The following is a 924235-nucleotide window of genomic DNA, read 5'->3' on the forward strand; positions in this document are numbered from 1 at the left end:
TAGATATAAAATAACACACCCTCTAACACGTGACCACAGGAACAGGATGTCCTGGCCAGAGGCCCATATTTGGACATGTATACGTCATCATGGACGCAGGGTCATAAATCAAAATTTGGACCCGTGCCATCTACTTTATTCTCTCTAACATAAATGACGGGTGTGTCACTGCCTTAATTAACTATTTGTTCGTAGAGAGCTCCCTTCGGGTGGCGGTGGTACGGATCCGTGGTTGCCAATCCCAAGAGGTAGTTTGTCCTCTTCTTCTCCCTCCTGTCTGGTAAATCTTCTCCTTTGGAGAAGCAATCACTCTTTTTTCCCCTCCAGTCTCCCCCACTGCCGGTTCCCTCCTCTCTCTTGTAGGGGGAAGAGAATAGGTAATTCATACTGTCAGCTGTGCTTATGTGCCTCTGATCACCTTGACTCACATGCCGGACTAGGCTACTTTCTGTGGGACCAGCCTGCCCCCTGGTGGTCCTTCCACAATGGTGAATGCATGGCTGTGTGCTCGAAGTTATACACTGCCAGCAACGGGGTGTGGCTGAAAAAGCCAAATCCACTCATTTGAAGGGGTGTCCACATACCTTTGTATATATAGTGTATCTTACAAGAGCTTCTCATTGAGTATCCTTATCAGACACAGGAGTGTCCACAATAGGGAGAAATTGTAGCAGTGTGGCTTGAGTTTTATTAGTATTGGTATTTTATTAGGATCCCCATTAGCTTTTGGAAAAGCATCAGGTTCTCTTCCTGGGGTCCACAAAAGACATGACACAATACAGAACATTCATAGACAAGAACAGCTTATGGACAGAACTACATACATTTAAAACTTTGTGCTTTCTTTGTGGAGTGTGGTGTCAAAAAAGCAGAGCATTATCTTTATCATGGACAGATCTCTCTCCATCTTTACAACCACTCAATTAGTATGTTTTGACCATGACAGTTTACAATCATTTTCTGGTTAGATAAATAAAATACAAAGTGCCTTTTGGCAAACTCCAAGCGGGCTGTCATGTGCCTTTTACTGAAGAATGGCCTCTGTCTGGCCACACTACCATAAAGGACTGATTGGTGGAGTGCTGCAGAGGAACTGTGGAGCTCCGTCAGAGTGACCATCGGGTTCTTGGTCGGTAGGGATGTCCTTGTCTCATCGCTCACCAGCGACTCCTGTGGCGGGCCGGGGCGCAGTGCGCGCTAACCAAGGTTGCCAGGTGCACGGTGTACCCTCCGACACATTGGTGCGGCTGGCTTCCGGGTTGGATGCGCGCTGTGACGTATGACTTTCAAACTTCGTCTCTCCCGAGCCCGTACGGAGTTTTAGCGACGAGACAAGATAGTAGCTACTACAACAATTGGATACCACGAAATTGGGGGGGGATATATATATATATTTTTTTAAAGAAGTTTGGAACCAACCATGTCCATTCTTCCCCGATTGCTCAGTATGGCCAGGCGGCCAGCTCTTGGTGGTTCCAAACTTCTTTTAAAAAAATATATCGCTGGAGTCGCTGGTGAGCGATGAGACAAGGACATCCCTACCGACCAAGCACTCCCTAACCCGGACGACGCTAGGCCAACTGTGCGTCGCCCCACGGACCTCCCGGTCGCGGCCGGTTACCACAGAGCCTGGGCGTGAACCCAGGGACTCTGATGGCACAGCTGGCGCTGCAGCACCCTTAGCCACTGCACCACCCGGGAGGCCGGTTCCAAACTTCTTCCATTTAAGAAGGATTAAGTCCACGGTGTTCTTGGGGTTCTTCAATGTCCATTTTTTGGGACCCTTCCCCAAATCTGTTCCTCAACACAATCCTGTCTCGGAGCTCTATGGACAATTATTTTGACCTCATGGCTTGGTTTTTGCTCAGGTGGACTCCAATCAAGTTGTAGAAACATCAAGGATGAATCAACATTCGGCGCCAAAAGAGATGGCCGCCTCGTTTCGCGTTCTTATGCAGTATTTTTTTTTTTTTATGTATTATTTCTTGCGCTGTTCATACGTTATCAGAGTCGGTACAGCCACCTGGTTTCTTCACGCATTGTGCTGGCAGAAACAAACATCTCTCTGGTAAGAAGAAGGGCGGGGGTGTATGCCTTATGATTAACGAGTCGTGGTGTGATCATAACAACATACATCCAAATGTTGGAAGCATTGGAATCAACATGGGCCAGGATGCCTGTGGGATGTTTTCAAACCCTTGTAGTCCATACCCAACTAATTGAGGCTGTTCTGAGGGCCCAAGGGGATGCAACTCAATATTAGGAAGGTGTTCCTAATGTTTTGTACACTCCGTGTTTGTGTAGGGTTGGATGGTGCAATTGATGTGCCCCCCGAATTTGTGACAAAATGTGCAATTCACACTCCGATCTGTAAAAGGCAGCAGCAATAGGTTACGCCACGCAGCTTCTAGCCTACCGGAAACGCATACGAAGAAGAAAGGGAAGTGAACAGTGACCAATAAACAATTTCCACGTTAGCATTTTTTTGGTTATTTAGCCGTTTATTAACAACCTGTAACTCATAATATGACTCATTTAACTGCACAGCATCGAATACTTATCCCATGCGGTGTTTAATTCGCTCTACAGACAGAACGTGGTTGATAGATGTTATCTAGGTAACGCTAGCTAAGTTGCTAACAATGGCTAACTGTATGGTTTTTCACACTCAAATAGCCTCCATCATGGAGGTGCTAGCGAATGCAGCCGTGGCAGAGATCTGTAAACTCGTAGACGACGACTATGCAGTGTTACGTTTGGAAATAACTCAAAGCCGGAAAGAAAACAGGGCATTACGGAGGAAACTACTGGAAGTTAAGGTGGCACGGGAGCGCGCAGAGAGGACAATGCGAGAGCGCGTCGTCGCCAGTCGTCCCAGTAGTGTCAAGATCCTCGACCGATACAGAGGAATGGCAAGAGGTACGTATAAATTGCCCAGTGCCTGACGCCCTGTTACCCATAATTGGTTCTTGGTCAATTTTTTGATTGTATGCAATAATTCATCTGATTACTTAGCAATCTTGCGCAAAGGGACTATCATATTCTAAACACTGATTTACTGCATTGACTATTTACTCAAAAACAATGATGCATAATATATTGGTCAATACAATAAATGGTTTACCAGGAAGTTATGAGAAGTGTTGCCTTACATCCTTGCCAATTGTAGGCATTTTTAATAGTGTACAGTATAGCATTGACAGTAGTTAACCTAACCACCTCAATCACTTTCAGGTGAAGGACATCCCACTGGAGGCCAAAGGAGCTTTGTGAAGCCAGCGGGACACAATACATGGAGAGATGACCAAACAATCACTGTTGATGAGGGTGGTGGAACCTCAAACCAGCACGTTATAGTGATAGAGGTTAGTGTAAAAGTGTTTCATTACAGTTACTTTGGAAATCAAATGTGGCCTCTTTGTCAGTAAGGCTCCCCTCACCTTTTCACTTGCTTACATGTACATCCTCATTTATCTGCCATAGGGGAGCTTGTGAGACTTCCCTACAACATTGATATCCTTGTGTCAGTCTGCAGATGCAGAGGCTACAGGTCCTGGGGTCAAGCAGGAGAGGTCTGAAGGAGAGGAGGATCCATGGCACAGCAGAGACATCCAGACTGGAGTAGCTGGAGCACCCCCTGTAGCCACAGAGGACCCCACCACCGCCCCAGCACCGCCCAGGACCCGACTCAGCATCACGGAGGTCAGTGGAACGCAGAACGCCGTCCTCAAGTCAGAGACCAAGACTTTAACTGTAACACACAGGCTCTTAAACACAGGATCTGACCACAGATCAGACCCAGAGAGACTGGGGCTGGGGAGACTGGGCTGTCCTCCTGCTCCCGGCTCAGAGTTTTTACCGGTATTTCACCAGAGCCAGAGGATGGTTCATTCCCGTGGTGATAGTGATGTGTTAGACACTGGAGGTGATGATCCATCTTATTCTTATGCTACAGAAATGGACTCTGGCAACATGCCCTTGGGTTTAGAGACACAGACTGATCTGTCTAGAGGGGACTGGAACCAGTACAATAGTAGTGTATACTCTGAAGGGCGCCTAGATAAGGAAGGGGAGGTTATTGTGGTAGATGAGGTGACTGTGAAAGTGGAGGGCGACGCTCCTCCCACATGGAATGCAGATAGTCACCTTGGAGATGGACACTCACAGGGCAGAGATTTCTTAGATTACAGGGAAAGCTTAGAGACTGATCTAAATATCACCACCCACTCCCCTTTACACTTGTTCGGGGATCACGACCCAGTGTCCACATCGATGGGGCCTTCCGATTCACACAGCCACGTCCTTTTCGATCAGGTATTGAACTCAAACGACAGGGCTAGAGTCACGGCTCAGGGAGAGGGAGCCACATCAGGCAATAGTAAAGAGAAACGGTTCCTCTGCATGTTCTGTAACAAAGGCTTCAGTTGCCTCCAGAAGGTGGAGAGGCACCAGAGGGTCCACACAGGGGAGAAACCCTACAGCTGTACCCAGTGTGAGAAGAGGTTCTCCCGCCAGGACCATCTGAAGATGCACCTGAAAGTCCACACAGGAGAAAGGCCGTTCGCCTGTACGCACTGTGGGAAGAGGTTCTCAGAGAGGAGATATCTCAGGATACACCAGCAGAAAAACCATTCCACTCTATAACATAAAGTAACCATTCCACACAATCTTCTGACTTTTAGATCAAACCCTGCATTATTTTAAATGTCAGCAGAAAAGATCCACAGATTGTGTGATATTTAAGCCTAAAAAGTATTTCATATTATTTGTTCTTTGTAGGCTATATGATGTTCAAACTTTCCCAAGGCAATTAGTGAGAAAATTAATTCAGTTTATCATGTTCATGCTGTTTTCGTTGAGACTTGTGTGTTTTTCATATGGTGTAGTTAACACTTGTTTGTTTAATAAACAAAAAATGTAACTTTTTATTCTAAGACTTTCATTGACTCTAGACCCACACACTAACAAAAACCTACAGTACATGTTAAAATAGTTTGTCAGATGACTTGACCCACATTGCCATATTTACAGTACCAGTCAAAAGTTGACACACCCACACATTCAAGGGTTTTCCCAATTTTTTTACATTGTTGAATAATAGTGAAGACAACTTTGAAATAACACATGGAATCATATAGTAACCAAGAGTGTTAAATAAATCTACATTTATTTTAGATTATTCAAAGTAACCACCCTTTGCCTTGATGACAGCTTTGCACAAGCTTGGCATTCTCTCAACCAGCTTCACATGGAATGCTTTTCCAACAGTCTTGAATGAGTTTCCACATATGCTGAGCACTTGTTGGCTGGTTTTCCTTCACTCTGCGGTCCAACTCATACCAAACCATCTCAATTGGGTTGAGGTTGGGTGACTGTGGAGGCCAGGTCATCTGATGCAGCACTCCATCACTCTCCTTGGTCAAATAGCCCTTACACAGCCTGGAGGTGTGTTCGGTCATTGTCCTGTTAAAAACAAATGATAGTCCCACTAAGCCCAAACGATATGGAATGGCGTATCGCTGCAGAATGCTGTGGTAGCCATGCTGATTAAGTGTGCCTTTTTAATTCTAAATAAATCACTGACAGTGTCACCAGCAAAGCACCATCACACCTCCTCCTCCATGCTTCAGTGGGAACCTCACATGCAGACATCATCCGTCCACCTACACTGCGTCTCAAAGATACAGCAGTTGGAACCAAAGAGCTCAAATTTGGACTCATCAGACCAAAGGACAGATTTCCACCGGTCTAATGTCCATTGCTCGTGTTTCTTGGCCCAAACAATTCTTCTTATTGATGTCCTTTAGTATTGGTTTCTTGGCCATGAAGGCCGGATTCATGCAGTCTCCTCTGAACAGTTGATGTTGATGTGTCTGTTACTTGAACTCTGAAGCATTTATAAAATATATTTAGATTTGAACACTTTTGGTTACTACATGATTTCATGTGTTACTTTATAGTTGATGTTCTCACTATTATTCAACAACGTAGAAAATAGTTTAAAAAAAAGAAAAACCCTTGAATGAGTAGGTATGTCCAAACTTTTGACTGGTACTGTATGTCCCCCGTGATGGGTTTAACAACAATGAAGTAATTCTGTAACTACAGTATAGGATTCAAACATAGTGGGGATGGGTAAACACTCCATATTGAAAATGTGTTTTATCTGTGTGTACATGTACATACCTGAGGGAGTGTATGTATGTAATCTGTATAAGCTGTCTCTTCTAGGAGGAGGGCCCAGAGGTGCTGCTGGTTAAGGAGGAGGGGTGTGAGGAGGGTCTGGAAAACCCTGAGGTGACCATTGTCATGGAAGACAGCCAGACTACACCTCCTCCTGAACCCCCAGCTGAGCAGCACAGGACAACACACAGTCTCACAGAGGTAAGCCCACGGTAAACTAGTTTGAATGTTATTAGGTCAGTGCCTGTATCCACAAAGCCTTTCAGAGTAGGATTTCTGATCTAGGATTAGTTTAGCCTTTTAGATCATAATGACTAAGATTATATAGACAAGTGGGGACCTGATCCTCGATCAATACTCCCACTCTGAGACTTTATTGATAAGGACCCAGGACTTGATTAATTTTGCCTTAAGTGTGGGACCATGCCTTTTAATTATCAAACCAATAAAGAGTGTCAAGTAATCAATTCAACTGACACGTTTGTGTAGTATCACATCAATCCCTCATTGCCCAATCAGAAGATGCTCTATAGGTGGGTGCTCAAATCAGATCTCTTGATCCAACATTATCACTCTATCTCTTACAGTCAGTAGTCATAGAGGATGGGAAGCCTGATCTTCTGCTGGTCAAAAAGGAGACGATAGAGGATGGACCAGAGAGCACTGATCTGCTGAGTGGACTAAAGATGGGAGAGCAAGGTAAGAGATAAATACATATAGCCTACATACAGTAGTAGATCTTCAATGGGAATAGTGATGTACCTGGTTATTTTTTCTTCATTCATAAAATAAAATCAGTACAATGTATGTTTACATACTAAAACACACAATGTATGAACTTCACCAGGTAATTGACAAAAAAAAAACAGTTCTCTGCCATGTTTGTAAAGTCTATTTTGTAACTTTCAGGTGATTGGCTGGATGATAACAGAGGAGACTGGGCGGCCATCTTGGATTTCCAGACCCCGATCGGTGCAGCTAAGGTTCCAGGGAACAACATCACTGAGCAGGCCAGGACCAGTGACGACATAGTTGAGGTCAGTGTCCTCAACTCTGGGCTGGGGAACAACACTGTTAACCACAACCAGAAACAGACAGTCAAACACAAAACAACGACCAAACTTAGTATCCATAACAACAGATAGTCTGAGACAAGGTTGAGGCGTCGATTTGGTCTGCGGGGACGGAGAGGTGTCGGTATGTGGCTTGAGAAAACAGACACAGACTGGCCTAGCGATGCTAAGTCCTGCTTCTATAGTAACCCTAACAGGTGCTGCCTTCAGCCTGCCTTTTATAGGATCTACCAAGTGGAATATGGACCCTGGGACAAAACAGACACTTCCTAGCCTTCGTCCACCCTACACTTTCCGAATGTTAAACCAGACCTCAGACAATGTCAGTGCCTCAACATTAAATAGCCCATTGACAAATAACAGTAGTAGAGACAGAATCCGTAAAGGTGGCAGCGCCACAGAGAGGCGGTTCCCGTGTTCGTCCTGTAGGAAGGCCTTCAGTTTCCCCCAACAGGTGAAGAGTCACCAGAGGATTCACACCGGGGAGAAACCATTTGGTTGCCACCTGTGCCAGGGCAGTTTCTCCCAATCGTCCAGCCTGAAGAGGCACCAGGGGGTCCACACAGGGGAGAAACCCTACAGCTGCCCCCAGTGTGAGAAAAGGTTCTCCCACCAGCACCAGCTGAAGATGCACGTGAAGGTCCACACGGGAGACATGAACTAGTTAGTTTGTCGTCAATTAGTTTGATTTTAGAGGTATAGGGAAATGGATGAGGTGAAATGAGGAAAGAATGAGTATGATGAGGTAGAGTAGATGATATGGTGATGGTATCTATAAAAATTCTTCCCTAATGAAAAGTTACAACCTTATCCTGTTTTTTGATGCTGGTGTTTTATAATGAGGAAATTATAGTGCCTTAATTCATGTTTACTTGACATAAAGTGGTGAAACTTAGTGTAATGTTTAACCTTTTCCATAGTATTCTAAAATTAATTTTATCATTGCGAGGGTACCAGATTTACAGAACATGTTAAGTGTTACCATAGTGAGAAAGTTATTCTACTTGTCACGTATCATTTTGTTGAAATTAAATAAAAAGCTGACTGACTTGGTTATTTATGGATCATTGCAGGGACTGAGTTTCCTTTATCTCAGTCGAACCAAAACAGTATACTTAAGTATTGAATCAACGCATATGGAATTGTTTTTATAATAAACACCAATGCCTCTATATTGTTAGGTACAGTATTTCAATCAGTGGTAGATGTTTGACTGTGGTTACCATTTTATAATGTCATGTTTCTGTATGTACAGAAAAGAGTTTCTTATATAAACCTTTATGTTCTGTTCAATTTGTGTTTACAGTCTGCAGTCAATGAGGACCAGTTGATATCTGGTGTTGCTTTTGGGAGAGACTGGACTTCTGAGGTGCCTGGTCACAAACCCTGGCCCCGGATCAGAACCCTGGGTCCGGAGCCGTCACTCTTTCTTCCCGGGTTGAAACCAGGACAGAACCACAAGGGACAGAGACTCCACCACACAGAACACAACCAGTGGACAGGTGGACTGAATAACCTCAGTCCTGGTGGTCATCAGAGAGACAGAGGCTCCAGTCAGGGATCCAGTCTGCAGCCCAGACCCTTCTCTTCACAATCTCAGTGCAGGGATGATACAGGGCCTGGGGCTGATGGAGATAGACCCTCCTGTTCCTATGATACAAACACCACAGTATCCATGTTGAACAGAACAAGTCACCCTGGGCTTCAGCCTTCACAGAGAGTGGTGGGAGAAACCCTGGGTGGTAGTCTATCAGCAGATCTGTCTTCTCCTTCAGGGTTTCATCTAATGCCTGGTGACTTGGTTCATAGAAGGTCTGGACCTGGATCTAGGCTTCCTCAGTTACTTCATGGTTACCCCACCAATACAGACAGGGTCAGAATGGGTGTTCATCACAAGAGGTATCTAGCTTATAACACAGCACACAATCCCAACAACACCCAACCAATGGCTAGAGGTCAAGGAGGGAACTCAAACACTAACCACCTGAGGGCAGTGGCTCCTGCTTCTACCTCTGGTGTCATTGGGTCACAACGTGGGAGGCAGAGTATTAGGACGGATGCAGACAAGCCGTACGCCTGCCCCATGTGTGGGAAGCGCTTCGCTGATGCAAATTATGTGAAGAGGCACCAGACCGTTCACACCAAGGAGAAGCCCTTCAAGTGCAAACTATGTTACAAGAGCTTCTCCTTCTTGACTAGCCTTATCAGACATAAGAGTGTCCACAAAGGGGAAAATCATAGCAGTGTGGCTTGAGAAGTACGCAGGGGATGTCTGGGAACTATTCTTTAGCTGAAATATAGTTCTCATGTGAAGTGTCTTGGGGTAAGAGGATAATTAATCACATACCCCTCATTAACTTGTCATTTAAAAACAGGCTTGTGTAAATACTTGTTTTTAGAGAGACAATAAACCTAGGCTAGAACAAAGACAGTTTAATATTTACCTTACTGAGGTAATGTAGATGGAATAAATTAATTCTACTTTTCTAAACAAGTCTGCTCTCAGCTTGAAAGATACAGTACTTCTCATAGGATATTTGATGTGTAACATAATAAGCAGTACCATACTTCCAGGAACAGCACACATCAATTTTTCATTTAGCTTCACCATTGAGCTATGATGCCAACCAATAACGAAGGTTACGTATGTAACCATGATTATGTGAGCTATATGGATCACTCCAATATATTGGTATCACTACGTGGTAGAAGGATACATCCGAGATGAGGATTTACAGATTTATTCCAGTGTACGGCTGGGGTACGCCCCTATATATAGACCCCATGGCAGCAACACACGTTCTCTACATAATTTGAGGCGCCACTAGCACCGTAGAGGATTGGAGTAACCCATATCGCTCACATAACCGTGGTTACATACATACCCTTTTATTTTTCACTATATTGGATCACTCCAATATATTGGTATACCCGTACCCGATTTAGTCAGTGTTAGAAGTACCTGGCCAGTCAGCGGCGAAGTCCCGGCGTCGGATCGAGATGCAAGAGCCGTCAATGTGGAAGGAGGGTCCTGGCAATGTCCCAGGACGAGGCGGCTACGCCGAGGACTGCTGTACAAACCACAGAGGGAGGTGCCACATTTACCCGATAGTACCTAGCAAAGGTGCGAGAGGAAGCCCAGCTGGCCGCAGCACAAGATATCAGCGAGGGGCACTCCTCTCAGTAGAGCCCAGGACGCAGCCACACCTCGTGTTGATTGTGCCACCACAGATCCCAGCACTGGCCTGCCAGCCAGGCGGTATGCTGTCGTAATCGTGTCCACGATCCAGTGAGAGAGCCTCTGCTTTGATAGCCCAGGCATCAGGACTCTCTTACCGTAGCAGACAAAGACCTGGTCTGTTGTTCACGCTGACCATATCCGCTCCACATAGGCAGCCAGTGCCTGCACAGGGCACAGCATGCCGGAGGGAGGCCCTCCGGTTAGAAGCCAGTGTCCCTCCGCCACTGTCGGAGGGTCGTAAGCAGACAGGATAAAAGGGATGTCTGACAGAACCTTCGGGAGAAATGAAGAGTTGGGGAAGAGTTGAGGCAAAGAGATATAATTCTTCCACCGGGGTCCATCCGGTAGCACTCAGAACTTACCGAAAGAGCATGGAGCTCACCCTCTTCATGGAAGTAATCGCTACCAAGAAAGCCACCTTCATAGAGAGGTGGTTTCAGGGTGGCAGACTCCCGACAGTTCAAAGGAGGCTTTGCCATAGTTGCCAAGACCACATCCAGATCCCAGCTCACCATTGAGAGGGTCCTAGCTGGACGCAGGTGGCAAACCCTCTTCATAAAACTGGAGACCAAGGGATGGCACCCCACTGGCCTGTCCATCCACCCCACATGGCAGGCAGATATAGCAGCCAAATACCCTCAGTGTAGAGACTGCCAAGCCCTCATCCAAACCAGACTGCAGGTATTGGAGGACTTACTGCACCATGCATGACTCGGGCACAACCTCAATACCAGTGCACCAAGAGCAGAACAACCGCCAGCGCAACTGGCATGCTGCGGTTGTAGCCGGTGCCCTTGCCCGTCTGTGCTGACCAGCTCCCAGCAGCACATCCTCCGCATCTCCACCCCACCTGAGAGAAAGGAGCGACAGCGCCACCTCAACAATGCCCTGAGGAACTGTGCAGTGGCGCTTTGGGTGCAGCCGGTGTGAGATGAACCACCATTGAAGAGGCCGGATTTGAAGCAGGCCCAGGGGAATCAGCAACAAGGCCACCGTCAGCAAGCCCAACAGGCGTTGGCAGGTCAAAGCGGATTCTACCCACCCCTGCCAAAAGTGGTTGAGGCAAGATATGTTTGCCTGAACCCTTCTGGAGGGCAGGCGTGCTCATGAGGAGTCCAGCTCCATGACAATGAAGGCCACCCTCTGGGTTGGCGTCAGATGACTCTTGTCGTTTACAGTAATGCCCAGCCCGCCGATGTGGGTCAGGAGCATGTCTCTGTGTGACAGGACCTGGGTCCAGACAACTGTCCAGATAATTGAGGATCAACAATCCTCGGGACTTGAGAGGTGCCAGGTCAGCATCCATGAACTTTGTGAAAGTGCGGGGTGCCAAGGAGAGCCCAAAGGGAAGATCCTGAATTTGTAAGCTGTCCCTTCAAAAGTGAATCGGAGGTACTGCCATGTGGCCAGCTGCAAACAGCCAGTGAGTTTACTTCCACGCAAGATATTAATACACTTATTATTATTAATACATTTACACATATTACACTTACCAGTGACTTACCAAGCGAACTTCAGGAAGTTTGTACCTCAAACCATATGAACGTCTGCCGAGAAAATGAAAGAGAACGTGTGTCGCGGCCTTGGGGTATATATATAGGGGCGGACCCCAGCCTTGACACAGGTGTACACCGGAGTAAATCTGTAAATCCTCGCCTTGGATGTATCCCTCTGTTGCAGAGTGATACCAATATATCGGAGTGATTCAATATAGTGAAACATAGCAGGCAGGGTATTGCGGAGTAAACTACAGCTGCTGGAACTGAAGGTGGCACGGGAGCAGAGGACAATGCAAGAGCCCGTCATCCCAGTAGTGTCAAGGTCCTCGGTATCTCCTCCAATACCGAGGAGTGGAATGGCCAGAGCTTCGCACATTTTGCGGAAGGCCGAGTCTGACTTGCGGCATTTCCACTAGTTACCACAATCACAAAGTAAATATTGTAACAATTTCTAAACACAATAATGTGCCCTTTGACCTTCATTTCCGGTTAGGTTAGGTTTAGAATCACATTTTAAGAAGATACATTGTAGAAATAGGATGGGGGGGGGGGGGTTATGACTTTGTGGCTGTGGTAACTAGTGACGACCAGGTTGCGGGGCCTCTTGCGCATGTGTGACTTGCATGGCTCCATGAGCACCAACATGTGACGTTCATAGGAGCATGTCAAATGAAAGCGGTCTATATTTTTCTGAAATGAAGGCATATATACATGTTCAATTATTTTCCAACCTCAAAATGTTGAATAAACAAAAGCTTTGATTTCTTGTCAAACAGATGGATAAGGGGCCTTAGAAAATGTCTACCAGAATGTCTTAAAAGGTATTCGAAATACATCAAAACACGATGATGTTGAAGACCCATGCCAACATTGCCTTGTGGATTGAAATTCCGTTACCAAAAACCCACATCTTTAAGATATTCTCTCCCTCATGAGGAGAGAGGATCAAATAAAAGTTCAGATGTAATAATTGAATTTAGACCTATCAATTAGTTATTGTTTTTACTGATATCAATTTTGTTTCTGAATTATTAAGTGATTAAAACTCCATATATAAAATCACTAATGGAATTTCGTCAATTGAATTGGCTGCAATGAGAAATCCTACTGGTCACAAACCACAGTTGAGTCACCTGCTTACTGTCCTCCCCAGTGACATATTGTTATGTTCAGCTGATAACTGTTTTCTTTCTCTTTCTGTCACCTGGTGGTCAAAGTAAGTGTGTGAATAGTCTGGACAGCCCATCCCTCTCTCTTTTTTTCTCTCTCCAATTAATGTCACCCCTCCTGGCTCTTACTGACACCTACCAATCACCTACCGCCCCATCTTTCCATTTATTGTAACCAGCCTGCTCACTCACTGAGCACAGACTGACCAGATGTCTACATTTATTCTGTCTGCCCTGGCATTGATTTCGAAGTCCACAGACGCCAGTTTATGTTTCTGTCCGGACCAGCCTTTATTTTAATGTCCGTAGACGTCTGGACCGCCCTTCATTTTTGGTTCAGATTTTGTCCCATCCGGACCAATTCTGAACCAGTCACAGTCTATGTTTCACATGTTTGGACAGTACAGTAGAGCACAGTAAATACAAGTAGAGTATAGTTCAGTACAGTCCTGTACTGTTGAGTAGAATAGAGTGGAGTAGAGTTCAGAAGAGCACACCGGAGTTGAGTACACTAATGTACTGTACTCTATTGAGCTCTACTGTGCTGTACTTTGATGTTCAAACTTGTGAAACATAGAGGTCAATAGCTGGTTCAGATTTGATCTGGGCTGGACCAACCAAATTTGGTCTTGGTTTATGGCAGAGCTCATTAAAATAATAGCCTGTATGTAGAATAATACCCAAATATGCAAAGGAGGATATTGCCTATTTCTATCTTAGTGTACCAATTTATTATACATCACCATGAAGAGAATTACATTCATATCAATAAATAAGCATTTCTGTATAGCTAGTAGAGGGACTCATGATGAAATTTACTGCAATTCTGTTACCGGGTATAAATCCACTTCACTTACTGTAGTTACTTACTGTAAAATATTTTTTTCTCAACTCAAGGTGTCATGTCATAGCTGACACCCCATTCTTTCTGCAGACATCTTTGAATCTAAGCAGATATTTATGATTTTGGAAAACGTGGTCACAAACTGAGAGAGATTTTCCCAAAATTATTTTACTTAACTTTTCATCTGCACACTTCCTCCAGTAAATGTGTTTTTGTACAAATGTTCCTATACATTGTTAAAAGTAGGCCTTATGCATAGAGTTGTATGGTTTGTTAAACTGTTCAATCATTGGTTTTCGTTTGGCATACATTTTAGGGGAAAATTCTAAGTCTCAGTGCAATTCCGTTACCATGAAATTCCCATTTGTTAACCACATATGGTTAACCAGAATTGGGTCTTGGTCAGTTTTTGGAGAGTATGCAATAATTCCCCTGATTACTTAGCTAACTTGCACAAAGACACAATCATATTCTAACCACATTCTTGATTTACCTGCATTTCCTATTATTTACTAATAGAAAACAATATGATGCATAGAACATAATCAATCGATCAATGAATAGTATATCAAGAAGTTATGCGAAGTGTTACCTTACATCCTTTCCAATTCTAGACAGTGTCAAATAAGTGTGCAATATAACTTTGAGCATTGACAGTAGTGTCGTGCCTTTACTGTAATTAAATGAGATTCAATTTTCAAATCGATTACCTAATGTTTAATTATTTGATTAAATTAATCAGGCAATAACTAACTCATTAGGAATCCGGGGCACCACAGAAGCATTTGTTTAAAAAGAGCAGCTATCTTCCGAATCCACAGATCTGATGATATTTTATATCAATAGCAGTCAATCATTAATTATTCTTTACCTTCTATCAGTCTTATCTGAACGTAGTAAAATTATTATTTTGTTTTAAATCTGCACGAACCCTAGTATAAATTATGAATCAGCAACGTACAAATTGGCTTAATTATTTATTTACTAACTAACTACAAAATCACAGAATACATAACAAACAAACAGTAGATATTGGTTACTAACAATGATAGAAAAGTCCCTAGTGGGCTAAGCTGATATGACGGCTTGGTAGACAAAGGGAAGGGAGTGTGGACTGAGAGAGCGAGAAAGACAACATGGATTCAGGACATGAAGTTGAAGTCTAAGTCTTTCGTGGTTGTAGGTAGTTAGAATGGATACTTCAGAGTACCATTCAGAAATATTCTCATAAATCGCTGTTTCTGCAGTTGTCTGTATTTTCGTCCTAGATTTACGTAATTTCCGTTTGCAGACTAGTAATTATACGTCTAAGATTTGCTCTTATTCTGTAGGAATCGATAGTATCAGAGTTGAACCATTTCCAGGCATGTAGCCAATACTCCACGAGGTATACTCTTGTCCTTTGGTAGAGTTGTACATTTAAACCACTTCACACACCAGCGTCACCCAGCATTTTGGTCTTAGAAATTCAACCATTCGCAACCTTCGTTTACACCTGTGTTTGCGTGGTCTGGTGTGAATCTCATCAGGAGTGGGTTTTATACGTTTCAGTAAAAAAGGGCGGTTCCATGAAGCCTAATGTGATGTCTGGGCTCACGGGGGTGTGGCCACTGACTAGTTCATCTTCATATGAAAATCCACACTCTCATTTAGAAGGTTATCACATTACATCTTTAAACATGAAACTATTTGTGAAATCACATACATTTCACAATATTTAGATGTAATCCTGACAGCTGGGAAATGTACACCTTAAGAGATACCGTTATGTGTGTTTCCTGTCCTTTATGAGATCACCAAATGAAACACACTCAACATAACTGTCCCTTAAGTCCCACATTTTCAAAAGTAGAAAGAATGTTTAATTCTCCCATTTTTCCTACCCTTTCTTCTTTAAGGTTGCTGCCCCTATCATTGCCAAGCCTATCTCCAACCTTTTTAACCTGTCTCTCCTTTCTGGGGAGGTTCCCATTGCTTGGAATGCAGCAACAGTTTGTCTTTCATTTAAAGGGGGAGATCAAGCTAATCCTAACTGTTATAGGCCTATTTTGATTTTGCCCTGTTTATCAAAAGAGTTGGAAAAACTTGTCAATAATCAACTAACTGGCTTTCTTGATGTTTATAGTATTCTCTCGGGTATGCAATCTGGTTTCTGCTCAGGTTATGGATGTGTCACTACAACCTTAAAAGGTCCTCAACGATGTCACCATTGCCCTTGATTCTAAGCAATACTGCTATTTTTATTGACTTGGCCAAAGCTTTTGATACAGTAGACCATTCCATTCTTGTGGGCCGGCTAAGGAGTATTGGTGTCTCTGAGGGGTCTTTGGCCTGGTTTGCTAACTACCTATCGCAAAGAGTGCAGTGTATAAAGTCAGAAAATCGGCTGTCTCAGCCACTGCCTGTCACGCTCTTCTCAATTTATATCAACAACATAGTTCAGGCAGTAGGAAGCTCTCTCATTCATTTATATGCAGATGATAGTCTTATACTCAGCTGCCCCCTCCCCAGATGTTGTGTTAAATGGTCTACAACAAAGCTTTCTTAGTGTCTGTTAAAGGAATTAAATTGTTCTATGTTTTAATACCCAATTAAAATGAAACACTCTGTCAATTCATAAGGATTTGTAAGAACCTTATTCTATAATAATAGACAGAGCCCAGTCTTAAAGTCAAACAGCAGAGTTTATTCACAAGAGTACTGAATACGATACAGTTTACCACAGGTTATAAACTGAAAATGACATCATTAGTTTCAACACCATCCCGTGCCATCTCCGTTCCAGTACAAAGGCTGTATCTCAAGCCTTCCCACATCCGTCTCACTACCAATTTAATATAATTTACGACTGAGCCAAGATTTTCCGGTGTAGTTAAGCATTCTAGCCAGTCTGAGGAACAGACCTACCAAGGACCAGACCGTCATTGTTCTAATCCTTCATTCATTCACACACTTTATATTCAGTACTAAGATTGAGAAAGAAAATTCATACATATACAGTAACATAATAGTATTCTGATTAGTACATATACAGTAACATAATAGCATTCGGATTAGTACATATTCAGGAACATAATAGTATTCTGATTAGTCAGTCCTGATTGAAATGTATACATAATTAGTCATCATTGATTAAAAAAAAATCCCTTAACAGTGTCCAACACGCTTTCACTACCCTTAACCTTGTTCTGAACATCTCCCCCTTTAAATGTGGTTTGGTAAGAAGAATGCTCCTCTTCCCACAGGTGTTATTACTACCTCTGAGGGTTTAGAGCATGAGGTAGTCACCTCATACAAGTACTTGGGAGTATGGCTAGATGGTGCACTGTCCTTCTCTCAGCACATATCAAAGCTGGAGGCTAAAGTTAAATCTAGACTTGGTTTCCTATATCGTAATCGCTCCTCTTTCAACACAGCTGCCAAACTAACCCTGATTCAGATGACCATCATGCTAGATTACGGAGACATAATTTATAGATCGGCAGGTAATCTTTCGGCCATCAGATTTGCCACCAATGCTCCTTATAGGACACATTACTGCACTCTATACTCCTCTGTAAACTGGTCATCTCTGTATATCTGTCGCAAGACTCACTGGTTGATGCTTATTTATAAACCCTCTTAGGCCTCACTCCACCCTATCTGAGATATCTACTGCAGCAAGTCACATTCTGTTAAAGGTCCCCAAAGCACATGCATCCCTGGGTCGCTCCTCTCTTCAGTTCGATGCAGCTCGCGACTGGAACGAGCTGCAACGAACACTCAAACTGGACAGTTTTATCTCAATATCTTCAAAGACTCAATCCTGGACACTCTTACTGACAGTTGTGGCTGCTTTGTGTGATGTATTGTTGTCTCTACCTTCTTGCCCTTTGTGCTGTTGTCTGTGCCCAATAATGTTTGTACCATGTTTTGTGATGCTACCATGTTGTGTTGCTACCATGTTGTTGTTATGTTGTGTTGCTGCCTTGCTATGTTGTTGTCTTAGGTCTCTCTTTATGTAGTGTTGTGTTGTCTCTTGTTGTGATGTGTGTTTTGTCCTATATTTATATTGTATTTATTTACATTTTTTAATCCCAGGCCCCGTCCCCGCAGGAGGCCTTTTGCCTTTTGCCTTTTGGTAGGCCGCCATTGTAAATAAGAATTTGTTCTCAACTGACTTGCCTCGTTAAATAAAGTTTAAATAAAAAAATATTAGAGCCGAATTGTAGAGTGACAGTGAAATGAACCAATCACCTTTTGACTTGCAATGGGTGGGACCATTTGAAATAAAAGTGACATGTCACTACTGACAGAGCCAATAGCGAGCAGAAGCCTAGTTTTACCACGCTTGAGCTAACTTTTGTTGCAGTGTGTAACAATGGTTGCGGCTGTAGCAGGTGTTATCAGGAGGATCTGGTGGATAATTTGTTAGCATCGCATTTTTCAAGACTAACTTTCAACTTTAAGTTAAATATTGGTGCAACTCGTCACTTCCTGTTGAACGCGGAGAGCTCGGTTTGTTGTTTTGGAAAGTTTTCAAAGTCTATTGAAAAAGTTTGGTTGTTAACTACCTTTTGATTTTGGACCCCGTGACGCGGTTGGCATCCCATGTATATGTACTGACATGTATGTGTAACTGATAGATGCACACACACTACATATGAATGTTTTTAAATGTATGTCAATTATAAAGTCTTTAATGTATTTTTTGTTATGTCAGACCCCTGTAAGACTAGCTGTCGCCTTTGGCTAATGGGGATCCTACTGTACTGCTGGGTTTGTACTCTTCAGTGCTAACAATATGTCAACCTGGGCCAGTACTGGTTTCAAAAGACCTGGACAGTTTTACAAGTCAGCTCTGCATCACCAAAACTCAACTTCACCACACCTGCGAGCTATGGTGAGTTCAAAAACATTTGGGGACACGAGTAGACCTTCAAAGTATTGGCACAGTGTTACAATGTGGCCGCAGTCATGGCCTCTGGTCTAAACGGAGTACAAGCAAAAGTCAAAGAAACAATATCACAGGCTCAGTTCATGCATTATTATGCCCACACTTTTAACCTGGTTATGTCACAAGGTGCTGCAAAGTTGAAAGAGAACGATTTTTTTTCAACTACATCTTTGCGTACTCTTACGCGCTGTTTGGGATTTTGCAGAACAAGCACAGGATCAACGACTTCTGCAGCACCACAGAGGGAGAAAGGTAAATTCTATTATATCTACAGACACATGGAGACGTTCACGTACGGTAGCAACACCGTGGGATCATTGACAACTTTCTCCCTCAGCTAGGAAATATAGCTAAAGTCAAGTATTTTATCTTATACATTCAAGGACCACGAAAGGCTCATGTTCCTTGTCCTCCTTGACCCACAACAGTTCCCCAGATGTAGTAAAACCTTACCCAGTGCTGTATTCTTAAGTCTTTAGGAAAGCTTTGGGCTCAACTATGATCTGTTGTGGCTCAACTGAACTCATAGTAATGTACTCCATGTCTGACTTCGAGGGTAGGATTCCGGCCAATCTTATCCATGTTCTCCGGCAGAAGAGGCTGAATGAGAGTATGTACCAACTGTATCTGCTTACCGGTCTGGTTTTTACCATTCCTGTGTCCACATTCTCCACCCTGAAACGGATCAAGACTTACTCTAGAAACACCACTGGACCGGCCTGACTGTGAGCTTTGGCTTTGATCTCAATTGAGAAAGTACTTCTCTCAGATTTAATATTTAAGGACAGCTCTAGACCTTTTCCACATTTTGTTGTTACAAATTGGAATTAAAACAGATTTAATTCTTTTTTTCCAACAATCTACACAAAATACTCTGTCAAAGTGGAAGAAAAATTCTAACATTTTTTAAAGATGAATGAAAAGTAAAATACTTATCTTGATTAGATATATTTAATACATGTTAGAATCACCTTTGGCAGCAATTACAGCTGTGGGTCTTTTTGGGTAAGTCTCTAAGAGCTTTGCACACCTGGATTGCACAATATTTGCCCATTATTTAATTCTTCAAGCTCTGTCATGGTGGTTGTTGATCATTGCTAGACAGCCATTTAAGTCAAGCTGATTTAAGTCAAAACTGTAACTAGGCCACTTAGGAACATTCAATGTTGTCTTGGTAAGCAATTCCAGTGTATATTTGGCCTTGTGTTTTAGGTTATTGTCCTGCTGAAAGGTTCATTTGTCTCCCACTGTCTGGTGGAAAGCAGACTGAACCATGTTTTCCTCTAGGATTTTGCCTGTGCTCTATTCTGTTTATTTTTAAATGCATTTCCTGAAATTCTACACAGTTGGACTTATATTGCTTCTCTTGAGGGATGTTTTGCTGTATGCTGTTTTATAGCTACTCTCATGCTATTCTTCACATTTTGCCATGATGATGATAGATTTTATTTTGCAGTTAAGCTAATTTCCTGCTACCAAGACCAAAGTAGGCACATTTGCTATTTAATGTGGCAAAACTATGGTAGAGTTGAAAAATGCAATAGAAACACATTGAACATTAAATTTAGCTTTCGGTAAATGAAAAATTAAGGGAAAAAGTAATCACGCACTGATTTTTATCCACAAGTCAGTTTGGTGGAAACACAATGCTGGTGGGAAAAATTGGCATATTTTCTTTATGCAGATTTTTGAATTTTCGCATGAAAATCTGTCGCCAATTTTGGGGAGATCTAGCTACAAAGTGTAATGAATTCACGCTCCAGAACAGTGGGCGAACGCAGCAGGCGGTGGCATTACCCCCCCCCTAACGATTTTTTGCGGACCGCCATAATACCATAGAAGAAGAAGTAAACGGAAGTGAACAGTGACCAAGAATCATTTCCACGTTAGGGTTTTGTGATTTCAAAGTTTTTTTTTAACACCCTGGAACTCAATATGACACATTTCACTACACAGCATCACATACCTACCCTAGGTAGTGTTTAGTTCACGTTGGAGACAAGACTTGGTGTCTTTATGTTACCTAGGTAACTCTAGCCAGCTAGTTGCTAACAATGGCTAACTGTAACGGTATGGTTTTTCACACTCAAATAGCCTCCATCATGGAGGTGCTAGCAAATGCAGCCGTAGCAGAGATCTGTAAAGTCGTAGACGACGACTATGCAGTGTTTCGTTTGGAAATGTCTCAAAGCCAGAAAGAAAATAGGGGATTGCGGAGGAAACTACAGCTACTAGAACTGAAGGTGGCACGGGAGCGCACAGAGAGGACAATGCGAGAGCGCGTTTTCGCCAGTCGTCCCAGTACTTTCAACATCCTAGACCGATACAGAGGAATGGCAAGAGGTACATTTTGCAAAGGCGTGGGTGCGCGGCCTGTCGCCGTTCTATAGCTATAGAACAGTGCCCGTCGCCTAGTTCCCCTCTGCACGTGTGACTTGTGTTAACGAGAATTGGGTGTTGGATAGTATTCTATAATTCCTCTGATTGCTGAGCTATCTTGCACAAAGATACAATATCGTATTCTAACCAGATTCCAGATTCTTCTTCTTACTGTATTTCCTGTTTACTAATTGAAAATAATGATGCATGGAACATAATCAATCTATAAATAGTATATCAAGAAGTTGAGAAGTGTTACCTTACATCCTGGCCAATTCTAGACAGTATCAATGGTATACAATATACTGTTGAGCATTGACAGTTGCTAACCTAACCACTTCTTTTCTCTCAATCGCTCTCTCAGATGAAGGACATCTGACTGGAGGTCACAGGAGCTTTGTGAAGGCAGCGGGAAACAATAAATGGAGAGATGACCAACCAATCACTGTTGATGAGAGGAGTGGAACCTCAACCCAGCATGTTGTCGTGATAGAGGTCAGTGCAATATTGTCACATTAAAATTACAGTACATCAAATGTGGCCAGTTCATTTCAGAAAGGCTCCCCTCAGCTATTCACTTGCTTACATGTACGTCCTCATTTATCTTCCATAGAGGAGCTTCTGAGGCTTCGCTACAGCATTGTTATCCAATAAAACTCATGTACCGGTAATAACCTCCTCTCTTCTTGTGTCAGTCTGCAGGTGCAGAGGCTACAGGTCCTGATGTGAAGCAGGAGATGACTGAAGTAGTGGAGGACCCACGGCACAGCGGAGACGTCCAGACTGGAGTGGCAGGGGAGCCCCCTGTAGCCACAGATAACCCCACCACCACCCCAGCGCAGTCCATGACCCAACGCAGCATCATGGAGGTCAGTGGAACACTGAACGCTGTCCTCAAGTTAGAGACTGACACCAAGACTTTAACTGTAACACACAGGCTCTTACATACAGAATCTGACCACAGATCAGACCCAGAGAGACTGGGGCTGGGGAGGCTAAGATGTCATCCAGAGCCAGAGGACAATTCATCAATCAATGGCAATATATTTGGAGTCTATTTAGTGACAAAAAAGTGGTTAATTACATGTATAAAATTACAAATGTTTCCCAATCTTTTTTTATATCTCTCAGATATAGGACAGACACTTCAGAACTAACTTACTTTAGATTTTCTTTGGAGGGGCTATCTGTTGTACAATGTAGTGAATCTCATATTCATTGTGTTTGTGTGGGCTAACATTTTAGGCCCAACATTTTATAAAAAAAAAATAATAATTGTGGGGGGTTCAAGGGGTCTTAAACTTCAAAATCAAATAGTACAATTATCCTTGGTATGGCCTTCTTAAAACATTTCCATATAGTTTAGTAGAATCCCTCCCACCCTGGCTTAGACTGTTATGGGTTAAACTGACAGGCTTTTCTTTAGAGGAATGGGGTGGAAACTACCACTTCTTAGAAGCCTGTTCCAAACTGTGGGCTTCCTGTATAGATCGGTGATGAGTGTGTCATTTTCTTTAGTGATCTGAATGCCAAGGAAGCTGACACTATTGTAATCAAAGTCCATGGTGAAATGAAATGATCATTTGATTTATTAAGAAACTCACGGAACATCAAGCTCAGTATATCAATACCAATATATCATCTATATAACATTGATATAGTTTGATCATGGATTAAAAAAAGGGATTCTGATCAGGGTTGGGAATGTGATCATGCTCTAAGCCAGTAGTTCCCAACCTTTTTCGGTTGTTGTACCACCAACTGAATTTTACTCTGCCCGGAGTACCCCTGAAGTGTCACCTCGTGTGCATTTTACCAGTAAGTCTATGGTCTCATGAGTCTTCTCAAGTACCCCCTGGGGTCCTAGTAACCTTGGTTGGGAACCACTGCTCTTGTCCCATATAAAGATTACCATAATTGGGTGCCATCGTACTCCCCATAGTGGTTCCATTTGTTTGTTAGAAAAAGTCACTTCTAAACGTGAAACAGTTACAGTGTGGCAAAAAAGTATTTAGTCAGCCACCAATTGTGCAAGTTCTCCCACTTAAAAAGATGAGAGGCCTGTAATTTTCATCATAGGTACATTTCAACTATGACAGACAAAATGAGGGGGAAAAAATCCAGAAAATCACATTGTAGGATTTTTAATGAATTTATTTGCAAATTATAGTGGAAAATAAGTATTTGGTCAACAACAAAAGTTTATCTCAATACTTTGTTATATACCCTTTGTTGGCAATGACAGAGGTCAGTCAAGACTGTAAGTCTTCACAAGGTTTGCACACACTGTTGCTGGTATTCTGGCCCATTCCTCCATGCAGATCTCCTCTAGAGCAGTGATGTTTTGCGGCTGTTGCTGGGCAACACGGACTTTCAACTCCCTCCAAAGATTTTCTATGGGGTTGAGATCTGGAGACTGGTTAGGCCACTCCAGGACCTTGAAATGCTTCTTACGAAGCCACTCCTTCGTTGCCCGGGCGGTGTGTTTGGGATCATTGTCATGCTGAAAGACCCAGCCACGTTTCATCTTCAATGCCCTTGCTGATGGAAGGAGGTTTTCACTCAAAATCTCACGATACATGGCCCCATTCATTCTTTCCTTTACATGGATCAGTCGTCCTCCCTTTGCAGAAAAACAGCCCCAAAGCATGATGTTTCCACCCCCATGCTTCACAGTAGGTATGGTGTTCTTTGGATGCAACTCGGCATTCTTTGTCCTCCAAACATGTCGAGTTAAGTTTTTACCAAAAAGTTCTATTTTGGTTTCATCTGACCATATGACATTCTCCCAATCTTCTTCTGGATCATCCAAATGCTCTCTAGCAAACTTCAGACGGGCCTAGACATGTACTGGCTTAAGCAGGGGGATACGTCTGGCACTGCAGGATTTGAGTCCCTTACTGGTAGGCTTTGTTACTTTGGTCCCAGCTCTCTGCATTCTGGGATTTGACCCCACGGGGTGAGATCTCCCCCAGATCGAGGGAGATTGTATGTCTTCCATTTCCTAATAATTGCTCCTACAGTTGATTTCTTCAAACCAAGCTGCTTACCTATTGCAGATTCAGTCTTCCCAGCCTGGTGCAGGTCTACAATTTTGTTTCTGGTGTCCTTTGACAGCTCTTTGGTCTTGGCCATAGTGGAGTGTGACAGGTGTCTTTTATACAAGGTGTCTTTTATACAAGTTCAAACAGGTGCCAGGTAGTGGAGGAGTGAGGAGGACAGTCTTTTTTAAAATTTATTTTAATTTGACCAATTTTTCTCCCCAATTTCATGGTATCCATGGTATCCAATTGTTGCTACTATCTTGTCTCATCGTTACAACTCCCGTACGGGCTCGGGAGAGACTAAGGTTGAAAGTCATGCGTCCTCCGATACACAACCCAACCCTGCTTCTTAACACAGCGCGCATCCAACCCGGAATCCAGCCGCACCAATGTGTCGGAGGAAACACCGTGCACCTGGCAACCTTGGTTAGCGTGCACTGCGCCCGGCCCGCCACAGGAGTCGCTGGTGCGCGCTGAGACAAGGACATCCCTACCGACCAATCCGTCCCTAACCCGGGCGACATGTGTAGGTCCCCATGGACCTACCGGTCACGGCCGGTTACGACAGAGCCTGGACGCGAACCCAGGGACTCTGATGGCACAGCTGGCGCTGCAGTACAGCGCCCTTAACCACTGCGCCACCCGGGAGGCCCAGAGGAGCCTCTTAAAGAAGAAGTTACAGGTCTGTGAGAGCCAGAAATCTTGCTTGTTTGTAGGTCACCAAATACTTATTTTCCACCATAATTTGCAAATAAATTCATTAAAAATCCTACAATGTGATTTTCTGGATTTTTTTTCTCATTTTGACTGTCATAGTTGAAGTGTACCTATGATGAAAATTACAGGCCTCATCTTTTTAAGTGGGAGAACTTGCACAATTGGTGGCTGACTAAATACTTTTTTGCCCCACTGTATTTGTGAGTAACATTTCTGCTAGGTCTCTGGTACATGAGGAGCTAGGCCAAGATTCTATAGGGCGTTTTTCAAAAAAGAAGCTAGTGGTCTCTTGTCCAATTTAGTGGGGTATTTATGTGTATAGGCTTTCAAACATCAAAACGGGCCACTGATATTAGCATTTTTCATGCATCATGTCCAAATCATCCAAAAGTGTGTCAAATTGATTGTGAAGCTCAACAAAGTCACATCTTTCCAATGACTTGAATGGGATTTGTACCACAAATGCTAAAACGTTAGCATGTGAGACTCGGAGGTTGTGACTTGGATTTGACTCGAATAATAGTGACTTGGTCCCTCCCACCTCTGGTTTAGAGACACAGACTGATCTGTCTAGAGGGGACTGGAACCAGTACAGTAGTAGTGTAAACTCAGAAGGGTGCCTAGATAAGAAAGGGGAGGGTCTGGTCGTAGATGAGGTGAAAGTGGAGGGTGACATTCCTCCCACATGGAATCCAGATAGTCACCTAGGAGACGGATACTCACAGGGCAGGGATTTCTTAGATTACAGTGAAAGTTTAGCGACAAATCTAAATGTTGCGACCCACTCCCCTTTATACACATTCAGCAATCGCGACCCAGTGTCCACATTGTTTCTTATTTTTAATCAGTTATTAAACTCAAACGACAGGGCTAAAGCTCAGGTTCAGGGAGGGGGAGCCACATCAGGCAACAGTAAAGAGAAACGGTTCCTCTGCATATTCTGTAACAAAGGCTTCAGCTGCTCCCAGAAGGTGGAGATCCACCAGAGTGTCCACACAGGGGTGAAACCCTTCAGCTGTACCCAGTGTCACATGTGCTTTACAGAGGCTGGCAGCCTGAAGAGGCACTAGAGGAACCACACAAGGGCGAAATTGTACAGCTGCCCCCAATGTGAGAAGTTCTCCCGCCAGCACCAGCTGAAGATCCTCACTGGAGAAATGCAGTTCGCCTGTACACACTGTGAGAAGAGGTTCTAAATAGTGGACCTATATTTACACACATCGTCATATTTATGTCCACCATGATGAGTTTAACAACAATGAAGTCATTCTGTAACTACAGTATAGGACTCATGTAGTGGGGATGGATATACACTCCATGTTGAAATGTTTATTATCTGTGTGTGTGTACGTACCTGAGGGAGTATGTCTGTTTAATCTGTATCACCTTTCTCTTCCAGGATGAGGGTCCAGAGGTGCTGCTGGTGAAGGATGAGGGTCCAGAGGTGCTGCTGGTGAAGGGTGAGGGGTGTGAGGAGGGTCTACGGAACCCTGAGGGGACCATGATCATGGAGGACAACCAGACTACACCTCCTCCTGAATCCACAGAGGAACCAGCTGAGTTGCACAGGACCACACTCAGTCTCGCTGAGGTGAGCCCACTGTAAACTACTGTCTGAATGGTATTAGGTCAGGATCTGTATCCACAAAGCCTCTCATTGCAGGAGTGATGATCTAGGATCAGTTTACCCTTTTAGATCATAATGAATAGGATTATATGGAAAGATCGGCACTTCTACTCTTAGACTCTTTGTGGATACGGGCCCAGTTCTTGATTAATTTTGTCTAAAGTGTGGGACCATGCCTTTGATCAAAGCATTAAATAAAGTGTCACGTAATCAAATCAACTAACACGTTTGCATAGTACACATAGCAATCCCTTGTTGCCCAATCAGAATATGCTCCATAGCAGGGTGCTCATATCAGATTTCTTGATCCAACATCCTCTCACTCTGTATCTCTTACAGCCAGTAGACATGGAGGATGGGAAGCCTGATCTGCTGCTAGTCAAAGAGGAGACAATAGAAGACGAACCAGAGAGCATTGACCTGCTGAGTGGACTAAAGAAGGGGGAGCAAGGTAAAGGAGAAATACATATAGCCCATTGTCTTACTTCAGCTGACGTCACTCCAACACCACGCTCATTCCTTCTCATAGTACCGGTTTCAATTCAAGTGCCAATGCCGTTTATCAAACTCCAGGTGGTGCTTTGGCCAGATGACTTGAAAATAGAACTCTTTGGCGTCGAAAAAATGAAAAATGGAAGCATATGCAAAAAAAACGTACCTCATACCTACGGTAAAATATGGTAGTAGAGCTTTGATGTTATGGGGCTATTTTGCTGTTCCTGTTTTTGCTGTATCTTTATCAGCGGTGCCAATAATTTGTAAAGTCTATTTTGTAACCTCTTCCTGTAGATGGTTGGCTGGAGGCTAACAGTGGAGACTGGATGGCCATCTTGGATTCCCAAACCCAGACGAGTACAGCCAAGGGCTCCAGGGATAACATCAACAAGCCGGCATGGACCAGAGGCGACATAGTGGCGGCCAGTGGATGGGACAGCGTCCTTAACTCTGGGCTGGGGAGCATTGTTCAACATAACCAGAAACTGACAGTTGAACACAAAACAACATCTAAACTTAATCTCCATGACAACATACTAGTTGAAACCAGGGCAAGGTGTAGATTTAGTCCGCTGGGATGGGGAGGTATCCGTATGAGAACAGACACAGACTCGGCTAGCAATTCTCCGTCCTGCTCCTATAGTTGTGATTCGGAGAGACTGATGGCACCTCAGGTTAATGCCCTAACAGGTTCTGCCTTCAGCCTTCCTTCTAAAGGATCTATCAACTTGAACATTGACCCTGCGACAACACAGACACTCTCTGGCCTTCGTCCTCCTCACACTCTCCTGTTAAACCAGACTTCAGACAATGCCAATGCCTCAACACTTAATGGCTACACAAGTCCATTGACAATTGACAGTAGTAGTAGTATCGCTATCAGCAGATCCAGTGGCAAAGAGAAGCGCTTCCCATGTTCGTTCTGTGGGAAAGCCTTCAGTTTCCCCAAACAGATGGAGATCCACCAAAGGATGCACACGGGGGAGAAACCATTTGGCTGCCAGCTGTGCCGGGCCAGTTTCTCTCAATCGTCCAACCTGAAGAGGCACCAGAGAGTCCACACAGGGGAGAAACCCTACAGCTGCCCCCAGTGTGAGAAGAGGTTCTCCCGCCAGCACCAGCTGAAGATGCACCTGAAGGTCCATACAGGAGAGAGGCCGTTTGCCTGTACACACTGTGGGAAGAGGTTCTCAGAGAGGAGCTACCTCAGGATACACCAGCAGAAAATGCACACGGCACATGTATAGAGTATAGAGAGACATGTAATGTAATACTAGTTAGTTTGTAGTTAATTCTGTTGGTAATGGATGTATCGGGAACTGGATGAGGTGAACTGAGGAAAGAATGAGTATGTTGAGGCCGAGTAGATGATATGGTGATGGATGGTGGGAAAATGCTTCACTAATGAAGTGACAAACTTTGTCTTTAGGTGTTTTATAGTGAGATAATGATAGTGCCTTAATTCATGATGTATTGAAGCTGTGTGTAATATTGAACCATTTCCAAAGTATTCTATAGTTACATCAAAGCGAAGGTACTAGATTTACAGAAAAGGTCAATTGTGAGAAGTTTTTCTACTTGTCATGTATCGTTTTGTGCAATACATGTGATTTGTAATGCTATTTGTTTAAATTAAATATTAAATTGACTCTGCTGACTGACCTGATTATTTTTGTATCATTGCAGAGACTGAGTTTGGACTTTTAAAAAAAACTAAAATTGCTCCATATTGTTATTGCTTGGCAGGAAACTAAGTGATACTGGCAATAAACTTTTCCTTCTCCCTTAACCTGACGTCAACCCCTTTCATCACTAATCCATGGTTCTCTCCCCTGATCAATGCTGCCACGTGATTGTTTTCCCGGCACTCAGTACATTCCAAGCTTGATTGCATCCACCATATACCTTCCTCCTACAGATAACCATTAACCTCTGGTGTAGCCCCTCGGCTATAGCACCCCTCAGGTCTCTATTATAACTAATTATTAACATTTAAAGCTCAGATATTCATACCCATCATTAGGTACAGGCTTGACTGTGGTTAGCATTTTATAACATGTCATGTTTCTGTGTACAGCAAAGAATGTCTTATAAACCTTTATGCATTTCTGTATAATCTTTGTAGTTTCCAGTCCATGAAGATCTGCTGATATCCGGTGTTACTGGTTGGAGAGACTGGACGTCTGAGGTGGCCCCGGATCAGGAGCAGTTACTCTTCCTTCCTGAGTCAGGACCCAACCAAGAGGGACAGAGACTCAACCACACAATACAACCGGTGGACTGAACAACCTGGTGGTCATCAGAGAGACAGAGGCTCCAGTCAGGGATCCAGTCTGCAGCCCGGACCCTTCTCTTCACAGTCTCAGCGCAGGGATGGAGCAGGGTTTGGGGCTGATAGAGATAGACCCTCCTGTTCCTGTGATACAAAAGCACAGTACTCCTGTTTAACAGAGCAAGTCACCCTGGGCTTCAGCCTTCACAGATAGTGGTGGTAGTCTATCAGCAGGTCTGTCTTCTCCTTCAGGGTTTCATCTAATGCCTGGTGACTTGGTTCATAGAAGGTCTGGACCTGGATCTAGGCTTCCTCTGTTACCCCACCAATACAGACAGGGTCAGAATGGGTGTTCATCACAAGAGGTGTCTAGTTTATAACACAGCACACAATCCCATCAACACCCAAACAATGGCTCAAGAATGGAGGTCAGAAAACGTCCTCTGCTGTCATTGGGTCACAAAGTGGGAGGCCGAGTATTAGGACGGATTCAGACAAGCCGGCTCATGCGAACTATGTGAAGAGGCACCAGACTGTTCACACCAAGGAGAGGCCTTTCAAGTGCAAACTATGTTACAAGAGCTTCTCCTTCCTGACTAGCCTTATCAGATATAGGAGTGTCCACCAAGAGGGGAAATCGTAGCAGTGTGGCTTGATATGTATGCAGAGGATGTTTGGGAACTATTCTTAGGCTAGAACAAGGACAGTTTAATATTGATGGAATAAAGTCATTATTTTGTACTCTATTCTTGCTAACAAAGAAGTCTATTCAGCTTGAAATACCGTGATCATGAATAGGAGTTTGTAATATGCAAGTACCGGTTTTCAATTAACATACGCTCGTTGAGCTGACGTCAGCCAATAAGATCCTTGCTCTTCAGTAAACGGAAGTAAACAGTGACCAAGAACAAGTTCCCCGTTAACGTTTTTATTGTTATTTAGATGTTTCTTAAACACTGGTACTCAAAATGATTAATTTAACTGCACAGTAGCTTACTTAGTGTTTCATTCGCTTTAGAGACGACTCGATAGGTGTTCTGGTAACGCTAGTTAGCTGCTAACAATGGCTAACTGTTTGGTTTTTCACACTCAAATAGCCTCCATCATGGAGGTGTTAGCGAATACAGCCGTGGCAGATATATGTAAACTCGTAGACGACGACTATGCAGTGTTACGTTTGGAAATAATTCAAAAGCCGGAAAGAAAACGGGATTGCGGAGGAAACTACAGCTACTGGAAATTAAGGTGGTACGGGAGCGCGTCCTCGCCAGCCGTCTCAAGATTCACGGCGGAATGGCAAGAGGTAAATTGTGCAGAAGGGCGGGGCTGTCGCACGGTTTCCCCCTGCACACGTATTCAGATGTGTAACTCAGAATTGTGTCTGTCAATTTTTGAATAGTACGCAATACTTAACTATGTCAAACTAGCCACAATAAGGATTAGTCACACTAGTGGAACTTTCAGTTATCCTTCAAAGTAGAGGTCCCCCATTGAAAGTGATGCAAACGGATACAAATAGTGGAATCATGGCATATTTGGAATAGATCGTGCTAAACAAGGTCAGAATGTTATATAAATTCAACAAAATACAATAATTAGTTAATTTGACCCGAAAAAATCACCTCACTATACAGCGTATTGTACATATTGACATATATATAGCAATGTGGCTCATTTCACAATGGTTTCGGAGTCTTGCAACAAATGCGATGACGCTAATATGTGTGTAAACTCTATAGTTGTGTTTTGCGGGTGTCACTGAGTGGGCTGATACCTATGGATCTTGGGTCCATGAAATGGGGTAAGGTTGTACATTACAATATGAATGTTCAAAAGGCTGAATAGTGAGATGATTTCCCAAGTTCCCTAATATGAGCTACGATGCTAATATTTGTGTGAACTCTACATAATTGTAATCTGTTGGCATCACTGAGTAGGCTGATACGCCATTTCATGGACCCAGAATCCATAGGTAAGGCTGTACATTGGAATATGAATGTTAAATACATAGTGGGTTGACCGGTGAGCTTAAAGGGGCTCATTTCACAGTGGTTTCAGAGTTCCGCAATAAGAGCTACGATGCTAATATTTGTGAAAACTCTAAACAGTTGTATTCTGTGGGTGTCACAGAGTAGACTGATACTGCATTTCATGTATCCAAGATCCATAGGTAAGGCTGTACATTGCAATATGAATCTTAAATAGATTGAATACTGTGGTAATTTCCCACAGTTAAAGTGACCTAATATGAGTTATGATGCTAATATTTGTGTATTCTCTTCAGAATTGTAATCGGTGGGTATCACCCCATTTCATGGACCCAATATTCATAGGTAAGGCTGTACATTGCATATACGAATGCCCCCAATGCAATTATGAAGTCCAATAAAGTGTGATTTAAAACATTTGTCAAATTATTGTCTTTTATTTTTATATAACATTCCGACCTTGTTTAGCAATAGCTAGGTCAAATGTGGCATGCTTCTTCTATATGTATCAGTTACACTTCCAATGGGGGACTTTTACTTTGAAGGGAAACCGCAAATTCCATGATTGTGGCACATTTTTATTGTGGCTAGCTTCACATAGGTGCAATAATTCCCGTTATAACTTTGCTACATATATATTTTTTCAAAACAATTTTACCAGGCAGGTCAATTAAGAACAATTCCTCTTGCAAAAAGCCACAGGCATATCAGGATACGCATTTTAGGTATGTGAAAATAGAACGTTTTATTTAAATTTAAATTGACGTTTTTTCAGACATTTAAACGGACCATTTTGCAGATGCTCTTATCCAGAACGATTAACAGTAGTGAGTGCATGCGTTTTCATACTTTCTTTTGTGCTGGATCCCCTTGGGAATCGCACCCACAACCCTGGCATTGCAAGTGCCATGTTCTACAAACTGAGCAACACTGGACAGCAAAAGCCAGGATGTTATACTCATGTCGGATTTTCATCTAGTAGAAGTCACTGCAGATTTTTGAAGAAGAGTCCCATGTGTTTGACATAAGCTGATCATTTAAAGGTGCAATGTGCAGAAATCGCTCCGCTATTTCCTGGCAATAATATAACACACATTCTACTGTTTCTATTTCCTGGCAATAATCACACCTTCCTGGTGGATATTTTCCTATGATATGTAATTACTTATTCAGCCGCCTGTGTCCCAACCTATGTCGAGTTAAGGTGGACTCCTATCATCTTTCTCGTGCTCCCGTCCCCAAAGTTTTAAGAGCATCTTGACTGGCTGCACACCGCTTGGTACGGCAACTGCAAGGCACCCGACCGCAAGGCACTACAGAGGGTGGTTAGCACAGCCCAGTACATCACTGGGGCCAAGCTCCATACCATCCAGGAGCTCTATATCAGCCAGTGTCAGAGGGAGGCCCAAAAACTGGTCAGACTCCAGCCACCCAAGACAGACTGTTCTCTCTGCTACCGTACAACAACAGCGGAACAGCTTGTAACCCCAAGCCATAAGACTGCTAAATAGCGAATCAAATGGCTGCCCTTACTACCTGCATTGACCCTTTTTTGTACTAATTCTCTTGCACTGACTCGGTACTGGTACTCCCTGTATATAGCCATGTTATTTTTGCTCGGTATTGTTATTCACTGTGTATTTATTCCTTGTCACTTTCATTTAAAAAAAAAAAAAGCTTAACTCTGCATTGTTGGAAAAGAAACAGTAAGTAAGCATTTCACTGTTACATCTGTTCTTTACAAAGCATGTGACAAAATTTGATTCCATTTTTTTTATCCTCTGTATATGGAAGAGATGCCTCCCCTTAGTGTCTATTCCACTGCTCCCGCCATCTCTGCACAAACACCGTCCATATCAGGCCTTCTACCTCTGCCTTGCTCATTGAAACTGTAGCGTCCACCTCCCCACTGCCAAAATGCCTGTTTAGCCAGAACATCAGCTGCCTCGTTCCCCTCCACATGGGCTGCGACCCAAGTAAATCTAGTCTGTATACCCATCTGTTTCGCTCGACCATGGGTTTGTAGTACCTCATACAGCGGATCTTGTCTGGTGCTGCGTGAGCTAAAGGACTGCAGACTTACTGGTGACATGCGACAGAGCAAACTACTACTCTGTCCGGATTCATATTCTGAGTCCTTGCGCCTGTATGATATCTAAACTTTCCAGTGATATCCTGGCTGCCGAACCATACGCTATACTGCCAAAGTCTATCGCAGATTGAATCAGCGGTACATACATTGTCCTCAGTGAGGAACGCCCAGCCCCCCACTCCAACCCTGTCAGACAGCGCATCACATTCAGAACCTTCAGAATTTTCCCACCACTCTCTCAATGTGTTCTGCCCAGGTCAGCCTAGTGTCAAAGTACACCCCTAGGAACCTGAAGGCTCCCAGCCTCTCCAAGTTTCTTCCATACAACCTCAGGCATACCTCATCTCCAACCTTCCTCATGGTAAAGAACACTGTCTGACTTCATTACAGAGAATCTGAATCCCTACTTTAATGACCACCTCATCTACATCTTAACTGTGTATGATACATTTCTTCCACTAAGCCCCATCTGCAAATAAAGACCTTCCAATAATCTGGCCCACCTGAGTAAACATCATTGATATCGATTGAGAACAAAAGAGGACTAAATCACGCTCCCCTGCGGTGTACCGTTATCCACCAAGTAGCTGCCTGATAGAGATTTCCCCACCCTCACCTGGATAGACCTTTCAAACAGTTGACCGTTCTACACCCATAAGGTCAAGCTTGATTAGCAACCCCTCCTTCAACATCATATCATACGCCTTCCACATCAAAAAAACACCGCCACAACCACCTCCTTGTTGACCTGGGCCTTCCTGATCTCTGCTTCGAAGCAGAGCACTGGGTCCATAGTTCCCCTTCCTGAACCCACTCTGATGTGGCGATATTAACTCCCTGTTCTCCAGGAAGTAAGTTAGTCTCTCCGTAATCATACGTTCCATAATCTTACATACATGAGATGTTAGGGCTATTGGCCGATAGCTTGTTGGGTTTCTGGATTGCTACCACTACTGCCTCCTTCCAGCTGGCCATTAATTTCCCTTCCTCCCATACTCAGCTGGCCAGTAGTTCCCTTCCTCCCACACTCAGCTGGCCAGTAGTTTCCCTTCCTCCCACACTCTGTTGTACAGGCCCAAAACATTATCCAGCGCCTTATCGCTGAGATGGGCCAATATGACATAGCAAACCTCATCTTTCCCAGGTGAAGTTAACCCAGCCTTGCCTATTGCGGTCTTCATCTCTGCCATGGTAAATGGTGCATCCAATGCATCATTTACATCCTCCCTCCTGTCCATCACTCCGGGTTGCTCCTCTCCCGTTTTCTCTCCCCTTCTTTGACAGATTAGCTGAGCTCACTTCCTTAAAATACAGTATTTACACCCCTTTACCTTTTCCACATTTTGTTGTGTTACAGCTTGAATTTAAAATGGACTACATTTAGATGTTTTGTCACTGGCCTACACACAAAACCCCGTAAGGTCAAAGTGGAATTATGTTTTTCGAAATGTTTACAAATTCATGAAAAGCTGAAACGTCTTGAGTCAATAAGTATTCAACCCTTTGTTATGACAAGGCTAAATAAGTTCAGGAGTAAAACTGTGCATAGCAAGTCACATAAGTTGCATGGAGTCACTGTGTGTGCAATAATAGGGTTTAACATGATGTGTGAAGTTATTAATTACACTTTAGATGGTGTATCAATACACCCAGTTACTACGAAGATACAGGCTTCCTTTATAACTCAGTTGCCGGAGAGGGGAAAAAAAACGCTCAGGGATTTCACCATGGTGAGTTTAAAACAGTTAAATAGTTCTCTCTTATCACAGCCATTAAACTGAGGATGGATCAACAACATTGTAGTTAGTCCACAATACTAACCTAATTGCAGAGTGAAAAGAAGGAAGCCTGTACAGGTTAAAATATTCCAAAACATTCATCCTGTTTGCAACAAGGCACTGAAGTAATACTGCAAAAAGTATGGCAAAGCAATTCACACTCTGTTTTTGTCACGTCCGTCGTAAGGAGGAGACCAAGGTGCAGCATGGTATGTGTACATTCCTCTTTATTTTAGAATGAACACTGAACAAACTAACAAAATGACTGAACGAAGTGCTATACAACTAGTGCAGACAGGCAACTATACATAGACAGAACCCACAAAATACCCAAGGGAATATGGCTACCTAAATATGATCCCCAATCAGAGACAACGATAAACAGCTGCCTCTGATTGGGAACCAATTCAGGCCACCATAGACATACTAATACCTAGACTTACAAAAAAACCTAGATATACAAAAAAAAAACTAGACAATACAAAAACTAACATACCCACCCTAGTCACACCCTGACCCAACAAAAAAAAATAATAAAGAAAACAAAGATAACTAAGGTAAGGGCGTGACAGTTTTTTAAATTCAAAATGTATGTTCCTACACTTAAGACAAAATGTATCAAGACCTGACCTAATACCATACAGACAGTAGTTCACAGTGGGCTCACCTCAGTGAGATTGTGTGTGGTCCTGTGCTGCTCAGCCAGTTCCTCTGTGGGTTCAGGAGGAGGTGTAGTCTGGTTGTCCTCCATGACCATTGTCCCATCAGGGTTCCCCAGACCCTCCTCACACCCACCTCCTTCACCCGCATCACCTCTGGACCCCCCTCCTTGAATAGAGAGGTGATACAGATTACGGACACACTCCCTCAGGTATGTACACACAGATAATAAACACACTTTCAACATGGGGTGTTTACCCATCCCCACAATGCTTGAGTCCTATACTGTAGTTACAGAATGACTTAATTATTGTTAAACAAATCATGGTGGACATAAATATGTTGTTGTGGGTAAATGAGTCAGCTATGATAAGTCAAAAGTAATCATGAGACAAACCTGACTATACTATTGTGACGTGTACAGTAGGTGTTTGCTAGTGTGCCGGTATGCATATAACGTGCAGTCGTGTTTACGCAGAATAGGGTGAGATCAGATGCGATGTATATTAAAGATCATCTCAATGATAATTTTTAAAAAGTATTAGAATTATATATTTTTAGTTTTTATTAAACATAAACTAATTTGAAATACAACATATGAAAACCACCACATGCACATGTCTCCACTACAAATTTGCTTGATAAATTGCATTAAATTGATCAATACAAGTGTCTTGGGGGAAAAATTAAATAGTTGTATGGAAGTAATGAAATAGGCATTTAGCCTACAACGTTCAAGCACAATATAGCACCTTATAGAAATTAAGTAGTGCCTTCAGAAAGTATTCACACCCCTTGACTTTTTCCACATTTTGCTGTGTTACAAAGTGGGATTAAAATGGATTTAATTGTAATTTTTTTCCATGTCAATGATCAACACAAAATACTCTGTCAAAGTGGAAGAAAGTCTAATATTTGACTTTTAAGATTTAAAAAAAGAACAGAATATATCTTGATTAGATAAGTATTCAAACCCTGAGTCAATACATTTTAAAATCAAACACACTATGTAAGACTTTTTAGGCTTATATATGCCTCATACATTGAGTGTACAAAACAGACACCTTCCTAATATTGAGTCACGCGCACCCCCCCACTTTTGCCCCTCAGAACAGCCTCAATTTGGGTATAGACTCTACAAGGTGTCAAGGGATGCTGGCCCATGTTGACTCCAATGATTCTTATAGTTCTGTCAAGTTGGCTGGATATCCTTTGGGTTGTGGACCAGTCTTCATACACATTAAACTGTTGAGTGTTAAAAATCCAGCAGTGTTGCAGTTCTTGACACAAGCCAGTGCGCCTGGCACCTACTTCCATACCCCTTTCAAAAGCACTTAAATCGTTTGTCTTTCCCATTCACCCTCTGAATGGCACACACACACAATCCATTTCTCAATTATCTTTAATGCTTAAAAATCCTTCCACTGGTCTCCCCCCTTCATCTCCACTGATTGAAGTGGATTTAAGTGATATCAATAAGGGATCATAGCTTTCATCTTTTCAGTCTATGCCATGGAAAGAGCAGATGTTAATGTTCTGTGCACTCAGTGTATATCACACAATGTCTGGATGCAATATTCTACCCAGCAATATTCAACACTGAAATCTGTTACTTTCGTTGTGTCAAATTATATTTTCTGATGACAATAATGAAAATTAATTGTTGTCTTTAATGCAGTGTTTGAACTTAACATCAGAAGCTACTGAGACGAATAGTTGCTTTCTATGTTATAGAGTGGAATGTTTTTTCTGCTGGTGGTAGTTCCCGTCTGAGAACCTCTTCCAGGAGAATCTCTCCTCACAATGGGGTCAGCTGTAAGATTTCTCCCCTGTGTGGACCCTCTGGTGTCTCTTCAGGTGACCAGCCTGGGCGAAGCGCATGTGACACTGGGTACAGCCAAAGGGTTTCTCCCCTGTGTGGACCCTCTGGTGCCTCTTCAGGTTGCCAGCCTCAGCGAAGCGCATATGACACTGCGTACAGCTGTAGGGTTTCTCCCCTGTGTGGACCCTCTGGTGGATCTCCACCTTCTGGAGGCAGCTGAAGCCTTTGTTACAGAACATGCAGAGGAACCGTTTCTCTTTACCTGATGTTGCTCCACCTCCCCTCCCCTTGGCCCTTTGGCCCTTTGAGTTCAATACCTGATCGAAAAGGACGTGGTCGTGTGAATCGGAAGGTCCCATCGACGTGGACACTGACTCGCGATCCCTGACCGTGTGTAAAGGAGAGTGGGCCGTGACATTTGGATTTGTCTCCAAACTTTCCCTGTAATCTAAGAAATCTCTGCCTTGTGAGTATCCTTCTCCTAAGTGAGTCTTGTCTACATTCCATGTCAGAGGAGCGTCGCCCTCCACTTTCACAGTCACCTCATCTATGACCAGACCCTCCCCTTTCTTATCTAGGCACCCTTCAGAGTATACACTACTACTGTACCGGTTCCAGTCCCCTCTAGACAGATCAGTATGTGTCTCTAAACCCAAGGATATGTTGCCAGGGTCCATCTCTGTAGTGTAAGAACAAGACGGATCATCACCAGCAGTGATTTCACCATCTCCACGGGAATGAACCATCCTCTGGCTCTGGTGAAATACCGGTAAGTAATCTGTGCCGGGAGCAGGAGGATAGCGCAGTGGCCCCTTCCCCAGTCTCTCTGGGTCTGATCTGTGGTCAGATCCTGTTCGTAAGAGCCTGTGTGTTACAGTTAAAGTATCCGTGTCTGTCTCTGACTTGAGGACGGCGTTCTGCGTTCCACTGACCTCCGTGATTCTGTGTCGGGTCCTGGGCGGCGCTGGGGCGATGGTGGGGGGGTCCTTTGTGGCTACAAGGGGCTCTACCACCGCTCGAGTCTGGGTGTCTCTGCTGTGCCATGGGTCCTCCTCTCTTTCAGACCTCTCCAGCTTGACCCCAGAACCTGCAGCCTCTGCATCTGCAGACTGGCACAAGAAGAGGGGAGGTTATTACTGGTATATGAGTTGAATCGTATAACAATGTTGTAGGGAAGTCTCACAATCTCCCCTATGGCAGATACATGAGGATGTACATGTAAGACAGTGAATACCTGAGGGGAGCCTTACTGAAATAAACGGCCACATTTGATTTACAAAGTAACTAATATTTCACGCAACACTTCCACTGACCTCTATCATGATAACGTGCTGGGTTGAGGTTCCAATCCCCTCATCAACAGTGATTGGTTGGTCATCTTTCCATGTTTTGTGTGCTGCTGGCTTCACAAAGCTCCTGTGGCCTCCAGTGAGATTTCCTTCACCTGAGAGATTGATGGGGGGAAAAGAGGTGCTTCGGTTAGCTACTGTCAATGCTTAATATACACTATTGACACAGATGTAGGTAAAACATTTCATAACTTCTTGACATACAATTGATTGATTATGTTCCATGCATCACATTGTTTTCATTTAGTAAATAATGGGAAGTGCAGTAAATCAAGAATTTAGTTAGAATAAAATATTAGGTCGTTCCATTGAATTTAAATCATATTTTGACTGCACACCTTTTAATTTGGATCAGGTGTGAAATATTGCATAGTATCCAAAAACGGACCAAGATCCAATTCTGGTTAACCACTTCGAAAGACACAGAGGGCAACGGGGCGACAGTCCCCGCAGCCTCTGCCTTGCAAAACGTACCTCTTGCCGTTCCTCTGTATCGGTCGGAGATCTTGACACTACTGGGACGAATGGCGAGAACGCGCTCTCGCATTGTCCTCTCGGCGCGCTCCCGTGCCACCTTCAGTTCTAGTAGTTTCCTCCGCAATGACCTGTTTTCTTTCTGGCTTTGATTTATTTCCATACGAAACACTGCATAGTCGTCATCTACGAGTTTACAGATATTTGCCACGGCTGCATTCGCTAACACCTCCATGATGGAGGCTATTTGAGTGTGAAAAACCACACAGTCAGCCATTGTTAGCTAACGTTAACGTTTGCAGCTAGTTTACCTAGACAATATCAACCAAGTCCCGTCTCCAACGCAAATTTAAGACTACCTAGTGCAAGTATGTGATGCTATGCAGTTAAATTAGTAATATTTTGAGTTCCATGGCGTTAATAAATGTATAAATAACAACAACAAACCGCTAACGTGAAAATTGTAAATGCTTACTTCCGTTTACTACTACTTCGGTGAGGTTTTGTGGCGAATATTAAGCAAAAGATGCATTGCCGCCACCCACTGGACGGGGTGAAAAAATGCACAAGGTAACATTTTATTCCGTTATGGGGAAGGGAAAATAACATTATTCAATCTACAAAAAATGTACATAAACCAAAAAATTATAATCCTTCAGTCATTCAAAACCCCAAATACCATGCTAAGGCTCTGGGGCCTGAGAGAGCATGAAACAGTACTCCATCCCAACGGGCACATGATGTAATTATGATGTTATATAATGGTAATGTTCTGCACACATGTGATATGACCAAAATACTACTACTTTAAGATTTTAATGTTTTGATTGGATTTCAGCTGATTGGCCACTTTTTAAAGAGATTCACAGGTACTTTTGTATCATTTTTTTGCTAGTAGTTCTGAAACTAGCATGCACAGGCCAAAAGTGTTCCCCGAAAATTGCGTACTGCGTCGCATGTCCAGATATGTGCACCACGTCATTTCTCTCTCTCGCTATCTCTCTCGTGTCCACTGAGCCATTGGGCCAACCCTGCAACCTCATTGGAAAATGGTGCGAGGGGCTGAAGTACATTTGCTTTTGCTAGAATTTGGATTACCAGGGGGCTGGCCAAGGTGGGGGGGAAATGGAACAACTTCAAGAAAACAGTCACTTCCGTGGCAAATTGAAGGAAGGCAGTAATTCGGCACGTAAATTATGCATGTATGAACTACTCATTGACACATCCAGCCCAAAGCGGGAGGTTTAAACAATACACTACATGGCCAAAAGTATGGCCCTTCAAATGAGTGGATTCAGCTATTTCAACCACAACCGTTGCTAACAGGTGTATAAAATTGAGCACACACCCATGCAATCTCCATAGACAAACATTGGCAGTAGAATGGCCCATACTGAAGAGCTCAGTGACTTTCAACGTGGCAGCATCATAGGATGCCACCTTTCTAACAAGTCAGTTTGTCAAATTGCTATGGAACAGCATCTGATTAGGCAATGAGGGATTGCTATGTGCTGCTCAGCTGGTTCCTCTGTGGGTTCAGGAGGAGGTGTAGTCTGGTTGTCGTCTATGACCATGGTCCCCTCAGGGTTACCCAGACCCTCCTCACACCCCTCCTCCTTCACCAGCACCTCTGGACCCTCCTCCTCTTGGAAGAGAGGTGATACAGATCACACAGACATACACTCCATCAGGTATGTACACACAGATAATAAACACACTTTCAACGTGGAGTGTTTACCCATCCCCACTACGTTTGAGTCCTATACTGTAGTTACAAAATGACTTCATTGTTGTTAAACCCATCATGGTGGACATAAATATGATGTGGGTAAATATGAGTCAGCTGAGTCAGCTATGATAGGTCAAGTCATCCACAAACCTGAGTAAACTATTTTGACATGTACAGTAGGTGTTTGTTAGTGTCTGGGTTTGTGTTGGTATATTTAGTAAGTGTATATTAGTTATAAAGTGCTCTTGGGTGTATGTAGAATAGGGTGAGATCAGATGTGATGTATATTAAAGAGTCTCAATGCAAGTCAAAGAAAAGTCCCATTGTTTTTATTATGTTTATTAATCATTTTAAATACACCATATTAAAACCACACATGCACATGTCTCTACTACAAATCTGCTTGACACACTGCATTCATTTTTTCATTAAAAGGTTATTCGGGGGGGATGCAGTTGTTGAATGGAAGTAATGAAATAGGCATTTGTGAACATCATTTAGCCTACACAGTACAAACAATATATCACCTTTACTTATTCCACATTTTGTTGTTACAAAGTGGGATTAAAATGGATTTGTCTTTTGTTTTAACGACACAAAATACTCAATGTCAAAGTGGAAGAAAAATTTTACATTTGTAAAAGAAAGTGAAAAATAAAACTAATCTTCATCAGATAAGTATTCAACCCCTGAGTCAATACATGTTAAACACATTACGTAACCCTTTTTAGGCTGTACAAAGTGTGTACAAAACATTGACACCTTCCTAATATTGAGTTGCCCTCAGAACAGCCTCAATTTGTTGGGGTATGGACTCTATAAGGTGTCGAAAGCATTCCACAGGGATTCTGGCCTATGTTGAGTCCAACTCTTCCTACAAGTTGGCTGAATGTCCTTTGGGTAGTGGACCATTATTGATAGACACAGAAAACTGTTGAACAGGGCTCCGGGCAGCCGAGCGGAAATGGAGGAAAACTCGCCTCCCTGCGGACCTGGCATCCTTTCACTCCCTCCTCTCTACATTTTCCTCCTCTGTCTCTGCTGCTAAAGCCACTTTCTACCACTCTAAATTCCAAGCATCTGCCTCTAACCCTAGGAAGCTCTTTGCCACCTTCTCCTCCCTCCTGAATCCCCCCTCCTCCCTCTCTGCAGATGACTTCGTCAACCATTTTGAAAAGAAGGTCGACGACATCCGATCCTCGTTTGCTAAGTCAAACGACACCGCTGGTTCTGCTCACACTGCCCTACCCTGTGCTCTGACCTCTTTCTCCCCTCTCTCTCCAGATGAAATCTCGCGTCTTGTGACGGCCGGCCGCCCAACAACCTGCCCGCTTGACCCTATCCCCTCCTCTCTTCTCCAGACCATTTCCGGAGACCTTCTCCTTACCTCACCTCGCTCATCAACTCATCCCTGACCGCTGGCTACGTCCCTTCCGTCTTCAAGAGAGCGAGAGTTGCACCCCTTCTGAAAAAACCTACACTCGATCCCTCCGATGTCAACAACTACAGACCAGTATCCCTTCTTTCTTTTCTCTCCAAAACTCTTGAACGTGCCGTCCTTGGCCAGCTCTCCCGCTATCTCTCTCAGAATGACCTTCTTGATCCAAATCAGTCAGGTTTCAAGACTAGTCATTCAACTGAGACTGCTCTTCTCTGTATCACGGAGGCGCTCCGCACTGCTAAAGCTAACTCTCTCTCCTCTGCTCTCATCCTTCTAGACCTATCGGCTGCCTTCGATACTGTGAACCATCAGATCCTCCTCTCCACCCTCTCCGAGTTGGGCATCTCCGGCGCGGCCCACGCTTGGATTGCGTCCTACCTGACAGGTCGCTCCTACCAGGTGGCGTGGCGAGAATCTGTCTCCTCACCACGCGCTCTCACCACTGGTGTCCCCCAGGGCTCTGTTCTAGGCCCTCTCCTATTCTCGCTATACACCAAGTCACTTGGCTCTGTCATAACCTCACATGGTCTCTCCTATCATTGCTATGCAGACGACACACAATTAATCTTCTCCTTTCCCCTTCTGATGACCAGGTGGCGAATCGCATCTCTGCATGTCTGGCAGACATATCAGTGTGGATGACGGATCACCACCTCAAGCTGAACCTCGGCAAGACGGAGCTGCTCTTCCTCCCGGGGAAGGACTGCCCGTTCCATGATCTCGCCATCACGGTTGACAACTCCATTGTGTCCTCCTCCCAGAGCGCTAAGAACCTTGGCGTGATCCTGGACAACACCCTGTCGTTCTCAACTAACATCAAGGCGGTGGCCCGTTCCTGTAGGTTCATGCTCTACAACATCCGCAGAGTACGACCCTGCCTCACACAGGAAGCGGCGCAGGTCCTAATCCAGGCACTTGTCATCTCCCGTCTGGATTACTGCAACTCGCTGTTGGCTGGGCTCCCTGCCTGTGCCATTAAACCCCTACAACTCATCCAGAACGCCGCAGCCCGTCTGGTGTTCAACCTTCCCAAGTTCTCTCACGTCACCCCGCTCCTCCGCTCTCTCCACTGGCTTCCAGTTGAAGCTCGCATCCGCTACAAGACCATGGTGCTTGCCTACGGAGCTATGAGGGGAACGGCACCTCAGTACCTCCAGGCTCTGATCAGGCCCTACACCCAAACAAGGGCACTGCGTTCATCCACCTCTGGCCTGCTCGCCTCCCTACCACTGAGGAAGTACAGTTCCCGCTCAGCCCAGTCAAAACTGTTCGCTGCTCTGGCCCCCCAATGGTGGAACAAACTCCCTCACGACGCCAGGACAGCGGAGTCAATCACCACCTTCCGGAGACACCTGAAACCCCACCTCTTTAAGGAATACCTAGGATAGGATAAGTAATCCTTCTCACCCCGCCCTAAAAGATTTAGATGCACTATTGTAAAGTGGCTGTTCCACTGGATGTCATAAGGTGAATGCACCAATTTGTAAGTCGCTCTGGATAAGAGCGTCTGCTAAATGACTTAAATGTAATGTATGTAATGAGTGTGAAACATCCAGCGGCGTTGCAGTTCTTGACACAAACTGGTGCGCCTGCCATCTACTACCATACCCCATTCAAAGGCACTTAAATATTTTGTCTTGCCCATTCACCCTCTGAATGGCAGACATACACAATCCTTCTTTAACCTGTCTGCTCCCCTTCCTCTACACTGATTGAAGTGGATTTAAAAAGTGACATCAATAAGGGATCAAAGCTTTCACCTGGTCAGTCTATGTCATGGAAAGTGCAGGTGTCCTTAATGTTTTGTACACTCAGTGTATATCACACATGTCTGGATGCAATATTCTACCCAAAAATATTCAACACTGAAATCTGTTACTATGGTTATTCCAAATGATATTTTCTGCTGAAAATAATGAAAATGAATGGTTGTCTTTAATGCAGTGTTTGATCCAAACATCAGAAGCTATGAAGTGGAATGGTTTTTCTGCTGGTGTATTCTGAGGTAGCTCCTCTCTAACAACCTCTTCCCACAGTGCGTACAGGCGAACCACATTTCGCCCGTTTGGCCCTTCAGGTGCATCTTCAGATGGTGCTGGCTGGAGAATCTGTTCTCACACTGGGGTCAGCTATATTATTTATCCCCTTTGTGGACCCTCTGGTGTCTCTTCAGGTGACCAGCCTGGGCAAAGCGCATGTGACACTGGGTACAGCTGAAGGGTTTCTCCCCTGTGTGGACCCTCTGGTGCTTCTTCAGGTTGCCAGCCTCAGCGAAGCGCATATGACACTGGGTACAGCCGAAGGGTTTCTCCCCTGTGTGGACCCTCTGGTGGATCTCCACCTTCTGGGGGCAGCTGAAGCCTTTGTTACAGAATATGCATAGGAACCGTTTCTCTTTACTTTTGCCTGATGTTGCTCCTCTACCCTGTGCCTTGGCCTTTTGGCCCTTTGAGTTCAATACCTGATCGAAAAGGACGTGGTCCTGTGAATTGGAAGGTCCCATCAACGTGGACACTGACTCGCGATCCCTGACAGTGTGTAAAGGAGATTGGGTCGTGACATTTGGATTTGTCTCTAAGCTTTCCCTGTAATTTAAGAAATCTCTGCCTTGTGAGTGTCCTTCTCCTAAGTCAGTCTTGTCTACATTCCATGTCAGAGGAGCGTCGCCCTCCACTTTCACAGTGACTTCATCTACGACTACAACCTCCCCTTTCTTATCTAGGCACCCTTCAGAGTATAAACTACTACTGTACCGGTTCCAGTTTCTTCTGGACAGATCAGTGAGTATCTCTAAGCCCAAGGGCATGATGCCAGGGTCCATCTCTGTAGTATAAGAACAAGACAGATCATTGCCAGTCTCTAATGCGTCTCCTGAGTCCCGAAGGGAATGAACAGTCCTCGGGCTTGGGTTACTGTGAAGTAAATACTCTGAGCCGGAAGCAGGAGGACAGCCCAGTCTCCCCAGCCCCAGTCTTTCTGGGTCTGATCTCTGGTCAGATCCTGTGCGTAAGAGCCTGTGTGTAACAGTTAAAGTATCCGTGTCTGTCTCTGACTTGAGGACGGCGTTCTGCGTTCCACTGACCTCCGTGATTCTGTGTCGGGTCCTGGGCGGCGCTGGGGCGATGGTGGGGGGGTCCTTTGTGGCTACATGGGGCTCTACAGCTGCCCGAGTCTGGGTGTCTCTGCTGTGCCATGGGTCCTCCTCTCTTTCAGACCTCTCCAGCTTGACCCCAGAACCTGCAGCCTCTGTTTCTGCAGACTGACACAAGAAGAGAGGAGGTTATTACCCGGTACATGAGTTGAATTGGATTACAATGTTGTTGAGGATGTACATGTAAGACAGTGAATACCTGAGGGGAGCCTTACTGAAATAAACGGCCACATTTGATTTACAAAGTAACTAATATTTCATGCCACACTATTACACTAACCTCTATCATGATAACTTGCTGGGTTGAGGTTCCACTCCCCTCATCAACAGTGATTGGTTGGTCATCTCTCCATGTAATGTGTCCTGCTGGCTTCACAAAGCTCCTGTGGCCTTCAGTGAGATGTCCTTCACCTGAGAGAGTGATTTCAGGAAGAGGTTAGGTTAGCTACTGTCAATGCTTAATGGTATGTTTTACACTATTGACATGTTCTAGAATTGGCAAGGATATAACTTCTTGATATACTATTGATTGATTATGTTCCATGCATCCCAGTTTTCAATGAGTAAATAATAGAAAATGCAGTAAATCAAGTTAGAATATGATATTGTGTCATACCATTTAATTTCAATCATATTTTGAACGCAGAACTTTTCATTTGGACTAAACTTATATACATATTTGCCCATGATAGAAGTAGTCAGATATGAACTGTTCTGAGAAAGTAGCTGATTTTAGCAATTTTTAGATAATTGACGTTAAATGGCAAAAAAAAAAAAAAGTTAATTGTTTTTTTTATTAAATGTAATAAACAAATTATAAAATAGATTAACAACCCTGTTTGTAAGCATTTAAATTATATAAAACTTAACCATTTATATTTTCCAGTGATGAAGACATAGATATCTCATGGTAAGGTGGGGTCGACTTTGAGCACATCGATCTCCTAAATGTTTTGGTATTCAGGTCCAAAAAGTTACTTTCTGACCACTTCTACCATGAGCAAACATGTAGAGAAAGTTTTGTTCAACTCAAATGGGGTGTGGTTAAAAAGTGATTGAAATCAAATGGAAAGACCCAATATCATATTCTAAACAGAATCTTGATGCACGACATTATCTATTATTAACTCACTTAAAACAATGTGATGTATGGAACAAAACCAATCGAGCTATAAACATAATGGTTTTGGTTAAACTAATTTGGGGGGAGATGTGGAACGAACCTATTGTGTCTTTGGGCAAAATAACTAAGTAATCAGGTGAATTATTGCATTCTAACTATCCAAAAACTGACCAAGATCCAATTCTGATTAACACATCTAAAGACACACATGCACAAAGGGGAACAAGGCGACAGGCACTGAGCTATATGAACCGAGACACCCTGGGCCTTGCCAAATGTACCTCTTGCCATTCCTCTGTATCGGTCGAGGATCTTGACACTACTGGGACGACTGGCGAGGACGCGCTCTTGCGTTGTCCTCTCTGCGCGCTCACGTGCCACCTTCAGTTCCAGTAGTTTCCTCCGCAATGTCCTGTTTTCTTTCCGGCTTTGAGTTAATTCCAAACGAAACACTGCATAGTCGTCATCTACGAGTTTACAGATCTCTGCTACGGCTGCATTCGCTAGAACCTCCATGATGGAGGCTATTTGAGTGTGAAAAACCAAACAGTCAGCCATTGTTAGCAGCTAACTTTACCAAGACAACATCAGCCAAGTCCTGTCTCCAACGCGAATCAAATACTACCTGGGGCAAGTATGTAATGCCGTGTAGTTAAATTTGTAATATTTTGAGTTCTATTGATTTAACAAATGTCTAAATAACAACAATATAACCGCTAACGTGAAAATTGAAACTGGTCAATGCTTACTTCCGTTTACTACTTCTTAGATGAGGTTTTGTTGCGAATTTCACGCAAAAGGTGTATTGCCGCCACCAACTGGATAGGGGTGAAAAAATGCAATAAATGATATTATGGGGAACGGAAAATAACATTATTCCACACAAACTACCAACATTTTACAAAAACGACAAAAATCCCACTCCAGTCATTCAAAAACTCAAATACCTTGCTAAGGCTCTGGGACCTGAGAAGGTGAGACAGTACTACATCCCAACTGGCACATTATGTCATTATGATGATAAATAATGGTCAGTTTAAGATGTCTTTTTTTGAGAGAAAATGTGTACTACATCACATATGTCCAGATATGTGCACCACGTCATTGCTCTCTCTCTCTCTCTCTCTCTCTCTCGCTCTCGCTCTCTCTGCTGTGTCCACTGAGCCGTTAGGCCGCACTGCAACCTCATTGGATAATGCTGTGGGGGGCTGAAGTACATTGGTTAGAACTTGAATTGCCTAGGGGCTGGCCCAGATTTGGGGGGTGTAGAGAAAATGGCTTGGCACAACTTCAAGAATACAAATCAAATGTTATTTGTCACATGCGTTGAATACAGTGAAACACTTACTTACAAGCCCTTAAACAACAATGCAGTTTTAAGAAGATAACAAATAATTAAAGAGCAGCATTAAATAACAATAGCAGGGCTATATACAGGGGTTACCAGTTCAGAGTCAATGTGCAAGGGAACTGGTGTCGAGGTAATTATGTACATGTAGGTAGAGTGGCTATGCATAGATAATAATAGAGAGTAGCAGCAGTGTGTGTGTGTGTGTGGGGGGGTGTAGAGAAAATGGCTTGGCACAACTTCAAGAATACAAATCAAATGTTATTTGTCACATGCGTTGAATACAGTGAAACACTTACTTACAAGCCCTTAAACAACAATGCAGTTTTAAGAAGATAACAAATAATTAAAGAGCAGCATTAAATAACAATAGCAGGGCTATATACAGGGGTTACCAGTTCAGAGTCAATGTGCAAGGGAACTGGTGTCGAGGTAATTATGTACATGTAGGTAGAGTGGCTATGCATAGATAATAATAGAGAGTAGCAGCAGTGTGTGTGTGTGTGGGGGGGTGTAGAGAAAATGGCTTGGCACAACTTCAAGAATACAAATCAAATGTTATTTGTCACATGCGTTGAATACAGTGAAACACTTACTTACAAGCCCTTAAACAACAATGCAGTTTTAAGAAGATAACAAATAATTAAAGAGCAGCATTAAATAACAATAGCAGGGCTATATACAGGGGTTACCAGTTCAGAGTCAATGTGCAAGGGAACTGGTGTCGAGGTAATTATGTACATGTAGGTAGAGTGGCTATGCATAGATAATAATAGAGAGTAGCAGCAGTGTGTGTGTGTGGGGGCCTACCACTGTTGTGTCATCAGTAAACTTAATGATGGTGTTGGTATGAACAGGGAGTACAGGAAGGGACTGAGCACGCACCCCTGAGGGGCCCCCGTGTTGAGGATCAGCGTGGCGGATGTGTTGTTACCTACCCTTACCACTTGGGGTAGCCCGTCAGGAAATCCAGGATCCAGTTGCAGAGGGAGGTGTTTAGTCCCAGGGTCCTTAGCTTAGTGATGAGCTTTGAGGGCACTATGGTGTTGAACGCTGAACTGTAGTCAATGAATAGCATTCTCACTTAGGTGTTCCTTTTGTCCAGGTGGGAAATGGCAGTGTGGAGTGCAATAGTGTATCATCTGTGTACCTGTTGGTGGCTTATGCAAATTGGAGTAGGTCTAGGGTTTCTGGGATAATAGTGTTGATGTGAGCAATGACCAGCCTTTCAAAGCATTTCATGGCTACAGATGTGAGTGCTACGGGTCGGTAGTCATTTAGGAAGGTTACCTTAGTGTTCTTGGGCACAGGGACTATGGTGGTCTGCTTTTAACATATTGGTATTACAGACTCAGACAGGGAGAGGTTGAAAATGTCAGTGAAGACACTTGCCAGTTGGTCAGCGCATGCTCGGAGTGTACGTCCTGGTAATTAGTCTGGCCCAGCGGCCTTGTGAATGTTGACCTGTTTAAAGGTCTTACTCTCATCAGCTACGGAGAGCGTGATCACAGAGTTGTTCGGAGCAGCTGATGCTCTCATGCATGTTTCAGTGTTACTTGCCTCAAAGCGAGCACAGAAGTTATTTAGCTCGTCTGGTAGGCTTGTGTCAGTGGGCAGCTCTCAGCTGTGCTTCCCTTTGTAGTTTGTAATAGTTTGCAAGCCTTGTCACATCCGACGAGCGCCGGAGCCAGTTTAGTACGATTCGATCTTAGTCCTGTGTTGATGCTTTGCCTGTTTGATGGTTCGTCGGTGGGCATAGCAGGATTTCTTATAAGCTTCCGGGTTAGAGTACCGCTCCTTGAAAGCGGCAGCTCTACCCTTTAGCTCAGTGCGAATGTTGCCTGTAATCCATGCCTTCTGGTTGGGGTATGTACGTACAGTCACTGTGGGGACGATGTCCTCGATGCACTTATTGATAAAGCCAGTGACTTATCTGGTGTACTCCTCAATGCCATTGGAAGAATCCCGGAACATATTCCAGTCTGTGCTAGCTAAACAGTCCTGAAGCATCTGCTTCATCTGACCACTTTTTTTTATAGGCCGAGTCACTGGTGCTTCCTGCTTTAATATTTGCTTGTAAAGAAGGAATCAGGAGGATAAGAGTTATGGTCAGATTTGCAAAATGGAGCAATCAACAGTTGCTTCAAAACTGGGGATTTCGTGGCTCATTGAGGTAAAACAGTAATTCTGCCCATAGATTATGCATGTATGAACTACACATTGACACATGGACAAAAGTAGGTCCCTTCAAATTAGTGGATTCGGCTATTTCAGCCACATCCGTTGCTAACAGGTGTATAAAATCAAACATTGACAGTGGAATGGCCTGTACTGAAGATCTCAGTGACTTTCAACGTGGCACTGTCATTGTGGTACCGGAGCGCCAAATCTAGGTCCAAAAGACTTCTTAACTGCTTCTACCCCCAAGCCATAAGACTCCTGAACAGCTAATCAAATGGCTACCCAGACTATTTGCATTGTCCCCACCTCTTTTACGCTGCTGCTACTCTCTGTTTATTATCTATGCATAGTCACGTTAACTCTACCTACATGTACATATTACCTCAAATACCTCTACTAACTGGTGCCAGCGCACATTGACTCTGTACCGGCACCCCCTGTAAATTGCCTTGCTATTGTTATTTTTTACTTATCTATTTTTACTTAACACTTATTTTTCTTAAAACTGCATTGTTGGTTAAGGGCTTGTAAGTAAGCATTTCACTGTAAGATGAATTCGGTGCATGTGACAAATTTGATTTGATTTGACACCACCTTTTTAACAATTCAGTTCGTCAAATGTCTGCCCTGCTACAGGTGCCCTGGTCAACTGTAAGTGCTGTTATTGTGAAATGGAAACATCTAGGAGCAATAATGGCTCAACCACAAAGTGGTAGGTCACACAAGTACACAGAATGGGAACGCCGAGTGCTGTTGCGCGCAGCACTGCCTCTGGAAGCAACGTCAGCACAAGAATCTTGGTCGGAAGCTTCATGAAAATGGTTTCCATGGCCGAGCAGCCACACACAAGTCTAAGATCACCATGCTCGATGCAAAGCGTTGGCTGGAGTGGTGTAATGCTTGCTGCCATTGAACTCTGGAGCAGTGAAAACGCATTCTCGAGTGATGAATCACGCTTCACCATCTGGCAGTTCGACGGACAAATCTGGGTTTGGCGGACGCCAGGAGAACGCTATCTGCCCGACTGCTTAGTGCCAACTGTAAAGTTTGGTGGAGGAGGAATAATGGACTGCCACTGCGAGGACAATCAGCTGTCCGTCCTGTCTCCCTGTAGCGCTATCTTAGGCGTCTCGCAGTACGGACATTGCAATGTATTGCCCTGAATAACATCTGCAGTCCTCATGCCTCCTTGCAGCATGCCTAAGGCACTTTCAACCAGATGAGCAGGGACCCTGTGCATCTTTCTTTTGGTGTTTTTCAGTCAGTAGAAAGGTCTCTTTAGTGTCCTAAGTTTTTACAAAAGTGACCTTAATTGCCTACCGTCTGTAAGCTGTTAGTGTCTCAATGACTGTTCCGTAGGTGCATGTTCATTAATTGTTTATGGTTCATTGAACAAGCATGGGAAACAGTGTTTAAACTCTTTACCATGAAGATCTGTGAAGTTATTTGGATTTTTACGAATTATCTTTGAAAAACAGGGTCCTGACAAAGGAACATTTATTTTTTTGCTAATTTTCTATTGTGATTTTTTTTGTCATTAATCTACACAATTTTACCAATGCTTACAAATGAATTAGTTAGTTGTTGCATAAGTATTCACCCCTTTTGTTAAGGCAAGCCTACATTAGTCTAGGAGTCAAATTTGTCTTTACAAATCACATAAGTTACATAGATTTACTGTGTGAAATAGGGGTTGACATGATTTCTGAATGACTACCCCTTCCTCTGCCCCCCATACATCTGTAAGGTCCCTCAGTCAAGTATTGAATTTCAAGTACAGATTCAAATGCATTAAGAAGGAAAGAAATTCCACAAATGAACTTTTAACAAGGTACACCTGTTAATTGAAATTCATTCCAGGTGGCTACATCATGAAGCTTGTTGAGAGGATGCCAAGTGTGCAAAGCTGTCATCAAGGCAAAGGGTGGCTACTTTGAAGAATCTCAAATATAAAATATATTTTGATTTGTTTAATACTTTTTTGGTTACTACATGATTCCATATGTGTTATTTCATAGTGTTGATGTATGTCTTTACTATTATTCTACAATGTAGAAAAATAGTAAAAATAAAGAAAAACCCTTGAATGAGTAGGTGTGTCAAACTTTTGACTGGTACTGTATATTAGGTTATATTGTTCTTTAATCTTAACAATAAAACATTTAAAAATCCACTTTGAGAGTATTTTGTGTAGGTTCTTTAGAAACCCAAGGGTGGTGAATACTTATGATACCCACTATGTCAGCTTAATAATGGTTCCCAGATATTCCCTGTGTATGTCTCAAGCCACACTGCTACGATTTCTTCACATTGTGGACACTCCTATGTCTGATAAGGTTAGTCAGGAAGGAGAAGGTCTTGTAACATAGTTTGCACTTGAAGGGCCTCTCATTGGTGTGAACGGTCCCGTGCATCTTCACATAGTTTGCCTCAGTGAAGCGCTTGCCGCTCGTGGGGCAGGCGTACAGTTTGTCAGCGTCCGTCCTAACGCTCAGCCTCCTACGTTGTGACCCAATGACACCAGAGGGGATAGAATCAGGAGCCACCACACTCAGGTGGTTAGTCTTTGAGCTCCCTCCTTGACTTCTAGTCAATGTTTGGAAGTTGTTGGGATTCTATACTCTGTTATCGGCTATGTACCTCTTGTGGTGAATACCCATCCTGACCCTGTCTGTATTGGTAACCCTGAGGTAACTGAGGAAGGCTAAACCCAGGTCTAGGCCCAGGGTTTCTATGAACCCAGTCACGAGGCATTAAAATATATCCTGAAGGAGAAGACAGACTTGCTGATAGACTACCACCAGGGGGAGGGGGTCTCCCACCACTCTCTGTGAAGGCTGAAGCCCAGGTTGACCTGCTCTGTTCATCATGGTTACTGTGGTGTTTGTATCAAAGACCCTCCTGTTCCTATCTCTATCAGCTCCAGGCCCTGCTCCATCCCTGCACTGAGACTGTGAAGAGAAGGGTCTGGACTGCAGACTGGATCCCTGACTGGAGCCTCTGTCTCTCTGATGACCACCAGGCCTGAGGTTGTTCAGTCCACCTGTCCACTGGTTGTGTTCTATGTAGTGGTGGAGTCTCTGTCCCTTGCGGTTGGGTCCTGGTTCCGACTCGGAAAGGAAAAGCAATGGCTCCTGATCCAGCGTCCTGATCTGGGGTCAGGGTTTGTGACCAGACACTTCATAGGTCCAGTCTCTCCCACCAGCAACAACAGACTGCAGACACAAATGGGCATTCCAATGTAAAAAGACCCATGAGCACTGACGTGACATTCATAAGAGCATGTCAAATTGAGTGTCAAATGAATGCTGAGAATATATATATTTTAAATTAAGGCATATATGCATTTTTCAAAAACTGTCCATCGTTAAAAAATGTCAATGAGCAGAGGCTTTGATTTCTGGTCAAACAGATGGATATAGGGTCTTAGACAACAATATCTACCAGAAAAAAAGTATTCGGGTTTTAGAAATACATCAAACCACAATCATGCTGAAGACCCCTGCTAAATAACTTCAACACTTATATTTTGTTTTGGATAACTTTTTCTGTACGTTTAAGAAACCTTGCCTTGTAATTCCGTTTGCAAAACCCCACATATCTTTGGATTTTCTCATTTCTTTCCCTCATGAGAAGGAAGGATAATGAAAGTTCACAGAAGTTACAAGTAAAAGTAGACCTACCATTAGTTTGTGTTTTTACTGATATCAAGTTTATGAATTACAGGATTTAGACTTGTAATTGTGTTTCAAAAATGGTAATGGATTAACTGCAATTAAATTGGCTATAATTGGAAATCACAGTAGTCACACACTACAGTTAGGTCTCTTGCTACTTTTCTTCCATCCACTGGCATACTGTTTATTTTTTCTGTCATCTGGTGGTCAAAGCAAGACTGTGAAAACAGTCTGGACCAACCCACCCTCTCCTCTCCTGTCTCCTACTACATACCCTCTTTCCATTTACTGTTACAAGCATCCTCACCCAGTGAGCACCAAGCGAAACCGGATGTCCGTGGATGTGGAAAACTTGTTGAAATTTGGTCAGTCCGCCCTTCTGAAATTGTTACCAAACAGTTGTGTTTCTGTAAAATATTCTGTGGAAATTGTTCAAATTAGTCCTTATGCATAGTTGTGTGTTTGTTCAACTTTGAAATCAGTGTTTTTTGTTTTGTAACATCTTGAAGTGGAATTGCCCAAATTGAACAGAAATACATAAAGGTTTATATAAGAAACATGACATTATAAAATGTTCACCAGTCAAGCCCATCTCTAACACTGATTCAAGTACCCAACAATATTGGAGTTTATTAAAAAAATGTCCATATGTTTTGGTTCGACTGAGATAAGGGAAACTCAGTCCCTGCAATGATACAAAAATAACCAAGTCAGCACAGAGTCAATTTTGTATTTAATTTCAACAACACTCACAACTTTGAGTACATTTATTGCACAAAACGATACGTGACACGTAGAATAACTGTTCTCACTATGCTAACACTTCACCCTCGCTTTGATGAAATTAATTTTAGAATACTTTGGATAAAATTCAACATTACACACATCTTTACTACTTTATATCAAGTAAACATGAATTAAGGCACTATCCTCATGTCACTATAAACAACAGCATAAACTTAAAAAGGGACATACTTATCACTCTTAATCAGTGAAGCATTTTATCACACCAACCATCACCATATCTACTTTGCCTCATACTAATTCTTTCCCCGGTTCACTTCATCCAGTTGAAGTTCCCTATACATCCAAAACCAACTAAATTGATGACAAACAAATTAACTAGTTCTACATTACATGAGCCGTGTGCATTTTCTGCTGGTGTATCCTCAGGTAGCTTCTCTCTGAGAACCTCTTCCCACAATGCGTACAGGCGAATGGCCTCTCTCCCGTGTGGATCTTCAGGTGCATCTTCAGCTGGTGCTGGTGGGAGAACCTCTTCTCACACTGGGGACAATTGTAGGGTTTCTCCCCTGTGTGGACCCTCTGGTGCCTCTTCAGGCTGGACGAGTGGGAGAAATTGGCCCGGCATAGGTGGCAGCCGAATGGTTTCTCCCCCGTGTGCATCCTCTGGTGGATCTCCACCTGTTTAGGGAAACTGAAGGCTTTCCCACAGAACGAACACGGGAATCGCTTCTCTTTGGCGCTGCCACCTTTACTGATTCCATCTCTACTACTCTCATTTGTCAATGGGCTTGTATAGCCATTTAGTGTTGAGGCACTGGCATTGTCTGAGTTCTGGTTTAACATTAGGAGAGTGTGAGGAGCATGAAGGCCAGGGAGTGTCTGTGTTGTCGCAGGGTCCATATTCCAGTTGATAGATCCTATAGAAGGCAGGCTGAAGGCAGCACCTGTTAGGGGGTTAACCTGAGGAGCCACCAATGTCTCTGAATCACGACTATAGGAGCAGGATGGAGCATCGCTAGAGTCTGTGTCTGTTCTCTCCCGCCGCATACGGACACCTCCCTGTCCCCGCAGACCAAGTCTACGCCTCACCCTTGTCTCAATCAGTCTGTTGTCATGGAGACTAGGTTCAGTTGTTTTGTGTTGAACTCTCTGTTTCTGGTTAACAGTGTTGTTCCCCAGACCAGAGTTGAGGATGCTGTCCCATCCACTGACCTCCACTATGTCATCTCTGGTCCTGGCCTGCTCAGTGATGTCATCCCCCGGGCCCTTGGCTGCACCCGTCTGGGTCTGGGAATCCAAGATGGCCGCCCAGTCTCCTCTGTTATCCTCCAGCCAATCACCTGCAGGAAGGGGTTACAAAATAGACTTCTAAACATGGCAGAGAAAACTCTACATATGGAGAAGAAAAAAAAGTAAATTACCTGGTCAAGTTCATACATTGTAATGTGTGTTTTTTAAAAACTATTTTCTACATTGTAGAATAATAGTGAAGACATCAAAACTATGAAATATGGAATCATGTAGTAAACAAAAAAGTGTTTAACAAATCAAAATATATTTCAATAGCCACCCTTTGCCTTAATGACAGCATTGCACACTCTTGGCAGTCCCTCAACCAGATTCACTTGGAATGCTTTTCCAACAGTCTTGAAGGAGTTCCCACATATGCTGAGCACTTGTTGGCTGCTTCTCCTTCACTCTGTGGTACAACTCATCCCAAACCATCTCAATTGGGTTGAGGTGGGTGATTGTGGAGGTCAGGTCATCTGATGCAGCACTCAATCACTCTCCATCTTGGTTAAATAACCCTTATACAGCCTGGAGATGTGTTTTGGGTCATTGTCCTGTTGAAAAACAAATGATAGTCCCACTAAGCGCAAACCAGATGGGATGGCGTATTGCTGCAGAATGCTTTGGTACCCATGCTGGTTAAGTGTGCCTTGAATTCTAAACAAATCACAGTGTCACCAGCAAAGCACCATCACACCTCCTCCTCCATGCTGAGAACCACACATGCTGAGATCATGCGTTCACCTACTCTGCGTTCCACAGAAAGATACAGCGGTTGGAACTAAAAATCAAACATTTTGACTCATCAGACCAAAGCAAAGATTTCCACAGGTCTAATGTCCATTGCTCGTGTTCCTTGGCCCAAGCAAGTCTTTTCTTCTTATTGGTGTCCTTTAGTAGATGTTTCTATACAGCAATACGACAATGAAGGCCTGATTCATGCAGTCTCCTCTGAACAGTTGATGTTGAGATGTGTCTGTTACTTGAACTCTGAAGCATTTATTTGGGCTGCAATTTCTGAGGCTGATAACTCTAATGAACTTATCCTCTGCTGCAGAGGAGACTCTGGGTCTTCTATTCCTGTGGCGGTCCTCATGAAAGCCAGTTTCATCATAGCTCAATGGTTTTTGCGACTGCACTTGAAGAAACTTTAAAAGTTCTTGAAATGATTGACTGACCTTTGTCTTAAAGTAATGATGGACTGTCGTTTCTCTTTGCTTATTTGAACTGTTCGTGCCATAATATGGACTTGGTCTTTAACCAAATAGGGCTATCTGCTGTATACCCCCCCTACCGTGTCACAACACAACTGATTGGCTCAAACGCATGAAGGAAAGAAATTCCACAAATTAACTTTTAACAAGGCACACCTGTTAATTGAAATGCATTCCAGGTGACTACCTCGAAGCTGGTTGAGAGAATTCCAAGAGTGTGCAAAGCAGTCATCAAGGCAAAGGGTAGCTATTTGAATAATCTCAAATCTCAAATATATTTGGATTTGTTTAACACTTTTTTGGTTACTACATGATTCCATAGGTGTTATTTCATAGTTGATGTCTTCACTATTATTCTACAATGTAGAAAATTGTAAAAATTAAGAAAAACCCTGGAATTTTTATTTTTATTTTACCAGGCAAGTCAGTTAAGGAAAAATTCTTATTTTCAATGACGGCCTAGGAACAGTGGGTTAACTGCCTGTTCAGGGGCAGAACAACAGATTTGTACCTTGTCAGCTCAGGGATTTGAACTTGCAACCTTCCGGTTACTAGTTCAACTCTCTAACCACTAGGCTACCCTGCCGCCAAATGAGTAAGTGTTCAAAAACTTTTCACCAGTAGTGTACATTTGATTAATTTCATCTTATGGAATGAATAAGGGTCATCACACAGTAATTAAAAAAAAAAATGCATCTCATTGATCTTTTAGATAGAAATTATTCACCAATATTAAAGTGCCCTTTGACATAGAGCACAAAAAAAATAGGATTTGCTTATATGAATAAAGACATTTATAGCCTGTGTCAAAATTCAGCATTTTGACATTTCCCTTTGTACATTTTAACCCACATTTCTATAAGTTTTCACCCTCATTAAGCCCTAGTTATTGTTTTGCTTTGACAAAGTAATTACTGAATATTATTATTTGTTTCATGTGATTTTTACCTTAATTTTAACGTAAATAAATATTATTTTCAAAAGACATTGAACATCTCGTCGTGAAATCATAGTGTAAAATCAGGTGAGCTGGTTATTCTCTTCCTACTCTGAGCGGGTCGAGCATAGCATGTAAACCCTGTTACCCATTGTTATGGGATTTTTATGAATAATGACTAAATGATGTATACATTTAACGTAGAACTGTAACTAATTGAATTCTATCCTGTCTGATGAAGAATGTTTGTACAAAGCCAAAGAATAAGTGACAACTTGTGGACAGACAACTTGTGACCACAGTGAAACTAACAACAGGAGAGATGTCTGGTCCCCATCCAGGGAGGGGAGAAAACGTTGGGTTTGCAGTAGATTGTGTAACATGTGGTAGCATATGATAAGCAATATGTATGTGTTGGAATGGAATTGAAAAGCAGCTTTGTCATTGTCAGAGAGGAGGAGGGACATTTAGGACGCTATAACGCTATATGTGAATGTACATGGGATTATGACCAGAGCTCTCGAGAATAAACGTAACTGACTATTGTGGACTGGTCTCTATCTGTTTCATTTCAACCAGAACCTTACAACTTCTGGGTCACAGACCGAGAATTATAATTGAAGTTCAGCTTATGAACCATGAGAATGTATATTTCTCCTAACACCTATAGATAGACAAAAAACATTTCTAGACTTTTTTAAATTTTTTTTTAAAAGCTTGCATTTAATTTCCCCTTCCTGCTGTACACAACAAGCGTCCATTACCCTAGGTTGAAGAACCACATCGGGAAGAAATGAGAATTTGGATCAGGAAAGTTTCCTCTCAAGACCTCTACAAGCCATAAAGCTGAATAAAATTATACTTTACCGGTTGTCTGTGTGGTTGGTCCTTTTGCAGGTAGGAATGTATATTGTTTGTATTTCCGTTTTTTTATTTTCAATACTGATGCAATTTGCAGGTGACAAACACTTGCACAATGTGCCAGCGCCTAACCTAACGGCAAACACTACCAGCTGATTGCGATAAAACGTGCTTCGTTCGACTACATTTGGCTATTGTCTACATATTGTGCATCACGTGCAATGTGTTAAACTGATTGAAAATACAAGCGACAGAACCTACCGGCACCACAAAAAGTTGGGTAAATAACACTTCCTTTTGGATACCTTATCTCCACCTCCTACTCCCAAAAGGACCAGCAGCATGAACAACCGGTAAAGTGTAAATATAATTTGATTCAACATTCTGCCCTGTAGAGACTATTTCTTTAAGACTTATATCCATGGAGTAACCATGGTAACTGTCTGATTTTAGGCAACCATTCCCTGTCAGGGGATTCATGGCTGATTTAAGATGAATTTATCAACCCTGTTACTGTATTTGGCACTTAATAGCCTTTTTTATTTTATTTAACCCTCGTCTTAATTGCAGAGAAAATCCCCTAAATTATATTTTTTCAACTTGAAATTGTATTACTTTTCCTAGATTGACCCCAACATTAGAAAAAGTGAAACATTGCCTTTGTTCATATTTCCATGAAAGCTGTACACCACTAGGGTACAAAGATTGTCTTAGGATAATTTTTGACCTGGCAAGTTATAAAACCATTTACACACCAGAAAAATCACAAAGACACACACAATGAGAAATTGAGATTATGTGTGCTACTTATTGAACTCAGCCAGCAGCTCCTGAAGAGGAAGATCACCATGGTTGGCACAGTTAGAAAGAACAAGCCTGAGCTCCACCCCTGCAATCCTCACAACAAGGGGGAGAGAGGCCTTCTCGTCAAAGTTTGCCTTCACCCCCATCACCACTCTAGTTTCTTATCTCCCAAATAGGAACAAGAATGTGGTCCTCCTGAGCACACTGCACAAAACAGCTGAGATCAGTAATCGTGAGGACAAGAACCAGCCATCATACTGGACTACAACCACCACAAAGGAGGCGTGGACAACCTGGACAAGGTGATTAGAACTTAAAGCTGCAGGAGGATGACTGCCCGCTGACTCCTGGTCATCTTCCATAATATCATTGATGTGTCCTCATACAATGCCTTTGTGATATGGAGCAAGATCAACCCTATCTGGATGCCTAATAAGCAGAACAAGAGGAGGGAGCAGCTGGAAAAGGCACTTGTAACCCCACACATTCAAAGAAGGGAGCGCGTCCCCACACACCAGCCTCTGCTGCGCTTGTGAAAGCTGTTCATGGGGCTGAATCTTGTCCTGATCCACCAGAGGCTGCAGCTGAGGCAGGCAAGAGGAGGAGATGCCAATTCTGCCACCCAAAGAAGGACTGTAAAACAAATACTATGTGCTGCACATGTGAGAAATACATCTGCAAAGTCCATGCACACACACTTGCATACTGTCCTACATGTGATAATTAGAGTTGATTGATTTATGTTCTTCACGTTTTTGTATCTATTATCTTATTTTATTCTTATTTATTGTTGTTGTTTATACACCTTGTGGGTGGGGGCAATAGTTAAAAAATGGGAGAAGACTAGTATTTTGTAGTTGAATTCCTCATTGTACAGTATATAAGAATATATCACTATGTTGCCAAAAAGGTTCAAGATGTATTGTTGCCCTTCAATAAAATGCATTCAAAACTACTTTCTGCACATTTCTGCTACTTTCTTAGGCTATACAAGTGCTATCTCTTGTATGCATGTTTACACCTATGCAGTAACTTTAGCAATAATAATAATAAACCTCTACTTTAGTAAAGAAAACAAGTATGACAGGTGTGTTGTAATAAAAACGAGTTGTGTCCACTGATTAAATGCAGTCTTTCTGCATTGTCAACAGGGATAACTCAGATATTCACAAAGTTTGTGATGAAAGACAGGTTGTTTCTTCATGCAAAATAGATTTGGGGTTTAAAATTCAATAAAGATGCTTTATTTTAGGGGTTTAGTGAAGGCGGGTAATTTTTTACCCTTAGGACAAGGGGAGTATACAGAATGTTAAGACTACACAAGGGTTAACCTCTTGATGGGGACAAAGTGTTTTTTATTTAATTGAATATGTGCTCATTATTTTTTACACCAAGAGCTTTTACTACTCAAAAGCCACCTAATTGGTGAAACGACCTAATAGCCAGAAGCATCACTATTCCCATTGAAGAGCTATTAAGAGGCAGTTAACCCACTGTTCCTAGGCCGTCATTGAAAATAAGAATTTGTTCTTAACTGACTTGCCTAGTTAAATAAAGGTAAAATAAAATTTAAAAAATACAAATATGTATTTCACCCTTACCTTGCTCCCCCATCTTTAGTCCACTCAGCAGGTCAGTGCTCTCTGGTCCATCTTCTGTTGTCTCCTCTTTGACCAGCATCAGATCAGGCTTCCCATCCTCCATGTCTACTGACTGTAAGAGGTACAGAAAAACATTGTGTTGGATCAAGAAATCTGATATGAGCATCTTCTGATTGGGAAATGAGGGACTGCTATGAGTACTATGCAAAAATGTTAGTTGATTTGATTACTTGACGGTCTTTAATGATTTGATAATTCAAAAGACATGGTCCCACACTTAAGACAAAAAGTGCAGATCTAGGATCTGTACATATAATCTTATTCATTATGACCCAAAAAGGCAAAACTGATGCAGATTAGCACTCACACTGAGAAGCTTTGTGGATTCCGGCCCTGACCTAATACAATTCAGACTCTAGTTTACATTGGGCTCACCTCAGTGAGACTGTAAGTGGTCCTGTGCTGCTCAGCTGATTCCTCTGTGGGTTCAGGAGAAGGTGTAGTCTGGTTGTCCTCCATGACCATTGTTCCCTCAGGGTTCCCCAGACTCTCCTCACACCCCTCCTCCTTCACCAGCACCATCTCTGGACCCTCCTCCTGGAAGAGACAGGTGATACTCTCAGGTTACATACACACAGGACATTTCTGGAAGCATTTTCATTTATGTGACATTTGAGAAATGTACCAGACCCATATGCATTGGGTGCGTAACCTGATTAGGCCGGTCCACCCACGGTGCTCAGAATGACAGAAATCACATTTAGACTATGGTAATTCATCTCAATAGAACGTCCTTCTTACCGAATTCCGATGCGCACTTTGAAGATGTTAGAATAACTGTCCACATGTACTTTTCTTTCAGCCAACAAGATGAGTAACCAACAGCAGAATCACTAGCCTATGTCAAGACTACACCCCACAGTAGAAAAGTGTACCTGTTCTATTGGTCAGCTTGTCGTTCTGTGCGAGTAAGAAATAGCCTATTCCAAACAGACTTTGGGACACTTGTGGGATGAAAGATCCCAAATTCATACAACCAGTAGGCCTAGGCTACATAAGAAAAACATTCAATCGCAATGAGGCTGATACAACAGATCAGAACGTTTACCTTAAAATGTTGATAAACTATTATTTCTTCACATTATAAGCACAGCAATGTACACAAGGCAGTGTGCAAATTGTCGTTCCATAATGCAATTAGCGGGACAACATAAGTCATCAAAAGTGCACCGCACATGAACGCGTTTCAACAGTTTTGAAGTCACTATTAAAAATAGCTACTGTTTTAAATTCTCAACTGGTAATTGAAGCGAGCTTCCCATTCAGTGCATCACACACCACTTCCAATGTGAGCTGGAGGCATTATGCTGTTTGAAACATTAACGTTTTACTTCATATTATGAGGCAAGCTTTAGGTGTATTTAGTAAGAGTATATTGGTTATAAAGTGCTGTTGGGTTTATGCAGAATAGGGTGAGATCAGATGTGATGTATACTGAAGAGAGTCTCAATGAAAGTGTTAGAATGAAAAGTCCCATTTTGTGTTTATTAAACAAACAAGTGTTAAATACACCATATGAAAACCACACATACACGTCTCAACAAAAAATCTGCATGAACTTGACGAATTGCATTCATTTTCTTTTGAATGGAAGTAATGAAATAGGCATTTGTGACCACCATATAGCTTACAAAGTACAAACACAATACGGTAACAGATTTGTAGGCTAAAATATCACACAATGTCTAGATGCAATATTCTACCCAGGAATATTCAACACTGAAATCTGTTACTCTCGGTATTCCAAATGCATCTGTGGATCTTTTATGCTGACAACAATGACAATTAATCTTTGTCTTTAATGCAGGATTTGATCTACATGTCAGAAGACCTTTCTCCCGTGTGGACCTTCAGGTGCATCTTCAGGTTACCAGCCTGGGCGAAGCGCATGTGACACTGGGTACAGCTGTAGGGTTTTTCCCCCGTGTGGACCCTTTGGTGCCTCTTCAGGGTGCAAGCCTGGGCGAAGCGCATGTGACACTGGGTACAGCTGAAGGGTTTCTCCCCCGTGTGGACCCTCTGGTGAATCTCCACCTTCTGGGGGCAGCTGAAGCCTTTGTTACAGAACATGCAGAGGAACCGTTTCTCTTTACTATTGCCGGATGTGGTGCCCCCTCCCTGAGCTCTAGCCCTTTTGTTTGAGTTCAATGCCTGATCAAAAAGGACGCGACCGTGTGAATCGGAAGGTGCCATCGACGTGGACACTGGGTCGCAATCCCTGAAAGTGAGTAAAGGGGAGTGGGTCACGACATTTAGATTTTTTTCTATGCTTTCACTATAGTCTAAGAAGCCACTGGTGTTGCCTTGCGAGTGTCCTTCTCTTAAATGAGTCTCGTCTGCATTCCATGTCAGAGGTGCATCACCCTCCACTTTTACAGTCACCTCATCTATGACTATAACCTCCCCTTTCTTATCTAGGGACCCTTCAGAGTAGACACTACCACTGTACCGGTCCATTTCCCCTCTCATTGGATTAGTCTGTGTATCTAAGCCCACAGGCATGTCACCAGGTATCATCTCTGTCGCTGTAGCATATGAACAGGACGGATCATTGCCAGCCTGTAACGCATCACCTGTGTCCTGATGGGATAGAACCGTCCTTGGGCTACCATAAAGTAAATACTCTGAGCGGGGAGCAGGTGGACAGCCCAGTTTCCCGAGCCCCATTAAAGTCTCGGTGTCTGTCTCTGACTTGAGGCCGGCGTTCAGCGTTCCACTGACCTCCGTGATGCTGCATCGGTTCCTGGGCTGCGCTGGGGCAGTGGTGGTGTCCTCCATGGCTACAGGGGGCGCCACTCCAGCCGCTGCTCCAGTCTGGATGTCTCTGCTGTGCCGCGGGTCCTCCTCTCCTTCAGACCTCTCCAGCTTGACCCCAGGACCTGCAGCATCTGCATCCTGACACAAGAAGTATGTGTTTTTTAATGGGCTTCACGCTTATATCATCAAATTCATGAGAACGTGTTCAAATAAGATAGTGTCTTCATAAAGTACAGTGGGGAAAAAAAGTATTTAGCCAGCCAAAAATGTTGCAAGTTCTCCCACTTAAAAAGATGAGAGGCCTGTAATTTTCATCATAGGTACACTTCAACTATGACAGACAAAATGAGAAGAAAAAAATCCAGAAAATCTCATTGTAGGATTTTTTATGAATTTATTTGCAAATTATGGTGGAAAATAAGTATTTGGTCACCTACAAACAAGCAAGATTTCTGGCTCTCACAGACCTGTAACTTATTCTTTAAGAGGCTCCTCTGTCCTCCACTCGTTACCTGTATTAATGGCACCTGTTTGAACTTGTTATCAGTATAAAAGACACCTATCCACAACCTCAAACAGTCACACTCCAAACTCCACTATGGCCAAGACCAAAGAGCTGTCAAAGGACACCAGAAACAAAATTGTAGACCTGCACCAGGCTGGGAAGACTGAATCTGTAATAGGTAAGCAGCTTGGTTTGAAGAAATCAACTGTGGGAGCAATTATTAGGAAATGGAAGACATACAAGACCACTGATAATCTCCCTCAATCTGGGGCTCCACGCAAGATCTCACCCCGTGGGGTCAAAATGATCACAAGAACGGTGAGCAAAAATCCCAGAACCACACGGGGGGACCTAGTGAATGACCTGCAGAGAGCTGGGACCAAGTAACAAAGCCTATCATCAGTAACACACTACGCCGCCAGGGACTCAAATCCTGCAGTGCCAGACGTGTCCCCCTGCTTAAGCCAGTACATGTCCAGGCCCGTCTGAAGTTTGCTAGAGAGCATTTGGATGATCCAGAAGAAGATTGGGAGAATGTCATATGGTCAGATGAAACCAAAATATAACTTTTTGGTAAAAACTCAACTCGTCGTGTTTGGAGGACAAAGAATGCTGAGTTGCATCCAAATAACACCATACCTACTGTGAAGCATGGGGGTGGAAACACCATGCTTTGGGGCTGTTTTTCTGCAAAGGGACCAGGACGACTGATCCGTGTAAAGGAAAGAATGAATGGGACCATGTATCGTGAGATTTTGAGTGAAAACCTCCTTCAATCAACAAGGGCATTTAATACAAAACGTGGCTGGGTCTTTCAGCATGACAATGATCCCAAACACACCGCCCGGGCAACGAAGGAGTGGCTTCGTAGGAAGCATTTCAAAGTACTGGAGTGGCCTAGCCAGTCTCCAGATCTCAACCCCATAGAACATCTTTGGAGGGAGTTGAAAGTCTGTGTTGCCCAGCAACAGCCCCAAAACATCACTGCTCTAGAGGAGATCTGCGTGGAGGAATGGGCCAAAATACCAGCAACAGTGTGTGAAAACCTTGTGAAGAGTTACAGAAAACGTTTGACCCCTGTCATTGCCAACAAAGGGTATATAACAAAGTATTGAGATAAACTTTTGTTATTGACCAAATACTTATTTTCCACCATAATTTGCAAATAAATTCATTACAAATCCTACAATGGGATTTTCTGGATTTTTTTTCTCATTTTGTCTGTCATAGTTAAAGTGTACCTATGATGAAAATTACAGGCCTCTCTCATCTTTTTAAGTGGGAGAACTTGCACAATTGGTGGCTGACTAAATACTTTTTTGCCCCACTGTATGTATACCTCTTGACTCATTCCACATGTTGTTACAGCCTGAATTCAAATGTATTAAATTGATTGTTTTTCCTCACCCATCTATACACAATACAACATGTTGACAAAGTGAAAACATATTTTTTAGAAATGTTAGCAAATTTATTGAAAATGAAATACAGAAATATCTAATTTGCATAGGTATTCACACCCATGAGTCAAAACATGTTAGAATCACCTTTGGCAGTGGTTACAGCTGTGAGTCTTTCTAGGTAAGTCTAAGAGCCTTGCACAGCTCGATTGTACTGTATAATATTTGCACATTATTCTTTTTTAAATTCTTCAAGCTGTCAAGTTGGTTGTTGATCATTGGTAGACAGCCATTTTCAAGTCTTGCCATAGATTTTCAAGATGATTTAAGTCAAAACTGTAACTAGGCCACTCAGGAACATTCAATGTAATCTTGCTAAACAACTCCAATGTATATTCGGCCTTGTGTTTTAAGTTATTGTCCTGCTGAAAGCTGAATTTGTCTCCCATTGTCTGTTGGAAAGCAGACTGAACCAGGTTTTCCACTAGGATTTTGCCTGTGCTTAGCTCTATACCGCTACTTTTTATCCTAAAAAAACTCCCTTGTCCTTGCCGATGACAAGCATACCCATATCATGATGCAGCCACCACCATGCTTGAAAATATGAAGAACGACACTCAGTGATGTGTAGTGTTTGCCCCAAACATAACGCTTTGTATTCAGGACATAAAGGTAATTTCTTTGCAGATATACAGAGCCTTCAGAAAGTATATAGACACCTTGACATTTTCCACTACAGCTTGTAGCGTCATACCCAAGAAGACTCAAGGCTGTAATCACTGCCAAAGGTGCTTCAAAGTACTGAGTAAAGGGTCTCAATACTTAAGTAAATGTGATCAGTTTAAAAAATATACATAAATTTGCAAAAATGGCTAAAATCCTGTTTCTGCTTTGTAATTATGGGGTATTGTGTGTAGATTGATGGGGTGGACAATTTAATCAATTTTTGAATAAAGCTGTAACCTAACAGTATGTGGAAAAAGTCAAGAGGTCTGAATACTTTCCGAAGGCACTGTGCGTTGGTGCCTTACTGCAAACAGGATGCATGTTTTGTTATATTTGTATTCTGTACAGGCTTCCTTCTTTTAACTCTGTCATTTACGTTAGTATTGTGGAGTAACTACAATGTTGTTGATTCATCCCCAGATTTCTCCTTTCACACCCATTAAACTCTGAACTGTTTTAAAAATCACAATTGGCCTGATGGTGAAATCCCTGACCAGTTTCCTTCCTCTCGGGCAACGGAGTTAAGAAGGTTGTCTGTATCTTTGCAGTGACTGGGTGTATTGATACACCATCTGAAGCCTAATTAATTACTTCACCATGCTCAAAGGTGCACTTCTTTGTTAGGCATGGAAAAACCTCCCTGGTCTTTGTGGTTGAATATGTGCTTGATAATCACTGCTCGATTGAGGGACCTTAAAGATAATTTTATGTGTGGGAAACAGAAATGGGCTAGTTATTCAAAAACCATGTTAACCTCTATTATTGAACACGGAATATGTCCACGCAACTTGTTAAGCACATTTGTACTCCTGAACTTATTTAGGCTTGCCATAACAAAAACTTTACTCAATACATTTCAGCTTTTAATTTAGTATTAATTACTAAAATATCCTACAAACAAAATTCCACTTTGACATTATGGGGTATTATGTAGAGATCAAAATCTAAATGTAATATATTTTCAATTCAGGCTGTAAGTAGTAAGACACATCGGCGAAAGTTATTAAAGTCTCATTTGAACTACAACTCAGCAGCCTTGTTAGCGTGCCTGCTCAAGTTGAGGACTTACAGGACGATAAAACCTTTCAATTACAGTCCATTTGATGTGCTTTATATTAGATTACGCTGGAGCCATTTTACTGAACACTGCCAGCCAGTACTTTAAGAAAATTATAAACATTCCATTTTTCGGCTTTGTGCTTCTTCTTGGTCGTCAAATACGTTGAAAACCGGCATAGGATAAGTAAATTACCTCAGATACACATACATTTGATTGATATATATATATATATATATATCAATGTAAATTTTAAGCAAATTCGTAACCTACAAAACGAGGGACCATGGATAACAATGTTGAAGGGAAGTCTTTCAAGCTCCCCTAAGACAGATATCTGAAGTGAATAGCTGAGGGGAGCCTTTCTGAAACAAACAGGCCACATTTGATTTACAAAACGACTGTAATTTTTAATGCAACACTATTACACTAACCTCTATCATGATAACGTGCTGGGTTGAGGTTCCACTCCCCTCATCAACCGTGATTGGTTGGTCATCTCGCCATGCATTGGGTCCCACTGGCTTCACAAAATGTATTTGGCCTCCAGTGAGATGTCCGTCACCTGAAAGAGTGATTGAGGAGATGAGGTGGTTTGATTAGCGACTGTCTATGCTCAACAGTATATTCCCACTATTGACAGTTGACACTGTCTAGAATTGGCAAGAATATAAGGTATCACTTCTCATAACTGCTTTATATTCTATTTATTGATTGGTGTATTATATTCCATGCATCACATTGTTTTCATTGAGTAAATAGGAAATACAGTAAATCAAGACCTGGTTAGAATATGAAATTGTGTCTTTGCCCAAGATAGCTAAGTTTACTATTGCATACTATCCTTCACATGACCAAGACCGAATTCTGGGTAACACATCTGGACACAGAGGGGAACGGACACTGAGCTACTGTATATTTGAACAGCAACAGGCCGCACAGCCTCCGCCTTCTGCAAAAAGTACCTTTTGCCATTCCTCTGTATTGGTCGAGGATCTTGCCACTACTGGGACGACTGGCGAGGACGCGCTCTCGCATTGTCCTGTCGGCGCGCTCCCGTGCCACCTTCAGTTCCTGTAGCTGTAATTTCCTGCGCAATGCCCTGTTCTGTTTCTGGCTTTCAGAAATTTCCAAACGAAACACTGCATAGTCGTCATCTACGAGTTTACAGATCTCTGCCACGGCTGCATTCGCTAGCACCTCCATGATGGATGCTATTTGCGTGTGAAAAACCATACAGTTAGCCATTGTTAGCAGCTAGCGTTACCTATAACGTCAATCAACCAAGTCCTGTCTCCAACGCGAATTAAAGACTACATGGCGTAAGTATGTGATGCTGTGTAGTTAAAATAATAATATTTTGTGTTCCATGGCGTTAATAAACGTCTAAATAACAACAATAAAAACGCTAACGTGGAAATTGTTCTTGGTCACTGTTCACTTCCGTTTACAGTGAAGAGAAATGTTATTGGTTAGCGTCGTAGCGCAAATGGTGTGCCTAAATGAAAAGCGTATGCGCGCTGTTCTTCTTCGATGAGGTTTAACGGCGGTTGGCATCCAAATATGTTGCATTACCGCCACCTACTAGACTGGAGTACAACTCACTTATACTTTGCTTGAAAAAAATGTATAAATACCCTTTCACCCTTACACTCACCAAAATATGTAATAAATATAACACCACCCTACTCCCCTATTTAAATATATTTAGTCCTACCTCATGCCAACAACCGGAAATGATGAGACATCACTTAACACACCCTGTAACTCTTCTGATGTCAAGTCTCGCACACCCAAATACCTCTCTGCAGCTGCCACCAAAACCTCAATTTTCTGCGGCTTACGTTCCATCCCTGCAGTTGATAACCATTGTTATACATGCTAAAAAAAATCAAATCTTACTGAAACATATATCCCTAATTGGCCTAACTAACTAAGGTTTAACGGCGGTTGGCATCCAATAAATGTTGCATTACCGCCACCTACTAGACTGAAGTACAACACCCTTATACTTTTGCTTAAATAAATACCCTACCATCTAACACTACACAAAATAAGAAAAAAAGATCACCACTATTTAAAACTATTTAGTGATACCTCAGGCCAACAACCTGAAAGCATGGGACACCACCACTTAACACACCCTGTAACTCTTTTGATGTCAAGTCTTGCACACCCAAATATCTCTCTGCAGTTTTCATCCCTGCAGTACAGTTGATGACCATTTCTATAAATGCTAAAAATCCAGTCTTACTGAAACATATATCACTTGTTGGCCTACCCCTCTGTATTGGTGCAAATCTACTACTCACACCACTCCTCTCAGGATCCCTCCCCCTTGACCAATCTTCCTCTACTTTCTTCACTGCCTCAGCATAAGACAAATTTTGCACTACTCTAACCCTGGAAACCCCAACCTGAGTCTCTTGCACGGGAGATTTCTGATCTCCAGCTCCAAAGGCATCACTACAATTCACACATACCACTACTTTTCCCAATGCTACACATTCCTTTGTCTCATGTCCTTCTGCACACTTCTCACACCTAGGATCCTCCCTCCTACACACTGCTGCCACATGCCCATAAGCTTGACATCTGTAACATCTTAATGTAACATCACTTTGTCTGGCAAAGACTCAACATAAAAATTCAAAAGAACAGACAATGACTCTTCTGTTTCCCCACTCTCGCCACCCTGTCTGTGTCGCACCAAATGACGAGCATCACAAACACCGGGAATCTTCCCCTTCAGTTAGTCAACTTTTACATTTACTGCTACCCCGGTGATCACTCCTTTCAATGGTGCCCTTTTCTTGGGAGCGAAACAATTCACATTTCTGCCCCCATTCGTTTAACGGCGAGCGCCTTCTCTCTTTGACCAGCAGTAACACAAACAATTATCACAAGACCACTTCTGGTTACCCTCACTGATTCCACAGCACCCAACTCTGTTTTCACCCACCCTGAAACCACAAATGGATCAGCCAAAAGGCAAGGGTCCACTTCTGAGTTCTGAGCCCTCTCCTGTACTCCCTGTTCACCCACGACTGCGTGGCCACGCACGCCTCCAACTCAATCATCAAGTTTGCGGACGGCACAACAGTGGTAGGCTTGATTACCAACAACGATGAGACTGCCTACAGGGAGGTGGTGAGGGCCCTTGGAGTGTGGTGTCAGGAAAATAACCTCACACTCAACGTCAACAAAACTAAGGAGATGATTGTGGACTTCTGGAAACAGCAGAGGGAACACCCCCCTATCCACATCGATGGAACAGTAGTGGAGAGGGTAGCAAGTTTTAAGTTCCTCGGCATACACATCACAGACAAACTGAATTGGTCCACTCACACAGACAGCATCGTGAAAAAGGCGCAGCAGCGCCTCTTCAACCTCAGGAGGCTGAAGAAATTCGGCTTGTCACCAAAAGCACTCACAAACTTCTACAGATGCACAATCGAGAGCATCCTGGCGGGCTGTATCACCGCCTGGTACGGCAACTGCTCCGCCTTCAACTGTAAGGCTCTCCAGAGGGTAGTGAGGTCTGCACAATGCATCACCGGGGGCAAACTACCTGCCCTCCAGGACACCTACACCAACCGATGTTACAGGAAGGCCATAAAGATCATCAAGGACATCAACCACCCGAGCCACTGCCTGTTCACCCCGCTATCATCCAGAAGGCGAGGTCAGTACAGGTGCATCAAAGCTGGGACCGAGAGACTGAAAAACAGCTTCTATCTCAAGGCCATCAGACTGTTAAACATTGAGTAACATTGAGTGGCTGCTGCCAACACACTGACACTGACTCAACTCCAGCCACTTTAATAATGGGAATTGATGGGAAATTATGTAAATATATCACTAGCCACTTTAAACAATGCTACCTTATATAATGTTACTTACCCTACATTATTCATCTCATATGCATACGTATATACTGTACTCTATATCATCGACTGCATCCTTATGTAATACATGTATCACTAGCCACTTTAACTATGCCACTTTGTTTACATACTCATCTCATATGTATATACTGTACTCGATACCATCTACTGTATCTTGCCTATGCTGCTCTGTACCATCACTCATTCATATATCCTTATGTACATATTCTTTATCCCCTTATACTGTGTATAAGACAGTAGTTTTGGAATTGTTAGTTAGATTACTTGTTGGTTATTACTGCATTGTCAGAACTAGAAGCACAAGCATTTCGCTACACTCGCATTAACATCTGCTAACCATGTGTATGTGACAAATAAAATTTGATTTGATTTAGTTAACTACAGTAGTTGGCTACTACCATCAAGTTGTTGTGTTATATTAAGCCTGTTTCACTGTTTGCAGAATGCATACTGGCATTTGAATTTAGCACAGGGAAAGGGAATCTGGACACAATGTGGACACCCGTAGACACATTTTAACGTTTGTGTGGATGCATGAAGTTGTTGGAATTCCATGATAGGAACTCCAGGATCAGAATACAAAAGCTGCATTAACTGTCAAGTCTAGACATGGCCTCAGAACTGACTGAAACGAATCCGTTCGTCCCCACTCAACTCTTGCCGTACGACATAGTCCCAGTCAGTATTAGATAGAACAGATGGGAACAGAAGTCCTCGGGGGGCGGAGTGGTGTCACACTTTTACCCCATCCCTAGCAAACATCCCTAAACTAATTGCATTCTAAACTGATTTTTAAACTTTTACTGTGAAAAGTACACAAATGAAAATGTTTTTTTTTTAAACATGTTTTGAGCAAAATAGTGGTTTTTAGACAACTGCAAATCCGTGATGTCATCGGCCTCCACCCTTGCTTGAGGAACATTTAGCAGACGCACGTATCCAGAGCGACTTAAAGGAGAAATTAGGGTTAAGGGCCATGCTCAAGAGCACATTGGCAGACTTTTCACCTAGTCATCTCTGGGATTTGAACCAACAACCCGGTCCAAAGCTCCTAAGCGCTAGGCTACCTGCCGCACCTTACAGCCATGTGTAGCTGGCAGCATGTATCTGAGACAAATAATTTGGCCAACAATCTCTCATGGCACCACATGTTCCATGACCGTAACATTCTTATTTACATTTTCAGTAATTGCCTGAGAACTTGTCCATGATACCCATTAAAATTCCTTCTCAGAGAGTATTCTTGAGTGACCCCTTCTACATGATCACTGACACCTTCAACTTTGAGGGTAGCTATGAAAACTAGGCATGATTATTCAGCATTTTACAGATAAGAAACTACCGGACATTCACCCCCCCTTTAACTTCTTACGGCTAGGAGTTCACGTAGCGGCACCCCTCGACAACATTCCGCTGAAAAGGCAGCATGCGAAATTCAAAAATATTTTTTAGAAATATGTAACTTTCATACATTAACAAGTGCAATACACCAAATGAAAGAAACTTCTTGTTAAAAAGGCTTTACAGCGAAAACACAACATAGGATTATGTTAGGTCAGAGCCAAGTCACAAAAACACACACAGCCATTTTTCCAGCCAAAGAAAGGAGTCACAAAAAGCAGAATTATAGATCAAATGAATCACTAACCTTTGATGGTCTTCATCAGATGACACTCATAGGACATCATATTACACAATACATGTATGTTTTGTTCGATAAAGTGCATATTTGTATCCAAAAATCTCAGTTTACATTGGCGCATTACGTTCATTAATGTTTTACTTCCAAAACATCCAGTGATTTTGCAGAGAGCCACATCAATTTACAGAAATACTCATAATAAACATTGATAAAAGATACAAGTGTTATTCACAGAATTAAAGATATACTTCTCCTGGATGCAACCGCTGTCAGATTTTTTTAAAACTGAAAAAGCAAAACATGCAATAATCTGAGTACGGCGCATGGCAGATATCCGCCATGTTGGAGTCAACAGAAGTCAGAAATAGCATTATAAATATTCACTTACCTTTGATGATCTTCATCAGAATGCACTCCCAGGAATCCCAGTTCCACAATACATTTTTGATTTGTTCGATAATGTTCATCTTTATGTCCAAATACCGCCTTTTTGTTAGCGTGTTCAATCCAGTAATCCAAATTCATGATGTGCGATCACTAGGAGCAGACGAAAAGTCAAAAAGTTCCGTTACAGTCCGTAGAAACATGTAAAAGGAAGTATAGAATCAATCTTTAGGATGTTTTTAACATAAATCTAAAATAAAGTTCCAACCGGAGAATTCCTTTGTCTTCAGAAATGCAATGAACTCAAGCTAACTCTCACGTGAACGCATGTAACGAGCTCATGGCACTCTGCCAGACCACTGACTCAAAGAGCCCTCATTCCCTCCTCCTTCACAGTAGAAGCATCAAACAAGGTTCTAAAGACTATTGACATCTAGTGGAAGCCTTAGGAAGTGCAATTTGACACCATAGACACTGTATTCGATAGGCCAAGAGTTGAAAAACTACAAACCTCAGATTTCCCACATCCTGGTTGGATTTTTCTCAGGCTTTCACCTGCCATATGAGTTCTGTTATACTCACAGACATAATTCAAACAGTTTTAGAAACTTCAGTGTTTTCTATCCAAATCGACTAATAATATGCATATATTAGCAACTGGGACTGAGAAGCAGGCAGTTTACTCTGGGCACGCTTTTCATCCAAATGTGAAAATGCTGCCCCCTATCCCAAACAGTTTATGCTCTATGTATCTTCAGTCCCTGTTGTGGTGACATCTAAACTAATGCAGACAGGGAGGCACTAATGTAGGTGTGCACCAAGGCTGTTTTAACTCTCCAAGCACACTTGTTAGCTTTTGTATGTAGTGTTTCACACAGATTACTATAGAGCTACTGAACACAGAGGATAGGAGGCACTGTCACTGGAGGTATGCTCAGGCAAAAAAACATTGCGAAAAACAATGAATTTAACTACTGCAGCAAAAGAATAAAGCCCCCCCCCTCCTCCTCCTCCCCAACTTGTGCTATACAATGACTTACCTGGACCCCCTATTGAGATGTGTCTTTTGTCAACTAATCAGGTGTTGAGGTAAAAAGGAGACTGGTGTGCCACTTTAAATAGGCTGTCTAAATACAGTTACAGGCACCTTAATTGCTCCCCGTGGACATACAGTGGGGAGAACAAGTATTTGATACACAAAGCATGTCATTTTTATCATAGGTACACTTCAACTGTGAGAGACGGAATCCAGAAAATCACATTGTATGATTTTTAAGTTATTAATTTGCATTTTATTACATGACATAAGTATTTGATCACCTACCAACCAGTAAGAAATCCGTCTCTCACAGACCTGTTAGTTTTTCTTTAAGAACCCTCCTGTTCTCCACTCATTACCTGTATTAACTGCACCTGTTTGAACTCGTTACCTGTATAAAAGACACCTGTCCACACACTCAATCAAACAGACTCCAACCTCTCCACAATGGCCAAAACCAGAGAGCTGTGTAAGGACATCAGGGCTAAATTGTAGACCTGCACAAGGCTGGGATGGGCTACAGGACAATAGGCAAGCAGCTTGTTGAGAAGGCAACAACTGTTGGCGCAATTATTAGAAAATGGAAGAAGTTCAAGATGACGGTCAATCACCCTCGGTCTGGGGCTCTATGAAAGACCCCACTCGTTGGGCATCAATGATCATGAGGAAGGTGAGGGATGTGCCCAGAACTACACGGCAGGACCTTGTCAATGACCCGAAGAGAGCTGGGATCACAGTCTCAAAGAAAACCATTAGTAACACACTACGCCGTTATGGATTAAAATCCTGCAGCGCACGCAAGGTCCCCATGCTCAAGCCAGCGCATGTCCAGGCCCGTCTGAAGTTTGCCAATGACCATCTGGATGATCCAGAGGAGGAATGGGAGAAGGTCATGTGGTCTGATGAGACAAAAATATAACTTTTTGGTCTAAACTCCACTCGCCGTGTTTGGAGAAAGAAGAAGGATGAGTACAACCCCAAGAACACCATCCCAACCGTGAAGCATGGAGGTGGAAATATCATTCTTTGGGGATGCTTTTCTGCAAAGGGGACATGACGACTGCACCGCATTGAGGGGAGGATGGGTGGCAAGAAGGTTTGCTGTGTCTGTCAGCGTAGTGTCCAGAGCATGGAGGCGCTACCAGGAGACAGGACAGTACATCAGGAGATGTGGAGGAGGCCGTAGGAGGGCAACAACCCAGCAGCAGGACCGCTACCTCCGCCTTTGTGCAAGGAGGAGCAGGAGGAGCACTGCCAGAGCCCTGCAAAATGACCTCCAGCAGGCCACAAATGTGCATGTGTCTGCTCAAACGGTCAGAAACAGACTCCATGAGGGTGGTATGAGGGCCCGATGTCCACAGGTGGGGGTTGTGCTTACAGCCCAACACCGTGCAGGACGTTTGGCATTTGCCAGAGTGCCCTGTGCTCTTCACAGATGAAAGCAGGTTCACACTGAGCACATGTGACAGACATGACAGAGTCTGGAGACGCCGTGGAGAACGTTCTGCTGCCTGCAACATCCGCCAGCATGACCGGTTTGGCGGTGGGTCAGTCATGGTGTGGGGTGGCATTTCTTTGGGGGGCCGCACAGCCCTCCATGTGCTCGCCATAGGTAGCCTGATTGCCATTAGGTACCGAGATGAGATCCTCAGACCCCTTGTGGTCTGTGGTCACCACCTGCAGAACCACTCCTTTATTGGGGGTGTCTTGCTAATTGCCTATAATTTCCACCTGTTGTCTATTCCATTTACACAACAGCATGTGACATTTGTCAATCAGTGTTGCTTCCTAAGTGGACAGTTTGATTTCACAGAAGTGTGATTGACTTGGAGTTACATTGTGTTGTTTAAGTGTTCTCTTTCTTTTTTTGAGCAGTGTATATGGATGAGCAATGGCCGAGCGGCATAGGCAAGGTGCAATAGATGGTATAAAATACAGTATATACATGTGATATAAGATATGTAAACATTATTAAAAGTGGCATTATTTAGAGTGGCATTATATAAAGTGACGAGTGATCCATTTATTAAAGTGGTCAGTGATTGGGTCTCAATGCAGGCAGCAACCTCTCTGAGTTAGTGATTGCGGTCTGATGGCCTTGAGATAGAAGCTGTTTTTCAGTCTCTTGGTCCCAGCTTTGAGGCACCTGTACTGACCTCACCTTCTGGATGGTAGCGGTGTGAATAGGCAGTGGCTCAGGTGGTTGATGTCTTTGATCATCTTCTTGGCCTTCCTGCGACATCGGGTGCTGTAGGTTTTATGGAGGGCAGGTTGTTTTCCCCCGGTGATGCGTTGTGCAGACTGCACCACCCTCTGGAGAGCCTTGCAGTTGAGGGTGGTGCAGTTGCCATACCAGGCTGTGATACAGCCCGACAGGATGCTCTCGATAGTGCATCTGTAAAAGTTTGTCAGAGTTTTGGGTGACAAGCCAAATTTCTTCTGCCTCCTGAGGTTGAAGAGGCGCTGTTGCGCCTTCTTCACCACACTGTCTGTGTGGGTAGACCATTTCAGTTGGTCTGTGATGTGTATGCTGAGGAACTTAAAACCTTCCACCTTCTCCACTGCTGTCCCTTCAATGTGGATAGGGGGTGCTCCCTCTGCTGTTTCCTGAAGTCCACGATAATCTCTTTTGTTTTGTTGACGTTGAGTGGGGAGGTTGTTTTCTTGACACCACACTCCGAGTGCCCTCACCTCCTCCCTCTCTTGTCGTTGTTGGTAATCAAGCCCACTACTGTGTCATCTGCAAACTTGATGATTGAGTTGGAGGCGTGCATGGCCACGCAGTCATGGGTGAACAGGGAGTTCAGGAGGGTGCTGAGCATGCACCCTTGTGGGGCTCCAGTGTTGAGGGTCTGCAAAGTGGAGATGTTGTTTCCTACCTTCACAACCTGGGGGCGGCCCGTCAGAAAGTCTAGGACCCAATTGCACAGGGCCTCCAGCTTGATGATGAGCTTGCAGGGTACTATGGTGTTAAATGCTGTTGTCAATGACCGGCCATCCTACACCCACTTACCGGCCACCCTAGACCCACTACAATTTGCTTACCGTCCCAATAGATCCACAAACTAATGCAATCGCCATCGCACTGCTTACTGCCCTATCCCATCTGGACAACAGGAATACCTATGTAAGAATGCTGTTCATTGACTATTGCTTAGCATTCAACACCATAGTACCCCCTCCTGCCAGTTGAGGACTTGTGAGGCGTCTGTTTCTCAAACTAGACACTCTAATGTACTTGTCCTCTTGCTCAGTTGTGCATTGGGGCCTCCAACTCCTCTTTCTATTCTGGTTAGAGCCCGTTTGCGCTGTTCTGTGAAGGGAGTAGTACACAGCGCTGTATGAGATCTTCAGTTTCTTGCCAATTTCTCGCATGGAATAGCCTTCATTTCTCAGAACAAGAACAGACTGACGAGTTTCAGAAGAAAGTCTTTGTTTCTGGCCATTTTGAGCCTGTAATCGAACCCACAAATGCTAATGCTCCGCATACTCAACTAGTCTAAAGGCCAGTTTAATTGCTTCTTTAATCAGCACAACAGTTTTCAGCTGTGCAAACATAATTGCAAAAGTGTTTTTACTAATGATTAATTAACTTGGATTAGCTAACACAACTTGCCATTGGAACACAGGAGTGATGGTTGCTGATAATGGGCCTCTGTACGCCTATGTAGAAATTCCATTAAAAATCAGCCGTTTCCAACTACAATAGTCATTTACAACATTAACAATGTCTACACTGTATTTCACTGCATTGTATATTTTCTTAATTCCATTCCTTTACTTAGACTTGTGTGTATTGTGTATATGTTGTGAAATTGATAGATATTACTTGTTAGATATTACTGCACTGTTGGAGCTAGAAACACAAGCATTCTGCTACACCCGCAATAACATCTGCTAAACACGTGCATGTGACCAATAAAATATTATTTGATTTGGTGAAGTCTCACAAACTCCCCTATGGCAGATAGATAAAGATGTACATGTAAACAAATGAATAGCTGAGGGAAGCCTTTCTGAAATAAATAGGCCACATCTGATTTACAAAGTAACTCATATTTTATGCAACACTATTACACTAACCTCTATCACGATAACGTCCTGGGTTGAGGTTCCACTCCCCTCATCAACAGTGAATGGTTGGTCATCTCTCCATGTATTGTGTCCCACTGGCTTCACAAAGCTCCTGTGGCCTCCAGTGAGATGTCTTTCACTTTAGAGAGTGATTGGGGTAAAAGGTTAACTACTGTCAATGCTCAACGGTATGTTGTACACTATTGACACTGTCTAGAATTGGCCAGGATGTAAGGTAACACTTCTCATAACTTCTTGATATACTATTTATTGATTGATGTATTATGTTCCATGTATCACATTGTTTTCAATGGGTAAATAATAGTAAATGCAGTAAATCAAGAATCTGGTTAGAATATGATATTGTGTCTTTGCGCAAGGTAACAAAGTAATCAGGTGAATTATTGCATACTATCCAAAACCTGTCCAAGACCCATATGTGGTTAACACATCTAAATGAACATACACCGAGGGGAATGGGGCATTATGCACTGTAAGAGATCTCGTCCTCCTCTTCTGAGGAAGAGTAGCGAGAAGGATCGGAGGACCGATGCGCAGCGTGGTAAATGTTCATGATGTAATCTTTAATAAATCAAAATGAACACTGAAATACAAAACAATAAAGTGAACAAACGAAAATCGAAACAGTTCTGTCTGGAGACACACACAAAGACAGAAAATAAACACCCACAACTCAAAAGTGAAACCAGGCTACCTAAGTATGATTCTCAATCAGGGACAACGATTGACAGCCGCCTCTGATTGAGAACCATTCTGGGCCGAACACAGAAATCCCAAATTATAGAAAAACGAACATAGAAATCCCACCCAACTCACGCCCTGACCATACTAAAACAAAGATATAATAACAGAACTAAGGTCAGAACGTGACATGCACCTCTTGCCATTCATCTGTCTTCTGCTAAATGTACCTCTTGCCATTCCTCTGTATCAGTCGATTGTCTTAGAATAAAAAAGATGAGCTGGCACACACCCAGAAAAATTATTTTATCAGTACTGGGACAACTGGCGAGGACGCGCTACCATGCCCCCTAAAGTTCCGGTACCTGTAGTTGCTGCCGCAATTCCCTGTTTTCATTCTAGCTTTGCGTTACAGTGCCTTCCGAAAGTATGCAGACCCCTTGACTTTTTCCAAATTTTGTTACATTTTAGCCTTATTCTAAAAGTGATTACATTGTTTTTTTCCCCTCATCAATCTGCACACAATACCCCGATAATAACAAAGCAAAAACTTGTTTTTTAAAAATTATTGCTAGTTTATTAAATATATAAAACTGAAATATCACATTTACACAAGTATTGACCCTTTACTCAGTACTTTGTTAAAGCACCTTTGGCAGCGATTTCAGCCTTGAGTCTTCTTGGGTATAATGCCACAAGCTTGGCACACTTGTATTTGGAGAGTTTCTCCCATTCCTCTCTGCAGATCTTCTCAAGCTCTGTCCGGTTGGATGGGGAGCGTAGCTGCACAGCTATTTTCAGGTCTCTCCAGAAATGGTCGATCGGGTTCAAGTCCGGGGTCTGGCCGGGCCACTCAAGGACATTCAGAGACTTGTCCTGAACCCACTCCTGCATTGTCTTGGCTGTGTGCTTAGGGTCATTGTCCTGTTGGAAAGTGAATTTTCGCCCCAGTCTGAGGTCCTGAGCACTCTGGAGCAGGTTTTCATCAAGGATCTCTGTACTTTGCTCCGTTCAACTTTGCCTCGATCCTCACTAGTCTCACAGTCTCTGCCACTGAAAAACATCCCCACAGCATGATTCTGCCAGCACCATGCTTCACCGTAGGGATGGTGCCAGGTTTCCTCCAGACGTGCCGCTTGGCATTCAGGCCAAAGAGTTCCATCCTGGTTTCATCAGACCAGAGAATATTGAACTATACCTGTTCTAGCATAGGTTTACTATCTCTCTAAAAAAACAGTTATTAACACAAGCCTGTTAAATAATTCAAAGTTAAAGGGGTATGTGGTTAATTACCCTCTTATCCCAAGACACTAAACATTATAACTATAATATGTCAGATAAAGAATGATTCCCAGATATCACCTAATGTACATCTCAAGACACACTGCTACGATTTCTTCCCATTGTGGACACTCCTATGTCTGATAAGGCTACTCAGGAAGGAGAAGCTCTTGTGACATAATTTGCAATTGAAGCTGTCCTTGGTGTGAACAGTCTGGTGCTGCTTCACATACCTTGCCTCAGCAAAGTGCTTCCCACACGTGGGGCAGGCATACGGCTTGTCGGCGTCCGACCTAATGCTCGGCCTCCCACATTGTGACCCAATGACACCAGAGGAGGTAGAAGCAAGAGTTTTTGAGCTCCCTCCTTGACCTCTAGCCATTGTTTGGGTGTTGTTGGAATTGTGTGCTGTGTTATAGGCTAGGTACCTCTTATGGTGAACGCCCATCCTGACCCTGTCTGTATTGGTGGGGTAAACCTGAGGTAAGTGAGGAAGGCTAGACCCAGGCCCAGGCCTTCTATGAACCAAGTCACCAGGCATTGGACGAGGCCCTGAAGGAGAAGACAGACTTGCTCTCTGTGAAGGCTGAAGCCCAGGGTGACCTACTCTGTTCATCATGGATACTGTGGTGTTTGTATCATAGGAACAGGAGGGTTGATCTCTATCAGCCCCAGACTGCAGCCTGGATCCCTGACTGGAGCCTCTGTTTCTCTGATGACCAACAGGACTGAGGTGGTTCAGTCCACCTGTCCACTGGTTGTGTTCTGTGTAGTGGTTGTGGTGGAGTCCCTGTCCCTCACGGTTGGGTCCTAGTTCTGACTCAGGAAGGAAGAGTGATGGCTCCAGATCCAGGGTTTTGATTGGGGGCCAGGGTTTGTGACCACCCACCTCAGATGTCCAGTCTCTTCCGTCAGCAACACCAGACATCAGCTGGTCCTCATGGACTGCAGACTGTAAACACAAATTGTACAGAAAAGCATAAAGATGTATATAAGAAACTCTTTGCTGTACACACAGAAGCATGACATGATATTATAAAATGTTAACCACTGTCAAGTACCTAACAATACGGAGCCATTGGAGTTTACTATGAAACAATGTCCATAAGTGTTGATTCAAAAAGGAAATATGCTTTGGTTCGACTGAGATGAGGGAAACTCAGTCTCTGCAATAATACAAAAATAACCAAGTCAGTCACCATAGCTACCCCCCGCATACAGACAGACACCTCCCTGTCCCCGCAGACCAAATCTACGCCTCACCCTGCTCTCAGCCAGACTGTTGTCATGGAGACTAGGTTCAGTTGTTTTGTGTTAACACTGTTGTTCCCCAGCCCAGAGTTGAGGACGCTGTCCCACCCACTGACCTCCACTATGTCACCTCTGGTCCTGGCCTGCTCGGTAATGTTGTCCCCTGGGCCCTTGGCTGCACCCGTCTGGATCTGGAAATCTAAGACGGCTGCCCAGTCTCCTCTGTTAGCCTCCAGCCAACCACCTGCAGGAGGTTAGAAAATGGACGTTACAAACATGGCAGCGAAAACGCTACAGATGGTGTTTTTCTTTATCAATTACCTGGTCAAGTTCATTTTTAAGGATAGGTGTTCCGCTAGCGACCCACCTCGACAACATCCAGTGAAATTGCAGAGCGCCAAATTCAAAATACAGAAATACTCATAATAAACATTCATAAAAGATACAAGTGTTATACATCAGCTTAAAGATGAACTTCTTATTAATCCAGCCACTGTGTCAGATTTCAAAAAGGCTTTATGGCGAAAGCATACCATGCAATTATCTGCATACAAACATTTTCAAGCCAAGTAGAGGAGTCACAGAAGTCAGAAATAGCAATAGAATTACTCACTTACCTTTGATGATCTTCATCTGGTTACAGTCACAAGAGTCCCTGTTACACAATAAATGGTTGTTTTGTTCGATAAAGTCCCTCTTTATATCCCAAAAACTCTGTTTTGTTGGCGCGTTTTATTCAGTAATCCACTGACTTGAAGGAGGTCACAACATGCAGACGAATACATCCTAATAGTACCGGTAAAGTTTGTTGAAACATGTCAAACAATTTTTATAATTAATTGTTAGACAATAGGTTGTCTATTGTCTAAATAATTGATAATATTTCAACCGTACAATAGCGTATTCAATAGAAAGGAAAAACAACAAAGGACGCGCAATCGGTCACACGCAAACCAGCGCTGCTTCATTCTACAGTCCACTTACAAAATGGTCTCATTCTTCCTCATTTTTCAGAATACAAGGGTGAAACAATGTCTAAAGACGGTTGACATCTAGTGGAAGCAATAGGAACTGCAATATGGGTCCTAACCCATTACATACTGTATAGGCATTCAATTGAAAAGTACCCACATCAAAAAAATCCCACTTCCTGGATGGATTTCCCCCAGGTTTTCGCTTGCCATATCAGTTTTGCTATACTCACAGACATTATTCCAACAGTTTTGGAAACTTTAGAGTGTTTTATATCCAATACTACCAATTATATGCATATCCTAGCTTCTGGGCCTGAGTAACAGGCAGTTTACTTTGGGCACCTCATTCATCCAAACGTCCAAATACTGCCCCCTATCCCCAAAAAGTTTTAAGATGTGTGTTTTTGTATGCAAACATAAGTTGCTCTATGCTATAATTATTTCTCCCTTACCTTGCTCCCCCATCTTTAGGCCACTCAGGTCAATGCTCTCTGGTTCGTCTTCTATTGTCTCTTCTTTGACCAGCAGCAGATTAGGCTTCCCATCCTCCATGTCTACTGACTGTAAGAGATACAGAGTGAGAGGATGTTGGATCAAGAAATCTGATATGAGCACCCTGCTATGGAGCACCTTCTGATTGGGCAATGAGGGATTGCTTTGAGTACTTTGGAAACTTGTTAGTTGATTTGATTACTTGACACTTTTTCATGGTTTGATAATTCAAACGTATGGTCTCACACTTAAGACAACATTCATCTAGACCTGGGACCGTACCTAGAAAGAGTCTCAAAGTAAAAGTGCTGATCGAAGATCAGGTCCTTCTCTGTCTACATAGTCTAATTCATTAGGATCTGAAAGGAAAAACCATTCAGACAGTAGTTTACAGTGGGCTCACCTCAGTGAGACTGTGTGTGGTCCTGTGCAGCTCAGCTGGTTCCTCTGTGGATTCAGGAGGAGATGTAGTCTGGTTGTCCTCCATGACCATGTTCCCCTCAGTGCTCCCCAGACCCTCCTCACAACCATCCTCCTTCACCAGCAGCACCTCTGGACCCTCCTCCTGGAAGAGACAGGATGATACAGATTACACAGACATACACTCCCTCAGGTATGTACACACACACAGATAAACACACTTTCAACATGGAGTGTTTACCTATCCCCACTACGTTTGAGTCATATACTGTAGATACAGAATGACTTTATTGTTGTTAAACCCATCATGGAGGACATAAATATGATGTGGGTAAATATGAGTCAGCTATGATAAGTCAAACGTCATCATATGACAAACTTGACTAAACTATATAGAATTGTACAGTAAGTGTTAGTGTGTAAGTGTATTTAAGTGTATATTGGCCTGCTCGCCTCCCTACCACTGAGGAAGTACAGTTCCCGCTCAGCCCAGTCTAAAATGTTCGCTGCTCTGGCCCCCCAATGGTGGAACAAACTCCCTCACGACGCCAGGACAGCGGAGTCAATCACCACCTTCCGGAGACACCTGAAACCCCACCTCTTTAAGGAATACCTAGGATAGGATAAGTAATCCTTCTCACCCCCCCCTTTAAGATTTAGATGCACTATTGTAAAGTGACTATTCTACTGGATGTCATAAGGTGAATGCACCAATTTGTAAGTCGCTCTGGATAAGAGCGTCTGCTAAATGACTTAAATGTAAATGTAAATAAAGTGCTGTTGGGTTCATACAGAATAGGGTGAGATCAGATGTGATGTATACTAAAGAGAGTCTCAATGAAAGTCTTACAATGAAAAGTCCCATTTTGTGTTTATTAAACATAAACCAGTTTTAAATACACTATATATGAAAACCACATATACACATCTCAACAAAAAATGGATAACTTGCATACATTTTCTAATTAAAAATGTATTGGAACAACATTTTGTAGTTTAACAGAAGTAATGAAATAGACATTTGTGAACATCATTTCACCTACACAGTACAAACACAATATGTATCAGACTTTAAGCTTATATGCCTTATATATCACACAATGTCTGGATGCAATATTCTACACTGAAATCTATTATTCCAAATATATCTGTGGACCTGTTCTGCTGACAACCATGAAAATATACATTTGTCTTTAATGCAGTGTTTGATGTAAATGTCAGAAGCTATTGAGTGGAATGGTTTTTCTGCTGGTGTATCCTGAGGTAGCTCCTCTCTGAGAACCTCTTCCCGCAGTGCGTACAGGCAAACGGCCTCTCTCGCGTGTGGACCATATGATGTCTCTTCAGCTGGTCCTGACGGGAGAACCGCTTCTCACACTGGGAGCAGCTGTAGGGTTTCTCCCCTGAGTGGACCCTCTGGTGCCTCTTCAGGTCACCAGCCTGGGCGAAGCGCACGTGACACTGGGTACAGCTGAAGGGTTTCTCCCCAGTGTGGACCCTCTTGTGGATTTCCACCTTCTGCGGGCAGCTGAAGCCTTTGTTACAGAACATGCAGAGGAACCGTTTCTCTTTACTATTGCCTGATGTGGCTCCCCCTCCCTGAGCCTGGGCTCTAGCTCTGTCGTTTGAGTTTAATACCTGATCGAAAAGGATGTGGCTGTGTGAATCGGAAGGTGCCATCAACGTGGACACTGGGTCGCGATCCTTGAACACATGAAAAGGGGAGTGGGTGGCGACATTTTGATTTGTCTCTAAGCTTTCCCTGTAGTCTAAGAAATCTCTGCCCTGCGAGTGTCTGTCTCCAAGGTGACCATTCCATGTGGGAGGTACGTTGCCCTCCAATTTTACAGTCACTTCATCTACGACTAAACCCTCACCTATCTTATCTAGACAACCTTCAGAGTATACACTACTACTGTACCGGTTCCATTTCCCTCTAGACAGATCAGTCTGGGTTTCTAAACCCAAGGGCATGTTGCCAGGGTCCATCTCTGTAGTGTAAGAACTAGACAGATCATCAACGCCAGTGTCTAACGCGTCACCATCTCCACGGGAATGACCCATCCTCTGGTGAAATACTGGTAGGTACTCTGAACCGGACGCAGCTGGACAGCTCAGTCTCTCTGGTTCTGATCTGTGTTCAGATCCTGTGTGTAAGAGCCTGTGTGTTACAGTTAAAGTCTCGGTGTCTGTCTCTGACTTGAGGACGGCGTTCGGCGTTCCACTGACCTCCAAGATGCTGTGTCTGGTCCTGGCCTGGGGCGCGGCGGTAAGGTCCTCCGGGGCTCCAGCCACTGTTTCAGTCTGGATGTCTCTGCTGTGCCGTGGGTCCTTCTCTCCTTCAGATCTCTCTTCAGATCTCTCTTGCTTGACTCCAGGACCTGCAGCCTCTGCAGACTGACAAGAAGAGAGGAGGTTATTATCGGTACATGAGTTGAATTGGATAACAATGTGGTAGTGAAGTATCAGAATCCCCTTTGGGAAATAGATGAATAGCTGAAATAAAAAATGGGCCACATTTGATGTACTGTCATTGTTAATGTTACATTATGACATTAACCTCTATCACAATAACGTGCTGGGTTGAGGTTCCACTCCCCTCATCAACAGTGATTGGTTGGTCATCTCTCCATGTGTTGTGTTCTGCTGGCTTCACAAAGCTCCTATGGCCTCCAGTGAGATGTGCTTCACCTGAGAGAGTGATTGGGGGAAACGGGTAGTTAAGTTAGATACTGTCAATGCTCAATGCTATATTGTACACTTGACACTGTCTACAAGTGGCAAGGATGTCCCTTCTCATAACTTCTAGACATACTATTTATTGATTGATTGATTGATTGATTGATTATGTTTCATGCATTACATTATTTTAATTGAGTATGACAATAGGAAAATTCAGTAAATCAAGAATCTGGTTAGAATATGATAATAGGAATTGGGTCAGAATATAATATTGTGTTATATTGTGTCTCTGTGTTAGAATAATTCATTCTTAATTGACCTGCCTGGTAAATACATTTTTTGCAAGATAGCTAAGTAATCAGGGGAAGTGCTACATCAGGCCCAGACACAGGCATAAGTGACATAAGCGGTCACTTAGGGGCCCCATCCACTAGTGCCCCACCCCATAATGTCAAAGTGGAATTATGTTTTGGGGATTTTTTTAAAACAAATTAAATTTAAAGTAATAAGTATTCAAGCATAAATAAGTTCAGGATAAACATTTCCTTAACAAGTCACATAATAAGTTGCATGGACTCACACTGTGTGAAATAATAGTTTTTAACATGACTCATCTCTGTACCCCACACATACAACTATCTGTAAGGTCTCAGTCGAAGCAGTGAATTTAAAACACAGATTCAATACCTCGCAAAGAAGGGCACTTATTGGTAGAAGGGTAAAAAAAAACTAAACAGGCATTGAATATTCCTTTGAACATGGTGACGTTATTAATTACACTTTGAATGGTGTAGAAATACACCCAGTCACTACAAAGATACAGGTGTCCTTACTCACTCGGTTGCCAGAGAGGAAGAAAACCGCGTATGGTTTAATGGCTGTGATAGGAAAAACTGAGGATGGACCAACAACATTGTAGTTACTCCACAATACTAACATAAATGACAAGAGTGAAAAGAAGGAAGCTTGTACAGAATCAAAAATATGCATCATGAAAAAAAAATGTGGCAGAGCAATTAAGTTTTTGTACCACTCCATATTTTCAAGCATAGTGGTATCTGAATCATGTTATGGGAATTATTGTAATCGTTAAGGACAGGGGATTTTTTTGTTGTTAATAAACTTAATGGAGCTAAGCACAGGCAAAAACCTACAGGAAAATCTGGTTCAGTCTGCTTTCCAACAGACACAGGGAGATTCATTCACCTTTCAGCAGGACAATAACCTTAAACACAAGGACAAATCTGCACTGGAATTGCTTACCAAGTAGACAGTGAATGTTCCTGAGTGGCTGTGTTTAATTTTCTTAAATCTATGGAACTGAAAATGGTTGTCTAGCAACAACCTATTTGACAAAGATTGAACCATTTTTAATAATTAGCTAATGTTGCACAATCCAGGTGAGGAATTCTTTTAGAGACTAACCCAGAAAGACTCACAGCTGTCATCGCTGCCAAAGGTAAGTCTACAAAGTATTGACTCAGGAGTGTGAATACTTATGTAAATTAGATATTTTTGTATTTCATTTTCAATAAATTTGCTAAAATTTCCAAAAACATGTTTTCACTTTGTCATTATGAGGTAGTGTGTAGATTAGTGAGAAACAATTATAATTAAATCCATTTTGAATTAATGCTGTAACACAACAAAATGTGGAATAAGCCAAGTGGTATGAATACTTGAAAGGCACTCACCGGCAAGTTTATTAGGTATACTACCTCATTCACGAAAAATGTGACAACCGAAGGCAGGCTTCATCAGCGCCACACACACCACTTGGAGGCAGTATGCATTTTGAAAAAAAATTCGGTACCCAATGGCAACATGTGTAGAACTTCAGGAAATTAACTCTAAAACATTCTCTGCCTTCAAACTTTTGCGTAGGGCCCCCAAAAGTTTAGGGCCAGCCCCAGCATCGCCGGAAAACGTGTGGCGAGACAGTATTTGCCCCAGTACTTTTCAATCTCAAAGCAGCAGCAGCAAATGCGTTTACCAGACATATTAATTTGTTAATGTCATAGAAAAATGCTTTGCAACGGAAAAGAAAGCAGCCGTTTCTTATTGGACAAGTTTACATAGCACCTCCCCCAATTTCAGCCTGTTTTCCTCCGTTTTGTCTAGTGACGCGGTAGCCCCATGCTTGCTGTGACAGGTGGATTCACTTGTCAGTCACAGTGGTCTCCTAGCTACAGCCTCCAAAGCCTTATCAACCACTAGTTTGGTTGCACCAGCACCTGGTCAAAGACAGTACAGTATGAAGATAGGCAGAAACTGCTTCTCCAATAGAAATCCCTGATCACGCATGTAGGCGAGGTCATTGCAACGTTGGTTAGCTTTACTCATGCGCAGAAACATGTAATTGGGTCTAACATGTGCAGGCCGTCAGATCAAAGACACTACTTCAATCTAAAGTTGTTTTTGTTCTCTCATCGACTTCTCAAACCCCGGCCTGGTCTGTTTGGTCTGCTTCGCAAGGGTTCCCGGAAGTATCGCAATGTTGCGTCTCGGTTTAGAACCTCTCTGACCTCGTTGTTTGGCTGTCCTTGCTATCAGGGATCCTTGGGACGTCCCTACCCCATTGAAGTTGAAAGGTAAAATGGTTAGGGGTTTAGGGTAGGTATGTCCCAAGGATTTTGGATAGAACTAACAATTGTTTGACTTGCACTTTGCCTCTTTCTTCGCTCACATTCTGTGGGATCTGAATTTGTGTTTTTGTTAGCTAGTGTAAGTCTTCTTCTGCCTGCCTCATGAGAGAGCGAACACACATTTGAATGGAAAACAGAGTATGTGTTAATAAAAGCAGTTAAAGCAGTTTATTTTAAATGGCGCCAGAAGAAATGACAACAGTTTTTACAGGCGCCCAACCAATTGTGCTATTGTGTTTTTTGTGTGTGTTATTTGTAACTTATTTTGTTCATAATGTTTCTGCAACCGTATCTTACGGCAAAAAAGAGCTTCTGGATATCAGGACGGCGATCACTCACCTCGGATTAGACAAATATTTTTTCTACAACAAAGACCACGCACAAGACATTCTCCAAACAACCCACAGGACCGACATCCCCGTTATTTGCAAGAGGAAGCGACGCAGGTACAGAGGATAAAGAGCCGGATGCCGGTTCAGCACCCGGAGAAGGCGACTGGGAAAGCTGCCATTACCGTCAATACTACTCGCCAACGTGCAATCATTGGACAATAAATTAGACGAGGTACGATCACGAATATTCTACCAACGAGTCTTCAAAAACTGTAATATCCTATGTTTCACGGAATCGTGGCTGAATGATGACATGGATATTCAGCTAGCGGGATATATGCTGCACCGGCAAGATAGAACAACACACTCCGGTAAGACGAGGGGGGCGGTCTGTGCATATTTGTAAACAACAGCTGGTGCACGAAATCTAAGGAAGTCCCTAGATTTTGCTCGCCTGAAGTAGAGTATATTGTGATAAATTGCAGGCCACTACTTGCCTAGAGAGTTTTCAGCCATACTTTTTGTGGCTGTTTATTTACCACCACTAACAGATGCTGGCACTAAGACCGCACTCAGTCAGCTGTATAAGGAAATAAGCAAGCACCACAGGAAGCACCAGTGACTCTGTCTATAGAAAAGTGGTCAGATGAAGCAGATGTTAAACTACAGGACTGTTTTGCTATCACAGACTGCAACATGTTCCGGGATTCTTCCGATGGCATTGAGCAGTACACCACATCAGTCACTGGCTTTATCAACAAGTGCATCAAGGACGTCGTCCCCACAGTGACTGTACATACCCCAACCAGAAGCCATGGATTACAGGCAACATTCGCACTGAGCTAAAGGGTAGAGCTGCCGCTTTCAAAGTGCGTCACGCTAACCCGGAAGCTTACAAGAAATCCTGCTATGCCCTGCGACGAACCATCAAACAGGCAAAGCGTCAATACAGGGCTAAGATTGAATCATACTACACCGGCTCCGACACTCGTCTTGTGTGGCAGGGCTTGCAAACTATTACAGACTACAAAGAGAAGTACAGCTGCGAGCTGCCCAGTGACAGGAGCCTACCAGACGAGCTAAATCACTTCTATGCTCGCTTCGAGGCAACCAAGACTGAGGCATGCATGAGAGCATCAGCTGTTCCGGACGACTGTGTGATCACGCTCTCCGTAGCCGACATGAGTAAGACCATTAAACAGGTCAACATACACAAGGCTGTGGGGCCAGACGGATTACCAGGACGTGTGCTCTGGGCATGGGCTGACCAACTGGCAGGTGTCTTCACTGACAATTTCAACATGTCCCTGGTTGAGTCTGTAATACCAACATGTTTCAAGCAGACCACCATAGTCCCTGAGCCCAAGAACACAAAGGCAACCTGCCTAAATGACTACAGACCCGTAGCACTCATGTCCGTAGCCATGAAGTGCTTTGAAACCCAGAAACCCTAGACCCACTCCAATTTACATACCGCCCAAACAGATCCACAGATGATGCAATCTCTATTGCACTCCACACTGGCCTTTCCCACATGGACAAATGAAAACCTGCGTGAGAATGCTATTCATTGACTACAGCTCAGCATTCAACACCACAGTACCCTCAAAGTTCTTCACTAAGCTAAGGATCCTGGAACTAAACACCTCCCTCTGCAACTGGATCCTGTACTTCCTGACGGGCCGCCCCCAGGTGGTGAGGGTAGGTAGCAACACATCTGCCACTCTGATCCTCAACACTGGAGCTCTACAGGGGTGCGTGCTCAGTCCCCTCCTGTACTCCCTGTTCACCCACGACTGCATGGGCAGGCACGACTACAACACCATCATCAAGTTTGCAGACGACACAACAGTGGTAGGCCTGATCACTGACAACGATGAGACAGCCTTTAGGGAGGAGGTCAGAGACCTGGCCGGGTGGTGCAAGAATAACAACCTATCCCTCAACGTAACCAAGACTAAGGAGATGATTGTGGACTACAGGAAAAGGAGAACTGAGCACGCCCCCATTCTCATCGACGGTGCTGTAGTGGAGCAGGTTGAGAGCTTCAAGTTCCTCTGTGTCCACATCAACAACAAACTAGAATGGTCCAAGCACACCAAGACAGTCGTGAAGAGGGCACGACAAAGCCTATTCCCCCTTAGGAAACTAAAAAGATTTGGCATGTGTCTTCAGATCCTCAAAAGTTTCTACAGATGCAACATCGAGAGCATGGTTGCATCACTGCCTGGTACGGCAATTGCCCGGCCTCTGACCGCAAGGCAATACAGAAGGTAGTGCGTACGGCCCAGTACATCCCTGGGGCTAAGCTGCCTGCCATCCAGGACCTCTACACCAGGCGGTATCAGAGGAAGGCCCTAAAAATTGTCAAAGACCCCAGCCACCCAAGTCATAGACTGTTCTCTCTATTACCGCTTGACAAGCGGTACCCGAGTGCCAAGTCCAGGACAAAAAGGCTTCTTGACAGTTTTTACCCCAAAGCCATAAGACTCCTGAACAGGTAATCAAATGGCTACCCAGACTATTTGCATTGTGTGCCACCCCCCAACCCCTCTTTTTACACTGCTGCTACTCTGTTTATCATATATGCATAGTCACTTTAACTATACATTCATGTACATACTACCTCAATTGGGCAGACCAACCAGTGCTCCCGCACATTGGCTAACCGGGTTATCTGCATTGTGTCCCGCCACCCACCAAGCCCTCTTTTACGCTACTGTTACTCTCTGTTCATCATATATGCATAGTCACTTTAGCCATATCTATATGTACATACTACCTCAATCAGTCTGACTAACCGGTGTCTGTATGTAACCTCGCTACTTTTATAGCCTCGCTACTGTATATAGCCTGTCTTTTTACTGTTGTTTTATTTCTTTACTTACCTATTGTTCACCTAATACCTTTTCTGCACTAATGGTTAGAGCCTGTAAGTAAGCATTTCACTGTAAAGTTTACACCTGTTGTATTCGGCGCACGTGACAAGTAAACTTTTTAATTTGATTTGATAAAGCCCTTAACCAACAATGCAATTAAGAAAAAGAAGTGTTAAGTTAAAAAAAAATTGCAAGGCAATATACAGGGGGTACCGGTACAGAGTCAATGTGCAGGGGTACAGGTCAGTCGAAGTAATATGTACATGTAGGTAGAATTAAAGTGACTATGCATAGATAATAAACAGAGTAGCAGCAGGGTAGCAGAGAGGAGGGGGGGGACAATGCAAATAGTATAGGTTGCCATTTGATTACCTGTTTGAGAGTCTTATGGCTTGGGGGTAGAAGCTGTTAAGAAAACTTTTGGACCTAGACTTGGCGCTCCAGTACCGCTTGCTGTGCGGTAGCAGAGAGGACAGTCGATGACTAGGGTGACCATTTTTAAGGCCTTCCTCTGACACCGCCTGGTATAGTGGTCCTGGAAGGCAGGAAGCTTGGCCCCAGTGATGTACTGGGCTGTTAGCACTACCCTCTGTAGTGCCTTGCGGCCGGAGGCTGAGCAGTTGCCATACCAGGCAGTGATGCAACCAGTGCTCTCAATGGTGCAGCTGTAGAACTTTTTGAGGATCCATGCCAAATCTTTTCAGTCTCCTAAGGGGGAATAGGCTTTGTTTCAGAAACAGCCTACCCGACCGCTTGGAGGAGTCCGCATGGTCCTAAAGCACACTGTTGCCTGGTTTTGTATCACATTCCAATGATAAAACTGGGGGGTCTCCACATTTCAGGATGTGGAGGGGACGTGTCCCCCCGCCCCCAGTGAAAGTTGCGTCCCCTGATTTAGACTCACGGAATAAACAAGTTTGGCACAGGATAAAGATGAAACGATCTGCTGCTGCTACCCAAGGCTTAGGGATACTGAAGTTTCTGAAAAGGTTAGTCAGCCAGTTTGCATATCATTTTATTTCAACTGCTGATGATTATTCAAATGTTTCCAGAGCAAATTTCCCGGCCTTAAAAGTAAAAAACCTACAAATCCCACCACAGAGCAGTCTACACAGACAATGTGAACACATTTGTCCAACCATAACAGATGCATAGCTAATGCAGAAAGAGAGAGTTGATGGATTCTAGCACCACCATAACTTTCGCAAATACAGAGATTGACGCCCCATTCTTTTTTTTTTGGTTCCGTTCCACTGTTCAGACCAGCAAACTATATTTCTGAACCGGTTTGAACCAAAGAAAAATACCGGATTATATAGTTCCTTTCTAAACCTATGAAATATAATTTTGTTATTTTCCGGTTTTCTGTTCTGTTCCCTGATCTGGTTCCAACTTACTGATATTAACTGGTAATGCAGGTATGGTTAGAAGAGTGCAATAGATTGAGTGATATTCAATAAATTATACTTAATGAAAAGGGGGATATTATTTTAAATTAAACTTTAGAAAGTAGTTGATATAATGATTGAATATATGGATTTGACAGGCAATCAGTTCCTACAGTGAGCACCAGGAAACCAACCTCTGGTGGGACAGATGGAGTCCAGGATAAAAACACAAGGTTAGTGGTTGTATGACTTACACATAAAAGCTGTTACAAAGTCTATTGTGTATAGTGTTAAATGTTAAATGTAACCCTGCCTTACATAAAGATTACAGAATGAATCATTGCAGAAGAGCAATGTAATTAGATGAACAACTAGGTTTTCACATTAAATTAAGACTTTCAAACCTGTCTGCTTAACATTGTGTATAGAGTGAAATTAATATTTAAAGACATTGTAACCATTCTTTGCACAACGCTCAGCCCTGCTACAGTAGTTCACTAAAATACAGAGCATGGTGTCCATTAAAGTTGTCTTCTCTGGCTCTTTTGATATCTGATTCAGAATGAATAATAACAAGGTTTGTGGTAGTTTTAAAGGTTTTGATCCACCTTAGGCCAGGAGTGTTTCCAATTCACATGACCCCAAATAAATCCAAGCCCTATAGTCATAACACAGATGAAAAGGGAAGCTATCTATAACAATACTTTGTCATAGCCGAGGAATAGGACCCAGAGTTTTACCTAACCAGGAAAAACTCTAAACAACCAACCCATCTATTGCATACTATCCAAAAACTGACCAAGTCACAATTCTGGGTAACATCTGAACACGTGCGCAGAGGGGAACTGGGCAATTTATGCAAAATGTACCTCTTGCAATTCCTCTGTATCGGTCGAGGATCTTGACACTACTGGGACGACTGGCGAGGACGCGCTCCCGTGCCACCTTTAGTTCCAATAGCTGTAGTTTTCTCCGCAATCCCCTGTTTTCTTTCTGGCTTTGAGACATTTCCAAACGGAACACTGCATAGTCGTCGTCTACGAGTTTACAGATCTCTGCCACGGCTGCATTCGCTAGCACCTCCATGATGGAGGCTATTTGAGTGTGAAAAACCATACAGTTAGCCATTATTGTTAGCGGCTACCTAGCTAGCTAAATAACATCTATCAACCAAGTCCTGTCTCCAACGCGAATTAAAAACTACCTGATGTAAGTATGTAATGTTGTGCTGTTAAATTAGTCATATTTTGAGTTCCATGGTGTTAATACATTTCTAAATAACAATAAAACCGCTAACGTGGAAATGGTTATTGGTCACTGTTTACTTCTGTTTACTACTACGTCTTCTTTGATGAAGTTTAACGGCGGTTGACTTTCAGTAAATGTTGCCTTACCGCCACCTACTAGACTGGAGTATAACTGCCTTATACTTTGCTTTAAACAATTGTTTAATAAGAATAATAAGAAATACCCTACGATCTAACACTACACTCACACAAAAATGAAATTACTTTTTTTTTTAAAAACATACTCTATTTAAAATTGATTTAGTCCTACTCCAGGCTGAAAGGATGGGACACCACCACTTAACACATCCTGTAACTCTTCTGATGTCAAGTCTCGCACACCCAAATACCTCTATTCAGCTGCCACCACAAAAATCCAATATTACTGAAACATATCACTTGTTGGTTTATCACTCTGTACTGGTACAGATCTACAACTCACACGCCTCCTCTCAGGATCCCTCCCCCTTGACTCATCGTCCTCTATGTTCTTCATTGCCTCGGCATATGACAACTTCTGCACTACTCTGACCCTGGAAACCTCAACCTGCCTCTCTCACACTAGACATTTCTGATCCCTAGCCCCGTGGGCACCCCTACAATTAACACATACCAGTACTTTCCCCAATGATACACATTCCTTTGTCTCATGCCCTTCCGCACACTTCTCACACCTAGGAACCTCCCTACACACGGCTGCCAAATGCCCATAAGCTTGACACCTGTAATAACGTAATGTATTAGGCACAAAAACTCATGCAGGATAACTTACAACATCACTTTGTTGGGCAAAGACTCACTATCAAAATGCAAAAGAACAGAAAATGACTTATGTTTATCTACTCACACCACCCTGTGTGCGTTGCAACAAGCAACAAGCATCACAAACACTGGGATTTTTTAAAATTTCACCTTTATTTAACCAGGTAGGCCAGTTGAGAACAAGTTCTCATTTACAACTGCAACCTGGCCAAGATAAAGCAAAGCAGTGCGACAAAAACAACAGAGTTACACATGGGATAAACAAACATACAGTCAATAACAAAATAGAAGGAAAAAAATACATCTATGTACAGTGTGTGCAAATATAGAAGAGTAGGGAGGTAGGCAATAAATAGGCCATAGAGGCAAAATAATTACAATTTAGTATTAACACTGGAGTGATCGATGTGCATATGATGATGTGCAAGTAGAGATACTGGGGTGCAAGAGGGTAAGTAATAATATGGGAATGAGGTAGTTGAGTATGCTATTTACAGATTGGCTGTGTACAGGTACAGTAAGCTGCTCTGACAGCTGATGCTTAAAGTTAGAGGGAGATATAAGACTCCAGCTTCAGTGATTTTTGCAATTCGTTCCAGTCATTGGCAGCAAAGGCGGCCAAAGGAAGTGTTGGCTTTGGGGATGACCAGTGAAATATACCTGCTGGAGCGCGTGCCTCGGGTGAGTGTTGCTATGGTGACCAGTGAGCTGAGATAAGGCAGGGCTTTACCGAGCAAAGACTTATAGATGACCTGGAGCCAGTGGGTTTGGCGTGGAATATGTAGTGAATCTTCCCCTTCAGTTGGTCAGCTTTCATATTTACCGCTACCCCAGTAATCACTCCTTTCAATGGCACCCTTTTCTTGAGAGTAAACCATTCACATCTTTTGCCCCCATTCATTTAACATTAAGTGCCTGCTCCCTCTGACCAGCAGAAACACAAGCCACTTCTGGTTACCCTCACCGATTCCGCATCACCCAACTCTGTTCTCACCCACCCTGAAACCACAAATGGGTCAGCCAAAAGGCAAGGGTCCACTTTTCCCAAAAACTTCACTCCTACTGTCAGACTCATCTTTATCCTGACCCTAAGTGCAAGCCTCAGGCTCTGAGAACTTCACCACATCTACCACCTCCGATACTTCAACCTCATTCACTTCCATTTCTCCTCACTCTGCTTACACATTCTACCATTATTCTTTAACAAACCATCTCCCTTTTTTCCCACACATTTTTACCAACTCAAGCTCACCCTCTTCCTCCCTCTCTTTCTGACCTCCTCTGCCTCCATTCCTCCTTCGTATTCCAAGTATATGTCTCCTTATGATATTAAGGCACTTCTCCTGACATACATCTTGTTCTTGCATTGTTAAGGGACGCCATTTAACTGGCTGTCACAATCTCCGTGCAATCAGCACGAACCCCTCAGGGATGTAGCGCTCAACAGTGCATCCCACTTGTAAAACAGCTGCCTCGTTTTGATGTTCTTGTTTATCAAAAGCTAACCGCAACACTTTTCCATTTCAAACAAGCGCGCTCCCGGATTCCTCGATTCGCAGACCCTGCGCCGCCACCCAGTAATGCGCTCTCGCTTTGACCCACATTCAAGTGTCTAATTCAGTTTACACGGAACATAAATAAACAACATTATTTGTTGGGGTCAAAGCTCAAGGGGGTGTGGTTAAATTAAACATTTAGGCGCGCTGTTGTTTGAATTACCGTACTGCTTTTACGGGTGCGTTCGTAAATTCACTCTAGCTATCTACTCCGATTTCAGAGAACTATGTCTGAGTGTACAGAGTGCACAGAATAACTGATGAATTTACTAACGCGCAACACCTGTTGAATATGACTGGTGTCATTAAACGTCGGCAAAAAAAATAAAAAAAAATGTTGCCAGCAGCACAGTTAGTCACCAATACAGCCTGTTTCTAATGACAAGTTAACAGGGGGTTACTTTTTTTTATTTCACCTTTATTTAACCAGGTAGGCAAGTTGAGAACAAGTTCTCATTTACAATTGCGACCTGGCCAAGATAAAGCAGTTCGACTTTGCAATTCGTTCCAGTCATTGGCAGCAGAGAACTGGAAGGAGAGGCGGCCAAAGAAAGAATTGGTTTTGGGGGTGACCAGAGAGATATACCTGCTGGAGCGCGTGCTACAGGTGGTTGATGCTATGGTGACCAGCGAGCTGAGATAAGGGGGGACTTTACCGAGTAGGGTCTTGTAGATGACATGGAGCCAGTGGGTTTGGCGACGAGTATGAAGCGAGGGCCAGCCAACGAGAGTGTACAGGTCGCAATAATGAAGGGTATGTGGTTAATTACCCTCCTAAACAGAAGTTAAAGGCCCATTGCAGTCAAAAATGTGATTTACCTGTGTTTTATATACATTTCCACACTGAAGTTGAAATAATACTGTGTAGTTACATACAGACTTGAAATCATTGGCCACTCTAACAAATGGATCACTAGTCACTTTATTAATGGCACTTTAATAATGATGTTACATAACTTGCATTACTCATCCCAGATGTATATACTGTATTTTGAACCATCTATTGCATCTTGCCTATGCCCCTCGGCCATTGATCATCCATATATTTATATGTACATATTCTTATTCCATTCCTTTACTTAGATTTGTGTGTATTAGGTAGTTGTTGTGGAATTGTTAGATTACTTGTTGACATTGCTGCACTGTCGGAATTAGAAGCACAAGCATTTCGCTACACTCGCAGTAACACCTGCTAACCATGTGCATGTGACCAATAAAATTTGATTTGATAATTGTGAAAATTATGATAATGCCCTTTGTGTAAGAGCTGTTTGAAAATACATTTCAGTCTGTTTTGGTGGGTGGAATTTTGGCCTTCCATGGTGACATCGCCATGCTGTAAATTAGTTAATAGATCATTTTCAATTAAAAGTAACAGTACAGAGCCTCCCGAGTGACGCAGTGGTCTAAGGCTGCATCACAGTGCTAGAGGTGTTACTACAGACCCGGGTTCATTCCCGGGCTAGCTAAGCAAACAACATGTATCTTGCTTCACCAGAGATTAGGCTTTTGGAAAGGGCTTGTCATCAGCACTATAGATGACATGCAAATCAAACAATATTTGGATATAGCCATCTAGTTTATCTCCTGAAAGTTAGCTTGTTAACCAGCCATATTGACGTGCTGTTATTAACTTGCTAGCCAATTTGACGTGGTCCATCATAAGATGTAGCTTATATAATGTCTGTCAGCAGCAATCATGATTAAACACTTCTAGAAACAATGTTGAATAGGGGCTCTGTAATGAATTTCCTGCTCTTCTTCCGAAGAGGAGAGGCGAAACGGATCAGAGGACCAATACGCGGCGTGGTAATTGTCCATGGTACTTTTTTTAATGCGTAAAGGTACACATGAACAAACTAACAAAAAAAACAAGAAATGTGAAAACTCAAAACAGTCCTATCTGGTGCACACACAGAGACAGGAACAATCACCCACAAACACACAGTGAAACCCAGGCCACCTAAGTATGATTCTCAATCAGAGACAACTAATGACACCTGCCTCTGATTGAGAACCATACTAGGCCGAAACATAGAAATAACCAAAACATAGAAAAACAAACATAGACTGCCCACCCAACTCACGCCCTGACCATACTAACTAAATACAAAACACAGAAAATAAAGGTCAGAACGTGACAGGCTCATGTTAGCTAACTTCCCTAGGTAGGCCTACATTGCTTGGGTCTACTTATATGTTTAGCCAACAGTACAACGTTTTACATGGAATAATCAGAAATGTGTAGGTCTGACAATTATCTTCAAGAGGTGATGCAATAGTTAACATTTATTTAACAATCCATTAAACGGCATGCAGCAGGAACATTTGAAAGCTCTACACCTTTAAAATAAAAAAATAAAACAACCTATAGACCAGGAAAGAGAGTTCCAAACCTCTCTGCCAATAACAGCTAATTTTCTGTTTTCCTCTACCCACTCAGACCACTCTAACAGTTCTAGCAAAATTATTGAGAAATTGTTCTTTGCTAAAAAGTTGTTTATTTTTTGACAGTTTTAATGTAAAACAATCACAGTAAGGTACCTAATTGTTACCCAGGAATGATTTGATACTGAGATAAAAACGGCAGCATTGGACCTGTAAAAGAATGTACACTCCCCAGTTTGTAGCGACAAGTCAGTCTAGAATATCAAGTACAGGTGCAAATGCGTTTTTGTTTAATATTTTTTAAAGTTTGTGGTCAAGGACTCGATAAGCTTGTGAGCTCTGTTTTTTTTAAATAAACAGTTAAGAGGGACTTGACTTGAGCATGTTTTGGTCATTGTTGCAGGTAGCCTAGCGATTAAGAGCATTGGACCAGTAACCGAAGGGAATCACATAGCAGACTAGGTGAAAAAAAAATATGTTGATGTGCCCTTGAGCAAGGCACTTAACCCTAATTGCTCCAGTAAGTCGCTCTTGATAACAGCGCCTGCTAATTCAGTGGTTCCCAAACTGCGGGGTTCACTCAGTCCGGCATTCAACTTACATTTGAAAGTTGTAATAATAGAATGCACAAGGTGAAAAACCTAACCTTAGACATATATTCCTTATCTCACAAACAGAATTGCTATCCGTAGGAGGCCATCTATCTAGATTATCATGTAATACTGTATTTAAAATCTCCACTCCATATTACTTTGGCCAATGGAAATTTAGACATAATTTTACTTATTTTCCTCTCAATATCTCTAAATAAAATACAGTTACTTTACTTGTTATTGGAAACATAAGTATTTACAACAATGAATTGAACGTGGTTGACATCTACCAATAGTATAATCCATCTCCCTGTATTATCTGCTTCATGACTCAATATATGACCCTTAAAGTTGCCATTTAAAATAGCGCCACCTGCTGACCAATTATTACCAAATGAAAACCAAATATCATTCCCCCATTGACACTTCCAAAACACAGTATCTGTGGAACAGGCATACGTTTCTTGAATTAAATACAAATCGCCACACTTACAATACAAAAATAAAGATTTCCTTTTCAAAATATTACAGATTCCCCTGGCATTAATAGAAAAAACAGAAATTGACATTTACTATCACAGTGACTATATGAAGAATATTAAACTGGTATACGTTCACATGAATCAGGGTCTCACAAAAAGAAAAGTTCTTACTAGTTGCAAATAAAAACAGACCTTTGCACCACGCAAGTGGTTGACCTAAATTATATATATATATATATGTGTATATATATATATATATATATGTATATATGTATACAATTGCAAATAACATTGAGGTGTACGTAATAAGCTCAGCCTCCCACGTTGTGGGAAACTTTTGAACGGTAGTGTATATCTGTCAGATGTAAAGCAAGAAGGACGGTGGCATGTTAACCTCACGTTAGCTAGATCCCATTAGGTAGCTAGCTATAGCCTACAGATGTAACTCTGAGGTGTAGCCTACTTAATTGCGCTAACAGCCGTTTTGCACTGTTTCGCTATGGCTTTAGTCATCAATCTAGAAAGAGGGCAATATTTCCCCCTCCTAGAAAGCTTTGACCTTTGGCTTTCCCCTGGAATTGCTTATTTATGTCTGAGAAAAAAACACTAACCCATATGATCTAGTACACAATAAGTATAATAAAACATATACAAATATGATTTGAAAAAATAATTAATTGTGAATTGAATAAGCCTTTTCATACTTTATAATATGTCCATATATAGTTATAATCTGTTTAAGGAACATCTACCCAAAATATTTCACCACCTTTATTACTTTACCAAACATATGAGTGATAGTCCAAATCTGTTCAATTTGAACTTCTAAATCAATATTTGGGCCATTTAAACTGCGCACGTTCCTCCTGTAGACAAGGGGAGGCCTATGTAAAATTATTAATTTTGTTCTGTGCATATGCAATGTTTCTACCTCCGACATAAAACAAATGTTTGACTTCCACACAAAATTACTTATTTTAGGTTTAAATAAGTGTGTAGGTCACATTCTTTATTGTAGAGCTATGAAATGTATGGTTTTAGATCTGCCTGCTCTAGACAAATTCAGTGATTTCTTTGCTATGTCTGTGCAGTAAATCAGGGACCGCCATTTTGATTTAACGTTGCAGTAAAGTGATATAAATGTATGTAATGATGCAGCCGACCACCAGAGGGAGGCATATACAAGTTCATTCAACAGAGGGCCTTTACATAGTCCTAGGAAGGTCTGGATGGCTGTCTTCTGACTTATAAAACCGTGGGAAATCAATAAAAGAAGTATACATATTTATTTTTAAGTAATTCTAGTGCCCAATTTCGGGGACTGTCAGCTTAAGAGGTTTGCAATAGAGTCGATACTTATAGAATTAATAGGGTTTTCGCTTAGCTAGCTACCTAGGCAATTTTTTTAATCATCTGTGAGGCAGTTTGGCTGCAAAATTAGGTCTCAACAATCACAGGCATCGAAGATAAAGATGCACTATACAGAAAATCACTCAGCCATTTCCTGGTGCTAAAATTCTAATAGTTTGCCTAATTTCAGTTTATGAAACAAACAAGCAAGTCTAGTGTACATGATCATTGTACCATCTAAACCGCTGTAACATCTCTTTTCAAGAACCACAAATGTTGTATTTTCAACTGTTTGAAGCTGGTGTACAAAATTTATAGTAAAAAGCCCAAAAACAAAAACTTAAGAACGTGAAGCATTAAAATAGCACACAAGGAACAGATCTACCACATCTTAGACCTGCTTTCAATGAGAGTGACAGATCTATGTCACACATTTCTATGTGAATGTTGTCAGGTCGCCCAAAAAGTTACATATTGCAGATTTGAAAATAAAAGAGAGCCGCACACTCCGCACACATATTGCAGATTTAACAGCTAGGTAACTACAGTAAAATAGGGAGGAGCATGATATTATGATGGAAAAGTCAAGGTAGCAAATGTTAGTGAGATCAGACGTGGTGCCATAATATATATGTAAAGTGATGTGGGTAATAAACTGTTCCTTCTCCCTTAATGTGACCTGACCTGGGCCCACATTCCTCACTAATCCACAGCTCTCCACCCTTATCAGTGACTGCAACCATGTGATTACCCAGTAACATTCCAAGACCTGGCTCATATCCAACCTTAATTGACTCCACCATATACATTACTCCTACTGTAACAACCAGACTGTGGCCCCTTTCCTTTGAATAGGATATCTTATGATTAACAATACATCAAGTTTAGAAGTCAGAACCCATCAATACTGAACAAAAATATAAAACGCATCATTCAACCATTTCAAAGATTTGACTGAGTTACAGTTCATTTCAGGGAATCAGTCAATTGAAATAAATTGATTAGGCCCTAATCTATGGATTTCACATGACTGGGAATACAGATATGCATCTGTTGGTCACAGATACCTTAAAAAACAGGTAAGGGCATATATATCAGAAAAGCAGTCCATATCTGGTGTGACCACCATTTGCTTCATGCAGCACGACATCTCCTTCGCATAGAGTTGATCAGGCTGTTGATTGTGGCCTGTGGAATGTTGTCCCACTCCCTGTCAATGGCTGTGCGAAGTTGCTGGATCTTGGCGGAACTGGAACACTGTCGTACACGTCGATCCAGAGCATCCCAAACATGCTCAATGGGTGACATGTAGATTGAGTATGCAGGTCATGGAAGAACATGGACATTTTCAGCTTCCAGACATTGTGTCCAGATCCTTGCGATGAATGTCACGGCAATGGGCCTCAGGATCTCGTCACGGTATCTCTGTGCATTCAAATTGCCATCGATAAAATGCAATTGTATTCGTTGTCTGTAGCTTACGCCTGCCTATACCATAACCCCACCATGTGTCACTCTGTTCACAACGTTGACATCAGCAAACCGATCACCCACACAAAGCCATACACGCTGTCTGCCATCTGCCTGGTTGAAACCGGGATTCATCCATGAAGACCACACATCTCCAGCATGCCAGTGGCCATTGAAGGTGAGCATTTGCACACTGAAGTCTGTTACTATGCCGAACTGCAGTCAGGTCAAGACCCTGGTGAGGATGACAAGCACACAGATGAGCTTCCCTGAGATGGTTTCTGACAGTTTGTGTAGAATAAATTCTTCAGTTGTGCAAACCCAGTTTCATCAGCTGGTGCTCTTTTTATCTGTAATTTATTTTCATATGACAATGATTGAAAAGGGATTCATGATGATGACTGCTTATCTAACTAGCTAGGTAAGATTCTGAAAGTATGATGATGTTGACATGATCAGTCCAATCAAAGCTACAGGAGATAGTGATTTTATCTGTGGCCAATGACCTTGAGCCTTCTTGGACGGGCACTTCTACTCTAAATCTATGGTAGCACCCCCATAGATTTGTGTCCCCATGAGTGACATAACCCTGAGCCAATCATGGCGCAACCAGGGAAGATTAAAAACACCTTCGCTCTCTGCTTTCGCAGGCTGCCCCACCACCACAGAAAGCACTGAGCTGCCTTTTATTTATTGATATATATTTTTTAACCTTTATTTAACTAGGCAAGTCAGTTAAGAACAAATTCTTATTTACAATGACGGCCTACCAAGAAGGCCTCTTGCAAAGCCTGGGATTAAAAATACTTAATAAATAAAGGCCAAAACACACATCACAACAAGAGAGACAACACTACATAAAGAGAGACCTAAGACGACAACGTAGCAAGGAAGCAACACATGACAACACAGCATGGTAGCAACATAACATAACAACATGGTAGCATCACAAAACATGGTACAAACATTATTGGGCAAAGACAACAGCACAAAGGGCAAGAAGGTAGAGACAACAATACATCACACAAAGCAGCCACAACTGCCAGTAAGAGTGTCCAGGATTGAGTCTTTGAATGAAGAGATTGAGATAAAACTGTCCAGTTTGAGTGTTTGTGGCAGCTTGTGCTAGCTGCAGCGAACTGAAAGGAGGAGCGTGCTTTGGGGATCTTCAACAGAATGTGACTGGCAGAACGGGTGTTGTATGTGAAGAATGAGGGCTGCAGTAGATATCTCAGATAGGGTGGACCTTTGTCCACCCTATCTGTCCACCCAAGGGTGGACCTTTGTCCACCCTTGGCCACATGACCTTTGTTTTGGAGGCCAGAACAAGGTTAAGGGTAGAGAAAGCTTGTTGGACACTAAGACAGCTTTGTTGAGGAGCATTTAACACAAAATCCGGGGAGAGGGCCAGCTGAGCATAAGACTATCATCTGTATATAAATGGATGAGTGTTTCCTACTGCCTGAGCTATGTTAATTGAGAAGAGTGTGGGGCTTAGGATCAAGCCTTGGAGTACTCCCTTGGTGACAGGCTGAGACAGCAGATTTTCTGACTTTATACACTGCACTCTTTGAGAGAGGTAGTTTGCAAACCAGGCCAAAGACACCTCAGAGACACCAATACTCCTTAGCCGGCCCACAAGAATGGAATGGTCTACCGTATCAAAAGCTTTGGCCAAGTCAATAAAAATAGCAGCACAATATTGCTTAGAATCAAGGGCAATGGTGACATCATTGAGGACCTTTAAGGCTGCAGTGACACAGCCATAACCTGAGCGGAAACCAGAATGCTTACCCAAAATAATACTATATACATCAAGAAAGCCAGTCAGTTGATTATTGACAAGTTTTTCTAACTCTTTTGATAAACAGGGAAAAATCGAAATAGGCCTATAACAGTTAGGATCATCTTGATCTCCCCTTTAAATGAAGGACGAACTGTGGCTGCCTTCCAAGCATTGGGAACCTCCCCAGAAAGGAGAGAGGCTTGGCGATGATAGGGGCAGCAACCTTAAAGAAGAAAGTGTCTAAACCATCTGACCCAGATGTTTTTTTGGGGGTCAAGTTTAATTAAGGAGCTCCTTTAGCATCTCGGACTCTGTGACTGCCTGCAGAGAGAAACGTTGTAGCGGGCAGGGGAAAAACAGGGAGAAGCATGAGGAAATGTTGGACAGGCACCTTTTGGAGCTGCCTTATTCAAGAGTTTGTTTGTATGCTGTGATCTGAATGAACCCCAGAATTATATGCAAAACAGCCCCCCCAAAAATACAGTAATGAGGTGGGGCTCAAAACAGCTCTCCCTCACCTGCCCTGAATGACAGGTCACCACTGTGTAGTTATACTTTATTTACATAATTTTTACATTATGCAAAGCTGCAAAAATGATTGATTTCGTATCATGCACATTGCATTTTACTGTAGATGTATATTTTGAAGGCAAAATCGGAAAAAAACCCAAACAGAAGTCTTAATGTTGCTGCCGGGACGCTAATCTAAATACCAACAATAAAAACCCTAACGTGAAAATTCTTCTTGGTCATGTTTACTTCCGTTTACAATAAAAAAGAAAGGATCTTATTGGTTGAAGTCATAGCTCAAAGGGTGTGTAGCTGTTCTTTGAAACAGGTCACTGCTTATTACATTCCACATCACATCTCCTATGATCAGTATCTTTCAAGCTGAGAGCAGACTTGTTAATTGTCTGATTAATCAGACTGCAATACATCTAATTTGTATATACAGCCTGAAACTAATGTAACATTGTGCAAATGTTCCTTACAAGCAAGATTATTGAGTCAAATTACATGTGAACTTACTCTACACTGGTGATCTGTGCGGTTTGTCCTTCAGTTGCTCGAAATTCGAGACAAATTATCGACGGGAAACTGACTTTTTAGAGCACTATTACTGCCGTTTTAAATTATCACCTGGCACGTGCACAACATCATTTAAACACCTGCAGACTTCAGATTCATGAATACTTTGCTTTTCCATGTACTTCTGTCTTGTGCACGGGCAAAAAAATATTGATTGCCACACACAGAGATCCACGTTTTGAAGTCGGGTTAATAACACAGTCCTGTTGATATTTTGTCTAACATGTCTACCAAGAGAAGGATGAACACCACGGACAATCGGCAGAGTAAGTTCAAATTAAGTTTATTAAACATTCTGACTTGTAAGAGGACGGTTTGTCATTATTGAATGTATATGTGCACAGTGTTGGCATAATTTGAAGGCCACGTTTCGTGACTAACTTGTAAGGAAAGAACAGTGTGTTCATAAGAATAGAGCAGAAGAGAAAATAATGATAATCAGATTCTTGATATGCCACACTGGAGAGGTGGATGGATTCTCTTGGGAAAGTAGAAATGCTCACTAACAGAGATGTAAACAAATTTGTCCACATTTCAGAGAAATAAGCTTTTTGAGCATCTGGAACATTTCTGGGATCTTTTTCAGCTCATGAAACATGGGACCAACACTTTACATGTTGCGTTTATATTTTAGTTCAGTGTACATTACACATACAATCTATTATTGCTATCTTTCGAGCTGAGTGCAGACTCGTTTAGAAAGAACAGTGTGTTAGCAAGAATAGAGTAGAAGAGAAAATGATTAATTTATTCCATCTACATCACCTCAGTAAGGTAAAACAATGGTCCTTGTTCTAGCCTAGGTTTACTGTCTCTCTAAAAACAGATTTACACAAGCCTGTTTCAATTGACAAATTAACAAAGGGTTAATGAGAGATATGTGGTAAATTACTCTCTTACCCAAAGACACTTCACACGATAACTATAATATGTCAGCTAAAAAATGGTTCCCAGATATCCCGTGTAAATCTCAAGCCACACTGCTACAATTTCTCCACATTGTGGACACTCCTGTGTCTGATAAGGTTACTCAGGAAGGAGAAGCTCTTGTAACATAGTTTGCACTTGAAGGGCTTCTCCTTGGTGTGAACGGTCTGGTGCTTCTTCACATAGCTCGCCTCAGCGAAGCGCTTCCCACACGTGGGGCAGGCGTACGGCTTATCGGCGTCCGTTCTAATGCTCGGCCTCCCATGTTGTGACCCAATGACACCAGAGGAGGTAGAAGCAGAAGCCACCACCCTTAGGTGGTTAGTCTTTGAGCTCCCTCCTTGACCTCTGCCCATTGTTTGGGTGTTGTTGGGATTGTGTGCTGTGTTATAGGCTAGGTACCTCTTGTGGTGAACGCCCATCCTGGCCCTGTCTGTATTTGTGGGGTAACCAGGAGGTAGCTGAGGAAGGCTGGACCCAGGCTTCCCCTGAACCCATTCACCAGGCATTAGACAAGATCCTGAAGGAGAAGACAGACTTGCTGATAGACTACTGCCAGGAGGGTCTTCTACCACTCTCTGTGAAGGCTGAAGCCCAGGGTGACCTGCTCTGTTCATCATGGATACTGTGGTGTTTGTATCATAAGAACAGGAGGGTCTATCTCTATCAGCCCCAGGTCCTGCTTCATCCCTGCACTGAGACTGTGAAGAGAAGGGTCTGGCCTGCAGACTGGATCCCTGACTGGAGCCTCGGTCTCTCGGATGACCACCAGGACTGAGGTTGTTCAGTCCACCTGTCCACTGGTTGTGTTCTGTGTGGTGGTGGAGTCTCTGTCCCTCGTGGTTCAGTCCTAGTTCTGACTCGGGAAAGAAGAGCAACGGCTCCTGATCCAGGGTTCTGATCTGGAGCCAGGGTTTTTGACCAGCTGCTTCAGAGGTCCAGGCTCTCCCGTCAGCAACACCGGACATCAGCTGGTCCTCATGGACCGCAGACTGTTAACACAAAATTGTACAGAAGAGCATATAAAAGGTTTTTATAAGAAACTCTTGCTGTACACACAGAAACATTTATATACCACGCCCCCTTGTGCCCTATTGCTAATATGAACTGGTTACAAATGTAATGAGAACAGTAAAAATAAATGTTTTGTCATCCCTGTGGCATACGGGTGTTGAGCATTCAATGCTCAAACCACCCAGTTTATAATAAAATGTCAACCAAAGTCATGCCCATCTCTAACACTGTGATTCAAGTATCAAATTGGAGCCACTGGAGGTTATTTTATTTTATTATTATTTATTTTATTTTAAATCAGCAGACCACGTGTAACTGCGCCAGCCCAGAACCTACACATCTGGCTTCTTCAGCTTCGGGATCATCTGAGACCAGCCACCCAGACAGCTGATTTAAACCGTGGGTTTGGACAAACAAACAATTTCTACACAAACTGTCAGAAAAGGTCTGAGGAATGCTCATCTGCGTGCTCGTCGTCCTCACCAGGGTCTCGACCTGACTTCAGTGGGCAAATGCTCACCTTCAATGGCCACTGACATGCTGGAGAAGTATGCTCTTCACGGATGAATCCCGGTTTCAACTGTACTGGGCAGATGGCACACCAGATAGTGACTGGTTTTCTGATCCACGCACCTACATTTTTTAAGGTATCTGTGACCAACAGATGCATACCTGTATTCTTAGCAGTGTTCTAGTACTCAAGACATGTTGAGTGTCTGTCTTGTTTCGGATACATTTGTACTCAGTCTTGACTCTGTCTCAGACAGTGAAGCCTCTTAATATCTTCCAGAGACTAGCGGAGTAAAAAAAAATCATAATTATCAGCGTTCATTCAGTAAGTGCATAAAACCGCTTTGTTTTCTGTAAGATATGTTAGATGAAAGAATAACGCATTGTACAAGTCCCTACATACGGGGTCTGGGAAACAGCCCAGCTAGTCGATTACCTATCAACTAGACTCCATAACATTATTGTTTCAATAGAAAGTGCAAACATAACAGCACAACCATTAAGTTCTTAACAGTCAAGTCATAACAAATGAAAATGCATTTTCTTTTTACTTCAGTTGTTTAATTAGACCAGAGGACATTTCTCCAAAATGTCCCCATGTGCAGTTGCAAACCGTAGTCTGGCTTTTTTTAATGACGGTTTTGGAGCAGTGGCTTCTTCCTTACTGAGCGGCCTTTCAATTTATGTCGATATAGGACTTGTTTTACTGTGGATATACTGTAGATACGTTTGTACCTTTTTCCTCCAGTATCTTGACAAGGTCCTTTTTGCTTTTGTTCTGGGATCGATTTGCACTTTTCGCACAAAAGTACGTTCATCTCTAGGAGACAGAACGTGTCTCCTTCCTGAGTGGTATGACGGCTGCGTGGTCCCATGGTGTTTATACTTGCATACTATTGTTTGTATGGACGAACGTGGTACCTTCAGGCATTTGGAAATTGCTCCCAAGGATGAACGAGACTTGTGGAGGTCTACATTTTTTTCTGAGGTCTTGGCTGATTTCTTCTGATGATGTAAAGCAAAGAGGCACTGAGTTTGGAGGTAGGCCTTGAAATACATCCACAGGTATACTGCCAACTGACTCCAATTATGTCAATTAGCCTATCAGAAGCTTCTAAATCCATGACATACTTTTCTGGAATTTTCCAAGCTTTTTAAAGGCACAGTCAACTTAGTGTTTGTAAACTTCTGACCCACTGGAATTGTGATACAGTGAATTATAAGTGAAATAATCTGTCTGTAAACAATTGTTGGAAAAATGACTTGTCATGCACTAAGTAGATGTCCTAACCGACTTGCCAAAACCATAGTTTAACTTCTCTAGGATAGGGGGCAGCATTTGGAAATTTGGATGAAAAGCATGACCAAATTCAACTGCCTGCTACTCATCCCCAGAAGATAAGATATGCATATTATTAGTAGATTTGGATAGAAAACACTGAAGTTTCTAAAACTGTTTGTATCATGTCTGAGTAGAACAGAACTTATGTAGCAGGCGAAACCCTGAGAACAAACCATTCAGATTTTTTTTGGGGGGGTCACTCTTTTTAATGGGTTTTCATTGGGAATCCAGATTTCTAAGGGACTTGCTTGCAGTCCCTACTGCTTCCACTGGATGTCACCAGTCTAGAAATTGGTTGAGGTTATTCCTTTGTGTAATGAAGAAGTATGGCCATATTGAACGAGGGTCACTTCATGTGTTCTGTTTGATAGAGGCGCATGACCAGAAAGCATGCTTCAGTTAGTTTTCTTCCTGTATTGAACACAGATCATCCAGTCTTCAATTTTATCGATTATTTACTTTAAAAAATACCTAAAGTTGTATTACAAAAGTAAACTTTGCCAAAAAATGTCAAAGGTGTAGCTTAACTGATCGGCAGCGCTCCATCAGTGCCAGGAACTTCACATCGTGGTCACGTTCTGCTTCTTAGTGTGTGTCACCATGGCCTACGATCATCAGCGATGCGTTCAATGCCCTTGAGCCCAGCCAATAACTTGTGCTGCTTGTGTTGGTGTACCTCAGGCGCCACAGAAACACCAAACTGGAGTACTCTCCTGAGTACAGCTTTTATAGCAGGGCAAGAATTGTGTGTCAGGTGCCAGATTGATTTTGTCTTTGTAGCTCATTACAGTGCACGTAGCACTGGAATTCAGTTGACATTGTTGCAGCTTGTGTAATCGTACTGTCCACAAACCATTTCTTCCCTCGAGTGTACAGCCCCAATGTATTCATGCATGTAAATGTCACTTTCACTGTTCTTAACACTGAGTGACATCAACACAGTGAATCCTGCCCTTTTTGCTTTTGAGACACTTTTGCAAAGTGATTATTAGTTCCACAAGCTCTGCATGGTTTTCCGTAGGCAGGGCAGTGCTCTTTGCGTGTGCATTTCCAGTGTTCACCGTTCGTTGTGAATTACTCTGCCTTGATTGGTTTTGTCTGAGTGTTTGCCTGGCAACAGTGTGAACAGTATCAGCGTCGGTGCATGGGGTTTAGATCTCTATTGCTCTCATTCTCATAGCAGTGCGGCATATTTCAATGGCAGTTGCTAATGTTAAGCCTCTCCTTTGGTTGATGCCGACGTGTGTCCTCATTTGCAATTCCCAGTACTATTTTGTCCCGAATCAGTTCATCTTTCAATCCCCCGTATTAACAAGTAGCGGATCTTTCTCTCAAATGGGTTACAAATTTGTTCACTGACTCACCCTCTTTCTGTTTGCAGCTTTCAAAATCAACCTGCTCATAAATGACGTTCCTGGTAGGTCTGAAGTAATTATCCAATGCATCCAGCATGGCCTTTGCGTCACACTGTTGTTGAGTGTGAGATTGCGCAGGTAGATGTGCCTGGATTCTCTGCCCATTAAGCTCCTCAGAGTTGCTGCTTGGAACTCATTGGGTTTTTCATGTTGACCGGTTGCCAGGGCATAGTCCTCGAATTCATCCCTAAAGTTGTCCTAATTAGAATTTCAGTCCCCGGTGAGAACGTTCGCAGCCATAGCGATGGAATAGATCTCTTTGCCTTAGGCTGTTAGTGATGCTAACTAGCCAGTTAACAACGAGTTGATCAGTGGTGAGACGAACGTTATCAGTAGGAAACCGTGTGTGTTCTCATGAATAAGGAGTGCACTTGTTGTAAAACGGAGGCTATAAGCAGGTATAAATCAAACCATACACATGGTTAGCAGATGTTAATGCGAGTGTAGCGAAATGCTTGTGCTTCTAGTTTCGACCATGCAGTAATATCTAACAAGTAATCCAACAATTTCACAACAAGTGGGTATACGCTGTATACCCACTTTTGTTATGGCCATTTCGTATACTCACTTCTTAATCTCCACTGACGAGTAACAAAGTAGTGTAGTGGAGGTATACGACTTATTAGTTATGTAGTACAATAGAGAAATCAGTTATGTAGTACAATAGAGAAATCATGCACAAAGTATCCTACACAATCGCATAGCACGTGAAATATATTCACATGCGTGGCGCACAGATAGCCTAGTTTCAGCAGAATATCATCAGAATATCATCTACAGGCAGCAAGCGCGCACAGCTCTGGTTTTGGCATGGAGCAGCTCTCAGAAGAATGACATAGCCGGTAGGGTAGGTAGGTAGGACTTATGGTATCTACAAGTAAATGGGTATGCAAACCAGGTATTGAAAAAGTTTGGGCCAAAGTCTTTGTTAGTAGGCTATTTGTGATGCACAATTAAGTCATCATGCCCTGTTTTCATCAGGGGTGCAGGCATGGCCAGGCCCACCCTATTAGATTGAGCAAAAACAAAAAAAATAATACATTATTTTTACAAAAATACTCCACAAATTGTTTTCTGATTTTCCCCAGACCTCCAAAATGGTCTCGGGTTCGGATTTAAGCATTGTGGACTTTGAAAAACAACAAAAATGTGATGTTATATTTTTAAAAAGTGTGATTTTGAGAGTGCCAATTTGAAAAAGATAAAGGAATACTAATAAAAAAACATTAGGGAACCATTTGGTGTTTGTATTTATTATGCCAAAACAGCAGATACTCTTCCTGGGGTCCAGCAAAATTAAGGCAGTTTATACCATTTTAAAAACAATACATTCACAGATTTCACAACACACTGTGTACCCTCAGGCCCCTACTCCACCACATCTACAGTACTAAATCCATGTGCATGTATAGTGTGCATGTTATCGTGTGTGCATGTGGCTGTGCCAATGTTTGTGTTGCTTCACAGTCCCCGCTGTTCCATAAGGTGTTTCTTTATCTATTTTTTAAATCTAATTTTACTGTTTGTGTCAGTTATTTGATGTGAAATAGAGTTCCATGTAGTACTGTGTGCCTGTTCTGTTCTGGATTTGGGGACTCCGCGGAGACCCCTTGTGGCATGTGTTGTGGGGTATGCATGTGGGTCCGAGCTGTGTGCCAGTTGTTTAGACAGACAGCTCGAGGCATTCAACATACCTCTCATAAATAAAAGTAGTGATGAAGTCACTCTTCTCCACTTTCAGCTAGGAGAGATTGACATGCACATTATTAATATTAGCTCTCTGTGTACATGCAAGGGCCAGCCGTGCTGCCCTGTTCTGAGCCAATTGGAATTTTCCTATGTCCTTTTTTGTGGCATCTGACCACACGACTGAACAGTAGTCAAGGTGCGACAAAACTATCAACAAGACCTGCCTTGTTGATAGTGTTGTTGATAGAAGGCAGAGCATCGCTTTAGTGTAGACAGACTTCTCACCATCTTAGCTACCACTGCATCAATATGTTTTGACCATGACAGTTTATAATCTAGGGTTACTCCAAGCAGTTTAGTCATCTCAACTTGCTCAATTTCCACATTATTTACTACAAGATTTAGTTGAGGTTTAGGGTTTGAGTGTTTTTTTGCGAATATAATGCTTTGAGTTTGAGAAATATTTAGGGCCAACATATTCCTTGCCACCCACTCTGAAACTAACTGCAACTCTGTAGTAGCTGACGTGTTGAGTCATCCGCATACATAGACACTCTGGCTATACTCAGTCAGTGGCATGCCGTGAGTAAAAATTGAAAAAAGCAACGAGCCTAAACAGCTACCCTGGGGAATTCCTGATTCTAACTGGATTATATTTGAGGCTTCCATTAAAGAACACCCTCTGTGCTCTGTTTGACAAGTAACTCTTTATCCACATTATAGCAGGGGGTGTAAAGCCATAACACATACGTTTTTTCCAGCCGAGACTGATCGATAATGTCAAAAGCTGCACTGAAGTCTAACAAGACAGTCCCCACAATCATTTTATCAATTTCTCTCAGCCAATCATCAGTCATTTGTGTAAGCGCTGTGCTTGTTGAGTGTCCTTCCCTATAAGCATGCTGAAATTCTGTTGTCAATTTGTTTACTGTAAAATAGCATTGTATCTGGTCAAACACAATTTTTTCAAGAAGTTTACTAAGGGTTGGTAACAGACTGATTGGTCGGCTATTCGAGCCAATAAAGGGGGCTTTACTATTCATGGGTAGCTGAATTACTTTAGCTTCCCTCCAGGACCGAGGACACACACTCTCTTGTAGGCTTAAATTGAAGATGTGGCAATATCGTCTGCTATTATCCTCAGTAGTTTTCCATCCAGATTGTCAGACCCCGGTGGCTTGTCATTGTTGATAAACAATACATTTTTCACCTCTTCCACACTGACTTTACGGAATTCAAAAGTACAATTTGTCTTTAATAATTTGGTCCGATATACTTGGATGTGGTGTCAGCGTTTGTTGCTGGCATGTCATACTTAAGTTTGCATAACTTGCCAATGAAAATGTATTAGTAGTTTGCAATATCAGTGGGCTTTGATGAATGAGCCATCTGATTCAATGAATGAAGGAGCCAAGATGGCTTTTTCTTCTCCAAGAAATGTCATTTAAGGTGCCCCAATGCTTTTTACTGTCATTCGTTACATAATTTCTCTTTGTTTCATAGTGTAGTTTATTTTGTCATATGATTTCTTAATTTGCAGTACGTTTGCCAATCAGTTGGGCTGCCAGACTTAATTGCCTCCACTGGGCAGGCCATTTTGGGAAAATTTGAGTATACCCACTTCTCCATGGGGCCGATGGAAAGACTGCAGCATGATGTTAAAGGATAAGCAGTCCATTCACACAGAAATAATAAGCCAGTAGGTCCCAATCATAAGAAAATAAAAACACAACCATTGGGGGCGACGCATTTCCAAATGAAAATGTAGAACTAGTACTTCCCACTGCAAAAAACATTTAACATTTAGCACAAAGTAAACAGTGACATAAAGTTTAAATGCAACAATGTTTCATACACAAGATATTTTCAAAGAGATGGCTAAGAAAAGCAAGTGAGCTCCAATAAAACAGTTCAACTCACCAGATGATCATTTGAAACTTAACTTCTTAGCTAACGTTAGCAACATCTGCCTCAATAACTGCTGCAGCCACTGCAAACGAGCCTACAACTAAAGATAGCTAGCTAGACCATGAGAACTACTGCTCGCTATCGCTATTGTTGGCCATTGAGAAGGCAGATGTTTCCATATGTTTTTTTTGTTAAAACGGTTCAACCCATTCATTACAAGTCAAAATGTAATTGGTTGATTCCATTGTCACGCCAAAATTTTGCCCTTATACAGTTGAATGGCAGATCCCTTCTGCCTAGCCTCTGGTGGCCTAGCCTCTGGTGGCCTAGCCTCTGGTGGCCTAGCCTCTGGTGGCCTAGCCTCTGGTGGCCTAGCCTCTGGTGGCCTAGCCTCTGGTGGCCTAGCCTCTGGTGGCCTAGCCTCTGGTGGCCTAGCCTCTGGTGGCCTAGCCTCTGGCTTACATGGCAAGCTAGATTTATCTACCCAGAGACATCATGATTGAATCTTTTTTTCTCTTGAGTGTTAACCCTTTCCAACAAAAATGCAATAGATTAAATCAGAACATAATATAAAATAGTATTATTATATTATAAATCCTTAGCCCTTCTCTGAAGATGTAGAAGGACCTCATTGTTCCCCACTGTGTTTGGGTTAGTAATTTGTAGAGTGGCTCTATTTTCCCTTGGCATGCATTTTTTCTTAATGTCTAAAGAAATACTGGACATGTTTAACTCTTACAATGGTGGCGATTGGACAAAATACCAATCGTCTTGAATTGGACTTTTTCTGGTCTCGGTCTTGAATTGGTCTCGCTTTAGGTGGTCTTGAACACAACACTGAATCCAAATCATGTGAAATCCATATATTAGGGACTAACGAATTCATTTTAACTCAGTAACATTTTTGAAGTTGTTACATGATGCATTTATTTTGTTCAGTGCAGAATAACTTATGTAAATCTGGTACCCTTGCTTTGATAAAAATACATTTTAAAGTACTTTGGAAAAGTTTCAACATTACACACATCACTACTTTATTTAAAGTAAACATGAATTAAGGCACTATCATTTCCTTATTATAAAACACCAGTATTAACCTAAAGGGACAGAGTTGTCACTCTTCATCAGTGAAGCATATTTACAAACACCATCACCATATAATGTACTCTGTCTCATCATACTCAGTCTTTCCTCAGTTCCCTATACATCCAAAACCAACATAATTAACTGCAAACAAAACAATTAGTACTACATATCACTATACTCTATACATGGTCTGTGTGCATTTTCTGCTGGTGTATCCTGAGAGAGCTCTTCTCTGAGAACCTCTTCCCGCAGTGCGTACAGGCGAACGGCCTCTCTCCCGTGTGGACCTTCAGGTGCATCTTCAGATGGTGCTGGTGGGAGAACCTTTTCTCACACTGGTGGCAGCTGTAGGGTTTCTCCCCTGTGTGGACTCTCTGGTGCAGCTTCAGCTGATGCTGGTGGGAGAACCTTTTCTCACACTGGTGGCAGCTGTAGGGTTTCTCCCCTGTGTGGACTCTCTGGTGCCTCTTCAGGTGGCCAGCCTGGGCAAAGCGCATGTGACACTGGCTACAGCCGAACGGTTTCTCCCCAGTGTGTATCCTCTGGTGGATCTCCACGTGTTTGGGGAAACTGAAGGCTTTCCCACAGAATGAACACGGGAAGCGCTTCTCCTTGGCGCTGCCACCTTTACTGATTCCATCTCTACTACTGTCATTTGTCAATGGGCTTGTGTAGCCATTTAGTGTTGAGGCACTGGCATTGTCTGAGGTCTGGTTTAACATAAGGAGAGTGTGAGGAGCATGAAGGCCAGGGAGTGTCTGTGTTGTCGCAGGGTCCATGTTCCAGTTGATAGATCCTATAGAAGGTAGGCTGAAGCCAGCACCTGCTAGGGGCTTAACCTGAGGTGCCATCAGTCTTTCTGAATCACAACTATAGGAGCAGGACGGAGCATCGCTAGCCGAGTCTGTGTCTGTTCTCTCCCTCCACATACGGACACCTCCCCGTCCCCACAGACCAAATCTACACCTCGCCCTGGTCTCTGCCAGTCTGTTGGCATGGAGACTAAATTCGGTTGTTTTGTGTTCGACTGTCTGTTTCTGGTTAACAGTGTTGTTCCCCAGCCTAGAGTTGAGGACGCTGTCCCATCCACTGACCTCGCCTCTGGTCCTGGCCTGCTCTGTGATGTTGTCCCCTGGGCCCTTGGCTGCACCGGTCTGGGAATCAGAGATGGCTGTCCAGTCTCCTCTTTTAGCCTCCATCCAATCACCTGCAGGAAGAGGTTAGAAAATAAACTTTACAAACATGGAAGAGAATGCTACATATGGAGATTTTTTTGGCAATTATCTGGTCAAGTTCATACATTAAGATGTGTTTTTCTATGTAAACAAGTTCTCTTGATTTAATTTTATGAATGAAGAAAAGGAAAATAATATGGTCAGGAAGATTTATTGCTGTATGTAGGTTATATGTAGTTCTCCCTTACCTTGCTCCCCCATCTTTAGTCCACTCAGCAGATCAATGCTCTCTGGTTCGTCTTCTATTGTCTCCTCTTTGACTATCAGCAGATCAGGCTTCCCATCCTCCATGTCTACTGACTGTAAGAGATACAGAGTGAGAGGATGTTGGATCAAGACATGTGGGTAACACTTTACGTGACACCTAGAATCGTAACACGGTCATAACCGTGTCAATATCTCAACAGCTGACATAACCTGTCAAACTATGGCCATGACACATACTTAGACCTCTTGTGACCTATTGCATATTTTATGGCTGGTTATGACACCTACATAAGAGCGTCAAACCCCACAAATCCTACCTGGAACATTTACTGAAATTGACCATATTCATATATTATTGTAATTGTGCACACATTGATGTCAGACATGCACCTTCCCCAATGCTTTGTTGCTGATGAATGCAGGAGCAGATTTCAAGAGCAGGAAAAGACACCCTCTTTTTGACTGATGACTGACATAGGTCTATCACGTACAAGCCCTTATCTGGCTTATATGATAGTCCTAATGCTTCTTGACAGTGTCAGTGTATTTTCTTTGTCCAAGTAAAGCGACACAGGATGGTCATAATGCTTCATGGGTGTCAAAGTGTATTTTCTACAAGTTACTTAAAATATCATAAACAAAAACGACTAAAGAATTAATTACAACAAAGAATGTAAGGAACTTCTTGGCAGGGATAAAACACAATTGAATACATGTGGGTGCCATACAATAATGTAATATAGGTTACAACGTGTACAGTTTTATGACATGGATTAGACCGTGTCAAAATGTGTTATGTAAAGTGTTACTGAAATCGGATATATGGAGCATCTTCTGATTGGGCAATGAGGGATTGCTAGGAGTACTATGCAAACACGTTAGTTGATTTGATTACTTAACACTCTTTAATGGTTTGATCATTCAAAGGCATGGTTCCACACTTAGGACAAAATGAATCAAGACCTGGGCCCGTATCCACAGAGTCTGAGTTGAAGTGCTGATCGGGTATCAGACCTGATCGTCTTATTCATTATGAACTAAAAGACAAAACTGATCCTAGAGCAGCACTCCTACTCTGAGAGGCTTTGTGGATATGGACCCTGACCTAATACCATACAGACAGTAGTTCACAGTGGGCTCACCTCAATGAGACTGTGTGTGGTCCTGTGCTGCTCAGCTGGTTCCTCTGTGGATTCAGGAGGAGGTGTAGTCTGGTTGTCCTCCATGACCATGGTCCCCTCAGTGTTCCCCAAACCCTCCTCCTTTACCAGCTGCACCTCTGGATCTTCTTCCTCCTCCTGGAAGAGACAGGTGATACAGATGACACAGACATACACTCCCTCAGGTACGTACACACAGATAATAAATATGTTCAACATGGAGTGTTTACCCATCTCCATTACATGAGACCTGTACTGTAGTTATAATTATTATGCTGTTGTAAAACCAATCATGTAGACATAAATATGATGTTGTGGGTACATACAAGTCAGCTCATCAGACGAAACTATTTTGACGTGTGCAGTAGGTGTTTGTTAGTGTGTGGGTATATTTAGTAAGTCTATAATGGTTATAAAGTGCCGTCTTATTTTTCTTGAGCCACAGTATTTTCCCCAACTTATCAAATGTATTCATCCGACTTCCCTTTTACCTCCTGCACAGCCAGTAAACATTCCCCATTTTGAGTTTATTGGTCACATCCTCTACATCCATTTTGCTGTCACATGAGTTACGGCATTCAGTTTGTTATAACCTATTTATTGATGCGATTATGATATGCTATAGGTCAGGCCCTGTTTGTCGCGTGCATGCGAAGCATACATGTGTCACAAAGACAGCAAGGGTTGAGGGAATAGGGAATGTTTTTCCTAAACAAATTAGATTTTGGTAACATAGCCTTTACAGCCATTTCTGACTGAAAAGTTGTTGCAACACAGACAGTGCTATACACACTGATGTTCTGTGGTCACTGCAGCAGGGAGGAGAGACAACGGGTGCTTGTAACACAGTCACTCTGTCCTTTTTTTAAACAAAGTGCAGCAAGTATGAGCCAGGCGGCACAATCAAATCAATTGTGGTCGGACTCCCTCTAATCATTTGTGTGTCTTAATTGTTTCATCAAACAGTTCGCTTAAAGCATCAGACAATCTGCATATATTTGATTAAAACAATTGATTGGTCAAAAGAAAAGACAACTCTTAGTCGGTGACAGCCTTTGTGTTACAGGTAAAGTCTCTGTGTCGGTCTCTAACTTGAGGACGGCGTTACACTGACCTCAGTGATGTTTCGTCGGGTCCTGGGCTGGGGCGAAGGGAGTTCCACTCCAGCCTCTTCTCCAGTCTGGATGTGTCTGCTGTCTCGTGGGTCCTCTCCTTCAGTCCTCTCCTGCTTGACCAGAGAGAATCTTCCAGGACCTGAGGCCTCTGCATGTGCCGACTGACAAGAAAATTAGGCTATTAACTGTTAGGGGTGTGAAGATTAAAATTGGGAAAGTTTAGAACAATGCACTTCTCACAAAACTACCACTAACAAGTCCCGATCAGCATCATCATCATCATTGTAAATGGAACCATTTCAATTATGGTGTAATGGAATTACTTACTTAGATTTCACTTTAAAATGCATGCCAAACAAAAACCATTGATTTCAAAGTTTAACAAACCATACAACTCTATGCACAAGGACTACTTTGAATTATTTATACAGAGAATTTCAAAAACACATTTACAGGAAGAACTGTACAAATGCAAATTTTGGTAACAGAATTACAGTAAAATCTCCCTCTTTTTTTATGCCACCATGTTTTCCAAAAACTTAAATAACTGCTCTGACTTAAGATTCAAAGATGTCTGCAGAAATAATGGGGTGTCAGCTATGACATGACACGCTGAGTTTGAAGAAATGTATTTTGGTTATTGAACTACAGTTGGTGAAGTTAACAGAATTACATCATGGGTCCCTGATCTGTACTATACAGAAATGCATAATTATGGGTATGAATATCATTCTCTTCATTATGATGTATCCTGAATAGGTACACAAAAGGTAGAGAAATATGTAATATCTGTATTTTGCATATTTGGTTATTATTCTACACACTGGCTATTATTCTAATAAGCTCCACCCCAAAACAAGACCACCGTTGGTTGATCAGGACTAGACAAAATTTGAAACCATCAGACGTCTGTTTCACAAGTTTGGACATCGAAGTACAGTACATTACTGTACTCGTGTGTTCTACTGTAGTTTTCCCACGGCAGTCATTTAGCGGTTCGCCACGGCAAAATTATTTATCCCACAGCAAAAAAATATGCCACATGAAAAAGGCGCACATTGAAGATGCTAGAACAGTTCACATTTAATTTCCTCTAAAAACAAAACGAGTAATGACGAACAAAACCAGGCATTCTCACACTAGAATAGCTTATCTATTTACTAGTCGCCTTGTTGTGCGTACTATTCGAGAGAAATATTCCTATTAAGTAGGATTGGGCGATATTTGGGGAGACTTCTACGATATGCGACTCCAAATATTGCGTCTCAATATATCGTCAATGTCAAATATCACAATATTCAATTTAAGTATATCGTCCCAACCCTACTCAAGGCACATTCAAGTTGCGACTTGCGAGTGCCATAGAGGGGGAAACAAGCAGTCAATGCACAACAATTCATAATGCAATCGCAGGGGGGAACTGTTTTAATGGCCTTTGTTAAAAAGAGGGGGTTCCCAGCTTTCCATTCCTACTTTATTTATTTCTCAACTCCTAAATATGCGCGAACTGCACCATTTTGAAACCGAGTTTTTAGCAGTGGTACTTGTTACTGCTTCACAATGAGTCCATAGGGGAGAGTGGGGCTGAATGTAACACGGATCAATTGTAGGGTAACTTTGGGTAAAAACCCACCCTACCTCAATGTTTGTTGATTGGCTTAAATTGTTATGAGAGATGTTTTTGTTGAGGAAGAGTAGTGGCATCCAGGGAAAGTAATTGTAACGAAGTAGTTTCTGTGGAAAGTACAGGCAGGGGAGCGATTACCCCTGGCGGCATTTTACCAAGTTACCCTAACAGGTAGGCCCGCAAAAATATAGAAAATGCGCTGTACAGTTCACTTTCTCTTAAATATTCTGAATAATTATGTCTTTCTTCAGCATTTAGGCTATTCATCTATTTATTGAATATTTAGGCCTTTTGAACAGCATGTGATGATTTGCTCTCTCGTCACGTCAAACCACCGTTCTCCAGATCCTAGAAAATGTCCATATGCACAAAAAGCTTATTTGTCTAAAATGTTGTGCACAAATTTGTTTACATCCCTGTTAGTGAGCATTTCTCATTTGCAAAGGTAATCTATCCACCTGCCAAGTGTTGCATATCAAGAAGCTGATTAAGCTTCATTACAAAAGGTGCACTCCAATAGTTTCCAATAGTGCAGTTGTCACAACAATACCACAGATGTCAAGTTTCAAAGGAGCATGCAATTGGCATGCTGACTGCAGGAATGTCCACCAGAGCTGTTGCCCGAGATTTGAATGTTAATTTCTCTACAATAAGCTGCCTCCAACATCGTTTTAGACAACTTGTTAGTATTTCCAAACGCAGACCACGTGTAATGACTCCAGCCCAGGACCTACACATTTCGGCTTCTTCACCTGTGGGAAGCCTCCCGGACAGCTGATGAAACTGTGGGTTTGCACAACTGAAGAACTTCTGCACAAACGGTCAGAAACCTTATCAAGGAAGCTCATCTGCGTGCTCATCTTCCTCACCAGGGTCACTAAAGTGGGCATATGCTCATCTTTGATGACCACTGGCAGGCTGGAGAAGTGTGCTCCCACGGATGAATCCTGGTTTCAACTGTACCGGGCAGACGGCGTTGTTTGGGCAAGCAGTTTGCTAATGTCAACATTATGAAGAGTGCCACATGGTGGCTGCCACATGGTGGCAGTGGGGTCATGGCATGGGCAGGCGTAAGCTACAGAGAATGAACACAATTGCATTGTATCAATGGCAATTTGAATGCACACTGATACCGTGACAATGTTCCAGTTCTTCCATGCCCTGCGTACTCAGACATATCACCCATTGAGCATGTTTGGGATGCTCTGGATCGACGTGTACAACAGCGGTTTCCAGTTCCTGCCAATATCCAGCAACTTCGCACAGCCATTGAGGAGTGGGACAACACTCCACAGGCCACAATCAACTCTATGCGAAGGAGATATCACGCTGCAAGAGGCAAATGGTGGTCACACTGGATACTGACTGGTTCTGATCCACGCCCCTGCCTTGTTTTTTAAAAAGGTATCTGTGACCAACAGATGCGTGTCTGTATTCCCAGTTATGTGAAATCCATAGATTAGGGTCTAATGAATTTAATTCAATTGACTGATTTCCTTATATGAACTGTAACTCAGTAAAATATTTGATATTTTTGTTCAGTGTATAAACTGCATTACACTTATGAGTGCACCACTCGTTTGTGCTATTAGAAGTAAAACTCAAGGACTATTTCATTTGTTTAAAAGAAAGAATGTGCTTTATTTTACACGTTTAATTCATTGCAACCTGTTGGTTTGGCATGGGCCCTCAGATCCTCAAAAGGGTTCTACAGCTGCACCATTGAGAGCATCTTGACTGGCTGCATCACTGCTTGGTACAGCAACTGCTTGGCATCTGACCCCAAGGTGCTACAGAGGGTAGTGCATACGGCGCAGTACATCACGGGAGCGAGCTCCCTGCCATCCATTGGTGTCGGGCAAGCAGTGTTGCTAGCGCACGCACTTCACACCTCATGCAATCGGTCATTGCATTGGTTAGTCCCGTTTTGGAGTCATGCTATATTCGGAAAATGATCCATTCTATTGCTTAACCAATAACTGTAGCAATTATGATTTAAGTTTGTCTATCGGATTTCCTTTTAGTGTCTTTTACAATGATCTAGCCATGTATCCGCTTAGTTTGCATCGTGTGTGCATCGGTATGGTTTCTCTCCAACTGGGTGTGCCAGGGGATATTGTGGGTATATAAGCCCCGTTCTTTACCATTATCAGTAGAACTGCTGTGAAGATAACGTGTTGCTAAGTTCTCTAAACAAATTCTCAGTCGAGTGAGGTTTGTTGGCCGTTATAGGCTTTATGAGTTTTGCCTTTCAGTTGCTATTGCATGATTTTGCCCATTGTTGACTGCAAAAGGCTACCAGGACGTAATTGTTGGATAAATTCTGAGCCATTTTTGTAAATATTCACCTTGTAAAGTGCACTTGTAAATAAAACCTTACATTTTGGACCATATTTTTTTCAGTGATTCTCTTGTGCTCAAACTCTCCTGTTAGACTGCCGGATCCTGTGATATCTTAAACACAGTAGTTGAAACAAAAAACAATTGTGTAGCCTATTTGGCGTGTGTACAGTTAGGCCCTAAAGCTTGGCTTTTGCATATAATAAAAGAAAGAAGCCTATAGATATGAATTGCACATGTATGGATTTATGCATTGTTTTCTCTTCCATCAACCCACCCATACAATATTCCATGACACTAAATCCACCCGCCCCCGCGGAATGCGGATATAACCGCGAGCAATGCGGTTATGAGTCAAGTCGCACATCACTAGCCTATATTATATTCACTGTTTATGCAAGTTTTTTGGGCCATGAAATTAATTAATATGATGTTAGAATGCTGAAGCAGCAGCTACTCTTCCTGGGGATCACACAAAACACAGTGCATAAGGAAAGTATTCAGACCCCTTTGCCTTTTCCACATTTTGTTAGACGTATTCTGAAATGGATTAAATTGTTTTTCCCCCTCATCAATCTATACACAATACCCTATAATGACAAAGCAAAAACTGTTTTTTTAGAAATGTTGGTAAATGTTTTAAAAATAAAAACTGAAATGTAACATTTGCATAAGTATTCAGACCCTTTACTCAGTACTTCTTGAAGCACTTGACAGCCTCGAGTCTTCTTGGGTATGACGCTACAAGGCTGGCACACCTGTATTTGGGGAGTTTCTCCCATTCTTGTATGCAGATCCTCTCAAGCTCTGTCAGGTTGGATGGGGAGTGTCGCTGCACAGCTATTTTCAGGTCTCTCCAACAATGTTTGGTCAGGTTCAAGTCCGGGCTCAAGTCCGGGCTCTGGCTGGGCCACTCAAGACATTGAGACTTGTCCCAAAGCCACTCCTGCATTGTCTTGGCTGTGTGCTTAGGGTCATTGTCCTGTTGGAAGGTGAACCTTCGCCTCAGTCGGAGTGCTCTGGAGCAGGATTTCATCAAGGATCTATGTACTTTGCTCCGTTAATATTTTCCTCAATCATGACTAGTCTCCCAGTCCCTGAAAAACATCCCCACAGCATGATGCTGCCACCACCATGCTTCACCGTAGGGTTGGTGCCAGGTTTCCTCCAGATGTGATGCTTGGCATTCAGGCCAAAGAGTTCAATCTTGGTTTCATCAGAGCAGAGAATCTTGTTTCTCATGGTCTGAGAGTCCTTTAGGTGCCATTTGGCAAACACCAAGCGGGCTGTCATGTGCCTTTGTCTGAGAAGTGGCTTCTGTCTGGTCACTACCATAAAAGGCCTGATTGGTGGACTACTGCAGAGATTGTTGTCCTTCTGGAAGCTTCTCCCATCTCCACAGAGGAGCTCTGACAGTGACCATCAGGTTCTTGGTCACCTCTCTGACCAAGGCCCTTCTCCCCCAATTGCTCAGTTTGGCCTGGCAGCCATTTCTAGGAAGAGTCTTGGTGGTTCAAAAATGTCTTCCATTTAAAAATAGAGGCCACTGTGTTATTGGGGATCTACAATGCTGCAGAAATACTTTGGTACCCTTCCCCAGATCTGTGCCTTGACACAATCCTGTCTCGGAGCTCTACGGACAATTCCTTCGATATCACAGCTTAGTTTTTTCTCTGACATGCACTGTTAACTGTGGGACCTTGTTTAGACAGGTGTGTGCCTTTCCAAATCATATCCAATCAATTTAATTGACCACCGGTGGACTCCTTGATGTTTCTACTTCATTGGATGATTAATGGAAACAGAATGCACCTGAGCTCAATTTTGAGTCTCAGAGCAAAGGGTCTGAATACTTACGTAAATAAGGTATGTTTTTTATTTTTAATACATTTGCAAAAATATCTAAACTTGTTTTCGCTTTGCAATTATGGGGTATTTTGTGTAAATTGATTAGGGGAAAAATGTATTTAATCAATATTAGAATAAGGATGTAATAACAGTGGGAAAAAAGGGAAGGGGTCTGAATACTTTCCGAATGCACTGTACATGTAAGCAAGTGAATAGCTAAGGAAAGCAATTGCTGAAATAAACCGTCCACATTTGATTTACAAAGTAACACATTTTTTACATAACACTATTACACTAACCTCTATCACAATAACATGCTGGGTTGAGGTTCCACTCCCCTCATCAACAGTGATTGGTTGGTCATCTCGCCATGTATTGTGTCCCACTGGCTTCACAATGCCCCTGTGGCCTCCAGTGTGATGTCCTTCACCTGAGAGAGTGATTGGGGGAAAAGAGGTGGATAGGTTAACTATGGTCATTGCTCAACAGTACACGAATGACACTGTCTAGAATTGGCCAGGATGTAAGGTAACACTTCTCATAACTTCTTGGTTTTCTATTTATTGAACGAAATGCAGTAAATGAATAAACTAGTTAGAATGTGATATTGTTGTGCTATTGTTGTGCAAGACGGCTTAGTAATCAGGGGGATTATTGCATTCCATCTAAAAAAACTGACCAAGACCCAATTCCGGTTAACCACATCTGTGGTAAACAAGTCGAGCATATGGGGCCTACCTCTTGCCATTCCTCTGTATCGGTCGAGGATCTTGACACTTCTGGGACGACTGGCGAGGACGCGCTCCCGTGATACCTTCAGTTCCAGTAGCTGTAGTTTCCTCCGCATTGCCCTGTTTTCTTTCTGGCTTTGAGTGATTTCCAAACGAAACACTGCATAGTCGTCGTCTACGAGTTTACAGATCTCTGCCACGGCTGCATTCGCTAGAACCTCCATTATGGAGGCTATTTGAGTGTGAGAAACCATACATTGATCCATTGTCCGCTAGCTAACGTTAGTAGTTACCGAGAACAATTATCAACCAAGTTCGGTCTCCAACGTGAATTACACACTACCTGGTGTATGTTATGCTGCTAAATGTGTCATATTTTGAATTACAATGTGTTAATGCACGGCTAAATAACGACAAACGCTAATGTGGAAATTATTCTTGGTCACTGTTCACTTCCGTTTATACTGAAGAGAAAGGATCTTATTGGTTGGCATTGTGGCTGAAAGGGTGTGGTTGAATGTTTAAGTTATGCGCGCTGTTTTTTTACGGTACTGCTTATTACATTACAAATCAAATGTACTATGATCATTATATTTCATGCTCAGCGAAAGAATGGTTCCCAGATATCCCCTGCGTAAAACTCAAATCGTAGTGGTGTGGCTTATCTCCACTGTGGACACTCCTATTTCTGTTAACATTAGTCAGGAAGGAGAAGGTCTTGTATCATAGTTTACACTTGTAGGGCCTCTCCTTGGTGGGAACGGTCTGGTGCTCCTTCACATACTGTAGTTTGCGTTAGCAAAGCACTTCCCACACGTGAGGTAGGCATATGGCTTGTCAGTGTCCATCCTAATGCTTAGCCTCCCACATTGTGACCCAATGACACCAGAGGAGGTAGAAGCAGGAGCCACCACCCTCAGGTTGTTAGTCTTTGAGCTCCCTCCTTGACATCTAGCCATTGTTTGGGTGTTGTTGGGATTGTGTGCTGTGTTGTAGGCTAGGTGCTTCTTCTGGTGAGTGCTCAACCCGACCCTGTCTGTATTGGTGGGGTAACCATGAGGCAACTGAGAAAGGCTAGACTTGAGCCCAGTCACCAGGCATTAGACAAGATCCTGAAGGAGAAGAAAGGCTTCCTGTTAGACTCCCACCACCCTCTGTGAAGGCTAAAGCCAAAGATGACCTGCTCAGTTCATCATGGATGCTGTGGTGTTTGCATCATAGGAACAGGAGGGTCTATCTCTATCAGCCTCAGGTCCTGCTTCATCACTGCACTGAGACTGTGAAGAGAATGTTCTGGGCTGCAGACTGGATCCCTGACTGGAACCTCTGTCACTCTGATGACCACCAGGACTGAGGTTGTTCAGTCCACCTGTCCACTGGTTGTGTTCTCTGTGGTGGTGGAGTCTCTGTCCCTCACGGTTGGGACCTGGTTCACACTCGGGAACGAAAAGGGACGGCTCCTGATCCAGGGTCCTGATCCGGGGCCAGTGTTTGTGACCAGCCGCTTCAGAGGTCCAGTCTCTCCCGCCTTCAACACTGGATATCAGTAGGTCCTCATTGACTGTAAACACAAATTTAACTGAAAAGCATAAAAGTTTATAAGAAACTCTTTGCTGTACACACAGACACATGATATTATAAAATGTTAACTGTCAAGCCCCATCTTGAACACTGTGATTTAAGTACCTAACAATATTGAGCCATTGGAGTTTATTATGGGGGGGATGTCAATGTGTTGATTCAAGAATTAAGTATGTTTCGGTTCGACTGAGAGAAGGGAAACTCAGTCCTTGTAATGATAAAAAATAACAGAGTCAATCAGCACAGAGTCAATTTTGTATTTAACTTCAACGAAATGGTCATATACTCACATAATGTTAAGTATAGTACTCTTATTGCACAACGTGATACGTGACAGGTAGAATAACTTTTATCACAAGCTTGTACCTGACTTGCCTAGTTTTTAAAAAAAGAGAAGGAACCCTAATTGCTCCAGGGTCGCCATCAATAATGGCTGATCCCTGGCCGTGACCCCAGGCCCCAAGGGTGTCCCCCCCCCCCGTCACTTTTCATTAGTGAATAATCTTTAGACACCATCACATAAACCATCACCATATCATCTACTCTGCCTCATCATACTCCTTATTTCCTCAGCTCATCCAGTTCCCTACTACATCCAAAACTAACGTAATTGATGACAAACTAACTAGTACTATATTACATCACTATACACTACTGTTGTGTGCATTTTCTGCTGGTGTATCCTGAATCTACTCTACAGTCTAACCAGACACCTAAGTATTTGTAGTTGTCCACGTATTCTCTGCATGTTTTTTTCTTTGTTATCTTTCTCCTACCTTCATTTCACATTTCCAAACTTCAAAGTGTTTCCTTTCAAATGGTATCAAGAATATGCATATCCTTGCTACAGATCCTGAGCTACAGGAAGTTAGATTTGGGTATGTCATTTTAGGTGAAAATTGGGAAAAGATGTTTTAATAATGCCACTTTAATAATGTTCACATATCTTGCATTACTCATCTCATATGTACAGTTGACATCAGAAGTTTACATACACCTTAGCTAAATACATTTAAACTCAGTTCACAATTCCTGACATTTAATCCTAGTAAACATTCCTTGTCTTAGGTCAGTTAGGATCACCACTTCATTTTAAGAATGTGAAATGTCAGAATAATAGTAGAGTGATTTATTTCAGATGTTATTTCTTTCATCACTTCCCAGTGGGTCAGAAAGTTTACATACACTTGATTAGTATTTGGTAGCATTGCCTTTAAATTGTTTAACTTGGGTCAAACGTTTCAGGTAGCCTTCCACAAGCTTCCCACAATAAGTTGGGTGAATATTTTGGCCCATTCTTCCTGACAGAGCTGGTGTAACTGAGTCAGGTTTGTATGCCTCCTTGCTCGCACACGCTTTTTCTGTTCTGCCCACATATTTTCTATGGGATTGAGGTCAGGGCCTTGATGGCCACTCCAATACCTTGACTTTGTTGTCCTTAAGCCATTTTGCCACAACTTTGGAAGTATGCTTGGAGTCATTGTCCATTTGGAAGACCCATTTACGACCAAGCTTTAACTTCCTGACTGATGTCTTGAGATGTTGCTTCAAAATATAGCCACATCATTTTCATTCCTCATGATGCCATCTACTTTGTGAAGTGCATCAGTCCCTCCTGCATAAAAGCACCCCCACAACATAATGCTGCCACCCCCGTGCTTCACGGTTGGGATGATGTTCTTCGGCTTGCAAGCCTCCCCCTTTTTCCTCCAAACATAACGATGGTCATTATGACCAAACAGTTATATTTTTGTTTCATCAGACCAGAGGACATTTCTCTAAAAAGCACGATCTTTGTCCCCATGTGCAGTTGCAAACCGTAGTCTGGCTTTTTTATGGTGGTTTTGGAGCAGTGGCTTCTTCCTTGCTGAATGGCCTTTCAGGTTATGTTGATATAGGACTTGTTTTACTGTGGATATAGATACTTTTGTACCCGTTTCCTCCAGCATCTTCACAAGGTCCTTTTCTGTCATTCTAGGATTGATTTGCACTTTTCGCACCACCGTACTTTCATCTCTAGGAGACAGAACGCGTCTCCTTCCTGAGCGGTATGACGGCTGCGTGGTCCCATGGTGTTTATACTTGCGTACTATTGTTTGTACAGATAAATGTGGTACCTTCATGCGTAAGGTAATTGCTCCCAATGATTAACCAGGCTTGTGGAGGTTTGGGTGGTGTAGTGGGGGGAGGAATGTGGTGTCTAGGGCTCAGGACTAATGAGAATTGAATGCAGGTAGGCTGTGATTGGCCTCACTCCAGTACAGTAGTTGAAGGTGTATGCGATCTGCCAATCCAATCTCAAAGAAGTGTATGTCAGAGTAGAAACTATACCAGGAAGTCCAACAAACTGTCCATAGAGCTGAGAAATCTATGGAAGATTATAAGAGTGTTGAAAGTTTCCAAGAGCATAGTTGTCTCCGTCATTGGGAAATTAAAAAAAATATGGAAGAACCGAGACTCTGCCTACAGCTGGCTGTCTGACCAAACTAGAAAGAAGAACCTTGGTCAGGGAGGTGACCAAGAACCCAATGACCACTTTGACAGAACTACAGAGTTCCTTGGCTGAGATGGGAGAACCTGCCAGAAGGACAACAATCTCTACAGCACTTAACCAATATGGGCTTTATGGGAGAGTGGCCAGACGAAAGCCACTCCTGAGAAAAATGCACGACAGACAACACACCAGGAGTTTGCAAAAAGGCATGTGAAAGACTCAGAGCATAAGGCAAAATATTCTGTGGTCTAATGAGACAAACATTTTACTTTTTTACCTGAATGCAATCGCTATGTTTGCAGAAAGGCACAGCTCATCACCTGTCTAACACCATCCCTACCATGACGCATGGTGGTGGTAGCATCATACTACGGGGAATCTTTTCAGCAGCAGGGACTGGGAGACTGGCAAGGATAGAGGAAACAATGAATGGAGCAAATATAGGAAAATCCTTGATGAGAATCTGCTTCAAAGAGCAAACGACCTTAGACTGGGGCAAAGATTTACGTTCCAACAGGACAATGACCCCAAGCATACAGCCAAAGCAACTCTGGAATGGCTTCAGAACAAGAATGTGAAAGTCCTTGAGTGGCACAGCCAAAGCCCAGACTTGAAAATCTGTGGAAAAACTAAGATTGTTAAGTTAGATGGGAAGCGGTGGTGAACAGAGCATGAGGAAATCTGCAAGGAAAAATGGAAGAATATCCCCAAATGTGCAAAGCTGATACAGACATACCCAAGATGACTCCAAGCTGTAGTTACCACCAAGAATGCTTCTACAAAGTATTGACTCAGAGGTGTGAATACTTACGTAAATTCGTATTTCCGTATTTCATTTTCAATTCATGAGAAAAAATGCCCCCCCCCCCCCAAAAAAAAGTTTTCATTTTAATTCAGGCTGTAAACACAACAAAAGTGGAATAAATCAAGGGATATTAATACTTTCTGAAGGCACTGTAGCCTACCCAGTAAAAACACAATATTTAACAGACTTTTTAAACTTATACACCGAGTATACAAAACATTAAGAACATCTGCTCTGTCCATGACAGACTGACCAGGTGAAAGCTAGGATCCCTTATTGATGTCACTTGTTAAATCCACTTCAAATCAGTGTAGATAAAGGAAGGAGACCATTTTTAGACAATTGAGACATGGATTGTGTACAGTACCAGTTAAAAGTTGACACACCTACTCATTCAAGGGTTTTTCTTAATTGTTTTATATTTTCTACATTGTAGAATAATAGTGAACACATGGAATAATGTAGTAATCAAAAAAGTGTAAAACAGATTCTACAAAGTAGCAACACTTTGCCTTGATGACAACTTTGCACACTCTTGGCATTCTCTAAACCAGCTTCATGAAGTAGTCACCTGGAATGCATTTCAGTTAGCAGATGTGTACCTTGTTAAAATATAATTTGTGGAATTTCTTTCCTTCTTAATGCCTTTGAGCCAATCAGTTGTGTTGTGACAAGGTAGGCATGGTATACAGAAGATAGCCCTATTTGGTAAAAGACCATATTATGGCAAGAACAGCTCAAATAAGCAAAGAGAAACAAACCGTCCATCATTACTTTAAGACATGAAGGTCAGTCAATCCAGAAAATGTCAATAACTTTTTTAAAGATTCTTCAAGTGAAGTCGCAAAAAACATTAAGCGCTATGATGAAACTGTATCTCATGAGGACCGCCACAGGAAAGGAATATCCAAAGTTACCTCTGCTGCAGAGGATAAGTTAATTAGAATTACCAGCCTCATGAATTGCAGCTCAAATAAAAGCTTCAGAGTTCAAGTAACAGACACATCTCAACATCAACTGTTCAGAGCAGACTGCGTGAATCAGGCCATGGTCAAATTGCTCAAAGAAACCACTACTAAAAGGACACCAATAAGAAGAAGAGACTTGCTTTGGCCAAAAACATGAGCAATGGACATTAGACCGGTGGAAATCTGTCTTTTGGTCTGATGAGTCCTAATTTGAGATTTTTGTTTCCAACCACCGTGTCTTTGTGAATCGCAGAGTAGGTGAACTGATGATCTGTGCATGTGTGGATCCCACCTTGAAGCATGGAGGAGGTGTGGGGGTGCTTTGCTGGTGACACTGTCTGCGATTTATTTAAAATTCAAGGCACACTTAACCAGCAGCATTCTGTAGCGAAATGCCATCCCATCTGGTTTGTACTTAGTGGGACTATAATTTGTTTTTTAACAGGACAATGACCCAACACACCTCCAGGCTGTGTAAGGGCTATTTGACCAAGAAGGAGAGTGATGGAGTGCTGCATCAGATGGCCTGGCCTCCACAATCACCCAACTTCAACCCAAATGAGATGGTTTGGGATGAGTTGTACTGCAGAGAGAAGGAAAATCAGCCAACAAGTGCTTAGCATATGTGGGAACTCCTTCAAGACTGTTGGAAAAGCATTCCAGGTGAAGCTGGTTGAGAGAATGCCAAGAGTGTGCAAAGCTGTCATCAAGGCAAAGTGTGGCTACTTTGAAGAATCTAAAATATATTTGGATTTGTTTAACGCTTTTTTGCTTACTACATGATTCCATACATGTTATTTCATAGTTTTGATGTCTTCACTATTATTCCACAATGTAGAAAACAGTAAAAATAAAGAAAAACCCTTGACTGTGTAGGTGTGTCCAAACTTTTGACTGGTACTATGTGTGCCATTCAGATGTCAATCTGTGTCTTTCCCTTACTATTTTCTTCTGTTTTTTTATTTATAACTTGTTTTTATTCTTAACCTCCTGATTATTAACAAATCCCAAATTACCAAATGCAAAGCACTATAAGTCCTTACACCATGGCAACCCTGCTATGGGTATTGATCATGTTCCGGCCTCAATTAGAAAAGGGCAACGCCTTAAACAGCTAAACCAAAGGGAAGGTTTTTGGATTTACAGACTACAGGCCACTAAGTATCCTGGTTTAAATTAACATATGGATTTCTCACCTTTCCTGTAGGGTCATGATAGGTCCATTTGCTGTCATCTAGTGGACATTTTGCTTTATTGCCCTCAGCTATATATTGCCCTCAGCTATGTTCAGCTATGTTTGCTGTGTTCTAGTGTACTATGGAATAGATCGCTTTCCTGTTCTTGGCACTTTGCCCAGTCTTATTTAAGGTTAGAACTACATTTCTAGGCATTCTGATGCTTATAGCTTGGAGTTAAAAATTTTAATAAACATATCTATAGTATTTCACTTTTTTCCCTTAAATTTTACCCCCTTTTCTCCCCATTTTCGTGGTATCCGATTGTTAGTAATTACTATCTTGTCTCATTGCTACAACTCCCGTACGGGCTCGGGAGAGATGAAGGTCGAAAGCCATGCGTCCTCCGAAACACAACCCAACCAAGCCGCACTGCGCGCCTCCAACCCGGAAGCCAGCTGCACCAATGTGTCGGAGGAAACACTGTGCACCTGGCTACCTTGTTTAGCGCGCACTGCGCCCGGCCCGCCGCAGGAGTCGCTGGTGCGCGATGAGACAAGGATGTCCCTAACGGCCAAACCCTCCCTAACCCGGACGACGCTAGGCCAATTGTGCGTCGCCCCATAGACCTCCCGGTCTCGGCCGGCTGCGACAGAGCCTGGGCGCGAACCCAGTGTCTCTGGTGGCACAGCTCGCGCTGCGATGCAGTGAGTATTTCACTTTTTAATGTGTATAGTATTGCGTACTAGGTGTTGTTCAATACATTTTTAACCCCTCCCTCTTCAAATTAGGGCTAATTGGAAAAACCCGTGCAAGAGAACATTGTATTATAATTTATTTGTACTCCCTGATGTTGATAAAAGGATATTAGAAGGGTGAGCCGGTTAAGGATCGATTCAGACAAGGTGTTAAAATTGTACGACAAGCGACAGTTTATTCAGAGTGAGAATATCTGGTACACGTAAATACGGCTCTCCCATTCGCTCGCACAGAACAGCAGGAAAAGAGAAAGAGTGAACCGGTACAATACAATTTATACAAAACAGAAAGTAGGTTGATTCTGGAAGTTCGATTCTTCGGATTGGTTCACACTGGAGGTAGTCTTCTTGCATTGGCTCAGCTGGGCCGTCCGTCACTCTAGAATCCCGCCGTCACACAATGTTCAGCTAAAGGGGGAAATTTGGTGTGTGCGCTGGCCTAGCAGTTATGGGTGTGTGTGCGTGAGTTATCCTGTAGAGGGCCCCACAGGCTTTACTGTGAGTTGTAGCCATGTATTTAGCAGTAGGCTGATCACTTGCATAAGAAAATAGCAATTCTTTACAAAACCCTCTCTTCACGTCTCACCAGAGACGTGACACAACCTAACTAGATCCAGACACAAAGAGAAACTTCTCCCAAAGGGACTATGAAATAAGGCACGGTATTAAACTGGTATAGATATATATGTATTACCATCATGTTCTCCATTCAATCCCACTATGTACTAAGTTGGCTACCAGCCACCTAGGAACTTACAACCCTCATTTTAACAGAGCGGAGAACATCTCAAAATAAAAGTAAAATGATTGTCCACATAAGCCAACTTTTTCCAGCAGGAAAAAGTTGCGATTCCCTCTCTTCACATCTCCTAAGAGATATAGTCCAGATACATTACTTCAAGCAAAAACGAAAACATAATCCAAAAAGGAAAAATACCTTGTTTAGGCTGTCTATACGGAAATGGCCCACAAAGAAAAATAATTTCAATAATTTCCCCCTCTTCCCATCCCAGATGGGACACGACATCCAATGGAGAAGCTTAATCAATAAAAGCAACTGGATCCCCCTCCTAAAATGGCTGCAAAAACTGAAAGATGGGTCTCATGCTCCATACCGTTATCTCGCACCTGGCTCCTGTTATCTAACAAAAAGACCGTCACTCATTAACCTTTATTTCAGCAGTCATAGCATTTCATGAAAATAATAAAAAGTTTATTATTAATAACAAGTGATATATGCCTTTGTTTCCCCCTTTTGTCACCCACAAGGGTGTCACTTATCAAAAACAGGATAAAACTTTATTGTTATTGACATGTAAGATGTAGGATAAAACTTTGGTCATGGAAAACAGAGTAAAGAATTATTAGAAACCATCTAGTCCTCTCAGCTACTCCTATCCTGTACCAGGTGGGCTCCTTGCCACCCAGGGACTCCAAACCCAGCATACCATGTGTCATCCTCAGTCAGTCCCATCCTCCCCTGAAAGCATGCTTCAGTATCGGCATCGCCAACTGGAGCATCAAACAAAAGGCATCATGCCTGAAGCCTTCACCACATCTGTAACAGACTTCTTAAAACACGGTATGATGCAAGCAGCATATCACATCAATAACAAATAATACAAGAATTAGGGTCAGAAATCCAGTAACCATCATACCAGTGCACTTACCAAACCAGGCCAAGAGAACAGACTCCTCCACCCCCCCTGTGGACCTCATCTTAGCAGATAGTGCATCAAGTCCGCCTTAGTTTTTAAACTTCACAATCTATCATCTGGACTGGTATTATTAGGAATATATGTGCAACATTGTTTACCGAACATCTTGCAGACGTCCCCCTGATCTATATTCTATTTTTCTGTTCTAGGAACTCATTAAACCTCAGCTTTGGAGTATTGAGGGTCGCCATTGTGAATTTTTAATCGTGATTTTATTTAATTCAATCGGAATTTAATCGTAGTTTTAATCGGAATTCTCTCCTTCTATCTGAATATAGTTAGCATATACTTCGCCCGACGTTGATTAATACCCACGATGTACTCGAAGAGACACTGCTGCACGTGCTCTGTCTTATCTCTGAGCTTCTCCTTTGTATGTTTTAGTTCAAGAAAAACGCATGGGTCGGTATGGGATTTGTGGAGCGCACAACCAAGGGATCTATTCAACTATTTAGTCTCAATATTTAAATATTATATTCAGATATTATTTCAATTATACATCAGTCATTTTGTTCCTGATTATGCATTTAAATTTGAGCGATTCTATAGCAATCTCTTTAGGCAATATCAACAGGAATGAAAAAAGCGAAAATCAGTGTTTTAGCCCGGCGGCTGTCAATCAAGTTTGCACGGTCATTCGACTACTGAGGTGGCCTTGTCTATCAGCACGTGTGCATAATAGCCCAGTTACGTATCCCCACCTAGCGGTTTACTCCGCGACAAACGTTTCTCTCAATTTAATTTCCCCCGGTCTCAAAATCATGGAACGCAAACTCTGGTTAATATGTTTTCTCAATACTACAGTCATTCATACGAAATTCACATAGAATTTCCAACATTCATAATCGTGTCCTTTACATGTTAAAACACAGCCTCTGCTTTCCCTCACCTCTATACACAACCCAATATATATATAATTAGGACAGTTTTCTATGCAGATTTCAGAACAAACAGGGTCCCGAAGGAATTTAACATATTGGTCAATCACAATTCACTCATTCCTATTAAAATAACTCAGTACAGGCCAATTAATAAAATTCTATAACAACTGTCAGAACACAGAAGTCATAGGTACATACAACATGGAAGTTTACATACAACACAGAATTTTCGGACAACATAAAAGTTTACATACAACATATAAGTTTCGGATTTACCCAACAACCCTTCTTGAGTTCTCTCTCTCTCTCTCTGTCTCTCAAACCATCAACAATCTTAATGGAGACGATTACAACCACATTACATTTTAATATGAACAGTTACAAATACACGTTATCTCCCTGACCCCTATCAGCTTATTTTGGACCTGTTTATCAGACTGGACTTCGACCGAGTCGCGGGCTCGGCGCCAGGTTTAATGAATAGTAATTAGCTATCCCCTTACTGATATCAATCCCTAATCTATATCGTGCTGACCCCTATCAGGATTAATACAAATGTCCGACCCCTATCAGTGGATTTCATCAGACTGGACTTCGACCGAGTCGCGGGACAAAATTACAATTTTTCCCCTCGGCGCCAGGTTTAATGAATAGTGATTAGCTATTCCCTTACTGATCTCTATCCCTGACCCCTATCGGAACTAATCCAGGCCTCAAAAGTGATCCCTCATCATTGAAAGCTATCAGACTGTGCTGACCGGGTCACGGGACAAAATTACAATTTATCCCCTCGGCGCCAGATTTAATGAATAGTAATTAGCTATCCCCTTACTGATATCTCATCAATGATTTAATCACCCGGCCGTCGCCGGTTTGTACCACATATGTTCACTTCACTGTACTTTCAACTTGTCAGCAAATTATAAATTTACACAAGAATTCATACTTACTCGGAAATACTGATCAAAATTTAGACAGACTATACGACAATATGCAAAGTTTGATTTAACAGGTTTTGCTTACCTTTCTTATGGTGCACCTTTTAGATCAGTTTCCCGAGTTGAGCAGAATTGTTGTCCTCCCCCGAATTTCTTTCACCCGTCTTCCTACAACCGTCCTTCCGTCACTCTCCTTCTCACACCCAAATCAACTCACTTCGACCGGACCGTTATTAAACCATCCTCTGCTACCAAGTTCTGTTGATAAAAGGATATTAGAAGGGTGAGCCGGTTAAGGATCGATTCAGACAAGGTGTTAAAATTGTACGACAAGCGACAGTTTATTCAGAGTGAGAATATCTGGTACACGTAAATACGGCTCTCCCATTCGCTCGCACAGAACAGCAGGAAAAGAGAAAGAGTGAACCGGTACAATACAATTTATACAAAACAGAAAGTAGGTTGATTCTGGAAGTTCGATTCTTCGGATTGGTTCACACTGGAGGTAGTCTTCTTGCATTGGCTCAGCTGGGCCGTCCGTCACTCTAGAATCCCGCCGTCACACAATGTTCAGCTAAAGGGGGAAATTTGGTGTGTGCGCTGGCCTAGCAGTTATGGGTGTGTGTGCGTGAGTTATCCTGTAGAGGGCCCCACAGGCTTTACTGTGAGTTGTAGCCATGTATTTAGCAGTAGGCTGATCACTTGCATAAGAAAATAGCAATTCTTTACACTGACAAAGGCCATGCAGCCGAAATGCGTCAGATTAAGAACTATTTTTTTTAACATGAACATGCCATACAAATAAAGGCATTTTAAGGAATCATATGAAGAGTGCCTTGGTCCTCCTTTCTTTTTGATAACCAATGCAAGTAACTTGTAATGACAACTATTTAAAAATAGCCTACAACTAAAACAATTTCAGGTAGAAAATATTCTGATAAAAATAAGTATCCTATAAATCACATTGGCTACGCATAGCAGTTTGTTTATGTTCTTTCAATTGCATTTCTCTCTCTTCCCCGCCTGTCTGCAAGAACTTGAAACATTGTATCAACTGTGTCTGGTCTGAAGCTCCCACTTGCAGCATTGTATCAACCATTCTGGGACCTCAGAGTTTCTCGCGCCAGTGAGTTCCGGACAGAGCTAGCTGTATTTACGCAAAGGATAAGAATTAATCAGGTATTTTACGATGTTTTCACTGGATCAGAGCATGACATTTTTCCCTTTCACACCTAGGCTCGGTGGTTATTGAAAGGGAGAGAGTTGGAAAGATTTTTCAAATACATTAGCTAGGTTTCCATCCAATTGGCGACAGATTTTCATGTGAATATTGTAAAATCTGCAAATTTTCCGACCAGAGGGGTTTCCTGTTTAAATGTCACATGCACAAGTACAGTAAAAAGCTTTTCTTGTTGCAGATAACAGGCAGTATGTGATGAGGTAGTGCACATAAAAATTACTTTTGTGGTTAAATTCCCATGTGCGGATAAATTGGTTTCCATCCCATTTTCAATTTTACTGATGGCACGTGCACTCCAGCCATCAACACGCAGATACAGTGCGTGTATATAGTCTACGTGATAAGATTGACAAAATAGCTTATTTTGATCTGTGAATTAAATTATTAGCCTACATTTCCAACTAACCTTTTAAAAGTTGACTGTGCCAAATTCTTGCCAATACATTATTCTACTGCTAACTATGAGGAATGTTTTCCATAATGTACATTTTATTCATATACATTCGAATAAAGAACACTTGTCACATTGTGTCTCACTATTTATTAAGTACGAAGACAAATAGCAAAAGGTGTCTCAGGAAAGTATCTAAATATAGTGTAACCTACCAATGTATTTTTAGAGAGAGAAGCGTCATGGGAGGCACGATCTTACATTTTGCAGACCAGAAATGAGAGCTTCACCATCTGTCAAAATCCAGAGCTTCTGATGGAGATTGTAGAACTGTAGTCAATGCATGCATCACTATTCCCACCTAAATCAAAATAATCCCACCCTGGTCACCAATGTAGCCAACCGATTTAGAGCGAGTGAAGTGCTTTAGCGGAATGCAATTTAAGATGGTGTGGTCCAGAGACGAGAAATCTACCATCTACGGCAAAAGGGTGGGCTCCTGGCAGGTACAATATAATTCTTATCACTGCATGTTACAATAGTAAAACAATCTGTTCGTCGCCTCAAACTGATTATATATTGCTTTAATAAGCATGTGTATCTATAGTTGCTGATTTGGTGCTCTTCAACTCTAAAATACACTACAATGCAAACTGTGTAAGACACAACTCACAAAGAAAAGACAACAGGCAAATGCATGTGGTCTCAATGTCTATTGGTGATGGCAGGGCTAGTTCAAACTGCAATAGGATGGTTCTCCTCACAGGTGAGTGAATCAGCTGAGCCTATGCTTGGTGAATAGCACTTGGTTGATTTCTGGGAGCGGGAAGGTGAGCTGAATAGATCACGAGACAAAGCTGAAGAATGAATCAAAGAAATCATCACCGCAAAGGATTGTAGTTTGAGCTAGAAATGAAAATCCTGACAGTCAAAACAATTACAACAACTGGGCTAAGGATAGAGGCTCTGCATTCTACTCCAATGTAGTTATATCACATCATCTGGTGTACAAAGATTTTTGGTATCCATGACTGGACGTTACAGGGTTGTCAATGCAAAACACAGCCATAGATTATTCAACTAACATGGTGTTGCCGATACTCTCCTCGTTCTCAATTATGGACAACAGTGATTTTATAAAATGTCTGTGTCTAGTTGCAGGTGGTTCTACAAACACCAAAAAAAAAATCTAAAATAGTAAATCCATGTTTTGTTCCTCGCCATCATAGCTGCCGCACATCTAGAATTTCCCAGCATCTTTGCTGGAACTAGTTGTTTCTATGAGATGCAGCAACTTGCAGAAGTAGATGACAGTACATCACAGTGCTACCAAAACAAAGATGTAGACACACATCTCACTCAAATGTTTTATATCATTTCAACCTGTTGCATTAATTTAGGAAAAATATAAACCTGTTGTTTAACAAATCTTCAAAAAGTTGCTGTCTCATCAGCGTAATAGTCAACACTTACCTGCAATCCACTTTAATGACTGGACACCAATTATGTTAGAATACATTAACTTCCTGCTCAAATTCACTAGGATTACCTAAACCAATTCAACTATACAGACCTCTACTGCAAAATTTCCCATTGCATCCCAATATAGCCCAGCGAGCACGACTTACTCCTATTCTTACCAGTAGGAAAATAATATAACCCACCCTCAACCAACGTTCTGCGCTTAACTCGGTTTGAAATCTCGACAATACAGCAGACCCATTCTAGTGAGTTTGTGTTGACGCAAAGACATAAACAGACAACACAACAAAGGCAATACACTTGAGCATTCCATTTTATATTCAAACTTCACCCAATGCCTCTGTCCTTTCTAGTGAGGGTAATCAGGCCTCACCGGAAAGTCAGAACAGAGGTCAACAACATTTAGTGAGTCTGTTCCTTCTCTTTTCTTTCCCTGTACTTCAGACTCATTATTTTAAAACATTATCTGCATGAGGTTTACATTGTTTTCAGTACATTTCTCATTTATTGTCGAAACCAAAATTCGGACAATAAATACTTGTTATTTTCGTGTCCTTTAAACTCATCTGAATACTTGGTACTGGACATTCAATCAGTCCTGAAAAATACAAAAATATACATAGTTTTCACTATGCTAAATTTGAATCCTGTCAAAAAAAAGACAAATTCTCAATCTTAATCATTCCTAAAACTTACAAGTTCTGAATCTTACTACAAGGCCTATGTACCTCCCTCCCTTTTCCCCCAATCGAGCTCACTGCATTTTGTCAGGAAGCCTCTAAAACCATGCGTTCATATTATCATACTGGAGACATCAGATGATACAGGGTCCCATTAAGCGAAATAGGCAGCTACTAAAGTAAACAATCCCAGAGCTCCTTTCACTTGTACTCTTATGGTCTTATGGACCTGTTGCATTGACATATGGCTTGCTTCTGTACTTTCTGTCCCTGGGCCATCAACTAATCAAAATATGAAACCTGTTGTTTAACAAATCTGCTAGGGCCTACAAAAAAAATGGTGCTGGTTTATCAGCACTTTTTGTTCCCCACAGCCCTTGTACTAAAAACATTTATTATGATTTACTTACTTCAATTTTGGGCAGTGTTCCACGGAATGGAAACTGATTTTTTTTTTTATATGAAATGACCTTTATTTAAATCACTGATGTTATTTGGGCGGCAGGTAGCCCCGTGGGCCAGAAACCGAAAGGTTGGATCGAATCCCCGAGCTGACAAGGTAAAAATCTGTCGTTCTGCCCATAAACGAGGCAGTTAACCCACTGTTCTCCCGGTAGGCCGTCAATGTAAATAATAATTTGTTCTTAACTCACTTGCCTAGTTAAAAAAACATTACAATTTAAATAAAAATTATTCAAACTATCGAATTGAGAAAGAATAATTGGAAATCGTCACGTCAGATTGACAAGAACGTATCCTACTCAATTCCATTATATCCTATTCAGCATTGCGCTATGTCAGAACTTCCACATGGCTGTTTTCCCTTCCCAAAACTCAAACCATTTGCCTGGCTGGCCGTTCACGTCCCACCACTCTTTCTATGTTTTGTCGTGTGTTTGAGAATATTTGGAAAACAAGTAACTTTGTTCCACTGTACCAAAAGAAGAATAGAAGATGGGTGAGAAACTTTGATGAACTATAACAACTTTAATTTGTATAAATCAGCATAAATCTTCATAGGCTTAATGCCATAGGAACGTAGGGATGTACAGTTTGCTACTATTCTTTTTCCACAAGGTACCGTTAAGTAAACTATATATTTCTTAAGGGTAGCTTTTATTTCATCGTATTTAAGTGTATTGCGTTCACACTCCAAAGCCATAAATATTACTTAATTTTTGCCTTCGCATTGATTTATTCAGCCCTGACCACCAGATACCACTGGTCTGGGCCATTACGTTCTACCCATCCAATTCATCCTTGCTCAGGTCTTCAGACACCATTTATTATCGCATTTATGCATGTAATTTGTTCCTGTTTGACGCATTCATTAATAAGGTATTCATTTTCTATTACATTTCTTGAAACAAACCTGCCGTACTTATTACTGGAAGCCATTGTTACTCAGTTGTCTCGAGAATTGATCCAAATACAACAATAAAGAGCCTTGCCCTTATCCTAAAGCGCGTATTCTTCCGCTTGAAATCGCTCTTCAAATCAATATAATCATAATCCCACAGAGATATTAACGTCCTTCCCCTGTAAACAATTATAAGGTCTAATACCGGGAACATAAATCAGTCTGATGAACGCAAAGAAAAGTGTTGCGAATTGATCAATCCAACGCATCAAAGGAATATTGTCCACACATCAAAACCAACATTTAGGGAGCTTTATGAAACGAAATATACATATTAAAGACACTAAATACAGGCTATTAAGTCACAACAAGCTCGATTTGAAATATCGACATGAAAATTAAAATACCCTGCGCATTAAACTGCTGACCACAAATGCAAACTATCATATCAATCCTAAACATAATGCATTGAAATAAATGACATGCATTCAAAAGGAATTACTATCATCAAAGTCACATACATGTTTATTTAGTTCTCTCGGGGTGACTGACCGGTTTATCCGAACAGAAATCTATATTTTGCCGTTTTGAAGCAAGCACTGTCATCCTCAGCGTCAACGGCAATCGGCTGGCGTGGGTCTTTCTCCGCCAGTCTTGTGGAGCTGTGCTTGGCCTGAAGTTGCTTCTTGATATTTGAAGTTGGCACAATTTTTATGTTTTTTTTCTCCTTTAATTCTACCAATTCAAAATAATGTGAATACTTCCACGATATAAAGGCTGTTGTCTCTGCCATGTTGCTGGCTTTACGCTACAACTTTCTTGAAGAAACAGGAAGTGTGTGAACGTAGGGAAAGGATTTATTTTTGGGGGGCCCAAAAACAAAACAAAGAAAAAAATAACAATTTGCTTATTTGAAAACACAACTAAGTAACTGATTACTTCAGTTGAAAATACCAAGGCGCTAAGTTACTCTTTACAACAAAAAAGTAATTTGAGTACTCTACACCCAACACTGCTGAGGAATCACTTTAAACATTAGGCTGCAGCACCCGGCTGTCGCAACATGCACTGCTGCCTTCACCATAAATAATATGCTCACAGTCAATCACACATTGCCAGCACATGCATACCCATGTTTATCCTGCTTATATGAAATCATCAGGACAGTGCATCATCATACGCAGTTTTACCAACAGGTCCTTTTCTCTTGCTCAGTTCATAAAACAGGAAAAGTGCCAAATCTGTAATTCGGAGTTACATCCTGATTGATGAGACTAATTTATTCCTTCACTCTAGCTACCATGATTGTATTGCAATACACTACACCCCAAAAGGTATCAAAAGAGCTCTCTTGTGACATAAACATACAGACAACCGAGTGATGCAGCGCTCGCAACCCAGAAATACAGTGGGGCAAAAATGTATTTAGTCAGCCACCAATTGTGCAAGTCCCCCTACTTAAAAATATGAGAGAGGCCTGTAATTTCCATCATAGGTACACTTCAACTATGACAGACAAAATGAGAAAAAAACAATCCAGAAAATCAGATTGTAGGATTTTTAATGAATTTATTTCCAAATTATGGTGGAAAAAATATATTTCTACTAACAAGCAAGATTTCTGGCTCTCACAGACCTGTAACTTCTTCTTTAAGATGCTCACATGTCCTCCACTCGTTACCTGTATTAATGGCACCTGTTTGAACTTGTTATCAGTATAAAAGACACCTGTCCACAACCTCAAACAGTCACACTCCAAAGTCCAAAGAACTGTCAAAGGACACCAGAAACAAAATTGTAGACCTGCACCAGGCTGGGAAGACTGAATCTGCAATAGGTAAGCAGCTTGGTTTGAAGAAATCAACTGTGGGAGCAATTATTAGGAAATGGAAGACATACAAGACCACTGATAATCTCCCTCGATCTGGGGCTCCACGCAAGATCTCACACAGTGTGGTCAAAATGATCACAAGAACGGTGAGCAAAAATCCCAGAACCACACGGGGGGGACCTAGTGAATGACCTGCAGAGAGCTGGGACCAGAGTAACAAAGCCTACCATCAGTAACACACTACGCCGCCAGGGACTCAAATCCTGCAGTGCCAGACGTGTCCCCCTGCTTAAGCCAGTACATGTCCAGGCCCATCTGAAGTTTGCTAGAGAGCATTTGGATGATCCAGAAGAAGATTGGGAGAATGTCATATGGTCAGATGAAACCAAAATATAACTTTTTGGTAAAAACTCAACTCGTGTTTGGAGGACAAAGAATGCTGAGTTGCATCCAAAGAACACCATACCTACTGTGAAGCATGGGGGTGGAAACATCATGCTTTGGGGCTGTTTTTCTGCAAAGGGACCAGGACGACTGATCTGTGTAATGGAAAGAATGAATGGGGCCATGTATCTTGAGATTTTGAGTGAAAACCTCCTTCCATCAGCAAGGGCATTGAAGATGAAATGTAGCTGGGTCTTCCAGCATGACAATGATCCCAAACACACTTCCCGGGCAACGAAGGAGTGGCTTCGTAAGAAGCATTTCAAGGTCCTGGAGTGGCCTAGCCAGTCTCCAGATCTCAACCCCATAGAAAATCTTTGGAGGGAGTTGAAAGTCCGTGTTGCCCAGCAACAGCCCCAAAACATCACTGCTCTAGAGGAGATCTGCATGAAGGAATGGGCCAAAATACCAGCAACAGTGTGTAAAAACCTTGTGAAGACTTACAGAAAACATTTGACCTCTGTCATTGCCAACAAAGGGTATATAACAAAGTATTGAGATAAACTTTTGTTATTGACCAAATACTTATTTTCCACCATCATTTGGAAATAAATTCATTAAAAAATCCTACAATGTGATTTTCTGGATTTTTAAAATCATTTTGTCTGTCATAGTTGAAGTGTACCTATGATGAAAATTATAGGCCTCATCTTTTTAAGTGGGAGAACTTGCACAATTGGTGGCTGACTAAATACTTTTTTGCCCCACTGTATATGAAGGAGACACACTTACCAATGCTTTCCACACCAAACAGTTATCCGATTCACAAGCGTTCTTTGCCAGATTGGTGGGGTCACACACAGATACGAATGTGGTTTAACATGAACTTTACAGGTGAGGTGGTGCGACTAAATCAAATTCATCTCATTCTCAATTAAAATGAAAGAGCACTCACCTCTTTTGTCACATGTCCTCCGGTGATAAACCCACCCTGCTCGCAGCGCCAATGTTAGGAATTGAAAACTGGTCAAAGTTTGGCGAAATGCTAGATGGAAAATATAAGGTGAACAACTTCTATATTTTACAGGTCTAATAGACATAGACAGACACTTTCCTCTAAGAGGTTATCAGAAAATCCCCCCCCCTCCAGTGGGGAGAAATTACCTAAATATTCTTGCCTTATCTGTTTGCTGTTTAAATCATTAAATCGACTGTACATTTGAAACATCTTAATCACTTAAGGACACCCATTGACGATTTAATGGCTCAGGGGCCCAGATACCAGTTACTGAGACCTGCTTTACAGGGTGATATCTGGCCTTACAGAGGGTACCTAGGCCAAATTCCAATATGTAATAATCATAATAAAATAGCATTCTAACACACAGAAATATGATATTATAAAATGTTAACCACAGTCAAGCCCATCTCTAACAGGTGAGTTTTTCCTAGCCACCGTGCTTCTACATCTGCATTGCTTGCTGTTTGGATTTAGGCTGGGTTTCTGTATAGCACTATGTGACATCTGCTGATTTAAAAAAAAGGGCTTTTTTAAAAAATGTATTGATTCAAGTAGCTAAGAATATGGAGCCATTGGAGTTTATTATTTAAATGTGTTGATTCAATAATTAAGTATAATGTTTTGGTTCCACTGAGATAGGGAAAACTCAGTCCCTGCAATGATACACAAATAACCTCGTCAGTCAGCACAGAGTCAATTTTGTATTTCATTTAAAAAAATGGTCACAACATTCACATAAAATGAAGTACAATTAGGGCACTATAATTGCCTCATAAATAAACACCAACAACAAAGAACAGGACAAAATTGTCACTTCATCAGTGAAGCATTTGTACAGACACCATCACACCAACCATCACCATATCATCTACTCTGCCTCATCACACTCATTCTCTCCTCAGTTCACCTCATCCAGTTCACTATACATCCAAAATCAACAGAATTAACTACAAACAAACTAACTAGTACTACATTACATGTCACTATACTCTATACATGGGCGGTGTGCATTTTCTGCTGGTGTATTCTGAGGTAGCCCCTCTCTGAGAACCTCTTCCCGCAGTGCGTACAGGCAAACGGCTTCTCTCCAGTGTGGATCTTCAGGTGCCTCTTCAGATGGGGCTGGTGGGAGAACCTCTTCTCACACTGGGGGCAGCTGTAGGGTTTCTCCCCTGTGTGGACCCTCTGGTGCCTCTTCAGGTTGGACGAGTCTGAAAAACTGGCCCGGCACAGGTGGCAGCCGAACGGTTTCTCCCCCGTGTGCATCCTCTGGTGGATCGCCACCTGTTTGGGGAAACTGAAGACTTTCCCACAGAAAGAACATGGGAAGTGCTTTTCTTTGGCGCTGCCACCTTTACTGATTCCATCTCTACTACTGTCATTTGTCAATGGGCTTGTGTAGCCACTCAGTGTTGAGGCACTGGCATTGTCTGAGGTCTGGTTTAACATTAGGGGAGTGTGAGGAGAACAAAGGCCAGGGAGTGTCTGTGTTGTCCCAGGGTCCATGTTCCAGTTGATAGATCCTATAGAAGGCAGGCTGAAGGCAGAATCTGTTAGGGGGTTAACCTGAGGCGCCATCAGTCTCTCTGAATCACAACTATAGGAGCAGGAAGGAGCATCACTAGCCGAGTCTGTGTCTGTTCTCTCCAGCTGCATACGAACACCTCCCCGTCCCCCCGGACCAAATCTATGTCTCATCCTGGCCTCAGCTAGTCTGTTGTCATGGACACTAAATTTGGTTGTTGTTTTGTGTTCGATTGTCTTTTTCTGGTTGTGGTTAACAGTGTTGTTACTCAGCCTAGAGTTGAGGATGCTGTCCCATCCACTGACCTCCACTATGTTGCCTCTGGTCCTGGCCTGCTCGGTGATGTCATCCCCCTGGCTCTTGGCTGCACCCGTCTGGGTCTGGGAATCCAAGATGGCCGCCCAGTCTCCTCTGTAATCCTCCAGCCAACCACCTGTAGAAAGAGGTTAGAAAATAGACTTTACAAACATGGCAGAGAACTCAATTATCTGGTCAAGTTCATACATTATAATGTGTTTTTGTATGTAAACATATGTTGTATTGATTTAATTTTTTAAATGAAGAAATAATAATAGCCAGGTGCATCACTATTCCCATTGAAGATCTATTACTGTATGTAGGCTATATGTATTTCTCCCTTACCTTGCTCCCCCACCTTTAGTCCACTCAGCAGGTCAATGCTCTCTGGTCCGTCTTCTATTGTCTCCTCTTTGACAAGCAGCAGATCAGGCTTCCCATCCTCCATGTCTACTTGCTGTAAGAGATACAGAGCATGGTTTCCGTTTGGAAAGTGTGGCGCTGGACATTTGAGAAATGTACCGGACCCATAAGCATTAGATGCATAACCTGAATAGGGCGTCCACCCACCACAGAATGGCGCAAATGGAATCAAATATAAAATACATCAAACACGTGGTTTCTAACATTCCACCGATTCCGCTCCATCCATTACCACGAGCCCGTTCTCCCCAATTAAGGAGCCACCCACCATGGTGCTCAGAATGAAATAAATCACATTTAGAATATGGGAAGTTCATATTAACAGAACAAGTCGAGGATGCGACAATGCAACGACGTGTGGTACTGAATTCTGAATTTCACTTTTTAAAAATGTATTTGTATTGAACCTTTATTTAACTAGGCAAGTCAGTTAAGAACAAATTCTCATTTACAATGACGGCCTACACCGGCCAAACACGGACGTCACTGAGCCAATTGTGAGCCGCCCTATGGGACTCCCAATCATGGCCGGTTGTGATACAGCCTGGGAAAAAACCAGGGCGTCTGTAGTGACGCCTCTATCACTGAGATGCAGTGCCTTAGACCGCTGCGCCACTCGGGAGCCAAAGACTTTGAAGATGTTAGAATAACTGTCCACATATACTTTTCCTCAGACAACGAGATGAGTAACAAACAGCAAAATCGCTAGCCTATGTCAATCTACTAAAGTGCAAAAGTTTAGACGACATATTCTATTGGTCACTTTGTTGAGAAAGAAATAGCCTATTCCAAACAGACTCTGGGACAGTTGTGGGACGAAAGATTCCAAATTCATACAACCAGTAGGCCTAGGCTACATAATAAAAACATTCAAAAGCAATGAGTCTGAAGCAACACGCACGCCAATTTAATTCCACTAAATTATGCAAATTAACCTATAGACTGACCAGTCAAATGTCATTCCATCGACTGGTGTTTCCATAAATTAATAGGCAAGAAAGCATTTTTTCGCAATTAGATTTTTTCTTCTTCTCCCGGAATATTGGCTGTGCCAATTTTATTTATCTGCTTTGACATTTTTTTAGAGGACAAAAGCTGGCTATTACAGGCTAACAGAAAGCCTGATACAGAGTGAGAGGATGTTTGATCAAGAAATCTGATATTAGCACCATGCTATGGAGCATGTTATGATTGAGCAATGAAGGATTGCTATGAGTACTATGCAAAACTGTTAGTTGATTTGATACTATGCAAACGTGATAGTACCTTTGATTACTAGACACTCTTTAATGGTTTGATAATGCATGGTCCTACACTTTAATCACAACCTGGGCCATATCCACAAAGCGTCACAGAGTAGATGTGCTGATTGAGGATCAGGTCCCCACCCGTCTACATCGTCTTATTCATTATGATTGAAAAGACAAAACTGATCCTAGATCAGCAGTCCTACTCTGACACATTTTGTGAATACAGGCCCTGATCTAATACCATTAACACATGAATTCATAGTGGGCTCACCTCAGTGAGACTGTGTGGGGTCCTGTGCTGCTCAGCTGGTTCCTCTGTGGGTTCAGGAGGAGGCGTTGTTTGGTTGTTTTCCATGACCATGGTCCCCTCAGGGTTCCCCAGACTCTCCTCACAACCATCCTCCTTCACCAGCAGCACCTCTGGACTCTCCTCCTGGATGAGAAAGGTGATACTGATTATACAGACATACACTCCCTCAGGTACGTGCACAGACAAAGATAAACACACTTTTAACATTGCTTGGCCATACTTGCAACTATTTACATTTAAATAGTCTCTCCAGCTCAATATGAGTATCAGCCAATTACAAAAAAAAATGTTGAAAACCTAGCGGTCAAACTGTGAAATGCTTCCAATCATTTTTCCACCATAGGTGATTTTAGAAATACTTAAAATGAGGGCTGTGTTTCGTGTAGACTTATCCTGGCGTGACGTTTTGATAACCATGTAAATGTCTCTCGGACAAGGTGAGTTATCAATCAATATATTCTGCACTATTTACTCTCAGATTTGAAAATGCTAATTAGCATCAAAGTAGACATCATACAGGACCACAAATCCCTGCAAACTCCTGCACGTTATCTCTAGCGGACACCTTTGCCAACAGGTATTGTGTCAATTTACTTAACCAAGACAGTTCACAATTGTCCATTTAAAAGAAATGTAGCCAATGTATTCATTACTAAACGTAGCTAACATTAATGCTGAGAATCTTACCTTTTCCTCGATTTGGTAGTCCCGTCCAGATCATCATGGCATTTGTAGTTCTTTATGATAGCCACATTAGCAGCTAATTACCATTTCATTTTTTGTGTGTGTGTGGGGGGTAACTACAGGTGAATTTAATTTATGAAAGTCATCATGTCCTAGAGAGATTTACACAGTTATCAAAGCGTCACACCAGGGTAGGCTTATACAAAATACATCCCCTTTTAGTGTTTCTAAAATCCCCTTTGGGAGAAATGAATGGTGGAAAACGATTGGAGCCATTTCCTTGTTTGACTGCTAGCTTTTGTGGGTATTATGACTCATACAGGTGGCACAGTCAGGAGGATTCAGAAGACTCAAGAGGTATGCTTAGATATTAGAGCAGGAATGATACCAGTACCGCAATATTTTTTTTCATGTAATTTTTTTAACACAAAGCAGACAACTCTTTGGTCCTTTAAAAACCTGCTGTATGTAACATATTGTGTGTTATGGAAAATAAATAAATGTGAGTCTGGATGAAAACACAATGATATTTGTTTTCAACATTAGGGCTGTTTTCCTAAAAAAGTTAAATCCGCTTTGTGTTTTGTTTCCTTGCCACGACACTAACGAATATCGCGATACTGGTATAGTCCCGGTCCTATTAGATATACAGAAAAATAGCCATATGGATGTTAAACCCATCATGGTGGACATAAATATGTTGTGGGTAAAAAATAAGTCAGCTATGATAAGTAAACATCCGACAAACCTGACTAAACTATTTTGACGTGTACAGTAGGTGTTTGTTAGTGTGTGGGTATGTGTAGGTATATTTAGTAAGTGTATATTGGTTATAAAGCCCTACCAGTGTATTCAAAATAGGGTCAGATCAGATGTGATGTATACTAAAGAGAGTCTCAAAGAAAGTCTTGGAATGAAAAGTCCCATTTTGTATTTATGAAACACAAACCAGTTTTAAATGCACCATATGAAAACCACACATACAAGTCTAAAATAAAAATCTGCATGAACTTGATGAACTGCATTCATTGTCTCATTAAAGGTGTCATGGGAAAACAATTAAGTAGTTGAATGGAAGTAATGAAACAGGCATTTGAGAACATCATATAGGCTACACAGTACAAACACATGTAACAAACTTTAGGCTTATACTGTACACTGAGTGTACAAAACATTAAGAACACCTGCTCTTTCCATAACAGACTGATCAGGTGAAAGTTTTGATCCCTTATTGATGCCACTTGATGAATCCACTTCAAATCTGTGTCGATAAAGGAGGATTTTTAAGTCTTGAGACAATTGAGACAGGGATTGTGTATGTGTGCCATTCAGAGGGTTAATGGGCAAGAGAAAATATTTTAGTGCCTTTGAACAGGGGATGGTAGTAGGTGCACTGGTTTATGCCAAGAACTGCAACGCTGCTGGGTTTTTCACGCTCAACAGTTTCCTGTGTGTATAAAGAATGGTCCACTATTCAAAAGGACTTTCACCGACTTGTAGAGTCCACGCCCCGACAAATTGAGGCTGTTCTGAGGGCAAAAGGAGTGGGGGGGGGGGGGTGAAGAGTGCCACTCAGTGATGTTGTTTTGGATTTGCCCAAAACATAACGGTTTGTATTTAGGACAAAAAGTTCATTTCTTTGCAACAATAAAAAAAGTTACCATTGGAAAAAAAATGGTGCTGGGAGTTACCATTGGACACACACACAGTATATTTGGAAAGTATTCAGACCACTTGACTTTTTCCTCATTTTATTACGTTACAGACTTATTCTAAAATGGATTCAATTGTTTTCTCCCCTCAATCTACACACAATACCCCATAATGACAAAGCAGGTAGACATTTTTCAAGTGTATTAAAAAGCTGAATAATCACAATTACATAAGTATTCAAACCCTTTACTCAGTACTTTGTTGAAGCACCTTTTACAGCCTTGTCTTCTTGGGTATGACTCTACAAGCTTGACACATCTGTATTTTGGGAGTTTCTCCCATTCTTCTCTGCAGATCCTCTCAAGCTCTATCAGGTTGGATGGGGAGCGTCGCTGCGCAGCTATTTTCTGGTCTCCCCAGAGATGTTCGATCGGGTTCAAGTCCAGGCTCTGGCTGAGCCACTCAAGACATTCAGAGACATGTGTCCCGAAGCCACTCCTGCGTTGACTTGCCTGTGTACTTAGGGTCGTTGTTCTGTTGAAGGTGAAACTTTGCCCCAGTCTGAGGTCTTGAGCAGGATTTCATCAAGAATCTCTCTGTACTTTTCCCTCAATTCTGACTAGTCTCAAAGTCCCTGCCGCTGAAAACCATCCCCACAGCATGATGCTGCCACCACCATGCTTCACCATAACGATGATGCCAGGTTTCCTCCAGAAGTGATGCTTGGCATTCAGGCTAAAGCGTTCAATCTTGGTTTCATCAGACCAGAGAATCTTGCGATGGTTGGAGAGTCCTTTAGGTGCCTTTTGGCAAACTCCAAGCGGGCTGTCATGTGCCTTTTACTGAAGTGGCTTCTGAAGTGGATTCTGTCTGGCAACTCTACCATAAAGGTAGAGTTGCCGGCAAGGCAAAACATACAGTAATCCCATCCCCACTCCTGAATGCAGGACCTCAAACATTTACACTGTACATTTGTGTATATACTTATTCCAACAACACTTGAATCTGTTCTTTACAGCGATGTTTAAGTGGTTGAATCTGGGGTACAGCGATGAGGTACTGGTTAAAAGATCCTGTTAACCACTATAATTGCACACCGAGTGACTCTGTGTAACTTATGTGATTTGTTAAGCAGATTTTCACTCCTGAACTTATTTAGGCTTGTCATAAAAGAACTTTGAGTTTTTCATTTTTTTATTCATTATTGAAAAAAAACAACATAATTCCACTTTGACATTATGATGTATTGTGTATAGTAGGCCAGTGACACAAAATCTCAATTTAATCTATTTTAAAATTCTGGCAATAACACAACAAAATGTGGACAAAGTCAAAGGGTGTGAATACTTTCTGAAGGCGCTGTATCCCACAATGTCTGGGCCTTGCACTACAACGCTCTTAGTTGTTGTAGAAATTGACCCACTCCTGCGGTTTACTTTGTGCATTTATGTCATCTCGTTGAGTCTACCTTTAATGCAGGGTTTAATCTAAATCTCAGAAGCTATCGAGTGGAATGGTGACTTTATGTTATAGAGTGGAATGTTTTTTCTGCTGGTGTATCCTGAGGTATCTCCTCTCTGAGAACCTCTTCCCGCAGTGCATACAGGCAAATGGCCTTTCTCCTGTGTGGACCCTCTGATGCCTCTTCAGGTCACCAGCCTGAGCGAAGCACATGTGACACTGGGTACAGCTGAAGGGTTTCACCCCTGTGTGGACCCTCTGGTGCCTCTTCAGGGTGCCAGCCTGGGTGAAGCGCATGTGACACTGGGTACAGCTGAAGGGTTTCACCCCGGTGTGGACCCTCTGGTGGATCTCCACCTTCTGGAGGCAGCTGAAGCCTTTGTTACAGAACATGCAGAGGAACCGTTTCTCTTTACTATTGCCTGATGTGGCTCCCCCTCCCTCAGCCTGGGCTTTAGCCCTGTCGTTTGAGTTCAATACCTGATTGAAAAGGACGCGGCCGTGTGAATCGGAAGGCCCCATCGACGTGGACACTGACTCGCGATCCATGAACGTGTGTAAAGGTGAGTGGGTCGGGACATTTAGATTTGTCTCTAAGCTTTCCCTGTAGTCTAAGAAGTCACTGGTGTTGTCCTGCGAGTGTCCTTCTCCTAACGGAGTCTCATCTGCATTCAGTGTCAGAGGAGCATCACCCTCCACTTTCACAGTCACCTCATCTACGACCAGATCCTCCGCTTTCTTATCTAGGCACCCTTCAGAGTATACACTACTACTGTACTGGTTCCAGTCCCCTCTGGACAGATCAGTCTGTGTCTCTAAACCCACGGGCATGTTGCCAGGGTCCATCTCTGTAGCGTAAGAACAAGATGGATCATCACCGCCAGAGTGTAACGCGTTACCATCTCCACGGGAATGAACCATCCTCTGGCTCTGGTGAAATACCGGTAAATACTCTGAGCCAGGAGCATGTGGACAGCCCAGTTTCCCCAGCCACAGTCTCTCTGGGTCTGATCTGTGATCAGATCCTGTGTTTAAGAGGCTGTGTGTTAGAATTAAAGTCTCAGTGTCTGTCTCTGACTTGAGAACGGCGTTTGGCATTCCACTGACCTCCGTGATGCTGCGTTGGGTCCTGGGCTGGGGCGCAGCGGTGAGGTCCTCCATGGCTTCAGGGGAAGCTCCAGCTGCTGCAGTCTGGATGTCTCTGCTGTGCTGTGGGTCCTCCTCTCCTTCAGACCTCTCAAGCTTGACCCCAGGACCTGCAGCCTCTGTATCCTGACACAAGAAGAGAGGAGGTTGTTACTAGTATCCTGTTCAATTGGATAACAATGTCATAGGGAAGTCTCACAAGCTCCCCTATGGCAGATAAATTAGGATGTACATGTAAGCAAGTGAATAGCTGATGGGAGCCTTTCTGATATAAACTGATCACATTTGATATACTGTAATTTTAATGTAACACTATTACACTAACCTCTATCACAATAACGTGCTGGGTTGAGGTTTGAATCCCCTCATCAACAGTGATTGTTTGGTCAACTCTCCATGTATTGTGTTCTGCTGGCTTCACAAAGCTCCTGTGGCCTCCAGTGAGATGTCCTTCACCTGAGTGTGATTGGGGGAAAAGAGGTGGTTAAGTTAGGTACTGTCAATGCTCAAAGCTATTGTACACTATTGCCACCGTTTAGAATTGCCACTTAATATAATGTTTACATACCCTACATTACTCATCTCATATGTATATACTGTACTCGATATCATGTACTACATCTTGCCTATGCCGTTCTGTACCATCACTCATTCATATATCTTTATGTACATATTCTTTATCCCTTTAGACTTGTGTGTATACGGTAGTAGTTGTGGAATTGTTAGGTTAGATTACTCGTTGGTTATTACTGCATTGTCAGAACTAGAAGCACAAGCATTTCGCTACACTCGCATTAACATCTGCTAACCATGTGTATGTGACAAATAAAATTTGATTTGAAGAATGTAAGATAACACATCTCATAACTTATTGATACCGTTTATTGATCAATGTATTATGTTACATGTATCACATTGTTTTCATTGTGTAAATAAAAGGAAATGCAGTAAATAAAGAATCTGGTTAAATTACATTGTGTCTTTGCCCAAGATAGCCAAGTAATCAGATTAACTATTGCATACTAACTATCCAAAAACTGACCAAGACTCAATTCTGGTTAACCATATGTGGTTAACATATCTAAAATTACACATGCGCAGAGGGGAACCAGTGACATGCCTCGCATCCTTGACCTTCTGCTAAATGTACCTCTTGCCATTCCTCTGTATCGGTCGAGGACCTTGACACTTCTGGGACGACTGGCGAGGACGCGCTCTCTCGTTGTCCTCTCTGCGCGCTCCCGTGACAATTTCAGTTCCAGTAGCTGTAGTTTCCTCCGCAATGCACTGTTTTCTTTTTGGCTGTGAGTTATTTCCAACCGAAACACTGCATAGTCGTCGTCAACGAGTTTACAGACCTCTGCCACGGCTGCATTCGCTAGAACCTCCATTATGGAGGCTATTTGAGTGTGAAAAACCATACAGTTAGCAGCCATTGTTAACTAACTTAGCAGCTCGGTAGCGTTACCTAGATAGCTAACCTCTATTAATCAAGTCCTGTTTCCAACGCGGATTAAATACTACATGGGGTAAGTATGTGATGCTGTGCAGTTAAATGAGTCATAGTTTGAGTTCCATGGTGTTAATAAACGTCTAAATAACAACAAAAACGCTAACGTGGAAATTGTTCTTAGTTACTGTTTACTTCCGTTTATACCGACGAGGAAGGATGTTGTCGCTCAAAGGGTGTGGCTAAATGAAAAGCGTATGCACGCTGTTCTTTGAAATACGGTACTGCTTATCTCCTATTTAAGAACAGTCTTTCGAGCTTAGATCACTAGTTTAAAGAAGTGTGTTAGCAATAATAGAGTAGAATACAATCACTTTACTCCATCACCTCAGTACGGTAAACATTCAACTGTCCTTTTATCTAGCCTAGGTTTACTGTCTCTCTAAAAACAGGCATTTACAAGCCTGTTTCAAATGACAAGTTTAATGAGGGGTATGTGTTTAATTAAAACTCCTATAAAAAGGGTCGTTCCATTTGATTTCAATCACTTTTTGACCAAAACCCTTTTTGATTTGTATGAAATTTACCATACATATTTGCCCATGGTAGAAGTGGTCAGAAAGTTACTTTTTTAAACTTTAATGCCAAAACAGGCACTCAAGGTTTAACCATTTTGCATAGCATATGGAAAAAAACATGTTTTTAATAAAAATTGTCATTAACCGTCGTTAATTATTTAAAAACGTGTAAACTGTTTTTTTCTGCACATGTTGTAGTTTAGACACAGTTTTGCATAATGAGGTGTTTGTGTTGTGCCTGTCATCGGTTGAGACACAGCATGCTCATGAATACAGGGTGGGTGTCATGTTTTGGCTGATAAATGTACTAAAATGTTAATAACTGACATTTCAACTTCCAAATGGTACCACAAAGATGATTGGAGGTCATCTTTGGGCACTTCCATCTCAATGTTTTAGCCCCAATTATTTTTTGAAAAAGTAATGTTTTTTTTCCACATGGTTGGGGTTGAGAATTTTCTCAAACTCTTGCTGTATCATGTGAGAATGTGATCATACCCAGATGTTCAACTGAGGGACTTAGTAACCCCCCCCCCCCCCCACCACAAGACACTTCATAACTGTATTTCAGATAGTTCCCAGATATCCCCTGTGTATAATTCTAGCCACACTGCTGTGATTTCTCTCACTGGACACTCCTTTGTCTGATAAGGTTACTTAGGAAGGAGAACCTCCGTCATTGAGCTTCCTCCTGGACCTCTAGCCATTGTTTGAGTGTTGTTGGGATTGCACACAATCTGTTGTAGGCTAGGTGCCTCTCATGGTGAATGCCCATCCTGACCCTGTCTGTATTGGTGGGGTAACCGAGGAAGGCAACATCCAGGCCCAGTTCTTCTATGAACCCATTCACCAGGCATTAGATGTGACGCCAAAGGAGAAGACAGACTTGCTGCTAGACTATATCCAGAGGGGTCTCCCACCACTCTCTGTGAAGGCTGAAGCCCAGGGTGACCTGATCTTTCAATCATGCATACTGTCGTGTTTATCATAGAGACCCTCCTGTTCCTATCAGCCCCAGGCTCTGCTCCATCCCTGCACTGAGACTGTGAAGAGAAGGGTCTAGGCCGCAGACTGGATCCCTGATTGGAGCCTCTGTCTCTCTGTTGACCACCAGGACTGAGGTTGTTCAGTCCAGCTGTCGTGTTGTGGTGAAGTCTCGGTCCTTCGCGGTTGGGTCCTGGTCCCGACTCTGGAAGGAAGAGCGGCGGCTCCTGATCAGGGTCCAGGATTTGTGACCAGCAGAGGTCCACTCTCTCCCACCAGTAACACTGGATCAGCAGGTCTTCAGGGACAGCAGACTGTAAACAAAGTTTATACAGAAAAGCATAAAGGGTTATAAGACATTCTTTGCTGTACATACAGAAGCATGACATGATGTTATAAAATGTTAACCAGTCAAGCCTATGTCTAAAACTGATTCAAGTACCTAACAATATGAGGCCATTGGAGTTAATTATATTAGAAAAATGTCCATATGTGTTTATTCAAGAATGAAGTATAATGTTTTGATTAGACTGAGATAAGGGAAACTCAGTCCCTGTAACAATACAAAAATATCCAAGTCAGTCAGCACAGTGTCAACTTTGTATTTAATTTGAACAAAATGGTCATACACTAACAACTTTGCAGTACAGTACTTCTATTGCACAAAATAATGTCAAGGTGAATAACATCTCACTATGTTTGCACTAGAAATCTGTTACCCTCGACCAGTATCTAAAGGGACAAAGTTGCCACTCTTCATCAGTGAAGCATTTTTAGACACCATCACCATATCATCTACTCTGCCTCATCATACTCATTCTTTCCTCAGTTCTCCTCACCCAGTTCCCTATACATCCAAAACCAACAGAATTAACTACAAACTAACTAGTACTACATCACTATAGTCAATACATGGACTGTGTGCATTTTCTGCTGGTGTATCATGATGTTACTCCTCTCTGAGAAACTCTTCCCGCAATGCATACAGACGAACAGCCTTTCTCCCGTGTGGACCATCAGGTGCATCTTCAGCTGGTGCTGGTGGGAGAACCTCTTCTCACACAAGGGGCAGCCAAACTGTTTCTCCCCCGTGTGGATCCTCTGGTGGATCTCCCCTGTTTACAAAAACTGAAGGCTTTCCCACAGAATGAACACGGGAAGCGCCATCAGTCTCCCTTCTCCTCCTGGAAGAGACAATTAATATAGATTACACAGACATACACTCCCTCAGGTACGTACACACAGAAAATAAAAACACTTTCAACATGGTGTTTACCCATCCCCACTGCGTTTGAGTCCTATAGTGTAGTTACAGAATGACTTAATTGTTGTTAAATCCATCATGGTGGACATAAATATGATGTGGGTAAATAGAAGTCAGCTATAATGACATCAGACAAATCGGAATAAACTATTTGATGTGTACAGTAGGTGTTTGTTAGTGTGTGGGTATAAGTACCCAGGTAGGTATATTACTATATTTACTAAGTCCTATGTTGGTTATAAAGTGCTGTTAGGTGTATGCAGAATAGGGTGAGATCAGGTTTGCTGTATACTAAAGAGTCTTAATGAAAGTCTTACAAAGAAAAGTCCCATTTTGTGTTTATGAAACAAATAAGTTAAATACACATTATGAAAACCACAAATACACATGTCAACAAAAAAAGCATGAACTGCATTTATTAACTCGTTAAAAATGGAAAACAAATAAAGTAGTTAAATGAAAGTAATGAAATAGGCATTTGTGAACATCATATAGCCTACACAGTACAAATACAATATATAACAGACTTTTTAGCCTTTTATATCACACAATGTCTGGATGCAATATTCTACCCAGGAATATTCAACACTGAAATCTGTTACTCTCATTATTCCAAATGGATCTGTGGTTCTATTCTGCTGACAACCGTTAAATGTATATTTGTCTCTAATGCAGGGTTTGATCTAAACATCAGAAGCTATAGAGTGGAATGGTTTTTCTGCTGGTGTATCTTGAGATAGCTCCTCTCTGAGAACCTTTTCCCACAGAGCGTACAGGCGAACGGCCTTTCTCCAGTGTGGACCTTGAGGTGCGTCTTCAGATGGTGCTGGTGGGAGAACTTCTTCTCACACTGGGGGCAGCTGTAGGGTTTCTCACCTGTGTGGACCCTCTGGTGCCTCTTTAGGCTGCCAGACTGGGCAAAGCGCATGTGACACTGGGTACAGCTGTAGGGTTTCTCCCCTGTGTGGATCCTCTGGTGCACCTCCACCGTCTGGGGGCAGCTGAAGCCTTTGTTACAGAACATGCAGAGGAACCGTTTCTCTTTAACATTGCCTGATGTGGCTCCCCCTCCCTGAGCCTGGGCTCTAGCCCTGTCGTTTGAGTTTAATACCTGATCGAAAAGGATTTGGCCATACGAATCAGAAGGCCCCATCAATGTGGACACTGGGTCCAGATCCCTGAACGTGTGTAAAAGGGAGTTAGTTGCGACATTTTGAGTTGTCTCTAAGCTTTCTCTGTAATCTAAGAAATCTCTACCCTGTGAGTGTCTGTCTCCAAGGTGACTATCGGCATTCCATGTTTGAGGAACGTCGCCCTCCACTTTCACAGTCACTTCATCTGTGACCAGACCCTCCCCTTTCTTATCTAGGCACCCTTCAGAGTATACACTACTACTGTACTGGTTCCAGTCCCCTTTAGACAGATCAGTCTGTGTCTCTAAACCCGAGGGCATGTTGCCAGGTTCCATCTCTGTAGCATAAGAGCAAGACGGATCATCAACGTCAGGGTATGATGCATCACCATCTCCATGGGAATGAACCGTTCTCTGGCTCTGGTGAAATACTGGTAAATACTCTGAGCCAGGAGCAGGAGGACAGTCCAGTGGCCCCACCACCAGTCTCTCTGGGTCTGATCTATGATCAGATCCTGTGTGTAAGAGCCTGTGTGTTACAGTTAAAGTCTTGGTGTCGGTCTCTGACTTGAGGACGGCGTTCGGCGTTCCACTGACCTCCGTGATGCTGCATTGGGTCCTGGGCTGCGCTGTGGCAGTGGTAGGGTCCTCCGTGGCTACAAGGGGCGCTTCAAGCACTCCAGTCTGGATGTCTCTGCTGTGCCGTGGGTCCTCCTCTTCTTCAGTCCGCTCGTGCTTGACTTCAGGACCTCCAGCCTGACACAACAAGAGAGGAGGTTAGGGCCGGTGATTGTCAAGCAAGTAACTGCCAGTCTCACGGTAATTGGCTGTTAATCAACAAACACATTAAGCATCTCCTGGCTTCCACGCATCACCTATAAGCCACTGATGCAGACCTAATAAATCCATATAATATAGCCTACACCACAATAAATCTATAATTTATTTTAGACAGGCCTAAAGAAACATGATATGAAGAAAGTGTAGTCTATTTCAGAAGAATAGAATAGCATACTCTGAGCTGTCCTTATGTTAGGTCCTGATCTGGCTATGCCAGATGGCTGTGGGCTACACCAGTACATTTATCAAACAAGATTTACTTAGAATTCCGTGGCATTATTTTATAGTATGAAGAATACAATTGAACATAGCTGAATAAAATAGGATCGTTTCAGAGGGAGTGCGCACATGCAGCTATTCTGTGTTGAGCGGTTAAGAAACAAACAGGTCCTCCTATATGCTTAATTTTAGAGTTATTTATGCATCTTTAGTTGTGATAAACATTGTGCTATATGTTTAGATTTTTAAAACATGAGGCTGCATGACGCAACTAATGATGAATAAGAAGAGTTGCATGAAAGGCATGAGCTCTGCTCTGTTTCTTGCGCAGGCTGCACACACTTCATCAGTCTCTCATTCACAATTTGACAAGCACTTGATAATGCCTCTAATTTCCCGTCGGCATCCCCCTTGTGTGGCCGTAACGTCCCATAAAAAATCCACGCCTTTGCAGCCACAGTGTCTGTTTATAATATAATAATCATAATTCCCTTCACCCGGCTGCCAAACGCCGTGCTCTGAAGCAACTCTGACTCACATGGATCTCTCAAATCAAAATTCTTATTAGCCAATGCCTGTCATCTGATTGGGTCCTTCTCTCAGACATCTCAGCTCCACAGTAAGTAACAAGTGGAGACAGATGCAACTGTGTGCGTCCTTCTTATCGAATTCAGAGGCATATATTGAAGATGTTAGAACTGTCAGCCAACAAGATGAGTAGACCTAACGGACAGCAAAAGCACTAGCCTATGTCAATCTACTATCCCCCATTGTACAAAAGTTGACCTATTCTATTGGTCAACTTTTCCTTCTGTGTGAGAAATAAATATTCCAAACATACTCTGGGGACAGTTGTGGGATGCGATTGATCCCAAATTAATACAACCACTCACACCAAAAAAACATTTTAAAAGCAATGAGGCTGATACCAACCGATCAGAACGTTTAGCTTAAAATGTTGATAAACTATTAGGCTATTTTGTCACATTTTAAGCACAGCAACGCGCAAACGGCAGTAGGCTATAAGCGCAGATGTTGCAAAATGCAATCAATTAGTGGGAAAGCACCATTCTCAAACATGACTGAAAATGCAATTTATGCATGTAATGCTTTATAAAGGTGCATTTTTTACAAGCAAAATTATCTTCTCCAAACTAGAAACTCACGCACCACCTATGTATGCCAGTTAGGCTCTACACCGGTTGTAAAGAAGAATGTGAATGTGCTTAATTTTAAGAAGTTATTTAGCCACTTTAGTTGTGATTACAAACCTTATCAACATATAGGTATATGGGCTAGGCTACATTAAGTGTGTGACTGATTTGAAAAAGTTGCACAAAAAAAAGGCATACTCTGTTTCTTGCCTTACTGCACAAGCTGGGCATCATTCACAAGTGATCATTCATAATATTACAAGTGATAGGCTAATATTGTCATCAATCACACTATTCTTAATTTAATCATGTCTTTCACATACTAACTGATATACAGTGCATCTGGAAAGTATTCAGACCCCTTCACTTTTTCAGGTCTCTCCAGAGATGTTTGATTGGGTTCAGGTCCGGGCTCTAGCTGGGCCACTCAAGGACGTTCAAAAACTTGGCCCGAAGCCACTCCTACGTTGTCTTGGTTGTATGCTTCGGGTCTTTGTCCAGTTGAAAGGCGAACCTTCAGAGCCTGAGGTTCTGAGCACTCTGGAGCAGGTTTTTATCAGGGATCTCTGTGTACTTTGCTCCATTCATCTTTCCCTCGATCCTGACTAGTCTCCTAGTCCCTGCCGCTGAAAAACATCCCGGTGGCATGATGCTGCCACCATGCTTCACCTTAGGGATGGTATTGCCCAGGTGATGAGCAGTGCTTGGTTTCCTCCAGATGTCACACTTGGCATTCAGGGCAAAGAGTTCAATCTTGGTTTCATCGGATGAGAGAATCTTGTTTCTCATGGTCTGAGAGCCCTTTAGGTGCCTTTTGGCAAACTCCAAGCGGGCTATCATGTGCCTTTTACTAAGGAGTGGCTTCCGTCTGGCCACTCTTCCATAAAGGCCTGATTGGTGGAGTGCTGCAAAGATGGTCGTCTTTCTGGAAGGTTCTCCCATCTCCACCGAGGAACTCTGGAGCTCTGTCAGAGTGACTCGAGTTTTTGGTCACCACCTTGACCAAGGCCCATCTACCCCGGTTGCTCAGTCTGGCCAGGCAGCCAGCTCTAGGAAGAGTCTTGGTGGTTCCAAACTTCTTCCATTTAAGAATGATAGAGGCCACTGTGTTCTTGGCGACCTTCAAACTTTTTTGGTACCTTTCCCCAGATCTGTGCCTCGACACAATCCTGTCTCTGAGCTCTTATGGCATGGTTTTTGCTCTGACATGCTCTGTCAACTGTGGGACCTTATATAGACAGGCAAGTGCCTTTCCAAATCATGTCCAATCAATTGAATTTACCACAGGTGGACTCCAAGTTGTAGAAACATCTAAAGGATGATCAATGGAAACAGGATGCACCTGAGCTCAATTTTTTGAGTCTCATAGCAAAGGGTCTAAATACTTATGCAAATAAGTTCTGTTTTGTATTTTTTATAAAATGTGCAAAAATGTCTAAACATATCTTTGGGTTGTCACTATGGGATACTGTGTGTAGATTGATGTGTGAAAAAAAATATTGAATCCATTTTAGGATAAGGCTGTAATGTAACAATGTGGAAAAAGTGAAGGGGTCTGAATCCTTTCCGAAAGCACTGTATGTGTGAAATTAGTTTTGACTTATACTGGACCATTTATCATGCACCTGTCTTGGGAACAGGGGCAGGGGGAAAAAATACATGTCTTCTATGCACTTAAACAGAGAATGGAGGACTCTTTTCTGTGGTTAATTTTCATCTCAGCCAGGTAGGCTATACTCCTGTTGTAAAGCGAAACAATGTGCTTAATATTAGGAAAGTTGAGAAACAAATATAGTAGGCCTAGCCTATAGAAAGCTGATGGGTTCCTCCTCTTATTAATAGAGCCCATCTAATCTCTATTTTCTCAAGCAATTGCATAGCCAATAGAAATTTTGCGCAAAGTGAGCTCTCATGAAGTGTTTGATTTGAATTTCGATTACATATGCATTGATGTTAGAGGGACAATAGAGTGCTGCGTACCAGACAGTTAGCAAGTTTGGTAAGCTACTAATTACCATTAGCAGCATCAGAGCTAGGAGAAGCCTAGTTTCTGTGACTAAACGGTGTTGTGGATTTTGGCTGTGGTCATGACTCAAGACTGCCGGTGTGGTGGTAATTTGGTCACCGTAACAACCCCCCAGATTATTACCGGTACATCAATTGTATTGGATAACAATGTCGTTGTCTCCCCTATGTCGTAAAGAAGTCTCACAAGCTCCCCTATGGCAGATGTACATGTAAGCCACTGAATAGCTGAAGGGGAGCCTTTCTGAAATGAACGGGCCACATTTGATTTAAAGTAACTGTCTATTTTTATGTAACACTATTACACTAACCTCTATCACAATAACATGCTGGGTTGAGGTTCCATTCCCCTCATCAACAGTGATTTGTTGGTCACCTCTCCATGTATTGTGTCCCGCTGGCTTCACAAAGCTCCTGTGGTCTCCAATGAGATGTCCTTCACATGAGAAAGTGATTTGGGAAAAAGAGGTGGTTAGGTTAGCTACTGTCAATACTCAACACTATATTGTACACTAGAATTGGCAAGAGTATAAGATAACACTCCACAACCTCTTGATATACTATTCATAGATTTGATTATTATAATTATGTTCCATGCATCATATGCTTTCAATGAGTAAATAATAGGAAAGCAGTACATTAAGTGTCTTTGTGCTAAGTAATCAGGGGTAGTACTGCCTACTATCCATCTGACCTAGACCCAATTCTGGTTAACCGTATATGTGGTTGACACATCTAATCACAGAGGGGATCAGGGCGACAGGTCTCACAGCCTCGGCCTTTTGCAAAATGTACCTCTTGCCATTCCTTTGTATTGGTCGAGAATCTTGACACTACTGGGACGACTGGCGAGGACGCGCTCTCTAATTGTCCTCTCTGCGCGCTCCCGTGTCATCTTCAGTTCCAGTAGTTGAAGTTTCCTCCGCAATGCCCTGTTTTCTTTCTGGCTTTGAGTTATTTCCAAACGAAACACTGCATAGTCGTCGTCTACGAGTTTACAGATGTCTGCCACGGCTGCATTCGCTAGTACCTCCATGATGGAGGCTATTTGAGTGTGAAAAACCATGCAGTTAGCCATTGTTAGCAGCTAGCTAGCGTTATCTTGATAACATCTAAGTCCTGTCTTCAACGCGAATTAAACGCTGCCTGGTGTAAGTATATGGTGTAGTGCAGTTAAATTAGTCATATTTTGAGTTCCATGGTGTTAATAAACGTCTAAATTACAACAATAACGCTAACGTGGAAATTGTTCTTGGTCAGTTCACTTCCGTTTACACTAAAGAGAAAGGATCTTATTGGTTGGCATCATAGCTCCAAGGGTGTGGCTAAATGAATAGGGTATGCGCGCTGTTTTTGAATGACGTTACTGCTTATTACATTATGCATCAAATCTCATGACTTGTTTTAGACTTGTTCAGAATGAACAGTGTTAGAAAGAAAACGAATTACTTTATTACATCTACATAACTGTTCACACTATGCTAACACTTTACCATTTCTGTAAATCTGGTGCCCCCACTTAGAATACTTTGGAAAATGTTAAACATTACATTACACACATCTAGACTACTTTCTGTCAAGTTTATTTTTTACTCTATAAAATACCAGCATCTGATCACTTTATCAGTGAAGTATTTTTACAGATACCATTACACCAACTTTACACCACCAAATAATCTACTCATTCTTTCCTCTGTTCACCTCATCCAGCTCCCTACTACATCCAAAATCAACAGAATGAACTACAAACTTACTAATACTACATTACATATATTATACATGGGCCGTGTGCATCCTCTTCCCGTAGTTCTTACAGGCGAACGTCCTCTCTCCCGTGTGAACCTTCAGGTGCCTCTTCAGCTGGTGCTGTTGCGAGAATCTCTTCTCACACTGGGGGCAGCTGTAGGATTTTTCCAGCGTGGGTCACTTCAGGTTGGACAGGTGGGAGAAACTGGCCCAGCAGAGGTGGCAGCCGAACGGTTTTACCCCCGTGTGCATCCTCTTATGGATCTTTGAATTAACTGGTGCACTCTCCCTTTGGGATATATTTTGTATATGCACGGTTTATAAATGAGCCCCCCGGCCAACAGCCTGGAAGGATGGTCCCCTTTTCTTTAAACCCCCTGTAGTAGATCTTGTAAAATCTCTTACACCCAGAAATATATCTGCTGCTGCCACATCTACAGGTAAAATAAAGGAAACGGCAACATAAGTGTCTTTAATAGGGCGTTGGGCCACCAGGAGCCAGAACAGCTTTAATGCGTCTTGGCATAGATTCTACAAAGGTCTGGAAATCTATTGGAGGGATGCGACATCTATTCATCCATAAGACAGTCCATAACTTGGTGTTTTGTTGATAGTGCAGGAAAAGTCTCGGGCGCCACTCCAGAATCTCCCATAAGTGTTCAAGTTGGTTGACATCTGGTTACTGAGATGGCCATGGCATATGGTTTACACAATTTATGCTCATCAAACCATTCAGTGACCACTTGTGCCCTGTGGATGGGGACAATGTCACCCTATAGCATAGCCACGGTAGCCAAAATAATGGCCTACCCAGTATTTTTATACATGACTCTAAGCATGATGATGTTAATTGCTTAATTAACTCAGGAACCAAACCTGTGTGGAAGCATTTGCTTTCAATATACTTTGCATCCCTCATTTACTCAATTGTTTCCATTATTTTGGCAGTTACCTGTATTTTCTGGGATTTACACTCCATCAGTGCAGGACAGTTAACCATAGCAATAAATGCAAGAAACCCTATTTTACTAACATTCATCCTCTCTGGAGCTCTCTCTTCAGGCCTATTCACTCACCCTTGGGCTGTCCTCTATTCTCTTCACTGCCTCAGCATAGGACACTTTCTGCACCACTCGAATTCTGTCAATCTCAACCTGTCTCTCTCTCTCACAGGGCACACAGTTGACACAGTCCTTTCTCTATCCCAACTCCCAACACTCTGACTATGCCCTCCTGCACATTTCTCGCATTGTGGGATCTCCCTTCTAGACATTGCTGCAACATGTCTGAATCCTTTGCAACAAAAGCACCATAGCGGGTTTGGAACATAGGCCTCACAGAATAGCAAATATAACCTGACCTTATCAGTAGAAACTCTGTGTCATAGTTCAAGACAGATTGAGAATACCCTGTCTTGCCATTGCCACCGGATCTACGTCTCAACAGACGTCAGGCATCACAAACACCAGAAATATTCATTTTCAGTTGATCCACCTCTACACTCAATGCTACCTGCTCCAGAGAGCAAAGCACGACACAGGTCGATCCTGAGGAGTGTGACATGGAAAGCCCGCTGCCTCTGGGCAAAGGATGCACAAAAGAAAAAGAAAACCGCAACAATTCTACTTCTCGAAACTTAGAATTCAACTATTCATCCTCGAGAGGCAATTCGTTCAGGGCTGACGGTGCTTCAGACAGGACAAACACACACACACACAGGAGACAAAAAAAAAAACTAAGGCATCAGTTAAAAGTGCATGGTGCCATTTTAAGTCCATGGTAGCCACAGTTCTTAGTTTAGCCCTGCCATTAATTATCTCCAGAATAGTCCCTAGGTCTTCATTACATTTTCCTGTTAACCAGGCGATTGGCCTCGGGCACAAACAACGCCCTGCACCTATTGGTGGAACACTTGAGAAAGCACAAGTAATGTCCCAAAGGGGAGCAGATGGAACTGCGGGTTGAGGACACAGTGCTCTCCCTCACAATGTCATAGGCTTTCCTCCTGGCCTGCTGCTCAAAGAATGAGGCCAGACTTCTGAAAGGCAGCCCGGTGATCTTTGAGCAGGTCTTCACAATGGCTTGAAGGCAGTATCTGTTCTTGACAGAGAGGGATGTAAACCAGCATACGAAGGACAACACAGAATGCTCTCGATGAAAGAACTGTATAAAAAGGATTGCGATATTGATTTGTGGACACTTAATGAGTTCAATTTCCTGAGGAAGTATTGTGTCTGCTATTTTGATGATGGTCGTCTGTGTTTTGCTCAAACTTCCGGGTGTTATCAAAGATGGTACCAAGATATGTATACTGGTCCACATTGTCCACCTCCTCTCCATCAATGATCATTGTACTGGCGGGCTAATTGTACAATAATTGTATTTGGTCTTAAAGACATTCAACTCCAGCGGCGTACTGCCACACCAGTCAATGAAGTCCTGGATGGCTGGGCCATGGTCAGGCTCTTGAGAGGATTGACCAGAGGACTGCGTCATCGGCAAACTTCACAAAATGGCGGTTGGCGTGGGCACTCAGTCATTGGTGTAGAAAATGTAAAAAGGAGGGGTGACACCTTTGTGGTGAACCTGTGCAAGTGAGTAGGGTGTCTGACGTGGCACCATTAGCATAGACTCTCCATAATCCACAAGTTAAGGCTGTAGTCCTTATTGGTTGGCGTAATAGTTCAAAGGGTGTAGTTAAATGAAAAAGTTATTTACCCTGTTCTTTGAAATACGGTACTGCTTATTACATTACACATCAAATCTCCTATGATCAGTATCTTTCAAGCTGAGAGCAAACTTGTTTAGAAAGAACAGTGTGTTTAGCAAGAATAGAGTAGAAAATAATATAATTACTTTATTCCATCGACATCACCTCCGTAAGGTCAACATTAAACTGTCCTTGTTCGAGCCTTGATTTACTGTCTCTTAAAAACAAGTTAAAGTGTTAATGAGGGGGTATGTTGTTAATTACACTCTTACCCCAAGACACTTCACATGATAACTATAATATGTCAGCTAAAAGGTGATTCCCTGACATCCCCTGCGTACATCTGAAGACACACTGCTACGATTTCCCCCCGTTGTGGACACTCCTATGTCTGATAAGCTCTTGTAGTTTAGTCTGCACTTGAAGGGTGTGAACGGTCTGGTGCTGCTTCACATAGTTCGCCTCAGTAAAGAGCTTCCCACATGTGGGGCAGACATACGGCTTATCGGTGTCCATCCTAATGCTCGGCCTCCCACGTTGTGACCCAATGACACCAGAGGTAGAAACGGGAGTCACCACCCTCAGGTGGTTAGTCTTTGAGCTCCCTCCGTGACCTCTTGCCATTGTTTGGGTGTTGTTGGGATTGTGTGTTGTGTTATAGGCTAAGTGAACACCCATCCTAGCCTTTTCTGTATTGGTGGGGTAACCATGAGGTAACTGAGGAAGGCTAGACCCAGGTCTTCTGTGAACCCATTCACCAGGGATTAGATGAGACCCTGAAGGAGAAGACAGACTTCCTGTTAGACTCCCACCAGGGGGATCTCCCACCACTCTCTGTGAAGGCTGAAGCCCAGGGTGACCTGCACTGTTCATCATGGATATTGTGGTGTGTGTATCATAGGAACAGGAGGGTCTATCAGCCCAAGGTCCTGCTTTATCCCCGCACTGAGACTGTGAAGAGAAGGGTCTGGACTGCAGACTGGATCCCTGACTGGAGCCTCTGTCTCTCTGATGACCACCAGGACTGAGGTTGTTCAGTTCACCTGTCCACTGGTTGTGTTCTGTGTGGTGGTTGAGTCTCTGTCCCTCACGGTTGGGTCCTGGTTCCAACTCGGGAAGGAAGAGCGACGGCTCCTGATCCATGTTCCTGATCTGTTGCCAGGGTTTGTGACCATCCACTTCAGAGGTCCAGTCTCTCCCGCCTGTAACACCGGATATCAGCAGGTCTTCAAGGACTGCAGTCTGCAAACAAAGATGGTACAGAAAAGCATAAAGGTTTATATAAGAAACTCTTTACTGTACACAGAAACATGACATTATAAAATGTTAACTACAGTCAATCCATCTCTAACACCGATTGAAGTACCTAACAATATGGAGCCATTGGAATCTTTGCAATGATACAAAAATAACCAAGTCAGACAGCACCGAGTCAGTCTAGTATTTAACTTAAACAAAATGCCATTACAATCACATTTATTGCACCAAACGATACGTGACGAGAATAACTTCTCACTATGGTAACACTATACCTTTTCTGTAAATCTGGTACCCTTGCTTTGACAAAATCAATTTTAGAATACTTTGGAAAAGGTTCAATATAACATTACACGCAGCTTCACTACTTCATGTCAAGTAAACATGAGGTAAGGCACTATTGCTCATATTGAGGTATATACAGTACCAGTCAAAAGTTGACACCTACTAATTCCAGGGTTTTTCTTTAATTTTACTATTTTCTACATTGTCGAACAATAGTGAAGACATCAAGGCAAAAGGTGGCTACTTTGAAGAATCTCAAATATAAAATATATAGTTGATGTCTTCACTATTCTACAATGTAGAAAATAGTAAAAATAAAGAAAAACACTAATGAGTATGTGTCCAAACGTTTCACTGGTAATGAATACCTCAATATGTGCCATTCAATGTTATTTACATATTTGTATTATTATTATTTATTTTTTTTGGGGGGTCAGTCTGTTATGTCTGGAGTATTTTTCCTGTCTTATCCGGTGTCCTGTGGGAATTGAAGTATGATCCCTCTAATTCTCTCTCTTTCTCCTCTCGGAGGGCCTGAGCCCTAAGACCATACCTCAGGACTACCTGGCCTGATGACTCCTTGCTGTCCCCAGTCCACCTGGTCATGCTGCTGCTCCAGTTTCAACTGTTCTGCCTGCGGCTATGAAACCCTGACCTGTTCACCGGACGTGCTACCTTGTCCCAAAATTTACTCCTGAGGTGCTGACCTGTTGCACCCTCTACAACCACTGATTATTATTATTTGAATCTGCTGGTCATCTATGAACGTTTGAACATCTTTGGCCATGTACTGTTATCTCCACCCGGCACAGCCAGAAAAGGACTGGCCACCCCGCAGAGCCTGGTTCCTCTCTAGGTTTCTTCCTAGGTTCCTGCCTTTCTAGGGATTTTTTCCAAGCCACTGTGCTTCTACATCTGCATTGCTTGCTGTTGGGGGTTTTAGGCTGACTTTCTGTATAGTACTTTGTGACATTGGCTGATGTAAAAAGGGCTTTATAAATAAATGTGATTGATTGAACTAAGAGCATTCAAGTCAAATCAAATTGTATTGGTCACAGCAGATGTTAAAGCGTTAGCAGATGTTAATGCGAGTGTAGCAAAAGGCTTGTAGCTAAGTCAACACGGAGCCATGTTGACTGACAAGTGGCGTGGATTGGTACAGCTCGGCTCAGTCCCAAATTGCGTGTTATTATTTGGCTAAATTATCACCCGTAGTTGCCTACAGCTACAGCAGTCTTAACAAAATGGACTGTTACCTTGATTGCAACAGTAAGGTGTTAAAACATTTAAACTTTTGAAATGTGACATTTCCTGACACCGCTCTCTCTCTCTCTCTCTCTCTCTCTGTGTGTGTGTTTACCTTTTTACCAATATCGATGGATGTAAATTGGGACTTCCACTCCATACTTAATCTAATTCCATCTCCTGTATCGTTCTGCCCTCTCTATAGATTATGCTGCTGCCCCGCTGTAAGAACCTGGAGATCTTCACTGAGGGAGGTGACGTGGCCACAAACAGTGCCTGGGACTCATTCCAGTGCTACCGCTGTCTGGAGAACAGCCAGGGGGTGGTCAAGACATCCGGCACAACTTCATCTTCAGTGTGTCAGCTCTGCTGCACCTGGGAGCTAAAGGTATGGCACCGCACTCCCAACAGTCATGTATGCTGAAACATACTCGTATGCTAATTTACGTGTTTCTTAAAGCGACCAACAGCAGTTGAAACAATAACAAAGCGTACTCCCCACCACTGTTTCTGTGAACCACTCAAATTCATAGACAAGAGCTATGGATGCAAGGACAGACCGTGGCTCCTCCTAAAACCCCATTGGAGGAGACGGCCCAAGGTTCCTCGCCTCAGACCTCTTCCAATGGGTTTTGAAAAGGATGCGAGTAGAGGAAGTGAGGAGTTGAGCAGAGATTGGTGGAATCTTATGTTGAATGATGTGTTTATCTTTGTTCTACGTATGATTTTCTGATTCTGACATGTTTAGCTGGTTTATCATATTCTCGTCGGTTTACATTCAAAATCCCCATGTGCTGTGTGCGTGTGTCCTTGGGCTTAATACCGTAAATATTGGATCCTGCCTTCAATTTTTTGACTCATTGCTTTCATTTTACAGACAAACATTGCTGGTTAACAATTAGCTCGCTAACTTTAGTGAGTAGATTCCACTCAACTTAAGTTATAGTACACCTATTTGAATTTATTTCACAATTCATTTGGTTATCAAGCAGCTGGGTTTCCAAGTCGTTTGGCGCTTACTTCTCAAGCTGGCAAGCTGGCTAAACAGACGGCGCTGCATTGCATCTGTTTGAAGGCCCACAAACAGAAAGCTCAAGCAATCACACAACAAGTCGCAGGCTGCATAATAGCCAATCACAACACTGGACTGGCCTAGGGCAGGAATTTGTTAGTTTGTCCACTCCGGTGAAAGTGACCAATCTCAGGTTTTCTATACAAGCACCCGCATTTAAGCCCCCCTCCAATCAGACTGAAATTCAAACCTAAAGGTGCCAAGACTTTAGAGAGAGTCATTTGAGAAATTGAGAGTGAAAACTTAACCTTGACAAGCTACTATTGCTGGTGGACAATTTAATGTGTTCAAATGTATTTTCATATGTTTGAATCCCGTTCCGTTTCTTTGTCTTTCTGAAGACATTTTTCCTTTTGATCTGTGACAATGATGTTCTGCTCGCAGGACTTGAAGTTAGCTGGATACCCGATAAGCTTTCTGCTGTTGAGTGACCACTTCATGTTTAACCTAGCTAGCCAGTTATATCTGCGAAGTAGAACGCAACAGTCATGGCATACGGCATACTTTTTACTGAACATTACGTCATAAATAGTATAACAATGAGTACATACTACGCAGTTTAAGTACAGTATGTAGTATGCTATTATGGTTATTCGGACACGGTCTGTGTTGTCACAGGGTCCATGTTCCAGTTGATAGATCCTATAGAAGGCAGGCTGAAGGCAGCACCTGTTAAGGGGTTAACTGACTTGCCTAGTTAAATAAAGATGAATAAATAAATATGAAGACTACATTTGATTGTTTTGTGTTCGACTGTTTCAACTGGAACATGGACCCTGTGTTGTTCCCCAGCCCAGAGTTGAGGACGATGTCCCATCCACTGACCTCTACTATGTCGCCTCTGGTCCGGACCTGCTCAGTGACGTTGTCCCCTGGGCCCTTGGCTGCACCCGTCTGGGAATCCAAGACGGCCACCCAGTCTCCTCTGTTAGCCTCCAGCCAGCCACCTGCAGGAAGAGGTTACAAAATAGACTTTACAAACATGGCATGAGTTAATGCCCTGGTCAAGTTCATACATTATAATTTAGTATGTAAACCTAAATTGTATTGACTTAATTTTATGAATGAAAAGAAAATAATAGCCAGGTGCATCACTATTCCCATTGAAGTATATCTATATGCATGTCTCTCTTACCTTGCTCCCCCATCTTTAGTCCACTCAGCAGGTCAATGCTCTCTGGTCCGTCTTCTATTGTCTCCTCTTTGACCAGCAGCAGATCAGGCTTCCCATCCTCCATGTCTACTGACTGTAAGAGATACAGAGTGAGAGGATGTTGGATCAAGAAATCTGATATGAGCACCCTGCTATGGAGCATCTTCTGATTGGGCAATGAGGGATTGCTATGAGTACTATGCAAACATGTTAGTTGATTTAACTACTTGACTATCTTTAATGGTTTGATAATTGAATGGTCCCACACTTAATCCAGTTCTGGGCCTGTATCCACAAAGAGTAGAATTGCTGATCGAGTATCAGGTCCCCACCGGTCTATATAGTCTTATTCATTATGCTCTAAAAGGCAACTGATCCTAGATCAGCACTCCTACTCTGAGAGGGTTTGTAGATATGGGCCCTGACCTAATACCATTCAGACAGTAGTTCACAGTGGGCTCACCTCAGTGAGACTGTGTGTGATCCTGTGCTGCTCAGCTGGTTCCTCTGTGGGTTCAGGAGGTGGTGTCGTCTGGTTGTCCTCCATGACCATGTTCCCCTCAGTGTTCCTCAGACTCTCTTCACATACCTCCTCCTTCACCAGCAGCACCTCTGGACCTTCATCCTCCTGGAAGAGACAGGTGATACAGATTACACAGACATACACTCCCTCAGGTATGTACACACAGATAAACACTTTTTCAACATGGAGTATTTACCCATCCCCACTACGTTTGAGTCCTACACTGTAGTTACAGAATGACTTCATTGTTAAACCCATCACGGTGGACATAAATATGATGATGTTGGTAAAAAAATAAGTCAGCTATGATAAGTCAAAAGTCATCATCAAACTATTTTGACGTGTACAGTAGGTGTTTGTTACTGTGTGGGTCTCAATGAGTCTCAATGAAAGTCTAAGAATAAAAAATCCCATTTTGTGTTTATTAAACAAGTGTTAAATACACTATATGAAAGAAGAAAAAAAAAAGTCAGCTTGAACTTGATAAACTGCATTTATTAACAGTGTCTTGGGAAAATCTAAATATCATATAACCTACACAGCACGAATGCAATATGAAGCAGACTTTTTAGGCTCATATCACACAAAAGCTATGGATTTTTTCTGCTGAAAACAACAACAATGTATCTTTGTCATTAATGCAGGGTTTGAATTAAACGTCAGACGATATCAGAAGAATGGTAACTTTCTATTTTATAGAGTGGAATGTATTTTCTGTTGGTGTATCCTTAGGTAGTTCCTCTCTGAGAACCTCTTCCTGCAGTGTGTACAGGCAAATGACCTTTCTCTCCTTCAAGTTTTAATGTCGCCTGTACAGGTACAGTGAAATGCCTTTCTTGTCATCATTAAACCCAGCAATACAGTAATCAATAACAATGTAATACTAAAAGTAACACAAGGAAAAAGTAAATAAGCATACTATATAAACAGAGTCAGTCAGTTCCAGTACCATATTACAATTTGCAGTGATAGAGAGGTAGATATGTATAGGAGTAAGGTGACAAGGCATCAGGATATATGATAAACAGAGTAGCAGCAGCGTATATGATGACACGACTCCATTTTGCTGATCCCCCTACAGGCAGAAATTAAAACAAGAGGCTCCCACGCTGAGGTCTGTCCAACGCTGGTCAGACCAAGCTGACTCTACACTACAAGACTGCTTCCATCACGTGGACTGGGACATGTTTTACGTCAGATGGGAATATTGACGAATACGCTGATTCGGTGTGCGAGTTCATTAGAACGTGCGTCGAAGATGTCGTTCCCATAGCAACGATAAAAACATTCCCTAACCAGAAACCGTGGATTGATGGCAGCATTCGCGTGAAACTGAAAGCGCGAACCATGCTTTTAATCAGGGCAAGGTGTCTGGCAACATGACTGAATACAAACAGTGCAGCTATTCCCTCCGCAAGGCTATTAAACAAGCTAAGCGTCAGTACAGAGACAAAGTGGAATCTCAATTCAACGGCTCAGACACAAGAGGCATGTGGCAGGGTCTACAGTCAATCACGGACTACAAGATGAAATCCAGCCCAGTCACGGACCAGGATGTCTTGCTCCCAGGCAGACTAAATCACTTTTTGCCCGCTTTGAGGACAATACAGTGCCACTGACACGGCCTGCAACGGAAACATGCGGTCTCTCCTTCACTGCAGCCGAGGTGAGTAAGACATTTAAACGTGTTAACCCCGCAAGGCTGCAGGCCCAGCGGCATCCCCAGCCGCGCCCTCAGAGCATGCGCAGACCAGCTGGCCGGTGTGTTTACGGACATATTCAATCAATCCCTATACCAGTCTGCTGTTCCCACATGCTTCAAGAGGGCCACCATTGTTCCTGTTCCCAAGAAAGCTAAGGTAACTGAGCTAAACGACTACCGCCCGTAGCACTCACTTCCGTCATCATGAAGTGCTTTGAGAGACTAGTCAAGGACCATATCACCTCCACCCTACCTGACACCCTAGACCCACTCCAATTTGCTTACCGCCCAAATAGGTCCACAGACGATGCAATCTCAACCACACTGCACACTGCCCTAACCCACCTGGACAAGAGGAATACCTATGTGAGAATGCTGTTCATCGACTACAGCTCGGCATTCAACACCATAGTACCCTCCAAGCTCGTCATCAAGCTCGAGACCCTGGGTCTCGACCCCGCCCTGTGCAACTGGGTACTGGACTTCCTGACGGGCCGCCCCCAGGTGGTGAGGGTAGGCAACAACATCTCCTCCCCGCTGATCCTCAACACGGGGCCCCACAAGGGTGCGTTCTGAGCCCTCTCCTGTACTCCTGTTCACCCACGACTGCGTGGCCACGCACGCCTCAACTCAATCATCAAGTTTGCGGACGACACAACAGTGGTAGGCTTGATTACCAACAACGACGAGACGGCCTACAGGGAGGAGGTGAGGGCCCTCGGAGTGTGGTGTCAGGAAAATAACCTCACACTCAACGTCAACAAAACTAAGGAGATGATTGTGGACTTCAGGAAACAGCAGAGGGAACACCCCCTATCCACATCGATGGAACAGTAGTGGAGAGGGTAGCTAGTTTTAAGTTCCTCGGCATACACATCACAGACAAACTGAATTGGTCCACTCACACTGACAGCGTCGTGAAAAAGGCGCAGCAGCGCCTATTCAACCTCAGGAGGCTGAAGAAATTTCGGCTTGTCACCAAAAGCACTCACAAACTTCTACAGATGCACAATCGAGAGCATCCTGGCGGGCTGTATCACCGCCTGGTACGGCAACTGCTCCGCCCTCAACCGTAAGGCTCTCCAGAGGGTAGTGAGGACTGCACAACGCATCACCGGGGCAAACTACCTGCCCTCCAGGACACCTACACCACCCGTTGTTACAGGAAGGCCATAAAGATCATCAAGGACATCAACCACCGAACCACTGCCTGTTCACCCCGCTATCATCCAGAAGGCGAGGTCAGTACAGGTGCATCAAAGCTGGGACCGAGAGACTGAAAAACAGCTTCTATCTCAAGGCCATCAGACTGTTAAACAGCCACCACTAACAGTGAGTGGCTGCTGCCAACACACTGTCATTGACACTGACCCAACTCCAGCCATTTTAATAATGGGAATTGATGGGAATTATGTAAATATATCACTAGCCACTTTAAACAATGCTACCTTATATAATGTTACTTACCCTACATTATTCATCTCATATGCATATGTATATACTGTACTCTACATCATCGACTGCATCCTTATGTAACACATGTATCACTAGCCACTTTAACTATGCCACTTTGTTTACTTTGTCTACACACTCATCTCATATGTATATACTGTACTCGATACCATCTACTGTATGCTGCTCTGTACCATCACTCATTCATATATCCTTATGTACATGTTCCTTATCCCCTTACACTGTGTATAAGACAGTAGTTTTGGAATTGTTAGTTAGATTACTTGTTGGTTATCACTGCATTGTCGGAACTAGAAGCACAAGCATTTCGCTACACTCGCATTTAACATCTGCTAACCATGTGTATGTGATAAATAAAATTTGATTTGATTTTGATTTTGATTTGAATGTATGTGAGTGGGTGTAGAGTCAGTATAAATGCATGTGCATATTATGTGTGTGAGCAAATTATGAATTGAGTGTTTGTGTGTGTTCTGGTGTGAGTGTGCATAGAGACAATGCAAAAATAAATACAAGGGTCAACCCAGATGGTCGATGTAGACATTTTGTTAGCTATTTAGCAGGCTTATGGCTTGGGGATCGAAGCTGTTGATGTCAGTCTTGATGCACCGGTACCGCTTGCCTTGCTGAAGCAGAGAAAACAGTCTATAGCTTGGCGGCTGGAGTCTTAAACTATTTTCCGGGCCTTCTTTTCACACCGCCTGATATAGAGGTCCTGGACGTACTGGGTTGTCCGCACCATGCTCTGTAGCGCAATGCGATCGAGGGCGGTGCTATTGCCATACCATGCAGTGATGCACCTCCAGTCAAGGTGCTCTCAAAGGTACAGCCTCTTCAGGGTGTCCTGGTGGGAGAACCTATTCTCACACTGGGAACAGCTGAAGGGTTTCACCCCTGTGTGGACCCTCTGGTGCCTCTCCACCTTCTGGGGGCAGCTGTAGTCTTTGTTACAGAACATACAGAGGAACCGTTTCTCTTTACTATTGCCTGATGTGGCTCCCCCTCCCTGAGCCTGGGCTCTAGCCCTGTCGTTTGAGTTCAATACCTGATTAAAAAGGATGTAGCCATGTGAATGAGAAGGTGCCGTCAAAAAGTGGACACTGGGTCTAGATCCCTGAATGCGTGTAAAGGGGAGTGGGTCGCGACGTATGGATTTGTCTCTAAGCTTTCCCTATAATGTAAGAAATCTCTGCCCGTGTCTGTCTGTCTCCAAGGTGACTATCTGCATTCCATTTGGGAGGAGCGTCACCCTCCACTTTCACAGTCACCTCATCTACCACTATAACCTCCCCTTTCTTATTCAGACGCCCATCAGAGTATACACTACTACTGTACTGGTTCCAGTCCCCTGTAGACAGATCAGTCTGTGTCTCTAAACCAAAGGGCATGTTGCTAGGGTCCATCTCTGTAGTGTAAGAACAAGACCGATCATCAACACAAGTGTCTAACGCCTTACCATCTCCAGGGGAATGAACTGTCCTCTGGCTCTGGTGAAATACCGGTAAATACTCATCCGGGAGCAGGAGGTTGGCACAGTCTCCCCAGCCCCTCTGGGTCTGATCTATGGTCAGATCCTGTATGTATTTCCCTGTGTGTTACAGTTAAAGTCTTGGTCTCCGTCTCTGACTTGAGGATGACGTTCTGCGTTCCACTGACCTCAACGATGCTGAGTCGGGCCCTTGACTGCACTGGGGTGGTAGTGGGGTCCTCCGTGACTACAGGGGGCAATCCAGAGCCTCCAGCCTGGTTGTCTCTGCTGTGCCGTAAGTCCTCCTCTCCTTCAGACCTCTCCTGCTTGACCCCAGGACCTGCAGCCTCTGCATCTGCAGACTGACACAACAAGATAACAAGGATAACAATGTCGTAGGGAAGTCTCATAAGCTCCCCTATGGCAGATAAATGAGGATGTACATTTAAGAAAGTGAATAGCTGAGGGGAGCCTTTCTGAGATAACCAGGCCACATCGATTTAACAAAGTAACTTTTTTTTAATGCAGCACTATTACACGGACCTCTATCAGGATAACGTGCTGGGTTGAGGTTCCACTCCCCTCATCAACAGTGATTGGTTGGTCATCTCTCCATGTAGTGTGTCCCACCGGCTTCACAAAGCTCCTGTGGCCTCCAGTGAGCTGTCCTTCACCTGAGAGAGTGATTGGGGGAAAAGAGGTGGTTAAGTTATCTACTGTCAATACTCAACGCTATATTGTACACTATTGACGCTGTCTAGAATTGGCCAGGATGTAAGGTCTCATAACTTCTTGATATACTATTTATTGATCTATGTATTATGTTCCATGCGTCACATTGTTTTCGTTGACTAAATAATAGGAAATGCAGAAAATCTCAAATCTGATTAGAATATGATATTGTGTATTTGCGCAAGATGGCTAAGTAATCAGGGGAATAATTCCATGCAATCCAAAAACTGACCAATACCCAATTATTGGTAACACATTGTCTTGTTTTGTACGCTTTGTACAAAATAATAAAATGCAGTACTACAGGATATTTATTAACGTAGCTCTTTATTGGCTAGTTATAACTGGCATGTTCACGTATCTCCAACCATGATCAACTGACCATGACCTAACCATCTGGGTGGTCTTAACCAATCATAGCACAGTATGATACGGCAGTAAAATGCATCCAATTATAATTCAGTATGTTTACACATATGCATATTACACACATCACATGTACAGAGAGGAACGGGGCAACATGCACTACGGGATATATGAACGGCGATAGGCTGCGCATCCTCAGCCTTAAGCAAAACGTACCTCTTGCAATTCCTCTGTATCGGTCGAGGATCTTGACACTACTGGGACGACTGGCGAGGACGCGCTCTCGCATTATCCTTTCTGCGCGCTCCCGTGCGACCTTCATTTCCAGTAGTTTCCTCCGCAATCCTCTGTTTTCTTTCTGGCTTTGAGTTATTTCCAAACGAAACAGTGCATAATCGTCGTCTACGACTTTACATATCTCTGCCACGGCTGCATTCGCTAGAACCTCCATGATGGAGGCTATTTGAGCGTGATAAGCCATACAGTTAGACATTTTTAGCTCACGTTAACAAGCTAGCGTTTAGATAACATCTATTAACTAAGTCCTGTCTGCAACGCGAATTAAACACTACGTGGGGTAAGTATGTGATGCGGTGCAGTTAAAGACTCGAATTTTCTTGGGTGTTAATAAATGTTTAAATAACAACAATAAAAACGCTAACGTGGTCACTGTTCACTTCCGTTTACGTTTTAGTGTGAGTTTCCGGCAGACTTGACGCTATGTTGCGTATTGCTTGCTGCCATTCACAGGTCAGAGGAGTCATGGGCTGGGAATACACACATACATACTGAACAAAAATATAAAAGAAACATACAAGTTACAGTTCATATAAGGAAATCACACAGATACACCTCCAATTGACTCAAATTATGTAAATTAGCCTATCAGAATTTTCTAAAGCCATTACATAATTTTATGGATTTTTCCAAGCTGTTTAAAGGCACATTCAACTTAATGTATGTAATCTTCTGACCCACTGGAATTGTGATATAGTGAATTATAAGTGACATAATCTGTCTGTGAACAATCGTTGGGAAAATGACTTGCACAAAGTAGACGTCCTAACCGACTTGCCAAAACTATACTTTGTTAACAAGACATTTGTGGAGTGGTTAAAAAAATAGTTTTAATGACTCCAACCTAAGTGTATGTGAACTTCTGACTTCAACTGTACATCTCTTGACACATTGATGAAAATGGTATTGGCCTCTGAACCTTCAAACTGCATACTGGACCCTATAACTACTGAAAGAGCTGCTTCCTGTGCTTGGCCCTCCTATTTTGAACATAATCAACGGCTCCCTATCCACCGAATGTGTACCAAACTCACTAAAAGTGGCAGTAATAAAGCCTCTATTGAGAAAGCCAAACCTTGACCCACAAAATATAAAACAATTAATTGGCCTATATCTAATCTCCCATTCCTCTCAAACATTTGAGAAAAAGCTGTTGCGCAGCAACTCCATGCATTCCTGAAGACAAACAATGTATACGAAATGCTTCAGTCTGGTTTTAGACCCCATCATAGCACTGAGACTGCACTTGTGAAGGTGGTAAATTACCTTTTAATGGCGTCAGACCAAGACTCTGCATCTGTCCTCGTGCTCCTCGACCTTAGTGCTGCTTTTGATACCATCGATCACCACATCGTTTTGGAGAGATTGGAAACCCAAATTGGTCAGGCACAAGTTCTAGCCTGGTTTAGATCTAATCTGTCGGAAAGATATCCGTTTGTCTCTGTGGATGTTTTGTCTTCTGACAAATCAAGTGTAAATTTCAGTGTTTCTCAAGGTTCCGTTTTATGACCACTATTGTTTTCACTATATATTTTACCTCTTTGTGATGTCATTCAGAAACATAATGTTAACTTTCACTGCTATGCAGACGATACACAGCTGTACATTTCGATGAAACATGGTGAAGCCCCAAAATTGCCCTCCCTGGAAGCCTGTGTTTCAGACAAGGAAGTGGATGGCAGCAAATGTTTTACTTTTAAACTTGGACAAAACAGAGATGCTAGTTCTAGGTCCCAAGAAACAAAGAGATATTCTGTTGGATCTGACAATGAATATTGATGGTTGTACAGTCATTTCAAATAAAACTGAAGGACCTCTGCGTTACTCTGGACCCTGATCTCTATTTTGACGAACATATCAAGAATATTTCAAGGACAGCTTCGTAACATTGCAAAAATCAGAACATTTCTGTCTAAAAATTATGCAGAATAATGTGTCCATGATTTTGTCACTTCTAGATTAGACTACTGCAATGCTCTACGTCCGGCTACCCGGATAAAGAACTAAATAAACTTCAGTTAGTGCTAAACACGGCTGCTAGAATCTTGACTAGAACCAAAAAAATGTATCATATTACTCCAGTGCTTGCCTCACTACACTGGCTTCCTGTAAAGGCTAGGGCTGATTAAGGTTTTACTGCTAACCTACAAAGCATTACATGGGCTTGCTCCTCCTATCTTTCCGATTTGGTCCTGCCGTACATACATACACGTACGCTACTATCACAAGATGCAGGCCTCCTTACTGTCATTAGAATTCCTAAGCAAACAGCTGGAGGCAGGGCTGTCTCCTATAGAGCTCCATTTTTATGGAATGGTCTGCCTCTATCCATGTGAGAGAAGCAGACTTGGTCTCGACCTTTATGTCTTTATTGAAGACTCATCCTATGATTGAGTGTAGTCTGTCCCGGGACTGTGAAGGTGAACGGAAAGGCACTGGAGCGACAAACCGCCCTTGCTGTCTCTGCCTGGCCGGTTCCCCTCTCTCCACTGGGATTCTCTGCCTCTAACCCTATTATGGGGGCTGAGTCACTGGCTTACTGGTGCTCTTCCATGCCGTCATTTGAGTGGGTTGAGTCACTGATGTGATCTTCCTGTCCGGGTTGGCGCCGTGGGGGAGATCTTCGTTGGCTATACTTGGCCTTGCCTAGTAGGTTGGTGGTTGAATATATCCCTCTAGTGGTGTGGGGCTGTGCTTTGGCAAAGCGGGTGGGGTTTTATCCTGCCTGTTTGGCCCTGTCCGGGGGTATCGTAGGAGAGGACTGACCTCAGAGCCTGTTTCCTCTCTAGGTTTCTTCCTAAGATCCGGCCTTTCTAGTGAGTATTTCCTAGCCACCGTGCTTCTACATATGCATTGCTTGCTGTTTGGAGTTTTAGGCTGGGTTTTTGTACAGCACTTTGTGACGTTGGCTGGTGTAAAAAGGGCTTAATAAATACATTAGATTGATTGAACGTGTAAAGTGCTGGTCAAATGTTTCATGAGCTGAAATAAAATATCCCAGAAATGTTCCATTAAAAAAAGCTTATTTCTATCAAATGTGCACAAATTTGTTTACATCCCTGTTAGTGAGCATTTCTTCTTTGCCAAGATAATCTATTCAGCTGTCAGGTATTGCATATCAAGAAGCTGAATAAACAGCATGATCTATTACACAGATTCACCGTGTGCTGGGTACAATAAAAGGCCACTCTAAAATGTGCAGTTTTGTTACACAACACAATGCCATAGATGTTTCAAGTTGAGGGAGCGTGCAATTTGCATGCTGACTGCAGGAATTTCCACCAGAACTGTTGGCAGAGAATATGATGTTAATTTCTCTACCTAAGTGTATGGTGTCATATGTGCGAGCGGTTTACTGTTGTCAACATTGTGAACCGAGTGCCCCATGGTGGCGGTGGGATTATGGTATGGGCAGGCATAAGGTACGGACAACAAACACAATTGCATTTTATTAATGGCAATTTGAATGGACAAAGATACTGTGACGGTCAATTACATTTTTAAAAAATGGGCCAACAGATGCATATCTGTATTCCCAGTCATGTGAAAACTGTAGATTAGTGACTAATTTATTTTGATTGACTGATTTCCTTATATGAACTGTAACACATTCAAATCTATGAAATTGTTGCATGTATATTTTTGTTCAGTATATCTACCAAGAGTTATCATCCATAATTGTCATAGGCATTTATTTACCACAACAAACAGATGCTGGTGTATAGGGCCATAAGCAAACAAGAAAAGGCTCACCCAGACACTGTCCAATCAATAGTAGAGCTATAGCCTACATTAATTCACATCAGATACTGTCCACCTTATGCTATAACCTACTAATGCATATGGAACTTTGCATGGTACACCTGAATTTATAATGAACCCCATTAACTGTAGCCTCGACTTCCAGTGCGGTGAGGTTAAAGCCTAGTGGAGCTTACCCAGAGTGATTATGCCCTCTCCTGGCGAGGGCACATTAGTGTAGGCTATATTCCTATGTAGGCTACACTTATTTTTTAAAAATTTTTTCACCTTTATTTAACCAGGTAGGCTAGTTGAGAACAAGTTCTCATTTGCAACTGCGACCTGGCCAAGATAAAGCATAGCAGTGTGAACAGACAACACAGAGTTACACATGGAGTAAACAATTAACAAGTCAATAACACAGTAGGAAAAAGGGGAGTCTATATACATTGTGTGCAAAAGGCATGAGGTAGGCGAATAATTACAATTTTGCAGATTAACACTGGAGTGATAAATGATCAGATGGTCATGTACAGGTAGAGATATTGGTGTGTAAAAGAGCAGAAAAGTAAATAAATAAAAACAGTATGAGGATGAGGTAGGTAAAAATGGGTGGGCTATTTACCGATCGGTTAGCTGCTCAGATAGCAGATGTTTGAAGTTGGTGAGGGAGATAAGTCTCCAACTTCAGCGATTTTTGCAATTCGTTCCAGTCACTGGCAGCAGAGAACTGGAACGAAAGGCGGCCAAATGAGGTGTTGGCTTTAGGGACGATCAGTGAGATACACCTGCTGGAGCGCATGCTATGGATGGGTGTTGCCATCGTGACCCTTATGACACGAAGGCCTACAACAGCAGTGGGCAATTCCAGTCCTCAAGGGCCTGATTGGTGTCACAGTTTTGCACCAGCCCCAGCTAACACACCTGACTCCAATAATCACCTAATCATGATCTTAATTTTAGAATGCAATTTGATTAATCAGCTGTGTTTGCTTGGGATGGAGAAACAGTGCGACACCAACAGACCCTCGAGGACTGGAGCTGCCCACAACATTTTATAGGCTATGCATTATTCTAGTCATCCACTTCGTCACGTGTTTTGAATCGAGCATCAAGGACCAGCAGTGAACAGTTTTTTCCTAACAAAAAATCTTGATGCGGGAGGGGCTCATGGTTAAAGTGCACTATAGATTTTGAGTCAACCGCTTTAGCCGTGTGTGCCACCTAGAGGTGATGGTGACAATGGTAGCCTACATGTTTGCTATTTGACAAATCCATAAGGCTCTTCTGTTTTTTTCTTACGATGTAAGATAAACATACCTTATTTCTATTTGTTCCATAAAAGCACATAGATGTGTGTGAAACAGAAACGTGGGATTTTGTCATATAAAAACATTTGAAAATGTCTAACAGTAGTAGCTAGTAGTCTAGTCAAGGATGCATCAATGCAATATTGGCACAGAACATTTTGTTACAAACCAACTGAACAAAATCAAACCTTGAATTTGTAGGTTTATAATATAATTTTAGTGGCCAAGGTTGACCTATTTTAAGAAATAATATTGGTTGGGGGATATAAGATCTTTAAAGATCTTATGAAGAATTTGTTACAGGATATAATCACTGCCACCTGGTGAGATAAGCATAGGGCTAATGTGTTCCATCTGTTGGGGCCGGGGTTGCATTCACTATGTTTTTACATTCTGGAACGTACAGTTGAACGGAAACTATGCTGTAATGAACGACCAGTTAAAAAAACTAGGAAGGGTTGGGGAACCCCATCAGCATGGCCACTGCCCTTTAAATAAGTCACTCATTGCTTCAAGCCACACCCACCAAAGTCTGTTAACTTAAAGAACGTACAAGAATGTTTTTGGGAAACGTGCCGTTCAGTACAAACCGTTCCGCAACGTTCAAGCGAACTGAACGCACTTCAGCTACAATTCAGCGTTCTGTTGCTTGCAAGTACGTCAATGGTTTTAATTGGATGATACGTATTTTGAGCAAGAGAAACTTGCTTATGTACGCAAGTATGTATGCGTGTTGTCGATCCCCACAACGTTTGAGTCCTATACTGTAGTTACAGAATGACATAAATATGTGGGTAAAAAAATAAGGCAGCAATGATAAGTTAAAAGTCAGACAAACAATGGAAGAGAGAAAAAGTAAGGAACTTATCTGCCGGCCCTGCATTAAATACCAAAATTGGTTAAATAAAATTGTGACATAAAAATATATACCAGTTTCATTTAAGGACCAAAAAATTGACAGCTGTGCCATATAAATGGCAAACGATTTGGGGAGAGATTTTCGATGTACCGATTCCATGGCACATGGTTTATGAATTGACATGCAAAACGACGCCGTATTCAAATTTTGAATTTAAATTATACAAAATGATTGCAACCAATATAATTTTATATGGGGAATACAGCCTTCCCAGCTCTGCAGATTTTGCTGCGAGGAAGCAGTCATTAGATAATTTATTTTGGTACTGTCCATATGAAGCCCGTTTTTGGTCACAGGTCCAGGAATGGCTGAAAAATGTGAGGGGTTGAATGGAGCTGAAGGGTGGAACTAATAACAAGACAACAAATGTAAAACATACGGGGTCTGTAAAATGTATATAGGTTGAGAACTGTTGTGAAATAGCACAGATAGAAAACAAACTGGATGGACATCAGGAATAGAGGAAGGCCAGGACTAAAAACAAACTAAATATAATTATTGTAAAAATAGATTGTGTCTGTAAAATGTATATATTATGTATAAGCTGGAAGTATAAGCGTATGTGTTATTGTTTATTAGTTTTCTCCAATTAGGGGTGGTAGGGTTAGCAGGGAATAATAAAGGAAAATATTTTTTTAAATGTGTGTATATATATATTATATATTTGCCCCAAAAATATGGGGGAATTGGAAATTATGCAGACAATTATATTGCTGTAAGCTTCAATCTATCCGCAATATTAAAGCCAAAAACAAAAATGAAATAAAAGTTAGTCAAACATGATTAAACTATTTTGATGTGTATAGTAGGTGTTTGCTAGTGTATGGATGTGTATATTGATAAGTGTATATGTAGTGTATATTGGTTATAAAGGGCTGTTGGGTTTATGCAGAATAGGGTGAGATCAGATGTGATGTATACTAAAGAGAATCTCAACAAGTGTCTTAGACAAAAAAGTACAATTTTGTGTTTATTAAACATAAACAAGTTAATACACAATATGAAAACCACATACATCTCAACTACAGAGCTGCATGAACTTCATTCATTTTCACATTAAAATAATATTGTGGGAAAAAATTAAGTAGTTCAATGGAAGTAATGAAAGATGCAGTTGTGAACATCATATAGCCTACACAGTACAAACAATACGTTAAATACTTTTTAGGCATATACATGTCTTATACAGTGAGTGTACAAAACAAAGGCTTCTTACCAGCTTCTACCCCCAAGTCACAAGACTCCTGACTCTGTACCGGTACCTCCTGTATACCTCGCTACTGTTATTTTACTGCTTAACACTTATTTTTTCTTAAAACTGCATTGTTGGTTAAGGGCTTGTGAATAAGCATTTCACTGTAAGGTCTACCTGTTGTATTCGGTGCATGTGATAAATACAATTTGACTTTACCTTCCTAATATGGAGTTGCACCTCCTTTGGCCCTCAGAACAGCCTCAATTCGTTGGGGCATGGACTCTATAAGGTGTTGAAAGCGATCAACAGGGATGCTGGACCAGACTGACTCGAAGGCTTCCCACAGTTGTGTCAAGTTGGCTGGATGCCATTTCGGTGGTTAACAATACTTAAAGCCCACGGGAAACTGTTGAGCGTTGCAATTCTTGACAAGCTGGTGCCTCTGAATGGCACACATACACAATACATGTTTCAAGACTTAACAATCCTTCTTTAACCCGTCTCCTTCCCTTCATCTACACTGATTGAAGTGAATTTAACAGGTGACATCAATAAGGGATCATGTTCAGTATATGTCATGAAAAGAGCAGGTGTTTAATGTTTTATACACTCAGTGTATATTCCACAATGTCGTGGCCTTGCACTTCCAACGCTCTTAGTTGTTGCAGAAATTGAAAGTCTACCTTTAATGCAGGCTTTCATCTAAACGTCAGAAGCTATCGAATGAAATGGTTACTTTCTATGTTATAGAGTGGAATGGGTTTTCTCCTGATGTATTCTGAGGTAGCTCCTCTCTGAGAACCTCTTCCCGCAGTGCGTACAGGCGAAAGGCCTCTCTCCCGTGTGGACCTTCAGGTGCCTCTTCAGTTTGTCCTGGCGGGAGAACCTCTTCTCGCACTGGGGGCAGCTGTAAGGTTTCTCCCCTGTGTGGACCCTCTGGTGCCGCTTCAGGGTGCCAGCCTCGGTGAAGCGCATGTGGCACTGGGTACAGCTGAAGGGTTTCTCCCCTGTGTGGACCCTCTGGTGGATCTCCACCTTTTGGGGGCAGCTGAAGCCTTTGTTACAGAACATGCAGAGGAACCGTTTCTCTTTACTATTGCCTGATGTTGCTACCCCTCCCCGAGCCTGGGCTCTAGCCCTGTTGTTTGAGTTCAATACCTGATCGACAAAGACACGGCCATGTGAATCTGAAGATCCCACCGACGTGGACACAGGGTCTCGATCTCTGAGCGTGTGTAAAGGAGAGTGGGTCGCAACATTTGGATTTGTCTCTAAGCTTTCCCTGTAGTCTAAAAAATCTCTGCCCTGCGAGTGTCCTTCTCCTAGGTGATTATCTGCATTCCATGTGGAAGGAACGTCGCCCTCCAATTTCACAGTCACTTCATTTATGACAAGCCCCTCCCCTTTCTTATCTAAGTACCCTTCAGAGTATACACTACTACTGTACTGATTCCAGTCCCCTATAGACAGATCAGTCTGTGTTTCTAAACCCAGGGGCATGTTGCCAGGGTCCTTCTCTGTAGTGTAAGAACAAGCAGGATCATCACCACCAGTGTCTAACATGTCACCATCACCACGGGAATGAACAGGCCTCTGGCTCTGGTGAAATACCGGTAAATAGTCTGAGCCGGGAGCAGGAGGACAGCCCAGTTTCCCCAGACCTGGATCTGATATTTGGTCAGGTCCTGTGTGTAAGAGACTGTGTGTTACAGTTAACGTCTTGGTGTCCTTCTTTGACTTGAGGACGGCGTTCAGCGTTCCACTGACCTCCGTGATGCTGCGTCGGGTCCTGGGCTGCACTGCGTCAGTGGTAGGGTCCTCAACTCCAGTCTGGATGTTTCTGCTGTGCCGTGGGTCCTCGTCTCCTTCAGACCTCTCTAGCTTGAACCCAGGACCTGCATCTGCAGGCTGACAAGAAGAGGGGAGGTTATTACCGGTACAAGAGTAGAATTGGATAAGTCTCACAAGCTCCTTTATGGCTAATGTACATGTGAATGGCTGAAGGGTGCCTTTCCGAAATAAATGGGCCACATTTGACTTATAAAGTAACTGTAATTTGTAATGCAACACTATTACACTAAGCCATGGCTCTCCAACCATGTCCATGGAGAGATACCCTTCTGTTGGTTTTCACTTCAACCCCAGTTGTAAGTAACCGGATTCAGTTTATGTGCACTAGATTAGGGTTGAAGTGAAAACCTACAGGACAGTAGCTCCCCAGGAACAGGGTTGGAGAGCCCTGCACGAACCTCTATCACGACAACGTGCTGGGTTGAGGATCCACTCGCCTCATCAACAGTAATTGGTTGGTCATCATTCCATGTATTGTGTCCCGCTGGCTTCCCGAAGCTCCTGTGGCCTTCAGTGAGATGTCCTTCACCTGAGAGAGTGATTGGGGGAAAAGCGGTTGTTAGGTTAACTACGGTGGTATAGACATCTTTCTGTGTTTGTAAACATTGCCGCACAAGGGCAATGCGTGCAATTTGATTACTGAACATGGGGGAGTTCTCTGAAAACACACCAAAAAAAAACATACATTCATGAGAAACATGTAAATGTATTTCACACTACCTTTGGATTATAATATGACTTTAAGCCTTGTGTGAAGTCAAAAAACAATATTTGCCTGTGCTTTGCATGTACAGTACCAGTCAAAAGTTTGGACACACCTACTCATTCAAGGGTTTTTCTTTATTTTTACTATTTTCTACATTGTAGAATAATAGTGAAGACATCAACTATGAAATAACATATGCAATCATGCAGTAACTAAAAAGTGTTAAACAAATTAAAATATATTTTATATTCCTCGAAGTCAAATCAAATTTTATTGGTCACATACACATGGTTAGCAGATAATGCGAGTGTAACGAAATGCTTGTGCTTCTAGTTCCAACTGTGCAGTAATATCTAACAATTTCACAACAACTACCTTCTACACACACACACACACACACACGTGTAAAGGAATGAATAAGAATATGTACATATAAATATATGGATGAGCGATGGCCGTGCGGCATAGGCAAAATGCAGTAGATGGTATAGAGTACAGTATATACATATGAGATGAGTAATGTAGGGTATGTAAACAAAGTGGCATTGTTTAAAGTGACTAGTGATACATTTATTACATAAATGTTTCATTATTAAAGTGGCTAGAGATTTGAATCAGTTTATTGGCAGCAGCCACTCAATGTTAGTGATGGCTGTTTAACAGTCTGATGGCCTTGAGATAGAAGCTGTTTTTCAGTCTCTCGGTCCCAGCTTTGATGCACCTGTACTGACCTCGCCTTCTGGATGGTAGTGGGGTGAACAGGCAGTGGCCCGGATGGTTGTTGTATTTGATTGGATTGTACTCTCTTTAAGTGCCCATTTGGACTAATCTTCCAAGAGTCCTTAAACATTAAAATACAATTTATAATACGAAAACATTCACACATATAACACACTATTACAAACATACATAATATACTAACATAAAGACCCAATAAATACTCAAATCTAAAAAAATATTGATTCTTCATCTACTATAGTCCCACAACATTTCTATGCATTATATTTAAATAGTTTTAAAATAATGTTTAAATTTATATGTTGAAAGGTTTCTGGTTTGCTCAATTAAAGAAATTGAATAAATTATTGCTCTAAATCAAAATGTTATTTTGCCTATTTCTCTTTTCTGTCTGGATAACGCATAGATGGTGGACAATCTATTCCTAGTATTTACGGAATGTCTGTCTCTTACCAACGGAATACCGTTGTGAATAGAACTTGGCCATTTTAAATGATGACCAGCTTCATGAGGTAGTCACCTGGAATGCATTTCAATTAACAGGTGTGTACCTTGTTGATTGAATTTGTGCAATTTCTTTCCTTCTTAATGAGTTTGAGCCAATCAGTTGTGTTGTGACAAGGTAGGGGTGGTATACAGAAGATGGCCCTATTTGGTTAAAGTAAAGTCCATATTATGGCAAGAACAGCTCGAATAAGCAAAGTGAAACAACAGTCCATCATTAATTTAAGACATGAAGGTCAGTCAATGCGAAAATGTGCAGTCACAAAAACCGTCAAGCGCTATGATGAAACTGGCTCCCATGAGGACCGCCACAGGAAAGGAAGATCTAGAGTTACCTCTGCTGCAGAGGATGAGTTCATTAGAGTTACCAGCCTCAGAAATTGCAGCCCAAATAAATGCTTCACAGAATTTAAGTAACAGACACATTAAAATCAACTGTTCAGAGGAGACAGCGTGAATCAGGCCTTCATGGTCATATTACTGCAAAGGACACCAAAAGAAGAGACGTGCTTAGGCCAAGAAACACAAGCAATGGACATTTGACAGGTGGAAATCTGTCCTTTGGTCTGATGAGTCCAAATTGGAGATTTTTGGTTCCAACCGCTGTGTCTTTGTGAGACACGTGTGGGTTAACAGATGATCTCCGCATGTGTATTTGCCACCATAAAGCATGGGAGGTGGTGATATGGTATGGGGTGCTTTACTGGTGACACTGTCTGTGATTTAATTAGAATTCAAGGCACACTTAACCAGCATGACTACCTCAGCATTTTGCAGCGATACGCCATCCCATCTGGTTTGGGCTTAGTGGGACTATCATTTGTTTTTCAACAGAACAATGACCCAACAAACCTCCAGGCTGTGTAAGGGCTATTTGACCAAGAAGGAGAGTGATGGAGTGCTGCATCAGATGACCTGGTCTCCACAATCACCCAACCTCAACCCAAATTAGATGGTTTGGGATGTTGGACCGCAGAGTGGAGGAAAAGCAGCCAACAAGTGCTTAGTATATGTGGGAACTCCTTCAAGACTGTTGGAAAAGCATTCCAGGTGAAGCTGGTTGAGAGAATGCCAAGAGTGTGCAAAGCTGTCAAAGAAAAAGGTGGCTACTTAAACAAATCTAAATATATTTGAGGTTCTTCAACACTTTTTTGGTTACTACATGATTCCATATGTCATTTCATAGTTTAGACGTCTTCACTATTATTCTACAATGTAGAAAATAGTAAAAAATAAAGAAAAACCCTTGAATGAGTAGGTGTTCTGAAACTTTGGACCGGTAGTGTATATTTAAAAGAAAAATGTGGAGCTTACCTGTTTTGTATGTTATTTTGGCATTAATACAATGGGGCAAAATAGTATTTAGTCAGCCACCAATTGTGCAAGTTCTCCCACTTAAAAAGATGAGGCCTGTAATTTTCATCATAGGTACACTTCAACTATGACAGACAAAATGAGAAAAAAAATAATCCAGAAAATCACATTGTAGGATTTTTAATGAATTTATTTGCAAATTATGGTGGAAAATAAGTATTTGGTCACCTACAAACAAGCAAGATTTCTGGCTCTCACAGACCTGTAACTTCTTCTTTAAGAGGCTCCTCTGTCCTCCAATCATTACCTGTATTAATGGCACCTGTTTGAACTTGTTATCAGTATAAAAGACACCTATCCACAACCTCAAACAGTCACACCCCAAACTCCACTATGGCCAAGACCAAAGAGCTGTCAAAGGGCACCAGAAACAAAATTGTAGACCTGCACCAGTCTGGTAAGACTGAATCTGCAATAGGTAAGTAGCTTGGTTTGAAGAAATCAACTGTGGGAGCAATTATTAGGAAATGGAAGACATACAATCTCCCTCGATCTGGGGCTCCACGCAAGACCCCCGTGGGGTCAAAATGATCACAAGAACGGTGAGCAAAAATCCCAGAATCACACGGGGGGACCTAGTGAATGACCTGCAGAGAGCTGGGACCAAAGTAACAAAGCCTACCATCAGCAAGGGCATTGAAGATGAAACGTGGCTGGGTCTTTCAGCATGACAATGATCCCAAACACACCGCCCGGGCAACGAAGGAGTGGCTTCGTAAGAAGCATTTCAAGGTCCTAGAGTGGCCTAGCCAGTCTCCAGATCTCAACCCCATAAAACATATTTGGAGGGAGTTGAAAGTCCGTGTTGCCCAGCAACAGCCCCAAAACATCACTGCTCTAGAGGAGATCTGCATGGAGGAATGGGCCAAAATACCAGCAATAGTGTGTGAAAACCTTGTGAAGACTTACAAAAAACGTTTGACCTCTGTCATTGCCAACAAAGGGTATATAACAAAGTATTTAGATAAACTTTTCTTATTGACCAAATACTTGTTTTCCACCTTAATTTGCAAATAAATTCATTAGAAATCCTACAATGTGATTTTCTGGAAAAAATAAAATCTCATTTTGTCTGTCATAGTTGAAGTGTATTGTACCTATGATAAATTACAGGCCTCATCTTTTTAAGTGGGAGAACTTGCACAATTGGTGGCTGACTAAATACTTTTTTGCCCCACTGTACATGTCACATCAGTTTGCAAACAAACGTAAAAATATATAATTGAGTTAATAAAGCTGCATATAAACATGGTCTTTGTTTTCTTGAGTAAGGCAGCTCCAAAATGCAGGTGTTTCAGCTTAGTTCAGTGCTTTCTGTGTTGTTAGGGTGAGCCAGCAGAAAATAGGAGCATTGCGCCATGATTGGCTCAGTGTTCTGTCATTTATGGGGACACTACAGCATCGGCAAGTTTAAGTCTTTAGTAAGGGTAGACATCCTAAGTTTCAACCCTTTGGGTCCTGCCATAGAGTTATATTACAAGTGCCCTTCCAAGAAGGCTCAAGATCATTGGCCACAGATAAAATTACATCAAATCACATTATTTGTTCAGTAGCTTTGACTTGATGTCAACATCTTTCAATTACATTACTTTCAAAGTCTTAGTTAGCAGTCATCATCATGAATCAAGTCATCAATTTACTGGCAAATCCTTTTTAATCCTTGTCATATGAAGAGAAATTACAGATAAAACGTATCGTGTCTCATCGGCCATTGGACAAAGATTTGCACGACAAGTTGGAAATCACCTTCCATACAACTCCTTGTTGAATGTGCATCAGTGGCTAACTGCAAGCATTGCAAAGCAACCACTAGCCTGCTATTCAATGGAGTGGCTGTGTGTTTTGTCCCCGAATTCCCACCATAAATCCAAATGGTGCCAGACTTTGATGACAAAATTTGCCTACAAAGGTGCCATGCCACCTTCCTGTTTAAGTGACATCACAAAGTGAGTGCTGAACATTCTATAATAGAATTGTGTTATTTGACACAAGACCCAAACGGCATTCAATGTGCCTCACCCTAATAATTTGGTATATTTTCACCTCTTAATTTCAGCCACTGTTCTAACTTCGTGGTGCACATGTAGCCCATAACCTGTTTTAGAGAAATGTAATCATTGAATATTGTAAGAGCTTTCATTGTCTGTTTATATGCCCCCTTTATTTATCCTGCGGTTCTGACTTGGTGTACAGGGAAAACACTAAGAACGGCCCATGTTCTGAATTCTGTCGCTGTACATTTCAAAAGTGCTGAACAAATAGTTATGACTACGTCCGTCGACGCTTTCTCATTGTCTTAATGAAAAATACGGATTGCCTCTTATCCACTTGTCTTCCTTTATGCCATAGTTTGTACATCTCAATTGTCAGTAGAAACCACATTTGTTTAAGCAAGTCAGCCATGTTTTTTTAAGGCAGTAAATGAGGCTGAATGAACTGTTTCACTGCTAGACAAGGCTCTGCTGATAGCCAGGTGTAGCAGTGGTAAGGTGTTGGGACAGCTTTATGTATGCCCTAACAGTTTGTGGGCACCGTTTGTCACCATTATAGTGAAATTAATTTATTGTTTGGTGTTATGGCTTTGTTGGCATGTATCCCACATTTAGATTTTTTTTGCCCCACCAAGATTTACATGGTAAAATCGCCACTGGTCTCATCACAAATCAACTGCATTTAACTTTTTTTTTTTTTTTTAACAACTTCAACCAGTAAAATGGCTCTTTGGTTAACTTTAGGCCACTGGGTTCCCGAATGGCGCAGTGCTTGAGGCGTCAGTACAGACACCTTGGTTCGATTCCAGGATGTATCACAATCGGCCGTGATTGGGAGTCCCATATGGCAGCGCACAATTGGCCCAGCGTCGTCCGGGTTTGGCCGGTGTAGACCGTCATTGTAATTAAGAATTAGTTCTTAGCTGCCATACCTAGTTAAACAAAAGGTTAAATAAATAAAATACTACAGCCTATGTCAATGTGCGTTAGCATTCTAGCTAACAAGTGCTGTTGCCGAAATAAGTATTTTACAAAGATCCCAACCAAATATAATATTAGTGTCTGTTCAAGCTAAATTATAAACATTGTACGCGTACTATGACATCCCCAAAATATGGTTTTGATTACAACAACTATGAATGTTTCTTCGAGGCAGCGACGCTAACTGCTTTAATTCTTCATCCAAAGGTCTCGCTTATCTGGTTAGAATACGATAGTGTCTTTGCACAAGTTAAGTAATCACGGGACTTTTTCCATACTATCCAAAAACTGACCAAGACCCAATTCTTGGTAAGACATCTGAACACATGGGAAACGGGGCGACAGCACCATCGGCCTTCTGCAACATGTACGTACCTCTTGCCAATCCTGTTTTGTATCGGTCGAGGATCTTGACACTACTGGGACGACGCTCCCGTGCCACCTTCAGTTCCAGTAGTTGTAGTTTCCTCCGTAATCCGCTGTTTTCTTTCTGGCTTTGAGAAATTTCCAAACGAAACACTGCATAGTCGTCGTCTACGAGTTTACAGATCTCTGCAACGGCTGCATTCGCTAGAACCTCCATGACGGAGGCTATTTGAGTGTGAAAACCCATATCGTTACAGTCAGCCATTGTTAGCAGCTAGCTAAATATCGTTACCTAGATAACATATATCAACAAGTACTTTCACCAACACGAATTAAACACGATTTGGGGTAAGTATATGATACTGAGAAGTTAAATGAGTACAATTTTGAGTTCCTGGGTGTAAACAAACGTCTAAATAACTAAAACGCTAAGTGACGATATTGTTCACTTCCGTGTAAGGGTCTTATTGGTTGGCGTCATAGCTAAAGGGTGTGGTTAAATGAAAAACGCACGCGTGCTGTTCTTTTAGTTACGGTACTATTTATTACACATCAAATATCCTATGATCAGTATATTTCAAACTCAGAGCAGACTTGTTATAAATAACAGTGTGTTAGCAAGAATATAGTAAAATATAAGTAATTACTTTATTCCATCTACATCACCCCAGTAACGTAAATATTCCGCTGGGCCGTATTAATTTGTATTTTATTATATGCATTACGCCGTTTCTGATGCAAAACGTTTCTTAAATGAAAGCAAATGGAACGATACGGGGAGGGACCTACATAGACTGAAAAAAGAATGGGGACATACCTGAATTTGTCCAATCGAAACTCTCGTTTTACTTGCACAACTGTTTGGACGAACGATTGATTATATCCCTGTCCTTGTTCTGCCTAGGTTGACTGTCTCTAAAAACAGGGATGTACACAAGCCTGATTCAAATGACAAGTTAAGTACCCTCCTAAACGGATTCAGTTTGTAGAGAACAGTCAGTCTGGAATATCAAGCCCAAATTCACATTCGTTTATGTTTAATTTTCGCCCCCAGTCATCACAAGACCTGAAGGCTTCAGGCCATTTACTGAAAATAGCTTGAGGTCAAGGACTGTTTGTAAAGATAACCTTGTGAACTCTGGGTTTTTAATAACGGAAACAGTTAAGAGGGACTTGACTTGAGCATGTTTTGGTCGTTGTTGCATTGATGAACACAGTGACATGGTGACGTACATCAGTATAAATAAGCCAACAGTATGTGGCCGAGTAAGTAAATTACAAAGTGGCAATGTTTGCTACAGCCATGTGGGGTTCATAGCAATAATACACATAACAGATATGGGAGATATACAGTGCATTGGACATTTGAATTTCAAAACACTTGGGCCGTAGTAATAACTAGCTTTTGCTTGGATTGTATAAAACAAATACGAGAGACATATGTAAGCTAAGCCTTCTAAGGTCTCACATACAAGCAGGGCTTGGCTTGGTTAAACCCCAGGATGGGAGACCAAAGGCATAGCTGTAGATAGATAAACTGTTCAGTAGGAAGTGCTGCCCATCCTTAACCATGAAAACTCATACCTGAACGTGTATATACAAATATTGTATTTTTCTTATAGTAATTGTCATGGTTTTTATATGTTGACATAAAAACAATGTGAAATTATAAGAAAGGCATTTATTTTGTAGAGGTTACATTATGAGAGCATACAGTGCCTTTAGAAACTATTCATATCTCTTGACTTATTCCACATTTTGTTGTGTTACAGCCTGAATTCAAAATGTATTAAATATTTTTTTCCCTCACCCATCTACACACAATACACCCTAATACCAAAGTGAAATATATTGAAAATTAAATACAGATATGTCATTTTACATACGTATTCACATCCCTCAGTCAATACATGTTAGAATCACTTTGCCTGTCTCTCTGGGTAAGTTTCTAAAGCCGTGCTCACATTGGCAGTTAGAAATTAATCAAATCTCATTTATTTCCATATCCGATTAGAATCTGTTATATGTCCTGTATTCTGAACAGTCAAAAAGCATATGGAATCGAATATTTCAAGCCACATTTTCGTAGGTGGTTTGAAGTCAGATACAAATCTGATCCCGGGGCGGCAGGGTAGCCTTGTGGTTAGAGCATTGGACTAGTAACCGTTGCAAGTTCAAATCCCCGAGCTGACAAGGTCGGGGGCTGACAAGGTACAAATCTGTCGTTCTGCCCCTGAAGAGGCAGTTAACCCACTGTTCCTAGGCCGTCATTGAAAATAAGAATTTGTTCTTAACTGACTTGCCTAGTTAAATAAAGGTAAAATAAAAAATATAAATTTCCTGGCCATTTGACCGTTCAGACAAGTCATATCTGATTATTTTCCCTCAAGTGTTTTTTTTTTAGACTGCTATTCGGCATATCTTGTTGCTCGCTGGCTACTCTGACAATTTGACAAAAACATGTGGTACGGTAGCTAACTAGCTTGTTAATTGTTAACATACAAATAAGTGAATGTGCTAGAAAACTAAACAGCTATGGCAACTAGCTAGTTGATGGCTGTGACTCACCAAAAGATTATTGTTTTGAAAGTTGGACCATCTGGACAGTCAGTAGTCCAAAACGGATTTGAAAAACAAAACTGATTTGAGCGTTAAGGCCTGCAGTCTGAACAAGCTTAAGAGCTTTGCACAGTGTTCTTTAACTTCTTAGGGCTGCAATCCCATTAACAGGGATTGATATGACAACAGCCAGTGAAAGTGCAGAGCGCCAAATTCAAACAGAAATCTCATAATGAAAATTCCTCAAACATACATATATCTTATACCATTTTAAATGTAATCTTGTTGTTAATCCCACCAAAGTGTCCAATTTCAAATAGGTTTTACAGCGAAAGCACCACAAACAATTATGTTAGGTCACCGCCAAGTCCCAGAAAAATTCAGCCATTTTTCCAGCCAAAGAGAGGAGTCACAAAAAGCACAAATAGAGATAAAATGAATCACTAACCTTTGGTGATCTTCATCAGATGACACTTATAGGACTTCATGTTACACAATACATGTATGTTATGTTCGATAAAGTGCATATTTATATTTAAAAAACTCAGTATACATTGGCGCGTTATGTTCACTAGTTCCAAAAACATCCAGTGATTTTGAAGAGTCACATCAATTTACAGAAATACTCATTATAAATGTTGATGAAAACACAAGTGTTAGACATGGAAATATAGATACACTTCTCCTTAATGCAACCGCTGTGTCAGATTTTTAAAAAGCTTTAGGGAAAAAGCAAACCATGCAATAATCTGAGAACGGCGCCCAGAAAACAAATATATATATATATCAGCCATGTTGGAGTCAACAGAAATCAGAAATAACATTATAAATATTCACTTACCTTTGATGATCTTCATCAGAATGCACTCCCAGGAATCCAGGTTCCACATTAAATGTTTGATTTGTTCGATAATGTCCATCATTTATGTCCTAATAGCTACTTTTGTTAGCGCGTTTGGTAAACAAATCCAAAGTCACGAAGCGCGTTCCCTAGTTGCAGACGAAATGTCAAAAAGTTCCATTACTGTCCGTAGAAACATGTCAAACGATGTATGGAATCAATCTTTAGGATGTTTTTAACATAAAACTTCCATAATATTCAAAGCAGAGAATTCCTTTGTCTTCAGAAAAGCAAAGGAGCGCGAGCTACCTCTCATGGGAAATGCACGTGACCAACGCGTGACTGCTGGCAGACCTCTGACTCAATCTTCTCTCATTCTCTCCCCCTTCATAGTAGAATCCTCAAACAAGTTTCTAAAGACGGTTGACATCTAGTGGAAGCCTTAGGAAGTGCAACATAACCAATATCCCACTGTGTATTCAATAGGGGCTGAGTTGAAAATCGACTAACCTCAGATTTCCCACTTCCTGTTTGGATTTCTTCTCAGGTTTTTGCCTGCCATATGAGTTATGTTATACTCACAGACATCATTGAAACAGTTTTAGAAACTTCAGAGTGTATGCATATATTATCAACTGGGACTGAGGAGCAGGCAGTTTAGTCTGGGCACCTTTTCATCCAAGCTACTTAATACTGCCCCTGCAGCCATAAGAAGTTAAATTCTTCAACCTCTGTCAAGTTGTTGTTGATAATTGCTAGACAGCCATTTTCAAGTCTTGCTATAGATTTAAGTCAAAACTGTAACTAAGCCACTCAGGAACATTCAATGTTGTTTGGGTAACCAACCAGTGTATATTTGGCCTTGTGTTGTAGGTTATTGTCCTGCTGAAAGGTACATTTGTCTCCCATTGTCTGTTGGAAAGCAGACTGAACCAGGTGTTCCTCTAGGATTTTGCCTGTGCTTCCGTTTATTTTAATTTAAGTTTAAAAAGTCTCTAGTCCTTGCCGATGACAAGCATACCCATAACATGATGCAACTACCACCATGCTTGACGAGTGGTACTCAGTGATGTGTTGTTGGATTTTCCCCAAACATAACGCTTTGTATTCAGGACATAAAGTTAATTTCTTTGCCACATTTCTAGTAGTTTTACTTATCTTACTTATTGCAAACAGGATGCATGTTTTGGAATATTTTTATTCTGCACACGTATCCTTCTTTTCACTCTGTCAATTAAGTTAGTATTCTGGAGTAACTACAATGTCGTTGAGCCATCCTCAGTTTTCACCTATCACAGCCATTAAACTCTAACTGTTTTAAAGTCACCATTGGAATCATGGTGAAATCCCTTAGCGGGTTCCTTCCTCTCCGGAAACTGAGTTAGGAAGGACACCTGTATCTTCAAAGTGAGTGGGTGTATTGATTCACCATCCAAAGTGTAATTAATAACTTCACCATGCTCAAAGGAATACTGCTTTTTAAAATATTTATGCATCTATCAATAGTTGCCTTCATTTGCGAGGTATTGGAAAACCTCCCCGGTCTGGTCTTGTGGTTGAATCTGTGTTTGATATTCATTGTTCAATTGAGGAACCTTACAAATAATTGTGTAGGGGGTACAGAGATGAGGCGGTCAGTCAAAAATCATGTTTAACACTGTTATTGCACACAGAGTGAGTCCATGCAACTTATTATGTGACTTGTTAAGCACATTTTTACTCCTGAACTTATTTAGCTTGCCATAACAAAAGGGGTTGAATACTTGACTCAAGACATTTAATATTTATTTTTAATTCATTTATAAAAAATGTGTAAAAACATAATTCCACTTTGACATTGTGGTGTATTGTGTTTAGGACAGTGACAAAAACATCAAAATGTAATCCATTTTAAATTCAGGCTGGAACACAACAAAATGTGGAAAAGGTCAAGGGTTGTGAATACTTTCTGAAAGCACTCTAAGAAACTCTTTACTGTACACACAGAAACATAATATTAGAAAATGTGTGGAGAAAGTGGAGTTTATTAAATGGCCATGTGTTGATTCAAGAATTAAGTATCATGTTTTGGTTTGATGGAGAAGGGTTCCTCAGTTCCTGCAATTATACAAAAATAACCAAGTCAATCAGCACTGAGTCAATTTTGTATTTAATTTGAACAAAATGGTCATACACTCACATAATGTGAAGTACACTATTCTTATTGCACAAAATAATACATGTGACAAGTAGAATAACTTCTCACTGTGGAAACATGTCACATTTTCTGTTAATTATGGTACCCTCGCTTTGATCAAATTAATTTTAGAATACTTTATTATAAAACACCAGCATCAAAGAACAGTACAAGTTTATCACTTTTCCTTAGTGAAGCATTTTTACAGACACCATCTCACCAACATATCGACTCTGCCTCATCACACTCATTATTTCCTCAGTTCACTTCATCCAGTTCTCTATATATCCAAATCCAAAATAATAAAATTTACAAAAATGAACGAGTACTACATATCACACTATACACTATTCATGGGCTGTGTGCATTTTCTGCTCGTGTATCATGAGGTTGCTCCTCTCTGAGAACCTCTTCCTGCAATGCGTACAGACAAACGGCCTTTCTTCCGTGTGGACCTTCAGGGGCATCTTCAGCTGTTGCTGGTGGGAGAATATCTTCTCACACTAGGGGCAGTTGTAGGGTTTCTCCTCTGTGTGGACCCTCTGGTGCCTCTTCAGTTGGTGCTGGAGGGAGAACCTCTTCTCACACTGGGGGCAGGTGTAGGATTTCTCCCCTGTGTGCAACAATAACATTGCTGTCATCAAATCCTCCACCGGGTGCCCTTTTGAGTTCCTCAATGAACTTGACACCTTGCTAAGCTAATTTTATGACGATGGGTCTCCGCTCGTACTGGGCGACTTCAACATCCCGACATCTGCCTTCGATTAATTTCTTTACAACTCTTTTTTCCCCTCCCTTTGACATCACCCTTTCCCTTTCCCAGTCCCCTCCCACTCACAAGGCAGGCAATAGAAATTCTTACCCGTCAATACATAAATCTACCCGCATTTAGCAGGTGTTCATTTTATGCCCTGAACCAGCAGAGTCACTGCCCATCTTCCGAAAACATCTGAAACCCTATCTCTTCAAAGAGTATCTTAAATAGTCCCATAGCAATCCCCCTCCACTATGTCGCCTCTGGTCCTGGCCTGCTTGCTTATGTCCCCTGGGCCCTTGCCTCACCGGTCTGGGAATCCAAGATGGCATCCCATTGAAGCTCTATTACTGTATGAAGGCTATATGTATTTCTTCCTTACCTTACTCTCCCATCTTTAGTCCACTCAGCAGGTCAATGCTCTCTGGTCCGTCCTCGATTGTCTCCTCTTTCACTAGTAGCAGATCAGGCTTCCCATCCTCCATGTCTACTGACTGTAAGAGGTACAGAGTGAGAGGATGTTGGATCAAGAAATCTGATATGAGCACCCTGCTATGGAGCATCTTCTAGTTGGGCAATGAGGGATTGCTAGGAGTACAATTGAAACATGGTAGTTGACTTAAAACTGGAAAAGCAATAGATGATTTGATTACTTGACACTCTTTAATGGTTTGGTCATTCAAAAGCATGGTCCCTTATCTGCAGTCTCAGAGTAGAAGTGATGATCAAGGACCTGTCTACATAGTGTTATTCATTATTATCTAAAAGGCTAATATTATCCTAGATCATCACTTCTACTCTGAGTTGCTTTGTGGATATTGGACCTGACTTAATACCATGCAGACAATTTTTTACATTGGCTCACCTCAGTGAGACTGTGTGTGGTCCTGTGCTAATCAGCTGGTTCCTCTGTGGGTTCAGGAGAAGGTATCGTCTAGACCCTCCTCACACCCCTCCTCATTCATCATCAGTACCTCTGGACCCTCCTCCTCCTGGAAGAGACAGGTGATACAGATTACACAGACATACACTCCCTCAGATATGTACACAGATAATAAACGCACTTTCAACATGGAGTATTTACCCATCCCCACTACACTTGAGTCCTACACTGTAGTTACAGAATGACTTCATTGTTGTTCAACCCATCATGGTGGACATGAATATGTTGTTGTGGGTAAAAAGTCAGCTATGATATGTCAAGTCATAATCAGACAAACCTGACCAAACTATTTTGACATGTACAGTAGATGTTTATTAGTGTGTGGGTATGTGTAGGTATATTTAGTAAGTGTATAATGGTTATAAAGCACTGTTGGGTGTATGCAGAATAGGGTGAGATGGGAGGTATACTAAAGAGAGTCTCAATGAGTCTTAGAATGAAAAGTCCCATTTTGTGTTTATTAAACATGAACAAGTGTTAAGGTGCCACTCCAGTCTCCTTTTCACCTCTTAACACCTGATTTACTTAGCAAAAAGGCACATCTTAAGGCACGTCCAGGACATAGCACAAGTGGGTGGGTTGGGCCTTTTTTCTTTTGTTCACTAGGCCAATGGCATCACAACTTCCCATCAAACCAACTCATTGAATGCCTTACTCCTTGAAGTTTGCAGTTGTGTCAAAAAAAAACTTTTGTTCAAAACATTGTATTGTTCAACATTGTATTTATACTTGCGATATCACTTTACAACAGGAAAAGTTTAATCACGGGAGGAAGTCTTGAAATACACCATATGAAAACCACATACTTCTCAACAACAAATCTGCATGAACTCGATAAACTGCATTCATTTTCTCATTAAAAGTGTCTTGGAAAAAAAATAGTTGAATGGAAGTAATGAAACAGGCATTTGTGAACATCTTATATCCGACACAGTACAAACACTATCTATCAGACTTGTTTAGGGTTATACAGTGTATCACACAATGTCTGGATGCAATATTCTACTCAGGATTATTAAACACTGAAATCTGTTACTCTCATTATTCCAAATGTATCTGTGGCTATTTTTGATTGACATCAATGAAAATTCATCTTAGTCTTTAATGCAGGATTTGATCTAAACATCAGAAGCTATGGATTGAAATGGTTACTTTCTGTTATAGAGTGGAATGTTTTTTCTGCTGGTGTATCCTGAGGTAGCTCTTCTCTGAGAACCTCTTCCCGCAGTGTGTACAGGCGAACGGCCTCTCTCCAGTGTGGACCTTCAGGTGCATCTTTAAGTGACCAGCCTGGGCAAAGCGCATGGGACACTGGGCACAGCTGTAGGGTTTTTCTCCTGTGTGGACCCTCTGGTGCCTCTTCAGGTCACCAGCCTGAGCAAAGCACATGGGACACTGGGGACAGCTGAAGGGTTTCACTCCTGTGTGAACCATCTGGTGCCTCTTCAGGTTGCCAGCCTGGGCGAAGCGCATGTGACATTGGTTACAGCTGTAGGGTTTCACCCCTGTGTGGACCCTCTGGTGGATCTCCACCTTCTGGGGGCAGCTGAAGCCTTTGTTACAGAACATGCAGAGAAACTGTTTCTCTTTAATACCGCCTGATGTTTCTCCCCCTCCCTGAACCTGGGCTCCAGGCCTGTCTTTTGAGTTCAATACCTGATCGAAAAGGACACGGCCGTGTGAATCGGAATGTCCCATCGACGTTGACACTGGGTCATGATCCCTGAGTGCGTGCAAAGGGGAATGGGTCGCAACATTTTGATTTGTCTCTAAGATTTCCCTGTAATCTAAGAAATCTCTGCCCTGTGAGTGTCTGTCTCCTAGCTGACTATCTGCATTCCATATGGGAGGAGGGTCACCCTCCACTTTCACAGTCACTTCATCTTTGAGCAGACCCTCCCCTTTCTTATCTAGGCACCCTTCGGAGTATACACTACTACAGTACCGGTTCCAGTCCCCTCTAGACAGATCAGTGTGTGTCTCTAAACCCAATCGCATGTTGCCAGGGTCCATCTCTGTAGCGTAAGAACAAGACGGATCATTGCCAGTCTCTAACACATCATCTGAGTCCAGATGGGAATTAACAGCCCTCATGTTCGGGTTACCGTAAAGTAAGTACTCTGAGCCAGGAGCAGGAGGACATCCCAGTGGCCCCAGCCCCAGTCTCTCTGGGTCTGATCCTGTGAGTATAAGGCTTTGTGTTACAGTTAAAGTCTCTGTGTCTGTCTCTGACTTGTGTCTGTCTCTGACCTCCGTGATGCTGCGTTGGGTCCTGGGCTGCACTGTGGCAATGGGGTCCTCTGTGGCTACAGGGTGCACTCCAGCTGTTCCAGTCTGGATGTTTCTACTGTGCCGTGGGTCCTCCTCTACTTCAGACCTCTCCTGCTTGACCTCAGGACCTGCAGTCTCTGCATCTGTAGACTAACACAAGAAGAGGAGGTTATAACCTAAATTGGATAACAATGTCATAGGGAAGTCAAACAAGCTCCCATATGGTAAATGTGCATGTACGCAAGTCAATAGCTAAAGAAAGCCTTGCTGAAATAAACAGGCCATTGATTTACAAAGTAGCATTTTTTTTATGCAACACTATTACACTAACCTCTATCATGATAACATGCTGTGGTGAGGTTCCACTCCCCTCATCAGTGATTGGTTGGTCATCTCCCCATGTGTGTCCTGCTGGCTTCACAAAGCTCCTGTGGCCTCCAGTGAGATGTCCTTCACCTGAGAGAGTGATTGGGGGAAAGATGGGGTTAAGTCCGGTACTGTCCATGCTCAACTGTATATTGTACCCTGTTGACACTGTCTAGAATTGTAAACTATTTAATTGGTAACGATTTAAGGTAACACTTCTTGATATGCCATTTCTCTATTTATTTCTCTGTATTGTTCCATGTACTGTTTTTTTTACTGAGTAAATAATAGGAAATGCAGTAAATAGAATATGGTTAGAATATAATATTGTGTCTTTGTGCAAGATAGCTAAGTAATCAGGGGAATTATTGTATACTCTCCAAAATCTGACAAAGACCCAATTCTGGGTAACACATCTGAACACGTGCAGAAGAGGGGGGACAGGCACTGAACTATCTATATATGAACGGTGACAGGCCGCGTAGCCTCCGCAGAACATACCTCTTGCCATTCCTCTGTACCGGTCGAGGATCTTGATACTGGGACGACTGGCGAGGACGCGGTCCCGTGCCACCTTCAGTTCAAGTAGCTGTAGTTTCCTCCGCAATGACCTGTTTTCTTTCTGGCTTTGAGTTATTTCCAAACGAAACACTGCATAGTCGTCGTCTACGAGTTTACAGATCTCTGCCACGGCGGCATTCGCTAACACCTCCATTATGGAGGCAATTTGCGTGTGGAAAACCATACCGTTAGTCATTGTTAGCTAACGTTAGCAGCTAGCTAGCGTTAACTATATATCTATCACAAAGTCCTGTCTCTAACAAGTATTAAAGACTACATATGGTAAGTATGTGATTCTGTGCCGTTAAATTGGTCATTTTAAGTGCCATGGTTTTAATAAACGTCTAAATAGCAACGATAAACACGCCAACGTGAAAGTTGTTACTCGTAATTTACTTCCGTTTACACCGAAGAGAAATTATGTTATTGGTAGGCGTCATAGAAGGGTGTGGCTAAATAAAGGATATGCGCGCTGTAATGTGAATTACGGTACTGCTTATTACGTACCACGTCAAACCTATTCATGATCACGATCTTTCAAGCAGTCGTCACTAACATCCACAGCCAAAATCATAATTGTCTAAACCCTGCCTATTTCCACAATGTCTCTTCTTAACATTTTGTTTTAAAACCAACCTTAACCATAACTTTAATTAAAGACCAAAAAGCACTTTAAAAAAAAAATATCATTCATTTTTACGATATAGCCTAAATCACTTTGGCCGTAGAATCTAGTGGAAACCCTTTCATAGGATGAATGAAAATTAAGCCCATTTGAATTCTAAATGATAAACAAGTTAATAAAAAGTCAACATATCAAAAGGACAACATGATTTCTCATTAATTAACAGATTTGACCACCTAATTATAGGATTTAAAGGAACAGGTACCACCTGATTATGCTAAATGTTGTTGGGAGCGACATTATATTTGTTATGACTAGAACAAAGGTAAAACCAAATTCCAAAGGGGGAATATACAGTGCATTTGGAAATTTGCGCCTTATTCTAAAATTGATTAAACTAATTATTTTCCTCAATCTACCCACAATATCCCATAATGACAACGTGAAAACAGGTTTAGACATTTTAGCTAATTTATTACAAATAAAAAACTGATACCTTATGTACATAAGTATTCAGCCCCTTTGCTATGACACTCGAAATTGAGCTCAGGTGCATCCATTTACATTGATCCTCCTTGATATTTTTCTACAACTTGATTGGACTCCACCTGTGGTAAATTCAATTGATTGGACATTATTTGGAAAGGCACACATACGATCTGGGGAAGGGTACCAAAATATTTCTGCAGCATTGAAGATCCCCAATAACACAGTGGCCTCCATTATTTTTAAATGGAAGAAGTTTGGAACCACCAAGACTCTTACTAGAGTCAAACTAAGCAATCGGGGGAGAAGGGCCTTGGTCAGAGATGAGACCAAGAACCCGATGATGTTCACTCTGACAGAGCTCCAGAGTTCCTCTGTGGAGATGGGAGAACAACCATCTCTGCAGCGCCAAACGGAAGCAACTCCTCCAAACGGAAGCTACTCCTAAGTGAAAGGCACATGACAGCCCGCTTTGAGTTTGCCAAAAGGCACATAAAGATTCTCAGACCATGAGAAAACTCTTTGGCCTGAATGCCAAGCATCACGTCTGGAGGACATCTGTCACCATCCCTATGGTGAAGCATGGTGGTGGCAGCATTATGCTGCGGGGAGGTTTTTCAGAGGCAGGGACTGGGATACTAGTCAGGATGAGGGAAAGATGAAAGGAGAAAAGTACAGAGAGATCCTTGATGAAATCCTGCTCCAGAGCACTCAGGACCTCAGACTGGGGTAAAGGTTAACCATCCAACAGGACAACAACCCTAAGCACACAGCCAAGACAATGAAGGAGTGGCTTCAGGACAAGTCTTTGAATGTCCTTGAGTGGCCCAGCTAGAGCCCAAAATTTAACCCCGATCGATCATACATCTCCGGAGAGACCAGAAAATAGCTGTGCAGCGACGCCCACCATCCAATCTGACAGAGCTTGCGGGTCTGCAGAGAAGAATGGGAAAAACTCCCCAAATACAGGTGTGCCAAGCTTGTAACGTCATAACCAAGAAGACGCGAGGCTGTAATCACTGCCAAAGGTGATTTCACAAAGTACTGAGTGAAGGGTCTGAATACTTTCCGAATGCATTGTATTTATATAGTGTTAGACTTCAATGACAGTGTGTCGGCTATGCCAGCACACCAAACAACCAATCTGGATAATGGGAGAACGTTAGAGTACACAGATGCTCAACTGAGGGACATAGTAATACAAAATATTAGCCCAGGACACTTCACATGATAACTATAATAGTTCAGCTAAAGAATTGCTACGATTTATCTCCATTGTGGGCACTCCTATGCCTGATGAGGTAACTCAGGAAGGAGAAGCTCTTGGAACATAGTTTGCACTTGAAGGGCCTCTCCTTGGTGTGAATGGTCTGGTGCTGCTTCACATACCTTGCCTCCGCAAAGCTCTTCCCACACGTGGGGCAGGCATACGGCTTTTCAGAATCTGTCCTATTGCTTGGCCACTTACGTTGTGACCCTATGACACCAGAGGAGGTAGAAGCAGGAGCCACCACCGTCAGGTGGTTAGTCTTTGAGCTCCCTCCTTGACCTCTAGCCATTGTTTTGGTGTTGATGGGATTGTGTGCTGTGTTATATGTTAGGTTCCTCTCGTGGTGAACGCCCACCCTGACCCTGTCTGCATTCGTGGGGTTACCATGAGGCAGCTGAGGAAGGCTAGACTCAGGTCCAGGTTTACTATGAACCCAGTCACCAGGCATTAGATGGGATCCTGAAGGAAAAGAAAGACTTCCTGATAGACTACCACCCAGGGGATCTCCCACCACTCTCTGTGAAGGCTGAAGCCTAAGATGACCTGCTCTGTTCATCATGGATACTGTGGTGTTTGTATCATAGGAACAGGAGGGTCTGTCTCCATCAGCCCCAGGTCCTGCTTCATCCCTGCACTGAGACTGTGAAGAGAAGGGTCTGGGCTGCAGACTGGATCCCTGACTGGAGCATCTGTCTCTCTGATGAGCACCAGGACTGAGGTTGTTCAGTCCACCTGTCCATTGGTTGTGTTCTGTGTAGTGGTGGAATCTCTGTCCCTCGTCGGTTGGTCCTAGTTCCGAATCGGGACGGAATAACAATGGCTCCTGATCCATGGTTCTGATCCGGGGCCAGGGTTTGTGACCAGGAGCTTCAGAGGTCCACTCTCTCCCACCAGCAACACCGGATATCAGCAGGTCTTCATGGACTGCAGACTAAACACACATTTTACAAAAGAGCATATAAAAGGTTCATATAAGAAACTCTGTTGGACACACAGTAACATTACATATTATAAAATGTTCACCCACAGTCAAGCCCATCTCTAACACTGTGATTCAAGTACCCAACAATATGGACCATTGGAGATTTATTTGATTTTTTAAAGCCATGTGTTGATTCAATAATTAAGTATGTTTTGGTTCGACTGAAATAAGGGAAACTCAGTCCCTGCAATGATACAAAAAAAACAAAACAAGCCAGTCAGCAGAGTCAAATTTGTATTTAATTTCAACTAAAATGGTAATACACTTACATAATGTAAAGTACAGTACTTTTTTATTGAAGAAAACAATAAGTTGGGCTGTGGTGGTCATGACAAAATAAGTAGGGGAGTGGTGGTCATGACATTTTGTCAGCTGGTTATTGTCATGCAAAACTGTCAGTCTCACGTAATTGACCAGTAATTAACATAAACACGTTGAGCATCTCCAGGCCTCCATGCATACAAGCTGCTGATGAACTTTGGAACATCTACATTTAACAATATCAAATCAATTGAATATACACCATCACAATAAAGCCAAGATTTATTTTAGGCCAGTCTAAAGATACATGATATGAAGAAAATGTATTTCAGAAGAATAGAATATGAGTTGCCCTACTGTACACTGTCAAAAATACATAATTTTATGGCTATGCGCCATGCTGTAGGCTTGTTCATTTAGCAGACAATATATCCTTAAGTCCCATGCCATTGTGTTATATTATATGATTTTATAGTAAGAAGATTATAATTGAACTTAAAATAGAAAGGATATTTTTCCCTTTCCAGAGGAGTGCGCATATTAAGTGTCTATGTTGAACGTAAAAGTCATCATTTGAAACAGGTCCTATATGCTAGATTTTCAGTAATTTGGTAACTTTAGTTGTGCATGATACAAACTTTAGAATGCATTAGAAATCAAAAGATATATGGGCTGCATGATGCGACTCTTGGGTATTGACGATTTTGAGAATATCGCAAAAAAAGTTTGTGCTCGGTTCCTTGCCTCAGGCTGGCTGCACATGCTGTTCCCTCCAGCTTTCATCAAGTGACCATTCTTTCACCAGACTATTCTCAATTTAATCTGAACTAATATGTCAAATTAGTTTAGATCTATAATGGCCCATTATCAAATTGGCAGAAACATGGGCAAGAGAAAAAAAAATACATATCATCTGTATCGAATAGCGAATGGAGGCCACTTTCCCGCCGCTTCGTCCCATATCCGGTAAACTACGGTTATGTCGCCGCGCAACATGTGATAGATATTCCGCCCAAACTCTGTATGCCAGTGCTTCATTTGGGATACTAAGTGAAATCTTCAAGAGAAAATCGATAGTAACATGTTTTCACACCGAAACTGTATACGGTATTTCATTAAACTGTTGACAGCGCCTCTCTCTGCGCGCTGAATAATGTCATGAAGGAGAGCGGGGAGGAGATGGAAGCACATGGTGGTGAGATATTCTGTAGCTAAAGGTAATGTGTCAGCCTATTAATTATGAAAAATATAAAACGTGGCCTATTACTAGGCTATTCAAAATAAAATCAACATTCACTATAATGTAGACTGAATTAGTTTGATTTAGGCTTGGCCAATTTTGTACCAAAGATATATTATATCTGTTTTTTATTAACTTTTTTTCCATCAGTTTTTATTTTTTTATTTTAACTTTATTTATTTAACTAGGCAAGTCAGTTAAGAAAATTCATTCTTATTTTCAATGATGGCCTAGGAACAGTGGGTCATCTGCCTTGTTCAAGAGCAGAACTACAACTAATCAACTAATCACAGGGAGGTACGTTTTAAAAGCTCATACTCTTTTGGTGATAAGTGTTTGTGATTTTCGATGACATTGATGTCAGAGAGGCTAGAAGGACAATAGAGCCCTGAGAATCAGGCCATTAGCGACCTGACGATCATTACCGAGTTGGGCACTACTAACATATGTCCAGAGTGCTTAAAAGGAGATTACCATGACTGGTCACATAGAATTTTATTGAGGTCATGACTCATGATGCTGGATTACCGCAAAAGCCTTAGTAATAAGTATATATATTTTTCTCCCTATGGTAACACTTCACCTTTTCTGTAAATCTGGTACCCTCGCTTTGATAAAATGAATGAGAATACTTTGGAAAAGGTTTAACATTACACACAGCTTCATTACTTTGTCAAGGAAACATGAATTAAGGCACTATCAGTTCCTCATTATAAAACAAGCGCATCAAACAGGACAATGTTGTCATTTCTTATCAGTGAAGCATTTTAAAAGACCCCATCACACCAACCATCACCATATCATCTACTCTGCTTCATCATACTAATTCTTTCCTCAGTTCATTTGATCCAGTTCCCTACTACATAAAAAACATAATTAACTACAAACTAACTAATACTACTCTACACTATACATGGGCCGTGTGCATTTTCTGCTGGTGTAACCTGAGGTAGCTTCTCTCTGAGAACCTCTTCTCGCAGTGCGTACAGGCGAACGGCCTCTCTCCCGTGTGGACATTCAGGTGCCTCTTCAGGCTGGACGTGTGGGAGAAACTGACCCGGCACAGGTGGCAACCGAAAGGTTTCTCCCCTGTGTGGACCCTCTGGTGCCTCTTCAGGCTGGATAAGTGGGAGAAACTTGCCCGACACAGGTTGCAGCAGAAAGGTTTCTCCCCTGTGTGCATCCTCTGGTGGATCTCCACCTGTTGGGGGAAACTGAAGGCTTTCCCACAGAACGAACACGGGAATCGCTTCTCTTTGGCGCCACCACCTTTTCTGATTCCATCTCCACTACTGTCATTTGTCAATGGGCTTGTGTAGCTATTTAGTGTTGAGGCACTGTCATTGTCGGAGGTCTGGTTTAACATTAGAATAGTATGAGGAGGATGAAGGCCAGGGACTGTCTGTGTTGTTGCAGGGCCCATCTTCCAGTTGATAGATCCTATAGAAGGCAGGCTGAAGGCAGCATCTGTTACGGGGTTAACCTGAGGCCCAATCAGTCTCTCTGAATCACAACTATAGGAGCAGGACGGAGCATCGCTAGCCGAGTCTGTGTCTGTTCTCTCCCGACTCACACCCACACCACCCCGTCCCTGCAGACCAAATCTACGCCTTGCCCTGGTCTCAGCCAGTCTGTTGTCATGGAAACTAAGTTTGGCTGTTGTTTTGTGTTCGACTGTCTGTTTTGGGTTGTGGTTAACAGTGTTGTTCCCCAGCCCGGCATTAAGGATGCTGTCCCATCCACTGACCTCCACTATGTCACCTCTGGCCCTGGCCAGCTCGGTGATGTCGTCTCCTCGACCCTTGGCTGCTCCGGTCTGGGAATCCAAGATGGCCGCCCAGTCTCCTTTTTTAACCTCCAGCCAACCACCTGAAGGAAGAGAATATACTTTTTTTTTAAATGGCAGAGAACTCTACATATGGAGTTTTTTTTAAATCAATTACCTGGTCAAGTTCATGCATTGTGTGTTTTTGTATGTAAACATAAGTTGTATTGATTTAATTTTCACATTACATTACTATTTCCATTGAATATCTATTACTGTATGTAGGCTACTGTATGTGCATTTCTCCCTTACCTTGCTCCCCCATCTTTAGTCCACTCAGCAGGTCAATGCTCTCTGGTCCGTCTTCTATTGTCTCCTCTTTGATCAGCAGCAGATCAGGCTTCCCATCCTCCATGTCTACTGGCTGTAAGAGATACATAGTGAGAGGATGTTGGATCAAGAAATCTGATATGAGCATCCTGCTATGCAGCATCTTCTGATTGGGCAATGAGGAATTGCTATGACTACTATACAAACATGTTAGTTGATTTTATTACTTTATACTCTTTAATGGTTTGATAATTCAAAGACATGGTCCCACACTTAAGACAAAATGAATCAAGACCAGGACCCGTATCCACGATGTGTCTCAGAGTAGAAGTTCTCCTATTCTAACGGGTAAAAATAAAAGCTATGCTTGAAGCATCTTTAGTCATAAGAGTCCCATCTAGTCTACAGATATTTAGGAGACCTCATGAACTGTCCTAACTAGTTGAGTTCCCAGCAAGTGTCTTGATAATAGAAAAGGTCAGCGAGTCAGTGGTTCCTGCACCATAGGCAATTACTTTAGAGTTCTTGAAAGAAAGTGTTTATATTTGAATATGATCAACCCATAAATGATGTAGACCTACCTGCACCAGTATCTCTTGCGCTTTGACAATGATTTCACATTATATGCCTAAATTGTTTTAACCACTACGCTAATAAATAATCCAATTTAAAAAAAATATTATTTCAATAACCAACATTATGTTATTTTAAGTTATCCCTTTAGCACAATATCACCTTGATAGACGATGACAGTCTATCTTTAAAAAATATACTTAAATTGGGCATGCCTGTAGGTTTGGAAATTGAAAGCATTAGATAATGTTGCATAACATTTTTGAAAGTCTATCATTTTCACATGGTATGGCCTATGTTAACTTTGATTATATTCAATGAAAATTATAGACTGTTCAAACGATTTATGCAACATTATCGGCAAGTTGGTTGATGCCTACTGTGCCAAAGCGATTTAGAGTTGTTAAACGGTAGTGACGAATGTGTTGATATAACTGTAATAGCCCATTAACAAAATTCAGTTTTTAACCACCATCAGAATTGGTTACAAAAAAGGTTATGCATGCAAAAAATATTAGGCAAGAATTAAGAGTAGGCAAAGTAATTGTATTAGGTGAAAATTAAATGAAACATTTTACCATTGCAACATTTGATGCTTGTCTGAAGCATTCTATAGTCCAAAGCAGGCAATACCTCATCGTGATGAGTTATTCCCCGTAATTCTAATTCCTATGACCGAAAAGAGCTTCTGGACATCAGAACAGCGATCACTAACCTCGATTTGGATTAATATTTCTACTTCAACGAGTCAGAGGAGCAGGACCTACTGCTCACCCCGGACCAGGCCCTAATAACGAAGACTTGGAGAAGAAAAAGACTGCGCAAGAGAGGCCAACATGCAGGCGCCCTGACAAACTACGTAGGCGAATACATAAACCACCTCTAACCCCCCTTCTATTTGCGAATGTACAATCACTGGAAAACAAACTGGGCGAGCTCCATTCGAGACTATCCTATCAACTGCACCTGAAGAACTGTAATAACCTATGGTTCTCGGAGTCTTGGCTGAACATGAACATGGATAATATACATCTGGCAGCAGTAGGACAGAATGGCAGCATCCAGTAAGCTCAAAGGGGAGGTGTATGTCTCTTTGTTAACAACAGCTGGTGTGCGATCTCTAATATTAAGGAAGTCTCGAGGTTCTGCTCTCATGAGTTCGAATACCTCATGATAAGCTCTAGACCATACTATTTACAAAGAGAGTTTATCTATATTTTTCATAGCTGTCTATTTACAACCCCGACAAGATGATGGGACTAAGACCACACTCAACAAGCAGTATAGGGCCATAAGCAAACAAGAAAATGGTCATCCAGGGGAGGTGCTCCTAGTGTACAGTGATTTTAATGCAGGAAAACTGAATCCATTTTGCCTAAAAAAAAAACCTCTAGATCACCTTTACTCCACACACAGAGACGCATAATAACTGCCTTCTATGCTCGCTTCGAGGCAAGCAACAATGAACCATGCATGAGCGCACCAACTGTTTCGGACCGCTGTATGATCATACTCTCCGAAGCTGATGTGAGAGAACCTGTTTAAAGTTCTAACATTCACAAGGCCGCAGGGCCAGACGGATTACCAGACGCGTAATCAGAGCATCCGCTGACCAGCTGGCAAGTGTCTTCACTGACATGTTCAACCTCCACCTGACCCCGTCTGTAATACCTACATGTTTTTATTTTACCTTTATTTAACTAGGCAAGTCAGTTAAGAACAAATTCTTATTTTCAATGATGCCCTAGGAACAGTGGGTTAACTGCCTGTTCAGGGGCAGAACGACAGATTTGTACTTTGTCAGCTTGGGGATTTGAACTTGCAACCTTCCGGTTACTAGTCCAACGCTCTAACCACTAGGCTACCCTGCCGCCACATGTTTAAAGCAGACCACCATAGTCCCTGTGCACAAGAACGCCTCGGTAACCTGTCTAAATGACTATTGCCTCAAAGCACTCACATCTGTAGCCATGAAAAGCTTTTAAAGGCTGGTCATTGCTCACATCAACACCATCACACCAGACACCCTGGACCCACTCCAATTCGCATACCGACCCAACAGAGCCACAGATGACACCATCTCTATTAAACTCCACACTGCCCTCTCCCACCTGGAAAAGAGGTGACAATGCTGTTCATTGACTACAGCTTAGCGTTCAACCCGATAGTGCCCTCAAAGCTCATCACTAAGCTTAGTCCCCTCCTGTACTCCCTGTTCACCACAACTGTGTGGACGCACACGACTCCAACACCATTAAGTTTGCTGACAACACGACGGTGGTAGGCCTGATCATCGACGACGATGAGACAGCCTACAGGGAGAAGATCAGAGAAGTGGCAGTGTGGTGCTAGGACAACAACCTCTTCCTCAACGTCAGCAAGGCAAAGGAGCTGATCATGGACTACAGGAAATGGAGGGCTGAGCACGCCCCCACTCACATCAACCAGACTGTAGTGGAGTGGATCAAGTGCTACAGGTTCCTCAGTGTCCACATCACTAAGGACCTATCATGGTCCACACACACACCAACACAGTCATGAAGAGGGCATGACAATGCCTCAGGAGGCTGAAAAGATTTGGCAACTGCTTGGCATCCAACCACAAAGCGCTATAGAGGGTAGTGTATACACAGGAGTCAAGCTCCCTGCCATCCAGAACCTTTATACCAGGCAGTGTCAGAGGAAGGCCCTAAAAATTGTCAAAGAACCAGTGCAGTGACCTTACCGCCACCCCGGTGGTCACGAGTCATGAAGGCAGTCAAATTCCATGTAACCTTTTAGTCACGGTAATTAGGCTTCTCCAAGCTCTGATGCTGCTGATGGTCATTAGTAGAATACCAAACTTGCTAACTGCCTGGTACTCAGCACTCTATTGTCCCTCTAATCACTCTGGCATCAATGCAAATGTATTCGAAAATCTAATCAAACACTTCATGAGAGTCCATAAGCTCATGTTGCATAACATTTCTACGGCTATGAAATTGTGTAAGAAAACAGAGTGATGGCCTCTTAAAAAAAGGAGGATCCCATCAGATTTCTATAGGCTAGGCCTACTATATTTATTTCTCAACTTTCCTAATATTAAGCATATTGCTTCTCTTTACAACAGGAGTATAGCCAACCTGGCTGGCATGAAAATGAACCACGGAAAAGCGTCCTCTATTCTCTATTTAAGTGCATAGATGACATGTATTTTTTTCCCCTGCCCATTTCGAGACAGGTGCAAAATAATGGTCCATTTCTAAATCAAAATGGATTTCACACATATATTATTTAGTATATGTAAAGATAAAATTAAATCAAGAATAGTCTAATGGGTGACTATTAGCTTATCACTTGTTAATTATATATTATCACTTGTGAATGATGCCCAGCATAAGGCAAGAAAAATATACTTAATTTAAAAAAAATCATAATCGCACACCTCATATAGCCTAGCCCATAGGCCTGTTTGAAGGTTTATTTCACAACTAAAAAGTGGTCAAATAACTTCTTAAAATGAAGCACATTAATCCACTTTACAAGGGGTGTAGAGCCTAAATGGCATATATTAGCAGCGCCTGAGTTTCATGCATAATTGTGTGGTCACTTTTGATAATGGTGTTTTCCTGCTAATGGAACCTTCACGCTTTTAGCCTACTGCCGTGTGCGTATTGCTGTGCTTATAATGTGAAGAAATAGCCTAATATCTTTTCAACATTTTAAGCTAAATGTTCTGATCTGTTGCATCAGCCACATTGCGTAACAAAGTTTTTTTTGATGCTAGTGGTTATATTAATTTGAGATTTATTGAATCCCACAACTGCCCCAGACTATGTTTGGAATATTTATTTCTCGTACAGAATATAATAGGCCAACTTTTGTACTATGGGGGATAATAGATTGACATAGGCTAGTGCTTTTGCTGTAAGTTAGGCCTGATCATCTTGTTGGCTGACGAAAAGCAAATGTGGACAGTTCTTCCAATATCTTCAATCTTCGGAATTGGATAAGAACGTGCTCAGTTGCGTCCCGATGTGTCTGTCTTCACTTGTAGCCTGTGAGAAAGACCAGATCACGTGATGGAGAGCCGTGTGAGTGAGAAGTGCTACGGAGCATGCAGCAATCAGGGTGAAGGGCTGCAAAAGGCATGGATTTTTTTTAGGGTGCACTATGGCCACACAAGGGGATGCCGTCGGGAAATTCAAGGCATTATCAAGTGCTTCTCAAATTGTGAATGAGAGACCTGACAAGTGTGTACAGCCTGCGCAAAAAAACAACAATGCAGAGTTCATGCCTTTCAAGTGACAAAAGAAAATAATTTAGATTCGCATCATGCAGCCTTACAATGTATTACAAATCAAAACATGAAGCCCAACGTTTGTAGAACAACTAAAGATACAATAATAACTCTAAATTAAACATGTAGGAGTACCTATTTTTGGTAACCGCTCAACACAGAATAGCCGCATGTGTGCACTCCCTCAAATGGTTTGGAGAAAATATCCTTTCTATTTTATTCAGCTTTGTTCAATTGTATTCTTCATACTATAAAATAATGCCACAGAATTCTAAGCAAATCTTGTCTGCTAAATGAACTAGTGTATCCCACAGCCATTTGGCATAGCCAGATCAGGACCTAACATAAGGACAACTCAGAGTATGCTATTCTGTTCTTCTGAAATAGACTACATTTCCATCATATCATGCTTCTTTAGACCTGTCTAAAATAAATAATGGATTTGTTGTGAAGGTGTAAGCTTTATTAAATGGATTTATTAGACTTTTTCAAATGTAGATGTTCCAAAGGTCTGCATCAGTGGCTTTTAGGCAGGAGTATGGAAGCCAGGAGATGCTAAATGTGTTTATGTTAATTAAAGGTCAATTACCGTGAGACCAACAGTTATTTGCTTGACAATCACCGGCTGACGAAATTTCGTGACCAGCACAGCCCTAGTCTGGAACCAGCAGGACCCTGAACACAGCTTCTACTCCCAAGCCATAAGACTGCTAAATAGTGAGTTAAATAGTCCGGGTAGCTACTTGGTTAACTATCTTCATTGAACTTTTTGCACTAACTTTTTTTGACTCATCACATACGCTGCTGTTTATTATCTGTCCTGTCGACTTTATTCCTAGTTATATGTACATATCTACCTCAATTATCCTAGTACTGGTACCCCATGTATCGTTACTCATTCTGTATTTATTATTATTCTGTTATTACTTTTCTTTCTCACTGCATTGTTGGGACGGGCCTGTAACAATGTCAATGAGCGTCATCACTATCTTTCCTTTACGGTACCTCAAAATGTCCTGATTACCAGCTGAGAAACTTTTAAGAGTTGATTTTACTCCTGGCTCAGAGTTTGTCTGAGCAGTGTCTTAATATCATCCTAAAATCTACTCTGAGCTCAGATGTCTTAAAACAGATTATAACCAAATTCCTGTGACTTTTTCTGAGACACTTTGTGGATACGGCCCCAGGGTAGTCTCAGAATAGAAGTGCTGATCGAGGATCAGGTCCCCATCTGTCTATATTGTCTTATTCATCATTATCTAAAAGGCAAAACTGATCCTAGTTCAGCACTCCTACTCAGAGAGGTTTTGTGGATCCGAGCCCTGGCCTAATACCATTCAGACAGTAGTCTACAGTGGGCTCACCTCAGTGAGACTGTGTGTGGTCCTGTGCTGCTCAGCTGGTTCCTCTGCGAGTTCAGGAGGTGGTGTAGTCTGGTTGTCCTCCATGACCATGGTCCCATCAGGGTTCCTCAGACTCTCCTCACACCCCTCCTCCTTCACCAGCAGAACCTCTGGACCCTCCTCCTCCTGGAAGAGACAGGTGATACAGATTACACAGACATCCACTCCCTCAGGTACGCACACACAGATACACACTTTCAACATGGAGTGTTTACCCTCCCCACTACATGAGTCCTGTACTGTAGTTAAAGAATGATAAGGGGATTTATATGTTTAAAGATAATGATTAAATAATTCCACCCTGAAACCTAACTATTAGGGATTATAGTTTATGTAGCATGTATAAGAAATAATTAAAGTATTAAACGTAAGTCCAACTAGGTTCAGAAGAGACCTGTGAGGGAGAGAAATGTGTGTTTATATGTGTGTCTAAGAAAATATCGAGAACAATTAAACTGTGTTTGACCCGACCTGGCTAGAACTGTCGGCTGGGTAGTGATACACAGTGGTGAGAACTCTGGAGAAGGATACAACTCATCTACTGTTCGTGTGTATGTATGTGTGTAGGATATTTACTGTTTGTGTGGAAGTATGTGCGTAAGTAAGGAGCAAGGTATAAAATGGATGCATAATGGACTTCAGAGTGCTCTCGTGAATAAACATTTTGACTATTGTAAGCTGGGAACTCTGTCTGTTTCATTTAAACCAGAACCTTACAAACTCTGGGTTGCAGACTGAGTAAATTAATTGAAGTTTATGAACATTGATAAAGAAATTCTCATAATACAGAATGACTTCTTTGTTAAACCCATCATGGTGGACATAAATATGACGTTGTAGGTTAAAAAAAAAGTCAGCTACGATAAGTCAAAAGTCATCATCAGACAAACCTGACTAAACTATTTTGACATGTACAGTAGGTGTTTTTTAGTGTGGGTATATTTAGTAAGTGTATATTGGTTATAAAGCTCTGTTGGATGTATGCAGAATAGGGTGAGATCAGATGTGATGTATACTAAAGACAGTCTCAATGAAAGTCTTGGGATGAAAAGTCTGAGTTTTGAATACACAATATATAAACCATACATACGTCTCAACTAAAAACTGCATGAACTTGATGAAATGCATTCATTTACCCATAAACAATAAGATAGTTGAATAGAAGTAATGATACAGGCATTTGTGAACATCATATAGCCTACACAGTACAAACACAATATGAACATCTTGAAGAACAATCTGGCCTTAATAGCCATGTACTCTTATCTCAACCTGGCACAGCCAGAAGAGGACTGGCCACCCCTCAGAGCCTGGTTCCTCTCTAGGTTCCTGCCTTTCTAGGGAGTTTTTCCTAGCCACCGTGATTCTACATCTGCATTGTTTACTGTTTGGGGTTTTAGGCTGGGTTTCTGTATAGCACTTTGACATTTGCTGATGTAAAAAGAGCTTTATAAATACATTAGATTTTTATTTGATGCAACATACTTTTTAGTGTTAATATATTTGTATTTAACCTTTATTTAACTAGGCAAGTCAGTTAAGAACAAATTCTTATTTACAATGACGGCCTACACAGGCCTAACCCGGACGATGCTGGGCCAATTGTGCGCCGCACTATGAGACTCCCAATCACGTCCGGTTGTGATACAGCCTGGAATTGAACCAGGGTCTGTAGTGACGCCTCTAGCACTGAGATGCAGTGCCTTAGACCGATGTGTCTTAGACCACTGCCTTATATATCACACAATGTCTGGATGCAATATTTTGCTCAGGAATATTCAACACTGAAATCTGTTACTCTCATTAATCCAAATGCATCTGTGGTTCTTCTCTTGACAACAATGAAAATGAATATGTATTTAATGATTGGAATGGTTACAAATCGTGTTACATATTGCTTAACATGTCAGCTACATATTGCAATATAATTTTTAGATGATATTATATCGATATTTGACTCCAATTACCGATTTATAAAAAATAAAAAATGTTTTATTATTATAACTGTTTTGCTACTGTAGGTAGCGGTAGCTGGCACTAGTCAGCTGTACCTGCGGAAAAAACTTCTGGTATTTTTCATCCTGTAGCTTGTTCTCCATCTTCTTTTTAAATAGTGAGCCAACATGTTTTCAGCACTTTTATTTCCCAGATTTATAAAAACTTGTTTTCTCACGCTCTCTCCTCTCTCTGCAGCAGACATATGATGAGCAATATGTTTGGAACATCAAATTGCAACATCGAATCGGAATACATACACAATTGTGAGAAGTGTAAGAAATATTGCATCGGAACCTAACTATTGTGATAATATTTTATCATGTGGTCCCTGACAAATTCCAGCCTTACTTTCTATGTTACAGAGTGGAATGTTTTTTCTGCTGGTGTATCCTGAGGTATCTCCTCTCCCAGAAACGCTTCCTGCAGTGCGTACAGGTGATGGGCTTTAGCAAGCTACATTATCTTCTGTCGAGGGAGGACCTGGTTTTCAGAGTGTATATTTATTAATTCTGAATACATTTGTTCCTTTTCTATTATCTCTCTTTTCTTTCTCTGCATTGTTGGGAAGGGCCATAAGTTTGCATTTCACTGTCCGTCCACACCTTCGGAAAGTATTCAGACCTCTTGACTTTTTAAAAACATTTTTGGATGGGGAGCGTTGCTGCACAGCTATTTTCAGGTCTCTCCAGAGATGTTTGATTGGGTTCAAGTCCGGGCTCTGGCTGGACCACTTAAGGACATTCAGAGACTTGTCCCAAAGCCACTCCTGCGTTGTCTTGGCTGTGTGCTTAGGGTCGTTGTCCTGTTGGAAGGTGAACCTTCGCCCCAGTCTGAGGTGCTGAGCACTCTGGAACAGGTTTTCACCAAGGATCTTTCTGTACTTTGCTCTCTTATCCTGACTAGTCTCCCAGTCCCTGCCGCTGAAAAACATCCCCACAGCATGATGCTACCACCACCATAGGGATGATGCCAGGTTTCCTCCAGATGTGACGCTTGGCATTCAGGCCAAAGAGTTCAATCTTGGTTTCATCAGACGAGAAAATCTTGTTTCTCACGGCCTGAGTGTCCTTTAGGTGCCGTTTGCAACTCCAAGCGGGCTGTCATGTACCTTTTACACATGAGGAGTGGCTTCCGTCTGACCACCACCATAAAGGCCTGATTGGTGGAGTGCTGCAGAGATGGTTGTCCTTCTGGAAGTTTATCCCATCTCGACAGAGGAACTCTGGAGCTCTGTCAAAGTGACCATTGGGTTCTTGGTCACCTCTCTGACCAAGGCCCTTCTCCGCCGATTACTCAGTTCGGCCGGGCGGCCAGCTCTAGGAAGAGTCTTGATGGTTCCAAACTTCTTCCATTTAAGAATGATCAGGGCCACTGTGTTCTTGGTCTACGGACAATTCCTTCGACCTCAAGGCTTTGTTTTTGCTTTGACTTGCACTGTCAACTGTGGGTCCTTATATAGACGTGTGTGCCTTTCCAAATCATGTCCAATCAATTGAATTTACCACAGGTGGACTCCAATCAAGTTGTAGAAATGGCTCAAGGATAATCAATTGAAACAGGAGGCACCTGATCTCAATTTCGAGTCTCATAGCAAAGGGTCTGAATACTTATGTAAATAAGGTATTTCAGTATTAGCAAAAATGTTTAAAAAATATATAAAAACCTGTTTTTGCTTTTTCATTATGGGGTATTGTGTGTAGATTGATTGAAGAAAAACAATTTAATCCATTTTAAAATAAGGCTAACGTAACTAAATGTGGAAAAAGTCAAGGGGTCTGAATATTTTCCGAAGGCACTGTATATGCATGAAACGTACATTATGGGAAACTTGTCTCACATTCAGTCATAGTTAGTAGAATAATGAATGGATTTGCAATATCTTGGCACTGTCAACTTTTAGAAGGAAAATGTATAATTTAAACCACCTAAATATATTCACATTCACTGAACATTTCGTGTTTAAAACGCAAACATTAATTTCCCAACTGTTTTTTCTATAATCCTAAAGGCTCTTTATCATTTTCCATACTTTATATTGTAATGCATTCAACATTGTGCAGGTCCACCATGGTATTGGGCACCTGCTATTTGAGGTCTCATCTGGTTTAGAAATCAAACTCTGGTTTTCTTATTGCAAAGCACGTTACAACATGTTACAACTGTTTTTAAAGAAGATTGTACTGCAAGGTATGCTATATGATTTGGCTAATATGCAGCCATCATTATTAGACCTCCATTCATGACACACACATCTTTCTACCTACATGCTTTTATTGGGTTTCTATGCAAATTATATGATCAAATGTTTATTTAAGCTTGCAGCTAGTTACTTGAAATGAGACAAAACATGATTTAAAAAATTGAATTCACTGACGAAGAAAGCTAATGAAACACAAATTGACATTTACAGTAGCTGACTAGGCTAGTCAAAATAACATTTGCTAGCTTTCAATAAGTTGGCTAAATTGTAAACGCCGTTATCTCTTCATAAAATCAAGACAATTCATGTTGCATGCTGCATATTTCCAGTGCACTTAAACAGATATTTATCTTATTTCAGTCTTTGGGAGTTAGCTATATCTGTTCCCCTTCATCAGACAGCAGCATGTGTTTTCACAAGAGGCCGTATTTACATCGTAGATAGAAGCAGTCCATTGGCTGCCTTCATCACAAGGTGTTTGTGCTGGAGTTCTGATTGGTTCAAAGTTAAGCAGTTTAGAATATTTGCCCAACAGAATTTTGGAATATACTTTTTAGGAGAAAATTAGTAAGAATTGAAAGTACCAATACATGCAATAGTGATCATAAGAATATTTTACTGTCATCAGCTCCTCCCTCGACAGGGATGAATCAACTTAACGTTTTTCGGCCCTCCACCTAGTCTCTATCTTGTGTGGACCTTCATGTGCCTCTTCAGATGGTGCTGGTGGGAGAACCGCTTATCACACTGGGGGCAGCTGTAGGGTTTCTCCCCTGTGTGGACCCTTTGGTGCCTCTTCAGGTCACAAGCCTGGGCAAAGCGTTTGTGACACTGTGTACAGCTGAAGGGTTTCTCTCCTGTGTGGACCCTCTGGTGGATCTCCACCTTCTGGGGGCAGCTGAAGCCTTTGTTACAAAACATGCAGAGGAACCGTTTCTCTTTACTATTGCCTGATGCGGCTCCCACTCCCTGGCCTCTAGCCCTGTCGTTTGAGATCGATACCTGATCGAAAAGAATGTGGCCGTGAGAATCGTAAGGCCCAATCGACAAGGACACTGGGTCAAGATCCCTGCGCGAGTGTAAAGGGGAGTGAGTTGCAACATCCGGATTTGTCTCTGAGCTTTCCCTATAATCTAAGAAACCTCTGCTCTGTGAGAGTCCGTATCCTAGGTGACTATCCGCATTCCATGTGGGAGGAACCTCACACTCCACTTTCACTTCATCTACAACCAAACCCTCTCCTTTCTTATCTAGGCACCCTTCAGAGTATACATGACTACTGTACCGGTTCCAGTCCCCTCTAGACAGATCAGTCTGTGTCTCTAAACCCAAGGTCATGTTGCCAGGGTCCATCTCTGTAGTGTAAGAACAAGATGGATCATGTAACGCGTCATCTGAGTCCCGTTGGGACTGAACCATCCTCGGGCTCTGATTACCGTAAAGTAAATACTCTGAGCCGGGAGCAGGATCAGATGCTGTGTGACACACCAGTCTCCCTTGGTCTGATCTGTGGTCAGATCCTGTGTCTAGCCTTTGTGTTTCAGTTAAAGTCTCTGTGTCTGTTTCTGTCTTGAGAACGGCGTTCAGCGTTCCACTGACCTCCATGATGTTGCGTCGGGTCCTGGGCTGCGCTGGGGCGGTGGTAAGGTCCTCTGTGGCTACAGGGGGTGCTCCAGACGCTCCAGTCTGGATGTCTCTGCTGTGCTGTTGGATTTCCTCTCCTTCAGAACTCTCCTGCTTGACCCCAGGACCTGCAGCCTCTGCATCTGCAGACTGACAAAAGAAAAGAGGAGGTTATTACTGGTACATGAGTTGAATTGTATAACAGCATCTTAGAAAAGTCTTACAAGCTCCCCTATGGCAGATGTAAATGTAAGCAAGTGAATAGCTGAGGGGAACCTTTCTGAAATAAACGGGCCAAATTTAATTACATTTTTTATATAACACTATTACACTCACCTCTATCACGATTACATGCTGGGTTGAAGTTCCACTCCCATCATCAACAGTGATTGGTTGGCCATCTCCCCATGTATTGTGTCTCGCTGGCTTCTCAAAGCTCCTGTTGCCTCCAGTGAGATGTGCTTCACCTGAGAGTGAATGGGGGGGGGGGTTAGCTACTGTCAATGCTCAACGCTATATTGTACACTATTGCCAGTTTTGACACTGTCTAGAATTGGTAAGGATGTAAGGTAACACTTAGCATAACTAGTTTATATACTTTTTATTGATCAATGTATTATGTTCCATGCAACACATGGCGTTCGTTGATTAAATAATAGCTAATGTAGTAAATTAATCTGGCTAGAATATTATTTGTTTCTTTGTTCAAGATAGCTAAGTAATCTGGGGAATTATTGCATACTATCCAAAAACTGACCAAGACCCAATTGCAGTTAACACATGTTAACACATGTGCAGAGGGGAACGGGGCGACAGGCACGGAGTTATATATGGATGGCGTTAGGCCGCGCAGCCTCAGCCTTCTGCAAAATGTACCTCTTGCTATTCCTCTGTACCGGTCGAGGATCTTGACACTACTGGTACGACTGGCGACGACGCGCTCCCGTGCTACCTTTAGTTCCAGTAGCTGTAGTTTCCTCCGCAATGCCCTATTTTCTTTCTGGCTTTGAGTTATTTCCAAACGAAACACTGCATAGTCGTCATCTACGAGTTTACAGATATCTGCTACGGCTGCATTTGCTAGCACCTCCATGATGGAGGCTATTTGACTGTGAAAAACCATACAGTTAGCCATTGTTAGCAGCTAACTAGCGTTACCTAAAAAAAAACGTCTATTAACCAAGTCCGGCCTCCAACGCGAATTAAAGACTACATGGGGTAAGTATGTGATGCTGTGCAGTTAAATAAGTCATATGTTGAGTTCCATGTTGACAATACACGTCTTAATATCAACAATAAAAAACGCTAATGTGGAAATTCTTCTTGGTCACTGATCACTTCCGTTTACACTGAAGAGAAACGATGTTATTGGGTGGCGTCATAGCTCAAAGGGTGTGGCTAAATGAGAAGGATATGCGCGCTGTTGTTTGAATTACGGTACTGTTTATTGTGTTACACATCAAATCTCCTTCTTTAAGGTTTTATGGCAAACTACACCAATTGGTATTGAAACAAAATATTCCATTGCGGGAAGGGGGGTTAAACCGAGATCATACAAAATGCATAAAAATATCATTCCACTCCTTCAGTCACAGTTTAAATCCCATCCCTAAACAGGCTCAGGTGCCTGTGAGGATGGAACATTAAATCGACAGGATTCCTTGTAATGCCTCTGCTGTCAAATTCCTGAATCCCAAAAAACATGTTGAAGCAGTGAAGAGGGTGGTAGAGAAAGGTCGGTACTCGGTGAGGGATCCTGAGAGGATTTCTGTGAGTAGGCAGAAGCTAATAGAGAGTGATGGAAAGAATGTGCTTCAGTAAGGTAGGTTTCTTGGCATTCATAGCTATGGTTGTCAATAGTACTGCAGAAATGGATCGAAAGTCGCCGAAAATAGAGGTTGTGGTGGCAGCGGCAGAGAAATACTTGGGATTGCGAGGTTTTACTGCAGAACAGTTGCAGGGGGTGTAGAGTGGTAGTGTTCTGTCCTTCCAGACCGTTCGATGTAGCTTGATAGTTACAACAAGTCGATCTGTTGCTAGCTAGCAGGAGCAGATTGCTAAAACGCCCCTTTCCTGGAATGACATGCTAGCGATACAGCTGTCAGTTTATTCTAGGTAACAGTTTAAGACGACGAAATCTATAGGACAAGTACTGTAAATCTAATACAGTAATCAAGGCAGGACCCACTCATTTAATTCCTACTGACAAATAAGAACTGACACATTATCCCTGTCAATAGTAGGATGACTGCAGAGCACCCTGCCTCAGACTGTCAGGATGTTCCTTTTCTAGTTCACAAACAAACTACTAATTCATTCTTGTCTCTCACTTTTGTCTCACATGATTTATTCAGCTCTCCTGTGTCCTGCTCCAAGAGATCAACCAAGTGCTATTCACCAGTGGTGTAGTACTTAAGTAAATATACTTGAAAGTATTTCTTAAGTCGTTTTTGGGCTATCTGTACTTTACTATTTGTATTTTTTACAACTTTTACTTGACTACATTCCTAAAGAAAATTATATACCTTTTACTCCATACATTTTCCCTGACACCCAAAATGTACTCTTTACATTTAGAATGCTTAGCAGGACATGAACATTATAAAATTCACACACTTATCAACATCCCTGATCATTCCTACTGCCTCTGATCTGATCACTCACTAAACACATGCTTTGTTTGTAGATCATGTCTGTGTGGTGCCCCTGGCTATCTGTAAATTAAAATAATGCAGTCTGGTTTGCTTAATATAAGGAATTTGAAATTATTTATACATTTACTTTTTATACTTAAGTATATTTTAGCAATTACATTTGACTTTTGATACTTAAGTATATTTCAAACCAAATACTTTTAGACTTACTCAAGTAGTACTTTACTGGGTGACTTTCACTACTTGAGTACTTTTCTATAAAGGTATCTTTACTTTTACTGAAGTATGACAATTGGGTACTTTTTCCAACACTGCTATTCACTGACAGAGATCGCTAGCTAATGAAACACAAATTGACATTTACAGGAGCTGGCTTGACTAATCAAACATTGGCAAGCATTCAATAAATTGGCTAAATGGTAAATGGAGTTACCTCTTCATACGATCAAAACAATTCATGCTGCAGATTTCAAGTGCACTCAAAAACAGATATTTATCTTATTTCAGTCTTTGGGAGCAAGCTATAGATGTTCTTCTTCAGACAGCAGCTCATGTCTGACAGGTGACAAACTTGTTTTATATTACTATTTTAACATGGAGTGTGGACAATTCTATTGTCTCTGTCAGGAGCCCAGGCTTTTGCAAAAGACGGTAGAGTTCTCATCTCTGGACCACACAAGCTTCAGAATGCATTCTGCTAAGGTCCTTGTCTCTCTCTACATCGGTCAGCTACATTGGTGACCATGGTGGGATCCTTTCAATATGCCTATAGGGACTGGACACACACATGCGCCTAGAGAGAAGGGGTAATACTGAAGAATGCGTCTGACAGTTCTACAGTCTCCATCAGAGGCCCAGGCTTTTGGCATAGATGGTAAAGCTCTCATTTCTGGACTGCAACAATGTAAGATTGTGTCCTCCAAGGCACTTGATATACATTGATTGGTAGGTTACATTATATTTACATACTCCAAATACTGCCTGAGATACCTTTGCTTTGTGTCTCCGTACTCAATAATCAAAGAATCACATTTATTTATAAAGCCCATTTTACATCAGCAAATGTCACAAAGTGCTTATACAGAAACCCAGCCTAAAACTCCAAACAGCAAGCAATGCAGATGTAGAAGCACAGTGGTTAGGAAAAACTCCCTAGAAAGGCAGGAACCTAGGAAGAAACCTTGAGAGGAACCAGGCTCTGAGGGGTGGCCAGTCCTCTTCTGGCTGTGCCCGGGTGGAGATAAAAGTACATGGACATTAAGGCCAGATTGTTCTTCAAGATGAATACAAATAAATGGTGAAACACTTTATGATGGTGTTGTTTGTTCAAATGTATACGCATGAAGCGTACTTTATGAAAAACATGTCTCACACTTTTTATTTTTTATTTCACCTTTATTTAACCAGGTAGGCTAGTTGAGAACAAGTTCTCATTTGCAACTGCGACCTGGCCAAGATAAAGCATAGCAGTGTGAACAGACAACACAGAGTTACACATGGAGTAAACAATTAACAGTCAATAACACAGTAGAAAAAAGGGGGAGTCTATATACAATGTGTGCAAAAGGCATGAAGAGGTAGGCGAATAATTACAATTTTGCAGATTAGCACTGGAGTGATAAATGATCAGATGGTCATGTACAGGTAGATATATTGGTGTGCAAAAAAGAGCAGAAAAGTAAATAAATAAAAACAGTATAAAAACAGTATGGGAATGAGGTAGGTGAAAATGGGTGGGCTATTTACCAATAGACTATGTACAGCTGCAGCGATCTGTCAACTTTTAGAAGGTTAGTAGGAAAGTTAATAATGTGAACTACCTAATTATACTCACATTCACTGAAAATGTTGTATTTGAAACTCAAACAAAACAAAGAAACATTCATTTCCCAACTGCTTTTTGTATAATCCTAAAGGCTCTTTATCATTTTCCATACCTTATATTCCAATGCATCCAACATTGTGCAGGCCCACCATGGTATTGGGCACCTGCTATTTGAGAACTCATCTGGTTTAGAAATCAAACTCTGGTTTACTTATTGAAGAGCACATTGTCCAACTGTTTTTAGAGAAGATTGTATTGCAAGGTATGCTATATGTGTTGGCTATGCCATATGTATGGGCTAATATGCATATGCTGCTGTCGTTGTTAAACCCTCCATTCTAGCATACATGACACACACACCTTTCTATCTACATTTATTTGGGATTCTATGCAAATTCTATGATTTGCTGTTCATTTAAGCCTGCAGCTAGTTACTTGAAATGAAACATTATCATGCCAAAACATAATTCCAAAATGGAATTCACTGACAGAGATCACTAGCTACTATAATGAAACACAAATTTACATTTACAGTAGCTGGCTAAGCTAGTCAAACATTGGCTAGCTTTCAATAAATTGGCTAAATGGTCAACGGAATTTAACTCTTCATGCGGTCAAAACAATTCACGTTGCATGCGGCATATTTCCAGTGCACTTGAAAACAGATATTTATCTTATTTCAGTTTTCGGGAGTTAGCGAAAATCTGTTCCTCTTCATCAGACAGTGGCTCGAGTTTTCACAAGAGGCCGTGTTCACGTCGTAGATAGAAGCAGGCAATTGGCTGCCTTCATCGCGAGTGGTATGTACGGGATTTATGATTTGTTCCAAGTTTAGCAGTCCTGAAATTAGTTTGAGCATACAGTGTTGAAATATACTTTTTATGAGAAAATGTGTACAAATGGCCAACGAATTTTATTAGCATCATAAGAATGTTTTAATGACAACTACAAAATGTTTTAATGACAACTAGACCAAAACTTCTTCGAAAATACATTTGCCAAAACTAATTTCAAAATTGTTTTCCCGTGATTGCATTAAGAACTGCTGTGAACTGTGCATTGACTGTCAGAATACATGTTTCCCTCTTTGAGTACGCTTCGAGAGGAATATTTGTATCTGCATAGAACACACAACAAGCCGACCAGGTAAATAGGTAAACTATTCTACTATGAGGTTGTTTGACGGGATTTCTTACAATGCCTCGGCTGTAAACTCCACGAGTACCCAAAAAAAGCGGTCTGCTGCACTCTGATTTCTTCGTTTGTGCTGTGCAGTTTATGACCATTACAAACAATTCTGCAAAGTCCACCCGTTTCACATACAGTGCATTCGGAAAGTATTCAAGCCCCTTGACATTTTCCACATTTTGTTACATTACAGCCTTATTCTAAAATCTATTAAATTGTGGTTTCCCCTCATCAATCTACACACAATACCCCATAATAACAAAGCAAAAACAGGTTTTTAGACATTTTTGCAAATTTATAGAAACTGAACTGAAATACCAAATTTACATAAGTATTCAGAACCTTTACACAGGACTTTGTTGTAGCACCTTTGGCAGCGATTACAGCCTTGAGTCTTCTTGGGTATGACGCTACAAGCTTGGCACACCTGTATTCGGGGAGTTTCCCCCATTCCTCTCTGACCCTCTTAAGCTCTGTCAGGTTGGATGGAGAGTGTTGCTGCACAGCTATTTTCAGGTCTCTCCAGAGATGTTCGATCGGGTTCAAGTCCGGGGTCTGGCTGGGCACCTCAAGGACATTCAGAGACTTGTCCCGAAGCCACTCCTACATTGTCTTGGATGTGTGCTTAGGGTTGTTGTCCTGTTGGAAGGTGAACCTTCGCCCCAGTCTGAGGTCCTGAGCACTCTGAAGTAGATTTCTCTGTACTTTGCTCTGTTCATCTTTCCCTCGATCCTGACTAGTCTTCCAGTCCCTGCCTCTGAGAAACATCCCCACAGCATGATGCTGCCACCACCATGACTCACCATAGAGATGGTGCCAGGTTTCCTCCAGATGTGGCGCTTGGCATTCAGGCCAAAGATTTCAATCTTGGTTTCATGAGATGAGAGAATCTTGTTTCTCATGGTCTTAGAGTCTTTAGGTGCCTTTTGGCAAACTCCAATTGGGCTGTCATGTGCCTTTTACTGAGGAGTGGTTTCTGTCTGGCCACTCTACCATAAAGGCCTGATTGGTGAAGTGCTGCAGAGATGGTTGTCCTTCTGAGAGTTTCTCCCGTCTCCACAGAGGAACTCTGTCAGAGTGACCAGCTGGTTCTTGGTCATCTCCCTTCATTCATCAAACTTTGTGAATATCTGGGGTTTTCTTCTTCACAATGCAGAAAGACTGCATTTAATCACAACCCACTTGTCATAATTATTTTCTTTATTAAAGTAAAGGTTTATTATTATTATTGCTAAAGTTACTGCATTTTCTAGCAAGAGATAGCACTTGTATAGCCTAAGAAAGGTGCAGAAAGTAGTTTTGAATGCATTTTATTGAAGGGAACAATAACAGTCTTGAACTTTGGCAACATAGTGATATATTCTTAAATACTGTACAAGGAGGAATTCAACTACACAATATTAGTCTTCTCGCATTTTTTGAACCATTGCCCCCACCCACAAGGTGTATAAACAACAACAATAAATATGAATAAAATAAGAGAATAGATACAAAACAAAAAACGTGAAGAACATAAATCAATCAACTCTAATTATCACATGTAGGACAGTATGCAAGTGTGTGTGCATGGACTTTGCAGATGTATTTCTCACATGTGCAGCACATAGTATTTGTTTTACAGTCCTTCTTTGGGTGGGAGAATTGGCATTTCCTCCTCTTGCCTGCCTCAGCTGCAGCCTCAGGTGGATCAGGACAAGATTCAGCCCCCTGAACAGCTTTCACAAGCGCTGCAGAGGCTGGTGTGGGGGGAGGCACTCCCTTCTTTGAATGTGTGGGGTTACAAGTGCCTTTCCCAGCTGCTTCAGGCACACCCTCCTCTTGTTCCGCTTATCAGGCATCCAGGTAGGGTTGATCTTGCTCCATATCACAAAGGCATTGTATGTGGACACATCAATGATGTTATGGAAGATGACTGGGGGCCGCAGACAGTCATCCTCATGCAGCTGTAAGTTCCAATCACTTTGTCCAGGTTGTCCATGCCTCCTTTGATGTGGTTGTAGTCCAGGATGACGGCTGGCTTCTTGTCCTCACGATCACTGATCTCAGCCGTTTTGTGCAGTGTGCTCAGGAGGACCACATTCTTGTTCCTCTTTGGGAGGTAGGAAACTAGAGTGGTGGTGGGGGTGAAGGCAAACTTTGATGAGAAGGCCTCTCTCCCCCTTGTTGTGAGGATTGCAGGGGAGAGCTTGTTCTTGTTCTTTCTAGCTGTGCCAACCATGGTGATCTTCCTCTTCAGGAGCTGCTGGCTGAGTTCAATCAGTAACACACAATCTCAATTTCTCGTGTGTGTGTCTGTGTCTTTTTTTGTGGTGTGTAAATTATTTTATAACTCCAGAGTCAAAAATGACCCTAAGACAATCTTTGTACCCTGGTGGTGTACAGCTTTCATGGAATATGAACAAAGGCGATGTTTCACTTTTTCTAATGTTGGGGTCACTCTTGGAAAAGTCATAAAATGTCAAGTTGAAAAAATATCATTTAGGGGGTTTTCTCTGCTGTTGAACATAGTGTCATTTTTTACCCTTAAGACAACACAAGGGTTAGATAAACAGGTGTATCCTTTTCCAAATCATGTCCAATCAATTGAATTTACCACAGGTGGACTCCAATCAAGTTGTAGAAACATCAAGGGAATTATCAATGGAAACAGGATGCGCCTGAGTTCAATTTCAAATCTCATAGCAGGGGTCTGAATACTGATGTAAAGAAAGTCCTTCTGTTATTTATTTATACATTTGCTAACATTTCTAAAAACCTGTTTTTGCTTTGTCATGATGGGGTATTGTGTGTAGATTGCAGAGAAAAAATGTGTATTTAATCAACTTTAGAATAAGGCTGTAACATAACAAAATGTAGAAAAAGTCAAGGGGTCTGAATACTATCTAAAGGCACTGTATATCAGGATCCCTTGATTGCCCAGAATCTCCACTTGCTCCCTCCACTTTTCTCACTGCCTCCAAACAGAATGGGCTGCAACGGAGAGGCTCAAAAGTACCATGTTCCTTGGAGTGCACATCACTGAGGAGCTGAAATGGTCCCTCCACACTGACAGCGTGGTGGCGGCACAACAGTGCCTCCTCAACCTCTGGAGGCTGAAGAAATTTGTCTTGGCCCCTTACGAACTTCTACAGATGCACCGTCGAGAGCATTCTGTCTGGCTGTATCTCTGCTTAGGATTTTGCCTGTGTTTAGCTCCATTCAGTTTATTTTTTTTATCCTGAAAACCCACCGAGTCCTTAACAATTACAAACATACACATAACATGATGCAGCCACCACTATGCTTGAAAATATGGAGAGTGGTACTTAGTAATATGTTTGAGGCAATTCCAATACAACACAATACTTTATTCAGGACAAAAAGTGAATTGCTTTGCCACATTTTTTTGTAATATTACTTTATTGTGTTGTTGCAAACAGGAAGCATGTTTAGGCTTATTTCACTGGGACCAAGCTTCCTGCCATCCAGGATCTCGAAACCAGGCGGTGTCAGAGGAAGGCCCTAAAAATTGTCAGACTCCAGCAAGCCAAGTTCTTTCTGCTACCGCACGGCATGTGGTACCGGAGTGCCAAGTCTAGGTACAAAAGGCACCCTAACAGCTTTTACCCCCAAGCCATAAGAGTGCTGAGCAGTTAATCAAATGGCAATCCAGACTATTTGCATTGGCCCCTTTTTTTTACGCTGCTGCTACTCGCTGAGTATTATCTATGCATAGTCAGTACTGGTACCCCCTGTATATAGCCTTATTGTTATTTTGTTACTTTAAAAAAAACTTTTTTGTTGTTGTTACTCTATCTTTAGAAAGAACCGTGTTTAAGCAAGAATAGAGTAGAAAATCATGGAATGACTTTATTCCATCAACATCAGTAAGGTAAATATTAAACTATACTTGTTCTAGCCTAGGTTTACTGTCTCTCTTAAAACAGGTATTTACACAAGCCTGTTTCAAATGACAATTTAACAAAGGGTTAAAAGGATGTACACTCCAGTTTGTAGAGAACAGTCAGTCTGTAATATCAAGTACAGGGTTACATTCATTCATTCATGTTTAATATTTCACCCGTCATCACAAGACCTGGAGAATTCAGGCCATTTACAGCAAACAGCTTGAGGTCAAGGACTGTTTGTAAAGATCCCATAGCACAGATGATAGATAGGCTTGTGAGCTCTGGGGGTTTTCATAACAGAAACAGTTTCAGTAAGAGGGACTTGACTTGAGAATGTTTTGGTTGTTGTTGCATTGAGGAACACATTGACATGATGACATGAAGCAGCGCCTCTTCAACCTCAGGAGGCTGAAGAAATTCGGCTTGCCACCAAAAACAAATCAAGTCAATTTATATAGCTGATATCTCAAAGTGCTGTACAGAAACCCAGCCTAAAACGCCAAACAGCAAGCAATGCAGGTGTAGAAGCATGGTGGCTAGGAAAAACTCCCGAGAAAGGCCAAAACCTAGGAAGAAACCTAGAGAGGAACCAGGCTTTGTGGGGTGGCCAGTCCTCTTCTGGCTGTGCCGGGTGGAGATTATAACAGAACATGGCCAAGATGTTCAAATGTTCATAAATGACCAGCATGGTCAAATAATAATAATCACAGGCAGAACAATTGAAACTGGAGCAGCAGCACGGCCAGCTGGACTATCGGGCTGTATCACCGCCTGGTACGGCAACTGCTCCGCCCACAACCGTAAGGCTCTCCAGAGGGTAGTGAGGTCTGCACAACGCATCCCCGGGTGCAAACTACCTGCCCTCCAGGACACCTACACCACCCGATGTTACAGGAAGGCCAAAAAGATCATCAAGGACAACAACCACCCAAGCCACTGCCTGTTCACCCCGCTATCATCCAAAAGGCGAGGTCAGTACAGGTGCATCAAAGCGGGGACCAAGAGACTGAAAAACAGCTTCTATCTCAAGGCCATCAGACTGTTAAACAGCCATCACTAACATTGAGTCACTGCTGCCAACATACTGACTCAACTCTAGCCACTTTAATAATGGAAAAATTAATGTAATCAATTTATCACTAGCTCATCTCATATGTATATACTGTACTCTATACCATCTACTGCATCTTGCCTATGCCATTCGGCATCACTCATTCATATATTTTTATGTACATATTCGTATTCATTCCTTTACACTTGTGTGTATAAGGTAGTTGTTGTGAAATTGTTAGGTTACATTACTTGTTAGATATTACTGCATGGTCGGAACTGGAAGCACAAGCATTTTGCTACACTCGCATTAACATCTGCTAACCATGTGTATGTGACAAGTACATTTGATTTGATGTACATCAGTATAAATATAGCGAACAGTGACTGACTTGTGTGGCTGAGTATGTAAATTATTGAGTGACAATGTTTGCAACAGCCATGGGGGATTCATAACAATAATACACATAACAGATATGGGAGATGACAGTTGATAGAGGGGAGGATGACAAAATAGCTGATTAAAGACAACCCCCAACTACTACCCAGTGCCATGGGAGGGCTATAGAGGAAAGGGACACAGTAGGGGTTGTTTTTGGACCTCTTCCCCAATGAAAGCATGACCTCAGGGTCATGTCATCTCAGCAGACCTGATTTGTTATAAAAACAAAAGTATATTTTATGAATAGAACATAAGAAAAAACAAAATCCGAGGGGAAATATTGTGTTACTCTTCAATAACGTGACAGTGTTTTGGCTATGCTAGCACACACAAAAAAAATATGCTACTTTTATTTAATTAGGCAATGCAGTTAAGAATACAGCCTGGATACAGCCTGGACTGTAGTGATGCCTCTTGCACTGAGATGCAGTGCTTTATATCCCTGCGCCACTCAGGAGCCCTGTCTGTATCATGTGAGAATGTGCGCATATCCAGATACTCAACTGAGGGACTTCATCAAAATAAAAAACTAGTTCCCAGACATCCCTAGTGAACATCTCAAGCTACGATTTCTCCCTGTTGTGGACATTCCTATGTCTGATAAGGCTACTCAGGAAGGAGAAGCTCTTGTAACATAGTTTGCACCTGAAGTTGTCCTTGGTGTGAACGGTCTGGTGCTGCTTCACATATTTCGCTTTAGCGAAGTGCTTCCCACACGTAGCGCAGGCGTACGGCTTGTCGGCGTCCGTCCCAATGCTTGCGCTCCCACGTTTTGACCCATTGACACCAAAGAGCCCTCCATGACATGGAGCCATTGTTTGGGTGTTGTTGGGATTGTGTGCTGTGTTATAAGCTAGGTACCTCTTGTGGTGACTGCCCATCCTGACCCTGTCTGTATTCGTGGGGTAACCATGAAGCAGCTGAGGAAGGCTAGACCCAGGTCCAGGGGGATCTCCCACCACTCTCTGTGAAGGCTGAAGCCCAGGCTGACCTGCTCTGTTCATCATGGATATTGTGGTGTGTGTATCATAGGAACAGGAGGGTCTATCAGCCCCAGGCCCTGCTTTATCCCCGCACTGAGACTGTGAAGAGAAGGGTCTGGACTGCAGACTGGATCTCTGACTGTAGCCTCTGTCTCTCTGATGACCACCAGGACTGAGGTTGTTCAGTCCACCTGTCCACTGGTTGTGTTCTGTGTTGTGGTGGAGTCTCTGTCCCTCGGGGTTCGGTCCTAGTTGCGACTCGGGAAGGAAGAGCGACGGCTCCTGATCCAGGGTTCTGATCTGGGGCCAGGGTTTGTGACCATCTGCCTCAAGGGTCTGGTCTCTTCTGCCAGTAACACCAATTATCAGCAGGTCCTCATGGACTGCAGACTGTAAAACACATTGTACAGAAGATAATGTAAAGGTTTACGTAAGAAACGCTTTGCTGTACAAACAGAAACATGACATTATAAAATGTTAGCCACAGTCAAGTTCATCTCTAACATTGTGATTCAAGTACCAAAAAATATGGAGCCATTGGAGATTATTATAAACAAATAATAAAAATGTCCATATGTGTTGTTTCATGTAGTATAATGTTTTGGTTCAACTTAAGAGAAGGGAAACTCAGTCCCTGCAATGATACAAAAATAACCAAGTCAATCAGCACAGAGTCAATTTTGTATTTAATTTGAACAAAATGGTCATACACTCACAATGTGAAACAGTACTTTTATTGCACAAAACGATATGTGACGAGAAGAAGAACTTTTCTCAATATGGTAACTGGAATACTTTGGGAAAGGTTCAACCTAACATTACACACATCTTCACTACTTCCTGTCAAGTAAACATGAATTAAGGCACTATAATTTCCTCATTATAAAACACCAGATCAAACAACATGATAATGTTGTCACTCTTCATCAGTGAAGCATTTTTACAGACACCATCACACCAACCATCACCATATCATCTACTCTGCCTCATCATACTCATTCTTTCCTCAGTTCACCTCATCCAGTTCCAAACTACATATAAAAACAACATAATTAACTTCATGACATGTCACTATACTCGGGCCGTGTGCATTTTCTGCTGGTGTATCCTGAGGTAGCTCCTTTCTGAGAACCTCTTCCCGCAGTGCATACAGGCAAATGGCCTCTCTCCTGTGTGGACCTTCAGGTGCATCTTCAGCTGGTGCTGGCGGGAGAACCTCTTCTCGCACTGGGTACAGCTGTAGGGTTTCTCCCCTGTATGGACTCTCTGGTGCCTATTCAGGCTGGACGATTGAGAAAAACTGGCCCGGCACAGAAGGCAGCCGAATGGTTTCTCCCCTGTGTGCATCCTCTGGTGGATCTCCACCTGTTTGGGGAAACTGAAGGCTTTCCCACAGAACGAACACAGGAAACGCTTTTCTTTGGCGCTGCCACCTTTACTCATTCCATCTCTACTACTGTCATTTGTCAATGGGCTTGTGTAGCCATTTAGTGTTGAGGCACTGGCATTGTCTGAGGTCTGGTTTAACATTAGGAGAGTGTGAGGAGGATGAAGGCCAGGGAGTGTCTGTGTCGTCACAGGGTCCATGTTCCAGTTGATAGATCCTATAGAAGGCAGGCTGAAGGAAGCATCTGTTAGGGGGTTAACCTGAGGCGCCATCAGTCTCTCTGAATCACAACTATAGGAGCAGGAAGGAGCATCGCTAGCCGAGTCTGTGTCTGTTCTCATACGGACACCTCCCTGTCCCTGCAGACCAAATCTACGCCTCATCCTGGTTTTGTCCATTCTGTTGTCATGAAGACTAAGTTCGGTTGTGGTTTTGTGTTCGACTGTCTGTTTCTGGTTGCGGTTAACAGTGTTGTTCCCCAGCCCAGAGTTGAGGACGCTGTCCCATCCACTGACCTCCACTATCTCGGCTCTGGTCCTGGCCTGCTCAGTGATGTTGTCCCCTGGGCCCTTGGTTGCAGCAGTCTGGGTCTGGGAATCCAAGATGGCCGCCCAGTCTCCTCTGTTATCCTCCAACCAATCACCTTCAGGAAAAGGTTACAAAATAGACTTTACAAACATGGCAGAGAACTACATATGGAGTTTTTTTGAGTCAATTAAATCATCAAGTTTATACATTGTTTGTTGTAATCGCACACTGAGTACACAAAACATTAAGGACACCTGCTCTTTTCATGACAGATTGGCCAGGAGAATCCAGGTGAAAGCTATGATTCCTTATTGATGTCACCTCTTAAATCCACTTCAATCATTGTAACTGAAGGGGAGGAGACAGGTTAAATAAGGATTTTTAAACCTTGAGACATGACTTGTGTGCCATTCAGAGGGTGAATGGACAAGACGAAAAAGGAGGTATGGTAGTAGGTGCTAGGCGCACCGGTTTGTGTCAAGAACTGCAACGCTACTGTTTTTTTCCAACTCTCAACAGTTTCCCGTCTATATCAACAAAGGTCCACCACCCAAAGGACATCCAGCCAACTTAACACAAGTATGGGAAGCATTGGAGTCAACATGTGCCAGCATCCCTGTGGAACGATTTCAACACCTTGTGGAGTCCATACCCTGACGAATTGAGGCAGTTCTGAGGGCAAAAGTGTGTGGGGGGGTGCAACTCAATATTAGGAAGGTGTTCCTAATGTTTGGTATACTCAGTTTTATTGATTTAATTTTATGCAGATGCATCACTATTCCTATTGAAGTATATGTATTATGTTCTGTATATGTATGTCTCTCTTACCTTGCTCCCCCAGCTTTAGTCCACTCAGCAGATCAATGCTCTCTGGTCCGTCTTCTATCGTCTCCTCTTTGACCAGCAGCAGGTCAGGCTTCCCATCCTCCATGTCTACTGACTGTAAGAGATACAGAGTGAGAGGATGTTGGATCAAGAAATCTGATATGAGCACCTTGCTATGGAGCATCTTCTGATTGGGCAATGAGGGATTGCTATGAGTACCATGCAAACATGTTAGGTGATTTGAAATTATGCAAACATGTTAGGTGATTTGCTTACTTGACACTCTTTAACCTGTTAAGTCGATCCTCTACTTTTTCGAACATTCTGTTAAAAATCGTGCAACATTTCAGCGCCCTACTACTCAGGCCAGGAATATAGTATATGCATATGATTAGTATGTGTGTATAGAAAACACTCAGACGTTAATAAAACTGGTTAACTCACGGCTGTGACTATAACAGAACGTGCGTTTCATCGAAAAGTGCAGGAAAATCTGATCACTGAAAATGGAAATAAATATCCTTGCGCTACTTCCAGGAATTGTTCAAAGTGAACCGAATTAAATGAGGCCGAGGTTGCAGTGCCTACAGCTTCCACACGATGTCTAGAGTCTTGTCATTTGATTCGGCTTTGATTCTTGGTCAAACCGAATCAAGGGAACCGATTCCCTCCGGTCTCCGACCGGATGTTTTGGTCGAGCTCTCTCCAGACATTTTTTCGAGACGGACACCTATAGAATTTACATCGCCTCCTGATGATTTTTATCGCTTATTAATGTGTACTAATACCTAAAGTTGCATTACAAAAGTATTTCGAAGTGTTTTGTGAAAGTTTATCGTCGACTTTTTGAATTTTAAAAAATGACGTTACGTTATGAAACGCTATTTTTTTCCGTTTATCACACAGTCTTCATAGATCGATATCTAGGCTATATATGGACCGATTTAATCGAAAAAAATACCCAATAGTGATTATGGGACATCTAGGAGTGCCAACAAAGAAGATGGTCAAAGGTAATGAATGTTTTATATTTTATTGTGCGGTTTGTGTAGCGCCGAATATGCCAATCATTTTGTTTACGTCCCCTGCGGGTCTTTTGGGGTGTTACATGCTATCAGATAATAGCTTCTCATGCTTTCGCCGAAAAGCATTTTAAAAATCTGACTTGTTGCCTGGATTCACAACGAGTGTAGCTTTAATTAAATACCCTGCATGTGTATTTTAATGAACGTTTGAGTTTTAACTAATACTATTAGCATTTAGCGTAGTGCATTTGCATTTCCAGAGCTCTAGATGGGACGCCTGCGTGCCAGGTAGGAGCAAGAGGTTAAAAGGATAGTTCAGGATTTTGGGAATGAAGCCCTTATCTACTCCCCCAGAGTCAGATTAACTGCTGTATACCATTATTATGTCTCTGCATCCAGTATGCAGGCAGTTAGAGGTAATTTGGAGAGCCCATGCTAGCTAGCTTAGCGCAAAGAATCAAAGTCTTCGGGTACACCTAGTATGCTAGCTGTACCCAAATACTTCCAGTGTTTACGTTGAGCTAGTTAGCACTTGCTTGCAAAGTTACCTCGAACTTCCTACATACAGAGATGTAAAATGGTTTCCAAAACATCATCCGTCTCTGGGGAAGTAGATAAAGAGCTTAATTGCCAAAATTTCAAACAAAATCTTTAATGGTTTAATAATTCAAAGTCATGGTGCAAGACTTAAAGGTCCAATGCAGCCATTTTTATCTCAATATAAAATAATTTCTGGGTAACAATTAAGTACCTTACTGCGATTGATTGAAATGAAATCGCTTCTCAGCAAAGAGCAATTTTTCAAGCAAGAATTTAGCTAGGACTGTCTGGGCGTGGTCTGATTGGGGAGGGGAAAATGAAAACTAGCTGTTATTGGTAGAGAGGTTTGGAACGCTATTTCTTATTGGTCTACTAAAGGAATACTTTGGTATTTGGGAATTTCCTACTTAACCAGAGGAAGATGAACTCATGGATACCATTTATATGTCTCTGCGTGCAATTTGAAGGAAGTTGAAGGTAGCATATCGTTAGCTTAGAGCAATTGCTGGAAATCTATGGGTATCTACTAGCCAGCTCCTCTCAAATGCAGGGATATAGACCTTCTGACTTCTCCAAAGCTGGGTGGTTGGTAATTTATAGTCTTACATAGTAATCAATATTTATACATTTGTTCAAATTACTGATAATCATAAGCAATGAGATTCTATCAACTTCCTGATTTTTACGGACTACTTTGGGTTCTGCCAGCACTTTCTTCCTATGAGACTTGGTGTCGTTTTGAAAACAAAACTCCCGGGAGGCAGCCAGCTGTCGTGTACTCTCGGAGCTAACTTGCTTATTGGCAAGTCATCATAACATTAGATAAATCATGTCGGACTTGGAGGTAGAAGAAGAAGACCATTTTTATTCAGAGACATCTTTATTCGAGCCAGAATTTACTGAGGAAGAACATGTGCAGTTGGATGCTGAGCATGCATGGAGGGAGGGTAGACCAGGGGTTCCCAAATTGTTTCACTCGGGGGCCCACATTCCAGCATTGGGGAACATACCGCATATGCATCACGTCTATTTCTATGGGCACAAGCACTGTTCATGACAAACTGCTCACACCCCTCTTGTTGGTGGAGAGAATTGTATAGAATTGCAACAGAATTTATTTTAAAACTGCAACATTTTCTTTGCTCCCCATGACAAAATGTGTAGAATTGCAGGAAATAAGCTTTAAACCTGCAAAATTATCTCCACATCTCAATTTATTTTCTTTGCATGTGACATGAATTCATCCATGAAAAATAAATAAACAAGAATGTTGCATACATCTTCAAAAACAAGAAACAAATAAATAGGTAATTGATCATATGAATAATGATACATTTGCCGTCACGGAGGAAGAAATGCCAGCAGTTCAGTTTCTTGTCGTTTACATGATTTGTATGAATTATATTTTATTGATTGGTATAATGATTTGGTATCAATACATGTTTGGTATTAATTACATAGTATAAATGACATACATTTCCCCCTGTTTTTGTTCACTCTAAAACAGTAGCTTCAAAGCCCAGCATCATCTGATTTACATCTCCAACATTTGCTGACTGTTGTCATTTTTCACTTGTTCATTTTACACGGAGTTCAGTAAGTTCTGTTGATTATATTATGCTAAACTATGTGTTTTAGAATGTCTTTACATTCTAAAACAGTGTTGACACCTTTTTTATTACATTTTTAAAATGTATAATCTTCAATCTATTTTCCCTTAAGGGAAGGTGTAGTCCCCTAAATTTTTCAAACAGGTGTCTGGCAGAGTGCCATGAGCTGATCACAAAAGCGCCCGTGAGAGGTAGCTGCGTTCCATTGCATTTCTAAAGACAAAGGAATTCTCCGGTTGGAACATTATTGAAGATTTATGTTAAAAACATCCTAAAGATTGATTCTATACATCGCTTGACAAGTTTCCACAAACTGTAATATAACTTTTTTGACATTTCGTCTGAACAAGTGATCGCGCATTATGCATTTGGATTACTGGGCTAAACGTGCGAACAAACAGGAGGTAATTGGACATAAATTATGGACTTTATCAAACAAAACAAACATTTATTGTGGAACTGGGATGCCTGGGAGTGCATTCCGATCAAGATCATCAAAGGTAAGTGAATATTTATAACGCTATTTCTGACTTTTCTGACACGTCTCCTTTGGAAATGGCTGGATGTTTTTCTGTGACTAGCGCTGACCTAACATAATCGCAAGGTGTGCTTTCGCCGTAAAGCCATTTTGAAATCTGACACAGTGGTTGCATTAAGGAGAAGTTTATCTATATTTCCATGTATAACACTTGTATCTTTTATCAATGTTTATTATGAGTATTTCTGTAATTTGATGTGGCTCTCTTCACTTTCACCGGATGTTTGTTTGAGACAATGCATTTCTGATCATAACACAATTTCAAATGAGGTTTTTGGACATAAAGATTAACTTTTTCGAACAAAACACACATCTATTGTGTAACATGAAGTCCTGTGAGTGCCATCTGATGAAGATCATCAAAGGTTAGTGATGAATTTAATCGCTATTTCTGATTTTTGTGAGCCCTCTCCTTGGCTGGAAAATGGCTGTATGGTTTTCCGTGACTAGGTGTTGACCTAACATAATCGTTTGATGTGCTTTCGCCATAAAGCCCATTTGAAATCGGAAAACTGTGGCTGGATTTACTAGAAGTTCATCTTTAAAATGGTGTAAAATACTTGTATGTTTGAGGAATTTTAATTATGGGATTTCTGTTGTTTTGAATTTGGCACCGTGCAATTTCACTGGCTGTTGGCGAGGTGGGACCCACATATCCCAGAGAAGTTAATTCCAAGATAGCTAAACCCTTGTCTTAAACTCAGGGCAGTGAGAGAAAAAACTAATTAAAGCAATTGAACATGTTTAATTCAATCAAACTTCATCGGAAAGTGAATATTTAAACCAAAGAACATATTTTGGTGATCTCAGTATAAAATATGCTAACATGATTGCCACTAAAACGGTTGCCTAGCAACAAACATCTTAAGAGGATTCCTAAGAAGATATTTGAGAAACTCGTCAGAACATCCTGATTTCTTAAGATATTGTTGAGGAATTGCACCTACTATCTTATGAACTTTAATTATTTTTTCTTAATAAGATAGTTCTTAAGTTTTTGGTAAGTGTTTTGTGAATCTGGGCCCAGGTCCCCACCAGTCTATATATTATTATTCATTATGATCTAAAAGGCACAACTGATCTTAGATCAGGACTCCTACTCTAAGAGGTTGTGTGGATAGGGGCCCTTACCTAATAGCATTCAGACAGTAATTCACAGTGGACTCACCTCAGTGTGACTGTGTGTGGTCATATGCTGCTCAGCTGGTTCCTCTGTGGGTTCAGGAGGTGGTGTAGTCTGGTTGTCCTCCATGACCATGGTCCCCTCAGGGTTCCCCAGACCCTCCTCATACCCCTCCTCCTTCACCAGCAGCACCTCTGGACTCTCCTCCTCCTGGAAGAGACAGGTGATACAGATTACACAGACATACACTCCCTCAGGTACATACACAAAGATAATAAACACACTTTCAACATGGTGTTTACCCATCCCAACGTTGTTTGAGTCCTATACTGTAGAATGACTTCATTGTTTTTAAACCCATCTTCTTGAACTGCACTGTTGGTTAAAAACTTCTTATGGCTGAAATCCCGCTACCGGGATCGATATGACAACAGCCAGTGAAAGTGCAGGGCGCCAAATTCAAACGACAGAAATCTCACATTTAAAATTCCTCAAACATCCAAGTATTTTACACCATTTTAAAGGTAAACTTGTTGTTAATACCACCACAGTGTCCGATTTCAAAAGTGCTTTACAGCGAAAGCACACCAAACGATTATGTTAGGTCACCACCTCGTCACAGAAAAACACAGCCATTTTTCCAGCCAAAGAGTCAGCCAAGGAGTCACAAAAAGCAGAAATAGAGAGAAAAATTCATCACTAACCTTTGATGATCTTCATCAGATGACACTCATAGGACTTCATGTTACACAATACATGTATGTTTTGTTCGATAAAGTTCATATTTATGTCCAAAAATCTCAGTTTACATTGGCACATTATGTTCAGTAGTTCCAAAACATCCGGTGATTTTGCAGAGAGCCACATCAATTTACAGAAAAACTAATAATAAACATTGATAAAAGATACAACTGTTATGCATAGAATTATAGATACACTTCTCCTAAATGCAACCGCTGTGTCAGATTCCAAAATGGTTTTACGGCGAAAGCACACCATGCAATAATCTGAGTTCATCGCTCAGAAAACAAAACAAGCCAAACAGACACCCGCCATGTTGTGGAGTCAACAGAAGTCAGAAATAGCATTATAAATATTCACTTACCTTTGATGATCTACATCAGAATGCACTCCCAGGAATCCCAGGTCCACAATAAATGTTTGTTTTGTTCGATAAAGTCCATAATGTATGTCCAAATACCTCCTTTTGTTAGCGCGCTTAGTAAACAAATCCAAACTCACGAGGCGTGGGCAAGTCCAGGCGAAAGTTCAGATGAAAAGTTATATTACAGTTCGTAGAAACATGTCAAACGATGTATAAAATCAATCTTTAGGATGTTTTTAACACAAATCTTCAATAATGTTCCAACAATTCCTTTGTCTTTAGAATTGCAATGGAATGTAGGTCGCTCTCACGTGAGCGCACATGATCAGCTCCTTACTCAATCAGCTCTCATTCTCCCCCACTTCACAGTAGAAGCCTCAAACAAGGTTCTAAAGACTGTTTACATCTAGTGGAAGTCTTAGGAAGTGCAATATGACCCCATAGACACTGTATATTTGATAGGTAATGACTTGAAAAACTGCAAACCTCAGATTTCCCACTTCCTGGTTGGATGATTTTTTTCTCAGGTTTTAGTCTGCCATATGAGTTATGTTATACTCACAGACATCATTCAAACAGTTTTAGAAACTTCAGAATGTTTTCTATCCAAATCTAGTAATTATATGCATATTCTAGATTTTGGGCCTGAGTAGTGGGCAGTTTACTCTGGGCACCTTTTTATCCAAGCTACTTAATACTGCCCTCAGCCATAAACTTTGTTTATGTATTAAGGGCTTGTAAGTAAGCATTTCACAGTAAAGTCTACAACTGTTGTATTTGGCACATGTTACAAATAAAGTTAGATTAAATTTGAAATATGTTGAGGGTAAATATGATAAGCTATGATTAGTCAAAAGGCATCAGACAAACCTGACAACTCTTTTTATGTGTATAGGTGTTTGTTAGGTATTGGTTGTCCCTAATTAACTCAGCCACACTAATAATTGGCTATATACTAAACATTAATGAAAACAAAAATGTGCTTTTTGGTTTTATTTCAAGATTAGGGTTAGGCATGAGGTATATCAGTGTAGTTAAGTTTAGTTTTAATCTAATTTTAAGAAGATACATTTTTGAAATAGGCAGGGTTTAGTCATAATGATAACTTTGTTAACTAGTGACTAACTTGGCTATGAAGCGCTGTAGTGTGTATGCACAATAGGGTGAGAAGATGTGATGAAGGGAGTCTCAATGAAAGTCTTAGAATGAAATGTCCCATTTTGTGTTTATTAAACATAAACAAGTTTTAAATACACCATATGAAAACCACACATACACACAACAAAAATATGCATGAACTAGATGAATTGCATTCAATTTCTCATTACAAGTGTCTTAAGAAAAACATTAAGTAGTTGAATAGAAGTAATGAAACAGGCATTTGTGAACATTATATAGGCTACACAGTACAAACACAACATCTAACAGACTTTTTAGGCTGAAATATGCCATATATAACACAATATTCAACACTGAAATCTATTACTCTTGTTATCTTTATGCTGATAAATGAAAATTAATGTCTTTAATGAAGAGTTTGATCTAAACGTCAGAAGCTATCGAGTGGAAGGGTTACTTTCTATGCTATTGAGTGGAATGGTTTTTCTGCTGGTGTATCCTGAGGTAGCTCCTCTCTGAGAACCTCTTCCTGCAGTGCGTACAGGCGAATGGCCTCTCTTCCGTGTGAACCTTCAGGTGCATCTTCAGCTGGTGCTGGCGGGAAAACCTCTTCTCACAGTGGGGGCAACTGAATGGTTTCTCCCCTGTGTGGACCCTCTGGTGCCTCTTCAGGTCACCAGCCTGAGCGAAGCGCATTTGACACTGGGTACAGCTGAAGGGTTTCACCCCTGTGTGGACCCTCTGGTGCCTCTTCAGGTTGCCAGCCTCGGCAAAGCACATATGACACTGGGTACAGCTGAAGGGTTTCTCTCCTGTGTGGACCCTCTGGTGGATCTCCACCTTCTGGGGGCAGCTGAAACCTTTGTTACAGAACATGCAGAGAAATCGTTTCTCTTTATTATTGCCAGATGTGGCCCCCCCTCCCTGAGCCAGGGCTATAACCCTGTCATTTGAGTTCAATGCCTGATCGAAAAGAACGCTGCCATGTGAATCGGAAAGTGCCTTCGACGTGAATACGGCATCGTGATCCCTGAACGAGTGTAAAGGAGAGTGGGTCGCGACATTTAGATTGGTATCTAAGCTTCCCCTGTAATCAAAGAAATCTCTGTTCTGTGAGTGTCCATCTTCTAAGTGACTATCTGCATTCCATGTGGGAGGAGCGTCACCCTCCACTTTCACAGTCACCTCATCTACCACTATAACCTCCCCTTTCTTTTCTAGGCACCCTTCAGAGTATACACTACTATTGTCCCGGTTCAAGTCCCCTCTAGACAGATCAGTCTGTGTCTCTAAACCCAAGAGCATGTTGCCAGGGTCCATCTCTGTAGCGTAAGAACAAGATGGATCACCGCCAGTGTCTAATGTGTCACCATCTCCACGGGAATTAACTGTCCCCTGGCTCTGGTGAAATACCAGAAAGTATTCTGAGCCGGGAACAGGTGGACAGCCCAGTCTCTCTGGGTCTGATCTGTGGTCAGATCCTGGTTGTAAGGGCCTTTGTGTTACAGTTAAAGTCTCGGTGTCTGACTCTGACTTGAGTACGGCGTTCAGCGTTCCACTGACCTCCGTGATTCTGCGTCGGGTCCTGGCCTTTGGCGCAGCGGCGAGTTCCTCACTGGCTACAGAGGGCGACACTCCAACTGTTGCTCCAGTCTGGTGCCGTGGGTCCTTCTCTCGTTCAGTCCTCTCCAGCTTGACCCCAGGACCTGCTGCATTTTCATCTGCAGACTGACAAGAAAAGGAGTGGTTATTCATGTTGTTGGGATGTGAGCAAATGAATAGCTGAGGGAAGCATTTCTGAAATATACTGGCCACATTTGATGTACTGTAATTTTTATGTAATACTATGACACTTACCTCTATCACAATAACATGCTGGGTTGAGGTTCCACTCCCCTCATCAACGGTGATTGGTTGGTCATCTCTCCATGTATTGTGTCCCGCTGGTTTCACAGAACTCCTGTAGCCTCCGGTGAGATGTGCTTCACCTGAGAGGGATTGGGGGAAAAGGGATGGTTAGCTACTGTTAATGCTGAATGCTATATTATACACTATTGACATTTTTGACACTGTCTACAATTGGCAAGGATGTGAGGTAACACTTCTTGATTTACTATGTATTGATAATTGTATTAAGTTCCATGCCTCATATTGTTTTCAATTAGTAAATAATAGGAAAAGCCAGTAAATCAAGAATCTGGATAGAATATGATAGTGTCTTTCTGCAAGTTTGCTAAGTAACCTGGGGAATTATTGCATACAATTCCAAAACTGACCAAGACTAAATTCTGGTTAACCATATGTGGTTAGCACATCTAACGTCACACATGCGCAGATGTGATCGGGACGACAGGCCCCGCAGCCTCGGCCTTCTGCAAAATGTACCTCTTGCCATTCCTTTGTATCGGTCGAGAATCTTGACACTACTGGGACGACTGGCGAGTGCGCGCTCTCGCGTTGTTCTCTCTGCGCGCTCCCGTGTCACCTTCATTTCAAGTAGCTGTAGTTTCCTCCGCAATGCCCTGCTTTCATTCTGGCTTTGAGTTATTTCCAAACGAAACACTGCATAGTCGTCGTCTACAAGTTTACAGATGTCTGCCACGGCTGCATTCGCTAGCACCTCCATGATGGAGGCTATTTGAGTGTGAAAAACCATAGGCCTACTGTTAGCCATTGTTGTTAGCAGCTAGCTAACGTTCCCTTAATAACATCTATCAACCAAGTCCTGTCTCCAACGCGAATTAAACACTGCCCGAGGTAAGTATGTGATGCTGTGCAGTTATAAGTAATATTTTAAGTTCCAAGGTGATAAATGTCTAACAATAAAAACGCTGCCGCGGATATTGTTCTTGGTTACTGTTGACTTCCGTTTACACTTCTTCAGTGGTTTTTAAATGGCGGTTGGCAACCAACTTTAGTGATCTATTACCGCAACCAAATGAACTGGAGTGTGGACCAGAGACAGAGAAGGTCTAAAGTCTCGTTCACATCTGTAGTGTCTTAACACTTAGTACTTATTTATATAATAAGAAAGACTCTGAATACAAGCAATTGAACTGGAGCTTCACATTTACTCAAACGAATTAGTACCAGAATAACATAGAACAACACTGCGCATGACCAAGGGTCCATCCTTAAAGGGGACATCAGTAACTCTTATACAATCAGAGTTACTTTTACCAAACCACAACTGAAACATTTCCCAGAACTTGTAGTTATTTTGCATCTTTTAATTTGAACAGTTTGTTTTTGTTTGTTTGTTTAGAAGTTTAGGCTGTCTAGTGGACGGTGCCTTCGTTCTGGGTAGCATCTCGGATTGTCTGGAGGCTCTTGAACATCCTCAGTGTGTGCTTGTTCCATTATATCTTCTGCTATAGCAGCACCTTCATCAACACGTTCTCTTCTTTCAGCCTGGGGTCTCTTTACTGCCCCACCGTCCTCTACAGTTCCCTGTGTGTCACTCTTAGGGTCTCTCTGTGCCTGTTCTCTCTCGATTGTTGTGCTGTCTTCCATGGAATGCATTTGGTTAATGTGACGCCGCCACATTATGTCTGGGCTCACTTGAACCTGGTAAGTTCTGGGACCCGTTTGTGTGTGTACGGTCCCTCTTGTACATTTCCCTCCTCTTCTGTAGTCTCGCACCATCACTTCCTGTCCTGTTTGGAGATGGCGCTCCCGGCCACCAGAGAGAATCTTGGCTTGTTTGTTCAGCACTTCATTACGCCTGGCTTCATGATGTCCAGCTGTGTGTGTAGAGGCCTCCCGAACATCAGTGGGGCTGGGCTTTCATTTGTCGTGGCACGTGGGGTGTTTCGGTAGGAGGCCAGGAACTTGGCCAGTTTTGTTTGCAAAGTCCCTTCGTCTCGTTTTGCTGCATGGAGTCCTTGCTTTAGGGTTTGCACAAAGCGTTCTGCCAGCCCATTGGTGGCAGGGTGGTACGGAGCTGAGGTTGAGTATTTGATTCCATTTACTGACATGAATCTTGTAAACTCGTCACTTACAAACGCTTGTGCGTTGTCACTTACCAGCTGCAGTAGCAAACCGAAGCGTGCAAATGTTGTCCTGAGACACTCTATCGTCTGAGCTGAGGTGGAGGAGTCAGTGCAAAACACCTCTGACCATTTGGAATGGGCATCAACTAGAACCAGAAACATGTGCTTTTCAAAAGGACCAGCGTAGTCCACATGAATTCTCTGCCATGGCTCTGTGGGCCATTCCCATGGGTTGACTGGGACTGGAGCAGGCATGTGAAGGGTTTCCAAACATCCTATCTGTTGATCCAGACCTGGCCACCAGAAGTGGCTCCTTGCGAGCAGCTTCATTTTGACAATTCCAACATGACCTTCATGTAGTTGCAGCAAAACTAGATGTTGGCATTTCTGAGGTATCATGACTCTCATTCCCCACATCAAGCATCCTTAATACGTTGTAATTTGGTTTCTCCGCTGGAAATACGGAGTCAGCTCCTTTCTGCCAGTAGCTGGCCATCCTGACATGGTGTAGGTGTACACTTTTGACAAGGTCACATCTTTCCTTGTCTCCTGTTTGATAACTGTGCTTGTGACTGGTAGGGCCTCGAGATGAGCGGTATGGAACATGTCCACTGCATCCACCCTCCTTTGTCTTTCTCTTGTACACGGCAGTCTGGATAATCCATCTGCATTTGTGTGGAGGGATGATGGCTTAAACTCAATGTCATACATATGACTGGCAAGGAACAGGGCATATCGCTGTAACCTGGCTGATGTCATTGCCGGAATGCCTTTCTTTGGACTGAAAATGGAAAGCAACGGCTGGTGATCTGAAACCAGTGTGAAACGCTTGCCATATAGGTATGGGTGGAATTTATTTATTTATTTATATATATATATATATTTAAAAAAAAAAAAATGTTTTACCCCTTTTTCTCCCCAATTTCGTGGTATCCAATTGTTGTAGTAGCTACTATCTTGTCTCATCGCTACAACTCCCGTACGGGCTCGGGAGAGACGAAGGTTGAAAGTCATGCGTCCTCCGATACACAACCCAACCAAGCCGCACTGCTTCTTAACACAGTGCGCATCCAACCCGGAAGCCAGCCGCACCAATGCGCCGGAGGAAACACCGTGCACCTGGCCACCTTGGCTAGCGCACGCTGGTGCGTGATGAGACAAGGACACCCCTACCGACCAAGCCCTCCCTAACCTCCCGGTCGCGGCCGGTTACGACAGAGCCTGGGCGCGAACCCAGGGACTCTGATGGCACAGCTGGCGCTGCAGTACAGCGCCCTTAACCACTGCGCCACCCGGGAGGCCCTTGGGTGGAATTTCTTGACGCCCCACACTAGTGCCAATGCTTCTTTGTCGATTTGTGAGTAGTTTTTCTCTGCATCATTCAATGTTTGTGACGCAAATGCAACTGGCCTCTCTCACCCATCTTTCAGTGTGTGTGAAAGGACGGCCCCTAAACCATAAGGGGACGCATCACAAGCTAACTTCACTGGCATTTCAGGGTCGTAATGCATCAGGACCTGTTCAGATGTTATGAGCCGTTTTGCCTCCAAAAATGCATTTTCACACTGCTCTGTCCACCGCCATATCCTATTCTTTTCCAGGAGCTGATTTAGAGGCTGGAGTACTGCTGAAAGGTTTGGGAGGAATCTTCTGTAGTAATTGATCAGTCCCGTGAAAGATCTCACTTCTGTGATATTTTGTGGTCGTGGTGCCTGTACCACTGCCTCAATTTTGTCCTGTGTTTTGTGCAATCCATTGCAGTCAATTTCATGTCCACAGAAGACAATCTTGTCTTTGAAGAACTCACACTTCTCTAAGTTTGCCTGTAGACCATACTCTTTCCGTCTTTTCAGGACCTCTTCCAGGTTAGCCAGGTGCTCTTTGTCGGTGTGTCCTGTTATGATCATGTCATCGAGGATACATTGGGTTCCTGGGATTCCTTGCAAAATCTGGTCAATAGTTCGTTGCCAAATGGCTGGGGCTGATGCAATGCCAAAAACCAGGTGGTTATACCTGTATAGACCTTTGTGTGTGTTTATTGTCAGGTACTGTTTGGAGCTCTCTTCAACCGGTAGCTGCAGGTAAGCCTGTTTCACATTGATTTTACTGAAGTGTTTCCCACCAGCTAGTGCTGCAAAGATGTCATCCAGATGTGGCAGGGGGTATTGGTCCACATGCAACATTGAATTCACAGTTACCTTGAAGTCCCCACACATTCAAACAGACCCATCTTTCTTCACAATAGGAACTATGGGTGTGGCCATTTGCTTCTGTCCACTTTCATCAGGATCCCTGTATCCTGCAAGCGATCGATTTCCGCTTCCACCTTTGGTCTCAGGGAGTATGGAACAGATCTGGCTTTGCAGAATGTCGGGTTGCGTCATCTCGCAGTACAAGTTTGGCTGTGAAGCCTTTTACTGTTCCCATCTGAACACTGCGTTGTAATTCTTCCGCAAGTGTTCCAGTGTTTGGTCTGTACCATTCTCTTTGGACTGGAACGTATGGAGCATTTTCAAGTCACACCAGTTCAGCTTTATTTTTGAAAGCCATTCCCTGCCAGATAATGGGGGGCCAGTTCCAGGCACCACATACTGCTGTGTTTGCCCCCCATACCGCACTCTGACCTGCAATGCCCCCATTGGGCTCAATCTCTCTCCTGAGTATGTCTTCAGCAACACATTTGTTCTTCAGCTTGATAGCCTTAAAGTGCTCATTGTAGACAGTAGTGGAAATTATAGACACTGCAGATCCTGTGTCCAGCTCCATTTTGAGGGGTTTGCCTTCGATATCTGGTGTCACCCATATCATGCTACTGCTGGGAGAAGTCACTGTATTTAACTACATTGTACCAATTAATTGTTCATCTGAATCACTGCCACTGTTCTCTGCTATTCACAGACCCTTTAATTTTTTCAGTTTTCCTGTTGTGACTGAATTTAGCTCTGCATGCTCTTTGAATGTGCCCCCTTCTACTGCATTTGTGACAAATTTCGTCTTTAAAACGGCGGAGGCTCCAGTCAGGGATCCAGTCTGCAGCCCAGACCCTTCTCTTTACAGTCTCAGTGCAGGGATGAAGCAGGGCCTGGGGCTGATAGAGATAGACCCTCCTGTTCCTATGATACAAACACCACAGTATCCATGATGAACAGAGCAGGTCACCCTGGGCTTCAGCCTTCACAGAGAGTGGTGGGAGACCCGCCTAGTGGGAGTCTATCAGGAAGTCTGTCTTCTCCTTCAGGGTCTCATCTAATGCCTTGTGACTGGGTTCATAGAAGGGCCTGGACCTAGATCTAGCCTTCCTCAATTACAGTACCTCATGGTTACCCCACCAATACAGACAGTGCCAGGATGGGCTTTCACCACAAGAGGTACAGTGCATTCGTAAAGTATTCAGATCCCTTCCCATTTTCAACATTTTATGTTGCATCCTTATTCTAAAATGGATACAATTTTAAAATTGCACTTATCAATCCACACACAATACCTCATAATGTCAAAGTGAAAACAGGGTTTTAGACATTTTTACACATTTATAAAAAAACACGTACCTTATTTACATAGGTATGTATCCATTTTTGTATAAGGCTATAATGTAACAAAATGTGGAAAAAGTTAAGGGGTCTGAATACTTTCTGAATGCAATGTACCTAGCCTATAACACAGCTCACAATCCCAACAACACCCAAACAAGAGGTCTAACGGTCAAGGAGGGAGCTCAAAGACTAATGCTGCGTTCGTAACCAATTTTGAGGTTGTGTTTTGGCACGCACCGCACAGGTGCAGTGAAATTATTTTGTTTTATAGGGTCAGCCATAGTAGTATGGCGCCCCCTGGATCAAATTAGGGTTAAGTGCCTTGCTCAAGGGCACATCGACAGATTTTTCACCTTGTCGTCTCTGGTATTCGAGCCGACCTTTCGATTACTGCCCAACGCTCAAATCGCAAGGCTACCCGCCGCTCTTACCAGTTGTGAAGTCGTTAATACGAGTTGGATACATTCACGTGCTTTGAACTCATGGATAAACACTCATTGGCTAATGGACAACAATCTGCATCAACCATAAACAAAAAGTACAGCTAGACAATTGACAAAAGACAGTTGAATATTTACCTTATTGAGGTGATGTAGATGGAATAAAGTCATTCTATTCTTTTCTACTCTATTCTTGCTAACGCACTGTTCTTTCTAAAGTAGTCTGCTCGTTAGAAAGAATAGAGTATAAAATAATAGAATGACTTTATTCCATCTACATCAGTTAAGTATTAAGTAAATATTTCAAAAGATACTGATCATAGGAGATTGGAAGTGTTTTGTAATAAGCAGTACTGTATTTCAAAGAACAGCGTGCATACATTTTTAATTTAACTACACTGTTTGAGTTTCAATCAATAAGATCTGTTCTCGACAGTGTAATTGTAAGTAGAGGTGCAACCATGAACAGTAATAATATGGAGTGGCTTGTATTCATGGATGCCAAGGGAAGCTAGGCTTCCTCCAAAAAATGACCAAGAAACAAGGAAAAATACATACAAAACTATTTATTTTGTCTCTGTGTTCCATACATTTCCTTCAATTCGCAAGAGGCTGAATGTATCTCACCAGGATAAAGCATCCAAGCATCCACATCCATCTGTATGTGTAGCCCATCTATGCTGTCTAGTCAAAAAGAGCATGACATTGTTGCCACCATAGCATTGAAGCAAGGGAAGGGCACCAACAAACAAACAAAGTCTCAAGGGAAGTCAGTGTCGATTTGGCTTCAGATCAATCACATCACATTACAAGCCAAACATCATTGACAGAACTTGAATTGTTGCATCCTTTCGGTAACTGGCCCAACACTAACCACTAGGCTACCTGCTGCCCCGAAATGTGGAGGCTTTGTGGTTTACGAGGAGTAGTGCCGTGTACTGGATGGGGGAAAGAAGAAAGCCTGTCGGTATTATTGATGTTTGACGAAGAGTATCTCCCTTCACATGTGAAGATGGGATATGTTATGTCTGCGGTGAGAGCTTCTGTATCCAAGCCGCTGTTTTGACGGAATTGCAAAAGGTATGGACATATATCAAGTGTGTGCCGAAGGAATGTTGAAGAATCTGAGGGTGGACGATGTTGTAATTGTGATGGCAACCATGTTCCCAATTCCCCGGAGTGCCCAGTTAGGGTAAAGGAGTATGAAGTGGCAAGGGTCAGGGCTATACAGCAGGTCATCTATACAGTGACACGTGAAGTAGTTGAATGAGAGAGCGGAGCTGAAGGCATGGCGGTGGATGCTCCGGAGACTGTGGAGACCGTGTGTTGTTCATCAGTTGAGGGAAACTGATATGCTGATTGTGAAGGTGGATTTTAGGGTGTTTAGCTCATATATGATTAATTGTGCTGCATAAACAAACATTCAAAGAAACTGGAGCTGAAATGTTTTGGAGTTTCCAGGACTTCACTGCCGATACATTGCAAAAAATACTGTCCTAAAATGCTCTTCCTTCTCAGGCCCCAGATCCCGAATTAAGGAGTAAATTGAGTTTTGTTCTTGTCCTTCTGTAGCTCAGTTGGTAGAGCATGGCGCTTGTAACGCCAGGGTAGTGGGTTCGATTCCCGGGACCACCCATACGTAGAATGTATGCACACATGACTGTAAGTCGCTTTGGATAAAAGCGTCTGCTAAATGGCATATATTATTATTATTATTGTTTATTTGATTGAGTTAATTACTTGGCCTGATATACATCCAAAACAGTAGGTGGCAGCATGGACATATAGCATTTGTTTTCGGACCACCATAATATCAAAGAAGACAGTAGGTGGCTGCAATACACCAATAGGTGTAGTCGGCCATAAAACTTTAAAGAAGAAGAACGGAAGTGAACAGTGACCAGAAACAAGCGTTTATATTGATGTTATTTAGACGTTTATTAACACCCTGGAACTAAAACGGTGACACTTTTAACTGCACAGAATCGCATAATTACCCCAGGCAGTTTTTAATTCGCGTTGATCACGGGGCTTTGTATAGATGCTAGCTGGCTGCTGGTTAGCTAAAAATGGCTAACGTTAACTGTATGGTTTTTCACACTCAAATAGCGTCCATCATGGAGGTGCTAGCGAATGCAGCCGTGGCAGAGATCTGTAAAGTCGTAGACGACGACTATGCAGTGTTTCGTTTGGAAATAACTCAAAGCAAGAAAGAAAGCAGAGGATTGCGGAGGAAACTACAACTACTGGAACTGAAGGTGGCACGGGAGCGCGCAGAGAGAATAATGCGAGAGCGCGTCCTCGCCAGTCGTCCCAGTAGTGTCAAGATCCTCGACCGATACAAAGGAATGACGAGAGGTACATTTAGCAGAAGGCGGAGCCTGCAGTGGCTGTCGCCATTCATATATGCCTAGCCCAACCGGCCTTTTACATTGTTTGTCATCTTACGTCCGACTTTAATGTATTCCGTTAGCAATAAACTTGGCCCCTATGGACCGGCTGGTACATAAAACATCCCCATTCAGGCTGCAAAGGCTTCAGTTTCTTCCTTAACTTGATTTAATGGCTCGTCAGTGGGGAAAACACGGACAAAATGTGCGTGCTGGTCATATAAAAAAATCCACCACCATTTTCGGACAACTTTTGGATGTTGCACACCAAGTGAGTCTGTCTACTCCTGGCAACATCAGGAAGTAGCATTAGCCACCCTAGAATGGTAATAATATATGTACACTGCTCAAAAAAATAAAGGGAACACTAAAATAACACATCCTACATCTGAATGAATTAAATATTCTTATTAAATACTTTTTTCTTTACATAGTTGAATGTGCTGACAACAAAATCACACAAATTATCAATGGAAATCAAATTTATCAACCCATGGAGGTCTGGATTTGGAGTCACACTCAAAATTAAAGCGGAAAACCACATTACAGGCTGATCCAACTTTGATGTAATGTCCTTAAAACAAGTCAAAATGAGGATCAGTAGTGTGTGTGGCCTCCACGTGCCTGTATGACCTCCCTACAACGCCTGGGCATGCTCCTGATGAGGTGGCGGATGGTCTCCTGAGGGATCTTCTCCCAGACCTGGACTAAAGCATCCGCCAACTCCTGGACAGTCTGTGGTGCAACGTGGCGTTGGTGGATGGAGCGAGACATGATGTCCCAGATGTGCTCAATTGGATTCAGGTCTGGGGAACGGGCGGGCCAGTCCATAGCATCAATGCCTTCCCCTTGCAGGAACTGCTGACACACTCCAGCCACATGAGGTCTAGCATTGTCTTGCATTAGGAGGAACCCAGGGCCAACCGCACCAGCATATGGTCTCACAAGGGGTCTGGGGATCTCATCTCGGTACCTAATGGCAGTCAGGCTACCTCTGGCGAGCACATGGAGGGCTGTGCGGCCTCCCCAAAGAAATGCCACCCCACACCATGACTGACCCACCGCCAAACCGGTCATGCTGGAGGATGTTGCAGGCAGCAGAACGTTCTCCACGGCGTCTCCAGACTCTGTCACGTCTGTCACATGTGCTCAGTGTGAACCTGCTTTCATCTGTGAAGAGCACAGGGCACCAGTGGCGAATTTGCCAATCTTGGTGTTCTCTGGCAAATGAAAAACGTCCTGCACGGTGTTGGGCTGTAAGCACAACCCCCACCTGTGGACGTCGGGCCCTCATTACCACCCTCATGGAGTCTGTTTCTGACCGTTTGAGCAGACACATGCACATTTGTGGCCTGCTGAAGGTCATTTTGCAGGGCTCTGGCAGTGCTCCTCCTGCTCCTCCTTGCACAAAGGCGGAGGTAGGGGTCCTGCTGCTGGGTTGTTGCCCTCCTACGGCCTCCTCCACGTCTCCTGATGTACTGGCCTGTCTCCTGGTAGAGCCTCCATGCTCTGGACACTACGCTGACAGACACAGCAAACCTTCTTGCCACAGCTCGCATTGATGTTCCATCCTGGATGAGCTGCACTACCTGAGCCGCTGGTGTGGGTTGTAGACTCCGTCTCATGCTACCACTAGAGTGAAAGCACCGCCAGCATTCAAAAGTGACCAAAACATCAGCCAGGAAGCATAGGAACTGAGAAGTGGTCGGTCTGTGGTTATCACCTGCAGAACCACTCCTTTATTGGGGGTGTCTTGCTAATTGCCTATAATTTCCACCTGTTGTCTATTCCATTTGCACAACAGCATGTGAAATTTATTGTCAATCAGTGTTGCTTCCTAAGTGGACAGTTTGATTTCACAGAAGTGTGATTGACTTGGAGTTACATTGTGTTGTTTAAGTGTTACCTTAATTTTTTTGAGCAGTGTGTATATATATATATATATATATATATATATATTTATTTATATTTATTATTCAGACAGTTCTGCCTCCCTAGGCGAGACAAATCTTCCCCTCCCCCAATAGGTTTGGCCTTGTTAGTAGGCTATATAATCAGTTCAATGTCAATAACCGCGTAATATTTTCAATCTGATTACATTGATAAAATCACCAATGCTCTGTACGTTCTGCCACCCTAGGTGAGACAAAAATAATTACATCTTAGACATCCGTATGCATGGCACTTTCAAACATTACTTTTCCACCCAGACAGAGGTTCTATTGATGCAGAAAACTGTAAGCTTCAACTGCTGGCTACTCGTCTATGGTATAACCCAACAACAGAAGTGCTTCCCTAAAAGCTGCCTAAGTTTAAACAAACATATTCTCTTTTCAGAAAGAGAAAAGCTCAATTAATAAGGACAGAATAGCAAAGTCACATTTTTAAATCTTCTCGAATATTATAGGCTGCAGTTTAGCTGGAATCAATATATCCACATATGCGTCGGTCAACTCTTTCGCTGGCATTTTTGAGCTTGTTTCTACCATAAGGCATCAGAGTTGAGCATTGTTATTGAACGCTTGATATAATCTGGATACGTTTTGTATTTTTTTTTTTTTTTAAAGGGCAAAGGGGATATGTGATAACCTCACTCAATTCGAGCCCTGGTTTTAGTCAAACACACCAAGCCCTTCCCAGACAGAGGTATTTAATCAGTGCATGCGACAGTATTGGGAGTATTTGGCTATACCGACAACTATGGATAGGATAATTGTGTCTGTCAAACAGGTAGGCTCACCACTTATTTTTGGGGAGATGAAGAAATAGGCTCCAATTATATGTCATTCTATGTTTATGCCCATAACATTTTTTGGAGGTCCCTCACCAGGCAGAAGAGAATTTGACTTTAAACCCTGCATCGGAGAGTTGCAATGTTGCAATCTACTACCTATAAACCCTGCATTGGAGAGTTGCAATGTTGCAATCTATTACCTATAGTAGGAAACTGAGTTTCTTATTAATTGTATTTTATTTTATGTTATTTTACCAGGTAAGTTGGCTGAGAACACATTCTCATTTGCAGCAACGACCTGGGGAATAGTTACAGGGGAGAGGAGGGGGATGAATGAGCCAATTGTAAACTGGGGATTATTAGGTGACCGTGATGGTTTGATGGCCAGATTGGGAATTTAGCCAGGTCATCAGGGTTAACACCCTTACAATAAGTGCCATGGGATCTTTAATGACCGCAGAAAGTCAGGACACCTGTTTAACATCCCAGCCGAAAGACGGCACCCTACACAGGGCAGTGTCCCCAATCACTGCTGTCGGGGATACTGGGATATTTTTTTAGACCAGAGGAAAGAGTGCCTCCTACTGGAGGCCCTCCAACACCACTTCCAGCAGCATCTGGTCTTCCATCCAAGGACTGACCAGGACCAACCCTGTGTGGTATGCAGGGTGGTAATGCTGCTGGCAAATAGTAATCCACCCGTTATAACACATGGCACCACACCATAATTGTTACAATTACAATAAAAAAAGTGTAACATATTTAACATATATTTTAATATTCCTGTAGAACTGTAAAACAGTAAGAGCATTTGAGCTTTGGAAACAAGTGCTTTCATAAATGCATGACAGGCCTTGTTTCACTGGAGCAGTGTAAAATAAGCTTTGTCAATGACCAAATCGAATTTTATTATTCAACCTCAGTTTCAGCATTTATTTATTTTGTCTCCGCTTAGAGTGGCCTCTTTCCTCTGCTGTGGTGCTTCATTGCAGTCTTCTATGTTGTCTCTCGGTAGCTGTCCATGGGCCCCAAATGATCTGAGTTTGCCTGGACACCAGCCTCCAGCTCCTTCCACCTCTAGAAACTATCTAGGTGGTCATGCGAGTTATCATGCGGGCTGAGGAGGTGTCACTGATTCTTCCAGTCCCTGATTCCATCCCTGACCAGCTCAGATTTGCACTCGTGTGAATAAAGTTTGCAGCAAAAACAGAAGGCTGCATTCATTCTGCTTGGAATAGACAAGCCATGGTCTCTCCACTCTCTCCCTGTTCGCCATCCTCCTATTGTAGTGGGCCACCGAAAACTTTCGTTGCCCTTCATTTCTTGGGAAATTCCCCTCCTCCTGATGTGGCCCAGCCTGCACTAACATATCCCGTAAAGATCCATTCATATATTTTGGCCACTCACTGGGATATTTTCTATTTATTTTATCAGCAGCACCACCACTCTCATCGGGGACGGGTAGCGACAAATCTGAATCCGGGTCCAAGATAGTAGGGTCTCCGCCGGCATTGTTTGGAGGTGTGGCTGGGCCTGGTGCGACCACCTATTCTTGTCCAGCCAGAGAGCAGTCATCATTGGTGGAAGTGCATGGCTCGGACTCCTCCGGTTTGCCGTCTTCGCTGCAAGAATCAGCAAACGGGGGCTCGTCGTTCTCAGCGAATGAATGGCCTGTCCTCATAGGCTTGTCATTCTTCACACCGGCTAATGGACATTGCTGCACGTTTATCAATTTAACCAGCTAATTTCTGTGGTTTAGAGATTGTGCCTCTCATCTCATTTTTTATTTGTTTTTAAATATTCGCTTCTTGATAGTTTTTGTCTCTTAGACATGGTGCAAATTGTTTCAAATCTCTATAGATTACTTTTAGCTAAAATTATATTCACTAGTAGTAGCTAGCTAACGTTAACAGGCTAGGTTAGGCTACTGCCTTAATCACGAATCGTCTTCGTCACACACAAACATAAAATACCGATGCCTTTGCAGCCTGAATAGAGGCTGCTTTATGTACGAGTCGGTCCACCCGGGACAGGAGTGTATTACAGGCTGGCATTGCTGAACGATTAGCGCTATGCATCATGTGGGTTGAACGCTATAACACAGAATAATACAATTAATAAAATACCCACAACGGTAGTTGACTGCCTTTACTGCTTATCACTTATTAACCATTTATTCACATTACTTGATGTCACGAACCGGCTCAAAGCCCGTAACAAAAGGGAGACAACGGAGATAAGGCATAACAAAATATATATTTATTAACTAAAGCAACTAAGTAAAATATACAATGGTGTGTGTAATCAGTAATCAGTAGTGTGAGTGTTTTGCATGCATGAATGTGATAATGCAGAGTGTTGAAAGGTGCCAAAGCAAACAAACAAAAGGCCACCAAGAACCACAACACAATCTACAAAGGTGTCTGCATGGAGAGAGTCTCTTCCATGAATGTGGAAGAGGTCTATTTATCCTGGGAGACACCTGGCCCAGGTGTTTCCCATGTAGCTGACGACCCTCCCAACGCCGCCCACCAGCATCCTAATAAGGAAACAAGAACAAAGAGAGAATACGGCAGACAGAGTGGGAGGGTCTTTACATGAATAACATGTTTTATTTGATGACTTTACTTCATTCCAAGTCATCATCTAACCTCTATAGAGCTGCTGTCTATGCTGTATGACAAAATCAATTAGAGTAGTTCTTCAAAGTAAATAAGTCATACTTTGACTGCTGAATAACAACTGTCAATCACTTAGATCATGTACTTTCATGATAGCGAAGCAACTGCTTTCTAGCCCTCTCGATTACGCGTTCTCGCTTCTCTCAAAAGGTTCTTCGTGGTCAATTCGTCACCTGAAGTGGCAGCATACTGCGATGCATTGTCTGCCGAAATCAAGGCTTTCATACCTCTTGCGCTTAGCGGAGCAGAGCTATTGTTCATACAGGACATACCGCCCCCACCTTCTGTCAACCAAACATGTCAATGCAGAGCTATATGGAGCCCTCCGCAATGCAATATGGAGCCCTCCGCAATGCAATATGGAGCCCTCCACAATGCAATATGGAGCCCTCCACAATGCAATATGGAGCTTGCTTTAGCCTTAGCATGCGTCCGAATCCGCCGCAAATACGTCAGAACTTCCAACATTTACAGATCAAGCATAAATTGTCTTTCAGTCTCCATGCCTGCTCCGCAGATGTTGGTCAATTAGTTATTTAGAAACCGAAAAACAACTGACATTTGGGTTAATCACTCGGCTGGGCTGACGGTGTCACCTACAGGTAATACACATCAGGAAGAATTATGCCCTCCAAGGGTCCAATTAAAATCCCATGGTAGTGTGAAATGCACTCAAAAGCAACATGTGAAATGTTTTCTTTCTTTCTGGCATTCTATGAGAACTCCCTGTGTTCTGCAACCAAATTACACCCTGCGCCCTCATGCGGCAATGTTTGCAAACACAGACAAGGGTCTATACTGTTGAGCAGACAGTAGCTAACCTACCAATCTCTTTTCCCCCAATCACTTTCTCAGGTGAAGGACATCTACCTGGAGGCCACAAGAGCTTTGTGAAGCCAGTGGGACACAATACATGGAGAGATGACCAACCAATGACTGTTGATGAGGGGAGTGGAACCTCAACACAGCACGTTATCGTAGAGGTTAGTGTAATAGTGCTGCACTAAAAATGTGTTACTTTGTAAATCAAATATGGCCCATTTATTTCAGTAAGGCTCCCCTCAGCTATTCACTTGTTTCCATGTACATCCTTATTTATCTGCCATAGGGGAGCTTGTGAGACTTCCCTACGACATTGTTATACGATTCAACTCATTTACCGGTAATAACCTCCACTCTTCTTGTGTCAGTCTGCAGATACAGAGGCTGTAGCTCCTGGGGTCAAACTGGAGAGGTCTAAAGGAGAGGAGTACCCACGGCACAGTGATGACATTGAGACTGGACTGGCTGGAGTGCCCCCTGAAGCCACGAAGGACCCCACAACCGCCTCAGGGCGGCCCAGAACCCAACACAGCATCACGGAGGTCAGTGGACTCCTGAACACCGTCCTCAAGACAGAGACAGATACCAACACTTTAACTGTAACACGCAGGCTGTTACACACAGGATCTGACCACAGATCCGACCCAGAGAGGCTGGCACCACTGGGCTGTCCTCCTGCTTCTAGCTCAGAGTGTTTACCGATATTTCGCCAGAGGACAGTTCATTCCCGTAGGGATGGTGACGCGTTAGACACCGGAGGTGATGATCTGTCTTGTTCTTATGCTACAGAGATGGACCCTGGCAACATATCCTTGGGTTTAGAAACACAGACTGATCTGTCTAGAGAGGATTGGAACCAGTACAGTAGTAGTTTATACTCTGAAGGGTGCCTAGATAAGAAAGGGGATGTTATAGTGGTAGATGAGGTGACTGTGAAAGTGGAGGGTGACGCTCCTCCCACATGGAATGCAGATAGTCACCTAGGAGACGGACACTCACAGGGCAGAGATTTCTTAGATTATAGGAAAAGCTTAGAGACAAATCCAAATGTCGTTAGTCACGCCCCTTTACACGCGCTTGGGGATAGCGACTCAGTGTCCACGTCGATGGGGCCTTCCAATTCACACAGCCGCGTCCTTTTCGATCAGGTATTGAACTCAAACGACAGGGTTAGAGCCCAGGCTCAGGGAGGGGGAGCCACATCAGGCAATAGTAAAGAGAAACAGTTCCTCTGCATGTTCTGTAACAAAGGCTTCAGCTGCCTCCAGAAGGTGGAGATCCACCAGAGGATCCACACAGGGGAGAAACCATTTAGTTGTACCCAGTGTCATATGCGCTTCACCCAGGCTGGCCACCTGAAGAGACACCAGATGGTCCACACAGGAGAAAAACCCTACAGCTGTACCCAGTGTCACATGCGTTTCGCCCAGGCTGGTGACCTGAAGAGGCACCAGAGGGGCCACACAGGGGAGAAACCCTACAGCTGCCCCCTGTGTGAGAAGAGCTTCTCAGAGAGGACCTACCTCAGGATACACCAGCAGAAAAAACATTCTCAATAGAAACATAGAAAATTACCATTCTACCTGATAGCTTCTGACTTTAGATCAAAACCTTCACTAAAGACAATGATGCATTTTTATTTTTGTCAGTAGAAAAGACCCACAGATGCATTTGGAATAACGAGATTCACAGATTTCAGTGTTGAATATTCCTGGATAGAATAATGCATCCAGACATTGTGTGATATATAAAGACATATATAAGCCTAAACAGTCTGTTAGATGTTGTGTTTGTACTATGTAGGCCAGGGCTGGGCAATTGGCAGAAATTTGTGTAGAATTGCAGTAGACTTGCTTTAAAACGGCAACATTATTTCTACGCCCAATGGCAAAATGTGTAGAATTGCAGGAATTTGAAACAAAAGTTTCTCTCTGCTGTCAAGAGGGGGCCTCTAAAATGTTTTGCTCGCGGGTGGGGGGTGGGGGGGGGATCACAGACCTGTGAACCACTGCGGGCCCTCGTGATGAGGTCAGATTTTTTTATGGACCCCACTCCCGTCAACGTTGCCCATCTCTGGTGTCTCCACCTATGAGTAGCTTGCCAAACATTTCTGAAAGTACATGCACTTTTCATGTGTTCCAACAAATCTCACAAGTATCAGACACAGCAAGCTCCCAGCTACAATCTAGTCAACGCTGTATTGACATTATCCCACCCCTGGTTAGTCACTATTGGCTTAAAAAAGCCAAACTTAACACAATATCTGCCCATTCATTTTCAGCAATATTGCCCATCTGTCTGTATGGTGCAGGCATTTGTCTCCCTCTGTGTAGCCAGTTGATGTGATAACTGTCTTTTGAGTTTCCCCAAAACCTTCTCAATTAAATGTTGTGTTTGTATCTATTATTTGCATACTTTGCCATGAAATGAGCAGCAGCATTACAGAACCATTCCTCACTCGCTAGACCTACAATTAAAGGGGAATTTGTTTTTTTGTTTTCTTCCAGACCGACCAAAAAAAGTGTTCTGATGTGATTTAAGCATTTGATTTCGTTGTTTCTCTATGAGCAATTGTAGTTTTAAGAGTGAAAAACCAGGAAAAATATAACATTACATAATTTTGGGGGGGAATCTCAGATTTTATAGGGCCCCCTTAGTTGTTTGTTAACAATGAATTTATATTTAGAGAGAACACAACTTTCTCTCCTACACTAAGGACCCAGGGAAGAGTTGCAGGGCAGAGAAGAACGTGCCAATTTGAAAGCTAGAAAAACAAATGGTAGCTTGGAACATGTTTCATTTTTTTAAAAGAAGCTCTTATGCTAGAAAAGGTTGGAAACCGCTGCTGTATGATGTTCTCAAATGCACGTTTCATAACTTCCATTCAAGTACTTATTTTTTTCCCCCAACAACACCTTTAATGAGAAAATGAATGCATTTTATCAAGTTCATGAAGATATTTTTTTTTAATGCCAGTTCTTTTCAGCCAATTTGTATCTTTAATATACAGTTGAAGTCGGACATTTACATACACCTTAGCCAAATACATTTCAACTCAGTTTTTCACAATTCCTGACATTTAATCCAAGTAACAATTCCCTGTCTTGGGTCAGTTAGGATCACCACTTTATTTTAAGAATGTGAAATGTCAGAATAACAGTAGAGAATTATTTATTTCAGCTTTAATTTCTTTCATCACATTCCCGGTGGGTCAGAAGTTTACATACACTCAATTAGTATTTGGTAGCATTGCCTTTAAATTGTTTAACTTCGGTCAAATGTTTCGGGTAGCCTTCCACAAGCTTCCCACTATAAGTTGGGTGAATTGTGGCCCATTCCTCCTGACAGACCTGGTGTAACTGAGTCAGGTTTGTAGGCCTCCTTGCTCGCACAAGCTTTTTCAGTTCTGCACACAAATGTTCTATAGGATTGAGGTCAGGGCTTTGTGATGGCCACTCCAATACCTTGACTTTGTTGTTCTTAAGCCATTTTGCCACAACTTTGAAGGTACGCTTGGGGTCATTGTCCATTTGGAAGACCCAAGCTTTAATTTCCTGACTGATGTCTTGATGTTGCTTCAATATATCAACATCATATTCCATCCTCATGATGCCATCTATTTTGTTTAGTGCACCGGGCCCTCCTGCAGCAAAGCACCCCCATAACATGATGCTGGCACCCCCGTGCTTCACGGTTGGGATGGTGTTCTTCGTCTTGCAAGCCTCCTCCTTTTTCTTCCAAATATAACGATGGTCATTATGGCCAAACAGTTCTATTTTTGTTTCATCAAGATCAGAGGACATTTCTCTAAAAAGTACAATCTTTGTCCCCATGTGCAGTTGCAAACCATAGTCTGGCTTTTTTTATGGTGGTTTTGGAGCAGTGGCTTCTTCCTTGCTGAGCAGCCTTTCAGGTTATGTGGATATAGATACTTTTGTAACTGTTGTTTTGGGATTGATTTGCACTTTTCGCACCAAAGTACGTTCATCTCTAGGAGACAGAACGCGTCTCCTTCCTGAACGGTATGACGGCTGCATGGTCCCATGGTGTTTATACTTGTGTACTATTGTTTGTACCGATGAACGTGGTACCTTCAGGGTTTGGAAACTGCTCCCAAGGATGAACCAGACTTGTGGAGGTCTACAATTATTGTGGAGGTCTTGGATGATTTCTTTTGATTTTCCCTTGATGTCAAGCAAAGAGGCACTGAGTTTGAAGGTAGGCCTTGAAATACATCCACAGGTACACCTCCAATTGACTCAAATTATGTCAATTAGCCTATCAGAGGCTTCTAAAGCCATGACAACATTTTCTGGAATTTTCCAAGCTGTTTAAAGGCACAGCAATTTCATGTATGTAAACTTCTGACCCATTGGAATTGTGATACAGTGAAATTATAAGTGAAATAATCTGTCTGTAAACAATTGTTGGAAGAATTACTTGTGTCATGCACAAAGTAGATGTCCTAACTGATTTGCCAAAACTAGAGTTTGTTAACAAGACATTTGTGGAGTGGTTGAACAACGAGTTTTAATGACACCTACTTAAGTGTATGTAAACATCCGACTTCAACTGTATGTGTGGTTTTCATATGGAGTATTTAAAACTTGTTTCTGTTTTAATAAACACAAAATGGGACCTTTCATTCTAAGACTTTCATTGAGATTCTCTTTATACATCACATATGATCTCAATCTATTCTGCATAAACCTGACAGACAGCACTTTATAACCATCATACACTTACTAAGTATACTTACACACTAACAAACACCTACTCTACACATCCAAATAGTTTAGTCAGGTTTGTCTGACTTTTGACTTATCATAGCTAACATATTTTTACCCACAACATCATATTTATGTCCAACATGATGGGTTTATCAACAATGAAGTTATTCTGTAAATACAGTATAGGACTCAAAGGTAGTGGGGATGGCTAAACACTCCATGTTGAAAGTGTGTTTATTTTCTGTGTACATACCTGAGGGAGTGTAATTTTATTTGACCTTTATTTAACTTGTTAAGTCAGTTAAGAACAAATTCTTATTTTCAATGGTGGCCTAGGAACAATGGGTTAACTGCCTTGTTCAGGGGCAGAACGACAGATTTGTACCTTGTCAGCTCGGGGATTCGATCTTGCAACCTTCCTCTTACTAGTCCAACACTCTAACCACTAGGCTACCTGCCGTCCCAAGTGTATGTCTGTGTAATCTGTATCATCCTGTCTCTTCCAGGAGGAGGGTCCAGAGGTGCTGCTGGTGAAGGAGGAGGGGTGTGAGGAGAGTCTGGGGAACTCTGAGGGGACCATGGTCATGGAGGACAACCAGACTATACCTCCTGAACCCACAGAGGAACCAGCTGAGCAGCACAGGACCACACACAGTCTCACTGAGGTGAGCCCACTGTAAACTACTGTCTGAATGGTATTAGGTCAGGGCCTGTATCCACAAAGCTTCTCAGATCAGTTTAGCCTTTTAGATCATAATAAATAACAGCACTCTTACTCAGACTATTTGTAGATATGGGTCCAGGTCTTGATAAATGTAGTCGTAAGTGTGGGACCATGCCTTTTGAATTACTAAACCATTAAAGAGGGTCAATAAATCAAATCAACTAGCAGTTTGCCTAGTACTAGTACTAACATATCTTAGTCAGTAGACATGGAGGATGGGAATCTTGATCTGCTGCTGGTCAAAGAGGAGACAATTGAAGAAGAACCAGAGAGCATTGATCTGCTGAGTGGACTAAAGATGGGGGATAAAGGTAAGGGACAAATACATATAGCCTACATACAGTAATATATCATCAATGGGAATAGTGATGCGCCTGGCAATTGTTTTTCTCTTCATTCATAAAATGAAATCAGTAGAACACGCATTGCAATGTACAAACATGACCAAGTTATTGACAACAACAAAAAAGCCATGTTTGTAACGTCTGTTTTCTAACCTCTTCCTGCAGGTGGTTGGTTGGAGGCTAACAGAGGAGACTGGGCAGCCAGCTTGGATTCCCAGACCCCAACAGGTGCAACCAAGGGCCCAAGGGACATCACCACTGAGCAGATCAGGACCAGAGGCGACATAGTGGAAGTCAGTGGATGGGACAGCGTCCTCAACTCTGGGCTGGGGAACAACACTGTTAACCACAACCAGAAACAGACAACCGAACACAAAACAACAACCGAACTTAGTGTCCATGACAACAGACTAGCTGAGACCAGGGCGAGGTGTAGATTTGGTCTGCGGGCACGAGGAGGTGTCTGTCTAAGAACAGACTCGGCTAGCGATGCTCCGTCCTGCTCCTATAGTTGTGATTCAGAGAGACTGATGGCGCCTCAGGTTAACCCCCTAACAGGTGCTGCCTTCAGCCTGCCTTCTATAGGATCTATCAACTGGAACATGGACCCTGTGACAACACAGACAGTCCCTGGCCTTAATCTTCCTCACACTCTCCTAATGTTAAACCAGACCTCAGACAATGCCAGTGCCTCAACACTAAATGGCTACACAAGCCCATTGACAAATGACAGTAGTAGTAACGCTATCAGTAGATCTGGTGGCAAAGAGAAGCGATTCCAGTGTTCGTTCTGTGGGAAAGCCTTCAGTTTCCCCAAACAGGTGGAGATCCACCAGAGGATGCACACAGGGGAGAAGCCATTCGGCTGCCACCTGTGCCAAGCCAGTTTCTCAGACTCGTCCAACCTGAAGAGGCACCAGAGGGTCCACACAGGGGAGAAACCATTCGGCTGCCACCTGTGCCGGGCTAGTTTCTCCCACTCCTCCAGCCTGAAGAGGCACCAGAGAGTCCACACAGGGTAGAAATCCTTCAGCGCCCCAGTGTGAGAAGAGGTTCTGCCACCAGCTGAACATGCACCTGGAGGTCAACAAGGGGAACAGGTTCTCAGCGAGGAGGTACCTCAGAATACGCATAGTGATATGTTGTACATTTATATTGACATTTTAGTAATTTAGCACACTAGTTAGTTTGAAGGTAAAGTGTTTTATACACAGATCTTTACAGGAAATCTACTGATCGTAACAGTTTGTTGAGGGCTGACAGTTGTCACCCACTTCCCTTGAAAAATAGTTCAGATTTCGACAGAAATATGGCTGAGACGCAAAGAAAATTCAAGGAGAGGAGGTACAAAAATTATCAGATTAATATTGCCATTGAGAAAATCCAAAAACAAAACTAGACATAACCTTTTTCAAGGTCAGTCCCGCAAAAAGACGCATTCTTGCGTTCTAACTACCCGCTATTCAAAGTGCTCTGAACAAATTAAGGGAATCGTTCAAACATTGGCACATTCTAAAATCCGATAATAATCTCGGTAATGTGTTTTCGAACCTCCCCTTGGTCGTATTCTCGCGGGGCAGAATTCTCAGAGACCAATTGGTACACTGATTTACCACCCCAAGATATTCCCGAACAATGTCTTTTTGCGCCCGTACTGGATGGAAATTACAAGTGTAATGGCTGTGCTCAATGCAATGGCACTTATAAATGTTGATCCTTCAAACACCCAAAAACAGGGAAATAGATCCCAATCAAAGTTGTTATTATGTGCTCCACTAAGGCAGTTATTTATCTGATAACTTGTCCTTGTGGTAAAAATGATGTGGGTAAAACAAAGCACAAATTAAAAGTACGTATCTCAGAGCATCATTAGGTGCAAAAACTCGACTTACCCAGTTGCGGCCCACTTCTTGGAAGCAAACCACTCGATTTCGTCTCTGCGTTATATTGGCATCGAACATGTCACCCTCCCTAGGAGAGGGAGTGATCTTGATAATTTGTTGTTAAAATGAGAGGGTGTCTAGATCTTTAATTTAAAGACCCTTGCTCCCTTCGGTCTCAATGCAGACTTTGATCTGAAGCCATTCTTGTGATTATTGTAACTTTTGCCATTGTAATCGTTTGTAAGCTTGTGTAGTCTAAAATGAATCTATGACCCTATGCTATCCATTTGTTTTTTGTATGCTGATCTTTGTCTGCCATTTTAATATGTGAGAATTAACCAATGATATTAGGCCACACTTGGCCATGATTACAGACAGCGGTGTGTCTTTTGACACTCTATAAACAAGTCACCCCGCAGTGTTTGTGATTACACCCTGATGAAGACAGCTTGGCTGTCAATGTTGGATATTAAATGTTTTGCATCTGAGCTCCGAGAGTGTGCGGCTCTCCTTTATTTTCAAGTTTTCTACTCCATTAGCCAGCACCTCGCCTATATACGTGTGCGTTTCTTTTTCTTCTTGAAGGTAAAGTGTTAGCAAAGTTATTCAACAGTCGTTGCCAAAAGTTTTGAGAATGACACAAATATTAATGTTTACAAAGTCTGCTGCCTCAGTTTGTATGATGGCAATTTGCATATGCTCCAGAATGTTATGAAGTGATCGGATGAATTGCAATTAATTGCAAAGTCCCTCTTTGCCATGCAAATGAACTGAATCACAAAAAAAAATTTCCACTGCATTTCAGCCCTGCCACAAAAGGACCAGCTAACATCATGTCAGTGATTCTCTCGTTAACACAGGTGTGAGTGTTGATGAGGACATGGCTGGAAATCACTCTGTCATGCTGATTGAGTTCGAATAACAGACTGGAAGCTTCAAAAGGGAGGGTGGTGCTTGGAATCATTGTTCTTCCTCTGTCAACTTTTGGAGGATGGCCTGGTGTCAAGAAGGGCAGCAAAAAAGCCACTTCTCTCCAGGAAAAACATCAGGGGCAGACAGATATTCTGCAAAAGGTACAGGGATTGGACTGCTGAGGACTGGGGTAAAGTCATTTTCTCTGATGAATCCCCTTTCCGATTGTTTGGGGCATCTGGAAAAAAGCTTGTCCGGACAAGACAAGGTGAGCGCTACCATCAGTCCTGTGTCATGCCAACAGTAAAGCATCCTGAGACCATTCATGTGCGGGGTTGCTTCTCAGCCAAGGGAGTGGGCTCACTCACAATTTTGCCTAAGAACACAGCCATGAATAAAGAATGGTACCAACACATCCTCCGAGAGCAACTTCGCCCAACCATCCAGGAACAGTTTGGTGACGAACAATGACTTTTCCAGCATGATGGAGCACCTTGCCATAAGGCAAAAGTTATAACAAAGTGGCTTGGGGAACAAAACATCGATATTTTGGGTCCATGGCCAGGATACTCCCCAGACCTTAATCCCATTGAGAACTTGCGGTCAATCCTCAAGAGGTGGGTGGACCAACAAAACCCCACAAATTCTGACAAACTCCAAGCATTGATTATGCAAAAATGGGCTGCCATCAGTCAGGATGTGGCCCAGAAGTTAATTGACAGCATGCCAGGGCAGATTGCAGAGGTCTTGAAAAAGAAGGTTCAACACTGCAAATATTGACTCTTTGCATCAACTTCATGTAATTGTCAATAAAAGCCGTTGACACTTATAAAATGCTTGTAATTATACTTCAGTATTCCATCGTAACATCTGACAAAAAATATCTAAAGACACTGAAGCAGCAAACTTTGTGACAATTAATATTTGTGTCATTCTCTCAACTTTTGGCCACGATTGTACTTATCAAATGTATCGTTTTGTGCAATAAAAAGTACTAAACTTCAAGTTGTGAGTGTATGGCGATATTGTTGAAATTAAATACAAAAGTAACTCTGTGCTGACTGACGTAATTATTTCTGGAGCTCTGAAGCGGCTGGTCACAAACCTTGGCCCCGTATCAAGGGCCTCATTTGTAATTGTTGGGTACATTTCATACTATCTGTGTGTCGCATGTCTGAAAAGAGAGCGCACGTACAAAAAAATATTTATAAACATATGCATGTTTCCCATTATAAATCAGACCTGTCTTGAAACTGAGCGCACGTGAACAAGCATTAAAACTCTGCCTGAAAAACGCCCATCATTGACATTTTATGGTGTATACTTTAAGTATTGGAATTAGGCCAAGGCCATTTATAAAGGAAATAGCAATGGCAAACTTGATCAAATGTCTCTGGAGGTGTTGGCAAAATATTTTAAACATTTACAGTGACATTTGCTGTATTTAAAGTTTCTGAAAGAGAAAAACTTGCAAATTGTTGTGGACCTGTAAACAGATATTTTTAATTAAATATTATTTTGCATTTACTTTTTCCTGAACCTAAATATGCTGCACTGCCCGCAAATAATTCTAAAACCTTGTCTAATATCTACTTAGAAGCAAAATATCAGCTTTCTGGTAATCTTTTAAATTCCACTGTACATTATAAACCGCGCTCCCTTTTGGATGCGTAAAATACTTATAATAGCCTCTCTTATAGGCACAATTTCACACTAAGGAGAGGCCCTTCAAGTGTAAGCTGTGTCCCAAGAGCTTCTCCTTCCCGACTAGCCTGATCAGACACAGGAGTGTCCACAACATGGAGAAATCGTAGCAGTGTAGCTTGAGATGTACACAATCTGGGGCACCATTCTTTAGCTGACATATTATAGTTATGTGAAGTGTCGTTGAAAGGAGTGATAACTGGAATGGCGTTAAGTGTTGAGGGTCAATTGAAGTTGAAGATTCCCGGGGTCTGTGGCACCCACCGTTTGGTGCGATGCAGACCCGGCGGAGAGCGTGGTGAAACAGAAGACACTGGCAGCCCATTCTTGCATAATCAATGCTTGGAGATTCCCGGGGTCTGTGGCGCCCACCGTTTGGTGCGATGCAGACCCGGCAGAGAGCGTGGTGAAACAGAAGACACTGTCTGTACTACTGAGTTTTGATGTAGAGTCTTGACCAGATAAAGACAATGTATCAGTTATCCTGTGAGAGCTTTTGTACCGAACCCATTGCAGTGTTTTAGGTGTCAAGCTTAAGGTCATGTGGCAGCATTGTAAAGGAAAGAGATTCCTAGATTTGTTTTTTTTGGTGTTCATGCCCATGTTTGTCAACTGTAACGCTGGAATGGAACTGAAATCACAGAGGATAGATGTGGTGGCAGCTGCAGAGAAGTACTTGGGTGTACAAGGTTTTACTGCAGAAGAGTTACAGGGTGTTTTCAACCATAGTGTCTTGTCTTCACAGGCCTGGTGCAGGATCAGATAGGGCTAAAGTGGTGGAATAATTGATTTTTTAATGGGTGTAGGGTTTGTTTGTAGGGCAATTTTTTCACAAAATGTAATGAATTCATACTAAAGTAGGCGGATACATAGCCAATACAGGAGGCCAAATAGGAAGAGTAAAAAGCCCCCACCAGTGCGTGAATGCTGTCTAGCGTAGTTTGTTTCATTGACATTTGAAAAGTGTTCTGTTTCCATCAAGCCTGTCATGACTTTTTTTTATCTGACATGTACTTTACTCGAATAAAAATGTTAGATGGAAACCTGGTTAGACATCAAAAATTAACCATGAAACAACAAAAAAAATGAAACGACCAATTCACCGTATTAGAGATGGAGGATGAAAGATGGCGGAAACCAACGAGAAGTAAAGTTGAGGTGGAAAATTGGAAACTCAGACTCATTTTTAGTCGGTGAGGGTTTTGGACCAATGGAACCTGGGAGATCCTTTTCAAATCTCGATAAATGTAATGTTTGCGTTGGGTGAAGTAGCATCAGTGAGGGTCACGAGAAGTGGACTTATTTAGATGTTTTGTGTGTCCGCGGAGCAGAAGCAGCATGATTTGAACCTCAAGAAGATCTGAGTGGAATGTTTTGCGTGTGTATCTTCAAAGCAGAGTGCCAATCAAGGGGGTTATCTCTGGGGGGCGCATAAAGTACGCGCAGATGTAATACCTGGGGAAGTAGGAGGAGTGGTTGGTGCACTTTGACCCGTATGGTAGATGGGGCGAAGAAATTAATTTCATCCACTCTTTTGTTCTTTGATGAAGAGTCTCTCCCTTATGTAAAGTTGAACAATATGAGATTCCCCGTAAAAGCCTATGTGCACAAACCCCATCAGTGCCATGAATGCAAAAGGGAAGAGTATCGATATGCCAGCGGAGGTTAGATGCTGGTGGCGAACATGGCCTGAATTCCAGGATTGCCCTGTTAGAGTGAAGGAGACAGGTGGCAAGAGTAAGGCCTGTCCAGTATGTGTCCTACCTGGAGGCGGTGAGAAGAGTTGAAGGAGCAATAGTAGTAGAGCCTACACCAATGAATGTTCCCCGGCAACCGAGGTATCCAGTTATATTGCATGTTAAAAAGGTGGACTTTGTGCATTTATTGCAACGGTCGTAAACTGCACAGCACAAATCCTGTCAAACAGTGCTTGACTTGGACAGAAATATGTGCCTAAACTCGTTTTGGGTGCCGGTATTGTTTATATTTAGGTGCATGAGCTCCACAATACTTATGAACTAATATTATATAAGAGGTACAGGAGCTATTGCAGTCGAGAAACTGATCCGCCAGTGCTCAGCTACGGAAAGAATATGGATATACTGACAAGATACATGTCTGTCCGCCCTAACAATGGGAGTCGTTGTTGTCAAGCTCCCATCTATCCTTTTTGTATTTGTGGATAATTCATTATTGTAATACTTTTTTGAATATTCGATGAGGGTTGTTGACGTCAACCGCCTGTATTATATGGAGAGACATGCTATGCTATTAGCCTCATTCCATGAATCATCTCTCTCCATGAATACGCAAAGAAATCTCGAGACAACTCTGAAATAAAGTTGGCGGGATGTCACGTGTCCTACTTATATATCAGTACACTTAACGTAAGCATTACAAAAATGATTTTTTTTATCAAATAAACCTAATGTAGCAAATACGCCAATTATTTTTTTTGTTGTTGACCAAATTCGATACCCTCATTGACCTCCACACAAAAACTCCATACTTGGTGGGTGAAACGAAAAAAAAAACGCCACCTGCTGGAGGGAGACAGATTTTCCGCAGAGTTGGGCCTCTCGTCCTCTTTGACTCCGGTGAGCTCCTGCAAGTCGAGCACTGCTGTCAAAGGATGGTCCCTCACAGGTCCCTGAGTCTGTGTGGCGATGTGACTTGAATTTGAATGTTTTTTTGTTGTTGGATAATGTCGTTTCCCCCCCAGTCCTACAATGGATTTATTTTATACTTGTATAGTTTACCACCCGTACAGTAAGAAGCGGTATGCACCTCTAAAGATTGTTTGCGGACAGCCATAATACCATAGAAGAAGAACGAAACGTGCGCGTCACTGTGAGCGGAAGTGAACAGTGACCAAGAATAATTTCCACGTTATCGTTTTATTGTTATATAGACGCTTATTAACACACTGGAACTCAAAATATTAATAATTTAACTGCACAATATCACATACTTATCTCAGATATTCTTTAATTCGTGTTGGAGACAGGACGTGGTTGATAGTTATCTAATAGGTAACGCTATCTAGCTGTTAGCTAACAATGGCTAACTATATGGTTTTTCACACTCAAATAGCCTCCATCATGGAGGTGTTAGCGAATGCAGCAGTGACAGAGATCTGTAAACTCGTAGACGACGACTATGCAGTGCTTCGTTTGGAAATTTCGCAAAGCCAGAAAGAAAACAGGGGATTGCGGAGGAAACAACAACTATTGGAACTGAAGGTGGCACGTGACCGCGCAGATAGGACAATGCGAGAGCGCGTCCTCGCCAGTCGTCCCAGTAGTGTCAAGATCCTCGACCGATACAGAGGCATGGCAAGAGGTACATTTCGCAGAGGCTGCAGGGCTCCCCTGTGCGCATATGTTAAGATGTGTTACACAGAATTGGGTCTTGGCCAGTTTTGGGATAGTATGCCATACTTCCCCTAATTACTTAGCTATCTTGTAAAAACATTTATTTACCAGGCAGGTCAATTAAGAACAAATTCTAATTTCACAAAGACACTCATTTTCTAACCAGATCCTTGATTTACTGACTTTCCTATTTTCATACTCAATTAAAATAATGTGAGGCATGGAAAATAATCAATCAATAAATAATATATCAAAAAGTGATGAGTAGTCTTACCTTCCATCCTTGCCAATTGTAGACCGTGTCAATAGTGGACAAAATAGCCTTGCGCATTGACAGTAACTCACTTAACCACCACTTTCCCCCCAATCACTCTCTTCAGGTGAAGGACATCTCACTGGAGGCCACAGGAGCTTTGTGAAGCCAGCAGGACACAATACATGGAGAGATGACCAACCAATCACTGTTGATGAGGGGAGTGGAACCTCACCACAGCACGTTATCGTGATAGAGGTTAGTGTCATAACATAACAGTAAAAATGACAGGAGATCAAATGTGGCCCGTTTTATTTTAGAAAGGATTCCCTCTGCTATTCATTTGCTTACATGTACATCTTCATTTATCTGCCACAGGGGAGCTTGTGAGACTTCCCTATGACATTGTTATCCAATTCATCTCATCATGTACCGGTAATAACCTCCTCTCTTCTTGTGTCAGTCTGGAGATGCAGAGGCAGCAGGTCCTGGGGTCAAGCAGGAAAGGACTGAAGGAAAGGACCCAAGACACAACAGAGACATCCAGACTGGAGCAGCGGCTGGAGTGGCGCCCCCTGTAGCCACGGAGGACCTCCCCAACGCCGTCGCCCCACAGGCCAGGCCCCGACGCAGCATCACGGAGGTCAGTGGAACGCTAAATACCATCCTCAAGTCAGAGAGACACAGAGACTATGACTGTAACACACAGGCTCTTACACACAGGATATGACAACAGATCAGAACCAGAAAGACTGGGTCTGTTGCCACTGGGCTGCCCCACTGCTAGAGGGTTTCACAGGTCCCAAAAATTAGGCCTGTTCCAAAATGGAACTGGGGCTTTACCACCCTGTCCCAATATGCAAAAATACATGAAAAAAATATGGAGACCTGTTTTGAACGGACCTGAGGACAACTAGACCCGTTACGTATAGACTTGGTCAAATCCAGACCCCTTTTGTCTTAAACTACTTTATTAACGGGAGCTGATAAAGCAGGGGAGGAAGGATGAGAGAGATGCCACTCAAGCAGGCGGGGGAGGGGCCGTACTGTGAGCGAGTGACAAGTGGAGGGAGGAAGAGGTGAGTAGGCAACCAACCAAGCCGACTCGCGCTATAGTAGACTAATATCTGCCGTAGCTAGGTTATTTATCATTAAATATGATTATGTAGTATCTATGACTGCATCAAACTGGAAGAAGCTAGTTCGAGAGCCTGGCTAATTAAGGCGGCAGTGCGTGCTTTCTCATCCTACAGGTACAAATAACAAAAACTCCATTCAGAATATTAAGTAGCAGCCTACCTGTTGGCTCTTGGTCGTTGTAGCCTATCCTTGTCCTTCAACATTTAGTTCCGTTATTTTAATTCCATCTTCCATTGATTAGATATCTCCTAACCTTTGTCACGTAGCGAAGCCCTACGACTGTAGCCTACATCTGCCTTGATGACTTATGATTGGCCCACAACAACCAGCTACACGCTCCACTCTCATGAAAAGCAAGAGCAGCGTCATAAATAATCACATTTTTCTCTCTCTACTGCAGCAGTCGCGTTCAGATCTGTATGGCTCATTCCGGTTAAGTCAGTTAAAATTACATATAACCAAGACCTGTGATATTATTTCGAATTCTGGATCCGAAGCTGCTTAGGTCCCGGGTAAAGGTGGATACCTCTACCTACTGCTCAAGAGTATTTACTGGTATTTCACCAGAGCCAGAGGACAGTTCATGGTGACCATTAGATACTGGCGTCACCTGCCAAATGCAGGTAGATTTTGGCATTGGTGGGTAAGATGTCTATTTCACTAGCCACGTTGACGGGTGGTCAGGGCTCCACAGTGCGAGCTTTTCACTCGCTTTTGTGAATATAAATAGTGAAGTATGATCACATTTATAGTCAAATAAATGCTGCAGTAGTTGAAGTATTTCCGACGCTTTGTTTCATAGCTGGTAAATTAATCACACAAAATCAAAGAACTACGAATCCTATATAGCCTATTCCAACTCGCGCTGCAACACTGCCTTGCTGGAGGCTGCGCGCACGTGAAGAGCTGAGTGAAATGTACAATTTTTTAGAAGAGCTGTGCACTGGCATAAAAGTTGGTTTAATTTACTTGAAACGAAAGTATTGAAGTGAGACTTTGTCCTTGTGTTTCTTGGCTATTTACATTTTGTTCACAAGCTAGGTTGTTTTTCTATGTTTGAGTTTCAACTGCTAGAGAAGAGAAGACAACGCTTCTACTAGTCAGACTCAATCTCAAAGGCGCTACCACGGTAACCTCCCGCCCTCAAAGGGGAAGGTGAAAATGAAAATGTTTGTCTCATCTGATATTTTTGATTTATGTGACTCAGGTCACATAAAATGTTATTATTCAATGTACCACATTACGTACGTCTTACTAGTAATACATACAACATTTTTAGAAACATTACAAAGCATCTGTTTTTTGTTGTTTTGTTGGTGTAACTTTACCTGCCCAAAAAATATTTAAGGGTAAAAAAGTGGCTGGTGGACCAACATGTTTATTCCCTGCTGAAGGTGATGATCTGTCTTGTTCTTACACTACATAGATGGACCCTGGCAACATATCCTTGGGTTTAGAGACAGACTGATCTGTCTAGAGAGGACTGCAACCAGTACAGTAGTAGTGTGTACTCTGAAGGGTGCATAGATTAGAAAGGGGAGGTTGTAAATCGTAGAGGTGACTGTGAAAGTGGAGGGCAAGGCTCCTCCCAAATGGAATGCAGATAGTCACCTAGGAGACCGACACTCACAGGGCAGAGATTTTAGATTACAGGGGAAGCTTAGAGACAAATCTAAATATCCCGACCCACTCCCCTTTACACTCGTTCAGGAATCGCGACCCAGTTTCCACGTCGATGGCACCTTCCGATTCACACGACGCAGAAAGGCTTCAGCTGCCTTCAGAAGGTGGAGATCCACCAGAGGGTCCACACAGGAGAGAAATCCTTCAGCTGTACCCAGTGTCACATGCACTTTGTCCAGTTTGGTGGCCTGAAGAGGCACCATAGGGTTCACACGGGAGAAAGCCTTGCTTGCGAAAGTATTCACCCCCCCCTGGCATTTTTCCTATTTTGTTGTCTTACAACCTGGAATTAAATTAGATTTTTTTTTTTTTTTTTGGGGGGTTGTATCATTTGATTTACACAACATGCCTACCACTTTGAAGATGCAAAATATATTTTTGTGAAAAAAAGAGACAAAAAGACTGAACTTGATCATGCATAACTTTTCACCCCCCCCAAAGTCAAAACTTTGTAGAGCAATCTTTTGCAGCTGCAAGTCTCTTGGGGTATGTCTCTATAAGCTTGGCACATCTAGCCACTGGGACTTTTGCCAATTATTTTGCCACTGGGACTTTTGTTCCTTCAAGTTGGATGGGTCCTGCTGGTATACAGCAATCTTTCATACCACAGATTCTCAATTGGATTGAGGCAATTCCAAGACATTTAAATGTTTTCCCTTAAACCACTCAAGTGTTGCTTTTGCAGCATGCTTAGGGTCGTTGTCATGCTGGAAGGTGAACCTCTGTCCCAGTCTCAAATCTCATGATGACTGAAACAGGTTTCCTTTAAGAATTTCCCTGTATTTAGCGCAATCCATCATTCCTTCAATTCTGACCAGTTTCCCAGTCCCTACCGATGGAAAAACATCCCCACAACATAATGATGCCACCACCATGCTTCACTGTGGGGATTGGGTTCTCAGGGTGATGAGGTGTTGGGTTTGTGCCAGACATGATGGCCAAAAAGCAAAAATCTTAGTCTCATCTGACCAGAGTACCTTGTTTCATATGTTTTGGGGGTCTCCCAGATGCCTTTTGGCAAACACCAAATGTGTTTGCTTATTTCTTTCTTTAAGCAATGGTTTTTTTCTGCTCTGGAATGTACGGCTTAAAGTGGTCCTATGGACAGATACTCCGATCTCCGCTGTGGAGCTTTGCAGCTCCTTCAGGGTTATATTTGGTCTCTTTGTTGCCTCTCTGATTAATGCCCTCATTGCCTGGTCTGTACGTTTTGTTGGGCGGCCCTCTCTTAGCAGGTTTGTTGTAGTTCCATATTCTTTCCATCTTTTAATAATTGATTTAACGGTGCTCAGTGGGATGTTCAAAGTTTTAGATATTTTTTTTAAGCCAACCCTGAATGTCTCCACAACTTTGTCCCTGACCTGTTTGGAGAGCTCCTAGGTCTTCATGGTGCCACTTGCTTGGTGGTGCCACTTGCTTGGTGGTGGTGCCACTTGCTTGGTGGTGGTGCCACTTGCTTGGTGGTGGTGCCACTTGCTTGGTGGTGGTGCCACTTGCTTGGTGGTGGTGCCACTTGCTTGGTGGTGCCACTTGCTTGGTGGTGTTGCAGACTCTGGGGCCTTTCAGAACAGGTGTGTATATATACTGAGATCATGTGACAGATCATGTGACACTTAGATTGCACACAGGTGGACTTTAATTAAATAATTATGTAATTGGTTGCACCAGATCTTATTTAGGGGCTTCATAGCAAAGAGGGTGAATACATATGCACGCACACAACACTTTATTTTTTATATTTTTTATTTGAAACAAGTTATTTTTTTCACTTCACCAATTTGGACTATTTTGTGTATGTACATTACATGAAATCCAAATAAAAATCAATTTAAATTACAGGTTGTAATGCAACAAAATAGGAAAAATGCCAAGGGGGGTGAATACTTTGCAAGGCACTGTATAACATAGGAAGTAACCATTCTACTCAATAGCTTCTGACGTATCGATTAAATCGTGCATTAAAGACAAAGATCTTTTTAGCAGAAAAGATCCACAAGGGCAACTCATTTCAATGTTGAATATTCCTGAGTAGAATATTGCATCCAGATATTGTGTGATTTATAAGCCTAAAAATTGTTACATATTATGTTTGTACTGTGTAGGCTATATGATGTTCACAAATGCCTATTTCATTACTTCCATTCAACTACTTAATTTTTCCCCCAATACCCTTTAATGAGAAAATGAATGCAGTTCATCAAGTTCATGCATATTTTTAGTTGAGACGTCTATGTTAGTTTTTTAGATGGTGTATTTAAAATGGTTTGTTTCATAAATACAAAATGGGATTTTTCATTCAGACTTTTATTGAGACTCTCTTTAGTATACATCACATTTGATCTCACCCTATTCTGCATACTCCCGACAGTGCTTTAGAACAAATATACACTTACTAAATATACCTACACATACTCACACACTAACAAACACCTACTGTACACGTCAAAATAGTTTAGTCAGGTTTGTCTGACTTTTGACTTAGCTGACTCAAATGTACCCAAAACATCATATTTATGTCCACCATGATGGATTTAACAACAATGAAGTCATTCTGTAACTACAGTACAGGACTCAAATGTAGGGGGAATGGGTAAACACTCCATGTGGAAAGTACCTGTATGTCTGTGTAATCTGTATCACCTGTCTATTCCAGGAGGAGGAGGGTCCAGAGGTGCTGCTGGTGAAGGAGGAGGGGTGTGAGGAGGTTCTGGGGAACCCTGAGGGGACCATGATCATGGAGGAAATCCAGACTACACCTCCTCCTGAACCCACAGCGGAACTAGCTGAGCAGCACAGGACCACACACAATCTCACTGAGGTGAGCCCACTGTGAACCTCTGTCTGAATGGTATTAGGTCAGTGCCTGTATCCACAAAGCCTCTCAGAGTAGGAGTGCTGATTTAGGATCAGTTTTTCCTTTTAGATCATGTGAAAAAGACTATGTAGACAGGTGAGGACCTGGTCCTCGATCAGCACTTTTACTCTGAGACTCTTTGTAAATACAGGCCCAGGTCTTGATACATTTTATCTAAAGTGTGGGACCATGCCGTTGAATTATCAAACCCTTAAAGAGTGTCAAGTAATCAAATCAACTAACACGTTTACATATTTATTCATAGCAATCCCTCATTGCCCAATCAAAAGATGTTCCATGGCAGGGTGCTTATATCAGATTTCTTGATCCAACATCCTCTCACTCTGTATCTCTTACAGTCAGTAGACATGGAGGATGGGAAGATTGATCTGCTGGTAGTCAAAGAGGAGACAATAGAAGACGAACCAGAGAGCATTGATCTGCTGAGTGGACTAAAGATGGGGGAGCAAGGTAAGGGAGAAATACATATAGCCTACATACAGTAATAGATCTTCTGGGAATAGTGATGCACCTTGCTATTATTTATTTATGTATTTTCTTCATTCATAAAATTAAATCAATACAATTTATGTTTACATATGAAATACACAATGTATGAACTTCACCAGGTAATTGATTCCAAAAAAATCCATATGTAGAGTTCTCTGCCATGTTTATAAAGTCAATTTTCTAACTTCTTCCTGCAGGTGGTTGGCTGGAGGCTAACAGAGGAGACTGGGAAGCAATCTTGGATTCCCAGACCCAGACGGGTGCAGCCAAGAGCCCAGTGGACAACGTCATTGAGCAGGGCAGGACCAAAGGCGACATAGTGGAGGTCAGTGGATGGGACAGCGTCTTCAACTCTGGGCTGGGGAACAACACTGTTAACCAGAAACAGACATTCGAACACAAACCAACAACCGAACTTAGTCTTCATGACAACAGACTTGCTGAGACCAGAGCGAGGTGTAGATTTGGTCTGCGGGGGCGGACAGATTTCCAAATGCGGCAGAAGAGGACAGACACAGACTTGGCTATCGATGCTCCTTCCTGCTCCTATAGCTGTGATTCAGACAGACTGATGGCGCTTCAGGTTAACCCCCTAACAGGTGCTGCCTTCAGCCTGCCTTCTTTAGGATCTATCAACTGGAACATGGACCCTGTGACATCACAGACAGTCCCTGGCCTTCATCCTCCTCACACTCTCCTAATGTTAAACCAGACCCCAGACAATGCCAGTGCCTCAACACTAAAAGGCTACACAAGCCCATTGACAAATGACAGTAGTAGTAATTCTATCATCAGATCTGGTGGCAAAGTGAAGCGCTTCCCGTGTTCGTTCTGTGGGAAAGCCTTCAGTTTCCCCAAACAGGTGGAGATCCACCAGAGGATGCACACAGGGGAGAAACCATTCAGCTGTACTCAGTGTGATATGCGCTTTGCCCAGGCTGGTCACCTGAAGAGACACCAGAGGGTCCATACAGGGGAGAAACCCTACAGCTGTCTCCAGTGTGAGCAGAGGTTCTCCCACCAGCACCAGCTGAAGAGGCACCTAAAGGTCCACACGGGCGAGAGGCCGTTCACCTGTACTCACTGTGGGAAGAGGTTTTCAGAGAGGAGCTACCTCAGGATACACCAACAGAAAATACACACAACCAGTGTATAGTGACATGTAATGTTGTACTAGTTAGTTTGTAGTTAATTCTATTGGGTTTGGATGTATCGTATGATAAGGCAGAGTAGATGATATGGTGATGGTTGGTGTGATGGTGTCTTTAAAAATGCTTCACTGATGAAGAGTGACAAACTTTGTCCCTATAGGATGATACTGGTGATACATGTTTACTTGACATAAAGTAGTGAAGCTTTGTGTGATGTTTAACCTTTCCAAAGTATTCTACAATACATTTTTTCAAAATGAGGGAACCATTTTTTCAGAAAAAGTACAGAGAAAAGTTATTGTACTGGTCATGTATCGTTTTGTGCAATAAAATTACTGTACTTCAAAGTTGAGTGTATGACCACTTTGTTGAAGTTAAATACAAAACTGACTGTGCTGACTGACTTGGTTATTTTTGTATCATTGCAGGGGCTGAGTTTCCCTTCCCATTCAAACCAAAACGATATACTTCATTCTTGAGTCAACACATATGGACATTTTTTATAATACATTTGTATCAGTGTTAGAGATGGGCTTGACTGTGGAGAACATTTTATAATGTCATGTTTTGGTGTGTACAACAGAGTTGATTATAAAAACGTATATTTGTGTTTACAGTCTGCAGTCCATGAGGACCTGCTGATATCCAGTGTTGATGGCGGGAGAGACTGGACCTCTGAAGCAGCTGGTCACAAACCCTGGCCCCAGATCAGAACCCTGGATCAGGAGCCGTCGCTCTTCCTTCCTGAGTCACAACCAGGACCAAACCATGAGGGACAAAGACTCCACCACCACACAGAACACAACCAGTGGACAAGTGGACTGAACAACCTCAGTCCTGGTGGTCATCAGAGAGACAGAGGCTCCAGTCAGGGATCCAGTCTGCAGCCCAGACCCTTCTCTTCACAGTATCAGTGCAGGGATGGAGCAGGGCCTGGGGTTGATAGAGAGAGACCATCCTGTTCCTATGATACAAACACCACAGTATCCATGATGAACAGAGCAGCTCTCCCTGGGCTTCAGTCTTCACAGACAGTGGTGGGTGAACCCCCTGGGGGTATTCTAACAGGAAGTCTGTCTTCTTTAGGGTCTCGTCAAATGCCTTGCGACTGGGTTCATGGAAGGCCTGTGCCTGTACCTGAGTCTAGCCTTCCTCAGCTACTTCAGGGTTACCCCATCAATACAGACAGGTTCAGGATGGGCGTTCACAAGACGTACCTAGCCTATAACACAGCACACAATGCCAACAACACCCAAACAACGGCTAGATTTCAAGGAAGGAGCGCAAAGACTAACCACCTGAGGGTGGTGGCTCCTGCTTCTGCCACCTGTGGTGTCATTGGGTCACAACGTGGGAGGCCGAGTGTTAAGACGGACGCAGACAAGCCATACGCCTGCCCCACTTGTGGGAAGCGCTTTACTGAGGCGAACTATGTGAAGAAGCACCAGACAGTTCACACCAAGGAGAGGCCCTTCAAGTGCAAAGTATGTTACAGGAGCTTCTCCTTCCTGAGTAGCCTTATCAGACATAGGAGTGTCCACAATGGGGAGAAATCGTAGCAGTGTGGCTTGAGATTTAGACAGAGGACATCTCGGAACCATTATTTAGCTGACATACAAGGCATTCGTAAAGTATGCAGTCCCCTTGACCTTTTCCACATTTTGTTACGTAACAACATTCTAAAATGGATTAAATACATTTTTTCCCTCATCAATCTACACACAATACCCCATAATGGCAAAACAAAAACAGTTTTTTTAGACATTTATGCTAATGTATTAAAAATGTAATAAACGGTACAATTGTACGTAAGTATTCCGACCCTTTGCTATGAGACTCGAAATTCAGGTCAGGTGCATCCTGTTTCCATTGATCATGCTTGAGATGTTTCTACAACTTGATTGGAGTCCACCTGTAGTAAATTCAATTGATTGGACATGATTTTGAAAGTCACACACCTGTCTATAGAAGAAGGTCCTACAGTTGACAGTGCATGTCAGAGAAAAAACCAAGCCATGAGGTTGAAGGAATTGTCTGTAGAGCTCCGAGACAGGATTGTGTCGAGGCACAGATCTGGGGAAGGGTAGCAAAAAAAATTCTGCAGCATTGAAGGTCCCCGAAAACACAGTGGCCTCCATCATTCTTGAATGGGAGAAGTTTGGAATCGACAAGACTCTTCCTAGGGCTGGCCACCTGGCCAAACTGAACAATCGGCGGAGAAGGGCCTCGGTCAGGGAGGTGACCAAGAAACCCAATGGTCAGTCTAACAGAGCTCCAGAGTTTGTCTGTGGAGATGGGAGAACCATATCTATAACATTCCACTAATCAGGCCTTTATGGTAGTGGGCAGACAGAAGCCACTCCTCAGTAAAAGGCACATGACAGCCCGCTTGGAGTTTTCCAAACGGCACCTAAAAGACTCAGACCACAACTCTCTGGTATGATGAAACCAAGATGTAACTCTTTGGCCTGAATGCCAAGAGTCACGTTTGGAGGAAACCTGGCACCAACCCTACAGTGAAGCATGGTGGTGGCATCGTCATGCTGTGGGGGTGTTTTTCAGCAGCAGGGACTGGGATACTACTCAGGATTGAGGGAAAGATGAACGGAGCAAAGTACAGAGGGATCCTTGATGAAAACCTGCTCCAGATCGCTCAGGGCCTCCGACTGGGGCGAAGGTTCACCTTCCAACAGGACAACAACCCTAAGCACACAGCCAAGACAACGCAAGAGTGGCTTCGGGACAAGTCTCTGCATATCCTTGAGTGGCCCAGCCAGAGTCCGGACTTGAACCTGATCTAATATCTTTGGAGAGACCAGAAAATAGCTGTGCAGTGACGCTCCCCATCCAACATGACAGACCTTGAGCAGATCTGCAGAAAATAAATGGGGGGAAATTTCCCAAATACATGTGTGCCAAGCTTGTAGTTTCATACTTGAGGCTGTAGACTTGAGGCTGTAATCGCTGCCAAAGGTGTGTCAACAAAGTCCTGAGTATATGGTCTGAATACTTATGTAAATGTGATGTTTGAGTTTTTATTTGTTATGAATGTGCAAACATTTTTACATGATGGGTTATGTTGTGTAAATTGAGGGGGAAACAATTTAATCATTTTAAGAATAAAGCTGTAATGTAACAAAATGTGGAAAAAGTCAAGGGGTCTGAATACTTTCCTAATGCACCGTAGTTATGTTGAGTGTCTTGGGCTAAGAGGGTAATTAACCACATACCTCTCATTAATCCTTTAATTTACCATTTTAAACAGGCTTGTTGTGTAAATACCTATGTTTAGAGAGACAGTAAACCTAGGCTAGAACAAGGACAATTGAATATTTAACTTATTGAGGTAATGTAGATGGAATACATTTATTCATTGTAATTTTCTCCTCTCGGCTTGAAAGAAACTGATCATAGGAGATTTGACGTGTTGCGTAATAAGCCTAAACCGTAATTCACAGAACAGCGCGCATCACTTTTTCATTTAACCGCACCCTTTGAGCTATGACGCCAAACAAACGGAAGTGACCAATAACAATTTCCACGTTAAGGTTATTGTCATTTAGACGTTTAATAACACACTGGACCATCGTTAATTTAACTGCATAGCATCACATACTTACCTCAGGTTGGGTTTAATTCGTGTTAGCTAACAATGGCTAACTGTGACGGTATGGTTTTTCACACTCAAATAGCCTCCGTTATGGAGGTTCTAGCGAATGCAGCTGTGGCAGAGATCTGTAAACTCGTAGACGACGACTATGCAGTGTTTCGTTTGGAAATAACTCAGAGCCAGAAAGAAAACAGGGCTTTGCGGAGGAAACTACAGCTACTGGAACTGAAGGTATCACGGGAGCGCGTCCTCGCGAGTCGTCCCAATAGTGTCAAGATCCTCGACCGATACAGAGGAATGGCAAGAGGTACATTTTGCTGAATGCCGAGGCTGTGCGGCCTGTCGCCCTGTTCCCCTCTGCTTGTGTTCAGATGTGTTGACCCGATTTTGAACTTGGTCAGTTTTTGGATAGTATGCAATACTTCCCTGACAGCCATCTTGCACCATTTTTGTTATTTACCAGGCAGGTCAATTAAGAAAAGTATTATTGCACGAAGACAAAATTACCTTGTCCAAATACCTATATTTGCGTTTTAAATTGTAGGTATTTTAGGTATGTGAATTTTCTAAAATTGAGTATGCTTTGAATGCTAGTATGTTATAGTCATGTCGGCTTTTCATCTAGTAGAAGTCAATGCACACTTTCGAGTAAGACTCACTTGTGTTTGACAACAGCTGATGAGTTTGACAACAGGGATGTGTTACCAAATGAACGAATGGCGGGAAACATCGAAAATTAGATGACGCATTATCAGTATCTTGCCGAGTTCATAACGATTCAGAACAAGTACATCTCAGACTTCTCGGTATTCAAAACAACTGGGAACTCGGAAAATTGACTGGAAATTGCAAGTCGGAAAATCGGGCATCTTTCTAGAGCTCCGACTTCCCTACCTGAAGATCACTGATGTCATTATTTGACCTCGGTTATTTCCGAGTTCCCAGTCTTGAAAGTACATTGAGCCCCACTGTCTCACGTCACGTGGCGTCGTCCCTTAACGGGGTGCAGGCAGAATCGACACACTATCTAATGTAAGACAATGGATTAGCCTAGTGTGTTGGCATTTGTTGCTTACTGTATTATTTTTTACTAACCGGTAGGTTCTAAATAGTATGTAATACGATTATTACACAGTATGCAGTAAGTATTAGGCAAGCCAGATTTCGGACACTGCCATGAAGTATCATGTTCTAACCAGATTCTTTATTTACTTAATTTCTTATTTTCATACTCAATTAAAATAATGTGATGCATGGAACATAATCAATCAACAAATAGCATATCAAGAAGTTATGAGAAGTGTTACCTAGCCAATTGTAAACAGTAAATAGTGTACAATATTGCTTTGAGCATTGACAGTACCTGCCTTAACTACCACTTTTCCCCCAATCACTCTCTCAGGACATCTTGCTGGAGGACACAGGAGCTTTGTGAAGCCAGCGGGACCCAATGTGTGGAGAGATGACCAACCAATCACTGTTGATGAGAGGAATGGAACCTCAACCCAGCATGTTATTTTGATAGAGGTTAGTATCAGTATTACATCAAAAATTATAGTACATCAAATGTGGCCCGAATTGGCACCTCATCTCATAGGAAAAGACACGTAAGACTGACGGAAACATCCAAAGTCACACATTCGGATTTGTCACTTCAAGCCCAAATATATCATACTTTGACTAAAATGATGACTTATTAATAATAATAATAATATATGCCATTTAGCAGACGCTTTTATCCAAAGCGACTTACAGTCATGTGTGCATACATTCTACGTATGGGTGGTCCCGGGATCGAACCCACTACCCTGGCGTTACAAGCGCCATGCTCTACCAACTGAGCTACAGAAGGACTTACGCCGTTGTGCAACATCACGGGTAAGGTGGTGCCCGATTCACAAAGTCAAATCCAAATTATATTTGGGCTTACGAGCCCTTCCCAACGATTAAGAACACAAGGAATAAAATACAAGAGTGGAGCTATATACAGGGAGTACCAGTTCCAGATCAGTGTATGAGGTATTAGATATGTATGTGAGGGCAGGGTAAATTGACTAGGCATCAGGATATATAATAGGAGTAAAATAAAGAACAGAGTAACAGCTGCATATTTTGAGTGTAAAATGTTTTGTGTTTTCGGTGTGTGTTTACACTGAGTGTACAAAACACTAAGAACACCTGCTCTTTCCATAACAGACTGACCATGTGAATCCAGGTGAAAGCCATGATACCTGAACAAGTGACATCAATAAGGGATCAGAAAGGTATTGGGATGTTCAGAAAATCAGGCAATTTTGTATGATCTTCTGTGTAGAAAAGATTATGTTGATGATGTTCTTTCTTCCCCAGTCTGACTGGTCTAGTCCACTCTGTTATATTGAGGCTTGTGGGCATTGTAGAGGGAGACACACATGTGTTCCTGAGTCTTATCTTTCGGGGATGGGGGGGTCATAATATTTTGTAGCTTAAACTGTTCAAACGATAGAGCAACACTTCATTTGTAGGACGAAAACAGAAACCGTCTGTTTATTACAACCGCATCTAGCGGCTACCGGAGGTTACTGACGTAACCGGGTTCTATGAACCAAGCGTATTTTATTTCATAGTTTATCTCGTGACCCCATTTTCAATTCATGACCCCTAGTTTGGGAAATGGTGGCCTAGTCAGTGCAATATAGGGTTAGTGCAGATAATTTGGGTAACCAATGAATTAACTATTTAGCAGTGGCTATTTTAATTTCTCAAATTTCTCTGGACTAAAACCCAACTATGTTACGGATTGAGTCTCTAAAAGATACAAACATTAAATTGCCATGTGGTCTCCTAATTAGATGGCCGAATGGTGAAGTCGATGTGCTTGGTGTACATATCCCAGAAAAGTTTAGCTATCTTGCAACTATTAACTTTGATCGAAAACTTAGCAAAATAGATTGAATCTTAAAACCGTTTTACAGGAAGATTAACCTGATTAATTCTCTAGTGATATCGTAGTTTACATATTTATTTATTCATGGCTTTACCGTCTCCAGGAGAATCCTTTTTCAAATAATGCGAGGAAAAAAACATTTAACTTTATTTGGAATGGCAAACCAGATTAACAAGTATGGTCCTTCTGTAGCTCAGTTGGTAGAGCATGGCGCTTGTAACGCCAGGGTAGTGGGTTCGATTCCCGGGACCACCCATACGTAGAATGTATGCACACATGACTGTAAGTCGCTTTGGATAAAAGCGTCTGCTAAATGGCATATATTATATTATATTAAAGTATATTTATATAACCAACATGAGTTTGGAGGGTTAAAACTATTAAATATGAAGGCACTGATCCTCTCTTAAAGCCTCCATTGTACCAACATTTTATCTAAATCCAAACTGGTTTTCTAGCAAGGTACTAACTAAGAGAGGCCCAACATATGTTTAAGAGTGGGCTCTTTGCCTTTTTGTAGATTAAAACCGTACATTTTCAATGGATTGACAATAGATCAAAGTATCCTCCTTTTTAAATGAGTTGGCTACAATTAAAATGGCATCCTCCCAAAAAAGCAGATCTAGTATTGCAACAAATAATATAGCTAAACTCCAATGGATTGATAGAGATAATAAACTATTTTCTTGGTTAAAATTTTACAAAGGATATAATATTTATGAAGTACATTGTAAACGAGAACGGTAAAATTGTCACTCAAGCAATTAACGGTGTATGGAGGTGTATGCTCAATACAAAATTAAAACCAACTCATCGCTCTGCCACAAATTTGAAGATGCCGTTACTTAAAGAGTTAGTCTGTCTGACACCTATTAAAAATGATAAATTACTTCAAATGATTAGTGTAAATCGAAAAAAATTTGTTTCACTTAAAGTCAAAAGGTTTGTATCAAATTCAGGTCAGTTGGGAACAGGTTTTTGATGTCCCAACACCTTGGCATCGGGTCTATGAAGTGACATGTAGTACAACAATTGACACGTCAATTTAAGCTATTATATAAAATACCTGCTACAAAAAGAATGTTAAATATGGGAAATTGAACAGTCAGCCTTGTGCAGACGCTGCCACGAGGGAACGGAACCAATACTACAACATTCTATGGTACTGTTCATCAGTGATTCGCTTTTGGAGTCAGGTCCAGGAATGGTCCTTGTGTTTCTTAATATCAGGGTTCAGCCGGACCTGCAGAATGTGTTTTTTCCAGATGCCGCAACAACAATCAGTCAATGGGGAAATAATATTATACTGTTGGGTAAGGTATTTATTTTTCGGGAATTATCAGTAGAAATGTTAGAAATAGTTATAAGGTTCGGGACCATCGTAAGACATCATAGTAAAATGGAGGGATGTAATTGCAAAAGGAAATAGAAATGCATGATGCTGGGAAAGATGCGTTGATCTGTGGATAGCGGAGGGTTGGGGTTAAGATCAGAATGAGTGGTGAATTGGCTGCTGTGGGGGAAAATGTAGCACTTGAAGAAAGGGGAAATTAGGAATATATATGTATAATTATTTAACTACAGGTAACTTAGATGTGAGAGAAATAGCTGTAAGTAGAAGTATTGTTGTCCATTAGTTTACTCTAATTATGGTATGGATGGTAAGGTAGGGTGGGGGAAAAACTATTTAAAAAATAAAATAAAATAAACACCTGATTTCTATGTATTTGATGCCATTCCATTCGCTCCATTCCAGCCATTATTATGAGCCGTCCTCCCCACAGCCACATCCTGTGACAGAAACAAAACTATTTATGGCTTTATCAAATTAGGATCTTACCAGGAAGCCAATAAATAAAGGGAGTATGAGTTGTAGTTTGGGGAGGCCAACATCCATGTAGTACAAAGGCACAGCCAACAGCACCTGGAATAGACCCAGGAGTATCAACATCACCTGGAATAGACCCAGGAGTATCAACATCACCTGGAATAGACCAAATTACTGTTGTCCGTTAGAACGTCTACATTTTCTGGCGCCTCATGTCGGCATCGGTTTGGACATGAGGCTGTCGCCAGCATTCATGTCGCCTACACTTTTGAAATGTAGGCTTTTTCAGTATGTACATGGAAAATATTAATATTATTCTGATGTTGGCCTCTGATCCAATTCTGATCGGAGTAATTGTTTGATATTGTGATTTTTTTTTGTGTGATTATTTTTACTTGTCGATCATGACAACTCCTCTATATTTTTCTTGTCCGGCGACTTGTTTTTTTACTTGTCCCGGACAACAAGTGTTAATGTCGAGGCTTGCAGATTCATGACTGTCATGCTTGCGCCATTACTATGAAGAAAACTGCTTGTTACCGCAAATATTTTTCATTGTGCTCCTACATTTTTAATCTTAGGCTCACATGTGCTCCTTGTAAAAAAGGTCCGTGTAGAGCCCTGCTGATGGGCCCCGGGTTTTGAGAGTCAGCGTGGCGGAGCAGTTGCCTACCCTCACCACTTGGGGCTGGCCCTTTTACCGATAATCAACTCCTCTCTTCTTGTCAGTCTGCAGATGCAGAGGCTGCAGGTCCTGGAGGATCGTCTCTGGTCAAGCAGGAGAGGACTGAAGGAGAGGACCCAACACACAGCAGAGACATCCAGACTGGAGCAGCGGCTGGAGTGGTGCCCCCTGTGGCCGTGGAGGACCTCACCACCACGCCCCAGCACAGGACCCGACCCAGCATCACGGAGGTCAGTGGAACGCTGAACGCCGTCCTCAAGTCAGAGACAGACACCGAGACACACAGGCTCTTACACACAGGATCTGACCACGGATCAGACCCAGAGATACTGTTGTTGGGGAGACCTGGCTGTTCTCCTGCTCCTGACTCAAAGTACTTACTTTATGGAAACCCAAGCCCAAGGACGGTTCATTCCCATGAGGACTCGGGTGATGCGTTAGAGACTGGCAATGATCTGTCTCGTTCTTATACTACAGCGATGGACCCTGGCATCATGCCCTTGGTATTAGAGACACAGACTGATCTGTCTAGAGGGGGCTGGAACCAGTACAGTAGTAGTGTATACTCTGAAGGGTGCATAGATAAGAAAAGGGACGTTATAGCGATAGATGAGGTGACTGTGAAAATGGAAGGTGACGCTCCTCTGACATGTAATGCAGACAAGACTCATTTATGGGAAAGATACTCGCAGAGCAACACCAGTGACTTAGACTGCAGGGATAGGTTAGAGACAAATGTAAATGTCGCGACCCACTCCCCTTTACACGCGGTCAGAGATCGCGACCCAGTATCCCCATCGATGGCACCTTATGATTCACATGGCAGCATCTTTTTCGATCAGGTATTTAACTCTGATGACAGGGCTAGAGACGAGTGTCGGGGAGGGGGAGCAATGTCAAGCAATAGTAAAGAGAAACGGTTCCTCTGCATGTTCTGTAACAAAGGCTTTAGCTGCCTCCAGAAGATGGAGATCCACCAGAGGGTCCACACAGGGGAGAATCCCTTCAGCTGTACCCAGTGTGAGAAGAGATTCTCCCGCCAGGACCACTTGAAGAGGCACCAGAGGGTCCACACAGGGGAGAAACCATTTAGCTGCCCCCAGTGTGAGAAGAGGTTCTCCCAGGCTGGTGACCTGAAGAGGCACCAGAGGGTCCACACTGGGGAGAAACCCTTTAGCTGTACCCAGTGTCACATGCGCTTTGCCCTGGCTGGCAACCTGAAGATGCACCTGAAGGTCCACAAGGGAGAGAGGCCGTTCACTAGTATGCTTTGCGGGAAGACGTTCTCGGAGAGGAGCTACCTCAGGACACACCAGCAGAAAACACATCCCGCTGTATAATATTGAAAAGTTACCATTCTGCATGATTGCTTCTGACGTTTAGATCAAACCCTGCATTAAAGTCAAAGATGCATTTTTATTGTTGTCAGCTGAAAAGATCCACAGATGCATTTGGAATAACGAGAGTAACAGATTTCAGTGTTGGATATTCCTGGGTAGAATATTGCATCCAGACACAGGTGCACCTGTGTAATAGATCAATAGATCATCATAGATCATCTTGGCAAATGAGAAATGCTCATTAACAGGGATCTAAATAAATTTGTGCACAACATTTGAGAAATTACCTTTTTGTGTGTATAGACGATTTCTGGGATCTTTTATTTCAGCTCATGAAACATGGGGCTAACACTTTACATGTTGCGTTTATATATTTTGTTCAGTGTATGCTATTTGGTGTATTTTAAAACGTATTTATGTTTCATAAACGTGACTTGACTTGAAATAACTTGTGACTCGCCTTGACTTGCTCTTAGAAAGCACAACTTGGACTTGACTCGACCTGTTCTACTTTGTGATTTGAGACTTGCTTGTGCCTCGAATAATAGTGACTTGGTCCCACCTCTGGTGTGTACTCTGAAGGGTGCCTAAATAAGAAAGTGGAGGATCTGGTCCAGGATTTCCTTTTGGCGCCGGACAACGTGACCAGCAAGATTTTAATTTATAGGACATCCATGTCCATTAGGTGCCTCACACATTAGGGCATCCACCCATGGACCTCAATCACATTGACATGATTTTAATTAATCTGAACAGAATATACATTTGCCTGTAAAGTTGTAATAAAATAAACTAGAATGATGTTCTTATACCAACATGACAGGTTTATTGAAAAGCAAAACATTGCCCGTTGTGTCTTCATCCCTGCTATAAATCATAAGTGAATATCATTTAAAAAATACAAATAAACGTTTAAAAGAACAAGTCGCCTAGACAGTAATAAAACGCGAACATATAATATTTGTATAATATACTTTGCAAATAACCTTTACTCATAGGCTATTTGTATAAAAATTTAATTAATAAATAACAAAACAAATTTAATTTAACCGAGAGGCATGAACATTTTCATTGTGCCTATTAAATAACAAAACATTTCTACTGGATGATGTTAATAAATGTTACGTTTATTTTAATTTGAACTATGGTGGGTTCGTGACTCATGTCGTGTGATATATGTGGCTTATTAATAACAACTCTGTTTCCTACTATAGGCAATTGGGTGCCTAGTGATTTGTAACTCTCCGATGTGTATAGTTGGCAACGATGTTTCGTTTCCAAGTGCTACTGAATAAACTCAGTTGAAATGCACCAATTGCGCATGATACAGATTACTCGACTGAAGTCTCAGTCAATTACGAATCTTGATAGTATACATGACACGGGCGGCATATGTTGATCTTGCCTAAGGCGGCAGCAGAACTGCAAGGACGGAGCCTGACGAACACAATAATTTGCTTCCAGCCTAATTTTACGTGCGTTTACGGAGGATCTTGGCCTGCTGAAAGTGAGCCACTGCTGTTGGGAAGTCAAAACTGTCCAACTCCTTGAAGCAGCTAGGTGTACACCAGCCTCTTTGTCCTCAAGAAGGCGCGATCTTGAAGCCATCTTTACTCTGTGTTGGGGCTGGCTGGGCTGGTTTTGGAGAAAGAATCCCCTCTCCGCGGGCACACTGAAATCGGGGATAATCAACACAATATAAACACATTTTGCCGAGTCGGGGCACACTTTGCTGAAGTCCGTTATGAGGACCTCGCATCTTTTGGGGGAGGAAAATTAGAAAAACACACACCCCAGCAGCTTGAAGATGTATTAGCCCATTGAGTATGTTTTGTTTGCAGTTTAAGCACATCGACTGGTATTTCCATCAATGAATAAAAATTATTATTTTCCAATCAATCTTTTTTTCTTCCGGGAAATTTGGCTGGCAACAAGAACAAAATCGTTCAAAAGCGGCATTTACCGGCTAACAGAAACCCTGGTCGTAGATTAAGTGACTGTGAAATTGGAGGGCGACGTTCCTCCCCCATGGACTGCAGATAATAATTTAGGAGACATTCTCACAGGGCAGAGATTTCATAGATTAAATGGAAAGCTTAGAGACAAATACAAATGTAGAGTCACACTCCCCATTACACATGTTAAGTGATCATGACCCAGTGTTAATGGGGCCTTCCGATTCACACAGCCATCTCCTTTTCATTAAGTATTGAACTTAAAAGACAGGACTAGAGCCCAGGTTCGGGGAGGGGGAGCAACATCAGGCAAAAAACTGTAAAGAGATGCAGTTCCTCAGCATGTTCTGTAACAAAGGCTTCTGCTGCGCCCAGAAGGTGGAGATCTACCAAAGGGTCCACATTGGGAGAAATCCTTCAGCTGTACCCAGTGTCACATGCACTTCGCTGAGAACTTTCTGCCACTGTCTCTGACCAAAAAGAGCTTCTGGATATCAGAACAGCGATTACTTACCTCGAACTGGACAGGAAAAAAATATTTAATGAGTTGGATGTGAAGGATTTACTGCTGCTTCTGGACCAGGCCCAAATCTAAGTCATTCGCATGAAAATCATTTTATGACGAGTGGGTAACCCACCTCTACCATCCATCCTATTGGCCAACGTGCAATCATTGGAGAATAAACAGGATGAGCTCTGTTCAGGACTATCCTACCAGTGGGACATTAACTGTAATATCTTATGTTTCACCAAGTTGTGGCTGAACGACGACATGGATCATTTGCAGTTGACTGGGTTTTCCGTCCATCAGCAAGACAGAACAGTCTATTTGTCAATTTATTTGACCTTTATTTAACTAGGCAAGTCAGTTAAGGACAAATTCTTATTTTCAATTACAGCCTACCCCGGCCAAACCTGGACGACACTGGGCCAATTGTGCGACGCCCTATGGGACCCCCAATCACAGCCGGATGTGATGCAGCCTGGATTTGAACCAGGGACTACAGTTTTTTTCTTTTTCACCTTTATTTAACCAGGTAGGCCAGTTGAGAACAAGTTCTCATTTACAACTGCGACTTGGCCAAGATAGAGCCAAGCAGTGCGACACAAACAACAACACAGTTACACGTGAAGTAAACAAACATACAGTCAATAACACAATAGAAAAGTATATATACAGTGTGTGCAAATGAGGTAAGATTAGGGAGGTAAGGCAATAAATAGGCCATAGTCGCGAAATAATTACAATTTAGCAATTAAACACAGATGGGCTATGATGGGCTATATACAGGTGCAATGACCTACCTGTAAGCTGCTCTGACAGCTGATGCTTAAAGTTAGTGAGGGAGATAAGAGTCTACAGCTTCAGTGATTTTTGCCATTCGTGCTAGTCATTGGCAGCAGAGAACTGTAAGGAAAGGAGGCCAAAGGAGGAATTGGCTTTGGGGGTGACCAGTGAAATATAACTGCCGGAGTGCGTGCTACAGGTGGGTGCTGCTGTGTTGACCAGTGAGCTGAGATAAGGTGGGGCTTTACATAGCAAAGACTTATAGATGACCTGGAGTCAGTGGGTTTGGCAACGAATAGGAAGCGAGGCCCAGCCAAGGAGAGCATACAGGTCGCAGTGGTGGGTAGTATATGGGGCTTTGGTGACACAACGGACGGCACTTTGATAGACTGCATTCAATTTGCTGAGTAGAGTGTTGGAGGCTTTTTGTAAATGACATCGCCGAAGTCAAGGATCGGTAGTATAGTCAGTTTTACGAGGGTATGTTTGGCAGCATGAGTGAAGGATGCTTTGTTGTGAAATAGGAAGCCGATTCTAGATTTAATTTTGGATTGGAGATGCTTAATGTGAGTCTGGAAGGAGAGTTTACAGTCTGACCAGACATTTTAAGTCAGAACCGTCCAGAGTAGTGATGCTAGAAGGGCAGGCAGGTGTGGGCAGCGATCGGTTGAAGAGCATGCATTTAGTTTTACCTGCATTTAAGAGCAGTTGGAGGCCACGGAAGGAGAGTTGTCTGCATTGAAGCTTGTCTGGAGGTTAGTTAACACAGTGTCCAAAGAAGGGACAGAAGTATACAGAATGGTGTCGTCTGCATAGAGGTGGTTCAGAGAATCACCAGCAACAAGAGCAACATCATTGATGTATACAGAGAAAAGAGTCGGCCCGAGAATTTAACCCTGTGGCACCCCCATAGAGACTGCCAGAGGTCCAGACAACTGACCCTCTAATTTGACACACTGAACTCTGTCTGAGATGTAGTTGCATATGACGCCTCTTGTACTGAGATGCAGTGCCTTAGACCCCTGCGCCACTCAGGATCCCAATTACAGTTGGTGTGCGAAATCTAATATTAATATTAAAGAAGTTTTGAGGTTTTGCTCGCCAGAGGTAAAGTACCTAATGATAAGCTGTAAACCACACTATTTACCAAGAGTTTATCTATATTTTTCGTAGCTGTCCATTTACCACCACAAACTGATGCTGGCACTAAGACCGCACTCACCTAGCTGAATAAGGCCATAAGGTAACAAGAAAATGCTCATCCAGGGGAGGCGCTCCTAGTGGCCGGGGAGTTGAATGCAGGCAAACTGAAATCCGTTTTACCTCATTTCTACCAGCACGTCACATGTGCAACCAGATGAAAACAAACTCTAGACCACCTTTACTCCACACACAGAGACATGTACAAATCTGCATCAGTTTTGTGTTGTTTAAGATCTGGAAAATCAGAACGAGAGGATTCATGGGTAGAAGTAATGACGCTGTTGTTGGGGTTACAAAGAGAGAAAAAAAAATGGTATTGAAATTCAGTTTTGTTGGATTCCTACCCATACAGAAGTTGAATTTATTTTACTAGGCAAGTCAGTTAAGATCAAATTCTTATTTTCAATGATGACCTAGGAACAGTGGGTTAACTGACTTGTCCAGGGGCAGAACAACAGATTTGTACCTTGTCAGCTTCGGTTACTAGTCCAATGCTATAACCACGAGGCTACCCTGCCACCCAGTTACTTAAATTATATAGTAGATATAATGGCAAAAAAAAGCAACATATTGTAGATATACAGGTGCAGTTAATTAGAGGAGAAATGTAAATATTGCTGTCAGAGGCAAGGGGGTGAAAAGTCTTAAGGAGAGACATTTATACAAAGAAATCTGTATGGAGACAGTGTTGTAATGGGAACAGAAGGGAGGAAGTTATGTTGTATAGGATGAGATTGGGGCATACAGAATTGAATTCCTCTTTGAAATTGATAGAGTAAGATGGTACTGGAATGTGTGTATGGTAGACGAAACGGTTTAACATGTGTTAATATTTTGTGGAATGTATGATGTAGAAAGGGAGTTTATTTGATTAGGGTGGGATTGGGTGGGGGGTTTGGGAGCAGTGAGGTTTGTAGGGATTTATTTGATTAGAAATCCAGATATGTTTTCGAATACTCATACTAAAATACTGTATACTATTAGTTCCTTTTAGTTAGTATACTGTAAACAAACTAGTTGAACGTATTAGAGCTTCACCTGTCCACCGGAAGTTGATGCTGTTGCTAGCTAGAGAACACCTCACTCTGATTTTACTCGCCCTAGTAGAGCTGGTTTGGCCATTTTCATTTTATATCGAGCGTTGGGGACACCGACAATATTCATCCAGTGTTTAGCATTCGTAAATTCATCAGTTATTCTGCGCGAGAATGCTCTGAAAACGGAGTAGTAGTTAATAATACTGTCTGGCAAGTTCGATGTATTAGTAGCCAACTAAAGTTGGGAAGATAGCTAACATATCAGTACCTACTGCTCTAATGCTATGCGGTTTGTAAGGATGTAGCTAATAAATTGTCAGCCAACATAGCGTGTAACGTAAGTTATTTTAAAAGTGATTACATTGCTCAACATTGTTTTTTAAAATGTATCATTAGTTAAAACAATTCATTTGTTTTCGCCTTCGTCAGACTTCGGCTGCAAATTTTCCGCCATTCTCTTCAAATCTGAAAAGGTGAAGCCACGCCCATTTTCGGAAGAACTGAATTATGGGTCCTAAAAGCACGGAAAGTGTCCACTGCATGTGTACTTCGTATTTTGGCGAATTTAGCATGAGTTTCTGGAACTTTTGACATTCTAACTATATCCATACTATGACCAGTATACTATATACCCAAATCCCGTCACAAATAGTGCGGTTAGTAGCAGAGTATTCAGCTTAGGTTTAGTGAAAATAATTGGAGGGTGGTCTCACACTCCAGTACAGTAGGTGGCGGTGTATGCACCTTTCAGTTGGTTGCGATCCGAAAATATAAATGTAAATAAGTAGTAAACGGAAGTGAATAGTGATCACGAACAATTTTCACGTTAGCGTTTTTGTTTTGTTATTTAGACATTTATTAACTCAATGCGATTCATTTGAACTGGAAAACATAATATACTTAACTCGGGTAGTCTTTAATTCGGGTTGAAGACAGGACTTGGTTGATAGATGTTATCTAGGTAACGCTAGCTAGCTGCTAACGTTAGTTAACAATGGCTAACGGTATGGTTTTTCACACTCAAATAGCCTCGATTATGGAGGTACTAGCGAATGCAGCCGTGGCAGAGATCTGTAAACTCGTAGACGATGACTATGCAGTGTTTCGTTTGGAAATAACTCAAAGCCAGAAAGAAAACAGGGGATTGCGGAGGAAACTACAGCTACTGGAACTGAAGGTGTCACGGGAGCGCGCAGAGAGGACAATACGAGAGCGCGTCCTCGCCAGTCGTCCCAGTAGTGTCAAGATCCTCGACCGATACAGAGGAATGGCAAGAGGTACATTTTGTTGAACGCCCCGTTACCTTCTGGACATGTGTTCTGATGTGTTACGCAGAATTGGGTCCTGGTCAGTTTTTGGATAATATACAATACTTACCCTGATTATTAAGCTATCTTGCAATATTTTATTTATGTTTACCTTCATTTGACCAAGTAGGTCAATAAAGAAAAATATATTTTTGCACGGAGACACGCTGGCCATTTTTCCTGAATACCCATACTTGTAAATAGTAGGGTCAAAATTAAACCGTTTCTGGTGTTATACTTTGTATTCCATGTTATAGAGAAGCTAATCAAATCAAATGTTATTTGTCACATACACATAGTTAGTAGATGTTAATGGGAGTGTAGCGAAATGCTTCGTAGGAACACAACACTTTATTTCATGAGGATAGGACTTATTATTGCTAAAATATATTATTTTCCAAGTGATTTTCCAAGGTCAAAGGTTGCGGACTGGTCAAGGTTAATCCCTAGTCCAGGGGTTTCAATTAAGACCAAGACAACCAGGTGTGGGGAATTCCATACTAATTAGTGAAATTAATGAATCAATTATTTACAAGGGAATAGCGAAAATACCGCAGACACTCTGCACTCCATGGAATGAGTTTGACACCTGTGCCCTAGTCAATAATGACACCAAATCACTTGTCTGGATTCTTAATTTCAACACATTTAGTGAACTATCTCAAGATCGAGGGTGTGCAACTCAATATTATGAAGGTGTTCTTAATGTTTTGTAAACACGGTGTATGTTATATATTTTTTAAGGGATGGATCAGCCTTAATATTGAGGATAGATTGTTGCTTCCATCAATGTAATTTTCTGCATAATTTCCAATCCCCCATATATTTTGGGGGTAAATATATATATGTACATACATACACATTCATATGCACACTTTTTTTTAGGATATACCTAAATTAGTTCCTGCAAACCCTACCACCTTTCCCCCAATTGGAGTAAACGAATAAACAGTAGCACTTAGGCTTCTACCTTCAGTTTATACATATTATACACATCTCGCTCTCTCATCAAATATCAGCATATAGGTGCATTAATATGGTACATAGTGCCGCAAAGGTCAACTTATATGGTCATAAGTGTACAGTAACAGTGCAAACATGATTAGCAGTAGCAGCATTGGTAACTGGTTATATACATAGAATATGTAGTGTACAGTGCTGTATGCATTAGTATTTAAGAATGTTTACACTACGGAGTAAGATGCCACGCACAGCAGGGGTAATAAGAGTACATATAATTGGGATTACATAATCCTGAACAAAAATCAGGTTAACTATTTACCAATTAGTAAGAGTTAGTCTATATAGAACAGTTATGTTCTATTCAGTAGCCTAACTTATTAGGTCTAACTGATTAGGCCTAGAGTGTCAAATAATATGCCCAAACCTGTGCCGTGCCACCTACACACACACACACACACACACACACACACAGACACACACACACACACACACACACACACACACACACACACACACACACACAGCCTAACACAGACACACATTTCTCACTAAGTCTGAATTGTAACGCAGAAGGTTGGCCTACAAGTCTACACAGCTTACCTCTAAGGTAGGGCTACACCTGAGTTGGGTTACATTGTAATGTTATGTTTGGTCTTGATGAGTTACTCTAGTGATGGGAGGTTAAACTGCACCATTTCCAGCAAATAATTAGCCTAGGCTGAGACAGTGAGCTTCCTGCTAGCTACCTGCACAGCAAGATGGATGGGACACATTTTAAATTCACAAGTATTTAGCTTTTATCGATTGTATGCCTGTAGCCACTGAATTCTGGTAGTTTACACTTGAAAAAAAAATGTTTAAAAAATAAACATCAATCACAAAATTCCCGGCTTGCACAATACAGACTCGGCAGAGCAGAGACCAACAGATGCATATCTGTATTCACAGTCATGTGAAATCCATAGATTAGGGCCTAATAAATTCATTTCAATTTACTGCTTTCCTTATATGAACTGTAATTCAGTAAAATCTTTGAAATTGTTCCATTTTGTGTTTTTATATTTCTGTTCAGTATAGACCTTTCACATAGCGTCCATTGTTTGTCTCGTCAAATAACATCCTATAAATAGTAGGCATTTTAGCAGGCAAAAATAGCTGACAATCACATATGGGATGTACTACCAAAATGAATGAATGGCGGAGAACAGAGCAATTGCGCATTAGATGAAGCATTGATAGTATGGATGAACCTAGTAAATTGGTATTAGTTGTTTAGGGCATTAATTTTGACTAAACAGTACATTCTTCTAAATAGTATGATTTAGTATACAGTATGCAGTTTAAGTAAGAAGTAGGGAAGCCAGATTTGGGGATGGCCAGTATCAAATTCTAACCAGATTCTTGATTTACGGATTTTCCTATTGTCATACTAAATAAAAAAGAATGTGATGCATGGAACATAATCAATAAATAGTATATCAAGAAGTTATGAGAAGTGTTCTCTTGCATCCTTGCCAATTGTAGACAGTGTCAATAGTCTACAATATAGTGTTGAACATTGACAGTACCTAACCACCTCTTTTCCCCCAATCACTCTCTCAGGTGAAGGACATCTCACTGGAGGCCACAGGAGCATTGAAAAGCCAGCGGGACAAAATACATGGAGAGATGACCAACCCATAGCTATAGATGAGGAGAGTGGAACCTCAACCCAGCATGTTATCGTGATAGAGGTTAGTGTCATAGTGTAACATTTAGAAATTACAGTACATCAAATGTGACCTGTCTATTTCAGAAAGGGTCCACTCGGCTATTAAAATACAATTTTATTTATTGGGGCGGCAGCGTAGCCTAGTGGTTAGAGCGTTGGACTAGTAACCGGAAGGTTGCGAGTTCAAACCCCCGAGCTGACAAGGTACAAATCTGTCGTTCTGTCCCTGAACAGGCAGTTAACCCACTGTTCCCAGGCCGTCATTGAAAATAAGAATCTGTTCTTAACTGACTTGCCTGGTTAAATAAAGGTAAAAAATAAAAATAAAAAAAATGCGCTGAATACATCGGGTGTAGACTTTACCATGAAAATACTAACACAAAAGAGTACAATATGCTAGCATGGAGCTATATACAGAGAGTACCTGTATCAGATCAGTGTGCAGGTACAAGATATTTGAGGTGTAGTATGTACATGAAGGTGGGGTAAAGTGACACAGCATCAGGAGAGATAATAATAAGAGAACAGAGTAGCAGCGGTGTAAAATGTTGTCGTTAACTTGGTGTTTGTGTGTGTGTGTGAGTGTCAGTTTGAGTGTGTGTATTTACAGTCGGGTCTGAAATGATTGACACCCTTGATAAAGATGAGCAACAATGACTCTATAAAAATAAAAAATTCAAATACTGAGCTGTATTATCTGCAACATTGTTTGGGGGGGAAATTATATTATTTTATACTAATACAATTGCTCAGAGAATCCTGGTAGTGTAACGGATGTGAAACGGCTAGCTTAGTTAGCGGTGGTGCGCGCTAAATAGCGTTTCAATCGGTGACGTCACTTGCTCTGAGACCTTGAAGTAGTAGTTCCCCTTGCTCTGCACGGGCCGCGGCTTTTGTGGAGCGATGGGTAACGATGCTTCGTGGGTGGCTGTTGTTGATGTGTGCAGAAGGTCCCGGGTCGAGCACGGGTATGGGCGAGGGGACGGTTTAAAGTTATACTGTTACAGTAGCATCCACATAAATGTAGAAGTGTTTATAAACATATTATAATCTTATTTACAATGAATGTGACTCCATAATGACAATACATTATTCACCATTCATTTCTATTGGGCACAAAATAATCTGAAACAACCAAAACAAACAGAAAATGCCTCCAGCAAGTATGTAGGGTCACAAGCTTGATGTAGTAATTATTTGCTAAGAATATGGGACTAAATACTAAACTTGTGACTACTTTATTTCTATGAATCTTTAGGGGTGTTAATTTTAACCCCTACATTTTTAAGAAAAAAATATTGTTCAACAAGTAATCTCTTTCTCCAAGCAATTTTATTAGTATAAAATAACAATTTCAGTTTTTTTTTGTAGCATACAATATATAGCTCAGCATTTTAATTATTTATTTTATACAGTCATTATTGCTCCTTTTTATCAAGGTTTCCAATCATTTCGATCCCCACTGTATAGTCTCGTGAGTGTGCATAGAGTCAGGTAACCAATTAATGAACTATTTCGCACTCTTGTGGCTATTTAGCAGTCTTGTGGCTTGGGGGTAGAAGCTACAGTATCGCTGAGCCTGTTGGTTCGAGAGCCGATGCTCTGGTACCATTTACAGACTATGGCTCGGGTGGCTGGAGTCTTTGGCAATATTTCGGGCCATCTTCTGACACAGCCTGATATAGAGGTTCTGGATGGAAGGGAGCACGGCCCAGGTGATGCACTGGGCTCTCCGCACCACCCTCTGTAGTGCTTTCCGGTCATGCCAAATCTTAAGTCTCCTGAGGGGGAAGACGCGCTGTCGTGGACCATGTTGAGTCGTTAGTGATGTGGACGCCAAGGAATTTGAAGCTCTCAACCCGCTCCACTATGGCCCGTCGATGAGGGTGGGGTGGGGTGGGGTGGGGGGGGGGGGGGGGCGTGCTCTACCCTCTTTCTCCTGTAGTTTATTATCAGTTCCTTGTTTTTGCTGAAGTTGAGGGAGAGGTCGTTGTCCTAGCACCACGTCTCTAACCTCCCTGTATGTTATTCTCATCGCCGTCAGTGATCAGGCCTACCACCGTCAGCAAACTTGATGATGGTGTCGAAGTCCTGAAAAGGGAGTACAGGAGGGGACTAAGCACACACCCCTGAGGGGCCCCCGTGTTGAGGGTCAGCGTGGCAGAGGTGTTGTTGCCTACCCTCACCACATTGGGCTGGCCAGTCAGGAAGGCCAGGATCCAGTTGCAGAGAAAGGTGTTCAGGTAGAGCTCGTCACTGAACATTTGTCACAGGTCTCTGTGTGTGTGTGTGTGTGTGTGTGTGTGTGTGTGTGTGTGTGTGTGTGTGTGTGTGTGTGTGTGTGTGTGTGTGTGTGTGTGTGTGTGTGTGTGTGTGTGTGTGTGTGTGTGTGTGTGTGTGTGTGTGTGTGTGTGTGTGAGAGCTAAGCCAGCTATTAGTTCGGAATGGGTATTTATATTAAAAAATAATTTATGCATATCAGGTCTGGATGGAAAAGCCCCAGGTCCAATTCGGATAGGGTCCAACTTTTTAGACCCATGAAGGTCTCTAGTCCCAGGGACCCCAGCTTGGGGATTATTTTGGAGGGGACTATGTTGTTGAACGCTGAGCTGTAGTCAATGAACCACATCTTCACATAGTTATTTCCCATCTTGTTCAGGTGGGAGACGTCAGTGTGAAGTGCAATTGAGATTCTGTCATCTGTGGATGGATCTGTTGGGGCGGTATGTGAATTGTAGTGGGTCCAGGTGGTCTGGGATGATGTTGTTTATGTGTGTCATGGCCAGCCTTTTAAAGCACTTCATAATTACAGATGTGAGTGCTATAGGGCGGTAGTTATTTAGGCAGGTAACCTTGGGAGTTATTGGGAAAAGAGACAATGGTGGTCTGTTTGAAACATGTTAGGATTACAGACTGATAAGGAAATGTCTGAAGACACTTGTAAACTGGTCTGCGTATGCTTTGAAAACACGCCCTGGTATTCCGTCTGGCCTGGAGGCCTTGCGACTGTTGACCTGTTAAAAAGTTTTACTCACATCAGCAACGAAGAGCGAGATCAATCAGTCATCTGGAACAACTGGGGCTTTCACACAAGACTCAGTGTTGTATTCCTTGACGCGAGCATGAAAGGTATTTAGCTCTTTTGGAAGTTCTGCACCACTGGGTGTCTCACAGCTGGGTTTCCCTTTGTAATCCATAATCATCTGCGACCCCTGCCACATACGACGAGCACCGGAACCGGTGTAATAGTATTCCACCTTCCTCCTACATTGTCCTTTTGCATGTTTAATGTCTCATCCAAGCTCATAGCGGGCTTTCTTGTATGTGTCTGTGTCCCATCCATGTAAGCAGTAGGGCAAGCCTTTATCCCAGCTCAGATATTGTATGTAATCAATATTTTTTTGGTTTGGGTACGTTTGTATGGCCACTGTGGAGACTACTCCTGAATGCTGTCAGATTAATCCTGGATCATATTCCACATGTACATATCCAATATCCCAATTTGCTTACATGTACATCCTAATTTATCAGCCATAAGGGAGCTTGTAAGACTTCTCTACGACATTGTTATCCGATTCAACTGATGTAGCAATAATAACCTCCTTTCTTGTGTCAGTCTGCAGATGCAGAGGCCGCAGGTCCTGAAGGACCGTCTCTGGTCAAGAAGGAGAGGACTGAAGGAGAGGACCCACTGCACAGCGGAGACATCCAGACTGGAGCAGTGGCTACAGTGGCACCTCCTGTAGCCACGGAGGACCTCAAGACTGCCGCCTCGCCCCAGCCCAGGACCGGACGCAGCATCACGGAGGTCAGTGGAGCGCCGAACGCCGTCCTCAAGTCAGAGACAGACACAGAGACTTTAACTGTAACACACAGGCTATTATACACCGGATCTGACCACAGATCAGACAGACTGGGGCTGGGGAAACAGGGCTGTCCTCCTGCTCCTGGCGCAGAGTATTTACCGGTATTTCACCAGAGCCAGAGGATGGTTCATTCCCGTGGTGATAGTGACACGTTACACTCTGGCAGTGATGATCCATCTTGTTCTTACGCTACAGAGATGGACCCAGGCAACATGCCCTTGGGTTTAGAGACACAGACTGATCTGTCTAGAGGGTACTGGAACGGGTACAATAGTAGTGTATACTCTGAAGGGTGCCTAGATAAGAAAGGGGAGGTTACAGTGGCAGATGAGGTGACAGTGAAAGTGGAGGACGACGCACCTCTGACATGGAATGTAGAAGGACACTCACAAGGCAGAGATTTCTTAGATTACAGAGGAATCTTAGAGACAAATCAAATTGTCGCCACCAACTCCCCTTTACACGCTTTCAGGGATCGCGACCCAGTGTCCACATCAATGGCACCTTCCGATTCACATGGCTGTGTCCTTTTCGATCAGGTATTGAACTCAGAGGACCAAAGGGCCAAGGCGTGGGGAGGGGGACCAACTTCAGTCAATAGTAAAGATAAACGGTTCCTCTGCATGTTCTGCAACAAAGGCTTCAGCTGCCCCCAGAAGGTGGAGATCCACCAGAGGGTCCACACAGGGGTGAAACCCTTCAGCTGCCCCCAGTGTGAGAAGAGGTTTTCCCAGTCTGGTGACCTGAAGAGACACCAGAGGGTCCACACGGGGGAGAAACCCTTCAGCTGCCCCCAGTGTGAGAAGAGGTTCTCTCTGGCTGGCAACCTGAAGATGCACCTGAAGGTCCACAAGGGAGAGAGACCGTTTGCCTGTACACACTGCGGGAAGAGGTTCTCAGAGAGGAGCTACCTCAGGCTACACCAGCAGAAAAAACATTCTACTCTATAACATAGAAAGTAACCATTCCACTCGATAGCTTCTGACATTTAGATCAAACCCTGCATAAAGACAAAGATATTTGTTTTTAAAGATCCACAGATGCAATTGGAATAACGAGAGTAACAGATTTCAGTGTTTACTATTCCTGGGTAGAATATTGCATACAGATGTTGTGTGATGTATAAGGCATACACTGAGTGTACGAAACATTAGGAACAGCCTCAATTCATCTTTCCCATTGACCATCAATGGCACACATACACAATCCATGTCTCAAGGCTTAAAAATCCTTCTTTGACCTGTCTCCTCCCCTTCATCAACACTGATTGATGTGTATTTAACAAGTAAGGAGTCATAGCTTTCACCTGGTCAGTCTGTCAAGGAAATAATGAGTATTCCTAATGTTTTGTACATAGTATATAAGCTTAAAAAGACTGTTACATATTTGTACTCTGTGTTTGTACTCTGCTATATGATGTTCACAAATGCCTCTTTCATTACTGCCGTTCAACTACTTAATCCCCCCAGATACTTTTAATGACAAAATGAGTGCAGTGTATCAAGTTAGCTGAGACATTACATTTACGTAATTTAGCAGATGCTCTTATCAAGAGCGACTTAGAATTAGTTAATTCATCTTAAGATGGCTGGGTGAGAACCACATATCAAAGTTGTAGTAAATCAGAGCTCGACATTAAGGGGGAATTGCACCCGCAGATTTTGCCTCGCTCTTTGGCTTGTTCCCCAAGAAATGCTGGCGGCCATGACAGAAGCCGAATGTAAGTTGGCTTGGGGTGTATTTTTATGTGGGTGTGTCCTTGCTACAACCACGACACATCAATCTGTCAGAACCTTGCCTGCAGGTCCCCTCCCTCTCAGTCACAACAAACCAATCCTCTCAGTCACAACAAACCAATCTCCTGCTTGTTGAGTTCAATAACTACAGGCAGATGGCAGGTGTATAGTGGGATGCCGACGGAAACTTTGAATAGGTCAGTAGCCTACCGTGTAAAAAAATAAATAACACGACAATAATGTGATTGCTAAACTTATGCAAATATTCTAAACTAAGTGTCTTGATAACTTTCAAATGTAGTAACGGGTCCATGATGAATAAACAACCCTTTACATAATACCGTAGAAGCAGTGTTCTGCTAATATGACAGTGTGAACCTTTGACCTTTTCATTGTCATTCCCAGCCAATACTGATACTCTGCCTAATCTGCATTTTGTCTGGTGGTAATGGGGCTGCCTTGGCAAACATATCAGTGGTCATACCTTTCTGTGTGGTGTCCCGTATACAACAGGAGTTCCCTGATCCTTGTGCAGAATACAGAGGCTCTCTCCCTCCCCATATTGACTCATACCATTTAATTCAATAATAAAAAAAGACGATACAAGTAAAAGTTGTCTAGTAACATTTTTATGCCGAGTGCCATGTTTCTCTCCATTCAGAGATGTCAGTATCAAGCCTGTCTGTAGGTCAGGACTCCAGCACATCATCTTGCAAGTCTCCAAGTGCTGGCTCCATAGATGCATCTGTGAACATATACACAGTCACTGTTCTATTACCAATGGCCGTTAGGATAGGTGATATCTGACACACACAGGTACCACGTTGAAGTTTGAACAGGTCAGACTAAACATACCTAATTCTTGTCTACCCGTCAACAAACGTTGTTGAGCAAACGAGGTGAGGCTGGAGGTGTGGTCGTTGCCAGCGTAGATCAGCTCCTGGACCCTCATCAAAATACTGGTCGGTCACATGCAAACCACAGGAGTTTGGTGGCACCTTAATTGGAGAGGACGTGTTCATGGTAACAAATACATCCATGCGTTTGATGCAATTCCATTTGCGCCGTTCCAGCCATTATTTTGAGTCGTCCTCCACTCAGCAGCCTCCACTGACACAAACACACGCAGAGCACTGATTGCATTATCAATGGAGGTTATGATTGGTGGAACCAACCTGATCGCTGTGTTCACCTTTCTATTTCACTTCAGATATCATGGTATGTGAAGTGAGATAGAAAGGTAAACGCAGCGATCAGGCTGGTTCCACCATGCTAGGTTGCGATAGTGAACTGGGGGGGGAGGGGTCTCAAAAATGTTGACCTTTTTGACCAGGTTAAATTTGACCAACCTGATTCAAGTGTCCTCCCTGTTCCGTTTTATAGGAATGCTCACAGCGAGGGAATGTCTGCGTGATGCTGAGTGTCCCCTTGCTGGTCTTCTCTGTGTTGGATGTTCGGCTGCAAACTGGACATTTCTCAAACAACTGCAGCAGACGATCCTTGTAAACAGTTTACTTCCTCATGTTATGAGGTGGTGTTGACCGGGAGGGCCTGTGACGGGGTGATACGATAGACAGCCAAGGGGTTAATTGCATTTTGTTATAAGGAAATGAGAACGCTTTTGATAATTCACTTCACAACCAAAATGATCTACAACTTGTATCTGCTTGGCTGGGTAATTACTAGTTTATCAAACCGGGTATTTTTGGTTTACAACTTTTTATATATAACACACATTACCATTTGTTGATGAAGCCGTCTGTGTCACAAGGGTAGTTAACTTGGGTCAAGCTAATTCTAGGTCGTTGCCACAGTCAGAAACCCAGCCTATTTCTACAATTTATCTTATTAGAATTTAATTTTAAACCTAACCTTTACCACAAGGCTAAACTTTTGCCTAACCATAATCTTAAATTAAGAACAAACAGTGAAAAGATTTAACATTTTAAATACATTTTTAAGATGGGGTTCCAAACTCTGTTTTAGACGAGACTGACTTTATGATCAAAATGATCCTACTTACACTGTAGTCAATGTTGACACAATAATAAATGTTTCTGACTCATATCAATACCACATAGGCTGTTTTCAAAGGGATTAGTTGCTTTTTAGGGGCAGTTGCTCTTTAACGCTTGTTCTCATCTGGGAAAAGTAAAAGAAACAGTCAAAAATACTGGGACGAGTAGAATATAGATTTAAGATGTCCAAATGGACAACAACAACAAAAAGTATTTAACTCCTTTTGTTATGGCAAAAGCCTACATAAGTTCATGAGTACATAATAAAGTCAAATAATAAATTACATGGACTCACTCTGTGTACAATGATAGTGTTTAACATGACTACCTCATCGCTGTACCCCACAGATAGAATTATCATCAAGGTCCCTCAGTTGAGCAGTGAATTTTGAACACCGACTCGACCACAAAGACCAGGGATGTTTACCAATACCTCGCAATACAGAGTTTAATGGCTGTGATCGATGGAAAACTCGGGATGGATCAACACCATTGTAGTTACTCCACAATACTAACCTAATTGACAGAGTGAAAAGAAGGAAGCCTGTACAGAATAAAAATATTCCAAATCATGCATCTTGTTTGCAACAAGGCACTAAAGTAACCCTGCAAAAAATGTGCTAAAGCAATTAACTTTTTGTCCTGAATACAAAGTGTTGTGTTTGAGGAAAATCAACACATTACTGAGTATCACTGTTATGGGTATGCTTGTAATCGTGAAGGACTGGGGAGTTTCGGAATAAAAAGAAACGGAATGGAGCTAACCACAGGCACAATCCTAGAGTAAAACCTGGTTCAGTCTGCTTTCCACCAGCCCCTGGGAGAAGAATTCACCTTTCAGCAGGACAATAACCTGAAACACAAGGCCAAATCTACACTGGGGTTGCTTACCAAGAAGACTGAAGGTTTCTCAGTGGCCGAGTTACTGTAGTTTTGACTTAACAATAGGGCAAGACCTGAAAATGGTTGTCTTGCAGTGATCAACAATCAATTTGACGGAGCTTAAAGAATTTTGAGAAGAATAATGGGCAAATGTTGCAAAATCCAGATGTGGAAAGCTCTTAGAGACTTACCCAGAAAGACTCAGCTGTAATCGCTGCCAAAGGTGCTTCGAACATGTATTGACTCGGGGGTGTGAATAGCTATGTAAATGAGATTTAATTTTCAATAAATTTGCAAAAATGTCTAAAAACATGTTTTTACTTTTCTCTTTCGCACTCATTATGGGGTATGATGTGCGAGACAATCTATTTAATCCGTTGTAACACAACAAAATGTGGAATAAGTCAAGCGGTATGAATACTTTCTGAAAGCACTGTATCTCTTGATCTGTTTGACATACACCCAGCAGTCATACGAGACAGAACTTACTCACCAAGAAGTCACCAAGCGCTCGCTCTCTCCCCCATCGGGGTGGGACCAGAGGTGGTGGAGTTCTCGGGTCGGGGTGTAGGGTTTGAGCATAGCCTGAAGGTAGGGAGGGGCAATTTGCCTTGCTGCTCCGTAGGCAAGTACCATGGTATTTTAGTGGATGCGAGCTTCGACTGAAAGCCAGTGGAGTGTGCGGAGGAGCGGGGTGACATGGGAGAACTTGGGAAGTTGCGGCGTTCTAGATAAGTTGCAGGGGTTTGATGGCACAGGAGGGGAGCCCATCCAACAGATATTTGCAGTCGTGTAAACAGGAGATGACCACAGCCTGGATTAGGACCTGCGCAGCTTCCTGTGTGAGGAAGGGTCGTACTTTCCAGATGTAGAGCATGAACCTGCAGGAGCGAGTCATTGCTTTGATATTCTTTGCACTCTGAGAGGGGGACACCGTGGATTTGTCAACCATGATGGAGAGGTATTGGAGCTGGCAGGCCCTGGAGTATAAGCAGCTCCGTCTTGTCGAGGTTGAACTTGAGGGGGTGGGCCGACATCCGAGATAAGATGTTTGCCAGGCACGCAGAGAAACGTGTATGTGGTTTTCATATGGTGTATTTAGAACTTGTTTCTGTTTAATAAACACAAAATGGGACTGTTCATTCTGACTTTCATTGAGACTCTCCTTAGTATACATCACCTCTGATCTCACCCTATTCTGCATAAACCTGACAGCGCTTTATAACCATCATACACTTACTAAATATACCCACACACTAACAAACACCTACTGTACACGTCAAAATAGTTTAGTCAGGTTTGTATGATGACTTTTGACTTAGCTGATCATAGCTGACTTATTTTTACCCACAACATATTTATGTCCACCATGATGGGTTTAACAACAATTAATTCATTCTCTAACTACAGTATTGGACTCATGTAGTGAGGATGGGTAAAGACTACATGTTGAAAATGTGTTAATTATCTGTGTGTATATACCTGAGGGAGTGTATGTCTGGGTAAGCTGTATCACCTCTCTCTTCCAGGAGGAGGAGGGTCCAGAGGTGCTGCTGGTGAAGAAGGAGGGTCTGGGGAACCCTGAGGGGAACATGGTCATGGAGGACAACCAGACTACACCTCCTCCTGAACCCACAGAGGAACCAGCTGAGCAGCACAGGACCACACACAGTCTCACTGAGGTGAGCCCACTGTGAACTACTGTTTGAATGGTATTAGGTCAGGGTCCATATCCACAAAGCCTCTCAGAGTAGGAGTGCTGATCTAGGATCATTTTAAACCCTTTCGATAATAATGAGTAAGACTATAGACAGGTGGGGACCTGATCCTTGATAGGTACTCTTACTTTGAGGCTATTCATTTTGTCTTAAGTGTGGGACCATGCCTTTGAATGACCAAACCATTAAGTGTTAAATAATCAAGTTATTAGCACATAGTATCAAATCAACTAACAAGTTTGCATAGTACTCAAAGCAATCCCTCATTGCCCAATCAGAAGATGCTCCATTGCAGGGTGCTCATATCAGATTTCTGGATCCAACATCCTCTCACTCTGTATCTCTTACAGTCAGTAGACATGGAGGATGGGAAGCCTGATCTGCTGCTGGTCAAAGAGGAGACAATAGAAGACGAACCAGAGAGCATTGACCTGCTGAGTGGACTAAAGATGGGGGAGCAAGGTAAGGGAGAAGTATATATAGCCTCCATACAGTAATAGATCTAGTGATCTAGGAATAGTGATGCACCTGGCTATTATTCTTGTCTTCATTCATAAAATGAAATCAATACAACTTATGTTTACATAGAAAAACACACATTATAATGTATGAACTTGACCAGGTAATTGACAGACAATTTATGTAGAGTTATTTTCCATGTTTTTAGTCTATTTTCTAACCTCTTCCTCTAGATGGTTGGCCAGAGGCTAACAGAGGGGACTGGGCAGTCATCTTGAATTCCCAGACCCAGACGGGTGCAGCCAAGGGCCCGGGGGATGACATCATTGAGCAGGGCAGAACCAGAGGTGACATAGTGGAGGTCAGTGGATGGGACAGCATCCTCAACTCTGGGCTGGGGAACAACACTGTTAACCAGAAACAGACAGTCGAACACAAAACACCAACTGAATTTAGTCTCCATGACAACAGACTGGCTGAGATCAGAGTGAGGCATAGATTTGGCCTGCAGGGACAAGGAGGTGTTGGTACGCGGCGGGAGAGAACAGACACAGACTCAGCTAGTGATTTTCCGTCCTGCTCTTATAGTTGTGATTGAGAGACTGATGGCGCCTCAGGTTAACCCCCTAACAGGTGCTGCCTTAAGTCTGCCTTCTATAGGATCTATTAACTGGAACATGGACCCTGCAACAACACAGACACTCCCTGGTTAGGCTGCCAACTATGCCAGGCCAGTTTTTCACACTCGTCCAACCTGAAGAGGCACCTGGAAGTCCACACAAGAGAAACCCTTAGGCTGCCCAAGTGTGAGGAATGGTTTTCCCATCAGCACGACCAGCTGAAAATGCACCTGAAGGTCCACACAAGAGAGAGGCCGTTCGCTTGTAGGTACTGCACGTTTTCAGAGGAGCCTCACTGTATATACAAAAGTATGTGGACACCTATTCAAATGTGTGGATTAGGCTATTTCAGCCACATCCGTTATGACAGGTGTATAAAATCGAGCACACAGCCATGCAACCTCCATAGACAAACATTGGCAGTAGAATGGCCTTACGTAAGAGCTCGGTGACTTTCAACGTGGCACTGTCATAAGATGCCACCTTTCCAAAATGTAAATTCGTCAAATGTCTGCCCTGCTAGAGCTGCCCCAGTAAACTGTAAGCACTGTTATTGTGAAGTGAAACGTCTAGGCTCAGCAGCGAAGTAGTAGTAGGCCACACAAGTTCACAGAACGGGGCCACCGAGTGCTGAAGCGCATAAAAATCATCTGTCCTCAGTTGCAACACTCACTACCGAGTTCCAAACTGCCTCTGGAAGCAACGTCAGCACAAGAACTGTTCCACCGAGGGCTTATTGAAATGGGTTTCCATGGCCGAGCAGCCGCACACAAGTCTAAGATCACCATGCACAATGCCAAACGTCTGCTGGAGTCGTGTAAAGCTCGCCGCCATTGGACTCTGGAGCAGAGTGGAAACGCGTTCTCTGGAGTGATGAATCACACTTTACCATCTGGCAGTCCGATGGACAAATCTGGGTTTGGTGGATGCCAGGAGAAAGCTTCCTGCACCAATGCATAGTGGCAACAGTAAAGTTTGGTGGAGGAGGAGTAATGGTCTGGAGCTGTTTTTCATGGTTCGGGCTAGGCCCCTTAGTTCAAGTGAAGGGAAATCTTAACGCTACAGCATACAATGATGACATTCTAGACTTTGCTGTAACAGTTTGAGGCCCTTTCCTGTCCCAGCAGGACAGTGCTCCCATGCACAAAGCGAGGTCCATACAGAAATGGTTTGTCGATCGGTATGGAAGAACTTGACTGGCCTGCACAGAGCCATGACCCCAGCGAACACCTTTGGGATGAATTGGAACGCCGACTGCGAGCCAAGGCCTAATCGCCCAACATCAGTGCCTGATCTCACTAATGCTCTTGTGGTTGAATGGTAGCAAGTCCTTGCAGCAATGTTCCACATGTAGTGGAAAGCCTTCTCAGAAGAGTGGAGGCTGTTATAGCAGCAAAGGGGGACCAACTCCATATTAGTGCCCTTGATTTCGGAATGAGATGTACCTCTGGATACAACAGCAAAAATGCACATGGCCCATGTATAGAGTATAGTGATATGTAAAGTAGGTGAATTGAGGAAAGAATGAGTATGATGAAGCAGAGTAGATGATGTAGTGATGGTTGGTGTGATGCTGTCTGTAAAAATTCTACACTCTTGAAAAGTGACAACCCTGACCTATTGTTTGATGCTGGTGTTTTATAATGAGGAAATTATAGTGCCTTAATTTGTGTTTACTTGACATGAAGATGTATGTAATGTTGAACTTTTCCCAAAGTATTCAAAAATTAATTTGATCAAAGTGAGGGTACCAGATTTACAGAAAAAGTCAAGCATTACCGTGGTGAGAAAAGTTATTATTTTTGTCACGTATCGTTTTTTGTGCAATAATAGTACTGTACTTCACGTTATATGAGTGTATGACCATTTTGTTGAAATTAAATACAAAATTGACTCTGTGCTGACTGACTTGGTTATTTTTGTATTATTACAGGGACTGAGTTTCTCTTATCAGTCGAACCAAAACGTTAAACCTAATTATTGAATAAATGCATATAGACCGTTTTTATAATAAACTCCCAATGGCTCCATACTGTTAGGTGCTTGTATCAGTGTCAGAGACGGATTTGACTGTGGTTAACGTTTGATCATGTTTCTGTGTGTACAGCAAAGAGTTTATTTAATAAACATTTTTTTATGCACTTCTGTACAATTTGTGTTCACAGTCTGCAGTCCATGAAGACCTGAGGATATCTGGTGTTGCTGGCAGGAGAGACTGGGCCTCTGAGGTGGCTGGTCACAAACCTTGGCTCCTAATCAGGACCCTGAATCAAGAGCCATCGCTCTTCCTTCCCGAGTCGGAACGGGGACCGAATCGCGAGGGGCTGAGACTCCACCAATACACAGAACACAACCAGTGGACAGGTGGACTGAACAACAGTCCTGGTGGTCATCAGAGAGACAGAGGCTCCAGTCAGGGATCCAGTCTGCAGCCCAGACCCTTCTCTTCACAATCTCAGTGCAGGGATAATGCAGGGCCGGGGGGTGATATAGATAAACCCTCCTGTTCCTATGATACAAACACCACAGTATCCATGATGAACAGAGCAGGTCACCCTGAGCTTCAGCCTTCACAGAGAGTGGTGGAAGACGCCCCTGGTGATAGTCTAGCAGCAAGTCTGTCTTCTCCTTCAGGGTCTCGTCTAATGCCTGTTGACTGGGTTCATAGAAGTCCTGGTCCTGGGTCTAGCCTTCCTCAACTACCTCATGGTTACCCCACCAATACAGACAGGGTCAGGATGGGCTTTCACCACAAGAGGTACCTAGCCTATAACACTGCACACAATCCAAACAACACCCAAACAATGGCTAGAGGTCAAGGAGGGACCTCAAACACTAACCACCTGAGGGTGGTGGCTCCTGCTTCTACCTCCTCTGGTGTCATTGGATCACAACGTGGGAGGCCTAGCGTTAGCACGGACGAAGAAAAGCCATACACCTGCCCCACATGTGGGAAACGCTTTGCTAAGGCGACCTATGTGAAGAAGCACCAGACCATTCACATCAAGGAGAAGCCCTTCAAGTGCAAATTATGTTACAAGAGCTTCTCCTTCCTGAGTTACCTTATCAGACATAGGAGTGTCCACAACAGGGAGAAATCATAGCATTGTGTCTTGAGATGAACACAGGGGATGTCTGGAAACAATTATTTAGCTGAAATATTATATTTCACATGTGAAATGTCCTGGAGTTTTAGGGGGATTACCAAGTCCCTCAGTTGAGCATCTGGGTAAACTCACATTCTCACATGATACAGACATGTTGTTTGGTGTGCTGGCATAGCCAAAACACTGCCATGTTACTGAAGTGTAACACTGTAATCCCCTTCTGAATTTGGTTTTGCTTATGTTCTATTCATAATAAATATGTCCCTCTTTTGTTTTTAATAACTGTTATAATACCCCCCTGTGTGTGTTAGTGCTGTGTGTAAGTTCACCATGCAAACAATGTGGAATTTTGTTACACATTCATGTTTGTTATAAAAATTAGAAGTGATGCAGTCATTTCTCAACTCTTAGACAAGAGAGACTGGCATACAGAGTATTGATATTAGCCCTCCGATTACAATGAAGAACAAAATGTGCCACTGTTCATGGCCAGCCGCAGCTTAACTAGGTCCTTCTTTGCAGCACTTGACCACATAACGGGACAATAATCAAGATAGGATCAAACTAGAGCCTGCAGGACTTGACCATACTTTTATTTTATTTAACCTTTATTTAACTGGGCAAGTCAGTTAAGAACAAATTCTTATTTACAATGACGGCCTACCAAAAGGCAAAAGGCCCCCTGCGGGGACGGGCTGGGATTAAAAATCAATTCAATCAAATTATAGGACAAAACACATCACGGCAAGAGAGACAACACAACACCACCTAAGGCGACAACAAAGCATGGCAGCAAGACAACATGACAACAACATGGTAGCAACATAACATGGCAGCAGCACAACACGGTAGCAGCAAAAACATGGTAGAAACATTATTGGGCACAGACAACAGCACAAAGAGCAAGAAGGTAGAGACAACGTTACATCACGCAAAGCAGCAACAACTGTCAGTAAGAGTGTCCAGGATTGAGTCTTTGAATGAACAATAATCAAGATAAGATAAAACTACAGCCTGCAGGACTTGTTTTGTGGAGTGTGGTGTCAAAAAGGCAAAGCATCTCTTTATCACAGACAGACCACTCTCCATCTTTACAACCATTGAATCTCTATTTTTGGACCATGACAGTTTACAATCTAAGGTAACACCAAATATACTGAACAACAATATAATAATAAACGCTACATGCAACAAAAAATATTTTACTGAGTTACAGTTCATGTAAGGATATCAGTCCCAAAAAATAGTATAAAAGTGGATTTAACATGACTGGGAATACAGATATGCATCTGTTGGTCACAGATACCTTTTTTTTTAAGTAAGGGAGTGGATCAGAAAACCAGTCAGTATCTGGTGTGACCACCATTTTCCTCATACAGCACAACATCTCCTTCGCATAGAGTTGATCAGGCCTGTGGAATGTTGTCCCATTCCTCGTCAATAGTTGTGCTAAATTGCTGGATATTGGCAGGAACTGGAACACGCTGTCGGTAACACGTCGATCCAGAGCATCCCAAAAATGGGATGCTAATGGGTGACATATCTGGTGAGTATGCAGGCCATGGAAGAACTGGGACATTTTCATCTTCCAGGAATTGTGTACAGATTCTTGCGACATGGGGCTGTGCATTATCATGCTGAAACATGAGGTGATGGTGGCGGATGAATGGCCCGACAATGGGCCTCAGGATCTCGTTACAGATCCTTGTGCATTTAAATTGCCATCGATAAAATGCAATTGTGTTTGTTGTCCGTAGCTTATGCCTGCCCATACCATAACTCCACCGCCACCACGGGGCACTCAGTTCACAACATTGACATCAGCAGACCGCTCGCCCACACAATGCCATACACACTGTCTGAATTCTGCCTGGTACAGTTGAAACCGGGATTAATCCGTGAAGAGCACACTTCTCCAGCATGCCAGTGGCCATCGAAGGTGAGCATTATCCTACTGAAGTTGGTTACGACACCGAACTGCAGTAAGGTCAAGACCCTGGTGAGGACGACGAGCACGCAGATGAGCTTCCCTGAGATGGTTTCTGACAGTTTTTGCAAACCCACAGTTCCAGCTGTCCGGGTGGCTGGTTTTATACAATCCCACAGGTGAAGAAGCCAGATGGAGAGGTGCTAGGCTGGCGTGGTTACACATGGTCTGTGTTTGTAAGGCCTGTTAGACGTACTGCCAATTTTTCAAAAACAACATTGAACATTCAATTCTCTGACAACAGGTCTGGTGGACATTCCTGCAGTCAGTCAGCCAGCTAATTGCACGCTCCTTCAAAACTTGAGACATTTGTGGCATTGTGTTCTGTGACAAAACTGCACATTGACAAGTGGGGCTTTTTATTGTCCCAAGCACAAGGTGTACCTGTGTAATAATCAAGCTGTTTAATCGGCTTCTTGATATGCCACACTTGTCAGATGGTGGATTATCTTGGCAAAAGAGAAAAGCTCACTGACAGGGATGTAAACCAATTTTGGCACAACATTTGAGAGAAATAATATTTTTGTGCATATGGAACATTTCTGGGATCTTTTATGGCAGCTCATGAAACATGGGACCAACACTTTATATGTTGCATTTATATTTTTGTTCAGTATTTTTACCCCCCAACATCTGTTCTGTTTTTTTTTTTATCCTGTTTCTATCCAACATAGTAGGTGGCTCGCTAAATTATGCACTGGTATTGCATACAGATTTCTAGCACGTGAAACATGCGCACAAGATGAACATACGTGCACGATGCTTACATGGTTCTGCATTACCAGCGCTTTGTAAATTTGATGTAATTATACTTTTAGGTGGATATATTGTTTCCAGTGGAGATTTTAGCATGTAAAACTTGGATGTGGCAAAAAAATGGAATACAAGCTGACAATGAAAGCTTTTACAATATTTGATCATGACATTTCTCTAAAACAGGCTATAGGCTACATGTGCACCACCAAGTCAGAACAGTAGGATAAGTTATGAGGGGAAAAGGGACCAAATTATTGGCTTGAGGCACATGGGATACTAACAGTTTACTACACAACATAGGCTGAGTATTACTTTCTTAGGTACAGTATACATATCTCCCTGGCATATTACATAATGTATGCATCAGCATACAAGACATTTTTGGACTTGTTGTGCTGTTCTCACTTGAACAGGAAGGTGGCGCAGCGGTATTTCATGGGAAACTTTTGCCATCAAAGTCTGGCATTCTCTGGATTTATGGTGCTTTCAAGACAACTGGGAACTCGGGAAAAAAACAATGTCGAATCATGATGACATCAGTGATATTCAGGTTGGTGCTCTAGAAAGATGCCCGAGTTCCCGACTTGCAATTCTGAGCTAGATGACCATTCAAAATGTATTTTCCCAGTCGGAGCTCATTTTTTCCCCCGAGTTCCCAGTTATCTTGAACTCTCTGAAGTCTGAGATTTCCCTGTTCTGAGTCTCCAGCAGGGCAGAAGTCATGCTGGATTGACAGAATGGCCAATGTTGAATATTTATCATTTTAAGCTTGGTAATGAGACCCTTAAACCCAGACTTGGACCACACACCCACTCCACTAAATAGCAGGCTAGTGATTGCTTTGCAATGCTTGCAGTTAGCCACTGATTCCTTCCAAACCACTCATTGTTGAATTTGCGATTTTCAACTTGAGTAATGTTTATGTCCAATGGCCAATGAGCACCGATAAGTTTTATCTATAATTTCTCTTCATATGAGCCTTCTTGGATAGGCACTTATAATGTAACTCTATTGCAGCACCCAAGGGGCTTGAATTTTCCAGCTCTAACCTTAGATTTTGCGGTGACGTAGTATCCCCATGAGTGACAGAACACTGAGCCAATCATGGCGCAACTAGAGAACATTACCAACCCCTGCACTCTGTATTTTCCACTGGCTGACTAACCATCACAGAAAGCACTGAGCTTGGCTGAAGCACCTGCATTTTGGAGCTGCCTTACTCAAGAAAGCATGTTTGTATGCAGCTTTATTAACTCAATTATTGATTTGCAAACTGATATGTGACATGTATTAATGCCAAAGTAACATGCAAAACAGGCACACAAAAAGAGCCCCAACTGTTTTTGCTCAACAGGTTGGGCTCTGCCCTGTTTTCTTTCTGGCTTTGAGAAATGTCCAAACTAAACACTGCATAGTCGTCGTCTACGAGTTTACAGATCTCTGCCACGGCTGCATTCGCCAGCACCTCCATGATGGAGGCTATTTGAGTGTGTAAAATCATACAGTTAGCCATTGTTAGCTAACGTTAGCAGACCACTGAGAAGCCAGCAAGAATAAGCATGACCTAGCAAGAATAATGCAGCGTTCAGGTGCTAGTCGGAACTTGGAAACTCTGACATTTCCGGCTTGCTAACTCATGGTCGAAAGATTATCCACACCCAACTCTCTTATCCCTTGCAGGTATCTAACAGCATGTTACAATATAATGCAAAACAGCAACAAATTATATATTCAGATAGTTGAATTTGATAAAGGTACTGCATTTCAGCAGAGCATGTGGTCATGAGTTTAGTTCACATTCCTCTGTTGTAGACAACAGAGCCCATGGGATTTCCCCCAATTAGAAAAAGGAGATACATAGACAGTCAACGGACTGAACTGGGCTGTGTGTGTGAAGGGCGTACTGACGGGGCTGGAACTACGTGGTATTACAATAATAGCCTACACTGCTATTATAACAAACAAAGAAAAGGACAGTGTCACGCTTACGCAGGTGAAAGATCTTTTAAACCAACAAAAATAATTATACAGGGAGCTGTTACAACAAAAGAAAAATAGCTTCAAAAGCTTTGTCCAAATACTGGTAGATCCAAGAATGGACGACCTGAAAACCAGTCTGCATTTCTCCTAGGGAGAGCCTGATGAGTTGAATAAAAGACAGCAGCAACGTAACTAACTCTGAGTCCAAGAGAAAAGACAACAACACTGTCTGTAAATAGATGTTAATAATGACAGGGAAACGGTAGTACCTAGAAGGACAATCAAGGCAAAATGACATTGTTGTGGATGGAATCCCATAGTCTCCACATGAGACCTGGATGGAGTCCGAGGAGAGAGTGAGGAAAATGATTGATGGAAAGTTGCATATGGATCAAGAAAGATTGAGGTCAAGCACGCCCACAAGTTTTAAAAAAAATGTATATCACTAGTAGTGATGAAGTTCCTGAGGAACAAGGACAAGGTGGCTGTTCTGGAGAGAGCCAAGAACTTGAGAGGAACCAACATTTTCCTATCTTCCTAAACAAGGACTACTCTGAAGCTGTGCGCAAAAGGCGAAAATAACTGATCCCAGCAATGAAGGCTGCCAGGGAGCATGGGGACATTGCTTACATCCGATGAAAAGGTAAAATAGGAAATGTTTATATTTGTCCTGTTTCACTGCATGTACAAGTGGGTAACCTGTACGAGTGTGAGGCGTGAATTTGCATATCCCAACTCCCCCTGAGACCAGCAGCACACCACCCTGCATCCCACTGCTAGTTTGCCTCTGAAGCTAAGCAGCGAAGCAGTTCTGGATGGGAGACCAGTTTCTGCAGGAAGTGGTGGTGAAGGGCCAATAGGAGGCACTATTTCCTCTGGTCAATAGTTTTTTTTATCCCAATGCCCCTGTGTAGGATGCTGTCTTTCGGATGGGACGTTAAACAGGTGTCCTGACTCTGTGCTCACTAAATATCCCAAGTGTCGTGTCTCTGACTTCTTTAATGTGATGACAAGCTGCTTTATCAAATCGATTACCTAACGTTTGATTGATTGAGTGATTGAATTAAACCATGCAACAATTAACTCATTAATAACCTGGGGCACCACAGAAGAGTTAGTTTATATAGAGCTTCCATCTCCCGAATCCACTCTTAAAGATCTGAAGATATTTTATATCAATAGCTGTCAATTAGAATTTAATGATTCTTTATCTAATATCAGTCTTATCTGAACGTCGTAAAATTCTTGGTTATTTGCACAAACCCAGCCTTTACCATGAATCATCCATACCCAAATTGGCTCAATTATTTATTTACTAACTAATTAAACAATTACAGAATATACGACACATAATAACATTATACAGTAAATACCGTCCCTAGTGGACAAAACAAAAACAGTTTGGTTATAACACGATTGATTCAGAGAGGAAAGGGGGGGGCGAGGAATACAAAGGAACATGGGTCTCTATCGGACGTGGGAAGCTATTCTCGCATAAATATGAATACAAATGCACTTTAACAATCGCTCGTTTAATAAAGGAATATAATCAGTATTTACAATTGAGCTGGTAATGTAAGGCTCTGGTTTGCTCAGTCGAGGTCGCCCTTGTCCTCTGTAGATTCTGCCGGGTCGTTGTGGAGTGAGAAGTTGTGGTTTTCTGCGTCGGTCAATGTTCTTTCTAGATTTGCTACGTTTCCAGCTGCAGTCTGTTAGGCTGTAATCTAGGACTCACTTCTTCTTGAGTGATCAATAGTTCAGAGTTCATAACATTTCACGTGTGGAGCAAGCTCTCACGATTTCTGGCCTGTAGGGTTGAAATTAGAATGAACCCTTTTTAAAAATGAGGACAAGTCCTCACATTATTTGGAACTGAGGTGACTTTTCTTCACAGGGGCTTTTATGCTAGAGTGGAAAAGGGGTTGGTTCATAATTTCCAACCAATGTCTATTCACTTGGGCGGGGCCCACTGAGTGCGCACACGTTACTATAAAACAAACACTTTTCATTTTAGAAGACTAAATAACATAGTTATCTTTTCAAAAGTATTCTTATACTTTGTCAAACATTTTATTCAACATTCAGATGCAAGCCTCATAACTGAGGAACCTGTATAAACAGAGTTAGGTTAATGTGTCTGTATTGTCTTTCATGAGGTCACAAACATGGAATCAAAACGGACCGGGTCGTAGCTGGCTTCTCCACTGACCGTTTCCACATTCTCTAAATTAGGAACAATGTTTAATTCTCCAATTCGGGGAGGTAGGAGTATTTTGCAGGAGAGTTCCTTTGCTCTACCGTGACCCTCTCTCTCCCATACTGCATGGTCAGAGAGACAAGTTTTGACAAGAATTTATGACGTGGTTGTAAAGTCATAAATGAGGCCCCTCTTAACAGGAGAGGAGGGGAAGGGGTTGTCCACATCTCTGCTAGCCGATTCACTGAAAGGGCTAGCTTCATGACACAAGGTACTTATCGTAAGAGTAGGGGGTGTTAACCCCGGTGTCCTGGCTAAATTCCCAATCTGGCCCTCATACCATCATGGGCACCTAATCATCCCCAGCTTCCAATTGGCTCATTCATCCCCACTCCTCTCCCCTGTAACTATTCCCCAGGTCGTTGCTGTAAATGAGAATGTGTTCTCAGTCAACCTGGTAAAATAAGGGATAAATTAAAAATAAACACCCTCGGAGAGTGAAGTCGCAGCCAGGGTTCAGACATTATTGACAGCGATCCTGGAGCCTTGCTCAAGGGCAGATCGAAAGATTTTTCAGGTTCGGGGATTCGAACTCGCAACCTTTCAGTTACCGGCCCAACACTCTAACCATTAGAAACACCATTCCTAATACTAATACCCCCCACCACCACCACTTTGAAGAGTCTCAAATATAAAATATATTTTGATTTGTTTAACACTTTTTTTGGTTACTACATGATTCCATATGTGTTATTTCATATTTTTGATGTCTTCACTATTATTCTACAATGTAGAAAGTAGTAGAAATAAAGAAAACCCTGGAATGAGTAGGTGTGTCCAAACTTTTGACTGGTGCTGTATATATCATGGTGTACAAGACACCTGTCTGATTCACGCTGAGTGGACTGATCCATTGTGGAGGCTGTGGGGGAGGCACAGTCCATCAGTCTACGGTGTGTTACTGAAATTGTATGTGGTTATATAACATAAACAATGGTGCAACAATAATACAAATAATAACAAATGAGCTTTCTCGGATAGCGGTTGCTGTCCATGGTTCTGAAACACATCAGTGCACTGTTGAATTGGCTTCTTTTCCTAGACCATGTTGCTATGTGCATAATAGCAAAGTTAACCAGCATATTGGTGTTGAGAACAATGCAGGAGGCAGCAGCAGAATGAGGAAATGAGAAAACAGCCCTTGCCTTATTGTCTTAAGGAAAGTGAGGAGGAAACCCAAACTTAATAAGGTTAATAATCAATAGCCTAACTGTTAAATGTGCCAAGCTTTAAAAATCATCAATATATCTACAGAAATGAGACAGAGCCTGCTTCTGTTTTCGGTATGAATGTTTAATAGCCTACTGATTCCGTGAGGCTACGCAACGAGATGCCTGTTTTTAATCTTTGCGTTGCTGTAATAAAGGCTCTACACTTTTTGTTTGTTAGAACAGCCTCTGGTATTATTTATAATTGAGTGTTTACACTGTACCAAATTGTAATTTTTTTATAATAACACTCATTTTTCTTGATCTCATTATTACTATTATTATAATAATAATAAGTCATGTCATTATCATTAGTAGGATTAGCATAGCAGCCTTGTATAACCACCGTCAAGCTGTAGGCCTGTTTAGTCTTAAATACCATAACTTACTTAGGACTGCATTTCAACACTTCTACAGGCTACTGTATCAGTCAATCCTTCACTCGTTCATGTCATCACACAGCATACGAGTCATTCATGGTTTGAAATGCATTCAAGCGTTTCAATTGTAAAATAAAGCGAGCCTTGACTAATTAGCTTAAACAATAAACCATTCCATTTCGGAAATTGCATTCACGAATTAATGAAAATGTTTTTAGTCTTTACTGTAATAAAACTTTTTTTTTTTAAGTTACAGACTCTGGTACGCTTATACTTTACCGCACATAATATGCACGCAGTGCTGGCTCCTTACCTCTGTTTTCTTGATCTCCAGTATTTTCCACAACTAGTCACATTTAATCCACTTTCCCTTTACCTCCTGAGCAACCTGTAAATATTCCCCCCTTTTGAGTTTATTTGTCATGTCCTCTGCATCCATTTTGGTGTTACGGTGTTCAGAGTTTGTTATAACCAATTTATTGATGTGATTATGATATAGGCATATTCAGTTCAGTTCACCTCATCCACTTCCCTACTATATCCAAAACCAACAGAATTAGTACTAAGTAGTAGTACAACATTACATATTACTATACATGGGCCGTGTGCATTTTCTGTTGGTGTACCCTGAGGTAGCTCCTCTCTGAGAACCTCTTCCCACAGTGAGTACAGGCAAACGGCCTCTCTCCTGTATGGACCTTCAGGTGCATCTTCATATGGTGCTGGCGGGAGAACCTCTTCTCACACTGGGGGCAGCTGTAGGGTTTCTCCCCTGTGTGGACTCTCTGGTGCCTCTTCAGGTTTGACGAGTCTGAAAAACTGGCCCGGCACAGGTGGCAGCCGAAAGGTTTCTCCCCTGTGTGCATCCTCTGGTGGATCTCCACCTGTTTGGGCAAACGGAAGGCTTTCCCACAAAATGAACACGGAAAGCGCTTCTCTTTGGCGCTGCCACCTTTACTGATTCCATCTCTAATACTGTCATTTGTCAATGGGCTTGTGCAGCCATTTAAGGTTGAGGCACTGGCATTGTCTGAGGTCTGGTTTAACATAAGGAGAGTGTGAGGAGGATGAAGGCCAGGGAGTGTCTGTGTTGTCTCAGGATCCATGTTCCAGTTGATAGATCCTATAGAAGGCAGGCTGAAGGCAGCACCTGTTAGGGGGTTAACCTGAGGTGCCATCAGCCTCTCTGAATCACAACTATAGGAGCAAGACGGAGCATCGCTAGCCGAGTCAGTGTCTGTTCTCTCCAGCTGCATACCAACACCTCCCTGTCCCCGGAGACAAAATCTACTACTCGCCCTGGTCTCAGCCAGTCTGTTGTCACGGAGACTAAATTCGGTTGTTGTTTTGTGTTCGACAGTCTGTTTCTGGTTGTGGTTAACACTGTTGTTCCCCAGCCCAGAGTTGAAGACACTGTCCCATCCACTGACCTCCACATTGTCACCTCTAGTCCTGACCTGCTCAGTGATGTTGTCCCCCGGGCCATTGACTGCACTTGTCTGGGTCTGGGAATCCAAGATGGCAGCCCAGTCTCCTCTGTTAGCCTCCAGCCAACCACCTCAGGAAAAGGTTAGAAAATAGATCTTAAAAACATGGCAGAGAAAACTACATAGGGAGTTTGACTTAATTACTTGGTCAAGTTCATACATTGTGTTTTTGTATGTAAACATATGGTTTATTGATTTCATTTTATGAATGAAGAAAATAAATTAATAATAATAGCCAGGTGCATCACAGGTGCATATATGTATTTCTCCCTTACCTTGCTCCCCCATCTTTAGTCCACTCAACAGGTTAATGCCCTCTTGTTCGTCTTCTATCGTCTCCTCTTTGACCAGCAGCAGATCAGGCTTCCCATCCTCCATGTCTACTGACTGTAAGAGATACAGAGTGAGAGGATGTTGGATCAAGAAATCTGATATGAGCACCCTGCAATGGAGCATCTTCTGATTGGGCAATGAGGGATTGCTATGAGTACTATGCAAATGTTAGTTGATTTGATACTATGCAATCATGCTAGTTGTTTTGATCACTTGACACTATTGGTTTGCTAATTCAAAGGCATGGTCCCACTATTAAGAACACATTAATCAAGATTAGGGTTTGTATCCACAAAGCATCTTAGACTAGAAAATTGGTTGTGCTGAGAAGACACATTTTACTCCTACTCTTATGGGTAAAAATAAAAGCTCTGCATGAAGCCTCTTCTAGTCGACAGATATTTAGGACCCCTCATGAATTGTCCTAACCAGTTAAGAGTTATCAGCAGGTTTCTTGATTATAAGAAAAGGCAGAGAGTCAGTGGCTCCTGCACCACATGCAATTGCTTTGGAGTTGATAGAATATTTTGATATTTCTATATGATCAACCCATAAATAATCTACTCTGAACACAAACGCAACATTTATTTTTTACTGAGTTACAGTTCATATAAAGACATCAGTCAATTGAAATAAATGTATTAGGCCCTAATCTATGGATTTCACATGACTGGGAATACAGATATGCCTCGGTTGGTCACAGATACCTTAAAAAAAAAGGTAGGGCCGTGGATCAGAAAGCCAGTCAGTATCTGGTGTGACCATGTGCCTCATGCAGCGAGACACATCTCCTTCACATAGAGTTGATCAGGCTGTTGAGTGTGGCCTGTGGAATGTTGTCCCACTTCTCTTCAATAACTGTGCGAAGTTGCTGGACTTTGGCGGGAACTGGAATATGCTGTCGTATACGTTGATCCTGAGTATCCCAAACATGCTCAATGGGTGGGTGACATGTCTGGTGAGGATGCAAGCCATGAAAAAAAATGGGACATTTCCAGCTTCCAGGAATTGTGTACAGATCCTTGTGACATGGGGCTGTGCATTATCATACTGAAACATGAGGTGATGGTGGCAGAAAAACAGTACGGCAATAAGCCTCAGGATCTCGTCGCGGTATCTCTGTGCATTCAAATTGCCGTAGACAAAATGTAATTGTGTTAATTATCCATAGCTTATGCCTGCCCATGCCATAACCCCACCACCACGGGGCACTCTGTTCACAACGTTGACATCATTTGGACGTACTGCCAAAATTTCTAAAACAACTTTTGAGGCGGCTTATGGTAGTGAAATTAGCATTCAGTTCTCTGGCAACAGCTCTGGTGGACATTCCTGTAGTCAGCATGCCAATTGCACACTCTCTGTGGCATTGTGTTGTTTGACAATGCTGCACATTTTAGAGAAGGGCCTTATACTGTCCCCAGAATAAGGTGCACCTGTGTAATGATCATGCGGTTTAATCAGCTTCTTGATATGCCACACCTGTCAGGTCCAAATTCTACTTTTAACAACCATACTGTATGATTCAGTACAATATGCCTATCACATTATAAAAAATATCAGAATTTGTCCAAAAAAAAAAAAAGAAAAAAAAAAAGAAGAAGATTATGGATGCCAACATAAGGAAAGAATTAAGAGAAGGCAAAGTTATCTTGTCAGGTGAAAGTTATAAAACGGTTTCCCACTGCAACATTTGACGGACAGTTACATTCACCGTTGTGGTCTGAAGCGTGCTATAGCATTCAAAGCTGGCGATGCCTCATTGCGACAGGGTATAAACTATCATTTGCAACAATGTTAATGAGCGTCATCACCATCTTTCCTTTGCATTAACTCCAACTGTCGTGATTACCAGCAGAGAAACTTTTATGAGTTAATTTTAATCCTGGCTCAGATTTTGTCTGGGCAGTGTCAAGAACATCATCCTAAAAACCTACTCTGAGCTGGGATTTTTTGGGGGTCTGAAAACAGGTTTTAAAATGATTCCTTCGACCTTTTCTGAGATGGTTTGTGGATATGGGCTCTGTGCAAGCTTCACACAACCACGGTGAATGTGACTGTACATCACATGTTCCAATGGTAAAACGTTTGATCTAATTTTTGTCTGATAAAATCTATTTCCCTACTCTTAATTCTTGGCAAATATGTTGGCATGCATAAGCTGATGGTTGAAGCAGAATTTATATAATTATACTGTTATATCAACACACTCTGCTGTCACTGCTGTTTAACAACTCGCTTTGGCACAGTTGGCATAAAATCACTTGCCGAAAGCGTTGCATAAAACGTTTGAAAGATCTAGAATTTTCCTCGAACACAATCAAATTGAACATAGGCCCTAGATGCCTTCAATTTCACAACTTAAAAGGCATTCCCCATTTAGCTATATATTTTTTTAACATGATATTACACTCCAAAGGGATATCTTAAAATAACATGTAGGTTACTTAAATAATAAAATAAAACAATATGTGATTCTTTATTAGCCTATGTGGTTATAAGAATTTAGGCATATCGTGTGAAATAGGGCTCATGTGAAATCATTTTAAAATAACAAAATGTACTGTTGCATGTAGGTCTAGGTCATTTATTTATGTATCAATATTAACATTCTTTCAACAACTCCAAAGCAATTGCATGTGGCACAGGAACCACTGATTGCATTTTTCTATTATCAAGGCACCTGCTGGTAACTCTTAACTGGTTAGGACAGCTCAAGGTGTCATTAATACACTACAGCGCTTTTGGAAAGTATTCAGACCCCTTAACATTGTCCACATTTTGTTACAGCCTTATTCTAATATGGATTACGTTTTTAAAAACTATTCCTCATCTATCTACACACAATGCCCCATAATGACAAAGTGAAACTATTTTGGTCTAAGAACCTCTTCCCACAGGCAAACGGCCTCTTCCCCATGTGGACCTTCAGGTGCATCTTCAGAAGGTGCTGGTGGGAGAGCCTCTTCTCACACAGGGGGCAGCTGTAGGATCTCTCTAGTGTGGACCCTCTTCAGGTTGCCAGCCTGGGCTAAGTGCATGTGACACTGGGTACAGCTGAAGGATTTCTCCCGTGTGGAATTACTGGTGGAACCACCTTCTGGGAGCAGCTGAAGCCTTTGTTACAGAACATGCAGAGGAACCGTTTATCTTTACTACCACCCGATGTGGCTTCCTCTCCCGGAACCTTGGCTCTAGCCCTGTCTTTTGAGTTCAATACCTGATCGAAAAGGCCATGTAAAGCTAAGCTTTTCATGTAGTCTAAGAAGTCTCTGTCCTGTGAGTGTCCATCTCCTAGGTGGCTATCTGCATTCCATGTGGAAGGAATGTCGCCCTCCACTTTCTCAGTCACTTCATCTATGACCAGACCCCCCCCTTTCTTATCTAGGCACCCTTCAGAGTATACACTACTACTGTACTAGTTCCAGTCCCCTCTAGACAGATCAGTCTGTCTTTAAACCCAAGGATATGTTGCCAGGTCCATCTATTTAGTGTAAAAACAAGACAGATCATCAACACCAGTGTATAACGCATCACCATCTACACAGGAATTAACAGCCCTTTGGCTCTGGTGAAATACCAGTAGATACTCTGAGCCGGGAGCAGGAGGACAGCCCAGTCTCCCCAGCCCCTCTGGGTCTGATCCGTGGACAGATCCGGTGCACAAGAGAGAGCCTGTGTGTTACAGTTAAAGTCTCTGACATTAGGATGGCGTTCAGCGTGCCACTGACCTCCGTGATGTTGTGTTGTGTGTCCTCTTCTTCAGTCCTCTCCTGCTTGACCAGGGACGATCCTCTAGGACCTGCAGCCTCTGCATCTGCATCCTGACACAAGAGAGGAGGTTATTACCGGTACATGTGTAGAATTGGATAACAATGTCATAGGGAAGTCTCACAAGCTCTGCTATGGAAGATAAATGAGGATGTACATGTAAGCAAGTGAAAAGGTGAGGTGCCTTTCTGAAATAAACTGGCCACATTTGATGCACTGTCACACAAACCTCTATCATGATAATGTGCTGGGTTGAGGTTCCACTCCCCTCATCAACAGTGATTGGTTGGTCATCTCTCCATGTATTGTGTCCCGCTGCCTTCACAAAGCTCCTGTGGCCTCCAGTGAGATGTCCTTCACCTGAGGGGGGAGACATGATTAAGTTAGTTACTGCCAATGCTATATTGTACAATGTTGAGTTTTGACAGGGTCTAGAATTGGCCATGATGTAAGGTTACACTTTGCATAACTTCTTGATATATTCTTTCTAGATTGATTAATTATGTTCCATTCATCATATTGTTTTCAATTAGTAAATGCAGTAAATCAAGAATATGGTTAGAATATGATCGTGTCTTTGTGCTAGATAGCTAAGTAAATCAGGGGAATTATTGCATACTATCCAAAAACTGACCAAGACCCAATTATGGTTAACATCTAGTCACACATGTGCAGAGGGGGCTCCGCTGCCTCGGCCTTCTGCAAAATGTACCTCTTTCCATTCCTCTGTATCCGTCGATCATCTTGACACTACTGGGACGTTTGGAGAGTGCGCGCTCTCGCGTTGTCCTCTCTGCGCGCTCCCGTGCCACCTTCAGTTCCAGTAGCTGTAGTTTCCTACGCAGTGCCCTGTTTTCTTTCTGGCTTTGAGTTATTTCCAAACGAAACACTGCATAGTCGTCGTCTACGAGTTTACAGACTTCTGCCACGGCTGCATTCGCTAGCACCTCCATGATGGAGGCGATTTCAGTGTGAAAAACCATGGCCATTGTTTGCTAACGTTAGATGTTATCCATGTAACGCCAGCTTTTATCAACCAAGTCCTGTCTCCAACGCGAATGAAATACTAACTGGCGTAAGTTTGTGATGCTGAGCAGTTAAATTAGTAATATTTTGAATTCCATCGTGTTAATGTCTAAATAAAAACCCTAACGACAAAATGGTTCTTGGTCATGTTTACATCCGTACTTGTCTGGGTTTTAAATGGCGGTTGGCTACCAAAAAGTTGCATTACCGCCACCAATTGGACTGGAGTGTGAGTCCATTACCAGAGCCTGTCGTTTCCGATGGAGGCAAATGAGTCATAGTGGGCAGAACAAGCAAGGAGGCAGGCAGAGCCAAGCACAAGCTAGTGAGATTCTATTGGTGCGTTCTAGCACTTATTTGCCTATTTCCGTTAGGGGACGCCTAGTCTGAAGTGCGCTCGTGCAATAACTAAATTCTAAACAACGCATTTTGGGGGGAAACTTTGGCAAAGAGTAAAGTCTACAAAACACAATCCACTCTGTTTGTTACAGATTCTAGTTCAGGAAACAGAATGGAGATCAAATGTTTAATAGATGAGGAAATTTGCTGGAAAATCCATATGGCTCCATCTTCTCCCACTTCTGGCCACTGGGCTTCCTGTCATAACCATATTTGGAAGTGAGTGGAAATGCCAACCGGATGCTTCACATTAATAGATCTGGTGAAAGATCTGGTGAAATGTCTGGCTCATTGTTCCATCTGTGGTGGCAGTGTCACTATACCCCTAAAACCTAGCGGTCAAACAGGGAAATGGTTCCAATCATTCATTTTTCCCATTTGGGGATTTCAATAACATTTATAATAAGGGCTGTGTTTCATGTAGCGTTACCCTGGTGTGATGTTTTGATAACCATGTAAATCTCTCTCGGACAAGGTGAATTTGATCAATATTCAGCTCTATTCAGCTCACGCCAATCGGTGCTTCCCGCTTGCTTAACCCTGAAGCCAGCTGCACCAATGTGTTGGAGGAAACACTGTTTAACTGACACCCGAAGACAGCCTGCAGGTGCCCGGCCCGCCACAAGGAGTCACTAGAGCGCCCGGCCAAACCCTTCCCTAACCCGGGTGATGCTGGGTCAATTGTGTGCTGCCCTATTGGACTCCCGGGCACAGCCTGGGATCGAACCCAGGTTTTTTGTACACATGACAGGAGTTTACACGTTTTTGTTCCAGCCTTTCACTAATACCTCATTCAACTAATTGTTGTCTAAATTGTAGACAATGAATAGTTGAAGATGGTGTTTTTGCTGGGCAGAAAATAAAAACTGTAAATACCAACCATATACAGTGCATTTGGAAAGTTTCAGACCCCCTTTTCCACATGTTACGTTGCAACCTTATTCTAAAATTGATTAAATTGTTGTTGTTTTTTTTTAAATCTATGGCAAGACCTGAAAATTATCAACAACAAATTTGATAGAGCTTAAAGAATTTTGAAAAGAATAATGGGCAAATGTTGCACAATCCAGGTGTGGAAAGCTCTTATAGACTTACCGAGAAAGACTCGCAGCTGTAATCACTGCCAACAGTGCTTATACAAAGTATTGACTCAGGGGTGTGAATAATTGAGATATTTCTGTATTTAATTTTCAATAAATGCACAAACGTTTAAAAAAAAAACATGTTTTCACTTTGTCATTATGGGGTATTGTGTGTAGATGGGTGAGAAAACAATTATTGAATCCCTTTTGAATTCAGGCTGTAACACAACAACATGTGGAATAAGTAAAGGGGCATGAATAATACTTTCTGAGGGCACTGTAGCTCTCGTGGTGAATGCCAATCCTGACCCTGTCTGTATTCGTGGGGTTACCATGAGGTAACTTTTTTGTTGACAAGATAAAGTTAGGGATGACATGCAAACAACAAATGCTGAGCCTTCATATTCATGCTTAACGGACCAAATAATGAAAGACAAGCACTGTAGTTTTGAGTTCAGCAAAGTGGGTATGGAAGAGGTGAGTGTTGGTATCTATATATAAAGACAAGCTGGATGGGAAATTGCTGAGATTGGTAGTGGAATACATTGAGACTCCTGTTTGCCACATCTTCAATTTAAGCCTAGAAGACGGTGTGCACCCTTAGGCCCGGAGGAAGGTTAAGGTCATTCCACTGCCCAGAAATGGCAAAGCATCCTTTAATGGCTTAAACAGCGGACCAATCATCCTTTTACCAGTGCTCCCCATGCTTTTAGATACAAAAAAAAACAAAGAAAATTATTTTACAGAAAACAAATTAACAACAGACATTCAGCATGCTTACAAGGAAGGGCACTCAAAATGCTCTGCACTGATGATTGGCTGAAATAAATTGATAGAGCGGTTTTGTTAGACTTCAGTGCAGCTTTTGATATCATTGATCATAACCTATTTCTGTGAAAACACAAAATATATCAAAATGGCTGTGTATTGTAATTTAAACTGTATTGTGTTATGTAAATGATGGGCCTTGCAGGAGCTGGAAGGGTTCATAGAGCAGGAGCCATCTCCTGTTTCTGAAGCGTGGGGCAGAAACAGGAGATTGTGGGAATGATTGCTCTTTCCATGACATAGACTGACCAGGTGAAGCTATGATCCCTTATTGAAGTTACCTGTTAAATACACTTCAATCAATGTAGATGAAGGGGAGGAGGCAGGTTAAATCATTATTTTTAAGCCTTAAGACAATTGAGACATGGATTGTGTATGTGTGCCATTCAGAGGGTGAATGGGCAAGACAAAAGATATAAGTACCTTTTGAATGGGCTACGGTAGTAGGTGCCAGGCACACCGGTTTGTGTCAAGAACTGCAATCCGGGGCCAGAGGTCCAGTCTCTACCACCATCAACACTACAGGTCCTACTGGATTGCTGACTGTAAACACAAATTGTACATTAGAGCATATTAAGGTTTACAGTATATAGTTGAAGTCGGAAGGTTACATACACCTTAGACAAATACATTTAAACTCAGTTTTTCACAATTCCTGACATTTAATCCTAGTAAAAATTCCCTGTCTTAGGTCAGTTAGGATCACCACTTTATTTTAAGAATGTGAAATGTCAGAATAATAGTAGAGAATGATTTATTTCAGCTTTTATTTATTTCATCACATTCCTAGTGGGTCAGAAGTTTACATACACTCAATTAGTATTTGGTAGCATTGCCTTTAAATTGTTTAACTTGGGTCAAACATTTTGGGTAGCCTTCCACAAGCTTCCCATAATAATTTGAGTGAATTTTGGTCCAGTCCTCCTGACCAAGCTGGTGTAACTGAGTCAGGTTTGTGGGCCTCCTTGCTCGCGCACACTTTTTCAGTTCTGCCCACACATTTTCTATGGGATTGAGGTCAGGGCTTTGTGATGGCCACTCCAATACCTTGACTTTGTTGTCCTTAAGCCATTTTGCCACAACTTTGGAAGTATGCTTGGGGTCATTGTCTCTGGGGGGGAATGGCCCTCGCCCTCACGCTTCGATCCAACAGGACCCAGACGTGCTCAATGGGATTGAGATCCGGGCTCTTCTCTGGCGATGGCAGAACACTGACATTTCTGTCTTGCAGGAAATGACGCACAGAACAAGCAGTATGGCTGGTGGCATTGTCATGCTGGAGGGTCATGTCAGGATGAGCCTGCAGGAAGGGTACTACATGAGGGAGGAGGATGTCTTCCCTGTAACGCACAGCGTTGAGATTGCAGGCAATGACAACAATCTCAGTCCGATGATGCTGTGACACACCGCCCCAGACCATGACAGACAATCCACCTCCAAATCGATCCCGCTCCAGAGTACAGGCCTTGGCGAAACGCTCATTCCTTTGACGATAAACACAAATCCGACCATCACCCCTGGTGAGACAAAACCGCGACTTGTCAGTGAAGGGCACTTTTTGCCAGTCCTGTCTGGTCCAGCAACGGTGGGTTTGTGCCCATAGGCGACTTTGTTGCCCGTGATGTCTGGTGAGGACCTGCCTAACAACAGGCCTTACAAGCCCTCAGTCCAGCCTCTCTCAGCCTATTGCGGACAGTCTGAGCACTGATGGAGGGATTGTGCGTTCCTGGTGTAACAAGGGTAGTTGTTATTGCCATCCTGTACCTGTCCCGCAGGTATGATGTTCGGATGTACCGATCCTGTGCAGGTGTTGTTACACATGGTCTGCCACTGCGAGGACGATCAGCTGTCCGTCCTGTCTCCCTGTAATGCTATCTTAGACGTCTCAGAGTATATGGACATTGCAATTTATTGTCCTGGCCACATCTGCAGTCTTGATGCCTCCTTGCAGCATGCCTAAGGCACGTTCATGCAGATGAGCAGGAACCCTGGGCATCTTTCTTTTGGTGTTTTTCAGAGTCCGTAGAAAGGCCTCTTTAGTGTCCTAAGTTTTCATAACTGTGACCTTAATTGCCTACCGTCTGTAAGCTGTTAGTGTCTTAACGACTGTTCCACAGGTGCATGTTCATTAATTGTTTATGGTTCATTGAACAAGCATGGGAAACAGTGTTTAAACCCTTTACAATGAAGATCTGTGAAATTATTTGGATTTTTACTAATTATCTTTGAAAGACAGGGTCCTGAAAAGGGGACGTTTCTTTTTTTGCTGAGTTTAGGTGTTCCTTTTGTCCAGGTGTGAAAGGGCAGTGTGGCGGTAACAGAGATGGCATCATCTGTGGATCTGTTGGAGCGGTATGCAAATTAGAGTAGGTCTAGGGTTTCTGGGATAATCGTGTTGATGTGAGCCATGATCAACCTTTCAAAGCATTTCATGGCTACAGACGTGAGTGCTACGCGTCAGTAGTCATTTAGGGAGGTTACCTTAGTTCTTGGGCACAGGGATTATGGTGGTTTGCTTGAAACATGTAGGTTTTACAGACTCAGACAGGGAGAGGTTGAAAATGTCAGTGAAGACACTTGACAGTTGGTCAGCGCATGCTCGGAGTACACGTCCTGGTAATCCGTTTGGCGCTGCGGCCTTGTGAATGTTGACCTGTTTAATGGTCTTACTCACATCGGCTGCGGAGAGCGGGATCACACAATCGCCTGGAACAGCTGATGCTCTCAGTTGGGAGACGGCACACAAGGATTGAGCCAAACTGCCAGTACAGAGGTACAGGAAGTTCATCGGTGGCTATAGGAAGCGCTTGATTGCAATTATATTGACCAAAGGCTGTGCTAGCAAATATTACATCTAGGGTGTCAATAATTTAGTCAATGCCAAGTTTATTTTCTGATTTAAATGGATATATTAAGTTCTGAATCATAAACATAGGTTACATAATTGTGGAGACCAAATACATTGGTGAATTTCAACTTATTTTTAGGGAAAATGGTCAGTTTGTTGATAAAAGTGCAAGGGCCACTACTGTGTGTGTTTATTAAATAATGAAGTATAATGTTTTGGTTAGATTGACAAGGGAAACTCAGTCCCTTCAAGGATACAAAAATAACCAAGACAGTCAGAACAGAGTCAATTTTGTATATAATTTCAACAAATCTACTTGCATAATGAAGTACAGTACTTTTATTGCACAAAACGATACAAGTAAATGAACTTTTCTCACTATGGTAACTTTTCTGTAAATCTGGAACCCTTACTTTGATAAAAATAAATGTTTAGAATACTTTGGAAAATGTTTAACATTATAAGGCACCATCCTGATCTCACTATAACACCAATGTCAACCTAAAGGGACTAAGTTTGTCATTCTTCATTAGTGCTATATTTTTACAGACAGCATCACGCCAACCATTACCATATCATCTACTCTGCCTCAACATACTCATTCTTTCCTCGGTTCAGTCACATTTCAATCAAATGTATTAAAAAAGCCCTTTTTACATCAGCAGATGTCAAAGTGCTATACAGAAACCCAGCCTAAAACCCCAAACAGCAAGGAATGCATGATGTAAAAGCACGGTGGCTATGAAAAACTCCCTAGAAAGGCAGGAACCTAGGAAGAAAACTAGAGAGGAACCAGGCTCTGAGGGGTGGCCAGTCCTCTTCTAGCTGTGCTGGGTGGAGTTCACCTCATCCAGTTCCTTACTACATCCAAAAGCAACAGAATTAACTACAAACACACTAACCAGTACTACATATCACTATACTCTATACATGGGCCATGTTTTCTGCTGGTGTATCCTGAGGTCTCTCCTCTGAGAACCTCTTCCCGCAGTGCGTACAGGCGAACAGCCTCTCTCCCTTGTGGACCTTCAGGTGCATCTTCAGCTGGTGCTGGTGGGAGAACCTCTTCTCACACTGGGGCAGCTTCAGGATTTCTCCCCTGTGTGGACACTCTGGTGCCTCTTCAGGTTGAACAAGTGTGAAAAACTGGCCCGGCACAGGTGGCAATTGAATGGCTTCTCCCCTGTATGGACCCTCTGGTGCCTCTTCAGGCTGAACGAGTGTGAAAAACTGGCCCAGCACAGGTGGCAGCCATATGGTTTCTCCCCCGTGTGAATCCTCTGGTGGATCTCTACTTGTTTGGGGAAACTGAAGGTTTTCCCACAGAACGAACATGGGAAGCGCTTCTCTTTGGCGATGCCACCTTTACTGATTCTGTCTTTACTACTGTCATTGGTCAATGGGCTTGTGTAGCCATTTAGTGTTGAGGTACTTGCATTGTCTGAGGTCTGGTTTAACATTAGGAGAGTGTGAGGAGGATGAAGGCCAGGGAGTGTCTGTGTTGTTGCAGGGTCCATGTTCCAATTGATAGATCCTATAGAAGGCAGGCTGAAGGCAGCACCTGTTAGGGGGTTAACCTGAGGCGCCATCCGTCTCTCTGAATCACAACTATAGGAGCAGGATGGAGCATCGCTAGCTAAGTCTGTGTCTGTTCTCATACAGACACCTCCCCGTCCCCGCAGACCAAATCTACACCTTACCCTGGTCTCAGCCAGTCTGTTGTCATGAAGACTAAGTTCAGCTGTTGTTTTGTGTTCCACTGTCTGTTTCTGGTTGTGGTTAACAGTGTTGTTCCCCAGCCCAGAGTTGAGGACACTGTCCCATCCACTGACCACTACGTCACCTCTGGTCCTGGCTTGCTCAGTGATGTCATCCCCCAGGCTATTGACTGCACCCGTCTGGCTCTGGGAATCCAAGATGGCCACCCAGTCTCCTCTGTTGGCCTCCAGCCAACCACCTGCAGGAAGAGGTTACAAAATAAACTTTGGCAGAGAAAACTCTACATCTGGAGTGTTTTTGAGTCAATTAAAGTGTTTTTGAGTGTTTTTGAGTGAATTACTTTGTTGTATGTAAACACAAGTTGTAATGATTTAATTTTATGAATGAAGAAAAAACAACAGCCAGGAGTATCACTATTACCACTGAAGATCTATTACTGTATGGAGGCTATATGTATTACTATTCCCATTGAAGATGTATTACTGTAAGGATGCTATATGTATTACTATTCCCATTGAATATCTATTACTGTATGGAGGCTATATGTATTACTATTCCCATTGAATATCTATTACTGTATGGAGGATATATGTATTACTATTCCCATTGAAGATCTATTACTGTATGGAGGCTATATGTATTACTATTCCCATTGAAGAGCTATTACTGTATGGAGGCTATATGTAGTTCTCCCTTACCTTGCTCCCCCATCTTTAGTCCACTCAGCAGGTCAATGCTCTCTGGTCCGCCTTCTATTGTCTCCTCTTTGACTAGCAGCATATCAGGCTTCCCATCCTCCATGTCTACTGACTGTAGGAGATACAGAGTGAGAGGATGTTGGATCAAGATATGGATATTGGATCTGATATGAGCACCCTGCTATGGAGCATCTTCTGATTGGCCAATGCGGGATTGCTATGTGTACTATGCAAACATGTTAGTTGATTTGATACTATACTAATGGTTGGAGAATTCAACAGTAGTTCACAGTGGTCTCACCTCAGTGAGACTGTGTGTGGTCCTGTGCGGCTCAGCTGGTTCCACTGGGGGTTCAGGAGAAGGTGTAGTCTGGTTGTTCTCCATGACCATGGTCCCCTCAGGTTTCCCCAGACCCTCCTCACACCCCTCCTCCTTCACCAGCAGCACCTCCTCCTCCTGGAAGAAACAGGGAATACAGATCACACAGACATACACTCCTTCAGGTACGTACACACATAATAAACACACTTCATTGTTGTTAAACCCATCATGGTGAACGTAAATACGAGTAATCATCAGGCAAGCCTGACTCAACTATTTTGATGTGCACAGTAGGTGTTTGTTAGTGTGTGGGTATGTGTAGGTACAGTGCAGTGAAGGCTGCTGAGGGGAGAACAGCTCATAATAATGGCTGGAATGGAGTAAATGGAATGGTATAAAAACACAGTTTTCATACCATTCACTCTATTCCATCCCAGCCTCTATTATGAGCCGTTTTCCCCTTAGCAGCCGCCACTGTTACAGTGCCTTCAGAAAGTATTCATACCCCTTGACTTTTTCCAAATTTTGTTGTGTTACAGCCTAAATGTAAAATGGGTTAAATTGAGATTTTTTGAGTTACTGGCCTACACACAATACCCGATAATGTCAAAGTGGAATTGTTTTTTCAAAATTTTTACAAATGAATTAAATATGAAAAGCTGAAATGTCTTGAGTCAATGAGTATTCAACCCCTGACTTTAAGACAGAGTTTAATGGCTGTGATAGTAGAACGGATCAACAACATTGTAGTTACTCCACAATACTAACCTATTTGACAGAGTGAAAAGAAGGAAGCCTGTACAGAATAAAAAATATTCCAAAACATGCATCCTGTTTGCAACAAGGCACTACAGTAATACTGCAAAAATGTGACAAAGAATTAACTTTTTCCAGAATACAGAATGCAAATCCAGTAGAACACATTACCAAGTACCACTCTCCACATTTTCAAGCATAGTGGTAGCTACATCATGTTAGGAGTATGCTTGTAATCATTAAGGACTGGGGAGTTTTTCAGGATAGAAAATAAACAGAATGGAGCTAAGCACAGGAACAATTCTAGAGGAAAACCTGGTTCAGTTTGCTTTCCACCAGATACTAGGAGGAATTCATCTTTCAGCAGGACAATAACCTAAAACACAAGGCCAAATCTACACAGTTGCTTACCAAGAAGACCGCAAATGTTCCTGAGTGGCCAAGCTAGTTTTGCCTTAAATCTACTTGAAAATCTATGCCAAGACCTGAAAATGGTTGTCTAGCAATGATCAACAACCAATTTGACAGAGATGGAAGATTTTTGTTTAATAATAAATGGGCAAATGTTGCACAATTCAGGTGTGGAAAGCTCTTACAGACTTACTCAAAAGATTCACAGTTGTAATTACTGCCAAAGGTGATTCTAACGTGTATAGACTCAGGGGATTGAATACTTATCTAATCAAGAGTGTTTTATTTTTCATGATAAAATAATCGTTGACAAAAAAATTACAATTAAATCCATTTGAATCCCACTTTGTAACAAAACAAAAATGGAAAAGTCAAAGGCTGTGAATACTTTCTCTAGGTACTGTATGTAGGCACTAAGTGTATATTGGTTATAAAGCACTGTTGGGTGTATGTAGAATAGGGTGAGTTCAGATGTGATTCATACTAAAAAGAGAGTCCCAATTAAAGTTAATGAAAAGTCAATTTTGTTTTTATTAAACAAAGTTTTATATATGCCATATGAAAAACACACATGCCTTAACAAAACATGTCCATGGACTTGATAAACTGCATTCATTTTCTCATTAAAAAGGTGTCTTGGGAAAATAAAGAAGGTAGTTGAATAGAAGTAATGAAACAGGCATTTGTGAACATAATATAGCCTACACAGTACAATCACAATATGTAACATATATTTTATGTCTGACTGCAATATTCTACCTAGTAATATTCAACACTGAAATCACTTACTCTCGTTAGTCCACATGCATCTGTGGATCTTTTCTGCTGACAACAATGAAAATGAATCTTTGTCTTTAATGCAGGGTTTGATCTAAACATCAGAAGATATCGAGTGGAATGGTTTCTATGTTATAGATTGGAATGTTATTTCTGCTGGTGTATCCTGAGGTAGCTCCTCTCAGAACCTCTTCCTGCAGTGTGTACACTTAGAGCTGTGGCGGTCATGAAAATGTGTCAGCCATTAACTGTCATGCAAAATGACCACCGGTCTCAAGGTTATTGACCTTGTATTAACATAAACACGGTTGGCATCTCCGGGTTTCCACGCATACAAGCCGCTGATGCGCGCCTTTGGACCATCTACAATTCAAATAAGTATTATAAATCCATTTAATATACACCATCACAATAGCTGGTGTTAAGAAACATTATGATATGAAGAACATTTTTTTCAGAAGAACAGAATTTCATGTTGAGTCGGCCTAATGTATGTTACCGATCTGGGTCTGCCATGCCAATAGCAGAAAAGATACGCTTAATTCCTGTACAATTATTTTACATCATATGATTTTATAGTTACAAGAATATAAGTGAACACTGATTGATAAAATGGAAAGGGTATTTTCCTCTTAACGATTGCTGAGCGAGTGCGCAATGGAGCAGCTATTTTGTGTCGAGTGTAAAAAGTGAGCATTTGAAACGTTATGTGGCTACTTTAGTTGTGAGACAAACCTTAGAATGTCTTAGAAATCAAAACATATGGGCTGCATGATGCAAACTATTGATGATTTGAAAAAGTTGCAAAACAGGCATGTGCTCTATTTCATGCCTAGACTGCACACGCTGTTCATTAATATTCCCTTCCATCACACTATTCTCAATTTAATAAGGTCTTTATACTAAATAATATACAGTGGGGCAAGAAAGTATTTAGTCAGCCACCAATTGTGCAGGTTCTCCCACTTAAAAAGATGAGAGAGGCCTGTAATTTTCATCATAGGTACACTTCAACTATGATAGACAAAATGAGAAGAAAAAGAATCCAGAAAATCACATTGTAGGATTTTTAATGAATTTATTTGCAAATTATGTTGGAAAATAAGTATTTGGTCAATAACAAAAGTTTATCTCAATACTTTGTTATATACCCTTTGTTGGCAATGACAGAGATCAAACGTTTTTTGTAAGTCTTCACAAGGTTTACACACACTGTTGCTGGTATTTTGGCCCATTCCTCCATACAGATCTCCTCTAGAGCAGTGATGTTTTGGGGCTGTTGCTGGGCAACACGGACTTTCAACTCCCTCCAAAGATTTTCTATGGGGTTGAGATCTGGAGACTGGCTAGGCCACTCCAGGACCTTGAAATGCTTCTTACTAAGCCACTCCTTCATTGCCCGGGCGGTGTGTTTGTGATCATTGTCATGCTGAAAGACCCAGCCACATTTCATCTCCAATGCCCTTGCTGATGGAAGGAGGTTTTCACTCAAAATCTCACGATACATGACCCCATTCATTCTTTCCTTTACACGGATCAGTCGTCCTGGTCCCTTTGTAGAAAAACAGCCCCAAAGCATGATGTTTCCACCCCCATGCTTCACAGTAGGTATGGTGTTCTTTGGATGCAACTCAGCATTCTTTGTCCTCCAAACACGACGAGTTGAGTTTTTACCAAAAAGTTATATTTTAGTTTCATCTGACCACTTATTTTCCACCATAATTTGCAAATAAATTCATTACCAATCCTACAATGTGATTTTCTGGATTTTTTTTTCTCATTTTGTTTGTCATAGTTGAAGTGTACCTATGATGAACATTACAGGCCTCTCTCATCTGTTTAAGTGGGAGAACTTGTACAATTGGTGGCTGACTAAATACTTTTTTGCCCCACTGTATGTGTGAAATTAGTTTAGATTTAGAGTGGGCCATTATCAGCTGCATGTGCATGCCATCCGTATGCACTCGACAGTGTCGATGAAACACGAACGCTATAATAGGTGTGTTGGAAAAATGACCAGCTCCTGACACGCATCATTAATTCATTTTGAATAAGATTTATTTGATTTCATTCTTCATTAAAATGGAACCACAATGTTCAGTTGAAATGACTCGCATTTGCACGCACCAACAGTAGGGATATATATATATATATATATATATAACTACATGAACTGTTAGATTAGTAAATTACACATCTAACTATCAGCATATTATATTTAGTTTTCTAGCTAATGCATTTTGAGTTTCCACTTCCTCAGAGTAATTTGAGGGACAATTTGAGGGACAATAGAGCATTGAGTACCAGGCCATTAGCGTCTTGATGGCCGTTATAGCAAGTTTGGCAGGCTACCAACACCCATCAGCACCATTCATTTACAGAGTACAGTTTGAGTAGCCCTGTTACTATGACTCAACGGTCACGTGGAATTTGACGACAGTCATGACTCGTGACCACCAGTTTGGCGGTATTACGGTCAACGTAACAGCCCTACACACAGGGGAACGGCCTCTCTCCCGTGTGGGCCTTCAGGTGCATCTTCAGCTGGTGCTGGTGGGAGAAACTCTTTTCACACTGGGGGCAGCTATAGGATTTCTCCCCTGTGTGGACCCTCTGATGCCTCTTCAGGTTGCAAGCCTGGGCGAAGCGCATATGACACTGGGTACAGCTGTAGGGCTTCTCCCCTGTGTGGATCCTCTGGTGGATCTCTACCTTCTGGGGGCGGCTGAAGCCTTTGTTACAGAACATGCAGAGGAACCGTTTCTCTTTACTACTGGCTGATGTGGCTCCTCTTCCCCGAGCCTGAGCTCTAGCCCTGTCATTTGAGTTCAATACCTGATCGAAAAGGACGCGGCCGTGTGAATCGGAAGGAACCATCGACGTGGACACTGGGTTGCGATCCCTGAGCGGGTGTAAAGGGGAATGGGTTGTGACATTTGGATTTGTCTGTAAGCTTTCCCTGTAGACTAAGAAGTCACTGGTGTTGCCCTGCGAGTGTCTTTCTCCTAAGTGAGTCTCGTCTGCATTCCATGTCAGAGGAGTGTCGCTCTCCACTTTCACAGTCACCTCATCTACGACCAGACCCTCCCCTTTCTTATCTAGGGACCCTTCTGAGTATACACTACTACTGTACCGGTTCCAGTCCTCTCTCAATGGATTAGTCTGTGTATCTAAGCCGGCAGGCATGTCACTAGGTGTCATCTCTGTAGAGTATGAACAGGACGGATCATTGCCAGTCTGTAATGTGTCACCTGAGTCCTGATGGGACAGAACCGTCCTCGGACTCGTGTTGCCGTAAAGTAAATACTCTGAGCGGGGAGCAGGAGGACAGCCCAGTCGGTCCAGCCCTGTCAAAGTCTCTGTATCTGTCTCGGACTTGAGGACGGCGTTCAGCGTTCCACTGACCTCCGTGATGTTTCGTCGGGTAATGGGTGGCGCTGGGGCGGTGGTGGGGTCCTCCGTGGCTACAGGGGGAGCTCCAGCCGTTCCAGTATGGATGTCTCTGCTGTGCTGTGGGTCCTCCACTTCTTGAGACCTCTCCAGCTTGACCCCAGGACCTGCAGCCTCTGCATCCTGACACAAGAATAGAGGAGATTATTACCGGTACATGAGATGAATTGGATAACAATGTCATAGGGAAGTCTAAGAAGCTCCCCTATGGCAGATACATTAGGATGTACTTGTAAGCAAGTGAACAGCTGAGGGGAGTCTTTCTGAAATATACTGGCCACATTTGATCGACTGTAATTTTTATGTAATACTATTACACTAACCTCTATCATGATAAAGTGCTGGTTAGAGGTTCCACTCCCCTCATCAACAGTGATTGGTTGGTCATCTCTCCATGTGTTGTGTTCCGCTGACTTCACAAAGCTCCTGTGGCCTCCAGTGAGATGTCCTTCACCTGAGGAAGGACCTTGGTGGAAAAGAGGTGATTGGGTACTGTCAATGCTCAAAGCGATATTGTACACTATTGACAGTTTTGTCTGTCTACAATTGGCAAGGATGTAAGCCTTACATTGTAAGGTAACAATTCAAATAACATCTTGATACACTATTTATAGATCAGTAGATTATGTCCCATGCATCACATTGTTTTCAATTAGTAAATAATAGGAAATGCAGTAAATCAAGAACCTGGCTAGAATATGATAGTGTCTTTGTGCAAAATGGCTAAATAAGCATGGGAATTATTACATACAATCCCAAAACTGACCAAGATGCAATTCTGGTTAAAAAATTTAAAGTCACATATGCGCAGAGGGGAAAGGACAACCTTCTGCAAAATGTACCTTTAGCTTTTTTTCTTTAAAAATTATCTTCATTGAAGTGAACATTTTACAAATCATAAATAGTTCACATGAAAACAATTCTAGTTTCACATCAATACATTTTAGTTCATAATTACATAACGTGATTTACAGATTTAATAGTGTCCGTGGCAGAGTCCAACTTAGTCCTTTTAGTTCCGTTTTGATTTGTATTTTTTTTTATTGAACAAAACGTTATTTCAGTCATAATGCAGCTTGCCTTCCAAATTTTACTGTTCACCATAAATCTTTAGTAATGTCATCCACGTGAGTATCGAAGACACCGTGAAAGACAGACTTGGGATTTATACATACAGTACCAGTCAAAAGATTGGACACACCTACTCATTCTCATTCTTATTTTTACTATTTTCTACATTGTAGAATAATAGTGAAGACATCAAAACTATGATATAACACATATGGAATCATGTAGTAAACCAAAAAGTGTTAAATAAAACAAAGTATTTTGTATTTTATATTCTTTCGAAGTAGCCACCCTTTGCCTTGATGACAGCTTTGCACACTCTTGGCATTCTCTCAACCAGCTTCACCTGGAATGCTTTTCCAACAGTCTTGAAGGAGTTCCCACATATGCTCAGCATTTGTTGGCTGCTTTTCCTTCACTCTGTGGTCCTACTCATTCCAAACCATCTTAATTGAGTTGAGGTCGGGTAATTGTGGAGGCCAGGTCATCTGATGCAGCACGCCATCACTCTCCTTCGTGATCAAATAGCGCTTACACAGGCTGTGTTGGGTCATTGTTCTGTTGAAAAACAAAATGATAGTCCCACTAAGCGCAAACCAGATGGGATGGCGTATCGCTGCAGAATGCTGTGGTAGCCATGCTGGTTAAGTGTGCCTTGAATTGTAAATAAATCACAGACATTGTCCCCATGCTTCACGGTGGGAACCACACATGGAGATCATCCGTTCACCTACTCTGCGTCTCACAAAGACACGGTGGTTGGAACCAAAAAACTCAAATTTGGACTTCAGACCAAAGAACAGATTTCAACCGGTCTAATGTCCATTGCTTGCGTTTCTTGGCCCAAGCAAGTCTCTTCTTCTTATGGGTGTCCTTTAGTAGTAGTTTCTTTGCAGCAATTCGACCATGAAAGCCTGATTCACAGTCTCCTCTGAGCAGTTGATGTTGAGATGTGTCTGTTAGCTTTGTGAAGCATTTATTTGGGCTGCAATCTGAGGTGAAGTTAACACTAATGAACGTATCCTCTGCAGCAGAGGTAACTGGGTCTTCTTTTCCTGTGGCGGTTCTCATGAGAGCCAGTTTCATCATAGCGCTTGATTGATTTTGCAACTGCACTTGAAGAAACTTTCAAAGTTCTTGAAATCTTCCAGACTGACTGACATTCATGTCTTAAAGTAATGATGAACTGTCATTTCTCTTTGCTTATTTGATCTGTTCTTGCCATTATATGGACTTGGTCTTTTACCAAATTGGGCTATCTTCTGTATACCACCCCTACCTTGTCACAACACAACTGATTGGCTCAAACGCATTAAGAAGGAAAGAAATTCCACAAATTAACTTTTAACAAGGCACACCTGTTAATAGACATTTATTCCAGGTACCTCATGAAGCTGGTTGAGAGAATGCCAAGAGTGTGCAAAGCTGTCATCAAGGCAAAGGGTGGCTACTTTGAAGAATCTCAAATATAAAATATATTTTGATTTATTTAAACCTCTACAGCAGTGGTTCCCAAACTTTTTATAATCCCGTACCCTTCAAACATTCAACTTCCAGCTGCGCACCCCCTCTAGCACCAGGGTCAGCGCACACTCAAATGTTGTTTTTTGTCATCATTGTAAGCCTGCCACACACACACTATACGATACATTTATTAAACATAAGAATGAGTGTGAGTTGTCACAACCCAGCTCATGGGAAGTGACAAAGACCTCTTATAGGACCAGGGCACAAATAATAATAATCAATCCATTTTATTCTTTATTTAGCCATCTTACATATAAAACCTTATTTATTAATCACAAATTGTGAATAACTCACCATAGGTTAATGAGAAGGGTATGCTGGAAAGGATGCACATACCTCTGCAATGTTGGGTTGTATTGGAGAGTCTCAGTCTTAAATCATTTTCTACACACAGTCTGTGCCTGTATTTAGTTTTCATGCTAGTGACGTCTGAGAATCCACTCTCACATAGGTACGTGGTTGCAAAGGGCATCAGTGTTTTAACAGCATGATTTGCCAAGGCAGGCTACTCTAAGTGCAGCCCAATCCAGAAATATGGCAGTGGCTTCTGATTACATTTTCACAGAACCGCTTTTTGCAATTTCGATGAGGCTCTCGTTCAGATATCGGTAAGTAGACTGGAGGCAGGGTATGAAAGGGATAACGAATCCAGTTGTTTTTGTCATCATGCAACCGGTCAGACAAGTGAAAATGATGGTCAGTAAAGAAAACGTTAAGCTTGTCTCTCAATTTAAAAAATGTGTTACTTTGCCCCTTGATAACCAGCGCACTTCTGTATGTTGTAAAAGCGTTACATGGTCGCTGCCCATATCATTGCATCATGCAGAAAATACACGAGAGTTCAGGGGCCTTGCTATAATAAAGTTAGCCATTTTCACTGTAGTGTCCAAAACGTCCTTCAAGCTGGCAGGCATTCCCTTGGTAGCAAGAGCCTCTCGGGGGATGCTGCAGTGTACCCAAGTGGCATTGGGACCAACTGCTTGCAAGAGGGTTACCACTCCACTATGTCTCCCTGTCATGGCTTTCACGCCATCCGTACAGATAAATCAAAGAGGAGGATGTCTTCCTTAATTGACCCCCATAAACGTAACAGACATATACCAGGAGCTGTGCCAGGCCCGCCACGTCTGTTGACTCATCCAGCTGTAACGCATATAATTCACTGGCTTGTATCCAAAGCAGTAATTGTTTCAAAACATCTCCTGCTATGTCACTGATGTGTCGTGAAACAGTGTTGTTTGATGAAGACATTGTCTGTATAGTTTTTTGGGCCTTTTCCCCCAGCATTGTCCCAGCCATATCCACGGCAGCAGGAAGAATTAAGTCCTCCACAATAGTATGGGGCATGCCTGTCCTAGACACTCAGTAGCTCACTATATAAGATGCTTCTAGCACCTTCTTGGTAATGGTATCTGTTGCTTTTATGCATGTCTTACTACTCGAAAGTCATCTTTATTCTTGCTCCAAAAACTCCCGTGGCTTATTTTTCAAATTGTCATGATTTGTTTCTAAATGTCTGCACAAGAGTGAAGGTTTCCCGAAGGAGAGTAACGGTTAATGTGATTGGATGTTAATTATTTGACTAGGCTACCTGTATTTGACATTATGTTATTTCGCTGAACACTAGATTTCATTTTATTTTTGGCAGTGAAACAAAGCTACTCAGGTGAGAATAAATCCTCACCCAAATGTATAGCCCCGTTGGAAAATATAAATGTACTGTTTGAAAATGTGAAAATCTATATATATATATATATATATATTTTTTTAAATGCACGTACTCCAGTTTGGGAATACCTGCTCTATGGGATCGGTGTCCCCCCCACGGGATGGTTAAGCTAATGTAGGCTAATGTGATTAGCATGAGGTTGTAGGTAACATGAACATTTCCCAGGACATAGACATATCTGATATGGGCAGAAAGCTTAAATTCTTGTTGATCTAACTACACTGTCCAATTTACAGTAGCCTTTGCCATGCTATGGGTTGAGGAGGGTGCACAATTATTAACTTGAAAATGTATTAATAAACCAATTAAGCACATTTGGGCAGTCTTGATACAACATTTTGAACCGATATGCAATGGTTCATTGGATCAGACTAAAACCTTTGCACATACACAAATCTAAATTGCGCCTGGGCTGGAATACATTATGGCCTTTCTCTTGCATTTCAAAGATGATGGTATATGTATTATTATATTTTACCATATCTAATGTGTTGCTACATTAATTTCAAATTTCCACAAACTTCAAAGTGTTTCCTTTCAAATGGGATCAAGAATATACGTATCCTTGCTTCAGGTCCTGAGCTACTGGCAGTTAGATTTGGGTATGTCATTTTAGGAGAAATTTACATTTTAAAAAATAGTAAAAAACCTTTGATTCAGTATGTCCAAACTTTTGACTGGTAATGTACATTTTCTGTGCACTGAGTATATCTTTTTTTAAACAGCCTTGTTTCTGCAGGGTTCAGGTTGCATACCGCGTCTTCACCACCATATTTAATCAGATATCACTTTATAGTTTTTGTTCAAATTTCAATATTTATATTTAAATGTATGAATTTGACTGAGATACCAGCTCATTTGGTTCCCTAGTCGTATTAAAATCCCCACATATAATTACGGAATTTCCCACACATAAATAGCCCCTAATGTACCTCTTGCGGTTCCTCTGTATCGGTCGAGGATCTTGACACTCCTGGGACGACTGGCGAGAATGCGCTCTCGCATCATCTTGTCTGCGCGGTCCCGTGATACCTTCAGTTCAAGTAGCTGTAGTTTCCTCTGCAATGCCCTGTTTTCTTTATGTCTTTGAGTTATTTCCAAACGAAACACTGCATAGTCATCGTCTACGAGTTTACAGACCTCTGCCACGGCTGCATTCGCTAACACCTCCATGATGGAGGCTATTTGAGTGTGAAAAACCATACAGTTAGCCATTGTTAGAACCTAGCTTTACCTAGATAACATCAACCTGTCCTGTCTCCAACGCGAATATAAGACTACCTGGGGTAAGTATGTGATGCTGTGCAGTGTGTTAATAAACGTCTGAATAACAACATAAACGCTAATGTAAAAATTGTACTTGATCACTGTTCACTTCCGTTTAATTGTTCTTCTTCGTGTAGTTTTCCGGCAGACTAGACGTTTTGCCGCCTTTCCCAGGTCGGAGAGCGAATTGCACATTTTGGTCACACAAATGGGGGAAAAAGAAATTGCACCACCATCTAACCCTAGATATATCCCACGACAGGCTGTTGGCCTGGGAGGCTGGAACCCCTTCTCTCAAAACACTCTGACACCCAAAAACGTTTCTGCTGCTGCTACTACTTAACCTATCTTCTTGGATGTCTTCTCCATCTGTGTGGTACAGTTAATGACCATAGCAATAAACGACAAGAAGCCAACCTTACTAAAGCTCAAATTGTCCGGGTAACTCTGTACTGGCCTATTAGTCACAGGGATCCTCTCAGGCTCCCTTACCCAGCCTCACTTTTCCCCCCATCAACATCTACTTTCCTCACTGCCTCAGCATGAGACACTTTCTGCACTGTAACCCTGGCAACCTCAAATTGTCTCACTTGCACATGACATTTCTGATCCCCAGCAACATGCGCACCTCCACAATTGAAACACACCACCTTTTCCAACAAAACGACCCACTCCTTTGTTCCATTCCCTCCTGTACACTTCTCACACCTAATAATGTCCCTCCTACATACTGCTGCAACATGAGCATACACTTGGCACCTGAAACACTGTAGTTGGTTCTGAACAAAAGCTCTTATGGGATACCTGACATGTCCTAGCATGGCTTTATCAGGTAAACACTCAATATCAAAACTCAAAAGGATAAACAGGGTCTCCTCAATCTCGCACTCGCCCCCGGGTTTGCATTGCACCAAACAGCGTGCATCACAGACACCGTGGATCCTCAACTTCAGTTGTTCCACCTCAACACTTAAATCCACCCCAATTATCACTTCTTTCACCGGTGCTCTGCTCCAGATCGCAAAGCAAGACACAGCTCTTGTCCCGAGGCTCGAGATGTGGAGCGCCCGCTCCACAAATTGGTTGGCCAAAAGGCACGAATCCACATTCTCCATAAATCCTACTCCCACTGGGCCAGAGCCATCTCATGCATTTCCCTGATTATTGGGGTGAGGCTCAGAAGTCTTCAGGTTCTTTTTCTTCACCTTTGTCAGGTTTGATTTCTAAGCTTTCACTATCTGACTCCATCTCATGGTTTTCAGGAGAGGAACATGTAATTATGTCTCCTGTATTTGACTCATAAGAGAAAGTACTTTGCATGTATTTCGCAGACATAGACTATCGCCCTAATTTCTGCCTGGCGTCATCTTGCCATCCGCCATGCTTCTTCCCAGTACCGGCTGGTCAAGCTAGCTAGCGCCACTTCTGACACTGAAGAGAAGGGATCGTATTGGTTGGCGTCATAGCTCAAAGGGTGTAGTTAAGTGAAAAAGATATGCGCGCTGTTCTTTAAATTACAGTATTGCTTATCACTTCAAACATCAAATCACACATCAAATCTCCTAATATCAGTCTCTTTCAAGCTGAGAACAGACTTGTTTAGAATGGAATAGACTAATGACTTTATTCCATCTACATCAGCTTAAGGTAAATATTCAACTGTCCTGGTTCTTGTCTAGATTTACTGTCCCTTTAAAAATAGGTATTTACACAAGCCTGTTTCAAATCAAGTTAAAGGGTTAATAAGGGGAATGGGGTTAATTATCCTCTTACCAAGACACGTCACATGATAATTATAATACGTCTAAAGAATGGTTCCCAGATATCACCTGTGTATATCTCCAGTCACACTGCTATGATTTCTCCTCGTTGTGGACAACTCCTGTGTCTGATAAGGTTAGTCAGCAAAGAGATGCTCTTGTAACAGTTTCCACTTGAAGGGCTTGTCCTTGGTATGAACTGTCTGGTGCTTCTTCACATAGTTCGCCTCAGCAAAGCGCTTCCGACACGTGGCGCAGGTGTACGACTTGTCTGCATCTTTCCTAATGCTCAGCCTCCCACGTTGTGACCCAATGACACCAGAGGAGGTAGAAGCAGGAGCCACCACCCTCAGGTAGTTAGTCTTTGAGCTCCCTCCTTGAACTCTAGCCATTGTTTGGGTGTTGTTGGGTTTGTGTGCTGTGTTACAGGTACCTCTCGTGGTGAACGCCCATCCTGACCCTGTCTGTATTGGTGAGGTAATCCTGAGGTAAGTGAGGAAGGCTAGACCCAGGCCCAGGCTTTCTATGTACCCAGTCACCAGGCATTAGACGAGACCCTGAAGGAGAAGACAGATTTGCTGATGGACTACCGCCAGGGGGGGTCTCCCACCACTCTCTGTGAAGGCTGAAGCCCTGGTGGTGTTTGTATCATAGGAACAGGAGGGTCTATCTCTATCAGCCCCAGGCCCTGCTCCATCCCTGCACTGAGATTGTGAAGAGAAGGGTCTGGGCTGCAGACTGGATCCCTGACTGGAGCCTCTGTCTCTCTGATGACCACCAGGACTGTTGTTCAGTCCACCTGTTTGTGTTCTGTGTGGTGGTGGAGTCTCTGTCCCTCATGGTTCGGTCTCGGTTCCAACTCTTCAGAGGTCCAGTCTCTCCCACCAGTAACGCTGGATATCAGGAGGCCTTCATGGACTGCAGACTGTAAACAAGTTGTACAGAAGAGCATAAAAAAGGTTTATATAAGAAACTGCTGTACACACAAACATGACCCCTCTGTAGTCCGCTTTAGCTCAGTTAGTAGAGCATGTTAACCACAGTCAAGCCCATCGAACAGTGGGGTTCAAGTAGGGAGGCGTAGGGTAAATTATTTACATACAGCATCAGCATTCAGCAAGGGAAATATAGTATATTCTTTCTATCAAATATATCTACATATATTTCAGGATGTTGTGTATCCCTGGAAATAATCAGAATTCATCTCAACATTACTTTTGAAAACATAACTTGTCCAAAAAAAGAAAGTTGTCTTTTGGCACAATTTACCACGGGTATGTGGTAAGTTGAGTCGCAGGACAGGGTAAGTTAAGCATCCTACACATTTTTTTACTGAATTAAATATTACCACTACCTTTTTCAAACCATGTCTATCTTTATGTCCCAAATACAATAACACAATTGCTTTTTTGTTTAAAGAAAATCATTTTAAGCATTGTTTAACACAGGCTTATCACCTAACAAACACTTGGAACTTTTTTTAAACACTTTTACCCTAGGCCCTGTTGTAACCACATATCAGTGATAATGCCTTGCATTACACTGGGGAATAAATCACTTCCATTGGATCAACTTCCCCAAGGCAAACATTTGGACTATATTAGCCTATACAGTTGCATGGATGCACTTTTATTCTATGTTTAGGACCTCAATCTTATAGAGATCCCAAATTATGTATAGAACAAATCTTAGAATTATACATTTTGGTTAAGATACAAGCATTTTGAAACTTCTAACACACTCATTTGACAATGTGTTTTTTGGACTTAACCACTTTTTCCATGTGGTTTCTTCCTTCAGACTCCATGAAATTATGACCTATTTGGTCAAATGATTGTATGGTTACCTAGAAACGAGAGTTGCTGAACTTACCCCTTTGGCTCAACTTACTTAATGATTCAAGAATGAAGTATAATGTTTTGGTTCCACTGAGATGAGGGAAACTCAGTCCCTGCAATGATACAAAAAAAAACAAGCCAGTCAGCACAGATTAAATGTATTTAATTTCAACAAAATGGTCATACACTCACAATGTAAAGTACAGAACTTTTATTGCACAAAATATGTGACCAGTAGACTAACTTTTCTCAATATGGTAACACTTTACCTTTTCTGTAAATCTGGTACCCTCGCTTTGATAAAATAAATTTTAGAATACTTTGGAAAATGTTGATCACATTACACACATCTTTACTACTTCATCTCAAGTAAACATTCATTAAGGGCCTATCATTTCCTCATAAAACCCCAGCATCAAACAGGACAAGGTTGAAGCATTTTTACAGACACCGTCACATTCATCCCCCTTGGTGTTTTTCCAATTTTGTTGCATTACAACCTGTAATTTAAATAGATTTTTAGTTCGACTTCATGTAATGGACATACACGAAATAGTCCAAATTGGTTGAGTGAAAAAAAATATGCACGCACCACTTTTCTTTGCTATAAAGCCTATAATTTGTTAGATTGCACACAGGTGGACTTTATTAGTGTCACATGATCAGTATATATATACACACCTGTTCTGAAAGGCCCCAGAGTCTGTAACACCACTAAGCAAGGGACACCATCAAGCAAGTGGCACCATGAAGACCAAGGAGCTCGCCAAACAGGTCAGGGCAAAATTGTGGAGAAGTACAGATCAGGGTTGGGTTATAATAAAAAAAATCTGAAACTTTGAAAAATGTCACCCACCAAAACTGACAGACCAGGCAAGGAGGGCATTAATCAGAGAAGCAACAAAGAGACCAAATATAACCCTGAAGGAACTGCAAAGCTCCGCAGCGAAGATTGGAGTATCTGGCCATAGGACCACTTTAAGCCGTACACTCCACAAAACTGGGCTTTACGGAAGAGTGGCCAGAAAAAAGCCATTGCTTAAAGAAAAAAATAAGCAAACACGTTTGGTGTTTGCCAAAAGTCATGTGGGAGACTCCCCAAACATATGGAAGAAGGTACATTGGTCAGATGAGACGAAAATTGAGCTTTTTGGCCATCAAGGAAAATGCTATGTCTGGCACAAACCCAACACCTCTCATCACCTCGATAACACCATCCCCACAGTGATGCATGGTGGTAGCAGCATCATGCTGTGGGGATGTTTTTCTTCGGTAGGGACTGGGAAACTGGTCAGAATTGAAGGAATGATGGATGGCGATAATTACAGGGAAATTCTTGAAGGAAACCTGTTTGTCTTCCAGAGATTTGAGACTGGGAAGGAGGTTCACCTTCCAGCAGGACAATGACCCCAAGCATACTGCTAAAGCAACACTCGAGTGGTTTAAGGATAAACATTTAAATGTCTTCGAATGGCCTAGTCAAAGCCCAGACCTAAATCCAATTGAGAATCTGTGGTATGACTTAAAGATTGCTGTACAACAGAGGAACCCATTCAACTTGAAGGAGCTGGAGCAGTTTTGCCTTGAAGATTGGGAATCCCAGTGGCTAGATGTGCCAAGCTTATAGAGACATACCCCAAGAGACTTGCAGCTGTTGTTGTTACAAAAGGTAGCTCTACAAAGTATCGACTTTTGGGGGACGGGTGGGGTGAATAGTTATGCATGCTCAAGTTCAGTTTTTTTGTCTTGTTCGTTTCACAAGAAAAAATATTTTGCATCTTCAAAGTGGTAGGCATGTTGTGTAAATCAAATGATACAAACCCCCCCAAAAAATACATTTTAATTCTAGGTTGTAAGGTAACAAAATAGTAAAAATGCCAAGGGGGTGAATACTTTCACAAGCCACTATCCTCATACTCATTCTTTCCTCAGTTCACCTCATCCAGTTCCCAACTAAATCCAAAAACAACAGAATTGACTACAAACATACTAACTAGTACTACATTACATGTCACCACTATACTCTATACATGGGCCATGTGCATTTTCTTCTGGTGTATCCTGAGGTAGCTCCTTTCTGAGAACCTCTTCCCACAGTGCGTACAGGCAAACGGCCTCTCTCCCGTGTGGACCTTCAGGTGCATCTTTAGTTGGTGCTGGTGGGAGAACCTCTTCTCACACTGGGGGCAGCTGTAGGGTTTCTCCCCTGTGTGGACCCTCTGGTGCCTCTTCAGGTTTGACGAGTCCGAGAAACTAGCCCGGCACAGGTGGCAGCTAAACGGTTTCTCCCCCGTGTGCATCCTCTGGTGGATCTCCACCTGTTTGGGGAAACTGAAGGCTTTCCCACAGAACGAACACGGGAAGCGCTTCTCTTTGGCCCTGCCACCTTTGCTGATTCCGTCTCTGCTACTCTCATTTGTCAATGGGCTTGTGTAGCCATTTAGTGTTGAGGCACTGGCATTGTCTGAGGTCTGGTTTAACATTAGGAGAGTGTGAGGCCGAAGGCCAGGGAGTGTCTGTGTTGTCGCAGGGTCCATGTTCCAGTTGATAGATCCTATAGAAGGCAGGCTGAAGGCAGCACCTGTTAGGGAGTTAACCTGAGGCCCCATCAGTCTCTCTGAATCACAACTATAGGAGCAGGATGGACCATCGCTAGCCGGGTCTGTGTCTGATCTCTCCCACCGCATACCAACACCTCCCCATCCCCGTAGACCAAATCGACGCCTCGCTCTGGTCTCCGCCAGTCTGTTGTCTTGGAGACTAGGTTTGGTTGTTTTGCATTCAATTGTCTGTTTCTGGTTGTGGTTAACAGTGTTGTTCCCCAGCCCAGAGTTGAGGATGCTGTTCCATCCACTGGCCTCCACTAAGTCACCTTTGGTCCTGGCCTGCTCGGTGGTGATGTCCCCTGGGCACTTGGCTGCACCCATCTGGATCTGGGAGTCCAAGATGGCCACCCAGTCTCCTCTGTTAGCCTCCAGCCAACTACCTTAAGGAAGAAGTAAAAAAATTAACTTTACAAACATGGCAGAGAACTTTACATATGCAATTACCTTGTCAATTTGTCAATTTCATTCAGTGTGTTTTTGTATGTAAACATAAGTTGTATTGATTTATTTTCACTATATCCAGGTGCATCACTATTCCCATTTTAGATCTATTACTGGTTATTACAGTGCATTCGGAAAGTTTTCAGACCACTTCCCTTTTTCCACATTTTTACATTACAACTTTATTCTAAAATTGTTTAAATAAATGTTTTAACTCGTCAATCTACACACAAGACCCCATAATGACAAAGCCAAAACTGTTGTTTAAAAGAAATAGACACCTTATTTACATAAGTATTCAGACCCTTTGCTATGACACTCAAAATTGAGCTCCGGTGCATCCTGTTTCCATTGATCACCCTTGATGTTTCTACAACTAGATTGGATTCCACCTGTGGTTAAAAACTACCAAAAACTTCTTAGAGCTGGCCGTCCAGTCAAACTGAACAATACGGGGAGAAGGGCCTTGGTCAGGGAGGTGACCAAGAACCTGATGGTCACTGACAGTGCTCCAGAGTTCCTCTGTGGAGATGGGAGAACCTTCCAGAAGGACAACCATCTCTGCAACACTCCACCAATCAGGCCTTTATGGTAGAGTGGCCAGACGGAAGACACTCCTCAGTAAAAGGCACAAGACGGCCCTCTTGAAGTTTGCCTAAAGGCACCTAAAGGACTCTCAGACCATAAGAAACGAGATTCTCTGGTCTGATGAAACCATGGACAACGTCTTGGCTGTGTGCTTAGGGACAACACAGGAGTGGCTTCGGGACAAGTCTCTGAATGTCCTTGAGTGGCCCAGCCAGAGCCCGGACTTGAACCTAATCTAACATCTCAGAGACCTGTAAATAGCTGTGCAGCGACGCTCCCCATCCAACCTGACAGAGCTTGAGGATCTGCAGAGAAGAATGGGAGAAACTACCCAAATACAGGTGTGCCAAGCTTGTAGTGTCATACAGAAGAATACTTGAGGCTGTAATCGCTGCCCAAGGTCCATCACCTAAGGACTGAATATTACAGTACCAATCAAACGTTTGGACACACCTACTCATTCCAGGGTTTTTCTTTATTTTTACATTGTAGAATAATAGTGAAGACAAACTATGAAATAACACATATGGAATCATAGTAACCAAAAAACTGTTTAGAAGAATCAAAAATATTTTGATTTAAGTAGCCACCCTTTGCCTTGACAGCTTTGTATACTCTTCGCATTCTCTCAACCAGCTTCACCTGGAATGCTTTTCCAACGGTCATGAGGGAGTTTACACATATGCTGAGTACCTGTTGGCTGCTTTTCCTTCACTCTGCGGTCCAACTCATCTCAAACCTTCTTAAAGATAAACTTCTCCTTAATGCAACCGCTGTGTCAGATTTCAAAAAAGCTTTACGGCAAAAGCACACCATGCGATAATCTAGTACAGTGCTCAGCCACCAAAACAAACCATACAGATACCCGCCATGTTGTGGAGTCAACAAAAGCTAGAAATAGCGTTATAAATATTCACTTACCTTTGATCTTCATCGGAATGCACTCCCAGGAATCCCAGTTCCACAATAAATGTTTGTTTTGTTCGATAAAGTTCATATTTATGTCCAAATACCTCCTTTTTGTTTGCGCGTTTAGTTCACTAATTCAAATGCACAAGGCTAAGTCCAGACAAAGTCAAAAAAGTTCCATTAACGTTCGTGGAAACATATCAAAAGATATATATAATCAATCTTTAGGATGTTTTTTATCATAAATCTAGAATAATATGCCAATCGGACAATTCCTTTGTCATTAGAAAGGAAAGGGAATGGAGCTAATGGCCGCACGCTATCAACAACTCAAGGCTTTCAGCCAGACCCCTGGTTGAAACAGCTCTTATTCGCTCATTCTAAAGACTGACTTCTAGTGGAAGCCTTAGGAAGTGCAATCTGACCCCATTTACACTGTATATTGGATAGACAATCACTTGAAAAATTTCCCACTTCCTGGTTGGATTCTTCTCAGGTTTTCGCCTGCCATACGAGTTCTGTTATACTCACAGACATCATTCAAACAGTTTTAGAAACTTCAGAGTGTTTTCTATCCGAGTCTACTCATAATATGCATATCCTAGCTTCTGGGCCTGAGTAGCAAGCAGTTTACTCTGGGCATGCTTTTCATCCGGAAGTGAAAATATTGCCCCCTACCCCAAAGAAGTTAATTGGGTTAAGGTCGGGTCATCTGATGCAGCACTCCATCACTCTCCTTCTTAGTCAAATAGCCCTTACACAGCCTGGAGGTGTGTTGAGTCATTGTCCTGTTGAAAAATAAATGATAGTCCCACTAAGCTCAAACCAGATTGGATCGTGTATCACTGCAGAATGCTGTGGTAGCCATGCTGGTTAAGTGTGCCTTGAATTCTAAATAAATCACTGACAGTATCACCAGCAAAGCACCCCCACACCACCTCCTCCATGCTTCACGGTGGGAACCACACATGCAGAGAACATCCGTTCAACTACTCTGCGTCACAAAGAATTTGGACTCAGCAGACCAAAGGACAGATTTCCACCGGTCTAATGTCCATTTCTTGTGTATCTTGGCCCAAACAAGTCTGTTCTTCTTATTGGTGTCCTTTAGTAGTGTTTTCTTTGCAGAAATTCGACGAAGGCCTAATTCAAGCAATTGATGTTGTTTGTTTTAGTTTGGCTGCAATCTGAAGTGCAGTTAATTGCCGATTTCTGAGGCTAGTAACTAATGAACTTGTCTGCAGTAGAGTTAACTCTGGGTCTTCCTTTCCTGTGGCGGTCCTCATGAGAGCCAGTTTCATCATAGCTCTTGATGGATTTTGCGACTGCACTTGAAGAACCTTTCAAAATTCTTTCATTTTCCGTATTGACTGACCTTCATGTCTTAAAGTAATGATGTACTGTCGTTTCTCTTTGCTTATTTGAGCTGTTTTTGCCAAATTATGGAGTTGGCCTTTTACCAAATACGGCTATCTTCTGTATACCACCCCTACCTTGTCAAAACACAACTGATTGGCTCAAATGCATTAAGAAGGAAAGAAATTCCACAAATGAACTTTTAACAAGGCCTGTTAATTTAAATGCGTTCCATTCCACCTCATGAAGCTGGTTGAGAGAATGCCAAGAGTGTGCAAAGCTGTCATCAAGGCAAAAGCTACATTGAAGAATCTCAATTATAAAATATTTTGATTTGTTTAACACAATGTTATTTCATCGTTTTGATGTCTTCACTATTGTTCTACAATGTAGAAAATAATACAACTAAAACCTTGGAATTAGTAGGTGTGTTCAAACTTTTGACTGATACTGTATGTAAATGTAATATTTCCAGGTGTATTTTGTCAATACACGTGCAAACATTTCTAAACCTGTTTTTGCTTTGTCAGTATTGGGTATTGTGTGTAGATTGAATTTTTAATTAAAACATTTTTATTTTTAGAATAAGGCTAACGTAACAATGTGGCGAAAGTCAAGGGGTCTGAATACTTTCCGGATGCACTGTATATACAAGGTTATTAAAGTAAACTAAAACAAACTATTTAGTAAACTGATTATAAGTTCGTTTTTTCAAATGGGTTTCTTAATTATCTTTGACTCCAAAACAAACTAAAATCTATTATGAATTATGTTCAGTTGAAAAAACTACAACAAAACAATTGTGCTAAAATCTAAGAGTTTAGGCTTTTTCCTAATGGACTTTAAGCTTCTGAATCTGGCAGGTCACATTGAGATTTACTTTAATTTAAAGGTAGACTCAGCAAGATGACGTTGGCATGAGCAGCTCCGCAGATATTGTTTGCGTTCCCCTGCTCAGATGTTACATGCATCAACCAATGGTTGCGTACCACGTCAGACTGTGCAGTCGTGCACTAGATTGCTGTATCATGTCGGTAGTGTTCCTCTGCTCAGACGGGCACTAGATATCTGTAGTGTTCCTCTGCTCAGACGTTGCTGACACGTGTCATGACGTTGCCCTCTTTGGGTACAGCAAGCCCCATCCCCCTCTCCCTGCCTCCTACACACATGCTGCTGTGGTCAGAGAGAGGTCGTAAATTCCTGAGGAGATAATCTCCTCATGACCACAGTATAGAGACCGAGTGAATTTTCATAGAGAACAAAGACATTTCTTCCACCTCACAGAACTAGAGGTCCGAACAACATTTATGTTCCGGAGAAGGTATAAAAGATCGGTGAAGAATCCAGCTACGAACTGGTCCATTTGTTACAACTTGGGGAAGCTCATGGGAGACGGTGCGGCAACATTACCATAATGCTGTTTATATAATAGCCTCAGATATGAGGTTTACATCTAATTGTTGTGTAAGATGAATGAGTGAGGATGATACTGTTTGTAAAATTGTGTAATGTGATTTTGGGCTGTTTAATGAAGGAAACTCCAATTCCCTTTGAGTTTAACTAAATCAGAGGACCGTCCATGAGCCCAGTTAGGGTTGAGCATCCTGGGACAGGCCCTTTTCTGCAACTCCCGAATAAAACCCCAACTTTGAGAATGTCTCAACAGACCATGTTTTCTCTCAATCACGAGAGGACAAAGGTTGCAGACCAGCTTACCTCTATAAAGAGAGGGCCAAAGTTTGAGACGATTGCTGAATCTTTTAACCATACCACATGGTTAAACTCCTAGACTATCGATACCGACAGAATAAGAACAAGTCTTTGATATTAATTACTAGTCTGCAGCTAGGAATTCGGTATCATTGAACGCGAAGAACGACAACCGCCGAAACATCCATTCTGAGAGAGATCTCCAACAGAAACTAACTTTTCAACAGATCCCGACGACACACTGAGCGTAAATGTATATATTGATTGCAATTGTTCCTGAATGAGTGAGCTTTCCTGTGCAAAATATTAGTATTTCAAAATGTATAAATGATCAACTGTTGTCTTCTCAGTCGACCCCCACTTCCCTTTTGTACACCAAGCCGGTTTAGCCCACTAGGGAAACTCCGTTATCATTTCCTTGTAACTACCAACTGTTTGTTTATGCATCTCTGTGAATTACTTAGTTAATAAATACATCAATTGTCTGAAATCATTTATGGATGACTCATAGTGAAGACTGGGTTCGTGCAGATAACCAACAATTTACGACGTTTGGAATGAGACTGATGTGAGGTGAAGTAAATAATTCACTAATTCGAAGACTAATTGATCAGATATAAAATATCTGAAAAGTTATTAGGAAAATTATAACTTTAATCTGAATATTTTCCTTGGTGCCCCGACTTCCTAGTTAATTACAGTTACATGTTTAATCACGTAAAACTAATTACAGAGAATCTTTGATTAAAAACTAAAAGTCTTCATTTAATGACAGTAAAGACACAACACATGCCAGATCTTACAACACCTAGATGGGTATTATACATATCAGCTAACCACATCATATGGTATAGCAGTATACCAAAAGCTGGTATGCTGGTATGTAAAAAAGCCTATACAGGTGTTGCAAGATTTTGCTCTCACAGTCACACAGACCATCTGCGCATGGATGCGCTTCATGCTGCTACAACTTGGTAGCTACGGGACGAAAACAGCGTTGAAGTTTACCCTCCCTCTCCAAAGCTCCTCGTCATTGAGGGAATTGACCCACTACTACTGTTTACTTGGTGCATCTGTCATCTCACTGAGTCTACCTTTAAACCTAACCTAATGACCTGACCCATCACCATATGCATTACTGCCCCACAGTGGCAAGAAGTGACATCCCCAAAAACAGAAATTATAAATGGCTCCGAGCCTCCCACACACAGGCTACTTTCTGTCCCTAAAACAAAAAAATATAAAAACGAAATAAATGTTTATAAAACTTCGAAGTGAGTAAATCAGTTCTGAAAACTAAACTGAATTTCAAATATATCTTAAAACTAATATAAATAAAAACACAAAACTATAATAAACTTGGTATGTAGGCTATATGTACTTCTTACCTTGCTCCCCCATCTTTAGTCCACTCAGCAGATCAATGCTCTCTGGTTCATCTTCTATTGTTTCCTCTTTGACCAGCAGCAGATCCGGCTTCCCATCCTCCATGTCTACTGACTGTAAGAGATGAGCAGATGTTGGATAAACAAATCTGATATGAGCACCCTGCTATGGAACATCTTCTGATTGGGCAATATGTCAGTTGATTTCATTATTCATATTCTTTCATGTTTTTATCATTGCCATCATGTCTTTGAATGACAAAATCAAGCCCAGGGGCAGTATCCACAGAGTCTCGGAGTAGGAGTGCTGTTCTAGGATCTCTCCATATAATCTTATTCGTTATGATCTAAAAGGCTAAACTGATCCTAGATCAGCACTCATGTTCTTTAAGGCTTTGTGGATACGGGCCCAGACCTAATACCATTCAGACAGTTTACAGTGGGCTCACCTCAGTGAGACTGTGTGTGGTCCTGTGCTGCTCAGCTGGTTCCTCTGTGGGTTCAGGAAGAGGTGTAGTCTGGTTGTCCTCCATGACCATGGTCCCCTCAGGGTTCCCCAGACCCTCCTCACAACCCTCCTCCTTCAGCAGCAGCAGCTCTGGACCCTCCTCCTGGATGAGAGGTGAGATACAGATTACACAGACATTACACTCCCTCAGGTACATACACACAAATAATAAACACTTTCAATATGTGGGGGCCATACTTGCAAACATTAGAACAAGTTAAATGTAGCTCTTTACACTCTTACTCATATGCAGGGTTAAAAATAGCAGATTTTGACTGACCAGCGCCTAAACTGGAATACTATACAGTAACACGCAATACATGACGTCAGAGATCAGGGTCTCCCCTTCACAGAGCAGTAATGGTTTTGACTGACAACGGTTCTGAACTTGAACACGATGTGCGGCAAGAAGTTGACCCCACCACTCTCGCCAATTGAGCAATTTTGGCCATTTTTTTGTTGTCTGAGTGATGGAAATGCTGTACATAAAGAGGACTTCATGTATTTTGCAAGATGCTATGTTGAGGATTATCATAAATACCGCTTTGATGTCATACAAGCAAGCCAAACACCCATTAGTCCAAATGTGCACTTCACATTTGCATATCATAAAACTCATGTAATATATACATCGTCAACGTTTCTGATCAATCACTATGCTTGATGTACTGTTACAAGATGACATGGCATCATACCCTGGGTTCTTCTGACCAGCAATAACATCTGATAAATGTGTATGCGACCAATAATGTGATTTTGAACAGAATAAATTTAGCTGGGAACACGCATCTGAATGCACTTGTGACTATTCTGTGCGCACCAAATGTATGATCTGCTTCTCTGAATTGCCTTGTGCAAGCCAAAAACTGTAAAATCGTATTTTGTTACTTAGCTAGCCATGTTGGCAATAGAACATGCTTTCAAATTATGCCCACCTGAGCAGATTGTGATTTAAATGGACCGTTTCTGGAATGCGTGAACAACCGTAATTGTGTGATGGCGGGGATGCAGGGCTGTGTTCCAAAGAAAACAACTTGGTCTAGTTCCTCAACAGCACAGCTAGTAGAGCTCAAAATAGCTCCCAATAGTTGATTATTCTTTGAGTCATAAAGTGCATTGAAATAACGTAGGAACTGCGCACATTTTGGAGAGTTGGGTGTGGCCACTTGGAGATACCAGTTAGACCTCCCACTCAAACCCTTGTCATTTTTTTTGTTTCATGTTACTCTTTCCCAACTTTTTCCGGGAATATTCTTCGTTACTGAATGTATTCAGAGTATTTTCAGATTTCGTTATTAACAAATGCGCAAAAATGGCAGTAAATGTAAAAATAAATAAAACACCAATCAACAGTTAATGTTTGGATTCAGTGTTGTATCAGATTAACTGCTTTGTCCTCACCTTTAGTCAAATTTCTCATAATCTCCAAATGGATCCTTACTAATTAGTGACCTTAATTCATCAATCGAGTACAAACCCCGCAGACACTCGGCCCCCCATGGAATGAGTTTGACAAGTTTAATATAGGCCAATTCCCACGAGTGTAAGGGGTTAAGCCTCACCCTATTAACATGGTTGACGTAGTGGTACGTGATCAAAGGCTACACGTTAGCTGTTCCCATTACATACGCTTGCACATTTAGCCCTATGCAAACCTCACCAGGTGGCCGTGATTATTTCCGGTAACACGTTCTGTATTAGCTTATCTACGATCTTAAACTTTTTTCTCCACAAACCAATGGCATTTCTTAAAATAGGTCAATTTGGCCAGAGGGATACATTTCAAACTCCAAGGTTTACTTTTGTTCCTTTTCACTTGGCCTGTGTCAATATTACATGATCATCGCACACTTGACTAGGATACTTACGTTTTCATATATATGATAAAATCCCACGTTTTTGCTTAATACCTTTCTCATACATCCATGTGCTCTTACGGGAAAAATATGTAGGTCTATACAACATTTAAGTTTGTCGTACATAGTAAAAAAAAAAAAAAAGAACGTTGTAGGGAGCCTTATGGACTTGTCAAATAGCTGTCATGTACGGTTGTCATCATTGCTTTTCAGGTGACAGAGCTAAAGCGGTTTACTCGTAAACGACTGTTCATTATCCGCGGGTTCGAGAACTCCTTGCTTCAAACATTTTTGTTACGGGCAAATATTGTTCACTGCTGGTCCACACACGTGACGAAATTGATGATTATAATCATGCATATATAACATTCTATATGTAAGTGTAGGCCTACACGTCTATATAATTAAGCAATAAGGCCCGAGGGGGTGTACGGCAAAGGGCTGTTCTATGGCATAACGCAACGCGGAGTCTAACCTGTAATCCTACTCTATTATACTTTGTAATGCTCATTCAAGTCAAATAACACACGTGACGAAGTAGCTGATTATAAAAATGCATATAAAACGTTGTAGGGCTACATTTAGGTGTACATGTCTATGTAATATAGCCTATGCAATATGATTATTAGGCAGTGGCAGTGTTTGGCTGAAGAAAGATGGTAATTCTTAATTGTCAAGCTGTTGGCTACATCCCTTCAACACACTAACACAAATATAATTCTACATTTCAAAGGGAGGGGGGGACTAATGTGAGATTCGAACCCTTGCAGATTGTGGAGCTAGGCACTCTACACAGAGGGCAATTTGACCAGTCAGTTAAATACACGTGTAGTTTTTGATTATCAGTACAGGGTTTTATACTTCTGTTAAGGACTGTTCCATGAACATGTATTGGAACACGTCCAACTGGTGAGGTTATCATAGGGCTACATGTGCATGTAATGGGAACAGCGAACATGTAGCCTTTGATTACATGCTACTACTTCAAGGATTTGAATTTGCTGATACTTAAACTTCACCTTTAACGTCAACTTTTAATGTTCGCAAGTACGGCCCCAACGTGTTTACCCATCCCCAATACGTTTGAGTCCTATACTGTAGTTACAGAATGACTTCATTGTTCAACTCATCATGGACATAAATATGATGTTGTGGGTAAAGAGAAGGCAGTTATGATAAGTCAAAAGTCAGACAAATGTGACTAAACTATTTTGACGTGTACAGTAGGTGTTTGTTAGTGTGTGGGTATGTGTAGGTATATTTAGTAAGTGTATATTGGTGATAAAGTCCTGTTGGTTGCTGTTGCATAACAGGGTGAGATGTATACTAAAGAGTGAATGAAAGTCTTAGTATGAAAAGTCCCATTTTGTGTTTTATTGAACATAAGTTTTAAATAAACCATATGAAAACCACACACACGATAAACGGCATAAATTCTCATTAAAGGTGTCTTGGTAGGGAATTAAGTAGTTCAATGAATGTAACGAAATAGGCATTTGAACATCATAGAGCCTATACAGTAGAAACAACATGTAACAGACTTTAGGCATGTGGCTTATACACAGTGTACAAGTCATTAGGAACACCTGCTCTGTCCATGGCATAGACTGACCAGGTGAAAGCCATGATCCCCCTACTGAAGTCACCTGTTAAAATCACTTCAGATCAGTGTAGATGAAGGGGAGGTGAACGCTTAAGGAAGGATTTTAAGCCTGGAGGTAATTGAGACATGGATTGTGTGTTTGTGTGTGTGCGCGCGTCATTCAGAGGGTGAATATGCAAGACAAAATATTTAAGGGCCTTTGAACAAACGGGGTAAGACATATGCAGCCAACTTGAGTCAGCATCCCTGTTGAACGCTTACGACGTGTCCGTGCCTCGACAAATTGAAGCGGTTCTGAGAGGAAAAGGGGGTGTAACTCGATAGTAGGAAGGTGTTCCTAATGTTTTGTACACTGAATGTATATCACAATGTATGTGTATTTATTGGTGATCCCCATTAGCTGCTGCCAAGTGAATGGTTTGTCCCAAATACATTGCTTTTAGTTTTTTAATATTTAGTACTAGCTTATTACTTGCCACCCATTCTAAAACTGACTGCAGTTCTTTAAGTGTTGCAGTGATTTCACTTGCTGTGGCAGCTGACGTGTATAATGTTCAGTCATCAGCATGCATGCATCTTTTATTCGCCATACAGCCAACCTTTTTTCCTCCTTTCTCTTAATATCTCAAAAGGTATTGCCAGTATCAAATCCTAAACTTGTATTTCTACCTAACTACCTAGTAATCAATTTGGTAAAGCTCTGTCTACCGCGTAGTATGATTGACATGCATTACGCTCTTCAATTCTTGATGGTTGCTTTGCACAGTCCTGGAACCATCATCCCACCAGTTTCTAAACTTTGAGGCATGTCACTTCGCCCATCACTTCGCATAACCCACCACTAAGTGTGCACTGTTTTCTTAAACTACAACTGGGTGGATCCATAAAGAATTGCTGTGAGAATAAATATCACTGAATGACAAAAAAATTATGGAATAAAGTAGGCTAATGCAATTGAAGGCACGTATCAAATTGTTGCTTGGTGAAACTCCCAAAGTCATCCAATCGGTGGTAATAAATCTGAAGCAATAGCCTACCCACGTGATCGACTAAATCACAATTTCAGCACCATTTTGATTGGGACTGCACCTTCGTGCTGCTTTGAGACAAGCGTTGGGACTCGTCTTGATAAATCGATGTCAGATTTTTGTTTTCATTGAACCTCTGTTTGGATATTGGTTAGGCTACAATTAGACCTGGGAAATGTTAGCTATGTTGAGGTGAGAGCTGCTCATGATCATGGTAGCTAAGTTGAGGTGTGTGCTGCTCATGATCATGTTGTATAGTTGGCTCATTTATTTGAAAATAGCAGCATGTAATATAGGCCTATGCAGTGTAACAAGTGGATTATTTTGCTCTTCACTAGCAGTTGCTTAGTAGCCTACGCCTACTCTCGACCAAAAGACTGACTTCACAGACTTGTCTCAGGCTATTTTGTTTCTGGCTGAGCAAATCAGAAACCCATAGCATTCAATAATGTAGTCTAATTCAAGTGTAGACCTATTATTTTGCTCGATCGCGTATAGGCAACTCCAAAAGCCTGCGGGATTGTGAAATATGAAGTCAACTTTTATTTTCTATCAGTATCATGATGAAGATAAGACCCTACTCCTGCTCCCTAACAAAGTGGAGCGAGAGTAGGAAATAGATGAAAGGTGGATCAAAAAAGCATGGGCTTGGGCTCTGTTTCAGAATATCACAACAGCGGTTGTGTAGGAAATAAATTATTTGTATTTTATTCTTACTATAAAATGTGTGTTGACTGAATGGGGTGACTTAATTCATTTGTACGTAACATAATTAAACTCTGCTAAGCCTATTCTATTCCTTTGAAAATACATTTGATTAGTCTAATGTATTTATTTTTTGATCGTGTATATTGAATGGATTCATTCAAATAAACGCCCACCAACATGCGCACAGGAGGTATAAAAGGCGATTTTTTTTTTTTGTTGTTGTAATTTTTAAAAAACCTTTATTTAACCAGACAAGTCAGTTAAGAACACATTCTTATTTTCAATGACGGCCTGGGAACAGTGGGTTAATTGCCTGTTCAGGGGCAGAACAACAGATTTGTACCTTGTCAGCTCAGGGGTTTTGAACTCGCAACCTTCTGGTTACTAGTCCAACGCTCTAACCACTAGGCTACCCTGCCGCCCCCAAATGCAGGCAAGAATGTGGTAAAAATGTGCCCGTTTGTAAGGGGGTCATATAAACATTGACCTATTTAAAAAAAATATATAATTAAAGCAAAATACCATAAATCTGTGAAAGCAGTAAGACACACAGGCTTTACTCAGTTCCAGCTCATTATTAAAGACCAAAAAAAGGGGCATAGACAACTGCCCTGAGAAATGCCCGACTACCTGGATTATGTTGAAGGCTTCCATTCAAGAACACCCTCTGTGTTCTATTAGATATGTAACTCTCAATCCACAAATTAGCAGAGCATGTAAAGGCATAACATGCATTTTTCCAGCATCAAATTATGATCGATAATGGGGCGGCAGGGTAGCCTAGTGCTTAGAGCATTGGACTAGGAAGGTTGCAAGTTCAAACCCCCGAGCCGACAAGATACAAATCTGTCGTTCTGCCCCTGAACAGGCAGTTAACCCACTGTTTCTAGGCCGTTATTGAAAGTAAGAATTTGTTCTTAACTGACTTGCCTGGTTAAAAATAAAATTTAAAAAAGGATCGATAATGCCAAAATCTGTACTGAAGTCTAACAAAACATCTCCCACAAGCTTCTTATTATCAATTTCTTCCAGCCAATCATCATTGCGTAAGTGCAGTACATGTTGAGTGCCCTTCCCTATAAGCATGCTGAAAGTCAGTTGTTCATTTGCTTATTGTGAAATAGCATTGTATCTGGTAAAACACCATTTTTTTCCAAAAGTTTACTAAGGGTTGGTAGCTGGTTGATTGGTCGGTTGTTTGAGTTTGTAAAGGATGCTTTGCTATTCTTGGGTAGCAGAATTACTTTGCTTCCCTCCAGGCCTGAGGGCACTTACTTTCCTGTAAGCTTAGATTGAAGAGATAACAAATAGGAGTGGCAATATAGTCTGTTACCATCCTCATTCAAGTTGTCAGATGCAATATTCAAACCAGGAATATTCAACAATGAAATTTATTACTTTTGCTACTCCAAATTAATCTGTGGATCTTTTCTGCTGACAACAATGAAAAGTAATCTTTGTCTTTAATGCAGGGTTTGATCTAAACGTAATAAGCTATAACATGGAATGGTTTCTAGTTTATAGAGTGGAATGTTTTTTCTGCTGGTGTATCCTAAGGTATCTCCTCTCTGAGAACCTCTTCCCACAGTGCGGACAGGCGAAAGGCCTTTCTCCCGTGTGGACCTTCAGGTGCCTCTTCAGGCTGCCAGCCTGGGTGAAGCGCATGTGACACTGGGGGCAGCTGTAGGGTTTCTCCCCTGTATGGACCCTCTGATGCCTCTTCAGGTCACTAGACTGGGTGAAGCGCATATGACACTGGGTACAGCTGAAGGGTTTCACCCCTCTGTGGACCCTCTGGTGCCTCTTCAGGTCACTAGACTGGGTGAAGCGCATGTGACACTGGGTACAGTTAAATGGTTTAACCCCTTTGTGGACACTCTGGTGGATATCCACACTCTGAGGGCTGCTGAAACCTTTGTTACAGAACATGCAGAGGAACCGTTTCTCTTTACTATTGCCTGATGTTGCTCCCCCTCCCGGAGCCTGGGCTCTAGCACTGTCGTTTGAGTGCAATACCTGATCGGAAAGGACGCGGCCGTGTGAATCGGAAGGCCCCATCATCGTGGACACTGTGTCACAGTCTCCGAACGTGTATAAAGGCGAGTGGGTCGCGACATTTGTCCCTAAGCTTTCCCTGTAATCTAAGCAATATCTTCCCTGTGAGTGTCTGTTTCCTAGGTGACTATCTGCATTCCATGTGGGAGAAACGTCGCCCTCCACTTTCACAGTCACATCATTTACGACCAGACCCTCCACCTTCTTATCTTGGCACCCTTCAGAGTATACACTACTACTGTACTGGTTCCAGTCCCCTCTAGACAGATCAGTCTGTGTCTTTAAACCCAAGGGCATGTTGCCAGGGTCCATCTCTGTAGAGTAAGAAGAAAGCGTATCCTCACCGCCAGTGTCTAACACATCACCATCCTCACGGGAATGAACCATCCTCTCGTTCTGGTGAAATACCGGTACATAGTCTGAGCCGGGAGCAGGACAGCCCAGTCTCCACAGCCCAAGTCTCTCTGGGTCTGATCTGTGGTCAGATCCTGTGTGTAAGAGCCTGTGTGTTACAGTTAAAGTCTTGGTGTCTGTCTCGGAATTGAGGACGGAGTTCAGTGTTCCACTGACCTCCATGATGTTGCATCGAGTCCTCGATTTTGCTGGGGTGGTGGTGGGGTCCTCCGTGGCTACATGGGTTGCTACAGTTGCTCCAGTCTGGATGTCTCTGCTGTGCTGCGGGTTCTCCTCTCCTTCAGACCTCTCCTGCTTGACCTCAGGACCTGCAGCCTCTGCATCTGTAGACTGACACAAGAGAGGTTATCGGTACATGAGTTAAATTGGATAACAAAGAGTATGTTTACATGCACAGTAAAAATTATATATTAAACTGATTATGGCAGTAGGCAGATTATGCAATAGTTATGGAAACACCTTACTCTGTTTATCTTAATCGCCTTAAGGTCAAAATCGAAGTAAGCATACGCCGATTAAAAGACCTGGTTTTCTGAGAAATCTTTTGAATTATTAGGACATGTAAACACCTTAAAATCGGTATTCCAGCGGTGTATTTGATCTGCGCATATACTAACACTAGCCGAACGAGCCTCCCTCTGTGGATAGTCAGATTAATATAATAGTTAAATCAAAACGTTGACATGCTTTGCAAGAAAAACCATTTCCATAATAGTCATGTTTACATGGACACATCTTTTGGCACTCTGATAAATGTAGAAAATCGGCAATCAAAATAAACATTCTATCATGTTATTTTTGGGAAGCATATTTGATTCGGAATTGGGACTTGTAAAGTTTGAAAACTACTTCTAAGATGCATACATTCAGTTGATCCAAACTCATTTCACTAGAGTTAATAAATCACATTATTGTGTGCATGTAACTGTACACAATGTCGTAGGGAAGTCTCACAAGGTCCCCAATGGCAGATAAATAAGGATGTACATGTAAGCAAGTGAATAGCTGAGGGGAGCCTTTCTGAAATAAAAGGTCCACATCTGATTTACAAATAGCACATTTTATGCAACACTATTACACTAACCTCTATCACGATAACTTTCTGGGTTGAGGTTTTACTCTCTTCATCAACAGTGATTGGTTGTTCATCTTTCCATGTATCATGTCCCAATGGCTTCACAATGCTCCTGTGGCCTCCAGTGAGATGTCCTTCACCTGAGTGTGTGATTGGGGGAAAAGAGGTGTTTAGGTTAGGGGGGGGGCTAATATCTTCTGTATATCAGGGGGAGTTGCAGCACCCCTACTTCCCGTGGTTATGTTGACACCATCTACAATTGGCAAGGATGTAAGGTAACACTTAGAACTTCTTGATATACTATTTATTGATTTCATGGATCACATTGTTTTCATTGGGTAAATAATAGGAAATGCAGTAAATCAAGATGTTGGTTAGAATATGATAGCCATATTGCAAAGACACTAAGTAATCATACTATCCAAAAACATCTGAACACGTGCAGAGGGGAACAGGGCGACATACAATGAGTTATATGCAAGCATTTCGCTGCACCCGCAATAACATTCAAACACGTGTATGTGACTAATACAATTTTATGTTAACTGCGACAGGCCGCGCAGCCTCAGACTTCTGCAAAATGTACCTCTTGCCATTCCTCTGTATCGGTCAAGGATCTTGACACTACTGGGACGACTGGCGAGAACGCGCTCTCGTATTGTCCTCTCTGCGCGCTCCCGTGACACCTTCAGTTCTAGTAGTTTCCTCCGCAATGCCCTGTTTTCTTTCTGGCTTTGAGTTATTTCTAAACGAAACACCGCATAGTCGTCGTCTACGAGTTTACAGATCTCTGCCACTGCTGCATTCGCTAGCACCTCCAAGATGGAGGCTATTTGAGTGTGAAAACCCATACAGTTAGCCATTGTTAGAAGCTAATGAGCGTTACCTAGGTACATCTATCAACCAAGTCCCGTCTCCAATGCGAATTAAATACTGCCTGGTGTAAGTACCTGATGCTGTGCTGTTAAATTAGTCATATGTTTCAGTTCCATGGTGTGAATAAATGTAAAACTTGGTACCGTTGTGAAACGGTTGTGACTAGATGGAGCTGCGGACGAGATTTACAATTGATTTACCGCGAGAGTTTGGAGTGGTGATGGAGTCGGATATCGCTTAGATTTGCTCAAATTCAAAATCAAGAGCACGCCAGCGTGTAGTCCTAAAACCTGGAAATAAGTTAACTCTGGTTCTTTCAGCCAGCCTTGTGGGAAAACTGAATGGGGAAAGGATAGGGGCCGAAAATAAGGTCTGAGGAAATAAACTATAATGTATCAAATGAATCGTCAACGCACAGATACAGTATAACCAAGCCAATTTGCCAATGCAGCCTAAATGTGGTATTTCAAATAAACACCCTATTGACCAATAGTTATCTGCACACAGTGGCCGTTCTAGCTTGTATGGCTCCCTGGGCGAACCCCCCCACCATTCTGCACTAACTGTCATTTTTATTCAGACAGTTGGAACAACACAAAAATAAATCATAACATTTAAAACTATATCAATATACAAAAAATAAGACTCATATCAAAAAGTAACAAAGACAAATAGAAACAAATGTGTTGATTTGTCACTGGAGTGTCAATACATTACCCATCCCCTAACACTGTCAACCAAGAGTTACGACTAAATCAATTCACCTTGGGTGTGCAGACTGGCTTTATATGAACGATTTCACACAAACCCTGAAAAATTTCAACAATATGTCTGTGACTTATATCTCCCTCACTCACTTTAAACATCATCTATCTGAGCAGCTAACCGATCGCTGCAGCTGTACATTGCCCATCTGTAAATAGCCCATCCAATCTACCTACCTCATTCCCATATTGTTTTTAATTACTTTTTTGCACACCAGTATTTCTACTTGTACATCATCATCTGCACATCTATCACTCCAGTGTTAATTTGCTAAATTGTAATTACTTTGCTACTATGGCCTATTTATTGCCTTACCACCTCATGCCATTTGCACACACTGTATATAGACTTTTTTCTATTGTGTTATTGACTGTACGTTTGTTTATTCCATGTGTAACTCTGTGTTGTTGTTTGTGTCACACTGCTTTGCTTTATCTGGGCCAGGTCGTAGTTGTAAATGAGAACTTGTTCTCAACTGGCCTACCTGGTTAAATAAAGGTGAAATAAAAATATAAATTTAAATAAAACTATATATATATTCACAGTATTATGAATGAATTGTGGTTTATTTGGTAGCATTTCATAGTGTGACTGATTTTATTAATTGCTTTAGAACTGTACAAAGTTAGAGGTGCACTATTTGATAGATTCCCCTGCTCCCCCTACCTCGGGCTTCCAGTGGGGAGACCTGAGGTCAACCTTCCCCAACCCAATCCCCATCTCGTACTTCTGAGTGGGAGACCTTCCCAGGCTGTAGCCTGCCTAGCTCACAAACTAGAATCAGGCGCCCACTCCGACAAGGTTAATTGACCCATAGTCCCACACGGTGACATGATATCATTGACGTGACGTGCAAATGTGCGGGTGCCCCGTGCCTCCCCCGGCAAGATGCCTGCCCATGTTGCCTATACCCAAATCCACCACTGTCTGCACATTGTTTTCCTGCCTCTAGCTGCTATTGCCATAGCAAAAGTGATATCGAGTCATATCAGGAACTCATATATTCCTGCTTGGACGTTTTATGTATGATTTCATGATATTTTGATGTGCTATATTTGCAATATTGTCAATTAAGGTGACCAGATTTTGGAATTGAGAATTGGGGAAATGTTTGTTTTTTTGCCCTATGAATGACTTGATTAGATAACTCATTATTTTGGTTCGACCACATCATGGGCTGGTGCTACCAGCAGTAAAAGTTAGTGACGCCAGGGGAAAATTAGTTGGCGGCGCTCGGTGATGTGGGCTGGTGTGGATAAAATACCAGGCCCAAATTCTTTGTCCCAGTCCGCCCTGAAAAAAACCCATCGCACTCCTTCAGCCACATTCCAATTCAAGTTACAGCCCTACTAAACAGGCTCGGGGGCCTGTGAGGGTAAAACATTCTTTACCTGGATTTATTGCAATGCCTCTGCTGTAAACAAAAGTATGGATGAAGTGAATTTCTTCACTCCATCTACCATACGGGTCAAAGTGCACCAACCACTCCTCCTACTTCCTCAGGTATTACATCTGCACGTACTTTATGCGCCCCCCAGAGATAACCCCCTTGATAGGCGCTCTGCTTTGAAGATCCATACACAAAACATTCCACTCATATCTTGAGGCCTAATGCCCGCTTCTTCTGCTCCATTTACACACAACAACAAAAATGAGACCTTTACTGACACCACTTCACCCAACGCCTCATGCATGACATTTATCGAGACTTCAAACGGATCTCCCAGTTCAAAACCCTCACTCCGACTAAAAACGAGTCTAGGAGTTCTTTTCCACCACAACTTTTCCACCACAACCACTACTTCTCTTGTTTCCTTTCCTTTTTCCTTGTTCTCCACTGTAACCCAATAACAACATGATTTCTCATTTATGAACAAATATGATCACCAATTTTTTTTGTACATAAAGGAAAATGTTTTACCTGATTATGCCAAGTAATGTTGGGGAAAGGTGTGCTAAGGGTGTTAACCAAAGAGGGACATTATATTTGTTATGAATAGAACATAGCCAAAACCAAATTCAGAGGGGAAATATGGTGTTACACTTCAATGAGTGTTTCAGCTATCGGTAAATCCATTTGAATTCAATCACTTTTTGATGGCATCCCTTTTTATTTGAACAAAACCCATGTTGGAAGTGCTCAGAAAGTAACTTTTTAGATCTGAATACCAAAACATTCAAGCAATAAAGGTGCTCAAAGTTGACCCATTTTGCATACCCCATGAGAATTCCATGTTTTCATCACTGGAAAAGATAGACGGTTGACATTGATATTTAAAAGCTTACAAACAGGGTTGTCAAACTATTTTATACTTTTTCGAGATTTTTTTGTATTTTAAAATTAAGTATTAATAAAAAGTAAATGATCTAAACCGGTAATCAGATTTTTTTCATATTTTCATTTTAGCCTATTTTACATAATCTAAGGTTTTTGTGTTGTGCCTGCCGTCAAGTTGAGACACAACATGCTCTTGAATACAGGGTGGTGTCATGTTTTGGATGATAAATGTACTAAAATGCAAACTTTCAAATGGTACCTCAAAGATGGTTGGAGGTCCACACATCAGAGAATGTTGACGTGAATGGGAATATCTGGTTGTTTCAAATTATACTGCCAATCCTCCATAGGAAACCTATTGAAATATAGATAATCGAATAGACATGACATGACCATTTAAATTGACATTAAACGGTGGGTGGACCGAAGGTCATAGTTGTGGTAGTAATTAGAAGTAAAAATGTCAATTGCCGTGGTCTGAAGGAATAGGTCCGTTCTATGAGTTATATTTCTATGATTGAAATGACACCCACCCTGTATTCAAGAGCATGTTGCGTCTCAACTGAAGGTGTCTCAAAATTCAGATAATGTCAAATAGTGTCCAGGCTGCAACATTGGAGTCACTTTCTGACAACTTCTTCCATGGGCAAACATGTACAGAAAGTTCTGTTTAAATCATAAGGGATGCTGTCAAAAAAGTGAGTCAATTCAAATGGATTTATTGTGCCAGCACACTAAACAACAAGTCTGTATCATGTGAGAATGTGAGCATACCAAGATGCTCAACTGAGGACATTAGAGTTTTTTTTGTGGATTACTAAGACACACATGATAACCATAATATGTCAGCTAAACTAAAGAATGGTTCCCAGATATCCCCAGCGCGCACCTCAAGCCACACTGCTACGACTTCTCCCTGTTGTGGACACTCCGATGTTTGATAAGTTTACTCTAGAAGGAGAAGCTCTTGTAACATAGTTGGCACTTGAAGGGCCTCTCTTTGGTGTGAACTGTTTGGTGCTGCTTGATATATTTAGTCTTAGTGAAGCACTTCCCACACGTGGGGCAGGCGTACGGCTATTCGGCGTCCGACCTAATGCTCGGCCTCCCACGTTGTGACACAATGATACCAGAGGAGGTAGAAGCAGGAGCCACCCTCAGGTGGTTAGTCTTTGAGCTCCCTCCTTGACCTCTAGCCATTGTTTCGGTGTTGTTGGGATTGTCTGCAGTGTTATAGGCTAGGTATCTCTCATGGTGAACGCCCATCCTGACCATGTCTGTATTGTTGGGGTAACCATGAGGCAGCTGAGAAAGGCTAGACCCAGGTCCAGGCTTTCTATGAACCCAGTCAGCAGGCATTAGAGGAGATCTTGAAGGAGAAATACTTCCCATTAGACTCCTACTAGGTAGGTCTCCCACCACTCTCTGAAGGCTGAAGCCCAGGGTGACCTGCTCTGTTCATCATGGATACTGTGGTGTTTGTATCATAGAGACAGACCCTCCTGTTCCTATCAGCCCCAGGCCCTGCTCCATCCCTGCACTGAGACTGTGAAGAGAAGGGTCTGGGCTGCAGACTGGATCCCTGATTGGAGCCTCTGTCTCTCTGATGACCACCAGAACTGAGGTTGTTCAGTCCACCTGCCCACTGGTTGTGTTCTGTGTGGTGGTGGAGTCTCTGTCCCTCGTGGTTCAGTCCTGGTTCTGACTCGGGAAGGAAGAGCGATGGCTCCTTATCCAGGGTTCTGATCCGGGGCCAGAGTTTGTGACCAGAAGTTTCAGAGGTCCACTCTCCCTTGCCAGCAGCACCGGATATCAGCAGGTCCTCATGAACTGCAGACTGCAAACAACGATTGTACAGAAAACCATACAAGTTTATACAAGAAACTCTTTGCCGTAAATGTTAACCACAGTCAACCACAGTCAAGCCCATCTCTAACACTGTGATTCAAGTACGTAACAATATGGAGCCATTGGAGTTTATTGTTAAAAAGAATGTCCTTATGTGTTCATTAAAGAAATCAGTATGTTTTGGTTTGACTGAGATAAGGGAAACTCTTCCTGAAATACATTTTTTGAAAGTCAGTCAGCACAGAATCGATTTTGTATTTCATTTAAACCAAATGGTCATGCACTCACTTTTTTTAACCTTTATTTAACTAGGCAAGTCAGTTAAGAACCAATTATTATTTACAATGACAGCCTAAGAACAGTGGGTTAACTGCCTTGTTCAGGGGCAGAACGACAGATTTTTACCACATAATGTGAAGTACAGTACTTTTATTGCACAAAGTGATATGTGACAAATATAATAACTTCTCACTATGGTAACACTTTACCTTGTCTTTAAATCTGGTACCCTCACTTCAATAAAATTTATTTTTTGAATATTTTAGAGAATGTTCAACATTACACACAGCTTTCGCTACTTCCTGTCAAGTAAACATGAATTAAGGCACTATCATTTCCTCATTATAAAACACCAGCATCAAACAACATGATATGGTTGTCACTCTTCATCAGTGAAGCATATTTACAGACACAATGTCGTGGAAATGTCCTGTATTACCAAATCATGAGAGAGCAAACCACACACAAGTCAGAGTTATCATAAAGTCCATCTTTAATTATATGAGCTTCACCATAGCCCTGTGACTCTCAGATCAATTCAGTGTCTATAAATTAATTCTCTGAGAGTGTCAACATAATGGCAACTGAAATCCTTTATAGCAAAGACACACCCATCTAAACTCACATGACAAATAACAGATCTTAGGAACATTACACAAAGAACCTTTCACTTGGAAAAAGGAGTATCCTATAGCTAGCCAGCATTAGCTATAAATTATCCTTCAGTTTGGTCTCCCAAACCGAAGTTATTATCTCGTTCTTGGTACCACTTAGAAACAAAACATTACCTCATCCAATGGCATATATCCATTTCTAGATACTCCCATAAAAAATTACAACCCCTCCTGGACAAGCTTACAGAGAGAAGAGTGATTGGCACATAGACATTGTGGAGCCACCTAACTGGTTCCCCATTAATCACACCATCCCTTCACATGGTTTAGGAATAGTTAGAGACACATTCACAGATAAGACTAACCCGAGCTCTCCCCTCTCTGGGCCCAAGTAACTTTTTCCACATAAGCATACTTGTGAAAATTAATAAAACATCTTATTTATCAATGTTACCTAAATAATTCTGATTCTGCTACCACAACCATCACACCAAACATCACCATATCATCTTCTCTGCCTCACACTCATTCTTTCACCAGTTCACCTCATCCAATTTCCTACTACATCCAGAAGCTCCTCTCTGAGAACCTCTTCCCGCAGTGCATACAGGAAAACAGCCTCTCTCCCGTGTGGACCTTCAGGTGCATCTTCAACTGGTAAAAAACAACAACTCCCAAATGGATTCCCATCCACTGACCTCAGCCATGTCGCCTCTGGTATTGGCCTGCTCAATGATGTCATCCCCCGGAGCCTTGGCTGCACCCATCTGGGTCTGGGAATCCAAGATGTCTGCCCAGTCTCCTCTGTTAGCCTCCAGCCAACCACCTGCAGGAAGAGGTTAGAAAATAGATGTTTAAAAACATAGCAGAGACAACTCTACATATGGGGAACGTACTTGTGAACGTTTGCTTAGACCATTGTTTAATCCATCAGTCTAAAATGGCTAGCTGCTAGCTTTTCTCGTAGGGCAACCTGGCCAAATAAGCCACAACGCTGTGGACGGACAGCTGAGCATATAATTATATCCGGTAACAAAATAACAAATCAACCCATCAGAGACCTTAAACGGTAGAGCCGCCATCCATTTGCATTTGCTCAATAGGTCAATTTGGCCAACTGCGTGCTTGAATTTGTTACCCATGGTCTAAGCAGAGTAGTGGCGTCATACACTAAAGTGATCTACTCCAGATGTTGGTATATGGTGGCTGTAAGTTCAAATCCCATTCGGGGCAAGATTGTTTTTTAAAGAGAGAACCCTCCACTGATGGCCATCAAGTGAAATAGCCGATTATCAAAATGCATATAAAACCTTGTACAAGTGTACATGTAAGTATCTTTGCCTATGTCCATTGGGTAGCCTAGTGGTTAGCGCGTTGGACTAGTAACTGGAAGGTTGCAAGCTCAAACCCCCAAGCTGACAAGGTACAAATCTGTCGTTCTGCCCCTAAACAGGCAGTTAACCCACTGTTCCTAGGCTCTCATTGGAAATAAGAATTTGTTCTTAACTGACTTATCTAGTTAAATAAAGGTATAAATAAAAATTGTAGCGACAAATATTTCTGTATTAAGCCTGTTTTATAGCAAGCATTTTGGTCTGAGTGACTATAAGTTGTGAAGCCAGAAGAAGGTTAGGCTTCACGTCAGTGGATTCCTGGAGAAGCTGTGCCCTCACTGGACACTTGGTGAACCTACCCAGACCAGTCAATTTATACTTTGTTACACGTGAGACAAGGTAAGCTAGATATTTCTAAAAACGCATTAAAAAAATGTTGTAGCCCTATCCGACATGTAGGCAAGAGTACACAACCATGCAGCCTCATATACTAAAGATATGTTTAGGTCCTAGCAGTAAGTTTGTGAAGAAGGTTGAAGAAAGGCCTTATGAAACTAATTCTTAATTTTTAAGGTGATGACTGCACTTTTCATTTCAACACAATACCACAATGAATGTAAACATGTCAAAGGGAAAAAGTATGACCCCATTGGGGATTTGAACTTAAGTCGCAAGTTGTGAAAAGTGTCAGGAACTAGGCATCTAACACTGTGAGCCAATTGTTCAGACTAATTTTTGCATGTGATGCAGTTAATTTGAGTTTCGGAATGTGTGGGTGGACTCCTGGTAAGGCTGCTTTAGGGTTGTTCCACCTCAAGAGGATTTCGACACCCACCATCTCAGATTGTCCTGAAAATGTTGTTGTTGTCTGAAACATATAAGATTAGCATTCCTGCAACATTATTTGCTTGAAATATAATTTAATCTCTGAGAAATTAAGGTAATTGATTGCACCCAAAATTGGCCATTTTAATTTATAGGATTCATATATTGTTCAATAAATATAACACCTAACATCCGATTTGGACCCAACTTTTTTCTAACAATAATTTGGACATGAGTAATCCAAATTAACTGTCAAACTCCACCCATGGACCCTCCACACCAATTTCACCCCATAGAATTTGGTTGTTAAGTTTATGTCCATTCCAACATCCTGATATTACTGTATGTAGGCTATATGTATTTCTCCCTAACTTTTCTCCCCCATCTTTAGTCCACTCAGCAGATCAATGCTCTCTGGTTTGTCTTCTATTGTCTCCTCTTTGACTACCAGCAGATCAGGCTTCCCATCCTCCATGTCTACTGTCTGTAAGAGATACAGAATGAGAGGATGTTGGATTAAGAAATTTGCTTCGAGTACTATTCAAACATTTTAGTTGATTTGATACTATGCAAACGTATTTACATTTACATTTACATTTAAGTCATTTAGCAGACGCTCTTATCCAGAGCGACTTACAAATTGGTGCATTCACCTTATGACATCCAGTGGAACAGCCACTTTACAATAGTGCATCTAAATCTTTTAAGGGGGGGGGGGGGTGACAAGGATTACTTTATCCTATCCTAGGTATTCCTTAAAGAGGTGGGGTTTCAGGTGTCTCCGGAAGGTGGTGATTGACTCCGCTGTCCTGGCGTCGTGAGGGAGATTGTTCCACCATTGGGGGGCCAGAGCAGCGAACAGTTTTGACTGGGCTGAGCGGGAACTGTACTTCCTCAGTGGTAGGGAGGCGAGCAGGCCAGAGGTGGATGAACGCAGTGCCCTTGTTTGGGTGTAGGGCCTGATCAGAGCCTGGAGGTACTGAGGTGCCGTTCCCCTCACAGCTCCGTAGGCAAGCACCATGGTCTTGTAGCGGATGCGAGCTTCAACTGGAAGCCAGTGGAGAGAGCGGAGGAGCGGGGTGACGTGAGAGAACTTGGGAAGGTTGAACACCAGACGGGCTGCGGCGTTCTGGATGAGTTGTAGGGGTTTAATGGCACAGGCAGGGAGCCCAGCCAACAGCGAGTTGCAGTAATCCAGACGGGAGATGACAAGTGCCTGGATTAGGACCTGCGCCGCTTCCTGTGTGAGGCAGGGTCGTACTCTGCGGATGTTGTAGAGCATGAACCTACAGGAATGGGCCACCGCCTTGATGTTAGTTGAGAACGACAGGGTGTTGTCCAGGATCACGCCAAGGTTCTTAGCGCTCTGGGAGGAGGACACAATGGAGTTGTCAACCGTGATGGCGAGATCATGGAACGGGCAGTCCTTCCCCGGGAGGAAGAGCAGCTCCGTCTTGCCGAGGTTCAGCTTGAGGTGATGATCCGTCATCCACACTGATATGTCTGCCAGACATGCAGAGATGCGATTCGCCACCTGGTCATCAGAAGGGGGAAAGGAGAAGATTAATTGTGTGTCGTCTGCATAGCAATGATAGGAGAGACCATGTGAGGTTATGACAGAGCCAAGTGACTTGGTGTATAGCGAGAATAGGAGAGGGCCAGCATGTCTTAATGCCAGCATGGTAAATAGTATGGTCTATAGCTTATCATGAGGTATTCTAACTCAGGCAAGCAGAACCTTGGAGACTTCATTAATATTAAAGGTTGCCCACCAGCTGTTGTTAACAAGACACACCACCCCCCTTGAGCTTACCCGACACTGCCGTTCTGTCCTGCTGATGCACAGGGAAAAAAAACAGGCAGATGTATATTATCCATGTCCTTGTTCAGCCAAGTTTCAGAGAAACAGAATATTTAAGTTCTTCAGGTCCCGTTGATAGGATAGTCTTGAACGGAGCTCATCCAGTTTGTTCTGCAGTGATTGTACATTCAATTTGTTGTCATTCAGGTTTTTAAAAAAGTCACTTTCTGACCACTTCTTCCATGGGCAAACGTATGGAAAGTTTTATTTAAATCAACAAGGATGCAGTCACAGTAATTGAATAAACATTGATTTACCCCTGAGCATTTCAATGGCAAAGAGAGGTTCAGGGAAATAAATAAATATATTTTGAGGTCATTTTATGAAATAAACAACTACAATGATTTAAAAATACAATTCAAAAGACTGCATGGGGGCTTTAAAGTACAGTACTGCTTATTACATTACACATCAAAACTCCTATTCAAAGTATCTTTCAAGCTCAAAGCACTATAAGACAAGGAAACTAAGGCCAATTTGACTTCTAAACGATGAACAAGGAATTACAAAATCAACATATCAAAAGGACAACATTCATTCTAATTTATTAACAGATTTGATCACCTAATTATAGTACAGAAAGGAACAGGTACCACCTGATTATGCCAAATAATTTTGGGAGGGTCGTTATATTTGTTATTAATAGAACATAAGCAAAAACAAATTTAGAGGGGAAATGTGATGCTCTTCAATAACATGAAGAGTCGCATAATACGCGAGTCGCATAATATGCTTCTATCTGACATTTTACATGAGATACTATTCATTTAAATCAATAATGTATATTTTTCTGAATCGTTCATGTGAAAGAAAACAACAAATGCATAGCCAGCCAGTCGCTTTTGACCGTCCGTCACTGCGTCACTCCTCCCCCGGCCTGCTACTGCACAGTGCACTGCCAGATGACAGTCTGCCTCATGGACAGCAGCAGCTGAGCTTAGCCTTGTGTCTCTGGTGGCATCATCGGAAGGTCGCCTAGCTGGCCTGTTGAGTTGAGACCACCAGACTGCTAACCAGTAAGTAAGTCATACAATACTACGTAGAGTAAAAAAATGTACGTATTCAGTAAACGGCTCGTTTTTTTTGATGGTGTCGAAATAGCTAGCTAGCTTACGTTAGTCACTGTAGCTATGACAATTTGCAGACAATGAAGAGAAAGTCCACAGATATCTCTTCTTTCTTTAAGAAGAAAAGTAGGACAGGGGAGATGTAGCAGCAGAGGGTTAACGTTAATGAGGATAAAGTCGAAGATGATGATAACATCACTGATCAAGCCAATGAACAGGCAGAGGCAGCGAGAGAGCATGACAGAACATGACAGTGACAAACAGGCACAGGCAACATCAGTGACCTACTGTTCTGGATGACTGTGTGATAATGCTCATGGTAGCCGATGTGAACAAATCCTTTAAACAGGTCAACATTCACAAAGCTGCTGGGCCAGACGGATTACCAGGAGGTGTACTCAAAGCATGCAGGGACCAACTGTCAAGTGTCTTCACTGACATTTTCAACCTTTCCCTGACAGTCTGTAATACCTACATGTTTCAAGCAGACCACCATAGTTTCTGTGCCCAAGGAAGCGAATGTAACCTGCCTAAATGATTACCACCCCGTAGCACTCATGTCGGTAGCCATGAAGTGCTTTGAAAGGCTGGTCATGGCGCACATCAACAGCATCCTCCCGGACACCTTAGACCCACTCCAATTCGCATACCGCCCCAAAAGATCCACAGATGACACAATCGCACTCCACACTGCCCTTTGCCACCTGGACAAAATGAACACCTATGTGAGAATGCTGTTCATTGACTACAGCTCAGCATTCAACACCGAACTGCCCACAAAGCTAAGGACTCTGGGACTAAAAACCTCCCTCTGCAACTGGATCCTGGATTTCCTGAAGGGCCGCCACCCCAGGTGGTAAGAGTAGGCAACAACACGTTTGCTATGCTGATCCTTAACATTGGGGCCCCTCAGGGGTGTGTACCTAGTCCCCTCCAGTACTCCCTGTTCACCCACGACTGCGTGGCCAAACACAACTTCAACATCGTCATTAAGTTTGCTGACGACACAACAGTGGTAGGCCGTCACATCGTTGTCGTGAGAACTGACATTGTGGTGCCAGGACAACAACCTCTCCCTCAATGTGAGCAAGACAATGGAGCTGTTCGTGGACTACAGGAAAAAGTGGTCCGAATAGGCCCATATTAACATTGACGGGGCTGTAGTGGACTGGGTCAAGAGTTTCAAGTTCCTTGGTGTCCACATCACCATCAAACTATCATGGTCCAAACATACCAAGGTAGTTGTGAAGAGGGCTCGACAAAACCTTTCCCCCCTCAGAAGAACTGAAAAGATTTGGCACGGTCCCCAGATCCTCAAAAGGTTCTACAGCTGCACATCGAGAGCATCCTGACTGGTTGCATCACCGCCTTGTATGGCAACTGCTCAGCCTCTGACCATAAGGCGCTACAGAGGGTAGTGCATACGGCCCAGTACATCACTGGGGCCTAGCTTCTTGCCATCCAGGTCCTATATAATAGGCGGTGTCAGAGGAAAGCCCATAAAATTGTCAGAGACTCCAGTCACACAAGTTATAGACTTTCTCTGCTACCGCACGTCAAGTGGTACTGGAGCGTCAAGTCTAGGACCAAAAGGCTCCTCAACAGCTTCTACCCCCAAGCCATAAGACTGCTGAACAATTAATAAAATCGCCACCGGACTATTTACATTGACACCCCCCTTTTGTACACTGCTGCCACTCGCTGTTTGTTATCTATACATTGTCACTTCACACCTACCTACATGTACAAATTACCTCAAATAAGCTGTACCCCCGCACACTGACTTGGTACCAGTACCCCCTGTATATACAGTTGGAGTTGGAAGTTTACATAGACTTAGGTTGGAGTCATTAAAACTTGTTTTTCAACCACTCCACAAATGTCTTGTTAATTAACAAACTATAGTTTTGGCAAGTCGGTTAGGACATCTACTTTGTGCATGACACAAGTCATTTTTCAAACAATTGTTTACAGACAGATTATTTCACTTAATTCACTGTATCACAATTCAAGTGGGTCAGAAGTTTACATACACTAAATTGACTGTGCCTTTAAACAGCTTGGAAAATTCCAGAAAATTATGTCATGGCTTTAGAGGCTTCTGATAGGCTAATTGACTAATCATTTGTACCTGTGGATGTATTTCAAGGCCAACCTTCAAACTCAGTGCCTCTTTGCTTGACATCATGGGAAAATGGCTTAAGGACAACAAAGTCAAGGTATTGGAGTGGCCATCACAAAGCCCTGACCTCAATCCCATAGAAAATGTGTGGGCAGAACTGAAAAAGCGTGTGTGATCAATGAGGCCTAAAAACCTGACTCAGTTACACTAGCTTTGTCAGGAGGAATGGGCCAAAATTCACCTAACTTATTGTGGGAAGCTTGTGGAAGGCTACCCGAAACATTTGACCCAAGTTAAACAATTTAAAGACAATGCTACCAAATACTAATTGAGTGTATGTAAACTTCTGACCCACTGGGAATGTGATGACAGAATTAACATCTGAAATAAATAATTCTCTCTACTATTATTCTGACATTTCACATTCTGAAAATAAAAAGTGGTGATCCTAACTGACCTAAGACAGGGAATTTTTACTAGGATTAAATGTCAGGAATTGTGAAAAACTGAGTTGAAATGTATTTGGCTACGGTGTATGTAAACTTCCAACTTCAACTGTAGCCTCGTTATTGTTATTCTTATTGTGTTACTTTTTTTTACATAAAAAAAAGTTTCGTAAACATTTTCTTAACTCTTCTTGAACTGCACTGTTGGTTAAGGGCTTGTAAGTAAGCATTTTACAGTAAGGTCTACACTTGTTGTATTCGGCGCATGTGACAAATACAGTTTGATTTGCATTGACAGACAGCAGCATGGCACAAAAGTACTGAACAGGCATCAACAACAGTCAGCGGTTGACAACCAAACGAGGCAGGACTCAGCTAGCGCTATCAACACGTTCCTGGACCAACAGGTGAAGTTATGACGGTGTGACAGTGCCCCTGATAATGAAATGGGTGGCTAGAGAGTAACGTTGGCTGGATAAATGTATGGTTATAGCGTGTTTACATTGAGTTATGAGTCATGACATAATCCCATAAAGCCTTCTGATTCATGTTTATTGGTAGTTGAGTTTGAATAGAATTGTCTATAGGCCGATATTACAAATGTAAACGGCAATTACTATGGAGAGGGGCTAGCTATTCATATTATTATTGTTATTTTAAAATCAGAATAACTGATTTTGCCTCGTTTCATCCTAGATATATCCCAGTCAAGAGCAGAGGGGCCCAAACAGTCACATCTGTAGTTTTTCCCTCAGACCCTTCAGGGGGATAGAAGACGAGGCTTCATGAAAGAGTGGTACAGTACGCATAAATGACTAGAATACTCTCAGAGTAAAGACTCTCCCTACTGCTATGCTTGCCGGCCCTTCAGTCTCCCCCTCAGGTGATTCAGTGTTTACATCTGAAGAGTGGTTCAAAAATGTGAAAAAAGCTACTTACAAAGATGAAAATTAGAATTAGAATCACATACTCTGCATGGGCAGAATATGAAAAGCCGACTACAAGCAAACACTCCCTCTCACCCTCCTTAAATGCAGAATCTAATAAATTAGTGAGGGGAAATAGAGAGTACATTAAAACTGTTGGGAGAAACCCTGATCCTCACAGCTACGCAAAACGTTGCACAGAGAGCACATAAAGAAACAGCAGGTCAGAATAAAAATGACATTTCCTCTCTGCTATGGAACTGCTAGCCAAGCATGATCACACAGTCAAAAGAAAAATGACAAGTCAAAGAAATGCAACATACTCTGGGCATAGTACACAAAACGAAATAATTGCTTGCCTGGCTGAAATGGTACACACCTCAATAATTAGTGAAATTGCACAAAGTGAGGGTTTCAGCATTATGGTTGACGAGACCAAAGACATTAGCAAGAAGGAACCGATGTCCTTTGTAATTCGATACTATTACAATGGGTCAATATGTGAAAGTTTCCTCACCTTTGAAGCAGCAGAGCGCCAGGATGCTACAGCACTTTCACAGAAAATTGTACAAATACTGCAGAAGTATGGCCTTGACTACAGAAACCACCTAGTAGGGCAAGAATATGATGGTGCCTCTGTCATGAGTGGAAAGGACACAGGTGTGCAAGCACGCATTAAATCAGAGGCCCCATTAGCTTTTTATGTTCACTGAAATGCACATTGCTTAAATGTAGTATTAGTTGACAGTGTAAAATGCATCCCTGAAGCCTATTGTTTCTTTTCTATTTTGCAGAAACTGTATGTCTTTGTGTCAGGGTCATATGTGCACCAAAGGTGGCTAGAGGTACAAAGGGAGATGTTTCAGGGGGCCCCGAGAGAGTTACAACAGCTGATAGAGACACGGTGGGCATGTAGGTACAATGCTTGCAAGACCGTGAGGGACAGACTGCCAGCCATCATACGTCTACTGAAAGAAATATCTGAAGAGAGAAATGGTGACAGAGCTGTAGAGGCAAGAGGTCTATTAGCCCAAATATATCTAAAGTTTGTTGGCCTCCTTATTCCTTAACATTCACCAATGTTTTTGGTGAGATAAAACATCTGTCAGATATATTACAGTCCCCACAATTCAACTCGGGCACATCAAGGGTATTACATTTCCACTCCAATAGTTCAAAGACAGGTCAACACAGATAAGGAGTCATTTCGGGCAGGTTCATTCATTCCAATTCTTGATGTGCTTCTCTCTGAGGTGAAGACAAGATTTTCTGAAGAAAATTGGTCATAATGCAAGGGATACAAGCCTTGAATCAGCATGTGAGCGCCGTTCTGCTGTGCTAAAGTTAACACCCCCAAATTGCTCAATCGCTCGTCACTCATTGTATTTCTCAAGACAGTCTTGATTAAGTGTAGAGTCAAGAAGGGCTAGTGCCATAAATCTTGATGATTTTGTAAATGTGTTTGCCAAAAGACACAGCAACAGGCGAATAAAGCTGTACTGAAAAGAATGTAGCCTAATAAAGCAGGGATATGAATAGGTTGTGAGTAGGCTATAGTAAAATGTATATTGTCCGTGATTATGCTTTTGTTTTTCATTTTGGGACATATATAATATTTTCGTTTACAAAAAGACACAGCAACAGCCAAATAAAGCTGTATTAAATATAATTGGAGGCCTCTGTGTGGTGTTTTTAAACTCGAGAAGACTTGTTCCCAGTAAATGTATTGTTCCTTACAATCAATGTACTCCTTCAAATTAAAGCTTTATATTTGTCTTTTTAAGGAAAAGGACAACAAGCCTATTTGATGAACAGTGAATCGCCTAAACACATGTATATACAGATACATGACACATTAAAACAGGATTGTTGTGGAACTCAAAATGTTAATTGTACCGGTATTAGTCTATGCACATCAGATAAATAGTAACATTAACTGTAAAATAAGAAACCAAAGTATATCCGTATGCGATTCTTTAACTCTCATTTTGACATCGTTTTCAACTTGCCTATATACTACAACAGCATAATAGAATTCCTGAAATTCAGTTAAGGCTTTTGGTTTTGGTCTGCCACCCCAATATTTTCAGTGGCCCCATCTGGCCACCCCTATGAAAAATGTCTGGGGTCGCCACTGAACTGAGGGACTTACCCCAAGACACTTCACAAGATAGCGATAATATGTCAGCTAAAGAATAGTTTCCAGATATCCTCTGTGTACATCTAAAACCACACTGCTACGATTTCTCCCCATTGTGGACACTCTTATGTCTGGTAAGGTTAGTCAGGAAGGAGAAGCTCTTGTAACATAGTTTGCACTTGAAGGGCTTCTCCTTGGTGTGGACGGTCTGATGCATCTTCACATAATTCGCCTGAGCGAAGCGCTTCCCACATGTGGGGCAGGCGTACGGCTTGTCGGCATCCGTCCTAATACTCAGCCTCCCACATTGTGACCCAATGACACCAGAGGAGGTAGAAGTAGGAGCCACCACCCTCATGTGGTTAGTGTTTGAGCTCTCTCCTTGACCTCTAGCCATTGTTTGGGTGTTGTTGGGATTGTGTGTTGTGTTGGTAGGGTAACGATGAGGTAGCTGAGGAAGACTAGACCCAGGTCCAGGCCTTTTATGAACCCAGTCACTAGGCATTAGATGAGACCCTGAAAGAGAAGACATATGTCCTGTTAGATTTCCATCAGGGGAATCTCCCACCACTCTCTCTGAAGGCTGAAGCCCAGGGTGACCTGCTCTGTTCATCATGGATACTGCAGTGTTTGTATCATAGGAACAGGAGGGTCCATCTCTATCAGCCTCAGGCCCTGCTTCATCCCTGCACTGAGACTGTGAAGAGAAGGGTCTGGGCTGCAGACTGGATCCCTGACTGGAGCCACGGTCTCTCTGATGACCACCAGGACTGAGATTGTTCAGTCCACCTGTCCACTGGTTGTGTTCTGTGTGGTGGTGGATTCTCTGTCGCGGATCAGACTCAGGAAGGAAGAGCGGCGGCTCCTGATCCATGATCCTGATCCGGGGCCAGGGTTTGTGACCAGCCACCTCAGAGGTCCAGTCTCTCCCACCTGCAACACTGGATATCAACAAGTCCTCATTGACTGCAGACTGAAAAAACAAATAGAAGAGAAATCATAATGGTTTATATAACAAACGTTTTGCTGTACACACAGAAACATGACAAGATATTCTAAAATATTAACCACCGTCAATGGGGGTATAGGGATATAACCGGGTTGGGTTGGGGGATACTTTGGGGGATACTTTGGAAAAGGTTCAATATTACATGAAAACACTTGTCTATAAAAATGCTTAATTATTGAAATCTACTCTGCCTCATCATACTCAGGAATTTGGAGCAGGACGGAGCATTGCTAGCCGAGTCTGTGGCTGTTCTCATACAGACACCTCCCCGTCCCCGCAGACCAAATCTATGCCTCACCCTGGTCTCAGCCAGTCTGTTGTCATGGAGACTTAGTTTGGTTGCTGTTTTGTGTTCAACTGTCTGTTTCTGGTTAACAGTTTTGTTCCCAAGCCCAGAGTTAAGGACGCTGTCCAATCCACTGACCTCCACTATGTCGCTTCTGGTCCTGGCCTGTTCAGTGACGTTGTCCCCTGGGCCCTTTGCTGCAACGGTCAGAGTCTGGGAATCCAAGATGGCCACCCAGTCTCCTCTGTTTGCCTCCAGCCAACCACCTGCAGGAAGAGGTTACAAAATAGACTTTACAAACATGGCAAAGAACTCATAGACCAATGGAGTTTGAGTCAATTACCGGGTCAAGTTCATACATTATAATGTGCGCTTTATTATGTAAACATAAGTTGTATTGATTTCATTTTATCAATGAAGAAAATCAAGAATGAATAATATGCATTACTATTCCATTTGAAGATCTATTACTGTATCTAGGCTATATGTATTTCTTCCTTACCTTGCTCCCCCATCTTTCGTCCACTCCGCAGGTCAATGCTCTCTGGTCCGTCCTTCATTGTCTCTTCTTTGACCAGCAGCAGATCAGGCTTCCCATCCTCCATGTCTACTGACTGTAAGAGACACAGAGTGAGAGGTGTGTTGGATGTTGGATCAAGAAATCTGATATGAGCACCCTGCTATGGAGCATATTCTGATGGGTCGCTATAAGTACTATGCAAACATGTTAGGTAATTTGATACTATGAGAGCTTTATCCAGGTGGACTGAGCTCTGCCAACACTGCTCACCCAGTTCCCGCTCCAGCAACTTGAAGGAGATCTGTCGAACGCTCAGTCTACTCTGCTCTTACGTGGATGGCCAAGGACCTGGCAATGCCTCAGTTTACTCAGCAAATAGCTGAAGATTATCCTATGCCTGTTAACCCTTAAGTGGATGAGCTGAATACCCCCTCTAAATCTCGTAGGGGGTAATGCACCTAAATGTGCGTAGTATGATTTTAAAAAATGGGCAATTGCCAGAGATGAGGTAGTCATTCAGAAAATCATGTCCAAAAATCGAATTTTACATTGACATGTTATGTTCAGTAGTTCCAAAACATGCGGTGATTTTGCAGAGAGCCACATCAATTTACAGAAATACTCAATATAAATGTTGATGAAAATACAAGTGTTATGCATGGACCTTTAGATAAACTTCTCCTTAATGCAACCGCTGTGTCAGATTTCAAATAAACTTTACGGAAACAGCATACCATGCAATAATCTGAGTACGGAGCTCAAGAGTCCAAACCAGCCAAAATAAATATCCGCCATGTTGCGCAGTCAACATTAGTCAGAAATAGCATTATAAATATTAATTTACCTTTGATGATCTTCATCAGAATGCACTCCCAGGAATCCCGGTTCCACAATAAATGTTTGATTTGTTCGATAAAGTTAATCATTTATGTCCATATACCTCCTTTTGTTAGGGCGTTTGGTAAACAAATCGAAACGCGCATGCAACTTCCAGCGGAAAGGTCGGATGAAAATTCCAAAAAGTTAGATTACTGGTCGTAGAAACATATCGAACGATGTATAGAATCAATCTTTAGGATGTTTTTATCATAAATGTTCAATAATGTTCCAACCGGAGAATTCCATTTGCCCACCTCGTGCGTCATGAGCCTGTGACACGCTGTCAGACCAAAAGAGCCCTCATTCCCCCTCCTAGAAGCCTCAAACAAGTTTCTAAAGACGGTTGACATCTAGTGGAAGCCTTAGGAAGTGCAAGTTGACCCCATAGACACCTAGGTTGCTTTGAAAAACTACAAACCTCAGATTTCCCACATCCTGGTTGGATTATTCTCAGGTTTTCGCCTGCCATATGAGTTCTGTTATACTCGCAGACATTATTCAAACAGTTTTAGAAACTTTAGAGTGTTTTATATCCACATCTAATACAATATGCATATATTAGCATCTGGGACTGAGTAGGAGGCAGTTTACTCTGGGCACGCTTTTCATCCAAAAGTGAAAATGCTGCCCCCTTTCCCAATGAAGTTAAAGAGTACTGAGCCTTCGGAAAGTATTCAGACCCCTTGACTTTTTCCACATTTTGCTACTTTAAAGCCTTATTTTAAAATATATATTTTTTAATCCTCAGCAATCTACACACAATATCCCATAATGACAAAGCAAAAACAGAGATTTAGAAATCTTTGCAAATTTATTCAAATAAAAAAAACAGAAATACCTTATTTAAATAAGTATTCAGACCCTGAACTGTAGCTCGGTAAATGCACTGAAGTGTAGAAATTCCTCTTCTTCCCTGCCTAACCAAGTTCTGTCTAACTCTGGCATCTTAACTGAGAAAAGTGGGATATGTGATGCTTTTAATCATCATTTTACCTCGGCAGGCTTTTTATTTGAGTTAAACTGTGGTTTAATTTTGACTGGACAGTCAATCGACTGCTCATCCCTCTGCCAGACTCTCGCTGACTCGACGGTTAACCAGTCAACTTCTTGTGAGTCTTTGTTTAAATTTCACCAATTTACTACCTGTTATGTGCTAGATGAATTGCTTATAGGGGGGACATTTCATCATCTCGAGCAACACCATCAACATGAGCAAAAGCATGTGAACACCTGCACGTCGAACATCGCATTCCAAAATCATAGGCATTAATATGGAGTTGGTCCCCCCCTTTGCCGCTATAACAGCCTCCACTCTTCTGGGAAGGATTTTCACTAGATGTTAGAGCATTGCTGTGGGGACATTCTTCCATTCAGCCACAAGAACATTAGCGACGTTGGGCAATTAGGCCTGATTCGCAGTCGGCATTCCAATTCATCCCAAAGGTGTTCGATGGGGTTGAGGTCAGGGCTCTGTGCAGGCCAGTCAAGTTCTTCCACACCGATCTCAACAAACCTTTTCTGTATGAACCTTGCTTTGTGCACAGGGGGCAGTGTCATGCTGAAACAGGGAAGGGCCTTCCCCAAACTGTTGCTACATAGTTGGAAGAACAGAATTGGCGAATGTCATTGTAAGCTGTAGCATTAAGATTTCACTTCACTGGAACTAAAGGGCCTAGCCCCAACCATGAAAAACAGCCCCAGACTATTATTCCTCTTCCGTCAGACTTTACAGTTGGCACTATGCATTAGGGCAGGTAGCGTTCTCCTGGCATCGACAAAACCCAGATTCGTCAGACTGCCAGATGGTGAAGCGTGATTAATCACACCAGGGAACGCGTTTCCACTGCTCCAGAGTGCAATGACGGCGAGCTTTACGCCAACGCTTGGCATTGCGCATGGTGATCTTAGGCTTGTGTGAGGCTGCTTGGCCATGGAAACCCATTTCATGAAGCTCCCGACGAACAGCTATTGTGATGACGTTACTTCCAGAGGTAGTTTGGACGTCGGTAGTTCAACTGAGGACTGACGATTTTTACGTGTTACGCACTTCAGCACTCGGCAGTCTGTTCTGTGAGCTTTTGCGGCCTACCACTTCTAGTCTGAGTACTGAATACTGACAAATAATCTATAACGACGTTGGAGGCGGTCGAGAAATTAACATTAAATTCTCTGGCAACAGCTCTGATGGACATTCATGCAGTCAGCATGCCAATTGTACACTCCCTCAAAACTTGAGACATCTGTGGCATTGTGTTGTGTGACAAAACTGCACATTTTAGAGTGGCCTTTTATTGTCCCGAACACAAGTTGTACCTGTGTAATGATCATGCTGTTTAATCAGCTTCTTGATATGCCACACCTGTCAGGTGGATGGATTATCTTGGCAATAGAGAAATTCTCACTAACACGGATGTAAACAAATTTGTGCACAACATTTGAGTGAAATAAGCTTTTTGTGTGCATGGAGAATTTCTGGGACCTTTTAGCTCATGAAAAATGGGACCAACACTTTACATGTTGCTTTTATATTTTTGTTCAGTATAACTGGTTTAAAAATGACTTGACAGATTGAATTCTATGTGTATCTGCAGGTGGTGTTAAACCCAGTTTTCTGGAAAAAACCAAAGGTATCTCACAGGGGTCAATTCTGGGCCCTGGACAATTTTACTGTTTACATTAACAATATTGTTGCAGGTTACAAAAAAATGTAACCTGCACTTGCATGCAGATGATACTGTTGTGTATGCTGTTTGCCCCCACGATTGACCAGGCTTTATCTGAACTATAGTCGGTCTTCATCGTATTACCGAAAAACTTTATTGACCTGAAATTAGTATTGAATGCAGGTAAAACTAAGCATATGTTGTTCTCTAGAGCGTATAAAAATAACTCACAGCATATGTACTTTGGACAGTGTCCATATTGATCGTGTCCCTGCCTACAAAAGTCTGGGCATCTTTATAGCTGAAAAGCTGGTATTTAAAAAGAACATGGATGAGTTATTTAAGAAGCTGAGAATAAAAATAGGCTTCTAAAGAAATAGGTCATGCCTCTCGCTAAATAGTAGACAGCAAATTATTCAGTCTATGGCGACATCATCTATATGAACGCAGCTGCCACTTCATTAAAGCTGTTAGATGCTGTTATCATAGTGCTTTATTACGGGCGACAGATTTAGTACTCATCAACGCAATCACTATAAGAAGGTTGGTTGGCCCTTTTTGATGTCACGTAGGTTGATACATTGCTATATTTTCATTTATACATTTATATTTACAAATACTCCCACTGTACCTAACATTATTGCTAAACTTTAGACTTATGAGTTACCACACCCGGTGTCAGGGTTGGCAAACTCAGGGAATTGCTTTGGTATCTACTAAGTTAGGTTCTTGCACCTTCTTTGTGGAACAATCTTCCAAATGTTGTTACATTTGATGTTTTGGTGCCTCTAATGCAATTCAGAAGGCTAATTGAGTACCTTATTACTGATTCATGTGTTTGTTTTTTATGACTGTTTTTCATTCTGGTTTCATTTTGGATTTATGCTTTGTGTGTATTTTCTTAAATGTTTGTAATTCAGGGCTCATCTGTAAAAGAGACCTTGGTCTCAGTATGACTCCCTGATGAAATACATTTTAAATAAAAAACATGTTAGTTATTTTGATTACTTGACACTCTAATGGTTTGACCATTAAAAGGCATGATCCCACATTTTAGACAAAATTAAATCCACAAAGCATCTCAGAGTAAGAGTGCTGACGATTAGGTCCACACCTGTCTATATAGTCTTATTCATTATGATCTAAAAGGCTAAACTGACCCTAGATCAGCACTCCTACTCGGAGAAGCTTTGTGGATATGGGCCCTGACCTAATACCATACAGACAGTAGTTCAGTGGGCTCACCTCAGTGAGATTGTGTGTGGTCCTGTGCTGCTCAGCTGGTTCCTCTGTGGGTTCAGGAGGAGGTGTAGTCTGGTTGTCCTCCATGACCATGGTCCCCTCAGGGTTCCTCAGACCCTCCTCACACCCCTCCTCCTTCAGCAGCAGCACCTCTGGACCCTCCTCTTCCTGGAAGAGAGGTGATACTGATTAAATAGACATACACTTCATCAGATACATAATGTACACACGCACACACAGATACAGTGGCATGCGTATTCACCCCCTTGGCATTTTTACTATTTTGTTGCCTTACAACCTGTAATTAAAATAGATTTTTGTGGGTTTGTATCATTTGATTTACACAATATACCTACCACTTTGAAGATGCAAAATATTTTTTCTTGTAAAACAAGGAATAATACCAAAAAAAAGAACTATTCACCCCCCCAAAGTCAGTACTTTGTAGAGACACCTTTTGCAGCAATTAAAGCTGCAAGTCTCTTGGGGTATGTCTCTATAAGCTTGGCACATCTAGCCACTGGGATTTTGCCCATTCTTCAAGGCAAAACTGCTCCAGCTCCTTCAAGTTGGATGGGTTCTGCTGGTGTACAGCAATCTTTAAGTCATACCACAGATTCTCAATTGGATTGAGGTCTGGGCTTTGATTAGGCCATTCCAAGACATTTACATTTTCCCCTTAAATCACTCAAGTGTTGTTTTAGCAGTATGCTTCGGGTCATTGTCCTGCTGGAAGGTGAACCTCCGTCCCAGTCTCAAATCTCTGGAAGACAAACAGGTTTCCCTCACGAGTTTCCCTGTGTCCATCATTCCTTCAATTCGGACCAGTTTCCCAGTCCTTGCCAATGAAAAACATCCCCAAAGCATGATGCTGCCACCACCATGCATCACTGTTGGGATGGTATTCTCGGGGTGATGAGAGGTGTTGGGTTTGCGCCAGACATAGCGTTTTCCTTGATGGCCAAAAAGCACTCAACACCCCGAGTACCTTCTTCCATATGTTTGGAGAGTCTCCCACGTGCCTTTTGGTGAACACCAAACGTGTTTGCTTATTTTTTTCTTTAAGAAATGGCTTTTTCTGGCCACACTTCCATAAAGCCTAGCTCTGTGGAGTGTGTGGCTTAAAGTGGTCCTATGGACAGATACTCCAATCTCCGCTGTGGCGCTTTGCAGCGCCTTCAAGGTTATCTTTGGTCTCTTTGTTGCCTCTGATTAATGCACTCATTGCCTGCTCCGTGAATTTTGGTGGGCGGCCCTCTCTTGGCAGGTTTGTTGTGGTGCCATATTTGATTTAGATTTTTTCATAAGGGAGCACGTTTTTTTGGGGACATGCTATGTGGATGTCAATAATAACAATAATAACAATAACAATAATAATTCAAGTGTTCAATAAATTGTATTTGTGGAGTTGCTTAGTTACAACTATGAAACAGAAAGCATAGGTGTTGGTATATAACCCGGTATATTTATAACAAAATAAAAGTAATTACACCAACAGCCAAGATGCACGGTCAAATGACGAAAATAGCCTAAATGTCAAGTGAAAAATCATCAAAATAGCAATAATGGCATAATGAACATAATTGTTGATATGACAGTCAAAAAGTAAATTATCAGTTGGAGCATGTACACATAGCCTAAACAATGAACGCTGTGGATTGCGTTGCTCAATTTGTTTCTTGCTTTTGATAATGGCCTGTAGAATTGTCACTGGCTTGTTCTATTCAGAATGGTGCCATCCGCTTTCCTGTCTCACCATTTTGTTTGGTGGTGCCGCCGGCACCTGCTCAGCGTGCACAATTATGTATTATTTTGTGCTTAGGACTCAGAGGAGTAGGTTCAGGTTGATGCTCAGAATCAGAAGAACACTCAGAGATGTGATCATGATTCATTCTTCCCCAAAATCGGAGTCGTTTTTATTCAGATTTTGTAGCAACGCTAACGAGTGCATCCATTCATCTTGGCCTTCTTGCCATTGTAAATTACACACGCTCTCACTGTGTACTCCAAGTGGGCCAGAATAGAGTGAGAGTACATACCAGTTTTTTATTAGAATAGATCAATAAAATAGAATGGCCCGCCCTGTCCTTCATCAACAATTGTTGATTACATAATTATGCATTGTTTGCTTCCCCTTGCTCATCAACCCATCATACTTTAGCCTACTTCATTTATTTAATCTGTTATTATGTGTGTGAATTTAGTTTCGGTATAGTTTAGTTTCAGCTTCGAGACAATTATCGGCATGATTATCAACTGGGCATGGCATCTTCAACTATCGGAGAAGGCCCGATTGTGGGGAGAAGGGGCAACTTGGAAAACCAAAATGACATGCCCTCCCAAAACGTTCTAACACCAGTTCTGTTTGTGATATTAAGATTCTGAAAGTGTGTATTATAGACTTATTTAGGAAAAGTCAAGGACTGAGGGGGACATGACGTTAAAAAAAAGCAGGAAGCCTAATGTTAATACATTTAAAAAAAAATAATAATGAGCAGTCCATATGATTGCTTTAGAGCTTCTATTGTGAGTTTTATAGTAATGACATGTAGTTTAACTGTAAAAAATCTATTAGTCTACCTTTTAATGTGGCATGAACACAACACGTCATGTTTTCATCTGATTGTAAAACAATCCCCCCCATTAAAATAAATAAATACAAATACTATTTTCCTACTTGCACAGATATTGCTACTTTATTGAGGTAAAGTATGATGCTATGATGAGTTGCTCTGGATAAGAGCATCTGCTAAATGACAAAATTTTAAATGTAATGTCTTCACAAAACAATCATCAGGAACCTGAATTTTCTCCATAAAATTTCTATAATAAGATAAGAAATTGAGTAGTTGAATGGAGGTAATGAAACAGGCATTTCTGAACACCAAACAGCCTTCAAAGTACAAAAACAATATGTAATAGACTTTTTAGGCTTATATATGTGTTGTATATCACACAATGTCTGGATGCAATATTCTACCCAGTAATATTCAACACTGAAATCTGTTAGTCTCATTATTCCGAATGCATCTATGGATCTTTTCTGCTGACAAGAATGAAAATCAGAAGCTATCGAGTGAAATGTATTTTTTTTCTGCAGGTGTATCTTGAGGTAGCTCCTTTCTGAGAACCTCTTCCCGCAGTGCAAACAGGAAAACGACCTCTCTTCTGTGTGGACCTTCAGGTGCATCTTCAGGTTGCCAGCCTGGGCAAAGCACATATGACACCAGGGGCAGCTGAAAGGCTGGGAGTGGGTCGCGACATTTGGATTTGTCTCCAAGCTTTCCCTGTAATCTAAGAAATATCTGCCTTGTGAGTGTCCTTCATCTAAGTGAGTCTCATCGACATTCCATGTCAGAGGCCCGTCGCCCTCCACTTTCACGTCATCTACCACTAGATCCTCCCCATTCTTATCTAGGCACCCTTCAAGGTGTATACTACTACTGTACTGGTTCCAGTCCCCTCTAGACAGATCAGTCTGTGTCTCTAAACCCAAGGGCATGTTGCCAGGGTCCATCTCTGTAGTGGAAGAACAAGACAGATCATTGCCAGTCTCTAACACATAACCTGAGTCCCGATGGGAATGAACCATCCTCGGGCTCGTAATACCGTAAAGCAAATACTCTGAGCCGGGAGCAGGAGCACACCCCAGTGGTCCCAACTCCAGTCTCTCTGGGTCTGATCTGTGGTCAGGTCCTGTGTGTAAGAGCCTGTGTGTCACAATTAAATTCTCGCTTTCTGTCTCTGACTTGAGGACGGCGTTCAGCGTTCCACTGACCTCCATGATGCTGCATCGGTTCTTAGGCTGGGTCGGGGCAGCAGGGTCCTCCGTGGCTAAAGGGGGCACCACTCCAGCCACTACACCAGTCTGGATGTCTCTGCTGTGTCGTGGGTCATCTCCTTCAGTCCTCTCCTGCTTGACGAGAGACGATTCTCCAGGACCTGCAGTCTCTGCATCTGCAGACTGACACAAGAAGAGAGGAAGTTATTGTCGGTACATGAGTTGAATTTGATAACAATGTCATAGGGAAGTCTCACAAGCTCCCCCGTGGCAGATAAATAAGGATGTACAAATGAATAGCTGAGGGAGCCTTTCTGAAATAAACGAGTCACATTTGACGTACTGTCATTTTTTATGTTACACATTTTTTGTTACACTATGACACCAACCTCTATTACGATAACATGCTGGGTTGAGGTTCCACAACCCTCATCTATAGATATGGGTTGGTCATCTCTCCACGAGTTGTGTCCCGCTGGCTTCACAACGCCCCTGTGGCCTCCAGTAAGATGTCCTTCACCTGAGAGTGATTGTGGGAAAAGAGGTGGTTAAGTTATGTACTGTCAATGCTCAATGGTATATTGTACACTATTGTCACTGTCTACAATTGGCAAGGATGTAAGGTAACACTTATTCATAACTTTTTGATATACAATTTATTGATGGATTATATTCAATGTATCCCCCCAAAAATATTAAGTATAACAATAGGAAATTCAAGAATTTGGTTATAATATGATAGTGTCTTTGTGCAAGAAGAATTTGTTCTTAATTGATGTGCCAGGTAAAATAAGATAGCTATCTTGCAAAAACGTTTTTATTCTAAGTAATCAGGGGAAGTTGTATACTATCCAAAAACTGACCAAGACTCAATTCTGGGTAACACATCTGAACACATGAGGGAACCGGGGCGACAGGCCCCTGCAAAATGTACCTCTTTCCATTCCTCTGTATCGGTCGAGGATCTTGACACTACTGGGACGACTGGCGAGGACGCGCTCTCGAATTGTCCTCTCTGCGCGCTCCCGTGACACCTTTAGTTCCAAAAGCTGTAGCTTCCTCCGCAATCCCCTGTTTTCTTTCTGGCTTTGAGAAATTTCCAAACGAAACACTGCGTAGTCGTCGTCTACGATTTTACAGATCTCTGCCACTGCTGCATTCGCTAGCACCTCCATGATGGAGGCTATTTGAGTGTGAAAAACCATACAGTTAGCCATTGTTTGCTAACTTTTGCAGCTAGCTAGCATTACCTAGATAACATATATCAAGTCCTATCTCCAACGCGAATTAAAGACTACATGAGGTAAGTATGTGATGCTGTGCAGTTAAATGGATCATATTTTAAGGTTCCATTGCGTTAATAAACGTCCAAATAATAACAATAAAAACGTTAGCTTGGAAATGGTTCTAAGTCACCTGTTCACTTCCGTTTACACAGAAGAGAAAGGAATCTTATTTGTTGGCGTCATAGCTTAAAGGGTGTGTTTAAATGAAAAGGGAATGCGCGCTGACCTTTGAATTACGGTACTCCTTATTACGTTACACATAAAATCTCCTCTGATCAGTATCTTTCAGACTTGCTTACAAATAACAGTGTGTTAGAATAGAAAATAATAAATAACTTTATTCCAAAGACTCAGTAAGGTAAATATTAAAATGTCCCTTACTTCTTCCTGTGAGTTTCCGGCAGGCAGAATTGACACTGTCTTGCTGTCTTTTACAGGTCGGAGTATGAATTGCACATTATGCCACAGAAAAGATGGGTGGAAAATAAATCGCACCACTATCTAACTCTACACATATACAACAATAAACCAATGCTTCAGCCCTACCAGATCCTACTCCAGGCCAACAGCTGCTGCCACTACCACATCTATTTTATGGGATTTACGCTCCATCAGTGCAGACAATTAATAACCATAGCAATAAGAGCAATAAATACTACCTCACTAAATCTCATCCTGGATTGCTCTCTTCAGGCCTACTCACTGGGGGCTCCCAGTCAAATCACTTACCCTTGGGCTATCCTCTACTCTCTTCACTGCCTCAGCATAGGAAACTTTCTGCCCCACTCAAACTCGTCTCTCTCACAGAGCACCTCGTATCCCCAGCCGTATGGGTGCCCTACCCCATTCATAGACGTTAACTACCGCCTATTAATGATAGAATTGATGTTAGCTCTAAACGTCTACACGTATCGCTTGCGGTATGGTTTTGGAAACATAAGGAATGCAAGTTTCATATCAGCAAAAATAATACAAGGTTAAAACAGGCCTTTATAGGGTTAGGATTAGTGTTCCCACACGGCAATGGCTGCATTCCAAACACTTCAAATACACACGCTCTCCCCTCAGCCCTCAAATTAAGTGGACACTTCTGATGTTGTGTCATGACGTCTGACGAGTTGACACTTGCAGAGAAAGGGGCGAGGGAAGAATTAATTCATTTTAAATGGGCCCCTCTTGCCTGGAAATGTGTCACTCATTCATCCCACCGTTGTGTTTTCAGTCATCATGGTAATTGTTGTGTGTGCCTTATATGCGCTAAAGTCAATTATGATTGCATTTCATATCTTGGCTAGAAGACAATGCATCCGTAGACATCGAATGTTAGCCATCCTAATACGTAAGGTAAGGTAAATCGAAAATGACAATGTATGTGATTTCAGGGAAAGTTATGTGCGCAAGTTAACGTTTTCAAAAGCTAACCAAACAAAACATAATTACTGATATGATAGGTATTTGAGCCCTTAAGTGCATTAGTAGGACAATTTCAAACTTATTTGCATTATTTTTTTACTTACACTTGTGTAATATTCATATGTGTAAACATACTGAATTGTAATTGGATGCAGTTTACCACCATATCATATTGTGCTATGATTGGTTAAGACCACACAAATGGTTAGGTCATGGTCAGTTTGATCCTGGTTGGCAATACGTGAACATTTACATTACATTTAAGTCATTTAGCAGACGCTCTTATCCAGAGCGACTTACAAATTGAACATGCCAGTTATAGCTAGCTAATAAAGAGCTACGTTTAGAAATATCCTGTAGTACTGCATTTTATTATTTTGTACAAAGTGTGCAAAACAAGACAACTTGTATGTTGACTTCTCCATATTAATGGACATATTATTTAAGTTTTGGCAGACTTTTCTTAGTGGGTGTACAATCATCGTGAATTGAATTATTGGGGCGTTTCAGGCCCGGAGTGAACATAGTTGTACACTCGCAAACTCTATCAAAAACGAGGGCTGAGGGGCTTACGTTGCCAACTTCCCTTGCTTGACTAATAATTTGGACCAACGGCAAAGATGGCCACGGGGATTCCCCCAGGAGCATAAGGCGAGGGTAAGTCTTTTATGAGTTTGAAACGCAGCCCATATCTCCATGTTACAGCACATGTTTACGGAAGACAGAAGGACCTCCTGTGCTAATTAGCTATCTAACATGCTTTGAACCCCTGTGTGTAACGGAAGGAGGCTGCCAGAAACTTGTAACTGAATAATACTGTCTTTTGCAACTCTAATAAAGCCAGTTAAAACAGTAAGTGTATAATTTGCATTTGTGAAACTATTTTGATGTGGTATTAAAGTAAAGGGCTTTGTTTCTAGAACCGCATCACAATTGAGAATCGATTTAGACTTTTTAAGAGTACATCTTGGGTGCCCACATAGTTGACACACAGTGCTTTCTCAATCCTAGTCACTAAATTATGCAGACAACGAGTGTTGAATAAAATTCTATTTGAACTTACTCTGCTGGTTGTCCACAGGAAAGTATTATTAAACCAACTTCAAAACACGGGTCTATGTGTGTGGCAATCAATATGTTTTTCTCATAACCGTAGGCACACACACGCAAACCATGCATACTAACCAAAGTCTTGCAGGTGTTTACATGTTTTTGCAAATGTGATAGAAATGTCTACTTCAGTACCACTCTAACAAGTCAGGTAAATAATACTTTCCTGTGAATATTTTGTCTCGAAGGACCACGGAAAATTGAAAGAGTAAGTTCAAATATAATTTTATTCAACATTTCGACTTGTATAGGACCATTTCCAGAATGAAACACTGTCTTGTTCCAGACGGTGTATTTAAAAAATTTCTGGTCCCCAGGCATTCTCTATCCCAACTTTAAACTCCCTCTGACTATGCCATCCTGCGCATATATCACATTGTTGGATCACACTGCTGCAACATGTCCGAAACCTAGGCCAGGTTCAGAACCTAGGCCCTCACAAAATAACAAATATTACCTTACCAGGGAGAAACTCTGTGTCAAAGCTCAATAAGACAGATTATTTTCAGTCTTGCCATTGCCACCAGGTCTATGTCTCACCAAACTGGGTGTCAAACACCAGGAATATTTTTATTTTATTTGATCAATCTCTACACTCAATGCTACCCCATTGATCACTCTTTTGAACGGTGCCCTGCTCTGGAGAGCAAAGCACAACAAGGGTCGATCCCTGAGGGGTATGACGCGGAAAATGTCGCTGACTGATAGGGCTGCTGTGCTTCTAGCTTTTAGAAAACTTTGCAGTATTTAGTTTGTGTTATTTCTTACATTATTAGCCCAGGAAATGTTTTGTTATTACATACTGCTGGGAAGAACTTTTGGAAATCAGAGCGGCGGTAACTCACCAGCATTATCAGAATTATGACCAGAAATACGACTTTCCCGAATTTGTTCGTACAGCCCAAGGCGATTGAACTGATTCCAGAGGCTGATCCAAAACACCGCCAGGCAGAAAAGAGGTGCTCGGAGTGGACTTCTGGTCCGACTCAGGAGGCGCATACACCACCCACCACTTCCGAGTATGTTACTCGCTAATGTTCAGTCTCTGGATAATAAAGTTGATGAGCTCAGGGCGAGGATTTCATTCCAGAGAGACATCAGGGATTGTAACATACCCTGTTTCACAGAAACAAGGCTCTCTCGGGATATACTGTCCGAGTCCGTAAAGCCAGTTGGGTTCTCAGTTCATCACGCAGACAGGAATAAATATATCTTTGGGAAGAAGGGTGGGGGTGTATGTTTCATGACTCATGGTGTAATTGTGATAACATACAGGAACTCAAGTCCTTTTGTTCATCAACCTAGAATACCTAAATCAAATGCCAACCGTATTACCTCCCAAGACAATTATCTTCGGTTATATTCACAGCCGTGTATATTCCCTCTCAAGCCGATACCACAACGGCCCTCAAAGAACTTCACCGGACTTAATGCAAACTGGAAACGACATATCCTGAGGCCACATTTATTGTAGCTGGAGATTTTAACAAAGCAAATTTGAGAAAAATGTTACTGAAGTTCTATCAACACATTGACTGTAGTACTCGCGCTGCTAAAACACTCAACCACTGCAACTCCAACTTCCAGGATACCTACAAGGCCCTCGGCAAATCTAATAAACTCCATTTTGCTCCTCCCTTCCTATAGGCAGAAACTCAAACAGGAAGCTAGTGAGGGAGATATGAGTCTCCAGCTTCAGAGATTTTTTCAGTTCGTTCCAGTCATTGGCAGCAGAGAACTGGAAGGAGAGGCGGCCAAAGGAAGAATTGGCTTTGGGGGTGACCAGTGAGATATACCTGCTGGAGTGCGTGCTACGGGTGGGTGCTGCTATGGTGACCAATGAGCTGAGATTAGACGGGGCCTTACCTAGCAAAGACTTATAGATGACCTGGAGCCTGTGGGTTTGGTGACAAGTATAAAGCAGGGGCCAGCGAACGAGAGCATACAGGTAGCAGTGGTGGGTAGTATATGGGGCTTTGGTGACAAAACGGATGGCACTGTGATAGACTGCATCCAATTTGCTGAGTAGAGTGTTGGAGGCTAATTTGTAAATGACACGAAGTCGAGGATCGGTAGGATGGTCAGTTTTATGAGGGTATGTTTGGCAGCATGTGTGAAGGATGCTTTGTTACGAAATAGGAAGCCGATTCTCAGGAAGTGTATAGGAAATGTTGGACCCACTGTGACTATTAAAACCTACCCTAACCAGAAACTGTGGATAGATGGCAGCATTCGCGTAAAACTGAAAGTGTGTACCATTGCATTTAGCCATGGCAAGGTGACTGGGAATATGGCCAAATACAAAAAAATGTAGTTATTCCCTCCGTAAGACATTCAAACTGGCAACACGTCAGTACAGAGACAAAGTGGAGTCACCATTCAACAGCTCAGACACGAGACGTATGTGGCAGGGTCTACAGACAATCACGGACTACAAAAGAAAAACCAGCCACGTCGCTGTCACAGACGTCTTGCATCCGGACAAGCTAAACACCTCGCCCGCTTTGAGGATAACACAGTGCCACTGACGCAGCCCGCTACCAAGGACTGTGGGCTCTCCTTCGTGGCCAACGTGAGTAAGACATTTAAGCGTGTTAACCCTCGCAAGGCTGCCGGCCCAGACAGCATCCCTAGCCGCGTCCTCAGAGCATGCACAGACCAGCTGGCTGCAGTGTTTACGGACGTATTCAATCTCTCCCCATCTCAGTCTGTTGTCCCCAAATGTCTACCATTGTTCCTGTACCCAAGAAAGCAAAGGTAACTGAACTAAATGACTATCGCCCCTTGGCACTCACTTCTATCATCATAAAGTGCTTTGGGAAACAAGTCAAGGATCATATCACCTCCGCCTTACCAGACACCCTAGATCCACTTCAACTTGCTTACCGCCCCAATAGATCCACAGATGATGCAATCGCCTTCACACTGCACACTGCCCCATTTCATCTGGGCAAAAGGAATACCTATGTAAGAATGCTGTTCATTGACTATAGCTCAGCATTCAACACCATAGTACCCTCCAAGCTCATCATTAAGCTCAAGGCCCTGGGTCTGAACCCCACCCTGTGCAATTGGGTCCTGGACTCCCTACCGGGCCGCCCACCAGATGGTGAAGGTAGGAAACAACACCTCCACTTCGCTGATACTCAACACTGGGGCCCCACAAGGATGCGTGCTCAGCCCCCTCCTGTACTCCCTGTTCACCCATGATTGCGCGGCCACGCACGCCTCCAACTCAATCAAGTTTTACAGACGACACAACAGAAGTAGGCCTGATTACCAACAATGCCGAAACAGCCTACAGGGAGGAGGTGAGGGCCCTGGGAGTGTGGTGCCAGGAAAATCACCTCTCACTCAACGTCAATAAAACAAAGAAGCCGATTGTGAACTTCAGGAAACAGCGGAGAGAGCACCCCCCTATCCACATCAACGGGACCGCAGTGGAGAAGGTGGAAAGTTCCTCATCGTACACATAACTGACAAACTGTCAAATGGTCCACCCACATAGACAGTGTGGTGAAGAAGGCGCAACAGCGCCTCTTCAACCTCAAGAGGCTAAGGAAAGTTGACTTGGCACTTAAAACCCTCACAAACATTTACAGTTGCACAATTGAGAGCATCCTGTCGGGCTGTATCACCGCCTGGTACGGAAACCGCACCGCCCACAACTGCAGTGTTCTCCAGAGGTTGGTGCGGTCTGCACAAAGCATCTCCGGTGGTCAACTACTTGCCCTCCAGGACACCTACAGCACCCAATGTCACAGGAAGGCCAAAAAGATCATCAAGGACAACAAACACCCGAACCACTGCCTGTTCACCCCGCTACCATCCCAGAAGGCGAGGTCAGTACAGCTGCATCAAAGCTGGGACCGAGAGACTGAAAAACAGCTTTATCTCAAGGCCTTTAGACAGTTAAATAGCCATCACTAGCACAGCGAGGCTGCTGCCCTATATACATAGATTTGAAATCACTGGCCACTTTAATAATGGAACACAAGTTACTATAATAATGTTTGCATATTTTGCACTACTGTATATACTGTGTTATCACATTCTACTATATCTTAGTCTGTCGCTCTGACTTTGCTCGTCCAAATATTTATATATTCAATCTTTCTCTTTTTTTATTTTTTTGAATATCCAATATACTTGCAGTGAAGCCGCTCAACAACTACACCACACCAGTCATCCAACAGACTCCCATTCAGAGCGACACACAGAAGCATCCAGGGTCACGCCCTGCTCAAGGGCATGTTGACAGATCTCCCTCAAGGCCAGAAAAAACGGCGACTCGAACCCTCCAAGATCCCCCCCACAGTTGCCCATAGCTGTCCCTCAACCGTCCGAGACCCCTCCCACAGTCAACCCTCCAGGGGGAAGAAAAGGAAAAAAATAAAATAATAATAATTCCATTCCCCAACCTATATATATGCATCAACAACCAAGAAAATGAACTCATGAGAAAAAAAAGACAAAAGAGAACAGAAAACAACAATGCAAAAAAATAAAAGAACATCAAGGACAACTGTATATGTTTGAGTGCATGTCTGGCACTATTTACTTGTGTGTAAATAGTGTGTGTGTATTTGAATAAGAGTGTGGATGTGTACAAATACCTGCACGGCATCAGCCTCAGGCAAACCGGCATTAGCTGTAAAAACACTGCCCCTCAGTGTCATTCAAGCTTAGAATGACGGTAAAAGAGGAAGTATAAAATCTCCCGCCCAGCAACTCCACTCCCACTTGTCCCGAATTCCACATCCCAACCCTCAACTTACCTCAGCCCATCCCACCTATCTCTGCTGGCCACACTTTTCGGATTTCTACGCAACATACAGTGGGGAGAACAAGTTTTTGATACACTGCCGATTTTTCAGGTTTTCCTACTTACAAAGCATGTAGAGGTCTGTAATTTTTATCATAGGTACACTTCAACTGTGAGAGACGGAATCTAAAACAAAAATCCAGAAAATCACATTGTATGATTTTTAAGTAATTAATTTGATTTTATTGCATGACATACATATTTGATACATCAGAAAAGCAGAACTTTATATTTGGTACAGAAACTGTTTGAAATTACAGAGATCATACGTTTCCTGTAGTTCTTGACCAGGTTTGCACACACTGCAGCAGGGATTTTGGCCCACTCCTCCATACAGACCTTCTCCAGATCCTTCAGGTTTACAGACCTCTACATGCTTTGTAAGTAGGAAAACCTGCCAAATCGGCAGTGTATCAAATACTTGTTCTCCCCACTGTAAATCTTTCAACTATGCTGTGATGTTTAACGTCCAATTTCAATCTATCTAATCAAATCTATCTATCTAATCAAATAGAATCCACAGATTGTGAGTTGAAGATAAATACTTTTACTAGGAGTATTAATAATTGACTGACCCGGTCTCTCCAGACCTCCTAACAGTACTATTTCTAGGGTAAATTTTGATCAATGCTATGCATTTTTAGCCATTCCTGAACCTGAGACCAGAAACAGGCTACCTGAGTGGCAATGCCAAAATTAATGGTCTATTGATTCTGTATCAACACAACAAAATCTGCAGAGCTTCAATGATTTTATGCCCCAAATATTCAACATTTTTGTTGGTGGTGAGAATTCTATATAATAATTTTAGCTGAAAAGCACAAAGTCTTGAATGTTGCGTTGTTTTATATATCAACTCATAAACCCTGTACCATGGAACTATTTTGCAATCTGTATGGCACAGTTGTCAACATACTGGTTCTCAAATTAAACTGGTATACTTTTGATCCTTTATATTGTGCAGACCTTCCCATACAATTCTGATAACTCCATGAAAGACACAACTCTACCATTCCAATTTACAATATCATTTATGAACAAAATACAATTTTCAAACATCTTTCCCATAAATACAGGTATTTTGTCAACCAGCACATTTTAGTTAAGCCATAATATTTGTTCTATCGTTTCAGGGGATGAAATTGTAGCTAGCTCTGCAATGAGATACTTTGAATGTCAATCTTCAAAGGCCATTTTTAAACAATGAATGAGCTTTTCTTAGTAATCTACTTGCGAACCACTTAGGGTTCAAATACAACTTTTGAATAAGTGAAGCTTTTAGAGAGAGGTTTAGTGCTTTTATATTTAATAATCTCAACCCACCCAATTAATATTCATTATATAGATAGGTACGCTTCATTTTGTCTGGTTTAGCATCCCAGATAAAGCTAAATATGTTTTGCTTATATGATTTGAAAAACAAATCATCAGGAGTAGGCAGCGCCATAAGTAAGCGAGTAAACTGAGATGACTAAGGAGTTAAATCAGGGCAATTTTTCCATGGTTGCAGGATCTTGTCTATTTTTACAAGTTTTCTATTGAAATTCATTGTGGAGAGCTTATTTATATCTTTTGTGATATGAATACCAAGTATGTCTACTTCGACGTGTGGGCTAAACTCATGACTATGATTACATTTCCATTATTAGCAGCATCTAGGCTGTCCACTTTGAAGAGCTGAGACAGAATGGCTATATAAGGAATGGAACATATATGACCAGGGCCCGCTACCATTATCACCTATACAGCTATCCGATGTGGGCGTTAACAAGCAATAACTCAGATGGAAAGATAATGGTTGAGAAAGGTCAAGGGAAGCTATTTTCATATAGAGGGAGGTGATTATATACGTTATGCAAAGACGAAATACTATAAAGGCAGGGCTCTATGATATGAGAATTGAGCTTTTTCCATGGAATTGCTCGGCTTTGTTACTTTGTAATAAAGTCTAACTGAATCTACAAGTTCCTGTATCTGTGCAAATATTTGACTCAATATATTTCCACTACAAACATCAGCCCATTTTATAGGTGAACTGCAGGGTAATGTAAAAGTTGTATTTTTTAAATATCCAAAAAGTAATATTGTTCACTTATCTTAATTAAGTTTTAGTCCAGAGAGTCCAGAAAAGTTATCTAGATCTTCAATTAAACATTGCAGGGATCTAGCTTGTGGACTTAATATAAAACTTCAGTCATCGGCATACATGTTTTTAAGCCTTGGATTTCTGATCCTCTGTTGTTATTGTGTCTGATTACCTCTTTGGGCTGAGATCCCGCTAACAGGATTGATAGGACAACAGCCAGTGAAAGTGCAGGGCGCCAAATTCAAAACAACAGAAATCCCGTGATTAAAATTTCTCAAACATACAAGTATTTTACACCATTTTAAAGATACACTTCTTGTTAATCCCACCACAGTGCCCGATTTCAAAAAGTCTTTACAGTGAAAGCAAACCAAACGATTATGTTAGGTCAGAGCCAAGTCACAGAAAAACACAGCCATTTTTCCAGCCAAAGAGAGGAGTCACAAAAACAGAAATAGACAGATTAATCACAAACCTTTGATGATCTTCATCAGATGACACTCATAGGACTTCATGTTACACAATACATGTATGTTTTGTTCAATAAAGTTCATATTTATATTAAAATAATCTCTGTATACATTGGCGCGTTACGTTCAGTTGTTCCAAAACATCCGGTCATTTTGCAGAGAGTCACAAATTTACAGAAATACTCATAATAAACATTGATAAAAGATACAACTATTATGCACGGAATTATAGATACACTTCTCCTTAATGCAACCGCTGTGTCAGATTTCAAAAAAGCTTTACCGAAAAAGCACACCATGCTATAATCTCAGTACTGCGCTCAGAGACCAAAACAATCCCAAACAGATATCCGCCATGTTGTGTAGTCAACAGAAGTCAGAAATAGCATTATAAATATTCACTTACCTTTAATGATCTTCATCAGAATGCACTCCCAGGAATCCCGGTTCCACAATAAATGTTTGTTTTGTTCGATAATGTCCATCATTTCTGTCAAAATACCTCCTTTTTGTTAGTTTTAGCACAGTAATCCAAATTCATGACGCGCGATCACTAGGAGCAGACGAAAAGTCAAAAAGTTCTGTTACAGTCCGTAGAAACATGTCAAACGATGTATAGAATCAATCTTTAGGATGTTTTTAACATAAATCTTCAATAATGTTCCAACATGAGAATTCTTTTGTCTTCAGAAATGCAATGGAACTCAAGCTAACTCTCACGTAAAAGCGCGTGGCCAGCTCGTGGCTCTCTGCCAGACCTCTGACTCATTCCCCTCTCATTCGCCCCCACTTCACAGTAGAAGCATCAAACAAGGTTCTAAAGACTGTTGACATCTAGTGGAAGCCTTAGGATGTGCAATTTGACTACATAGACACTGCATTCAATAGGGAATGAGTTGAAAAACTAAAAACCTCAGATTTCCCACTTCCTGGTTGGATTTCTTTCTCAGGTTTTTGCCTGCCATATGAGTTCTGTTATACTCACAGACATCATTCAAACAGTTTTAGAAACTTCAGAGTGTTTTCTATCCAAATCTACCTAATAATTTGCATATATTAGCAACTGGGCCTGAGTAGCAGACAGTTTACTCTGGGCACCTTATTCATCCAAGCTACTCAATACTGCCCCCAGCCATAACAAGTTAATAGCTAGCATTTCGATGGCCATAACGAATAGATATGGTGACAGCAGACACCCTTGTTTAACTCCTTATTTTTGTAATAGATTACATTAGATCGTTCTTGAATAAGTCCCTCTAGATCTTTTTGTTTTTTCTCTTAACTTATTTTGTATCTCTGTAGTATCGTTTTAATTGCTATCTACCTGTACTATTAGTTCATGTATTTCCCTTGTTAGTCCTTGTTGAAACTGCCTTTTTATTATTGATGAATATTGAATGACCTCTGAAGGTACATTTTAAAGGTATCCCAAACAATAAGGGGATTTGCTGAACCTATATTATACTGGAAAAATAAGTTAGTAATGATTTTGTCTTAGTTAAAAATAAGTTGTCCTCCAGTAAACAATATCCCCATCCACGTGGAAATTCTATAAGTGTTATCTGAAGGCCAATTAGATGATGATCCAATCATATTCTGTCTCCTGTTAACTTTTTTAACCTTTGATGCAAGAGTGAAAGAGACAAGAAAGTAGACGACTAGCTTGATTAAGTCTCCTCCATGTATATCTCACTAGGTCGGGATTTTTTAGTCTCCAAATATCCACCATTTCTAATGTGTCCATAATATTTGTCATTTCTTTAAGGGCACGGTGATGATAGTTTGTAGAGTGATTTCCTTTACGGTCCATTGAGGTACTTAATACTGTGTTATAGGCTCCCACCATAATGATTTGATCATTTGTTGCCTGTAAATTACATAAATTGGTATAAATATTTTCGAAGAAGTATGGATCATCCTGATTTGGACTATATAGATTAATGAGCCAAATCTCTTTTTCGTCCACTTTCATATTCAAAAAGATCCACCTTCCTTGAGAATCATTCCTGACTACTTGCACATTCAGATCAAAGTTTTTGTAAATTAATATCATCACACCTTTTGAGTTCCTCTGTCCATGACAGAATATTATTTCACCACCACATTCCTTTTTCCACGCAACTTCATCTAAGGATGTAGAGTGAGTTTCCTGTAAATAGTATATGTTATATTCCTTTTTTTAGCCATGTAAAGACTGATCTTTTTTTATTATCTGTTACAATTATAACTGGCTATACTTATTTCACCCCTTACCATAACTAAATATTATACTCAGTCTAAATTGACCATAATTAGTGCTTGTAAAGTTACTGCCATCAGAGTTATTATGACGGTCAAAATTAGAGCTTTCAAGACTGATATTTAGAATTCAAGAATTAGGTTCTAGAAATTTGTTTTATTCAGTTGCCTGTTTGCCTTTGAGCCAATGCCACAGATGTTAGAAAATTGAGACAAGTTATTATGTGTGTAGTAAATCTGAGTAGGTTGATGTATAATATTTGATGTGATTTAGTGAGTGTGTGTACAATGTCTGTATAAGATTAAAACTATAATGTGTGATGTCCAAATAAATAACCCTGCCAATTTGCATGGTTGTCTATGTGTGTAACATGTAGTGCGTATAGCCTTAATATTGTTTGATTCTGGGTTAAACTTGGAACATTGTTATACTCAGAAGTATAGTATCTAAGGATTGAAAGAGACTGATTTTTACATCAGAAGTTAATGGTCATCTGTAGGAGCCAGATGGCTTTGGAATGTGTTAGGGGAGAAGGGTAGAGATCTTTGGATAAGGTGTCAAGGAGGTTGAGGTCAGGTCAGATTCCCTTAAGGGAGAAACAATGGTTTGTTATCCTATCACTTAGTCTTCCTGTCTAACCATAAAATATGTAAGGATTGGTGAGAAGGGGGGAGTGCCTAAATTGGAGTATATATACTTGTGGTGGTGGAAAATGTTTTTGTCTGATGCAGCTGTACTGACCATTTGAGCAGAATAAACTTGGTTAAGCTTTCATAAATGTCCATTGAGTTTTTTACTCTGAGAATTAGAAACTAACAATATTCATGATGATAATTGCAATCCATATTGTATCATAATTACCTTTAACATCATTGAAAACACATCTCAGCATTTCCATAGCAATTGACGTTTCACATGATTTTGAAAGAGACCTTGCATTACTATAGACGGCTTCACAACAGTACAAATGTATCCCGTACAATATGTTATTATTCCCCAATGATCCTATTCTGATATCTTCCCCTTGCTTGTTGTGTAGACAAAGATATAGAAAAGATAGCCAAACAAGAAGCATTAAATTATAGAACAGTTTGACAATAGAGGGAGAGTGGGAGAAAAGAGAAGAGTGAGAGAAGAGAGCGAGATCAAGTGTGTATGTATAAGTCCGTATGTGTAAGCGAGCATGTAATTGAGTATGTGTGTTCATATCCACTTTATAGTGCTAAGATATTTTTACAGTTCCTATACTTTCTTTTTTTTGTAACCTGAAGTCCCTGTAGAATTTAGTACAGCCATGGTGTTATGGAGCTGTCTCGAATAGCTGTCCATCTATAAAGAGATTGTCCACAATGAGAAAGGCACGCTTACCCCTCTCCCTCTGTTGCCTCTGTACAGGATACAGCCTCTTGCGACGTTCGTTTATCTCACATGATAATTGGTCAATAAGACCGATTTTGGTCCCTTTAACCTCCCTTCCCCTGCTTTTGATCAGCTCCTTTTGTTGGTAGTGTTCACATTTTGCGATGATCTGTCAGGGACCCTTGATCTTGTCACTCTGAGCACCAAGTCTGTGTACTCGGTGGAAAGACACCTTGTTTACAGTCTCTAGAGGAAGTTTCAAGGCGGACTGCATGAATTATCTGATCGCGTCCTCTGGAATCTGAGAAAATATTAGATTTTCACGCATGCTATGACTTTGTAGGTCTAGGAGCCACTCCCTCATCACTCTGTTTTTCCTAAGTTGACAATCCATGTTGGAATTGTGGATTTTTACCTTGGCTGTGAGTGTCTTGTTCTCTCCTTGGAGCATCAACATTTTACTCTGGCTAAACTCCAAACTCCCCCCTCAGCCCTGCTACTTCCTCATACAACTTTTCCAGTGTTGCATGGATTCCAGCCAGAGCACTAGGCACTAGCCTCTACTTAAACGGTAGATTAATGTATTTTTTTTTTGGGGGGTTATTTTGTGAGGTAGCTGGATCTTTCCATGGAGTATGTTGTTCCTCCATAGTGTAAAGCTGTTGATACTCATTGATTCCCCTCAGGATCTCCTTAGTAACCAGGTTGGCTCTTTACTGCAACCGGTTGTTTACAAAAAGTTTTTAACAATGCGTCTTTCCCATGACGACGACCGGTGTTTTTGTAGTACAGCCACCTAGCACTGTTGTTTGGTTAGCGGTGTTTCCTAGCTGTTAAAAGCTAACTGCGTCTCGGAATCCACGCAAAAACAAGTTTGGTCCATATCTTCCCTACTATATGTCAAGTAGCTGGCAGGTAGCCTAGCAGTTAAGAACAAAAGTCACTGGTTCAAGTCTCCATGACGACAAGGTGAGAAATCTGTTGATGAGACCTTGATCAAGGCACTTAACCCTAATTGCTCCTGTAAGTCGCTCTAGATAGGAGTGTCTTCTAAATTACTAAAATGTAAATAAAAGTAAGTAAACATGAATTAAGGCACTATCATTTCCTCACTATAAAACACAAGTATCAACCTAAAGGGCCAGTTTCACTCTTCATCAGGATAGCATTTTTACAGACACCTTCACACCAAACATCATATCATCTACTCTACCTCATCATAATCGTCCTTCCCTCATGTCACCTCATCCAGTTCCCTACTACATCCAAAACCAACAGAATTAACTATAAACTAACTATTACTACATTACATGCACTATACTCTATACATGGGCTGTGTGTATTTTCTGCTGGTGTATCCTGAGGTAGCTCCTCTCTGAGAACATCTTGCAGTGTGTACATGTGAATGGCCTTTCTCCTGTGTGGACCTTCAAGTGCATCTTCAGCTGGTGCTGGTGAGAGAACCTCTTCTCACACTGGGGTCAGCTGTTGACTTTCTACCATGTGGACCTTCTGGTGCCTCTTCAGGTTGCCAGCATGGGCAAAGCGCATGTGACACTGGGTACAGCTGAAGGGCTTCTCTCCATTGTGGACACTCCTATGTCTGATAAGGTTACTCAGGAAGGAGAAGCTCTTGTAACACAGCTTACACTTGAAGGGCCTCTCCTTTGTGTGAATGGTCTGGTGCTCCTTCACATAGTTTGCTTTAGCAAAGCGCTTCCCACACGTTGGGCAGATGTACAGCTTGTCGGCGTCCGCCTTAATGCTCGACCTCCCACGTTGTGACCCAATGACACCAGAGGAGGTAGAAGCAGGAGCCACCACCCTCAGGTGGTTAATCTTTGAACTCCTTCCTTGACCTCTAGCCATTGTTGGGGTGTTGTTGGAATTGTGTTCTGTGTTATAGGCTAGGTACCTCTTGTTGTGAACGCCCATCCTGACCCTGTCTGTATTGGTGGGGTAACCAGGAGGTAACTGAGGAAGACTAGACACAGGTTCAGGCCTTCTATGAACCCAGTCACGAGGCATTAGATAAGACCCTGAAGGAGAAGACAGACTTCCTGTTAGACTCTGGTCTCCTGTCACTCTCTGTGAAGGCTGAAACCCAGGGTAACCTGCTCTGTTCATCATGGATACTGTGGTGTTTGTATCATAGGAACAGGAGGGTCTATCTCTATCAGCCCAAGGCCCGGTTTCATCCCCGCACTGAGACTGTGAAGAAAAGGGTCTGGGCTGCAGACTGGATCCCTGACTGGAGCCTCGGTCTCTCTGATGACCACCAGGACTGAGGTTGTTCAATCCACTTGTCCACTGGTTGTGTTCTGTGTGGTGGTGGAGGAGTCTCTGTCCTTCTTGGTTGGGTCCTTGTTCCAACTCGGGAAGGAAGACTGAAGGCTCCTGATCCATGGTTCTGATCCGGGGCCAGGGTATGTGATCAGTTGCTTCAGAGGTCCACTCTCTCCCACCAGTAACACTGGATATAAGCAGGTCTTCATGGACTGCAGACTGCAAACAAAGATTGTACAGAAAAGCATGTAAGAAACTCTTTGCTGTACATATAGAAACATGACATGATATTATAAAATGTTAACCAGTCAAGCCCATCTCTAACACTGTGATTCAAGTACCTAACAATATGGAGCCATTGGAGTTTATTATAAAAAATGTCCTTGTGTGTTAGTTAAAGAATTACGTATAATGTTTTGGTTCGACTGAGATAAGAGCAACTCAGTCCCTGCAATGATACAAAAATAACCAGGTCAGTCAGCAGAGAGTCAATTTTGTATTTAATTTAAACAAAATGGTCATACAATCACAAAACATGAATTTCAGTCATTTTATTGCACAAAACAATACATGTGACAGGTGCAATAACTTTTCTCACTATGGTAAGTAACACTTGACCTTTTCTGTAGATATGGTACCCTCGGTTTAATGTTCAGATACTTTGGAAAAGGTTAAACATTTACATTTCATACAGCTTCACTACTTGTCAAGTAAACATGAATTACAGCACCATCCTTATCTCACTTTAAAACACCAGTATCAATCTAAAAAGGGACAAAGTTGTCACTCTTCATCAGTGAAGAATGTACAGTTGAAGTTGGAAGTTCACATACACATAGGTTGAAGTCATTAAAACTTGTTTTTCAACCACTCCATAAATTTCTTGTGAACAAACTATAGTTTTGGCAAGTCGGATAGGACATCTACTTGGTGCATGACAAGTCATTTTTCCAACAATTGTTTACAGACAGATTATTTCACTTATAATTCACTGTATCACAATTCCAGTGGGTCAGAAGTTTACATACACTAAGTTGACTGTGCCTGTAAACAGACAGCTTGGAAAATTCCAGAAAATTATGTCACGGCTTTAGAAGTTTCTGACAGGCTAATTGACATCATTTGAGTCAATTGGAGGTGTAACTGTGGATGTATTTCAAGGACTACCTTCAAACTCAGTGCCTCTTTGCTTAACATCATGGGAAAATCTAAAGGAATCAGGCAAGACCTCCACAACCACAAGTCTGGTTCATTCTTGGGAGCAATTTCCAAACACCTGAAGGTACCACGTTCATCTGTACAAGCAATAGTACGCAAGTATAAACACCATGGGACCACGCAGCCGTCATACCGCTCAGGAAGGAGACGTGTTCTGTCTCCTAGAGATGAACGTACTTTGGTGCTAAAAGTGCAAATCAATCCCAGAACAACAGCAAAGGACCTTGTGAAGATGCAGGAGGAAACTGTAAAACTGTAAAACGAGTCCTATATCGAAATAACCTGAAAGGCCGCTCAGCAAGCAAGAAGCCACTGCTCCAAAACCACCCTAAAAAAGCCAGACTACAGTTTGCAACTGCACATGGGGATGAAGATTGTATTTTTTTGAGAAATGTCCTCTGGTCTGATGAAACAAATATAGAACTGTTTGGCCATAATGACTATCATTACGTTTGGAGGAAAAAGGGGGGGGGCCTGCAAGCTTTATGTGGAAGGAAAATATTTTAAGAACACCATCCCAACTCAACCCCATAGAAAATGTGTGGGCAGAACTGAAAAATCCTGTGCGAGCAAGGAGGCCTACAAACCTGACTCAGTTACACCAGCTCTGTCAGGAGGAATGGGCCAAAATTCACCCAACTTATTGTGGGAAGCTTGTGGAAGACTACCCGAAACGTTTGACCAAGTTAAACAATTTAAAGGCAATGCTACCAAATAATAATTGAGTGTATGTAAACTTCTGACCCACTGGGAATGTGATGAAAGAAAAAAATTCTCTACTATTATTCTGACATTTCACATTCTTAAAATAAAGTGGTGATCCTAACTGACCTAAGACAGGGAATGTTTACTAGGATTAAATGTCAGGAATTGTGAAAAAACTGAGTTTAAATGTATTTGGCTAAGATGTATGTACACTTCCGACTTCAACTGTACATCTAAAACCAACAGAATTAACTAAAAACAAACTAATATTACATGTCACTATACTCTACACATTTTCTGCTGACAAATCCAGAATGAGCTCCTCTCTGAGAACCTCTTCCTGCAGTGCGTACAGGTGAATGGCCTCTCTCCTGTGTGGACCTTCAGATGCCTCTTCAGGTGGTGCTGGTAGGAGAACCTTTTCTCACACAGCTGGAAGCCAAATTCTTTCTCCCCTGTGTGCATCCTCTGGTGGATCTCCACCTGTTTGGGGAAACTGAAGGCTTTCCCACAGAACGAACCAGGGAAGCGCTTCTCTTTGCCACCATATCTACTGATAGCATTGCTACTACTGTCAATGTGCTTGTGTAGCCATTTAGTGATGAGGCACTGGCATTGTCTGAGGTCTGGTTTAACATAAGGAGAGTGTGAGGAGGACGAAGGCCAGGGAGTGTCTGTGTTGTAGCAGGGTCCATGTTCCAGTTGCTAGATCCTATAGAAGGCAGGCTGAAGGCAGCACCTGTTAGGGGGTTAACCTGACAGTAATTCTCAGTCTCACTGAATCACAACTATAGGAGCATGAAATAGCATCGCGAGCCGAGTCTGTCTGTTCTCTCCAACCGTATATGGACATGTCCCCGCAGACCAAATCTACCCCTCGCCCTGGTCTCAGCCTGTCTTGTCTTGTCGACTAAGTTTGGTCGTTGTTTTTTGTTCGACTGTATGTTTCTGGTTGTGGTTAACAGTGTTGTTCCCCAGCCCAGAGTTGAGGACACTGTCCCATCCACTGACCTCCAATATGTCATCTCTGGTCCTGGCCTGATCAGTGATGTTGTCCCCTGGGCCCTTGGCTGCACCCGTCTGAGTCTGGGTATCCATGATGGCTGCCCAGTCTCCTCTGTTAGCCTCCAGCCAACCACCTGTAGGAAGAGGGTTTACAAAGCATGACAGAGAGAACTCTACGTATGGAGTGTCTTTACCTGGTCAATCACCTGGTAAAGTTAAGACATTCTGCGTTTTTGTATGTAAACATAAGTTGTATTGATTTAATTTTATGAATGAAGAAAACAATATAGCCAGGTGCATCACTATTCCCATTGAAGATCTATTACTGTATGTAGGCTATATGTATTTCTCCCTTACCTTGCTCCCCCATCTTTAGTCCACTCAGCAGGTCAGTGCTCTCTCGTCCGTCCTCTATTGTCTCCTCTTTGACCAGCAGCAGATCAGGCTTCCCATCCTCCATGTCTACTGGCTGTAAGATACAGAGTGAGAGGATGTTGGATCAAGAAATCTGATATGAGCACCCTGCTATGGAGCATCTTCTGATTGGGTAATGAGGGATTGCTATGAGTACTATGCAAGTTAATTTGATACTATGCAAAAGTGTTAGTTGATTTGATTACTTGACACTAATGGTTCCCGAGTGGCGCAGCAGTCTAAGGCACTGAGATGCAGTGTTAGAGGTGTCACTACAGAGCCTGGTTCGATCCCAGGCTGTATCACAACTAACTGGCCGTGATCAGAAGTCCCATAGAGCGGCGCACAATTGGCCCAGCATCGTTAGGGGAGGGTTTGGCTGGGGTAGGCTGTCATTGTAAAATAAGAATTTGTTCTTAACTAACTTCCCTATCCAAATAAATAAAAATGGTTAGATCATTTAAATGCATGGTCCCACACTTAAGACAAAATTAATCAATAGCTGGGCCCGTATCCACAAAAGAATCTCAGAGTAGGAGTGCTGATCTAGGATCTTTCCATATAATCTAAAAGGATAAACTGATCCTAGATCAGTACTCCTACTCTGAGAGATAGAAGTTCACCGTGGGCTCACCTCAGGGAGACTGTGTGTGGTCCTGTGCTGCTCAGCTGGTTCCTCTGTGGTTTCAGAAGGTGGTGTAGTCTGGTTGTCCTCTATGACCATGGTCCCCTCAGGGTTCCCCCAACCCTCCTCCTTCACCAGCAGCACCTCTGGACCCTCCTCCTCCTGGAAGTGACAGGTGATACAGATTACACAGACATACACTCCCTCAGGTACGTACACACATATACACTTTCAACCTGGGTTGTTTACCTATCGCCACTACATTTGAGTGCTTTGCTGTAGTTACAGAATGACTTCATTGTTGTTAAACCCATCATGGTGGACATAAATATGATGTTGTGGGTAAAAATTAGTCAGCTATGATAAGTCAAAAGTCATCATCAGACAAACCTGTCTAAACTATAATGACGTGGACAGTAGGTGTTTGTTAGTGTGTGGGTATGTGTAGGTATATTTAGTAAGTGTATATTGGTTATAAAGCACTGGTGGGTGTATGCAGAATAAGGTGAGATCAGATGTAATATATACTAAAGAGAGTCTCAATGAAAGTCTTAGAATGAAAAGTCCCATTTTGTGTTTATTAAACAGAAACAAGTGAAATACACCATATGAAAACCACACACACAAGTCAACAACAAATCTGCATGTACTTGATGAACTGTATTCATTTTCTCATTAAAAGTGTCTCAGGAATGTTTTCAAATAAAAAAAACACTAATATATCTTGATAAGATAAGTATTCAACCCGAGTCAAAACATGTTAGAATCATCTTTTGCAAAGATTACAGCTTTGATTCTTTCTGGGTATGTCACAGAGCTTTGCACACCTGGATTGTACAATATTTTCACATTATCCTTAAAACATGCTCTTCATGCTCTGTCCAATTGGTTGTTGATCATTAGACAGATAAACATTTTCAAGTCTTGCCATCGATTTTCAAGCAGATTGAAGTCAAAACTGTAACTAGGCCACTCAGGAACATTCAATGTCGTCTTGGTATGCAACGCCAGCATATATTTGGCCTTGTGTTTAAGTTTGTTGTCCTGCTGCAAGGTGAATTCATTTCCCAGTGTCTGTTGCAGACTGACCCAGGTCTTCCTCTAGGATTTTGACTTTGCTTAGCTCTATTCTGTTTCTTTTTATGATAAAAAACGAATTCCTTGCCGATGACAAGCACACCCATAACATGATGCAGCCACCACCATGCTTGAAAATATGTAGTGTGGTACTCAGTTATGGGTTGTTTTGTATTTGCCCCAAACATAACGCTTTGTATTCAGGACAAAGTTAATTTCTTAGCCACATTTCTTGCAGTTTTATTTTAGTGCCTATTTGCAAACAGGATGCATGTTTGGGAATATTTGTATGTACAGGCTTCCTTCTTTTCACTCTGTCAATTAGGTTAGTATTGTAGAGTTAATACAATGCCTTTCATCCATCCTCAGTTTTCTCCTATAGCCATTAAACGCTGTAACTGTTTCAAAGTCACCATTGGCCTCATGGTGAAGACGCTGAGTTGTTTCATTCCTCTCCGGCAACTGAGTGAGGAAGGATGCCTGTATATTTTTAGTGACTGGGTGTATTGATACACCATGCTCAAAGGGATATTCAATGCCTGCTTTTATTTTTATTTGACCCATTTACCAATATGTGCCCTCCTTTGTGAGGCATTGGAAAACCTTCCTGGTCTTTGTGGTTGAATCTGTGTTTGAAATTCACTACTCGACTGAGGGACCTGACAATTATCTGTATGTGTGACAGAGACAAGGAAGTCATTCAAAATCATGTTAAAGACTATGCAACTTATGTGACACATTTTTACTACTGAACGTATTTAGGCTATCCATAACAAAGGGGTTGAATACTTATTGACTCAATACATTTCAGCTTTTAATTTTTTATTCATTTGTAAAAATGTCTAAAAACATAATTCCACTTTCACATTATGAGGTATTGTGTGTAGGCCAGTGACACAACAAAATGTGGAAAAAGTAAAGTGGTGTGAATACTTTCTGAAGGCACTGTAATTATATGTGTATCACACAATGCCTGACTGCAATATTCTACCCAGGAATATTCAACACTGAAATCTGTTATTCTGACAACAATGAAAATTAAGCTGTCTTTAAAAGGAAGACTTGTTATGTGGTTGCCACGAGCAGAACCACAGATATTGTGATGAGCGTGATGGTCTCACACAGTCACAAAGAGTATCTGCACATGTACACGGGTTCGCTTCACGCTGCTACAAGGTGCAGGACCAAAACATCAGACAAGTTTAGCCTTGTGCATCAACGCTCTTAGTTGTTGTAGAAATTGACCCACTACCGCTGTTTACTTTGTGCATCTAAGTCATGTCGCTGAGTCTATAATTATTGCAGGGTTTGATCTAAACAAACTTTCTATGTTATAGAGTGGAATGATTTTTCTGCTGGTGTATCCGGAGGGAGTTCCTCTCTGAGAACCTCTTCCCACAGTGCGTACAGGCATACGGCCTCTCTCCCGTGTGAACCTTCAAGTGCGTCTTCAGCAGGTGTTGGCGAGAGAACCTCTTCTCACACTGGGGGCAGCTGTAGGGTTTCTCCCCTGTGTGGACCCTTTGGTGCCGCTTCAGGCTGCCAGACTGGGCGAAGCGCATGTGACACTGGGGGCAGCTGTAAGGTTTCTCACCCGTGTGGACTCTCTGGTGGATCTCCACATTCTGGGAGCAGCTGAAGCCTTTATTACAGAACATGCAGAGGAACCGTTTCTCTTTACTATTGCCTGATGTTGCTCCCCCTCCCCGAGCCTTGGCCCTTTGGTCCTTTGAGTTCAATACCTGATCAAAAGGGACGCAGGCGTGTGAATCGGAAGGTCCCATCGACGTGGATACAGGGTCGCGATCCCTGAATGCGTGTGAAGGGGAGTGGGTCTCAACATTTGGATTTGTCTCTAAGCTTTCCCTGTAATCTAAGAAATCTCTGCCTTGTGAGTGTCTGTTTCCTAGGGAACTATCTGCATTCCATGTGGGAGGAATGATGCCCTCTACTTTCACAGCCACCTCATCTACCACTATAACCTCCTCTTTCTCATCTAGGCACCCTTCAGAGTATACACTACTACTGTACTGGTTCCAGTCCCCTCTAGACAGATCAGTCTGTGTCTCTAAACCCAAGGGCATGTTGCCAGGGTCCATCTCCGTAATGTAAGAACAAGACGGATCATCACCACCAGTGTCTATCGCGTCATCATCACCATCCCCACGGCAATGAACCATCCTCTGGTGAAATACCGGTAAGTAGTCAGAACCGGGAGCAGGAGGACAGCCCAGTCTCCCCAGCCCAAGTCTCTCTGGGTCTGATATGTGGTCAGAACCTGTGTGTAAGAGCCTGTGTGTCACAGTTAAAGTCTTGGTGTCGATCTCTGACTTGAGGACGGCGTTCTGCGTTCCACTGACCTCCGTGATGCTGCGTCGGGTTTTGGGCTGTGCTGGGACAGTGGTGGGTTCCTCTGTGCTTACAGGGGGCGCTCCAGCCTGGATGTCTCTGCTGTGCTGTGTGTCCTCCTCTCCTTCAGACCTCTCCTGCTTGACTCCAGGACCTGCAGCCTCTGCAGACTGACACAAGAAGAGAGGAGGTTATTACCGGTACATGGGTTGCATTGAGTAACAATGTCATAGGGAAGTCTCACAAGCTCCCCTATGGCAGATAAATAAGGATGTACATGTAAGCAAGTGAATAGCTAAGGGGAGCCTTTATGAAATAAACTTGCCAAATGTTAGTCAAATTAACCGTAATTTTTAATGCACCACTATTACACGAACCTCTAGCATGATAACGTGCTGGGTTGAGGTTCCACTCCCCTCATCAACAGTGATTGGTTGGTCATCTCTCCATGTATTGTGTCCTGCTGGCTTCACAGAGCTCCTGTAGCCTCCAGTGACATGTCCTTCACCTGAGAGAAAGTGATTGGGGGGGAAAAGCGGTGGTTAGGTTAGGAACTGTCAATGATCAACAATATATTGTTCTCTATTGATACTGTCTCGAATTGGCAAGGTAACACTTTTCATAACTTTTTTATATGCTTTGTATTGATCAATGTATTGTTACTTGCATCACATTGTTTTCATTGAGGAAATAATAGGAAATGCAGTAATCAAGAATCTGGTTAGAATATGATATATTGTCTTTGCAAGATAGTTAAGTAATCAGGGGATTTATTGCATACTATCCAAAAAGTGACCAAGACCCAATTCTAGGTAACACATGCAGAAGGGAACAGGGAAGAGGCAGTGCGCTATATATGAATGGCGACAGGCTGCACAGCCTTGGCCTTCTGAAAAATGTGTGTGTGTCATGAACAACATTAGCATGAGCAACAATAGTGATTGTTCGCCTTCAAACTGAAAGTTCCCCATTGATGCAAAAGGATATAAATAGTGGAATCATGCCACAATTGGACTAGATCATTCTAAACAAGGTTGGAATGTATTATAAATTCAACAAAAGACAATTTAGTTTAACGCAACAAAATATGTTAATCGCACTGTGGATGTAGACTTCATAATTGCTTTGAAGGCGTACTTATATGCACTGTACAGCCTTACCCCATTTCATGGACTCAAGATCCATAGGTATCAGCCTACTCAGTGACAACCACAGATTACAATTCTGAAACGTTTACACAAATATTAGCGGCGTAGCTCTTATTGTGTTTAACTGTGGGTAATCACATCGCTATTCAGTCTATTGTATTGAAAAGCATTTTGCAATGTGCACCCTTATACCTATGATCTTGGTACGGAATAGGCTGTATAATGAGGTGATTTCCCACAGTTATAAGTTCAACAATGCTAATATTTGTTTAAACTATTCACAGTTGTGTTCTGTAGGTGTCACTGAGTAGCTTAATACCCCATTTTATGGACCCAAGATCCATAAGTAAGGATGTACATTGCAATGTGAATATTAAATAGGCACAATATTTATTTAACCTTTATTTAACTAGGCAAGTCAGTTAAGAACAAATTCTTATTTACAATGACGGCCTACCATTGCTAAACTCTAACCCGGATGACGCTGGGCCAATTGTGCGCCACCTTATGGGATAGGCTGAAAGATGAGGTGATTTCCCACAGTTCCACAATAAGAACTTCGACGCAAATATGTCTACAAACTCTTCAGAATTGTAATTTGTGTGTGCCACTGAGTAGGCTGATACCCATGGATCTTGGGTCCATGAAAGGAGGTAAGGCTGTATGTACACTGCAATATAACAATGCAGTGTGCAATATAATAATGTTCACAACACACTGCAAAAATGTACCTCTTGCCATTCCTCTGTGTCGGTCGAGGATCTTGACACTACTGGGACGACTGGCGAGGACGCGCTCTCTCATTGTCCTCTCTGCGCGCTCCCGTGCCACTTTCATTTCCAGTAGCTGTAGTTTCCTTCGCAATCCCCTGTTTTCTTTCTGGCTTTGAGTTATTTCCAAACGAAACACTGCATAGTCGTCGTCTACGAGTTTACAGATCTCTGCTACAGCTGCATTCGCTAGCACCTCCATGATGGAGGCCATTTGAGTGTGAAAAACCATACAGTTAGCCATTGTTAGCGTTACCTAGAAAACATCTATCAAACAAGTCCAGTCTCCAGCGCGTATTAAACACTACACGCTGCAAGTATGTGGTGCTGTGCAGTTAGATGAGTCACCTATTGAGTTCCAGGGTGTTATTAAACGTCCAAATAACAATGAAAACGCTAAAATGGAAATTGTTCTTAGTCACTGTTCACTTTCTGTTTACTTCTTCTTCGTGTGAGTTTCCGGTAGACTGGACGCTGTGTTGGTTATTGTTGCCTTTCACAGGTCGGAGTGTGAATTGCACATTTTGTCACGAAAAATAAGGGGAAATTGAGAAAATAAACTGCACCACCATCTAACCCACAAAAGGTATACACCACTAAAAACCCACACTTTTTGGTCGACATTTTTGAATGTCAATAACTCTTTGGTCATATGACCTATTGACTTCAAACAAGGTTCAGAATGTCCACTCAGTGGGCCTACACATTGCACACCCTTTAGTTTGTCCATTTTCATCTCACACGTTTTTACATTAATTTGGCAAACTTTCAAATTTCAATAGCTCCTTGGTCATGTGACCTACTAACTTCAAACAAGGTTCAGAATGTCCACTGACTACACTTATATAGTCAGTGGACTATAGTTATTCCACTGTACTGGATCGAATACATATTAGCATTTTACATACATTCATACGTGTAATAATTTTTTTTATGACATACTGTGAAAAACTCTCTTGGCTGCTGGCTCTGTCACTTTCAGGCATGCACAGAGCAGACTGAAAGGGGAAGGGTAGATCTTGACTTGAACCACAGGGGTTCTCTGTAAAGAGAGAGTAATCCAAAAGGCATAGACACACCCCTTGACTTTCAATTGGCACCCTTGACCTGTATGTATTCTCTCCTGATTGGTCTCCGTAGTGCTTAGTCAATGGGAACTCTGTTGCCTGCCCCATCATAAAGTTTTTACATGCTCTGGCAGTCTGACTAAAGTGCCAGAGGTATGAGGACAGACATCCTTCTTTGTATTTATGGGAACAAATATTTCCTAACACTTTGGATTCTATTCTTGGACAATCAGAAGACACAATGCGTCAATGCAAACAAAATAAATAGTTACTAATTACTGTCCTTGAGTAACCTCAACCTTAGTGGGTCTGTGGGTGTTTGGGCCAATAAAGTGTCAACTCAATTCTACCACTGAATAGTCTCTCAAACCCCTATGGGGACACAGGGGAATAGTTTTTAACCTAAACCAGACCTTTTTTACTGGAGTACACTAACCCCAAATTGGGTCTCTTTTCTTGACACACGGTAGCAGTTTACCAGATAAGAAGTCAAGAAGATCAAAAAGTAGATTGTTGTAAGGGTGTATTACATCCTGTGATGGCCCCACTGTCATATCCATTCTGGATTCTGAGTGGTAAAATCATAGCTGAAAAATGCCTGTATGTATGTGTATACTGTATGTGGGAATGTCTTACGTCCGTCCTACATGTAGTGTTGATAAATGGAATAAACTGCACATATCATAAATTGCTATTGCAAATAGAAGCATTATGTTCAACAACTTACATTTTCAGATATTATTTTGACAAACACACTTTAACACACGTTGGTGCTTAAAATTAATTCTCTATTGTCAGACTTGATGGGCACTGTTTTATTGATTTTTAAAATTTAATTGAACCTTTATTTAACCAGGTAGGCTAGTTGAGAACAAGTTCTCATTTGCAACTGCGACCTGGCCAAGATAAAGTAAAGCAGTTCAACACATACAACAACACAGAGTTGCGCATGGAGTAAACAAACATACAGTCAATAATACAGTAGAAAAAGTCTATATACAGTATGTGCAAATTAGGTAGGACAAGGGAGGTAAGGCAATAAATAGGCCATGGTGGCAAAGTAATTACATAGCAATTAAAGACTGGAATGGTAGATGTGCAGAAGATGAATGTGCAAGTAGAGATACTGGGATGCAAAGGAGCAAGATAAATAAATAAATACAGTATGGTGATGAGGTAGTTGGATGGGCTATTTACAGATGGGCTATGTACAGGTGCAGTGATATGTGAGCTGCTCTGACAGCTGGTGCTTAAAGCTAGTGAGGGAGATATGAGTCTCCAGCTTCAGTGATTTTTGCAGTTCGTTCCAGTCATTGGCAGCAGAGAACTGGAAGGAGAGGCGGCCAAAGGAAGAATTGGCTTTGGGGGTGACCAGTGAGATATACCTGCTGGAGAGCGTGCTACGTACGGGTGGGTGCTGCTATGGTGACCAGTGAGCTGAGATAAGACGAGGCTTTACCTAGCAGAGACTTGTAGATGTCCTGGAGCCAGTGGGTTTGGCGACGAATATGAAGCGAGGGCCAGCCAACAAGAGGGTGCAGGTCGCAGTGGTGGGTAGTATATGGGGCTTTTGGTGACAAATCGTATGGCACTGTGATAGACTGCATCCAATTTGTTGAGTAGAGTGTTGGAGGCTACTGTCATCTATGATCTTTGTGATATGACTTTCTTTAAGCATGTACTGATGAAACTGTCACTTAATATTTTTTCTTAAAAAAACACTACATTTATTCACTCTGTATAGGGTTGGATCCTATATGCTACTTTTATTGTTCTCCTGTAAATGGTTCAGTCCCTATCATTTAGGCTGTGTGTAGAATGGGGCATAAAGGAAATGACCTCTACTAGATCATAGTGATAAGGAAATCAGCATACAGTTTTGGCCTGTGTATTCATTTGCCTATAACTAATCATAATTCCATTATGTTTACATAAAAAAAGAGAATACTTCAAAATGAGAAGATCTTGCCATGGAAAGGACGACTGGGTGGACATAAAGTGGAAAGTAGGGGAAATAACGTTATGTGACAATTAGGTCAAAAACTCTATTTTATTTTTTGGTGTAGATGGCCAAGGAAGATGCACAGAATTTCCCCAACATCCCAAATCGATATAGAACCTTCACAAAAACACAAGGAGCAACCTCGAAAAGAAATGGCTGATGATATACTTAGAATGTCTGGTATGTAAGTCGCTCTGGATAAGAGCATCTGCTAAATGACTTAAATGTAAATGTAAATGTATGTAATGACATTTAATTCAAAGTAAATGTAAATTCTTTATTTTTCTGTGGTTGGGTGGGACAGCCATATGTTCAGTTCATGCCTATGATTTCAGAGTTCAACAAAGCCAACAACTGCTTCATGTGTGCCACTGATAAAGAACCTAGATGTGGCCCAAAGACGGACTAGTAACTTTATTTAACATGTTTATAATCTTTTGACAACAGTGATGGCATGTAAGACACTTTTTGATATAACACAATGGATGGCTAATTTGTCATACTGCATTGATATTATTTATAACGTGTTAGGCTTTGTTTTGCTTTAGATTGAATGTTTTGCATGCAAACAGTGGTTCCATGTGCTGTGCCTGGGAATGAAGACAAAAGTGAACAACACAAATAGGAAGTGCTGTTTTTGTTTTTGTTGAAAATGTATGCTATACCCCATCCACACTGAAGAGGCTCTGAAATATACATCAACCAGGGATAAAGAGAAAGTTAATACTGTGAAATGTTTCGTACTTATTTGAAGTAAAGGGTCTGTTGACATGTTGGAAAAGATTAAATGTCTACAATTTCTGTTTAATTTGTCAATATTCCATATTTATTCATTGATTTTCTGGCCACCATTGCTGTGGTTACATGTTCAGTACATGTATTGACCAGCAAACCCACTGCAGCCTACCTCACTAGCTTACTCTCCATCCCTGCTTTGGACAATTTATAACATGACTCTTGTATTTTGCCCTTTACCTTTATGGTTCATGTAAAAACGTGTGAGATGAAAATTAACAAACCAAAGGGTGTGCAATGTGTAGGCCCACTGAGTGGACATTCTGATCCTTGTTTGAAGTCAGTAGGTCCCATGACCAAGGAGCTATTGAAATGAGAAAGTTTGAAAAATGAATGTAAAAACGTGTGAGATGAAAATGAACAAACCAAATGGTGTGCAATACCAAAAGGTCAGTGGACACTATGAACCTTGTTTGAGTCAAGTAGGTCACATGACCAAGGAGCTATTGAAATTCGAATGTAAACAAAAGTTTGTACTTTGTTTATGCTCCCTAACTAATTCAACTAGGAATACAACATTTTGCTCACATTTCCACAAGATTAGTAGCTTTGGAAAGCGAATCAATGTCCAAATCGTGACAATAAGACCTGTGCAATGTTGTGCGCAATTTTTCCAACATCATGACAAGTATTTGGAGTCTGTGGCTCAAATGGCTTAAAAGCTATTGAGGTTTGAAAGCGCGAATATCCAACTTGATTTTACCTCGGTATTCATAAGTAGTAGCGATCTTCAAGGCCCAAAAACTTTGCTTCGCCAACCGAGAGAAGCAGGCCCAAGATCTTCTCTTCGAAGTGCAAGTCTAGTTTGAAAAGACCTTGCTGGTGGTGCGTCAGATGCTCATTCATCGTTTGCCTGAAACAATCAAGTTATTCACTAAACATTCGTCTCTCCTGATACACAGGGTGACCCCACTTTACGACTTCTGCCAGTGGTCCTCCCAACACCAGTCTACAAGACATGAGACCAGAAAGTCCTTCTTTTACTTTAAATAATGGATAGGAATAGGAAAATTGATGTGGAAATGAGATGATATCATTTGTAAAACTTGAATGAAAGGAACAGCATTCCAAAATATGTTATGTATCACTGCACACTCCTAGACATTAGGTAGGTTTCCATTCAATTTCCGACAGATTTTCATTACGAATATTCCAAAATATGCACAAAACAATAAGCGCATTTGCCCGCTGGAGATATGTTTCCATCAAACAGACTTTTTGCAGATCAAAGTCTGTGCATGATGAAGGAGTGCACATACAAATCACTTTTGCTGTTAAATTCCCATGTACCTAATAAAAATGTTTAAAAGTTAAATGGGTTTCCATCACATTTTCAACTCTATTGATGGTTTTGTCACAACTGCTGCGTTATATAGCAAATGTGCCCACTGGTTTTAGCACAGCTCGCACATACAGTGGAGGTAGGCTATCTACATCATGAGATTATTATGGATAAGAGCGATATAATTTTGTCAATCGGCGGCCAGGAATCAATCATCATGTCACCAGAATAAGACCCTCGATATTTATTGGAAAGGAGCATCTTGCACATTCACCACCCTGTGAAATTCATCATAATTTATTTAATCTGTAGCCAAATAAACTGCATGCGTTCCCGAGTTGTAGTGGGAGGAGTTTCCACTTAGCGTAGCAAATTTAGCAGAGGAGGGAGAGATGAGCATCCTGGAGTGCTGGATAGGAGGGAGGATGTAAATGATGCGTTGAATGAACCATTTACCATAGCAGAGGTGAAAAGGGCAGTAGGTAAGGCTGGGTTAACTTCACCTGGGAAAGATGAAGTGTGCTATGTTATGTTGTCCCATCTTAATGATGAGGCACTGGGTAAGGTTTTGGTGTTGTACAACACAGTGTGAGAGGAGGGGAAACTACCAGGTAGTTGGAAGGAGGCAGTAGTGTTACCAATCCGGAAGCCCAACGAGGCCAACAAGCTATCGTATCGCCACATACGTGGGTTCAAGAAGGGAAGGGAAACTATGGACCCAGTACTCTGCTTAAAAGCAGATGTCAGGATGGCTCATGTGAACAAGGAGACTGTTGTAGCTGTCTTTTTTTATGTGGAGAAGGCATATGATATGATGTGGAAGGAGGGGTTGATAAACAAGCTTGACATTATGGGGGTAATAGGAATAACAAAGGATTTCCTGTTTGGATGGTCTATCTAGGTGAGGGTAGGAAAGTTTCTGTCAGGCAGCTACCTGGTGGATAACAGGTACACCACAGGGGAGCGTGATTAGTCCTCTTGTTTTCAATCATGATCAATGATGTTTACACTCAGGTACAGACAGATTTTTAGGAGGTTGTTATTTGCCGATGATGAGGCCTTATGGAAGAGTGGAAAAAATGTGCCATATATAGTCAGGAAAGTACAGGAAGCAATTGATGAGGTAGAGCAGTGGGCATTAATGTGGGTATTCAGGTTCTCTGTAAAGAACTCAGACAGTGTTCTTTACCAGGAGGAAGGTGGGAGATGAGGTATGCTTGAGGTTATATATGGGAGAAACTTGGAGAGAGTGGGGGTCTTCAGGTTCCTAGGGGTGTACTTTGACACTAGACTGACCTGGGCAGAACACATTGAGAGAGTGGTGGGAAAGTGTATACGCTGGCGTGCACCACACTAGTCGCACGCGCCAATGAGCATCTGCATTGCCAACGGCTAAAGTAGAAGACAGTGCTATTTTCGATGCAGATCTCGCTGCGATCCCTGCCTCTCCTATCCCCTCATTGGTTTATAGAAGCAGCTACCCAAGTGCCATCTACTCATTGATTACACCCAACGTGGGTGACTGAAAGACGAACAAGGTCAGTGCCGGTAATGCACCAAATTTATGAAAGTTGCCAATTGCAATATAAAGTCAAGAGAAGAAAAGGCCTGGAAGGAATAGAGATGACTAGAAACGATTCGGTTGACTGTTTTATGTGTGGATTAATTGGCGGAGTAAAGGACGTTGTGCATTTCAGGTAAAATAACAACTCAATGTTTATATCCCAGAACAAATTAGCTGGCAACAGCAAGCTAGCTAAATAGGACAAATTAGCTAGCAAGTGCAAGCTAGCTAGCTAAATTACCATAAATGTTGAATGTTTTTCTACCTGTCCCCAAATTAATATAATTGGTTCAGAGTTTGTTTTGATATTTTAACCTGCGTGTCATGATCGCGTTTGGTGTGGGGGGACAAAATACATTTATGCATGATAGCGCACAATGGCACACGTGCGCAGACGGTTTGGGTTCCGTGTAAGAAGGTGCTAAATGTGATGCACTGTCTGACAGGGAAGGAGTAGGGGGCTGGGCATTCCTCATTGAGGACCATGTATGATGCATTGATCCGATCTGTAATAGACTATGGCAGTATAGCGTATGGTTCAGCGGCCAGAACATCATTGGAAAGGCTAGATGTCATACAGGGCCAAGGACTCAGAATATGTAGTGGGACATCGGACGTCCCCAGTGGAGATGGGGGGGATATACCATTGCAGATTAGGAGACAGCAGCTGGCAATGCATTATTGGGTCAACCTACAAGGACATGGGGTGTCTCATCCTGCAAAAGGGATTTTACAGGCATGCTGGGAACATGAGCTTTGGATGGGTGTGTAATGTCCAGGCGAAGGAGATGGGACTGTATGGAAGGGAGTTTAGTCTAACGGTAGCGATTCCTGTAAATCCTCCATGGCTACTCCCGCCTCAAGTAGTTGATCTAGAAGTGTTGGAGAGATTACAGAAAGATAGGGAGGGCGTTGATCCATCTGATTTGTTTAAGAGACATCTGGATACTTTGTGGCCATTTACAGTAATGGTTCAAAAGATCCAAGGTCAGGACGCACTGAGTCAGCATTTGTAGTGCGGGTATGTGGTGTGGAAGTCAGAAAACATATTACAGATTATCTGGCTGTATATAAGGCGGAGCTGTTGGCCTTGCAGTGGGTGGAGGAAGTCAAGCCAGACAGAGTAGTTATTTGCTCTGATTCATGTGCAGTGTTGATGAGTCTCCAGTCCTTTCAGTCACATAGCAGACAAGATCTGCTGTATGAGGTGCTACAGATGGGTATACAGATAAGATTTACTTTGGTCCCAGCCCATGTGGGGGTGGAGGGGGTATGAGCCAGTTGATGTACTGGCTAAACAAGCGCGTAGAAGTAGGGATGCTGATGTTGTAGTTTCAATGAGCAAGGCAGAGGCAAAAAGCCTGATATGGACAGTGATGGTGCAGAGATGGCAGGAGCAGTGGAATAGAGATACTAAGGGCAGGCATTTATTTCAAGTACAGAGGAAAGTCGGGGAGGGTAGGACAGCAGGAAGAGATAGAAGAGAGGAGGCTATATTTACAACATTAAGGGTGAGACACAGCCAGTTGAATAAGACCTTACATGTGATAGGAAAGCATCCAACAGGAAAGTGTCACTATTGCCAGGAAACAGAGACCGTGGAGCAGTATCAGAGGGAAAGGCTGAGAGCGAGAGGCTGAGATCTAGTATGAGGGAGATACAAGACATTAGTTTAAAGAATACATTGAGTAGGACATCATTAGATATAGTCTCAAATATTTAGTTGTCTTTTTTAAGAGCAACAAGGGCTGGCAGGTAGGATTTGGATTTTCCCTGCCCTTGGCCCACACTCTAGTACAGTAGGTGACAGTAATGGGCCATAACGTTGGATGCCAACCACCGATTAACCCTCGCCGAAGAGTTTCCACTACCATTTCTCACATAATTAATTTGAATGACACAGACAGATCCCACCATGTCGAATGAACATTGTCAGTAGGTATTTTAAAAAATTGTACCGGCATGTCATGTTTCCATCAGCCCAGTCAGGTAATTCATCCACTTGCATCAGTGGTTAGCGTTGTGTAAATGAACCTATGAGCCCCAAATGAGTGGAAGATGTAGGCATCAAACGGGGATTGGGTGTTGATTGATATAAATTGCTATAAAGTATACAAAATAAATTGTGTGTGATGGCAGTTATTACTTAAGTAAGAGTCACTAGTCCATGTCCTTTAGTAGTGATCTTCATTTGTAATATTTTATACTTGTCTAACAATGTTTTAACTCGAACCCAAAGGTAGACCATTATTGTATGGCAAAACCACATGGCGTGTGTGTGTGTGCTGTCACCTAAAATAGCTGAAGAGTGTCAGTGCATGTGAATATCTATTGATCAGCTCTGGCACTATCTTATAGATGGACCTGTGTTAACACCACTTAAAACATTGCAATCTGAGGGGGCACATCCAGTTGAGCTTCGTCTTTAGTCTGATGTTTGGACTGTTTGGTTCATGAAATAATATAAATACATTTTAATAATCAATATTATCTTATGAAATCTTATCTTGTGAAATAACACATATTTAGACTAGTGCTTTGTTTCAATGTGCTATTTAAAAAATGAATATATTCTTGTACATTGATCATTCTCTGGCATTCTGGGATGTATGTTCTGAAATGCAGGCAATGCAAATTCATTATTCAACATTGTATCTTGATTGTGTGTGTAGGAAAGGGAGGGGGTGCAAATGGTATAGACAGAAAAAATATGCAAGCAACATTATAATTGGGATGACACTGAAAATAAGGATTACATAAATAATTACCCAGCTGCTGGGTCAATCCCCCAACCTAATGTTCTGTGTTTATGACCAATCCAACACACTGGGTTGTTTAACCCAGCAGAATAGTCTAATTTACCTAGCAGTTGGGTAAAGCACTCAACCCAAGGCGCTGGGTTAGATGCACAACTCAAACCCGCTGGGTTGAATGAACCCAATGCTGTTTTTGGCCAATATTGACCCAGCGCTGGGATCTCGAAATTACTCAAATTTGGGTTCCAGCCGTGTATTTCATCTGCGCATGTGCACCAGCCGAGTGAGCCACCGTCTTTAGAGCGAATTAAATGCGTCGGAAACAACGGAATGTATAGGTCTTACAAGTAGTTTTCACATACAAACGTTATATGTCCGAACTCGGAATCAAATATGCCTCCCAAAAATAAAGTTCGCTGTGGTAGAACGTTTACTTTGATCGCCGATTTTCTGTACATCAGAGTGCCATCAGGTAGCCTAATTTCAGATGCGTCCATGTAAACTGCATTATTAGGGAAATCGTTCTTCTCGTTTTAATCGAACTATATTAATCTGATTGTCCGCAATAATCGTATTATTGTGTGCATTGAACCGCACTCATTGACCTGATGGCCTCTAAAGCAGTGTTTGGCCACCCACTCAGTTTCCAGTGACCGATTCTGACACATCCCAGGGAAAGAAGAGAGCAGGACCACACCTCCAAATCCTTAGGGATTGGCAAATTGTGTGTAAAATGTTTTTTTCCCCCCACTTTGAATCCCTGATCTTCAATGTGTATTGATCCCTACTAACCAGCTTGGTAAGAGCTAGGCTTGTGCTGATGACCATTAACGTGTTTTCTCTGCATCTGGTCTCACTGAGATTGGATTCCCAAAGAGACATGCTATTCAAATCAAATGTATTTATAAAGCCCTTCTTACATCAGCTGATATCTCAAAGTGCTGTACAGAAACCCAGCATAAAACCCCAAACGGCAAGCAATGCAGGTGTAGAAGCACGTGGCTATTCATCTGCCCATGATTGCATTATCTTAGTGTAAGTCGATCCAATTGATATAGTACTGCTTCTAATAATATAATATACGCTTGTAAAGAAAATAAAATCCTTTTAACTAGCATTTTTTTCAGATGCAAAGCCCTTGTGTCCTGATTCAACAGAACTCCCTTGGTGAGTCATGTAAAGTTTCTCCCCCTTCTCTCTTGCTTATTCTCCCTGTCGCTCACTCAATACACGGTCAGTGTATGAAAAGTCAGCAAACTCAAAAGGTTGATGGTCCTCTGGAAGTCCTAAAATATGTCCACGACCGCCGTATTGGTGGAGGACACAAAATATGTACAGTGCCTTCAGAAAGTATTTATACCCCATGACTTATTCCACATGCTGTTGTGTTACAGCCTGAATTCAAAATGGTTAAAAAATAATGTTTCTCACCAATCTACACAAAATACCCCATAATGACAAAGTCAAAGCATGTTCTAAGAAATGCTCTCTAATTTATTGAAAATGAAATACAGAAATATCTAATTTACATAAGTATTCACCCCCTTGAGTCAAAACTTTTTAGAAGCACCTGTTGGCAGCGAGTCTTTGAGGTTTCCACACCTGGATTGTGAAACATTTGCCAAATATTCATTTCCAAAATCATCAAGCTCTCTCAAATTGGTTGTTGATCATTGCTAGACAACCATTTTCAGGTCTTGCCATAAATTTTCAAGCAGATTGAAGTCAAAACTGTAACTCGTCCACTCAGGAACATTCACTGTCTTCTTGGTAAGCAACTCCAGTGTAGATTTGGCCTTGTTTTAGGTTATTGTCTTGCTGAAAGGTGAATAAATCTCCCAGTGTCTGGTGGAAAATAGACTGAACCAGGGTTTCCTCTAGGATTTTGTCTGTGCTTGGCTCACTTCCATTATTTTTTAAAATCCTGAACTCCCCAGTCCTTAACAATTACAAGCATTACCCATAACATGATGCAGCCACCACTATACTTGAAAATATGGATAGTGGTACTCAGTAATGTGTTATATTGGATTTGCCCCAAACATAACACATTTTTGCAGTATTACTTTAGTGCCTTGTTGCAAACAGGATGCATGTTTGAATATTTGCATTCTGTACAGGCTTCCTTCTTTTCACTCTAATTAGGTTAGTATTGTGGAGTAACTACAATGCTTTTCATCCATCCTCGGTTTTCTCCTATCACAGCCATTAAATTCTGTAACTGTTTTAAAGTCACTATTGGCCTCATGGTGAAATCCATGCATGTATATTTTTAGTGACTGAGTGTATTGATACACCATCCAAAGTGTAATTAATAACATCACCACGTTCAAAGGGATATTCAATGTCTGCTTTTTTATTTATCCTTTTTTTTTTTGTTATCTACCAATATGCAATCTTTGCGAGGCATTGGAAAACCTCCCTGTTTTTTCTGGTTGAAAATTCACTGCTCGACTGAGGGACCATATTATCTGTATGTGTGTGATACAGAGATGAGGTAGTCATTGAAAAATAATGTTAAAGACGACTATTGCACAGAGTGAGTCCATGCAACCCATTATGTGACAGTATGCACATTTTTACTCCTGAACTTATGTAGGCTTGCCATTACAAAGGGGTTGAATATTATTCACTCAAGACATTACATTTTTTATTACATTCATTTATTACATTCCCGCAAAAATATAAATCCTCTTTGACATTATGGGGTATTGTGTGTAGGCCAGTGACAAAAAAATATATTTTAAATTCAGGCAGTAACAGAACAAAATGTGGAAAAAGTCAAGGGATGTGAATACTTTCTGAAGGCACTGTAAATGGCTCCTAGCCTCCCATTCATAGGCTACTTTCTGTCCCTGTATTGGTTATAAAGCACTGTCTGGTGTATGCAGAAAAGGGTGAGATCAAATGTGATGTATACTAAAAAGAGATTCAATGAAAGTCAGAATGAAGAAAGTCAGAAGGTCAGAATGAAGTCCCATTTTGTGTTAACTAAATAAAACACGTTTCAAATACACCATATGAAAACCACACCTACACGTCTCAGCAAAACATCCGCATGAACTTGATAAACTGCATTAATTTTCTCATTAAAAGTCTTGAATATAATTAAGTAGTTGAATGGAAGTAATGAAACAGGCATTTGTGAACATCAAATAGCCTACACAGTACAAACACAATATATATCACACAATGTCTGGATGCAATATTCTACCCAGGAATATTAAACAATCAGAAATCATTTACTCTCGTTATTCCACATGCATCTGTGGATCTTTTCCGCTGACAACAATGAAAATGAATATTGTCTTTAATGCTGGGTTTGCTCTAAACATCAGAAGCTATCAAGTGGAATGGTTACTTTCTATGCTATACAGTGGAATGTTTTTTCTGCTGGTGTATCCTGAGGTATCTCCTCTCTGAGAACCTCTTCCCACAGTGCGTACAGGCAAACGGCCTCTCTCCTGTGTGGACCTTCAGGTGTCTCTTCAGGTTCGACGAGTGTGAGAAACTGGCCGGGCACAGGTGGCAGCTGAACGGTTTCTCCCCTGTGTGGACCCTGTGATGCCTCTTCAGGTCACCAGCCTGGGCGAAGCACATGTGACACTGGGTACAGCTGAAGGGTTTCACCCCTGTGTGGACCCTCTGGTGGATCTCCACCTTCTGGAGGCAGCTGAAGCTTTTGTTACAGAACTTGCAGAGAAAAGGTTTATCTTTACTATTGCCTGATGTGGCTCCCCCTCCCTGAGTCTCGGCTCTAGCCCTGTTGTTTGAGTTTAATACCTGATCGGAAAGCCCCATCGACATGGACACTGGGTCGCGAGGCCTGAGCTTGTGTAAAGGGGAGTGGGTCGAAACATATGGATTTGTCTCTAAACTTTCCCTGTAATCTAATAAATCTCTGCCTTGTGAGTGTCCTTCTCCTAAGTGAGTCTCGTCTACATTCCATGTCAGAGGAGCGTCACCCTCCACTTTCACAGTCACCTCATCTACGACTATAACCTCCCCTTTCTTATCTAGGCACCCTTCAGAGTACACACTACTACTGTACTGGTTCCAGTCCCCTCTAGACAGATCAGTCTGTCTCTCTAAACCCAAGGGCATGTTGCCAGGGTCCATCTCTATAGTGTAAGAACAAGACGGATCATTGCCAGTCTCTAACACGTCACCTGCGTCCCGATGGGAATGAACTGTCCTTGGGTTTGGATTACCATGAAGTAAATACTCTGAGCCGGGAGCAGGAGGACAGCCCAGTGGTCCCAGCTGCAGTCTCTCTGTGTCTAAGCTGTGGTCAGATCCTGTGTGTAAAAGCCTGTGTGTTAAAGTCTCTGTGTCTGTCTCTGACTTGAGGACGGCGTTTGGTTTTCCACTGAACTCTGTGATGCTGCATCGAGTAATGGGCTGGGGTGAGGTGGCGATTATCTTTGTGGCTACAGGGGGCACTACGCCAGCCTCTTCTCCAGTCTGGATGTCTCTGCTGTGTCGTGGGTCCTCCTCTCCTTCAGTCCTCTCCTGCTTGACCAGAGATGATCCTCCATAACCTGCAGCCTTTGCATCTGCAGACTGACAAGAAGAAAGGAGGTTATTATCAGTACATGAGTTGGTTAATTCAACTGCCTCATGTTGTCGTCATAAGCTCCCCTTTGGCAGATAAATAAGAATGTACATGTAAGCAAGTGAATAGCTGAGGGGAGCCTTTCTGAAATAAACAGGCCACATTTGATGTAGTGTAATTTTTATGTTACTATGACACTAACCTCTATCACAATAACATGCTGGGTTGAGGTTCCACTCTCCTCATCTACAGCTATGGGTTGGTCATCTCTCCACAAGACATGTTCTGCTGGCTTCACAAAGCTCCTGTAGCCTCCAGTGAGATGTCCTCCATCTAAGAGAGTGATTGGGGGGAAAGGGGTGGTTAAGTTAGCTACTGTCAATGCTCAATGATATATTGTACACTATTGACACTGTCTACAATTGGCAAGGATGTAAGCAGGGCTGGACTAGCACATCTGGGGCCCTGGGGCACCTACAGTGGGGTCCGAAATTATTAACACCCTTGATAAATACTGAGCAATTTAAAAAAATGGGGAAATTATATAATTTTCTTACAATTGCTCAGAGAGAGGTTTTGTTTAACAAGTCATAACAAAATGTACACCCGTTTTCAATTCCTTTCAATACTCTACCTTGCGAGGATAACGGCGCATAGCCTTTTTCTAAAATGTTTTATGAATTGGAGAACACATTGAGAGGGATCATAGACCATTCCTCCATACAGAATACTTCCAGATCCTTGATATCCTTTGTCTGCGCTTATGGACTGCCAACTTAAATTCAAACCAAAGGTTTTCAATGGGTTTCAAGTCCGGAGACTGTGATGGAAAATGTTGATTTTATAATTCTTTGTGATTTCTTTGTGGATTTTGATGTGTTCTTTGGGTTATAGTCTTGCTGGAAGATTCACTTGCGGCCATATTCGAGGCAACCAGGTTTTTGGCAAAAAATTCCTGGTTATGGGTAAAGTTCATGATGCCATTGACCTTAACAAGGGCCCCAGGACCAGTGGAAGCAAAACTAACCCATAACATCAAAGACCCACCACCATATATTACAGTAGGTATGGGGTTATTTTCTGCTCATGCATCCTCATTTCAACACCAAGCCCACCACTGGTGTGCCTGGCCAAAGAGCTCTATTTTCATGTCATCCAACATATGTAAATGCCTGGAGTTTGCTAAATGGCACTGGCACTTGGATTGGAACCGGTGCTTTGGTCAGATTACATGAAAATAGAGCTTGTGCATGCCCGTTCGGTAATCCGGCTCTGGATATCAGGTAATAATTCTCATCAATCAATCAATAGCATATCATGTTCCATGCATCACATTATTTTAATTGAGTATGACAATAGGAAATTAAGTAAATCAAGAATCTGGTTAGAATATGATATTGTGTATACAAGAATAATTTGTTCTTCATTGACCTGCCTGGTAAAATAAAAATGTTTTTCAAGATAGCTAAGTAATTAGGGGAAGTATGGCACACTATCCAAAAACTGACCAAGAACCAATTCTGGGCAGTGGTGTGAAGTACTTAAGTAAAAATACTCAGGCAGACAGAATTATGGTACAATTCACGCACCTATCAATATAACGCAATGTCATTCCTACTGCTTCTGATCTGGCGGACTCACTAAACCCAAATACTGAGTTTGTAAATTATGTCTGAGTGTTGTAGTTTGCCCTATCTGTCTGTAAAAAAAATACAAATCATGCTCTCTGGTTTGCTTAATATAAGGAATTTCATGTATAGTATTTAAGTATGAATATTGAGTACCTTTTTCCATTACTGTACTTCATGGAAAACTCCAACCAAAACTATATTTTGGTATTTGTTTCATTAGTCCATTGTTGATATATGCAAAACATTTTGGGACTGTCAGCAATCAAGATTTCAAACACAGCCGGTATGATGCATTTTGTATTTTAAAAAACAGATACTTTTAGACTTTTGCTCAAGCTGTATTTTACTGAGTGACTTACACTTCAATTTGAATACTTTTCTATCGAGGTATCTTTACTTTTACTCAAGTATGACAATTGAGTAATTTTTCCACCATTGATTCTGGGCAAGATATCTAAACACATGCGCAGTGGAACCTAGCTAATTTCCAATACATTAGAAATTATTTCACTACAGAGGCAGCAAAACTGTACTTCAATGTTATGCTACTCCCCTACTTAACATACTGCTTGACAAGTTGGGCCCAAGCTTGCTGTACAACATTAAAAACCCATTCAGTCTGTCTACAAACAGGCTCTCAAAGTGCTTGATAGACATCATCCCTGTTACATCCTCAGATCTGAGAAACGCTTGTGCAACACACCAACACACCTGGCCCCCCCTCAACTTAGTACTTTTGTGAAACAGAAAACCCAAACCCATGGTAGCAGCCACAAGGTCTCCCATGAGAAGTGACAGTATAGTTAGTTCCCTTAAGGAAAAGCACCTTTAGTCAAACTGCTTTCTCTGTGAGACCTTCCCATGTCTGGAACCTACTGCCATCAGAAACGAATAACTGCACCATCACAAAAACATAGAGACATGGCTAAAGACAATAAGACTTGTGAACACAATCCCTGGCTGTGTATTGCCGCTTTCCATATTATCTTTTGTCTGTAGCTTGTGAGGTGTGTAAACACTGTTTGTTGCTTTTATTTATTGTGTTTTGTTGCTTTTTGTGCTACGTGTGGCTTGTCCTGTGTTGCTTTGCATGTGCTCATTGCTAATTTCGTATCTGTATTATAATTAGCCGTCTGACCAAAACCGGCACTTTTACTGAAACGATGATTAATGTGCACTGTCTCTGTAAAAAATAAACTCGACATTCTGGAAAATGTACCTCTTGACATTCCTCTGTATCGGTCGAGGATCTTGACACTACTGGGACGACTGTCGAGGACGCGCTTTCTCGTTGTCCTCTCGGAGCGCTCCCGTGCCACCTTCAGTTCTAGTTGCTGTAGTTTCCTCCGCATTGCTCTGTTTTCTTTTTTGCTTTTAGTTATTTCCAAACGAAACACTGCATAGTCGTCGTCTACGAGTTTACAGATATCTGCCACGGCTGCATTTGCTAGCATCTCCATGATGGAGGCTATTTGAGTGTGAAAAAACATACAGTTAGCCATTGTTAGCGTTAACTATAAAATATCAACCAAGTCCTGTCTACAACGAGAATGAAATACTACCTGATGTAAGTATGTGATTATGTGCAGTTAAGATTCATTTTGATATCTAGGGTGTTAATAAACGACTAGATAAATTAAAACCCAAACGTGTAAATTGTTCTTCCGTTTACACGGAAAATAAAATGTCTCATTGGTTGGCGTCATAGCTCAAAGGGTGTGGTTAAATGAAAGGTTTGGGCGCTGTTCTTTGAAATACGGCACAGTTTATGAAATTATACATGAAATCTCCTATGTTCAGCAGTGTTGGGGAGTAACTAATTACATGTACTCACGAACACACGCATTTAGTGGCGTGTATTCATGGATGGTGAAGTGGCGTGTATTCATAAATTGTTGTTGGTATTGTTTAGTTGTCACTGTATTAGACTAAGCATAGGTGATAAGATGATGTTGAAATGGTGCTGGAATAATGGAGGCTGCTCCTGTTTTCTTTGCGACTTGCGGTAACTCACTGCGGTCCTATATCAATAGTTGTTTATCAGTCCAAAAATGTCGGAAAAATTACCTTGCTTGACCATGCTGTAGGTCATGTAACTGTTACATGCAATATTTTTTGTGACTTCACCATAGAGTTTTTGTAATGAAACAAATGTGTGGTTGAATTCATTCTGTTTTCTCATTGAACACAGGTGCAAGTTTAAGTTTGTTCCATCTGAGTGATTCTGACCACAAGTCAGAGACCACTGATGACACCAAACGCGTTTGATTGATCCATTTTGTCTTCTTCTAATGCCTGTTAAGGGGAAAGTAATCCAAAAGTACCAAAGTAATCATATTACGTTACTGAGTTTGGATAATTGTAATGGGAAATATTAATTAGTTGTGTCCACATAACTGAGTATTTGACTAACCTTGTAAAACTGTCATATTATAATCTCCTGTTCTGATTATAGTTCTGTGTTACAAACCAGCTTGCTTCTGTGTCCTCGTATAGATAAAAGGAGAACTGAAAGTCCTGCCCAAGAACAGGAATCTATTAAGATATGTGCTTATCACCCAATGCTTCCTAATTCGGACTGACTGTGCTGTGTAACTCTGTTATTCTCCTGAGCTCAGAAAAATAAAGAATCTTACTTTGACTTGGAATCCAGCAAATCCTGATTTTATAATATCCACCACATAATCCAAAAGCTACATTACTGAATACAAATTTGGACAAGTAACTAACAGATTACACAGAAAGTAACCCACCAAACCTGATGAACAATATCTTTCAAGCTGAGAACAGACTTCTTTACAAAAGAACAGTGTGTCGGCGAGAGTAGAACATAACAGTAAGGTAAATATTTAACTTGTTCTAGCCCAGGTTTACTGTCTCTCTAAAAACAGGTATTTACTCAAGCCTGTTTCAAATGATAAGTTAACAAAGAGTTAATGAGGGGTATGTGGTTAATTGCCCTCTTACCTCAAGACACTTCACATGATAACTAATATGTCAGCGCTAAAGAATGGTTCCCAGATATCCCAAGTGTACATCTAAAACCACACTTCTAAGATTTCTCCCCATTGTGGACACTCCTATGTCTGATAAGGTTACTCAGGAAAGAGAAGCGCTTGTCATATAGTTTACACTTGAAGGGCCTCTCCTTGGTGTGAACGGAGTGCTTCTTCACATAGTTTGTCTCAGCGATGCGCTTTCCATGCGTACGGCTTGTCAGCGTCCATCCTAATGCTCGGCCTCCCACGTTGTGACCCAATGACACCCCAGGAAGTAGAAGCAGGAGATACCACCAATGTGGTTAGTCCTTGAGCTCCCTCCTTGACCTCTAGCCATTGTTTGGGTGTTGTTGGTATTGTGTGCTGTGTTATAGGCTAGGTACCCCTTGTGGTGAATGCCCATCCTGACCATGTCTGTATTGGTGGGGTAACCATGAGGTAACTGAGGAAGGCTAGACCCAGGTCTTCTATGAACCCAGTCACCAGGCATTAGACGAGACCCTGAAGGAGAAGACAGACTTCCTGATAGACTACCACCAGGGGAATCTCCCACAACTCTCTGTGAAGGCTGCAGCCCAGGTTGACCTGGTCTGTTCATCATGGATACTGTGGTGTTTGTATCATAGGAACAGGAGGGTCTATTTCTATCAGCCCCAGGTCCTGCTTCATCCCTGCACTGAGAATGTGAAAAGAAGGGTCTGGGCTGCAGACTGGATCCCTGACTGGAACCTCTGTCTCGGTGATGACCACCAAAGCTGAGGTTGTTCAGTCCACCATGGACTGTAGACTTACAACAAAGATTGCACAGAAAAGCATAAAGGTTTACATAACCTATTTGCTGTACACACAAACATGACATGCTATAATAAAATGCTAACCACAGCCAAGCCCGTCTCTCAACACTGAGTCAAGTACATAATAATATACAGCCATTTGAGTTTGTTATAAATATCTTGACTCAATGGTACAAAAACAAAGTCAGTCAGCACAGATTACATTTTGTATTTAATTTCAAGATAAAAAAATTATTTAAAAAATAGAAGAAACCCGCACACTGCTCCTGCTAGTATCACTGCTTCTTATTTAAGCTTTAAGTATCGGCCTCAAGGCCTTCATCAGAGATTTTTTGAGTGTTTACAACCTGCACCCTTATGTAGACACTGCTCCACCAATGCATCGAATGGGTATTGGAGTCGAGGGAAAATAAGCAAGTGTTACCAAATATAACAATGTGCATTTCATAAGTATTATAAAGTGTGTACATAACGTATTAAACAATACTAAAACCACAATGAGTACATGACCTATCAAGTTCACATTTAAAACCACATACATGGGCATTTCATTATTAAGACCTTTAGGGAATAATGTCTGGAGGGTGAAAATCCAAAAACATTATTTTTTGCTCAGAGTATTATTTATATCACCTCCCGTATATCTTGACTTTCTCTATGCCACAAAATCTAAAAGGGTAGAAATGTCATTAAAATGTACTGCGACTGGATAATACAGGTTGTTACTCCTGATAGAACTTTTACGTTCACTAATTCTCTTTGAGAGAACGAGAGGTTTTACCTACATAACACAGCCCACATGGACATTTAATTATAGATAACATGGGTGGTGGTGCGCGTAATAATGTCATTTATTTGGACCCGTTTTTTTGTACGTGGATGGCAGAAATATTCAAACTTCATATTGTTGCACTGGGTGCAACCTCTGCATTTATAACTACCATACAGAAGAGGGAGTAAAATAACCTGGCTCATTTTCTATTGTGGCTGGCAGTTGGCATGGACCAATCTGTCACGTAAATTGCGACCTCTCCTATATACAATAAGTGGTGGGTTCATAAATTCAGCTGGCAGAGCCGGGTCTGATGTTAAAACATGCCAATTTCAACAAAATGGTCATACACTCAACGTAAAGTACAGTACTTTTATTGCACAAAACAATACATGATCACGTAGAAAAACGTCTCACTATGGTAACACTTTACATTTTCTGTAAATCTGATACCCTCACTTTGATTAAATGGATTTTAGAATACTTGGTAAAAAAAGGGTTAACATTACATTACACACAGCTTCACTACTTCCTGTCAAGTAAAGATGATTTAAGGCATTATCACAGATATGTCATCATATTAGGCAAGAATTAAGAGTAGGCAAAGTGATCGTGTCAGGTGAAAATTATATCAAAAGTTTTACCATTGCAATATTTGATGTAGTCACGTTCACCGTAGTTGTCTGAAGCATGATGTAATGTTCACAGCTGGCGATGCCTCATCGCGATTGGTTATTCCCCATCATTTGCAACAATGTCTGAGCGTCACTAGCTTTCCTTTGCGTTACCTCAAACTGTCGTGATTATCAGCTGATATAAACTTTTAAGAGTTGATTTTACTCCTGGCTCAGTTTGTCTGAGCAGTGTCTTAACTTCATCCTATAACCAACTCTGAGGTGAATTCTTCTTCTTCTTCTTAAAACAAGGTTTAACAGGATTCCTAGGACCTTTTCTGAGATGATTTGTGGATACAGGCCCTGATTGGCTGATAGAATCGTCAACAACAACAAAAAGGCACATGGTATTCAACCTGTCAGTTGGAGCTGGACCCTGAAAGCCTGTCAGTTGGAGCTGGACCCCGAAAGCCTGTCAGTTGGAGCTGGACCCCGAAAGCCTGTCAGTTGGAGCTGGACCCCGAAAGCATGTCAGTTGGAGCTGGACCCCGAAAGCCTGTCAGTTGGAGCTGGACCCTGAAAGCCTGTCAGTTGGATCTGGACCACGAAAGCCTGTCAGTTGGATCTGAAGCTGGACCCCGAAAGCCTGTCAGTTGGATCTGAAGCTGGACCCCGAAAGCCTATCAGTTGGATCTGAAGCTGGACCCCGAAAGCCTGTCAGTTGGACCTGAAGCTGGACCCCGAAAGCCTGTCAATTGGATCTGAAGCTGGACCCTGAAAGCCTGTCAGTTGGAGCTGAAGCTGGACCCCGAAAGCCTGTCAGTTGGACCTGAAGCTGTACCCCGAAAGCCTGTCAGTTGGATCTGAAGCTGGACCCCGAAAGCCTGTCAGTTGGATCTGAAGCTGGACCCCGAAAGCGACAAACTTCCACAAGTGTGTAGGCTACTTTGTTTTGTCATCAAAACAAAAAAAGGCATACATCACACATCATAATTTGCTCTATCATTCTTGTACTGTTTTCAATAGGTCACCAGAAGATGCAGGACGAGAGGGGTATACTACGAAGCAAGCTAGATCTACTCACAGTTTTCTAAAGCAAGCTAGCTTCACTTCGCTTCCAATTCAAGCTCATTCATCCGTACTATGACATTGGATATTGCTCATCTGCCTGCCGCTAACTCTAGCAGGTTTGTAACTGCACGTGCATGTTGCTCATGGCTACTCCAACGCTAAACTCTTTATTTAGACAATGCTGAAACATCAATCCTTGGGGAAGTCTCTGCCTAATTTTAATTTAGTGCAGAAATCAAAATGAAAGCAAAGTTATCTTGCCAATTCAATAGGCTACAGTGTGAAATAGGCTTTTAGAAGTGCTGTCTTTATTTTATTATTTTGGTGTGCTTATCAATGCACAAGCATATTTTCCCCCACTCCTATCGATAAAATAATTGTATTAAGTCATACAAAAGTTACTGTGCATGAAGTTTCAAATACATTTGGATGTGATTATGTATTTTAACATTACTATATTTTAACACATTTGATTAATAAAATATTTAAATTAGTTGTTTTCCTGTGAAGTTGATGATGACAATCTTTGTGAAAGGGAGGGATTCTGATTTCATTGGTCCTCAACTCGCGGCTCAGACACCTCATTCAAGATAAATGTAGTTCTTTTGCCGATAGTGATGGAATTTAGCTTTACGAGTGTTTTAACGATGCATCTTTCCGAATAATGTAACATCCGTTTCCCAAAACACCCCGCAGAGAGAATGGTCGCTAAGTGCATCGTTGGAGCATGCTGTGCTCGGATCAGCTTTCTCAATTCAAATCTTACTTTAACATTAGGACTATTTTGCAATACTGATGACGGATCCTAGAGAAATTTGACCACCAACGGCTGGAAATATTGACGCTGCTTTTCGAATGCTTACCCAATCAAAATGCATTAAATCGCCGATTTGGCGCACGTTAGCAAATAGCAAAATAGAACAATTGTTTGCATGTATAGTCCTATAGCCTGCTTTTTTTATGCAGTCATCTCAGATTTGATTTTAATCATTTTTATACGTTGCTTGTTTGTATAAACACTTTTAACCTGTTATGTTCTAATTCTCAGAGTAAAAAACTCAATGGACATTTATGAAAGCTTAACCAAGTTAATTCTGCTCAAAGGGTCAAGACAGCTGAATTCAGACAAAAACTTTTTCAACCACCACAAGTATATATGCCCTCTTCATCGACCTGGCCAAGGCTTTCGACTCTGTCAATCACCGTATTCTTATCGGCAGACTCAATAGCCTTGGTTTTTCTAATGACTGCCTCGCCTGGTTCACCAACTACTTTGCAGACAGAGTTCAGTGTGTCAAATCGGAGGGCATGTTGTCCAGACCCCTGGCAGTCTCTATGGGGGTACCACAGGGTTCAATTCTCGGGCCGACTCTTTTCTCTATATATATCAATGAGGTCACTCTTGCTGCGGGCGATTCCCTGATCCACCTCTACGCAGACGACACCATTCTGTATACTTCTGTCCCTTTCTTGGACACTGCTAACTAACCTCCAAACAAGCTTCAATGCCACACAACACTCCTTCCGTGGTCTCCAACTGCTCTTAAACGCTAGTAAAACCAAATGCATGCTTTTCAACCGTTCGCTGCCCGCACCCGCCCGCCCGACTAGCATCACCACCCTGGTTTCGACCTAGAATATGTGGACAACTATAAATACCTAGGTGTCTGGCTAGACTGTAAACTCTCCTTCCAGACACATATTAAACATCTCCAATCCAAAAATCAAATCTAGAATCGGCTTTCTATTTCGCAACAAAGCCTCCTTCACTCACGCCGCCAAAATTACCCTATCCTACCGATACTCGACTTCGGCGATGTCATCTACAAAATAGCTTCCAACACTCTACTCAGCAAACTGGATGCACTTTATCACAGTGCCATCCGTTTAGTTACCAAATCACCTGATACCACCCACCACTGCGACCTGTATGCTCTAGTCGGCTGGCCCTCACTACATATTCGTCGCCAGACCCACTGGCTCCAGGTCATCTATAAGTCTATGCTCGGTAAAGCTCCGCCTTATCTCAGTTCACTGGTCACGATAACAACACCCACCCGTAGCACACGTTCCAGCAGGTATATCTCACGGATTTAAAAAACAGTCTCTTTCACTCCTTAGATACTATACTTCTGAGTATAACAATGTTCCAAGTTTAACCCAGAATCTTACAAACCTAAAGCATGTAATTAAGAAATGTATAGTACAATCACAGCAGTGATTGAAAGACGGTATAAGGCATGAGTTGAGGTGTTCAGAGGCTTGACTTCAGTGCAGGACAGGGGTTGAGGTGTTCACAGGCTTCAGTGCAGGACCGGCTCATCATGGATGGATAGTGTTGGAGAATAGCTCAACTCTTCCACTGAGGGCAGGACAGGATTTGACGAGGAAGACAAAAAACAATAACACTACACAGTTAAACAAAAGAGCTAATGAGTTAGTCCAAGCCAGGAGTAAAATCATTGATGTGTAATAATGGGATTGTGCTCGTATGTGAGTGACTCTACATACAGTACTGAGAAAATTGATAGGGGTACTCACAGTGCTTGGAGAGGAAACATTCAATGTACCAGTGGATGAGAATGAGATGTGGCTTCAGTTCATGTCAGGAGTTGACAATGGTAGTCACTTCTTAAATCAGGTAACAGGAGGGGACAGGTAACAAATAGCAGATACATTCCATTACAGCTGCGCCATCTTAGGTTTGGGCAACGAGTTTCTCCATGAAGTTAAACTCAGACATCTCAGAATTCACAAAGTCAAATTTTTTTTCCCCCAGGGCCTAGAGTTTTTCCTTATCTGGTAACCTAACCAGGAAAACTCTGGACCCTATAAGGTATGACAGTGATTAATACATGGTAAAAAGGTTTCATGGGTTATGATGGGACCATTTTTTTTCCTAATCAGGTCACATGCTTTTAAAAACCATGACAAACTGCAGCAACCTTATACTTAGGGCCACTTAGAAATGGCCTTGTTTTTTAAAGAAATTTACATTTTTCTGTATTCATGCAGCTCCGCGCACATCAGTCAAAAAATACATATTGAATGGACAATTTAGGCTATGTGGGGTGGAGTGTCAACCAGATGCAGTCAACACATAATAAACGCGCTCATGCTTTTAAAACAGAACGCACTAAAAGGTTTGGCATTAAAAATGTATCTGAATAATTAGCAGGGTAGCAATGTTGTATTACATATTTCAGACAAATTACAGGTCGAAATGCAATTTAAAAAATAATATTAGAAAGTTTCAACTCATTATTAGTCTGAAACATATTGTGCATAATGTGTTTCTCTTCGAGAGAGTGGAGGGGGTTTATCTTAGGTGTTTGAAACAGGGGGGTGGGGGTGGAGGGGGTAGGAGGAGGCATGAAGGCTAAATAGGGCGGACACATAAAAACGGCAAGGGGCAATAGATTGGAGAGTACGCCTGTCCTCGCAGTGTTCCGCCCTCATGAACTTCTGGAGATAGGAACCCCGCTGCAAACATACACTGCTTCATACATCTACCGCTTCGGTCTCCGGCCATCGTCTCGCCTCTTGTTTTTTTTAGAGTGGTCGTTAAGGAATTAATGATCCAAAAGCACCACCGTACCTCTCCATAAATTAATCCGGCGTTTGCAGTACATGCTTTACACCTGGACTTCCATTGCGTGTGGAGAGCTCACACTTTCTTTTTCGTATTTACTTTTCTCGAGGATACTACCTGTACCCCTACTGATGGTAAGCCCCGCTCAACTTCATATCTGTAGCATGTTCGATAAATTGACATAACAATATATCCTAGAACATTACATCTATCCAAGTACCGTACAGGATTAGGCTACAAAATTGCAGAAGGCTCAGACGGGCCACATTTAAAAACAAATGTAAAGCCATTTACATGATTGAAATAGCAGAAATTTATCAGAAATACAGTGTAGACATTGTTAATATTGTAAATGACTATTGTAGCTGGAACTGGATGATTTAAAAAAATTAAAAATAAATAATGGAATTTCTACATAGGCATTGAGAGGCCCATTATCAGCAAACGTCACTCCTGTGTTCCAATGGTACGTTCTGTTAGCTAATCTAAGTTTATCATTTTAAAAGGCTATGTTAGCACAGCTGAAAACTGTGGTAATGATTAAAAAAGAAACAACTGGCCTTCTTTAGACTAGCTGAGTATCTGGATCATCAGCATTTGTGGGTTCGATTACAGGCTCAAAATGGCTAGAAACAAATAACTTTCTCCTGAAACTCGTCAGTCTATTCTTGTTCTGAGAAATGCAGGCTATTCCATGCAAGAAATTGCCAAGAAACTGAAGATCTCAACAGTGATGGGTACTACTCCCTTCACAGAACAGCGCAAACTGGCTCTAACCAGAATAGAAAGAGTGGGAGGCCCCGGTGCACAACTGATTAAGAGGACAAGTACATAAGAGTGTCTAGTTTGAGAAACAGACGCCTCAAGTCCTCAACTGGCAGATTCAGTAAATAGTACCCGCAAAACACCGGTTTCAACTCAACAGTGAAGAGGCGACCCAGGGATGCTGGCCTTCTTTCAAAAACAAGGACATTTCTAAGTCACCCTGAATTTCTGAACAGTAGTGTATATTTAGACTAGATTAAGAGGGGGATTTCCTCTACCCAGACACAGACACAACCACTGATAGACAATAGAACTCACAGGGCTTATGCAACTGTAGGCCTAATAACATTAATTCGCATGTCATCACTATCATCCCATACAGCATGTCCAATCTCTGTTTAGGTGCAGCCTAGGCTGCTGCAACATGTATGTAATGAGTTATTGCTTGTCTGTCCAAAGTGATTGTGTTATCTATCACCTTTGCTAAATAAATACAGAAGGAAAGTGGAAAGCCTACTTGAGCGAGCATAATACAAATGTGCCGCGTCAACCTCTCTCTTTAATCACACTTAAGGTATTATGTGATGGAAGCTATCAACATATTCTGAATGGATTACGACATCTCAGAAAATACAGTCGAAAGTTCCATATGTGAAGCAGGTAAAGTATCGTAACGTGCAATTACCTCTGCAAGTAGTTTCTCTTGTTAGCGGAACTTTCCCTCTCTTCCTGTTCTCTAAACAGCCAATTATTGCATGCTGTGAGGTTCTGTGTTACACATTAAAAGCCCATTACCATATAATATGTGATAGAATATTATTTTCTGTTGGCTTGCGTGGGTGTATGTGTTATGCAACATAGCTGACTTGAGACATCGTTAACAGTTTCAGGGCCATGGGCCTTTCTCGTGATGGAAAAATACAGAATAACATGAAGACAGGAACTATGCAATGAGTTGAGGGGGACACATACAGAACGTAGTGTAGCAAACCACAGACTTACGTGGAAGGACCACTAGAGGGCAGGCTGGGCTCATGGATAGTAGCCCAACAAAGCATGGGAGACAAGGTAACCAGTCAATTAAGCACAGCTGACGGTACTAATGAGATACTCTCCTTCCCCTATAAAAAAGAGAGAATGGAACCAGCAGAGAGTGGGGAAACTATCTCTGGAAGATGGCCACTGAGAGAGAGAAGTTGTGCTGAAAGAACCACTAAGACGGTGACAAACCCGTGATTTATGTTTGTTGTAGTTTAAAGATTATCCTATTGTGTTCTTGTTTTATCTGGAGAAGAAGATGTGTGTTTTTCCTTGGAAGATTTTTCATTGATTATGTTAGAATGTTTTTTTGTTGACAAAATACCCTCAATAGAGAACCGTGTTCAATCAGAAAAACCTACTCCTGACTCGTTTATTCCACCTTCCCGCTTTAGAGTGACGCCTAACTACTTGGTACGCTCACACTTAGCAATAACAGAAACCAGATATGTGATAACAGTATCTAGGGTATGAGCGCATAGATACTCTACACAGCAACAGTTACATCTATCAACTGGAGCACCCGGGGGCTGGGACCAGCTCGTGCGCCAACAATCAACGATAGGTTGAGTAAGTTTAAACCACACTTGACCTCTACTCTGACAGGCCAGCTCGGAAGCAGGAACTACTTCTGTCAGAGTATTAAAGAAGATACCTTTAGGGTGTTGGCCAGTTCTCTGTTTGCCCTGCGAGGTGGGACAGAGAGCCCGTATATACGAAAATCGCATTTACCACTTATTGCTGAGCTAATAAAAAGTACATAGTATACAATCGGTGACTCATTGTCATATTTATCCTGATACCAGATTCGATTGACGCAACCCTAACAATGCCCAAAAATGTGTCTATAAGCAGCTTGATACCGTCTCTGTTTCTTCTTACTTTCTCGTTGTGTTGCGCAGTTTGAATACGCAGTCCTACGTCCATTACATAATCGATGCAGCTTTTTCCCAGAAGCTTAAATCTGATGTGGGCATGTTTATGCTCCCTGCTTTTGTTATGGCGTTTGGCTGAATGATTGATGAGATAGGGTTAGTTTAGTGGAGTCTGCCACTAGCACAGTCTGTAGTCATATCCCCATTGCGACCGTGTCTGTGCCTCAATCTAGGTTGGGCAGAACTAAATATGGCGGTGTTCGCTTTAGCAATTTCACTGGAATAAAGACCTCCATTCCTGTCATTATTGAAAGAGATTGTGATATCTCAAAATAGGGCTACTTAATTTTTAGATCCCTCACTTCCAAGGCAATTATAGTCAATGAACTGATCATAATCTTGATGCGATTGGCCTGACTGAAACATGGCTTAAGCCTGATTTCATTTACTGTGTTAAATGAGGCCTCTCCTCCTGGTTACACTTGTGACCATATCCCCTGCGCATCCCGCAAAGGCAGAGGTGTTGCTAACATTTACTATAACAAATTTCTATTTACAAAAATTGAGCTTCTAGTCATGAAATCGATGCAGCCTATTCAATCACTTTTTATAGCTACTGTTTACAGGCCTCCTGGGCCATATACAGTGTTCCCTGAATTCCTATCGGACCTTGTAGTCATGGCAGAAATTATTCACATTTTTGGTGACTTTAATATTCACAGACCCACTCCAAAAGGCTTTCGGAGCCATCATCGACTAAGTGGGTTTTGTCCAACATGTCTCCGGACCTACTCACTGCCACAGTCATAATCTGGACATAGTTTTGTCCTGTGGAATAAATATTGTGGATCTTAATATTTTTCCTCATAATCCTGGACTATCGGACCACCATTTTATTACGTTTGCAATTGCAACAAATAACGTGCTCAGACCCCAACCAAGGATCATCAAAAGCAGTGCTATAAATTCTCGGACAACCCAAAGATTTCTAGATGCCCTTCCAGAGTCCCTCCACCTACCCAAGGATATCGGAGTACAACAATCGGTTAACCACCTAACTGAGGAACTTCATTAAACCTTGCGTAATACCCTAGATGCAGTCGCACCTGTAAAAAAAAAAAAAACATTTGTCATAAGAAAGTAGCTTCCAGGTATACAGAAAATACCCAAGCCCTGAATTTAAGTATGCTCCCTCTAATTCTCTCTTTTTCTTCTCTCAGAGGACCTGAGCCCAAGGACCATACCTCAGGACTACCTGGCCTGATGACTCCTTGCTGTTCCCGGTTCCACCTGGTCATGCTGCTGCTCCAGTTTCAACTGTTCTGCCTGTGTCTATGGAACCCTGACCTGTTCACCGGACATGCCAACTTGTCCCGGATGTGCTGTTTTCGACTCTCTCTCTACCGCACCTGCTGTCTCCAACTCTGAATGCTCTGCTATGAAAAGCCAACTGACATTTACTTCTGAGGCGATGACCTCATTGCACCCTCTACAACCACTGTGATTTTATTTGACCCTGCTGGTCATCTATGAAAGTTTGAACATCTTGGCTATGTACTGTTATAATCTCCACCCGGCACAGCCAGAAGAGGACTGGCCACCCCTCAGAGCCTGGTTCCTCTCTAGGTTTCTTCCTAGGTTCCTGCCTTTCTAGGAAGTTTTTCCTAGCCCCCGTGCTTCTACATCTGCATTGCTTGCTGTTTGGAGTTTTAGGCTGGGTTTCTGTATAGCTCTTTGTGACATCGGCTGATGTAAAAAGGGCTTTATAAATACATTTGATTGATTTTCTTCAGGTCACTGTACCCCCTTTCGCACAAGGCTCTGACTTTCCAAAAAGCAGGCAAGGTCAGCAATACAGGTGGCTTGATGGAAGGCTCCCTCTCTGTTAATCTGCTGCACTTTTGATACGAATTGGTATTGAACGCCCTCACCTTTTCATCCTTCTTCATGAAACTGTTCTCAGGCAGAGGTCGACCCTTTGTTTTAATTCGCACCTTTTCAGTGTACCCCAGAGAACGAAAGTGGTTCTTCAACAAAAAGTCCACAACATTTTCGGCAGCGTTAGCCATTCTGCTGACGAAAACTGCATGCTTGTGCTGGTAGCTAGTTACAGTGCCTTGCGAAAGTATTCGGCCCCCTTGAACTTTGCAACCTTTTGCCACATTTCAGGCTTCAAACAAAGATATAAAACTGTATTTTTTTGTGAAGAATCAACAACTAGTGGGACACAATCATGAAGTGGAACGACATTTATTGGATATTTCAAACTTTTTTAACAAATCAAAAACTGAAATTGGGCGTGCAAAATTATTCAGCCCCCTTAAGTTAATACTTTGTAGCGCCACCTTTTTCTGCGATTATAGCTGTAAGTCGCTTGGGGTATGTCTCTATCAGTTCTGCACATCGAGAGACTGAACTTTTTTCCCATTCCTCCTTGCAAAACAGCTCGAGCTCAGTGAGGTTGGATGGATAGCATTTGTGAACAGCAGTTTTCAGTTCATTCCACAGATTCTCGATTGGATTCAGGTCTGGACTTTGACTTGGCCATTCTAACACCTGGATATGTTTATTTTTGAACCATTCCATTGTAGATTTTGCTTTATGTTTTGGATCATTGTCTTGTTGGAAGACAAATCTCCATCCCAGTCTCAGGTCTTTTGCAGACTCCATCAGGTTCTTCCAGAATGGTCCTGTATTTGGCTCCATCCATCTTCCCATCAATTTTAACCGTCTTCCCTGTCCCTGCTGAAGAAAAGCAGGCCCAACCCATGATGCTGCCACCACCATGTTTGACAGTGGGGATGGTGTGTTCAGGGTGATGGGCTGTGTTGCTTTTACGCCAAACATAACGTTTTGCATTGTTGCCAAAAAGTTCAATTTTGGTTTCATCTGACCAGAGCACCTTCTTCCACATGTTTGGTGTGTCTCCCAGGTGGCTTGTGGCAAACTTTAAATGACACTTTTTATGGATATCTTTAAGAAATGGCTTTCTTCTTGCCACTCCTCCATAAAGGCCAGATTTGTATAATATATGACTGATTGTTGTCCTATGGACAGAGTCTCCCACCTCAGCTGTAGATCTCTGCAGTTCATCCATAGTGATCATGGGCCTCTTGGCTGCATCTCTGATCAGTCTTCTCCTTGTATGAGCTGAAAGTTTAGAGGGACGGCCAGGTCTTGGTAGATTTGCAGTGGTCTGATACTCCTTCCATTTCAATATTATCGCTTGCACAGTGCTCCTTGGGATATTTAAAGCTTGGGAAATCTTTTTGTATCCAAATCCGGCTTTAAACTTCTTCACAACAGTATCTCGGACCTGCCTGGTGTTCCTTGTTCTTCATGATGCTCTCTGCGCTTTTAACGGATCTCTGAGACTATCACAGTGCAGGTGCATTTATACGGAGACTTGATTACACACAGGTGGATTGTATTTATCATCATTAGTCATTTAGGTCAACATTGGATCATTCAGAGATCCTCACTGAACTTCTGGAGAGAGTTTGCTGCACTGAAAGTAAAGGGGCTGAATAATTTTGCACGCCCAATTTGTCAGTTTTTGATTTGTTAAAAAAGTTTGAAATATCCAATAAATGTCGTTCCACTTCATGATTGAGTCCCACTTGTTGTTGATTCTTCACAAAAAAATACAGTTTTATATCTTTATGTATGAAGCCTGAAATGTGGCAAAAGGTCGCAAAGTTCAAGGGGGCCGAATACTTTCGCAAGGCACTGTAGCTACTGCTACTTGCTTCTGAAGTTTGATATTATTCAATTCAAATTCATTTTTTCAAATTACAGGAGAAGGAGGTAGATTTGAAATTGTTTTCTTGGTTTTAGAACTGTATTATTGTCCAGTTAATGAAAGTTATTTCAATTGGCCTTGCTATCCCTTTTTACTCTCGATCTCTATCCAATAATGTCACCAAGCTTCTCGACACACAGAACCCCCCAGAATGCTCTGCAGCACAACCAATACAACACACTAGGTTCATTCTCTGATCATAATCCTATGATTGGATGGATAAGATGTCAGTACATACTGCAAAATCTTTGATTGGTTGGAGGTCATCCTCTGGAAGTGTTCATAATTACCATGTCGGTCTATGGAAGGGGGGTATTTAAGTCAATCTAGCCAGAGGAAAACGGAAACTAGCTGTCCTCCGGCTACACCATGGTTCTTCCCCAGAAAGTGCTGTTGAGGTTACAAAAGACCTTCATTTTAAAACTGTGTTTTAATTAATTATTTGATGACATGAATATAATTAGTATAATTTTATCTGAAAAAAAAATACTTTTTAATGTTTCACTTTTTATTTTTTATGAAATTTCACTGAGGAGGATGGCCCTCCCATGCTGCATGTACTGGTAACATGATTTGATAGCCGGTTAGATGGCATTACATTTTTCCAAAACTGTGGTCTATATTAATGTGAAAGTCAGTAAAATACTGAGTAAAAGTCCAAGTATTTGGTTTTAAATATACTTAAGTATAAAAAGTAAATGTAATTGCTAAAATCTATTTAAGTACCAAAGTAAAAGTATAAATAATTTCAAATTCCTTATATTAAGCAAACCAGACTGCACATTTTTCTTGTTTTTAAAATTTACAGATAGCCAGGGGCACTCTCTATAAGACATAATTCACAAACAAAGCATTCGTTTTTAGTGAGTCCACCAGATCAGAGGCAGTAGGGATGACCAGGGATGTTCTCTTGATAAGTGCGTGAATTGGACCATTTTCCTGTCCTGCTAAGCCTTCAAAATGTAACAAGTACTTTTGGGTGTCAGTGAAGATGTTTGGAGTAAAAAGTACATTATTTTCTTTAGGAATATAGTGAAGTAAAAAATGTAAAGTAAAGATACCCCAAAAACTACCTAAGTAGTACTTTAAAGTAGTTTTACTTAAGTACTTTACACTACCGATGTTAGCAGGCTAGTTGGCTAGCAACCTTGCAAGCTGATTTGTAACACATTCAAAGTATTTGCTTGTAATCTGGCTGATGACTACTGGTTTCAAATGTAATTGAAACCAGTAGTCATGAGTGTAAATTATATGGTTTAGTTATTTCTGTTGGAGTTTAGGAGAATAGGGTGGCTTGCCTGGGGCCTCCATATTACGTCACACCGCGCAAAAACAACTTCCGGCATGACTTCGGCATTCTGATAGGTTTTATGTAACAACTTGAAAAATAGAAAAGTGAGGTAACTTTGCATTTGGACTTTTGATGCGTATACTAATGCAATTCCATATGTTACATTTAGTTGAATTTTTATGCTTACCTACCCTTTAATGCAGGTTTTGATCTAAACTTCAGAAGTTATCAAGTGGAATGGTTACAATTTTATGTTAATAGAGTGGGATGGTTTTTCTGCTGGTGTATCCTGAGGTAGCTTCTTTCTGTGAACTTCTTCCCGCATTGCGTACAGGCGAACTGCCTCTCTCCCGTGTGGACCTTCAGGTGTATCTTCAGATTGTCCTGGCGGGAGAACCTCTTCTCACACTGGGGGCAGCTGTAAGGTTTCTCCCCTGTGTGGACCCTCTGGTGCCTCTTCAGGTCACGAGTCTGGGAGAACCTCTTCTCACACTGGCTACAGCTGTAGGGTTTCACCCCTGTGTGGACCCTCTGATGGATTTCCACCTTCTGGAGGCAGCTGAAGCCTTTGTTACAGAACATGCATAGGAACCATTTCTCTTTACTATTGCCTGATGTGGCTCCCCCTCCCTGAGCCTGGTCTCTAGCCTTCTCGTTTGAGTTCAATACCTGATCGAAAAGGACTTGTGAATCGCAAGGCCCCACTGACGTGGACACTGGGTCGCGATCCCTGGGCGAATGTAAAGGAGAGTGGGTCGCAACATTTGGATTGGTCTCTAAGCTTTCCCTGTAATCTAAGGAATCTCTGCCCTGGGACTGTCCGTCTCCTAGATGACTATCTGCATTCCATGTGGGAGGAGCGTCGCCCTCCACTTTCACAGTCACTTCATCTACCACTATAACCTCCACTTTCTTGTCTTGGCACCCTTCAGAGTATACACTACTACTGTACTGGTTCCAGTCCCCTCTAGACAGATCAGTCTGTCTCTCTAAGCCCAAGGATATGTTGCCAGCGTCCATTTCTGTCACGTAAGAACAAGACAGGTCATCACCGCCAGTGTCTAGCGCATTATCATCACCGTCTCCACGGCAATGAACCATCCTCTGGCTCTGGTGAAATACAGGTAAGTACTCTGAGCCTGGAGCTGGAGGACAGCCCAGTCTCTCTGGATCTGATCTGTGGTCATATCCTGTCTGCAAGAGTCTGTGGGTTTCAGTTAAAGTCTCAGAGTCCATCTCTGACGACGTTCGGTATTCCACTGACCCGATGCTGCATCGTGTCCTGGGCAGCCCTGGGGCGGTGATGGGGTTCTCTGTGGCTACAGGAGCCGTTCTTTCAGTCTTCTCCTGCTTGACCAGAGACGATCCTCCAGGACCTGCAGCCTCTGCAGACTGACGAGAAGAGGGGTGGTACATAAGTTGAATTGGATAACAATGTCATAGGGAAGTCGCACAAGCTCCTATATCCTCCTGAGACCCAGCAATTCATTTTTGTGTTCTTTAATGGACATTAGTTTTTGATCCGTATATCTAAGGCCATACATGCCACTGTGTTAGGTCCTGTTGTACCTATGAGAGGACATTTTGGGCTTTTCAATTATCACGTGTAGCGGTGTCACCTTCATAATTTTTTCTTGTGTGTAATTATTTTTGAGAGTTTGATATTCAATATTTTCTAATAGGTAAATATCTCAAGAATAGTTTGAGTTTTCAGAGCAGTGGAATAATTTTCACACTAAATAAGATCTAAACAAGAGCTTTTTAATAAATGTTCTCTGTTCATATTCACTACCAATTTTTATGTCCAAACGTTTTTTTCCGGGTCTCTGAAGGCTATGACAGGTAAATGTAGCTGTACAAAAGCCAGTAACCAAAAGGTTGCTAGATCGAATCCCTGAGCTGTCAAGGTAAAAATATGTCGTTCTGCCCCTGAACAAAGCAATTAACCTACTGTTCCTAGGCCATCATTGTAAATAAGAATGTGTTCTTAACTGACTTGTCTGTTTAAATAAAGCTAAAATAAAATAAATAAAAAAGAACATACGCACATCCAGATACTTTCCGCAGGTCCTGGAGTTGAAGGCAAACTCATGGAAAACAGAAAGGAAAACACAGCACACTGCTGCTCATGCTCCCATGTGATATTTATTTACAACAACATGTAAGCAAGTGAGTAGCATTGGGCATTTGAAATGATTTCACTATTTAAATAATATCATGATGTTTTTGTGTTTTAAAGAATGTATTTAAAAAATGTTTTACTTCAATGAAGATTTGAGAGAGAAGGTGCTCTACACTAAGGGTGGGGGAGGGTTTAGAGAGGAGCAGGGGCAAATGTGTGTAGCACGGAGGGAGAAAGTAGCCAAACCAACTCACGCTAGTTAGACGAACCTGTTGCTGCCATAGTTTCTGTCATGCATGTCTTGACTGCATTGTTGTAAAGACGCTAGCTAGCTACAGTAGCAAGGCTGAGGCTATTTTGCTGGGCTTCCCTCCCTTGTCTTCAACTCCGTTCATATGAAACAGCCTACCTGTTGGTTGATCATTGTAGCCAACTTAATTCTGTAACTTTAATTCCATTTAGCATTGATTAGAAAGCTCCCACTTCACTTGCTACACATGGTTCCTCTTGATTGACCGACAATAAGCTACACCAGTGTGAAACGTATGTGGGCTACCGGTGCCTTTTTTTAAATGAAAACTGTCAAACTTTTATTTTAAAAAAGTAATGTAATGGTCTATCCTTGTAGGCTATGTAGCAGTGTCACATAGATCATTATTTAATTAGAGAAAAATGAATACTCTCCCTAGTAATCGAATAGTAACAGTTTGGATATTCGAATAACTATGCCCATCCCTAGCTGAGGGTAGCCTTTTTGAAATAAACTGGCCACATTTGCTTTACAAAGTAACAAGTTTTAGGCAACTCTATTACACTAACCTCTATCAAAATAACATGCTGGATTGAGGTTCCACTCCCCTCATCAACAGTGATTGGTTGGTCATCTCTCCATGTATTGTGTACCGCTGGCTTCACAAAGCTCCTGTGGCCTCCAGTGAGATGTCCTTCACCTGAGAGAGTTATTGGGGGGAAAAGAGGTGCTTAGTAGAGCCTGACCGATATGTTGTTTTTTTTGTCCAATACTGATTCCTGTATTGGGGTGACAAAACGTAACGATACAGATGTATCTACCGATATACTGTTACAGTGGAAAATTAAAGTATAATATTTTCAAAAATTGCTGTCCAATAACTACATCAAATGTTGATTTCTTATATTGTGACATTATACGTAAGAATGGCCGCAATTGTTCAGATAAGCATCAGATTACCTTTTTCAATATCGGTAAGTTTCAATTATCCACTGATACCAATATCGGTCGGGCTCTAGTGGTTAGATTAGCTACCGTGAATGCTCAACAGTATATTGTACACTATTGACACAGTCTAGAATTGGCAAGGATGTAAGGTAACATTTCTCATAACTTCTTGATATACTATTTATTGATTGATGTATTATGTATCCATTTTTTTCATTAAATACAATAAACAAACATCTGGTTAGAATATCATATTGTGTCTTTACGCAAGATGGCTAAGTAATAAGGGGAATTGTTGCTTATTATCCAAGAACTGATCAAGCTGTCAAGAACCCAAGTGGGGTATTCTGCTAAATGTACCTCTTGCCATTCCTCTGTATCGGTCGAGGATCTTGACACGACTGGGACGACTGGCGAGGACGCGCTCCCGTGATACCTTCAGTTCGAGTAGCTGTAGTTTCTTCTGCAATGCCCTGTTTGCTGTCTGGCTTTTAGTTATTTCCAAACTAAACACTGCATGTTCGTCGTCTATGAGTTTACAGATCTCTGCCACGGCTGCATTCGCTAGCACCTCCATGATGGAAGCTATTTGAGTGTGAAAAACCATGCAGTTAGCCATCGTTAGCTAACGTTATCAACTAGCAAGCTAGCGTTACGTAGATAACATATAAACGAAGTCCTGTCTCCAACGCGAATTACACACTGCCTGTGGTAGGTTTGTGATATTTTCTGTTCCAGCGTGTTAATAAACGTCTAAATAACAACAATAAAAACGCTAACATGGAAATTGATCTTGGTCACTGTTTACTTCCGTTTACACTTGAAAGGAAATTATCTTATTGGTTGGCGTCATAGCTCAAAGGTTGTGGTTAAATGAAAAAGGTACACGCACCGCTCTTTGAAACGCGGTACTGGTTTTTATACTGAACAAAAATACACTGCTCAAAAAAAATAAAGGGAACACTTAAACAACACGATGTAACTCCAAGTCACTCACACTTCTGTGAAATCAAACTGTCCACTTAGGAAGCAACACTGATTGACAGTAAATGTCACATGATGTTGTGCAAATGGAATAGACAACAGGTGGAAATTATAGGCAATTAGCAAGACACCCCCAATAAAGGAGTGGTTCTGCAGGTGGTGACCACAGACCACTTCTCAGTTCCTATGCTTCCTGGCTGATGTTTTGGTCACTTTTGAATGCTGGCGGTGCTTTCACTCTAGTGGTAGCATGAGACGGAGTCTACAACCCACACAAGTTGCTCAGGTAGTGCAGCTCATCCAGGATGGTACATCAATGCGAGCTGTGGCAAGAAGGTTTGCTGTGTCTGTCAGCGTAGTGTCCAGAGCATGGAGGCGCTACCAGGAGACAGGCCAGTACATCAGGAGACGTGGAGGAGGCCGTAGGAGGGCAACAACCCAGCAGCAGGACCACTACCTCTGCCTTTGTGCAAGGAGGAGCAGGAGGAGCACTGCCAGAGCCCTGCAAAATGACCTCCAGCAGGCCACAAATGTGCATGTGTCTGCTCAAATGGTCAGAAACAGACTCCAAGAGGGTGATATGAGGACCCGACATCCACAGGTGGGGGTTGTCCTTACAGCCCAACACTATGCAGGACGTTTGGCATTTGCCAGAGAACACCAAGATTGGCAAATTCGCCACTGGCACCCTGTGTTCTTCACAGATGAAAGCAGGTTCACACTGAGCACGTGACAGACGTGACAGTCTGGAGACGCCGTGGAGAACGTTCTGCTGCCTGCAACATCCTCCAACATGACCGGTTTGGCGGTGGGTCAGTCATGGTGTGGGGTGGCATTTCTTTGGGGGGCCGCACAGCCCTCCATGTGCTCGCCAGAGGTAGCCTGACTGCCATTAGGTACCGAGAGGAGATCCTCAGACCCCTTGTGAGACCATATGCTGGTGCGGTTGGCCCTGGGTTCCTCCTAATGCAAGACAATGCTAGACCTCATGTGAATGGAGTGTGTCAGCAGTTCCTGCAAGAGGAAGGCATTGATGCTATGGACTGGCCCGCCCGTTCCCCAGACCTGAATCCAATTGAGCACATCTGGGACATCATGTCTCGCTCCATCCACCAACGTCACGTTGCAGACTGTCCAGGAGTTGGCGGATGCTTTAGTCCAGGTCTGGGAGGAGATCCCTCAGGCGACCATCCGCCATCTCATCAGGAGCATGCCCAGGCGTTGTAGGGAGGTCATACAGGCACGTGGAGGCCACACACACTACTGAGCCTCATTTGGACTTGTTTTAAGGACATTACATCAAAGTTGAATCAGCCTGTAGTGTAGTTTTCCGCTTTAATTTTGAGTGTGACTCCAAATCCAGACCTCCATGGGTTGATAAATTTGATTTCCATTGATAATTTGTGTGATTTTGTTGTCATCACATTCAACTATGTAAGGGAAAAAGTATTTAATAAGAATATTTCATTAATTCAGATCTAGGATGTGTTATTTTAGTGTTCCCTTTTTTTTGAGCATTGTATAATGTTTTGGTTCACCTGAGATAAGGGAAACTCAGTCCCTCAGATTAATATAGCTTTTTTTTAAATAAATCAGCACAGATTAGATTTTTTATTTAATTTCAACAAAATGGTCATACTCTATCCTTCTGGACTTGAAGTACAGTACTTTGATTTCACAAAATGATATGTAACAAGAAGTATACATTTTCTCACTATGGTAACACAATCATTTGTAAATCTGGTACCCTCGAATTGATAAAATGAATGTAAGAATACTTTGGAAAAGGTTAAACATTAAATTACACACAACTTCACTACTTCATGCCAAGTAAACAAGAAGTAAAGCAATATACTTTCCTCATAAAACACCAGCATCAAACAACAGGACAGGGTTGTCACTTTACATCAGTGAAGCATTTTTACAGACACCATCCCACCAACCATATCATCTACTCTGCCTCATCATACTACACAGTACCAGTCAAAAGTTTGGACACACCTACTCATTCAAGGGTTTGATCTGGGCCTTTATCCATAGTCTCAGAGTAAGAGCGCTGATCTAGGATCCCCACCTGCCTATACTGTACTGGCTCTGACCTAATACCATTCATGTAGTTGACAGTGGACTAAACCTCAGTGACACTGTGTGTGGTCTGTGTGCTGCTCAGTTGGTTACTCTGTGGATTCAGACGAGGTGTAGTGTGGTTGTCCTCCATGACCATGGTCCCCTCAGGGTTCCCCAGACCCTCCTCACAACCCTCCTGCTTCACCAGCAGCACCTCTGAACCCTCCTCCTCCTGGAAGAGACAGGTGAAACAGATTACACAGACATACACTCCCTCAGGTACATACACACAGATAATAAACACTTTTTCAACAGTGTTTCCCATCCCAACTACATAAACGCTGTAGTTACATAATTACTTCATTGATGTTAAACCCATCATGTTGGACGTAAATATGATGGTGTGGATAAATATGAGTCAGCTATGATAAGTCAAAAGTCATCATCAGACGAGCCTGACTAAACTATTTTGAAGTGTACATGTAACCGAGTTATGAACGTACCGTAAACTCACTCCATAGCTAGCTTGAAATGTTGCCGATGGAGCCATTCAAGAGGTACCTGTTGTAGGGCGAAGTAGTTTTGCACGCTGTCAAGGAGGGCGGTCATGAGTGTTGCAGAGGATCACTGGTTCAAGCTCAGTATGGGGCAGTCAAACAGTGGAGGAAGCTAAGCTGTTAGCAGCATACGGACTCCCTTCACATAGAGTAGGTGTTTGTTAGTGTGGGTATATTTAGTAAGTGTATATTGGTTATAATGCACTGTTGTGTGTATGCAGAATAGGGTGAAAGATGTGTTGTACACTGAGTGTAGAAAATATTAGGAAAACCTTCAGAATATTGAGTTGCACCCCTTTTTGCCCTCAGTACAGCCTCAATTCATCGGGGCATGGACTCTACAAGGCATCGGAAGTGTTCCACAGAGATGCTGAGCCATGTTGACTCCAATGCTTCCCACTGCTGTGTCAGGTTGGCTGGATGGCGCCTACTACTCGTGATGCTACGTTTGATACCAGAGCTCTGAGGCATGCGTCGAAATCGCTTAGCAGTTTACATCGAAGCAGTGTGCCGATGCTTGTATAATTTTATCAGATGCACGTGATCAATGACGTCCGAAACGTTTCGTTTTGTCGATTAGCCACCTGATTGGTTTGGTATTGGCTTCTGTAGAAGACAAAAAGGCTACCCTGTGCGACGTCATCTATAATAATTTGGCTGTTCTAAATGCTTTTCATCAGCAGGTGCCACTAGTGTACACTGTGTTAATCAAAGCCTTGAGTAATGAACCTATTTTGGACACAACTGGCTGGAAATGCTCAATGCTTCATCTACTACCATACCTTGTACAAACACATTTAAATATTTTATCTTTCACATTCACCCTCTGAATGGCGCACATACACAATCCATGTCTAAATTGTTTCAAGGCTTAAAAATGCATCTTTACCCGGTCTCCTCCCCTTTATCTGTACTGATTGAAGTGGATTTAACAGGTGACATCAATAAGGGATCATAGCTTTCACCTGGTCAGTCTGTCATGGACAGAGCAGGTGTTCATAATGTTTTGTACACCGTCTTCAGGGAGTGTCAATAAAAGTCAGACTGAAAAGTCAGTGTTTATTAAACACAAACCAGTTTTAAATAGGCCATATGAAAACCCAAACAACTAAAACTGCATGAACTTGATAAACTGCATTCACTTTCTCATTAAAAGTGTATGGGGGTGGGGGGGTAGTTGAATGGAAGTAATGAAATAGGTATTTGTGAAAATCACATAGCCTACACATTAAAAACACTATGCAGGCTTTTTAGGCATATATATCACACAATGTCTGGATGAAATATTCTCCCAAAGAATATTCAACACTGAAATCTGCATCTGTGGGTCTTTTCTGCTGACAACAATGAAAATGTATCTTTGTCTTTATTGCAAGGTTTGATCAACACATCAGAAGATATCCAGAGGAATGGTTACTTTCAATGTTATAGAGTGGAATGGTTTTTCTGCTGGTGTATCCTGAGGTAGCTCCTCTCTGAGAACCTCTTCCTGCAGTGCGTATTGGAAAATGGCCTTTCTCCTGTGTGGACCTTCAGGTGCATCTTCAGCTGGTTCTGACGGGTGAACCTCTTCTCACACTGGGGGCAGCTGAAGGGTTTCTCCCCTGTGTGGACCCTCTGGTGCCTCTTCAGGTCACCAGCTTGGGCGAAGCGCATGTTACACTGGGTACAGCTGAAGGGTTTCACCCCTGTGTGGACCATCTGGTGCCTTTTCAGGCTGGACGAGTGGGAGAAACTAGCCCGGCACAGATGGCAGCTGAATGGTTTCTCCCCCGTGTGCATCCTCTGGTGGATCTCCACCTGTTTGGGGAAACTGAAGGCTTTCCCACAGAACGAACACAGGAAGCGCTTCTCTTTGCCACTGGATCTGCTGATAGCATTACTACCACTTTCATTTGTCAATGGGCTTGCGTAGCCATTTAGTGTTGAGGCACTGGCATTGTCTGAGGTCTGGTTTAACATTAGGAAAGTGTGAGGAGGACGAAGGCCAGGGAGTGTCTGTGTTGTCTCAGGGTCCATGTTCCAGTTGATAGATCCTATAGAAGGCAGGTTGAAGGCAGCACCTGTTTGGGGGTTAACCTGAGGCGCCATCAGTCTCTCTGAATCACAACTATAGGAGCAGGAGGGAGCATCGCTAACCAACTCTGTGTCTGTTCTCTCCAGCTGAATACAGACACCTCCACGCCCTCGCAGACCTAATCTACGTCTCGCCTTGGTCTCAGCCAGTCTGTTGTCATGGAGACTAAGTTCAGCTGTTGTTTTGTGTTCCACTGTCTGTTTCTGGTTGTGGTTAACAGTGTTGTTCCCCAGCCCAGAATTGAGGACGCTGTCCCATCCGCTGACCTCCACTATGTTGCATCTGGTCCTGGCCTGCTCAGTGATGTCGTCCCCTGGGATCTTGGCTACACCGGTCTTGGAATCCAAGATGGACACCCAGACTCCTCTGTTAGCCTCTAGCCAACCACCTGCGGAAGAGGTTACAAAATAGACTTCATAAACATGGCAGAGAACTCGACATATGGAGTTATGGAAAAAAATCATAGCCAGGTGCATCACTATCCCATTGAAGATCTATTACTGTATGGAGGCTATATGTATTTCTCTCTTACCTTGCTCCCCCATCTTTAGTCCACTCAGCAGGTCAGTGCTCTCGGATATGTCTTCTATTCTCTCCTCTTTGACTACCAGCAGATCAATCTTCCCATCCTCCATGTCTCCTGGCTGTAAGAGATACAGAGTGAGAGGATGTTGGATCAAGAAATCTGATATGAGCACCCTGCTATGGCGCATCTGATTGGGCAATGAGGGATTGCTATGAATACTATGCAAATGTGTTAGTCGATTTGATTACTTGACACTATTTAATGATTTGCTAAGTCAAAGGCATAGTCCCACACTTAAAAACAAAATTCATCAAGACCTGGGCCAGTATCCACAGTCTGAGAGTAAGAGTGCTGATCTAGGATCAGGTCCCCACCTGCCTATATACAGGAATGCCAACTGGTGAGGTAACATTTTTTGGGGGGGCACTGAAACATGCAAAAGAAAATCCCTGCTCGGGGAAATGCTGGTTTTAACTAATTAATTAAACAAAGAATATGATCTACATGATCAGTCTCTGTGTATAAAATAAAAAGTGGTTAATGTGAACCTAACTCACCGCTAAAGAATGTAAGGAAAGCAATCCAATGTTATTTTTTGCCTAGATTTTACAACAAATGACACTCAAGTCTTGAGAAAAAAAACAATACAATATTACAGTTAGCCATGACAGCCTTTAAAATAGAACGCTTGTTACCATGGAAGCCTTTATAATAGAACGCTTGTTACCATGATAGCCTTTATAATATGCTTTTACCATGACAGTCTTTAAAATAGAACAGTCATTGTTACAATGACAGCCTTTAAAATAGAACCTTGTTACCATGGAAGCCTTTATGCTAGACCAACTGAACCATGACAGCCTTTAAAATAGAAGGCTTGTGACCCCAAACACATCTAAATATTGGACTTGGGGGAAAAAAATCTTAAAGTAGAAATAGAATGAAACAAACAGGCATTCTATTTTTGCTCTATTATAGTGGCCACTATAGTAGACATCATCAAGTGCACAAGGCTACATGTGTACAAAAATAACGTTCACTGAGTAAAACATTTATTAACCCCCCTCACTCACACAAAAGTGTTACGGTCAAGTTCAACACAACAAAAGCAATATCTGTGGGCTACACGGAATGTTATTACATTGTACACTTTCTTCCTGTGGACATCTGCTCTACAATGTTCCAGCAGAGCATGATACCCTTTGTTGGTGTAATTGATCTCTTTCAGGCAGAGTACACCTGGCGGTGTGTGGCGTTTCTTTCACCTCTATTGGCATCCAGCATAAACCAGGCCCAGCTCTAGCTACACATCCCTGAACCCACTTGTTTAACAAGCAACGCCTCATGTTAACCTAACTCTTTCATTCTGAAAATGAACCACATACTGTAGAGAGTAAACATTAGTTCACATATAGTATAGTTTGTTCGTTAACATTTCACACAAATTGCCAGGGTCCAGTACGCAACTAACGCGTTATAACTTGAGGAACCGCAAGGAGTCGTATAACAGTTATCAGTTAATAGTATAGCGAATTATTTAGGTTACTAACGTTAGCTCATCTGATGTTGTAACGTTAGATAGGTAGCTGTCTGACTTTATTAGCCAGCTAATTTTCATACAATAAACTAAATGATTTGATCATCAAAGTTGGCTAATGTTGCTCAACAGTTCTCTGGCTCGCTAACGGAGAATTCGATCCAGCGAGCAGGATACTTAACAATGCTAATACTTGTTCCACCACTTTCTCCCTCGGCTCAAACTTTCCAAATGCCAGTTGTTTTTCGGTTACTGCTCATGAAGTACGCTTCATCATCACCTTCTCATCCCCGTCTCCGTGGCCAGGCTTCTCACCTACCTCTTCGTTATCGTTCACGGGAAGCGCTGCTGTGAGTTAACTGGCAAACTGCCGTTGCACCCTACTGCTGTCCTTCCAGAGCCGATGCTGTAACTAGCAGGTTGATTGTCTCTTCTCTCTTCAGTCTCGTGCTGCATTCTGTTGTTATGTGAACAATTGGCTGAGCCTTGGATTCCGACAGTATTTCTCCAAACGCGCATCATTTGTTCGCTTGCAGCCAGTTGTGATCCAAGTCCCCCCACAAAAAAACTTCTCTCATCGGATCTACATGATTCAAAACGGCGATTTTCGACGAAAGGTGACTAGTTTGCATCCCTGCTATTTAGTCTTACTCATTATGATTTAAAAGGCGGAACTGAGCAGCACTCATACTCTAAGATACCTTTTGGATACGGGTTCTGACCTAATACCATACAGTGGGCTCACCTCAGTGAGGCTGTGTGTGGTCCTGTGCTGCTTAGTTGGTTCCTCTGTGGGTTCAGGAGGAGGTGTAGTCAGGTTGTCCTCCATGACCATGGTCCCCTCAGGGTTCCCCAGACCCTCCTCACACCCCTCCTCCTTCACCAGCAGCACCTCCAGACCCTCCTCCTCCTGGAAGAGACAGGTGATATAGATTACACATACACTCCCTCGGGTATGTACATAAAGATAATAAACACACTTTCAACATGGAGTGTTTACCCATCCCCACCATGTTTGAGTCCTATACTGTAGTTACAGAATGACTTCATTGTTGTTAAACCCATCATGGTGGACATAAATATGATGTTGGTAAAAATAAATAAATAATGATGATAAGTCAAAAGTCATCATCAGACAAACCTGACTAAACTATTTTGACATGTACAGTAGGTGTTAGTGTCTGGGTTTGTGTAGGTATATTTAGTAAGTGTATTTTGGTAATAAAGTGCTGTCTGGTGTATGCAGAATAGGGTAAGATCAGATGTGATGTATATTAAAGAGTCTCAATGAAAGTCTTAGAATGAAAAGTCCCATTGTTTTATTAAACATAAACAAGTGTTCAATACACCATATGAAAATCACATACATTTTATTATTTATATTTAAAATCGGCATGAACTTGATGAACTGCATTCATTTTCTCATTAAAAGTGTTTTGGGAAAATAATGAAGTAGTTAAATGGAAATAATGAAGTAGACATTTGTGAACATTATATGTGACTCGCTTTATCATAATCAGTCACATTGACCCCAAAACACAGTGCTGGAAAAAGGAGAATGTTAGCTTTCTACTGAGACCATCATGATCACTCTACTCCAAACTACAAGAAAGTTACGTTCCATTACATGCAGAGTATCACCAAATCATGTTTTTGAGAAAACGCAGTTAACGTTTGCAATTACATTTAAGACATTTATTCAAATAATGAACAACAACTATTTACTTAATTACAAAACAATACATGAAATCCATTGACGAGTGCCCATGTTCTTCTTTTTCACTTACGCACGCTCACATGCGCACACACACACACACTTATACGGATACATGTGCACACAATTGTACACATAAACTATGTATACAAAAGAATGTGGACACCCCTTCAAATGACTGAATTTAGCTATTTCAGCCACACCCGTTTTTGACAGGTGTATAAAATAGAGAGCACAGCCATGCAATCTCCATCGACAAACATTGGCAGTAGAATGGCCTTCACTGAAGAGCTCAGTAACTTTCAATATGGCCCGGTCATAGGATGCCACATTTCCAACAAGTCAGTTCGTACAATTTATGCCCTGCTAGAGCTGCCCCTGTCAACTGTAAGTGCCGTTATTGTGAAGTGGAAACGTCTAGGAGCAACAGCGGCTCACCCGCGAAGTGGTAGGCCACACGAGCTCAAAGAATGAGAAGCTCAAATCGTCTGTCCTCAGTTGCAGAACTTACTACTGAGTTCCAAACTGCCTCTGGAAGCAACGTCAGCACAATAACTGTTTGTTGGGAGCTTCATGAAATGGGTTTTCATGGCCGAGCAGCCACACACAAGCCTAAGATCACCATGCGCAACACTAAGCGTCGGCTGGAGTGGTGTAAAGCACGGCGCCATTGGACTCTGGAGCAGTGGAAACACGTTCTCTGGAGTGATGAATCACACTTCACCACCTGGCAGTCCAACGGAAGAATCTGGGTTTGGCGGATGCCAGGAGAATGCTACCTGCCCCAATGCATAGTGTCAACTGTAAAGTTTGGTGGAGAAGGAATAATGGTCTGGGGCTGTGTTTCATGGTTTGGACTAGGCCCCTTAGTTCTAGTGAAAGAAAATCTTAATGCTACAGCATACAATTACATTCTAGACGATTCTGTGCTTACAACTTTGTGGCAACAGTATGGGGAAGGCCCTTTCCTATTTCAGCATGACAATGCCCCCCTGCACAAAGCGAGGTCCATATAGAAATGGTTTGTCGAGATTGGTGTGGAAGAACTTGACTGGTTTGCACAGAGCCCTGACCTCAACCACATAAAAACACCTTTGGGATGAATTACAACGCAGACTGCGAGCCAGGCCTAATCGTCTAACATCAGTGCCCGACCTCACTAACGCTCGTGGCTGAATGGAAGCAAGTCCCCACAGCAATGTTCCAACGTCTAGTGGAAAGCCTTCCCAGAAGAGTGGAGGCTGTTATAGCAGCAAAGGGGGGACCAACTCCATATTAATGCCCATGGTTTTAGAATGAGATGTTTAACGAGCAGGTGTCCACATACTTTTGGTAATGTAGTGTACAAGCAACAGAATGAGCTAAAAATGGTCAGAGTAAGTCCTGGTCTCTAAGCAACAACTAAAATGAGAAACGTTAAAGAAAATCTGACTACACCAGTGCGTCACCAGAGAGTAAGGTCCGACAGTCTCTTTGAATCCGATTTGTGTGGGCTTTGGTTAGAGTCTTTGTCACTGGCTTGAGCTGACGAGCGTTTGGTACAAATATAAGTATAGAGATTTAGGAAAACACTCACCATGATCACGCATGAACGTTTTTGTACTAGTGCCACACACAGGACTTTGGTCTCAAATGTCGGTAGCATCAGGATGTCTGACTTCTTAAATCCAGGGATCTGTCCTGGGAGCGGCACCGCGTGGATATTGGTGAAGTTGTTGACATAGTGGACAATTCACTGAGTGTCCTCGTAGGACAGCACCCGTTTTCTGGCGAGATGACCACCACACCTCTTTTTTCCTTGGAGCCTTATCACGATCCATAGAACTATAGAACTTTATCACTGCAGTCAGCTTTTTGTAGAAATTCAGACATTTTTAAACATGCCTGTTAAAATGTGCTGAAAGGCACAATGTATTCTCAGCTGTTTTATTTATATTCATGATTTAGCCTACTACTCATGTTTTCTTAAATATCTCATGAACTTGTTAATACTGTTGCAGCCCCAATAAGAACAGAGGACATCAGGTTGTATTACTCAAATGAAAACTTACACGTGTCGGAACTTGAATGTTTCTCTGCAGATTTGCTCAAAGAAATATGTCCTCTGATGTTTTCTTTTTGTTAGTTCCGGTTCGAGATGACCATTTCCTTGCAGAGGTTCATGGAACCAGAGATCTTGCCAATGAGCACTAGATGTTTTTCATCTGAAAAATAAGACAACTAACAATATACTATTTTTTAACATTCAGTCATTGTCGTCATCTATTCTAGCCAATACATTTTAAAGTGATATAAACATGTTAAAGATAACAAACTACGCAACCTGTACAGATCGAAATGCATGCGTGAATCACACACACTTTTATTAGTAGTGTAAATGGGTCAGGTTCGATATAAATAAATGTCATAACTTTATAGATGGCCATTTCATGGATTTATGTAACCTGTCTTTAGGACAAATACCAGCACCCACAACACACACAGGTCCCATAAGTTACTATCTACATAGCTAGGTTGCATGGGCTACACATCCCCGACTTCACTCTCTCCCCCCAACGCCACACATTCACACACACACACACACACACACACACACACACACACACACACACACACACACACACACACACACACACACGGCTTTAATACATGAACAGTTAGCTAGTCAGTCTACGTGTGCCTTATCACACCCAAACACACTAACAGATAGACAGGCACAGAAAACATGCACACATTACACACCCACATAAACTTGACTACTACTTGAATGGCAAGCACTTACCATTGGTGAGTTAGCTAATTAATCTGGTCACGTCTCTTGACCATCTTCTCTTGGGTAAAAACCAAATATCACAGCTTCCCTTTATTGGACTTGCACGTTCACCTGAACTCGCAATCCTTTTCAATTTCTTGCCCAGCACCACTGACATATTTCCCCTCGACCGACTGAAGCGCCGTCATTGATCGATTCACCATTAACAGGTGCACAGGTGGTCTTCCTCGGTTGCCTCCTCAAGGTACTCGGCCTCGACTTCAGTGAGCTTGTCTGAGTTGCTTATGTCATTGCTCTGTGGCGCAGGGTCAAAAAGTAGTCGGCAATAAGTTGATGCCACTGATCGTCTGAACCAGCTCCCAGCACAACATTAATATTTAAAAATCTTGCGATTTCTCTCTCCCGGAAATCCATCAGTGCAGTTGAAAGCAAAGCTAACTAGCTACGGTGTAGGCAGTAGTGACAGTGTAACTATGTATGATGGGTCTTTATGAGCGAGAGAGTGTAGCCTTTTCCCGCGGATGATACACTACAGTAGCTTTGATTGGGAAAACAGGAAAATCATCCGATTGAATAGCTTATTGTAGCTTGATTTAAACTATATAGTGAGCTAGCTAGTTTGTAATTCATTCATGATTTCGGAATAGATGAGGGTTTTGATAGTGCAGAAAAGCTAGTGCCTCAAAAGCCTGATGTGTTACAAGCTAGCATCCACCAAACGGATTGGAAAGTGCTACGTTTCATCCTACGTTTAAAGGATTAAATACTATATTCTTACTGAATTTGGCAATAACACATACAGATGATGAAAGCAAAGACATTGTTTTGTGAAAACCAGATGAAACCCCCCAAATAGCAAAAAATCCAAATTTCGACACAAACACAATTTATATGCAAATGAGTAATTGCTACTCCCGACTGATTATTATAGAGCGTGTCACATTTAGTCTACACCAGGGATGGGCAACCCTTTTGTCTATGGATTAACCCCCCCCCCCCCCTCGAATTACTGACAGGGGGCAACCAATTGATCGTTAGATATCATATAAAAAACTGCAAGCAGTTGTTTCCACCCTCTGGCAAAATGCATATTATTTCCAAACTTGTAGCAATCATGATTTAATTACTGACCTGGGGGCCCTCATGATCATGCATAGAATTGCATAAAATTACATAAAAATATTGCAATCTTCTATCCACCTCGTGGCAAAAATGTGTAGAATTGCAGAAAACGTGCTTAAAAATTGCAACATTTTCTCTATGCCCCATGACAAAATGTGTAGAATTGCAGGAAATGAACTCTAAAACTAAAAATGTTTCTCTTTGCTAAAATGCTTTACTCGCAAAATATAGCTTAGGGCCCCCAAAAAGCTAGAGCGATTTTTTTGTGGCTCCCACACCCATCAATGCTGCCCATCCCTGGCCTACACAGTACAAACACAATATGTAACATACTTTTTAGGCACAAATATGCCTAAAATATAGAGTGCCTTGCGAAAGTATGGGACACAATCATGACGTGGAACGACATTTATTGGATATTTCAAACTTTTTTACAAAACAAAAACTGAAAAATTGGGCGTGCAAAATTATTCAGCCCCTTTACTTTCAGTGCAGCAAACTCTCTCCAGAAGTTCAGTGAGGATCTCTGAATGATCCAATGTTGACCTAAATGACTAATGATGATAAATACAATCCACCTGTGTGTAATCAAGTCTCCGTATAAATGCACCTGCACTGTGATAGTCGCAGAGGTCCGTTAAAAGCGCAGAGAGCATCATGAAGAACAAGGAACACACCAGGCAGGACCGAGATACTTTTGTGAAGAAGATTAAAGCCGGATTTGGATACAAAAAGATTTCCCAAGCTTTAAACATCCCAAGGAGCACTGTGCAAGCGATAATATTGAAATGGAAGGAGTATCAGACCACTGCAAATCTACCAAGACCTGGCCGTCCCTCTAAACTTTCAGCTCATACAAGGAGAAGACTGATCAGAGATGCAGCCAAGAGGCCCACGATCACTCTGGATGAACTGCAGAGATCTACAGCTGAGGTGGGACACTCTGTCCATAGGACAACAATCAGTCGTATATTGCACAAATCTGGCCTTTATGGAGGAGTGGCAAGAAGAAAGCCATTTCTTAAAGATATCCATAAAAAGTGTCGTTTAAAGTTTGCCACAAGCCACCTGGGAGACACACCAAACATGTGGAAGAAGGTGCTCTGGTCAGATGAAGCCAAAATTGAACTTTTTGGCAACAATGCAAAACGTTATGTTTGGCGTAAAAGCAACACAGCTCATCACCCTGAACACACCATCCCCACTGTCAAACATGGTGGTGGCAGCATCATGGTTTGGGCCTGCTTTTCTTCAGCAGGGACAGGGAAGATGGTTCAAATTGATGGGAAGATGGATGGAGCCAAATACAGGACCATTCTGGAAGAAAACCTGATGGAGTCTGCAAAAGACCTGAGACTGGGACGGAGATTTGTCTTCCAACAAGACAATGATCCAAAACATAAAGCAGAATCTACAATGGAATGGTTAAAAAATAAACATATCCAGGTGTTAGAATGGCCAAGTCAAAGTCCAGACCTGAATCCAATCGAGAATCTGTGGAAAGAACTGAAAACTGCTGTTCACAAATGCTCTCCATCCAACCTCACTGAGCTCGAGCTGTTTTGCAAGGAGGAATGGGAAAAAAATTCAGTCTCTCGATGTGCAAAACTGATAGAGCTGTAATCGCAGCAAAAGGTGGCGCTACAAAGTATTAACTTAAGGAGGCTGAATAATTTTGCACGCCCAATTTGTCAGTTTTTGATTTGTTTAAAAAAAATTAAATATCCAATAAATGTCGTTCCACTTCATGATTGTGTCCCACTTGTTGTTGATTCTTCACAAAAAAAATACAGATTTATATCTTTATGTTTGAAGCCTGAAATGTGGCAAAAGGTCGCAAAGTTCAACGGGGCCGAATACTTTCTCAACGTCTGAAGCTATTGAGTGGAATGTTTTTTCTGCTGGTGTATCCTGAGGTAGCTCCTATCTGAGAATCTCTTCCCGCAGTGCGTACAGGCGAACGGCCTCTCTCCCGTGTGGACCTTCATGTGCATCTTCAGCTGGTGCTGGCGGGTAAATCTCTTCTCACACTGGGGGCAGCTGTAGGGTTTCTCCCCTGTGTGGACCCTTTGGTGCCTCTTCAGGTCACCAGCCTGGGCGAAGCGCATGTTACACTGGGTACAGCTGAAGGGTTTCACCCCTGTGTGGACCCTCTGGTGCCTCTTCAGGGTGCCAGCCTGGGCGAAGCGCATGTGACACTGGGTACAGCTGTAGGGTTTCACCCCTGTGTGGATCCTCTGGTGGACCTCCACCTTCTGGAGGCAGCTGAAGCCTTTATTACAGAACATGCAGAGGAACCGTTTCTCTTTGCTATTGCCTGATGTGGTTACCCCTCCCCGAATCTGGGCTTTAGCCCTGTCGTTTGAATTCAATACCTGATCGAAAAGGACACGGCTGTGTAAATCTGAAGGCCCCATCGACGTAGACACTTGGTCATGATCCCTGAACGTGTGTAAAGGGGAGTGGGTCGTGACATTTGGATTTGTCTCTAAGCTTCCCCTGTAATTTAAGAAATCTCTGCCCTGTGAGTGCCTGTCTACTAGGTGACTATCTGCATTCCATGTGGGAGGAACGTCACCCTCCACTTTCATGGTCACTTCATCTACAACCAGACCCTCCCCTTTCTTATCTAGGCACCCTTCAGAGTATACACTGCTACTGTACCGGTTCCAGTCCCCTCTGGACAGGTGAGTTTGTGTCTCTAAACCCAAGGATATGTTGCCAGGGTCCATCTCTGTAGCGTAAGAACAAGATGAATCATCACCACTAGTGTGTAACGAGTTACCATCCCCACTGGAATTAACCGTTCTCTGGCTCTGTGGAAATACTGGTAAGTACTCTGAGCCGGGAGCAGGAGGACAGCCCAGTCTCCCCAGCCCCAGTCTCTCTGGATCTGATCTGTGGTCACATCCTGTGTGTAAGAGACTGTGTGTTACAGTTAAAGTCTTGGTGTCTGTCTCTGACTTGAGGACGGCGTTCGACATTCCACTGACCTCCGTGATGCTGCGTCGGGTCCTTGGCTGTGCTGGGGCGGTTGGGTCTTTTCTGTTTACATGGGGCGCTTCAGCCGTTCCAGTTTGGATGTCTCTGCTGTGCCATGGGTCCTCCTCTCCTTCAGTCCTCTCTAGCTTGACACCAGGATGTTCAGCCTCTGCATCTGCAGACTGACAAGAAGAGAGGAGGTTATTACCATTACATTAGTTGAATTGGATAACAATGTGAAGTCTCACACCCTCAGAACGCTGAGGGGAGCGTTCTGAAATAAACGGACACATTTGATTTACAAAGTAACACATTTTTTATGCAACACTATTACACTAACCTCTATCACGATAACTTGTTGGGTTGAGGTTCCACTCCCCTCATCAACAGTGATTGGTTGGTCATCTCTCCAAGTATTGTGTCCCACTGGCTTCACAAAGCTCCTGTGGCCTCCAGTGAGATGTCCTTCACCTGAGAGTGTGATTGGGGGAAAGCTGTGGTTAGGTTAGCTACTGTCAATGTTCAATGTCAGTGCTGGACTTGTGCAGGAGCTCACTGGAGCCGAGTACCAGCACATTAAATTTTCTACTGCTTCAAATTTTCTACTGCTTCAAATCCTGTTCCTCTTATAGAATATTAGTTCAAAAGTATTGTGGAGATCCTGCACCTAAATATAAACTGTACCGGCACCCAAAATGAGTCCTGGTACCTAGTTAAGTCAAGCACTGTCAACGGTATATTGTACACTTCTGACCAAGTCTACAATAGGCAAGGATGTAAGGTAACACTTGATGTATTATGTTCCATGCATCATATTGTTTTAATTTAGTAAATAATGCAGTAAGTAATGCAGTAAATCAAGAATCTGGTTAGAATATGATATTGTTTCTTTGTGCAAGAGAGCTAGTCTGCGTACCAGACGTTTTACCTAACATTATACTCCTTGTCACATCTTTGGAGTACACTGAGTGGAATTAAGTAGCTGACCAGAGACGGCAACCAGACTACAAGATAGCTAGCTAACTAAGTAAGTAAGTAATCTAATCACGGGAGCTACTGCATACGCATACTGCTCCGTGGTTTCCATGGCGCTGTGAGGTATACTCAGGGTCGATATTATACGTAATAAGGAATTCCCCTCGACCACGCCCACAAATGTTGGAAAACAAATATTCTTTCCCGTTCACCTTTATTGTAAAAGAGACATCGTGGTCATACAGAAATAACAAAACATGCCTGAAAAGCTGCTGTGTTGTTCAATGCACATGTAACCAACACTAGTGGCCCTGTGACAACAATTTTGGACCCCTTGTGGCCCCCCTAAATGTGGAGTATGAAATAATTGTTACATAACACATTTTTGCTATCATTCCTTTTTTACATCTGTTATTAGACAGAAAATGCTAATAAATTGTTGAATGATTATGAACATGGTCTTGTGCCCGCTAATGCCTGCAATGCAGTGAGGAAAATGATATGACAACAATAACGTCTAATGTAACTGGTCCCTCTAACAGTACAACTGGTACAGCTTGGCCCCTCTAGATGAAATGGTCTAGAACCGCCACTGCTAACCAGGTCAAAAACCCTGACCTACGGATCGCATTGCTGCCACGTAGGGAAATATAGCCTGCAAGAAGAGCCCTGTGGCTTTAGGCAACTCGGCGTGGGAAATGTGGGGACCAGGTGCTCAAGTAGCTTACACGTAGCTAAGTGTGTGGAAAACGTGTAATGTTTACGTGCTGCTGAGCGGTTTGTTGCAAACTCTACATTTTTAACAACCGTTTTATATTTTTACCCTTGCTCAACGTTTTTAATCTCGTATGCTTTATTTGGACATTATTCTACAGGACCTCCACCAGCCGAAGCTAAGTAGCAACATTAACATTATGACATCTAATTGCAGTCGCTTTATTCATAATATACAGGAGAACCTTCGCCTTATGTTCAGCTTCAGACGCAATCGTTAGGCAAGGGTAATTTCAGTGTTGGAAAAGATGAAACAGCGTTGGTGCCACCAAAAAGTACAGCTAGTAGTATAAATCCTCTCGCACAGTCGCCGCAGCCGTACAGTTTTCTCTTGGCTTCTGGAAGCAAATGCTGTCGAAATGCTCGACTGGTGTCGCTCATTCAGCCGAGTGAAACTTTCAACCTGTTCTCCCCATTAAGCAACGAGCCAGAGCCTTCTCAGGTCTCTCCTCCACCTGTTACGGCGTCTGAGCCGCCAAAACCTCCCACCATTAGCCCTAACCATTACCCGCAGGATTACAGGCTGACTACACCGCTTGCGGTGCAAAATAAATATAGAAATCTGTAATTAAATGATTGCCCCCGCACGCCAACGAGCGTCTGCGTTGCCAAGGGCTAAAATAGAAGTCAGTTCTTTTTCTGACACAGATCGACTGCAAGTTCTGCCTCTCCCATCTCCTCATTGGTTTATAGAAGCAGGTACCCACGTGCCATCTCCTTATTGGTTATACCCACGTGGGTGACTGAAAGATGAACAAGGTCAGTGGCAGTAATGCACCTGATTTATGAAAGTTCCCAATCGCAATATAAAGTCGAGAAGAAAAAGCCTGGAAGGAGGAGAGATGACGAGAAACGATTCGGTTGACTGGTTTTATGTGTGGATTAATTGGCGGAGTAGAGGACCTTGTGCATTTCCGTAAAAATAACAACTCAATGTTTATATCTCAGGACAAATTAGCTAGCAACAGCAAGCTAGCTAACTAAATTGCCATAAATGTTTAATGCTTTTCGACCTGTCCCCAAATTAATATAATTGGTTCAGAGTTTGTTTTGATATTTTAACCTGCCTGTCGTGATCGCGTTTGGTGTGGGGGGACAAAATACATTTATGTACGATGGCGCACGCGCACAGCCGGTTTGTGTTCCGCGTTAGATTTAAAAATAATCACCCAGAGATCATACACTGTTTACCAGGGGGCAGGGCTACAGACGTAAATGCTAATTTTTAAGATGGTGTTGGCTAAGGCTAAAACTGGCGAGTATAGGGATATTGTTATCCACCTTGGCACCAACGATGTTAGGATGAAACAGTCAGAGGTCACCAAGTGCAACATAGCTTCCGTGTGTAAATCAGCTAGAAAGATGTGCCGGCATCGGGTAATTGTCTCTGCCCCCCTCCCAAAAGATAGAATTTGTAGATAATTGTCCATCTTTCTGGGACTCACCCACAAACAGGACCATGCCTGGCCTGCTCAGGAGTCACGATCTCAATCCTAGCTGGAGGGGTGCTCTCATCTTATCTATGAACATAGACAGGGCTCTAACTCCTCTAGCTTCACAATGAGATAGGGTACAGGCCAGGCAGCAGGCTGTTAGCCAGCCTGCCAGCTTAGTGGAGTCTGCCACTAGCACAGTCAGTGTTGTCAGCTCAGCTATCCCCATTGAGACCGTGTCTGTGCCTCGATCTCGATTGGGCAAAACTAAACATGGCGGTGTTCGCATAAGCAATCTCACTGGAATAAAGACCTCCTCCATTCCTGTCATTATTGAAAGAGATTGTGATATGACAAAATAGTATTACTTAATGTTAGATTCCTCACTTCCAAGGCAGTTATAGTCAATAAACTAATCATTGATCATAATCTTGATGTGATTGGCCTGACTGAAACATGGCTTAAGCCTGATTAATTTACTGTGTGAAGTGGCCTCTCCTCCTGGTTACACTAGTGACCAAATCCCCTGCGCATTTTAATTTCAATTTAAAAAACAACTAAGTTTACATATTTTGAACTTCGAGTCATGAAATCTATGCAGCCTACTCCTACTTTTTATAGCTACTGTTTTCCTGGGCCATATACAGTGTTCCCTGAATTCCTATCAAACCTTGTAGTCATGGCAGATAATATTCAAATTTTTGGTGACTTTAATATTCACATGGAAAAGTCCACAGACCCACCACTCCAAAAGGCTTTCGGAGCCATCATCGACTCAGTGGGGTTTTGCCCAACATGTTTCCGGAAACTACTCACTGCCACAGTCATACTCTGGACCTAGTTTTGTCCCGTGGAATAAATATTGTGGATCTTAATGTTTTTCCTCATAATCCTGGACTATCGGACCACCATTTTATTACGTTTCCAATCGCAACAAATAATCTGCTCAGACCCCAACCAAGTATCATCAAAAGCAGTGCAATAAATTCTCGGATAACCCAAAGATTCCTAGATGCCCTTCCAGACTCCCTCCACCTACCCAAGGACATCAGAGTACAACAATCGGTTAACCACCTAACTGAGGAACTAAATTTAACCTTGCGTAATACCCTAGATGCAGTCGCACCCCTAAAAACAAAACATTTGTCATAAGAAACTTGCTTCCAGGTATACAGAAAATAACCGAGCCCTGAAGCAAGATTCCAGAAAATTGGAACGGAAATGGCGCTACACCAAACTGAAAGTCTTCCGACTAGCTTGGAAAGACAGTACAATCCAATATCGAAGAGCCCTCAATACTGCTCGATCATCCTATTTTCCCAACTTAATTGAGGAGAATAAGAACAATCCCCCCCCCCAAACAAATTATACTGTCGCAAAGCTAACTAAAAAACATTTCCCAAGAGAGGATGGCTTTCACTTCAGCAGTAATAAATACACTAACTTCATTGATGAAAAGATCATGATCATTAGAAAGCAAATGACGGACTCCTCTTTAAATCTGAGTATTTCTCCCAAGGTCAGTTGTCCTGAGTCTGCACAACACTGCCAGGACCTAGGATCAAAGGAGACACTCTAGTTCTTTAATTCTATATCTCTTGGCACATTCATGAAAATAGTAATGGCCTCTAAACCTTCAAGCTGAATACTGGACCCTATTCCAACTATACTACTGAAAGAGCTGCTTCCTGTGCTTGGCCCTCCTATGTTGAACATAACAAAGGGATTCCTATCCACCGGATGTGTACCAAACTCACTAAAAGTGGCAGTAATAAAGCCTCTCTTTAAAAAAAACAAATTTAACCAAGAAAATATTTTAAAAACTAAAATCGGCCTATATTGAATCTCCCATTCCTCTCAAAAATTTAAGAAAAAGATGTTGCGCAGCAACTTACTTCCTTCCTGAAGACAAACACTTCAGTCTGGTTTCAGACCCCTTCATAGCACTGAGACTTCCCTCGTGAAGGTGGTAAATTAACTTTTAATGGCGTTTGACCAAGGCTCTGCATCTGTCCTCGTGCTCCTAGACCTGAGTGCTGCTTTTGACACCATCAATCATGACATTATTTTGGAAAGATTGGATACCCAAATTGGTCTACATGGACGAGTTCTGGCCTGGTTTAGATCTTATCTGTCGGAAAGATATCAGTTTGTCTCTGTGGATGGTTTGTCCTCTGACAAATCAACTGTAAGTTTCGGTGTTCCTCAAGGTTCCCGTTTTAGGACCACTATTGTTTTCACTATATATTGTATCTCTTGGTGATGTCATTCGGAAACATGATGTTAACTTTCACTGCTATGAGGACGATACACAGCTGTACATTTTGAAGAAACATAGTGAAGCCCCAAAATTGCCCTCCCTTGAAACCTGTTTCAGACATAAGGAAGTAGATGGAGGCAAAACTCGGACAAAACAGACATGCTAGTTCTAGGTCCCAAGAAACAGAGAGATCTTCTGTTGGATCTGACAATCTTGATGGTTGTACAGTCGTCTTAAATAAAACTGTGAAGGTCCTCTGCATTACTCTGTACCCTGATCTCTCTTTTGACGAACATATCAAGACTATTTCAATTACTGTTTTTTTCATCTACGTAACATTGCAAAAATAAGAAACTTTCAGTCCAAAAATGACTAGGGTCAGTCTGTTATGTCTGTAGTATTTCTCCTGTCTTATCCGGTGTCCTGTGTGAATTTAAGTTTGCTCCCACTAATTCTCTCTCTCTGCATCTCGGAGGACCTGAACCCTGGGAACATGCCTCAGGACTACCTGGCCTGAACTCCTTGCTGTCCCCAGTCCACCTGGTTGTGCTTCTGCTCCAGTTTCAACTGTTCTGCATGCGGCTTTGGAACCCTGACCTGTTCACCGGACTCTCTCTCTCTGAAGCAGGCAATGTTAAAAATTCATTTTTCTTAAATGTAGTTTTGTAAATTTACTAAAACAGCAGACAAGAAAATTGTTTGAAAAGGATCAAGTTTTTTCTGTGAACCAATGGGGTAACCTACAAGTTCCTTAAGCAAGCATTCACACGCCTTTTTCACATTTTGTGTTACAGCCTACAGTATTTAAAACATTTTCATGTATGTTTTTTAGTCACTGGCCTAAACACAGTGGTCAGTGCCCCATAGTGTAAAATTGGAATTGTTTATCATTTTTAAAAACAAATTATTTCAATTTAAAAGCTGAAATGTCTTGAGTTTAATGTATTCAAGCCCTTTGTTATGGCAAGCCTAAATAAGTTCAGGAGTAAAGATTTGCTTAAAAAGTCACAATGAGTTGCATGGACTCAATGTGTGCAATAATAGTGTTTAATATGATTTTTGAATGACTACCTCATCTCTGTACTCATACAATTATCTGTAAGGTCCACCAGTCGAGCAGTGGATTTCAAACACAGATTCAACCACAAAGTCCAGGGAGGTTTTCCAATGCCTCGCAAAGGGCACCTATTGGTAGATAGGTAAAACATTTAAAAAAGCAGACTTTGAATATCTCTTTGAGCATGGTAAAAGTATTCATTACACTTTGGATGGCGCATAAAAACACCCAGCCACTTGAAAGATACAGGTGTCCTTCCTAAGTCAGTTGCCGGAGGAAAGAAACCGCTCAGGGATTTCACCATGAGGCCAATGGTGACTTTAAAACAGTTACAGCGTTTAATGGTTGTGACGAGAGAACATTGTATTTAGTCCACAATACTAACCTAATAGACAGAGTGAAAAGAAGGAAGCCTGTACAGAATAACAATATTCAAAAACATGCATCCTGTTTGTAACAAGGCACTAAAGTAATAGTGCAAATTAAATGGCAAAAGCTATTAACATTTTGTCCTCAATACAAAGTGTTATGTTTGGGACAAATCCAACAACACATTACTGAGTACCACTCTCCATATTTTCAAACATAGTGGTGGCTGCATCATGTTATGGGTATGCTTGTAATCATTAAGGGCTGGGGAGTTTTTCAGGATAAAAAATAAACGGAATGGAGCTAAGCACAGGCAAAATCCTAGAGGACAACCTGGTTCAGTCTGCTTTCCACCAGACACTGGGAGATTAATTCACCTTTCAGCAGGACAATAACCGAAAACACAAGGCCAAATCTACACTGGAGTTGCTTACCAAGAACACAGTGAATGTTCCTGAGTGGCCGAGTTACAGTTTTGATTTCAATCTACTAGAAAATCTATGGCAAGACCTAAAAAAGGGATGTCTAGCAATGATCAACTACAAATTTGACAGAGTTTGAAGAATTTTAAAAAGAATAATGGGCAAATGTTGCACAATACAGGCATGGAAAGCTCTTAGAGAATTCACAGTTCTGAAAGGTGACTCAGTGGTGTGAATACTTATGTAACTTAGACATTTCTGTATTTCATTATCAACAAATTTGCAACAAATTTCAAATAACATGTTACAACTTTATCATTACCGGGTATTGTGTGTAGATGGTTGAGAGAAAAATATTTTGAATCCATTTTGAATTCCGCCTGTAACACGACAAAATGTGGAATAATCAAGGGGTATGAATACTTTCTGAAGGCAATGTAGGTAACCATAGGTTGTTTTCCACACAGGCAGGTGTTCTATCTAAAACTGACTTGGACCATCCTATGTAGAGATCTCAGTAAATATTGTATTGTCTCCACCACGCTGCCCAGCCTGGCTGTACTGAATTCAGAAAGTATTCAGACCCCTTGACTTTTTCCACATTTTGTTACGTTACAGCATTATTCTAAAATGTATTCATTTGTTTTTTCCCCTCATCAATCTACACACAATACCCCATAATGACAAAGACAAAACAGGTTTTTAGAAATGTTTTTAAAATAACTGCTGTCACATTAACATACACATTCAGAGCCTTTACTCAGTACTTTGTTGAAGCAGCTTTTGGCAGTGATTACAGCCTAGCGTCTTCTTGGGTATGATGCTACAAGCTTGGCACAGCTGTATTTGAGGAGCTTCTCCCATTCTTCTCTGCAGATCCTCTCAAGATCTGTCAGGTTGGATGGGGAGTGTCACTGCCCAGCTATTTTCAGGTTTCTCCAGAGATGTTTGAGTGGGTTTAAGTCTGGGCTCTGGCTGGGCCACTCAAGGACATTGTCCCGAAGCAACTCCTGCGTTGTTTTGGCTGGGTGCTTAGGGTCATTGTCCTGTTGGAAGGTGAACCATCGCCGCAGTCGGAGGTCCTGAACACTCTGGAGCAGGTTTTCATCAAGGATCTCTCTGTACTTTGCTCTGTTCATCTTTCCCTCTATCCTGGCTAGTCTCCCAGTCCCTGCCGCTGAAAAACATCCCCACAGCATGATGCTGCCACCACCATGCATCACTGTAGGGAGGGTGCCATGTTTCCTCCAGATGCAACACTTGGCATTCAGGATGAAGAGTTCAATATTGGTTTCATCAGACCAGAGAATCTTGTTTCTCATGGTCTGAGAGACTTTAGGTGCCTGTTGGAAAACTCCAAGTGGGCTGTCATGTGCCTTTTACTGAGGAGTGGCATCCATTTGGCCACTCTACCATAAAGGCCTGATTTGTGGAGTGCTGCAGAGACGGTTGTCCTTCTGGGAGGTCCTCCCATCTCCACAGAGGAACTCTGGAGCTCTGTCAGAGTGACCATTGAGTTTTTGGTCACTTCCCTGACCAAGCCCTTCTCCCCCGATTGCCCAGTTTGGCCGGGCAGCCAGCTCTAGGAAGAGCCTTGGTGTTTCTAAACTTCTTCCATTAAGAATGATGGAGACCACTGTGTTCTTGGAACCTTCAATGCTGCAGAATTTTATGGGGGTACCCTTCCTCAGATCGGTGCCTTGACGCAATCCTGTCTCAGGGCTCTACGGACAATTGCTTCGACCTTACGGCTTGTTTTTTTCTCTGACATGCACTGTCAAATGTAGGACCTTATATAGACAAGTGTGTGCCTTTCCAAATCATGTCCAATCAATTGAATTTACCACAGATAGACTCCAATCAAATTGAAACATCTCAAGGATGAACACTAGAAACAGGAAGCACCTGAGCTTAATTTCGAGTCTCATAGAAAAGGGTCTGAATACTTAAGTAAATAATGTATTTCTGTTATATTTTTTAAACATTTGAAGAAGAAAAAAAACTGTTTTAGCTTTGTCATTATGGGGTATTGTGTGTAGATTGAGGAAAAAGGTTCATTTAATCCATTTTAAAATAAGGCTGTAATGTAACAAAATGTGGAAAAAGTCAAGGGTTCTGAATACTTTCCGAATGCACTGTATACTCCCTCTCAAGATAATACCTTTCTGAACTGCCTATCATCAAAGCTGTGGAAGACCATCGCCCAAGAACTGCCAGATCCCTACATTTGTTTTGTTCAATTGTTTTTTTTTTTAAGCGACTGTCCGATTCTACTTGTTCTATATACAATATACAGACATACTTCTGGGTAACACATCTGAACATATCTGCATTGGTGAACGAGGTGACAGGCACTACGCTATGAACGCGACAGGCCATGCAACCTCGGCTAAATGTACCTCTTGCCATTCCTCTGTATCGTTCGACAATCTTGACACTACTGGGACGACTGGCGAGGACGCGCTCTCGCGTTGTCCTTTCTGCGCGCTCCCGTGCCACCTTCGATTCCAGTAGTTTCCTCCGCAATGCCCTGTTTTCTTTCTGGCTTTGAGTTATTTCCAAACGAAACACTGCATAGTCGTCGTCTACGAGTTTACAGATCTCTGCCACGGCTGCATTCGCTAGAACCTCCATGATGGAGGCTATTTGAGTTTGAAAAATCATACAGTTAGCCATTGTTAGCTAGTTAGCTATCAAATAAGTCCTGTCTCAAACGCGAACTAAACACTACACGGGGTGATGATGTGCAGTTCAATTAATCCGATTTTGAGTTCCAGGATGTTAAAACGTCTAAATAAAACCGCTAACGTGGAAGTTGTTCTTAGCCTTCTTCACTTCCGTTTACTTGTCTGTTTCCGGTGTTGTGCCTAAATGCTCCCCCCTGACAGTCGCATTTCTACAACTGAAGCCACACTTTATGATTGTTAACTCCGAAAGAGAAGAATAACAGTAAAGTAACAAGTTATACAATTTCATTAAATACACTGATGTAATTGAAAAAATAAGGCAAAAAAACGTGAATGTCAAATATATTCAATAAACAAAGAATTAAATAGTGCCTCTACGACTGAAGCATGACCTTTGATGTGGTTGTTGGCCATTCTTGCTCAGCTTTATATGTGCAGAAGGGGCAGTGATGAAGACAACTGCTGCTGCATTTTTTCATTTTGGGACTCGCCCTCCACTCTGTACATCAAAGAATATAAGCATAGACATAAAATGCACGATAATTAGAAAGGCATGAAATAAGCATTTCATTTCATTACTGTATATACTATGTGTAGGCTGTGTAGACTCGCTATGTGTAACTTAGGGAATGGCCGTCGGCATCAACGATACACATTTAGAGCCAGCAAAACACAAAGCATACATTGAAGAAACACAGAAAATCAACGATCAAATCGATTACATAACTGTACATGTAAACCTAGGCTTACTGCTCAAGTAGTCAAATTTGTCTAAATAAGATTCCCTCATTGTAAGCAATTAGCTAGCTCATGTGCAAAAGGACGCTATTGCTAATTAGCTACCTGTATTTAACATTGTGTTGTTATTTCACTGAACACTAAATGGTTTTATTTTATTTTTTGGCAATGAAACGAGGCCACTCAGGCGAGAAAAAAACTCACCCAAATGCATAGCCCCGTTGAACTGTTTGAAAAAGTATTTTTTTAATTTAAAAATGTGAATCACATTTTTATTTGGCGTACCAATCGACGGTATTGCGCGTACACGTGCATATGGGTGCTAATTAACGCTATGCTAAAATTGGTGCGGTTGTTGGTTACATAAAAATATACCACTGCACTGGTATAACATGAATATTACAAAGTGCATTATACATAATGACTACTTCCATGGTTTTATATTTTTATCCATGAAGGTTAGGTTCGATTAAGATTCACTTTCGTGGACGGTACCTTCAATGTAAACCTCAATTTGGGTGACCTTGATGTCGGTTTGAAAGCGGGGGAGGCACTAGTAATGTTCGTCATCTCTCCAATGTCTTATTCGACTAGTAGTTGTTCTGAAATGTTTATAGCTTTCCTACATTTTACTCCCTCCTCTGTTTAATATAACACACATACATTAATTATTAATTTCGGTTGCCTATCCTGACGTGAAGTTTGTTATATAGAAAGCATTTGACTCTGATATGTGCCACAGAAAGTATTTGACTCTAGCCACAAAATTAAGGAAATAAGAAGTGGGAAGGATTTTGTCAAGGCTATTTTCTTGCCTGAAGAAATTCTCCCCCCTATCTTGAGACTGCAAGGCAAAACAGAACTGTCAAATTATATTATAGCTGTGTCATTGTATACTTGCAAATTAGAGTCTTAAGTGTAAAATATTTTGGGGGGGGGGGACAACTGAAATGCCTATCAAATTATTTCCTCAGTATGCTGAATGTGTTCTGAAGGAAGAGTCGATTGTCTTTTTAAATACGGACAAAGATGTTTAACATCATGAGAGAAGAAATAGCAGCCACTCTCCTCTAAAACATTGGTATGTTAAATTTCTAATAATAATAATTTAATATAATTGTAAATCAAATAAAAACATTTATATGGACCTTGGGGTCATTGTCCATTTAGAAGAACCATTTGCGACCAAGCTTTAACTTCCTGACTGATGTCGATGTTGATTCAATATATCCACATAATTTTCCTTTCTCATGATGCCATCTATTTTGTGAAGTGCACCAGACCCTCCTGCAGCAAAGCACCCCCACAACATGATGCTGCCACCCCCGTGCTTCACGGTTGGGATGGTGTTCTTCGGCTTGCAAGCCTCCCCTTTTTCCTCCAAACATAATGATGGTCATTATGGCCAAACAGTTCTATTTTTTTTTCATCAGACCAGAGGACATTTCCCCAAAAAGTTCAATCTTTGTACCCATGTGCAGTTGTTAACTGTAGTCTGGCTTTTTTATGGTGGTATGCAGTAGTGGCTTCTTCCTTGCTGAGCGGCCTTTCAGGTTATGTTGATATAGGACTTGTTTTACTGTGGATATAGATACTTTTGTACCTGTTTCCTGCAGCATCTTCACAAGATCCTTTGCTGTTGTTCTGGGATTGATTTGCACTTTTTGCACCAAAGTACGTTAATCTCTAGGAGACAGAACGTGTCTCCTTTCTGAGCGGTATGACGGCTGCGTGGTCCCATGGTGTTTATACATGAGTACTATTGTTTGTATAGATGAACGTGGTACCTTCAGTCGTTTGGAAATTGCTCCCAAGGATGAACCAGACTTGTGGAGGTCTACAAAAAAATGTTTAAGTCTTGGCAGATTTATTTTGATTTTCCCATGATGTCAAGCAAAGAGGCACTGAGTTTGAAGTTAGGCCTTGAAATACATCCACAGGTACACCTCCAATTTACTCAAATGATGTCAATTAGCCCATCATTTTCTGGAATTTTCCAAGCTGTTTAAAGGCACAGTCAAATTAGTGTATGTAAACGTCTGACCCACTGGAATTGTGATAGAGTGAATTATAAGTGGAATAATCTGCCTGTAAACAATTGTTGGAAAATTGTTGTTAACAAGAAATTTGTGGAGTGTTTGAAACAAATTTTAATTTTTACATTACATTTAAGTCATTTAGCAGACGCTCTTATCCAGAGCGACTTACAAATTGGTGCATTCACCTTATGACATCCAGTGGAACAGCCACTTTACAATAGTGCATCTAAATCTTTTGAGGGGGGTGAGAAGGATTACTTTATCCTATCCTAGGTATTCCTTAAAGAGGTGGGGTTTCAGGTGTCTCCGGAAGGTGGTGATTGACTCCGCTGTCCTGGCGTCGTGAGGGGGTTTGTTCCACCATTGGGGGGCCAGAGCAGCGAACAGTTTTGACTGGGCTGAGCGGGAACTGTACTTCCTCAGTGGTAGGGAGGCTAGCAGGCCAGAGGTGGATGAACGCAGTGCCCTTGTTTGGGTGTAGGGCCTGATCAGAGCCTGGAGGTACTGAGGTGCCGTTCCCCTCACAGCTATGTAGGCAAGCACCATGGTCTTGTAGCGGATGCGAGCTTCAACTGGAAGCCAGTGGAGAGAGCGGAGGAGCGGGGTGACGTGAGAGAACTTGGGAAGGTTGAACACCAGACGGGCTGCGGCGTTCTGGATGAGTTGTAGGGGTTTAATGGCACAGGCAGGGAGCCCAGCCAACAGCGAGTTGCAGTAATCCAGACGGGAGATGACAAGTGCCTGGATTAGGACCTGCGCCGCTTCCTGTGTGAGGCAGGGTCGTACTCTGCCGATGTTGTAGAGCATGAACCTACAGGAACGGGCCACCGCCTTGATGTTAGTTGAGAACGACAGGGTGTTGTCCAGGATCACGCCAAGGTTCTTAGCGCTCTGGGAGGAGGACACAATGGAGTTGTCAACCGTGATGGCGAGATCATGGAACAGGCAGTCCTTCCCGGGAGGAAGAGCAGCTCCGTCTTGCCGAGGTTCAGATTGAGGTGGTGATCCGTCATCCACACTGATATGTCTGCCAGACATGCAGAGATGCGATTCGCCACCTGGTCATCAGAAGGGGGAAAGGAGAAGATTAATTGTGTGTCGTCTGCATAGCAATGATAGGAGAGACCATGTGAGGTTATGACAGAGCCAAGTGACTTGGTGTATAGCGAGAATAGGAGAGGGCCTAGAACAGAGCCCTGGGGGACACCAGTGGTGAGAGCGCGTGGTGAGGAGACAGATTCTCGCCACGCCACCTGGTAGGAGCGACCTGTCAGGTAGGACGAAATCCAAGCGTGGGCCGCGCCGGAGATGCCCAACTCGGAGAGGGTGGAGAGGAGGATCTGATGGTTCACAGTATCGAAGGCAGCCGATAGGTCTAGAAGGATGAGAGCAGAGGAGAGAGAGTTAGCTTTAGCAGTGCGGAGCGCCTCCGTGATACAGAGAAGAGCAGTCTCAGTTGAATGACTAGTCTTGAAACCTGACTGATTTGGATCAAGAAGGTCATTCTGAGAGAGATAGCGGGAGAGCTGGCCAAGGACGGCACGTTCAAGAGTTTTGGAGAGAAAAGAAAGAAGGGATACTGGTCTGTAGTTGTTGACATCGGAGGGATCGAGTGTAGGTTTTTTCAGAAGTGGCTTTAGCAGCAGAGACAGAGGAGGAAAATGTAGAGAGGAGAGAGTGAAAGGATGCCAGGTCCGCAGGGAGGCGAGTTTTCCTCCATTTCCGCTCGGCTGCCCGGAGCCCTGTTCTGTGAGCTCGCAATGAGTCGTCGAGCCACGGAGCGGGAGGGGAGGACCGAGCCGGCCTGGAGGATAGGGTACATAGAGAGTCAAAGGATGCAGAAAGGGAGGAGAGGAGGGTTGAGGAGGCAGAATCAGGAGATAGGTTGGAGAAGGTTTGAGCAGAGGGAAGAGATGATAGGATGGAAGAGGAGAGAGTAGCGGGGGAGAGAGAGCGAAGGTTGGGACGGCGCGATACCATCCGAGTAGGGGCAGTGTGGGAAGTGTTGGATGAGAGCGAGAGGGAAAAGGATACAAGGTAGTGGTCGGAGACATGGAGGGGAGTTGCAATGAGGTTAGTGGAAGAACAGCATCTAGTAAAGATGAGGTCGAGCGTATTGCCTGCCTTGTGAGTAGGGGGGGAAGGTGAGAGGGTGAGGTCAAAAGAGGAGAGGAGTGGAAAGAAGGAGGCAGAGAGGAATGAGTCAAAGGTAGACGTGGGGAGGTTAAAGTCGCCCAGAACTGTGAGAGGTGAGCCGTCCTCAGGAAAGGAGCTTATCAAGGCATCAAGCTCATTGATGAACTCTCCGAGGGGACCTGGAGGGTGATAAATGATAAGGATGTTAAGCTTGAAAGGGCTGGTAACTGTGACAGCATGGAATTCAAAGGAGGCGATAGACAGATGGGTAAGGGGAGAAAGAGAGAATGACCACTTGGGAGAGATGAGGATCCCGGTGCCACCACCCCGCTGACCAGAAGCTCTCGGGGTGTGCGAGAACACGTGGGCGGACGAAGAGAGAGCAGTAGGAGTAGCAGTGTTATCTGTGGTGATCCATGTTTCCGTCAGTGCCAAGAAGTCGAGGGACTGGAGGGAGGCATAGGCTGAGATTAACTCTGCCTTGTTGGCCGCAGATCGGCAGTTCCAGAGGCTACCGGAGACCTGGAACTCCACGTGAGTCGTGCGCGCTGGGACCACCAGATTAGGTGGCCGCGGCCACGCGGTGTGGAGCGTTTGTATGGTCTGTGCAGAGAGGAGAGAACAGGGATAGACAGACACATAGTTGACAGGCTACAGAAGAGGCTACGCTAATGCAAGGAGATTGAATGACAAGTGGACTACACGTCTCGAATTTTCAGAAAGTTAAGCTTTCGTAGCAAGAATCTTATTGACTAAAATGATTAAAATGATACAGTACTGCTGAAGTAGGCTAGCTGGCAGTGGCTGCGTTGTTGACTTTGTAGGCTAGCTGGCAGTGGCTGCGTTGTTGACACTACACTAATCAAGTCGTTCCGTTGAGTGTAATAGTTTCTACAGTGCTGCTATTCGGGGGCTAGCTGGCTAGCTAGCAGTGTTGATTACGTTACGTTGCGTTAAAAGAATGACAATAGCTGGCTAGCTAACCTAGAAAATCGCTCTAGACTACACAATTATCTTTGATACAAAGACGGCTATGTAGCTAGCTATGTAGCTAGCTACGATCAAACAAATCAAACCGTTGTGCTGTAATGAAATGAAATGAAAATGTGATACTACCTGTGGAGCGAAGCGGAATGCGACCGGGTTGTTGAGTGCAGAAGTTCTATTCGGAAGACGTTGGCTAGCTGTTGGCTAGCTAGCAGTGTCTCCTATGTTAAGGACGACAAATAGCTGGCTAGCTAACCTCGGTAAATTAAGATAATCACTCTAAGACTACACACTCTAAACTACACAATTATCTTGGATACGAAGACAGCAAAGACAACTATGTAGCTAGCTAACACTACACTAATCAAGTCGTACAGTTGAGTGTAATAGTTTCTACAGTGCTGCTATTCGGTAGACGGTGGACGTTTGCTAGCTGGCTAGCTGCTGGGCAGATAGCAGTGTAGACTACGTTAGGACGACGAAATACGATAATTACGCAGTTATCTTTGATACAAAGACGGCTATGTAGCTAGCTAAGAAGAAATTGCTGAGATTAGACAAATCAAACCGTTGTACTATAATGAAATGTAATGAAATGTAATGAAAAGTTATACTACCTGCGGAGCGAAGTGCGGATGAGACCGCTCGCTCCAACCCGGAAGTAAAAAAAAAAAAAAAATGACTCCAACCTATGTGTATGTAAACTTCCGACTTCAACTGTACGCGCAATATCGTCGATTGGTACGCCAAATAAAAATGTGATTCACATTTTTAAATTTAAAAATACCTTTTCAAACAGTTCAACGGGGCTATGCATTTGGGTGAGGTTTTTTCTCGCCTGAGTGGCCTCGTTTCTTTGCCAAAAAATAAAATAAAACCATCTAGTGTTCAGCGAAATAACAACACAATGTTAAATACAGGTAGCCTAGTCAAATGATTAACATCCAATCACATTAACCGTTACTCTCTCGCGGGAATTCCACTAACGTTCTGTATGTAGCCAAACGTAGAGCTGCTTATTTTGTTTGCTCGAAAATGGATTAATGGTTCAAAAAGTAAGGCCCACATCCATAGAGACACATACCAGCTCTACTGGTAGTACTGCTACGACAAACAGTACTACACTTGCACCTGTCGACGACACAAGTTGTTTTGCTTCCACGAGCAAATCCAATGCTAGCATCAGTAATTCTACATTTGTTGTTAGCCCAGCTAGCATGGACACTGACAGTTGGGAATCTAATGCAGCTGAAGAGCTACTGCCCCCTTACCCAGGAAAGCACTGAACAACAGACAGGGACGTTGGACCATCGAAGAGGCGCAAATATGATGAGAACTACATTTATTTGGGGTTCATTTATATTGGGAGTAGTGCCTTTCCTCAGCCACAGTGTGTTATATGTGCAAAAGTGCTATCTCACAACTCTATGAAACCTTCACCTTGCACAGACATTTAGAAACAAAACATTCCAATTTGAAAAATAAGCCACAGGAGTTTTTGGAGTGAGAATTTAAGATGACTTTCGAGTAGTAAGACATGTATAAAAGCAACAGATACCGTTAATAAGAAGGGGCTAGAAGTGTCTTATATGGTGAGCTACCGAGTGACTAGGACAGGCATGCCCCATACTATTGTGGAGGACTTAATTATTCCTGCTGCCGTGGATATGGCTGGGACAATGCTGGGGGAAAAGGCCCAAAGAACTATACAGACAATGCCTCCATCAAACAACACAGTTTCACAACGCATCAGTGACATGGCAGGAGATAATTTGAAACAATTACTGCTTCGCATACAAGCCAGTGAATTCTATGCGTTAACAGCTGGATGAGTCAACAGATGTGGCGGGCCTGGCACAGCTCCTTGTATATGTCCGTTACATTTATGGGGAGTCAATTAAGGAAGACATCTTCTTCTGCAAACCACTGGAAACCAAGACAACAGGAGAGGATATTCTTAATGTACTGGACAGCTTTGTGACATCAAATGGACTTTGGTGGTCAAGATGTGTTGGTATCTGTACTGATGGTGCGAAAGCCATGACAGGGAGACATAGTGGAGTGGTAACGTACGTGCAAGCAGTAGCTCCCAACGCTACTTGGGTACACTGCAGCATCAACCAAGAGGCTCTTGCTGTCAAGGGAATACCTGACAGCTTGAAAGACGTTTCGGACACTACAGTGAAAACGGTTAACTTTGTTCAAGCAAAGCCCCTGAACTCTTGTGTTTTTTCTACATTATGCAATGATATGGGCAGCGACCATGTAACGCTTTTACAATATACAGAAGTGCGCTGGTTATCAAGGGGCAAAGTATTGACACATTTAAAAAAAAATTGAGAGACAAGTTTAAAGTTTTCTTTACTGACCATCATTTTCACTTGTCTGACCGCTTGCATGATGGTGAGTTTCTCACACGACTGGCCTATCCGGGTGATGTTTTTTCTCGCCTGAATGATCTGAATCTAGGATTACAGTGACTCTCCGTAACTATATTCAATGTGCGGGACAAAATTGAGGCTATGATTAAGAATTTGGAGCTCTTCTCTATCTGCATTAACAAGGACAACACACAGGTCTTTCCATTATTGTATGACTTTTTGTGTGCAAATGAACTCAAGCTTACGGACAATGTCAAATGTGATATAGCGAAGCACCTGAGTTAGTTAGGTGCGCAATTAAGCTAGTACTTTCCCAAAACGGATGACACAAACAACTGGATTCATTATCCCTTTCATGCCCTGGCTCCAGTCCACTTACTGATATCTGAACAAGAGAGCCTCATCAAAATTGCAACAAGTGGTTCTGTGAAAATTGAATTTAATCCAAAGCTAGTGCCAGATTTATGGATTGGGCAGAGTATCCTGCCTTGGCAAATCGCGCTGTTAATAAGACACTGATGCCCTTTGCAACCACGTACCTATGTGAGAGTGGATTCTTGGCCCTCAATAGCATGAATACTAAATACAGGCACAGACTGTGTGTAGAAAATTATTTAAGACTGAGACTCTCCAATACAACCCAACATTGCAGAGCTATGTGCATCCTTTCAAGCACACCCTTCTCATTAACCTGTGGTGAGTTATTCACAATTTTCGATGAACAAATAAGGTTTTATATGTAAGATGGCTAAATAAAGAGCAAAATTACTGATGATCATTTGTGCCCTGGCCATATAAGTGCTCTTTGACATTTCCTACGAGCCTGGTTGTGGCAAAAACTCACACTCATTCTTATGTTTAATAAATGTATCGTATAGTGTATTTGTGGCAGGCTTACAATGATGGCAAAAAACTATATTTGAGAGTGATCTGACCCTAGTGCTAGAGGGGGTACGCAGCTGGAGGTTGAATGTCTGAAGGGGTACGGGACTATAAAAAGTTTGGGAACCACTGCCTTAATAGAAAGTTACTAAAGTAAAAGTGAAAGTCACCCAGTAAAATATTACTTGAGTAAAAGTCTAAAAGTATTTGGTTTTAAATATACTTAAGTATCAAAAGTTAATTTAATTTCTAAAATATACTTATCTAAAGTAAAAGTATAAATGATTTTAAATTCCTTGTATTAAGCAAACCAGAAGGTACAATTTCTTGTTATAAAAATGTTTTAAAACACTAAGACTTCAAAGTATTTTTACTTAAGTAGTTTAGACTACTGCTACCTCACCACATTCCTCATACTTGCTATCTGGGTGTTTCCCCACCAACAATAACTCACTTCCCAATCCACAATGACCCAACCTCAGCCTTGTCAACAGAACCCCATCCATCCTTTCACTCCCAGATACCAACCAACCTTCCACACAGAATTCTGGATAGAGAAAAACTGCCTGGTCATTTCTGTATGCCCGTCGCAAGACCCACTGGTTGTTATTTATAAAACCATCTTAGGCCTCACTCCCCCCTATCTGAGATACCAACTGCAGCCCTCATTCTTCACATACAATGCCCGTTCTACCAGTCACATTCTGTTAAAGGTCCCCGAAGCGCACACATCCCTGGGTCACTCGTCTTTTCAGTTCGCTGCAGCTAGCAACTGGAACGAGCTGCAACAAATACTCAAACTGGACAGCTTTATCTCAATCTCTTTATTGAAAGACTCAATCATAGACACGCTTACTGACAGTTGTGGCTGCTTTGCATGATGTATTGTTGTCTCTACCTTCTTGCCCTTTCTGCTGTTGTCTGTGTCCAACAATGTTTGTACCCTGTTTTGGGCTGCTACCATGTTGTGCTTCTACCATGTTGTTGTTATGTTGTGTCGCTACCATGCTGTGTTGTCATGTGTTGCTGCCATGCTATTTTGTCATCCTAGGTCTCTCTTTATGCAGTGTTGTCTTTCTTGTTGTGATGTTTGTTTTGTCCTATATTTTTATTTTATTTTTAATCCCAGGTCCCCCATCCCCGCAGGAGGCCTTTTGGCTTTTGATAGGCCGTCATTGTAAATAATCATTTGTTCTTAACTGACTTGCCTAGTTAAATTAAATTCAATTTCACCAACACTCATCTGGGACACCAAAAACATGGCGACCCACGACTAACCAATGTGCCACAGAGATTTTATTAATATTGTGGGAAAAACTTCTATATGAACATCAAACGCTGATTTTCATTGCTGACCAGCACAAGTCACTAATGTGCATTGTTTTTAAAAGCTCAGAGTAATTAATAGTTTTTCTGCACAATTTGGTTTAAGCCTCCATCACTAACTTGAAGAGAACTAGGGCCTATTACTCACATCCCACCGCTTCCAATACATTGTGGAAAAGTGTGCATCAAATTCTACTAGATGAAGAGCTGAGATGAGTATAACATCCTGGCGTATGAGCCATACTCTATTATCAAAATGTTGCATACTACTGAACCTTCTAGTTTGCATATTGGGCATGCGTCATGCGTGATTGCGTTGTTTCCCGCTATTAGTTGATTTCGGTAGCGTGTCCCCATATCTAATTGATCAGCTATTATCAGTGCCAAAATGAGTATGACATTCGGGCATTTAAAGTAAACACTATTTTCTAAATGTCGCATACTATTAAACATGGCTGTGAGAAGATGTTTTGGGTTGGGGTAATGTCGAACGAGGAGGTAATAAATGCCTAGTTCACAAATTTTGTGGAAATGTTTTTTTTTTTTTTTTTAATTCCTTCTTAGATTTATCAGGGTACTGCAGCACACCTACTTCCCACAGCTATGCTATTAATCTTAATTTTTTCTCATACTCAAAGGACCTAGTATCTAGGACGCCAGTTAGGCTATTCGGACACTGTGATTCAAGTACCTAACAATATGGAGCTATTGGAGTTTATTAAAAAAAAAAATCCATGTGTTGAATTAAGTACAATATTTTGGTTTGACTGAGATAAGGGAAACTCAGTCCCTGTAATGATACAAAAATAACCAGAGTCAGTCAATTTTGTATTTAAATTCAACAAAATGGTCATGTACTTATAACTTTTAAGTACAGCACATTTATTGTACAAAACGATACTTGACAAGTATAATATATTTTCTCACTATGGTAACACTACATTTTCTGTAAATCTTGTACCCTTGCTTTGATAAAAATGTATTTAAAAATACTTTGGAAAAAGTTCAACATTACACACAGCTTCACTACTTCATGTCAAGTAAACATGAATTAAGGCATTATCCGTATCTCATTATAAAACACCAGTATCAACCTAAAGGTTGAAGGTTGTCACTCTTCATCAGTGAAGCATTTTTATAGACACCATCACAATATCACGCGAGGACAGACGCTGGAGACGAGAAGCCAGTACAAGGAGTGAACATTTAATAAAACACGGACAGGAATAGAATATGGACAGCGTCTGGATAGGGGAAAACAAAAACTACAATAATGCTGACACAGGGGGCAATCAACAAGGCAATGGAGTCCAGCGAGTGCTGATGTGTGTAATAACGGTGACAGGTGTGCGTAATGATGGGCAGCCTGGCGCCCTCGAGCGCCAGAGAGGAGGAGCGGGAGCAGGCGTGACATATCATCGAGTCATCATGCTCATTCTTTCCTCAGTTCACCTCATCCAATTCGCTACCACATCCAAAACCACCAGAATAAACTACAAACAAACAAACTACATTAAATGTCACTATACTCTATACATGGGCCCTGTGCATTTTATGTTGGTGTATCCTGAGGTAGCTCCTTTCTGAGAACCTCTTCCCGCAGTGCGTACAGGCGAACGGCCTCTCTCCCGTGTGGACCCTCTGGTGCCTCTTCAGATGACCAGCCTGGGCAAAGCACATCTGACACTGGGTACAGCTGAAGGGTTTCACCCCTGTGTGGACCCTCTGGTGCCTCTTCAGGCTGGACGAGTGGGAGAATTTGGCCCGGCACAGGTGGCAACCGAATGGTTTCTCACCCGTGTGCATCCTCTGGTGGATCTCCACCTGTTTGGGGAAACTGAAGGCTTTCCCACAGAACGAACACGGGAAGCGCTTCTCTTTGCCACTAGATCTACTGATAGCGCTACTACTACTGTAATTTTTCAATGGGCTTGTGTAGCCATTTAGTGTTGATGCACTGGCATTGTCTGAGGTCTGGGTTAACATTAGGACAGTGTGAGGAGGATGAAGGCCAGGAAGTGTCTGTGTTGTCACGGTGTCCATGTTCCAGTTGATAGATCCTATAGAAGGCAGGCTGAAGGCAGCATCTGTTAGGGGGTTAACCTGAGGCGCCATCAGTCTCTCTGAATCACAACTATAGGAGCAGGAGGGAGCATCGCTGGCCGAGTCAGTGTCTGTTCTCTCTAGCTGCATATGGACACCGCCCTGTCCCTGCAGACCAAATCTACATCTCGCCCTGGTTTCAACAAGTCTGTTGTCATGGAGGCTAAATTCAGATGTTGTTTTGTGTTCCACTCTCTGTTTCTGGTTGGAATTAACAGTGTTGTCCCCCAGCCCAGAGTTGAGGACGCTGTCCCATCCATTGACCTTCACTATGTCACCTCTGGTCCTGGCCTGCTCGGTGATGTCGTACCCTGGGCCCTTGGCTGTACCCATCTGGGTCTTGGAATCCAAGATGGCCGCCCAGTCTCCTCTGTTAGCCTCCAGACAACCACCTGCAGGAAGAGGTTACAAAATAGACTTTACAAACATGGCAGAGAACTCTACATATGGTCTGGTCAAGTTCATACATTATAATGTGTATTTTTTATAATGTATGACCTTGACCAGTATGACCTTTTCAGGCTGTTCTGGAGGCAAAGGGCGGTTCGACCCGGCACTAGATAAACTGGTCACTGAGTGTAAGTTGTATTGATTTCATTTTATGAATGAAGAGAAAATAATAGCCAGGTGCATCACTATTCCCATTGAAGTATATCTATTATGTTCTCTATATGTATGTCTCTCTTACCTTGCTCCCCCATCTTTAGTCCACTCAGCAAATCAATGCTCTCTTGTTCGTCTTCTATTGTCTCTTCTTTGACCAGCAGCAGATCAGGCTTCCCATCCTCCATGTCTACTGACTGTAAGAGATACAGAGTGAGAGGATGTTGCATCAAGACATCTGATATCAGCACGCTGCTATGGATCATCTTCTGATTGGGCAATGAGGCATGGCTATGAGTACAATGCAAACATGTTGATTTCATATTATGCAAAAGTGTTAGTTGATTTGATTACTTGACACTCTTTAAAGGGATAGTTCAGGATTTTGGCAATGAAGCCCTTTATCTACATTTACATTTTAGTCATCTAGCAGACACTCTTATACTTCCCCAGAGTCAGATGAACTTTTGGATACCATTATTATGTATCTGCGTCCAGTAATGCTAACTAGCTTAGCACAAAGAATGGAAATGTTTGGGTACCCCTAGCATGCTAGCTGTAACTGAAGACTTCCATTTTTCATTGCCAAAATCCCAAATGGTTTGATAATTCAAAGGCCTGGTCCCACAGTTAAGACAAATTGAATCAAGTCCTGGGCCCGTATCCACAAAGAGTCTCAGAGTAGGAGTGTTGATCTAGGAACTTTCCAAATAATGTTATTTATTATGATCTAAAAGGCCAAACTGATCCTAGATCAGTACTCCTACTCTAAGATACTTTGTGGATACAGACAGTAGTTCACAGTGGGCTTACCTCAGTGAGACTGTGTGTGGTCCTGTGCTGTTCAGCTGATTCCTCTGCGGGTCCAGGAGGAGGTGTAGTCTGGTTGTCCTCCATGACCATGGTCCCCTCAGTGTTCCCCAGACCCTCCTCACACCCCTCCTCCTTCACCCACAGCACCTCTGGACCCTCCTCCTCCTGGATGAGAGAGGTGATACAGATTACACAGACATACACTCCCTCACTCACACACACAGATAACAAAACAAAAAAAAAAATATATATATATATATATTTCACCTTTATTTAACCAGGTAGGCTAGTTGAGAACAAGTTCTCATTTGCAACTGGGACCTGGCCAAGATAAAGCATAGCAATTCGACACATACAACAACACAGAGTTACACATGGAAAAAACACAAACATAGTCAATAATACAGTAGAACAAAAGAAAACAAAAAGTCTATATACAGTGAGTGCAAATTAGGTAAGATAAGGGAGTTAAGGCAATAAATAGGCCATGGTGGCGAAGTAATTACAATATAGCAATTAAACACTGGAATGGTAGATGAATGTGCAAATAGAGATACTGGGGTGCAAAGGAGCAAGATAAATAAATAAATACTGTATGGGGATGAGGTAGGTAGATAGGTGGGCTATGTACAGGTGCAGTGGTCTGTGAGCTGCTCTGACAGCTGGTGCTTAAAGCTAGTGAGGGAGATATGAGTCTCCAGCTTCAGAGATTTTTGTAGTTCGTTCCAGTCATTGGCAGCAGAGAACTGGAAGGAAACATGACCAAAGGAGGAATTGGCTTTGGGGATGACCAGTGAGATATACCTGCTGGAGCACGTGCTACGAGTGGGTGCTGCTATGGTGACCAGTGAGCTGAGATAAGGCGGGGCTTTACCTAGCAGAGACTTGTAGATAACTTGTAGCCAGTGGGTTTGGCGACGAGTATGAAGCGAGGGACAACCAACGAGAGCGTACAGGTCGCAATGGTGGGTAGTGTATGGGGCTTTGGTGACAAAATGGATGGCACTGTGATAGACTGCATCCAGTTTGTTGAGTAGAGTATTGGAGGCTATTTTAGAGATGACATCACCGAAGTCAAGGATCGGTATATGATGGTCAGTTTTACGAGGGTATGTTTGGCAGCATGAGTGAAGGATGCTTCGTTGCGATATAGAGTTAACAGTCTAACCAGACACCTAGGTATTTGTAGTTGTCCACGTATTCTAAGTCAGAGCCATCCGGAGTAGTGATGCTGGACGAGCGAGCAGGTGCGGGCAGCGATCGGTTGAATAGCATGCATTTAATTTTCCCTGTGTTTAAGAGCAGTTGGAGGCCACGGAAGGAGAGTTGTATGGTATTGAAGCTTGTCTGGAGGTTAGTTAACACAGTGTCCAAAGAGGGGCCAGAAGTATACAGAATGGTGTCGTCTGCGTAGAGGTGTACCAGAGAATCACCAGCAGCAAGAGCAACATCATTGATGTATACAGAGAAGAGAGTCGGCCCGAGGTTTGAACCCTGTGGCACCACCATAGGAACAGCCAGCGGTCCGGACAACAGGCACTCCGATTTGACACACTGAACTCTATCAGAGAAGTAGTTGGTAAACCAGGCGAGGCAATCATTTGAGAAACCAAGACTGTCGAGTCTGCCAATAAGAATGTGGTGGTTGACAGAGTCGAAAACCTTGGCCAGGTCGATGAATACGGCTGCACAGTAATGTCTCTTATCGATGGCGGTTATGATGTCGTTTAGGACCTTGAGCGTGGCTGAGGTGCACCCATGACCAGCTCTGAAACCAGACTGCATAGCGGAGAAGGTACGGTGGGATTCGAAATGGTCTGTAATCTGTTCGTTAACTTGGCTTTCGAAGACCTTAGAAAGACAGGGTAGGACAGATATAGGTCTGTAACAGTTTGGGTCTAGAGTGTCACCCACCCCCTTTGAAGCGGGGGATGACCGGGGCAGCTTTCCAATCTTTGGGAATCTCAGACGATACGAAAGAGAGGTTGAACAGGCGAGTAATAGGGGTTACAACAATTTTGGCAGATAATTTTAGAAAGAGAGGGTCCAGATTGTCTAGCCAGGCTGATTTGTTGGGTCCAGATTTTGCAGCTCTTTCAGAACATCAGCTATCTGGATTTGGGTAAAGGAGAAATGGTGGGGGCTTTGGCGGTTGCTGTGGAGGGGGCCAGGCAGTTGACCGGGGTAGGGGCAGCGAGGTGGAAAGCATGGCCAGCCGTAGAGAAATGCTTATTGAAATTCTCCATTATAGTGGATTTATCGGTGGTGACAGTGTTTCCTAGCCTCAGAACAGCGGGCAGCTGGGAGGTGGTGCTCTTATTCTCCATGGACTTTTCATTGTCCCAGAACTTTTTTGAGTTAGTACTACAGGATGCACATTTCTGTTAGAAAAAGCTAGCCTTAGCTTTCCTAACTGCCTGTGTATATTTGTTCCTAACTTCCCTGAAAAGTTGCATATCACGGGGGCTATTCGATGCTGCTGCAGAATGCCACAGGATGTTTTAGTGCTGGTCAAGGGCAGACAGGTCTGGAGTGGACCAAGGACTATATCTATTCCTAGTTCTACATTTTTTGAATGGGGCATGCTTATTTAAGATGGTGAGGAAGGCACTTTTAAATAATAGCTAGGCATCATCTACTGACAGGATGAGGTCAATGTCATTCCAGGATACCCTGTCCTGGTCAATTAGAAAGGCCTGCTCGCAGAAGTGTTTTAGGGAGCGTTTGACAGTGATGAGTGGAGGCCGTTTGACCGCTGACCCATTACAGATGCAGGCAATGAGGCAGTGATCGCTGAGATCTTGATTGAAAACAGCAAAGGTGTATTTGGTGGGCGAGTTAGTTAGGATGACATCTATGAGGGTGCCCGTGTTTACGGATTTGGAGCTGTACCTGGTAGGTTCATTGATAATTTGTGTGAGATTGAGGGCATCAAGCTTGGATTGTAGGATGGCCGGGGTGTTAAGCATGTCCCAGTTTAGGTCACCTAGTAGCACGAGCTCAGAAGATAGATGGGGGGGCAATCAATTCACATATGGTATCGAGGGCACAGCTGGGGGCAGAGGGAGGTCTATAGCAAGTGGTAACAGTGAGAGACTTGTTTCTGGAAAGGTGAATTTTTAGAAGTAGCAGCTCGAATTGTTTGGGTACAGACTTGGATAGTAATACAGAAATCTGCAGGCTATCTTTGCAGTAGATTGCAACACCGCCCCCTTTGGCAGTTCTAGCTTGACGGAAAATGTTATAGTTAGCGATGGAGATTAAGGTTTTTGGTGGTTTTCCTAAGCCAGGATTCAGACGCGACTAAGACATCCGGGTTGGCAGAGTGTGCTAAAGCAGTTAGTAAAACTAACTTAGGGAGTAGGCTTCTAATGTTAACAGGAATGAAACCAAGGCTATTACGGTTATATAATTCAATAAATGATAGCACCTGGGGAGTGGGAGTGGAGCTAGGCACTGCAGGACCTGGATTAACCTCTACATCACCAGAAGAACAGAGGAGAAGTATGATAAGGGTACGGCTAAATGCTATACGAACTGGCTGTCTAGCACGTTCGGAACAGAGAGTAAAAAGAGGCAGGTTTCTGATTAAAAGCATAGTGTACAGACAAAGGTAAGGTAGGATGTGAGTACATTTGAGGTAAACCTAGGCATTGAGTAATGATGAGAGAGATATAGTCTCTAGAGACATTTAAACCAGGTAATGTCATCGCATATGTAGGTGGTGGAACAACATGGTTGGTTAAGGCATATTGAGCAGGGCTAGAGGCTCTACAGTGAAATAAGACAGTAATCACTAACCAGGACATTAATGGACGAGGCATATTGATATTAGAGAGAGGCATGCATAGCCAAGTGAACATATGGGTCCAGTGAGTGGTTGGGCTGACTGGGAACACGCCGATTCAGACAGTTAGCAGGCCGATGCTAACAGTTAGTAGGCAGGGGCTAAACAAGCTAGCAGTTAGCAGACCGGGGCTGGCAAGCTAGCAGACCGGGTTAGCAACCAAGCAGTTAGCAGGGGCTAGTAGTTAGCAGACCAGGGCAGGCAAGCTAGCAGTTAGTAGACCGGGGCTAGCAAGTTAGCCTTTGGGGGACGTCGCGATGAGGGTAAGTCTGTTTTTGCCTCTTTGTGTGGTGACGATGATAGACCAGTCGTGGAATTAGTAGGGTTCCAAGTAGCTCTAGGTAGCTAGCAGGCCTAGCAGGTTAGAAGAATGGGCCTTCAGCGGGCGTCGCACCTGAGGGGCCAGTTGGAATCCTCGGGCAGATTATGTCGGTATTCCAGTCGTAGAGGATCGGCGGGGTTCCGTTCCCCGTACCGGAAGTAGAAGGGGTCCGTATATTGTAGCCCAGGAATGAGCCGGGAGATGGTTCTAGCATGGGCTAGACCCAGGCTAGTTGGTGCTAGCTCTGGGACGGAAACGTTAGCCAGAAGTAGTCAACCCTGTTTGCGGTTAGCTAGCTGCGATGATCCAGATGAAAAGGTCCAGAGTTTGTGGTAGGAATTCAGGGATATGGAGAGAAAAACGGTATGCTCTCTTTTGAAACGCGTTGTACGATAATAAATAATAAACACACTTTCAACATGGAGTGTATATCCATCCCCACTACGTTTGAGTCCTATACTGTAGTTACAGAATTACTTCATTGTTGTTAAACCCGTCATGGTGGACATAAATATGTTGTGGGTAAATATGTGGTTGTGGGTACAAAGTCAGCAATGATACGTCAAAAGTCATTATCAGACAAACCTGACCAAACTATTTTGACATGTACAGTAGATGTTTATTAGTGTGTCGGTATGTGTAGGTATATTTAGTAAGTGTATATTGGTTATAAAGCACTGTTGGGTGTATGCAGAATAGGGTGAGATTATGGCCCATATCCACAAAACTCTCAGAAAAAGTCCAAGGAAGCCTGTTTTAAGACAACAACAAAAACTCAGAGTAGCCAGGAGTAAAATCAATTCATAAACATTTATAAACAGCAAAGGTACCTCAAAGGAAAGATAGTGATGAAGCTCAATGACATTGTTGCAAATGATGGGGAATAACCAATTGCGATTAGGCATCGCCAGCTGTGAACGCAGACATGGATGATCTATTATGTTGACAAGATATTCGAATGACTGCTCAAACAATAGAAATGTATGTCCTAAACGATGGAAGGCAGGCGATATCTAGCCAACGAGAGGGCAGATACATGAATGAACAACAGGCACAACTAAATTGTTTTTCTCAAAGTTGCCGTAATACCAACCGCATCCATTTATATCAGTACATTTGTAACAGCCTAAACATTACGAAACTTTTTTCGATCAAATAATTTTCACGTAGTTCGACACTCTCTCATAGGCCTCCATACAAAACATGTTTTATCTCACACGGACCAGGGATTGTAACCCAAATTATTTTCCAATACTTTAGTTCTGAACACAACCATTTTCCCCCTTGTTCCGTTCCACTGATCCGACCAGTAAGATAAAGTTCTGAACCGGTTCAAACAAAACCAAAAAAAAGCTATGGTTTATATCGTTCCTTTCGGTTCCTTTTTAAACCTCTGAAATCTAAATGTTTTTACAGCTAGCTCGACACTAAACTACTTCACCAAATCAGTGACGATAGAGCAGCTTGCTATGGAGCGGGCTAGCTATTTACATGCATTGGACAGACAAGTGTTGGGCGTGAGATGCGCCTGCAGGTGGGGATAGAGCAAGAGAGGGTGGAAGAGGAGCTTAGCTTGAAGCACTGGGCATTTTGTTGTTATGACATGTATTGTCTGAATTAGGCCCACAGAATTATACCTACAGAGGAGCGGCTTCTATGAAGGAACTTTTGATGTCTTTGAGCTTCCGAGTTGGCTTAACATTGGACCAGAGATAGCTAGTTAGCTATCTAAGAAAATTATGTGCAGAGGGCACCAGAACTAAAACAAAAACACATCTTACCTTCTAATAGTTAATCAATCCATTGTGAAACTTGATAACTATAGTGTCCTTAAAACTAGCACAGAAAAAGTTAATTCATTCTTTAATTAAAAATCTTTCTCCCTAATTTCTGAATCACGCTTGCAACGTCATTAGTAGACAAGCTTCGGTGGGGAGGGGCAGATAGCATACACACACTGGCAAAGATTTTAATCTGGCAGGCAGACACTGGAATACGTTTCTGAGTGACAAGAGTGAGAGCTTTGCATAGGCACATAGGCGTTTTTTTCCAGTCCTAGAACATAATATACATTTATTAACCGGTTCCCATGCTTTTAAAATAACACTTTTGTTCCAGAACAGTATAGATGACTTTCGTTCCCGGTTCTTATTCTGTTCTTCTAAAAACGTAATTATTTTCCGGTTATGTTCCCTGAACCAGTTCAAACCCCAAACGTGTACAGATTTTGGGCAGAGTAAATCTTCTCATGTCACCTCTTCCTCTCTGACAACTACTGTGATGTAATCTTGTCCCCAGACGCTTCCTCATATGTGCTGTGCACAATAACCTGGGGAAGAGGTTACGGTGAATGTACATCAAAGGACCCCCCCACCCCAGAAGAAGTGGAGGAAATGCACGTTTAGGATCCACCTCCAAAGAATGACAAAGGCTACTAATACATATTCACGAATTGGGTGTGGTAATATCCATGCAGTTGATAATCATCAACAAATAGGTCACTGACAGCTGTCAGTGTAGCTAGCTAGCTAGCATGCTAACCTTAGCTAGCTAGCTACAGCGCCCTCTGTAATTATTGGGAGAGTGAAGCATTTTTTCTTCATCAGTGGCTTGTATGCGGCTTGTGTGTGTGAAGGCATGGAGATGCTAAATGTGTTTGTTAATTAACAAAATTTCATGACCACCACAGCCCAACTTGGGTGTATGATATTTCTCATTATTCACAATTTATTTAGGATTATCAGTAATCATGGTAGTAATCACACTGATGTAGAAGTGTTTAGAAACATATTCTATTCTTATTTACAACAGAAGTGACACCAAAATGACACAATACATTATTTACCATTCATTTCTAGTTGGCACAAAATAATCTGAAACACAACCAAAACAAACTGCGAATGCACCAACAAATTTGTAGAGTCACAAGCTTGATGTAGTCATGGCATGCTATGAATATGGGGAAAAAAATCCATTCCTGCAGTCAACTAACCAAATTGCCCACTAGTGACCTCATGGGTGGAATGTTATTCATAGACATTCTTTAAAAACAAAAGTCAAATCCGATGTTTCTATTTCAAACAATTTGTTATATTTCAGTCTTTGATGTATATAAAGTATAATATTGTTATGCAAAGCCAAACATTTATACATTTCAACTCTATATCAGACATGGTACAAGTGTCTTCTTTTTTAAGCCCATAACCATGTGTGTGAGGAGTATACTTTTGTTTCAAAGTAGATTTGTTTAAGACTACCTAGAAACACTCTGTGACCCTGACTTAGCCCACTGCAGTAAAAGGTTATTTACCATTCATTTCTAGTGGGCACAAAATAATCTGAAACACAACCAAAACTGCAAATGCATCCAATAAGTTTGTAAAGTCACAAGTTTGATTTAGACATTGCATGCTAGGAATATGGAACCAAATATCAAACTTGACTACTTTATCTAAAAGAATCTTTAGCGGTGATAATAATTTTGACCTCTAACTTTTTGAGAAAAAAAGTATTACTTGTTAAACTAAATATTTTTCTCTGAGCAATTTAATTAGTATAAAATAATAAATTATATTTAGATTTTTAAAATTACATACAATATAGCTCAGTGTTTGAATTATTTATTTTATAAAGTCATTATTGCTCATCTTTATCAAGTGTGTCAATCATTTCTGACCCCATAGTATATCACACAATGTCTGGATGCAATATTCTACCCAGGAATATTCAACACTGAAATCTGTTACTCTTGTTATTCCAAATGAATCTGTGGATCTTTATTGCTGAAAATTATTCTTTGTTGTTGATGCAGGGTTTGATCTAAACGTCAGAAGCTATTGAGTGGAATGGTTACTTTCTATGTTATAGAGGGGAATGTTTTTTCTGCTGGTGCATCCTGAGGTAGAGCCTCTCTGAGAACCTCTTCCCGCAGTGCGTTTGTATGCAAACAGCCTTTCTCCCGTGTGGACATTCAGGTGGATCTTCAGCTGGTCCTGGCGGGAGAACCTCTTCTCACACTGGGGGCAGCTGTAGGGTTTCTCCCCTGTGTGGACCATCTGGTGCCTCTTCAGGTGGCCAGCCTGGGCAAAGCGCATATGACACTGGGTACAGCTGAAGGGTTTCTCCCCTGTGTGGACCCTCTGGTGGATCTCCACATTCTGGGAGCAGCTGAAGCTTTTGTTACAGAACATGCAGAGGAACCGTTTCTCTTTACTATTGCCTAATGTGGTTCCTCCTCCCCGAACCTGGGCTCTAGCCCTGTCGTTTGAGTTCAATACCTGATCGAAAAGGACGCGGCCATGTGAATCGGAAGGCCCCATCGATGTTGACACTAGGTTGCGATCCCTGAACGAGTGTAAAGGGGACTGGGTTGTGACATTTAGATTTGTCTCTAAGCTTTCCCTGTAATCTAAGAAATCTCTGCCCTGTGAGTGTCCGTCTCCTAAGTGACAATCTGCATTCCACGTGGGAGGAGCGTCGCCCTCCACTTTCACCTCATCTACGACGATAACCTCCACTTTCTTATCTTGGCATCCTTCAGTGTATACACTACCACTGTATCGGTTCCAGTCCCCTCTAGACAGATCAGTCTGTGTCTCTAAACCCAAGGATGTGTTGCCAGGGTCGATCTCTGTAGCGTAAGAACAAGACGGATCATCACCGCCAATGTTTAACGTGTCACCATCACCATGGGAATGAACTGTCCTCGGGCCCTGGTGAAATACCGGTAGATACTCTGAGCTAGGAGCAGGAGGACAGCCCGGTCTCCCCAGCCCCAGTCTCTCTGGATCTGATCTGTGGTCAGATCCTGTGTGTAAGAGCCTGTGTGTTACAGTTAAAGTCTCAGTGTCTGTCTCTGGCTTGAGGACGGCGTTCGGCGTTCCACTGACCTCCGTGATGTTGCCTCGGGTCCTGGGCGGTGCTGGGGCGGTGCTGGGGACCTCCGTGGCAACAGGGAGTGCTCCAGCCACTTCAGTCTGGATGTCTCTGCTGTGCCGTGGGTCCTCCTCTCCTTCAGACCTTTCCTGCTTGACACCAGGAACTGCAGCCTCTGTATCTGCAGACTGCCACAAGAAGAGAGGAGGTTATTACCGTTACATGGGTTGAATTGTATAACAATGTCATAGGGAAGTCTTGCAAGCTCCCCTATGGCAGATAAATAAGGATGTACAGTACATGTAAGCAAGTGAATCGCAGTGGGGAGCCTTTCTGAAATAAACTGGCCACATTTGATGTACTGTAAATTTGATGTAATACTATTACATTAACCTCTATCACAATAACTTGCTGGGTTGAGGTTCCACTCCCCTCATCAACAGTGATTGGTTGGTCATCTCTCCATGTATTTTGTCCCGCTGGCTTCACAAAGCTCCTGTGGCCTCCAGTGAGATGTCCTTCACCTGAGAGAGTGATTGAGGGAAAGAGATGGTTAGGTTAGCTACTGTCAATGCTCAATGCTACACACTGTTGACAGTTTTAGAATTCTAGGTAAGGTAACACTTCGCATAACTGATTGATATACTATTTATAGATTGATTATAATCCATGCAACCTATTGTTTTCAATGATTAAATAATAGGAATGTCTTTGTGCAAGATAAGTAATCAGGGGAATTATTGCATACAAACCAAAAGCTGACAAAGACCCAATTCTGGTTAATTGGTTAACCAACAAGATATGATGAGTGACAGCCCTGATAATAATGTCCTCAAAGATGGAAGGCAGGCGGGAGGAGGTATATAGATGACTCATCTTTGTATCTGTGCCATTAGAGTCTGCGAGCATGGGCAGCGCCATTGAGGCAATCTCTATTTATTTTAAATTAGTCCATTTTCTTCTTATTCTTCAGCTGATTGCTCCCAACTCATAGGAATCCCCACCGAGTTAACTACTTTAAAATGGCGGAAGCCCTCAATGACAATATCCATTCTAAAAACGGGTTATATCCATGACAAGTCCTCTATCTATCTCTATGACAACAGGCAAAACTCAGATATAAAGGATTTTTTCCCCCCAAATTTGCAGAAATGCCACTTTTATCAGTGCATTGGTAACAACCTAACCATTATGAAACGTATACTGATCAAATTTGCCTCACGTAGGAAATTAGCCATTACATGTTATGTTGACCAAATTCGACACTCATTTACCTCCATACAAAAATGCCTTCCTGGACTTATTTTCGTGGACAGATTTTGAGTTGAGAAAAACTCTCGCTTCGCCTCTTCCTCCCTGGGTTAACGCATCTAAAGTCACACATGCGCAGAGGGGAACGGGGCGACAGGCCCCGCATCCTCGGCCTTCTGCAAAATGTACCTCTTGCCATTCCTCTGTATCGGTCGAGGATCTTGACACTACTGGGACGACTGGCGAGGACGCGCTCCCGTGTTATCTTCATTTCCAGTAGCTGTAGTTTCCTCCGCAATGTCCTGTTTTCTTTCTGGCTTTGAGTTATTTCCAAACGAAACACTGCATAGTCGTCATCGACGAGTTTACAGACCTCTGCCACGGCTGCATTCGCTAGAACCTCCATGATGGAGGCTATTTGAGTGTGAAAAACCATAGTAGCTAGCTCGCCCTACCTTGATCACATCTATCAACTAAGTCCAGTCTCCAGCGCGAATTAAACACGACATGGGGTAAGTATGCAATGTTGTGCAGTTAAATTAGTCATAATTTGAGTTCCATGGTGATAATAAACGTCGAAATAAAAACGCTAACGTGGGAATGGTTCTTGTTCATTGTTTACTTCCGTTTACACTCAATATGGCGTCATAGCTCAAAGGGTGTGGCTAAATAAAATAAAACGGTATTTGCGCTGTTCTTAACATATGCAGTGGTGGAAAAATTGTTATACTTGAGTAAAGGTAAATATACCTTAATAGAAAATGACTCAAGTAAAAGTCACCCAGTGAAACACAAATTGAGTAAAAGTATCTGGTTTTAGATGTGCAGTGGTGGAAAAAGTACTCAATTGTCATACGTTTTAGTAAAAGTAAAAAGTAAATGCTTTACATCAAATTCCTTATATTAAGCAAACCAGACAGCACGACTTTCTTGTTATTTTTATTTATGGACAGACTGGGGCACACCAACACTCAGACGTAATTGACAAATGCAGTATTTGTGTTTAGTGATTCCGCCAGATCGGAGGCAGTAGGGATGACAATGCCTTATATTGATAGGTGCATGAATTGGACCATATTGCTGTCCTGCCTGAGAATTCTAAATGTAAGGAGTACTTTTTGATGTCAGGTAAAACGTACATATTTTCTTTATGAATATAGTGGAGTAAAAGTTGTCAAAAATAGAATTGGTAAAGTACAGATATTTTTTACTTAAGTACTTTACACCACTGGAAATAAGGTACTGCGTATTACATTACACATCAAACCTCTTCAACCATTGTCTATTATTTTGGCAAGATATTCGAGTGACCTCTCTAAAAATGGAAAGACTTGTCCTTAAAGATGGAAGGCAGGCGGGAGGAGGTGAAATCAGGTGGGAACATTCTAGCTAATGTGAGGGCCGATGCAAGTGGGAACAGGCCAACGAGAGCAATATGTAATTATTCGTGTACACAATTCAGCAAATAATACAGCAAGTGCAGCGAAATGCTTATGTTATTAGCTTCTAACAATGCAGTAAAGTACACAAATAATAAAATAAAAAACAAGATAGAGGACTAATGGTGCAACTGGGAACTCTGGGGGGGAGGACTTCAAATCATGACGTCAGTGATCTAAAGGTTGAAATGTCATTGCACGAGAAAGAGGCCCGAGTTCCCCGATTTGGAATTCCAAGATGGATTACCTTTTTTTCCCCCTCAGTTGTCTTTAGATTTCTGTTCCCAGTTGTTTTGAACGTGGCATCCTCTTTGTGTCTGTGAAAGTATGGACATATTTCTACAGTCTATGGCAGTGCCATTGAGGCTATCTCCATTTTAAAGTAGTACATTTTCTTCTTTATTGGCTGATTGCTCCCAACTCATAAGAATCCCCACCCAGTTGACTACTATAAAATGGTGGAAGCCTTCAATGGCAATGTCAATGCTAAAATGGATTATATCCATGATGAGGTCTCTATCATCTACAGTTGAATTCGGAAGTTTACATACACCTTAGCCAAGTACATTTAAACTCGGTTTTTCACAATTCCTGACATTTAATCCAAGTAAAAATTCCCTGTCTTATGTCAGTTATGATCACCACTTTATTTTAAGAATGTGAAATGTCAGAATAATAGTTGAGTGATTGATTTCAGCTGGTATTTATTTCATCACATTCCCAGTGGGTCAAAAGTTTACATACACTCAATTAGTATTTGGTAGCATTGCCTTTAAATTGTTTAACTTGAGTCAAATGTTTTGGGTAGCCTTCCATAAGCTATATTTTGGCCCATTCCTCCTGACAGAGCTCATGTGACTGAATCAGGTTTGAAGGCCTCATTGTTCGCACACTCTTTTTCAGTTCTGCCCACATATTTTTTATAGGCTGGAGGTCAGGGTTTTGTGATGGCCACTCCAATACCTTGACTTTGTCCTTAAGCCATTTTGCCACAACTTTGGAAGTATGCTTGGGGTCATTGTCCATTTGGAAAACCCATTTGCGACCAAGCTTTAACTTCCTGACTGATGTCTTGAGATGTTGCTTCAATATATCCACATCATTTTCCCTTCTCATGATGCCATCTATTTTGTGAAGTGCACCAGTCCCTCCTGCAGCAAAGCACCCCCACTACATGATGCTGCCACCCCCGTGCTTTACGGTTGGGATGGTGTTCTTCGGCTTGCAAACGTCCCCCTTTTTCCTCCAAACATAACGATGGTCATTATGGCCATACAGTTCTATTTTTGTTTCATCAGACCAGAGGACATTTCTCCAAAATGTACGATCTTTGTCCCCGTGTGCAGTTGCAAACCGTAGTCTGGCTTTTCTATGGCGGTTTTGGAGCAGTGGCTTCTTCCTTGCTGAGCGGCCTTTCAGGTTATGTCGATATAGGACTTGTTTTACTGTGGATATAGATATTATTTTACCTGTTTCCTCCTGCATCTTCACAATGTCCTTTGCTGTTGTTCTGGGATTTATTTGCACTTTTCGCACCAAAGTATGTTAATCTTTAGGAGACAGAACGCGTCTCCTTCCTGAGCGGTATGACGGCTGCGTGGTCCCATGGTGTGTATACTTGCATACAATTGTCTGTACAGATGAACATGGTACCTTCAGATGTTTGGAAATTGCTCCCAAGGATAGGATGAGCCAGACTTGTGGAGGACTACAATTTTTTTCTGAGGTCTTGGCTGATTTCTTTTGATTTTCCCATGACGTCAAGCAAAGAGGCTCTGAGTTTGAAGGTAGGCCTTGAAATACGTCCACAGGTACACTTCCAACTGACTCAAATGATGTCAATTAGCCTATCAGAAGCTTCTAAAGCCATGACCACATTTTCTGGAATTTTCCAAGCTGTTTAAAGGCACAGTCAACTTAGTGTATGTAAAATTCTGACCCACTAGAATTGTGATACAGTGAATTATAAGTGAAATAATCTGTCTGTAAACAATTGTTGGAAAAATTACTTCTGTCATGCACAAAGTAGATGTCCTAACTGACTTGCCAAAACTATAGTTTGTTAACAAGAAATTTGTGGAGTGGTTGAAAAACTGGTTTTAATGACAACCTAAGTGTATGTAAACTTCCGACTAACTGTATCTCTATGACAACAAGCACAACTCCAATTTAATGTAGTTTTTGGGTAAATTGCCGAAATGCCACGTGCGTCCACCTATCAGTGCATTCGTAACAACCTAACAATTACGAAACTGATATTCACTCAAATAAGCCTCATGTAGCAAATTAGCAATTACATTTTTTGTTGTTGACCGAATTCAACACTCATCAGTTTTATTTGTGGCATTCGCCAAAACAACTGGTGTATACTTCACTCTGAAATGCTTGCTTACGAGCACTTCCAAACGATGCAGAGTTTAAAAATAAAATGGTAACACAAGGAATAAAAGAAGAATTGACCTCCATACAAAAATGTCTCACTTTGTGGGCTTATTTTCAGCAACAGATTTAGCCTCTTACTCTTTGGTATCTGTTAAGCTCAGAGCAGAGTTGTTTAGAAAAATGCCCATAAATGACTGAAAAATAATTTCTGGCTCGATCCCATCGGTGGCAAGGACAGAAACCTATACGTTTGAAGGACAATTTTAATTCTAAATAATATACAAGCAAATTAAAGGTCACCCCATCAAAAGGACAACATGAATTCTCATTCATTAACAGATTTGATCACCTATTTATAGTACATAAAGGAACAGGTACCACCTGATTATGCCAAATAATGTCGGTGGGAGGGATGTTATAATATAAAGGTGTTATAAAAAAGAGAAACATTTATAATTGTTATGGATAGAACATAGGCAAAACCAAATTTAGAGGGGAAATATAGTGTTACACTTCAATGAGTGTTTTGGCTATGCCAGCACACCAAACAACAAGTCTGTATCATGTGAGAAAGACAGCATACCCAGATACTCAATTGAGGGATTTAGTAATCCAAAAAACCCTCTTACCCCAAGACACTTCACATGATGACTATAATATGTCAGCTAAAGCCACAATGCTAAGATGTCTCCCCATTGTGGACACTCCCCTGTCTGGTAAGGTTAGTCAGGAAGGAGAAGCCCTTGTAACATAGTTTGCACTTGAAGGGCCTCTCCTTGGTGTGAACGGTCTGGTGCTGCTTCACATAGCTCGCCTCAGCGAAGCGCTTCCCACACGTGAGACAGGCGTACGGCTTGTCTGCGTCCGTCCTAATGCTCCGCCTCCCACGTTGTGACCCAATGACACCAGAGGAGGTAGAAGCAGGAGCCACCACCCTCAGGTGGTTAATCTTTGAGCTCCCTCCTTGACCTCTTGCTATTGTTTGGATTGTGTGTTGTGTTATAGGCTAGGTACCTCGTGGTGAACGCCCATCCTGACATTCTGTATCGGTGCAGTAACCATGAGGTAGCTGAGGAAAGCTAGACCCAGGTCCAAGCCCAGGCTTTCTATGAACTGAGCCACTAGGCACTTCCTGTTAGTCTACCACCAGGGGGTTCCACTCACCATTCTCTGTGAAGGTTGAATCCCAGGGTGACCTGCTCTGTTCATCATGGATACTGTGGTGTTTGTATCATAGACCCTCCTGTTCCTATCAGCCCCAGGCCCTGCTCCATCCCTGCACTGAGACTGTGAAGAGAAGGGTCTGGGCTGCAGACTGGATCCCTGACTGGAGCCTCTGTCTCTCTGATGACCACCAGGACTGAGGTTGTTCAGTCCACCTGTCCACTAGTTGTGTTCTGTGTGGTGGAGTCTCTTTCACTCATGGTTATACATTGCAGACATTTACATTTACAGTTTTCATAACACACTGTGCCCTCAGGCCCCTACTCCACAACTACCACATATCTACAGTACAAAATATGTGTGTGTATAGTGCATATGTCATTGTGTGTATGCATGTGTCTGTGCCTATGTTTGTGTTGCTTCATAGTCCCTGCTGTTGCATAAGGTGTTTTTAATCTATTTTTAAAATTTTATTTGAATCTATTTTTTTTATTTTATTTTACTGCTTGCATGAGTTACTTGATGTGGAACAGAGTTCCATGTAGTCATGTCTCTATGTAGTATTGTGCTCCTTCCATAGTCTGTTCTGGACATGGGGATTGAGACCTCTTGTGACATGTCTTGTGGGGTATGCATGGGTGTCCAAGCTGTGCACCAGTAGTTGAAATAGACTGTTCGGTGCATTCAACATGTCAATTACTCTCACAAATACAAGTAGTGATGAAGTCAATCTCTCCACTTTGAGCCAGGAGAAATTGACATGCATATTATTAATATTAGCTCTCTGTGTACATCCAAGGGCCAGCCATGTGGCCCTATTCTGAACCAATTGCAATTTTCCTAAGTCCTTTTTTGTGGCACCTGACCACACGACTGAACAGTAGTCCAGGTGTGACAAAACTAGAGCCTGTAGGACCTGCCTTGTTGATGGTGCTGTTAAGGTAGAGAAGTGCTTTATTATGGACATACTTCTCCCCATCTGAGCCATTTTTAGACACCATCACAATATGTTTTGACCATGAGTGTTGTTTGTAACTACCCTGGTAGGTTGACTGATAACCTGAACCAGGTTGCAGGCACTAGTTAGTCTGACACTTTTTCTTGAGTGTTAGCACTTGGTGGTCTATAGCAGCTTCCCACCAGAATGGGCTTTAGATGAGGTAGATAAACCTGTAGCTATATTACTTCGACAGTATTTAACATGAGATCTTGGTTCCGACTTGGGACGGAAGCGCAGAGGCTCCTGATCCATATGTGTTGATTCACGAATTAAGTATGTTTTGGTTCGACTGATATACAAAACTCAGTCACTGCAATGGCACAAAAAATACCAAGTCAGTACATTTTGTATTTAATTTCAACAACATGGTCATATTGTACACTCAATGTACCTTTATTGCACAAAACTATACCTGTGACAAGTAGAATAACTTTTCTCACTATGGTAACACTTTACATTTTCTGTAAATCTGGTTCCCTCGCTTTGATAAAATGAATTGTTGACTACTTTGGAAAAGGTTCAACATTACACATATCTTCACTACTTTATGTCAAGTAAACATGAATTAAGGCACTATAATTTCCTCATTATAAAACACCAGTATCAACCTACATGACAGGTTGTCACTCTTCATCAGTGAAGCATTTTTACAGACACCATCACACCAACCATCACCATATCATCTACTCTGTCTCATCGTACTCCTTCTTTCCCCAGTTCACCTCATCCAGTTCCATATAGAGTGCCATAGTATGAGTCATAATACCCATATAACCTAGCGGTCAAACAAGGAACTTTTTCCAATTGTTTTTCCACCATTAATTTTTCCCATGGGGGATTTAAGAAACACTTCAAATAAGGACTGTGTTTCGTGTAGGCTTACCTTGGCGTGACGTTTTGATAAAGGTGTAAATCTCAAGGACAAGGTGACTTATCAATATATTCGCCTGTATAATATAAATTGCCTACATTTCTTTAAATTGACAATTCTGTGAACTGTCTTCTGCAAGTTTTAAAATGACACAAACAAGTTAGCAAAGATGTCAGCTAGAGATGGCTTTGCAGGGATTTGTAGTCTTGCATGATGTCTACTTTGATGCTGAATATATTGATCAAATTTACCATGTCCGGGAGATTTACATGGTTACCAAAACGTCACCCCAGGATAAACCTACATGAAACATCTGTACTTTACTATTTATATTTTTGACAACTTTTACTTTACTACATTTGTAAAGAAAATAATGTACTTTTTACTCCATACATTTTCCCTGACACCCAAAAGTACATTGACAGGAAAATAGTCCAATTCACACACTTATCAAGAGAACATCCCTGGTCATCCCTACTGCCTCTGATCTGGCAGATGCACTAAACACAAATGCTTTGTTTGTAGTGTGCCCCTCTCCATAAATAAAATTTAAAAACAACCTTGTGCTGTCTGGTTTGCATAATTTAAGGAATTAAATATTATTAATACTTAAGTATATTTTAAACCAAATACTTTTAGACTTACTCAAGTAGTACTTTACTGGGTGACTTTCCCTTTTACTTGAGTCATTTTCTATTAAGGTATCTTTACTTATACTCACGTATGACTTGTACTTTTTCCAACACTGGTCAGGATCAAAAAAAATATGAAAGGAGCTACAGTGCATTTGGAAAGTATTCAGACCCCTTGACTTTACAGCCTTATTCTAAAACGTATTACATTTTAAAAATCCTCAATCTACACACAATACTCCATAATGACAAAGCAAAAACCATCTTAGCAAATGTATTACATTTTTTTTTAAACATACCTTATTTACATAATTATTCAGACCCTTTGCTGTGAGACTTGAAATTCAGCTCAGTTGCATCCTGTTTCCATTGATCATCCTTGATGTTTCTACAACTTGATTGGAGTCCACCTGTGGTCAATTCAATTGATTGGACATGATTTGGAAAGGGACATACCTGTCCATATAAGGTCCCACAGTTGACAGTGCATGTCAGAGCAAAAACCAAGCAATTAGGTCGAAGGAATTGTCCGTAGCGCTCCGAGACAGGATTGTTACGAGGCACAGATCTGGGGAAGGGTACCAGAAAATGTCTGCAGCATTGAAGGTCCCCAAGAACACAGTGGCCTCCATAATTTTTAAATGGAAGGAGTTTGGAACCACCAAGACTTCCTAGAGCTGGCCACCCGGCCAAACTGAGCAATCAGGGGAGAAGGGCCTTGGTCAAGGAGGTGACCAAGAACCCGATGATCGCTCTGACAGAGATCCAAAGATCCTCTGTGCAGATGGGAGAACCTTCCAGAAGGACAACCATCTCTGAGGCACTCCATCAATCAGACCTTTATGGTAGAGTGGCCAGACGCAAGCCACTCTTCAGTAAAAGGCACATGAAAGCCCGCTTGGAGTTTCCAAAAGGCACCTAATGGACTCTAGAAACAAGATTCTCTGGTCAGATTGAAACCAAGATTGAACCTTTTGTCCTGAAAGCCGAGCATTATGTCTGGAGAAAACCCAGCACCCTTTTTCAGCAGCAGGGACTGGGAGTCTTGTCAGGATCGACGAAAAGAGCAAAGTACAGAGAGAGAGATCCTTGATGAAGACCTACCCCACAGCGCTCAGGACCTGACTGGGGGCGAAGGTTCCCCTTCCAACAGAACAACGCAGGAGTTGCTTCGGGACAAGTCTCTGAATGTCCTTGAGTGGCCCAGCCAGAGCCTGGACTTGAACCCGTTCGAACATCTCTGGAGAGACCTGAAAATACCTGTGCAGCGATGCTCCCCATCCAACCTGACAGCGCTTGAGTGGATCTGCAGAGAAGTATCGGAGAAACTCCCCAAATACAGGTGTGCCAAGCTTGTATCGTCATACCCAAGAAGACTTGAAGCTGTAATTGATGCCAAAGGTGTTCAACAAAGTACTAAGTAAAGGGTCTGAATACTTATGTAAATGTGATTTCAGTTGATTTTTAATACATTTGCAAAAATGTCTAAAAACATGTTTGTGTGTAGATTGAGGGGGGGTTATTTAATCAATTTTAGAATAAGGCTGTAATGTAACAATATGTGGAAAAAGTCAAGGGGTCCGAATGCACTGTAGGGACTGTATATACAGTATTCCTTAACACAATGTCTGGATGTAATATTCTACCCAGGAATATCCAAATGCATCTGGGGATATTTTCTGATGACAACTAAAATTAATCTTTCTCTTTTGATATAAGTGTTTGTTATAGAGTGGAGTGTTTTTTCTGCTGGTGTAGCCTGAGGTAGCTCTTCTCTGAGAACCTCTTCCCACAGTGCGCACAGGCGAAAGGCCTCTCTCCTGTGTGGACCCTCTGGTGCCTCTTTAGGTCACCAGCCTGAGCGAAGCACATGTGACACTGGGTACAGCTGAAGGGTTTCTCCCCTGTGTGGACCCTCTGGTGCCTCTTCAGGGTGCATGCCTGGGCGAAACGCATGTGACACTGGGTACAGCTGAAGGGTTTCACCCCTGTGTGAACCCTCTGGTGGATGTCCACCTTCTGGGGGCAGCGGAAGCCTTTGTTACAGAACATGCAGAGGAACCGTTTCTCTTTACTATTGTCTGATGTGGCTCCCCCTCCTCGCGCCTTGGCCTTTTGTTCCCTGTGTGAACCGGAAGGCCCCATCGACATGGATAATGGGTCGCGATCCTTGAACTCGTGTAAAGGGGAGTGGGTCTCGACATTTATATTTGTCTCTAAGCTTTCTCTGTAGTCTAAGAAGTCACTGGTGTTGCGAGTGTCCTGCGAGTGTCCTTCTCCTAAGTGAGTTTCGTCTGCACTCCATATCAGAGGAGCATCGTCCTCCACTTTCACAATCACCTCATCTACGACAAGACCCTCCCCTTTCTTATCTCGGCACCCTTCCGAGTATACACTACTACTGTACTGGTTCCAGTCCACTTTCATTGGATTAGTCTGTGTATCTAATACCACAGGCATGTCACCAGGTATCATCTCTGTCTCTGTAGTGTATGAACACAATGGATCATTGACAGTCTGTAAAGTGTCACCTGAGTCCCGATGGGACAGAACAGTCCTTGGGCTCAGGTTGCCCTAAAGTAAATACTCTGAGTGTGGAGCAGGTTGACAGCCCAATCGGTTTATCCCTGTTAAAGTCTCTGTGTCTGTCTCTGACTTGAGGATGGCGTTCAGCGTTCCACTGACCTCCGTGATGCTGCATTGAGTCCTGGACTGCACTTGGGCGGTGGAGGGGTTCTCTGTGGCTACAGGGGGCACACCAGTCTGGATGTCTCTGCTGTGCCGTGGGTCCTCCTCTCCTTCAGTCATCTCCTGCTTGACCCCAGGACCTGCATCTGCAGACTGACACAAGAAGAGGAGGTTATTACAGGTACATGGGTTGAATTGGAAAACAATGCCGTAGGGAAGTCTCAAAAGCTCCATTATGGCAGATAAATAAGGATGCACATGGAAGCTAGTGAATAACTGAGGAGGGCCTTTCTGAAATAAACTGTCCACATTTGATTTACAAAGTCACTCGTGTTTTATATAACACTATTACACTAACCTCTATAACATGATGGGTTGAGTTTCCTATCCCCCCATCAACAGTGATTGGGTGGTCATCTCGCCATGTATTTTGTCCTGCTGGCTTCACAAAGCTCCTGTTGTCTCCAGTGAGATGTCCTTCACCTGAGAGTGATTGGAGGTGGTTAGGTATATTGTATTCTATTGACACGGTCTATAATTGGCAAGAATGTAAGGTAACACTTCTCATAACTTCTTGATATACTATTTATTGATTGATGTATTATGTTCCAGGTATCACATTGTTTTCATTTAGTAAATCATTGGAAGTGCAATAAATCAAGAATCTGGTTAGAATATGATCGTGTCTATGCGCAATATGGGGAATTATTGCATACTGTCCAAAAACGGACCAAGACCCACTTCTGGATAACACATGTAGAGGGGAACGGGGCGACGAGCACTGAGCTCTATGTGAAAGGAGACACGCCGTGCAGCCTCCGCCAAAATGTACCTTTTGCATTTCCTCTGTATCGGTCGAGGATCTTGACATTACAGGGATGACTGGCGAGGACGCGCTCTCTCATTGTCCTCTCTGCGCGCTCCCGTGCCACCTTAATTTCCAGTAGCTGTAGTTTCCTCCGCAATGCCCTGTTTTCTTTCTGGCTTTGAGTTATTTCCAAACGAAACACTGCATAGTCGTCATCTACGAGTTTACACATCTCAGCCACAGCTGCATTCGCCAGAACCTCCATAATGGAGGCCATTTGAGAGTGAAAAACCATACAGTTAGCCATTGTTAGCAGCTAGCTAGCGTTACCTAGTTCACATCTATCAACCAAGTCGTCTCCAATTAAATTTAAAGAATACCGGGAGTAAGTATGTGATACTGTGCGGTTAAATTAATCTTATGTTGAGTTCCAGGGTGTTAAACGTCTAACAACAATTAAATTGCTCTTGGTCACTGTACACTTTCGTTTACTACGGTTTCTTCGTTTATGGTGTTATAACGGTAAACAACCGTTAGAGGTGCATGCCGCCGCCTACTGTACTGGAGTGTAGTCAATCACAGTTTACAAACTAAAATAATAAATAAACAAATATTAAGAAAAATCTAAACATTCCTGCCTTATCCTGTACTACTAAGAAAATAAAAAAGAGCCATACATGATTTTTGAGTCTTTGTCCACCCACCTTGTAGAGGGCGAGCTGTCCCACCTGTTCTGCCACACATTTATCATAATAGCTCTAATCTTACATTTGGCCAGTGCAGGCTGGTGGGGGGAGCTATAGGATGACAGGCTCATTGTAATGGCTGGAATGTAATGAATTGAATGGTAGCAAACATATGGAAACCATATGTTTGACTCAGTTCCATAATTCCATTCCAGCCATTACAATGAGCCTGTCATCCTATAGCTCCTCCCACCAGCCTGCACTGCATTTGGCCTCACCTCTACCCAGTGGAGCGGGAATACCAATTATATATAGTTTATAGTTTTAAAGCCCTTTGGCTACCTGGTCTACTATTACATTCCTGCCCATTCCCAAGTAGGCTGGAACCCAGCATAAACACACTACTACACCCAGTCACGATTTTCCATAGCAATATTAATGCCTCCATAGTAGGTCACTCCTATTAAATTTGCCAGATGATAAAACTATTCAATAGAGAGAGGGAATTCCATTTACTTTAGTTTTTATTGGCAGACTAGACCAAAAAGGTGTAGTGCAGCCACCTATTGGGTGAGGTGAAAACTGGGAGACTTTAAAGGGATAGTTCATGCTAAATCTATATATGGCTACAGTCATATTAGCATCGTCAGTTTTCATGAGTGGAAACAGCCGAACTGATGTTAGCAAAGTTGCATGGCAAGCTGCACCTTCCTCCCGAGTGGCGCAGCTGTCTAAGCTGAGGCGCCACTTCATCCTGGGGTTCGATCCATTACAAAGTACATTCCCATTACGGATAAGGGAAAAACGTAATGAATCCATACACACTACTAATAAAAAATGTAAAAACATTACAAAAATCATCCCACATCCCAATATCATTCATCCTTTGTGCATAGTTCTCCAGGAACATTCTAGAGTAGAGCAAAGGTTCCCAAAGCACACACATCTCTGGGTCACTTGTCTTTTCAGTTCGCTGCAGCTAGCGACTGGAATGAGCTGCAAAAAAACACTCAAACTGGACAGTTTTATCTCCATCTCTTCATAAGACTCAATCATGGACACTCTTACTGACAGTTGTCGCTGCTTCCTGTGATTTGTTGTCTCTACCTTCTTGCCTTTGTGCTGTTGTCTATGCCCAATAATGTTTGTACCATGTTTTGAGATGCTATCATGTTGTGTTGTCACCATGTTGTGTTGTCATGTGTTGCTGCCATGCTATTTTGTTGTCTTAGGTCTCTTTTAATGTAGCGTTGGGGTGTCTCTCTTGTCATGATGTGTGTTTTGTCCTATATTTTATTTTTAATCCCAGCCCCTGTCCCCGCAGGTGGCCTTTTGGTAGGCCAACATTGTCAGTGGTGGAAAAGGTACCCAATTGTCATTTTTTAGTAAAAGTAAAGATATCTTCATAGAAAATGACTCAAGTAAAAGTCAACCAGTAAACTTATACTTAAGTAAAAGTATTTGGTTTAACATATACTTATGTATCAAAAGTAAATGTAATTGCTAAAATATACCTAAGTATCAAAAGTAAAAGTATAAACCATTTGAAATGTCTTATATTAAGCAAACCAGACAGCACCATTTCTTGTTTTTAAATTTAAGAATAGCCAGGGGCACACTCCAACATTCAAACATAATTTACAAACAAAGAAATGTGTGTTTAGTGAGTCCACTAGATATGGGGCAGTAGGGATGACCAGGGATGTTCTGTTGATAAGTGTGTGATTTTGACCATTTTCCTGTTCTGCTAAGCATTCAAAATGCAACGAGTACTTTTGGGTGTCAAGGAATATGTATTTTGGGTGTCAAAAATATAAATAGTAAAGTACAGATACTACTTAAGTAGTACTTTAAAGTATTTTTACTTAAGTACTTTACACCACTGGTCATTTTAAATAATAATTTGTTCTTAACTGACTTGCCTAGTTAAATAAAGGTTAAATAAAAAATTATTCTGAGACTCCAGAAATGACTCCTTTGACAGGAGCCCTGCTCTGCAGATCAATACAAGACACATTCAATTCATCAATTTGGGGGAGACGCAACACGCCTTTTCTGATCAGCAGAAACACACAAAAGGAAAACAAGCCCATTTCTCGTGATCTTCACCGATTTCACTTTACCCAAAGCTTTCTCCACCATTTTAGATGCTTCAAACGAATTCGCCAAGACTGGCATACATTGTTTTCAGCATTGGGGAAGCTACTCTGAAAATATAATTTACCAAGATGCCAATTACTTTACACTGGAAGAAGTTAAGCTAGACTAAAGCTACCCCCTTCAGAAAAAATAGTGTATATCCAGGAATCTACACCGCTACATGGCAAAAAAGTAATTAACTACTTAAAACACTACATAGATTTGAATTTAGTTAAACTACCACCAAGCTACTGCAAACTGTAGTTCCATTACTAGTTTAACTACATGTAGTTCACTAGTCCCCAACTACAGATTGTTTCTCCAAAAACTGCACTTGTAGCGGGTATGATCAGAGCTAGACATTTTCCACTGCAATTTTGCTCCTTTTCCCATTATTTTGGACAAAAGTCCACACATCTTTTTTTCACCGTCATCCGATTCAAGTTCCACATCCGCTTCTGCCATCTCACCTAGCCACCGCCAATTCCGTTTACACTGACGAGAAAGGATGTTATTGGTTGTTGTGGTGGAAATTCAACACCAGGGACACCTGAAGCCAATCTTAAAATTAATCACTAATCCAGGTGTCGCCCATCTTCCCATTTTTTCCTGTGTATTTATACCTGTGTTCTCTGTTTGTCTGTTGCCAGTTGCAGTCTGCATCTGGGTCATATCCTGAGTCGTGATACAAGTTGGGTAACAGTGATAATGAGGGTTCCGCCATACACGATCAGTCAGTCACCTGCATGAATCTTTCCAATTAGTTATTAGAAAGTAGCATTGATTTGTACATAAACATAACATTTCCCTCACATTCCCTCCTTTTATCACTGTGATAATTATCATTACATTAATGTAAGCATTAGATTATAGCTTCAATCAAAGGAGGTTCTATCAATATATTTATATTTACTCCATCCTTACAAGCCCTTCACTCTGGGTTTTACAATCTAAAATACACACACATACACAAGGGATCTATTAACTCAGGATAGATTAAATATCTCAATGTTTAAACATTGTTTACATAGTTCTCACCACCATACCACCAGATGTTGCAGCGACATCTGTTCTGCACAAACTGTTCCTTAGACTAGTCAAAACATAAAAGAAATGCGCTTGGGCTTTCTAAACGTGTCAAACAAAAACAATCCCTTATTCTCACACATCGCCCTTATCTACAGGGGGAAAAGGAAGCTCGTCCAGTGTCGGCAGCTCATCAGTCTCACCATCCTCTTGAGGAGCATTAAACATAATGGCTGCCGAAACCTTCTCAGCTAGGGAGGTACAAAAGCCTTACAACATGTTAGTAATACAATTAGATAGACTAAGCAAAAAAACACATGCTCCAGCACATTGGCAATCTGGGATCCCCAACTCCCAAACACAGATTTCAACCAAGTTGCAAGCTTCCACTCAGGCTGTGGGGAATTGTTCTTAGCCACAGTGGCAATGTATTCGGCGAGATCGGTAACATTAGAGTACCGATCAGGGACAAAAGTACAACATTCATCTCCAGTTATTGCACAAGTGCCCCCATGACCTGCCAAAATATAGTCAAGAAACTCTGTTTTGCAGAGCCAATATACACAATTATTTCAGTACGTCATTCAATTGTTCCAGGGCATTTATGTTACTTACACTCCCTCTCCGGCACTCGAGGTCACCAGGCTGCTTATTATTACACACACTTTGTTAAGCGTACCAGTGCCTCATCAGACTCATCTGGACTACATCACCTGTCTGATTACCTTCCCTATATAGGTCACTCCCTTTGGTTCTTTCCCTAGGCATTAATGTTACTGTTTGTGTATCATGTGTGTATGCCACTTGTGTTTCTTGTTTTGTTCCTTGTGTTATTTATTATTATAGTCACTCCCTGTACTTACTTCCAGCGTACACGTTACAGAATCACGCCTCACCAAATGAAAGCATCAGGGAGTGTTTTTTAAATGTATAAAACATTTTTTAGTGTAGGTGACGTCGCTCCGGGTGTCGCTACCAGAGCAACCGGGGATGCCTCAGCTGGCTCGTCAGGCTTGCATGCTTCAGCCGGCACGTCAGGCTCCCGCACTTAAGCTGGCTTGCCAGGTTTCCGTGCTTCAGCTGGCTAGTCAGGTTCCCGCGTCTTGACGTTTGGCCCGACAAGTGTCCGTTGCGGAGTCTACGGAGGAAGCCTCAGCCAGCTCGTCACGCTCCCGCACCTCAGCCGGCTCGTCAGGTTCCCGACCTCTCCGGTGCTCGAGCTCACCAGGCTGTTCATTATTACGCACACCTGTCACCATTGTCACATTCACTAGCGCCTCATCAGACACACCTGGACTCCATCACCTGCCTGATTACCTTCCCTATATATGTCACTCCATTAGGTTCTTTCCCTAGGTGTTATTGTTTCTGTTTCAGTGTTTCATGTCTGTACGCTACTCGTTTCTTGTTTTGTTCCTTGGAGTTATTTATTATTAAAGTCACTCCCTGTACTTGCTTCCCAACTCCCAGCGTACACATTGACAATTTCGAGTAGCATTGCCTTTTTCCTCCACGTGTTCATCCACATAACTAGGGAGAAAAACACACCAAAGAACCTGGAGGCAGGTGCCTGAGTGTGAGTGATGTCAGCGAGAGACCTCTTATCTCTCCTCATTCCAGGAGGTTTGTAGTCGCTAAACAGAGCCTTCAGACTGTCTCATCATTGTTTGGAACAGTTCTCATAGATTTGGAACAGTTCTCGCACTGTCAACTGTAGGACCTTATATAGACAGGTGTGTGCCTTTCCAAATCATGTCCAATCACTTGAATTTACCACAGGTGGACTCCAGTCAAGTTGTAGAAACATCTCAAGGATGATCAATGGAAACAGGATGCACCTGAGATCAATTTCGAGTCTCATAGCAAAGGGTCTGAATACTTAGGTAAATAAGGTATTTCAGTTATATATATATATATTTTGCAAAACATTCTAAAAAACTGTTTTAGCTTCGTCGTTATGAGGTATGATGTGTAGATTGATGAGGAAAAATAATGCTGTAACAAAATGTGGAAAAAGTGAACGGGTCTGAACTTTCCAAATGCACTGTCAGGGGGTTGCAGATGGGTTATTAGCGGGTGCAGGTGACCCACGTACCACTAGTTGTCACCAAATTAGTTAACATCATAGCAGTGGCCGTCGGTGCCGTTTATGATGAGGGGGGACGTTTTTGTTTTTCATGAGCATGGCCTTATTTCTATGACAGCATATTGGATGACTGTCATTCAAATTCCATTCACCCAGTTCAATGCAACATTGATAGGTTTAGGCTACTACATGATACTCACATTTCCCCTATAACCATAATGAGGTTGCTACAACTTAGCCTACGAATGAAAGTTTACAAAGTAGCACAGCAGGTCAACAGAACATTTTCAGGTGACAGACAGTGACACATTCAATACTGCCTTGCACACTCTTGCCTGCATCTAGTCTGATTTAATGTGTAATCATGCACAACACATCAGTGCGCATCAATGCACAACACATCAGCTGTATTTGAACAGGCGAAAAAAAACTTTCCTAGCCAAACCATATCAAAATCGCTACACACCATATTAGCTAAAGTAACGTCAGAGTCAGCATAGCTAATGGCACTAACGTGTTAGAAAACTCGCTCATCATGCAGCAATACTCCCTGTTCACCCACGACTGCGTGGCCATGCACACTTCCAACTAAATCATCAAGTTTGCGGACGACACAACAGTGGTAGGCTTGATTACCAGCAACGACGAGACGGCCTACAGGGAGGAGGTGAGGGCCCTCGGAGTGTGGTGCCAGGAAAATAACCTCACACTCAACGTCAACAAAACAAAGGAGATGGTTGTGGACTTCAGCAAACCGCAGAGGGAGCAGCCCCCTATCCACATAGACAGGACTGTAGTGGAGAGGGTAGTAAAGTACACATCACAGACAAACTGAACTGGTCCACCCACACAGACAGCATCAGAAGGCGGCGCAGCAGCGCCTCTTCAACCTCAGGAGGCTGAAGAAATTTGGCTTGTCACCAAAAGCACTCACAAACTTCTACAGATGCACAATCGAGAGCATCCTGTCAGGCTGTATCACCTCCTGGTACGGCAACTGCTCCGCCCACAACCGTAAGGCTCTCCAGAGAGTAGTGAGGTCTGCACAACGTATCACCGGGGGCAAACTACCTGCCCTCCAGGACATCTACACCACCCAATGTCACAGGAAGGCCATAAAGATCATCAAGGACAACAACCACCCGAGCCACTGCCTGTTCACCCCGCTATCATCCAGAAGGCGAGGTCAGTACAGGTGCATCAAAGCAGAGACCGAGAGACTGAAAAACAGCTTCTATCTCAAGGCCATCAGACTGTTAAACAGCCACCACTAACATTGAGTGGCTGCTGCCAACACACTGACTCAACTCCAGCCACTTTAATAATGGAAATTGATGTAAAAATATATCACTAGCGACTTTAAACAATGCTACTTAATATAATGTTTACATACCCTACATTACTCACCTCATATGTATATGTATGTACTGTACTCTATATCATCTACTGCATTTGCCATCTTTATGTAATACATGTATCACTAGCCACTTTAAACTATGCCACTTTGTTTACATACCCTACATTACTCATCTCATATGTATATACTGTACTCGATACCATCTACTGCATCTTGCCTATGCCGTTCTGTACCATCACTCATTCATATATCTTTATGTACATATTCTTTATCCCTTTACACTTGTGTGTATAAGGTGGTAGTTTTGGAATTGTTAGGTTAGATTACTCGTTGGTTATTACTGCATTGACGGAACTAGAAGCATAAGCATTTCGCTACCCTCGCATTAACATCTGCTAACCATGTGTATGTGACAAATAAAAATAGATTTGATTTGAATACATTTGTAAAACCAAAAGATTACCTTTATTTGGAAGTACCAGTGTTGTGTTGGACATAGCCAGCTAGCTAACATAGCATCCCTCTGTTTGAGCAGGGCTTGAGTGAGCTAAACTAGCTAGCTGCATTTGCTACAGTTAAAGTCGGAAGTTTACATACAATTAGGTTGGAGTCATTAAAACTTGTTTTTCAACCACTATAATTCCAGTGGGTCAGAAGTTTACATACACTAAGTTGACGTGCCTTTAAACAGCTTGGAAAATTCCAGAAAATGATGTCATGGCTTTAGAAGCTTCTGATATGCTAATTGACATCATTCGAGTCAATTGGAGGTGTACCTGTGGATGTATTTCATGGCCTACCTTCAAACTCAGTGCCTCTTTGCTTGACATCATGGGAAAATCAAAAGAAATCAGCCAAGACCTCCACAAGTCTGGTTCATCCTTGGGAGCAATTTCCAAACACCTGAAGGTACCACGTTCATCTGTACAAACAATAGTACGCAAGTATAAACACCATGGGACCACACACCCGTCATACAGCTCAGGAAGGAGACGCGTTCTGTCTCCTAGATATGAACGTATTTTGGTGCAAAAAGTACAAATCAATCCTTGAGCAATAGCAAAGGACCTTGTGAAGATGCTGGTGGTAACAGGTACAAAAGTATCTATATCCACAGCAAAAACGAGTCCTATATCGACATAACCTGAAAGGCTGCTCAGCAAGGAAGAAACCACTACTCAAAAACCGACATTAAAAAGCCAGACTACAGTTTGCAATTGCACATGGGGACAAAGATCATACTTTTTGGGGAAATGTCCTCCGGTCTGATGAAACAAAAATAGAACTGTTTGGCCATAATGACCACCGTTATGATTGGAGGAAAAACGTTAGAGGCTTGCAAGACTAAGAACACCATCCCAACCGTGAAGCATGGAGGTGGCAGCATCATGTTGTGGGGGTGCTTTGCTGCAGGAGGGACTGGTGCACTTCACAAAATAAATGGCATCATGAGAAAGGAAAATTATATGGATATATTGAAGCAAAATCTCAAGACATCAGTCAGGAAGTTAAAGCTTGGTCGCAAATGGGTCTTCCAAATGGACAATGACCCCAAGCACACATCCAAAGTTGTGGCAAAATGGCTTAAGGACAACAAAGTCAAGCTATCGGAGTGGCCATCACAAAGCCAAGACCTCAATCCGATAGGACATTTGTGGGCAGAACTGAAAAAGGGTGTGCGAGCAAGGAGGCCAACAAACCTGACTCAGTTACACCAGCTCTGTCAAGAAGAATGGGCCAAAATTCACCCAACTTATTTTAGGAAGCTTGTGGAAGGCTACCTGTAACGTTTGACCCAAGTTAAACAATTTAATGGCAACGCTACCAAATACTAAATTGAGTGTATGTAAACTTCTGACCCATTGGGCATGTGATGAAAGAAATAAAAGCTGAAATAAACAATTCTCTCTACTGTTTCACATTCTTAAAATAAAGTGGTGATCCTAACTAAAGTGGTGATCCTAACTGACTTAGGACAGGGAATTGTTACTAGGATTAAAACTGAGTTCAAATGTATTTGGCTAAGGTGTATGTAAACTTCAAACTTCAACTGTAAGTAAGTGAAATGGAAAGAAATTACTCTTCCTTCTTCATTTTTGAAAAAAGAAATTTGTTCAAAACTGTTAAACTATTATCTTTCTCACTCTTTGAGTGAACTACTCACCACATTTTATGCACTACCGTGCTAGCTAGCTGTACCTTATGCTTTCAGTACTAGATTCATTCTCTGATCCTTTGATTGGGTGGAAACATGTCAGTTCATGCTGCAAGAGCTCTGATAGGTTGGAGGACGTGATCCGTAAGTTGTCATAATTACTGTGTAAGTCTATGGAAGGGGGTGAGAACCACGAGCCTCCTAGGTTTTGCATTGAAGTCAAGTACCCAGAGGAGGGCGGAAACTAGCTGTCCTCTGGCTATACCATAGTGCTACCCTACTGAGTGCTGTTGAGGTTACTGTTGACCTTCATTGCAAAACAATGTATTTTAATCAATGATTTGGTGGCGTGAATATATTTAGTAAAGTCTTATCTAAAAAGGTAAACTTTTTAAAATGTTCACTATTTTTATTTCTATGAAATTCACTGAGGATGTTTCTCCTCTTCCGCCGCTGAGGAGCCTCCACTGGTGTGATGAGATCAGATGTGATGTATACTAGTCAATGAAAGTCTTAGAATGAAGTGTCACATTTTGTGTTTATTAAACTTAAACAAGTGTTAAATACACCTGTCTCAACTACAAATCTATATGATAAACTACATTAATTTTCTCAATAAAAGTGTCTTGGGACAGAAATTAAGTAGCTGAATGGCATTTGTGAGCATCATATAGCCTACACAGTGCAAACACAATATGAACAGACATTTTAGGCTTATATATCACAATGTCTGCATACAATATTTGCACCAGGAATATTCAACATGGTTACTCTCGTTATTCCAAATGCATCTGCTGACAAAAATTACAATTCATGTTTGTCTTTAATGCAGGGTTTGAGTGGTATGTCTACTTTCTATGTTATAGAGTGGAATGGTTTTCTATTGGTGTATCCTGAGGTAGCCCCTTTCTGAGAACCTCTTCCTGCAGTGCGTACAGGCAAAAGGCCTCTCTCCCGTGTGGACCGTCAGGTGCATCTTCAGCTGTTGCTGGCTGGAGAATCTCTTCTCACAATGGGGTCAGCTGGAGGATTTCTCCCCTGTGTGGACCCTCTGGTGCCTCTTCAGGTTGCCAGCATGGGCGAAGTGCATGTGACACTGGGTACAGCTGAAGGGTTCCTCCCCATTGTGGACACCCCTATGCCTGATAAGGTTACTCAGGAAGGAGAAGCTCTTGTAACACAGCTTACACTTGAAGGGCCTCTCCTTGGTGTGAACAGTCTGGTGTTGCTTCACATAGTTCGCCTCAGAGAAGCGCTTCCCACACGTGGGGCAGGCATATGGCTTGTCGGCATCTGTCCTAATGCATCGCTTCCCACGTTGTGACCCCGAGGAGGTAGAAGCAGGAGCCACCACACTCAGGTCGTTAGTCTTTGAGCTCCCTCCTTGACCTATAGCCATTGTTTGGGTGTTGTTAGTATTGTGTGCTGTGTTATAGGCTACGTACCTCTTGTGGTGAACGCCCATCCTGACCCTGTCTGTATTTGTGTGGTAAACCTGAGGTAACTGAGGAAGGGTAGACCCAGACGTCCTATGAACCCAGTTACCAGGCATTAGACGAGACTCTGAAGGAGAAGACAGACTTGCTGATAGACTACCACCAGGGGGGTCTCCCACTACACTCTGTGAAGGTTGAAGCCCAGGGTGACCTGCTCTGTTCATCATGGATACTGTGGTGTTTGTATCATAGGAACAGGAGGGTCTATCTCTATCAGCCCCAGGTCCTGCTCCATCCCTGCACTGAGACTGTGAAGAGAAGGGTCTGGGCTGCAGACTGGATCCCTGACAGGAGCCTCGGTCTCTCTGATGACCACCAGGACTGAGGTTATTCAGTCCACCTGTCCACTGGTTGTGTTCTGTGTGGCGGTGGAGTCTCTGTCCCTCACGGTTCGGTCCCGGTTCCGACTCTGGAAGGAAGAGTGATGGCTCCTGATCCAGGGTCCGGGGCCAGGGTTTGTGACCAGCCACTTCAGAGGTCCAGTCTCTCCCGCCAGCAACACCTGAAATCAGCAGGTCCTCATGGACTGCAGACTGTAAACACAAATTGTACAGAAGAGCATATAAAAGTTTATATAAGAAACTCTGCTGTACACAGAAACATGACATTATAAAATGTTAACCGGAGTCAAGCCCATCTCTAACACTGTGATTGAAGTACCTAACAATATGGAGCCATTGGAGTTTATTATAAAACGATTCCATATGTGTTGATTCAATAATTAAGTATAATGTTTTGGTTTGACTGAAATAAGGGAAACGCAGTCCCTGCAATGATACAAGATTAACAAAGTCAGTCAGCACAGTGTCAATTTTGGATTTCATTTCACAAAATGGTCATACACTCACATAACATGAAGTACAGTACTTTAATTGCACAAAACGATATGTGACAAATATAATAACTTTTCTCACTATGGTAACACTTGACCTTTTCTGTAAATCTGGTACCCTTGCTTTAAAAATATATTTTTTAGAATACATTGGAAAAGGTTCAACATTACATAAGACACAGCTTCCCAACTTCATGTGACGTAAACATGAATTAAGGCACCATCATGATCTCACTATAAAACACCAGGATAACCTAAAGGGAGAAAATGTGTCACTCTTCATCAATTAAGCATTTTTACAAACACCAACCATCACCATATAATCTACTCTGCCTCATCATACTCATTCTTTCTTCAGTTAACCTCATCCGGTTCCCTACTTAATTGAAAACCAACAGAATTAACTAAACAAACAAACTAGCTAGTACTACATTACATGTCACAATACTCTATACATGGCCCGTGTGCATTTTCTGCTGGTGTATCCTGAGGTAGCTCCTCTCTGAGAAACTCTTCCCGCAATTTATACAGGCGAACGGCCTTTCTCCCGTGTGGACCTTCAGGTGCATCTTCAGCTGGTGCTGGTGGGAGAACCTCTTCTCACACTGGGGGCAGCTGAAAGGTTTCTCCCCTGTGTGGACCCTCTGGTGCCTCTTCAGGTGGTGCTGATGGGAGAACCTCTTCTCACACAGTTGGCAGCCGAATGGTTTCTCCCCCGTGTGCATCCTCTGGTGGATTTCCACTTGTTTGGGAAAACTGAAGGATTTCCCACAGAATGAACAGGGGAAGCGCTTCTCTTTGCCACCGGATCTACTGATAGCGTCATTTGTCAATGGACTTGTGTAGCCATTTAGTGTTGAGGCACTGGCATTGTCTGAGGTTTGGTTTAACATAAGGAGGGTGTGATGTGGACGAAGGCCAGGGAGTGTCTGTGTTGTCGCAGGGTCCATGTTCCAGTTCATAGATCCTATAGAAGGCAGGCTGAAGGCAGCATCTGTTATGGGGTTAACCTGAGGCGCCATCAGTCTCTCTGAATCACAACTATAGGAGCAGGACGGAGCATCGCTAGCCGAGTCTGTATCTGTTCTCTCCCGCCGCATACAGACACCTCTGTCTAAGAGTCTAAGATCGGTTGTTGTTTTGTGTTCCACTGTCTGTTTCTGGTTGTGGTTAACAGTGTTGTTCCCCAGCCCAGAGTTGAAGACACTGTCCCATCCACTGACCTCCACTATGTTGCCTCTGGTCCTGGCCTGCTTAGTGATATTGTCCCCTGGGCGCTTGACTGCACCGGTCTGGGAATCCAAGATGGCCTCCCAGTCTCCTCTGTTAGCCTCCAGCCAACCACCTGCAGGAAGAGGTTACAAAATAGACTTTACAAACACGGCAGAGAACTCCACGTATGTCGATTTTTTAAATGGTCAAGTTCATTCATTATAATGTGTGGTTTTGTATGTAAACATCAATTGCAGTTATGAATGAAGAAAAAAAATAGACAGGTGCATCACTATTCCGATTGAATATCTATTACTGTATGTACTTCTCCCTTACCTTGCTCCCCCATCTTTAGTCCACTCAGCAGGTCAATGCTCTCTGGTTCGTCTTCTATTGTCTCCTCTTTAACTAGCAGCAGATCAGGCTTCCCATCCTTCATGTCTACTGACTGTAAGAGGTAAAAGTGAGAGGATGTTGGATCAAGAAATCTGATGAGCACCCCGCTATGGAGCATCGTATGATTGGGCAATGAGGGATTGCGATGAGTACTATCCAAACATGTTAGTTGATTTGATTACTTGACACTTATGATGACAAATTGTATATTTGTGCTTTAATCAATTTCTGTGTTCATGCAAGTGACTGATTGAACCAATCCTCACTATCAGTTTCTGCAATTTGGCAGTATGCCCAGAACTTTGTTTTGAGAAAGAAAGGGCAAGGTGACCGGAAACATGATTGAATGCAAACAGTGTAGCTGTTCCCCCCGCAAGGCAATCAAACAAGCTAAGTGTCAGTATAGAGACAAAGTAGAGTTGCAATTCAACGGCTCAGACACGAAAGGTATGTGGCAGGGTCTACAGTCAATCACGGACTACAAAAGGAAAACCAGCCCCGTCGCAGACCACGATGTCTTGCTCCCAGACAAATTAAACAACTTATTTGCTCGCTTTCAGGACAATACAGTGCCACTGACACGGCCCGCTACCAAAACCTGCGGGCTCTCCTTCACTGCATCCAATGTGAGTAAAACCTTTAAACGTGTTAACTCTCGCAAGGCTGCCGGCATCCCCAGTCGCGTCCTCAGAGCATGCACAGACCAGCTGGCTGGTGTGTTTACGGACATATTCAATCAATCCTTATTCCAGTCTGCTGTTCCCACGTGCTTCAAGAGGGCCACCATTGTTCCTGTTCCCAAGAAAGCTACGGTAACTGAGCAAAATGACTATCGCCCCGTAGCACTCACTTCCGTCATCATGAAGTGCTTTGAGAGACTAGTCAAGGACCATATCACCACCCTACCTGACACCCTAGACCCACTCCAATTTGCTTACCGCCCCAATAGGTCCACAGACGCCGCAATCACACTGCCCTAACCCATCTGGACAAGAGGAATACCTATGTAAGAATGTGGTTAATCGACTACAGCTCAGCATTTAACAACATAATACCCTCCGTACTCGTCATTAAGCTCGAGACCCTGGGTGTGCAACTGGGTCCTGGACTTCCTGAAGGGTGAGGAAAATAACCTCACACTCAATGTCAACAAAACAAGGAGATGATCGTGGACTTCAGGAAACAGCAGAGGGAGCAGCCCCCTATCCACATTGACGGGACAGTAGTGGAGAAGGTGGAAAGTTTTAAGTTCCTCGTCGTACACATCACGGACAAACTGAAATGGTCCCCCCACACAGACAGACAGCGTGGTGAAGAAGGCGCAGCAGCGCCTCTTTAACCTCAGGAGGCTGAAGAAATTTGGCTTGTTACCAAAAACACTCAAACTTCTACAGGTGCACAATCGAGAGCATCCTGTAGGGCTGTATCACCGCCTGGTACGGTAACTGCTCTGCCCACAACCGTAAGGCTCTGCAGAGGGTAGTGAGGTCTGCACAACGCATCACCGGGGGCAAACGACCTGCCCTCCAGGACACCTACACCACCCGATGTCACAGGAAGGCCAAAAAAATCATCAAGGACAACAACCACCCGAGCCACTGCCTGTTCATCCAGAAGGCGAGGTCAGTACAGGTGCGTCAAAAGCGGGGACCGAGAGACTGAAAAACAGCTTCTATCTCAAGGCCATCAGACTGTTAAACAGCCATCACTAACATTGAGTGGCTGCTGCCAACATACTGACTCATCTGTAACCACTTTAATAACGAAACATTTATGTAATAAATATATCACTAGCCACTTTAAACAATGCAACTTTATATAATGTTTACATACCCTACATTACTTATCTCATATGTATATACTGTCATCTATATCATTTACTGCATCTTGCCTATGCCGTTCGGCCATCGCTCATCCATATATTTATATGTACCGGTACATATTCTTATTCATTCCTTTACACTTGTGTGTATAAGGTAGTTGTTGTGAAATTGTTAGGTTAGATTACTTGTTAGATATTACTGCATGGTCGGAACTAGAAGCACAAGCCTTTTGCTACACTCGCATTAACATCTGCTAACCATGTGTATGTGACCAATAAAATTTGATTTGATTTGAAAGGCTCTCTCAGTTTCAATGTCTCAGCTTGTAGAGAAGATGCCTCGTGAGGTATTGGTCTGTCACAAGCATGAACCAAACATTAATGATGAATTAATTATGAATGATGAATGAGCTAAATCATCAAATATAACTTGCCTGTGTAAATATATAAGAGAGCTTACGGGACTGCCCCGGTAGGGCTCACTTCAGACTGATACCTTATGCATACTGGTAATAAACAATGATTAATTTAAGACTGACTTTGAGTATCCTATGTGTAGAATTCCCACCACAAACTGTTTAATAGTTTGACAGTTCAAAGGCATGGTCCCACACTTAAGACAAAATTATTAAAACCTGGGCCCGTATCCACAAAGAGTTTCAGAGTAGGAGTGCTGATCCAGGATCCTTCTATATAAATCTTATTCATTATGCTCTAAAAGGTTAAACTGATCCTAGATCAGCACTCTGAGTGGCTTTGTGAATACGCCACTGACTTCACACCATACAGACAGTGGGGTCACCTCAGTGAGACTGTGTGTGGCTCTGTGCTGCTCAGCTGGTTCCTCTGCGGGTTCAGGAGGAGGTGTAGTCTGGTTGTCCTCCATGACCATGGTCCCCTCAGGGTTCCCCAGACTCTCCTCCTTCACCAGCAGCACCTCTGGACCCTCCACCTCCTGGAAGAGACAGGTGATAAAGATTACACAGACATACACTCCCTCAGGTACACACACACAGATAACAAACACACATTCAACATGGAATGTTTACCCATCCCCACTCCATTTGAGTCCCATACTGTAGTTAGAGAATGACTTTTTGTTGTTAAACCCATCATGGTGGACATAAATATGACGTTGTGGGTTAAAACAAGTCAGCTATGATAAGTCAAAAGTCATCAGACAAAACTATTCTGATCTGTACAGGAGGTGTTTGTTAGCGTGTGGGTATCACAGGAGGTTGGTAAGTACCTTAATTAGGGAGGACGGGCTTGTGTTAATGACTGGAGCGGAATAGGTGGAATGGTATCAAACACATGGTTTCCAGGTGTTTGACATCATTCCATTTGCCATGCTCCTCTCAGCAGCCTCCTGTGGTGGGTATGTGTAGGTATATTTAGTAAGTGTATAGAGTATATTGGTTATAACGTCGTGTTTATGCAGAACAGGGTGAGATCAGATGGGATGTATACTAAAGAGTCTCAATGAAAGTCTTCGAATGAAAAGTCCCATTTTGTGTTTATTAAATAAAAAACACTTTAAATAGGCCATATGAAAACCACACATACACGTCTCAGATACACATTTGTATTTACTGGATAAACTGCATTTCTTTTCTCATAAAAATAGTCTTGGGGAATTTTTGTTGGTAGTTGAATGGAAGTAATGCATGTTTAACATCAAATGTACAGTACAAACAATCTGAAACAGACTTGTTAGGCTTATATATGCCTTATATATCACACAATGTCTGGATGCAATATTCTACCCAGGAATATTCAACACTGAAATCTGTTACTCACATTGTTCCTTGTTTAGCCTCGTGCTTCAACACTCTTCGTTTTTGCTAAGTCAGGGATCAACTAGATTCAGCCATGGGCCGATTTATTTTTTGCAGATGGTCAAGGAACCGGAACATAATTATAATTTGTAGACTGCAAATTGACCGCAAGAAGCTCAAACAGATATAATATTTGACGAAGACATACAGTGGGGCAAAAAAGTATTTAGTCAGCCACCAATTGTGCAAGTTCCCCACTTAAAAAGTATATAACAAAGTATTGAGATAAACTTTTGTTATTGACCAAATACTTATTTTCCACCATAATTTGCAAATAAATTCATAAAAAATCCTACAATGTGATTTTCTGGATTTTTTTTCTCATGTTGTCTGTCATAGTTGAAGTGTACCTATGATGAAAATTACAGGCCTCTCTCATCTTTTTAAGTGGGAGAACTTGCACAATTGGTGGCTGACTAAATACTTTTTTGCCCCACTGTAAGAATTTCAAATCTTGCTTAAATTCGTATATGATCACATATATCTTTCCATTAGGCATGGGAATACTTCATTTGCTGGTGTTTTATGTCCAACAATAAAAAACATATACGAATGTATTAGTTTTAATTGCTCAGAAAACTCACCCACCAGTTGGGGAACCCGGATCTACATAATCTCGCTTAGTCTACCTTTACGTAGTGTTGAATATTCAACACTGAAATCTGTTACTCTTGTTATTCCAAATTCATCTGTGGATCTTTTCTCTTGACAACAATGGCAATCAATGTTTGTTTTTAATGCAGGTGATCAACAAGTCAGAAGCTATAGAGTGGAATGGTTTTTCTTCTGGTGTATCTTGAGGTAGCTCCTCTCTGAAAACCTCTTCCCACAGTGTGTACAGGCGAACGGCCTCTCTCCTGTGTGGACTTTCAGATGCGTCTTCAGCAGGTGCTGGCGGGAGAACCTCTTATCACACTGGGGGCAGCTGAAGGGTTTCTCCCCTGTGTGGACCTTCTGGTGCCTCTTCAGGCTGCCAGATTGGGCGAAGCGCATGTGACACAGGGGGCAGCTGTATGGTTTCTCTCCTGTGTGGACCCTCTGGTGGATCTCCACCTTCTGGGCGCAGCTGAAGCCTTTGTTGCAGAACATGCAGAGGAACCGTTTCTCTTTAACATTGCCTGATGTTGCTCCCCCTCCCCGAGCCTGGGCTCTAGTCCTGTCATTTGAGTTCAATAACTGATCGAAAAGCATACACCCGTGTGAATCGGAAGGCCCCATCGACGTGGACACTAACCTTTCCCTGTAATCTAAGAAATCTATGCCCTGTGAATGTCCATCGCCTAGGTGACTATCTGCATTCCATGTGGGAGGAACGTCGCCCTCCACTTTCACAGTCACTTCATCTCCGACCAGACCCTCCCCTTTCTTATCAAGGCATCCTTCAGAGTACACACTACTACTGTACCGCTTCCAGTCCCCTCTAGACAGATCAGTCTGTCTCTCTAAACCCAAGGGCATGTTGCCAGGGTCCATCTCTGTAGTGTAAGAACAACACGGATCATCGCCAGCATTTAACACATCACCTGAATCGGGATTGGAATGAACCGTCCTCTGGCTCGGGTTACCGTAAAGTAAATATTCTGAGCTTGGAGCAGGAGGACACCCCAGTCCCCCCAGCCCCAGTCGCTCCGGGTCTGACCTATGGTCAGATCCTGTGTGTAAAATCCTTTGTGTTACAGTTACAGTCTCTGTGTCGGTCTCTGACTTGAGGACGGTGTTCAGCGTTCCACTGACCTCCGTGATGCTGTGTTGGGTCCTGGGCTGCGCTGGGGTGGGGTCCTCCGTGGCTACAGGGGGCGCTCCAGCCCCTCCAGTCTGAATGTCTCTGCTGTGCCGTGGGTCTTCCTCTTCTTCAGACTTATCCAGCTTGTCCCCAGGACCTGCAGCCTCTGCAGACTGACACAAGATGAGAGGAGGCTATTGGATAACAATGTCATAGAGAAGTCTCACAAACTCCTCTATGGCAGATAAATGAGGATGTACATAGCTGAGGGAACCCTTTCCGAAATAAAAGGGCCATATTTGATTTACAAAGTAACTCAAATGTTTAACGCAACACTATAACACTAACTTCTATCATGATAACATGCTGGGTTGAGGTTCCACTCCCCTCATCAACTGTGATTGGTTGGTCATCTCTCCATGTATTGTGTCCCGCTGGCTTCACAAAGCTCCTGTAGCCTCCAAGGAGATTTCCTTCACCTTAGAGAGTGATTGGGGGACAGGTGATTAGGTTACTTACTGTCAATGCTTACCACTATGTTGTACACTATTGACAGTTTTGATCTAGAATTGGCAAGGATGAAAGATAACAGTTCGCATAACTTCTGGGTATACTATTTATTGATCGATGTATTGTGTTCCATGCATCACATTGTTTTCATTGAGGAAATAATAGGAAATGCAGTAATCAATAATCTGGTTAGAATATGATATATTGTCTTTGCAACACAGTTAAGTAATCAGGGGGATTATTGCATACTATCCAAAAAGTGACCAAGACCAACTTCTGGGTAACACATCTGAACACGTGCAGAGGGAAACGGTGCTACTGTGCTAAGCTATATATGAACACCACGGGAGGTTGGAGGCTCCTTAATTGGCGAGGACAGGCTCATGGTAATGGCTGGAACATAATTAGTAGAATGATGTGAATCAATGTGTTTGATGTCATTCCATTTGCTCTATTCCAGCCAGTATTATGAGTCAGCAGCCTCCACTGATGTACCTCTTGCGATTCCTCTGTATCGGTCGAGGATCTTGACACTACTGGGACGACTGACGAGGACGCGCTCTCGTGCGGTCTTCAGTTCCAGTAGCTGTAGTTTCCTCCGCAATGCCCTGTTTTCTTTCTGGCTTTGAGTTATTTCCAAACGAAACACTGCATAGTCGTCGTCTACGAGTTTACAGATATCGGCCACGGCTGCATTCGCTAGAACCTCCATGATGGAGGCTATTTGAGTGTGAAAAACCATACAGTTAGCCATTGTTAGCAGCTACCTAGCGTTACCTAGATAATGTATATCGAACAAGTATTTTCTCTAAAGCGAATTAAAGACGACATGTGTTGAAAATGTAATGCTGGGAAGTTAAATTAGTCATATTTTGAATTCCATGGTGATAATAAACGACAATAAACCGCTAACGTGGACATTTTCCTGGTCACTGTTCACTTCCGTTTACACTGAAGAGAACGGATATTAATGCCGGCGTCATAGCGCAAAAGGTGTGGCTAAATGTAGGGTATGCGCACTGTTTTTTGAAAAACGGTACTGATTATTACGTTACAAGTCAAGTATCTTTCAAGCTCCGATCAGATTTGTTTATAAAGAACAGTGTGTTAGCAAGAACATAGTAGAATAGAATACAATATAATCATTTTATTCCATCTACATCACCTCATTCAGGTAAATATTCAACTGTCCTTTATTTTTTTTATTGAACCTTTATTGAACTAGGCATGTCAGTTAAGCACAAATTATTATTTGCAATAATGGCCTACCAAAAGATCTCCTGCGGGGATGGGGGCTGGGATTAGAAATAAAAATATAGGCCAAAACACATCATGACAAGCGACACCACAACACTACATAAAGAGAGACCCAAGACAACAACATAGCATGGCAGCAACACATGACAACACAGCATGGTAGCAACACAACATGGCAGCAGCACAAAACATGGTACAAACATTATTGGGCACAACAGCACAAAAGGCAAGAAGTTAGAGACAACAATACATCACACAATGCAGCCACAAGAAGCAGCCACAACTGTCAGTAAGAGTGTCCATGATTTAGTCATTGAATGAAGAGATGGAGATAAGACTGTCCAGTTTGAGTGTTTTTTGCAGCTCATTCCAGTTGCTAGCTGCAGTGAACTGAAAAGACGAGCGACCCAGAGATGTGTGTGCTTTGGAGACCTTTAACAGAATGTGACTGGAAGAACGGGCATTGTTTGTGGAGGATGAGGGCTGCAGTAGGTATCTCAGATAGGGGGGAGTGAGGCCTAAGATGGTTTTTTAAAATAAGCATCAACAAGTGGGTCTTACGGCGAGTATACAGAGATGGTCAGTTTACAGAGGAGTATAGAGTGCAGGGTTGTGTCCTATACGGAACATTGGTGGCAAATCTGATGGTCGAATGGTAAAGAACATCTAGCCGCTCAAGAGCACCCTTACCTGCCAATCTATAAATTACGTCTCCGTAATCTGGCATAGGTAGGATGGTCATCTGAATCAGTGTTAGTTTGGCACCTGGGGTGAAAGAGGAGCAATTACGATAGAGTAAACCAATTAGAGATGTAACCTTAGCCTGCAGCTTTGATATGTGCTGAGAGAAGGACAGTGTACCATCTAGCCATACTCCCAAGTACTTGTATGAGGTGACTACCTCAAGCTCTAAACCCTGAGAGGTAGTAATCACACCAGTGGGGAGAGGGCATTCTTCTTACCAAACCACATGACCTTTGTTTTGGAGGTGTTCAGAACAAGGTTAAGGGCAGAGAAACATTGTAGTACATTAAGAAATCTTTGTTGTAGAGTGTTTAACACAGAATCCGGGGAAGGGCCAGCTGAGTATAAGACTGAATCATTTGCATATAAATAAATGAGAGCTTCCTACTGCCTGAGCTACGTTGTTGATGTAAATTGGGAAGAGCGTGTGGCCTAGGATCAAGCCTTGGGGTACTCCCTTGGAGACAGGCAGTGGCTGAGTCAGCAGATGTTCTGACTTTATACACTGCACTCTTTGAGAGAGATAAGTTAGCAAACCAGGCCAAAGACCCCCTCAGAGACACCTATACTCGTTAGCCGGCCCACAAGAATGGAATAGTCTACTGTATCAAAAGCTTTGGCCAAGTCAATACAAATAGCAGCACAATATTGCTTAGAATAAAAGGCAATGGTGGCATTCTTGTCACGTTGGTATGAAGAGATTCGGGAGACAGACGCAGGAATGCGTAATAGCCACGCCTTTCGCCAAATGGAATTCTTGAGGTAGAGTAACTCTGCCAGATCACTATCAAACCAGGGGCTGAACCTGGTTTTAATTCTCATTTTCTTTATGGGGGGCGTGTTTGTTCACAATGCCACTGAAAATATCAAAACATGAGGTCCAAGTGTCTTCGACAAGCTGATTCTAAACCAATTTACAGAGGCAAGGTCATGAAGGAAGGCTTGCTCATTAAAGTTTTTTAGGAAGTGTCTATGACAAATCAGGACAGGTCATTTCACTGAGCAGGCATTACAAACACAGGCTGTAAAACAGTCATCACTAAGGTCATTACAGAAAACACCAGACTGATACCAAAGAGGATTATTTGTGAGGATAACATCAAGGAGAGTAGCATTTTCTGGGTGTTTGGAGATACCTTGTGGGATTGGTAATAATCTGAGAAAGATTTAGGTAGTCCCATTGCTTTAGGACTTGGTAAGGTTGTTTAAGCATGTCCCAGTTTAGGTCACCTAGTAGGACAAATTCAGACTTAGTGTAAGGGGCCAGGAAAGAGTTTAGGGCAGGTAGAGTACAGGCCGGTGCTGATGGTGAACGATAACACCCAGCGACAGTCAACAAAGAGCTATTTGAAAGTTTAATGCTTAAAACCAGCAAATCAAATTGTTTGGGGACAGACTTGCTGGAGACAACCGAGCACTGAAGGTGTTCCTTGGTAAAGATTGCCACTCCACCACCTTTGGAAGATCTGTCTTACCGAAAAAGGTTATAACCAGAAAGGTTAACATTCGTGTTCAAAACACTCTTTCTTAACCATGTCTCAGTAATGACCAACACATCTGGATTAGAGCTGTGAACCCACACTTTCAATTGATCCATTTTAGGTAATACGCTTCTAGTGTTAACGTGCAGAAAACACAGGCTTTTACAAGAGTAGAAATCAGTGAAGCAGATATCAGAGCATAAGTCAGAATTGGGGATAGCAACAGTAGATGGGCCAGGGTGTACATGCACATTTCCAAATATCATCAGTAGTAATACAATCAGGGCACAGCAGAGGACAGGGAGCTCTGCAATTATGATTTTTTTATGACATTTGAATGTGCATCAGATGCAGGTAGGTATACTGTCTCTCTAAAAACAGGTATTTACAAGCCTGTTTCAAATTCAAGTTAACAAAGGGTTAATGAGGAGTATGTTAATATGTTTGTTTGGGTTGTAAATTGGATTCGTTCTGACATTTCTTGAATTACTGTTGTTCTTACAGTTCTAAAATGTTTATTACATTTACATTTATATTTTTTCATTTAGCAGACGCTCTTATCCCAAGCGACTTAGAGGAGCAGTTAGGGTTAAGTGCCTTACTCAAGGGCAGATTTTACACCTAGTCATCGCTGGGATTCAAACCAGTGGCCTTTCACCCTTAACTGCAGTTATTGATTGTTTGTGTACCTGTTTGATATTTTACAGCATTGTCAGGAGCTAGTAATATAAGCATTTCACTGCACCTGCTATAACATCTGCTAAACTGTGTACATGACCAATAAACTTTGATTTGTTGTTTACCACCCTCCTAAACAGAAGTAAACAGGTCGCACACTCTGACCCAGTTTGTAAAGACCAGTCAGTCTGGAATATCAAGTACAGGTGGACTTTAGTTCATGTTTAATATTTAATCTCAATCATCACTAGACCTGAAGGTAGATTATAGGCCATTTACTGCAAACAGCTTGAGGCCAAGGACTGTAGACTAAACACAGTGACATGGTTATGTACACTGCCTTACTTATTTATTTGGACAGTGAAGTTTTTAATTTGGCTCTATAGCCTATTCCAGCATTTTGGATTTGAGATCAAATGTTTCCTATGAAGCGATATAAACGAATGGAAAATAATGAATACTGTGTCATTTTGAAGTAACTTTTATTGTAATTAAGAATAGAATATGTTTCTGAACACTGCTACATTAATATAAATGCTACCATGATTATGGATAATTATGAATATGAATTGTGAATAATGATGAGGGAGAAAGCTACAGAGGCACAAAGAGAAGTTGCTGTAGACCACCGAGTGCTAACAGTAAGTATCTAGATAATGTGTGAAATGCTCAATGGTGTATGTGATATTAACAGAGAGGTATATTTTCTAAGTGACCTAAATATTGACTGGTTTTCATCAAGCTGTCCACTCAAGAAAAATCTTCCAAATGTAACCCGTGCTTGCAATCTGGTTCAGGTAATCATTCAACCTACATACAAACAGCACAGGAAATAAATCATCCACGTGTGTTGATCACATCTTCACTAATGCTGCAGAAATCTGCTCTAAAGAAGTATCCACACCCATCGGATAAAGTGATCAGAAACCAAAGTTCCAAAGGCTGGGCCTAAAATTGTGTATGAGAAATCATACATGAGGTTGAGTAGGGAGTCCTATTTTGAAGATGTAAATCATATTTGCTGGTCTGTTGTGTGTAAATGAGGAGAAACATTTATAAAATTGCTTTTTCCAGTTACTAATAAACATGCACCCATTAAGAAACGGACTATACAAACGTCTAATTCCCCATGGATTGATGAGGAATAAAACAATTGTATGGTTGAGAGGGTCAAGGCAAAAAGAATGGGAAATAAGTCTGGCTGCACAGCCGATTGTCAAACGTGCTGTAAATTGAGAAATCATGTATCTAAACTAAACAAAAAGAAGAAACTGTACTATGAAACGAAGATAAATTATATAAAGGATGATAGTTAAATGCTTTGGAGCACCTTAAATTAGATTTTGGGCAAAAAGGCGGCTCCATCCTTCATTGAATCGGATGGCTCATTCATCACAAAACTCTCCGATATTGCCAACTACTTTAATTACTTTTTCATTGGCAAGGTTAGCAAATTTAGGCATGACAACAACAAACTCTGAACCTTCATACCCATGCATAAATGACCAAATTATGAAAGACAAGCATTGTAACTTTTAATTTCCTATTGTGAGTGTGGAAGCGGGGAAAAGGTAGTGTTATCTATCTATAATGACAAACAACTTAGCACTGACAACTTGGATAGAAAATGATTGAGGATGGTAGTGTACTGACTATATTGCCACTCCTATTTGCCATGTCTTCAATCTAAGCCTACAGGTAAGTGTATGCCATCATGCCTGGAGGGAAGCAAAAGTCATACCGTTACCCAAGAAGAGCAAAATACCCTTTACTGGTTCAAACAGCTGACCAATCAGCCTACTACCGACCGTTAGTGAACTTCTGGAAGAAATTGTGTTTCACCAGATACAATGCTATGTTACAGTAAACAATTTGACATCTGACTTTCAGCACGCTTATAGGGAAGGGCACGTAACATGTACGGCACTAACACAAATGACTGATGATTGGCTGAAAGAAATTTTAAAAAATACTGTGAAAAAGATTGTGGGAGCTTTTTTGTTAGAATTCAGTGCTGCTTTGGACTTTATCGATCATAGTGTGCTGGTTAAAAAATGTGTTATGGCTTTACATCCTATGCGATATCGTTGATTGAGAGTTACCTATCTAACAGAACACAGACAATGGAAGCCTCTCTAAACTTAAACCAGGTAGAGCTTGGCATACCTCAAGGTAACCGTCTTGCCCCATACTTTTTTCTATTTTTACAAATTATCTACCACTAGCATTGAGTAAAGCCTGTGTCTATCTATGCTGATGATTCAACATTAGTATACATCACCTACCACAGCAAGTGAAATCCCTACTACACTTAACAAAGATCTGCAGTCAGTTTTAGAATGGATGGCAAGCAATAAGCTAGTACTAAATACACTGTGGCCAGTTTATTTGGAACAATACTCCGTTCGCAAGAATGGTTTGCTTCTACAGACAGTGAGTCACGTGGCCATGGCTTGCTATATAAAGCAGGCAGACAGGCATTGAGGTATTCAGTTACTATTCGATTGAACGTTAGTATGGGCAAAATTAGTGACCTAAGCGACTTTGAGCGTGGTATGATCGTTGGTGCCAGGCGTGCCGCTTCCAGTATCTCAGAAACGGCCGGCCTCTTGAGCTTACAATGCATGACAGTGTCTAGGGTTTACCGAGAATAGTGCAACAAACAAAAAAACATCCAGTCAGCGGCAGTCCTGTGGCCAAAAATAGCTTGTTGATGAGAGAGGTCGAAGGAGAATGGCAAGAATTGTGCAAGCTAACAGGTGGGCCACAAACAGGAAAATACCGGCGCAGAACGGCATCTCGGAATGCACAACTATTTGGTCCTTGTCACGGATGAGCCATTGCAACAGAATCCCGGTTCTTGTTGCGTCATGCTGATGGCAGATTCAGGATTTGGCGTAAGCAGCATGGGTCCATGGCTCCATCCTGCCCGGTGTCAACAGTACAGGCTGGTGTTATGGTGTGGGGAATGTTTTCCTGGTACACGTTAGGTCCCTTGATATGAATTGAGCAACGTTTGAATGCATCACCTTGTAGAATTCATGCCAGAAGGGCAGTAAAATCTGATTTTAAAAAAGATGACAAAACACCTCCCGGAAACACGAAGAGAAACGCTCATACATACACACTGTAATGTTGTGGAATTGTGGATTTTATATTGTACATTTTTTCATAATGTAATAATGTTTTGTATGATGTATTGTTTTATTTATGATGTAGGCTGTTGTTGTGTTTTGATGTACTGTAACTGTTTTAACCCTGTTTGGACCCCAGGTAGAGTCATGAGGATCCTAATAAATACCCCCCAAACATGGTATCTTCTCAACATTACCAATAACAGGGGAGGTTAGCATTTTTTTTGGGGGGTGGGGGTATGATATTTATGCCTCTGTAACTTTCTCACTCATCATTAATCACGACTCATTCATGACTATCCATAATCATGGTATTACCAACATTGATTCCAAAGATATTAATGTCACCAACAAACATTGATTCCAAAAATATTAATGTCACCCACAATATTCAGAATGGATCGATTCGTCCCCCTCAATAATTTATTGATAAACAATCAGCATTCGGACGCACTGTGCCCCTTCCACACTAATTTCACTGTGCTGCTCAGCAGCCTCAGCCAGCACTTGCCTCGCAGTCAGGTCGGCCTCATTCCATTTCAGGCTCACATATACACGACATGACAAAAAGTATGTGGACACCTGCTCATCAAACATCTCATTCCAAAATCATGGGCATTCATATGGAGTTGGTCCCCCCTTTGCTGCTATAACAGCCTCCACTCTTCTGGGAAGGCTTTCCACTAGATGTTGGAACATTGCTGCAAGAACATTTGCTTCCATTGAGCCACAAGAGCATTAGTGAGGTAGGGCACTGATGTTGGGCGATTAGGCCTGGCTCCCAGTCAGCGTTCCAATTCATCCCAAAGGTGTACGATGGGGTTGAGGTCAGGGCTCTGTGCAGGCCAGTCAAGTTCTTCCACACCGATCTTGACAAAACATTTCTGTATGGACCTCGCTTTGTGCACGGGGGCATTGTCATGATGAAACAGGAAAGGGCCTTCACCAAACTGTTGCCACAAAGTTGGAAGCATAGAATCTTTTGAGTCCTGAGTGGTGCAGTGGTCTAAGGCACTGCATCTCAGTGCAAGAGGTGTCACTATAGTCCCTAGTTCGAGTCCAGGCTGTGTCACATCTGGCCGTGATTGGGAGTCCCATAGGGCGACGCACAATTGGCCCGGCATTGTCCGGGTTTGGCCCGGGGGTAGGGGTTTAGGGCTGGGAGTCATTTAGATTTGTAAGGGGATAGATTAGGGACGGGGAGATGCTCCCCTGAAGTTTTGTTTGGGGTTTTTGTTTAGTTAAATTAAAATACCATTATTGAAGTATGAATGAAAATTATGAGTTGTAAAGAATGAATGGTATTGAATGTAATAAATTATAAAAAAATATATAAAAAAATAGGCTGTTTAGGTTTTCACGTTACGTTTCTTGTTTTTGTATTGTTCGTTTTCATCTTTATTAAAGATGTATAATAATAACCATGCTGCATTTTGGTCCTCCTCTCCTTCACCGCAAGAAAACCATAACAGAATCACCTACCACAACAGGACCAAGCGGCGTGGTGACAGGCAGCGGCAGGAGGAGCAGCGATCACAGGACTTCTGGACTTGGGAGGAGATATTGGACGGAAAAGGACCCTGGGCACAGCCTGGAGAATATCGCCGCCCCAAAGAAGAACTGGAGGCGGAGATAGCGGAGAGGTGCTGGTATGAGGAGGCAGCACGGCGACGCGGATGGAAGCCCGAGAGTCAGCCCCAAAAATGTATTGGGGGGGACTCACAGGGAGTATGGCTACGCCAGGTAGGAGTCCTGCGCAAACTTCCTGTGCTTACCTAGGGGCTAGAGAGACCGGGCAGGCACTGTGTTATGCTGTGGTGCGCACGGTGTCTCCTGTGCGGGTGCATAGCCCGGTGCGGTACATACCAGTTCCTCGTATTGGCCGGGCTAGAGTGGGCATCAAGCCAGGTAAGGTTGGGCAGGCTCGGTGCTCAAGAGCTCTCGTGCGCCTGCACGGTCCGGTCTATCCAGTACCACCTCCACGCACCAGCCCTCCAGTGGCAGCTCCCCGCACCAGGCTTCCTGTGCGTGTTCTGGGCCCAGTACCACCAGTGCCAGCACCACGCATCAGACCTACAGTGCGCCTCGCCTGTCCAGCGCTGCCAGAGCCTTCCTCCTCTACAGCGCTGTCGGAGTCTCCTGCCTGTCCAGCGCTGCCGGAGCCTTCCTCCTTTACAGCGCTGCCGGAGTCTCCCGCCTGTTCTGCGCTGCCGGAGTCTCCCACTTGTTTAGCGCTGCCAGTCTGCATGGAGCAGCCAGAGCCGCCAGTCAGCATGGAGCAGCCAGAGCCGCCAGTCAGCATGGAGCAGCCAGTCAGCCAGGATCCGCCAGTCAGCCAGGATCCGCCAGAGCCGCCAGTCAGCCAGGATCCGCCAGTCAGCCAGGATCTTCCAGTCAGCCAGGATCCGCCAGTCAGCCAGGATCCGCCATTCAGCCAGGATACGCCAGTAAGCCAGGATCTGCCGGAACCGCCAGTCAGCCAGGATCTGCCAGAACCGCCAGCCAGCCAGGATCTGCCAGAGCCAACTACCTGCCTGAGCTTCCTCTCAGCCCTGAGCTTCATCTCAGCCCTGAGCTTCCTCTCAGTCCCGAACTACCCCTCAGTCCCGAACTACCCCTCAGTCCCGAGCTACCCCTCAGTCCCGAGCTGCCCCTCAGCCCCGAGCTGCCCCTCAGTCCAGTGGGGCCCTTGGTGAGGGTTACTAGGCCAAGGTCGGCGGCGAGGGTCGCCAATCTAAGGACGCGATGCAAGGGGACTAAGACTTTGTTGGAGTGGGGTCCACGTCCCCGCGCCGGAGCCGCCACTGTGGACAGACGCCCACCCGGACCCTCCCCTATGGGTTTAGGTGTGCGGCCGGGAGTCCGCAACTTGGGGGGGGTTCTGTCACGCCCTGGTCTTAGTATTTGTGTTTTCTTTATTACTTTGGTCAGGCCAGGGTGTGACATGGGTTTATTATGTGGTGTGTTTAGTCTTGTTTTTTTTGTAGGTATCGGGATTGTGGTAGAGTGGGGTTTTCTAGAAATGTCTATGGTTGCCTGAAGTGGTTCTCAATCAGAGGCTGGTGTTTATCGTTGTCTCTGATTGGGAACCATATTTAGGCAGCCATATTCTTTGAGTGTTTCGTGGGTGATTGTTCCTGTCTCTGTGTTAGTCTGCACCAGTATAGGCTGTTTAGGTTTTCACGTTACGTTTCTTGTTTTTGTATTGTTCGTTTTCATCTTTATTAAAGATGTATAATAATAACCACGCTGTATTTTGGTCCTCCTCTCCTTCACCGCAAGAAAACCATAACAGATCATCTATTTTTAGTACATAAAGAAACAGATGCCTCTTGATTATGCCAAATAATTTTTGGGGTAGGGGTGTGTTATAAAGGTGTTATATAAAAGAGGGACATTATTTTTGTTATGAATAGTACACAGGCAAAACCAAATTCAAAGTGTGAATATAGTGTTAGACTTAAATGACAGTGTTATAGCTATGCCAGCACACCAAACAAGAAGTCTGTATCCTGTGAGAAAGACAGCATGCCCAAATACTGAGGGACTTAGTAATCCAAAAAACTCTCTTACCCCAAGACACTTCACATGATAACAATAATATTTAAGCTAAAGAATAGTTCCCAGATATCCCCTGCGTAAACCTCAAGCCACACTGCTACGATTTCTCCCCATTGTGGACACTCTTATGTCTGATAAGGATACTCAGGAAGGAGAAGCTCTTGTAACATACTTTGCACTTGAAGGGCCTCTCATTGGTGTGAATGGTCTGGTGCTGCTTCACATATTTTGCCTTAGCAAAATTCTTCCCACATGTGGGGCAGGCATACGGCTTGTCTGCATCCGTCCTAATGCTCGGCCTCCCATGTTGTGACCCAATGACACCAGAGGAGGTAGAAGCAGGTAGAACCACCCTCAGATTGTTAGTCTTTGAGCTCCCTCCCTGACCTCTAGCCATTGTTTGGGTGTTGTTGGGATTATGTGATGTGTTATAGGCTAGGTACCTCTCATGTTGTACACCCATTCTGACCCTGTCTGTATTGGTGGGGTAACCAGGAGGAAACTGAGGAAGGTTAGACCCAGGCCCAGGCTTTCCATGAACCCAGTCACTAGGCATTAGATGAGAACCTGAAGGAGAAGACAGACTTGCTGAAAAACTACCACCAGGGGGGTCTCCCACCACTCTCTGTGAAGGCTGAAGCCCAGGTTGACCTGCTCTGTTCATATCATAGGAACAGGAGGGTCTATCCCTATCAGCTCCAGGCCCTGCTTCATCCCTGCACTGAGACTGTAAAGAGAAGGGTCTGGACTGCAGACTGGATCCCTGACTGGAGCCTCTGTCTCTCTGATGACCACCAGGACTGAGGTTGTTCAGTCCACCTGTCCACTGGTTGTGTTCTGTGTGGTGGAGTCTCTGTACTTCGCGATTGTGTCCTGGTTCCGACTCGGGAATGAAGAGCGAAGGCTCCTGATCCAGGGTCCTGATCCGGGTCCAGGGTTTATGGCCAGCCACCTCAGAGGTCCACTCTCTCCCACCAGTAACACTGGATATCAGCAGGTCTTCATGGGCTGCAGACTGAAAACAAATATTGTACCGAAAAGCATAAAGGTTTATATAAGACACATTTAACCACAGTCAAGCCTATGTCTAAAACACTGATTCAAGTACCTAACAATATGGAGCCATTGTATTTTTTAAATTTTTATTTTAATGTCCATGTGTTGAAACTCAGTCCCTGCAATGATACAAAAATAACCAAATCGGTCAGCACTGTATTTAATTTCAACAAAATGGTCATACACTACTTTTATTGCACAAATTGATACACCTAAAAAGTAGAATATTTTTTCTCACTATGGTAACACTTTCCCTTTTCTGTACATCTGCTACCCTCGCTTGGATTAAATACATTTTTGGAATACTTTACTACTTTAGATCAAGTAATTAGGGCACTATTTCCTCATTATAAGACACCAGTATCCTATAGAAGGCAGGCTGAAGGAGGCACCTGTTAGAGGGTTAACCTGAGATGCCATCAGTCTCTCTGAATCACAACAATAGGAGCAGGCCGGAACATCACTAGCCAAGGCTGTGTCTGTTCTCTCCCGCCGCATACGGACACCTCCCCGTCCCCGCAGACCAAATCCACTCCTCGCCCTGCTCTCAGCCAGTCTGTTGTCATGGAGACTAAGTGTGGATGTTGTTTTTTGTTCGCCTGTCTGTTTCTGGTTGTGGTTAACAGTGTTGTTCCCCAGCCCAGAGTTGAGGATGCTGTCCCATCCACTGACCTCCACTATATCACCTCTGGTCCTGCCCTGATCAATGATGTTGTCCCCTGGGCTCTTGGCTGCACTGGTCTGGGTATCCAAGATGGCCACCCAGTCTCCTGTAGGAAGAGGTTAGAGAATAGAAACTCTAAATATGGTGTTTTTTTTGTCAATTACCTGGTCAAGTTCATACATTATAATGTGTTTTTGTAGGTGAACATAAGTTGCATTAATTTAATTTTATGAATGAAGAAAAAAAAGAATAGCCAGGTGCATCAGTATTCCCATTGAAGATCTATTACTGTATGTAGGCTATATGTACACTCCTGTTCAAAAGTTGGGGGTCACTTAGAAATGTCCTTGTTTTTGAAAGAAAAACACATTTTCTTGTCCATTTAAAATAACATCAAATGGATCAGATATACAGTGTAGACATTGGTAATGTTGTAAAAGACTATTGTAGTTGGAAACTGCAGATTTTCTTTTTTAAATATCTACATAGGCGTGCAGTGGCCCATTATCAGCAACTATCACTTCTGTGTTCCAATGGCACGTTGTGTTAGAGTTCCTCTGTCCAGTGTCTGCGTTCTTTTGCCCATCTTAATATTTTATTTTTATTGGCTAGTCTGAGATATGGCTTTCTCTTTGCAACTCTGCCTAGAAGGCCAGCATCACGGAGTCGCCTCTTCACTGTTGACGTTGAGATCGGTGTTTTGCGGGTACTATTTAATGAAGCTGCCAGTTGAGGACTTGCGAGGCATCTGTTTCTCAAACTAGACACTCTAATGTATTTGTCCCCTTGCTCAGTTGTGCACTGGGGCCTTCCACTCCTCTTTATATTCTGGTTAGAGCCAATTTGCACTGTTCTGTGAAGGGAGTAGTACACAGCGTTGTAGGAGATCTTCAGTTTCTTGTCAATTTCACGCATGGAATAGCCTTCATTTCTCAGAACAAGAATAGACTGAAGGGTTTCAGGAGAAAGTTCTTTGTTTCTAGCCATTTTGAGCCTGTAATCGAACCCACAAATACTGATGCTCCATATACTTAACTAGTCTAAAGAAGGCCAGTTTTATTGCTTTTTTAATCAGGACAACAGTTTTCAGCTGTGCTAACATAATTGCAAAAGGGTTTGCTAATGATCAATTAGCCTTTTAAAATGATCAACTTGGATTAGCTAACACAATGTGCCATTGGAACACAGGAGTGATGGTTGCTGACAATGGGCCTATGTTCGCTTATGTAGATATTCCATAAAAAAAATCTGCCGTTTCCAGCTACAATAGTCATTTACAACATTAACAATGTCTACACTGTATTTCAGATCAATTGCATGTTATTTTAATGGAGAAGGAAAAAAGTACTTTTCTTTCAAAAAACAAGGACATTTCTCAGTGACCCCAAACTTTTGAACGGTAGTGTATTTCTCCCATACCTTGCGCCCCCATCTTTAGTCCGCTCAGCAGATCAATGCTCTCTGGTTCGTCTTCTATTGTCTCCTCTTTGACCAGCAGCAGATCAGGCTTCCCATCCTCCATGTCTACTGACTAAGAGATACAGAGTGAGAGGATGTTGGATCAAGAAATCTGATATGAGCGACCTGCTATCTTCTGATTGGGCAATGGGGGACTTCTATGCATACTGTGCAAACAACATGTCAATTTATTTTATACTATGCAAACATGTTAGTTGATTTGACTACTTGACACTCTTTAATGGTTTGATCATTTAAAAGCCATGGTCCCACAAAATTAATCAAGACCTCGACCCTTATCTACAAAGAGAATCAGAGTAGGAGTGCTGATCTAGGATCTTTCCGTATAATCCTATTTCTTATGATCTACAAGGAAACACTGATCCTAGATCAGCACTCCTACTCAGAGGCTTTGTGGATACGGGCCCTGACCTAATACCATTTAGACTGTAGTTCATAGTGTGCTCACCTCAGTAAGCCCAGTCTCATATTTTTGCATATATGACAAAATCCGACGTTTTTGTTTGCCTGTTTCATACACATCCATGTGCTTTTATGAAGAAAAAAAATTAGGTCCTTAGTTTACATGTTAGAACTCACAAACTCTCGGTACAAGGTAATTGCCACGCATGCGCGTACCGATAGGATGCATGGGGTGTGTCGCAACGTTTGCTGTCATTAAATGTGAAGACTGTTATATTATCAAATCAATTATCTGTGTAATTATTGCCCCAACTTTCTAATTAATTACTATTCCGTGATTCGTTTACAGAATAGTAACTAACTAAGAAGTTGGGGCACCACAGGAAAATGTTGTTTATAGAGTTGCAATTTCCCAAATATAACTCTTCAGATATTTTAAGTGTATGCCTTTGTTGTCCCTCTCTGCGATCGCCAGTCCGTCTGCTGGATAGATTGTCGACACAAAGTCTCTAGTTTGTCCACCAGAGATCAAAGTCTCTGGTTGTAGCTTGTTATAATGGATACGTCAGCGTACCATTCGGTCATTCGACCGGTTGCATTTACCAGACTATAGTACTTAAACAGCTGCAGCCTGAATAATTGTTCTTTAGTGTGTAGATTTCTTAGCCATTTCAACGTGGGAATGATCTCCATGTTCGCTGGTCTTGTCCTTTGGTAGAGTTGCCAACCATTTCAACAAATAGCGACAGCTTCCATGTTTTCTGGTTTAATGTACATTTTGTCACGGGTGGTTTTACATAGGAGCAGAAAAGGGGGCGTTCCATGACACTGTGTAGTGTCTGTTCTCATGGGGGTGTGGCCACTGACTGATCATAAGTTACTATGAAAAACAATTCTCATTTAGAAGACTAAGATCACATTGTTATCTTTCCAAAATTATTCTTATGCTTAATCATTAATTTAATACAACATTCAGATGCAAACCCCATAATTGAGAAGTGTATGCAAACAAAGAAACAGTAATGTGTGTCTCCTGTCCTTCATGAGGTCACCAAATGAAACAAACTCAACATGACTGTTCCTTCAGTGTCCACGGACCACTCCAACTGCTTGGAATACCGAAATACTGTTCAATTATTCAACCTTTTGATGTCCAAGTGTCTCTGTGTTCCATAGTCACATTCCAATCTCGATACTACAGAGTCCAGAAGCAGAGTATTTTACGACCGCCATAAAGCGTCCTCCTCCACCTCTGCGGGAGAGGAGAGGGCGCAGTAGAGCGGACCCACTGTACCCTGATCCTTCAGCTCTTCACAGGAGAGTTATGACGGGTGTGACTAGTTCCGTCTTGTACTGACAAAACTGTGGTTATATGTAGAAGGCAAACAATAAGTTTAAAGTTTAAATTAAGTCTCTAAAATCAAATAGATCAATATATCCCCAAGCGACTGGGAAAGCGTGAGCGGTCAGTTATATACAAACGCAAGCCAATCACTTGGTAAAGCGGCGCGGCGACACAAATCTAACAAGGCATTACTTCCCCAGAGCAAAAGACAAGGAGCAATTAGGAGATGCAAACGAGAGTAATGAACAGATAAATAATATCAAGCAAAGCTAAAATGCTCTCAATGCACACCAAAACAAACTGCTACAATATGTTGTTAAAAAATAGATTTGCTCGAAAATAAAGTAGCCTATCGTGTCAGACATGCACATGAAAGAACAACACACAAAAAATGAACCTGCTGGAAACAAAGTTGCAAACTTTAGAAGATGAATTGGACCAGCAAGAAAACAGAATGAGACGAAACATGAGAATACTGTCTGTACCAGAAGACGAGGAAAAAGGACACCTTTCCAGCTACGTGGTCAAACTGATAGCAGAGGAACTTGCTGTGGATATTGCACCAGAGGATCTGGATTGGGCGTGAAACAGAAGAACGCTAAATATCCCTGCATGGTAATCTTCAAACTGGGGGGAAACGAGATCAAAATCCACAGCCAGTCCATTCGATTCGTCTCGGACCTGTCTGCTAGGCTGAGGAGAAAACGCAAGGAATACATTCAGATCAGACAGTCAGAATCAAATCTCAACTCTGCTTCCCGGCAGTGCTGTAGGTATGGAAGGGAACGGAAAAGAGGGAAAAGCGTAAATGAAATAAAAACAGTATAAAACTTTATTGGGAATGAGGTGTTCTGAGAAGAGGGTGAGCTATTTAAAAACTATGTACAGCTGCACTAGGCTACATACGGTGATGCCTATGATCAGTTTATGGTAAATTGAGATAATATTATTTCCCCCTCCCCCAATAAAATATATAATCTATTTTCCCCAAGTAACTATTCTTCTCTAGGAAGTAACAATAGAAGTAGCCGATGCTAATGGGCTACATGGACACTGAAAATATAATACAAAAGGGAAAATATAGGAATGTAAATAACTATTTGGTCCCGCTTTTTTTTAATTGCCCCCTATGAAAGCTTCATAAAGCCTTCATATAGGCATCATAACACTACATATTTGTGAAGCATCTCATCTATAACCATATATCATGCTCTATAAAGATTCATAATGTGGCATAACTGTTTGACATATTTATACATCTTTTATAGAGCATGAAAGGCTTTGTTAAAGATGAAGGACTCTTTTGCCCATTTATGCAGTGCTTTGACCCTATATCAAGGAGTTTGCAGTCTAGAAGACACCTCAAATAAAGATGGAACCAACTGTTCTATGGATGTGTGTGTGTTTGGGCGTGCGGGTGTAGGTGTGTGTGGGTGTATGTTTGTTGCCTGTTCATATGAAGTGGGAGTGTGAAGGAGTGCTGTGGCATTAAGCTCGTTTGGAGGGATAGGGGGTGAATGACGGGTGTGGATGAATGGTGTGTGTGAATGAAGGAGAATGGATGAGCAGCAAGTATGTAAATCATCTGAGAATACAGGGAAAAAAGGTTGGGACAGACTTGGCACCCCCATAGAGGTGGCCAGAGGGGACAATGGAAGGGAGGTTGAGACAACTCTGTCTGCAAGGATGGGAGGGTGAACCAGGCAAGGCAGTTTGCCTGAGTGGGCAAGGATGGGAGGTGTGACAAGTTTGGTGATTGACAGGTGGAATAAAGGGGGGTGTAGGGGGAGGAAAACTGGGAGGGGAGGTTTTGAGGGACAAGTTTGGCTTGGAAAAGTGGGAAGAAAGGATTAATCTATACTACAATGTAATTTTATTTATTTTTGTGTCTTGCAAACCTGCTGCAAAATGAATAAGAGTTCTGGACAAATTAGGAGGACAAGTCATTATTATTCCTTGTTTGCCATTATAGGTCAATTCCAATGGTGGTTATTGGCGAGAGTGGAGGGATAGGGACGGGGGAGCTGGGAGGGCATCAAACACTTCCCTGAGGTACAGTGAGCTCCAAACATTGGGACAATTTTTGTTGTTTTGGCTCTGTACTCCAGCACTTTGGATTTGAAATGATACAATAACTACACCGCTCAAAAAAATAAAGGGAACACTAAAGTAACACATCCTAAATCTGAATGAATGAAATATTCTTATTAAATACTTTTTTCTTTACATAGTTGAATGTGCTGCCAACAAAATCACACAAAAATGATCAATGGAAATCAAATTTATCAACCCATGGAGGTCTGGATTTGGAGTCACACTCAAAATTAAAGTGGAAAACCACACTACAGGTGGATCCAACTTTGATGTAATGTCCTTAAAACAAGTCAAAATGAGGCTCATTAGTGTGTGTGGCCTCCACGTGCCTGTATGACCTCCCTAAAACGCCTGGGCATGCTCCTGATGAGGTGGCGGATGGTCTCCTGAGGGATCTCCTCCCAGACCTGGACAAAAGCATCCGCCAACTCCTGGACAGTCTGTGGTGCAACGTGGCGTTGGTGGATGGAGCGAGACATGATGTCCCAGATGTGCTCAATCGAGCCAGTCCATAGCATCAATGCCTTCCTCTTGCAGGAACTGCTGACACACTCCAGCCACATGAGGTCTAGCAGTCTTGCATTAGGAGGAACCCAGGGCCAACCGCACCAGCATATGGTCTCACAAGGGGTCTGAGGATCTCATCCCGGTACCTAATGGCAGTCAGGCTACCTCTGGCGAGCACATGGAGGGCTGTGTGGCCCCCCCAAAGAAATGCCACCCCACACCATGACTGACCCACCACCAAACCGGTCATGCTGGAGGATGTTGCAGGCAGCAGAACGTTCTCCATGGCGTCTCCAGACTCTGTCACGTCTATCACATGTGCTCAGTGTGAACCTGCTTTCATCTGTGAAGAGCACAGGGCGTCAGTGGTGAATTTGCCAATCTTGGTGTTCTCTGGCAAATGCCAAACGTCCTGCATGGTGTTGGGCTGTAAAGCACAACCCCCACCTGTGGACGTCGGGCCCTCATACCACCCTCGTAGAGTCTGTTTCTGACCGTTTGAGCAGACACATGCACATTTGTGGCCTGCTGGAGGTCATTTTGCAGGGCTCTGGCAGTCCCCCTCCTGCTCCTCCTTGCACAAAGGCGGAGGTAGCGGTCCTGCTGCTGGGTTGTTGCCCTCCTACGGCCTCCTCCACGTCTCCTGATGTACTGGCCTGTCTCCTGGTAGCGCCTACATGCTCTGGACACTATGCTGACAGACACAGCAAACCTTCTTGCCACAGCTCGCATTGATGTTCCATCCTGGATGAGCTGCACTACCTGAGCCACTTGTGTGGGTTGTAGACTCCGTCTCATGCTACCACTAGAGTGAAAGCACCGCCAGCATTCAAAAGTGACCAAAACATCAGCCAGGAAGCATAGGAACTGAGAGGTGGTCTGTGGTCACCACCTGCAGAACCACTCCTTTATTGGGGGTGTCTTGATAATTGTCTATAATTTCCACCTATTGTGGAAATTATTGACAATTTATTGTCAATCAGTGTTGCTTCCGAAGTGGACAGTTTGATTTCAAAGAAGTGTGATTGACTTGGAGTTACATTGTGTTGTTTAAGTGTTCCCTTTATTTTTTTGAGCAGTGTATTTGTATTTGTATTTATTATGGATCCCCATTAGTTCCTACCAAAGCAGCAGCTAATCTTCCTGGGGTTTATTATGGATCCCTATTAGTTCTTGCCAAGGCAGCAGCTAATCTTCCTGGGGTTTATTATAGATCCCCATTAGTTCCTGCCGATGCAGCAGCTACTCTTCCTGGAGTCCAGCAACATTAAGGCGGTTATATCCAATTGAAATATTACATGACATTACATTTCATAACACTTTATCCAATACATTTAGTGTGTTCCCTCAGGCCACTACTCCACAATCACATATTTACAATACAACATCCATGTATGTGTGTCTGTGTCTCTTCATAGTCCCGCTGTTCCATAAGATCTGTTTTCTAAATCAGATTCTACTGCTTGCATCAGTTACCTGATGTGGAATAGATTTCCATGTTGACATGGCTCTATGTAGTACTGTGCGCCTCCCATAGTCTGTTCTAGACTTGGGGATTGTGAAGAGACCCTTGGTGGCATGTCTTGTGGGGTATGCATGGGTCTCCGAGCTGTGTGCTAGTAGTTTAAACAGACAGCTCGGTGCATTCAGCATGTCAACACTTCTTACAAAAACAAGTAGTGATGAAGTCAATCTCTCCTCCACTTTGAGCCATGAGAGATTGGCATGCATATTATTAATGTTAGCTCTCCATGTACATTTAAGGGCCAGCCGTGCTGCCCTGTTCTGAGCCAATTGGAATTTTCCGAGGACTCCCTTTGTGGCACCTGACCACACGACTGAGGTTAAAGTGAAGACCGTTAGATTTTATTTAAGGTTATTGTCATCCATATCGGGTGAACTGTTTAGAAATTAGAGCACCTTTTGTACATTAGTCCCCTCACTTATGTGTATTAAAGTTTTCTAAAGTTTAGTATTTGGTTCCATATTCCTTGCGCGCAATGATTACATGAAGCGTGTGACTCCACAAACTTGTTGGATGTATTGCTGTTAATTCTGGTTGCGTTTCAGAGAATTTTGTGCCCAATATAAATGAATGGTAAATAATGTAGTGTCATTTGAGTTACTTTTATTGTAAATAAGAATAGAATATGTTTCTAAACTCTTCTACATTAATGCGGATGCTACCATCATTACGGATAATCCTGAATGAATCATGAATAATGATGAGTGAGAAAGTTCCAGTTACAAATATCATACACCCCCGTTGTTGTAATGGTGAGAGGTTAGCATGTCTCGGGGGTATGATATTTCTACATTTGTAACTTTCTTACTCATCATTATTCACAATTCATTCAGGACTAAGGGTGCGTTCATAAATTTGCTCTGGCTATCTACTCCGATTTCAGAGCACTCTCCTCCGAGTGTGCAAAAGCGCAGAATAACTGACGCTCAACACCCCTTGAATATGGCCGGTGTCAGTAAACCTCAGCGAAAAAGCGTAATTAAATTGTTGCCAGGAGCACAGTTTAGTCACCAATGCTCTGGATACAAGGAAAACAGCCTAACCAGCTCTGCCATGGAGAGTAAAATGGACAGAGTGAGGTGTTCTCTCACTTTCGGGCTCCCAAGTGACGCAACGGTCTAAGGCACTGCATCTCAGTGCTAGAGGAATCACTACAGGCCCTGGTTTGATCCCGGGCTGTATCACAACCGGCCGTGATTGGGAGTCCCATAGGACAGCACACAATTGGCCCAGCGTCGTCTGGGTTAGGGGAAGGTTTGGCCGGGGTAGGCCGTCATTGTAAAATAAGAATTTGTTCTTTATTAACTGACTTGCCTAGTTAAATGAAGGTTAGCTTGGGTGCTTGCCTGCCGTTGTGAGATCAGAAACCTGGATCAACCCTACTCCTCTGCCAGAGCGTTCAGTATGCTCTCTGAACGCTCCGCGAGCACAACGCTCTTGAATTTCCAACAAACGAACAATCCGACAATTTACAAATGCCCAGAGGGCACTTTGGCATTACAAACACACCGTAGGAAAGTTAGATGCACAAATAGCTGTGTGTTTGTGTGCAACTCTTAAGAGGCAGCTCTGCATTTTCAAGCTGTTGGCTACGTCCCTTTTCAACACACTAACACAATACACGTAAATCTACATTTAAAAGGGGAGGGGGGGGGACGACTCATTTGAGATTCAAAGCCTTGTCACAATCTGCGTCAATTACGCAGACTAGGCAATTTACACAGAGAGCAATTTGATCAGTCAGTCAAATACACGTGATAGTTGCTTTGATGATCAGAACGTGCATAGATGTATGTTAAGGACACTTCCATGAACAAGTGTTGGAACACATCCAACTACGTCGACCATTTTAATTGGCTGATGCAGAACTTGTTCCAGGATATAATCTGATGAGACCAGCGACAATTTAGTGTTATGTCAACTGCAAGTAAATCAAACATTTTTACTGGCTGATACTCATTTTGAGCCGCAGAAAATATTTACATTGAAATGGTTACGTCAGAGTTCTATACTGTAGTTACAGAATGACTTCATAAAAAAAAAAAAACATCATGGGACATAAATATTATGTGGTTAAAAATAAGTCAGCTATGATAAGTTAAAAGTCATCAGACAAACCTGACTAAACTATGTTGACATGTACTGTAGGTGTTTGGGTATATTTAGTAAGTGTATATTGGTTATAATATCGTGTGTATGCAGAATAAGGTGAGATCAGATGTGATGTATACTAAGAGTCTAAATGAAAGGCTTAGAATGAAGAGTTCCATTTTGTGTTTATTAAACATAAACCAGATTTAAATACACCATATGAAAACCACACATACACATCTCAACTAATAATCTGAATGAATTTGATAAATTGCATTAATTTTCTCATGAAAAGTGTCTTGGGAAAAAAATTAGGTAGTTGAATGAAAGTAATTAAATAGGCCATTGTGAACATCATATAGCCCACACAGTACAACCACAACATGTATCAGACTTTGTTGGTGTAACGGATGTGAAACTGCTAGCTAGTTAGCGGTGGTGCGCGCTAAATAGCTTTTCAATCGGTGACGTCACTTGCTCTGAGACCTTGAAGTAGTGGTTCCCCTTGCTCTGCAAGGGCCGCTGCTTTTGTGGAGCTATGGGTAACGATGCTTCGTGGGTGACTGTTGTTAATGTGTGCAGAGGGTCCCTGGTTCGCGCCCGGGTATGGGCAAGGGGACGGTCTAAAGTTATACTGTTACATTGGCTTATATATCTACCAGGTCTGGATGCAGTATTCTACCAAGGAATATTCAACACTGATATCTGTTCCTCTCGATATTCCAAACACATCTATGGATCTATTCTGCTGACAACAATGAAAATTAATCTTTGTCTTTAATGCAGAGTTTGATCTAAACATCAGAAGCTATCGAGTGAAATAGTTACTTTTTATGTTATAGAGTGAAATGTTTTTTCTGCTGGTGTAGCCTGAGGTAGCTCCTCTCTGAGAACCTCTTCCCGCAGTGTGTACAGGCAAATGGCCTCTCTCCGGTGTGGACCTTCAGGTGCATCTTTACATGGTCCTGGCGGGAGAACCTCTTCTCACACTGGGGGCAGCTGTAGGGTTTCTCACCTGTGTGGACCCTCTGGTGCCTCTTCAGGTCACGAGCCTGGGCGAAACGCATTTGACACTGGGTACAGCTGAAGGGTTTCACCCCTGTGTGGACCCTCTGGTGGATCTCCACCTTCTGGGGGCTGCTGAAGCCTTTGTTACAGAACATGCAGTGGAACCGTTTCTCTTTAACATTGCCTGATGTGGCTCCCCCTCCCTGAGCCTGGGCTCTAGTCCTGTCGTTTGAGTTCAATACCGGATCGAAAAGGACATGGCTGGGTGAATCGGAAGGCCCCATCGACGTGGACACTGGGTCGCGATCCCTGAACTTGTGTATAGGAGAGTGGGTCACAACGGTTGGATTTGTCTCTAAGCTTTCCCTATAATCTAAGAAATCTCTGCCCTGTGAGTGTCCATCTCCAAGGTGACTTTCTGCATTCCGTGTGGGAGAAGCGTCACCCTCCACTTTCACAGTCACCTCATCTATGATTATAACCTCCCTTTTCTTATCTAGGTACCCTTCAGAGTATACACCACTACTGTACTGGTTCCAGCCCCCTCTAGACAGATCAGTCTGTGTCTCTATACACAAGGATATGTTTCCAGGATCCATTTCTGTAGAGTAAGAACAAGACGGATCATCACCACTAGTGTCTAACGCATCACCATCTCCACGGGAATTAACCGTTCTTTGGCTCTGGTGAAATACGGGTAAGTACTCTGAACCGGGAGCAGGAGGACAGCCCAGTGTCCCCAACCCCAGTCTCTCTGGGTCTGATCTGTGGTCAGATCCTGTGTGTAAGAGCCTTTTTGTTACAGTTAAAGTATTGGAGTCTGTCTCTGACTTGAGGACGGCGTTCGGCGTTCCACTGACCTCAGTGATGCTGCTTCGGGTCCTGGGCTGCGCTGGGGCGGTGGTGGGTTCCTCCATGGCTACAGAGGGCGTTCCAGTCTGGATGTCTCTGCTGTGCCGTGGGTCTTCCTCTCCTTCAGACCTCTCCATCTTGACCCCAGGACCTGCAGTCTCTGCATCTGCAGACTGACACAAAAAGAGAGGAGGTTATTACCGGTAAATTTCTAGAATTGGATAACAATGTCATAGGGAAGTCTCAAAAGCTCCCCTTTGGCAGATGTACATGTAAGCAAGTGAATAGCTGAGGTGAGCCTTTCTGAAATAAACGGGCCACATTAGATTACAAAGTAACTGTAATTTTTATGCAACACTATTACACTAACCTCTATCATGATAACATGCTGGGTTGAGGTTCCACTCCCCTCATCAACAGTAATTGGTTGGTCATCTCTCCATGAATTGTGCTTCATTGGCTTAACAAAGCTCCTGTGGCCTCCAGTGAGACTTCCTTCACCTGAGAAAGTGATTGGGAGGGGAAAAAAGGAGGTTGTGTTGGCTACTGTCTGCTCAACGGTATAGACCCTTTTCTGTGTTTGCAAATACTTCTGCATGAGGGCGAAGAGTGCAATTTGGTTGCAGAACATGGGGAAGTTCTCATTTTAAGGCTTGTATGAAAGTCCTACTTAATATAACAGTGTAAGCATATGACAACCCAAAAATCAATGGCTCTGGTTATAGTAGCCTCTTTTAGAATCTGAGGGTGAAATACTTCCACACTCATCTCTAACATGTAGGCTCAGCATTCCTGACCAGTCTCGTTACAAGTCAGAATGTTGAACAAACTTCATTTCAACTTACTTTAGTTGTTGTCTGCTGATTTTGTCCCTATGTCGGTGATAATCTGGTACAAAATATCCACAGGGAAGTGTTATCAAACCCCGGCCTGCTGATGCAATTCACACTTGACCAATACTTGGACAATATGGCCGAGCATAACCGAACGGCAAAACACTTCCAGCTGATGCCGAGGAAATGTGCTTCGGTCAACGTACGTGTCAAGAGAATGAAAATACAAGTGACAGAACCTACCGGCGCCGCAAAAAGTAGGGTAAACAACCCTTTCCTGTGGATACCTTATCTCCTACTGCCAAAAGGACCAACAGCATGAACATAAGGTAAAGTGTAAATATAATTTTAATAAACATTCTGGCTTGTAGAGACTACTGCATCTTTTCATGGTTACATTAAGACACCATGGAGCCGGCACGAGATATGGGTCAGTGCAGTACTCGAGATCTGACCTTTATCCACACTGCTTCATCGAGAAGGTTGAAATAGTGTTCATTTTCCCAGAAAACTGCCATTTTCGTCCTCATGCTAGCTAGCATTAGCCATAATGGAATTGCATGTCACGTTGGCTGTGATACACTACATAGCCAAAACTGCTCGTCGAACATCTCATTCCAAAATCATTGCCATTAATATGGAGTTGGTCCCCCCTTTGCTCCTCCACTCTTCTGGGAAAAGCTTTCCACTAGATGTTCGAACATTGCTGCATGGACTTTCTTCCATTCAATTTCAACCACAAGAGCATTAGTGAGGTCGGGCACTGATGTTGGGTGATTAGGCCTGGCTCACAGTCGGCGTTCCAATTCATCCCAAAGGTGTTCGATGGGGTTGAGGTCAGGGCTCTGTGCAGGTCAGTCAAGTTATTCCATACTGATCTTGACAAACCATTTCTGTATGGACCTCACTTTGTGCACGGGGGCATTGCCCTGTTGAAACAGGAAAGGGCCTTCCCCAAACTGTTGCCACGAAGTCAGAAGAACAGAATCGTCTAAAACGTCATTGTATGCTGTAGCATTAAGATTTCCCTTCACTGGAACTAAGGGGCCTAGCCCAAACCATGAAAAACAGTCCCATTATTCCTCATCCACCAAACGTTATAGTTGGCACCCTGCACTCGGGCAGGTAACATTCTTCTGGCATCCGCTAAATCCAGATTTGTCCGTCTGACTGCCAGATGGTGAGACTTGATTCATCACTCCAGAGAACGTGCTTCCACTGCTCCAGAGTTCGATGTGGCGAGCTTTACACCACACCAGCCGACGCATGGCATTGCGCATGGTGATCTTAGGCTTGTATGCGGCTGGAAACCCATTAAAGGTCAAGTACAGTGGCATATCCTATCCCTGCATTGAGGTATGTTTTCCGACCATATCTTGTGCTGGTGTCTTAATGTAAACATGATTGGAGCCCCCCCAAAAAGACACAATAGTCTCTACATTCCAGCATGTTGAATAAAATGTTATTTACACTTACTAACCATGACTGGAGCCCCAGTGCAGCTCATTGTAAACAATAGTAATAGTAGGGTCGGTATCGTCTGGCAAGATGACCTGTTTTTATTCTCCATCCAAGTCGTGTGCATTTGTTTAGAATATGATATTGAATCTTTGCGCTAGATGGCTCGTAATCAGGGAATTTGAAATATTGCATACCATCTAAAAACTGACCAAGACCCAATTATGTGTAACATCTGAACACGTGTGCAGGGAGGAAAGGGGCAATTAAGTTTATGAACGACGACAGCCTTCTGCAAAATATACCTCTTGCCATTCCTCTGTGTCGGTCGAGGAACTTGACACTACTGGGACGACTTGCCAGGGCGCGCTCTCGCATTGTCCCCTCTGCGCGCTCCCGTGCCATCTTCAGTTCCAGTAGTTGTAGTTTCCTCCGCAATGTCCTGTTATCTTTCTGGCTTTGAGTTATTTCCAAACGAAACACTGCATAGTCGTCGTCTACGAGTTTACAGATCTCTGCCACGGCTGCATTCGCCAGCACCTCCACGATGGAGGCTATTTGAGTGTGAAAAACCATATCTTTACAGTTAGCCATTGTTAGCTAACGTGATCAGCTACTATACCTAGTTAGCGTTACCTAAATAATATCTATTAACCAAGTCCTGGCATCAACGCGAATTTTAAATTACATTGAGTAAGTATGTGACGCTATGCAGTTAAAGGACTGATATTGAGTTTAATGGTGATAATAAACGTCTAAATAACAATGCTAACGTGGAAATAGTTTTTTTTTTTCACTTCCGTTTACACTAAATAGAAAGGATCTTATTGGTAGGCGTCATAGCTCAAATGGGTGTGGTTAAATTAAAAAGGTATGCGCGCTGTTCTTTGAAATACGGTACTGTTTATAGAGTGTGATTGCGATCTGTGGATTTGCTGTTTTCACGTGTCCATTAACTCGTGACATTCCTGGATTACTCATTAAATGAATACAGTCGGATTAAATCAACAAATACAATAGTCTGATGAAAAAACGTTAATGTTACATGTAGTGGTGTTGTGCAATTGTTTAGTTTTGTGTTAATGCAAATTAATTACTTAAAAATCATAATGTGATTTTCTGGAGTTGTGTTTTAGATTCCGTCTCTCACAGTTGAAGTGTACCTATGATAAAAAATTACAGACCTCTACATGCTTTGTAAGTCGGAAAACCTGCAAAATCGGCAGTGTATCAAATACTTGTTCTTTCCACTATATATATATATATATATTTTTTTTTAAAGAGCCGTTTGGGAGCCAAAAGAGCGTCTCTTTTTGGTGAGCTAAGCCGAATGAGCCGGCTCACTGGAAAGAACTGGAATGCCCATCACTAGAAACCAGGCCCATCCCCTGGGGAGCCAGACCCAGCCAATATAGACCCAGCCAATATATATCCCCACTGTATATAGGTTTTGTATTTTTTCAAGTCAAACAGTTTGCGATAGTTTGACAATGATTGGTGTTAAAACAACTCTAATTAAACTATTCAATGAAATCATACTCTACCTTTACCACAATGTATTTAAAAATGCATTGGTTTATTATGATAAAGAATGCTATTAAACATTTGCATTTAAAGTAGAACTTTTTATGTATATTAAAAAAGTGCATATAAACCTAACCATTCAAAATTAATACAATCTGAACAGCACAATAGAATACTGCACCATATCAAAGAAAAATAAATTACAATATGCAAAACTGCAGCATCCCACAAATTGAAATGAATGTAAGAAAGAAGGATGCTATTACCCATGTGCATTTAAAGTACAACTATTTTAATGTATATAAACAAAGTGCATATAAATGTAACAATTCAAAAGGAATACAGTCTGAAAAACATAATAATAGAATACTGCACCATATCAAAGAAAAATAAATAATGTGCAAAACTGCAGCATTCCACTTAAAACATTAAACTGGTCCCTATTTTCTCTCTTTATTGCCATGTTATAACCAGCAGCACACAGCAATGCTGACCATATTTTGCTTTTATGAGAGAGGGGCTCCTCCAAATAGGATTGGATCTCCATTATGGCATCTGCTAAGGGATTCCTTCATGCTGCATCCCCAGTTGCTCTCTTGTCAAACAGCAGACATTTGTGGCACTACTGCTGGTGCTTCTGCTCCCTCTTCCAGTTGCCCTGGTGCCTGAGCCAGCTGACTGCTGGGGCTGTCCCTCCCTGCTGCTGAGACAATTTTTTGAAGAGCCTCATCAATTGCTCTTATATCACTGAAGGCTAACGTCTTAAACCTGGGATCAAGTTCAGCGGTTTCTGATAGCATGTGATTATATTCCATTCTGTGGAACTTTCTGTCCATTGATGAACACAGGGTATCCATCAACTCTGTCACCTGTCCTGTGGTTACATTTGCTTCTCTCTGGTGGCTGGCTGTGATTCGCTGCAGACCCTTACACAGGAGTATCATTTTTGAGGCTGTCACATAGTTGAAAAGAGAGAACAGTAACTTATTAGTTTAGGTTCATGTTTTGTGTACTGACACTACATTCTCATCTACTGCTCATATACATATATAATACTGGATTAAATAATGATGTCGTAATAACTGCTTAACGTACCTCTCTCCATTGATCTCCACAGTGACCTGCTCAAAGGGTTCCAGGACTCTGCACACCTCCTCCACCACCTCCCATTTCTCTTAGGTCAGAGCATCAACAGGTGCATTGACAATGGCCAGGGTAGAGATGATGGCATCCTTTGACTCAAGAAACCGCTTCAACATCTAAAATTTTAAATTACACCTTGTAGTGCAGTCTTGTTTAGGCCTCAGCTCATCTGGTGTTGTGTAGACTTTAGTTTTTCAGCACCTGCTGTGCTCCTGTGGAAGTATTCCACAGCTGCTTTCACTTTGTCCACAGTGGGCTTTGTCACCTTCAGAGCATCTGTTACAATCATGTTGATTGTGTGGGCAAGACATGGATGATAGGTACATTTAAACATTTTCATGGCTTTGGTTATGTTAGCTGCATTGTCGCTAACATAACAGACCACTTTTCCATCTACTTGCCATTCTCTGGCCACTCTCAACAGTTCCTCTGCCAAGTTCTCTGAGGTGTGTCTGTGACTGAACTCAAAGCAGTCCAGAAGACAGCTAGACATCGAGAAATCTTCAATGAAGTGACATGTAACCGACATGTAATACGTGGTTACCCCTGATGTTCAGCAGTCAGTGTTAAGGCAAACTGCAGTAGCTTTTGGACTCTTTCCCGCACTGATGCATTTGTGCTCTAGTACAGTTGTAGAATAAGTGATTTTGAAAGGGTTATTTCTGCCTGGAATTGTGTACATTTGATTTAGACTATTGCTATCATTTCTATAACCTCTGTCCTCCACGATCGAAAATGGTGGGAAATTGGTGGCCATCATTTTAGCCAATGCAATATAAATTTGGCCTTGTTTTGCTACAGACATATACTTTGGTATAAACTGGTTTATAGAAGAGTCCGTTGCTGTGGGTCGTGGAGTTGGCCTACTTGACTGAGTGGATACTGGCTCCACCACTATCACTAGCAGGCCCACTAGTTTCTCGAAGCTCCACTACAGCTAGCTTCACAGTTGGGTACACAGTTCGCATATGCCGGTGTAGGTTGTGCGTAGAACCGGCTTTATATGAGATTTTGTTTTGGCAAATTCAACATTGTGCTCTAACATGGTCTACATTATTAAAATGCATCCAAATGCTACTATGCTTCCGACTCATTTTCCAGCCGGTGTTTTCACAGCTGTCCTTCCTCTCTCTCCTCAGCTGCTAAGTGTGTGACTGTGAGTGAGTTGTCTTGGCCCTCCCTTACGCATCTTTGGTTCATTGGTTCATTGATTAACAGGAACAGCAGGTGAGGCTGTTAGTCTGAGCAGACAGTCAGAACGAACCTTTGTGCGCTTAAGCATTTAGGCCTATATTATTTTATTAATTTTTTTGTTCTTTGAATTAGTTAATTCTATTCATTTAATTGTTTTGATTATTCATATCTTTATTTTTTATTTGTTTTTATAAATACATTAGGCTCTTCTGATATGCGAGACGGCTCCCAAAGTTCACCTACAAGATCCGGCTCTTAGAGCTGACTCGTTCGTGAATGACCCATCACTACTGGCTTCCAAGTGGGTGGGCTTATAACATCCCAGGCCCACCCATGGCTGCACCCCTACCCAGTCATGTGAAATCCATAGATGAGGGCCTCATTTATTTATTTCAATTTCCTTATGAACTGTAACTCAGAAAAATTGTTGAAATTCTTGCATTTTCTATTTTTGTTCAGTAAATACACTACATAAGGCTCCTTAACAGCTTCTACCCCCAAGCCATAAGACTGCTGAACAATTAATTAAATGGCCACCTGGACTATTTACATTTGTTATCTATGCATAGTCACTTTACCCCTACCGACATGTACAAATTACCTCTACTAACCTGTACCCCCGCACATTGACTCGGTAATGGTCTAGGGCTGTTTTTCATGGTTCGGGCGAGGCCCCTTAGTTCCAGTGAAGGGAATTCTTAACGCTACAGCATACAATGACATTCTAGACGATTCTCTGTTTCAAACTTTGTGGCAACAGTTTGGGGAAGGCCTTTTCTTGTTTCAGCATGACAATGCCCCCGTGCACAAAGCAAGGTCCATACAGAAATGGTTTGTCAAGATTGGCGTGGAAGAACTTGACTGGCCTGCACAGAGCCCTGACCTCAATCCCATCTAACACCTTTGGGATGAATTGGAACGCCGACTGCGAGCCAGGCCTAATTGCCCAACATCAGTGCCCGACTTCACTAATGCTCTTGTGGCTGAATGGAAGCAAGTCCCCGCAGCAATGTTCCAACATCTACTGGAAAGCCTTCCCAGAAGAGTAGAGACTGTTGTAGTAGCAAAGGGGGGACCAACTCCATATTAAATGATTTTGGAATGAGATGTTCGACTGGCAGGTGTCCACATACCTTTGGTCATGTAGTGGAGTACACCTAAGCAAAGCCCTTGCTACACGTTGGGCAGGTGTACTTACTGCTTTTTGGCGCCCGTCCTAATGCTCGGCCTCCCACATTGTGACCCAATTACACCAGACGAGGCAGAAGCAGGAGTCACCGCCCTGAGGTGGTTAGTCTTTAAGCTCCCTCCTTGACCTTGAGCCATTGTTTTGGTGTTGTTGGGATTGTGTGCTGTGTTATAGGCTAGGTACCTCTCGTGGTGAACACCCATCCTGATCATGGATACTGTGATGTTTGTATCATGGAAACAGGATGGTCTATCTCTATTATCCCCAGGCCCTGCTCCGTCCCTGCACTGTCCCTCGTGGTTCGGTCCTGGTTCTGGTTCGGGAAGGAAGTGACTGGTTCTGATCTGGGGCCAGGGTTTGTGACCAGCCACTTCAGAGGTCCAGTCTCTCCCACCAGCAACACCGGATATCAGCAGGTCCTCATGGACTGCAGACTGAAAACACAAATTGAACAGAAAAGTATGAAGGGGTTATATAAGAACCTCTTTGCTGTACACACAGAAACGTGATATATTATGAAATGTTAACCACAGTCAAGCCCATCTCTAACCCTTTCATTCAAATACCTAACAATATGGAGTGTATATAACAGGTGTTGACCTTACAGTGAAATGCTTACTTACAAACCCTTAACCAACAACGCAGTTAAGAAAAATACTTTAAAAGTAATAAATAATTAAAGAGCAGCAGTAAAATAACAATAGCGAGGCCACAGTTGAAGTCGGAAGTTTACATACACCTTAGCCAAATACATTTCAACTCAGTTTTTCACAATTCCTGACATTTAATCCCAGTAAAAATAATCCTGTTTTAGGTCAGTTAGGATCACCTCTATATTTTAAGAATGTGAATGTGAAATGTCAAAATAATAGTACCATTCTTTATTCATGGCTGTGTTCTTAGGCAAAATTGTGAGTGAGCCCACTCCCTTGGCTGAGAAGCAACCCCACACATGAATGGTCTCAGGATGCTTTACTGTTGGCGTGACACAGGACTGATGGTAGCGCTCACCTTGTCTTGTCCGGACAAGCTTTTTTCCAGATGCCCCAAACAATCGGAAAGGGGATTCATCAGAGAAAATGACTTTACCCCAGTCCTCAGCAGTCCAATCCCTGTATCTTTTGCAGAATATCAGTCTGTCCCTGATGTTTTTCCTGGAGAGAAATGGCTTCTTTGCTGCCCTTCTTGACACCAGGCCACCCTCCAAAAGTCTTCGCCTCACAGTGCGTGCAGATGCACTCACACCTGCCTGCTGCCATTCCTGAGCAAGCTCTGTACTGGTGGTGCCCCGATCCTGCAGCTGAATCAAAATTAGGAGACGGTCCTGGCGCTTGGTGGACTTGCTTGGGCGCCCTGAAGCCTTCTTCACAACAATTGAACCGCTCTCCTTGAAGTTCTTGATGATCCGATAAATGGTTGATTCAGGTGCAATCTTACTGGCAGCAATATCCTTGCCTGTGACGCCCTTTTTGTGCAAAGCAATGATGACGGCACGTGTTTCCTTGCAGGTAACCATGGTTGACAGAGGAAGAACAATGATTCCAAGCACTACCCTCCTTTTGAAGCTTCCAGTCTGTTATTCAAACTCAATCAGCATGACAGAGTGATCTCCAGCCTTGTCCTCGTCAACACTCACACCTGTGTTAACGATAGAAACCCTGACATGATGTCAGCTGGTCCTTTTGTGGCAGGGCTGAAATGTTTTGGGGGGATTCAGTTCATTTGCATGGCAAAGAGGGACTTCGCAATTCATCTGATCACTCTTCATAACATTCTGGAGTATATGCAAATTGCCATCATACAAACTGAGGCAGCAGACTTTGTGACAATTAATATTTCCTGCTTCATCACACATGCTTTTTCAGGTCTGCCCACACATTTTCTATAGGATTGAGGTCGGGGCTTTGTGATGGCCACTCCAATACATTGACTTTGTTGTCCTTAAGCCATTTTTCCACAACTTTGGAAGTATGCTTGGGGTCAATGTCCATTTGAAAGACCCATTTGCGACCAAGCTTTAACTTCCTGACTGGTGTCTTGAGATGTTGCCTCAATATATCCACATACTTTTCCTTTCTCATGTTGCCATCTATTTTGTGAAGTGCACCAGCCCCTCCTGCAGCAAAGCACCCTCACAACATGATGGTGCCACCCCCTTGCTTCACAGTTGGGATGGTGTTCTTCGGCCTGCAAGCCTCCCCCTTTTTCCTCCAAACATAACGATGGTCATTATGGCCAAACAGTTCTATTTTTGTTTCATCAGACCAGAGGACATTTCTCCAAAAAGTACCATGTGCAGTTGCAATCCGTAGTCTGGCTTTTTTATGGTGGTTTTGGAGCAGTGGCTTCTTCCTTGCTGAGCGGCCTTTCAGGTATGTCGATATAGGACTCGTTTTACTGTGGATATAGATATTTTTGTACCTGTTTCCTCCAGGATTTTCACAAGATCCTTTGCTGTTGTTCTGGGATTGATTTGCACTTTTCACACGAAAGTACGTTCATCTCTAGGAGGCAGAATGTGTCTCCTCCTGAGTGATATGGTGGCTGCATGGTCCCATGGTGTTTATACTAGTGTACTATTGTTTGTACAGATGAACGTGATACCTTCAGACAATTTTTTTTCTGAGGTCTTGGCTGATTTCTTTTGATTTTCCCATGATGTCAAGCAAAGAGGCACTGTGTTTGAAGGTAGGCCCTGAAATACATCCACAGGTACACCTCCAATTGACATCAATTAGCCTAACAAAAGCTTCTAAAGCCATGAAATCATTTTTCGGGAATTTCCCAAGCTGTTTAAAGGCACAGTCAACTTAGTGTATGTAAACTTCTGACCCACTGGAATTGTGATACAGTGAATTATAAGTGAAATAATCTGTCTGTAAACAATTGTTGGAAAAATGACTTGTGTCATGCACCAAGTAGATGTCCTAACCGACTTGCCAAAACTATAGTTTGTTAACAAGAAATTTGTGGAGTGGTTGAAAAACTATTTTTAATGACTCCAACCTAAGTATATATAAACTTCCGACTTCAACTGTATGTACAGGGGGTGCCGGTACAGAGTCAATGTGCTAGGCCACCGGTTAGTTGAGGAAATATATACATGTGGGTAGAGTTATTAAAGTGATTTATGCATAGATAATAACAGAGAGTAGCAGCAGTGTGAAAGAGGGGGTAGATGGCTTGGGGGTAGAAACTGATTAGAAGCCTCTTGGACCTAGACTTGGTGCTTGCCATGCGTTAGCAGTGAGAACAGTCTATAACTAGGGTGGTTGGAGTCTTTGACAATTTTTAGGGCCTTCCTCTGACACTGCCTGGTATAGAGGTCCTGGATGGCAGGAAGTTTGGCCCTAGTGATGTACTGGGCCATACGCACTACCCTCTGTAGTGCCTTGCAGTCGGAGGCCAAGCAGTTGCCATACCAGGCAGTGATGCAACCAGTCAGGATGCTCTCGATAGTGCAGCTGTAGAACCTTTTGAGGACCTGAGGACCCATACCAAATATTTTCAGTCTCCTGAGGGGGAATAGGTTTTGTTGTGCCCTCTTCACGACTGTCTTGGTGTGCTTGGACCATGTTAGTTTGTTGGTGATGTGGACACCAAGGAACTTGAAATTCTCAACCTGCTCCACTACAGCCCAGTCAATGAGAACGGGGGCATGCTCAGTCCTCCTTTTCCTGTAGTCAACAATCATCTTCTTTGTCTTGATCACGTTAAGGGAGAGGTTGTTATCCAGGCACCACACGGCCAGGTCTCTGACCTCGTCCCTATATGCTGTTTTGTTGTTGTTGGTGATCAGACCACTGTTGAATCCTCTGCAGACTATGATCACACAGTCGTCTGGAACAGCTGATGCTCTCATGCATGTTTCAGTGTTACTTGCCTCTTATCGAGCATAGAAGTAATTTAGCTCGTCTGGTAGGCTTGTGTCATTTGGCAGCTCTCGACTGTGCTTCTCTTTGTAGTCTGTAGTAGTTTGCAAGTCCTGCCACATCCGTAGTAGGATTCAATCTTCGTCCTGTATAGACGCTTTGCCTGTTTGATGGTTTGTCAGAGGGCATATTAGGATTTCTTATAAGCTTCCGGATTAGATTCCCGCTCCTTTAGCTCAGTGCAGATGTTGCCTGTAATCCATGGTTTTTAGTTGGGGTATGTACAGTCACTGTGGGGACGACATCATCGATGCACTTATTGATGAAGCCAGTGACTGACGTGGCGTAGTCGTCAAGTCTATCGGAAGAATCCTTGAACATATTCCAATCTGTGCTAGCAAAACAGTCCAGTAGCTTAGCATCTGCTTTATCTGACAACTTTTTTTATTGATCAAGTCACTGGTGCTTCCTGCTTTAATTTTTGCTTGTAAGCAGGAATCAGGAGGAAATAATTATGTTTAGATTTGCCAAATGGAGGGTGAGGGAGAGCTTTGTACGCATCTCTGTGTGTGGGGTAAAGGTGGTCTTGAGTTGTTTTCCCTCTAGTTGTACATTTAATATGCTGATAGAAATGAGGTAAAACGGATTTAAGTTTCCCTGCATTAAAGTCCCTGGACACTAGGAGCTGACTGAGAAAAGGGAACCAAATTATACAGCCCCAAAAAAAGTCAATTTTGTATTTAATTTCAACAAAAGGGTCATACACTCACATAAGGGACTTTGAAGTACAGTACTTTTATTTCACAAAACTATACGTGACAAAAATAATAACTTTTCTGTAAATCTGGTACCCTAGCTTTGATACAATGAATTTTAGAATAGTTTGGAAAAGGGTCAACATTACACACATCTTCACTACTTCATGTCAAGTAAACATGAATTAAGGCACTATCCTTATCTCACTATAAAACACCAGTCAGTGGTCTAAAGTACTTAAGTAAAAATACTTTAAAGTATTTGAAGTCTTTTTTTGGGGCATCTATACTTTACTATTCATATTCTGGACAACTTTTACTTCACTACGTTCCTCAAGAAAATAATGTACTTTTCACTCCATACATTTTCCCTGACACCCAAAAGTACTCATTACATTTTGAATGATTAGCAGGACGGGAAAATGTTCCTCACGCACTTATCAAGAGAACATCCCTGGTCATCCCTACTACCTCTGATCTTGTGGACACCCTAAGCATAAATGCACAATTTGGATCTTGTCTCAGTGCTGCAACTCCCCAACAGGCTTGGGAGACGAAGGTTCAGTCATGCGTCCTCTGAAACATGACCCGCTGGGCCAATTATGCGCCGCCCTATGGGACTCCCGATCACGGCCGGTTGTGATACAGCCTGGGTTCGAACCCGGGTTTGTAGTGACGCCTCTAGCACGGCGATGCAGTGCCTTTAGATCGTTGCGCCACTCAGGAGGCCCTGTACATTTACTTTTGATACTTAAGTGTATTTAAAACCAAATACCTTTATACTTTTACTCAAGTAGTATTTTACTGGGTGACTTTTACTTGAGTCATTTTCTATTGAGGTATCATTACTTTTACTAAAGTATGACCTTTGGGTACATTTTCCAGCACTGACACTAGTTTCAACATATCAGCATTTTTACAGGCACCACCAAACCAACCATCGCCATATCTACTCTGCCTCATACTAATTATTTCCTCAGTTCACTTCATCCAGTTGAAGTTCCCTGTACAGCCAAAATCAACAGAATTAACTACAAACTAACTAGTACTACATTACATGTCACTATACTCTATACATGGGCCGTGTGCATTTTCTGCTGGTGTATCCTGAGGTATCTCCTTTCTCAGAACCTCTTTTCACATTGGGGGCAGCTGTAGGGTTTCTCCTATGTGGATCCTCTGGTGCCTCTTCAGGTTGGACGGGTGGGAGAAACTGGCCCGTCACAGGTGGCAGCCGAAGAGTTTCTCCACCGTGTGCATCCTCTGGTAGATCTCCATCTGTTTGGGAAAACTGAAGCGCTTCACTTTGACGCTTCCAACGTTACTGATTCCATCTCTACTACTCTCATTTGTCAATGAGTTGTGCAGCCATTTAGTGTTGAGACACCAACATTTTCTGAGGTCTGGTTTAACATAAGGAGGGTGTGATGAGGACGAAGGCCAGGGAGTGTCTGTGTTGTCGCAGGGTCCATGTTCCACTTGATATATCCTATAGAAGGCAGGCTGAAGGCAGCACCTATTGGGGGGTTAACCTGAGGCGCCATCAGTCACTCTGAATCACAACTATAGGAGCAGAACGGAGCATCGCTAGTCGAGTCAGTGTCCGTTCTCTCCCCCTGCATACGGACACCTCCCCGTCGACCAAATCTATGCCTCGTCCCCCAGGACTTTGTCCCATCGACTGACCTCCACTATGTCACCTCTGGTCCATTGCCTGCTCAGTGATGTTGTCCTATGGGCACTTGACTGCATCAGTCTGGGTCTAGGAATCAAAGATGGCTGCCCAGTCTCTTTTGTTAGCCTCCAGCCAACCACCTGCATGAAGAAGTTACAAAATAGACATTACAAACATGGCAGAGAACTCTACAGTTGTTTTTTTGTCAATTACCCGGTCAAGTTCATACATTATAATGTGTGTTTTTGTGGCAACATAAGTTGCATTGATTTAATTTTATGAATGAAGACAAAAACTATAGCCAGGTGCATCACTATTCCCATTGAAGATCTATTACTGTATGTAGGTTATATGTATTTCTCTCTTACCTTGCTCCCCCCATCTTTAATCCTCTCCGCAGGTCAGTGCTCTCTGGTCCATCTTCTATTGTCTCCTCTTAGACCAGCAGCACATCAGGCTTCCCATTTTCTATGTCTACTGACTGTAAGAGATACAGAGTGAGAGAATCTTGGATTAAGAAATCTAAATGAGCACTCTGCCGTAGGGTTATGCTATGAAGCATTTTCTGATTGGGTAATGAGAGATTGCAAACATGTTACTTGATTTGATTACTTTACACTATGTACATTTATTTATAATTAAGTGATTGGTAATAAAGTGCTGTTAGGTGTATGCAGAATAGGTTGAGAATAGAGACATCCCACTGGGCACACTGGTTGAATCAACGTTGTTTCCACGTTTGAACCAACATGGAATAGACTTCTGTGCCCAGTGGGAGTTTACTCCTACTCTAATGGGTCAAAATAAAAGCTATGCATGAAGCCTCTTTAGTCATAAGAGTCACACCTAGTTGACAGATATTTAGGAGACCTCTTGAGCTGTCCTAACCAGTTAAGAGTTACCAGCAGGTGTCTTGGAAATAGAACAATGCAGCGAGTCAGTGGTTCCTGCGCCACATGCAATTACTTTGGAGTTGTTGAAATAAATGTTTTGATACTGCCATGTGATCAGTCCATAAATAATCCAGACCTACATGCAACAGTATACTTTGCACCTTTGACAATGAATTCAAATTAGGCATATTTCACCTAATAAATAAACTAGTTTTTCTTTTGATTATTTAATTACCTACATTATGTTATTTCAAGTTATCCCTTTGGAGCGCAATAACACATTGTTAAAAACATGTCTAAATTGGACATTGGCTTATGTTAAATTTAATTGTGTTTAATTCAAATAGATGTTGTAGGCAACATTGTATACAACATTATCGGCAAGTGACTTGATTCCAAATGTGCCAAAGCGATTTACAATTGTCAAACAGGAGTGACGAGTGTGTTGATATGATGGTAATGTTGTCAACAACAAGAATATAATAAAAATGAAAAGGTTATGCATGCCAACATACTAGGCGATAATTAAGAGAAGGCAAAGTGATCGTGTCAGGTGAAAATTCTATCAAACGTTTTACCATCGCAACATTTGATGTACTGTCACATTCACTGTGGTTGTCTGAAGCGTGCTATAGAGTTCATAGCGGGCGATACCTCATCGCAATTATCACCCTTCATTTGCAACAATTTCAATGAGTCTTCCCTTTGCGGTATCTCAAACAGTCTTGAATATCAGCTGATATAAAAACTTTTAGTAGTTGATTTTACTCCTGGCTCAGAGTTTGTCTGAGCAGTGTCTTAACATCATCCTAAAACCTACTCTGAGCTGGGAGTTTTTTTTCTCAGGATTCCTAGGACCTTTTCTGATATGCTTTGTGGACACGAGCCTTGATGTGATGTATACTAAAGAGTCTCAATTAGTCTTAGAATGAAAAGTCTCATTTTGTGTTTATTAAACATAAACCAATGTTAAATACACCATATGAAAACCACACATACCTCAACAAAAAAATCATCATGAACTTGATAAACTGCATACATTTTCTCATTAAAAGTGTATTGGGATAAAAAATAAGTAATGAAATAGGCATTTTGTGAACATCATATAGCCTGTCGTCAAACTCATTTTGCCACACAGGCCGCATTCAGTCTTCCCAGAGGTCGGGGGGCTACTCTTAAAAGGGAATAACAGCACATTTAGAAAATGTGTCTTAACCTTAAACCTTTCTGACTCATTGTTGGACTGTCAAAGTGTACACCTTTCTCATTCAGGGAGCGAGAGGTAGAGCAAGAGTTACGTTACCAGGTTAAGGTAACTTAAGATAGAGCTTTGTAGAATAAAAGCAAATCTACGATAATAATAAACGTTATCAGCAAACATACCAAATTCAGGAAGCCCAAACGATTGAGAAATGCCATAACTTTTATGTGATAAATTTGGGCTGTGGGTTGCAATTTTACATTTTCTGAGAAGGGACAACTCAAACACACCGGTAGTATTCAAAATAGCCTACATCAGACTTTAGCACATCACCCAACACAACACGCCTTTTACTATATTGTTAGAAGCATCATCAGACCTCTGTAGTAGCCTATTCAATTTCTTTCAATGCATTTTTCGGGAAACAAAGCAGAAAATGCTGCGCTCTAAATATTACATCGTAGCCACACAAATACAGTGCATTCTGAACTTATTCAGACCCCTTGACTTTTTCCACATTTTGTTAAGTTACAGCCTTATTCTAAAATTAATGAAATATTTTTGAACATTTATAAAAAATGTAAAACTTATCACATTTACATAAATATGCAGACCCTTTACTCAGTACATTGTTTAAGCACCTTTGGCAGCGATTGCAGCCATTTGGGGAGTTTCTCCCATTCTTCTCTGCAGATCCTCTCAAGCACTGTCAGGTTGGATGGGGAGCTTTGCTGCACAGCTATTTTCAGGTCTCTCCAGAGATGTTTGATTGGGTTCAAGTCCGGGCTCTGTCTGGGCCGCCGCTCAAGGACATTCAGAGACTTGACCCGAAGCCACTCATGCGTTGTCTTGGCTGTGTGCTTAGGGTTGTTGTCCTGTTGGGAGGTGAACCTTCGCCCCAGTCTGAGGTCCTGAGCACTCTGGAGCAGGTTTTCATCAAGGATCTCTCTGTACTTTGCTCCGTTCATCTTTGCCTCGATACTGACTAGTCTCCCAGTCTCCGCTGCTAAAAACCATCCGCACAGCATGATTCTGCCACCACCATGCTTCACCGTAGAGATGGTGCCAAGTTTCCTCCAGGTGTGACGCTTGGCATTCAGGCCAAAGAGTTCAATCTTGGTTTCATCAGACCAGAGAATCTTTTTTCTCATTGTCCGAGAGTCTTTAAGTGTCTTTTGGCAAACTCAAAGCAGGCTTTTACTGAGGAGTGGCTTCTGTCTGGCCACTCTACCATAAAGGCTTGATTGGTGGAGTGCTGCAGAGATGGTTGTCCTTCTGGAAGGTTCTCCCATCTCCACAGAGGAACTCTAGAGCTCTGTCAGAGTGACCATCGGGTTATGGTCACCTTCCTGACCAAGGCCCTTCTCCCTCGATTGCTCAGTTTGGCCGGGCGTCCAGCTCTAGGAAAAGTCTTGGTGGTTCCAAACTCCTTCCATTTAAGAATTATGGAGGCCGCTGTGTTCTTGGGACCTTCAATGCTGCAGAAATGTTTCGGTACCCTTCCCCAGATCTGTGCCTCGACACAATGTCTCTGGGCTCTACGGACAATTCCTTCGACCTCATGGCTTGGTTTTTGATCTGACATGCACTGTCAACTGTGGGATCTGATATAGACAGTTGTGTGCCTATCCTAATCATGTCCAATCAATTGAATTTACCACAGGTGCACTCCAATCCTGTTGTAGAAACATCTCAAGGATGATCAATGGAAACAGGATGCACCTGAGCTCAATTTTGAGTCTCATAGCAAAGGGTGTGAATACTTATGTATATATATATATTTTTTAATACATTTTCAAAATGTAATTAGCTGTGTTTGCTTTGTCATTATGGGGTTGTGTGTATTTTGCAGAAGAGTGTTTTTTACTTAATCCATTTTAGAATAAGGCTGAAGTAACAAAATGTGGAAAAAGTCAAGGGGTCTGAAGACTTTCCAAAGGCACTGTACATTAGAATATAATTGTTGATCTAATCAGAAACACTGTGCTCACAACCTTTATCTCCTAACTGATGTCGTTGGTGTATTTTGTTGGAATATATTGTGCATTATAAACTGGGTGGTTCGAGCCCTGAATGCTGATTTGGCTGACAGCTGTGGTATATTAGACCGTATACCATGTGTATGACAAAACATTTATTTTTACTGCTCGAATTACATTGGTAACCAGTTTATAATAGCAATAAGGCACCTCTGGGATTTGTGGTATATGGCCAATATACCACACCTCAAGTCTTATTGCATAAATAGTCTAAGGTTTTTACCAAGCACAAGCCCATTCAGACAAGGGTCCTGTGCGCGAAACAACACATAACGAGCTTGACAAATGTATACAGAAGAAAAGTTTCATCCACATTTTAGATAAGAAAATATCTGCTTACCTTTGTAATCCCAACCATCCATCCAAATAAAAATAATTCCATGTGTTCGCCTTTTGTCTTTATATACTTTCACATAGCCTATTTCATGATATGGGGTAATCCAATGAGCAACACTGCAGCTGTTGATTGCAGTGATCATCATTCATCAAGTATGCTATATACTGTACACTGAGTGTACAACACATTAAGAAAACCTTCCTAACATTGAGTTGCACCCCCACCTTTTGCCCTCAGAACAGCCTCAATTCGTCAGAGCATGGACTCAACAAGGTGTCGAAAGTGTTCCACAGGGATGCTGGCCCATGTTGACTCCAATGCTTCCCACAGTTGTGTGGCGGACCATTATTGATGCGCACGAGAAACTGTTGAGTGTGAAAATCCTAGCAGTGTGGCAGTTCTTGACCCAAACTGCTGCTAATAGCACCTACTACCAAACCCCATTCAAAGGCATCTACATTGTTTGTATTGCCCATTCACCCTCTGAATGGCACACACACAATCCATGTCTCAATTGTCTCAAGGCTTAAATATCATTCTCCTCCCCTTCATCGACATTGATTGAAGTGTATTTAACAAGTAACATCAATAAGGGATCATAGCTTTCATCTGGTCAGTCTATGTCATGGAAAGAGCAGGTGTCTCCAATGTTTTGTAAACTCAGTGTATAATCAATACATGACTTTCAAGGAGTAGGTGATTTGATGCACGGCTATTAGAATGCTTTTCCATTGCATAAAATTAGCCTGCATTACCACATTATCTTTCTCGCTTGAGGAAGGCAATTTGGCCCTGGCTTACAAACAAAATCCCCTGCATCCTTTTGTAAATGATTGTCATTAGTCTACCGATTTTGTAAATGTAGGCTTATAATACATGTAATAATAACACATTTGATCTACCCCAATGAAAAATTGGACAGTGAGCATTAATCACATTTCAATAACATGCATGAATCAGTAGCTATGGTGATGTAGCTCTGGCTCTAGCTCTCTCTCCCTTTCACAGACAGTCAAACAATGAGTCAGGACTTTTTTTTTTCATTTTCAATTTTTCACTTTTAAAAATAAATAAATTGATGCTCAAAAACTGTCTAGATTTCATTTCGATGCCTGTTAGCAAGCGGGACATGCGTGAGGAGACCATCAATTTAGCTCCATTATCATTCCTACACAGTCCCCATTTGGTTTTAGTGATTTCAAATGCCCCCCCAAATGTTTGATATTTTTTATTCAAACCACCCACGCATTGAATGGGCTCTCTGAGAACCTCTTCCTGCAGTGCGTACAGGCGAATGGCCTCTCTCCCGTGTGGACCTTCAGGTGCATCTTCAGCTGGTGCTGGTGGGAGAACCTCTTCTCGACCTGGGGACAGCTGTATGCTTCTCCCCTGTGTGGACCCTCTGGTGCCTCTTCAGGCTGGATGAGTGGGAGAAACTAGCACGGCACAGGTGACAGCCGAACGGTTTCTCCCCTGTGTGGACCCTCTGGTGCCTCTTCAGGTCACCAGCCTGGGCGAAGCGCATGTGACACTGGGTACAGCTGAAAGGTTTTACCCCTGTGTGGACCCTATGGTGCCTCTTCAGGTCACCAGCCTGGGCGAAGCGCATGTGACACTGGGTACAGCTGAAGGGTTTCACCCCTGTGTGGACCCTCTGGTGGATCTCCACCTTCTGCGGGCAGCTGAAGCCTTTGTTACAGAACATACAGAAGAATCGTTTCTCTTTACTACTGCCAGATGTGGCTCCCCCTTCCTGAACCTGGCCTCCAGCCCTGTCGTTTGAGTTCAATACCTGATCGAAACGGACATGGCCATGTGAATCAGAAGGCCCCAATGACATGGACGCTGGGTCGCGATCTCTGAGCGTGTGTAAAGGGGAGTTGGTTGTTACATTTGGATTTGTCTCTAAGTTTTCGCTGTAATCTAAAAAATCTCTGCCCTGTGATTGTCTGTCTCCTAGGTGACTATCTGCATTCCATGTGGGAGGAGCGTCGGCCTCCACTTTCACAGTCCCATCATCTACCACTTTAACCTCCCCTTTCTTATCAAGGCACCCTTCAGAGTATACACTACTACTGTACCGGTTCCAGTCCCCTCTAGACAGAGTAGTCTGTGCCTCTAAACCCAAGGGCATGTTGCCAGGGTCCATCTCTGTAGTGTAAGAACAAGACGGATCATTGCCAGTCTCTAACGCGTCACCGGAGTCCCGATGGGAATGAACCATCCTTGGGCTTCGATTACCGTAAAGTAAATACTCTGAGCCGGTAGCAGCAGTACAGCCCAGTCTCCCCGGCCCCAGTCCCTCTGCGTCTGACCTGTGGTCAGATGATCCGTCTTGTAAAAGCCTTTGTGTTACAGTTGAAGTATCTGTGTCTGACTTGAGTACGGCGTTCAGCGTTCCACTGACCTCCGTGATGCTGCATCGTGTCCTGGGCTGGGTCGCAGCAGCGGTGGATAGGTCTTCCGTGGCTACAGGGGACGCCACTCCAGACGTTACACCAGTAGGGGTGCTTCTGCTGTGTCGTGGGTCCTCTTCTTCAGTCCTCTCTTGTTTCACCAGAGACAATCCTCCTGGACCTGCAGCTTCTGCAGACTGGCACAAGAAAAGAGGTTATTACTGGAGTAGAATGAATAGAAATTAGTAGAATTGGATAACATCGTCGTAGTGAAGTCGCAACAAGCTCCAATATGGCAAACAAATTAGGATTTACATGTAAGCAAGTGAATAGCCTTTCTGAAATAAACAGGCCAGATTTTATTTACAAAGTGACTAGTTTTTTTATGCAACACTATTACACAAACCTCTATCACGATAACGCGCTGGGTTGAGGTTCCACTTCCCTCATCAATAGTGAATGGTTGGTCATCTCTCCATGTATTGTGTCCCGCTGGTTTCACGAAGCTCCTGTGGCCTCCAGTGAGATGTCCTTCACCTGAGAGAGTGATTGGGAGAAAAGAGGTGGTGAGGTTAGCTACTGTCAATGCTCAACGCTATATTGTTCACCAATACAATTTTGCCACTGTCTAGAATTGGCAAGGATGTAAGCTAACCCTTCCCATAAGTTCTTGATATAATATTTATATATTGCTTGATTATGTTCCATGTGTCACATTGTTTTAATTGAGTAAATAATAGGAAATGCAGTAAATAAAAAATGTGGTTATAAATTATGATATTGTGTCTTTGTGCAAACTAAGTAATCAGGGGAATAAGTTTAGCAAGGTATCAAAAACCGACCAAGACCCAATTCAGGTTAACCATAATGTGGTTAAACATCTAAAGTCACACATGCGCAGAGGCGAACAGGACCACATGTCACGCACCCTCGGCCTTCTGCAAAATGTACCTCTTGCGATTCCTTTGTATCGGTCGAGGATCTTGACACTACTGGGACGACTGGCAAGGACGCGCTCTGCGCGCTCCCGTGCCACCTTCAGTTCGAATAGCTGTAGCTTCCTCCGCAATCCCCTGTTTTCTTTCTGGCTTTGAGACATTTCCAAACGAAACACTTCATAGTCGTCGTCTACGAGTTTACAGATCTCTGCCACGGCTGCATTCGCTAGTACCTCCATGATGGAGGCTATTTGAGTGTGGAAAACCATACAGTTAGCCATTGTTAGCTAGCTTTACCTAGATAACATCGATTAACAAAGTCCAGTCTCCAACGCAAATTAAACGCTACCTGGGGTAAGTATGTGATGCTGTTATGAGTAATTGTTTTGGTTAAGTATGTCAATAAACGTCTAAATAACAACAATTAAAAACGCTAAAGTGGTTCTTGGTCAATGTTCACTTCCGTTTACACTGAAGAGAACGGATCTTATTGGTGTGCGTCATAGCTCAAAAGGTGTGGCTAAATGAAAACGGGTATTATATTTAAAGATATGCGCGCTGTAATTTGTATTACGTTATTGCTTATTACATTACACATTCAGGGCTCTAATTTGCATTATAAACTGGGTAGTTCAAGCCCTGAATGCCGATTAACTGAAAGCCGTGATATACCACGGATATCATTTATTTTTACTGCTCTAATTACGTTGGTAACCGTTTATAATAGCAATAAGGCACCTCGGGGTGTGTGGCATATGGCCAATACACCACAGCTAAGGGCTGTATCCAGGCACTCCGCGTTGCGTTGTGCATAAGAACAGCCGTTAGCCGTGGTTTATTGGCCATATACCGCACTGTATTGCTTAAATATGGTCTGAATGCAGCAAGGGTACGTTCCCTTGCAAAGCCCCTTCTTTCTTCCCATTGAAAAGCCCCTTCTTTCTTCCCATTGACACCTCGACGTCTTTGCCCATATTTTCTTCTCATTCTCATTGGCGCTACAGGAGAAAAATTCCGCATTCACAAAGATACACACTGGAGGCAGGGTTTAACGTGACCACGCCCCTGATTAGAGTTCAGCTGTAGGGTACCCCATTACTCCTATGATAAATTGCTTACTTTACTCATATCCTGTATTATTTTTACAATCATTTCATTAACAATAAACATTTTGGATATGCTTGGTTGGTCATTTTTAACATACTTATGTCCTTTTAATCAACAAACTATACTGAAAAAAATATATAAACGCAACATGCAACAATTTCAATGATTTTGATGTAACAGTTCACCAGTTCGAATGACATTGTAGACAAATTAACATTGGATTCTCTGGCAACGGCTCTGGTGGACATTCCTGCAGCCATCATGAATTGCACACTCCCTCAACTTGAGACATCTGTGGCATTGTGTTGTGACAAAGCTGCACATTTTAGTGGCCTTTTATTGTCCCCTGCACAAGGTGCACTTGTGTAATGATCATGCTGTTTAATCAGCTTGTTGATATGTCACATCTGTCAGGTGGATGGATCATCTTGACAAAGGCTAAAATGCTCACTAACAGGGATGTAAACACATTTCTGCACAAAATGTGAGAGAAATAAGCTTTGTGTTCATATGGAACATTTCTGGGATCATTTATTTCAGCTCATGAAACATGGGACCGACACTTTACATGTTGTGTTTATATTTTTGTTCAGTGTACATCATACCTAAAAAACACTTTCATTCCAAATGTAAATATGTTAGCTTAATTAGGTCACTCCGTGAGGCAGCCCGGTTCCTAATCGAATGCAATCAACCTTCAGCCGATTCAAAACATTCATGCACGTGCGCCCGGGTGAGATTAATCTAACCGTGTCATTTTTTGCTCTTGTTGGGGAAAGTTATCATAATATAACCTGTAATTGAATGGTCTACTCTAATGTCTGTGTATTGTTGAAAATAAAAAAATCACGTGTTCTGAAACACCAAAAGTTTTTTTCTGTTGTCCTTATTTTTGGGGTTTGTAAACAGACTAAGTATGAGAATTGCCAGCTACTGGATGCATTTTATATATAGTTGATTTTCCGTGAACAAATGTTACATTATATTATTTGTTACCATCAGCTCCTGTAATCTTTACTCCAACCATAATAACACTGAATATGACCCTGTGTTATACTTAATCAAGTTGTATTAGTCATATGCAGTGGCAACCAGTCATTCAGGGCAGAGCCACACCTGTTTTGAGCACCACACTTTTAGGTAAAAAATATATATATGTATGTTATTTTGGTATTAACATGTGTCATATCAGTTTGCAAACAAAATCTAATTGAGTTCATTAAAGCCTCATACTAACATGGTCTCTTTTTTGCTTTCTTGAGTAAGGCAGCTCCAAAATGAAGGTATTTCAGCCTAGCTCAGAGCTTTCTGTGGTGGAGTTAGCCAACAGAAAATACAGAGCACTGCACCTGATTGGCTCAGTTTTCTGTCACTCATGAGAGTACGTCATCCCCAATTCTAAGGTTAGAGCTCTAAAAATGTTGCCCCTTCAGTTCTGCCATAGAGTTATATTAGAAGTGTCCATCCAAGAATGCTCAAGGTCATTGACCACAGCTATAACATGATTTGATATCATTCTATCTACAGCAGATTTGATTGGACTGATCATCTTACTTTCAAAGTCTTAGCCAGCAGTCATCATCAGTTGTCATCAAGTCGACAATCTACTGGCAAATCCTTTTTATTCCTTGTCATATGAAGATAAATAATGAAGAGAAATTGTACATAAAGATTACATTGTACATAGATTACACAAGTTGGAAATTGCAAATTCAACAATGAGTCGTTTGGAAGGAATCAGTGGCTAACGGCAAGCATTGCAAAGAAACCAGTAACGTCAGCCTGCTATTCAATGGAGTGGCTGTTCCCCCCCCCCACCCCTTGAGTTCCCACCATAAATCCAGAGAATGCCAGACTTTGATGACAAAGTTTGTTGTAGGTCCTAACAGTTTGAGGGCACAGTTTGTCACCGTTCTAGTGCAATTAATGTATTGTTTAGTGTTGTGTAGTGGCTTTGCTGACATGCATTCCACTTTTTTTTTTGACCCACCAAGATTTACATGTTAAAATCGCCACTGGTCATATGTACGGGATACACATGGTAGGCCTACTGTATACACTCAGCCAGGTCACCCATGATACAAGTCAGTACTCAACGTCCATCCATGCTTGAGAACGTTGGGAGATGACATGGAAACCGGCCACGAGGGGCTACAGGTGAGTTCTGTTACCTTCAAGTCGGTTTTGATTTTGCTAGGGCGTTGTGGACGGGGATGGTGGGTGGGTGTAAGCATCTGTCTCTGAACCTTAAAAATTTGGAGTTAATGCCTGAACTTAACACTAACTTTAAAAATGCGGAGTTAAGGCATTAACCTTCAATACTTAAAAATGTGACTTTTGATAAACATGGATGAGCGTCTTCTGATGTGAGAGCTGGTAGATACATCATCCAAAGAAATGCTAACTTAACACAAAAACAATTGACAATTGCTGCTAGATACTGGATGCATTTATATATCATTAATTTTCTGTGAACATGCAGTACATTACATTGTTACCCATCAGGTCCTGTAATATTTACTCCAACCAGAAGAGCACTGGTTGAAGGGGGGAAGAGAGATTGAATATGACCCTGTGTTGTTATTATTATTATTATTACAGTTTTATTAATCGGATATTCGGGATACACATGGTGTACATCGTCCAACAAAATGCTTACTTAATCATCACAATACAAATGCTTACTTAATCATCACAATACTTAAAAAATATATATTTCCAGTGTGTTACTGGCAGGAGAACTTTCAATCACAATGATAATAACTAACAATCAATAGCTTGACCAATCCCCAAGGTTTGTAAGACCATGCGTTTAATAATAATTAGGCAAAGACTCAGTTTATGCAAAAGGTTCGCACAGTTTATTCACGAGAACGCTCTGAAATCAAAAATGCAAACACAGTCTTTATAACACACACACAAACAAGTTCAAATCTTAAGCTACGCCTTGCTCAGACAGTCAGTGTTTTTCCACTAAACAGATACATTGTTTCTTTAATCTGCAACGTTTCATAATCTTCTGCAAGCCTAACAGTTTCTCCTCTCCACGGGTGGAGACAGAATGTCCTGTAAGGAACAAAGTAGTACAACTTGTCTGTCGATAGCTCCTCTTATCATTTGTTTCCCACTTGCACCCTGCTTACATACTAAAAAGGAGCAAACGGTCCTTGTTCTAATTCTGACTAAAACTACACACACCATCAGATTATAGACTTATGATTCTTATACATTTCATACAATTATAGGGTTTCAGGGTGGAATATTTTAATCATTACCTTTAAGCATATAATTCCCTTATCAGTTACCCAATTACCACAGCTGTAATAATAATCAATACAGATATCATGTTGATTGACTATGACGTATGTCATTTAGATATTGCTTCCGGGTCATTCCGTGTCATTTCTGCAAGCCATGACACCCACCATCTGAGTGTTCTGAAATAGTTTCTGTATTTAGAAACAGATAAGATAGGCATTCTGGAATCATTATTTTGTTGAAATATAATGTGATCTCTGAGAAATTCAGCTACTTGATTGCACCCAACTCATTGTTAGAAAAAAGTTTTGTCCAAATCGGATGTTAGGTACTATATTTGTTGAATATTAAATGAATCCTGTACATTAAAATGGCCAATTGGGTTGAAATCAATTAGCTTAATTTCTCAGAGATTAAATTATATTAACAAAATAATCTTGCAGGAATGCTAGTTTTAGTATTTCTAAGAACAGAAACGAGATCCTGCAAGATGAGTATTGTATCGGCTCAGTCTGCCCATCCTGGACCTGCTGCAGTGAGGCGTGTTATTGGAAGAGCAGGAAAAAAATGTCACCATTTGTCAACAGATGGGACAGTTAATAGTACCACGCCAAGTCCCACGCCTCCAATACGCAATTATACAGGAACCATAAAGGAGATGGCAGAAGCTGCTACCGAACAGCACGCACATGCTCCTGGTTCTCTGGGGGGATCTTTTGTTGATCGTCTCTGCAGAGCAGTGTTAGAAGTCCAATCAAAAAAGCGACTCGGAACTACCACAATGAGGACTGGGTTGCTGACCCCTTCTATGAGTGAATCTTCATCCTGTAGTAAGTAGTCCACATCCCCACACTGGTTTTCATCCATTACACCCCCTCATATCCTGCACTACTTATTTAATTGGATTTATGGTAGTGTGAGAGAGAGATTGTCAATCAAATAACCCTTCCACAGTCATGCAAAATGGGCTGCAGAATCCCGGATGGGGGTTGTACAGCATTACATGGGCTTGCACCTACCTATCTCTCTGATTTGGTCTTGCCATACATACCTACACGTACGCTACGGTCACAAGACGCAGGCCTCCTAATTGTCCCTAGAATTTCTAAGCAAACAGCTGGAGGCAGGGCTTTCTCCTATAGAGCTCCATTTTTATGGAATGGTCTGCCTACCCATGTGAGAGACGCAAACTCGGTCTCAACCTTTAAGTCTTTACTGAAGACTCATCTCTTCAGTGGGTCATATGATTGAGTCTAGTCTGGAGGGTGGTAGTCTCTTGAAGGCTGAAGCGCAGGATGACCTGCTCTGTTGATCATGGATACTGTGGTGTTTGCATCATAGGAATAGGAAGGTCTATCTCTATCAGCCCCAGGCCTTGCTTCATCCCTGCACTGAGACTATGAAGAGAAGGGTCTGGGCTGCAGACTGGATCTCTGACTAGAGCCTCTGTCTCTCTGATGACCACCAGGACTGAGGTTGTTCAGTCCACCTGTCCACTGGTTGTGTTCTGTGTGGTGGAGTCTGTCCCTCGCGCTTCGGTCCGATTTGGTGCCAGGGTTTGTGACCAGCCGCTTCAGAGGTCCAGTCTCTCCCACCAGCAACATCAGATATCAGTAGGTCTTCATGGGCTGCAGACTGTAAAATACATATTGAACAGAAAAGCATACTGGTTTATATAAAACTCTGCTGTACACACAGAAACATGACATTATAAAATGTTAACAACAAGCAAGCCCATTTCTAACAATGTGATTCAAGTATCTAACAATATGGACCATTGGAGTTTATTATTTTTTTAAATCCATGTGTTGATTCAAGAATTAAGAATGTTTTGGATTGACTGAAATAAGGGAAACTCAGTCCCTGCAATGATAAAAATAACCAAGTCAGTCAGCACAGATTCAATTTCCTATTTACATTCAACAAACTGGTCAGTACTTTTATTGCACAAAAATATACGTGACAAGTATTGTAGAATAACTTTTCTCTCTATGGTAACACTTTTCTGTGAATCTGGTATCCTCACTTTGATAAATTCATTTTAGAACGCTTTGAAAAAGGTTTGCTTTGATAAAATTATTTTTTAGAATGCTTTGAAAAAAGTTCAACATCATCGCTACTTAAAGTCAAGAAAAATTCATTAAGGCACTATCATTTTCTTATAAAACACCAGCATCAAACAGGACAAGGTTGTCACTTTCCATCGGAGAATCATTTTTACACCATCATACCAACCACCATCTCTCATCTGCCTCATCATACTCCTTCTTTCCTCAGTTCACCTCATCCAGTTCCCGACTACATCCAAAACCAGCAAAGTTAACTACAAACAAACTAGTACATACACTATTCATGGGGCGTGTGCATTTTCTGCTGGTGTATTGTCAGGTAGCTTCTCTCTAAGAACCTCTTCCCGCAATGCGAACGGGTGAATGGCCTCTCCCGTGTGGACCTTCAGGTGCATCTTGAGATGGTGCTGGTGGGAGAACCTCTTTTCACACTGAGAGCAGGTGTAAGGCTTCTCCCCTGTGTGGACCCTCTGGTGCCTCTTCAGGCTGGAGGAGTGTGAAAAACTGTCCCTGCACAGGAGGCAGCTGAAAAGTTTCTCCCCTGTGTGAACTCTCTGGTGCCTCTTCAGGCTGGACAAGTGTGAAAAACTGGCCCGGCACAGGTGGCAGCCAAACGGTTTCTCTCCCGTGTGCATCCTCTGGTGGATCTCCACCTGTTTAGAGAAACGAAAGGCTTTCCCACAGAACGAACACAGGAAGCGCTTCTCTTTGCCACCAGATCTACTGATAGCATTACTACTACTGTCATTTGTCAATGGGTTTGTGTAGCCATTTGCTGTTGAGGCACTGGCATTGTCTGAGGTCTGGTTTAACATAAGGAGAGTGTGAGGAGGACGAAGGCCTGGGAGTGTCTGTGTTTTCTCAGGGTCCATGTTCCAGTTGATAGATCCTACAGAAGGCAGGCTGAAGGCAGCACCTGTTAGGGGGTTAACCTGAGGCACCATCAGTCTCTCTGAATCACAACTATAGGAGCAGGACGGAGCATTGCTAGCCGAGTCTGTTCTCATACAGACACGTCCCCGCAGACCAAATCTACGCCTCGCCCTGGTCTCAGCCAGTCTGTTGCCTTGGAGACTAAATTCAGATGTTGTTTTGTGTTCCACTGTCTGTTTCTGGTTGTGGTTAACAGTGTTGTTCCCCAGCCCAGAGTTAAGTACATTGTCCCATCCACTAACATCCACTATGCCTCTGGTCCTGGCCTGCTCGGTGATGGCGTCCCCTGGGCTCTTGGCTATACTAGTCTGGGAATCCAAGATGGTTGCCCAGTCTCCTCTGTTAGCCTCCTGCCAACCACCTGCCGGAAGAGGTTACAAAATCTAATTCATAAAAATGGCAGAGAAAATTCTATATATGGAGTTTGTCAATTACCTGGTCAAGTTCATACATTATAATACGTGTTTTTGTGAATAAACATAAGGTGTATTCATTTCATGAATGGAGAAAAAACAATAGCCAAGTGCATCACTATTCCCATTGAGATCTATTACTGTATGGAGGCTATATGTATTTCTCCCTTACCTTGCTCCCCCATCTTTAGTCCACTCAGCAGATCAATGCTCTCTGGTCCATATTCTATTGTCTCCTCTTTGACTACCAGCAGATCAATCTTCCCATCCTCCATGTCTACTGACTGTAAGAGATACAGAGTGAGAAGATGTTGGATCAAGAAATCTGATATGAGCACCCTGCTATGGAGCATCTCCTGATTGGGCAATGAAGGATTGCTATGAGTACTATGCAAACATGTTAGTTGATTTGATTACTTGACACTTTTTAATTCATGGTTAAAATATTGGATAATTGAAAGGCATGGTCCAAATCTTAAGACCAAATTAATCAAGACCTGGACATGTATCCACAAACTATCTCAGAGTAGAAGTGCTGATTGAGGATCAGGTCCCGCACCTGTCTATATAGTCTTATTCATTTTGATGACCAAACTGATCTTAGATCAGCACTCCTACTTTGTGGACAGGGCCTCACTGTGGGCTCACCTCAGTGAGACTGTGTGTGGTCCTGTGCTGCTCAGCTGGTTCCTCTGTGGGTTCAGGAGGAGGTGTAGTCTGGTTGTCCTCCATGACCATGGTCCCCTCAGTGTTCCCCAGACCCTCCTCCTCCTCCTGGAAGAGAGGTGATACAGATTACACAGACACACTCCCTCAGGTACATACACACAGATAATAAACACACTTTCAACATGGAGGGTCAATACTTGCAAACATAAGCAACCGCTTAAATTTAAACTGATCCCCTGATACAAAATATGTATCAGCCAATTAAAATCGTGACGAAACGCTAAATTGTAGCTGGTCCCATCAGACAACATGGCACACAGTGAGGTTAGCCCTATGCTAACCTCACTGATTTTATCCAGGCACAAGTTCTTCCAACCACAAGTTCTGATCATCAAAACAACTATCACGTGTATTTGACTGACTGATCAAATTGCTCTCTCTGTAAATTGCCTAGTCCACATAATTGTTGCAAAGTGTCGAATCGCACACTAACACCATCGCAAACTAACACCATCATTAGTTCATATCGTCTTCAGGCAGGAACCAGTATCCAGGAGCACCTTGATACGATTGACCAGAGCCGCCAACCATATATTCTTGCAGTCGGGACCAGGAAGAGCAGCATCCATTCTTACTTCATCATCCTGGACAAGCCTTTTATGTCAACGAGCACTCTTGGGGCCTTCGATGAGCTTTTCAAGACTCACTTTGTTTTTGGTACTGATTACAATACAATGCTGCGCAACATGTACACCTTTTATAAACAGACAACTGTGTACATAGACATTGGGAAGGTTAAGGAGACTCCAAGGGTTGTGAGCTCAGAGTTAGACTCCTGCACTAATGCTGATTAAGTTATGTTTTGTTTGCCATGCTATTCATGGAAGTACCAACTTCCTCGTGAGGCATCTCAAGTTGATGCATGGAATGTGCCCTGGTAGAACTCTTAAATTAAATGTGGTCAAGCAGATTGTTGTCGTGTATTTGGTAAATTTTCAGGCTTTAGGAAGCATTTGAACAGGGCACAATTCTGGAGACTGTGAAATTTTGTTAAACGCTAACTTGGATGCTAATATAGCCATTGATAATCAGCCAAGTAATGGGGATTTTCCTTCAAATTCTAGTTGCAACCAGATTGTACCAATATCTAACAAGAACACACTTGATATGTGTGCGTCTGCAATTGCACAACTGTAGTCTGCAGGTCAGATAACTGTAAATAGTTTTGTATCTTCCATGGAAGGACTAGTTCAGGAGATACAGGGTCAAGCTAAAGCGACCGCTTATGTATATCTTCAAAAGAGACAAACTGTCAGAAACATCCAAAATTATTTTCAGGATATTGAAAATCCTTTCACATCCTTTCTACTGTTAGATTTGACAGTAGAAGAAAGAACACTACTGGAACTTATGATCAAACAGTCATAACTGATACATTTTCTTTAGTTCCAATTCTCGAGACATTGCAGTCAATTTTGTAGAAATTACCTCGGGGCACAATTTTAAATATGGAGTTTACTTTGATTTGGAAGGCGGCCTAAAATATATGTAAGTGATATCCTCTCTTTTATAATGAGAAAAATGCATTGCAAATTCAACTATTTTGATGACTTTGAGACTGCTAATCCATTGCGATCAAAAAAGGGTATTCACAATTTGGGAGGTATATACTTTACTTTCAGAAATGTTACCCCAAAGTTTAAGTCAATTTTGGTAAATATTCACTTATGTGCACTATTCCATACCCAGGACCTTAACTTATGGATTTGAATCCATTCATGAGCCAATAGTAAGCGATTTGAAAGTGCTTGAGACTGAGGGTATTGAAGTTCCCTTCTTCAGTGGTCGTATACATGGCAGTATTGTCCAAGTAACTGGAGATAATCTTGGTATACATTGCCTGTTTGGTTGTGTGGAATCATTTAGTGCTCGTTATTGTTGCCGTTTTTGCCTCAATGAGAAAGTGGATTTTCAAACAGTGTTCTGAGGATTACCAAAGACTGACTTTACAAACAAAACACATGAACTCAGACCATTGTCTAACTACTCAGTCAAACCCAACACTACCTCATATGTACGGTGTGAAGCATGCTTGCTTATTGAACTCTGCAGTACTTCAATACTACAGGCAATTTTTGTTGATATAATGCATGACATTTTAGAAGGAGTTGCACAATGAGGTAAAGCTTGTTACACTATATACAAGCCAACTTTGTGACTGCTAAAGATGTGTACGGTATCATTTAACTATGGCCACACAGAGAAGAGGAATCGTCCACCTGCACTCAAATTGGATGATGGGAGCAATGATTTGTATCTAAATGCTATTCAGTCTTGGTGTCTTCGTAATTTGACATTGATATTTGGTGATCTGGTACAGAAAGATGATAAATACTGGCAGCTGCTTCTGTTACTACTACAAATTGTAAATATTGTGTTTTCTCCTATACTAACAGAGGGCATTACTATCTGGGGCGGCAGGTAGCCTAGTGGTTAGAGCGTTGGACTACTAACCGAAAGGAAGATCGAATCCCTGAGCTGACAAGGTAAAACTCTGTCGTTCTGCCCCTGAACAAGGCAGTTAACCCACTGTTCCTAGGCCGTCATTGAAAATAAGAATTTGTTCTTAACTGACTTGCCTAGTTAAAGCTAAATAAAATAAAAAAATCTATCTTACGCACTTAATTGCTGAACATCATCGGCCTTTTCAAGTATTTGTTTCCTGATAGAAATCTGTTACCGAAACACCACTTCATGACACATTATCCTCGTTGTATAAGGAATATTGGGCCCATTCTTCACTTGTGGTGTATGCGCTTCGAGGCAAAACATAATTTCTTTAAAAAAGAAACTGAATGGTTTTAAGAATGTAGCCAAGTAACACCAAAATGACATGGCATATAATTGGGAAGCGTTCAGCCAGGATAGACTAGCTATAGGTCCAGAAAAATGTCAAGGCTCAATGACCTGAAAGAAAGCAATGAGATTGCTGCCAAGTTGAATGTCTCAGTGCACACAAATGTTTTGTCAGGTAAATGGATAAAGCCCCATGCTACAGAATATCGTCTTGATTTGGTCATATGTGGTGAAATAGTCATTGAAATGGCAGTATTTTACAAAATTAAGGCTATTGTTCCGAAAGATAAATGTTATTTTTTTGGTTGGGTCAGCTCGTTCTTATGATAATTTGCATGCATTTAAAGTTGTTTTGAAGCAAGGTATTTAACATGACCACAAACTTTTTGATTCGCTCATGTCATATGGAGCAAGGGATTTTTTTGACTATATTGTCCCATACTGTCACATGATAAGTTTAATCCAGGCCTGTTACTTATAGTTAGGTTGTGAGAAACATTTGTTTTTAATGTAAATGTCAGCATTTTCCAACAAACGTATTGATTTGCTCATGTCATATGGAGCAAGGGATTTGTTTGACTACATTCTACTGTCACTTGATAATAGTTTAAGCCAGGGCTGAGACGTATGTTTTGGTCATAAAACATATTTGAATGTTGAAACCTCTTTGCTTGAGTTTGTGAAATTCCAAGCGCTTTAACAAAATATGATTTACAAGAGAGTAAATAAATTAAACACAGAATAGAGTCAACACATTTGTACTCTAATAGGAGTCACCCAAGATCAACACTAGTGAATATCACTATAACACAGTGTTGATTACCTTAGCGTTCAATTTGATCAACACTGGCCAGTGTAGTGCAGGGTTAACTTTTTGCACTCGTGTTAAATCAACACTAGAAAATGTAACACTTTGTACTTTTTCCTCTGTGTAGAGTGGGACCATATATACTCGCTGACAGTGTTAAATGTAACACTTTCAAATTTATTGCGTAGGTAGTCTACATAATTAGATTATGGATAAGAGCGATAATATTTGTTTTTGCCAAATGGCGGTCAAGCATCAATCATCAAGCCACCAGAAGACCCTCAATATTTATTGGAAAGGACCATCACACTCAATACATTTTACATTTACATTTAAGTCATTTAGCAGACGCTCTTATCCAGAGCGACTTACAAATTGGTGCATACACCTTATGACAACCAGTGGAACAGCCACTTGCATCTAAATCTTGTTGGGGGGGAGACTGTGCACTTTCACTCCCCTGTGATGCTCATCGTAACTTATTTCATCTGTAGCCTTATAAACTGCATGGTTTCCCGAGACGTAGTGGGAGGACCACACACCATATTGTTGCGTGACTCCAAGTTTCCTTCGATATGATAGTTAAATCAAATCAAATTGTATTTGTCACATACACATGGTTAGCAGATGTTAATGTGAGTGTAGCGAAATTCTTGTGCTTCTAGTTCCGACAATGCAGTAATAACCAACGAGTAATCTAACCTAACAGTTCCACAACTACTACTTTATACACACAAGTGTAAATGGATAAAGAATATGTACATAAATATATATGAATGAGTGATGGTACAGAACGGCATAGGCAAGATGCAGTAGATGGTATCGAGTACAGTACATACATATGAGATGAGTAATGTAGGGTATGTAAACATAAAAGTGGCATAGTTTAAAGTGGCTAGTGATACATGTATTACATAAAGATGGCAAGATGCAGTAGATGATATTGAGTACAGTATATACATATACATATGAGATGAGTAATGTAGTGTATGTAAACATTATATTAAGTGGCATTGCTTAAAGTGGCTAGTGATACATTTTTTACATCAATTTCCATCATTAAAGTGTGCTGGAGTTGAGTCAATATGTTGGCAGTAGCCACTCAATGTTAGTGGTGGCTGTTTAACAGTCTGATGGCCTTGAGATAGAAGCTGTTTTTCAGTTTCTCGGTCCCTGCTTTGATGCACCTGTACTGACCTCGCCTTCTGGATGATAGCTGGGTGAACAGGCAGTGGCTCGGGTGGTTGTTGTCCTTGATGATCTTTATGGCCTTCCTGTGACATCGGGTGGTGTAGGTGTCCTGGAGTGCAGGTAGTTTGCCCCCGGTGATGCGTTGTGCAGACCTCACTACCCTCTGGAGAGCCGGTTGTGGGCGGAGCAGTTGCCGTACCAGGCGGTGATACAGCCCAACAGGATGCTCTCGATTGTGCATCTATAGAAGTTTGTGAGTGCTTTTGGTGACAAGCCAAATTTCTTTAGCTTCCTGAGGTTGAAGAGGCGCTGCTGCGCCTTCTTCACAACGCTGTCTGTGTGGGTGGACCAATTCAGTTTGTCCGTGATGTGTACACCGAGGAATTTAAAACTTACTACCCTCTCCACTACTGTCCCGTCGATGTGGATAGGGGGTGCTCCCTCTGCTGTTTCCTGAAGTCCACAATCATCTCCTTTGTTTTGTTGACGTTGAGTGTGAGGTTATTTTCCTGACACCACATTCCGAGGGCCCTCACCTCCACCCTGAAGGCCACCTGGTCGTTGTTGGTAATCAAGCCTACCACTGTAGTGTCGTACGCAAACTTGATGGTTGAGTTGGAGGCGTGCATGGCCACGCAGTCGTGGGTGATGTCACGTCCTGGCCATAGAGAGGCGTTTATTCTCTATTTTGGTTAGGCCAGGGTGTGACTAGGGGGGGCATTCTATGTTCATTTTCTATGTTTTGGATTTCTTACTTGTTTGGCCGGATGTGGTTCTCAATCAGAGGCAGCTGTCTATTGTTGTCTCTGATTGAGAACCATACTTAGGTAGCCTGTTTTCCCACTGTTAGTTGTGGGTGGTTATTTTCTGTTTAGTGTTGGTTGCACCTTGCAGAACTGTTTCGGCTATTATTTTTGTTATTTTATATTCAGTGTTCAGTCAGTTAAGCTAATAAAGATGAACACGTACCCTGCTGCATTTTGGTCCAATGACTCCTCTTCTTCTTCCGACGAAAGCCGTGACAGATGAATAGGGAGTACAGGAGAGGGCTCAGAATGCACCCTTGTGGGGCCCCAGTGTTGAGGATCAGCGGGGTGGAGATGTTGTTACCTATCCTCACCACCTGGGGGCGGCCCGTCAGGAAGTCCAGTACCCAGTTGCACAGGGCGGGGTCGAGACCCAGGGTCTCGAGCTTGATGATATCTAAATATCAATATTTAGATATAAAAGGCGTTTCCACCACCATTTCTCACATAATACACTTTACCAACCCAAAAACATCCCACCATGACGAAAGAACAAATTATGTCTGCAATTATAGAATTTTACCAAAACTTCCTGTTTCCATCGTCACAGCTGTCCTTTTTTTATATACAGTATGACTTTACTTAAACTGTGGATGGAAACGTGGTTACAGATGCATCATTTGACTGGAGGAGGATGAGCGTTAGTGTACAGTAGGATTATAGGTTGCATTCTCGTTCTCATCCTACACGAGGCAGTATTGCAGTACCTTTAAAGATGTTTAAATCGACAGTCTTAATGTAGGATGACACTTGGCTGTCATTAGTATATTCTTATGTAGGCTACACTTACATGCAGGCCTATAACGTTTTATAGGCTATGCATTATTATAAATCATCCATTTCGAATCGAACATCAAGGTCCGGCAGTGAACAGTTTTTTCCTAAACTAAAAAGCTTGATACGGAGGGGCTCATGGTGAAAGTGCACTATTGATTTAGAGTCAACCTCTTTAGCAGAGTGTGCCACCTAGAAGTAATGGTGATAATGGTAGCCTACATGACTGAAAATGTGTTTACGATGTATGATAAACTTGTGTCATAAGGACCTCTTGTGGATAGGTGTGTGTGAAACAGAAACATTAATTTTGTCATATATGCCAAAACTGTGAAAATGTAGTCTAACATTAGTATTAGCTAGTAACCTAGTCAAGGATGCATCAATGCAATATTGGCACCCAACATTTTGTTACAGACCAATGGAACAAAAGTAACCTTGAATTTGAAGGTTTAAAATATCAATCTAGTTGCTAGGGTTGACCTATTTTATGAATTGCTATTGGTTGGTGGATATAAAGTCTAAGGTCTTTGATAGGCTGATTAAGAATTTGTGCCAGGATATAAATCAGTGTTACCTGTTGAGGTTAACATAGGGCCAACGTGTGCCATGTTATGGGACCAGCTACTACAATTTAGCATTCTGTCACGTGCAAGTATGATGATTTTAATTGGTTGATACGCATTTTGTGCCAGATAAGCAACCATTTAAATGGTTTATGTTTGCACGGTGGTGGAAAAAATACCCGACACTCATCCTTGAGTAAATGTAAAAATACCTTAATAGAAAAATACCAAGTAAAAATGAGTCACTCGGTAAGATTCTACTTGAGTAAAGGTCTAAAAGTATTTGGTTTTAAATATACTTAAGTATCAAAAGTGAAAGTATAAATAATGTCAAATTCCTTATATTAAGCAAACCAAATGACAATGCTATTTTCTTTTTAAACGACAGATAGCCAGGGACACACTCAGACATAATTTATAATGAAAACTCCTTGAGTTTTCCAAGATGGCAGAGCAGTCATATGTCTTTGTCTTGTCTCGTCCCATGTATACAGTGGGGCAAAAAAGTATTTAGTCAGCCACCAATTGTGCAAGTTCTCCCACTTAAAAAGATGCAGCCTGTAATTTTCACCTAAACCTCAACTTCCTGCAACCCGCCTCACCCAATGGGGTGTGGATCTGTTTTTTTCTAAAGAATTTCTATATTCCTCCGAACTGGAATACCTCAACTGAAGCTAGCTAGCTATCAGTCAGCTAACCACTGCTAGCGGTCATCGGCTAACCTTCAGCTCGGAAAGCTCTCGCCAGTTCGTACAATGCGTTTCAAACCAGAGCATACCGGACCTATTTTTCTCTCCATATCCCCGGATTCCTACCGCAAATTCTGAACCTTTTCATCTGGATCATGGCAGCTAGCTAACTGCACGGAACCCCACCGATCTTTCATGACTGGAATACCGACATAATCTGCCCGAGGATCCCAACAGGCCCCTCAGGTGCGATGTCCCCTGAAGGCCCATTCTGCTAACCGCGGCCTGCTAGCTATCTATAGCATATTGGACTGTTAGCTGATCCATCGGCCAGTTTCTTGAACCACTATACCCATTTTGCCAATTGGACTTGGACCCCTCTGCTACTTGGAACCCTACTAATTCCACGACTGGTCTAGCAACGTCACCGCACGAGGAGGCAAAAACAGACCCATCGCGACGTCTCTCTAAGGCCCTTATGCTAGCTTGCTAGCCCTGGCCTGCTAACTGCTATCTTTCTAGCCCCGGCCTGCTAACTGTCTGAATCGCCGTGTCCCCAGCCAGCCCAACCACTCACTGGACCCATACGATCACTTGGCTACGCATGCCTCTCCCTAATATCAATATGCCTGGCCCATTACTGTCCTGGTTAGCGATTTACTTATTTCACTGTAGAGCCTCTAGCCCTGCTCAATATGCTTTAACCAACCATGTTATTCCACCTCCCACATATGCGATGACATCACCTGGTTTAAACGTCTCTAGAGACTACATCTCTCTCATCATTACTCCATGCCTAGGTTTACCTCCAATGTACTCTCTTCCTACCATACCTTGGTCTGTACATTATGCCTTGAATCTATGCTATCGTGCCCAGAAACCTGCTCCCTTTACTCTCTGTTCCAAACATGCTAGATGGCCAGTTCTTATAGCCTTTAGTTGTACCCTTATCCTACTTCTCCTCTGTTCCTCTGGTGATGTAGATGTTAATCCAGGGCCTCCAGTGCCTAGCTCCACTCCTACTCCCCAGGTGCTCTCATTTGTTGACTTCTGCAACTGTAAAAGTCTTGCTTTCATGCATGTTAACATTAGAAGCCTAGTCCCTAAGTTTGCCTTATTCACTGCTTTATGTCTTAGCCATGTCTGAATCCTGGCTTAGGAAAACCACCAAAAACCCTGAAATTTCCATCCCTAACTATAACATGTTCTGCCAAGATAGAACTGCCAAAGGGGGGCAGTGTTGCAATCTACTGCAGAGATAGCCTGCAGAGTTCTGTCTTACTATCCAGGTCTATACCAAACCAATTTGAGCTTCTACTTCTAAAAATGTACCTTTCCAGAAACAAGTTTCTCACCGTTGCCACTTGCTATAGACCACCCTCGACACCATATGTGAATTGATTGCCCCCCCATCTATCTTCTGAGCTCGTGCTGCTAGGTGCCCTAAACTGGGCCATGCTTCACACCCCGGCCATCCTACAATCTACGTTTGATGCTCTCAAGCTCACACAAATTATCTATGAACCTACCAGGTACAACCCCAAATCCGTAAACACGGGCACCCTCAAAGATATCATTGTAACTAACTCGCCCTCCAAATACACATCTGCTGTTTTCAACCAAGATCTCAGCGATCACTGCCTCATTGCCTACATCCGTAATGGGTCTGCGGTCAAACGACCACCCCTCATCACTGTCAAACACTCCCTAAAACACTTCAGCGAGCAGGCCTTTCTAATCGACCTGGCCGGAATATCATGACCTCATCCCATCAGTAGAAGATGCCTGGTAATTCTTTAAATGTGCCTTCCTCACCATCTTAAATAAGCATGCTCCATTCAAAAAATGTAGAACTTAGCACCAGCTGTCAGAACCGCTCACAGATCACTGCACCTGTACATAGCTCATCTGTAAATAGCCCATCCAATCTACCTCATCCCCATACTGTATTTATTTATCTTGCTCCTTTGCACCCCAGTATCTCAACTTGCACATTCATCTTCTGCACATCCTACCCTTCCAGTGTTTAAATGCTATATTGTAATTACTTTGCCAGCATGGTCTATTTATTGCCTTACCTCTCTTATCCTACCTCATTTGCACATGCTGTATATAGATTTTTCTACTGTATTATTGATTGTATGTTTGTTATTCCATGTGTAACTCTGTGTTGTATGTGTAAAACTGCTTTACTTTATCTTGGCCAGGTCGCAGTTGCAAATGAGAACTTGTTCTCAACTAGCCGACCTGGTTAAATAAAGGTGAAACAAAATAAAAAATAAATTAAGCATTTGTGTTTAAGTCCGCCAGATCCGAGGCAGTAGGAATGACCATCAAAGCTGTGACCGAGAGACTGAAAAACAGCTTCTCTCTCACAGCCATCACTAACAGAGTTGCTGCTGCCAACATACAGACTCAAATCCTTTGCCACTTCAATAAAAGGTATCACTAATCACTTTAAATAACGCCACTTTAATAATGTCTACATATATTACATTACTCATCTCATATGTATATACTGTATTCTATTCCATCTTGCCTATGCCGCACAGCCATATATTTATATGTACATATTCTATTATTTTTTTACCACTGCGCCACCCGGGAGGCCCTTATATGTACATATTCTTATTCATCCCTTTACATTTGTGTGTATAAGGTAGTCGTTGTGAATTTGTTAGATTACTTGTTAGATATTACTGCACTGTCGGAAATAGAAGCACAACCATTTCGCTACACTCGCATTAACATCTGCTAACCATGTGTATGTGACCAATAACATTTTATTTTGATGTTTTCTTGGCAAGTGTGTGAATTGGACCATTTTCTTGTCCTGCTGAGCATTCAAAATATAACGAGTACTGTTGAGTGACAGGGGAAATGTATGTGGTAAAAAGTACATTTTCTATAGGAATGTAGTGAAGTAAAAGTAGTCAAATATAAATAATAAAGTACAGATAGCCCAACATAAAATAAAAAGTATTACTTTAAAGTATTTTTATACCCCTGTGTTTGCAAGTATTGATCCAAAGTGTTTACCCATCCCCACTACACTTGAGTCCTATACTGTAGTTACAGATGAACTTCATTGTTGTTAAAACTTTGTCAGCTATGATAATTCAAAAGTCAGAAAATCCTGACAAAGCTATTTTGACGTGTACAGTAGGTGTGTGAGCATATTTTGTAAGTGTATATTGGTTATCAAGCGCTGTCAGGTATATGTAGAATAGGGTGGGATCAGATGTGATGTATACTAAAGAGAGTCTCAATGAAAGTCTTAAAACGAAAAGGTCCAACTGTGTTTATTAAACATGAACACGTTTTAAATAAACCACATGAAAACCACACATGCCCATCTCAACTAAAGACTTGCATAAACATAATATTTGTTTCTTTCTGAATGCAGTTTAAAGTAGTTGGATAGAAGTAATGAAACAGGCACTTTGTGAACATCATATAGCCAACACAGTACAAACACAACATGTAACAGACTTTAGGCTTATGCACTGAGTGAACACACATTAGGAACACATCCTTTCAGTGACAAAGCTAGTGTTTTCATTAACTTGTCCAGTCATTTGTTTTTGTCGACATTTAGAACGTTAGCATAGAAAATAGATGCGACAATTGCCTGCTAGTGTGCGTCTTCATCGACACAAGATAGATAAATGGAAACACCTGGACGTAAATGGATGTCACCTGTTTGTTTTTTTTCATTTAAAAAAAAAAATTTAACATTGCAAGAACCTATAGTGTCAAATAAAAATGTAGTGGTTGAAGTGTTTCCATTACCCATTTAGGCAAATTGCGCATTCATAAATTGGCGAGCCTGTATGCCCTCCCACCTATCTCTTTCATGTCTCAGGTAGTCTACGAAAGCCCCCATGGATAGAATGCAAGAATTTACTCATATTTTCCATATACTAATAACTCTCAAGTGCCAATGTATCGACATGGTCTGTGCCATGGTGAGACGTGCACTCCTGTCGATCTGAAATAATTGGATGTTGAAACTTAAAGCCAACCAGAAAAGCAAGTTGAAACAATTCAGGCGCTCTTGAAATTCAGGACAATCCTTGTTCTGCAAAGAAACATTTTTACAGTTGAAAATGTATTTTGCAAGCAGTTGGCATTTAGAATTAAAATGTGGAGTGGAGCCTTATTGTTACACGGTGACATCACGTGCCCTGCGTACCTGCAAAATGATTCTGCAATTTATTTTGAAAAACAGTTTACGTCCTAATTTGTCACAAAGAATATTAGACCGAAGAAAAATCCACCGGTCGAACGGATATAAATGTTGTCAATCTCTAGAAAATGTCTGATATTTCTACCATTTCCATTATAGATGACCCAATTATTTTAAATCCATTTCAAATCTGTGTAGATTGTTAAGCGTTGAGACAATTGAGACATGGATTGTGTATGTGTGTCATTCAGAGGGAGACCAGACAAGACAAAATATTTAAGTGCCTTTGAATGGGGTATGGTAGTAGGTGCCAGGCGCATCGGTTTGAATGTCAAGAACTGCAACGCTGCTGGGTTTTTCTCACTCAACAGTTTACATGTCTATCAAGAATGTTCCACCACCCAAAGGACATCCAGCCAACCAGACACAACTGTGAGAAGCACTGGAGTCAACATGGGCCAGCATCCCTGTGGACCACTTCTGACACATTGTAGAGTCCATGGCCTGAAGAATTGTGGCTGTTCTGAGGGCAAAAGGGGTCTTTATGCAGGTGTATCCTGAGGTTCCTCCTCTCTGAGAACCTCTTCCCACAGTGCATCAAGGTGAACGGCCTCTATCCCATGTGGACCTTCAAGGTGCATCTTCAGCTGGTGGGAGAACCTCTTCTCACACTGGGGGCCGCAGTAGGGTTCTCCCCTGTGTGGACTTTCTGGTGCCTCTTCAGGTTGAACGAGTGGGAGAAACTGGCCCGGCACAGGTGGCAGCCAAATGGTTTCTCCCCTGTGTGGACCTTCTGGTGTCTCTTAAGGTCACTAGCCTGGGCAAAGCACATGTGACACTTGGTACAGCTGAAGGGTTTCACCCCTGTGTGGACCCTCTGGTGGATTTCCACCTTCTGGGGGCTGCTGAAGCCTTTGTTACAGAACATGCAGAGAAACCGTTTTTCTTTACAATTGCCTGATATGGCTCCCCCTCCCTGAGCCTGGGCTCTAGCCCTATCGTTTGAGTTCAATACCTGATTGAAAAGGACACGGCTGTCTGAGTCAGAATGCCTCATCAACGTACACACTGGGTTGCAATCCCTGAACACGTGTAAAGGGGAGTGGGTTGCAACATTTGGATTTGTCTCTAAGCTTTCGTTGCAATCTAAGAAATCTCTGCCCTGTGAGTGTCTATCTCCTAGGTGATTATCTGCATTCCATGTTGGAGGAACGTCACCCTCCACTTTCATGGTCACTTCATCTACGACCAGACCTGCCTCTTTCTTATCTAGGCACCCTTCAGAGTATACACTACTACTGTACCGGTTCCAGTCCCCTCTAGACAGATCAGTGTGTGTTTCTAAACCCAAGGGCATGTTGCCAGGGTCCATCTCTGTAGTGTAAGAACAAGACGGATCACTGCCAGTCTCTAACGCGTCACCTGAGTCCCGATGGGAATGAACAGTCCTCGGGCTCGGGTTACCGTAAAGTAAATACTCTGAGCCAGGGGCAGGAGGACAGCCCAGTCTCCCTGGGTCTGACCTGTGGTCAGGTACTGCGCGTAAAAGCCTTTGTGTTACAGTTAAAGTCTCTGTCTCTGACTTGAGGATGGCGTTTGGCATTCCACTGACCTCCGTAATGCTGTGTCGGGTTCTGGGCTGAGGCGCAGCGACGGTGGATAGGTCCTCCGTGGCTACAGGGAGCACCACTCCAGACGTTGCTCCAGTCTGAATGTCTTTGCTGTGTTGTGGGTCCTCTGCTTCAGTCCTCTCCTGCTTGACCAGAGGCGATCCTCCATAACCTGCAGCCTCTGCATCTGCAGACTGACACAAGAAAGAGGTTATTGTCGGTACATGAGTTTAATTGGATAATGTCTTATAAGGAAGTCTCACATGCTCCCCTATGGCAGATAAATGAGGATGTTGCATGTCAGCAAGTGGATAGCTGAGGGGAGTCTTTCTGAAATAAAACTGGACACATTTGATGTACTGTAATTTTGATGTAATACTATTACACTAACCTCTATCACAATAACGTGCTGGGTTGAGGTTCCACTCCCCTCATCAACAGTGATTTGTTGGTCATCGCTCCATGTATTGTGTCCCGCTGGCTTCACAAAGCTCCTGTGGCCTCCAGAGAGATGTCCCTCACCTGAGAGTGATTGGGGGAAAAGAGGTGGTTCGGTACTGTCAATGCTCAATTGTACACTATTGACACTGTCTGTTAGGTAACACGTCTCATAACTTATTGAAAGATAGCTAAGTTGTAATCAGGGGAATTACTGCATACTATCCAACATGCGCAGAGGGGAACGGGGCAAAATGTACCTCTTGCCATTCCTCTGTATCGGTCAAGGATCTTGTCACTACTGACGAGGACGCGTTCTCTGATTGTCCTCTCTGCGCGCTCCCGTGCCACCTTCAATTCTAGTAGCTGTAGTTTCCTCCGCAATGCCCTGTTTTCATTTTGGCTTTGAGAAATTTCCAAACGAAACACTGCATAGTCGTCGTCTACGAGTTTACAGATCTCTGCCACGGCTGCATTCGCTAGCACCTCCATAATGGAGGCCATTTGAGTGTGAAAACCCATAGCCATTGTTGTTAGCTAGCTAACGTTAGAAGCTATCTAGCGTTGCCTAAATAACGTACTATCGATCAACCAAGTCCTGTGTTAATAAATGTCTAAATAACAATAATAAAAACACTATCGTGAAAATTGTTCTTGGTCACTGTTTACTTCCCATCCACACCGACGAAAAATGATTTCATTGGTGGACGTCTTGGGGCGTGATTAAATGAAAAAAAGTGTGCGTGCTGCTCTTTGAACTACGGTAATGCTAATTCCATTACAAATTCGACAAATTGCACAGACATTGTGTCTCCACAATATAAATATTAATAAATAGACATCAACAACAAATCACGACTTTTTATGTGCAGTATCTTTGAATCTGAGAATACTTGCTTCGAAAGAACAGTGTGTTAGCCAGAATATAACAATTATATAATGACTTTATTCCATCTAGGTTTACATCACCACAGTAACGTAAATATTCAACTGCCTGGGTTTACTGTCTCTCTAAAAACAGGGTTAATGAGGGGTATGTGGTTAATTACCCCCTTAAACAGACATTAAAATGCTGAACACTCTGACACCGTTTGTGGAGACCAGTCATTCTGGAATATCAAGTACAGGTGCACTTTAGTTCATGTTTAATATTTCAACCCAATCATCACAAGATCTGAAGCCTTCAGGCAATTTACTGTAAACAGCTTGAGGTCAATGACTGTTTGTAAAGGTCCCAAACCACAGACGATATATAAGCCTTTGAGCAGAAACAGTTACGACGTCCTCCTGCGATTAAAAAAAAACAAATTTCCTGTTGAAAAACGATGTTCGAAGTATAAATACAGTAAAGCACACACACACTAAAGGGTAAAACATGTGTTTTGAGCAAAATAGTGTTTTATAGACAACTGCTCAATAGTTGGCCTAATTGTCAAATATGATGTCATTAGCCTCCCCTTTGCTCGAGGAGCAAGATTTGTAAGCATTATTTATTTTTCAGAATGATTACAAATCCTTTTACGAGTATGAATATTCTGCTGTGAATCAAAAATACACTTGCAGTTTTTTAATCTGCGCGTTATGTTACTGTTGACACGCTAAAGAGATTTGTAAATTTGAAGAAAGAGATTTCGCAAGTAATAATTCGATTTCTGCAGCTCTGGGGACAGGACCTTTTACTCCTGACCAATCAGTTCCCTTTGCCAAAACCACAGCCGCCTAACCATTGGCTGGATTGTTCCAACAATCAAATCTCAGGAAATAGCTACCCACTTGAACAAGAGAGGATGAAGTAAATAAAACCAAAATGATCTATTTGAAGGTAATAGTTTATATGTGTTACATCGATTTTTTTTGTTGTTGCTGTGAAAAGGCATGACAGTTTGCTTATCATGTGAAATAAAATGGTATATTTCAGACGAACTCCAGACTAGCCATTGCATTGACAGCCGCTAGGGTTAGTTATCTGGCTTCTGACATTCATCCTAGCTTTACTATGGCAAACTTTATCATGCAGCTTTAAATGCGAGGGGAAACCGAATATATTTGCTAGTTAACCAGCTGATTGGTAAAGTTGATATACATGCCATTACTTACTTAACTAGCTATCGAGTTAAATTGAAAGTACTGGGGAAAAGCTAGCTAACTCCTACCATCATCAATGAAGTGTAGCTAATGTTAGCCAGGTTTCTAGAAAATAAAAACGATATTTGCTAGCTATATTTTAAAGACGTTACTTTTGAACACAAACTACTTCATTCCACTGCCTGTTTATTGATTGGTTGGTGACTGAAAAAATGCCCCTCCCAATTTCACTGCAAATAGACTAGTCGGCTGTATTGGTTGGATATCATTTGGCTGGTGTGAAGATTACATGAGTGTTTAATTAGCCAATTTACTGACTGGGCTTATTGTTTTTCATGTTTTTGTTATTGCATTTCAGGTGGAGCGGGAGTAAGACCACTAGAAAGCAGCATGCTGCCAGACCACCACAGGACCCTAGAGATATTAGTCAATGCATATGAACCAGATATTGAATTTATATCAATGACGCTAACCAAATGGTTGGTTTGTTCAGAAACATGTGCACTAAATGCTAACACGGCTTTGGTGATGCAAGGTAAATCATGTATTTATTGTCATCTCCCTGTCAGGCCTCACTCAGCCTGCTGTGACATGGGCCCGGATGGTGACATATGCTTCAAGCTGCCTGACTGAATACAGGGGCCTTCAGCGGTACCTTCCCTTTTGATTACAGCAGTCTCTTTATTAAGTCTCATAGCCATTTAACATGTACTTTATGTAACCACTCAAATTCTTAAAAACGTATACAAATACATGAACAGACTTATATTCACTTGCCTCTGGCTGCGTTTACAGGCAGCCCAATTCTGATATTTTTCCCACTAATTGGTCTTTTGACCAATCCCAGATCTTTTCACATTGGTTCATTTTTCAGAGCTGATTGATCAAAAGACCAATTGGTGGGAGAAAAAAAGTGTCAGACTTGGGCTGCCTGTCTAAACACAGCCTATTTGTCCTATTCTTCTAACTTGTCTGGGATATATATATATATTTTAGTTGGCACAACTGTGTGATATCTTTTATATATGAATAATACTTTTTTCACCCTGGATATGAGACTTGCATTGATTTTTAGACCTCTTTGAATCAGAAGTGCAGTCTTGATGGATAAAGTCTGCATGTTGTCAGATGTTTAAGTAGTAGTTAGTAGTATAGTAGTTCGTCAAAATGAGAAGACCAGGCTGAAACAGTTGTGGTTTTGTATTTTTTTTAAATGAACATGAGTAGTTTATACAAAACTTGATTGCATTTGGTGGTCATCCCTCCCCCAAATTTGACAATTTTGATATTTCCCTGAGGAAGGATGCAACTTTCTGCTGATACCTACCACCATGTCAGCTTTTTTGATGTGCTGCTCTAGAGTTCCATGGCCCAGCAGACTCCCCTGGGGATGGGAGATTGACATGTTTAGTTTTTATAAAAGTCTGGGAGACGTTTTTTAGAGGGAGGCGAGTGCATTAGTTTGAGTGAGTACCGTAAGAGAGTTGACATTGACGATTGAGGATAAGGGTGCCTTCCAATCACACAAATTATGAGAGGTAAGGGGGCTAGACTTGTGTTGGGCTGTCCGTCAGAAAAGTTCCAAAGACTATCCATCAACCAATTACAAACGTAAAACAGCATTTTACCCCACCAAACAGATAAGCGTGTATTTAAGTTTGATGGTAGCCTTACTCTGTGGTTCAAGTTGTATCTTCATGTCTGTAACTTCACTCTCACTCTGTCTGACCCCTAAGCCCTCATGCCTGACCTCCCATTGGCCCAGGGCCTCTGGCAAAACCCTCTAATCAGTCTCTCTGACAGGGAGTTACTCCAGGAGTTGACAGGTTTATGGTGCATAAGGTATCTATGTGTATGCATGCATGCATGACTTACATGGAGTGCTCCATGTTCCTGCTGGTTGCAGGGAAATGGCATGCCTTGGAGTATGGTTGTATCCATCTCCACCAGGCTCCTGGAAATCATATGACAAACCTGCATAGATTAACAAAATAAAATGGCAACTGTATTTATGCAGTTGAAGTCATGACAGCCATAGGTTCTTTACACAGGAGTGTACAGGTTTTTGTTCCAGCACTTCACTAACACCTCATTCAACTAATTGTGGTCTAAATTGAACACTTGTACACAGTTCAGTCACCTGGCCCAGAAATCACCCATGTCTGTATTATTGAATGAGCTTCCCAAGTTAGACGTTTAGCTACAATTCTGCATGATATAAATAGATCCACCCAGGTTATTCTCTATCTAACCATGTGAATAAACCCCCTAAACAAGATGATTATCCTGGTGGTTAGGAGGTTCCCAAGTTCTTGACATCTGTCTGGGTGTTAGGGATGTTCTTCAACCTGAGGAAAATCGCAGAGAGGGGGAAGACATTAACCCCAATGCTTACATTTCAGTGCTGGTTCAAGTTGCTGAGAACCACATGTACCTTAAGTTTTTCAGTCACCAAATAATCAATGAACAAGCAGTGAGGTAGTTTGACAAGTGTTCAAAGTCAGTAACAAGTCTTTAAAATATAGCTAGCATGTTGGCAAGTACCTGGCCAGTAATCTTCACCTGTCGACGGCAACAGCTTTCACAGGCTCATCATACTGTAAAAATAACCCAATTATGAAACATTTGATTTAAACTGACATTATTTGTTGCATATAATGTCTAGGACATAACCTAGCCTGGTGGATCCAGCCTGATCTTCTTTTCCATTCTATTTCACTTCACATTTGATGATATCTGCAGTGAAGTAGAAAGGTGAACGAAGTGATCCGGTTGGTTCCACCAGGACCAGGCTATTTAGAACCACCATTGATAATGTAATCAGTGCTCTGTGTGTGTGACCCACCAGTACCTTTGAGGGGCCAGGAGCTGCTCTATGCTGCTATGCCCATCAATTGAGCTGTAGAAAAGACCTCACCTCCAGCCTCACCTTTTGCCTGCTCACCAACAGTTGTCAATAGGGAGAACAGAATTAGGTAGGTTTAGTCTGACTTGTTCAAACTTCAACGTAGTACCCGTTTGTGTATCAGATATTATCTATCCTTGTAACGGCCAGTGGTAATAGAACAGTGACTATGTATGTATGTATGTATGTATGTATTTATGTATGTATGTATGTATGTATGTATGTATGTATGTATGTATGTATGTATGTATGTATGTATTCATAGAAACATGTATGTGAAAGTCCAGACTGACAGGCAGGCTTGATACTGATGTCTCCGAATGGAGAAAGACCTGGCACTCGGCAGTAACATTTTACAAGACAACTTTTACCATTTAATTCAATAAAAAATAAAGGATCAGACTAGATGTGGAGGGAGAATCCCTGTGTATTCTGCACCAGGATCCAGGAACTGCTGTTGTGAACAGGACACCACACAGGAATTATTATATATTATAATATTATGTGAAGTGTTGTTTATTCTACATGGACCTGAGACTACATGTGAAAGTTAGCAAAACACTTAGTTCAGAATATATACATACATTTAGCAATTATATTCATCTCATGTTACTCTTCAGGCTGCATCATCTATTCAAAGCTTCTCTATATCTGCCTGTAGTTATTGAGCTCAACCCTGCAGGAGGTTTGTTTGTTGTAACTGAGTGGGGGGAAACAGTTGTGGGCAAGGTTCTGACAGATGGGTGTGTTTTGGTGGTGGCAAGGACAAACAAACACCTGCATCAAACCACACCCCCAAGCCAACTCAGGTTTGGCTTCTGTCATGGTCACCAGCATTTCTTGAGGAGCAAGCCAAAAAACAAGGCCAAATCAGCAGGTGCAATTCTCCTTTAAAATCATCACACAATCTCAGTGCATACAGTTGATTCTATTAAAACACTATGTATAAAAAAATAAATGTAAAAAGTGTCTACCAATCGATTGTCAAAAGAACAGACGACTCTCGGTCAACTAACTTTTCTTTCTTTTTTGTCGGGGACAGCCCTAAACTTTATAAACTGCAATCATTTTCTCATTACAATTGTCTTGGGGGAAAAAATGAAGTACGGTAGTTAAATGGAAGTAATATACATCATATAGCCTACACAATATGTAACAGACTTTTTAGGCTTAAATATGCCTTATATATCACAATGTCTGGATGCAATATTCTACCCAAGAATATTCAACACTGAAATCTGTCACTCTTGTCATTCCAAATGCATCTGTGGATCTTTTCTGCAGACAATACTGAAAATGTATCTTTGTCTTTAATGCAGGGTTTGATCTAAAATGTCAGAAGTTATTTAGTGGAATGTTTTTTCTGCTGGTGTATCCTGAGGTATCCCCTCTCTGAGAACCTCTTCCCACTTTGCTTAGGAGGTGAACAGCCTTTCACCCATGTGGACCTGAAGGTGCATCTTCAGGTAGTTCTGATGGGGAAACCTTTCTTACACTCAGGGCAGCTTTAATATTTCTCCCCTGTGTGGACCCTCCGGTGCCTCTTCAAGCTGGACGAGTGGGAGAAGCGCATATGACACTGGGTACAGCTGAAGGGTTTCTCCCCTGTGTGGACCCTCTGGTGCCTCTTCAGATTGCCAGCCTCAGCAAAACGCATGTGACACTGGGAACAGCTGAAGGGTTTCACCCCTGTGAGGACCCTTTGGTGGATCTCCACCTTCTGGAGGCAGCCAAAGCCTTTGTTACAGAACATGCAGAGGAACCGTTTCTCTTTACTATTGCCTGATGTTGCTCCCCCTCCCCTCCCCTTGGCCCTTTGAGTTCAATACCTGATCCAAAAGGACGCAGCCCTGTGAATCGGAAGGCCCCATCAACGTGGACACTGGGTCACGATCCCTGAGCGTGTGTAAAGGGGAGTGGGCCGCAACATTTGGATTTGTCTCTAAGCTTTCCCTGTAATCTAAGAAATCTCTGCCTTGTGAGTGTCCTTCCCCTAAGTGAGTCTTGTCTGCGTTCAAGGTCAGAGGAGAGTCTCCCTCCACTTTGACTTCATCTATGACTATAACCTCCCCTTTCTTATCTAGGGACCTTTCAGAGTATACACTACTAGTATAATGATTCCAGTCCCCCTCTTGACAGATCAGCCTATGTGTCTAAACCCATGGACATGTTGTCAGGGTCCATCTCTGTAGCGTAAGAACAAGACGGAACATCAACACCAGTGTCTAACATGTCCCCATCACCGCCTCCACAGGAATGAACCGTCCTCTTGCTCTGGTGAAATACTGGCAAGTACTCTGAACAGGGAGAAGGACAGCCCAATGGCCCCAGCCCAAATCTCTCTGGGTCTGAGCTGTGGTCAGATCCTGTGTGTAAGAGCCTGTGTGTTGCAGTTAACGTCTCCGTGTCTGTCTCTGACTAGAGGACGGCGTTCCACTGACCTCCGTGATGCTGGGTCGGGTCATGGATGGTGCTGGGGTGGAGGTGGGGTCCTCCATGGCTTCAGGGGGCACTCCAGTCTGGATGTGTCCCATGTGCTGTGGTTCCTTCTCTCCTTTAGTCCTCTCCTGCTTGACCCCAGGACCTGCAGCCTCTGCATCTGCAGACTGACAAGAAGAGAAGAGGTTATTATCGGTGTCGTAAGGAAGTCTCACTAGCTCCCCTATGGCAGATAAATGACAATGTAATCAAGTGAATAACTGAGGGGGAGCCTTAGTAACGTTAATATTTTATGCAACACTATTACACTAACCTCTATCATGATAACATGCTGGGTTGAGGTTCCGTTCCCCTCATCAAGAGTGATTGGTTGGTTCTCTCTCCATCTATTGTGTCCTGTTGGCTTCACAAAGCTCCTGTGGCTTCCAGTGAGATGTCCTTCACCTGAGAGAGTGATTGGTGGAAAAGAGGTGATTAGGTTAGCTACTGTCAATGCTCAAATGGTATATTATACACCATTGACACTGTCTAGAAGGATGTAAGGTAACACTTTAAATAACTTTTTGATATTCTATTTATATATTGATAGATATATCACATGCATATATAGCCTCGTTATTGTTATATTGTGCTACTATTTACTTTTTAACTGCATTGTTGGGAAGGGGCTCATAAGTAAGCAGTTCACTGTAAAGTCTACAGCCTGTTGTATTCGGTGCATGTGACATAAGTTGATTTGCATCATTGTTTTCAATGAGTTAGTCATAGGACATGCAGTACATCAAGAATATGATGATGTATTTGTGCAAGATAGCTAAGTAATCAGGGGAACTATTTCATACAATCCAAAAACTGACGAAGTGTTTAACCCAATGTGGTTAAAAACGGTACCTCTTGCCATTCCTCTGTATCGGTCGAAGATCTTGACACTACTGGGACGAATGGCGAGGACGCGCTCCCGTGACACCTTCAGTTCCAGTAGCTGTAGTTTCCTCCGCAATGTCCTGTTTTCTTTTTTGGGTTTGAGTTATTTCCAGACGAAACACTGCATAGTCGTCGTCTACGAGTTTACAAGTCTCTGCCACGGCTGCATTCGCTAACACCTCCATAATGGAGGCTATTTGAGTGTGAAAAACCACACAATTGGCCATTGTTAGTTAACGTTACCACCTAGTTAGATCTCATCTATCAACCAAGCCCTGTCTCCAACGCGAATTAACGACTACCTGGGGTAAGTAAGCATGTTATGCTTTGCAGTTCAAATTTGCCATATGCTAAGTTGCAGGGTATTAATACATATCTAAATAACAACAAAAACCCTAAAGTCAAAATGTATTGGTCAAGGCTTACTTCCGTTTACTACTTCTTCCATGGTATATTCACTATCACACAATTTAGTGTGCATGTCGCCACCTACTATGCGGGATGGAAACAGGATATATTCATAAACGACCCCGCCCTCAAATAATAATAATACTTTTCTGTAAAAAATTAAACAGATCTGATCCCGACACAGGCTCAAGATGATCAGTTGTCCAAACTACTTTTCTGCCACAGCCACAATAATGTCCAGTTTCTTTGACACTTGAGCCGTACAGTTTATAACTGTGGCAATGAACGCCACAAAATCTACCTTAACACCAGGGTATATTTTGACTGGCTGCAATATCCATATCGTCGGTGGGCGTCACTTGTTTTCTCACCTCTTTAAAATGGCATAGGAAGATTGATTGACCTTTAACTTGTGACACCTTAATCCCCTTCACCCTTACAGGGCACTCCAGGAACTTGGGATCATGATCCCCACCACAATTGCAACACCTTCGTTCTTCTAAATCAAATCAACATGTTCTTTGTTATATGCGCTCAAATGCTTGCTTATGAGCCCTTCCCAACAATGCAGTTATGTTTTATAAAAATAGTAACACAAGAGGAATAAAATACACAAGAAAGATCAATGTGCAAGGGTACAATGTTTTATTTTATTTGTTTAACCTTTATTTAACTAGGCAAGTCACTGCGAGGCAGCGCCTTGGACCGCCCCTCAAGGAACCTATGTATTTAAAGGAGATACACTACCGTTCAAAAGTTTGGGGTCACTTAGAAATGTCTTTGTTTTCCATTTATACATACATGAAATTAGTTGCAAAATGAATAAGGAATATAGTCAAGACATTGACAAGGTTATAAATAATATTTTTTTATTTAAATAATTGTGTCCTTCAGACTTTGCTTTCGTCAAAGAATCCTCCATTTGCAGCAATTACAGCCTTGCAGACCTTTGGCATTCTAGTTGTCAATTTGTTGTTGAGGTAATCTGAAGAGATTTCACCCCATGCTTATTGAAGCACCTCCCACAAGTTGGTTTGGCTTGATGGACACTTCTTTACGTACCATACGGTCAAGCTGCTCCCACAACAGCTCAATAGGGTTGAGATCCAGTGACTGTGCTGGCCACTCCATTATAGACAGAATACCAGCGGACTGCTTCTTCCCTAAATAATATTGCATAGTTTGGAGCTGTGCTTTGGGTCATTGTCCTGTTGTAGGAGGAAATTGTCTCCAATTAAGCACCATCCACAGGGTATGGCATGGTGTTGCAAAATGGAGTGATGTATCTTGAAGAAGGAAGTCTCTTTTACCCTGTACAAATCTCCCACTTCACCACCAAAGCACCTCCAGACCATATTGCCTCCACCATGCTTGACAGATAGCGTCAAGCACTCCTCCAGCATCTTTTCATTTTTTCTGTGTCACGAATGTTCTTTATGTCTGTCCATAACACCTTTTTCCCAATCTTCCTCTGTCCAGTGTCTGTGTTCTTTTGCCCATCTTAATATTTTATTGTCTGAGATATGGCTTTTTCTTTGCAACTCTGCCTAGAAGGCCAGCATCCCGGAGTCGACGCTTCACTGTTGACATTGAGACTGGTGTTTTGCGAGTACTATTTAAGGAAGCTGCCAGTTGAGGACTTGTGAGACGTCTATTTCTCAAACAGTTGTGCACCAGGGCCTCCCACTCTTTCTATTCTGGTTAGAGCCAGTTTGTTCTGTTCTGTGAAGGTGTGTAGTACACAGCGATGTACAAGATCTTCAGTTTCTTGGCAATTTATCTCATGGAATAGCGTTCATTTCTCAGAACAAGAATGACTGACGTGTTTCAGAAGAAAGTTCTTTGTTTCTGGCCATTTTGAGCCTGTAATCAAACCCACAAATGCTGATGCTCCAGATACTCAACTAGTCTAAAGAGGGACAGTTTTATTGCTTCTTTAATCAGAACAAAAGATTTCAGCTGTGCTAAAGGGTTTTCTAATGATCAATTAGCCTTTAAAAAAATGATAAACTTGGATTAGCTAACACAATGCACCATTGGAACAAAGGAGTGATGGTTTCTGATAATGGGCCTCTGTACACCTATGTAGATATTCCATTTAAAATACGCCGGTTCCAGCTACAATAGTAATTTATAACATTAACAATGTCTACACTGTATTTTTGAGCAATTTTATGTTATTTTAAATGGACAAAAAAATAAATGTTCTTTCAAAAACAAGGACATTTCTAAGTGACCCTAAACTTTTGAACGGTAGTGTATTTAACTCTTGGACAAAAACTAACGTGGGCAAGACAGAGGAGCTTATTGTGGACTACAGGAAATGGAGGTACGAACACGCCCCCATTCACAGCGACGGTGCTGTAGTGGAGCAGGTCAAGCGCTTCAAGTTTCTCGGTGTCCACATCACTAAGGACCTATCATGGTCCAAACACACAAAAACAGTTGTGAAGAGGGCACGACAACAACTCTTCCCCCTCAGGAGGCTGAAAAGATTTGGCATGGGCCCTCAGATCCTCAAAGTTCTACAGCTGCATCATTGAGAACATATTGACTGGCTGCATCACCGCTTGGTATGGCAACTGCTCACATCCCACCGCAGGGCGCTACAGAGGGTAATGCCGAACCCTGCCATCCAGGAACTCTATACCAGGCGGTGTCAGAGGAAAGCCACCCAAGTCATAGACTTCTCACTGCTACTGCATGGCAAGTGGTACCCGAGCGCCAAAGTCTGGGACCAAAAGGCACATGAACAGCTTCTACCCCCAAAACAATAAGACTGCTCGCTCAACAGTTAATCAAAACTGATTATTTACAGTTGAAGTCAGAAGTTTACATAAACTAGTTTTAATGACTCCAACCTAAGTGTTTCAACCACTCCACACATTTCATGTTAGAAAACTATAGTTTTGGCAAGTCGGTTAGGACATCAACTTTATGCATGACACAATTTTTCCAACAATTGTTTATAGACAGATTATTTCACTTATTTACTACATCACAATTCCAGTGGGTCAGACGTTTACATACACTAAGTTGACTGTGCCTTTAAACAGCTTGGAAAATTCCAGAAAATTATGTCATGGCTTTAGAAGCTTCTGATTGGCTAATTGACATTTGAGTCAATTGGAGGTTTACCTGTGCATGTATTTCAAGGCCTACCTTCAAACTCAGTGCCTCTTTCCTTGACATCATGGGAAAATTGCTATGCAGACGACACACAATTAATCTTCTCCTTTCCCCCTTCTGATGACCAGGTGGCGAATCGCATCTCTGCATGTCTGGCAGACATATCAGTGTGGATGACGGATCACCACCTCAAGCTGAACCTCGGCAAGACGGAGCTGCTCTTCCTCCCGGGGAAGGACTGCCCGTTCCATGATCTCGCCATCACGGTTGACAACTCCTTCTGTCCTCCCCCAAAGCGCTAAGAACTGGCGTGATCCTGGACAACACCAGTTAATCAAAGGCGGTGGATTTCCTTAGGTTCATGTACAACATCAGAAGTTTACATAAACTAGTTTTAATGACTCATCGACCCGTCTGGATTTGCAACCTGTTGGCTGGGCTCCCTCCTGTGCCATTTCAACTGTCCAGAAAACTATAGTTTTCCCAAGTTCTCTCACGTCAGGCTCTCTCCACTGGCTTCCAGTTGAATGACATCCGCTTCAAGACCATGGTGTTTACAGAGCTGTGAGGGGAACGGCACCTCAACCTCCAGGCTCTGACGTTTACACTAAGTTCAGGCCCTACACCCAAACAAGGGCACTGCGTTCATCCACCTTGGCCTGTGCCTTTAAACAGTTCCCGCTCAGCCCAGAAAATGATGTCATGGCTTTAGAAGCTTCTGATTGGCTAATTGACATTTGAGTCAGGATAGGAGGTTTACCTAAAAGATTTAGCATGTATTTAAAGGCCTACCTTCAAACTCATTTGTGCCTCTTTCCTAAATGACATAAATGTAAATGAAAATCAAAAGAAATCAGCCAAGACCTCAGAAAAAAAATTGTATACCTCCACAAGTCTGGTTCATCCTTGGGAGCAATTTCCAAACGCCTGAAGGTACCACATTCATCTGTACAAACAATAGTATGCAAGTATAAACACCATGGGACCACGCAGCCATCATACAGCTCAGGAAAGAGACGTGTTCGGTCTCCTAGAGATTAACGTACTTTGGTGCGAAAAGTGCAAATCAATCTCAGAACAACAAAAGGACCTTGTGAAGATGCTGGAGGAATCAGGTACAAAAGTATTGATATCCACAGTAAAACAAGTCCTATGTCAACATAACCTGAAAGGCCGTTCAGCAAGGAAGAAGCCACTGCTTCAAAACCGCCATAAAAAAGCCACACTACGGTATGCAACTGCACATAGGGACAAAGATAGTACTTTCTGGCATATATTATTATTATTATTATTATATAAATGCCCTATGGTCTGATGAAACTAAAAAAGAACTGTTTATTCATAATGACCATCGTTATGTTTGGAGGAAAAGGGGGAGGCTTGCAAGCCGAAGAGCACCATCCCAACCGTGAAGCACGGAGGCTGCAGGATCATGTTGTGGGGGTGCTTTGCTGCAGGAGGGACTAGTGCACTTCACAAAATAGATGGCATCATGAGGCGGGAAAATTATGTGGATATATTGAAGCAACATCTCAAGACATCAGTCTGGAAGTTAAAGCTTGGTCGCAAATGGGTCTTCCAAATGGACAATGACCCCACGCACACTTCCAAAGTTGTGGCAAAATGGCTTAAGGACAACAAAGTCAAGGTCTTGGAGTGGCCATCACAAAGCCCTGACCTCAATCCCAAGGAAAATTTGTGGGCAGAAAAATAAAAAAAGCGTGTGCGAGCAAGGAGGCCTACAAACCGGACTCAGTTACACCAGCTCTGTCAGGAGGATTGGGCCAAAATTCACCCAACTTATTGTGAGAAGCTTGTGGAAGGCGACCCAAAACGTTTGACCCAAGTTAAACAACTTAATGGCAATGAAACCAAATACTAATTGAGTGTATGTTTAAACTTATGACCCACTGGGAATGTGATGAAAGAAATAAAAGCTGAAATAAATCACTCCACTATTATGACATTTCACATTCTTAAAATAAAGTGGTGATCCTAACTGACCTAAAACAGGGAATTTTTACTAAGGATTAATTGTCAGGAATTGTGAAAAACTGAGCTTAAAATGTATTTTCCTAAGGTGTATGTAAACTTCCCACTTCAACTGTACATTGACCCCCTTTATTATTAATTTATCTTAATTGTTTTTGCACTGACTTCCTTGCACTGGCTCTATGCACACCCACTAGACTCTACCCACTCACTCAGACATTCTACACTGACACTCCCTACATATGCTTACACGCCACACACATTTTTTACACTTCATATACGCTGCTGGTACTCTGTTTATTATATATCCTGACAGCAGCATATGATGTGTGTTGTCGGTATGCGTATGTAGTGAATGACTACTTTATCTCTGTATCCACCCACATACAGATAATTGTAAAGTCCCTCAGTCGAGCAGTGAATTTCAAACACAGATTCAACCAAAGACTGGCGAGCTTTTCAAATGCCTTGCAAAGAGGGTAGATTGGTAGATGTTGTTTTTTTTAAAGCAGACATTAAATATCCTTTTGAGCATGGTCAAGTTATAAATTACACTTTGGATGGTGTATCAATACACCCAGTCACTAAAAAGATATAGACGTCCTTCCTAACTCAGTTGCCGGATAAGAAGGAAACCGCTCACGGATTTTCCCATGAGGCCAATGGGGACTTTAAAACAGTTAGAGTTTAATGGCTGTGATGGGAGAACAACATTGTAGTTACTCCTCAATACCAACCTAATAGACAGAGTGAAAAGAAAGAAGCCTGTACAGACTAAAAATAATCAAAAACATGCATCCTGTTTGCAACAAGACACTAAAGTAATACTGCAAAAAAATGTTGTAAGGCAATTCACTTTTTGTCTTGAATACAAAGTGTTATTGGATTTTCCCCAAACATACAACACATTACTGAGTACTACTCTCAATATTTTCAAGTAAAGTGATGGGTATGCTTATAATTGTAAGGACTAGGGAGTTAGCACAGGCAAAATCCTAGAGGAAAACCAGGTTCAGTTTGCTTTCCACCAGACACTGGGAGATGAATTCACCTTTCCGCAGAATAATAACTTAAAACAGAAGGCCAAATCTACACTGGAGTTGCTTACTAAGAAGACTGTGAATGTTACCGTGTTGCCAGTGTAACAGGGTTAGTTATAATATAATAATAATAATATATGCCATTTAGCAGACGCTTTTATCCAAAGCGACTTACAGTCATGTGTGCATACATTCTACATATGTTTCCACTTGGCAAGGCAGAAATATGTATTTGATGTTTAGGTATTCCTATTGGTTGGTTGAATTCACAAATCAATAAAGTGTTATGCCATTGGTCATGCTTACAGATAGGTGGAGATGGCAAACGTTTAATTCTTCCCATTCTGATATTGACATGCAAGCAGTAGGTCACGTCTAAAATACTGTATTCTATTTTCATATTTACAATGTGTACGAGGTCATTATGTACATGTCCTGGTGTGTGTGTGTGTGTGTGTGTGTGTGTGTGTGTGTGTGTATCTCGGCACCAAACAAAAAAATTCCCTTTTTCAGAACCCTGTCTTTCAAAGATAATTTGTAAAAATACAAATAACTTCACAGATCTGCATTGTAAAGCGTTTAAACACCGTTTCCCATGCTTGTTCAATGAACCATAATTAATGAACGTGCACCTGTGGAACGGTCATTAAGACAAACAGCTTACAGACAGTAGTCAATTGAGGTGACAGTTAGGCCTCTTTAGTGTCCTAAGTTTTCATTTCTACTGACTCTGAGAAACACCACAAGAAAGATGCCCAGTGTCCCTGCTCATCTGGGTGAACGTGCCTTAGGCATGCTGCAAGGAGACATGAGGACTGCAGATGTGGTCAGGGAAATAAATGTCAATGTCCATACTGTGAGACGCCTAAGACAGCACTACAGGAAGACAGGACGGACAGCTGATTGTCCTCCCAGTGGCAGACCATGTGTAAAAACACCTGCACAGGATCGGTACATTCGAACATCACACCTGCGGGACAGGTACAGGATGGCAACAACAACTGCCTGAGTTACACCAGGAACGCACACTTTTCATCAGTGCTCAGACTGTCCGCTACATGCTGAGAGAGGCTGGACTGAGGGCTTGTAGGCCTGTTGTAAGGCAGGTCGGATTTTTGTTTGTCGAAGGAATGATTGTTACACCGAGGCCTGTACTCTGGAGCGGGATCGAGGTGGAGGGTCCGTCATGGTTTGTGGCGGTGTGTCACAGCATCATCGGACTGAGCCTGTTGCCATTGCAGGCAATCTCAACGCTGTGTGTTACAGGCAAGACATCCTCCTCCCTCATGTGGTACCCTTCCTTCATGCTCATCCTGACATGACAATGCCACCAGCCATACTGCTTGTTCTGTGCGTGATTTCCTGCAAGACAGGAATGTCAGTGTTCTGCCATGGTCAGCGACAAGCCCGGATCTCAATCCTATTGAGCACGTCTGGGACCTATTGGATCGGAGGGTGAGGGCTAGTGCCTTTCCCCCAGAAATGTCCAGGAACTTGCAGGTGCCTTGGTGGAAGAGTGGGGTAACATCTCACAGAAAGAACTGGCAAATCTGGTGTAGTCCATGAGGAGGAGATGCACTGCAGTACTTAATGCAGCTGGTGGCCACACCAGATACTGAATGTTACTTTTGATTTTGACCCCCCCTTTGTTCATGGACACATTCCATTTGTTAGTCAAATGTATGTCTCAGTTGTTGAATCTTGTTATGTTCATACAAATATTTACACATTAATTTGCTGAAAATAAACGCAGTTGACAGTGAGGGCGTTTATTTTTTTGCAGAGAGAGCGATATCGCTCTATATACACACACACATATATATAGAGAGCGATATTTATCTTTGTGTACAAAACACTAAGAACACCTGCTATTTCCATGACAGCCTGGACAGGTGAATCGAGGTGAAAGCTATGATCCCTTTTTGATGTCACCTGTTAAATCCACTTCAATCAGTAAAGATGAAGGGTAGGAGACAGGTTAAAGACTGAGTTTTATGCGTTGAGACATAGATTGTGTATGTTTGCCATTCAGAGGGTGAATGGGCAAGACAAACGATTGAAGTGCCTTTTGAATGGCGTATGGTAGTTGGTGCCTAGCGTTCAGGTTTGTGTCAAGAAATGCAACGCTGCTGGGTTTGTCACGCTCAGCAGTTTCCCGTGTTTATCAAGAATGGTCCACCACCCAAAGGACATCCAGACAACTTGACACAGCTGGGAGAAACACTGGCGTCAACATGGGCCAGCATCCCTGTTGAACGCGTTCGACACCTTGCAGTTCCTTGTGCCTATCGTCAAGTACTTACATTAATTGTATTTTTTTACATTATGATATATTTGATTTTCAAAATACCCCGTCTAATACTGACATGCAAGCGACTAATCACAAATCTACAGCCATGTTGTCCTGCACATCTAATGTGCTTCCTTGTGTCTTTCGTCAGAATAAACACCAATCAACTGGGCTCGCTGGCTAGACAGTCCTTTCTTTAAAAACACAATGCAAGAGAGTTAAGAAGTACGATCACATATGTTACGCTGGTGCTGAAACCAGTCTTGGCTTTGTTGAACAGCTGTAACACCGGGTTACAGTTTTTACTTAAATCTGCTTGAAAATCTATGGCAAGACCTGGTAATGGTTATCTATCAATGATAAACAACCAATATGACAGAGTTTGAAGAATATTTAAAATAATAAATGGGCAAATATTGCACAATAAAGGTGTGCAAAGCTCTTATGAGACTTAACCAAGAAGACTCACAGCTTCAATCGCTGCCAAAGGTGTTTCTAATATTCAATCCGGGTGGTGAATATTTTTTTCTGCATATATCCTCAAGCAGACTACTTTTTTCCTCATTGTCAGACTATTTGATGTGTAATTGTTGTATAAAATTGTTAAATAGCACCTAAAACAGTATATAGCTATAAATAGTACTGTAGCGACCCGCACAGACAGCTAGCTGTGTGTTATGTGTTAGGCTAGGAGGTGGTTGTGTTGTACTGACCAGTACCCGGTGTTCGCGGGGTCCGACATGTCGTTTTGTAAGTCGCTCTGGATAAGAGCGTCTGCTAAATGACTTAAATGTAAATGTAATGTCAATCAACCTGCTATCTGCCAATCACGGGAATGCCTGGAATGTTCTGATGCCGGGCATCCTGGTGGTTGGCGGAGTGGCGTGGAGGGGGGTTGGGCAGGGAGGTGGAGCATTGGAAGTTAAGACCAGGTTCAGCCTTTGTTCTCTCTCTCTTACGTCTGGGCTTCACAAGAGAAGGTCACGATTGGCTTGTGGGTTATCTGTCATCTATTTGGCGTGTGCTACGGCACAAACAGTAGCCTGTGTAAAGTTGGTTTAATAAACCGTCAATTCGCAAACTCAAGCCTCTGTCTGGACAATTGTTCATTTATGATCTAGTCAGGTCATTACAGTACACTGCATAATGAAACAAGCCCTAGTAAGGTAGTGTTGATGGTGGACTGACTGTATTATTTGGCATTAATAGACTGGTTTTACGCACTACTTTCTATTCCAGCTGGGAGAGAGCGCGAGGACAGCTCATGTCATGCAGGTTCAGGTAGCCTGTACAGGACAGTTGTATATTCAACTAAAATAAATTGGTAGCTGATTAGTATTCTGTTGTATTTCAAATTAATTTGACAATCTGCCATGTTTGAGTTTCCAACTTTAATTACTGAACAATTAATTACATTATTGCCATTCCTCAGCCAACAGTCTAAAAATGGCAGCCTTGCAACGCCGTGTATAGCTTCGCGAAATGTTAGGCTTAACCTGAGAAAATTACGACCAAATAGGCCTACCAATAAACATGTATTCGTTAGCTAGCTGCATTGAATGCGCACCACTGCACTGAATACGGACACTCACACCGCAAGCGCAAGGACTGCGCTTGCTCTTGTTCATCTAGTTGAGGGAGGAGGCACAGGCCCGCAACGTAGAATTCGTAAACTACAGAGCTCTAGTAGTTGATGGGTACCCCGGTTTTTAAAGGTTGTCACAGTTTGACTGTTAATGTTTGTACATGTTTGGTGAAATGACTGTTGCAGTGTGCATTGTATTGATTGACTTGGTGCCATACTGATTGGTTTTATGTTTGCCTGCTATTGAATATCTTATGTCATTTCTGAATGTCTATTTATTGAGAGCGGTGTTGGTTTATCACTGCCATTTGGCAGTGTGCATTTTGTTAGGTCATACTACGGGTATCTGAATAGGGAATGAGGACACACCTGAGGTTATGTCATATTAGTTAGACTCCAGACCACCCCTATTATTTCACATGAGGCCTAATTCACATGATATGCCTAAAAACTTAACCACTAGGCTAATAACTAAACACGTTTTACATTCGATTATTTAATTACCAACATGTTTTTTCAATGTATCCCTTTGGAGCGCAACAAATTGAGTGACGAATGTGTTGATGTAACGGAAATATTGTCAAAATTCCGCTTTTAACAACCATCAAATTTTATTTAAAAAAATAAAAAAGTCATGCAAGCCAACATATTATATAGGCTTTCATTAAAAGTAATCAAAGTGATCGTGTAAGGTGAAAAATTATATCAACACGTTTTATTATTCACCGTGGCTGTCTGAAGCGTGCTATAATGTTCATAGCTATCATGTGCTATCACTATCTCTCCTTTGCGGTACTGCAAACTATCATGACGACCAGCTGAGATAAGACATTGGCAAGTTTAATTTAGTTTAAGTGTGGGACCTTGTTTTTTTAAATTATCAAAACATTTAAGAGTGCCAAGTAATCAAATCAACTAACATGTTTGCTTTGTATTCATAGCAATCCCTCATTGCCCAATCAGAAAACATTTTGCAAACATTTATAATACTACAGACAATACAACGACAAAAACTGTGGGTGTTTGTGAAACAGACGTCTATGATTGGTTCAGATTTGGTCCGGTCCTAACCAACCAAATTTGGTCTTGTTTGGTGGCGAAGCTCATTAAAATAAGGCTGCGACTACGAATACAGAGATTTCGAGAGACAAGGCAAGAAGGGCATTCTATGCCATCAAAAGAAACATAAATTTCAACATACCAATTAGGATTTGGCTAAAAATACTTGAATCAGTCATAGAGCCCGCTCACCAACCAAGACTTCACAAAATGGGACAAACACCAAATTGAGACTCTGCACGCAGAATTCTGCAAAAATATCCTCCGTGTACAACGTAAAACACCAAATAATGCATGCAGAGCAGAATTAGGCCGATACCCACTAATTATCAAAATCCAGAAAAGAGCCATTAAATTCTACAACCACCTAAAAGGAAGCGATTCACAAACCTTCCATAACAAAGCCATCACAAACAGAGAGATGAACCTGGAGAAGAGTCCCTAAGCAAACTGGTCCTGGGGCTCTGTTCACAAACACAAACACACCCTACAGAGCCCCAGGACAACAGCACAATTAGACCCAACCAAATCATGAGAAAACAAAAAGATAATTACTTAACACATTGGAAAGAATTAACAAAAAAACAGAGCAAACTAGAATGCTATTTGGCCCTACACAGAGAGTACAGAATACCTGACCACTGTGACTGACAAAATTAAGGAAAGCTTTGACTATGTACAGACTCAGTGAGCATAGCCTTGCTATTGAGAAAGGCCGCCGTAGGCAGACATGGCTCTCAAGAGAAGACAGGCTATGTGCTCACTGCCCACAAAATGAGGTGGAAACTGAGCTGCACTTCCTAACCTCCTGCCCAATGTATGACCATATTAGAGAGACATATTTCCCCCAGATCACACAGATCCACAAAGAATTCGAAAACATATCCAATTTTGAAAAACTCCCATACCTACTGGGTGAAATTCCACAGTGTGCCATCACAGCAGCAAGATTTGTGACCTGTTGCCACGAGAAAAGGGCAACCAGTGAAGAACAAACACCATTGTAAATACAACCCATATTTATGCTTATTTATTTTATCTTGTGTCCTTTAATTATTTGTACATTGTGTATATATATATATATATATAATATGACATTTGTAATGTCTTTACTGTTTTGAAACTGTTGTATGTGTAATGTTTACTGTTAATTTTTGTTGTTTTTCACTTTATATATTCACTTTGTATGTTGTCTACCTCACTTGCTTTGGCAATGTTAACACATGTTTCCCATGCCAATAAAGCCCTTGAATTGAATTGAATTGAATTGATTTCGCCCCCGCCTCTTCCAGCGCCTATGGAAGGGAGGAGCGAAAACCCGTATAGACACCGCCCTACGTCGAATGAGAATGACACATGCTATAGCCTATCTCAGCCTCATATTTTCTGAACAGTTGAAATGGGAAAGCCTGCGGCGATTTGAACGAACATTACCAAAAATATTGATTGAAGGCTATACAACTTTCTCTTTCTGTTATAAATGCTTTTGCAGTTGCACAAGCAGGACGCAGTCCCTACACATTGCACTGGACAAAAACAATCAGCGTTTTGTGTGATGTAGACAGGGGATGTCAAACAAATTTTGCCCTGGGGGCTACATTCGATCTTCAACGAGGTCTGTCATATCATTGCGAGAGTTGCGGGAAAAAATAACTAGCCAATGTTTGTAAATGATAATGAAAAATGAATCGCTATTTTGGCTGCCTGTATGTCTTGCTTGTGTTTTGAAATGCTTGCCTAAATATACTGTTATAACAGACAAAGTATTTATGATCATGTTTTTTTGTGTAGGCTACAACATGAAAAAATAACATGAAATTGCGCTTTAGGCATGGAATGCATAATTTGAACATGTCGACCATATCTTCATTGTGGATTACAACATTAAGTTTCTCCACCACATCAATGAGGGGGAAGCGGAATCTACTTGCGCAATTTTAAAGAACAGCGCCACATGAGGCTGCTGAGGGGAGGACAGCTCATAATAGCTGGAGCGAATGGAATGGCATGGAAACCATTTATTCCGTGTGTGAAAAGGGGCATGGGATAAAGGAGTGTGTAATTTCAGTGGGATGTTTTTTTTTTGGGGGGGGGGGTGCCCAAATGTCTGTTTATTGCTATGGTCATTAATTGTACCGCACAAATGGAATGGAAATCCCAGAAGATTGATTTGGTAGTAGCAACAGCAGATATTTTAGTGCAGGGGGTTTTGAGAGAAGGGCTTCCATCCAGGATCTGTTAGAACTTTTTTTGTGAACAAAATGTGCAATTCACACTCCGACCTGTGACAGGCAGTAATACGCAACACAGCGTCTCGTCTGCCAGAAATTCATACAAAAAAAGTAAACGGTGAACAAGAACAGTTTCCAGGTTAGCGTTGTTATTTATGGATTTATTAACACTCTGGAACTGAAGATATGACTAATTTAACTGCACAATATCACACACTTATCACATGTAGTCTTTAGTTCGCATTGGAGACTAGACGTTGTCAATAGAAGTTATCTAGGGGACGATAGCTAGCTAGATACTGACGTTAGCAAGCTGCTAACAATGGCTAACTGTATTGTTTTTCACACTCAAATAGCCTCCATCATGGAGGTGCTAGCGAATGCAGCCGTGGCAGAGATCTGTAAAGTCGTAGACGACGACTATGCAGTGTTTCGTTTGGAAATAACTCAAAGCCAGAAAGAAAACAGGACATTGCGGAAGAAACTACAGCTACTGGAACTGAAGGTGGCACGGGAGCGCGTCATCGCCAGTCCCAGTAGTGTCAAGATCATCGACCGCTACAGAGGAATGGCAAGAGGTACATTTAGCAAAGGCCGAGGCTGTAAATATATGTCTGTCGCCTCCTGCACATGTGTTCAGATGTGTGACAACGGCCCAGCTGTGACATCATCTCTGAGAGGTCATCCCTTTACGGTCTCTATGCTGCCACCTACTGATATGTAAAACCAATCTCTCAGTGCAGTGCAGCTCATCTCTCAGGAAAAGTAGTGGTTTCGAAAGGAGTGGACATTTAGAAAGGAACCATATAAGAAGATGTGGGGTTTTTGAAAGGTGCAACTCAAGACTTCGTTTGGGTTATCGGACGTTAGTCGTGGTCTGCACTCTGCAGAGATGACAGCAAGGAATTTCAGTTATGCAAAGAAAATGTCTATTGTGAGCTGTCTTTGAACGTTACCTGCAGGTAGCCATGTATGTAAATATTTTCGTAAATGTAAGTAACATTTTTTCGTAAATGTAAGTACTAGCTAACGTTAGCTACCTTAACTTTTTTTTTACAATCTTTGAAATATAATTGATATATCAAGTCATTGCGGTTCCAGCACTTCTCGAAATCCACTCTTCCCGAAACGCCCACTTTCTAAAGGGATGACTGCTCTGAGAGATGATGTAGCAACTGGACCCTATTGAGATGTGTTGCCAAGAATTGGGTCTTGGGCAGTTTTGGGATATTATGCAATAATTCCCCTGATTACTTAGCTAGCTGTCTTGCTCAAAGACACTCATTCTAACCAGATTCTTGATTTACTGCACTTATTATTTACTCAATGAAAACAATGTGATGCATGGAATATAATACATCAATCAATAAATAGTATATCAAGAAGTAATGAGAAGTGTTGCCTTACATCCTGGCCAATTCTAGACAGTGTCAATAGTGTACAATACAGCGTTGAACATTGACAGTAGCTAACCTAACCACCTCTTTCCCCCCAATCACTCTCTCAGGTGGACATCTCACTGGAGGCTACAGGAGCTTTGTGAAACCAGCGGGTCACAATACATGGAGAGATGACCAACCAATCACTGTTGATGAGGGGAGTGGAACCTCAACCCAGCACATTATCATGATAGAGGTTAGTGTAATAGTGTTGCATAAAAAATGTGCTACTTTGTAAATCAAAGTATTTCAGTAAGGCTCCCCTCAGCTATTCACTTGTTTACATGTACATCCTCATGTATCTGCCATAGGGGAGCTTGTGAGACTTCCCAACAACATTGTTATACAATTGAACTCGTGTACTGATAACCTCCTCTCTTTTTGTGTCAGTCTGCAGAGGCTGCAGGTCCTGGAGTTAAGCAGGAGCGGTATGAAGGAGAGGAGGACCTACGGCACAGCAGAGACATTCGGACTGGAGCAGCTAACGAGCCCCCTGTAGCCATGGAGGACCCCACCACCCCCCCAGTGCAGCCCAGGACCCAACGCAGAATCACGGAGGTCAGTGGAACGCCGAACGCCGTCCTCAAGTCAGAGACAGACACAGAGACTTTAACGGGGATGGGGCAACTTGGCTGTCCTCTTGCTTCCCGCTCAGAGTATTTACTTTATGGTAACACGAGCCAGAGGACGGTGAGGTCCCATCCGTATTCAAGTGACTTGTTACAGACTCAGAATGGCCCGTCCTGTTCATATGCTACAGAGACAGAGATGATACCTGGTGACATGCCTTTGGTCTTGGATACACAGACTAATTCAATGACAGGGGACTGGAACCAGTACAGTAGTAGTGTATACTCTGAAGGGTTCCAAGATAATAAAGGGGAGGGGCTGGACGTAGATGAGGTGACTGTGAAAGTGGAGGGCGGTGCTCCTCTGACATGGAATGCAGACCAGACTCCTTTAGGAGAAGGACACTCGCAGGGAAACACCAGTGACTTCTTAGACTACAGGGAAAGCTTAGAGACAAATCTAAATGTTGCGACCCACTCCCCTTTACTCGCGTTCAGAGATCGCGACCCAGTGTCCACATCGATGGCACCTTCCAATTCACACGGCCGCATCCTTTTCGATCAGGTATTGAACTCAAACAACAGGGCTAGAGCACAGGCTCGGGGAGGGGGAGCAACATCAAACAACAGTAAAGAGAAACGGTTCCTCTGCATGTTCTGTAACAAAGGCTTCAGCTGCCCCCAGAAGGTGGAGATCCACCAGAGGGTCCACACAGGGGTGAAACCCTTCAGCTGTACACAGTGTCATATGCACTTCGCCAAGGCTGGCAACCTGAAGAGGCACCATATGGTCCACACAGGGGAGAAACCATTTAGCTGTAGCCAGTGTCACATGCGCTTCGCCCAGGCTGGTGACCTGAAGCGACACCAGAGGGTCCACACAGGGGAGAAACCCTTCAGCTGTACCCAGTGTCACATGCGTTTCACCCAGGCTGGTGACCTGAAGAGGCACCAGAGGGTCCACATGGGAGAGAGGCCGTTTGCCAGTACACAGTGTGGGAAGAGGTTTTCAGAGAGGAGATACCTCAGGATACACCAGCAGAAAAATCATTCCACGAAATAACTTCTAACATTTAGATCAAACCCTGCGTTAAAGGAAAATATACATTTTCATTGTTGTAAGCAGAAAATATCCACAGATTCATTTAGAATAACAAGAGTAACAGATTTAAATGTTGAATATTCCTGGGTGGAATATTGCATCCAGACATTGTGTGGAACACCTTCCTAGTATTGAGTTATACCCCATTTTTGCCCTCAGAACAGCCTCAATTTGTCAGGGAAATGACTCTACAAGGCGTCGAAAGCTTTCCACAGGGATGCTGGCCCATGTTGACTCCAATGCTTCCAAATAGTTGTGTCAATTTGGCTGGATGCCTTTTAGGTGGTGGAACATTCTTGATAGACATGTAAACTGTTGAGTGAGAAAAACCCAGCGGCGTTGCAGTTATTGACACACTCAAACCGGTGCACCTGGCACCTACTACCATACCCCATTCAAAGGCACTTAAAAACGTGACACTGTCTACACAGGTTGACTTACCTGCACCCGCTTTCTCCCGTTGTGCTATTTGCAAACCAACTGTTCTGGGGAACTGCAGTAAGCTTCATAATGTATAATGAAGAACGCAATCTGCTTTATCTCCTAACGTATTGCATAGGATCGGACCCTTTAATAGGATCGGACCCTTTTTTTCAATTTTTGCCTAAAACGACATAACCAAATCTAACTGCCTGTAGCTCAGGCCCTGACTTGATACCATTTGAAAGTAAACACTTTGAAGATTGTGTGAATGTGGAATTAATGTAAGATAATAACACATTAGATCTAGTAAAAGATAATAATACAAACAAAAAACATGTTTGTTCCATCATGTTTGAAATGCAAGAGAAAGGCCATTTAGGATTCTGTGGAATTTAGATGTTGTCCACAAGATGGCAGCAGTGTGTGTGCAAAGTTTCAGACTGATCAGTTTATTAATTGTTTTATTTTATTTCACCCTTTTATTTAACCAGGTAGGCTAGTTGAGAACAAGTTCTCATTTGCAACTGCAACCTGGCCAAGATAAAGAAAAGCAGTTCGACACATACCACAGCACAGAGTTACACATGGAATAAACAAACATACAATCAATATTATTATATTATATTATTATATTAATAATACAGTAGAAAAATCTATATACAGCATGTGCAAATGAGGTAAGGCAATAAATAGACAATGGTGGCAAAGTAATTACAATATAGCAATTACACACTGGAATGGTAGGATGTGCAGAAGATGAATGTGCAAGTTGAGATACTGGGGTGCAAAGGAGTAAGATAAATAAATAAATGAATAGAGTATGGGGATGAGGTAGATTGGATGGGCTATTTACAGATGAGCTATGTATAGGTGCAGTGATCTGTGAGCTGCTCTGACAGCTGGTGCTTAAAGCTAGTGAGAGAGATATGAGTCTTCAGCTTCAGAGATTTTTTGCAGTTCTTTCCAGTCATTGGCAGCAGAGAACTGGAAGGAGATTGTAGATGTTTAGTGTGAGTCTGGAAGGAGAGTTTACAGTCTAACCAGACACCTAAGTATTTGTAGTTGTCCACATATTCTAAGTCAGAACCGTCCAGAGTAGTGATGCTGGACGGGCGGGCGGGCAGGTGCGGGCAGCGAACAATTACACCACTTTTACATTACACCATTTTGTATGAAGTCTGCCAGGAGTTTGCCCAAATGTGCCGAATTGGTCCATTTATACATTTTAAGTAGCTACAAATATAAAAATGTATTGAAAAACAGCAAAGAAATAGTTAATACGCTATTTCCAAATACCCCAGTATACACGGTTTACCTCCCAAGCCTAGTTCCTAATGTTTTGTATACTCTGTGTATAAGGCATATACTGTATAAGCCTAAAAAAGTCTGTTAGATATTGTGTTTGTACTGTGTAGTCTATAATGATGTTCACAAATGCCTATTTCATTACTTCCATTCAATACTTAATTTTTTTCCCAAGACACTTTGAATGAGAATATGAATGCAGATTTGTAGTTGACATGTATATTTGTGGTGTATTTAAAACTTGTTTATTAATAAACACAAAATGGTACTCTTCTAAGACTATCATTGAGGCTCTCTTTAATATACATCACATCTGATTTCACCCTATTCTGCAACCACCTGACAGCACTTTATAACCATTATACACTTACTAAATATACCCACACAGTGACAAACACCTACTGTACATGTCAAAATAGTTTTGTCAGGTTTGTCTGACTTTTGACTTATCATAGCTGACTCATTTACCCTCAAAATCATATTTATGTCCACCATGATGGGCTTAACAACAATGAAATCATTCTCTAACTACAGTATAGGACTCGGATGTAGTGGGGATTGATAAACACTCCGTGTTTATTATCTCTGTGTGTGTGTGTGTGTGTGTGTGTGTGTGTGTGTGTGTGTGTGTGTGTGTGTGTGTGTGTGTGTGTGTGTGTGTGTGTGTGTGTGTGTGTGTGTGTGTGTGTAATCTGAGGGAGTGTATGTCTGTGTAATCTGTATCACTTGTCTCTTCCAGGAGGAGGAGGGTCCAGAGGTGCTGCTGGTGAAGGAGGAGGGTTGGGGGAACCCTGAGGGGAACATGGTCATGGAGGACAACCAGACTACACCTCCTCCTGAACCCACAGATGAACCAGCTGAGCAGCACAGGACCACACACAGTCTCACTGAGGTAAACCCACTGTGAACTACAGTATGTTTGGTATTAGGCCTCTCAGAGTATTGTCTTTTAGATCATAATGAATAAGACTATATAGACAAGTGGGGACCTGATCCTCAATCAGCACTTCTACTCTGAGACTCTTTGCGGTTACGGGCCCTGGGCATCTCAGAAAAGGGCCTAGGAATCCAGTTCAATGTTGTTTTTTTTTACTAAAAAAACTCCCAGCTCAGAGTAGGTTTTAGGATGATGTAAAGACACTGTTCAGACAAACTCTGAGCCATGAGTAAAATCAACTCTTAAAAGTTTGTCAGCTGGTAATCTCAACAGTTGACGCTCATTGGCAATGTCTCAAATAATGGGGAATAACCAATCGCAATGAGGCATCGCCAGCTGTGAACTCTAGAGCAGTGATTCCAAAACTGGGGAGGCAGAGTGTAATTTCGAAATTCGTTTTTCTCTTGTCATGTCAGTCATTGCATACCTTAGAGAGCTATTTTAAACTTGTCAGAAATGTCCAGATCAACGAGCCCATGTCAGCTAACATTTTTTAGCCCATAGATTTTTTTTGTAATGCTTGAGTTACTCAAATATTACGGGATGTTCCCCAATGCTGGAAGGGGGGCCTGAGTGAAAAAGTTTGGGAACCCCTGCTCTATAGCACGCTTTAGACAACCACAATGAATGTGACTGTGAATGTTGCAATAGTAAATCGTTTGATATCATTTGTCACCTGACACGATCACTTTGCCTAGTCTTAATTATTGCCAATATAATATGTTGGCATGCATACGCTTTTTTAAAATGTATTTGTTTTACCAATTATGATGGTTGTTAAAAGCAAAATGTTGCTGTTATGTCAACACACTCGTCACTCCTTTTTAACAACTCTATATCGCTTTGGCACAGTAGGTAGGCATCAAGTCACTTGTCAATGATGTTGCATGCAACATTTTACTAAAGGTCGATTCATTTTCATCGAACACAATCAAAGTTAACATAAGCTCTAGATGCCCTCCATTGCTACAAAGGGATAGCTTGGCATAACGTGTAGGAAATTCAATAATTAAAGAAAAACATGTTTATACATTTTGGTCTAGTGGTTATAAGTATTTAGACATATGTGAAATGGGCCTCATGAAATCTTTATCAAAAGTGCAAGATATAATGTAGGTCTATATTATTTATGGATTATGGATTGATCATATAGAAATATCAAAACATTATTTGAACAACTCTAAAGCATTTGCAAGTGGCACAGGAACCACTGACTCGCTGCATATTTACCCATAAGAGTAGGAGTATTCTCAGCACTTACGACCAATTTCCTACTCTGAGATGCTTTGTGGATACGGGCCCAGGTCTTGATAAATTTTGTCTTAAGTGTGGGACCATGTCTTTGAATTATCAAACCATTGAAGAGTGTCAAGTAATCAAATTAACTAACATGTTTGCATAGTATTAATAGCAATCCCTTATTGCCCAATCAGAAGATGATCCATAGCAGGGTGCTCATATCAGATTTCTTGATCCAACATCCTCTCACTCTGTATCTCTTACAGTCAGTAGACAGGGAGGATGGGAAGCCTCATCTGCTGCTGGTCAAAGAGGAGGAAGTAGAAGACAGACCAGAGAGCATTGACCTGCTGAGTGGACTAAAGATGGGGGAGCAAGGTAAGGGAGAAATACATATAGCCTACATAAAGTAGTAGATCTTCAATGGGACTATTTTTTTTATTTTCTTCATTCATAAAATGAAATCAATACAACTTATGTTTACATACAAAACACACATTATAATGTATGAACAATTAATTGACTCAACTGCACGTGTAGAGTCTTCTCTTCCATGTTTGTGAAGTCTATTTTCTAACCTCTTCCTGAAGGTGGTTGGCTGGAGGCTAACAGAGCAGACTGGGTGGCCATCTTGGATTCCCAGACCCAGACGGGTGCAGCTAAGAGCCCAGGGGACAAGGTCACTGAGCAGGCCAGGACCAGAGGGGACAGCATCAACTTTGGGATGGGGAACAACACTGTTAAGCACAACCAGAAACAGACAGTCGATCACAAAACAACAACCGAACTTAGTCTCCATGACAACAGACTGGCTGAGACCAGGGCGGGGCGTAGATTAGGTCTGCGGGGACAGGGACGTCCGTCCTGCTCCTATAGTTGTGATTCAGAGAGACTGATGGGGCCTCAGGTTAACCCCCTAACAGGTGCTGCCTTCAGCCTGCCTTCTATAGGATCTATCGACTGGAACATGGACCCTGCGACAACACAGACACTCCCTGGCCTTCATCCTCCTCACACTCTCCTAATGTTAAACCAGACCTCAGACAATGCCAGTGCCTCAACACTAAATGGCTACACAAGCCCATTGACAAATGACAGTAGTAGAGATGGAATCAGTAAAGGTGGCAGCGCCAAAGAGAAGCGATTCCCGTGTTCGTTCTGTGGGAAAGCCTTCAGTTTCCCCAAACAGGTGAAGATCCACCAGAGGATGCATACGGGGGAGAAACCGTTTGTCTGCCCCCTATGCCGGGCCAGTTTCTCCCACCCGTCCAACCTGAAGAGGCACCAGAGGGTCCACACAGGGGTGAAACCCTTCAGCTGTACCCAGTGTCACATGCGCTTCACCCAGGCTGGCCACCTGAAGAGGCACCAGAGGGTCCACACGGGGGAGAAACCCTACAGCTGCCCCCAGTGTGAGAAGAGGTTCTCCCACCAGCACCATCTGAAGATGCACCTGAAGATCCACACAGGAGAGAGGCCGTTCGCCTGTACGTTACCTCAGGATACACCAGCAGAAAATGCACACAGCCTTGTATAGATTGTAATGATATGTAGTATTAGCTAGTATAGTGTACAGTGACATGTGATGTAGTACTAGTTAGTTTGTAATTAATTATGTTTGTTTTGGATGTAGTGGGGAACTGGATGAGGTGAACTGAGGAAAGAATGAGTATGATGAGACAGAGTAGATGATATGGTGATGATGGTGTCTGTAAAAATGCTTCAATGATAAATTGATAACCGTGTCTTTTTGTTTCATGCTGGTGTTTTATTATGAGGAAATTATAGTGCCTTAATTCATGTTTACTTGACATAAAGTAGTGAAGATGTGCGTACTGTAATGTTGAACCTTTTCCAAAGCGAGGGAACCAGATTTACAGAAAAAGGTAAAGTGTTACCATAGTGAGAAAAGTTATTCTACTTGTCACATATACAGTGTCTTGCGAAAGTATTCGGCCCCCTTGAACTTTGCGACCTTTTGCCACATTTCAGGCTTCAAACATAAAGATATAAAACTGTATTTTTTGTGAAGAATCAACAACAAGTGGGACACAATCATGAAGTGGAACGACATTTATTGGACATTTCAAACTTTTTTAACAAATCAAAAACTGAAAAATTGGGCGTGCAAAATTATTCAGCCCCTTTACTTTCAGGGCAGCAAACTCTCTCCAGAAGTTCAGTGAGGATCTCTGAATGATCCAATGTTGACCTAAATGACTAATGATGATAAATACAATCCACCTGTGTGTAATCAAGTCTCCGTATAAATGCACCTGCACTGTGATAGTCTCAGAGATCCGTTAAAAGTGCAGAGAGCATCATGAAGAACAAGGAACACACCAGGCAGGTCTGAGATACTGTTGTGAAGAAGTTTAAAGCCGGATTTGGATACAAAAAGATTTCCCAAGCTTTAAACATCCCAAGGAGCACTGTGCAAGCGATAATATTGAAATGGAAGGAGTATCAGACCACTGCAAATCTACCAAGACCTGGCCGTCCCTCTAAACTTTCAGCTCATACAAGGAGAAGACTGATCAGAGATGCAGCCAAGAGGCCCATGATCACTCTGGATGAACTGCAGAGATCTACAGCTGAGGTGGGACACTCTGTCCATAGGACAACAATCAGTCGTATATTGTACAAATCTGGCCTTTATGGAGGAGTGGCAAGAAGAAAGCCATTTCTTAAAGATATCCATAAAAAGTGTCGTTTAAAGTTTGCCACAAGCCACCTGGGAGACACACCAAACATGTGGAAGAAGGTGCTCTGGTCAGATGAAACCCAAATTTAACTTTTTGGCAACAATGCAAAACGTTATGTTTGGCGTAAAAGCAACACAGCTCATCACCCTGAACACACATTATCCCCACTGTCAAACATGGTGGTGGCAGCATCGTGGTTTGGGCCTGCTTTTCTTCGGCAGGGACAGGGAAGATGGTTAAAATTGATGGGAAGATGGATGGAGCCAAATACAGGACCATTCTGGAAGAAAACCTGATGGAGGCTGCAAAAGACCTGAGACTGGGACGGAGATTTGTCTTCCAACAAGACTGATCCAAAACATAAAGCAAAATCTACAATGGAATGGTTCAAAAATAAACATATCCAGGTGTTAGAATGGCCAAGTCAAAGTCCAGACCTGAATCCAATCGAGAATCTGTGGAAAGAACTGAAAACTGCTGTTCACAAATGCTCTCCATCCAACATCACTGAGCTCGAGCTGTTTTGCAAGGAGGAATGGGAAAAAATGTCAGTCTCTCGATGTGCAAAACTGATAGAGACATACCCCAAGCGACTTACACAATAAATGTCGTTCCACTTCATGATTGTGTCCCACTTGTTGTTGATTCTTCACAAAAAAATAGTTTTATATCTTTATGTTTGAAGCCTGAAATGTGGCAAAAGGTTGCAAAGTTCAAGGGGGCCGAATACTTTCGCAAGGCACTGTATCATTTGTGCAATCTGTGTGTGACCATTTAAAAAAACATTAATTACAAAATAGACTCTGCTGACTGACTGACTTGGTTATTTTTGTATCATTGCAAGGACTGAGTTGCCCTTTGCTCAGTCAAACCAAAACATTATACTTAATTCTTCAATCAACACATGGAATTTTTTTATGAATTCCATGTTGTTAGGTACTTCAATCACAGTGTTAAAGATGGGCTTGACTGTGATTAACATTTTATAATATAATTTCATGTTTCTGTAAGTACGGCAAATAGTTTCTTAGAAAACCTTTATGCTTTTCTGTTGAATTTGGTGAATATCTATATAATCATAATAGATATATAATCAAATGTATTTATATAGTCCTTCAAACATCAGCTGATATCTCGAAGTGCTGTACAGAAACCCAGCCGAAAACCCCAAACAGCAAGCAATGCAGGTGTTGAAGCACGTTGGCTAGGAAAAACTCCCTAGAAAGGCCAAAACCTAGGAAGAAACCTAGAGAGGAACCAGGCTATGAGGGGTGGTCAGTCCTCTTCTGGCTGTGCCGGGTGGAGATTATAACAGAACATGGCCAAGATGTTCAAATGTTCATAAATGACCAGCATGGTCAAATAATAGGTCTGGGACAGGTAGCACGTCTGGATTCCATAGCAGCAGGCAGAACAGTTGAAACTGGAGCAGCAGCATGGCCAGGTGGACCGGGGACAGCAAGGAGTCATCATGCCAGGTAGTCCTGAGGCATGGTTCTAAGGCTCAGGTCCTCTGAGAGAGAGAGAGAAAGAAAGAAAGAAAGAAAGAGAGAATTAGAGAGAGCATACTTAAATTCACACAGGACACCGGATAAGACAGGAGAAGTACTCCAGATATAACAAGCTGACCCTAGCCCCCCGACACAAACTACTGCAGCATAAATACTGGAGGCTGAGACAGGAGGGGTCAGGAGACACTGTGGCCCCATCTGATGATACCCAGACAGGAAGGGCCAAACAGGAAGGATATAACCCCACCCACTTTGCCAAAGCACAGCCCCCACACCACTAGAGGGATATCTTCAACCACCAACTTACCATCCTGAGACAAGGCCGAGTATAGCCCACAAAGATCTCCTCCACGGCACAACCCAAGGGGGGGCGCCAACCCAGACAGGAAGATCACATCAGTGACTCAACCCACTCAAGTGACACACCCCTCCTAGGGACGGTGTGAAAGACCCCTCCTGTCTCAGCCTCCAGTATTTATGCTGCAGTAGTTTGGGTCGGGGGGCTAGGGTCTCAGCCCCTGTGAAGGTGACTCAGCCCCTGTAATAGGGTTAGAGGCAGAGAATCCCAGTGGAAAGAGGGGAACCGGCCAGGCAGAGACAGCAAGGGCGGTTCGTTGCTCCAGAGCCTTTCCGTTCACCTTCACACTCCTGGGCCAGACTAGACTCAATCATATGACCCACTGAAGAGATGAGTCTTCAGTAAAGACTTAAAGGTTGAGACTGAGTTTGCGTCTCTCACATGGGTAGGCAGACCATTCCATAAAAATGGAGCTCTATAGGAGAAAGCCCTGCCTCCAGCTGTTTGCTTAGAAATTCTAGGGACAATTAGGAGGCCTGCGTCTTGTGACCGTAGCGTACGTGTAGGTATGTACGGCAGGACCAAATCGGAGACATAGGTAGGAGCAAGCCCATGTAATGCTTTGTAGGTTAGCAGTAAAACCTTGAAATCAGCCCTTGCCATGACAGGAAGCCAGTGTAGGGAGGCTAGCACTGGAGTAATATGATAACATTTTTTTTGGTTCTAGTCAGGATTCTGGCAGCCGTATTTAGCACTAACTGAAGTTTATTTTGCATCATTTTTGGACAGAAAGTTTCTGATTTTTGCAATGTTACGTAGATTGAAAAAAGCTGTCCTTGAAACAGTCTTGATATGTTCGTCAAAAGAGAGATCAGGGTCCAGAGTAACGCCAAGGTCCTTCACAGTTTTATTTGAGACTACTGTACAACCATTAAGATTAATTGTCAGATTCAACAGAAGATCTCTTTGTTTCTTGGGACCTAGAACTAGCATCTCTGTTTTGTCCGAGTTTTAAAGTAGAAAGTTTGCAGCCATCCACTTCCTTATGTCTGAAACACAGGCTTTAGCGAGGGCAATTTTGGGGCTTCACCATGTTTCATTGAAATGTACAGCTGTGTGTCATCTGCATAGCAGTGAAACTTAACATGATGTTTTCGAATGACATCCCCCAAGAGGTAAAATATATAGTGGAAACAATAGTGGTCCTAAAACTGAACCTTGAGGAACACCGACATTTACAGTTGATTTGTCAGAGGACAAACCATTCACAGAGACAAACTGATATCTTTCCGACAGATAAGATCTAAACCAGGCCAGAACTTTTCAGTGTAGACCAATTTGGGTTTCCAATCTCTCCAAAAGAATGTGGTGATCGATGGTATCAAAAGCAGCACTAAGGTCTAGGAGCACGAGGACAGATACAGAGCCTCGGTCTGATGCCATTAAAAGGTAATTTACCACCTTCACAAGTGCAGTTTCAGTGCTATGATGGGGTCTAAAACCAGACTGAAGCATTTCGTATACATTGTTTGTCTTCAGGAAGGCAGTGAGTTGCTGCTTAACAGCCATTTCTAAAACTTTTGAGAGGAATGGAAGATTCGATATAGGCCGATAGTTTTTTTTATATTTTACGTGTCAAGGTTTGGCTTTTTCAAGAGAGGCTTTACTCCTGCCACTTTTTGTGAGTTTGGTACACATCCGGTGGATAGAGAGCCCTTTATTATGTTCAATATAGGAGGGCCAAGCACAGGAAGCAGCTCTTTCAGTAGTTTAGTTGGAATAGGGTCCAGTATGCAGCTTGAAGGTTAGAGGCCATGATTATTTTCATCATTGTGTCAAGAGATATAGTACTAAAACACTTGAGTGTCTCTCTTGATCCTAGGTCCTGGCAGAGTTGTGCAGACCCAGAACAACTGAGCTTTGAATGAATACGCAGATTTAAAGAGGAGTCCGTAATTTGCTTTCTAATAATCATGATCTTTTCCTCAAAGAAGTTCATGAATTTATTACTGCTGAAGTGAGAGCCATTCTCACTTGGGGAATGCTGCTTTTTAGTTAGCTTTGCGACAGTATCAAAAATAAATTTTGGATTGTTCTTATTTTCCTCAATTAAGTTGGAAAAATAGGATGATTGAGCAGCAGTAAGGGCTCTTCGATACTGCACGGTACTGTCTTTCCAAGCTAGTCGGAAGACTTCCAGTTTGGTGTGGCGCCATTTCCGTTCCAATTTTCTGGAAGTTTGCTTCAGAGCTCTGGTATTTTCTGTATACCAGGGAGCTAATTTCTTATGAGAAATGTTTTTAGTTTTATGGGGTGCAACTGCATCTAGGGTATTGCGCAAGGTTAAATTGAGTTCCTCAGTTAGGTGGTTAACTGATTTTTGTCCTCTGACATCCTTGGGTAGGCAGAGGGAGTCTGGAAGGGCATCAAGGAATCTTTGTGTTGCCTGTGAATTTATAGCACAACTTTTGATGCTCCTTGGTTGGGGTCTGAGCAGATTATTTGTTGCAATTGCAAACGTAATAAAATGGTGGCCGATAGTCCAGGATTATGAGGAAAAACATTAAGATCCACAACATTTATTCCATGGGACAAAACTAGGTCCAGAGTATGACTGGGACAGTGAGTAGGTCCAGAGACATGTTGGACAAAACCCACTAAGTCGATGATGGCTCCGAAAGCCTTTTGGAGTGAGTCTGTGGACTTTTCCATGTTAATATTAAAGTCACCAAAAATGTGAATATTATCTGCTATGACTACAAGGTCCGATAGGAATTCAGGGAACTCAATGAGGAACGCTGTATATGGCCCAGGAGGCCTGTAAACAGTAGCTATAAAAAGTGATTGAATTAAGAATTAAGATGAAAAGATGTCTGCAGAATGGGGTGTCAGCTTAGACATGACACCTTGAGAACATCTATTTGGATAATTGAACTACAGTAATTGAAGTTGATTTACATCCGCTAACAGAATTACGGTAATGAAATGACGTTATGGGTCCCCTATCTGTACTGTACAGAAATGCATAATTATGGATTTGAATGTTCATGGTGATGATTTGAAGAAATTTGCTCAAATTTAAATTAAATTAAATACGTTTTCACTTTGTAATTATGGAGTATTGTGTGTAGATGGGTGAGAATTGTTATTTTTAATCCATTTTGAATTCAGGCTGTAACAACAATGTGGAATAAGTCAAGAGGTATGAATACTTTCTGAAGTCACTGTATATTTCAGTACATACACACAAAGTTGGTCACATGGGGGAGAGCTGTTGTAGTAACGTGAGGTGTTGCTTTATTTGTTTTTTGAAACCAGGTTTGCGGTTAACTTGTGCTATATTAGATGGAAGGGAGTTCCTTGCCATCATGTGTCTGTATCAGAGGAGAATGCTGAGGGGAGGACGGCTCGTAATAGTGGCTGGAATGGCTATTCCATTAGCTACAGCTATTACCACAAGCCCCAATTAAAGTGCCACCAAGCTCCTGTGCTCTGTATAATACTGTAGATATGTCGGGACCAGTTTGTTACTGTTCACCCATTCTAAAACTGACTGCAACTCCATGCTTAGGGTCACTTTGTTTAGTGTTGCAGTGATCTTATACATTATTTTAGCCCCAGCCTTTGGAACCTTGGCTTTCCTTGATATAGCCACTATATTGTGTTCATCCAATGGATATGGATATAGCTTTAGAATATAGTTCTACAGTATTAGTAGCACAGTTGGTAGAGCATGGCGCTTGTAACGCCAGGGTAGTGGGTTCGATTCCCGGCACCACCCATACGTAGAATGTATGCACACATGACTGTAAGTCGCTTTGGATAAAAGCGTCTGCTAAATGGCATATATTATTATTATTATTATATTATTATTATTATATTATTATTATTATTATTAGTACAGATGTGATCATTACATGAGGATTACACAGTTCCTGTGGTGTTTGTAAACACCGTGGTAGGTTGATTAATAACCTGAACTAGATTACAGGCACTGGTTACAGAGAAGCTTCCTCTTGATGAAAACCAGTCAATATTCAGGTCCCCAAGGAAGTAGCCCTCTCTGTCAACATCACAAGCTATCAAGCATTTCACCACATTATCTAGATACTGACTGTTAGTACTTGGTGGCCTATAACAACACCCTAACATAATAAGCTATTTTGTTTGACCAGCAATCAAAGCCTTTGCTTATTACTATTTTTTTAGTATATAAAATGGTTTAAATCTGTATATATGCCTACATTTCCCAAAAATATAGACTCTTACCTTTCATTTGGCACCTAATTTGAAAATGATTTTCACGTGTTGGTGTTGTCGAGTCTTTGGCTATGCCGGATTAAGTGATATGACATGCTATTCTGTAAAATCCTGATTGAGCTAATCATGTAAATGTAATTAACTAGAGAGTCGGGGCACCACAAAATAATATTTATAGAGCTGTTATCTTCCAAATAAACTTTTAAAGACCTAGTCATATTTTACATCAATAGCTGTCAATATTAATCGTCACCTTAATTCAGTCTCATCTGAAAGTGGTAAATTCTTGGTTATCTTCACAAACCCTGGCTAACAAGTTGAATCAGCAATACAAAATTGGGTTTAATTATTTATTTACTAAATACCTAACTAATCACATAGAATTACATATACAAAGAATGAATTATACCTTGATTACAAATTACGTCATAAAGGAAAACGTCCCTAGCGGGCGGAACAGATATGACAGCTGGTTACACAAAAGAAAAGGGGCTGGGTTTGAGTGAAAGAGCGGGAAGACTGAGGGACAAAGGGAGAAGCTGTGCTATCGCATTTTCCTTTTGGAAAAGGAAAATGCAATAAATATTTTCTCTGAGCTGCGCTTTGGTAGGTTGGTGGTAGAAGGAAGGCCGTGTTGCCAAACCGAGTCCTTTGAAGAATGTCTCTGGTGGTCAATTGGATACATTGTAGTAACGTCGTTGTGTGGTAGATGGGATACTCTGTCTGTTCTTTCCTAGCCCGCGTTTGCAGCTGCTGTGACTATAACTCAACTATAACGCAAAGGCTGCAGACCTCAGGTACTTGGAACAGGAGGTTACATTTTCGCCAAGGCTTTATATAGTGGAGCGAGAAGGGTGTGTTTGAAAAGTTTTATATCCCATGTCTCTTCACAGGGGCGGGCCACTCAAATCTCTCATTTGGAAGCTAAAATTACATTTAATCTTTTCACTAATAATTTTATATTCAAACATTTAAATTGAACAACAATTCCATGTGAATCCGATAACTCTGATGTGTAGACTTTCCACGGTAGAGTTTGTCATTCTATCATCGATGATTATGTCTCAGATGACAACCGAACTGACATCATATTCATTAAGTACCAACGCATATGTTCAATTGGTCGGATTACCAGAATATAGTTCATTTTCCCCACCTTCTGATGTTCCCAGAATCTCTATGTTAACCAAGGGGTTTTCAAATGTCACATCAATAGGGTAGAGAGATGAAAAGGGGGGGAAGAGGTATTTATGACTGTCATAAACCTAACCCCAGGCAAATGTCATGACAGTGCTCATGGATCCTTTTACATGAAAATGCCCATTTGTTATGACAGTCTGCAGTCCATGCTGGGTGAGAGACTCTAAAGCGGCTGGTCACAAACCCTGACCCTGGATCAGAAGCCATTGCTCTTCCTTCCCGAGTCAGAACCAGGACCGAACCGCAAGGGACAGAGACTCCACCATTGCACAAAACACAACCAGTGGACAGGTGGACTGAACAACTTCAGTCCTGGTGGTCATCAGTGAGACAGAGGCTCCAGTCAGGGATCCAGTCTGCAGCCCAGACCATTCTCTTCAGGCTCAGTGCAGGGATGGAGCCGGACCTGGGGCTGATAGAGATATACCCTCCTGTTCCTATGATACAAACACCAGAGTATCCATGATGAACTGAGCAGGTCACCCTGGGCTTCAGCCTTCACAGAGAGTTGTGGGAGACCCCCCTGGTGGTAGTCTAATAGGAAGTCTGTCTTCTCTTTCAGGATCTCATCTAATGCCTTGTGACTGGGTTCATAGAAGCTCTAGGCCTTCCTCAGTTACCTCATGGTTACCCCACCAATACAGGATGGGTGTTCAACACAAGAGGTATCTAGCCTATAACACAGCACACCATCCCAACAACACCCAAACAATGGCTTGAGGTCAAGGAGGGAGCTCAAAGACTAACCACATGAGGGTGGTTGCTTCTGTTTCTACCTCTAGTGTCACTGGGTCACAACGTGAGAGGTCGAGCATTAGGACGGACGCTGACAAGCTGTACGCCTGCCCCACTTTTGGGAACTGCTTCACTGAGGCAAACTATGTGAAGAGGCACCAGACCGTTCTCACCAAGGAGAGGCCCTTCAAGTGTAAACTATGTTACAAGAGCTTCTTCTTCCTGAGTAACCTTACCAGACATAGGAGTGTCCACAATGGGGAGAAATCGTAGCACTGTGGCTTGAGATGTATGCAGGGGATATCTGGGCACCATTCTTTCGCTGACCTATTATGGTTGTCATGTGAAGTGTCTTGGGGTAAGAGGTTTTGGATGACTAAGTGCCTCAGTTGAGCATCTGGGTATGCTCACATTCTCACATGACTTGTTGCTTGGTGTGCTGGCATTAAAGTGTAACACTACATTTCCCCCTCTGAGTTTGGATTTTCCTGTGTTCTAATCATAACAATATAATGTTGAGGAAAGCCAGTGTGTCTATGTATGCGGAAGACTCAACACTAACAAAGAGGTACAGTTAGTTTCAGAATGGGTGGCAAGGAATAGGTTAGTCCTAAATATTTCAAAAACTAAACTGCTTGGAGTAACACTGTCATGGTCAAAACATATTGATACAACAGTAGCTAAGATGGGGAGACGTCTGTCCATAATAAAGCGCTACTCTGCCTTCTGCACAGCACTATCATCAAGGCAGGTCCTGCAGGCCCTAGTTTTGTCACACCTGGTTTACTGTTCAGTTGGGTGGTCAGGTGCCACAAAGACGGACTTAGGAAAAATGCAATAGGCTCAGAACAGGGCAGCAGGCTGGCCCTTGGATGTACACAGAGAGAAACATTAATAATATGCATGTCAATCTCTCCTGGCCCAAAGTGGATTTGTGAGAGTAATTGACATGTTGAATGCACCGAGCTGTCTATTTGAACTACTTGCACACAACTTAGACACCCATGCATACCACATAAGACATGGGACACCAGGGGTCTCATCACGGTCCCCAAGTTCAGAACAGACTATGGGAGGCACACAATACTACATAGAGCCATGACTCCAAATAACTCATGCAAGCAGTAAAATTAGATTTAAAAAAATGGATAAAAATACACCTTATGGAACAAGGGAGACTGTGAAGCAACATAAACATAGGCACAGACATATGCATACACACACACACACACACACACACAATAACATACGCACTATACACACACATACACATGGATTTTGTGTTGTAGATATGTGGTAGTAGAGTAGGGGCCTGAGGGCACACACTTAATGTGTTGTGAAATCTGTTGTAAATGTATTGTAAGGTTTTTTTTAAATTGTATAATTGCCTTAATTTAGCTGGCCCCCAGGAAGAGTAGCTGCTGCCTGGGATCCATAATAAATACCAATACAAATACACAATTGCCTGTACGTTGTGTCTCAGTAAAAGGGAAAATCATTCTACTCAGGAGAACTTCTACATTCCAAATCCACAAAGTGTACACCCCAAGGAGCGTTGCTGCTCATTCTGCGGTACAGTCCAGTGGAGGCTGCTAAGGGGAGGACGGCTCATAATAATGTCTGGAAAGGCGCGAATGGAATAACATTTGATAATGTTCCACTTCAGCTGTTACCATGAGCCCATCCTCCCCAATTAAGGTGCCACCAACCTCCTGTGGTACAGTCCAATAAATGATAGGACAAACACACACAAAAAACATTGTTGATAATTTAGGATTTAAAAAATAAAACATGAATCACATAGAAATACTTTCAAGTATTATTTGTATGATAGATCGATAATTGTGGACATTTTACATTATGTTGGCACTACAGGACTCTTATTCTGGATTCCAAAAATCCGTGACTCGGAAGTAGTTAGTTCTTCTTGCCTGCGTCACAATTGCTGGACCAAAGAGTTTCTGTACTGCCTTTGGTCAGACTTTGGGCGCAAACAACAAAACCGCAGTGTCCAATTACAATTTCTACGTTAGCGTTTTTAATTCGCGTTGGAGATAGGATTTGGTTGACATATGTTATTTAGGCAACGCTAGCTAGCTGCTAACAATGACTAACTATATGGTTTTTCACACTCAAATAGCCTCCGTCATGGAGGTGTTAGCGAATGCAGCCGTGGCAGAGATCTGTAAACTCGTAGACGACGACTATACAGTGTTTCGTTTGGAAATAACTCAAAGCCAGAAAGAAAACAGGACATTGCGGAGGAAACTACAGCTACTGGAACTAAAGGTGGCACGGGAGCGCGCAGAGAGGACAATGCGAGAGCGCGTCCTCGCCAGTCGTCCCAGTAGTGTCAAGATCCTCGACCGTTTCAGAGGAATGGCAAGAGGTACATTTAGCAGAAGGCCAAGACTGCCGGCCATAGTGCCCTGTTCCCCTCAGCGCACGTGTGGCTTTACATGTGTTAAGTACACATGGTTAACCAAAATTGGGTGTTGGTCAGTTTTTGGATTGCAAGGAATAATTCCACTGATTCCTTAGTTATCTTGAACAAAGACACTGTCATATTTTAACCAGATTCTTGATTTACAACATGTCATATTATTTGATAATTGAAAATAATATGATGCATGGAACATAAATCAATCTACAAAAAGTGTATCAAGAAGTTATGAGAAGTGTTACCTTACAGTGTCAAAACTGTCAATAGTGTACCTAACCACCTCTTTTCTCCCAATCACTCTCAGGTGAAGGACATCTCACTGGAGGACACAGAAGCTTTGTGAAGCCAGCTGAACACACTACATGGAGAGATGACCAATCAATCACTGTTGATGAGGGGAGTGGAACCTCAACCCAGCACGTTATCATGATAGAGGTCAGTGTAATAGTGTTACTTTGTCAATCAAATGTGGCCCGTTTATTTCCCAAAGGCTCCCCTCAGCTTTTTAGTTCCTTACAGTGCATTTTCCACATTACAGCCTTATTCTGAAATTGATTCAATTGTTTTTTCATACATCAATCTACACACAGTACCCCATAATGGCAAATATTTGTTTTTTAATGTAAAAAAATGAAATGTTATATTTACATAAGTATCCAGACCCTTTACTCAGTACTTGGTTGAAGCCTCTTTGTCAGCGATTACAGCCTCGAGACTTCTTGGGGATGACACTACAAGCTTGGAACACCTGTATTTGAAGAGTTACTCCCATCCTTCTCTGTAGATCCTCTCAAGCTCTGTCAGGTTGGATGCACAGCTATTTTCAGGTCACTCCAGAGATGTTCGATCGAGTTCAATTCCAGGCTCTGGCTGGGCCACTCAAGGATATTCAGAGACTTGTCACAAAGCCACTCCTGCGTGGTCTTGGCTGTGTGCCTAGGGTCATTGTCCTGTTGGAAGATGAAACTTCACCCCAGTCTTAGGTCCTGAGCAGGTTTCTAACAAGGATCTCTCTTACTTTGTTCCGTTCATCTTTCCCTCGATCCTGACTAGTCTCTCAGTCCCTGTCTCTGAAAAACATCCCCACAGCATGATTCTGCCACCATCATGCTTCACCGTAGGGATGGTATTGGCCAGGTGATGATCGATGCCTGGTTTCCTCCAGACGTGACACTTGGCATTGAGTCTTGGTTTCATCAGACCAGAGAATCTTGTTTCTCATGGTCTGAGAGTCCTTTGGGTGCCTTTTAGCAAACTCCAAGTGGGCTGTCATGTGCCTTTTACTGAGTGGCTTCCATCTGGCCACTCTACCATAAATACCTTATTGGTGGAGTGCTGCAGAGATGGTTGACTTTCTGGAAGGTTCTCCCATCTCCACAGAGGAACTCTGGAGCGCTGTCACAGTGATTATCGGGTCCTTGGTCACCTCCCTGACCAAGGCTCTTCTCCCCCAATTGCACAGTTTGGTATTGGTGGTTACACTGTCAGCTGTGGGACCTTTTATACACAGGTGTGTGCCTTTCCAAATCATGTCCAGACAATTTAATTTACCACAGGTGCACTCAAATTAAGTTGTAGAAACATCTCAAGGTCGATCAATGGAACCAGGATGCACCTGAGCTCAATTGCTTTATAGCAAATTAAAGTTTTTATTTTTATTTTTAATACAATTGCAAAAATGTCTATAAATCTGTTTTCGCTTAGTCATTATGGGGTGTTGTGAGTTGATTGAGGACATTCTGAATAAGGCTGTAACATAACAAAGTGTGGAAAAAGTGAAGGGGTCTGAATACTTTTTGAAAGCATTGCACATCTACATCCTCATTTCTCGTGAGACTTCCCTATGACATTGTTATTCAACTCATGTACCGGAATATCCTCCTCTCTTCTTGTGTCAGTCTGCAGATGTAGAGGCTGCAGGTCCTGGGGTTAAGCAGGAGATGGCTGAAGGAGAAGAGGACCCACGGCACAGCAGAGACTGCCAGACTGCAGTGGCTGAAGCAACCCCTGTAGCCAAGGAGGGCCCAACCACCGCCCCAGCACAGCCCAGCAGCATCACGGAGGTCAGTGGAACACAGAACACCATCTTCAAGACAGAGACATACCCCAACACTTCAATGGGGCTGGAGCGACTGGGCTCTCCTCCTGCTCCCCACTCAGAGTATTTACTTTATGGTAACCATAGCCCGACGACGGTTCTGTCCCATCAGGACCCAAGTGACTCGTTACAGACTGTCAATGATCCGTCCTGTTCATACGCTACAGAGACACAGATGATACCTGGTGCCATGCCTGTGGGCTTAGATACACAGTCTAATCCAATGAGAGGGGACTGGAACCGGTACAGTAATAGTGTATACTCTGAAAAGTGCCTGGATGAGAAAGGGGAGGGTCTGGCCTTAGATGATGTGACTGTGAAAGTGGAGGGCGACGCTCTGAAATGGAATGAAGACAAGACTCATTTAGGAGAAGGACACTCGCAGGGCAACAGCAGTGCCTTCTTAGACTACAGGGAAAGCATAGAGACAAATCTAAATGTTGGGACCCACTCCCCTTTACACAAGTTCAGGGATCACAACCCAGTGTCCACGTCAATGGGGCCTTCCGATTCACACAGCCATGTCCTTTTCGATCAGGTATTGAATTCAAACGACAGGGTTAGATCCCAGGCTCTGGGTGGGGGAGCAACATCAGGAAAAAGTAAAGAGAAACGGTTCCTCTGCGCGTTCTGTAACAAAGGCTTCAGCTGCCCCCAGAAGGTGGAAATCCACCAGAGGGTCCACACAGGGGAGAAACCCTACAGCTGTACCCAGTGTCATATTCGCTTCGCCCAGGCTGGTGACCTGAAGAGACACCAGAGGGTCCACACAGGGGAGAAACCCTTCAGCTGTACCCAGTGTAACATGCGCTTTGCCCATGCTGGCAACCTGAAGAGACACCAGAGGGTCCACACAGGGGAGAAATAATACAGCTGCCACCAGTGTGAGAAGAGATTCTCCCGCCAGCACCAGCTGAAGATGCACCTGAAGGTCCACACGGGAGAGGTGGTTCGCACTGCAGGAAGAGGTTCTCAGAGAGGAGCTACCTCAGGATACACCAGCAGAAAACCATTCCACTCAATAGCTTCTGACGTTTAGATCAAACCCTGCATTAAAAACAAAGATGAATTGTCAAAAGATCCGCAGTTGAATTTGGAATTACGAGAGTAACATGTTTTAGTGTTGAATATTCGGGAGGAATGTTGCTTCCAGACCTGTGATATACGCTGAGTGTACAAAACATTAGGAACAACTGCTCTTTCCACGAATGCAGGTGAAACCTACATTATGATCCCTTATTGAATTCACTTCAATCAGTGTAGATGAAGGGCAGGAGACGGGTTAAAGAATATTTTTTTTAAGCCTTGAGAAAATTGAGGCATGGATTATGTACAGTGGGTCAGCCAACAATTGTGCAAGTTCTCCCACTTAAAAAGATGAGGCTTGTAATTTGCATCACAGGTACACTTCAAATATGACAGACAAAATGAGAAAAGAAATCCAGAAAATCACATTGTAGGATTTTTTATGAATTTATTTGCAAATTATGGTGGAAAATAAATAATTATTTGGTCCCCTACAAACAAGCAAGATTTCTGGCTCTCACAGACCTGTAACTTCTTCTTTAAGAGGCTCCTCTGTCCTCTACTCATTACCTGTATTAATGGCACCTGTTTGAACTTGTTATCAGTATAAAAGACACCTGTCCACAACCTCAAACAGTCACACTCCAAACTCCACTCTGGCCAAGACCAAAGAGCTGTCAAAGGACACCAGAAACAAAATTGTAGACCTGCACCAGGCTGGGAAGACTGAATCTGCAATAGGTAAGCAGCTTGGTTTGAAGAAATCAACTGTGGGAGCAATTATTAGGAAATGGAAGACATACAAACCACTGATAATCTCCCTCGATCTGGGGCTCCACGCAAGATCTCACCCTGTGGCGTCAAAATGATCACAAGAACGATGAGCAAAAATCCCAGAACCACACGGGGGGACCTAGTGAATGACCTGCAGAGAGCTGGGACCAAAATAACAAAGCCTACCATCAGTAACACACTACACGGCCAGGGACTCAAATCCTGCAGTGCCAGACATGTCCTCCTGCTTAAGCCAGTACATGTCCAGGCCCGTCTGAAGTTTGCTAGAGAGCATTTGGATGATCCAGAGGAAGATTGGGAGAATGTCATATGGACAGATGAAACCAAAATATAACTTTTTGGTAAAAACTCAACTCGTCGTGTTTGGAGGACAAAGAATGCTGAGTTGCATCCAAAGAACACCATACCTACTGTGAAGCATGGGGGTGGAAACATCATGCTTTGGGGCTATTTTTCTGCAATGGTACCAGGACGACTGATCCGTGTAAAGGAAAGAATGAATGGGGCCATGTGTCGTGAGATTTTGAGTGAAAACCTTCCATCAGCAAGGGCATTGAAGATGAAACGTGACAATGATCCCAAACACACCGCCCAGGCAACGAAGGAGTGGCTTCGTAAGAAGCATTTCAAGGTCCTGGAGTGGCCTAGCCAGTCTCCAGATCTCAACCCCATTGAAAATCTTTGGAGGGAGTTGAAAGTCCGTGTTGTCCAGCAACAGCCCCAAAACATCACTGCTCTAGAGGAGATCTGCATGGAGGAATGGACCAAAATACCAGCAACAGTGTGAAAACCTTGTGAATACTTATAAAAAACGTTTGATCTCTGTCATTGCCAACAAAGGGTATATAACAGTATTGAGAAACTTTTGTTTTTGACCAAATACTTATTTTCCACCATAATTTGCAAAAACAAATCATTAAAAACCCTACAATGTGATTTTATGTATTTTTCTTTCTCTCATTTTGTCTGTCATAGATTAAGTGTACCTATGATGAAAATGACAGGCCTCTCATCTTATTAAGTGGGAGAACTTGCACAATTGGTGGCTAACTATATACTTTTTTGCCCCACTGTATGTGTGCCGTTCAGAGGGTGAATGGGCAAGACAAAAGATGTAAGTGCGGGGTATGTTAGTAAGTGCCGGGCGCACCTGTTTGAGTGTGTCAAGAACTGCAATGCTGCTGTTTCCCGTGTGTATCAAGAGTGGTCCACCACCCGAAGGACATCGAGAGACCTGGACACTGGAGACCTTTTGAGTCAATGCCCCGACGAATTGAGGATGTTCTGATGGCAAAAAGGGATGTAACTCCATATTAAGAAGGTGATACTATTGTTTTGCACACTCAGTGTATAAGGCATAAAAAATGTTTTTGTACTGTGTTGGCCAGTGGTTCCCAACTCCAGTCCTCAAGTACCCCCAACAGCACATTTGTTGTTGTATCCCCAGACAAAAAACAGCTGATTCAACTCATTAACTATGTTTCCATAAATTTGCCCAGAGATTTTTCATTGACATTTAGAAAGTTTGCGTAGAAAATAGATGACAGTTGCCTATCGCTGTGTGTTTCCATAGAACTGTCTTGGGTCGATCAAAAACGGCAGACGTAATATGACTTCACATCAAGAAAAAGTACCAGACAAAAGTTTTGGACACCTACTCATTCAAGGGTTTTTCTTTTATTTGGACTATTTTCTACATTGTAGCATAATAGTGAAGACATCAAAACTGTGAAATAACACGTATGGAATCATGTAATAACCAAACAAAACCATATATTTTAGATTCTTCGAAGTAGCCACCCTTTGCCTTGATGACAGCTTTGCACAATCTGAAATACCACATTTACATAAGTATTCAGACCCTTTACTCAGTACTTTGTTGAAGCACCTTTGGCAGCGATTACATCCTCGAGTCTTCTTGGGGATGACGCTATACAAGCTTGGAACACCTGTATTTGAGGAGTTTCTCCCATTATTCTCTGCAGATCCTCTCGAGCTCTGTCAGGTTGGATAGGGAGCGTTGCTGCACAGCTATTTTCAGGTCTCTCCAGAGATGTTCGATTGGGTTCAAGTCCGGGCTCTGGCTGGGCCTCTCAAGGACATTCAGAGACTTGTCCCAAAGCCACTCCTGCATTGTCTTGGCTGTGTACTTTTTAAAATTTCATTTCACCTGTATTTAACCAGGTAGGCTAGTTGAGAACAAGTTCTCATTTACAACTTTGACCTGGCCAAGATAAAGCAAAGCAGTGCGACACAAACAACAACAGAGTTACACATGGAATGAACAAACATACAGTCAATAACACAATAGAAAAAGTCTATATACAGTGTGTGCAGATGAGGTAAGACAAGGGAAGTAAAGGCAATAAATAGGCCACGGTGGCGATGTAATTACAATATAGCAATTAAACACTGGAATGGTAGATGTGCAGAAGATGAATGTGCAAATAGAGATACTTGGGTGCAAAGGAGCAAGATAAATAAATTCAGAATGGGGATGAGGTAGTTGGATGGGCTATGAACAGATGGGCTATGAACAGGTGCAGTGATCTGTGAGCTGCTCTGACAGCTGGTGCTTAAAGTTAGTGAGGGAGATATGAGTATCTAGCTAAAGTGATTTTTGAAATTCGTTCCAGTCATTGGCAACAGAGAACTGGAAGGAAATGCGGCCAAAGGAGGAATTGGCTTTGGGGGTGACCAGTGAAATATACCTGCTGGAGTGCGTGCTACGGGTGGGTGATGCTATGGTGACCAGTGAACTGAGATAAGGCGGGGCCTTACCTAGCAAAGACTTATAGATGACCTGGAGCCAGTGGGTTTGGCGGCGAATATGAAGCGAGGGCCAGCCAACGAGAGCATACAGGTCGCAGTGGTGGGTAGTATATGAGGCTTTGGTGACAACGGATAGCACTGTGATAGACTGCATCCAATTTGTTAAGTGTTGGAGGCTATTTTGTAAATTACATCGCCGAAGTCAAGGATTGGCAGGATAGTCAGTTTTACGAGGGTATGTTTGGCAGCATGAGTGAAGGATGCGTTGTTGCGAAATAGGAAGCCGATTCTAGATTTAATTTTGGATTGGAGATGCTTAATGTGAGTCTGGAAGGAGAGTTTACAGTCTAACCAGACACCTAGGTATTTGTAGTTGTCCACATATTATTCTAAGTCTGAACCGTCCAAAGTAGAGATCGACCGATTTATGATTTTTCAATGCCGATACCGATTATTGGAGGACCGAAAAAGCTGATACCGATTATTAATCGGCCAATTAAATGTATTTATTTGTAATAATGACAATTACAACAATACTGAATGAACACTTATTTTAACTTAATATAATACACCAATAAAATCAATTTGGCCTCAAATAAATAATAAACATGTTCAATTTGGTTTAAATAATGCAAAAACAAAGTGTTGGAAAAAGTAAAAGTGTAATATTTGCCATGTAAGAAAGCTAACGTTTAAGTTCCTTGCTCAGAACTTGAGAACATATGAAAGCTGGTGGTTCCTTTTAACATGAGTCTTCAATATTCCCAGGTAAGAAGTTTTAGGTTGTAGTTATTATAGGAATTATAGGACTATTTCTCTCTTTACCATTTATATTTCATTAACCTTTGACTATTGGATGTTCTTATAGGCACTTTAGTATTGCCAGTGTAACAGTATAGCTTCCGTCCCTCTCCTTGCTCCTCCCTGGGCTCGAACCAGCAAAACATCGACAACAGCCACCATCGAAGCAGCGTTACCCATGCAGAGTAAGGGAAACAACCACTCCAAGGCTCAGAGCGAGCAATGTTTGAAACGCTATTAGCGTGCGCTAACTAGCCAGCCATTTCACTTCGGTTACACCAGCCTCATCTCGGGAGTTGATATGCTTGAAGTCATAAACAGCGCAGCGCTTTACGCACAACGAAGAGCTGCTGGCAAAACGCACAAAAGTGCTGTTTGAATGAATGTTTACGCACCTGCTTCTGCCTACCACTGCTCAGTCAGATACTTAGATGCTTGTATGCTCAGTCAGATTATACGCAACCTATGACACTCTAGATAATATCTAGTAATATCATCAATCATGTAGTTAACTAGTGATTATGATTGATAGTTTTTTATAAGATAAGTTTAATGCTAGCTAACAACTTACCTTGGTTTACTGCATTCGCGTAACAGGCAGTCTCCTTGTGGAGTGCAACAAGAGGCAGGTCGTTATTGCGTTGGACTAGTTAACTGTAAGGTTGCAAGATTGGATCCCCCGAGCTGACAAGGTGAAAATCTGTCGTTCTGCCCCTGAACGAGGCAGTTGACCCACCGTTCCTAGGCAGTCATTGAAAATAAGAATGTGTTCTTAACTGACTTGCCCAGTTCAATAAAGATTAAATAAAGGTGTAAAAAAATTGATTTCCGATTGTTATGAAAACTTGAAATCGGCCCTAGAAGTATACAGAATGGTGTTGTCTGCGTAGAGGTGGATCAGAGAATCACCAGCAGCAAGAGCGACATCATTGATGTATACAGAGAAAAGAGTGGTACTTAAGGTCGTTGTCCTTTTGGAAGGTGAACCTTCACCCCATAAAGGCTTGATTGGTGGAGTGCTGCAGAGATGGTTGTCCTTCTGGAAGGTTCTCCCATCTCCACAGAGGAACTCTAGAGCTCTGTCAGACTAACCATCGGGTTCTTGGTCAACTCCCTGACCAAGGCCCTTCTCCCCCGATTTCTCAGTTTGGCCAGGCGGCCAGCTCTAGGAAGTCTTGGTGGTTCCAATCTTCTTCCATTTAAGAATGATGAAGCCCACTGTGTTCTTGGAGACGTTCAATGCTGCAGAAATGTTTGGTACCCTTCCCCAGGTTTTTCCTTCGACCTTATGGATTGGTTTTTGCTTTGACACGCACTGTCAATTGTGGGACCTTTATATAAACAGGTGTGTGCCTTTCCAAATCATGTCCAATCAATTGAATTTACCACAGGTGGACTCCAATCAAGTTGTAGAAACATCTCAAAGATGATCAATGGAAACAGGATGCACTTGAGCTCAATTTTGAGTCTCATAGCAAAGGTCTGAATACTTATGGAAAATAATGTATTTTTGTTTTTAAATTTGCAAAAATGCCTAAACCTCTTTTTGGTTTGTCATTATAGGGTATTGTGTGTAGATTGCTGAGAACTTTTTAAAAATTTAAAAATACATTTTAGAGTAAAGCTGTAACGTAACAAAATTTGGAAAAAGTCAATGGATCTGAATACTTTCCGAAGGCACTGTATATAGCAACACCTCCCCCATAAGCATTCCTGTCTCTTCTATAGATGTTATGCTTGTATTACTACTGCTGTATCATCAAAGGAATTATCTAAGTGAGTCACAGAAATGGCTAATATTTGAATGCTATCTGATGTCAGCAAGTTATTGATTTTCATTAACCTTATTTCTAAGGCTACATATATATTAACATGAGCAAATGTTTTTGCCCTTTCCTGGGTAGCTTCTCAGAGACATACATAATATGGAAAAGAACAAACAAACGAGAAAAAAAAACATTCAGCAGTCCATTAATCAGTTGGTGTGTGTGTGTTTTCTGCGGGTGGACAATAAGCCTGTCATAGTGGATGTAAGCAATGTGCCCACACGCTTTGGCAGCTTTCATCGCTGGGACAAGTTATTTTTCTCTTCTGGCGCATAGCTTTGAGAACTTGAAGATTTTTGAAGAGAATAATAGGCAATTGTTGGTTAATCCAGGTGTGGAAAGCTCTTAGACTTACCCAGAAAGGCTCAAAGTTGATTCTAACATGTATTGACTCAGGGGGTTAAGTACTTATCTAATTATGATATATTAGTGTTTTATTTTTATTTATTTTTTAAATAAAAATGTTAGAATTTTTCTTCCACTTTGACAGAGTATTTTGTGTAGATTGTTGATATGTTTTTTTTTCTCAATTGAATCAATTTTTATCCTACATGGTAAAACAACAAAATGTGGAAAAGGTCAAGGGGTGTGACAATGTTATGAAGGCACTGTATATGATGTTCCCAAATGCTTATTTCATAACTTCCATTCAACTACTTAATTTCTTTCCCAAGACACTTTATGAGAAAATGAATGTAGTTTATGATGCAGATTTGTAGTTTAGACGTGTATGTGTGGTTTTCATATGGTGTATTTTAAACTTATTTATGTTTAATAAACACAAAATGGGATTTTTCATTCTAAGACTTTAATTGAGACTCTCTTTTGTATACATTGCATCAGATATCACCATATTTAGCATACAGTACACCCAACAGCCCTTTATAACTAAATATACAATGAGCTAAAAGTATTGGGATGGGTAGGCCCAATTCCATCTGGGGTATGACAAATAAACATGCGATTCACTTTTTTTTAACACATTTTTGGGACATTTTCAGTCCATTTATATTTAACATTGGTGGGTTTTTTTTCTTTCTCGCCTGAGTAGCCTCGTTTCACTGCCAAAAATGAAATTAAACCATCTAGTGTTAAGCGAAATAACAACACAATGTCGAATACAGGTAGCCTAGTCAAATAATTAACATCCAGTAACATAAAATGTTACTCTCTTGCGGGAATTCCACTAATGGTCAGTATGTAGCCAAACGTAGCTGCTGCTCATGTTGGTATCTGTACATGGCAAAAGCCATGACAGGGAGACATAGTGGAGTGGTAACGCACGTGCATGAACGCTTGAAAAACGTTTTGGACACTACTGTGAAAATGGTTAACTTTGTTAAAGTAAGGCCCCTGAACTCTTGTCTATTTTCTGCACTATGCAATGATATGGGAAGCAACCATAACCACTTTTACAACATACAGAAGAAGTGTGCTGGTTATCAAGGGGCAAAGTAATGACACATTTAAAAGAAAAAAAAATTGAGATGAGCTTAAAGTTTTCTTTACTGACCATAATTTTCACTTGTCTGACTGCTTGCATGATGGTGAGTTTCTCACACGACTGGCCTATCTGGGTGATTTTTTTTCTCTCGCCTGAATGATCTGAATTAAGGTTTACAGGGACTCTCCGCAACTATATACAATGTGCGGGACAAAATTGAGGCTATGATTAAGAAGTTGGAGCTCTTCTCTGTCTGCATTAAATGTGATATAGCGAAGCACCTGGGTGAGTTGGCTGCGCAATTAAGCAGGTACTTTCCCAAAACGGATGAAACAAACAACTGCATTCGTTATCCCTTTCCAGTTGCCGATATCTGAACAAGAGAGCCTCATCGAAATTGCAACAAGCGGTTCTGTAAAAATTGAATTTAATCAGAAGCCTCTGCCAGATTTCTGGATTGGGCTGCACTTAGAGTAGCCTGCCTTGGCAAATCATGCTGTTAAAACACGGATGCCCTTTGCAACCACGTACCTATGTGAGAGTGGATTCTCGGCACTCACTAGCATGAAATCTAAATACAGGCACAGACTGACTGTGTGTGGAACATGATTTAAGACTGAGACTCTCCAATACAACCCAACATTGCAGAGTTATGTGCATCCTTTCAAGCACACCCTTCTCATTAACCTGTGGTGAGTTATTCACAATTTTCGATGAACAAATAAGGTTTTATAGGTAAGATGGTTAAATAAAGAGCAAAATTATTTATCATTATTTGTGCCCTGGTCCTATAAGAGCTTCCCACGAGCCGGGTTTGTGACAAAAACTCACACTCATTGTTATGTTTAATAAATGTATTGTATAGTGTGTGTGTGTGGAAGGCTTACAATGATGGCAAAAAAAACAACATTTGAGAGTGATCTGACCCTGGTGCTAGAGGGGGTATGCAGCTGGAGGTTGAATGTTTGAAGAGGTATGGGACTATAAAAAGTTTGGGAGCCACTGCTCTAGCACTTTTGATTGTAAAAGATACAATGACTTTGCGGTTAAAGTACAGACTGTCAGTTTTAAACGGAGGGTATTTTAATCCATATTGGGTGAACTGTTTAGAAATGGTTTACAATTTTTGTACATAGTCCCCCCATTTTAGGGGACCGAAAGTAATGGGACAAAAAAGTGAGAAAGTTACAGAAGCACAAATATCATACCCCCCACAAAAATGTGTCACTGTCCCAATACTTTTGGAGCTTACTGTGTCTACACATACCCACACACTAACAAACACCTACTGTACACGTCAAAATAGTTCAGTCAGGTTTGTCTGATGGTGACTTCACTTATCATAGCTGACTTATTTCTACCCACAACATCATATTTATGGCCACCATGATGGGTTTAACAACAATTCAGTAATTTAACTACGGTATAGGACTCAAACGTCTGTGTGTACGTACCTGAGGGAGTGTATGTCTGTGTAATCTGTATCACCTGTCTCTTCCAGGAGGAGGAGGGGTGTGAGGAGGGTCTGGGGAACCCTGATGGGACCATGGTAATAGAGGTAAACCAGACTACACCTCCTCCTGAACCCCCAGAGGAACCAGCTGAACAGCACAGGACCACACACAGACTCACTGAGGTGAGTCCACTGTTAACTACTGTCTGAATGGTATTAGGTTAGGGCATAATTAATTTTGTCTTAAGTATGGGACCATGCCATTGAATTCTCCAACCATTAGTATAGTATCAAATCAACTAATTGGCCTAATCACCCAACATCAGTGCCTGATCTCACTAATGCTCTTGTAGCTGAATGGTAGCAAGTCCTTGCAGCAATGTTCCACATCTAGTGGAAAGCCTTCCCAGAAGAGTGGAGGCTGTTACAGCAGCAAAAGGGGAACCAAATCCTTATTAATGCCCATGATTTTGGAATGAGAAGTTCGACATACTTTTGGCCATTTATTTGGTCACTGCTCCTCCAAAGTGTTCTTGTGGGAAAGCCACTTTATCTCTTCACCAGAGCTCAGATTAGGACACTGTTAACAATGCTATCCTTCAGGCTTATGAGTTGATTTCTGAGGCACGACAACAGTTCTGTAAATGACAAAATACAGAATCACAAAGCCATGTTGAATTCACAATCAGCCAGTCAATCAAATGGATTTATAAAGCCCTTTTTACATCAGCGATGTCACAAAGTGCTGTACAGAAACCCAGTCTAAAACCCCAAACAGCAAGCAATGCAGATGTAGAAGCATGGTGGCTAGGAAAACCTCCCTAGAAAGGCTGGGAACAAGCATGACTGTTTGATCGGTATGTCTTTTTGATCGGTGGTTTGGTTCTCAAGAGGTCGAAGGAATTAAAGACACTCATCAAGCACTGCAGCAGTAATGAAAGTAGGAGTGTTTCAATGGGCCTGCGTTGTTATTATTAGTGGCTTGGGTCTTTTTTAATTGAGAAATATTTAACTTTTTCTGTTCATCGGAGTAACAACATGAGTTTGTGCATGAGGCACAAATAATGCAGTACAACTCGAAGGTTGCCATCAGCTTTTTTTGGTCAGTGGCAGCCCAGTAAAATTAAATTATTTAAATGTATGCTCACTCAGCTATGCTTCACAAGTAATACAACAACGGATATATTATCGGTGTGATCATATAGCCCACCTCAAATTTTGAAATATAATTTTTTTAAATGGCCCGAACAACAATACATTGGCAGGGCAATTCAAGCAAAGTCAATATGCGCTGATAATGTATTGGGCTTATAGCTTACTGCACAAACCTCATTGCTACAGTACTGTTTTTAATTGGTTAATGTTGCATAAGCAATGTGTCTATTTCACAATAATCTATGATACTGGGTTCGTTTCATGAGCTGAAATAAAAGATCCCAGAAATGTTCCATGTGCATAAAAGGCTTATTTCTCTTAAAAATGCTGCACACATTTGTTTAAATCATAGCATTTATCCTTTGTCAAGATAATCCACCCACTTGACAGGTGTGGCTGATTAAACACCATGATCATTACATAGGTGCACCCTGTGCTGGGGACAATAAAAGCCACCCTTTCACACAACTGTAGCGTGTGTGGGCTGAAAGTCGGGAAGCAAGTTCAGGGAGTGCATAATTTAATAAACAAATGAACAAAACAAGAGACACAAACAACGCACAGACATGACACTGGAACAGAAACAATGATGCCTGGGGAAGGAACCAAAGGGATTCACATATATAGGGAAGGTAATCAGGGAAGTGATGGAGTCCAGGTGAGTCTGACGACAAGCAATGATGGTGACAGGTGTGCACCATAACGAGCAGCCTGGTGACCTAGAGGCCGGAGAGGGAGCACACGTGACAGTACCCCCTCCCCGACATGTGTGGCTCCGGCCGCAGGACACCGACTAAAATGACAATCCCGGGGATCAGGAGCGGACCGGTCACCTCTACTGAGGCGCGGGAAACCTGTCAATCCCGCTGAGAAGCGGGAGCATGGCTACCTAGAGCACCGGAGAGAGCATACGTGATGGTGTCCCCTCCCCGGCGCATTCGGCTCCAGCCGCAGGACGCCAACCAAAGGGACGATCCCGGGGATCAGGAGCGGACCGGTCACCCCTGCTGATGCTTGGGAACCTGACAGAGCGGCTGAGGCAGGGGAGCCTGGCGATCCGGCTGAGGCATGAGAGCCTGATGAGCCGGGGGAAGCAGGAGAGCCTGGCGATCCGGTGAAGGCATTATTGTGTAGCGGTTAGCCCAAGGGTGAGGGATTCGACTGGGAGCCCCCCAGTGAGTAGGCCTGAAGAGAGGGATCCAGAGAGAATAAGGCAGGGTTTCTTGCGTTTATTGCTATGGTGGCGCTTGAATCAATTTGCAGTGGAAATTAAGAATGGACATTTGTTCAAACAAATGGAAAAATAAGCTAAATTGATGTGGGAAAGGAAAAGGCTAGGGTTGATAATTCCCCATCGTATCTTGGTAGAAGTATGTTTTCTGGAACTATGTACACCCAAATCGGTAAACCCATTGAAGATATCCAAAGTGGTGGAGAAAGCTTTGGGTAAAGTCAAATCAGAGCAGGGCACTTATTAAAGGAGTCATTTCTGGAGTTGCATAATAACTTGATATTAATATGCTAAAGTAAAGTCCTGGAGTGGTTGATGTACGCTGGATGAATGGTGTGGTTCATGGCAAGAAGGAGAAGAGTTCGTCTCTCCTTGTGTTTAAAAAAAATGTGGAGTCCCTCCCAACCCGAGTGCAGCTGGGATATGTGTATTATCCTGCCAGAGCCTTTATATCTAGGCCTTTGCAGTGTAACAGATGTAAAATGTTTGGACATGCAGAAAGTGTCTGCAGACGGAACGAGCCGAGATGTGGGACGTGTGGGGGAAACCACTTTGATGGAGACTGTATAGCAGAAGAGAATTACAGAGGAATAAAGTATTGTAACTGTGGTGTAGAACATGAGGCGACATCCCTGGAATGCCCATATAGGGTGAAAGAGATGGAGAGACAAAATCAGGAAATTCAGTCTGTTTCCTATGCGGAGGCGGTAGAAAGGGTAGAAAAAGTAGAATGCAGAGTTGGCCTCCCACCAGCAGGATCCAGATATGCTGTATGTAAAGAAGGTGGACTTTGATGGCACAGCTAATGTGGAGGGAAAGTCAAGGAAGATGGGCATTATTGTGGATTATTGTGGATGCCCATTATTGTGGATGCGGCAGAGTGGTTTGAAGAACTGAAGGAGAGAGAGATAATATCAAAAAGTATCTCCCACTCTCACCGTGTGCAGTTTCCTTTTTTCACCCCTGTACAGTTGGTGGCGGTAATGCACCGTCAATATTGGATGACAACCGCAGTTAAACCCCACCTAAGAAGAAGAAGTAAACGGAAGTGAACCACAATGACCATGAACAATTTCTTAGACGTTAATTAACACCCTGGATTTCAACGTATGAGTAGTCATAACTGCATAGCATCACATTCTCACCCCATGTAGAGTATAATTCGTGTTGGAGACGACTTAGTTGATAGAAGGTATATTGGTAACGCTAGCTACTAACGTTCGCAAACAATGGCTCACTGTATGGTGTTTCACACTCAAATAGCCTCCATCATGGAGGTTCTAGCGAATGCAGCCGTTGCAGAAATCTGTAAACTCGTAGACGACGACTATGCAGTGTTTCGTTTGGAAATAACCCAAAGCCAGAAAGAAAACAGGACATTACGGAGGAAACTACTGGAACAAAAGGTGGCACGGGAGCGCGCAGAGAGGACAATGCCAGAACGCGTCCTCGCCAGTCGTCCCAGTAGTGTCAAGATCCTCGACCGATACAGAGGAATGGCAAGAGGTACATTTTGCAGAAGGCCGAGGATGCGCGGCCTGTCGCACCGTTCCCCTCTGGACATCTTTTCAGATGTGTTACCCAGAATTTAGTCTTGGTCAGTTTTTGGATAGTATGCAATAATTTCCCTGATTACTTAGCTATTTTTGCGCAAAAACACTCATTCTAACCAGATTATTAATTTACTGCATTGCCTGTTATTTACTCAATGAAAACAATGTAACACATGGAACATAATACACCGATCAATAAATAGTATTTCAAGAAGTTATGTGATGTTACCTTGGTGTACAATATACAGTTGAGCATTGACAGTACCTAACCTATCCACCTCTTTTCGCCCAATCACTCTCTTAGGTGAAGGACATCGCACTGGAGGCTACAGAAGCTTTGTGAAGCCAGTGGGACACAATACATGGAGAGATGACCAACCAATCACTGATGATGAGGGGAGTGGAACCTCAACCCAGCACATTATCATGATAGAGGTTAGTGTAATAGTATTACATCAAAATTACAGTACATCAAATGTTGCCGATTTATTTCAGAAAGGCTCCCCTCAGCTATTAATTTGCTTACATGTACATCCTCATTTATCTGCTATAGGAAAGCTTGTGAGACTTCCCTATGACATTGTTATCCAATAACCTCCTCTCTTCTTTGTCAGTCTGCAGAGGCTGCAGGTCCTGTGGTCAAGCTGGAGCAGTCTGAAGGAGAGGAGGACCCACGACACAGCACAGACATCCAGACTGGAGCGGCTGGAGCGCCCCCTGTAGCTACGGATGACCCCACCACTGCCCCAGCACAGCCCAGGACCCGACACAGCATCACGGAGGTCAGTGGAACACCAAACGCCGCACTCAAGTCAGAGACAGACACCGAGACTTTAACGAGGCTGGGGCGACTGGGCTGTCCTCCTGCTCCCCACTCAGAGTATTTACTTTATGCTAACCCGAGGACAGTTTTATCCAATCGGGACTCAGGTGATGCATTACAGACTCACAATGATCCGTCCTGTTCGTACACTACAGAGACACAGATGATATCTGGTGACATGCCTGTGGGCTTAGATACACAAACTAATCCAATGAGAGGGAACTGGAACCAGTACAGTAGTAGTGTATACTCTGAAAGGTACCTAGATAAGAAAGGGGAAGGTCTTGTCGTAGATGAGGTTAATGTGAAAGTTGAACGCAACTCTCCTCAGACATGGAATGCAGATGAGACTCACTTAAGAGAAGGACTCCCGCTGGACAACACCAGTGACTTCTTAGATTACAGGGAAAGCTTGGAGACAAATCGAAATGTTGTGACCCACTCCCCTTTACGTGCGTTCAGAGATTGCGACCCAGTGTCCACGTCGGTGGAGTTTTCTGATTCACACGGCCGCGTCCATTTTGATCAGGTATTGAACTCAAATGTCAGGACTAAAGCCCAGGCTCAGAAAGGGGACTCAACATCATGCAATAGTAAAGAGAAACGGTTCCTCTGCATGTTCTGTAAAAAAGGCTTCAGCTGCCCCCATAATGTGGAGATCCACCAGAGGATCCACACCGGAGTGAAACCCTACAGCTGTACACAGTGTCACATGCGCTTTGCCCAGGCTGGCAACCTGAAGAGGCACCAGAGGGTCCACACAGGGGTGAAACCCTTCAGCTGTACACAGTGTCACATGCGCTTCGCCGAGGCTGGTGACCTGAAGAGGCATCAGAGCGTCCACACAGGGGAGAAACCCTACAGCTGCCCCCAGTGTGAGAAGAGGTTCTCTCGTCAGCACCAGCTGAAGATGCACCTGAAGATCCACACAGGAGAAACGCTGTTTGCCTGTACGCACTGCGGGAAGAGGTTCTCAGAGAGGAGCTACCTCAGAATACACCAGCAGAAAAATCATTCCAATCTATAACATCGAAAGAAACCATTTCATGTGATAGCTTCTGACGTTTAGATCAAACCCTGCATTAAAGACAAATTTATACATTGTCATTGTTATCACCAGAAAAGATCCACAGGTGCATTTGGAATAACCAGTAACAGACTTCAGTGTTGAATATTCCTGGGTAGAATTTTGCATCCAGACATTGTGTGATATATAAGCCTAAAGTCTGTTACATATTATGTTTGTACTGTGTAGGATATATGTTTACAAATGCCTGGATTACTTCCATTCACCTACTGAATATTTTCCCAAGACACTTTTAATTAGAAAATAAATGCAGTTCAACAAGTTAATGCTGATATTTAGTTGGGACATGTGTATATGTGGTTTTCATATGGTGTATTTAAAACGTGTTTATGTTTAATAAACACGAAATGGGACTTTTATTGAGATTCTCTTTAATATTCATCACATATGATCTCAACCTATTCTGCATACACACAACAGTGCTTTATAACCAATATACATCTACTAAATATTTCTACTAGGGCCACCGTTTAACATGTGACATGTTTATTTCTGTACATTTTTTGAATGCCGTTAATTGCTTTTCCATATCTTCACCACATGGAACCTTTTTTGTGTTTCCGCACCGGCGCTTTTAAATGCAGAACACAACAGGGAACACAGCTACAGTCAACGCTTGCACGTTTGCATAGCTGAAGACTGTGTGCCTCTAGCCAAAATCATGAGAGTTATACCCAATAGTACTGGAGCTATGTTTTTTCTTTCAGACGAGGATTGGTTTTAAACTACTCACAAGCTGCTGTTTTTGATTTGACAACAAACACCATTGGTTAGCTAGCTAGTCATGTTACCTAGCAACCTGATAACTTGACCACTGACTAGGCTATGCACATTTGGATGGCACAGGAAGAACTGAAAAGGAATAGGCTCCTCAAAAATATCAAAGTTAGGCTGCATATGCAAGAGTGGGGTGTGTATGATTGTGTGTATGTGTGAGAGAGAGGTTGGGTGTTTCACATTTTTATTGTCATGTGCACTAGTCCAGCGAAATGCCGTTCTTTCTCTTTCCCAACAAAGTAGTCAACAATATCATAGTCAATAGTGTGAGAGTGGGAGGGAGACTGCATAGGACTATGTGAGTAAAGGTGTCTGAACAGTACAGATGGTTATAATGCTTTCATCAGTTTGAAAGCTCTTTGTTCTTTGTATCCAAAGAGACAAGTTATTTTTACCTAGAATGCTTTAACAGTACTTAAAATGGTGTGTGTAAGAGAAAGAGAGCGTGTGTCTGTACTGTGTACAAGTGTTACACTTCAAGAACATTGATAAGAGGGAGTAGGCCTACATAAACATTGGGAGCATTACAAGCTGTAGCTATGTTAGTGACTTTTGTGTTGTTTATGGTGAAAATGCTATTAAAAGATTCTGATGTAGATCAGTTTGTGTTTCCTTCCCTTACGATCAAAGCATCGTATGCCTGTACCTCAATGCACTACTTTTTAAATGGAAAAGTCTTTCTTTGGGGACAAATTTGAGCACATTTAAAAATGTTGACGAATTCGATTTATTAATGCCATTAACTTGATTATTGATATCGTTTCACAGTCCTAATACCTACACATACCCAGACACTAACAAACACCTACTGTACATGTTAAAATAGTCAGGTTTGTCTGATGATGACTTATCATATCTCACTTATATTTACCCACAACATATTTATGTCCACCATGATGGGTTTAAAAACAATGAAGTCATTCTGCAACGACAGTATAGGACTCAAACGTAGTGGGGATGGATAACTCCATGCTGGAAGGGTGTTTTATTATCTGTGTGTGTATGTACCTGAAGGAGTGTAATCTGTATCGCCTCTCTTCAAGGAGAAGGAGGAGGGTCCAGATGTGCTGCTGGTGAAGGAGGAGGGCCTGGGGAACCCTGAGGAGACCATGGTCATGGAGGACAACCAGACAACTCCTCCTGAACCCAAAGAAGAACCAGCTGAGCTGTACAGGACCACACACAGTCTCACTGAGGTGAGCCCACTGTGAACTGGGTTGTTCCACAAAATGAGTGCCTTTTAAAAAATATTTTAAGTTGAAATTGTCCACCAATATTAAATTTTAAAAGCCTGTTATGGGGCCTCCAGAGTGGAACAGCTGTCTTAAGGCATTGCATCACAGTGTTGAGGCGTCACTACAGCCTGGGGTTCGAGGAAGCATGACTCGACCTTCACCTCTCCCGAGCCCGTTGGGGAGTTGCAGCGATGAGACAAGATCGTAACTACTAATTGGATATCACGTAAAAGGGGGTAAAATTACAAAAACAAAAATATACACTATTCCTGATTTTCTGGAACCCAACTTGCCGTGGCTATTGATAGAGATTTCTGTGCATGTGCTGGATTTTCTTTTACTTAGCTGCTGCCCACTCTGCTGCCTATGTAGCTCAAATTGATACAATATTTTTTTCCTCATCAATCGGCACATAATACCCCATAATGACAAAGTGAAAACAGGTTTTTAGAAATGTTTGCAAATTAAACATGCAAAAAAATACTAATATTATTTATGTAAGTATTCAGATCCTTTGCTATGAGACTCGAAATTGAGCTCAGGTGCATCGTGTTTCCATTGATCGTCCTTGAGATGTTTCTACAAATCAATCTACAGACAATACCCCATAATGACAAATCAAATCAGGCTTTTAGACATTTTTGAAAATGTATTAAAAATTCAGAGCTGGAATATCACATTTACATAAGTATTCAAACCATTTACTCAGTACATGAAGCACCTTTGGCAGCGATTACAGCCTCGAGTCTTCTTGGGTATGATGCTACAAGCTTGGCACACCTGTATTTGGGGAGTTTCTCCCATTCTTCTCTGAAGATTCTCTCAAGCTTTGCCAGGTTGGATGGAGTGTGTCGCTGCACAGCTGTTTTCATGTCTCCTGAAAGGGTCGTTGTCCTGTTGGAAGGTGAACCATCGCTCCAGTCTGAGGTCCTGAGCGCTCTGGATCAGGGTTTCATCAAGAATCTCTCTGTACTTTGCGTCGTTCATCTTTCCCTCGATCCTGACTAGTCTCCCAGTCCCTGCCTCTGAAAAACATACCCACAGCATGATGCTGCCAACACCATGCTTCGCTGTTGAGATGGTGCCAGGTTTCCTCCAAACGTGATGCGTGGCATTCAGGCCAAAGAGTTCAATCTTGGTTTCATCAGACCAGAAAACATTTTTTTTCATGGTCAGTCCTTTATTTACTGACTACAGCTCAGCGTTCAACACCATAGTTCCCTCAAAACTCATCACTAAGCTAAAGACCCTGGGACTAAACACCTCCCTCTGCAACTGGATCCTGGACTTCCTGACAGGCCACACCCAGGTGGTAAGGGTAGATAACAACACATCCGCCACGCTGATCCTCAACACGGGGGCCCCTAAGGGGTGCATGCTCTATCCCCTCCTGTACTCCCTGTTCACTTGTGACTGCACGGCCAGGCACGACTCCAGCACCATCATTAAGTTTGCTGATGACACAACAGTGGTAGGCCTGATCACCAACAACGATGAGACAGCCTATAGGGAGGAGGTCAGAGACCTGACAGTGTGGTGCAAGGACAACAACCTCTCCCCAACGTGATCAAGACAAAGGAGATGATTGTGGACTACAGGAAAAGGAGGAGCAAGCATGCCCCCATTCTCATTGACAGGGCTGTAGTGGAGCAGGTTGAGAGCTTCAAGCTTCCACCTTTGTGAAAACAGTTTGGAGAAGGCCTTTTCTTGTTTCAGCATGACAATGCCCCCATGCACAAAGTGAGGTCCAGACAGAAGTGGTTTGTCGGGATCGACGTGGAAGATCTTGACAGGCCTGCACAGAGCCCTGATCTTAACCTCATCTAACACCTTTGGGATGAATTGTAACGCCGACTGCGAGCCAGGCCTAATCGCCCAACATTAGTGCCTAACCTCACTAATGCCCTTGTTGCTGAATGGAAGCAAGTCCCCACAGCAATGTTCTAGCAGCTAGTGGAAAGCCTTCCCAGAAGAGCGGAGGCTGTTATCCCAGCAAAGGGGGGACCAACTCCATATTAATACCCATGATTTTGGAAAGAGATGTTCTACGAGCATGCGTCTTCATACTTTTAGTATATGTTGACACTGGTATTGTGCTGGAGATAATGAAAGTGAGGTTGAAAAGTGGTGGAGTTGCCCTTTAAGTGTGAGACCATGCCTTTGAAATATCAAATCATTGGAGAGTGTCACGTAATCAAATCAACCAATATGTTTGCATAATACTCATAGCAATCTCTCAATCAATCCCTCAATCCCCCAATCAGAAGATGGTCCATAGCAGGGTTCTGATATCAGATTTCTTGATCCAGCATCCTCTCACTCTGTATCTCTTACAGTCAGTAGACATGGAAGATGGGAAGCCTGATCTGCTACTAGTCAAAGAGGAGACAATAGAGGACAGACCAGAGAGCATCGATCTGCTGAGTGCACTAAAGATTGGGGAGCAAGGTAAGGGAGACATGCCAATTTACATTTTAGTCATTTAGCAGACACTCTTAACCAGAGCAATTAGGGTTAAGTACCTTGCTCAAGGGCACATCAACAGATTTTTCAACTTGATGGCTCGGGTATTCGAACCAGCAACCTTTGTTTACTGGCCCAAAGCTCTTAACCGCTAGGCTACCTGCCTACATACAGTAATAGATCTTCATTGGGAATTGTGATGCGCCTGGCAATTTTCTTTTCTTCTATAATGTCTTCATTCATGAAATTAAATCAATAGAACTTATGATGTATGAACTTCACCAGGTAATTGACACAAAAATTGACACAAAAAAACTCCATATGTAGAGTTCTCTGCCATGTTTTTAAAGTCTATTTCCTAACCTCTTCCTGCAGGTGGTTGGCTGGAGGCTAACAGAGGAGACTGGACAACAATTTTGGATTCCCAGACCCAGACTGGTGCAGCCAAGAGCCCAGGGGATGATATCACTGAGCAGGCCAGGACCAGAAGCGACATAGTGGAGGTCAGTGGATGGGACAGCATCCTCAACTCTGGGCTGGGGAACAACACTGTTAACCACAACCATAAACAGACAGTCGACCACAAAACAACAACCGAACTTGACAACAGTGCGAGGTGTAGATTTGGTCCACGGGGACTGGTAGGTATCCATATGCGGCAGGAGAGGACAGAAACAGACTCTGCAAACGATGCTCCGTCCTGCTCCTATAGTTGTGATTCAGAGAGACTGATGGCGCCTCAGGTTGACCTCCTAACAGGTGCTGCCTTCAGCATACCTTCTATAGGATCTATCAACTGGAACATGGAATCTGCAACAACACAGACCCTCTCTGGCCTTCGTCCTCCTCACACTCTCTTAATGTTAAACCAGACCTCAGACAAAGCCAGTGCTTCAACACTAAATGGCTACACAAGCCCATTGATAAATGACAGTAGTAGTGATGCTATCAGTAGATCTGGTGGCAAAGAGAAGCTCTTCCCATGTTCGTTCTGTGGGAAAGCCTTCAGTTTCTGCAAACAGGTGATCCACCAGAGGGTGCACACGGGGGAGAAACCATTCGGCTGCCACCTGTGCCAGGCCAGTTTTTCACAATCGTCCAGCCTGAACAGGCACCAGAGAGTCCACACGGGGGAGAAATCCTACAGCTGCCCCCAATGTGAGAAGAGATTCTCCCGCAAGCACCAGCTGAAGATGCACCTCAAGGTCCACACGGGAGAAAGGCCATTCGCCTGTACTCAGTGTGGGAAGAGGTTCTCGGAGAGGAGATACCTCAAGATGCACCAGCAGAAAAAACATTCCACTATAACATAGAAAGTAACCATTCCACTTGATAGCTTCTGACGTTTAGATCAAACCCTGCATTACAGGTAGACGCAGCAAGATGACATAGATGCAGCCAGTAAACAGTAGTTGTGGGTCAATCGTTGAAGTGCAAGGCCCATACATTGTGTGATATATAAGGCATGTAATACAATATTGTGTTACAGCCTGAATTTAAGATGTATTTCATTTATATTTTTTTTGTCACTCGCCTACACACTACCCTGTAATGTCAAAGTGGAATTATGTTCTTCAAAAGTTTTACAAATGAAAAGCTGAAATGTCTTGAGTCAAAAAGTATTCAAACCCTTTGTTATGGCAAGATTCAATAAATTCAGAAGTACAAATGTGCTTAACAAGTCACATAATAAGTTGCATAGACTCTGTGTGCAATAATAGTGTTTAACTTGATTTGTGAATGACTACCTCATCGCTGTTCCCCACACATACAATTATCTGTAAGGTCCCTTAGTCAAGCAGTGAATTTCAGACACAGATTAAACCACAAATAATAATATATATGCCATTTAGCAGACGCTTTTATCCAAAGACCAGGGAGGTTTTTCAATTCCTCACAAAGAAGGGCCCCTATTGGTAGATGGGTAAAAATGAAAAAAGCAGACACTGAATATCCCTTTCATTACACTTTGGATGGTGTATCAATACATCCAGTCACAACAAAGATACAGACGGCCTTCCTAACTCCGTTGCTGGAGAGGAAGGAAACCACTCAGGGATTTCACCATGAGGCCAATGGTGACTTTAAAACGGTTACAGAGTTTAATGGCTGTGATAGGAGAACACTGACACAACAACATTGTAGTTACTTCACAATACTAACCTAACTGACAGAGTGAAAAGAAGGAACAGAATAAACATATTCCAAAACATGCATCATGTTTGCAACAAGGCACTAAAGTAATACTGCAAGAAATGTGGCAAAGCAATTAACTTTTTGTCCTGAATACCAGTGGTGGAAAAAGTATCCAATTGTTATACTTGAATAAACTATAGATACCTTAATAGAAAGTTACTCAAGTAAAATACTACTTGAGTGAAAGTATTTGGTTCTAAATATACTTAACTATCAAAAGTAAATGTGTAAATCATTCCTTATATTCCTTATATTATTCCTTATATTAAGCAAAGCAGACAGCACCATTTCCCTGATTTTGAAAATGTACGAATAGCCAGGGGCACACTCCAACATGATTTATAAATGATTCATTTGCGTTCAGTGAGTCCGCCAGATCAGAGGCAGTAGGGATGACCATGTATTATCTTGATACGTGTTTGAATTGGACCATCTTCATGTCCTGCTCATCATTTAAAATATAATGATTACTTTTGGGTGTCAAGGAAAATGTAGGGAGTAAAAAGTACATTATTTTCTTTATGAATGTAGTGAAGTAAAAAGTAAAAGTTGTCAAAAATATAAATAGTAAAGTACAAATAACCCCAAAAACTGCTTAAGTAGTACTTCAAACTATTTCTACTTATTAAGTACTTTACGCTACTGCTGAATACAAAGTGTTATGTTTGGGGTGATGGGGTTCACCTTGGGGTCATGATAGGGGCTGCACCAAATGATTGATGTATTATAATAATTGATTATGCTTATGTTGTATTAATAGAAGGGGAGGGCTATAAGACCCCTCCCCCACTACACATGTAGGGTCTTGGAATACAGATTAGCAATATATATGCATTATAAGGTTTAATATTGTTCCACGGTTCTTTTCTAGTCTCTGCTTCTTATAAGAAGCTGTCTGAGAGATGTGAGTTATTGCAGTCAAAACAGGGTGTCTGTGAGAAAGCGCCTCAAGACTAAAAGAGATTCATAGACGCAGAACCCTGCAGGGTAGTGAATGAGATAAGAGACTAGTCAGACATACCACTATAAAGCAACTTGGGGAGTGGAAAATTACTGCTGAGCCCTTAGAAAACACTGGAACTACTGTCTCTCCTGCAGGTTTGTATAACTGTATATGCATGGGCTTGGTCTCATGAGTAGAAGGTGTTGACATGGGCAGTTACATCACTAGGGGTTGACAAAGAGTATTAAAGCAACTTGGACCCTTTCCTATTTTGCAGAACTTACTCGGAAACATGCATGCTATGTTCCCGTTGTCAACTTCTGTCTGCAATTGCATTAATAAAGGTTTTTGATTGATTTACTTAAAGATATTGTCTGATTGCTAATTTCACCAATAAGCAAATAATTGACAAGGAACCTACCCCAACATTGGTTGGAGGAAATTAACATGGTAAGCAGACATCTGTTTAATCTAAGTCTGTAATTAATTGGCATTCACTGGTGTGGTTTCCCTCTAACAAGTAAGTGGCACCTCACTCACTCTAAAATATATACATACACTTTGAATATGACATAGTCGAATTCTAGATTGGAGAAATTACATAATGGCTGTTGGTGAAATGCATGATGTCAATATATGATGAATAAAATTAATGATTGATGATTTAAAATTTTTGTTTGGGTGGTAATGCAGCGACCATTACTGAATAATAGTTATTTTATTTTTTGAGAGGTGATTCAGTAATTATCATCTATTTTATTTTGGGTGTTAATGTGGAGACCATTACTGAATAATAGTTATTTTATTTTGGAGAGGTGGTTCAGCGATAATCATCTATTTTATTTTATTTTGGGTAGTAATGCTAATGCAGCGACCATTATTGAATACAAGTGATTTTATTTTGTAGAGGTAATTCAGCGACAATTACCCAGGCCACCTTGACCTATGGGAGGATGGTTTATTTTTTATTTTTGTAGAGGTAATTCTATGTGAAATTTACCCAGTGAATGTTGAGTTGTTTATGAATAGTGCGTTGTATGTTTAATTTGTTTGTTTGTCTGTGGATTATGGTGGGGTTTTGGGGTAATAAAAGGTCATTTGAATAAAAGGCTGAAGATATTTGTTAGTGACACTTTCTTACCATATGACAGTATGGAAAACCTTTAGTATATCAATAAAATTATTACATGGAAGTCCTGAAGATATTTTCATTGAAAATAACTTTGTGACGCTATCACTAGGGAGCACTGGTGTATAACATATTACTGTTACGCTACACCCTTAAGATAGACTTTAATTTCTAATATTATATCCTGCGGTTGTCTCTGTGAGGCCCGTGTGTGAAATATATTTGAGTTTAGTAGAACCATTTACTATAGCCTGGATTAAGTGAAAGTAGAATTAGGATTACAGTATCATCCACTGTTGTTTAACACATACTGAAAGGAGATAGAGAATAATCTATATAGGCATATGTCTACATATTACACCCACTTTAGGATAACCCTATAGAAGTTGGGAAAACACATTACACGCAGACTATCGAAATAAAAGGTCGGAGCACCATGGCACAGTCAAACCAGAATGAGGAGATGGGAGCAATGAAGCCTGTAACGCCTGTTGAATATATGCAAAAGGAAGTTTCCCGCTGTGGAATTTACATTCACTTTTAACCTCTCTAGGGGGTGTGGGACGCTATCGTCCCACCTGGCCAACATCCAGTGAAATTGCAGAGCTCCAAATTTCAAAAACAGTAATACTCATTATAAAAATTTCTGTAACATACAATTGTTATACATCGATTTAAAGATGGACTTCTTGTTAATCCAACCACGGTGTCAGATTTTTAAAAAACTTTATGGTGAAAGCAAACCATGCGATTATATGAGAACAGCACCCAGCAGACAAATCATTACAAACAGTAACCAGCCAAGTAGACGAGTAACAAAACTCAGAAATGGCGATAAAATTAATCACTTACCTTTGATTTTCATATGGTTACACTCACAAAACTCCCAGTTACCCAATACATGTTTGTTTTGTTCAATCAAGTCCCTCTTTATATCCAAAAACCTCTGTTTTGTTCAGTAATCCATTGGAACAAAGCGCGGTCACAACAGACAGATGAAAAATCTTAAAAGTTCATAGAAACATGTCAAACAATGTTTATAATAAATCCTCAGGTTGTTTTTGTCAAAAATAATCCATCATATTTCAACCGGACAAAAGCTTCGTCAATAGAAAAGGAGCAACAAGAAAGGCGCGCTCCCAGTCACACGCTGGACTCATGTCTCGAAATTTCCACTGTCCTCTCATTAAAAGTGCTGTTTCTCTCTAATTTTTCAGTGTAAAAGCCTGAAACAATGCCTAAAGACTGGCCACATGTAGTGGAAGCCATAGATATCGTGAACTAGGTTATAAGTCTTTGTATGGTGGATAGGCTTTCAATGGAAAAACAGGCATTTCAAAATAATAGCACTTCCTGGATGGATTTTCCGCAGGTTTTCGCCTGCCATATCAGTTCTGTTATACTCACAGACATTATTTTAACAGTTTTGGAAACGTTAGTGTTTTCTATCCAAATCGACCAATTATATGCATATTCTAGCTTCTGGACCTGAGTAGCAGGCAGTTTACTTTGGGCATGCTTTTCATCCAAAATTCCGAATGCTGCCCCCTACCCTAATGAGGTTAAGAAATGGCATCCCGGGACAGAGATGGCAGAAGAAAATAGATATCCAATGGATGGTTCATTCAACAAGACTAGGTTGGATTTAGTCAAGGAGATAATTCAGACAAGAAAAATTGACAACAAGAAGGGGAAGAAGAAAAGTCCTCTTGTATCAGAAACTATGATAGGAATGATGATGCTGGAAGGACAGATCTTCATGAACAAGGCTACCGTGACCAAACTAAAGCTGTAGAGAACAATTAGAGTGCGGGAGGGAAAGAAATTAAGTCAGGACAGAGGCAGAACAGGAGTACTCCCCACCTCCCCGCGCCATGTGAATATCAACCCAAAGGACCCCCGGGTGACTATACACAGATCTACCCTCTCATACCATTGACAGAAGAAAATGGAGAAGCAACCACAATTATCCTCAAGGGGACTCTGATGAGGGAGGTAGATGACACAACAACAGCAACAAAGCGGCATGAGAATAACAGTTCCTGGAGGGAATTTCCCTCGACACCCCAACTCACTCCGCAAAAAGGAACAGACTGGAAGACCCTAGACATAGGGTCGCCTGTAGAAAACAAACTAACTACTGTAATATTAATGTGTAAACATACTGAATTATAATTGGATGCATTTTACCACCGTATCATACTGTGCTATGATTGGTTAAGACCACCCAGATGGTTAGGTCATGGCAGTTGATCATGGTTGGAGATACGTGAACATGCAAGTTATAACTAGCTAATAAAGAGCTACGTTAAGAAATATCCTGTAGTACTGCATTTTATTATTTTGTACAAAGCATGCAAAACAAGACATCTACTAAAGAAGTTCAAGAAAAGTACAGTGTTACCATGCATTGGTGACCTATTCAGAGGCCAGAGAGAAAGGTAAGAAAGAAAGAGAGAAGATAGATACGATAAGTTGTATACATTTCGAGAAGAGAAAGAGAAAGTTGAAGAACTGCAGGTGCTAATTGCTGATAAGATTAAAGAGACAATGGACATAGATGATGTGGACGAAAGTAAAGAAACTAAAAGAGGAGGTGGGCCCGACAGAGCCCTTCGTGACTGGAACAACACTCAATGGTGGATCTGTGGACAGTTGGGGCATGTGAGTTCGCAGTGTGGGGGAAATGAAAGAGGAAGAGGTTACAACAGGGGCAGAGTAAACTTTGGGCCTGGAAGAGGAAACTTTGCTAATGACAGAGGACAGCCATGGCCAATGTGAAATCAGAACACCAACAGTTCTTATTACCCTCAGAATCAACAATGAAGACGCCCGACTCCCCTGCTCCTGTGTCCCCCAGTATGAATTCAATGATGGAAGAGCCAATGGTTACTCTTAATGTTAATAATGGATATGACCTACCATTTCTAATAGACACTAGAGCTCACTGTTCCTGTTTAGGCAAACCTGGACAAGTTGTTGGGGCTTCCCTGAGCAAATCATCAGTAACAATAACAGGGACATTGGGACAGCTCAGGAATGTGTACTGGACAAAGACTTGTTTGATCAACCTCTGCTTGACTCTGACATGGTGCTGTTCGTTGATGGTTCTGCTTACATAGATCAACTCACAGGGAATAAACATGTAGGATTTGCTGTAGTAGATGTGGAAGGTGATATTGAAGTTATACAGCCCCTACCAGAACATTTATCAGCACAACAGGCAGATTTATTAGCTCTGAACACAGCTGCTGAATTAGGGTTGGCCTTTACTGTCTACTCAGACGCAGCATATGCTATTGGGGTTTGTCTGTCCTGTTGTGGGGTTTGGAGAGCAGGAGGGTTTACTTATACCACAGCCACACCGATTAAAAACAGACCTTATGTTGAACAGTTGATTGAAACTATGTGAAAACCTTACAAATTGGCTATTGTTAAGGTTGAGGAGTGATTATGCTAGTATTGGTAACAGCATAGCTAATGAGGCGGCCAAATTGGCTGCTTCCCGTTGTCACACACACGCATTCTATTTTTAGTCGTTTGTGTCATCTGAAGCTACGGATCTTGAGAAACCGCAGCAGGCTGATATTCTTAATCACCATGTGTGGAGGGAGAGAGGGTGTGCTCTCTGTCCTAGGTCTGGCTTATGGCTACATCTTTTGTCTGGCATGCCCTGTTTACCATCAACCATGATCTCTACTATTTGCTGATTGGCTCATGGAGTGAGCCATTCATCAAGGGGGGATATGGAGGAGAAGATTTCGGATATGGAGGAGGAGAAGATTTCGGATATGGAGGAGGAGAAGATTTCGGCCCAATGGTTTTGTCAAAATTTGAATCCGCACGTAAAAGACAGTTCATTTCTCGTTGCGCAACATGTTTGTTATATAACATAGACAAGGGAACTCCACTGCAACCAGGGAAGTTCTCCACTCCAAAAGGACCATTTGTCCACCTTGCTATGGATTTCATAGACATGGTAGAGCGAAAAGAAAGAAAGAGATACTGCCTGGTGATAATTGGCAGGTTCACCAGGTGGGTGGAAGCATTTCCCACCACCAACTGCGATGCGTGAACAGTTGCAAAATTGCTAGTCAGGGAAATTATACTCCGGTTCGGCGTGCCTGAGGTTTTGTCTGCAGACAATGGGACCCATCTCATAGGAGATATGGTTGCCCAAGTGGCCAAAATGATGGCTGTTGACCAGAAGTTTGTGTCCATCTATCACTCGCAGAGTAACGGGAGTCACTGAGAGGGCTAATTAGACCCTGAAAGGCTCCCTTGCCAAACAGCCATTCCACAGGAATGACATGGGTAGAGGGATTGCACCTTGTCCTCATGAAAATGCACAGCAGCCTTAACAAAGGCGTTGAGTGTACACCTTACGAGATGTTAACAAGATGACCCATGAACACACCATGTGTGCGAGGCACAGTGTGATCACATTGAGTACATAAAAGAACTAACTTCTATTGTCAGTTTTCTCCACTCTCACACTATGAAGGCAGCAGAACCAATCACAGGTGAGGATCCAGATGCTCTGACCATCTCCGTAGGAAACTGGGTGAAAAAAGAAAATGGAACCAGCCAAGATGGATGGGACCCTTCCAGGTGACCATGGCAACACCAACTGCAATCCGGGTAGCGGAGAAGTCTGGCTGGCATCATCTCTCCCACTGCAAGCATCTCCCAAGCTGGATGCCATTGATGAGCGACTAGAGGGAGGAAGAGCAGGGCCCCGAGATTGGTGCATTTCTGGTTTCCCTTAATCCCATTGTCCATCTCTTCTCAGGAGGAATGGGAGTATAGACAGACTCACCCCACCCCACCAGCATTCCAGGAACCTCGGGAGTAGTTTCCTCCCTTTAGCAGGCCATCCCTGGGATCAAATGGATCCGGGGGATTCGCCTAATCTGTTTGATTTCAGAGGAGAATATTATGATTGAAGCTGTGAGACTAATTAGTCTCAAAAGGGGGAAATTATGGGGTTCACCTTGGGGTCATGATAGGGGCTGCACCAAATGATTGATGTATTATAATAATTGATTATGTTGTATTAATAGAAGGGGAGGGCTATAAGACCCCCCCCCACTACATTTATAGGGTCTTGGAATACAGATTAGCAATATATATGCATTATAAGGTTTAATATTGTTCCACGGTTCTTTTCTAGTCTCTGCTTCTTATAAGAAACAGTCTGAGAGATGTGTGAGTTATTGCAGTCAAAACAGGGTGTCTGTGAGAAAGCGCCTCAAGACTAAAAGAGATTCATAGATGCAGAACCCTGCAGGGTAGTGAATGAGATAAGAGACTAGTCAGACATACCACTATAAAGCAACTTGGGGAGTGGAAAATTACTGCTGAGCCCTTAGAAAACACTGGAACTATTGTCTCTCCTGCAGGTTTGTATAACTGTATATGCATGGGCTTGGTCTCATGAGTAGAAGGTGTTAACGTAGGCAGTTACATCACTAGGGGTTGACTGTAAGAGTATTAAAGCAACTTGGACCCTTTCCTATTTTGCAGAACTTACTCGGAAACATGCATGCTATGTTCCCGTTGTCAACTTCTGTCTGCAATTGCATTAATAAAGGTTTTTGATTGATTTACTTAAAGATATTGTCTGATTGCTGATTTCAACAATAAGCAAATGATTGACAAGGAACAAGGAACCTACCCCAGCAGGGGCAAATCCCATACAACACATTACTGAAACCTCCATATTTTCAAGCATAGTGGTGGCTGCATCATGGTATGCTTTTAATTGTTAAGGACTGGGGAGTTTTTCAGGATAAAAAATAAATGGAATGGAGCTAAGAACAAGTAAAATCCTAGAGGAAAACCTGATTCGGTCTGGTTTCCACCAGACATTGGGAGATTCATTCACCTTTCAGCAGGACAATAACCTAATTCACAAAGCCAAATCTACACTGGAGTTGCTTACCAAGACGACAGTGAATGTTACTAAGTGGCCGAGCTGCAGTTTTGACTTTAATCTACTTGAAAATCTGTGACAAAACCTGAAAATGGTTGTCTAGCAATGATCACAACCAATTTGACAGAAATTGAAGATTTTATTTTAAGAATAATGGGCAAATGTTGCACAATCCAGGTGTGGAAAGCTCTTAGAGACTCACCAAGAAAAGACTCTCAGCTGTAATCACTGCCAAATGTGTTTCTATGAAGTATTGACTCAATGGTGTGAATAGCAGCACCTGGCCGTGCTGCTGCTCCAGTTTCAACTGTTCTGCCTGCGGCTATGGAACCCTGACCTGTTCACCGGATGTGCTACCTGTCACAGACCTGCTGTGTTCAACTCTCTAGAGACAGCAGGAGCGGGAGCCAACTAAAATGTATTCCTGAGGTGCTGACTTGCTGCACCCTCGACAACTACTGTGATTATTATTATTTGACCATGCTGGTCATTTATGAACATTTGAACATCTTGGCCATGTTCTGTTATAATCTCCACCCGGCACAGCCAGAAGAGGACTGGCCACCCCTTATAGCCTGGTTCCTCTCTAGGTTTCTTCCTAGGTTTTGGCCTTTCTAGGGAGTTTTTCCCAGCCACCGTGCTTCTACACCTGCATTGCTTGCTGTTTGAGGTTTTAGGCTAGGTTTCTGTACAGCACTTTGAGATATCAGCTGATGTAAGGGCTATATAAATACATTTGTTTTGATTTGAACTCTGACATATACATTGTGAAAGCTCTTAAAGTTACAATGTTTCCATTATGACGTCTTTAATGATATCACCAAACAATAAATTATCTGACATGATTGTTCTTTAAGCCCCCCACCCCCTCCCACCGTTTCCCACATTCTTTGTGTAGAAATATTGTTTCAATGTCCAACCTTTTGATGTTAAAGTTGTGGGGCAGTCTCTCTCTACACACGAAGGATTTTTGACTTTTCCATACTGCAGTGCAGGAGAGAGGAAGTTTACGACCGGTCATTAAAGTCCTAGAACTGCCCCCCCCCCCCTTCCACTCTGATGGGAGAGAGAGCGGAGGGGCTCTCTTTGATCCTAACCCAGGAGGGAAAGTCATGACAAAGGGTTGTATTTGCACTAACAAATATATCTTAGCACTTAAATGGCATGTACAAAATCTGGTATATGTTTTGCCTCATTGTCGACTGGTATCAATTTGAATTGAGAACATATAGCTCAACATGTAAACAATGTGTGAGTTGAGCTATTCTCTGATTCAGATGACAGATGCCCATAAGGCCAGTAATGCCATCATACTGTAGGCCTGTGGTTGCACTGGTGATGCATGCTAAATGGATTTAGATAGCTTATATACTGAGGCAGAGTGACAATCAAATAAAACAGATTGGGGGATCTTAAACAATACAAAAAGGAAATGTTAATTTGAGAATACACAGAAACTTTACAGACAGAACCCCTTCCCTTCTTTATTGCAGGATTGTGATTAAACACTTCACTTCAAAGAATCAACACTTCATCACAACAAAATGTACAATTAAGCTAACTCATATGTAAAGATTAGACAGCATAGTCTAAACAACAATGGATTTGCATTAAAACATTTAGTCATTTAGCCGACACTCCAGAGAAATTAGGGTTACGGGACTTGCTCAAAGGCAGACAGATTTTTCACCTAGTCAGCTTGGGGATTTGAAACAGCGACCTTTTCTAACCAGCTCTTAATCGCGAGGCTACCTGCCGCCCTAGATGATTGAGTAGTAACAAGAAGTGGGCTATTATTACTAAAGAATCATTTTAGGTGAACAAAAAAAACCTTGCTCCACTGATCCCTGATCTACTGGGTGAGCAGACTTCTATTCCAGCTGAGCAATAGCACACTTGATTATCAACTCATTAGATTTGATAAGTTGAATCAGGTGTGTTATTGCTGGGCTGAAACAGAACCCTGCACACCCAGCAGACATCCAACAGGGTTGGCCTGCTCCAATTGTAATAGGTTTATACATTATGTTTGATTTGTAACTGTATTTCTGTATACAATATGTGCTAACATACTTTAGCTCAATGTAAGCCAGTTGCATGGTAGGAAACGGAAGGGAAAAAAACTGCCCAATCAAAACCATCTAATCTATAGCAGAGCACTTTCCACACAGAGCACTTTTCCCACTACTTTCCTTTCGACACACCCACCCCTTTCCAAATGCCCACTACTTTCCTTTTGACACCCAGTCGCCCATATTGGGATGCAGCTACCCTCTTCTCGCGGCGGGGACGGGTAGGTCCATATGTGGCTGGAGATAACAGACTCAGCTAGCGTTCAGGGTTGTGGTGCTGTAAGAGCGTGGAGGAGTGGCACTCCCTCCGTTTTTTCAATTTGAGAATACACTATTTCTGGAAAATTAATTCTGATCAATTCTAAATACATTGTATTTAATTACCACTAAAATTACATGAAAAATTATAGAATGGCATACCAATTTAATATGTATAGCAGCCTAGAGATAGGGAAATGGTGGTTTCTTCCTTGTCTTCTCTCTGGGTGTGGCGAGAATGAAGAAGAACTATAGGGTATGTGTGTACACTGCGGAGGCCCGTCAGAGGCTTGCACTTTGGCCAATTCCTCATTTACTGTGTGTCTGCCTTGATGTTCATAAAATTCCACGACTCCCTCTTGCGCAGTGGAACCCAGAATGATATGTGACCACTTGGTTACCGCAACACCGTTCTGCCGAGGACACCCAAACCAGACTGGCCCCTGCCAAGCCCAAGGAGCCTGACCCTCCCTGGAAGTTGCTGTAGCCTTGATTGGGATACTTAGCCTACATTGGCTATTGGTTGAGATGCAGGGCCCATTCTAGCTTGGTATGTCAGGGTGGGCAATGGGAAATGTGAATTGGATGAAGTTGGAGGAAATAATGCGTTTAGGTTACAGTTTATTGACATGCATGAATACACCACACCAAGAGCTTTTCTCCAGAAGGGTTTTTACATGACATGCTCTATTCTGATTTAGCCACTATCTCCTGTATTCCTTGCCCTGAGTTGGCTCTAGAAAATGTAACCTCCTGATTTATTCCCCTGGCAGAATAACACGCCCCTTTTAAACAATTCAGTCAAAGATACAGTTGAAGTCAGAAGATTACGTACACTTAGGTTGGAGTCATTAAAACTCGTTTTTCAACCAATCCACCAATTTATTGTTAACAAACTATAGTTTTGGCAAGTCGGTTAGAAAAAAAGATATCAGCCAAGACCTCAGAAAAACAATTGTAGACCTCCACATGTCTGGTTCAGCCTTGGGAGCAATTTCCAAACGCCTGAATGTACCACATTCATCTGTACAGACAATATAGTATGCCAGTATAAACACCATGGGACCACACAGCCGTCATACCGCTCAGGAAGGAGACGCATTCTGTCTCCTAGAGATGAACGTACTTTGGTGCAAAAAGTACAAATCAATCACAGAACAAAAGCAAAGGACATTGTGAAGATGCTGGAGGAAACAGGTACAAGAGTATCTATATCCACAGAAAAAACGAGTCCTATATCGACATAACCTGAAAGGCCGCTCAGCAATGAAAAAGCCACTGCTCCAAAAGCCAGACTACGGTTTGCAACTGCACATGGGAACAAAGATCATACTTTTTGGAGAAATGTCCTCTGGTCTGATATAAAAAATAGAACTGTTTGGCCATAATGACCATTGTTATGTTTGGAAGAAAAAGGGGAATGCTTGCAAGCCGAAGAACACCATCCCAACTGTGAAGCATGGGGATGGCAGAATCATGTTGTGGGGGTGCTTTGCTGCAGGAGGGACTGGTGCACTTCACAAAATAGATGGCATCATGAGGCAGGAAAATTATGTGGATATATTGAAGCAACATCTCAAGACATCAGTAAGGAAGTTAAAGCTTGGTCGCAAATGGGTCTTCCAAGTGGACAATGACCCCAAGCATACTTCCAAAGTTGTGGCAAAATGGCTTAAGGACAACAAAGTCAAAGTATTGGAGTGGCCATCACAAAGCCCTGACCTCAATTCTATAGAAAATGTGTGGGAAGAACTGAAAAAGTGTGCACGAGCAAGGTCATCTACAAACATGCCAAAATGTACCCAACCTATTATGGGAAGCTTGTGGAAGGCTACCTGAAACATTTGACCCATGTTAAACAATTTAAAGGCAATGCAACCAAATACTAATTGAGTGTATGTAAACTTCTGACCCACTGGGAATGTGATGAAAGAAATAAACCTGAAATAAATCATCCTCTCTACTATTATTCTGACAATTCACATTCTTAAAATAAAGTGGTGATCCTAACTGACCTAAGACAGGGAATTTTTACTAGGATTAAATGTCAGGAATTGTGAAAAACTGAGTTTAAATGTATTTGGCTAAGGTGTATGTAAACTTCCGACTTCAACTGTATCACTTACTTTCTCTGTTCCGGTTCTGTTCCTCTAAAAAAAATGAACCAGTTCCAACCCCTGGTCATCCCTACCGCCTCTGATCTGGCGGACTCATGAATGCTTTGTTTATAAATTACGTCTGAGTGTTGGAGTGTGTCCCTGGCTATCCATACATTTTAAAACAAGAAAATTGTGCAGTCTGGAATGTAAAATTATTAAGTGACTTTCACTTTTACTTGAGTCATTTTCTATTCAGTTATCTTTACTTTTGCTCAAGAACAACAATTGGGTACTTTCCCCACCACTGGCAGTACCATATTTCAAAGACCAGCACGCATAGCTTTATTATTTAACCACACACTTTGAGCTATGATGCCAACCAATATCATCGCTTTTCTTCAGTGTAAACGGGGCTTGCCGTTTGGTGTGATGCAGAACCGGTAAAGAGCGAAAGTCTGAAGTGACCCTGTCTGTACTTTATTTCAGTGTTTAGACGATAAAGTAATGTTAGAATATATAAGTTATCAGTTGAGAGCTTTTGTTTTCCGAACCACCTACAGTGTTTTAGTTGTCAAACTTATGGTCATGTTGCAGCAGTGTGTAGGAAGAATATTCTGAGATGTGAGAAGTGTGCAGGAGGGCATGTGACAAAAAAAGTGTTTCAGCGGAAAAAGCTGTGTCAATTGCTGGGGATCAGAAGTGTCTGGTGTGAGAGAGACAGTTTGAGGTTACCAGGGTTCAAGCAGTGCAGAAAGTTTCATGCTGAGGCAGTGAGGAAAGTAGATGATGATGTGCAAAGTGTGAGGGAGTCAGAGGATCCATGTGAGTACAGGGTGATCCAAACATTTTGTGCTTTAGTAAGGTTGGCTACTTGGCATTCATTGCTCTGGTCATTAACCCCTGACATGATACCATTTTAGATAGCTTAAGAGCTCTACTACACTATACAAAGAAAAAAATATATACAAAGAAAAATAACTAACATGTATATCATGTTATAACATGTATATAATATCCTCAGATCAGCTAGTTTGGGCACGTGTTTTCACCTCTCTTTTTCCTCCCTTCCATCCCCTCCCTCTTTTTTCTCCTGTCATCTGCCTGATGCCTCTCCTGTGTCTGCACCTCATAGTTCCCCCTAGGAAACCTGTAAGGGAGAAGGAAATGGAGAGACAGGAGAGGTTCATCTTAGGGACAGTTCCAAGAGGCAAGAATGGAAACGAACACCATGCAAGAGGCTACATAGAATTGGTGTGTCCTTTCCTCACTGAGTTGGTTCTGTCTTCCAGCAGTCAGGTTGGAGTCTCTTCTGCTCCTCTTCTGTTCGTTGGCTTCAATGGTGTACATCCTCCTCTCATCTTCTTCCCCAAGATCACAAGGAAGCAACGGTGTGTCCTGTTAATCACTCTATTTTTGATCTACTGGTGTCATGTGACAAAATGTTTAAATTGTGTTGAAATTTAATTATAATCCCTCAAAGTTTCCTGTAATTAAGCTATAAGGCACGAGGGGGTGTGGTACATGGCCAAAATTCCACGGCTAAGGGCTGTTCCTACGTACGACGCAACGTGGAGTGCCTAGATACAGCCCTTAGACTTGGTATATTGGCCATATACCATAAACCCCCGAGGTGCCTTATTACTATTATAAACTGGTTACCATCGTAATTAGAGCAGTAAAAATAAATGTTTTGTCATACCTGTGACATACATACGGTCTGATATACCACGGCTGTCAGCCAATCAGCCTTTAAGAACCACCCAGTTTATAATATACAATAAACTAGTGTTTTTCCTACCTTGTAGCTGTCATAATATGGCGATGTTATGCTTTGCATTGTTAATGACAATGTATTACTGATCTAGCACGTGACAAAATGTTTAACATCAAATTTGATTGTTAAAATTGAATTAGTTACCCTAATATACAGTAAAGAGGTATTTTTCCAATCGTGGAGCTGGCACAGTATGGGCATGTTATACTTTGCCATGTTAATAACAATGGATTATTGATCTACTAGTGGTACACATTTAAAAAAAATACAAATCTACCAGCTATTTTTACAGGTTTATTTATTACATAGGGTTCAACGTTCACTATAATATAAACTTTAAAAATGTGGGGATAGACAAAGAAAATGTTTATAATCTCTCTTTAATGAAATAGAAAAAAAACATCAAGCTCATTAGATCTTGCTGTGAAGCTGTGTGTGTCTGTATGTACTGTGTTCTTCTGTCATGACTGTAAACACATCTTGCTTAAACAATTTAACATTTGCTCAACAGCACCACCATTATGCTACTGCAGCCTCTCTCTACCTACGATATCAAAGTTATTTTTTCTAAGGCACGAAAATGAAATAAACGATTATGGAATCATTTTCATCCTGGAAGATTGAAAATGTGTGCTTTAAACTGTTTGCTTGGAATGATTTGAAGCTATCGTCTCTATCTGTGAATGAGCTTGCATCCGACTCGGAGTGACAATTGCATGGATCCTGGTTGCAGTTCGAGCTATTGTGTTCTCCTATTAAAAAATGTGGAAACTAGGAGTGCTCCTGAGTAGTATGCCCCCCGTTACTGCGACACAATGTACAGGAAATTATTTTATGCGCAATATACATGTGTCAATTATGAAAGTACAAGTGCTCCTGAGTAGAATGGACGGACCCCTTCTTTTAATGTGACACAATGCATAGGAAAATGTATATTGTGCAGTATGTACAGTGCATTGAGAAAGTATTCAGACCCCATCCCCTTTTTCAAATTTTGTTACGTTACAGCCTTATACTAAAGTGGATTAAAAAATGTTTTATCTACACACAATACCCCATAATGACAGAGCAAAAACAGGTTTTTAGAAATGTTTGCAAATTGAATAAAAAAAAAAAAAAAACGTACCTTATTTAAATAAGTATTCAGACCCTTTGCTAGGAGACTCGAAATTGAGCTCAGGTGCATCCTGAGACCATTGATTATCCTTGAGATGTTTTTTACAATTTTATTGGAGTCCACCTGTAGTAAATTCAATTGATTGGACATGATTTGGAAAGGTGCACGTCTGTCTACATAAGGTACCACAGTTGACAGTACATGTCAGAGCAAAAACCAAGCTATGAGGTCAAAGGAATTGTCCGTTGAGCTCCGAGACAGAATTGTGTCGAGGCACAGATCTGCGGAAGGGTACCAAAAAATGTTTGCAGCATTGAGGGTCCCCAAGAACATAGTGTCCTCCATCATTCTTAATTGGTCCGGTCTGATGAAACCAAGATAGAACACTTTGAACTGAATGCCAAGTGTCATGTCTGGAGGAACCCTGCGCCATCCCTACGGTGAAGCATGGTGGTGGCAGCATCATGCAGTGGGAGTGTTTTTCAGCGGCAGGGACTGGGAGACTAGTAAGGATTGAGGGAAAGATGAACGGAGCAAAGGACAGAGAGATCCTGCTCCAGAGTGTTCAGGACCTCAAATACAATCAAATGTATTTGTCACATACACATGGTTAGCAGATGTTAATGCGAGTATAGCGAAATGCTTGTGCTTCTAGTTCTGACAATGCAGTAATAACCAACTAGTAATCTAACTTGACAATTCCAAAACTACTACCTTATACACACAAGTGTAAAGGGATAAAGAATATGTACATATAGATATGAATGAGTGATGGTACAGAACGGCATAGGCAAGATGCAGTAGATGGTATCGAGTACAGTATATACATATGAGATGAGTAATGTAGGGTATGTAAACAAAGTGGCATAGTTAAAGTGGCTAGTCATACATGTATTACATAAAGATGCAGTAGATGGTATAGAGTACAGTATATACATATACATATGAGATGAGTAATGTAGGGTATGTAAACATTATATTAAGTAGCATTGTTTAAAGTGGCTAGTGATATATTTTACATCAATTTCCATGATTAAAGTGGCTGGAGTTGAGTCAGCGTGTTGGCAGCAGCTACTCAATGTTAGTGGTGGCTGTTTAACAGTCTGATGGCCTTGAGATAGAAGCTGTTTTTCAGTCTCTCGGTCCCTGCTTTGATGCACCTGTACTGACCTCGTCTTCTGGATGATAGCGGGGTGAACAGGCAGTGGCTCGGGTGGTTGTTGTCCTTGATGATCTTTATGGCCTTCCTGTGACATCGGGTGGTGTAGGTGTCCTGGAGGGCAGGTAGTTTGCCCCCGGTGATGCGTTGTGCAGACCTCACTACCCTCTGGAGAGCCTTACGGTTGTGGGCGGAGCAGCTGCCGTACCAGGCGGTGATACAGCCCAACAGGATGCTCTCGATTGTGCATCTGTAGAAGTTTGTGAGTGCTTTTGGTGACAAGCCGAATTTCTTCAGCCTCCTGAGGTTGAAGAGGCGCTGCTGCGCTTTCTTCTGACGCTGTCTGTGTGGGTGGACAAATTCAGTTTGTCCGTGATGTATACGCCGAGGAACTTAAAACTTACTACCCTCTCCACTACTGTCCCGTCGATGTGGATAGGGGGTGCTCCCTCTGCTGTTTCCTGAAGTCCACAATCATCTCTTTTGTTTTGTTGACGCTGAGTGTGAGGTTATTTTCCTTACACCACACTCCGAGGGCCCTCACCTCCTCCCTGTAGGCCGTCTGGTCGTTGTTGGTAATCAAGCCTACCACTGTAGTGTCGTCCGCAAACTTGACGATTGAGTTGGAGGCGTTCGTGGCCACGCAGTCGTGGGTGAACAGGGAGTACAGGAAAGGGCTCAGAACGCACCCTTGTGGGGCCCCAGTGTTGAGGATCAGCGGGATGGAGATGTTGTTACCTACCCTCACCACCTTGGGGCGGCCCGTCAGGAAGTCCAGTGCCTAGTTGCACAGGGTGGGGTCGAGACCCAGGGTCAGACTGGGGCGAAGGTTCACCTTCCAACAGGACAATCAACCTAAGCACACAGCCAAGACCATGCTTAAGTGGCTTCGAGACAAGTCTCTGAATGTCCTTGAGCGGCCCAGCAAGAGCCCGAACTTGAACACGATCAAACATCTCTGGAGAGACCGTGAAATAGCTATGCAGCAACGCTCATCATCCAACATGACAGAGCTTGAGAGGATCTGCAGAAAAGAATGGGAGAAACTCCCCAAATAGAGGTGTGTCAAGCTTGTTGCATCATACCCATGAAGACTCGAGGCTGTGATCTCTGCCAAAGGTGCTTCATCAAAGTACTGAGTAAAGGGTCTGAATACTTAGACAGGTGTGTGCCTTTCCAAATCATGCCCAATCAATTGAATTTAATGGGTGGACTCCAATCAAGTTGTAGAAACATCTTAAGGATGATCGGTGGAAACAGGATGCTCCTGAGCTCAAATTCAAGTCTCAAAGCAAAGGGTCTGACTAGTTACAGTTGAAGTCGGAAGTTTACATCCTCCTTAGTCAAATACATTTAAACTCAGTTTTTCACCATTTCTGTCATTTAATCCTAGTAGAAATTCCCTGTCTTAAATCAGTTAGGATCACCACTTTATTTGTGATGTCAGAATAATAGTAGAGAGAAGTATTTCTTTCAGCTTTGATTTCTTTCATCACATTCCGAGTGGGTCAGAAGTTGACATACACTCAATTAGTATTTGGTAGCATTGCCTTTCAATTGTTTAACTTGGTCAAACGTTTTACGTAGCCTTCCACAAGCTTCCCACAATAGGTTGGTGGAATTTTGGCCCATTCCTCCTGATAGAGCTGGTGTAACTGAGTCAGGTTTGTATGCCTCCTTGCTCACACACGCTTTTTCAGTTCTGCCCACAAAATTTCTATAGGGTTGAGGTCAGGGATTTGTGATGGTGACTCCAATACCTTGACTTTGTTGTCCTCAAGCCATTTTGCCACAACTTCGGAAGTATATTTGGGCTCATTGTGGAAGACCCATTTGCGACCAAGCTTTAACTTCCTGACTGGTGTCTCGAGATGTTGCTTCAATATATCCACATAATTTTCCATCCTCATGACGCCATCTATTTTGTGAAGTGCACCAGACCCTCCTGCAGCAAAACATCCACACAATATGATGCTGCTTCACGGTTGGGATGGTGTCCTTCGGCTTGCAAGCCTCCCCCTTTTTCCTCCAAACATAACAATGGTCATTATGGCCAAACAGTTCCATTTTTGTCAAATCAGTAGGGCAGTGTTATGGGATTTTTATTAATAATGACTAAATGATGTATACATTTAATGTAGAATTATGACTAACATAATTTTACCCTGTCTTTCTAGTAGTTTTAAATAATGTTTGTTCATTAGGAAGGGGTTATGTAGCATAGATCTAGGAAGAAAGGAATGTTTGTGGGTGTAGAAAGAGAATGAAGACGAGCATTAACCTATGTTTGAACCGACCTGGCTGTAACTCTGGGGAGATGAGATAGGACAGGGAGAGCCCCTCCAGAGCTCCAGTATCTGGGTGAGCCTGGAACTGTCAGCTGAGTGGTTATAAACTGTGGTGAGACTGATGAGAAAATCCCTATGTTGGTGTATATGTATGTGCGTAGGTTAGGATGGTATAAAAGAGAAGTATTTGTGTATGCACGGCAGAGCTCTCGCAAATAAATCTGGATCTGATCAATTGTGAGCTGGGAATTCTGTCTATTTTATTTAAGACCAGAACTTTACAACCTCTGGGTATCAGACAGATAAAGATCAATTGGAATCTATGAACATTTTGTAAGCAATATCCAGGTGAATGGCACAAGTTTACTAGATAAGAAATTCATTTATTAAGGGATATTTTCTACAGGAATTATATTCCTTCTTGCTATATTTTGTTGTGTTTCATCGTTTGATGTAAACTGGTGCTGTGCTTGGCTCACTCCACACAAATGGTGACCAATAAAGTAAAGGTGATCTCCTTTAAGATTATCAATAGATTCTACCCATGTAATATCTTGATTTCAGCAGGTAGCCTAGTGGTTAGAGCGTTGAGCGTTGGGACAGTAACCGAAAGGTTGCTGGATCGAATCCCCGAGCTGACAATGTAAACATCTGTCTTTCTGCCCCTGAACAAGGCAGTTAACCCCGGTAGGCCGTCATTGTAAATACAAATGTGTTCTTAACTGACATGCCTAGTTAAAAAAATAATATAATAATCGTAATATATACCTGATGTTACCAGTGAATGTAGTTTTTGTATCAATAAACTGAATCTATTGAACACTTATTTAGTAATTGTTTACATGGTGAGGTGTTCTGGACTGATGTAAAACGATATATTGGCAAAGAAATGCATATAACCATTGAAATGTCTAAATTTGACATATTATTTTACTACACTAATTCCACAATTGAATGTCAGTATGTCATAAATCTCTATTTTATTAGGAATATTTTTCATACAAATTAAAAATGTATGAAGAAAAAGACCCCTTTTTCAAAATCGGATTTGGACAAATATTTAGAATCATTCAAACGTATGCCAAACAAAATGTCAATGTAATAGGTACATGTCGGTATTTGATTTGATATAATGTGGATTTGTATTATTATTTATTTGTGTAATCCATCTGGCTGTTCTGTTTTTTTGTGTTTTGCATGTTACTGTTTAAACTGTTTTGGGATAAGGGGCAGCATTTTCACTTTTGGATGAATAGTGTGCCCAGAGTGAACTGCCTCCTACTCTGTCCCAGATGCTAATATATGCATATTATTATTATTGGATAGAAAACACTCGGAAGTTTCTAAAACTGTTTGAATGATGTCTATGAGCATAACAGAACTCATATGGCAGGCGAAAACCTGAGAAAAATCCAACCAGGAAATGAGAAATCTGAGGTTTGTAGTTTTTCAAAGCTTGGCCTACCAAATACACAGTGTCTATGGAGTCAAGTTGCACTTCCTACGGCTTCCACTAGATGTCAACCGTCTTTTGACTTCCTGTGTATACATAATAATATTATTATTATTATATTAGTAGCCCTCTGTGAATCTCTGCAACTAAAGTAGGGGGAAAAATACTTATTATGTCTGTCGACATTACAGACAGAACTGCAGGACTAAATATCAGCATGTTACCCTATGTAAATATTAGCATGTATTTACTTTATGTTAAGCTAATTTCTCACCAATCACATTAGGCTACAGCCCTATGACACTGTAGGCCTATGTGACAGTCTCGTTGGATAGTTATGTCTTCCTATTACTCTGTTTTCTTAACTTTGAATACATTTGCTGGAGCAAGGAAATAAATATTATGTATACACAGGAAGTCACCTGACAATACTCTCCCTTTTTATTTACCTGTCATGTCTCCGATATGAGCTGAGAAGCAAGGAAGGAATTCCTAGGACTTTGCTTATTTTCTTTGGAGCTGCATAACCAAGTCCAAGTTCGTGGGCTAGAAGAACCATCCTCATATTTATATCAAATGCCACATCTCCCGTGGAGCCCTCCTGCAGCCTGTCAGGAAATTACTCATCTTTGCGTTAGCAAGAATACAGTAGAAAATAATACAATACAATTACTTTATTCCATCTACGTCAACATCAGTACGGTAAATATTCAACTGTCCATGTTCTAGACTAGGTTTAGGTTATTGTCTCTCTAAAAACAGGTATTTACAAAGTTAACAAAGGGTTTTAAGGAGAGGTATGTGATTAATTAACTTCTTGCCCCAAGACATTTCACATGATAATTATATTATGTCAGCTAAAAAATGGTTCTCAGATATCCCCTTTTGTACATCTCAAGCCACAATGCTACAGTTTATTCCCATTGTGGACACTCTTATGTCTGATAAGGTTACTCAAGAAGGCAAAGCTCTTGTAACACAATTTACACTTGAAGGGCCTCTCCTTGGTGTGAACAGTCTGGTGCCTCTTCACATAGTTCGCCTCAGTGAAACGCTTCCCACATGTGGGACATGCATGCGGCTTGTCTGCGTCCGACCTAACGCTTGGCCTCCCACGTTGTGAGCCAATGACACCGGAGGTAGAAGCAGGAGCCACCACCCTCAGTTGGTTAGTCTTTGAGCTCCTTCCTTGACCTCTAGCCATTGTATGGGTGTTGTTGGGATTGTGTTCTGTGTTATGGGCTAGGTACCTCTTGTGGTGAACGCCCATCCTGACCATGTCTGTATTGGTGTGGTAAACCTGAGGTAGCTGAGGAAGGCTAGACCCAGGTCTTCTATGATGAGATCCTGAAGGGGAAGAGAGACTTCCTATTAGACTACCACCAGAGGGGTCTCCCACCACTCTCTGTGAAGGCTGAAGCCCAGGGTGACCTGCTCTGTTCATCATGGATACTGTGATGTTTGTATCATAGGAACAGGAGGGTCTATCTCTGTCTCTATCAGCTCCAGGCCCTGCTTCATCCCTGCACTGAGACTGTGAAGAGAAGGGTCTGGGCTGCAGACTGGATCCCTGACTGGAGCCTCTGTCTCTCTGATGACCACCAGGACTGAGGTTGTTCAGTCCACCTGTCCACTGGTTGTGTTCTGTGTGGTGGAGTCTCTGTCCCTCATGGTTCGGTCCTAGTTCCAAATCGGGAAGGAAGCGCGATGGTTCCTGATCAAGGGTTCTGATCCAGGGCCAGGGTTTGTGACCAGCCGCCTCAAAGTTCCAGTCTCTCCCGCCAGCAACACCTGAAATCAGCAGGTCCTCATGGACTGCAGACTGTAAAAACAAATTGCACAGAAGAGCATAAAGGTTTATATAAGAAACTCCTTGCTGTACACACAGAAACATGATATTATAAAATGTTAACCAGTCAAGCCCATCTCTAACATTGTGATTCAAGTACGTAACAATATGGAGCCATTAGAGTTTATGATAAAAAAAATGTCAATTTGTGTTGATTCAAGAATTAAGTATAATGTTTTGGTTCGACTGAGTTAAGGGAAACTCATTCCCTGCAATGATGCAAAAATAACCAAGTCAGTCAGCACAGAGTTGAATATGTATTTAATTTCAACAAAATAGTCATACACTAACATAACTTTGAAGTACAGTACTTTTATTGAACAAAACAATGTGACAAGTAGAATAACTTCTCACTATGGTAACACTTGACCTTTTATTGTAAATCTGGTACCCTCACTTTGATAAAATACATTTTAGAATACTTTGGAAAAGGTTCAACGTTACATTGCACACATCTTCACCACTTCATGTTAAGTAAACATTAATTAAGACACTATCCTTACCTCACTATAAAAGCTAGAGCAGGGATGGGCAACTCCAGTCCTCGAGGGCCTGATTGGTGTCACACTTTTTCTCCATCCCTAGCAAACACAGATGATTAATCAAATTGCATTCAAAAATGAAGATCATGATTAGGTGATTATTGGAGTCAGGTGTGTTAGCTGGGGCAAAACTGAGACACCAAACAGGTCCTCGAGGACTGTAATTGCCCACCCCTGAGCTAAAGGGACATAGTTGACGCTTTTCATCAGTAAAGCATTTTTACAGACAGCATAACACCAACCATCACCATATAATATTATCTGCCTCATCATACTTATTCTTTCCTCAGTTCACCTCATGCAGTTCCCCACTACATCCGAAACCAACAGAATTAACTACAAAGACTAAGGTAGCTCCTCTCTGAGAACCTCTTCCTGCAGTGCATACAGGCGCATCTTCAGTTGGTGCTGGTGGGAGAAGCTCTTCTCACTGTAGGGTTTCTCACCTGTGTGGTGCCTGTTCAGCTTGGACGAGTGAGAGAAACTTGCTTGGGACAGATGGCAACCAAACAGATCTCCCCCCGTGTGTATCTTCTGGTGGATCTCCACCTGTTTGGGGAAACTGAAGGCTTTCCCACAGAACAAACACAGGAAGTGCTTATTATGGCCACTGAATCTACTGATAGCGTTACTACTACTGTCAATAGGTTTGTGTAGCCATTTAGTGTTGAGGCACTGGCATTGTCTGAGGTCTGGTTTAACATTAGGAAAGTGTGAGGAGGATGAAGGCCAGGGAGTGTCTGTGTTGTTGCAGGGTCCATGTTCCAGTTGATAGATCCTATATAAAGGCAGGCTGAAGGCGGCACCTGTTAGGGCAGTGGTCACCAACTGGTCGATCGGCAAACATTTCTGTAAAAAACCCAATGATAAAGCTTTGCGTTCCTATTTATTTGTATTCGTCTCGCGCTGTTGGTGGTAGGTGCAACTGATTCAGCTGTGTTCCCACTGTACCTTCAGACACATGAAATGGGTCAACTCTGCTATCCCGGCAGGCCCGGAGAGCAAATCCAGAGCACTATAGGCCTACCTCCAGCCAATCGGACGGCTCAGATTACTGTGTCTACTGTAATGTAGCAAGCTTAAAAGAAAGCTACAGCCAAGTTGATACTGTGAGATTTCAAAACGTTTAAAACCATGACTAGAGAAAGACTGTCAACGAATACAGCAAAGAGCTGCTGTTTATATGAGTGAATTCATGTTTAAGTTCTTACTCAGAACTGTCAACACTTTGTATTCAACACTTTTATAAACAATACAATGCACATTCGTCCTACTTCCACTGGCACTACAACCAGCACTGTAGTTGTAATGAAGGAGTAGGAAAGTGTGGTAGGCTTGCATTGTTGTTTAAAAAAAAAAAATTATATCGAAGAATATTTCACCTTCTCTGTTCATAGGAGTAACAACATCTGCATGAGGCAGACATAATGGGGTGCGACTCCAGACCTTTTTAGTCAGTGACAGCAGCGGAAAGAGTGAGTGGCAGGACACTGGGAGGCAGAGCTCATTAGCTGCTCTGTCCCTCAGCTGAGACTGACCATCAGATGCAGGCACCATCAGCCCAGTAAAATAAAAACAAACTATTTAAATGTATGCTCACTCAGCTGTGCCTCACAAGTAATACAACAACTGATCTATTACCGGTGTGATCATATAGCCTATCTCAAATGTTGAAATATAATTTTTTACAAATTGTCCAAACAATGTATTGGCAGGGAGTCAAGAAAAGCCAATATGCGGTGATAATGTATTGGGCCTATAGCCTACTTCACAAACCTCATTGCTACAGTACAGTTTTTAATAGGTTCATGTTGCATAAGCTTGCATTTTGACTCAGAAAGTGATCTTTACTCAGAAAAGGTTAGTGACTACTGTGTTAGGGGGTTAACCAGAGGCGCCATCAGTCTCTCTGAATCACAACTATAGGAGCAGCGCCTGTTCTCTCCCGCCGCATACGGACACCTCCCTGTCCTGGATGGAATCTACGCCTTGTCCTGGTCTCAGCCAGTCTGTTGTCATGGAGACTAAGTTTGTATGTTGTTTTGTGATCAACTGTCTGTTTCTGGTTAACAGTGTTGTTCCCCAGCCCAGAGTTGAGGACGCTGTTCCATCCACTGACCTCCACTTTATCGCCGCTGGTCCTGTCTTGCTCAGTGATGTTGTCCCCTGGGTCCTTGGTAGCACTGGTCTGGGAGTCCAAGATGACTGCCCAGTCTCCTCTGTTAGCCTCCAGCCACCCACCTACAAGAAGAGGTCAGAAATTAGACTAAAAACATGGCAGAGAAAACTCTGGAGTTTTTTTTGTCAATTACCTGGTCAAGTTCATACATTATGTGTATGTAAACACAAGTTGTATTGATTTAATTGAATGAATGAAGAAAATTCAGACAAGAAAATTGTCAGGCGCATCAGTTTTCCCATTGAAGATCTATTACTGTATGGAGGCTATATGTATTTCTCTCTTAACTTGCTCCCCCATCTTTAGTCCACTCAGCAGGTCAATGCTCTCTGGTCCGTCTTCTATTGTCTCCTCTTTGACCAGCAGCAGATGAGGGTTCCCATCCTCCATGTCTACTGACTGTAAGAGATACAGAGTGAGAGGATGTTGGATCAAGACATCTGATATCAGCACCCTGCTATGGAGCATCTTCTGATTGGGCAATGAAGGTTTGCTATGAGTACTATGTAACATGTAAGTTAATTTGCTACTGGTTAGATAACTCAAAGACATTGTCCCACACTTTTGACAAAATATATCAAGACCTGGGCCCGTATCCACAAAGTCTAAGGATCAGGTCCCCACCTAATATCATTCAGACAGTAGTTCAGTGGGCTCACCTCAGTGAGACTGTGTGTGGTCCTGTGTTGCGCAGCTGGGTCCTCTGTGGGTTCAGGAGGAGGTGTAGGCTGGTTGTCCTCCATGACCATGGTCCCCTCAGGGTTCCCCAGACCCTCATCACACCCCTCCTCCTGGAAGAGACAGGTGATACAGATTACACAGACATACACTCCCTCAGGTACGTACACACACACACGGATAATAACACAATTGGGAGTGTTTACCCATCCCCACTACGTTTGAGTCCTATACTGTAGTCACAGAATGACTTCATTGTTATTAAACCCATCATGGTTGATGTAAATATGATGATGTGGGTAAATATAAGTCAGCTATGTCATCATCAGACAAACCTGACTAAACTATTTTGCCATGTACAGTAGGTGTTCGTTAGTGTGTGGATATGTGTACGTATATTTATTATATTTAAGTCTATATTGATTATAAAGCGCTTCCTTAATGAAAGTCTAAGAATGAAAAGTCCAATTTTATGTTTATTAAACATGAACAAGTGTCAATTACACCATATGAATACCACACGTAAAAATCTGCATGAACTTTTTTTTATTAAAAGTGTCTTGGGAAAAAAATGTATTGAGGATGGAAGTAATGAAACATGCATTTGCGGACATCATATATCCTTACACAGTACAAACACAATATGTAACAGACTTTTTAGGCGTATATATATATCATACAATGTCTGGATGCAATATTCTACCCAGGAATATTAAAGACTGAAATCGGTTACTCTCGTTATTCCAAATGTATCTGCGGATCTTTTCTGTTGACAACAATCAAAATGAATCTTTGTCTTTAATGCAGGGTTTGATCTAAATGTCAGAAGATATGGAGTGGAGTGTTTTTTTCTTCTGGTGTATTCTGAGGTAGCTCCTTTCCGAGAACCTCTTCCTGCAGTGCGTACAGGCAAATGGCCTCCTCACGTGTGGACCTTCAGGTGCCTTTTCAGGTCACCTGCCTGGGCGAAGCGCATGGGACACTGGGTACAGCTGTAGGGTTTCTCCCCTGTGTGCACCCTCTGGTGCCGCTTCAGGTCACCAGCCTGGGCGAAGCACATGTGACACTGGGTACAGCTGAAGGGTTTCACCCCTGTGTGGACCCTCTGGTGCCTCTTCAGGTTGCCCGCATGGGCAAAGCGCATGTGACACTGGATACAGGTGAAGGGTTTCACCCCTGTGTGGACCCTCTGATGGATCTCCACCTTCTGGGAACAGCTGAAGCCTTTGTTACAGAACATGCAGAGAAACCGCTTCTCTTTACCACCCGTTGTTGTTGCCCCTTCCCGCTCCTTGGCCTTTTGATCATTTGAGTTCGATACCTGTTCGAAAAGGACGCTGCCTTGTGAATTGGAAGGTGCCATCAACATGGTCACTCGGTGTAAAGGGGAGTGGGTTGCGACATTTAGATTGGTCTCTAAGCTTTCACTGTAGTCTAAGAAGTCACTTGTGTTGCCCTGCGAGTGTCCTTTTCCTAAGTGAGTCTCGTCTGCATTCCATGTCAGAGGAGCGTCATCCTCCACTTTTACAGTCACCTCATCTACGACCAGACCCTCCCCTTTCTTATCTAGGAACCCTTCAGAGTTTACACTACTACTGTACTGGTTCCAGTCCCCTCTCATTGGATTAGGCTGTGTATCTAAGCCCACAGGCAAGTCACCAGACATCATCTGTGTCCCTGTAGCATATGAACTGGACGAGTTACCTGAGTCCTGATGGGACAAAACCGTCCTCGAGCTACCGTAAAGTATATACTCTGTGCAGGGAGCAGGGGGACAGCCCAGTCGCCCCAAGCCCGTTAAAGTCTTCGTGTCTGACTTGAGGACGGCGTTCGGCGTTCCACTGACCTCCGTGCCGCTTCGTTGGGTCCTGGGCTGCAATGAGGCAGTGGTGGGTTCATCCGTGGCTACAGGGGGCTCTCTAGCCGCACCAGTCTGGATGTCTCTGCTATGCTGTGGATCCTCCTCTCCTTCAGACCTCTCCTGCTTGACCCCAGGACCTGCAGCCTCTGCATCTGCAGACTGACATAAGAAGAGAGGAGGTTATTACCGATACATGAGTTGAGTTGGATAACAATGTCGTAGGGAAGATAACAATGCCTCTATGGCAGATGAATTAGGATGTACATGTAAGAAAGTGAATAGCTGAGGGGAGCCTTTCTGAACAGGCCACGTTTGATTTACAAATAACACAATTTTTATGCAACACTATTACACTAACCTCTATCATGATAATGTGCTGGGTTGAGGTTCCACTCCCCTCATCAACAGTGATTGGTTGGTCATCTCTCCATGTATTGTGTCCCACAGGCTTCACAAAGCTCCTGTGGCCTCCAGTGAGATGTCCTTCACCTGAGAGCGTTTGGGGGAAAGAGGTGGTTCGGTTAGCTACTGTCAATGTTCAACGGTATATTGTACATTATTGACAATGTCTAGAAATGGCAAGGACATAAGGTCATTTATCTTGATATAAAGGGCGGTAGGTAGCCTAGCGGTTAGAGCGTTGGGCCAGTAACCAGATGGTTGCTGGTTTGAATACCCAAGCCAACAGGGTTTTTACTATCTATGTATTATGTTCCATGTATTACATTGTTTTCATTGATTAAATCATAGGCAATGCTGTAAATTAATAATCATGTTAGAATATATTGTTTATTTGCTAAATAATCTGGGGAATTATTGCATACTATCCAAAAACGGACCAAGAACCAATTCTGGGTAACACCTATGAACACATGTGCAGCTGAGAACGGGGCGACAACCCATGCCTTCTGCTAAATGTAACGTTACCTCTTGACATTCCTCTGTATTTGTCGAGGATCTTGACACTACTGGGACGAATGGCGAGGACGCGCTCCCGTGACACCTTCAGTTCCAGTAGCTGTAGTCTCCTCCGCAATGCCCTGTTTTCTTTCTGGCTTTGAGTTATTTCCAAACGAAACACTGCATAGTCGTCGTCTACAAGTTTACAGATCTCTGCCACGGCTGCATTCGCTAGAACCTCCATGATGGAGGCTATTTGAGTTTGAAAAACCATACAGTTAGCCATTGTTAGCAGCTAGCTAGCGTTACCTAGATAACACCTATCAACCAAGTCATGTCTCCAAAGCGAATTAAAGACTACATGTCGTAAGTATGTGATGCTGTGCAGTTAAATTATTCATATTTTGTATTCCAGGATGTTAATAATGAATAAAATCTAAATAACAACAAAAACGCTAACGTGGAAAATGTTCTTAGTGTTCACTTCCGTTTCGACTCTTCTTCGTGTTGCTTTCCCGGCAGACTAGACGCTTAGTGGCGTATTGCTATCTTTCACAGGTCGTAGTGTGAATTTCACATTTTGTTCACAGAAAAGTAGATTGGGGGGATTTAATTGCACCACCATCTTACCCTACATACACGCCACTATTCCCAACAAACCCACCACCTCTTCCCACTATTTTGGCCCTAAAAGTTATCTGCGAATACTACCAAATCAATCTTCTGGAATTTCTGCTCCATCTGTGCAGTGCAATTAAGACATTGAGATGATTCTGTTCAACATGAATGGAGATCAGGGATTTATTGTGGGAATTTAGGTCATCAAAGTATTATTACATTTCACTTGTTTTTCTTACAATGTACTCATATAGATTTTATTATTGTATCGGGTATTTTTTTACATATATTTTGTGTTAAAATAAAGCACATGTTATGTCTTTTTTGCATAAATAAACATTGTTCTTGAATATATTAATACATTAACATAAAAGGGAGGAACAAGGCTGCAACCACCAATCACTTGCTCCGTCTACCCAACGTGTACTCACCTAGACTGTCTAGAGACTGACTCAATAATTACTGTTGTTGTCACGTTCTCTTGCATAATTCAACGAGCGAGTTAAAAATCAACATGCTTAGCTCTCGATTATACATATCTAAACATACATTACATTGCGATATCAGACGTAATATCACTAAAAAAATGTATCCATGCTTTTGTTGCTTCTAGGTTAGACTACTGCAATGCTCTACTTTCCGGCTACCCGGATAAAGCACTAAATAAACTTCAGTAAGTGTTAAATACGGCTGCTAGAATCCTGACTAGAACCAAAAAAATGTATCATATTACTCCAGTGCTAGCCTCCCTACACTGGCTTTACTGCTAACCTACAAAGCATTACATGGGCTTGCTCCTACCTAACTAAAGATAGACTTCACTTCTGCAATGGAACACTTTCTAGGATTAAAATATTTGACGAGGCTCTACATGGAGTACTGTCTCATGCAGTCCCACCCTTTCATGACTGAAGGAAATGGGAATGTAGTTTTGTAAATGTTTTGTAAAATGTTATTTTCCCATCCCCATAATGGTATTCACATTTATTTTATGATTTTTTTCCCCCCCACCCCCGTCCAGTTGGTGGCGGCAGTACACCATTTGCGTGTAGTTCGCCATAAAACCTCACAGAAGAAGAAGTTAACGGAAGTAAGCGTTGATCAAGAACAATTTTCACGTTAGCGTTTTTGTTAGATTCATTAACACAAATGGAACTCAAACTATGACTAATTTAACTGCACACAATCACATATTTGCCCCAGGTAGTCTTTAATTTGCGTTGGAGACAAGACTTGGTTGATAGATGTTAGGTAACGCTAGCTAGTAGCTGTTAACAATGGATAACGGTATGGTTTTTCACACTCAGATAGCCTCCATCATGGAGGTGCTAGCGAATGCAGCCGTGGCAGAGATCTGTAAACTCGTAGACGACGACTATGCAGTGTTTCGTTTGGAAATTTCCCAAAGCCAGAAAGAAAACAGGGGATTGCGGAGGAAACTACAGCAACTGGAACTGAAGGTGGCACGGGAGCGCATCCTCGCCAGTCGTCCCAGTAGTGTCAAGATCCTCGACCGATACAGAGGAATGACAAGAGGTACATTTAGCAGAAGGTCGAGTTGCGCGGCCTGTCTCCCCACTGCACTTGTGTAACTTTAGATGTGTTAACCAGAATTGGGTCTTGGTCAGTTTTTGGATAGTATGCAATAATTCCTCTGATTACTTAGCTATCTTGCACAAACACACCATATCATATTCTAACCAGGTTCTTGATTTACTGCATTTCCAATTATTTATGCATTGAAAACAATATGATGCCTAGAACATCATCAATTGATCTATAAATAGTATATCAAGAAGTTATGCAAAGTGTTACTTTACATCCTTGCCAATTCTAGACCGTGTCAATAGGTTATAATATACCGTTGAGCATTGACAGTAGCTAACCTAACCACTTATTTAATTAAGCAATAAGCCAGAGGGGATGTGGTATATGGCCAATATACCATGGTGCCTGGGCTGTTCTTATGGACAATGCAACACAGAGTTTCTGGATACAGCCCGTAGCCGTGGTATATTGGCCATATACCACAAACCCCCAGAGGTGCCTTATTGCAATTATAAGCTGGTTACAAATGTAATTACAGAAGTAAGAGTAAATGTTTTGCCATACCTGTGGTATACAGTCTGACATGGCTGTCAGCCAATCAGCATTCCGGACTCGAACCACCCAGCTTATAACCCCTAATAATTCTCTCAGGTGAAGGACATCTCACTGGAGGCCACAGGAACTTTGTGAAGCCAGCGGGACACGGTACATGGAGAGATGACCAACCAATCACTTTTGACGAGGGAAGTGGAACCTCAACCCAGCATGTTATCATGATAGAGGTTAGTGTAATAGTGTTGCATTAAAAATGTGTTACTTTGTGAATAAAATGTGGTCTGTTTATTTCAGAAAGGCTCCCCTCAGCTATTCACTAGTTTCCATTTACATCGTAATTTAACTGCCATCGGGGAGTTTGTTAGACTTCCCTATGACATTGTTATCCAATTAAACTCATGTACCAGTAATAACTTCCTTTCTTCTTGTCAGTCTGCAGAGGCAGCAGGTCCTGCGGTCAAGCTGGAGAGGTCTGAAGGAGAAGAGGACCCATGGCACAGTAGAAACATCCAGACTGGAACGGCTGGCGTGCACCCTGTAGCCACAGTGCAGCCCAGGACCCAACACAGCATCACGGAGGTCAGTGGAACGCCGGAGGTTAGTGGAACGCAGAATGTCTTCCTCAAGTCAGAAACAGATATCGAGACTTTAACGGTGCTGGACCGACTGGGCTGTTGTCCTGCTCCCCACTCAGAGCATTTACTTTATGGTAACATGAGCCCGAGGACAGTTTTGTCTCATCAGGACCCAAGTGACTCGTTACAGACTGGCAATGATCCATCCTGTTCATACTCTACAGGGACAGAGATGATACCTGGTGACATGCCTGTGGGCTTAGATACACAGACTAATCCAATGAGAGGGAACTGGAACCAGTACAGTAGTAGTGTATATTCTGAAAGGTGCCTAGATAAGAAAGGGGAGGGTCTGGTCGTAGATGAGGTAAAAGTGGAGGGTGACACTCCTCTGACATGGAATGCAGACGAGACTCAGTTAGAAGGACACTCGCAGGGCAACACTAGTGACTTCTTAAACAACAGAGAGAGCTTAGAGACAAATCTAAATGTCGCAACCAACTCCCCTTTACATGCGTTCAGGGATCGCGACCCAGTGTCTAAGTCGATGGCACCTTCCGATTCACACGGCCGTATCGTTTTCGATCAGGTATTGAACTCAAACGACAGGGCTAGAGCCCAGGCTGAGGGAGGGGGAGCCACATCAGGCAATAGTAAAGAGAAACGGTTCCTCTGCATGTTCTGTAATAAAGGCTTCAGCTGCCTCCAGAAGGTGGAGGTCCACCAGAGGATCCACACTGGGGTGAAACCCTTCAGCTGTACCCAGTGTCACATGTGCTTCAGCCAAGCTGGCACCCTGAAGAGGCATCATAGGGTCCACACAGGGGAGAAACCATTCAGCTGTACCCAGTGTCACATGCGCTTCGCCCAGGCTGGTGACCTGAAGAGGCACCAGAGGGTCCACACGGGAGAGAGGCCCTTCGCCTGTATGCACTGCAGGATGAGGTTCTCAGAGAGGAGTTGCCTCAGGACACACCAGCAGAAAAACCATTCCACTGTATAACATAGAAAGTAAAAATTCCACCCAACAGCTTCTGACTTTTAGATCAAACCCTACATTAAAGACAAAGATTTATTGTCATTGTTGTCAGCAGAAAAGATCCACAGATGAATTTGGAATAATGAGAGTAACAGATTTCAGTGTTCAATATTACTGGGTAGAATATTGCATCCAGACATTGTGTGATATATAAGCCTGAAGTTTGATACATATTGTGTTTGTACTGTGTAGGATATATGATTTTCACAAATGCCTTCTTCATTGCTTCCATTCAACAACTTATTTTTTTTCCCCCAAGACACTTGAATGAATGCAGTTGTTTTTGTTGATGTGTATGTGTGGTTTTCATATGATATATTTAACACTTTTTTATGTTTAATAAACACAAAATGTGACTTTTCATTCTAAGGCTTTCATTGAGACTCTCTTTAATATACATCACATCTGATCTCACCCTATTCTGCATACATACAACAGTGCTTTATAACCAATACACTTACTAAATATACCTACACATACCCACACACTAACAAACACCTACTGTACACGTCATTATAGTTTAGTCAGGTTTGTCTGACTTTTGACTTATCATAGCTGACTCGTTTTTACCCACATTATCATATTTATGTCCACCATGATGGGTTTAACAACAATGAAGTCATTATATAACTACAGTATAGGACTCAAAAATAGTGGGGATGGGTAAACACTCCATGTTGAAAGTGTGTTTATTATCTGTGTGTATATACCCGAGAGAGTGTATGTCTGTGTGATCTGCATCACGTCTCTCTTCCAGGAGGAGGAGGGTCCAGAGGTGCTGCGGATGAAGGAGGAGGGGTGTGAGGAGGGTCTGTGGAACCCTGAGGGGAACATGGTCATGGAGGACAACCAAACTACACCTCCTCCTGACCCCCACAGAGGAACTAGCTGAGCAGCCCAGGACCACATACCGTCTCACTGAGGTGAGCCCACTGTGAACTACTCTCTGTATGGTATTAGGTCAGGACCCATATCCACAAAATGTGTCAGAGTAGGTTTGCAGATCTAGGAGCAATTTTGCCTTTTCTATTTGGAAAGATCCTAGATTATCACTTGTACTCTGAGACTAGGTGCCCAGGTCTTGATTATTTTTGTTTTAAATGTGGGATGATGCCTTTGAATTATTCGTTGATTTTATTACTTGACACTCTTAAAGTTACATGCTAGCTGTACCTGAAGACTTACAGTCTTTGCGCTAAGCTGGCTCGCGAAATTGCCTCTAACTTCTTGCATACTGGATGCAGAGACGTAAAAATGGTATCCACAGGTTAATCTGACTGAAGAAGTGGATAATTGCCAAAATCACAAACTATCCCTTTAAAGAGTGTCAAGTAATCAAATCAACTAACACGTTTGCATAGTATTAATAGCAATCCCTCATTGTCCAATCAGAAGATGCTCCATAGCACAGTGCTCATATCAGATTTATTGATCTAACATCCTCTCACTCTGTATCTCTTACAGTCAGTAGACATGGACGATGGGAAGCCTGATCTGCTGCTGGTCAAAGAGGAGACAATAGAAGATGGACCAGAGAGCATTGATCTGCTGAGTGGACTAAAGATGGGGGAGCAAGGTAAGGGAGAAATACATATAGCCTCCATACAGTAGTAGATCTTCAATGGGAATAGTAATACATATAGCCTCCATACAGTAATAGATCTTCAATGGGAATACTAATGTGCCTGGCTATTAATTTTCTATTAAACTCATATGAAACAATATGAGTACTTATTTTATTAAACAATATCAATTCAATTTGTATAAAATACAAAACTGAAATGTGTACAAATCATTAGGAACACCTGCTCTATCCATGATATAGACTGACCATGTGAAAATTAGGATCCCTTATTGATGTCACCTGTTATATCCACTTTAATCCTTGTAGAAAAGGGAGGAGACAGGTTAAAGAAGGGTTCTTTAAGCCTTGAGACAATTGAGCCATGAATTGTGTATGTGTGCCATTCAGAGGGCGGGTAAGACCAAATTTTTAAGTGCCTTTGAACAGGTTATGGTAGTAGGTGCCAGGTGCACCGGTTTGAGTGTGTCAAGAACTGCAACGCTGCTGGGTTTTTCATGCTCAACGGTTTCCTGAGCGTATCAAGAATGGTCCACCACCCACAGGACATCCAGCCAACTTGACACAACATTGGCGTCAACATGGGCCAGCATCCCTGTGGAACGCTTTCGACACCTTGTAGAGTCCATGCCTCAACAAATTGTGGCTGTTCGGAAAGGAAATGGGGGTGTCACTCAATATTAGGAAGAGATTCCTAATGTTTTGTACACTCAGTGTATCTTAACATAAGTCAGACATCACCAGGAAAATAAAACACAAAAAATCCATGTCTAAAAATCTATCCATGCGTCATGTTTGTTATGTCTTGACAGTAACATTTTCCTGTAGATGGTTGGCTGGAAGCTAACAGAGGAGACTGGGAGGCCATCTTGGATTCCCAGACAGGTGCAGCCAATGGCCCAGGGGACAACATAACCGAGCAGGCCAGGACCAGAGGCGACATAGTGGAGGTCAGTGGATGGGACAGTGTAATCAACTCTGGGCCGGGGAACAACACTGTTAACCACAACCAGAAACAGACAATCGAACAGAAATCAACATCCGAACTTACTCTCCATGATAACAGACTGGCTGAGACCAGGGAGAGGCGTAGATTTGGTCTGCGGGGACAAGGAAGTGTCCGTATGCAGCGGGTGAGAACAGACACAGACTCGGCTAGCGATGCTCCGTCCTGCTCCTATAATTGTGTTTCAGACAGAGTGATGGCGCATGAGGTTGACCCCCTAACAGGTGCTGCCTTCAGCCTGCCTTCTATAGGATCTATCAACTGGAACATGGACCCTGTGACAACACAGACACTCCCTGGCCTTCAACCTCCTCACACTCTCCTAATGTTTAACCAGACCTCAGAAAATGCCAGTGCATCAACACTAAATGGTTAGACAAGCCCATTGACAAATGACAGTAATACAGATGGAATAAGTAAAGGTGGTGGCACCAAAGAGAAGCTCTTACCGTTTTCATTCTGTGGGAAAGCCTTCAGTTTCCCCAAACAGGTGGAGATCCACCAGAGGATGCACACAGGGGAGAAATCGTTCAGCTGCCACCTGTGCCAGGCTAGTTTCTCAGACTCAACCAACCTGAAGAGGGTCCACCCAGGGGAGAAATCCTACACCTTCCCCAGCTTCCCCACCTGAAGATCTACACAGGAGAGAGGCCATTTGCTTGTGTTCTCGGAGAGGAGCTACCTCAGGATACACTAGCAGAAAATGCACACGGCCCATGTATAGTGAAATGTAATGTAGTACTAGTTATACTGAACAAAAATATAAATGCATCATGCAACAATTGGGTGAGTTACAGTTTATATAAGGAAATCAGTCAATTGAAATTAATTCATCAGGCCCTAATCTATGGATTTCACATGACTGGGCAGGGGTGCAGCCATGGGTGGGCCTGGGAGGGCATAGGCCTCCCCACCTGGGAGCCAGGCTAATCCTCTGGGGTGCCAGGCCCAGCCAATCAGAATGAGTTTATCCTCACAAAAGGGTTTTATTACAGACAGTAATACTCTGTTTCATCAGCTGTCCGGGTGGCTCGTCTCAGACGATCCCGCAGGTGGAGAAGCTGGATGTGGAGGGCTGGCGTGGTTTACACGTGGTCTGGTTGAGGACAGTTGGATCCAGCCAAATTCTCTAAAACGACATTGGAAGCAGCTTATGGTAGAGAAATTAACATTAAATTATCTTGCAACATCTCTGGTGGACATTCCTGCAGTCAGCATGCCAATTGTATCTTCCCTCAAAACGTGAGATATCTGTGGCTTTGTGTTGTGAGACAAAACTGCACATTTTAGAGTGGCCTTTTATTGTCCCCAGCAAAAGGTGTACCTGTGTAATGATCATGCTGTTTAATCAGCTTCTTGAAATGCCACACCTGTCAGATGGATGGATTATGTTGGCAAAGCAGGAATGCTCACTAACAGGGATGTAAACAAATTTGTGCACAACATTTGAGAGAAATAAACTTTTTGTGCATATGGAACATTTCTGGGATCTTTTATTTCAGCTCATGAAACATGGGACCAACACTTTACATGTGTGTTTATATTTTTGTTCAGTATAGTTTGTTGGTAGTTAATTATTTTGTTTTTTGATATCGTAGGGAACTTGTTGAGGTGACATGAGGAAAGAATTAGTGTGATAAGGTGATGGTTGTTGTGATGGTGTCTGTAAAAATGCTTCACTGATGAAGTGACAACTAATTCCCTTTTAGGTTGATGGTGTTTCATAGTGAGATAAAGACAGTGCCTTATTTCATGTTTACTTGACATGAAGTAGTGAAGATGTGTGTAGTGTTGAACCTTTTCCAAAGTATTCTAATAAATTATTTATGTAGTAGTGAAGATGTGTCAAAGTCCCGTGTGAGAGTGCATAACAGTTTTGCTCAAATTAAAGACTAAATTGACTGTGTGTGACTGATTTGTAAAAAAAATAATAATAATAATAGGGTGGTCCTGTAGCTCAGTTGGTAGAGCATGGCGCTTGTAACGCCAGGGTAGTGGGTTCAATCCCCGGGACCACCCATACGTAGAATGTATGCACACATGACTGTAAGTCGCTTTGGATAAAAGCGTCTGCTAAATGGCATATATTATATTATATTATAATCTGTGACGGAGTTTCCCTCATCTCAGTTGAACCAAAACATCATACAGTGCATTCAGAAAGTATTCAGACCACTTTACTTTTTCCACATTTTAAGTTAAAGCCTAAAATGAATGAAGTTGTTTTTCCCTTATCAATCTACACACAATACCCCATAATGACAAAGCAAAAACAGGTTTTTAGTCATTTTTGCACATTTATAAAAGAATATTCAAAATAGAATTACCTTATTTACATAAGTATTCAGACCATTTGCTGTTAGACTCGAAATCGAGGTCAGGTGCATCCTGTTTCCATTGATCATCCTTGATGTTTCTACAACTTCCACCTGTGGTAAATTCAATTGATTGGACATGATTTGGAAAGGCACACACCTGTCTATATAAGGTCCCACAATTGACAGTGCATGTCAGCGCAAGATTCAAGCTATGAGGTCGAAGGAATTGTCCGTAGAGCTCAGAGACAGAATTGTGTCAAGGCACAGATCTGGGGAAGGGTACCAAAAAATATCTGCAGCATTGAAGGGAACCAAGAACACAGTGGCCTCGATAATTTTTAAATGGAAGGAGTTTGGAACCACCAAGACTTCCTAGAGCTGGCCACCTGGCCAAACTGAGCAATCAGGGGAGAAGAGCCGTGGTCAGGGAGGTGACCAAGAACCCAATGGTCACTCTGAGAGAGCTGCAGAGTACCTCTGTGGAAATGGGAGAACCTTCCAGAAGGACAGCCATCTCTGCAGCACTCCACCAATCAGGCCGTTATGGTAGTGGCCAGACAGAAGCCAGTCCTCAGTAAAAGGCACATGACAGCCCGCTTGGAGTTTGCCAAAAGGCACCTAAAGGACTCTCAGACCATGAGAAAGAAGATTCTCTGGTCTGATGAAACCAGATTGAACTCTTTGGCCTGAATGCCAAGTGTCACGTCTGGAGGAAATCTGGCACCATCCCTACGGCGAAGCATGGTGGTGGCAGCATCATGCTGTGGGGATGTTTTTCAGTGGCAGGGAGTGGGAGACTAGTCAGGATCGAGGGAAAGATGAATGGAGCAAAGTACAGAGAGATCCTTGATGAAAACCTGCTCCAGAGTGCTCAGGACCTCAGACTGGGGCGAAGGTTCACCTTCCAACAGGACAACGATCCTAAGCACACAGCCAAGACCATGCAGGAGTCGCTTCGGGACAAGTCTCAATGTCGTTGAGTGGCCCAGCCAGAGCCCGTAGTTGAACCTGATCTAACATCTTTGGAGAGACCTGAAAATAGCTGTGCAGGGACCCTCCCCATCCAATATGACAGAGCGTGAGAGGATCTGCAGAGAACAATGGGAGAAACTCCCCAAATACAGGTGTGTCAAGCTTGTAGCATCATACCCAAGAAAACTCAAGGCTGTAATCGCTGCCAAAGGAGCTTCAACAAAGTACTAGTCTGAATGCTTATGTAAATGTGTATTTCAGTTATGTTTTTTTATTTAAAAAATAAAACAAATGTTTTTGCTGTGTCTTTATGGGGTACTGTGTGTAGATTGCTGTGGAAGAAAAAAAACGTAATCAATTTTAGAATAAGGCTTTAACGTAACTGTGGAAAAAGTTAAGGGGTCTGAATACTTTCCAGATTCACTGTATGGTGCATTTTAATTTTTATAATAATTTCCAATGGCTCCATATTGTTAGCTACTTGAATCACAGTGTTATAGTTTGGCTTGACTGTGGTTAACATTTTATAATATAGTGTCATGTTTCTGTGTGTACAGCTAAGAGTTTATTATATAAACCTTTGTACAGAAAAGTATCATCTTTATTTGCAGTCTGCAGTCCATGAAGACCTGCTGATATCCGGTGTTGCTGGCGGGAGAGACTGGACTTCTGAAGTGGATGGTCACAAATCCTGGTCCCGGACTGGACCCTGGATCAGGAGCCGTTTCTCTTCCTTCCCAAGTCGGAACCAGGGCCCAATCGTGAGGGACAGAGACTCCACAACAACCACTACACAGAACACAACTGGTGGACTGAACAACCTCAGTCCTGGTGGTCATCAGAGAGACAGAGGCTCCAGTCAGGGATCCAGTCCAACCCTTCTCTTTACAGTCTCAGTGCAGGGATGAAGCAGGGCCTGGAGCTGATAGAGATAGACCCTCCTGTTCTTATGATACAAACACCACAGTATCCATGATGAACAGAGCAGGTCACCCTGGGCTTCAGCCTTCACAGAGAGTAGTGGGAGACCCCCCTGGTGGGAGTCTAATAGGAAGTCTGTCTTCTCCTTCAGGATCCTGCCTAGTGCCTGGTGACTGGGTTCATAGAAAGCCTGGACCTGGGTCTAGCCTTCCTCAGTTACCTCGTGGTTACGCCACAAATACAGACAGGGTCAGGATGGGCGTTCGTCACAAGAGGTACCTAGCCTATAACACAGCACACAATCCCAACAACACCCAAACAATGACTAGAAGTCAAGGAGGGAGCTCAAAACTAACCACCTGTGGGCGGTGGCTCCTGTTTCTACCTCTAGTGCCACTGGGTCAGAGCGTGTGAGGCCGAGCATGCCGTACGCCTGCCCCACCTGTGAGAAGCGCTTGGGGAGAAATCGTAGCAGTGTGGCATGTTAAGTGTCTTGGGGTAAGAGGGTAATTAACCACATACCTCTCATTAACCCTTTGTTAACTTGCTATTTGAAATTGGATTGTGAATACCTATTTTTATGAGAGTTGCTAACACACTTTTCTTTCTAAACGAGTGTGCTCTCAGCTTTAAAGACAGTGATAACACATAATTTGATGTGTAATGTTATATGCAGTATCTTATTTCAAAGAACAGCGCGAGTCCGTTTTTCATTGAAAAGTGACCAAGAACAATTTCCACATTCGCGTTGTTATTTATGAACACCCTGGAACTCAAAATATGACTAATTTAACTGCACAGCATCACATACTTACTCCAGTTAGCGTTGAATGCGTTCCGGTAATTCAGAGCTCACCAGGTCACCCACCTCGTGCATATTTTTTGTTCCGGCACCTCCCGATTTACAAAGTAATCACTGATTACATGATTAAATAACCATAGTTATTCTACAACATTGACTGATTCTTTTTGCATCTTGTTTTTGTTATATTGTAAGGCCGAAATGAGATGTACAAAACATGTTTGTATGTAATAATTCTTGAAAACACTTATGGCCATTTAAAAATAAACTCCAATGGCTCCATATTGTTAGGTACATGAATCGCAGTGTTAGAGATGGGCTTGACTGTGATTAACATTTTATAATATTACGTAATGTTTCTGTGTGTACAGCAAATAGTTTTTTCAGGTAGCCTAGCGGTTAAGAGAGTTGGGCCAGTAACCGAAAGGTCGCTGGTTTGAATACCCGAGCTGACTAGGTGGGAAAAACCTGTTGATGTGCCCATGAGCAAGACACTTAACCCTAGTCGCTTCTGTAAGTCTTTCTGTATCAGAGCGTCTGCTAAATTACTAAAGCGCAAATGTAATAAACCTTTATACTTTTCTGCACGATCTTTGTTTGCAGTCTGCAGTCCATGAAGAGCTGCTGATATCCAGTGTTACTGGTGGGAGAGACGACCTCTGAGATGGCTGGTCACAAAGACTTTCCCCGGATCACAAACATGGATCAGAAGCCATCAATCTTCCTTCCAGAGTCAGAACCAGGACCGAGCCACACAGAACACATCTGGCGGGGAGTCCGGTTGCTGGCATCAACATCTCAGGTGCCACCTACCACTGATGTTCCCTTGAGCAAGGAACTTAACCCCCTAAACTGCTCATTGGATGGTGCACTGCGGCTGCTCTCTGCTCCAGCCTCTACAACTTAATGTATGTATGTGTGTGTGTGTGTGTGTGTGTGTGTGTGTGTGAGAGATATATATATCAGGTGGTGGATAAAAGCAGAAGACAAATTTCCATCACACAATCCCAATAACAATGGCTTGAGTTCAATGAGGGAGCTCAAAGACTGGCTCCTGCTTCTATCACCTCACAACGTGGGAGGCCAATTATTGGGATTGACGTCGACAAGCCGTGCACGTGGGAATCCTTCACTGAGGCGAAGTATGTGAAGAGGCGTTCACACCAAGTGCAAACTATGTTAAAATAGCTTCTTCCTGACTATCCTTATCAGACTGTGTCCAAAACGGGGAGAAATCGTAGCAGTGTGGCTTGAGATATACACAGTGGATATCTGAGAACCTTATTATAGTTATCATGTGAAGTGTATTGGGGGCAAGAGTTTTTTTGTATTACTAAGTCCCTCAGTTGTGCATCGGAGGGGTATACTATGATTGAAGCTAGATCTACTCAAGGTTTTCTAAAGCTAGCCTGCTTCAGTTAGCTTAACAATTCAGCTCAGGCTTCATCCATACTATGACAGTTGATATTGCTCGTCCGCCTGTGGCTGACTCTAGCAGACTTGCAACTGCGCGTGCATGTCGCACATTTTCATGTGTGCCTAAATCAAAATGAAAGAAAAGTTATCTTGCAAATTCAGCAGGCCACGGTGCGAAATAGGCTTGTTAATGTGCCGTCTTTATTTTATTACTTAATCGTTCATTTAAAAAACATGTATATTTCACCTTTATTGAACCAGTAGGCCAGTTGAGAACAAGTTCTCATTTACAACTGCGACCTTTTCACTTCTATCAATACAAATAATTGTATTAAATCAAACACACGTTTTACTGTGCGTGAAGTTTCAAATACATTGTCATTACTATATGTGTAATATGATTGGTATTATAACATAACATTTTTTTATTAATAAAATATTTAATCTGTCATATTCCTCAAATGAAGGGGATGCTGACGCAATCTTTGTGAGATGTAGGAAATAAAAGTGAATTGGTGCTCAACTCGCAGCTCATTCATCACAAATGGAGTTAGCCCTGAGTTAGGCTGCCCGGGAACAGGTTAAGTCTGAAGGAGTCGTTGCATAGAAATGTACATGGCTAAAAGGTGAGCCACTTTCGTTGTACCTGTTATCCCGAATGGAATTTAAGAGTTGACCAATTACCTCGCTAACTCAAACCATCTAGTATAGGGCTCAAGGTACGCTTACGTTCTCACATGATACACATACCTGTTGTTTGGTGTGTTGGCATGGCCAAAACACTGTAATTGAAATGTAACACAACGTTTCTCCGAATTTGGTTTTGCTTGTGTTCTATTCATAAGAAATATGTCCCCCTCTTTTTATAACACCCTTTAAACAGTGGTACCTGTTCCTTTACTACGGTGATCAAATCTGTTAAATGGTGCTGTCCGTTTGATATGTTTACTTTTATTTGCTTGTTTATTATTTAGAATTAAAATCGGTCTTCGTTTCTTTGGCTTCCTTGAAACCTATAGGTTCCTTGCCACCGATGGGATAGAGCGAGACATTCTTTTTAGATAATTTTTCTTAGCAAGGCTGAGCTTCCAAGAAAATGAACATGAATGGTCATTGCTATCTAGAATCTTTGGAACGTCCCTTCCCCATTGAAGTTGAAAATGGGTAAGGGAAGGGTGGCCGACGTCCCAAGGATTCCAGATAGCAACGACAAATCATGATGACTCGTTGGTTTGATGTAGCATTACCCGTTTCCTTTTCATTTAGCCACACCCTATGAGCTATGACGCCAAAAACGTCCTTTCTCTTCAGTGTAAACGGAAGTTAGCAATGACCAAAAACAATTTCTACGTTAGCTTTTTCTATTGCTGTTATTTATACGTTTATTAACACGATGTAACTCTAAATATGACTAATTAACTTAACAGCATCACATACGAATTGGAGACGGGACTTGGTTGATAGACGTTATCTAGGTATAGTTAGCTAACAATGGCTAACTGTATGGTTTTTCACAATCAAATAGCCTCCATTATGGAGGTTCTAGCGAATTCAGCCGTGGCAGAGATCTGTAAACTCGTAGACGACGACTATGCAGTGTTTCGTTTGGAAATGACTCAAAGCCAGAAAGACAACAGGGGATTGCGGAGGAAACTACAACTACTGGAATTGAAGGTGGCACGGGAGCGCGCAGAGAGAACTTTGCGACAGCACGTCGTCGCCAATCGTCCCAGTAGTGTCAAGATCCTCGACCGATACAGAGGAATGGCAAGAGGTACATTTAGCAGAAGGCAGAGACTGCGGGGCCTGTCGACCCGTTCCCGTTGCGCATGTGTTCAGATGTGTTATCCAGAGTTGAGTCTTGGTCAGTTTTTTAGATAGAATACAATACTTTACCTCATTAATTAGGTGTTATATTTATTTTACCTTTATTTTACCAGGCAGGTAAATTAAGAACAAATTATTCTTGCACAAAGACACAATATTCTAACCAGATTCTTGATTTACTGAATGTCCTATTATCATAAACAATAAAAAAAGAAAGTGATGCATGGAACATCAATCAATCAATAAATAGTATATCAAGAAGTTGTGATACATTTTACCTGCCAATTGTAGACAGTGTCAAGAGTGTACAATATATTGTTGAGCATTGAAAGTACCTGACTTTACCACCCCTTTTGCCCCAATCACTTTCTTAGGTGAAGGACATCTCACTGGAGGCCACAGGAGCTTTGTGAAGCCAGCGGGACACAACGTGTGGAGAGATGACCAACCCATAGCTATAGATGAAAGGAGTGGAACCTCAACCCAGCATGTTATCGTGATAGAGGTTAGTGTCATAGTGTAACATAAAAAATGACAGTATGTGAAATGTGACACGTTTATTTCAGAAAGGCTCCCCCATCTATTAATTTGCTTACATGTACATCCTTATTGATCTGCCATAGGGGAGCTTGTGAGAATTCTCTACAATATTGTTATCCAATTCAACTCAAGTACCGGTAATAACCTCCTCTCTGCTTATCAGTCTGCAAATGCAGATGCTGCAGGTCCTGGGGTCAAGCAGGAGAGGAATGAAGGAGAGGAGGACCCACAGCACAGCAGAGACATCCAGTCTGGACCAGCGGCTGGAGTGGTGCACCCTGTAGTCACGGAGGACCTTGCCGCTTACGCTGCGCCCCAGGCCAGGACCGGACGCAGCATCATGGAGGTCAGTGGAACGCTGAACGACGTCCTCAAGTCAGAGACGTTAACTGTAACACAGAGGCTCTTACACACAGGATCTGACCACAGATCAGACCCAGAGAGACTGGGGTTGGGGCCACTGGCTGCTCCTGGCACAGAGTACTTACCAGTATTTCACCAGAGCCAGAGGACGGTTAATTCCCGTGGAGATGGTGATGCGTTCTACACTGGCATTGATGATCTGTCTTGTTCTTACTCTACAGAGATGGACCCTGACCACATATCCTTGGGTTTAGAGACACAGACTGATCTGTTTAGAGGGGACTGGAACCGGTACAGTAGTAGTGTATACTCTGAAGGGTGCCTAGATAAGAAAGGGGAGGTTATAGTGGTAGATGAGGTCACTGTGAAAGTGGAGGGCGATACTCCTCCTACATGGAATGCAGATAGTCACCTAGGAGATGGACAGTCACATGGCAGAGATTTCTTAGATTGCAGGGGAAGCTTAGAGACAAATCTAAATGTCGACACTCACTCCCCTTTACACGTGTTCAGGGATCGTGACCCAGTGTCCACGTCATTGGGACCTTTCGATTCACATGGCTCCGTCCTTTTCGATCAGGTATTGAACTCAAAAGACCAAAGTGCCAAGACGCAGGGAGGGGCAGCCACATCGGGCAAAAATAAAGACAAACCGTTCCTCTGCATGTTCTGTAACAAAGGCTTCAGCTGCTCCCAGAAGGTGGAGATCCATCAGAGGATCCACACAGGGGTGAAACCCTTCAGCTGTACCCAGTGTCACATGCGCTTCGCCCAGGCTTGCAACCTGAAGAGGCACCAGAGGGTCCACACAGGGGAGAAACCCTACAGCTGCCCCCAGTGTGAGAAGAGGTTTTCCCGGCAGCACCAGCTGAAGATGCACCTGAAGGCCCACACGGAAGAAAGGTCATTCACCTGTACGCACTGCGGAAAAAGGTTCTCGGAGAGCTGCTACCTCAGGATACACCAGCAGAAAAACCATTCCACTCTGTAACGTAGAAAGTAACCATTCCACTTGATAGTTTCTGACATTTTAGATCAAACCCTGCATCAAAGACTAATAGGAATTGTTTTCAACAGAAAATACCCATAAATTAATGAAACCCATTAGGCTACAATGCCTCTTATTCTCTGGCTCTATGCAAAAATCTATACGTCTCCGAATGGGTCCAATAATTGATAATGCAGTTAAAGTGTGGAGACAGGCCAACAGACATATCTCATGATCTCATTCCCTTTTCAGAGCCATTCTCCATTATGGACAATAACCTAAACTTATCGGGCTCAAAACCCTTTGTTTTTCATCAATTGTCTAGTAGAAATATTTTCATCCTCAGTGACAATTCAGGTCTTCATACTTTTCAAGACTTCAAAGAATCATATAATCTCCCAGGGACCCCCCCCTTATGCTCCGCTTGGCTTTCAAAGAATACGGAGTATCCTGTGATCCCCTTATTGCCACCCATCCCCTAGTTGAGACTCTTTTGAATACTCCCAAATCTGTTGGCCTGGTCTCCACTTTCTACTCCAAACTTAACTCGATCGACAAGTGTTCACCTGCGGTCACTTCCATCTGGAACAGAGAACTAATAGGTTTTGGAGAACAGTTGAACTGGAAGGTGATATGGAACAATGTTTTCTCATAAAACATCTCACCAGTTGATTAATTTAAAATGTATTCACAAATGTTTTTCTACACCATATCGCCGCTTCCAGATGAAACTCTCTGGCGATAATCTTTGTAAACGGTTGCCCTCTTGGATCAGTCGGGATCTATATACATACCGTATGTTTTGGGAATGCCCAGTGAATCTGTTTTTGAAAATCACTGTTCGACTGAGAGACCTTACAGATAATTGTATGTGTGGGGTACAGAGATGGGGTAGTCATTCAAAAATCATGTGAAGCACCGTTATTGCACACAGAGTGAGTCCATGCAACTTATTATGTGACTTGTTAAGCCCATTTGTACTCTTGAAGTTATTTAGGATTGCCATAACAAAATACTTACTGAACCAAGACATTTCAGCGTTTCATGTTGAATTAAGTTGTAAAAATGTCAAATAACATAATTCCATTTTGACATTATTGGGTATTGTGTGTAGGCCAGTGAAACAAAATCAAAATTTAATACATTTTAAATTCAGGCTGTAACAACAAAATGTGTAATAAGTCAAGGGGTGTGAATACTTTCTGAAGGCTCTGTAATAGTCGACGGAGGTTATCCGAGGTTAAACGATTTTTAACAAACCCACTTTTATCATTAAATGAAGTTCTGTCTTGACTTTGGAAATAGTCATCGCTACCTGGTCTGAAAATAGTTTGTGTTGAGAACGCTCTAATGCAGTTAACATTTCAAATTCTGATGTTTTTTTTTATTGTGATTTATTCAACCCAGATGCAAATGCAGCTGCATCAAAGGTGTTCTTTAAAAAATGATGGCATCCCATAGAATCGGTGGTCACCAAGTGAATTTGTATTGATCATTATGAATGAATTTGGTTCAATTTCAAATTGATCACAGAATGTAGGATAACAGTTATATCTAACAATATGCTGTTCAGGCAATCAAATAACGTTTGATCATATGAATTTGGAGCGTACACATTCATATTTTTTATGGGGGAGGGTACACATTAATAAATAGTTTCTTTCCATTATGGATACATTTATGGAAAGTGATTCTGCCTTCTTAAGTCTGGTATATATTTCCTGGATGGCAGGAAGCTTGGCCCAGTGATGTACTGGGCTGTACGCACTACCCTCTGTAGTACCTTACGGTCTGATGCTGAGCAGTTGCCATACCAGGCGGTGATGCAACCGGTCAGGATGCTCTTGATGGTGCAGCTGTAGAACCTTTTGAGGATCTGGGGACCCATGCCAAATCTTTTTAGTCTCCTGAGGGGGAAAAGGTGTTGTCGTGCCCTCTTCACAACTTTCTTGGTGTGTTTAGACCATGATAGTTTGTAGAGGATCAGTGTGGCAGATATGTTGTTGCCTACCCTTACCACCCGACTGACAGCCAGGAGCCAATATTATTATCCCTTACGACATGCATTTGTCAGCTAAATTGCACTTTCATTCTGTGCCACTCAACTCCCATTTATAATGAGTCTCATTTGTAATAAGAGGGATATAGCTGGATATTGGCCTATGTATTGTTGATGTGTTGCTATAGTCGTGGATGGATCAGTGATAGAGATACAACATGCGCAATGTCAAAGTGGACAACATTAATGAAAAATAAAACACTAATATTAGGGACTTCCCGATATTACATTTTGGGCCGATATCCAATATTTTCCGTGCCCAAAAAAACAATACCTATAACCAATATTTTTTAAGCATTCTAGTACAATTAAATAGTTAACACACACATGGACCCAGCGGTCTAAGGCACTGCATCTCAGTGCAAGAGGTGTCTCTACAGTCCCTGGTTCGAATCCAGGCTGTATAACATCCGGCCGTGATTGGGAGTCCCATAGGGCGGCGCATAATTGGCCCAGTGTCTTCCAGGTTTAGTCGGGTTCATTGTACATAAGAATTTGTTCTTAACTGAATTGCCTAGTTAAGTAAAGGATACACACACACACACACACACACACACACACACACACACACACACACACACAACACCACTCTGACCAAAAAGTTATTTTGTTGGTATTTACATTAGAGGTCGACCGATAAATCGAAATGCCCGATTAATTAGGGCCGATTTCAAGTTTTCATAACAATCGGAAATCGGTATTTTTGGATGCCGATTTTAGCCAATTATTTTTTTATTTATTTTTTTTTCAATAAAAAAATAATATTTTTTTACACCTTTTAGGCAAGTCAGTTAAGAACACATTCTTATTTTCAGTGACGGCCTAGGAACGGTGGGTTAACTGCCTTTTTCAGGGGCAGAACGGCAGATTTTTACCTTGTCAGCTCGGGGATTCAATCTTGCAACCTTACAGTTAACTAGTCCAACACTCTAACCACCTGCCTCATGAGGAGCCTGCCTGTTACACAAATGCAGTAAGAAGCCAAGGTAAGTTGCGAGCTAGCATTAAACTTATCTTATAATAAAACAATCAATCATTCATAATCACTAGTTATAACTACACATGGTTGATGATATTACTAGTTTATCTAGCGTGTCCTGCGTTGCATATAATCGATGCGGTGCGCATTCGTGAAAAAGGACTGTCGTTGCTCCAACGTGTACCTAACCATAAACATCAATGCCTTTCTTAAAATCAATACACAGAAGTATATATTTGTAAACCTGCATATTTAGCTAAAAGAAATCCAGGTTAGCAGGCAATATTAACCAGGTGAAATTGTGTCACTTCTCTTGCATTCATTGCACGCAGAGTCAGGGTATATGCAACAGTTTGGGCCGCCTGGCTCTTTGCGAACTAATTTGCCAGAATTTTACGTAATTATGACATAACATTGAAAGTTGTGCAATGTAACAGGAATATTTAGACTTACGGATGCCACCCATTAGATAAATTACTGAACAGTTCTGTATTTCACTGAAAAAAGAAACGTTTTGTTTTCGAGATGATAGTTTCGCGATTCGACCATATTAATGACCTAAGGCTCATATTTCTGTGTGTCATTACGTTATAATTAAGTCTATGATTCGAGAGAGCAGTCTGACTGAGCGATGGTAGGCACCAGCAGGCTTGTAAGCATTCATTCAAACAGCACTCGTGCGTTTTGCCAGCAGCTCTCCGCAATGCTTCAAGCATTGCGCTGTTTATGACTTCAAGCCTATCATCCCCAGAGATTAGGCTGATGTAACCGATGTGAAATGGCTAGCTAGTTAGCGGGGTGCGCGCTAATAGCGTTTCAAACGTCACTCGCTCTGAGACTTGGAGTAGTTGTTCCCCTTGCTCTGCATGGGTAACGCTGCTTCAAGGGTGGCTTGTCGATGTGTTCCTGGTCCGAGCCCAGGTAGGAGCGAGGAGAGGGATGGAAGCAATACTGTTACACTGGCAATACTAAAGTGCCTATAAGAACATCTAATAGTCAAAGGTATATGAAATACAAATCGTATAGAGAGAAATAGTCCTATAATAACTACAACCTAAAACTTCTTACCTGGGAATATTGAAGACTCATGTTAAAAGGAACCACCGAGCAAGGAACTTAAATGTTAGCTTTCTTACATGGCACATATTGCACTTTTACTTTCTTCTCCCCAACACTTTGTTTTTGCATTATTTAAAACAAATTGAACATGTTTTATTATTTATTTGAGGCTAAATTTATTTTATTGGTGTATTATATTAAGTTAAAATAAGTGTTCATCAGTATTGTTGTAATTGTCATTATTACAAATAAATAAAAGAAATCGGCCGATTAATCGGTATCAGCTTTTTTTTGGGTCCTCCAATAATCTGTATCGGTATCGGCGTTGAAAAATCATAATCGGTCGACCTCTAATTTACGTGTCCCCATTACCAGTAAAACATAATCAAAACCTATTTCTTTCACTTACTTGCTGTGCTGTTTCGTTGTTCAGTCGTTTCATTCTCAACCAGTATTTCATCATACATGTCAAGCAGTGACGTTTCAGCCCTGTCTGTCCATGGCATCTCTTCTTCGGTGCACACTGTCACTGTGTCCGTTTCCATCTTGGCCAGCTGTGTATGTAACATTTCACGTAAACCCTGTTTCTTGTCTGCATCGAAGTAGCGGCCTTTGTACCTAGCATCGAGCATGGTGGTGACACCGTAAAGAGGCTCAGAGATAATGCCACCAAATCACTTGTTCACAGCCTCGAGTACTTTTGTAAGTTTTAACCCCACTGTCTGTGTCGGCAGTTTTGTTGAGCAGGCGTTTCAGTGCCATGACAGAGGGTATCACGTCTGCTGCAGACGCAGTTGATGAGCTTATTTCTTGAGTCAGTTCGAATGGAGCTAGCTAGTGTGTTTCAAACATGTTCTCAAATGCCATTGAAATGGCAGCAGCGGTATGTGAACTGGCACATTCTTGAGCATGCAATACAGCTTTCCTCAGTACGAAATCCTCGTCGACCCACTGTGCTGTCAGACTCCGCATGCCTATGGGGCTGACATTACTGGTCCAAATGTCAGTCGTGAAGCTAATAGCAGTGACGCCCATAGCAAGTAGCTCATAGATGTACGTTTCAACAATACTGTGTAACTCCGATAGGGCAACATCTGAAAAATAGTGTGTACCGGGGCTCGACCAGTCGGCGAAAGCTAACATCATCCACAACAGATGATCCCCTTGATTGTCAAGGGCAAGGAATTCCATTATCTTGACGTTAATGGATTTCACCTTTGAGTTGTCTCGCTGAAATGTTCTTACTCTTTCAAATGACTGCTTGACTTGAACTTGTTTAGTTGTTGGAAGTGTGCGCTTAGTATTTTTCTGCTTTTGTTCTGTGTAGCACTGTATTTTTCGTGGCGTCATTACATCATCTAGGTATGCACGTCAGCTTTGACATCGGTTTTGCACATCGGCTTTAAACTAGATATCAGGCCCGATGCCGATGTTGTCATTTTTAGCTAATATCGGCTGATTCTGATATGCTCACTGATATATCGTGCATCTCTAACTTATATATACTTATTATATAACTATATACACACACACACAGTGGGCTCCAAAATTACTGCCAATACACAAACAATACTTTAAAAAATATAAACAATATAATTATAGAGAGAAACTCAAAATAACAACATGTGAAAAATACTATACTTTATTCATGTTTCAATGGAACCCAACAAAATCATTTATTGATTTAATTAAAAATCAATGTCCTCCAAATCAAGGTTTCACAAGTAATGGCACCCTTAAATATTATTGTAAATAACATCTACCAACATTAAACCAGGAATAAAAATTCCACTTAAGTTTATCTAAGTGTTAAAGAACTAAATTGAGCCATTACATATTTTTTTACAACCATGGGTGAAACCATGAGGTTATCTAATTTAATAACTTAATTGTATTACGACTTAATTTTAACGCAATAAGATAAGAATTTTGGGTGAAAATGTAGACACAGTGCCATAAACTAGGCATATTAGACTTCAGAATAACAGATGATTTTTGCAGATGCATCATGGTTTTGTAACTCAATTTGCTACTATGATTAAAACTGGGCTGCGTTCAGTATTTTTGATTAATAATTGCTGTACAGAATGACCAATTGAAAACGTGGAGGGGGTGAGGTTGTGGTTTGGTGAACACTGTCAGCATGGCCACTGCCCTTTAAATACAGTACCTCGCTTATTGCTTTATGGCACACCTTGTCACTCCCACCAAACCGGAGCAAACGTATCTCAAAGTCTGTTCACGAACGTTTTGGGGAAACGTGTTGTTCAGTACAAACCCTTCTGCAACGTAGCAAACGTGCAGCAAACTGAACGCTCCTCTGGTTTCATGAGCGTCACCAGCGCAACCTCTTTTAATTTAGTCACAACCTTTGAACTATGACGCCAATCATCCATGTAAACGGAAGTAAACGACCAAGAACAATTTTCACGTTAGCGTTTTTATTTAGAGGTTTATTAACACCATGGATCTAAGATTATGACTAATTTAACTGCACAGCATCACAAATTTACCCCACGTAGTATTTAATTCGCGTTGGATACCAGTCTTTGTTGATATACGTTATCTAGGTAATGCTAGTTAGCTGCTAACGTTAGCTACAATGGCCAACTCTAACTGTATGGTTTTTCACACTCAAATAGCCTCCATCATGGAGGTGCTTGCGAATGCAGCCGTGGCAGAAATCTGTAAACTCGTAGACGACGACTATGCAGTGTTTGGATTGGAAATCACTCAAAGCCAGAAAGAAAACAGGGGATTGCGGAGGAAACTACAACTACTGGAACTGAAGGTGGCACGGGAGCGCGTCGTTGCCAGTCGTCCCAGTAGTGTCAAGATCCTCGACCGATACAGAGGAATGGCAAGAGGTACATTTTGCAGTAGGCCCGAGGTGCGCGGCCTGCCGCGGTTCATAGATGGCTCAGTGCCTCTCGCCCCATTCCCCTCTGCACATGTGTGACTGTAGATGTGTATGTATGCAATAATTTCTTGCACAAAGACACAATGTCATATTCTAACTAGATTCATGTTTAATGCATTTCCTATGATTTAATAATTTAATACAATGAGGCATGATATACGAAGTTATGCGAAGTGTTACTTTACATCCTTGCCAATTCTAGACGTGTCAATAGTGTACAATATATAGTTGAGTATTGACAGTCCCTAACCTAATCACTTCTCCCCCCCCAAATTTACTCTCGCAGGTGAAGGACATTTCACTGGAGGCCACAGGAGCTTTGTGAAGCCAGTGGGACACAATACACGGGGAGATGACCAACCAATCACTGTCGATGAGGGGAGTGGAACCACAACCCAACATGTTATCGTGATAGAGGTTCGTATAATAGTATTTAGATCAAATGTACATCCAATGTAGCCTCTTTATTTCACAATGGCTCCCCTATTCATGAACATCTTTATTTATATGCCATGGGAGCTTGTGAGACTTCCTGACAACATTGTTATCCAATTAAACTCCTGTACCAGTAATAACCTCTTCTCTTCTTGTGTCAGTCTACAGATGCAGAGGCTGCAGGTCCTGGGGTTAAGCAGGAGAGGTCTGAAGGAGAGGATGACCTACGGCACAGCAGAGACATCCAGACTGGAGAGGCGGCTGTAGCCATGCAGCCCAGGACCCGGCGCAGTATCACGGAGGTCAGTGGAACGCTGAATGCCATCCTCAAGTCACAGACAGACACCAAGACATTAACTGTAACACACAGACACAGACTCTTACACACAGGAGGTTATAATGATGAGGTGACTGGGAAAGTGGAGGGTGACGCTCCTCCTGCATGGAATGCAGATAGTCACCTAGGAGACAGTCACAGGGCACAGATTTCTTAGATTACAGGGGAAGCTTAGAGACAAATCCAAATGTCACTACCCTCTTCCCTTTATACACGCTCGGGGATCACGACCCAGTGTCCACGTCGATGGGGACTTCCGATTCACACGGCCGCGTCCTTTTCAATCGGGTATTGAACTCAAACGACATGGCTAGAGCACAGGCTCGGGGAGGGGGAGCCACATCAGGCAATAGTAAAGAGAAAAAGTTCCTCCTCGTGTTCTGTAACAAAGGCTTCAGCTGACCCAAAAAGGTGGAGATTCACCAGAGGGTTCACACAGGGGTGAAACCCTTTAGCTGTACCCAGTGGCATATGTGCTTTGCCCAGGCTGGTGACATGAAAAAGCACCAGAGGGTACACACAGGGGAGAAATCCTACAGCTGTACACAGTGTGAGAAGAGGTTCTCCCCCCAGCCACATGAAGGTCCACACACGAGAAAGGCCGTTCGCCTGTACGCACTGCGGAAAAAGGTTCTCTGAGAGGAGATATCTCAGGATACACAAGCAGAAAAAACATTCCACTCTATAACATAGAAAGTAACCATTCCACTCGACAGCTTAGATCTAACCCTGAGACAAAGATTCATTTTCGTTGTCAGTAGAGAAGATCCACAGATGCATTTGGAATAACGAGAGTAAAACATTTCAGTGTTGAATTTTCCTGGGTAGAATATTGCATCCAGACATTGTGATATATAAGGCATATTATAAGCCTAAAAAGTCTGTTACATAATGTGTTTGTACTGTGTAGGCTATATTATGTTGTCATATGGTTTATTTAACACTTGTTTATGTTTAATAAACATAAAATGGGACTTTTCATTCCAAGACTGAAATTAACAAGGTTTCAATCCAATCTTTTTATGTGAGAAAAGTACATGCCGGATAAAAAATGTAACGACGGGCCTGATGGACACATTTTCGGTAAACTTTCCAAATGTCGACAAAACAAAGTACGCTAGACCAGATGGGATCTTTTTGTGACTGATTAAAGTCAATTATGCGAGAAATGTCGGTGGAAACATTAATGTTGTGTGGTCCTCCCGCTACAACTTGTCAGAAACAGTTTAGGCAAAATATGAAATAAATGAGGGATTTCACAGGGTGGTGAAAGTGCATGGTGATGAACTAGATGGTCCTTTCCGATAAATATTGAGGGTCTTATTCTGGTGACATGATGATGGATGCTTGGCTGCCGTTTGACAAATACAAAATAATATCGCTCTTTTGTCCGTAATAATAATCTCATCATGTAGGCTATATGTGCGATCTAGCCAACTGTGTGCAGATAGCACTGTTGGCTAGAGCGCACTGCCAATACCAGAGTGGGCATACTGCCTACATTCTTTTTTGAGAAAAACATCAATAGAGTTGAAAATGTGATGGAAACCCATTTAACTTGTATTTTTCATTCGGTACATGGAATTTAACTGTAAAAGGTATTTTTATGTGCGCTACATCATCACATACAGCTTTCATCCGCAACAAGTCAATTTGATGGAAACGCATCTCTGGTGGGAAAATGCGCATTTTGTTTTTCGAATATTCGCATGAAAATGTGTCTTCAGTTGGATGGAAACATGGCTACGGAGACACTCTTTAATATCTGATCTCACCCTATTCTGCATACACCCGACGAGGCTTTATAACCAATTTACACTTACTAAATATACCTACACATACCCACACACTAACGTATACCTACTGTACACCTAAAAATAGTTTAGTCAGGTGACTTTGTCTGATGACTTTTGACTTATCATAGCTGACTTGTTTTTACCCACATCATTTTAATGTCCACCATGATGGGTTTAACAACAATGAAGTCATTCTGTAACTACAGTATAGGACTCAAAAATAGTGGGGATGGGTAAACACTACATGTTGAAAGTGTGTTTATTATCTGTGTGTACGTAAATGAGGGAGTGTATGTCTGTGCAATCTGTATCACCTCTCTCTTCCCGAGGAGGGTCTAGAGGTGCTGCTGGGGAAGGAGGAGGGTCTGGTGAACCCTGAGGAGAACATGGTCATGGAGGACAACCAGACTATACCTCCTGAACTCACAGAGGAACCAGCTGAGCAGCACAGGACCACACACAGTCTCACCGAGGTAAACCCACTGTGAACTGCTGTCTGAATGGTATTAGGTTAGGGCCTGTATCCACAAATCCCCTCAGAGTAGGAGTGCTTATCTAAGATCAGTTTTGCCTTTTAGATAATAATGAATAAGACTATATAGACAGGTGGGGACCTGATACACGATCAGCAATCTTACTATTTTACGCTTTGTGGATACGGGCCCAGGTCTTGACCATGCATTTGAATTATAAAACTATTAAAGAGTGTAAGTAATCAAATTAAGTGACATGTTTGCATAGTATCAAATCAACTAATATGTTTGCATAGTACTCATAGCAATCCCTCATTGCCCAATCAGAAGATGCTCCATAGCAGGGTGCTCATATCAGATTTCTGGATCCAACATCCTCTCACTCTGTATCTCTTACAGTCAGTAAACATGGAGGATGGGAAGCCTGATCTGCTGCTAGTCAAAGAGGAAACAATAGAAGATGAACCAGAGAGCATTGATCTGCTGAGTGGACTAAAGGTGGGGGAACAAGGTAAGGGATACATACATTGGTCTTTCTATAAATAATGGGGCCAATGTGTGACATTAGGATCAACATTTCTAAATGGTTTGAAGCTAAATGAAAATGATTTTCATGCAGTTCCACATACCTGTACTTAGAGGAATATATGCAAATTGTCCCTTAACACCACCTATACAACATAGGCCCGAGACTATACATCTTTTAAGCAGGGTTCATACAGACATTGGCAAGCCAAATTGAAGGACTTTCAGGGATATTTTCATGCACGTAATTGTAATTTTCAAGGACCCCATTACCACTTTAAGAACAATGGATTTTTAGGCCTTGTCAATGCATTGATATACAAATTATTATTAACTTCTGACGCAGCCACATATAATAAATCAATGAATAGCAGTAGCATTAATCTCACCATTTGTATCTCACCAGCTCTGTTTTTATGAAGAGAAAGCCACTAAAAACCAGGTTCCTTTTGTACTGGAAGGATTTGTCGTCCTCATAATAACCACACGTGGTTTTACAGAAACAGAGTAGCACAACACCCTTCAATTGAAGCAGCGGGAAACAAACGAAAGTGGCCACATTTCTCACAGAAACGGGTAAAAAAAGAAATTGGGGATAAATATAAGGGAGCAGGTGAACTTATAGATTGGTTACAATAATTACAAGGACATTAGTGCCAAGATGTAGCACCAAATTCAGGAAATGTCTGATTTTCAAGGTAGGCCAATTCCAAGTAGGCTAAACTTCCAGAATAATTCATAGGAATAGCATTGGGTGTTGCGCAATAGACTATCCTTCACAGTAGACTCTGTGTCGAATCCGAGGAATGAAAACATGAACTCATTACCTAGATGGGTTCTCTGTTAAATCTAACTTGACCTTGCTGCAAATAAAGCAGAAAACAACTTATGATCAACATCAATTTGCCAAGGATATTGGATCCAACTTGGATCCAGGCACAACTGTATTCACCGGCGTATTGAATGAGACATTCTTCGCAAACACCTTTTTTCCAGCACTTGTTTTGTTGTTGCATCGCATGTGCTATTACAACAGCTGTTTCTGACTCGACTGTCATTCAGAACATTTCTCCCTGGATCAGATGATGATGTGTGAAAATATCACAGTGTAATTAAACAACCCGACACCAATGGCACATCCAACAAGTATTATGTAATTATTGAAGAATCACGTTAATGACAGTATCGACTTCGGTTTTAAGTATCACGGTGACTCATTCGGTTGGAAGCATTCGATTTTGCAATAGCATCCATTTTTGGGGATTTATGTGTCCATTAAAACGGGGTTTCACCCCGTAACATACACTGTGTACAAAACATTAGGAACACCATCCTAATATTGAGTTGCACCCCCTTTTGCCTCAATTTGGGAGGGCATGGACTCTACAAGGTGTTGAAAGCGTTCCACAGGGATGCTGGCCCATGTTGACTCCAATGCTTCCCACAGTTGTGTCAAGTTAGCTGGATGTCCTTTGGGTCGTGGGATCATTGTTGATACACACGGGAAACTTGCAGTTCTTGACACACTCAAACCAGTGTGCCTGGCTAGGGCTGTTACGGTGACCGTTTTACCGAGTCATGACCACAGTCAAATTCCATGTGACGGTAACTAGGCTTCTCCAAAACTGCGCTTTGTCGCTGATGGTCATTAGTAGCATACCAAACTTGCTAACTGCCAGTCGCCTATGGCCTGGTACTTAGCGCTCTATTGTCACTCTATTCCAAGGGGTCTCCACCCCTGTTCCTGGAGAGCTACCGTCCTGTAGGTTTTTGCGCCAACCCCAGTTAACTAAACTGGTTCAGTTTATCAACCAGCTAATTATTAGAATCAGTTGTGGTAGATTAGGGTTGGAGTGAAAATCTACAGGACAGTGGCTCTCTAGGAACAGGGTTGAAGTGAAAACCTACAGGACAGTAGCTCTCCAGGAACAGGGTTGGAGTGCCCTGCTCTAATCATTCCGACATCAATGCAATCAAAAATCAAGAGTTTTGATGGCCTCTATTAAAAAGAGGATCCCATCAGCTTCTCTAAAGGCTAGACCTACCATACGTAGAATGTACGTAGAATGTATGCACACATGACTGTAAGTCGCTTTGGATAAAAGCGTCAGCTAAATGGCATATATATTATTATATTATTATATTATTATATTTATTTGTCAACTTTCATAATATTAAGCACATTACTTTGCTTTACAACAGGAGTAGCCTACCTGGCTGGCATGAAAATGAACCACAGGAAAAGCGTCTTCCATTTTCTATTTAAGTGAATACGATGACATGTATTTCTTTCTCCCCTTGTTCCAACAGGTGCATGATAGTGGTCCATTCTAAATAAAAAACTAATTTCATACATATATATTATTTAGTATATGTAAAGACGAGGTTAAATTGAGAATAATCCAATGGGTTACAATATTATCACTTGTGAATTATATATTATCACTTGTGAATGAGGCTCAATGTGTGCAGTCTCAAAGTCGTACACATCATGTTAAGTAACAAACACCTTTAGCATCTCCTGGCTTCCACTGATCCATTTAATATAGCCTACACCACAATACATCCATTATTTATTTTAATCAGGTCTAAATAAACATGATGTGAAGAAAATGTAGCCTATTTCAGAAGAACATATTCTGAGTTGTCTTTATGTTAGGTCTATGCCATATGGCTGTGGGCTACACTAGTTAATTTAGCAGACAAGATTTGCTTAGAATTCCATGGCATTATTTCATATTTAATAGTATGAAGAATACAATTGAACATAGCTGAATAAAATAGAAATGATATTTTCCCCAAACGATTTCAGAGGGAGTGCGCACATGCGGCTTCTGTGTTGAGTGGTTAACAAAGAAATAGGTCCTCCCATCTGCTTAATTTAGAGACATTTATGCAACTTTAGTGGTGATACAAAAATTAGGCTATACGTTAACATATTTTATACATTTCTAACCGCATGATGATTTGAAAAAAGTTGCATGAAAAGGCATTAGCTCTGCTCCGTTTCTTGCGCAGGCTGTACACTTCATCATCTCTCATTCACTATTTGACAAGCACTTGATCATATTCTCACCCATCAGACTATTCTTAATTTAATCTGGTCTTTACATATATTGTCGAGTCTGTGAAGAGTAGAGGCCACGCCAGGCATATCTCAATATTTCAAAATACAATCGCGGGAAAAAATTGTTTGGAAAGCAAATGGTTATTGCTGTAAAGAGAAGACAATGTAAAGACTAATCTGTCTTTCAGTTATCAATATTCTCAATTTCATTGAACGAACAACAGTATATCTTATTGGCACCAACCGATAGAATCGGCAATATCCCTGGTGAGTGCTCACTGCGCATATTCACTATTTATCATTGTTGGGTCAGTGCTACTTAAGTTTGTTTTTGGACAATAATTTCCTCCTTTGAGTCTCGTATGCCTATTATATGGACAATTCTTTGTTTTTTGATCTGTTTGTCAGTATCAAGCCTTATGTTTCCCGTGCAAAGAAAGAAACGTATCTGATATAGCGTATAGTCTAGTCCTACTCTACGCGCTCAGCCATGCATTGAGCTGCCTTTTTTTGAGAACAGTGGTTGAGTTATATTGTTAACCTAAATTATGACTATCCAATCTACTCATCACATAACGAATAGTAGGCTCTCTCACATAAGTCTGCAAATGCGATGATGCATGGATTGCATTTTTATGGTGAAAATTAGCTTCCCCAAACTTGACACTCACGCACCGCCTTTGTGTGCTAGGTAGGCTATACCAGTTGTAAAGAGGATTAATGTGCTTAACTTTAAGAATTTAGCAATAAATCTAGCAGCACAAGAAAGCTGGGATCCTCTTTTGAATAGTTTTCTTCACATCATGTTTATTTAGACCCGACTAAAATAAATAATGGATGTATTGTGGTGTATGCTATATTAAATGGATCAGTGGAAGCCAGGAGATGCTAAAGGTGTTTGTTACTTAACGGTCAATTGCCGTGAGACCGGCAGTTATTTGCATGACAATCGCAGGCTGACAAAATTTCATGACCGACACAGCCCTAGGCCTGGCACCCACTACCCACCACTACTGTTCAAAGGCACTTCAATCTTTTGACTTGCCCATTCACCATCTCAATTGTACACATACACAATCCATGTCCCAATTGTCTCGAGGTTTAAAAATCCTCTCCTGTTTCATCTACACTGATTGAAGTGGATTTAGCAAGTGACATCAACAAGGGATCATAGGTCTTTCACCTGGTCAGTCTGTCATGGAAAGAGCAATGTTCCTAACACTATACTCAGTGTAAGGAGGCACAAAATGTTACGTAGTTACACTGAATTTCTGTGATCTCTGTACAAAAAAACTGTCCGACAGCTAGATCAAGGTAGATCTTACAGGGTTCAAGTTTAAAGTATAATTGAACTGATTAATGCTTATTATATGATACCACAACTCACACAGCCATAAATGCAAGGACAGAAAAGTAATGTCACCCGATTTTGGACAAATCCATTAAGACACCCACCATGAGAATGGTTAAACAGGTTTTAAATTAACTTGTGAATTGTATTGCATATAGAGCTATGTTCCCCCCTTATCTTAATGTAATGACATGGTCTGATTATTAGCAGGGACTTATCAACAGCTGTAACAAGTAGTTAATAGAAAGACCCACATATAGCCTACATACAGTATTATATCTTCAATGGGAATAGTGGCAATTGTTTTTTTCTTTAATGAAATCAATATAACTTATGTTTACATACAAAAACACATTGTAATTGACAACAACAACTCCATATGTAGAGTTCTCTCTGCCGTGTTTGTAAAGTCTATTTTCTAATCTCTTCCTGCAGGTGGTTGGCTGGAGGCAAACCGAGGAGAATGGGTGGCCATTTTGGATTCCCAGACTCAGACGGGTGCTGCCAAGGGCCCAGTGAACAACATCACCGAGCAGGCCTGGCCCAGAGGTGACATAGTGGAGGTCAGGGGATGGGACAGCGTCCTCAACTCTGGGCTGGGGAACAACACTGTTAACCACAACCAGAAACAGACAGTCGAACCCAAGACAACATCTGAACATAGTCTCCATGACAACAGACTGGCTGAGACCAGGGCGAGGCGTAGATTTGGTCTGCGGGGACAGGAAAGGGAACGTATGCGGCGGGAGAGTACAGACTTTGCTTACGATGCTCCGTCCTGCTCTTATAATTGTGATTCGGAGAGACTGATCGCGCCTCATGTTGACCCCCTAACAGGTGCTTCCTTCAGTCTGCCTTCTATAGGATCTATCAACTGTAATTTGGATCCTGCGATAACACAGACACTCCCTGGCCTTAATCCTCCTCACACTCTCCTTATGTTAAACCAGACCTCAGACAATGACAGTGCCTCAACACTAAATAGCTACACAAGCCCATTGACAAATGACAGTAGTGGAGATAGAATCAGTAAAGGTGGTGGCGCCAAAGAGAAGCGCTTCCCGTGTTCGTTCTGTGGGAAAGCCTTCAGTTTCCCCCAACAGGTGGAGATACACCAGAGGATGCACACGGGGGAGAAACAATTCAGCTGCCACCTGTGCCAGGCCAGTTTCTCTCACTCCTTCAGCCTGAAGAGGCACCTGAGAGTCCACACAGGGGTGAAACCATTCAGCTGTACCCAGTGTCACATGCGCTTCGCCCAGGCTGGTCACCTGAAGAGGCACCAGAGGGTCCACACAGGGGAGAAACCCTACAGCTGTACGCAGTGTGAGAAGAGGTTCTCCCGCCAGGACCAGCTGAAGATGCACCTGAAAATCCACACAGGAGAACGGCCCTTCGCCAGTACTCACTGTGGGAAGAGGTTATCAGAGAGGAGCTACCTCAGGATGCACCAGCAGAAAAAACATTCTACTCTAACATAATAGTAACCATTCCCCTGGATAGCTTCTGACATTTAGATCAAACCCAGCATTAAAGACAAATATACATTTTCATTGTTGTCAGCAGAAAAGACCCACAGATGACCCACAGATTTCAGTGTTTAATATTCCTGGGTAGAATATTTCATCCAGACATTGTGTGACATATATGCCTTAAGTCTAAAAAGTATGTTACATATTGAGAGTTTAGGACTATAAGGTTCTATCTGCAAAAAGATGATTCTGAGATAATTGGCTTTGTATTTCTGAACCCTCATTGGTTTGAATGGTGTCATCTATTTTTATCTTGTATTCTTTTTAACTAAACATGAATTGGGTTATTAAGAGTGCTAAATAGGTAGAGAACAGAACAAGGCTATATCAATAACACAATTTGAAAAAACATTCAGATAGAACCAAAGCTCGTGATTTTGTTTGTATCCGGGGCAAATCTGGTGCTTTTAGATAGAATGCAAGCTATATTAGATCAAATCCAGCCAGGAACTTTTTTTAGGGCAGGTGACCCACATTACAAGTTCGATAAGATTGACAGACCATAGTAATAAAGAGGCTAGAATGAGTCATCGCAACAAATAATTTACAGTACACCGAGAGATTACTATTCCCAACTAAGACTTTTTTTTCTCAAAGTAAGAAAAGCTATTCAAGAATTGACCATTTTTATTCCCAAAAATGCACGATATAGTGATATCGGATCGTTGTCCGGTATCATGCCTAATTACATCAACAGAAAATACACTTAGCGACAGAATCTGTAGAATGAACAGAGTGCATCTCCTGGACCCGGAATGTATTAAATACCTAAATGAAACCATTAAAAAAACATTACCAATTTAGAAATAGCAGACAAAGAAAAGCCGACCCCCAATATAATTTGGGATGCCTTTAAGGCGTACATTAGGGGAATGATAATCTCATACTCTGCAAAAGTTAAATCTGATTTAGTGACTTATTTTTCTTTCATTTTAATTTCTATCTTAGAAAAAGCCCGTGTAAAGACTTCTAAGTTAAACAACAAAGACATTTCTGAACTTTTGCTTTTGAAGAGAGCCAACAACTACAGGTTAAACTCAAATATAGCATACTACTTAATGGCAAATAAATATGGTAACTATCTGGCAGCTCTCACAAAACACTACATTTATGTTTTAAAAGATACAAATGCGGTAATTAGAAACAGTGCGATTAATGACAATTTTAAAAGCTTCTATGAAAATATATATAAATCCGAATTAAAAAATAGTTGGACGGATCCTCTAGCCTTAGACTCAAGAACCCTGAAGCAATTATCAGCAGTCAAAACAATCACTAAAAACAGATCACCCAAAAATAAATATGGGATACTATTAAAACATTAGCATGGAGAAAAGCACAGTTTTAGGGCAAAGTACACCTATTTACACAAATGACAACACTCGTCGCTCAGTACGTCCTAGTTCCATGTACCAAACTGTTATTTCAGATATAATAAAACCAGGAAAATCTGGAGAGTCCCCTGCTGATTATAGACCCAAAAGCTTAATAAATTGTGACAATACAATAAGTGCAAATGCTTATAAGCATTAGCATGGCAAAAGTCTTACCAGACTTGATACATATCAAACAGGGTTTATTAAAAATAGACAAACAAATACAAGGACATGTTTAATGCAATACGCAAAAAAACTAGATAAATATTTATCAATAATGGCTGTTGAAACCGAAAAGGCTTTCGACCGTCTTAAATTGCATATTTTATTCAAAACTTTGGAAGCTTTCAATTTTCCAGCTGAGATAATACATTTAAATAAATTATATCAATGTCATGAATCAAAAATACATTACCTGATGAAATTGCTTTAGAAAGGGGCACAATACCCAGATCAGACTGTTTCATAATTAATAGATTGTCCTCCAATAATCTCAGAAGGTTCTTTGATATAATTCACCTTGCTAACAAAAACAAAATACCCAGTGTCGCAGTCTCCTTCGACGCTGAAAAGGCCTTTGATAGGGTTGAATGGCCATACCTCTTTCGCGTCTTGGAAAAGTTCGATTTAGGAACCGTGTTTGTAAATTTGATAGAATCACTCTACAAATCTCCTAAAGCTAGGATTGCTACCAATGGGATTTACTTCCTCCTCTTTCCCTCTTTATATGGGGAACAGACAAGGTTGCCCAATTAGCCCCCACCTCTTTGCCCTCGTCATCGAACCGTTGGCTGAGGCTATTAGAACGTGCCCTGATATACATGGCTTTGAGGTGGGCCCCCATACCCATAAATTATCACTCTTTGCGGACGACCTTATCTTATTTCTAACAAACCCAGAACACTCCCTCTCTCACTTGCAGATCCTACTACAGTGTTGTAGTTCTTTCTCTGGATATAAGGTCCATTTTGATAAAAACGAAATCTTACCATTGTCTGTCTTTGACCATCATACCATTAAGCACAAGTTTCCTTTTAGATGGTCGCCTATGGGCTTCACATATTTGGGCATAATGGTGGATGGTAATCTAAACAACCTCTATAAACTCAATCTGGCCAGTTTGTTGCAAAAGGTGGAGGGAGACCTTTGTAAATGGATGGACTTACCTCTCACTCTACTGGGTAGAATCAATGTAATTAAAATGAATGTCCTGCCCAGATTTCTATATCTGTTTCAATCTCTCCCTATCCCTGTTCCCGCAGCATTTTTTTTCCTCTCTCGACAAGCTGACCAGACGTTTTTTCTGGCACAGCAAAACCCCTAGGGTTGGCCCGGATAAATTAACCTTTAATTATAGTCAAGGGGGGCTTAAACCTCCCCAATTTTAGAATGTACTACTGGGCTGCACAGTCTAGGTTTCTGGCTCAGAGGTTTGACAATGGTCCCTCTCCCTCATGGGTGAACATTGAAAAGATTGAGGTAAATGATGACACTGGGGCAGAATTGTTTTTACTAATGGGACAGAAAATCTATAAAAACCATCACAGACAATCCTTTAATCATACATTCTGTCCTGGCATGGTGCAAACTGCATGAGCTGTTTGGACGAGGGGGATTCCTTTTCCCTAAAAACCCCTTTATGGAACAATAGATTGATTCCTATATTTTTCCAGAATAGTAACTTTAGACCATGGTCTGATAAGGGGATCACTCTTTCTGGAACATTGTTACGAGGAGGGAGTTCTTATGGCTTTTGATCAGCTGAAACAGAAATACCACTTGCCTATCAGGGACTTCTTTAGCTACCTAGAACTACGAAACTTTATTAGGGTGACTCTCAAGGGACAATGGAACCTACCTAAGATGTCACCTATTGAACAACTCTGCCACGCAGACCAACCACTGTTCAAGACCAATTCCCGTGTATACGATGCTCTTATGTCAGGACTAACACTGCCTGGGCTAGATAAACCCCGACTTAGATGGGAAAAAGATCTGGGTATTGATCTTGATGAGGATCTATGGAGTGACCTATGCAGGGATGGTGTTACATCCACATTGAACTCCAGATACAGACTGATCCAGTTTAATTTCCTCCATCAGCTCTATATCACCCCATCTAGACTGCACAAGTTCAACCCAGATATCTCCTCCCTATGTTTTAGATGTGGCTCAGATGAAGGAACATTCCTCCATTCCACTTGGCAGTGTTCAAAACTACACGGTTTCTGGCAGGGGGTATGCGATACCATATCCTCAATTCACGGGGTTGTATTCCCTTTAGACCCGGAGGTCTGTCTACTGGGTAACTTTACTAACACCAATCTTAGGAAAAGCCATACTATAAAGCTAACAGAAATATTGCTAGCGATTTGCCAAGAAATGGAAATTGGATTCCTCCCTGCCAGTTGCAATGTGGCTTTCGGAAGTTAATAGTTGTATGCCTTTGGAGAAAATCACTTACTGCTTGAGGAATAAGTTAAATTTGGCAACCTTTTATTGACTATATGGAGAATCTCCCCCACATCTCATTGATTGAATCTCTATATAATCCTCACAATGTTTCACATGTAATGTATAATATGTAGCCTACGGCAGGTGATCCAATGTCTCATAATTTTTTTCTTATTGTATGTTTCTATATATAATTATTTTTATTTTTTTGTTACGCTTGTCTGTTACTGTCACTTTGTCCTATCGTTGTCTAATATCTTTTCACTTTTGTTTTGAAAGTTCTTAATTGGAAAATGCAAAAAGAAAATATATAAAAAAGAAGAAAAAAAGAAAGGGGCACAATATCTCCCCCATCCTGTTGACGGAATTAAAAAGAAACTTAAGTTACATATCACAATAATGTTTGGGACATCAGAGAAACCTTGGGGGAATCTTATTTGAGTCAGAAAAGGGTGTTCATATGATAAGATACACAAAACCTTGCAGAGAGCATATCCAGCTGACAATCTCTTAGAAACAAATGTAAACTATGGGAACCAAGACTTAAAAATAACTGATGTTGGCACAAGATGGAGGGAATGTTGGTGCATAACTAATGACATTACAGTTAACAAATGTACACTTAATCCAGTATAAACTAATGGATAAAATGTACTATGCAAGAGACAAAATTCACGAATGACTCAATAACCCATGCTTTCTGGGAATGCTATGATGTCCGAAAGTTATGGGCTGAGTTAGAAAGTAATTTAATTTTTATCTGTCAAATTTCAAGACATGGGATATGGGGGTGTAGTGAGACCCAATGGGCTGGACGATTCTCCTCTCATGACTCATCTTGAAAAAATATATACGAAAAAAAACCTGGAAATCAATCAATCCACCATCATTACACATTGAAATAGTATGGGTGACCTAGAAAAACAAATTGGTACAATTTAAGGCCAATGTAGCAAACAACAATGCAGGTACTAGGGATGGGGGTGTGCACATGTGCGTCTCGGCAGATGATTTGTAGTCATTTTTGGGTGCGTCTGTAAGTTGTTGTTAATATGTGTATGTTTGTATTTGGTGTTGGGGAAAATACACAAATATACAGTACCCTCAAAGTATTCACACCCCTTGACTTTTTCCACATTTTTATTGTGTTAAAGCATGAATTAGAAATGGATTTACATTGAGATGTTTTTGTCACTGGCCTACACACACAATATGCCATAATGTTATGTTTTTTTAAATGTTACAAATTAATAAAAAATGAAAAGCTAAAATGTTGAGTCAATACGTATTCAAACCCTTTATGGCAAGCCTCAATAAGTTCAGGAGTAAAAATGTGCTTGAGTAACAATACATCGCATGGACTCTGTGTGCAATAATACTATTTAACGTGTTTTTTATGACTGCCTCATCTCTGTATCCCACACATACAATTATCTGTAAGTTCCCTCAATTTTCAAACGCAGATTCAACCATAAAAACCAGGGAGGTTTTCCAATGCCTCGTAAAGAAGGGCACCTATTTTACCCATCTATTGGTAGATAGGTAATCATATAAATTAAAGCTGACATTAAATATCCCTTTTAGCATGGTAAAGTTATTAATTATACTTTTGATGGTGTATCAATACACCCAGTCAACCTTCTTAACTCAGTTGCCAGAGAGGAAGGAACCGCTCAGGGATTTCACCATGAGGCCAAAGATGACTTTGAAAGAGTTTAATGGCTGTGATAGAAGAAAACTGAGGATGGATCAACACCATTGTAGTTATTCCACAATACAAACCTAATTGACAGAGTGAAAAGACAGAATTTAACACTGGAATACAAATATCCTAAAACATCCATCCTGTTTGCAACAAGGCACTAAAGTAATTCTACAAAAATGTTGCAAAAACACTTTTTGTCCTAAATACAAAGTGTCATGTTTGGGGCAAATACAACACATTACTGAGTACCACTTTCCATAGTTTTAGTCATCGTGGTAACTTCATGTTATGGGTATGATTGTAATCGTTAAGGACTGGGGAGTGGAATGGAGCTAAGCACAGGCAAAATCCTAGAGGGAAAAACCTGGTTCAGTCTGCTTTCCACCAGACACTGGGAGATGGGAGACTGGGAGACCCCCATCCCACCTTCAGCAGGACAATAACCTGAAACACAAGGCCAAATCTACACTGGAGTTACTTACCAAGAAGACTGAACGTTCCTGAGTGGCCGAGTTACAGTTTTATCTTTCATTTGCTTGAAAATCTATGGCAAGACCTGAAAATGGTTGTCAAGCAATGATCAACAACCAATTTGACAGAGCTTGAAGAATTTTGAGAAGAATAATTTGCATATGTTGCACAATCCAGGTGTGGAAAACTCTTAAGAGACTTACCCAGAAAGACTCACAGCTGTAATCACTGCCAACGGTGATCGTAACGTATAGTCTCTGGGTTCAATTTTCCACATTCTGTTACGTTACAGCCTTATTCTAAAATTGATTAAATGTTTTTCCCCTCAATCAACACACAATGCCCCATAATGACAAAGCGAAAACAGGTTTCCATTTTTTTTTGCTAACTTATTAAAAATACACTACTGTTCAAAAGTTTGGGGTCCCTTAGAAATGTCCTTGTTTTGAAAGAAAAACAAATTTTTTGTCCATTAAAATAACATCAAATTGATCATAACTTGGATTAGCTAACAACGTTCCATTGGAACACAGGAGTGATGGTTGCTGATAATGGGCCTCTGTACGCCTATGTAGATATTCCATTAAAAATCTGCTGTTTCCAGCTACAATATTAATTTACAACATTAACAATGTCTACACTGTATTTCAGATCAATTTGGTGTTATGTTAATGGACAAAAATGTGCTTTTCTTTCAATAACATTTCTAAGAGACCCCAAACTTTTGAACGGTAGGGTGTCATGTGTGTAGATCAGTGACAAAAATCTGTAAATTTAGTCAATTTTAAATTCAGGCTGTAACACAACATTTCCTGGCTGCAGTTGTCCTTGCAGTGCTTCTGCTGTTAAGTCTTGGAGGCCCAAAATCTTCTTGGCTTCAGATATAATGATGTCCAGCTTATTGGACACGTGTGCAGTACAGTTAATAACTGTAGCTATAAATGCTACAAAATACACCTTATTCACAATAAGTGTATCCAGATCACTTGATTGACGTATAACATTTGCATCCACTGCCATATCTTCTTCAGAACTGTGGCCTCTTCCCCTTCAACTGTGGCCTCTTCCCCTTCAACTGTGGCCTCTTCCCCTTCAACTGTGGCCTCTTCCCCTTCAACTTTCTTCACCGCCTCCACATAGGAAATTTGCTGTACAGCCCTAATTCTTGACACCTCAACCTCTTTCACCCTAACAGGGCACTCAGGGAATTCGGAAATATGATCCCCACCAGAAAGTGTTTAGCTTGTCTGGGAGCAAGACGTTGGTGTCCGCGACGTGGGTGGTTTTCCCTTTGTAATCCGTGATTGTCTGTAGAACCTGTCACATTTGTCTCGTGTCTGAGCCGTTGAGTTTCGGGCCCCGCCATCTATCACCGGATATCAGCAAATCCTCATGGACTGCAGACTGTAAACACAAATTGCACTGAAAGAATATGAAGGTTTTTATAAGAAATTCTTTGCTGTAAACACAGAAACATGACCACAGTCAAGCCAATCTATCACAGTGATTTAAGTACCTAACATTATGGAGCCATTGGAGTTTATTTTCAAGTTAGTATTTTTAAACTCGGGAGAGGCGAAGGTCATTCGTCCTCTGAAACACAACCCAGCCAAGCCACACTGCTTCTTGACACAATGCCCGCTTAACCAGTCACACCAATGTGTCCGAGGAAACACCGTACACCTCGCGGGCCGGGCGCATGTCAGCGTGCATGCACCCGGCCCGCCACAGGAGTCACTAGTGCGTGATGGGACAAGAATGTCCCTGCCGGCCAAACCCTCCCCTAACACGGACGACGCTGGGCCAATTGTGCGCTGCCCCATGGGTCTCCGGGTCGCGGATAGCTGCGACAGAGCCTGCACTTGAACCAGGATCTCCAGTGGCACACTGCGCCATAACCAGGATCTCTTAGACCACTGTGCCACTCAGGAGACCTATTTTTAAGTTTTGATTCACGAATTAAGTATAATGTTTTGTTTCGACTGTAGTAAGTCAAACTCAGTCCCTGCAAAGACAAACAAAAAACTAGTCAGTTAGTAGTCAATTTTGTATTTAATTTAAACAAACTGGTCAAAGAGTCAACTGTGAACTACATTACTTTTATTGCACAAAACAATAAATGAAAACATTAATTTTAGAATACTTTGGAAAAGGTTCAACATTACATTACACACAGCTTCAAGACATCACGTTAAGTAAACATTAATTAAGGTACTGTCATTATCTCACTATAAAACAGTATCAACCTAAAGAGACAAAGCATTTTTACAGACACCATCACACCAACCATCACCATAATCATCTACTCTGCCTCATCATCCTCAGTTCACCTCATCCACTTTCCTATACTTCCAAATCCAACAGAATTCATTACAATCTAAGTAGTTCTACATTATACACGCACTGTGTGTATTTTCTGCATTTTCAGTGCGTATAGGCAAACGGCCTCTCTCTCGTGTGGACCTTCTGGTGCCTCTTCAGGTTGTGCAGGTGGGAGAACCTCTTATCACACTGAGGGCAGCTGTATGGTTTCTCCCCTGTGTGGACTCTCTGGTGCCTCTTCAGCTTGGAGGAGTGGGAGAAACTGGCCCGACACAGGTGGCAGCCGAAAGGTTTCTCCCCTGTGTGCATCATCTGGTGGATCTCCACCTGTTGGGGGAAACTGAAGGCTTTCCCACAGAACGAACACAGGAAGCGTTTCTCTTTGCCACAAGATCTGTTGATAGCGTTACTACTACTGTCATTTTTCAGTAGGCTTGTGTAGCCATTTAGTGTTGAGGCACTGGCATTGTCTGAGGTTTGGTTTAACATAAGGAGAGTGTGAGGAGGATGAAGACCAGGGAGTGTCTGTGTTGTTGCAGGGTCCATGTTCCAATTGATAGATCCTATAGAAGGCAGGGTGAAGGCAGCATCTGTTAGGGGGTTAACCTGTGGTGCCATAAGTCTCTCTGAATCACGACTATAGGAGCAGGATGGATCATCGCTAGCTGAGTCTGTGTCTGTTCTCTCCAGCTGCATACGAACACTTCCCCGCAGACCAAATCTAAGTCTCGCCTTCGTCTCAGCCAGTCTGTTGTCATGGACACTGAGTTTGGATGTTGTTTTGTGTTCCACTGTCTGTTTCTGGTTGTGGTTAACAGTGTTGTTCCCCAGCCCAGAGTTGAAGACGCTGTCCCATCCGCTGACCTCCACTATGTCACCTCTGGTCCTGGCCTGCACAGTGATGTTGTCCACTGGGCCCTTGGCTGCACCAGTCTGGGTCTGGGAATCCAAGATGGCTCCCCAGTCTCCTCTGTTAGCCTCCAGCCAACCACCTGCAGGAAGAGTTTACAAACATGGCCGAGAACTTGACATTTGAAGTATTTGGTCAATTACCTGCTGAAGTTAATACATTATGTTTGTGTGTTTTTTTTGTATGTAAACACAAGTTGTTTCATTTTATGAATGAAGAAAAAAGTATAGCCAGGCGCATCACTATTCCCATTGAAAATCTATTACTGTATGTTGGCTATATGTATTTCTCCCTTACTTTGCTCCCCCATCTTTAGTCCACTCAGCAGATTAATGCTTTCTGGTCCGTCTTCTACTGTCTCCTCTTTTACCAGCAGCAGATCAGGCTTCCCATCCTCCATGTCTACTGACTGTAACAGATACAGAGTGAGAGGATGTTGGATCAAGAAATCTGATATGAGCACCCTGCTATGGAGCATCTTCTGATTGGGCAATGAAGGATTGCAATGAGTATTATTAGTTGATTTGATCATTCAAATACATGTTCCCACACTTAAAAAATCAATCAAGACCTTCAAATCAAATCTTATTGGTTGAGTACACCTATTTTGCAGATGTTATCGCAGGTGCAGCGAAATGCTTATGTTTCTAGCTCCAACAATACCTAACAATACACGCAAGAAAAATACAAAAAATAAGAAGGATCAGAACGTGTAATGTCAGAATCCGGAAAACAGTGTGATGGTTTGGGGAAGTTTTGCCGCCTCAGGACCTGGACGGCTTGCCTTAATAGAAAGGAACCATGAATTCTGCTCTGTATCAGAGAATTCTACAGGAGAATGTCAGGCTATCCGTCTGTGAGCTGAAGCTGAAGCTGGGTCATGCAGCAAGACAGTGATCCAAAACACACAATCAAGCCTCGATGAAAATTTTTAAAAAGCAACAAATATGAAGTTTTGGAAAGGCCTAGTCAAAGTCCAGACCTAATCCCAATTGAGATGTTGTGGTCGGACTTGAAACGAGCGGTACATGTTTGAAAACCCACAAATGTTGCTGAGTAAAAGCAGTTCTGCATGCAAGAGTGGGCAAAAATTCCTCCACAGCGACATGAGAGACTGATCAACAACTACAGGAACCATTTGGTTGCAGTCATTGCAGCTAAAGGTGGCACAACCAGTTATTGAGTGTAAGGGGGCAATTACTTTTTCACACAGTGGAATTGGGTGTTGCATAACTTTGTTCATTAAATAAAATATATATTTTGGGGGGTTATTTGTAAACTCAGGTTCCCTTTATCTAATATTAGTTTTGGTTGAAGATCTGATGACATTAAATATCAAACATATGTGGAAATAGAAAATCCAAAAAGGGGCACATACTTTTTCACGGCAGTAAAACATTTTTATAAAAAAAAAAAGAAAACAGATAAAAAAAAAAAAAAAAAAAAAAAAAAATATATATATATATATATATATATATATATATATATATATCAGAATGTCCCTTGTTTCATGAGCTGTTATAAAAGTTCCCAGAAATGCTCCATTCACACAAAATGTTTATTTCTCTAAAATGTGCAGTTTTGTCACACAACATCCAACCGGCCTCACAAATGCAGACCATGTGTAACCACGCCAGCCCAGGACCTCAACATCCGGCTTCTTCACCTGCCGGATCGTCTGAACCACCCAGACAGCTGATGAAACTGGGGGTTTGCACAACCAAAGAATTTCTGCACAAACTGTCAGAAATCACCTTGTCGCCCTCAACAGGGTCTTGACCTGCCTGCAGTTTGTCGTTGTAACCGACTTCAGTGGGCAAATGCTCACCTTGGATGGCCACTGGCCCGCTTGTGAAGTGTGCTCTTCACAAATTAATTCCAGTTTCAACTGTACCGGGCAGATGACAGACAGTGTGTACGGCGTCTTGTCTGCAAGCGGTTTGCTGATGTCAACGTTGTGGAGTTATGGTATGGGCAGGCATAAGCTATAGATAACGAACAGAATTGCATTTTATTGATGGCAATTTGAATGCACAAAGATACCGTGACGAGATCCTGAGTCCCATTGTTGTGCCATTCCTCCGCCACCATCACCTCATGTTTCAGCATGATAATGCATTGCCCCATGTCACAAGGATCTGTACACGATTCCTGGAAGCTGAACATTTCCCACTTCTTCCATGGCCTGCATACTCACCAGACACCATTGAGCATGTTTGGGATGCTCTGGATTGATGTGTAAGACCGCGTGTTACAGTTCCCGCCAATATCCAGAAACTTTGCACAGCCATTGAAGAGGAGTGGGACAAAATTCCACAGGCCACAATCAACAGCCTGATCAACTCTATACGAAGATGTGTCGTACTGCATGAGGCAAATGGTGGTTCTCATCCACGCACTTACTTTTTTTTTTTAAAGGTATCTGTCACCAACATATCCATCCCCGAGCTGACAAGGTACAAATCTGTCGTTCTGCCCCTGAACAGGCAGTTAACCCACTGTTCCTAGGCCGTCATTGAAAATAAGAATTTGTTCTTAACTGACTTGCCTAGTTAAATAAAGGTAAAATAAAAAAATAAAAAGAACAGCCTCAATTCGTCGGGGCATGGACTCTACAGGGTTTCGAAAGCGTTCCACAGGGATGCTGGCCCATGTTGACTCCAAGGCTTCCCACAGTTGTGTCAAGTTGGCTGGATGTAATTTGGGTGGTGGACCATTCTTCATACACACAGGAAAATGTTGAGTGTGAAAAACCCAGCAGCATTGCAGTTCTTGATACACACAAACCTGTGCGCCTGGCCCCTACTATCATACCCCTTTCAAAGGCACTTAAATATTTTGTCTTGCCCAGTCACCCTCCAAATGGCACACATACAGTATCCATGTCTCATTTTTCTCAAGGCTTAAAAATCCTTCTTTAACCGGTCTCCTCCCCTTCATCTACACTGATTGAAGTGGATTTAATAAGTGACATCAATAAGGGATCATAGAATTCACCTGGTTAGTCTATTTAATGGAAAGAGCCATGTAAATGGGAGTGGGTTGTGACATTTGGATGTCTCTAAGCTTCCCTGTAGTCTAAGAAGTCACTAGTGTTGCCCTGCGAGTGTCCTTCTCCTAAGTGAGTCTCGTCTGAATTCCGTGTCAGAGAAACGTCACCCTCCACTTTCACAGTCACCTCATCTACGACCAGACCCTCCCTACGACCAGGGCCCTTTCTTTCCCCTTCAGAGTATACACTACTACTGTACCGGTTCCAGTCCCCTCTCAATGGATTAGACTACAGTGCCTTCAGAAAGTATTCATACTCCTTGACTTATTCCACATGTTGTTGTGTTACTACCTGAATTCAAAATGTATAAAACATAAATGCTTACCCATCCACACGCAATACCCCATAATGACAAAGTGAAAACATGTTTATTTTTTATTGAAAATAAAGTACAGAACTGTCTTATTTACAAAGGTATTCACACCCAAGACAATACTTTGTAGAAACACTTTTGGCAGTGATTAAACCTGTGAATGTTTCTGGGTAAGTCTCCAAGAGCTTTCTAAACCTGCATGTAAACTGCATCAAGCTTGGTCAAATTGTTTGTTAATCAATGCTAGATAACCTTTTTCAGGTCTTGCCATAGATTCTCAAGTAGATGTAGGTCAAAACTGTAACTCGGCCACTCAGGAAAATGCACTGTCTTCTTGGTAAGGAACTATAGTGTAGATTTGGCCTTGTGTTTTAGGTTACTGTCCTGCAAAGGTGAATTCATCTCCCAGTGTCTGGTGGAAAGCAGACTGAACCAGGTTTTATGCTAGGATTTTGCTTAGCTCCATTCCGTTTCTTTTTTATCCTAAAAAACACTGCAATCCTTAACGATTACAAGCATACCCATGACATGATGCAGCCACCACTATGCTTGAAAATGTGGAGAGTTGTACTCAGTAATGTCTTGTATTGTTTTTGCTCCAAACATAACACTTTATATTCTGGACAAAAAGTTAATTGCGTTGCTACATTTCTTGCAGTATTACTTTAGTGTATTGATACACCATCCAAAGTGTAATTTAATAACTTCACCATGCTCAAAGGGATATTCAATGTATGCTTTTTTTCACCCATCTACCAACAGGTGCCCTTCTTTACGAGGCATTGGAAAACCTCCCTGGTCTTTGTGGTTGAAATTCATCGCTCACATGCAGGACTCTTACAGATAATTGTTTGTGGGGGGGTATTCATTCATAAATCATGTTAAACACTATTGTTCCACACAGAGTGAGTCCATGCAACTTATTATGTGACTTGTTAAGCTCATTTTTACTCTTGAATGTATTTAGGGCTTGAATAGTTATTGACTGCTTTTAATTTTTTGAAAAAAAAAAAGAAATTTTAAATTCAGTCAGGAACACAACAATATTGGGAAAAAGTCAAGAGGTGTGAATACTCACCACTCACCACTGCATAAAAATGTTGGCTGGTCCTCATTAACGTCCCTTTTTGTTTACAAAGCTTTACTACACAAGTTTCCAACTTACCTAACTTTGTTGTTTGTTCCTCGGGTCTCCACCAAACTAGGTAAATCCACTTTTAGTTATAATGCACCTCATTGCTGGAACCAACTACATAATACATTACAATTGGATGTTCTGGTGCCGTTTGTGCAATTCTTACTGAGGAATGTAACTGTTTATCTTGGATATTTGTGTTGTGCTGTATTTCTTTGTTTTACATTGTCCTATTCATTGTATATGCAGAGCTCCCTTGTGAAAGAGACCCTGGTCTCATTGTTAACTCCCTGTTTAAATAAAAGTCAAATCAAAAATGTATTTTCTGCTGACAATAATGACCATTCATGTTTGTCTTTAATGCAGGGTTTAATCTAAAACCGCAGACGCTTTTAAGTGGAATGGTTACTTTCTATGTTATAGAGTGGAATGTTTTTTCTGCAGGTGTATCCTGAGGTAGCTCCTTTCTGAGAACCTCCTCCTGCAGTGCGAACCACCTCTCTCCAGTGTGGACCTTCAGCTGGTTCTAGCAGGAGAATCTTTTCTCACTCTGGGGTCAGCTGTATTGTTTCTCCCCTGTGTGGACCCTCTGGTGTCTCTTCAGGTTGCCAGCATGGGCAAAGCGCATGTTACACTGGGTACAGCTGAAGGGTTTCTCCCCTGTGTGGACTCTTTGGTGCCTATTCAGGCTGGACGATTGGGAGAAAGTGGCCCGGCACAGGTGGCAGCCGTATGGTTTCTCCCCCGTGTGCATCCTCTGGTGGATCTCCACCTGTTGGGGGAAACTGAAGGCTTTCCCACAGAACGAACACGTGAAGCGCTTCTCTATGGCGCTGCCACCTTTACTGATTCTGTCATTTGTCAATGGTCTTGTGTAGCCATTTAGTGTTGATGAACTGGCATTGTCTGAGGTTTGGTTTAACATAAGGAGATTGTGAGGAGGACGAAGGCCAGGGAGGGTCTGTGATGTCACAGGGTCAATGTTCCAGTTTATAGATCCTATAGAAGGCAGGCTGAAGGCAGCATCTGTTAGGGGGGTAACCTGAGGCGCCATCAGTCTCTCTGAATCACAACTATAGGAGCAGGACGGAGCATCACTAGCCGAGTCTGTGTGTGTTCTCTCCCGTGGCATACCGACACCTCCCCGTCCCCGCAGACCAAAGCTATGCCTCGCCCTGGTCGTAGCCAGTCTGTTGTCATGGAGACTATGTTCAGATGTTGTTTTGGGTTCAACTGTCTGTTTCTGGTTGTGGTTAACAGTGTTGTTCCCCAGCCCAGAGTTGAGGACGCTGTCCCATCCACTGACCTCCACTATGTCACCTCTGGTCCTGATCTGCTCAGTGATGTTGTCCCTTAGGCCCTTGGCTGCACCCGTCTCGGTCTGGTAATCCAAGATGGTCGCCCAGTCTTCTCTGTTAGCCTCCAGCCAACTAACTGCATGAAGAGGTTAGAAAATAAACGTTAAAAACATTTTTGAGTCAAGTTCAGACATTATAATGTCTGTTTTTCTATGCAAACATAAGTTCTATTGATTTCATTTGATGTATTGAATGAAGAAAAAAAGGCACATCACTTCAATGTGCTGTAGGTATTACTATTCCCATTGAAGATCTACTACTGTATGGAGGCTATATGTATTTCTATCTTACCTTGCTCCCCCATCTTTAATCCAGTCAGCAGGTCAATGCTCTCTGGTCCGTCTTCTATTGTCTCCTCTTTTACCAGCAGCAGATCAGGCTTCCCATCCTCCATGTCTACTGACTGTAAGAGATACAGAGTGAGAGGATGTTGGATCAAGAAATCTGATATGAGCATCCTGCTATGGAGCATCTTCTGATTGGGCAATGAGGGATTGCTATGAGTACTATGCAAACATGTTAGTTGATTTGATCACTTCATACTATTTAATGGTTTGATAATTCAAAGGCATGGTCCCACACAAAATTAATCAAGACCTGGGCCTGTATCCACAAAGAGTATTAGAGTTGAAGTGCTGATCGAAGATCAGGTCCCCATATGTCTGCATAGTCATTCATTATTATCTAAAAGGAAAACTGATCCTAAATCAGCACTCCTACTCTGAGGCTTTGTGGATATAGACCATGATCTAATACCATACAGACAGTAGTTTACAGTGGGCTCACCTCAATGAGACTGTGTGTGGTCCTGTGCTGCTCAGCTGGTTCCTCTGTGGATTCAGGAGGAGGTTTAGTCTGGTTGTCCTCCATGAACATGGTCCCCTCCGGTTTCCCTAAACCCTCCTCACACCCCTCCTCTTTCACCAGCAGCACCTCTGGACCCTCCTCCTCCTGGAAGAGACAGGTGATACAGATTACACAGACATACACTCCCTCATTTACGTACACACAGATAATAAACACACTTTCAACATGGAGTGTTTACCCATCTCCACTACGTTTGAGGCCTGTACTGTAGATACAGAATTACTGTTGTTGTTAAGCCCATCATGGTGGACATAAATATGTTGTTGGTAAATATGAGTTGCCTATTATAATTCAAAAGTCGGTCATCAGCCAAACCCAGCTAAACTATACTAAACAAAAATAAACGCAACACGCAACATTTTCAAAGATTTCACAGAGCTACAGTTCATTTAAGGAAATCAATAAAATAAAATAAATTAATTAGGCCCCAATCTACAGATTTCAAATGACTGGACAGGGGTGGAGCCATGGGTGGGCCTTGGAGGGCATAGGCCCACCCACTTGGCAGCCAGGCCCATCCAATCATAATGAGTTTTTTCCCCACAAAAGTGCTTTATTACAGACAGAAACACTCCTGGGCTGACGTGGTCTATAGTTGTAAGGCCAATTGGACATACTACCAAGTTCTCTAAAACGAAGTTGGAGTCGGTTTATGGTAAAGAAATTAACATTAGATTCTCTAGCAACAGCTATGGTGGACAGCTATGGTGGACATTCCTGCAGTCAGCATGCCAATTGCACGCTCCCTCAAAACTTGAGTCATCTGTCGCATTGTGTTGTGACAAAACAGCACATTTTATAGTGGCCTTTTATTGTCCCAAGCACAAGGTGCACCTGTGTAATGACCGTGCTGTTTATTCACCTTCTTGGTATGCCACACCTTTCAGGTGGATGGATTATCTTGGCAAATGAGAAATGTTCACGAACAGGGATGTAAACAAATTTGTGCATATGGAAAACATCTGGGATTTTTTTTCAGCTCATGAAACATGGGACCAACACTTTATATTATATTTTTGTTCAGTGTGTTTTGACTTGTACAGTAGGTGTTTATGAGTGTGTGGGTTTGTGTAGGTATATTTAGTAAGTCTATAATGGTTATAAAGCACTGTTGTGTGTATGCAGAACAGGGTGAGATCAGATGTGATGTGAACTAAAGAAAGTCTCAATGAAAGTCTTAAAAACAAAAAAGGACTTTTTGTTCTATTAAACATAAACAAGTTTTAAAGCTGCAATATGTAACATTTTGGGCAACCTGACCAAATACCCATCGAAATGTGAGTTATAGGTCTGTCTAGAAGTCTAAAAAGTGGTAGATCTGTTCTATGTGTGGTAGATCTGTTCCATGCTTCCCCTTCTTAAGTTTAATTTTTGTGTCTTTTACTTTCGGTTTTGTACACTAGCTTTAAACAGCTGAAAATACAACATTTGTAAAACATATTTCACAGCGGTTTAGATGGTACAATGATTCTCTACACAATGACTGCTTGTTTTGTCACAAACTGAAAATAGGCTTTTAAAATAGAATTTTAGCAACCAGGAAATGGCAGAGTGATTTCTGCATATTGCATCTTTAAAACACACCATATGAAAACCACAAATACAAAAATCTGCATGAACTTGATCAACTGCATTAACTTTATTTTTAAAAGTGTCTTAGAAAAAATGTTAAGCAGTTGAACGGAAGTAATGAAAATAGGCATTTGGGAACATCATATAGCTTACACAGTACAAACACAATAGGTAACAGTATTATTAGGCTTATATATAAAGTGCCTGCTGAAAGTCTCCACACCTCTTGCACAGTGTATACACACAGTATTAAATTGAACGTTTTCCCTAGCGATCTACACAAGCTACTTCACATTTTCAAAGTGAATGAAAGATTATAGATCATAGTGTGACAGCGTTATGTTATGGGTATGCGTGTCACTGGCAGGGACTTTGTCAGGATCAAAATAAATATGAAAGGAGTAAAGCCCAGCTAAAAAGTTAAAGGAAATCTCCCCTCAGTCTTCTAAAAACGCTGGGATAGTGTTTTATTTTTCAGCATTACAATTACACACATGTAATGCCAAAGACACACCAGAATAGCTTTCCAAGAGGTGTTGAGTAGACAAAGACAAGGTTTGAATATTGCTCACCATCAATGATTCCCAACCAAATTTACTGAGCTAGAGCAATTTTGACAAAAACAATGGATATGTGTTGCCCTAAGAGTTGTGCAAAGTTGGTAGAATCTTATTCAAAATTATTCACAGCTGTACTGGCTGCCAAAAGTGCTTATGCCAAGTATGGGGTGGCAGGGTAGCCTAGTGGTTAGAGTGTTGGACTAGTAACCCGAAGGTTGCAAGTTCAAACCCCCCAGCTGACAAGGTACAAATCTGTTGTTCTGCCCCTGAACAGGCAGTTAACCCACTTTTCCTAGGCCATCATTGAAAATAAGAATTTGTTCTTAACTGACTTGCCTAGTTAAATAAAAATAAACTTTGGTTTGTGAAGGCAATCAAGACATTTTTTGATCTATAATTTTTCTTTCACTTTGAAAATGTGGAGTAGGTTGTGTAGATAGGTAGGAAAGAAACTCATTTAATCCCTTTTTAGATTTAATTTGAAGGCAGCAAAATGTGAAGACTGTGCAAGGGGTGTGTAGACTTTCATTAGAGACTGCATATCTCACAATGTCTGGATGCAATATTCCACACAGGAATATTCAACAATGAAATCTGATAAACTCCGTTCACATACATAAGATGAGACATGACGGTCATATCAGCTATGTTGCTGATGTTTAGCTGACAAGTGTCTAAGGCCGCGATTTAAGCGTGCGTAAATGGAAGTTATGCGCTTTTCTCTCTATTCGTATTCTGACCTTGAACAAGCATTTGAATAGCATACTATTCACCCACTATTTGTTTGAGGTTGAACAGAATAAATGAAGATGTGGCGGAGCGGTGTCCAGACACGCCGTATTCTAACCTTGACTTAATTCCCATCATAATTCCAACACCTTTACGCACAAGGAAACCATGCACAAGGTCGAGGAAACCATGCACAAGGTCGAGGAAACCATGCACAAGGTCGAGGAAACCATGCACAAGGTCGAGCCAACCTGCCATATTCCAAGTGGAAAAAAGGATCTACTTTATTTTTACTGATCGAAATCACAGCATTCTCCCTGCACTGTGATTTATAAATTGATAAGAGCTATGTAAATTAGCCATCCGTTTGGAAAAGGGGATTGTAAATACACATGGCAATTGTTTTAGATTATTTTTCCCTTAGGATCCCTGGAGGCAAATGTAAAACCAGCCATATGGAAGCAAACTGAAAATTATATCAACATGACATGCGGCCCCTTTTCCACAGTGAAATAAGATGTAAATAGCTCTGCCGTTATTCCGAATTTTAATTGTGTGCCCTCATAATTTGCGTGGATGAAATTTGGAGACCCAAACTATAGGCTTCTGTGGGGCTGAACCTGCCGAGTTGATGTGCTTTAGAATATTTTGATTATATGCCCGGGCTTTTCTACATTTTATTTTACCATTTTTATCGTGTTAAATATTAGTCAATATCGAGAGCCAACGTCAGTAATACCCACATACATGTATTTTGCATCATTCCATTCTGTTTACCTTTCTTTCCTCTCAGATCTGTCACACACTTGTTGTATTCGGCGGACGTGACAAATAAATGTTGATTTGATTTATAAATTGTTCCTGAGGGTCGCTAGCATTAGCGGCTCATAACAGCCTAACGTGGTGCAATAATTTGGGACATGTAGCCTAATTGAATCATTATGGAACTCAGGCCCCACGTAGCAGTTTAAACTTGGAGCACGGTTCACGATGACTGGACTGTTGTCATACAGCTCCACGATTAGTAAGACATTTGGGTACATTTATAGGATTACTGTTCAATCCCTATTGTCCACTTTTTCCCCACCTTCCAATATTTTATAGATTGAACTTGAATATGACAACTTTCAGGATGAATCGAACCACCGTTTTTTATTTATCAATATATTTTGCGCGTAAAGGCTGTCCAAAACGTTTAGTTTTTATTTATACATACTTTCCTAACCCAAAATGTGCCTAAATAATCTACAAGAGTATTTTTAAACAGAAACGAATAGGCATAGATGGCTTTCTTTCAATGATCCCTATATTCTGACCCCGTTCTCTCTGTATATTATATTGAGTCTGTCGACATAATAATAATTCAAAAGGTGCACCGTATTTAAATGGATGGTTTACGCGGAATAAAGTCCTGTGTGGCTCAGTTGGTAGATCATGGCACTTGCAACGCCAGGGTTGTGAATTCGATTCCCGTGGGGGACCAGTAAGAAAAAGTATCAAAATGTATGCACTCACTACTCACTGTAAGTCGCTCTGGGTAAGAGTGTCTGATAAATGACATGTAAGATTAATGTTTTGAAAACACCATTGAATGAAAACTCCCACGAGAAAATTTGTTGGGCAGCAAGTGGGAAGGTTTTCAGCAGTTGAATTAAATTTTATTCAGAGCGTGCAAGGTAGCCACGCCTGCAGAGAGCATTATGCGACTGAATAAGGTAAGTCTGAATACCAAATACTGAGAAGTGCGTCGGAAAGGCATACATTCCTAAGTCGGGATCAGGCCCAAAATGTACCCTGTTTCTGGTGCATGTACAGTTGAAGTCTGAGGTTTACAAACACCTTATCCAAATACATTTAAACTCAGTTTTTCACAATTCCTGCCATTTAAACCTAGTAAAAAAGAGGTCAGTTAGGATCACTTTATTTTAAGAATGTGAAATGTCAGAATAATAGTAGAGGGAAATATTTATTTCAGCTTTTATTTCTTTCATCACATTCCCAGTGGGTCAGAAGTTTACATACACTCAATTAGTATTTGGTTGCATTGCCTTTAAATGGTTTAACCTGGGTCAAACGTTTCAGGTAGCCTTCCACAAGCTTCCCACAATAAATTGGGTGATTTTTGGGCCATTCCTCCTGACAGAGCTGGTGTAAACTGAGTCAGGTTTGTAGGCCTCCTTGCTCGCACACACTTTCAGTTCTGCTCACAAATTTTCTATAGGGTTGAGGTCAGGGCTTTGTGATGGCCACTCCAATACCTTGACTCTGTTGTCCTAAAGCCATTTTGCCACAACTTTGGAAGCATGCTTGGGGTCATTGTCCATTTGGAAGACCCATTTGTGATCAAGCATTAACTTCCTGACTGATGTCTTGAGATGTTGCTTCAATATATCCACAATTTTCCATCCTCATGATGCCATCTATTTTGTGAAGTGCACCAGTCCCTCCTGCAGCAAAGCACCCCCACAAAATGATGCTGCCACGTGGAAATGGTCTCAACTGCACGTCTCGTCTTCTTGATCTGAATACCCCGTCTTTGGTCAGCTGTTGTACAACATAACATTCTAAAACGTGTCTTATCTTGTCTCATGACAGCTGTTGTATCTGAATTGGGCTTAACTCTCGTTATTCCAAATGCATCTGTGGATCTTTTCTGCTAACAACAATACAAAAACCATCTTTGTCTTTAATGCAGGGTTTTGTTCTATAAGCTATCCAGTGGAATGGTTCATTTCTATGTTATAGAGTGGAATGGTTTTTCTGCTGGTGTATCTTGAGGTATCTCCTCTCTGAGAACCTCTTCCCGCAGTGCGTACAGGCGAACGGCCTCTCTCCTGTATGGACCTTCAGGTGCATTTTCAGATGGTCCTGGCGGGAGAACCTCTTCTCACACTGGGGACAGCTGTAGGGTTTCACCCCTGTGTGGACCCTCTGGTGCCTCTTCAGGTCACGAGCCTGAGCAAAGCGCATATGACACTGGGTACAGCTGAAGGGTTTCACACCTGTGTGGACCCTCTGGTGGATCTCCACCTTCTGTGGGCAGCTGAAGCCTTTGTTACAGAACATGCAGAAGAACCATTTATCTTTACTACCACCTGATGTGGCTCCCCCTCCCTGAGACTGGGCTCTAGCCCTGTCGTTTGAATTCAATACCGGACTGAAAAGGACGCGGCCGTGTGAATCGGAAGGTGCCATTGATGTGGACACTGGGTCAAGATCCCTGAACACGTGCAAAGGGGAGTGGGTCGCAACATTTACATTTGTCTCTATGCTTTCCCTGTAGTCTAAAAAGTCACTGGTGTTGCCCTGAGAGTGTCCTTCCCCTACGTGAGTCTCATCTGCATCCCATGTCAGAGGAACGTCGCTCTCCACTTTCACAGTCACCTCATCTACGACTATAACCTCCCCTTTCTTATCTAGGGACCCTTCAGCGTATAGACTACTACTGTACCGGTTCCAGTCCACTTTAGACAGATCAGTCTGTGTCTCTAAACCCAAGGGCATGTTGCCAGGGTCCATCTCTGTAGTGTAAGAGCAAGATGGCTCATCACCGCCAGCGTCTAACGCGTCACCATAGCCATCCCCACCGGAATGAACCATCCTCTGGCTCTGGTGAAATATCGGTAAATACTCTGAGCCAGGAGCAGGAGGACAGACCAGTCTTCCCAGCACTAGTCTCTCTGGGTCTGATCTGGGGTTTGATCCTGTGTGTAAGAGCCTGTGTGTTAAAGTTAAAGTCTTGGTGTCTGTCTCTGACTTGAGGTCGGAGTCGGGTCTTCCACTGACCTCCGTGACGCTACGTCGGGTCCTTGTCTGGGGTGCAGAGGTAGTGGGGTCCTCCATGGCTTCATAGGGCGCTCCAGCCACTCCAGTCTGGATGTCTCCGCTTTGCCTCGGGCCCTCCTCTCCTTCAGACCTGTGCTGCTTGACCCCAAGACCTGCAGCCTCTGCATCTGCAGACTGACACAAGCATTGGATAACAATGTTGTAGGGAAGTCTCACAAGCTCCCCTACGGCAGATCAATTAGGATTTAAGCAAATTAATAGCGGAGGGGAGCCTTTCTGAAATAAACTGGTCACATTTGATGTACTGTAATGTAACACTATTACACTAACCTCTATCACGATAACATGCTGGGTTGACTCTCCATTCCCCTCATCAACAGTATCTGGTTGGTCATCTCTCCATGTATTGTGTCCCACTGGCTTCACAAAGCTCCTATTGCCTCCAGTGAGCTGTCCTTCACCCGAGAGAGTAATTGGGGTAAAAGAGGTGTTTATGTTAGCTACTGTGAATGCTCAAAGCTATACTGTACACTATTGACAGTTGGAAAAAAGTATAGAATTGACAAGGATGTAAAGGTAACAATTTGCATAACTTCTTGATATACTATTTACAGACTGATTGATTATGTTCCGGGCATCACATTGTTTTTACTGAGTAAATCATAGGACATGCAGTCAATCAAGAACATGGTTAGAATATGATAGTGTCATTGTGCAATATAGCTAAGTAATTAGGGGAATTATTGAATATTATCCAAAAACTGACCATGACCCAATTCTGGGTAACACATCAGAACACATGTGCAGAAGGGGTGACAGGCACTTAGCTATATATGAACAGCCACAGGCCGCTCAGCCTCGGCCTTCTGCTAAATGTACCTCTTGCTATTCCTCTGTATCGGTCAAGGATCTTGACACTACTGGGACGACTGGTGAGGACGCGCTCCCGTGCCATCTTCAGTTCGAATAGCTGTAGTTTCCTTCGCAATGCCCTGTTTTCTTTCTGGCTTTGAGAAATTTCCAAACGAAACACTGCATAGTCGTCGTCTACGAGTTTACAGATGTCTGCCACGGCTGCATTCGCTAGCACCTCCATAATGGAGGCTATTTGAGTGTGAAAAACCATACAGTTAGCCATTGTTAGCAACTAGCTAGCGCTACCTAGATAACATCTATCAAACATGCCCTGTCTTCAACGCGAATTAAACACTACCTTGTAAGTATGTGATGCTGTGCAGTTAAATTAGTCATAGTTTGAGTTCCAGGGTTTTAATAAACGTCTAAATAACGCTAACGTGGTAATTGTTCTAGGTCACTTTTCATTTCCGTTAACACTGAAGAGAAAGGATGTTATTGGGTGGAGTCATAGTTTTTTATTTAACCACAACCTATGTGCGCTGTTTTTTTTTTAAATACGGTACTATCAGTCAGTATTTTTTTTTTTTAAATCTGAGAGCAGACTTGTTTAGAAATAAGTGTGATAGCAAGAACAGAGTAGAATCAAATACAATACAATTCCATCTACATCACCTCAGTAAGGTATTACCCCAAAATTGCTACATTCCTACACAATCTAATTTGACCCTTTTGGTGCCACTTATTGTAAATAAGAATAGACTGTTTCTAAACACTTCTATATGAATGTGACCATGATTACGGATAATCCTGAATGAATCGACTATGTAGAAAAAGTGCTGTAATTTCTAAATGGTTTACCCAGTATGAATGAAAATACACTCAAATTAAAGCTGACAGTCTGCACTTTGACTTGATCAATCATTGTTTGATTTCAAATCCACACTGAGTACAGAGCCAAAAGAAGAAAAAATGCTTCACTGTCAAAATAATTATGGAGGTCACTGTAATTCATATCATAGGCATAATAGTACTGTAGACCTCTCTTTACTTGCACACAATAAGACTGGATCTCCCCATCCTGCCCCTAAGGGTCCAGAACCCAACACACCCCACTCAGCTTTAGGATCTTAGTGAAACATTCATTATTGGTTTCAGGTGTGTTAGGCAAATGCCAGAGTGACTAACAACAGTAAGGCAGACCCCCAGGGCCAGGACTGAGCAGCCCAGCATCTAGGGATTGCGTAATTATGTATCTCCCCTGACTTGGGCATGTTTTCAATACAGACTCCTTTTATTGTGCAGTTTTCCATATAAGGCATCCAGACACCATAAAAGTTGCAGTATACCTTTAAACTTCTAATAAATCAAATCAAGTTATGTATAACTTGACATTTCTGCCATCATTGTGACATTGTGTTGTTTACATATTTTGTGTCATCGGGAAAAGCCAATATCAACCCTTGATACAGTTTGGAAATCAACTAAGGTTTGTCAGTCTGCCTTAAAATATAGTGAACAAAAATAAAAGTGCAATATGTGCCATGTAAAAAAAGCTAACGTTTAAGTTCCTTGCTCAGAACAAGAGAACATATGAAAGCTGGTGGTTCCTTTTAACATGAGTCTTCAATATTCCCAGTTAAGAAGTTTTAGGTTGTCATTATTATCGGCATTATGACGCGTCAACTATTTCGCTCTATACCATTTGTATTTCACATACCTTGGATATGAATGGATGTTCCTATAAGCACTTTAGTATTGTCAGCCTAATCTCTGGAGTTGATAGGCTTGAAGTCATAAACAGCGCTGTGCTTCAAGCATTGCTAAGAGCCGTTGGCAAACCGAGTAAAGTGCTGTTGGAATGAATGCTTACGAGCCTGCTGCTGCCTACCACTGCTCGGTCAGACTGCTCTATCAAATATTAAATCATAGACTTAATTATAATATTATAAACACACAAAAATACGAGCCTTTGGTCATTGTCTTGGCTCTGTGCTTAGGGTCATTGTCCTGTTGGAAGGTGAATCTTCACCCCAGTCTGAGGTCCTGAGCCATCTGGAGCAGGATTTCATCAAGGATTTCACCGTACTTTGCTTCGTTCATCTTTACCTCGATCCTGACTAGTCTCCCAGTCCCTGCCGTTGAAAAACATACTGCTGCTGCCACCACTCTTCACTGTAGGTGAAGTTTCCTCCAGATGTGACACTTGGTATTCAGGCTAAAGAGTTCTATCTTGGTTTCATCAGACCAGAGACCATTTTGTTTCTCATGGTCTGAGAGTCTTTAGGTGCCTTTGTAGAAACATCAAGGATGATCAATTAATACAGGATTTATCTGAGCTCAATTTCTAGTCCCATAGGAATACTTATGTAAATAAGTTGTTTTTTATTTGTAATAAATTAGCAAAAATGTCCAAATACCTGTTTTCGCTTCGTCATTATTGGGTATTGTGTGTAGATTGCTGAGGAATTTGTTTTATTTAATCCATTTTAGAATAAGGCTGTAACGTAACAAAATGTGGAAAAAGTCAAAGGGTCTGAATACTTTCCAAATGCACTGAATTTGCCCATTTTAAGCACATATTTTAAATCAGCAAGGGATTCCTGCATAGCTATAAAGTTTGACCGTAGTTTTGACACAGCCAGATCGACAGTTGGGGCAATAGCATAAACAGTATCATCTGCATGTAGATGAAGTTGACCATTTTTAAACAGATTAACCAATGGTGTTTATATAAATAGTGAAGAATACAGGTCCCAAAATCGACTCCTGTGGTACACCTTATGTACCTCAAGAAATTCAGACTTAACCCCATCAATCACGATGGCCTGAGTTCTGTCACTAAGATAACCAGGAGTCAGAAATCAGGCCCATCGATGACAACTTATTAAATAAAATGACATGATCAACAGTATCAAAAGCGTTTGACAGGTCCACAAAGCAACACATTAATTTGTGTCTAAAGCATTGACAAGATCCATAACTAAAGTGGTTGCTGTAATAGTGCTCTGCACAGGCCTAAAACCTGATTGGTTTACATTCAAAATACATTTCTCAGATAGAAAATAGCAAAGTTGTATATTTACCAACGATTCAAGAAGCTTGAAATGGGGTGATATTAAGATAACTACTATCCTGGCCTTATGGAGAGGCAGCACAAGAGCTGATTTCCATAATTGTGTAATATTTCCTGATAAACGATAAATAAAAACGGTGGGTTATCGAGCCAACAATGATGGGTGCTGCAAACCTAAGTCGACCTGGATCCAATTGGTTGGCCCCTGTGGATTTCTTGTTGTCGATTGCCAGCAAAGCATCCAGGACTTATTTTTCTGTAAATAGTCCAAAAAAATAAGCTTTGACTATCCTTTCTCTGATCATTCAGCAAGTTTCCCCTATCAGCATTCAGCCCAATATTATTGTGAATAGGCTGAGAAGTTATTTCAAAGAGATAGCCCACTGAAATAAAATTGTGATTAAATGCAACAAAGGCACTTTTTACTCCATACATTTTCCTTGACACCCAAAAGTACTCGTTACCTTTTGAATGCTTAGCAGGACAGGAACATAGTCGGTCAAATTCACGCACTTATCAACTGAACATCCCTACTGCCTCTGATCTGGCGGACTCACTAAACACACATGGTTTGTTTGTAAACTAGTGTTCCCGTGGCTTTCCGTAAATTAAAAAAGCAAGAAAATTGTGCCATCTGTTTAGCTTAATATAAGGAATTATAAATGATTTATACTTTAGTATATTTTAAACCGAATACCTTTATACTTTCACTCAAGTAGAATTTAACTGTGTACCTTTTACTTGAGTCATTTTCTATTAAGGTATCTTTACTTTTAGTCAAGTATGATTTGTGGGTACTTTTTCCACCACTTTGAAGCTGAGAGCAGATTTGTTTAGAACAAACAGTGTGTTAGCAAGAATAGAGTAGAATGACTATTCCATCTACATCACCTCACTAAGGTAAATATGTAACTGTCCTTGTTCTAGCCTAAGTTTACAGTCACTAAAAACAGGTATTTACATGTTTCATATTTTTAAAATGATAATTTATTGAACTAGGCAAGTCAGTTAAGAACAAATTCTTATTTACAATGACGGCCTACCCCAGCCAACGCTGGGCCAATTGTGCGCCGCCCTATGGGACTCCCAATCACGGCCGGATGTGAAACAGCCTGGATATGTCCTATGTTCCAAGAAGAACTCCAAGAGGCTGGACCGTCCCCCTAAGAACAGAGACGCTGGACACGGAGGGGCAGGGGTGAGCACCAATCCAATAGGTCCCCCTCAGCTGGCCCTCGTCTCCAACTCCGAGAGCGAGTGACATCAACGATCTCCACCCGAGCCTGCCCATTGGTCCTCTCATGCATGCAACTAACACTTCCTGCTAGTCTTTCAGAGTTGACTTCAGGCACCTTCAACACGTTGCTCCAGAACATGACATGTTAATAAAGGGTTAATGAGGGGTATGTGGTTAATTACCTTCTTATCCCAAGACACTTCACATGATAACTATAATATGTCAGGTGAAGAATAATTCCCAGACATCCCCTGTGTACATCTCAAACCACACTGCTACAAATTTTTCCCGTTGTGGACACTCTTATGTCTGGTAAGGTTAGTCAGGAAGGAGAAGCTCTTGTAACATAGTTTGCACTTGAAGGGCTTCTCCTTGGTGTGAACGGTCTGGTGCTCCTTCAAATAGTTTGCCCTAGCGAAGCACTTCCCACACGTGGGGCAGGAGTAGGGCTTGTCGGCGTCGGTACTAATGCTCGGCCTCTCACGTTGTGACCCAATAACACCAGAGGAGATAGAAGCAGGAGCCACCGTCCTCAGGTGGTTAGTCTTTGAGCTCCCTCCTTGACCTCTAGCCATTGTTTGGGTGTTGTTGGGATTGTGTGCCGTGTTATAGGCTAGGTACCTCTTGTGAGGTACGCCCGTCCTGACCCTGTCTGTATTTGTGGGGTAACCATCACCAGGAAGGCTAGACCCAGGTCCAGGCTGTCTATGAACCCAGTCACCAGGCATTAGACGAGACCCTGAAGGAGAAGACAGACTTGCTGATAGACTACCACCAGGGGGTTCTCCCACCACTCTCTGTGAAGGCTGAAGCCCAGGGTAGCCTGCTCTGTTCATCATGGATACAGTGGTGTTTGTTTCATAGGAACAGGAGGGTCCATCTCTATCAGGCCCAGGTCCTGCTTCATCCCTGCACTGAGACTGTGAAGAGAAGGGTCTGGGCTGCTGACTGGAGCCTCTGTCTCTCTGATGACCACCAGGATTGAGGTTGTTCAGTCCACCTGTCCACTGGTTGTGTTCTGTGTGATGGTGGAGTCTCTGTCCCTCGCGGTTGGGACCTGGTTCCGATTCAAGAAGGAACCGTGACGGCTCCTGATCCAGTGTCCTGATCCGCGGCCAGGGTTTGTGACCAGCCACCTCAGATATCCAGTCTCTCCTTCCAGCAACACCGGACATCAGCAGGTCCTCATGGACTGCAGACTGTAAACACACATTGAACAGAAGAGCATATAAAGACGTATAACAAACTCCTTGCTGTACACACAGAAACATGACATATAATATGCTAACCACAGTCAAGCCCATCTTTAACACTGTGATTCAAGTACCTAACAATATGGAGTTTATTATGTGTTGATTTGGTATTTGGTATTTTATTAGGATCCCCATTAGCTGTTGCAAAAGCAGCAGCTACTCTTCCTGGGGTCCACACAAAACATGTAAAAATGACAAAAAAAATATATATATTTTTTAAACAAAAGGCACATATAACCCTACATATCAATACAGAAACACAAACTATCTAGGTCAAATACGGGAGAGGCGTTGTGCCACGAGGTGTTGCTTTATCGGTTTTTTGAAACCAGGTTTGCTGTTCACTTGAGCAATATGAGATGGAACGGAGTTCCATGCAATAATGGCTCTATATAATACTGTACACTTTCTTGAATTTGTTCTGGATTTGGGGACTGTAAAAAGCCCCTTTTGGCATGTCTGGTGTGGTAAGTGTGTGTGTCAGAGCTGTGTGTAAGTTGACTATGCAAACTATTTGGGATTTAACACATTGTTTCTCATAAACAAAAACCGATGCAGTCAAGTCTCTCCTCCACTGACATGCATAGTAGTTATATCAGTCCTCTGATTACAATGAAGAGCAAGAAGTGCCGCTCTGTTCTGGGCCAGCTGCAGCTGAACTAGGTCTATCCTTGCAGGACAAGACCACACAACTGGACAATAATCAAGATAAGACAAAACTAGAGCCTGCAGGACTTGCTTTTTGAATTGTGTCAAAAAAGCAGAGAATCTCTTTATTACAGACAGACCTCTCCCCATCTTTACAACCATTGAATCATGACAGTTTACAAATCTAAGGTGGTGCCAAGTAATTTAGTCTCCTGAACTTGTTCAACAGCCATACAAGTCAGTACCAGATTCAGCTGAGGACTATAACTTATGGAATGATTTGTACCAAATACAATGCTCTTAGTTTTAGAGATGTTCAGGATCAGTTTATTACTGGCCACCCATCCAAAACAAACTGCATCTCTTTGTTATGGGTTTCATTAGCTGTGGTTGCTGGTTGAATCATCAGAATACATGGACACACATGCTTTGTTTAATGCCAGTGGCAGATCATTGGTAAAAATAAAAAAGAGTAGAGGGCCTAGAGAGCTGACCTGCGGTACACCACACTTTACATGTTTGACATTAGAGAAGCTTTCATTAAAGAAAAACCTTTGATTTCTATTAGATAGATAGCTTTGAATCCACAATATGGTAGTGGTTGAAAAGCCATAACACATACATTTTTCAACAACAGCTTTTGGTCAATAATATCAAAGGCTGCACTGAAATCTAACAGTACAGTTCCCACAATCGTATTATTATGAATTTCTTTTAACCAATCATCATTTGTGTCAGTGCAGTACATGTTGAGTGCTCTCCTCTATAAGCATGCTGAAAGTCTATTTTTAATATTTTTAAAGCTAAATAGCATTGTATTTGGTCAAACATGTCTTCCAACAGTTTTCTAAGAGCTGGCAGAAAGCTTATAGGTCTGCTGTTAGAACCAGTAAAGGCCGCTTTACCACTCTTGGGTAGCGGAATTACTTTGGCTTCCCTCTAGGCCTGAGGACAAAGACTTTCCTCTAGGCTTAAAGATATGACAGATAGCTGACTCAATAGCCACTCCCACCATCCTCAGTAGCTTTACATCTAAGTTGTCAATGCCAGGAGGTTTGTCATTAATGATCGATAACAATAATTTTTCCACCTCTCCCACACTATCTATACAACATTCAAACTTGCAATGCTTTTTTATTATTAGTTTTTGGATTTTGATGCATGAATACGATGGCTCACTGTTTGTTCGTTGTTTGACCACTTTGCCAATTAAGTAATCCAGAGCCAGAACACACGTGGGTAAAGCGGAGGTTTGACAATTATTCATTGGCTTTGATACTCTAAACTTCAACTAAATATTGTAATAAATAATGTGGAAAGTTGAGGTGAATAAACTGCTTGGAGTAAACCTGGATTGTAAACTGGCATGGTCAAAACATGTTGATGCAACAGTAGCTAAGATGGGGAGAAGTCTGTCCATAATAAAGCATTGCTCTGCCTTCTTAACAACACTATCAACAAGGCAGGTCCTACAGGCCATAGTTGTCACACCTGGACTACGTTCCAGGTGCCACAAATAGGAAAATTACAATTGGCTCACAAAAGGGCAGCACGGCTGGCCCTTAAATGTACATGGAGAGCTAACATTAATACATGCATGCATGCATGTCAATTTCTCATGGCTCAAAGTAGAGCAGGGATTGACTTCATCACTACTTGTTTGTGTAAGAAGTGTTGACGCACCGAGCTGTCTGTTTCAACCAATAGCAAACAGCTCGGACAAACAGCTCGGACAATAGCAAACAGACATGGCACCAGGTCTCGTCACAATCCCCAAGTCAAGAACAGACTATGGGAGGCGCACAGTAATCCACTCAGAGGCACATTAATCAGCAGGTTGAACATGGTGAGATTGATACTGCAGTTTGTTTCGGTGATTTTACAGCTAACTAGCTACTTTACATACTGATATTGTGTTTGGTATTATTGTGTGCAGCTATGTTTGCTAGCTAGCCAGCCAGCCAATAGAAAGAGCATTGCATTGCGTAGCCGACTTGAGCGGAAACAGATTTCACAACGATTTCCTTCATAAATACAAATACAAAATACTTTGATTGGTTAGAGTCGATAAAATCGCCGATGACTTTGTGTTGTACAATGCCCCTCGTCACCACAAACGACTTCAACTATGGCAGTCTCAGACTAAAGTATGTAGCGAATGACAAAGAATCAAAATCATCAGGCCAATAGATCAGGCTAATCATCAGGCTAATAGAACGCAGGCTAAAGGCAGCACCTGTTAGGGGGTTAACCTGATGCGCCATCAGTCTCTGTGAATCACAACTATAGGAGCATCACTAGCCAAAAGTCTGTGTCTGTTCTTTCCATCCCCGTAGACCAAATCTACACCTCGCCCTGGTCTCAGCCAGAAATGTTGTTGACTGTCTGTTTCTGGTTGTGGTTAACAGTGTTGTTCCCCAGCCCAGAGTTTTACCTTTTTTTATATATATATTTTGTTCTTCTTTGTGATATCCAAATTGGTAGTTACAGTCTTGTCCCATATCTGGCGAAGGTCAAGAGCTGTGCGTCCTCCAAAACACGACCCCACCAAGCCGCACTGCTTCTTGACACAATGCTTGCTTAACCCAGAAGCACCAATGTATTGGAGGAAACACCATACACCTGGCGACCATATCAACATGCATTGATCCCAGCCTGCCACAGGAGTCGCTAGAGCGGCGACTAACTTGAGTTGAGGACACTTTCCCATCCACTGACCTCCACCAAGTCACCTCTGGTTGTGGCCTGCTCAGTGATGATGTCCCCTGGTGCCTTGGTTGCATCCGTCTGGGAATCCAAGATGGTCGCCCAGTCTCCTCTATTAGCCTCTAGCCAGCCACCTGCAGGAAGAGGTTACAAAATAGACTTTCCAAACATGGCAGAGAACTCTCCATATTGAGTTATTTTTTTGTCTATTACCTGGTGAAGTTCATACATTATGTGTGTTTTTGTATGTAAACACAAGTTGTAATGTTTTAATTTTATGAATGAAGAAAAAACAAAAGCCAGGAATATCACTATTCCCATTGAAGATGTATTACTGTATGGAGGCTATATGTATTACTATTCCCATTGAAGATCTATTACTGTATGGAGGATATATGTATTACTAGTCCCATTGAAGATCTATTACTGTATGGAGGCTATATGTATTACTATTCCCATTGAAGATCTATTACTGTATGTAGGCTATATGTATTACTAGTCCCATTGAAGATCTATTACTGTATGGAGGCTATATGTATTTCTCTCTTACCTTGCTCCCCCATCTTTAGACCACTCAGCAGGTCAATGCTCTCTGGTTCATCTTCTATCATCTCCTCTTTGACTAGCAGCAGATCAGGCTTCCCATCCTCCATGTCTACTGACTGTAAGAGATACACAGTGAGAGGATGTTGGATCAAGAAATATGATATGAGCACCCTGCTATGGAGCATCTTCTGATGTATTGCTATGAGTACTATGCAAACATGTTATTTGATACTATGCACACGTTCGTTGATTTGATTGACACTTGACACTTTAATGGTTTGATAAAGGCATGGTCCCACACTTAATACAAAATGTACCAAGACCTGGGCCCGTATCCATGAAGAGTCTCCGAGTAAAAGTGCTGATCGCTATATAGTCTTATTCATTATGATCTAAAAGGCAAAACTGATCCTAGATCAGCACTCCTACTCAGAGAGGCTTTGTGGATACGGCCCCTAATACCACAGTAGTTTACATTGGGCTCACCTCATTGAGACTGTGTGTGGTCCTGTGCTGCTCAGCTGGTTCCTCTGTGAGTTCAGTAGGAGGTGTAGTCTGGTTGTCCTCCATGTCCATGGGCCCCTCAGGGTTCCCCAGACCCTCCTCCTTCACCAGCAGCACCTCTGGACCCTCCTCCTCTTGGAAGAGACAGGTGATACAGATCACACAGACATACACTCAGAGTGTTTACCCATCCTCACTACATTTGAGTCCTATACTGTAGTTACAGAATGATATAATCATTGCAAATGCAAATTAATTACTTAAAAATCATACAATGTGATTTTCGTTTTAGATTCCGTCTCTCACAGTTAAAGTGTACCTATGATACAAATGACAGACCTCTCTACATGCTTTGTAAGTAGGAAAACCTGCAAAATCGGCAGTGTATCAAATACTTGTTCTCCCCACTGTATATGTATATATAAAAATATAAATTAAACAGATTTTGGTTTATTATTTTTTTTTCTTGGAAATATCACATTTACTTAAGTATTCAGACCCTTTACGCAGTCAAAGTTTGCCAAGTTTCCTCCAGACGTGACGCTTGGCATTCAGGCCTGTTCTTGGGGACCTTCAATGGTTGGGTTCCATGGCTGAGCAGCCGCACACAAGCCTCAGATCACTATGTGCAATGCCAAGCGTTGGCTGGAGTGGTGTAAAGCTCGCAGCCATTGGACTCTGGAGCAGCGGAAATGGGCTGGGGCAGTTTTTCATGGTTCAGGCTAGGCCCCTTAGTTCCAGTGAAGGGAAATCTAAACCCTACAGCATAGACATTCTTTGCTTCCAACTTTGTGGCAACAGTTTGGGGAAGGACTTTTCCTGTTTCAGCATGACAATGCCCCAGTGCACAAAACGAGATCCATACAGAAATGGTTTGTCGAGATTGGTGTGGAAGAACTTGACTGGCCTGCACAGAGCCCTGACCTCAACCTCATTGAACACCTGTGGGATTAATTGGAATGCCGAATGCAAGTCAGGCCTAATCGCACCAACATCAGTGCAAGACCTCACTAACGCTCGTGGCTGAATGGAAGCAAGTCCCTGCAGCAATGTTCTAACATCTAGTGGAAAGCCTTCCCAGAATAGCGGAAGATGAAGAACAGCAAAGTGGGGACTAACTCCATATTAATGCCCATGATTGTGGAATGAGATGTTCGACGAGCAGGTGTCCACATACACTGCATGGCCAAAAGTAAGTCTCAACTAAATATGTGCATGATAAACTACACTGTACAAAAATATAAAAGCAACATGTAACGTGTTGGTCCCATTTTTCATGAGCTGAAATAAAGGATCCCCGATACGCACAAACAGCTTATTTCCCAAATATTTTGAGCACAAATTTGTTTTCATCCCTGTTAGTGAGCATTTCTCCTTTGCCAAGATAATCCAACCAACTGACAGGTGTGGCATATCGCATAGGTGCACCTTGTGCTGGTGACAATAAAAGGCCACTCTAAAATGTGCAGTTGTCAGACAACACAATGCCACACGTTTTGTGGGAGCATGCAATTGGCATGCTGACTGCAAGCATGTCCACCAGAGCTGTTCCCAGATAATTGAATGTTAATTTCTCTACCATAAGCCACCAACGTCACTTTAGAGAATTTGGCAGTACGTCCAACCGGCATCATAACCGCAGACCACATGTAACCATGCCAGCCCAGGACCTCCACATCCGGCTTCTTCACCTTCAGCACCATCTAAGACCAGCCAACCGGACAGCTAATGAAACTTTGGGTTTGCACAACTGAAGAATTTCTGCACAAACTGTCTCCGGGAAGCTCATCTGCGTGCTCGTCGTCCTCACCAGGGTCTGGACCTGACTGCATGTTGCGTTTATATTTTTATTCAGTGTACAATGCTTTTCTCATAAAAAGTGTTTTGAGGAACAAAATTAAGTAGTTGAATGGAAGTAATGAAATAGGCATTTCTGAACATCATATAGCCGTGTGAATCGGAAGGTGCCATAGTCATGGACACTGTGTCGCGATCCCTAAGCATGTGTAAAGTGACATTTGTATTTGTCTCTAAGCTTTCCCTGTAATCCCAGAAGTCCCTGGTGTTGACCTGTGAGTGTCCTAAATTAAACTCTGCATTCCATGTCCGAGGAGCGTGGCCCTCCACTTTCACAGTCACCTTATCGACAACCAGGCCCTCTCCTTTCTTATCTAGGCACCCTTCAGAATATACACTAGTACTGTACCAGTTCCAGTCCCCTCTCATTGGATTAGTCTGTGTATCTAAACCCACAGGCAGGTCACCATGTATCATCTCGGTCTTTGTAGCACATCAACAGGACGGATCATTTACAATCAGTAACGAGTCACCTAAATCCCAATGGGACAGAACCGCGCTCGGGCTACTGTAAAGTAAATACTCTGAGAAGGGAGGATAGCCCAGTTGCCTCAGCCCCGTTATAGTCTCTGTCTTGAGGACGGCGTTCAGCGTTCCACTGACCTCCGTGATGCTGTGTCGAGTTCTGGGCAGTGCTGGGGTGGTGACGGGGTCTTCTGTGGATACAGGGGGCACTCCAGTCTGGATATCTCTGCAGTACCTTGGGTCCTCCTCTCCTGCAGACGTCTCCTGCTTGACCCCAGGACCTGCAGCCTCTGCATCTGCAGACTGACACAAGAAGAGAGGTTATTATCAGTACATGAGTTGAATTGGATAACAATGTTGTATGGAAGTCTCACAAGTTCCACTATGGCAGATACACAAGGATGTACAAGTAAGCAAGGAAATAGCTGAGGGGAGACTTCCTGAAATAAACAAGCCACATTAGATGTACTGTAATTCATATGATACACTATGACACTAACCTCTATCACCATAACATGCTGGGATGAGGTTCCACTTCCCTCAACAACCGTGATTGGTTGGTCATCTCTCCATGTATTGTGTCCTGCTGGCTTCACAAAACCTCTGTGGCCTCCTGTGAGATGTCCTTCACCTGAGAGAGTGGTTGGGGGAAAATAGGTGGTTAGGTTAGGTACTGTGTTGTCAATGCTCATCACTATATTGTCAAGTAAAGTATTTGACACCGTCTTCAATTGGCAAGGATATAAGGTAACATATCACACAACTATTCATAAATAGATTGTTTTCAATTAGTAAGTAATAGGAAATGTAGTAAGTCAAGAATATGATAGTGTCTTTGTGCAAGACTGCTAAGTAATCAGGGGAATTATTGCATACAATCCAAAAACTGACCAAGACCCAACTCTGGTTAACCATACAATATGTGCTTAACACATGCGCAGAGGGGAACGGGCCTTCTGCAAAATGTACCTCTTGCCATTCCTCTGTATCGGTCGAGGATCTTGACACTACTGGCGAGTGCGCGCTCCCGTGATACCTTCAGTTCCAGTAGCTGTAGTTTCCTCCGCAATCCCCTGTTTTCTTTCTGTCTTTGAGAAATTTCCAAACGAAACACTGCATAGTCGTCGTCTACGAGTTTACAGATCTCTTCCACGGCTGTATTCGCTAACACCTCCATTATGGAGGCTATTTGAGTGTGAGAAACCATTACGTTACAGTTAGCCATTCTTAGCGGCTAGCTATTTAGCATTACCTAGATAACATCTATCAACCAAGTCTTGTCTCCAACGCGAGTTAGCATTACCTAGATAACATCCACCAACTAAGTCTTGTCTCCAACGCGAATTAAACACTACATGGAGGAAGTATGTGACATTTTGAGTTCCGGGGTTTTAATTTACGTCTAAATAAAACGCAAACGTTGTAACTGTTATTGGTCACGGTTCACTTCCGTTTACTACTTTGCGAATTTCCGGCAGACGAGACGATGTGTTGCCCATTGCTGCCTTTCACAGGTCGGAATGCGGATTGCACATTTTGGTCACAAAAAAACAGTGAAATAGTAATGGACCAACCCCGGGGCCTATATACTATCCCCCAAAACCACCACCCCATCCCACTACTTTGGCCCTGAACGATCCTACACCAGGCCTGGGAGGATTGAACCCCTTCTCTCAAAACTCCCCATAGATCTACAGCACTAAAATCTCTCACACACAAATATTTATCTGCTGCTGCGACTATCACATCTATCTAATGTGATTTCTGCTCCATCGGTGCAGTTGAACACCATGGCCATAAACGCAACCTTATTAAAACTCATCCTCTCTGGATCTCTCTCTTCAGGCCTACTCACTTGAGGGACTCCCAGTCGAATCCCTCGCCCGTGGGCTATTGAAGCGTCATGGGTTCGAGGTGCGCAACGATTAGCCGCTCCGATCAGAGAGAAGGCAGAGCGCCCATTAAGTTTGAATAACTGGGCCTGCTTGGATAACTGGCATTGAAGAGGAGGCATGTTTCACCAGCGCTGCTCTCCACATCACTCAAGTGTTGTCAGTCTGCACCGGCCAAGTGATGGCTGTGTTGGTCATGACGCAGACACACCTCTGGCTCTCCATGACTTCCATCAAGGAGACAAACAAGACACCTTTGCTCAATGCACCCATCTCTGAAAAGGGCCTCTATTCGGAGACACCATAAGAAAGACAGCGGGGCATCTCGTGAAGTTAGGGGAGGAAAAGAAGCAGCTGCCTCTTTCCTGTGGTGCGTCGGCTCCCAAACAGCCAACCTCCGCCTTCTTCATGCCGGCTGGGAGCAGCAGCTCGTGGCCGAAAGTGTGGCGAGCAGGTCCAAGAAGCTCCTAGCTCCCCTGTGGAAGCCCCGGTCGCCGCAACAGTGCCGCCGGCCGCCCAGCAGCCTCTCTTGAAGCCTAGATGGGTGACTGCGCCAACTTGTCAGAACGCTCTCGGAAGCGCCGCCAAACCTGAATTGCAGAAAAGTGACCTGATTACAAACCTTTTAAAAGAGAGAAACAGACAACTTGTATATCTCCCTGTTGTGGACACTCCTATGTCTAAGGCTACTCAGGAAGGAAAAGCTTGTAACATAGTTTGGACTTAATTGGCCTTTACTTGGTATGAACGGTCTGGTGTTCCTTCAAATTGTTTGCCTTGGCGAACCGGTTCCCACACGTAGGGCAAGAGTAAGACTTGTCGCCCTCCCACGTTGTGACCGAATGACACTAGAGGAGGTAGAAGCAGGAGCCACCAGCCTCAGGTGGTTAGTCTTTGAGCTCCCTCCTTGACCTCTAGCCGTTGTTGGGATTGTGTGCTGTGTTATAAGCTAGGCACCTCCCGTAGTGAAAGCCCATCCTGACCCATCTGTATTTGTGGGGTAACCATGAGGTAACTGAGGAAGGCTAGAACCAGGTCCAGGCTTTCTATGAACCCAGTCACCAGGCACTAGGCAGGATCCTGAAGGAGAAGACAGACTTCCTATTAGACTCCCACCAGGGGGGTCTCCCACTACTCTCTGTGAAGGCTGAAGCCCAGGGTGACCTGCTCTGTTCATCATGGATACTGTGGTGTTTGTATCATAAGAACAGGAGGGTCTATCTCTATCAGGTCCAGGCCCTGCTTCATCCCTGCACTGAGACTGTGAAGAGAAGGGTCTGGGCTGCAGACTGGATCACTGACTGGAGCCTCTGTCTCTCTGATGACCACCAGGACTGAGGTTTTTCAGTCCACTGGTTGTGTTCTGTGTGGTGGTGGAGTCTCTGTCCCTCCCGGTTCAGTCCAGGTTCCGATTTGGGAAGGAAAAGTGATGGCTACTGATCCATGGTCCTGATCCGGTACAGGATATGTGACCATCCGTCTCAGAGGTCGTCTCTCCCACCAGTAACACTGGATATCAGCAGGCCTTGATGGACTGCAGACTGCAAACAAAAATTGTACAGAAAAGCATAAAGGTTTATTTAAGAAACGCTTTGCTGTTCACACAAAAACATGACTTTATAAAATGTTAACCAGTCAAGCCCATCTCTAACACTGTGATGCAAGTACCTAACAATATGGAGCCATTGGAGTTTATTATTTTTTTTAAATCCATGTTGGTTGATTCAAGAATTAAGTATAATGTTTTGGTTTGACTGAGATAAGAGAAACTCAGTCCCTTGCAACAACAATAACCAAGTCAGTCAGCACAGACTCAATTTTATATTTAATTCTAATAAAATGGTCAAACACTCACATAGTGAAGTACTGAACTTTTATTGCACAAAATGATACATGACAAGTAGAATAACTTTGGTAACACTTGACCTTTTCTGTACATCTGACACCCTTGCTTTTATAAATTATTTTAGAATACTTTGGAAAAGGTTCATTACATTAAAACAGCTTCACTGTTTTATATCAAGTAAACATGAATCAAGGCACTATCCTCACCTCACTATAAAACACCAGCATCAACCTAAAGGGACTAAGTTGGTCACTCTTCATCAGTGAAGCATGTTTACAGACACCATCACACCAACCATCACCATATCATCTACTCTGCCTCATCATACTTATTCTTTTGTCAGTTTCCTTTACATCCAAACCCAACAGAATTAACTACAAACGAACTACAAACGAACTAGTACTAGTACTACATTACATGTACTCTATGCATGGGCCGTGTGCATTTTCTGCTGGTGTATCCTGAGGTAGCTCCTCTCTGAGAACCTCTTCCCACAGTGTGTACAGGCGAATGGCCTCTCTCCCGTGTGCATCTTCAGGTGCATCTTCAGCTGGTGCTTGTGGGAGAACCTCTTCTCACACTGGGGGCAGTTGTAGGGTTTCTCTCCTGTGTGGACCCTCTGGTGCCTCTTCAGCTTGGACGAGTGTGAGAAACTGGCCCGGCACAGGTGGCAGCCGAATAGTTTCTCCTCCGTGTGTATCCTCTGGTGGATCTCCACCTGTTTGGGGAAACTGAAGGCTTTCCCACAGAACGAACACGGGAAGCGCTTCTCTTTGCCACCGGAGCTACTGACAGCGTTACTACTACTGTCATTTGTCAATGGGCTTGTGTAGCCATTTAGTGTTGAGGCACTGGCATTGTCTGATGTCTGGTTTAACATTAGGAGAGTGTGAGGAGGATGAAGGACAGGGAGTGTCTGTGTTGTCGCAGGGTCCATGTTCCAGTTGATAGATCCTATAGAAGGCAGGCTGAAGGAAGCATCTGTTAGGGGGTTAACCTGAGGCGCCATCAGTCTCTCTGAATCACAACTATAGGAGCAGGATGGAGCCTCGCTAGCCGAGACTATGCCTGTTCGTTCCTGCTGCATACGAACCTGGCCTCCCCGTCCCCGCAGACCAAATCTACACCTCGCCCTGGTCTCAGCCAGTCTGTTGTCTTGGAGACTAAATTCAGTTGTTGTTTTGTGATCCACTGTCTGTTTCTGGTTGTAGTTAACATTGTTGTTCCCCAGCCCAGAGTTGAGGACGCTGTCCCATCCACTGACCTCCACCCTGTCACCTCTGGTCCTGACCTGCTCAGTGATGTTGTCCCCTGGGCCCTTGTCTGCACCCATCTGGGATTGGGAATCCAAGATGGCCACCCAGTCTCCACTGTTAGCCTCCAGCCAACAACCTGCAAGAAGACTTTAGACTTTAAAAACACGACAGAAAACTCTACATATGGAGTTTTGTCCATTACCTGGTGAAGTTTTTGTATGTAAACATAAGTTGCTGTAGGCTATATGTATTGCTCCCTTACCTTGCTCCCCCATCTTTAGTCCACTCAGCAGATCAATGCTCACTGGTCCATCTTCTATTGTCTCCTCTTTGACTAGCAGCAGATCAGGCTTTCCATCCTCCATGTCTACTGACTGTAAGAGATACAGAGTGAGAGGATGTTGGATCTGATATGACCACCCTTCTATGGAGAATCTTCTGATTGGGCAATGAGAGATTGCTATGAGTACTATACTCTATTTAATAGTGTGATAATTGAAAGGCATGGTCCCACACTTGTGACAAAATTCATCAAGACCTGGGCCCGTATCCACAAAAAGTAGAAGTACTGATAGAGGATCAGGTCCCCACCCGTCTACATGGTCTCATTATTATATAAATCTTAGATCAGCACTCCTACTTAGGAGAGACTTTGTGGATAGGGGCTCCGACCAAATACCATTCAACCAATAGTTTACAGTGGGCTCACCTCAGTGAGACTGTGTGTAGTCCTGTGCTGCTCAGATGGTCCCTCTGTGGGTTCAGGAGGTGTAGTCTGGATGTCCTCCATGACCATGGTCCCATTACGGTTCCCCAGACCCTCCTCCTCCTTCACCAGCTGCACCTCCAGACCCTCCTCCTCCTTGAAAAGAGAGATGTTACAGATTCCACAGACATATACTCCCTCAGGTATGTACACACAGATAAACACACTTTCAAAGTCTTCAAACGAAGTGAGTCTTTACCCATCCCCACTCCGTTTGAGTCCTATACTGTAGTTACAGAATGACTTCATTGTTGTTAAACCCATCATGGCGGACATAAAACTGTTATGGGTAAAAGATGTGTCAGCTATGAAAAAATCAAGTCATCAGACAAACCTGACTAAATTAGTTTGACGTAAAATATAATGACGTGTACAGTAGGTGTTTGTTAGTGTGTGGGTTTGTGTACGTATATATAGTAAGTGTATAATGGTTATAACGTGCTGTAAGGTGAATGCAGAATAGGGTGAAATCAGATGCTGTATACTAAAGAGAGTCTCAATGAAAGTCTTAGAATGAAAAGTAAAATGGTGGTGTTTATTGAACATAAACAAGTTTTAAATACTCCATATGAAAACCACACATCCATGTCTCAACTAAAAATCAGCATAAACTTGATAAACTGCAATAATATTCTCTGGAAAAATGTATTGGGGGGGGGATTAAGTAGTTTAATGGAAGTAATGAAATAGGAATTTGTGAACATCATATATCCTACACAGTACAAACACAATATGTAACAGACTTTAGGCTTATATATGCCTTATATATCACACGTCTGGATGGAATTTTTTTACCCAGGAATATTCAACACAGAAATCTGTTACTCTCATTATTCCAAATTCATCTGTGGATATTTTCTACTGACAACAATGAAAATTAATCTTTGTCTTTAATGCAGGGTTTGTCTAAACGTCAGAAGCGATCGAGTGGAATGTTTACTTCCTATGTTATAGAGTGGAATGGTTTTTCTGCAGATGTATCCTGAGGTAGCTCCTTTCTGAGAACTTCTTCCTGCAGTGTGTACAGGTGAACGGCCTCTCTCCCGTGTGGACCTTCATGTGCATCTTCAGGTTGCCAGACTGGGCGAAACGCATGTGACACTGTGGGCAGCTGTAGGGTTTCTCACCTGTGTGGACCCTCTGGTGCCTCTTCAGGTTGCCAGCCTCAGCAAATCGCATGTGACACTGGGAGCAGCTGAATGGTTTCTCCCCTGTGTGGACCCTCTGGTGGATCTCCACCTTCTGGATGCAGCTGAAGCCTTTGTTACAGAACATGCAGAGGAACCGTTTCACTTTACTACCGCCTGATTTTGGTCCCCCTCCCTGAACCTTTGCCCTTTGGTCGTTTGAGTTCAATACCTGATCGGTAGGCCAAAACGACGTGTTCACTGGTTCGTGATCCCTGAGCGTGTGTAAAGGGGAGTGGGTTATGACATCTGGATTAGTCTCTAAGCTTTCCCTGTAATCTAAGAAATCTCCCCCTTGTGAGTGTCCTTCTCTTAAGTGAGTTTCATTCCATATCAGAGGAGCATCGCCCTCCAATTTCATAGTCACCTCATCTACGACAATAACCTCCTCTTTCTTATCTAGGCACCCTTCAGCGTATAGACTACTACTGTACTGGTTCCAGTCCCCTCTAGACAGATCAGTCTGTGTCTCTAAATCCAATGGGATGTTGCCAGGGTCCATCTCTGTAGTGTAAGAGCAAGACGGAAAATTGACCGTCTCTAACACGTCACCTGAGTCCCGATGGGAATGAACCGTCCTCGGGCTACCATAAAGAAAATACTCTGAGCCGGGAGCAGGAGGACAGCCCAGTCTCTCTGGGTCTGACCTATGGTCAGATCCTGTGTGTAAGAGCCTTTGTGTTACAGTTAAAGTCTCTGACTTGAGGACGGCGTTCGACATTCCACTGACCTCCGTGATGCTGCGTCGGGTCCTGTGCTGGGGCGCCGTGGCGTTGACGAGGTCTGCTGTGGCTACAGGGAGTGCCACTCCAGCCGCTGCTCCTGTCTGGATGTTTCGGCTGTGTTGTGGGTCATCTCCTTCAGTCCTCTCCTGCTTGACCAGAGACGATCCTCCAGGACCTGCTGCCTCTGCATCTGCAGACTGACAAGAAGACACTAGGTTATTATCGGTACATTAGTTTAATTGGATAACAATCAGGGAATATAATAACAATGTCGTAGGGAAGTCTCACAAGCTCTCATATGGCAGATAATTAAGGATGACCATGTAAGCAAATTAATGGCTAAGGGGAGCCTTTCTGAAATAAATGAGCCACATTCTACATACTTTCGTTTTGAATGTTACACTATGACACTAACCTCTATCACAATAACATGCTGGGTTGAGGTTCCACTCCCCTCATCTACAGCTATGGGTTGGTCATCTCTCCACGCATTGTGTCCCGCTGGCTTTTCAAAGTTTCTGTGGCCTCCAGTGAGATGTCCTTCACCTAAGAGTGATTGGGGAAAAAGTGGTGGTTAAGTAAGTTATGATCAGGTAACACTTATTAAATTCTAGATATACCATTTATTGATCAATGTCTTGTATTCACATTGTTTTCATTGAGTAGATAATAGGAAATTCAGTTAATAAAGAATCTGGTTAGAATATGATAATGTCTTTGCACAAGTGCTTGCTATCCTAAAATTGACCAAGACCCAATTCTGGTTAACACATCTGAAGACATGTGCAGAAGGTAACGGAGCGACAGGCACTGAGCTATTAAATTAACCGCGACAGTTCGTGCAGCCTCAGCCTTCTGCAAAATGTACCTCTTGCCATTCCTCTGTATCGGTCGAGGATCTTGACACTACTGGGACGACTGGCGGGGACGCGCTCTCGTATTGTCCTCTCTGCGCGCTCCCGTGCCACCTTCAAGTCCATTAGTTGTAGTTTCCTCCGCAACCCCCTGTTTTCTTTCTGGCTTTGAGAAATTTCCAAACGAAACACTGCATAGTCGTTGTCGACGACTTTACATATCTCTGCCACGGCTGCATTCGCTAGCACCTCCATAATGGAGGCTATTTGTGTGTGGAAAACCATACAGTTAGCCATTGTTAGCAAATAGCTAGCGTTACTACGTAGCTCTATCAACCAAGTCCTTTCTCCAACGTGAATTAAAGACCACCTGCGGTAAGTATGTGATGCTGTACAGTTAAATTCGTCATATTTTGAGTTCCATGGTGTTAACAAACGTCTAAATTACAACAATAAAACCGCTAACGTTGAAATTGAAAAAATACACGATTACTGTTCACTTCCGTTTTCTACTTCTTCTTTGGTATCATGGTGTACGTACATTTTGTTCGTTCATGCCGCCACCTACTGTGTGATCGGCCACGTTACATTTACAAAAATAAAAAACGTGCAAAAGGGAGGAAAAAAAACACCACCAACTAACCCAACACCTATAGAACACGATTTCATAACACAAATAAAAATCACCACCCAATTCCACTACTTTAACTGTTTGGGGTGATGGGGCTCTTTTGTTCAGCAGACCTTGTAACTCTTCAATATCTCTATATCTCTATATAACAATATATCTATCATCATCACTCAATACCTAGGTTTACCTCCACTGTATTTACATCCTACCATACCTTTGTCTGTACATTATACGTTGAAGCTATTTCTTCGCCCCCAGAAACCTCCTTTTACTCTCTGTTCCAGACGTTCTAGACGACCAATTCTCATTGCTTTTAGCCGTACCCTTATCCTACTCCTCCTCTTTTCCTCTGGTGATGTAGAAGTGAATCCAGGCCCTGCAGTGCCTAGCTCCACTCCTATTCCCCAGGTGCTCTCTTTTGATTACTTCTGTAACCGTAATAGCCTTGGTTTCATGCATGTTAACATTAGAAGCCTCCTCCCTAAGTTTGTTTTATTCACTGCTTTATCACACTCTGCCAACCCGGATGTTCTGGCTGTGTCTGAATCCTGGCTTAGGAAGACCACCAAAAATTCTGAAATTTTCATCCCTGACTACAACATTTTCAGACAAGATATAACTGCCAAAAGGGTCGGTGTTGCAATCTACTGCAAAGATAGCCTGCAGAGTTCTGTAATACTATCCAGGTCTGTCTACTATCCAGGTCTGTACCCAAACAATTTGAACTTCTACTTTTAAAAATCCACCTCTCTAAAAACAAGTCTCTCACCATTGCCGCCTGCTATAGACCACCCTCTGCCCCCAGCTATGCTCTGGACACCATATGTGAACTGATTGCCCCCCATCTATCTTCAGAGCTCATGCTGCTAGGCGACCTAAACTGGAACACCCCAGCCATTCTACAATCTAAACTTGATGCCCTCAATCTCACACAAATTATCAATGAACCTACCAGGTACCTCCCCAAAGCCGTAAACACGGGCATCCTCATAGATATCATCCTAACCAACTTGCCCTCTAAATACACCTCTGCTGTCTTCAACCAAGATCTCAGCGATCACTGCCCCATTGCCTGCATCCGTAATGGGTCAGCGGTCAAACGACCTCCACTCATCACTGACTTCCTAACCATCTTAAATAAGCATGCCCCATTCAAGAAATGTAGAACCAGGAACTCGCCCAAGCCTTCCCCATTTCTCCTTCTCCCAAATCCAGTCAGCTGATGTTCTGAAAAAGCTGCAAAATCTGGACCCCTACAAATCAGCCGGGCTAGAAAATCTGGACCCTTTCTTTCTAAAAATTATCTGCCGAAATTGTTGCCCCCCTATTACTAGCCTGTTCAACCTCCTTTCGTGTCGTCTGAGATTCCCAAAGATTGGAAAGCAGCTGCGGTCATCCCCCTCTTCAAAGGGGGGGGGCACTCTTGACCCAAACTGCTACAGACCTATATCTATCCTACCCTGCCTTTCTAAGGTCTTCGAAAGCCAAGTCAACAAACAGATTATCGACCATTTTGAATCTCACCATACCCTCTCTGCTATGCAATCTGGTTTCAGAGCTGGTCATTGGTGCACCTCAGCCACGCTCAAAGTCCTAAACGATATCTTAACCGCCATCGATAAGAAACATTACGGTGCAGCCGTATTCATTGATCTGGCCAAAGCTTTCGACTCTGTCAATCACCACATCCTCATCGGCAGACTCGACAGCCTTGGTTTCTCAAATGATTGCCTCGCCTGGTTCACCAACTACTTCTCTGATAGAGTTCAGTGTGTCAAATCGGAGGGTCTGTTGTCCGGACCTCTGGCAGTCTCTATGGGGGTGCCACAGGGTTCAATTCTTGGACCGACTCTCTTCTCTATATACATCAATGATGTCGCTATTGCTGCTGGTGAGTCTCTGATCCATCTCTACGCAGATGACACCATTCTGTATACTTCTGGCCCTTCTTTGGACACTGTTAACAACCCTCCAGGCAAGCTTCAATGCCATATAACTCTCCTTCTGTGGCCTCCAATTGCTCTTAAATACAAGTAAAACTAAATGCACACTCTTCAACCGAACACTGCCTGCACATGCCCGCCTGTCCAACATCACTACTCTGGACGGCTCTGACTTAGAATACGTGGACAACTACAAATACCTAGGTGTCTGGTTAGACTGTAAACTCTCCTTCCAGACCAGCATCAAACATCTCCAATCCAAAGTTACATCTAGAATTGGCTTCCTATTTCGCAACAAAGCATCCTTCACTCATGCTGCCAAACATACCCTTGTAAAACTGACCATCCTACCAATCCGCGACTTCGGCGATGTCATTTACAAAATAGCCTCCAATACCCTACTCAACAAATTGGATGCAGTCTATCACAGTGCCATCCGTTTTGTCACCAAAGCCCCATATACTACACACCATTGCAACCTGTACGCTCTTGTTGGTTGGCCCTCGCTTCATACTCGTCGCCAAACCTACTGGCTCCAGGTCATCTACAAGACCCTGCAAGGTAAAGTCCCCCCTTATCTCAGCTCGCTGGTCACCATAGCATCACCCACCTGTAGCACGTGCTCCAGCAGGTATATCTCTCTGGTCACCCCCAAAACCAATTCTTTCTTTGGCCGCCTCTCCTTCCAGTTCTGTGCTGCCAATGACTGGAACGTACTACAAAAATCTCTGAAACTGGAAACACATCTCCCTCACTAGCTTTAAGCACCAGCTGTCAGAGCAGCTCACAGATTACTGCACCTGTACATAGCCCGTCTATAATTTAGACCAAACAACTACCTCTTTCCCTACTGTATTTATTTTATTTGGCTCCTTTGCACCCCATTATTTCCTTTGCACATTCTTCCACTGCAAATCTACCATTACAGTGTTTTACTTGCTATATTGTATTTACTTTGCCACCATGGCCTTTTTTTGCCTTTACCTCCCTTATCTCACCTCATTTGCTCACATCGTATGTAGACTTGTTTCTACTGTATTATTGACTGTATGTTTGTTTTACTCCATGTGTAACTCTGTTGTTGTATGTGTCGAACTGCTTTGCTTTATCTTGACCAGGTCGCAATTGTAAATGAGAACTTGTTCTCAACTTGCCTACCTGGTTAAATAAAGGTGAAATAAAATAAAAAACAAAACTCTCCAGTAAAACCTGGTAAATCCAAGTACTTACCGTAGCAGCTGCCACCACAACATATATTTTCTGTGATTTACATTCTATTTCTGCGGTACAGTTGATAACCATGGCAATGAATGCTAAGAAGCCAATCTTACTGAAGATAACATTCGAATCACTCTATTGGCCAAGGCCCTTGACCCATCATCCTCTGCTCTCCCTGGCAACCTCAACCTGTCTCTTACACCGGGCACTTCTGATCCCCAGCAACATGGGCACCCCCACAATTTACACAATGTTTTTTTCCACCTATACTACACATTTCTTTGTCCCATGCCCTCCTGCACACTTTTCACATTTTTAACTCTCCCTCCTACAACATGACCATAAGCGTGGCTTCTGAAACACCTTAGTGGGTTTGGCACAAAAGCTCTCACGGGACAACTGACATATCCCAACCTGACTATCAGGAAAAGACTGCTTCAAAACTCAAAAAGGACAGACCGTTTCTAATCAGTTTCACCACACTCGCCACGGGGTCTGCTTCGAACCCAAAACAGCGGGCGTCACAGACACAGGGAATATTCTATTTTAGTTTCTCAACCTGATAAGATAATTATGTTCTCCAGGTACATCACACAATTTAATTATATTATTCTCAGTCTGCCAACTAGAATTTGTAAGATCCTGGTCGAATGAAACAGACGGAGGCCCAGCTAAAATAGTCAAAAAGGTTTATTCACGGGAACGTAAAGTCAAGAATACAAATCAATTCATTTTATACTGACTTCTCACGCACACACACACACACACACACACACACACACACACACACACACACACACACACACACACACACACACACACACACACACACACACATGTCCTGCTACATACACACTGTCTGCCTCACTACCCAGCCGACAGAGATAGTGACCTTGTCCTTGAGACGTACTCCCCTCTCCCAAAGCTCTAGTCAGGTCGGCACCAAGCTCAGACAGTTTGTGTTTAAAATACCATAAAGACATATTGTTTTACCCTAATTCTGACTAGGACTACACATTTATTGATTATGATTTTATACATTCTAATCAATTCCATACAATTATATGTTTCAGGGCGGAATATTCAAATCATTCAATTAACAGACATATCTCACCTATCACAACCTCAACACTTAACAGCAACCCAGTAATCACTCCTTTCAAAGGCAAGCCAAGTCTTTTCCCTAGGCACATAACGCAAAGAAACACAGACAGAAGAAACACAGAAAATCATCACAAGTCCATTTCGAGGTACCTACACCAATTTATTTTCTACCCAACCTGAGACTACCTATGAATCAGCGAAAAGGCAGGGATCCACTTTCTCCAGAAATGTCACCACCACTGCACCCAAATCATCCTTTTCTTGGACTTGGAGGTCTTCACCACACCTGCCACCAGAGGTAATTCCTCCTCACTCTCGTCAGGTAAAATTCCTGAGCCATCAGACAGCAGAATACGGTTTGTACTTGGAGCCATTCTTCCTCAACACACGTCTTCCCATTGCACTTCGCTCTTCTACTTCTTCCTTGCTATCCATGACCAAGTCTTTCCGTTTACCATGCTCATGCCGCACCTAAATCTGCTGTACTGCTTGCAGCAGACACACTGATGGCCTTTGTCCAATACCCACCTTCTGTTCCTTATCCCAATTTATCTCTGGCCTCTCCATACTCCCAAAACTTGCCACAGTTGTCAGTCAGGTTTCCTCCTCCTCATCCATCTTAACTTCTTCTTCTACTGTGGGTTTTATGGCAGATTACATCCCAAAAAGGTGTATTGCCGCCACCAACAGGACAGGGTTGAAAAAAACAATTTAAATAGTAAATTCATATGTGGTGTCGACAAACTTAATCCACACAACTAAAAATAATACATTTACAATACTCCCAATTCTTCTGTCCTTCAAAGCTCCATATCTCCCTTCTTAGGCTCTGGGGCCTGAGAGGGTGGTACGGCTCGTGACAATACTCGCTGCAACTCCTCCACTGAGAAGTCTTCCAGTCCCAGGAACCAAAATACAAGTCTGTATCATGTGAGAATGTGGACATTCCGCATACCTAGCTGCACAACTGAGGGACTTAGTAATACATTTATTTAAAACTCTTACCCCAGGACACTTCACAGGATGATAATAAAATAATCAGCTAAAGATTTGTTCCCCTGCGTACATCTCAACCCACAATTTCTCCCTGTTGTGGACACTCATATGTCTGATAAGGTTAATCAGGAAAGAGAAGCTCTTGTAACACAGCTTACACTTGAAGGGCCTCTCCTTTATGTGAATGGTCTGGTGCTTCGTCACATAGTTCACCTGGGGAAAGTGCTTTCTACACGTGGGACAGTCGTACGGCTTGCCTGCGTCCGTCCTAACGCTCGCCCTTCCCACTTTGTGACCCAATGACACAAGAGGGGGTAGAAACAGGAGCCAACACCCTAACTAAGGTGGTTAGTCTTTGAGCTCCATCCTCTAGCCATTGTTTAGATTGTGTGCTGTGTTCACCACTTCTTGTGGTGACACCCATCCTGACCCATCTGTATTGGTGGGGTAACCCTGAGGAAGGCTAGACCCAGGTCCAGGCCTTCTATGAACCCAGTCACCAGGCATTAGACAAGACCCTGAAGGAGAAGACAGACTTCCTGATAGACTACCACCAAGGGGGTCTCCCACCACAATCTGAAGGCTGAAGCCCAGGGTGACCTGCTCTGTTCGTCATGGATACTGTGGTGTTTGTTTGTTCGTATCATAGGAACGGGAGGGACTATTTCTAGCGAACTGTTACTGTAGGACAAAAAATCTTCCAAAAGCCTACATTGTATCTAATGGAGCCGGACCATTCAAGTTATAGCGAAGGAGGAACAATGCATTTTGGTGACATTATGAATGAATCAAACAGCCCTGGCCGTGCTTCGGGCTGCCGCTTACACAGAGACAGAACCAGCACAGACACAAATGTAACACACAGCATAAAATAATGCAACCAGCAAAACAAAAACCACTGTTTACACAACCTACTGTAGCCTAACACCACTATCACACCATCACCAAAAGTGACAACAGTGACACATCAAAGGTGAGGCTCGTGGTGCTGAAAGGACAGCGACCGTAATACATAGCACTCCATGGCTAAAAGAGAGCGCGGTTTTGGTCAAACATAGACACGGCAGATAGACAGCATCAAATAGTGTCAAAGAAATAGCAGGCTATTCACAAAAACATTCAAATCAATCTATATATCCTCTCTGAAGGCTTAGAAGGCCTTCAAGGTTTGCCACTGGTTGCCAGGATGACCTGCTCTGATCATCATGGATATGGTGGTGTTTGTATCATAGAAACAGGAGGGTCTATCTCTATCAGCTCCGGGACCTGCTCCATCCCTGCACTGAGACTGTGAAGAGAAGGGTCTGTTCTGCAGACTGGATCCCTGACTGGAACCTCTGTCTCTCTGATGACGACCAAGACTGAAGATGTTCAGTCTACCTGTCCACTGGTTGTGTTCTGTGTGGTGGTGATGGAGAGTCTCTGTATATCGTAGTTCGGTCCTGGTTCCGACTCCGGAAGGAACAGCGACGACTCCTGATCCATTGTTTGTCACCAGCCGCTTCAGAGATCCTGTCACTGCCCTAAAAACTAATTGTACCGAAGAGCATATAAAGGTTTCTAAGTCTTTGCTGAACATGACCTATTATAAAATGTCAAGCCCATCTCTAACAATGTGATTAAAGTACCTAACAATATGGAGTCATTGGAGTTTATTATAAAAAAATCCATATGTGTTGATTCAGGAATTAAGTATAATGTTTTGGTTTGACTGAGAGAAGGGAAATTCAGTATCTGCAATGATACAAAAATAACCAAGTCAGACAGCACAGAGTCAATTATGTATTTAATTTGAACAAAATGGTCATACATTCACGTAACCTGGTGTACAGTACTTTTATTGTACAAAACAATACATAACAAGGTAGTAACTTTTCTCAGTATGGTAACACTTGAACTTTTAAGTAAATCTCGCTTTGATGACAAACATTTTAGAATGGTTTTTGAAAAGATTCAACATTACACACATCTTCACTACTTTATGTCAAGTAAACATGAATTAAGGCACTAACATTTCCTCATAAAACACCAACGTCAAACAACATGACAGGTTGTCACTTTTCATCAGTGAAGCATTTTTACAGACATCATCACCACCATATCATCTACTCTGCCTCATCATACTCATTCTTTACTTAGTTCACCTCATCCAGTTCCCTACTACAACCCAAACCAGCAGAATTAACTACAAACAAACTAAATAGTACTACAGTGCCTTCAGAAAGTATTCACATACCGTGAATTTTTCCACATTGTTGTGTTACAAAGTGGGATAAATTGGATTTGTAATTTTTTTGTCAATGATCTTACTAAAAATACTATCAAACATCAGTAAATAATTAGAAAACACTAATATACTGTTTCTACATCATATAAGTATTCAATGTTAGAATCACTTTTGGCAGCGATTACAGCTGTGAGTTTTTCTGGGTAAGTCTCTAAGAGCTTTCCACACCTGGATTGTTCAACATTTGCCCATTATTCTTAAATCAAAATTCTTCAAGCTCTGTCAAATTGATTGTTGACCATTGCTAGACAACCATTTTCAGGTCTTGCCATAGATTTAAGCAGATTTAAGTCAAAACTGTAACTCGGCCACTCAAGAACATTCATTTTCTTCTTGGTAAGCAACTCCCGTGTAGATTTGGCCTTGTGTTTTAGGTTATTGTCCTAGTGAAAGGTGAATTAATCTCCCAGTGTCTGGTGGAAAGCAGACTGAACTAGGTTTTCCTCTAGGATTTTGCCTGTGCTTAGCTCCATTCCGTTTATTTTTTTATCCTGAAAAACGTCCCATTCCTTAACAATTCCAAGCATACCCATAACATGATGTAGCCAGCACTATGCTTGGAAAATATAGAGAGTGGTACTCAGTAATGTGTTTTATTGGATTTGCCCCAAACATAACACTTCGTTTTCAAGACAAAAAAGTGAATTGCTTTGTCAATTTTTTGGAAAACAGGATGTATGTTTTGGAATGTTTAGGCTTCCTTCTTTTCACTCTGAATATTAGGTTAGTATTGTGGAGTAACTACAATGTTGTTGATCCATCCTCAGTTCTCACATCACAACCATTAAACTCAAACTATTTTAAAGTCACCATTGTCCTCATGGTGAAATCCCTGAGTGTTTTCCTTCCTCTCCGGAAACTGAGTTAGGAAGGACGCCTGTATCTTTGTAGTGACTGGGTGTATTGATACTTCATTCAAAGTGTAATTCATAACTTCACCATTCTCAGAAGGATATTCAATGTCTGCTTTTTTTTTTTTTTGTACCCATCTACAAATAGGTGCCCTTCTTTGCAGAGCATTGGAAAACCTCCCTGGTCTTTGTGGTTGAATCTGTTTGAAATTCACTGCTCGATTGAAGGACTTTAAAGATAATTGTATGTGTGGGGTACAGAGATGAGGTAGTCATAATTTTTTAAATGTTAAACACTATCATTGCACACAGAGTCCATGAAACTTATTATGAGACTTGTTAAGCACATGTTTACTCCTGACCTTATTTAGGCTTGCCATAACAAAGGGGTTTTAACTTTTCATTTTTTATTAATTTGTAAACATTTCTAAAAACATATTTACACTTTGAAATTGTGGGATATTGTGTGTAGGCCAGTGACCAAAAAATCTAAATGTAATCCATTTTAAATTCAGGCTGTAAAAACAAAATGTGGAAAAATCAAGGGGTGTGAAAACCTTGTGAAGGCACTGTACATATTACTATACATGGGCTGAATGCATTTTCTGTTGTGTCCTCAGGAAGCTCCTCTCTGAGAACCCCTTCCTGCAGTGCGTACAGGCGAACGACATCTATCCCGTGTGGACCTTCAGGTGCATCTTCATATTGTGCTGGCGGGAGAACCTCTTCTCACACTGGGGGCAACTGTATGGTTTCTCCCCTGTGTGGACCCTCAGGTGCCTCTTCAGGTTGGACGAGTCTGAAAAACTGACCCGGCACAGGTGGCAGCCGAAAGGTTTCCCTCCTGTGTGCATCCTCTGGTGGAGCTCCACCTGTTCGGGGAAACTGAAGACTTTCCCACAGAATGAAGACGGGAAGCGCTTTTCTTTGGTGCTGACACCTTTACTGATTCCGTCTCTATTACCATCATTTGTCAATGGGCTTGTGTAGCCATTTAGTGTTTTGGCATTGTCCGAGGTCTGGTTTAACATTAGGAGAGTGTGAGGAGGATGAAGGCCAGGGAGTGTCTGTGTTGTCGCAGGGTCCATGTTCCAGTTGATAGATCCTATAGAAGGCAGGCTGAAGGCAGCACCTGTTAGGGGGTTAACCTGAGGCGCCGTCAGTCTCTCTGAATCACAACTATAGGAGCAGGCCGGAGCATCACTTGAGGAGTCTGTGTCTGTTCTCTCCCGCTGCATACCGACACCTCCCCGTCCCCGCAGACAAAATCTACGCCTCGCCCTGGTCTCAGCCAGTCTGTTGTCATGGAGACTATGTTCAGTTGTTGTTTTGTTTTCGACTGTCTGTTTCTGGTTGTGGTTAACAATGTTGTTCCCCAGTCCAGAGTTGAAGATGCTGTCCCATCCACTGACCTCCACTATATCGCCTCTGGTCCTGGCCTGCTCAGTGATGTTATCCACTGGGCCCTTGGCACCCGTCTGGTTCTGGGAATCCAAGATGGCCGACCAGTCTTCTCTGTTATCCTCCAGCCAACTACCTGCAGGATGCGTTAAGAAAATAGACTTTAAAAACATGGCAGAGAACTTTACATGTAGAGCTTTTTTTTAGTTAGTTACCTGGGCCGGTTTCCCAAAAGCATCTTAAGGCTATGTTCATCGTTAGAACCTTCATATGAGCATCGTTAATCGGTTTCCCAAAACCATCATTACTAAAGTTGCTCTTGAAAACGCTTGTTGTTTAACGACTGCCTCAGACCACATGTAGAACAGCTAAGTACGTCGTTAGATGCTTTTTTGCCCATCCGCATCACTTTATACACACAATCAAGATGTCCGCTAAACACAAAATCAAGATGTTTACCGGTCTTTCTGTGACAGCCGACAACTTCAGAACGAATGTGACAGTGACTACAAAACTACAAATACAAAGTTGCTAATTTCTTTGCATAACAAGCAAAGGATATAAAGATGCTTCAAATGAAAACCTAGATGACTATATTAAAATAAATATATTTAGGCCTATAGGCTACAGAGACCTGTATTTTGAATGTTAATTCAATGGAGCTTTATTTAGCTCTTTGTATGCTACTGTCTGTAATTTTGGCCTCAATATATGTCATGATGTGTAACATGTGCGCAACAATGTTCCAAACCTTGACCTAGTGCATTATTATAGGGTAAGCATTAGAATAAGCCACCTCAATATTTGTAGCCATAGGTGATACTATGTCTAGGAGCTGATCCGTCGTCAGTATCGTGGAATAATTCAAATGTTAAAGGTAAGATTGGAAAGGGAGAACGCTGATCTGAGAGCAGGGCTGCCATTCTTTCGATCCTATCAGTATCGACACATGTCTCAACAACGCACTTAGCGAATGTTCTCTCTGCTTGGTGTTTTGGGAAACGCATGTTACATTTTAGGACGTTGTAAGAAAGACGCATCTGTAAAAAAACTTGTACGCCTAAGTTCCATCGCTATAGGGAAATCAGGCCCTGGACATTTTCATACGTTATGATGTGTGTTTTTGTATGTAAACATGTTGTATTAACTTAATTTTATGAAAAAAACATTTTTTCAAAATTATAATAGCCAGGCGCATCACTATTCCCATTGAAGATATATTACTGTATGGAGGCTATATGTATTTCTCTCTTACCTTGCTCCCCCATCAGCAGGTCAATGCTCTCTGGTCCATCTTCTATTGTCTCCTCTTTGACCAGCAGCAGATCAGGCTTCCCATCCTCCATGTCTACTGGCTGTAAGAGATATAGAGGGAGAGGATGTTGGATCAAGAAATCTTATATGAGCACCCTGCTATGAGCATCTTCTGATTGGGCAATGAGGGATTGCTATGAGTACTATGCAAACATGCTATTTTATATGACACTATGCAAACATGTTAGTTGATTTGATACTATAACAAATGTACACTGAAGAAAAACATAAAAATGCTACATGGAGCAATTTCAAAGATTTTACATTGTTACAGTTCATATAAGGAAATCAGTCAATTGAAATAAATTCATTTGGCCCTAATCTATGGATTTCACATGACTGGGAATACAGATATGCATCTGTTGGTCACAGATACCTTAAAAACAAGTAGGGGCGTGGATCAGAAAGCCAGTCAGTATCTGGCGTGACCACCATTTGCCTCGTGCAGCGCGACACATCTCCTTCACATAGAGTTGATCAGGCTGTTGATTGTGGCCTGTGGAATGTTGTCCCTATCTTCTTCAATGGCTGTGCAAAGTTGTTGGATATTGGCGGGAACTGGAACACTTTCGTACACGACGATCCAGAGCATCACAAACATGCTCTATGGGTGACATGTCTGGTAAGTATGCAGGCCATGGAAGAACTGGGAAAGAACAGAAACTGTGTACAGATCCTTGAGACATGGGGCCGTGCATTATCATGCTGAAACATGAGGTGATGTAGGCGGATGAATGGCACGACAATGGGCCTCAGGATCTCATCACGGCAACTCTGTGCATTCAAATTGCCATTGATAAAATGCAATTGTGTTCATTGTATGTAGCTTATGCCTGCCCATACCATAACCCCATCGCCATCATGAGGCACTCCGTTCAGAACGTTGACATCAGCAAACCGCTCGCCCACACGACACCATCTGCCCAGTACATTGGAAACCGGGATTCATGCATGAAGAGCAAACTTCTCCAGCGTGCCAGTGGCCATCAAAGTTGAGTATTTGCCCACTGAAGTTGGTTATGATGCCGAACTGCAGTCAGGTCAAGACCCTGGTGAGGACGATGAGCATGCAGATGAGCTTCCCTAAAACAGTTTGACAGTTTTTGCAGAAACACTGATGCAAACCCAGTTTCATCAGTTGTCCAGGTGGCTGGTCTCAGACGATCCCTCAGGTGAAGAAGCCAGATGTGGAGGTCCTTGGCTGGCGTGGTTACACATGGTCTGCGGTTGTGAGGCCAGTTGGACATAATGCCACATTTTTTAAAAATGGAGGTGGCTGATAGTGAATGAATGAACATTCAATTCTCTGGCAACAGCTCTAATGGACTATCCTGCAATCACATTTAAGAGTGGCCTTTTGTCTCTAGCACAAGGTGCACCTGTGTAATGAGCATGCTGTTTAATCATTTTCTTGATATGCCACACCTGGTAGGTGGATGGATTATCTTGGCAAAGGAGAAATGCTCACTAACAGGGATGTAAAGAAATGTATGGACAACATTTGAGAGAATTACGTTTTGTTGTGCATATGGAAAATTTCAGGGATCTTTTATTTCAGCTCATGAAACATGGCATCAACACGAAGCTTACTTAGGTCCCCAGCACAGTTGAGCCAGTCAGGTGTTTGTTTGTAAATAGCACTACAGGGGAAAGCGGGAGCAGTTAAATCCAGCTGTGTATTGACAGGGGTCGCGTTTTATATTTAAAGTCAACTGGGAGTTTTTTTTCTTCAATAGAGTGATCAAGGACGTGCAACTATAGTTTTTCTTCACAGAAAATACATTAATGCAACACAGGCAGAAAATAGCTTAATTTTCATAAGATGACAACAGAAGTGCAACGCAATTTGGCTGGCAGCCACACAAGTAAATTAACTTACAATGAAAAAGCTGTCTTTTTTTCTACCAAAAACGATGGATGGCCAATATCTTTCTAATGTTTAGACCTATCATAGAAAGAAGGTAGCTGGCTACTTGTCCTAATATGTTGCTTAAAGTGAATCTAGCACTTTACCATCGAAAATCGGCTGGCTACACCAAGAAATGTACCGGAGAAAAAAAGCTTCACATCACTCAGAGTACTGTCTGCCTGTTCGTGAATTCTCATTCAAGATGAGTTGCAACTGAAGTACAAAATTGCTCTGATGCCGAGCAGAATTTACAATAAGAAGCATTTTAGATCTGCGTTTACAAAACGCAGCAAGATATATATTTTTTGTTGTGTTAACACGAACCCTAGTTGAACTTGCTAAGTCAGTGTCTGTTTTAATAAGGTGGTGGGGCATCATATTGTGTCAACTTTCTGTCGTGTTTGAGAAGTCAAAGCCATTTGGATTAGTTATTTGAACAGCTGCCACTTATCTTGATTTCCTTGCATTTCTCTCTTCTCGTAGCAGGTAGGCCCGTTGCACTAGCGACTACAGACTCCACACATACACAGTTGTAGACATGCTGCTTGAGAGCCAGGACTGTATGTATCAAAACTTTGTTCATTTGCACAATGTCTGTCATTCACATTTGTTTGTAAATGTCCAAACTCACCAAAAAAATACATTCGGTAGCTCCTACCTATATATACAGTGGGGCAAAAAGTATTTAGTCAGCCAATTGTGCAAGTTCTCCCACTTAAAAAGATGAGAGGCCTGTAATTTTCATCATAGGTACACTTCAACTATGACAGACAAAATGAAAAGAAAAAAAAATCCAGAAAATCACATTTTTACTGAATTTATTTGCAAATTATGGTGGAAAATAAGTATTTGGTCAATAACAAAAGTTTATTTCAATACTTTGTTATATACCCTTTGTTGACCCTGACAGAGGTCAAATGTTTTCTGTAAGTCTTCACAAGATTTTCACACACTGTTGCTGGTATTTTGGCCCATTCCTCCATGCAGATCTCCTCTAGAGCAGTGATGTTTTGGGGCTGTTGCTGGGCAACACGGACTTTCAACTCCCTCCAAAGATTTTCTATGGGGTTGAGATCTGGAGACTGGCGAGGCCACTCCAGGACCTTGAAATGCTTCTTACGAAGCCACTCTTTCGTTGCCCGGGCGGTGTGTTTGGGATCATTGTCATGTGAAAGACCCAGCCACGTTTAATCTTCAATGCCCTTGCTGATGGAAGGAGGTTGTCACTCAAAATCTCATGATACATGGCCCCATTCATTCTTTCCTTTACACGGATCAGTCGTCCTGGTCCCTTTGCAGAAAAACAGCCCCAAAGCATGATGTTTCCACCCCCATGCTTCACAGTAGGTATGGTGTTCTTTGGATGCAACTCAGCATTCGTTGTCCTCCAAACACAATGAGTTGAGTTTTTACCAAAAAGTTATATTTTTGTTTCATCTGACATTCTCCCAATCTTCTTCTGGATCATCCAAATGCTCTCTAGCAAACTTCAGACGCAGGGGGACACATGCAGGATTTGAGTCCCTTGCGGCGTAGTGTGTTACTGATGGTAGGCTTTGTTACTTTGGTCCCAGCTCTCTGCAGGTCATTCACTAGGTGCCCCCGTGTGGTTCTGGGATTTTTGCTCACCGTTCTTGTGATCATTTTGACCCCACGGGGTGAGATCTTGCATGGAGCCCCAGATCGAGGAAGATTATCAGTGGTCTTGTATGTCTTCCATTTCCTAATAATTACTCCCACAGTTGATTTCTTCAAACCAAGCTGCTTACCTATTGCAGATTCAGTCTTACCAGCCTGGTGCAGGTCTACAATTTAGTTTCTGGTGTCCTTTGACAGCTCTTTGGTCTTGGCCATAGTGGAGTTTGGAGTGTGACTGTTTGAGGTTGTGGACAGGTGTCTATACTGATAACAAGTTCAAACAGGTGCCATTAATACAGGTAACGAGTGGAGGACAGAGGAGCCTCTTAAAGAAGAAGAAGAAGTTACAGGTCTGTGAGAGCCAGAAAACTTGCTTGTTTGTAGGTGACCAAATACTTATTTTCCACCATAATTTGCAAATAAATTCATTAAAAATCCTCCTGGATGTTTTTTCCTCATTTTGTCTGTCATAGTTGAAGTGTACCTATGATGAAAATGACAGGCCTCTCATCTTTTTAAGTGGGAGAACTTGCACAATTGGTGGCTGACTAAATACTTTTTTGCCCCACTGTATGTTTAACTTCATGAGCTGGATTTTGCCTGTCTTTGCAATTCGTTTATTTTCGTTTGCGCTTGTTAACATATTTAGCTATCAGCCTCCATGGAAATCCGCTATTAATTGTGACAATTGTGAGAATTCTGGTAATAGACACCCAATGGGCTTTTATTTGTTTGTTTCCTGGGTTGAGAGGACAGTATGACAATCTGGATACCGCTCAACCCTATCTAAGTGTAGAGAATCGTTGTACCATCTAAACCGCTGTGAAATATCATGTCAATAACCAAAAAGTATTTCCAGCTGGTGTACAAAACCGGAAGTTAAAGACGCAAAAATTAAACTTACGAACGCGAAGCATAAAAATAGTGCACATAGAACAGATCTACCGCTTATTAGACTTGCTTTCAATAAGAATGACAGATCTACAACTGTCATTTCTATGTGAATTTGGTGGGGTCGCCCAAAAAGGTACATAATGCAGCATTGATGGTTTGATGATTGAAAGGCATGGACTTTCAACGTGGTGTGTTTACCCATCCCTACTGTAGTTATATAATGACTTCATTGTTGTTAAACCCATCATGGTGGACATAAATATGTGGGTAAAAACAAGTCAGCTATGATAAGTAAAAATGAAATAAAAATCAGACATACCTGACTAAACTATAATGACGTGTACAGTAGGTGTTTGTTAGTGTGTGGGTATGCGTAGGTATATTTAGTAAGTGTATATTGGTTATAAAGTGCTGTTGTATGTATGCAGAATAGGGTGAGATCAGATGTGATGTATACTAAAGAGAGTCTCAATGAAAGTCTTAGAATGAAAAGTCCCATTTTGTGTATATTAACCCTTTCCACTCACAGCCCGTCATTCCGTGTACGGGTTGAAAAGACAAGATTGTCATTGATAAGCGCCTAAATTGGAATGCAGTGGCTGTACATCACTGTATGAGATTTGACTGACAGCCGTTATAAACTTGAGCACTGCGCAACAAGATGTCCCCATCCCACCTGTTAATTGGGTTACTTTAGCACATTTGTTGTTGTCTGAGTGAGGGGAATGCTGGAAATTGAGTCAATTCGTTCTGAAAGATGAGACGTTGAGGATTATAATAACTACCACTGATGTCATACAAGCAAACCACACACCTTTCAGTCCAAATGTGCACTTCACATTTCCATATTGGAAAACATGTCATTTAGAGTATCAACGTTTATGATCGCTATGTTTGATCCACAGTTACAAGGATGACATGCATTAAACCCTGGGTTGTCCTGAACACAATGAGCCTGTGTTTGTCGTATTGTGTGGAACCTTAGCCGCGGAACACGCACTTGAATACACTCATGACTCCATTCTATGTGCACCAAAATTACAGTCTGTTTGTCTGAAGTAGCTTTTGAAAGCCTACCACTGTATTAGCTAGTCATGTTGACAATAGGATACGCTGTCAAATGGATACGCTGCCACCTGACCCAGATTGCGATTTCCAATAGAAAAATGTGAGATTACGTAAACAGCAACAGTAATTTGTGACCTTGGGAGTTTAAAGTTCTATCTGCGCAAAGCATAGTTCTGAGATATTGAGCATCAAAGTTCTCATCCCAGATCTCAGAACTGTTTTGTAATGAATTCTTCTTTCATAACCCAATAAGGTCCTCACTTTAAAAGGTACCTGAAGTGCAGGGGATAAAAATCTTGCGACATTTGCAAATCAGTTTTTTTTTTTTTTTTGGGGGGTCATTCACAGATAGAGCCTTATGGCTCTGAAATGTCAACCTGGGTTTCAAAGATGTTTGCGAAGATATCACTTTTTCTTTTATCATCGTAAGTTGTCTTTATCACAAATCTGACATCACACATGTGGAGTACCAACTAAAGAGCAACTATGTGAATAACACATTTTTGACCAAAATGTGAGAGCCTTTATAGTCCCAAGGTCTCGAATTGTGTGATGGTGGGGACGCAGGGTTGTGTTCCAAACAAAAAACTGCAAGTGTTCTTGCTTCAGTTCCTCAATGCCAATGCAAGCAGAGCTCAAATAAGCCATAAAGTCATAAAAGTGCACTGAAATTACTTCGAAATAATGCACACTTCTTTAACCAGTTAGACCTCTCACTGGGTTGGCGCCCCCCATTGGGTTGTGCCGTGGCAGAGATCTTTGTGGGCTATACTCAGCCTTGTCTCAGGATGGTAAGTTGGTGGTTGAAGATATCCCTCTCGTGGTGTGGGGGCTGTGCTTTGAAAAAGTGGGTGGGGTTATATCCTGCCTGTTTGGCCCTGTCCGGGGGTATCATTGGATGGGGCAGCAGTGTCTTCTGACCGCTCCTGTCAGAAGCGTCAGCCTCCAGTATTTATGCTGCAGTAGTTTGTGTCGGGGGGCTAGGGTCAGTCTGTTATATCTGGAGTATTCCTTCTGTCTTATCCCATGTCCTGTGTGAATTTAAGTATGCTCTCTCTCTAATTCTCTCTGAGGACCTGAGCCCTAGGACCATGCCTCAGGACTACCTGGCATGATGACTCCTTGCTGTCCCCAGTCCACCTGGCCGTGCTGCTGCTCCAGTTTCAACTGTTCTGCCTGCGGCTATGGAACCCTGAGCTGGACGTGCAACCTGTCCCAGACCTGCTGTTTTCAACTCTCTAGAGACAGCAGGAGCGGTAGAGATACTCTTAATGATCGGCTATGAAAAGCCACCTGACATTTACTCCTGAGGTGCTGACTTGTTGCACCCTCAACAACTACTGTGATTATTATTATTTGACCATGCTGGTCATTTATGAACATTTGAACATCTTGGCCATGTTCTGTTATAATCTCCACCCGGCACAGCCAGAAGAGGACTGGCCACCCCTCATAGCTTGGTTCCTCTTTAGGTTTCTTCCGAGGGAGTTTTTCCTGCCACCGTGCTTCTACACCTGCATTGCTTGCTGTTTGGGGTTTTAGGCTGGGTTTCTGTACAGCACTTTGATATATCAGCTGATGTAAGAAGGGCTATATAAATACATTTGACTCAAACCATTTTTTACCTATCTTGCTCCCACTCCAAAATTACAATGAATATTCATATTTTGTTACTGAATGTTTCCAGAGTATTTTCAGATTTTGTTATTGACAAATGCCATGAAAAGTACAGTAAATGTCCAATGCACATAAAATCAACCGTGTAATGTTTGGATTCAGTCTTGTGTCAGGTGAACTGTTGTCTTCACCTTTGGTCAAATAATTTCCCCATCAACTCTAAAGTGTTCTCCTTCAATTTCTACCATGGTAATGCATATTCTTTTAATAGTTAATCTGTTAGAAATTTCAATTTGGCTCAATCCATATTGACCAATTTCCACAAGTGGAAGGGGCTAAACATAAACAAGTGTTAAATATACCATATGAAAACCACACATACTCATCAAAGAAATCTGCATGATCTTCATAAACTATTCATTTTCTCATTAAAAGTGTTTTGGGTTCATTTGTGAACATCATATATCCTACACAGCACAAACACAATATGAAACAGATTTCTCAGGAGTGAATGTGCCTTATACACTGACTGCACAAAACATAAGGAACACCTTCCTAATACTGAGTTGCACCCCCTTTTGCCCTCAGAACAGCCTTAATTCGTCAGGACATGGACTCAACAAGATGTCGAAAGCTTTCCACAGAGATGCTGGCCCATGTTGACTCCAATGCTTCCAAAGTTGTGTTAAGTTGGCTGGATGTCCTTTGGGTGGTGGACCATTCTTGATACACACAGGAAAATGTTGAGTGAAACACCCAGCAGCATTGCGGTTCTTGACACACTCAAACCAGTACGCCTGGCACCTACAATCATACCCCATTCAAAGGCACTTTAGTCTGTCTTGCCCAGTCACCCTCTAAATGGCACACACATACTATCCATGTCACAAGGCTTTAAAATCCTTCTTTAACCTGCCTCCTCCCCTTCATTTACAGACTGAAGTTGATTTAACAGGTGACATCAATAAGGGATCATAGCTTTCACCTGGATTCACCTGGTCCGTCTGTCATAGAAAGAGAAGGTGTTCCTAATGTTTTATACATTCAGTGTATATCACAATGTCTGGATGCAACATTCTGCCCAGGAATATTCAACACTGAAATCTGTTACTCTGGTTATTCCAAAAGCATAATTTCTGTTGACAACAATGTAAATTAGTCTTTGTCTTTAATGCAGGGTTTGATCTAAACGCCAGAAGCTATTGAGTGGAATGGTTACTTTCTATGTTAGAGTGGAATGGTTTTTCTGCTGGTGTATCCTGAGGTATCTCCTCTCTGAGAACTTCTTCCCGCAGTGCGTACAGGCAAATGGCCTCTCTCCCGTGTGGACCTTCAGGTGCATCTTCAGGTTGCCAGCCTGGGTAAAGCGCATGTGACACTGGGGGCAGCTGTAGGGTTTCTCCCCTGTGTGGACCTTCTGGTGCAACTTCAAGTGGTCCTGGCGGGAGAACCTTTTCTCACACTGGGGGCAGCTGTAGGGTTTCTCACCTGTGTGGATCCTCTGGTGCCTCTCCACCTTCTGGGGGCAGCTGAAGCCTTTGTTACAGAACATGCAGAGGAACCGTTTCTCTTTAGTATTGCCTGATGTTTCTCCACCTCCCCGAGCATTTGCCCTTTGGTCGTTTGAGTTCAAGACCTGATCGAAAAGGACGGGGCCCTGTGAATCAGAAAGCCCCATCGACGCGGACACTGGATCGCGATCCCTGAACGCGTGTAAAGGGGAGTGGGTTGCGACATTTGGATTAGTCTCTAAGCTTCCTCTGTAATCTAAGAATTCTCTGCCCTGTGAGTGTCGGTCTCCTAGGTGACTATCTGCATTCCATGTGGGAGGAGCATCGCCCTCCACTTTCACATCTACGACCAGACCCTCCCTTTTCTTATCTAGGCACCCTTCAGAGTATACACTACTACTGTACTGGTTCCAGTACCCTCTAGACAGATCAGTCTGTGTCTCTAAACCCAAGGATATGTTGCCAGGTTCCATCTCTGTAGCGTAAGAGGAAGACAGATCATCACTGCCAGTGTCTAATGTGTCACCTTCACCATCTCCACGGGAATGAACCGTCCTCTGGGTCTGGTGAAATACTGGTAAGTACTCGGAGCTGGGAGCAGGAGGACAGCCCAGTCTCCCCAGCCCAAGTCTCTCTGGGTCTGATCTGTGGTCAAATCCTGTGTGTAAGAGCCTGCGTGTTACAGTTAAAGTCTTTGTGTCTGTCTCGGACTTGAGGACGGCGTTCAGCGTTCCACTGACCTCCGTGATGCTGCGTTGGGTCCTGGGCTGCGCTGGAGCGGTGGTGTTGTCCTCCGTGGCTATAGGGGGCACTCCAGCCGCTGCTCCAGTTTGGATGTCTCTGTTGTGCCGTGGGTCCTCCTCTCCTTCAGACTTCTCCTGCTTGACCAGAGGCGATCCTCCAGCATCTGCATCTACAGACTGACAAGAAGAGAGGAGCTTATTATTGGTACATGACTTGAATTGGATAACAACGCCGTGGAGAAGTCTCACAAGCTCCCCTATCCTCCTGAGACTCAGCAATTAATTTGCCCTCTCTAATGGACATTCCTTTATGATCCGTATCTCTAATTAAAGCCATACATGCCACTGTGTCAGGTCCTGTTGTACCTTTGAGAAGACAGTCTGGGCTTTCAATTATATTACGTGTGATGGTATCACCGTCATAATTCTTTTTTTCTTCCTGGTTCTCCAAATGGCTACAATCACAATTACCATCACAATTAGTAATTGTATAATTATCATTTTTGTGAGTTTGATATTCAAATTGTTTCTAATTGGTAAATCTAAGTTGTAGTTTGTTCATAATTTATTCAGATTAAATAAGAGCTTGTTGTGATGCTGAGTTATTTACCGAAATGTTGGTTTGTAAATAACTAATTGATGGACTCAATTATTTGAAATCCATTTTGTTTGTTGTTGGTTTGTTGTTGCTCTCAACGCGTTGTTTGCGCCGTTTTTCTGGAGAGATCTCTCTCTGGGATATGTTGCCAAACTCATCATAGTTAAGCACAGAACATGTGGTAATTAACTACAATGACCAGAATCAATTGCATCTTCATCTGCCTGTTCTTATTGGTTCTTGCCAGTGGGGCTGGCAGACAGACATGGAGAGGAAGAGCGATAGAGAGATGCAGTTGCTTAGGTATCTCTACATGACAATACATTAATTGATGTAATGTTTTTATTTAGCAGTCTTAAAAGTATGGCTTATCTACTTTGATGAACTACTGAAATGGTGATTTCGTCAAACATCCAGGCTAACCTACATGCCTGGAGGGTGACTCTTTGGGGAGCACAGAGATTGATGGCTGCAGTGTTCATTTTCTCACCTATTTTAGATTGAGTTTTTATGACTAAAATACCCATTTTAGTAATTTCATCCTTCTTAGTTTTAGTTATCAGTTGACTACAACTCTGGACAATTTTTGTCTAGTTATAATCACAATCATTTTAATCATTGTAGTTATTTTTGTTTTACTGAAGACTTCATACAAACCTCCAACTTAACTTCCATCGTGCACATAATAGCTTCCACTTCCTTATTCACATGTATTTTAGTCACCTAAGTCAGTGCATTATTTTCTATTAAATAATAAAATATTTAGGAGACGTCTAACTTCCATCGTGTGCCCATTCAGATAGCCTTGTACATCTAGTTCTACTATCCCCTCTTATACCTTAGCTGGCAACATTGATATTGTGGTAGATTGTAACCAATGCCAGCCATACTTAACCATATACTATAAAGCCTTGGCTACAGGTTAAACCATTTATAGCTCTGATTTGTCTCCCCATCATAACTGTCAACAGGATAAATACATGTTCTCCTTAAAAAGGGGAGAATGAGCTTTCCAGAAATGCCAGATGTATTACTGTACTCCTAATAATCAACAAATAGCAACTCACAATAATCAAGAAACCGCAACTCACATTTGCAGATCGTGAGAGACTGCATCCAACACAGATTAATGAATAACAGCACACATGGGAAAATAGAGCTGCTGATGAAATCAAAGCTAAAATAGCCTACATGAAAGTAAGGGAGAGAGAGTAAACATCATTGTTTAAAGAGTGACTGAAGAGACTGTTTTTTATGCAATACTATTGAGCTCGCCAGCTTGTAGTCCCAAAAAAATATGAAATGAGTTAGCATTCTTTACCTCTGGTTCATTGGGCATTCCTCTGGGGGGAAATCATCAGGTAGGGGTATAAACCAAAAGTAAGACCCGAGGTTAACACACAAGGCTTCGGAGATCAAGGCTTCGGAGATCTTATAGGTTTTGTTCTATGAGATAAATGTAATGTTAACTGACTGATATTATGAAGCCTTTATGTGCTCAAAATATGTAAGTTGCGAGTCCTAAACGGCCATACAAATTGAACTACAACATAAATCCGATTTTTTTTCTTTACATCTCTACGCCGACTACGTAATCTAGTCTAAACTACAGTCCGCCAACATTCTAGTTCTTTTTTTTTTGTTAGCTTTCTACGTAGCTCTACTTACATTTGTGCGGCTGAATTTTTTGAATGCAACTCAAAAAAACGGACCTACATGTTACAAAAATATTTATCAACCTGGCCAGATTGTGTAATAGGGATCATTTCTGTCGTCACATTCTGCGACTGCAGCGGTGTATCTGATATTCGCATGTGCCAGCACCAGCAGCGCAAGTCTCATTCTGTGCTTATGTACAAGTGAAGTGAGTTCGGAAAAACTGAAAACTATGCATCTTAGAAATAGTTTTCACATACAAACTTCATATGTCTGAACTCAGAATCAAATAGGCTTTACCCAAAATAACATGGATGCTGTGGTAGAATGTTTATTTTGATTTTGATAAATGCACATTATCGCCTGATTTCAGATGTGTCATGAAAAATATTATTTGGGAAATAGTTATTCTTGCAAAGCATGTAACCGTTTAAATCAAACTATTATATTGTGTTCTTATGGGCCAGTCCACCCTATCAGCTCTTAACACCAGCCACTCTACGATAAAGGCTAAACATTTCTAAACCTGACAAAGTCAGAGTCTACGAACGCACGTAGTGGTACACACTGAACAAGCCAAGGCTTTATATAAATCTTTTACGACCTAAGAATTTGCCCACATAAGACGGCTAAAATCATACAGTCTGTGGAGGCCTTTACCAGATCGAACGAAAACGCAAGGATGGTATATTGTTTTGCTTCCGGCTACAACCATATCTCTACAGCGGGAAGGTTACCGTTTTGAGAACGATGTTGTAATCAAGAAACTTTGGGTCCGTTTGATAAGGTAAGCTAAATCTGTTAGCGAGACTTCAATGGCAGATGTTTTAATTTTTGTGTTAGCACATCTTTTCACTTGTTTTGGTTACATAAATGCTTCAAAATTCACAGTTATGTTATCTGATGATTTTCATATTACACAACGTATAAGATCTAAGCCTGTGTTTATCAGACCTTATTTTCGACATTTATAAAAAACAAATAATAATTTCCCATAAGCTTTGGCCAACGAGCCATGGCGTTGTAAGCCTCCGTTAGCGCCTACAAAAAGACGCCTTTAATATTGCTCTCTATAACACTAACCTCTATCACAATAATGTTCTGAATTGAGGTTCGAGTGCCCTCGTCAACAGTGATTGGTTGGTCATCGCTCCATGTATTGTGACCCGCTGGCTTCACAAAGCTCCTGTGGCCTCCAGTGAGATGTCCACCTGAGTGTGAGATTGGGAGAAAATAGGCGTAGGTTAACTACTGTCAATGCTCAACGGTATATATATCAAACACGGTTGAGGATTTACAAGGATGTAAGATAACTAATCAAATTCTTGATATACTATTTACTGATCGATGTATTATTATGTAACATGCATCACATTGCTTTCATTGAGTAGATAATATAATAATAATAGGAAATGCAGTAAATCAAGAATCTTGTTAGAATATGATAGTGTCTTGGCGCAAGTGTTACTATCCTGCTTAATAACAAGACCCAATTCTAACACACGTGCAGAAGGGAACAGGGCGACAGGCACTGAGATATGAACGTCGACAGGCCGCGCATCCTCAGCCTTATGCAAATATATACCTCTTGTCATTCCTTTGTATCGGTCGAGGACCTTGACACTACTGGGACGACTGGCGAGGACGCGCTCTCGTATTGTCCTCTCTGCGCGCTCCCGTGCCACCTTTAGTTCCAATAGCTGTAGTTTCCTCCGCAAGGCCCCGTTTTCTTTCTGGCTTTGAGTTATTTCCAAACGAAATACTGCATAGTCGTCGTCTACGAGTTTACAGATCTCTGCCACGGCTGCATTCGCTAGCACCTCCATGACGGAGGCTATTTGAGTGTGAAAAACCATACAGTTAGCCATTGTTAGCTAAGCAGCTAGCTAGCGTTACCTAGATAACATCTATCAACCAAGTCCCGTATCCAACGCGAATTAAACACTACCTGAGGAAAGTATTTAATGCGGTGTAGTTTAATTCGTTTTTTTTTCAGTCTAGGGTGTTGTAACACGTCTAAACAATAACGCTAACGTGGAATTTGTATTTTGTCGCTTGACTTCCGTTTACTTCTTCTATAATATTATTTCGGTCCTCAAACGTTAGAGGAGCTTGCCGCCTCTACTGTACTGGAGTGTGTAGTCAAGCACAACTAAATGAATAGACTAAACGAATAAAGAAACAAACATTAAGAGAAACTAAACCTTCCTATCGAATCCTGTATTACTAAGAAAATAAAAAGAGCCCTGTACTTACAACAATCAATCAACACATGCATCACTGTTTCATCAACCATACACTCTGTACACAAACCATTTGCATACTTGCCAACCAGACATAATGACGAGTTCAACGTACAATGTACTAAACGCAACCACCACCTCTTCCTTCATAATCAGACCCTTGAATCTTGGTCCACCACCTTTCTTTGGCGGGCATGTAAATGCTGGCCTTTGGGTTCTTGGCCTCACCTCGTGGAGCATGAATATCAATTAAATATATTTTTAAATACCCTTTTAAAGCCCATAACACAGCACACAATCCCAACAACACCCAAACAATGGCTAGAGGTCCAGGATGGAACTCAAAGACCAACCACCTGAGGGTTGTGGCTCCTGCATCTACCGCTTGTTACAAGAGCCGTTCTACATTGCAGAATGGCTCTTGTAACAGTTTACATTTGAAGGGCCTCTCCTTGGTGTGAACGGTCTGGTGCTCCTTCACATAGTTCGCTTCAGCGAAACACTTCCCACATGTAGGGCAGGCGTACGGCTTGTCAGCATCAGCCCTAATGCTCAGCCTCCCACATTGTGACCCAATGACAGAGGCGGTAGAAGCAGGAGCGACAAGCAGGTGGTTAGTCTTTGAGCTCCCTCTTTGACCTATAGCCATTGTTTGGGTGTTGTTGGGATTGTGTGCTGTGTTAAAGGCTAGATACCCTGATGAAGACAGCTTGCCTGTCGAAACATTGGATACAAAAAAATGTGCATCTGAGTTCCTTTATTTTTTTTATAGGTTAGGTACCTCTCATGGTGAACCCCCATTGTGACCATGTCTGTTTTCGGTTGGGTAACCATGAGGTAACTGAGGAAGGCTACACCCAGGTCCAGGCCTTCTATGAACCCAGTCACCAGGCACTAGATGAGACCATGAAGGAGAAGACAGATTACCACCAGGGTTGTCTTCTGTCACTCCCTGTGAAGGCTGAAGCCCAGGGTGATCATGGATACTGTGATGTTTGTATCATAGGAACAGCAGGGTCTATCTCTATCATCCCCAGGCCCTGCTCCATCCCTGCACTGAGACTGTGAAGAGAAGGGTCTGGGCTGCCGACTGGATCCCTGACTGGAGCCTCTGTCTCTCTGATGACCACCAGGACTGTTGTTCAGTCCACCTGTCCACTGATTGTGTTCTGTTTGGTAGTTGTGGTGGAGTCTCCGTCCCTAGTGGATCATTCCTGGTTCCGACTCGGGAAGGAACAGCGACGGCTCCTGATTCAGGGTCCTGATCCGGGGCCAGCTGTTTCAGAGGTTCAGTCTCTCCCTCCAGCAACTCCTGAGGTGTGTTCAGTTCGCTTGAACATTTTCTACGTTGCAGAACGGTTTGTACTGAACAACACGTTTCCTCAAAACATTCTTGTAAGTTCTTGAATAGACTTTGAGGTACGTTTGCTCCCATTTGGTGGGTGTGGTTTGAAACAATAAGTGACATACTGCCATGCTGACAGAGTTCCCCAACCAACAAGCCCTCCCCGTTTTGTAACTGGTTGAGTACAGCACCATCTGTTCAATTGAACATTCCAGGACGTTCAAATGTGCTGAATGCAGCCCTGATATTACCAGGTCCTCAGAATGCAGACTGTAAAGGGCAATTCCACAGTAACATAATAACGCTGAGACTCAGACTTTTCACTTTATAATGTATGCCAAGTTAAAAAAAGATAACTCTATGCACAAGGATTACGTTTAACAATTGACACAGAAAATTTGACCAAAAACACATTTACTTGATGAACATTGTACTTCAAGTAAATTAGTTTTGGTCAACATTTTTGTGCGTAGAGTTGTATGGTTCGACTGAGATAAGGGAAGCTCAGTCCCTGCAATGAATAAAAAATAACGAAGTCAGTCAGCACAGAGTCGATTTTGTGTATTTAATTTCATAACGTAAAGTACAGCAATTTTATTGCACAAAACATTACATTTTACAAGTAGAATAACTTTGATTACTATGGTAACCCTTCAGCTATTCTATAAATCTGGAACCCTCACTATTGTAACATTTATTTTAGAATACTTTGGAAAAGGTTCAACATAACATTACAGACATCTTCATTTCATCATTATAAAACACATGCGTGAAACAGGACAAGGCTGTCACTTTTCATCAGTAACAACGTTTCCAACCACAGTTTTTATGCAAGTAAAGTCATACAATATGAAAAAAAACGGTTACGAGAGCTGTGATGGAAACAGGATGTTTTGATACAATTTTATAAATGCCTACAGATAATTTGTTCGTTCGACATGATGGGATCTTTTTGGGTCTGTAAAATTAATGATGCGAGAAATTGCGGTGGAAACGCATTTATGAGCACATATTGATATAATAACCATCATATCGAAGTAAACTTGGAGTCACGCGATGATATGGTGTGTGGCCCTCCCACTACGACTTGGGAAAACATGAAGTTTATTCGGCTACAGATCAAATAAATTATGATTAACTTCACAGGGTGGTAAAAATGCACGGTATGAGCTTGATGCTCCTGTCCAATAAATAGGTCTTATTCTAGTTACATGATAATCGATGCTTGACTGCTGTCATGCCTTTATCATTAATGTGATGACGATTATTTTATCAAATTGATGAACTATGTTAAATTATTATGATGATTGCATTAATCCTGTAACAGTTAACTCATTAGGAATCTTGGGCCACCACGGAAAAAGTTAACAAGTAATCGTTTTATGAATGAACTCTTAAAGATATAAAGATCTCTTACATTTCAGTCTTCAATCAGTCATTCATTATTTATTACCTTCTATCAGTCTCATTCTGAATGTTGCAAAATCCTTGGATATCTGCACGAACCCTAGCATAAATGATGAATCAGCGATAGAAAATAAATATTTAAGCCAATTTGTATAACTAACTAATCACACAGAATTACATAAACTCAAACAGAATAGCTTACACATTGATTACTACAAAATGCAATGAAAATGCCCTAGTGGACTAAACCGATATGACGGCTTGGTTGACAATGGAAAGGGGTGTGGACAGAGAGTGGGAAAGACCTAATGGACCCACTACATACAGTTGATAACTATGCTCTTGGAAATGCTAATACTTTGCACATGAACAGCCGCTCATTCGAAAATAATTGCAATGTACATATTTACGCTTGTATGTCTTGTCGTCTTTCTCTGTTGAAGTTGCTCGGTCCATTTTCTGTCGAGAGTAATTTGTCAGAAGTCTCTGGTTGTGTTCCCCAAAAGTCTGCGAGACAGGTACAGGATGGCAACAACAATTGCCGACTAACACCAGGAACGCACTATCCCTCAATCAGTGCTGTCATGACGTTGGCCTGGTGGGTAGGTTTATGACAATCATAAATACCTCTTCCCCCCTCTTTCCTCTCTCTACCCTTCTGAGGTAACATTTGCAAAACCCTTGGTTAACATAGAGATTCAGGGAACATCAGAAGGTGGGGGGAAATTAACTATATTCTGGTAATCCGAACGAACAATTGAACATATGCGATGGTACTTAATGAATATGATGTCATATAAGATGACAAACTCTACAGTGGAAAGTCTTCACATCAGAGTTATCGGATTCACATGGAATTGTTGTTCAATTTAAATGTTTGAATATGAAATTATTTGTGATGGGATGAAATGTGATTTTAGCTCCTAAAATTTGACATTTGGCTTTTCATAAGATAGGGCTGCTCAATCAGTGCCCCTCCCCTGTGAAAGGAAAAGGGCTATAAAACTTTTCAAACATAAAAAGCCTTGACGACAACATAACTTGCTGTTCCGAGGATATGAGGACGACGGTCCTATGTCAGAATGGTTCAGATAATAACTACAGAACGAAGCCAACATCAGCGTGAGCTTTGGTTGCGAATGGTATGAACTTTGAACTCTTATTCACTACAGAAATAATACCTCCGAGCCGTTGAGTTAGCAACCGCAGCCGCAAGGTTAGGAAGGAACAGACAGAGTATCCCGTCTACCACACAACAACGTTACTACAACACATCCAATTTACCACCAGAGACATTCTTCAAAGGACTCGGTTTGGCAAAACGGCCTTCCATCTACCACCAACCAACTGAAGCGCAGCTCAGAGTACATATTTATTGCATTTTCCTTTTCCAAATGGGCGGTAATTTAGAATGCATAAGATACTGTATTTACGATAGCACAGCTTCGCCTTTGTTCCTGTCTTCCCGCTCTTTCACTCAACCCAGCCCCTTTTCCTTTGTGGAACAAGCTGTCATATCTGTTCCGCCCGCTAGGGACGTTTTCCTTTATGACGCAATTTGTAATCAAGTTATGATTCATTGTGTGTATGTGTGATTCTGTGTGTTTAGTTAGGTATTTAGTAAATCAATAATTAAACCCAATTTTGTATTGCTGATTCAACTTGTTAGCCAGGGTTCGTGCAGATAAAAGAATTGACAACTTTCAGTTGAGACTGAATTAAGACGATAATTGATATTGACGGCTATTGATGTAAAATATTACTAGGTCTTTCAGAGTTTATTCGGGAAGATAACAGCTCTATAAATATTATTTTGTGGTGCCTGACTCTCTAGTTAATTACATTTACATGATTAGCTTAATCAGGTGATATTAATTATGGAGAAATTATTTTATAGAATAGCATGTCATATCACTGAATCCGGCATAGCCAAAGACATGACAGTGCTCAGACTGTCCGTTATAGGCTTAGAGAGGCTGGACTGAGGACTTGTAGGCCTGTTGTCAGGCAGGTCCTCACCAGACATCACCGGCAACAACGTCGCCTATGGGCACAAACCCACCTTCGCTGGCCCAGACAGGACTGGCGGCAAGTGCTCTTCACTGACGAGTCAAGGTTTTGTCTCACCAGGGGTGATGGTCGGATTCTCGTTTATCGTAGAAGGAATGAGCGTTACACCGAGGCCAGTACTCTGGAGCGGGATCGATTTGGAGGTAGAGGGTCCGTCATGGTCTGGGGCGATGTGTCACAGCATCATCAGACTGAGCTTGTTGTCATTGCAGGCAATCTCAACAATGTGCGTTACAGGGAAGACATCCTCCTCCCTCATGTGGTACCCTTCCTGCAGGCTCATCCTGACATGACCCTCCAGCATGACAAAGCCACCAGCCATACTGCTTGTTCTGTGCGTGATTTCCTGCAAGACAGGAATGTCAGTGTTCTGCCATGGCCAGCGGAGAGCCCTTGATCTCAATCCCATTGAGCACGTCTGGGACCTGTTTGATCTGAGCCTGAGGGCTAGGGCCATTCCCCCAAGAAATGTTGGGGAACTTGCAGGTGCCTTGGTGGAAGAGTGGGGTAACATCTCACAGCAAGAACTGGCAAATCTGGTACAGTCCATGAGGAGGAGATGCACTGCAATACTTAATGCAGCTGGTGGCCACACCAGATACTGACTGTTACTTTTAACCCCCCTTTGTTCAGGGACACATTATTCAATTTCTATTAGTCACATGTCTGTGGAACTTGTTCAGTTTATGTCTCAGTTCTTGAATCTTATGTTCATAAAAATATTTACACATGTTATGTTTGCTGAAAATAAACACAGTTGACAGTTTTTTTTCTTTCTAAGTTTAGTACCGGTCAAAAGTTTGGACACCTACTCATTCAAGGGGTTTTCTTAATTTTTTGTAATTTTCTACCATTGTAGAATAATAGTGAACAAAGCTGTCATCAAGGCAAAGCGTGGCAACTTTGAAGAATCTCAAATGTAAAATATATTTTGATTTGTTCAACACTTCTTTGGTTACTGAATGATTCCATATGTGTTATTTCATAGTTTTGATGTGTTCACTATTATTCTACAATGTAGAACTAGTAAAAATAAAGAACCTGGAATGACTACGTGTGAACCTATGGGCACAAACCCACATTTGACTGGTACTATATATATATATATATATATATATATATTATAGCTAACACACTGTTCTTTCTAAACAAGTCTGTTCTGAGTGTAACGGATACTGATCATGAAACGTCGTGATTTGTGTTTAATTTGTATGTATGTATATTTCAGTGGGGAATACAATATGGCTGTGATTTAAAAAAAAATTGTAACGTAGCGAGCAATAGCATATTTCAAAGCGTGCAGCTCAGAGCACTCCTTTTTTTCATTTAATCACGCCCATGACGCCAACCAATGAAATCCTTTCTCTTCACTGTAAAAGGGAAGTAAACAGTGACCGAGAACAACTTTCACGTTAGTGTTTTTATTTAGACATTTATTAATATAACGGAACTACAGATATGACTAATTGAACTCCTAAGCATCAGATACGTTCCAAGTAGTCTTTAGTTCGCGTTGGAGACAGGACTTGGTTGATAGACGTTATCTAGCTGACGCTAGTTAGCTGCTAACAATGGCTAACTGTATGGTTTTTCACACTCAAATAGCCTCCATCATGGAGGTGCTAGCGAATGCAGCCGTGTCAGAGATCTGTAAACTCGTAGACGACGACGACTATGCAGTGTTTCGTTTGGAAATTTCTCAAAGTCAGAAAGAAAACAGGACATTGCGGAGGAAACTACAGCTACTGGAACTGAAGGTGGCACGGGAGCGCGCCCTCACCAGTCGTCCCAGTAGTGTAAAGGTCCTCGACCGATACAGAGAAATGGCAAGAGGTACATTTTGCCACGTTCCCTTCCCACATGTGTTCGGATAGTATGCAATAATTCCAATAATTGCTTAGTTATCTTGCAAGAAGTTATGAGAAGTGTTGCTAAAACCCTTGGCCAATTCTAGACTGTGTCAAAAATGTCAATAGTGTACAATAGTCAATATAGCGTTGAGCACCCAAGCTAACCACCTCTTTATACCCAATCACTCTCTCAGGTGAAGGACATCTCACTGGAGGTCACAGGAACATTGTGAAGCCAGTGGGCCACAATACATGGAGAAATGACCAACCCGTAGCTGTAGATGAAGGGAGTGGAACATCAACCCAGCACGTTATTGTAATAGAGGTATGTGTCATTAAAATTACCGTACATCAAAGTGACCAGTTTCAGAAAGGCTCCCCTTCGCTATTCACTTGCTTACATGTACATCCTAATTTATCTGCCATAAGGGAGACTTCCCTATGACATTGTTATCAAATTCCTTCTTGTGTCAGTCTGGAGATGCAGAGGCTGCAGGTTCTGAGGCCGAGCAGGAGAGATCTGAAGGAGAGGAGAACCCACGGCACAGCCAGACTGGAGCAGCTGGAGTGCCCTATGAAGCCACAGAGGACCCCGCTGCCGCTGCTCACGAGCCAAGGAACCGGTGCAGCATCACGGAGGTCAGTGGAAGGCCGGACACCGTACTCAAGTCAGAGACAGACACTAAGAATGTAATTGTAACACAAAGGCTCTTACACATAGGATCTGACCAATTATCAGATCCAGAGAGACTGGGGCCACTGAACTGTCCTCCTGCTCCCAGCTCAGAGTATTTACCGGTATTTAACCAGAGCCAGAGGCCTGTTCATTCCCGTGGGGATGGTGAAACATTAGACACTGGTGGTGATGATCCGTCTTGTTCTTACACTACAGAGATGGACCCTGGCAACATATCCTTGGGTTTAGAGACACAGACTGATCTGTCTAGAGGGGACTGGAACCAGTATAGTAGTAGTGTATACTCTGAAGGGTGCCTAGATAAGAAAGGGGAGGTTATAGTCGTAGATGAAGTGACTGTGAAAGTGGAGGGCGACACTCCTCTGACATGGAATGCAGACGAGACTCACTTTTTTGAAAGACACTCACAGGGCAACACCAATGACTTCTTAGACTACAGGGAAAGAGAGACAAATCTAAATGTTGCAACCCACTCCCCTTTACACGCATTCAGGGATCGCAACTCAGTGTCTACGTCAATGGCACCTCCCGATTCAGACGGCCGCATCATTTTCGATCAGGTATTGAACTCAAATGACAGGGCTAGAGCCCAGGCCCAGGGAAGGGGTGCAATATCAGGCAGTAGTAAAGAAAAACGGTTCCTCTGCATGTTCTGTAACAAAGGTTTCAGCTGCTCCCAGAAGGTTGAGATCCACCAGAGGGTCCACACAGGGGAGAAACCCTACAGCTGTACCCAGTGTCACATGCGCTTCACCCAGGCTGGTGACCTGAAGAGGCATCAGAGGGTCCACACGGGGGAGAAACCTTACAGCTGCCCCCAGTGTGAGAAGAGGTTCTCTCGACACCACCATTTGAAGATGCACTTGAAGGTCCACACGGGAGAGAGACTGTTCGCCTGAACGCACTGCAGGTAGAGGTTCTCAGAAAGGAGCTACCTCAGGACACACCAGCAGAAAAACCATTCCACTCTATAACATAGCTTATGACGTTTAGATCAAACGCTGTATTTAAAGGAAAATTACATTTTCTATGCATCTGTGGGTCTTTTCTGCAGAAAACAAAGAGAATTCCATTTTCCTTTAAATACAGCGTTTGATCTAAAAGTCATAAGCGATCAAGTGGAATGTTTACTTCCTATGTTATAGAGTGGAATGGTTTTCCTGCTGATGCACTATTCTACCAAGGAATATTAAACACTGTAATCTGTTACTCTCTTAATTTCAAATGCATCTGTAGGTCTTTTCTGCAGAAAACATTTGTAATAATGAGAGGAATAGATTTCAGTGTTAAATATTCCTTGGTAGAATATTGCATCAGCAGGAAAACCATTTCACTCTATAACATAGGAAGTAAACATTCCACTTGATCGCTTCTGACGTTTTGACAAACCTTGCATTATAGACAAAGATTCATTTTAATTGTTGTCAGTAGAAAATATCCACATATGAATTTGGAATAATGAGAGTAACAGATTTCAGTGTTGAATACTCCTGGGTAGAATTGTCATCCAGACAATGTGTAATTTTTAGGCATATATAAGCCTAACAAGTCTGTTACTTATTGTGTTTGTACTGTGTAGGCTATATGTTGTTCACAAATGCCTATTTCATTACTTCCAACTACTTAATTCTTTCCCAAAGACTCTTTTTTAAAGAGAAAATGTATGCAGTTTATCAAGTAGTTGAGACATTGTATGTGTGGTTTTCATATGGTGTATTTAAAACTTGTTTGTTTAATAAACACAAAATGGGGACTATTCATTCTTAGACTTTCATTGAAATTCCCTTTAATATACAGTGCATTTGGAAAGTATTCAGACCACTTGACTTTTTCACATTGTTACTTTACAATCTTATTCTAAAATGTTTTAAATATTTTTTACCCCATAAGGACAAAGTGGAAACAGGTTTTTAGAAAAAATAAAAATACCTAATTTACATAAGTATTCAGAACCTTTGCTATGAGACTCGAAATTGAGCTCCGGTGCATCCTGTTTCCATTGATCATCCTTGAGAGGTTTCAACATCTTGATTGGAGTCCACCTGTGGTAAATTCAATTGATTTGACATGATTTGGAAAGGCACACACCTTTCTATATAAGGTCTCACAGTTGACAGTTAATGTCAGAGCAAAAACCACGCCATGAGGTAGAAGGAATTGACCGTAAAGCTCAGAGACAGGATTGTGTCGTGGCACAGATCTGGGGAAGGGTACCAAAAAATGTCTTCAGGATTGAAGGTCCCCAAGAACACAGTGGCCTTCATTCTTCTTAAATGGAATAAGTTTGGAACCACCAAGACTCTTCCTAGAGCTGGCCGCCTGGCCAAGCTGAGCAATCGGGGGAGAAGGGCCTTGGTCAGGGAGGTGACCAAGAACCTGATGGTCACTCTGACAGAGCTCCAGAGTTAATATGTGGAGATGGGAGAACCTTCCAGAAGACATGCATTTCTGCAGCACTCCACCAATCAAGCCTTTATGGTAAAGTGGCCAGACGAAAGCCACTCCTCAGTAAAATGTACATGACATCCTGCTTGTAGTTTGCCAAAATGCACCTAAAGGACTCTCAGACCATGAGAAACAAGATTCTTTGGTCTGTTGAAACCAAGATGGAACTCTTTGGCCTGAATGCCAAGCATCAAGTTTGGCGGAAACCTGGCACCATCACTACGGTGAAGCATGGTGGTGGCAGCATCATGCTGTGGGGATGTTTTTCAGAGGCAGGGACTGGGAGACTTAACAGGATTGAGGGGAAAAATGAACGGAGCAAATTAAAGAGACCCTTGATGAAAACCTGCTCCAGACCGCTCAAGACCTCAGACTGGGGCCGAAGGGTCCCCTTCCAACAGGACAACGACCCTAAGCACACAGCCAAGACAATGCAGGAGTGGCTTCGGGACAAGTCTCTGAATGTCCTTGAGTGGCCCAGCTAGAGCCCGGACTTGAACCCGATCGAACATCTCTGGAAAGACCTGAAAATAGCTTTTCAGCGATGCTCCCAATCCAACCTGACCGAGCTTGAGAGGATCTACAGAGAAGAATGGGAGAAAATCCCCAAATACAGGTGTGCCAAGCTTTTGGCGTTATACCCAAGAAGACTCGAGGCTGGCAAAGTTGCTTCAACAAAGTATTGTGGGAAGGGTCTGAATACTTATGTAAATGCGATTTAAAAAACAAAAGAAAGTTGAATAAATTTGCAAAAATGTCTAAACATGTTTTTGCTTTATCCTTATGGGGTATTGTGTGTAGATCGAACAGGGGGGGAAATTATTTAAAACATTTTAGAATAAATCTAATGTAACAAAATGTGGAAAAAGTCAGGTGGTCTGAATACTTTCTGAATTAACTGTACATTAGATCTGAGCTCACCCTGTACTGCATACACACGACAGCGCTTTATAACAAATATACACTAAATATACCTACACATACCCACACACTAACAAACACATACTGTACACGTCAAAATAGTTTAGTCAGGTTTGTCTGATGACTTGACTTATCACAGCTGACTTATTTACCCACAACAACCTATTTATTTCTACCATGATTGGGTTTATCTTGTTGGGGACTAGGGTTCCAACTTTGGAACACCCCCCCACGTTCAGCTGGAAGGTGGCGCATGGAACGCAAAAATATTCCTAAAAATATTTAACCTCCATACATTAACAAGTCCAATGGCTCAAATGAAAGATAAACACCTTGTTTATCTACCCAGCAAGTCAGATTTCTCAAATGTTTTACGGCGTAAACATACCACATATTTATGTCAAACCACCACCGAAGACACGGCTAATTTGCATAGCCAAGTTGAAAAAAATATGCAATCAACAAACGCAGGATTAAAAGAAAAATAATGCACTAACCTTTTGAAATCTTCATCAGATGACAGTAATATAACATGTTACACAGTACATTTATGTTTTTTTCAATAATATGCTATATATATCCATAAATCTCTGTTTACAATGATGCATCGTTCAAAAAATGCTATTCAAATGTCCTGAGAAATGACGATAGCTCCGGCAGATAACGTCAGCTAACAAGGAATACACATCATAAACTTTGACTAAATATGCATGTTCTACATATATATAGTTAGATACACTTCTTCTGAATGCAATCGCTGTGTTACATTTATTTTTAACGTTACAGGTTTCGTTCACTAGGCTATACTATGAGACGGCGCTCAAAAAGTAGCATTATGGCTCCTCTATCTTGGAGTCCACATAAACCCAAATTTACCACATAAATATTCCCTTACCTTTGCTGTTCTTCCATCAAAAGACCTGGAAGGAATTATACTTACCAAAAACAGCGTTTAGTTTTGCAGTCTGTGTCTTTCGGTTCTCAAAAACGACACATTTCGGTTGAAATGTAGCCAAAAGTCAAGTGGATGCGCACCAAAACGTCGAACTTACATATTATATGTCGATTAAACTTGTCAAACTAACTTCATAATCAAGCTTTAACATGTTATAAAGGTGTACAGCAATTGTGAGGATGAACAGAAACACAGGCACCGTTTAATCGATCTTGGAAAAAAGACAGGACTTGACCAGAGCGCGCATAAAAGTGACCTGTTTTTTCGCGTGACCGAAAGGTTTCGGCCAGCCAAAACTCTCGTGAGCGCGCGATTCTCACAATGAGAAGCCCCATTGAAAGCTGAGATCGCGCTGAAGGCAGAGAGACTGTTCCCAGAACTGTAACTGCTTGGGAGGGTGGGGGCGATGACGTCAAAGTTGGGCCAACTTTTCTGATCACAAGAGAGAGTTTGGGAGAATGACTGCCCTGAGAGTTCTGCTTTACATACAGACATAATTTAAACGGTTTTAGAAGCTTTAGAGTGTTTTCTATTCAATAATATTTTTTATTTGCATATATTAGCAACTTTTGACAAAAAAATATATATGTTTACTATGGGCACGCAATTACTCCAGCGGGGGCAGTAGACAGCCCTATCCCCATGAGTTAACAACAATTAAGTCATTCTGTAACTACAGTATAGGACTCAAATGGAGTTGGAATGGGTAAACACTCCATGTTGAAGGTGTTTTTATCTGTATGTGTATGTATGTACCTGAGGGAGTGTATGTCTGTAATCTGTATCAACTGTCTCTTCCAGGAGGAGGAGGGTTCAGAGGTGCTGCTGGTGAAGGAGGAGGGGTGTGAGGAGGGTCTGGGGAACCCTGAGGGGAACATGGTCATGAAGGACAACCAGACTACACCACCTCCTGAACCCACAGAGGAACCAGCTGAGCAGCACAGGAACACACACAGTCTCACTGAGGTGAGCCCACTGTGAACTACTGTCTGAATGGTATTAGGTTCGGGCCCATATCCACAAAGCCTCTTACATTAGGTGTGCTGATCTAGGATCAGTTTTGCCTTTTTAGACTGTAATGAGTAAGACCTGATCCTCAATCAGCACTTCTACTCAGGGTATCTATCCCGAGAATTATGTAAGAGTAGGAGTGATCTTAGTTCAAAATAAGATTTGTATGGACAGATCTTATATCAGCACTCCTACTCCAAGACACTTTGTAGATATGGACCCGGGTCTTGATTAAGCTTGTCTTAAGTCTGGGACCATGCCTTTGAATTATCAAACCATTAAAGGGATAAGTCAGATGAACTTGTGGATATCATTTTTTTCTCTGCGTCCAGTATACAGGAAGTTAGAGGTCATTTTACACACCAGTACTAACTCTCTTAGCACAAAAACTGGATTAGGTCTAACCGCAGACTTCCATTCTTTGCGCTAAGCTAGTTAGCAAAGCTAGTTGCCAAAATCCCGAACTAAAGAGTGTCAAGTAATCAAATCAAGTAACATGTTTGCATCGTACTCATGGCAATCCCTCATTGCCCGATCAGAAGATGCTCCAAGGCAGGGTGCTCAAATCATATTTCTTGATCCAACATCCTCTCACTCTGTATCTCTTACAGTCAGTAGACATGGAGGATGGGAAGCCTGATCTGCAGCTGCTCAAAGTGGAGACAATAGAGGACAGACCAGAGAGTGGACTAAAGATGTGGGGTCAAGGTAAGGGAGAAATACATATAGAGAACATATCTATGTGTGTCTTCAGGATTATACAATGTGTATATATGCATCAATAGGAAGATATTCACCTGCATAAAATGAAATAAATACAACTTATGTTTATATACTAAAACAAACATAATGTTGAACTTGACCGGGTAATGGACTCCATATGTAGAGTTCTCTGCCATGTTTGTAAAGTTTATTTTGTAACCTCTTCCTACAGGTGGTTGGCTGAAGGCTAACAGAGGAGACTGGACGACCGTCTTGGATTCCCAGACCCAGGCTGTTAGAGCCAAGGTCCCTGGGGACAGAATCACCGAGCAGGCCAGGACCAGAGGCGACATATCGGAGGTCAGTGGAAGGGAAATTGTCCTCAACTCTGGGCTGGGGAACAACACTGTTAACCACAACCAGAAGCAGACAGTCAAACACAAAACAACATCTCCATGACAACAGACTGGCTAAGACCAGGGCGAGGTGTAGATTTGGTCACCAGGGACGGGGAGTTGTCTATATGCGGTTGGAAAGAACAGACACAGACTCGGCTAGTGATGCTCCTATAGTTGTGATTCGCAGAGACTGATGCCGCATCAGGTTAACCCCCTAACAGGTGCTGCCTTTAGCCTGCCTTCTGTTAGCCTGAGACGAGAGGCGTTGTACAACACAAAGTCATCAGCGATTGTGTCGTCTCTAACCAATCAAAGTATTTTGTATTTGTATTTATGAAGGAAATCGTTGTGGAAATCTGTTGCCACTCAAGTCTGCTACACAATGCAATGCTTTTTCTATTGGCTGGCTGGCTAGCTAGCAACCTAAGAAACATAGCTGGAAAACAGGAATAACAAATATAATATCAGCATGTAACATAGCTAGTTAGCTGTAAAATCGCCTCACTCCGTTAAATTACACATTTCTCGAGGTAGGAATATCGCAAAAATATGTTCAATGGCTCATTCGAGAGAAGACATCCTCCCGAGTTATGACATCGGCCAGAATTTAAATCTGACATATATGATAGACGTTTTTGCGATCTTAAAGTCGTATTCCTATTACCTTCCAGTGTAGTGAGAGAGACTTCATCACAGCTCTACGTCATACCGGACAGATTTCTGCCTGCTTGAATGCCAATAACTCAGATGCATATGAAAACATGACATGGCCCAGGGAATTGCGAGAACATTACTCAGAGATGCACAAAAACAGTATAACATTAAAAATGGGTGAACCTTTCCTTTAAGGCAGCTACTGTATATACAAATAAAAATATTAATGACATTACATTTCATAGCTCTTTTCACAACACATGAATTATGTGCCCTCAGGCCACTACTCCACTACCACATATCTACAACACAAAATCCATATATATATATGTGTGTGTAGAGTGTGTCTTTTAGCATGTGTATGCTTGTGTTTGTGCCTGTGTCTCTCTTCACAGTCCTCACTGTTCCAGAAGGTGTATTTATCTGTATAAATCTGATTCTACTGCTTGCATCCGTTACCTGATGTGGAATAGAGTTCCATGTAGCCATGGCTCTATGTAGTACTGTGCGCCTCCCATATTCTGTTCTGGACTTTGGAACTGTGAAGAGGTTTCTGGTGGCATGTCTTGTGTGGTATGCATGGGTGTCCGGGCTGTTTGCTAGTGGTTTAACCAGACAGCTCAGTGCATTCAACATTTCAACACTTCTTACAAAACAAGTAGTGATGAAGTGATGAAGGACACTGTGTTAACAACCCTCCAGGCAAGCTTCAATGCCATACAACTCTCCTTCTGTGGCCTCCAATTGCTCTTAAATACAAGTAAAACTAAATGCATGCTCTTCAACTGATCGCTGCCCGCATGTCCAACATCACTACTCTGGAGGGCTCTGACTTAGAATACGTGGGTGGACAACTATAAATACCCAGGAGTCTGGCTAGACTGTAAACTCTCCTTCCAGATCCACATCAAACATCTCCAATCCAAAGTTAAATCTAGAATTGGCTTCCTATTTCGCAAAAAATCATCCTTCACTCATGCTGCCAAACATACCCTTGTAAAACTGACCATCCTACCAATCCGCGACTTCGGCGATGTCATTTACAAAATAGCCTCCAATACCCTACTCAACAAATTGGATGCAGTCTATCACAGTGCCATCCGTTTTGTCACCAAAGCCCCATATAGTACACACCATTGCGACCTGTACTCTTTCGTTGGCTGGCCCTCGCTTCATACTCGTCGCCAAACCCACTGGCTCCATGTCATCTACAAGACCCTGCAAGGTAAAGTCCCCCCTTATCTCAGCTCGCTGGTCACCATAGCATCACCCACCTGTAGCACGCACTCCAGCAGGTATATCTCTCTAGTCACCCCAAAACCAATTCTTTCTTTGGCCGCCTCTCCTTCCAGTTCTCTGCTGCCAATGACTGGAACGAACTACAAAAATCTCTGAAACTGGAAACACATCTCCCTCACTAGCTTTAAGCACCAGCTGTCAGAGCAGCTCACAGATTACTGCACCTGTACATAGCCCACCTATAATTTAGCCCAAACAACTACCTCTTTCCCTACTGTATTTATTTATTTATTTTTCTCCTTTGCACCCAATTATTTTTATTTCTACTTTGCACATTCTTCCACTGCAAATCTACCATTCCAGTGTTTTACTTGCTGTATTATATTTACTTTGCCACCATGGCCTTTTTTTGCCTTTACCTCCCTTATCTCACCTCATTTGCTCACATCGTATATAGACTTGTTTCTACTGTATTATTGACTGTATGTTTGTTTTACTCCATGTCTAACTCTGTGTTGTTGTATGTGTCGAACTGCTTTGCTTTATCTTGGCCAGGTCGCAATTGTAAATGAGAACTTCTTTTCAACTTGCCTACCTGGTTAAATAAAGGTGAAATAAAAATAAATAAAATAAAGTAAATCTCTCCTCTACTTTGAGCCATGAGAGATTGACATGCATATTATTAATGTTAGCTCTCTGTGCACATTTAAGGGCCAGCTGTGCTGCCCTGTTCTTAGCCAATTGTAATTTTCCTATTTGTGGCACCTGGAAAGTAGTCCAGGTGTGACAAAACTACGGCCTGTAGGACCTGCCTTGTTGATAGTGTTGTTAAGAAGGCAGAGCGGCGTTTTATTATGGACAGACTTCTCCCCATCTTAGCTACTGTTGCATCAACATGTTTTGACCATGACAGTGTACAATCCAGGGTTACTCCAAGCAGTTTATTCACCTCAACTTTCCACAAGATTTATTACATTATTTAGTTGAAGTTTAGAGTATCAAAGCCATTGAAGAATTTTCAAACCTCCGCTTTACCCACGTGTGTTCTGGCTCTGGCCCAACCCATCGGTTTCTGGACCAATCAGACGGCCCTGAATGTGCTAGCATTCGGCGAAGGGTCGGGGAGGTACTCATTGCGGAGAAGAAAATTGTGTCCGTGGGTGTGGCATAGTGTTTGGCCGGAGCAAGGATCTATCAACTGGAACATGAACCCTGCGACAAGACAGACATTAATGTTAAACAAGACCTCACACAATGCCAGTGCCTCAACATTAAATGGCTACAAATGACAGTAGTTGTAACGCTATCAGTAGATACGGTGGGAATAAGAATGGTGGCAGTGTTCGTTTTGTGGGAAAGTCTTAAGTTTCCCTTAACAGGTGGAGATCCACCAGAGGATGCACATGGGGGAGAAACCGTTCGGCTGCCCCCTGTGCTGGGCCCGTTATACCTCTCGTCCAGCCTGAAGGGGCACCAGAGGGTCCACACGGGAGAAACCCTACAGCTTTCCCCTCACCAGCACCATCTGAAGATGCACCTGAAGGTACACACGGAATAATGCCTGTTTGCTTGTACTCACTGCTGGAAGAGTTTCTCATAAAGGATCAAACTCAGGATACTCCAGCAGACAGTGTACACAGCCTTTGTATAGTGACATGTAATGTAGTACTAGTTAGTTTGTTTATAGTTCATTCTGTTGGTTTTGGATGTAGGAGGGAACTGGATGAGGTGAACTGAGGAAAGAATGAGTATGATGAGGCAGAGGAGATGCTATGATGGTGTTTGGAACAATGCTTCACTGATGAAAAGTGACAACTACAACAAAACATTATGAACACCTGCTCTTTCCATGACAGACTGACCAGCTGAATCCAGGTGAAATCTATGATTCCTTATTGATGTCACTTGTTAAATCCACTTCAATCAGTATAGTTGAAGGGAATGAGACAGGTTAAATAAGGATTTTTAAGCCTTGAGACAATTGATACATGGATTGTGTATGTGCGCCATTCAGAGGTTGAATGGGCAAGACAAAAGATTTAAGTGACTTTAAATTGGGTATAGTAGTAGGTGCCAGTTAAACCGGTTTGTGTCAAGAATGCTGCAAAGTTTTTCACGCTATACAGTTTCCTGTGTGTTTCAAGAATGGTCCACCACCCAAAGGACATCCAGACAACTTGACACAACTGTGGGAAGCATTGGAGTCAACATGGGCCAGCATCCCTGTGAAACGCTTTCAACACCTTCTGGAGTCCATTCCCCAACAAATTAAGGCTGTGCTGTAGGCGGGGGGCATAGCAGTGAGGGTAGCAGATTTACCGAAAATGGAAAGCGTTAACATAGTGAGCAAAGTTATTATCGTTTTGTGGAATAAAAGTACTGTACTTCATTTTGTAGTCCCTCATGGAATGACATTTCACAGTGTCCATGCCCCACCCCTCGGGATGGGTGTACAAATCTCTCAAAATCTGCCATTGGGGCCCATACAAATTAGAACCAAGGTTGCCTTGTTAAATCTTGTTCATTCTCTTACTTTAAATACTATGACTGTTTTCTCATTAGCTGGGAATTTTTATTTGAAATGTCCCATACTTTGTTGATATCATTATCAACCTACTGCATACCCCTAATAATATACATTTCAGGGTGCAGGGTGTGCTATTAGCATGCTAACACTAATTTAAACAGACTGGTAGGATAGTTAGCATAGTTAGCCATCGCTAGCATTCACTGTTTGAAGTTACTTGAGTGTAGTGGAGTTGATTAATAACTATGACATGAATATATATAATATATATACATTGGGGCAAAAAAGTATTTAGTCAGCCACCAATTGTGCAAGTTCTCCCACTTAAAAAGATGAGAGAGGCCTGTAATATTCATCATAGGTACACTTCAACTATGACAGACAAAATTAGAAAAAAAATCCAGAAAATCACATTGTAGGATTTTTAATTAATTTATTTGCAAATTATGGTGGAAAATAAGTATTTGGTCAATAACAAAAGTTTATCTCAATACTGAGTTATATACCCTTTGTTGGCAATGACAGAGGTCAAACGTTTTCTGTAAGTCTTCACAAGGTTTTCACACACTGTTGCTGCTATTTTGGCCCATTCCTCCATGCAGATCTCCTCTAGAGCAGTGATGTTTTGGGGCTGTTGCTGGGCAACACGGACTTTCAACTCCCTCCAAAGATTTTCTATGGGGTTGAGATCTGGAGACTGGCTAGGCCACTCCAGGACCGTGAAATGCTTCTGACGAAGCCACTCCTTCGTTGCCCGGTCAGTGTGTTTGGGATCATTGTCATGCTGAACGACCCAGCCACGTTTCATCTTCAATGCCCTTGCTGATGGAAGAAGGTTTTTACTCAAAATCTCACGATACATGGCCCCATTCATTCTTTCCTTTACACGGATCAGTCGTCCTGGTCCCTTTGCAGAAAAACAGCCCCAAAGCATGATGTTTCCACCCCCATGCTTCACAGTAGGGATGGTGTTCTTTGGATGCAACTCAGCATTCGTTGTCCTCCAAACACGATGAGTTGAGTTTTTACCAAAAAGGTATATTTTTGTTTCATCTGACCATATGACATTCTCCCAATCTTCTTCTGGATCATCCAAATGCTCTCTAGCAAACTTCAGACAGGCCTGGACATGTACTGGCTTAAGCAGGGGGACACGTCTGGCACTGCAGGATTTGAGTCTCTGGCGGCATAGTGTGTTACTGATGGTAGGCTTTGTTACTTTGGTCCCAGCTCTCTGTAGGTCATTCACTAGGTCCCCCCGTGTGGTTCTGGGATTTTTGCTCACTGTTCTTGTGATCATTTTGACCCCACGGGGTGAGATCTTGCGTGGAGCCCGAGATCGAGGGAGATTATCAGTGGTCTTGTATGTTTTCCATTTCCTAATAATTGCTCCCACAGTTGATTTCTTCAAACCAAGCTGCTTACCTATTGCAGATTCAGTCTTTCCAGCCCGGTGCAGGTCTACAATTTTGTTTCTGGTGTCCTATGACAGCTCTTTGGTCTTGGCCATAGTGGAGTTTGGAGTGTGACTGTTTGTGGTTGTGGACAGGTGTCTTTTATACTGATAACAAGTTCAAACAGGTGCCATTAATACAGGTAACGAGTGGAGGACAGAGGAGCCTCTTAAAGAAGAAGTTACAGGTCTGTGAGAGCCAGATATCTTGCTTGTTTGCAGGTGACCAAATACTTATTTTCCACCATAATTTGCAAATAAATTCATAAAAAATCATACAATGTGATTTTCTGGATTTTTTTTCTCATTTTGTCTGTCATAGTTGAAGTGTACCTATGATGGAAATTACAGGCCTCTCTCATCTTTTTAAGTGGGAGAACTTGCACAATTGGTGGCTGACTAAATACTTTTTTGCCCCACTGTACATGTTGTGTTTATATTTTTGTTCAGTATATTTACCCTCTGAATTGTCCCTCTCTTGTTTTATAACACCTTTATGACAAGCCCGGTCTGCTTAGATTATGTAAACCTGAGGTCATGCTTTCATTGGGGATCAAGTCCAAAAACATCCCTTACTGTGACCTTTCCCCTATAGCCCTCCCATGGCACTCGGTAGTAGGTAAGAGTTGCCGCCAAATATATATCTTTTTCCTCCCCTGTATCAACTTTAATCTCCCATATCGGTTATTATCTGTATTATTGTTATGAATCTCCCATGGCTGTAGCAAACATCGCCGCTCAATAGTTGACTTACTCAGCCACCCAAGTCACACACTCAAAGTTGGCTTTATTTATACTGATGTACGTCACTGTGTTCCTCAATGCAACAAGAACCAAAACATCCTCAAGCCAAGTCCCTCTTAACTGTTTATTTTATGAAAAACCCCAGAACTCACAAGTTTATCGATCTATCATCTGTGCTATGGGATCTTTACAAACAGTCCTTGACCTCAAGCTGTTTGCAGTAAATGGCCTGAAGGCTTCAGGTCTTGTGATGACTGAGGTGAAATATTAAATGAATGTGCACCTTTACTTGACATTCCAGACTGACTGGTCTCCTCAAACTGGTGTACATCCTTTTAACTCCTGTTCAGGAGGGTAATTAACCACATACCCCTCATTAACCCTTTGTTAACTTGTCATTTGAAACAGGCATGTGTAAGTACCGGTTTTTAGAGAGTCAGTTGAATATTTACCTTATGTGATGTATCTGGAATAAAGTAATTATATTTTCTACTCTATTCTTGCTAAACACACTGTTCTTTCTAAACAAGTCTAGTCTGAGCTTGAAATATAGTGATCATGAATAGGAGATTTGATGTGTAATGTACTTCGAATAACCGTGTGCATACCTTTTTCATTCAACCACACCCTTTGAGCTATGATGTGAACCAATAAGATCCTATTGTAAGCAGAAGTGAACAGTGGCAAGAACATTGAGTCATGTGTGAGTAGTAGGCCTAGGCCAATACATAGTGATACGAATTTGTGCTTTGGCAAGGTTGGCTTCTTAGCATTCATTGTCATGGTTATCAACTGTACCACAGTAATGGCATGTCAATCACAGAAAATAGTTGTTGTGGTGGCAGCTGCAGAGAAGTACTTGGATGTACAAGGTTTTACAGCAAAAGAGACTAGGTGTGTTAAATTAAAGAGTCATGTCCTCCCCAGGCCATCAGCCTGTTGTAGGATCAGTTGGGGTCAAAGTAGTGAAATGGGGTGATGTTAATTTAAAAAAAATATGAAACAGTGGTGTATATAGGTGTAGGGTTAATTGGTGGTGCATTTTTTTTTAAGTCACATTTTTTATTTTTGTGTCATGATCGACCAGACACTCCTGTACAGTAGGTGGCGGCATGCACAAACAAATATGGAACGCCATGATAACAAAGAAGACCAAGAACCATTTCCACGTCAGCTTTTTTATTGTTATTTAGACGCTCATTAACATCCTGGAACTGATACTTAAACCATGTAGTCTTTAATTCACGTTTGATACAAGACTTGGTTTATAGATGTTATCGAGGTAAAGATAGCTAGCTGCTAACAATGGCTAACTGTGTGGGTTTTCACACTCAAATAGCCTCCATCATGGAGGTACTAGCGAATGCTGCCGTGGCAGAGATCTGTAAACTCGTAGACGACGACTATGCAGTGTTTCGTTTGGAAGTAACTCAAAGCCAAAAAGAAAACAGGGGATTGCGGAGGAAACTACAGCTACTGGAACTGAAGGTGTCACGGGAGCGCGCAGAGAGGACAATGCGAGAGCGCGTCCTCGCCAGTCGTCCCAGTAGTGTCAAGATCCTCGACCGATACAGAGGAATGGCAAGAGGTACACTTTGCAGGCCTAGGCGGCAACGGCCTGTCGCCCGGTTCCCCTCTGCACATATGTTTAGATGTATTACCCAGATTTGGGTCAGTTTTTGGATAGTATGCAATAATTCCCCTGATTTACTTGGCTATCTTATGAAAAGAAGAGCCAATATCATGGTGTAGCTATTGTACAGTCATTGCACCTCAAACCACAGGGATTCTATTTTGCTCACCATGTGTTGGCACGTCACCTGTCATCCTATTGGCTACTGTTGTTAATGGGAATTTCATATATAGTGGGCATGCGTCTGGTGATTGTCTTCTTTTGCTTGATGGTTTAACGAAACTTAGAACACTGCTCATCTTGTGCCAAAACTAAGCATCCCAACACATACTAACGAACCGATAAAGCTAGTTGCTACTAAACTCCCACAGCACAGTGTGAATATCTTACTTGTGTAAGGGAATAACCAGCATCAATAAGAGTACTCCTTCTTGTGGCATCATTGTAACCCACGCACCATACAAAAGATGACCCACAACAGAATTCTTACCAGATTCTTGATTTACTGCATTTCCTATAATTTACTAAAATAAAAACGACGTGATGCATGGATCATAAGACATCAATCAATAAATAGTATATCAAGAAGTTATGAGAAGTGTTACCTTACATCCTTGTCAATTCTAGACAGTGTCTATAGTGTACAATATACCGTTGCATTGACCGTAGCTAACCTAACCACCTCTTTCACCCCCAATCACTCTCTCAGGTGAAGGACATCTCACTGGAGGCCACAGGAGCTTTGTGAAGCCAGCGGGACACAATACATGGAGAGATGACCAACCAATCAATGTTGATGAGGGGAGTGGAACCTCAACCCAGAACATTATCATGATAGAGGTTAGTGTAATAGTGTTATGTAAAAAAATTCAGTTACTTTGTAAATCAAATGTGGACGGTTTATTTCAAAGGCTCCCCTCAGCTATTCACTTGCTTACATTTACATCCTAATGTATTTGCCATAGGAGAGCTTGTGAGACTTTCCTTTGACATTGTTATCCAATTCAACCAATGTACTGATAGTAATGTCCTCTCTTCTTGTGTCAGCCTGCAGATGCAGAGGCTGCAGATCCTGGGGTCAAGCAGGAGAGGTCTGAAGGAGAGGAGGACCCACGGCACAGCAGAGACAACCCGACTGGTGCGGCAGTTGATCCCACCGTAGCCACAGAGGACCTCGCCCCAGCGCCGCTCAGTTCCCAAAGCAGCATTACGGAGGTCAGTGGAATGCCGAACACCGTCCTCAAGTCAGAGACCGACACAGAGACTTTAACTGTAACACACAGGCTCTTACACACAGAATCTGACCACAGATCTGACCCAGAGAGACAGGGCCTGGGGAGACTGGGCTGTCCTCCTGCCCCTGGCTCAGAGTATTTACCGCTATTTCATCAGAGCCACAGGATGGTTCATAACCGTGGGGATGGCTATGGTGATGAGTTAAACATTGGTGGTGATGATCCCTCTTGTTCTTATGCTACAGAGATGGACTCTGGCAACATGCCCTTGGGTTTAGAGATACAGACTGATCTGTCTAGAGGGGACTGGAACCGGTACAGTAGTAGTGTACACTCTGAAGGCTGCCTAGATAAGAAAGAAGAGGTTATAGTCGTAGATGAAGTGACTGTGAAAGTGGAGGGTGACGTTCCTCCCACATGGAATGCAGAAAGTCACCTCGTAGAGGGACACTCACAGGGCAGAGATTTCTTAGATTACAGGGGAAGCTTAGAGACAAATCTAAATATCGCCACCCCCTCCTCTTTACATGCGTTCAGGGATCTAGACCCAGTGTCCGCGTCGATGGGGCCTTCCGATTCACATGGAAGCGTCCGTTTCGATCAGGTATTTAACTCAAACGACAGGGCTAAAGCCCTGGCTCCGGGAGGGGGAGCCACATCAGGCAATGTTAAAGAGAAACGGTTCCTCTGCATGTTCTGTAACAAAGGCTTCAGCTGCCCCCAGAAGGTGGAGATCCACCAGAGGGTCCACACAGGGGTGAAATGCTTCAGTTGTACCCAGTGTCAGATGCGCTTTGTCCAGGCTGGTGACCTGAAGAGGCACCAGAGAGTCCACACAGGGGAGAAACCCTACAGCTGCCCACAGTGTGAGAAGAGGTTCTCCCGCCAGGACCACCTGAAGATGCACATGAAGGTCCACACAGGAGAGAGGCCGTTCGCCTGTACGCACTGCGGGAAGAGGTTCTCAGAAAGGAGATGCCTCAGGATACACCAGCAGAAAAACCATTCCACTCTATAACATAGAAAGGAACCATTCCACTCGATAGCTTCTCACATTTAGATGAAACCCTGCATTAAAGACAAAGATTACTTTTCATTGTTGTCAGCAGAATGGATCCACAGATGAATTTGGAATAACGAGAAAAACAGATTTCAGTGTTGAATATTCCTGGATAGAATATGCATCCAGACATTGTGTGATATACACTACCGCTCAAAAGTTTGGGGTCACTTAGAAATGTCCTTGTTTTTGAAAGAAAAGCTAAACAAATTGTCCATTAAAATAACATCAAATTGAGCAGAAATACAGTGTCGACATTGTTAATGTTGGAAATGACTATTGTAGCTGGAAACGGTTGATAAAATAAAAAAATGGAATATCTACATAGGCATACAAAGGCCCATTATCAGCAACCATCACTCCTGTCATTCTTAGACTAGTTAAATATCTGGAGCATCAGCGTTTGTGGTTTCGATTACAGCCTCAAAATGGCCTGAAACAAAGGATTTTCTTCTGAAACTCTTCAGTGTATTCTTATGAGAAATTAAGGCTATTCCATGCAAGAAATTGCCAAGAAACTGAAGATCTCGTACAACGCTGAAAGAGACGCCTCACAAGTCCTCAACTGGCAGCTTCATTAAATAGTACCCACAAAACACCAGTCTCAACGTCAACAGTGAAGAGGTGACTCTGGGATGTTGGCCTTCTAGGCAGAGTTCCTCTGTCCAGTGTCTGTTCTTTTGCCCATCTTAATCTTTTATTTTTATTGGCCTGTCTGAGATATGGCTTTTTCTTTGCAACTCTGCCTAGAAGGCCAGCATCCAGGAGTTGCCTCTTCACTGTTGATGTTGAGACTGGTGTTTTGCAGGTACTATTTAATGAAGCTGCCAGTTGAGGACTTGTGAGGCGTCTCTTTCTCAAGCTAGACACTCTAATGTACTTGTCCTCTTGCTCAGTTGTGCACCGGGGCCTCCCTCTCTTCTTTCTATTCTGGTTAGAGCCAGTTTGCACTGTTCTGTGAAGGGAGAAGTACACGCCGTTGTACGAGATCTTAGGTTTCTTGGCAATTTCTCACATAGAATAGCCTTAATTTCTCAGAACAAGAATAGACCGCCAAGTTTCAGAAGAAACTTTGTTTCTGGCCATTTTGAGCCTGTATATAAAGGCATATATAAGCCTGAAAAGTCTGTTATATATTGTTTGTACTGTGTAGGATATATGATCTTCACACAATTTCCCAAGACACCTTTTATGAGAAAATGAATGCAGTTTATCAAGTTCATGCTGACTTTTTGTTGTTGTTGAGATGTGTATGTGTGGTTTTCATATGGTGTATTTTACTCTTGCTTAATAAACACAAAATGGGACTTTTCATTCTGAAGACTCTATAATAACAAACCTAATTCAATGGTAAGTCTTAGCACTGGCAGTAATGCAATAGGTCCAAGGTTGTGTCTGAAATATGTTTGCTATTTTCACAGCGATAATTGTGGGTGCAGTAGCTAGTGGTGGCGAGCAAGGGCTGGAGTTGATGACCATGAGACATCCCGAAAATCGGTTTTCTCACGAGAACAACTGTAGTGTCCAAATCTTACCATAACCAAACACTCCAGTACAATAAGGTTGCTTCTCAACCAAATTTGTGGCAACTTTTGTGAAAAAGGTATTGCATTTATTAGTTACCGCTTCCTTGTCAAATGTTATTCCCCCAATGATCTCCAGACCAACTATTTTACAATTTGCCTTCTGTCCATCACTGTTTAGTGAGTGCCACAACTTCTTAGGATTATTCTTATTTTCATTATTTTTGTTATTTAAATGTTTTGTTGACTTCTTCAATCATCTGACTAGATTTCTTCCTTAGGATTATGTGTCTATTGAGAGGCTCTTCATCTTTGGGACTGTTATATTCTTGAAAAGTTGTGTTCCTTGATTTAATGGCCTCAAGGATTTCCTGATTCATCCAAGGTTCAGTTATTTGTTTAATTCTTAACAGTTTTCCATGGAGCCATAGTATCCACAATGCTTAAGAAACATTTGGTGAAATAGTTACAACCTGTTTCTTTTTTTGTGTTTTTGTTAAAAAAATAATATTTTATTTAAGTGTTTCAAGGTTATTATCCATATCTAGACAATGAAGTTACGGGTCCCAGTTAACTTTGATCAATAAATGCATCTTTGTTATCATGGTTCAGTGGTCTCACAGTTATTGTGTTGTGAGAGCTTTTTCTTTTCTTTTTTTTACCTTTCTTGTGCAGTAAATCATAGAATGATCACTAATCCCCAAGGGAATGACACCACTTTTAGAAATCTTAGATTTATCAGACACCAAGATCAAATCTATGAATGTTTGGTTGGGGTTACATACTCTAATGGGCTCCTTTTTTAATCAGTTGATGCAAATCAAATATCCTGCAAAAATTCCTGAAAGCTTTAAATAACCGTTATATCCAATGTTCCAATATACATTTACATCTAAGTCATTGAGCAGACGCTCTTATCCAGAGCGACTTACAATATAGACAAGTTTGTTAAGTAGCTTACAGAAACTAAATAACAAAATCGAGGCCCATCTAATGCTAAATATGTTGAACATGTTTGCAGTCCACATTGTTCTAAGTAATGCATGGCTTCAATATGGAAATACAGTGCATTCATACCCAGAATCGTTTCACTTGTCTATTTTCAAAGAAGGAAGCTAAGAACATTAACAGCTTCATAGTTAAGAACACCATAAAAATATGGAAGAAAATGAAACGTATTCTACAAGAACCAATATCATTCACATGCCAAGTAAATGTAGAATTTTTTCAACCCTTTCTGAACCTGCAACCAAAAACAAGCTACATATGGGTAGTACCAAAACAAGGGATCTAATGATTCTGTCTCTTTACAGCAGAATCTGCAGAGCTGGGATGGTTGTATCCCCCATATATATATATATATATAGATACAGTGCCTTGCAAAAGTATTCATCCCCCTTGGCGTTTTTCCTCTTTTGTTGCATTACAACCTGTAATTTAAATGGATTTTTATTTGGATTTCATGTAATGGACATACACAAAATATCCCAAATTGGTAAAGTGAAATGATAAAATTTTATTTGTTAAAGTAACAGAAAAGTGATGCGTGCATACTGTATGTATTCACCCCCTTTGCTATGAAGCCTAAATAAGATCTGGTGCAACCAATTACCTTCAGAAGTCACATATAATTAGGTAGATTTCACACAGGTGGACTTTATTTAAGTGTCACATGATCTGTCACATGATCTCAGTATATATACACCTGTTCTGAAAGGCCCCAGAGTCTGCAACACCACTAAGCAAGGGGCACCATGAAGACCAAGGAGCTCTCTAAACAGATCAGGGACAGAATTGTGGAGAAGTACAGATCAGGGTTGGGTTATAAAAAAATATCAGAAACTTTGAACATCCCACGGAGCACCATTAAATCCATTATTAAAAATGGAAAGAATATGGCACCACAACAAACCAGCCAAGAGAGGGCTGCCCACCAAAACTCACGGACCAGGCAAGGAGGTCATTAATCAGAGAGGCAACAAAGAGACCAAAGATAACCCTGAAGGATCTGCAAAGCTCCACAGAGGAGATTGGAGTATCTGTCCATAGGACCACTGCCGTACACTCCACAGAGCTGGGCTTTACGGAAGAGTGGCCAGAAAAAAAGCCATTGCTTAAAGAAAAAAATAAGCAAACAAGTTTGGTGTTCGCCAAATGGCATGTGGGAGACTCCCCAAACATATGGAAGAAGGTGCTCTAGTCAGATGAGACTAAAATGTAGCTTTTTTACCATCAAGGAAAACGCTATGTCTGGCGCAAACCCAACACCTCTCATCACCCCGAGAACACCATCCCCTCAGTGAAGCATGGTGGTGGCAGCATCATGCTGTGAGATGTTTTTCATTGGCAGGGACTGGGAAACTGGTCAGATTTTTTTAAATGATGGATGGCGCTAAATACAGGGACATTTGAGGGAAACCTGTTTGTCTTCCAGAGATTTGAGACTGGGGCGGAGGTCCAGCAGAACAATGACCCTAAGCATACTGCTAAAGCAACACTTGAGTGGTTTAAAGGGTACCATTTAAATGTCTTGGAATGACCTAGTCAAAGCCCAGACCTCAAAACAATTGAGAACACCAGCTTGAAGGAGCTGGAGCAGTTTTGCATCTAGGCAACGAAACTAAGATTTGAATCCGGCATCGTTTTGTGTATCAGTTCATAAACCATGTGCCATGGAATCGGTACATCAAAAAAAATTTGTATGGTGCAACCGTACATTTATTTGGTCCTTAAATGAAACTGGTTGACTTTTTTATTTATCACAATTTTCTTTTGCAAATTTTGGTCTTTAATGCACGGCCGACAGACCTTCTTCCACTTGCCTCCTCCATTTCTTTTACCCCTTTTTCTCCCCAATTTTGTGGTATCCAATTGTTTAGTAGCTACTATCTTGTCTCATCGCTACAACTCCCGTACGGGCTCGGGAGAGACCAAGGTTGAAAGTCATGTGTCCTCCAATACACAACCCAACCAAGCCGCACTACTTTTTAACACAGCGCGCATCCAACCCGGAAGCCAGCCGCACCAATGTGTCGGAGGAAACACCGTGCACCTGGCAACCTTGGTTAGTGCGCACTGCACCCGGCCCGCCACAGGAGTCGCTGGTGCGAGATGAGACAAGGATACCGGCCAAACCCTCCCTAACCCGGACGGCGCTAGGCCAATTGTGCGTCGCCCCACGGCCGGTTACGACAGAGCCTGGGCGCGAACCCAGAGCAGTACAGCGCCCTTAACCACTGCGCCACCCGGGAGGCCTGCCTCCTCCATTTTTGTGGCAATGCTGCAATCAGTTGGTTGTAATTTTGGATAAAGCAGACATTTCTGTATTTATGTTAACCGCATGTGCGAAAACTCCACCAGTCCTATTTATATAATTTACTAAGATTACACCATTAGTATATTTGAATTCAACCATAATAAACGATATATACAAACGTACACTACCGTTCAAAAGTTTGGGGTCACTTAGAAATGTCCTTGTTTTTGAAAGAAAAGCACATTTTTTTGTCCATTAAAATAACATCAGATTGATCAGAAATACAGTGTAGACATTGTTAAATGTTGTAAATGACAATTGTAGCTAGAACCGGCAGATTTATTATGGAATATCTACATAGGCCAATTATGAGCAACCATCACTCCTTTGTTCTAATGGCATGTTGTGTTAGTTAATCCAAGTTTATAATTTTAAAAGGCTAATTGATCATTAGAAATCTCTTATGCAATTATGTTAGCACATCTGAAAACTGTTGTGCTGGTTAGAGAAGCAATAAAACTGGACTTCTTTAGACTAGTTGAGTATCTGAAACTCGTCAGTCTATTCTTGTTCTGAGAAATGAAGGCTATTCTATGTGATAAATTGCCAAGAAACTGAAGATCTTGTACAACGCTGTGTACTACTCCCTTCGCAAACTGGCTCTAACTAGAATAGAAAGAGTGGGAGGTCCCGGTGCACAACTGAGCAAGAAAACAAGTACATTAGTTTCTAGTTTGAGAAACAGACGCCTCACAAGTCCTCAACTGGCAGCTTTATTAAATAGTACCCGCAAAACACCAGTCTCAAAGTCAACAGTGAAGAGGCAACTCCGGGATGCTGGCCTTCTAGGCAGAGTTGCAAAGAAAAAGCCATATCTCAGACCAATAAAATATTAAGATGGGCAAAAGAACACAGACACTGGACAGAGGAAGATTGGAAAAAAGTGTTATGGACAGACATCTAAGTTGGTCTAAGGTGTTCAGATCACAAAGAAGAACATTCGTGAGACGCAGATAAAATTAAAAGATGCTGCAGGAGTGCTTGACACCATCTGTCAAGTATGGTGGAGGCAATATGATGGTCTGGGGGTGCTTTGTTGGTGGGGAAGTGGGAGATTTGTACAAGGTAAAAGGGATCTTGAAGAAGGAAGGCTATCACTCCATTTTGCAACGCCATGAAATACCCTGTGGACAGCGCTTAATTGGAGCCAATTTCCTCCTACAACAGGACTATGACCCACAGCACAGCTCCACACTATGCAAGAACTATTTATGGAAGAAGCAGTCAGCTGGTGTTCTGTATATAATGGAGTGGCCAGCACAGTCCTCGGATCTCAACCCTTTTGAGCTGTTGTGGGAGCAGCTTGACCGTAAGAAGTGCCCATCAAGCCAATCCAACTTGTGGGAGGTGCTTCAGGAAGCATGGGGTGAAATCTCTTCAGATTACCTCAACAAATTGACAACTAGAATGTCAAAGGTCTGCAAGGCTGTAATTGCTGCAAATGGAGGATTCTTTGATGAAAGCAAAGTTTGAAGGACACAATTATTATTTCAATTAAAAATCAATTAAAAATCATTATTTATAACCTTGTCAACATCTTGACTATATTACATTAGAATAGTAGAATGCAGTAGAATGACCTTACTGAAGAGCTCAGTGACTTTTAACGTGGCACCGACACAGGATGTCACCTTTCCAACAAGTCAGTTAGTCAAAATTCTGCCCTGCAAGAGCTACTCCGGTCAAATGTTAAGTGCTGTTATTGTGAAGTGGAAACGTCTAGGAGCAACAATGGCTCAGCCACAAAGTGGTAGGACACACAAGCCTTTGGGATGAATTGGAACGCCGACTGCGAGCCAGGCCTAATCGCCCGACCTCACTAATTCTCTCGTGGCTGAATGTGAGCAAGTCCCCGCAGCAATGTTTTAACATCTAGTGGAAAGCCTTCCCAGAAGAGTGGAGGCTGTTATTGCAGCAAAGGGGGGACCAACTCCATATTAATGCCCATGATTTTGGAATGAGATGTTTGACGAGCAGGTGTCCACATAGTTTTGGCCATGTATTTGTTATAATATTTGTTCTGTCTTTTCTGGTCGATTAAATTGAAATTGCAACCAGCTTTCTATTGCTTGTTTTAAAAATAGCAATATTATGGAGATCATTTCATTTTCAAATAACTGAAAGTGAGAGGTTGTAATCTGAATGGATTTTTCTAATCTGCTGGAAAACCAGTTAGGATTTAAGTATAGTTTTTGTATGACTGAAGCCTGTAGTGAGAGGTCCTATGCTTTCATATTTAATCATTTCTGCCCTACAAATTCATATTCATTATAGAAATAGGCCCATTTTAATTTTGCCTGGCTTGCCGTTCCAAATAAAGTGGAACATAAATAAATGGGTAAACTGGGATATGACTAAAGAATTAATCAGGCTGATTTTTCCATAAATAGACAGGTGTTGTCCTTTCCATGGTAGCAAAATCTTAGCTACTCTGGCTAACTTTCTATTAAAATGTTATGTAGTGAGAATGTATTTATTTCGCGAAATGAATATATGCTAAAAACACGAGCATATGCTTAAAGTACTTTGCTTCCTCCTTCAAACTGTTAGTTGGTGAATCATTTCTGTGTTGAAGATAAAACAAATATTTGGTGCATTTTTCCCATATTCCAGAAAAGGACTGGCCACCCTTCATAGCATGGTTCCTCTCTAGGTTTCTTCCTAGGTTCTGGCCTTTCTAGTGAGTTTTTCCTAGCCACTGTGCTTCTACGCCTGCATTGCTTGCTGTTTGGGGTTTTAGGCTGGGTTTCTGTACAGCACTTTGTGACATCAGCTGATGTAAGAAGGGCTTTATAAATACATTTGATTGATTTGATTGACATTTAAAAGTGTCCCATACAATAAGGGGATCTGCTGTACCTAGTTATTCTGTCTTGGTTAAAAACTATTTGTCATCCAGTAGGCTTAGTGTAGTGCTAGAGCAAAAACCAAAACGTGCACTCTTTGGGGTCCCGAGGACCAAGGTTGGGAAACATTGGATTCGACTAAGATCAACATACTGTATATCCTTGTATAAAACCACAGTGGCACATTTCCTATTGCCACAGATGGCCCAATAACAAGGTCCCTGAGTCTATATTCATCAACCCTTTTCCCGATCTCTGGGCCAAAAGATTGCCTATCTGCCCCCCAGTCATGCCCAACTATTGTCCTCATAAGATTGAATAATTTCTTACATCTAGTCTCAATACATGTAATATGACGCCTCCGTGTAAGCTTTTTATCAAAACACAGCCCCAAATACTTCAATGCTGTTACCCTTTCCAATCATTGGCCATATAATCGAACACTGACATCTTCCTTTATCTTTTTGTTTCGCGAACATGGTTTAGATACAGATAACTTGAAACCCCATGATAAGGATCATTCCTCTGCTGCTAAAATAGCTCCTTGCCATTTATCTATTACAATGGCACCATCATCTGCATATAAGGCCGCTCCATACCCTGTCCGATATTCCCTAAGATATCATCAACGTGAATAAGGTGGGACTAATGGTGCTACCCTGTGGAGTTCCATTTTCCACCTCATATTCTCTTGATAACTCAGATTCCAACCTGACCTGGAAGGTTCGATCAAGCAAATCAATAATCCAGTTGTACATTCTCCCACCTATACACATGCCATTCAATGTAATCAGTAGACCTTCCCCCCACATTGTATCATATGCTTTTTATGTGTCAAAATATACTATTGACATCACTTGCTTCATTGCCAAAGCTTTGGTCACCTAGGCACGAACTGTAACCAATGCATCAAGGGTAGAATCCACTCTGAGATGGACCTAATAGACCCTTATGTTCCAGATAATGCAGCAATCTACCCACAATCTACTTCTCTATTAGTTTACAGAGATTCATTGTAAGTACAATAGGTATATAACTAGCAGGACTGGATGGATCTTTACCAGGCTTCAGCTCATTTATTTTTATCCACAATACCATGATGGGTTTACAAATAACAAAGTAATTATATAACTACAGTATAGGACTCAAGCGTAGTGGGGATGGGTAAACACTCCATGTTGAAAGTGTGTTTATTATCTGTGTGTGCGCGTGTACATACCTGAGGCAGTGTATGTCTAATCTGTATCACCTCTCTTTTCCAGGAAGAGGAGGGTCCAGAGGTGCTGCTGGTGAAAGAGGAGGGGTGTGAGGAGGGTCTGGGAAAGCCTCAGGGGAACATGGTCATGGAGGACAACCAGACTACATCTCCTCCTGAACCCACAGATGATCCAGCTAAGCAGCACAGGATCACACACAGTCTTATTGAGGTGAGCCTATTGTGAACTACTGTCTGAATGGTATTCAGTAAGGGCCTGTTTTCAAAAAGCCTCTCTGAGTAAGATTGCCTTTTAGATCATAATGAATAAGACTATATAGACAGGTAGGGAACTGATCATCGATTAGCACTTCTACTCTGTGACTTTTTGTGGATACGGGCCCAGATCTTGATACATTTTATCCTAAGTGTGGGACCATGCCTTTCAATTATCACACCATTAAAGAGTGTCAAGTAATCAAATCAACTAACATGTTTGCATAGTACTCATAGCAATCCTTTATTGCCCAATCAGAAGATGCTCCATACCAGGGTGCTCATATCATATTTATTGATCAAACATCCTCTCACTCTGTATCTGCATTTTGCTACACTCGCATTAACATCTGCTAACCATGTGTATGTGACCAATAAAATGTGAATTGACATGTAGGATAGGAAGCCTGAACTGCTGCTAATCAAATAAGAGACCATACAAGATGGATCAGAGAGCATTGATCTGCTGAGTGGACTAAAGATGGGGGCGCAAGGTAAGGGAGAAATACATATAGCTTACAGACAGTAATAGATCTTCAATGGGAATTTTCTTCATTCATAAAATGAAATCAATTACAACTCATGTTTACATTCAAAAACACAATGTATGAACTTGACCAGGTAATTGACAAAAACTCCAGAGTAGAGTTCTCTGCCATGTTTTTAAAGTCTATTTTCTAAACTCTTCCTGCAGGTGGTTGGCTGGAGGCTAACAGAGGAGACTGGTTGGCCGTCTTGGATTGCCATAGATGGGAAGGACATCACTGAGCGGGCCAGGACTAGCGGCGACATAGTGGAGGTCAGTAGATGGGACAGTGTCTTCAACTCTGGGCTGGGGAACAACACTGTTGACTGTCGGGGTAGGTTCCTTGTCAATCATTGGCTTATTGGTGAAATCAGCAGTCAGACAATATCTTCTTTAGGTAAATCAGTCAAACCTTTATTAATGCAATTTCAGACAGAAGTTGACAATGGAAACACAGCATGTGTATTTCAGAGTAAGTTCTGCATCCCACCTAAGGGCGCAGCTGATTTTATACATGTGATCACTCCCTGGTGGTATGATCACCTACGTCAATGTATGTATACAGCAATATGCTGAGGTTACCTTATAAGGTAACCTAGTACACTAGCTTCTCTGAATTCATTAGCATTGTCCACTGTCACACAAGATCAAAATGTCAAAACCAGACAGTGGTTACTTCTCTTTATCTAGTTTCGGTCTGACTCAGACCTAGCCTGCAAGCACACTCTTACAACAGCTAGGGCTTAACCACAAAGACTAATATAGATGGCTTGTGCAACGTATAGTGGCAGAGTTTTAGGCACATAACAGTATCTTATAAGGCCTGCAGCAAAACATATGACTTTTAAGGTCCCCTTAATCAATAATGGGGAGGGTTTTGGGACCCTAACCCCTCCATAACCACAATCAGAAACAGACAGTCGAACACAGAACAACAAACAAACTTAGTCTCCATGACAACAGACTGGCAGAGACGAGGGCAAGGTGTAGATTTGGTCTACGGGGAGGTGTCCATATGCGGCGGGAGAGAACAGACACAGACTCGGTTAGCGATGCTCCGTCCTGCTCCTATAGTTGTGATTCAGAGAGACTGACGCCTCAGGTTTACCCCCTAACAGGTGCTGCCTTCAGCCTGCCTTCTATAGGATCTATCAACTGGAACATGGACCCTGCAACGACACGAACACTGCCTGACCTTTGTCCTCCTCTCCTTATGTTAAACCAGACCTCAGACAACGTGAGTCCCTCAACACTAAATGGCTACACAAGCCCATTGAGAAATGACAGTAGTAGTAATGCTATCAGCAAATCTAATGGCAAAGATATGCGTTTCCCCAAACAGGTAGAGATCCACAAGAGGATGCACACGGTGGTTGTACACTTTTGGCTGTACCCAGTGTCAGATGCACTTTGCCAATGCTTGTCACCTAAAGAGGCACCAGAGGGTCCACACTGGATAAATCTATTAGCTGCCCCCAGTGTGACAAAAGGTTCTTCCACCAGCATCATCTGAAGATGTTACTTGAAGGTCCACACGGGAGAGAGGCCGCTCGCCTGTACGCAATGAGTTTCTCAGAGAGGAGCTATCTCGGGAATGACCCGCAGAAAATGCACATGGCCCATGTATAGAGTATTGTGACATGTAATGTAGTCCTAGTTAGTTAGTTTGTAGTTAATTCGGTTGGTTTTGGATTTAGTAGGGAACTGGATGAGGTGAACTCAGAAAAGAATGAGTATGATGAGGCAGGGTTGATGGTTGGTGTAATGGCGTCTGTAAAAATGCTTCTCTGATAAAATGACAACCTTGTCCTGTTTGATGCCTGTGTTTTATAATGTGGAAATGATAGTGCCTTAATTGTTTTCTAGTGCCTTAATACATATTCATGTTTACTTGACATGAAGATGTGTTTAATGTTGAACCTTTTCCAAAGTATTCTCAAATAAATGTTATCAAAGTGAGGGTACCAAATGTACAGAAAGGCAGAGGCTACGAATAGAGTTGTCATCCCCTCTTCCTCAAATCTATGGATCAAAATCGCATTCTGCGCTTGTGTTATTTACGCATGTTCAAGTTTCTCTATTTACTCACCCTCTTCTGAACCCAAAAGCAATTTGATCGATATGATGATATAGCCGATGTCTCTGCCTCATATGTCTGAACAGCTGCGATTTTAATGAAAGTTCCAAAAATATGTATGAAGGCTACAACCTTCTCTGTCTGGTGTAACTGATATTGCTGTAACAATAGTCTCAAACAAGACGGTCTACACATTGAGACAAAACAATTAGCGTTTTGTGTGATGATATAATCTTTATAGTTATGCTGCCATATAGCCAGTTTTCTGCCTCCTGTTTAGCCCATGTTTGCAATGACGATGAAAAAATAACATTAGACAACTGTTAGAAAAAACATAGTTATGTCTCTTGTAACTGTTTTGTGTACAGTTGAAGTCAGAAGTTTACATACACCGGGAGTCATTGAATATAGTTTTTCAACCACTCGACAAATGTGTTTTTCTTTTTATAGTTTTGGCAAGTCGGTTAGGACATCTGCTTTGTGCATGACACAAGTGATTTTTCCAACAATTGTTTACCCTTTATCACAATTCCGGTGGGTCAGAAGTTTACATACACTAAGTTGACTGTGCCTTTAAACAGCTTGGAAAATTCCAGAAAATTATGTCATGGCTTTAGAAGCTTCTAATAGGAAAATTGACATCATTTGAGTACATTTGTGGTGTAGCTGTGGATGTATTTCAAGGCCTACCTTCAGACTCAGTGCCCCTTTCCTTGACATCATGGGAAAATCAAAAGAAATCAGCCAAAATTTGTAGACCTCCACAAGTCTGGTTCATCCATGGGAGGAATTTCCAAACGCCTGAAGGTACCACGTTCATCTGTACAAACAATAGTACGCAAGTATAAACACCATGGGACCACAGAACCGTCATACCGCTCAGAAATCAGACATGTTCTGTCTCCTAAAGATGAACATACTTTGGTGCGAAAAGTGCAAATCAATCCCAGAACAACAGCAAAGGACCCTGTGAAGATGCTGGAGGAAACAGGTACAAAAGTATCTATATCCACAGTAAAACGAGTCCTATATCGACATAACCTGAAAGGCCGCTCAGCAAGGAAGAAACCACTGCTCCATAACCGCCATAAAAAAAGAGACTCCACCACCACACAGAACACAACCAGTGGACAAGTGGACTGAACAACCTCAGTCCTGGTGGTCATCAGAGACAGAGGCTCCAGTCAGAGATCCAGTCTGGAGCCCAAACCCTTCTCTCCACAGTCTCAGTGCAGGACCTGGGGCTGATAGGGATCGACCCTCCTGTTCCTATGATAAAAACACTACAGTATCAATAATTAACAGAACAGGTCACCCTGGGCTTCAGCCTTCACAGAGAGTAGTGGGAGTCTATCAGGAGGTCTGTCTTCTCCTTCAGGGTCTTATCTTTAATATAAATCCTTTCTGTTCAGTGTAAACACAAGTGGTCCGAGTATGGATAGCCATGAGATGAGGAACATAGCAGAAACTGATATTTTGTTTGAAACTGCTGGCGAGTGAAGATGACAGTGAGAATGAGTGGGTTTCAGTGGCGAAAAAGGAAGGAAACAACAGAAGTAAAGTTTTAGTGGAAAGCCTTAGACTCGTCTTTAGTCTGAGTGAGTGTTTTGGAAATCCTTTTGAAGTCTCGATAGATGTCATGGAATGTGTTGGGTGAAGTGGCGTCAGAGTCACAAGAAGTGGGTTTATTTGGATTTTTTTTGTGTGTCTGCGGAGTACAAGAGGTGTGCATTGTGTCTCAAGAAGATATGAGTGGAATGTTTTGTGTATGGATCTTCAAAGCAGAGCGCCTATCAACAGGATTATATCTGGGATGGCGCATAAAGTGTGTACAGATTTAATACCTGAGGAAGTAGGTAGTTATTGGAGCAGGTTGACTGACCCGTATGGTTGATTTAATGAAGAAATACACTTAATCCACAATCTCTCCCTCATGTAAAGTTGGGCTATGTGAGATACCATTTAAGAGCCTAGATGCTAAATATTTGGTAAGGTGTCAAATGTTTGCAGACATGAAGAGTATCGAATGCTAGTGGAGGTTAGATGCTGCAATTGAGGTGGCAAACATGCACCCGGATTGACCTGTTAGATTGAATTGGACTGGATTGCCCTGTTAGATAGAATTGGACTGTCCAGCATGTGTCCTACCTGGAGGTGGTGAGAAGAGTTGAAGGAACGAATAGAGCTGTAGATGCAATGGTAGTAGAGCCTGCATCAGTGAATGTGTGTGTAAAAATGTGTGCTTTGTAGCATTTATTGCAATGGTCATCAACTGCACAGCACAAACGGAGAAGAAATCAGACTAAATTGGCATTTGAAGTGCAGCTGAACATTTTTGGGGGGACTCAGTGATTTGACAGAAGAGGCAGTACAAGTAACCCTATCAACGAAGATACTGCCCTAATAGACTCCTGAGCTTGTGTCGGGATGTGATTTAAATTGGAATGTGACTGAAGGAGGGGGAGTTTTATTTTTTACTTTGTATAATGTCGGTTTCAACCCGTAGTTTACCACCCATACAGTAGGTGGCGGCATGCACCCCTAACAGTTGTTTGCGAACCGCCATATCAAATAAGTTAACGGAAGTGACCAGTTACCAAGAACAATTTCCTCTTTTGAATTTGTATTGGTTATTGAGATGTTTATTAACATCATTGAATTCACAATATGACCAATTTAACTAGACAGTATCACATACTAACCTCAGGTAGTCTTTAATTCGCGTTGGAGACGGGACTTGGTTGATTTATGTTATCTAGGTAATGCTTGCTAGCTGCTAACAATAATGGCTAACCTTAATTGTATGGTTTTTCACACTCAAATAGCCTCCGTCATGGAGGTGCTAGCGAATGCAGCAGTGGCAGAGATCTGTAAACTCGTAGACGACGACTATGCAGTGTTTCGTTTGGAAATAACTCAAAGCCAGAAAGAAAACAGGGGATTGCGGAGGAAACTACAGCTACTGGAACTGAAGGTGGCACGGGAGCGCGCAGAGAGGACAATACGAGAGCGTGTCCTCGCCAGTCGTCCCAGTAGTGTCAAAGTCGTCGACCGATACAGAATAGCAAGAGGTACATTTGACAAAATACCGCCCGTTCATGCCTGTAGCGCCATTACTCTCTGCATTAGCCAGCAGATCCGACCAGCTTGCTTGCAGCTGCACTAGGTTTAGGTCAGCCATATTTTCTAAGTAGATTAAAACAGAGCCGGGGCGAGACATGGCTCAGAAAGCATACCTCAATCCAGGGATTAAAAAATGCTTTGTATTCTGAATTGTCCAATTATCCCAATTGTTACACAGAGAATTGAAAGACTGCTAGTTTTTCTGGAAAACTGGACTGTTCATTATTATGCTAGGTAGCAGAAGCGACAGAGGCCATTTTGGGAATGGCAGTGTCAGCCAATCAGCTTCTTTGTTGTTCAACGCCATTCCATAATGGCTACTGTTAGCTAGCATGAGGACAAACATGGCAGTTTACTTAACTAGCACTCTTCAATATTCTCTTTGTAACAATGGGACAAGAGTGTCCAAAGCACTACTCAATTGAAGTACATTTTCTAAACCATATCTCACTCTGGCTCCACATGTCATAATCTACACAGGAAGTCTGTCAAATCCTAGTGCAGCTGTAAACAAGCAGATAGGATCTGCTGGCTACCCTCTGCACGTGTTCAGATGTGTTAGCCAGAATTGTGTCTTGGGTCAGTTTTTGAATAATAAGCAATAATTCCCCCAATTAATTAGCTATATTGTGCAAAGACACATGATCATATTCGAACCAGTCTCTTATCTGATTCTTGATTTACTGCATGTCCTATTTTTTTACTAAATGAAAACAATGTGATACATGGAACACTATACATTGATCAAAAATAGTATATTAAGAAGTTGAAAGTGTTACCTTGCATTCTTTCCTATTCTAGACAGTGACAAAACTGTCAATAGTGTACAATATAGCACTGACAGTAGCTAACCTAACCACCTCTTTTCCCCCAATCACTCTCTTAGGTGAAGGACATCTCACTGAAGGCTACAGAAGCATTGTGAAGCCAGCGGGACATAATACATGGAGAGATGACCAACCAATCACTGTTGATGAGGGGAATGGAACCTCAACCCAGCACGTTATCGTGATAGAGGTTAGTGTTATAGTATTACATCAAAATTACAGTACATCAAATGTGTCCAGTTTATTTCAGGAAGGCTCCCCTCAGCTGTTCACTTGCTTACATCTTCATTTATCTGTAAGACTTCAAAATTACATTGTTATCCAATTCTACTCATGTACCGGCAATAACTGGGATGGGCATTTTAAATATTTTCACTATTCAAACAATTAGAATTGTATTTAATTGAGAAAGTCTTTTCATAGTTAAAATAGACCTATGATTTTTTTCCTTCCCAAGTTAATACTGTTGTAAGTATTTCGAATACTAACCTCCTTTCAGATATTCAAATAACCTCCCCCATTCCTGGTAATAACATCCTCTCTTCTTCTGTCAGTCTGCAGACGCAGAGGATGCAGGTCCTGGGGTCAAGCAGGAGAGGACTGGAGGAGAGGAGGACCCACGACACAGCAGAGACATCCAGACTGGAGCAGCGTCTGGAGTGGCGCCCCCTGTAGCTACAGAGGACCTATCCACCGCCATGGCGCCCCAGGCCAAGACACGGCACAGCACCACGGAGGTCAGTGGAATGTGGAATGCCGTCCTTAAGTCAGAGACCACAGATCAGACCCATAAAGACGAGTCTGTTGCCACTAGGCTGTCCTGTTCCCAGCTCAGAGTATTTCCCAGTATTTTACCAGAGCCAGAGGACGGTTCATTCCCTTGGAGATGGTGAGGCGTTAGACACTTGTGTTGATGATCTCTTGTTCTTACACTACAGAGATGGACCCTGGCAACATGCCCGTGGGGTTTAGACACACAGAATGATCTGTCTAGAGGGGAATGGAACCGGTACAATAGTATTGTATACTCTGAAGGGTGCCTATATATGAAAGGGGAGGTTGTAGTCTTTGGTAGATGAGATGACTTTGAAAGTGGAGTGTGGCGCTCCTCCCACATGGAATGCAGATAGTCACCTAGGAGATAGACACTCTGCAAATATTTCTTAGATTACAGGGTTTGAGACAAATCCAAATGCCACGACCCACGCCCCTGTACATGCGTTCAGGGATTGCGATACAGTGTTCATGTCGATGGCACTTTCCGATTCACACGGCCGTGTCCTTTTCAATCAGGTTTTGAACTTAAATGATAGGGCTAGAGCCCAGGCTCAGGGAGGTCGCGCAACATCAGGGGGTAGTAAAGAGAAACAGTTCCTCTGCATGTTCTGTAACAAAGGCTTTAGCTGCGTTCGTTGGGTGGAGATCTACCAGAGGGTCCACACAGGGGTGAAACCCATCAGCTGCATCCAGTGTGAGAAGAGGTTCTCCCACCAGCACCTGAAGGTCCACACAGGAGAAAGGCAGTTCGCCTGTAAGCACTGCGGGAAGAATTTCTCAAAGAGGAGCTCTCTCAGGATACACCAGCAGAAAAAACATTCCAGTCTATAACATAGAAAGTAAACATTCTGCTCGATAGCTTCTGAGGTTTAGATCAAACCCTGCATAAAAGACAAAGATGAATTTTCTTTGTTGTCAGCAAAACATATCCACCAATGCATTTGGAGTAACAGATTTCAGTGTAGAATATTGCATCTATACATTGTGTGATATACAGTGCCTAGTGAAAGTCTACACATACCTTGCACAGTCTTCACATTTTTCTTCCTTAAAATTAAGTCTAAAGGGGATTAAATTGGACTTTGAAAGTTAAAGTATTGTGGTGGCAGCACCTAATCCTGGAATAGTTGTATTCTTCACACATTACACACATTCTAATGCCAAATACACACCAGAATGACTTTCCAAGAGGTGTTGAGTGATCCTGACTTAAATCTGAGACAATGTTTGAATATTGCTGTCCATCAATTATTCCCAATCAAAAGTACTGAATTTGAGCAATATTGACCGGAACAATTAATATAATTAATATACAAGTAAAATAATATAAAGACTTGAGTAAATTAAGGATAGTGTGTGTGTGGGTGTTTGATGTACCAGTCAAAAGGTTAAACACCTACTCATTCCAAGTTTAATTTATTTGAACCTATTTTCTACATTGTAGAATAATAGTGAAGACATCACAGCTATGAAATAACACACAAGGAATCATGTAGTAACCAGAAAAGTGTTATACAAATCTAAATATATTTGAGAATCTTCAAATTGGTTACCCTTTGCCTTGATGACAACTTTGTACAGTCTTGCCATTTTCAACCAGTTTCATGAGGTAGTCACCTGGAATGCATTTCAAAAAAGTGAATTTGTGTCTGTCCTGAGTGGTGCAGCGGTCTAAGACATTGTATCTCTGTGCAAGATGTGTCACTGCAGTCCCTGGTTCGAGGCCAGGCTGAATCACATCTGGCTGGGATTGGGAGTCCCATAGGGCAGCGCACAATTGGCACAGCATCGTCCGGGTTTGGCCGGAGTAGGCCGTCATTGTAAATAAGAATTTGTTATTAACTGACTTTTTTAGTTAAATAAAAAAATATATTTAAAAAATTGCCTTGACAACTACTTTGCACACTCTTGGCATTCTCTCAACCAGCTTCATGAGGAATGCGTTTCCAACGGTCTTATGCTGAGCACTTGTTGGATACTTTTCATTCACTATGCGGTCCAACTCATCCCAAACCAACTCAACTGAGTTGAGGTCAGGTGATTGTAGCAGCCAGGACATCTGATGCAGCACTCCATTACTCTCCTTGGTCAAATAGCTCTTACACAGCCTGTAGGTGTATTTTGGGTCATTGTCTTGTAGAAAAACAAATGATAGTCCCACTAAGCACAAACCAGATGGGGTGGCGTATCGCTGCAGAATGCTGTGGTAGCCATACTGGTTAATTGTGCCTTGAATTCTAAATAAATCAGACAGTGTCACCAGCAAAGCACCATCACATCTACTACTCCATGCTTCACGGTGGGAACCACACATGCAAAAATCATCCATTCACCTACTCTGCGTCTCACAGACACGGTGGTTGGAACCAAAAATCTCACATTTGGACTCATCAGACCAAAAGAAAGATTTCCAACGGTCTAATGTCCATTCTTGTGTTTCTTGGCCCAAGCAAGTCTTCTTCATATTGGTGTCCTTTAGCATTGGTTTCTTTGCAGCAATTCGACCATGAAGGCCTGATTCAGTCTCCTCTGAACAGTTGATGTTGAGATGTGTCTGTTACTTGAACTCTGTGAAGCATTTATTTGGGCTGCAATTTCTGAGGCTGGTAACTCTAATGAACTTATCCTCTGCAGCAGAGGAGACTCTGGGTCTTCTATTCCTGTGGCGGTCCTCATGAGAGGCAGTTTCATGATGGCACTTGATGGTTTTTGCGACTGCACGTGAAGGAACTTTAAAAGTTTTACGGATTGACTGACCTTTGTCTTAAAAGTAATGATGGACTGTCGTTTCTTTTTGCTTATTTTAGTTGTTCATGCCATAATATGCACTTGGTCTTTTACCAAATAGGGTTATCTTCTGTATAACACCACTACCTTGTCACAACACATCTGACTGGCTCAAACTCATTAAGAAGGAAGGAAATTCCACAAATCAACTTAAGGCACACCTGTTAATTTAAACGCATTCCAGGTGACTACCTCTTGAAGCTGACTGAGACAATGTCAAGAGTGTTGCGAAGAGGTTGCTACTTTGAAGAATCTAAAATATATTTAGATTTGTTTAACACTTTTTGGGTTATTTAATAGTTGTGATGTCTTCTATTATTCTACAATGTAGAAAATAGTACAAATAAAGAAAAACCCTTGAATGAGTAGGTGTCCAAACTTTTGACTGGAACTGTATACGCCAAAAAAGTATTTTGCACATTGTGTTTGTACTGTGTAGGCTATGATGTTAAAAAAGCCTATTTCATTACTTCCATTCAACTACCTCATTTTTTTCCCGCCAGATACTTTTAATTCGAAAATTAATTCAGTTCATCAGGTTCATGCAGATTTTTAGTTGAGACGTTGTGTGGTTATCATGTTGTGTATTAATGTTTTAATAAACACAAAATGGGACTTTATTTTAAGACTTTCATTGAGACTTATTTTAACATACATTACATGTGATCCGCATACACACAGTGCTTTATAACCAATACACTTTATAACCAATACACACTCCACCAACAGTGGAGAGGTTTTTTTTTCCTCTAATAAAAACTTTCTCCCAAGGGGGATCGAAGCTCACGGCCGTCATCTCTCTCCGTCTCTGGGTTTATCACGCCACCATTTAGTGATGGCAGTCGAGGAAATTACAGCAATTTGACAAGACCACGAGCATCTTTTAAAAAATTAATTACGATCTACGCGAATATAACTTGTTGTATAATCCTCCTACATCTTTAGTGCTATGCACATTAATATATGTGAAACGGAAAGGCAAAAACTTTTTGGTGTGTATGGAAGGTAGTAGCCTAGTCAAGGATGCATCATCATGCAATATTGGGACAACACTTTACAGACCTAGACCTAGTGGAACAAAATAACCTTGAATTTGTAGGTTTTAAAATAATCCCTCTGGTGGCCAAATGTACCTATTTTAATTAATACCATTGGTTTGTGGATAAAAAGTCTAAGGTCTTTGATAGGATGATGTGGAATTTGTTACAGGAAATAATCACTGCCACCTTGTGAGATTAGCGTGATGCCAGGTTATCTGATCGGACCAGCTAGAATGACCAGCTAGAATGTAAAGAAAGAGTAAAGGGTGGATACCTAGTCAGTTATACAACTAAGTGCATTCAACCCAACCCTTCTGAATCAGAGAGGGGCAGGGGGCTGCCTTAAACAACATCTGTGTCATCGGCGCCCGAGGAGCAGTTGTGTAGCTTTTTATCATGTGCAAGTAAATCAACCATTTTAATTGGCTGATGCACATTTTGAGACTGAGAAACTGTTTATAATGTTAGCAAGTATGGCCCATCCATGTTGAAAGTGTCTTTATTATTGTTGTGTATGTACCCGAGGGAGTGTACGTCTGTGTAATCTGTATCACCTCTCTATTCCAGGAGGAGGAGGGTCCAGAGGTGCTGCTGGTGAAGGAGGAGGGGTATGAGGAGGGTCTGGGGAACCCTGAGGGGAACATGGTCATGGAGGACAACCAGACTACACCTCCTCCTGAACCGGCAGAGGAACCAGCTGAGCAGCACAGGACCACACACAGCCTCACTGAGGTGAGCCCACTGAACTACTGTCTGAATGGTATTAGTTCAGGGCCTGTATCCACAAAGCCTCTCGAGTAGGAGTGCTGATCTAGGATCAGTTTAGCATTTTAGATCATAATGAATAGGATTATATGGAAAGATCAGCACTCCTACTCTGAGACTTTTTGTGGATACAGGCCCAGCTCTTGATAAATGTTGTCTTAAGTGTGGGACCATGCCTTTGAATTTAAAACCATGTAAAACAATCAAATCAACTAACATGTTTGTATAGTACTCATAGCAATCCCTCATTTCCCAATCAGAAGATGCCCCATAGCAGGGTGCTCATATCAGATTTCTTGATCCAACATCCTCTCAATCTGTATCTCTTAGTCAGTAGACATGGAGGATGGGAAGTCTGATCTGCTACTAGTCAAAGAGGAGACTATAGAAGACGGACCAGAGAGCATTGACCTGCTGAGTGGACTAAAGATGGGGGAGCAAGGTAAGGGAGAAATACATCTGGGTCTTTTTTATAAATGATGAGCTCAAAATTGGGATCAATTTAAAAAATGGTTGAAACAAAAATGATTTTCTTGCAGTTCCACAGTGTACTTAAAGGAATATATGCAAATTGTCCATTAACGCCACCTATACAACAACATAGGCCCAATACTATACATCCTTTAAGAAGGGTTCATACAGACATTGGAAAGTCAAATTCAAGGACCTTCAGGGACTTTTTTTTGGGGCACTTAGTCATTTAAGGGCCTCAATATTGTATAATTTATATCATTGGAAATATAGGGCCTATTATAGAACCCCCCGACCACCACCAACATTTACATTTTACATTTAAGTCATTTAGCAGAAAAAAAAGTAAACCATTACCACTTTTTTTTAGGCCTTGTCAATGCATTGATATTCAAATTAGAATTACATTCTAAAATATGAGAATAATGTGGAGTTGCCTGACTAAATAGATTGGTTGCATGCATGGCGGTTTTCCTGTAGCCGATGCAGCCACACATAAAGCAGTGAATAGCGGCAGCATCAAACTCACCGTTTTGAATCTCACCATCAGTTGTTTTTTATAATGAGAAAGCCATCAAAAAAACGGGTTATTTTTGTACTGGAAGGATTTGTATGGAAAGTCAGGTTGAAGCCAACATTGGTTGTTGTCGTCCTCATAATAACCACACGTGGTTTTACAGAAACAGAGTAGCACAACACCCTTCAATTGAAGCAGCGGGAAACAAACGAAAGTGGCCACATTTCTCAAAAATGAAATTGCAGGAGGACTTATAAATTGGCTACAATAATTACAAGGACTTTTCAAGCACCAAATTGAGGAAATATCTTATTTTCAAGGTAGGCAAATTCCAGTACTTGAATTTCCGAGCTCCAAATTAAAGTTCAAGTAGGCTACTTAAAGCCCCCTGTATTGTTTAAAATTACAGGTGTAACATGGAAACCAAAATGTACTTGTCATGTCATTACCAGATCAAATTGTGATGAAGCCCACTAGGCTGTGTAATGTGTTGTCATTATATCCAGAATAATTAATAGGAATAGCTTGGGTGGGTGTTGCGCAATAGTCTATCCTTCACAATTGTGCACAGTAGACTCAGTGTAATAGTCTGTCCTGCACAATTGTGCACCGTAGACTGTCCAATCTGAGGCACAAAAACATATGAAAACATCAACTCATTGCCTTGATGCTTTCTATGTTAAATCTTATGAGACCCTGCTGAAAATCAAGCAGACGACAACCGATCAACATCAATTCACTAGGGACATTAGATCCAACGTGGATCCAGGCACAACTGTCTTCACAGGCATAACAAATGAGACAAAAATTCATTTTTCCCCCAGCACTTGTGCCAATGTTTTATCGCATTTGCTATCACTAACAGCTGTTCATCACTTGAATGTAATTCAAAAAAATTCAGATGACTATGTGTGAAAATATCACAGCATAATTAAACAGCTCGACATCAAATGTGCATCCAACAAGTATTATGTAATTATTGAAGAACCACGTTAATGACAGTATTGATTTAGGTTTTAAGTATCAAGGTGACTCATTCGGTTGGAAGCATTTTGCAATCTTTTTGGGGATTTGTGCCCATAAACTGTTTTCACCCTGTAACACACAGACACACAAAATGTTATATCGTTGCACTGTATTTCTGAGATCTCTATACAAAAAAAAAAAACTGTCCGACAGCTAGATTGAGGATTCTTACAGGGTTAAAGTTAGTCTAATTTAACTGATTAATGCCTAATGTATGATCTAATGGCAACACTGCCATACATTTAAGGACAGAAAATTAATGTTTTATGTTGGACAAATCCATCAAGACACAAACCATGAGAAAGGGTTAACAGGTTTTAAATCAACTTGGCAATTTTATTGAATATATACAAAAGCATTTGGACACCCCTTCGGCTATTTCATCAACATCCGTATAAAATCGAGCACACAGGCATGCAATCTCCATAAACACACATTGGCAGTAGAATGGCCTTACTGAAGAGCCGTGATATTCAACGTGGCAATGTCATAGCATGCCACCTTTCCAACAAGTCAGTTCAACAAATTTCTGCCCTGCTAGAGCTGCCCCGGTCAACTGAAAGTGCTGTTATTGTACCATAGTTTATAGAAAGACCCACATACAGAACATAATAGATAATAGACTTCAATGGAAATAGTGATGCACCTGGCTATTTAATCAATACAACTTATGTTTACATACAAAAACACACATATTGTATGAACTTCACCAGATAATTGACTTAAACTCCATGTGTAGAGTTCTCTGCCAAGTTTGTAAAGTCTACTTTGAAACCTCTTCCTACAGATGGTTGGCTGGAGGCTAACAGAAGAGACTGGGCGGCCATCTTGGAATCCCAGACCCAGATGGGTGCAGCCAAGGGCCCGGGGGACAACATCACTGAGCAGGCCAGGACCAGAGGAGAAATAGTGGAGGTCAGTGGATGGGACAGCATCTTCAACTCTGGGCTGGGGAACAACACTGTTAACTTCAACCAGAAACAGACAGTTGAACACAAAACAACAACCGAACTTAGTCTCCATGACAACAGACTGGCTGAGACCAGAGCAGGGCGTAGATTTGGTCTGCAGGGATGGGGATGTGTCGGTTCGCGGCGGGAGAGAATAGACACAGACTCGGCTAGTGATGCTCCGTCCTGCTCCTATAGTTGTGATTCAGAGAGACTGATGGCACCTCAGGTTAACCCCCTAAAAGGTGCTGCCTTCAGCATACCTTCTATAGGATCTATCAACTGGAACATGGACCCTGCGACATCACAGACCCTCCCTGGCCTTCGTCCTCCTCACACTCTCCTTATGTTAAACCAGACCTCAGACAATGCCAGTGCCTCAACACTAAATGGCTACACAAGCCCATTGACAAATGACAGCAGTAGTAACGCTATCAATAGATCTGGTGGCAAAGAGAAGCGCTTCCCGTGTTCATTCTGTGGGAAAGCCTTCAGTTTCCCCAAACAGGTGAAGATCCACCAGAGGATGCACACAGGGGAGAAACCTTTCAGCTGCCACCTGTGCAGGGCCAGTTTTTCAGACTCATCCAACCTGAAGAGGCACCAGAGGGTCCACACAGGGGAGAAACCATACAACTGCCCTCAGTGTGAGAAGAGGTTCTCCCACCAGCACCAGCTGAAGAGACACCTGATGGTCCACACAGGAGAGAGGCCGTTCTCCTGTATGCACTGCGGGAAGAGATTCTCAGAGAGGAGCTGCCTCAGAATACACCAACAGAAAATGCACACAACCCATGTAATGTAGTATTAGCTAGTTTGTAGTTTATTTGGTTGGTTTTCGATGTAGTACAGAACTGGATGAGGTAAAATGAGGATGATGAAAATGAGTGTGATGAGGAAGAGTAGATTATATGGTGATAGTTGGTGTGATGGTGTCTGTAAAAATGCTTCCCTGATGAAAAGTGACAGCCTTGTCCCGTTAGATGCCAGTGTTTTATAATGAGGCACTGATATTGCCTTAATTCATGTTTATTAATGTAGTGAAGCTGTGTGTAATGTTGAGCCTATTTCAAGGCGTTCTAAAATTAATTTTTATCAAAGTGAGGGAACCTGATTTACACAAAGGATAAAGTGTTAACATAGGGAGAAAAGTTATTCTAGTCACATGTATCACTTTATGCAATAAATACTGTACTTCACAATATTACAATTTTGTTGAAATTAAATAAAAAAATTGACTCTGCTGACTGACTTGGTTATTTTTTTTATCATGGTAGGGATGGAGTTTCCCATCTCTGTCGAAACAAAACATTAAACTTAATTCTTGAATCAACACATATGGACAATTTTTATGAACTACCAATGACTCCATATTATTGGGGATTTGAATCACAATATTAGAGATTGGCTTGACTGTGGTTAACATTTTATAATGTCTACAGTAAAGAGATTCTTATATAAACCTTTTATATGCTCTTCTGTACATTTTGTGTTTACAGTCTGCAGTCCATGAGGACCTGCTGATATCCGGTGTTGCTGGTGGGAGAGACTGGACCTCTGAAGTGGCTGGTCACAAACCCTGGCCCCGGATCAGAAACCTGGATCAGGAGCCGTCACTCTTCATTCGCGAGTCGGAACCAGGACCGAACCACCACCACACAGAACAAAACCAGTGGACAGGTGGAAGTCCTGTTGGTCATCAAAAAGACAGAGGCCCCAAACAGGGATCCAGTCTGCAGCCCAGACCCTTCTCCTCACAGTCTCAGTGCAGGGATGGAGCAGGACCTGGGGCTGATAGACCCTCCTGTTCTCATGATACAAACACCACAGTATCCATGATGAACAGAGTAGGTCACCCTGGGCTTCAGCCTTCACAGAGAGTGGTGGGAGACCCCACTGGTAGGAGTCTAACAGGAAGTCTGTCTTCTCCAGGATCTTGTCTAATGCCTGGTGAATGGGTTCATAGAGGGCATGGACCTCGGCCTAGCCTTCCTCAGCTGCCTCATGGGTACCCCATGAATACAGACAGTGTAAGGATGGCCATTAACAATGAGAGTTACCTAGCCTATAACACAGCACCCATTCCCAACAACATCCAGACAATGGCTTCAGGTCAAGGAGGGAGCTCAAAGACTTCTGCTTCCACCTCCTCTGGTGTCATTGGGTCACAACGTGGGAGGCCGAGCGTTAGGACAGACGCGGACAAGCCGTACGCCTGCCCCACGTGTGGGAAGCGCTTCGCTAGGGCACACTATTTGAGGGAGCACCAGACCGTTCACACCAAGGAGAAGCCCTTCAAGTGTAAACTATGCTACAAGAGCTTCTCCTTCTTGAGTAACCTTACCAGACATCGGAGTGTCCACAACCGGGAGAAATCGTAGCACTGTGGCTTGAGATGTATGTCTGGGATAGTTATCATGTTAAGTGTCTTGGGTTAAGAGGGTAATTGAACCACATACCCTTCATTAACCCTTTAACTGGTCATTTGAAACAGGCTTGTGTAAACTGTTTTCAGAGGGAGTAAACCTAGGCTAGAACAAGGAAAGTTTCATATTTACCTTACTGAGGTGATTGATGGAATAAAGTCCTATTATATTTTACTCTTTTTGCTAACATATTCTTTCTAAACAAGTCTGCTCTCAGCTTAAAAGATACTGATCATAGGAGATATGTGTAATGTAATAAGCAGTACCTTATTTCAAATAAGTGCACAAACGTCTCTCGGTCCCAGCTTTGATGCGCCTGTACTGTCAGCCTCATGAGGTATATTTCAGATTGTCAGTGATCTGTATGCCGAAGAACAGTTTTTTATGGGTCTAATTTGTGTTTTTGTATGGATGTCTTTTTTTCTCCCTCTTTCCAAAATGTTATTTTTTTTCTATGGTTTTACCACTCTGTACAGTAGGTGGCGGTATGCACCTCTAAAGATTGTTTTCAAACTGCCGTAATACCGCTAGAAAAAGTGAAGTGTCCGGGAACATTTTCCACGTTAAGCGTTTTTTAAATATTATTTAGACGTTTATTAACATACTTACCTCATTATTCGCGTTGGAGACAGGACTTGGTTGATATATGTTGTGTTGGTAACGCTAGCTAGCTGCTAACTATGGTTTTTCAGACTAGCCTCTAACATGAAGGTGCAAGCGAATGCAGCCGTGGCAGAGATCTGTTAACTCGTAGACGACTACTGTGCAGTGTTTCGTTTGGAAATAACTCAAAGCCAGAAAGAAAACAGGGCATTGCGGAGGAAACTACAGATAGCACGGGAGCGCGTCCTTCCCAGAAGTGTCAAGATTCTAAAACGATACAGAGGAATGGCAAGAGGTACGTTTTATTAAAGAAGGCCAAGGCTGTGGGGCCTGTCGAACCCTTCCGCTCTGCGCATGTGTGACTTTACACGTGTTAACCATAATTCATAATTAAGTCCGTTTTTGGACAGTAGGCTAAACAATGACGCATGGAACATAATCAATCGATCTATAAATAGTACATCAATAAGTTATGTTTAGTGATACATCCTTGCCAATTCCAGACAGGGAGTACGTTGACATGCACAGTAATAATTCAATATTAAACCGATTATGGCAGTAGGCCGATTATGCAATAATCATGTAAACACACACGGTTTATCTTAATCGGCATAATGTCAAAATCGAATTAAGCATACGCCAATTAAATAATCAGGTTTTCTGAGCAATATTTAATATTATTAGAGCATGTAAACATCTTAATCAGCGTTTCAGCTATGTATTTGATCTGCCATGTGTTAGCAACAGCCGAGAGAACCTCCCTCTTTTTAGCACAAGTGAAGTGAAGCCTGACCGATTGCGTCGATTTGCTTAATTCGGCTGTCAAACCTTTTCATTATGCAATCCAACATTTTTACTGGATATGTGTTCAACATTCACCTTTTCCTACTAGTTCTGTCAAGTCTATCCACACAATATGTTTTCACATTACAAACTTTATATGTCCGAACTCTGAATCAAATATGCTTCCCAAAAATAACATGGTCCTGTGGTAGAACGTTTTATTTTGATTGGCAATTTTATGCATTCATCAGAGTGCCATCAGGTAGTGTGATATCAGATGTGTCCATGTAAAGAGGATTATTAGGGAAAGCATGTCTACGTTTTAATAAAACTATTACATTAATCTGTACGGAAGTCCAGAGAGTACATGTGAATAAATAAATAATTCCCTTGTTATGTCGATCACATCTTCATGACCACGACATAACAAAAGTAGTCATGTAAACTATATATAGGAGTGGACGCAATGATGATCAATTGACAGTGTGGGTGGGGTGATTGCTACACTAAGGAATTGTACATTTCATACTAACGTCATGCTTTCATTTGTGTTTGGAGGTATCAGTTTATAAGTTAGAATGTTAGCAAGCTAAATGTCCCTTACCTTGAGCTAAGAGCTCATGGGGCATCTATGCCCTGAACGAGCACGTTCCCCCAGGCTTTTTGCCACCCCTAAGACCACAGTCAATCGCATGCAAGCAACAAGTCAACAACAGTGCCTTCAGAAAGTATTCACACCATTTGACTTATTCCATATTTTGTTGTTACAGGCTGAATTTTCTCACGCATCTACACACGATACCCCATAATGACAAAGTGAAAACATGTTTTTAGAAATGTTTGCAAATTGATTGAAAATGTAAATACAGAAATATCTAATTTACATAAGTATTCACACATCTGAGTCAATACTTTGAAGAAGCACCTTTGGACGTGATTACAGCTGTGAGTCTGTAAGTCTCTAAGAGCTTTCCACACCTGGATTGTGCAACATTTGCCCACTTTTCAAAATTCTTCAAGCTCTGTCAAATTGGTGTGTCATTGCTAGAAACCATTTAAGTCTTGCCATAGAGTTAAGTAAATTCATGTCAAAACTGTAACTCGGCCACTCAGGACATCCACTGTCTTCTTGGTAAGCAACTCCAGTGTAGATTTGGCCTTCTGTTTTAGGTTATTTAGGTTATGAAATGTGAATTAATCTGCCAATGTCTGGAGGATAGCAGACTGAAACAGGTTTCCCTCTTGGATTTTGCCTGTGCTTAACAATTACAAACTTAACCATAGCATGATGCACCCACCACTATGCGTAAAAATATGGAGAGTGGTACTCGGTAATGTATTGGATTTGCCCAAAAATAACAACACTTTGTATTCAGGACAAAAAGTGTATTGCTTTGCCACATTTCTTTCTGTATTATTTAGTGCCTTCTTGCAAACAGGATGCATGTTTTGGAATATTTGTGTTCTGGAAAGGGTTCCTTCTTTTCACTCTTTCATTTAGGTTAGTATTGTGGAGTAACTACAATGTTGTTGATCCATCCACAGTTTTCTCCTCCTATAACTGTTTTAAAGTCACTTTTGGCCTCATGGTGAAATCCCTGAGTGTTTTCCTTCCTCTCCGGCAACTTAGTTCGGAAGGATGCCTGTATCTTTGTAGTAACTGGGTGTACTGGGTGTACACCATCCAAAGTGTAATTAATAACTTCACCATGCTCAAAGCCATATTCAATGTCTGCTTTTTTCATTTAATTGAATCTACCAATAGGTGCCCTTCTTGGTGACGCATTGGAAAACCTCCCTGGTCTTTGTGGTTGAATATGTGTTGGAAATTCACTGCTCGACTGAGGGACCGTACAATTATCTGTATGTGGGGGGTACAGAGATGAGGTAGTCATTTAAAAATCATGTTAACTTATTATGTGACTTGTTAAGCACATTTTTACTCCTGAACTTATTTAGGCTTACCATAACAAAGGGGTTGAATACTTAATGACTCAAGACATATCAGCTTAAAATTTTTGTTAACTTGTAAAAATGTCAAAGAACAATTCCCCTTAGATATTACGGGGTATTGTGTGTCGGCCGGTGACAAAAAAAAATCAAAATTTAATCAATTTCAAATTCAGGCTGATGCTCCAGATACTCAACTAGTCTAAAGAAGGCCAGTTTTATTGCTTCTTTAATCAGAACAACAGTTTTGTGCTAACATAATTGATAATTAGAAAACCCTTTTGCAATTATCTTTTCAAAATGATACACTTGGATTAGCTAACACAATGTGCCATTGGAACACAGGAGTGATGGTTGCTGATAATGGGCCTCTGTACACCTATGTAGATTTTCATAAAAACTCAGCCATTTCCAGCTACAATGGTACTTTACAACATTAACAATGTTTACACTGTATTTCTGCTCAATTTTATGTTATTTTAATGGACAAAAAATGGGCTTTTCATTCAAAAACAAGGACATTTCTGTGGAGAAAAAAAACAAGGACATTTCTGTGGAGCCATGTTTTTACTCCTCAATTTGCTCAGAGCCTGATGAGGAGAGGTAGTGTTGAAGTCGGAAGTTTACGTACACTTAGGTTGTAAACTTTCTCATTTCTATAGCTGCTTGGTCATGTCACCTACTGGACTCAAAGAAGGTTCAGAATGTCCACTGACTACCCTTCTATATTGCACACTCTTTAGTTTGTCCATTTTCATCTCACATGATTTTCCATTAATTTCCCAAACTTTCAAATTTCAATAGCTCCTTGGTCATGTGACCAAGGAGCACAATTCTGAAAATAAACACAACAAAATAATTCACTCTTGTAAGTAGTGTAATACATCTCAAAATAACTTGAAAATAATCAATAAAAATAAATATGAGGGATTTTCGGTGAAATACAAAAAGTATATTTTACACCTGTTACACATTAATTGCACAATAACGGTGACAAACAGTGCCCACAAATTAGGGCACTACATAAAGCTGTCCCAACAGCAGTTCTAACACATTACCACTGCTACACCTTCATTTCAGTGGAGCCTTGTCTACATTTACATTTACATTTAAGTCATTTAGCAGACGCTCTTATCCAGAGCGACTTACAAATTGGTGCATTCACCTTATGACATCCAGTGGAACAGCCACTTTACAATAGTGCATCTAAATCTTTTGAGGGGGGTGAGAAGGATTACTTTATCCTATCCTAGGTATTCCTTAAAGAGGTGGGGTTTCAGGTGTCTCCGGAAGGTGGTGATTGACTCCGCTGTCCTGGCGTCGTGAGGCAGTTTGTTCCACCATTGGGGGGCCAGAGCAGCGAACAGTTTTGACTGGGCTGAGCGGGAACTGTACTTCCTCAGTGGTAGGGAGGCGAGCAGGCCAGAGGTGGATGAACGCAGTGCCCTTGTTTGGGTGTAGGGCCTGATCAGAGCCTGGAGGTACTGAGGTGCCGTTCCCCTCACAGCTCCGTAGGCAAGCACCATGGTCTTGTAGCGGATGCGAGCTTCAACTGGAAGCCAGTGGAGAGAGCGGAGGGAGCGGGGTGACGTGAGAGAACTTGGGAAGGTTGAACACCAGACGGGCTGCGGCGTTCTAGATGAGTTGTAGGGGTTTAATGGCACAGGCAGGGAGCCCAGCCAACAGCGAGTTGCAGTAATCCAGACGGGGAGATGACAAGTGCCTGGATTAGGACCTGCGCCGCTTCCTGTGTGAGGCAGGGTCGTACTCTGCGGATGTTGTAGAGCATGAACCTACAGGAACGGGCCACCGCTTTGATGTTAGTTGAGAACGACAGGGTGTTGTCCAGGATCACGCCAAGGTTCTTAGCGCTCTGGGAGGAGGACACAATGGAGTTGTCAACCGTGATGGCGAGATCATGGAACGGGCAGTCCTTCCCGGGAGGAAGAGCAGCTCCGTCTTGCCGAGGTTCAGCTTGAGGTGGTGATCCGTCATCCACACTGATATGTCTGCCAGACATGCAGAGATGCGGTCGCCACCTGGTCATCAGAAGGGGAAAGGAGAAGATTAATTGTGTGTCGTCTGCATAGCAATGATAGGAGAGACCATGTGAGGTTATGACAGAGCCAAGTGACTTGGTGTATAGCGAGAATAGGAGAGGGCCTAGAACAGAGCCCTGGGGGACACCAGTGGTGAGAGCGCGTGGTGAGGAGACAGATTCTCGCCACGCCACCTGGTAGGAGCGACCTGTCAGGTAAGACGCAATCAAGCGTGGGCCGCGCCGGAGATGCCCAACTCGGAGAGGGTGGAGAGGAGGATCTGATGGTTCACAGTATCGAAGGCAGCCGATAGGTCTAGAAGGATGAGAGCAGAGGAGAGAGAGTTAGCTTTAGCAGTGCGGAGCGCCTCCGAGAGAAGAGCAGTCTCAGTTGAATGACTAGTCTTGAAACCTGACTGATTTGGATCAAGAAGGTCATTCTGAGAGAGATAGCGGGAGAGCTGGCCAAGGACGGCACGTTCAAGAGTTTTGGAGAGAAAAGAAAGAAGGGATACTGGTCTGTAGTTGTTGACATCGGAGGGATCGAGTGTAGGTTTTTTCAGAAGGGGTGCAACTCTCGCTCTCTTGAAGACGGAAGGGACGTAGCCAGCGGTCAGGGATGAGTTGATGAGCGAGGTGAGGTAAGGGAGAAGGTCTCCGGAAGTGGTCTGGAGAAGAGAGGAGGGGATAGGGTCAAGCGGGCAGGTTGTTGGGCGGCCGGCCGTCACAAGACGCGAGATTTCATCTGGAGAGAGAGGGGAGAAAGAGGTCAGAGCACAGGGTAGGGCAGTGTGAGCAGAACCAGCGATAAATGATAAGGATGTTAAGCTTGAAAGGGCTGGTAACTGTGACAGCATGGAATTCAAAGGAGGCGATAGACAGATGGGTAAGGGGAGAAAGAGAGAATGACCACTTGGGAGAGATGAGGATCCCGGTGCCACCACCCCACTGACCAGAAGCTCTCGGGGTGTGCGAGAACACGTATGGGAGTCTAACAGTGAAACAGTTCATTCAGCCTCATTTACTGCATTAAAAAAAACATAGCTGATATGGCTGACTTGCTTAAACAAATGTGGTTTCTACTGACAATTGAGATGTACAAACTATGGCATAAGGGACAGTCTTTTGTCAGACATATATACTTGTACGGGAGTACAGACGGCAGCATTATCTTTAGCCTTAGATTTTTACCCATTCTATGCATGTATGTTGTGAAATGTAACGATTTTGTATTTCATGTTTAATGTGCTTAGTTAGCTGTCGGTCATTTAAAAAATGGCGTTGTTGCTTCATTAGTATGCCTCGGGTATAATGGTACAATAGTACACTCTAATACATATTGGGCACTTATTAGCAGATTATTATTGTATTGTTGTACAACATTTACAAAAACGAAATGTGAGTCTTTTGAAAATATTAACATTTATTGTACAATGTGTTTTTTTGTTGATGCTTTTACTCGTGAGTTTGTTCAGAGCGTGATGAGGAGAGGCAAATATACTTGTATGGGAGTCCAGACGGCAGCATGAACTTTTGTCTTGTATTTGTACACATTCCATGCAGTCGTTAAAAGAGAGACAACCGGCAGAATTGTGTCCAGATCCTTGTCTTCCATTTACATCTTACCAGAACAACTCGCAGAAAGGTATCGGTACAGAGCCGGTTACACTGGCATGCATCTAACATTTTTTTGTTGTTTGCCACACCAAGATTTACATGCTAAAATCGCCACTGCCCAAGGGTGATTTCACTGGGAGGCCCCTGTAATAATCATATGTGTAAACATACTGAAATATAATTGGATGCATTTTACCGCCGTATCATACTGTGCTATGATTGGTTAAGACCACCCAGATGGTTAGGTCATGGTCAGTTGATCATGGTTGGAGATAAGTGAACATGCAGTTGTAGCTAGCTAATAAAGAGCTACGTTAGAAATGTCCTGTAGTAATGCATTTTATTATTTTGTACAAAGCGTGCAAAACAAGACACAGGTCAGTGAGCAGGTCTGAAGAGAAAGATCCAGAAAGGATGAGTTTTATTAAGTTCGGATTTAGTGCTTTTATTGCTATGGTTATTAATTGTCTGCACTGATGTAAATCCCAGAAAATAGATGTGGTAGTGTCAGCAGCTGTTGGCCTGTAGTAGGATCTAGTAGGGCGAAAGTATTGGTATAAAGGTGTATGTATATATGTAGCGTTAGATAGTGGTGAGATTTATTTCCCCCTTATTTTCTGTGACATATTGTGCAATTCACACTCCGACCTGTAAAAGTCAGCAACACAGCGTCAAGTCTGCCGAAAACTCACCGGAAGATGAAGTAAACGGAAGCAGAGAGGATGAGTCGAAGCGAAAGGATTTACGCCGCCCAAAATCGGTCCTCGTGAGATAAGGTTTAGTAGTGTCGAAATACGTGAAACTTATTCAATCGAATATAAGTTTCGTAATGTTTAGGCTATTTGAAATTTACGGATATAAGTGGACGCACGTGGAATTCAGGCAACTGATAAATACGACTTAGTTGTGTATAATCTTTACGGAAATGAAGTGTCCAAGAACAATTTCCACGTTCGCATTGTTATTTAGGCGTGTATTAACACCCAACTAAAAATATTACTAATTTGACTGCATAGCATCACATACTTAATTCGCATTGGAGACATAACTTGGTTGATATATGTTATCTAGGTAACACTGGCTAGCTGCTAACAATGGCTAACTGTATGGTTTTTCACACTCAAATAGCCTCCATCATGGAGGTGTTAGCGAATGCAGCCGTGGCAGAGATCTGTAAACTCGTAGACGACGACTATGCAGTGTTTCGTTTGGAAATAACTCAAAGCCAGAAAGAAAACAGGGCATTGCGGAGGAAACTACTGGAACTGAAGGTGGCACGGGAGCGCGCAGAGAGGACAATGCGAGAGCGCGTCCTCGCCAGTCGGCCAAGTATCAAGATCCTTGACAGATACAGAGGAATAGCAAGAGGTAGGTCAGTTTTTGGATAGTATGCAATATTTCCCCTGATTACTTAGCTATCTTGCGCAAAGACAAAATATAATATTCTTGATTTACTGTATTTCCTATTTACTTATTTAAAACAATGTGATGCATCAAACAATACATTGATCAATAAATAGTATATCAAGAAGTTATGCAAAGTGTTAGCTTACATCCTTGCCAACTCTAGACAGTGTCAATAGTGTACAACATACCAAAAACTGTCAACAGTGTACAATATAATGTTGACAGTAGCTAAACAAACTGCTTATTTTCCTCCAATCACTCTCAGGTGAAGGACATCTCACTGGAGGCCACAGGAACTTTGTGAAGCCATCGGGACCCAATACATTGAGAGATGACCAACCAATCACTGTTGATGAGGGGAATGGAGCCTCAACCCAGCACATTATCGTGATCGAGGTTAGTGTAATAGTGTTGCATAAAACATTAGTTACTTTGCTGCCCCTTTATTTCAGAAAGGCTCCCCTCAGCTATTCACTTGCTTACATGTACATTCTCATAGGGGCACTTGTAAGACTTCCGAACAACATTGTTATCCAATTCAACTCATGTACCGGTAATAACCACCTCTCTTCTTGTGTCAGTCTGCAGAAGTTGCAGGTTCTGGGGTCAAGCAGGAGAGGTCTGAAGGAGAGGAGGACACACTGCAAATCCAGACTGGATTGGCTGGAGCTCCCCCTGTAGCCACGGATGAACCCGACACCACCCCAGCGCAGACCAAGACCCGATGCAGTGTGACGGAGGTCAGTGGAACGCTGAACACCGTCCTCAAGTCAGAGACCGACACAGAGACCTTAACTGTAACACATAGGCTTTTACCCACAGGATCTGACCAAATGTCAGACCCAGAGAGACTGGGGCTGGGGAGACTGGGCTGCACTCCTGCTCCCGCCTCAGAGTATTTACTTTATGGAAACCCGAGCCCGAGGACGGTTCATTCCCATCCGGACTCAGGTGGCGCGTCAGAGACTGGTAATGATCCGTCTTGTTCTTACACTTCAGAGATGGACCCTAGCAACATTCCGTTGGTTTTAGAGTCACAGACTGATCTGTCTAGACGGGATTGGAACCAGTGCAGTAGAAGTGTATACTCTGAAGGGTGCCTATATAAAGCAGGGGAGGGTATGGCCGTAGATGAAGTGACTGTGAAAGTGGAGGGCGACATTCCTCCCACATGGAATGTAGATAGTCTCCTAGGAGATGGACACTCACAGGGCAGATATTTCTTAGATTACAGGGAAAGCTTGGAGACAAATCCAAATGTCGCTACCCACTACCCTTTACACACGCTCAGGGATCGCGACCCTTTGTCCACGTCGATGGGGCCTTCTGATTCACATGGCAGCGTCCTCTTCGATCAGGTATTGAACTCAAATGACAGGACTAGAGCCCAGGATCAGAGAGGGGAAGCTACATCAGGCAATAGCAAAGATAAACGGTTCCTCTGCATGTTCTGTAACAAAGGCTTCAGCTGCCCCCAGAAGGTGGAGATCCACCAGAGGGTACACACGGGGGAGAAACCCTACAGCTGTACCCAGTGTCACATGCGCTTCACCCAGGCTGGCAACCTGAAGAGGCACCAGAGGGTGCACACTGGGGAGAAACCCTATGGCTGTACCCAGTGCCACATGCGCTTCGCCCAGGCCGGTCACTTGAAGATGCACCTAAAGGTCCACACGGGAGAGCGGCCGTTCACTTGTACACACTGCGGGAAGAGGTTTTCAGAGAGGAGCTACCTCAGGATACACCAGCAGAAAAAACACTCCACTCTATAACATAGAAAGTAACCATTCCACTCGATAGCTTCTGAGGTTTAGAATAACAGGAGTAACAGATTTCAGGTGTTGAATATTCCTGGGTAGAATGTTGCATCCAGACATTGGCATATATAAGCCTACAAATCTGTTACATATTGTGTTTGTACTGGGCTATATGATGTTCACGAATGCCTATTTCATTACTTCCATTAGACTACTCTTTTTTTTCTTCCCCAAGACACTTTTAATGAGAAAATGAGTGCAGTTTATCAAGTTCATGCCTAATGTTTTGTTGATGTACAGTGGGGCAAAAGATTATTTTCTGTCTCTCACAGACCTGTAACTTCTTTAAGAGGCTCCTCTGTCCTCCACTCGTTACCTGTATTAATGGCACCTGTTTGAACTTGTTATCAGTATAAAAGACACCTGTCCACAACCTCAAACAGTCACACTCCAAACTCCACTATGGCCAAGACCAAAGAGCTGTCAAAGGACACCAGAAACAAAGTTGTAGACCTGCACCAGGCTGGGAAGACTGAATCTGCAATAGGTAAGTAGCTTGGTTTGAAGAAATCAACTGTGGGAGCAATTATTAGGAAATGGAAGACATACAAGACCACTGATAATCTCCCTCGATCTGGGGCTCCACGCAAGATCTCACCCCGTGGGGTCAAAATGATCACAAGAACGGTGAGCAAAAATCCCAGAACCACATGGGGGGACCTAGTGAATGACCTGCAGAGAGCTGGGACCAAGTAACAAAGCCTACCATCAGTAACACAAGACGCCGCCAGGGACTCAAATCCTGCAGTGTCAGACTTGTCCCCCTGCTAAAGCCAGTACATGTCCAGGCCCATCTGAAGTTAGCTCGAGAGCATTTGGATGATCCAGAAGAAGATTGGGAGAATGTCAGATGAAACCAAAATATAACTTTTTGGTAAAAACTCAACTCTTCGTGTTTGGAGGACAAAGAATGCTGAGTTGCATCCAAAGAACACCATACCTACTGTGAAGCATGGGGGTGGAAACATCATGCTGTGGGGCTGTTTTTCTGCAAAGGGACCAGGACGACTGATCCGTGTAAAAGAAAGAATGAATGGGTCCATGTATCGTGAGATTGGGAGTGGGAGAACTTGCACAATTGGTGGCTGACTGAATACTTTTTTGCCCCACTGTATGTGTGGTTTTCCTATGGTGTATTTAAGTTGTTTGTTTAATAAACACCAAATTTGACTTCATTTTAAGACTTTCATTGAGACTCTTTAGTATACATCACATCTGTATTCACCTGACAGCGCTTTATAACCATGTACTTACTAAATATACCCACACACTTACAAATAGCTACTGTACACGTCAAAATAGTTTAGTCAGGTTTGTCTGATGACTTTTGACTTATCATAGCTGACTTCTATTTTCCCACAACATCACATTTATGTCCACCATGGTCAGTTTAACAACAATGAAGTCATTCTATAACTACAGTGTAGGACTCATGACGTGGGGATGGAGGACGGTCCAGAGGTGCTGCTTGTGAAGGAGGAGGGGTGTGAGGTAGGTCTGGGGAACTCCGAGGGGACCATGGTAATGGAGGACTACCAGACTACAACTCCTGAACCAGCTGAGCAGCACAGGACCACACCCGGTCTTACTGAGGTGAGTCCACTGTGAACTATTGTCTGCATGCTATTAGGTCAGGGACTGTATCCACAAAGCCTATCGGAGTAGGATTGCTGATCTAGGATCAGTTTTGTCTTTTAGATCGTAATGAATAAGACCCAATCCTCAATCAGCACTTTTACTCAGACTCTTTGAGCTGGGCCTGTATCCACAAAGCATATCAGAAAAGATCCTAAGAATCCTATAATAACCTTTTTTTAAGACTTAAAAAACTCCCTGCACAGAGTATTTAAAAAAAAAAAATGTTTGCCCCTTTTTCGTGGTATCCAATTGGTAGTTACAGTCTTGTCTCAGCGCTGCAACTCCCGTACGGACTCGGGAGAGGCGAAGCCACATTGCTTCTTGACGCAATGCCCGCTTAACCCGGAAGGCAGCCGCACCAATGTGTCGGTGACACGCTGACCGTGTCAGTATGCGCTACGCCCGGCCCGCCACAGGAGTCGCTAGTGCACGATGGGAAAAGAACATCCCTGCCGGACAAACCCTCCCCTAACCTGGATGACGCTGGGCCAATTGTACGCAGCCTCATGGGTCTCCCGGCCACGGCCGGCTGTGACGGAGCCTGGACTCTAACCCTGAATCTCTAGAGGCACAGCTAGCACTGCGAAGCAGTACCTTAGACCACTGTGCCACTCGGGAGGCCTAAGAGTAGGTTTTAAGGTTATGTTTAAGACACTGCCCAGGCAAACTCTTGAGCCAGGAGTCAAATCAATTCATAAAAGCTTCTCAGTTGGTAATCGCGACAGTTTGAGGTACCGCAAAGGAAAGATAGTGATGATGCTCATTGAAATTGTTGCAAATGATGGGAAATAACCAATCGCGATGATGTCAGCTCGGGCATTCGATCTTTCGGTTACAAGTCCAATGCTCTAACCACTAGGCTACGCTGCTGCCACCTTTATAAAGTTTTTTAATATATATTTTTTTACAATTACTGTTATATCAACACACTCGTCACTCCTGTTTGACAATTGTAAATTGCTTTGGCACAGTAGGAATCAAGTCACTTGCCGATAATGTTGTATACAACATTTAAGGTCTATTAAAGGTTTAATTTTAATTTAACCACAACCAAAGTTAACATAAGCCCTCGATGCCTTCAATTGCCCAATTTATGAGCATGCTCAATTTAGGCAGACTTTTTTTACCAACGTGTCATTGCGCTCCAAAGGGATAACTTGAAATAACAATGTAGGTAATTAAATAATAATAACACTGCTACATTAATGTGGATGCCACCATGATGAGTGAAAAATTTAGAGGCATAAATACCCCCCCACACACACACACACAAAAAAATACTAACCTCCCCTGTTATTGGTAGAGGTTGCATATCGTGGGGGTAACTTTCTGACTCATCATTATTCACGATTCATTCAGGACTATCTGTAATCATGGCAGCATCCACATTAATGTAACTGTTCATAAACATATTATTTTCTTACTTACAACAAAAGTGACTCCAAAATGACACTACATGATTTACCATTCTTTTCTATTGGGCACATCTTAATCTGTCTGTTGCCTCATAAAACATTTAATTTCAAATCCAAAATGCTGGAGTAGGCTAAACACCCAAGTTTTAGCTTCACTGTCCAAATAAATTCATAGGTGAGTGGACGTCACCATGTCACTGTGATAAGGGCCAATTTATGCTTGATCTGAAAATGTGGTCGGAGGTGCGGTATGGATGATGTGACGTAATTGCGGAGCCTCCAGAGGCACGCAGAAGCCAAATTGATCTCTGTACCACATCGACGTGCGCCTCTCAAATTGTGTAACAGTGGAGGGCTCCATATTGCGCTGTATTGTCATGATTGGTTGACGGTAGGTGAGGGCGGGAGGTCTAAAATAAACACAAACTCACAACAGCTATGTTCTGCTTGGTGAAGTGCAAGTATGAATGCCTTGACCTCTGCAGAGGCCATATCACTGAAAATGCTGCGCCGTCAATGCAGATGTCGGTTTGACCATACAGCACCTTTTAGTCTACAGTCCTTGACCTCAAACTGTTTGCAGAAAATGGTTTCTAAGCTACCTTAAAGTCATGTGATGAATGAGGTGAAATATTATTAACTAAAGTGCACATATACTTATTATTCCAGACTGACTTGTCTCTACAAACTGGGTCAGAGTATACCATCTGTTTACTTCTGTTTAGGAGTGTAATTAACCACATACCCACATTAACTTGTCATTTGAAACAGGCTTGTGTAAATAACTGTTTTTAGAGAGACAGTAAACAATATTTACCTTGTAGAAAGAGGAGGAAGGGAACGTGCTACTAAGGTACACAATAGTACATTTTGGTAGAAGGTGCTCTTTGGTAAAAGGGGTAAATTGGTCATCAAAAATAAAGGAGGATCAAGGCACTTCATATAATTGATTAAAATGCCTTTATTAGTATGGCATGTTCAGTAGAAACAAAGTTTAAAAAAACTGAGTACAAAAAAATGAATACAATGTGCTTTTGAAAAGCTTTTCAATTAGCCCTAATTGGAACAGGGAGTGGTTACACAGTTGATTGGACACACCTAGTAAGCAATACTATACACATTAAAACCTTTTGTGACTAGGGGGCAGTATTTTCATTTTTGGAAAAATAACGTTCCCGTAGTAAACAGGATATTTTGTCAGGACAAGATGCTAGAATATGCATATAATTGACAGCTTAGGATAGAAAACACTCTAAAGTTTCCATAACTGTAAAAATATTGTCTGTGAGTATAACAGAACTGATATTGCAGGCGAAAGCCTGAGAAAAATCCAATCCGGAAGTGCCTCATGTTTTGAAAGTGCTGGGTTCCAATGCGTCCCTATTGAGCAGTGAATGGGCTATCAACCAGATTATTTTTTCTCCGTATTCCCCAAGGTGTCTACAGCATTGTGACATAGTTTTACGCATTTATGTTGAAGCATACCCGTAAGCGGCTACATTGCGCAACTGGTCACCTGATGGCTCCCAGAGTGATTCTCACGTAAAATACAGAGGTAGCCATTATTCCAATCGGTCCTACTGAAAAACCAATTGTCCCGGTGGATATATTATCGAATAGATATTTGAAAAACACCTTCAAGATTGATTATAAACAACGTTGCCAAGTTTCTGTCGATATTATGGAGCTAATTTGGAATATTATTCAGAGTTTTCGTGACTGCAATTTCCAGGCGATTTCTCAGCCAAACGTGAAGAACAAGCTATTTCGCCTACAAAAATATTATTTTTGGAAAAAAGGAACATTGGCTATCTAACTGGGAGTCTCGTGAGTGAAAACATCCGAAGCTCATCAAAGGTAAACAATTTGATTGCTTTTCTGATTTCCGTGACCAAGTTACCTGCTGCGAGCTGGACAAAATGCTATGCTAGGCTATCGATAAACTTAGACAAATGCTTGTCTAGCTTTGGCTGTAAAGCATATTTTGAAAATCTGAGATGACCGGGTGATTAACAAAAGGCTAAGCTGTGTCTCAATATATTTCACTTGTGATTTTCATGAATATGAATATTTTCTAGGAATATTTATGTCTGTTGTGTTATGTTAATTAGTGCCAGTCAATGATTACGCTCCCTCATGCGGGATGGGGAGTCATTAGAGGTTAAAAGGTGAAATACTGTAGCTATGTTATCAAAAAAATACAACGCCAAGCTACAAGTATCAGAACACAAAAAGGTAGTTCTAACCTTAAATATGACTGGGAGAAGTGTCAAGAATAAGAAAGCAATATATAGTACACTAGAACACAGTAAAACATGAACAACAACAGTCAAACCATAGCTGAAGGCAATTGAGCAAAATGTCCACTAGATGACAGCAAATGGACCCATCACGACGCTACAGGAAGGGTGAGAAATCCATATGTTCATTTAAACCAGGGTATTTAGTGGCCTGTAGTTTGTAAATCCAAAAACTTTCCCTTTGGCTTAACGGTTTAAGATGGTCCCCTTTTCTAATAGAGGCCGGAATATGATCAATACCCATAGCTTGTAGGGAGGCAGGGTTGCCATTGTGTAGGGACTTGTAGGGACTTGCTCTATTGCCCTCAGCCATGGTAGTGCCTTGCCATGGGGTATTCTTCATTGCCTACCGGTATGGCGTACTTGTGTTCCGCTAAGCGATCTTGAAGGCGTCTCTTTGTCCGTCCAATGTAGAACACCTTGCACTGTGGACATTCCAATCTATAGATGACATGAGTGGTTTTACAGTTAATTAAATGCTTGACGTAATACGTAATAGTCCATTTTGGAAGCTGTGTCAACAAAATACTTCTGTGCAATATTACTGCAATGGTTACATTTAAAAGAGCCCTTGGGTTTGTGGTCAAGCCAAGTTTTTTGAGAGTCACCCGGAAGATAACTGTGGACTAATTTGTCATTTAGGGTAGGACATTTCTTAAAGCTTATGACTGGTGGTTCAGGAAAGACTTGGCGTAGTAGCGTATCACTTTGGATGATTCCCCAATTATTTTTTATTATTATTTTAATGTTCTCTGCTTCAGTGCCTTATTTTGTAAGAAAATACACTCTCTCTGATGTATCACGAGGCACTCCTCTTCGCAACAAGTTCTCTGTCAGGTAATCCAGCCCTTATACCGGTATCTTTCAGGACCTGAACGCTGTAGCCCCGATTCAAGAAGCGATTCTCCAATTCAGCAGATTTGACACTGTAGTCTGTTTCCCGATCGCAAATTCTGCGGATTCAGTATTTCACCTTTTAATGTGTAACCACTCCCTGTTCCAATTAGGGCTAATTGAAAAGCTGTTCAAAAGAGGACATTATATTCCTTTTTTTTTTTTTTTTTTTTGTACTCCCTAACGAAGGCCATGCAGCCGAAAAGCATCAGTTTAAAAAAAACGTTGTTTCTATTGAACATGCCATAGTAATAAAGGCATTTTAATCACTTATGAAGTGCCTTGGTCCTCCTTTCTTTTTGATAATATTTACCTTACTGAGGTGATGCAGATGGAATCAAATCAAATGTATTTATATAGCCCTTCGTACATCAGCTGATATCTCAAAGTGCTGTACAGAAACCCAGCCTAAAACCCCAAACAGCAAGCAATGCAGGTGTAGAAGCAGGGTGGCTAGGAAAAACTCCCTAGAAAGGCCAAAACCTAGGAAGAAACCTAGAGAGGAACCAGGCTATGTGGGGTGGCCAGTCCACTTCTGGCTGTGCCGGGTGGAGATTATAACAGAACATGGCCAAGATGTTCAAATGTTCATAAATGACCAGCATGGTCGAATAATAATAAGGCAGAACAGTTGAAACTGGAGCAGCAGCACAGTCAGGTGGACTGGGGACAGCAAGGAGTCATCATGTCAGGTAGTCCTGGGGCACGGTCCTAGGGCTCAGGTCCTCCAAGAGAGAGAAATAAAGACAGAATTAGAGAGAGCATATGTGGGGTGGCCAGTCCTCTTCTGGCTGTGCCGGGTGAAGATTATAACAGAACATGGCCAAGATTTTCAAATGTTCATAAATGACCAGCAAGGAGTCATCATGTCAGGTAGTCCTGGGGCATGGTCCTAGGGCTCAGGTCCTCCGAGAGAGAGAAAGAAAGAGAGAAGGAGAGAATTAGAGAACGCACACTTAGATTCACACAGGACACCAAATAGGACAGGAGAGGTACTCCAGATATAACAAACTGACCCTAGCCCCCCGACACACAAACTACTGCAGCATAAATACTGGAGGCTGAGACAGGAGGGGTCAGGAAACACTGTGGCCCCATCCGAGGACACCCCCGGACAGGGCCAAACAGGAAGGATATAACCCTGTTATAAAGTATGTATATTATTTTCTACTATATGTTCTACTATATTCTTACTAACACACACAAGATATTGATCATGAATAGGAGATTTGATGTCTAATGTAATAAGCAGTAGAGTATTTTAAAGGACAGCGCGCATTATATAACCTTTTAATTTAGCCACACCCTTTGAACGATGATGCCTATCAATAACATCCCATAGAGATCCCACTAAATTACTAGAGGGGCTTTGTCATAAAACCTAAAAGTTCTAGAATGGATTGAAATGGCAGTCATGTTGGTCAGGGAGAAATCTAAACCAATCAAATTGTAATGATAATCCTGATTTTGTTTATACAGGAAAATAAAAGTAAGGCATGTGATATAAAAAATTGTATAATAGAATTCTTGTCATTCTAAAATATTGTCATAATTATAAGTACAGTTTATGTAAACAGACCATAAATGTCTCAAGTTGTTTTCTTGGAAAGCTGTGAGTGCTATTTATGATATATCATTATTTGTTGCATTTACAACTTGTCTATGTCCTATCATCAACTGATTTCAGCCAGTGTATGGAATACTGGCAGTTAATTTGAAAAAATAATATAATTGTTCATCTTAAACAGGCTGGCTAGTTAGCTAACAAACATGCAGTGCAGATACATTCTTCAAATTCGTTATTTTAACCAATATTTTATCACAGCACTGGCAAGGCATGGTTGACCAACTCCCTGACAGAAATGGCTGACCTTTATCCCATCACAGGCAAATTCAAAATTGGCTATATCGTAAAGATTAACGTATCGTAAAGACATAACCTTAACCCCACTGCAAACCTTAAGTTTAAAATCTAATTTTAATAAAATACATTGTAGAAATGGGCGGGGTTTATGACTTTGTGGCTGTGGTAACGACCCCATAGGTTTATGTCCTTTCTAGTACCGGTATTCTAATTCCCAATTCTATGTAACATCCTTTCTCGCTAGAGTGTAAACGGAAGTGAACAGTGTCGAAGAACATTTTACACGTTAGCGTTTTTATTGTTGTTATTTAGACGTTCATTTTCCCAGCACAGCATGACATGTGTACCCCATGCAGTCTTTAATTCGAGTATGTAGGCAACACTAGCTAGCTGCTAACGTTAGTTAACAATGGCTAACTGTATGGTTTTTCAAACTCAAATAGCCTCCATCATGGAGGTGCTAGCGAATGCAGCTGTGACAGATATATGTAAACTCGTAGACGACGATTATGCAGTGTTTCGTTTGGAAATAACTCAAAGCCAGAAAGAAAACAGGGCACTGCGTAGGAAACTACAGCTACTGGAACTGAAGGTGGCACGGGAGCGCGCAGAGAGGACAATGCGAGAGCGCGTTCTCGCCAGTCGTCCCAGTAGTGTCAAGATCCTCGACCGATACAGAGGAATTGCAAGAGGTATATTTAGCAGAAGGCTGATGCTGCGCGGCCTAAACTGTTCATATGTACAGTAGCTCCACTGGTGGAAAAAGTACCCCGTTGTCATACTTGAGTAAAAGTAAAGATACTTAATAGAAAATTACTCAAGTAAAAGTCACCCAGTAAAATACTACATGTCTTCAAGTATTTGGTTTTAAATATACTTAAGTATCAAAAGTAAACGTATAAATAATTTCAAATTCCTTATATTTAAGCAAACCAGACTGCACCGTTTTATTTTTTTTATGTACAGATAGACAAACGAAGCGTGTGTGTTTGAGTTCGCTAGATCAGAGGCAGTAGGATGATCAGGGGTGTTCTCTTGATAAGTGCTTGAATTGACCATTTTCCTGTCCCGCTAAGCATTCAAAATGTAACCAGTACTTTTGGGTGTCAGAGTAAAGAGTACATAATTTTCTTTAGGTATGTAGTGAGTTAAAAGTTGTCAAAAATATAAATACTCCCAAAAACTACTTAAGTTCTTTACACCACTGAGTGTCTCGGTGCCTGGCCTCTGCGCATGTGTTCAAATGTAGTTTGTTACACCAGATGTGATTTAAGCAACAACAACAAAAATAATGGTATACAGGCATTATACTGGGAGTTACAGGTTTGCCTATACAAAGCAGAGATTTTCCAGCTAACCTGGTTTTGGCAATACTATTTTTGTTCTTAATTGGTGGAAACAGGAGTCTCCTAAAATGTCTGTCCAGTGGCAGAATGCAGAAAATGTGCCATTATTAAAAATAAATCAATGTTTTGCTCCATTTTGTAATCCAACAATGTGTGCACCGCCATCTTGTCTATTTCAATTATTCTCTCATTGATGAGACAGGTGTCTGTCATGCAGCACTTTGGGGTGGACCCCCACCTGTCTCGATCAAGGAGAGAAGATTTGAAATACACAAGTTGTCGGAATACTTCATGGAGTCTTTGACACATTTTCTAAATTCAAATGAACCCCCTGCAACTGGACAATGACATATTATGACACTCTTTCCACAAATTGAGAACGAAGATAGTATTGCCAATACCAGCTTAGTTAAAACATCTCTGCAGATGTTTTGCATAGCCAGACCTGTAACTCCCAGTACAATGGATACCAACATGTTTGGGTTAAATCACATTATCTGGTGTTAAAAATCTGTAGCTAATAATTCCCCTGACTACTTAGCCATCTTGGGCAAAGACACCACATTCTAACCAGATTCTTGATTTACTGCATTTCCTATTATTTACTCAATGAAAAAAAATGTGATGCATGAAACGTAATACATTTATCAAGGAGTTATGAGAAGTGTTACCTTACATGCTGGCCAATTCTACACAGTGTCAAAATTGTCAATAGTGTACAATATAGCATTGACAGTAGCTAACCTAACCACCTCTTTTCCCCCAATCACTCTCTCAGGTGAAGGACATCTCACTGGAGGCCACAGGAGCTTTGTGAAGCCAGCGAGACACAATACATGGAAAGATGATCAACCAATCACTGTTGATGAGGGGGGAATGGAACCTCAACCCAGCATGTTATTGTGATAGAGGTTAGTGTAATAGTGTTGCATAAACAATGTGGCCTGTTTATTTCAGAAAGGCTCCCCTCAGCTATTCACTTGCTTACATGTACATCTTAATTTGTCTGCCATAGAGCTTGTCAGACCTCCCTATGACATTATCAAATTCTCATGTACCGCAAGTATTCCCAAACTGGGGGAGTACGCGCAATAAAAATGTGATTCACATTTAAAAAATAATATATATATAATTCTTATTCTTATATAATTTTCAAACAGACCATTTACATGTTTCGACGGGGCTATACATTTGGCTGTGTTTTTTTTCTCGCCTGAGTAGCCTCGTTTCACAGAGAAAAATAAAATGAAACCATCTAGTGAAATAATGAGTCAACAGGCCTGGCACAGCTCCTGGTATATGTCCGTTATGTTTATGGGGGGTCAATTAAGGAAGACATCCTCGTCTGCAAACCACTGGAAACCAGGACAACAGGAGAATATATTTTTTAAGTACTGGACTGCTTTGTGACATCAAATGAACTTTGGTGGTCAAGTTGTGTTGGTATCTGTACTGATGGTGCAAAAGCTATGACAGGGAGACATAGTGGAGCGGTAACACGCGTGCAAGCAGTTGCACCCGACGCCACTTGGGCACACTGCAGCATCCACCGAGAGGCTCTTGCTGCCAAGGGAATGCCTGACCGTTTCAAAGACGTTTTGGACACTACAGTGAAAATGGTTAACTTTGTTAAAGCAAGGCCCTGAACTCTCGTGTATTTTCTGCACTATGCAATGATATGGGCAGCGACCATGTAACACATTTACAACATACAGAAGTGCGCTGGTTATCAATGGGCAAAGTATTGACACATTTTTTAAAAATTGAGATGAGCTTAAACTTTTCTTTACTGACCATAATTCTCACTTGTCTGACCGCTTGCATGATGACGAGTTTCTCACATGACTGGCCTATCTGGGTGATGTTTTTTCTCGCCTGAATGATCTAAATCTAGGACTACAGGAACTCTCCGCAACTATATTCAATGTGCAGGACAAAATTGAGGCTATGATTAAGAAGTTGGACAACAACACACAGGTCTTTCCATCATTGTATGATTTATTTTGTGTGCAAATGAACTCAAGCTTACAGACAATGTCAAATGTGATATAGCGAAGCACCCGAGTGTGTTGGGTGCGCAGTTACGCAGGTACTTTTCCGAAACGGATTCCTTAATCAACTGGATTTGTTGTCCCTTTCATGCCCTGCCTCCAGTCCACTTACTGATATCTGAACAAGAGAGCCTCATCGAAATTGCTACAAGCAGTTCTGTGAAAAATTCATTTAATCAGAAGCCACTGACAGATTTCTGGATTGGGCTGCGCTCAGAGTATCCTGCCTTGGCAAATCGCGCTGTTAAGACACTGATGCCCTTTGCAACCACGTACCTATGTGAGAGTGGATTCTTGGCCCTCACTAACATGAAAACTAAATAGGGGTAAGACTGAGACTCTCCAATACAACCCAAAATTGTAGTTATGTGCATCCTTTCAAGCACGCCCTTATCATTAAACTGTGGTGAGTTATTGACAATTTTCAATTAACAAGTAAAGTTTTATATGTAAAAGGGCTAAATAAAGAGCAAAATTATAAATTATTATTATTATTTGTGCACTGGTCCTGTAAGAGCTCTTTGTCACTTCCCATGTGCCGGGTTGTGGCAAAAACTCACACTCATTCTTATGTTTAATAAATGTATTGTATAGTGTGTGTGTTGCAGGCTTACAATGATGGCAAAAAACAACATTTGAGAGTGCGCTGACCCTGGTGCTAGAAGGGGGAACGCAATTGGTTGTTGAATGTTTGAGGAGGTATGGGACTATAAAGGTTTGGGTATAACTGATGTCCCGGTAATAACATCCTATCTTATTGTGTCAGTCTGCAGATACAGAGGCTGCAGGTCCTGGGGTGAAGCAAGAGAGGTCTGAAAGAGAGGAGGACCTACAGCACAGCAGAAACATCCAGACTGGAGCGGCTGGAGCGTCCTCTGTAGCCACGAAGGACCCCACCACGGCCCCAGCGCAGACCAGTGCCGGCTCAGAGTATTTACCGTTATTTCATCAGAGCCAGGGGACTGTTCATTCCTGTGGAGATGGTGATGCATTAGTCACTGGTGGTGATGATCCGTCATGTTATTACACTACAGAGATGGACCCTGGCAACATATCCTTGGGTTTAGAGACACAGACTGATCTGTCTAGAGGGGACTGGAACCAGTACAGTAGTAGTGTGTACTCTGAAGGGTGCCTAGATAAGAAAGGGGAGGTTATAGTGGTAGATGAGGTGACTGTGAAAGTGGAGGGTGATGCTCCTCCAACATGGAATGCAGATAGCCACCTAGGAGACGGACACTCACAGGGCAGAGATTTCTTAGATTACAGGGAAAGCTTAGAGACTAATCCAAATGTTGGGACACACTCCCCTTTACACATTCTCAGGGATCGCGACCCAGTGTCCACGTCGATGGGGCCTTCTGATTCACATGGCCATGTACTTTTCAATCCGGTATTGAGCGCAAACGACAGGGCTAGAGCTCAGGGAGGGGGAGCCACATCAGGCAATAGTAAAGAGAAACGGTTCCTCTGCATGTTCTGTAACAAAGGCTTCAGCTGCCCCCAGAAGGTGGAGATCCACCAGAGGGTCCACACAGGGGAGAAACCCTTCAGTTGTACACAATGTCACATGCGCTTTGCTGAGGCTGGCAGCCTGAAGAGGCACCAGAGGGTCCACACAGGGGAGAAACCCTACAGCTGCCCCCAGTGTGAGAAGAGGTTCTCCCACCAGCACCATCTGAAGAGGCACTTGAAGGTCCACACAGAATAGAGGTCGTTCGCCTGTAAGCACTGTCGGAAGAGGTTCTCGGAGAGGAGTTACCTCAGGATACATCAGCAGAAAAAACATCCCACTCAAAAACATAGAAAGTAACAATTCCAGTTAATGGCTTCTGATGTTTAGATCAAACTCTGCCCTAAAGATAGACTCAGCGAGATGACGTAGATCAATTTCCACACCAACAAGGCCAAGACATTTTGGGATATATAGGTCTTAATTTAGCCTACACAGTACAAAGGCTATGTACAAATGCCTATTTCATTACTTCCATTCAACTATTTTAAAAATCTTTTTAAATAAACACTTATTTTTATTTTTTGTACCCCTTTTTTCTCCCCAGTGGTGGTTACAGTTTTGTCCCATGCTGCAACTCACGTACGGACTCGGGAAAGGCGAAGGTGGAGAGCCGTGCATCCTCCGAAACACAACCCAACCAAGCCGCACTGCTTCTTGACTCAATGCCGGCTTAACCCGGAAGGCAGCCGCACCTATGTGTCAGAGGAAACACCGTACACCTGGTGACCATTTCAGTGTGCATTGCGCCCGGCACGCCACAGGATTTGCTAGTGCACGATGGGACAAGAACGTCCCTGCCGGCCAAACCCTCCCCTAACCCGGAAGACGCTGGGCTAATTGTGCGCCGCCCCATGGGTCTCCCGGTCAGCTGCGACAGAGCCTGGACTCGAACCAGGATCTCTGGTGGCACAGCTAGCACTACGATGCAATGCCTTAGACCACTGCTCCACTCGGGAGGCCATCAAACGCTTTTAATGAGAAAATGAATGCAGTTCATCAAGTTCATGCAGATTTGTAATTGAGATGTGTATATGTGGTTTTCATATGGTGTATTTAAAAATCAGAAAATGGGACTTTTCATTCGAAGACTTTCTCTGCTGGCATATGTTGACGACAGTTATGTCAAGTTGGCTGGATGGCCTTTGGGTAGTGGAGCGTGAAAAACCCAGCAGGGTTGCAGTTCTTGACACAAACCGGTGCGCATGGCACCTACTACCATACCCAGTTCAAAGGAACTGAAATATTTTGTGTTGCCCATTCACCCTCTGAATGGCACACATACACAATCCATGTCTCAAGGCCTAAAAATCCTTAATGAACCTGTCTCTTCCCCATCATCTACCCTGATTTGAAGTGGATTTAACAAGTGACATTAATCATAGCTTTCACCTGTTCAGTCTGTCAATTAGTACACTTAGTGTATATGCTCTTCTGTACAATTTGTGTTTACAGCCTGTAGGTCATGAGGACCTGCTGATATCCAGTCTTGTTGGCGGGAGAGAGTGGCACCTCTGAGGTGGCTGGTCATAAGCCCTGGATCAGAATCCTGGATCAGGAGCCGTCACTCTTCCTTCCTGTGTCGGAACCAGGACAGAGGCTCCACCACCATGCACCACATAGCACACAATCCCACCAACACCAAAACAATGGCTAGAGGTCAAGGAGTTCAGACTAACCTGCTTCTACCTCCTCTGGTGTCATTGGGTCACAATGTGGGAGGCCGAGCATTAGGATGGACGCCGACAAGCCATACGCCTGCTCCACGTGTGGTAAGAGCTTCGCTAAGGCAAAATATGCGAAGCAGCACCTGACCGTTCACACCAAGGACCTGCAGACTGTTACAAAAGCTTCTTCCCGAGTAGCTTTATAAGACAGAAATGTGCACAATGGGGAGAAATACGATTCAAGGAAAAAGTCAACCATGGGGTTTGTCTGACCCCTATGACGTCTTGGAGTGGGTGGAGAGAAAGCTAGGGAAAGTGCAGTCAGTCAAGTTAGCGTGGAGTGGGTTCATTATCATACGGTGTACCACCATCTGTCAGAGGGACTGAACTTTGCACTTGGTTCGACTGGGGTCACGAGAAGTAACATGCTTTAGCCTACAGAACAGAGCTCTCGAAGGGTTGTCTTTGGCTTTAAATACAATTACAATTGTAGTCTATAACAAATGTGCATTGTCATGAAGTAACAGAATGATACAGTAATTGAGATATTTGCAAATCATTTGATTATTTACACTGAACAAAATATAAATGCAACATGTAACAATTTCAAAGATGTTACTGAGTTACAGTTCATATAAGGAAATCAGTCAATTGAAATAAATTAATTAGGCCCTAATCTTTTCACATGACTTGGAATACAGATATGCATCTAGTAGAAAGAGGAGGAAGGGAAGCGCTACTAAGGGACGCAATAGTACATTTTGGTAGATAGAAGGTGCTCTTTGGTAAAAGGGGTAAATTGGTCATCAAAAAGGAGGGAGGACCAGGGCACTCTTCATGTAATTGATTAAAATGCCTTTATTAGTATGGCATGTTCAATAGAAACAAAGTTGTTTGTTTTTTTAAACCGACGCGTTTCGGCTGCATGGCCTTCCTCGGAGTACAAAAATAAAAAAGGAATACATGGTCCTCTTTTAAACAGCTTATCAATTATTCCTAATTGGAAGAGGGAGTGGTTACACAATTGATTGGACACACATAGTAAGCAATACTATACACATTGAAATACTGTAGCTATGTTATCATAAAAATACAACTCCAAACTAGAAGTATAGGAACACTAAAAGGTAGTTCTAACCTTAAATATGACTGGGAGAAGTGTCAAGAATAAGAAAGCTAAATATTCCATAGTACACTAGAACACAGCAAAACATGAACAACAACAGTCTAACCATAGCTGAGGGCAATTGAGCAAAATATCCACTAGATGACAGCAAATGGACCCATCACGACGCTACAGGAAGGGTGAGAAATCCATATCTTCATTTAAACCAGGGTATTTAGTGGCCTGTAGTTTATAAATCCAAAAACGTTGGCTTAACGGTTTAAGACGGTCCCCTTTTCTAATAGAGGCCGGAATATGATCAATACCCATAGCTTGTAGGGAGGCAGGGTTGCCATGGTGTAGGGACTTGTAGGGACTTGCTCTATTGCCCTCAGCCATGGTTAGACTGTTGTTGTTCATGTTTTGCTGTGTTCTAGTGTACTATGGAATATTTAGCTTTCTTATTCTTGACACTTCTCCCAGTCATATTACATTACATGAATTACATGAAGAGTGCCTTGGTTCTCCTTTCTTTTATTTTTGATAGATATGCATCTGTTGGTCACAGATACCTAAAACAAAGGGCAGGGCCACCTGAGTGGTGCAGCGGTCTAAGGCACTGCATTGCTTGAGGAGTCACTACAGACTGTGTTTGATCCTGGGCTGTGTCGCTTCCGGCTGTGACTGGGAGACCCTTGAGGCGACACACACTTGGCCCAGAGTCATTAGAGAAGGGTTTGGTTGGCCGGGATGGCCTTGTCCCATCGCGCTCTAGCAACTCCTATGGCAGGTTGGGTGTATGCACGCTGACACTCGCCAGTTGTACAGCGTTTCCTCCGTCACATTGGTGTGGCTGGCTTCTAAGTTAAGCGAGCAGTGTGGCTTGACTGGGTCGTGTTTCGGGGGACACATGGCTCCCGACCTTTGCCTCTCCCGAGTCTTTACGGGAGTTGAGGCTAAGGGACAAGACTTTAACTACCAATTGGATATCACAAAATTGGGAAGACAAAGGGGGTAAAAAATAAGATGTTTTTAAAAGTAGGGCGTGGATCAGAAAAACAGTGAATATCTGGTTTGACTACCATTTGCATCATGGAGTGTGACATTCCTTCTTCTAGAGTTGATCAGGCTGTTGATTTTGGCCTGTGGTATGTTTTCCCACTCTTCAATGGCTGTGTGAAGTTGCTGGATATTGGCGGGAACTGGAACACACTGTCGTACATGTCGATCCAGAGCATCCCACACATGCTCAATGAGTGACATGTCTGGTGAGTATGCAGGCCATGGAAGAATGGGGACATTTTCAGCTTCCAGGAATTGTGTACAGATCCTTGCTTTCATGGGGCCGTGCATTATCATGCTGAAACATGAGGTGATGCCGGCAGATGAATGTCATGACAGTGGGCCTCATGGTCACGGTGTCTCTTGAGTATTCAAATTGCCATCGATAAAATGCAATTGTGTTTGTTGTCCGTAGCTTATGCCTGCCCATACCATAACCCCACCACCACCATTGGTCAATCTGTTCACAACGTTTGACATCAGCAAACAGCTCGCCCACACAACGCCATTAGCCTCTCATCTGCATGGTAGAGTTGAAATCGGGATTCATCTGTGAAGAGCACACTTCTCCAGTGGCCATTGAAGGTGAGCATTTGCCCACTTTAGTCTGTTACAACTCCGAACTGCAGTCAGGTCAAGACCCTGGTGAGGACAACAGCACACAGATGAGCTTCCCTGAGATGGTGTCTGACAGTTTGTGCAGAAATTATTCTGTTGTGAAAACCCACAGTTTCATCGGCTGTCCGGGTAGCTGGTCAACACCTTAACCATTACGCTAAGATGTCATAAGTCTAGAGCAAAACCTGTTACATGTGCGTGAGTCTCAGCTTTCAATAATTTGCTCAAACCCCTCTACATAACTTTTTGTTAAAAAAAGACCTGGCCCCAAGCCCCTTCGGGATCTGCCCTTCCCTCACAAACACCTCTCTAGCTCTGCCCGTGTTAATCACACAGATGAATAGTTGGTGCCAGCAGATGCAAAATAAATAGAATCCAATGGTAAAATCCAGAAGTAAGTAGCTCAAACACACAGTGGGCATGTCCGAATACCTGTACTTGCATCCTAAAGAGTAGACTGTTTGAGTATGTGGGGAAAAAATAGTTTTATAATATGACATTTCGAAAATGTACTGTACATTTATGGTCATACTCATTTTGGCTTTGACAGCAGCTGATAATCAGATATGGGGATGTGCTACCGAAATGAACCAATAATTCAAAAAATAACCCAATCGCGCATGACGCATTCTCAGTATGCGAAAATAGAATGTTTTATTGAATGTGAATGAGAAAATCGAGTATGGTTTAAATGTTAGTACGTTATACTAATATCAGCTCTTAATCTATAATGAAACAAAAAAATACAACGCAACATGCAACAATTTCAAAGACTTTGCTGAGTTACAGTTCATATAAGGAAAACAGTGAACTACAGTGAACACCAATGATCCCGGATGTGGAGGTCCTGGGCTGGTGTCACACGTGGTCTGCAGTTGTGAGGCCAGTTGGATGTACTGCCAAATTCTCTAAAATTATGGAGGCGTACCAATGTCAGCATACCAATTGCCACGCTCCCTCAACATGAGACATCTGTGGAATTGTGTTGTGTGACAAAACTGCACATTTTACAGTGGTCTTTCATTGTCCCCAGCACAAGGTGCACCTGTGTAATGATCATTCTGTTCAATCAGCTTCTTGAAATGCCACACCTGTCAGGTGGATGGATTATCTTGACAAAGGATTAAATGCTCACTAATAGAGATGTAAACATTTGTGCACAAAATTTGACAGAAATAAGATTGTGTATGGAGCATTTCTATAATCTTGTATATCAGTTAATGAAACATGCACTTTACATTTTGCGTTTATATTTTTGTTCAGTGTAGTATAATTTGAAGCACACTTTTCCACAATGCAATGGAAATTCTGACTTCTCCCTACAGTTTTCTGGCTCATGTGAACTACAATCCCGACTGTGTTGGAATGTAAATAATCATTGTTTGTGATACGGCCATAGAAACATATGGCCCTTAGCGTGAAAGAATCCTTTAAAATAAAAAATATACGCTTAAAGTAGTTAGCAGTTTTGCACAGATCCATACAACTATGTGACTTTATGACCAACATTATCCTATTTATACTTTGTAGTAAATAACACTAGAATTAATGTTTCTGGCTCATATCGATGCCACAGGCTGTTTAAAACCAGATAATTTGGTTTTAAGGGGCAGCTGACCTTTAATTTAACCACATACTCTTTAAGCTAAGCAACCAATACGACCCTTTCTCTTCAGTAAAGGAGAGGCCAAGGTCTTAATAAGAAGTTGTTTTTTAATTGAAGGACTTGTGGAACAGCGAGGGAAAGGGAAGACCCCTGTTTTAAGATCCAGGAAAGGGTGGGGGAGGACCTCAGGTCAAGAGAGAAGAGAGGGAAGTCTAATCACAAGGCTGAGACTCATAAGGCTCAACAGCACTTTGAAATCAGAAGGGAAACATTCAACTGGAAAGTGTGATCACTGCCAGAAGATGGAGAGAGTGGAACAGATACCATTTCAGTGCCAGCAATATGGGAGGGAAAAATGCAATTTGTTATTACGATTAAGGAATAATGGTATTGAGGAGTTAAATTGAATTTAAGAAAACCTTAAGCTGATATTGTATTTAATTCTGTATTTCATTTCCTAAGAGAAGGCAGGGTTTAATTGGGTAGAGCTCAACTCCCATGTCGCTGGTTCACACTCCAGTCCAGTTGGTGGCGGTAATGCATCACTAATGGTGATTGCCAACCGCGATTTAAAAACCACAGAAGTGTAAACGGAACTGAATGGTGACCAAGAAAAAAAATTAAATGTTAGCGATTTTATTAGTTATTTAGAAACTTATTAACACACGAACTCAAAACATGACTCTTAACTAAACAGCATCACCTACTTACCCCCCAGGTAATCTTTCATTCGTGTTGGAGACAGGACTTGGGTGATACATCTGTTATCTAGGTAACGCTAACGTTAGCTGCTAACAATGGCTAACTGTATGGTTTTTCACACTCAAATAGCCTCCATTATGGAGGTGCTAGCAAATGCAGCCGTGGCAGACATCTGTAAACTCGTAGACGACGACTATGCAGTGTTTCGTTTGGAAATAACTCAAAGCCAGAAAGAAAACAGGGTATTGCAGAGGAAACTACAGCAACTCGAATTGAAGATGGCACGAGAGCGCGTAGAGAGGACAACGCGAGACCGCGTCGTCGCCAGTCGTCCCAGTAACGTTAGCGCTAAGATCCTCGACCGATACAGAGGGATGGCAAGAGGTACATTTTTTGCAGAAGTCGAGGGGCCCTGTCGCCCCGTTCACATCTGCACGTTTGACTTTAGATGTGTTAATCACATATAGTAGGCTATAGTTCCCCTGATTACTTAGCAAACTTGCTGAAAGACACTATCACATTCTATACTATTATTTGCTCCTTGAAAAAATGAGCATTGACGACGCAGTACCTAACCACCTCTTTCCCCCCAATCACTCTTTAAGGTGAAGGACATCTTACTGGAGGCCACAGAAGCTTTGTGAAGCCAGCGGAACACAATACATGGAGACATGACCAACCAATCAATGTTGATGAGGGGAATGGAAACTCAACCCAGGATGTTATTGTGATAGAGGTTAGTGTCATAGTATTACATCAAAATGACAGTACATCAAATATGGCCAGTTTATTTCAGAAAGACTCCCATCAGCTATTCACTTTCTTATATTTACATCCTCATTTATTTGCCATAGGGGAGCTTGTGAGACTTTCCTTGTGACATTGTTATCCAATGCTACTCATGTACCAGTAATAACCTCGCTTGTGTCAGTCTGCAGAGGCTGCAGGTCCTGGGGTGAAGCAGGAGACATCTGAAAGAGAGGAGGACCTACGGCACAGCAGAGACATCCAGACTGGAGCAGTGCCTGGAGTGGTGCCCCCTGTAGCTACTGGGTCCCCTGCCAACGTGCCCCAGGACAGGTCCCGATGCAGCATCACGGAGGTCAGTTTAACACTGAATGCGGTCCTCAACAGTACAGCGATGGACCCTGGCAACATATCCTTGGCTTTAGAGACCCAGACTGATCTGTCTAGAGGGGACTGGAACCAGTACAGTAGTAGTGTATACTCTGAAGGGTACCTGGATAAGAAAGGGGAGGCTCTAGTGGTAGATGGCCAATGAAAGTTGAAGGTGATGTTCCTCTGACATGGAATGCAGACGAGACTCACTTAGGGGAGGACACTCACAAGGCAGATATTTCTTAGACTACAGGAAAAGCTTAGAGACAAATCCAAATGTTGCAACCCACTCCCTTTTACACACGCTCAGGGGTCGCGACCCAGTGTTCTCGTCAATAGGGCCTTCTGATTCACATTACTGCTATCAGTTATTGAACTCAAAGGGCCAAGGCTCGGGGAGGGGGAGCAACATCAGGCAGTAGTAAAGAGAAACGGTTCCTCTGCATGTTCTGTAACAAAGGCTTCAGCAGCCCCCAGAAGGTGGAGACCCATCAGAGGGTCTACAGCTGTCCGTAGTGTGAGATGAGGTTCTCCTACCAGCCCCAGCTGAAGATGCGCCTGAAGGTCCACGTTGGAGAAAGGCCGTTTGCCTGTACGCACTGCAGCTACTTCAGCATACACCAGCAGAAAAAACATTCCACTGTCTAACATAGAAAGTAACCATTCCACTCGATAGCTTCTGACGTTAAATCAAACCCTGCATTGAAGACAAAGATTACTTTTCATTTTTGTCAGCATAAAAGATCCACAGATGCATTTGTAATAACGGGAGTAACAGATTTTAGTGTTGAATATTCCTTGGTAGAATGTTTCATCCAGAAATTGTAGGCTGTGATGTTCACAAATACCTATTTCATTACTTGCATTCAACAACTTAATTTTAATGACAATTTATGTAGTTTATCAAGTTGATGCAGATTTTTAGTTGAGACATTACATTTTTTTTTGGGGGGGGGGATTCATTTTAAGATACGCTTTGAAGAGGTAGGGTCTCAGATGTCTTTGGAAGATGGGCAGAGACGTTGCTGTCCTAGCTTCAGCGTTAAGCTCGTTCCACCATTGTGGTGCCTTGACAGAGAAGAGCTTAGACTGGGTTGGGCAGATGCAGCCAAGAGACCAGAGGTGACAGAACGGAGTGCTCGGGTTGGGCTGTAGGGTTTGAGCATTGCCCCTCCATACCTTCAGGCTGTTCCCCTTGCTGCTCCACAGGCAACCAAAATGGTATTGTAGTGGATGCGAGCCACGACTGGAAGTCAGTGGAGTGTGTCAAGGAGCGGGGTGACATGGAAGAACTTGGGAAGGTTAAATACAGGACTGGCTGCAGCGTTCTGGATAAGTTGCAGGGGTTTGATGGCACAAACAGGGAGCCCAGCCAACAGCGAGTTGCTGTAGTCTAGATGGGAGAAGACCATAGCCTGGATTAGGACCTGGGCTGCTTCCTGTGTGAGGAAGGCTCGTACTCTATGGCTTTTGTAGAGCATGAACCTGCAGGAGCGAGTCACTGATTTGATTTTAGCAGAGAATGACAGGGTGTTGTCAAGGGTCACACCAAGGTTCTTTGCACTGTGGGAGAGGGACACAACAAGTTGTCAACAATGATGGAGAGGTCTTGGAGCGGGCAGGCCTTCCCTGGGAAGATGGGCAGCTCTGTCTTGTCGAGATTGAGCTTGAGATGGTGGGCTGACATCCAAGCTGAGATGTCTGCCAGGCAGGAAACATACATATCTATGTGTGGTTTTCATATGGTGTGTATAATTTTTTTATGCTTAATGAACACAAAATGGGACTTTTCATTTTAAGACTTTCATTGAGACTCTCTTTAGTATACGTCACATCTAATCTCACTCTATTCTGTGTAAACACGACGGCGCGTTATAACCAATATACACTTACTAAATAGACCTACACATACCCACACACTAACAAACACCTACTGTACACGTGAAAATAGTTTAGTCAGGTTTGTCTGATGATGACTTTTTACTTATCATAGCTGACTTGTTTTTATCCACAACAACATGTTTATGTCCACCATGATGGGTTTAACAACAATGAAGTAATTCTGTAACTACATTATAGGACTCAAACCTAGTGGGGATGGGTGAAGACTCCATGTTGAAAGTGTGTTTATTATCTGTGTGTGTGTACCTGAGGGAGTGTATGTCTGTGTAATCTGTATCACCTGTCTCTTCTAGGAGGAGGAGGGTCCAGAGGTTCTGCTGGTGAAGGAGGAGGGGTGTGAGGAGGGTCTGTGGAACCCTGAGGGGAACATGGTCATGGAGGACAACCAAACTACACCTCCTCCTGAACCCGCAGAGGAACCAGCTGAGCAGCACAGGACCACACACAGTCTCACTGAGGTGAGCCCACTGTAAACTGCTGTCTGAATGGTGTTAGGTCAGGGCCCGTATCCACAGAGCGGGAGTGCTGATCTGGATCAGTTTTGCCTTTTTAGATCATAATGAGTGACTATATAGGCAGGTGGGAACCTGATCATAGGTCAGCACTCTTACTCTGATGCTTTGTGAATACGGGCCCAGGTCTTGACATGCCTTTGAATTTATAAAACTATTAAAGAGTGACAAGTGATCAAATTAACTAACATGTTTGCATAGTACTCATAGCAATCCCTAATTGCCCAATCAGAAGATGCTCCATAGCAGGGTGCTCATATCAGATTTCTTAATCCAACATCCTCTCACTCTGTATCTCTTACAGTCAGTAGACATGGAGGATGGGAAGCCTGATCTGCTGCTGGTCAAAGAGGAGACAATAGAAGACGAACCAGAGAGCATTGATCTGCTGAGTGGAATAAAGATGGGGGAGCAAGGTAAGGGAGAAATACACACACTGCCTTCAGAAAGTATTCTTACCCCTTGACTTATTCCACATTTGGTGTCAGGATTTATTAAATAACAAATCCTCATCCATTTACACACACTACCCCATAATGACAAAGTAAAAACATGTTTTTAGATAAAATAAAATAAATGAAATTCAGAAATATCTAAGTCACAAATATTCACACCCCTGTGTCAATATTACCTTGTATAGAATTACCTTTGTCAGCTAATACAGTTGTGAGCCTTTCTGGTTAAGTCCTGCTAAAAGGTGATTTTGTCTCCCAATGGAAAGCAGACTGAACCAGGTTTTCCTCTATTATTTTGACTGTGCTTAGCTCTATTCCATTTATTTTCATTACCAAAAACTCCCTAGTCCTTGCTGATGACCAGCATACCCATAACATGATGCAGCCACCACCATGCTTGAAAATATGAAGAGTGGTTCTCAGTGATGCGTTGTGTTGGATCTGCCCCAAACATAACCCTTTGTATTCAGGACATAGTTTTTTTTTTTTTTTTGCAGTTTTAGTTTAGTGCCTTATTGCAAAAAGGATGATTATTTTTCTATTTTTTAGGGGACGGGGTTACTTTTTACCCCATTTCTCACAAATTTAGTTATATCAAATTGGTAGTTACAGTTTTGTCCTATCGCTGCAACTCCTGTATGGACTCGGGAGAGGAGAAGGTCGATAGCAATGCATCCTCCGAAACACAACCCCTCCACGCCGCACTGCTTCTTGACACACTGCTGACTTAATCCGGAAGCACCAATGTGTCGGAGGACCGAAGTCAGTGCATGCACCCATGGAGTCGCTCGAGCGCAGAGAAGGACATCCCAGCTGGCCAAACCCTCCGCTATCCCGGACTACACTGGGCCAATTGTGCGCCGCCTCATGGGCCTCCCAGTCGTGGCCCGGTTTGAACCTGGGATTGAACCCGAATCTGTACTGATGCCTCCCTAAGGAACTTAGACCACTGCACCACTCGGGAGGCCCTACAGGAAGCATGTTTTGAAATATTTTTTTTCTTTACAGGCTTCCTTCTTCTCACTGTCATTTAGGTTAGTATTGCGGAGTAACTACACTAGTTTTCTCGTGTCTCAGCCGTTTAACTAAACTAACTATTTTAAAGTCACCATTGGCATCATGGTGGAAATCTGAGTGGTTTCCTTCCTCTCCGCAACTGATTTAGGAAGGACACCTGTATCTTTGTAGTGACTGGGTGTATTGATACACCATCCGATGTGTAATTAATAACTTCACCAGGGCTCCCGAGTGGCGCAGCGGTCTAAGGCACTGCATCTCAGTGCAAGGGGTGTCACTGCAGTCCCTGGTTTGAATTCAGGCTGCATCACATCCGGCTGTGATTGGGAGTTCCTTAGGGCGGCGCACAATTGGCCCAGCGTCGCCCGGGGTAGGCCGTCATTGTAAATAAAAATGTGTTCTTAACTGACTTGCCAAGTTAAATATAGGGTAAATTCATTTGTTAATTTATTTTAAAAAATGCTCAAAGCGATATTCAATATCTGCTTTTTTGTTTATCCATCTACCAACAGATGCCTTTCTTTGTGAGGCATTGGAAACCTTCCTGGTCTTTGGTTGAATCTGTGTTTGAAATTCACTGCTTGACTGAGGGACCTTACAGATAATTGAATGTGTGGGGTACAGAGATGAGTCATGTTAAACACTATTATTTCACACAGTGAGTCCAAGCATCTTATTATGTGACTTGTTAAGCACATTTTTACTCCTGAACTTATTTAGACAAAAGGGTTGAATACCTATTATCTCAAGATATTTCAGCTTAGAATTTTTTTATGAATTTGTAAAAATGTCTAAAAACATAATTCCACTTTGACATTATGGGGTATTGTGTGTAGGCCAGTGACACAATCTCAAGGGCTGTGAATACTCTCTGAAGGCACTGTATAGCCTACATACTGTACATTAATAGGTATTCAATTTTCTTCATTCATGAAATCAATAGAACTTATGTTTACATAGAAAAACACACACATTATAATGCATGACCTTGACTCAATAAACATTGACTTATCAATGACCCAAGTCCAGCTCAGATAATCCCTACCATTGTGTCACTGCAAATGTACATTGTCCCAGGGGTGTTGTCAGTCATAAGTAACTTAATTCATGTCCCTCTAACTGCCCTGAGTGCCTCTGTTCATCCTACAGCTATTGTATGCTGTAATGTGCCTATGAACTAGAGTTCTACTCTTAGCACTGAGGTGGTGTGCCCTAGTAGGAATTCCACTGTGTGCAGCTCACCCTGCACTATCAACTCAAACATAAATAACATTGTCATGTCTACTTATAAGCTTCCCAGAAAAGTGCTGAAAATAGCCCACATTAAGAAGCAAGGTTCATGAAATAAATAACTTGCTAGTAACAGATGACATTCATATTTTGACTCTGAAACGCACTTAGATAATACCTTTGATAATACAGTGGTAGCAATACATGGTTATAACATCTACAGCAGTGGTTCTTAACCTTGTTGGAGGTACTGAACCCCACCAGTTTCATATGCGCATTCACCAAACCCTTCTTAATTGGAAAAATAAAATGTGATTTTTTTTCAAATTCAAAACATAGGTATATATTTTACTGGTGCACAAAATGAACCGTGCATCAAAATCACTGTGTTCAAAGAACAAAATCATCAAAACATGATTTTCACACAAAAACAAAAACATAATAATGAATATTTACTGCAAATCAGTGTGACTTCTGCTGTTTCCTTTCAGAGACCAGTTCAGAAATGCGTGGCTTCACCTTGGCAAGTGCCACTCTCATGTCATTTTCGCAACAAAGTCTGTTCCTTTTCTTCGTTATGTCCAGCAACCTCAAAGGATTGCTCGCAAAGATATGTTGTAACAAACGGTAGGAAAATCTCCAGAGCTTTCTTAGCAATAACAGGGTACGTTACCATTTGTTGACACCAAAACATTGAAAGCGTTGTTTTTCTGAAGAGTTGCTGTTGAACCTGGCTCTGCTGAATTTCAATGATTTCGTCAAGGTATTCATCATTGACATCTGTTGTCTCAACACTAAACGTGAACGGCTGTCTCACTCATGCTGGATATGACTCTCTTGTAGGGAAGTCTCCTTCGAGAGACTTTGCAAGCTCATCTAAGTCTGTGGCAATTGCTTGCTTCAGTTCAGCAGGTACAGAAATGTCTCAGATTCCAGATACATCTTCTATCTTACTTACACAGTCGTCCAGCAGGGGAAAGTTTGCGAAGTTATCGTTCTCTGTCGTCATTTCCATAACGGTAGCTTTTTTTGAAAAGCCTTCGGGTTTTCCTCCACTTCGATGTTGACTCCACCGCTCTGCATCTTTTGATTGAGATGATTGAGAGCAGCGAAGATATCAGCCATGTACGCTAAAATGAGAATGAACTCAGAATTTGTGAAGCAATCTGCATGACAATGTTGGGGCTTTTGCAAAAACAGGGCTAATTCCACACGCTCGGCAAAAACACGATTCAGCACCTGTCCCCGGGATAACCACCGAACGTTAAAATGGTACAGAAGTACCTCGAATTCAGAGCCCATTTCTTTACACAGCTCACTGAAAATGCGGTGCCTCAGAGCACTAGTTTGCACATAGTTCATGCATTCCACTACAATTTTTAATACTTCTGCCAGTTTGAGGCAAGGTTTTTGTTGCCAACGCATGCCTGTGCAGAATACAATGCGTAACAATGATGTGTGATGCATCAGCTTTCACTAGCGCACCAAAACCAGACTTTCTTCCCAGCATGACTGGAGCTCCGTCCGAACAAATTGCAGAAACCATATCCCACGAAAGATTGTTGTCTTTGAAGAAGTCATCCACAAGTTTCTTCACATCGGCTGCCTTAGTTGTTGTTGTTGTAAGATGCTTACAAAATAAAAAATTGCCCTTTATCACCTCGTCTTTCACATAGAGCACGAATACAGCAAGCTGGCTTAGATTAGAAACGTCTGTGGTCTCTTTTACGTTGGGTTTCTGTACAGCACTTTGAGATATCAGCTGATGTACGAAGGGCTATATAAATAAATTTGATTTGGTCTCGTCGAGTTGAAGGCTGAATTTTGCCGGGCTTGAAATCAGATCTGCAGCTACTTGAGCCAAGATGTCTTTGCTCATGTCCTCTATTCTGTCGCTGATGGTGTTATTTGAAAGAGGAATTTGGGATAACTTCAGCCTCTTTTCCCACCATGATATTCGCAATCTTCAACACAGCTGGTTTTATGAGTGTTTCACCAATGGTGTGTGGTTTTCCCTGCTTTGCAATCAGGTAAGCAACTTCGCACGATGCTGTGAGGATTGGTTTGTTGATGGGTACAAAGCCGAGAACAGGCAGAGTAGCCTTTTCATCGAATCTGGCTCTCTTCACCTTGAATTCAGCGAGCGTTGTGTTCTTGTATTTTCCATCTCCATGCAGCTTAAGGAAGTGTTCTCTTAGTTTTGCCGGTGCTAGATTAGAATTGCTCAATTTAGCCTTGCAAATCATGCAGTTAGGACGCTGACTCCCATTACGTTCCGTTATACATGTGAATCCATATTGTACATATTCGTCCGACCACTTTCTTTTTTTGCTCGACATAGTAAGTATGAAGGGATTAAAATATTAAGAAAGAAATCACAAGACGTACCATCACGATAGTCACAAGTTGACTATTGAGCGTACCAAATTCCCTGCAGCACAGATAGGCCAAGCGATGTAGCGTGATCACCTGCAGCCAACGATGGCCAAGCGAGGCGTGTCATCGTGCATCATATGAGTCAGATGTGTGTCTTGACCTCCGCCGAACCCCTGAGACTGACTCACCGAACCCCTGGGGTCCGATCGAACCCAGGTTAAGAACCACTGATCTACAGGGAAGATAGAAATGCCGATGGGGGCGGTGTTGCGGTCTATATTCAGAAGCACACTCCTGTAGAGCTTAGAGAGGATCTCATGTTAAATACTGTTGAAGCAATATGGCTACAGGTTAATCTGCCTCACCTAAAGCCCTTCTTGTGGGAAGCTGCTATAGACCCCCATCTGCTAACAGTCAATATCTAGATAATATGTGTGATGCTTGATAATGTATGTAATATCAACAGAGAGGTGTATTTTCTGGGTAATTTCAATATTGACTGGCTCTCATCAAGCTACCCACTCAAGAAAAGCTTCAAACTGTAACCAGTGCCTGCCATCAGTCAACCTACCAGGGTAGTTACAAATAGCACAGGAATATAATCATCGACATGTATTGATCACATCTTTACAAATGCTGCCGAAATATGTTTTAAAGCCGTATCCAAATCCATTGGATGTAGTGATCACAATATAGTAGCTATATCTAGGAAAACCAAAGTTCCAAAGGGGCTTGGCCTAATATAGTGTATAAGAGTTTTGTAGTGATTTGTATGTTGTTGATGTAAAGAATATTTGCTGGTCTGTAGTGTGTAATGATGAGCAACCAGACACTGTACTTGACACATTTATGAAATTGCTTATTCCAGTTACTAATAAGCATGCACCCATTAAGAAAATGACTGTAAAAACTGTTAAATCCCCTTGGATTGATGAGGAATTGAAACATTTTATGGTTTTGAGGGATGAGGCAAAAGGAATGGCAAATAAGTTTGGCTGTACAATCGATTGGCGAACATACTGCAAATGTGACTAAACTGAATAAAAATAAGAAACTGTACTATGAAACAAAATAAATTATATAAAGAATTATAGTAAAAAGCTTTGGATCACCTTAAATAAATGTTGGGCAAAAAGAAAAACTCGGCTCCATCATTCACTGAAACAGACATTCATTATATTGCCAACTACTTGAATATTTAAAAAACAAAATGGCAAGATTAGCAAGCTTAGGCATGACATGCCAGCAACAAACTCCAACACTACACATCCAAGTATAACTCACCAAGTTATGACAAGCATTGTAATTTTGAATTCCCTAAAGTGAGTGTGGAAGTGGTGAAAATATTGTGTTCTATCAACAATGACAAGCCCCCGGGGTATGACAACTTGGAGGTAAAATGACTGAGAATAATAATGGATGATATTGCCACTCCTATTTGCCATGTCTTCAATTTAGGCCTACTAGAAAGTGTGTGCCCTCAAGCCTGGAAGGAAGCTAAATTCATTCCTCTACCAAATAATAATAAAGCCCCTTTTACTGGCTCAAATAGCTGACCAATCAGCCTTTTACCAACCCATAGTAAACTTTTTGATTTTGTTTTGGGGGGGGCAGATACAATGCTATTTTACAGTGAACAAATTGACAAGACTTTCAGCACACTTCTTGGGAAGAACATTCAACGAGCATAGCATTTACACAAATTACTGATGATTGGCTGTGAGAAATTGATGATCAAAATATTGTGGGAGCTCTCTTGTTAGACTTCAGTGTGGTTTTTGACATTATCGATCATAGCGGCTGGAAAAGCATGTGTGTTATGGCTTTACACCTGCTATATTGTGGATAAAGAGTTATCTGTCTATCAGAACACTGAGGGTGCTCTTTAATGGAAGCCTCTACAACATAAACTAGGTAGAATCAGGAATTCCCCAGGGCAGCTGTTTTCTTCCCCTTACTTTTCTATATTTACTAATGACATGTCACGTGTTGATACAACAGTGGGGAGAAGTCTGTCCATAATAAAGTGCTGCTCTGCCTTAGCACTATCAACATGGCAAGTCCACCTGGACTACTGTTCAGTCGTATGATCAGGTGCCACAGAAGGACTTAGGAAAGTTACAATTGGCTCAGAACAGGGCAGCTTGGCTGGCCCTTAAATGTACAGAGAGAGCTAGCATTAATAATATGCATGTCAATTTCTAATGGCTCAAAGTGGAGGAGAGGTTGACTTCATCACTACTTGTTTTTGTAAGAAGTGTTGTCAAGCTGAATGCACCGAGCTGCCTATTTAAACTACTAGAACACAGCTATGACACCCATGCATACCCTACAAGACATACCAGCAGAGGTCTCTTCACAGTCCCCAAGTCCAGAATAAACTATGGGAGGTGCACATTACTACATAGAGCCATGACTACATGGAACTCTATTCCACATCAGGTAACTGATGTAAGCAGTAGAACTAGATATTTAAAAAACAGATAAATACACCTTATGGAATAGTGAGGACTGTGAAGAGACACACAGGTACAGGCACACGCACTCTACACACAAATATATTGTTGTATGGTGGTATTATACATTTTGTATTGTAGATATGTAGTGGTGTAATAATGCTATATGATGTACTGTTTTAGCTTTTGTTTTATGTGTGATGTAAGTGCCTTAATGTGTTTGGACCCCAGGAAGTGCAGCAGCTAATGGGGATCCCTAATAAATACATATGTAGAGTTCTCTACCATGTTTGTAAAGTCTACTTTGTAACCTCTTCCTGCAGGTGGTTGGCTGGAGGCTAACAGAGGAGACTGGGCAGCCATATTGGATTCCCAGATCCAGACGGATGCAGCCAAGGGCCCAGGGATCAACATCACTGAGCAGGTCAGGAACAGAGGCGACATAGTGGAGGTCAGTGGATGGGACAGCATCCTCAACTCTGGGCTGGGGAACAACACTGTTAACTACAACCAGAAACAGACAGTGGAACACAAAACGACAACCAAAATTAGTCTCCATGACAACAGACTGGCTGAGACCAGGGCGAGGCTTAGATTTGGTCTGCGGGGACAGGGAGGTGTCCGTAAGACAACAGAAACAGACTTGGCTAGCGATGCTCCATCCTGCTCCTATAGTTGTGATTCAGAGAGACTGATGACGCCTCAGGTTAACCCCCTACCAGGTGCTGCCTTCAGCCTGCCTTCTATAGGATCTATCAACTGGAACATGGACTCTGTGACGACACAGACACTCCCTGGCCTTAATCCTCCTCACACTCTCCTTATGTTAAACCAGACCTCAGACAATGCCAGTGCCTCAACACTAAATGGCTACACAAGCCCATTGACAAATGACAGTAGTAGTAACACTATCAGTCGGTCCAGTGGCAAAGAGAAGCGCTTCCCTTGTTCATTCTGTGGGAAAACGTTCAGTTTTCCTAAACAGGTGGAGATCCACCAGAGGATGCACATAGCAGAGACATCGTTCAGCTGCCACCTGTGCCGGGCCTGTTTTTCACACTTGTCCAGCCTAAAGAGGCACCAGAGGGTCCACACAGGGGAGAAACCTTTTGGCTGCCACCTGTGCAAGGCCAGTTTTTCACACTCATCCAACCTGACGAGGCACCAGAGAGTCCACACAAGGGAGAAATCCTAGAGCTGCCCCAGTGTGAGAAGAGGTTCTCGCACCAGCTGAAGATGCACCTGAAGATCCACACAAGAGCCTGTTCGCCTGTACGCACTGCGAGAAGAGGTTCTCAGAGAGGAGCTACCTCAGGATACACCAGCAGAAAATGCACACAGCCCATGTGTAGTGACATGTAATTTAGTACTAGTTAGTTTGTAGTCAATTCTGTTTGTTTTGGATGTAAGTAGGGAAACTGAATGAGGTGAATTGAGGAAAGAATGAGTATGATGAGACAGAGTTGATGATATGGTGATCGTTGGTGTGATGGTGTCTCTAAAAATGCTTCACTGATGTAAAGTGAACCTTGTTCTGTTTTGATGCTGGTGTTTTATAATGAGGAAATGATAGTGCCTTACTTCAAGTCAAGTAAACATGAATTAGTGATGTCTAATGTTGAACCTTTTCCAAAGTATTCTAAAATTAATTTTCTCAAAGCGAGTGTCCAAGAGTTACAGAAAGTCAAGTGTTACCATAGTGAAGTTATTCTACTTGTCACATGTTTTGTACAATTATAAAGTACTGTTCTTCACTGTGTGAGTGTATGACCATTTTGTTGAAATTAAATACAACATTGACTCTGTTCTGACTGACTTGGTTATTTTTTTGTCATTGCAGGGACTGAGTTTTCCTTATCTCAGTTAAGCCAAAACATTATACTTCACTTTTTTTAATCAACACATGGACATTTTTTATAATGAACTCCAAGGCTCCATATTGTTAGCTACTTGAATCACAGTGATAGAGATGGGCTTGACTGTGGTTATTTTTACTATCATGTCATGTTTCTGTGTACAGCAGAGAGTTTCTTATATAAACCTTTATGCTTTTCTGTTCAATTTGTGTTTACAGTCTGCAGTCCATGAGGACCTGCTGATATCCGGTGTTACTGGCGGGAGAGACTGGACCTCTGAAGCGGCTGGTCACAAACTCTGGCCCCGGATCAGGACCCTGGATCAGGAGCCGTCACTCTTCCTTCGTGAGTCGGAACCAGGACCCAACCACGAAGGACAGAGACACCACCACCACACAGAACACAACCAGTGGACAGGTGGACTCAAAACCCTCAGTCCTGGTGGTCATCAGAGAGACCGAGGATCCAGTCAGCAATTGAGGCTCTTGTCTTCACAGTCTCAGTGCAGGGAAGGAGCAGGGCCTGGGGCTGATAGAGATAGACCCTCCTGTTCCTATGATACAAACACCACAGTATCCATGATGAACAGAGCAGGTCACCCTGGGCTTCAGCCTTCACAGAGAGTGGTGGGAGACCCGCCTAGTGGGAGTCTAACAGGAAGTCTGTCTTCTCCTTCAAGATCTCCTCTAATGCCTGGTGACTGGGTTCATAGAAAGCCTGGACCTGGGTCTAGCCTTCCTCAGCTGCCTCATAGTTATCCCACCAATACAGACAGGGTCAAGATGGGCTTTCACCATGAGAGGTACCTAGCCTATAACACTGCAGACAATGCCAACAACACCGAAACCATGGCTAGAGGTCAAGGAGGGAGCTCAAAGACTAACCAGATGAGGGTGGTGGCTCCTGCTTCTACCTCCTCTGGTGTCATTGGGTCACAACGTGGGAGACCTAGTTTTAGGACGGACGCCGACAAGCCATACGCCTGCCCCACATGTGGGAAGCGCTTTGCTGAGGCGAACTATGTGAAGAAGCACCAGACCGTTCACACCAAGGAGAGGCCCTTCAAGTGCAAACTATGTTACAAGAGCTTTTCCTTCCAGAGTAACCTTATCAAACATAGGAGTGTCCACAACGGGGAGAAATCGTAGCAGTGTGGCCATTCTTTTTTTAGGTCAATTAGGGTAATGTAGGGTCTGTACTGAGCTTGAAAGAGACTCATCATGGCCTTTTCTCATTTGGATTATCTCAACTTCTGCGTCCTCTGTCTTCCGTCCCCTCTCGCCTCCTTTTGAAAAAGGTAATCGAGGAGAGCGAACGTGGTTGAAAATGCGCTTGTTTTAAAATCGACTCACCTTCTTCACTTGTGCGTCATCAGGCAAGTGACATTTACAGGGATGGATCCCAAAATAAATAAATGTGTAAAGTGATAAAAACACATTTTGTTGTGTGAGACAAGTAGCATACAGATCTGGGATAACTATAGTTTTAACTGTGCTTTGTGGAAAGTAACTATTTGTCAGAGGAAAATGGAGATGACTACAATTATTTGAATATAGATCCCAAAAAATCACTACTTTTTTAAAAACTATTTTGAAAATATATATCTCAGAAAGCAACTACTTTTTAATTTTTTTAAAATACAGATCTCAGGAAGTGACTACTTTTCTGAAACTGTTGGATTGGCTGTCTTCAACTAATGGCAGGGTTGTACAGTGCCTAATTAGAAAGTACTCACACCCCTCGACTTTTCCCACATTTTGTTGTTACAGCCTGAATTTAATTGTGATTTTGTGTCACTGGCCTTCACACAATACCCCATGTCAAAGTGGAATTTTATTTTATAAGTGAAAAGCTGACATTTCTTGTCAGGTATTCAACCCATTTTGTTATGGCAAGCCTAAATAAGTAGAGTAGTAAATGTTTGGATTGTACCTTTTTTCAATTTTAGCCTAAAATGACACACAAATCAAACTGCCTGTAGCTCTTAACATGTCACAATAAGTTGCATGCAATATTAGTGTAACATTATTTTTCAATTACTACCTCTCTGTACCCCGCACATAAAATTATCTGTAAGGTTCCTCAGTCGAGCATTGGATTTTTAACACTGATTCAACCACACAGACCAGAGGTTTTTTTCCCCCCAATGCCTCGCAAAGAAGTGCACCTATTGTTTTAGATGTAAAAAAATATATACATTTTTTACTGACATTCAAAATCCCTTTGAGCATGGTGAAGTTATTAATTACACTTTGGATGGTGCGTCAATACACCCAGTTGCCGGAGAGGAAGGAAACCACTCAGGGATTTCACCATGAGTCCAATGGTGACTTTAATACAGTTATAGAAATTAATGGCTGTGATAGAACACTGTGGATGGAGCAACAACATTGTAGTTACTCTAAAATACTAACCTAAATGACAGAGTGAGATGAAGGAAGCCTGTACAATATAAAAAATGTTCTAAAACATGGCGCCTGTTTGCAATAAGCCATGAAAGTATAACTGTATCTGGAACTGCATGTTGAAGATAATGAATAGAGCACACCCGATCTCCTATAGTATTCCAATATACTTGACAGTCATTTGATCTACACAATACATTTCTATCTGAACATTTTGTAAATGACCATTCTCCTGAATGTCCATTGCCCTTGGTCAGGGCTGCTCAACCCTCTTCCAGGAGATCTACTGTCCTGTGAGTTTTCAGTCAAACCCTAATTTAACACGCCTGATTCTACTGATTAGCTGATCAACAAGACCTTAACTAGCTGAATCTGATATGCTAAATTAGGGTTGGACTGAACCTACAGGACAGTAGATCTCCAGGAAGAGGGTAGGGCAGCCCTGTCCTAGGTGTACAAAATCAAGTCATACCAATTAACCAATGATATTTTGTACAGATAAGTATAAATACATTGACGCTCAACTACTTTATGACTCTTTCAACATGCCACTGAAATGTTCAAAGCTCCAATACATTTTGATACCTGAAAATACTGCAGAGTAATTCAAACCCATTTTCAAATGGCAAGTTGAATGCTTAGTAAAAACAACTTAGAACCTCTACGTTCATCTGAAGGTAAGTGTTCTTGTTTTGAGCACAATATACCATCTTTAAATAGATAGTTTACTCAGAATACAAACTAAAATGATTTTCCACCTAACTTTTGCCGTAGTTTATTCAAGAAGGCAGTTTTGGGATATCTAGTTTACTAACTATACATATTTTGTTACTGTTAGCATTCTCAGTAATACTCTACGTTAAACTGTCATTGTGCCTGTGTAATAAAACAAACTACTTTTGGAGCAACATTTTACATTTACTTTTGTAAATGGATTTTGATTGCATGGCAATCAGCTTAGAGTTTTTAGCTACTGTACCTGAGGAATGGGGACTTCCTTATTCCACTTATGTAATAACTCCATTATTATGCTATTATAAAGCTATTTCCAAAGGCCTATGTAACTATGTTGCTATTGTAATAAGTTACTACACATGTATAAGAACTTGTTTTCAAGTGTTACTGTATTACCTTGTCTCACTCATGAAAACATATTTGTTAGTCATTTTGAAGTTGCAAAAGGAGTCTAGTGTAATGTTGATGTGATTCCATGTTCTTCTATTTAATTCTAGGCTATAGGCTATATTAAGATTCATATCTGAGAGCCCTCTAAACCATGTGCTTATGATCATCTATTTAGACTAATTCAACTAACTGTTAATTACTTTTCAAATGATTTGCCTAGATTCAAATACCTCCAAGTATGATTTGGTTTTCTGAGACCTGTATTTGAATGTCAAACAACATAGTTGCCTTTTAGTTGAAACTCCATATAAACTATATTTGACTACTTCGAATGGGTATTTTCAAATAAACCACAAAATACAACTACTTTCTGCCGAGGACTGGTAGCATATTGTTTTTAAACGTGTGCATTATTTTCCCCCGATTAAAAAAAGCTCAATTCAATAAACATGACTATCGTCAATGAAAGGTGGCTATCGAGGAGGGGAGGACACTGCAGTCAATACGTCAGTAATTAAACATCTCCTCGACCACGTCGGTTTCCCGGTGTCGTGCCGAAAATCTCCATCCTGACAGAATCCCCCCGCGTGAACGCGCACACACTCAATTCTTCATTGCTGCGACTTGTTTCTTGCTAGTTGAGATTTCTGCTCTTCACTCCGTTGTCAGTTTAGCCTACAATTCTCTGATCTTAGTAGCAGAAAGCATTTTTGGTTTGGCTATTACCATTAATCTTGTAATAATTCAAATCTAGTGATACGTAAACTTGACATTTCTTCCATCCATTGTGATATTGTGGGAGCAATACCAACCTTCCAATTAATGGCCATGCTTTTCTTATCCGCTATAAATGCTAGGTTACACAGTTTCTTCTGATAACTGTAGTGTCTACATTTCCAAGCAAACAAAACAGGGTGAAGGGAGGATCTGTAGACGTGCTGAGAAAAATAACACATTCTTTGCCGGAATTCAGCGAGCCTTCACAAGATCATAGCATATGCAAATATGTCCCCTTTTGTTTTGAGAGCATATATTCAGTTTTACTGGTATAGGATCTTCTGTGGATGGTTTTAAACTGCAGTAATTTGTCTGAGATTATATGAACATGACTTGGCATTCAGACATACACTACATGACCAAAAGTATGTGGAAACCTGCTTGCCGAACATCTGAATCCAAAATCATGGGCATTAATATGGATTTGGTTACCCCTTCGCTGCTATAATAGCCTCCTCTCTTCTGGGAAGGCTTTCCACTAGATGTTGGAACATTGCTGCGGGGACTTGCTCACATTCAGCCACAAGAGCATTAGTGAGATTGGGCGATTAGGCTTGGCTCGCAGTCGGCTATCAAATCAAATGTAATTGGTCACATACACATGGTTAGCAGATGTTAATGCGAGTGTTGCGAAATGCTTGTGCTTCTAGTAACGTCAATGCAAGATCTCACCCCGTGTGGTCAAAATGATCAAAAGAACAGTGAGCAAAAATTCCAGAACCACACGGGGAACCTAGTGAATGACCTGCAGAGAGCTGGGACCAAAGTAACAAAGCCTACCATCTTTAACACATATGCCGCCAGGGACTCAAATCCTGCAGTGCCAGACGTGTCCCCCTGCTTAGGCCAGTACATGTCCAGGCCCGTCGGAAGTTTGCTAGAGTGCATTTGGATGATCCAAAAGAAGATTGGGAGAATGTCATATGGTCAGATGAAAGCAAAATATAATTTTTTGGTAAAAACTGAAGAATGAATGGGGCCATGTATCGTGAGATTGAGAGTGAAAACCTCCTTCCATCAGCAAGGGCATTGAAGATGAAACGTGGCTGGGTCTTTCAGCATGACAATGATCCCAAACACACCGCCTGGGGCAACGAAGGAGTGGCTTCGTAAGAAGCATTTCAAGGTCCTGGAGTGGCCTAGCCAGTCTCCAGATCTCAACCCCATAGAAAATCTTTGGAGGGAGTTGAAAGTCCGTGTTAGCCAGCAACAGCCCCAAAACATCACTGCTCTAGAGGAGATCTGCATGGAGGAATGGGCCAAAATACCAGCAACAGTGTGTGAAAACCTTGTGAAGACTTACAGAAAACGTTTGACCTATTCATTTTTGGAGGTTTGTATGAATATACCCGTTTCCACCCCACACTGTAGGTGGCAGCATGCACAATACATTCTGCGAACTCAATATACCATGGAATAAGAAAATCGCACGAAGAAGAGATAAGCGGATGTGAACAGTGACCAATAACAATTTCCACTTTGGCGTATTGTAATTTGTATTGTTGTTATTTAGACGTTTATGAACACACTGGAACTCGACATATCACTACTTTAACTGCACAGCATCACTTAATCTAGTTCCCAAATTTGTGTTGGAGAAAGGACTTGGTGGATAGATTTGATCTAGGTAAGGCTAGCCTAGATGCTAACGTTAGCTAACAATGGCTAAATGCATGGTTTTTCACACTCAAATAGCCTCCGTCATGGAGGTGCTGGCGAATGCAGCCGTGGCAGACATCTGTAAACTCGTAGACGACGACTATGCAGTGTTTCGTTTGGAAATAACTCAAAGCCAGAAAGAAAACAGGGCATTGCGGAGGAAACTACAGCTACTTGAACTGAAGGTGTCACGGGAGCGCGCAGAGAGGACAATACGAGAGCGCGTCCTCGCCAGTCGTCCCAGAAGTGTCAACATTCTTGACCGATACAGAGGAATGGCAAGAGGTACATTTAGCTTCGTTCCCCACTGCATATGTGTTCAGATTCTAGCTATGTGTACATGACCAATAAATGTGATTTGATGTGTTACCCAGAATTGGGTCTCGATCAGTTTTTGGATAGTATGCAATAATTCCTCTGATTACTTAACTATCTTGCGCAAAGAGCCAATGTCATATTCTAACTAGATAATTGATTACTGTATTTCCTATTATTTAGTCCTTGAAAACAATGTGATGCATGGAACATACTACATTAATCAATAAATAGTATATCAATAAGTTATGCTTAGTGTTACCTTACATCATTGCCAATTCTACACAGTATCAAAACTGTCAATAATGTACAATATAGTGTTGACCATGGACTTTAGCTAACCTAACCACCTCTTTTACCCCAATCACACTCTCAGGTGAAGGACATCTCACTGGAGGCTACAGGAGCTTTGTGAAGCCAGCAGGACACAAAACATGGAGAGATGACCAACCAATCACTGTTGATGAGGGGAGTGGAACCTCAACCCAGCACATAATCACGATAGAGGTTAGTGTAATGGTATTACATAAAAATGACAGTACATCAAATGTGGCCATTTTATTTCAGAAAGGCTCCCCTCAGTTATTCACTTGCTTACATGTACACCCTCATTTCTCTGCCATAGGGGAGCTTGTGAGACTTCCCTATGGTATTGTTATGCAATTCTACACATGTACCGGAAATAACCTCTGCTCTTCTTGTCTCAGTCTGAAGATGCAGAGGCTGCAGGTCCTGGGGTCAAGCAGGAGATGACCAAAGGAGAGTACCCACGACACAGCAGAGACAACCAGACTGGAGCGCCCCCTGTAGCCACAGAGGATCTCAACACTGCCACCACTCCCCACGCCAGGACCCAACACAGCATCACGGAGGTCAGTGGAATGCAGAACACCGTCCTCAAGTCAGAGACCGACACAGAGACTTTAACTGTAACACACAGGCTCTTACACACAGGATCTGACCACAGATCAGCCCCAGTGGACACTGGGCTGTCCTCTTGTCCCTGGCTCATAGTATTTACTTTGACCTGTTAGAGACCGGTAATGATCTGTGTTTTTCTTACACTACAGAGATGGACCCTGGCAACATGCCCTTGGCTTTAGAGACACAGACTGATCTGTCTAGAGCGGACTGGAACCGGTATAGTAGTAGTGTATACTTTGAAGGGTATCTAGATAAGAAAAGGGAAGGTCTGGTCGTAGATGAAGTAACTGGGAACGTTTTCGGGCGACGTTCCTCCCACACGGAATGGAGATGGACACTCATATGGGAAGAGAGTTCTTAGATTACAGGGAAAGTTTAGAGACAAATCTCGCGACCCACTCCCCTTTACATGCGCTTAGGAATTGCGATCCAGTGTCCATGTCAATGGGGCCTTCCGATTCACACAGCTGCATTCTTTTCAATCGGTTATTGAACTCAAACCACAGGGCTAGAGACTACTCGCAGAGAGGGGGAGCAACACCAGGCAATAGTCAATTGAAATGGTTCCTCTGCAAGTTCTGTTACAAAGGCTTCAGCTGCCCCCAGAAGGTGGCAACCTGAAGATGGACCTGAAGGTCCACACAGCGAGAAATCATCAAGATATCATACAGCTGAGAAGAGGTTCTCCCCCCAGCACCTTCTCAAGATACACCTGGAGAGAGGCCATTCACCTGTATGCACTGTGGGAAGAGGAGCTACCTCAGGATACACTAGCAGAAAAAACATTCCACTCAATAACATAGAAAGTAACCGTTAAACTCGATAGCATTCAATATTTATATCAAATCCTTAATTAAAGTCAAAAAATGAATTCATTATTGTCAATAGAAAAGATCCACAGAAGCATTTGGAATAACGAGAGTAACAGATTTCAGTGTTGAATATTCATGGGTAGAATGTTGAATCCAGACAATGTACAAAACATTAAGAACACCTGACTAATATTGATTTACACCCCCCTTTGCCCTCAGAACAGCCTCAATTCATCGGCATGGACTCTACAAGGGTCAAGTGTTCCACAGGAATGCTGGCCCATGTTAACGCCAATGCTTCCCACAGTTGTGTCAAGTTTGCTGGATGGGTGTTGGACCATTCTTGATACTAGAGGTCGACCGATTATGATTTTTCGACGCCGATTATTAGAGGACCAAAAAAGCCGATACCGATTAATCTGACATTTTTTCTTTTATTTTTCCCCCTCTTTTTTATTTGTAATAATGACAATTACAACAATACTGAATTAACACTTATTTTAACTTAATATAATACATCAATAAAATCAATTTAGCCTCAAATAAATAATGAAACATGTTCAATTTGGTTTAAATAATGCAAAAACAAAGTGTTGGAGAAGAAAGTAAAAGTGCAATATGTGCCATGTAAGAAAGCTAACATTTAAGTTCCTTGCTCAGAACATGAGAACATATGAAAGCTGGTGGTTCTTTTTAACATGAGTCTTCAATATTCCCAGTTAAGAAGTTTTAGGTTGTAGTTATTATAGGAATTATAGGACTATTTCTCTGGATGTTCTTATAGGCACTTTAGTATTGCCAGTGTAACAGTATAGCTTCCATCACCCTCCTCACCGCTACCTGGGCTCGAACCAGGAATACATTGACAACAGCCACCCTCGAAGCATCGTTACCCATCGCTCCACAAAAGCCGCTGCCCTTGCAGAGCAAGGGGAACAACTACTCCAAGTCTCAGAGCTCAGAGTTCTTTGTATGCAACTCAGCATTCTTTGTCCTCCAAACACGACGAGTTGAGTTTTTACCAAAAAGTTCTATTTTGGTTTCATCTGACCATATGACATTCTCCCGATCTTCTTCTGGATCATCCAAATGCTCTCTAGCAAACTTCAGATGGGCCTGGACATGTACTGGCTTAAGCAGGGGGACACGTCTGGCACTGCAGGATTTGAGTCCCTGGCGGCGTAGTGTGTTACTGATGGTAGGCTTTGTTACTTTGGTCCCAGCTCTCTGCAGGTCATTCACTAGGTCCCCCTGTGTGGTTCTGGGTTTTATTGCTCACCGTTCTTGTGATCATTTTGACCCCACGGGGTGAGATCTTGCGTGGAGCCCCAGATCGAGGGAGATTATCAGTGGTCTTGTATGTCGTCCATTTCCTAATAATTGCTCCCACAGTTGGTTTCTTCAAACCAAGCTGCTTACCTATTGCAGATTCAGTCTTCCCAGACTGGTGCAGGTCTACAATGTTGTTTCTGGTGTCCTTTGACACCTCTTTGGTCTTGGCCATAGTGGAGTTTGGAGTGTGACTGTTTGAGGTTGTGGACAGGTGTCTTTTATACTGATAACAAGTTCAAACAGGTGCCATTAATACAGGTAACGAGTGGAGGACAGAGGAGCCTCTTAAAGAAGAAGTTACAGGTCTGTGAGAGCCAGAAATCTTGCTTGTTTGTAGGTGACCAAATACTTATTTTCCAACATAATGTGCAAATAAATTCATAAATCCTACAATGTGATTTTCTGGATTTTTTTCCCCCTCATTTTGTCTGTCATAGTTGAAGTGTACCTATGATGAAAATTACAGGCCTCATCTTTTTAAGTGGGGGAACTTGCACAATTGGTGGCTGACTAAATACTTTTCCCCCCACTGTACTTCTGTGTATTGATTTTAATAAAGGAATTCGTAACAGGCAGGCTCCTCGTGAGGCAGGTGGTTAGAGCGTTGGACTAGTTAACCTTAAGGTTACAAGATTGATTCCCTGAGCTGACAAGGTAAAAATCTGTTGTTCTGCCCCTGAACAAGGCAGTTAAACCACCGTTTCTAGGCCGTCATTGAAAATAAGAATGTGTTCTTAACTGACTTGCCTAGTTAAATAAAGTTGTAAAAAAATATATATTACAAACTAAATCAAAAATCGGCGTCCAAAAATACAGATTTCCGATTGTTATGAAAACTTGAAATCGTCCCTAATTAATCGGCCATTCCGATTAATCGGTCGACCTCTACTTGATGCACGCGAGAATCTATTGAGCGTGGAAAAACCCAGCAGTGTTGCAGTTCTTGACACACTCAAAAAGGTGCACCTGGTACCTTCTACCATGCCCCGTTCAAAGGCACTTAAACTATTTTCAACCTCTGAATGGCACACGTACTTCTACACCTGCATTGCTTGCTGTTTGGGGTTTTAGGCTGGGTTTCTGTACTGCACTTTGAGATATCAGCTGATGTACGAAGGGCTATATACATAAATTTGATTTGATTTGACGTACAAAATCCTTCTTTAACCTCTCTTCCTTTTCATCTACACAGTGGATTTAACAAGTGATCTCTCAATAAGAGATCTTAGCTTTCACCTGGTCAGTCTGTCATGGAAAGAGCAGGTGTTCCTTTTTTTTAAAAAGTCTTACATATTGTGTTTAAACTGTGTATATGATGTTCACAAATGCCTATTTCATTACTTCCATTCAACTCATTACTTTACCATTTCAAGTTCATGCAGATTTTTTGTTGAGACGTGTATGTGGTTTTCAGTTGGTGTATTTAAAAACATTATTTTAAATCTAAGACTTTCATTGAGACCCTCTTTAGAATACATCACCTGATCTCACCCTATTCTGAGTACACAGACAACACTTTATAACAATTAGACTTAATAAATATACCTACGCTCTAACAAACACCTATTGTAAAATAGTTTAGTAAGGTTTGACTGACTTTTGAGTTATCATAGCTGACTCATATTTACCCACAACATCATATTTATGTCCACCATGATGGGCTTAACAACAATGATGTAATTCTGTAATTACAGTATAGGTAAACACTTCATGTTGAAAGTGTGTTTATTATCTGTGTGTATGTACCTGAGGGAGTGTATGTCTGTGTAATCTGTATCACCTGTCTTTTCCAGGAGGAGGAGGGTCCAGATGTGCTGCTGGTGAAGGAGGAGGGGTGTGAGGAGGGTCTGGGGAACCCTGAGGGGACCATGGTCATGGAGGACAACCAGACTACACCTCCTCCTGAACCCACAGAGGAACCAGCTGTGCAGCACAGGACCACACACAGCCTCAATGAGGTGAGCCCACTGTGAACTACTGTCTGTATGGTATTAGGTCAGGGTCCACAAAGCCTCTCAGAGTAGGAGTGCTGATCTAGGATCAGTTTGCATTTTAGATCATATTGAATAAGACTATAGGTGGGAACCTGATCCTCGATCAGCACTCCTACTCTGATTCTCTTTGTGGATACGGGCCCAGGTCTTGATTAATTTGGTCTAAAGTGTGGGACAATGCCTTTTGAATTATCAAACCATTTAAGAGTGTTAAATAATCAAATTAACTAACACGTTTGTATAGTACTCATAGCAATCCCTCCTTGCCCAATCAGCAGATGCCCCATAGCAGGTTGCTTATATCAGATTTCTTGATCCAACATCCTCTCACTCTGTATCTCTTACAGTCAGTAGACATGGAGGATGGGAAGCCTGATCTGCTGCTGGTCAAAGAGGAGACGATAGAAGACGAACCAGAGAGCATTGACCTGCTGAGTGTACTAAAGATGGGGGAGCAAGGTAAGAGAGAAATACATATAGCCTACATACAGTAATAGGTCTTCAATGGGAATAGTGATGTGCCTGATTTATTTTTGTATGAAACAATATGAGTACTTCATTTATAAATCAACATCAATACAATTTGTATGAAATACAAATAAACAACATGATGTAACATAAGTCATGAGCGAGGTTTCCATCCAATTGGTGAAAGATTTTAATTAGAATATGATCAAATCTGCATTTTCCCACCAGTGTGTTTCCAACAAACTGACTTGAGGGTAAAAATCAGTGCGTAATGACGTAGTGCACATAAAGGGTACTTATTCCACTTTCAAAAATTAAATGTTTCTCCATCACATTTTGAACTCTACTGATAGTAAACTGTTGCGTTATGCGCGAATATGCCCACTCTGGTCTTGAGGAGTGTGTTCTAGCCAACAGCTCGAAGATACAGTGCTGGTAAACCAGCCTACATGATGAGATAATTATGGATAAGAGCGGGATTTTTATTTGTCAAATGGCAGCCAAGCATCGATCATGTCACCAGAATAAGTAGCTTCAAGCTGAACACTGCACTTTCACCACCCTGTGAAGTCCATCGTAACTTATTTGTATCTGTAATAAACTGGATGCTTTCCCAAGTGGTAGTGGGAGGACCACAAAACATCACGTGACTCCATGTTTATATCAATATTTTCGTATAATTCATTTTACAGACGAAAAAGATCCTACCATGTCTAGCATATTTTCTTTTGTCAACTTTTGGAAAGTTTAACAACAAAATTTCTCTTTCCATCAGGCCGTTTAAAAAAAAATCGTAAATGTACGTTACTCGCATAAGCGGTTGGATGGAAACCTGGCTATAGACATCACCAGGCCATGTCAATAATTTTTTTCTGTTGTGTCATGTTTAAGTCTGGATTGTAACATTTGCCTATAGGTGTTTGGTTGGAAGCTAACAGAGACGACTGGGCTGCCATCTTAGATTCCCAGACCCAGACGGGTGCAGCCATGGGCCCAGGGGATGACATCACTGAGCAGGCCAAGACCAGAGGCAACATTGTGGAAGTCAGTGGATGGGACAGCATCCTCAACTCTGGGCTGGGGAACAACACTGTTAAGCACAACCAGAAACAGACAGTTGAACACAAAACAACAACCGAGCAAAGTCTCCATGACAACAGACTTGCTGAGACCAGGGCGAGGCATAGATTTGGTCTGCGGGGACTGGAAGGTGTCTCTATGCGGCAGGAGAGAACAGACACAGACTCAGCTAGCGATGATCCATCCTGCTCCTATAGTCGTGATTCAGAGAGACTGATGGTGCCTCAGGTTAACCCCCTAACGGGTGCTTCCTTCAGCATACCTTCTATAGGATCTATCGACTGGAACATGGACCCTGCGACAACACAGACACTCCCTGGCCTTCATCCTCCTCACACTCTCCTAATGTTAAACCAGACCTCAGACAATTCCAGTGCCTCAACACTAAATGGCTACACAAGCCCATTGACAAATGACTGTAGTAGTAGCACTATCAGCAGATCCGGTGGCAAAAATAAGTGCTTCCCGTGTTCGTTCTGTGGGAAAGCCTTCAATTTCCCCAAACAGGTGGAGATCCACCAGAGGATGCACACGGGGGAGAAACCGTTCGGCTGCCACCTGTGTGAGAAAAGGTTCTCCCACCAGCACCACCTGAAGAGGCACCTGAAGGTACACACAGGAGAGAGGCCATTCGCCTGTACGCACTGCGGGAAGAGGTTCTCAGAGAGGAGCAATCTCAGGATACACCAACAGAAAATGCACACAGCGCATGTGTAGAGTGTCGTGACATGTAATGTATTACTCGCTAGTTTGTTTGCAGTTAATTCTGTTTGTTTTGGATGTATTTATTTATTTTACTAGGCAAGTCAGGAACAAATGTAGTAGGGAACTGAGGAAAGAAAGAGTATGATGAGACAGAGTAGATGATATGCTGATGGTGTCTATAAAAATGCTTCACTGATGAAATGTGACTGACCATTTAGTTTGATACTGGTGTTTTATAGTGCCTTAATTCATGTTTACTTGACGTAAATATCTGTGTAATGTTGTTCTTTTTCCTAAGTATTCTAAAAATATATTTTATCAGAGGGTCCCAGATTTACAGGAAAGGTTAAGTGTTACCATAGTGACAAGTTATTGTTTTGTACAATAAAAGTGCTGCCCTTCATGTTATGTGAGTGTATGACCATTTTGTTGAAATAAACATGTGCTGATTGACTTGGTTATTTTTGTATCATTGCAGAGACTGAATTTCCCTTCTCAGTTGAACCAAAACATACTTCATTCTTGAATCAACATATGGAATAGTTTTTATAATATACTCCAATCACTCCATATGGTTAGGTACTTGAATCACAGTGTTAGAAATGGGCTTGACTATGATTTTAACATTGTATGATGTCATGTTTTTGTGTACAGAAATCATTTACATTTAAGTCATTTAGCAGACGCTCTTATCCAGAGCGACTTACAAATTGGTGCATTCACCTTATGACATCCAGTGGAACAGCCACTTTACAATAGTGAATCTAAATCTTTTAAGGGGGGGTGGTGAGAAGGATTACTTTATCCTATCCTAGGTATTCCTTAAAGAGGTGGGGTTTCAGGTGTCTCCGGAAGGTGGTGATTGACTCCGCTGTCCTGGCGTCGTGAGGGAGTGTGTTCCACCATTGGGGAGCCAGAGCAGCGAACAGTTTTGACTGGGCTGAGCGGGAACTGTACTTCCTCAGTGGTAGGGAGGCGAGCAGGCCAGAGGTGGATGAACGCAGTGCCCTTGTTTGGGTGTAGGGCCTGATCAGAGCCTGGAGGTACTGAGGTGCCGTTCCCCTCACAGCTCCGTAGGCAAGCACCATGGTCTTGTAGCGGATGCGAGCTTCAACTGGAAGCCAGTGGAGAGAGCGGAGGAGCGGGGTGACGTGAGAGAACTTGGGAAGGTTGAACACCAGACGGGCTGCGGCGTTCTGGATGAGTTGTAGGGGTTTAATGGCACAGGCAGGGAGCCCAGCCAACAGCGAGTTGCAGTAATCCAGACGGGAGATGACAAGTGCCAGGATTAGGACCTGCGCCGCTTCCTGTGTGAGGCAGGGTCGTACTCTGCGGATGTTGTAGAGCATGAACCTACAGGAACGGGCCACCGCCTTGATGTTAGTTGAGAACGACAGGGTGTTGTCCAGGATCACGCCAAGGTTCTTAGCGCTCTGGGAGGAGGACACAATGGAGTTGTCAACCGTGATGGCGAGATCATGGAACGGGCAGTCCTTCCCCGGGAGGAAGAGCAGCTCCGTCTTGCCGAGGTTCAGCTTGAGGTGGTGATCCGTCATCCACACTGATATGTCTGCCAGACATGCAGAGATGCGATTCGCCACCTGGTCATCAGAAGGAGGAAAGGAGAAGATTAATTGTGTGTCGTCTGCATAGCAATGATAGGAGAGACCATGTGAGGTTATGACAGAGCCAAGTGACTTGGTGTATAGCGAGAATAGGAGAGGGCCTAGAACAGAGCCCTGGGGACACCAGTGGTGAGAGCGCGTGGTGAGGAGACAGATTCTCGCCACGCCACCTGGTAGGAGCGACCTGTCAGGTAGGACGCAATCCAAGCGTGGGCCGCGCCGGAGATGCCCAACTCGGAGAGGGTGGAGAGGAGGATCTGATGGTTCACAGTATCGAAGGCAGCCGATAGGTCTAGAAGGATGAGAGCAGAGGAGAGAGAGTTAGCTTTAGCGGTGCGGAGCGCCTCCGTGATACAGAGAAGAGCAGTCTCAGTTGAATGACTAGTCTTGAAACCTGACTGATTTGGATCAAGAAGGTCATTCTGAGAGAGATAGCGGGAGAGCTGGCCAAGGACGGCACGTTCAAGAGTTTTGGAGAGAAAAGAAAGAAGGGATACTGGTCTGTAGTTGTTGACATCGGAGGGATCGAGTGTAGGTTTTTTCAGAAGGGGTGCAACTCTCGCTCTCTTGAAGACGGAAGGGACGTAGCCAGCGGTCAGGGATGAGTTGATGAGCGAGGTGAGGTAAGGGAGAAGGTCTCCGGAAATAGTCTGGAGAAGAGAGGAGGGGATAGGGTCGAGCGGGCAGGTTGTTGGGCGGCCGGCCGTCACAAGACGTGAGATTTCATCTGGAGAGAGAGGGGAGAAAGAGGTCAGAGCACCGGGTAGGGCAGTGTGAGCAGAACCAGTGATGTCGTTTGACTTAGCAAACGAGGAT

The 924235-nt window shown here is 42.2% G+C and overlaps 30 protein-coding genes, 8 long non-coding RNA genes and 2 pseudogenes across 103 annotated transcripts; 16 read left to right on the forward strand and 24 right to left on the reverse strand.

Annotated features, from left to right (window-relative positions):
- Positions 1-2383: 2383 nt before the first annotated feature.
- Positions 2384-13005, forward strand: LOC118361880 (zinc finger protein 768-like). Its single transcript, XM_035742092.2, has 7 exons — positions 2384-2919; positions 3235-3365; positions 3529-3702; positions 6232-6384; positions 6771-6882; positions 7093-7220; positions 8563-13005. The coding sequence occupies exons 1-7, from the start codon at positions 2643-2645 to the stop codon at positions 9508-9510; spliced, it is 1923 nt and encodes a 640-aa protein (XP_035597985.1). The 5' UTR covers positions 2384-2642; the 3' UTR covers positions 9511-13005.
- On the forward strand, positions 7263-8232 carry LOC127913400 (gastrula zinc finger protein XlCGF49.1-like). Its single transcript, XM_052485358.1, has one exon. The coding sequence runs from the start codon at positions 7420-7422 to the stop codon at positions 7918-7920; it is 501 nt and encodes a 166-aa protein (XP_052341318.1). The 5' UTR covers positions 7263-7419; the 3' UTR covers positions 7921-8232.
- Positions 13006-18319: 5314 nt separating the features above from the next.
- On the forward strand, positions 18320-28861 carry LOC118361877 (Krueppel-like factor luna). 6 transcript variants are annotated; one of them, XM_035742088.2, is made up of 9 exons: positions 18320-18617; positions 18712-18891; positions 19151-19197; positions 19506-21288; positions 21689-21819; positions 22020-22193; positions 26485-26676; positions 27052-27382; positions 27502-28861. In XM_035742088.2, exons 4-9 carry the CDS (start codon positions 21000-21002, stop codon positions 28452-28454), a joined length of 2070 nt encoding a protein of 689 aa, XP_035597981.1. In that variant the 5' UTR covers positions 18320-18617; positions 18712-18891; positions 19151-19197; positions 19506-20999; the 3' UTR covers positions 28455-28861. The 6 variants fall into 6 exon arrangements, with proteins under 6 accessions (XP_035597981.1, XP_052341204.1, XP_052341203.1 ...); XM_052485244.1 differs by having other exon boundaries at positions 27052-27163; XM_052485243.1 differs by having other exon boundaries at positions 26515-26676.
- Positions 28862-37647: 8786 nt separating this feature from the next.
- Positions 37648-40142, reverse strand: LOC118361960 (neurotrophin receptor-interacting factor 1-like). The gene is made up of 3 exons (XM_035742198.2): positions 39643-40142; positions 39133-39263; positions 37648-38928 (listed from the first exon to the last, which is right to left on the reverse strand). The coding sequence occupies exons 1-3, from the start codon at positions 39917-39919 to the stop codon at positions 37807-37809; spliced, it is 1530 nt and encodes a 509-aa protein (XP_035598091.2). The 5' UTR covers positions 39920-40142; the 3' UTR covers positions 37648-37806.
- Positions 40143-43633: 3491 nt separating this feature from the next.
- On the reverse strand, positions 43634-95688 carry LOC118361940 (zinc finger protein 205-like). Of its 2 annotated transcripts, XM_052485326.1 has the most exons (8): positions 95214-95688; positions 86979-87109; positions 86648-86815; positions 84402-84563; positions 83959-84067; positions 82649-82776; positions 80231-82233; positions 46244-46374 (listed from the first exon to the last, which is right to left on the reverse strand). In XM_052485326.1, the coding sequence occupies exons 1-7, from the start codon at positions 95470-95472 to the stop codon at positions 81388-81390; spliced, it is 1803 nt and encodes a 600-aa protein (XP_052341286.1). In that variant the 5' UTR covers positions 95473-95688; the 3' UTR covers positions 46244-46374; positions 80231-81387. The 2 variants fall into 2 exon arrangements, with proteins under 2 accessions (XP_035598068.2, XP_052341286.1); XM_035742175.2 differs by lacking the exons at positions 80231-82233; positions 82649-82776; positions 83959-84067; ... (2 more) ...; positions 86979-87109; positions 95214-95688 and adding exons at positions 43634-46071; positions 47368-47720.
- On the reverse strand, positions 55009-69722 carry LOC118361917 (zinc finger and BTB domain-containing protein 20-like). Its single transcript, XM_035742147.2, has 6 exons — positions 69217-69722; positions 68686-68816; positions 64528-64701; positions 62182-62343; positions 61747-61858; positions 55009-56379 (listed from the first exon to the last, which is right to left on the reverse strand). The coding sequence occupies exons 1-6, from the start codon at positions 69497-69499 to the stop codon at positions 55421-55423; spliced, it is 1821 nt and encodes a 606-aa protein (XP_035598040.2). The 5' UTR covers positions 69500-69722; the 3' UTR covers positions 55009-55420.
- An 11683-nt stretch (positions 95689-107371) lies between the features above and the next one.
- LOC118361900 (oocyte zinc finger protein XlCOF29-like) lies at positions 107372-207977 on the reverse strand. Of its 3 annotated transcripts, none has more exons than XM_052485309.1 (7): positions 207479-207972; positions 126829-126959; positions 120714-120875; positions 119582-119737; positions 118421-118532; positions 118092-118204; positions 107372-109025 (listed from the first exon to the last, which is right to left on the reverse strand). In XM_052485309.1, the coding sequence occupies exons 1-7, from the start codon at positions 207732-207734 to the stop codon at positions 108090-108092; spliced, it is 1866 nt and encodes a 621-aa protein (XP_052341269.1). In that variant the 5' UTR covers positions 207735-207972; the 3' UTR covers positions 107372-108089. The 3 variants fall into 3 exon arrangements, with proteins under 3 accessions (XP_052341269.1, XP_035598015.2, XP_035598045.2); XM_035742122.2 differs by lacking the exon at positions 207479-207972 and adding an exon at positions 127268-128938 and having other exon boundaries at positions 107375-109025; XM_035742152.2 differs by lacking the exons at positions 107372-109025; positions 118092-118204; positions 118421-118532; ... (1 more) ...; positions 120714-120875; positions 126829-126959 and adding exons at positions 204780-206761; positions 206943-207067 and having other exon boundaries at positions 207479-207977.
- Positions 135192-139310, reverse strand: LOC127913402 (uncharacterized). The gene is made up of 2 exons (XR_008085490.1): positions 138331-139310; positions 135192-138160 (listed from the first exon to the last, which is right to left on the reverse strand). It is a non-coding gene; the product is annotated as an uncharacterized LOC127913402 (long non-coding RNA).
- LOC118361953 (zinc finger protein 33A-like) lies at positions 147656-197980 on the reverse strand. 9 transcript variants are annotated; one of them, XM_052485312.1, is made up of 7 exons: positions 197885-197980; positions 197077-197292; positions 190806-190936; positions 190324-190464; positions 150734-150895; positions 149135-149246; positions 147656-148925 (listed from the first exon to the last, which is right to left on the reverse strand). In XM_052485312.1, the coding sequence occupies exons 2-7, from the start codon at positions 197282-197284 to the stop codon at positions 147958-147960; spliced, it is 1722 nt and encodes a 573-aa protein (XP_052341272.1). In that variant the 5' UTR covers positions 197285-197292; positions 197885-197980; the 3' UTR covers positions 147656-147957. The 9 variants fall into 9 exon arrangements, with proteins under 9 accessions (XP_052341272.1, XP_052341273.1, XP_035598032.2 ...); XM_052485313.1 differs by lacking the exon at positions 197885-197980 and adding an exon at positions 197715-197733; XM_035742190.2 differs by lacking the exons at positions 147656-148925; positions 149135-149246; positions 150734-150895; ... (2 more) ...; positions 197077-197292; positions 197885-197980 and adding exons at positions 169951-171060; positions 174503-174624; positions 174813-174924; ... (2 more) ...; positions 180540-180670; positions 181311-181785.
- Positions 161869-166134, reverse strand: LOC118361901 (uncharacterized). Its single transcript, XR_008085495.1, has 3 exons — positions 166001-166134; positions 165674-165798; positions 161869-161880 (listed from the first exon to the last, which is right to left on the reverse strand). It is a non-coding gene; the product is annotated as an uncharacterized LOC118361901 (long non-coding RNA).
- Positions 207978-208313: 336 nt separating the features above from the next.
- On the reverse strand, positions 208314-227944 carry LOC118361918 (uncharacterized). 2 transcript variants are annotated; one of them, XM_052485295.1, is made up of 7 exons: positions 227450-227944; positions 226910-227040; positions 226550-226723; positions 220714-220878; positions 214480-214591; positions 214150-214271; positions 208314-210850 (listed from the first exon to the last, which is right to left on the reverse strand). In XM_052485295.1, the coding sequence occupies exons 1-7, from the start codon at positions 227706-227708 to the stop codon at positions 209909-209911; spliced, it is 1905 nt and encodes a 634-aa protein (XP_052341255.1). In that variant the 5' UTR covers positions 227709-227944; the 3' UTR covers positions 208314-209908. The 2 variants fall into 2 exon arrangements, with proteins under 2 accessions (XP_052341255.1, XP_035598043.2); XM_035742150.2 differs by lacking the exon at positions 208314-210850 and having other exon boundaries at positions 211119-214271.
- Positions 227945-239317: 11373 nt separating this feature from the next.
- On the reverse strand, positions 239318-448383 carry LOC118361908 (zinc finger protein 143-like). 5 transcript variants are annotated; one of them, XM_052485297.1, is made up of 7 exons: positions 447438-448383; positions 376430-376560; positions 375915-375983; positions 375502-375675; positions 367623-367784; positions 367177-367288; positions 358321-361164 (listed from the first exon to the last, which is right to left on the reverse strand). In XM_052485297.1, the coding sequence occupies exons 1-7, from the start codon at positions 447718-447720 to the stop codon at positions 360203-360205; spliced, it is 1893 nt and encodes a 630-aa protein (XP_052341257.1). In that variant the 5' UTR covers positions 447721-448383; the 3' UTR covers positions 358321-360202. The 5 variants fall into 5 exon arrangements, with proteins under 5 accessions (XP_035598005.2, XP_052341259.1, XP_052341257.1 ...); XM_035742112.2 differs by lacking the exons at positions 358321-361164; positions 367177-367288; positions 367623-367784; ... (2 more) ...; positions 376430-376560; positions 447438-448383 and adding exons at positions 239318-240632; positions 241346-241457; positions 246224-246388; ... (1 more) ...; positions 250260-250390; positions 250788-251468; XM_035742194.2 differs by lacking the exons at positions 375915-375983; positions 447438-448383 and adding an exon at positions 377007-378324.
- On the forward strand, positions 258196-646579 carry LOC118361903 (gastrula zinc finger protein 5-1-like). Of its 9 annotated transcripts, none has more exons than XM_035742125.2 (7): positions 289729-290173; positions 306001-306131; positions 309726-309917; positions 316141-316293; positions 316680-316791; positions 317022-317149; positions 319574-320808. In XM_035742125.2, exons 1-7 carry the CDS (start codon positions 289909-289911, stop codon positions 320510-320512), a joined length of 1920 nt encoding a protein of 639 aa, XP_035598018.2. In that variant the 5' UTR covers positions 289729-289908; the 3' UTR covers positions 320513-320808. The 9 variants fall into 9 exon arrangements, with proteins under 9 accessions (XP_052341247.1, XP_052341245.1, XP_035598018.2 ...); XM_052485283.1 differs by lacking the exon at positions 306001-306131 and adding an exon at positions 291269-291393 and having other exon boundaries at positions 289732-290173; XM_052485282.1 differs by lacking the exon at positions 289729-290173 and adding an exon at positions 302035-303405.
- On the forward strand, positions 278097-286603 carry LOC118361883 (specificity protein transcription factor 3-like). The gene is made up of 6 exons (XM_035742096.2): positions 278097-278633; positions 279046-279176; positions 279382-279561; positions 284395-284559; positions 284955-285066; positions 285303-286603. The coding sequence occupies exons 1-6, from the start codon at positions 278351-278353 to the stop codon at positions 286259-286261; spliced, it is 1830 nt and encodes a 609-aa protein (XP_035597989.1). The 5' UTR covers positions 278097-278350; the 3' UTR covers positions 286262-286603.
- On the reverse strand, positions 312140-314262 carry LOC118361988 (uncharacterized). The gene is made up of 3 exons (XR_004821105.2): positions 313061-314262; positions 312567-312709; positions 312140-312456 (listed from the first exon to the last, which is right to left on the reverse strand). It is a non-coding gene; the product is annotated as an uncharacterized LOC118361988 (long non-coding RNA).
- On the reverse strand, positions 347409-357115 carry LOC118361943 (Krueppel-like factor luna). The gene is made up of 3 exons (XM_035742179.2): positions 354247-357115; positions 349314-349456; positions 347409-349113 (listed from the first exon to the last, which is right to left on the reverse strand). The coding sequence occupies exons 1-3, from the start codon at positions 354527-354529 to the stop codon at positions 348031-348033; spliced, it is 1509 nt and encodes a 502-aa protein (XP_035598072.2). The 5' UTR covers positions 354530-357115; the 3' UTR covers positions 347409-348030.
- LOC118361986 (uncharacterized) lies at positions 387792-404279 on the forward strand. Of its 2 annotated transcripts, none has more exons than XR_008085488.1 (5): positions 387792-388116; positions 391034-391142; positions 391432-391531; positions 395270-395374; positions 395630-395747. It is a non-coding gene; the product is annotated as an uncharacterized LOC118361986 (long non-coding RNA). The 2 variants fall into 2 exon arrangements; XR_004821102.2 differs by lacking the exons at positions 395270-395374; positions 395630-395747 and adding exons at positions 403501-403712; positions 404155-404279 and having other exon boundaries at positions 387796-388116.
- LOC118361954 (uncharacterized) lies at positions 391267-407728 on the reverse strand. 2 transcript variants are annotated; one of them, XM_035742192.2, is made up of 7 exons: positions 405116-407728; positions 404571-404701; positions 404179-404364; positions 400404-400568; positions 395599-395710; positions 395235-395362; positions 391267-394774 (listed from the first exon to the last, which is right to left on the reverse strand). In XM_035742192.2, exons 1-7 carry the CDS (start codon positions 405396-405398, stop codon positions 393899-393901), a joined length of 1881 nt encoding a protein of 626 aa, XP_035598085.2. In that variant the 5' UTR covers positions 405399-407728; the 3' UTR covers positions 391267-393898. The 2 variants fall into 2 exon arrangements, with proteins under 2 accessions (XP_035598085.2, XP_052341268.1); XM_052485308.1 differs by having other exon boundaries at positions 394574-394742; positions 405116-407726.
- Positions 418389-431119, reverse strand: LOC118361925 (zinc finger protein 263-like). Of its 2 annotated transcripts, none has more exons than XM_052485250.1 (7): positions 430528-431119; positions 429011-429156; positions 428660-428818; positions 425232-425384; positions 424541-424652; positions 424190-424317; positions 418389-421474 (listed from the first exon to the last, which is right to left on the reverse strand). In XM_052485250.1, the coding sequence occupies exons 1-7, from the start codon at positions 430808-430810 to the stop codon at positions 420440-420442; spliced, it is 2016 nt and encodes a 671-aa protein (XP_052341210.1). In that variant the 5' UTR covers positions 430811-431119; the 3' UTR covers positions 418389-420439. The 2 variants fall into 2 exon arrangements, with proteins under 2 accessions (XP_052341210.1, XP_035598050.2); XM_035742157.2 differs by having other exon boundaries at positions 429026-429156; positions 430528-431080.
- LOC118361987 (uncharacterized) lies at positions 447637-448861 on the forward strand. The gene is made up of 3 exons (XR_008085489.1): positions 447637-447785; positions 448410-448546; positions 448715-448861. It is a non-coding gene; the product is annotated as an uncharacterized LOC118361987 (long non-coding RNA).
- LOC127913401 (uncharacterized) lies at positions 451142-452168 on the reverse strand. Its single transcript, XR_008085487.1, has 2 exons — positions 452103-452168; positions 451142-452028 (listed from the first exon to the last, which is right to left on the reverse strand). It is a non-coding gene; the product is annotated as an uncharacterized LOC127913401 (long non-coding RNA).
- On the reverse strand, positions 463890-493667 carry LOC127913397 (gastrula zinc finger protein 5-1-like). The gene is made up of 3 exons (XM_052485349.1): positions 493180-493667; positions 466773-466903; positions 463890-465223 (listed from the first exon to the last, which is right to left on the reverse strand). The coding sequence occupies exons 1-3, from the start codon at positions 493454-493456 to the stop codon at positions 464081-464083; spliced, it is 1551 nt and encodes a 516-aa protein (XP_052341309.1). The 5' UTR covers positions 493457-493667; the 3' UTR covers positions 463890-464080.
- On the reverse strand, positions 471805-475443 carry LOC118361939 (zinc finger protein 112-like). Its single transcript, XM_035742174.2, has 3 exons — positions 475180-475443; positions 473369-473480; positions 471805-473224 (listed from the first exon to the last, which is right to left on the reverse strand). The coding sequence occupies exons 2-3, from the start codon at positions 473469-473471 to the stop codon at positions 472185-472187; spliced, it is 1143 nt and encodes a 380-aa protein (XP_035598067.1). The 5' UTR covers positions 473472-473480; positions 475180-475443; the 3' UTR covers positions 471805-472184.
- On the reverse strand, positions 476196-483647 carry LOC118361966 (gastrula zinc finger protein XlCGF17.1-like). The gene is made up of 2 exons (XM_035742205.2): positions 483502-483647; positions 476196-483419 (listed from the first exon to the last, which is right to left on the reverse strand). Exon 2 carries the CDS (start codon positions 483238-483240, stop codon positions 482386-482388), a length of 855 nt encoding a protein of 284 aa, XP_035598098.1. The 5' UTR covers positions 483241-483419; positions 483502-483647; the 3' UTR covers positions 476196-482385.
- On the reverse strand, positions 514586-789454 carry LOC118361889 (zinc finger protein 235-like). 19 transcript variants are annotated; one of them, XR_008085476.1, is made up of 11 exons: positions 788858-789417; positions 788405-788535; positions 787995-788186; positions 786021-786173; positions 759948-760059; positions 759605-759732; positions 707807-707917; positions 707459-707580; positions 705786-705908; positions 705301-705378; positions 540178-540232 (listed from the first exon to the last, which is right to left on the reverse strand). XR_008085476.1 is itself a non-coding variant. In XM_052485267.1 (7 exons), the coding sequence occupies exons 1-7, from the start codon at positions 548784-548786 to the stop codon at positions 539222-539224; spliced, it is 1950 nt and encodes a 649-aa protein (XP_052341227.1). In that variant the 5' UTR covers positions 548787-549023; the 3' UTR covers positions 538723-539221. The 19 variants fall into 19 exon arrangements, 16 of the variants coding, with proteins under 16 accessions (XP_052341238.1, XP_052341227.1, XP_052341240.1 ...); XR_008085477.1 differs by lacking the exon at positions 540178-540232 and adding an exon at positions 579671-579685; XR_008085475.1 differs by lacking the exon at positions 540178-540232 and adding an exon at positions 704626-704770.
- Positions 526777-527934, reverse strand: LOC127913398 (gastrula zinc finger protein XlCGF42.1-like). Its single transcript, XM_052485356.1, has one exon. It carries the CDS (start codon positions 527731-527733, stop codon positions 526984-526986), a length of 750 nt encoding a protein of 249 aa, XP_052341316.1. The 5' UTR covers positions 527734-527934; the 3' UTR covers positions 526777-526983.
- LOC118361892 (zinc finger protein 865-like) lies at positions 552658-563328 on the reverse strand. The gene is made up of 4 exons (XM_052485354.1): positions 562535-563328; positions 562027-562138; positions 560616-560713; positions 552658-559902 (listed from the first exon to the last, which is right to left on the reverse strand). Exons 1-4 carry the CDS (start codon positions 562610-562612, stop codon positions 558985-558987), a joined length of 1206 nt encoding a protein of 401 aa, XP_052341314.1. The 5' UTR covers positions 562613-563328; the 3' UTR covers positions 552658-558984.
- LOC118361991 (zinc finger protein 696-like) lies at positions 587384-625044 on the reverse strand. Of its 2 annotated transcripts, none has more exons than XM_052485337.1 (3): positions 624054-625044; positions 592826-592956; positions 587384-592616 (listed from the first exon to the last, which is right to left on the reverse strand). In XM_052485337.1, exons 1-3 carry the CDS (start codon positions 624061-624063, stop codon positions 591354-591356), a joined length of 1404 nt encoding a protein of 467 aa, XP_052341297.1. In that variant the 5' UTR covers positions 624064-625044; the 3' UTR covers positions 587384-591353. The 2 variants fall into 2 exon arrangements, with proteins under 2 accessions (XP_052341297.1, XP_052341296.1); XM_052485336.1 differs by lacking the exon at positions 624054-625044 and adding an exon at positions 593371-595305.
- On the reverse strand, positions 599708-616783 carry LOC118361911 (myoneurin-like; annotated as a pseudogene).
- Positions 617373-618867, forward strand: LOC118361990 (uncharacterized). Its single transcript, XR_004821108.1, has 2 exons — positions 617373-617555; positions 618177-618867. It is a non-coding gene; the product is annotated as an uncharacterized LOC118361990 (long non-coding RNA).
- On the forward strand, positions 657491-668114 carry LOC127913395 (Wilms tumor protein homolog; annotated as a pseudogene).
- LOC118361907 (Wilms tumor protein homolog) lies at positions 673580-749661 on the forward strand. 8 transcript variants are annotated; one of them, XM_052485305.1, is made up of 6 exons: positions 673580-674093; positions 735331-735461; positions 735641-735781; positions 737942-738085; positions 738485-738596; positions 743464-749661. In XM_052485305.1, the coding sequence occupies exons 1-6, from the start codon at positions 673817-673819 to the stop codon at positions 744507-744509; spliced, it is 1851 nt and encodes a 616-aa protein (XP_052341265.1). In that variant the 5' UTR covers positions 673580-673816; the 3' UTR covers positions 744510-749661. The 8 variants fall into 8 exon arrangements, with proteins under 8 accessions (XP_052341265.1, XP_052341262.1, XP_052341261.1 ...); XM_052485302.1 differs by lacking the exons at positions 735331-735461; positions 735641-735781; positions 737942-738085; positions 738485-738596 and adding exons at positions 674445-674575; positions 674755-674922; positions 677874-678023; positions 680399-680510 and having other exon boundaries at positions 673601-674093; XM_052485301.1 differs by lacking the exons at positions 735331-735461; positions 735641-735781; positions 737942-738085; positions 738485-738596 and adding exons at positions 674445-674575; positions 674755-674922; positions 677871-678023; positions 680399-680510 and having other exon boundaries at positions 673603-674093.
- Positions 711055-715655, forward strand: LOC118361938 (zinc finger protein 2-like). Its single transcript, XM_035742171.2, has 3 exons — positions 711055-713111; positions 713775-713905; positions 714111-715655. Exons 1-3 carry the CDS (start codon positions 712853-712855, stop codon positions 715254-715256), a joined length of 1536 nt encoding a protein of 511 aa, XP_035598064.2. The 5' UTR covers positions 711055-712852; the 3' UTR covers positions 715257-715655.
- LOC127913399 (uncharacterized) lies at positions 716072-719770 on the forward strand. Its single transcript, XM_052485357.1, has 3 exons — positions 716072-716215; positions 716757-716868; positions 717703-719770. The coding sequence occupies exons 2-3, from the start codon at positions 716766-716768 to the stop codon at positions 718254-718256; spliced, it is 657 nt and encodes a 218-aa protein (XP_052341317.1). The 5' UTR covers positions 716072-716215; positions 716757-716765; the 3' UTR covers positions 718257-719770.
- Positions 717753-723486, reverse strand: LOC118362000 (uncharacterized). The gene is made up of 4 exons (XR_004821119.2): positions 722907-723486; positions 718886-719009; positions 718330-718515; positions 717753-717870 (listed from the first exon to the last, which is right to left on the reverse strand). It is a non-coding gene; the product is annotated as an uncharacterized LOC118362000 (long non-coding RNA).
- Positions 789455-796509: 7055 nt separating the features above from the next.
- Positions 796510-814313, reverse strand: LOC118361921 (zinc finger protein 227-like). 2 transcript variants are annotated; one of them, XM_052485339.1, is made up of 5 exons: positions 813808-814310; positions 813306-813433; positions 809966-810145; positions 800530-800629; positions 796510-799410 (listed from the first exon to the last, which is right to left on the reverse strand). In XM_052485339.1, the coding sequence occupies exons 1-5, from the start codon at positions 814088-814090 to the stop codon at positions 798545-798547; spliced, it is 1557 nt and encodes a 518-aa protein (XP_052341299.1). In that variant the 5' UTR covers positions 814091-814310; the 3' UTR covers positions 796510-798544. The 2 variants fall into 2 exon arrangements, with proteins under 2 accessions (XP_052341299.1, XP_035598047.2); XM_035742154.2 differs by lacking the exons at positions 796510-799410; positions 800530-800629 and having other exon boundaries at positions 806450-810145; positions 813808-814313.
- Positions 814314-820630: 6317 nt separating this feature from the next.
- On the forward strand, positions 820631-850635 carry LOC118361935 (hypermethylated in cancer 1 protein-like). 4 transcript variants are annotated; one of them, XR_004821089.2, is made up of 8 exons: positions 835999-836471; positions 837226-837356; positions 837564-837731; positions 847759-847923; positions 848365-848461; positions 848662-848766; positions 849612-849730; positions 849836-850635. XR_004821089.2 is itself a non-coding variant. In XM_052485338.1 (3 exons), exons 1-3 carry the CDS (start codon positions 820859-820861, stop codon positions 838767-838769), a joined length of 1599 nt encoding a protein of 532 aa, XP_052341298.1. In that variant the 5' UTR covers positions 820631-820858; the 3' UTR covers positions 838770-840943. The 4 variants fall into 4 exon arrangements, 3 of the variants coding, with proteins under 3 accessions (XP_052341298.1, XP_035598055.2, XP_035598061.2); XM_052485338.1 differs by lacking the exons at positions 835999-836471; positions 847759-847923; positions 848365-848461; ... (1 more) ...; positions 849612-849730; positions 849836-850635 and adding an exon at positions 820631-821120 and having other exon boundaries at positions 837564-840943; XM_035742162.2 differs by lacking the exons at positions 835999-836471; positions 837226-837356; positions 837564-837731; ... (3 more) ...; positions 849612-849730; positions 849836-850635 and adding exons at positions 820631-821120; positions 821332-821462; positions 821612-823592.
- Positions 850636-853168: 2533 nt separating this feature from the next.
- LOC118361882 (zinc finger and SCAN domain-containing protein 4-like) lies at positions 853169-865453 on the forward strand. Of its 2 annotated transcripts, XM_052485300.1 has the most exons (7): positions 853169-853641; positions 854580-854710; positions 855075-855257; positions 859692-859856; positions 860220-860331; positions 862691-862818; positions 864353-865453. In XM_052485300.1, exons 1-7 carry the CDS (start codon positions 853356-853358, stop codon positions 865232-865234), a joined length of 1887 nt encoding a protein of 628 aa, XP_052341260.1. In that variant the 5' UTR covers positions 853169-853355; the 3' UTR covers positions 865235-865453. The 2 variants fall into 2 exon arrangements, with proteins under 2 accessions (XP_052341260.1, XP_035597986.1); XM_035742093.2 differs by lacking the exon at positions 864353-865453 and having other exon boundaries at positions 862691-864097.
- A 145-nt stretch (positions 865454-865598) lies between these two features.
- Positions 865599-876669, forward strand: LOC118361904 (zinc finger protein with KRAB and SCAN domains 1-like). 3 transcript variants are annotated; one of them, XM_052485341.1, is made up of 4 exons: positions 865599-866177; positions 873399-873638; positions 873943-874073; positions 874259-876669. In XM_052485341.1, exons 1-4 carry the CDS (start codon positions 866168-866170, stop codon positions 875447-875449), a joined length of 1572 nt encoding a protein of 523 aa, XP_052341301.1. In that variant the 5' UTR covers positions 865599-866167; the 3' UTR covers positions 875450-876669. The 3 variants fall into 3 exon arrangements, with proteins under 3 accessions (XP_052341301.1, XP_052341302.1, XP_035598021.1); XM_052485342.1 differs by lacking the exon at positions 865599-866177 and adding an exon at positions 870697-873046; XM_035742128.2 differs by lacking the exon at positions 865599-866177 and having other exon boundaries at positions 870697-873638.
- Positions 876670-876937: 268 nt separating this feature from the next.
- On the forward strand, positions 876938-889035 carry LOC127913374 (zinc finger protein 8-like). Its single transcript, XM_052485232.1, has 2 exons — positions 876938-877087; positions 887769-889035. The coding sequence occupies exons 1-2, from the start codon at positions 876938-876940 to the stop codon at positions 888711-888713; spliced, it is 1095 nt and encodes a 364-aa protein (XP_052341192.1). The 3' UTR covers positions 888714-889035.
- The last annotated feature ends 35200 nt before the right edge of the window (positions 889036-924235 follow it).

This window comes from Oncorhynchus keta, chromosome 29, assembly GCF_023373465.1.
Source record: "Oncorhynchus keta strain PuntledgeMale-10-30-2019 chromosome 29, Oket_V2, whole genome shotgun sequence".
Taxonomy (NCBI): domain Eukaryota; kingdom Metazoa; phylum Chordata; class Actinopteri; order Salmoniformes; family Salmonidae; genus Oncorhynchus; species Oncorhynchus keta.

What these genes read in the sequence shown, in the direction of transcription:
- LOC118361880 (XM_035742092.2), top strand. Translation starts at nt 2,643, where the DNA reads ATGGCTAACTGTATGGTTTTTCACACTCAAATAGCCTCCATCATGGAG. An exon ending in CAACACACAGTCTCACAGAG is followed by an intron (nt 6,385 to 6,770) that starts GTAAGCCCACGG and finishes TATCTCTTACAG; the next exon opens with TCAGTAGTCATAGAGGATGG. An exon ending in ACTAAAGATGGGAGAGCAAG is followed by an intron (nt 6,883 to 7,092) that starts GTAAGAGATAAA and finishes TGTAACTTTCAG; the next exon opens with GTGATTGGCTGGATGATAAC.
- LOC127913400 (XM_052485358.1), top strand. Translation starts at nt 7,420, where the DNA reads ATGCTAAGTCCTGCTTCTATAGTAACCCTAACAGGTGCTGCCTTCAGC.
- LOC118361877 (XM_035742088.2), top strand. Translation starts at nt 21,000, where the DNA reads ATGGCTAACTGTAACGGTATGGTTTTTCACACTCAAATAGCCTCCATC. An exon ending in ATACAGAGGAATGGCAAGAG is followed by an intron (nt 21,289 to 21,688) that starts GTACATTTTGCA and finishes TCGCTCTCTCAG; the next exon opens with ATGAAGGACATCTGACTGGA. An exon ending in AGCATGTTGTCGTGATAGAG is followed by an intron (nt 21,820 to 22,019) that starts GTCAGTGCAATA and finishes TTCTTGTGTCAG; the next exon opens with TCTGCAGGTGCAGAGGCTAC.
- LOC118361960 (XM_035742198.2), bottom strand. Translation starts at nt 39,919, where the DNA reads ATGGCTGACTGTGTGGTTTTTCACACTCAAATAGCCTCCATCATGGAG. An exon ending in ATACAGAGGAACGGCAAGAG is followed by an intron (nt 39,264 to 39,642) that starts GTACGTTTTGCA and finishes TCAATCTCTCAG; the next exon opens with GTGAAGGAAATCTCACTGGA. An exon ending in AGCACGTTATCATGATAGAG is followed by an intron (nt 38,929 to 39,132) that starts GTCAGTGGAAGT and finishes TTCTTGTGCCAG; the next exon opens with TCTGCAGATGCAGAGGCTGC.
- LOC118361917 (XM_035742147.2), bottom strand. Translation starts at nt 69,499, where the DNA reads ATGGCTAACTGTATGGTTTTTCACACGCAAATAGCATCCATCATGGAG. An exon ending in AGCACGTTATCATGATAGAG is followed by an intron (nt 64,702 to 68,685) that starts GTTAGTGTAATA and finishes TTCTTGTGTCAG; the next exon opens with GATGCAGATGCTGCAGGTCC. An exon ending in ACTAAAGATGGGGGAGCAAG is followed by an intron (nt 56,380 to 61,746) that starts GTAAGGGTGAAA and finishes CCCTTCCTGCAG; the next exon opens with GTGATTGGCTGGAGGATAAC.
- LOC118361940 (XM_052485326.1), bottom strand. Translation starts at nt 95,472, where the DNA reads ATGGCTAACTGTATGGTTTTTCACACTCAAATAGCCTCCATCATGGAG. An exon ending in CCACACACAGTCTCACTGAG is followed by an intron (nt 84,068 to 84,401) that starts GTGAGCCCACTG and finishes TATCTCTTACAG; the next exon opens with TCAGTAGACATGGAGGATGG. An exon ending in CCAGAGGTGACATAGTGGAG is followed by an intron (nt 82,234 to 82,648) that starts GTCAGTGGGTGG and finishes TTGTGTTTACAG; the next exon opens with TCTGCAGTCCATGAGGACCA.
- LOC118361900 (XM_035742122.2), bottom strand. Translation starts at nt 127,526, where the DNA reads ATGGATCAATGTATGGTTTCTCACACTCAAATAGCCTCCATAATGGAG. An exon ending in AGCATGTTATTGTGATAGAG is followed by an intron (nt 120,876 to 126,828) that starts GTTAGTGTAATA and finishes TTTTCTTGTCAG; the next exon opens with TCGGCACATGCAGAGGCCTC. An exon ending in ACTAAAGATGGGGGAGCAAG is followed by an intron (nt 118,205 to 118,420) that starts GTAAGGGAGAAC and finishes CTCTTCCTGCAG; the next exon opens with GTGATTGGATGGAGGCTAAA.
- LOC118361953 (XM_035742190.2), bottom strand. Translation starts at nt 181,587, where the DNA reads ATGTCTAACTGTATGGCTTATCACGCTCAAATAGCCTCCATCATGGAG. An exon ending in TCACACACAGTCTCACTGAG is followed by an intron (nt 174,925 to 175,293) that starts GTGAGCCCACTG and finishes TATCTCTTACAG; the next exon opens with TCAGTAGACATGGAGGATGG. An exon ending in CCAGAGGCGACATAGTAGAG is followed by an intron (nt 171,061 to 174,502) that starts GTCAGTGGATGG and finishes CTTTGTTTGCAG; the next exon opens with ACTGCAGTCCTTGAAGACCT.
- LOC118361918 (XM_052485295.1), bottom strand. Translation starts at nt 227,708, where the DNA reads ATGGCTAACTGTATGGTTTTTCACAGTCAAATAGCCTCCATCATGGAG. An exon ending in GTACAGAGGAATAGCAAGAG is followed by an intron (nt 227,041 to 227,449) that starts GTACATTTTGCA and finishes ATTCACTCTCAG; the next exon opens with GTGAAGCACATCTCACTGGA. An exon ending in CCAGAGGTGACATAGTGGAG is followed by an intron (nt 210,851 to 214,149) that starts GTCAGTGGATGG and finishes ATGTGTGTTTAG; the next exon opens with TCTGCAGTCCATGAAGACCT.
- LOC118361883 (XM_035742096.2), top strand. Translation starts at nt 278,351, where the DNA reads ATGGCTAACTATATGGTTTTTCACACTCAAATAGCCTCCATCATGGAG. An exon ending in AGCACGTTATCGTGATAGAG is followed by an intron (nt 279,177 to 279,381) that starts GTTAGTGTCATA and finishes TTCTTGTGTCAG; the next exon opens with TCTGGAGATGCAGAGGCAGC. An exon ending in CCACACACAATCTCACTGAG is followed by an intron (nt 284,560 to 284,954) that starts GTGAGCCCACTG and finishes TATCTCTTACAG; the next exon opens with TCAGTAGACATGGAGGATGG.
- LOC118361903 (XM_052485282.1), top strand. Translation starts at nt 303,123, where the DNA reads ATGGCTAACGGTATGGTTTTTCACACTCAAATAGCCTCGATTATGGAG. An exon ending in ATACAGAGGAATGGCAAGAG is followed by an intron (nt 303,406 to 306,000) that starts GTACATTTTGTT and finishes TCACTCTCTCAG; the next exon opens with GTGAAGGACATCTCACTGGA. An exon ending in CCGGACGCAGCATCACGGAG is followed by an intron (nt 309,918 to 316,140) that starts GTCAGTGGAGCG and finishes TCTCTCTTCCAG; the next exon opens with GAGGAGGAGGGTCCAGAGGT.
- LOC118361943 (XM_035742179.2), bottom strand. Translation starts at nt 354,529, where the DNA reads ATGGCTAACTGTATGGTTTTTCACACTCAAATAGCCTCCATCATGGAG. An exon ending in ATACAGAGGAACCGCAAGAG is followed by an intron (nt 349,457 to 354,246) that starts GTACATTAGGGG and finishes TTTTCCACCAAG; the next exon opens with GTCCTTCCTCAGGTGAAGGA. An exon ending in AGCACTTTATCATGATAGAG is followed by an intron (nt 349,114 to 349,313) that starts GTTAGTGTAATA and finishes TTCTTGTGTCAG; the next exon opens with GATGCAGAGGCTGCAGGTCC.
- LOC118361954 (XM_035742192.2), bottom strand. Translation starts at nt 405,398, where the DNA reads ATGGCTAACTGTATGGTTTTTCACACTCAAATAGCCTCCATCATGGAG. An exon ending in ATACAGAGGAATGGAAAGAG is followed by an intron (nt 404,702 to 405,115) that starts GTACATTTTGCA and finishes AATCACTCTCAG; the next exon opens with GTGAAGGACATCTTACTGGA. An exon ending in CCACACACAATCTCACTGAG is followed by an intron (nt 395,711 to 400,403) that starts GTGAGCCCACTG and finishes TGTCTCTTACAG; the next exon opens with TCAGTAGACATGGAGGATGG.
- LOC118361925 (XM_052485250.1), bottom strand. Translation starts at nt 430,810, where the DNA reads ATGGCTAACTGTATGGTTTTTCACACTCAAATGGCCTCCATCATGGAG. An exon ending in TAGAGGTTCGTGTAATAGTG is followed by an intron (nt 428,819 to 429,010) that starts GTGCATTAAAAA and finishes TTCTTGTGTCAG; the next exon opens with TCTGCAGAGGCTGCAGGTCC. An exon ending in CCAGAGATGACATATTGGAG is followed by an intron (nt 421,475 to 424,189) that starts GTCAGTGGATGG and finishes CTTTGTTTGCAG; the next exon opens with TCTGCAGTCCATGAAGACCT.
- LOC118361908 (XM_052485297.1), bottom strand. Translation starts at nt 447,720, where the DNA reads ATGGCTAACTGTATGTTTTTTCACACTCAAATAGCCTCCATCATGGAG. An exon ending in GCTGGAATACCGATTTTAAG is followed by an intron (nt 375,676 to 375,914) that starts GTGTTTACATGT and finishes CTCTTGTGTCAG; the next exon opens with TCTACAGATGCAGAGGCTGC. An exon ending in CTCGATGCAACATCATGGAG is followed by an intron (nt 367,785 to 375,501) that starts GTCAGTGGAACA and finishes CCTCTCATCCAG; the next exon opens with GAGGAGGGTCCAGAGCTGCT.
- LOC118361939 (XM_035742174.2), bottom strand. Translation starts at nt 473,471, where the DNA reads ATGGAGGATGGGAAGATTGATCTGCTGGTAGTCAAAGAGGAGAGAATA. An exon ending in ACTAAAGATGGGGGAGCAAG is followed by an intron (nt 473,225 to 473,368) that starts GTAAGAGAGAAA and finishes CCTCTTCCGCAG; the next exon opens with GTGGTTGGCTAGAGGCTAAC.
- LOC118361966 (XM_035742205.2), bottom strand. Translation starts at nt 483,240, where the DNA reads ATGGACCCTGGCAACATATCCTTGGGTTTAGAGACACAAACTCACCTG.
- LOC127913397 (XM_052485349.1), bottom strand. Translation starts at nt 493,456, where the DNA reads ATGGCTAACTGTATGATTTTTCAAACTCAAATAGCCTCCATCATGGAG. An exon ending in ATACAGAGGAATGGCAAGAG is followed by an intron (nt 466,904 to 493,179) that starts GTACATTTAGCC and finishes TAACTCTCTCAG; the next exon opens with GTGAAGGACATCTCACTGGA. An exon ending in AGCATGTTATTTTGATAGAG is followed by an intron (nt 465,224 to 466,772) that starts GTTAGTGTAATA and finishes TCTTCTCGTCAG; the next exon opens with TCTGCAGAGGCTGCAGGTCC.
- LOC127913398 (XM_052485356.1), bottom strand. Translation starts at nt 527,733, where the DNA reads ATGATACCTGGTGACATGCCTGTGGTATTAGATACACAGACTAATCCA.
- LOC118361889 (XM_052485267.1), bottom strand. Translation starts at nt 548,786, where the DNA reads ATGGCTAACTGTATGGTTTTTCACACTCAAATAGCCTCCATCATGGAG. An exon ending in AGCATGTTATCATGATAGAA is followed by an intron (nt 547,696 to 547,870) that starts GTTAGTGTTATA and finishes ATCTTGTGTCAG; the next exon opens with TCTGCAGAGGCTGCAGGTCC. An exon ending in CCACACACAGTCTCACTGAG is followed by an intron (nt 542,192 to 544,763) that starts GTGACCCCACTG and finishes TACCTCTTACAG; the next exon opens with TCAGTAGACATGAAGGATGG.
- LOC118361892 (XM_052485354.1), bottom strand. Translation starts at nt 562,612, where the DNA reads ATGGATGTGTATGAAACAGGCAAACAAAAACGTCGGATTTTGTCATAT. An exon ending in ATGAGACTGGGCTTACTGAG is followed by an intron (nt 562,139 to 562,534) that starts GTGAGCACACTA and finishes TGTATCTCTTAG; the next exon opens with TCAGTAGACATGGAGGATGG. An exon ending in CCAGAGGTGATATAGTGGAG is followed by an intron (nt 559,903 to 560,615) that starts GTCAGTGGATGG and finishes ATTTGTTTTCAG; the next exon opens with TCTGCAGCCCATGAAGACCT.
- LOC118361991 (XM_052485336.1), bottom strand. Translation starts at nt 593,638, where the DNA reads ATGGCTAACTGTATGGTTTTCCACACTCAAATAGCCTCCATCATGGAG. An exon ending in ATACAAAGGAATCGCAAGAG is followed by an intron (nt 592,957 to 593,370) that starts GTACATTTTGCA and finishes TCACTCTCTCAG; the next exon opens with GTGAAGGACATCTCACTGGA. An exon ending in AGCGCGTTATCGTGATAGAG is followed by an intron (nt 592,617 to 592,825) that starts GTTTGTGTAATA and finishes TTCTTGTGCCAG; the next exon opens with TCTGCAGAAGCTGCAGGTCC.
- LOC118361907 (XM_052485301.1), top strand. Translation starts at nt 673,817, where the DNA reads ATGGCTCACTGTATGGTGTTTCACACTCAAATAGCCTCCATCATGGAG. An exon ending in CCACACACAGTCTCACTGAG is followed by an intron (nt 678,024 to 680,398) that starts GTGAGCCCACTG and finishes TATCTCTTACAG; the next exon opens with TCAGTAGACATGGAAGATGG. An exon ending in ACTAAAGATTGGGGAGCAAG is followed by an intron (nt 680,511 to 743,463) that starts GTAAGGGAGACA and finishes CTCTTCCTGCAG; the next exon opens with GTGGTTGGCTGGAGGCAAAC.
- LOC118361938 (XM_035742171.2), top strand. Translation starts at nt 712,853, where the DNA reads ATGGATAACGGTATGGTTTTTCACACTCAGATAGCCTCCATCATGGAG. An exon ending in ATACAGAGGAATGACAAGAG is followed by an intron (nt 713,112 to 713,774) that starts GTACATTTAGCA and finishes TAATTCTCTCAG; the next exon opens with GTGAAGGACATCTCACTGGA. An exon ending in AGCATGTTATCATGATAGAG is followed by an intron (nt 713,906 to 714,110) that starts GTTAGTGTAATA and finishes TCTTCTTGTCAG; the next exon opens with TCTGCAGAGGCAGCAGGTCC.
- LOC127913399 (XM_052485357.1), top strand. Translation starts at nt 716,766, where the DNA reads ATGGACGATGGGAAGCCTGATCTGCTGCTGGTCAAAGAGGAGACAATA. An exon ending in ACTAAAGATGGGGGAGCAAG is followed by an intron (nt 716,869 to 717,702) that starts GTAAGGGAGAAA and finishes ATTTTCCTGTAG; the next exon opens with ATGGTTGGCTGGAAGCTAAC.
- LOC118361921 (XM_035742154.2), bottom strand. Translation starts at nt 814,090, where the DNA reads ATGGCTAACTGTATGGTTTTTCACACTCAAATAGCCTCCGTCATGGAG. An exon ending in ATACAAAGGAATGACAAGAG is followed by an intron (nt 813,434 to 813,807) that starts GTATATATTTGC and finishes TCTCACACTCAG; the next exon opens with GTGGACATCTCACTGGAGGC. An exon ending in AGAACATTATTGTGATAGAG is followed by an intron (nt 810,146 to 813,305) that starts GTTAGTGTTATA and finishes TCTTCTTGTCAG; the next exon opens with TCTGTAGATGCAGATGCTGG.
- LOC118361935 (XM_035742168.2), top strand. Translation starts at nt 836,189, where the DNA reads ATGGCTAACTGTGTGGGTTTTCACACTCAAATAGCCTCCATCATGGAG. An exon ending in ATACAGAGGAATGGCAAGAG is followed by an intron (nt 836,472 to 837,225) that starts GTACACTTTGCA and finishes TCACTCTCTCAG; the next exon opens with GTGAAGGACATCTCACTGGA. An exon ending in AGAACATTATCATGATAGAG is followed by an intron (nt 837,357 to 837,563) that starts GTTAGTGTAATA and finishes TTCTTGTGTCAG; the next exon opens with CCTGCAGATGCAGAGGCTGC.
- LOC118361882 (XM_052485300.1), top strand. Translation starts at nt 853,356, where the DNA reads ATGGCTAACCTTAATTGTATGGTTTTTCACACTCAAATAGCCTCCGTC. An exon ending in CACGGCACAGCACCACGGAG is followed by an intron (nt 855,258 to 859,691) that starts GTCAGTGGAATG and finishes TCTCTATTCCAG; the next exon opens with GAGGAGGAGGGTCCAGAGGT. An exon ending in CCACACACAGCCTCACTGAG is followed by an intron (nt 859,857 to 860,219) that starts GTGAGCCCACTG and finishes TGTATCTCTTAG; the next exon opens with TCAGTAGACATGGAGGATGG.
- LOC118361904 (XM_035742128.2), top strand. Translation starts at nt 873,365, where the DNA reads ATGGCTAACTGTATGGTTTTTCACACTCAAATAGCCTCCATCATGGAG. An exon ending in ATACAGAGGAATAGCAAGAG is followed by an intron (nt 873,639 to 873,942) that starts GTAGGTCAGTTT and finishes AATCACTCTCAG; the next exon opens with GTGAAGGACATCTCACTGGA. An exon ending in AGCACATTATCGTGATCGAG is followed by an intron (nt 874,074 to 874,258) that starts GTTAGTGTAATA and finishes TTCTTGTGTCAG; the next exon opens with TCTGCAGAAGTTGCAGGTTC.
- LOC127913374 (XM_052485232.1), top strand. Translation starts at nt 876,938, where the DNA reads ATGGAGGACGGTCCAGAGGTGCTGCTTGTGAAGGAGGAGGGGTGTGAG. An exon ending in CCACACCCGGTCTTACTGAG is followed by an intron (nt 877,088 to 887,768) that starts GTGAGTCCACTG and finishes TTATTGTGTCAG; the next exon opens with TCTGCAGATACAGAGGCTGC.